This window comes from Lissotriton vulgaris, unplaced genomic scaffold (genome assembly GCF_964263255.1).
Source record: "Lissotriton vulgaris unplaced genomic scaffold, aLisVul1.2 SCAFFOLD_966, whole genome shotgun sequence".
In the NCBI taxonomy this organism is placed as follows: domain Eukaryota; kingdom Metazoa; phylum Chordata; class Amphibia; order Caudata; family Salamandridae; genus Lissotriton; species Lissotriton vulgaris.
Window position 1 is genome coordinate 1 of NW_028245080.1, and position 827888 is coordinate 827888.

General features: G+C 48.1%; 1 protein-coding gene across 2 annotated transcripts; it reads right to left on the reverse strand.

The window, feature by feature from the left end:
• Positions 1 to 230213: 230213 nt before the first annotated feature.
• Positions 230214 to 820476, reverse strand: LOC147666543 (splicing factor, suppressor of white-apricot homolog). 2 transcript variants are annotated; one of them, XM_086948998.1, is made up of 14 exons: positions 820256 to 820476; positions 812114 to 812229; positions 810398 to 810641; positions 711426 to 711654; positions 681021 to 681152; positions 678228 to 678321; positions 618092 to 618290; positions 612056 to 612286; positions 577068 to 577255; positions 492088 to 492398; positions 461153 to 461293; positions 417013 to 417180; positions 327360 to 327432; positions 230214 to 230790 (listed from the first exon to the last, which is right to left on the reverse strand). In XM_086948998.1, the coding sequence occupies exons 1-14, from the start codon at positions 820464 to 820466 to the stop codon at positions 230710 to 230712; spliced, it is 2418 nt and encodes an 805-aa protein (XP_086805124.1). In that variant the 5' UTR covers positions 820467 to 820476; the 3' UTR covers positions 230214 to 230709. The 2 variants fall into 2 exon arrangements, with proteins under 2 accessions (XP_086805124.1, XP_086805125.1); XM_086948999.1 differs by lacking the exon at positions 327360 to 327432.
• Positions 820477 to 827888: the final 7412 nt, after the last annotated feature.

An 827888-nucleotide genomic window follows, 5' to 3' on the forward strand; every position in this document is an offset into this window, starting at 1 on the left:
TAGTATTGTCAGCATCGGCTGATCGTTTACTGGTTGTAGAACTTCTCATGGAATGATACCGCCTCCTGAACATGAATATTTGTCAGTTAGCATAATCATCGCAATCTCTTTTAAATTTATAGGTCTTCCTGATTTTAATTTTCTCTTCCTCCTTATGTAGACGATTGATCATTTCATCATTCAATTTCTGTTTGGTCTGGGGGACTCCTAGATGCTCTAATTCTTTTTCCAATAGCTCAATTTTTTCTTGGAGCTCACCTCTGTCGATATCTGCATATTTAACTAGGATTTCTACGAGTCTGCGAGATGACTCCAGATTGCACTCCCCTCACTCTGCCATCATACGTGGGTTTGGCGTCTCGTAACTGGGGGCGATCATGATGCGGAGACCCCTGGGGATCCTCCCCACCTCCAGGTATCTCCTAAGTGTTGTTGCCTCCAACCATTTTGACTGTTCTTGTCTTTTGAGCTTCTCTAGGGTTCAAAAACTTTCTTTAAGCTCCTTGCTCTTGTTGCTTGGTTCTTCACTGCTTACTGTACTGGCCCCTTGTGTTTTGTCGGGGGAGTCAGAAAACGTCCCATCGGCCGGCAATGCGCGATTCTTTAAAGTGTCCGCAGACATCTTGGCTAATGTCTTATATTGCACAGTATCCTGTCCTTCAACTGGTAAGTACCCTTGATGAACTTGTACTGGTTGTACACCTCCCCACCTGCTAATTGTCAGTTGCGTACCTCTGCGGAGGCTATGCTGCACCACGTCTCCCTCTCCTCGCAGACAAACACTCATTCGAGCCTCCACCTTGCTTCGAGGTAACACAGCGATGTCACCACCCGTCTCCGAGTTCGTTTTGCAATTCTTTTTGGCTTGCAGGGGGCTCCGTCCTTTCCGTTCTCGGAAAACCTTTGCTTGGTGCCCCGGGGGTCCCCGCCGACTCGTACCACGAGCCCGTGATATTGCCAGCAGATGACCAGGACAAGACTTGCCAGATACGGAGCCTTGTTGCAGGGAGGGGGTCCACGACCCGGGGGAAGTCGATCTGGCAAAATATTGCTTCAACTCGTGCACAACGTCTGTATTCTTCCAGAAAAGATGAGCGTGGACCCAGGTATGTGCAGATTTATTTATTGTTCTTTAGCCAGCTCTGCCTTTACGCGTTTCGGGCAATCCCGCCCCTGACTATTTTCACCGCCTTATAAAGTGCAAGTGCAATTGGCCATTTCATTGACATGGAAAAGTTACTAGATGTTTTTTATATATACATATACACATATGAATCTATTATATATATATATATATATATATATATATATATATATATATATATATACATATATATATATATATATATATATATATATATATATATATATATATAAATAGATAGATATATCTAAAATAAATATATATATATACATCAGAGGAAGGTTGGGGAATTTTCTTTTCATATATATACAGTAGGGTGGGACCGACATTGTGAATAAAATAAGTTCTTTCAAATCCACTTCCTTTTCTTCAGCCAGCCAGTGATCAAGAGCAACAAGCTCGAAACCCGTATGGCGCTTTGGGAGGGCTGCTACCTGCTGTGAAGCCGCGCTAACTGTGATGCTGTGAGCAGAGATCCTCCGTGTGTGGCGTTTTCTTCAGGGGCGACTCAATGGTGCATATATATAGAGCAAAGAGAACCGATAACAAATTAAATATGTGTTAAACTATATTAATCTCCCTACCAGACCAAAGTAAATCAATTTGAGGTAACCCCCAAGTGGCAACCCACAAATAGCAACCTTTGCCCTTATGTGTTTACAAACAGAAGAGCAAGACAAGTCTTTCTCTTTGTAAAAGGACCCTCACTCACCACTAGTTGGTGACATGCTTCATCATTGGGTCCCCACCGGGGAGGCCGAGTGCCCCCCCAGCGTGCTACAACGCCTGAATTACAGCGGAGCGGGATGGTGATGTGTGTAACAGTGCTCTAACTGAGATGTGAATATAACTGTGAGTGCAAAATTTAAAAAAATACGAAGTTGAAACCTGTACAAAAATCTTTAATAAAGGCCAACCTGTATTAGAATTAAAAACGTGTATGTACGGACAAAACTAGGTTCTATATTAGGAAACCTGTGTCCTTAGATAAAATTACACCAAATTTGGCAGAAAGGTAGATGTTGTTACACAGATTGTGCTTTCTGTTGTTTTCCAAAAATTTAAGAAGAAAAAGATAAATTTATCTCTGGGTGTGAAGCCTTTGGGGAAAAAGACAAGCTTGTGCAGGGAATGCACTGCTCTGTTTGGCTACCAACACTTCAACCTGGAACTGTTGGCAGCCATCTTGGGGCCAGGGGCAGGGTAGGAATACTCTGACCCCCAAGCCTTGGTCTTGGGGACCCCCTTGGATCCCGCCATGGTGTAAAAGCATTTAAAAAAAAAAGATTTTGCATCAAAATCGCGATATTTGCGAATTTGCTGCAAATACAAAATAGCAAACACGGGCTCCCGCGCTTGCTTTTCAATAACTCCCAGGTGGGTCAGGTCCTGGGTACATATAATAAATATAGGAGAAGGGCTCACGGGCTCCACTCATAGGGCCTATAAAAGCCAAGGGGACAGCCACCTCCCTGGGGCAGTTTTCGTTATGAATATGGGCCCGCAGCCCTGCGGACTGACACCTCCCCGGGGCTATTTTCAATTATGTGGGGGGGGTGTTGCGGAGCCCCCCCATCACGGGGACCAGCACCTCACCGGGGCTAATTTACATAATGTGGAGAAGCCTCATGGACCTCCCTGGGGTACATACCCCCCGCAGCCCCGGGGACAGCCATCTCCCTGAGCCTATATCAAATAATAATGTGTGTTGGGGCTCTGGTGATTTGAATAAAGGAGGGAGGCCACATGGCCCACCTCCAGGAGCCCCTAATGGCCCTGGGAACTGCCATCACCCAGCAATGTGCCGGGGTGCCCACCCCTGGGACACTGCAATTTGCTATGGGCTGCTCCCGCCAAGCCAACGCAAACTCTGGTCTGATTCGCACATATGCTCTCGCATGCACAAGGCGGAGCAGAATTGCATTAGCAGCTCCCTCTACTCTGCAAATGTGCCTTTTGGCGCACTGCTGGTGGGGGGATGAGGTCCCCTTGCCTCCTGAGGGCCTCATGAATAAAGCTGACGTCCCTGAAGCAGTAGTGTGCCAGGAGCCACGTTTGCAAAGTGGTGGAGAAAAGGGGTGTGGCCTGTGACCACCTATGAGCAATGCATCTGTGTGGGTCTTACTGGAGAAAACAGGAGGGATAGTTGAGCCCCAAGTACCCTGAAGAGCAAATGGGACTTCATCCCCCAACTAGTAGTGTGCCAGGAGTCGCTTTTGTAGAGTGGTGGAGAAAGGGGGTGTGTCCTCCTGCAACTTCTCAGCAATCCTGCTGTGTGGGACTTACTGGAGGCAACAGGAGGGGTAGTAGGCCCCCCCAAGGATAACCTTGGAAGGTAACTACCCATCCTGTTACCTCCAGTAAATCCGAAACAGTGGTATTGCTAAGAGGGGTTTGGAGCCACACACCCTTTCACCACCAATCTGCAAACGCGGCTCCTGGCGCACTACTAGTTGGTGAATGAAGTCCACTTTATTCCTGAGGGAATTTGAAGGCCTCTTGGGACCTCTTGTAAGTTGTACACAGTAGAATTCCTGAGAGCTGGTTGGAGGCCCTTTCTCCACCACTATGCAATTGTGACTACTACTTTAAAAACTATAGAAATTCACTAAAAAAAGCAAAGGTTACAGGGATGTTATAGTTAAGAATTAATATTTACAAAACCTTAGAAATTCACAGAAAAAAATAAAGGTTACAGGAACATTATATTTAGGAAATATAAATTAAAAAATCCTTAGAAATTCACTGAAACAACAGAAGGTTACAGGGACGTTATAGTTAGGCTGACATTTCACGCATGCAAAACCAGAGAAATACAGCAGTTCTAGTTAGCTGAGCTAACGATAACTCCCGCCCCACAATGCAATGCTTATGACCTCACATATTACATCACTCATGACATGGCCAGTGACATCACTGATGACATCTCAAATGACATCAATGATTTGTCCAGTGACTGTGAGTGTTTCTAAAATGTTTATGAGTGTTATATATGTTTACCAAGGTTTATTGATGAGTCAATGGTTGTATGAGTGCCTGTATCGATGATTCAGTGGGTGCGTGACTGACGGTATAAGTGAGTGATTAGGTGTCTCAGTGAATGTATGGGTCACTGACTAGGTTGTCTGAATGTCTGTATCAGTCTGTCAGTTGGAGTCTAAGTGCTGGTCAAAGTGATGGAAAGTTAAATTAAAGAGGTCAATTTAAGCCACCAATTGGCATAGAGGCATGAAGGGAAGTTGCGGTCTGTGCAACCAGGGACGGCTATTAAAAAGGAGCTAACGAGAGGTGGAGAAATGGGAGAGAGTGGGGTTACTGCAAACACTATTCAGCAGGTGAACACATTGCAAGGCTGCAACAGAACAGAAAAGTGGTGATCAGGCTGGAGTGGGACATGTAGTAGCCTGAGCAGTTAGCAACAATGGAGACATGCTCTATGGTCGAGCGCTCGTGGTCTCAGGGGCATTCTGACCAAACGAAGGTGCCCGGTGATGACCGAAGCACACCATGAATTGATGGATGAGGGTGAGGGGGGACAGTGACAGTGGCACCTCACCTATTGGTAAGAAGGGAGCTATGCCCAACCTGCGTGACAACCCCAGTTAAAACAGGTGTCACAAATGGGGATATCTCAAACCATGGCATACGGAAAAATACTACGGATGGTTGGGCGCCCACCACGGCAACTGGATAGTGAAGGGTGGGTGGGGCCAGGACGCATCTTACAAAAAGGGGTAGTTGAGAGATATAAACTACACCCGGATTGTGTGAATAGCTAATTGTAAAACATTACAAAACAGAAAATAGAAGTGAAGCCATAGGGTCATGAAGTAAACGCCACTGTAAGAGTAAAAGCAGGCGTCGTGTTGGGGAGGTGGGGCAGTGTACAGAGGCGTGTGAACTACTCACCATCCAGTTCGGTCAGATACCACTTCGCGCAACCAGAGGACAGAAATGCTGACATGGAAGGTAGCTGCCTGTCTTAAATAGTGCAAACTGCCTGTGTTTTAACTGCTTCCTCGTATAGGCACGGCGACTGAAGGGAATGGTAGTCTTCCGGTCCCTGGCCATCGGCGGCGTGAGGTCAGTCCTGTGAGATATCTCACTGGACTGTCATAGAAAAAAGACCTGCTTAGATCCCAGAGGATAAGTCAAACTGATGTTTTTAGCCAATGACCATCAAATGATGAAATAAAGCCTGGTCATTAGGATTTGCAAAGCGAAAGTGACACCCGTAAGGTGTATTTGCAACGTAATAAACGTTATTCATTAAATAGCAATGGACACTCAGCCTTGAGGGTAAGATGGCAATGGTTGAAAGGAGGTAGACAGTCTCTCAAATGCAAACTCGCAGAGCGGTGTTAATAATGGTATATAAGACAGCATGATTGCATTCTGATAGTCTTGTTTGAAAAGTGGGACGTTTACTGAGAAATTGGCATGGAAAAATATCGGGCAGTCACAAGTACTTTCTTGGTTTGTAAATGTACATGTAAGCACAGTGTTTCTCGTTCATAGGGGCAGTTTTGCTGGGTGATGCCTGTGATGATATGTTGTAACATGATTGAACTGTGACATGGTGTCGTAAAAGGCATGAGTACAAATAGTTATAGACTTTAAAGTTCTATCTCATTGGTGTATAACGATTCCTAATAAGAAAAACAGCAAGCATATTATGCAAGCGACAGCCAGGGTATATCATCGTTAAGTCTGTTTTCTGCTGTCCCCAACCTGAACACCCATTTCTGTCCGACCCTCAGAAGAGTTTTGTGCAAACTGGGTGTAGTATGTGCCAAGTTGGGTTTGTCCAGGACAGTCCAGCTCAAATCATCTGCATTGTGATTTTTCTTTAAAAAGTGTCTCATCAGTTTTCTTGTTTTTTTCTTGCACCTAATGGTACTTTTACATTCCAATATCCAGATCTTAACTTTCCACATGGTCATACCCACATACCTGAGGCCACAGGGGCATGTCATCAGATATAGGAGTTTCTCACTGTTGCAATTGGTGTGCTGTTTAAGCACCCAGTTAGAAACAACTAGGGCTGGCTCTGATCAGTAAGACTGAGCCTGATAAACAAAACAACAGAGGAGAAATGCCAATACTGATGCTGTAATTCATATATCAATTTGTCATCCAAATAAAGATTTCTATTCAAAACTGGGAAGTGCTATTTAATAGCTGTTTATTCTACAAAATATATTGCAAGATACATTGAATTGACCTTAGTACATCATGTCAGTTATAAATTGGTGACAATAATGAAAAGAGGACACGGGACGTGATAAAATCTCAACCATACAATCATAAGTCAGACATATCACAGTCATACCACTAACATTCACACATTCATACTAAGATACTTCGCACAAACTGGGGGGTTAATACACCAGTGTGAGAAGTAATAGGTCTGCTATGCACTGAAAGAAAAATCACAACAAGGAGGGATTTTGTGAAACAATACAGTTCAATTAAATCAACTTTTTCAAAATTTCAACACAAGTGGGTGTATAGTTGTAAATCCTGGTGTAACACAATTAAACACTAGGGTAACAAAAAGCAGACCAAGGAAAAGGCCTACTGGTTTCGAATCCCTAGCAATCTGGGGATTCTCCTCAGGGCCAAACCACTCAAAAAGAGTGTATCCAAGAAAGCATATTCGTGGCGGAAGAATTCCTTCTCTCGAGGAGCAGCGTGTCCTGAATGGCAGAGGAATTGGTGAATGCTGCCGAAGGACCAAAGGGTCCAGGGAACCGCGGGCTGTAGAAGGAACTTGTATCGCTGCGTTTGGAGTCGGGTATGCAAATCGAGGGAATCGTAAAATCGCCTCGCGGGACAGGATTTACAACAATACACCCACTTGTGTTAAAATTTTGAAAAAGTTGATTTAATTGAACTGTATTGTTTCACAAAATGCCTCCTTGTTGTGATTTTTCTTTCAGTGCATAGCAGACCTATTACTTCTCACACTGGTGTATTAACCCCCCAGTTTGTGCGAAGTATCTTAGTATGAATGTGTGAATGTTAGTGGTATGACCGTGATATGTCTGACTTATGATTGTATGGTTGAGATTTTATCACGTCCCGTGTCCTCTTTTCATTATTGTCACCAATTTATAACTGACATGATGTACTAAGGTCAATTCAATGTACCTTGCAATATATTTTGTAGAATAAACAGCTATTAAATAGCACTTCCCAGTTTTGAATAGAAATCTTTATTTGGATGACAAATTGATATATGAATTACAGCATCAGTATTGGCATTTCTCCTCTGTTGTTTTGTTTAAGCGGCCAGGGCTTTCCCGTTCCAATGTGAATTGATTTTGTAGTAGGGGTCTGTGCGCATGCCCCACATGAGCCACACGGATAGTGTCCTTGGACTGGTGAGAGACCCCAAAGAGTGCCTTGTCTGACAGTCTGGGTTGGACTGGGTCTAGTGTGGACCAGACTCTCTCTGAAAGCAATCACTGGTTTTTCTAAAGTAAGTTTGCCTTTGTTGAGGGTATGCCAGTCTCTATGTATCACTTTTTTGACCTGGTTGTATAGTGAGCAGAAGGTGTTTACACAGACATGCCTGTTTGTGGGTTCTCTGACTGATGGTTTGTCTATAAGAGCATCACTGTTATTGTTCCTCGCTCTTTTGGCAGATTTATTTGCCAAAGATGTAGGATAATGCCTCTCCATCAGGTTGCACCGCAGATTGGTAGTAAGTTCTTTATACTTCTCAGTACTGGGGCAATTACGCCTGAGCCTCCGGAACTGCCCGAATGGCAAATTAACCCGGAAAGCCTTCAGTGATAACTGTTGTATTGTAGAAGAGCGTTACGGGACATGGGTTTCTGATAGAGTTCACTTTCCAGGCGACCATCACTGGGGCAAATGAGAAGGTCAAGAAAGGTGTTCCTTACTGTACTTATTGGTAAACTGCAAGAACGTGCTCCTAGTGTTTCGAGTCTGTTATGAAACTATTCGACAGAGGTGGTATCACCGCGCCAAATCACAAAAATATCATCGATATACCGCTTCCATAAAACAATGTGGTTCTGATATGGATCCTGTTCTGTCAAAACCTTCTCACCTTGAATGGTATACATATAAAGGTTAGCCAGACTAGGGGCAAAAGTACTCCCCACAGAGGTCCATGATATCTCTAAATAAAGGCGCTCCTCAAATTGAAAACTTTTTTCCTTTATAGCCAGAGTGCCATATCTCATGATAAACGAGAACAGAGTGATGGTATCCGGATCGCTGGCTCGGAGAAGGTCCCCCACAATGGTCAGAGTTTGGTCCTGTGGGATGCAGGTGTACAGTGATTCCACATCAAATACTAATAAAAAGTCAGTTGCTGCATCAAAGGTCACATCCCTCAGCAGGTGGAGTACGTCTTTGGTATCCTGCAAGTAGGGCGGCATCCGTTTGGCCAAGCGTCTCTGGAAATAGTAAACAAATAGGGACGATGGTTTCAGAATGGAACCATTCCCTGAGATAATCGGTCTCCATAGTGGGGGTCTCTGTGGTTTGTGGATTTTTCGGGAGAATGCAGAAGTACAGAATGATGGGTTCACCGATTTTCAGGAAATCTGCCTCTTTGGGTGTAATTCACTCGTTCTCTAATGCTTCATCCACCATAGATGTTATGATGGAAGACAGCCTGCTGGTGGGGTCACTATGTAGGGGGCGATAAGATGTGGACACCTCCAAGTGTTGTAAGCATTCCAGCCTATAAGAAGTAGTGTCCATTATGATTGTGGCTCCTCCTTTGTCGGCAGATTTATGATGATCCATTTGTCTTCACTCAGGGTTCGAAGGGCTAGTTGTTCTTTCTTGGTTAGATTGTGATAAACCAAGGGTGTTGATGTCTGTGTTGTTTTGATGTCATTCAAGATTGCTTTTTCAAAAGTGGTTACTTCTGCTGGTAGAAGTGCCATGGAAGGGTTGAATGTCGACATCTTGCACAGGTTGGTATGCGCAGTAGACGTCTGGAAAGAGACCGCAGTATATGTAGGCACAAGTCAAAGACCTCAATTGAGCATTAGTTCATCTTCTGTCAAATTTCGGTTGCTCAAGTTGACCACTAGGTTGGATCTTGTCTGGACCCTGCTTGAGCCGTGGTCTTCGCCATACTCCGTGTGTTTCGGTGGCTCCAGTGCACTTGTAGCCTTCTTCTACCTCTTGACCATCCAAGGCCTTGTCCTAAAAAAATACAGATTGTATCCTGGAGGTGCTGGCGGTTGGAAGCCCCTTATGGGTCCTTGAGGTCCTGGACCTAGTGGTTGGAAAGGAGGGTATCCCCAGGGGTTCTGCCACCATTGATTCATCGGGCCCCCCTTGTGGTCCCCGCCATCTTCTCTGTCCTCTCATCTGTGTGTTAGGGCAGGAGTTATAAGTACTCAAATCTGAGTCACTGGACCATTCATCTCTGTCTGAAGACGAATAGTTGGAGCCATAGTGGCGGTCACTGCCATTCAATTCTGATGGTTTGTAATAATGGGTGTGTATGGGTAAACCTTTTCCACATCAAACTTTGCAAGGTCTTTCTTGAATTTATTGATCTTCGTAGTTAGTAGTGATTCTTTATACTCTTTGTTTTTTTTGTTGGTCTCATTAGAGTTGTTTTTGAATAGTGTAGCTGTCACTATTGTCTTGATTTGGGCTTCTAAAGCCTGGATTTCTATCAGAATTGTGTCAGAAATTCATTTAGCTGTGCTGATGATCAATTTTAACCAATCCCTGGTGCGTCGCCATGCAATTAGGGACCAGTCCTTTAGAAAGTTCTTATCTTCCAAGAAGAGTCTGGGGTTCATTTGTGACGATAAGACCCGTGCGGGCACAGTTTCCCCTGAGGTATTCAGTCATGATCGCCCTTATGTGGTAGTGCGGATATGTACTCGTTTAAGATTTGTGAGTTTGCTCCTATCATGCGATTGGGCAATGGTATTGACTAGAGGTTTCTCCAAAAGACTGGGTGTAGATAAAATGCCCTGTGATATAGTATTGTCAAAAGCCAGATCAGCAAAGTCCGCCATAGTAGTGTACAGAAGTGTTGGTCAGGTGCTCGTAATGATTGTGAAGAGAAAGAGAGAAAGACACACTATGGATAGGAGAAAGAGGAAGAGAGGGTCTCACACCTCCCGTTCAGAGGCTTGTTGATTCTACTTTAAGAAAGGGCAGGCAGCTGATCTGCCGCTCTAATAACATGCACACAAAGGAAAGGGGACCGGAGGAGATTTCAACGACCAACGAGGGCAGACTCCCCAATTATAATCAGAAAACACAAGAGCACTCAGGTCCGTCAAGAGAGAAGAGAAAGGCAAGAGGGACTGACTAGAAATAAGGCCACCCACTGACACATCAATTCACCTTGGTATATATATTTAATACTCATAAACATTTTAAAAACACTGACAGCCACTGGATGATGTTGTGAGTGATGTCTTTTGAGATGTCATCAGTGATGTCACTGACAATGTCATGAGTGATGATATATGTGAGGTCATAAGCAGTGCATTGCGGGGAGTGAGTTGTAGTTAGCTCAGCTAACTATAACTGCTGAATTTCTCTGATTTTGTACGAGTGAAATATCAGTCTAACTATAACGTCCCTGTAACCTGTTTTTTTCAGTGAATATACATCTTTATATATATATATATATATATATATATATATATATATATATATATATATATATATATATATACATATATGTATATATATATATATATGTATATATATATATATATATATATATATATATATATATATATATATATATATATATATGTATATATATATATATAACCTTTTCAATATTTGGGTGTGCACCATGAATATCAAACTAATTATATTGGTAGGACAGAATAGTGAGGATAAAATATTTAAAAAAATAACAATGGGTGACAAGTCTAGATTTTCTATACCTAGCCCCACAAAAATGTACCTATGTAGAATACATATCCTCACGGTACGCAGATGAGGAGTTAGGACTTTTAAATCTATATTTCCTTACATGCACTTACCTTTCAATATATTGTCCCTCTATATTCTATCCTTGTTATTTTTTGTGTCAATATTATTATTATTATTCTGAGTTTTATATAGCGCCTGGTTACCAGAAAGGCATCCCAGCGCTCAGCTGCGTGACACGTCGACGTGCACGAACGTGTGTCTCTGCTGTGCTCTTGTCCACCTACCACTGCTACGCCAGAAGAAGATCAGCAAGAAGCTCAGTAAGGAGCAAAGCGACAAGCACTAATTCAGGCCAAATAGTGCAGATTGTGCAATGAAGCACTGTAATCAAAAACTGCAGGAGCCGAATAAACAGGCGCAGCAGAGGTAAGTGTTTGATTAATAAGGGTGGTGAAGGTGCCCAAGAAAAGAAGAGTTTTATTATCTTGGGATGACACTAGGGAAAAGCAAACCTTGCAAAGGGCAAGGTAGACGTCTGCAGATGGACTCTAACACCAAACTGGGCAATGGCCCTCAAGATGAGAGAGAGGTAGTTCCTAGGGAAGAGGTGAAAAAGTCAACGCATCGGAATACTAGCAAGTAACCCCTAAATAGAAGCTCCCTGCAAAGTCAGTCATCAAATCTATTAAGGATTTCATGGGCAAGCATTTTAAAAGGAAATAACTATTGTCAGATCCTGGTCTAATTGGAGAAGGGCAACAAATTGTTGTTGGAAGTGTTAGTCAGAGTTCGTTGGATTTAAGTTGACCCATTTTAAGTCATCAAGCGCACCCAAGCCAAATTGAATTCTCCTTCGAACCAAGGCTGTCCTCCTCACTGCAGCTTTGTTCCCCTCTGGTCAGTGGAGGGTCATAAATGATGGAGGGGATTGCTGGGGGAAATATAGAGTACTGCGGCATGGCATCTAGTAAGGATAAGAGAGAACAGGGGGTGCGGCACAAGAATATGGAGCAGTCCTGAAACCCTATTTTAAATCTAGAAATATCCATCAGCCTCTATGCTGGATATAATGTTGAATCTACAAAAAACACTACAAGGGCTGCTGGAAGTATATCACTTACAGATCCTTGCGGGGGAACTGAAACAAATCTACGCTCATATGGCAGCTATAGTAAGACCTGTGGGAAGTTATAATCAAAACATGGAAACTCTAACTCAGCCGGTGTCAAAAGAGAAAATAACCCAGGCTGCTGGAGCAGAGTGTGTTTATCTCTAGATATCATGTGCTCATAAAGAAACTAGGGGAGACAACCAGGTATAGACAAGAAATGCCTTAGACAAAAAGAGTGGTGAATGTTGTGGGGAGGGGGAAAGTGAAACTTTGGAAAAAAGGATGTAGTTATTGTTAGAACGAAGCTCAACGAAGCTCCTCCCAAGTATCTCAACAAGTCTGAAAGCGGGGGGAGATACGAAGGTGAAGGAAAGAGTTTGCGAGGTAGATCAAGGGAGGTGGTCCCACAAACCTGGATCAGGAAAGAGGGCAGTGCTGGTAGACAGGTGGGTGGATGGAGTAGACCGAGAAGAAAGGCAAGGGGAACAAGAGGCAAGTAAAAGGAAATTGGAAGTGCCGGGTAGTAAGGATATCAGCAAGGAAAGAGAGTGCGCCCCAGAAGAAGAAAATAGGGATAGAAGTAATTTGTGGCAGTTGTATGTATGTATGTGTGTTCTTATATAGCGCTCGACTTACCCTAGGGCATCTCGGCGCATGCATTGGGAACCCGTCCTGGCTTTTCCCTGTGAGATAACCCGTACTGGGTATCCCCAAGGTGAAAGCCAGGCATCCCGCCACGGGGGGGCCATTGTGGAGATTAAGCAAGCTTATTGCCCAGAGCTGCATAGTGTGAACTCGTGCTTAGAGTGGGCACCGAAGCGAGAATTATCGAGTCCGTGGACAATTGGGCTCAAGACCCTGCCGCGTCGGGAATCGAACCCTGGTCCCGGGTCTGACCTCTGCTTCAGGGTATGCCTCCTTTAACCAGTGAGCCACACTTCTCCACCAGTGAGCCACACTTCTCCAGTTGCAAAATCATCCTGTGCCCTGGGCACCCCCATTTGTTTGCTGACTGGTACTGGTGGTAACTGACTATGGCTGTGTCCTGGGCTCTGCTAGGCAGGCCCAGGACCAGTGCTATGCTGAAAACACAATGAGAATACTATGAAAATACCTACACACATTAAGGTACAATATGGGTTAAGGTACTCCTATGATTGGCATGATTTACCCTATATGTCCCTAGTACATATTAGGGCAGGGGGGTCAAGACATCTTGAAATCCCTAGTATGTAATAGTGAATGGTTATTTAGAGGCCAGCTGCCCATTCTGCACATGCAGGTGTGCGCTGCTGAGAATCTGAGGTCATTTTAAAAGCAGCCCTGTGTTGCAAGACTGCTTTTAAATGTGAATTGTCCCCAAACTCAACTTTGGTGGTAGGAGTACTTAATAATTGATGCACTACAATATTTTGGCATATTAGTTATCCCCAGGGTCTCCCCTAGGTGTCCCAGGGGTGGGGGGTTGGGTATTTATAAGGAGGACCCTTATAAAAGATGTTTTATATTGCCTGGTGATAGAGAAATTGCATGTTTCAATTACCCCACTGTAGTAAAGTGCTTTTCCAAAATCGACTTTTGTGCTAGGAGCACTGTGAAGTGAGGATTTACAATATTTGTGCATATTCAGGACCCCTTAAATCTCCCTTAGGTGTCCCAGGGGTGGGGGGTCATGAAGTTATAAGCAGGATCTTTATAAAAAAGGTTTTATTGGCCCTTATGTTGGAGAAATTGGATATTTCTTTTTCCCCATTGTAGATCCCCAGCCACATAGGTTAACGTTGCAATAGTTTATGAACTCATAACTATCGCTGAGGATTACCAAATAATATAATTTAAGGACTTTGAGATGTTGTATTGATAAATCCAACAATATGCTATTGTTAAATTTATCCTAATATATACAGAAAATAAGTTAGAATACTTTTTTCTGTAAGACAAAATTCAGCATTCCAGTTGTCTGCACCGATTGGTCAGACTTAACATGATTAGCCAGGCTGCTTTGATGAAGTGATAAGTGGCTCACCCCATAGAGGTTATCTCTTGAAAGAGGACACTGCTAGAAAGGAATGATAGAGCAGGGGGAGGGGTCGTAAAGCGTCAAATTCAAAGGCTGAAGGGGACAGACAGAGACAGCAAAGTCCATCTCCCCATCCCCTATAGACCTAGCCAGATAGCAGGCTTAAGGAAGGACTGTACGGACGCCAGGGAGAGAGAAGTTATGGAAATGTGCCATACTGGAGGTGGGTTTAACTAGCTCTTGCTCCTCTGCTGAGACTTCAGCCATATTGAATTTTGGAAGAATGGTGCCCTCTGGGAGAACATTGTGCCACACTTTGAAGGAAATGGTCATGCTCTGGGGTGTTGCCCTGCACCTCATTGGACAGGAGCGCCCTCCTGGGTTACCCCAGAGAACACTGAATACGTGTCTGAGAGGTGGAGCGCCTCTCACCTCTGCTGCTTGAAACTGAGAGAAGAAAAAGGGTTGCCAAGCTGGAAACTTGATTTGCACCATCAGGCCCTGCACTGTGAAAACACTGCGCCTGCTGCATTATCTGGAACTACAGGCCTTTGGGTTTCAAGAGGAATAATGAGAGGGCACCCTGCAAGCTACAGAGGAACAGAGCTCACCTGCGTCAACTCCACCGGGAGTCTCCTGCCTGGAGTGCATCCAGAATTTTAAGGGATTTTCTGGCCAGGTGCATTCTGGGAATGGTGGTCCCAAACTTTCAAGGACCATCTTGGGGCTTCCAGACCATTGGTTTGTGATTTGGACCCTCTGGAGCCTCAAGAGGAACTACAAGAAGAAGTCCCAGAAGCATATTTAAAACACAAGCAATAATCCACCTTCCAACAAAGGCTATACTTTGAACCATCCCATTATGGAAAAGGGGGAAAAGAGCGAGAAAGTTGTGCCCTTTAAATCATTCCCAGCTATTACTTTTCTTTTCTAAATGTGCCAGCCTAAAAGAAATAGGGAGAAAAGACCTTAGGCAAGTGGGATTCGTGCAAATAAAAAGTGAAATGAGGTCACAAAAGTTTTGATGTATTCAAGGCTGGTAAAATCAACACCAATAAAGGCAGAACATAAAATGTCAAAGCAAGGGATTAGGTTGGTCCCAGAATCAGAAGAGAAATATGTCCTCGTATTTCCTCAGATCACAACCCAATAATGCTGATATTCAATACTCCACACACCGGTACATGTCATAGACCATTTTCTTTTCCTAGATACTTAATATCAGATCCTGTCTATATTTCGCAATTAAAAAATCATCTTAATGAATTTATAGAAATCAACCGGAATTCTGCCTCATACAACACGATTTGGGACACGTGCAAGGCAAGTATCCGAGGATTCACGCAAGGATACGTGCTTAAACAAAACTCAGAATGCCGTAAACTTAGTGAAGCTTTGATCTCTAATATTTCTGACTACGAAGCACAATTAGCCACAGCACTTCGGATCAGCTCACCCACTGTAATAGAAATAGGCCTCAAATTAAACCAACTAAAATCTGAAACTAAAACAAAGTTTATTAAAAAAAAATTTAACCAATATACATAAATTTAAGATTGCGCAGTACGAGGGAGGGGACAAAATCGGCAAAATCTTGGCTTATAAAGTAGCCGAAGATAGAGTCTGCACCACAATTTCACATGTCCGAGGCTCTGATAATAAAATCTATGACCAAACTCATGATATCCTGGAACAATTTGTGGACTTTTACAGGATTTTATACACACCTGAATCAATCCCAAATGAAACTATTATACAGAACTATCTAGATGAGACTTTACCAACCATATTTAACCTTTCTGAACGGGAGTCATTATCTGAAAACATTACAGGACAAGATATACGTCAAGCTATTGCCACTTTACCAACAGGAAAATCTACAGGGGAAGACACTATCCCTTTGGAAATATACAAAATTTGCTTAGAGGAACTTTTACCTCTACTAATGCAGGTCATACAATCCATTGGGGAGACTGGGAGGGCCCCCAAATCATGGAACAGAGCTAAAATTATTTTTTTTCTTAAAAAGGGCAAACCAAAGGAGGAGAGGGGGTCATATAGGCCCATCTCTCTGATTAATACTGATGCAAAAATATTTGCAAAAATTTTAGCTACCAGGCTAGCCCCTTACATGCCCAAAATTGTTAACCCGCAGCAACACGGATTTGCTACCGGGAGAGATACTACCGCCCATGTTAACATGGCTATAACAGCATTTGATGTCACCGAGATTAATTCCACCCCGCTCGGCATGATCTTGTTGGATGCCGAAAAGGCTTTTGATCGAGTTCGGTGGAATTACCTCTGGCACGTTATGACCAAAATGGGGTTCAGTGGATACTTTCTAAAGTGGATAAAAGCACTATACGATAACCCCTTAGCCCATGTTAGCTATGGGGGGCCGACTTCCTCAGATTTTAAGATCTCCCGAGGTACCCGCCAAGGCTGCCCCCTATCACCCTTATTATTTTCCCTCTCACTCGAACCTTTCTTACACTCCCTTCAGGTACAACATAGAATTGTTCCTTTCAAATCTAACGAACAAACACTGAAAATTACGGCATATGCCGACGATATTGCTATTTACTCTTCAGATATTATTAAGGCGCTACAAGGGATTAACATCGAGGCCTGTAAATTTGGCAAAGTATCCGGCTATAAGCTAAACACTAACAAAACTCAAATCATAGCCAACCATACAGCAGCAGTAAAAGTCGCAGAAATCTGCAAAACTGCCACTTACTTAGGAGTTAGAATTACATCTAACATACGAGCAATAAACAATCTTAACTATAATGAATTAATTAAATCTACCACTATATTGCTCAAAAAATGGCACAGACTACCTTTGAACCTAATTGGCAGAATTTATCTTATTAAAATGAAGGTACTACCGAAATTCTTATACCTCTTTCGTTCCATTCCTTTGGCATTAAATAACTCTTTTTTTAAGCAATTAGATGGAATATTTAGCAGTTTTATTTGGGGATACAAAAAAGCCAGGAGATCGCTGAAACTTTTAAAAAACAGTATCGACAAAGGAGGTTTAAACTTCCCAGATGTTAAACTGTATTTTTGGTCCTCATTTTTTAGGCGTCTTCTGTCTTTATTACAAACTGAGAACACTTTTTTTTTCATTTTTTTATGTTAAATTCAAATTCAAAAATGTTTCTATTAAGAACAAACGACCCTAACTATTACAAGCGGGTGAAATTCAAGACTGCTAAAGATATTCTTAGAATTTGGGCTAATATTCTTTCTTATTGTAACACTTCTTTTTACCATCCAGCTTTGGGGCAATCCAGGCCTTCCGGGTATTTTCCACGATGGCATGGCTTGCAAATGGTCTGCTCATGGAATTAAAACTTTGGGAGATTTGTATGGCGCGCAAGGGTTTTTAGATTTTGACACACTCCAAATTCTGTATAATCTGACGGAAACAATGAGATTCAAATATTTACAAATACATGACTTCCTAATAAGGAAGAGCCAGATACATAATATCTCTGATTGTGATATTTCGAAATGTTTATACTCTACCAAAAATAAATCCTTGATAAGCGAGGCCTACAAACATCTTCATGCCATTAAAACTGACTTCTGCCAAAAACTCGCGGAGAAATGGAGCAATAAAATTGGCATAAATATAACTTCCAAACAAATATCATGCTCCCTATCTAACATTAATAACTCTGTACGATCGTCTAGTTTAAGATTACAGCAGTTCCGAACAACATGTATGCTATATTATACTCCGGAAAAGATCTCTAAATGGCCCCTCAATAACAATCAAAATGATCGCACCAAATGGCCTAAATCCTCTACTTATGCAGCAGACTTAGGACATATGCTGTTCTCCTGCCGAACTCTAAAAGATTTTTGGGGAAAATTACTTAAAATCTTGGAAATCAAGAACATCTTCTTACCTTCTCATGCAATACCAATAATACTACTCGACATATACCCTGCTTTTCTCCCCCAATCAGGCCTGATAACCATCCTTATCTCCTGCGCCAAACTCACATTAGCTAGAGCCTGGATATGCCCTGATCCTCATAGTATATGGGAATGGTGGTCATTAGTCAATGAAATCCACTCTATGGAGTTAGGGCTCGCAAAGCTCAGAGGTGTTCGCTCGTTGAAAAAATTGGAGAAAATCTGGGGTAACTTCCTTCTTTGAAGACTCTTGAGTCTTGAAGTCTTTTTCTTTTTGTTGTTAATTAATGTTTTTCTTCCTGCAGGATATTTACTTTGTCTAAGGGGTTAATTATGTTTTTACAGCAAACATGTTACTAGTGGAAAATGGAATATCTTTGGAATGGAACAAACTGTACTTATTTTGTACATAACTGCTAAAGGAAAAAAAAGAGTCTATATATATATTTTTTTTTTATTATTTCTCTCTTTCTCTTATATATGTACATTGTCATGTCTTCCCTATTAATTGATGAATAAAAATAATTTTTTTTTAAAAAGCAAGGGATTAGGTTAGTCCCAGAATCAGAAGAGACCATATTGGGCAATCATGAAAAATTATTCCTGAGACACCATGCGGGACTTGGACAAAGGCAAGTTAGACTAATTGATCAGGCAATTACGGAAAAAGACGATATCAAAATGACTGCGTCATGTGCTGGTTCCGCTAAAGGTTGGAGAGACGTGAGCCATGAAAATAGAAATGTGAATCCTTCTATACCAGCCTTAGGGAAAGAGGGGGGTTAAGTGAAATAGATTAGGATGTTGTGTCGTCGCCCAGCCTTGGGGTACTTTCATGGAATATTAATGGGTTTAGTAGAATTTCAAAACTAAAAAGTTTCAAGAAGGTAATAAAGTTCTATGAGATTGTGAATCTGCAAGAAACATGGCTGTGCGATGAAACCCCAATATTCCAAGGTTTTGTTCAGCCGAAAAAGTCTGCTATGAAGAGGTATCAGGGACGCTCTGCCTGGAGGACGATTACCCTGATATCCACCAGAATAGGTAGGATGGTGACACCCCTAGAAGTAAGATGCAAATGACTGGTGGCCTGCAAAGTTGACTTACGGGATCCCATGAATGAAAGCATGATAATATGTAAACGCATAAATATGGGGGTGGGGGACTGAGGAGTAAAGGTCTGGAATAAACTCCCTCCTGAGCTCGGGTTGGTATCATCTGAGATGAAGTTTAGGAGGGATCTTAAAACCTACCTGTTCTCACACTAATAGGTCTGTTTTGACATTGCTCTAGGTTTGCTGGTTCTGTCTCTTCCACTTACTCTAGCCCGGGGACACGCCGACATGTCGTAACCAGGCGCTTTATAAATTCCTTTATTATTATTATTATTATTAAATAGAAAAGTTGAAGGAAGATGTGGACTACCTATGTGAATGCCACCATAAAGATACACTCATGCTGATGGGGGATTTTAACCATAAATTAAATACAATTTAAAGGTGGCGAGCTTCCCCAAAATAAATGGTCAAAATGAGGCATGGTATTGGGAAAGTATCTGGGCTCAAGGGGCTTGTTTTGTCTGATTGGTAGGTTTCAGGCCGACTGCCCAGCACGTCGAACATTTAGGGTTGGCAGGCAATTATGACCAATGGAATATATATTCATGCACACCTGGGACTTTGACAAGATAAGAGACTTCCAAGTGGTAATTGAAGAGGGGAGTGATCACTACCCCCTTAAATTAGAATTAGTTAGAGGTAAGAGAAGATTGAGAGATTTGGTGATTCCTGTGCAGATGGGCCACCAAAGCGACTCACCACTAGAATAACAGATGAATGCAGGCAAAAATGAGTTCACTTTCAGCAAAATGCAATGCTGAAGGATGCCTCTGTAAAACATTTAGAGTGGTAGTACAACATTAGTAGCCGGGTGGTACAGTGTCTCAGGGTAGAATTAAAAGGGAAGAGGACAGGGAATGAGAAGGCTCAGAGCAATCGGTGCATGAGAAATATATGGTTTAATGAGGAATGCAAGAAATTAAAGGCACAGATGAGGAAAGGGGAAAGAAACATTCAAATAAGATATGAAATGGAAAGTTTCAATGGCCTGATGAAGACAAGGAGAGCGTATAAAACCCTAATTAGGGATGGGATAAGAGCCCACTGAGAGTGCCGTTGGGGAAATCTGCTGGAAGCAATAGAAACCAAAAACGCTAAATATTTTTGGAAATTAGTACAGGAAGGGTCAGGGAAAACACAGGGTTTTCTTGAACTGTGGGTGGGAGAAGAGGTGTGGAAGGAATATTTGGAGGAGATGTATGGCAAAAAAGTAGATTCAATGAGAAAAAGAGCAACCTTTTTGGGTTAGAAGTGGATGAGCTTTAAACCTAGAAGTGGATGAGGAGGACATTAGGTCCCATTTTACATTGTGTAATATTAGAAGCATTATTGCAAATCTCACCCCGACTAGAGCTGACGGACCAGATAACCTCCCTGCTGTTATTATAAAAACTCACCCGGAGTGCTGGGCGGAATTCTTGTATAGGATGTGTTCTGAGATTTTAGATACAGGGCAGATACCGGTAGATTGGAGAGGTGCAATTATCAGACCCATCCCTAAAAGGGTACATATAAAAACCTCTAAGAACCATTAGTTGATCAGTCTCCTAGACAAGGGAGAAAAGGTATTGGCAAAAATTCTCTTGGGAATGTTGAAGGAATGGGTTGATCTGAATCACATTGTGAGGAGCTTTGATAAAAGATGACTTTCCAAAGGGCCTTCTGAGTCTAACTTAAGAGTTACATAAGAGTACTTGAGCTCAGGTCATTATGGAAAATGAAGGGAGCTTGACTCAAAAAATACAAATTAATAATGGGCGCTCGACCTCGGACCTGATGATCTGGGTTCGAGTCTCGGTAACGACGCCAAACATCCTGTGATTCTGGGCGAATCACTTAATCTCCCTGTGCAAACAAAAATGAATGTGTCCTCATGTAACGAAACTGGTGCTATGTAAAGCGCTCTGATACCCGATTCGGTTCAGGTCTAGTTCGCGCTATATAAAACTCTGCACAAAAACAATCACTTGCGGTGATTTCCTCTTCCAATGCATGATGTAGAAAGCTGCACCTATTGAAAGAGGAACAAACGAGGAGAAATGAAAACATTTATCCTCGTTGCGCCACCCCTGGGGGTGGAGTAGCAGCTGATGCTTGTCCAGATTTACAATTGTTCGTACATCTGGAAATGCATCCATGGGCATGGGTGTTGCGTGGAATCCCCCACAGCAGCAGCCATGTCACACCCCAAACACGCAACGTGTTGCATGAAATAGGGCGAGATTTATGACCACACATAAAGTCACACAGGGTGGCTTTACATGTGCTTGTAAATTTCACGCAGCAGGTTGCGCTGTCGGTGCATCATGCAGTGTGACGCACCAATGGTGCAAGGGTCTCATTAATAAGCCCCTCTAAGTGCGGGGTAGTAATAGACAGTCTCCCAGTGGTGCAAAAATGAAATCTTGCAAAGTGAACTGAAATTGCCAAAAAGTGTAAGTAAAAATCTAGTGACAGGCTGCAGGGAAATGAAGGTGAATTTGGGTTCACAGTACCTACAAATTGGCATTTCAAAGAGTGAGTTAAGGACATTAGGTGAAGACCGGTCCTATGAATATGATCAGCAGGATTTGAGGGGGAAACAATCGGTACAATTTATGTTAAAATCTTGGAAGAATAAAGAGTGGTGTCCGTGTGTGGATATATTACCAAATCGTTGCTTTAGACTAAGGATTGGAATTAACCCCTGTCAAATGAATGACAAGGTTAAAATTTGAAATGATCTAATTAGTAGGGAACTGTGCTTGTGAGCTGGACACAAAATATGATATTTTTCCCATTTTGTTTGATTGTTTAAAAGTTTTACCTCAGTGGAGAGAGCTTTTAAACCCAGTAATTTTTAAAATATGGAAGCTGGAGTTGCGCGCAAGCTGTAGAACTTTTTACTGATATGCGCTTTCTGGATGTAACATGTGCCATAGAGAGGTAGCAGTCAAAAAGGCAATTTCAGTGTAAAATAGGATTGGTGTTTTAAGTAATTTATGTGAATGGTATAATAAGGCTAGGCATTCATACTAGTGAGCCCATTTTTAAACATGATTGGATTTTAACAGGATTTTATTAGATGAATTTTAATTATGGCAAATTATGCCTGTTTAAAAATTAAAATGTCTATTGTTATTGTGGTAGTAAAGTGGTGTGTCGTTTAAAGACCTACGGTTTAAATAAACATGAACTTGACTTGACTTGACTTGATGTCAATATTCAGTAGTACCACCAGTATTCTGAAAGAATACTGGGCCCGATTCACAGAACTAACTTAAGACAAAATCCTAAACTTACTACTTTTGGTATTCACAAAAGGAATTTGGTAGTAGTAAAGTTAGGATTTTGTCTTAAGTCTGTCCTAAGTTTGTCTTAAGTTTGTCTTAAGTCTGTCTTAAGTTTGTCTTAAGTCTGTCTTAAGTCTATCCTACTACTTTTGGTATTCACAGAAGGCATTTAGTAGTTAAGTTAGGATTTTGTCTTAAGTTTGACCTAAGACAGACTTAAGACAGTCTTAAGACAAACTTCAGACAAACTTAGGACAGACTTAGGATAGACTTAAGATAGACTTAAGACAACATGCTAAATTTACTACTACTAAATGCCTTCTGTGAATACCAAAAGTAGTAAGTTTAGGATTTTGTCTTAAATTAGTTCTGTGAATCAGGTCCTCAGTGCTCATCAAATGAAAGTTGGTGGCATCTGGACACATCCGAGGAGTCTTTTCCTTTAGCTGCTCTCATATAATTCAAAGAAAGCCAGAAGCAATTGTTATAGGATCTGCCCTGAATATGATCTCGGGTCATACCATGTCTCATATTCAATTTCCCTGGATCGCAGCCCTCATCAAAAGCCTTCAGCCGGCTCCGGCTCATGCAAACAACTTCACACAGAGAGATATAAGCTACCTGCCCTTTGTGGCCAAGGTGAGAGGGCCCTCAGGAGCAGACCACTGAGGCACACACCATCTTGGACACAGCACAAGTCAGTTCATGATTGTCACTTGTAGGATCTGTATTGATAACCTGAAATCACAGGGCCCGATTCACGGAACTAACTTAAGATAAAATCCTAAACTTACTACCATTTCGGTATTCACAGAAGTTAGGAGTCCTAACTTTAGGACTTCTAAATGCCTTCTGTGAATACCAAAAGACTTAAACTTGGGATTTTTCTCAGTTTAGGAGTAGTAAAGTTAGGACTCCTAACTTCTGTGAATACCAAAATGAGTAAGTGCCTTCTATGAATACCAAAATGGTAATAAGTTTAGAATTTTGTCTCAAATTAGTTCTGGGAATCGGGCTCACAGTGGATAATATCTGCTTTGAAGTCTTGGTCCTTTTTTTACAGTTTTCAAACAAGTCAACCATCGACCCTTGTCAGCAGAGTACAGCCAGCTGGTGTTCAAGCACTCACTCTCACTACCATAGATAACCTGGAGAACCTGTCCCAACTTCTTAAACTCATGAGAGTGTATCACCTGCATGGCTCCGCGGAGGCCAGCACCACCCCCGCTTCTGTTTGTTTCCCTCTTCAGGAACAAGGCTATTATTAAATGTTTAAAATTCAGATGCAGTTTAACCTATCTCCTATTCAGAAGCTTCTAGAAGTTCCTCCTTGTTGGTCCAAGGCCCACTAGGTGGCCACAAAATGCTGAAAATACACTGCATTAAAACAGATCATGGGGTGGACGCCACCTTTAATGATTAGTGCTGGTTTCCTTTACCACCACACTTTTGAAGCAAAGTTTCTCTTTGAAAACACTGAACTACCACCCCTTGAGCCCAGGTAGTGATGGGCTGTCTCTTTCGAGTGCTCCCGTGTCTCTTACCCAACGATCACAGGGCCAGGTGGCATCTCTCTCTTGTGTGCCATCTCTCAACTCAAAAGTAGATCACACCTGCACTTCTATCAATCAATCAATCAGGGAATTTAAGTGCGCTACTCACCTTTGATTGTCTCAAGGAGCTGAGGAGGGGGGTGGTTGCAGATGCATTTAGCCGGTTTTGAGGGTCTTAAGCTCCCACTCTGGCTGTGAGTAATTCCTCAGACTGAGCTGAGGTGTACGTGTATAAAGCTTCATGCCCAGGGTGGGAACAGAGGGCACCTTCAATGCATGGACAGCTGGCGAACTTTGAAAGAAGAGGAGCCTTCTAAACTGCCTGAGTGAATGAGCCGATTTACCTGTGGACTTGACAAACTATATAGGCTTCTTCCAAAACCAGCTGTTATAGATTTCACTCCAAAGAATTTTAGAACTAGTTTTTTCAAAGTTTTTTAAAGCCAACTAATCTTTTTGCCAGTTCTTAAAAAAATTCCTTCTGTGAAATAAGGAAGTCGGGAAATATTTCGAATTTCATCTTTAGAAAGACGCTCCTGGGGGCGTGGCCAAGATGGCGGAGTGAGTGGTCGCACTTGCCGCGATCTCCTCCGAGCCTGGGCCCCTAGGCTGCTGAACTAACGCTGATCTCCCCCCACGCTGCTAACTAGCGGCAGCGGAAAGCGAGGGGGACTCAGGTGCCTTGATCCAGAGAAAAAAGGAAGCTTGGCGACGCGATCGGCGAGCTCCAGACGCCGTGCCAGGGACAGGGAAGGCCTTCGAATCCGGCCGGAAGTGGAGCCAGGTCCGCCCTACGGCGTAGACCGAGCCTGTGGAGCTGTCCTGCGGCCGCGGAACCCGCCCGGAACTGTGGGGAACATCTGCCGGGTCTGGCCGATCACCCTGAGGGGCCCGACTGGCTGATCCCCGGTGACGGAGGCACGGAGGGCTGAGGACACGGGCCGGGTCCGGGTGCAATGTGAGGCCAAGTCGCGGCCGCGAGGCGGACCCGGGAGGCGCCAGGAGGGGCCCCCGGCTTGCTTGGATCCGCGAGAAGTGCAGAGGCGGACCTGTCCGATGGCCCGTTGGTGGAGAGTGCCCTGTCCGGGAGGGAGAGGCCATTCAGGGCGGGCTGCTTCCTTGGCCGCCGCTGGGGCAGCTGAATCACGCGAGGCCCCGGCTTCATCCCCCAGAAGGCCTGAGGCGAGTTAGATAAGGGTCGCCCGGGCGGCGAGTCGGCGCTGCTCCCCCGGTGAACGAGGGTAATGTTTTGAAGGGCATTGACCGGGTCTGGCCTGGAGGCTCAGTGGATCCGAAGTAGGGGCTGGCTCGGTGACGGCCCTCGCCCCAGAGAAGGAGGCACCGGAGCGAGCGGCCGCTCAGTGGGTGTTTAGGAGGCCGGAGGGGCCAGGAGATGCATTTGCCCGTCGGGGGCTGCTGGCAACCCTCGGGGGGGATTGGGGCTCCATCCTCCTACCCAGACAAAGCCGGAGCGGTGAGGAGTGGAGTCCGACCGGACAGCAGGGAACTGTGTGGCCTACCAGCGGGGGAATTTGCGCGACGCCATGGCCGCGGCCTACGGATCCTGTGTTGCCAGTGGATAGCGGGCCCGAAGGCTGCGGTGGAAGCGACCCCATCCAGCCCTCCCTCAACATTGCCTGGGATGAACTGGGTGCTTACCGGTCCGGTCTGGCGGGTGGCCACCCAGGTCCATTTGTGGTGCAGTGACACGGTGAGACGGCGGCGGGCCTAGCTTGACATTGGGACACGACTGACCCCGGAACGTGAGGCCCTGCCCCCGCTCGGTCCGAGTGGTGGTGGACAGCGTTGACGTGGCCCTAGAAGTGATCGGCGAGCCCGGTGGTGGATCGGAGTGTTGGAAGAGTGGTGCTTTGCTCTGTGTGGAACGCCTCTCCTTCATTGCCCGCGGTTGGGCCGGGCCCGGCACGTTGGATCGGACTCCCGGGGAATAGCCGGATTGGGACTGTGCAGACAGCAGGCGACGGCATAGGAGCCCAGGGGACTCAGGAGATTGGGGCAGGTCGGCTGGCCGGTGGCCCAGAGGGGCGGCGACCGCTGGTGTTGCTGGTGACGACTGAGGAATCTAGTATAGCGCTCAGAATGGCCGGCAATAAAGGGAATAGGAAGGGTGATCGTACCCTACCAGACATGCTGAACAGGGGCACTGCGCGGCAAGATCGAGGACAGCACTCCCCAGGACATTCGAGCAGCTCCCAGGGGCGAGTGGAGGAGAACCGCCAGTCACCAGGTCCTTTCTTGAATCACTCTTTAGCTCCCTCCGAGAGGACTTTCAGACACTAAAGGAAGAGGTGGCGGGGGAGGTTCGAGAAATGCGGAGGGAGGTCGATGGCCTGGGAGAGAGGGTGACCTCCGTAGAGGAGGCCGGAGACGCTCGAGATGAAGAACTTACGCAGCTTCAGCAAGAGGTAATACGGCTTCGGGACCAACAAATCGATCTTCAATCACACGTAGAGGACCTTGAGAACCGTTCCCGGAGGAACAACATTCGGGTCCGGGGTGTGCCTCTCGGAGAAGAAGGGGAGGACGCTGCAGGCTACCTGCAGGAACTGTTCAAAGAAATATTGGATGAACCAACTAACTTTCTTGTCAGAATCGACAGGGCACATAGGGTGGGCCTGCGGCGCAGATCCCCGGCGCCCCCTCCCGACCTCTTGGCCTACTTGCCGGATTACCCCTTAAAAGAGAGGATCCTCCGGGTGGCCCGAACCAAGCCTTCTCTGGAGTTCAGGGGTCATCGTGTGGCCCTCTTCCAAGATCTTTCGGTGGTCACACTACAGAAACGCAAGTCCTTTAAAATTGCGACTGACTTCCTACGAGATCATGACACTCAGTATTCTTGGGGCCACCCGTTCCGCCTCATCTTTCGATGGAATGGTACATTGCATCAGCTGTGCGCCCTTCAAGACACCTGCGCAGTATTGGGCATCACCGCAATCGACGAGGACGCAGCCACCCCACGCCGTTGACGTGTCACCAGAGATGGCTGGCAATCAGTCCCTGGCCGCCGACATTCCGCTTCCTCGGCGAGACCTGACTCGCCTACTATCCGGGCGGAAATGGACAGTGCAGTGAGAGGAGTTGCTAGAGAGACGGCGACTGGTGAAGTTGCGCTGACCGCTTGAGGAGAGCTCCGGGGGGAGATCGACATCGCTTTCTTGAAATTGCAGGATTGGGGGCCCGTGGGCAGGGGGGGAGAGCAGGGGGGTGTGTGGTGGCTGGACGTCCACATTTGTGACTTTCCATAGACTTGTCCGTTACGGACCGGACTTGGACAATGGTTCCTTTGGAACAGTTTGAGGGGAGAAGGGGGTGGGGTTGGGGGTGTCGGGGGGACTAGTTGGGGTGTGGGAGTGTCAGGGTGGGATCCGGGAGTTGGGTGAGGGAGAAGGGGTCGGCCAGTGCACCATGCAGGTATTTGTTGTTTTAGCTGCCTTTCTTTACCTTGTTTTGGCCAGAAGGGGAAGTGGTGCGCATGCGGAGAAGAAGGGATGGGTTGAACAATGCGCGGCGCAGCCCACGGACACACTGGTGTCAGCCACACACAGCAGGTTACCAAGCGAGGGGAGCTCTGTGTGCACATACTATTCTCTGTCCGCTGTTTTGCTACTGCAGCTGGGGTGGGTGCTCACGCCTTCCACGGCCCCCGCACAGAGTGGCCACGCTTCCACACACTCCATCCATTATGCCTCCTTACACTTTTAAGGTTATGACCCTGAATGTTCGATGTCTGAATAACCCCGTCAAGTGGCGGGCAGTGCTCTCCCTGTTAGAGAATACTCACGCGGACATATGCCTCCTTCAGGAAACACACCTGCTGCCGCAAGACACGCATAGACTGCGCTCCCATAAATTTCCAATCCAATTCTTCTCCTCTTGCACCACCAAGACAGCAGGGGTGGCGATTCTAGTGGCCAGACACTTTAAGGGGGAGCATCTCCATAAGTTCACTGAGCAGAAGGGCAGGTTGTTAGCACATAGGTTCAGGGTGGGGGGACTCACGTTCACGATCGGATCCCTCTATAGCCCCAATGACAGGCAAGACCGTTTCCTGCAGTTAGCAGTGGAGGATATCACTGCCTCACCAGACAGACATGTTATCCTCGGAGGAGATTTTAATATGGTTTTCGACTCTGCCATGGATAGACCGGCGCAGCGCTCCCCGCAGGTCGGGGAATTCTCGGCCTGCTGTAAAGCACGGCTTGCAGAGGTAGACCTTCTAGACCTTTGGCGTCATCTGCACCCCACAGACAGGGATTATTCGTATTATTCCCACGCACATAAGACCTATGCGAGGCTTGACCATCTTCTGGTTACATCGCCGGTGCAGGCGCTGGTCTCGACAGCGGACATGGGGGTATTATCTTTATCGGACCACGCCCCAGTCGAGGCCTCGTTGTGTCTGCCCCCCGCAACTCATCCTTCAAGGACATGGCGCCTTCGGGATACTCTGCTACAAAGGAAGGTGGTGGTAGACCGTATTGAAGAAGTGCTGCGTGACTATCTGGCCCACAATGATAACGCTGACACCACCCGAGCCACACAGTGGGCAGCTCTGAAGGCTGTCCTCAGGGGGGAGTTTTTAGCGATCTCCGCAGCTGAAAACAAGGAACGAAGGGCCAAGAGGGATGAGCTTACCGATAGGGTTCGGGAGCTTGAGTTGATCCACCGCAGGACGGGGGCGCCAAGGATTTGGCGACAGCTCAAGGAAGCAAGGAAGCTTCTGGCGGCCCTGGATATGGACCGGGCAGAGTACGCGGCTCTCCGGCTGCGCCATGCCTTTTATACAGGGGGAGACCGTTATGGCAAGCTGTTGGCCAATAGGCTCCGTGTTGCACGTCAAAGCCAGCTAGTAAGGGAGATCTCCGACCCTGCAGGGAGGGTGGAGACGGAGGATGCTCATATCTCGGCCGTGTTCCGTGGGTTTTACGCAAACCTTTACGCCCGTGACCCACCGGACGAGGCAGCCACGACCTCTTATTTGGATTCGGTCACCTTGCCGTCCTTGGATCCCCTGCAGGCGGAACACCTAAATAGGGATATTGGAATAGAAGAGGTGGTGTCGGCCATTGCCAGACTTAAACATGGCAAAGCACCGGGCCCGGACGGCTACTCCGCGCTCTTTTATAAAACGTTTTGCTCATCGCTAGCCCCTGTCCTTACTCGCCTTTTTAACTCATTTGCGGAACCTGGGGCCATCCCGGTTGATCTCCTGCGAGCCTCCATCACGGTCATCTCTAAGCCGGGGAAGGATCCGAAATACTGTGGGTCCCATAGACCGATATCCCTTTTGAACGTAGAGTTAAAACTCTACACCGGGATCTTGGCCAGTCGATTAGCGCCTCACCTACCCGGTCTCATTGACCCTGATCAGGCGGGCTTTGTCCCAGGGAGGCAAATGTAAATGTAAATGTAAATGTATAGGCATTTATATAGCGCACTACTTACCCGTAGGGTCCCAAGGCGCTTCGACCGCTGCGAAACCCTTCCTGGCTTCCCTGAGAGATGGTCCCTTAATGGGTATCTCCAGGGTGAGACCAGGCATCCACGGCGGTCTGGTGGGGCTGTTAGTGAAGATGAGGCAAGCTAATGCCCAGAGTTGCCGAGTGTGATCGCTGATCAGAGTGGGCACCGAGGCGAGAGAATTATCGAGTCCGCTGACCCTGGTCCAGAAACCTGCCGCGCCGGGAATCGAACCCTGGTCCCGGGCCGTCCTCTGCTCTCGGGTCTGCCGCCTCTAACCAGTGAGCCACACTACTTCACTAGCAGATGGTCGACAATACAAAGCGGGTGGTCCACTTGCTGGAGAAGGCCTCCCGGGTTCCTGGGGAGAGAATGATGCTGGCGGTGGACGCAGAGAAGGCGTTCGACCGAGTGCATTGGCCCTTCCTGGAACAGGTCCTGGTGAAGGCGGGCATAGGGGAGAAGTTCCGCTCCATGGCCCTCAACTGCTACAAAGAACCGACAGCTGTGGTCCGCGTGAATGGATACACTTCTACGGCCTTCAACATTGAGAGGGGCACAAGGCAAGGCTGCCCACTCTCACCCTTGCTCTTTGCTTTATACATGGAGCCGTTTGCCCAACGGGTTCGGGTCAACCCGGCTGTGGAAGGGATACGGATGGGTGGCTTTACGCATGCGATCAGCCTCTATGCTGACGATGTCATCTTCACGTTAGCTACACCCCGGACAGCATTGCCGGCTTGTGTGGAGGAGTTGGCTTCCTTCGGTGCAGTCTCAGGCTTTAAGATGAATGTGGGGAAGTCGGTAGCTTTGGATATCTCCCTAGAACCGGCCACTAGGACGTGCCTACAGAATAGATTCCCCATGCTCTGGTCATCAGAGGCGATACCATATCTGGGGATTAAGATAGCACCCACGTTACCCGCTATGGTTTCGGCTAACTATTCGGCCCTGGGGGCAAAGATTAGAGAGGAACTGGGCTGTTGGAAACGCGGCATCCTCTCCTGGTTAGGAAGGATTGCTGCCATTAAGATGACGATCTTACCACAGGGTCTTTACTTGTTCAGGGCCTTGCCGCTCCAGCCACCAGCCGGGTGGATCCCGCAGCTGCAGTCAGAGGTGGCGCGCTTCATTTGGCACGGGAAAAAACCCAGGATGCACAGGGCCCTCTCCCTTTTGTCTCCTGAGGCAGGAGGTCTGGGCATTCCCGACTTTCGTAAATACTTTCAGGCAACGCAACTGCGGTATTTCGTAGAATGGTGCAGATGGGAGTCGGATAAGCATTGGCTTTTCCAGGACCAGGCGGTGGCAGGTAGGCCCTTGCAGGAGATACCGTTTTTGCGCCGGTCTCACCGACCTAAGAATTTATACGCCTCTTTTATCACCAGGGTGCCCCTGCGGGTCTGGGACGCTACTTGCCTTAAGTATGACCTCACCTCATTTCCGTCGCCGCTCTCACCGTTAGTGGACAATCCGGACTTTACCCCAGGAATGGAGAAAGGGGCTTTTACGCATTGGAGGCAGGCGGGGTGTAGAGCTCTGTGTCATATGTATGGCCCTGAGGGTGTCGTCCCATTCACGCAGTTCCGTCAGGAATTCTCTCTTCCCGAGACCAAGAGACACCGCTATATGCAAGCCCGACATTGGGCTCTTCAGCCACAAGTGAGAGAAACGGCGGATAGACTCCTCTCGCCGTATGAGAGGTGGCTGTTGTCACGTACGTCAGATTCGAAACTAATCACAGATCTGTACAGGTTTTTACAACTACCCTCAACACACTTCTACAACCCGGGGAGGGAAAGATGGGAGTGGGAACTAGGGAGAACACTGAGCCCCAAGGAGTGGGAACACATTTCCTATAGGGCGCGTCACTCGGCATATCACATGGGCCTCACGGACACACTGACCAAGGTCTCCACCTATTGGTACTACACACCTGAGCGGATCCACGAATTCGACCACAGTAAGGAGGACACATGTTGGCGGGGGTGCGGACACCGGTGCACACTTACGCACATTTTATGGGATTGCCCTTTTTTGGACGCCTATTGGAAGGAGGTGCTGGACGAAATAGACTCTCATTTTGGTATTGAGCTCCCGCGCTTCCCTGCATATACCCTGTTGGGACTCCCGAATGGCCTGATGTATCCCCTCAAGTCTAGTAGAGGTAGGCAAATAGCCATGGCCCTAGGCTCCGCGGTCCAGAACATCTTGATACACTGGCGCACTGTCACACCGCCCACTATCACAGGCTGGCTCCATAGATTGTGGCATGTGCTGGGCATGGAAAAACTGTCCCTCATGGTGGCTGGGGACATAGCACAATTTAATGAACTCTGGCAACCATTCCACTCTTTATTGCTCACGGAGTTCAGAGAACTTACTTGTCCCAGATATCTCCGCCTCCTGCGGCTTACGAGCCCGGCAGCTCCTGCCCGGTGAATTGGTACGAGACGCACTTTCCCCGTGAGCTGTGGCCTCGATGTACACAATGGATGAAGATAGTGCACTGGACGACGGGAGGGGAGGGTGGGGCGGTGTTGGGCTGGGGAAGTTGGAAGTTGGGGTTTGGGGGGTGTTTGTACCGAAATGTTGTGTCACGCTGGGTCAATGCACTCTTTCTATTGCCATGGTGGACTACCATATATGGACTATGCCTAATAGCTCTTGCAAAGGTTAGGGTTCTCAGGCCGAAACAGGTTGCTCCATGATAATGTGTATTTGTCTTGGTGTGCCATGCTGAATAAAATACTTTAAACATAGAAAGACGCTCCTGTGACTGCTGAGCAAAGGTGGGTTTACAGTCTGTTCATCTGGACATTACAGCATGTGCTTGTTTGAGGCTGCGCGCGTGGACAGGTCTCAGAACATTGAGCTTGGTGGGTTCACTAGATGTGTGATTGACAAGACCCAGGGTTTACTCCTCATGCCTCTTCCAACCCTCCTGAGATTGAATAAGTGAGACAATCAGTTGGCAATAATTACCACATGTTGCTTACTCTGACAGGAATCTGTGCTATTCTAACTCAAAACAAAATAGTTGTTGTAGCACCACCCATCAAGCAGGTCTCACAGGAGATGAATGAGCTACATTCATGAGGGAAGCTACCAGGCCTAGAGAACTAACAAAAAAAGGTATCTACCTTGACATAACTTTGCAACAAATGGACTTTTGGCAAACAAAGGACACATGTCTTTCTGCAAGCTCGAGAACATGAAGAAAGTGTGGCTGATGGGCAATGTCCGGCAAAGAGGCCACTCAACAGAAACAGAAATAGTGCCACGTAACAGCATGTTTCGTAACAGCAACCATGCTTTTCATTTTGTTGTGAAGCCTCAGCACATAAAGGGACCGATTCCGGGTCGGAAGGGCTCCGAACCATGTTCTGAGCCCTTCCGACCGAATGAGGTCAGTGCCGGCTGGATTCCATTTTGACCGAGCCATTCCGATAGGCTCGGTCGGAATGGAATCCGACTCGGATTTCCGGATGGCCTACGACGGGCTCGGAGAGCCCGTCTGCCATCCGGAAATCCTTCAGTACTCCCCCGGTCGGCTCTTTACGATCAAGGGAGTACGATGGCAGCTTTTCACTGCCTTTTCGTGTCAGTCTGTCCGGCACGAAAAGGCAGTTGGAAACTGTCTTTGGTGGCCCCCAGCAGGGCCCCCATGGGTGCAAGGCTGCCGAATGGCAGCCTGGCGGCACCTATGGTGCCCCTCTGTGGATCCCTGCACCCGGTGGCAGGCACATTGGGGTGCCGGCCACAGGGTGCAGGGGTGAACTGCACCCCTGCTTTTCTCGATGCAGGCATACATTCTGCTCGGAATGCATGCCTGTATTGTGAAGTTCGGTCGCATCGTATTAGCAGGGCCGTAACCCACGAGAGCAGGTCGGTGGGTTACTGCTTCTGACCGATGTCGGACGGACCTGAGTGCGTTCAACATCGGAATAGGCCCCAAAGTGTGAAATTCTTAAAATATCAACTGCGTTTTTAAATCCTCAAGGGGCAATGTGTATCACAGAGTGCAGCATTTGTTTTGTCCAGAACGTCTTTGAAAAGAAGGACTATATTCTCTTCAATGATTGCCTATCCTAATTATAACAATTACCCTGGCGGGATATCGGAAGGGGCTATTTGAATGGGCCACAAGTGAGAAACAAGCCAAAGAACAACGTTTTTCAATGTAACACTGGAACAAGTAACACAAAGTAATGTTTTCATTGTGCAATGCTTTTGCGTTGGTAGCCTGTTAGACATAATATCAGAATTCTGCTGCTACTGACAGACCCAGGCTTAGTTTAACAGCACTTTGATGTTTCACAAGCAATTTGATGCCAAACTACACTAGTTTGGCGTGGCAGGACACAGGGATGCCAAGCCTACCAATGGAGAGTACTGGGGTACTCCCTCTGCTTAGACACCACCCCAAAAATAAAATACACAAGGCGTACGTAAAACACACAAGGCATATGTTAAAGCAAATTGTACATGTTTCTTACAATGCACCCTGAGACACTGATCATGGAGGTGTTTGCTTTCGGAGGGAGAGGTGTGCCTCTGGTTGTTTATGAATTATACGTTGCCGCTTCACATAATAGCTATCTGTGTCTACCCACAGGTCCCTTTGCTGCTTGATTTCTTCTAAAAATGTACCCCCAGCACTGCTTGAGGGCCTGAGGGCACCCACTAAATACATTGTAAACTTATTCGCTCGAGATATTATGGAGTCTTGATTTCCCTGACTTTTGTAGAAGTTACATTGAGATGAATTCGCCTTCCCTTTATTTGTAGATGTTTGAACTAGACCCTTCACCCCATTGATCTATCCCCATGCCCTTTAAGTAGCCCACTTTAGCCTCGATTACAGGTTGCAATTTACTGAGGGGTGCAAACTTTGCATCAGTAGCTACCAGTAGGGGGCAGTCACAAATCACCCATACCATGCAGTTACGAGGTAAACCCCACAAAATGGGGAATTACTGTGAGGACCCAGATGTATCTGCTTCCTCGTGTTATCCCTTTTCCATGATGTTTAATGCACACATTTGCCACTTGCTTTCTGTAGGTGGTAAGGGTATGTACTGTGATGTGGTAACATTCGGCAGGGGGCTTTTTTTAAGCCTCGTTGGAGAGAGAGAGAGAGTGTGGGGGTGAAGGACGAGGTGGATAATGTTGGCTGGGAAGGGGAGCCTGTGACCACATCTGAGGCTTGGGAAGAGGTCAGGGCTCCAACGCATCCTTTGCCGACAGGGATTTTACTTGCTGGATTTTCCGGTGATTAAAATCAGGTTCATTGTTCCTGCACCCTGTAAATAAGAGAGCAGGGATGCAGGACCTTTTATAACTGTGCGAATGGAATTCCACACGTGAACCAATGCCTTTTATAGGCATCTCGTAGGTGGGTTTATTAGGCAGAGTGAGTGAAACCCCATGAGGCCTGAGAACCAATGAAAAAACAAACAAAGCCTCCTCTACTTCAGATGCCCATAGTTGTTGAAGTTAGGGGGGGGGGTCTAATGGGAAAGACAAAGCCAATTTTTTTTTTATTTTAACAACAACAGTTTTCATCCTTTAAACAAAGAAAATAACATCCCAGAATGGATACGACCTACGGGTGCCTCTGGCTGAAAGGAAGTGGGGGAGGGGTCTCCTGTTCTTTGAAGTAAAGGGAGAGGCAGGCAATGAAAGAAGAAACTAACCTGCTTGCCAGAGTTGCTGCTGCCAGAAAAAAATGTAAATGTGTGTGATTGGTTAATCAGCAGATGTCACGCGACCTTGGGAGCCAGGGCTTTAATTGAAGGAGTCACTTGAAGCGTCCTGGTGACAAAGGTTTATTTTTTTTGGGAATGTCATGTAAGGGTGCTATCCACTGCTTTCTGTAGTGCATCCTTCAAATGGAAACGTGTTAAAAAAGGTTTGCAGTGCACCATGTAAATTCTGATTGTGTATTACTAAACATATATATTTTATCGCGCTTGTTTTGTTCTGAAACATATAGTGGCAGATTTACTAACAAAAGCGATGCAAACTAGTTCAAACATTTGATTTGGGATTTTTCTTTTTAGTGCAAAACATTATTTTTGGTGGAAAGTAGCCCTAACGTAACACAAATTGGAGCTAGCCCTGTTGTGTCAAAGCGGCATACTAAGGATGGCACATGGGCGTTCCCATGAGCTCTCCCATGTTTTTTAATGTAAAGTACCATTTACTAACATTTGAAGACACGGCTTTCAACAGAAAAATAACAACTTTTTTTAGGCTGGCTTTGACTTGGAGAAATGTTTTTATTTCTCTAAATGTTTTCCACTTTGCCTGTGTACTGCAGTGGACAGCACATGAAGAAACAGTGATGTGTTGAGTTGGTAACTTAATATCGAAAAAATATCAACTGGACGTAATATCGAAGTAAAAATATAGACTGGCCAAAATATCGAATGGACATAACATAGTGGTTAAAAATATCGAATTGAAGGTAAGTAATATCGATTGTCAAAATATTGAAGTATATAATATAGGCATTAAAATATATTGAATTTTTAATAATATTGATTTTTTTAAAGTGTTTTGTATGTTAGTATATGTATGAAAAGTGTATATTATTTTTGTAACGTATGTATAATTTTTTTAAAGCAATGAATTTTATGGTATTTAATTTTTGCGTCATTTAATTCTGTAGTAGGTTGTGGAGTTATATTGGAATAGGGTGGGAAGTAATTTAATTATAGTAAATTAAATATACATTTTTAGGAATTAATAGTTCGTTTTTAATTAAATTTTGCTTTTTAATTCTGTAGCGGGTTATGGGTTTTTAGGGGAATAGGGTGGGAAGTAATTTAATAGTAATTAAGTAATAATTTGTATTTATTTATTGGTATTGATTTTTAATTCATTGTTGATTAATTTTTAATTGGTAATTCTTTTTTATTAATTGGTAATTGGTAATTAATTGTTATTAGTTAATTAATGTTTAATTGGTAATACATTTTTATTATTTGGTAATTCATTTTTATTAGTTCATTAATTTTTAATTGATAATTAATTTTTATTAATTAATAAATGATTTTTATTAGTTAATTCATTTTTAATTGCTCATTTTTTATTAATTGGTAACTCAGTTTTAGTAATTGATTAATTGATAATTATGTTAATGTTATTCATTTCTTTTCCGTTGCAGGTTGTGGGTTTATAGGGGAATAGGATGGGAAGTAATTTGATTGTAACTAATTACATATTGAAACTATTTTTGTGTATTGATAATTAATTTACTGTTATTTAATTATAAATTGTTAGATATTTTTAATATTAATTATTTTTTGTTTTTGAAAATTAATGTGTTGCAAATTAATTATTCAGAAAAGGGGGTGGTGATGAACAGAGTGTCTGAATTAAGCAGACCACTCTTACCCAGTCCAAAGATCAGGGCTTGATCCATCACTGTTTTTTAGCTCACTGCACCATCCCAGCTCAGAACCTGGCTATATGCAAACTAGTCTGTCCCTGGCCCAGTGCATCAAGGGAACAGGGCAGACCAAACTACCAAGCCAATTCTTGTACTGGGAAGGAAACAAGCTTCCGGGGACCGGTTTCTGGCATTTCAGCCGTCTTGGGCCCGGCTTGCTTGAATCCTGATGGTGCAATGAGCAAGGGACTCACATCTGAGTATACCCTTCCACGCTTATGGTGGACAAAAACGATTCAGAAAAGGGGGTGGTGATGAACAGAGTGTCCGAATTAAGCAGACCACTCTTACCCAGTCCAAAGATCAGGGCTTGATCCATCACTGTTTTTTAGCTCACTGCACCATCCCAGCTCAGAACCTGGCTATATGCAAATTAGTCTGTCCCTGGCCCAGTGCATCAAGGGAACAGGGCAGACAAAACTACCAAGCCAATTCTTGTACTGGGAAGGAAACAAGCTTCCGGGGACCGGTTTCTGGCATGTCAGCCGTCTTCGGCCCGGCTTGCTTGAATCCTGATGGTGCAATGAGCAAGGGACTCACATCTGAGTATACCCTTCCACGCTTATGGTGGACAAAAACGATTCAGAAAAGGGGGCGGTGATGAACAGAGTGTCTGAATTAAGCAGACCACTCTTACCCAGTCCAAAGATCAGGGCTTGATCCATCACCGTTTTTTAGCTCACTGCACCATCCCAGCTCAGAACCTGGCTATATGCAAATTAGTCTGTCCCTGGCCCAGTGCATCATGGGAACAGGGCAGACCAAACTACCAAGCCAATTCTTGTACTGGGAAGGAAGCAAGCTTCCGGGGACCGGTTTCTGGCATTTCAGCCGTCTTCGGCCCGGCTTGCTTGAATCCTGATGGTGCAATGAGCAAGGGACTCACATCTGGGTATACCCTTCCACGCTTATGGTGGACAAAAACGATTCAGAAAAGGGGGTGGTGATGAACAGAGTGTCTGAATTAAGCAGACCACTCTTACCCAGTCCAATTATCAGGGCTTGATCCATCACCGCAAATTAATTATGAATTGGTAATTAATTTTTAATAACTATTATGTATTTGTATTTGTAATTGATTAATTGTTACATAATATGTCATTGGTAATTAATTTTAATTAATTTTTATTGGTATTGATATTTAATTTATTTTTATTAATATATTAAATCATTACTTTCCCTACTGTTGCACTCACTGGAGTGGGAATAGTAATTTTTACAGTCCCGCTATCCAACGCTTTCCCTACTGTTGCACTCTCTGGAGTGGAAATAGTCATTTTTACCCCTACGCTATCCAATGCGTTCCTTACTGCGGCACTATTAATATTTAATTTATTTTTATTAATATATTAAATCATTACTTTTCCTACTGTTGCACTCAATGGAGTAGGAATGGTAATTTTTACCCTCCCGCTATCCAACGCTTTCCCTACTGTTGCACTCACTGGAGTGGGAATAGTAATTTTTACAGTCCCGCTATCCAACGCTTTCCCTACTGTTGCACTCTCTGGAGTGGAAATAGTCATTTTTACCCCTACGCTATCCAATGCGTTCCTTACTGAGGCACTATTAATATTTAATTTATTTTTATTAATATATTAAATCATTACTTTTCCTACTGTTGCACTCAATGGAGTAGGAATGGTAATTTTTACCCTCCCGCTATCCAACGCTTTCCCTACTGTTGCACTCACTGGAGTGGTAATAGTATAGTTGACCCTCCTGCTATCCTACGTTAACAATATTTTTTATTAATATTACGTTAAAATATATATATATATATATATATATATATGTATTAAAAAATAAAAATGTATGTTTATTTTTTTTACTTACATTAATTATTATTTTAAGGTGATTTAAGTATTTTAAGTATGTTTTAGTTAATTATATTTATTATTTCATTAATTTTCAATTACTTTTAAGACATTTTTAAAAATTCGATATTTTGACTATATTTTTTGCAACAATATTTTTGATTCAATATTTTTGTACTTACCTGTTTGTAGATAGGAATTCGATATTTTTGTATTCGTTTTGTCGTCGATATTTTGTCAGGTCAATGTTTTCCTCATCGATATTCTGTCAGTGATCCAGGCTATGTCTAAGCATAGTATTTTATACTGTAAGAGTACTTGTCCTGTATAAAACTTATGCTTACCAGTTCACACACCGTTCCACCAGTGCAAGGGTGTGTGTGTTGGCGCACGTGAGCCTAAAGTCACCGTGGCAGGGAAGGATGAAAGCAGCATCACATCCTAGATGGGATGGCATTGTCAGCCTTATTTTAGTAGATGCGATACTGCACATTTGCAGCCCCCTTCCTTACACTTTGTGTAACATACTTTAAAGAGATTGACTCGCATATTCACAGTGCAGTCAGTTGCAAGCTGGGATTTTTTGGCACTATAAATACACATCTTTGTGTTTATTTTTTAAAGTGCCTGAAGCAGGATTCAGTTGTGTTACTGACTTGTTACACATAGAAATATCTGCAGTGAACACATTAACTAATTTAGCTTTAATATCTGAAACTAATGCATTTCCCACCTCTTTTTGTGACATGTATTTTTCGTTTACGGTGTGTGCTTTATTTTGGCTACTAGCTGGAAGATAGATAGCTGCGAGATGGCGAAAGTGATGGGGTTATCCCTGCTTTCTAATTGAGAAGGGCAGAAGACCCCTTTTTCTATCCATGATTCAAAGATTAAACTTCCCTCCTTGTACTGGATCCTGCTATTTGCCCAGAGTGATTCGTCTTTTGAACCTTTAATGCTGATTTCTAGCTTCTTGTCTACCTTTAATAGGGCGATGTTGGTGTGTTTAAAGATTAAAGATCAGCTGCTAGCCAAAATAAATAAAATGGGACACCAGGTCTCACACCTCTATAAACTCCTCCACCCTAAACCCACAAACCTTAACAACAAGACAGCTGCCTACTGGAATAATCGAAGTAAAACCGTTTTCAAAGAGCAAGAATGGGCCACACTGGTCGTCAGCGTCACGTAATAAGATTTCCCCTGTACTCTCACAAACCAAGTTTTGGCTGCTACACAAGGCGTCTGGACACCTGCATGCAGTGCTTAATTTGAGCAGGAGCTTTCAGGTACTCAGCACCTGCACTTCTGTCACAGGGCCGGGGCTACAATTTCTGAACCTGCAGGTGGTGGTCTCAATATTAATTGTTCAATTAAAAATAAAAATAATAACATACATTGCATGGTGACTGGGTGGTAAATGTTCATAGACAGGCCGGCATATGCCTGTTCAGGCAGGCATGATTGTGTATCACCACGTTAGTGATGATGTCATCACACTGATCACAATTTCCAAGAAGTCATCGACAAACTATGGCTTGCATTCTATTCCCAGAGTCTGCTGCACCATGCCACTGCCTGAGCCTAAACCTCCCATTGGATAATTGTAGCTGGGGGCTGGCTCATGACAGAGTTGAGGCAAGGAAGCTGCAAGAGCGCATTTTGAACTTGGGAGTGAGGGCACTTGAGGAAGAATAAATGAAAGTAAGTGTGGACTGTGCACTTGTTGCATAGCCAAAGTATCATATCCAGCAGCCCTCCATTGCTGCTATCCTCAATGTGGCCCAACACAACTTTTGTGCGCCCTGGCGTCACCAGTAGAATCTGTGCGCTGCACCCCAGCATGGTAATTGCTGAGCGTGAGTGAGTCCAGTAGGCCCCACAGCCATACTTACTGGCACTGGCAGCATTACTGCTGGGAACAATGCCTGTGCTGTAGCAGGCAGGGTCACAGCAAGCTGAGCAGTGGATGTCAATGGTGTCACCATCCCTGGACCTACTAATCACAGGTAGCACTAGTAGTGACATCACCTGCTGTGCTCAAGCAGCCGCCTGTTCCGCAATAAACCCAGTCATACCGCACTGATTAATATATGCAAAAAAGCATTTTCAATTGATGTACATTTTGTTTTTGCACTCGGTGTAGGTAAGAAAGTAAAACACGTCATCTTCCGCTTCTTTAGGAATGACAACAGGAAAACGCAGAGTTCAAAATAGCAGAGACATGTACAGGCTGCCGACAGGGGTCACAGGCAGCAGCAGTGTTAGAGATGAGAGACAGCAAGAGTACAGAGGAGAAGAAACAACAAGAGAAGAGAGAGATACAATGGAGCAAAGTAGAAGACAAGGAGGAGAGCAAATCAGATACAAAGAGAAAGCAGCCATGATGTGAAGAAGAGAGCATTAAGACGAAAGAAGATAGAATAAAACAATGTGGAGGACAGGACAGAGGAAAAAAGCAGACAAATGATAAAATGGAGACACAGCTAATCACTGCTAAAGAGTGATAGTAAAGAGGCAAGATCGAGGGGAGAAAGAGCGGAGCAGGGATAAAAGTGAAAAGGAAAAAGGGCAGGGCTAAAATGAATAGAGGGCAAATCAGAAATGCAGGGTGTGACAAAGGTGATAGAAAACAATTAGAGAATTGAGAGGATAGACTCTTAGAGCAAAGACGTAGGGGACGGACAACAGATCAAGGTTAGAAGATAGAGACTGAGGCAGTGAGAGTGTTGAAAGTGGGTCTCACCTGAGGAAGACGTGAGCGGTGGCCTCCTTGGCAACATTTTCAGCACCTGCACTTCTTTTTTTACAAATTAAGCACTGCCTGCACGGTTACACTCATTAGGACTTAGGGAGGAGGATGTATGCTGGAATTGCAACAAAGAAGGGGGGGATCTGGCACACCTTATCCTGTACTGCCCAGCTCTTGTGGGATTATGGGGTGAAATCTTTAAATTCTTAAACAAAATGTTCGACTGCAATTCGCCACTATCACTACGGGATTTATGAACAAGGACCTGAAATCAGCAGAGGACAGGGATCTCCTGGACTTACTGCTGACGGCAGCAGTGAAAATGGTCCTGACAAACTGGAAAGACCCTTCCAAGACATCGTACAAAGGATGGTTCCATTGGATCTCGCATCTCAGAGGAGCTGACAATTTATCCCTACAGAGTTCACCCTGGAAACCGACATCAAGAAGGATGTGGGGGTCACTGGACACGCTTCTACACTCTTTTGAGCCCCATGAAAAATGGGAGAACCGGGAGCACGCATCATGGCTCCTCGAAAGTAGTAACACCCAAACAGGAATGTATCTGTCCTCTATCTCTTTCTTCACCTCATAGCTCTCTTCTTCTTTTCTGTTTTCTTTCTTTCTTCTCTTTTCACTTGGGAACACTAACATAAGAAGGGTGGACACAAAATAGGAGGACACTAGTAATTTGATGTGACGTTGTAAGCCCTGTTTAGAGTACAACTAATGGGGGAACAGCGTTTACAACGCATCTTTTACCATGCAGTACCTTTACCACGCAACTTTTACAACGCAAGTCGTTACAACGACTTGCGCTGGGGGGCACTGTAGGATAGGGAATAGTTTAATTTACTATCCAAAACCTTCCCTACTATCCATGGGGACTGGAGTTGGAACCAGCGCCCCCCAACGCAAGTCGTTGTAGGTAAAGTCATGCGTTGTAAAAGCATGCGTAGTAACGACATACATCCCAACTAATATGTTCCTGTATCTTCGGTTAAAAAATGTGTAGTAAAAAAAAAGGTGTGCGCTTTATATTTTGACCTGAAAGGGAAAGAAAGGCCGAGAAAATAGTTGCAGAATATCTTGTTCTCTGGTCACACTGATACTGCACTCAGAATCAGAGTTGCCGCTGTGTCATTTGAAGCATTTAAAATACTCTTTGATAGACCTTTTAGAGGGAGAAAGGGAGGGAGGGAGAGAGGGAGGGAGGGAGAGAGGGAGAGATAGAGAGAGAGAGGGAGAGATAGAGAGAGGGAGAGGGAGAGAGAGAGGGAGAGAAGAGGGGGAGAGGAGAGAGAGAGATAGAGAAAAGTGTGTGTAGAAACTGCTGCAGGGTGGGGGGGAGGGGGGGAGAAAGGGGGAGCCTGAAGCCCCTTTAGCCCAATGGGTGGTGCCTGTTGTGCACACAGAAGCACTTAGGGCCATATTACCAATCAATAGCGATAATTAGCTATTGCTTGGTTAGAGACAAAAATTTACCGATGAGCTGCGGCGATTTTTATCGCAGATAAACCTTGGTATTACCAAGGTTTATCGCAAATGCGATAAAAATCGCCCGCAATGCATGAATATCGCTGAAAAGTCAGCGATATTCATGCATTACCGAGCTAATGCTCTTAGCTATGTTATCCACCTACCATTGGATAACATGGCTAAGACCTGCTCAAGGCAGGTGTTAGCTTTTGGAATATCTCCAAAAGTTGGTAATAGGAGGGCAACACGAACCTTTGGGGGCACACTGCTGCTGTTGTAGTTCCCGGCGGGGATCATCTGACTACCAAACCCCCCCTCAGCCGCCGCTGGTCTCCTTCGCGGCTGCCGAGTGACGGCGGGCATACCGGCCCGCAAAGACTCTGAGGACTACTCTACCCAGGCACCATAGCGGCGCGACACGCTGCACGCGGAAATCTCGCACCAGGAGGCGCTTTAAAGGCACTCCAGTCCCGGTGGAGCGGTGGGCAACACGAACCTTTGGGGGCACACTGCTGCTGTTGTAGTTCCCGGTGGGGATCATCCGACTACCAAACCCCCCCTCCGCCGCCGCTGGTCTCCTTCGCGGCCGCCGAGCGAGGGGGGGCATACCGGCCCTCAAAGACTCTGAGGACTACTCTACCCAGGCACCATACCAGTGCGACACGCCGCACACGGAAATCGCGCGCCAGGAGGCGCTTTAAAGGCACTCCAGTCCCCGTGTCGCGGGTCCGCGCGCGGGTCTGTGCCCGGGGCTAAGCCCGGGCAAAGGGCGGGCCCTCCACGGCCCTCAGAGGCCGGATAAAGACGGGACGGGCCACCCCCCTTGTCTGACACATTGAAGGTCTACCATCAAGAAGGTAAAGACCCCCTCTAACTGATTTCATATTTCGCCGCCCTATATCCCTTTATCACCATGACCTCCCAAGGGGGACCATTCAACTAGCGTAGCAGGCATTGGGCAAAAGTTCTCCCTGTTAGACGAGTTAAACCTCTTATGTAAAACCAACTATGCTACATTGGAAACTCCCCTTCCGCCCAAAAGCGTTAGTACACTACCAGACAAGGCCACACTCCTAGATCCCCCCATATTATTTAACAAAACCTGCAGCCCGAACACTCAAACTATTGAACCCTCCCAGGTCCCATCTGCGAAAAGGAAATATAACGGTGACAATCAAGGTGGAAACTACCCCAAAATCCAAAAACTGTGCCTAAGCTCATCCACTGCTAATTCCTCAATGATCCCAGCGATTGTCGAGTACCCAGATGCCATAACACCATCTCCCCATTTGCACATACTACCCCTTATTGAACAATTGGTTAGCTCCATGATAGCTCCGTTGTTAGAAAACAATTAACATGTTAGGGGATAGGCTCTCTGGAATAGAGAAAGCCATCAAGTCAAACCCGCTGGCTGACAAATGTAGTGACACATCCAACCGCCCCAAGTCACCTCCTATTCACCTAGGCTCTAAACCATTTGTACAGGACAAAAGGCGTCAAATACAACCAACTGGCCCTAGTGCATCAGGGCAAAAAATAGCTAAATACCACGCTAAAGTTTCCCTTCCTCAGTTGACGGCATCTAGAATAGTTCATAATAAAAGTTAATTACATCCATTTACCACCGGAAGCGGCCCCATACGTGTGCATCCTTGCGGGTGTACCTGCTCTTCCACTTGGAAAAATTGAGAGACAACATGACTTAGTTAATAAAACCAAATTCTGGCTGTCAAAAAATAGGCCACTGCCTCGTAATTTATACGGAGCAATAAGGAGCGTCAGAAGGGTGAGCTGGTTGGGCTCCCTTCCTAAAGATATTGCTGGGGACTTGGTACTTGTGAGACTTAGAGACAGAAATATTGTCCCTTACTTGAAAACTTGGCCGCCTCAAGAAAGAGACGGCCCAATATCCATATGGGACTTACATGACTTCTATCCCAAAATTCTGAGTTTTCCGAAATTATACCCCATGTGGCTGGATTCATAAAATGCATCATGAGTTTTTGGGAAACACTTCTCTGATACTGTCTCAACCTTGGAGTGGAAAAGAATTTTTATGACTGGGACCCTGCCTTACTGTATCTTGGTCTCTTAAAGTTTTTTTATTATAATCTGGATTGTAAATTGTATGTATTATGAACTTTTATGGTTTTGTATCACAAAAAACGAATAAAGTATTTTGATTTGATTTGATTTGGTAATAGGAGATAGTGATGTTAGCGACTATTTCAAGTCGCTAACATCTTGGCACGCCCACTTTGCATGTCATTAGTGATAAATGCCAATGACATGCAAAGTGGGGCCCAAGATGGTCGCTATCTCCTACAAGCTGTCGCTAATTGGTGTAAGCGGCAGCTAGGTAATAGGGAGATAATCCCCCTTGATAATATGCCCCTTAGTTCCCTTGTTTCCTCCGTCCACTTCCTTTCACTTCACTACTCTCTTGCCCCCTGGCAGAACCCCCGTCCCCCTCCACCCTGAGGTTCCGTGACGATTGTAAGTGGTGTTTTCGACTCGCACGAATATGGTCGAGTCTGGTATCTACGAACCGCATATGACGAGTTTAGTGGGTGTGCGCAGTTTCGCTGTGCTAACCTAAACCGTTCGTCTGTTTCGTGGGTTTATACATCTGTACCCACGGGTTCCATCTTAGATATGGCATCCATTTTGTCTCTTGCCCTCAAGTAGCCAGCGAACGGACGCTGTCCGCTTCGCGACCCTGGGATTCCCAAGACTCTTGCGGAAGACACGTTTCCTTTGAAAGTGTCTTTATGATGAGGGGGGTGATACTGTAAGGCAGATGGCCCTGCTTGAGGCTTATCTTGCCGTGCCGGTCTGTTGCCTCGGTCGTGCATCTCATTAGGCACGTCTCTTTGATGCCTGTAACTCGTGTTTCCCGATACCACCCCTTTTTACACCCTTTCCGATCTCCCCACTGTTTCTGCCTTCCTCTGCACCTGTCCTTGTTCCTTCTTCGATCTGTTTACTGCCGATTGGAATGTACTAATGGTTGGAAGATGGGTTTTTACAGTTGGGAGCCACGAATGTTTCTGTACTTATGTTCCGGACCTTGAATGCATCAAAGCGACCCCTCTCGGGGATAATTATGGGAACCAAGTTGTAAACCTTTGTGTACCATGTTAACCTATGAGAGAAATGTGTATAAAAAGGAGCGATCCACAGTAGCAAATTGAAGCAGATCCCGCGAACATACCTGTTGTGTACTTCTCGTGACTTCTGTGTTCCCTGCAGTAAATAAACCTCGAATCTTTGACGCCGAAGGAAGTGTCCCGTGTCTCTGTCATTTGTACGCCGGAACAGGTTACCCACGAAGGTTTCAGGTATTGTCCCCTGGCACCGCTGGGTCTTAAATAACCCAGTCCTTCAGTTGGCGCCCAACGTGGGGCTGCATCAGTGGTACCGGTCCAAGCTCGACGATCGTGAGGAACTTCGTGTGAAATCTCCGAGGGAAGGTGCACCCCGCTTCATCGATCCTGTTGTCGAAACAAGTGGCCCGACGACTTTTCCCGCGAAGATTCCCGCCTCCTGACGGCTGCGACGGACTGCTGCCCTGACTGTAGACCTGTTTTGGCGCCTGGCGTAGACCTTGGTACAGCGAGACGATTGACGGGCCTTCCTGGTGACGCCATTGATCTTTGAGTTAAGTATTTGTGGGTCGCTCCCAGAGTCCTTGGTTGTGGTTGCTTAGTTGTTGCATGGTTCCATTGCATTTGTGGTTCTTAGTACTTGGTTCTTTGTTGTGTTATTTGACGTCTGCAGTCGCCAAAAACCGAGGGTTTTTGCTCTTTGCTGGGACTTGGTAAATCCCGTAACCCTTGAAGTTTGTGAAACTCGGCTAGTGTGCAAGATGCCTGGTTGTAGTACTTTGTTCAGTTGTTTCAGACGTTGTGGTACGGATTCCCGACTGGAGGACTCGTGTCCGATACCTCCGGTTGGAACTCCAACTTATGAGCTCTACAGTAATCATGGGTTAGGTCCTATTACCTTTAATGAATACTGGATTCGTTACACCAAAAAGGATGGTGTCCTTAGTTGGCCACCTCATGGTAGCTTCGAGACCCCGATTTTAGATAACCTCGAGGCAAAATTGTTTAAGAAAAAGTCAAGGCCGGCCATGTTTGATGCCTTTCGGTTGTGGCGTAAAGAAGCCCGACAGAAAGAGATCTGACAGACTAAACGTAATCAGAGAGATGGTGTTGCTACTATTGTAAAGAAAGCAGAGCAGTTTCAGCGTGATAAGGAGGAAAAGGAAAAGGAAGTTTTTGACAGGCTTCAGCGTATGACTATAGATAAATGTTATCCCGCTTTGCCAACGGAGTCGGATAAGAAGGAGGAATTAGTTGAGGATCCCTTAATGTCCTATCTTATAAAGTCACCACCTCCGTATGCACAGGGTACCGCAGCTCCTGTAGTTCCCCCTGCCCCTGCTCCTGTACACGCTCCTCAACCTGTTCTTCCGACTGTTCCTGCTCCCTTGCCTATTGCTGTTCCTACTGCTCCTCCGCTTGTACTTCCACATACTCCTGCTCCGGCTACTGCTCCGGTTCTACTTACTCCTACTGCTTCTTCTGTTCCTACTCCTTCTCTTGTTTCTACTCTATCGTATACTTCTCCAACTACTCGACGTCGTACCCCTTCGATGGCTGCTAATTTTGCTAATTCTCTTGGACCTATTCTTGGGTCCGCTGATTCGGACGGTCCACAAAGACGTAGTCAGCTTCCTGGTAATAGGGAACGTGCCGCGTTGTACAATATGGCGATGTCATGGATGTTGCATCCCTATAGAAATCCTCCACGTTCGGTGTTGAATACGTTTAGTCAATTCAATATACCGACACAGAGGTATGTTTTTGAAGAAATGTGCAAGGTTTTGCGCGATCAAATATCGGCAGATGCATCGGAAGATGTATTAACTGCTTTGACTAACTTACAGCTTCAGTTTTCGAGCGGAATGGTGGTGGGTACCAATGTTCGACGTGCCATCGAGCAATTATTAGCTCTCTGTCCCTCTCCGATACCTCAAGCATTGTTCGTTGAGGATGTTGAGAGACAGTTAGATCCCCTTGGTCAGTATCCCATGCGCGAGGTTCCTCCAGTGTGGATGCCAGGTGATGCCGCTCAAGTTCCGCCGATCTTGCCACACTTCCAGAGAGTATGGATACATCTCCCATGGAAACGATCAGAAGTGTTACAGGTGAAGCAATCTTTGCCTGACCCTCGCAAAAATCCTGCAGGGTACTATAAGGAATTGTCGCAGCTTGTAGATGCTACGATAATGAATCTTGCTGATACCGATATGTTGTTTGGCAATGTCGTACCGCAACCGGTGTGGGCCAAGATTCGGCACGAAGATCATGCAAACGAATTAGGTGGTGATTGGGCTGCTCTTACTGCGGCCGATACACGACAAGTTGGCGGGGCTAAGCCTGAACAGCTCATTACTGCTCTCCCTCAGAGAATCATTACCTTAATGAAAACGCTTATGCCAGCTATGAGGGTGAACTGGGACAAGTTGTCAGCTTGCAGACAGAAGAAAGATGAGAGTGTCTCCGATTTCTTTACGAGATTTGAGGAGGCATTCATTGACCATAGTGGTCAGGATATGAGTACTGAGGGTGGTCAGCGGTTGTTTGTGGATACATTTGTTTCAAACTTATTGCCCGACTTGAGCAATAAATTAAAAAATTCTGAGAGTGCGTGGGCTGTTTCTACGTCTGCTCAAATATTGGCTATGGCACAATATTATGAGAATAGGGAGAAAGAAGAGAATGATCGTGCCGATAAAAAGACGAAAGAACTTAAAACTAAAGTGTTGTTGCAGCAAGCGTACCCTCCGCGTTCGAATCAGAATGATTCGCAACAACGTAATCGATCGCAGTCGCAATCTAATAGGTCGCAATCGCGAAATGACTCCTCTTCGCAAAGATCTTCATTAGGGTACAATCAGTGTGCCTATTGTAGACAGGAGGGTCACATAAAATTCAATTGTCCTGTTCTAAATGAACGTAATAGTGGTAACACATCTAGAGGAGGTCGTGGTGGTTCTCAGCAGACATCACGTGGTAGGGGTCGTTGTGCTCCCAACGATCGTTCAGACAATTCGTCAAATTCTAACAATTGTTTTGATCAACGTGGATCATCACAAGGACGATCTGCGCAGTACAACGTAGATGATTATTACGTCGATCAGGATGCTGACGACGGTAATTACTAGGACAGCCGTAGACAAGGAGAGGGAGTGGTATCAGTTCCGGTTGATCAGAGAGGGCCTTACGTCGCAGTTGCCACCTCGGGCGTCGTTGAGCCTTTTCTGTTGGACACTGGTGCAGCGAAAAGTTCCATCATGCATTCGAAACTCCCTGGCGCACCTTTGTCTGGCTTAACAAATGTTTCCGTTGGATTCTCTGGTGCCCCTGTTAGCAATCCGGTTTCGTGCCCATTGCCACTCACAATTGGGCCACGTGAGCTTGAAACTCCGTTGATTTTGACCACTGGTTGTGGTGAAAATCTCTTGGGCCTGGATCTACTAAAACGTCTGTATGCGACTTTGTATTGTTCTCCTGCGGGAGTAAAGCTTACGTTGGGTGAGAGAGTTGTCTCTCCAATGTATTTGTCTCTCGACAAGCTTCCACCGGAATTGAGTTCTCTTCCTGCATCTTTGTGGGCAACAGGTCCCAATGATGTGGGCCTGCTTGACATCTCCCCTTATGTTGTTCACGTGAAATCTAATGTGCGATTGCGTCGTATTCCCCAGTATCGTATCTCCCTTGATGGTGAACGAGCATTGTTGGCGATCATCTATGATTTGATCGAGAAAGATGTCATTGAGGAGACTCGGGGAAACGTGTGCAACAGCCCTGTACTGCCTATCCTGAAACGTACCGATCCTTCTAAACCACCTGTTTATCGTTTTGTTATCGATTTACGGGAGGTAAATAAAATTGTGATTCCTCAGTTCCCTGTTGTGACTGACATCACGGCGCTATTGACTCTGATTCCAGCTTCTGCATCTTGGTTTTCAGTAATCGATCTGAAGAATGCGTTCTTCAGTATTCCGATTGCTGAAGAAAGCAGAGACTTTTTCGGTTTCTCTCTTGGTGGCCGTAGCTTCCGGTTTAAACGTGCTCCTCAGGGCTACTGTGAGAGTCCATCGATTTACAGTCAAGCCTTGAAGGGTCAACTAGATGCGTTTGTGTTGCCGGCTGGTGCGGCTTTGATCCAATACGTTGACGACTTATTGGTGGCTGCAGATACTCAGGACATTTGCAAAATTGCCACTATATCATTGTTGCAGCATCTCTGTGACTTACATCACAAGGTGTCTCCTTCTAAACTTCAATATTGTTGTCAAGAAGTAACCTATTTAGGTCACTTATTGTCAAAGGAGGGAAGAAGGTTGACCCCAGAGAGAATTGCAGCCATTGCGCGCATATCTGTGCCAACAACCCAAAGAGATGTGCGTGCCTTTTTAGGTATCACGTCATATTGCAGACAGTGGATTCCGAATTTTTCATTGTTAGCGAAACCATTGGTGGCTCTTACGTGCAAGGATGTTTCAACTCCTTTACCATGGACGGAAGAATGTCAGAAAAGTTTTTCTGAACTGCGTGACGCATTGTGTTCGGCTCCTGTGTTAGGTACTCCTGACTATAGCAAGCCGTTTACACTATACGTTCACGAGAGGGAAGGTTGTGCGTTGAGTGTTTTAACGCAACCTTTCGGTGATAAGCAACGTCCATGTGCATATTTTTCCTCGACCTTGGACCCGGTAGCTAGAGCATTGCCGAGTTGTTTGAGAGCAACAGCGGCAGCCGCGGTCTCCATCCGACAATCAGCAGGATTGGTCATGGATAATATGCTTACGGTGATGGTTCCGCATGCAGTTGACACTCTTCTGAATCGTACGAAAACTCAGCACTTGACGAGTGCGAGGTTGTCTGGGTACGAGTTGACGCTGTTGGCAAGTCATATTCAGATAAAACGTTGTAATGTCCTGAACCCGGCGACTTTGTTGCCAATTAGTACAGAGTCAGATGAAGTAGCAGCCCATGACTGTTATTTAAGGACTGAGGAGGAAACAAAAGGTCGAGTGGACCTTAAAAACACTCCTTTGGAAGATCCCGATGGAACTTTGTATGTGGATGGTTCATGTTTTAAATTGCCGAATGGTGATGTGACTACTGCGTATGCTGTTGTAACTTTGAATACTGTCGTGGAAACTGCAAGATTGAATCAGAACTCTGCCCAGGCTGCAGAGCTGATCGCTCTAACTAGAGCGTGTGTGTTGGCGAAAGGGAAACGGGTGAATGTGTTTACCGACAGCCAATATGCTTTTGGCGTCGCTCATAGCTTTGGACGATTGTGGAGAGAGAGAGGTTTTATGACGTCGCATGGTACGAAAATTCAGCATGGACAGCTTGTGAATGATCTTTTGGAAGCACTTACGTTGCCTAAGCAGGTGGCGATTGTTAAATGTAGTGCGCATCGTAAGGTGACGGATGATGTTGGTCGTGGTAATGCATTTGCGGATGAGACTGCTAAGGAGACTGCCCGGAACCTTAGCACTAGAATGTATGTGACGAGTTCGGTTAGGTGGCCTACAGAGACTAGCATGTGTGAGGACACTATCGAGAGCATGAAAGCAATTCAGAATGAGGCCACTGAGACTGAAAAGACGAAGTGGAAAGAGAGTACGGGAAAGTTGGATGCGAATGGTTGCTGGGTCGATTTGTCGGAGCACAAGAGGTGGATGTTGCCAGATGCGTATGTGCTGGCTGTTGTGACAATGGCACACGGGTTAGCACATATTAGTGCGAAAGGTATTTGTAAGTTGTTGTCTCCTGTGTGGAAGAATGATGGTATTACGAAGTGTGCTGAGAGATTGGTGAAGAATTGCATGATATGTATGTTATACAATCCTGGAAAGGGGACCCCCACACCTCCTGGCCATTTTGCTCCCCCTTCATATCCCTTTGAAGTAATCCAGCTAGACTTCATCCATATGGAGCGATGCAATAATCTGAAATACGTTTTAGTTGTGGTTTGCGCATTCTCCCGATGGATTGAAGCCTACCCTCTTAAAGACAATACTGCCCTGTCTACTGCGAAAATCCTGCTGAAGGAATACTTTCCTCGGTATGGAATGCCTCGAATTGTATGGTCTAATAACGGAAGTGAGTTTGTAGGGAGTGTGATGAAGAGTGTGTGTAAGGGCCTTGTAATTAATCAAAAATTCCATAGCGCCAATCATCCCCAGTCAGCAGGTTAGGTTGAAGGGTATAATGGCACCCTTAAACTCAAACTGGCTAAGATTCAGGCTACGACTGGTCTTTCGTGGCCTGACGCTTTGCCCCTTGCCTTGTTGTCAACAAGGACAACAGTACACTCCCGAGTAGGGCTCAGTCCCTATGAAATAGTGTTCGGCCGTCCTGCGAATGTTTGGGGGGTTCCTAGACCGGGTGTATTTTCTAATCTTGAGTACCCAATGTTGATTGATTATCTTCATGATCTGACTGCTAAACTGAGGTTAATTCACCAACAGGTTTACGAAGCACTGCCGACGCAGACGGAGGGTCCAGGCCACCAGCTCCAACCCGGGGACTGGGTGGTTACCCGCAACTTTGCCCGAAAAAAGAATTTGGAACCCCGCTTCACTGGACCCTATCAGGTCCTCCTTGCCACGAGAACTGCCGTCCGTTTGGAAGGGCGAAAAAATTGGGTGCATGCCACTCATACGAAGAAGGTTCCTATACCTTTACCGGCAGACTCGTGGGTGAGGAAGGGCATTGCTTCATCTGAAACCGAAGGACCACAGACTTTTGTACCCTTTAGCGATGCACAGCCTGTCGGAAAATCCTCAGTGCAGCAGAAAGACATTGTTGAACATTTGCCATCACAAGACTCAAGATCAGAACAATCAACTGGTCGGCAGAACTCTGTTCCTTCATCGGATTCTTTGTTTGACGAACAGACACGTCCTGGGAAAACTCAATACTTTTTGCGATCCAACACCAGAGACAAATAAAAATTTCCGTTCTGTCCCTTGACAACAGCATTATCCCATTTGCCACGATCAGTTTAAAAACACCCGTATTATTGTGATTATTTTGTAAAAATTGAGTTTCGTTCCATCTATGTGCTTTTTCTTCCACAGCTAAGAGACTTTTTGTACATACTTTGTGAATAAGATACCTTGCATCCAGGTGTACCGTAGGGCCGCGCGTGTACTTCCTTCTGGTTAGTAGGTCTTGGCGCTAGGCCAAAGACCGTCGGTTCCTGGGAACTCCTAGGGATTGACTACTGCTACACAGAACGAAGTGCGTCAAGAAACGTTGCGGACGGTTGTAGGGGATGGCGTTTTCGAAGCTGATGGACTTGGAAGAAGCTCAGGCGCAAAGATTCAAACTGCAACAAATTATTCGTACCAAATGTTTTATGTTTCAGTTGTTCCTACTGTTTTTGACTGTTTCTTTGCTATTGGCGGGTGGGGTGTATTACATGATGTCGTACTTCTTACCTTCTGCCATACCTACTCCTACTTTCGAACCTAAATCTGCCTCCACTGCATCCCCTCACTCTTTCCATATCTTACCCGAACACGAGCAGGCTAGACGTGTGGAGTTCAGAAATAATTCCTTTATTCAGCTCCTTCATCAGCATCAGTTAGTGGTCAACACTACAAATTGTTGGGTGTGTGGGTTAATGCCACATACCACAGATAAGGGAATTCCATATCTGGTCCTACCTTATAGTTCCCAGGGTTCAGCTCGAGCATTCCAAACAATGTTTCGAAGTGCACTAGATTCTTACCCCAGTCGAGAGCCACGTTCTCCCTACTCTGGTCCTGGCTCGTATCATAAGCCTTTGTCTATAGCGATAAAAGATTTGGATAGAGACATCTATGAGCCGTCGCTCATTCCAGAGGAAGAGGTACAAGCCTATAGGGTCCTGAGTACGGTCGAGTATAGTGCGCTCACGAGTGAAAACAGCTTAGAAGCTCGCCTCCGATATGGGACGTACCCACATTGGTAATTTCTGTCTAATGGGTCATGGCCCAAGATCGAAAGCTCGTCTTGGAGAGAGTGCTTGCTCCGAGACTTATATCCTGCCGATGGTCTCGTCCCCTGTGTTTCTGGCTGCCAAGGGTACATATTTTGTCTGCTATGATCGTGCGTATACATGGTTGCCCTCCGACTTTGTGGGCTCATGTTTTATCGCAAATCTGTTGCCTCCGACGTTCACTGTAGATGCAGACTATCACAAGACTAGAGTTGTGAGAGGCGTGATTAGCGAAGAGGACACCGCCGGTCAAGAGGCAGGAGACTTTTTCAAGGGTTTCCTCCCGTTTTGGGGACCTATGGTTAATAGTAGGAACCTGAGACAGTTGACTCGTGTGGTGGAATTGACAGCTAATATCACTGCCAGTGCCCTTGGTAATATCACCACAGAACTTCAGGCGAAAAGGCTTATGACGTTACAAAACCGTATGGTTTTAGACGTGGTCTTAGCAGATCGAGGTGGAGTATGTAAGGTGATCCATTCGAGCTGCTGCATTTTCATATCAGATAACGCTCCGACTGTCTATCAAGCCATCTCAAGGTTGCATAAGATCTCTGAGTCCATACACGTGGACGTAGGGGATTGGACGCTGCTTGGGTGGTTTTGGGGCCTGACGTCGACTTGGGGTTGGAAGATTCTGATGATCATCAGAGTTGTTGTAGTGTTCCTGTTCACGTGTTGCCTTTGTGTGCAGTGTGGTCCTGCCTTATGTGGCCTCTGTGCTACGACGTGTATAAGACAGCCGCCTGTTACCAAAGGAGCTCGGTTGGACAGAGTTATGTTGCAGCAACATCTAGATGGTCTGATGAATATTGAATATGATTCTGACTAGTGCTTGCCTACATGAGGGCAAAAGGAGCGTCTGAGGTTCCGTGACGATTGTAAGTGGTGTTTTCGACTCGCACGAATATGGTCGAGTCTGGTATCTACGAACCGCAAATGACGAGTTTAGTGGGTGTGCGCAGTTTCGCTGTGCTAACCTAAACCGTTCGTCTGTTTCGTGGGTTTATACATCTGTACCCACGGGTTCCATCTTAGATATGGCATCCATTTTGTCTCTTGCCCTCAAGTAGCCAGCGAACGGACGCTGTCCGCTTCGCGACCCTGGGATTCCCAAGACTCTTGCGGAAGACACGTTTCCTTTGAAAGTGTCTTTATGATGAGGGGGATGATACTGTAAGGCAGATGGCCCTGCTTGAGGCTCATCTTGCCGTGCCGGTCTATTGCCTCGGTCGTGCATCTCATTAGGCACGTCTCTTTGATGCCTGTAACTCGTGTTTCCCGATACCACCCCTTTTTACACCCTTTCCGATCTCCCCACTGTTTCTGCCTTCCTCTGCACCTGTCCTTGTTCCTTCTTCGATCTGTTTACTGCCGATTGGAATGTACTAATGGTGGGAAGATGGGTTTTTACAGTTGGGAACCACGAATGTTTCTGTACTTATGTTCCGGACCTTGAATGCATCAAAGCGACCCCTCTCGGGGATAATTATGGGAACCAAGTTGTAAACCTTTGTGTACCATGTTAACCTATGAGAGAAATGTGTATAAAAAGGAGCGATCCACAGTAGCAAATTGAAGCAGATCCCGCGAACATACCTGTTGTGTACTTCTCGTGACTTCTGTGTTCCCTGCAGTAAATAAACCTCGAATCTTTGACGCCGAAGGAAGTGTCCCGTGTCTCTGTCATTTGCACGCCGGAACAGGTTACCCACGAAGGTTTCAGGTGTTGTCCCCTGGCACCGCTGGGTCTTAAATAACCCAGTCCTTCAACCCCCACACACACACCTGCTGTCCTACAGGGGGCTCGTTTAATGGGAGAGACAAAGGTGCTTCTGTTTCTGGGGTCTTATGAGCACCACTGTCCCCTGGGCTCCTGTCAGACTGTTGCTTCAAACAAGAATCCTTTGCCTTCCTTTAACTCGTGCCTTCAATGTTGCAATTCGGCATTTAATGCAACAGCGCTGCAGTGTATTGTGCGCGTCTTCTTCGTTTGTCTTAGTGTTCCCGGGGTCAGACAAGGTCATGAAAGGGCAGCTGGGGGGTGCATTAAAGGAGATGTCACGAGTGCAGCAGGTGCAGTGTCACCGGGGCCGGCTACTGCAGGCTTAGAAAGAACCCCATAAATGGAGTCAGGCAAACATCCCTAAGCTATTATAAAGTGCAAACAGAAGGCTGGAGGGGGGTGCGTGGGAGCCCGGGCCCTGGGGCAGAGGGGCAGGCAAGGAGCTGACACATGGGGTGCTCGGGGGCAGAGAGGAAGCGCCCCCACACGCCAGGTGGCACGGACTATACCATGTGCTGCTGCAGGGGGTCTCTCGGGCCCGAGGCCTGTGGCTTAGCCTTTCACTTAGATCTTGGCAGTCCCACGTAAGACACGCATATTTTCTGTCGGTTCCTAAACCATATGTAAACATAGTGACTAACACAGCATGTTGTCCTTGGCTCGCTGTCCCCTTTGGACACTTGATAACACACTGCATTATAATTGAATTTCTCTAATAGGGCCCTGCTGGGGGACACAGTTTACATCTCTGTTCATCTTCTCCGCAGCTCCCCCCTCAGGTGCATGCTAAACGTGTCACTGTGTTCATACACCTCTTCGGAGCCCCTTCCACGTGCCCCTCACACCCCGGCTCCCATCAGCACCCGAGAGCGCACAGTGTGTTTGCCAACCGTGCGCCGCGCCTGCCCTGGAGTACTTATGAAAGCTGTGTACCTGGCACAGCCGGGAACATCCTGATACTTCAGTCATTTGCAGGCAGAGGTCGCAGGAAAACGCAATCCAATTTCCCTAATGTCGCCTTCCTCCCTGGCGCTCTCAGGGCGTCCGTAATGATGATGGATGGCCTTGTCATCTGACGTGCGCATCAGTCATCATCAGCAGACGCGTCGCCTGGTTCTCAGCGGCCCGGGACTCGGACGACGTCACTGCGTGTGACTCACCTCAGCGTGGCTGGATGTAGAGGCGTCAATTCAAAATCAGAAAGAAAAGCCAATCAAAGGAACCAATTGCATTTATTTAGTTGGCACAACTCTCGACACACAAACATCCAGATCTGGTTACTCCGAGTCCAAAGAAGTTGGCTTTACCCTATTTGTGAAACAAGCCATGGAAAAAAAGGTAACTCCATTTTTTAAGTTCAAGAAAATTTTTATTAATAGTAATAGAAAAGTAAACCAGGTGTCAAAACAGAGTACAACGTGATATCAGAGTAAGAGTCTAAGCAAAGTAATACGATTATACAAATGCAAACAGTATAATAAAATAGATCTGGGTACAAGGTGAGAAAAAGGGAAGAAGCAGAAAAAAAAAAGAAAAAAAGTACAATAAGCATAAAAATATAAGAAGCATGAGAACATTGGGAAGTAATAAATACATTTGATACAGTGAAGGATAAGTGGAACGCATCGGGCAATTAAGGAGGCTTGGGAACTTCCTGTTGTGGAGGCGGAAGATGAAACATGCGTTTACTACAAGAGTCTAGATAAAGTGTAACGGGAGTCCATAAGTCCATGCGTTTTGTAGCCAGACATGCCGGGAAGACATGGGCAGTATCCAATCTGTGGTTGTGGCATACATTAAACCACCATGCTTTGAAAGAAATTTTAGAGAAGTCTTTCCAGTTGACTGTTATTTGTTGGAAGGCAGCAGCAAGTAATAGGTCAACAATCTGAGGTTTTAGATCAATGTTATTCAAACAAGGGGAAAGACTACCCATAAAAACATGTGTTTGAGAGAAAGGGATAGAAGTGTGAAAGATTGATTTAATTTGAGCCCAAACCTGAAGCCAAAAATTACGCACATGAGTACATAAAAATAACATATGAAATAAATTGGCTTGTGGTGACGAGCAAGACCAGCATAAGTGGGGAGTAGCAGGATAACGTTTGTGAAGGTCAGAGGGTGTGAAAAGGAGTCTGTTGTAAATAAAGAACAGAGTCTGAGTAAGAGTCGCTGTTCTGGAAGATTTGCGGAGTTTGGTCCAGATTTTGTCCCAAAGGGGAACCGACCAGGAGACAGACAAATCATGTTCCCAGGATTCTTCTACTTTAGATTTGGGTCTCGGGGTCTTACCATCGTGAAGGTATTTGTAAATAGCAGTAGCTTTTGGTGTAGTGCGTAAGAAGGAATGAAGTTCGATAGTGGGGGTGGATGGAGCAGGAGGAGGGCAGGACTGAGAGAGGTAATTGTATTTCGTTAGGACTGTATCCTTAAGCAGTTGGTATTTGCGTGCAAAGGAAGTAGGTAAGTTATAGAGGGAGCGAAGGGTGTCGAAAGATAAGAAAGAGGAATAAGAAAAAAGTTGGGAGACCCACTGCAGACCTCGAGTATGCCAAGTTTTCCAAAAAAAGGGTCTATCACGAATGAGTAAAGATGTGTTGTGCCATATGGGGGAGGAAAGGAAAGCAGCAATGGTAGTAGGAGGGGCATGCGTGGAAGAGAGGAGTAATTTAGTGGTAAACTTATGAATCGGAGTAGAGATAGAGGTGGGTTTGCGGGAAAAGGAAAGGTATTCAGCAATGGAGAAGGGGGAAAGAAAGAGGCGTTCAAATTTGACCCATAAAGGACAAGGGGTATCAGGATCCTGTAGCCAAAAAGAGGCTTGTCTCAACTGGAACGCCTTGTGGTAGGCTGGAAAGTCAGGAAAGTTAGCTCCACCTTCTGATTTAGGACGAATCAGACGTGCTAGGGACATTCTCGGCTTCCTTTTATGCCAAAGAAAGGACGTTAGAATAGAGTTGACCTTTTTGAAAAATTTGGAGGGGACAGGGACTGGAATATTAGAGAGGGTATAAAGAACAATGGGAGATAACATCATTTTAATAGTGTCAAGACGACCCCACCAGGATAGATAAAGGGGATGCCACCTGGAAGTGAGATCCGTTAATTTTTGAATGCATTTGGACAGGCACAGGGAAACAGTATCCGGGATGGTGGGGGTAATGTGCATTCCAAGATACTTGATATTGGAGGGCTTCCAAGTGAAATTAGAAGCTGCAAAATCGGGCTTGAATGTGAATTTAGTCAGGGGAAGGATCTCACATTTATCGTTATTGAGTTTATAGCCAGATATTTGGGAATAAGTGTGAACTTCGGCAAGAAAGGCAGGAATGGAAACAGAGGGGTTAGAGATAAATAGCAAGATGTCATCCGCATAGGCGGCTAATTTGATGTGGGATTCTGATAGTTGGAAACCATGAATAGAGGGATTTTGACGGAGTTTGGAAAGGAAGGGTTCTAAAGCCAGATTGAAGAGAAAGGGAGATAGGGGACAACCTTGGCGAACGCCTCTTTTTAAATCAAAAAAGGAGGATGTTTGACCATTGGCACACACCGCTGCACGCGGGTTAGAATAGAGTAGTGAAATTAAAGAAATAAAAACAGGACCGAAACCAAACCAACGGAGAGTATGGAAGAGATAAGTCCATTCGACCCTATCAAACGCCTTTTCGGCATCCAGGGCAATAGCCGCAAGGGGATGGGTTAAAGGGCGAGATTTAGAAAGGATGTTAAAAAGGAGTCTGGTGTTATCAGTTATAAAACGGCCTTTGACAAAGCCCGACTGTTCCTCTCCCAAGAGGTCTGGAAGAAGAAGGTCTAGGCGTGCTGCAAGAGACTTTGCAAAAATTTTGTAGTCGATATTAACTAAAGAGATCGGCCTATAATTTTTGCAATGTTGAGGATCCTTCCCCTCCTTGGGTATAAGGCAAATATGAGCGTCTGAAAAAGAGCCTGAAGAGGATCCTAAGGAAAGGAAGGTGCCAATAAGGGAGTGGAGTCTGGGGATAAGGAGTTTTGAAAAGTGGAGAAAAAATTCTACTGTGAAGCCGTCTGGTCCGGGGGCCTTATCTTTTTGGAGGGTTTGAAGCGCTTTGAGTAGTTCTTGTTGGGATATGTCAGTTTCTAAGTGAGAGAGGTCAAGTGGAAAGTGAGATGGTTTGTGAATAGAGGAGAAAAATGTGTCTAGGGAGTGGGGAGAAGGTTGAGTTTCAGATGAGTATAAGGTCTTGTAGAAGGTAGAAAATTCTGTGAGAATTTCTACGTCAGTGTGTTTGAGGTTCGAATTGATGTCATAGACTGATTCAATGTTTAATTTGTTGTGTTTCACCTTTAGATAATTGGCTAAAATTTTCCCAGCCTTATTTTTGCCTCCATAGAACTTGGCACTAGATTTTAGTAAGTACAATGACGCATCATCCGTTGACTTTTTGTTGAATCTCATTTTAGCATTGACCAGGGCGGTTAGAGTTTGCTGTGAACGAGAAGTAAAATAAGAATGCTCCAATTTCTTAATATCGAGAAGGATAGCCTTGGTAGAATTACGAGCAGCTCTACGTTTTATAGCAACAAAGCTAATGATGAAATCTCTTGCTGCTGCTTTATAGGCATTCCAAATGGTGTGTTTGGGGACAGGGGAGTTATCGTTTAGGGAAAAAAATTCATGAGAGAAGGAGGTGAACGAGGTGGTAAATTCAGGATCTAAGAGGAGAGAATTATTGAAACGCCAACGTTTAGGACCTACAGATTTGGGTAAGATGTCCAATTGAGCTAGTGTGGGGGCATGGTCAGAGAGTAGAATTGGGCCAATTTCCGCATTAGTGAGAGTTTGGGCGATATTGTGGGTAACAAAGATGTAATCTATTCGGGATTGGGAATGATGACACGGTGAATAGAAAGTGAATTCCTGAAGGTCCGGGTTACATAAACGCCAAGCATCAGTGAGCTTGTGCTGGGAAATAGCTCGAGAAAAGGATTTGTGGGAATTGTTAGGGATGAAGTGTGCTTTGGAGTTCCTATCTAGAAAGGGATCTAGAGGTTGATTGCAGTCTCCCGCCAGTATAAAATTATCATCAATAAATCTGGTGATGTGCTGGGAAAATGAGTGCCAGAAAGTGGGGTTACCAGTAGTAGGGGCATAAACATTTAGGAGAGAAATTGGAACATTCTTGATAGAAAGTTTGGTATATATCCATCGCCCTTCGGCATCGGATTCTTGGGTAATTAAAGAATGGGAAAGAGCTTTATGACACAAAATTGCAACTCCATTGCGTTTACCGTCCCCAGGAGAGTAATAGACATCGCCTACCCAACCTCTCCTCAATTTGACAGATTCTTCAGCAGTTAAATGGGTTTCTTGCAAAAAAGCAATGTCCGCATTCAAACGAGAAAGATGTGATAAAATTCGTTGTCGTTTGATAGGAGAATTGACGCCCTTAACATTCCATGTAAGTATCTTCAGAGACATATCATATCAGAGAAAAGGAATAAAACAGAGAAAGAAAAAGAAGTGCAGAAGTGACCCAGAGGAAGAAAAAAGCCAAGGAGAATTAGGAAGTCAATAAAAGTCAGTGCAGTGTGACATTGAGTAGAAGGATGAGGAAAGAGGAAGCGTGGTGAGGAAAAAGAAAGTAAAATCGATCGATATAGAAAAGATGAGAAGGTAGTCCAAAAAATAATTAGAATGGTAGGAAGAAAACAAAAATTGAGAAGAATTCGAAAAGCAGGAGAGAGAGACACCTGTAAATGAAGGGGAATGGAGAACCTTAAAAGTGAAAAAGATACAAGAAGGAGAGTAAACAATTGGGAAGAGAGGGAAAACATACTTACGAGGGGTAAAGGTGGGGAGGGTCGATCACCAGGGGGAGGATACGTGAGGAAGTGGATGAGGGGGGAGCGCCAGCAGAGGAAGCAGGCGTCCAATGCAAGCGAGCCAACAGGTCGGGGGGAGGACGCCGTACATATTGTGAAACCTGCAAGGAAAAGGGAGGGAGGACATTAATGAATGAAAGGAAGGAAAGAAAGTGACAACAGAACAATGGTAACTGACAAAAAAGGTGTGTAAAGAAATAGTAGCGAGCAGTATCAAGTAACGAACAAGAGTACCATAAAAATGACGAAGAATAAAGGGGAGACCAGGAAAACTAGAATCAGTAAAAACATGGGGAAAACAAACAGTGATACATTAAACTATGCACGGGAAGCATGCAAATTAATGGAAACTGCAATAGTGCGCCACGCAAGAGTCATGGCGTAATCATCCAAACAGGATGCATGAGAGAAAGGGAAGAGCGAAGAAAGGAACATAGAAATTGAAGGTGCTAGGAACGCAACGAAGAGAAACATGAACGCAGTCTACAACAAGCATATAACACATAGATGAAATAAAGCATCAAAGCTAGATCAGGCATAAATCATGGAGGAAATGCAGAAGAGGAACTGGAGAAGTCCATATCAGATGCTTGTGTTGCATTCAAGAAGCTTCGGAGACGAACAGGATCCTCGTAAGTCGTCGTCGTCTTGTTGTTGTAAGTTACTCGAAACAGACAAGGATGGAAGAGGCCATATCTGGCTCCAATGGCGCAGAGTTCTGGTCGCATATCCAGGAAGGCCTTGCGGCGACTGGCTGTGGCCTTGGCGTAATCCTGCGCGAAGAAGAGATTGGAACCTGACCATTGCAGACGAGGTGAGGCACGGGCCGCTGAGATGACTTTGAGAAGGTCAGTATATTCTAAAAAGTACATGATGACACCTCTTGGCCGTGAAGAGGAGGAGGGAGTAGATGGTAGACGACCCAGCCTGTGTGCACGCTGGATGTTGAGCGTTGTGCCTTCAGGCAAATGAAGAAGCTTGGGTAGAAATGATTTGAAAAAGGCAATGGGATCAGTCCCTTCACAATTCTCCGCCAGGCCGTAGAGTCGAAGGTTATTGCGTCTGTTCCGGTTCTCCAATTCTTCAACTTGCTTTTGGAGGGAGGAAATCTGAGATTGCATATGTGTCACCTTGGATGACGACTCCTGCAGAGATGTGAGAGAATGTTCTACATTGGTCACTCTAGCCTCCATCTGAGACCAATTATCAGTAAGAACTTGCAGTTTGGAATTAGTCTCTTCTATAAATGGCTTGAGAGCGCGGATCTCTTCTAGTAATAGCTCCATGGAGACAGCCGAAGTGGACCCAGTTGGCGATGGGGGGTCTTGTTTTTGGCGTTTTGTGGTCACTTTCCCTGAAGGTTGGGTGGGTCGCTCTGTGCTAGACTGTGACATCTGGGTAGCGAGCGCTTGAGAGGCCTCAAGGTGCGCCAACGCTGAAAAGACTTTCGAGTTTTTAATAAAAACACGACGTGGAGTCTTGAGAGTTCGAGGGGTGACCTTTTTTTCCATACAGAAGAAATATTGTTGACAGGGAAGAAGGTCCAGTAGTACTCACTGCGCAGCTGTGGATGTCTCAAAGACTGATCCGGAATACTCAAATGAGGCAAGGTATACAGGCTCCAAGAAAAATAAAAAGGGAAAGGAGGAGATACTGCCTTGAGGAATTCAGAAGAGCCAGAGAGCCAGAAGATACATAGAGCAGCCTTCAAGTATTTAATTGGAAGGAATATCCCATAAATGGATGAGGCAGAAAATCAACATGAAAGTGAGATGCTGATAATTGAGACAGCAAGTGTCTTCAGGCGAAAGCAGCAGGCATAGAGTTGAATGCGCCTGCTTGTTGTATGGGAGCGCCAGCAATTGTAGATAAATAAAGGCAGGGAAGTGGAGGAAATTACAGCGCCGAGAGTGGAGAGTATGCCAAAATTGCGCTCATACTAGAGTTGTGTGAGAGAAGCTGTATTGCGCAAAATGGCCGCCGATATGATGATAGAGAAAAATGCGATGAAATATGGTAAAATAGCAGCGTTTCTCAAACACTTTCAATTAGGTTGCTGACCTGATGAGAGATGCTCATTATAAATAATCGCCATGAGGAAAAGCTCTTCGCTTGAGAGTCACGTCCTTCAGTCAGCAGCTCCGTAGCGCTCGGCACCGGCATTCAAAATGGCGGGCGCGGCTGACAGGGGACCGCGTCCGCTGAGAAATGAAGAAAAGCGGACGTTCCGCCGCTTAATTGTCAGCGCATTTGCAAGCGCGATGTTGTCCCCAGCTTCCAATGAGGGATTATGGTATCTGCAGGCGTCGGGAGAAGGTAGAAGGCAGCGAACCCCCTCGGCGACCTGGAGCGCTCACACGGGAGCCGCCATCCTCGCGGGCGCAAGCCACGCCCCCCCGTAACTCCATTTTTAATTCACAAAACAAAAAGCAAGTTAAAAAAGGCTGTTCTCTTGATCTATTCACAGAGGCAAAGCTCTAACTTGCTAACTGTATGTTATGATGAATAATCCACAGATGAAAAGTAGGAAAGTTGCAGTTAGGTTTATTTCCAATAGATAATAAACTCCACCCGATGCGCGATGCTTCCATCCAGAGGCAAACCCCAACGGTGACTGACCACACGTTAGAAGTAACCACCGAACGGACACACCGCGCGTGGATCCATTATCAAACCAATACATAGCATGCGACCACAACACGCGTGGACGCATAATCAAATAATAACATGTAGGATGCGTGCACATCGCGCGACACACCGCGCGATGAGCACGAGTAATTAAAGCAACCACTACACTGTAAATCACAATTTACAGAAAGATTGCCCGAAGGAAAAGAACAATTGAATCAAACCTGATGGATTGCAAAAGATCTGCTCTTGTGTTGACTTTCATGCGGAAGCCATGTTGAGGTGACGTTTCGCAGGGCGGCGCCCCACTCAGAGGGCAGACTGCCTGGCTTCTCTTTCACTGGGGTTGTTCCTGGATCTTCAGTGACTTCAGCGCCTCTAAAAGATTTACTAAAAAAGTGGGCAATTTTTGGAAGGGAGACAAAATAAGACCAAATGTTACAGTGTGTGAAGAAAACTGCAACGGATGCTGCTGCTCCGAAGCCGCTCTACAGCAGGCCGCAGTAAGTTTCATTGGCAGTAAAGCACAACCCACAACTTTTGGAGCCTCATCTTTTACAGTACGAATCGATGGCACGGTAATGTATTTTCTAGCCTGCTGAGGTTACGACCTAAAATGTAGGAGCCAGGATCAAGCATGGAAAGAACAAGGAAGGTTTCCGCTGGATGGAGAAAGAGTGGTGGAGGTTTTTGGATGTGGTTCTAGAACCATATAACAGAAGGAGAGCACTCAGAGAGGGCCCGGTTCTATTTCATATCATCCATCAATACAGGAAGTGATATCGCTGGATTTCCCATCATCCATCTTCACAGGAAGTGACCACTAAATTTCCCATCATCACTAGGCACAGGAAGTGACATCACTGGATTTCTCATCATTCATCTGCACAGGAAGTGACATCACTACTCCTCCATCCAAGGATCTACTTAATGGTGACTGCTGTGCAGATGCACCCCGGATGTGCCACCGGCTCCCCAAAGGCATTCCTGTATGCGCACGCCCATGGCTGGACCATGCCCGGCACCAGGAACCCTGGTCCTCGCCCCCCAAGACTCTCTGGGCCTTCAACCCTGGCCGCTGCTCCACACGCTGCTGCCTTGCGGCATCACACAACACTGAGGAAGCGTTCTACTACTCGTCCCAACTTCACAGACACCATCACAGACATCGCACCACTCTCCCTCAATGCTAGCAATCACATCCTAATCAGAGACCTGAGCTTACATCTGGAAGACCACACTGACCCCAACTCAAAAGTCCTCATCAGAGATCCTGGAAACTCGGGCCATACCGAGTGAGTACATGGACCGAACCACATTGCCAGACACCTCCTGGATCCTATTTTCACCACCTTCAACAACATCAGAGTTCTCTGTCCCATTCCAACGGACACTCATCACGACCAGACCACTGAAACTAGAACAACATCACTGACAAGGACTGGACCACCTCTCTCAACACCCACCAACCCCAACACAGCAACAGCCTCCCCAAAGCCATCAAAAATGTCAACGATTGGATCACCTCCTAGGGCCGAATCGATGGCCCCATTCAAATACAGTAACACAACACGATTTAAACCCCAGGCCAGTTGGTGCACAGAAGAACTCAGACAAATGAAACGCCACTACAAAATACTGGAACACAAATGGAGAGCGAGCCAGGACAAGACAGACAGGAGCATGTTCAAATTCACCCTGAGACTCTTTCAAGCCAGCACCAACTGAGGCAAATAAATCTTCGCCATTGTGAGGGATTTAACCTCACCAGTGGCCACCTCCAACTCAATCACCCCCTTGAGCAACAAAATAATTGCCAATTGTGAGAAGTTGGCCTGGTATATAATGCTCACTAATTCTTAGTGATCACTTTGTACCATGCCAAGCAACCCTTATGATGATGGTTGTAATTCAACCTTGTAGACCAGTTATCCTAGTGGTAACGTGGACAAAGCAGTCTTAGGCTAAACTCTGAAAGGCATGTGAAGCCAGCTGTTATACCATACACAACCCCCTTGAATACCAAATGAAAGGGACACCACACAGATATATATTGAAAATATATATTGATTTATTAAATATGAAATCCCCTGGACTCTTTATGAGCACAGAAGCACAAGCGTTAAATCACAAGACAGTTTAAAATACACAAAAGTTGCACAATATGGATGAGCCCTAGGGGCCACCTAAACCATATACTAAGAAAGTGGTATAAGAGATACCAAGAGGAAAGTGAAGAGGCCTAGGGCCTTGGGAATCGCTGGAGCTATTCGAGACTAGCAGTGACTAAGTCGGGAGAGGCCCACGGGACTCGGGTGCAGTGTTCAAAGTGCACGCACTTTCCAATACAAAGTCTATGGTGCGTAAAAAGTACAAAGTTAGAAAGTTAGGAACCTTCCGAGTGACCTACGGAGTTAAAACTTAAGACACAGGCCCTTGAGATGTGTACCAATGCAGGAGCACTGGCGGAGCTGAGTTACCTCACCCACAGGAAGCGGGTGCACAGGGTCGAAGTAGTGTCGGGTTTCGACACGCCGGTCGATGGTGCTTGGAGCTGAAGATGCTGCAGGCGGCTCGATGAGAAGGGTTCCGGTGGATCCAAGGGTGGATCTGAAGATGTGAAGACCTGAAAGCAGAGGGGACAGTGTTCAAAGTCACTAGCCAGTGACTACCGTGGAACCAGATTGGAACCAGGCGATGTCGGGTGCAAACAGGCGTTGACGGGTAGCTTCTTTCTGCAGCCACGTGGATACCCGGGGTTGAGAACGTCCAGGAGTCGGTCACGAGCTGTCCCACGTAGGCTTCTCGCTGTTGGCGGTGTCGGCGACCTGATCGGAGCAAACAGGCCTTGGCAAATGCAAGCCACGCAGAAGTTGAAAGATGCTGTTCACTCGGACCAGCAAGGTCAGAGCGGGTGCTCCTTTTCACAGGAGCTTGGGTAGGTCTGGAGCAACCAGACCTGCTGTGTAAATCTTCGGGTTCGTCGCCAAGATGGCCGCTGACCACGTGGCTAGTGGCCGGGATGGCGCGTCGAGTGGCACAATGCAAAAGAGCCCCACGCAGATCGTGGAGATGCTGGAGGGCTGATCTTCGGTGCAAGGGCTGCTCGGTGGTGGGGGTTCTAAGTCCCCAAAGCACAACGTCGAGGATGCCTCAGAAGCTGCGCAGTCAGCTTTTCGAGTGTCTTCCAAGAGGTCCGGTCCCACGTCCCTCGGTGCCTCCACGGGTCCCTTCTTTGCAGGGACTGTGGATCGGGCTCTGAGAGGTCTGGGAGTCTGGTTCTTGTCGGGCTCTGGGCTTGGTCTCCGGCGGGAGGCGGCGGCAAAGCAGACGTCGAGTTGCTGGTTGGTACCTGTGTTCACAGGGTGGCCACTCCTAGGCCACAAGGGAGATTCTCTTCAGTCTTCTGTGCAGCAGAATGTCGAAGTCCAGTCTTCTTTGTGTAAAGTTGATTCAGGATGATCTGCTGTGCAATGGCACTGCTCCCGCTCTTATTCCCAATCTGACGGGTGGATCACCTACTAGGTCCCTCCTCTGGGAGGAACCAGGAAGGGGGGCGGTTACACCCCCTTTCCTTTGTCCAGTTCCGCGCCAGGCCTGGGTCTGGAAAGTCCCAGGACCGGTTTGGACTGGCCTATGCACGGGGACACCTTGTGTGCCCCGGGCATGTCTGATTCTATACACAAAATCCTGTCTGGGGTGGTGCTCGCACCTCCCAAGGCAGGAAACCCTTTGTCCAGGCCACCATCTGCCGAGTTTCGGTCAGCAGCAGGAGGCCAGACTCGTGTCTGTGGTGGCAGCATCCATTTTGTGATGCTGAGGCTCTGTTTAACTTTAACCGGGGTTAAGGCTACACACATGTCGTGTCCCTCTAGAAGGGTGGAATGCTATCCCTGTCGCCAGAATTGGCGAGGGGATAGTATTCCAATTCGTATGACACCTTACTCGACATGTTTTGATAAAGCCAAACCAAAGATAGCATTTAACCGCGAGGATTATAATGCACTTAAGAGTATATGGTATGGCAATATCCCGGAACAGCTTGGGGAGTGGTTCCCGACAGCTGCAGACAGGCTCAGCTCATGCTAGAGCACCATCTCACATATTTCCAAGCACTCTGCCTCCAGGATTGATGAGGCCTTCCATAGGAGTGGCTGATAGGAACATATGTGTCCAGTTTAGGGTTAGGCACAGACATACTGTACCTAAGTAAGAGGTGGTTACACCGACTTACCCCAGCTGAGTGATCAGCCAGTTGTGTCAAATATGGAGGCCAGGCCAGGGGTGGCACAATACATGCTGCAGCCCCTGGTAGGCCTTGGATACACCTATGCCCTGGGCACCTAGGGTGCACTAGTACAGGGGCTCATAAGGTGAACCAGTTCCAATTCGTAATGCACCTAAAGTGCATTGGCAGTAATTTAGAGAGAGAACAGCAGGCTGTGGGTCTGATTAGCAGGCCCACAGCCACATTAAGTCAGAAACCAGTGAAGCAAAAAGCAAAAATTTGGGGTGACCATAGGATAGCAGACCCTACTCTCCTACATAACCCCCCCCCCAAACGCAGGGACATTAGACTAACCTTGACCAGTTGTGTCTTCATGTTCTAAGTGGAAGTAACTGGAGAGACCATCTGCGTTGCCATGGTCAGTCCCTGGGCGGTGCTCCACTGTAAAGTCCATCCCCTGTAGGGAAATGGACCACCTGAGTAGTTTGGGGTTTTCACCCTTCATCTGATTAAGCCATAGGAGGGGCTTATGGTCGGTCTGAATCTTGAAGTGAGTACCAAACAAGTATGGCCTCAACTTCTTCAGGGCTCACACCACAGCAAAGGCCTCCCTCTCTATAGCTGACCAACGTTTCTCTCTGGGGGTCAGCCTTCTGCTAATGAAAGCAATGGGCTGGTCCTGGCCATCTACATTAAGCTGTGAAAGCACTGCTCCCACTCCCAACTCAGAAGCATCTGTTTGGACAATGAACTCTCTTGAGTAGTCAGGACTCTTCAGGATAGGTGCAGAGCACATGGCCTTCTTCAGGTCATCAAATGCCTTTTGACAGATTTCTGTCCACTGAACCTTTTTGGGCATCTTCTTAGATGTCAGATCATTAAGAGGAGTCACAATGGACCCATAGTTCTTAACAAACTTCCTGTGGTACCCAGTCAGGCCCAAGAAAGCTCTGACCTGAGTCTGGGTGGTTGGAGGGGACCAGTCCTTGATGGTCTGGATCTTACTCTCCAGTGGTTGAACTTGGCATCCACCTACAAGGTGGCCCAGGTATACAACCTTGCTCTGCCCTATCTGGCACTTTGTTGCCTTGATAGTGAGGCCTGCCTTCTGCAGAGCCTCAAGCACTTCCTTCAGGTGGACAAGGTGATCCTCCCAGGTGGAGCTAAAGACAGCAATATCGTCCAGATAAGCTGCACAAAAGTCATCCAACCCAGTGAGGACTTGATTCACCAACCTTTGGAAGGTGGCAGGTGCATTTTTCAAACCAAAGGGCATCACCACAAACTGATAATGCCCACTAGGGGTAGAAAATGCTGTTTTGGCTTTAGACTCCTCAGCTAACCTGATTTGCCAGTAGCCAGCTGTCAAGTCAAATGTGCTCAAATATTTGGCAGAAGCCAACTTGTCAATGAGCTCATCTGCCCTTGGAATAGGGTGTGCATCTGTCCTGGTGACAGCATTGAGTCCTCTGTAATCCACACAGAACCTCATCTCTCTCTTGCCATCTTTGGTGTGAGGTTTGGGGACCAGAACCACTGGGCTAGCCCAGGGGCTCCCTGAAGGCTCAATGACACCTAATTCCAGCATCTTTTGCACCTCAGTCTTTATACAGTCCCTGACGTGGTCAGGTTGCCTGTAAATTTTGCTCTTTACAGGAAGACTGTCACCAGTGTCCACCACATGTGTACACCAGTTAGTCTGACTGGGTGTCAATGAGAACATATGCCTGTATGCCTGTAGAACTTGTCTGCAGTCATGTTGCTGATGTTCGGTGAGGCTGCCACCTAAGGCCACACCATCAACTGAGCCATCCTCAGGGTTCTGAGTGAGCAGGTCTGGGAGAGGGTCACTCTCTTCCTCCTGTCCCTCATCTGTAGCCATGAGCAAGCCCATGTCTGCCCTGCTGACATATGCCTTCAATCTGTTCACATGGAGCACCCTGTGGGGGCTCCTGGGAGTTCCTAGGTCCACCAAGTAGGTAACCTCTCCCTTCTTCTCCAGAATTGTATGGGGTCCAGACCATTTGTCTTGGAGTGCTGCTGGGGCCACCGGCTCCAACACCCATACCTTCTGTCCAGGCTGAAATTCAACAAGGACAGCCTTTTGGTCATGCCAAGCTTTTTGTAATTCTTGGCTAGCCTCAAGGTTTTTGGATGCCTTTTCCATGTACTCTGCCATCCTGGAGCGGAGACCAAGTACATAGTCCACTATGTCCTGTTTAGGCTTTTTGAGAGGTAACTCCCATCCTTCCTTCACTAGACACAGGGGTCCTCTTACAGGGTGCCCAAACAACAATTCAAAGGGGCTGAAGCCAACCCCCTTTTGTGGGACCTCTCTGTAAGCGAACAAAAGGCAGGGCAGTAGGATGTCCCATCTTCGCCTGAGCTTTTCAGGTAATCCTTTAATCATGCCCTTTAGGGTCTTGTTAAATCTCTCAACAAGCCCATTGCATTGTGGGTGATAAGGAGTGGTGAACTTGTAGTTGACACCACATTCCTTCCACATAGCTGTCAAATATCCAGACATGAAGTTGGCACCTCTATCTGATATTACCTCCTTAGGAAACCCCACTCTGGAGAAAACTCCAAGTAAGGCCCTGGCCACAACAGGAGCTGTTGTGGTCCTAAGTGGAATTGCCTCTGGGTACCTGGTGGCATGATCCACTACCACCAGTATGAATCTGTGCCCAGATGCTGTAGGGGGATCCATTGGACCAACAATATCAATCCCCACTCTTTCAAAGGGAACCCCCACCACAGGTAGTGGTATCAGGGGGGCCTTTGTTGTTCCACCTGCTTTACCACTGGCTTGGCAGGTTTCACAGGAGCGACAAAACTCCTTGGTGTCTTCAGACATGCGAGGCCAGTGAAAGTGAGGGACAAGCCTGTCCCAAGTCTTGTTCTGGCCTAGGTGTCCTGCTAAAGGAATATCATGGGCCAAGGTGAGTAGGAAGCCCCTAAATTGCAGAGGTATAACCAACCTCCTGGTAGCACCAGGCTTGGGGTCTCTAGCCTCTGAATAAAGGAGTCCATCGTCCCAATATACTTTATGGGCACCTTGAGCATTCCCAGCAGCCTCAGCAGCAGCCTGCTGTCTGAGGGGTTCAAGAGAAGGACAGGTTAACTGAGCCTGCCCCAAGTCTGCCCTAGAAGGTCCCCCTGTCCCCAGAAACTCAACCTGATCAGGTTCAAGTTCTTCAGGGACAGTTCCTTCAGGGGTCTCAAGATCAGTTTCCTGTGAAGCCTGATCCTCACTTGTTGGCAGTTGGGAAGGCGCAGCCTTAACCCTCCTGTTCTTCTTCTTGTAAGGTACTTGGTCCATTGTTCCAGGATCCAAGACCTGAGGTTCAGAGAGGCACTTTTTGGCCTGTGACCTGGTCACAGCAAGGACATGTGATGATATCCCTAACATCTCTGCATGAGTCCTGTACTCAACTTCTGACCATAGAGAGTTCTCCAGGTCATTGCCCAACAAACATTCTACCGGGAGATCAGCACTAACCACAACTTTCTTTAGGCCAGTTACCCCTCCCCAGGAAAAGTTAACAAGTGCCACACTATGTGTAGTAGTGACATTGCTGGCATTGGTCACCAGGTAATCATCGCCTGGCATGTATTGTCCAGGGTCCACAAAGTTAGGTGTCACCATAGTGACACTGGCACATGTGTCCCTGTAAGCTTGAGCCACTTTATTGTTGATCAAAGGTGTCTGTCTGTATTTGCCCAGGTTACTGGGACTTATGTCAGGGGTCAAATCTATGTCCCCTTCACAAACCAGAACAGCCTGTGTAAGGGTTCTGACTAGGTCAGAATCTCCTTCAGTTCCCAAAGTGATACCCACTAATCCCTTGGCTTGAGGACCAGCACTGCTAACTGTACTAGTGGGTGCAGGTGCCTTAGGGGCTGCAGTGCTGGGGGCTCCACCCTTTTTACACTCACTTGTCCAGTGAGAGGTGTTCTTACAAGTTTTACACCAGGGTTTCTTCTGACCTTCTTTCTTCTTCTTCTTGGAAGTTTGGGACCCACCCTCTGTCTCAGTTTGGGGCCCTGTTGAAGACTTCTGGTCTTTAGCTTTCTGCTCCCCACCCTTCTGGTCTGTTTTCTTCTGGTCACCACCCTGGTTCTGGTTCTTTTGCTTAACTCTGGTTCTTACCCATTTATCTGCCCTCTTTCCCAATTCTTGGGGAGAGGTCAAATCTGAGTCAACCAAATGTTGATGCAACTGCTGGTTCTGACAATTATTTAAAATGTGTTCTCTCATCAGCAAATTATACAATCCTTCATAGTCTGTAACCTTGCTTCCCAGCAACCATCCCTCCAGAGCCTTAGTGGCACACTCAACAAATTCAGACCAGTCCTGAATCTGTGTCTTCTGGGTATCTCTGAACATTAACCTGTACTGTTCAGTGGTTAAGCCTAACCCATCAATCAGAGCACTCTTCAGGACCAGGTAGTTTCTAGAATCCCCATCACTAACTGTGAGGAGTCTGTCTCGGCCTCTACCTTCAAAGGAGAGCCACAAGATTGCTGCCCACTGCTCCTGAGGGATCTGCTGTACTCTGCAGGCTCTCTCCATTGCAGTAATCCATTTATGGATATCATCCCCAGCTTTGTAGGGGGGCACAATCTTACTCAGGTTTCTATTATCAAAAGACCTGTCTTTATCCTTGTGGATATTGCTGCCACCAGTGGGTTCTATTACCCCACTCTCTCTAGGCTGTCTTGCTCTAGCAAGTTTCTCTTGGGCCAGGGCAATCTCTAACTCTTGTCTCTGGACTCTCAATTCAGCCTCTCTAATTTGAGATTCTCTCAATTTGGTCTCATGTTCCCTTCTCTGAGGGCTAGTCATCCTCCTTCTGGAGTGACCATGAGAACCTCTAGAAGCATCGGAGTTGTCAGAGTCACCTGAGTGAGTCCTTCTCCTCCTAGGCTCCTGGTTAAGTCCACCTGGGGTCTGAATGGGTTGTTACCTGATTCATTCCCAAGTTGACTTAAGTTAGCCTGGTTCAGTCTACTGACCAGCACCTGACTATTTCTGTCATCATCTGACTCACTGCTTTCCACCTCCCCCTCTTCCTCTTCTACATCTACCTGAGGAGCTCCAGTGGTGGAGGCTTCCTCATCTACCAGGATGATAGGGGCAGGGGTGTCTACAGTGTCATCCTCTGAAGGATGGCCTCCTTCAGCATCCCCTGTGGGGTTTGCTTTAGAGGGCTTTAGAGTCTCAGACTGGTCTAAGAGCTCTCTTAGGTGGTCTGTAGTAGGGGAAGGCCCTGTCTTCAGACCCCTTAAGACACAAAGCTGTCTTAATTCCTTAAAGGAAAAAATAGCAAATTTGGATGGTGCCCTTGGAGGGTCACTCTCAACAGAAGTAAGTCCACTGGACCCCTCTGCTCCAGACATTGCTCTAGTGTGGGTGGATGTGTTGCAATCTACCTACACTGGTGTTTACCTACTAAACCTATCTAGTAGTTGTAGCTAGGGTGTGCTACTCCCTTTGCTCTACAACAACTAAGTTCAGTAGAACTTAAGTATACTAGTCTTGTTTTATATGTACCTAGCAGGTACCTGTATGATCTTTCAAATGATAATCTCAAAGATTGTAATGGTAAAACAACAGCAAGCTCAGATCCCAATCCGCTGCTCACCAATGTGAGAAGTTGGCCTGGTATATAATGCTCACTAATTCTTAGTGATCACTTTGTACCATGCCAAGCAACCCTTATGATGATGGTTGTAATTCAACCTTGTAGACCAGTTATCCTAGTGGTAACGTGGACAAAGCAGTCTTAGGCTAAACTCTGAAAGGCATGTGAAGCCAGCTGTTATACCATACACAACCCCCTTGAATACCAAATGAAAGGGACACCACACAGATATATATTGAAAATATATATTGATTTATTAACTATAAAATCCCCTGGACTCTTTATGAGCACAGAAGCACAAGCGTTAAATCACAAGACAGTTTAAAATACACAAAAGTTGCACAATATGGATGAGCCCTAGGGGCCACCTAAACCATATACTAAGAAAGTGGTATAAGAGATACCAAGAGGAAAGTGAAGAGGCCTAGGGCCTTGGGAATCGCTGGAGCTATTCGAGACTAGCAGTGACTAAGTCGGGAGAGGCCCACGGGACTCGGGTGCAGTGTTCAAAGTGCACGCACTTTCCAATACAAAGTCTATGGTGCGTAAAAAGTACAAAGTTAGAAAGTTAGGAACCTTCCGAGTGACCTACGGAGTTAAAACTTAAGACACAGGCCCTTGAGATGTGTACCAATGCAGGAGCACTGGCGGAGCTGAGTTACCTCACCCACAGGAAGCGGGTGCACAGGGTCGAAGTAGTGTCGGGTTTCGTCACGCCGGTCGATGGTGCTTGGAGCTGAAGATGCTGCAGGCGGCTCGATGAGAAGGGTTCCGGTGGATCCAAGGGTGGATCTGAAGATGTGAAGACCTGAAAGCAGAGGGGACAGTGTTCAAAGTCACTAGCCAGTGACTACTGTGGAACCAGATTGGAACCAGGCGATGTTGGGTGCAAACAGGCATTGTCGGGTAGCTTCTTTCTGCAGCCACGTGGATACCCGGGGTCGAGGACCTCCAGGAGTCGGTCACGAGCTGTCCCACGTAGGCTTCTCGCTGTTGGCGGTGTTGGCGACCTGATCGGAGCAAACAGGCCTTGGCAAATGCAAGCCACGCAGAAGTTGAAAGATGCTGTTCACTCGGACCAGCAAGGTCAGAGCGGGTGCTCCTTTTCACAGGAGCTTGGGTAGGTCTGGAGCAACCAGACCTGCTGTGTAAATCTTCGGGTTCGTCGCAAAGATGGCCGCTGACCACGTGGCTAGTGGCCGGGATGGCGCATCGAGTGGCACAATGCAAAAGGGCCCCACGCAGATCGTGGAGATGCTGGAGGGCTGATCTTCGGTGCAAAGGCTGCTCGGTGGTGGGGGTTCTCAGTCCCCAAAGCACAACGTCGAGGATGCCTCAGAAGCTGCGCAGTCAGCTTTTCGAGTGTCTTCCAAGAGGTCCGGTCCCACGTCCCTCGGTGCCTCCACGGGTCCCTTCTTTGCAGGGACTGTGGATCGGGCTCTGAGAGGTCTGGGAGTCTGGTTCTTGTCAGGCTCTGGGCTCGGTCTCCGGCGGGAGGTGGCGGCAAAGCAGACGTCGAGTTGCTGGTTGGTACCTGTGTTCACAGGGTGGCCACTCCTAGGCCACAAGGGAGATTCTCTTCAGTCTTCTGTGCAGCAGAATGTCGAAGTCCAGTCTTCTTTGGGTAAAGTTGATTCAGGATGATCTGCTGTGCAATGGCACTGCTCCCGCTCTTATTCCCAATCTGAGGGGTGGATCACCTACTAGGTCCCTCCTCTGGGCGGAACCAGGAAGGGGGGCGGTTACACCCCCTTTCCTTTGTCCAGTTCCGCGCCAGGCCTGGGTCTGGAAAGTCCCAGGACCGGTTTGGACTGGCCTATGCACGGGGACACCTTGTGTGCCCCGGGCATGTCTGATTCTATTCAGCCCTGTCCTACCCAATACACAAAATCCTGTCTGGGGTGGTGCTCGCACCTCCCAAGGCAGGAAACCCTTTGTCCAGGCCACTATCTGCCGAGTTTCGGTCAGCAGCAGGAGGCCAGACTCGTGTCTGTGGTGGCAGCATCCATTTTGTGATGCTGAGGCTCTGTTTAACTTTAACCGGGGTTAAGGCTACACACATGTCGTGTCCCTCTAGAAGGGTGGAATGCTATCCCCGTCGCCAGAATTGGCGAGGGGATAGTATTCCAATTCGTATGACACCTTACTCGACATGTTTTGATAAAGCCAAACCAAAGATAGCATTTAACCGCGAGGATTATAATGCACTTAAGAGTATATGGTATGGCAATATCCCGGAACAGCTTAGGGAGTGGTTCCCGACAGCTGCAGACAGGCTCAGCTCATGCTAGAGCACCATCTCACATATTTCCAAGCACTCTGCCTCCAGGATTGATGAGGCCTTCCATAGGAGTGGCTGATAGGAACATATGTGTCCAGTTTAGGGTTAGGCACAGACATACTGTACCTAAGTAAGAGGTGGTTACACCGACTTACCCCAGCTGAGTGATCAGCCAGTTGTGTCAAATATGGAGGCCAGGCCAGGGGTGGCACAATACATGCTGCAGCCCCTGGTAGGCCTTGGATACACCTATGCCCTGGGCACCTAGGGTACACTAGTACAGGGGCTCATAAGGTGAACCAGTTCCAATTCGTAATGCACCTAAAGTGCATTGGTAGTAATTTAGAGAGAGAACAGCAGGCTGTGGGTCTGATTAGCAGGCCCACAGCCACATTAAGTCAGAAACCAGTGAAGCAAAAAGCAAAAATTTGGGGTGACCATAGGATAGCAGACCCTACTCTCCTACACCAATTACAGCAACTTTGATCCTCAATTGGACCCTACAGCACTTGCTAAACCTCTCCCAGTCTTTTCCAAAGAAGCAATGCTATGATTTGGCCCATCATCACCCTAGAAGATACCACCACCACCGCTATGAGATCTAACCACTCAGGGGCCTCATCGACCCCTGCCCCTACCATGCCTACTCCAGAGGACTGGAACCCATCAGGTCAAAGTTCACACACATTCTGAATACCTCATCCTCTTCCACGACCTTCCCAGATGCTTGGAAACACAGCTGCCCTCCTGTTGCTGAAGAAACCCTCCACTAACCCTTCAACGCTCGCCAACTACAGACCAGTCTCCCTGCAACCTTTCCCAGCCAAGGTCTTAGAAAAAATAATCAACAAATGCCTCGCCGAATATCTCAATGACCCCCATCTTCTCAATACCACTCAGTTTGGTTTCAGACCCAACCACAGCATGGAAATAGCCGTCGTCGCCGCCACGGTGACATCCACATGACTTTGGACAGAGGAGAAAGGTTGGACCTCGTCCTCCTGGATCTCTCCGCAGCGTTTGACACAGTCTCCCACCTGTCCTCTTCCAGCACCTACTCGACATCAGAATCCAAGGACACGAACTCTGATAGATCTGCCCCTTTTTGCCAGCTTTGCATCGTACTCTCAGATGCCTGGGACCTCATCTGCAGAGTTTGGTACGGACCCTCCCTGATCCTGACTCTCTTCAAAGAACACGAGACCCATTTAGCCAGCATCATCCACTCTCACGACATCAACATCCTCTCCTATGCTGACAACACACAAATCATTCTCTCCCTGATGGACAAGGTGGAGCTAGTTCAATGCCTGCATCACTGAAATCACCCACTGGATGAGGGCCAACTGTCTAAAGCTGCACACCGACAAGACCGAAATCATGATCTTTGGAATGAGCACTTCACCTTGGGAATCCAATTGGTGGCAGACAGAGCTAGGACTGGCACCCACCCCAACCACCCTAGCCAAGATCCGGCAGTCAAACCTTCTCCTACATTGCTCTGCAGATGTTGAATGGCCTGCCACTATGCCTAAGAACCTTTTCCTCACTTCTTGAAGTCCACATGAAGCCGAAGGCCTTGCTTTTATGGTAATCCCAAAAATCCCTAGCTTTGGTTAGGCTCATACTTGCTCAGCATCAGGATAACCTCCCAGGTGACAGTGTGATCTACAAATCTACATAACATAACATGACTGTTATTGAAGGTTGGCAGAAGAATGGAAACCCAAACTTTTTTTTGGTGACTTTTGGAAATTGCATAGGTGTGTTTGCAAAGTTGGTCACTGTTGCTTGGAAACACTTTTGTGCGGCCTTCGTATTTCAGGTTAGTGACCACTGCATATTAGTAGCGTCTGCATAGGGCAGTGTCTGAGAGTGGACTAAGACACATGTTCTAGTGGCCAAGTTTAGATCGTATGGCAGAACATTTTGTGAACATCTGTGCAGAGTTGATTCTTGGGTGCATCCCGCTCCCCTCTATGCTGATAATTTTGCATATTGATTCATGGCAACTTCTGACCATAAATTATTTTTGAGACCTTAGATGTACTGACGTATATTATAAAACATTTGGTTGCATTGAATGATTATTAATGAAAGCAGGTAGAATATAAATTCCTGCCCAAAACAGGATTAATTAACCATCATTTGTTTGAGGGACTATTTGTGAAAGGGGTTGCTGGGGTCTCCAAAACAGGCTGCGGTGTACATCAGATATTATGAAGGGACTTCTTGAAACCACTGACATGATGCACAAGAGAGTGGCATCATACAACCCACAAACTAATGGCCTGGTGGAGATAACAAACCGTCATTTGTTCGGGCACTCTTACTGCCACTGCAGGCAGGGGATGAAATAAGGGCCGGTGTATAGGAGAAATGAGAAGTTATAATTGCATGCCACGGATGCATGCCACAGACGTCCCCCACCTTGACCTATCTAAGGAGACTGTATCATTATCTGGTTTGTATCCAGGATTGTCATGGGGCGTCACCTAGCCAGTGTAAATGGTGGTATAAAGAATGAGTTGAATGGCAAGATGCGCTGGACGCTTGACCTGCCTGCTTCACGGAGGGACCCCGTGTCCCAGGCCCCAGAGGGAGGTGCGGCTGATTCCATCTTGTGCTCTTAAGCGCTCATCAACTTCAGCTGTGCGGGACACTTGACCATTCTGCTTCACGGTGGGACCCCGAGTCCCAGAATTTCTCAGGTCCCAGAGGAAGGGGGCTGCTGATTCCATCTCAAGCTTTTAAGCGCTCACCAACTCCCGCTGCGCGGGATACCTACACTGCCTGCATCACGGAGGGACCCAGAGAGAGGGGCTGCTGATTCCATATCGCACTCTTAAGCGCTCACCAACTCTGGCAACACGAGACATGCGTGGGCCGCGCCAGGGCAAGGGTGGGCCCATCCTTGCCCGTCATTGACAGGAAGAGGCTGGGCAGGGCCACCCCCTTTGCCTTTTGTCAACCGGAACTCTCGGGATGAGGCTGACATCTCCTAAGGTACCGTGCCTCTGCAACTTCATCCCTTGGGACTGGGTTGTGCAGCACTTTATCACTACACGTTATTTGCTATGCTGGGGTGGGGCGCCTAAAGACTCCACATTGCATCATAGGCCCCCAGCCGACTCGTCCAGAAGACCTCACAGTCCTCTGAGTTACCTACTATTACTAATTATCCATTGACTGTGATAGCTGGTGTTGTCTCTTGGTCTAAGGGCGAGGGCAATGACATCTGGGGGGGGGGGGGCGCTCCTGGCACATGGGCCCCACTTGTCTAACACGTGTGGCTAGATTCAAGATCCTTGGGGTTTCGTCCCCACCTCATTTACAAAGCTAGTCATGGGGGAAAGGATATCCGCTAACTGGTGGGGGGAGGCCTACGCGAAATCTAATAAAGCTAAACAATCCCACAAGAATGCTGGGAGTCACTGTGCATTGGATCGTATTGATGACCTATTGGTTGAGTGTGAGGAAATGTAAGGCCACTCTGGGTCTGTTCCAACTCGTAGCTCGAAGGGTTTCTTTTCTGGTTGTAACGAAAAGGTCCAAAGACTTATTCCTTCTGTGTTTAGGAAGCCCCCCACGGGCAGCGGCAAGCGGACTCAATCTGTACCAATTGCTACTGACGCTGATATTGAGACCAAGCGCTAAGTTCCACTTGCAATCCACAGAGCCCTAGACCACCAGGACACTGATCTCACCCTTAGCAATAGGTTCTCACCTCTCCAAGATTTGAGCGGTGACCAAGAGGGAAGGGAGAAGATGGAGGGACACAGGAGGGAAGCGGAAGATGCATCAGGTGGAGGGGTGTAGGAACTGAAGTTGGAGGTGTCGCTCCCCTCGAAGGGATATCCTTGCTCGATTCCTCTGCCTCCAGAATTATAGATGATCTGAGGACAGAGGTTAGCATGCTGAAATCAGCAATTAAAGAACTCACAGGTCATGTTAATCTACTCCTGGCCAGAAGTTTGAGCACCAGCTAGTCCCCTACCCAGATCTGCAGTCACCGCGAAAATCCAATCTCCTTATTGCAGGTGGATTTAATTCAACCTCCTGTAAGAGCTGGAACCGTCACCACCAAGATCAATCCCAACAACGCAACCGCACACAGCGATCGTCTGGTGCCCCAAAGAACTCAGTTACAACCAATCAGGGGACCACTAATGCAATAGGGCCTTCCTTCCTTCCTCGATCACCTTTAGTAAACCTCAAGTTAGTGGCAATGATGTTACATCTCCTCCTAAATGCATTTACACGATCAACGTCCCCAAAGTCCCGTCCGATCGAAGGTACGAAGAGGAAGACTCAATCATTAACAAAACCATACACTGGATTCGCGATGTGAGGGGCTGCCGCTCAGTCACAAGGGACGACATTTTGCGTGCCTCAAGGCTCACTCGTCTTAGTGATCTCACAAACTGTATTGAATTGCGTTTGGCCGATGTGAAGGTGGCCCACAACTTGATAGCTCTGGAAGATGGGTCCAGTTCTCCCATACCCACACGTATTCAATTTAAGTATAGATTAACACAAAATTCTTCACTAACGAGAATGTTCAATCAATTTACTCAATGAATTTTAGATTATGCCTTGATATAATTTACAGGTTTGGCTTTTGAAATAATTGTCTATGAAATGTATCGCATTTGTACTTTTATGGTCTATGACCGAAATAAAGTTTTATATGATAATAATGATGCACGGCTGCGTAAATCCCGGGCATGGAGAGGATGGAGCAAACCGAGCTGATCCTGGTTTACTAAGCCTCATCTGTCCAAAGTGCCAATTTTCTTTTCTGTCCACAAGTTTAATGTAATTCTCTTTCTAAGCTGATTGCGCCTGGGCTCCCAAGGGGACACTTTAAATTGTATGATAGGCTTAATTGTAATTACTTGTTTGTTGGCGCATCCTCTAGCTGTTCTCTGCAGAAGACGATTCATATAAACAAGACGTCAATGGAGGAAAATACTGATTAAGGGGCCTGATTTTGAGTTGTTTGGTGTTGCTATTTTAAAGGGGGGGCTGTCTCTTTTCCAACTGCATGTGTAAAGTATTTGTATGTACGGAAACAGTAATAAAGTCAAAACACCAAACAATAAAAATCCCAACCGAATTAGAAAAATAGAGTAAAGGTAAATAGACAAAATGACATGGAAATGACAAAATTCCAGTTAGGGGAACAGGACAAAAATAATTTATAAAGTTTTCAGTAAAAATAGTGGGAAAAATCACTTAATGCCAATGATAGTCTATGGAAGCAGTAGACCAGAACCTTGGTGTGTTAACACCTTAGCAGCTATGGAACATCCAGCTCCAGTGCTGGACGTTCCATTGCGCAGGTGCAGTTGGAACGTTCAACGGCCGACGGCAGCACTCCCGAGGCAGTGGTGCCGTTGGCCGCCGAACGTTCGAAGCACTTAAGGGGTTAAAGGCAACTACAATGAAACAAAGATCAAATACACCAAGTGTGTTTGTCTTGGTCAAACATTTTACCCTTTAACTTGGTGTTTTTATGGGCCTCAAAATTTGCAAGTGGGAAAGCCTAAAGTTGCATCCAAGGAAAGTGCAATGAAATCAGACACCTTTGTCACGACGTCAGGATGAGAGCATCAGAGGTTATGGAAGCAGAAACATTTTCAAAGTCCCAACTTTTTAGGGATTTTTGAACAGCTCCTCTATGTCACCTTTAAGGCTCTCATGACTTCACGGCCAGTCATTAGCAGCCAGGCCTATACTCCAGCAGAGGCCACCAGCAAGGTCCAGTCAGTACTGGTGAGCTGGTCATTTCAGGAAAAAGAACTCTTGCAGTTTGTTGTGTCCCTGTAGCCATACAGGAGGTCCTCTAAGTGACACTTGGAGCCCACCACTTTGTCCTGGATACAAGAAGAAGTAGTGCTTCATGGTTCCTCTCGGGTCACAGGCAGCAGGTCCGCTCATCTACTTTTCTTCCACAGGTCCAGAAAGTGTTCTAAGGAGGGCGCCTTGGGATGCCACATTCATCTTTTGCACTAGCTAATGGGAGGGGTGACTCTTGGCTCCTCCCTAACCAATGGGATAAAGTTTCCAAGGAGCAGCTCTCCCATCATTTTCAGCAGTTCCTGTGTACCCTTTTGCAAACAATCCCACTGTGCCCCTCACTCCTAAAATCCAAGATGTGGAAATCCTTCCATCCTTGTGTAGAGCTTTAGTGTACATTCAGAGGCGTGGCTAAGGGGATGCGCTGTCCCCTTCTCTTTGTCCACTCCAAACCAGCTTTGTTTGTAGTTTCCCTCCCACTGGGTTTGAAGCCATCCTGGCTAGTGAGGACTTTGGGGATAATTGCTCTCCCTTCTACTGGTCTCTCCTTACAGTATACTATGGATAGGTAGGCCTCACGTCTGTCTATTTCAAGTTAATGAAGTTCTAAATGGGTCCACCCTAAATGTCCTTACTGTGCTGATAGGGATCAAATGTCCCACACCCAGTTTGTTCGGTCATCTAAGCCACTGTTCTCTTCTGGGAGCAATTTTCACACTTCATTAAAGTCAAGCACTTCCTGAGTAGTTTCTAGAAGGCTAATGCATATTAGCCCCAGGAGGTGCAGACAGGAAAAAGGTAACTTTCTAAAAATTGCTTTCCCTAAATATTTATAAAAAATCAAATTTCACCAATTAATCAGATAATTAATGAATAAGAAAATGCATTTTCAAATGACTATTTTAGCCATGTCCTTGTAAAAAGTTATAGGTTAAAGATTATAATCCAGACGTTGATATTTTCTAGAGCCTAGCTACAGCCTGTCAGTAAAAATTGCTTTCTGGTCTAGTCACTGGAGGAGCATGCAAACTTTAATATTCCACATGTTCCTCTTCTAAATGTTAGGCATCCTAACTTGCAGGCAACGTGTATGCTTAGGTTGACTTATTAATATTTAAAAGTGAGGTTTCCAGCCTGTCAAAAAAGGTTATTTTGACATGATTGAAAGCAGTTTTGTAGGCTGCAGTCAGGCTACACAGGGTTGCCATGGTTTACAGGCTCTCTCTGTGGATGGAGACATGGTGGGTGATTGGCTCTCCTTTGCAACCCAACCCAACAACTTTGGTGCTCAATATACGGTCACCAGAGATTATATGAGTAACAAAACAGGATTGGATACTGATCACAAGCATGACCTTGCCAGTGAAGCAACTTATAGCGCTTAGATGGATGTCACCACATTTTCCAACAATGCAAGAATGGGCAGGGAGACTTTTTATGATGTTACCAATGGGGAAACCTACATGGGGATTACTGAAGATGGGCACAAATATGAAGAGACGTGGGCCCCATTAGTACATTATCTGCAAGACAAAGATTTTTTTGTATGGCTGCCTTAAATTGCTGAGATCTCTACACCTAACTTAGAAGGGGAGCACATATCATGTAACTTGTGACTGAAGGGCTGAAAGGCTGTTTATGCTCCAATGCACTGGTTATGTTAATATTGAATTGCCCTTTGAGACTGAAGGTGCGGGGCAAATTTATGTTAAATTCTCGCAACGCAGTGCAGTAAAGCAAATCACCTTCCTGGGCTGCGTAATGGGGATGGGGCAGGAATATGTCTTATTTAACATAATACATTGCATTCCTGCCTTTTCCCAGCACTGGCACACAATGTGCTGCCTAGCGCCAATGCGGGGACTTTTGCACAAATGCCAGAGCTGGTCCAACAGCAATGTGTAAAGAGCGGGAGGAGGCAGTAATTTGGTTAAAGTAATTTATTCTTTTAGTAGTAATTAACCCACTGGTGCTAGAGTCTAGGCATCTCTTCAGATCAGCTCCAACCGCTTTTCTGAAGTAGAATCTAGATCACTAGCTCCACAACAAAGCATTCTGAATTACATACCTAGGAATCTAAATGAGATAACAGAACTACAGAAACTACAATAGAAATAGAAGACATATACCACATGTTCCTTTTCCAACAAAACAAAACAAAAAAACAAAATTAATCTAAAACATAATCACAAAATTTTTTAGGCAATTTCACATTCCTTTTAGATGAAATAGGAACATCCTGAACAGCAGAATTCAAAGAAGCATCACTCCCAAGAACAGTGTCCGCAAGGTCAGAAGAAGGCAAACAAGCACTGTCAGGAACAGAATCAAGACATTTCCCAGCATTGTCATGAGAATGAGCAGATTCAGAAACAGAAACAGCATTGTCATTGTCATTAGAATGAGCAACATCATTAAACCAGACACCATCTCCCATTTTAGCAAAGAAGCGTTCTTGGCATGGTTTAAGAACAATCACAGAACTTTTGCTCCACCAACCCTTGTCCTTAAGCAAGACAGTAGAGTTGGTGACGTCCTCTACTTGAAAAGGTTCAGAGAACTTAGACAAACCTTTGGGAGTAAAAGATGGTTTAACAATTCTCACCCAATCACCAATAGTAACATTTTTGTTCTTACAATGATGGGACAAATCATGATAAGCCTTACCAGACAAACGAGCAGAATCTATATTGTTCCTGGCCTTAACGATGGAATCCTCCAAACTGATCTTAATAAGCTTCATTTACCAATTAAAGGCATAAACATGCATCTAGGTTCCCTACCTCTCATTAAAAAATAAGGAGAAATACCAGTGCAAGAATTAGGAGTCAAGTGGTAACTCCAAATCTTCTCCTTTAAAAACTCCAACACATCAAGTTTGCTTTCCAAAGCAGCCTGAACGCCCTCCTTAACACCTTGGCTGCTAGGCGTTCCCCCCCCCCCTGTGCTGGAAATTGCCATTTTGCTGGTGTCATGCCGAGCTGAGCTCGTCATCAGCACAGCTCAACTGTGCATCATGACGAGCTGAGCTCGTCATGAGCATCGAAAGGGTAAAAAATCTGTTGGCCCTCTCCACCTGACCATTGGAACGAGGGTTATAAAGAGGAGCTCTGACAGCAGTAACACCAAACTTATTCAAAAAAACTTGCATCTTACTGGAAACAAATTGGACCCCATTATCCGACATCAAGGTAGCAGGTGCCCCCTCAACCCTAAAAATGTTGTCCAAAAAACGCACAACTTCATCAGTGGTAGGATGTTCTACAAAAGAAAAATAAATCCATTTGGAAAAATCATCAATTAAAACAATAGGAAATCTCATCTCCCTACCCAGACACTCAAAAGGTCCGGAAAAATCAATAGAAAGTCTCTGCCAAGGACCTGTAGGACCACTACCTAAAGACAACGGTTCAGAAGCAACTTTCCAGTGCTTGTCAGAATTAATGCAAACAGAACAGTTATCAACAAATCTTTCCACAGAGGCATCTAAACCAGGCCACCAGTAACAGCACTTCAACAACTTCTTGGTCCCAGACACCCCAGGATGCCCAGAATGTGCTAAGCGAAACATTCTGTCTCTAAGACCAGCTGGTGGAATGAACAAATCCTGTCCCAACAAAATGTCATTTTGAATAGACAATTCCTCAGAGACCTGAGCAAAGCTTTTCAGGGGTAACTCTAAATTCTTCACAGAAGGCCAACCATTGATAACATAAAATGTAACCTTCTGCAAGACGCTATCTTTAGATAAATGATGATTCCATTCCTTCTCCTCAACACCAAAGCAACAAAATTCTAAAGCGTCAACAGAAGCTACAACACATTCGTGCAGATCTACAACATCATCACTGGAATCGTCAACAGGGGGTAACCTGGACAAGCAGTCTGGAGTAAAGTTTTTGCCTCCAGGAATGTGCTGAATGACAAAATTGAACTCCTGTAGTCTCGCAATTAGCCTAACTAACCTGGAAGAAGCATTACCACTTCTCACACCATCCATCATATAGACAAGCGGTTTATGATCAGTTACCAAAGTAAAAGGTCTCCCCCACAAGAAATTCTTGAACTTTTCAACAGCCCACACACAGGCTAGGGCCTCTTTCTCAATAGTACTAAAGTGAGCTTCCGCACCCCTAATACCTCTGGAAATGAAAGAAATGACACGTTCTTTACCTTCAACAATCTGAGTGAACACCGCACCCAAACCAATGGTACTAGCATCAACAGTCACAAAAATATCACCTTCAGGGTCAAAAGAGTTTAAACCAGGTGCCTTAGCTATGAGATTAACCACCTTCACAAAAGCGGAATCATGAACATCTGTCCACACAAACTTAGCTCCTTTTTTTTTTTTTTTTTTTTTTTTTGGGAAAACCTTTATTTGTAGGAAAAAGTACACTGCTATTCAGCCTTATATCCCGGAGGCCAGGCAGCATTGAGTTAACAGGTAAGATCGTGTACAGTACTGTGCGCAGAAGCAATCAGGTTTAATTTTCAAGAGCATCAAACTTAGTATAAATAAACCAAAGAATAGGAAAGCCCCAAAAAGGGGCTAAGAGAAAAAGGCGTGCGCTAGGCACGAAAGGGAGTCAAAAAGGAAAAAGGAACGGCTGAGGACAGTACAGAAGTAGTGGAATTGCGCAGCGGGAGGGGGTCAAGGGCCGCACACCCAAGGCAGCACACAATAGCAGTGACAACAATAAGGCACCTGGGGGGTAACATACCAGGATAGCCCATCTGGAACTGCGGGAAGGGGCTCTACGGGGAAGGTTGGACTTCAGAGTCAGTCTCTATTGGGGGGTCGCAAATGTCACCTCTGTAGGAGTTCCAGGCTCCCCACACAGACCTCCACATTTTAGGCTTGCCCCTGGCCACATACACCGTCTTTTCACGCAGCATGCACCAGTCCATGTTGGTTTCCCATAAGCTGAGGGAGGGAGGAGCAGGCGCACCCCATTTCTGGGCGATAACCCTCTTGGCCACCATATTACCCAGAGTGACCCAACGGGTCTGGGCTACACTGTAATCATTCGGACACCAAACATTGAGGAGGCATCGCCGGGCCTCAGCCGGTAAGGCCACACCAGTCACTTCCTCCATCACCTCATGCACTCGCGTCCAATACCGGGCAATCCCAGGACACTCCCATATGATGTGCAGGAAAGTAGCAAGCATACCACAACCCCTCCGACACAGGCCATCCGTGGAAAGTCCCATATGTATGAGTCCAGGGCCAGTGACATACACTCTGTGTAGTATTTTCAACTGAACAAGGCGGAGTCGTGCTGATATGGCCACCTCCCTGGGGGAGGAGACCGCTGATTGCCACTCCTCGTCGTCCATCTCTATACCATCATTCACCCAGTGCAACCTCAATCGTTCAAGTAGATCCACCCTCACATTGATGAGTTTTTTGTACGTCAGGGAGATAGCGCTGTCCGGCATGTGGCCGTCCAGCACCCGATCCTCCAGGGGTGATGACTCAGGGATCGCATCTCCATCAGATATGTGTGGGGAGAGGGCATGACTAAGTTGGGCGTGTCGGAAATATTCCGTCGACGCCAGCTGATACTCAGACTGTAGTGTGTCAAACGACTTGACCCTCCCTCTCGCCATCATGTCTCCAACCTTAGATATCCCAATGGTGTCCCACCGGTCGAAACCTTTAGTTTTCCACAGCTTTCCCAGTATGTCTGAGTCATATAGGGGTGTGGCCAGGGTAATCCTATCTTTCCAGCCCAGAGTGTCAGTGACCGCGCGCCATATATGTACCATCGTTTTGGTGGGGCCCGTCAGCTTCCGGTCCAGGGACCTGGAGTATAGGGCTCTATAATAGTTCCCATCGTTCACGAGCCACCGATCCATGGCGTAGCCCGGGCTGGCCGCTGGGCCATAAAGGCCGTGGTTGATGGCCGCAAGCTGGGCCGCCCAGTAGTAGCGTCGCATATCCGGTAGGGCGATACCCCCGTCGTAACACGGTATGGTCAGCTTGAGCAACGAGATTCGTGGCCTCCCATCCCACAACAGCGCTCGCTGCAGGGATTCAATCTCTCCAAAGTATTTGGCCGGGACCGGATCTTGGGTGTTTTGCAAAGCGTAGAGGAAGCGAGGTAGCGCCATCATTTTGAATAAAGCGGCTCTGCCCATTAGGGAGATCGGTAGCTTCTTCCACCCCTCGACATCCCTGCGTAGTCGCGCAAGCGGTGGTAGAAGGTTGTGTGAGTATCGGGCTCGGGGGTCGCGCGACACGTAAATGCCCAGGTATCGAAAGCCCTGCTGGGCTATCTGTATGGAGCACCCACGGGGGAGGCGTGGAGTGTCTCCGCACAACGTGTATAGTGAGGATTTAGACCAATTGATCACCAAGCCGGAGTGGGACCCGAAGGTATCCAACAGGTCAAAAACCACAATAAGTGAGCGGTGAGGAGAGGTGAGATACAAGAGGATGTCGTCCGCGTAAAGCGACACTCGGTCCTCAAGGCCAGGTGACCACGTAATCCCGGAGACATCAGGGTGCGTCCTGATCCAAGCCGCCAGGGGTTCCAGTGCCAGGGCGAACAGGAGCGGCGAGAGCGGACAGCCTTGCCTGGTGCCCCTGTGCAGCGCAAAGGAGGCCGACAGCAGACCATTGACGGCCACATTAGCCAACGGTGCGGTATACAGCAGTCGGACCCATCCGATATAAGTGGGCCCAAACCCCAACTTGGCTAGGACAGCCCACAAGTAATTCCACTCCAGCGAGTCGAAAGCCATAGTGGCGTCAAGCGAGGCGAGAACTGCAGGCTCACGAAGCAGGTGAGCACGTGCCATGACCGCGTGAAGCCTCCTCAAGTTGAGCGCCGTGTTCCGGTGCGGTATGAAGCCGGACTGGTCCGGGTGAACCAAGTCCGCAATCACACCCGCCAGCCGGTTGGCCAGCAATTTGGCCAGGATCTTGGGTTCGGCATTCAGTAGCGAGATGGGTCTATAGGACCGGCACAAATCACGTGGTTTTCCTTCTTTGTGGATCACCATAATGGTGGCGAGTCTCTGGTCGGGGGGGAGTTCTCCCGTTTCACGGGCTTCAAGGAACATATTAAGCAATGGTGTGGCCAGCGCGTCGGCCTTGAGCTTATAAAGCTCGACCGGGATACCGTTGGGTCCCGGTGCTTTGCCGGAGCGCAGCGAGCGGATCGCCAGGGCCACCTCATCCACAGACAGGTCTCGGTCCATGTCTTCCCGGTCAAGATCTGAGAGACAGGGAAGGTCAATGTGCTCCAGAAAGGAGGCCGAGACAGACTCTGGGAGAGGATTTGCGGAGGTATACACCCCCTCAAAGTATTCAGCGAAGGACCCAACTATGGCCGCCGGGTCCGTCAGGGATAAACCATCCTCACCCACCAGTTCTGGGACAACCCGGGACGCCAGTTCCCGTCTATCCAGCCATGCCAAGAGCTTGCCCGCCTTATCACCCGAGTCGTATATCCTGCCCTGCTGTTCCCTGCTCAAGGCCTTCGCTGCATCAGTAGTGGTCGCCCGGAGTTCAGACTGCTTAAGGGAGAGAGCGTGAATCAAGTCGGGAGACGGATCCAGCTCCAGTCGGGCACTCAGGTCAGCGAGATCAGACTCCAGCCGCACCACGTCCTCATCCCGGCGGCGGCGAGCCTCCGCAATCAGGGAGAAGGCCTCGCCACGAAGCACAGTTTTAAAGGCCTCCCAAAGGGAGACAGCGGAGTCAACGGAGCCAGTATTTTCGACAAAGTACCGGTCCATAGCTTTAGTCAGGAGAGCCCTGGTCTTCGGATCGCGAAAGTACCACGGGTTAATGGGAGCTACTCGCGAAGACGCGGGATCTGGAAGTCAAACGAGACCCAGACCGGGGAATGATCTGAAATGCCCCTAGCTAAGAGACGCGCGGTGGACACAGACTGCGCCTGGGCAGCCGGGGTGAGGACGTAGTCTATTCTAGAAAAGCTACTGTGGGCACCCGAGAGAAAAGTGTACTGCCGCTGGGTAGGATGTAACAGTCGCCAGCAATCAACCATCCCCATGGAACTCAAAAAATCAGGCAGCCAAGATTGAGAGGGGCGAAGATCCCTGGATGGAAAGCGGTCCAACTCCCCCGAGACCACAGAGTTGAAGTCCCCACCCACCAGCAACAATCCCTCGGGGAGACCTAAAATGGCGCCTCCCAGGTCCCTGAAAGTAGTCTCCTGCAGCCCCGGGGGAACATAAACCGAAACCAAAACTAACGTGCGGCCCTCCCACTTGCCCACCAACGCCACGTATCGGCCTCTGTCATCAGCAAGTACAGACTCCACCTCCAACGGGAGGGACGTGCGCACCATAATGCCCACCCCTCTGGAACCCGAGGAGAACCCTGAATGTGCCACCATTTTGTATCCCCGTCTATTCAAGGCCTTACAGGCATGTCCCACCAAGTGGGTCTCTTGTAGAAAAACCACATCAGGCGAACAGCGCTTGAGCATCTGCAACACAACACCCCTCTTAATACGGTCCCCCAACCCGTTAACATTCCAGCTCAACAAATTAAGAGATTTACCCCCCATCATCAAGGACGTTCCGCGCCCCCTCCCCCGCCCACAACAGCGCCCACAGCAACAACATTTCAGTCCAGTAGTTCCTCAGCCAGAACAAAGAAGAAGACAAAGAAATAGTACGAAAAAACACACCCCAACTACCCACCACCCTGCACCCCTGCATCAGACTATAATCCACCCCAACTAGCAGTGTGCCTGTCGCCCCTTAACTAACCTACAAGAAGCCCACAGAGGAGAAAGGAGACATCCCATCCCCCCCCCCCGTCATCCCCCATATTAAGTACAAAACGAGTCAAAATGATAGCAGCAATGTCAAAAGCCGAGGCCCCTCGCGGCAACCCAGCTCTCGGAAGGCCAATAACCAAACAATCATTCCTGTGCTTCCGCGCCTCCGGTGGTCTCCTCCGTCTGGTCGGCCGGCTCATGTCGTTCCTGGGGCAGGGTATCAAGCCAGTGTCCCACCTTCTCCGGGAAGTCAAAGAAGAAAGTCTGGTGGTCACGCTCAATGCGAAGCTTGGCAGGATAGAGCATAGAGTAGCGCAGGCCCATTTCCCTCAGTCTCCGTTTCACCCCCGTAAAGCTCTGGCGCTTTTTCTGAACAGCCTGGGTGAAATCCGGGAAGAAGTTCACATCAGAGTTCTGGAAGCGGAGAGGGCCCGCGGTCCTCGATGCTTGCAGGATAGCATCTCTGTCCCTGTAATTGAACAGCCTCGCGATGATGGGGCGAGGGGAGGCACCCGATTTCGGCGGCCCACCCGGGATCCTGTGGGCCCGTTCCACCGAAAAGAACTTGCTCAGGCCCCCCGGTGCCAAGTTCTTAACCACCAGTTCTTCCACAAAGAGCTCAGTCGAGTCCTCCTCGGCCTTTTCCGGTACACCGGTGATGCGAACATTTTGGCGTCGCGCGCGACCCTCGAACTCGTCCAGTCGACGCGCCAGCATTCCGTTAGCCATTTTTAGGTCGCGCACCTCCAACTGTATATCAGACACATCCGTGACCAGGCTGGAAGTCTTAAGATCCAGCGATTTCACCCGGTCGTTAGTTTTCCCGAGGTCGATCCTGATGAGGTTTAACTCAATCTTCAGGGAGTCAACCTTGCTGGACAGTTCCTCGCGGAGAGTGTGCATCTCCGTCTTCACCCCCGATATCTCTCCCATGACGTCCCGAAGCGTTATCTCGGAGTCGTCCGGCGATTCATCTCTTCCTGAGTCCTTAGTACGACCCGCCAGTACCGGTGATCCCTTAGACTGGGAGAATCGCTCCGGAATGGTGGACTGGGACTGGGATTGCTTCCTGTTGAGCCGTTGGGATTTGCCTGCGTCCGAGCCTCCCTTGACCGCCATGTTGGCACTCTCGGGACGGGGGGACACCAGGGGCGAAAGAGTCCAGTGTAGTATGTCCGATGCACACGACGATATATCCAAAGACCAGTGTTGAGGCCGCCCTGCAAGGCGCTCAAGGATCAGAAGCACCCATCGGGATGAAGAAGCGTAGGCAGGGAGGTACCATGTGGAGACACCGCTGTACCCCACAATGGTCGCCAGTGATGCGGGCGGAGCCTCCGGGATCCGTCGAGCTAACTGAGTCTAGGAATGTCCGATTTTCATTCCGAAAGCGGGTGCCGCCTCAGGACCGGCTCAGCAACCGATTCCCACAATCGTGGGACAGGATGGATCACAGGATCATTGCGGAGGATCGGGAGGTCTTCAGAGCTCCGAGCTCACGCGGCCATCTTGGTTGGCAGCGAAGCTCCTCCCCCTTAGCTCCTTTCTTAAGCAATAATCTAAGTGGCTCCACAACCAAAGCATATCCCTTCACAAACTTGGCATAATATTCGCTCAAACCAAGAAATGAGCGCAAAGTATCCTTGTCTTTGGGTTTGCTACAATTTTCTAAGCTTGTAATGATGTCTTTTTTCGGAAAAATGCCTTCAGGGGTGATTTTGTGACCCAAATAGTTGATTTCACTGACCAAAAACTTACATTTATCCTTACTAACTGTCATGCCCTTGTTGTTTAAGGTGCTTAAAACTTTCTCCAAGATAATATTGTGATCACAAATGGTCTTTGCAAAAATTAGGATATCATCCTGAAAGGACTGTACTCCTTTAAGACCTTGAAAAAGACTCTCAATCAACTTTTGAATCACGCTGGCAGCTGACGCCAGGCCAAAAGGCATCCTCAGAAATCTATATAAACCAAACGGTGTGATAAAGGCTGTCAGATCTTTTGACTCCTCTACTAGAGTCACCTGATGATAGGCGGACTTAAGATCAATAATCGAGAAAAACTTAGCACCATTTACAGCCGCCAACATCTCTTGTATCCTAGGCAGGGGATAGGTTTCAATAACAATGTTTTTATTTAATGAACGAAGGTCCACACATAGCCTAATATCATTATTTTTTTTAAGAGCGATCACTATAGCAAAAACCCACTCAGAACTGTCAGTAGGTTCTATGATAGCCTGAGAGCACAGGTCATCTAAATGTACTTTAAGTTTGTCTCTCACTCCCAGAGGTACCATGCGAACCTTATGTTGAACAGGCAAAGCACCCTTTTTGAGCTTAATCTTGTGAGAAAAACCTTTTACCTGTCCAACAACATCCTCAAAAACGTTTTCATACTTGTGAAGGATGGAAGATAAAGAATCATCTTCCAAAATAATGTTACTAACAGGCATATCTCTCAACTGGATTGGGTGATCAGAACCTGGACATAAAGTAATGCCAAGCTTACCAAGGTCAAACCAACCTACAATATTCTTCCCATCAATTGCCACATATATTTTAGAAAAAATTTTGCGAGTTTCAAATTTTAGATAGTCTTCAAAGAAACACAACATTTTAATTTTAAAATTACCAAACGCCTTAGGGTTTATGTCAGAGATGTTAAGTTTGACACCATTCCAATTTTCTTTGAAAAATACGTCAGACAAAATGGTTACTGGCGAACCAGAATCAGCCATGGCTTCAAACCCAACCTTCCCGACAAAAACAGTTCCTACAGGAGCCTTAAAGGGAAGAATAACACTGCTAATGTAGCTATCAAAAGCATCATCATAAATAGTAATGATCATATTTTGCATATCATTTTCAACATTAGATACATAACTGACAGTAGAATTCACATTTCTTTTAAGAGATTTGCAGAAAGAAGAAAAATGGCCATTTTTACCACACTTAGTACATTTCTTTTTGAGTGCAGGACAATCAGAAAAATTGGCCAAATGTGATTTAGAACCACACCTAAAACAACTTAAACCAGACTCCTTATTTGTCTTGAAAAAGTTCTTTCCTCGGGTTTGAACTGAACAAATGGAAGATATACTGGCACTTTTAACAGACTCAGCTTCGATGATTTTGGAAGATTCTATAGATCTCTCAATGCCTTTGGCTAGATCGATTACTTCCCCCAAGGTGGGATTGCGACATGCAGAGTCTTTCCTGAACTTTTTTAGAGAAGCAATTAAATACAAATTGATCTCTGATAGAGATGTCAACAGAGGCTCCAAAGTCACAATTAGCAGCTAATACTCTTAAAGCAGCTATGTAGTCCTCAACAGACTCATCACTCAATTGCTTCCTTTTGTGAAAGGCATGTCTCTCAATCATAACATTGGGTTCATCTTCAAACTGCTTCTCCAGTCTAGCAACAGCTTCTAAGAACACATTCCAAACATCTCCTTCACCTCCTGGCGCAGCAATAGGTTCAAGATTTTTAAAAATTTCAATTGCAGCTGTTCCTAAATAACTGAAGAGAATAGCTTTTTTCCTTTCAGCTGTAAATTTAGAACTATCAATAGCAACAATATAATTTTCAAAAGACTCAAACCATTTCTTCCAACGCAACTTTGGTTTACCAGGAATTTCCAGAAAAATAGAAGGTTGATTGCAAATTTGGGAAGAGGCCATGCTAAACAATAGAAATAATTTGAAATGTAAAAAAAAAATGTAAATATTTAAGGATAGTGTGCAAATCACTGAAGTCAAAAGTAACTTGCTCTTGAAGTAGAAATACGCAAAACACGCAAAGTAGAGATAAGTAGTAGTTTCAATAAAAGTGTGCAAATCACTGAAAATGGAGATAACTTGCACTTGAAATAACAGTGTGCAAATCACTGAAAATGAAGATAACTTGCACTTAAAATAATAGTGTGCAAATCACTGAAGATGAAGACAACTTGCACTAAAGTAACAGTGTGCAAATCACTGAAGAAAAATAATGAGCGAATAACTGTGCTGGTTAAAATAAAATATAGTAGAAATACGAAATCGATTATTTAATTTAAAGTGAGCGAATCACTGTGTTCGCATTAAATAAGCGCTTTGAATTATCAATGAATAAGCGCTACATCGATGAAGTTTTGGAAAGTACACACAAAATGGCCGTGACGTTGCGTGAAGACGATGCGTTCCACGGGGCTTGTGCGTTTCAAGACGTACACATGTGACTAAATGCAGCGTCACAAAGCCCGGGACTTAGCTACACGTCATGCAGCTTCGAGCGCAGAGAGCTCGGGACAGTCACGCGTAAGTCAGCTTCAGGCCCATGAACGAAGCACGAGCGAAGTCTAACGGCCAAGTAAGTAAGGCCCGTTTTTCAAATCCAAAAGTGAATAAAATTGAAAACAGTACCTTGAAATATTAGAAAACTTCCAGAATTTCAGGAAAGATGCCAAAATGTTGAAAGGAAGGAAAGTGGTAGCCGGCACAACCCCGCAGAGGATTCGTATCAATGAATGCTTGCAAGACGAAATTTCCTTTCTTCTTTTAAAGAAAATAGCTACACAGTGGGTTATTAAATAATTAAATAAACCTCGTCGCCATTGTAAAGAGCGGGAGGAGGCAGTAATTCGGTTAAAGTAATTTATTCTTTTAGTAGTAATTAACCCACTGGTGCTAGAGTCTAGGCATCTCTCCAGATCAGCTCCAACCGCTTTTCTGAAGTAGAATCTAGATCACTAGCTCCACAACAAAGCATTCTGAATTACATACCTAGGAATCTAAATGAGATAACAGAACTACAGAAACTACAATAGAAATAGAAGACATATACCACACAATGGCAGCGAATATTTCTACCGGCCATGGCAATGCAAACTGTCTTGTATGGTGCATAAACGATGTGGCACAGCCCCCTCCCCCCCCGCCTCACCAAGGACATTCACCATAGCTCACTGAAGCTGGCACCTTCCCCTCACACAGGAATAGATTGACTACTGTTGACGCACATCTTCATCTGAACCATCTGGAAAGACACCACCCGGACTACTGAAAGCGCTGCTATGCCACAACAGTGGTTGATGGCGCTATGCAAATGTGAAAACCTAATTGAGAGGAGTTGGCCTAACAGCTAGGGCGGTCTACCTCGAATCTGGAGAACCGGATTCAAGTCTCGGCAATGACGCTGAACATCCTGCGATTCTGGGCAAATCACTTAATCTCCCCGTGCCTAACAAAAATGAATGTAACGCAACTGGTGCTATGTAAAGCGCTCTGATACCCGATATCGGGTCAAGTTGGTGCTATATAAAACTCCATAAATAAATAAATAACATGTGGGGTGGTGAAAAACTGTTGTTTCCACTAAAAGGTTTTGAGTGACAGCATAGCTAATGAGTAAAGTTTGATTTATCTATGATGTCACTAGGCACACTGAAGTGAAAAATAGTCATGGGTGGTCACTGGGGAACATTTAAAGCAGGGGATTCAGCTTCCATTGGTGCAGCAGGAGTAGTGGCACCGGGGCCTAGGGGCCTGAGGGGCCCTTGAACCCAGATTGCTGCTGTATTTTACAAACCAAACAGTAGCCAGGTGCCAATTCCTTCTGTGCACCAGGGCCCAGGCCACCCTGGCCACACCCCTGCTCTGAAGTATCTAAGGAGAGTTGTGCAGGGCAGCTTCAGGCACTGTGACGTCACTACTGTCTACCAACCACTATGACGTCACTGTGATGACCAACACCTGCCGAAGAGTCTGCTTGGTATGGAAGTTTCCTGCAGAGGCAAGATGAGGTCAGAGCGAGAGTGCGTTTGCATTTTATATTTCAGGATGTCAAGACCACATCTCAGCTGAAATGAGACTGGACAGGCCGGAGAGTCAGCAGGAAGCCGAGCCGGACTCAGGACATTGATGTGGAGGGAATAATGGGATTTACTTTCTTTTTTTTAATCCCATAGCAATTGGCAGGCACGTCAGGTATGGATTTTTAAGGGCGCGGTTGGCGGAGGGCCTCTCCGGTGGCGGGGTGCCACTGACCCCAGAAGGGACAGTCTGTGCTGCGAAGAAGGTTACACTGGGCTGCTGTGTAGTGTAGATGTAATATATATATGAAGACGGCTGAAATGCCAGAAACCGGCCCTCGGAAGCTTGTTTCCGGTCCAGGGAAGGCATGGCTTGGCAGTTCGGGCTGGACTGTTCCCATGAGGCACAGGGTCAGACTGATTTGCATATAGCCATGTCTGAACTGGGGTGGCAGAGTGGGCTAAAGAACGGTGATGGATTAAACCCATATCTGTTGACTGGGTGTGAGTGTTTGATTGGTTCAGATGCTTCGTCCATCACCACCCCCTTTTGTACCGATATATATACGAACAACAGGAGCTATTTGTAGGAAAGACTGGAGGACTCAAGGAGTTGAATGTAGCAGGAGTTTATTGGAAACACGTCTCATTAAGTCCAGTGCATCAGTTCATAATGACATAGTTCTACACACAGACCTCAGCATACATATTCAAAAGATGCAGTCAAGGGCATGTGCACAACAGCCAGAGACTGCCACGAGATGTCACAGGAAAAGCCACGTGCCATCTCGTGGTCATAGATAACAAACAGTATGTGCAGTATACAACACACCTCCCTTCCTGTAAATGAAAAACAAAAAAACAAAAAAAAAACCAAAACCTATACAATGCTAAGATCTTAATACCTGACAAAATCCTAGTGGATAAAAAAAACAACAATAGCCTATACAATCCTAAGATCTTAATTCATGACAAAATCCTTGTATCTTCCAGGGAGGCGATGAGGCCTAGAACAACTTTTTGAGACCACAGTAGAAGGAGTGGTCCTTACAACCTTAGGATCCCCATTCTCACTCAAAAGACTTCCTGAAGAAGTTCCTACATTTCCAGATTCAAAATCAAGAAAAACATTGCTATCATTGCTTGACACAACAGCATCACTCCCTTTGAATAAAGTGTTACCGCCATCCTTTGACACAAGCGTACCTTGGCCTTTAAATACAGAAACTCTGTTCAAATTCCAAACACTCCCATCCTCAATTCTGACGGCATGCTTGAAAACCTCAATAACTTCCATGGGACGGGACCAAATTTGACCCCCTTTCAAAACACCTTCCTTTCTTTTAATACGAACAAAATCACCAACTGAGATGATATGTTTGCTAACGGATCCCTGCTTTGCTTCCATCCTTTCCTTCATCTTATCCTTATATGCGCTAACTCTGTCTCGAACCAATTCATAATCTACTTTTGAAAAAACCCCATTGTCACTCAAACTTCTTTTTAACCACCATGGAGTTAAACGAGTACTGGGTTTCCGACCCCTTAAAAGTTCAAACGGACTAACCAAAGTGACAGAGTTGGGAGATGTCCTATAAGACAATAACATAGACTGAAGGGCATTACGCCAATTTAATTGACCCTTAACAGAAAGTTGGATTGCCTCCTTCACAACTCTGTTGAATCTTTCAACCTGGCCATTGGCTTCAGGATGGAACACAGCAATTTTATTGTGCAAAATCCCACATTTGGTGATAAAACATTGAAAATCCTTACTAGTAAACTGTGGTCCATTGTCCGTCACTATTTCTTCTGGAATTCCTTCTCTACAAAAAACGTCATCTAAGAACTCTACTACGTTCCTAGTTGTTATCTCCTTAACCATTTTTACCTCTGGCCATTTTGAGAAGTAGTCTATCAAAACCATCCCAAATCTCTCACGCTCAGGTAGAACAGAAAATGGACCAATGAAATCAAGACCTAATTTCTGCCAAGGACCAAGAGGATATTCCACAGGACAGGGTTCAGGACGCAAAGGAACAGCAGACTTATCACTGTTGGCGCATTCTGAACATTTTTGGATATAGTGTTCTACACAACCGTCCACTCCTGGCCACCAAAAAAAATCTTTTATGCGTCTCCTAGTAAAAGAGATTCCTAAATGCCCCTCGTGGGCAATACTAATAAAAGTATTTCTCAAGGCAAAAGGAGGAATGAATTTATCACCTCTCATCAGAACCCCATTTTCAACAGCTAACTCATCTTGAACTTTGGCATAACTCATCATATCACCTGAAAACTTCCTTTGTTCAGGCCATCCTTGTAGAATGTAATTCTTAACCTGAGTCAATTCAACACTCTTCTCCATTTCTCTTGCCCAGGACTCTTTACTCAAATCAAACTTCTCCCCAAACACTAGCATGATGTCTTGCGAAGTGAAAGCTACTTCACATTCATCATCGTCGCATGGAACATCGCAGGAGGTGTGCAACCTAGACATGCAATCAGCATGAATGTTAGTTTTCCCCTTTACATACACCATCTCAAAATGAAAAGATTGTAGCCTAGATGCCAACCTGGCTAAGCGAGCCGATAAAGTTCGACCTCCACCTGGTGCCATCATGTAAATGAGAGGCTTATGGTCCGTCTTAATGGTGAATTTTGTCCCCCACAAGAATGTTTTAAAATGTTCGGCTGCCCAAACTGACGCCAATAACTCTCTTTCAATAACTGAATAGTGTTTTTCAGCATCCCTCAGAGCCCTTGAAGCATAAGCGATTATCCATTCTTTTCCACAGTCATTCTGCATGAGCACAGCTCCTAACCCTGTGCTACTTGCATCTACCATGATGGTACATTTCTTCCCAATAACAAAAGGTCTTAAACAGGGTGCATTCACAACAAACGCTTTAAGGTTCTGAAATGCCTCCGTCATTACGTCAGACCATAAAAACCTTGCGTTCTTCTTTAGGAGTGGTCTAAAAGAATCAACTTTGGAAGAAAAATTTGGAATAAATTTGGCATAGAATTCTATTAATCCTAAGAAGGCTACCAATTGTTCTTTTGAAACAGGGACCGGGGCTTTAATGATGCTCTCTATGTGTTTTTGCTTAGGTCTGATCCCAGAACCACTTATGGAATGTCCCAAGTATTCAACTTCTTTTTCTCTTATTTTACACTTATCAAGGCGAAGAGTAAGACCTTTAGAGGACAAGGCGGAAATAACATTCCTTAAATTAATATCATGCTCCTCTACATTTTTTCCAAACACAAGAATATCATCTTGAAAGGCGATTGCCCCTGTCAACCCTTCAAGTGTCTCTTTCATCAGTCTTTGGAAGACGGAAGCGGCACTAGCCAATCCAAAAGGCATGCGTTTATATCTAAAGAGGCCTTCTGGCGTAATAAAAGCCGTCAGATTTTTGGAATCATCATCTAGAACGACTTGATGATAGGCGCTTGCCAAATCTATACATGAGAAAATCACAGCACCTCCTAGTGTTGAAACCATCTCATGCAAATTTGGCAAGGGATGAGCATCTACCCAAATAGAGTTATTTAAACTGCGAAGATCAACACAGAGCCTCAGTTCGCCGTTGGATTTGACCGAAATAACGATCGGGGAAACCCACGGGGAGGACTCAATGGGCTCGATGATATCCTTGTCACACAAGTCTTTGAGAAGAACTTTAAGTTTATCCCTGTAGGTAAGAGGGACGTTCCTGACTCTGTGCCGAACAGGAACAGCACCATCATTGAGTTTAATAGTGTGTTTAAAACCCAAAAACTGACCGAGTTTCCCACTGAAAACATCAGAGAACTCAGATTTCAGATTATCAAGCATGAGATTACGATCAGGATCACTGGTGTTAGCAACAGAGTAAACAGGAGGATTAGCTCTAGGGTCTATCTTAATGCCCAATTGGTCCTGGTGTGGCCATCCTAACAGAGGCTGCCCAGACTTAGCGACATATATTTTACCATATGTGGATTCACCAGAAAAGGTGATTTTCCCCCAAAAGTAACCTACTAATTCAATCCTATGTCCAGTATAACCCCCTGGGGAAATGTCAGACTCAAGTAAAATCTTGTTGGGCCAATTCTTTTTTACAACATCTAAACCCAATAATGTATACCATGCACAGGTGTCTACAAAAATGTTAATTGTCTTTCCCTCTATAATCACATCGCAAGATGGGAATTTACTGACACCTTCACTACCACAAATATTAATGACAGTATTGATATCATTTTCATTGGAATCATAGTCATCAAAATCTTGAACAATGTTAACTTTTTTGGTAGTAGATTTACAAAACTTTGTTAAATGCCCTTTCTTATTGCATTTCATACACATTTTATCAAGGGCAGGACAAACTTTAGAATTTGCTAAATGATTTGAACTTCCGCATCTGAAGCAAATCCACTGAGTGTTGCTCTTCTTATCACTTTTAGTGTACTTAAACTTTGAGTCACTCTTATTATTAGCAAAGTCATTTCTAGAAGTAAACGGTTTCCTGAATTTCTCTCCTTCTTTGGAAACGCTAAAAACATCTCCTTTTTCACTCCCTCTTATCTCCTTTACAAATTTCTCGGAATGTTCAATCGACCTGGCAATGTCAATGGCTGCATTTAGAGACATATCCGAGGTTGTCCAAAGTCTTTCCTGGACCTTTTTGTTATTCGTTCTCATCAGTATTTGGTCTCTTAATACCTGTTCATAGGTTATGTGTTCAAAATCACACGTTACGGCAAGAGATCTGAGAGACGATACAAAATCATCAATCGGTTCATCTGCAGATTGTTTGCGAGAATAGAAAATAAATCTCTCCATAACAATGTTCTTTTTCTTTCCAAATCTGATTTTTAATTGTTCAGCTGCACATTCATACACATCTTTTTCTCCAGGATTAGTTAAAGCTGGAAGAGTGACGAATTATTTTAATCCAATTCCCCCTAGGCAATGTTTTAAAAGAGATAATTTCCTCTCAGGTTCACATTCAGTGCCATCCATGACCTCAACATAGGCTAGGAAAACAGGTTCCCATATTTCCCACTCCATGGGGGGGGTCACCTTTATTAGCCAAAAACGAAGGGGAAGGAACAATTCCACTCATGTCAAAATGGTTGATGTAAACCAATTATTTTGATGTGTAAAAAAAAATGAAAATCTAAACAAGAGTACTTTTAAATATAAGGCTGGTTGTCGCCAGTGTAGGAAAGACTGGAGGACTCAAGGAGTTGAATGTAGCAGGAGTTTATTGGAAACACGTCTCATTAAGTCCAGTGCATCAGTTCATAATGACATAGTTCTACACACAGACCTCAGTATACATATTCAAAAGATGCAGTCAAGGGCATGTGCACAACAGCCAGAGACTGCCACGAGATGTCACAGGAAAAGCCACGTGCCATCTCGTGGTCATAGATAACAAACAGTATGTGCAGTATACAACACTATTCATAAGCCCACCCATTAATGCCCCCCGGGGCCTGCTGCCCAATTTATTTTTAGCTTAGCAGAGAATATCGTGCAACCAGCTCTGCGTTATAATGATCTGACCATTCTTGGTGGCCTCAACCTGCACTTTGATAACAGCCTCAACTCTGAGGCTCAATCCCTGAGCAGGGAGCTTGATAAGCCGGGAGCTTGAAGCAGTCCATCCAGTCCAAAGGGTATTAGGTCCCACTCATGTATCAGGTCACACCTTAGACCCCATTTTCTCTAATTTCTCTACCCTTACGACGGAAATCCCTTCATTAATTCCCTGGTCAGACCATTATATGATTGCATTCAATCTGTCACCACGAGAGGTCACACCTACTAACAAGACTACCAAATGATAACCACAAGAAAAGGGGCAAAAGTCAACCCCGAGACCTTCTCCAAAGCCCTCCTGGCAGCCCATTTCAAGATAGGGGAAGATGTGCAAATTTGCAGCTAGAAAAATGGATAATAAGAGCATTGGATAAGATAACTGCCAAGACTACTAGGAACCAATCTAGGACCTGTAATTCTGCGCCATGGTCCAACAAGTCCTTAGCTGCAGCCAAGAAGGCATGTAAACGCAGAGGGTGCATTTGGCGGAAGGACAACAGTATAATCAGTTGAGCTAGGTATGAAAATGAGCTTACTCAGGACCATATGCTCATTAGAAACACAAGGTGTGATTTCTACACTTTAAAAATAGAGAACGCTTTGGTGCTGGCAGGCAGAACGCCCAGTATATAAGAGCAGGGGATCCCCAAGAAAATGTGAGAAGATATGGGGGGTCTGGAAGACTTACTGGGGCCTATAGGGTGTTTACAGTAAATTGTAAAGGTCATAATCGCCCGTCATTGATGTGGCCAATGATGATGTATGGTTGATTTCTAACAAAAGTATATAACAAAAAAAAGGAGATAGGAACACATAATAACTGTTCCTTGTATGTACTGACTATTGAATACGTACCAATAAAAAGAGTTTAAAAAAAAATAGGGAACGGGAATAATTCCTCAAAAGAATTGTTCTCTATCGTTAACTCTCTCCTCTCTAGAACGCGTTGTAGCCACAACACCATCATCCTTACACAACTGCAACAAGATTGTCTTCTCTGGACCCTGCATCACCTAAAATTCTGGTGCAAGGGATGGAGGTTATTCTTCCCCATCTACAACAGCAGATCTCAAAGTTCTTCCGGTCAGGTGTGATCCCGCAAAAATGGAAGCACACAGTGGTGCTCCCCCATGGAAAAATCCTCCAGCCGATCCCATGAAACTAGAAAATGTACGGTCCATTTCGATCCTGCCATTCTTTGCGAAAATAACGGAGAAAACTGTGACCAGCCAACTCACGAGCTTTATTGACTCAAATCTGGCGTTAGAGTTTCCTGCTCCAATGAGTCTGCTATCCTTCTTGTCACCGAATCTCAGAGACGGTGTGCGGACGAAGGGCATACAGCTGCTCTAATGTTACTAGGTCTAAGTGCGGCCTTCGACACCGTATTGCACAACCTACTCCTTCAGAGGCTAAGGCGGTGCGCTGGATGACTTCATTTTCCAATCCCATAGCTTTCAAGGTGCCCAAAGGCTGCCTATATCTGCCCCTTAGGGGAAATTGTGGAAAGGCACAACGTCAAAACTGTGTCATATGCGGATGATACGCAGCTTGTCACTCCATCCCAAGAGGGGTATGCTGCGGCAGCCCAATTCTCTCTATGCCTGTGTTGGACTTGGCCCTTTTTGCAGGGTCATCCCTGAACTTTTTGCCTTCCTCCTAGTCTTTTTTTGACCTGGTGTTGGTGGTTTTAGGACTCTGGGCACTTTAGCACTGCTGTCCAGTGCTAAACATGGTACGATTGGTCTACAATTGTTTGGTATATTTAATTTACCTGTCAGTCCCTTGTAAAGTGGTGTCTCAGATACCCAGGGCCAGTAAATTAAATGCTACAGGGGGCTTGCAGCGCTGCTTGCGCCACCCACCAAAGTAGCCTTTCAAACCATTCTCAGGCTTCTGCCATTGCAGGGCCTGCGCGCGCAGTTTACTGCCGCTGTGACGTGGCACATAAAGTGGGTGACACATCTGTGACCCCACTTTTACTGCATGTCAGTCGCCTCTAAGGTAGGCCCTAGCTAGCCCTAAGGACAGAGCGCATTGTAGGTAAAAGGTAGAACATGTACCTTAATTGTGTGACATGTCCTGGTAGTGACAAACAGCCATTTTGGTTTCTCACTGCTGTGAGGCTGCCCTCTCATAGGGATGCATTGGGGATTCCCTGATATGTGTGTCAGTGGTAATTCCTGATATGAGAGGAGCAGAGTGGTCAAGTTTGGTATGTTTGGAATAGTGATAATAAATGCTGCGCAATGGTGGGCGCAGATTTATGATCACTATTTTAGAAATGCCACTTTTAGAAGTTGGCATTTCTGTGTGCTATGTGTCTGCCTGCCTGATGTGAATTGCATGTCTGGCTCTGGAGTGACAGGAGCTGGTGAGGTGTGTGTGGCTCCAGGAGGGCAGGGTGAGTCAGCGCTAGGCTGAATAGGCATATCTACATGTAGAGTAGTGGGAGGAGTAACCCCTGACCCTGAATGTGTCCGTGCCTGCCTGGTTCAATGCTGACTCCGCCCCCCTGTGGTGTGTCTGAGGACAGAGCCCAACCTGACAAAAAAGGGTGTGAGCACTGTAAAGAAAATGCTCCCAAACCCCACCAGATCCAATTGGGACTGGATCCCCAAGCCCTGTGCCAGGCCAGAACACAGACCAACCTTGTATAAATATGGGGGCTGTGACCCCTTGAACAGTGTGCTTGGGTGCTTACTTGTACCTGGTTGGGGCTGGAAGGACTGCTGGGCAAGGAGGAACCACCGTGGGACCCAACTGCTGCTTCCTGAGGGTCCCTACGTGCTGGCCTGCCTGTGCCCAGCTCTGCCCCCCTGCTTTTGGTACCTGGGTGCCAGGAGCACGTGGTGGGCATTTCTGGATTTATTCCCCTTGTCCTGAGAGGAGCCTTGTTCGATCTTTGGAGTGGTTGACCGGCTGAAAGCAGCTGGGGCCACTGGGAGCGTGAGGAGCATCCTGGGCTTGCTGGGCCCCACAGCGCTGTGCCCGTGCATCAGGAGTGCGTGGTTGGCACTTTTTCATTTATTGCTTAAAGCCAAGAAAAGGGCTTGTGGGGCATTATTGGCTGACCGGCGCAGAACAAAGAGTTGCGCCGTATTCACATAGAAATCCACTGAGGAAGCCGGTGGAAGTCAGGCAGAGCTTGACTGTGGGTGGGTCCGGAAGAAGCGTGACGCGCAAACCGGAAGGGAGCCAGGGTCGACGGAGGCTTCGCTCCGTGTGTGCTCCAGACGAGGCAGCCAGGTCGGAACTGTGCCTGGTGGTGGGTGGGAGCTTACGTTCGAGGGCATTCAGGGCCCAAAGAAGAAGTCAGGTGATTGCGGCAGGCCGTATAGAGTGCTGTCAGAGTGGACGACAGGCAGAGGTTGCCTGGTCCAAGGCGGGGCTCCCATAGTGCTGAGGGGAGCCCCATCAGACTGAGCCTTGCGGGCTCCCGGCTCACACCCTCGCTATGGTTCAGAGTGGCCCAGTGGAGACAAAGAAGTCCCACTGAGTGGGGCAGGAAAAGCACTGTGGGTGCCGAGTTAATCACACAGCTGCGTCGCCATATGCGGGCAGCTGCAATGTCGAGGAGCATTTCTTGGCTAACAAAAGCTAAGGGTGGATTGCACCCTCACCACCCACTGTGTTTCCGGCCTGTGGGGCCCCTGGTTCTACTGCATCCACAACAAGGGGGCTAGTAGAGGCCCGGGTGAAGGGACACGCGGTGAGGATAGCCCTAACTTTTGGGCAAGGGCATTGCGGGGCGAGCCCAGGACAGAGCCCGATTGGCCCGGTCATGAATATAATCCCCTGTAAATTACTACCTAATGCCCTAGCCAACCAGAAATCCCATTTCTAACAGCCTGAAAGAACTAGCCTCCTGGATGACAAATAATTGTCTTAAATTGAACAACAACAAAACGGAGGGAGTGATAGTTGTCAAATCACCTTCTATTTGGTCATCAGCAGGGCACGAGTCGGGGGTACAAGTGGGTGGACGGTGTCCATCCACTTTTTTCACAGGGTGGACGCCGTCCACACTGCCAAGAAGTTGGGCCCCACTGAAAAATATGCTGAATTTGTCCCGGTGTAATTTCCAAACACTGGGACACATTCAGCAGCGCCTGCACGTTGTTGTCTGCTTTCGATCGCAACAATGTGCAGGCGGGGAAGGGATGGGGCCGTCTTTTTTCTGACTCCTGCTGGGCCCATAACAAAGGCCGAATTTGAGGGGCCATCAGGCCTCCTTTTGTTTGTGTCTCGTGGCTGGCAGCAGTCGGGATCCTCACACCTAGAAGCAAATGCAGCAGAGGGGAAACAAAGGCTCACACCTTGGTAGCACGTCACACATACTTAGGTGAGGCAGCTTTTCACTTTGTTCAGTCCCTGTTTATAAGATATGCATGTACTGTAAGAAGTCAGATGTGTTGATCTTTCCCAGTATTTACACAAAATAAATAGCATTTATATAGACCATACTACCCCTGACGAGGCGTTGTTATAATTTAATTATCACATTTTTTTCTTTTAAAGCACTATGGGTAGAGGAAGCTTTACACTGACAAAATGCAACATTGGTTTATGTGAAGCTTACAAAGGTGTGAATTTTCTGCCTCATTCAGGATGGTTTGCAAGTATACTCGAAATGTACTCCAAAGTACTCATGCTAGACCAGATAAACATATAGGTGAGGGCTTAAGCTCTGATGTCACTTCTTGTGAGGCCACTTCCTGTGATGTCACGTGCTGTGATATCACATGCCACGATGTCATGTGCCATGATGCCTCTTGCATACTGATTAGTTAGGTTAGTCCCCCCACTTCTTTTTTTAGGGTTTGTTCCCTAGTCATCAGCATGGTGGCCTTAGGTCTTGAGCCAAACCCCCACCACTAAATCCAGTACCAAGAATTTGGGTGTACGGTTTGACCCCAAACTCTCGTTTGAGAGTCAAAGAAATAGTGTAGCTGGAAAATGCTTTGGAATTCTTAAAATCCTGAGAAAAACTCTAAACCTACTGCCAATAGAGGCCAGAAAAACCGCTGTACATGCTCTAGTAACCTCTCAAATAGATTACTGTAACACGATTTACCTTGGGGCCCATCAATGATAGTCAGAAAAAACTCCAACGGATACAAAATTCTGCAGACCGCCTAGTTCTAAATCTCCCCAGAAATACATCCACTTCAAATGCCTTGACTCCTCTACATTGGCTTCCAGTGGAGAAGAGAATCATTTACAACTCCATGTGTTACTGTCACAAAATCCTGATGGACAAAGGCCCTAATACCTGTGCTCTTTGGTTAACACCTAACACACCTTCACGGAACTTAAGAGCCGCTAGGGCTAATCTAGTAAGGACGCTGCGGGAGCAGAGGGCCAGGCGGGGGCTCGGTCCTTCAGTCACCTGGCGACCAAGACATGGAATTCCTCACAGCCGAACTTGAGAGCAGAACAAGTGGATAGGGCCTTTCGCAAAGGGGGAACAGCGTTTACAATGCAACTTTTACCACGCAGTAACTTTACCACGCAACTTTTACAACACAAGTCGTTACAACGTCTTGCGCTGGGGCGCTGTATGATAGGGAATAGTTTAATTTACTATCCAAAACCTTCCCTACTATCCACGGGGACTGGAGTTGGAATAGTAAATTAAACTATTCACTATCCAGCGCCCCCCAACGGAAGTCGTTGTAACGACTTGCGTTGTAAAACCAGCGTGGTAAAGGCATGCGTTGTAAAAGCATGCGTAGTAACGACATACATCCTTCGCAAAGGACTTAAAACCGGTCTATACAGGTCTGGAGTTCTGCTCACCCCTGTTTTCTTTTTACGGTTAGATTTGAGAGTTCGGATCTCCGCTTGCTTCTCTCTATTGCTGTGAGATTATATCTAAAGCGCAGAGACATACAAGTGGATGTAACCATGCGCTTTACAAAATGTTTATTATTAAACCTAAGAAGGACAGGGTACATATAAAGGAAAAACAACAATTGTCCTGCAAGGTGTCACTCAAGAATAAAATCAGTAGGCAACTAAGCAGATGGCGAAGAAATCTTTCTATAACAAATAAATTACACAAAGAATGGAAACTTGACTGCTTTGTATGTCTATGTGTGTGTGTAGGTATATATATGTGTGTGTGTGTGTGTGTGTGTATATATATATAATTAATTATAATACATACATTTATAATTTGGATACACAAGAACTACAAAAACAATGCTAAGGTGCTCTGTGAGAAGAGTGATCACACAGTGCAAGAGAGACAAACCAAAACACAAAACAAAGGCTGAAAGCGTAATCCAAACTGAAACAGCAGTACACCAAACAGGCCCAATCAAAGCAGGAGTACTCAAAAAGACCTCAAGAATGTCCATTCCTTAACCAATCTATTATGAATTTCAATATGAGCCTGAAGAATTATTCTGCTAGTCTTTGCAGCATATACTGTCGACAACGTTTTGATCCAAGCAAGGTTCTGAGGTCATCATCAGGACAAACACAGGGCCATCCGTTGCACATAGTAAATCCTACAGAATTGTAAAAATACACTTTTTAAATTATTTTACATTAATAAAAATGATATGGATCTCCAAAAAAATACTGAAAAATATCATGATTCCAGCGTAAGCAATGGGAAGATGTATGGCAAGAGATCTGGACAGCTGCTGCCACTGAAAGGCAAGAGGGTAGAGGTATCAGATCAGATTCATTTCTGAAATGCTGGTCGGGCAGGGCTAAGAGGGGGTCGCATGTCAGCATCCCTCTACGGGACCGGTAGGCAGGGCCGAACACAGCCCTATAAAATGTTGTCGCATTTGCAGTAAGCACAGTGATAGAAACCTTATGAAAGGAAGTCCAGCACAGGGCTCTGTCTAAGCAAAAATGTATGTCAAATTCTGCATTTTTGTAACAGCAAAGCCAGCCCAGTTGCAAGAACCCACCAGTATTTACCCATCCTTCTCCTTTCCCCCCTGCCGGTAGGGCTGGGATAGAGTCAGTCACATGGCTTGGTAGTTCGGGCTGGACTGCTCCCATGAGGCACAGGGTTAAGGCTGATTTGCATATAGCCAGTGTCTGACCTAGGGTGGTGTGGAGTGCAAAAAAACGATGGATTTAGGCCCAGATCTTTGTACTGGGGTGAATGTAAGACATTGTTCTACATTCTGTCCAACTACTGTGTTTTTTGCAATTTTCACCCCGAGTGGGCTGGGTATGCTCAGACGTGAGTCCTAGGCTCTTCACATCACTGGAGTCAAGCTATCCAGGCTGAAGAAGGCTGATAGCCAGAAACCGGTCCTTGGATGCTTGATTCCGGTCTAGGAAAGGCATGATTTGGTAGTTCGGCTGGACTGTTCCCATGAGGCACAGGGTCAAGGCTGATTTGCATATAGCCAGTGTCTGACCTAGGGTGGTGTGGTGTGCGAAAAAAATGATGGATTTAGGCCCAGATCTTTGTACTGGGGTGAATGTAAGACATTGTTCTGCATTCTGTCCATCAACTGTGTTTTTTGCAATTTTCACCCCCAGTTGGCTGGGTATGCTCAGACGTGAGTCCCAGTCCCAGGCTCTCCACATCACTGGAGTCAAGCTATCCAGGCTGAAGAAGGCTGATAGCCAGAAACCGGTCCTTGGATGATTGATTCCGGTCTAGGAAAGACATGGCTTGGTAGTTCGGGCTGGACTGTTCCCATGAGGCACAGGGTCAAGGCTGATTTGCATATAGCCAGTGTCTGACCTAGGGTGGTGTGGAGTGCAAAAAAACCGATGGATTTAGGCCCAGATCTTTGTACTGGTGGTGAATGTAAGACATTGTTCTACATTCTGTCCATCAACTGTGTCTTTTGCAATTTTCACCCCGAGTGTGCTGGGTATACTCAGACGTGAGTCCCAGGCTCTCACCACATCACTGGAGTCAAGCTATCCAGGCTGAAGAAGGCTGATAGCCAGAAACCGGTCCTTGGGTGCTTGATTCCGGTCTGGGAAAGGCATGATTTGGTAGTTCGGGCTAGACTGTTCCAATGGGGTACAGGGTCAAGGCTGATTTGCATATAGCCAGTGTCTGACCTAGGGTGGTGTGGAGTGCAAAAAAACGATGGATTTAGGCCCAGATCTCTGTACTGGGGTGAATGTAAGACATTGTTCTGCATTCTGTCCATCAACTGTGTTTTTTGCAATACCCACCAGGATATACCCCTCTCCTTCTCCTTTCCCCCCTGCCAGTAGGGCTGGGATAGAGTCAGTCACATGCCTGGGAAAGAAGGAATGATTGAGTCATATAAGTTTCAAGTTTATAATCTTTATTCCATCTTAGATAAAAATCATAAAAGTACAAAGAGCAGTACATCACAGCAGAGCTCACGAATAAAATGTTGGTATTTTCACAAATCTAAATGCGAGACGCACTGTGAACAGACAGAGGGACAGACGGCTGCGATAGATTGAGATTGTCGGCTGTGCTCCCTGGCCCCAGCCCTTTCTTTTGTTGGCAGTCTCATCAGAGACGCGCGGGCCACTACGAGCCGAGAGGGCCCCTCCACCCGCCCCCAGCGGCAGCAGGTGGGGCAGCGGGAGGCTGGCACTGCCCGGCTGCACCTGCCCTTCAGATGCATGAGAGAGACATCCTTGTTGTCACGCCACCTGCTCTCACCCGCATTTGGCAGCAAGTTCGACTGTTTGTATCCATAAAAGACATTTATGAACTGCATGTATTCATCGTGCTTCGCACAGCGCCGGAAAATACAGCGCGAGGGCCCCAGAAGAGGGCTCGAGGCACTAGAGAACGACAGTGTGACGAACAGATGACAACAAGACGCCTTTGTTCAACGTGTGCAGCCTGGTGAGATTCAGGCCAGAGATGACAAGACACTTTCAAAAACACTCCAGTGCACATTTACCGACATTTCAGACAACGCAGCACAGCGAGACAACGCGCTGCTCCTCGGGGCTTGCGTCATTTACAAAGATACGTGCCTTATGTGAGTAAAGGCAGAAACAGGAGCATGCGCGGTGTGCCCCCACTCCACTGCCCCGGTGTATTTCTGCTGTCCTTCGAGCTCTTACATGCCTGAGTGTGCCCATCGGGTGAGTGGGAGCGTGCATAAACCACGCCCACTCACTGCCCTTGGATGGCTCACATCCCTGAGTGTGGCTGAGGCTGGGGACTTTAGGGTGAGAGTAAGCCCCGAGCTGCATTGGACACCTTCTGCCTAGCTGTTCGCGTGACTCCTTTAGAGTGTTTGGAAATATTCTGCCCGGATGCTGTCATCTGCGCCGGGTAAAAAATGCAAAATATGAAAGACAGGATTGGCTTTAATGAACAGATGCAAAAGCATCTCTGCACAGCTGCATACATTACTATTTATTGCAGAAGACGCCAAATGGAGGGGTACAGTGGTTTGTGAACATAAGAAGCCTGATGGAGGGATAGAGCAGTTTGTGAACATTTGTAGCCTGACTGGGAATAGAGCTGTTGGCGGACATCAGAAACCCAGCAGAGGGATAGTCCAGGGGCGGCTCCTCCTTCATGGCGGAGGAGCGTCGCCCCACTGGCTAAGTGTCAGCAGCAAAAAAAGAAAAACAATATTTCATGATTGTTTTATTTTTAGCCGTGGGCTCAGCCAGCCTGTGCAGGGAGGGGCGGGCCGGGGTATGGGAGGGGGGAGGAGGAGTGCTGCGTGCACTCCCTAAGTGCACATATCTGTTTGGACGGCCGTCTCAGGCTAACCGAAACACACATGCGTATTTAGGTATCTTTAACCCGGCTGTATTGAACAGCCGGGTTTGAGAAAGCCCACCGACTCCCGGACCCTGAACTGAGCGGAGCGTCTTTCCAGCCTGCTCAAGCCAATCCCTGCTCTGCTCTGCAGTGCAGGGATTGGACAGGGAGTCTGTGACATAGTCACAGTGTCTGCTGGGGAAAAGAAATCCCAGCACCAAGGCGTCACAAGGGAGGCAGCCGGAATCAGGTGAGTTTAACTTAAAAAAAAAATATTATTATAGTCACCCCCTCCCCCATTCCTCCTCCTGCACTCCCACACACCCTCTTCCCACCACTTTTTGTATGTGGCGGCTGCCACTGAAGGATACAGCTGTTTGTGGAGATCATAAGCCCACCAGAAGGATACAGCTGTTTGTGAACATCAGAAATCCAGGAGAGGGATATAGCGGGTTCTGAACCTTGGAAGAAGCCCAGGTGAGGGATACAGCGACTTGTGGACATCATCATAAGCCCAGCACAGGGATACAGCTGTTTCTGAACTTCAGAAGAAGCCGAGCAGAGGGATACAGCTGTTTATGAACATCAGAAGCCCAGCAGAGGAATATCACTTTATGTGGACCGCCGCAGAAGCCCAGCAGAGCGGTACAACAGTTTGTGAACATCAGAAGGCTAGCAGAGGGATACAGCTGCTTGTGAACATCAGAAGAAGGCTAGCAGAGGGATACAGCTGTTTGTGAACATCAGAAGAAGCCGAGCAGATGGATACAGCTGTTTGTGAACATCAGAAGGCTAGCAGAGGGATACAGCTGTTTGTGAACATCCGAAGAATCCAGCAGTGGGATACAGCTGTTTGTGAACATCAGAAGGCTAGCAGAGAGATACAGCTGTTTGTGAACATCAGAAGAATCCAGCAGTGGGATACAGCTGTTTGTGAAAATCAGAAAAAGCCCAGTGGAGGAATACAGTGGTTTGTGAACATCAGAAGCCCAACAGAGGGATACACCTGTTTGTGAACATCAGACGAACCTTAGCAGAGGGATACAGCTGTCTTCAATGACGTGCCGACTACAGAGATAGTGTCACGTCATTGAAGTTGGGCCCATACATCATCTAGCCGCAAGCTAGATCTTGACATATCGTAGCTCGATGAGGAAACCGGCAGGTCCGTAATTGATTGTATTCACCTGAATGAACTCTCTTTGAGGTAGTGGTGGCTAATCAGCAGCCCCTTCGTCGATTTCAAACAAGCAATATTTTAATGGATATAACTACAACTTGAATCAGTTCATGTAACTCCTTAAGGGTCATCCAACACTTGAATTTAACATCCTGAAGATGGTCTAGCTGACGTCTACAATATAGACCGAAACGTCGACAATTACACCTACTTTCGCGTTAAATTGTTTTGCTTAAGGATCTGTGTTCTGTTTGATAAGTCACATTTTCCCGTTATATATTTTGTTGGAAAGCGGTGTCCACACTACTGACAATGAGGTGTTTGTAACATCAAATTGTTTGGAACCCTCAGTTGCTATGTGTTGTTTTACTCAGACATTTTTATTAGACTCTTGTACCTTTGGAAAGTTACTTCATTATAAATTAAACTTTTTGAAAATATTTACACCCTTGTAAGATCTTTTGTAACAGATTTGTACGAATACAAATGAGTTAAGTGAATTTCTAAATAATTGCATGTAAGTGCCTGAATAGAGCTTGCGATTATTATATGCATATTGAATGCTAAAACTGTGTGTAAGTTAGAAAATCCCTTGTAAGCACACTCACCTGCTGCTATTTCAACAAATATGGCGCATCCATGGTGTCGCAAGGAGGGTGCAGTGAAAAGTGTCACATGCTTCTTTCACGCAGCGATGCAACACTTTTCAGAAATGAGGGCCTTGGAGGGCAGAGCCTGGCACAGCAGTGTGAGGGCGAACGCGCATCGCCTTCCTTCCAACGCACTCTGCAACAACTTCCACAGGGGACTCCTGCCCATGAATAAAACAATTCTAAAGTAGTGGCAATCGAGGAAAAGATGCGTAGATGCGCATGCACTTACTCCATCACTGCTAGCTATTAGCGCTTTTCCCATCTACGGAAATAGCATCCCGCCTCCAGACGCAGCAATGGAGCGTCATCTACATAAGCAAATAATAAGCTGTCCCTGGAGAAAACCCACCATGGAGACCAGAGGGGGGCTAATGAGAGAAGATGGGATGCAGCACACCGCCAACCTGCTGAGAAGTTGGTATTTCAGGTATTGCATCTGAAGGAGAAGAGCTGGCCCCATCACTCTCAGGTGTTAGGATGTCAGTCAGTAGGGCATTATCTGATATATCTTTTGTAGGATTTGATGGATCCCCTTGTCTGAATAACCCCTGGATTTGTTATTCTCTTCCACAACATGGCATCGTCCAGGGAGTGTAAGTGGAGATGCCTCAGGCATTCAGGTATAGGGTTGGAGTTGATGCAGGACTGGAGAGATTGGGGTCTAGGGAAAAGAAGTTCCAGAAAATGGGGCCTGTTCCTGATGCCAGACAGGGGAGAAGGGGAGGGGCAGGAGATAGTGCCCCCACTTCACAAACATTCAGGAACATAACACGAAATGTCGAGTCTGAGCTGACTGAAATGAACTTCTGCCTTTCTAGCTTGAATCCGTTAATAAATGCCCCCCTCCCCTCTTCTCTCGGTCTGTGAATGCATGTTGAAGTGCTTGGTTTTCACTGATTATTCTGCCCATGCACTGTTTACTGTTGGTGGTTTTTTGCATGCATTTGTTCAAGGTAATTAATGAATTGAAATATTTCGAAAGGAACCATTAATAAGAACACTGTTGAGAAACTTTTGTTTCCTTAAAGAGAAGCAGGTCTTTGTATGTTTGTTTTTATTTGTAGCAGATTGTCATGAAATGCTTGAGAAGAGGTTGAGCCTTTACGCATGTATTCGTATTTAAAACAGCGGAAACCTAGCAAGGAGGGCCGTGTGTTTCATGGATGGGCTGGGAGGCGATCTCCGATAGCGTGTACATCACATGTTGTTGGACCCGGCCTCGTGGCGTGGTCCTCGCTGATCTCCGCAGCCCCAGATCTACGGGTGGAACTGACTCCCGTCCACCCAGAACTGTACATGACACTCCTACACTGGACCTGAGACGATCCCCAGACCGCGTGCCTGCACCCGTGCACGTGACCATCAGACTCCATGTTTGACCACCCCGGCCGGCCGGCCGCCTTCTTTCCTTTCGGCAGCCCCTGGCCTCTCCTGGCTGCAGCTGAGCCTGCGCGTCAGGCGCGCCCAGATCTACCCGGGGGGTGAACGATTCCTCAAGTACCCGAAACCAAGACTTCCATCACACCTCCAGCCCCCTTCCGAGGAACTGGTTTCCCTCACACCTCTGAACTATCCCTGGGGGCTGGTTTCGATTGCACCTTGGGCCTCCTAGTGAGCTGGCTCCAGGCCCTGATGGGCGTCTGGGATTCCCTGGGCACATGGTCCAAAGCATCAAAGAACCAACCGCCCAGACGATCAGGCGCCTGGCCCTCGGACCTCCGACCTCCTGCCTCTGAGGGTCCGGACATCAAAGAGCGCGATGACTATAAGACAGCCTGCCTTCCATCTAAGCGGCAGTTGTATCTTGGACAAGAAAGCCCTGCTGATCTGATCGCGGCTGACTTTGAGGAGAACAGACTCTGACCCACTGAGCCCTGCTGACGTCGTCGCGGCTCACCCTAGAATCTATGGAACGGAACCATCGGAGCCCTGCTGACGCTGTCGCGGCCCACTCTCGAGAACAAGACCTGAACCATCGGAGCCCTGCTGACGCTGTCGCGGCCCACTCTCGAGAACAAGACCTGAACCATCGGAGCCCTGCTGACGCTGTCGCGGCTCCCTCTCGAAGCACAAGACCTGAACCATCGGAGCCCTGCTGACGCTGTCGCGGCTCCCCCCTGAAGCACAAGACCTGAACATCGGAGCGCTGCTGACGCTGTCGCGGCTCCATCTGAGTACGACGGAGTACTCCTGCCCAAGCCCTGCTGACCTCGTCGCGGCTTGACGAACTCTCTGGTCCGGCTGGACCATCGACGCTACCCTCACGACCATCTTGAACCAGAAGTGAGTAGGACAGCAAGTCCCATCGCCAGCCCCCGTACCCCCCCAGTTTGAGGATTGAGAACTGTGCGCAGGGTACGTGGTGTGCCAGCTGGCTTCCTAAGACTGTCCCGCTTCCCCGTTCCCTCGTTACGAGACTTTCGCGATCCCTCGATCGCTGTGTATTGCTCCCTACTTTTAATCCTGATAAAGTCTTTCTTTATAAAGAATCACGGTGTGGTGTCCGTTCATAAGTGTGGTGTATCGACAGTGTGTACGATCAGTCCTCCCCGCCAGGGACTCCCCCCTCAATAAGACTCGGCAGTAATTGTGGGAGAGGAGGTCCCGGGTGGTCAGGAGAGTCCTCTTGACCCCTGGGGTCAAGGGAAAAGAAGTTCCAGAAAATGTGGCCTGTTCCTGATGCCAGACAGGGGAGAAGTAGGCAGGAGATAGAGCCCCCACTACACAAACATCCAGGAACATAACACAAAATGTCAAGTCTGAGCTGACTGAAATGAACTTCTGCCTTTCTCGCTTGAACCCGTTAATAAATGTCCCACCCTCTTCTCTCGGTCTGTGAATGCATGTTGAAGTGCTTGATTTTCACTGATTATTCTGCCCATGCACTGTTTACTATTGGTGGTTTTTTGCATGCATTTGTTCAAGGTAATTAATGAATTGAAATATTTCGAAAGGAACCATTAATAAGAACACTGTTGAGAAACTTTTGTTTCCTTAAAGAGAAGCAGGTCTTTGTATGTTTGTTTTTATTTGTAGCAGATTGTCATGAAATGCTTGAGAAGAGGTTGAGCCTTTACGCATGTATTCGTATTTAAAACAGCGGAAACCTAGCAAGGAGGGCCGTGTGTTTCATGGATGGGCTGGGAGGCGATCTCCGATAGCGTGTACATCACATGTTGTTGGACCCGGCCTCGTGGCGTGGTCCTCGCTGATCTCTGCAGCCCCAGATCTACGGGTGGAATTGACTCCCGTCCACCCAGAACTGTACATGACACTCCTACACTGGACCTGAGACGATCCCCAGACCGCGTGCCTGCACCCGTGCACGTGACCATCAGACTCCATGTTTGACCACCCCGGCCGGCCGGCCGGCCGCCTTCTTTCCTTTCGGCAGCCCCTGGCCTCTCCTGGCTGCAGCTGAGCCTGCGCGTCCGGCGCGCCCAGATCTACCTGGGGGGTGAACGACTCCTCAAGTACCCGAAACCAAGACTTCCATCACACCTCCGGCCCCCTTCCGAGGAACTGGTTTCCCTCACACCTCTGAACTATCCCTGGGGGCTGGTTTCGATTGCACCTTGGGCCTCCTAGTGAGCTGGCTCCAGGCCCTGATGGGCGTCTGGGATTCCCTGGGCGCATGGTCCAAAGCATCAAAGAACCAACCGCCCAGACGATAAGGCGCCTGGCCCTCGGACCTCCGGCCTCCTGCCTCTGAGGGTCCGGACATCAAAGAGCGCGATGACTATAAGACAGCCTGCCTTCCATCTAAGCGGCAGTTGTATCTTGGACAAGAAAGCCCTGCTGATCTGATCGCGGCTGACTTTGAGAACAGACTCTGACCCACTGAGCCCTGCTGACGTCGTTGCGGCTCACCCTAGAATCTACGGAACGGAACCATCGGAGCCCTGCTGACGCTGTCGCGGCCCACTCTCGAGAACAAGACCTGAACCATCGGAGCCCTGCTGACGCTGTCGCGGCTCCCTCTCGAGACACAAGACCTGAACCATCGGAGCCCTGCTGAAGCTGTCGCGGCTCCCTCTCGAGACACAAGACCAGAACCATCGGAGCCCTGCTGACGCTGTCGCGGCTCCCCCCTGAAGCACAAGACCTGAACATCGGAGCCCTGCTGACGCTGTCGTGGCTCCATCTGAGTACGACGGAGTACTCCTGCCCAAGCCCTGCTGACCTCGTCGCGGCTTGACGAACTCTCTGGTCCGGCTGGACCATCGACGCTACCCTCACGACCATCTTGAACCAGAAGTGAGTAGGACAGCAAGTCCCATCGCCAGCCCCCGTACCCCCCAGTTTGAGGATTGAGAGCTGTGCGCAGGGTACGTGGTGTGCCAGCTGGCCTCCTAAGACTGTCCCGCTTCCCCGTTCCCTTGTTACGAGACTTTCGCGATCCCTCGATCGCTGTGTATTGCTCCCTACTTTTAATCCTGATAAAGTCTTTCTTGATAAAGAATCACGGTGTGGTGTCCGTTCATAAGTGTGGTGTATCGACAGTGTGTACGATCAGTCCTCCCCGGCGGGGACTCCCCTCTCGATAAGACTCGGCAGTAATTGTGGGAGAGGAGGTCCCGGGTGGTCAGGAGAGTCCTCTTGACCCCTGGGGTCAAGGGAAAAGAAGTTCCAGAAAATGTGGCCTGTTCCTGATGCCAGACAGGGGAGAAGTAGGCAGGAGATAGAGCCCCCACTACACAAACATCCAGGAACATAACACGAAATGTCAAGTCTGAGCTGACTGAAATGAACTTCTGCCTTTCTCGCTTGAACCCGTTAATAAATGTCCCCCCCTCTTCTCTCGGTCTATGAATGCATGTTGAAGTGCTTGATTTTCACTGATTATTCTGCCCATGCACTGTTTACTGTTGGTGCTTTTTTTGCATGCATTTGTTCAAGGTAATTAATGAATTGAAATGTTTCGAAAGGAACCATTAATAAGAACACTGTTGAGAAACTTTTGTTTCCTTAAAGAGAAGCAGATCTTTGTATGTTTGTTTTTATTTGTAGCAGATTGTCATGAAATGCTTGAAGAGGTTGAGCCTTTACGCATGTATTCGTATTTAAAACAGCGAAAACCTAGCAATGAGGGCCGTGTGTTTCATGGATGGGCTGGGAGGCGACCTCCGATGGCGTGAACATCACATGTACACAAATGCATGCACATTTTAAGGTGCAGGGAGATCGAGTGATTTGCCAGAATCACACGATGTTGAGCCGAGCGCTGAGGTCGGGATTCCTCGGGTTTCGAGCTCGTCAGCTTTAGACACAAGGGCGCGCCTCCCACTTTCTGATCTGTTTCAAAACAGAGTGGGGACCCTCGAGGGTCATTCATTCAAAACGCCACCGGAAGTGAAACCCCACCCCCTCAGGCTGACCACCGCTCCACTAATGACAGGAGCCTAATGTCCACCGTCCGCCACCTAGTGGTCTGTAACGGACCGCATTTGTCTGTAATTACAGACCTGTTCGTCTTCCTACAGTGGCCAGTCCGCGCTGATTGGTGTGACACCGCCGGCTCGCCGGACAGGCCTTCCCGCAGTGCCAGGGCATAGTAGTTCCATCGGTACGCCTCTGCCCACAGCCTCCCCAAAACTCAAATGACACACAGACAAGTATATTGGGATGAAGAAGTTGCAGGTTTATTTGTAATACAAATAACAGGATGGGTTAACTGACAGGCGACCCCCTACACCCCGCAACCCCTTGTTGCAGGGAGCCTGAAGTTGAGCCAAAGAAACAGACACCAGCAGCCGTAGCCCGGTGTGGTACCTGGGAGGAAACTCCTCCCACCGGAGGACCTATCGTCCACCCACCCCACCCTCCGGACAAGGGAGAGTTAACTCACACCTTCCCCATCCAGGCGGGGTGCTATCGGCAAGCCCCCGGTTGCTCCGGCTTACAATCGCCCTAAAGACTAACGGGGCGCAGCAAAATCAAGTCCCCAAGAAGGGCCCCTTGGATTATGTATGACTCTGCACGGTGCGTTTCGCACTGGGCCTTCAGGTCCTGTTCCTGCGCCTGTCCTGTATGGGGATCGCCTTGTAACTCCTCCTGCAACAAGAGAAAACATTAATACATCACTACTGTCCCCCATCCCCACTTCCCCCCCTTTTCGGCAGGTGAGCGGCAGGGAGGGGAGCCGAAAAGCGCAGGCCTCGCGTCCGACGGGAAGGAAGGGGTGTGGGGCAGCCTAAGACCCTACTGCTTCGTGGAGCAGCCAGGAGAGCGACTAACTAGTGAGGGGGGCAGCAGAAGAGAGGGCACGTGGAAGGAGGGGCTACCCTTATATCCTAAACCGGGGCAGTGTGGCTCACCGGTTAGAGGCGGCAGACCCGAGAGCAGAGGACGGCCCGGGACCAGGGTTCGATCCCCGGCGCGGCAGGTTTCTGGACCAGGGTCAGCGGACTCGATAATTCTCTCGCCTCGGTGCCCACTCTGATCAGCGATCACACTCGGCAACTCTGGGCATTAGCTTGCCTCATCTTCACTAACGGCCCCACCAGACTGCCGGGGATGCCTGGTCTCACCCTGGAGATACCCATTAAGGGACCATCTCTCAGGGAAGCCAGGAAGGGTTTCGCAGCGGTCGAAGCGCCTTGGGACCCTCCGGGTAAGTAGTGCGCTATATAGATGCCTATACATTACGTTACATTACATTACCCCTCATCCCACCCCCCCTTCCTGGTGACGCCCCACCTCCCCGCCCCCGCCCCCGGAATGGGCGGCCGGCTGCCCACGGACCTACTACAGGGTCTGCCCTCCTATGGGGTTCCCTGCAGGGACCTCGGGCATCCTGCATAGTAGTTCCATCGGTACGCCTCTGCCCACAGCCTCCCCAAAACCCAAATGACACACAGACAAGTATATTGGGATGAAGAAGTTGCAGGTTTATTTGTAATATAAATAACAGGATGGGTGACACCGCCGGCTCGCCGGACAGGCCTTCCTGCGGTGCCAGGGCATTAACATATCAATAGTGCCTCGCACTCCCTAAACATTAATACGAACTTAGTACTACTTTTGGAAAGACTTTTTGCGTCAGACTCATTGGTAACATGTGATTGGTGTATTTATTGAACAGTGCACCATTTTACTTCCACAGCATGTAACTGTTGGAACCGGCAGGGTCTGGTTGGCTGAAGGGATGCTCCCCCAGCCCAGCAGAACATACCGCTCACGTCAGGGTGGGGGATTACACATGCTGTATCACCTATGCTCACCCTTGGGTAGCTTGGCATGAGCAGTCAGGCTTACAACCGAGGCAATATGTAAAGCTAAGGCACAGCAGACACTCGCAATAAATACACTGAGCGTCACAAACAAGACCCCACCGGATGTCCGTTTACAACGTTTATATTCAACACACATGTTCAATCATTATAGCATGAACATCATATACTTTTGGGGTATAAAGTACATTTGGAAATATTAAGAGTAGTACTAGGCCCGCCAGTATTGTTATGACATCAATAGTATGCACACTGTGGTCAATTCCTAATCCACCCCCCCACTCCCCAATTAAGAGCGAGCGCACCCTTATGCGGTGCACAATATCAAAACTATGTCAATGCACGACAGTAGAACCCTTTCTAGCAGCACAGCGGGCCGGAGCCACACAGATAAACCCAATGTCAGATACATTGTGCTTTTTTTCCATGTAATCAACATATGAAGCAGCACCGCTAGTCAGTGTCGTGAATCACAGGCAGTCCGCACACTATCACTCCTACACACACTCACTCACTCTGCACTGCTACGCAGTGCAGCAGGTATCAACTGATTTATATGTAACACTCTTACACACAGACGCTCAGCACCCTAATGCGGTGCCACTGGTACCCAGCAGGTTAGTTGTTCACCCTCGGTAGACTCTATAGCCCCTCCCTCCAGCCTCAAGGTCACCCCAATTGTTGTGTACCCCCGGGTGGAAGATAACCAGCCCCGCCTCCTGGACACTGGGCCACACCCAACCAAAGTCACACTTAGATCCTCAGGAAGCAGGTGGGGATGTGTAGTAAGTTTTAATTAAGAGGTAGACGTAAACAAGGGGAGTTTAGCAGCCGCTCTGGAAGTTCATCCACAGGTCTCAATACACAAAGGAGTCACACAGTCTCTTGACCCGCCTCCAAACTGTCTCCAGGCCCGGACTGGCCGTTGAGGGCACTGGGCAATCCCCCGGTGGGTCGCATGGTTAGGGGCCGGTTTTGGGCCCCTGGGGGCCGTTTTTGTTACAGGGCCGTTATGCTGCAAAAACGGCCCTGTAACAAAAACGGCCGAAAACCGGCCTGTCACAGAGCACGGTCGCACCTCTCCCCCCTCCCTCCGGGAGGAGAGGGGGGCCGGCCGAGCACTTTGCCAGGGCCGGTTCTGGTTCCCAGTCCGGCCCTGACTGTCTCAGAAGCGTTTCTTCAACCTAGTCAATCTCACCCACCACTACCTGGTGCCTTCGGGAGGGGCCGGGTGTGGAGAGGGCAGGTGGTCCATTGTGATGAGGGTCAAAAGGAAACAACCAATGAATGTGGAGTAACACATAGGGGGAAGCGCCCCAATTAAAAAATGATGATCTGGGTTGTGCCCAGCCAATCTGGGCACAGCGCCTTCTGCGCCTTAGTATGAGTCACACCAGGCACTTCAGATGTCAAAGACGATGAGTTGCAAATTCTGCAGCTCCCTGTAAATTAGGCACAATGTCGGATGCACGATGATACAGGTTTACCGGACCAGTGCGATTACACACTGACAGTCGCAAGTTCAGGAGAGCCACATGAGGTAGAATGATGCACTATTACGAGTACACTCCCACCTTCAAAGGTTGCACCCTGTGAATCGGACCTGCCTGCATGCAATGAGCATGCAGTCAGCGTGTCGCAAGAGAGAGATGTGGCGCAACGGACGAAACGGGCCACGTGGGGTCCCAAAACTGGTGAATCCAGTCACCACTGTCATGTAGTTCCTATAGAAAGTATCCAGGGTCTGCGTGTTTAGACAACATACACTGTAGGATTGGTGTCAGATGAACTCTGAACACCCCCCACCGGGTATGTTGGACTTTTGTACCAACTATCTCACAGTGCCACGAGAATCTCCTCTTCCCAATAAGAGAATAGTTCATGGCAACCATCGAACACAACAACCCTGATCCTTCAGGACCGTGGAAACAATATACTACCTTTCACTCAGTCACTTGTGCTCACTTAGTCTCTCTCAGAGAAATACAAAGAATAAACAGGCTAGGGGTTTTTAATAAGAATTTATTGTACAGTTGTTATTCTGGTGTAAAATTGACGAGCTGCAACAACAGCTAGGCAGAACAAGATATAAATGTTTAGCAGTATGATAAAGCTAAATGGATGTTATAGCTCTACCATCTTACTATAATCATGAATATATACAAATATATAAAACACATGCTAAAAGATGTGTACTCCTACAATGCTTCCCTAACTAGATGTACCTAAGTGTACCTAGCATGGTGGTAGGTGTTAAGCCAAGAATCCCTGTAGGATTTAGTCAACCCCATTGCCTCAAGTAAGAGATTGTGGGACCCCCTCCTGGTCTTGAGTTGGACACCCCGCGAGGGATGTTACACCACTGTGAACTGGAGTATCTGGATGCAGGAACCTCAGCGTCTCTGGTCAGTGTGTCAACCGGGATGCCTCGGTCTTCTCTGCCTTACCTTAGCAAGATGTGATGTATATATACCCATAGGTCTCCCCAGGGGTCCTACCTTGCTGTATTACTGTGTCGGACTAAGGATGACGTTGGGCATGAACTTTGTATATAGGTTTCATACAGGAGATAGTAATCCTACTGTGCTTCCAAGAACCCTCATGCATAATGTCTGAGATTTTGAACTAGGGAAATACTGCGTTCTGAATGCAGTGTAATATCTAGGTAAAAGGTCGGTCCCAGTAAACCGTGACAAGTGTAATGTAGGGAGAGAATATAGATGAAGGATAATGCACAACAGAGTCCTTTAGGAATGTGTAACATGCAGTCTGGGGTCTCCACTCCCACGTCCCCACAAGCATATCTCACCCTTTGCTGAAGGACAGCACCCGTAGTTATACTATTGTGCATCTTTGAAGTTAGGGGAGGTTTAAGGGGTTTCTCTTTGAACCACAAATGTCTCCCCTAAATTGTAGGCCTATCTGCCATGAGGCCATGGAATGCAGATCTTGGCCTCTAGAGACCGGATCATGTCCTCACTAAAGATTAAGGGGAACATTAGGATGACGGGCGGACTTTGTCCGCCCGCCATCCTTTCGGACAACGGATGGGGGACAACGGGCGGACATAAGGACGGGGGTCCCATGGGGGGAATTAGGATGCGCCCACCACAGTGGCGGGCGCATCCGGCATTTTTAACATTGTGGCAGGCGGCGCTCTCAGCACCGCCTGCCGCAATGCTAAAAATGCACGTTGTGCTTTTCAATGCACAACAAGACAGGCACCGCACTGTGCCTGTCATGTTGTACATTGAAATGCAGGGAGGCACCATAGGTACCCCCCATGCGCCTTGTGCATCCCCCCCCCCCCCCCCCCCCACCAGTGACACTCTGCATGCCTTTCCGTGGCGGCATTGCCACCACAGAAAGGCATTGTTCACAGCCCATTGTCATATGGCTGGCGGTGTCTGATAGACACGGCCACCAACCCTTTTCCGCCCCTGTTGCAAGGTGTCCGGGGCGGAAAAGCGGTGGACGGTCTTTCCATCCGCCGCGGACCCCCCAGCCATCTTAATATGGCGGGGGTCTTTGCAGCAAAGATGGCGGGCGGATTGCCCCCGCCAGGTCGGCGGTGGCTACCGCCAGCCTGGCGGGGCGATCTGCCCGCCATCCTAATGGGCCCATAAGTGTCAACACCTCTATCTCTCCAATCTATCCCTTTCAGCCCTCAAATGGCAGAGGTCTGCCGTTCTCCTGGAATGCCCATGGTTTATGGATGTCACTTGGGGAATGCACAGATGTGTGCCTCTGACCCTGGTGTCCACTGGATCCAGGCACCATAGCACATGAGACTCTTAGAGTATAGAAGTGTCCATATTCTATAAGTGACATTTCTAAGCACGTTATGTCAAAACCTAATTTACCAATAGAAGGCAGAACAAATCCAGTGATAGGAAACATCATGAGGCTGCCCCACTGCCATCCACTATTGCAGCCTGAAGTAATGTCAACAACTCCCCTATGTTAACCTTTGGAAAGAGCAATCCTCATGTGAAAACACACATAGGTCTCCTCACTATCTGGGCACACGTGCGCTATTGCACACAAGGACCTGCGTTGGCAGGTCGGACACATAGTCCCGGCAAGTGTGCCCGCCTAAGTCTGCACAGCAGACTAGACATGAGTGTAACTAATATGTGTGTTTGTGCTAACGCACAAGCCTGCGAAGGCAGGCGGTGCACGCATTTACGGGCACCAGAGTTGTGGGTGCACACACACAGAGGCCTACAATGGCAAGCTGCTCATGAGTTTACTCACAATAGCTGCCAGCGTGCACCCACGGATCTGCAATGACAGATCGCCACATGTTCCAAAACATTGAATCCGTGCCACTTCCCTACATGGGTAAGAAGGGCACACACACTTTTGCACCGTATTTACAGCCGGAAAGTGCCCGAAGGCCACGAATGAGAATCAGCAAAAGCCAGAGAGAAAAAAGTGAAAACGTTCAGGGAAATGCTATCTGACGAGGAACAGGTCCAACAGTAACCAAGAAATCTGGGTTCAAATCCCAGCTACCATTTTTTTGACAAAGTGTGTGATGTTAGTCAAATCAGTCTACTTCACAGTTTCATTTACTTTGACGATCACATTTTAGAGCAGCATGAAGTGATTCAGTTCAGGATGTGACCTATGTAAAAAAAAAACTCTTTTGTTTATGGATTAATGGACTGTAATGTTGCTCCATCTATAACGTTGTTGGCCCCTGTAAGGGACTCGTGATAGCTGAATAACTTGGTTCCAGGAGGACCATCCAGTGGCAGCTCCACCGCTATGGTGGAGGAGCATTGCCCCACTGATGTGCAACAGTGAAAAAAACAAAAAAATAAAAGATAACTCAAGGTCATTATAATATTATTTATTCTTGCTGCTGCTGCTTTACGGGCGGGGCGGGCTGCTCTGATGACAGAGGAGCAGGGGCAAGTACATGTAAGTGTGCATGACTATTTGGCCAGGTGTCTGGGGCTAGCCAAACAGTCATGCGCACTTAGCATGTTCTTCACCCCTGGGTGGAGAACATGCCCAGGCTCCCACTGCTTGTCTCAGAGCCGAACCACAGCGTTCCAATGCAGCATTGTCCAATGACAATGCTGCATTGGAACGTTGCGATTGGCTTAGAGGAGCCTGGGTGAATTATCTTCCGGCCGGACGCGGAGGAGAGACGTGGCAATAAGGTACTTTTTTACCATTATTTTACACCCCTTACCGCCCCACCTCCCCTCATTCATACCGGATGCCCCTGGGAGCATCTATCCACGTTTCCCCTAGATCTTTCACTAATTTGGGCAAACGTCTGCTTTCCATAATTGATCGGATCACAGACATAGTTTGTTCTTAATTTTAAATACACTTCTTGACACCCAATCATGCTGCTGAATATATCTTCCCATCACTGTCTTGGACTGTGGCCACCATGCGTAAGGTGACCAACAGTTGGCTTCTCTACCCAATCCTAGCGCTCTCCACAAAGCATGCCCTGTGCTCATTGGCTCTGCAGGGATCAGGTTAGGACATCTGAGCCCGCCTTCAGTCAGTTGGCGGGCCCTTTTCCTGGGATGTACTGGACTGGTTTATAACCTGTTCTTCTGAGCAGCCAACCACCCATCGAAGTACCAACTGGATCAAGCCCCCCAACCAAGCATACCCGCACCAGACCAATGGACCAGTGACAACTGGGCCTTGCCCCTACCAGCCCTTCCCAAGCATCACCATTGGTTCTTTGCTAGAATTTGCCAGGGTGTGCCTCCTGTTCAGTCGTTTTGACTTTTCAATTTCTGGCCTCTTTGCTGTGGCTATTCTTCAGTCAGGCAACTAAGCCTTTTATCTGACATGGAGATAATCTTGCATAACTTTGAAGTGCAACTTGACAAAGATACAGGTGCCTCAAAACTCCTTAGTTGGCAGTGCATATGGACTTGTGAACGGAGAGCATAGTGCAACCTCTGAGCATGGCAAGGACTGCCGGCCAGCAGGGAAGAGGGCTCATGGTAAGGAGCGGGCACTGGTGCAACATGGTGTCCATGGTCCGGTGTCTGCATCCTTGGTGGATGGACCTGGGATTCATCACGCTCTTACCTTTGGAGGTAATGACCCCACCCCTCTGTGTCTGGGTGCCCCAAAGATATGTGTGTTATGAATGATGCCGATAGCGACTGTGATGAGGATGATGGTGGAAGCCTCTTAGGGTGTGTAGATAGTGAAGCCTTCATCCATAAGGGAGAAGAGTCCATCAAACCGAGTGATGGCTGCTCTCGGGCAATTGAAATGTTTTCAACAAAACATAAGACTCTAAGACAAACCTGTTATAAGCGTTAAGGTCTCGCACAGAGTGAGACGGGGGCACCATCTGAGGGGATGGACTCCATGGTATAGTGCCTAGAAAAGAGCAGACGTGCTTTTTAAATGCGCTACATGGCTTGTTGCTTCAAAACAGGGGACAACGAGGGAGTGTGGAAAGAGGTGCTCCCCTCTGTCAAATGGCCTGTTGTGTCTCTGGTGTGTGGTGCACTGTGCACCAGGCTGTGTCTGTGGTGTGCAGTGCACTCTGCACCAGGCTGTGTGTCTGGTGTGCGGTGCACTCTGCACCAGGCTGTGTCTCTGGTGTGTGGTGCACTCTGCACCAGGCTGTCTCTGGTGTGTGGTGCACTCTGCACCAGGCTGTGTGTCTGGTGTGCGGTGCACTCTGCACCAGGCTGCGTCTCTGGTGTGTGGTGCACTCTGCACCAGGTTGCGTCTCTGGTGTGCGGTGCACTCTGCACCAGGCTGTGTCTCTGGTGTGCGGTGCACTCTGCACCAGGCTGTGACTCTGGTGTGCGGTGCACTCTGCACCAGGCTGTCTCTCTGGTGTGCGGTGCACTCTGCACCAGGCTATCTCTCTGGTGTGTGGTGCACTCTGCACCAGGCTGCATCTCTGGTGTGCGGTGCACTCTGCACCAGGCTGTGTCTCTGATGTGCGGTGCACTCTGCACCAGGCTGTGTCTCTGGTGTGCGGTGCACTCTGCACCAGGCTGTCTCTCTGGTGTGCGGTGCACTCTGCACCAGGCTGTGTCTCTGGTGTGTGGTGCACTCTGCACCAGGCTGTGTCTCTGGTGTGCGGTGCACTCTGCACCAGGCTGTCTCTCTGGTGTGCGGTGCACTCTGCACCAGGCTGTGTCTCTGGTGTGCAGTGCACCCTGCACCAGGCTGTATCTCTTGTGTGCAGTGCACTGTGCACCAGGCGGTGTCTCTGGTGTGCGGTGCACTCTGCACCAGGCTGTGTCTCTGGTGTGCGGTGCACTCTGCACCAGGCTGTGTCTCTTGTGTGGTGCACTCTGCTCCAGGCTGTGTCTCTGGTGTGTGGTGCACTGTGCACCAGGCGGTGTCTCTGGTGTGTGGTGCACTCTGCACCAGGCGGTGTCTCTTGTGTGGTGCACTCTGCTCCAGGCTGTGTCTCTGGTGTGTGGTGCACTGTGCACCAGGCGGTGTCTCTGGTGTGTGGTACACTCTGCACCAGGCTGTGTCTCTGGTGTGCGGTGCACTCTGCACCAGGCTCTGTCTCTGGTGTGCAGTGCACTCTGCACCAGGCGGTGTCTCTTGTATGGTGCACTGTGCACCAGGCTGTGTCTCTGGTGTGTGGTGCACTGTGCACCCGACTGTGTCTCTGGTGTGCGGTGCACTCTGCAACAGGCTATCTCTCTGGTGTGTGGTGCACTGTGCACCAGGCTGTGTCTCTGGTGTGTGGTGCACTCTGCACCAGGCTGTGTCTCTGGTATGCGGTGCACTCTGCAGCAAGCTGCGTCTCTGGTGTGTGGTGCACTCTGCACCAGGCTGTGTCTCTGGTGTGTAGTGCACTCTGCACCAGGCTGTGTCTCTGGTGTGCGGTGCACTGTGCACCAGGCTGTGTCTCTGGTGTGCGGTGCACTCTGCACCAGGCTATCTCTCTGGTGTGTGGTGCACTGTGCACCAGGCTGTGTCTGTGGTGTGCAGTGCACTCTGCACCAGGTTGTGTCTCTGGTGTGTGGTGCACTTTGCACCAGGCGGTGTCTGGTGTGTGGTGCACTGTGCACCCGACTGTGTCTCTGGTGTGCGGTGCACTCTGCACCAGGTTATCTCTCTGGTGTGTGGTGCACTGTGCACCAGGCTGTGTCTGTGGTGTGCAGTGCACTCTGCACCAGGTTGTGTCTCTGGTGTGCGGTGCACTCTGCACCAGGCTGTGTCTCTGGTGTGCGGTGCACTCTGCACCAGGCGGTGTCTCTGGTGTGTGGTGCACTGTGCACCCGGCTGTGTCTCTGGTGTGTGGTGCACTCTGTACCAGGCGGTGTCTCTGGTGTGTGGTGCACTCTGCACCAGGCTGTGTCTCTGGTGTGTGGTGCACTCTGCACCAGGCTGTGTCTCTGGTGTGTGGTGCGCTCTGCACCAGGCTGTGTCTCTGGTGTGCGGTGCGCTCTGCACCAGGCTGTGTCTCTGGTGTGTGGTGCACTCTGCACCAGGCTGTGTCTCTGGTGTGCGGTGCACTCTGCACCAGGCGGTGTCTCTGGTGTGCGGTGCACTCTGCACCAGGCTGTGTCTCTGGTGTGCGGTGCACTCTGCACCAGGCTGTGTCTCTGGTGTGTGGTGCACTCTGCACCAGGCTGTGTCTCTGGTGTGTGGTGCACTCTGCACCAGGCTGTGTCTCTGGTGTGTGGTGCACTCTGTACCAGGCTATCTCTCTGGTGTGTGGTGTACTCTGCACCAGGCTGTGTCTCTGGTGTGCGGTGCACTCTGCACCAGGTGGTGTCTCTGGTGTGTGGTGCACTCTGCACCAGGCGGTGTCTCTGGTGTGTGGTGCACTCTGCACCAGGCTATCTCTCTGGTGTGTGGTGTACTCTGCACCAGGCTGTCTCTCTGGTGTGCGGTGCACTTTGCACCAGGCTGTATCTCTGGTGTGTGGTGCACTCTGCACCAGGTCGTGGTTTGAGGTGTTCCGAGGGGGTGTTGATGTGTGCAAAGCTTCTAGGTCACTCTGCTCAAGGGGGAAATGACTGTTCTATGGTATTAGTGCAGTGTGTGGTGGTGTAGCAGGTCTTTGTTAAGGGTACACTATCCACTGTGTGATGGTGCACTGTTCTGAGAGTGGTGGTGCTATGTGACTTAAGTTGTAGTCGAATGTGCTGCAGGTGGGCATGCACTGTCCTGTGATGTGTGATAGAGCTATGTGTGGTGGGGCACCATGTCATTGGTGGGGTACACTATCCAGTGGGTGGTGATGCACTTTGCTGCAGGTGGTGGTGCATTATTCTGAGGGTGCTGCTGCTATGTGCCTCACATTGTAGTCGAATGTGCTGCAGGTGGGCATGCACTATCATGCACTGTGTGATCAGGCTGTGTGTGGTGGTGCACCCTGTCACTGGTGGGGTACACTATCCGGTGGGTGGTGGTGCATTTTGCTGCAGGGGGAGGTGCACTGTTATGAGGTTAGTGCTGCTATGTGCCTTATGTGGTAGCTGAATGTGCTGGGGGTGGGCGTTCACTATTCTGCGATGTGTGATTATGTTATGTATTGTGGGGCACTCTGTCACTGGTGGGGTACGCTATCCAGTGGGTGATGGTGCACTTTGCTGCAGGCTGTGGTGCATTGTTCTGAGGGTGGTGGTGCAATGTGCCTTACGTTGAAGCTGAATGTGCTGGGGTGGGCATGCACTATCTGATGATGTGTGATCATGCTATGTGTGGTGGGGCACCATGTCATTTTGTTGGGTACACTATCCAGTGGGTGGTGGTGCACTTTGCTGCAGGGGGTGGTACACTTTCACTGCAGGTGATGGTACACTTTACTGCAAGTGGTGGTGCAATGTGCCTTATGATGTGGTTGAATGTGCTGGGGGTGGTTGTGCACTATTCTGTGAGTGTGATTACGCTATGTGTGGTTGGGCACTATGCATTGGGGTATACATCACGCCATGGGTTTTTTAAATTATTGTAAGTATTCCTTTTCTCTCACATTCATGTTTTTTAGGTTAGATGTGTGAAAGATCTTGAACCATTCACAGCACACATATTGTATTCTATGTTTATTCGAGGGCACTTTGGTTCAGCCTCCTTCAGCCATTAACTTCTCTGGGCCAGGAAACATCAGCCAGTGGCTTGAGACATTGCCAAGAACATCTTTGATCTTCACACAGGAGTACTTTGGACTGTGTCTCTATAGGGTGATTCTCTGTGTCTGTTAAGTCTCTATCTCTACGGCCTCCTCGCCATGCAATATATCTCGATCATCTTTATCTCTCTGGATTGTGTCTCTATGGAGTGGTTCTCTGTATCTGTTAAGTCTCTACGGCCTCCACGCCATGCAATATATCTCTATCATCTTTATCTCTCTGGATTGTGTCTCTATGGAGTGGTTCTCTGCATCTGTTAAGTCTCTACGGCCTCCTCGCCATGCAATATATCTCTATCATCTTTATCTCTCTGGATTGTGTCTCTATGGCGTGGTTCTCTGTATCTGTTAAGTCTCTACGGCCTCCTCGCCATACAATATATCTCTATCATCTTTATCTCTATGGATTGTGTCTCTATGGCGTTGTTCTCTATATGTTGAGGCTCTATGGCCTCCTCACCATGCAATATATCTCTATCATCTTTATCTCTCTGGATTGTGACTCTAATTTAAGCATGGGTGAATTTTGCGAATTCGCGATCCGCGAATTTGCGGATTTGTGAATTCGCGATCCGCAAAATTCACGAATTTGTGCGAATTTGCGGATTTTTGTTTTTTTGCGTGTTCGCTGGGTTTTTTGCGTGTTCGCGGGGTTTTTGCGTGTTCGCAGGGATTTTTGCGTCTTCGCGAGCCGCTTGCATAGCGAAGTTACCCATGGAGTCGTTTATGGGAGAGGGAGAGAGAGATAGATAGATAGATAGATAGATAGATAGATAGATAGATAGATAGATAGATAGATAGATAGATAGATAGATAGATAGAAAGAGAAAGAAAGAGAGGGAAAGAGAGAGGGAGAGAGAGAACGAGAGAAAGAAAGAGAGGCTGGATCTCTGAAGAGCCAGATTCCTGAGTTGCCCCTACAGAACATACAGCTTTTTATTTTTAGCAAAATGCATATGAAAATTGTGCTGTAAAGGTCTCTTTTAGTTTACCTTTCGCAAGGAAATTAAAACTCATCTGTTCTCTCTAATCTAAACTTCCTGCGGTTTCACCCCTCCCCTCAGGTACTTTTAAGGTTCAGCGCCGGGACGCCCCGTTGCTGGGGCAGCTGTTTTGCGCTCTAACAAATTTTTAACATCAACATTAACATTTAACCCCTCCTGACAACTTAAAATGGGTGTATTTGCCATCCTCTCCCTTCTTCCTGTTTTTTATATCTGTAAGTGCTTCCTGATGAGGTTTAATTCCTTGGACAGGTGCCTCGTTGCCTACTTGTAACTATTCTCTGACCCTGCTTCAAGGGTCAGAGCAGGGTCAGAGAATAGTTGCAAGTAGGCAACGAGGCGCCAGGAAGCAATTAGCAGCAGGTGTCCAAGTTGAAGTTAATTTGTTTGTAACCCTTTTGTAAAAGGTTACAAAGAAATTAGGTTCAACTTTTGCACCTGCTGCTGTAACCCTTGCTTGGCTGAAAATTCGTCCCAGCTGATTCGCGGATTTTACCGCGATTTCGCGAGATTCGCGAAATCGCGGAAAATCCGCAAATTCGCCCGCGAAACAGATTTTACGCCCACCCTTAGTCTCTATGGCGTGGTTCACTGTATCTGTTAAGTCTCTATGGCCTCCTCACCATACAATATATCTATATCATCTTTATCTATCTGGCTTGTGTCTCTATGGAGTGGTTCTCTATATGTTGAGTCTCTATGGCCTCCTCGCCATGCAATATCTCTATATTGTCTTCATCTCTCTAGACTGTGTCTCTATGGAGTGGTTCTCTATATGTTGAGGCTCTATGGCCTCCTCACCATGCAATATATCTCTATCGTCTTTATCTCTCTGGATTGTGTCTCGATGGCGTGGTTCTCTGTATCTGTTAAGTCTCTACGGCCTCCTCGCCATACAATATATCTCTATCATCTTTGCCATGCACTATATCTCTATCATCTTTGCCATGCAATATATCTCGATCATCTTTATCTCTCTGGCTTGTGTCTCTATGGGGTGGTTTCCTGTATCTGTTGAGTCTCTACGTCCTCCTCGCCATGCAATATATCTCTATCGTCTTTATCTCTCTGGATTGTGTCTCTATGGAGTGGTTCTCTGTATCTGTTAAGTCTCTCTGGCCTCCTCACCATGCAATATATCTCTATCATCTTTATCTCTCTGGATTGTGTCTCTATGGGATGGTTGTCTGTGTCTGTTAAGTCTCGATCTCTATGGCCTCCACGCCATGCAATATATCTCTATCGTCTTTATCTCTCTGGATTGTGTCTCTATGGGGTGGTTCTCGGTGTCTGTTAAGTCTCTATCTCTATGGCCTCCTCGCCATGCAATATTACTCTATCGTCTTTATCTCTCTGGCTTGTGTCTCTATGGAGTGGTTCTCTGTATCTGTTGAGTCTCTATGGCCTCCTCGCCATGCAATATATCTCTATCATCCTTATTTCTCTGGTTGGTGTCACTATGGCGTGGTCTGAATATCTGTTAAGTCTCTCCGGCCTCGCCTCAGTACAATATGTCTCTTTCTCGTGTTCTCCCTGTATTGCGTCTCTATGACGCGCTCTGTGTACAAGCTGTGTCTTTATATAAAAGGGATATTCAACATGGATGGCCACTGTGTGTTACCATCCATACTCATGACCTACCCTATTTCCTGGAAGCACGGTGGGTGTATCCTACGCTGCAGCAGCGCGGTTTCCATGCTGAAGGCGAAGCCCTCCTGGTGTTCTGGGGAGACTCGTGGCCAGTGAGAGCCCATCTCACGATCATCAGCCTCGCTTTGAAGCTCCAAGGGGCTTTGGTCGGTCTCCTAGGGGCAGGTGAGGTCAGAGTAAGCCTTATCCCGCCAGCACTAGAAGTTAGTGCATTTTAGACAGCTTGAGGTATCCGTGTGACATCACTCCTGGGTCTCTCACAAGACTGCCCTGCCTAGGAAGACTCTGGGAGTACCTTGATCCCAGGAGACAGGGCTTCCTGAAGAAAGCCGGGCACATTCTGGAATATTCCACAGTGCGGAGATGTCCTGAATAGAGGACCAAGTACAATGGAGGGACACTGCCACCCCCAAAGGTGGAAGATAGTCAGGGGTGTGGAAGGGGCGGGGTGTCCAGGGCTTAAAGTGAGCCGGGTCTCACCGGTACTTAGCACTGGCAGTTTTTTAATGGGGGCCTCGAAACGGGTCTCTATCAGGCTCTGTTTCGTGCCCTGGCACAGGAGGCCCGTATTTTCCAGACTGCAGTGACCGCAGGCACATCAATGTGCGCTCACGCTGCTCACTTCTCACTAGTGGAGAAGTTACGTCATTACGTCATGCCAGGTGAGCGTTGTAGGGGAAGGAAAATCCTTTAAAGAGTGATTTTCTCTCTGGATTTCCCTTCTCTTTTTGAAACTCAGGAGCAGCAACATTGTTGTGGTGTCACCAGGGCTTTAAGTGGAAGATTTTTCAACACTATATACAAGCCATAGTTGCTGCCTATTTATCTTTGGCAAATAAAAGCCAATGACAAAGCCAATAGTCCTGACTTGTTGTAGGTATGATGTTACTTGTTGCATCATATTTCTGGATGCAATAAAAAAAAACAGCAAAGTACAAGCCAAGAGGCATAACTTTTTATCTTTGGTGTTTTTAAGCCACGCCCTTAATTACATTGGCCACGCCCCTTTGCGAGACCCTCCCACTTAAAGCCCTGGGTGTGTCTATGCCCAACCAGGATTGCCTGGTGTGGAGAACTGCCCTAAATCCTGTGAGAGATTGAAAAGAAAGAAGGTTATAAAAAAAATGCAGCCAGCCCCCTGAAGATGAACCCAGTACAAACATATACTCAGAAGTGTTACAATGTCAGAGCCTTCTCGGACACCGTATTTGAAGGATTCATGCATTTATGCCTCAGACACGAGCTGCGAGCCACAAACACGCGCAGAAGCAACAAAACCTTCAGTTTAAGCTGGAAAATTCAATAGAACAGCTTTGAAACATCTCTTAGGAATGAGTCAATTCTCAACCAGCAGAACAGACACAAAAATCCACTCAAAATTTCTAAATCTAATTACTTGCCGTCTGACTGATTATATGCAGAGTCATTTTCAAGTTTTTATTACTAAAGTGAAACTAAGGCAGCGGTATTAATACAATGCATCACAGCTTGAAACTGCCACGAAAACAGTGGCTCGTGTCAAGCCAGGTTTAAAATAATCCTGTTAATTTTTCATCCCTCTGACACACCTCGGCTAATCCCGTTCAACTGATGTTATTACATTTTTATAACCACATTTAATTGAACATTTTTGATTTTCTGCCACCTCAGGACTGCAAAGAACTTTAGATTTGAAAGTGTGGGAGTAAGGGAACCGTCTGGCGCACAATGTCTTATGAAACGTACTGTACAAAGGTGCTTTTTGGAAAAATTGTCATTTTCAGGTGTTCTTATTGTAGGAGGGTCCTCCTGTGCAAATGTCACTCAAATTTAAGCCTAAAAATCTCTGCAGGATCACTGTGATAAAAAACAGCTCGTCCAACACCCCCACCCCCTTTTTATTTCACTAGCATTATGTAAAAATGATTTTTTAAAAAGTAATGAAAAAAATTCGAATAACTGAAGTTGTTATTAGTAAAATGTGAATGCGGCCAAATTTAATTCTGAAAAATAATCAAGAATACTGTATTTATTTATTTCATTTATTGCAGTTCTTTATGGAGAAGTGTGGCTCACTGGTTAGGGGGCAGTCCCTGATGCAGAGGTCTGGCCCGGGACCAGGGTTCAATTCCTGCCTCGGCTGGTGTCGGCGTATCTTGGGCTCATAATTCCTTGGACCTGATTTCTCGCCTCAGTGTCTACTCTAAACATGGGTCCCACGCTGCAACTCTGGGCAATAGCTTGCTTAGTCTCCACAACGGCCCCCTACAGCGCTAGGGATGCCTGGTTGCACCCTGGGGATGCCCAGGAGTGGACATTTCACAGGGAAAAACCAGGAAGGGTTCCTTAGCGGAATGAGTACAGCACCAGGACACTCTGGAGTATCCGTGCGCTTTACAAGTACGTCTACATTTACATTTAATCCAAACTTCTTTTGAAAGGGTGGTGCAAATTGAAGGTAAACACAATCGCGTCACAACCTAGGAACAGTCAGACAGTAGGAAGGAGTTTAGCAAAGCTTTAAACGCTAACATGGTAGGGACAGCCAAAGAATGCGGATTCCACCGATAGTGAGAACCACAGAAGGTGTAAATACAGAACAAACATGGAGAAGCGAATGGACAAGGAGACTAGAGTGAAAGCAGAGAAGATAAGTAAGGTGGGTGAAAATCTGGTGAGCAGAATTCATGCCGACTCAATTTTTCAGACTGACATTTCGCCGCATGCACTGTAGCGCCTAATTAAACAGCGCTACATTTGGAGGTGGCAAAATGCCCGTGGGCAGGGACCCGGGTGCGTAATGCAGCGGCGGCATGGACTGCCCTCATAAGAGAAAAAACAAACAGGGGCAAAGCCAATAGGTCTTACCTCTATGAGAGCTATTGATTTAGCTTGCTTTGGTTGTGTTGTACAGCACTGTGGTTGTACAGTATGTTTAAAGTTTTATTCTAAATTGCTATGAAACACCCATCATTTTTTGCTACATGTTAATGCATGAGATTTGAATTAAAATGTGAAATGGAAGGGAAGTAGCAACATAAACAACGGCTGTCTTAAAAAAAGTATTATGAAATAGAGTGAGAACACTGCACTTTTTATTGGGAGGGGGGGTTGGGGGAGCTTAATATAGAGAATGGGATGGGTAGTGGTAGGTAATATGCAATGTGGATAATGGGTAGTGTGATAGTAAATATGCATTGTGTTTAGGAAAAGTACTGTTTAATTTTAATTTAAGAAATAATTTGATTTAAACTGATATAGATGATTGTGATTATGGTGCAAATTATTGAATATGCACATTTGAAAAAGCTGAATTTAATCTCCTCCGTAACATTGCAAGTGAAGAGAGGTGGGAAGCATATTTTCTTATCTCAAAGGAAACGGAATGGACAGTAGGGGGCTGATTGCGATGTACGGTGGACCGCCACCGCCCGCATGGCAGTGGCGATCTGCCCTACATTTCCCTACGCCCGTCACCCATTTCCTCCCACCATATTAGTATGGCGGGGAGACCCCGGCGGATGGAAAGACCGTCCGCCGCGTTTCCGTGGGCCGACTTGCCAACCGGGCCGAAAAAGATCACAATTTGGTGGCAATGTCTGTGAGACAACGCTATCCATATTATGATGAGTGCGGTAATGAGCCTTTGCATGGCGGCGTTGCCACCATGGAAAGGCTTGCGGTCTTCGCTATTGGGGGCCCTGATGAGGGTGGAGGTTGCACCTGGGAGGTACCTATGGTACCCCCTCATTGGCATGCACAACGTGGCAGGCAGGGCCGGACTGGGAACCCGAACCGGCAGGGGCGTAACACAAGGCCCCGTAGCCCCCGCATTGCGGGGGGGCCTCCGAGGGCCACTGGCTCCGGGGGGCCCCTCAGGGGCCCCTATCGTAACATGCTGCTTGCGCACACACAGTAGTAGGGCTGTGACAAAATGAGCAGCGTGGGCCGGCCGGGCCCCTGCTGCGAGTTTGAAATGGTGGCGGACCTGGCTGTGCATGGCGGCGGGGGCCCCGACAGGGGCCAGAGGCCCCCCTGCGAGTCTCAGTCTCTTTCATCTTTATTATGGTGCGGGGCGCGGGCCGACCAGGGGCCCTGGCCATCCGTAGTGAGTGACTTCTCTTCTGTTCTTGACTAGTGTGAGGGAACAGAAGGCGAAGCGAGGTGGGCCGGCAGGGGGCCCCCACCCCGCCCGACTCGAGTCAAGTCAGTGTCAGTGACAGACAGTAAAGTCCGAATTTCGGGGGGGGGGGGGGGGGGGGGGGGCGGGGCCCGGCCGTCTGTCCGATGATGCAGGGCAGGGTGGGTACGCGGCAGTGTCGCAGGTTGCAGCAGTGTGCAAATAAAATATAAATGGAATTGGAATGGTGCTGATTGCTGAATCGATCGATCGATCATCAGGCCAGGCGGGTCGGGGACGGACAGACTGTGGAGATGCGCGGCGCGCACACACTTGTTTACTCCCAGCAACAGTCGGTCCTGTCCAATCCTGGCTGACTAGTCTTTAATTCTTTCACTTTCAATTCCGATTTCCGCCGCGTATGCGCGTGCCGCGTGTCGTGGGGTACGGGGGGCTGGGGCAGGTCTGATTGGCTGGCTGGTGAGTACTGAGTAGAGGTGACCAATGATGCCCTGCCCTACATTTGTCAGCACACACAGCACATGCACAATCGCCGGCGGCGCAATTAACACAAGGTGTGGCATCAGGGGCCAGGGGCGCGCATAGCCCGCCCACCCCAAGGAGCGAGGCCAAGCAGCCGCCCATAGCCATAGTCAACTCAAGACAACTTACAAGAGAAGAGATCGATTTGATTTATAACGAAGAAGACAAAAGCCAGCCAGGCCCGCCCCGCCAGCAGACAGACTGTCCGATTCAGTCCGAAGACAAGTAAGTTTGTCCCAGTCCTGACCCTGCCGTCACCCACGTCTGACTCCTGACAGTGGCACTGACCTGTCCTGCTGCGGGGCCTAAGAAGGGCCTTATAATCCTGTCCTGATTTAAATTGCCCGGCGGCCCCTGGCCCTGTCCTCCTGTGTCCTGCCCCTGTGCCTGGCAGCTGGCTAGCTAGCCTCCTCTGGCCCGGGTGTGGCGCATTGCCATTCAGGATGGCATGGTGTGTAAAAGAGCGAGCAGACTAGCTCCGGACTGGTAGAAGAACTTTAAATGGGCTGGGCAATTAATTCAATGGCAAACGGGCCGGGCATATATATGGGCGAGACGGGTGACTGTGAGGTGTGGTAGCGGGCGCGATTAGCCACGGTGTGTCTGAAGCTGAGGGAAGCGCGTTCCTGCCACACGCCTGTTTTTTTTAAGGCTAGTGTATCCTGTCTCACGGTCCATATTACAGCCAAAAGTGGCGTTCCTTCTGCCCCCATTAAAGTTGGAAGCTGGTGCGGGCGAAACATGCCAGTACATTGACGAGTTATGACAGGTGAGTAACTCTCCCTGGATCACTTGAAGCAGGTGCACCACGGTGGGATCACTGGATCCCCTGAAGAGGTTTGACAGATGCGCAACACGTGACAGATAGATCACGTGAAGCAGGTGCACTCCTCGTATGGGGTAAGAGTCATGCGCACAAACGACCTTCCTGCATTTGGGGGCTCTACGAGATGGCATTGCACCAATTGCATTTGCGTGTTGCAACAAGTAACATTAATCATTGTACGTTGTTCCCCCACACCTCACTACTGCTGCGTTTAAACACTGTAGGGAACTCGTCTCGCCATTGCCACATTTAACACACCCAACTCACTGACCTCGGAAGGACAGCAGACCACATCGGCTGGCAGGGATTCAAACCCGTGACTTACAGACCCCCTCATATGTCATCGACGAGTTTTCAACTCACTGAGCCTTCCTGCTACCTTACGTGCCTCGGTATCCACAATAAGCATCTGGAGGCTGCGCCACAAATGCCTGTGGCTGCATGCATGGCAACTCGAGAAGACATTTCCTCGTCGCCATTGCAAAAAAAGTAACACCTGGCTGTAAGGTTGTTCGTTTTCTAAAAAATATTCACATTGCTTCAACGGCATCACAGCTATAGCAAGGATTCATTCAAGCTGTCGACTTAAACAACAGGACCTTCTAGTTTGCCAGTGATATATGTATTTGTTATTTATTTGTAGTAGTTGTATAGCGCCGACCTAGCCCTCGGGCAATCCAAGCACTGTACATACAACTGGAAAAGGAAATTATTGTAACTTATATTGTTGAGAGAGTGGAAACGAGGATATAGGAAAACAGGGAGATTCTCATAGATTTGCATGAACTAATTCAGTGAAACTAATTTGCCTGAAAAAGAAATCTGCATAGATGAGACCTCCTGGACCTATGTTGTATACACCTGATGAAAGACCACTCATGCACTTGCTGTCTGTGACCATGAATGGTACTGCCTTCGCCATTGAAGCATATTGGAATCAGGGGAGAAGGCAGTTTAGGAAAATTGATTCCTAGTACTACCTGGTGTAACGGATACATGCAGTGTATTCACAGCATCTCTTTCCTTTGAGTTCATCCGAGGGTAAGTGTCACAGACGGGCAATGCTTTGTCTACTGAGGTGTAAGGAAGATGAAAGATCATGCTTATACATCCAAAGTGTTTCAGTAGGGTCAATATTTATTTATATTGGCTGTTGGACCTGGCCTCCTTAGCCTGATTTCCCCTGACTTTTTGCCTCTACCTCCTGTATTTTTGACTATGCGGTGGATTGGTTATCCATGATTGGCATATATGATTTACTGGTAAGTTCCTAGTAAAGTGCACTGTATGTGCTCAGGGCCTGTAAATCAAATGCTACTAGTGGTCCTGCAGCACCGATTATGTCCCCCACACCAGTAGACCTTCAAATTTGTCTCAAATCTACCATTGCAGTGTCTGCACATGCAATTTTTGTAACTGCCATGTCAACCTGGTAAGGGCACTCACTTTCCAGGCCCTAACCTTCCTTTTTCTTACATTTAAGTCACCCATAAGGTAGACCCAAGGTACCCTTTTTGGCAGGGTGCAGTGCAGGGGCGTAACACAAGCTCCAGGCCTCCTCAGCACAGCACTTCACCTCGGCAGGAGAGCTCCTGATAGAGTCCGGAGGGGGCCCCTCCACGTACCTTGCAGGGGGGCCCCCTCAATCTTCGTTACGCCACTGAGAACCGGCCCTGGCAAAGTGCTCGGCCGGCCCCCATCCTCCCCTCCGGGAGGTGAGGGGAGGGGGGAGAGGTGCGACCGTGCTCTGTGACAGGGCCGGTTTTCGGCCGTTTTTGTTACAGGGCCGTTTTTGCAGCATAACGGCCCTGTAACAAAAACGGCCCCAGGGGCCCAAAACCGGCCCCCAACCATGCGGCCCACCGGGGAATCGCCCGGTGCCCTCAATGGCCAGTCCGGGCCTGGTGGCAGGCACCACGTGGTGCCTGCTATGTAGTTCATGGGAATGCCGTGCACAGTCCATTTACACTGCGAGTGGGTCTGCAGCCAGCAGATCCACCCTCAATGTTAAGGGGCCAGGATGCGCCCACCAGTGTGGCGGGTGCATCCTAATTTACATGGCGGGACCACCGCGACTTCGGCGGGGGCACTCCCTGGCTCCCCAAAGCCCGCCGGCCCTCGTAATGGACCCTTAGGTGTCTGTAAGAGGCAATCAGTTCCCTGAATTTGATAACGTGTGCTTGAGCTAAGAATGAATACTATTTGGTTTTAAAAGCCCAGCTAAAGTGTTTACTTGATGCTCGTTTTTTAGCACAGTAAACTTGAAAATAAAAATGAGGTTGTGGATGAGGTCTAGTCACAAATATTGTTTAAAATTGTCTAACTTAACAAATGAACGGCAGCATTGTCCAAGGTGGAATAAAGGTAAAGTTAAAGCTGAATGTACATGTTGCCCTCTTGATCGCTTTTTGGACACTCATAATCTTAAATAACTGAAAGGTAACATTTTCCTGTATACTTTGCACCCATTCTGTGTTTTTGCAGTCATAAATTTGTTTGAAACTAACAAAAGAATTGAAAGGCAGCATTGTTCGAGGGGAATAAAACGTAGGTTATGGTTGAGGTGTAGTCGCAAATATTGTTTAAAGCTGTCTAACATAAATGAAAAGTAGTATCGTCCAAGGTGGAATTAAGGTACATGTAAAATTAAATGTAAAGGTGGCCCTCTTGGTTGCTTTTTGGACACCCATAAGCTAAAGTAAGTGAATGGTAACATTTTCCTGTGCACATTCTGTGTTTCTCCAGTCACAACAGTGAAAAGCAGCATTCTTTGAGGTGGAATAAAGGCTACATAAACAAGCCCTCAAATGCAAGGTCCTTTTCGTTTGAGATAAGAAAATGTGGTTCCCATATTGCTTTCACTTGCAATGTTAAGTTGGGGGCTGGACTAATATTTCTTTTACGTGTCCACATTTACTAATTTTCACCACAATCACAAGAAATTGTGGCTAAGCTGGGACTTGCATAGGATTTGCCAGTTTCGGAGGGCAAGTTTGCTCCTTGTCCAGCATTGCGGAGCCCCGGACACTAGCTCGCGAGAACCCTCAGGCGGACAGTAAGCTCGGGGTCGCTATAACACCACCGTCACCGCCTCCCCGGAGCCACCCTTGGTCGAAGGGGGCAACGCCGTCCTTGTGACCCGCATCTCCAACATTTTCAAAGATCTCCCCACCATCAAGAATGTGGTGATCCCTGTGTGCGGCTTAACGGCCTTCCTCATCGCCTGCCACATGTTCAAAATCTTCAGGTAACTTCCACAATGCGCAGATGTAATGCTTTGGGCTGCCCGGCTTCGTAGCACTACACCTTTTACTACCTCAGGTCATACACTGTGCTTTCTTTATTCCTTCCAGATTAACTGAGATGACCTATTTTCATTATCTGGTGACAGTTTTCTTAATCTTTTGATGCTTGATTGCTGGCGCTCAGTGCTGATCACCCGAGCTCATCCACACGCTCTACTCTGTTACCAGGTTCACGTGTCCCCCTCTCTCCTTTACTGCTTAAGTTCAAGTTGCCCTTTTAATCTTACTGTCCGAGTCTACCCACCCCTTTGCACAGCTTCCATGCCACGTCATGTCACAAGCAAGACCATCACACTGTCCTAAGTTTTAGCCAACATCACTTTTCTTTTAGGGGCGTTTGTGTTCTCTTTTAGCATTTAAATGCTCTTCTTAATGGCCTCCCCAAATCCCACCTGTCCCCCCTCAAGTCTGTTCTCCATTCAGCAGCTCGTTTCATTTATGGGGCAAAAAGAAGCGACCACATCACACCCATGTTATCCACCCTCCGCTGGCTTCCCATCGAGGCAAGATCTATCTACAAGACTGCCTGTATCACCCACAAAGCCTTGCCCTCCTCCTCTCCTTGCTACCTGGCGAATAAACTGAAACTCTCTGGAGGCTCTAGACCATCACGAAATGCGGAAAATCTACTGCTTAAACCTCCCACTTTCAAGAAAGGAAAGGAAAGATGGCCCAATCCTTTTCAGGCAATGCAGTGAGAATCTGGAACTCACTTCCGCCTCAGCTCCGGACCACCACCTCCTCCCAGGCCTTCAAAACTAACCTCAAAGTTCTCCTTCAAAGACACTTCCAAAGTTAATTCATGCCCGCTCTATTTTCTGAAGGAAGACCTTTTAGTATAGAAAATGTCTATTCTCTATGACTATGGAAGTGCCTTCCCAGTGTGTTCCTGTGGTTTGAGAACTCAGAGCAGTTCGTGTCTCAGAGCATGAGTTCGTGTCTCAGAGCATGATTAAGATGTTCTGGTGACCCAGTACAATTTCTAGCACTCAAGAATAATTTTGGAACATTGTGATAGCTTAAAATCTTGCAACTGAAAATTGTGTGTATTTTAATTTTGCGGCGTGTTTTTAACATTGTTGCATTCTAGTGCTATTTACACAGCTTCCTGCTTTGCTTTAACTCCTGCCGTGGCCCCGTTCCACCACTGGTTTTCCCGCTTGTGTGGAGGGCATGCCGGCAGAGATTGGGTCCCCGCTCCCATTGGCTGCTCTCAGTCAGGTGGGACGCGAGATACGTGACCTGACGTATTTAAACAATGATGTCCCAATTTGTGCACAGCGAATGCGCACAGCGAATTTCCGCCGAAGTTTTGCCAAAGTCAAGCCCGTCTGCGCCTGTCCGCGCTGAGGATGGGCTGCAGGACGGGCCACGCAGTAATGAGACATCATTGGGCAGCCAGGTAACTCGGTCTTATGCCCATTCGGAAATACTTGCTCTTAAGTACCTTTCCCTTCCTTGTCATCATACCCTTCCCCCGGAAGCTTTTCTTTGCTCACCGGTATGCTGTTGCTTCTCTCGTACTAATGAGTCTTGTTCCCCTCATTCCCCTATAATGCACCCATCGTCTCGCACCCCCTCTATGCCTACCTACAGTTCGGAAAGGGGCTTTCTTATCAATGCCAGGTCATTGATAAAAAATAACATCACTTTTCATGAGTTTGTTACTGACAGAAGCCCTTCCTGGGTGTTTATTACCGAAACTTGGGCGTCTCATTCATCTGGCCCCCAGCTCCTGCATGCTATCCCCGAGGGATATGCTTTACAAAGACTGGACAGACTAGGACACAGGGGTGGTGGGCTGGCAATCCTGTTTAAAGTCTCATTTGTCTGTCGTATTAAAACTCTCTCTGCACCCTCAGACCTCTTTCAGGCTATTCACTTTGCCATTTCTTCCTCTCCCTCTGTGTCCTTCACAGGTCTCCTCATCTACAGACCACCGGCCCCCTATCCTGCTTTAGCACTAATCTATTTAAAATCTTGGAACCCTACTTTGGCAAACCCCATCTTACGATTCTGGGAGACCTCAATTTTCATCTACATGATCTTTGCTCGAAGGACACCCTCTCCCTGGTGGACCCCCTGGCCGCATGTGGACTTCATCAGCTGGTTGATATCCCTACCCACCTGGCTGGCCACATCCTTGATGGGGTGTTCTCCAATGACCCTAGATTATCTGTAGGCCCCCCTATTCTCCTGGTCTGGTCAGACCATCTGGCGGTTCCCTTAGAACGTAAAACCTTTTCCCCTTCTCTACTTCAACAAAGTTCTACTAATAAAATACTTAAGCGGAACTATAAGGGTATTACCAATGACTCTCTTGCCCCCCTTATAGTGCAGGCTCCTATTCCCCCCTCGAAGGATGCTAGTAATGCTGCACTTGATTTAGCTAATTCTATCTCCAGAGCGGTTGATCTATTAGCCCCTGCCTCTCTACGCTATTCAGCTAGGCGGAAACCTTCTGCCCCCCGGTTCACGGAGCATCTTAGACTGCTGAGGCAGGGATCTAGGAGGCAGGAGAGGCAATGGCAAAAAACTTGGAACCCCACAGATAGAGAAAAACACAAGCTGCTACTTGGAGAATATAAGACTAAGGTCATCAAAGAAAAGCAGGACTAATTCTCCAGGCTCACATCGTCCCTCACGTCCCCTAGGGAATTATTTAAGATTGTATATTCCTTGTGTTTGCTACAAATGCCTGATCCTATCATAGGTTCCCAAGAGCTGTGCGACAAGATTGCTAATTTCTTTCATGCTAAGATCGCCGACATCTCTCTCACTCTGGAAGCACAGAGAGACCTTATGTGTTCCCGTCCTCTCCCGCCTCAACCTGTCTTAGAATCTTGTGCCAAAGATCCCTCTAAGACTCTGACCAACTTCCTGCTCCTTACTCTCGACCAACTAGACTCTCTGTTAAACAGGACAAAGTCAGGTTCTCCTATGGACCCCTGCCCTCTGAAGGTTCTAAAAGACTGCAGGGAAATCCTGTTGCCCCCTCTTCTTGAGGTAATGAAACAGGCTATGGCCCAGGGCCTTTTCCCTGCATCCTGGAAACAGGGCATATTCAAGCCATTGCTCAAAAAGCCCACTCTGGACCCGGACACCCTTAAAAACTTCCGGCCGATTTCTCTACTGCCTGCTCCAGCCAAAATGTTGGAATCACACCTCAATCATCATCTGACCGCTTTCCTTGATGCCTCTGGGTTCCTGGACCAGTCTCAACATGGCTTTCGAAAATTCCACAGTACTGAGTCGGCCCTCACAGTAGTGACAGACAATATACGATCAAAGGTCGACTGAGGCCAGACCACTCTTTTGGTCCTCTTAGACCTGACCGCCGCCTTTGATACCCTATCCCCCTCGACTTTAACTGCTCGTCTGAGGGAGATAGGGGTGGAGGGTCCTGCACTGAGCTTGCTGTCCTCTTTCCTTGACCAGAGAGAACAGAGGGTCAAGCTAGGAGAGTTCCTCTCCCCTGCTAAGCCTGTGCAATGTGGGGTTCCACAGGGGTCGGCCCTGAGTCCGACCCTCTTTAACATTTATGTGGCCCCACTTGCTAGACCAGTAAGAGCTCAGGGGATGGAGGTGGTGTCATACGCCGATGACACCCAGATCATGGTGTCCCTCTCCCACTCTGGGAGTACCTCCGCGCTCAGCTTCAGGAACTGCATGCAGGCTGTCTCTGATTGGATGATTTTAAATGCCCTGAAGCTGAACGGAGAGAAAACAGAGGTCTTGATCTTCGGTAAAGATCAAAACAGTTGGTCCAATGAATGGTGGAGTCCTTCTCTCGGAGCCTGTTCCGTACCGTCAAATTCCGCCCTGAATCTTGACGTGATTTTCGATACTTCACTGGACATGTCACTACAGGTCAATAGAACTGTTTCTACCTGTTGGGAAGGGATTAAGGTTCTTAGAAAAATCGCCCACTATCTCTCCCCTCAAGCTCGCAAACAGACCATGGTGGCCTTAGTTACATCACGGCTGGATAATTGTAATGCCCTTTATGCAGGCATCAATAAAGGCCTCATCCAACGCCTCCAGACCATCCAGAATGCGGCTGCCAGATTTGTTCTGGACGTCCCTAACACCGCTTCTGTCTCTCTTGCTAGGAAGAGTCTTCACTTGTTCCCGATCTAGTCCAGAGTCTCTTTTAAAATCCTATGCCTAGTTTTCAGTGCCTTATTCGGCGGCAGCTCTGAGGCCATAAGCTCCCTTCTGAGTCCCTACACCCCTAGCAGAAACCTTCGTTCTGCCAATAAGAACCTTCTCACCGTCCCTCGGACAAACAAGGTCAGATGGGGCGGAAGAGCCTTTTCATCTGTGGCCCCTAAACTATGGAATGCCCTGCCCTCTGAGATCAAATCCCAACCCACCATGGTTCTTTTCAAGAAAGCTTTAAAGACGTGGTGTTTCACCAAGGCCTACCATTAAAGTAGTGTGGCTCACTGGTTAGAGGCGGCAGACCCGAGAGCAGAGGACGGCCCGGGACCAGGGTTCGATTCCCGGCGCGGCAGGTTTCTGGACCAGGGTCAGCGGACTCGATAATTCTCTCGCCTCGGTGCCCACTCTGATCAGCGATCACACTCGGCAACTCTGGGCATTAGCTTGCCTCATCTTCACTAACGGCCCCACCAGACCGCCGGGGATGCCTGGTCTCACCCTGGAGATACCCATTAAGGGACCATCTCTCAGGGAAGCCAGGAAGGGTTTCGCAGCGGTCGAAGCGCCTTGGGACCCTCCGGGTAAGTAGTGCGCTATATAAATGCCTATACATTACATTACATTACATACATTACATTACAATCATGCTCTCTGACCTTATCGTTTTATTTGGTTAGGCGCCTTGACGCCCTCTGGGGCTAAGTTGCACGATATATAAATCTGGCTTCATTCATTCTGAGAGTCTGCCATTTATTGCAGTACTACCCTTTTACCAGTGTTTGGTACTCTTTTGTAACATGCACACGTCACTTTTCTCTTGTAACACACTGTTTACTACCTCTTACATTTTGTTTGCTTTCGATACTTGCACAAGTGCAACCATTGCCTAAGTAACGTTTGTTCTTGTGTTTGAGTGTCCTTCATTTATTGCCGTATTATACCTCTATTTGTACTTTGTACGCTTTTGTAACCTGCACACATGTCACTTTTTCCTCCTGTAATGCACCGTTCGCTACCTCGTGTATTTTGGTTGCTCACAATTGTCACTTTACCTCATGTAACTTAGCGTTTGCTTTTGTAATTTGTTCACCTGTAATGTTCTCATGTATCAGTTCTGTTCCTATTGTAAAGCGCTCGGACATCTTCGGGTAAAGTCTGCGCTATATAAAAACGGGTCTATGATGTTACAACGCGTTATTTTACAACGCATGCTGTAACATCGCAACTTTTACAACGCAGGTTCCATTACATCGGATGCCATTACAACGCAGGATTTTACATAGCAGATGCTATTACATCGCATACCATTACATCGTAAGTATAGGTAAGTATAACTTTAAAAAAAAAATGTAATTAAGTTAATTTAATTAATTTTATTTTACTAATATAATTAAAATAATTGTAAAAATGTAATGAATATAATTTATTTAAATAAGTTTAATTTAATTTTAAATAGGAATTAATGTAGTTTAATTAATTTAATATAATGTTATTAATTTAATTTAATAAATGTTATAATAGTAATTATTTAAATTTAATTAATTTAATTTAATTAATATAATTGAATTAATCTTAAAATTGTAATTAATTTGATTTAATAAATTTAATTAATTATAATTTATTTAATTAATTTAATTTAATTAAAGTCGTACTTTAAAAAAAAGAATCCCTAAAAATACCCCTGTACCCCAAAACTTAAACCCAGCCCTAAACCCTAAAAATACCCCTGTACCCCAAAACCCAAACCCAGCCCTAAAACCTAAAAATACCCCTGTACCCCAAAAACCAAACCCAGCCCTAAAACCTAAAAATACCCCTGTACCCCAAAACCCAAACACAGCCCTAAAACCTAAAAATACCCCTGTACCCCAAAACCCAAACACAGCCCTAAAACCTAAAAATACCCCTGTACCCCAAAACCAGCCCTAAAACCTAAAAATACCCCTGTACCCCAAAACCCAAACACAGCCCTAAAACCTAAAAATACCCCTGTACCCCAAATCCCAAACACAGCCCTAAAACCTAAAAATACCCCTGTACCCCAAAACCCAAACACAGCCCTAAAACCTAAAAACACCCCTGTACCCCAAAACCCAAACACAGCCCTAAAACCTAAAAATACCCCTGTACCCCAAAACCCAAACCCAGCCCTAAAACCTAAAAATACCCCTGTACCCCAAAACCCAAACCCAGCCCTAAAACCTAAAAATACCCCTGTACCCCAAAACACAAACCCAGCCCTAAAACCTAAAAATACCCCTGTACCCCAAAACCCAGCCCTAAAACCTAAAAATACCCCTGTACCCCAAAACCCAAACCCAGCCCTAAAACCTAAAAATGCCCCTGTACCCCAAAACCTAAATCCAGCCCCAAAACCTAAAAATACCCCTGTACCCCAAAACCCAAACCCAGCCCTAAAACCTAAAAATACCCAAACACCCCAAAACATATACCTCAGTACCCCAAAACATATACTCCTATACTCATACTTATTTTAAAAATTACTTAAATTTATATATTTAATTTATATTAAAAAAACATAAATGAATATATTTATTTATAATTAATATTAATTAAATTAAATAATATTAAATAAAATAAAAAAAATTATATACTTACCAATACTTACGATGTAATGGTATGCGTTGTAATAGCATCTGCTATGTAATATCCTGCGTTGTAATAGCATCCGATGTAATGGAACCAGCGTTGTAAAAGCTGCGTTGTAACAGCATTACGACGTAAAAGTTGCGTTGTAACAGTAACATACCTATAAAAACGCATGAATAAATAAATAAATAAATAAAGGCCACAGCTCTGCCTATAAGGGAACACCAAGCAATGTAGGTCTCCTTATCTGCGGATCGATGGCCTTTGACGCTGGGGAACCCGTAAAAGTCCAGCAGCAGTTCCCCCAATGTGATAACCTGTGCTGGAACCAAGAGACAAAGACTCATGTGCAAGGTAATTGTAAGGTTTTTCTATAGCGCATGGCTACTCGGAAGCATCCCAGCGCTTGATATTAAACAGAGGAAATAGACATCAGAAACCTAAAGTACAGAGGACCAGCTTATCTATATCTTAGGGAACAGTGCTGTTTTTAACTTTTTGCGAAATGCGAGCAGGCTGGGTTCTTGACGGAGTGGTAAAGGAAGAGCATTCCACAACTTGGCCGCATTTCGCGAAAAGAGACGGCCCCTTGTTCGGGCCCTGTTGGTCCTAGGGATTATTAGAAGGTTTTGCTGGTTTGAACGAAGATCCCTGGATGGTTTATATGGTCTGACCATGTCATTTAGAATGGGAGGGCCCTTCCCATAGAGAGTTTTGTGGACCAGACAAAGGGTCTTGAAGTGGACCCGCTCCTTTATTGGAAGCCAATGCAGGGTCCTTAATGAAGGTGCAGCTGATGCACGGCGGCTGGTACCAGTAAGTAACCTTGCTGCGGAGTTCTGGGCAATCTGGAGTTGTCGGGTGACTGAGGTGGGGGCTCCTAGATAGAGCGCATTCCCATAGTCCAGCCTTGATAGAATAAGGGACTGGACTATGGTTTTCTTGGCGGTTTCGGGTAACTGGGGAAGGATTTTACGGATTGTCTTCAGTAGGCCAAAGCAGGTAGCCACTGTCTTTCTTGCCTGGCTTTTAAAAGACAATTCCGTATCAAGCCAGAAGCCGAGGCTTTTTATCTCGGATTTTGGAGTGGGCCCAAGCCCCATGCAGGAGGGCCACAGGGTTGAGTTATTAAAAGTGGCTTTTTTTCCAAGTAGCATCAGCTCAGTTTTCCCCCCATTCAGCTTCAGATGGGACGCATCCATCCACTTCGCAACCATCTCCAGGCAGCTGCGAAGATTAGTCGGAAGGGGTTCCACCTGATTTAAGGAGACCACTAGCTGAGTGTCATCAGCATAGCTTACCAACTGGATTCCAAAGGGGGCTACTACCTCTGCTAAAGGTGCCATGTACACATTGAACAGTGTGGGGCTAAGGGAAGAACCCTGTGGTACCCCACACTGTAATGGCACTGGAAGGGAGCAGCTAGTTTCCGAGAAAACCTTAAAAACTCTGTCTCTGAGAAAAGACCCGAGCCACTTAAGGGCCTTGCCCGTGACTCCGATCCTTTCAAGGCGAGCTAGAAGGACACGGTGGTTGACCGTGTCGAAGGCGGCGCTGAGGTCCAGGAGGATAATAGCCGCGCTGCCACCTGCGTCCAAAATCCTCCTGGAGGCCTCAACCACCCTCAACAGAGCTGTTTCAGTTCCCTGTCCCTTCCGGAATCCTGTTTGAGTGGGGTGCAGCAAATCATGGGTCTCCAAATAAGATGCTAGCTGTTTATTCACCCATTTTCCGGTAAGCTTACTGATGCCAGGAAGAAGGGAAATGGGGGGGTAGTTGGAAAAATCATCAGGGTTGATGTTTGGTTTTTTCAACACGGCCTTTACCATGGCTAACTTCCAGTCTTGTGGTACTATACCAGATTCCAGCGAGGTGTTAACTAGGTTAATGATGTGTTTGCTGACATGGGGTAGAGCCAGTTTCAATATGGTCATGGGAGCAGGATCAAGTGGGGAACCGCTTTTTATGGAGTTGAAAAGAGGGGGTAAAAGTTTGGCACTGAGCGGAGAGAAAAGTGCAAGATGAGGTGAGATAGAATTAGTGTCACCTATCAGCAAAGGGTTTGATTCAACCACGGGTAGGGGAGGAAGGTCCCGCCACAGTCACATGTTAAATAGATAAACTCAGGCAAATGAAAATTGTTTTAAAAAACATAGTAAGGAATCAGATGTGGCCAACATGCAAACAGCGGCGAAAGTTGAATAAACAAGCAGACACAGGCCATGTCAGAGCCAGCTACAAAAGATGCACTCTGTAGAGTGGCTCAACCAAAAGAAGAAAATAGCTCCCAAAAGTGCGAGCAGTGGAAGGACACAAGTACTTGGGCCATGCTCTAGGGGAAGGTCACATGCTGGAAGAGGGATGTGCCCAACATAGAGCTAGCCAGCAGGAACCATGCCATCGAGAGTGAATTTAAAGCCCACCAATTGTAAGTAATTGGAGGGCTCGGAGCCCACTGACAGTAAGCAAAATGTCTCAAAGAGACAGCGCATGCGCTGTCTAAGTGAGACATAAAAACAGGCAATCAAAGCAGGGTAAACACCGGTGTTGGTAGTGTGACAGTGTTTGCCCCTGCAAAGAAATGTCTGCAAATCGCAAAATATTACAGCATTTCAAGACAATACATGGAAAGTAAAATTTAGAATGTAGAGAAGAAGGCAACCTGTGTAATTGTTGAAGATAAGAGGAGGTCAAAAGAATGAGGCGAATGGGAAATAGAAAACAGGCTCCGTGTACAGATGACAAATAGTTAGGTTTTTGGCAGACCTATATACTAAGAAAGCAATAGTTGAAGTGAGAGTAGCCAAGAGATTTCAAAAGTAATTTAAGGGGAGTATGAGGAATACACAGTTTAATTTCAAAAGTATTGAAAAGGTGAAGTTGGGAAGATTTGATAAGACAATCTGAGAAGTAAAGTTGAGCGAAGAGTTGAAAAAGAGCTTGGCTTACGGAAAGAGGAAGGAAAGACAGAAGGTAGGAAAATAGGCTGAAGGTGGCAAGGAAAAATAACATCTCAGTCTTGGTAGGGTCGAGTTTTAAAAAGTGTGCGGCCATTCAAGCCTCAACTGCAGATAGAGACAGACAAGTTCATGAACAGACACAGAAATATAAACAGAAAAATAAAAAAAAAAGACGGACCACAGACCATGTGGGGAAATATTAGAAAAAGAAAATATTAGAAAATAAAATAATAGAGAACTTAGAATTATAGATGAGTAACAATTAATTATGGGGATGTTTTTCACCGAGGGGTTCTGAGTGACATCCAATAGGCAACAAGAGAAAAGCTCTAGTTGTCTATGATGTCACTCAGAAACTCAGCACCCCAAGTGTATGACCCCCAAATTCATCTGCCCGCGTCTTCAACTACTGCACAGGGGCAGAGGATAATGGGAGAGCTATACATAGCATGCCCCCTACTCCCTGATGCAAATGTGAAAGATAAATATCTAACCGGCTATCCTTAACCACAACCCGCTTCCTTCCATGTCCTGCAGCTTTGCTTTCTGCTTTCAGTCAAATCAGACAAGCAGTGCTGCACTGATAGGTTCTCAGAGAGCGCCCTCACCTGGCCTGGAGGCCTTTTTGACATCACAACGGTTGATAACCAGTTTTGTTATCAACTGTTGTGATGTCATGGCAAGGACTTTTGACTTTCAGAAACCAAATAAACAATAGAGGCTCTCTACGAGAGCCATACATAACACATAGAATTATAAATGGGTAAGAGTCTTTCACCAGGGGCTTCTAAGTGACATCAAATCGACAACGAGAACAAAGTTCGAGGTGTACATGATGTCAACCTGAACTTTGAGGTAATACACTTTTTACCTACTTATAATTTTATGTTATGTATGGCCTCCAAAATCATCTGCCCCTTCTTTCAACTGATACGCAGGGGTAGAGGAGTGGTCGGAAGCCATCCCCAGTCCCTAATAAATACTTGGACTTCTGTCACCCATCCCCACTACTCTGTGTCTTCACTTCTCTCGCCTCGAGAAGCTGTGCTCCCAGCGCACTCGCACTGCTGATCCCCGCGCGCTCGCACTGCTGATCCCCGCGCGCTCGCACTGCTGATCCCCGCGCACTCGCACAGCTCTGACAGCCTGTCAGCGAGCCCAGACAGATCAGCCTGAAATGCTATTAGAGGAAAGCAACAGCGGTTAACAAGTTCTGTTATTGCTGTCTCATAGCAGTAATTTACTGGATTCAGAATCAATGCTTCTCTATGAGAGCCATGCATAACAATAGAATAATCCTCAGTGTCAAAGGCAGCAGAAAGGTAGAAAAGAGTTAAGATGGAGGATTGTTTATTGTTAATGGAATGAAGGACATGAGACATAGAGAGAAGAGCAATCTCTGTGGAGAGACCGAGACAGAAGCAGGGAAGAAGATCCTGAGTATGAAGAATTGCTGAGAGATGGGAGAGAACAACTTGCTCAAGCATTTTGGGTTGAAGCTGGAATCAGGGTGATGGTTTTGATGTTAGAAAAGGCGTTAGGATCTTTTTTGGGAAGATGTAGCTTAGCTGCAGTTTCAAAGTAAGAGGGAAACATTTCAGAAAGAAACATTAAACAAGAAGACCAAGTATCGGGCCAGTAATAGAAAGGTATGGGAAAAGGGTTGGATGGTGAGAATGAATGAATGAATGAATGAATAAATAAATAAATAAATGAATGAATGAATGTTTTATTAAGTGCAAACTTTTGCCCGGAGGTGTCTTGGCGCTACACAGCGGGACAAGGAGTGAGAATATTCTGTTCCTAGTTTTGAACGAAAAGCCAGGTTTTCAAGGATTTCCTGAATACTTGCAAAGAGGGGGAAGTTTTAGGTTCCAAAGGCAAAGCATTCCAGAGCAAAGCTGGATCTAAAAATGCTTTTCCCACCCCATGTGGTTTTTCTGAAGGGAGCAACCGCAAGATTCTTGGCTATACTTGAGCGGAGAATCCTGCTGGGAGTGTGGAAATCGATAAACTTTAGGTATACATAAGCGGCGTTCATTTATGTTCGCCACAGCCACTGTTAAGAGCAAAGTGAAGATCGTGAAACATTGCCGGCGCATTCTTGCGTAGCAAGGGCCTCTGCGTGCACGTAAGCAGCAACCGTTTTAGATATCGCAGCCATTTCATTCACTGCTAGTGAAATGAAATGAAATGAAATGAAATTGGGTTTATAATTTAGTTACCTATGATTCACCCTGACCTCGCAATCATCCCCAGCACCCTGACTAAGCATGATCAAACATACTGGGGTTATAAAACCTTGTCCTCGTGACAAAGCCCCGGAGCCACTTCCCACCCTAAACCCATTTGTCCTTTCATCCAACATAAGCCACAGTCATTTTGATTAACCGCAGCCATTTTGTATTCTGATGGTCACCTTTTTCTCACCCTGCCCTCACTAGCACCCATCTGACCCTCTGACCAAACCTGGTATGTGTGCTGAGGCCATAACTAACAGGCATGCCTTTGATGGTATCTTCAAAGAAACATTCTTCTGCCACAACAACCCTTAGCGCCCTTTGGCTAAACCACCACCTCTTCCTGTCCACGATAACTAATTAACTTATGAACTTTTGCATTCTCCTCCCCTCCCCACACTTGTGTACTAACCAAAGATTTCAGATACTAAGATGACCCTTGCAGACATGGTTTATTGCACCGCAAACAGCAAGACTTGTTTTCACCAACAAAGGGATTTGTTTTATCAACGGAACAGACTCTTAGATCTGGCCGGTCTCACATGTTTTAGACCCTGGAGCAAAACCCTGTTATACCATAATATTGTCTGTTTGACCCGGGTGGGAGGAGAATAACAGTGGGGCTTGTATGCCAACACGCTCGGAGCGGGGACTCAAATCTTGTATAAACATGTTGATTTAACAAAGGTGGGCTGACATGACAACAATGCCTTGTATAAAATCTGTATAAAAGGAAGAGCTAAAATGAGATGCAGTTAGAACACCTCCCAAAGACATTCTGCGAGTCCGAGTTGATGTGTTCTCCTCTAGAGTAATAAACCTGTTCTTGCCTTCCAGTTTTAGCAGCGCCTGCCTCTTTATTTTGGTAACTATTATTAAAGGGAATCAGAGGCGTCTTGTGCCGGGCAGCTTTGATATTTACAAGAGAAACACTGTTTTTCGACAGGAGTGTACCACTGAAGATGTTTTTTGAAGTTGGCAGGTCCATACCCATAAAGGGTCCTATAAGCTATGCACAGAAATTTGAAAATAATACGCTTTCCTACCGGAAGCCAGTGGAGTATGCTAATGGCTCCTTTTGCTGATTCAAATCTGGGCACTTTAATAGAAAGTGTGCAGATGTGTTCTGCAGTGTCTAAAGCTTTAATAGACCAACCGCAATATTAAGATAAAACTGTTAGACCGTGGACCTGATGGCACAAACGAGGGAGAACGCTTCTGATTAAGATATAGAAGGGAAGGGGTTAAGTACCAGCAGTGAAGAACCAGTGAGTGATAAAGTGCCAGAGACAAGAGCAGCAAGGTCAGAAGGGGACGCAAGCACAATACAACACGCATACTCAACAACATATGCAAGGTAAATGAAAAGAATACAAGTAGAAAGAGGTAAAATGCTGTGTATGCACAGTGAGCTAAAGCTTGCAATTACAAAACTAAATATAGCAGTCGGTGTTCATCTTGTAGAGGTCTTCAACATAGTCTATTGTTGTTTTAAAAGCACCAGCATGGCCACCACATTTAGAACCAACATAATGGCCATCTTGGAATGGTAGAAAAATGATACTTTATGGACAACAGCGCTTCTCAATGGCCGCCTAGTTTACAAGAAGTGGCGATGGCACGCTGCAGATGAAATAAGTGGCAAGCAAATACATGTTAGCTCTCCCTAGAGTGCTGTAGTATCCTCTAAAGAAAAGTTAAAACAAAATAAGGAGAAGCAAATAAATGAAAGGGACACTATAAAAGGAGAAAAAAGATTCCAAAGGAGAGTCTTTCAGCCCTGACGCTAAAGCATTCTTTTTCAGGTGGTTGTGCACATATGATCAGAAAGTGTCATTCACAGGGCACGAGAGCCAATGACTGATATGAACTGAACCGTTAGCATGTAGGACGCTCTCAGGGATGTAAGCAGAGTGTAAATAACATTGATACTGAGCAATGGCAAACGGCTCACCTAACGGTTCTGTATGTATCTAAATGGATGGATATATATATATATCTTGCATATCTTGCATCCCAGAATAGAATAATCCTTAAAATCATGGAATGGTGTCCGACTAAAAACATTTTTCTCTTTGGCAGTGATTTGTACATCCAGGAGCGGGGGACCGCGATGGGCACCTGCTTTGCCCCTAGTTTATGCCAATCTACATCTCGGCTACTGGGAGGAGCAGGTGCTCAGAGGGGGTCCTCTCGACCACTGGTCGGAACATATCTTACTGTGGGTTAGATATATTGATGATGTCTTCGTGCTGTGGCAGGGCACGGAGACATCTATCAACCTGTTTATCGAAGAAATAAATCAGAATTCTCTTAATTTGGAATTTGTGGGGAATTCTAGTAAAATTTCTATAGATTTTCTCGATATTAGGATTACCCCTCATGATAATAAACTAGAGACTACTGTGTTCCGTAAGAACACTGCTGGGAATTCAATCCTACATGCGGAGAGCGCCCACCCAACGGCATTAATAAGAAGTATTCCGTTTGGGGAGTATTACAGGGCAAGGCGTACCTGCAGTAGTGATGAACAGTTTAATGTTATAGAGATTGAAATGACCCAGAGGTTCCTAGAAAGAGGATATAGCGAGACGGTCCTTAAGGGTGCTTCCAACAAGGCCAGAAGGTTAACCAGACATAACTTACTCTTCGAGCCTTCTAGAACTCAAAAATTGAATAAAGGCCAGCATGACCAAGGTAGTTCAAGATTCATCACTACATTTAACACCAAGCATAGGGAAGTAAGAACTATCCTCAGAAAACAATGGTATCTGATTAGAAATTATCCAGTGTTGGGCTCAAAGGTGAAAAAGAATCCTGAAATTACCTATAAAAAGTCCAAATCTTTCAAAGACCTAATTGTCCAAAGTGAGTTCTTGAACAAGAAAAAGAGTAATGCAGACTGGCTGAAAGCCAAACCTGGTTTTAAAAGATGCTTTAAATGCAAAGCGTGCCAACATGGAATGAATCGCACGGATTTTAAAACATCTTTTAATAAGATCGTAAAAGTGAGAAGTACCATTACCTGCAAGAGTGAGTACGTAGTTTATTTACTACAGTGCCCATGCCCAAAGATTTATATCGGTAGTACCATCTTACCTGTACACCAGCGAATCCTTCAGCACAGAAGAGCCATTGTTAATCAGGATAGGTCTTACCTTGTGACCCGACACTTTGAACTGTACCATCAAAGTAACATCGCAGGCCTGCAGTACTCGTGCATTGCAGAGGTTCCGAAGAAGAGGAGAGGGGGAGATAGGAAAAGTGAACTTAGAAGATTAGTGACCTATTTTATCCTAGAATTCAATTGTAAGGAGCCACAGGGATTGAACGTTGATGAAGACCTTTACACATGTTTAAACTGATTAACCATATATATAATGAATTGTTTTTTCAACCTCGAGTATACCAAAACTGCATTTATTTGGAAACTTTTTGTTAATGATTGTAATTGACATAAATTTTCAATTTTAATAGTCTTATTTTTTGGTTCCTTTCTTTTTAATTGCATGGATGGTAGTATGTTGTTCAGAAATGGAACTGGCTCTGTGAGGAATGTAGTGTGATGAGTAATGTTGATTTTGGTTAATATGCACGAACACTTTAGATAATCTTTTGCCGAAGTGCAATATGAGTGGACTGTTTACATATATGAGATACTGTTGTTGATATTGAAGCATTAGCACTTTATTGAAAATGAGACGCACTTTAGCACTGGAACTTCATTATCCATATGTGCAATACATAGATAAATGTTTACAGTAAAAAAATATTACTGGTTTACGGAAGCACTTGCACTTTTTGATTAATGAATACGGTTGACTTGATAGATCAGCGTTACCATTTTTATAAGTCCCATTTCGATCCTTGAGGAATATGAGATCTGTAGAGGTAAAAGATGATTCTTACCAAGATTCAGTTTTTTATTGTTAACACAATATGAAAAAACACTTAAGAAATATTGTGGTACAGTGAGGTATAATCCCTAAGTGTTAAAAATGTTCCATTTGGTGAAATAGGCACTGGCCTTTTGTAATTGTGGAACCGTATGTTTGTGTTTACAACATGAAAATATGCACTTGCACTTTAATTATCAAATCTTTGTGTATATCGAGTGTCATTACCGAGTTATTTTCACTCCTATTTAGGGATTTTAACATTTGTCTACTTGTATATTGGCTTTTAAGCAGTATAACAAATGTTTTTACCTGTGAAATATCTGTTTCCGATGTAATTGTTAAAATGGCCGCCGAATTTACACACAACTGAAGTTGGTGATGCGAGTCCTTTTACAGTTTTTACTACCTTTCACATGCATTATAGGAGAGTTCCACGACAACGCAAAAACATCGCGATCAAGGGAGCTTGACTCCCGAAACGCGTTGATGATATTGCTGTAACTTAAATAAAGAAGCCTACAAAAACGATATTCGTGAGTGCGGGATGATTTTCTATGTGAAACGGAACTGGTGTTGTAAATCTTATTTTCAATATATATATATATATATATATATATATATATATATATATATATATATATATATATATATATATATATATATATATGATTCAAAGTCCTGCTCCGTTCTTTACACGAGGAAAAGCATTCCTATAAACAACGAAAACCACAGGTACAGACCACTCCACAGCGCTGAGTTTTGAAATTCAAAGGTGGTTTATTCCCTCGTAGTTGCCAGCATGACGCGTTTCGGCTACGACACGGTAGCCTTGATCACACATTCTTCTGCGCTCCAACCGGACTCGCTGAAACACGGGAAACGGACACCATGGATTTTTGTGGTAGAAGCAGATCTTTATTTACAAGTTACCACAGTCATACAAAGTATATATAATTTGATGACTCTTTATTACCACCCCCTTTTGTACCGCTTTTGGCCGCCATAAGTGTGGCAGGGTATGCTCAGACGTGAGTCCCTTGCTCACTTTGCCACTGGATTCAAGCAAGCCGGGCTGAAGACGGCTGGAATGCCAGAAAACGGTCCTCGGAAGCTTGTTTCCGATCCAGGGAAGACATGGCTTGGCAGTTCGGGCTGGACTGTTCCCATGAGGCACAGGGTCAGACTGATTTGCACATAGCCATGTCTGAACTGGGGTGGCGGGGTGGGCTAAAGAACGGTGATGGATTAAACCCAGATCTTTTGACTGGGTGTGAGTGTTTGATTGATTCAGATGCTCCGTCCATCACCACCCCCTTTTGTACCGCTTTTGGCCGCCATAAGTGTGGCAGGGTATGATCAGACATGAGTCCCTTGCTCACTTTGCCACTGGATTCAAACAAGCCGGGCTGAAGACGGCTGGAATGCCAGAAACCGGTCCTCGGAAGCTTGTTTCCGGTCCAGGGAAGACATGGCTTGGCAGTTCGGTCTGGACTGTTCCCATGAGGCACAGGGTCAGACTGATTTACATATAGCCATGTCTGAACTGGGGTGGCGGAGTGGGCTAAAGAACGGTGATGGATTAAACCCAGATCTTTTGACTGGGTGTGAGTGTTTGATTGATTCAGATGCTCCATCCATCACCACCCCCTTTTGTACCTCTTTATTACAACACCCATGGCAGACAGCCAAGGCTGACTTTTCTTATGTTTTATACAATCAATTTGCCATTCTTATTGCTTTTCATTATAAATAGTCAGAACTATAATCTATATCATTGGCTTGTCACCATAACCAACTCAGACCTTCTGCGTTGGCCATAGTTCTTCCCTCTAAGCATCCATCAAGTATACCATAGTAAAAAAACAAATATATACAAAATGACCACTGTCACAACAATATAAAATCCCACTTTATGGAGCCTGTTAAAGATGAACACAGTGCAAATCTTCTTTCCCCATGGTTTGACCCAGTGGGCCTACTACAGTAATCTTCTAGATTCAGTCTTATAAAATTCCTGCCTACAGGCTTTGGCAAAATGTAATCACAATCTACCCCAAAGAGCCCATTGCCTCTAAGACTTGCTTTTAACAATATGTAAGCCAGGCCTATCTGCTTTGTCATGGTCTTTCATTATAAACTGATCACTCCTAAGGAATCTGACTAAATGTTTCATCAGTGAACCAATACTGCCTAGACTTTACCATTAGCCTGACATCCTACCCAACACAGGCCTACTGAAGGGAGCACAAACTGGCAACTATCACTATCTAAGTAGTCAGGTGACAGTACTAGCCTAGGGTGGTCCATCCTTTGATGCTGCCTAGAGAGTCAGAGTCCGGTAAGGGCTCCATCGTTGAACCTCTTCCCTGCACAGTTGTGTAGTGTCTTACTTTTGGACACGCCCACCCACTGCCTGATGTACATAAAAGTCTTCTCTGACTCGTGTGGCAGCAGGACAAGGAGCTTGAGCGGGATGCTCAGCATGTCTTGTGGAGTACCCACTGGGGTTGAATGTTTAACAATGTTCAGCGCTACGTCCATCATCTTGTTGTGTTGCTATAGTTGCCCTAAGTTGGAAGGGTATGCCAAGACGTGGGTGCTGTGCTCACCATACCATTGAATTCAAGCTAGCCTGGCTGATGAGGGGTGATACAGCGAAACCGGTCCCAGGATGCTATGCTTGTTTCCAGTCCAGGGAGGACCTGGCCTGGCAGTTCTGGCTGGACTGTTCCCATAAAGAGCAGGGTCAAGACTGATTTGCATATGGCTGGGTCCAAACTGGAATGGCATGGTGAGCACACAAAAAAGATGAATTTAGGTCCAGATCTCTACTCTAGGGGTGAATGTTTGACAATGTTCAGCATTCCGTCCATCATCTTTTCGTGCTGTTAGGAGTTTCCTGCCCTAGGATGGTCCACTCCTGGCGTTAGGAAGGAATTCTTTCCTCCGCCGTCTTGTGTACTCAGCCTGATCTTCCAGGTTCAAAAACAGACATTTTATCTGATCAGCGCAAAGTAGGCGCGAATAGAGGCTGAGGGGTTTTTGTGACAAAAAATGTCTTAGGTCAGATTTTTTCAAACTATACTTTCCGAGTGTGTGTTCAGTCCTTCATCATGTGTGCGGGTCCTACAATCCTGCGCCCCCCATCAACGCTGACTGATCATCAATGACGTCATCATAGGATTGAGCCTGGTTTGCGCAGCCGTCAGAACGGATCAGTAAAACCTACAATTATGGCTTGAAAGAAGAACAAGGAGCCATTGCCTTCAGCGAGAGAACTTGGAGAACCGGCCTTTGTATACCCTGCACCGAGGCAATATGTCCGGGGAGAAACTCGCCGTAGTAACAAGGTTTGTGAGGAGAATTCAATTCAGCGAGCAGAGCCCGTGGGGCCGCCAGGATGGGTCTGGGCTGACAGGACGGACAGGCTGCTCTCAGATATTGTTTACACACAGCTCTCTGCGCAGGGTGGACAGGCTGTGTAGGAGACTAGGGTCTGCTTCCTATGGTCACCCCACTTTTTGCTGTGATTCACTGGTTTTTCGACTTTAGTGTGGCTGTGGGCCTGCTAATCAGACCCACAGCCCAGCTGTTCTCTCTCTAAATTGATGCCATGTACTTTAGGTACATACCTGATTGGGTATTGGGTCACCTTTGTGAGCCCCTGTATAGTGTACCATAGATAGCCAGGGCATAGGTGCATCCAAGGCCTACCAGGGGCTGCAGCATGTATTATGCCACCCCTTGCTGGCCATCCAAACTGACACAACTGGCTGATCACTCAGCTTGGGTAAGGTGGTGTAATCACCCCTTACTTAGATATTGTATGCCTATATCTTCTTTAATATGTAGACACATAGACACATTTGCACCTATAAGTCACTCCTATGGTAGGCCTCGACAATCCTGGAGGCAGAGTGCTTGGTTTTATGTGAGAGGGTGCCCTAGTATGAGCTGAGCCCCTCTGCAGCTTTCGGAACTATCTCCTTATAGCTGTTCTATGATATAGCCATACCATATACTCTTATGTGCATTATAATCCTTGGGGTTAATGCTAATTTTGGTTTGGCTTTATCAAAACATGTTGTGTTAGGTGTCAAACACTTTGGAATACGCCAGTCCTGGCAGCGGGGGTAGCATTCCACCCTTCTAGAGAGAGAAGACATGTAGTTACTGCTTTACACGGTTAAAGTTAAACAGAGCCTCAGCATCACAAAATGGATGCTGCTGCCACAGACACAAGTCTGACCTCCTGCTGCTGGACGAAACTCCGGCAGGGGAGGCCTGGACAATAAGTTTCCTGTCCAGGGAGGTGTCAGCAGATGTGTATTGGGACAGGGAGGGCTGCCGGTTCAAACCAGTTGCTGGGGCACTCCAGCCCCGCTCTGGTGCAAAACTGGACAAAGGGAAAGGGGTGTAACCACCACCTTCCCAGGTCCACCTATAGGATGGTCCTAGCAGGTAATCCAGCCCCTAAAATCAGTATTAAGATAGGAGCTGTGTCCCCAGGACTTTAGATTATCCTGGAACAAAACTTTGATACAGAACTCTTGGACCTTCGACGTTCTATTCTGACTAGAAGACTGAAGACATCTCCCTTGTGGTCAAGGAGTGACCAACCTGTGCTAACAGACACCACCAGTAACTTGCCAGTCTGCTTTGTCGATGCTCCTGCTGGAACCCGAAGACTCAGCGACACAGGAACTGGACTCTCATACTTCACTGACTCTGACCCACATCCACAGCAAAGCTGAAACCCGTGGCGGACACGAGAGACGTGGGACCGCACACCCTGGACATCCTGCATTTTGCTAACAGCTCGACTACCGAGGTACCCACGAAGTTGTGCATTGGGGTACGAGGAGCCCCAGACCCGAGCGCCATTTGTACTGAAGCTCAGCCCCTTTTCTGAATCATTTGTACTGAAGCTCAGCCCTCCACACTCCATGAGTGCCGCTTGGGGCCCGCTCTTGCATTTCAGCTCAACGAGTCTTCCCGGTTGCTAGCCCGCTGGCTAGTAAGCCCCCTGAAGACAAACCTTTGAAACCAAACTGCTTTTCTGGTTGCTCCAGGCTTGCTCCAGTTTCCCTGCAAAGGAGAAGCTCCTCAGACCTTGCTGTTCTGACCCGAAGCCAATTTTCACTTTCTGCATGGATTGCTTTTGCCAAGGCTTGTTGGGTCCAATCCGGATACTAACACCGCAGTCAACTAGATCCTTTGTGGGACAACTCGAATCCAGCTTCTGGTTGTCGTCGGCGCCTCCTGGTCCTCATGGCTGCAGAGACAAGCTTCACTTCTTCACCTGAGATCATCGCGACATTGCTTGGTTCCTTCCTGGTTCCTTCCTGGTCACTGGCTAGTGACCCAGACTCTGTCCCCTCTGCTTTCAGGTTCTTCACAACGTCGATCCACCGGACAATTTTCCTCTTGTCGCCTGCAGCACTTCTTTGCAGATCTCCTTAGAAAACGACGACGAAACCAGACACGAAAAGACACCTATGCACCCGGCTTCCCTGGGTGAGGTAACACGAGTACTCTGGTGCTCCCGTGGGTCTTCACTCTCGAAGTGTCCTAGTCTAAAGGGGTTTTACTGTAGTCCATCCGGAAGTGACCTTAAACAGTAACTTTTTTGTTCTCCATTAGAAGTCAATGGTAACTCACGACTGTGTTTAGACACTGCACGCGTCTCCCGTGGGTCTCCTACTTCCTAACCTTTGGTTGTTTAGAGTAGCCCCAGCGATTCCTAAGGCCCTAGGCCTATTCCCTATTTCTGAAGTGGTTCTTATACCACTTACTTAGTATATGGTTTGTGAGGCCCCTAGGGCATAACTGTATTTGTGCAACTTATCGTATGCTAATTGAGTAACTTGTGATGTACTTCGACCTCTGACCTAATAAAGAGTACAGAGGGGTTGTGCTAGAAATAAATACATATATATTTTGATCTATACCTTGTGTGGTGTCCTTTCATTTGGAGTTCAAGGGATTATAATTGGTAAAACAGCTTGCTTCACATGATCTATGAAGTCTTAGCCTATGACTGCTGGTCCATGCTACCACTAGGATAGCTTGTCTATAAGGTTGACTTTACAACCACCATCAATAAGGGTCGTTTAGACTGGTGCAAGGTGCCAACTAGAATAGTGGACATCATATGCCAGGCTAACTTCTCACAGGCTGCTCTCAGATATTGTTTACACACAGCTCTCTGCACGAGGAGGACAGGCTGCTCTCAGATATTGTTTATTCACAGCTCTCTGCACGAGGAGGACAGGCTGCTCTCAGATATTGTTTACACAGCTCTTCGCACAGGACGGACGAGGCTGCTCTCAGATATTGTTTACACACAGCTCTCTGTACAGGGTGGACAGGCTGCACTCAGATATTGTTTACACACAGCTCTCTGTACAGGGTGGACAGGCTGCTCTCAGATATTGTTTACACACAGCTCTCTGCGCAGGGTGGGCAGGCTGCTCTCAGATATTGTTTACACACAGCTCTCTGCACAGGGGGACAGGCTGCGCTCAGATATTGTTTACACACAGCTCTCTGCACAGGGCGGACAGGCTGCGCTCAGATATTGTTTACATGCAGCTCTCTACACAGGGCGGACAGGCTGCGCTCAGATATTGTTTACACACAGTTCTCTGCACAGGGGGACAGGCTGCTCTCAGATATTTACACACAGCTCTCTGCACAGGGGGACAGGCTACTCTCAGATATTGTTTACACTCTGCTCTATGCACAGGACGGACAGGCTGCTGTCAGATATTGTTTACACACAGCTCTCTGCACAGGGGGACAGGCTGCTCTCAGATATTGTTTACACACAGCTCTATGCACAGGACGGACAGGCTGCTGTCAGATATTGTTTACACACAGCTCTCTGCACAGGGGGACAGGCTGCTCTCTGATATTGCTTACACACAGCTCTCTGCACAGGGCGGACAGGCTGCTCTCAGATATTGCTTACATACAGGTCTCTGCAAAGGGCGGACAGGCTGCTGTCAGATATTGTTTACACACAGCTCTCTGCACAGGGCGGACAGGCTGTGCTCAGTTATTGTTACACACAGCTCTCTGCACAGGATGGACCAGGCTACTCTCTGCTATTGTTTACACACAGCTCTCTGCACTGGGCGGACAGGCTGCTCTCAGTTATTGTTACACACAGCTCTCTGCCCAGGATGGACCAGGCTGCGCTCAGATATTGTTTACACAGCTTTCTATACATGGCGGACAGGCTTGGCTCATACATTGTTTACACAGCTCTCTGCACAGGGCGGACAGGCTGCTCTCAGATATTGTTTACATACAGCTCTCTGCACAGGATGGACAGGCTGCTCTCAGATATTGTTTACACACAGCTCAGCACAGGGCGGGCAGGCTGCTGTCAGATATTGTTAACATACAGCTCTCTGTACAGGGCGGACAGGCTGTGCTCAGTTATTGTTACACACAGCTCTCTGCACAGGATGGACCAGGCTGCTCTCAGATATTATTTACACACAGTTCTCTGCACAGGGCGGACTGGCTGGTCTCAGATATTTTTTACACACAGCTCTCTGCATATGGTGGACAGGCTGCTCTCAGATATTGTTTACACACAGCTCTCTGCACAGGGCAGACAGGCTGCTGTCAGATATTGTTTACACACAGCTCCCTGCACAGGGCACACAGGCTGCTCTAAGATTTTGTTTACACACAGCTCTCTACACAGGGCGGACAGACTGCTCTCAGATATGGTTTACACACCTCTCTCTGCACAGGACGGACAGGCTGCTCTCAGATATGGTTTACACGCAGCTCCCTGCACAGGGCGGACAGGCTGCTCTCAGATATGGTTTACACGCAGCTCCCTGCACAGGGCGGACAGGCTGCTCTCAGATTTTGTTTACACACAGCTCTCTACGCAGGGCGGACAGGCTGCTCTCAGATATGGTTTACACACCTCTCTCTCCACAGGGCGGACAGGCTGCTCTCAGATATGGTTCACACGCAGCTCCCTGCACAGGGCGGACTGGCTGCTCTTAGATATGGTTTACACGCAGCTCCCTGAACAGGGCGGACAGGCTGTGCTCAGTTATTGTTACACACAGCTCTCTGTACAGGGCGGACAGGCTGCTCTCAGATATTGTTTACACACAGCTCTCTGCACAGGGCGGACAGACTGTGCTCAGTTATTGTTACACACAGCTCTCTGTACAGGGCGGACAGGCTGCTCTCAGATATTGTTTACACACAGCTCTCTGCCCAGGGCGGACAGGCTGTGCTCAGTTATTGTTACACACAGCTCTCTGTACAGGGCGGACAGGCTGCTCTCAGATATTGTTTACACACAGCTCTCTGCACAGGGCGGACAGGCTGTGCTCAGTTATTGTTACACACAGCTCTCTGTACAGGGCGGACAGGCTGCTCTCAGGTATTGTTTAAACACAGCTCTCTGCACAGGGTGGACAGGCTGTGCTCAGATATTGTTACACACAGCTCTCTGTACAGAGCGGACAGGCGGCTCTCAGATATTGTTCACACACAGCTCTCTGCACTGGGAGGACAGGCTGCTCTCAGATATTGTTTACACACAGCTCTCTGCACAGGGGGACAGGCTGCTCTCAGATATTGTTTACATTCAGCTCTCTGCACAGGGCGGACAGGCTGCTCTCAGATATTGTTTACATACAGCTCTCTGCACCGGGCGGACAGGCTGCTCTCAGATGTTGCTTACACACAGCTCTCTGCACAGGGCGGACAGGCTGCTCTCAGATGTTGCTTACACACAGCTCTCTGCACAGGGCGGACAGGCTGCTCTCAGATATTGTTTACATACAGCTCTCTGCACAGGGCGGACAGGCTGCTCTCAGATATTGTTTACATACAGCTCTCTCCACAGGGCGGACAGGCTGCTCTCAGATATTGTTTACATACAGCTCTCTCCACAGGGCGGACAGGCTGCTCTGAGATGTTGCTTACACACAGCTCTCTGCACAGGGCAGACAGGCTGCTCTCAGATGTTGCTTACACACAGCTCTCTGCACAGGGCGGACAGGCTGCTCTCCGATATGGTTTACACACAGCTCTCTGCACAGGGCGGACAGGCTGCTCTCAGATATTGTTTACACACAGCTCTCTGCACAGGATGGACAGGCTGCTCTCAGATATTGTTTACACACAGCTCTCTGCACAGGGCGGACAGGCTGCTCTCAGATATTGTTTATACACAGCTCTCTGCACAAGGAGGACAGGCTGCTCTCAGATATTGTTTACACACAGCTCTCTGTACAGGGTGGACAGGCTGCGCTCATATATTGTTTACACACAGCTCTCTGCACAGGAAGGACAGGCTGCTCTCTGATATTGCTTACATACAGCTCTCTGTACAGGGCGGACAGGTTGCTCTCAGATATTGTGTACACACAGCTCTCTGCACAGGGTGGACAGGCTGCTCTCAGATATTGTTTATACACAGCTCTCAGCACAAGGAAGGCAGGCTGCTCTCAGATATTGTTTACACACAGCTCTCTGTACAGAGTGGACAGGCTGCGCTCAGACATATACACACAGCTCTCTGCACAGGGCGGACATGCTGCTCTCAGATTACACACAGCTCTCTGTACAGGAAGGACAGGCTGCTCTCTGATATTGTTTACATACAGCTCTCTGCACAGGGTGGACAGGCTGTTCTCAGATATTGTTTACACACAGCTCTCTGCACAGGGGGACAGGCTGCTCTCAGATATTGTTTACACAGCTCTCTGCACAGGGCGGACAGGCTGCTCTCAGATATTGGTTACACACAGCTCTCTGCACAGGGGGACAGGCTGCTCTCAGATATTGTTTACATAGCTTTCTGCACAGGGGGACAGGCTGCGCTCAGATATTGTTTACACACAGTTCTCTGCACAGGGGGACAGGCTGTACTCAGTTATTGTTACACACAGCTCTCTGTACAGGGTGGACAGGCTGCTCTCAGATATTGTTTATACATAGCTCTCTGCACAGGGGGACAGGCTGCGCTCAGATATTGTTTACACACAGCTCTCTGCACAGGGCGGACAGGCTGCGCTCAGATATTGTTTACATGCAGCTCTCTGCACAGGGCGGACAGGCTGCGCTCAGATATTGTTTACACACAGTTCTCTGCACAGGGGGACAGGCTGCTCTCAGATATTTACACACAGCTCTCTGCACAGGGCGGATAGGCTGCTCTCAGATATTGTTTACACTCTGCTCTATGCACAGGACGGACAGGCTGCTGTCAGATATTGTTTACACACAGCTCTTTGTACAGGAAGGACAGGCTGCGCTCAGATATTGTCTACATACAGCTCTCTGTACAGGAAGGACAGGCTGCGCTCCCCGGCGCATCACTCACTTCCTTTTGACAGAACAACAGGCCTGACATTTTGCCAGAAAGCTGTTGTTGTGTGAAGTGATTTAAAGGAGTTGGGCGGCGAAGAGAGAGGCGGGAACGCGACAGTCACTCCAAGAGTTCATTACAAAAGAGCCGGTCCCGTGGGGACCAGGCGCAGAGCAGCAAGTGACGGCATCTTCATCACAGCTGCCACTACACCGGCGCACTACTGCGGAGCAGCCTCGAGGCTTGGCGAGCTGCCACCGCCCTGGGGGGGTGGGGGTGGGGGGGGGGGGGGGGGGGACGGCACATCCGAGGGCATCACAGGAGGCTGGAGTGTGCAGACTTGAGGGCATGTTATATACCAGCCCCACCCAAGAGGTCTGTGCCTTACACAAGCCCACACATACCCCTACACCCGCATCACCAGCCCCTCTCAGAGGGCTGTGCTCTACACCAGCCTAAACCCACCACTACACTCGCATCACCAGCACTCTCAGGGGTCTGTGCCCTACACCAGCCTACACCCACATCACCAGCCCCACCCCAGAGGGATGTGCCTTACAGCAGCCTACACCACCTCTACACCTGCATCACTGTTACAGCAAACAAATGATGGACGGAATGCTGACAATGCAAACATTCTCCTCCAGTCAAAAGATCTGGGATAAATCCATCATTCTTTTGCCCACTACCCCACCCCAGTTTGGACCCAGCCATATGCAAATCAGTCTTGACCCTGTGCCTCATGGGACCAGTCCAGACAACAGCCAGACCAGGTCCTCCCTGGACCGGAAAAAAACATCCTGGGACTGGTTCCAGGGCATGTCACCCTTCATCAGCCAGGCTAGCTTGAATCCAGTGGCACAGTGAGCAAGGGACCAACGTCTGGGCATACCCATCCCACTTAGGGCGAAAAGTGTTAGAGCAAACGAATGATGGACGGAATGCTGATAATGCAAACATTCTCCTCCAGTCAAAAGATCTGGGTTAAATCCATCGTTCTTTTGCCCACTACGCCACCCCAATTTGGACCCAGCCATATGCAAATCATTTGTTTCCATGTGCCCCATAGGAGCAGTCCAGACCCAACTGCCAGGCCAGGTCCTCCCTGGACCAAAAACAAGCATCCTGGGACCGGTTTCGTGGTTTCACCCCTCTTCAGCCAGGATATCTTGACTCCAGTGGCACAGTGACCAGGACCCACGTCTGGGCATACCTGGCGCACTTAGGGCGAAAGGTGTTAGAGCAAACAAATGATGGATGGAATGCTGACAATGCAAACATTCTCCCCCAGTCAAAAGATCTGGGTTCGGTCTGGACACTTCCCATGAGGCACAGGATCAAGACCGATTTGCATATGGCCAGGTCTAAACTTGGGTGCCATGGTGAGCAAAAGAATGATGGATTTAACCCAGATCTCTTGACTGGGGGTGAATGTATGATTCACTCAGCATTCCGTCCATCATTTGTTTGGGAAGCACTTTACACCAGCATCACTAACACCCCCCTCAGAAGGCTGTGCCTTTACCCATCCCACATGTACACATGCATCATCATGCAACGCCCTGGGCCTACTTAGAAACCTACCACAGGTGAGCTGACTGGGCTAACACAGGGAGCTGTGCGCATGTGCACTCACTCCACTGAAGCCCCGCGCTCTCGTCTATGTCCTCCTTTACCCATCACGCGGCCCTAGGGCCCACAACACTACTCCGGCTACCTCAAAAAGTCACTCAGTGCCATCTTATTACCAGTGTCCTCTCTACCGCTACAATTCAATGATTCTACACCTCAGGCGCCCTGTGGCTGACAGTAATACAGAAGGAAGCATAGCTTTACATCTTTGAGTTAAGCAGTGTTGCTCCAGGTCGAGGGTTAATAGTGATACATTATCTTTTCAAGGTGGGGTTAACTGATGTCAGTTGCCTAGAATTCTTTGCCTAAAGGAAAGGGATACTGAGGGCATTTAACAGCTATTAATGACCAATAACTGTGAGTGATGAGGATATTCGTACCTTTTCCCCATATCTCATCCAACACAGACCCATCCATGCCCGCGCCTCGGAATTAAGAAGCATTCTGATTGGCTGAGCCAGTCTCAACATTCAACGCAAGATGCTATTCAGACATAATTATACAAGGGTAATTATCAATAACAGGGTTGCCTCCATCAACGGGGTACTAAGTCATATTAACAGGCAACTACAAGGTCATAGGTTGACGTCACTAACGACCGTGCCTAAAGGTTGCAGACATTTTACGTAATAATAATAAAAAAGTAAATAAACATGAAGGCTCCAGTTGGCCCCACCCTCTGGGCCTCATTATACACAGGAAGTCTTGTAGGCAGCTCTTGGGGGTCTACCTGTGCACTCCAAAGAAACCCCAAAACCTGCTCCAACCAGTGAGGACTCAGTCCAAGCCGGCCGTGGGGGTGCCCTATAGTACAGGGGTGGGAGCCCAGCAGGGGTTCCCCTCTCTTGGCTTATCCACCAGGCCAGCACAAACAGGTAATTTCCTGTCCAGCTGGAGTCTGTAAATTTGCTGCTGGACCAGGAAAACAGCGGATTGGTGGAGAAAGAGTGCCACCCTGACGTCACTTCCCTTGGCTCTGTGAGGAGCCACATGGGAGGGGGCGGGCTGTCATCAGCCATTGCAATGCTTTGATTGGTGTCTACACAGCCAAGTGTGGCGATGAGGATGAAGAATTGAGCAATTCTCAGAGTGATGTCACAGCAATGAAAAACAACGTTGGTTTTTCAGTGCTATGACGTCCTAGCAGTTAATAACCAGATGATCTGATTGCCATGCTATGACGTTGCAATGTGTAAACCCTGCACAGCACTGTCATCAGAGGCACCTATAGAGTCCACAATGAGGTGGTCTTTCAGAACAGACCTCAAAGGACGAAGAAAGCAATCGAGTGGACAGGGAAGATTACTGCACACAAAGACGAGCTTGAGTGGTGCTGATGCTGACGGTCAAATGGCAAGGGGCGGGGGGGGAGGGGAGGATTACTCATGTAGGTAAGATGACTAAAGCTTATCTTCCATGCCAATAAGAATGAAAGGGAGACGGTGGTAAAGCTGAATTCTGTAGCACCGTATGTGTTAGAGACAGCGGGACCCCTCTGGTCCCTGACGTGCCTTGTAGAAGAGTAACGCAAGTGATAGGGTGTGGTTAAGAAACTTCATGACGTAGTACGTTCAGTTAACAGTTACACTCTGAAGAATAAAGACGTGTAATACCGAGCTCCGTGTGTGGGGTCATCATGTACATACATGCTCCCGGGCTGGGAAGAACACTACAGCTTCCCTACACGTGATGAAATAACACCTTTACCACTAGGGTGACCTCAGTCTGGGCAGGACCAGCTTAGGGTGGGAATGAGAAGACGCAGGAGTTGGCCATTGAATTTGAGGAGCTGATGAGAGGCCCTTGTGGAGGTGCGTGACGAGAGCTTTTAAGTGACAGCAGCAGATCAAGGATGTGGCCTTTGGGTTGGGTACCACAAGATAAAGCTGCCTTCGGCTTGGGACTCCTGTGATGTGCCTGAAGGCAATGGGATGGTGGACTTGTCAAGCCAGATTTAAGTGTCACCAAGAATGGTAACACTGGAGGCGGAGACCAGGAGTTGAGTAGCGGCTTCGTTGAAGGTGGAACAGAGGCCCATGGGGGGAAGATGACCAGCAGAGCTCAACAGGTGGTATCCAACCAGCACAGGCTCCAGAGGGTGTAGAGTGGGAGGCTGATAACAGATAGTAAATGTGAATATGTGGGTCAGTGTGTGCCCACACCTACACAAGGTTAGGCCAAATATGCCGTGCAGGAACCAAGGGCAACAGTAACAATGAAAAACACTGGTACTACAGTGAACCCTTGTTTTCACTATCACTGGTCAGTGTGTGGCCTACATCTCTACCGGCCTCCTTATGAAGTTGTATGGTATCACCATCACTGCAGGTACCAGTGTGTCAGGTTTCTGCCAAAGACTCTTCAGGTGAACATCAAGCTGGTGGTTGCCAATATCACGTGAGGGATGTCAAGTTGATTTCAAGAGAGGACATTGCTGGTTCCCATTCAAGTGATCATTTAAAGCAGAACATTGATAGTTCAAGCAGAGACCACAACTCAAAACACCAAGATGAATGAAAACACACCCATTAACACCTTCGCTGCTAATGGAATTCCCCTCCTGTGCTGCCACTCATTGAAATGGGTGTGGTCGTGACGGAACCATTCCGTCATCAGCACAGCCCAACCGTGACTGATTCCGTCACAAGCATCGAAGGGGTTAAGGAACGGAACACTGGAAGGGTCTATAGCTGCTATGCTACCTAGACCTTAAGTCTCCCCCTTGAGAACGTCTCTCCCCGACAGGTACTAGGTCTCCGTGTGTCCTACCTCGAGTCTAGGTTGAGCGGGGTAGTGTTGGGTGTGATTAACCGTTACATACCTCTTCCAACACACATGATCCTAACTGGATAGATTTGTCGTGGAGCAGCTCACTTGAGGATTGATTCCTTTGGGCCAGGCTTCACTCTGGGGCTACCTTTCATTTCACAATGGCTTCTGTGACCTGAGGTTTAGATACAGAGTTTTAGAAGGTGAACTTAAGGGGACAAATTACTTTTATGATATCATGAATTATTTTTTTAACCCCTTCGCTGCGGCGGCTATTCCGCTGCAGCGCTAAGGGGGAAGGGGCACCCGCGCGGCGGCTCCATACTAGTGACGGAACCGCTCTGTCACGGCTCGCGGGCGAGCTGTGCTTGTGACGGAACGGTTCTGTCACGAACCCGCCCGCCCATCAAAGCGTCAGCGCAGGCGCGAAATCAGTGCCGCGCAGGCGCGGCTAGCGGGCCGTGACAGAACCGTTCCGTCACAAGCACAGCTCACCCATGGCTTGTGACGGAGCAGTTCCGTCGCAAGCATGGGAGGGGTTAATGATTAGCAGACATTCTACATGGATACCGCTCTATTATAGGTTTAGGGTATGATGTGTACAGAAGTCTACATTATGTGAGTGAAGCCTTTTCTCCCATCCTGCCATCAGCCCCAGTGTTTAAGTTTGAAGAGAAGCAAGTTGTTTGAGAAGACAAAGATTGGTACAAGGAGGTTGAGAGTGTGACTATGTAGTAATTGGAATGAGTACACAGGAGACAACACAAAAGAAACAACCACTCAAAATATCATCCAATACACTATATTTTCATTGTGAACACCCCCTCCACTTGAGGGACCACAAAATAATATATTCAGCCCATGTTGCCTGGCGTAAAGACCACGAGGACCGACTCCATCTTGAGCAGGCCAAGACTCCATTTCCTACATTTTTTCAGAATCATTGACATTTCTGCCTTTAACGCAGATGTCGTCTGTCCTTATCTTTCCAAGAACCCATGAAAGTGTGAAGTCACTCAGACAATGACACAGATGGGACACATTATGCGCTGACAATGACATTGATAAGACACCTCATGTGAGCTCATCTGTGAGAAATGTATTATCGTTATTTCAAAGTCAGACAAGAATAACAACAAAAACAGTGTAGTCTGAATTGGCGTGTTTTTTCCTTTTTTGTTTATAAGAATGTGTCTTAAAAGGTTATGTCAGACATTCATCAGGTTATGTCCGAAAATTCCATCCTAGAAAAGAAATAGTACAAAAGACCTGACACTTTCAGACACTGCTGAAATAAAATGCTTTCTAGTTAAAGTAACTTTTCCTAAAAAAAAAAAAAAAAAAAAATAAAAAAGTAACTTTTCCTAGTACAGTTTGTGTGTGTGTTTACAATTACCACAGTGTTCCTGCATACCTGTTTATGGACTCTAATTAAACCATGAGCATTCACGCCACTTCAACTATGTATTGGGTGGGGTTCTGTGGGACTACAATATCCTGTCTTTCACATTGAAGCATTGTGCATAGAACTAGGGGCCAGATGTAGGTAAATAGTATTTACCGATTCTAAAATACCGAATTTTACCTTTTCGGTATTTTAGAATCGGTAAATGCTATGTAGCAAAAAATTCGGTAAAAATTACTGAATCAGTAAGATTCGGTATGTACCGAATCCGTATTTACCGATTCGGTAATTCCCATTTATTCCTATGGGTCTGGAGGAATGAATGTGAATTACCGAATTGGTAAATACTGATTCGGTAAAATAGGGAAAGAGTCAAGGGTGGCAGGGTGTCACATTGACACCCTGTTGCACCCCTGAATAGTGCTTGTGTGCACATGTGGTACACATACATGCCCTGAGGGCATGTATGTCTGTCACATGGCACTGGTGTAAATGCACACATTTGCATTTACAGAGGTATTCGTTATTTACCGCACCAAGTAATAGTTGGTGGTAAATAACGAATCCTTAAAGCACAGAAGCACTCTTGAAAGTGCTTCCTACCTGTCATTTACCGTTTCGGTAAATACCGATTCGGTAATTACCGAATCTGTAAATTGGCCACCTGCATCTCAAAAGCCTAATTCCAGTTGGTAACGGCCGAAATTCGGTAATTTCGGCCATTACCGACCGCAATTAGGCTTCCTACATCTGGCCCTAAGTCACTTATGTCACCAGTGGATTTGAATACAAACCTCAGAGAGCTAAACTAAAGTTTTAGCTTAAAAAACACGCCAAACATAATCAAATAATACCAAATCAGTTACCTTACAGATCCTGAGATGTAATGATCTCAGGTAATGTGGGCTTCGAGCATTTCTCCCAAAATAACTTAAAGGTCATTGCTCCTCCTCATGAGTGCTTAAGGTAGGACCATCAGTTTGGTCAGATTGTTTTAGCCTAGGTGACCGGCCCTATGGAGTCCCTACAATGGCAGAAGTGATCGCTGTTGTTAAGGGGCTTCCACATTACTCATTTTTTATGGAGACAGTGGAGGAGGAGCCGACAAATCTACATCACAAATCTTTATGAGATGATGAAATCAGAGTTAACAAATGTGAAGCTAGCTGAGGTTGAGGTAGCCCTACACTTCTGAGCACGTGAGAGCCGCGTGACGCTCATGATTGGCAGGGATATATTCCTGTGTTTGGACAAAATATCTAGTTTTTTATATCGGGAGACAGGAAAATTGGCAAAAAATATTGTGATAGGAAAAGTACCCATGATGTAGAAATATCCTTGTAAAGAATATCGTTTTTTTCAGGTAAGTAATATCGTTGTTACGAATATTGTTGTTCATATTATTTTCAATAATATAGTTGTAAAAAATATCGCTTTTTAATTATTGTAATGTGTTTTAATTCATGTATTAATTTTATGTGCCATTGTTTATACAAGTGTTAATATTTTTAACTACAGTTTGTAATAGGTGATTTATATTTTTTCATTTAATTGCTAATAATTCAGTATTGTTGCGGGTTCCTAGGTTTAAGGGGTATCTGATGAGAAGTTCATTAAGTAATAATTAATGAACTATTTATTATTAATTTATTAATACTTATGCACATGATTAATAATTATGTAAATTGTGTTATCATGTTTGCTTGTTATATTTTAGGCATGGGCTGCTGGGTTTGTAGGGGTAAAGGGTGGGAGGTTAATTAAGTAATTAACACTTAATTATTAATGTATTAATTATGCAATTGGTCATTAATTATGTAAATTGTGTAATAACTATATATTAGTTATATTTTAGGTGTGGGCTTTTGGGTCTGGAGGGATTTAGGGTGGGAAGTTAAGTAATATGTATCAATTATATATTTATTAATTTATTTGATAATGATGTACATTATGTAACATTCCCCCTTACAGACAGTGTCAAGAGATATAACCCGGGCTTCCCACTAGATTGGTGCGATGACTAGGTAAAATATCTTGAAATAAAAAAAACTATTAATTGTTAATCAATTAGTTTGTTAATTGATTATCAATTTTGTAAATCTGGTTATACCTATATGATTGAGTTATATTTTAAGTGTGGGCTGCTAGGTTTGTGGGGGTATAGTGTGGAAAGTCAATTAAGTGATTAATAAATAACCAGGTTTTAAAATTGATAATTAATTATTAAAGTGTATAATAATCATGTATATTGTTTGATTTTTATAATATACATATATTTATGTGTGTGTGTGTGTGTATATGTATATATATATATACACACAAATATGTACATAGATACATGTGATGTAAGCATGTATGAAGGGCCTGACAAAGAACTACTAGTTCCAGAATGTTCTGATAAGTAAAGACAACTGCTGGCAGCTAATAGGGGGCACTCCGCTCAAAACCACAAGAATATGTCAGAATGTGAATCTGTGGGACAGAGCCTGAGAATCTACTTATAGAACTCCATTATGGATCGGAGCATGAGCATCCCCTTACTGAATTCCTTCCGCGTCTGACCATCCACCCATCAAACTGCTTCTTGAACCAGACCAGCGGCATCTCCTCATAGAACCTCTTTTTGGGACAGGACGAGAAAATCTTCTCATCAAACCTCCTCTTGTAACAAGGTCTGAGCATCTCCTCATCGAACGTCTTCTTGGAACAGGGCCTAAGTATCCACTTATCAAAGGCCTCCCTGAAATAGAAGCTGAACATCCATTTATTTAACTGATTCTTGGAACAGAGCCTGGGAATATCTATATTGATCTTCTTTCTGGAACAAAAAACATGAGCATTCACTTTATGAACTTTTTTGGAATGTATCATACTCATTAATAAAATACAAGATGAGCAGCTACTCATCAAACTCCTTCTTGGGACGGAGCGGATGCACCCATTTAATGAACTTCTTCCCAGAACCGAGCGTGAGCACCCACTCATCAACAACTCTTGGATCAAAACAGGAGCATCCTCTTTTTGAATCCCTTTAGCACTGGAGCAACCACATATCAAAATCCTTCTTGGATCAGAGAGTGAACATCCTCTTATCAAACTTCTCCTTAGAACACTGCGTGAGCGTTCAATGATCAAACTCCTCCTTAGAACACTGCATGAGCGTTCAATGATCAAACTCCTCCTTAGAACCCTGTTGAGCGTTCAATGATCAAACTCCTCCTTAGAACACTGCTTGAGCGTTCAACGATCAAACTCCTCCTTAGAACACTGCATGAGCGTTCAACGATCAAACTCCTCCTTAGAACACTGCTTGAGCGTTCAACGATCAAACTCCTCCTTAGAACACTGCATGAGCGTTCAATGATCAAACTCCTCCTTAGAACACTGCATGAGCGTTCAATGATCAAACTCCTCCTTATAACACAGCATGAGCGTTCAATGATCAAACTCCTCCTTCCGGTCTCCCCTCCTTTTCGGCAGGAGGGAAAAACTAGCCAGCCCTGAAGGTGTGCCCACCTCTGCCAACTCCACTCCTCAGGTGGGCAGGCGCGGTGAAACCCACTTTTCAGTGTCGGCCATCTTGCAGATGGCAGGCGCTCCCCAAACAGGATTAGTTATTGTACTTACTCCCCCACGTGGGGTGAGCACACCAAGATGTAGTCACCCTAAGGTCAGTAGCCCATGGGCTACTGACCCCAAGACCCCTAAACGCCCCCTAAATACAGTATTTATGGGGCAACCCTGAACCAAGAAGGCTGATTCCCGCAACCTAAGAAGAAAAAGGACGAAAGAAGACAACCAGCAGAGGAGAATGCAGAAAACAACCAACTTGGCGCCAGCCCTATTGGCCCGCATGCAGTTTCTGGAGATCCTGCGCCAAAAATTGTCTTGTCCTGCAGCCAGCGACCTCCAGAACCCCTGGGAGGTCTGACTGCCTTCAACAAAGACCGCATCTCCTGTGAACAGAAGCCCTGTTCAAAAGAAACTCTGAAAACAGACCGAGCCTGCTGAGGACAAAGAAACCCGACGCCTGGAACTACCACTGCACCCTACGTCTGGGTTCAAGTGACCCACCGGTCCCAGCGAGGTCACTCCAGAGTACGAGTCCACCGTGGGTATTTATTTATTTTTTTATTTATTTATTGCTATTTGTAAAGCGCAACATATAACCGTAGGCGTCTTGGCGCTAGTTGTTTGCAGTAGTCTGGATGATGTTAGGTTCTCTAAAAAATACCCTTGTTGAGTTATTGAGTAAACAGCCATGTTTTGAGTCTCACTCCCAGACGTCGCCTGCTGCCTCTGCACGGAGAACCCCCCCAACCGAGAGTGCCCGGTAAGGTGAAATCCGACCTCATAAGACACCCCTGCATTCAACCGCCCTGCGCCATGGAGAAAAGAACCTGAGGTGCACCTACGTCCCAGAGCCCTCCAACTTACCTGCTCAGCTGTTCGTTCCTCCTGGCAGTCTTCCTGTACCAAGCCTGCAGCTGAAAACCAAAACCGAAAATCCCCATTGAAAAGAACAGGGCACCCAACACCAAAACAGCACTCTGCACCCGGCCGCCCCCACGCCGCCGAGGGTGCACCTTTTGTGCTGGCTTGTTTCCCCATTTGCCCTGAGTTAAAGTCGAGGAGCTTTGCTCCCACAGCCAAGTGACCTGCTAGTCAGCAGCCACCAACCAGAGGCCCACTATACCCAATTGGATAACATTGGACCTCAGCACTCTGCACCCGGCCGCCCTGGTACTGCTGATGGTGTAACAAGTGCACCCTTGACCTTGTGAGACCCTGAGTCTAACCCCAGAACCTCAGCTCCCACTGCCAAATACTTACTTCAAAACCGATAACCATATTTTCCTCCACAGGATAACATTGACTGTTTTTCTTGGAAAAGTTTCAAAGTGTGGAGTTTGAAAACCTAAAGAAATTCTTTAAAATTGTACCGATTAACAGAAAGATTTTACTTACCTGTTTGCAGGAGTTGTCCCAGTGTAGTATCCAGGTATTCTACACGGAGTAAGAAAAGTAATCTCAAAAGTAACTTACGTGAATTCTACACTGAGTACGAAAAGTAATCTCAAAAGTAACTTACGTGAATTCTACACTGAGTAAGAAAAGTAATCTCAAAAGTAACTTACGTGAATTCTACACTGAGTAAGAAAAGTAATCTCAAAAGTAACTTACGTGAATTCTACACTGAGTAAGAAAAGTAATCTCAAAAGTAACTTATGTGAATATTACACTGAGTAAGAAAAGTATTCTCAAAAAGTAACTTGGTGTAAAACACTATTTTCCTCCATGGGATAATATTGACTGTTTTTCTTGAAAAAGTTGTGTGTGGATTTTGAAAACAAAGAAATTCTTTAAAATCACACTGCTTAACAAAAACAATTTCACTTACCTGTTTGCAGGAAATGTCCCAGCGTAGTATCCAGGCATACTACTCTGAGTAAGAAAAGTAATCCAAAAAGTAACTTACCTGGTATTTTACTTAAAATCCCATTCAAGTCTATGTACTGTATTTACAAATCATAGCATTTCTCTGAAAAAATACTGTAAGTCAAATCAAAGTACATTTACTATTTCAATCCAAACTGTTTACAAACTGCATTACTACTGTAAAGTATTTATTGCTTACCTGTGCCAGGCTTGCTTGGTTGTAGAAAATAAAATAACTAAAAGAATATTTTAATACAAAAACAATTGGTCTGAAGTTCAGTCTTTGAGTGTGTGAATTCATTTGCTGACTGAGTGTGTACAACAAATGCTTAACACTGTCCTCTGGTAAAGCCTTACTGCTCGCCCACACTACCACAAATAGAGAGTAAGGTTCTATCTAACTTTACCGCTGCCTACCTTTGGGGTTCCACTGGACTCTGTGCACACAATACCTCACTTTGGTATAGTATATACAGAGCCAGCTTCCTACAATAATGGATTATGTGACAAATCTATAGTTATGCGAAAATCGCATCATTCCAGTGGCTCTGGCTATAGCTGTTATACTGAACATTTCAGCACGGTTAACACCTCATAGAATGAATATTCATCCATAAACTGCATCCTTCATTAGGCCTGGGAAATGGCGCAAACACCTGACCATGAACAAGAGAGCAGATTTCTAAAGCTGTCGAAGAAGCAGGAGTACCTTCAAAGTGCTAGTATAACTGAGCAGGCTCTCTGCATAGCTGCTGGCAGGACACGCCCACTCACCCTAATATTAATTCAGATACATGCTGGTTATCGCTGCACATAATTTGTGTCGGGAATCTAGGACGACCAATGGAGCACACGTGATCCTGACGCTGGAGATGGGTTTCAGAAGGGCTAACAAGACTGTTCTTCTGTCCTGGCATGAAGGCGGGGAGGGGCGAGAGAGGACTCCGTGAGGATGGTCTGCTGAGGGGTTGAGGGTGGGAGCACTGCCACTGAAGCGCTTTAGCATTTTTAGGCCTTTATTAGTTGTTGGAGACAGTAAGAGTTTTTGTTGAAAGGTGTTGGGATAGAAAAGCCCCGGACAAGATGATGAACATACAGCCCCTGCCCTGAGTGACCCAACTATAAAGATGTCTGGACCCGTAATGCCCATTTTTGTTGTCATTTGCAGACACGGACCATGCGTGTGTGCCATGACCTAGGCCTGTCCCAGACTGGTCTTTTTGGACCAGGAGGAGGTGTCCTAAGCGCTACCCTATACTGGTGAAAGGCCACTGCCTGGAGTGAGACCTACAGGTTCACTAACCTTTAGAAAGCTCCGCTGGTGTGTGCTTAATTTACCCTTGGCCTACATCGCTTTGGTGTGTAGTGCTGCACAGTGCATGTGTGGTCTACATGCGCTGGGTGTATGCGCTGCGAATGGTACAATACAGGGATAATGCAGCATTGTGCAATGTTTGTGTATAGTATATGCATACGAAGGGTGTGTGAGCCTGTGAGTGGTATAATACATGAAGGATATATTGCTGTGCAGCATGTATATGCTATATGTATGCGCTGGGTGTATGTGTGCCTGTGAGTGGTATAATACATGAAGGACGTATTGCTGTGCTGCACGTGTATGCTATATGTATGCGCTGGGTGTATGTGTGCCTGTGAGTGGTATAATACATGAAGGATATATTGCTGTGCAGCATGTATATGCTATATGCATGCACTGGGTGTATGTGTGCCTGTGAGTGGTATAATACATGAAGGACGTATTGCTGTGCCGCACGTTGAGGTTCCGTGACAATTGTAAGTGGTGTTTTCGACTCGCACGAATATGGTCGAGTCTGGTATCTATGAACCGCAAATGACGAGTTTAGTAAGTGTGCGCAGTTTCGCTGTGCTAACTTAAACCGTTCGTTTGTTATGTGGGCTTTTCATCTGTACCCACGGGTTCCATCTTAGATACGGCATCCATTTTGTCTCTTGCCCTCAAGTAGCCAGCGAACGGACGCTGTCCGCTTCGCGACCCTGGGACTCCCAAGATATTTGCGGAAGACACATGTTCTTTGTAAGTGTCTTTATGACGAGGGGGTTGCTGCTGTAAGGCAGATGGCGCCGCTCGAGGCTCATCTTGCCGCACGGACTTATTGTCTCAGCCGTGCATCTCATTAGGCACGTCCCTTTGATGCCTGTATCTCGTGTTTCCCGTTACCTCCCCTTTTACACCCTTTCCGATCTCCCCACTGTCTCCGTCTTCCTCTGCACCTGTCTTCGTTCCTATTTCGATCTACTTTACTGCTGATTGGAATTTGCTAATGGTGGGAAGATGGGTTTTTACAGTTGGGAACCGCCAAATGTTTCCGCACTTATGTTCCGGACCTTGTGTGTTTCAAAGTGACCAAAGCGACCCCTCTGGGGGCTAATTGTGGGAACCGGGTTGTAAACCTTTGTGTATCATGTTATCCTATGGGTAAAAACTGTATAAAAGGAGCGATCCACAGAACCAATTTGAAGCAGTCTCCCCGAACTACACTTGATGTACTTCCTGTGATCTCTGTGTTCCCTGCAGTAAATAAACCTTGAATCTTTGACGCCGAAGGAAGTGTCCCGTGTCTCTGTGACTTGTACGCCGGAGCAGGTTACCCACGAAGGTTTCAGGTGTTGTGCCCTGGCACCGCTGGGTCCAAAAGAACCCAGTCCTTCAGTTGGCGCCCAACGTGGGGCTGCATCAGTGGTACCGGTCCAAGCCCGACGATCGTGAGGAACTTCGTGTGAAATCTCCGAGGGAAGGTGCACCCCGCTTCATCGATCCTGTTGTCGAAATAAGTGGCCCGAAGACTTTTCCCGCGAAGATTCCCGCCTCCTGACGGCTGCGACGGACTGCTGCCCTGACTGTAGACCTGTTTTGGCGCCTGGCGTAGACCTTGGTATAGCGAGACAATTGACGGGCCTTCCTGGTGACGCCATCGATCTTTGAGTTAAGTATTTGTGGGTCGCTCCCAGAGTTCTTGGTTGTTGAACACTTTAGCGAGTGTTTTTGTTGTTCACGCTGTGTGAGTGTTTTTGTCGGTGACACTTTGCTAGCGTACTTTGTTGTTGTATTATTTGACGACTGCAGCCGCCAAAAACCGAGGGTTTTGTTCTTTGCTGGGACTTGGTAAATCCCGTAACCCTTGAAGTTTGTGAAACTCGGCTAGTGTGCAAGATGCCTGGTCGCAGTACTTTGTTCAGTTGTTTCAGACCTTGTGGTGCGGATTCCCTGCTGGAGGACTCGTGTCCGATACCTCCGGTTGGAACTCCTACTTATGACTTATATAGCAAACATGGGCTAGGCCCGATTGCTTTTAACGATTATTGGATTAAATATACGAAGAAAGACGGCGACCTTCGTTGGCCACCTCACGGTAGCTTCGAAGCGTCGATCTTAGATAATCTTGAAATAAAGTTGTTCGAACGTAAATCAAGGCCGGCCATGTTTGATGCCTTTCGGTTGTGGCGCAAAGAAGCCCGACAGAAAGAAATCAGACAGAATAAACGTAGTCAGCGAGATACTGTTGCTACTATAGTAAAGAAAGCTGAGCAGTTCCAGCGTGATAAGGAGGATAAGGATAAGGAAGTGTTTGAGAGGCTACAGCGTATGTCCATAGATAAATGTTATCCCGCTTTGCCTACGGAGTCGGATAATAAGGAAGAGGCAGTTGAGGATCCTTTAATGTCCTATCTTATGAAGTCGCCACCTCCGTACGTACAGGGTACCGCAGTTCCTGTGGTCCCTGCCGTACCTGTTCTTCCACCTATTGTTCCTCCGCCTGTTCCTCAACCTGCACCCGTTCTTCCAACTGTTCCTGCTCCTTTGTCTGTTTCTATTCCTACTGCTCCTCCGCTTCCACATACTCCTGCTCCCGCTACTGCTCCTGTGTTGTTAACCCCTGTCGCTGCTACTGTTTCTACTCCTTCTCTTGTTAGTCCTGTGTCTTACTCTTCTCCCTCTACCCGTAATCGTAATTCTCCCCTTGCGACAAGCTTCTTTCAGTCGCTCGGACCTGTTCATGGGTCCGCTGGTTCTGATGGTCCTCAGAGACGTAGTCAGCTGCCTGGAAACAGAGAACGTGTTGCGCTATATAATATGGCGATGGGTTGGATGGTAAACCCCCTTAGAAATCCACCCCGTGTTGTTCTCGAAACATTTAGTCAATTCAACATACCAACTCAGAGATATGTGTTTGACGAAATGTGCAAGTTCCTACATGATCAGATAGCGGCCGATGCGCCTGACGAGGTGCTAACCGCCCTGTCTGAGCTTCGACTTCAGTTCGCAACTGGACTGATAGTAGATACTAATGTTCGACGTGCTATTGAGCGATTGCTATCTCTTCGTCCCGCTCCCATACCTCATGCATTGTTTGTTGAGGATATTGAAAGACAAGACGAGTCTGGCCAGTACCCCATGCGTGAAGTTCCGCCGGTTTGGATGCCAGGCGATCCTAATGCTGCCCCTCCGGTTCTGCCGTATTTCCAGAGAGTATGGATACATCTCCCATGGAAACGTTCGGAAGTGTTACAGGTGAAGCAATCTTTGCCTGACCCTCGCAAAAATCCTGCAGGGTATTATAAGCAATTATCGCAGCTCGTAGATGCTACGGTAATGAATCTTGCCGATATCGACATGTTGTTCGGCAATGTCGTACCGCAACCGGTATGGGCGAAGATTCGACAGGAAAATCACGCAAATGAATTGGGTGGTGATTGGGCGGCCATTGTAGCGGCGGATGGGTTGCAAGTCGGTGGTGCTAAGCCTGACCAGTTGATTGCTGCTCTCCCTCAAAGAATAATAACATTAATGAAAACTCTTATGCCAGCTATGCGAGTAAATTGGGACAAATTGTCAGCTTGTAAGCAAAAGAAAGATGAGAGTGTTTCCGACTTCTTTACGAGGTTCGAGGAAGCGTTCATTGATCATAGTGGGCAAGATATGAGTACTGAGGGTGGACAGAGGTTGTTTGTAGATAAATTTGTGTCAAATTTATCGCCTGATTTGAGCAATAAATTGAAGAATTCGGAAAGTGCATGGGCTGTTTCTACTTCAGCTCAGATATTGGCTACGGCGCAATATTACGAGAATAGAGAGAAAGAGGAGAATGACCGTGCTGATAAAAAGACGAAAGACCTAAAAACTAAAGTGTTGTTGCAACAAGCGTATCCGCCGCGTTCTAATCAGAATGCGCCTCAACAGAATAGATCGCAGTCGCAATCGAATCGATCGCAGCCACGTAATGATTCCTCTTTCCAAAGATCTTCGTTAGGGTACAATCAATGTGCTTATTGTAGACAGGAGGGACATATTAAATTTGATTGTCCTGCTTTAAATGGACGTAATAGCGGTAATGCGTCTAAAGGAGGTCGTGGTGGTTCACAACAGGCATCACGTGGTAGAGGTCGTGGTGCTCAGAATGATCGCTCAGACAATTCATCAAATTCTAATAATTGTTTCGATCAACGTGGATCATCGCAAGGACGATCTGCGCAGTACAATGTAGATGATTATTACGTCGATCAGGGAACTGACGATAGTAATTACTAGGACAGCCAAAGACAAGGAGAGGGAGTGGTATCAGTTCCGGTTGATCAGAGAGGGCCTTACGTCGCAGTTGCTACATCGGGCGTCGTTGAGCCTTTTCTGTTGGACACTGGTGCAGCGAAAAGTTCTATCATGCATTCGAAACTCCCTGGCGCACCTTTGTCTGGCTTAACAAATGTTTCCGTTGGATTCTCTGGCGCCCCCGTTAGCAATCCAGTTTCACGCCCTTTGCCCCTTCAAATTGGGTCGCGTGAGCTCCAAGCTCCGTTGATTTTGACCACTGGTTGTGGTGAAAATCTTTTGGGCCTGGATTTGCTTAAACGTTTGTATGCAACTTTGTATTGTTCTCCTGCGGGTGTAAAGCTTACGTTAGGAGAGAGAGTAGTCTCTCCCATGTATTTGTCCCTCGATAAGCTACCACCGGAATTGAGTTCACTTCCTGCATCTTTGTGGGCGACGGGTCCAAATGACGTGGGCCTACTTGATATCTCCCCTTATGTTGTTCAGTTGAAATCGAATGTGCGATTGCCACGTATTCCCCAATACCGTATCTCCCTTGATGGTGAGCGAGCTTTGTTAGCGATCATCTATGATTTGATCGAGAAAGATGTTATTGAAGAGACCAGGGGAAACGTGTGCAACAGCCCTGTACTGCCCATTCTTAAACGTACTGATCCTACGAAACCGCCTGTTTATCGTTTTGTTATCGATTTACGGGAGGTAAATAAAATTGTGGTTCCTCAATTTCCTGTTGTGCCTGACATCACGGCGCTGCTGACTCTGATTCCAGCTACTGCATCATGGTTTTCGGTGATTGACTTGAAAAATGCGTTTTTCAGCATCCCGATTGCCGAAGAGAGCAGGGACCTTTTCGGTTTCTCTCTCGGTGGACGTAGCTTCCGGTTCAAACGCGCTCCTCAGGGCTACTGTGAAAGTCCATCGATTTACAGTCAAGCCTTGAAGGGTCAACTGGATGCGTTTAGGTTGCCGGTTGGTGCGGCTTTAATCCAATACGTCGATGACTTATTGGTGGCTGCCGATACTCAGGACATTTGCAAAATTGCTACGGTGTCGTTGCTGCAACATCTCTGTGAGTTACATCACAAGGTGTCACCTTCTAAACTCCAATATTGTTGTCAAGAAGTAACCTATCTAGGTCACTTATTGTCAAAGGAGGGAAGGAGATTGACCCCAGAGAGAATTGCAGCGATTGCGCGAATGGCTGTGCCAAAAACCCAAAGAGATGTGCGTGCCTTTCTAGGTATCACGTCGTACTGCAGGCAGTGGATTCCTAATTTTTCATTGCTAGCGAAACCATTGGTGGCTCTTACGTGCAAGGATGTTTCAACTCCTTTACCATGGACGGAAGAATGTCAGAAAAGTTTTTCTGAACTGCGTGATTCATTGTGTTCGGCTCCTGTGTTAGGTACCCCTGATTACAGCAAGCCATTCACGTTATATGTTCACGAGAGGGAAGGTTGTGCTTTGAGTGTTTTAACGCAACCTTTTGGTGGTAAGCAACGTCCATGTGCATATTTTTCCTCGACCTTAGACCCAGTAGCTAGAGCATTGCCGAGTTGTTTGAGAGCAACTGCGGCAGCTGCGGTCTCCATCCGACAATCAGCAGGATTGGTCATGGATAATATGCTTACGGTGATGGTTCCGCATGCAGTCGATACTCTGTTGAATCGTACGAAAACTCAGCACTTGACGAGTGCGAGGTTGTCTGGGTACGAATTGACGCTCTTGGCAAGCCATATTCAGATAAAACGTTGTAATGTCCTAAACCCGGCAACTTTGTTACCAATTAGTGCAGAGTCAGATGAAGTAGCAGAACATGACTGTTACTTGCGGACGGAAGAGGAAACGAAAGGTCGAGTGGACCTTAAAAACACCCCATTGGAAGATCCGGATGGCACTCTGTATGTGGATGGGTCATGTTTTAAGTTGCCGAATGGCGATGTGACTACTGCTTATGCTGTTGTAACATTGAATACTGTTGTTGAGACTGCAAGATTGAATCAGAATTCTGCCCAGGCTGCAGAGCTGATTGCTCTCACTAGAGCATGTGTTTTAGCAAAAGGGAAACGCGTGAATGTGTACACCGATAGCCAGTACGCTTTCGGTGTAGCACATAGTTTTGGACGATTGTGGCGAGAGCGTGGTTTCTTGACGTCGCACGGTACGAAGATTCAGCATGGCCAGTTGGTGAACGATCTTTTGGATGCTTTGACTTTGCCTACACAAGTTGCGATTGTTAAGTGTAGTGCGCATCGTAAAGTGACGGATGATGTTGGTCGTGGAAATGCGTTTGCAGATGAGATTGCTAAGGAGACTGCCCGGAACCTTAGCACTCGAATGTATGTGACGAGTTCGGTCAGGTGGCCTACAGAATCGAGTATGTGTGAGGATACTATAGAGAGTGTGAAAGCAATTCAGAATGAGGCCACTGAGACTGAAAAGACGAAGTGGAAAGAAAGTACGGGAAAGTTGGATGCGAGTGGTTGTTGGATTGATTTGTCGGATCAGAAAAGATGGATGTTGCCTGATGCGTATGTGCTGGCCGTTGTGACAATGGCACATGGGTTAGCACATATTAGCGCGAAAGGTATTTGTAAGTTGTTGGCTCCTGTGTGGAAGAATGATGGCATTACGAAATGTGCTGAACGTCTGGTGAAGAATTGTATGGTGTGTATAATGTACAATCCTGGCAAAGGAACCCCAACTCCCCCTGGCAGTTTTGCTCCTCCTTCATATCCCTTTGAGGTGATTCAATTGGACTTCATCCATATGGAGCGATGCAATAACCTGAAATACGTTTTGGTTGTGGTTTGCGCATTCTCCCGATGGATCGAGGCCTATCCCCTCAAAGACAATACTGCTTTGTCTACTGCGAAAATCCTACTGAAGGAATATTTTCCTCGGTATGGAATGCCTAGAGTCGTGTGGTCAGATAACGGAAGTGAGTTTGTTGGAAGTGTGATGAAGAGTGTGTGTAAGGGCCTTGGAATTAATCAAAAATTCCACAGCGCCAATCATCCTCAGTCAGCTGGATTGGTTGAGGGGTACAACGGCACCCTTAAACTAAAGCTAGCAAAGATTCAGGCTACGACTGGTCTTTCGTGGCCTGACGCTTTGCCTCTAGCATTACTGTCAACTAGGGCGACTGTACACTCCCGAATAGGGCTTAGTCCCTATGAAATAGTGTTCGGCCGTCCTGCGAATGTGTGGGGGGTTCCTAGGCCAGGAATATTCTCTGATCTTGAGTATCCGATGTTGATTGACTATTTACATGACTTGACTGCTAAACTGAGGTTAATTCACCAACAGGTTTACGACGCATTGCCAACGCAGACGGAGGGTCCAGGTCACCAGCTCCAGCCCGGAGACTGGGTAGTGACGCGCAACTTTTCACGGAAGAACAATCTGGACCCTAGATTCACCGGACCTCACCAGGTGCTCCTGGCCACGAGGACTGCCGTTCGTCTTGAGGGGCGGAAAAATTGGGTACATGCTACCCATTGTAAGAGAGTCCCTATTCCTTTGCCGGCAGACCCGTGGGTGAGGAAAGGCATTGCGTCAACAGAAACAGAAACATTGCCGGCGTTTGTACCTTTTAGCGACGCACAGCCTGTTGGAGAACACTCAGCGCAGCAGAAAGCCACTGTTGAACACTTATCAGCAAAAGACTCAAGACCAGAACACTCAACTGATCAGCAGGACGCTGTCTCTTCAACGGATCCTTTGTTCGACGAGCAGACACGTCCCGGGAAACATCGATATTCCTTGCGATCTCACACTAAGGACAAATAAAATATTTTTGCTTTGCTAAATTGACAACTGCATTATCCCCGATTTCCCGTGATCAATTTTGAACATTCGTATCATTGAAAATTTTTTGTACATATATCAAGCTTCCTTCCTTGTATCTTTTTACTTCCACAGCTGAGAGACATTGTGCTTATATATAATACATATTGTGTATTGAAGGCCGTAGGGCCGCGCGCGTACTTCCTTCTGGACAGTAGGTCTTGACGCTAGGTTAAAGGCCGTCGGTTCCTAGGAACTCCTGGGGATTGACTATTGCTGCACAGAACGAAGTGCGTCAAGAAACGTTGCGGACGGTCGTAGGGAATGGCATTCTCGAAGCTGAATGATTTGGAAGGAGCTCAGGCGCATAGATTCAAGCTGCAGCAACTCAGTCGTACCAAATGTTTCATATTTCAGTTGTTTGTATTGTTTTTGACTGCTTCTGCATTATTGGCGGGTGGGGTGTATTACACGTTGTCTTACTTTTTACCTTCTACACCTACTCCTACTCCTTACCCTAATCTTACCTCTACTGCTTCTCCCCATTCCTTTCACATGTTACCGGAACACGAGCAGGCTAGACGTGTAGAATTCCGCAACAATTCCTTTATTCAGCTTCTCCATCAGCATCAGTTAGTGGTTAACACTTCTAATTGTTGGGTGTGTGGGCTGATGCCACATACTACGGATAAGGGAATTCCATATCTGGTGTTACCGTATAGTTCCCAAGGGTCAGCTCGAGCATTCCAAACAATGTTTCGAAGCGCACTGGGTTTCCACCCCATTCGAGAACCACATTCCCCCTACTCTGGTCCTACCTCATATCAGAAGCCTTTATCGATAGCAATAGAGGATATGGAAAGTGAGATCCATGACTATTCGCTTATCCCTGAAGAAGAGGTACAAGCTTATAAGGTCCTAAGTAGAGGTGAATATAGTGTGTTCACTAGTGAAAAGCAGCTTAAAAGCTCGCCTCCAATATGGGTCGTACCCCACACTGGTAATTTTTGTCTTATGGGTCGTGGTCGAAAATCGCAAGCCCGACTTGGAGCAAGTGCTTGCACTGAAAATTACATTCTGCCGATGTTCTCGTCCCCTGTGTTTCTGGCTGCCAAGGGTACATACTTTATCTGTTATGATCGTGCATACACATGGTTGCCCGCTGACTTCATGGGCACATGTTTTATTGCAAATCTGTTGCCTCCGACGTTCACTGTAGATGCCGATTATCATAAGACTAGAGTTGTACGAGGCGTAATTAGCGAAGAAGACACTGCCGGTCAAGAGGCAGGAGACTTTTTCAAGGGTTTCCTCCCGTTTTGGGGACCTATGGTTAATAGTAGGAACCTGAGACAGTTGACTCGAGTGGTAGAATCGACAGCTAATATTACTGCCAGTGCCCTTGGTAATATCACCACAGAACTTCAGGCGGAGAGACTTATGACGTTACAAAACCGTATGGTTTTAGATGTCATCTTAGCAGATCGCGGTGGGGTATGTAAGGTGATCCATTCGAGCTGCTGCATTTTCATCCCAGATAATGCTCCTACCGTATATCAAGCCATCTCGAGGTTGCATAAGATCTCTGAATCCATACACGTGGATGTAGGGGATTGGACGCTACTTGGATGGTTTTGGGGCCTGATGTCGACTTGGGGTTGGAAAATTCTGATGATCATCGGAGTTGTGGTAGTGTTCCTGTTCACGTGTTGCCTTTGTGTGCAGTGTGGTCCTGCCTTATGTGGCCTCTGTGCTACAACGTGTATGAGACAACCATCTGTTACCAAGGGGACTCGGTTGGACAGAGCTATGCTGCAACAACATCTCGATGGTCTGATGAATATCGAATATGATTCCGACTAGTGCTTGCCTACATGAGGGCAAAAGGAGCGACTGAGGTTCCGTGACAATTGTAAGTGGTGTTTTCGACTCGCACGAATATGGTCGAGTCTGGTATCTATGAACCGCAAATGACGAGTTTAGTAAGTGTGCGCAGTTTCGCTGTGCTAACTTAAACCGTTCGTTTGTTATGTGGGCTTTTCATCTGTACCCACGGGTTCCATCTTAGATACGGCATCCATTTTGTCTCTTGCCCTCAAGTAGCCAGCGAACGGACGCTGTCCGCTTCGCGACCCTGGGACTCCCAAGATATTTGCGGAAGACACATGTTCTTTGTAAGTGTCTTTATGACGAGGGGGTTGCTGCTGTAAGGCAGATGGCGCCGCTCGAGGCTCATCTTGCCGCACGGACTTATTGTCTCAGCCGTGCATCTCATTAGGCACGTCCCTTTGATGCCTGTATCTCGTGTTTCCCGTTACCTCCCCTTTTACACCCTTTCCGATCTCCCCACTGTCTCCGTCTTCCTCTGCACCTGTCTTCGTTCCTATTTCGATCTACTTTACTGCTGATTGGAATTTGCTAATGGTGGGAAGATGGGTTTTTACAGTTGGGAACCGCCAAATGTTTCCGCACTTATGTTCCGGACCTTGTGTGTTTCAAAGTGACCAAAGCGACCCCTCTGGGGGCTAATTGTGGGAACCGGGTTGTAAACCTTTGTGTATCATGTTATCCTATGGGTAAAAACTGTATAAAAGGAGCGATCCACAGAACCAATTTGAAGCAGTCTCCCCGAACTACACTTGATGTACTTCCTGTGATCTCTGTGTTCCCTGCAGTAAATAAACCTTGAATCTTTGACGCCGAAGGAAGTGTCCCGTGTCTCTGTGACTTGTACGCCGGAGCAGGTTACCCACGAAGGTTTCAGGTGTTGTGCCCTGGCACCGCTGGGTCCAAAAGAACCCAGTCCTTCAACGTGTATGCTATATGTATGCGCTAGGTGTGTGTTATGTTATGTTATGTTAGCTGCATTTATTTTGCGCACAGCTGCTCCAGCGAAGGAGCGTCCTGGCGCATGGAAAAGGTGAACATAACACAACGCGGAGAAAAGTGAGAGTCAACATAAGAAGATTAAAACAGGTAGGTTTTCACGGCCTTGCGAAATGCTAGTAGATCCTCTAAAAGGCGGATTTCCAAAGGAAGCGAATTCCAGAGAGCCGCAGCTCTCACACGGAAGGAGCGGCCGCCCATCCGGCTAAGCCTGAAACGCGGGGTAACCGCAAGGGATTGCCCTAGGATCTGAGGGAGCGAGTCGGGACATAAGGGGATATAAGGTTATTGAGGATCTCAGGTGCCGATCCTTTTAAAATTTTAAAAGCAAGGCTGAGTACCTTAAAATGGATTCAGCTTTTCACTGGTAACCAGTGTAGGGACCTCAGAGTGTTGGACGTGGGACAGGACCTCGGCAGGCCCACCACTGCTCTCGCAGCCGCGTTCTGGACCCGCTGCAGGCGGACGATCTCAGCTTGGTTAGCTCCCAGCAGGAGCGAGCTGGCGTAGTCCAGCCGGGAGATGATCGTCGATTGGATGACCAACTGTCTCGTCGGGGCATCAAAAAATGTAATCACCGGCCTCAGTCCGCGCAGAACACCAAAGCAGCATGCTGCCACTCTCTTAGTGTGGGTGGTAAAACATAAGGTGTGGTCGAGCCATACTCCCAGGTTTCTGAGCTCCATCACCGGTATGGGGGCAGGCCCGAGCTCCTGTGGCCACCAATTGTCCCCCCAGCAGTCCGTTCCTCTTCCCACGATCATCACCTCGTTTTTTTTTGCGTTCAGCTGGAGACAGTTGTTATTCATCCAGCTGGCCACCTCTCTCAGCCCATCTCGGAACCTGGGGGCATCCAGTTCGGCGTCCCCGCTGATCGTGACCGCTAGCTGTGTGTCGTCGGCATATGAGACCATAGTAAGGCCCCACTGCCTGGCGACATCAGCCAGCGGCCGCACGTAGAGATTGAAAAGCGTGGGACTCAGTGAGGAGCCCTGGGGAACCCCCAGGTCCAACTGATGGAATTTGGACTGGAAAGGAGGGGTGGCAACGCAGAAGGAACGATCGCTGAGGAAGGAACGGAACCACTGCAGAGCGGGGCCACAAATGCCAATGTTCTCCAGGCGGTGTAGGAGGATGCGATGGGACACTGTGTCAAAGGCAGCGCTAAGATCTAATAAAATAAGCGCTGCCGTTTGACCTGCATCCAACACACTCCGCAGATGTTCCACCATTGCCAGAAGGGCGGTCTCCGTGCTGTGCCCAGCACGGAACCCATTCTGCGTAGGATCGAGAACATTGGCCAGGGCCAGATGCTCAGATAAGGCTAGGTTAACATGGGCCTCCATGACTTTGGCCGGCCAGGGAAGCAATGAGATCGGGCGATAGTTTTCCGGTTTTAGAGGATCCAAAGATGGTTTTTTCAGGATCGGGGAAACCACCGCCTGCTTCCACTTGGCAGGAACAGTGCCTGAAGTCAGGGAAAGATTGATTAATGAACACACTACCGTGCGCCCCTGAAAAGACGGATCTCTGAAGAGAGCAGGTCTGAGTGGGTCCGCCGGGGAGCCGGACTTGACAAGTTGTGCCAGCTTGACAAACCCATCCCAAGAGAGAGTAGGGAGAGAATGTAATACCAGGCGGCTGCAGAGGTCGTTCCGAGGAGAAAGTGGTAATGTCATGCTGGGAAATGACAAATAGATGTTCTTAACTTTCTCCAAAAAGAAAGCAGCCAAAATCTCACACTGTGAGGTGGAACCATCCACAGGCGGAGCCGCTCTCTTAGCCATCAAGTCTTTTAAGGCTTTAAAGATGGTCTTCGAGGGGTTATGGCTATTACGGAATTCCGTTGCGTAGAACGCCGCGCGGGCTCTACAGATAGCTCGATGGTAGAGCTTAACAGCGGCCAAGTACGCGGTTTTTTTAACGGCATCGTACGCCTTCCGCCACTCCCTTTCTGCCCGCCTACACGAGCTCTTCAGAGCGCGGAGAGCACTGTCGTACCAAGGGCTCGACTGCCTGGAGCTGGATTTACTTGCAATAACAGGCACCAATCTGTCAAGCGCCTTAGTAATCCAGCTGCAAAATTGGTCGTAGCCCAGACTAGCGTCAGACAGAGGGCCAAGTGGCTCTTCGGCCATGATACGATGAAGATCCTCAAGCCTGAGCTTATTCCAATGCCGCCGCGGAACCCACTTTGGAGATGGAATAGTAGGGGTTACGGGGAGAGGTAGCCACATGGACACCAAAAAATGGTCAGTCCAACACACTGGAGAAATAGCCGAGACTTGGACATCCGATAAGTTGGTGAAGAATGGATCCAAGATGTGCCCTGCCACGTGCGTGGGTTGAGTGACAAGTTGGGTCAGCTGAAGGGCCTCCATATCCGCCAGGAAACCACTGACGGCCGCGGTCTGTTGGGTGTCAAAATGGAGGTTGAGGTCACCTATGATGCAGAAATTAGCGCAATCACTAGCTAGCGTACTCACTGCCTCAGGAAAAGCTCCCCTGAAAGCTACATCGCTGCCAGGAGGGCGGTACACGACCATCCCAGACAGCGTGAACTGAGGACTGATAGTGATCTTAAACAGGGCGCTTTCGCAGCCTGCAATATGCAGACCAGTCCAGGAGCACGCAAAAGTAGATTTTAAAGCTAGGGCAATACCTCCACCTCTAGACAGCCGGTTCCATGTAAAAAGTGAGTAACCTGGGGGACAAGCCAGATTAATTATGGCTGTGTCTGTATCCTGGAGCCAGGTCTCGGTGATGATAAATAGATCCGGCTCCTCGTCAGTAATGAGGTCCATAATAGAAAGATGGTGTTTAACCAGAGATCTGGTATTGAGATTTAATATCCGCAGACCCTGAACTCGACCATCACTCAACCGAGGCACCCTTATGTCAGCCAGTGGGGCGACGGAGTTATCATAGGCTCGAATACCCGTGGACTGGTCAAGCGACCATCTCTTGCAGGCACATTGGTAAGGGCCACACAAAGGATGTTTGAGTGCGACAGCACATCGAGGGAGGGAGTGGCCAATCGCCTGGAGCGCTGCACTGGTGTACACAAGCATCCTGCCTTCCAGAGAATAATGGGCGGAAGTGGCCCGCTGCGCCCCGCGCGTCCTTAGCGCGGACGGGCGCAGACGGGCGCAGACGGGCGCAGACGGGCGCAGACGGGCGCAGACGGGCAGGACTCTGGCAAGACTCCGGCAAGCGACGGCGTTCTAGCTGCACGTTCCCGCTGCGCGGGAGAGAGCGACTTTAAATAGGCGGCGAAATAGAGGAAGGAGCGCAAGGACGCTCCAAGATGGCGCCCGCCGAAAATGCCAGCGTCCCAATCAAAGATGGCGCCTGTCGACGATCTCCACACCACCCACGGTGGTGAATGTTCCAAAAATTAAATGTAGGTAAGGGGGAGGAAGGGGAAAGCCCAGCCAAAGCGCATTTAAAATAAAGCAGTAAATTTACCCAATAAGCCACAAACAGTGAGGTTAAAAGCACAGCGCTTACAGATCGCAGCGCGGTAATGCGGCACCTTTTCCAGGTGTGTGCCCGTCAAAGGTACAATACATGAAGGACGCATTGCTGTGCAGCACATGTATGCTATATGAATGTGCTGGGTGTATGTGTGCCTGCAAGTGGTTTAATACATGAAGGGTGTATTGGTGTGCAGCACGTGTATGCTATATGCATGTGCTGGGGGGTGTATGTATGCCTGTGAGTGGTATAATACATGAAGGACCTACATCTGTGCCGCACGTGTATGCTATATGTATGCACTGGGTGTATGTGTGCCTGTGAGTGGTATAATACATGAAGAATGTATTGCTGTGCAGCACATGTATGCTATATGCTTACACTGGGTTTATGTGTGCCTGTCAGAGGTACAATACATGAAGGACGTATTGCTGTGCACCACGTGTATACTATATGCATACATATGAAGAGTGTATTGCTGTGCAGCACATGTATGCTATATGCATATGCTGGGTGTATATCTGTCTGTAAGTGGTATAATACATGATGGACGTATTGCTGTGCAGCACACGTATCCTATATGCATGCACTGGGTGTATGTGTGCCTGCCAGCGGTATAATACCTAAAGGACATATTGCTGTACAGCACGTGTATGCTATATGCATAGGCAGTGTGTATGTGTGCCTGTCAGTGGCATAATGCATGAAGGACGTATTACTGTTGCAGGAACGTGGGACAGACAGTCAATCCTGACTGTGCCGCGTTGGAGTCAGTCAATCCTGACTGTACCCTCTATGCCCACAAGTCAGGTCGAAACATCAACTGTTACCCCCAACAGGCCTGGACCACATGTCCCTTCCCTTATTACAGATGACAACTCTCTGCATTGTTTGTGAATCATGTTGAACCAACTAATTGTATAATAAACAATATTGATCAGGTCGTTTTAGATTGATTTTTGTCATCAGTCACACCAATCATTTTACAAATGCTTGTTTTCTGATTCCAATTGGGATTTCTCATCTTCACTCACCTCACACCAGAGCATTCTTTTCATGCACGTTCTCTTGTAGCAACCCTTTTTTCTTTTTCTCTTAAGCTATAGGCAAAGTAGGATGTCTACCATCTGTTGAAATAATTCTATGATAAATAAGTACATGCCTTTTCAAAACTGATGGTTGTTGCACATCAAAGTACTTTCTTCGTTTGGATCTATGTAACTATGTGCTGACTTTATGCAAGCACAAAGTCATAACTGAATGATAACTATCCTTGGAAGTAATTTGTGTGAAAAGAAAGGTCCAGGACCAATTGTTTTCTATACCACTCGACACCAAGGTCCAAGGACTATCATGAATAAACTATCCCTCCCTCACAAGAATTCTGTAAAGTCCTAAAAACTATCGATAAAATAAAATCTATCAAAGACAGTATCCCGCCAGGTAATGGAGAGTAATTAACATCTTCATAGGACAAGAACCTTTTTATTATTCTTGGGGTATCCTGGCCTTAATGAAGAACGTTTATCTGAGCTTATGTTTAGGGTGAAGTCTGGATCATCAAATAATCCTCATTTTAAAAATCCTTTTTAGGTCTCGCTGAGCCGGCGCATGCGCTGCTCTGGAAGAAATTTAGTAAGCAGTGTTTTCAAAGTGCTACCCCATGCTTTTGGTAGCCTCAAGCTTGCGTGCACCTGTCAGCTTTCATCGTCCGAGGTGCCATCTGGACCTCGATCAGTTTCACTTTCGCGTTTCATTTTGCACGCACAACTCGTTCGCAGTCGCACGGCGTGGCCGCACGTCTGCATTCTTGTGTACACGAGTAGGCACTGTTTGGCGGAAATTAAATAAAGAACTACTTTTTTGTTGTCCGCCCCACTCTCCACGAGTCCACCTCACTTAAACGTCTTTAATTGTTTACTTCCTCTTATGACCCCATATTCTGTACGTATTTCCAACTCTAGATAAACTCTCGGTTTGAGCGTTCAACTGTGTTTGGTTTCTTTATGCTCATTTGCTTAACACATTTTAAATGATACTCCCCGGCAGCTTCTTATTTAAGGTACGAGTCCAGAGGAACAGTAAGCACTGTATAAGACTGCGTTTTTTTCCAGATGTGTCCCTCGTGTACTGCTGTTGCACTCTCACCTGTGTTCTTGTCTCCCGCCGCTATCAGTATTGTGTTCGCCCACAAGTGCTTCTTGTAAAAGCTCCCCATTCCTCTCTCGCCCATGTTCCTACCTACCCGCCCTCCACATTGCTTCCCCCACCTGTGCCTTTCGTGTTGCTTCACCTGTTATGTTTCATTCCCCACCTGTACCCTTCGAGTTGCTTCTCCCCTCTGTTGTCCTCTGTGTAACTACTGCCTATAAAAAAATGCTTTTTATTTACAAGTCCAACTCGGATCAGTAAATAAAAAAAACACCATTGCTTTGAATTTTAGTCTGCGACCCGCAGGGTAAACAGAGGTCTCCGCAGTGCATTCATTATTACCCTGAACTATTTTATTTGCTTTAGTAGTAAGGAAAATAATTCCAAGACCAGGGATCACACGGCTGGCTTCCAGGCCCGGGAGAAGGGCTGTTCCTGGCTGTGTCATAACACTGGAACTGACAGTGTCATGTTTGCTTTTAAAATGCACTCCCCAAAGCGTGCATGGCTAAGAACCACCGAGTGCGTCCAGCTCGGTGGAGTCTCCGCCAGTACTACAGGTGCGCTGGAAGAGATGTTTTAAGGCATGGGCCAAGTCTGCAATTGCCCAGGGCCCCAGCCTGTAAGGAGCACCCTACGGAGGTGAACTTTCTCTCTATTCCACCTATTTCCCTATCTCAAATTCTCTTTTTCCTCTCGGCCTATCTCTACCTATTGTTATCGTATAAGTTGCTTACCTTCGGTAACGATGTATCTGGTAGAGACGATTCTACCCACAGATTCCTTCACGTAGAATTATCCCCAGGCGTGAGACTGGATCCGGAAATTTTTTTGCCAAAGCATCCCTGCATGCCGGGGGCGGGGCGACATAACGCGACTCTGCCTAGACTTCGTCCGCGTACGTGACGTCAGCGAGGTCACATCAGACCCGCCCCGGCGTGCCAGATAAAAAAACTGTGGAAACATGGGAACAGTGTGCGAAGAGCAGAAAAATTGGAAAGAAACGGTGACTAACAACACCACCCAGAGTAGTGTCAACATCGCAGAACCCAAAGGCAGGGAAAGAAGAAAGAAGAACAAGCAGAACCCTGAGCAGTCACCCTGCCAGCACATAGACAGCCTCCCATCCCTGTGCCCTGGAGGCATGGAACATGCGTAAAAGTCATGGCACACGTAGTAAACCTACCACCCCCATCCTGAGCAAGAAATGGGACCAGTCCCAAGACAGACAGGCACAACAAACCTCCAAGCCACCCAAACATAGAGGGAAACCACCCACAAGGAACAAGGGCAAGACATGGCCAGAGGACCCTTAATCCGAGGATAGCAATAGAAGGAAGCGAGGATAGCAATAGAAGGAAGCGAGGATCCTTCAAAGAACCAAAGGAGGAATGACCCGCCCCGAGACGGAGCCACCCGTCAATAACAAAGAAGGCACTCACAGGAGACACAGCCCCCCACCGGGAGGCGAGTACCCAAGACCAACACAAGGATCCTCGCAGAATAGGGGAGGAAGGGCGACACATGAAGGAATCTGCGGCTAGAATCGTCTCTACCAGAAACATCGTTACCGAAGGTAAGTAACTCGTACATCTGATAGAGACTGCTAGCCGCAGATTCCTTCGCATAGAATAGATACCCTAGCAATACCCCCTAGGAAGGAGGGTCTGCGAAAGGACCTCACTAGCCAACACGGAACAGAGGGCCCCACAGGGAACCAGATCTGTGGACCAAGTAGAACCTCTCCCCTACCAGGCAAAGGGAACCCCCACAAGCAGATTCCCACCGACCCCAAGGGAATGTAAGAGGGAAAAGCAGGCTGAAGAGGCTTGTACACTCACAGCAGAGGAACCAAGGGCAAGATCAGAGAGGCCGAAGCACCCCACTACCCCACAAGGCAACATAGCTTACGCCCAATGCCAAGACAGAAAAAGCGGAAGAAGAAGCCTAGAGGGCCCAAGGAAACAAGGAAAAAAGTGTACTCACTCCAGATGGAGAAGAAGCCTGCCAGCCAGAACAGCGCCGGCAGTCAAAAGCCACCAGAAGCAAGAAGAACAGTTTGAGGCCCCAGGAAGGCCGAGTAGGCGGCGCCTGGCACGGGAGAACACAGGATCGTCCCAGACCTCAGGACAGGAGAAGGGAGAGGAGAGGATGCCTGGGCACACTACTACGAGTGGCTGCACACACGACCTCAGGAAGCAAAAGTAACCTACCTAAACGCCATATAGAACAGGAACCCGAAAGCGACCAGAACCCCCTAGAAGAGCACAAGCCATATGACAGCTACCACTACATCACATAGGGTACGTTAAGTCCCAAGATATGGGAACCCTCTTTTTGAAGAACTTCCGCAGCAGAGGAAAAAACAAAAGCGCCACGGGGAAAAAAAAACCAGCGGAAGGCTTGACAAGCAGCCCAAGCAAAGCAGAAGGCCTAATCTCAGGTCAAAGTCTGCGCAACAACTCCTGCAGCACACACGCACAATCAACAAAAGGGCCGTCCAGCAGCCAACAAAGCCAAAGTCCCAAGGAAGGACGCTAACAGCCAGAAAACACACTCCACAGCCAGAACAACCGGCCTGAGAAGGCTCAGAATCAACCCAACTCAGGAGTCACTTTGGATAGCGGAGTCGGCTGGGGGATGGAACAACAGGCTGCCATCAAACAGAAGGTCGATGAGTTGTTCCCGAATATTCCCAGAGAATACTCCGTCCCGAAGCCAAGCATGGCGACGGAGAGCGACTGAGGAAGCCATGGCCCTGCCCAGAACCTCAGATGTCCAGAGCGGAGCGGAGAATAAACGGCGCAAGCTCCCGGCCATCCAATGCATGATGCTGTAAGTCCACCTGACCAGACTCCTGGGTGCTGCGGATCCCAGAGATTCAGCCGAGTCACACAAACAAGAAGAGGCCCTAGCCAGCACACACAAGGTGTTAAGGGCACGCAGGGCAGCGCTGGTCGGGGCGAACATGTTGCGCCCCCAAGAGTCCAGCCAGCGGGCCTCTCGAGACGGCGGAGTCAACAGTGACGGCAGGGAGGGAAAAGCAGTCCGCAAAAGGGAGCTGGCGGCTGAGGGGTGAAGGGAAAGACACGCAGGGTCACGCGGCGCAGAAGATACTGAGACACCGGGTCCCCCGAGGCAGGATGCCTCCAAGCACCCGTCAAGGAAGAAAGGAGCAAACCTTCAAATGGAAGTAAGATTTCCCTCCCACCAGAGCCCGGAGGAGGACATCCAATAGATGGTCCACCGGAAAGTGAGCCACCGGGTCACCCATGCGCAGGATGTCTACAGCCGTTGACACCGCGTGAGCGAAGGCCGCACCTGCCTCCATAGGGCCCCGCGGTGGAGAAAGCAGCTCCTCGGTGGGCGACAGCTGCAAACTTAGGCGGTCGTCCCCGAGGCCAAGCGGGATGGGCAAGGGCCAGACCTGGAAGTCAGAAGGAGCCGAAGAATGAGGGACCTGCTGCTCTTCCGACGAACACCTCTGCCTCAGGAAGGGTGGGGAGGCGCCCTTCGAAGCCGGTGAAAAAGACACCACAGGGTAACCAGTCTCCGGGGAGGATGACACAAATATACAGCCTGCCTCCGGAGAAGAAGGAGCGTTCGAAGACGAATCCGTGGTATGACCCCTGCCCGGAGCCGTAGAGTTCGCTGCCTGAGGCAGGACGTCCGCACCATCCGGCGTCAACGGACAAGGTTCCTCCAAGTCACCCAGCACCGGAGACCGGAGAGGAGCTGGACCCACACCAGCCCCCGGGCGGCGATGGAATGACACCGACCCGACCCCCGCTGAGGCAGCCACCTGCGTGGGGGAATGAGATGGGGCTGGGGAGTGGCACAAAGCCCTCCACCAGCCGCAGCCCAGAATGAGGCGAAGATCGCTCTGCAACCCATGTGGCGGCCCCAGGGACGATTCAACCTCTGACTCGCCCTCCGATGAGGCAGCCGCCTGAGGGGAGTGGTGAGAGGGTCCCGGAGAGAGATGAGGGATCCTCACCCGGAGCGGGACGAGGAGGGTCCACCGACCCTAGTGGCTCTGCACGGTCCAGCTGCTGCCGGCGCGGTAGCGGCATCACCTTAGCCTTAGACAGGACCACCTTGTCAAAAGTACAGAGGGGCTCGGTGATGTGACCCGAGGCCCGGTGGCCTACCGCGACACCACAGGGACTTCCGCGGGAGGTTGCGTCGAGGCAGGGATGCCGTGGCCTGAGGGAGGTGCCCCAGAGGAGCCGCACCCCAACAGCACCACATCCTCCTAGCCTGGATCCGAACCAGTTGGCGTCTGAGCCACCGGCAGCGGCGCGGAGGGGAAGGAAGAGGAGATGCCAGCGAGGCCTGCAAAGCCGCTGCGTATGTCTCCATTTGAACGCTTGACGCCCCAACACCGGGAAACTGTGGATAGGATGACATGCGGACCGCATCACTTGCAGAGTCCACGCCCCCGGTAGGCCGGGACCCAGCCCCCGGGGACAAACAGACACTTATCCACCGGGGAGCGACGCTCAAATGACACCGGCGAACGTCGAGGACAATGACCACAGCCATATCTGAAGCCATCTGCTGAAGCAGACCGAAGGGAGGACGTCGACCTGGAGAGATGTGCCCAGAGAAGTTTCATCCGGAGCTCCCGCCGCGACTTCGGCTTCAACTATTGGCACGTCGCACAATCAGTGGTCCCGTGATCCTCCCCCAAACACCACATACAAATAAGGGCCTGTCGCTGACATAAGACGCCCACAAAATGTGCAAGTATTGAAGACCGAAGGCATTCGCACACTGTTCCACCAAAAAGAAATGGGAGAAAAAGGGGCCCTAAACAGGCCCGTAGTAAGGATCAGATCTGCGTTGCACGCGGAAAAGAAAAAAACTGACGAAGGCACGCTAGGGCGGGCTTTATGTGACCTCGCTGACGTCACATACGCGGACGCCTGGGCGGAGTCGCGTGATGTCGCCCCGCCCCAGGACACAGGGATGCTGTGGCAAAAAAGTTTCCGGATCCAGTCTAACGCCTGGGGATAATTCCGCGTGAAGGAATCTGCGGCTAGCAGTCTATTAGATATAGGGATTTGTGAGCCCCAAGCAAGACATTATTCAACTCTTTTGGAGTAACCCGTAACTGAAAGTTTGACATGTAATTATGTACTGTTTGTCATCATGTGACTCTCAATCAGTAGAAAAGTGATAATAAAATATAAAGTTGTTCATTAAAGTCTTGCTCAGGGACCTTAACATTCTTAAAATGACACTGCGCAGGCTCCTGAACCCTTTCATCCTTTTGAACATTTAAAGTATTTATTTCTACCTTAATCTCGGTATTTGTAGCAACAGTAAAATATTGAACAAGGCAGAAAAGTAATGAGTGGTACATCCAATTACATGCGGCCCATCACATCGCTATAGAGATTGCTTACATATTTTGAGACAAGTATGTTAAATACACCTTAAAACTATTCAAGACAATTGTACGTTTTGTAGCATAAGTGAATGCTCATTGTGGCTGCGAAGAAAGAACAGGAGTCAAGGCACGAGGGAAGTGGCACAACACGCTTGTTTTGAGGTAATAGAAATTTCAGGTAGCCAATGTGTCCCCCACTCGCACCCTATCCATGCACCCATGTTCCTTGTATGTCGTGTAATTTCTGTTCTGTTCATGCTAGAAAGACGCATATGGATTTGCGTTGATCCTTAACATGTTAGCTATCCAGTCATGCATGAATATCCAGTTAATTAGGTTTCTAAACCTATGGTGCCAACGTCTTTACATGGTGCACTTTTGAAACCAGCTCCCGTTTTCTCCATGTTTCCTGGCCCAGTCGAGCTAGGCCCTTAAACGAGGCCCCGAGCCTCATCTCTCCTGTCTCTGAAAACTGTATGCATCCCTGGCCTCTACCTTACATCCTGCACAGACGAGCGGTGCCCGGCTCGGCCTGCTTGCCTGCCAAAACGTTATTTTGCCTACAGTTATCTGTTCAGCCTCCGCGAAAACACATTCCAGTCTAGTGAAATAGGTAAACATATTCCCGGCTGCAGAGCAAAGGGCCTTGCTTTCCTGTCTCCATGCAAGTAATTTACTGCTCCCGTTACCATGGTGGCCCATGTCCCCCGCACTCTACATGAAGATCCCTTTGCACGCACTAGCATTCAGTGATGAACGGCCTCTGCCCGAGAGACCTTTTACTTCAGACACTACATCCTCCAAACATGAGATACCAGATATGCTATAGGTGCAGGTCGTTCTGACACCAGACACCAGTCTCCTCTACTCATGCAAAAGTCAAAGCCCTCAGTTCTCCCCAGTTACACGTCATGCTCAGTTGCGCGCGCATATAGGTTAGAAGTTTCTGCCGACTCTGCAAACTTTCAGTAAGCATCCACCCACTTGTGACGTTTCATGTTACGTTTCTCTGACATATCAAGTGCACGCCCATGTGTACGCCTTCTTACACGCCTCCTGTTACGTACATGTGTTCTTATCTCTCTCTTTTCACCTGTTACGCCTACTGTATTGGCTCCAATTGTTCCATTTTACTATATATAATGTGTACTGTTAATAAAAAGTTGAATGTCCCTTCCTGAACCTTAGTGGTGATGGAACATGATGTCCCATCCTCGAGGACTTTCCATTAAAGCCCGTATGACTCAGATCCCACGGACTCTGCCTCTCATTTGAATGAGCTGTCTTGTATTGATAATTATATGGAAAAATGATTCGGTAAAATTATTTACCACATAATTTGGCGCCCGAATAGGGACCCCCCCTTCCCCACTCGCCGGTGATGACCCGCAGGCCTTGACCCCTTCTGCGGCTGCGACGGAACAAGTGCACTTCCGCGGGTTTTCCTGCTATTCTCCCTCGGGCCTACGGAGGAGACGGTGAGTGCGGCCCAGCATCCAGACGAGGCGGTGAGGAATGCGGAGGATCCCGACCAGAGCCCCTAGTCGAGAGAGCAAAGTCCGAGGTGTCCAGAGGCCCACCTGTTCCGAAGCGCATGCGTAGGAGAATCGTCACCTGACGCAGTCCAGTCCAGTCCAGTTTCCGAGGCCTTCAGTTTCTGCTTCCCGGTGAGTACCGTTATTGGGAACGCATCTAGACGGGTTCATTAATTTGTGCCCGGTCAAGACAGGTCTGGGTACACAGACCTGGTCCGGACGTGTTTATTTAGGTAAATACGACAACACGTGTCTCTTTATGGGACCGGTCTGTACTGTTTTAGCAGTACATCTAGAAATCCAGTGCATCTAGTATTCTAGAGTTTCGAGAATAATCCAGTATTGTGCTTTCATGTAACTGTTCGAAAATGTTTTAATGTGTTTCATGTCGTGGTATGAATGATTGTTTGCAATTCAATACTGTGCTTATTGTGTTCACGCTCGAATCAGTCTCATTATGCCGCTATTCTCAAAATTACGTCAGATAGGAACTAGGAAAGGGATACTCGAAGAAGCAGTTCCCGTCCCGCCCAGGGATACTCCTGGACATTTTATGTATAATAAGCATGGCTTAGATGCCATACTGTACCTAGATTTGTGGGTGGATTACACTAAAGATCTGGAAGAAAGGTATAGATGGCCTGTCTCAGGGACATGGGATGCTGATTGCATCACGAGAGTAGAAGAAGCATTGTGGAAAAAGAAAGCCAGAAAATCCCAGAAAGATGCCATAGAATTATGGCGTAAAGAAGCGCATAGACGAAATGAAAAAGAAATCAGGAAAGCAGAAAGAAGTAGAGAAGAATCCGAAAAAGCTAGAGAAAAAGTTACTAGAAGAAGGAGAACGAGTCAGAATAGAACAACAAGACAGACAGAGAAATGCCCTTATTACAGGACTGTATCCAGTTCTAGCCGAGGGCCTGCCCAAGGCGACCCCGGAAGTACCACGTAACTTGCCACCACCATTGGTTCCGACTAAACTCCGTCATAAACAAACCGCAGCAGATATTTTCCTTTCTAGCTATTTAGATGATGTAGCTCCAGCATATACTAATCTACCCGTACCACCCGTTAACAATGTACAGCAGCCTGCTCCGACTGGTCAACCTGCAGTTCAAACCACGACCCCTCCACGTTCCCAAGTCACGCTTCCCGCACCTGTTACTTCCCCTATTGCTACTGCTTCCGTTACTGTCCCACCTACTATTGGTCCCCATAATCCTTTCGCGACAGATGTGACACAGAGTGCACATCCGTTACAACTGCCACCTTTACCCGCTACGTCATCTGCAGCCACTGCCCAGTCAGTTCATGCCCACGCTTCTGCTTCAGGAGGTGCCGAAGGCTACCTTCGCACCCCGCCTCAAATTAAACGAATGACAGCCAGAGAATTCGCAATGCAACGTACGCCGAAAGCGGCTACACTCGAATCCCTTAGACAATACCTGACAGATTGTAGGTATGACCCAGTACCCGGCAAGGAAGGAGACATGATGTTAGTCTCTTTACGTCTACGACGCGCTACAGGATATTTGATGCTTTTACCTGAAATGACTAACCATCTAGATAAAATATATCATTTTATTAGAACAGGGGAGGGACCAGGAAGTATTCGCGAGGCCATGGCATACCAGAAGGTTGAGACACAAAGTATGATCTTACGATTTTTGATTAATTGTTTGATAAGGGAACGAGATCGGCCAGGTGCTGTCAAAGAAGAGATGGACATGTTGATGAAATGGAGTAATAATATTGCAGATTGTAAACATGATAAACAAAATTGCATAGATGCCATGTACAGAAAGATTCGCAAAGACATAGTGGTAATGCATGAAAAAGAGAAAGAAGCTAGGGGAGCCGAGCAAGAGAGTGAAACCGAGGAGGAAGAGAATGAGGATCAAGGGTTAGAAGAGTCAGACCCCCCCCGAGACGATGGCGTACGTAGGTAGAGTGAAACTCCCTAAACAGTATTCTTTTGATAGACCTTTCGACAGACCTATACGCCTAGAAAATAAACAACGTTTTCTTACTCCCATACCAGAAAAATGTTCTCTTGAACATTTATTTCAAGCCACTGATAAAATCCTAAAAGATAGAGTAGGTTACAACGAACTTAGTACAATGCGTGAACAAGAATTAGCACGGTCCGCAGTGCAGTGGGCTGATAATAACAGCGTATATAAAGATGATTCAGTAGCGCAAACATTTTTGAGTCTTACTCCAACTGAACAACGTTTAGCTGGTATGTACATGATCCAGCATATCATTATGCTATATGAGAGTCAGCATTCTGATCCAGGTCCCCTATATAATATATTAGATGAATTACTCCTGAATAGATGGAGAGGCCTAGGTACCGATTTGATAAATGTGATTCTTGAACAACGTCATAAATACAGAACATTTTTGACTCCACATTTTGTTCCCGTTCCACCCCCAGTAAGCCATCCTTTTCCCATAGACAGACAGAATCCCCTCCGAGAAGTTCATCCCGTCCAGACCAAAGGGGGTGCGCTTCAACGCGTATTTGTATACACGCCCTTAAGTAAAATGGAATTATTGGAAATGAAGAAAATAGTGCATTGTCATGATAAAGATCCAGCAGGGTTTCACCGTGAATTAAAAGACATGTTACTCATGGGAGATTACACATATCCCGATATTATGAAAATGTTAAAAGTACTGTTACCTGCAGGTATTTACGAGAAACTCAAAGAAAAGGAATGGGAGGTGGGAGATAAAAAGATTAACTGGACTGAATTAGAAGACGAAGAAAGAACACGTACCCCAGGTTTAGATCTTGGGGACAAAACTAAAGCATTACCAGGATTATTAGTACAGGTTTTGCCGAGGTTATTGACAACTAAAAAGGAAGACTGGGATGCAATCTCAGCCTGCAAACAGAAACAGGACGAAGACACTAGTGATTTTTATTCCAGATTTGAGAAATGTTTTGTTATTAATAGTGGCCTGAAAACATGTAGTGAATCTTACCCACATCTTTTTGTGACCAAATTAGTTGAGAATTCCTTACCCCAAGTCAAGAATAGAGTCCTGAAAGTCGAGAGCACATGGCAAGCAAATACACCTTCCCAAATGTTACAAATGTTACAGTACCACCAGAACCGAATTAGAGAGGAACATGAACATGAACAGAGACGTATGAAAGACACGAAAATGAAAGTACTAGTAGCCCAGACTGTTCCAGCAGACGGTCAAAGAAAGGGTACAGCACCTCCAGGTCAGTCTGCAGCTTCCGTTAAAGGGAATTGTAATTATTGCAAACAGCCAGGTCACTATATAAATGAATGTGCGGTTTTGAAACACAATATTGCTACCGGTAGGACGAAAGAAAGGCCGCGTCCTCCAAGACAGGAACACGTTCCACAGCATGTCCCACAGAATACACAACAGCCACCACAGCAAGCTCAGCAGACAGTAGCTGTACCACAACCCCAACCACAGCCTATTGCTGCCACTCAACATGTCACGCAACAAATGTACCAGTATGCACAGTCAGATTACCCCGATTACCAGCAGTACACATGAAACAGCCTAGAGAGGGAGGTTGGCTTGCCTCTTATTGAGGTTCCTGTAGATCAAGATGGTCCCTATGTACATAGTCAGGTATTAGGGAAAGACAGAAAATTTTTGATTGACACAGGGGCAAGTAGAACGACCATCAGTCATGACGAAGTTCCAGGGGCACCCCTCTCAGGCTCACAGAATGTTTCCCTGGGTTTTTCAGGAAAGCCTATTGTTAATGAAGTATCAAAGCCAGTTTCCCTAGAAGTTGGTCCATTATCACGCACTACTGACCTGTTACTTACGAAAGCATGTCCTGAAAATCTGCTTGGTATTAAAACATTGAAAGCTTTAGGAGCAGTGATATGTTGTTCTCCGGAAGGAGTGAGATTGTTCTTACGTGACTTCAAGGGTCACTATGTGTTACGAGATTTTGATCCAAGATTGAAAAATGTTCCACAACATTTATGGGCAAAAGGTCCAACTGATGTAGGTTGTATGCACATTACACCTTATCGTGTCACTCTCAAGCAAGGTGTTGTACTGCCCCGAATCCGACAATACAAATTGCCCCCCCGAGGCTGTAGTGGCCTTACTGAAAATTATTGACGAATTGATTGCCCAAGGAGCAGTTATAGAAACTGACTCTAATGTATGTAATTCTCCAATCATTCCGATTCTTAAACGAACTGACCCAAATGCACCTCCGGTCTACCGATTGGTGATCGATCTTCGCGAGCTAAATAAATGCATCGTTCCCCAGTACCCAGTAGTGCCAGACATATCTTCTTTGTTGACTGCCATTGATTCCGAAGCTGCGTTCTTTACTGTAATTGATCTTAAGAACGCCTTCTTTAGTGTCCCCATTCATCCGGAAAGCCAATTTTTGTTCGGATTCTCATTAAATGGCCGGAGTTTTAAATTTGCACGTGCACCTCAAGGGTTCACGGAAAGTCCCAGTATTTACAGTCAAGCCCTGAAAAGACAACTAGACAGTATTCACATGCCTGCTGACACTGCTCTGCTCCAATATGTAGATGACTTGTTGATAACTGCACGGAGCGAACGTGACTGCGAGCACGCGTCACTGATTGTCCTATGTTTCTTGGCCGAAAAGGGGCATAAAGTGTCCCCTTCGAAGCTGCAATTCTGTGCCCAGCAAGTGGTATACCTTGGGCACTTGCTGTCCAAATGGGGGAGACAACTGACACCAGAACGTATTCAGTTAATTGCACATCTGCCACAACCCAAGACACAAAAGGAGGTACGGGCCTTCATTGGCCTCACCTCGTACTGCAGACAATGGATCCCTCAGTATGCATATCTAGCCAAACCACTTATACAGTTAACACAGGAGGCAGCGACTTCGACTGTCCTCCCTTGGACTCAGGAACACACACAAGCTTTTGACGAGTTAAGGAAAGCCTTATGTCAAGCACCTGTTTTAGCGACACCATGTTACAGCAAGCCTTTTACACTTTTTGTTACAGAACGCGATGGCACAGCATTGTCTGTTCTCACACAAGATCAAGCAGGACACCATAAGCCTTGTGCTTATTTTTCGAGTACATTAGATCCAGTGGCTCAGGCTCTGCCTGCGTGCCTCAAATCAGTTGCAGCAACAGCTCTAGCGATCAGACAAAGCGATTCAATAGTGTTAGGACATCCCCTGACAGTACAGGTTCCACACTCTGTGGAAGTTCTTTTGAACCGAACCCAGACTCAACACCTGACCATAGCAAGACTGACTGGATACGAATTGACATTGTTTCAGCCACACATAGAAATCAGACGCTGCAACATACTAAATCCTGCCACATTGTTACCCTCGAGCACGATTGACCCGACACCACATGACTGCGTAGACGTCATCAATACTGTAACGAAGCCCAGACAAGACTTGACAGACATTGCATTACCTGATCCAGACCTGACACTTTACGTGGATGGTTCATGTATGAGAACAAGCACAGGAGAGTTAGTGGCCGCATATGCAGTGACCACTGAAACTGAAGTCTTAGAAACACATCGCATGGACACACTGTCTGCCCAAGCAGCAGAGCTCATCGCTCTGACCCAAGCGTGTATACTAGCCAAGAACAAGAAAGTAAACATATACACAGATTCACAGTATGCATTCGGAGTCGTTCACGACTTCGGTGTTCTTTGGGAAGAAAGAGGTTTTTTTTAACTTCTCACGGTACCAAGATCCAGCATGGTCCCCTTATTCAAGCTCTGTTAGAAGCAATACACTTACCTGCATCCATTGCTATCATGAAGTGCAAAGCACATACGAAAGTTACTGATACTATTTCCCAGGGTAACGACCTGGCAGATCAAACAGCTAAACTTACAGCTCAGACTCAGACAAACCCGACAAAGACCATAGTACCAACACAGACACATTGTATGACAGTGAAGGATCCCATACTAGAAGTACTCGACATACAGACACATGCCACACCAGACGAAATCAAGAAATGGACTTAACAAGGAGGGATCCAAACAGATCAGGGATGGATGACGAAGGGAAGAGCCACATGGTTCCTCCCCGACTCTATGGTTCAAGTTATCATTAACACTGCACATAGTCCAGCACACTTAGGAGAAAAAGCTATGTTAGACAGTATCCAGAATCTATGGTTCAACAAGCATTTACGAGCAGCAGCAAAACAGAAAGTGCGTACCTGCATGATCTGTTGTCAGTTCAATCCAGGCAAAGGTGTTCCCGTGGAAAAAGGTGGTTTCCACCCTCCCGATCATCCTTTTGAAGTCCTACAGATGGATTATATCCAGATGGACCGATGTAGAGGATTTAAATATGTCCTTGTAGTTGTATGTGCCCTTTCCAGATGGACAGAAGCATATCCAGTCCCAGATTACACTGCCGCGACCACTGCCAAGCAGCTGGTTCGTGAATTTTTCCCGCGATACGGCTTGCCCCGTGTCGTGTACTCAGATAATGGACAGCCATTCTCGTCCGAGCTCATGAAACAGGTATCGCTCCTGTTAGGTTACCAGTGGAAGTTCCACTGTGTACGACATCCCGAAGCAGCTGGTTTGGCCGAGAGACACAACCAGACCCTGAAAACACGATTAGCTAAAATATGTGCAGAAAAGGGTGTAGATTGGATCGTAGCACTGCCAGTTGCACTCTTCTATATGCGTATGGTAGCTCACTCCAGAACAGGATTGTCACCTTATGAAGTAGTTTTTGAGAGGCCTCCCAATATGTGGGGTACGCCTATGCCGAAGAAAATCACAGATGTTGACAGTATTATGCTGACAGATTACTTGGCCTCCTTGATGTCTGCACTACAATCTTGTCGTTCACATGTCGCAGCTGCTTTCCCAGACAACACCCAAGTGAAACCGCATGACGTTGTCCCCGGCGAGCATGTCCTCGTGAGGAATTTCGACAGGAAAAGTCCGCTGGAACCCAGATGGAAACAGCCTAAGTTGGTGCTGATGACGACGAGGACCGCTGTAAAGCTGGAAGGCAGGAAGGGGTGGTTGCATTCCAGCCATATAAAGAAGATTCACGGACTGTGCCCAGATACTCTGAATAAAGACTGCCCCCTCCCGGACATTGACTCTAGACTTCCCCTGATAGAGAAAACTCCCCAAGAGCAGTACCGTTTAAAACTAAGGTCTAGTAAGTCAGACAGCGTTTAATTGTTTAAGTCCCCCTCGGGTGAAGCGGTTAGACAGGTTTCTGACATGAATAAGATAGACCCCAGTAGTCAGAGAGATAGGCGTATCAAAAAGAGAGAACAGTATTGTAAAAACTTGCACAGTCGTTGTGTGATAACATTAATTCTCATGTTTCTTCTGAGCATTTTGATAATATGTGCAAGCTTCTGGTTACATGATTTCTTTCCTTTCAATTCACATGTACATGCTTCCTCTAATGATTCCGCAGAGCACACTTTCAGCGACCTGCCTCCACACGAACTATCCTATCGATTAGCAATGCGCAATAATACATTCATTCGTATGTTACATCATGCTCACCAGACTAGCAATGCCACTAATTGTTGGGTATGTGGCCGACTCCCACCTTACCAGAAATACAAGGGAGCTCTGCCTCTCTTTCCTTACCCGTTCATACATAATGGTTCATGTGGTGCATGGTTCACTTTAATGTCCTCCCTAGATAGTAAGTCCCATGTTTCCCAAGGCAATTGGATAGGGGGGAACCTGAATACAGTCATGAATAAAGCATGTTTCTCAGACGCAGACGGTCTCCCACAAAGGGTAGGGACCGATCTAGAAAATGAAGTGTATGCATTAGGTAACTTTTCCCTCAATCTCATGATCCTGAACGTCCAGTCCGAGACTAATTCGAACTCGCCGTCTATAACAGTTTTACCAGTGAAAGGTAAATTATGTGTTAAAAAGAATGGTTCAGTACATCTAGGACACAGTGATTGTGATACTGTGGTCGAATTCAGTGATAAAGGAAAGTCTACTTTCAAAGCCTCACGCCATTCTTATTTTATTTGTGGACATACAGCTTATGTTCATCTGCCCCCTGATTGGGATGGGACGTGTTATATTGCGTTCCTATTGCCACCTGTTTTTCTAGCCCCGCCTGATCATCATCGAAATTCACGGCTTGTGAATGCCAGACACAGAAGAGACCTTCCTCCTGATATTGATTATTCCGAATCAGCATGGGATCAGTATAAGGATTATGTTAAAGGATACTTCTGGTTCATAGGTCCTGTCCAGAACAGTAAAATAATACGCAGATTAACAAGAACTCTTGAAGTGGTAGTGTACGAAACTACTTTTGCTTTAGGTAACCTGACTGAAGAACAATCTGCTATGAGGATTGTTGTACTTCAAAATCGCCTTGTCCTTGACGTCATACTGGCCGATAGGGGCGGGGCTTGTAGAGTCATCGGATCCAGTTGTTGCATTTTTATTCCAAATAACGCGCCATCCGTGTATAAGGCTATTACTAGGCTCCACGAAATAGCTCCCCTGATTCACCAGAATCCAGGCACCTGGACTTGGTCCGGTTGGCTCTGGAGTGTGTTGTCCGCCTGGGGATGGAGATTGCTATCCTTCCTAGGAATAATACTGCTTATTGTATTCAGTTGTTGTCTATGACTGCAATGTGGGCCAGCGATTTGCGGCTTGTGCGCCACAGCTTGTATTCCCCGTCCAAGTTCACGTTCCCAAATAAAAAAAGAAGAGCAAATGATGTTATATGAACAGATAGATGGTCTCATGAATATAGATATATCCTAAAGGGTGAAGTAGGGGCCAAGGAGGGAATGAGGTAATAGAAATTTCAGGTAGCCAATGTGTCCCCCACTCGCACCCTATCCATGCACCCATGTTCCTTGTATGTCGTGTAATTTCTGTTCTGTTCATGCTAGAAAGACGCATATGGATTTGCGTTGATCCTTAACATGTTAGCTATCCAGTCATGCATGAATATCCAGTTAATTAGGTTTCTAAACCTATGGTGCCAACGTCTTTACATGGTGCACTTTTGAAACCAGCTCACGTTTTCTCCATGTTTCCTGGCCCAGTCGAGCTAGGCCCTTAAACGAGGCCCCGAGCCTCATCTCTCCTGTCTCTGAAAACTGTATGCATCCCTGGCCTCTACCTTACATCCTGCACAGACGAGCGGTGCCCGGCTCGGCCTGCTTGCCTGCCAAAACATTATTTTGCCTACAGTTATCTGTTCAGCCTCCGCGAAAACACATTCCAGTCTAGTGAAATAGGTAAACATATTCCCGGCTGCAGAGCAAAGGGCCTTGCTTTCCTGTCTCCATGCAAGTAATTTACTGCTCCCGTTACCATGGTGGCCCATGGCCCCCGCACTCTACATGAAGATCCCTTTGCACGCACTAGCATTCAGTGATGAACGGCCTCTGCCCGAGAGACCTTTTACTTCAGACACTACATCCTCCAAACATGAGATACCAGATATGCTATAGGTGCAGGTCGTTCTGACACCCCAGACACCAGTCTCCTCTACTCGTGCAAAAGTCAAAGCCCTCAGTTCTCCCCAGTTACACGTCATGCTCAGTTGCGCGCGCATATAGGTTAGAAGTTTCTGCCGACTCTGCAAACTTTCACTAAGCATCCACCCACTTGTGACGTTTCATGTTACGTTTCTCTGACATATCAAGTGTACGCCTTCTTACACGCCTCCTGTTACGTACATGTGTTCTTATCTCTCTCTTTTCACCTGTTACGCCTACCGTATTGGCTCCAATTGTACCATTTTACTATATATAATGTGTACTGTTAATAAAAAGTTGAATGTCCCTTCCTGAACCTTAGTGGTGATGGAACATGATGTCCCATCCTCGAGGATTTTCCATTAAATGACTCCGATCCCACGGACTCTGCCTCTCATTTGAATGAGCTGTCTTGTATTGATAATTATATGGAAAAATGATTCGGTAAAATTATTTACCACAGTTTGACAAAGGATGACAGAGGAAACAACATGTGGCACAGCAAAGCTGCGTCAGTTGTTCACAGTGCCTTGTTGTGACCCAGCCTCTCCGTGTTCTCCTTGAGCACAGTCTAAGTGCATTCGAGAGCTTGTTGCCACCACAGCAGGGAACGTTTATACAAAGGCTCTTAGCGGGGTGAGGTCTGTGGGGTATACATGCTGAAGCCAAAGGTCTGTGCGCCAATGTGACCTTAAGTGTGAGTACAGTACATGCAAGTGTACCTTTCTCCCTGTCAGAGAAGTTAGTGCACAACGCCTAGCCTGAGTGCTGAGGTGAATCTTCTGGTTGGAGCTGATCACCTTCACTCTGGCTACCTATTGTCATCGGTGTCTGGTGCAAGATGGCTGTAACAGACTTGATTGACCTCGCTGCACTCTCACCAATAGTGTTAAGCTTTCAGAGTGGAAGAGTCTACCCAAATCTGAAATATTACCATCAGCACTTTATGGACAGGCTTCCCAGAATGAAGCACCAGAGATACGGACACATTTCATACACCCATAAGTGCACATAAAGTTTCCCGTTATTTCATCCATGCAACATAGCTTGCCTTTTGCGCTTTGTTTATATTGTGAAATGTGCTTATTTTGCATTGGCTTTGATTTATACTGAGCCTATTTTGTCTAAACATCCATATTAACAAATGACTCCTGTTAGTCTTCCATTATTTTTAAACTCAAACCAAACATGATGACGTGCCCAATACTGTTTGTGACATTCTGACTATTCAATGACTGATACAGGCACCAGCACTCTTTGGACATGCAAGACTCATCTTGGTGAGTATGTTTGCAGTTCCCTGATTGGGCCCCTCTGCAGTGACACTGCTACTATGTAAGGGGCCGGTCACCTTGAATTTGTGAACAACTTCTGTCACACAGCTCCTGACAGGTGTGTGGTGTCTGTCGCTCTGGTCAAGAGGTGTAAAGGTTAGGCAACCCAACTCAAAGGTTGTTTGTGGATTGTCATAATGTATTGCTCGGAGAAGTGGGAAGTCATTTGACTCAAGACTCCATGACAGCAACACAAAGGTCCACCAAATTGGCGACATCTGTCACTATTCAGAACTTTGCCAATTGCTCGTATTGACCAGAGAAAATGCAGTAAACCTAATTCTGCTATGTAGAGTGTGAAATTAAAATAGAGAAATTGGAAAACTTGATTCAAGATGGAACAATAAGACACAGAGAGATTAAAACATAGGATAAGGAAAGCTTAAGTGAAACAAGCATTGGCATAGCCAATAGGTCTCCCCTTTGGGACCTTATAAGTGTTTAGTTATGCAGCACAATATCCTTGGTGCAACAACATCAAGTGTTGCATGGCTAAACACTTATAAGGTCCCAAAGGCGAGACCTATTGGCTGTGCCAATGCTTTTTCTCTGTACTTCTTGGACCAATTCTGTCCTTACTAAATGCTTCTTTATCTCATGGGAGTGTTCTGAAATCTTTTCAAGAGGAAACTTAGCAAAGTCATAAGCACAGAGAAATACTATTTTAGAAATGCTACTTTTAAAAAGTGGGTAATGTAAAATCTAACTACACCAGTAAGCAGGATATAACTCCACTGTTCGAAACAGGGCAACACTACTCCTTTCAAATCAGGAATTACCATTTAAAAGTATATAAGGGGATTCCCAATGCTAGCCTATGAGAGGAGTAGGCTTCATAGTAGTGAGAAACGAAATAGGCTGTTTGTCACTACCAGGACATGCCACACATAAAGGCACATGTCCTTCCTTTAACTTGCACAGCGCCCTGCCCATAGGGTTTACTAAAGCCTACCTGGGGGCGACTTATATGTAGTAAAATGGGAGTTTAAAGCTTGGCAAGTATTTTTAAATGCCAAGTCAATGTGACAAACTGCGCGTGCAGGCAATGCAGTGGAAGGCCTGAGACTGGTTTGAAATGTAACTTCTTTGGGTGGCACAGCAGTGCTGCAGACTCACTAGTCAAAGAATCAAAAGAGGGCCTTGACTCATTACTCAGTGAGGCTGAGTCCCCTCACTCGAGGACTCCAGACGGTGGATCCGTACACACCAGCGAGGGAGAAGGACTTCTGCCTTGCTCCTGCCTCGATTAGGAGCAGCCGCTAAAGAAAATAACAAAGCAGCGCCATTGAATCCGCCCGCTCGCAGCTGCTGTTAAAAACCCGTTGGGAAATACAACATTGATCAGATATTCTCAAGGTGTCGATTGAACCTATGGATTGAGAACCAACATCCGGTCCTGAGGAGAACCCCACTTATTCTTAGGGGTTTGAAACGCGTCGACCAGCTTTTCTGTCCCGCTTCTGGCTACCATTATTTTGTCGAAATAGAGTTTTCATAAATTTGGTTTCATGAGGGATCTCATGACAATCACAACGACATTGTAAAATAGAAAATATTATCTTCTACTGATTTCTTGCCAGTTGCTTGGACATAGCGTTTTTTGTATTTTCATTCACTTTGTATTGTCTGTGTATGAATGTATGGCCAAGTGTGTATGATATGTTGCATTTATATGTCTGTATATATTGTATATAAAACGTATTTCATTGTTTATTTTTGTATTTTCCACGCACAACAAATAATGTGTTAAAATTTGAAAACAAGACCGCTTGCAAAAAATAAAATTGCTCGGTTTAACAAGTCAACCGGTTGTTACTTGATTTAATCAAAACAACCCTCATTGAAACCAGTTCTTTTATTGGAACCCCAGTTTTGGCTCCTCTGTTGGTTATTAGCAGACTCACTAGTAGCATTTAATTTACAGGCCCTGGGGTATATGGCATGCCACTGCACAAAGGACTTGCATGTAAATCAAATATGTATGTATGTATACATTTATTTATTGTTTAGTTAATTAAAACCTATAACAATTATGACATAAAATCAAACCATTCACCAGTAAATTTCACAAATAGGACTAATAACATAGCTACACAGTAAGCAATAAATCATTAAGAGGGAAACAGACCTATCCAGGTATCTTATAAAATGCAGAAGAATAAAACGTACTGTTAGACTTGGCATCTTTTGGCGTGTTTCCCTGAGTTTTTGCTGTCTGACCTCCCGTTTGTTACTTTGTTTGTGCTGGCTTAGTGTTTCTGCGCACTTCTCTCACTGCTGATCAGTGGTAAAGTGCAAGTGCTCCTGTGGTAAAATGTATTGCGGATAGGTGTTTCCATGATTGGCCTGTTTGATTTATGTGTCAGTCCCTAGTAAAAAGGGCACTGCATGCGCCAGGGCCCATAAATCAAATGGTGTTGGTGGGCTGCAGCACTGGATTTTGCCACCCACCCAAACAGCCCATAAATGTAACTCCGGCCTGCGATTGCAGAGCCTGTGTGCAGTCTGGTACTGGCATGTCAACATGGCAAGTGCACCCACTGGCCAAGCCCTAACTTCCCTTATCTTACGTCAGTCAGCCCTAAGGTAGGCCCAAGGTACTCCTGTTGGCAGGGTGCAGTATATGTGACATTTCGGATATGCCCTCGTGTGTGGCATGTCCTGGTAGTGAATTACTGCCAATTTCGTTTTTCACTATTGCAAGGCCATGGAGGTGGGGGGTTTGTTTATAACATCTTATAAAAGTAACTGGCCCTGGGAACTAGGCAGGAAGATGAAGTTTAGTATGCCTGAACTTGGAATCTAAAGATGCATCTTTTAGTTTAGGTGATGTTTACATTCCGTGTTTGAAAATACCACTTTTAGAAAGTAGGTATTTTCTTGCCTAACCATCCAGTGTGCCTCAACTGGGTTTGTGGATTGAATGTCTGGGTTGTGGATGACAGGGGCTGGGGAGCAGTAGTGGCTCCGGATAGTCTAGGTGGGTCAGGAAAGGGCTGAATAGACCTGGGCTGCATTTAGAGCAGGGGGGAGGAGATTTCCTTGCACCGGAATAGCCCTGGTCTGCCTCTGGCAATGCCGTCCACCTCCTGCTAGGAAGCCACACCAGAGAAGGCAGAACTGTTTATTTGCTGGGCACAGACACTCTCTGACTAAGATCAAAGGATTTTGGGATATACATATTGGGGCCCAGACCCCTGAACTTTAGAACTCTTTTGGACAAAGAAGACTGCCAAGAAGAAGAGCTGGAGAAGCTGAGGAGGAACTACCACATTGCTGTGTGCTTAGCTGATTTGGCCTGTAGTGGCTGCTTCGGTCTTGGGCAGTGAAAGGACTGGACTTTCTGCAATTTACTTTTGTGAGTTTCTCCAAGGGCTTGAGGTTGAGTTTCCCCCCCTGTTCAAGAAGTCTCAGGAACAGCAAAGACTTCAAGCTCTTCTGCCCTTAGCACTTGGAGCTGTGTGTTTTGTGCTGCAACAGAAGAAAAAGCAAGCCAACGACGTCGACGCCGCAGCTGCCGACTCAGTGTCCTGACGGCACGCAGAGAGCACCGCCGCAAGGCGACCCTGGTCTCACAGACAACGCCTGCTGATGCTGCCGAGCCGCTGCTCCATGCATGCACCATGGTTCGAGGGCACCACTTGTAAAGTTACACGACGTACCGCCCTCATCCCACACCGCAGCCTTGGCCTACCGATGCCATCGACTCCAGTTCGTCAGCCGGCGCCAGTGCTTCAGCAACACCTCTGCTTGCACCGCGACCTGCCAGCACCGCAACGAGCATCGCATTCACCTTGCACTGCAATCCTGGTCTCACCGACGACGCCATCTGATGCCGCCACAGAGTCGCTGCTTGCACCGCGACCTGAGGGCACTGCATGCCGCACTGCTGCACTTCGCACCACAGCAACCAACGCATGCCAACGCCAGCACTCCTGACTTCAACAGAGAGGAGTTCGATCTGCAATGCGTGTGACTTCGAGGGCCAGACGTCTCCGGCACTGACCTCTGGAACCGATGCCCTCGGACACCGTGCTTTCGGAAGCCCAGCGAGAGGTCATCTTTAAAGGTACTGTTTGCGGGTTCACAGTAACAGACCCACGACGCCGCAGTCAGTAAGAACTGTTTGGATTTGTTTGTTCACGACGCCGTGATAGCCCCGGACGGAGCTATCGACATCAAATAACTGTTTTTCAAGCATATTTTGATAACTGAAGGTTTCTAAGTACTGTATTGTGGATTTTTATCGTTTTTGGTCTTGTCTTAAGCATATAAAAATATTGGCTATTTTTCTGAACTGGTGCAGTGTCCTTTTGTAGTGCTTACACTGTATTACTCTTGGTTATTTACAAATGCTTTACACACTGCCTCTAAGATAAGCCTGACTGCTCCTGCCAAGCTACCAAGGGGGTGAGCAGGGGTTATTTTTGGAGTGTAACTCCCTTATCCTGACTAGGAAGAAGGGTATCTATTTGGACAAAGAGGCAAACCCTTGCCAACTAGAGACCCCCATTTCCAACACTTACAACGATTGATGGTGAACTTCAACCGTATTTATATCCTAATGCACCCTCAGTTAGGAGTAATATCAATAAATGAAAGTCTAAAGTGGTTTCATGTAAAACGAGCAAGGGTAACCAAGTTAACAGTCATTGTGAAGTGCTTTGCTCTAACTGGACATAACTCAAAGTAAACCAGTCCTTTAACATAGCATTCATAGAAGTGCATCCTTTTGGTGGACTCCTGCGGTGGCTAAAGTGCCTTTATGCCATATGTACTTATTTGGTTACTTATGCCTACTAGAGCGATTAAAACTTCGTAGTCAATTGTAACACCTGTACATCTATTAACAAACATGGGGATCACCTAGCTATTGTATAAAACCAGAACTAAGGATACAGTGAAGGTGTGACATTGAGCTAAAGTGCCTTGTCCTTTTAATAGCTAATCTGCTATTCTATTGCTCTTAACTATTATTTCCTGCCCCCAGAAGAACATGATGAAAATGCTCAGTCGGTTGAACAGGGAAAGCAAATATGCCAAACAGATGTAAACCGATCATACCATGTTTAAAGGATAGAGCACAGCACATTAGCACTGATTAGAAGTGGTAAAGAGCCCACAGTCTTTTCGCCAACAAAAAGGTCAGAAAAATAGGCAGAGGTAGGCAAATACCTTAGGGATAGCCCTGTAAAAAGGGGGAGGTCCGACAATCACTACCTTGCCTGATGTCATAAAAGACTAAAACCACAAGTAACCCAGGGCTACAGTCCAACCAGAACCTGCCCTGAAGACAGGCCAACTGTTTCGCGGTGCAAACTCACCTTTGCTTCACAACTATCTTATGGAACAACGTTGCTGGGCATGGCAGTAATGAAACTGGCCCATAGTAGTTCACATTGTAGGGCCTCAACAAGGGCTTTTTTGATGAGGGTCATAATACTCTGGAAGTTTCTATTCTTCAGTGAGTGACCTATTATAGTCCATTAATAAACAGATGGGTCAGATCATTAACCAACAATGGCCCTAATGATTTACCAATTCTGGTGGGGCGCCATGTCCCTTGTTGAGCATGAGGACTGTTCGGCTCAGGAAACGTCCAAAACAGCATCTTCAGTTAAAGCTTTAACTACCTACCATCTGTCTCCCGCAATTACTTTTTATTTTATTATTATTTTTTAAAAAAAACTTTATTGGCACGAACTTCAAGGACACAGCTCTAAGCCTACAACCTCAAATGGCCGGCCGCATTATGCATATTAAAAAACGGTTCATCAGACACGTGTATACACAGCCCATCAGCCGACAACCCGGGGTTCCGGCGGCATAGCCCTCGAGGGGGCAGACAAATCAACCAGCTAACCTTTACAGAAGAGCTTATTGCAGCCATCTTGCGTGATTTCATTCTTCCCACCCACAGCTCCTTTCCTCTCTCCCTCCCCGCAGCGCAGAAGCCTAGTTGAAAGTCAGGTGCGTTTGTGCCAAAGTGTAACACATACTAACAACAGCCAAAACAATACCTCCTCCTCCCCCGCTCTCCTTGCGTTCACCTTGTGTGGTAAGTGTATAGATGCCATAAAGAGGCTGTATCCAGTTTCACATCCACGCTCACTCTGTATGCACACAAGTGCAATGTCAGCTCCACTTAAGAGCCACCCCAGCTAGAATGTCTGCCGCAAGTTCAATGCCCCAGCCACACGTGTGATGAGCAATGTGTTTGCGTTTCCGCCCCGCCCTTCTGTCCATAACTCGCCTCTCACTTCCCCTCTGACAAGCTCCGCAGAGCAGTCTCTGATTCGTATGTGCATCCCTCCATTCCCAGTGCTCGGAGTTCCGATTCCGTACCCTCGGCCGTCTGCTGGGCCGGAGGCCCCGTCTCCGGACTCGAGGTCCCCTCCCGCTCCGTGCCACTGAGGAACGTTTTGTACAGAGTCCAAAAGTTTTTGGGACGGCTCTTGGGGGGCAGCAATTCACTGTAATGCTCCGCTTGGGTGCTGCAGTACAACATGTCTCGCGCCCATCTGGTTTCGGTGGGGAGCGGACCTCTCATCCAACAGTGTGCTACCACTCTCTTGGCCATTAATATCCCCATGTCCGAGAGTCTACGAATCGTGACTGGGAGCCGCTTGGAGTTGCCCATGAGCGCCAGACCAGGTTCCGGGTCCATGTCAACCTCCAGAATCTTGCTCACTTCAGAAGAAGTCGCTCCAGAAGGCCTGGATGCCAGGGCAGCTCCATGCCAAATGCATGAAGTCAGCGTTTGCAGTGTGGCATCGTTCACAGTCTGCCGTTTGTCGTAGACCGTACCTATGGAGCCTCTCCGGAGTGTAGTAGACTCTCTGTAGGAACTTAAAGCGGATCAACCTGTGCCGACCATTGAGCGAGATCCGTTTCGTGCTTTCACAGCAGTAACACCATACCGCGTCGTCGATCGTGGTCTCCAAATCTCTTCGCCTAGCCAGTCTCGCTTTCATGAGCTTGTGCTCCCCTTGCGACTGTGCTATCCTATATAGATTCGTAAGGAGTTTTGCGAGGCTCCTTGGCCTTGATGACATATGTCAGTTCTAAGACTTCTGGCGGCTCTGCCATGTCCGCGCCAAGCAATTCCAAAAGAGCACTTCCCACCCTGTAAAATTGGAAGCGTTGCAGCATAGGTATCTCTCTGCGGCCGTCGCTCACTTGATCCCAGGTTTTGACCACGTCATTCTGAAAGAGGTCGCCGGCTCGGTGGAGACCGAGTTTCGCCAGCTCCCTAGTTACACCCTTCTCTCCCAAAGGCGGAAGCCAGAGCATCCACTCCAGGGGCATATCTGGTGAATAGAACAACGCACCTCCCTGGCGCTGTAGAAGCGAATGCTATGCATGATTGGTAGCAGTAATGGAATCCAGCAGTCCGGTTCTACGGCCACAGGTATGCAGATCGTGGCCGGGAGTGGTTGCGGGTGTGCAAACAGTCGCTCCATGCGTACATGTGGGATCATCTTGTCTCCTTGTACCCAGGTGTGCAGGTGCGCCGCTTGTGCCACTCTGTAATAGAGTTCAAGGTCTGGGGCGCCAAGACCCCCCATTCTGCAGGGCAAAGTGAGAATTGACCACCTAACCCTGGGTTGCTTCCCCGCCCAAGCTAAGCTAATCATGAGACTCGTCAGCCGCTGAAAAAAGGCCTTATATCGAACTATCGGATTAGAATTAAATAGGAAAAGGAAACGCGGCAGGACCACCATTTTCATAATGGCTATGCGGCCCATCAAGGTGAGCGGCAGTTTACTCCAGATCACTATGTCATCTTCTAGCTTGCTAACTGCTCTCCCGTAGTTTTGGCTGATAAGCCAAATCCGGATCCGTGTGGAGTTGTATTCCGAGATACCTGATCGGGTCCTCAGACCACTGAAGTGGGTATTCCATCTATACTCGCCTGGTCGCGGGTGTAAGAGGAAAGACAATGGATTTCGCCAAATTGACTGAGGCCCGAGAGCGCACCGAAGTGCACCACCTCTCTCAGCAGCAGGGACAAGTGAGTCTTGGGGTCATGAACGTAGAGCAGCGTGTCATCGGCATACATTGACACCACTATTTTGTAGGTCGGGAATCGTATGCCCTTGTGGCTATGGTACTCTCTCAGTGCGCAGGCCAGCGGTTCTGCCGCTAGTGCATACAACAACCGGGAGAGGTGGCACCCCTGGCTGGTACCTCTGCCGATGTAAAGAGGTTGCGAGACCGCGTTACCAACTCGCACTCTAGCCGAGGGACCCTTGTAAAGGACACCAACCACCTGCAAATAGGGCTCTCACAGCCCCATCCTACGTACTACCTGGAGTAGAAACGGCCACTCCACCGAGTCAAATGCCTTTTCCATGTCGAGGAATATTGCCATGGCTGCAATGTCCTGTTTGACATGCTGGATGGTCCCTAATACCGTTCTAATATTATACGTCAAATTCCTGCTAGGTATAAATCCTGCCTGCTCGGGGGTCACTAGTTCAGGGGCCAGCAGCGCTAGCCTCGTCGCTAAGACTTTGGCATACAACTTAGCATCTACGTACAGCAACAATAGTGGCTGGTATGATCCGCACTCGTCATGGGCCTTGTCTGGTTTAAGAATAATGACTATCATTGCCTCCCTCATGGAGCTCGGCATCCTGCCCTGAATACAGATGTCGCTCATCAGAGTCGCGATATGCGGTAGCAGTTGTTCCTGAAATGTCTTGTTAAAATCTACCGTCAGGCCATCTATGCCAGGTGCGCTGCCCGTGCGCATAGAGGCCAGGGCCTCCCTGATCTCGTCCAGTTGTATAGGATACATGAGGAATTCCCTTTGCGAGTTAGGGAGGAACGGGAGCTTTATATGCTCCAGGTAATCTAGTATTTCAGCTGACAGATACCCGCTTTTCGAGTACAACTCCTAATAGTAATCTCTAAATACATTAGCTATATCTGCCTCGTCCGTGACACGTTGGCCATCTGCAGCTTTCAGCTCCGTGACTAGCGGCTTCCCTCTCCTACCTTTAAGGATATTAGCCAAAACAGAGCCAGGCCTTTCACCCTCACCGTAAGTGCGGGCGGTGGCATATTTACCCAAGTGTTTTACCTCCCTGTCTGCTTCATCGTGGTACTCCGCTGGGATGTTTTTTATTTCCTCCTCTATGGCGTCACCTGGCTGGCTCCGCTGCCTGTCCTCAAGGGCCTGCAGCTGGCGTTCCAACTCCGATAACCGGAGCCTTATGGCCTTCAGAACGCTGGAATGTTTTGACATAGCAATGCCGCGTATGTAGGCCTTGAACGCTTCCCACACCGTTTGGAAGTCCTCCACTGACCCCGCATTTTTTTCAAAAAATAGGTCAATCGCCTCTGCCAGTTCCCCTCTAAAAACAGGGTCTTGGAGAGAGTATGGGGGAAAGCGCCATGTGAAGGGGGGAATTTTCCTAACCGGGGCGCTATGACCATCACTATGGGGGAGTGGTCCGACATTGTGCGCGAAAGGACTTTGCAATTTCTGATACTGCGGAGCACCCCCGGGGTAGCAAACCAGTAATCTATCCTAGTGTGCACTCCATGGTATGCAGAGTAGTGGGTGAACCCTCCCAAACCCGCATTTCTGCTTCTCCATACATCCTCCATGTCTAGAACCAGGAGTTTAGCGGCCAGCATCTGTGCCGCAGCCGATGGCCGTCGAGGTGGGCCAGTCGACCTGTCTATATCTGGGTTAAGTGTCACGTTAAAATCCCCTACCCAAATTATTTGGGGCTTGTTGTAGGCGCCTATCATTGCAGCTAGCAATTCATAGAATTCCGGAGCATCGTGATTGGGACCGTAAGCGCTCACCACCAGCAAGTCCAGCCCCATACCCTTATAGGACGCTATGACGTATCTACCCTCTGAAAACCGATCTTAGTGACTGCAGCATGATTTTCGACCCCGGGTTAACCCATGTGAGAACACCTCTGGCATAGGTCGTGAACCCAGCTACTGCTATGTTCCCCTCCAGTCCTCTACTGCGCAGCATCCTACTAGATAGTGGCAAGTGGGTTTCCTGCAGCAGCACAATATCTATATTTTGTCTCTTTAAATAGCTCAGCACTTTCCTTAGCTTCCTTAAATCATTCAGCCCCCTAACATTCCACGTGAGGGCACGTATGGTGGCCGTCTGTGCATGGTCCTGCGCTTCAGGTGGGTCAGTCATTCTGATACGGTGTACATAGAGTGGTAAGCGAGAAATCTCCAGAAGTGAACTAGACCAATGTGCTCAATCGGTGGCGTCATGTGCGCAGTGAGTACTATGGTGAGTACTATGGGGAACAGTGCATAAACTTTGTTACAAGGAGCTCTGTGCATCTTCCCCAGAACAATAAACGAATTCTCCCCCCCAAACACAGCAGACCAACCCCAACTCGGCTTAGCATGGAAATACTACCCCGCACGAACAAACCCAAACAACCCAAATATGCCCCCGTGGGGACCATTAGTGCGTACAGCGCTAGGGCAGAAGTCGCCAGAAAATCAGGTAACAATTGTAGATGAAAGCGTACCTCTGTAACGCCCCTAGCACCATCACCCCATTTGTGTCATTTCACGTGAGCTTTAAATGGACCATTGCGCCCTTTCACACAGTCCCCCACAGCGGTGCATTCAGCTCCCCGACCCATGACCAAACAAGCCACATATCTTCAGTGTACAAAGGGCGGAGGCCCACCCAGCACCTGCTAAGTTCTGGCATCGGCCGACAAACAGGAGATGATATCATGGAAAAGTCTCACCAGTTCACAGGTCGTCGTATCACTCGTGGACACCCCGAGTTCTCTCAGCCCATAACAGCCAGGCGTGCGGAGGCCTCTACAAAGCGGACTCCAGCACCCAGACCAAGTTCGGGCCTCGCATCAGCACAGCCAAGGGCAGGGCTCACAAATAGGGCAGCGTTCCTAGTCCTGCTCGTCCAGGTGGCTGGCATTTTCCTGCTCGCCATTTTGACTCCTGGGGCTACTTCTTTGTTCCTTAGTCCACGCCTTCAGAGCATTTTGGAGGTCTTTTGGGTCGGTGAAGAAGTGGGAATACCTTGTCGATTAATTCTTAGCTTCGCAGGATATAGCATGGCGTAATCGAGCTAAAGGTCGCGGAGCTGCTGTTTATATGGAGCAAAGTGTCAACGTTCCTCCTGCACTTTCGCAGTGAAGTCTGGATACAAGGAGATGGCCGCACCTTCGTATTGTAGCTTCCCCTTCTCTCGGGCAACCCGCATCGCAGCGTCTCGGTCTCTGTAGTTTAGGAGCTTTGCGATAATTGGTCTGGGGGGGGGCCCCTGGACGTGGACGGTGGCCCAGCGTGTGGTGCGCTCTCTCCACTATGAACATGGGCGAGAAGACGTCCTCTCCCAGCAAAGTGGTCAGCAGTTTTTCTACAAACAGCTCCATTTTCCCAGTGTGCGTCGTCTCCGCAACTCCTGTGATTCGTATATTTGAGCGCCTGGAACGGGCTTCCAAATCTTCTGACTTGTTCTGTATGACCTGGAGAATTTTGCCTATTTGTTTGCGGTCTTTATCCAGTTCCATCTGCGCCTCCTCGACTTCGGACAAGCGCCTCACCGTCATATCCAGTCGTTCCGCATGCTTGTCTACTCTTTGACATACGGTCCATGCGATATGTGAGGGCATCAATCTTTGTCCCTATCGACGCCATGCTGTCCTGTAGGCCCTTCTCCATGGTCACAAGCAACTCTTTAATGTCCGAGTAAATCGAGCTCTCCGGGCCCCTGTTCTGCTGCGCAGGCTCGAGCTCCTGAGGCCCCGGGGCTCTCGTTCGAAGCTGTTCAAAAGGGAGTTTAGTTTGTGTTTTGTCCCACTTACCCATGACTTCCAGCGCGGTAGTACAATCACAGGGCCACGCAGTTCGCAACCACAAGCTGGCCGCAGTACGATACGCCAGCCACTGACCCCCCGTCTGGTGTCGTCTACGACTCTAGCTGGGCCTCACCACCTTGGCACGACAGGGCCGCACAATTCGCAGTGCAGCGAGGAGCAGTAGGCAATGTCTGAGTACTCGACTGGGTCCCCTCTCCGACGAGGGGCAACTCCTCCACGCCTCGTCCAAAAGAGGGGGGAGTGGGGGCAGACTACAGTGCACCGAATGGCCGTGCAATAATCAGGTACCTTGGTGCTGGCGTCCGGGTGAGTCTGGCCTTCCCACTCGTCGTGCCCCACCGCAGCGCCTACCAGCGTGTACCCAGAGTGACCTAGGACCGGGGGCCTTCTCAGAGTCTGCGGCAGATGGGCGTCCAGCTGCGAGGGCAGGCTCTTACATCGTGTCTGTAGCGTTTAGGGGGGGAAAGGGGGACGGTAACGCCCGGCTTCACAGAGAGCCCTCACGTGGTCGTCCGCTCCAGCGCGACGAGCAGCAGTCGTGCAAATCCTGGTGGGCACAGGAATCCTCCGCCGTCCGCTGGGGTGTGAGCTAGACTCGGGGCTCGGTCTCTCGCTCAGGTTGTTTTCAGTGTTCCAACGACACCAGGTCGAAGGCCGCAGATCAGGGTGACGCACGCCAGGGAGCGTGTAAAGCAAGTCCGCGGCTCTGCGGCCTGGTGCGCCAGGGAGCCTATCTTCGTGTCTCCCGTCCCAGGCGGCCAAGGATCTGCTGCAACCCCCGTTTCAGGTGTCGGTAGACTCCCGGTATAGGGCACCACCATTCACTGCTCAGGGGCTCAGTGAATTCAGGATTATGGACGGATATTTCGGGTGATGGCGAGGAGCTCTCCTCTCAAGCGTCCGGCATCGGTGCTGGCAAGCTCCGCCCCCGTCTCCTGCAATTACTTCCTATGCTCCAGACTGCCTGCACCTCAGCGCTGCATCATCTCCAGACCCTGCTCCTCAAGGCTCAAACCTCAGGCTCTTCAGTTTTGTTTCCCAAAGTTGCCTTTGTTATACTTCCGTATGATAGAGATCACTGGATGTCAGTGTTAAATGGCATCATCAAGAATGGACTACCATCCACCACCCCCAAGTGTCCATCTGTTCAAATACACTCATTTAGTGGATACCACATTGGATGAGGAGATTGTGGTGGCTCACTATGCCGTCACCAGTCTGGTTGTCAAGAAACACAGAGTAGTAAGCAATCGGAGTGTTATCTGGCACCCAGGTGTACTTCGTTAGGGCACAAAAAATAGTAGTTAAAGGTAGGTACTTAAGTGGGAAATCGAATGATGTGCTGACAGTGACTCTAGAGGCAGAGATCCAATGATGCAATGACACTAAGTAACTAAAGGCGAAGATAAAAAGATGCGCTGACACTCAGTCTCTCTAGAGGCGTTGACTGAATGATGCGCTGACACTCAGTGACTGATGGCGGAGATCGATGATGCGCTGACACTCATTGCCTGACACTCATTGCCTCTAGAGGCAGAGATTCAATGATGCACTGACACTCAGTGACTTTAGAAGAGGACATCACATGATGTGCTGACACAGCTTGTTCAGGACTGGAAGAAATGAAAAAATTGATTTACAGCAGAGGTGAGATATTGCTTGAAAGGCTTCATTTGACCAACTGTCAAATAGGGCATGCAAGCAGTCACTACAACTTAACTAGACCTATAGAAAGAGTATAAGCCAAGCTCCTCAAAGAGAGTAACTAAGCACATCATTCGGGTACAAAGACACACTTCTAAGTAATGAAGGTAGGGCAACTAAGATTGGTGTATTAACTCACCTTGAACGAGACATGCTTATGATAGCATATGGGAAGGTACAGAAGTAAATCAAATGACAAGTCTATAACGATCAATCTCCAAGGATGCTATTGTGGAGAAGGCAGAGATCAGGATTTATACTATTAAAGTCAAATACCTTCTTACTAGTCGAGTAGACCGAGGGAAGTACCTGAACTAGAGAAAGAAGGCTTTAGACACTGGGGTCATGATGTACCTGTTCTCGGCACTACAATCCCAGATCTGCTCTTCAAGAGGTCTGAACATCATGTATGTTAAGGACCGTAATGCTTTTGTTGCTCTGTGCAAGAAAGACCCAGATGCGAAAGCAAAATAATACTCTTCTAATGAAAACAAACATAACTCGATTGATGCTGAGAGAAGACTTTTGAAAACATTATCACATGACTATTACACTGTCACTCCCATACTGTGTTAATATAAATAACTCAATGGTATTTCCAGTATCCTTCCAGAAGCTTAAACATATTACAAAATAAGAAAGGGAAATAAAGAATTTCACAATTAAATAGGTTTTTTGGTATCACTTTATTTTGCAATATCTTCACAGGAACAGGAGAGTATTTACAAATGTACATTTTTACACCACTCTAGGTGAAAGTAACAAACTGATAAGGTTAATGCAAAAATAATTTACAGGGAACAAGGTTCTCTTGGGTGACCCAGAGACCAGTGTTGTGCAGACACTGAGCATACAAGTACGGCTCCCACACTACTGACACCACCTCAAGTTGGTTTCCATGGAATGGGACAATGGTCTTACAAGTGAGAGGTTGTACTGCCCACCAGCAGTTCTGATCTTTGAAGCAGGGAGCGATGGCTTGTCTTCCAGTCATGTAACCTGCAGCCACAACCATTGCCTAGTGTCCTCACACTGAAGGACCGCGACCGTCCCTCATCTTGTCCGCTGGTCACAGATGGAGAATGTATGACCGCATTCTCAGCTCTGGAAGTAGTCTGGCTTGAACACAATATTCCTTTGCTCCTTTCCAATTGGTTCTCATTGGTCAGCTCGTCTGGTGCCAGGAGGAACCGCTTTGGACTTTTTTGGAGGCAGCAATCATCGCCCTTACCTTTGCCATAAGATCCTGTGAGAGAAAAAGCGTAAAGTCATGAATATGCAGCCACTCAAATGATTATTCACCAGTGTGTGTGGATGTTTGTAGAGCCCACACTGCAAATAACATGTCTTCTTGGAGAAGGAAGTGCCTCAAATTACAATCTTGCCACATTCATTGATCAGAAAGGCAGGAAAAACATTTTCATCTCTTGAACTGCTGGTGATGCACACCACCAACAAAAGGAATCAAGCTCACAGTAGGAAGACTACTACTGGAGTAGTCTGTTACACCAATCAGGCGTAAGAAAATAGCTCTTTCCTTACCTGCAATCTGTCCTGGGGCTCCCAAATTACCACTTTGCTTTTATATGTCTATCTCAACTCAGTTTACATTTGGAATTAGTGCCAAGATAGCATTCTGGCCAACCTGCAGGTACCATTTCTTAAACCCTGGTTATAGATACTTCCTCAGGGCTCCCTTTGGTTAAATCCCAGATGAAGCATAGCAGGCACAGACCACAGCTAAACCACTGAAGCCAGTTTACTCAGACACTACCCAGTGGCTGAGCAGAAGAACCTCTTCCAAAAGATCCCTCTTTTACTGTGGAAAGTTTGATCATACCTCAAGCCTCCGCAACTAGTGGGAGGTCCTTGGAAGTAACTCTTTGCTGCAGTTAGTTATTTCTGAGGTCTGAATAGGGGCCCAAAAACATCCATAAAACATAACCCGAGCTGGGTACTGTTGCATTAAAGGAGACCTACTCTCAGAAAGTGCCCTCCAACTCCCAGGTGGCACAGAAATACAGACAGCTCAAGACAGCTGGGATGAAAAAAATGGAGGAGGCCTTTTGGAGGAAGGTTAGGAGTTTGCCTCTTAGAAGACAAAACACGCAGGAGTTGAAGCTGCCAGTTTCCAGTTCCAGCAAAGACGGTGAACATGTACAAGGACCACGCTGAAGGACTGGAAGTCTACACTTCGTGAACAGCAGCAAAGTGTAGGAGAACGATATGGTTTTCTTTGTAATCTAAATAGTTTTTATATATTAGAGACTAGGAACTCTGAAATCCTCGCCTAATGTTCTCGCACCAGTGATGAGAGGATCCGTTTTGAACGCGTGCCTGTGCTGTACACAGCCCACAATAAACCTCTTCTTTGAAGTGACCATGAAGGATCGATGGGCATGTATGCAGCGTATAACCCAATACATTTTATGTTTTCAGTAAACGAGTTAGTACAGTATTTACTTCATGTAAGAACGTTCATAAAACTTGATGAAAAAAATCAGTTTGTTCTAGTCTGCTGATGTTAGTGATGTTAATTTTAAATGGCATAAATGATGTGTTCAGGAGTGATGGGGAGTATATCAAATTCATTTCTGTAACGTATTTTGACATACAAAAGGACATTTAAGACTATCAAAAATTTAACAGGTATAGTAAAGTGGTTTTGAACTAAACAACACAATTTAATTTGATACCCTCATCAGCTTGGTGGTTAGGGCCTGACATTTCCCCTTTCATCAGTTCATACTTCTTTTATAATACTCACTTGTAGGCAGGCTTATACTGCTGCTGACCAGCCACACACACCTGTAGGTTAGATCTTCATGCCAAAAGTAAAGATCATACAACCTGGCCATCTTAATGCGTCCCTGGGAGTTGGTCTTGTACAGAGACTATTTTGATGTTGTATGTGTTACCTGAAAGTCTTTATCATCTAACACTTTGAGCCGATTCACAGGGCAGTTCGTCGGAACTGATTTAGCTCGCCCAACTCTTTCATAGATTTGAGAGTCGGCTATTCACAAAGATGGTGGTAATGACCTTGTTGTAGGGCTATCAACTCTGGAATCCTGCTTCTGCTTAACTTTTGCAAGGTGCAGGTGTCCGAAACACAAATATGACCCCTAAATGCCTTATTACTCCTCTACACAAAAGACAGCCCTGAAGACCCTTGAGAAGGTGCTCTTCCAAACCCTCTTCTGACACTATTCTTTATAGCTCCTCCACATCCAGAAATCCAGGTCAGAATTACACATTTGTATTACATTTGCATGACTCTCTCTACACCTTGTTGGGCTTCGGCATACATGATGCCCCTTTAATGTTATCTAGGTCATCATACGTGTAGCCAAGTAGACCACTGTCACACCAACTAACACCTCTGACACAGCCATGCATTGGAAAATCACTATCTATATTAGATTTAAGAACAGTCCAATATCAATCATCATTATATTACTGATCCAATCACCCTCCGTGCGACTGTAACTGAACATTTTCAGCTGTGTAATTAAACGGAGTTGATTTAATTTGTACTTTCAATATTTGTGGCAAAACATTAAAAAAGAACTGAGCTAAGGACTGACATTGGCTTCTACTTGTTACTAAAAAAAAGTTTTACTCCTTTCGTCCCAGTACTCAATACATGTGGATCTGATAAAGCTTTACAAACTGCCCTCTTACGTCGATGACGGGCTTTGATGTGAGGAGAAACAGAGTGCAGACGTAAGATCAGTCACCAGTATAGTTAGCGACAGCAACCTTCCAAATATTGGGAGATCACCTTCACGTCTGAACATTAGAAAAACATTTTCAGGGGTTAAGGAAACACTTCTGCGAAGCACTTTACCGAACTGTAGCTCTACTTGACATTTAAATTCATTTCTGCCCAAGGCCTTGTTCCTCACTTCACCGTGAGCTACATGCGCACCAAGAGCAACAAAAGCAGCCCCAAAGCCAGGGAAGCAGCCCCGCCAGGAAAGCAGCCCCCCAAAGCCAGGAAAGCAGCCCCCCAAAGCCAGGAAAGCAGCCCCGAGAGCCACTACTTGGAGATTAGAAGATTTCAACCTCCATATGACCAAAAATACCAGTTAAGGCACCGGAACCTGTAGAAACCTTGGGAAAAGGCCACATGATTCTATATTTACAAGGAGGATCTTAAAAATACCGAAGGACTAGACGGCCACGAGAAGGCAGATTCCTTCATGCGGATAGAGAACTAGATTCAGACGCTGGCCATCGGGGAACACTTTAGAAGCATCTGCAGACATTATTCAGTTTGATGCTAAGAGTTTAAAAGCCTGCTCAATTCATGAGGCTGTAAAGCCAGTTTGCGATTAATAATTCATAAACCATCATAAAAAATATCAATATGCTCTCATTTCCCAAAGAGTGATTGACTGTGCAATGACTTTACTGCTCCTCATGCAAAGCTAATGACAACAAAAGTTCAGCAAAAATCTAATTACAGAACATGAAGACAAAATGAGGCCACACAAACTACAGAAAACACAGATAAAAGCACTAAGTGGCAGAAATGACTCTTATGAGCACACCAGCACTCTTTAATTCTGTGGAAACCACCCGCAGCCACATGGGGGACAAGATAGATGTCACTTAGTGTGAGGACCTCAGCATAAGCGTCGTTGTAAGCACCAGGTCTAACCTACTGTTCCTCACTGTGAGACTTGGCCCTTTCCCCAGAAATTTTTCGCTTTTTATCCCCTGTTAATTTAGAATGCCCCTATTGAAACAACAGTGTGTAGGCCTTGGGTGGTGGAGAATGCCCCGTTTAGTTTAAAACTAGTGTTAAAATACAGGTGCCTTCTACCCCTAATATGGCTGCCACAGACCACTGCTGCAGCAGCGTGGTTTAGCGGGCGCATTCTAGTAGCCAGGGGCTGGCTGGAACCCTCAGGCAATGTATCCATCTTAGCCTGCCAGCCTGCCCATAGGTAGAATGGTGGAACCACCTAGCACCTCCTGGAACCTTCTGGAACAGGTGAGGTGACACCAACTGCCATTACCAACTGTCAACTGGCACTATAAAAGGAAAGGGAGGGAACTTTCCTGAGGAGAGAAGCTGAGGGGAAGACCTGGGGAAGTACCTACGCAGGAGGATAGGCAGTGGGGGTCAGGGCAGGGTCTTATGATGCTGGAATGACAGGGCCTAGTGTGCTGCTTTACAAGTGTTGAGGTATCCTGTTCCCCCCCCACTGACCTAGCCCCGCGGCAGGGAACCCCCAGGGACCACTTGAGGGGATTGGCTGAGGAGATCTAACACCAGCCACCAACTTAACCCCCTTCAAGGAATAAGAAACCAAAGGAAACAAGAAACCAACTGCTATTTACAAGGGCACAAGAAACAGCTGAGCCAAGAAGAAATCAAGGAACCAGTAACCAAGAAACTTACAAAGGTGCAAGGAACATAAAGCGCCAAGAAGAGACTGAATCTCCACAGGACATTTGAAGAGCCACCCAGGTATTGGCGCTGTGTTGCTCCCTGTGCCCCCTGACGCCACCTGGGGTCCCTGCGCTAACCTACCGCTGCTGTTTGGCATGTCCTGTGAGCTGCCTCTATTTTAAAGCAACTGCTGATGAAGCGCCAACCTAGAAACTGCCTAAGCACTACATTGCCCTCCAAGCGCTTGACTGGTGAAGAATTGCTGTGTCCTGTGGGAGTGCTGTGAATTGCCTGCAGGGCTGTGGAAGTTGCCCCCCCCTGTAAAGCGCTGTGAAGTGCCCCAAGTGCTGGACTGCTCTATGTGGTTGCCCTAGGCGAAGCGCTGTGAAGTTGGGAAGCGCTGAGATTCTAAAGGACTGATGCGCTCTATAGTAGCTGTGAGCTAAGATTGCCCCTTTGAGAAGCACGGTCCTGCCGACTTGTGCCTGTGAAGAGCACCCTGAACTATCTGACCTGATTTCCTGAGCTGCGAAGCGCACTTGGGCCTAACGTGCCTTAGAAGCGCTATATGTCGACTCAGGCGCCACAGGTGTCCAGAGCTAGCCTGCCCTGAAGCGCGCTGCATGCCCCGACCATGCGCTGATGGAAATTGCCCTCGCAGCGCTGGGAAGCCCGAGCGCGCTGCTAACTCACCGCCGCAGCCCGGCCCATTAAGGGGCTCGAAGCTCTGTGGAAATCCCGCGGCGGCCCCGGCGTGAGGAGAGGGCCACCGGAACTTGAGGAGGGCCGCGCTAGGCCCCATCGCCGCTGCAGCCTGGGTTCCTGTGGGCGTGGGTCCGATTGCGAGCATTCCTCGGTGGCCCCCGATGTAGGAGAGGGCCACCAGATCCCCAGGAAGGCCGCGCTAGGCCTAGAAGCCATCGTCCGCATCATGTGACAGGGGGCGCGTCAGTGATCCCGCCCCCGTCACGCTTCCATTGGCTGCAGAATGCCAGGAGAAGACCGGAGCCTCATTGAAGCTGTGGGGAGGCCTCGGGGAGAGCGCCGGAGTAGCGCAGGCCTCCTCTGACCGTCCCCCACACACTCTGAAGGGGGCTCAAGTACAGCCGGTGAACATCACTGGAGGGCCCCGGAAGAAGCCTGGGCCCTCCCTTTAGCAGAATCGGCGCAAGGGCTCCTCAAGGAGCAGAAGAGTGAAGGTAACCCTTGGTGGGAGGAGGGAGGCCTAGGATCCGGCCCCTCCCCCGCGGGGAAAAACTAAGTTGGTCCCGTGGCCCTGATTATCTAACCATAGGGGAGGAGGGCATAAATAACGAGGAGGTCCCGGTGCCACCCCTCCTCTTGGGAGAACCGATTGCTGAGCCCTCCTGGCCACCCACCAGTACTGGATTTGGGCCAGGGTTCAGTTACATTATGAAAGCCCATTAGGGACAGTGGGTTCTGAGTAAACCCCTGACTAGGGGAAGGATTACTGTAAATGTGATCGCCTTGAAGGAAATGTTTATCCTTATATAGGGAGATGATGGTGAAATGTTCTTCCTAGTTAAAAGAAATATCTTTTGTAGCTTAATGAAGGGCCTATGCTTGCCTATTGAGATGTTGTACTCTAAGCCTTAAGAATTGTTATTCCGGCCCGATGGCAGGTTGGCTTCGCCGGATGAGACGTTCTCTAGTCTATGTAAGAATGTTTTATACTCCTGCCCCAGTGTTCTAACTTCTACCTACTATGAGGGTTACCCTTGGGGGCTGAAGCACAAGTTACTACTTGTGTAACGATATATCTGTAAGAGACATTAGTTAGTGATAGATTCCTTACCTTAGAATATCCCCAGGCGTCAGACTGGATCCGGAAATTTTTGCGTAGCAATACCCCTGCGCGCCGGTAGGCGTCGTCTGCGGCTCCGCGTCCGTCGTCGGCGTCGTGAGCGCCGGGATGACGTCGTCGGAGTACTTAGACGGCGCCCATGCGCGCTGACGTCAGTTCTGATAACACAGCTTTTCCGCGCCAGATACGCAGAGCCATGATAGAACTAACACTGGTGCCATGAAACTAGGGCCCTGAAAGGGGATGACCTTAACCCTAGATATCGGTTCGCAGAACGGGGAGGATGGGTGGGTCGGTAAGGAATCTATCACTAACTAATGTCTCTTACAGATATATTGTTACACAAGTAGTAACTTGTGCATCTGAAAGAGACACGTTAGTGATAGATTCCTTACCTTAGAATAGATACCCCAGCAATACCAACCCCGGTGGTGGGTCTGCGAACCAATATCACACCAGAAAGTCCTGGAGGACGGAACGGCCAAAGAAGCCATCCCTCCGGACTTGACTGTCCAGGCAGTAGTGTCTTGCGAACGTGTGCAGCGAGGCCCACGTGGCTGCCTGGCAAATGTCCTGCAGGGGGACACCGCGGCCCAGGGCGGTTGTCGTCGCCGTGGCCCGAGTGGAGTGAGCCCGCAACCCAGCTGGGGGCTCCTTCCTCGCCATGGAGTAACATGCTTGGATACACAAGATGGTCCACCTAGAGATGGTCCTCTTGTGCACAGCCTTTCCCTTCTTCGCGCCCACGTAACCAACGAAGAGTTGGTCATCCACCCGGAATTGGCGTGTGCGATCTAGGTAATAGGAGAGCGCACGTTTTGGATCCAGACGGTGGAGCCTCTCCTCCTCTTTCGAGGGATGCGGAGGCGGAAAGAAGGTGGGCAAAGTGATGGACTGCCCGATGTGGAAGGCCGTGACAACCTTGGGCAGGAAGGAAGGCCGTGTACGTAACACCACCTTATCAGGATGAACAGACAGGAAAGGTGGAGAAGAAGAAAGAGCCTGGAGCTCACTCACCCTCCTGGCAGAGGTGATGGCAACCAGGAATGCCGTCTTTAGAGTAAGGAGACGAAGAGGGCAGTTATGAAGTGGCTCAAAGGGAGCACACATCAGATAGGTGAGAACCAGATTCAAGTCCCACTGGGGCATCACGAAGGGAACAGGAGGAAACATGTGCGTGATGCCCTTCAGAAATCTACTCACAATAGGGGACTTGAATAAAGAAGGCTGATCTGGTAGCCTCAAGAAGGCTGATAGAGCAGAAAGGTACCTTTTAAGAGTGCCCAGAGCAGAGCCCTGCTGGGCAAGGGAAAGAAGAAAGAGCAGCACTTCCGAAAGGGGTGCAGAGAGAGGATCCACAGCCTTTGCTGTGCACCATGCCTCAAATCTGTTCCACCGGCAGGCGTATACCGACTTTGTGGAGGGACGCCTGGCTGCCAGAATGATATCACAGACTTCAGGAGGCAAGTCAAATGGCCTCAACTGCCGCCGCTCAATCTCCAAGCTTGTAGGTGGAGACTGGACAGGTTCGGGTGCAGGACCGTCCCCTGCTGCTGCGACAGAAGGTCCTCCCGAAGAGGCAGACGAATCGGGGGATCGACTGACATGCTGAGTAGGCCGGGATACCAGTATCTGCGTGCCCAGTCCGGAGCCACAAGGATAACCTGGGCCCGGTCGCGCCTGATCTTCTTCAGCACTCTGGGCAGAAGTGGTATAGGCGGAAAGGCGTACAACAGACCGCAGCTCCACTCGCGACGAAAAGCGTCTCCGAGCGAGTGCCGCCTTGGAAATTCCAACGCGCAGAACTGATGACATAGCGCGTTCTCTTCTGTGGCGAATAGATCTAACCAAGGCTCTCCCCACTGCTGAAAGAGACCTTGCGCCACGTCCGAGTTCAGACGCCATTCGTGATCCATCATGCACCGACGACGGAGTTCGTCCGCCCTGGCATTCAGAGAGCCTGCCAGGTGTTGAACCACCAGGGTCACGCCCTGATGTTCCAGCCATTGCCATAGGCACAGAGCCTCCTGGCAAAGGGTCCACGACCCCACTCCGCCCTGTTTGTTGCAGTACCACATGGCGGTGGTGTTGTCGGTGAACACTTGCACTATGCTCCCCCTGACAGAGGGGACGAATCGCCCGCAGCTCCAGAAGGTTGATATGGAGCCGGGACTCCGCCGGAGACCAGAGGCCTCTGATCTCCGCCTCTCCCATGTGGCCTCCCCAGCCCTGGAGGGACGCGTCCGTCACAACTACGTGCTCCGGCTGGGGTAGGGAGAGGGGTCTGCCACCGACCCAGTCGCGGTCCGTGAGCCACCACTGCAGTTGCCTCGCAGTGCCCTCTGAGATCAGGACATGATCGGATAGGTTGCCTTGATGCTGGGCCCACTGAAACTTCAGGTCCCACTGCAAAGCCCGCATCCGCCACCTGGCGTGACGCACCAGAAGGATGCAGGAGGCCATCAGTCCCAGAAGCCGCAGCTTCAACCTGACCGAGACCCGGGATAACGGCTGGAAGATTGGAATCAGAGCCTGAATATCCCGAACCCGCTGTTCGGGTGGGTAAACCCGAAACTGCGCCGAGTCGAGAACCGCTCCGATGAAGAGGAGCTTTTGAGAGGGACACAGGTGTGACTTCGGCACATTGATGGAGAACCCCAGCAAGTGCAGGAGGTCGGCCGTAGTCTGGAGGTGGCTGACGACTGTCTGGGGCGAGCCCGCCTTCAACAACCAGTCGTCGAGGTAGGGGAAGACTGATACCCCCTGCCTGCGCAGATGGGCTGCGACCACCGCCATCACCTTCGTGAACACCCGTGGGGCGCTGGTAAGGCCGAAGGGGAGCACGGTAAACTGAAAGTGCTCTTGGCCTACCGTGAACCGCAGGTAACGCCGGTGGGCCGGCAGGACGGGGATGTGGAAATAGGCGTCCTGCAAGTCCAACGCTACCATCCAGTCTCCTGGGTCCAGGGCAGCCAGGACCTGAGCCAAAGTGAGCATCTTGAACTTCTCCGTCCGGAGGAAGCCGTTGACGTTCCGCAGATCCAAGATAGGGCGTAGGCCCCCTTTGCCCTTCTTGGGTACCAGGAAGTAGTGGGAGTAGCAACCACGTCCTACTTCTGGCCCAGGAACGCGCTCGATGGCCCTCTTGGCCAAGAGGGCCGAAACCTCCTCTTGCAGAAGTTGCAAGTGATCCCCCGACACACGGTGGCATTGAGGTGGCATGGATGGAGGGGATGACTCGAAGGGGAGGGAGAAGCCCCTTCGGACAATTTGCAGCACCCACCTGTCCGAAGTGACTGTATGCCAGTGGGAGAGGTGATGGCGAACCCTGCCTCCCACAGGCGTCACATGGGCCTGAAAACTCGGACTAGGAAGGTTTTGAGGCAGGGGCTGCTGAGGGAGGTGTGGACTGGGCTCGCCGCTGGCCCCGACCACCGCCACGGCGGTTCCCACGTCCGCCACCGCGTTGCTGAACATTTTGCGGCGCGTGGCTGACGGTACGTGGCGGGGCGCCCCTTCCGTGGCCACGAAAGGAGCGAAAGGCACCCGATTGCTGGCGTGGGGCCGTAAGGCCCAAGGACTTGGCCGTGGCCCTGGAGTCCTTGAAACGCTCCAGCGCATGGTCTGCCTTGTCACCGAAGAGGCGACGGCCATCAAACGGCATGTCCAGGAGAGTGGCTTGGACATCGGCCGAGAAGTTGGCGGACCTCAACCAGGCGTGGCGCCTAACCGCCACCGTCGTTGCCATCGCCCTGCCCAGTGAGTCCGTAGTATCCAGCCCACACCGGATAGAAAAGCGTGCTGCATCTCGGCCGTCCGCAAGGGTTTGGCTGAGTTTAGCCCTGACCTCCTCCGGGCATTGTGGCAGCACCTCCGCAACCGTGTCCCACAGAGTGTGGGTGTAGCAGCCCAAGAGACAGTTGGTGTTCACAGACCGTAGCCCTAGGCTCACAGACGAGAAGACCTTCTTCCCGAACTGTTCATATCTCTTGGATTCCCTGTCGGGCGGGGCCGACGGGAATGCGGTCTGGGAGTTTGAGGCCTGGATGACCAGGCTCTCGGGGGTGGGGTGGGTGGACAAAAAGCATGGGTCGCCCGGTGCCGGGCGGTAGCGTCTGGCCACGTTCCTGTCCACAGGGGGGCCTGTGGCGGGCTTGGACCAAGTGCCCAGAAGAACGTCACATAAGGCCTCGTTAAACGGCAGGAGGGGCTCCGCGGAGCCGGACTGCGGTTTGAGGACCTCGGTGAGGAGATTAGTCCTCACGGCCGCGACGGGGAGCTGAAGGCTCAGGGCCTTAGCTGCCTTCGTCAACACTACGCTGTAAGCAGACCCCGCCTCCGAAGCCACAGTCGGGGGCGACGTGAATCCAGTGTCTGGCGAGGTGTCAACACCACTGGCCTCCCCAAGCTCATATGTCCAGTCCTGTTGTGACTGGCAATCACGTGCCAGAGGGTCCTCGGACCCATCCCACTGCTCCTCGTCACTTGGCTCCTGGAGACCAGGATCAACAGCCAGGGCCTCCTCGTGGAGATAGAATTCTCCAAAGGCCGTCGGAATCGGCGCCCAGCGGCGCCCTTCCGACTCCTGAGTAGGACCGTAGGAAACATTGGGGGCGGCAACCACATCGGCTGCCGGGGACGACACCTGAAGGGACGGCGCCGGTGAGGTCGTAAGGTCGACCGGCGAGGTCCCGGATCCGGAGCCGGATCCAGCGAGGTCGCGCGGGGCCGAAGCACCCGACGTCGTCGGGGCCGAAGCGCCCGACCCGGAAGGACCTCCAGACGGAGCCGATCGGCCCGAAGGCGCCACGGGAACCGACTGAGGAGGGAGGGCCCTCATGGCCATGAGGTACCTCTCGACCTCCTCCTGCGACGCGCCGTGCCCAGGGACCCGAAGGTGTGGGGCAGGCGGCGACGCTTGCGACTCCCGCGGAGCCGCGTGGGCGGTGTCGCCCGAGTCCCCGGCCGCATCGTGCGAGCGTCGGGGCGGGTCGGAGGACCGATGGCGTCGCTCCGACCTCTCATGCCTCTTACCTGAGGACTTGGAACCAGACGATCGGTGTCCACTCCCGGAACGTCGATGACTCCGACCTCGCGACCTGTCCCTCGACTTCCCGTGGGACCGGGACCGGGACCTGGAGCGGCGCGGGGCCGACTGCCTCAGCTCGAGACGCTTGCGGGACCGCTCCCGCCTAGCCTTCGACGTCAGGGCCCGGCAGTCGGAGCAGGTTCGATCGTCGTGGTCGAGGCCTAAGCACTTCAGGCACCGGCGATGGGGGTCCGTGACCGACATGAGTCGGCCGCACTTCGAACAAGGCTTGAACCCGGGCATCCCTGGCACGATAGTCGAGAAGTCGACTAAATAGAAGATCAAAAGATCAAAAAAGTTTTCAGTCAAAAAGTGACTGGGGGTAGAGCTTCTTCCGGATCTGCGCTAGCTGGCGCGGAAAAAAGAAGAACTGACGTCAGCGCGCATGGGCGCCGTCTAAGTACTCCGACGACGTCATCCCGGCGCTCACGACGCCGACGACGGACGCGGAGCCGCAGACGACGCCTACCGGCGCGCAGGGGTATTGCTACGCAAAAATTTCCGGATCCAGTCTGACGCCTGGGGATATTCTAAGGTAAGGAATCTATCACTAACGTGTCTCTTTCAGATATGTTTATGCCTGCTTAGAGTAGGTAACAGAATGTTGATTCCTGGGTAAGGAAATGTGTATTCCTGTTTAGAGGAGTGATGAAATGCACTGTTGCATATTAGGATGGAAAGCCCTATAGGAATATTTGGCACTGGGTAGTTAAATGTCTAACTCTGCCTAGTGCGATGCCTTTCAGTTATCTAAGAAAACGTTATTCCTGCAGGAGTGTGTTTTGCAAGTAAAAGTTGATTACTTACCTCCAAGGGGGTAAACCAGAAGATTATTCCTGATTCTTTATTGAGCAGCTGGTTATCACTCATGTAAGGTGGAAGGGCCTAACTTCTAACAAAGAGTGTTACATAGAGAAATGCTCTGCCTTTAAGGGAATGTTGCACAAGTTACTACTTGTGTAACGATATATCTGTAAGAGACATTAGTTAGTGATAGATTCCTTACCTTAGAATATCCCCAGGCGTCAGACTGGATCCGGAAATTTTTGCGTAGCAATACCCCTGCGCGCTGTTAGGCGTCGTCTGCGGCTCCGCGTCCGTCGTCGGCGTCGTGAGCGCCGGGATGACGTCATCGGAGTATATAGACGGCGCCCATGCGCGCTGACGTCAGTTCTGATAACACAGCTTTTCCGCGCCAGATACGCAGAGCCATGATAGAACTAACACTGGTGCCATTGAAACTAGGGCCCTGAAAGGGGATGACCTTAACCCTAAATATCGGTTCGCAGAACGGGGAGGATGGGAGGGCGGTAAGGAATCTATCACTAACTAATGTCTCTTACAGATATATCGTTACACAAGTAGTAACTTGTGCATCTGAAAGAGACACGTTAGTGATAGATTCCTTACCTTAGAATAGATACCCCAGCAATACCAACCCCGGTGGTGGGTCTGCGAACCAATATCACACCAGAAAGTCCTGGAGGACGGAACGGCCAAAGAAGCCATCCCTCCGGACTTGACTGTCCAGGCAGTAGTGTCTCGCGAACGTGTGCAGCGAGGCCCACGTGGCTGCCTGACAGATGTCCTGCAGGGGGACACCGCGGCCCAGGGCAGTTGTCGTTGCCGTGGCCCGAGTGGAGTGAGCCCGCAATCCAGCCGGGGGCTCCTTCCTCGCCATGGAATAGCATGCTTGGATGCACAAGATGATCCACCTGGAGATGGTCCTCTTGTGTACAGCCTTTCCCTTCTTCGCGCCCACGTAACCAACGAAGAGTTGGTCATCCACCCGGAATTGGCGAGTGCGGTCCAGGTAGTAGGAGAGCGCACGTTTTGGATCCAGACGGTGGAGCCTCTCTTCCTCTTTCGAGGGATGCGGAGGCGGAAAGAAGGTGGGCAAGGTGATAGACTGCCCGATGTGGAAGGCCGTGACAACCTTGGGCAGAAAGGAAGGTCGTGTACGCAACACCACCTTATCAGGATGAACAGACAGGAAAGGCGGAGAAGAAGAAAGAGCCTGGAGCTCACTCACCCTCCTGGCAGAGGTGATGGCAACCAGGAAGGCCGTCTTCAGCGTAAGGAGGCGAAGAGGACAGCTATGAAGTGGCTCAAAGGGAGCACACATCAGATAGGTGAGAACAAGGTTCAAGTCCCACTGGGGCATCACGAAAGGAACAGGAGGGAACATGTGCGTGATGCCCTTCAGAAATCTACTCACTATAGGGGACTTGAACAAAGAAGGCTGATCAGGTAGCCTCAAGAAGGCTGAAAGAGCAGAGAGGTACCCTTTAAGAGTGCCCAGAGCAGAGCCCTGCTGGGCAAGGGAAAGAAGAAAGAGCAGCACTTCCGAAAGGGGTGCAGAGAGGGGATCCACAGCCTTTGCTGCGCACCATGCCACAAATCTATTCCACCGGCAGGCATATACCGACTTTGTGGAGGGACGCCTGGCTGCCAGAATGATGTCACAGACTTCGGGAGGCAAGTCAAATGGCCTCAACTGCCGCCGCTCAATCTCCAAGCTTGTAGGTGGAGACTGGACAGGTTCGGGTGCAGGACCGTCCCCTGCTGCTGCGACAGAAGGTCCTCCCGAAGAGGCAGACGAATCGGGGGATCGACTGACATGCTGAGTAGCTCGGGATACCAGTATCTTCGAGCCCAGTCCGGAGCCACAAGGATAACTTGGGCCCGGTCGCGCTTGATCTTCTTCAGCACTCTGGGCAGAAGTGGTATAGGCGGAAAGGCGTACAACAGGCCGCAGCTCCACTCGCGACGAAAAGCGTCTCCGAGCGAGTGCCGCCTTGGAAACTCCAACGCGCAGAACTGCTGACATTGCGCGTTCTCTTCTGTGGCGAATAGATCTAACCAAGGCTCTCCCCACTGTCGAAAGAGACCTTGCGCCACGTCCGAGTTCAGACGCCATTCGTGATCCATCATGCACCGGCGGCTGAGTTCGTCCGCCCTGGCATTCAGAGAACCTGCCAGGTGTTGAACCACCAGAGTCACGCCCTGATGTTCCAGCCACTGCCAGAGGCGCAGAGCCTCCTGGCAAAGGGTCCACGACCCCACACCGCCCTGTTTGTTGCAGTACCACATGGCGGTGGTGTTGTCGGTGAACACTTGCACCACGCTCCCCCTGACAGAGGGGAGGAATGCTTTCAGTGCAAGACGAATCGCCCGCAGCTCCAGAAGGTTGATGTGGAGCCGGGACTCCGCCGGAGACCAGAGGCCTCTGATCTCCGCCTCTCCCATGTGGCCTCCCCAGCCCTGGAGGGACGCGTCCGTCACAACTACGTGCTCCGGCTGGGGTAGAGAGAGGGGTCTGCCACAGACCCAGTCGCGATCCGTGAGCCACCACTGCAGTTGTCTCGCAGTGCCCTCCGAGATCAGGACATGATCGGACAGGTTGCCCTGATGCTGGGCCCACTGAAACTTCAGGTCCCACTGCAGAGCCCGCATCCGCCACCTGGCGTGACGCACCAGAAGGATGCATGAGGCCATCAGTCCCAGAAGCCGCAGCGTCAACCTGACCGAGACCCGGGATAACGGCCCGAAGATAGGAATCAGAGCCTGAATATCCCGAACCCGCTGCTCGGGTGGGTAAACCCGAAACTGCGCCGAGTCGAGAACCGCTCCGATGAAAAGGAGCTTCTGAGAGGGACACAGGTGTGACTTCGGCACATTGATGGAGAACCCCAGCAAGTGCAGGAGGTCGGCCGTAGTCTGGAGGTGGCTGACGACTGTCTGGGGCGAGCCCGCCTTCAACAACCAGTCGTCGAGGTAGGGGAAGACTGACACCCCTTGCCTGCGCAGATGGGCTGCGACCACCGCCATCACCTTCGTGAACACCCGTGGGGCGCTGGTAAGGCCAAAGGGGAGCACGGTAAACTGAAAGTGCTCGTGGCCTACCGTGAACCGCAGGTAACGCCGGTGGGCCGGCAGGACGGGGATGTGGAAATAGGCGTCCTGCAAGTCCAACGCTACCATCCAGTCTCCTGGGTCCAGGGCAGCCAGGACCTGAGCCAAAGTGAGCATCTTGAACTTCTCCGTACGGAGGAAGCCGTTGACGTTCCGCAGATCCAAGATAGGGCGTAGGCCCCCTTTGCCCTTCTTGGGTACCAGAAAGTAGTGGGAGTAACAGCCACGTCCTACTTCTGGCCCAGGAACGCGCTCGATGGCCCTCTTGGCCAAGAGGGCCGAAACTTCCTCTTGCAGAAGTCGCAAGTGATCCCCCGACACACGGTGGCATTGAGGTGGCATGGATGGAGGGGAAGACTCGAAGGGGAGGGAGAAACCCCTTCGGACAATTTGCAGCACCCACCTGTCCGAAGTGACTGTATGCCAGTGGGAGAGGTGATGGCGAACCCTGCCTCCCACAGGCGTCACATGGGCCTGAAAACTCGGACTAGGAAGGTTTTGAGGCGGGGGCTGCTGAGGGAGGTGTGGACTGGCCTCGCCGCTGGCCCCGACCACCGCCACGGCGGTTCCCACGGCCGCCACCGCGTTGCTGAACATTCTGCGGCGCGTGGCTGACGGTCCGTGGTGGGGCGCCCCTTCCGTGGCCACGAAAGGAGCGAAAGGCACCCGATTGCTGGCGTGGGGCCGCAAGACCCAAGGACTTGGCCGTGGCCCTGGAGTCCTTAAAACGTTCCAGCGCATGGTCTGCCTTGTCGCCGAAGAGGCGACGGCCATCAAACGGCATGTCCAGGAGAGTAGCCTGGACATTGGCCGAGAAATTGGCGGACCTCAACCAGGCGTGGCGTCGAACCGCCACCGTCGTTGCCATCGCCCTGCCCAGTGAGTCCGTGGTATCCAGCCCACACCGGATGGAAAAGCGTGCTGCATCTCGGCCGTCCGCAAGGGTTTGGCTGAGTTTAGCCCTGACCTCCTCAGAGCATTGTGGCAGCACCTCCGCAACCGTGTCCCACAGAGTGTGGGTGTAGCGGCCCAAGAGACAGTTGGTGTTGACTGACCGGAGCCCTAGGCTCACAGACGAGAAGACCTTCTTCCCGAACTGCTCATATCTCTTGGATTCCCGATCGGGCGGGGCCGTCGGGAATGCGGTCTGGGAAGTGGAGGCCTGGATGACCAGGCTCTCGGGGGTGGGGTGGGTGGACAAAAAGCAAGGGTCGCCCGGTGCCGGGCGGTAGCGTCTGGCCACGTTCCTATCCACAGGGGGACCTGTGGCGGGCTTGGACCAAGTGCCCAGCAGAACGTCACACAAGGCCTCATTGAACGGCAGAAGGGGCTCCGCGGAGCCGGACTGCTGTTTGAGTACCTCAGTGAGGAGATTAGTCCTCACGGCCGCGACGGGGAGCTCAAGGTGTAGGGCCTTAGCTGCCTTCGTCAACACTACACTGTAGGCAGAACCCGCCTCCGAAGCCACAGTCGGGGGCGACGTAAATCCAGTGTCTGGCGATGTGTCAATACCACTGGCCTCCCCAAGCTCATATGTCCAGTCCTGATGAGACTGGCAATCACGTGCCAGAGGGTCCTCGGACCCCTCCCACTGCTCCTCGTCACCCAGCTCCTGGAGACCAGGATCAACAGCCAGGGCCTCCTCGTGGAGATAGAATTCTCCGACGGCTGACGGAATCGGCGCCCAGCGGCGCCCCTCCGACGCCTGAGGCGGACCGTAGGAAGCATTGGGGTCGGCAACCACTACGGCTGCCGGGGACGACACCTGAAGGGACGGCGCCGGTGAGGTCGTAAGGTCGACCGGCGAGGTCCCGGATCCGGAGCCGGATCCAGCGAGGTCGCGCGGCGCCGGGACCGAAGTCGCCAGCGGCGCCGGGCCCGAAGAACCCGACGTCGTCGGGGCCGAAGCGCCCGACCCGGAAGGACCTCCAGACGGGGCCGATCGGCCCGAAGGCGCCACGGGAACCGACTGAGGAGGGAGGGCCCTCATGGCCATGAGGTACCTCTCGACCTCCTCCTGCGACGCGCCGTGCCCAGGGACCCGAAGGTGTGGGGCAGGCGGCGACGCTAGCGACTCCCGCGGAGCCGCGTGGGCGGTGTCGCCCGAATCCCCGGTCGCATCGAGCGAGCGACGGGGCGGGTCGGAGGACCGATGGTGTCGCTCCGACCTCTCATGCCTCTTACCTGAGGACTTGGATCCAGACGATCGGTGACCACTCCCGGAGCGTCGATGACTCCGACCTCGCGACCTGTCCCTCGACCTCCCGTGGGACCGGGACCGGGACCTGGAGCGGCGCGGGGCCGACTGCCTCAGCTCGAGACGCTTGCGGGACCGCTCCCGCCTAGCCTTCGACGTCAGGGCCCGGCAGTCGTCACAGGTTCGATCGTCGTGGTCGAGGCCTAAGCACTTCAGGCACCGGCGATGGGGGTCCGTGACCGACATGAGTCGGCCGCACTTCGAGCAAGGCTTGAACCCGGGCATCCCTGGCACCGATAGTCGAGAATCGACTAAGTAGGATCAAAAAGATCAAAAAAGTTTTCAGTCAAAAAGTGACTGGGGGTAGAGCTTCTTCCGGATCTGCGCTAGCTGGCGCGGAAAAAAGAAGAACTGACGTCAGCGCGCATGGGCGCCGTCTATATACTCCGATGACGTCATCCCGGCGCTCACGACGCCGACGACGGACGCGGAGCCGCAGACGACGCCTAACAGCGCGCAGGGGTATTGCTACGCAAAAATTTCCGGATCCAGTCTGACGCCTGGGGATATTCTAAGGTAAGGAATCTATCACTAACGTGTCTCTTTCAGATTTATGTATACTATGTTGAAATGCCTAAATGAAATGCTGGTTTTCCCCAGTGAGGTGTTTTATTCCTAAATAGGGAGATGGTTAAACCTACACAAGGGGTTATTTATTTATAATGAAATGTTTTTGCCTCTTTAGTGTCATATTTATTGAAATGCTTCCTGTTATAACTCCTTAATATATTTGATGCAGGTGCTGACCAGGAGCAAGGCATAGGTCAGGCCTGGGTTTTACTAAAAATGTATTTCTTACAGGTGATGATGAGGAACCAGGCCAAGGTCAGGCCTGTGGTTATTTAATATTTAATATTTATTATTTATTCATCCAGTATTTATTGCCAAGTGTTCTCACACATGTATTTTAGTGGAAAGCTAATAAGCTAATTTTATGATGAATTCCTAATACCCTGATCCTGCTCTATCTTAATAAAGTTAACTTGAGTTTTTACACAAACTCACTGGAGTGGTGTCACTAATTGCGTGCCCAGGTTTCTGACTCAGTGGTTGCGTGTGCTGCATGGTTGCTTAACACATATGCTTTCTGATGCCTACCCGCTCGTGCCATGCTACCCTAGGGGACTGGTGACCCCAGTTCCAACACTCACCAACCACCAACACAAGCAGCTGTAAGACTTTGTGACATGAAAGGTTCAAGCACAGTAACCGACATGGAGGGAAGGATGGGCGATGCCAAGGAGGGAATAACGAGAAAGCAGCTTCTGCCTACTATGCTGGATCGCGCTCAAGACCTCTCAAACAGTTAGACTTCATTTCACAGCTTGTGAGGAGGCTGGGTCTGAATAGGTGGACTTGGCTTCAACCAAACGAGGCTGTGTGTATCTTCCTGGCTCAATACCACGCTTTTCCCAATATGCACCAAGACACATGGGTGGGTCCAGGAGGCTGACGTGAAGATGTCTGATATAAGCACAAGTCTCTGCCCTGGTAGAGTTAGGAAGAAGACTCTGGAGAGCCTGTTGCCGGATTTAAGATGTCTATAAGTAAAACATATACGCTGCTTCTCTCCTAATGAACGTTAGGAGCTCTGGAAATATTGAGACTGCTAAGGAGGCAAAATGCCAAGGTAGGAATAAATGACACATTTTCATACTACCCTTGGAATCAGAGAAGGGGCTATCTGGAGGACAAGTGACCATAATTACCGGGAAGAAGTGAGTACTATAAAAACAAAGGCCTCCAGGCAGCTAAAACCCACTTCAAAAGTCATAGGCTCAATTGATTTGCAGGTGACAATTGCAGAGGCGAGGCTTAACCCCCGAGGAGCTGGGTCTCTTAGCAGGAGGGTGGGAGGAAAAACATGTTTTTTTTAGCCTCGTTCATTAATGAGGTCTGCTTGTCCACCAGGTTAAGAATTGTTCAATGGGTGAAAGACAGTGTTTAGAATTTTGGGGGTGAATATATTCACCAAATAAGTGATGAAAGACCAACAATATTTAAAACAGCAGAGAGGATTCATCTCCTTCTAAAGAACACAATCAACACCATTTCCCAAGTCCAGTCCAGAATCTGAAAGAATGTTGTGCAGACCTTAGCAGAACAGTACAACAGGAGGGCCTTCACCAGATACTTTATCCCTAAATAGAAGACAAAATTGGGACCCCGAAGATGGTATTCTGCTGCAAAATAATGCATACGGGGAAACCATGTGTTGGTGACGTACCGCTCATGGACGCATTTTCTTCTTGATGTGGCAACAGGAAAATTAGGTTTGGAGGTTCAACAGTACCTCCCTGCTAGAATATAGAACCCTCAAGAAGGTAGTCGAGCTGATTTCTTATTTGAGCATTGGTTTTTGTGTGACCTTGGAGCCTGTTTAAAGAGATTCCAGGATGTTCGTTAAGGGTAACGGGTTTTCCTCATAATAGCTGTCAGACAATGGTGGCTTTCAAAGCTTGCTCGGCTGACAGGAATGTTCAGAGGAGAGGAAATGACATTCGAAGACTTAGCAGTGATAAATTCAGATTTTCTTGTGTTAAATATCTTAGCATTTGAAGGCAAAGGCAATGCTATATCTTCACACGGTCATTCAAGTGGCTTCAGTTGCATATCAGAATACAGTCAAGGATCTTGAGACACAAGGAATCATACTTCAAGTGGTCATAAATGCAATGCAGTGGTATTTACCCGTTGTGCACCCCCAAGTAAACATTACTTAACACAGGGCCCCCCTCAATCATTATTTGAATTCAGAGACCCACACAGAGTCATTGCTGGAAGCCGGGGATCCAACCAAACCATTTTTGAAGATATGAACTGCAAAACAATAAAAAATAATGCAGAAACATGCATTCCTCAAACAAAATTCAGTTTCTTTTGAACCGGACAACAGCTTACATGTGGGGGAGATACGTATCCCATAATTTCACATTGGAGGAGCCATTAACAGTGCGTCTTGGTGATGCTTGGTTTCCTCTCTTTTTCCAGACACATGATTTTGAATGGAAGATAAATTATCCACTTACTTTTTCTCCGATTGGAATTAGCATATAGGAAATGTATATTATTGAAAATAACAGACTTTTTAAGCCCTGAAAAATTCCCTTGAGGGATGAAACTAGTTGGCAGTCTTGTCGATTGTGCGTCTGTATTTTAAAGAACAGGTTTGTGGATTAAAAGAATAAAGACACCATCTTCTACAATCAACAATACGATCCTTTTCGTTTTTGAGTTTGGGAAGTTATCCAAATACAGTTTGAATTGCTTTAGATTATTGACAATAATTCCTTTCATACATTGGTTATTTGTGTTTTTCGGGTGCAAGGCGACTTGTGTTGAATTGTGTGTGGTGGTTTGCAAACCACCTTTATGGAATACATGTAGGTCACATCCCAGGCCTAGTGCACAGAGTGATCATTATAATATTGAAGTCACAATACATAGTACCGACTGGTGCTGAACTGCTGTGCTCTAACCTATTAGGCTTCGCAGCCCTGCCCCCTCCTCCCTTGAGTTCCCCGGACCACAGGCTAATAACTGCTGGGGTAATGGATTTGATCATCTGCAATTTCTGCAACATATTCTATATGCCTTCTAATTATGAAAAAAATTCAGTCCGTTTTATAGGTGGGAGATCTGCAGAACATGTCCACGAGACACAAATTGCACATATTTTAGTAAACTTCACTCGTCATTGGCAATAACATTATAAGAACCAAAAAATCATTCAGGTAACATTTCTGTCTTTGAGATTCAGATTCTGTCCCGAGAACAAGGCCAGCCAGCTCAGATTTGACCAATCTGCTTGTGAGCTCCACTCTAAAATGGCTCTTCCCCCATTGTGTTCCTGATCCAGGAAGGCTCAAGTGGGATGAAATCCCGCTGAGCTCAGACGGCTAGCATATAGTACAGTCCTCCGTTGGACCTCCAATCACAATCTAATTTCTTGAAGGGCAGAAAGACAACAAATGTGGTTGTTTTGTCACTAAATCGGCAGAGGTGTCGATAAAAATAAAGGTTAGTCATAAATCTTGTGCTCACTTCTTTTATTTGCTCCAATCCCAGATCCGAAGATGCCCTAAAATAAACTGGCATCATGTCCACAATTGAAGAATAAAACTAACTGGTGTCAAGATATGGGCCAGACCTACAGATCAGAAGAACTTTAAAACAAATGACTCTTTTAGTTTGTAAAAGTCTACCTGTTGCTGCGCATCCCTCTTTTTCTTCTCACTGGTCCTCAACATACAGTTTCTCCATGACTGTCAAACCCCAATAGTATAATTTTCAGGCTAATATCACTATTTCAAGAACTTTAGAACTGAAGTCTAACGATCTTTCAACATCCATGAGGTCTAGACAGTGCCGCTAGAATCTTAAGGAGGCAACCGGTAAGACTTTGGAATGGCATTGCAGTAGCATGTTTTAAAAGCCTTTACAATTTAAGAATCTTAAACAGTTTTATGGTGAACGAGTAGTCGTTCTTCCACTAAAAAAAGTGTTTTATTCCTTGAGGAGGATAAAAAGTTGTCCTTGAAGAACAAGTTACTTACCTTCTATAACGCATTATCTGGCAGACTATCTAGTTGCATATTCCTCACCTTTGAATTTTCCAGGATTTCGGCTGAATCTGGAAACTTTTGCTGAGCAATACCCCTTGCACGCGAATTTGGGTGGCTCCATTGGGCTTCGCGTGACGTCGGCATCGTTAGCGCGGATGTCTGATTTTTCCACGCCAGAAGTGCAGAGGAATGAAGTAACTGATGTAGTCGTGTACAAAACTAGGGCCCTGAAAAAGGGGGGGGCGGAACAACCCTAGTCTTATAATATCAGTACGGAAAGTGGGGAGCCAGGCATCTGTGACGTCGTCCTTGTCAGTGTGGAGAACTACAAAAATTTCCGAATGCTGCTGGCGCAGGGGATATTCACAAGGTGAGGAATTCACTGGCAGATGTATCCATTAGATAATGAGTTACCGAAGAGAAGTACCTTGTTTATCGGATAGAGACTTCTAGCTGCAGATTCCTTACCTTAGAACTAGATACCCAAGCCATACCATCCAGGCGGTGGGTTGCGGACTCACATCCTAAACTAAGAAGTCTTGCAGGACTGAATGGGCAAAATGTCGTACCTACGTACCTGACCATCAAAACAATAATGTTTTGTGAACGTGTGCAAAGCAGCCCACGTCGCTGCCAGACTGATGTCTTGGACTGGAATACCCCGAGCCAAGGCCGTAGTCGCAGCCTTTTACCTGGTGGAATGAGCCCTTAATCGCTCAGGGGGATGCTTCTTATTAAAGGGATTACAGATTCTGATGTAGAGAATGACCCAGCGAGAGATGGTCCTTTTCTGCATTGCCCTTCCCTTCTTTGTTCCCACGGACCCCACAAAGAGTAGGTCATCCACCCGGAACTCTTTTGTGCGGTCAAGGAAGAACGACAACGATTTTTTCGGGTCCGCTCGGTGGGGACGCTCCTTTTCCTTAGAAGGATGCAGGGGACCAAATAAAGTGGGCAAAGTGATGGACTGACCTAAATGGAATGGGGTCACAACCTTTGGCAAAAAGGAAGCTCTGGTGTGAAGGACCACCTTGTCCGGAAAGGACATAAGCTAAGGAGGCGAGTAAGAGCACGCCTGCAACTCACTCACCCTCCGGCACATTTAATCTCCACTAACAAGGCTTTTTCGATAGTCAACAGCCGGAGGGCACAATTGCACATAGGCTCAAAGGGAGCACACATCAGATAGGTAAGGGCCAAATGAAGGTTCCACTGTGGCATAACAAAGGGTGTGGGTGGAAATAAGTAAGCGAGCCATTTTAGAAATCTATTTACAATTGGAGACTTGAAGAGAGATGGCTGGTCTGGCAGCCGCATAAAAGCAGACAGAGCAGAAAGGTGACCATTGTGAGTTCCTAAGGCAGAGCCCTGCTGCGCAAGGGTTAGAATGAATAAAAGGACAGTAGAAAGAGAAGCAGAAAGAGGCTCAATGGACCTTTCTGTACAGTATAATACAAATTTCGGCAAACTGCAGGCGTATACGGTCTTTGGGGAGGGCCGCCTGGCTGCCAGAATAACATTCCAGACTTCGGGAGGAAGGTCAAAAGCTATCAACTGTCGCAGCTCAATCTCCTCGCATGGAGGCGCAGAGTTGGTAGGTTCAGGTGGAGAACCCTTCCCAGCTGCTGCAACAGAAGATCCTTCCAGAGGATCGGAGAATTGACACTCATTCTCAGAAGCTCTAAATACCAGACTCTCCTTGCCCACTGCGGAGCCGCAAGAATAACTTTGGCCCGGTTGCTTCATATCCTCTTTAGAAGCCTGGGAAGAATTGGTATGGGCACAAAGACGTACAACAGGCCTGTGCTCCACTCGCCCCAAAAAGCGTTGCCTAGCGATAGCTGCCTTGGAAACTCCAGCACGCAGTACCCAGACACTGAGCGATCTCTTCAAAGGCAAACAAATCTCAACAAGGTTCTTCCCTCTACTGAAGGAGACCATGCTCCACCTCCGACTGAGATGCCACTCGTGATACGCTTGGCAGATATGCTGAGTTGGTCGTCCCCGGCGTTCAGAGAACCTGCCAGGTGTTGAAGCAACTGGGTTATGTTTTGCTGTGTCAGCCAAGCCCAGAGACAAAGAGCCTCTGGACAAAGGGTCCATGACCCCACCCTTCCCTGCTTGTTGCTGTACCACATGGCGGTGGCATTTGTGAAAACCTGCACTAACTTCCCCTTCACCGAGGCAAGAGAGGTAAGAAATGCTTTCAATGCCAACCGAATCGCTTGGAGCTCAAATTACATTTATGTGGAGCCTGTCTCCACCAGAGACTAGTGTCCCCTGATCTCCACCTCTCCCAGATGCCCGCCACATCCCGGAATTGACAAATCTGTCACGACCGTGAGATCTGGTTGGGGAAGGAAGAGAGGTCTGCCGTTGACCCAATCACGGTTTGTTAACCACCACTGCAGATCTTTTGCAGTTCCTTCCGAGATCTTAACCACGTCGGTGAGATTTCCCCGATGCTGTGCCCATTGGAACGTTCCACTGCAGAGCCCGCATACACCATCTGGTGTATCTTACCAACAGGATGCAGGAGGTCATGAGACCCAACAGCCTCAGAGTCAGTCTCACCAAAATCCAGGATAGAGGCTGAAATATCAGAATCATAGCCCGAATACCCGGGCCTCGCTGCTCAGGGGGCACATGGCTCTTTTAGATCTGCCTATGCCCTGCCTGGGTTTCTATAGGACTTCCCTCTGGCAAGCGCTCTGAGACCTTCGGGTGATTTATGCGCTATACAAATGAAATAAAAGTAAGTAAAGGGGGATTAACCCGAAACCTCACTGTGTCCGGAACAGCTCAGATGAAAGGGAGCGTCTGAGAAGGAGTCAGGTGTGACTTCGGTACGTTTATAGAGAACACCAGTGAATGCAGAAGGTTCGCCATAGTCGAGGTAGGGGAAGACTGACACCCCTAACCTGTGCAGATGAACTGCGACCGCCGCCATCACCTCGGTGAACATCCAAAGGGCACTGGTAAGGCTGAAAGGCAGCACGGTAAACTGAAAGTGCTTGTGGCCTACCTTGAACAGCAGGTAACGCCTGTGGCCCGGCACGATGGGAATGTGAAAATACACATCCTGCAGGTCCAACGCTACCATCCTGTCTTCCTGGTCTAGGGCAGACAAGACCTGAACCAGAGTAAGCATTTTGAATATCTCCTTTTTGAGGAAGAGATTAACAGTTCAAAGATCAAAAATGGGCCGTAGCCCCTTGTTCTTCTTTGGAATCAGAAAGTAGCAGGAGTAACAGCCACTGCCTACTTCTGAAATCGTGAGTTTTTCTATAGCTCCCTTGGCCAAGAGAGCCATAACTTCCTCTTGGAGCAACTTTTAATGACCCCTCCATCAGCCATTCCCGATTTGGCAGAATAGGAGGAGGAAAAGAAAGAAAAGGCAGAGAATAGCCCTCCTGGACTATCTGCAAGACCCACATGTTCGATGTTTTGGATCTCCAGTGGGGGAGATGATGACAAATTCTCCCACCAACTGGAGTAGTGTGGTCTTGCAGAGTCAACCTAGGAGTGATTGGAGGCTGCTGGGGGCAGTGTGGGCGACTACTTCTGGCCTCCATTCCGAGCTCGGAATGCACTGCGTCCACATCCTTGCATAGCTTTGGCAGTCTGTGCAGGATGGTGGCAGGGACAGGGCTGACGCAGCTAGAAACCCCTTCTGTTGTCACAAAAAGGGTGAAAGGAAGACTGGCCACGGGGGTGGAGGAGAGGCCCAAGTATCTTGCCGTAGCTTGAGAATCCTTGAACCTGACCAGGGCCGAGTCTGCCTTTTCCCCAAAAAGGAGAGTTCCATCAAAGGGCATGTCCATCAAATTGGCTTGGACATCGACTGAGAAGCCAGTTGTTCGAAGCCAGGCGTGGCACCTCAAAGCCACCATAGTTGAAATTGATCTACCCAGCGAAACTGGTCGTATCTAGGCCACACCGTGAGTTAAATTTTGCTGCATCTCTCCCATCCATGACATATTCGGAGAGCACAGCCCGGGTCTCCTCAGGGACTTGTGGCAGCACCTGCGCAACCGTCTCCCAACAGCCCAATAAGCATTCACCGACCGCAATGCCAGACTGGAGGAAGAAAAAAAACTTCTTTCCCAATGAATCCAGCCTCTTGGATTGCATATCCGTGGGCAAAAGGGAATGCACCTTGGGACGAGGACGCCTGCACCATTAAACTCTGTGGTGGGGTGTTGACTGAGGAACTTTAGGTCGCCCGATGTTGGCATGTAATCGTCCTATTCATAGGAGCCCCTGTGCTCGGATTGGACCATGTTCCAAGAAGGACGTCCGTAAGTGCCTCATTAAAGGGCAACAAGGGTTCGGAAGTGGAAGCCCCAGGTTGAAGCACCTCAGTCAGGAGAATAGTTCTGACCTGCACAGAGAGCAGCTCCAGTCCAAGGACCTTGGCTGCCCACTTAACCACCATGGCAAAGGATGCCACCCTCCTCCATAGCCACTGTTGGCAGAACGTCAGTATCTGGAGAAGTATCCAGCCCACTGGCCTCCCCAAGTTCCCCATACCAGTCCAACTCCTCCTCAGACTTCCTGGGTTTCAAGAGGGTACCCAGACCCCTCCCAATCCTCCCCTGAGACTAACACATCCTCAAAGTGCTCAGGCAACAACATAGAACCTCTGGGTTCGGTCGATGTCAGAATCAGCATGGATCGACGTTGTTCTGGCTCAGTGTCGTCGGGGAGGAGTTTGAGGCTTGCGCCACCGATGGGCATCAGTGACGTCAAAAGCACCGACTTCGAGTCCGACACTGGGGAAGGTTGCAATGGCACAACCGCCTCGAACAGGTTCGGGATCAGATCCCTGAGGCCCCACCGGTGCTGTGACTGGAGCAGACTGCATCAAACCCAATGGGGTCCCTTCTGACCCCACGGGCCTGAAGGCTCACCAGTGAGGCTGTTCCGCTCAAATAGGCGGTGCATGGCTTTGTAAAACGTATCTGAGCTGGAGTTGCTCCGGCTTCTGGAAAGGGGGGGCGGAGGTGCGAAGTCGCCTCTGGCTCCGGTTTAGCAGAACCGTGCCTAGAGCATCGGTGCTCCTTAGCTCTCTCGATGATGGACCCTAGTTGAGGTGAAGATAAATTCCTTAGGAGGACTGCTTATGCCTCTTTCCGAGTGTCCAGAGGACCTTGAATTGGAGGAAGAGGACTCAGAGCTCCGGGAGCAGTCCTGTAACCTCCTCTTCTACGATCGGGACCGTGACCTACTCAGAGTCTCGCTGGGCAGTGCTGACTGCTGGGCTGCGAGTAACTTCACGCCCGCACCTTCAAGGTCTTTGAAGCAATCACCAGACAGTCTGAACACACCTTCGTATCGTGGTTGTGCTCAAGACACCAAAGACATAAGTGGTGGGGATCAGTGACCAACATCATGCAGAAACAAGTCCCGCACGGCTTAAAACCGGGCTTCCTCGAAGACATCCCTCGTACAGAAAGTCACACAGAATTTTTTTTTTTGACATGAGTCAAGAAAAAGCCTGCGGCTGAGGGGTAGCTCTTCCCGGATCGGTGTTTAACTTGTGCGGAAAAAAACCTCTATCGGCACCGCAACTCCATAACCAATGCTAATGACACCGGCGACGTCACGCGGAGCCACCACCCGACGTCTCGCGCAAGGGGTATTGCTCAGCAAAAGTTCTCAGATCCAGACTGACGCTTGGGAAATTTAAAGGTAAGAAATCTGCAGTGGTGCATAAATGTGCACTGTTGTACCCTGGGAAGAATTATAAATGTCTTACTATTGGATTTGACATGGCCTCATGTCATCCTGAATTCTGACTCTGCTTGGATTGAGCTTTATCCGCGCGCACGAACACGCTTGCAAGTGGTTTGTGTTAATCACGTTCAAGGATTGTTTTGAGAAAGATTGTTTAACTCCTTCGCTGCGGCGAGGGCGGGGAGGGGCGGTGCGCGGCGCTCACACGCTGGTGACGGAACCGCTCCGACACCAGCCTCGGGTGAGCTGTGCTCATGCCAGAGCGGTTCAGTCATGGCCCGCCCACTCAATAGAATGCGCTGCGCAGGCGCGTCGGAGCGGGCCATGACGGAACCGCTCCGTCATCAGCACAGCGCCACTGCGGCTGATGACGGAGTGGTTCCATCATCAGCATCAATGTGGTTAATGTACCCTGGAAGGCTTATGTGAGCTTCGTCAAAATAAAGGCTGGAAAATGCGTGAATGTAGAGGGGACTTGGGAACCCCTTCCTGCAATGGAGTGAAGTGCTTACTTGGAAGCTGGCCAGTCATAGTTAGTAAGTTTCCTTGTGCGGGGAGGAAGACTCTCGAACCTTCTAGCGTGTTTTGAGACTAAAAAGCTGAGGTTTGTCGACAGCTTGAGTTGGGAGCTCACTTACAGAGTAGACGTACTGCTGTAAGACAAACTGAACCGGAGTCCCGGTCGAAAGTCCAAGTCAGCTGTGAACAAGCCCCCCCCCCCCCCCCCCCCCCCCCTCTCCCCAGCGTGAATTGGCAAGGATGTCGGATGAACGATCGGGTGAGGGGACTTGTTTTTGACTAGTGTCATTGTGATGCGTGGTTCCAGTGGCTGTGGTCATTTGAGAATTTTTCTTTGTGACTCAGTGTATATATCCTTCTGATCTCTTGCAGGACGTCCCATATATTTTGCTTGAGTTTTATCTCATTATTTGCTGCTTGTTTATTAATTAGTATTATTCATGCATCTAACTATCATTTATCAAGTGTGCTATTATTGCTTGCATATAAATATTTATCTCTAAGCATATTTGAATGGGATTCATTTTGGCATCTGGGAAAGCCTTTCTGTTAGAGAGCATTGCATAAATAAACCCCAAGCCTTATTCTAAAAAGATAGTCTTTGCATTTTGTAAAATAAAACCCTTTTCTAGGTGTAGTTGTGTTTTATGTCTTCTGCTTCGCCGTGTTGGAGCCACATTGTGGGAGACTCTGTATTATCCGAAAGGCGAACCAAGACATTCTTGTTGTGATAGAACAGTTGTCACAGCTCATGCTTCACCTCCTTGTCGAGAGGCCAGGACCAGACGCACGTCTACATTCACAAAACAGCCAAAACTACGTCCATCCAGCTGGGAACAGAATTAAAATACAAACTGTCATTCTAGTGAACTGAGCAGCACAGAATAGGCTACGAGGGTTTCTCGCACCCCTGAAGATACAGGGTCAGATCTGAATTGGAACAACTTCATCATCATTCATGTTTGGTAAATCAAGAAAAATGTTGACAATTCCACACAGCAGCCTGATGCACTGCAGTCATCGCATATGTCAACAGGTGACGCTTTTTGGCAAAAGCTACTCTTTGGAATTATGTTACTGGAGGATCTGAGAGTTTAGCAGTAAACCTCAAAGGATTCCAGCAATGCACTTATCTAATGTTCACAACTCTGATGATGTAATACTAGGAGAGAAAGAGGCGGAGTTCAAGGAAGAAGTCCCTTCATGGATAGGCTACTCCTAACCTTAACGTAGAGTGCTACTTAAAAGCCTTTGGACTGCCTTTCAGTGGCAGTTTGCTGGCGTGAGTGTGATACTGGCCTTGAAGAGGAAGGCTTGCATTTCATACTTGTCCTTTCAGCGCTGGGAAGCCCGTTGTGCGCTCTATAATAATAATAATAATAATAATGTGATAGGCACACCCTACATTGCTTCACTATTGTGTATAGAGTTCAACTTTTGTATACATGTGTTGGATTGGAATAGTTGCCACCACTCACTTATGGGAAAAAGTCAGATGTTAGCAATCCACCAGTATGTTGTGACCCACAAAACCTATGGGCAGTAGAATTTCCTTAGATGAAGCAACAGTAAGTGGAACAATTGCTCCTAAAATAGCATTCAGTTCCTATCAGATGAGTTTGAGATATTAAATAGAGGGCAACTTGATCAGTGCCAAGAACTCAGTGCTGAGGACTGCAGAAGTGCACTAACTCAATCACTAAATCCTTATGGAAAGCACTCTCAGAATTTCTCGCGCGTTATTTTAGTCTACTTTAGGGGTATGTATATATCACTTTCCATATGCTTTGTGAGCCCTAAAACGTGGAAGAAAAAAAGAGAAAAGAGGAGTTCTGGACCCAACCACTAAATGGCGGAATAATGCACAGCATGTGAATCCAGAATAGATTCACTTTGCAAAACATAGATGTCCCACCATTACATACGTAATACCTGATGACCATGGCTTCCTTTCCAATCAAAAGTGTATAGTTGAAAGCACATGTAATCATTTACACTCTGCAAATATGCTCCAGATGTACTGTGTTTGGTTATCCATTTTTCACCAGTCCTATAAACAGACTGTTAGAACTCTAATATGCTACTATTGGAATGTCCTGCCTTTATGAACAACTGCCTCGTGTGATGGGGACATGCAATTAAGGATTACTGATGCGCAGAGGTCTCCATGTGGGGTAGGCACTAGGGAAAACTGAGTACCTTGGAGAGTATGTTAAGTTGTAAGAAGGTCAATGATACTAAGTGGACATACAAAAATATCAGCGTTGGGGTTCATTTTCAGCCACCTACAGCAGACCGACAATCAAGGGCACCTGCGAACGCCAATGGGAAAAAGCAAATGTTTGACAGTGGAAACAAGAGCTGACGAAGCCGCTGGAGTTTTGGTCTTAGTATATTTGAAAGGGTGTTGGGATCGTGCTATGGATGCATCATTTTGGGCATAATTCACATCCACTGCTAAGGTCCTTTTGAGTGACTGCTCCCAAACAGTTAATTAGTCAAACACGGAGTCTACTGACAACAAATGACTGCCCGATTCAATCTTCAATTCCAACCCATTGTCCAGCCTGGCTGAACATTTCGTAAAGGGATAATTCTCAGTACCTGCGATTTAATGGGATAGGTTTCTTTATTCTGAGAAGGAATAGAACATGACCCAGAGCAGTTTGACTAAGAAAATAAATAATTGCGGCTCTGCCATGCACAGGAGGATTTCTTAGATCCTCCTGTGTACAGTAACACAGGCAACACAAGCCTTCCTTGCTACTCTGGTCAGCTCTGACGGAATTACATTTTTGTCTTAAATATTGTGGAAGTTTGCCTTTCAGGACTGCCCTTGAGACAGCTAACATCTCTTGGTTCTCTAAATGTAACATGTTTCTTAGTGTAAGATTATATTGGTCATTTACCCAAAACTGTTCAGTACGAGATGAACACTCAGGCCGCCTTAGACAATAGAATTCACCCCAAAAATAATTTTTAATTACATTTTTTTACTTTCAGCTATGCTCTTTAATTGTAAACCATCGAGAGACTTGCCAATAACAAGTTAAACAAGTTGAGGAGCCAAATAACGAAGTTATTTCTAAAGAAAGCGTTGCACAAGTTACTACTTGTGTAACGATATATCTATACGAGACATGAGACATTAGTTAGTGATCAATCAATCAATCATATCATATCATTTGTAAAGCGCACTACTCACCGGTGAGGGTCTCAAGGCGCTGGGGTGGGGAATGCTGCTACTGCTCGAATAGCCAGGTCTTGAGGAGTTTTCTGAAGGTCAGCAGGTCTTGGGTCTGCCGTAGGTGGATGGGGAGGGTGTTTCAGGTCTTGGCGGCGAGGTGGGAGAACGATCTGCCGCCTGAGGTCGTTCTTCCGAAGCGGGGGACTGTAGCGAGGGCGAGGTCGGTGGAGCGGAGCTGGCGGGTGGGGGTGTAGAAGCTGAGTCGTCTGTTGAGGTACGTTGGTCCAGTGTTGTGGAGAGCCTTTTGTGCGTGGGTGAGGAGCTTGAAGGTTATCCTCTTGTTGACCGGGAGCCAGTGCAGGTCTCTCAGGTGGGGTGTGATGTGGCTGCGGTGAGGGATGTCTAGGATCAGGCGTGTAGAGGCATTCCTGGAGAGCGTTGGAGCAGTCTCAGTTGTTTGGCCGAGGCGTTTCCATAGTCCAACCTGCTGCTGACAAGGGTCCGGGTGACTGTTCTTCTCGTTTCAGTAGGGATCCACTTGTAGATCATACGGAGCATGCAGAGGGTGTTGAAGCAGGAGGAGGAGGAGACGGCGTTGACTTGTTTAGTCATGGAGAGGGTGGAGTCGAGGAGGACCCCTAAGTTGCCTGCGTGGTCGGTGGGTGTTTGAGCGGTTCCCAGTGCAGTCCGTCACCAGGAGTCGTCCCAGGCCGAAGGGTTGGATCCGAGGATGAGGACCTCCGTCTTGTCTGAGTTCAGCTTCAGTCGACTGTCTCCTCATCCATTCAGCAATGGCCTTCAATCCTTCGTGAAGGTTGGTTTTGTCGGTGTGGGGGACCTTGGTGAGGGAGAGTATCAGCTGGGTGTCATCGGCGTAGGAGAGGATTTTGAGGTCGTGCCGATGGGCGACGTGGGCAAGTGGTGCCATGTAGATGTTAAACAGAGTTGGGCTGTGGAATGAGCCCTGGGGTACCCCGCAGATGATCTTGGCGGCTTCGGAGCGGAAGGGGGAAAGGCGGACGTTCTGTTTTCTGCCGGAGAGGAAGGAGGTGATCCAGTCCAGGGCCTTCTCTTGGATCCCAGCATTGTGGAGGCGCGTTCATAGTGTGTGGTGACAGACCGTGTTGAAGGCGGCTGACAGGTCCAGGAGGATGAGGGCCGCCATTTCTCCGTTGTGCAGCAGGGACTTGGTCATCGGTGGCGGCGATGAGGGCAGTCTCGGTGCTGTGGTTGCTGCAGAACCCGAACTGGGAAGGGTCCAGGATGTTGTTCTCCTCGAGGTAGCGGGTCAGTTGTTAGTTGACGGTCTTCTCGATGACCTTTGCCAGGAACGGGAGCAGGGAGATGGGCCTGAAGTTCTTAAGGTTCTTGGGGTCCGCCTTGGGTTTCTTAAGTAAGGCATTGGCGTTGATCTCGGCGTGCTTCCAGCTCTACGGAAAGGTTGCGGTCTCGAAGGAGGTGTTGATGACTTTCCGGAGATGGGGTGCGATGGATGTGCTGGCTTTGTTGAAGATGTGGTGTGGGCATGGATCTTGATGGTGTCGTCGTTGATGTTGGTCCAGTAGAGCATGCAGTTGGTGGTCGTGGGGGCGGAGGTCTCGGTGGTAGTCGGGGCGTGGCGTCGAAACGGTCGTGGATGTCTGATTATGTGGTGGAAGAAGGTGGCAAGCAAGTCGCACAGTTCTTGCGAGAGTGGGACGTCGATGTTGGAGCTGGGGTTGGAGAGTTCCTTCACAATGTTTAAGAGCTCTTTGCTGCTGTGCACGGTGTTGTCTAGGCGGTCTTTGAAGGAGGCCCTTTTGGTGGATCTGATGAGGGATGTGTCTGCGGGTGGCATTCTTGTGGGGGCCGTGGCTGTCCGGTGTTCGTTCACGGAGCCAGATCTTCTCCAGCTTCTCTGCAGGTTTGCTTGGAGGCCCGGAGGTCTTCAGTGAACCAGCTGGCTTTCTTGTTGGTATGATTGTTGGAGGGTTTCTTAATCGAGGCGGGGGTGTTGGTGCAGTCGTTGATTCACTGTCTGAGGTTGTGGGCGGCGGTGTCTGGGTCGGTATGGTAGGCGGGTGGGCTCTGGGCGAGGGTGGTGTTTAGCTGATCTTCAGTGACTTTGCTCCAGCAGCGGTGAGGCATTTGTTGGGTGCGTGGTGGGTTTCTTGAAGGTGAAGTGGATGCAGTGGTGGTCGGTCCAGAGGAGTTTGGTGGTATGGTTGAAGGAGACGTGGGGGCTTGCGGAGAAGATGGGGTAAATCGTGTGACTGGCGGAGTGGGTGGGTGTTGGGCCGAGTTGTCTGTGTCCGAGGTTGACTAGGTTGTCGATCAGGGTGGTGGAGTTGGAGTCGTCATTGTTCTTGAGGTAGAAATTCAGGTCCCCGAGGAGGATGTTGTCCGTGGAAGAGTGGCATGTGTGCTGACGAAGTTGGCGATGGAGTCACTGAACTGTGGTCGGGGTCCGGGCGGTCTGTAGATGAGGGTTCCTCTGAGGCTGGTGTTGGGGCAGGTGTGGATCTGGAAGTGCAGGTGTTCGGCGGTGCTGAGGGTGTTGTCGGTGTTGGTCGAGACTCAGTGTTCCTCTGGACAATGGCGATTCCTCCTCCCGCTCTGTTGGTGCGGTCCTTGCGGGTGATCTTGTAGCCTTCTGGGACGGCTATGGCTATGTTGGGTGCCGAGGCGCGGTTCAGCCAGGTCTCCGTCAGGAAGGCAACGTCTGGGGAGGTTGAGTCGAGTAGGTCCCAGAGTTCAACGGCATGTTTTCGGTTGGAGCGGGTGTTGAGAAGGATGCATCTGAGGTGGTTGGGTTCTTTCCTGGTCGGCAGCATGGTGGGGCGGATGCTTGTGAAGCTGCAGTTCCGGCAGGTGAAAGCTCCGTGGGTGCGCTTCGGGCGGCCAGGAAGCAGGTGTGTGATCGTCAGGTGTTGAGTGCGTGGAGGGTTCTGGCATCGTAGCGGTGTCAGGCGTCGTGGCATTCGTGGTGTCCAGGGGTCCTGGCGCTGGGCATGGTCCAGGCTTGCCAGCGGTGCGCCAGTGGCGCGCCCGCTGAGCATGGCCGCTGTGCGGCCTTGTAGCGGCTTCCACGAGGGGATGTGGGAGGGAGGAGCAGCTGGGGAGCGGGGTGGTGAATGGGATTGCAGGAGGGCGGGGACGCAGGGACGCAGCGGCGGAAAAAATGGGTGGGGGCCGCAGGAGAACTTGGCACAGGAAGGAAAAACAAGTTAGGCAAGAAAACAAGTACAGGCACAGAGGAATAAAAACAAGTCTGGGCAAGAAAGCAAGTTAGGCACAGGGGAATACAAATAAGTCTGGGCAAGAAAGCAAGTACAGGCACAGGGGAATAAAAACAAGTCTGGGCAAGAAAGCAAGTTAGGCACAGGGGAAAAATACAAGATTAGGCAAAAACAATGCAGGCAGAGCAGTGCAGCAGCGTGGGAAGCGACCTGCCTGCGAGCAGGGTCATAGATTCCTTTCCTTAGACTATCCCCAGGCGTCAGACTGGATCCGGAAAGTTTTTCGTCAGCAGTACCCCTGCGCGTCGTGCAGCTCCGTGTCTGCCGCTGGCGTCGTAAGCGCTGAGATGACATCACGGAGACTGCTTAGGCGCCACTGCTTAGGCGCCACTCATGCGCGCTGACGTCAGTTCTGTACACAACATTCCGCATCAGGAATGCAGAGCCATGCAAGAAACGGACCACTGGTGCCATGAAACTAGGGCCCTGTAAGGTATGACATCAACCCTAGAAATCAGGTCGCAGATCGGAAAGGATGGGTGGGGCGGTAAGAAATCTATCACTAACTAATGACTCTTACAGATATATCGTTACACAAGTAGTAACTTGTGCATTTGAAAGAGACACGTTAGTGATAGATTCCTTATCTTAGAATAGATACCCCAGCAATACCAACCCCGGTGGTAGGTCTGCGAATTAGATAACACCAGAAAGTCACGGAGAACAGAACGGCAAAAGAAGCAGTCTCTCTGAACTGGACTGTCGAGGCAGTAATGCTTGGTAAATGTGAGCAGCGAGGCCCACGTAGCTGCCTGACAAATGTCCTGCAGGGGATCGCCATGTCCCAAGGCAGTAGTGGCTGCTGTTGCCCTGGTAGAATGGGCACGCAGCCCCACAGGAGGCTCCTTCTTAGCCAGGGATGTGGAATTCCTATAGTCTGATGCCCGGGACATTATGTTTATGGTCAAGGGCAAAAAGTTTTAATGTGCATTTTGTCCCTGGGACAAGTAGGCCCAACCCCCTACAGCACAAACTCTTTGGCTGCCAGTTTACAGTACCACATTATTGATCAAGAAAAGTCATTGCCTGCTGTTAAGGTAATATTTGTGTCCATGTGTTATTGCTGTTCAACCTTGTATTCATGGTTCATTATTGCAAAGCCTTCATTACTAGGGTGAGCGCTCTAAGCAAGTGTTGTAAGCTCAGACTGCACTACTGACAGTGTTTCCTGTATAAAAATGTGCATACATTTCCAATGTTTAGCAATATGAGGCTATGTATAATGCTGCCACAATGCTCTAGGATTAGGTGCAATTATTGCAGAAGCTTGAAAGCAATATTGATAATTCTTTGCTTTCAAAATACAATGTTCACAAAAAAAGGCAAAAACATTTCAATGAACTACTGTAAAAATGTTAGGTGCCATTTCTCTGCGGCATCATTTAGTAAAATGTGTTGATGCATGCTAGTGTATGGCACAAATATTCATAATGGAAAAGCAGGGAACCCGTTTTAATAAGATTATGGAAAACAAAAATAAACAAGCATTGGTAAAACCAGTATGTCTGAAATGGTTGGTCAGCCTTTTGGTTTTGCCAATGATTTACTTGTTTTGGCATGGTTATTGTAAAACCTTATTGGTGTGGGAGCTACTGGGTCTTCACCATTGTAACAAACATTGGCAAATGCAAAATAAATTGGTCTTAAAAAGCACAATTGCCACACTAGTTCCTGGCACTGAACAAAATAACTGTCAATGTGCTCCTTATGAAAGAACAGAATGCTATCACTCACAGTGAAACTAGTCAATAGACCGAGAGAGAGAGACAGAATTTTAATAAACAAAGTAGGTCATAGTTAAGGCCAGACCTAATTAGGGGCCCAATTATTAAATAAAGTCTCTAAAGGGCACCCATGCCCTTGCATTAAGTGCAGATATGCGGATTTCCTGAATTCACAAGACTTTACAGGCGTAGGCCAAGAAATAGGCCTAGAAAATATTTGCAAACTGCATTTTAGCATGATCAAATATGCAGGTGTAGATTTGTTCATGCGATAATCTGAGTCTTTGCAAGTTCACTTTCCCTCCAACCACTTTTTTTTCCAACCGTTGAAGATGTTTTATGTTTGCCATTGTCAGGAGTAAATTTCCAACCTTCTTAGTTTGTGAAAAGATTAGAGAAGAGTTGGTGAAAACCCTTAAAACATGCAAGGTGGTAGGTTTGCACAGACTCAAATGGGCATTCCAAACCTGGAATTGTTGCTTACCATTACTTTCAGCCCCAGTAACGTGGCAACATAAGGTAATTGCGAGTATTCAAACCCTACTATGCTAGGAGCCCTGGCATATTCAGAGAGGAAATTTCAGAGCTCCTCTATAATGAGATCGCTGCCATAATTTGTCGCTGCATTGCATGACACAAAAGGGACACGTGCATTTTGTAGCAGGACAAGTAGATCCATGAAGCAACCTGCCCCATGGACAAGTAGATATTTCACTAAATTACACACCCCTGTTCTTAACGAGTAACATGCTTTGACGCATAGAACGACCCACGAGAGATGGTCCGTTTGTGCACTGCCCGACATTTTTTGGAGCCCACATAGCCAACAAAGAGCTGGTCATCCACTCGGAACTGTTGTGTGCACTTCAGATAGAACGAGAGCGCACGTTTTGGGACCAGGCGTGGAGCCTCTCTTCCTCTTTTGAAGGATGCTGAGGCGGAAAGAAGATGGGCAAAGTGATGGTCTGCCTGATGTGGAAGGGCGTGACGACCTTTGGCAAGAAAGAAGGATGGGTCCTTAAAACCACCTTGTCCGGATGAACAGAAAGGAAAGGAGGTTTGGAAGAAAGAGCCTGGAGCTCACTCACACTTCTGGTAGAGGTGATAGCTACCAGGTAAGCGGTCTTGAGAGTGAGAAGATGCAAAGGACAGGTATGAAGGGGCTCAAAGGGAGCGCACATTGGCTATGTCAAGACAAAGTTTAAGTCCCATTGAGGCATTATGAATGGCACAGTTGGAAACGTGTGAGTAATGGCTTTACGGAAACTGTAAACAACCGGGGACTTAAAGAGAAGGCTGATCTGGAAGCCGTAGAAAGGTGGAAATGGATGAAATATAACCTTTGATAGTGCCCAGAGCGGAGCCCTGCTGGGCCAAAGGAAGAAGGAACAGAAGGACCTCAGAAAGAGGGGCAGAAAGGGCATTGACAGCCTTAGCTGTGCACCATGCTGCAAACTTGTTCCACCTGCAGGCGTATACAGTTTTAGAGGAGGGATGTCTGGCTGCCAGAAAGACATCACAGACTTCGGGAGGAAGATCGAAGGCCGTCAACTGTCGACGCTCAATCTCCACGCATGGAGGTGGTGGCTGGACAGGTTCGGGTGGAGGACCGTTCCCTGCTGCTGCGACAGACGATCCTCCCGAAAAGGCAGTCAGATCGGGGGATCGATCATCATGTTGAATAGCTCGGGATACCAGTATCTTCGTGCCCAATTCAGAGCCACAAGATGACTTGGGCCCGGTCGCGCCAAATCTTCTTCAGCACTCTGGGCAGAAGTGGTATAGGCGTAAAACAGACCTCAACTCCATTCGCAACGAAAAGCGTCGCCGAGCGAGTGCCGCCTTGGAAATTCCAACGCACAGAACTGATGACATTGCGCTTTCTCTTCGGTGGTGAATAGATCTAACCAAGGCTCTCCCACTGCAGAAAGAGACCTTGCGCCACGTCCTTTTTCAGATGCAATTCGTGATCCATCAAGCACTGACAGCTGAGTTCTCCGCCCTGGCGTTCAGAGAACCTGCCAGGTGTTGAACAACCAAGGTATGCCTTGATGTTCCAGCCATGACCAGAGGCTCAGAGCCTCCTGACATAGGGTCAACGACCCCACCCCGCCCTGTTTGTTGCAATACTACATGGTGGTGGTGTTGTCTGTGAATACCTGCACTTCACTTCCCCGGACAGAGGGAAGGAATGCCTTCAATGCAAGTCGGATTGCCCTAAGTTCCAAAATATTTCTATGGAGTCGGAATTCTGCCGGAGACTGTGCACTGTGTGCTCCGGTTGGGGAAGGGAGAGGGATCTGCCATTGACCCAATCGCAATTTGTGAGCCACCACTGCAACTGGCGATAAGTGCCCTCTGAGATTTGGACGTGATCGGGCAGGTTGCCCTGATGCTGTGCCCATTGAAACGTCAGGTCCCACTGCAGAGACCGCATATGCCATCTGGCATGTTGCACCAGCAGGATGCAGAAGGCCATCAGTCCCAGGAGCCGGAGGGTCATCCTGACTGAAACCTGGGATAGAGGCTGAAAGATCGGAATCATAGCATGAATATCCTGGACTCGCTGCTCGGGAGGATAAACCCGAAACTGCGTCGAATCCAGAACTGCACCGATGAAGGGGAGCTTCTGAGGGGGACTCAGGTGAAACTTTGGCACCTTGATGGAGAACCCCAGAAAATGCAGGCGGTCGGCCGTAGTCTGAAGGTGGGTGACGACTGCCTGGGGCGAGCCCGCCTTCAACAACCAGTGAACAAGGTAGGGGAAGACTGTCACCCCCAACCTGTGCAGATGAGCTGCGACCACCGCCATCACTTTCGTGAACACCTGAGGGGCGCTGGTAAGGCCGAAGGGGAGCACAGCAAACTGAAAATGCTCCTAGCCTACTGCGAACCGCAGGTAACGCCGGCAGGACGGGGATGCTAAAATATGCATCCTGCAAGCCCAACGCTAGAATCCAGTCTCCAGATCGAGGGCAACCAAGACCTGAGCCAGAGTCAACATCTTGAACTTCTCCGTCCAGAGGAAGCGATTGACGTTCCTGAGGTCCAAGATGGGGTGCAGGTCCCCTTTGTCCTTCTTGAGGACCAGAAAGTAGTGGGAATAACAACCAAGTCCTACTTTTGGCCCAGGAACGGGCATGATGGCCCTCTTGGCCAAGAGGGCCATAACTTCCTGTTGGAGAAGCGCAAAGTGATATCCCAATATGCGGTGGAACTGAGGTGGCATGGCTGGGGGGCAGACTAAAGGGAGGGAGTAACCCCTTTGGACTATTTGCAGCACCCACCTGTCCGAAGTGACAGAACTCCAGTGGGGGAGGTGATGTTGAATCCTGCCGCCCACCGGCGTGGGGTGCACCCCAAAGCTCTGACTATGAAGGCTTTGTGATGGATGGAGAAGTGTGGCTCACTGGTTAGAGCGGCAGATTCTGAAGCAGAGATCAGGCCCGGGACCAGGGTTCAAGTCCCGACGCTGCAGGGTCTTAGGCTCAATGTCCGCGGACTCCATAATTCTCGCCTCGGCGCCTACTCTAATCATGGGTCCCACGCTGCAACTCTGGGCTATAGCTTGCTTAATCTCCACAACCGCCCCTACAACACTGGGATGCCAGGCTTCAACCTTGGGGGTGCCCAGGAGGGGCATCTCACAGGGACAGCCAGGAAGGGTTCCACAGTGTTATACAGCGCCGGGACGCCCCGTTGGGGCAGCTGTGCGCTTTACAAAATACACTACATGGATGCTGTGGGAGCAGAGGTGGACTGACCCGCACACTGGCCCCCTGTGCTGCCACGGCGGCCTCCACGCCCGCGGCAACACTGAGGTTGGTTCTGCACAGGATTCTGGCTGAAGGAACATGTAGGGGCGCCCCTTCTGCGGCCCCGAAAGGAACGAAAGGTTGACGTGGCCGGGCGTGTGGTGGAGAGACCCAGGTACTTGGCCGTAGCCCGAGAGTTCATGAAACGCTCCAGCACCTTATCGCCAAACAGGCGAGTACCATCAAATGGAATGTCCATGAGGGAACTCTGGACATCCCCCTGAAAATCCTGTAGACCGCAGCCAGGCATGGCGACGCAAGGCCACCATCGTGGAGATTGCTCTCCCCAAAGAGTCTGCGGTGTCCAGCCCACACAGAATGGCGAACTTCGCAGCATCCTTCCCCCTCCGCGACAGCTTGTGAAAGTACAGCTTGGACCACCTCCGGGCACTGGGGCAGAGCTTGCGCCCCCGTGTCCCAAACAGAGTGAGAGTAGCGGCCCAAGAGGCGTGCAGTGTTGACCGACCACAGCCCCAAGCTGGCAGAGGAAAACAACTTCTTGCCAAACTGTTCCAGTTTCTTCGATTCCTTATCTGTCGGAGCATTAGGGAATGCGCTTTGGGAAGTGGAGGCCTGAATGACCAGGATCTACGGGGTTGGATGATTGGTTAAAAAGGCAGGGTCACTCAGTGCCGGGCGATGACGCCTGGCCACGCTTTTATCCACCGGAACCTCAGTGGCTGGTCTAGACCAGGTGCCCATCAAAACATCCGTCAAGGTCTCATTGAACGGAAGCACAGGGGAAAACAAATGCCCCAACGGCGTTGGGAATGGCGCCGATCCGGCTCTATGTCCCAATTAAGGTCCCAAGCCAGAGCAAAATTGCCTGGAAACTCGGGCAAGGGCAGAGGTGGGACAAACGGAACCCATGTAGGTGCCGGGAACGGAGCAGCAGGGGGTGCCGGGGCCAGGGGAGGAACCTGTGGCGCCGGACCTTGCTGCGCCGGGACAGAGCCGGTGGCAAGCAAGGGCCCGAAGGCGTGCCGGCGGGAGCCCCAGGCCTGAAAAGGCGGTCCATGGCGGCAAGAAACTCTTGCACCTGGGCCGGAGTCGCCCAACATCGGGCGGGTGGGCCGCAGGATCCCCAGGCAATAGAGTCGCAGGGGAAGGACCCTCGTCCACATCCGAAGACCGACTGGAGGACGTTGGAGAGTGAACATGCTTCTTCGACTTTTTCGTGTGACGTTTCTTACCTGATTCAGAGGGCGAAGACTTCGACCTCAAGGAGCAATGATGATGGCTCCGCTGTCGGACCCTTGGGCGAACAATGGACGTCAAACGGCACGGAGACGACTGCCTGGCCTCCAGCAGCTTTCGGGACCGCTCCCGCAAAGCCTTCGGAGCCATGGACAGACTTCGGGAGCCATGGCCAGACAGTTGGAACAGTAGAGACAGAAACCCTGGGTGGTTGGCCGCCGACATTGTACGACGGCAGGCCTGCAGGATTTAAATCCAGGCATCCCTACGTGGCACCAGGATTCAAAGACTCAAAAGAAGTAGAGACAAAAGTCTCAAAAAAGTTAGTCAAAAAGTGACTAGGTACATGCTCTAACCGGGTCTGCGCTTGCCGGCGTGAAAAAGAAAGAACTGACATCAGCGCGCATGGGTGGCGCCTAAGTAGTCTCCATGAAGTCATCTCGGCGCTTACGACTCCAGCGACGGACGCAGAGCGGCACGACGCGACCTACCGACACGCAGGGGTACTGCTCACGAAAAAATTTCCGGATCCAGTCTGACGCCTGGGAATATTCTAAGTTAAGGAATCTATCACTAAAGTGTCTCTTTCAGATATGGTTGCATACATCATCAGACATTGGTGTGTTTTCTGCATTGTCCAAGTGGCATTATGCAGAAGGTAAATGATCTAATATAAGACCAGCCTTATGGAATGCATAACTGATGAAAATGAAAGGAAGGACTGATGTTTTATACAATTTTAAAGGATGCCCATTTTTAGTAATATAAAAGTTTACCCAAGATTATGGACCTATGAAATACGGGCCCTAAGCAAGCTTTACACATGTGATGCTGATTTACAAGCTACCGTCCAGGTGACCTCAATCAAAAATAGATCCCAACAGAGCAGGGCAGCATTCAACTCCCTAAAACCCCATACTGCTGCAGCATGGCCTTACATGACAGTGTAGTGTGGGACTTTAATCGTCCCATCTCAGTTTGACATTGACCTGCACGGTGAACTTCTTAGGCCATCGCTGTTTATGTTCTAGTATACATCTTAAAGCCTTTAAGTCAGAGGTGGCTAGGAATACCCTGCCTGGCATCACATAGACAAGGTATTGCACTTTACTGATCCTCTCCTATGCGGACTGATTTACCCTGCGCCTCAATAAGCCTACTGGCTGCTTAAGGCACTAAAGAAAATTAAAAGGTAATAAACAAAAGGAATATTTGGACACCAAGACCAGAAGCAAAATGAAAATACAAAACCGCTAGCAAGTTGCAATAGATTACCTATGCTGAGAATACATCTACACAACAGCAGCTTAGCAGCCATGGATATTTATAACAACATGGTCGAAAGTTTAACAGCTCAAAAGACAAAATGAAAAAAAGGATTTCCTTTTAGTGAAAACTTAAAATACCAAACAAAATAAAAAATGTATTTATTATCATTTGAAATGATCATGTAGTATCTGTAGCACAAAGTTACAGATTGGCCAGACTAAAAAAAAACAAATTCAAGATTTATATTAGGGGTGGGCAGAATTTGCGTAGTTGCACTCTGCAAAACGGTAAAAAATCTCCGCAAGCACGCAAAAGATGCGCAAACACGCGGAATTGCTTGTTTCGCCCATTCGCAATGCTTTTTTCTTGTTCGCAAACGCCGTTTGCGTGCTCAGGAGAAATATCTCGCAAACATGCATTTTGAAAGCGCGAACAAGCATAATATTCCACAAAGCCGCGGATCGCAAAATTTTGGGCAATTTTGCCTGCTCAGCGGAACGCGAAATTACCCAAATTCCACAAACAGAACGGAATTTACAGCCCAGGCCTAATTTATATACTAACTTGTACAAAATGTTCTATTTATCTTAAAAATACTAAAGTGGGTAATGAAATGTGGAACACTCTGTAAGCTAACTGCATAGAGAATGAAAATTGAAGAATGTAATCAAAGTATTATATTAATACACATTACTAAATGTCATTACAGTTTGTTAAAACACAGTCTAAAAGTGATTGTTAAGGAATGACATATAATTAAGAAAACTAACTCAAAAATAACCCTTGACTGATTGAAAGAAGGTGAATTAAAGAAATTAACTGTAAAACATGTTCAAAAGGGGACAATTCGAGTTAGTCTGAAAGCTCATGTCTGATGAGCCATTGTTCCAGCTTACATAATAGGCATATTACTCAGGCACATATTGATATGATAATCCTAGTAATGGAGAAAGGTCAAAATCATTAATCTACAGTTAAAAGAAAAACTAACACGAATTGCCATTTATTGCTGGTAAAGTTGCAAAAATAAAAGTTCAGCTAAGAAATCTGAAAAAAAATCCCATTCATTCATGACAGCTAGAAAGATCCGGTTAGATTGTTGGATTTCTACAGCTTGCACTGGAATGTTTCTGAGGGGAAAACAACATCCAAATGGGATGGTAACAAGCTGGAGACACTGCAACCTAAAGACTAACATGGCACTAATGTTCATGTGAGAAGAGGGCTGATGCTTTCAAGCATTACTTGGAACCAAAGGCTTCTTTTCGTAGAGTCTCCATAGCTCATCCAATTGGTACAAATCCATTAGATAACTTTAAGCGAACTGCTGCACCGTCAGCCTCTGGGTAAAACACAGCCAGAGAAAAGGATAAAAAAAACTCACAAAATATAAATGGCAAACGTTTTTATATATTCTGCACTTAAAAGTGAACAGGTTGTGTCTGGACACTTTAGATGCCTTGGATAACTGCAAGATGAAGAACGCACATTTATAACCAACTTAATATAACTTGGAGTGATGATATAGCATGCAAAGGAGAAACAGAGATGGGCTAACAGCAAAGAACCACAGACAAGAGTCCAGCCACTGAAAAGGAGGAGCCAATCAAAAGCTGCCAGAGGTGGGGTTCTTGCAAATGAGAAACAAAATAGGGGCAGATACAGACTGAACTGCACTACTATAAGAATGGCAGTACCCTCCATTCAAATCCAGAATAACTTAAAAAGAGAAGATCAGATAGGTAAGGAGATCAACATTGACTCAAAGAGGTGGAATGAACTGGAAAGCAGACCTTGGAATACACAGCAGGTGTTTCAACTGTAAACTCAGCTGCAGGACAGACCAGGAGCAAGAGGCACTAAGAAGAAAGTGATCAACCGAAGCCCTGTCACCAATAGTTGTCTTTCACTGGTGTCAGTGTGCCTGACAAAGACCCAAGATACAATAACAGACAAATTGATCATCTGCCCATTGACTGATCTATAAAGCAGTGACAAGTGATTATCACACATTCCGAAGGTTATATTAGGTTTTTGTGCTGGTGACCGATAAAATACACATGCTCAAGTTGGCATTTTGACATCATCCTAATTTGTTCTCTACGGGGCACTGGCAAAGCTCTTGATGTCAGCGACTCGCTCGGGCATCATTAGCTCCCATCTTTGTCCATGATGTTAAAAATATCATTATCAGCCAAAAAGTAATTTACATTTCTTTTTATGCTTCACTGCCTCCCTAATTCCTAATAAGTATTACCATCCCTGCCCTAAAACTGCCCAAGCCCCCTCCCCAGCCCTTAAAACTAGTCCGAACCCCCAGCCCTGAAAACTACTGACCCACCTCCAGCCCAGAAATCTACTCTGACCCACAAAACCCCGACCTACCCCTACCCCCACCCCCACTTATAATTACCCCGACACCCCCCCAGCCCACAAAACAGTACCAAGCCCACAACAGTCCCGACTCCTCCCGCCCCACTTACCTCTCGGTGACCTCTTCCTGCTTCCGCCCGTGTGTAAGCTCTAGGGTCCCTACCACGCATATTGTATTGTATTGTAATTGCATTTACATAGCGCTAATCCTGACGTGGCGTCTAAGCGCTTTTTCGGCGAGTAGCAGGCTACTCCGGAACCCATAAGGGATTAGTGTTGAATTAGTATAGTGAACTATGAAAGTAATGTCCACACACATGAATGGTTATTAAGGCATATATGCGGTAAGGCTTATGTTGCTCAGCCTTCGTTGTTAAGGCTGTTCGTTGTTAAGGCTGTTCGTTGTTAAGGCTGTTCGTTGTTAAGGCTGTTCGTTGTTAAGGCTGTTCGTTGTTAAGGCTGTTCGTTGTTAAGGCTGTTCGTTGTTAAGGCTGTTCGTTGTTAAGGCTGTTCGTTGTTAAGGCTGTTCGTTGTTAAGGCTGTTCGTTGTTAAGGCTGTTCGTTGTTAAGGCTGTTCGTTGTTAAGGCTGTTCGTTGTTAAGGCTGTTCGTTGTTAAGGCTGTTCGTTGCTCAGCCTTCGTTGTTAAGGCTGTTCGTTGTTAAGGCTGTTCGTTGTTCAGCCTTTGTGGCAAAGGCCGTTTCCCATGAGAAATAGGCCAACACCACCATCTGTCCATCATAAATCCCCATTGAACAATTCTGGTGCAGTTTTCACAAAAGACTGCATTGCCTCCTTCCAGTATGAGAGAATTCAAGTAATACTAAAAAGTGGCATTCAGAACTGGATACTGGGAGCGCTTTTGAGAATGTATTTTATTGACAAATGAACATAATTAAACTATCTGAAACATTAAAAAAAAATTGGATTTATTCAATTTTCTTTTAAATCTCACTACAATCGCTCCCCCGTGCTTCGCTTCAGTATCAAGTTTAAGGGTGTAAAACCACAGTACTGAAAGGCTTGGTGGAGTCCGAAAGCTACCGCCTGACGTTCACTGGCACTGACACTTCTCAGGACCCGGCTCATTTCTATCAGAACCAGGGCTGGGGTCTACCACCACAAAGCCACTTCTAGTGCTCGCCTTTGATACTTGCCATAGCACTCCCAGACCAGACATGAGGCACACGGGTCCTGCTTCAATGCACTTTGTATTTCACAGTATATCCTCTAAGTGAAGAGTCTGCCCGCTTCACAGGTATTCCACAGCACAATTGATAGAGATCTGGGCAAGTGCTGCACAGTGGATGCCTCCTTCCCATTGCTGGGCTCCCACTTTTGACAGTGGAGACTTGCAAACTTCATGACCACATCGTATTGCACACGAAAACGACCCAATTCTGAAACAAATATCCAACTCCGCCCCCACTGAGCACAACTGCCCGGCCAACGGAGGGTGTGGGTCTCTTTAAGAAAGGCCCAGTGTGGAGCGCGTCCACGATTCACCAGGATTGTAACAAAATCATGTTTGACTAATTTTAACCATAATAAGATCTTCAGTCTTCCTCAGTGCAATACTATTGTGTTCACTCAAAAATGTTGGTGTTAAAATCAAATGAAAAAATATTTTAAAGGAGTGGAAAGATTGGTTCCATCAGGGTATTTTAGTTTTCTACATGTGCACATGAGGATTCAGACTCGAGATATGAAAGGTTTTTAGTTTTCATTATAGCCCGCCGTAGCGGGCTATACCGGCTATTAAAGTCCCGCTCCAGCATTAAAGGCCCGAGCCGAAGGGGAGGGCCTTTAACAAGGGAGTGGGACTTTAATAGCCGGTATAGCCCAGCTACGAAGAGCTATAAGGCTATTAGAACATTCTGCCACTAGAGGGCAGAATGTTCTAACGCACAAGTTACTTACCTTCGGTAACGATATATCTGTAAGAAACAGTAGTTAGTGTTAGATTCCTTACCTTAGAATATCTCCAGGCATCAGACTGGATACGGAAAGTTTTGCGTAGCAGTACCGCTGCACGTCAGAAGGCGTCGTCTGCGGCTTCGCGTCAATAGTCGGCGTCGTTGGCGCTGGGATGACGTTGCCGGAGTACTTGGACGCCGCCCTCGCGCGCTGACGTCAGTTCTTATACACAGCTTTTCCGCGCCAGGAACGCAGACCCATGATAAAAACCAACACTGGTGCCATAAAACTAGGGCCCTCAAAGGGAAGTGCCTTAACCCTAGATATCGGTTCGCAGAACGGGGAGGATTGGTGGGGCAGTAAGGAATCTAACACTAACTACTGTTTCTTACAGATATAATGTTACCGAAGGTAAGTAACTTGTGCATCTGAAAGAAACAGGTTAGTGTTAGATTCCTCACCTTAGAATAGATACCTCAGCAATACCAACCCAGTGGTGGGTCTGCGAACCAATGATCACACCAGAAAGTCCTAGAGAACGAAACAGCTGAAAAAGCCATGTCTCCAAGCTTGGCTGTCCAGGCAGTAGTCTAGCAAACGTGTGCAGCGAAGCCCACTTAGCTGCCTGACATATGTCCTGCAAGGGGACTCCCCGACCCAGGGCAGTAGTAGCCGCCGTGGCCCGAGTGGAATGGGCACGCAGCCCCACAGGAGGCTCCTTTTTAGCCAGTGAATAACAAGCCTTTAGGCACAAAACAACCCATCCAGAAATGGTTAGTTTGTGCTCTGCCCGTCCCTTCTTGGCGCCCACGTAACAAACAAAGAGCTGGTCGTCCACCCGGAACTGGCGTGTGCGGTCTAGATAGAATGAGAGCGCACGTTTTTGGTCCAGACGGTGGAGCCTCTCTTCCTCTTTCGAGGGATGCGGAGGCGGAAAGAAGGTGTGCAAGGTGATGGACTGCCCGATGTGGAAGGCTGTGACTACCTTGGGCAGGAAGAAATGCGTTACTTACCTGTAGCACAAGTTACTACTTGTGTAACGATATATCTGTAAGAGACATTAGTTAGTGATAGATTCCTTACCTTAGAATATCCCCAGGCGTCAGACTGGATCCGGAAATTTTTGCGTAGCAATACCCCTGCGCGCTGTTAGGCGTCGTCTGCGGCTCCGCGTCCGTCGTCGGCGTCGTGAGCGCCGGGATGACGTCATCGGAGTATATAGACGGCGCCCATGCGCGCTGACGTCAGTTCTGATAACACAGCTTTTCCGCGCCAGATACGCAGAGCCATGATAGAACTAACACTGGTGCCATGAAACTAGGGCCCTGAAAGGGGATGACCTTAACCCTAAATATCGGTTCGCAGAACGGGGAGGATGGGAGGGCGGTAAGGAATCTATCACTAACTAATGTCTCTTACAGATATATCGTTACACAAGTAGTAACTTGTGCATCTGAAAGAGACACGTTAGTGATAGATTCCTTACCTTAGAATAGATACCCCAGCAATACCAACCCCGCGGTGGTGGGTCTGCGAACCAATATCACACCAGAAAGTCCTGGAGGACGGAACGGCCAAAGAAGCCATCCCTCCGGACTTGACTGTCCAGGCAGTAGTGTCTTGCGAACGTGTGCAGCGAGGCCCACGTGGCTGCCTGACAGATGTCCTGCAGGGGGACACCGCGGCCCAGGGCAGTTGTCGTTGCCGTGGCCCGAGTGGAGTGAGCCCGCAATCCAGCCGGGGGCTCCTTCCTCGCCATGGAGTAGCATGCTTGGATGCACAAGATGATCCACCTGGAGATGGTCCTCTTGTGTACAGCCTTTCCCTTCTTCGCGCCCACGTAACCAACGAAGAGTTGGTCATCCACCCGGAATTGGCGAGTGCGGTCCAAGTAGTAGGAGAGCGCACGTTTTGGATCCAGACGGTGGAGCCTCTCCTCCTCTTTCGAGGGATGCGGAGGCGGAAAGAAGGTGGGCAAGGTGATGGACTGCCCGATGTGGAAGGCCGTGACAACCTTGGGCAGAAAGGAAGGTCGTGTACGCAACACCACCTTATCAGGGTGAACAGACAGGAAAGGCGGAGAAGAAGAAAGAGCCTGGAGCTCACTCACTCTCCTGGCAGAGGTGATGGCAACCAGGAAGGCCGTCTTCAGCGTAAGGAGGCGAAGAGGACAGTTACGAAGTGGCTCAAAGGGAGCACACATCAGATAGGTGAGAACAAGGTTCAAGTCCCACTGGGGCATCACGAAGGGAACAGGAGGGAACATGTGTGTGATGCCCTTCAGAAATCTACTCACTATAGGGGACTTGAACAAAGAAGGCTGATCAGGTAGCCTCAAGAAGGCTGAAAGAGCAGAGAGATACCCTTTAAGAGTGCCCAGAGCAGAGCCCTGCTGGGCAAGGGAAAGAAGAAAGAGCAGCACTTCCGAAAGGGGTGCAGAGAGGGGATCCACAGCCTTTGCTGCGCACCATGCCACAAATCTATTCCACCGGCAGGCGTATACCGACTTAGTGGAGGGACGCCTGGCTGCCAGAATGATGTCACAGACTTCGGGAGGCAAGTCAAATGGCCTCAACTGTCGCCGCTCAATCTCCAAGCTTGTAGGTGGAGACTGGACAGGTTCGGGTGCAGGACCGTCCCCTGCTGCTGCGACAGAAGGTCCTCCCGAAGAGGCAGACGAATCGGGGGATCGACTGACATGCTGAGTAGCTCGGGATACCAGTATCTTCGAGCCCAGTCCGGAGCCACAAGGATAACCTGGGCCCGGTCGCGCTTGATCTTCTTCAGCACTCTGGGCAGAAGTGGTATAGGCGGAAAGGCGTACAACAGGCCGCAGCTCCACTCGCGACGAAAAGCGTCTCCGAGCGAGTGCCGCCTTGGAAACTCCAACGCGCAGAACTGCTGACATTGCGCGTTCTCTTCTGTGGCGAATAGATCTAACCAAGGCTCTCCCCACTGTCGAAAGAGACCTTGCGCCACGTCCGAGTTCAGACGCCATTCGTGATCCATCATGCACCGGCGGCTGAGTTCGTCCGCCCTGGCATTCAGAGAACCTGCCAGGTGTTGAACCACCAGAGTCACGCCCTGATGTTCCAGCCACTGCCAGAGGCGCAGAGCCTCCTGGCAAAGGGTCCACGACCCCACACCGCCCTGTTTGTTGCAGTACCACATGGCGGTGGTGTTGTCGGTGAACACTTGCACCACGCTCCCCCTGACAGAGGGGAGGAATGCCTTCAGTGCAAGACGAATCGCCCGCAGCTCCAGAAGGTTGATGTGGAGCCGGGACTCCGCCGGAGACCAGAGGCCTCTGATCTCCGCCTCTCCCATGTGGCCTCCCCAGCCCTGGAGGGACGCGTCCGTCACAACTACGTGCTCCGGCTGGGGTAGAGAGAGGGGTCTGCCACTGACCCAGTCGCGGTCCGTGAGCCACCACTGCAGTTGTCTCGCAGTGCCCTCCGAGATCAGGACATGATCGGACAGGTTGCCCTGATGCTGGGCCCACTGAAACTTCAGGTCCCACTGCAGAGCCCGCATCCGCCACCTGGCGTGACGCACCAGAAGGATGCAGGAGGCCATCAGTCCCAGAAGCCGCAGCGTCAACCTGACCGAGACCCGGGATAACGGCCCGAAGACAGGAATCAGAGCCTGAATATCCCGAACCCGCTGCTCGGGTGGGTAAACCCGAAACTGCGCCGAGTCGAGAACCGCTCCGATGAAAGGGAGCTTCTGAGAGGGACACAGGTGTGACTTCGGCACATTGATGGAGAACCCCAGCAAGTGCAGGAGGTCGGCCGTAGTCTGGAGGTGGCTGACGACTGTCTGGGGCGAGCCCGCCTTCAACAACCAGTCGTCGAGGTAGGGGAAGACTGACACCCCTTGCCTGCGCAGATGGGCTGCGACCACCGCCATCACCTTCGTGAACACCCGTGGGGCGCTGGTAAGGCCGAAGGGGAGCACGGTAAACTGAAAGTGCTCGTGGCCTACCGTGAACCGCAGGTAACGCCGGTGGGCCGGCAGGACGGGGATGTGGAAATAGGCGTCCTGCAAGTCCAACGCTACCATCCAGTCTCCTGGGTCCAGGGCAGCCAGGACCTGAGCCAAAGTGAGCATCTTGAACTTCTCCGTACGGAGGAAGCCGTTCACGTTCCGCAGATCCAAGATAGGGCGTAGGCCCCCTTTGCCCTTCTTGGGTACCAGAAAGTAGTGGGAGTAACAGCCACGTCCTACTTCTGGCCCAGGAACGCGCTCGATGGCCCTCTTGGCCAAGAGGGCCGAAACTTCCCCTTGCAGAAGTCGCAAGTGATCCCCCGACACACGGTGGCATTGAGGTGGCATGGATGGAGGGGAAGACTCGAAGGGGAGGGAGAAACCCCTTCGGACAATTTGCAGCACCCACCTGTCCGAAGTGACTGTATGCCAGTGGGAGAGGTGATGGCGAACCCTGCCTCCCACAGGCGTCACATGGGCCTGAAAACTCGGACTAGGAAGGTTTTGAGGCGGGGGCTGCTGAGGGAGGTGTGGACTGGCCTCGCCGCTGGCCCCGACCACCGCCACGGCGGTTCCCACGGCCGCCACCGCGTTGCTGAACATTCTGCGGCGCGTGGCTGACGGTCCGTGGTGGGGCGCCCCTTCCGTGGCCACGAAAGGAGCGAAAGGCACCCGATTGCTGGCGTGGGGCCGCAAGGCCCAAGGACTTGGCCGTGGCCCTGGAGTCCTTAAAACGTTCCAGCGCATGGTCTGCCTTGTCGCCGAAGAGGCGACGGCCATCAAACGGCATGTCCAGGAGAGTGGCCTGGACATCGGCCGAGAAATTGGCGGACCTCAACCAGGCGTGGCGTCGAACCGCCACCGTCGTTGCCATCGCCCTGCCCAGTGAGTCCGTGGTATCCAGCCCACACCGGATGGAAAATCGTGCCGCATCTCGGCCGTCCGCAAGGGTTTGGCTGAGTTTAGCCCTGACCTCCTCAGAGCATTGTGGCAGCACCTCCGCAACCGCGTCCCACAGAGTGTGGGTGTAGCGGCCCAAGAGACAGTTGGTGTTGACTGACCGGAGCCCTAGGCTCACAGACGAGAAGACCTTCTTCCCGAACTGCTCATATCTCTTGGATTCCCGATCGGGCGGGGCCGTCGGGAATGCGGTCTGGGAAGTGGAGGCCTGGATGACCAGGCTCTCGGGGGTGGGGTGGGTGGACAAAAAGCAAGGGTCGCCCGGTGCCAGGCGGTAGCGTCTGGCCACGTTCCTATCCACAGGGGGACCTGTGGCGGGCTTGGACCAAGTGCCCAGCAGAACGTCACACAAGGCCTCATTGAACGGCAGAAGGGGCTCCGCGGAGCCGGACTGCTGTTTGAGCACCTCAGTGAGGAGATTAGTCCTCACGGCCGCGACGGGGAGCTCAAGGTTTAGGGCCTTAGCTGCCTTCGTCAACACTACGCTGTAAGCAGAACCCGCCTCCGAAGCCACAGTCGGGGGCGATGTAAATCCAGTGTCTGGCGAGGTGTCAATACCACTGGCCTCCCCAAGCTCATATGTCCAGTCCTGATGTGACTGGCAATCACGTGCCAGAGGGTCCTCGGACCCCTCCCATTGCTCCTCGTCACCCAGCTCCTGGAGACCAGGATGAACAGCCAGGGCCTCCTCGTGGAGATAGAATTCTCCGACGGCCGACGGAATCGGCGCCCAGCGGCGCCCCTCCGACGCCTGAGGCGGACCGTAGGAAGCATTGGGGTCGGCAACCACTACGGCTGCCGGGGACGACACCTGAAGGGACGGCGCCGGTGAGGTCGTAAGGTCGACCGGCGAGGTCCCGGATCCGGAGCCGGATCCAGCGAGGTCGCGCGGCGCCGGGACCGAAGTCGCCAGCGGCGCCGGGCCCGAAGCACCCGACGTCGTCGGGGCCGAAGCGCCCGACCCGGAAGGACCTCCAGACGGAGCCGATCGGCCCGAAGGCGCCACGGGAACCGACTGAGGAGGGAGGGCCCTCATGGCCATGAGGTACCTCTCGACCTCCTCCTGCGACGCGCCGTGCCCAGGGACCCGAAGGTGTGGGGCAGGCGGCGACGCTTGCGACTCCCGCGGAGCCGCGTGGGCGGTGTCGCCCGAACCCCCGGCCGCATCGAGCGAGCGTCGGGGCGGGTCGGAGGACCGATGGTGGCGCTCCGACCTCTCATGCCTCTTACCTGAGGACTTGGATCCAGACGATCGGTGACCACTCCCGGAGCGTCGATGACTCCGACCTCGCGACCTGTCCCTCGACCTCCCGTGGGACCGGGACCGGGACCTGGAGCGGCGCGGGGCCGACTGCCTCAGCTCGAGACGCTTGCGGGACCGCTCCCGCCTAGCCTTCGACGTCAGGGCCCGGCAGTCGTCACAGGTTCGATCGTCGTGGTCGAGGCCTAAGCACTTCAGGCACCGGCGATGGGGGTCCGTGACCGACATGAGTCGGCCGCACTTCGAGCAAGGCTTGAACCCGGGCATCCCTGGCACCGATAGTCGAGAATCGACTAAGTAGAGGATCAAAAAGATCAAAAAGTTTTCAGTCAAAAAGTGACTGGGGGTAGAGCTTCTTCCGGATCTGCGCTAGCTGGCGCGGAAAAAAGAAGAACTGACGTCAGCGCGCATGGGCGCCGTCTATATACTCCGATGACGTCATCCCGGCGCTCACGACGCCGACGACGGACGCGGAGCCGCAGACGACGCCTAACAGCGCGCAGGGGTATTGCTACGCAAAAATTTCCGGATCCAGTCTGACGCCTGGGGATATTCTAAGGTAAGGAATCTATCACTAACGTGTCTCTTTCAGATACAGCAGTTATCCAGTATTGGTGTCTTTCATAGATTCACATGCCTGAATCATTCCCCGTCGCCGAGACGGGAGCCTCCGGTACATAAAAAAGTAATGTCCTAAGGACATACATAGAGAATATAGGCCGAAGGGCCTCCCCTTTGGGGCCTTTCCACGTCCTTATGTAAAAAGGACCGAACTCTCATCGTTAGCCAATCAGCTCCGACCTCCCTCTAGAACCTTCCCGGGAGGAGCCTCAGTCCCTCAGATTTTCGTACGCACCCAGCTAGGGTGTCGCACTGTAGACATAGAGGTACGTGAGTCCTTACCGGGGAGGCGGGAGGGTGCATGTGAATCTATGAAAGACACCAATACTGGATAACTGCTGTTACAGGTAAGTAACGCATTTCTTATCCAGTATTTGGGTGTCTTTCATAGATTCACATGCCTGAATCAGAGTAGTTAGCAGTTACACATGCATAGTGGTAAAGCACATTCCCACAACCAGCAGGCCTGCATAAATCACAGACAATGTGAGAGAAACATGGTAATACACAGTCATGCATATAGCAGAGATAAACAAATACCATGAAGAATGTGCATACCTGGATGGCGGGACGAGGTAAGGCTCACCTTATTGGAAGAGATGGCGCAGCACCGCTTGTCCCACTGCAGCGTCCTTCTGCAGTTCGATGTCCAGGCAGTAGTGTCTGGAAAAGGTGTGCGGGGACTTCCAGGTCGCCGCTCGGCAGATGTCCAGGATCGTCACTCCAGCGAAGAGCGCCGCTGACGTTGACATCGCTCTGGTAGAGTGGGCAGCCACTCGGTCCGTCAAAGGCCGTCCGGCCTGATCATGGCAGAAAGCAATCGCTGAAGAAATCCAGCGGGAGATGCTCTGTTTCGTCAAGGGCAACCCCATGCGCGGGTTGCTGTAGGCTACAAAGAGTTGAGAAGACTTTCTGACGTCTTTGGTCCTGTCCAAGTAGAATTTGAGACACCTTTTAAGGTCCAAGGAATGCAGCGCCCTTTCCGCTGCCGTGGAAGGGTTCGCAAAGAACGACTTAAGGACAATTGGTTCGTTCAGATGAAAGTCCGACGGCACCTTAGGGATGAATTTAGGGTTGGGCCTGAGTACCACTCGGTCGTGCCTGAATTGGAGATACGGTTCCTGAATAGACAGCGCCTGAAGTTCGCTGACCCGTCTGGCTGACGTCAGGGCTAGCAGGAGTGCCGTTTTCCAGGAAAGATGTTTGAGTGAGGCCCGGTGTATGGGCTCGAATGGGTGTTTCATGAGTTGGTTGAGCACCAAGTTCAACTGCCAGGTTGGAGGGACTTTCCGAGGCCTCGGAAAGGATCTGTAGAGCCCTTTTAGAAATTGTTTTATCAGTCGACTGGACCATAGGGAGGGTCCTGATGGGGTCCTGGTGAATCTTGAAATCGCAGCCAGATGAACCTTAATGGAGGCGTGAGCCAGCCCCGATTGAGCCAGGTGGAGGAGGTACGGTAGCAGCTGTACCGGGGTGACCCGGAGGGGGTGTAAGTCGTGTTCCGAACACCACAGGCAGAACCTCTTCCACTTCAGCGAGTAGGTCTTGTTCGTGCTGCCCGCCCTCGCTTTGGCTAGTACTGCCCTGCAGTCCTGCGGGATCTCTAGGTCTCCGAACTCTCGGTGCTCAGGAGCCAGGCCGATAAGTTGAGCGAACGGAGGTTCGGGTGGTGTACCTGGCCTCCGGACATCGTTAAGAGGTTCGGGTGTTGTTGCAGGTGAATCGGGGGCCTGATGGACAGGCGAAGCAGGTCCGAGAACCAATGTTGTCTCGGCCAGTACGGAGCAATCAGTATCAGGGTGCACGGTTCAGTCTTCATCTTCCGGAGGAGCCTCGGTATCAGCGGGAACGGAGGAAAAGCGTACGCAAACACGCTGAACCAGCCGATGGAAAAAGCATTTCCCAGTGACCCCCGTTGGGGATGCCAGCTTGCGTAGCTTTGGCATTTGGCGTTCCCTGCCGTCGCGAAGAGATCGATCCTCGGGGTCCCCCATTGCGAGAAGACGTGGGCTACCGTGTCGCCGTGCAGCTCCCATTCGTGGGAGAGAGAGGTCTGTCTGCTGAGGGCGTCCGCGATAGTGTTGTCCTTCCCGGGAACGTACTCCGCTTTGAGGGAGAGGCCGTGCGCCACCAACCAGTTCCAGATTTTTTGCGATTCTCGTGAGAGAGAGAGAGATCGCGTTCCCCCTTGTTTGTTCAGGTAGTGCATCGTCGTGGTGTTGTCTGTTTTGACGAGCACCGGGGAAGTGCCGATACGTGGCAGGAAGGCCTGCAGAGCCAGATATACTGCTCTCAGTTCCAGTAGGTTGATGTGTAGTTGTTTCTCCTGGGCGTCCCATTTTCCGCTGACGCGAAGGTCCAACAGTACTGCTCCCCAGCCTTCCAGTGAGGCGTCTGTCGTGATGACCAGTGGTGCCGGTGGCAGGAGGAACTGCAAGCCGGCCGTCAGGTGTGTCCGGTTTCTCCACCACAGAAGGGCCTTTGTGATGGCCGGTGTGATTGTGATAATGTCCTCGAAGGAGCCGGAACTCTGTTTCCATTGTCTCGCCAGCGCCTCCTGCAGGGGACGCATGCGGAGCCTGCAGTGTGGTATGAGGAGAATGCATGAAGACATCATCCCTAGCAAAGAGGTGAATGTCCGGACCTTGATGCGAGGCTTCTTGGCCACCGCCGCGGCCAGGGACAGTATTTTGTTGGTCCTGTCCTCTGAGGGGAAAGCCTTCGCGCGCTTCGTGTCCAGGGTAGCCCCTAGGAAGGTGATCCTCGTTGATGGAGTAGTGCAGGATTTTTTGAGGTTGATCGTCAGACCCAGCTGTTGAAAGAGAGCGCTGCAGGCGGTGGAGGAAGCTATCGCGCCTTCCGGGGAAGGTGCCTTCACCAGCCAGTCGTCCAGGTAGGGGAACACCTGGTGACCCCTCTGTCGCAGGAAGGCTGCCACCGGCGCCAAGCACTTCGTGAAGATACGTGGCGCAGATTTGAGGCCGAATGGCAAGACCTTGAACTGGTAATGTCTGCCCGCTATTTTGAACCGTAGGTACCTCCTGTGCCTTACGAGGATGGGGATATGGTAGTAGGCGTCCTGTAAGTCCAGGGAGACCATCGAGTCTCCTCTTTCCAGAGCTCCCAGGATCTCCTGGATTGTGACCATCCGGAAGGATTGACTCCGCAGGAAGGCGTTGAGCGCCCGGAGGTCTAAGATCGGCCTCCACTTGTCCCCTTTCTGTTGGACTAGGAAGAAGTGGGAATAAAAACCCTTCCCCTTCTGGGACTTTGGGACTCTTTCGATGGCTCCTTTGACCAACATGGCGGATACTTCCCGGAGAAGGAGGTGCAGGTGTTTGTGAGCACGCTTCACCGGAGGAGTGTTGGGAGGGGTGTTGACCAGTTCGAGGGAATGTCCAAATTGAATTATTTGTAGTACCCACCGATCCGTAGTGATTTTTTGCCAATGTTGGAGGAAGTGGGTCAGTGGGTCCAATTCGAAAGGATTGAGACGGTGGTGGGACTGGCTGGAGTAAATGGTCACTGGCGGCCGCCAGTGCCCTTCTTGGCGGATTTGCCTCTGAAGGACGACCTCCCATAGGACGACTGTCGGGACTGTTGTTTGTGCTGGGGCTGGTTCCTGTTGCCGTAGGAATAGGACGACCGATTTTGGTAGGAACCTCTGTAGGAGTACTGACCTCTGGAGCGGCCCCCCCGAAAGGATTGGTTCCGGGACTGGAGGGAGCCCAGAGCCCTCGCCGTATCGGTGTCTTTTTTGATGGCCTGGAGTGCTTCGTCTATCTTCTCTCCAAAGAGGAATTGACCATCGAACGGCATGTCCAGCACCTTAGATTGGACCTCCTGCCGAAAGGACGTTGCTTTGAGCCAGCCTTGGCGGCGGAGCACGGCAGCCCCGGCCAACTGGCGGAATCCCGTCATGGCTGCGTCGATGGCGCAGTCGATAATTTCTGCCGCGGAGTTTTGTCCTTCCGCTAGAAGAGCTTTCACCTCGTCCTGGACCGCGGCTGGCAGACTTTGTAGATAGGGAGCTATGTCTTCCCATAGCTGGCGGTTGTAGCGGCCAAGGAGGGCGATGGAATTTGCCACCTTGATGGACATGGCGGACGTGGTAGAGAACCGTTTGCCTATGGTGTCCAGCTTCCTTCCTTCCTTGTCCGGGGGCGCGGACAGCGGCGAGGAGGGGTTGCGGGATTGTTTTTGGGCCGCCTGAGTCACAACCGAGTCCGGTTTGGGGTGGCCGGTCAGGCAGGCAGGTGCGGAGTTCGGGGCCTTATATTTCTTGTCTAGGCGCGGAACCACCGCAGGCACCGAAGCAGGCGTGAGCATCAGCTTCTGGCCCTGTTCCCACAGAAAGTCTATAAGTGGAATAGACTTGGCCAATTTCTGGCTGTGTTCCTTGAAATCATGGAGGAAGCATTCCGTTTCCGCGGATTCCACTGCCATGTGAAACCTCCTCGCAGCTCTGTCCACCAGTTTGTGGAAACCTCCCACGTCCGCCGCCTCAGAGTGGCGCGGTCGCGGGGATGCCGGGGTAGACGAATGGTGTGATGACGCAGCATCGGCATCGTCGTCTCTGTGGTCCGAGGCGACGTCTTGCACCTCGCCTTCCTCTAAGTCCGTCTCATCCTCCTCGCTTTCCGATGAGTCCTCCGCCTGAGTTTGCGGTCGAGTGCGAGGTTGGGGTTGGTTCCGAGGACGGGCCTGGGGAGCGGAAGGTTGCGAGGCCGATGGTTGCGCTTGGGTGACCGGCACCTGGGTACCGCTGTCGGCGTCCGGGAACCGTTGTTTATAGTCCTGCACCAGGGATTTCAAATCGTTGACCAGAGACAGTGGCAAACAGATCATCGGGGTGTTCACCGTGTCGACGTTCAGGGAGCGCCCCTGATACATAACTTCGTCCCGGATCTCGTGGACGTCCTGGTGTTCCTCGTGAACCTCCTGTTCTTCGTCTGACTCCTCACTCTGGAGTGTCTCCTGTTCTTGCTCGGGTGCCAACTCCACCGTTGGGTGAACCGAGGGCGTTGGAATCGAGTGAATAGAGACTTCGACCAATCTCGATTCTTTCCAAGATGGCGCCGGGGTCTCTTCCGACGACGTGCGTGAAGATGGCGCGCCCGCCGTGTGTGTTGGTGACATGGGCACCTCCGTTAGGGTCGATGGCATCAAATTTTGCGAGGATAAGAGTTTCGCCGTCTTACTGGTGGTAGGGCCTTGGACTTGAGCTATCTTTGTCGAAGGCGTGCCTTTTGAACTTGACCTCGACCGTTTAGGTGACGATCCTTCGGTATGAGATGTTTTGGGCGAAGGCGTACCTGTAGATTTAGACCTCTTAGGTGACGAAGACGCTGTATTCGTACTGGATGAAGGTTTCAGAGGAACGGTCGAGGAGACCGGTGCGCCTGATGACGCAGTGGCGGTCGTCGTGGCCGTCGCGGAGGGCGATGAGGCCGTAGTGGTCGACACAGTGGTCGTGACCGAGGTGGTCCGCTTAGTAGATGGAGCGGGCTTCTTGAACCTCTGGCCATCCTTAACAGACACGGAGGAGGTGGTGGAACGTGCCTCCGAAGGTTTCCTGTGCGCCTTCTTAGGAGGAGTGTCTGTCTCTCCAGGGGACTGCACCCTGGGTCTCTTCTTGGAGACTTTGGAGGTCGCGGAGACACTACCCTCGGAAGATTCCAGAGTGTCTCGGACCTTAAGCCTGTCGAGCCATTCGCGAAGGCGAGTTTCCCTTTCCTTAACAGTCTTCTTTGGGAAGGCTCTACACACCCTACACTTGTCAGTGACGTGGTCAGGGTACAGGCAATATAAGCACAGGTCGTGCTTGTCCTCCGCTTGAATCCGCTGCTTGCCGCAGGAGGAACAGGCCCGTAGAAGGGCTTTCTGCTGCGAGTCCGCCATGGACGAAGCTTTCTTATTAGATTCCGACATGTAGTCGAAGATAGGATATATATCCTTTCCGTACAAAGGGTATTTCAGCGAAGTTTGAGACTTCGAAGCCAGGAAAACCTGAAGAGCTCAGGTTGGAGACTCCCTAGCACAACGTGCGGTAGAAAATCTGAGGGACTGAGGCTCCTCCCGGGAAGGTTCTAGAGGGAGGTCGGAGCTGATTGGCTAACGATGAGAGTTCGGTCCTTTTTACATAAGGACGTGGAAAGGCCCCAAAGGGGAGGCCCTTCGGCCTATATTCTCTATGTATGTCCTTAGGACATTACTTTTTTATGTACCGGAGGCTCCCGTCTCGGCGACGGGGAATGATTCAGGCATGTGAATCTATGAAAGACACCCAAATACTGGATAAAGAGGGACGCGTTCTCAAGACAACTTTGTCCGGATGGACAGAGAGGAAAGGAGGTTGAGAAGATAGAGCCTGGAGCTCACTCACTCGCCTGGCAGAGGTGATGGCAACCAGGAATGAAGTCTTAAGAGTTAGAAAACGAAGAGGGCAATTGTGAAGTGGCTCGAAAGGAGCGCACATCAGATAAGTCAGATCAAGGTTCAAGTCCCACTGAGGCATCACGAAAGGAACAGGAGGAAACATGTGAGTGATGCCCTTCAAGAATCTATTTACAACAGGGGACTTGAAAAGAGAAGGCTGATCAGGAAGCCTTAAGAAGGCTGAAATGGCAGAGAGGTAGCCTTTGATAGTGCCCAGAGCAGAGCCCTGCTTGGCAAGAGAAAGAAGGAAGAGGAAACCTCAGAAAGGGGTGCGGAGAGTGGATCCACAGCCTTTGCTGTGCACCATGCCACAAATCTGTTGGTTCTATCATGGCTCTGCGTATCTGGTGCGGAAAAGCTGTGTCTCAGAACTGACATCAGCGTGCATGGACGTCGTCTAAGTACTCCGACGACGTCATTCCGGCGCTAACGACCCCGACGACGGACGCGGAGCCGCGGACGACGCCTGCCGGCGCGCAGGGGTATTGCTACGCAAAATTTTACGGATCCAGTCTGACGCCTGCGGATATTCTAAGGTAAGGAATCTATCACTAACGTGTCTCTTCCAGATTCTCCATTCACAGATGTTGCACTGGGTGTTGAGCACGTCCATATGCCCCCTTGTGAGTAGGCCGATGACCCCATTCGAAAATCGGTTATTCCTTAAGAAAGATAATAAGAAACTCACCTCTGAAATGTATTTGTTTCTCTCGCAGAAGGTCAGATTTTCTGGTCAAAAGCAGTGGAAGGCGGAAATAGGCAGGACGTTTTCGGATAAAGAGTGGGAGGACATTTTTTTATAGGACACACCACACTGCACATACCAAGGGACACACTGAAATATCACACAAAATTATTTCATACAGGCATTATACTCCCTTCCCAATAACCTAGTGGAATCCTCAGATTGACGGGCTATGTTGGCAGGGTTGTGGTTGCCCTGGCACCCTACTCCAACTCTCATGGAACTGCCCAAAATTCACTAGATATTGGGATAACATTTTAGACTAAATTGACAAGGCCTTTGACACTACTATCCCTAGGTTCCCTGCTTATACAATATTGGGTCTGCCCAATGCACTGACCTTTCCTCTTCGCTCAATAAAAGACAGATGTCCCTGGCACTTAAATGCCGCCAATCGGGTGCTCTTATCTTGTTGGAACTCTGATAGAATCCCGGAACACACAAAGTGGCGCCACCAGTTGTGGTCCCTTCTTGGCATGGAAAGATTGTCAATAGCCACTCTGAGGGACAAATCCTACTATATGAAGATTTGGGCCCCTTTTATATCGATACTCTCCTGTGAGTTTCGAGAGCTGACTCAGAAAACAATCCTTGATTGCACAAAATGTTTAAGAATAATGAAGATAGTACTGTAACTCTGCAAAAGCAAGTTCTGAAACATTGAGTTCCAGTATTCAGGAAAACGTAAGTGTCTACAAAGGCAGTCGAACCTGAACATAAACGGACAGATCTTGGGAAGTAGCGTCAAGGGCAATTTGGTGGTTCTACCAGTCTCAGTTGTGCACCTCAGTGCCTCAAGATGAAAAAATGACCTCTAGAAAATTAAATGGATGTTTCAGTGTTTTGCTCACCTCCAAACACCGGATGTAGACACGAATAAGTACGCAGGTTAGTGCAGTGCCGTATACAGTTATTTGGTGTACACTACCATCTGATGCTTAAGACTTGTTAAAGTTATGTTATGATGAATTTGTATCGCGCTCAAATACTCATGAGTGTCCTGGCACGTAGAATGACCATGGCAGAGTGGAGCAGAGAATTTTTAAATCGGCTGATAAAAAAGGTAGGTTTTAAGTTGTTTTTTAAAGAGTGGGAAGTCGTGAATATGCTGTAGATTTGTGGGAAGGGTATTCCAAGCAATTGCAGCTTAAACGGAAAGGGACTGACTCTCGAGCCGCGTCCTACGGAATCGAGGGATCACCATCTGTCGTTGGGTGACTGATCACACAGATCCGCTGGGGACATAGAAGAAGAAGTGCTTCCTGAAATATGATGGTCCAAGGCCATGCAGGGCTCTATGAGTCAAAGTGAGGGCTTTGAATTGCACACAATGGACCACCTGTAACCAATGCAGATCTCGTAAATGCCGCGGAATCCTGTATGGTTTGGAGTTTTTTCAACAAATAGTCAGGGATGCCAATGTACAGAGCATTGGCATAGTCGATGCGAGAGAGAATAAGGGCGCGGGCGACAATTTCCTTGGCTGGCCTCGGTAGCAAGGGGAAGAACCGTCTTAAAGACTTGACAGTACCGAAGCAGACTCCGGTAAGTTTCTTAATTTGGTCTGAAAACTAAAGGTCTTCTCCAAACCAGACCCCCAAGTTCTTCACTAGGTCTCCCTCTGAATTGGGACATGGAAAATCAGGGGGCCACAGGGTTTCTCTGAAGGCAGGAGGGAACTGACCGTACAGGAGGACCTCTGACTTGTCCTCGTTGCCCTTGAGTTGGGCATATCCAAGCCATTTAAATACAGACAAGAGACATTTCTGGGCAGTGTCAGTAGCCAGGTCGGTGTCCTTCCAGGTGAATAGGAGCTGGGTGTCATCCGCATAAGCTATTATTTTTGCTCCCAGTTCTTCAGCTAACAAAATCAAGGGAGTCAGATAGATATTAAAGAGCAGAGGGCTCAGCGTAGAACCCTGGGGAACTCCAGTAGACAGTTTCCTGACCGACCAGGAAAAAGGTGGCATCCAGACCTGCTGAGTGCGCTCTTCCAGAAAAGATTTCATCCAACCCCAGGCAGGGCCAGCGATGCAGATGGATGACAGCCAGGCGAGAAGTTGATGGTGAGGCACAGTATCGAAGGCGGCAGAGAGGTCAAGCAAACTCAGAACCGCCCTGCCGCCTGTATCCAGGCACTCCCTAATCGCCTCTGCCATTTTAACCAGAGCGGTCTCTGTGCTATAAGAAGCCCTAAACCCAGATTGTGTTGGATGAATAGCACCGGATGCTTCAACATAGGGCTCAAGTTGCCAAAAAAACACATTTTCACAGACTTTTGTCAAAGCCGGTAGGAGAGAGATGGGACGGTAGTTAGTGAGTTTAGAAGGGTCCAAGGAGGGCTTTTTTTGGAGGGTAAGACTTTGGCCTGTTTCCACTGCTGAGGTACAGTGGCAGTCTGAAGAGATAGATTAATAATCGTTGCTACCTCTGAACGAACCACCTCAGCCACCCCCGCCAAAACTCTAGCTGGACAAGGGTATGTAGGAGAACCAGACTTGAGTGAATTGAGGATGGCTAATATATCAGACCCAGCTAGGAGCAGAAACTGCGTAAATAAAGGGGTTGGTGCAATGGAGGCCAAAAGAGGCAGCGTTGGTGGAATTCCTCTGCTCCAGGGAATCCGTCCCTAGGCTGTCTTGGATCCTCTAACTTTTTAATAAAGAGGGAAGACAGCTCCTCACACCATTGTAATGAAACTTGAAGGACCGTTTGCTCGGCACAGGGTGACAGAAAACTTCTAACAACAGAGAACATTTCCTTACTATTGTTATTAGCCTTCGCTATCCGCTCTGCATAAAAACCGCTCTTTCCCTTCCCAACGGCTGCATAATAATCCCTCTGGGCTGTGCGAAGAGCAACCTTAGCCAAGGGACATTACTCCTGACGCCAGCAACGTTCCAGATTTTTACACCCCAGTTTAAGCTCTTTTAGAGTGCCCGAGAACCATGGTTTAGATGGAAAAAGTCTCATTTGTCTGTTGGAGATGGGTTTGGAGGTAGAGCCGACCCCATGGCTGATCCAGGAGGCAAAGCTATCTACCGACCCTTCAAGATCATGGGCGGACGTATGGCGGGAAAGTAGCAGGGCCTTAGACAAGGCCGGGATATCAATCTTCGGAGAGGGCTTGCTTTGGTACAAGGCTAAAGAAGAGAGGGGCTTCCCTATGGTCCACGAGAACCAGATCAAATAATGATCTGATCAAGTGACTTGTAAGGGGTCAGTAGCGGACAGGTCAAAATTAGAACAGACCAGATCAGTCAAATGCCCCCCTTTATGCGAGGGCAACTTGATCCACTGGGTCAATTGTGCCAGGTTAAACAGAACCATGAGATCCTTAGAAGGAGCCTCCGGGCAATCTAGATGAATGTTAAAATCTCCCAGAAGTAAAAAATTGGAGAACTGGAGGGCACGGGGGACTATGACATCATCCAGGGCTTTCAGAAAAGCTCCAGGCGGGCCAATATGCCCCCCAGCGTATAATGGGGTGACAGGACAAAGGTAAAGTCCAAGGCCTCCCCGTCCACTAGCTCTCCGGATACTTCGCTGGAAAACGACCAAGAATCCCTAAACACCACTGCAGTATCGCCCCCTCTACCAGTTTTTCGGTCTGCTCTCACAATTTTATAGCCCAGAGGAATGGCTAACTCAACCACCGTGGCGCAAGACTCGTTTAGCCATGTTTCAGTTATAAATAGGACGTCTAGCTGTTCATCAGAGAGAAGCTCATGGATGTCAAGGGTATGTTTAACAATTGAGCGGGAGTTAATGAGCGCGGCCTGGTTCCTGATCTCCCTTTCTACTCGAGGAGCAGGGGTTGTCTGCCTCTTTTGAAAGCAGAATCAGCAGGAGGGGCATGTCCTAGAGAGACTGTGAAGAACTGTCACCATTGAAACTCTCACTGAATGGCATTTTTGCTTTTTAAAATGTAACCCAAATCTACCTGTCTGATTGTGTCCGCAGCCTCATTTGCAGAGATGAAGTATGCACTGGCTAACAAGGAGTCCTACACTGTGGCGCAGCTCAAGGAGTTCTGTAAGGAGAGGGGACTTCCAGCAACAAGCAATACCTTGAAGGTGGAGCTGCAAAAGGTACTGAAGGCCTTGGCGGAAGTCCACCAATCACTGGCTGCAGCAGCATTAGAGGATTTGGATGCCCGTTCTGAGGAGGAATGGTGTGGAGAGGACCTTTCTGCGGTTTTCCTGCAGTTGAGGTGGATGCCCTGACCCCCGAGTTGGTACTTGCCCCCCTGCCGAGAGAAATGTGTGTCTTCCAGGTGCCTAAGCCCAGAGAGTTGGAAGACAGAAGGGACACAAGGAAGCTCAAGCTAGAGCTGGCCAGATTAAAGCTGGAAAACGAGGCAAGAGAAACTGGCCATAGAGGAGAGGAAATTGATGTTGGCTCAAGAACGGAGTCTTGAGGAGCTGGACATCAAGGCCAAAAGAACATATGATGGACTAAATGCTGAACAATGTCGAGATATCTGGGCATAAATCCGTATTTTCTTAGCTCACCAGGCCATTCTAATCTGGACCTAGCCAAATGCAAATCAGTCTTGAACCTGCTCACCATGGAAACAGTCCAGCCTGCACTGACAGACCAGGTCCCCCATGACCTCCGGCAGGCAGGCAGAGCCCTGCAGCGATGGTGCCACCATTTTATCAGTGCCCTCTGGAGACAAGAGGGTCCATATTCATAAAGGTCTGGTGCCTTACTTTGCTGTGGAGACAATATTGACAAGTTGTTTGAGGTTTATGAGGTTGCCTTACTGATGCACACGATCCCTGAGGAGGATGGGAGTGGGGAAGGAGGGGTTTAATCTATGAGGGCATATCTTTAGTGAAGTGAGCGACACCTACTGGCCCTGGAGAAGGGAGAAAGGATGAGGTATTCACCCATGAAGGAAGGTCTTGTATGGAAGTATGCTCTGAACTGAGAGAAATACAGACAGAAGCTTAGGGACAGTCAGAAGCTGGCCCAACAGACCTGGGTGGATTATGTGGATTTCTTTTGTCAAGGCACTGGATGGTTGGGTGAAATACAGTGAAATAGAGGATTATCAGGGGGTTGCACAATTTGATTCAAAAGGAGCACCTGTTAAGTCTGTTTTGCAGATCCGCACCAACACTTGATTGACAGTAAGCTCTCAGACCCCAAGGAGCTTGCTAAGGAGCTGGACTGCTTGGTCAGCACAAGGGTCCTTAAGAAGGTACTTGGAATTGCCACAAGGGTGGGCAGGCTCCCCATCAGAAGTGGGAGGAGGATAAGTGTAAAAGTAAGAAGTTCCTTTAAAGGGCCATAAACTAGTCCCACGGGTCTGGACCCCCACTACTCAACTGAGAAAAAGAAGAGATGGTTCCCTGACCACAAGTCTTCCCGGAGGGCAGATCCCAAGTGCTGCTATGAGTGCCAACAGGAAGGGCACTTCAAAGGGGATACCAAGTGTTCCAAGTGGGCGCAGCCCCCCACCGGTGGGCACTCATTGGGGTTGGACAGTGCAGCGCTTGGGCAGCAAAAGTCCTAGCTAGAGGGGGAGGTCGGGGGACAGAGAGTATACGTTACCCTAGTGTCTCTGGGTGATGGAGAAAGTGCAGAGAACTCACATGCCTAGTAATACTAGGGAGCACAAGTAGTGGGCCACCATCAATGTGCAGAGGGTGGAGGCTCTGAGAGACCCTGGAGCCGGCATGACAAAGGTCAGGTGTAATTTGGTGACCTCAGCGCAGGTAGTCCTTAATGCATTCTACCAAGCTGTTGTAGATGACAACCATTAGAGTCACTATCCAGTGGCTCTGGTACCCTTCGAGAAGGGGGTAGGGTGTCTCAAGTTCATTGAGGGTAATTGTGAGTCTGTCCATGCCTGGGGATTGTCTGCTTGCCAGTGAGCTGCAGCACACCATCCAGAAGAAGGTGGAGCTCAGGTCCCACATGGAGATGTTAGGGTTGCCTGACCACACAGTGCATGGCATACCGAAGAGTAGCTAGGAGGACCTGGAGCCTGGAAAAACGTCCCAGGTACCAGCCAAAAGAGGAAGATCAAGGGGCACGAGAAACTCACTCCTGAAATGCCCACGGTCGCCACAGGGCGCCCTGGTGAACCTACCTGAGCTGGCCAACTGGCAGAAGGAAGGGGTCCTACCAGAGAGAAGTTCTGCAAGGCACAAAGGGAATGCTCTACTCTTGTAGGCCTAAGGCAGCAGGTCGAGGTCCAGGCAGCTAGCGTCATCACAAGATTTTCTGGGAGAAAGGGCTCCTGTATAATGAGCCTAAGGTTTCCGAGAATGGTGCAACCACGCTACCAGACCTGGCTCACGATGTATCGTTGGCAAGACACTTGGGACAGAACAAGACCTTTGACAAGCTTGTCACCAACTGTAACTGGCTCAGATGCATTCTGCAAGTCCTATCCTACCTGCCAGGCCTATGGCAAATCAGGAGGGAAGAGCAAGGCTTCCCTGCAACCTTTTCCTGCCCTTGGCACCCTTTGAAAGGATCGGCATCGACATTATTAGGCCCCTGGACCCCAAGACAGCCATGGGCCACAGGTTCCTCCTGGTCTTGGTGGATCATGCCACCCGGAGGCTTTTCCTATGAGAACAGTGACTGCGCCCGCAGTGACCAGGGCACTGATGGGGATCTATACCAGTGTGGGGATCCCCAAGGAGGTGGCATCAGACCGGGGTACTTACTTCCTGAAGGCCATGTGTAAGGAGGAAGTAGGATGTTGACCTACCATGCCTTTTATTTGCCTTCGAGGAGGTATCACAGAAGGGGGATGGCTTCAGCCCCTTACGGGCATCCTGTGAGAAGACCTCTCAGGCTGGTGAAGGAGGACTGGGAGCAAGTTCCCAGGAAGTACCCCCAGGATGTGCCCAGCTACATGTTACCTTGTAACCAGATGAAGCACTTCTGGAAGAAAGTGTAGGAAAATCTGGAAGCCAGACAGGATGACATGATGGAAATTAACCATGCCCCTACAAACAGATGATAGGTTGGAAGAAGAAAGTGAACGTCACCCTGACCTCCTTTCTTCCAAAGAGCAGGATAAGTCAGTGGAGGGTGTCAGCCTTTCCCCTAGAGTAGCAGAAATACTTTTTCTATTTGCTAGCGCTGTTTGCTTCACTCATCTCTCTTACCCCAGGATTCGCTACATGGTGCACCAATGATTTGAACACTGGGGACAGCATGCTTATGAAAATTAATGTCTACACGCTGTCTGATAATGTGAGAGACAGCAATATGTTTGAGCCCTCAAACAGCCCTTAGTCCAGCCCAGTAGTGCTCGTCCTCAAGGGTGTCACTCCAGAACTTAGGTTTTGTGTGGACTACTGTGGGCCCAATGCAGTCACTAAGACTGACGCACATATCATCCCAAGAGCTGACGAGCTCATAGATCATCTAGGAGCAGCCAAGTTCCTCACCATATTTGATTTAACTCCTGGGTACTGGCAGATTGCCTCGACCTCAGGGGCGCCAAATAGAGGTCTGCATTTTCTACTCCAGAAGGACACTTCCAGTTCTAGTTAATGCCCTTTGGACTGAAGAACGCCCCAGCCACTTTCCAGAGGTCGGTTAACCAGGTCCTGGCTGGGTTGGAGAACTTCAGTGCTGCCTATCTGGACGACACTGCGGTCTTCAGTTCTAGCTGTGGGGGCGGGCACCTGCAGAGGGCAGGCCTTTTGCGGTGACACTGAAGCGAGTCTTTTTAATATTTAGCCCTACCTGACTTTGCACTCTGGTAAAAACGCTGCTTGCAGCGCGGCCGCCATCTTGGGTGTAACTGGGGTCAGCAGGCTAGTCTTTAGTGCCCTCTGACCATAAAACACATCTTTTCAAGCTCCGCCCTTGACCTGTTCCTGAGGCTCAGCCGGGAACGTGCGCGCCAGTTTAGCCGATACGCTTGCGATTTGTGCTTTGAATTTTAATCTTTGTGACAGTGTGACATTGAAGCTACTGTCTAATTCCTGTTGCGGTGACACTGAAGCGAGTCTTTTTAATATTAAGCCCTACCTGACTTTGCACTCTGGTAAAAACGCTGCTTGCAGCGCAGCCGCCATCTTGGGTGTAACTAGGGTCAGCACGCTAGTCTTTAGAGCCCTCTGACTTACTTCCTCTCCCCTATTTTTTCCAAATGCCTCCGAGGACGTGCAGCGGGCGCGCCTAATGCACGCCGAAGGAGCGCCAAAGGTAAGCCCGTCTGCGCCCGTCAGCGTCCCGGAGGCGCCTGGATCTCTAGCCAATACTTCTTGTGATGTGCATAGGTATGATGCAAGTTACTTAAAAACTCTAAGGGAAAATATTAGCTGTCGTTGTCCTGTGTTCCCCAACAACCTTAATGGCGATACTCACTGCTCTAACTGTGGATGGACACCTCATGACGTGCCATCTAGCGAGGATACCCCTTGTTCTTTAGACCCCTCTGACTCAGACGATCAGTGGGAGCTATTATAAAAACTACTCCTGCATGCTACTTAATACGCGGTCTTTAGGTAAAAATGCCCTTGATCTTTTTAATCTATTAACTGAGTCTAAACCTGTGTGACTATTTCTGACAGAGACCTGGCTCGGAGATTCCTCTAGTCCAGACATATCCAATGCTCTTCCTCAAAATTACTATATATTGAGGAAAGACCGGGCTGTGGGCAAGGGAGGAGTTGCAATAGTGGTGGACAGCCGTTATTCCTGCTCAGTTGTCCCAACGGATGATATACATGGGGCTGAGTCACTCGGCTTCTGTCTGTCGTTCTCACCCCATCATTCGTGCGCTGGATTATTGCTATATAGACCGCCTGGCCATGCTGGTTCCTTTCATGACGAACTTCACATTGCTATTTCCCCAATAATTATGAAATTTAAGCATTGTCTGCTTCTGAGTGACTAACATCCATATGGATGTGGCAGATGCAGCAGACACCATAAAACCTCTGGAAATTACAAGTCCATTTGGTCTGATTCCTTTTATTTCTACAGTTACTCACAATAAAGGTCACATCTTGGACCACATTTTTTCAACGATTCCTATCATTTCTTCTTTCCCTCTACCTCTGGTGTGGTCTGATCCCTATTTATTGAATTTTGACATCTTGCGTGTGACCAAAGCGGCCATTACTGGCTCTGGCTCGCAGTCAACTGCCACTCGCTCTTATCACGTTTCTTCCGACATGTTGCACAAGTTACTACTTGTGTAACGATATATCTGTAAGAGACATTAGTTAGTGATAGATTCCTTACCTTAGAATATCCCCAGGCGTCAGACTGGATCCGGAAATTTTTGCGTAGCAATACCCCTGCGCGCTGGTAGGCGTCGTCTGCGGCTCCGCGTCCGTCGTCGGCGTCGTGAGCGCCGGGATGACGTCATCGGAGTATATAGACGGCGCCCATGCGCGCTGACGTCAGTTCTGATAACACAGCTTTTCCGCGCCAGATACGCAGAGCCATGATAGAACTAACACTGGTGCCATTGAAACTAGGGCCCTGAAAGGGGATGACCTTAACCCTAAATATCGGTTCGCAGAACGGGGAGGATGGGAGGGCGGTAAGGAATCTATCACTAACTAATGTCTCTTACAGATATATCGTTACACAAGTAGTAACTTGTGCATCTGAAAGAGACACGTTAGTGATAGATTCCTTACCTTAGAATAGATACCCCAGCAATACCAACCCCGGTGGTGGGTCTGCGAACCAATATCACACCAGAAAGTCCTGGAGGACGGAACGGCCAAAGAAGCCATCCCTCCGGACTTGACTGTCCAGGCAGTAGTGTCTTGCGAACGTGTGCAGCGAGGCCCACGTGGCTGCCTGACAGATGTCCTGTAGGGGGACACCGCGGCCCAGGGCAGTTGTTGTTGCCGTGGCCCGAGTGGAGTGAGCCCGCAATCCAGCCGGGGGCTCCTTCCTCGTCATAGAGTAGCATGCTTGGATGCACAAGATGATCCACCTGGAGATGGTCCTCTTGTGTACAGCCTTTCCCTTCTTCGCGCCCACGTAACCAACGAAGAGTTGGTCATCCACCCGGAATTGGCGAGTGCGGTCCAGGTAGTAGGAGAGCGCACGTTTTGGATCCAGACGGTGGAGCCTCTCTTCCTCTTTCGAGGGATGCGGAGGCGGAAAGAAGGTGGGCAAGGTGATGGACTGCCCGATGTGGAAGGCCGTGACAACCTTGGGCAGAAAGGAAGGTCGTGTACGCAACACCACCTTATCAGGATGAACAGACAGGAAAGGCGGAGAAGAAGAAAGAGCCTGGAGCTCACTCACCCTCCTGGCAGAGGTGATGGCAACCAGGAAGGCCGTCTTCAGCGTAAGGAGACGAAGAGGACAGTTATGAAGTGGCTCAAAGGGAGCACACATCAGATAGGTGAGAACAAGGTTCAAGTCCCACTGGGGCATCACGAAGGGAACAGGAGGGAACATGTGTGTGATGCCCTTCAGAAATCTACTCACTATAGGGGACTTGAACAAAGAAGGCTGATCTGGTAGCCTCAAGAAGGCAGAAAGAGCAGAAAGGTACCCTTTAAGAGTGCCCAGAGCAGAGCCCTGCTGGGCAAGGGAAAGAAGAAAGAGCAGCACTTCTGAAAGGGGTGCAGAGAGGGGATCCACAGCCTTTGCTGCGCACCATGCCACAAATCTATTCCACCGGCAGGCGTATAGCGACTTCGTGGAGGGACGCCTGGCTGCCAGAATGATGTCACAGTCTTCGGGAGGCAAGTCAAATGGCCTCAACTGCCGCCGCTCAATCTCCAAGCTTGTAGGTGGAGACTGGACAGGTTCGGGTGCAGGACCGTCCCCTGCTGCTGCGACAGAAGGTCCTCCCGAAGAGGCAGACGAATCGGGGGATCGACTGACATGCTGAGTAGCTCGGGATACCAGTATCTTCGAGCCCAGTCCGGAGCCACAAGGATAACTTGGGCCCGGTCGCGCCTGATCTTCTTCAGCACTCTGGGCAGAAGTGGTATAGGCGGAAAGGCGTACAACAGGCCGCAGCTCCACTCGCGACGAAAAGCGTCTCCGAGCGAGTGCCGCCTTGGAAACTCCAACGCGCAGAACTGCTGACATTGCGCGTTCTCTTCTGTGGCGAATAGATCTAACCAAGGCTCTCCCCACTGTCGAAAGAGACCTTGCGCCACGTCCGAGTTCAGACGCCATTCGTGATCCATCATGCACCGGCGGCTGAGTTCGTCCGCCCTGGCATTCAGAGAACCTGCCAGGTGTTGAACCACCAGAGTCACGCCCTGATGTTCCAGCCACTGCCAGAGGCGCAGAGCCTCCTGGCAAAGGGTCCACGACCCCACACCGCCCTGTTTGTTGCAGTACCACATGGCGGTGGTGTTGTCGGTGAACACTTGCACCACGCTCCCCCTGACAGAGGGGAGGAATGCCTTCAGTGCAAGACGAATCGCCCGCAGCTCCAGAAGGTTGATGTGGAGCCGGGACTCCGCCGGAGACCAGAGGCCTCTGATCTCCGCCTCTCCCATGTGGCCTCCCCAGCCCTGGAGGGACGCGTCCGTCACAACTACGTGCTCCGGCTGGGGTAGAGAGAGGGGTCTGCCACTGACCCAGTCGCGGTCCGTGAGCCACCACTGCAGTTGCTTCGCAGTGCCCTCCGAGATCAGGACATGATCGGACAGGTTGCCCTGATGCTGGGCCCACTGAAACTTCAGGTCCCACTGCAGAGCCCGCATCCGCCACCTGGCGTGACGCACCAGAAGGATGCAGGAGGCCATCAGTCCCAGAAGCCGCAGCGTCAACCTGACCGAGACCCGGGATAACGGCCTGAAGACAGGAATCAGAGCCTGAATATCCCGAACCCGCTGTTCGGGTGGGTAAACCCGAAACTGCGCCGAGTCGAGAACCGCTCCGATGAAGAGGAGCTTCTGAGAGGGACACAGGTGTGACTTCGGCACGTTGATGGAGAACCCCAGCAAGTGCAGGAGGTCGGCCGTCGTCTGGAGGTGGCTGACGACTGTCTGGGGCGAGCCCGCCTTCAACAACCAGTCGTCGAGGTAGGGGAAGACTGATACCCCTTGCCTGCGCAGATGGGCTGCGACCACCGCCATCACCTTCGTGAACACCCGTGGGGCGCTGGTAAGGCCGAAGGGGAGCACGGTAAACTGAAAATGCTCTTGGCCTACCGTGAACCGCAGGTAACGCCGGTGGGCCGGCAGGACGGGGATGTGGAAATAGGCGTCCTGCAAGTCCAACGCTACCATCCAGTCTCCTGGGTCCAGGGCAGCCAGGACCTGAGCCAAAGTGAGCATCTTGAACTTCTCCGTCCGGAGGAAGCCGTTGACGTTCCGCAGATCCAAGATAGGGCGTAGGCCCCCTTTGCCCTTCTTGGGTACCAGAAAGTAGTGGGAATAACAGCCACGTCCTACTTCTGGCCCAGGAACGCGCTCGGTGGCCCTCTTGGCCAAGAGGGCCGAAACCTCCTCTTGCAGAAGTTGCAAGTGATCCCCCGACACACGGTGGTATTGAGGTGGCATGGATGGAGGGGAAGACTCGAAGGGGAGGGAGAAACCCCTTCGGACAATTTGCAGCACCCACCTGTCCGAAGTGACTGTATGCCAGTGGGAGAGGTGATGGCGAACCCTGCCTCCCACAGGCGTCACATGGGCCTGAAAGCTCGGACTAGGAAGGTTTTGAGGCGGGGGCTGCTGAGGGAGGTGTGGACTGGCCTCGCCGCTGGCCCCGACCACCGCCACGGCGGTTCCCACGGCCGCCACCGCGTTGCTGAACATTCTGCGGCGCGTGGCTGACGGTCCGTGGTGGGGCGCCCCTTCCGTGGCCACGAAAGGAGCGAAAGGCACCCGATTGCTGGCGTGGGGCCGCAAGGCCCAAGGACTTGGCCGTGGCCCTGGAGTCCTTAAAACGTTCCAGCGCATGGTCTGCCTTGTCGCCGAAGAGGCGACGGCCATCAAACGGCATGTCCAGGAGAGTTGCCTGGACATCGGCCGAGAAATTGGCAGACCTCAACCAGGCGTGGCGTCGAACCGCCACCGTCGTTGCCATCGCCCTGCCCAGTGAGTCCGTGGTATCCAGCCCACACCGGATGGAAAAGCGTGCCGCATCTCGGCCGTCCGCAAGGGTTTGGCTGAGTTTAGCCCTGACCTCCTCAGAGCATTGTGGCAGCACCTCCGCAACCGTGTCCCACAGAGTGTGGGTGTAGCGGCCCAAGAGACAGTTGGTGTTCACTGACCGGAGCCCTAGGCTCACAGACGAGAAGACCTTCTTCCCGAACTGCTCGTATCGCTTGGATTCCCTGTCGGGCGGGGCCGACGGGAATGCGGTCTGGGAGTTGGAGGCCTGGATGACCAGGCTCTCGGGGGTGGGGTGGGTGGACAAAAAGCAAGGGTCGCCCGGTGCCGGGCGGTAGCGTCTGGCCACGTTCCTATCCACAGGGGGACCTGTGGCGGGCTTGGACCAAGTGCCCAGCAGAACGTCACACAAGGCCTCATTGAACGGCAGAAGGGGCTCCGCGGAGCCGGACTGCTGTTTGAGTACCTCAGTGAGGAGATTAGTCCTCACGGCCGCGACGGGGAGCTCAAGGTTTAGGGCCTTAGCTGCCTTCGTCAACACTACACTGTAGGCAGAACCCGCCTCCGAAGCCACAGTCGGGGGCGACGTAAATCCAGTGTCTGGCGATGTGTCAATACCACTGGCCTCCCCAAGCTCATATGTCCAGTCCTGATGAGACTGGCAATCACGTGCCAGAGGGTCCTCGGACCCCTCCCATTGCTCCTCGTCACCCGGCTCCTGGAGACCAGGATTAACAGCCAGGGCCTCCTCGTGGAGATAGAATTCTCCGAAGGCCGACGGAATCGGCGCCCAGCGGCGCCCCTCCGACGCCTGAGGCGGACCGTAGGAAGCATTGGGGTCGGCAACCACTACGGCTGCCGGGGACGACACCTGAAGGGACGTCGCCGGTGAGGTCGTAGGGTCGACCGGCGAGGTCCCGGATCCGGAGCCGGATCCAGCGAGGTCGCGCGGCGCCGGGACCGAAGTCGCCAGCGGCGCCGGGGCCGAAGCACCCAACGTCGTCGGGGCCGAAGCGCCCGACCCGGAAGGACCTCCAGACGGAGCCGATCGGCCCGAAGGCGCCACGGGAACCGACTGAGGAGGGAGGGCCCTCATGGCCATGAGGTACCTCTCGACCTCCTCCTGCGACGCGCCGTGCCCAGGGACCCGAAGGTGTGGGGCAGGCGGCGACGCTTGCGACTCCCGCGGAGCCGCGTGGGCGGTGTCGCCCGAATCCCCGGTCGCATCGTGCGAGCGACGGGGCGGGTCGGAGGACCGATGGTGTCGCTCCGACCTCTCATGCCTCTTACCTGAGGACTTGGATCCAGACGATCGGTGACCACTCCCGGAGCGTCGATGACTCCGACCTCGCGACCTGTCCCTCGACCTCCCGTGGGACCGGGACCGGGACCTGGAGCGGCGCGGGGCCGACTGCCTCAGCTCGAGACGCTTGCGGGACCGCTCCCGCCTAGCCTTCGACGTCAGGGCCCGGCAGTCGTCACAGGTTCGATCGTCGTGGTCGAGGCCTAAGCACTTCAGGCACCGGCGATGGGGGTCCGTGACCGACATGAGTCGGCCGCACTTCGAGCAAGGCTTGAACCCGGGCATCCCTGGCACCAATAGTCGAGAATCGACTAAGTAGAGGATCAAAAAGATCAAAAAAGTTTTCAGTCAAAAAGTGACTGGGGGTAGAGCTTCTTCCGGATCTGCGCTAGCTGGCGCGGAAAAAAGAAGAACTGACGTCAGCGCGCATGGGCGCCGTCTATATACTCCGATGACGTCATCCCGGCGCTCACGACGCCGACGATGGACGCGGAGCCGCAGACGACGCCTACCAGCGCGCAGGGGTATTGCTACGCAAAAATTTCCGGATCCAGTCTGACGCCTGGGGATATTCTAAGGTAAGGAATCTATCACTAACGTGTCTCTTTCAGATAGCCCATTCACTTGCCATATACCCATGCCAGCTAACAGGTGATCTGAAAAAATCTAATTTTTCTAAAAGAATTGAATCAGCGGCTAATATTAGCAAGGACATTTTCACAATAGTCAAGGAATTCACTTCCCCCACTACTCTAATATCTAAATTTTCACCCTCGGAACTCTGGATTAAACAACTGGCCCGTTTTTTTGCTAACAAAATGAAAAGCATTCAGGCCTCATTCACGCCAATCTGTTCAATGAGTGATTCTGACTTAAACCTTCCCGCACCTCCTTTTCTCCCTGAGAGCTATATGCTCTTGACTTTTCCTCCCCTTTCCCTACAAGCATTATTGGAGCTATTATTAAAATTAAAGTCCGGCTCCCCGTCTGATCCGTGTCGTGCGAAGTTCCTTGCCAAGATAGCACACATTATCAATCCTATCATTAATCCTGTCCTCAATTCCTCTCTCAAAACTGGTACTGTCCCCAGTACTTGAAAAAAGGCTCATATCCTTCCCTTACTTAAACAAGCAGCTGTACTAAAAAGATGTTTCCGACATTAGAATCTGGACAGTAAATTTCTGGAAAGTCGAGGTAGACGATATTCAAGAGAGTAAACAAAAGATGATGAGAGAGACAGGTCACTAGCGATGGTTGAGGTGCAGGAATTAATTTAAAAGGCTTCTGGAGCTAAGGATAAGAGCAGCCGTGAAAGTACAAAAAAGGCCAGGAGATACGGCCTGGCGGCCGGGAAACTGAAAGGGGAGGGAAATGGCTGAATCAGAGCGCACGTTTTGATGCAGCAGGGGGCGGAGCGGAGCGGGAAGAGCTGCTGGCGGCACCAAGCTGGGGAACAGATGGCTGGCGATTTGATGCTGTGCACGCGCATTTTAACTCATTGCGCTTGCGCATTGACCTGAAAGCGCACGTGCACTGCATCAAATCGCCACTTTGGTTAAACTCTGGATAAGCCCCTATATCTCTCGCCAGCTCGAATGCGCAAGCGCATCGGCAGGCGAGACCTAAAAACCTAATTTGGATCCCCTCGCCCATTCTAATTATAGACCTATCTCGCTACTCCCTGCTTTTGCTAAGATTGTGGAAAAACATGTCCATACTTCCCTCTCGAATTTTCTTGAAACCCATGATATCCTCCTTAACACTCAATCCAAGTTTCGCTCTAACTTGAGCACCGAGACGGCTCTGTTGGATGGTTACTGAGTCTATATAGGAGGTTTTGGACAATGGAGGGAAGGCGATGCTGGTTTTACTCGACCTCTCGGCGGCATTTGATACCGCCCCTCACAACCGTCTTCTTTTAAGACTCCAGGAGATTGGTTTGAGAGGGATGGTATTCAGTTGGTTTGAGTCCTTTTTATCTGGCCGCCAACAATCAATCTGGGCTCCCCCATTCACAGCTTTAGTTCCACCGCTGGAGGTGGGGGTCCCACAGGGATCGATTTTGAGTCCTATTCTTTTTTAATATACATGTCCCCCTTGGCTGCTTTGGTCGAGTCTTATGGAGCCCAGATTGTCTCCTACGCCGATGATACGCAGCTTTTATTTACTTGCGAAAAGAACACAGACTTCACCGGCGACAACATTATGAGCTGCCTCGCGGCTGTTTTTTCGTGGTTCCAACTGAATCAACTTAGGTCTAACTCTGATAAATCAGGTCCTCTTTTTCGGCTGCCCCCCGACGCCAACTGGAAATCCTGGTGGCCCTCTGATATGTAACCTCCATCGTCTGCTACTTCTATGGCGAAAAATCTGGGTGTTTAAATTGACAATGGTCTGACCTTCAAACCCCAGATTCTCAGTGTAGTTGGCCAATGCTATGGCCTTCTTAAAACTCTTAGGAAATGTCTTCCCTTTTTGTCACATGCCCACAGGAGGATCATTGTACAGGCCTTGATTGGCTCACGGCTGGACTATGCCAACATACTTTATCTAGGCCTTCCGGAATATCTTCTCACCCGTCTACAATCCGTTCAAAATTCGGCAGCAAGGGCCATTTTTGCCCTTAGCCGAAGGTCCAAAACCTCTGCTCTTCTAAACTCGCTCCGTTGGCTCCCGGTGCGCAAACACATTTACTTTAAGACTCTCATCCCTGCGTTTAAATCTCTTCACGGCACCGGGGCCTTCTATTTAAGGAGAAGAGTGCGTTTCTATTTCCCTTCTCGATTCTTGTGTTCCGCTTCTCAAGCGCTGGCTATTGTCCCTGCAACCAAACGAGCTCGCATTGGGGGACGTTCATACAGACTTTTGGAGCCTCAATTGTGGAACAAACTGCCACTATCCCTCAGGAAGCTAGACAACCTGCTCTCCTTTAGGAAGGAGCTCAAGACCTGGCTGTTTGGAAAGTAGTTCTTTGTGCTCTCCTTGCCCAGCCCCAGCAGGTCTGTTTAGCGCCGGGACACTCTGTCAGAGTAGCTGAGCGCTTTATAAGACCACTCATAACATAACTATCAAGGTTAGTCAGTGCCAGATAGGACAGGGGTCACTGGTCAACTTGGGTCTCTAAATAGGAGTAATCAAGGTGCAGCCCCTCTGGGCCAAGATTGAGACCATTCAGGCTTGGTACCTTCGCCCCCACCGTCCCCCCCCCCCCCCCAACACACATAGACACACACAAGACCCAGGCACACCAGCAAGAGCTTTCTAAGGCCTCACTGGCTCCTACAGGAGGTTTGTCAAGGGGTATGGCACCATTGTTGCCCCCTGGACAGAGAGGACTGCCAAGAAACAGCCACATCAGGTGATCTGGACAGAGGCATGCCCAGCACCTGTGCTCAAGGCCGCGGACTTCACCCAAGTGTGCAGACAGAAACCTTAGAGCATGGCATAAGGGCCATGCTCTTACAGCTAAATGAAGAGGGCCTGGATCAACCTGTTGCCTTCATCAGTGGGACACTATTTCCCCGGGAACAGAGGTGGAATGCTATAGAGAGGAAAACCTTTGCCATGATCTGGGCATGACAAAGCTGAGATCATACCTGTTTGGTGTTTACTTCCAGGTTCAGACAGACTAAAGATCCTCTCAGATGGTTAATGCAGATGAGGGGTGAGAATCCCAAAGTGTTATGATGGTCCATCTCCCTAAAAAGAATTGACTTTACGGTGGCACACAGTCCTGGAACTGACCACGCCAATGCTGATGTCTCTCCAGGTTCTTCTACCTTAGTGTTGAGAACTCATAAGGATTTGGGGAACTCTCCCCCCTTTCAGCTGGGGGCTGAGGAAGGGAAAACATGTTAGACCTGGCATCTTTGGGGCAATTTCCCCCAAACAATTTGTTATCAACATCCTGTTTTTGCGGACGTAGTCTTTGCTGGCCTTAGGAGTCTGCACACATTATCACTGCTAACCAGTGCTAAAGTGCTTGAGCTCTCTCCTTAAAACATGGTAACATTGGCTTATACCCAATTGGCATATTTGGTTTACTTGTAAGTCCCTCGTAGAGTGAACTATACCTGCCCAGGGCATTTAAATGAAATGCTACTATTGGGCCTGCAACACTGATTGTGCCACCCACTTAAGTAGCCCTTCAAACATTTCTCAGACCTGCCATTGCCATGGCAGAGCCTGTGTGTGCAGTTGAAACTGCCATTTCGGCCTGGCAAAATAAACCTTCTGCTGGACACAAACATTCCTTTTTAATACATATAAGTCACCCCTAAGGTATGCTCAGGACAGCCCCATGGGCAGGGCGCAGCATATTGAACAAGCATTTGCAATATAGTAGGTTTCGCATTTGCGAGAGTTTAAGCTAATGGCATTGTAAATAACAATGCCTTTTGTTTATCTGTTTTGATAATTAACTCATAAATAAAAGGCATTGTCATTTACAATATCAATAGCTCAAACTCTTGTAAATGCAAGACCTACTTCATTTCAAAGAAGCGTCCGCCATTGTCCCAGGCTGTTTGGAAAGTGAAAGCATGCATGGCACGCTGAATGTTGCATGAAAGCATATTGTGCTTGCAGTAGGAGAAACTCATTAAAGAAAATAGTGCTTACAGACTAAAGACATACTGTGTAACAGAAGTAAAAGGGCCAGTCCTAATGGGAGGTCACAAATGAAGACAAGGTCGTACTAAGAAGGGACTAACAAGCCTATTAATGAATCAGAAGCCAGCATTTACAAAGGACAATGACACAAGCCAAAGCAAAATATGGGCGAAGCTTCAACACCATACTCTAATTCAGCATGCCTCGCAGAGCAGCGAATGTGCTGCCCAGGCTCGACCTAAAAAGCAGGACATGCACTTTTACGCTTTACACGTCCTGGCAAAAAAAAAAAACTCTTAAATCCAGTTTTCGCTACCGAAAGACCTCTCTCTCCCTTTAGGATAACATTGGAGTACCCATATTTCATTTTAGAAATGCAATTTCCGAATGGGAAGAGATAACTGGCTCATGGTTGGGGTTTCTGAAATTCTAATTTAAATCCTAACTCATGATGAAGGGAGATTTTTAAATCACAATTCTGAAAATTTAGAAAGTTGTCATTTTCTCACCTCAGCCATTTGGTGCCTGCACTCTATCTCTGGTCAGATGATTAGGCGAGGTTGGCAGTTGGGCTTTGTGTATTCCTCCCAGAAAGCCACACACACTGGGAGATTAGGTGTGACTGGATGGACCATTACTGGCACGATTGGGAGTGGGAATTGGTGGTTGGGGGGGTGAGTTGACCAAGCCTCACTTACACCTGAATAGGCTGTATCCTGTATCCACACAAAGGCCTGCACACTCCCTGTAGCTAGTCTGGAGGGAGAGAAGGCAGGGCCATCAGTGCACTTCAAAAAGCATGCTTCTAGATGTGTCTGCCCACTTCAAAGGCACATCTGCATATAAAAGAAGGACCTCAGACACCACCTATTCAGTACACTTCGGGCCTGTAGATACTCTGCCAGGAAGAAAGACTGCTGTGCTGCTTGCTGAAGGACTGCCACCCTGCTGGACTCCTGCTTTGCTGTGCTGACCTCTTGCCTGGGTGAAAAGGATTGGACCTGTATCATTTGAACCCAGACTCCAAGGGCTAGTTGGCTGGCATCCTGATCCGAAGGCTCATAAACATAAGGCTTCCAACAACCTTACACTTAGACCAGGAATTTGAATCAATTCTAGCTTCTATGAATGAAGCATGCTAGGCTGTATTCAGACACTGTTGCACTCATATACTGGACAGGTGAGGAATGGGCATGCAAGGGTATTGCCATCTCAAACACAGACACATGCCACCCTAAGAAGTAGTTATTGAAGTAGCAGTATGGCCAGAGCACCACACTCTTGTCCCACAGAACACAAAGTCCTCCGGCCATAATCTCGTTAAGGCAGTCCTTTACTGAACAGGATCATCTTTACTATTTGGACATTAAATGGATGTCACACCACCACAAGTGTTTCTGGTTTAACAGAAGCGTGCCCTCTTAACTTTCACATCTGCTGTACACAAATCAGAGCACTGGATGGTCAACCAACGTATTCTAGAAAATAATGGTAGGTGGCAATCTTTCCTCACAGGTTTTACAAAACGCCATCTAGCTGGCTCCAGACTGTGTGGCACGAAGGGCTAGCCCTCGTCACCAGTGCTATAACGCAAGCATCTCCATTTCGGTTAAAGATGAGATCAAGAGGATTCTTGCCCTGTAGAAGCCAGCACATACTCCCCTCTGAGGTGCGCACCGTATTACCACAAACCGCTCTCCTTGTACAAAAACTTTGTGATGCACAACTCCACAAACACACACACATCCGCAAAGGTCAGTATGCTGGTAAAGGTCTGTGCTTATGTTTCGGGAACTTATTTGTACTACCTGGGTCATGTGTCCTTGGCGATGGCGGCCTCTTAAAACTCTGCTCACACTATCCAAGAGCTGCTCTAAAGTAACAGGATATTTACTCAAGCTGTCATGCCAAACTAGAAATAAAATGAAATACATTCCCACCTCACAGGGTAGAACTGCAGTACAAACTGATACCTTTGATGTTTTAAACCTGGGTAATTTTACAAAATGTGTGGTGCATAGCTATGATCACTGCACACTTCTAACACTGCACATTATTTCTACAAGCTCAGAAAATGCCTGGTGTCAGTAGCAAATGATTCTGCTTGGAAGCAAAGAGCCGAAGAGGAGTCACCCACAGGCTTTTGAACTGGCACATGACAGTCGTGAGAAGCTTCATGGACACTTTACAAGGTATGTATGGTGGCCCTTGGAGTTCAAATATCAGAGCAGTGAAGAAGAGACAACACAGGGCACAGTTACAAGGAATGTAGTATAAGGTGGCCAAAGTAGCTGGGTAGGGAGATTCAAGAAGAGGAAAAATCATAGGAGTATTTTGAATGCAACTGTTGCTCTCGAAGGACTGGAAGACTGCTGGAGCAGGGGGAGATGGAGCAGTAACCAGACTAGAGAGGGGCAGCAGGAGTTAAAAAGAGGAAATGGAAGAAAGTGATTGTGAGGTTAAGGAAGGATAGAGCAGCAAGGGCTTTGGTCGGCCGAAGAAGCATGTGAGGGGGACTTCCAGAAGTGGTACTAGCAGACACATTGTAAACCAGCATGGGGAAGGTATGGATGGAAGCAGCAAGACGGGTTGAAGTGATCAAGAGGCTGTGAATCCATGGGGGAGACAAAAAAGTTACGAGGCAGAATTGAAAGCTGGCAAAAGCAGTGACACATGGAAGCAGATGTGCCAGCAAATGCAGGGAGCAGAGGCTGCAAATCAAGGACAGGGGCGATGCTGAAGCAGGTGGTGCAATGGCAACTAAAACCCATGGATTGTTGGGAACCTAGTCATAATGACCTCCAAGGCTGGCTTAAAATCATTCCTTGACTTTTCCTCATTAGGATGATCATTGCCATTCCTAGCCGCCTCACACAAAGCAGTAGGACAGGATGGATTCACTAGCCTCTAGATGATGTGAGGGGAGGGAGAGGAGACAGCCCACACCAGTCCTGGCAGAAGGGATGCTTGGGAGTAAACTGATGTCCATGAAGCATGTGTGTGCCACCAGACTCATGTACATCGAAAACCCTAATCACCCAGAGTATGCCAGGGCACAGCAGAATCATTCTCAGATGTGGATTTAAAAAACAGTGCACTGCCTCCATATGCTTCAACCATTACTGTAGACACTTGCTCTACTTCTGCCAGCGAATCAATTACAGTACACACACTGGAAAGTGACACTACAAAATTTACAGACTGTACTTTCAACAGTAATTGCATCTTTAAAATGCCAAATTGCTACTAAACCAGCCATCTCGCGAACTGCTCAATTGTAAAGAGTAAAACAATAACCTGCACTGACATTTATGTAGAAACGACAGATACTGAGGTACTGTTTATGCTCTAGAAGAGGAACACAGGTTCTCAAGTACTGCACTAAGCCCTGAGCAAAAGGAAAGAAAGCGTCCTAAGTACTAGGAAAGCTAGCATCATAGCATTCTCATCCATGGTCCAACTCCAATCACAGGCTCAGTATTTTTTTTAATCAAACAGACTCTGCAACACTGTTTGCAGCTTAAATAACTATTCATTTACAGGATTTCGTTTAAAATACAACACTACAAGTAACTGCAATATTGAAAGTGTCCCGTAATAGTCCTACGGGCACAGCATCTGCTCTGCAACCATGAATCCCATTTCATCAAACATCCAAAGTTCAATTTACTGCCAACACTTCCCTGTATTCAGAACTGCCCTCTACCCTTGCTACCAAGTTGCAAGATGGAAGAGTAACGAATAGTATCTTACCTCTCGGTGTAGTTTTGCAGCTTGATGGTCTTTCTGGAATCACTAAGCTGTGCATTATTCCGCGGTCTTGTGGTTGGGTCCGGAATCGTAGTCTTTTCTTTTTTTCTTTTTGACGTCCCACCTTTTGGTGTATTTCCGGTGACGTCGGCACGCTTCCTGCGGAAGCACCCACTCTTGAGCGCTATCTTCAGATTCTTTTTTCTCGTGTTTGTTCTGTTACCGAAGTAATGGCAATGTTCTAGTAAGTCATTCACCACTTTAACCTTCAAAGTTTGTTTTGTTCAAGAAGTTGTCTATGTTTTCAACCCCCTTCCTCTCCAGCCTCATCTTTCTGGCGGAGGTGGGTGGGTTCGCTAGTGAATCCAGAAAGATCTTTAAGCTGCAAAACTACACTGACAGGTAAGAAACTATTAGTTTTGCAGCGTGAATCTTTCTGGATTCACTATGCTGTGCATAGACTTTGTAGCGGTTTCTCATTTTTGTGGCGGCTGGGTGGAAGAGGAGCGTTGGTTATTGAATATGTGTTGAAGCACCTTTTGTCCAACTTGTGCTTCCTTGTTCATCTGTATATCCACGCAGTAGTGCTTCGTGAACGTGTGCACTGAAGCCTATGTTGCCGCCAGGCATATGTCCTGAATGGGTGTGTTTGCCAGGAAAGCTATTGTAGCTCTGTTTTTCCTGGTAGAGTGGGCCCGTGTCCCCTCTGCCAGTTCTTCCGCTGCCTGTTTGTGGCAGAATTGTATCGTCTGTGCTATCCATCTCATAATTGTTCCTTTAGTTACTGGTTTTCCCATGAAGCTATTTGCGTAGGAAACAAAAAATTGCTTTGTTTTCCTGTGATCCTTTGTCCTTTCAATGTAGGGCATGACAGCCCTTCTGGCGTCTAGGGTGTGAAGAGCTCGTTCAGCGCTTGTTGTCGGTTTCTGGAAGAAACTTGGTATTTGTATAATTTGATTCATGTGGAACCCTGACACCACCTTCGGCATGAAGTATGGGTCTGTTCTCATTACCACGCTATCATTGTGAATTTGGATGTAGGGTTCCTGTAACGTTAACACCTGAAATTCGCTTACCCTGCGCAGCGAGGGGATTGCTACCAGGAAAGCTGTTTTCATTGTTAGCCTCTCTAGGGATGCTTTGTGAATTGGTTCGAAAGGATGTTTCATCAGTTCTGTTAGGACCAGGTTAAGGTTCCATGCATGTGGTGGCACCCTCTTTGGAGGCGCTATCCTCTTAGCTCCTTCCAGGAATCTTTTAACCACTTGTGAGGTGAAGAAACTTACACGTCTCCCCTCTTGTGTAAGCGACTATTGCTGCTAAGTGAACTCTCAAGGAGGAGGAGCTTAGTTTCTGGTCTAGTAGGTGCGTGAGGTATCTAAGCACCGTTGAGTCTCTTTGCATCTTATTGTGCAGCTTCTCTCTCCTGCACCATAGAGTGAATCTCTTCCATTTTGATACATAGCACTTTCGCGTGCTGGGCCTCCGTGCCTCCTGAAGTACCCTCAGGGTGCTCTCTGGTAGTTTCAGATGAGCAAATTCTATGTCCTTCGGAGCCACGCTAACAGGCTCAGGCTCTCTGCCTCTGGGTGTAGCACCTGCCCGTTTTGCATGGTGAGCAGCTCCTTTCTTCTTCCGAATCTGTGGGGTGCGCTCTGTGCCATCTCCATGATCTGCGAATACCATGTCTGCCTGACCCACTGTGGTGCGACCAGTATCAGTGTCATGTTGCTCGCTCTGCACTTGCCGAGGACCTTGTGAATCAGTGGTATCGGGGGAAAAGTGTAAGCAAATGTCCTCGACCAGTCTATCCATAGGGCATTCACCAGGGACCCCTTTCCGGGCCGCCTGGATGCGAAGCTTCGGCATTTTGCATATTGGCATGTTGCAAATAGGTCCACCGACGGTGGCCCCCACCTGTCGAACAGCCTCTTTGTCTCCTGTGCATTGAGCTCCCATTCGTGGGTTGCCGATGTCTGTCTGCTGAGCCAATCTGCTTCTACGTTGTCCTTTCCTGGCAGATGCATGGCTAGCAGGTCTATGTTGAGAGGGATGGCCCAAGTCCATTTCTCCTGCGCCAGCTTCGAGAGTGTGGCCGATTGTGTTCCACCCTGCTTGTTGATGTAGAACATCGCTGTAGTGTTGTCCGTCTGGATCAACACCCTCTGGTTGTACAGTTTTGTCTGAAAGGCTTTTATAGCAAGGAAAACGGTCTTCAACTCCAGGAAATTGATGTGCTTTATCACATCTGCTGGTGTCGACAGACCCCTCACTTTGAGTTTCTCCATGTGAGCTCCCCATCCCTTCTGGGATGCATCTGTGGTGATGGTCACCGTTGGCGGAGTTAGAGGCTTTCTCCTTGTCAGGAACTCCATGTTCCACCATGCCATTTCTTTATGCACTGTGTGCGTTACAACCACTAGATTCTCCCAACGCCCTGTTGCTTGTGACCATTGCCCTTGTAACCACTCCTGCAAGGGTCTCATGTGCAGCCGCACATTTGGCACTAGGTGAATGCATGATGCCATCATGCCCATGATCTTGCTCGCTGTTCTCACTGTCCGACCTTGCCCCCTCTGGTACAGTTTCGTCTCCTTCACCAGTGCAACTGACCTCTTCTCGCTTGGGAACACCCAGGTCTGTACGGTGTCGATCTGAGCTCCCAGGAAGATTTTTATTTGTTCTGGTTCCATTGAGGATTTCCCCCAGTGTATGGAGAATTCCAGGTCCATCAGTGTTCTTGTCACTCTCTGTGCATGCTCCTTGCATATCTGGTATGACCTTGCTTTTATTAGCCAGTCGTCCAGGTAAGGGTATACGTGTATTCCCTCCCTTCTTAGGTGCGCTGTGACTGTTGCTAGGCACTTTGTGAAGACCCTTGGCGCCGACTTTGGACCGAACGCTAGGGTTGGGAACTGTTAGTGGTGTTCTCCTATGGCGAATCTGAGCAGATGTTTGTGACTTCTGTTCATTGGTATGTGCAGGTAGGCATCCTTTAGGTCGATGGTGACCATGAAGTCTCCTTTTTGCAATTGAGGGAGCACCTCTTGCAGGGATGTCATTTTTGAACTTTTGCGTTCTTATGAATTTGTTTAAGAACCTTAGGTCCAGGATGGGTCTCATTGTTTCGTCTACCTTTGGCACCAGGAAGTACGTAGAATACACCCCTCTGGTCCTTTCTCTGTAAGGTACTGGTTCTATGGCTTGTTTTTGCAGGAGCTCTCCCACTTCCTTTTGGAGTAGCTGCAGCTCTTTCTTTGCTAGTTGCCTCCTTTTTGGCTTTCTGCTTGTTGGTGTCTTTTCCAGTTCTATGCAGTATCCGAACTGCATGATGTTTAGAACCCATTTGTCTGAAGTTATTTTCTTCCACTCCTGGAAGTAATGTTTTATTCTTCCTCCCACTGGTCTGATATGCCGCAGGTACTTAGTGCGCCTGACCCCTGCGTGCTGTTCTCGTGCCTCACCCTGGGAGTTCTTATTTGGGTGGGCACATGTTGCCTGACTAAGTCACTTGGTGGGGGGTTGCTGACCTCCCCTCCTATTCTGGCCCCGTCCATTGCCTCTTCCGCGAAAGGGCTGGGCCCTCTGCTGGTATTGCTAGGACTGCTTTTGCTGGCCTTGCTGATTTTGGTTCTCCGTCTGGTGGGATTGTTGGAACGCCTGGCGCGATGTTCCTGGCTGGTTCCCACCCCTGCCGTTGGGCCTTCTTGTTGGGGTGCCCCTTTTGGACCCTCTGAACTGCAATGCCCCCATGGACCTTGCTGTTTCATTGTCCTTCTTTAGTTGGCTGAGCTTTTCGTCTACTGGGGTCCCGAACAAGGTCTGTCCGTTGAACGGGGTGTTCAGTATGCTGTGTTGTACCTCTGGCTTGAAGCCTGACACCCTGAGCCAGGCTTGTCTTCTTTCAGTGATGCCCATCATCATTAGCCTACTGGAAGTGTCCGCTCCGTCCAGAGCTGTCTTGATGCAAGAGTTTGCCACATTCTTCCCCTCTTAGACTAGGTTTTCAGCTCTCTCTTTGAATTCCTGAGGCATGTTTTTCATCAACTTGCCCAGTTCCTCCATGATTTGGTACTGATGTCTGTTTAGTAGTGCGTTGGAATTGGCCATTCGCCAGTGCATCGCAGCATTCCTTTCAATTCTTCTCCCTACCAAGTCCATCCTCTTGCTCTCCTTGTCTGGAGGTGGTCCTGAGGTAGTAGACACATTAGCCCTCTTCCTTGCTGTGGCAGCAATGATTGAGTCTGCAGAGACCGTGCCCTGGATATAGGCTGGGTCCTTGGATGAATGTTTGTACTTCTTTTCAGTCCTTGGGGTGACTGCCTTGCAAGTAGCCGGCTCCCTGAAGGCTTCTTTCCCTTGTGCCATGACACTTTCTAGCATTGGCAGCCACTGGCTCCTGGTCTGTGTGGGGAGCAATGTCTCGAGGAGAAAGTCAGCCTTCTGCTGCTCTTCGTCGAGTTTCACCTTGAAGACAGCCGCTGCATTCCTGATGACCGTGTTGTACACGCCAATGTCATCTGGCGGCGAAGGCCTCGAAGGATAAGTGTCAACGCTTTCTTCAGGACTCTCAGTGTCGACATCCTGCCAGTCGATCTCCTGGCATTCAGAGGTCAGCGAACCCAAGAGCATCCTGCGGTCGTCGTCCTCCTCCTCATAGTAGTCGAAGGCCTCGTCTTCGTCCAGTTTGTCGAATGTTTCGACATTCCCCGACTGTTCCTCGACTTCATCCTCTTCCTCCTCGACCACCTCATGCACCTGTGGCTTGGGCTTGTTCGGGATTATGTAGTCTTTCATCCTGGCGTCGAAATCCTTTTTCCGTTGCAGGATGTTTTCCATTTCTGCTTCGAGACGCCTCTTCTTCTTCTCCATTTCGGCAGCCAGATCTGCGTCTAATGGGTTGGCAGATCTCTTCGGCGCAGAACAAATTTCTGGCGTCGAAGGTTTTGGCGCCGAGCTTAATTTCGGCGCTGGGGCCTTTTTCGGGTCCTTCTCCCTCGGCGTCGGACGTCGTTTTTCGACGGCTTTAGCTGTTCTTCAGCTCTCGGCGCCGGGGACTCCTTCTCAGAGGATCCGCTGGGCCTGTGTTTAGGTGCGGGCACCAAAGCTTTCGGCGCCGGTGCTTTCGAAGATTTTCCCTCGATCTTTCGAGACTCTTGGTCTCTCGGGGCTTTTGGGGCCGTAGAGTCTCCTACCTTCTTTGGAGTCTTCGTAATATCGGTCTCTACGACCGTGTAGCCCTTCGTCGGCGGCGTTGTTGGCTTCTTCGTCTGAAGATAGACCCAGGTCTCGAAGGGATGGAGGCTGGCCCTTGCCCTGCATCGTGGCGTTGGCTACTCTCTGTCTCGCTCCAACTCGAAGAGTTTTCGGCGTAAAGGAGGAGCAGGTGTAGCAGTCGCTGCTCTTGTGGTCTACCGGTAGGCAGAGGTTGCAAACCGGGTGCTGGTCCTTCGGTGCGTACTTGTGGTGGCAATTCGCGCTAACTTGAAAGGAGTCTTGTACATCACATGTGTTCATGGGGCCCCCTGCGCTCGCATTCCTCGATGGAAAATCGAAGTTCTGGAACTCTCTTCCCTCTTTCGTCGATCTCCTCGATGACGTACTCTCCTCAAGTCTTCGCCAATGTTTTTCGCCCAAAAACTGGGTTTTTTCTTCTTTTTCTCCAAAAATGTCTGGAGCCCCCTCTGGAACGCTCCAGACCCAACTGCAGAAAAAAGAATCTGAAGATGGTCCGCAAGAGTGGGTGCTTCCGCAGGAAGCATGTCGTCGTCGTCACCGGAAATACACCAAAAGGTGGGACGTCGACGCCCACCTGGGCTACAAAAAACAAAACAAAAAACAAAGAAAAGACTACGATTCCGGACCCAACCACAAGACCGCTGAATAATGCACAGCATAATGAATCCAGAAAGATTCACGCTGCAAAACTTCTAATTCTGGTCCTGCATCGTAGGTATTCTCACAAGTCATGAATGTAGAACAGTCTCCTCAGATATTCTTCTTACGTTGGAGGTAGACAGCCCAATGTAGAACAGTTTCGGTGACAGGTCCATAGGTTTAAAGCGAGCCAGTGCTAACTGCATTTTTCTGTAGAAAACTACAGTATAGTAATTAGACCAAAACTACATTGCAGAATGTACTGTAGAAATGTGCTTTAGGGTTACATTAACCTGAACTCATGCCTAAACTGCAGAGAAAAATGAAGGGGTAAGTATGCTTGTGAGGTCAAAAGAGCACTGGCTGTATTCCGTAGACAATGACACTTTAAGCCAACAGCTTCAATATCCAGCATGCACTGTACTGGCAGTTTACCTCACAACCTCAGTTCTTTTTGAATGGGAGAATTTGACGCCCTGTAGGGAATGATGAGTAGAAGGGATTCATATTGACAATTGGGGAAGGAAGGTTGTTTATGACTTCAGTTAGAATACCTACAATGAGGGACTAAGATTACAAGTGACATGTCCTTCTGCACCACTGGATTCTCACTGAGAACCGTAAACAAATAACAGAGTAGCAAGCATACCCCGCTGCAAGGTAGACAATGTAAGGAGAAAGCGGTTTCCAAGTAAGGCATGGATGCAACAAACTTTGGGGAGGCTAATTAAATAAATTAAGTAGATTTGCCTGACTCACCAATGCGTTTTTATGAACAGTATTGTTTAATTAACATATGAATGGATTTCCAGGCTGCTGAATTAGATTTTCGAAAAAGGACCGCAGCTGACCCAAGTGGCAGATGCTGCTTTTCCTCTAGTGGAGTGCGCTTTGGGTATACCAGACAGATGCTGTTGTGCTAACTGGTAACACGTAATGCGGGATACAATCCAATCCACAACAGTTCATCATGTCAGTAGGGGATCATAATGTACAAAAAGATAACTAATCTTTCTGATGTAGCTGCACACAAGGGATGACCCATGAATCGCCCAGGGTAGTCCAGTGATTGAACAATGTTCCCTTATATACATGTACAACAATAGTTATACTAAAACAATCATTTAATGAAGGGATAATCAAATATTAATAAAATGAGGGCCATTGACAAATGTGTTCAGTGCTCTCCTCAGTGATACACACATGCACATGAAGGGATCAAAAATATTTCTTATAATTAGAAAAGGCATGCCCAGTTTAATTAGGATAAAGACTTTTGATATGGGTCTGAGGCACAAGTCAACGTTGCTTCAATCCCTTACTGAACCATGGGATCATCTCAAAACTCTGAAATAAGGAGCCAGAGAGCGAGAGATTAGAATAGGTTCAAAAGGCAGGTCGTCGGTCAACGTAGGGAAAGATTCCCACAGTGTGATTCACACAGTGTTCTATAATACCTGCTGAGAAGTGCAGAGTCACTGACTGATCTTAGGGCTTTAGCTGCTTGTCTCCAGACTTTCCTATCCACTGCATTTATCTTTTTGCTTTTTTTCTCGTGATGGGCCGGTGTCAGATTGCTCCGCTGCCGGTGTTGTCTCTGTCTAAGGGATAAGCCTAAACAATGAGGGAGATGATAGTAATCTGGAGCTTGGCACATGGTGTCGCCATTGAGCCCTTTGACGGGGAGCACGTCCGTGATGAAAGCTGACAGACCTTGATCGATTCTCCTGAGGAGGGCGAGAGTGCATGGAGCAGTGATGCTGTTTTGTTTACTGCTTTCTCTCCATGTATCTTTCTCTATGGTGGTCCTTTTCACCTGCAGAATCTGGTGCTGTGTTTTCCTTTGCTTCTTTCTTTCTTACTCAGCAAAGAGCTCTTCCAATTTTCCATCAGCCACGTTCCTTGACAAACAAGTTACTTACCTTCGGTAAAGCATTATCTGGTAGAGACTATCTGCAGATACCTTACCTTAGAATTAATCCCCAGGTCCGAGACTGAATCTGGAAATGTTTTCTGAGCAGTACCCCTGTTTGAAGAAGTCATTGGTCTGATGGTATAGACCTTAAGTGGTGCAGGTGATGGCATATCCTGCCTCCCACTGGGTGCCCATGGTTGAAAGAGGACAAATGAAAGGGGTTTGGAGGCTGCTGGTGGGGGTGGCCAGGCCAGACCGATTCATGGAGTCTGAAGGTACTGCGTACTCTCCCACGCAGAAGCTGAGAAGCTTGCACACCATGGCCGCTGGACATGGAAAGATGCGGCTGGAAGCCCCTTCCGTGGCCACGAAAGGAACGAAAGGCTGGGGTTTGCAAGAGGCCATAGACAGGCCCAAGGACCTGGCAGTAGTTCTGCTGTATTTTAAGTGCTCCAGCGCTGAGGCCGCCTGGTATCCGAAGCAACAGTAGCCATCAAAAGGGATGTCCATACGCAATGCTTGGAATTCCCTGAAAAACCAGTTCTCAGCTAGGCATGGCACCGTAGGGCCACTGTCGAAACCGCTCTGCCTAATAAGTTGGTGGTATCAAATCCACATCTGATCGTGAACTTAGCTGCATCTCTTCCGTCAGCAACAGCTTGGGAAGGTATGGTCTAGGCCTCCTACGGATCCATGGCCAGCACCTGCACAAACGAATCCCATAGAGCCTGGGAATAATGGCTCAAAAAGCATGCACTGGTCACCGACCACAGTGCCAGGCTGGTGTAAGAAAATATTTTCTTGCCTAAGGTGTCCAGCCATTTGGAGTCCATATCCAGTGGGACAGAAGGGAATGCGATTCACACAGGAAGTAGAGGCTTTGACCACGAAGCTCTCTGGAGTAGGCTGTTGAGTTAGGAAGTTGCGGTCCCCTGGGGCGGTTGGAAACCGTCCTGTTCAGAGCAGCCCCTGTGCTGGACTTCAACTAACTCCCAACCCAGACCTCTCTGTAAGGGCTTCATTAAATTGAAGAATTACTTCTGAGGGAAGTCACTCCTGGCTGAAGCACCTCTGTCAAGATATTAGTCTTGACTGTCACTGAGGGCAGGCTAAGATCCAGGACTTCTGCCGCCCTTTGCACCACCAAAGCAAACAACACTCCCTCCTCCATAGCCACGGTAGGGGGAGAAAGCATGCCAGTATCTGGGAAAGTGTCCAGTCCACTGGCCTCCGCCAAGTCCTCACACCAGTCCATGTTGGGAGTTAAAGACTGGTATTCTTCAGGGTCCAGTGACCATTCCCAATACTTCCAGAATCCTACGCCAAGGAATAGGGCTCAGGCTCCGGCCTGGAAGGCATGGCACCAGTTGGCACTGGAGTTGGACTAAGCCCCTCCGGATCTGTGCTAGAGTCAGGGATCAGAATGGGGACCCGCCACCGGAGGGTGCTGGGAGAATCGGCATCAGGACTTGCCGGACTTACCTGAATGGCTGGACGACTTTGAACACAGTGAGGATCTCGGGCTCTGCGACCAGTACCGAGGCATTCCTCTCGATCGGGAGCAAGACTGTTGCGGCAGCATACTTCGAGTTCCAAAGAGCAAGACGGATCACGCCCTCTAGGCCTTGGCGTGCATGGTGCTACAATCGGCGCAGGTAGTAGCGTTGTGGTCGTGCTCCAGGCACCAGAGGCAAACAAGATGCAGGTTTGTCAATGGCATCTGTCAATGACAGGCTCCGCAGGACTTGAACCTGGCCGTCCAAGTTGACCCCTGCCACACCAGTAGATCTCTAAAAAGACACTAACATAATTTGAAAAACAGTTTAATCACAAATTGACTGTGGGTAGCTATCTACTTATCAGGACTGACAAAAATAAAAACTGACTTCAACCAGCTGGGGTGGCACCTATATAAGCACCGCTCACATCACTTCTGGCGTGGATCACGTCAACGCCGCCGCATGGAGATGAACGACCCTACCTACTGGTGTGCCCAGGCATACTGCTCACAAAACATTTCCGGATCCAGTCTGACGCCTTGGGCTAATTCTAAGGTAAGGAATCTGCAGCTAGAAGTCTATCAGCCTTTTTAGTCCTCTTTTGGTACAAAAGATAGTCCTGAACAATGTGAGAGGGAGCAAAACAGACCACACATACATCACGAGGATCAGAAGAAGCCTTCTTTCACCCACAGGAGGGGCACTTCACAAATACTAAAGGCATTTTGGAGGAAACAATTTTATTTGGTGTTAAAATACAGGGAAATTGCTTAAGTCTTCAAAAACCATTGAGAGAAGCCCCAATAAATGATTTTCTGAAGGAAAAAACCTCAGGAAAAAAGAGGGTTGAAAACCTATGAACTGTTCTGAGATCCAGTCATCAAGATCTGCAGAAAAGAACTAAGGATGTGAGGCAAAGTGCCAGTACAATGCCTGCCGTGTAACGGAAGCTGCTGAATTTCTATGGTTTTGTAAGAGTGAAATCTGATCCGAACTATAACGCCCCTGTAACCTTTGTTTTTTTCAGCGAATTTCCAAGTTTAAAAAAGTTTTTATTTCCTACCGCTGATAACCCTGCAACCTTTATTTTTTTCAGTGAATTTCCCAGCATTTTGAAATTCCATTCCTTAACTACAAAGTCCCGGTAGCCTTTGATTTTTTAAGTGAATTTCTATTTTTTTAATTTTATCTCATAATTGTAACCTGTAACCTTTGAGCGCGAGTGTGAGTGCATGAGTGTCTCCCTGGGTGTGTGAGTGAGTGTCCCCTTGGCTATTGAGGGCCCTTGGGGGACAAGAACCCCCAATTGCAGCCATCGGTAAGTCCTCCACAGTGGGACGGCTAAGACTTTAGAGGCCCCACCCCCTTTCACAACCACACTGCAAACATTCACCTTGGTGCGCTACTGGTTGAAAGATGAAGTCCGTGGGTGCTCAGGGTCGTTTGGGGGCCAAGAAGACCTATTGTTGCCAAAAGTAAATCCCCCACAGTGGGACTGCTGAGACCTCGTTGGAAGCCCCACCCCCTTTCTGAACCACTCTGTAAACACGCCTCCTGGCACACTACTGGCTGGGGCATGAACTCCCCTTGGATGCTGAGGGTCGTTGGGGGTCAAGAACCCCTATTATTGCCACAAGTCTCCCATTGGATTGCTAAGACTTCAGAGGCACGTTTGCAACCACTCTGCAAATACGTCTCTTTCTGCTAATTTCTCAGCTTTATTTTGCCTCTCTATGCTCATTTCAGACTTATTTAGACTCTTTCTGCTTGTTTCTCACCTTTATCTTGGATCTTTCTGCTTGTTTCTCACCTTTATCATCCCTCTTTCTGGTCATTGCTAACCTTTATTCTGTCTGATTGCTACTCTGCCTTTTTCTGACCTTTATTCTGCCTCTTTCTGCTCATTTCTTACTTTTATCTTGCATCTTTCTTCTTGTTCCTGACCTTTATTCTGCCTCTTTCTTACCACTGTTTTGCCTCTTTCTACTCTTTTCCCCAGGACTGGGGGGAGCCTCAAGGTCCCCTCGGTCCCAGCCGGCTCCTTGCCTCCTGCAGGTGTAGGCATTGCTCTTGCAAGCAGGGAGCTGCTGGCAATGCAGCTCTCTGTGTGTGAGAGTAATGTTTTCATCTGTTTCCCTGCACGTATATTTGCATGCAGGGAAAAAGATGAAAACTCTGCTTTCGGCAAGCAGGAGCTGTTTGACAGCTCCCACTTCAGAAATCAGAGTTATGTTGGCTTTTGCTTGGTGGGCGCTGTCAGCACCCACCAAGCAAAAGCAATTAGCTATCTCTCAAGGGTGGGTACCTCGGGACGTAGCCTGAGCCGGCCCTGGCAGCCCCCATGGCCATCCATTGCTCCATGAGGTGGGCCGCGCATTCCTCCTCCATTGTAGTAGTTACCCCTGGGGAGGTGGTGGTTCAAGGGGCTGCGGGGGAGGCCGTACAGATCCCCACTCATTAACAGTAAATGCTTTGTATTGCGGGGCTCACCGCTTACATATTTGTAAGCGCCCTGGGGAGGTGGCGGTCCCCGGTGGAGGTGTGGGGGATGTGGGAGCTCAGCCCCTGCACATTTATTTGTACAGATTTGCCCTGTATTTTTTTTTACCAATTTGACGAGGATCCACCTGCGAATTGGCTGCAAAATTGAAAAAATAATTTCTTCAATCCCAAGCATTGTTTTATGGGACTCAGCTCAAGCCGAGTCCCAAGATGGCTGCCAACACCTCATGGCTAAAGTGATGACAGCCAATGAGATTACAGCACAGGAATTGTGGATCTGGGTCCCTATATAAACAAATTTGGATTGCGGTTAATATCTCCAAAACTACTGAACGGATTTACACCAAATCAATATAAGCGTAATCTGAGCAACAAAATCTACCTTTCTGCCATATTCAGTGCAATTCTGTTGAGCGGTTTGGGATGTAGTTGTGTTCAAAACCCCAATGAAAATTAACATGTGGAAAACACGTTTTGGGACCTCCACTTCTTCTCGACCCCTGCTTCACGGTCCACCCCAAAGCTTTCCAGACACAAGCTGAAGTAAGTGTCGATTTTTTAGGAGGAATTTCGTGAAAATTCATCATCCGGCGCCAAATATATAGCAACTGAAACAAGTTTTATTAATAAATATTAGGTTTTAACTATACTTACTGGCGACCACCAGTAGGTTATGTATAGATAGAACTATATAGATATTATAGAGATCCATAGCTCTATCTATATATATATATATATAAATAAATATACATATATAGTGTTTCAGGTTCCTCACATGCAGGCACGACTAATCGACGCTTATGACTCTGAGAATCCTATAATGCAGAGGTGTGGTCGATCCATATTTAAATTGTCTGTTGATCACAGCCTATCTTCTGCCACCAACTTTGTGTGCAGGGTGAGGAAAGCAAGAGGCTTAGGCGTTTCCAGTTTATTGCCATATTCAATAAGGAGGGACAGGATAATTGGGGATTGTACATGGTGACTTTTGAACTGGGTGCTAAAGATTGACACAATCACAACAATGTAGTGTAAAGGTGTGCTTGGTCATCATTGACGTGCTCACAGCACCTCACGCTTGTCGCACACTCGGGTACATGCAGTACGCACATGCAACAGGTACTTATATAGAGGCTGTTTGAGATGGCGTGGGTGGTTGAGATGATTGCATCTTACACTCTAGGGTTTGAGGGCTAGAGTGGAGCATGATATGGAATGAAGAGGTCAGGGATCCATATTACCTGAGTTATTTTGCTCTGCGTTGAAGACACAATGGCGGAGGAGATCTGCCCATCCTTTTCCTGAGAAACTCCCCTAAAAGAAAGATCAAACGGTCAGTGTGACAAACTACCTGTTCTGTCTCAACATTGGACCAGCAGAGGCCCAACTTGTTACAGAACATCCAACCTATTGGTCCTATGGCCCAACACCTCTAGCACTAGCATCAGTACCAGAGACCAGAAAGTCTTGAATCCAGTGACACAAGATGGGGCGGCCAGAGCATTCAGAAAGGACCCAAGGCTGGACTAGGTAATTTGTACACAAAATAGACATATACGTAGGCTAGTACAAAAATATAACAGAATTCAACACTATTATACTTTTTACTACAGAGTCGGAGTATTCAACAAAATCCTCGGAATTCGTATGAAATGATAAAATAAAGAATATAGAGAGTCAGTTTAGTGACGGTCACAATACTGACATTGACCATTCTATACCAGAGAAAATTGGCCTACCCATTAGGGCTGTTAACGTACTGCATCCCAGGCGGCAACACTAAAAAGGAGATCTCTCTAAGTGTGAGAAGAGAGACAGAGACGCCAGCTCCATTAAAGGCAAATTACTATCCATTCTTCTGGTAGGTGGATAGTGCCCCCCCCGCTCCAGAACTGAAAACCACGAGGAACAGAATAAACTACACTGAACTCAAAGAACTGATGCTTTGCAGCTGAGAATCCTCTTTGAATATATCGTGATCCTAACAGAAGTGTAGATTATGCAGGAGCTACATGTTTGCCTGTGTGCATATATGGCAACTTTTACTGTTAAGTCGGCATTTGTAAAAGAGGTCAGGAGACAGCCTCTAACTGAACATCCTTGAATTGTCAGTGATGAGACAGAAATCCAAACATGGTTTAATCGCAGACTAATTTCACAACAGGTCTGTTAACAAGAAGAGGTCAATGTGGGTGTGCAACACAGGACTGCCGGGAAGAACTAAGAATCTGCAGTCAAACTTTTATTCAGAGTAGTGGTTAAGAACTACCTGTGGGTTGCACAAGGTGTGTATCCTGCAGAGCTACCAACTACAAGAAGCTACAGAAGATGCCTGTGCTCAGTTTGGAGTGGGCTCAGAGTAACCAAGGACCCAAGTGCTTTTACAGCAAGAGAAAGGCTAACTCAGGGTATTCTTCAAAGGGAACAAATGCTTTAGGAGCTTTTCTATTTGCCATATTTCCACCAGAAAGCCTCAAGAGTTGAAGGGTGTAATCTTACTTACTGGAACAATCCAAGTAAACTTTCTGAGCAGATCTCACATGCAGACTATGGAAATTTTACTCAGTTCTACCATTGGAATATGGATAAAGATTTCTTGGTTGATATGAAAACCTGAAATGCACTTCGGACGAAGTAAAGCTAGGTGTGGGACTTGCAAAGCTCTGAAGAAAAACATTCAGAGCTCTATCACTTGACAATGAAAAGAAAGGACCCCACACAGTCCACTTCCAAGTCAGAAACAGTGTTCACAGAAAGGAGGACCCTCTCCTCTGTGCTTAAACATTACAACAGCCTCTGGCTTGCATTATTATTTGGGTTGTATGAAGAAATCACTTCCATGACCGTTTGCAAACACGTTCAAACTTTTGAGAGGTGCAGAGAAGCAGGAGAACACTGGCTTTGATTAGTTGCAATTTGGTAGACCAGGAGAAAGGGGAGCCCTGGTTATGCTGAGGATAGATAGAGGAGCCTAAAGTTTACAACCGAGACACTATAAAGTATGTCTTACTGAGGGACAAAACAGCCTTTCATAGTGGCAGGATTACTAAGTGAAGCTTTTGTTTAAAGTAGTCAGAGACCTCACCAGTTCCACTTGTGCTACCTCAGTTCCAATTGGCCAATGTCAAAAGACATAGATCCTACTATCGCACAAGTTACTTACCTTCGGTAACAATATATCTGTAAGAAACAGTAGTTAGTATTAGATTCCTTACCTTAGAATATCCCCAGGTGTCAGACTGGAACCGGAAACTTTTGCGTAGCGGTACCCTTGAGTGTCGGTAGGTGTCGTCTGCGGCTCCGCGTCCATCGTCGGCACCGGGATGACGTCGCCGGAGTACTTAGACGTCGCCCTCGCGCGCTGACGTCAGTTCTTATGCATAGCTTTTCCACGCCAGAAACGCAGAGCCATGATAAAAACCAACACTGGTGCCATGAAACTAGGGCCCTGAAAGGGGATGACCTTAACCCTAGATATCGGTTCGCAGAACGGGGAGGATGGATGGGGCGGTAAGGAATCTAATACTAACTACTGTTTCTTACAGATATATTGTTACCGAAGGTAAGTAACTTGTGCATCTGAAAGAAACAGGTTAGTATTAGATTCCTTACCTTAGAATAGATACCCCAGCAATACCAACCCCAGTGGTGGGTCTGTGAACCAATGATCACACCAGAAAGTCCTGGAGAACGGAACGGCCGAAAAAGCCATCTCTCCGGACTTGGCTGTCCAGGCAGTAGTGTCTTGCAAACGTGTGCAGCAAGGCCCACGTAGCTGCCTGACAGATGTCCTGCAAGGGGACTCCCCGACCCAGGGCAGTAGTAGCCGCCGTGGCCCAAGTGGAATGGGCCCTCAGCCCAACAGGAGGCTCCTTTTTAGCCAAAGAGTAGCATACCTTGTTGCACAACACGACCCACTGAGAGATGGTCTGCTTGTGCACCGCCGACCTTTCTTAGCGCCCACGTAACCAACAAAGAGTTGGTCATCCACCTGGAACTGGCATGTGTGATCCAAATAGAATGAGAGCGCACGTTTTGGGTCCAGACGGTGGAGCCTCTCTTCCTCTTTTGAGGGATGCGGAGGCGGAAAGAAGGTGGGCAAGGTGATGGAAAGAGGGACGCGTTCTCAAGACAACTTTGTCCGGATGGACAGAGAGGAAAGGAGGTTGAGAAGATCGAGCCTGGAGCTCACTCACTCTCCTGGCAAAGGTGATGGCACCAGGAATGAAGTCTTAAGAGTTAGAAAACTAAGAGGGCAATTGTGAAGTGGCTCGAAAGGAGCGCACGTCAGATAGGTCAGAACAAGGTACAAGTCCCACTGAGGCATCACGAAAGGAACAGGAGGAAACATATGAGTGATGCCCTTCAAAAACCTATTTACAACTGGGGACTTGAACAAAGAGGGCTGATCAGGGAGCCTTAAGAAGGCGGAAATAGCAGAGAGGTAGCCCTTGATAGTGCCCCGAGCAGAGCCCTGCTGGGCAAGAGAGAAGAAAGCGGAGAACCTCTGAAAGAGGGGCAGAAAGGGGATCCAATGTCTTTGCTGTGCCCCATGCCACAAATTTGTTCCACCTGCAGGCGTATACCGATTTTTTGGAGGGATGCCTGGTTGCCAGAATCACATTACAAACTTCAGGAGGCAAGTCAAATGGCCTCAACTGCCGCCGCTCAATCTCCACGCATGTAAGTGGAGACGGGACAGGTTCGGGTGGAGGACCGTCCCCTGCTGCTGCGACAGAAGGTCCTCCTGAAGAGGCAGACGAATCGGGGGATCGACAGACATGCTGAGTAGCTCAGGATACCAGTATCTTCGTGCCCAGTCCGGAGCCACAAGAATAACTTGGGCCTGGTCGCGTCTGATCTTCAGCACACTGGGCAGAAGTGGTATAGGCGGAAAGGCGTACACCAGACCGCAGTTCCACTTGCGACTAAAAGAGTCTCCGAGCGAGTGCCGCCTTGGAAATTCCAACGCGCAGAGCTAATGACATTGCGCGTTCTTTTCTGTTGGGAATAGATCTTACCTAGGCTCTCCCCACTGTTGAAAGAGGCCTTGTGCCACATCCGAGTTCAGAAGCCATTCGTGATCCATCATGCACCGACGGCTGAGTTTGTCCGCCCTGGCGTTCAGGGAACCTACCAGGTGTTGAACCACCAGGGTCACGCCCTGATGTTCCAGCCACTGCCAGAGGCGCAGAGCCTCCTGGCATAGGGTCCACGACCCCACCCTGCCCTGTTTGTTGGAGTATCACATGACGGTGGTGTTGTCCATGAACACCTACACTACACTCCCCCAGACAGAGGGGGGAATGCCTTCAGTGCAACCCGGATCGACTGCAGCTCTAGAAGGTTGATGTGGAGCCGGGACTCCGCCGGAGACCAGAGGCCTCTGATCTCCGCCTCTCCCATGTGGCCTCCCCAGCCCTGGGGGGACGCATCCGTCACAACTACGTGCTCCGGTTGGGGTAGGGAGAGGGATCTGCCACCACTGCAACTGTCTTGCAGTGCCCTCCGAGATCAAGACATGGTCGGACAAGTTGCCCTGATGCTGGGTCCACTGAAACTTCAGGTCCCACTGCAGAGCCCGCATCCGCACCCGCCGTGATGCACCAGAAGGATGCAGGAGGCCATCAGCCCCAGAAGCCACAGCGTCAACCTGACCGAGACTCGGGATAACGGCTGAAAGATCAGAATCAGAGCCTGAATATCCCGAACCCGCTGTTCGGGAGGATAAACCCGAAACTGCGCTGAGTCTAGAACCGCTCCGATGAAGAGGAGCTTCTGCGAGGGACACAGGTGCGACTTTGGCACATTGATGCAGAACCCCAGCAGGTGCAGGAGGTCGGCTGTAGTCTGGAGGTGGCTGACGACTGTCTGGGGCGAGCCCGCCTTCAACAACCAGTCGTCGAGGTAGGGGAAGACAAACCCCTAATCTGCGCAGATGAGCTGCGACCACCGCCATCACTTTCGAGAACACCCGTGGGGCGCTGGTCAGGCCAAAGGGGAGCACGGTAAACTGAAAGTGCTCGTGGCCAACCGTGAACCGCAGGTAACGCCGGTGATGTGAAAATAAGCGTCCTGCAAGTCCAACGCTACCATCCAGTCTCCTGGGTCCAGGGCAGCTAAGACCTGAGCCAAAGTTAGCATCTTGAACTTCTCCTTCCGGAGGAAGCCGTTGACGTTCCGCAGGTCCAAGGTAGGGCGTAGGCCCCCTTTGCCCTTCTTGGGAACCAGAAAGTAGTGGGAGTAACAACCACACCCTACTTCTAGCCCAGGAACACGCTTGATGGCCCCCTTGGCCAAGAGGGCCGTAACTTCCTCTCGCAGAAGACTCAAGTGATCCCCCGACACGCAGTGGTACTGCCGTGGCATGGCTGGAGGGGTCGCCTCGAAGGGGAGGGAGTAGCCCCTTCGGACAATTTGCAGCACCCACCTGTCCGATGTGACAGTGCGCCAGTGGAGGAGGTGATTGCGAACCCTGCCCCCCACTGGTGTCACATGGGCCTGAAAGCTCGGACTAGGAGGGTTTCGAGGCAGATGCTGCAGGGGTAGGTATGGACTGACCTCGCTGTTGTCCCCGACCGCCGCCACGCCGGTTACCACGTCCGCCACCGCACTGGATGTTAGTCTGCAGGCCATGCCTGGCAGGACATGTAGGGGTGCCCCTTCCTTGGCCTCGAAAGGAGCGAAAGGCAACAGTTTGCTGGCGCGGGGCCGAGAGGCCCAAGGACTTGGCCGTAGCCCTGGAGTCCTTAAAGCGCTCAAGCGCAATGTCTGTCTTCTCGCCAAGGAGGCGACAGCCATCAGGGTGTTCTGGACATCAGCCGAAAAGTGGCGGACCTCAGCCCGGCGTGGCGACGAATCACCACAGTCGTTGCCATGGGCCTGCCCAGCGAGTCCGTGGTATCCAGCCCACACCGGATGGAATACCGTGCCGCATCTCGACCCTCCACAAGGCCTTGGCCGAGTTTAGTCCGGACCCCCTCCGGACATTGTGGCAGCACGTCCCGATCCGTGTCCCACAGAGAGTGGGTATAACGGCCCAAGAGGCACGCAGTGTTAACTGACCGCAACCCCAAACTCAGTGAGGAGAACATCTTCTTACCATACTGTTCGTACCTCTTGGATTCCCGATCGTGGGGAGCCGTCGGGAATGCGGTCTAGAAGTTAGAGGCCTGGATGACCAGGCTCACTGGGGTGGGGTGGGTGGACAGGAAGCAAGGGTCGCCCGGAGCCGGGAGGTGGCGCCTGGCAACGTTCCTATCTACAGGCAGAACTGTGACGGGCCTAGACCAAGTGCCCAGAAGAACATCTGACAAGGCCTAATTAAACGGCAGCAGAGGCTGAGCCGAGCTTGCCTGCGGTTTAAGGACCTCAGTGAGGAGGGTAGTCCTCACAGCCGCAACGGGGAGCTCTAGGCCCAAGGCCTTAGCAGCCCACGTCAGCACCACACTATAGGCAGCCCCCTCCTCCGTAGCCACGGTAGGAGGGGAGACAAAACAAGTGTCCAGACCACTGGCCTCCCCTAGCTCACCTGCCCAGTCCTGAGAAGACTGGCACTCACGTGCCAGAGGGTCCTTGATCCCCTCCCAATCCTCCTCGCAACCCATCTCCTGATACTCAGGTTCAAAGGATGGGGCCGGGTCGTAGAAGTAGAAATCTCCTAGCGGCGTCTAATACGCCGCTGCTCTGATGCCGGCGCCGGCGAGGTTGTGAGGTCGACCGGCGACGACCAGGGCCCTGCGGTGTCAGGACCGGAGTCGCCGAAGCACCCGGCCCGCTTGGGGACCTAGTTGGGGCCGCTTGGTCTGAAGGCGCCGCGGAACCCGACGGAGGAGTGAGTGACCTCATGGCCATGAGGAAGGCCTCGATCTCCTCCGGCGTCACGTTCTGCCCAGGGACCGCAGGTGTGGAGCAGGCCATGACACCTGTGGCTCCGGCGGAGCCGGTGGCGCCCGAACCCCCGGCCGCGTCGGGGGGAGTCAGAAGCGCAATGTCGTCTCTTCGACTTCTTGTGCCTCTTACCTGAGGACTTCGAGCCCGAATACTGATGACGACTCCCGGAACTGTGGTGACTCCGGCCCTGCAACGGGTCCCTCGACCTCCTTCCGGACCGGGACCTCGAGTGGCGCGGGGCTGACTGCCGGAGCTCGAGTCGCTTGCGGGACCGCTCCAATCTAGCTTTGGACGTCAGGGCCCGGCAGTCGGAGCAGGACTTGTTGTCGTGGTCGGGGCCCAGACAGTGAAGGCACCAGCAATGGGAGGGGGGGGGGGGGCTGGTGGGGGGGGGAGGTCGGTAACCGACATAAGTCGGCTGCAATCGACGCAGGGCTTGAACCCGGGCATCCCTACCGGCACCGTCGGAGTCGAGGGACTTCGAAAGATGATCAAAAAGGAACGAAAAAGTTAGTCAAAAATTGACTGAGGGTACAACTTTTTCAGATCGGCGCTTGCTGGCGCGTAAAAAAGAAGAACTGATGTCAGCGCGCGAGGGCGGCATCTAAGTACTCCGGCGACGTCATCCCGGCACCAACGACGGACGCAGAGCTGCAGACGACGCCTACCGACGCGCAAGGGTACTGCAACGCAAACGTTTCCGGATCCAGTCTGACGCCTAGGGATATTCTAAGGTAAGGAATCTAATACTAACCTGTTTCTTTCAGATACAAGGATATGCTTTCGGGGGTACAGATTAACTCAGTGGTGTTCTCCTTTTTCTAATCAAATGAGACAGAAAGATTCTCCCATTTCTTCCACAACCTACGCAAGAACTGGTGATGTGACCTAGCATGCTACACTAGTTTATGACAACATCTGTTGCCTGGGCTGCCAGCTGGAACCATAGCTTAGTACACAGTGATCCTCTCATTGGGCCAAACATTATTTACTCCAAGCTTCATTATTTTGCCTCCATTCTGCAATTATGTTCAAAATCTCATCATCTTCTGGTGGTTTCCTGCTTTAAGCAGGCTCTGATGGAGGACCTGCTCAGTGCTTGCCACCCAGCTCTGGGGCAGACTATCTCCCCTTAGCACATTCCAGTGGACACTTGTTCTGTTCGATTTGTGCAGCACTGTTCTGGTTCGTCTTCTGGTTGTTTATTAAGATCAAGTCTCTACAAGGGTCTTAAGTCATAGCTCTTGGTGTTAAAATGTTCAGTCTAATTCTCCTTTGCAACATACAAGACGGGGAAAGAAAAGCAGAACAGCAAGGCTCCCTCAGATGAGCAAACCATCTCACTGAAGACACAACAGACATTCTACTTGAATGGATGCCTTCAATTAAATTGTATATTTCATAAGTTATTCCCCCTGGTGACCGATTGAAGGTAGAACTGTTGACTCTCTCAACTTCTGTATATTTTAAATTCACCCAGTGATCTGTTTCACATCAATGGCCTGTTGGATACCTGGAATCCTGTTTCTGGGATCACTAGAACAGATCTTCGCTGTTGGTGCGACTTTTAAGGCAGCTGTTACTGCCTTGGAATTGAAGAAATAGAAAGGTCACCCAACTCAGTTGCGACATAGATCTTAAAAAGCCACCTCTCTTCCTTTTTTGATTATGCACAAACCCAACTAGTCTGTTGAGAACCTAATGGGTGTTATTTAAAAGACAACTTCACCCATTTGCCCCAATCATGCTTGCCTCTCTTGTGAGTGAAATGTTTTATTTTTGCCTCATATGACGACGTTCCTTCAACAACCTACTGAGGGTGAAGTTAGAGAATTGTACTTGAAAACTAGAGGCAGCCTATCAACCTCTAGTGGCTGAACCAAATTTTATCACCGACTTCTAAATGTACATTTAGCCAATGCCTGCCAAATAACTTTCCATCTGCTTCCTGGGGAAAGTGTTCTTAACAAGTGGGGAGAACAACGACTGGGCTGCCATAAGGAACCCGGACGTTCACAAATTAAGGGCGCATCTTCTACCCCGTGCTGGACAAATGGCAACCATCATAGACGTTATTCTTGAACAGGTGTGTTATCGATCAGCTCTCCTGCGAGAAGGTGGACACTGCTGGTAGGGGTATTCTCCCTGCAATTCCCATGCTGAGGTAGCCATGGTCGAAGTTTCTGATGGTCACTTAGGACTCACAAGATGAGTTCATTACCTTTCCTTTAATGGCACAAACCTCTTTTCAGTGCTCTGCAGTGTGAGTGGTACACAACTAGCAGCTCTGCATCGAAGCCCTTCAGATTTTTGGTGCGCTGGCCTTCCGTTATCACAATTTTCAACCATTTTTAGCACACCCAATGCCTGAGCACCTATAGGCACTTGTAACTCCAGCCTACTAGACGCAGAAGCCTGTCCTCTTCCCTCCGCTCTCTATCAAGTGGCATGCAGTTCATGTAGGTGGCTTGATACCTAGCTCTTGCTGCGGAATATAGATTAGAGACCTTGTTTCAGAATCTGATCTCTCTCTTCAAATGGAACATCTGAATATTTTAGCCGTTCTTTTGTAGGAGATTCCTTAATATTGCATTCCATCCTTTAATTGTTTTTATGTGCCTACCATTTATGTGCCATGTTATCTTTTCAGACATTGCATCAAGGGCTGGCCTATCGAGGTTTAAATGTCCACTTTCTATAATTTGCCAATCATCTACCCTACAAGACTAACATTATCTCAGAGAGGCAAAGTAGTCCACGAATTAGTCTAAGAATGTCAATGAGACTAAGAAGACTGCAGGATTATGGTCTATCTGGACCTCTTAACGTGGAAGTGCCACCTACAAAAAAGTTCTGAATGTTAGCATTGCTGATGTGGCATTGATCTGAAAGTGACTGCTCGGAATAGGATGTGATGTGCAAGTCATGAGAATAATACTCCACCCTTGATCCTTTTGAGGTTGAAAAACGGAATGCCAATAAATCTGCAATAGAGATGCCTGTTATTTACGGTACAGCTGAAAGGAGATATGAAGTGTTATCATATAATGCATTGTCTAGCCTTCCAAGATAACAATCATTAGGGCACTTGCATCACTATGAACTGGCATGTCCAACCAGGCTTTAAGAACAGCAACAGTGTGGTCTTTCAACTTTTCTTAGGGAATGGATTCTAAGAGGATCTTCACATGAGACTGGCTGTCCTCAGGGCAACCGCTGAACGTTTCTTTGGAACACCTCGCATACGGAGGTCTTAAATACTATATTGAGTGTGAAAATGATGCAGTAGAGAACCTATGCCATCCCTGATACTATGACCTGGAGTGGGCTATCTTTTGGGTTCCTGAATGCAGAATTAACAGAAGCAGGCCAAGTGGCTCTGCTACGGTCACTAAGGAGAGCCAGGCAGCTTAACCACAATCATAGAAATGAGGCCTTTGTTGTCTGTAACAAAAAATGGACAGAAGGAGCAATAAGCGACTGGTGCAGATGACGAAACCAAAGGAACACAACTCAGATGCTGATCCACTGAAAAGAACATGCTGGCTCCAGTACTCAAGTCTTTGGAAGGTATAGAGGAGAGTGCAGAAGAGGACGCCTTTAAAGAATCTCAAGGTATCAGAAGGAACAAAAGCTATGATAATCCATAGGACTTCACTTTCTGAAAGTAGATGAACAGAGAATCCAAAAATTCCACACACAGATGTTTAGGGAAAATAGCCCAAGCAGTAGGTAAAATTTTTTTTTTTTTAAACTCCACAAAATTGGTGACCACCACTGGAGGAAGTGTCAATGGGTAAGTGAGGGAACCTGATGCCTTTCACCTCAACAGAGTTAAGAATCGAACGAAAATCAGTGTCCGTTCCCGGTTTAAGCTTATAGTCGTCCTTTAATTCTTTAAATGCTAAAAAGCATTACAGATAAGCAGCAAGTATAGATTTTAGTGTCTATTGGCCTGATCCCATTCTCCATTACAAAAATTCGTAATTGCATTTTATGGAGCTCGATTTTTGTACACTGTACGACTTTTGCCTTTCATGTCTTCCATCTTTTGTTGCCATAATGTTTAAAGCTGGTTAACGGAGCAATTCAGAAACGAAATAGTTGAGGATGTTAAAGGGACAAGAGAAGACTAGTTGAAGGTTAAAATCTCGCTATCTACATGTTTACTGAAGGGTGAAACTTTGGATTTATTATTAATATGTTTTTTGTTAAATCATGTCAATTAAAAAGTATATGCACGGCCTGTGAAACTTTAACAAATGAATCCCTCAAAAAACTGCCTTGAAAACATGCTCTGGCATTATGTGCCAAAAATGATCTAATCAGTGGATGGTGCAGGTGCTTGGAGTGATGGCGCAGCCCTAAAACGTAAGGTTTGTGGAGGAGGCCCCTGGCCACCCAAATATGAAGGGTGTGGATTTTAAGGCTATTTAAGGCTATTTCTTTTACGAAACACATATATACCCCCCGAATACTGAGAGGATATTTCTGCATCAACCAGAAGTAAACATGATCAAGACTTCTAAAAAATAAACCTTTCTCCAAAATCTGGAACAGGACGGAAGGCATGTAGAATATCATGCTCACTCCAATTGAAATGTATTATTAAAAAAGTATAAAGGTATAAATCTAGGCCTCTTGCACCAGTAAGTATTTTAAAAACATCTTGCTAGAGGAAGGGGCATACGGTGCTCACAGCTAGATGTAATGGGCAGCTTCTACCTAATGGGATTTTTGCAATCAAAGGGGTGGGGTGTGTGTGTGTATGTGTGTGTGTGTGTGTGGGGGGGGAGGGGGGTGGGGGGGGGGGGAGAGCGGGGGGTGAGGGGGGAAGGAGGAATTAGCAGGCTGCAACATCTTTTCAAAATAATAATAGTACAAAAAAACGGTCCTTCTTTTAGTTTATTTGTTCAACTAGAACCTATCCTAGCTGAAAATGAAACCGATTGGCTCACAGCTCACTAATGGCTGCTAGCTTTGCCATTCTCTTGAAGGAAACACAAGGCTACCAATCTCAAGTGGTACATGACACCAGTGTGCCCCACACATTTGCTGGTGATAGTGCAGGATGGGGGGGCATGCTTCAGTGTTGGCAGGGCTGTGTTTTAGCTCCCACCCTATTTTCTCTCTACGTAAATGGGGTGGTTGAGCACTTGCTAGAAGATCCAGCAGACGCTCCCACACTGGGCGGCGTAAAGATTCCAACCCTGTTGTTTGCCGACGACACCCTTCTCATTTCGAAAACCCCCCAAGGTTTAGAAAAGCTTTTAGACCGATTCCAGGATTTTTGTGCAAAAAGAGGACTTGTTATTAATGTGGACAAAACAAAGTATCTAATCATGCACCCACCACGTAAACTTGGCCGCCCGCCTATCCTGAACTCGATTGCTCTTGAAAGAGTGTCAGAATTTGATTACCTGGGAATTCGTTTGAGCGATGCACTGAGTTGGACCCCCCACATTAACAAATTGACCCTGGGACTCAAAAGGGTGGGGGGAGCATTGTTAAAGGAGTATAACAACTCATCGAAACATTGTGTAGCTCCGATTATAGATATTTATAAAGCCCGAGCAGTATCTGCATCACTCTATGGAGCAGAGTTATGGGGCCTGGGCAACATGGACTCCTTGTCCAAGGCAGAAAATAAATTTATTAAGGATTTGTTGGCTATCCCGATAAGTACACCGACAGTTCCGGTACTCATGGACGCAGGTTGTAAGGCAATTAAGGATCAGGCACGCCTTCGACCACTCCTGCTTTGGGCCCGCCTGTGGAGAGTCCCTGAACTCAAATCTTATGCAGACGGTCTGGCAGAGGTCATGCATTCAGATGGTTGGCAAAAGATCGAATGGCTTAAAGACATCAAACATTTGCTTGGGGACCTGGGCATGGGCTCTTGTTGGTCTACACATTCATCACCCCATAAAGGAGACCTTGAAAAAACTCTATTGGGAATGGGTCTCAGCCAGGCTCATCAGCAACCAGCGACACTGCAAATCCACCGCAGCCTTCCTGGTAATCAAAGACGTTGTTGCCCTTGAGCCTTACCTTGACATCATTACCATCCCCATGGATCAGGCCCTCTACATTAAATTTAGATTAGGGACCCTACCCCTTGCGGATCTTGTTTCTAGATGGAATGCATCCAAGCAGACTTCATGCCACTGTGCCTTATGTATTGACAGACGCGAAACCGTGGCACACTTCCTTTTCGAATGCCCGGACTATGCGCGTCCAAGATCCCGCTGGCTCAAACCAATTTGTAGAGAATTGGGCATCCGAGACTGCTTGGTGGCCCTACGGTTTTTGCAAACGGACACTGCCCCCCATATTGTTTGTGCTGTTTCCAAATTTTTAAAATGGGCTTGGTTGGTTCGCTTAAAAAGGCTGTCTTTTTCAATTTAATTCTGTTTTAATTAACTTATTATGATCAATTTACTATTTCTTCCTGTTGGATGATTTTAATGTCAGTCTTTTTTCTTATTGATGTACTGTTCTTAAATTTTGCTATGTAATTGCTTTTAAGATATACCAATATCGAAATAAAGCTATCAACCAACCAGCTTCAGTGTTGGTGGCAATGCTTGTTACCCAAACCTATTGGAATAGAGTCCTTGGTGCTATTAAGGAGTGCTGTAATTCTCCACCCGACAGCTCCAGTGATTACCTTTACACGAGCACCGGTTGCATTACAGACGGACACCAGTTGCGCTACAGACGGACACATTGATTTTGATTAAGTGAATTGTCCAGAATCCCAGGATGTTAAGTGTCCCTGCCGAGACTCTAACCAGATGCTTTAGCTTCGAGGTCGACCACTCTAGCCGTTAGACCACATCCACTCCCCATATGGTGGGGGTAGTAGGGAAAAATCACCCTATGCTGGAAAAAAGGGCGAACCTCAACAGATTGCAGTCTGGTTTATTAAACTATAGTGCAATTCCTGGCAATGGATTCTACTAACATCTTAACTCGGAGCTCAAATTTACAGCAAGATGGTACATTACTTGTACTTCTCTAAACCACAACACCTTTGCTTTTCACCCCGAGGCGAAGGAACCTCCAATTACTCTGCCTTCAAGAAGAGTAATCTTGTTGATATAAATCCATGAAGCATTCGATCTCTAGACTCCAATGATGTCATCAATGCATGGGACTTACTCTGCTTCCATCAGCTGCTGCTTTCTTTTACAGCTCCACCCCACACCAAAAGCGTATAAATTGCTTTTTTTGCTGGGGAGAAGGGGACAGTTTTCTGTGTCTTTCTCCCTTAATTAGCAAATCATATATATCAGAGCGCTTTACATAAAGAACAATGGTGAGTTACAGGTACAATAATGTAAACAGTTTTCACAGAAATGACAAAGTAAATGACAAATTATAAGAGGCAGAAAAGGAAAGGGGGACACGAATAGCAGTCTAAGAATAGGTGAGAGGGGGGAAGGGAACCTGAGGGGGGATGGAGTTAGGGCAGACCAGAAAGGGGGAGAAAAACGTTTGAGGCTCGTAAGGGGAGACCGGAGGAAAGGGGGAGAGGACAGAGGTCAAACAAGATGGCGGGTCCGGGTCGTGGGTATTGACGGCAACCAGCAACAAAATGGTGGTATGAGCAAAAGTCAAAAATCCATAATTAAGAACCAGAGAGCAGGATTTAAGTGCGAAGAGTCAGAGGGCATCTGCATCTGCCCACAGCTCTACTCTGACACCAGGATATACACTACCAGAAAGGTATTGAGCCATCAACAACCTCAATCTATCAACTTTCACACACAATGGCTAATGATGAAGAGGAGCTGTAAAGAGGGCAGTGGCAGAGAGGAAGGATTGGACTTTCAGCGGTAGCAAGGTTCATATTTTTCTAGACCTCATTCATGTACCCAAGAGAAGGGATAAACTGCAGCTTATTACTGATAGGATGATAGCTGCAGGTCTAGGGTCTGCTCTGGGTCTCATGAAGGTAAAACACGGGTTCTAACAGACTACCACAAGATTTTCTGGAGGGAAGAGGAACTGGGCGAAAAGAATGCTGCTGAAAAATACTTCAGGGTGAACTACAAAAACAGTGGAAGCAATGCTGGTAAGCAGAGGGAAGGAGGTATGGAATAGTGAACTCTGAGTGCCTCTTAGCACCAGTTTATTTATTGCCTAAGAGTACCACCTCCGCTTCATCCCACGTCCCCACCAAACACATTTTGCTGCACTTAAGGGGGTGGGAGACAGAGTTCTACATCTGTTCAAAGTAAATTGTTTTCTTTGTGTTTGATTGGAAATGGCGGTATATTCACTCTGTGCATTGGTTTTGGCCTGTTCTGCAACGTACAAACTCAATAAACCAATTTTCCAAAAAAGAACACGGATCACTGCAGAAGTAGAGTTTCAGACATATGTATACACTAATTCACAGGATTCATAGACATGTTAGGCCTGCACTGAGACCTTGCTTTGTCCCGAAAGACACTGCATTTTCAGCAGACAATGACACACACTCCGGGCAATGATTACACTAGAAGAAGGAAGGCGCTGTACGCTGGTTCACCTCAGGACACAATGGATAATGTAAGAATTTATTTATTTATTGAGTCTTATATAGAGCGAACGTGACCCAAGAGGGTATCAGGGCGTTTTACAATAGAAGAATATAAATGGATGAGGTAGTCTACACAAAACAAATTTGCCAGTTAGTAAAAATAGATATATATACATAGCAAACATTGAGGACCAAGATTAGATTCTGCAGAACGTTGTACATTAGACAGTTACTGAACGTTAGGAAATTGTGCTATCAGACATACATATTATAACTTTGAACGATTAAGAATAGATATATAAAAAGTATAGCTGATCAAGCAGATCTACAGCCAGCTAAGCATTAAGCTGCATACAATTATAGAGCAACAAGGGTTGTGATGAAGTCTTACACTCAAATACATCCCACACTAAAACTTAGGACATGAATTTGTTAATTAGTAGTCTTTTTACTTCCTTTTTGAAAAACAGTAAAGGAGGTGATTCCACACACTAGTGGTTGTAGAGAGATCCAAATCTTAGGTGCAATCCCTGAGAAACCTCTACAGCCGGTTATCTTCTTCTGGAAGGATTGGGGTTTCAGAAGGAAAGTGCTCACACTTCGTAGTTGTCTTCCAACTTTAGCGCCAAGTAACTAGGTGTCCTACATCCTTCTCGTAACTGCACATTCTTCCTCCCATCACAAGAGTGGGCTAAAGAAGGGAGACTGGAAGAAATGTAGACTCCTCTTGTCCGGAAATAAATCTGCAAAATGTGTGCAAACCCAGGGGCATAACATGAGCCCCTTTGGCCCAAGAGGGGCAAGGGCCCCCACTCCGGCTGAGGTCAAGGAATAATTGTGAGATGTGGGAGAATCAAAGGCTTCTCATCACATTCTGCAGTTGGGGCCATTATTTTGCTTTAACGCCTCTGGTCAAAACAGGGGGAGGGGGGGTGTTCTGCTTAAAGTCTACTCTACACCACGAGCAGCATACCTTCGGAGTGAATCTGCATTACTCAATGAGGCCACCGTAGACTGAGGTAAGCCATCTGCACACCAGACTATGAAAGTCAAGGGTGTCCAAGTGGTTTGTGCTCAGAATTGCCAATAGTCAATGGTGATCAAGGTCAAGTAGCTGACACTGGAGTATGGGGAGGAGGAGGCTAGAGGAAAACCAACATTTGCAATGCAATAGGTCTCGCATTTGCGAGAGTTTAAGCTATTGGCATTGTAAAAGACAATGCCTTCTATTTATCTGTTTTGATAATAAACGCATAAATAAAAGGCACTGGTATTTACAATGCTAATAGCTCAAACTATTGTAAATGCAAGACCTACTTCATTTCGAAGAAGCGGGCAATATTGTCCAGAGCTGATTGGAAAGTGAAAGCACGCCTAGCATGCTGAATGTTGCAGGAAAGCATATGGTGCCTGCAATAGGAGAAACTCATTAAAGAAAATAGTGCTAACAGACTAAATAAGACATACTGTGAAGTAAAAGGGCCGGTCCTTATGGGAGGTTACAAATGAAGACAAGGCGGTACTAAAGAGGGACTAACAATCTTACTAACTAATCAGAAGCCAGCATTTACAAAGGACAATGACACAAGCCAATGAAAAATATGGGCAGAGTGGGCAGAGCTTCAAGTCTATACTCAAATACAGCATGCCTCACAGAGCAGCACATGCACTGCCCAGGCATGACCTAAAAACTACAAGATGGGAGCATTATTTTTATTTTATTATTTTAAGAAATTTGTTGAGCGCACAAATACCCGAGGGTGTCTCGGCGCTGAGTGTCCACTATACTTGCAGCCAGGTTGTCTTGTCCATGAATAGTTATTGTTTGAACAGCCAGATCTTGATCTGTTTGCGGAAAGAAAGAAGGGAAGTACAGGGTTTGATGTGGCTTGGAAGACTGTTCCATAGTTTGGTAGTGGTCACTATAAAGGACCTGTCTCCACAAGAGACCTTCTTGGTCCAGGGAACCTGCATAAGACCGGCAGTAGAAGATCGGAGGGATCTGACAGGATTGTAGGGGCAGAGTGCATCCTTTAAAAAGGCAGGGCCTTGAGAGTGAATTGCCTTATACACAATGCAAAGTGCTTTGAATTTGGTTCTCTTCTTCACTGGCAACCAATGAAACTGTTCAATAGTGCCAGAGATGGAGGCATACTTGGGGGTGGCCGTGATCAATCTGGCCGCACCATTCTGCACCAACTGTAGCTTCTTTAAAACTCCTTCCTGAGCATTGACTAAAAGCGCATTACAATAGTCTATGCGAGATCTAACTAGTGCACTGACCAGGGTTCTAGCCATGTTCATGGGGAGATAGGGTAAGAGTTTTTTGATCATTCTCATGGTGTAAAATGAGGAGGATACTACCGCATTAACATGGTGCGTAAGAGTGAGTTTAGTATCCAGTAAAACTCCCTGATTTCTTGCCTTGGTCACTGGGGAAGGGGGTGGTCCCAGGGCGGCAGGCCACCAGGTAGGTGACCAGGCTGGGGAGAGATTGCCGAACACCATCACCTCCGTTTTGTCGGAGTTAAGCTTCAAGCAGTTTGTGGACATCCAGTCACTTATAGCTAACATTCCCTGATTAAAATTGGAACCCACTTTATCTCCATTTTTGTTAATGGCTAAGACAATCTGGGTGTCATCAGCGTAGGATGTCACCGCCAGGTGATGGATTTTTATGATCCTCGCCAAGTCTGACACATAGATGTTAAATAGTGTCGGACTTAGCGAGGATCCCTGGGGGACACCACAGGGGAGAGTGAAAGGAGGTGAATTGAAATTGCCAAAGCGACTGATTGTACTCGATCAGTGAGAAAAGAGGAAATAAGATCTTTAGCACCACCTGTGATCCCTGCCGCTGTGACACGGTCGCTCAAGATAGAGTGATCGACCGTGTCAAAAGCTGCAGACAGGTCCAACAGAATGAGCACTGCTGATCCTCCGCCATCAAGTGTCATCCTGATTTCATCTGTAGCCTTAATAAGCGCGGTTTCCGTTCCGTGTCGCTTCCGGAAACCAAATTGCGAATTATCTAGACAGTTGTTCTGATCTATGAAATCTGAGATTTGGATGTTCATAATCCTTTCCACAATTTTGGCGGGGAGAGGGAGGCAGGCTATAGGGCGATAATTAGCGACTATAGAGGGGTCTAAGGAACTCTTCTTGATGAGAGGTTTGATAGTCGCTTTCTTCCAAATGGAAGGAAAGATGTTGGACGAAAACATGGCATTAAAAATATCTGAGTTTTGGACCTACGATATCTGGAAAAATGTGGAGAATGGAAGGGGGGCATGGATCCTCCGGGGAACCAGAGTTCGTGGTACAAATAAGATGAGATACCAGTTCCAACGCAGCCTGAGTAAATTCCTGGAAGAAGTGAAGGGGGACTGAGTGAGGCGGGTTGGAGCATGCTCGGGGAAGGGACTTATGATCATTAGGAGTGGAAGACAGGTGCCCAGTACTGGTTGTGTGAGACTTGAATTGGGTAAAGATATCAATCACTTTCTTTTGAAAGTGATTCACCAAGGAGCCACAGAGCTCTTGCGTGGCTATGATGGGAGTGGTTGCTGCTTGCCCAGATAGACGTGTTACTACCTGAAACAGTTGTTTAGTAGAGTCATGTGCAAGATTGATTTGGGTACTATAGAATCTACTTTTTTCCGTGATGATAAGTTGCTTGTAGTTAAACATCATGACTTTGTAGAAGGATTTTTGCTCTGGGTCATAATCTGGTCTCCATCTACGTTCCTGACGTCTGCATTTTTGCTTTTCTTGTCTAAGAGCGTCATTGTACCAGGGTGAGGATTTAGAAGCCCTGTTAGTAGATTGTTTTTTGAAAAGAACTGTCATGTTGACTGTGTTTTGTATCCAGTTGGTATAATTATTAGCTCCTAATTCAGGATCAGTCACAGTGGGTGGCAGAGAAGTTAATAGTGATGACTGAGAAGCGGGAATGTCAATACTTTTCCATGCTCTAAATTGATTAGTGGGTGGGGGAGTTTTGGCCAAGGGGGGAGTACATTTTAGAAGAAGATCAAAAAGAATGGCCGAGTGATCAGTCCAAGTGAGGGGGGAGAACATCCTTCATCGTGAGTGATGTATTACTGGAGAAAAGACCGTCCAGAAGGTGGCCCGCAGTATGAGTGGGACTGGTAACTAATTGTGGGAGTCCTATTGCATCCAATTCGGATAGAAGAGCTGCGGTGTCAGGGTTATCCGGCAACTCGAGGTGAAAATTAAAATCGCCCAGAATGGTGTACTGGTTTTCACCTGCCAATGGTTCTAATAGAATGGGTAGATTAGCGAAAAAAGGACTACGAGGTCCTGGAGGGCGGTTAATAAGTGTGCCTTTAAAAGGGGGGGCATGAGGAATGGAAATTGTAAAAGAAATGGCTTCACAACTTGTGATGGGGACGACCTCAGTTTGCACTGTTCGATTGCTACGATATATAATGGCTAGTCCAACTCCTTTTTTAGGGTGTGGTCTGTCCAATCTAATGTTCGAGAATCCTTCGGGGGTTGCAGTAACAAAGTCAGGTCCACAAGAGATATCACCCCAAGTTTCTGTAATGAAAAGGAGATCGAGATTGCAGTCCTCGATGAAGTTTGAAATCTCATTTGTGCTTGGGCAGAGAACGTGCGTTTATTAGTGCTGCCACACATGGTTTAGGCAATATCTTATTCCTGCCAATGGAACTTGTTGGTAGACGACGGTAAGGATAAGTTACTTGCCTGTAATCCTAGTTCTCTTCCAGGGGTATCCTCATCAAAGTCATAAGCACTAAATATTCCCGCCCATGTGCGGGACCCCGGAAACAATATAAAAATATATATGTATAAAACACATATCTCGCTCCACATATATGTATGTACATATATCATTTTTCTCACATCAATGCAGCCCCAAAAACTGAGGCTAAACAATGCAAACACATATACATGAACTACAATTAGTAAGGAATCAAAAAACACATTAGGTCAAAAAACCCTTGAACTTTGTGTTTTAATGAGTCAAACCACTCATAAATCCTGAAAATTGCTTATAAATAGACATTGTTAGCCCTCAGGCTGCATTGCAAAACAATATCATAGAAAATGAAACAATTTTTACAATAACTGGCACCGTGCCTTTAAGGCAGCCATGACCCCAGGCTTCCCATCATGCCTCAGGGGTGACAGTTAGGTCAGTTGTTCTTTGCATAACCCTGAAGACAGGGCTCAACCACAAGATTGAAAAACAGTACCAAATCTCATTTACCTGGGGAGGCGGGTGGGTTGCTTATGACTTTGATGAGGATACCCCTGGAGAGAACTAGGGTTACAGGTAAGTAACTTATCCTTCTCTTCCAGGGGATCCTCATCAATAGTCATAAGCACTGAATAGAATAGCAAGCCCATCAACCACCTGCAGGTAAATGAGAAGTACATGAACCAACCAAATCACAACAGCCAAAAAACTTTAGCTGTTAAACAGATTCCTCAGGGAGGCTTGGCCCACCTGGGTATCTGCTCTCGTGTCAGAATCTAGATAGTAATGTCTGGTAAATGTATGGACAGACCTCCAGGTCGCCGCTTTACAAATCTCAGACATGGGCACATCCTGCAGGTAAGCCGCCGTGGCTGCTCTACCTCTAGTAGAATGCGCCTTAGGGGTACCCCCTAAAGTCTTCTGTGCCAATTGGTAAGCAAGCTTGATACACGAAACGATCCACCTGGAGATAGAACGTTTCGAGGCTGCATGACCAGTTCTGATCGATCCGTAGTTAACAAACAATTGATCAGAATGTCGAATAGACTTGGACCTGTCCAGATAGAACTTTAGGTTTAAAGTATTTTATTAAGGCACAAAAACACGGGGAGGGGAGCAGGAGGTCAAGCATACATACAATACAAGAAGCGGAACGTTGCAGCGAGTCAAAAGAAAAACAGGGAGGCAGGAAGCCTCAGAGGGTAACTAAGCAAATACAAAAGGCAATAAGGCATTGTGAACGACCCCCCTGTTGACCCCCACTCCCTAAGCAAGGCCAAACCGGAATAGCACCCCGCAACACAGTAAAGGAGAAGCATACCGTACCACCAACCCCCCAACCCCAGAAAGGAAGAAGAAAGGAGAGTAAAGGAAGAAAAGAAAGAAAACAATACCCCAACATCCCCGTCCGAAAGGCAGCAATAGAAGCATATAACCCCTCTTCCCGCCCCCAATCCCCGGCCCTCAATCCGCACATTCACTCCGCCGCAGCTGCCGGCGGCGTCAGCCTAAGGAGGCGCAAATACCGTGGACACGTGAGCTCGTGGAATTCCGTGGACAGCAGTGCCAAAAAGGGGTGCCAGAGCTCCTCGAACTGGTCGACATTCCCAGCCACTGTTAGCGACATCTTCTCCATACCCAGTACCTGCCAGAGTCTATGCAGCCAACCAGTGATAGAGGGGGCAGTAGGGGTGCGCCAGAGTATCAGTATGTTCTGAACGGCTGAACCTAGTGCAATCGCAATCTGCCTGCCCCTGCGGGATTTCAGCGGGTACATCAAATCATTGGGGAGGCCTAGCAAGACATACGCGGGGAAGCGCGGAAGCTCGATCTCAAAATGTCTATCCACCTCATCTAAGACTTCCTTCCAGTAGGCCGACAGCACCGGGCACTCCCAGAGAACGTGCGTGAGGGTGCCCACCTGGCCGCAGCCGCGCCAGCAACCTTTATCGCCTATTTTGCGCATCTCATAGAGCCGCTCCGGGGTGTAGTACCAATAGGTGGACACTTTAGTGAAGGTTTCCGTCAGCCCAGTATGGTACGCAGAGTGCCTCGCCCGATACGCAATCCTGTCCCACTCCTTGTGACTCAGGGTCCTGCCCAGTTCCCTGTGCCAGCGCTCCCTCCCTGGGTTTTGGTAATGAAACGGCGGGGGTTGGAGAAATTTATACAGATCAGTGATGAGCTTGGCGTCCGAGGTCCGGGTTACCAACCATCGCTCGTAGGGCGTAATTGAACGGGCAGCGACGTCACGCACTGGGGGTTGAAGAGCCCAGTGGCGGACCTGCATGTAACGCAGCCTGTCCCCCTCCGTCAGGCCAAACTCCTGTCGGAGCTGCTGGAAGGGGAGCACGCCCTCCGGCCCGTAGATCTGGAAAAGCGCCCTGCAGCCCGCGCTCACCCAGTGGGAAAAAGCTCCCGGCTCCAAACCCGGGGTAAAGTCCGGATTGCCAGCGATGGGGGTGAACGGCGATGGAAAGGTCGTGAGCTCATGCAGCTCACACACCGCGTCCCACACTCTCAGTGGGACCCGGGTGATAAAAGAGGCGTAGAGATTAGGCGGGCGGTGAGCGCGCCGCAAGAACGGGACCTCTTGGAGGGTACGGCCTGCGACTGCCTGGTCCTGAAAGAGCCAGTGTTTATCCGATTCCCACCGGCTCCACTCCACCAGATACCGAAGCTGTGCCGCCTGAAAGTATCTCCGGAGGTCCGGGACTCCGAGACCCCCCGCCTCCGGGGCTAGCATGGAGAGGACCCGCTTCATCCGAGGCTTACGGCCCTGCCACACAAAGCGGGATATGTCCGCCTGCGCCTGCCGTATCCATCCCACAGGGGGCTGGAGGGGCAGAGCGCGGAAGAGATATAGGATCTGAGGCAGTATCGTCATCTTCACCGCCGCGATACGGCCCAACCACGAGAGTAGGCCCTTGTTCCATCGGCCGAGTTCCTCTTTGATCTTTTTGCCCAGAGAGGAGTAGTTAGCTGCAACCATGGCAGACAGGGAGGGGGCAAGCAAAATGCCTAGGTAAGGCACCGTGGAGGAGGACCACTGCAGAGGAAAGAGACTCTGAAGGTCTCGCCTGGTGGCAGCAGTGAGCGACACGTCCAGTGCAGCCGACTTAGTCATGTTCATTTTAAAACCCGCCACACGGGCGAAGGCGTCCAGTTCCTGGACGCAGGCAGGGAGCGACCGCTTGGGGTCGTCCAGGGTCAACAAGACATCGTCCGCGTATAAGCTGACAGTGTGCGTGTATTGCCCCATCTTCACCCCAATAGCGTCCGGATTATCACGAATCCTCTGTGCAAACGGCTCCATATAGAGGGCAAAGAGGAGCGGCGAGAGGGGGCAACCCTGTCTCGTGCCGCGCTCAATGGCAAAGCAATTGGAGCTGTGTCCATTGACACGCACTGACGCTGATGGTCTCCTGTAGCAGTTAAAGACCATAGTGCGGAACTTCTCGCCGATCCCCAGTTTCCCAAGGACCAGCTCGAGATATGGCCAATGAACCCTATCAAAGGCCTTCTCCGCGTCGATTGATAGCAGCATCCGCTCCCCCGGAACACGTGAGGCCTTTTCCAGCACGTGCGTCACCCTCTTTGTGTTGTCGACCGTCTGCCTACCGGGTACAAAACCGGCCTGGTCTGCCTCCACCAGACCTGGTAAATGTAAACCCAATCTGGCCGCCAAGATCCCGGTGTAAAGCTTGAGGTCCACATTTAGGAGCGAGATGGGCCGGTACGAGCCGCACAGGGTCCGGTCCTTCCCCGGCTTGGGGATAACCGATACCGTTGCTGAGAGAAGGTCCGGCGGGATAGCTCCCGGCTCGGAGAAGGAGTTGAACAAGCGAGCCAGTAGAGGCGCGACAGTGGGACAGAAGGTTTTATAAAACAAGGCCGTATAACCATCCGGGCCCGGGGCTTTGCCGTGCTTTAGCCGTGCAATCGCGGAGATGACCTCCTCCACGTGAATGTCCCTCTCCAGGTGGTCCGCTTGGGAGGGGTCCAGGGCCGGGAGGGTCACGGACTCCAAATAGGCCTCAGCCTCTCCCGGTGGGGAAGGCTCTGCCTCGTACAGTGCTTCGTAAAAGGAACGAAAGGTATCTGCCACCTCCGCGTCACCGGAAACCGGGATCCCGTTCACTCCCACCAGCTCCTTCACCACATTGCGCTGCTGCGCAGCCCTGAGCCTATGGGCCAGGAGTTTACCGCACCTGTCTCCGCCGGTGTAAAAGGCATGCTTCAGGCGCAGCGCAGCATACTCCGCCCGATCTAGATCCAGCGCAGAGAGGAGTTTCCGAGCCGCCTTCAGCTGCTTCCAGACACGAGGAGCCCCCGTCCGGCGGTGAACCTGCTCGAGCTCCCGAACCTGCGCTGTCAGTTCCTCCCTCTTGCGTTGGCGTTCCCTGTTTTCCGCCGAGGAAATGGAGATAAACTCCCCTCTGACGACCGCTTTCAAAGCCGCCCACTGCGTCGCCAGGGACGTGGCAGAGTTGTTATTGTGGGTTAGGTAGTCCTGGATGACCTCCTCCACTCGCTTTACGACCGATTTCTTATGGAGAAGCGTGTCCCGGAGCCGCCACATCCCCCTAGAGGGGGGGGCCGCCGGCCAAGCAAAGATTCCGGAAACCGGTGCGTGGTCGGACAAGGACAAAACCCCGATGTCCGCTGCCGTGGCGGCCGAGCGAAGCGGTCCACTCACCAAGAGGTAGTCTAACCGTGAATACGTGCGGTGCGCGTGGGAGAAATAGGAGTAGTCCCTATCGGTGGGGTGCAGGACGCGCCAGAGGTCATGCAGATCCATTTCCGCAAGCTGGTCCTGCACCGCCCTAGAAAGCTCCCCCGTCTGCGGAAAGCGTTGGGCAGACCTATCTAGGGTGGAGTCGAAGACCATATTCAGGTCTCCCCCCAAGATGATATGGCGATCGGGCGAGGCAGTAACGTCCACCAACACTGATTCCAGGAAACGATCCTGGTGGTCATTCGGGCTGTACGCTGAACCAACCGTAAAGGTAACACCTCCCAAACGCATGCGATACACCAGAAGCCTCCCTTTCTGCTCAGCATGTTTATGTAACACCTCCCCCCTGAAGGAGCTGGCTAAAAGAATGGCCACCCCAGCAGTCTTAGTCGCAGCAGAGGAAAAGAGTTGCGTAGGGAACTTGGCAGAGCGCAACCTATGGCAATCTTTGGAAAGCAAATGGGTCTCCTGCAGGAGGCAAATATCCGCCTGCGACCCCTCCAACAGGGAAAGAATCGCCCTACGCTTCACGGGGTATTCAGACCCTTAACATTAAGGGTCACTACCTTCAGGGGCGGCATCGCCTCCAGGGAAACAACGCGCTATGCAGTGGGCAAGGGATCAGCGGAGGGGGCGCGCGGGGCAGGGGCGCAGGGAAGGCCAGAGGCAACATCGCACATGTTCGGACCACTTCGGACGGGACCCCCCCCACACCAAACCAACAATGAAACCCCCCCAGAACCAACCCATGGCAACCAACCAAAGTAAGAAAAAACAGAAAACAACACCCCATAGTCTCAGTCTAGCCCAAATGGGCGAGTCTGTAGAAAAAAGTCAAGTGGACGTCCAGCCACACCCCCCCCCCCCCCCCCACCCCCCCAGCCCCAGCTCAGCACCGTTAAAGCTAAGAATCTCTCCCCCCGGAGAAAAGTTAGGCCGTTAGGGCCACCCCAGTAGCTTCAGGCAAGTTCCTGGCCGCATTCCTCAGGGCCTCCGCCATTTCTGCCCTGATGGTGGGCGAATCCGGACGACTCGCCGGCGCTGACGATGGGCGCCTCCTCGACCTCCGTCGGCCCCGCCGCTCGGGGCGCCGCCATGCAGGTGTAGCCCCCTCCTCCTCTGTAGCAGTAAGGCCCAATACTCCACAGACATCTTGCAAAGAGCGCAGCTGATGCAGCACCCCATTCCATCGAAAGATAAGACGGAAGGGGTGGCCCCAGGAATAGGGTGTCTCATGCTCTCGCAGAAAGTCCGTCGCGATGCGGAAAGACCTGCGCTTCTGCAGTGTGATGGCGGACAGGTCCTGGTAGAGCGCCACAGGTCTTTCACGAAAGGTCAGCGGCTGCTTCCTGCGGGCCTCCGTCATGATGCGCTCTTTCAGGGGGAAATCCGGCAGGAAAGCTAGGATATCAGGCGGGGGAGCCGATGACTGGCGCTGGCGGCCCACCCTATGCGCTCTGTCAATGCGGATCGGGAAGTCCGCTCCTTCCTCCAAGATGTCGCGGAACAAGTCCTGCAGATAGGCCACCAGGTCCCCACCCTCATCCGCGGACGGAACACCTCGCACCCGAATGTTATTCCGCCTGGACCTGTTCTCGAGGTCTTCCGAATGAGCCTGGAGCTCAACACATTGCTCCCGGAGGCGGAGGACGTCCTGCTGGAGATGAGTTATCTCTTCATCGCGACGCTGGGCCGTCGTCTCCACAGCATCGACCCTCTCGCCCAGGCCCTCGACCTCCCTGCGCACCTCCCGGACCTCTCCAGCCACCTCGGTCTTAAGAGTCTGAAATTCCTCCTTGAGGGAGCTGAATAAGTCCTCCATGAAGGACCTCGTGACTGGTGGCTCGCCCACGGCTGCGTCCGTTGATGTCCGGGAGGCCCCCGGGGACGGTTGTGTCCTGTCGCGTAGTTGCTGGGACCTGCCGAGCATTTCCGGCAAAGTGCGATCTCCCCGTGCCGCGCCACGTCTCCCAGCCATCTTGGCCCCCGGTGAAGCCTAGGGTCAGTCGCTGTAGACGAGCGCCACCGCTCGCGGGCACCAAATGTGAGGCCTTCGGTGGGGACAAGGGTAGTGCGTCACAGGCGACAAAATGGCGGCCCGGTCCTGGGCAAGACGACCCCCGGGCCAGCAGGGCAGGCAGCAACGTCCAAAGTGGAGGCCTCCAGCCTCGTATTCCCAGAGAGGGCAGTAGATGAGTCGGTGCCAGGACAAATCGAGGCTCTCGTAGAAGAAGGGTGCGGGCGAGGGCCACTGGGCACAGCTACACAAAGACAAGATGGCGGGAGGGTGGGACCCAAGGAGGCAGCCCGGGCCGGCAAGTCCATGGGCGACCCTCAAACAGCAACGGGTCCGGAAGGGGCGAAACCGGCGGCTCCCCTCACCACCAGTTAATTCGCCCGGCATGGGCACAGCTCGAACTCCGCCATCCAGCGTCTCCGGGCGCGGATTTCGCAAGGCGTCACCCCTCGAAGTCCAAGGCAGGGGGAGGGTCGCCGGCGCAGGGGTGAAGTCCGTCGCCCATCAATGGTGTTCGCCACCAGGGCACCGGTCAGGAAGCTCCGGCACTCCGCGAAGTCCGTCTATTCCGCTCCCTCGGGAGCTCCGGCTTTCAGCTGTTCAGCACTCGGCCTAGCCGAGGCGAGCGGACAGCGCCGCCGTATGCCCCGCCTCCAAGCTCTTCTCCTCGGGATGACCCAGGCTCCGCTCCTCGGAGCGATCTTCGGATAAACTTTTCGGGGACGTCCCCCGGGGCCACGAAAGTCAAAGTGGCATCAAAGTGTGCCCCAGGAATTCCGGCACAGTTCTCTCGCCCGCAGTGCAGCCGCGGGGGGAGAGAAGCGCGGCGATCAGGGCTCGGGCTGAGCCGGGCCGGAGGAGCTACGGGAGGAAGCGTCCGCTCACCCCGCCATCTTGGCCACGCCCCCAGATAGAACTTTAAAACCCTTTTCAGGTCCAAAGAGTGTAACGCCCTCTCAGCTGGAGTAGAGGGATTAGGAAAGAAAGTGGGTAAAGAGAAAGACTGATTGACATGAAAATCTGATACCACTTTAGGCAGGAAAGAAGGATGCGTTCTAAGCACCACTCTGTTCAAATGAAAGACTGTATACGGTTCTTTGGTACATAGGGCCTGAATTTCGCTCACCCTACGGGCTGACGTAATCGCTATCAAAAAAGCCGCTTTCCAGGAAATATGCTGTAAAGAAGCTTTATGAATAGGCTCAAAAGGTGAACCCATCAATTTTGATAGGACTAGGTTCAGCTCCCAAGTCGGAGCAGGAGGCCGTATAGGAGGGTACACCTTCTTTAGACCCTGCAGGAAATCTTTTACTGCAGGAAGCTGAAAAAAAGAAGTTTGTGAAGGTGATCGCCTATAAGCTGTAATAGCGGCTAAATGCACCTTAATGGAGTTAAACTTCAAACCTGCTTTAGTCAGGTACAACAAGTATGGGAGAACTGCTTCTTCCTGACTTTTTACCGGATTGTGACCATTCTGCATGCACCACATATAGAATCTCTTCCACTTGCATGCATAAGAATGTCTAGTGGAAGGGCGTCGTGCTCCTTTCAGAATGGACATGCAGTCCTGTGGCAGCCCTAGATGGCCGTACTGAATGACCTCAGGAGCCATGCTGCCAAGTTCAGTGACGGAAGGTTGGGATGGTGAATCCTCCCGTTCATCTTCGACAACAGATCCTGCCTGCATGGAAGCCTCTTGTGAGGAGACACTGATAGGTGAAGTAGGTCTGTGTACCACCATTGTCTCGGCCAGTCGGGGGCAATCAGGATCATCGTTGTGCACGAGTGGTTCAGCTTGCTCACCACCTTCGGGATCAGCGGAAGGGGTGGAAAGGCGTACACAAACTGCCCTGACCAGTCCATTAACAGAGCATTCCCTCTCGTTCCTGGTCGATAGAACCTGGAGGCGAAGCTTGGGCATTTGGTGTTTTCGTCGTCTGCGAAGAGATCTATTGAAGGACGACCCCAAGACTGGAAAATGTCGTCTAGCACTTCGTCGTTGAGAACCCAGTCTTCTCTGTCTTCGAAGTGCCGACTTAGTGCGTCTGCCCTCACGTTCTGCTCTCCTGGGAGGTGGACTGCCTGAACAGACAACTTGCGAGCTAGAAGCCAATGCCAGATGCACTGAGCTTCCAGTGACAGAGTCCTTGAGCGTGTTCCTCCCTGCTTGTTCAAATAGTACATCGTGGTGGTGTTGTCCGTCTGTACTAGAATCATTTTCTTTTGAAGCGAGGGAAGGAACGCTTTGAGAGCCAGGTGAACCGCTCTCAATTCTAGCAAGTTGATATGATAAGTGCTTTCCTTGGGAGACCACAGACCCTGCACTTGTAGGGGTCCCATGTGCGCTCCCCATCCTTGTAATGATGCATCTGTGATGATCGTTTGTGTTGGAGGAGGTTGATGGAAGAGAACTCCCACCAGCATGTTCTGTCTCTTTGTCCACCACTGGAGGGAAGATTGAGCTACCTCCGACAAAGTGATCTGATCGTCCCATCGATCTGAGTGTTGGTCCCATTTGTCCTCCAGATCCTGCTGAAGAGGACGCATCCGAAGTCTGGCGTTCGGTACTAGGAAGATGCAGGAAGCCATCGACCCCAAGAGTGAGGCTATCTTCCGCACCTTCTGGGACCTGTGGAGAAGAACTTGCTGGCACTTGAGGGCTATCGAAAACTGTCTCTCCTCCGAAGGAAACACTTTTCCTACTTCGGAGTCTAGCAGAGCTACTAGGAAGTGGATCTTCTGAGGGGGCTGTGAGACAGACTTGCTGTAGTTGATATGTAGACCTAGACGCTGACAAAGTTCTATGCATGTCTGGAATTGATTCCTTACATTTCCTGGAGTTGGACCTTTCAACAGCCAATCGTCTAAGTATGGGTATACGAAGACTCCCCTGCGGCGTAGAGCTGCCGCCACCGCTGCGACACACTTGGTGAACACTCTGGGAGCCGACTTCAACCCAAACGGAAGGACTTTGAACTGGTAGTGAGAGGTTCCCACCCGGAATCGAAGGAATCTCCTGTGATCTTGCCGTATTGGTATATGGAAGTACGCATCTTGAAGGTCCATCGAACACATCCAATCCCCCTGCCTGAGATGTGGATATATCTGGTGAAGCGCCAACATGCGAAACTTTTCTTTTCGGACATGCAGATTGAGTGTTCTCAAGTCCAGAATGGGCCTGCATTCTTCCTTTTGGCCCTTTTTTCTGACCAGAAAATACCTCGAGTACACTCCTTTCCCCCTTTGGGACACCGGAACTCTCTCGATGGCTTCTTTCTCGAGGAGTGTAGCTACTTCTGCCTTTAACCTTTGTAGCTGGTGGCTTGATGTTGACATCGGGGAAACGTGTGGAGGTAGACGATGGAAACGAAGACAGTACCCATTCTGCAGCGTAGACAACACCCATTGATCTTTTGTAATGGCCTGCCACTCTGTCCTGTGATGCGCAATGCTTCCCCCCCACTGGAGTGGGTAACGGCGCTGGGGGAAGTGAAGACTCATTGCTTCTGCTGAGCTTTATTGAAGTTGTTGCCTTGGCGCTGATTTCCATTTCCCTTGGAATTGCCCTTGCCTTTGTACTGTGCCTTTTGCTGGCCCTGCTGGTTCTGGCCTTTCTGCCATTGAGGGGTTTGAACCCTCTGCTTCGAATAACCTTTGTTGTTCGAACGGAATTTCTTTTTGAATTCCTTTTTCTTCTCGAGTCCCACCGCTTTGAGAGTGTCCAACTCGGTCTTCATCCACTGCATCTCCTCATCCGCACTTGCTCCAAAAAGAGATGTGCCTGAAAAAGGAAGGTTTAGGATTCTTGCTTGAGCCTCTGGTTTTAATGCTGTGAGGCGTAACCAAGATGTTCTCCTTGCTGTAACTCCGTGCACATAGCCATGCGCAGCCAGCGTTGCCCCATCTGCTGCCGATCCTATAATCTGATTGGAGACTTGACTGCCCTCCATCAGAACCTCCTCAAAGTCCTTTCTATCTTCCTCAGGAAGTTTTGCGGTAAATCTCTGAAGTGAGTCCCACAGAGACCTGTCATACCTGCCGAGCAGGGCTTCCGCTTTGGAGACCTTGAGGAAAGAGGCTGAGGTGTTACACACCCTTCTCCCCCATGAGTCCTGCACCTTGCTATCCTTATCCGGAGGTACCGTGGATGAGGAAGCCACCGCATTGGATTTTCTTGCCACCGTAATGATCACTGAATCTGGCGGGGGATCAGCTTTGAGGAACAGAGGATCCTCTTCCGGAGGACGATACTTTTTGAGAATCCTCGCTGGAACGGACTTCAACGTTGCCGGAGTGAGGAAGACTTCATTCACATGTTCCATTATACCCGGAACCAACGGCAACAACGGTTTGGGTGCTGATCTATGTTGCAGGGTTTCGAATATGACAGTCGTCTTGACTTGTGGAGCTGTCATCGGTACTCCCAGCTTCAGGGCTCCCCTGCCCAAGATATCTTGGAACGAGAAAATATCCTCAGTTGGAGACACTCTTGAGCGTGGACTGTTTGTAAGAGTCGGGGAGTACTCCCTGTGAGATCGCGTTCTCGACGAACTTGAAGAACTACGTGTCCTCTTGGACCTAGATCTTCTGCTAGAACGCGTCTTGGAACGAGATCGCTCTCTGTGACGAGAATGTGTCTCTTACTTGAGTGCTTAGAACGAGACCATTCTCTGCGGGGAAGAGGTTGGTCTCGATATCGCTTTAGGCGATCTGCCGTCTCCTTGTCCTTTGCCCAGTGGTGAAGAGGTCTATTCCACCTTGGGGGAAAGATGAACAGAAGGAGACTTGTGGACGGAATCCTTCGCAGGTGTACGTGACCGTGGAGGTTGATCCGTTTGATCCTGTTGCGATCTTGCAGGGGATTTGGACCTCCCCCTATTAGATGCGCCGCTCTGTCCATCCGAGAATCTGCCACTCCGAGATGATGAGGAAGATGAGGAAAGACTCACCAGAGATTGAGAGGAAGACCTCAACCGAGATCTTTCTTCTGCGATCCTCCGTCTCTTGGCAGGAGGATCCTGCACTGGAGATTGTTCCACCTCCGCAGCCGATGCTGAACCTGGAGAACCCAACTGTGGCTCTAGGACATGAGTCTGGTCCAATAAGTCACTTTCCTTGTCCCGAACCACTTCCTTTGATTTTGCAGGAGTAATGTTCTTTGTCTGTGAAGAACGTCTCTCCCTGGATCTTTGCTGATCCCTCGACGGTGGTTGTATCGACGCCGAGCGCCGAGCAGGTAGGCGCTCCCTCGACGTCCCCCGTGATTTCTCTAACGTCGACCTCGGGTGGCGATGACTGTCCTTCGACGTTGAAGGCTGTCTGCTCGACGTCGATGGAGGCTGTTTCGACGCCGATCGTCGTTGATTTGACGGCGACTGGGCGTGCCTCGACTCCAAATGCCGCTCCGACATCGAACGCTCTTGTCCAGGCGTCGACGTTGGCTGCATCGACGTCGACCGATGATGTGTCGACAGAGGCTCCCTCGACGTCGAACGACCATGGCTAGTCGTCGACGGAGGATGGCTCGACGTCGAACGCCGATGGACCGACGTCGACGGAGAATGCCTCGACGTCACAGCATGACTATGCTGTTTCGACGTCATACGGCTCGCCGTCGAGCTCTTCTGCTTCGACGGCGACCTGTCCCTCGACGCTGACTGAAGCGGAGGTACCTTCGATGTAGACGCTGAAGACATCTTCGTCGCCGTCGACTGCTTCGCCGATCCCGACGTCGAATGTGAACCAGTCGGGGCTTTTCTCGACGTCGACCGCGTCTTCCGACTTTTCTGCTTCTTGGGAGATCTTCCTCTCTCAGAAAGCCCATAAACTCTAATCCTCTCCCGATCTTTAAGAGTCCTGGAAGTTAAAACCTGGCAGTGTTCACAGGTTTTAGAGGAATGAGAGTCTGGTAGGCACAGGATACAGACTGAATGAGAGTCAGTCTTGGCCTTCTTCCTTCCACATGAAGTACAATTGTCAAAGAGAGAAGGCATCTTTGACAGGAAAAATACCTTTAAGTACAAAAATTGTTTAAGCAGCACTCTATGTCTAAAAGACGTTGAGTGAAGTCAAAAATTCTAGTTAAAGTTGAATATTTTTTTACAGAAAGTCAAAAAGAAAAGGAGCTGTTTCACCAGGGTCCTGACTGAAGGAGCCGGAAAGAACAACTGACCTAACCGTCACCCCTGAGGCATGATGGGAAGCCTGGGGTCATGGCTGCCTTAAAGGCACGGTGCCAGTTATTGTAAAAATGGTTTCATTTTCTATGATATTGTTTTGCAATGCAGCCTGAGGGCTAACAATGTCTATTTATAGGCAATTTTCAGGATTTATGAGTGGTTTGAGTCATTAAAACACAAAGTTCAAGGGTTTTTTGACCTAATGTGTTTTTTGATTCCTAATTGCAGTTCATGTGTATGTGTTTGCATTGTTTAGCCTCAGTTTTTGGGGCTGCATTGATGTGAGAAAAATGATATATGTACATACATATATGTGGAGCGAGATATATGTGTTTTATACATATATATTTTATATTGTTTCCGGGGTCCCGCACATGGGCGGGAATATTCAGTGCTTATGACTATTGATGAGGATCCCCTGGAAGAGAATTATTAGTGCCAAAGAGAAACTGGGACAAGTATAAGGAAGAGAGTATGGCTGATTGGCCAGTTCAAAGCGTTGGCAATGATGAGGTGAGATATTTAAAGAGTGAAGAAAGTTAGAATCATACATTAGAGTTATCTCTGGGCCAATATTGGTGAAACTGGCAGGGGCAGTGGCCCTAAGCCCGGTCCAGGCGCGGACGGGCGCAGACGGGCTTGCCTTAGGTGCGCCTTCGGCAAGCTGACGGCGCGCCCGCTGCGCTCATCTGCTGCGCGGCCGGGAAGTGCACATGTTATATCGGGAGGGGAGGCGGGGGGCCGTGGCCAGATGCAGTGGGCGTCGCCTGGTCTACCGAAATGGCGGCAATTTTGAAGCCCGCAGCAGCGCTCAATCGGCTGCGCGGGGATGCCCTACTCGAGGAAGGTAATGGGAGCGCAGGGAGGGGGTTTACAGATCTAACAAAGTATCACAACAATATTTTTAAAAAGTTTAAAAAAACGAGTAAGTGCAAGCGTGCTCCTGGCTGTGCCTCAGGAGTTCTAATGTCAACTATCTAGCATTGAATGCAGAGTCACTCAGATCACTATAGCTATGTGCATGACCTCAAGCAACAAAACAAAAAACTTCAACTTCCAGCATTCAATGCAGCAAGAGCCACTTAGATACACCTATGAACATGTTCTACTGTAAAACAAAGCGGTCCAAACCCAGATCTGTTGACTGGGTGTGAGTGTTTGATTGGTTCAGATGCTCCGTCCATCACCACCCCCAATTGTCCCGCTTTGTTCGCCATAAGTTGGCAGGGTTGCTCACTTTGCCACTGGATTCAAGCAAGCCTGGCTGAAGACGGCTATAATGCCAGAAACCAGTCCTAGAAAGCTTGAATCCGGTCCAGGGAAGGCATGGCTTGGCAGTTCGGGCTGGACTGTTCCCATGAGGAACAGGGTCAGACTGATTTGCATATGGCCATGTCTGAACTGGGGTGGCAGAGTGGGCTAAAGAACGGTGATGGATCAAACCCAGATCTGTTGACTGGGTGAGTGTGTTCGATTGGTTCAGATGCTCCATCCATCACCACTACCTTTTGTACTGTAAAACAAAACCACAAGTTTCAGCATTCTTGATCTTGGGAGAGCTCTATGCATATATTGTAGGCATGAAGAAATAATGGTGATTGAGTAAATCACGAGCAAATGTCATATTTGAACACGTTTTCGAATATCAGTCTTTGATATCATTAAATAATGTACTTTGTCTTCCAAAAGCGGAGTTAAAAGCGTATTTACAGTAGTTGCTTTAGTTGCTCTGCATGCCAGAAACAAAGTATATTGTGGAACAGAACGCTTTTCCATTTTCATTTAATGATTACTTTGCTGTTGCTGTATTGCTATAAAAACGCAGGATTGTTTCACGCCTGAAATAGTGAGTCGACATTGAATTTTAATATCCGTCACTGTGCCTTTCTAATTGTTAATAGGAATCCCTTGTTAATAATGTTCCCAAGTGCCCCACACATTAGAATTACAATACCAACTCTACCAACACATTTCCCCCCAGTAAACAGGATTCCCCTTACAGCCAAGAATGTGATCAAACTCACTAAATGATCAGGCACACGCAGACGTACACTTAGGTGATTACTCACTGCCTCACCGACTTTAGATGCACTGACTCAGTCGCAAACAGCCCTCAGTCCCGCGCTCAGGCTGTGGTTTCAAACATGGAGTATAACTGGCACACCCTGCATGCCAGAACAGACGCACAACTAAGTAATCTTGTGTAAGGAGTCTGGGATCGCTGGGGGAACTTGCACTCCAAGGGCACGTGCAAGTTGTGCGAGAGCGTGCATGGAAAGCTCGTAGAAACAATGCACGTGTTAAGACCGTGTGTAATACTGGGTTTGTGTGAAGGGTGTCCGGCTGCCAGGAGTCCGGGAACAAAGATGGCGTCGGCCTGTCCACATGGGCAGTTCTAAAAGTGGACAAGCAGGGAACCAAGAAGCCAGATTTCCAATCATGGGCCATTGTTTACCATAAACGATGACGCGAGCCAATGGGAAACAGGGTGGGGCTTCAAGTTCCTTCTGAATCCGTATTGATTCCATAAAGGGCGAGACTAGCGCATGCGCGCTGCTAACGCCAGGCGAGACCTAAAAACATGAGCCTCTCCCGATACTTCGCCCAAGTTGGCAAAGACAGCGGGCTGCTGAAGCCACTGGTAACTGGGGAAAGGTTACATAAAACCCACCAAGACCCTCTGCCCAAAAGCCAACAGTGTGGCAGCCATTCTGTCACTTCACAAACTGTCAAGAAGAAATTATATTCCATTCCATTTCCATTTATAAACTTTATTTCGGCCGTAAAAGACCATAAAAGTCACATAAGAACACATCACAAGGATAAAAGGACATTAAAGTAACAATCCATGAAAGATTAAAAAAATAATTATTTACAGACTACAACTGAAAGCAGCTCATTACATTAAAAAAAGATATATAAAAACTAATTGCACGATTACAGTATTGTTTTCAGCAACTTTTGACGACTTTTCCACATTGAAAGAAGAAAGGGAGAACAGCAAAGACCACAATAGTTTTTGTATCAGATCTTAAAATTCGATAAGAAGCAGTGCATTGAGAGAACCCCATATATTTAGCAAGTGGGATGAGCCAGTATTTTCTTAATGATCTATACCCAGGACAGAAAAATAATACATGTATCACTGTCTCGGGGGGGGGGGGGGGACCATTAGAAGCTGGGCATATATTTTCAGTGGGGTTTGCCCAGTTCTTTGTAAAATCAAATAAAGGAAGAGTGCCCAGCCTGAATTGGATATAAAGCTTCCTCGCCAGTGCGAGTTGGATTTCATCCATATAGGGTTCAAACATATATTGATCTTCAAAGCTTAAAAAATCTATAGTAAGTTGGCCAAAAGTGCTATTTTCCTGCAAAACCCAAAGCCTGTACAATCTATAGGATTTCACCTGATTAAGATGGGAAATCTGCGTGCAGTAAGCCTCTGGGCTAAACCGGAGGTCAGAATTACCAATTTTGGCACAGAGATCTTTAATATATACAAGCCAAGGAAATTTCACTATCCCACTTAGCTCCAGGATCGAGGAAAGCTCAGACCTGTATGAGGCTAGCTCAGGTGTCAACCAGATTCTGCGCCAAAAAGTCAAGGGCGCAGTCCCGCTTCTTCAGAAATAGGTCTTATGCCCAGGTCAAGACGCAGAGGAACAAGGGGGTGCTTAGCAGAAGATTAATCAGAGATCTCATATACTTGTTCTCAGCTAAGATCAAGCCTTTCGTTGAACAGTGCCCCCAGAGCCCTGCCCCATCTAGTGCAGCACTTCTCACCTGCACTTTATATATATCTCAGTAGCAGGGCCAAGGACCACAGTACTTAGGAACTTGGCAACTTTCATGACACCACCAGACAACTGAGCCAACCTTAAAACAGCCTTTTCCATTTGGGGTCCCCAGGAAAAAGACTCAGAGAGTAACCCCAAGTTAGTCAAAAAGTGACACCTTTTCTAACGGAGTGCCATTTTGCGTAGGGTTGAGGAGAGATGATTTTACTGGGTTAAACACCATAAACTTTGTCTTACTTGCGTTTATTTCCAGGCCCCTGTTTATGCAAAATAGGGCAAAGCTATCTAAAATTAACTGAATCCCCATTGGGGACTTATATAGCAACAAGGTGTCGTCCGCAAACAACAATGCGGGCACCCTCCTTCGATCTAGTTTCGGAGCATCACTGTGCTCGACCTGGCTTAATTGGGAAACCAGGGCATTGACAAAGGCAAAACAGAGTGGGAGCAAGAACACAGCCCTGCCTTACTCCCCCTGTCCACCGGAAAGCGTGATGTCAATTACCCTGATTTCCCAAATCTGACCTGGGCAAAATTCCCAGTATGTAGGTGGATAATCATATTCAATAGGTCTGGCGGAATTCCAAGTTCATCAAGGACTGCCCACAACTTGGCCCTGGATACCATGAAATTATATTCAAATGCACCACAGCATCAATAAAAATGCTTAAAGATGTGTGCTATGACTTCAGGGCCAGATATTGCAACTACACGTGGAAAAATACATATCGACATTAGCTGTAATTACATGAAGCCCATTTCTGTTGTAAAACTTTAAAAAACATACAAAAATCCACAGTGAAACCAAAAATACTTGGTTTTATGGAAATGTTGCCTCCTAAAGAATGGTCTGGCTTTAAAGTTCTGGCTTAATAGATAACTGCTGCAGATTCTGATAGAGGCAAATGCCAGTACAAAATAATGCCTGCGTCCAAAAGAGAAACAGGAAAGCACTTTCAGAGAGAACAAGTAAATTGATAAAGCCACTAGGTCTCGCCCTGTTGCTCTACTGGCATTGCCAATGCTACGCAGCATTGGGAAAAAGAAAAAACAAAAAAAGCCTAATGACATATTTGCACGCAAGATCCATGACGTAGGTGCTATCTTAGTTTTTTCCCCTTCCATTCACCAATTCAAAGTGGCAGATAGCACTAATTCTTTTAATGCATAAGTGCTCTCTGCTCTCTGGAGTGGCCAGGCAGCAAACGGCAGTTCTCCCACAAAATAAATAAATAAATCAATAGCAGTAAAAACGCAGAAAGGTCTGTGAGGTGTTCAAGGTACAATCAAGGAGCAAGCGGGTGGGGGAGGCAGGAGAAGGAGCAGCATTGATGGGGCAAGGGAGCGGCAAGGCTGCTTTAGCCTGCATCTGGATAAAGCCAAAAAAACTAATAGGTTGGAAAAAGTAATAGACAAGCTTGGGGGAGGGATGGGGCAAAACAAAGTGTGGGGGTGAGAAACAGCACACAAGGGAGAGAGGGCAATAAAACATTAAGTGTACTCTGAGTGCTGACAGATAAAGAAAAAAGTAGGTCACTGAATGTGAGCAGGGGAAGAAAACGAGTCATCCAATCAAAAGATAGTAAATGGAATGTGTTCCAGGGGATGGACAAACAGAAGATGAAGGCAAGGCGTCAAATAGGAAGCAAGCAAATGAAGAGTGACTGTCAACCAATGGTAAATAATGGATGGGCTCTAAGCCAACTGAGAGCTTTTGGAATGGTCCACAAAAGGCTGTTGCATTCTGGACAGCTAAAAGCTGCCTGGTAGATCAGACCTAAAAACATAACCATGACAGCCCACATGGTAATGGAGAAACCAACGGTAGACTGCTCCCCTGTATTCAACACATCACAACACCAGGATCCTACCTCAACCAAGATGAGCAAGACGGATCAATAGTCGCTTAAATGAACACAGGAAAACTGCAAGTTCAGAGAGCGCTTCTTTTGACCCTCCGTTAGCTCTGCCCAACCTACCTGCACTAAAAATCATGAAACATGCAACAACTGAGAACAACACAGTGTTCACCACCTCCATTTTTCAGATAATGCCCTCACATTAGATGAACGCTTATCAAACCCTGCTGCGGCTATGCTGAACCGCAGCTCCTGATCTACCTTTGAGTACCAACAGTCAGAATGGTCTACAATCCCTCAAAAATGTGTTTAAGCAAAGTGGCATTTCAGGCATCTTGGGCATATCCCCCTGAAACTGATAACCAAGCCATCTGCAGCCACTACAAAGAATAAGGCAATCCATCCGCAAGTCAACCTCCTTGTTTTGTTGGGCTATTTAATGACGATTCAAAAAACTTCAATTTCTGGATGGATCAAAACAAAAAATAACCAGGCTGGCAAACACAATCAGGATTAGGCAATTGTATGCCCTTGGCAACCAGTCACGCCCACACAAACAAAAGCATAAACCCACACACACACCCATACGGTAGCCATCAGGCAGCATTACATCATCTGTATGCTCAAAACACAATTGCAGCTGCACAATGGCTATTAGGCACCAGCTCCACATGTCTTACCCAGGGACACAGCTGTTGTGCAGAATCTTATGCTGCACACCCATGCCTGCACTCGCCTTGGATAGCCCCCTTTCCTCTGGGTGCAGGAAAAAGCTAGGAATTGGCCACATTTTGCCCCTTCTGCTATTAGATCACTTCCTGTGTGGTGCTAGAAGGCATAACCACTAATAGAGTGCTGGCCTGGGAGTAATATATGTGCAGCTTTGATTACCGAGACACATTCCTAGAACAGCTTATGAATGGCCAGTTCTGCTCCATACCACAGAGGTTGGTATGGAGCAGTTTCGAAGGGGCTATTTAGCTTCCTACAGCTCTAGACAGATTTTCACTGGCAGCAGAGGCTTTGCAAAGTAGAACCCATCACTATATGGGCAAATAGCAAGCTTTCAGGACACCAAAACCTGTATCTTATCAAGATCTGCAGTAGTCTTCATTGGTTGGTTGCCATTAATAAGTGATATAGTGCAAAAGGTAATTTGGAAGTGGAAGTGGTGGGAGCCGCCTTACTGCCAGCAGCTGTCTGGAGGTACAGAGGGACGCAATGGTTTTGGCATTCAAAAAAGCTCAGAAGAGGGGGCTTTGTGACAATCACTATGTATTCATTGAGCAGGGCCCCAAAGAAAGCAACAGTGTCCCTGTATTCCCTGCAACAGTTACAAGACTTAGCAGTTAGTTGCTGAGCTTATGTTGGTGTCTTCAGGAGGGAGCGGTATTCCACTGGACTACAGTCTCCAGATGCGGGGTAAACTCCTGTGAAGCCATTTGAAGAACAAGTTACTTACCTTCAGTAACATATATCTGTAGGAGACATCAATTAGTTATTAATTCCTTACCTTGTGAATTACCCCCAGGCGTCAGACTGGATCCGGAGAATTTTATCGTCAGCAGTACCCCTGCGCGTGGAAAGGTGGCGTCGGTCGGCTCCACGTTCGCCACTGGTGTCGTGGCTGCTGGGATGATGTCGCAGCAGCTCCTTAGATGCCTCCCTGGTGCGCTGATGTCAGTTCTGTACATGACTTTCCATGCCAGAAGCGCAGAGCCATGCAATAAACTGACCACTGGTGCGCCAAACTAGGGCCCTGAAAGGAAATCCTTAACCCTAGAAGTCAGTTTGCATAACAGGGCGGATGGGAGGGGCAGTAAGGAATCTATAACTAATCTATGTCTCTTACAGATATATCATTAATGAAGTGAAGTAACTTGTTAATCTGAAAGAGACAATTAGTTATAGATTCCTTACCTTGTGAATTGTTACCCTAGCAACACCAACCCCGAAGGTGGGTCTGAAAACCAAGTTCACACCAGAAAGTCTTAGAGAACAGAATAGCCAAAATTCCCGTCTCTCCAGACTTGGCTGTTCAGGCAGTAGTGCTTCGTGAACGTGTGCAGAGATGCCATGTCGCTGCCTGACAGACGTCGTTGAGGGGGGACGCCCCGTCGTAAATCAGTGGTACCTGCCGTCGCCCTGGTGGAGTGGGCACGCAGCACCACAGGAGGCTCCTTCTTTGCCAAAGAATAGCAAGCTTTAATGCACAAGTTACTATTTGTGTAACGATATATCTGTAAGAGACATTAGTTAGTATTAGATTCCTTACCTTAGAATATCCCCAGGCGTCAGACTGGATCCGGAAATTTTTGCGTAGCAATACCCCTGCGCGTCGGTAGGCGTCGTCTGCGGCTCCGCGTCCGTCGTCGGCGTCGTTAGCGCCGGAATGACGTCGGAGTACTTGGACGCCGCCCATGCGCGCCGACGTCAGTTCTGATGCACAGCTTTTCCGCGCCAGATACCCAGAGCCATGATAGAACTAACACTGGTGCCATGAAACTAGGGCCCTGAAAGGGGATGACCTTAACCCTAGATATCGGTTTGCAGAACGGGGAGGATGGGTGGGTCGGTAAGGAATCTATCACTAACTAATGTCTCTTACAGATATATCGTTACACAAGTAGTAACTTGTGCATCTGAAAGAGACACGTTAGTGATAGATTCCTTACGTTAGAATAGATACCCCAGCAATACCAACCCCGGTGGTGGGTCTGCAAACCAATTATCACACCAGAAAGTCCTGGAGGACGGAACGGCCAAAGAAGCCATGCCTCCGGACTTGACTGTCCAGGCAGTAGTCTCTTGCGAACGTGTGCAGCGAGGCCCACGTAGCTGCCTGGCAAATGTCCTGTAAGGGGACTCCTCGGCCCAGGGCAGTTGTTGCCGTGGCTCGAGTGGGATGAGCCCGCAATCCAGCAGGGGGCTACTTTTTGGCCATGGAGTAACATGCCTGAAAACACAAGATGATCCACCGCGAAATGGTCCTCTTGTGTACCGCCTTTCCCTTCTTCGCGCCCACGTAACCAACAAAGAGTTGGTCATCCACCCGGAACTGGCGTGTGCGATCTAGGTAATAAGAGAGCGCACGTTTTGGGTCCAGACGGTGGAGCCTCTCTTCCTCTTTCGAGGGATGCGGAGGCAGAAAGAAGGTGGGCAAGGTAATGGACTGCCCGATGTGGAAGGCCATGACAACCTTGGGCAGAAAGGAAGGTCTTGTCCGCAACACAACTTTGTCCGGATGAACAGACAGGAAAGGTGGAGTAGAAGAAAGAGCCTGGAGCTCACTCACTCTCCTGGCAGAGGTGATGACAACCAGGAAAGCAGTCTTCAGGGTAAGAAGACGGAGAGGACAGTTATGGAGGGGCTCAAAGGGAGCACACATTAGATAAGTGAGTACAAGATTCAAGCCCCACTGGGGCATCACGAAGGGAACATGTGTGTGATGCCCTTCAGAAACCTATTTACAATGGGGGACTTGAATAAGGAAGGCTGATCAGGTAGTCGTAAGAAGGCGGAAAGAGCAGAAAGGTACCCCTTAAGAGTGCCCAGAGCAGAGCCCTGCTGGGCAAGGGAAAGAAGGAAGAGTAAAACTTCAGAAAGGGGTGCAGAGAGAGGATCCACAGCCTTTGCTGTGCACCATGCCACAAATCTGTTCCACCTGCAGGCGTATACCAACTTTGTGGAGGTATACGCCAGAATGATATCACAGACTTCGGGAGGCAAGCCAAATGGCCTCAACTGCCGCCGCTCAATCTCCAAGCTACTAGGTGGAGACTGGACAGGTTCGGGTGCAGGACCGTCCCCTGCTGCGGCGACAGAAGGTCCTCCCGAAGAGGTAGATGAATCGGGGGATCGACTGACATGCTGAGTAGCTCGGGATACCAGTATCTTCGTGCCCAGTCCGGAGCCACAAGGATAACCTGAGCCCGGTCGCGCCTGATCTTCTTCAGCACTCTGGGCAGAAGTGGTATAGGCGGAAAGGCGTACAATAGACCACAACTTCACTCGCGACGAAAAGCGTCTCCGAGCGAGTGCAAAGACTTCGGATTCATGGTTCGGCAGTCAAAACACAACTTGTGGTCGTGCTCCAAGCAAAACTGGCCCACACTGTGTGGATCAGTCACTGACATCAACCATCAGCAGGAGTTGCAAACCTTGAAACTGGACATCCCTACACGCACCAGGAGTCAAGGACTCAAAACAGTGTCGACAAAAGACAATCAAAAAAGTCAGTCAAAAAGTGACTGGAGGTACTGCTCTCTCCAAATCTGTGCTAGTTGGCGCCGAAAAATAAAGAACTGACGTCAACATGTGAGGGCGGCGGCTAAGTAGCTGCCGTGACATCATCCCAGCGACCACGATGCCAATGACAAAGTGGAGCCGATCAATGCCACCATTAGATGCGTAGGGGTACTGCTGACGAAAAAATTCTGCTATCCAGTCTCACGCCTGGGGGTAATTCACATGGTAAGGAACCTATAACTAATTGTCTCTTTCAGATTATTGCATCAGTTGTATGCTGCCCTTATGCTGGTTGGTAATTAGACAGGCAGTCCATTCAGGTGGGATCATCACTAGCTGCTTTCGGGTTGCCCGCAAGTTAACCTATTACCTTGTTTACTAAGCAAACCTAGAACGCAGCTGTTTTACATCAAAGCAAACCGTAGCCTTCCTCTTATTCAAGTTAAACTGCGTGTGTTATACACATTAATGGCATTCTGGTGATGTTTAGAGTGGTTGCTTGGCTATGGGATATCAGTGCCTGGGTTGCTGTGCGCTCAGTTCAGGTAACAGTGGATTGATGCACTGCACATGGTCTGGCGGCTACCTCGCTTCACTGGGTACTTTAAGCCTCACAATGCTTTAATTTCAGGTGGCAATTGTTGTTGCTAAATTGAAGACTCGCAAGCAAACATCTATCACCAATTACATTTCAGAAGAGAGTACACACCTGAAGCATGCCTCACTTAAGCCTTCAAGTTGTGTACAATAGGCCGGCAAGCTCTGAGCACCACCCTTTCGAGATGCACCCACACTTGTTCCGGTCAACTCACAAAGCAACTGAAAGACGTATGCACATCTGCAGACTGCATATTGGTCTATCCACTCACACTTCTCCAGATTCCAGATTGTGTTCGCTGACATCCTGCATGCTCTTGGCAGCACTCCTTCGAGATTCACTGCTTCACATATACATGTGGATGCCATTTAACACTGGCCAGGGGGTTGCCATTACACTGTGCGCTGTCGCTTAGGAACATGGGTCTGCCACACTCAAGATCGTGTTCTCTGGCATCCTACATGCTCTGGCCAGCGCTCCTTTTGGGTGCAATGTTTTACCTATAGTAGTTTGTGGTGTTCTCATGCCACTGAGAATGTATTTTGGTCTTATTTCTGATGCATCAGTGTTTCAGAGGGTGATGGAAGGTGTCCTAAAGGGAATTGAAGGCATCAAGGTTTATAAAGATGATGTCTTGGTTTATGGGGGCCGATCTATACGAGCATGGTGAGAGATCTGGTGCAGTGTTGGGAAAGCTGCTAGACTCTGGTCTCACTCGGAGGGTGGATAAGTACAAATCTGATGTTAGATAAATTGAGAATTTAGGGCACTTGGTCTCGGCATCGGGAATCAAGACCAAGCCTTCATTGATTGATGCAATTTCCAATCTGAATCCTCCTAAAAATGAATGAGGATGAGTTAGTAAAGTTTCTGGGAATGGCGGATTCTACTTAAATGTGTCCCAAACTATGCACTGAAACTGAATGCGTGTGGGTCAAAAGGATGTGAGCGAGTGAGAACAAGCATGTAAAGAAGAGTTTAAAATGATTAAGAGACATTTGTATGAGGCCCCTAATTTAGCAAGTTTTGTATGTGTGACTGATGCAAGTTCAAAGGGGTTAGGTAATCTATTGTTACAAAAAGTGGAAGGGATAGAGAAAACCATCTTGTTTATATCCAGACCTTTGAGGGGAGCAGAATGCAATTACTCAGCGGTTGAGAAAGAAGCGTTCGGCGTTTATTGGGCAGTAGGCAAACTTAAAACATTTTTGTGGGGTAATTGCTTAGAGGTATTATTTGACCCCAAACCATTGAGAGACGTTTTTGCAAAGAAAGGAGTTGATTTTGTATCTCATCGGATAAGAAAGGGTGTAGAAGCTTTGCAAAAATTTGAGTTAAAGGTTTCTTACTTACACAGTTCCAAGAACATTTTGGCTTTTGTATTTCCAGACTATGTAGTATGGCAGAGGGTACTGGTTCACCTGAGGACTGCAATCTCTATGCTGGGAGGAGTTTGAGGAGGAGGTCAATGTTTGTGTATTTAGTGAAGGTTTGGTTTCAGAAGTTGTATTGAGAGAAGTCTAGATAACAATCAAACTTTGAAACAGGTAATGGCTCGGGTACAAGGAGGCTGGGGCGAGAAACGTGATTTTGAGGAGGATCTCAGCGGGTTTTGGCATGTCAAAGATGATTTGGCAGAGATAGAGGAATTACTCATGTGGGGAAGCAAGTTGTAGGTCCCTGGTTGTTTGAGAAATATAATATTAGCTACACACATTAGAGTCATATGGGTATTGCTAAAACCAAAGAAAGGGTCAAAGAGCATACTGGGGCCCGGCTATGGATGTGCAAATAGACAGTGTTGTTTGTGATTGCTCTCAATGTGTATGTAGTGATAGAATTCTGAAGTGTAGGACCCAGCCGATGGTGATGGGAGGAAGCTAGTGTTCCGTGGGTTGACATTGCAGTGGATATTTAAGGTAGGTCCGGTCAGGTTGAAGTCTCAGGACAGCTACGTTTTCGTTTTTCTTGATATGTTCTCAAGATGGCCAGAGATAAAGATAGTCAGTTGAATCTGAAGCAGTTATTTGCTTTCTGGAAGAACTTTTTGAACAATGAGGTTTTCCAGCATCTATTTTATCAGATAATTGGGTCCAGTTTACTTCTTGGATTGTGGAGTACTTTTTAAAAGAGAAAGGGATCAAGCATAAGGCGTCATTGTATCATCCTGAAAGCAATGGTGTGGTGGAAAAGTTTGAAAAGGTGCTTAAGGAAATAATGCAACTGGCTGTAGTCTCTGGTAATAACGCACAAGTTACTACTTGTGTAACGATATATCTGTAAGAGACATTAGTTAGTGATAGATTCCTTACCTTAGAATATCCCCAGGCGTCAGACTGGATCCGGAAACTTTTGCGTAGCAATACCCCTGCGCGCTGGTAGGCGTCGTCTGCGGCTCCGCGTCCGTCGTCGGCGTCGTGAGCGCCGGGATGACGTCATCGGAGTATATAGACGGCGCCCATGCGCGCTGACGTCAGTTCTGATAACACAGCTTTTCCGCGCCAGATACGCAGAGCCATGATAGAACTAACACTGGTGCCATGAAACTAGGGCCCTGAAAGGGGATGACCTTAACCCTAAATATCAGTTCGCAGAACGGGGAGGATGGTAAGGAATCTATCACTAACTAATGTCTCTTACAGATATATCGTTACACAAGTAGTAACTTGTGCATCTGAAAGAGACACGTTAGTGATAGATTCCTTACCTTAGAATAGATACCCCAGCAATACCAACCCCGGTGGTGGGTCTGCGAACCAATATCACACCAGAAAGTCCTGGAGGACGGAACGGCCAAAGAAGCCATCCCTCCGGACTTGACTGTCCAGGCAGTAGTGTCTTGCGAACGTGTGCAGCGAGGCCCACGTGGCTGCCTGACAGATGTCCTGCAGGGGGACACCGCGGCCCAGGGCAGTTGTTGTCACCGTGGCCCGAGTGGAGTGAGCCCGCAATCCAGCTGGGGGCTCCTTCCTCGCCATGGAGTAGCATGCTTGGATGCACAAGATGATCCACCTGGAGATGGTCCTCTTGTGCACAGCCTTTCCCTTCTTCGCGCCAACGTAACCAACGAAGAGTTGGTCATCCACCCGGAATTGGCGAGTGCGATCCAGGTAGTAGGAGAGCGCACGTTTTGGATCCAGACGGTGGAGCCTCTCCTCCTCTTTCGAGGGATGCGGAGGCGGAAAGAAGGTGGGCAAAGTGATGGACTGCCCGATGTGGAAGGCCGTGACAACCTTGGGCAGGAAGGAAGGTCGTGTACGTAACACCACCTTATCCGGATGAACAGACAGGAAAGGTGGAGAAGAAGAAAGAGCCTGGAGCTCACTCACCCTCCTGGCAGAGGTGATGGCAACCAGGAAAGCCGTCTTTAGAGTAAGGAGACGAAGAGGGCAGTTATGAAGTGGCTCGAAGGGAGCACACATCAGATAGGTAAGAACCAGATTCAAGTCCCACTGGGGCATCACGAAGGGGACAGGAGGAAACATGTGCGTGATGCCCTTCAGAAATCTACTCACAATAGGGGACTTGAATAAAGAAGGCTGATCTGGTAGCCTCAAGAAGGCTGAAAGAGCAGAAAGGTACCCTTTAAGAGTGCCCAGAGCAGAGCCCTGCTGGGCAAGGGAAAGAAGAAAGAGCAGCACTTCCGAAAGGGGTGCAGAGAGAGGATCCACAGCCTTTGCTGTGCACCATGCCACAAATCTGTTCCACCGGCAGGCGTATACCGACTTTGTGGAGGGACGCCTGGCTGCCAGAATGATATCGCAGACTTCGGGAGGCAAGTCAAATGGCCTCAACTGTCGCCGCTCAATCTCCAAGCTTGTAGGTGGAGACTGGACAGGTTCGGGTGCAGGACCGTCCCCTGCTGCTGCGACAGAAGGTCCTCCCGAAGAGGCAGACGAATCGGGGGATCGACTGACATGCTGAGTAGCTCGGGATACCAGTATCTTCGTGCCCAGTCCGGAGCCACAAGGACGACCTGGGCCCGGTCGCGCCTGATCTTCTTCAGCACTCTGGGCAGAAGTGGTATAGGCGGAAAGGCGTACAACAGACCGCAGCTCCACTCGCGACGAAAAGCGTCTCCGAGCGAGTGCCGCCTTGGAAACTCCAACGCGCAGAACTGCTGACATTGCGCGTTCTCTTCTGTGGCGAATAGATCTAACCAAGGCTCTCCCCACTGTCGAAAGAGACCTTGCGCCACGTCCGAGTTCAGACGCCATTCGTGATCCATCATGCACCGGCGGCTGAGTTCGTCCGCCCTGGCATTCAGAGAGCCTGCCAGGTGTTGAACCACCAGGGTCATGCCCTGATGTTCCAGCCACTGCCAGAGGCGCAGAGCCTCCTGGCAAAGGGTCCACGACCCCACACCGCCCTGTTTGTTGCAGTACCACATGGCGGTGGTGTTGTCGGTGAACACTTGCACCACGCTCCCCCTGACAGAGGGGAGGAATGCCTTCAGTGCAAGACGAATCGCCCGTAGCTCCAGGATGTTGATGTGGAGCCGGGACTCCGCCGGAGACCAGAGGCCTCTGATCTCCGCCTCTCCCATGTGGCCTCCCCAGCCCTGGAGGGACGCGTCCGTCACAACTACGTGCTCCGGCTGGGGTAGGGAGAGGGGTCTGCCACTGACCCAGTCGCGGTCCGTGAGCCACCACTGCAGTTCCTTCGCAGTGCCCTCCGAGATCAGGACATGATCGGACAGGTTGCCCTGATGCTGGGCCCACTGAAACTTCAGGTCCCACTGCAGAGCCCGCATCCGCCACCTGGCGTGACGCACCAGAAGGATGCAGGAGGCCATCAGTCCCAGAAGCCGCAGCGTCAACCTGACCGAGACCCGGGATAACGGTCTGAAGACAGGAATCAGAGCCTGAATATCCCGAACCCGCTGCTCGGGTGGGTAAACCCGAAACTGCGCCGAGTCGAGAACCGCTCCGATGAAAAGGAGCTTCTGAGAGGGACACAGGTGCGACTTCGGCACATTGATGGAGAACCCCAGCAAGTGCAGGAGGTCGGCCGTAGTCTGGAGGTGGCTGACGACTGTCTGGGGCGAGCCCGCCTTCAACAACCAGTCGTCGAGGTAGGGGAAGACTGACACCCCTTGCCTGCGCAGATGGGCTGCGACCACCGCCATCACCTTCGTGAACACCCGTGGGGCGCTGGTAAGGCCGAAGGGGAGCACGGTAAACTGAAAGTGCTCTAGGCCTACCGTGAACCGCAGGTAACGCCGGTGGGCCGGCAGGACGGGGATGTGGAAATAGGCGTCCTGAAAGTCCAACGCTACCATCCAGTCTCCTGGGTCCAGGGCAGCCAGGACCTGAGCCAAAGTGAGCATCTTGAACTTCTCCGTCCGGAGGAAGCCGTTGACGTTCCGCAGATCCAAGATAGGGCGTAGGCCCCCTTTGCCCTTCTTGGGTACCAGAAAGTAGTGGGAGTAACATCCACGTCCTACTTCTGGCCCAGGAACGCGCTCGATGGCCCCCTTGGCCAAGAGGGCCGAAACTTCCTCTCGCAGAAGTTGCAAGTGATCCCCCGACACACGGTGGTATTGAGGTGGCATGGATGGAGGGGAAGACTCGAAGGGGAGGGAGAAACCCCTTCGGACAATTTGCAGCACCCACCTGTCCGAAGTGACTGTATGCCAGTGGGAGAGGTGATGGCGAACCCTGCCTCCCACAGGCGTCACATGGGCCTGAAAACTCGGACTAGGAAGGTTTTGAGGCGGGGGCTGCTGAGGGAGGTGTGGACTGGCCTCGCCGCTGACCCCGACCACCGCCGCGGCGGTTCCCACGTCCGCCACCGCGCTGCTGGACATTTTGCGGCGTGTGGCTGGCGGTCTGTGGTGGGGCGCCCCTTCCGTGGCCACGAAAGGAGCGAAAGGCACCCAATTGCTGGCGTGGGGCCGTAAGGCCCAAGGACTTGGCCGTAGCCCTGGAGTCCTTGAAACGCTCCAGCGCATGGTCTGCCTTGTCGCCGAAGAGGCGACGGCCATCAAACGGCATGTCCAGGAGTGTGGCCTGGACATCGGCCGAGAAGTTGGCGGACCTCAACCAGGCGTGGCGTCGAACCGCCACCGTCGTTGCCATCGCCCTGCCCAGTGAGTCCGTGGTATCCAGCCCACACCGGATAGAAAAGCGTGCCGCATCTCGGCCGTCCGCAAGGGTTTGGCTGAGTTTAGCCCTGACCTCCTCAGGGCATTGTGGCAGCACCTCCGCAACCGTGTCCCACAGAGTGTGGGTGTAGCGGCCCAAGAGACAGTTGGTGTTCACTGACCGTAGCCCTAGGCTCACAGACGAGAAGACCTTCTTCCCGAACTGCTCGTATCTCTTGGATTCCCTGTCGGGCGGGGCCGACGGGAATGCGGTCTGGGAGTTGGAGGCCTGGATGACCAGACTCTCGGGGGTGGGGTGGGGGGACAAAAAGCAAGGGTCGCCCGGGGCCGGGCGGTAGCGTCTGGCCACGTTCCTGTCCACAGGGGGGCCTGTGGCGGGCTTGGACCAAGTGCCCAGAAGAACGTCACACAAGGCCTCATTGAACGGCAGAAGGGGCTCCGCGGAGCCGGACTGCTGTTTGAGGACCTCAGTGAGGAGATTAGTCCTCACGGCCGCGACGGGGAGCTCAAGGTTTAGGGCCTTAGCTGCCTTCGTCAACACTACACTGTAAGCAGAACCCGCCTCCGAAGCCACAGTCGGGGGCGAGGTAAATCCAGTGTCTGGCGAGGTGTCAATACCACTGGCCTCCCCAAGCTCATATGTCCAGTCCTGATGAGACTGGCAATCACGTGCCAGAGGGTCCTCGGACCCCTCCCATTGCTCCTCGTCACCCGGCTCCCGGAGACCGGGATGAACAGCCAGGGCCTCCTCGTGGAGATAGAATTCTCCGAAGGCCGACGGAATCGGCGCCCAGCGGCGCCCCTCCGACACCTGAGTAGGACCGTAGGAAGCATTGGGGTCGGCAACCACTTCGGCTGCCGGGGACGACACCTGGAGGGACGTCGCCGGTGAGGTCGTAAGGTCGACCGGCGAGGCCCCGGATCCGGAGCCGGATCCAGCGAGGTCGCGCGGCGCCGGGACCGAAGTCGCCAGCGGCGCCGGGGCCGAAGCACCCGACGTCGTCGGGGCCGAAGCGCCCGACCCGGAAGGACCTCCAGACGGAGCCGATCGGCCCGAAGGCGCCACGGGAACCGACTGAGGAGGGAGGGCCCTCATGGCCATGAGGTACCTCTCGACCTCCTCCTGCGACGCGCCGTGCCCAGGGACCCGAAGGTGTGGGGCAGGCGGCGACGCTTGCGACTCCCGCGGAGCCGCGTGGGCGGTGTCGCCCGAGTCCCCGGTCGCATCGTGCGAGCGACGGGGCGGGTCGGAGGAACGATGGCGTCGCTCCGACCTCTCATGCCTCTTACCTGAGGACTTGGAACCGGACGATCGGTGACCACTCCCGGAACGTCGATGACTCCGACCTCGCGACCTGTCCCTCGACATCCCGTGGGACCGGGACCGGGACCTGGAGCGGCGCGGGGCCGACTGCCTCAGCTTGAGACGCTTGCGGGACCGCTCCCGCCTAGCCTTCGACGTCAGGGCCCGGCAGTCGTCACAGGTTCGATCGTCGTGGTCGAGGCCTAAGCACTTCAGGCACCGGCGATGGGGGTCCGTGACCGACATGAGTCGGCCGCACTTCGAGCAAGGCTTGAACCCGGGCATCCCTGGCACCGATAGTCGAGAATCGACTAAATAGAGGATCAAAAAGATCAAAAAAGTTTTCAGTCAAAAAGTGACTGGGGGTAGAGCTTCTTCCGGATCTGCGCTAGCTGGCGCGGAAAAAAGAAGAACTGACGTCAGCGCGCATGGGCGCCGTCTATATACTCCGATGACGTCATCCCGGCGCTCACGACGCCGACGACGGACGCGGAGCCGCAGACGACGCCTACCAGCGCGCAGGGGTATTGCTACGCAAAAGTTTCCGGATCCAGTCTGACGCCTGGGGATATTCTAAGGTAAGGAATCTATCACTAACGTGTCTCTTTCAGATTGGGAGAGTGCTGTAAAAAAAAAAAAAAACAGTTCAGAATCACCCTACATTCCTCTACGGAGTGGTTCCTTTCCGGTTGTTCAAAGGGAGAGTGGCCAACACTGAGGAAGTTCTGTTGTGGGTTGCTACAAAGGGAAGGAAGGAAGGAAGCGGATGATGGCTTGGATGGTACAGAAGGGAGATGAAGAGAATGGAAAAGAGGAAATAGAGGTATGATGTGAGGAGAGCGGTGAAGAGGACTTCTGTGGTCGATGGTGCAGGGATGTGGAATTCCTATAGCCCGACGCTCTGGACATATTATTTGGGGTCAAGGGAAACAAGTTTTCAGGTGTATTTTGTCCTTGGCACAAGTAGGCCCTGTAGGAGAGTAGGGTCTGCAATCCCATGATCACCCAGATTTTTCGCTTTTGTTTCACTGGTTTACGACTTTCTCTGGCTGTGGGCCTGCCAATCAGACCCACAGCCTGGCTGTTCTCTTTCTAAATTACAAGATGTACCCTAGGTGCATATACCAATTGGTACTGGGCCACCTTATCAGACCCTGTAACCCAGGGCATAGGTGTATCCAGGGCCGCCGGGGGCTGCAGCATGTATTATGCCACCCCTGACTGGCCTCCTAAATTTGACACAACTGGCTGCATGACAGCTGGGGCAAAGTCGTGTAATCACCCTTTGCTTTAGATATAGTAGCCCTATATCTAACCCTCCAATGGACACCCGAGTCCCTATCAGTCACTCCTATGGCAGGCCTTGACAATCCTGAAGGCAGAGTGCATGGGCTCGCGTGAACTAAGCTCTGGCCCGAGCCGAGCCCGGTTGCAGCTTGCGGAATCAAGACCCAATGGCTGTTCCATGATAACGCGTACCATATCGGTAACTTCGGTGTCGCGTTATCAAGACATGTCGAGTAAGGTGTCATACGAATCGGGATGCTGTCCTCTCACCAACTCTGGCGACAAGGTTAGCATTCCGCCCTTCTAGAGGGACACGACATGTACGTAACTGTGAACCCCGGTTAAAGTTAACGAAGGCCTCAGTTCCACAAAATGGATGCTGCCACCACAGACACAAGTCTGACCTCCTGCTGCTGGGAGTCCTTCCAGCGAGGAGCACTTGGACAAAGGGTTTCCTGTCGAGGGCGGTGTTCGCACCGTCCCAGACAGGGTTTGTGTATTCTGGGTAGGTAGGGCTTTTGCGAGAAGGTGACTGCGGAGTGGCACCCCGGTGCTCACTACGCATCTGCCGGTTAGAACCAGTTCCAGGGGCGACAGCCCTGGCCTGGGGAAAGTCCGGCAGGGGAGAGGGGTGTAACTACCCCCCTTCCTGGTCCCACCCTTAGGGCAGGACCTAGTCATGTACCCACCCCTTTCTTTAGGATAAAGGCCGGAGCGGGGACCCTTCCAAATTAGATCATCTTTGAATCAAGAATACTTTCTACGAAAGGACTTCAAGACTCTTCTTAAGATTTCTCCCTTGTGACTAAGGAGTAGTCACCCTGCATCAGCGGGCACCATCTAAGAACTCTGCGGTTTGCTGTAAGTCCTTCCTCAAGGAATCCGACGGCCCAGCTCGACGAGAACCGGCTTCCCTGGCACCTCTGACCTCTACCCACGTCATCAGCTCAGCTGTGATCTGTGGGTGCGACGAGACCTCGAGGGACCGGCCATCATCAGAACCTGCACGCTCTTAAAAACCAGCACGACCATCGAGATAACTCTCTGGTGAGTGCTCCGGGGTCCGAGAAGCCCCGACCCTGAGCCGCTCTAGCACCGAAGTGCAGCCTCCCAGTATCTCCACGATCTGCGTGGGGCCCTTCTGCTCGCTGCTCAGCACGTTGTCTGGTCACTAGCCGCTGGCTTGTGCCCTTCTGTGACGACGACCAAGAATCAACACTGCCGGTCTGGTTGCTCCAGACTGGCCCTTGCTTCCATCTTTTGAGAAGCACCCCGGACCCTCCTGGTCCACTCAAGACGCCGACAGCGACATCCGTCGTGGGACAGCTCGCACCTCCACCGTGGTCGCCGACAACGCCCCCTGGTCCGTGAGACTGCAGAGCCTAGCGTCGCCCACTCACCTGGTCGAGGTGACGGCCAACTGGTGCCTTCCTGGTACCCTCTGACTACTGGCTAGTAGTACGAACTTGGTCCCCTCTGCTTTCAGGTTTCATCAATCTCCGATCCAGGCTTGGATCCCTACGAACTATTCATCACTGGTCGCCGGCCAGCAACTCCTTTTCTTCCGGCTCCTGGCTCGTCAGCGAAGACCCCGACGCCTGTAAGACTTGTGCAGCCGCAGCCCTCGTGGCTAGGTAACTCGGCATTTCGGTGCCTGCATAGCCTCCTTACTCTAGGGTCCCGAGTCCCTCGCTTCCGACTTGCCTTAACCTTTCCGTGTCCTCGGACACTTGTCTTTAAACTGTGCACTTGAAGTATTTGCTAAAGAGATTTGGTTTGTGCTTAGTACCCTGTCCTCATAAAGAGTACCGGGCTGTTGTGATTCTTAATAAATATACTGTTTATTTTCATAACACTTGTGTGGTGTCCTTTCACTGGGTGTTCAAGGGGTACATGTGTGGTAAACAGCTGGCTTAACGCGCCCTCTCGAGTCTTTAGCCTTAGACTGCTCGTATCCACGCTACTAGGATAGCTGGTCTATAGGTTGACTTACAACCAAACACCATAAGGGTCGTTGGAACGATACATAGCGGTCGCTAGAATAGCGAACGTTGCATATCGGGCCAACTTCTCACATTGGTGAGCAGCGGTTGGGATTTGAGCTTGCTGTTGTTTTACCACACGTATCCTAAGAATATCTTGTTGAAAGATCGCACAAGTACTGTTAGTACATATAACTAAAGCTTAGAATACTCTGAGTTCTACTGAACCAGCTGTTGTAGCTCCTCAAGGCTTAGCACACCTTGGCTACAACTCTTAGCAAGGGTACAGTAGGTAAACACGTAGTGTAGGTAGGTGCATCACTTACACCACACTAGAAACAGTATGTCGGACAAAGGAGGAAACTCTGGGTCTCCCCTTGTGTCAGTTGACCCTCCACAGGTCATCCCTTCAGGATATACTGTGCTGAGCTTCAAGGAGTTAAGACGATTGTGTCACTCCCGGAAGATTCAGCAGGGGTCTAACCCCACAACGTCCTTTCTGATTGGTCTCTTGGAGACTTATGATGCCAGGAGAGCTGAGAAAATTCGTAGCTCTTCTAATCCAGAAGGAGACATGCCTCCCCTCGAGGGAACCCGGGACGATCCTGACCTCATTCACCTCGCAACCGAGAACGAGGATGTGGAGGAGGATGAGGATGAGGATCTCTCAGGGGACGAGGCAGATAAGGGACAGGTAGAAGTCGGCAGACTAAGCAGGTCCAACTTAAGCAAACATGATAGCGGTACTGGGGGACTCCTGGGGCCACTATCAGGTCAGCTTAACATGGGGAATGGACGAGCCAGATCTCTATCAAGAGGCTCTGGCAGATCCCTTCATACCAACGGCTCTCACAACTCTTCTCAAAGAGGGATGACGTCCCCTCAGAGGAGAGTGTACGAAGCGAAAGAAAGGGCAGCTAATCTGCGGATCGAAAGGGAAGAACTTGCCCTAGCCAAGGAAAAGCTTGCTTTCGCTAGAGAGCAACAGTTAAGTGGGACAGTCCCCACTGGTGGCAGCAATGTACCTAGTAATAGGGAAAAGAGTTTCGATACGAAACACCTTGGGAAGATAGTGCCCCCCTTTAAACAAGGGGACGACATCCACAAATGGATTACTGCTTTGGAGAGGGCCTGCACTGTGCAAGGCGTTCCCCAGAGTCAGTGGGCAGCTATCTTGTGGCTCTCCTTTGAAGGTAAAGGAAGAGACAAGCTCCTCACCACAAGGGTAGAGGACGCCAACAATTACCAAGTCTTGAAGAATACACTCGTTGAAGGGTTCGGCCTAACCACTGAACAGTACAGGGTGCTGTTCAGGGATACCCAGAAAACGCAGTCTCAAGATTGGTCTGATTTTGTCGATTGTGCCACTAAGGCTTTTGAGGGCTGGTTGCTGGGCAGTAAGGTTACTGATTACAAAGGATTGTATAATTTGATGATGAGAGAACAAATTTTAAACAATTGTCAGAACCAGTTGTTGCATCAGCATCTTGTCGACTCGGATCTGACCTCTCCTCAAGAATTGGGGCAGAAGGCAGACAAATGGGTTCGTACGAGAGTTAAACAGAACCAGGGCCAGAATCAAGGTGGTCAGAAGAAAGCAGACCAGAAGGGTAAAGATTCTAAGGGGGAACAAAATGACCAGAAGTCTTCGACAGGTCCCCAACAACCCAAAGAGGGTGGGGGTCAGGCTCCCCAAAAGAAGAAAGAAGGCCAATCCAAACGATGGTGCCAGTACTGTAAAAGTAAGTCTCACTGGTTTAGTGAGTGCACCAAGAAAGGAGGAGGGCAGACTCCTGCCACTGCAGCCCCTAAGGCACCTGTGCCCCCTAGTACAGTCAGCAGTGGTAGTGCGCCTCCCAAGGGTTTAGTAGGGTTAACCCTGGGTTCTGAGGGGCGTGACAACTTAGTTGGCACACTCACTCAGGCTGTCCTTGTCAGTACCGGGGACGCGGACGTGTCCCCTGACGTAAGCCCCAATACGTTGGGCAAATACAGACAGACGCCTTTTATCAATGGAAAGATGGCTCAGGCCTATAGGGACACTTGTGCCAGCGTCACCATGGTGACGCCTAACTTCGTGGACCCTGGACAGATCATGCCAGGTACCGAATTCCTGGTGACCAATGCAAGCAATGTCACTACCAATCACAGTATGGCAATTGTAGCTTTCTCCTGGGGAGGGGTAACTGGCCAAAAGAAGGTTGTAGTTAGTCCAGACCTCCCAGTGGATTGTTTGTTGGGCAATGATTTGGAGTCGTCACAATGGACAGAAGTGGAGCACCGGACTCACATGGAAATGTTAGGTTTGCCAGCACATGTGTTCGCTGTGACTAGGTCACAGGTCAGGAAATGCCCCACTGAACAGGTGCTGGATCCTGGAACAACGGACCAGACACCTCCCAAGAAAAAGAGCAGTAGGGTTAAGGCTGCGCCTTCCCCCTTGCCCCAGGTCGAGGATCAAGTCTCAGAGGAGGCTGACCTACAGGAATTGAGGGAAACTGAGCCGAGAGAGTTCGAACTTGATCAAGTTGAATTCTTGGGCTCAGGGGGACCCTCAAGGGAAGATCTGGGGAAGGACCAATTAGACTGCCCTTCTCTTGAACCCCTCAGACAGCAGGCTGCTGCTGAGGCTGCTGGGAACGCCACAGGTACCCACAAGGTATACTGGGAAGATGGACTCCTGTACACTGAGGCAAGAGACCCCAAGCCTGGCATGACCAGGAGGCTGGTCGTCCCCTTGTCTCAGCGTGGTTTCCTACTTACCTTGGCCCACGAGATTCCCTTAGCAGGTCACTTAGGCCAGACGAAAACGTGGGACAGGCTTGTCTCGCACTTTCACTGGCCGCACATGAACGAAGATACCAAGGAATTTTGCCGCTCCTGTGTCACTTGCCAAGCCAGTGGTAAGTCAGGTGGCACGACAAAGGCCCCCCTTATACCAATGCCTGTGGTGGGGGTGCCCTTTGAACGGGTGGGGATCGACATCGTCGGTCCCATGGAACCACCGACAGCATCAGGGCACAAGTTTATACTGGTGGTAGTGGATCATGCCACCAGGTATCCTGAAGCTATTCCCCTTAGGACCACTACAGCACCTGTTGTGGCAAGAGCCCTAGTTGGAGTATTCTCCAGAGTGGGCTTCCCTAAGGAGGTCGTCTCCGACAGAGGTGCAAACTTTATGTCGAGCTATTTAACTGCTATGTGGAAGGAATGTGGTGTCAACTACAAGTTCACCACCCCCTATCATCCACAATGCAATGGGCTTGTGGAGAGATTCAACAGGACCCTAAAAGGGATGATTCATGGACTACCGGAAAAGCTTCGGCGTAGATGGGACGTCCTGATCCCCTGCCTCTTGTTCGCCTACAGAGAAGTCCCACAGAAGGGGGTTGGCTACAGCCCTTTTGAACTTTTGTACGGGCATCCTGTAAGAGGACCCCTGTGTTTGGTGAAGGAAGGATGGGAGAGACCTCTCAAAAAGCCTGCAACCAACATAGTGGACTATGTGCTTGGCCTCCGCTCGCGGATGGCTGAGTACATGGAAAAGGCATCTGAAAACCTTAAGGCCAGCCAAGAACTCCAAAAAGCTTGGCATGACCAAAAGGCTGTCTTGACTGTTTACCAGCCCGGACAGAAGGTGTGGGTGTTGGAGCCAGTGGCCCCAGCAGCACTCAAGGACAAATGGTCCGGGCCCCACACAATCCTGGAGAAAAAGGGAGAGGTCACCTACCTGGTCGACCTGGGAACTCCCCGGAGCCCCCACAGGGTGCTTCATGTCAACAGGCTGAAAGCATATGTCGACAGGAAGGACATGAGTTTGCTCATGGCCATAGATGAGGGACAGGAGGAGGAGAGTGACCCTCTCCCCGACCTGCTCTCTCAGAATCCTGACGATGGCTCGGTAGATGGTGTTGTCTTTTGCGGCAGCCTCTCCGACCATCAACAGAGCGACTGTAAACAGGTTCTTCAGTCGTTCCGACATCTGTTTTCTCTGACACCCAGTCAGACCGATTGGTGCACCCACGAGGTCGACACTGGTGACAGCCTGCCCGTAAAGAGTAAAATCTACAGGCAGCCTGATCACGTCAGGGACTGCATCAAAAGTGAGGTGCAGAAAATGTTGGAGCTGGGAGTCATTGAACCCTCGGATAGCCCTTGGGCTAGTCCCGTAGTTCTAGTGCCGAAACCTCACACCCAGGGTGGTAAGAGAGAGATGAGGTTTTGCGTAGACTACAGGGGTCTCAATGCAGTCACTAAGACTGACGCCCACCCAATACCAAGGGCAGACGAGCTTATTGATAGGCTGGCTTCGGCCAACTACTTAAGTACGTTTGACCTGACAGCTGGGTATTGGCAAATCAGGTTAGCTGAGGACGCCAAACCTAAAACAGCATTTTCAACCCCTGGTGGGCATTATCAGTTCGTGGTGATGCCCTTTGGTCTGAAAAATGCACCTGCCACCTTCCAACGGTTGGTGAATCATGTCCTTACTGGGCTGGATGACTTCTGTGCGGCGTATCTTGACGATATCGCTGTCTTTAGCTCCACCTGGGAGGATCACCTGGTCCACCTGCGGAAGACGTTAGAGGCACTGCAAACAGCAGGTCTCACTATCAAGGCCACCAAGTGCCAGATAGGGCAGACACAGGTTGTGTACCTGGGCCACCTTGTCGGTGGAGGTCAGGTTCAGCCACTGGAGAGCAAGATACAGTCAATCAGGGACTGGGCTCCTCCAACCACCCAGACTCAGGTTCGAGCTTTCTTGGGCCTGACTGGATACTACAGGAAGTTTGTCAGGAACTATGGGTCCATTGTGACACCATTAAATGAACTGACAAGTAAGAAAATGCCAAAAAAGGTTCAGTGGACAGCGAGCTGTCAAAAAGCATTCGATGACCTAAAGCAGGCCATGTGCACGGCGCCTATCCTCAAGAGTCCGGACTACTCCAAACCATTCATTGTCCAAACAGATGCTTCCGAGTTGGGTGTGGGAGCTGTTCTTTCTCAACTGAATTTTGATGGTCAAGACCAGCCCATTGCTTTTATAAGTAGACGGCTGACCCCTAGAGAGAAGAATTGGTCAGCTATTGAGAGGGAGGCCTTTGCTGTGGTTTGGGCCCTGAAGAAGCTGAGGCCATACTTGTTTGGCACTCACTTCAAGATTCAGACCGACCATAAGCCCCTCTTGTGGCTAAATCAGATGAAGGGTGAAAACCCCAAACTGCTTAGGTGGTCCATTTCCCTACAGGGGATGGACTTCACAGTGGAACATAGACCTGGTACTGATCACGGCAATGCCGATGGGCTCTCCAGATATTTCCACTTAGAACAAGAAGACTTACCTGGTCAAGGTTAGTTAGTTGTTCCGACGTTTGGGGGGGGGTCATGTAGGAGAGTAGGGTCTGCAATCCCATGATCACCCAGATTTTTCGCTTTTGTTTCACTGGTTTACGACTTTCTCTGGCTGTGGGCCTGCCAATCAGACCCACAGCCTGGCTGTTCTCTTTCTAAATTACAAGATGTACCCTAGGTGCATATACCAATTGGTACTGGGCCACCTTATCAGACCCTGTAACCCAGGGCATAGGTGTATCCAGGGCCGCCGGGGGCTGCAGCATGTATTATGCCACCCCTGACTGGCCTCCTAAATTTGACACAACTGGCTGCATGACAGCTGGGGCAAAGTCGTGTAATCACCCTTTGCTTTAGATATAGTAGCCCTATATCTAACCCTCCAATGGACACCCGAGTCCCTATCAGTCACTCCTATGGCAGGCCTTGACAATCCTGAAGGCAGAGTGCATGGGCTCGCGTGAACTAAGCTCTGGCCCGAGCCGAGCCCGGTTGCAGCTTGCGGAATCAAGACCCAATGGCTGTTCCATGATAACGCGTACCATATCGGTAACTTCGGTGTCGCGTTATCAAGACATGTCGAGTAAGGTGTCATACGAATCGGGATGCTGTCCTCTCACCAACTCTGGCGACAAGGTTAGCATTCCGCCCTTCTAGAGGGACACGACATGTACGTAACTGTGAACCCCGGTTAAAGTTAACGAAGGCCTCAGTTCCACAAAATGGATGCTGCCACCACAGACACAAGTCTGACCTCCTGCTGCTGGGAGTCCTTCCAGCGAGGAGCACTTGGACAAAGGGTTTCCTGTCGAGGGCGGTGTTCGCACCGTCCCAGACAGGGTTTGTGTATTCTGGGTAGGTAGGGCTTTTGCGAGAAGGTGACTGCGGAGTGGCACCCCGGTGCTCACTACGCATCTGCCGGTTAGAACCAGTTCCAGGGGCGACAGCCCTGGCCTGGGGAAAGTCCGGCAGGGGAGAGGGGTGTAACTACCCCCTTCCTGGTCCCACCCTTAGGGCAGGACCTAGTCATGTACCCACCCCTTTCTTTAGGATAAAGGCCGGAGCGGGGACCCTTCCAAATTAGATCATCTTTGAATCAAGAATACTTTCTACGAAAGGACTTCAAGACTCTTCTTAAGATTTCTCCCTTGTGACTAAGGAGTAGTCACCCTGCATCAGCGGGCACCATCTAAGAACTCTGCGGTTTGCTGTAAGTCCTTCCTCAAGGAATCCGACGGCCCAGCTCGACGAGAACCGGCTTCCCTGGCACCTCTGACCTCTACCCACGTCATCAGCTCAGCTGTGATCTGTGGGTGCGACGAGACCTCGAGGGACCGGCCATCATCAGAACCTGCACGCTCTTAAAAACCAGCACGACCATCGAGATAACTCTCTGGTGAGTGCTCCGGGGTCCGAGAAGCCCCGACCCTGAGCCGCTCTAGCACCGAAGTGCAGCCTCCCAGTATCTCCACGATCTGCGTGGGGCCCTTCTGCTCGCTGCTCAGCACGTTGTCTGGTCACTAGCCGCTGGCTTGTGCCCTTCTGTGACGACGACCAAGAATCAACACTGCCGGTCTGGTTGCTCCAGACTGGCCCTTGCTTCCATCTTTTGAGAAGCACCCCGGACCCTCCTGGTCCACTCAAGACGCCGACAGCGACATCCGTCGTGGGACAGCTCGCACCTCCACCGTGGTCGCCGACAACGCCCCCTGGTCCGTGAGACTGCAGAGCCTAGCGTCGCCCACTCACCTGGTCGAGGTGACGGCCAACTGGTGCCTTCCTGGTACCCTCTGACTACTGGCTAGTAGTACGAACTTGGTCCCCTCTGCTTTCAGGTTTCATCAATCTCCGATCCAGGCTTGGATCCCTACGAACTATTCATCACTGGTCGCCGGCCAGCAACTCCTTTTCTTCCGGCTCCTGGCTCGTCAGCGAAGACCCCGACGCCTGTAAGACTTGTGCAGCCGCAGCCCTCGTGGCTAGGTAACTCGGCATTTCGGTGCCTGCATAGCCTCCTTACTCTAGGGTCCCGAGTCCCTCGCTTCCGACTTGCCTTAACCTTTCCGTGTCCTCGGACACTTGTCTTTAAACTGTGCACTTGAAGTATTTGCTAAAGAGATTTGGTTTGTGCTTAGTACCCTGTCCTCATAAAGAGTACCGGGCTGTTGTGATTCTTAATAAATATACTGTTTATTTTCATAACACTTGTGTGGTGTCCTTTCACTGGGTGTTCAAGGGGTACATGTGTGGTAAACAGCTGGCTTAACGCGCCCTCTCGAGTCTTTAGCCTTAGACTGCTCGTATCCACGCTACTAGGATAGCTGGTCTATAGGTTGACTTACAACCAAACACCATAAGGGTCGTTGGAACGATACATAGCGGTCGCTAGAATAGCGAACGTTGCATATCGGGCCAACTTCTCACAGGCCCAACCCACTACAGCACAAACCCTTTGGCTGCCAGTTTACAGCACCACATTATGGATCAAGGAAAGGCATTATGTGCAGTAAAGGTAATATTTGTGTCCATGTGTTGATGCTGTTTAAACTTGTATTCATGGTTCATTATTATCAGGGTGAGTGCTCTAAGTCAAGTCAAGAAAATCTTTATTTCGATTTACAATCATAAAAGCACAGATAAAATACAAAGAATATACAAAACAATTTACACCAGAATTAAAATACAGTATTCATTAAACACTTTTTGAGGTGAATATGGAATACATGTTTTTAAGAAGAATAGTCAACATTAAAATGACAGTACATCTGAGAAATGTCACCCCATAAATCACAATACTCTTCCTTTGGCGAAGGACTTTCTTTAAAAACATGGATATCCTCCACGCAAAGTGGAACTATCCAGGCCTTTCATAACTCTATATAAAATTTACAGACTAAAACTATGTGAGATGAAGATTAAATCGATTGGTTATTACAAGGACATAATTGTAATTCACTTGCCCAATCATTCATTTTTGGGAATGAGACAAATCTATGGACGGTCCCAATCTGAATCTGATTAACAGCAGCCTATTGAAACCACCAGGTACAAATATTAAATATGGCTTCAGGCTAAAAGTAGTAAGGACCATCTGATGTTGCTGGACACTTGGCTTCATTATCTCCACAGATAGTCTTAACCTATCCAGGAATTGAAGGCCATCATTTCTTAGGCTTTTTCTAGTAATCAACCTGAGCAAGCTCGGCATTGGTAAAATATTCCGGATGGCCTGTCTTTCATAAACTCTTTCACAAACTTGACCCATGGAATGTTTTGCGCCCCTTCCAACCTCAGACTATCCTGTAAAATCTCCCTATTTAATTTGGTCTCTTTTTTTGACCAGATCCTGTGCCAGAGGAGAATTGGCTCTAACTTTAGAAGGTCGGATATGTATGGAAGGCCCAGCTCAGCGTGACAGACATAAGTGGAGGTACTGGTGGAGGCTGACAAAATATATCTTAAAAATGTGTTCTCCACTAGTTGAATTGAGTGTGTGTCAGAACACCCCCAGACCCCCGCTCCATATAAAACAGTCGAAACACATTTTGCTTTGTATATTTGTATGAGTTGTCTTGGGGTTTCCTACCCAGTTTTTTTTCAAAAGCTGGTAAGAGCAGTTGTGTTTCTAATAAGTGCCAGCTTTTTTGCTGATACCGCTTGGGCCCACATATCATTCTGGCTAAACAGAATCCCTAGATAGGAAAAACTGTTAGTTGGGGCTATTAAATGTCCATCCACATGCATATCCGTAAACTTCTGGTTCCCACGTCTGCATCTCATTATAAAAGTCTTTTAGGTGTTACTATACTAAGACCGAGGTCCTTCATAAAGTTAAAAAAAATATTTAAAACATCCTGGATTCCAATCTGCGTGCAGGACCTTATAACAGCATTGTCCGCATATGAAAGAGCTGGTATGGGATGGCTGCCTATTTGGGGAAAATCTTGAGCATCCTGAAGAAGTGCCTGCCCTAGCCCATTACTATAAAGGTTAAAAAGGAAGGGGGCTAGGACACAACTTTGCCTAACCCCCCTCCTGATAGGGAAGGAGGCAGTGCGCTCTCCCCCCCCCCCCCCCCCCCCCCCCCCAGGCCAAAGCGCACATGTGACTTTGCTCCACTATAGAGACACTTAAGAAAGTAAATGATATGCATATTAACCTCCAGTGTTTCTAAAATCTCCCAAAGTTTAGCATGCCTCACACAATCGAAAGCTGCTGTGAGGTCGACAAAATCTAAAAACAATCTACCCTTTTTCGCCCTCATATACTTCCCCACAAAAATAGCTAAGTTTAAGCTCAGCTCTACAGTCCCTAGTCCTTCACAGAATCCATATTGAATATCTGATAAAATCGGATTATCCTCTGCCTAAACCTGTATGCGTTCCAAAATAATTCGCCCAACAACTTTGCCCAGGGAATACAATAATAAAATTGGCCTATAACAGGCGGGATCCTGACGATCCCCTTTTTAGGTCTCGCCTGAGCCAGCGCATGCGTTGATCTTGAGAGACATTTAGTGAGTGGGCTTTAAAAAGCTCACCACCGCTTTTTGGGTGGCATAGAGCACGCACAGTTACGAGCAGAGGCGCCATCTGGCTTTCCCTCTTGCTCTCCCAAGCAGGAGAGCGCCTTTCTCCGCCTCTGTCGAGCATGTGCACGCCTCTCTCCTCGCCCATTCACTCACTCTGCCCTCTCCGTCTACTTTTTGCCTGATGTTACAGCCACCAGCAGCTTGAGAAGTGTAACTAGCTGTGCAGAGTGCGCATTGGTTATAGTTAATGTGCATTTATTTGTTTGATCTTATATTTGTAATTTTGAAAGTGTATTGCTCTGTCACGTGTTTTTCTTTTAGTTAAGCAAATGTGGTTTCTTCATTAATTGCCACTAGTCTTATTCATAGAGCTTGTGAATCCTGCTGGAGCGTCTGTCAGCTGCTGCTTATTATCTGTGTCATGCAGGGACTCTCCTGCGAATAACCAGGGAATTCTACTGCTCGCACGCGTGGGATGCAGCTCAGCACAGACCGCCCGATATGTCCCTCAGATGCTCGGCAAAAGAGCTGCTTCCGAAGACTATACCAATGCATACTACAGGGATGAGCTTATGTGTACTTGAGGCGGAGAAAGGGTTTAGCAGCCAGTTTGCTCACCTTTGTGTTACAATTGTGGAGGGCATGAGGCGGAGGCGCCAATAAGCAATAGATTTGTGCACATTTACTGTATTGTTCTGCAGTGAAGCATTGGTGTCAGCTGCCCCATGGCCGTCGTCTCTTGGGAATGCAAAAGTATAACTCTTTGTATTCCTTGTGAATAAAGCTGTTCAGTGTGTACGTTTTGTCCAATTATCAGCATGCTGAGGAAGGGACACATTGTTGAATTTTACAGCATTGTGTGGATTGCTCAGCTTGGTATTTGTTCAGTATAATGCCTCATGGTTTTATTTGTTAATTGTCTACCCAGAGTTGTTTTTAATATGCCTGTAGCACTCAAGTTTTTATTCTTTCGAAGAGGATTGCAGAATTAAATTGACAAATAAGCATCTATGGTACTCGGTTGTTTATGTGAGTGCCTATACTGTCCTTGTAAAATAGTGCCTATTTCACAACATAGTTTCGATAAGTGGCGTTTTGGGGGAGGGGGAGGAGAGAGACCGAGAGAGACAGAGACCGAGAGAGAGTCAGAGAGAGTCAGAGAGAGTCAGAGAGAGTCAGAGAGAGAGAGAGAGTCAGAGAGAGAGAGAGAGAGAGAGAGAGAGTGTATGTATGTGTGTGTGTGTGTCGGGGGGGGGGGGGGTAAACCAGATGCGGTGCACTGTTGAAATAAATGCATCTTTGTGTATATTTTATCACATACTATTGTACCTTGAAAAATGTGTGCTATCACCCCAAAAAAGAGAGAGGTCACATTGTTTTTTTTTTTTATCTTTCGGGCTAGCTTGTGATATGTTTGATTGAATGATAAATGCAGGGGCGAGCGTTACAGATTTCGGTTTCTGTATTCAAATGCAAAGTGGGGGCGGTCTTTAGGAGAGACTTTTAGTCCGGTGTATTTTTCCAACCCTGCATTGCAGATATGCATATATGAACCAAATAAAACCATAAGTTGATCTGATTTGGTTGTCATTTACCGAATTATATGACACAACTACACATGCTGTTTGTGCTTTTCTTAAAATGGAAAATGATTTTGCCGTACGTATGAACACATGCAATGTGTGTGGTAATGCGATAGCTCTGCCTTTTTTCAAGAAATGGGGCATTTTTCTCTTTTTGATGCACAATCACACGAGTCTTTATAACTCGTGTTCTTTCTGTTTAATAAGTTTTATATTTTCTTTCCTCCTTCTTAGCTCTGTGTTTGTTTAATTAAAGAGGTCTTAATGCCAGCAATCCGCATTTAAACAAAAGCTGCAACTCTATGTTACCCATTGTGATTTTATTGCAGGCCTAATGTGTGGATTTGTGCATCTAAAATGTAAGAAATTGAAAGAATTAGGACAGATCCTTGGTATTGAGCACATTGGTTTGCTATGTTTGATCTTGAAGAATTTCTTGCAGATTTTTTTTTTAAATCACATCTTTTTATATTTATTTCTGTTTCACTGCATACAGATGCAAACAGACAACACTGCATTGGAAATATGCTGATCCTTTCAGCATGCATTTGCACCTAAGTAATATATATTTTTTTTAATTTAGAAAACCAAAATGGGTATCTTCTTAGTCTAGAATAGCAAATTTCGAAGTGGTTTTAGCTCATTTTCTGTGCCTCCGACAGAGTGTTTGAGCTCAACATCTTTGTATTTTACGATACATATACAATTCTATATCCACCTGCTGGTTAACTGTGTTTATGCAAATATATTTACACATAAAACCACCATGCATGATGACTTATAAGTATTTCTAGATTATTGAGAAATGCCATTAGAATATTGAATTATGAGCAGTGAGCGTTCCGTGCTATGTGTTCACTTTGTATGTAAAATCTGAGGTTCTAAAAGAAACTGCTGTCTTTCTTTATCAGTACACTGCTAAAACTCACATCTACTTGGGGGAGGTTCAGTGCGTAGCAGAAGTGCCCTGAAAACCCACAGCACTAAAATGTATCTTGGATGGGCAAAACATAAATCATTAAATGTACGAGAGGGAGGGGGGGGGGGGGGGGAGAAGAGAGGGGAGAGAGAGGGGAAGGAGGGGGGGGAGCGGAAGAGGAGGGACTGTTAACATGCTGGCCGGGAGCAGCCCAATAGAAAAAACAGAAGGCCTAATCTCAGGGCCAATCCGTGCAGATAACTCAAGTAAAAAAAGGACCATCCAGCAGCCAACAAACCTCAGTCTCCGCCAGGAAGACTTGAGCGGCCATAAAACACACAGAACAACAAGGGCGACCTACCCAAAAGGAGGCTCAAGAACCAGAACAAGAAAGAAGAAAGAAGAACAAGAACAAGAAGAAGAACAAGAAGAAGAACAAGAAAGAAGAACAAGAAAGAAGAACAAGAAAGAAGAACAAGAAAGAAGAACAAGAAAGAAGAACAAGAAAGAAGAAGAAGAAGAAGAACAAGAAAGAAGAAGAAGAACAAGAAAGTAGAAGTAGAAGAAGTAGAAGTAGAAGAAGTAGAAGAAGAAGAAAAAGAAAAAGAAAAAGAAAAAGAAAAAAGAAAAAAGAAAAAGAAGAACAACAACAACAACAAGAACAACAACAACCACAAGAACAAGAAGAAGAAGAAGAAGGAGGAGATGAAGGAGAAGGAGAAGGAGGATGAGGATGAGGATGAGGAGGAGGAGGAGGAGGAGGAGTAGGAGGAGGAGGAGTAGGAGGAGGAGGACAAAACCCTGCCAAGAACCTCTGGATGGCCGAGTCTGCCGGGGCATGGAATAACAGAGTGCCATCGAAGGGAAGATCAACCAGCCGTTTCCTAACATTCTCCAGGAACACACCGTCCCAAAGCCAAGCATGGCAGCAAAGGGCCACCGAAGAACCCATGGCACGACCCAGCACCTCCGATATGTCGAGAGCGGAGCGAAGAATAAACGCCGCTAGCTCCTGGCCATCCAACGCATGGTGCCGCAAGTCAATCTGAACAGTCTCCTGTGACGCGGCGGATCCCTAAGACTCGGCCGAGTCCCACAAACAAGAGGCGGCCCTAGACAATAGACAAAAGGTATTAAGGGCCCGCAGAGCAGCGCTGGTCGAGGCGAACATATTGCGTCTCCAAGAGTCCAGCCAGCGGACCTCCCGGGACGGCGGAGGCAACAGTGGCGGTAAAGAGGGAAAGGCAGTCCGCAGAAGTGGGCTGGAGGCAGAGGGGTGGAGGGAAAGACACGCCGGGTCACGCGGCACTGGAAGGTACCGGTGTTGGGGCACTGGATCCCCTGTGGCGGGACGCCCCCAATTCCCCATCAGGGAAAAAAAGAGCAAACCTTCAAAAGGAAGCAGCAGCTCCCTCCCACCAGAGCCCTGGTGGAGAACCTCCAGAAGATGATCCGCGGGGAAATGGGCAGCTGGATCACCCATGCTCAAAATACCCACAGCCATGGCCGCACCCGCCTCCGTAGGGCCCCGCGGTGGAGAAAGCAGCTCCTCCGTGGGCGACGGCTGCAAACTAAGGCGGCCGTCCCTGAAACCAAGCGGAGCGGGCAAGGGCCAGACTTGGAAAGTAGATGGAGGAACCGAGGAGTGGGGGACCTGTTGCACCTCCAGCAAAAGCTGCGGTCTCGAGAAAGGCGGAGAGCTGCCCTTGGATGACGCCGGGAAAAAGCCACCACGCAGATGCCAGTCTCTGGTGAGAACCCCCTTCTTTGTTCACTTGATTCCCAGCCTTGAGCTGTGGGGGTTAGTCGGGTTCTTCTGACTGAATGGACCGAGAGAAAGTGTATCTGAAGTATGATTGGTTGTGGATGAGTAATAGGATAGTATATGTGGGTCTGAAAATTGATACACGCATGACCTATATCTAAATAAATAGCTGTGCCCTAATAAACTGCATAGGAAGAATAAAATAAGCATCAGATGTACCACCTAATAAACTGTATAAAAAGAACAAAATAAGTATCAGATTTCCCACCTAAAGTCCACCTAAAACTGCCTTACATCTATTCCGTCCGTAATAAAAATTAAAAAGAAGAAGAATGGAGTCTATAAAAACGTTTGGCTTTACGGACAATGATTTCGCTAAAATGCTTGGCCTCCCAGTGGATGGCAATCAAGATTTTACTGTACCCAAAGGACTTAATGGAGACTGGAATAAACTTCTAAATCTCCGAAAAAAATCCAAAAGAACAGAGTTACACGCGAAATTCATGTTAGATTATCTACGAGCTGGCACCATCCCCATTGGGCTCAGAGTCCGGAACATTCCTGGAATGTTCATTGAAATCAGACAATTCCTGGAGCGATGGGCGCTTATCTCCAACCGTTGCTCCAGGGATTGGATGATGCTGATTGTTGAAACGGCACGGACCGTAATGGAGATTCTAGAAAAAGAAATCAAGGAATTGGAGGATAAGCTTAAGGAGGGGGACCCAGTAGATGAGGGGAAAAGGAAACTGGAAGAAATCCAATTTGAACTGGAATCCTTCTCTGACTACCTGCTAAAAAGAAAAACAGAAAAACTAAGGAAGGACGTTAGAATGTTTTCACAAGAAAGGGCCTATCCCTATTTAGGGACCAATTTCTATAATGACCAGGAAGAAAGTGCTCCCCGAGGACAGGCACCGAGATGGGGACAAGGACGAAAAGTCACCACTTTTTCGGAAACAACCGACTCCGAAGGAGATACCCCTGAGGAATATGATCCTGGTTATGAACAGGAACACAACCCTAACCCAGGACACAACTCCAACAGAGGAAATAGAAGAGGAGGATATAACCGCAACTATCAACCGAACCGTTTTTTAGGGAACCGCCGGGGCAACACCCGTCCCCCATCGAGAGCCCCTCAAACGAGGAATTACCATCAGGGTCGCGGCCAGCCCCAAATGTATGTGCAGACCCGCCAACAACAATATTGGCGAACATAAGGGGACTCCCTGTGTTCAACCTGTCCAACGAAACAGTAGATCCCGAGGCCATCCAACTTCTCTCTAGGGGCCTCTCATTCGTGCCATCATCCAACTTCAACAAATTTGAACTGAATAAAGACTTACAACTTTTCTTTAGGAAGATACGCCTCCAGAAATTTTTCCTGGAAGCCCCTCCTTCTAACAATGAAAATAACAGATCTGGTTGTAAACCACCATCCTCTTTTACACCTTCCTTGGAGATGGTAGGACCTGAAGTCAATGTATTTGAAAAAACCGTCATGCATAAAATCACCAAGATGACCAAATATGTGCCCCTACCCAAGGACAACCTATCAGCCAAAGAAAAGAAGGCCTTAAAGGACTTGGAAACTAATAAAAATATCACGATCAAACCTTGTGATAAAGGTGGAGGGATAACACTGTTAGACACGACTGACTACAAGAGGAGAATGAATGAACTACTATCATCCTCTGGACACTACACTCGGATAACGAGGAATCCCGAAAATGCCTTGAAGAAACGGATACTGACAATGGTTCAAAAAGCGGTCAGTCGGGAACACATCTGCGAAGCAGAGGCAGAATTCCTTACTCCGTCCAATACCAAAATACCCATCATATACGGTTTACCCAAAACCCACAAGAACAGCACTGATCCACCTATGCGACCGATAGTCTCGACCATCGGCTCTGCCACCGAGCCATTATCGAAGTATATCGATAAATTCTTAAATCCTATGGTGACAGAACTGCAATCATACGTACGGGACACTGGACACTTTATCCAGCAAGTGGAGGGCATTCAATTCCACGAAGAGTCTGAAATTATGGTCACATTGGATGTGGAGGCATTATATTCGAATATACCACAACAAGGAGCATATGATGCCATCGAGACTGTACTCTCCAGAAATATCACCATAACAAATGCTGAAATCATCCTACAATGTCTCAAGGTGGTATTATTTGATAACTACTTTGAATTTGATAACACCCTATATAGACAGGCAACGGGTGTCAGTATGGGAGCTAGCTGCGCACCCAGTATTGCCTGTCTGTATATGGGGGAATTCGAAAGGACAAATATCTTCAATGAAATGGCCCCCTTTTTCGAGAACGTCATGAACTGGAAACGGTTCATCGACGATATCTTTTTTATTTGGAAGGGGGCAATCAATCAATCAATCAATCAATCAGTGACATTTATAAAGCGCGCTACATACCCGTAGGGTCTCAAGGCGCTGGGGGGGGGGGGGGGGGGGGGTGCCGCTACTGCTCGAACAGCCAGGTCTTCAGCTTCTTCCTGAAGGAGAGGTGGTCTTGGGTCAGGCGCAGGTCGGTCGGGAGGGAGTTCCAGGTCTTGGCGGCTAGGTAGGAGAAGGACCTTCCTCCTGTAGTCGCTCTTCGGATGCGGGGGACGGCGGCGAGGGCGTGGTTGGCTGATCGGAGGTGGCGTTTGGGAGCGTAGAAGTTGACTCGGCTGTTGAGGTAGCTCGGGCCTTGGTCGTGTAGGGCTTTGTGTGCGTGGGTGAGGAGGCGGAAGGTGACTCTCTTGCTGACGGGGAGCCAGTGGAGGTCTCTCAGATGTCCGGAGATGTGGCTGGTTCGTGGGATGTCGAGGATGAGTCTGGCTGATGCGTTTTGGATCCGCTGGAGTCTCTTCTGGAGCTTAGCGGTGGTGCCGGCGTAGAGGGCGTTGCCGTAGTCCAGTCGGCTGGTGACGAGGGCCTGGGTGACGGTCTTCCTGGTCTCTGTGGGGATCCACCAGAAGATCTTCCGTAGCATGCGTAGGATGTTGAAGCACGCCGAGGAGACGTTGTTGACTTGCCTGGTCATGGAGAGGGAGGAGTCCAGGATGAAGCCCAGGTTTCGTGCATGGTCTGTTGGTTTGGGTGCGGTGCCCAGGGCGGAAGGCCACCAGGAGTCGTCCCAGGCGGAGGGTGAGGAGCCCAGGATGAGGACCTCCGTCTTGTCCGAGTTCAGTTTCAGGCGGCTGGTCGTCATCCACTCGGCTACCTCTTTCATCCCTTCGTGCAGGTTGGCTCTGGCGGCGGCGGGGTCGTTGGTCAGGGAGAGGATCAGCTGGGTGTCGTCGGCGTAGGAGATTATGCTGAGGTTGTGTTTGCGTACGATGGCCGCGAGGGGGCTCATGTAGACGTTGAAGAGGGTGGGGCTCAGAGATGATCCTTGGGGGACGCCGCAGATGACTTCGGAGGCCTCTGACTTGTATGGTGGTAGGCGGACTCTCTGTGTTCTTCCGTCGAGGAAGGAGATGATCCATTCCAGCGCCTTGTCCTGGATTCCGACGTTGCTGAGGCGCCGTACTAGGGTGCGGTGGCAGACCGTGTCGAATGCTGCGGAGAGGTCTAGGAGGATGAGGGCCGCTGTTTCTCCATTGTCCATCAGGGCACGGATGTCATCGGTGGCGGCGATGAGGGTGGTCTCGGTGCTGTGATTGGCTCGGAAGCCGGACTGTGAGGGGTCGAGGGAACCGTTCGTCTCGAGGAAGGCGGCCATCTGCTTGTTGACGGTCTTCTCGATGACTTTGGCTGGAAACGGGAGAAGCGAGATGGGGCGGTAATTCTTGAGGTCGGTGGGGTCCGCTGTTGGTTTCTTGAGTAGAGCGCTGAGTTCGGCGTGCTTCCAGCTCTCCGGGAAGGTGGCGGTGTCGAAGGATGTGTTGATGATGTCTCGCAGGTGGGGTGCGATGACAGCGTCGGCCTTGTTGAAGACGTGGTGAGGGCAGGGGTCGGTCGGTGATCCGGAGTGGATGGAGTTCATCGTGCGGATGGTGTCTTCGGTGCTGATCGGGGTCCAGGCGTGGAGGGTGGTGGTGGGGGGTGGTTGTTCGGTCATGGTGTGCGTTGGTTGGTTGTCGAAGCTGCTGTGTATGTCTGTGATCTTGTTGTGGAAGTATGAAGCGAGGGAGTTGCAGAGGTCTTGCGATGGGGTGATGTCGTTGTTTCCTGCGCTGGGGTTGGAAAGCTCTTTCACGATGTTGAAGAGTTCCTTGCAGTTGTGTGCGTTATTGTCCAACCGGTCCTTGAATGCTGTTTTCTTGGCGGCGCGGATCAGCTGGTGGTGCTTCCGGGTGGCAAGCTTGAGGGAGGTCCTGTTGTCCGGTGTCGGTTCCCTTTTCCAGACTTTCTCGAGGGCTCGGCAGTTCTTCTTGGAGCTCTTGAGTTCGTCGGTGAACCATGGGGCCTTCTTGCTGCCGGGTCTGCTGGGCGGGGTCCTCAGTGGGGCGAGTTCGTCCGCGCAGTTGCTGATCCACTTCGTGAGGTTGTCGGCGGCCTGGCTGGGGTTCGCTGAGCTGGCAGGAGGGTGCTGGCTCAGGGAGGTGGCGAGCTGGTCTGCTGTGATCTTGTTCCAGCCTCTGCGGGCGGCCTGTTGCTGGTGATGGTGGGTCGTCGTTCTCTTGAAGGTGAAGTGGACGCAGCTGTGGTCCGTCCAATGAAGCTCTGTGGCGTGGCTGAAGTCGATGTCTGCAGAAGAACAACTGACTGAATTCATTGAATGGCTTAATCTGGCAGACATCAATCTTAAATTTACCAGCCACACCAGCAGATCCAGAATCGAATTTCCAGATATCTGGATTGAACATCAGAATAACACCATCAAAGTATCCCTGTACACCAAGCCTACAGCTCGCAACACCTTGCTGCAATATGCCAGCTTCCATCCACGCAGCCAGAGGGATAGTATCCCTTACAGTCAGTTCCTTCGGATTAGGAGGAACTGTACTGACCTTCAAGATTTTTTAACCCAGGCTGACATACTTCAGGAAAAACTGCGGTTCCGAGGATACCCCCCAAGATTGATCAGAGAGTCTTTTAAACGAGCCAGATACACCAACAGGGAAGCAATGTTCACGGAAACAGAATCGGAGAAACTAAACCAGCTGGTTTGTGTAACACGTCATTCCGAAATGAATCATAAGATCAGACAGGCTGTGAATTCAAGCTGGCACATCCTAAACCTGGAAAGCGAAAAAACACACCTAAGACGACCTATCTTTGCTTTAAAAAAAAAAACAGAATTTGAAAAATCGTCTGGTTAAGGGGAGAATACAAGAACCCTCAATGAATAAACAGACCACCATGACAGGAATGGATCCAATATATGGCAACCACAAATGTGGAACATGCCATACTTGCCCCCAAGCCATTATAGGTGACACTGTCATCACCAACACGCGCACGATTTCAGTTAGCAGGAATACCACGCTAACCAATTGTCGCACCAGCAATATCATCTATCTCATACTGTGCCCGTGCAATCTCCCATATGTTGGAGAAACTGGAAGGGAATGCTGGGTACGGATAGGAGAGCACAAGTCAAATATAAGAAATAAAAAAATGACAGCCCCTATTGTGGCCCATTGGCTAGAGAAAAACCACAAAGACACAGAAATTCGCTGGTTCATCTTGGAAAAGATAAAGGCCAACCCTGGAACTGACCCAACATGCCTCCGAAAAAAACGGGAAGTCTTTTGGATCTTTTTCCTTGACTCTGTAGAAAAAGGACTAAATGAGGAATGCCCCTGGCATCAGGCTTTTTTGTAACAACAGTATGGGACCTCTATGCCTAAAAATGATGAATCTATGTCTCTAAGCTCGGTTAAGATAATCCAGGGTCCGTCTCCCCTTTAATCCTGATATGAGTATTGGCAAAATTAGGACTAACAGCTATGGGGAAAACGCTTTACCCCTTTACATCTAGTGGAGTTTGATTCAAAATATACCAACCGAGAGTGAACCTAAATGGCTGTTAATCTATCTGTATATACTAACTAGGAGTGAACTTAAATGATTGTGAGTCCATCTGAATGCGTGGAAAAATGTGCACCGACGTTCAGTATAGGGGATGCACCTAACCTCTTTCCTTCTCGGTGAACGAAAAAAGCTTATAAATCAACTGTAACCATTGATGGCTCGACATCACTCTTTAGTCCATCACCGACTTCCTGAAGGTAGATTTGTCCATGATTATATATATAAATAGAGGATGAAAATTGTTTATCTATAAAAATATACACTATCAGATCATATCTATATTATAAAGTCCATGCTTTTATAAAAAAAATCGTATCCCGATAAAGAAAATGAAAAGTGATGATCGGTTTTAGTAAGATGGCCGCCACAGCACCTCAAATGATATCTTAAACAGCGTTTCCATCCACTGTTTGGCATACCCAAGATGGCGACTGAATACAGGGGGGACTGAATAGTCCGTCTATCCTTTTTACAAAATCAGAAACAGCTGATTTGGTGTAGTGGGCGCGAAAACGACGATCCTTGATAAGGACGCCGGAAACCTCTGGGGATCTAATCTCCGTCCATCGGCCGACGGACCGGGTCGGCGGAACCCCATCTGAAGGAAGACTGCCCGCGAGACGAAGGTAAGCATTCTAGACCGAGCGCCTCATAAGTGCGAAACCTGTTTAGCAAGACCTGTTCCTTAGCATTCTCTATGTCCCCGTGTTCCAGGTACATCAGCAGCTAGTAAATCACTGAGGCAGCTCTATCCTTCTGGGACTATTTTGTATATTAGGAGAATGACAAAGTACAGCGCTACTGGAACCCCTTGTTAAGAACAAAAAAGAATTCCTCTCATAGAAGGTAAATAGCGTTAGGAAATAGATATGTAACGTGAAACTGCAGGAGTTGGGCTCTGTATCTTTACCGAAATGCCATCTCTATCTGTAGGAACGCCGGAGGCTAATGTGCAATTAAGTGCCGGTTTGAATATCAAAAAGAAGAACTCCAGTCCTACGAGCCTAACTCCCCCCGGTATGTATTAGTAGCTACAATAACACGGTGGAATAGTGAGGCGTGGGGTTAAACAACTGCTTCAAACATGTTGTTTCCCTAAAGGAAGAATCATTAACTACAATCCTGGCCATGATATGTTACTGATTTAGCCTTGCTCTCTTTGACAGGCGCTTTTGTCTATTATCACTCAGACCTTATAGGACTGCCTGAAAAGGAAAGGGGAACAAAAATAACACGCTAAGGTGCCGACCGATCCTGGTAGGTATCTCTTAAATGTATAGCACTGGGTCTGTTAGGCTATAACAAGCTCTTCTAAATTATTCTAAACTTGGTAAACACGATCCCCGTAACCAAGAGAAATGTAGAGATGGACACCTGAAAGACCGCTTTGATGCCCTATGGCTATAAGCACAGATACGATAAAGGATATGGGCTAATAATAAAAATATGACCTGTGTATAAGTACCCCGAAAGGTTGACATAAGAGGTAATCTAATTATCCCCCTGACAGAATCTGAACAGCCTGAAGCCTGGCTCTCGATATCACCAGCGGCATCGGCGCCCCTATACCTGCTGAGAAGTCGCCTGATGCTTGATAATCTTGAATAACAAAGCTAAAATCAGGTAAAATAAAGATGTGAAAATCTTAGAAATAGTTAAAATTAATGCCTGATGCCTGGCATTCTCGAATTATAAAGCCATAATCAGACAAAACAAAGAAGTGAAAAGCCTAGAAATAATTAAACAACTGTGGGCATGGTTAGACTAGACTATCCGGTTTCAGCTGGGATTTATACTAACTTATAATGATGAGCTGAACCATCTGTTGATTCTGGACTCGTTACTTGATTTATACTATAGAATCATGGGTGTATAAAAGAGAGGAGTGCTGTGAGAGACTATGAATTGTCTTGAAATGTATAGACTTACGTGTGAGTAAGGAATCTGTGTGGTATTGAATGTGCTCTTTGGTCCATACAGTCAAGGCTATCATGATGCCTTTTAGGTTCCACCTTTTGGGGAATCTTTTCTAGGGAGTGTCTCTAGAAGGTTTGACACTGCATGACAACCTACGGTCAGGTATAGGAGCATTGCTCCATTGTTTATAAGATGGACAAATTAACAGGCTATAGTCTCTTTAAAATGTCTGAAATCTGCAGTTACCCATTCAGGATGATGACTGTTAAATGTTAAGACTGAACTGTAATCTGAAAAACTTTTGTATATATATGAAAGTAAAATGCGTGTTTTACTCCTTGTTTTGCAGAATTTTACCATTGTGTCCGCCCCAGTATACTGCCCCTTGCCCTGACGAAGGTGCAGCCTTATTGGCTTGTCACCGAAACGCGCGTCGGCGTATGTCTCCATGAATACGGTTATTGTCCACACTACATCAGGAACCGTAGTTAAAACCACCTATCTGGATTAACACCTTGACATATCCTGCACATGAACCATCGTTGTGCTATACCTGCAAGGAGTAGAAAAATTGATTGGTAGAATGAATGATGTATGGTACTAGACTAGTTAGAGTGAGGAAGAATTGAGTGTGAATGATATGGTGTGTGTTAAGTATTGGCCGTTACTGGGTAGGACAAATTTCCCTTCTGTTTTTGTCTCTATATATATGTTTGTTTTATTTATGATATATATGCACTATTGATATACTAAAAAAACATATTTCTACACTCCAAGAAGAAACTTTTTATATCAGTGTGATCAGATAACAAAAAATAAAAAATATATATTTTTCAATATGAACTGTTTAGTCTATTTGATTTGACCATGTGATTGTGATGTTCAGTGTCAATCCCTAGGTTAACCACCCCTTTATGTATATCTCCTGGACCCTCTAACTAGGGCCTTTATATCTTGAGGCAGGGTACTCTCCTTTTCTTTTCATCTGGTGAGGACGACACCAGCAGGCATCCAACCTCCGGAGAAGAGGTGGCGTCTGAATAAGAGTCCGCGACTCGACGCTTGTCCGACGCCATAGAGTCCACCGCCTGAGGCAGGACGCTTTCACCGTCCGGCGCCAAAGGAGACGCCGGGCAGGCCTCCCCGCGTCACACAGCGCCGGGGATCGGAGCTGGGCCAGAGCTGAAGTGGCGCTGACTCGACCTCCGACGAGGCAGCCGCCGGCGTGGAGGGGCGAGACAAGGAGCCCTCCGCCAGCCAGAATGGGGCGTAGTGGGTCCGCCGACCCATGTGGTGCCACCACGGCCGATTCAGCCTCCGACTTGACCTCTGACGAGGCAGCCGCCTGCGTGGAGGGACGAGAGGGGCCCAGAGGGGGACCCCTTCCCGCCTCGACCCATAGTGGGACGAGAGAGGTCCTCCGACCCCTGGGACGCCGCCCGGGCCAGCAGCTGCCGGCGCTGTCACCTCAGCCGCAGACAAGGCCGCCGCCTGTCCAGAGGGCCGAGAGGGGCTCGGGATGCGACCAGAGCCCTGGTGACCTCCCGCGACACCACAGGGACTCAAGCAGGAGTTTGCGGCGAGGCAGAGGCGCCGTGGTCCGAAGGAGGGACACCCGAAGGGCCACACCCCATCCTCCAAGCCTGGAGCCGAACCAGTCGGAGCCGGGACCGGAGCCACCGGCGACGTCGCGGAGGGCCCGCGCAGTGCAAGGGATCTGCTGACGCCCCAGGAGGGGAAGGAGGAGGAGAAAACAGCGAGGCCTGCCTGCAAAGCTGCCGCATATGTCTCCATCTGGGCTTTCGACACCCCCTCACCAGGAAACGGTGGATAGGAGGACAAAACACGGGGTCGCATGGCCCCGCAGAGAGCCCACGCCCTCAACAGGCCGAAAACCAGCCCCCAGGGACAAACTGCAACACTTACCCACCGGGGAGTGATGCTCATGCAGCATAGGAGAGGGATGAGGACGACGATGACCGCTTTGAAAACCTTCTGCAGAAGCGGATCAAGGCGATGAAGCGGACCTGGAGAGACGTGCCGAGAGCAGTTTCATCCGGCGCTCCCGCCGCGACTTCGGCTTCAACTGTTGGCACGCCTCACAATCAGTGGAGCCGTGATCTTCCCCCAAACACCACATGCAAATGAGGTGAGGGTCTGTCGCCGACATAAGGTGTCCACACGACGTGCAAGTCTTAAAGCCCGAAGGCATTCGCACACGGTTCCACACAGATAATCACAACCGTGAAAGAAAAAGGGGCCTAAACAGGCCCAGAGCATAGACCGGATCTGCGTTGCAAGCGGAAAAGGAAAAAACAGACGTAGGTGCGCCGGGGTGGGACTTATGTACGAGAACGACGCATGGGCGGAGTTACAGGATGCCGTCCCCCCGGCGCGCAGGGATGCTGTGGCAAAATAGTTTTACGGATCCAGTCTCATGCCTGGGGATAATTCTACGTTAAGGAATCTGCGGCTAGTAGTCTCTATAAGATACTCACATTACAGAATTATACATTTCTTATGCTCTCCTCAGTGGGAAAGGATCATGTGAGAGTGAATTGTCCACCTCTCTGTGGGGATTGGGAAAGCCCTAAAATAGTCATCTTCAGTAACTGCCTTCACTTACATTTGAACATTAACACCATTGGCACATCTGCAATGCAGCTACTTAGAAAAATCAAGTCATTTTACACAGACTCTGGCCTCTAGATGTGAGTATCTGCAATGGCACATACCGTCTGACTTCTCTTTCCTCAGCGGCCTTCCTAGAACCACAGGGTATTTAAGGGACCTTGGGTATCCTTATTTTAAGGAACAGTGGTCCCTTACTATAACACCTCTTAAACCATATTACATAGAGCTACAATGAAACCTATGTCAGTTTTCCGAATGGAATAGCAAATGCTTTTATTAATGCATATAGCATAATATTGAAGTAGGAAACGCAACAGAAAAAAGGTCAACAACCTTTAGAACTCAGACATTTTACATGTGACTATAATGAAGGCAGGCAAAACATGTCACATATTGAAGAAAGTTCCAATGCTCATATATCAAATTATATATCAATGTTAGGAGTCATGATAGTGTTTATTGATGATGTTTCAATCCCATTATAGAGTATTGGCACCATCACCAGTTCATAAGGAATTATGGCTAAAACGCAAAATGCCAATAGGTCTCACCTTTGGGAACTTATAAGTGTTTAGCCATGCAACAGTTAAAGTTGTTGCACCAAGGATATTGTGCTGCATAACTAAATACTGGTAAGGTCCCAAAAGCAAGACCTATTGGCTATGCCGATGCTGGTTTATATAGGGGGACAACAGTAGATTCCACCCAGGTTGATAGAAAAGAGGCCTGACAACTAGCATTTATTATTTGTGTAATGATGGGGCCCCAAAGAGTAGTGTTGGACTTGTATAAGAGATCACATTCGGCCCAAGGCTTTGCCACCTAAGCTTTATGAAAGTGCTCTATTTACTTCATCTAGGCTAAATTGTAAATCCAGGGTATAATTAGATGATTCATGGGTGAAGTCTTTCCAGTGTGTAGCTGTCACCGAGGGCCGGGCTTTGCTCCGCCGAACTGAACCGCAGCACCAGTACCAACAGCAGAGGGCCGGGCTTTGCTCTGCCTGCTCCCCGGCCGGGCTTGGCTCCGCCCGGTCCCTCCCACCGCGTGACCAGCTGCAGTGACGCCTCTGACCAGCGCCAGGAGGCGCATAAAGGCACCGTCGGTGCAGAGTCCTGGGGGAACTGATGTATTTGAAGCTGTAGCAACCTTTGGTAATCCTTACTTGCCGCAATTGTATCCGTGTCTCTATAATCACTGTGCTTGGAACTATAACCTAGGTATATTATAATGTCTAAACTTAGATCAGCTAAAACACCGCTTGTGACGAGAACAATGGAGAATTACTTGGTCAAGGTAGTTAGTAAAATCAATAAAGAAAGGCGTCTCTCATTAAACCGGGTAAGCCCTCCGGCCTCACCGACAAGCTTGCATGCCCCCTTAGATACCCCTGTCCTGGATCGTAGCTGTAATGAAGGCTCGGTTTTAATTAGAGATAACGATACACTCCTAGAAAAGAGGCAGAAAGAGCGGGATAAATCACCGGATATTACACCACAATCTTCCCCGACACCTTCTCCAACACCTTCACAAGCATCCTCGCCTGTACGAAGAGTAGTAAGGGCCTGTAGAAAGGCACCAGTTAAGCGGGGGGGCTAGGAAATCTAAAAAGGCTGGGACTCAATCAAACAGTACAGGGAGTGTAACTGAGACCGTAAATAAGGCCGAGATGACTAACTTGCTCCCCGCCCATATTGACCTCTTGGCAAGCATTATTGAATCAAAATTTGAACTTATGATCAAACCTCTTGTGGCAAAACTAGATCAGGTAACACAAGAGGTATCTAGACTGGGTGGCCTTTTGAATTCTCACCTAACCCTGACTAATACACATAAGAGCTCCAAGGTTGGCAATGTTAATAAGGATGCGGGTGTTTCTGGAAATGGGGGGAATAGGGCTACACATACTGTACAAACTGTACTAGCCACTCAATCACCATCTGTACCATCCACTCAACCACCCCCAGTTCCAGAAATCCAACCTCCCCCAACGACTTCTAGTAACCAAACTACCATAGTTGGGGGGAACAATGAAGGGAGGAGTGTGGCTAAGAGAAGAACTTCAGATAATCTCCCCCCTGAGTGTGTCCCATATACAGTTGCATTAACTAACGTTCCTGAGCTGGACTCTTATCTTACTGACTCTAGGTTAGAAACACAGGAGGCTTTGAAAAATAAATCACTATCGTGGTTGAGCAGGAATTGTGGTTTTCCACTTGCCTTTTCGAATGATGTAATTTCTACCCAAAGAGTCAGCTGGATAGGAAATTCTACAAAGTACATTAGGGGGGACTGCATTATTGTTAATTTTAAGCATCCGCAGCATGTTGCCACAGTTCTACTTAGAGCAGCTTCCTTACCCGTTGCAGACAACACTGTATGTGCACGGCCCCTTGGTTTCTTTTATAATCATCTCATTAACACTCCGCCTTCACATTTTGATCAGTCTAAATTTCCCGTTTCCCTACCTAGGCGGGGTTTCGTTTGTTCCCCGCAAAATGCATATCAACCAGCAAATAGACCTGACCCATATTGTTACCGGTTGGCTAGGCGTATAACCAATTTGACCAAGCCCTTCCACTGGCCAATCGCTACACTCCCCTTTCATCATTGGAGGAAAATGATTGACAGTCAAATGAACCTAGGACTACAGTACAGCCCCCATCTCCTATTTTTAGAATTGTGACTTGGAACATTGCTGGCATTAGGGCTAAAGCAGGTAATGATTTTTGGATTAATTCATTAAAATCTTTTGACATTTTAGCTCTTCAAGAGACATGGGACCAGGTAAACAGTTTTTCTTTGGATGGATATAGACATTTTTGCATCCCAGTAACTAGTAGTGTTGCAGGCAGAGCCAAGGGAGGCCTACTAAGTTTATTCAAACTTGACATAAAGGGCACACCAACTCAGTGTAATTCAGGATGCGAGAATTGTTTAATTGTGGAACTATCCATCCCTGATAAGACTAAGATTTTACTTATTAACTTTTATAATTCAAGCGCTAATGAGTGCACCAGTTATTATTTGGATGCATTGGAGACATTTTTAATAGTCTATAGCGTAAATGTGAATACTTTTGAAATAATTTTCCTAGAGGATTTTAATATTCACCCCTGCAACCTACTGTGTGCCAGTCTAGAAGACGAAGGCCCCCCCATACTCTTTACCCATGCACCTCGAACATTCTAAACGGGGGGAGGCCCTAGAAAACCTCCTGGCTAGATGGAACCTTTACGAGTCGGGTTGCAGGGAAGGTGGATGTAGGTCCCCTACATTTAAAGGAATAGATGATGGTACTAACATTGATTATATTTTTATGTCCTCTTTTTTGTTGTGTAAAGTTTTAATATATAAAACTGAGGTTTCGGTCTTCAGTGACCACAATCCGGTGTTCATGGAAATAATGTCTACGGACCTATTATCCATGAAAACGGTGACTCATAAGGGTGGCCTAAATGTGATCGTTCAAGATCAAGGACGTAGGCTAAAATGGTCAAATATAGTCCCTGAAACTTTCTTGTTAGAGGTATTGAAAGTTGAGGACGAGGTGGCCGTATGCCTAGCGAATCAGGCTCAAAACAGATGTGGTTATTGCTTTTGATAACATCTGTAGAGAAATTAACCAAAGTTTACTTGTTGGTTCAAGACAGAAGATGCATTATGGCAAGAGATGGTTTAACAAAATATGTTCTAGGGCACATGGTGACCTACTTAGAGCCTTGAAGGCCACCCCAAAAGATCGAGCTCAAATAGCTAGCTCAAGATCTGCGTACAAGAAAGCTATCCTAGATAGGAAAAAAGAGCTGAAAGATGACGCTTGGGCTCAATTACTTGCCCCGGATACCCTAAAAAATAGTGGGCTGTTTTGGAAAATTGTAAACCAACCGTTATTCTCGGGTGAAGAGAACTCCCCACTTGAGGCTAACATCCCAGATGAGGGCTGGATAAAACACTTTGGCAAAATATATTCTGACCCAAGCAATGAAACACAAATGGGTGACATCCCTCTTAGCACCGAGGGTTCTAATGTAACCTTCGAGGTCTCAGAAGTGGAAGAGCGATTGAACTGACCCTAAAAAACAAGGCTCCTGGCCCCGACGGGCTCCCTGCAGAGATCTTCAAATGTGCCCCAAAATTCTGGTCGAAGATCTTGTGCAATGTTTTTAATGTTTTAAACCATGATAACATACCGGCTTTGTGGAAAAAATCGATCATCATCCCTGTCTTCAAGAAGGGAGACAGGCAGGACCCCCTCTTGCTACAGACCCATTTCCTTAATTGACTCCTTGGTCAAAATTCTGGGACGGGTCATCTTGTTTAAATTAAATGAATGGGTGAATGATAGAGGGGTCCTGTCCAATGTGCAATATGGGTTTAGACCAAAAAGGAGTACACTAGACCAATGTCTTAATCTGCAACTGCTACTGGATAAACAAGCATTTGCAATGCAATGGTCTCGGCATCATTAAAGGTAGAGCTATTGGCATTGCTCATGACATTTCTTTTTTTTTCTTTAAATCAAAAATAAATGGCCATTGTCATTAACATTGCCAATACACAGCACTCTGCACTCAACAGCACACAATGCTCTGCGCACTCGCCACTCTGCGCACTCGCCACTCTGCGCACTCGCCACTCTGCGCACTCGCCACTCTGCGCACTCGCCACTCTGCGCACTCGCCACTCTGCGCACTCGCCACTCTGCGCACTCGCCACTCTGCGCACTCGCCACTCTGCGCACTCGCCACTCTGCGCACTCGCCACTCTGCGCACTCGCCACTCTGCGCACTCGCCACTCTGCGCACTCGCCACTCTGCGCACTCGCCACTCTGCACTCACCACTCTGCACTCACCACTCTGCACTCACCACTCTGCACTCACCACTCTGCACTCACCACTCTGCACTCACCACTCTGCACTCACCACTCTGCACTCACCACTCTGCACTCACCACTCTGCACTCACCACTCTGCACTCACCACTCTGCACTCACCACTCTGCACTCACCACTCTGCACTCACCACTCTGCACTCACCACTCTGCACTCACCACTCTGCACTCACCACTCTGCACTCACCACTCTGCACTCACCACTCTGCACTCACCACTCTGCACTCACCACTCTGCACTCACCACTCTGCACTCACCACTCTGCACTCACCACTCTGCACTCACCACTCTGCACTCACCACTCTGCACTCACCACTCACCACTCTGCACTCACCACTCTGCACTCACCACTCTGCACTCACCATCTGTCTGCTCCATCACTGTAATAGAAGTAAAATATGATGCGAGCTCTTCGCCAACTGCTGGTCTGCGGGCAATATGGTCCCCTTCAAAGTCTTGAAGCGCCTGCACATGCGGAGGTGCCTGACAAGCTGCGGATCCAAGTTCAGTGGATGGCAATGCCAGGGTGCCATGCCAAGCTGCCATGTCGTGCAAGCAGATGGGCAGGATAAAGCTGTTTAGTGTAATTATTATTGTTGAAATTAGAGGCACGTGGGAGCAGTTATTTACAGCCATCGCCCAGGCTGGGTGCCAGTGTTCTGCATGCAGTGGGAAGTCCTTTCTGTGTTTATTCGAAATGCAGAAACAGAAGATCAAAGCAACTTTGGGTGAGATAGAAACTAATGGGCAAAGGAGGACTTGAGAACCCTAACACCATATATTTGTTGTGTTTCTTGCTGGCTGGTCTTCTGCATTCCAGTGCTTCAGCTGGCTGTTGTCCTTCCTTACCTGCAGTGGGAGCATGTGTTCTCATTGATCGACAGCTGAGGCATGGTGTCTGTCTGAGTCTCCAAAAGTCCTTGAAAGATTTGTTAATGCATGCCTTCTTGACTGGAGAGGCATAACTATCCCAGTATCGTGCACATGTCTCAAGGGGTACAATGGACGACACAATTACGTCTTCTAAACCAAGAGATAGCACCAGATTCGTTACCAAGCTCGCCGCCCCGGAAGTCAGGCACGGTCGCCTGTGACGGGGGCGGGGCCACGTTCACACCGGAAGAGGAGGCAGGCGGAGTCGTAGCGTCTCGCGGCCCGGGGCTCCTGTGAGCGGTGTAGAGCCCCGGGGCCGCGCCAGCAGGAGGTTGGGCGCCGCGTGCTGAGGTAAGGTAAGTTCTGGAGCGCGATTGCTGCACTTGTGTGTGTGTATGCTCGTGTGTGTGTGTGTGTATGTATGTGCGCGACGGTGACGGCGGGGGAGGGGGGTCTGGAGCGCGATTGGTGCACTTGTGTGTGTGTATGGTCGTGTGTGTGTGTATGTATGTGCGTGACGGCGGGGGAGGGGGAGGGGGGGCCTCGGTGCACTTGTGTGTGTGCGCGCGCGTGAGTATGAGTCAGGGGTGGTGTCTCTGTATGTATGTATGTGCGTGCGTGCATGGGCGCGTGTGTGTGTGTGTATGCGCATGCGTGTGTTGTGCTTGCGCTTCACAGGAGACAGCGCCTGGCCACAGCGCGCGTTCCAGCTACAAATCGCCTGGAAGGATGCGCGTGACCTGGACTGTCTCCTGGGACTGCCACTCGCTGACATAAGATCTCGGCGGAGACGCGCTTACGCGCGTCTTTTAGCCGAGACCTAATAAACCAAGGCCAAGGAGGGGTTCATGGACCTCTCATCAGCTTTTGACCTTGTAAACCGGTCAAAGCTGCGGAAAATGTTACTCAATATGGGACTTGATAGGGCCTTAGTTAACCTCCTGGCGGACGTACATTCTGGCTTACTAGCTTCCGTCAGGGTCACTTCGGAGGATCGTTGCTCTAGCCATTTTAACTCGGATAGCGGGTGGGGGGGGGGGGGGGGGGGGGGTCAGGCAAGGGTGTATCCTGGCTCCCCTTCTTTTCTTTTTACCATATAAATAAATGCTTTGAAACCTCCACTAAAGAGGGCCACTCTTGACATCCCGCGTATAGGAGAACTTGGTATCCCCTCTACGCGGATGACGCTGTCCTTCTTTCGCGGACCGGGGTTGGACTACAACGGCTCCTGGATGCTTTCGGGAACTTTATGGGTTCCCTGGACCTTAAAATAAATGCAAAGAATTCCCAGATTATGATTATGGGAAGGTGCTCTAGGAAGAAGTACTCTAAAACTTTTTTTGCGGCAAAGAAGAACTTTGTAGAGTACCTACATTCCCCTATCTGGGGATTACTTTTGATGAGAGAGGGAACTGGGGACCGCAGTTAAAAAACAGAAACATTTCCCTCGCAAGAACTACCTCTGCTTTACAGGGTTTCTCTAAAAGATTGGGGGTTAGGCCTATAGTAGCAATAATGAAAATTTATAAAGCGAAATGCCTCGCAGTGGCCACATATGGTAGCTCAATCTGGGGTTATAGTTCCCCGGATTGTCTACAGATTACTGAAAACAAATTTTTGAGATCTGTCCTTTCAGTGCCACAGTCTCAGATATGATAAAAATGGCTTCTTTAATATCTTGCATGAAGACCTGGCTAAATCAGGAAATCCAACTGAATCATATTATTCTGAAAGATTGTCTCCAATTAGATAACAATAATAAGACTCAGTGGCTGACATATATTAAAATGTTTTGTTAAACTATGGAGACCAGAGCTTTTTTCCTCACCAGAGTTAATAACATCAAAGGACATTGCACTAATTAAGGGTGTAATGGGACAAATGCTAAGCCTGGAGAGAGAACAATTGGAATTTAAAAAACCCACTGTGAGGACTAACCTCATTATATCCAGCCAACAAGGACCTGAAATCTATCTTAATATAGTGAAATCGCCCATTTCATAGGTTTCTATTAACCCGATTCCGTTTTAATATGATCCATCTGAACCTTGGTTATTTCCCTAATTGGAGTACCCCTGAAAATGCAAGGCCTTGTTCTTGTGATAACTTTTCACCCAGAACACAATGCACTTTTTAATGTTCTGTGGTCATTATACGGAATTAAGGTTGACATTTTTGGTCCCCATTTTAAAGGAGGCTGGGTTTTTGCAGGTTAAGCCGGCTCTTTTGTATTTGCAATTATTACAGACCCCTAGGATCATTTTCCATGTTGCTAGTTTCTTAGTGGGTGCTGTTAGGACTAGGAACAAGAATATGACTGATAGCCCTTAAATGAATTGAAATGAATTGGGATGAAATTCAGTATAATCTTTGCACTATGAATAATGGTAGTCAGGGCAACTATATTGATTGATCTTTTCTACCTTTTTTTACTATTACTTCATTTTATGAATTTTTAAAGGGTTCGATATTATGTTTTTACTGTGTATAATTAATACTCAGTTTTTAGCGTGTATAATTAATGTAATGTATTTCATGTAACTTTTGTAAAGTGCTATTGTCTTTTTATGATATTGATTTATCGAAATAAAGTATTCTGACTGACTGATACATGGATATCACTATCTTGACCATTAGAGATTTCTTGCCCGTTGTATATCTTAGAGAAGTGTTTAATCCATTGGTCCTCAGTTATGGCTATTTCAATAGCCGGACCCCCACCCGAGGACAGGTATGGTCTTTTTACCGCTTTCCAAAAAGCAGCGCTATCTTTCATTTGTGAGGCTGTGGTGAGTGACTCCCACACTTCTTTTCTTAGAACATTCTTTCTTTCAGTAAGAGCCAATTTATAATCCATTCTAGCCCACCTAATCTTGATGATATTCCTTGGGGTACTATGCAGCTCATGTTTAAGAGAGGAGTATGCTCGGGAGCACTTCGAGTCAAACCACCGCTGGGGCCCAGGCTTTTTTCTACCTTGTTTAAGTAACACATCCCATACCGCACCTGCTATTACTTGAAAAGAGTATAGGATGCTTACTGAAGATGCTATCTCATTTAGGGATGTATCAAGGGCCGGTCTGCACTTAGTAATCATTTGTTTATTTACCACATCGGTGTCCACCATATTCCAGCGAAGGGTGTACCCGTTAACTTTGCTCTAAGTAAATATTGTAAGTTCAATGTACACTACTGACAGTCGTTCCAGTATAAAAATGTGTACACACATTTTCAATGTTTAGCAATATGAAGCTATGTATAATGCTCCCAGAATGCTCTCTGATTAGATGCTAATATTTGCAGAAACCTGAAAGCAAGATTGGGGACTCCTTGCTTTCAAAATAAAATGTTCACTACAAAATGCAACAACATTTCGCTTAACTCCTGTAAAAGTTTAGGTACCATTTCTTTGCAGCATCTTTTAGTAAAATATGTTGATGAATGATAGTATTTCCCAAAAATAATCATAAAGGAAAATCAGTGTAACCAGTTGTAATAAGATTATGGGGAACAAAAATAAACAAGAATTGATCAAATCAGTAGGTCTGAAATTGTTGGTCAGCCTTCTGGTTATGTCAATGCATGAGTTTTTTTGGCAAGGTTTTTGTAAAACCTTATTGGTGTGGGAGCTGACGGGCCCTCACCATTACAACAAACATAGGCAAAAGCAAAGATGTTTTTTGTCTTAAAAAGCAAACATTGGCACAGTAGTTCCTTGTGAAAGAACAGAATGCGGTCACTCGCAGTGAAGCTAGCCGATAGAGAGAATTTTAATAAACACAAAATGTCATTGTTAATGCCAACCCTAATTAGGGGCCCATTTATTAAATAAAGTTTTAAAAGTGCACCCATGTCCTTGCATTAAGTGCAGATATACAGATTTCGTGAATTCACAAGACTTTACACAAATAGGCCAAAAAACAGTACTCCTAGAAATTATCTGTTAACAGCATTTTAGCACGAGCAAATATGCAGGTGTACATTTGCTCATGCGCCAAATCTGAGTGTTTACAAGTTCACTTTCCCTCCAAACACTTTTTTCCCAACCCTGTAAGAAGCTTTATGTCTTCCATTGTCAGGAGTAAATTTCAAACCTTTCCCAGTATGGGAAATGACTAGTGAAGATTTGGTGAAAACCCTTAAAACATGCGAGTTAGTAGGTTTGCACAGACTCAAAACCCAGAAACTGTTGCTTATCATTACCTTCTGCCCCAGTATGTAGATTTGCGGAAACGTGGCAGGATAAGGGAATTGCTAATATTCAAAAACTACTATGGAAGGAGCCCTGGCATAATCAGAGAGGCTATTTCAGGGCGCTTATATGATGGGACTGCCATAATTTCTCACCGCATCGCATGGTACAAAATGGACAAGTGGATTTTGTTGCAGAAAAAGTAGATTTATGAAGCAACCTGCCCCATGGACAAGTAGATATTTTATTAAATTCCACACCCCTGTTGATGACTGGGTCAGAGTCAAGTTACCAAAAAAAGGGGTAAGTCAAAGTTTGGATAACCGATGAAGATTATTAAGCTGTTTAGCAACGTGGTGAAAACAGGTGCCTATAGGCTATGGAATCTTAATAGAATCGCCAAATATCAACAACAGGGAACATGTTGTGCGGATGTACCTGTAATGCAGGAGGAAGGGAGAAGGTCTCTTTGTGCAAAGAAGATTATACTTCGTTTACAAGATTGTGTTCACCAATTTATTTCTGTTACTCTGTGTTCTCCAGTGCATTTCCAATATTTGTGATTTCTTTTATATTCCATGCATATTCTCTCCTCTTGTGTTGTTATTAAGGTGGGGTGATGTGGTGTTCTCATGCATGTATCTGTTAGGTAACCCTGTTGCTAGGGAATGATGCAGGCATCTAGAATCTAGATGCTGCCAGGGAGAATGTTAGGGATTGAAGCGTGGCAGTAGGTTGAAGCCACTCAGTGGGTGAGGTCTCGGTTATGGACTGTACAATAAACCTTCAAATCATCTACCTGAAGTGTTGCCATTTGATTTAAGTAAAGGACATCACCTAATAGTTCCTCCCACCGACAATTGCATCCACCAAGAAGACCCAAATGTGCAGACTGGTAGGATTCTCATTACACTAGATTATCACTATGCTGTAGGTTGAGGGCCTTTTACCTGTAGCGTTCTTGGCTGGAGCCCCTGCTCTCCACAGGAGAGACACTAGCTGAGTGTGCAGAGTTCCTGTACGCTGATGGTCTGCTCGGAGATGCATAGGACATGGGGGACTTCGTTCTCGACTCATGTGATCGTGAGTGCTTTTTCTTCTTTTTTTCTTGTGGACTTCTACAAAAAATAAACAAGATTATAAGACGTGGCGGAAATGCCCTTTAAGGTAAACGTTGTGGCAAATAAAGAAAGTATGTGACAAGGTGTAAGACAAGAAAACACAGTACGGTGTGTACTTGTCCAGTAACTATAGACTCTCCGAACACTAGAATCAGAGCTGTAGCACTACAAGTTCCTACTGAAAGACAACCACATTTCAGATAGGTCGAGATATAAAGAAAGTACAGTTTGAAACATTACAGAACTTTAATAGGTCAAAGTAAATATGTCCTATTTAATAAAGCTTTTAGCCAAACAAACCAAACATACTGTCATCAGTTTTGTCACTGATAGGTCATGAGTGATGCAAAATGTGAGGTCATAAGCAGTGCATTGTGGGAGCCTAACTGTGCTCGTCCGCGCTCAGCGCCAGTCCCCCTGCCCAATTTGGCACAGGGAAACCATGCTATATAGAATATTCTAGTGAAACGCTTCACAGCCTCAATACCAATAAATGTACTTAATAGTAAACAAACTTTTAAAGGCATTCTGCTTTATCAACCCCCCGGACCTCGCAGTTCCTTTCTCTGCTCCCTATCTGAGCTAAATCATTATATTATAGGCTCTACTGATTACACAATATTGGGAGATTTCAACTTCCCTTTGGAAGAACATGGAAACCACGACACCTCCCAACTTATTGCTGACCTCCTCATTCTAGGACTTCAGCAACTGGTAAAGGGAATTACTCATCTGGCGGGACACACACTAGATGGTGTCTTTACCAATAACTCTTTCATCAAGATATCAGATATTTTACCCCTTACCTGGACCGACCATAGGGCCATTATACTCTCTATTGACACTCCCCCAGTTAACCTTCCTGCTTCCAGACCACCTAGTAGGGCAGCAATCCGTGCCTGGAAGAATGCTGATATCCCTCAGATGGCAAATATTCTGTCACTATCCTCCCCTACCTTAGGATCTAATCCCGTCCTTTCAGCTTCGGTTTTCCATGACTGGATTAAGAACGCCGCTGATCAGGTTGCCCCAGAAAAATCCATCCAACCTAATAGAAGGTCGCCCTCAGCGGCATGGTATACAGAAGAGCTTAGACTCCACCGACAACACTGTCGGAATTTAGAAAGACGTTGGAGGAAATCTTATTGCCCCTTAGCTAAGCAATCTTACAAAGATGCTTTAACTATATATAAAAGGGCCATCATCACCCGGAAAACGACTTATTTCTCGACCCAAATTGACAATGCTAGGAATTCGGCCAGAGAACTCTTTTTAGTGGTCAATTCCTTATCCACACCTCCGTCGGGTCCTGGAGCAGAACCCTCCCAACTGTTCTGTAATGCACTGTCCAATTTCTTCACTACCAAAGTGGCAGACATCTATGCATCCTTTGGTGGAGATGTAGGGACCAGTTCCACTGTCAGAAGAAAGGAAACTCCCCATATTAACCATGACCCTTTCTCTTACTTCGCTGACACTTCAGAAGATCAAATCAGCAGACTTATCTCTATCACTAAGTCAGGATCCCCTTTGGACCCTTGTCCCCCCCCAGTGATGGCCAATCTAAGTGAGGTGATTTCTCACCCACTTATGGAAATCTGCAACACTGCCTTTCATACCGGCTGTTACCCAGCCCCGTGGAAGAAGGCAGTGATTAAGCCTCTATTGAAGAAGCCCTCCCTGGATCCCTCTGCCTTGGTCAGTTATAGACCTATTGCCTGTCTTCCTTTCCCGGCCAAAATTTGCGAAACTCTGATGAACAAACAGCTCTCAGAGTACGTCGACACTCACCAATTTGGCTTCAGGAAGGGACATGGGACGGAGACCGCTCTAATAAAAGCCTCTGACGAAATCAGAACCATCATGGATCAGGGAGGAGTGGCCATCCTAATTCTTCTGGATCTGTTCGCAGCATTTGACACGGTCGACCATGTTATCTTGGTCGACCGTGTCACAGCTCTGGGGATAGATGGTTTGGCCAGAGACCTTATCTCATCCTTCCTGGCCGACCGTACCCAGACAGTCAAGTTGGGCAACTTCTATTCTCCCGTCTCTGCACTACCATGTGGAGTACCCCAAGGCTCCTCGCTAAGTCCCACGCTATTCAACATCTATGTAGCGGACTTAGCGAGGGTAATAAAGGCCTATGGGGTACGATTAACCTCCTATGCAGACGATACCCAACTGGTGCTGGCGATCCACAAGAACGGCACAGCAGTGGCAGCTAATTTCCAGGAGGCCATGCTCGCTGTTAGTACATGGATGTCCTCCAACTGCCTAAGGCTTAACTCGGACAAAACCGAGGTTATGACCTTTGGCAACCTCGCTCCAGAATGGTCCCCCATCTGGTGGCCTAACCAACTGGGCTCTCCACCCGTTCCTGTGGTAAAAGCGAGAAATTTGGGAGTCATCTTTGACAGCAAATTAACATTCAACCTTCATGTCAACAAGGTTGTCTCCTCTGCTTTCTTTATTTTAAAGAAAATAAAGAAACTGCTGCCTTATCTCCCCACCTCTGCTGGGAAGACCTTAGTTACCACTCTGGTATTTTCCAAAATCGATTATGGAAATGCCCTCTTCCTTAACACCCAGAAACAGGTGCTGTTGAAGCTACAGTCAGTACAGAACGCGGCTGCCAGAATTCTTCTAAACATCCCTCGCCGCCAACCTACCACTCTTGCTATCCGCCAGCTCCATTGGCTTAGAGTAGAGAGCCGCATTAAGTTCAAGGCCCTCTGCATTGCCTATAAGGCAGTGCACGGCATAGGACCTAAATTCTTGACTGAGGCACTCCAGGTCTACACCCCCAAAAGACTGTTGAGATCTGCCAACACTTGCCTTCTACCTGTACCTCGTACCAGAACGGCAACCTGGGGAGACCGTCGCTTTTTAGTGGCTGTACCAAAACTTTGGAACCTTCTTCCATTAAATATCAAAAATGCACCCAACTTGATGAGCTTCCGCAGGCTCGTAAAGACATGGTTGTTTGACCAGTGAATCCTATTACTGTGGTCCTGCTAGTTCACACATGCGCCGAGACACCTCCGGGTATTTGTCGCGCAATAAAAATATCAATAAATAAATAAATAAATACTGGTTGTTTATGTTTCCACCCGGTAACTATTCTCCTCATGGCCAGCCGATATGTCCTGGCTGTTGAAGGAAAATACTACTCACCAGTATGCATCTGTTCTTGGCATGTAGGGCTGCAGAACCACACACTATTGCTTAGATCACCATCTGGTGGCGGGCCCGGATGATTACACTTTGTTGTTGTCTTGGAAGAATCTTTGTCTTTTGGAGGACTCCTCCTGTAGATCGTAGTGCGCATGGGCATCCACTCCATCTTCAGATTGTTTTCGCCATTGGGCAAATGATGGAGTTGTAGGAGTACAGATAAGGAGGTCCATGTGTTATGTATCTCATTAAGATATTACTGGAACAGATATAGGTAGCCGGGGAGGCGGGTGGGCGTGTGTGGTTCTGCAGCCCAAATGCCAAGAACAGATGCATACTGTGAAGTAGAATTTTCCGTTCGAGGCATATGGGCTGCAGACCACACACTATTGCATCGATTGCACAGCAGTTTTCTCCCTTCGCAGCGACCACCCGAATCTGTTGCAGTAGTTTGAAATAATGTTTTGAGTACAGCCTGGCCCACACTAGCTTGTTTTTTTGCCTGCACATCTTGTAAACGTGTGCGGTGTAGACCATGTAGCTGCTTTACAGATATCTAATGGTATATTTCCTAGGAATGCCATAGATGTCCCTAATTTACAGGTAGAATCAGCCCTTGGGGGAATGGATAGAGTGCATTTTGCTTTTTGGTAACAGATTTGAATGCACTTAACAATCCACCTTGCAATGCCTGATTTTGAAATAGGATTGCCTTTGTGTGGAGGTGAAAAGGACACAAACAGTTGTTTTGTTTTACGAAACAGTTTTGTCCTATCAATGTAGTAGAGGAGCGCTCTTTTTACATCTGTGTATAGAGCTCTTTCTGCAACGGTTTGTGGTTGGGAAAAGAATACTGGCAACTCAATAGATTGGTTGAGGTGGAACGGTGAAAGGACTTTTGGCAGGAATTTTGGATTTGTTTTAAGTACCACTTTGTTGTGATGGAGTTGTATAAATGGTTCTAATGCTTGGATCTCACTTACTCTTCTGAGTGAAGTAATAGCAACTAAAAAAGCAACTTTCCATGTAAGGAACTGTAACTCACACTTATGTAATGGTTCAAATGGAGGACCAATAAGTCTAGTGAGAACAATATTTAAATTCCATACCGGAAAGGGTGGTATTTTGGGAGGAATTATTCTTGAGTCTTTCCATAAACGCTTTGATGGCAGGTACTCTAAACAATGACAAATGTCTGTTTCGAAGATAGGATGCCAAAGCAGTAAGATGTAACCTGATTGAGGAGTACGCTAAATTACATCTTTGTAGATGGAGCAGGTAGCATATGATGTTTTGCATGGAAACATCTAATGGGTTAATGTTGTTATTTGTACAACACACAACAAACCTTTTCCACTTCGCTGCATAGCATGCTCTAGTGGTGGGGCGTCTCGCTTCTTTTATGACAGTCATGCAATCAGGCGGAAGATTGATATATCCAAATTCTAAGATCTCAGGAGCCAAATCACTAGATTGAGCTGCATTGGGTCTGGATGCATGATCTCTCCATGGTTCTGTGTCAGTAGATGTGGAGAGAGTTTTAATTTTTGATTTGGTACTACTGAGAGCTCTAGTAGTGTGGTGTAACATGGTTGTCTTGCCCACGTTGGTGCTATGAGAATCAATGTGAGGGAATGTTGCTGTAGCTTGTGTACCACTAATGGAATTAGTGGGAGAGGTGGAAAAGCGTACCAAATTTGTTTGACCAACTCATCCATACCGCATTGGCTGTGGACAATGGGTGTGGGTATCTGGCGGCGAAGCTTGGGCATTTGGAGTTGCGGTGTGTGGCGAACAGATCTATCTCTGGTTGGCCCCACTTGGGAAAGAATAGTTGAAGAACTTGAGGATGAAGTTCCCACTCGTGTATCTGTTGTCTTTGACAACTAAACAGATCTGCAACTTGATTGTGAACTCCTGGTAGATTATCTGCTAACAAAGATTTTTTGAGGAATGGCCCACCTCCATATGCTCTACGCCAGCAGGGAGAGCTGTAAAGAGTGTGTTCCTCCTTGTTTTTGGATGTAATCATGGCTGTCATATTGTCTGTACGGACTAGTACAGCCTTACTTGATAGGTAATGTTGAAAAGATTTTAGAGCTAGAAAAATCGCTAACAACTATAGATGATTTATGTGGAGTAACTTTTGTTGCGGTGTCCATGTACCCTGTACTGTGGGTTTTTCTAAATGCGCTCCCCATCCTGTGAGAGATGCGCTTGTGGTTAGCACCACTTGTGTAACAGGGTCTATGAACGGCCGGGCCTTGGAAAGGTTTTTGGTGTTCCACCACTCCAGAGAGCGATGTGTCCGGTCGTCTACCACCACCAGATCTGTTATTTGTTGCTTAGCCTGATTCCACTGACTTGCCAAGCACTCTTGTATGGGTCGCATTTGTAGTCTTGCGTATGGTACTATGAAAATGCATGATGCCATCATTCCTATTAATTGCATAAACACTGGAGCTGGTAGTGAGTGTTGTGGCTGGAATTTTAGTATAAGAGCTTGCATACTTTGTATCCTTGTTGGATTGGGGTATGCAATTGCTTTGGAGGTATCTATTGTGGCACCTAGATACTGTTGAGTCAGGGATGGTTGGAGGTGTGACTTATTTTGATTTACTGTGAACCCTAGCATGTGCAACAGGCAGATGGTCTGATGCGTGTGCTGCACACATTGGTGGTATTATTATCATTATTATTATAGGTGTTTATAAAGCGCCTGGTGACGCCTCCCGGCGTGTCCCCGCGCTAATGACTTAGATTTTAATAACCTGGCGTCTAGGTATGGGAAGACATGAATGTTGTCCATTCTCAAGTGTGCTGCTACTACTGCTAGACACTTTGTGAACACTCGAGGTGCTGTAGTTACTCCGAAAGGGAGTACTTTGAATTGGTAGTGTTGACCTTCTAGTACAAATTGTAGGTACTTTCTGTGAGATTAATGGATAGGAATATGCAAGTAGGCGTCCTTGAGATCTAATGTGGCAAGGAAGTCTACTTGTTCTAACAACAGCAGAACCTATTGTAGTGTGACCATATGGAAGTGGTCGGATTGTATGTAAAGGTTTAGGGGCCTTAGATCTAGTATAGGTCTGAGGAACCCGTCCTTCTTGGGTATGAAAAAGTATAGGGAGTAAAGTCCTATGTTTTGATGGTGTTTTGGTATTGGTTCTATTGCATTCTTTTGAAGTAGAGATGCAACCTCTTGTCTTAGGAGTATGAGATGTTCCTGTGACATGGGACGTTGTCTGGGTGGTATTGTTGGAGGAGTGGAAGTGAGCTCCAGGCAATAACCTGACTGAATTATTTGTCTTACCCACCTGTCTGTGGTGATGGAGTTCCAGACAGGTAGGAACTGTTGTAATCTCCCCCCGACAGGAGTGGAATGGTCTGGGGGGATGGAAGGGAAGTCACTGTTTGGGAGTAGAGACATTGCAGTTGTTGTTGCCTCTGCCCTTATTGTTGTTCCCTCTATATCGTCCTCTGTAATACCCTCTACTGGGCGAGGTTTGGGTGGGCACTTTATAAGAAGAGGAGGTGTTGTCAGTTTGAAAACCCTTAGAGGCGCCTCTATATGAGGATCGACGAAAGGATGCTCTATGGGTCTGAGTTTGTAAGGCTCCCATGGATTTTGCCGTATCTGTATCTTTTTCATTTTCTCTAGTACATTATCAACTGTTGGACCAAAGAGATGTTGCTGGTCAAAGGGTTGATTTAAGATACTGGCCTGTACTTCTGGCTTGAACGCAGAGATGCATAGCCATGCATGTCTACGCAACAGTACTCCCGTATTTATTGCTGTAGAAGCTGTGTCTGCAGTGTCTAATGAACAGCGGATTGAAGTATTTGTAATAACCTTGCCTTCTTGTATTAAGTCAGAAGCCCTGGTCTTATATTGCTCTTGCAAATATTGCATTAGTGATTCTAACTCATCATAATGAGCTTGATCATATGTCGCTAACAAAGCTTGAGTGTTAGCAATTCTCCAGACATTAGCTGCTTGTGAGATGCTGCGTTTCCCTGAAGCATCTAAAAGATTGGACTCTTTATCAGGGGTGGAGCATCCCCTGTTGTCTGCGAGTTAGCTCTTTTCCTCGCATTTGATACTACTAATGAGTCCATTGGCAGCTTTGATGTATGCTGGGTCAGTTGAAGCCGCTTTATACTTTTTCTAGTCTGGGGTTAATCACCGTGGCTCTGACGGGGTGTTTGAATACCTCTGGTGCATGTCTCACCACTCCACTAGGTATTGGTAATGTGGTTGTGGCTTTATGTGACTACAGTAGTGTATCCATGAGGAAGTCCTCTTCCACTGGATCTCTGTGTAAGTCTACTCCATAAAAAGTGGCTGCTCTATGAATGAGCTCTGTAAACCCAAAAGTGTCATCTGGGGGAGATGGTCTAGAAGGGTATGCGTCATCTTGTGGCAGATCTAGTGCATCTGGCGCATTATAATCCTCCCAGGGATCGTCTGATGGCCTAGGAATATTGTCTGCGTCATCTGTATCGTCTATGTGATGCGCACTTTCTACCCCCTGTGAATAATTATCTGCGGTATAAGGCTATGTGTGCTGGATGGTGAGTGTACAGGAGAAATATCTCTATTAATGGTGAAGGAATTCTTATGGGGGAAGTTTGAGCATGATTTTTGAGAGGAACTGGAGGTGGTTTGGGATAGTCCATTTTCTTCTTTTCAGGCACTGTAATGACAGGTCTAGTCTTTGGATTAATACGAAGAGTCTTTTGCTTTGGGTCTGGTTGGAAAAGCTCTTCTGCTGAAAAATCCTTTTTCTGTGCTGATTTATTCTGTTTGGGACTGAAATGCTTAGGTTTTACAGTGTGTATTGTCTTTGGAGCAGATTTTGGCTTCGGTTCCGAAGACTTGGTATCATGTTTCTTTCTCGGATCTGCATTTTAGATCCGGAATTTTTGTTCCCGAAGTGCGTTTGGAAAGTGTGTTTCAGTGCCGAAGCAGGCTTCGGGTCGACTTTTTTCGGAACCGGAGTGGTCTTTGGTTCGGTAGACTTGGGAACGTCTTTCAGTGCTGAGCTTGTTTTCAGCTCGACCGGTTTAGGTACCGATGGCTGCTTCGGTGCAGGGGTTAATTTTGGTTTGAGGACCGAGTCGACCTGAGGCTTTTTTATTTTCCTGGTTGCCGAGCCAGGAGGCGGGCGTCGGAAGGTTTTAGTCGGTGTACACTTGGACCCGGAGGTGGAACCGAAGCCTGTCCTGTTATGGGGGTGTGAGCAGGGTCGACGCTTGTACTCCCGACCTGTTGACCAGCTGGAAGAAGATAGTCGTCTTCCGATTGATCCGCGGCTCCGGAAGCTGAATCCTCTGCTACGGAAACTATGTCGTCCTGCTGCTGTTCTTCGGACTCTACCTCGATCGGAGCCTCGTCTATGATGAGGTCTGGTGTCGATGAAGATGACTGCATCATGGCTCTTCGAGCTCGATGGTCTTCTTGGACCGAAACGAAGCACAGGCCTCACAGTCTCGACTCTCGTGCTCTGGAGACAAGCACAGATTGCAAATCTCATGAAGATCAGTGTGAGGGAATTAGTGTCCACACTAAGGGGACTTCTTGAAGGGTGTTCTTTCCATGAGCCAAAGGCCCAATGGCACAGTTGGGGCCGACGGACCTGATGAACGCTGGAATCGAGAACCGCAAGCCTTTCTTCGACGCGGGTAACCGGAATTACTGTAGAAGACGATACCGATGGTACGATGAAGGACTGGAAGTTGAAAAGAGATCGGTAACCGGACCGAACGATAAACACATCCGAGCTCGATGGCAGAAAAAACAATCTGAAGATATAGAGTCGATACCCATGCGCACTACGATCTACAAGAGGAGTCATTCAACAGACAGACTCTTCCAAGACAACAACAAAGTGTAATCATCCGGGCCCACCACCAGAACGTGATCTATGCAATAGTGTGTGGCCTGCAGCCCACATGCCTCGAACCGGATCCACCTGAACGAGTACTACAACCAGTCAAATCCTTAATTTAAATCAACAGGGGCACAACAAGCAGTGTGCATAACTAAGTTTGGAAATGTGTCCTCATTAACGCTCGATCCTTAGTCAAACACAGCACTGAGTGTGTCTCCTTAGTTGAGGATGAGGATATAAGTATTGCTTTTATTACCGAATCCTGGATGGACGATGCTTCAGGTCCAGACCTGGTTAAATCCACACCTCCCAACTATCTTTGCTTTACATTAAATAGGCCAAACAGGAAAGGAGGTGGCCTAGTGGTTATTTACCTTAACTCAATAAGGGCATCCTTTAATTCTCTTGCCTATACTGAGTGTGAAGCTCAAGATTTCAGCTTTTATCTTTCACATCACTTCACCTTCAAAGGCACCCTCATATACAGGCGGCCAGGCCCTAGAAACAAGTTCTTAATACAGGCTGGTAGCGTGTTGGAAAATGGGCGAAGCGCCAACTCCACTTGGAGCTACCTTTAGATCCAGATACTTCTAACTTGCTGGACTTGATTGGCGCCACGCACCAGGGTGGACATACGTTGGACGGCATTTTTTTAAATAACACACAGTTGCGTTTTACGGGATCCCTCCAAATAGTCTGGTCAGATTACAGGCGGTTTTATTTAAGCTTACCGCCCCTGACCCACAGACGCAGAAACCAGAAAAAAAACATCTGGCGAGCAGGGCCTGGAATAAGGTTGAAGCCAAGGAATTTCAGGAGCTGCTAAACGAGACTTCTCCCTCTTTCCCTACACGTTATAGTTAATTGCGATAACTTTACCTTGTGTATTTCAGTGGTTTTATTAGTTTCAAATGGTATGATATACGACATTTACACTTAACTATAACATAATTTGAACCTTCGGTTCTTTGAGTGAATTTGTGAGTTGTTTTTTTTTAAAGTAAAGTTAGATATTACTATTTCTAACTATAACATCACTTTAACCTGCATGTTATAGTTAGAAAAGAGAATACAAAAAAAAACCACTGAAGAAACCAAAGGTTACAGAGACGTACCTCCCCTACGGACTTGGATGAGGCCACTATCCTATTCTAATTGGCTAGAGACAGTTGGTAATAAGCTTGCTCCCAAAAAACTGCTCCGCCATAACAGGGCATGGCCATCCTCCCCTTGGAACTCCCAAGAACTTAGAGACCAAAAACAACTGGTCTGCAAACACATGGAAAGAAACTGGAGGAATGAATATAGTGACAGAGAAAAGAACAAATATAAACTTATAAACTTAGCTTTGTTCACTATAAACAGCTGATCCAAAAAGCAAAACAAGAGTTCTTTGCTAAAAAAATCAATCTTGCAAAAAACTCAACCAAAGAACTGTTTAGTCAGGAATTGTGCAACACAATTGCCCTATTCTTCCTCGACAAAATTGCATCAATGTTCTCCTTGTTTACGAATGCGACAACCGTATCGACTTCTGACCCGATGGATGTTTGCTAGTCGGGAAAATGTACTAGGCACAGTTTGATAAATTTGCCCCAGTAACTGCCACAGAAACTCTAAATCACCTTATTATTGTTAAATTAGGGTTGACTGTGGAGGCAAAGCTGTGATGATTAGGTTGGATTTCTTGGCAGCCGTTGATACGGTCCGTCCTGTTTTACTGATGGATTGACTGCGGGAGATTGGAATCCAGGGTACCGCTTGGAAATTACTTGAATCCTTTTTCTCAAATAGAATTCAAATAGTCGCACTTTGTGAATATTCTGCCAATCCTACCTCTCTGCCGTCCCTTAGGGTTTGTCATTGATCCGGACGTGTTTTACTATTTACGTATCATCGCTTGCTCCCCCTGATTGAATCTTTTGGATTCAGTCTAACTTCCTACGCAGCCGACACGCAAATTGTAGTCTCGCTGACGCCTGGATCAATGATTGGAAACGCATCATGTTTCCACAACTGCATGACAGCAGTGGGAAGTTGGATGGCTCAAAATTGCCTTAAGCTTAACTCCGGATAAACGGCAGTGGTGTTGTTTTGCAATGACCCCAGTTCCTGGATCTCTGACTGGTGGCCGGACACTCTGGGTCCTCTTCCCACTAACAAGAAGGCAAAAAAAAAATCTGGGAGTATGGATAGATAATAAACTCTGTTTTAAAGATCAGGTGAATGCGGTGGCCTCATCTACCTCATGCATTCTTAGATCTTGTAAAAGAATAATGCCATTCCTGCCTAGGTACAGCTTACAAACAGTCATCACTGCCCCTTCCATGTCTAGGCTGGATTACTGTAATAGTCTCTACATAAGCATGCAGGAAGGGCTTATGAACAAACAAACTTTTACAGAATGCAGCAGCTAGACTGCTTATTGGTATACCACAATATGCTTCTATGTCGGCCGAGATCAGAAGGCTTCACTGGTTGCCTATAAGAAAACACGTTCAGTTTAAAGCCCTCTGTATGGCCTATAAGGCACTTCAAGGAACTGGTCCAGAGTATCTTAAGCAACAATTTCATTGGTATATACCAAAAAGATCATTACGATCAGCAGAGGCAAAGTTGGTATCGGTACCCAGGGTACGAAAATCCAGCAGGGGTGGCAAATGTTTTGTGGTCCGCGCAGCTAAGTCCTGGAATGACCTTCCGTTATATCTCAGATGCATGACTAATTTATTAGCTTTCAGGCAGGCTTTAAAAACATGGCTCTTCTCTGCCTAAGTTTCGTTCACAATCTCGGTCTTCGGGCCTCTATAGGAAGTCATATAGTGCCAGGACACCTCTGGGTAACAGTTGCGTTCTACAAACTTCATTGTTATAGTTCGCTCCGGTAACTAAAACTGCTGAATTTGACTGATTTAGTAAAAGTGAAATGTGAACCTAACTACGTCTCTGTAACCTTTGGTTTCTTCAGTGGATTTGTAAGTTTTTTTTTTGTATTTTCTTTTCTAACTATAACATGCAGGTTAAAGTGATGTTATAGTTAGAAATAGTAATATCTAACTTTACTTTAAAAAAAAAACCTCACAAATTCACTCAAAGAACCGAAGGTTCAAATTATGTTATAGTTAGGTGAAAATGTCACATATACCATTTGAAACTAATAAAACCACTGAAATACACAAGTTAAAGTTATCGCAATTAACTATAACGTGTACTCTAGAGTAACTATAACTCGAGCCCCCGCCATGAACAGTATTAATGGCATCTCAGATGTGATCAGAGATGTTTTAAAAGAAGTCAATGAATGCCATGAGTGATTTACTATGAGAGGGAAAAAGCATAGCATGACTAGGCCACACTCAATAGTTACTTTAGGGTTTTAGTTATAGTTGCTTGAGATTACTGTATTCTTACAATTCCTAGTGAAAACGTCACTTTAACCGTAGTTTTTTTTAGTTAATTTCTAGGCTGTTTTTGCATGAAGTAAGATGTCCATCGTAATGCAAGGCAGAAGGGGCTGGACGCAGGGTCTAGCCTGGCATTGTTCATTGTGCCTCCCCGTTCAAGCTTGCTGCCCCTGCACCCCCCTTCTTGCCCTTTGTCCAAGTTCATTCCACTGCCCCGTCATTCCAGCCCTGTGTGGCCGTTGTTCTGCCACTGCCCTTCTCGTCTGCTCTGTACAATTAGCTTTCTGCCCCTACCCACCTCCTCCCTGCCATCTGTTGCCCGAGTCCATGACCCTGCCCTCTTCTCCGTCCTGCCCTGCAAGGTTTGATGTGCTGCCACAATCTACCAGTTGGGTTGAGAACCCTGCCTTCTGTTGCTCAAGTCCAGGCCCCTATTACTGCCCTGCTGCTTAGCCTCAGAGCATAGCTTGCTACCCCAATCCACCTTCCCCCTACTCCACGATGTCTTTATGCATGCCCTTGCTCCCGCCCTTTTGCCAACCATTTTCCATGAACCTGCCAGTGCCCCTCATTTCTACTCTGAGTGTTCTGTTAAGCTGCCACTGCCCCTCCCGCCTGCCCTGCATGGTTAGATGGCTGCTGCCTGTACCTGCCGACCGACCCTGCCATCTATTGTGCATGGTCAATGGCCTAGCCCTAACCTTCTGTCCTCCATAATCCATTGTGCTGCCACTCCCTTCTTACCTCTATGCTCTATTGTGCTGCAACTGCTCCTCCTGCCTGCCCTGCATGGTCTGTTGTGAAGCCCCTATCCTTGCTCTATTTGTCTGCGTTTGCCTCTTCCCCTACCATCTGCCGCCCATGGTCCTTTATACAGGATGCTGCCCGCTCCCTCTTGCCGACCAGGGCAGTTGCTCTGCCACTAACCCTGCCGCCTGCCATGCAAGGTGTTTTGTGCTGCTACCACCTCTTCAACCTGCCAGCTTGCTGCCCCTGACCCCCTCCCACCTTCCCTGTTGTCCGTGTGCATGCCATTATAGACTCCCTGTATCGCTCTATGGTGTGCTGCGCTTCCAGTGCCACTCCTGCCTGCTCTGCAAGCTCAGATTGCTGATCCTGCCCTGCCTTGTTGCCCCTTACTTGCAGTTTTCCATTATTGGGCACCTATCCCCTCCTACCTTCTGTGGTGGTCTGTTGGCATGCCCCTGTCCCCTTCCTTTATGGTCTGTTATGCTGCAACTGCCCCTCCTGTCTGTCGGGGAGGGTCAGCTTGCTGCCCTCTGCCCTTTTATCCGTGCACATTGCCCTGTCCCCTCCCTATTGCTTTCCATAGACAGCTGTGCTGCACAACCCTCCCACTTTACCCGTATGGTGTACTGTGCTACTGCATTCCCCAGGGTCTTCTCTTTAAGTTCAGTTTGGTGCCCCTGCCCACCTCCCTCCTGCCCCCTATTGTCTGAATCCATGTCCCTACTCCATTCCTCCTGCCCAATGTGGTCCAATGTACCATACATGCCAACATTTTGAACTTGGTAAAATGGATAATTTGGAGAAAAAAAATCTGGGAAATAGATTTTCCCCTTTGACTTGCATTGAAAAAAAGGAGATTTTAGACACAGCTACAGCCAAAACTGCTGAACGGAATAACACCAAATTTGGCAGAAATCTTTACACAAAAGTGTTTTTTTAATGTAACTCCGTTTAGTAAGTTTAGAGAAATAAATGTTAAACATTTTTTGATAGCTAGAGACACGGGCAGGCAGATCAAAATGCAAAATCTGTTTAGCTACATCAAATCATCAAAGATGTTTGATATGTCATTTTAGGACTCGGAGGAGGGGGGGGGGCAGGGAGGGGTAATCCTCTATCCGTATAATGGCATTGGACCCCAGTCACCCCGCCTCAACTCCTCCGGGACCTAACCCAGTCTAAGTTGATTTGGGGAGTGTGCCATAAGGCTAACTTTCATGAGACACTTCATCTCCACCCTCTAGCAGGGTACACAGCAAAATGTTCACCCACTGTGCAGGAGCAAACAAACAATGCAGGCTCCCGCCATTCCCCAGAATGAGTGCTGGCTGGGGAGCTGGCACGGGCCATCTGCCTCTATCATGGCTCCCAACATTAGCCAGTAGTTCTGGTCACTGTCAGACTGGTGTCTTGAGTGGTGTCCCTATGCTCACATTTGCTGGGTTCCACCATTGTATTTCCCTTTGTAACTGTTGTGACAATCACCCGATTCTCCCTGCGCCCCGTGGCTTGTGACTATCTGTTGCAAATCCATTCTTGAATGGGATGCATATGCAGTCTTGCATGCGTTATGCGTGAGATGCATGAAACCATCAAGCTCATGAGTTTCATGACAATCCTCACTGTCAGAGACAGACCCCTCTGGTAGAGGCGACTTTGTTCCCCTATCGCCTGCGCTCTCATGTGGACTTGGTACACTTGTGCGGTCTCTGAGTTTAGGGTTGCTCCCAGGAACACTTTCACTTGTTACAGTTGTGGTGAGGACTTCTTGATGTTTATTGTAAATCAGAGACGTTGTAGTTGTGCAATCACTGTTTGCATGTCCTTGTAGTATCTTTCCTAGGATTGCGCTTTTACTCACCAGTCATCTAGGTACGGACAGATGTGAATGCTTGGTCTTCTTATGTAGGCTGCTACCGCAGCCAGAAACGTTATGAATACCCTTGGTGCAAATTTTATCCCAAAGTACATTGAACTGGTTGTGTACCTCGTTGAGGAAGAATTGAAGATACCTTTTGTGCCTTTAGTTCATGGAAATGTGTAGGTAGGCATCCTTGAAGTCTAAGGTGGCTATTATAATCACCATTCCATGAGAATGGTATTAGTCCTTGCAGAGTTGCCACCTTGAAGTGTTGAGTTCGTATGAACTTGTTTAGAAATCCGAGATCTTGGATTGGTCTTAGTATTAAATCCTGATTTGGAACCGTGACGTATGGAGAACAGAATCCATGACCTGCTTCTCTTGGGGGAACATTTTCTATGACTCATTTGGAAGAGCTCTTTGTGATCCTTCCTGAGTTGCGTGAATTCCTGGTCACGAAAATTATGAATTTTTGTCGGCAAGTGTGGGGGAGTCCTGACTTCTATGCAGTATCCATGTTATATTATGCTTAAGTAGCACCTTCCAGAAGATTACCACTAAAGGTCCAAAAAAGTGATTCAAGAGGCAACAAATATTGCCAATACCTGCCTTAACCACATCGATGCTAGTGTTATTTTCCTCCTGTGCTGGGTTATTGAGTTTCCCATTGTTCATGACGAGCTCAGCTCGTCATGAGTGTATGGAGGTGTACATCATGACGAGCTGAGCTCGTCATGAGCGTCCAAGGAGTTAAATCAGCACTGGATGCCGCAGACACTGCCATCAGGCAGATATTCATTGGGACAACACTCGGGAGAAACGCATGGCTCAGAGTCTCAGTATTCAAGACCAAGGTACAGTCATTAATCATTTACATGCCTCTCACAGGTAACACACTGTTTGGACAGGCAGTAGACAACACACTACAGCAGTTAAAGCGGGATAACAACACTGCAAAGGCCAGGTAAGCATTTCCAGTTCAGAGGAACCTTCAGAAGAGGAGGGACCGCAAACAGAAGGCCCAAAAGCAGGGCTGCATTACAACGGGCCAGCAACAGCAGCCCCAAAGCCACACAAGTCTACCGAAGTAACAAACGCCACACCCAGGCAACACCCAGTGAGACAATCCTTTTGAGGGAGAACAAGAGGAAGAGGTCCGCTTCACAGAGCTTGAGGCTCAGCAGGCAAGTGACTCAATCATCCCCACCACCAAAAAACACCCATGGGAGACAGAATAGAGGAGTTTGTCAAGGAGCAGAGGACAATCACATCAGACTATTGGATCCTAAACATAAATAAGTAATTGGGTGGCGAAGGTCTCAAGGGATAACTATCTACCCCTTCCTTGGGAGACTAGGCGTTGAGGTCTTGCCATGTATCCTTGAACTGGCTTTGGTTCTCATACATCACTGCTTCTTCGACCTCGTAGAACTCCTCTTGTTGCTCCTCATGTGGCTCTGCCATTGCCAGGGCCTCCAAGATTAACCTGTTGTCTTCTACCTCAGTGGTTGATGATGGTCTTGTCAGAATGTGAGATTCCTTCAAAGAGTCTAACTCCTTTATTTGAAGCAGGGCCGCCATTTCGAGCTTGAGTCTTCGTTTATTTTTTTGCTTGACCTGGAGCGCTCTTTGTTCTTTGTCGCTTGTAGGTGGAGCTTTATCTTTAGTCATTGAAGGTTCTCCGGCCCTCGATTCCTTGCCCTTCTCTCTTTCTCCTTCTTGAGCACATGGTTGCATCAAAAGTCTTGTCGTTGATTTACCCCCATCGGTGTCCTTTGGTTGGGACCCATGTGGGTATATCTTAGCTTCTGCTGACCTTCAGTCATCGGGTACTGAGGCTGCCTTCGAAATCTTGGGTGTCTGAGGCCTTAATGTCCATGCCTTTGCGCAGTTCGCTTACCTTTTGCGGTTTCTTCTTGGCATCCTTCTTCGTTTTCCCTGACATTTGTCTTTTTATTATCGATTGAGGAGTCCTCGACATCAGACTCCCCTCCTATGCAAGTTCAGCCACCTTAACGTTCTCATCATCTCTGGATAAGCGGAGATCTGCTGGCCATGGTGCAGTGAGCTAGTCTTTGTCGATGTACTGGAGTGTCTTGGGTATGAACGTGGCACAGACCTCACAGTCCTTGTCTCTGTGGTCGTTTGACAGGCAATGGTTGCAGAACTCACGGGGGATCTCTTTTAGCAAATTTGTGGTGACAATTGGGGCCAAACTTAAAAGCGGTATTTTCCATGAACCTTTATTGCCTCTCCCCCTCTTCATTCTCTGGCCACCTGGATGTAACTGGCAGGGTCGCTAGTCTGGGTCAAGAAGTCTCCCCCTTCACCTTTACGCAGATAATCCTTTTCAACTCTTCTTCTCTTGCTGTTATTCTTTGGAGCTCTTCTGTTGTGCTTCTACATCCAACAGCTGAAAAAAAGAATCTGAAGATGGTGAGTGTGAGACTTGGCCCTTTCCCCAGAAATTTTTCGCTTTTTATCCCCTGTTAATTTAGAATGCCCCTATTGAAACAACAGTGTGTAGGCCTTGTGTAGTGGAGAAGGGCCTGTGTAGTGTAAAACTAGTGTTAAAGTACAGGTACTTCCTACCCCTAACATGGCCGCCACTGACCTCTGCTGCTGCAGCGTGGTCTACGTTGGCGCATTCTAGTAGCCAGGGGCTGGCTGGAACCCTCAGGCAATGTATCCATCTTAGCCTGCCAGCCTGCCCATAGGTAGAATGGTGGAACCACCTAGCACCTCCTGGAACCTTCTGGAACAGGTGAGGTGACACCAACTGCCATTACCAACTGTCAACTGGCACTATAAAAGAAAAGGGAGGGAACCTTTCTGAGGAGACTGAGGGAGCGCAGACCTGGGGGAGAACCTACGCAGGAGTTTAGGCAGTGGGGCCTAGACAGGGGCCTATGACACTGGTAGAGACAGGGCCTAGGTGCTGCCTATCAAGTGTTGAGGTATCCTGGATTTGCCCCTCTGACCTGGCCCGGCGGAAGGGGAAACCCCAGTCTGCTTGAAGGGAACTGGCTGAGGAGATCTAACATCAGCCACCAACTTAACCCCCTTCAAAGAAACAGGAAACCAACTGAAACTTACAAGGGCGCAAGAAACAAAGCGCTAAGAAGAAACCAGGCGCAAGGAACATAAAGCGCCAAGAGAAGACTGAATCACCACAGGACATTTGAAGAACCACCCAGGTATTGACGCGGTGTTGCTCCCTGTGCCCCCTGACGCCATCTGGGATTCCTCTGTCTGGTTTGCCACGGACGTGTGGTCTGTCCTGTTGGTTCTACTGAACTACATGTTCTGCCTGAGCTGTGTTTAGCTCTCCCTGACTAAACTACCTGCACTGCCAGGCGCTGAATTGAATTATTATTGGGACTGCTGTCCTGCTGCATTCCTAACCAGAACCCTTACAAAGCGCTACAGACTGCCTGTGCCTATAAAGCACTGTGACCTGTGCCTGGACTGCTGTGATTAGCCTCCTTGCAAAGCGCTGTGGTCCTGGAGACTTTTGTGCCTGCTCAGCGCTGTGGTGAATGCCTGCTGTGGAACCTGCTGTGAAGCGCTGTATCCAGCTCAATGCCCTAAGCGCTATTGCTGAAACTGCCCAGCGCTATGAACAACCAGAATGGCTGAGCCCTGAGGAGCGCTACATCCCTCGGGTGCCAAGAATTGCTGTGGCCTTCCTAGCGCCGTAATTGCCAAGCACTGAAGCCTCTGCGCGTTGTGCCCCCTGAGAAGCGCTGGAAGGTTGCCTGAAGCGCTCACCTGCTGGATCTTGTGACGCGCTGGGGACGAAGAATCTGTGTGGAGCGCTGTGCCCCCGTCGCTGTTCAGCGCTGTCACCCCTGTCGCCTGCTGAGGTGCTGTGTTGCCGGAGCGCTGCTGTGACTTCGTGGCGCTCTTTGAGGAGATCGCCGGCGTTGCCCTGAGGCTCCAACTTCGCCTGTCAATCGCCCGGCGGGCCCCGGTGCCAGGAGGGGCAGCTGCCGTGTTGCTGTGGGCCGCGCCCGACCTGAAGGTGAGGAGGCCGCCGGGAATTCTCGTCAGGTCACGCTAGGCCTGGGGAGGCCGGGACACTCACCCCATGTGACGGGGGTGCCCCGATCGCGTCATCAGCCGCGCAGCCATTGGCTGCCAGTGTCACGCCCCCAGGAGCTGCGTGCTGATCAGTTCCCGGGCCGTGGAGGCTGCGGAAGGCCCGGGAACAGCCAGTCATTCCCAAGGAGGGCTCTGAGAGAGTCGGAGCTCCCCCTACGAGCCGGTGCAGGCCCCGGATGGGCCAAGAGTTAAACTCAGAGGCAGCGAGGGCCCCACCTGCCAGCGTAATCCCGGTGGAGGCCCAAAGAACGAAGGTAAACCCCCGGGGAGGGGGCGGAAGGCCGGAAAAGGCCCAGAGTTCGCCCCTCCCCTGGGGAACACTGTTGGTAAACCCCATGGGCCCCTGTCGTGCTCACGAGGCTTCCCGAATTGGGCAGTAGCCCTCCATTGATCCTATATCTGGGGAGTTGTTCTGTTTAGACTACCAACCTAAGAGTTGGGAAAGGAGTGCTGCGGGAAGGAATGATTTACCCACACTGTTCGTGGGGAGATGTTGTCTGGCCCTTTACACCAGTGTCCCACCTATGTTTAAGGAAAGGTTGAAGGAATACTAGGGGAGTAGAGGTGCATAGAGTTATTTAAGGAGGTGTCCATTACTGCCTAATGTTATGATTCGCCTAATGAATGAGTTACTGACCTGTTGATGAAAGTCCACAGAGGTGCTCACCTGTGCCTGAGGCATCATTATTTAGTGCTTAATGCCTGTTTATGGCTGAGAAAGGCAGTGTTTATTCTCTCATAAGATGTTGTGCCTTCTTATGGGATACTTACTTGATAAAAAAGCCCCAACGTCTGCCTAGAGAACTGTTTATTCCTAGCTAAATGCCAGCAAATGTATGCCCTTTTCGCATAGTGTATTTATAGCTTACTTACCTGTAACAGCAGTTATCCAGTATTGGTGTCTTTCATAGATTCACATGCCTGAATCATTCCCCGTCGCCGAGACGGGAACCTCCGGTACATAAAAAAGTAATGTCCTAAGGACATACATAGAGAATATAGGCCGAAGGGCCCCCCCTTTGGGGCCTTTCCACGTCCTTATGTAAAAAGGACCGAACTCTCATCGTTAGCCAATCAGCTCCGACCTCCCTCTAGAACCTTCCCGGGAGGAGCCTCAGTCCCTCAGATTTTCGTACGCACCCAGCTAGGGTGTCGCAATGTAGACATAGAGGTACGTGAGTCCTTACCGGGGAGGCGGGAGGGTTGCATGTGAATCTATGAAAGACACCAATACTGGATAACTGCTGTTACAGGTAAGTAACGCATTTCTTATCCAGTATTTGGGTGTCTTTCATAGATTCACATGCCTGAATCAGAGTAGCCAGCAGTTATACATACATAGTGGTAAAGCACATTCTCACCTCCAGCAGATCTGCATAAAATTACAGACAACCTGAGAGAAACATGGTAGTATACAGTCATGCATATAGCAGAAAAACCATGAAGAATGTGCATACCTGGATGGCGGGACGAGGTAAGGCTCACCTTATTGGAATAGATGGCGTAGCACCGCTTGTCCCACTGCAGCATCCTTCTGCAGTTCGATGTCCAGGCAGTAATGCTTGGAAAAGGTGTGCGGGGACTTCCAGGTCGCCGCTCGGCAAATGTCTAGGACCGTTACTCCAGCGAAGAGTGCCGCCGACGCAGACATCGCCCTGGTAGAGTGGGCAGTCACTCGGTCCGTCAAAGGCCGTCCGGCCTGATCATGGCAAAACACAATCGCTGAAGAAATCCAGCGGGAGATGCACTGTTTTGTTAGGGGCAAACCCATTCGTGGGTTGCTGTAGGCTACGAACAGTTGAGAAGACTTTCTGACATCTTTGGTCCTGTCCAAGTAGAATTTGAGACATCTTTTTAGGTCCAAGGAATGCAGCGCCCGTTCTGCCGTTGTGGAAGGGTTGGCAAAAAAGGACTTGAGGACAATAGGTTCGTTCAGATGAAAGTCTGAAGGCACTTTAGGTATGAATTTAGGGTTGGGCCTGAGTACCACTCGGTCGTGCCTGAATTGGAGATACGGTTCCTGAATAGACAGCGCCTGAAGTTCGCTGACCCTTCTGGCCGACGTCAGGGCGAGCAGGAGTGCCGTTTTCCAGGAGAGATGTTTGAGAGTGGCCCGGTGTATGGGCTCGAAAGGGTGTTTCATTAGTTGGTTGAGCACCAAGTTCAATTGCCAGGTTGGAGGGACTTTCCGAGGCCTCGGAAAGGATCTGTAGAGCCCCTTCAGAAATTGCTTTATCAGTCGACTGGACCATAGGGAAGGTCCTGATGAGGTCCTGGTGAATCTAGAAATCGCAGCCAGATGAACCTTAATGGAGGCGTGAGCCAGCCCCGATTGAGCCAGGTGGAGGAGGTACGGTAGCAGCTGCACTGGGGTGACCCGTAGAGAGTGTAAGCCTTGTTCCGAACACCACAAGCAGAACCTCTTCCACTTCAGCGAGTAGGTTTTGTTCGTACTGCCCGCCCTCGCTTTGGCTAGTACGGCCCTGCAGTCCTGCGGGATCTCTAGGTCTCCGAACTCTCGGTGCTCAGGAGCCAGGCCGATAATTTGAGCGAGCGGAGGTTCGGGTGGTGTACCTGGCCTCCGGACATCGTTAAGAGGTTCGGGTGTTGTCGCAGGTGAATCGGGGGCCTGATGGAAAGGCGAAGCAGGTCCGAGAACCAATGTTGTCTCGGCCAGTACGGAGCAATCAGGATCAGGGTGCACGGCTCCGTCTTCATCTTCCTGAGGAGCCTCGGTATCATCGGGAACGGAGGAAAAGCGTACGCAAACACGCTGAACCAGCCGATGGAAAAAGCATTTCCCAACGACCCCTGTTGGGGATGCCAGCTTGCGTAGCTTGGGCATTTGGCGTTCCCTGCCGTCGCGAAGAGATCGATCCTCGGGGTCCCCCATTGCGAGAAGATGTGGGCCACTGTGTCGTCGTTCAGCTCCCATTCGTGGGAGAGAGAGGTCTGCCTGCTGAGGGCGTCCGCGATGGTGTTGTCCTTCCCGGGAACGTACTCCGCCTTGAGGGAGAGCCCGTGTGCCACCAACCAGTTCCAGATTTTTTGCGATTCTCGTGAGAGAGAGAGAGATCGCGTTCCCCCTTGTTTGTTCAGGTAGTGCATCGTCGTGGTGTTGTCCGTTTTGTTGAGCACCGGGGAAGTTCCGATACGTGGCAGGAATGCCTGCAGAGCCAGATACACCGCCCTCAGCTCCAAGAGGTTGATGTGTAGTTGTTTCTCTTGGGCTTCCCATTTGCCGCTGACTCGAAGGTCCAATAGAACAGCACCCCAGCCTTCCAGGGAGGCATCTGTCGTGATGACCAGAGGTGCCGGCGGCAGGAGGAACTGCAAGCCGGCCGTCAGGTGTTTCCGGTTTCTCCACCACAGAAGGGTCTTTGTGATGGCCGGTGTGATCGTGATAATGTCCTCGAACGAGCCGGAACTCTGTTTCCATTGCCTCGCCAGAGCCTCCTGCAGGGGACGCATGCGGAGCCTGCAGTGTGGTATGAGGAGAATGCAGGAGGACATCATCCCTAGCAGGGAGGTGAATGTCCGTACTTTGATGCGAGACTTCTTGGCCACTGCCGCGGCCAGAGACAGTATTTTGTTTGTCCTGTCTTCCGAGGGGAATCCGTGTCTAAGGTAGCCCCTAGGAAGGTGATCCTCGTTGATGGAGTAGTGCAGGATTTTTTGAGGTTGATCGTCAGACCCAGCTGTTGAAAAAGTGCGCTGCAGGCGTTGGAGGAAGCGGTCGCGCCCTCCGGAGAAGGCGCCTTCACCAGCCAGTCGTCCAGGTAGGGGAATACCTGGTGACCTCTTTGTCGCAGGAAGGCTGCCACCGGCGCCAGGCACTTCGTGAAGATACGTGGCGCGGGTTTGAGGCCGAATGGCAAGACCTTGAACTGATAATGCCTGCCTGCTACTTCGAACCGCAGGTACCTCCTGTGCCTTGTGAGGATGGGGATATGGTAGTAGGCGTCCTGTAAGTCCAGGGAGACCATCGAGTCTCTCCTTTCCAGCGCTCCCAGGATCTCCTGGATAGTTACCATCCGGAAGGATTGACTCCGCAGGAAGGCGTTGAGCGCCCGGAGGTCCAAGATCGGTCTCCATTTGTCCCCTTTCTGTTGGACTAGGAAGAAGTGGGAATAAAATCCCGTCCCCTTCTGGGACGCTGGGACCCTTTCGATGGCTCCTTTGACCAACATGGCGGATACTTCCTTGAGAAGGAGGTGCAGGTGTTTGTGAGCACGCTTCAGCGGAGGAGTGTTGGGAGGGGTGTTGACAATTTCGAGGGAATGTCCAAATTGAATTATTTGTAGTACCCACCGATCCGTAGTGATTTTTCGCCAATTGGGGAGGAAGTGGGTCAGTTTTCCTCCAATTCGAAAGGATTGAGACGGTGGTGGGACTGGCTGGAGTAAATGGTCACTGGCGGCCGCCAGTGCCCTTCTTGGCGGATTTGCCTCTGAAGGACGACCTCCCATAGGACGACTGTCGGTTCTGTTGTTTGTGCTGGGGCTGGTTCCTGTTGCCGTAGGAGTAGGACGACCGATTTTGGTAGGAACCTCTGTAGGAGTACTGGCCTCTGGAGCGGCCCCCCCGAAAGGACTGGTTCCGGGACTGGAGGGAGCCCAGAACCCTCGCCGTATCGGTATCTTTCTTAATGGCCTGGAGTGCTTCGTCTATCTTCTCCCCAAAGAGAAACTGACCATCGAAAGGCATGTCCAGCACCTTAGATTGGACCTCTTGTCGAAAGGACGTTGCTTTGAGCCAGCCTTGGCGGCGGCGCACGGCAGCCCCGGCCAACTGGCGGAATCCTGTCATGGCTGCGTCGATGGCGCAGTCGATGGCGCAGTCGATGATCTCTGCAGCGGAGTTTTGTCCTTCCGCCAGGAGAGCTTTCACTTCGTCCTGGACCGTGGCTGGCAGGTCTTGCAGGTAGGGGGCAATGTCTTCCCATAGCTGGCGGTTGTAGCGCCCTAGCAGGGCGATGGAATTTGCCACTTTGATGGTCATGGCGGACGTGGTAGAGAACCGTTTGCCTATGGTGTCCAATTTCCTGCCTTCCTTGTCTGGGGGTGCAGACAGCGGCGAGGATGGGTTGCGGGATTGCTTTTGGGCCGCCTGAGTCACAACCGAGTCCGGTTTGGGGTGGCCGGTCAGGCAGGTTGGCGCGGTAATCGGGGCCTTATATTTTTTGTCTAGGCGCGGAACCACCGCAGGCACCGAGGCAGGCGTAAGCATCAACTTCTTGCCCTGTTCCCACAGAAAGTCTATAAGTGGAATAGACTTGGCCGACTTCTGGCTGTGCTCCTTGAAATCATGGAGGAAGCATTCTGTTTCCGTGGATTCCACCGCCATGTGAAACCTCTTAGCTGCCCTGTCCACCAGTTTGTGGAAACCCCCAACGTCCGTCGCTTCAGACTGGCGCGGTCGCGGGGATGCCGGGGTAGACGAATGGTGTGATGACGCAGCATCGGCCTCGTCGTCTCTGTGGTCCGAGTCGACGTCTTGCACTTCACCTTCCTCCAAGTCCGTCTCCTCCTCCTCGTCCTCAGAGGAGTCCTCTACCTGAGGCTGGGGCCGAGCACGAGGCTGGGGTTGGTTCCGAGGTCGGGCCTGGAGAGCGGAAGGGCGCGAGGCAGACGGTTGCGCCTGGGTGACCGGCACCTGGGTTCCGCTGTCGGCATCCGGGAACCGTTGTTTATAGTCCTGCACTAGGCAGCGCAAATCGTTGACCAGAGACACGGGCAAACAGATCATCGGGGTGTTTTCCGTGCGGACACTTACGGAACGTTCCTGATACATGACTTCCTCCTGGTCCTCGTGAACGTCCGATAGGGAGGTGGTCGGATCGGGCTGGTTTTCCTCCTCGGACTCCTCACTCTGCAGTGCTACCTGCTCCTGCTCTGGCGTCAACCCCTTCGTTGGGGGAACCGAGGAAGGTGGAATTGAGTGAATGGAGACTTCGACCAGTCTGGATTCCTTCCAAGATGGCGCCGGGGTCCCTTCCGACGACGTGCGTGAAGATGGCGCGCCCGCCGTTTGGGTTGGCGACTTGAACGATTCCGATAGTGTCGATGGCACCAAATTCTGCGGGGATAAGTGAACCGCCGACTTACTGGTGGTAGAGCCTTCAACTTGAGATTTCTTGGGTGAAGGCGGACCTTTTGAACTTGACCTCGACTGTTTAGGTGACGATCCTTCGGTATGAGATTTCTTCGGCGAAGGCGGACCTTTTGAAGTAGACTTGGACCTCTTAGGCGACGATGACGCAGACAGTGGGGACACCGTCGATGGTCCTGTTTTCGTCTTGGACGAAGACTTCAGAGGAATGGTAGAGGAGACCGGTGCGCCTGAGGACGCAGTGGTGGTCGTTGTGGCCGTCGCGGAGGGCGATGAGGCCGTAGTGGTCGACACTGTGGTCGAGACCGAGGTGGTCCGCTTAGTAGATGGAGCGGGTTTCTTGAACCTCTGGTCGTCTCGAACAGACACGGAGGAGGTGGTGGAACGTGCCTCCGAAGGTTTCCTGTGCGCCTTCTTGGGAGGAGTGTCTGTCTCTCCAGGGGACTGCTCCCTGGGTCTCTTCTTGGAGACTTTGGAGGACACGGAGACACTACCCTCGGAAGATTCCAGAGTGTCTCGGTCCTTAAGCCTGTCGAGCCATTCGAGAAGGCGAGCCTCTCTTTCCTTTACAGTCTTCTTTGGGAAGGCTCTACACACCCTACACTTGTCAGAGACGTGGTCAGGGTACAGGCAATACAAGCACAGATCGTGCTTATCCTCCGCTTGAATCCGCTTCTTGCCGCAGGAGGAACAGGCCCTGAGAAGGGCTTTCTTTTGCGAGTCCGCCATGGATGAAGCCTTTTTATTGGATTCCGACATGGGAGACGGCAGTCGAAGATAGGATAATTATTCTTTTGAACAAAGGTACTTCCAGAGAAGTTTGAGACTTCGAAGCAAGAAAAACCTGAAGAGCTCAGGTTGGAGACTCCCTAGCACAACGTGCGGTAGAAAATCTGAGGGACTGAGGCTCCTCCCGGGAAGGTTCTAGAGGGAGGTCGGAGCTGATTGGCTAACGATGAGAGTTCGGTCCTTTTTACATAAGGACGTGGAAAGGCCCCAAAGGGGGGGCCCTTCGGCCTATATTCTCTATGTATGTCCTTAGGACATTACTTTTTTATGTACCGGAGGCTCCCGTCTCGGCGACGGGGAATGATTCAGGCATGTGAATCTATGAAAGACACCCAAATACTGGATAATGAAATGCTTTGTATTTAACAGAAATGTGCATAGTACACTTATGAAATGTTCACAACAGGAAATGCAAATGCTACTTACCAGTATGCATCTGTTCTTGGCATGTAGGGCTGCTGACATTCATATCTGTGCATAGTCCGCCACCTAGTGTTGGGTCCGGATGATTGCACATTGTTGTCCTGGAAGAGTCTTCGAAGTATCACGAGATAGGTGGCTCCTCCCCTGGACTACAGTGCGCATGGGCATCGCCTCCATCCCCAGATTGTTTTTAGCCATTGGCAGAGATGGAGTGAAGAAAGTGAGTGATGACCATGCTATGAGCATATGTGTGTATATGAATACATGCTGCAGCTGTGCTACAGGCGCCGGGGAGGAGGGTGGGCGATATGAATGTCAGCAGCCCTACATGCCAAGAACAGATGCATACTGGTAAGTAGCATTTGCAGTTCGAGGCATGTGGGCTGCTGAATTCATATCTGTGCATAGAATACATAGCAGTCCCCCCATTAGCGGCGGCCGCCCGTGCCAGCTGCAGCAGTCTGAAAAAGCGTTTTTAGAACAGCCTGACCAACAGCTGCCTGTTGTTTGGAATGCACGTCTACACAGTAGTGCTTAGTGAAAGTATGAGTGGTAGACCAAGTGGCTGCTCTACAGATGTCTTCTAAGGGAATGTTACCTAAGAAAGCCATAGAGGCCCCTAACTTCCTAGTGGAGTGGGCCCTCGGTGGGATAGTGAGAGTGCGCTTAGCTTTAGCGTAACAGATCTGAATGCACTTCACTATCCATCTAGCGATTCCTGCTTTGGAGATTGCATTTCCCTTGTGTTGTGTGGCAAAAGCAACAAAAAGTTGTTTGGTTTTGCGGAAATCTTTTGTCCTGTCCACATAGTACATCAAAGCCCTTTTCACATCAAGGGTGTGGAGCATACGCTCCGCCAGCGTCTCTGGGTTTTGGAAAAACACCGGCAATTCAATTGTTTGGTTTATGTGAAACTGTGAGACCACTTTGGGTAAGAACTTAGGGTTAGTGCGGAGCACCACCCTGTTGGCATGTACCTGGAAGAAAGGTTCCTGGATGGTGAGCGCCTGCAGTTCGCTAACCCTCCGTAGCGACGTGATTGCTACTAAGAACGCAACCTTCCAAGTTAGAAACTGGAGCTCACAAGAGTGCAGTGGCTCAAAGGGAGGACCCATCAGCCTTGTAAGAACCACATTGAGGTTCCATTCTGGAGCTGGTGGAGTCCTTGGTGGAATGACCCTTTTGAGTCCTTCTAGAAAAGCCTTGATAGCAGGGACCTTAAAGAGTGACAGGTGCTGCCTATTCTGGAGGTATGCTGCCATAGCCGACAGGTGAATGCGGATGGAAGAGTAAGCTAGGTTACTACGATACAGGTGAAAGAGGTAACATATGATGTTTTGAATGGAAGCGTCTAGCGGGTCAATGCTGTGGTCCGCGCAATAGACGACAAACCTCTTCCATTTAGCCGCATAACAAGCTCTAGTAGTGGGCTTCCTTGCCTCCCGAATGATGTCCATGCAATCGGGAGGAAGATTGAGGTAGCCAAACTCTAGGACTTCAGGAGCCAGATCGCCAGGTTGAGCTGTTGCGGATCTGGGTGCTGAATGTCGCCATGGCTCTGCGTCAGAAGGCTGGGAGTGAGATGAAGCCTTTGATGCAGTACCACGGAAAGTTCCAGAAACGTGGTGTACCATGGTTGGCGAGCCCACGTTGGAGCAACCAGGATGAGCGTCATCGAGTGTTGCCTGAGCTTGCGTGCCACCAGCGGTATCAGAGGTGCTGGGGGAAAAGCGTACGCAAATCTGCCTGACCAGTTCATCCACATCGCATTGCCCTGTGATTGGGGGTGTGGGAATCTGGCGGCGAAGCTTTGGCATTTTGCGTTCTCCTTTGTGGCGAACAGGTCTATCTCTGGATGACCCCACCTTTGGAAGTACGGTTGGAGAACGGATGGATGTATCTCCCACTCGTGCATCTGATGGCTGTGCCTGCTGAGCAGATCCGCCATTTGATTGTCCTTGCCCGGGAGATGCTCTGCCATGAGGAAGATGTTCCTCTGAATGGCCCACTTCCACATGCTCTGAGCCAGATGAGACAGCTGTGGAGAGTGTACCTCCCTGCTTCTGGATGTAGTACATGGCCGTCATGTTGTCCGTCCGGATCAACACGACCTTGTTGCACAGATGTACTTTGAACGCCTTTAAGGCCATGAAGATTGCCATCAGTTCCAACACATTGATGTGCATCTTCCTTTGCTGAAGTGTCCATAGTCCCTGCACAGTGTAGTGGAGTACATGCGCTCCCCATCCCTGGAGAGAGGCGTCCGTTGTCAGGATAATCTGTGGCACAGGCTCTTGGAATGGTCGGCCTTTGCAAAGGTTTTGTGGATTCCACCAATGCAGAGAGTTGTATGCCCGACCGCTCACCAACACTAGGTCTGTCAGTTGCCCATGAGCCTGAGTCCACTGACGTGCTAGGCACTCCTGAAGCGGACGCATATGTAGTCTCGCGTGCGGGACAATGGAGATGCAGGAGGCCATCATGCCTATCAACTGCATGAACACCTTCGCAGGAAGCGAGTGTTGGGGTCTGAATCGTTGGATCAGCGCCTGGATACTGGCGATTCTCACTGAACTCGGCTGCGCAGTGGCTGCCATGGCGTTGATTGTCGCGCCCAGATACTGTCGCACGTGGGCGGGCTGGAGATGGGACTTTGGGTAGTTCAGAGAGAATCCCAGATCGTGCAGGAGGTGAATGGTGCGGGACACGTGGTCCACGCACTGTTCCGTCTTTGCCTGAATAAGCCAGTCGTCTAGGTATGGAAAGACATGGACGTGCTGGCGAAGGAGATGCGCCGCCACAGTCGCTAGGCATTTTGTAAATACTCTTGGTGCCGTGGTGACCCCGAACGGCAGGACTCTGAACTGGTAATGCTGGTCTAAGATTGTGAATCTGAGATACTTTCTGTGGGAAGGATGCAGGGGAATATGAAAATAGGCATCCTTCAGATCCAGCGTTGCTAGGAAGTCCCCCTGTTGAAGCAGGGGAAGCACCTGCTGCAATGTGAGCATATGGAAGTGCTCCGAATTGATGTACCAGTTCAGGGGCCTGAGGTCCAGGATCGGCCTGAGTGATCCGTCCTTCTTGGGGATCAGAAAATATAGGGAGTAAACCCCCTTTCCCCGTTCTTGCAATGGAAAGAGCTCTATTGCCCCTTTTTGCAGCATGACCAGAACTTCCTGCTGCAACAAGGTCAAGTGCTCGTTGGACATAGCACGGCTTCTTGGCGGTATGTCCGGTGGAATGGACGTAAGTTCTAGACAGTACCCGTACTGGATAAGAGATCTCACCCACCTGTCCGTGGTGATGGACCTCCACGCCGACAGGAACTGCTGGAGTCTCCCCCCGACAGGTGTCGTGTGATCGGGGGGAAGTGACAAGACGTCACTGCTTGTTGGTGGCGGTGGACCTGGATGCATTGTTTCCACGTCCCCTGCCTTTGATATTATTGCCTCTGTAGCCACCCCTGCCCTTGTTGTTGTTGTACGAGGACTGGGTGTTACCCTTGTAGTATTGAGTGGACTGGGATGCCTGCCCCCTCGAGGTGCCTCTTGAATTGGAGCGGCGAAAGGAACCACCCCGAAACTGCTGACTTTGTAAGGCCCCCATAGACTTGGCAGTTTCGGTATCTTTTTTCATCTTTTCTAGGGCGGCGTCCACCTCAGGTCCGAACAGATGGTCTGGATTCACTGTTTGACCCAATATCGTGGTTTGTATGTCGGGTTTGAACCCCGAAATGCGAAGCCAGGCATGGCGTCTAAGTAACACACTTGTATTGATAGCCCTGGAGGCAGTGTCTGCCACATCTAGGGCACACTTGATGGATGCATTTGTAATGAGTTTACCCTCCTGAATGAGCATCTCCCCCGCCTCCTTGTATTGGTCAGGCAAGTGTTGCAGGATGGCCTCTAATGTGTCATAATGGGCCCTATCATAACGCGCAAGCAGGGCTTGCGTGTTAGAGATCCTCCAGATGTTCGCTGCCTGAGCAGCAATGCGTTTGCCTGATGCCTCAAAGATCTTGGACTCTTTGTCCGGGGGAGGAGCGTCACCAGTAGTCTGTGAATTCGCTCTCTTTCGAGCGTTGGAAACCACCAGGGAGTCCAATGGCAAGTGTCCCTTAATATACGTGGGATCCGTGGGCGCCGCTTTATATTTCCTGTCGATGCGAGGATTGACCACCTGCGCCCGGGTGGGCTCTTTGAATACCTCCTGCGCATGCTTCAGCACCCCTTTAAGCATTGGTAGGGTCTTGACTTGTTTTTCGGCTACCGAGAAGGTGTCGACCAAGAAGTCCGCATCCACGGGGTCTGAGTGCAGTTCGACGTCATGGTTCGCTGCAGCTCTCTCTATTAATGCATTGAAGGCCGCCGAATCCTCTGTCGGGGATGTCTTCGCGGCGAAAAGTTGAGTGTCCTGCCCCGACTGCGGGTCGTCTGCGTCGCCTCCCGCCGTCCAGGGCACATGCTCCTCTTCCGGATCCGAGTACGCAGGATAGGTGTACTCGGCCTCTTCCTCGTCCACCTCAGGCACGGGGGAATGAGCCGGCGAGTGTTCCAGGGCTTGTGGAGACAGAGGTTCCATCAGAGCCGAAGAGTCTGCCGAGTACCTCTTGCTTTTGAGAGGAATCCTAAAGGGTTCCAAGGCCGGCTCCGACGTAATCTTTCGTTTGAGGAGCGACAACTTTCCGGTGTTGGCGTCGATGACCACCTCACGACGTTCCTCCACCGCAAGCGGCTGGAGCCGAAGCTTCGACACCACCAAAGCAGCTTTCGGCGTCAATACCTCCTGTGAGTGTCCGCCCTGTTTAGGCGCGAAGGCCTTCGGCGCCGACTTAGGTGGAAGGGTAAAACGAATGGGCGCTTGCTCCTTAGCAGGTTTCGGCGTGGGCCTAGGCACTACAGTGTCCTGGCTGGGAACCACAGTGGACTGTTGGATCCGCTTTAAGGATTCCCCCACCTTCTTCGTAAGGGATGCCGAGGGCTGAACCGGCTCGAGCGACTCCTCGTCTCCGACAGCCCGGCCGCCGGTAGGCCTCTTCTTCGGGGCCGACGCCCCATGGCTAGGCGCACCGTCGGCGTGACGCTTCTTTGAAGCCGTCTTCGGGTCCGCGACCCCTTTCGGTGCCGACGCGGCCGCGTCGGAGGTCTTCACCTTCGGCGCCGACCCAGAGGGCTTCGGGTCGGCCATTTTGGCGCGGCTCTTCTGGTCGGCCATTTTGGCGTGGCTCTTCAAGTCGGCCATTTTGGGATTCGTGGAAGTTGACGCCTCCAGAACCTTCTTCACCAACGCCACTTTTGGTTTCGGTTTCGCATCCGAGGGTGCGAGACCAGTTGGCTTCACTTTCGGTTTCTTCTTAGAAATGTCCGTGACCGGGCCCGGAGGCGGGGACGTAGGACTCATAGTTAGGTCTTGGGTAAGGCCCGAAGGCGATCCCTCGACCTGGGCCGTATAACGGGGAGTAACCCCGGAGTCTGGTTGGGGATGCTCTTCCTCCGAGCTATCCTCCATCGTGGCACAAGCCAGTCCGTCGTCCCCTACCTCTCCGGAGACTTCGTCGCAGGCCTCCTTGTCCGCGTCGTAGGTCTCTTCCTCGGACGCGGGGCCAGAGTCCGACCTTTCTACGTCGTCTTCTTCCTCGACGGATTCCTGGAAGATGTCATCCGGTGGGGGTGCCGAAGCCGACAATTGAGCCTGGAGCCGATTAGCCCGGCGAATCTTTAGTGTCTTCTTACTTCTAAATTTCGAACAAGCCATGCAGGTGTCTTCACGATGATCCGGTGACAAGCATGTATTGCACACGGGGTGCACGTCGAGGTGCGAATATTTAGAGTGGCACAGCGGACACTTCTTGAATGGGGTCCGCTCCATAGCAAAGGGTGTAGTGTAGGCCCGTCCGCGTCGAAAACACGTGGAGGGGCAGAAAGAGATCGGAGCTGAGAGTCAGTAAGAAACCCGAACGCAACTATACCGACGCCCAGCCTAAAGACCTTTTGGTCTCGAGTAAAGAGTAGAACAACTATCGGTTCCGACAGAGGGAACCGAAACACATCCGAACCCAATGGCGGAAAAAAACAATCTGGGGATGGAGGCGATGCCCATGCGCACTGTAGTCCAGGGGAGGAGCCACCTATCTCGTGATACTTCGAAGACTCTTCCAGGACAACAATGTGCAATCATCCGGACCCAACACTAGGTGGCGGACTATGCACAGATATGAATTCAGCAGCCCACATGCCTCGAACTTGAATATTCTACCTTTAGTGAAATAGGGTGGCTCCTGTGCAATGTTACACCCCCTGAATGCCCATAGGTGGTTAGGTGTAGTTCTACATGAAACATGCCTAAATGATTCTCATGAATTTCTTGCAGAGGTGGGCTCTATGGAATGCTGATTCTCACCTGCTAACAAGAGTATACCTAATGAAATAGGGAAGTTGTTGAATGTCAACGAAAGCTCAATTTTTGTTCCAGAGGAAGGGTTACTCCTATTCCCTGAAATGTTTATTCCTGACTAAGGAAACGTTTTACCTACGCTTAGGGGATGGTTCTTCCTGTCTGAGTGTTAATGGCCTGTTTAGTCAGGGGGGTGGTGAGATGTTAGTTCGTACCTAGTAGGATGGTTATTCTACCCTAGTTAGTGGTCTGCTGATGCCCTCTTAGATGATAATTTAATCTGTAGGGTAAAGAGGTTACTGTTAAGAAAATGGTTGGCCTCTAATGAAATGTGTTGATGCATAATATGGTGTAATGCATATTGATTGAAAGGTTGATGCATAACTAATGAAAAGTTTCCCTTCAACTGTTAACCTGCTCAATGCTTATTCCTACTAGGAGTGATTAAGGATATGGTTTACCTACCCACGAGGTTGTTTATTCCTTATGAAATGTTTACTTCCACGTAGTGCCTTATTTATTAGAAGCCTACAGTGATTTAGTTACATGTTTCTGTGGTAAAACACTCACCCTTGCTTGGTGAGAGGTGGGTAAAAAGCCCACAGGGCTAATAAGATGACCTATCATTTTTATTGTCTTCTTAATGTAATTGATGCAGGTGCTGACCGGGGGCAAGGCATAGGTCAGGCCTGTGTTTTGCTAAAAATGTATTTATCCAATATTTAATATTTATGGAATATCTAATATTTATTCAACGGAAGTCTAATGCCAAGTGTTGACACACAGGTATCTGAAAAGAGAGCTAAGAAGCTAATTTTATGATGAATTCCTAATACCTTGATCCTGCTCTATCTTAATAAAGTTGACTTGAGTTTTTACACAAGCTCACTGGAGTGGCGTCCCTAATTGCGTGCTCATGTTTCTGACTCAGTGGTTGCGTGTGCTGTATGGTCGCTTTACACATAAGCTTTCGGATGCCTACCCGCTCGTGCCATGCTACCCTAGGGGACTGGTGACCCCAGTTCCAACAGTGAGCATGCACAGGAAAGTACAGGGACCCATCTGAAATCATACTGCGGAAGGACTTACCACCAAAAGGTGGTCGACGACAAAAAAAAAAAAAAAAAAAAAAAAGCAAGATGAAGGACAACCTTGGACCCAGGCACTAGATGGCAGAATAATGCACAGCATGTGAATCCAGAAAGGGATTCATGCTGCAAAAACATAACTAGATAGTGGCGAATGCCACAGTATATGTGTGTATATGTATATATGGCTTGGGGTGGCAGCTCTTTCTTTTCACCCATTGAGATAAACAATAACAATGTCTTATACATTTATCTAGGTTCCAGTGAGCCTATATGCATATATTATGTATGTTTGCACACTATGTGCTGTACACCACAGTGATGCACGTCTATCGGTTTTGGAATCCGAATTGTATGACGCTCTATGCATGGTGTAGTACAGATCCTTAATATCCAGACACTGAGCAATGAATTTCGAAGGCTTTGAGTAGAAGCTACTGCTAAGTATTCTGCTCTGGAGTGGGAAGATTTATTCAGAAGATGGAAGAGCATGGCATAAGGCTCGACATGGACGATGACTTTATGTTGATGCTATGCAGCGTTTACTCATCTCCACCAGCACACACAGCACATTAGTGACAATTAGTGTCAGGCTTAATGCTCACTCATGGAGCATAGGTGAATTTATTATAAATAATGGCAGCAGGATCAATTAGGCCACTGACAGACTAGCAAACATATCTTTACATCGCCATCAACCATTTTTAGACAGAGGATCCGATTTCGTGAAGGATCACTTTTCGAAGCAGTGAAATGAGGCGCTTCTGCAGTGGTACAATGGGTGGCTCTGAACGCGGCACTGAAGCGAAGGGCTTATGAATGCCTAGATTCAAGGAAGACCCCATTAGTCAAGTGCTGGGAATGGAAACGATCCAAAGCTGCACATGATCGCGTTCAGAAATTGAGAGCGGAGGGCATCTCTAGCAAAGCTGAATAACAACTCTGCAACTCTCTAACACAGAAGTCATTCTGTTCTTTCTTAATAAAGAAAAAAGTGAGCTAAATAAAATTTTAACTTTTATTTCAATCTTTATAACAGGCCCAAAAAAGATGCCACATTTGCAACTGATTAAAAAAAATAACCTGCATGGTCTTTGGAGGAGGTTCCATTTATGCAACGCCCTAAGAGACAAGTTTTACCAATCCATCCTAAGGGGCTTTGAGAGGAAGCACAATATCCTCTGGGGCTCGAGATTGCGGATAGGATGATTCAAAGAAAGCTTTTGAGTCACATGGTGCTGAGCTCAGCTGCCGTCGGAGCCGGGAACGGACTGTGAACCCTGTGCTTTTAAGTCAGCTGCCCTGGTCGCTGCACCACACCTCTCCACCATCATTAGTAATCACATTTATTGAGCACACTTTAACATTCACTAAACATGCTTTTCACTTAAAGTTTGAGATTCTGTGAGCACCATATTTACTGAATTCACCCATCACATTTTCCGCCAATTTTCTAGCCTAATATATTGCCAAAATAAATTACTTCGTAAGTCAACTGGACAACCCTGAAGGCAACAGCAACCACAAAGGTCCCTTCTGTAAAGGGTTTAACCAACAGCAGGGCAAGACTACCAATCAATCAGCCAACAAGAGTAACCTGACGAAACGCCTCCATGTTGGCAGACCTTTAAACTGTTCATAAAGCAGTAGACGGGCCTCGGATGTGTCCTTGAGCAACATGGTGCCGCTCAGCAAAACGTTCTTAATATTAATCGACCTTATACTGATAAGTGCAGAAACATCACAATAAAAGTTATCTTCTGCATCGAATAGCACCATAAAGACTCTGAAATCAATAGCACCAAGGAAGACGAAGCCCAACCATCAAAGCACTGCCATACTCAATAGATAAATACCACATCCAGGCTACCATTTTGATATTAGTCCTGGTGTTAAGTGAGTAAACAACACACACATCCACTGAGACAATAAGTGCACGCAAAGACTGAGTACACACCAGAATGCGTTATTCAAATAAATACGTTTTATCTAGGATCAAAATCAGGGCAGTCAAAAATCACAGCAGCATTAACTTTCCCTTAAAAACACATGCTTTTCATTTCTTGGACATAAATACTTAAATAAATAAATATTAAATAACGGTAGGCTTGATAACAGCCTTGCTCCTAGTCAGCACCTGCAAGGAATTCCATTTTAAGACATTTAAATAACATTTCATTACTCAGCAGCAGTCACTTCGTCGCTGCAGGAATTGGCGTGTCAATAAATGGGGGGTAAATATTTCCTAGCTGTAAAGATAAGCCATTTATCAGCAAATGTAGTGTATTTCACAAGGCTGGAATAAAGCAGTTCAATAATTAGAAATACGCGTTTCTTTTAGGTAAACTCCAACAGTTCATTAGATGGGCAACAGGCACAACTAACCTCTCCTGCCGGCAAAATGAGCATTTCTTTTGAACAGAATAGGCAGGTCATTACTCTCAGGAGCCAAGCATGACAATTCCAATAACAATCAGCCCACCATAACAGAATAACCTTTCCCCTACTAAAGGGTTAACTTTTCCCTAGGAATAGTCACAAGAGCCCCCTGGAGGACTCCTCACACAACACAGGGCTTCTGCCCAGTCCACAGTACTTATCAGGGCCAACGGGGCTCAGCTACAGTCTCCCGCGGGGAGGGCGGTCTTGGAGCCTCCCCGGGGGTTTACCCTACTTCTTTCGGCCCCTTCTCGGGCCCTTGCGGAGGTTCAGCACGCTGGGGATGATACCCGGAGGCGCGCTCTCACTACTGCGCTCTCCGGTGAAGTCGGGGACAGGTGGGGGCTCCGGTACTCTTCGCGAACCCCCCGCGCAGGTGTCAAAGCCGGTCCCGGTCCTCCCTTAGTGCTTGCAGGGACCGGGAACCAATGGGAGGCCCAGGCGCCCAGCGACCGCCAATAGCAGAGCGGCTCGCGGGGCACAGCACAGGGACTCAATAGCAGAGCGGCTCGCGGGGCACAGCACAGGGACTCAATCAGCACACGGCAGGGCGGAGTCAACACGGGCGCCCCCATCACGTGATGCCAGATCCAGGCTTCAGGCCTAGTGAGGCCTACTACAGCCTGACAAGATTTCACAGCGGCCCTCTCCTGGCTCCGGGGGACGCTGAGGGGATGCAGAAGGAGGCGTTGGCGTCTCAGGGAAAGCGCCGGGCCGCGACAATGTCGGCGAGGCTCAGAGGGCCCCTGGGCTGAAGCTGTAAGTTCAGGGGCGCACTCGGTGGAAAGCGCGAAAAGGGGGCACAGCTGAGAAGCGCCTGGTAGCTAAAGCGCTTGGTCCTCGTAGCGCTTTGGGGGCAATTCACGATCGCGCCTCGGGCAGCTCTTTTGGCCCACAGAGGGTCTCCACGCAGTAGCGCTTCTCAGGGGGGGCACAGCGCTTGCCAGTCAACATTTCACAGCGCTTCTCAGGGGGTGCACAGCGCTTGCCAGTCAGCAGTTCACAGCGCTACTCAGGGGCACCATAGGAAAGCGCTGGATAGGGGAATCAGACAGAGTTGCAGGTCAGATAGCCCAGGACAGGCCACACGACAGTGGCAAAACAGCAGAGGGGACCCAGGTGAAGTAAGGGAGCGCAGGGGGTGACAGCGCCAATACCTGGTTGATTCCCCACTAGTCCTGTGGCAGTGAGAAGGTCTTCTTGGCGCTAGCTGGTTTCTAAGCCCTTGTTAGAAGTTACTTGAAGAGGGGGGGAAGGGGGTTTGAGTTGAAGGCTTGTCAAGTTTCCTCAGCAGATCACTTCAGGTGGCCCCTGGGTTCCCCTCCCGCTGGGCCAGATCAGTGGGCTAGTTCAGTGTTCCTCACACAGCTTGGTGGGCAGCGCCTAAATCCTGTCACCCCCAGTGGCATAGGTTCCTGACCAGGCCCTACCGCCTAAGTCTCCTGAGTAGGGTCCCCCAGGTCACTAGAAAGTTTCCCTCCCTTTCCTTTTATAGCGTCTGTTGGCAGTGGTAGTTGGTGTCCACTCCCCTATTCTGGAAGGTTCCAGGAGCTTCCTCACTCTAGCTATGGGCAGGCTGGTATTGCAATAATGTTTAAGGGTTTCAGCCATCTCCTGGCTACTAGAGTGCGCCTATAAAGACCAGGGGTCAGTGGCAGCCATGTTAGGGGAAGAGAGAACCTACACCATAGCATTGATAAGCAATAGGAAGGTGCCCAGAGACCGAAGGCAAACAAAAAAAGGTGGGAAAAATGAGGCAAAAGCGGAAAAAAATGGGGAAGACTACCCTAAGGCGGATAGGTCTAACACCTGGTCTTACATTAGTTAAGTTTCCAGATAAGATTAACTATATCGCTAGACAGTATTAGGTTTCTAAAGTTAAGATCTGGACAAATTAAGTCTCAAGCAAAACTATCACAAACTGGATAATAAGTTAGAAATAGTGATGAGATGAGAACTGCATTCAATGCCAACCCCAATAAAAATGGCAAAACCTATAGGAAACAGGGTTTAACAAGGAAATACTGCCATCGTTATCAACATTATGTGAGGACAAGCAAAAAACTAGGCAAGTTTTGGAGCAGAACACATTTTTCACTTTGGCTCCTACAGTGTAGGACACAGAGTCAGTCAATAGACTAGTCTTCCAGGCTCACCAGTACTTAATAAAGGACATGCGGGTGTCCTGAAGAGAAGATGTTAGCAAGGAGAGTCTGATTGACTAAGCGCCTTATACACAAAACATGTTCTCTGGATGTACACTGCACCTGATTCAGGAGTAAATAGATGGATCAGAAAGAATGATTTAGGTCTACATAACCCAGTAGGAGACCTTTAAGCAGAGTTCACAGACACTGAAAATAAGACAATTTACAGAATGAGCCATCGGATGGAAAAGGAACATTGAGTGGCTAAAGTAATACAGAGCTGTTTTTAGAAAACTAATGAAGATAGCACACTATTGCACCGAATTACACACAGTAAACTGGTTAAGGGCCCTTCTCTATGGTTACAGCCCAACGGAACCTTTAAAAGACATGAAAGTTAGATCAAACTTGGCTAAAACGTGTCTGTTAAAGGTTTGTGGACCGCCCGACATGAGCGGCAAGGAAAACATATGGGCGTCCTTGGGCCTGATGATCGCCAAGCGCAACATCGCTAGATTGTGGGGGACACAGGAGGTACCAAACATAGGCGCATGATGGATATGGACTGTTGTATGTTTAGGAAAAAAACAGTGTATATCTCTAGGGATGCCCCAAAAAATGGAAGCAAATATGGGGCAAATGGAATGTACACAGGGGAAATATTTGTGCTCCACCTCCCTTCCCTCGGTTAATGAACCTGAATCTGTTTAATATTGTAATAGAATGCAGTCACTGTAAGGAGTAAAAGCAATATCCCTCATGTTTCAAGAAGAAAACATGTTTACTCTGTATACCCATAGAAACAATGTGTAACGTTCATAAACTGTCATTAATAAAAAGATTTATTAAAAAACAAAAAGTTAGTTTAAACTTGGAGGTCTTTGGTGTGGATGCCATATTATGATGATATACATGTAACAACTTTTTTAGTGTGGCCTCATTCCAATGGCTTACAAGCTCAGTTCATTTTTCCTTGGTGTAGGAAGCTGGCTCTGTATATACTATACCAAACGAGGTATAGTGTGCACAGAGTCCAATAAAACCCCAAAGGTAGGCAGAGGTAAAAGTAGATAGCACCTTACTCTCTATTTGTGGTAGTGTGGACGAGAAGTAAGGTTTTTATCAGAGGGTAGTGTTAAGCATTTTTGTACACACTCAATCAGCAAATGTCACACACTCAAAGACTGAACTCAGACCAATTTTGTTTGTATAAAAATAGTATTAAGTTATTTTATTTCTAGAACCAAGCCAAGCCTGGCACAGGTAACTGAAAAAAATGCTTTGCAAAATATTATGCAGTTTACAGTGAATGCAAGTTCAAAATGCAGTGGTTTGAAATACAGCTAAGTCAAGGTATTGAAATAATATACAGATTACTTTTTAGATTACTTTTTCTACTCAGTGTGATATGCCTAGATATCACACTGGGACATTTCCTAAAGAAAAGGTGAGTAAAATCAGTTTTGCACAATTGTACTTTTTCAGGTTTCCATACAAAAAAACTTCACACTTCGAACTTTTTCAGAGAAAAACAGTCAATAGGTTGCTATGGAGAGAAATTAAGTTAACGGTTACCAGGTAAGTACTCGGTCTTTGGGGTTGAGTTTGTGGGTTAAGAACAAGGGTTTCCCCAGGGCGAAGGATGCATTCTTCTTACACCCTCAGCAGCACTAGGATGGCCGGGTGCAGAGTGCTGAGGCCCAATGTCACCCAATGGGGTATAGGGGGCCTCCGGTTGGCGGCTGCTTACGAGCAAGCCACTGGGTTGTGGGAGCAAAGCTCCTGGTATTAGGCTCTGGGCAAAGGGGGAACCGGTTTAGCACACTAGTGCACCTGCAGGGGCACTGGGGTGGCTGGGTACAGGGTGCTGTTTTGGCGACGGGTGCACTGTTGATTGTAATGGGGATTCTCCGGTTTCAACAAAGACTGCAGACTCGGGGATGAAGATTTTCTGGAAGGGACCACCGGTTGGAGAGGTAAGTTGGGATGCCTGGGGATGCTGGGCCACTCAAGGCCGTTGGGGCTTCGGGTGCAGGGGTGTTTTTAGGCGTCAGGTTTCTCTTACAGGCTCTGGTCGCTGGCAGGGGTAGTCTCCAGAAAGAGGCTGCAGGCTTCACTGGGAGTTTCAAGGCAGGTCCGAGATCAGCAGATCTCGGGTCAGAATCGTCGGGGAGACCTCCTTGTGGTGTTGGGCCACTCGAACTCGGGCCATGGGCGACGGGCGCAGACTTGCGGATTCTGCTGGAAATGGAGTCTGTGGGTGAACAAATCCGATATTCACTGGAGACGAAAGTCTTTTGTTTGGAAGGCAGGGCAGGTCCTAGGGGTTCTTGAGGTTGCTGGCTGTAGGACACAGCGGAGTTTCGCTTCTGCAGGTTCGAAGTGGGGACAGGCCGGTACAGCTGGGGCCATGTCAAGGGGCCTCCTCCTCTTCTTAGCTTCGAGACGGCTGTTCGGGCCTTCTTCTTCTTGAGCGTTGCTTGTCTGAGAAGGCAAGGTTCAGGGTGGCCACTAAATACTAGATTTAGGGGTGTTACAGGTAAGTAAAGGTTGGGACCAATGGGTCCCTTCCTTGGGGTGGGTACACCCCCTATTATGCCACCCTCCAGGCGGAGAGGGGCAGATACCTCACTCTGGTTGGCTGGGTCCCCCCCATCTGCAAGATGGCGGGGACTAGGAGTTGTTCTTCACCTCGCCTCCCCCACCTGAGGGGGTAGGGTTGGCAAAGGTGGGCACACCTCACTTGGTTTTCCCGCCAGTTCTCCCACTCAAAGTGGGGGTCAGAACCAGTGGGGACCAGTTGCTGGAAGCAGCAAAAGGCCTGGGGAAGCTCACAAAGGCGCGCAAGCCTTTAAAGCTTCGCCTTCTTGGACCCTGCCCATCCTGTGGGAGGAGGGTTGGCGCCTCGTCCCAGGATGTGCATTGTTTCAGACCCCCGAGAGCAGCAGGCTCTCGACCCAGGGGTCCAGAAACATGTCTGGTGGTGGCAGCTGAAAGCACTAGTGGTAGGCCATTTTTCAGGAGGCATCTCTAAGATGCCCTCTATGTGCATTTTTTGTTAAATCCCACACCAGCATGAGTGTGGGTTTAATGTGCTGAGAAGTTTTGATACCAAACTTCTCAGTTTTCAGTGTAGCCATTATGGTGTTGTGGAGTTCGTAATGACAAACTCCCAGCACCATATACTCTTAATGGCAGCATTGCCCTTACAATGTCTAAGCATGGACGTAGACACTGTAGGGGTACAGGGTCATGCACATGTACCCTCCCCCCTGGTATTGGGTACCCAGCTAGAGGGGTGGCTGATCTATGTCAGGGCAGTGGGTTGCAGGAATGGCAAACAGGGATGTGTGCCATGTCGACTCTTCACTTTGTTCTGCACCAAGACACGCAGCCTGCAAAGGCAGTGGGTGAGTGTAAAGATACAAGACCTCCAAGGGTGGCACAATAAGTGCTGCAGCCTTTAGAGGCCTTCCCTGATCACAGTGCCCTGGGTACCGGTGGTACAATTTACCAGGGGCTGACCTGTGGCCAGGAATGCCAATACAAAGTGTGTATTGTGGTGTGGTTCATCATCCTTGAGACTTCAGCATGAATCATGAAATAACTCTGATACGGATTCCGATGCGATCCATCAATCAGTATGATCTCAAAATGTGGCATCCAGTTGTAGAGAGGGCATCTTAACAATTTCCTAAATTAAATGAATCCGTATCAGAGTTATTTCATGATTCATGCTGAAGCCGCAAGGATGATGAACCACAATACGCACTTTGGACTGATCTACAAATTTAACAGTCTTTTACTTTTTAGTAAGATTGTGATGGTCCTGAGGAGAACCCTGTCATTCAAAAGGGTTCGAAACGCGTTGACCTAGTGCATTGTTTAGTCATACAAACATATTTCTAATTAAGTTGTTATGCACTTTTTTTTTAGGTAACTTTGTGGATTTCGTCGGTGTATCTTTTCACTCAAGCTGGTAGTAAAGTGTGGTGTTGTTTGGCTACGTGCAAAGTGTTCCCCTTTGGGTTTTGCCTCTCGAGAAAACTGCGAATGAATGAGGTTTAACCCACTGGTGAACTTGGCGAGTGTGTGAAGTTCGGTATGTGTCAGGAATGAATGTTGAATGGATGAAAGAGTAAATTGAGTGATTGTGGGGTCTTTTGAGTAGTTGCGCAACTGTGAAGTAATGGTTCTTTCGTATTCGTTGTTTTTGTTTCATTGATTATTCATCTGTATGTGTAAATATTTAATGCAAAATAAGCTAAAGAATTTAAAATAAAAAGCCTTGTTGAAATTGATTTTGCGTGGAACCTGTGACAGACTTGCATTGGTACCAGTAATTTAGTAAAAGGCAAATAGTGTTCAGTACTGGCACTTCTTTTTGTTCATTCTATATTGACTCAGCGTTACCGAGTAGAGCCAAGGCCCTTGGTTGTTTCTTGACCTTGGCCAGGAGGCAGAGGTGGTGCCAAAGCCTTGTGTTTTTTCTGAGTTGTTTTGGGGGCAAGGGGTCTTTGGTACTCATGTCACCTTGTCCCAGCGACAGTTCTTCGGCATCAAGGTATATCTTGAGGTCTGAGCCTTGTTCGGAGAAGGCTTCCTCCTCCTCTGCCGCTGATGCCTCGATGTCCTCCAGGCTGTAATCTTGACCGAAGATGTCCAGCGTATCTTCAATGCTTTGACGCTGCATCTCTCGATGTCGAGCCAGATGACCACAAACAGCTTTTTTGATCGGAACCATCTGCAAGTGTCACAGTCTTCTTCTTTGTGCTTGGGAGACAAGCACAAGATGCACACTTTGTGTGAGTCAGTGTGCGGGCACCGAGGACAGAATTTAAACGTAGTCCGATCCATTGACGGAGAGCTGACTTGGCGCAGTAAACTCGAAGGCCGTCCAAAAAGCTGTCCTATCAAAAAGTCAATTCCGTTGTCGAAACTATACTCTGAGAAGTAGTAAACGTGTACGACAACAATACCATCGAGGTAGAGGATTGCGCGTCGAGGGGAACCCGAAGAGCGATTTTGAACCGGAGGGCAGTAATACATGTCCAAACCCGAAGGCGGAAAAAACCGATTTAACAATGGAGTCGATGCCCAGGGGCACCATCACTGAGAGGAAGAGTCACCTTACCTCGTGACTAGGAAAGACTTCTTCGAAGAAAAACAACTTGCAAGCATTCGGACCCCAAACTAGGTGGCAGAAGTATGCAAATCATGTGTATTTACAGCACACATGCCTTGCACATAGGTTCATTTATGCATCAATTAATTTGTGATACCAACATATGTTAAAGTTACTTGGGTTTAACAGATTTAAGCTTCTGAATCTAAAACTGAAAAGCAACCTGGAGAAGCCACAACAAATTCCAAAAGCACATACCTGGACCTGGAGTGCCTCCGGCTGATTCCTGGGTTGTTACTGTTGCGATATGCACTTGGAACATTGCGCTCCTTCTCCTCTCGCCTGTCCCGCCTTTCAGGAGTGTGCCCATGTCTTTTAGGTGGAGACTTTGAACGGGACCTAAACAGAGGACAAAGTGGCAAAAGGTCAAGGATCTGTAAGTCATATTAGACTAGGAAACTTCCTGTGCCAGTAAGGCATGCCCCATACTTTACACTTGGATGTTCGCATGGTTTTAACCACAATGCAGTATAAGGCAACTATGTCTATTCAAGGAAATATAAAACCCTTTAGCGCAAGCAAGACTACAATCTGGCACAGTCAGCTGTACACTTACGTACTTATCCAATGGAAGGACTTGCATATCATAAAAATACATTGGGTTGTTTTTATTGCCTTCACAACAGTAGTTATTTTCCCAGGAACCATGAAAATGCGAACTTCTGGTTGGTATAGCTACATTACAAACAGTTACTGTTTTAAACTGACCAGCAACGCAAACACTATGAAAATAACACCCACAAAGTCATGTCATGCCTAGACTACATTAAATGTCTCTCATGGCCTACTTTATCAGATGACTGCATTGTATACCTAACACCTCAGACTACTTTTGTGCGTGGATCCAAAAGAAAACCTACACCCGCCTTCCAAACAGAGTATCAGGCTAAATTGATACTGCCCCCTAACAACCTCAGACAACATCTTATAACATAACTGTGCCTTGTGCACATTGCCCAACACAACACCATTACATAACCCACCAGTCTTCCAACCTCACTGCCCAATCGGAGTGCTTAATTACATCATGGAAAAATCTTGAAACTCTGACCAGAACTACCCTGACCTCATAGACAACTGCACCATGGCACAACACAAGGCTCAGACATCACCAAAGGACCAAAATCAAATTGAAACACATAGCGCTAGAATATACTCCATGACATTACACACCTCACAAAACTCCACATCAGACCACACAATATCTCACAAAGTGTTTCTTTATAGATCCATGAGGAGCACATTATTACGTCACATCATAATACACTACACAAACTCCTAGATTACTTTACCGCATCTTGCCACTCTGTAGCAGACCTCCACACACAATACCCTAAATCTCCACATAACAGCTCTCTATACCACATCACGCAAGCTCAAATTACCACAATACCACCTGCCACTAAAGCACTTCTTCAAACCCATGCAATACAACAGAAAAAACTATTCACTGCATTGCAAATTCACTGCACTAAAGCACTGTGTCAAGTCTCACCACAAAAACAAGAAATGCGTTACTTACCTGTAACAGCAGTTATCCAGTATTGGTGTCTTTCATAGATTCACATGCCTGAATCATTCCCCGTCGCCGAGACGGGAGCCTCCGGTACATAAAAAAGTAATGTCCTAAGGACATACATAGAGAATATAGGCCGAAGGGCCTCCCCTTTGGGGCCTTTCCACGTCCTTATGTAAAAAGGACCGAACTCTCATCGTTAGCCAATCAGCTCCGACCTCCCTCTAAAACCTTCCCGGGAGGAGCCTCAGTCCCTCAGATTTTCGTACGCACCCAGCTAGGGTGTCGCAATGTAGACATAGAGGTACGTGAGTCCTTACCGGGGAGGCGGGAGGGGAGCATGTGAATCTATGAAAGACACCAATACTGGATAACTGCTGTTACAGGTAAGTAACGCATTTCTTATCCAGTATTTGGGTGTCTTTCATAGATTCACATGCCTGAATCAGAGTAGTTAGCAGTTATACATGCATAGTGGTAAAGCACATTCTCACAACCAGCAGGCCTGCATAAATTACAGACAATGTGAGAGAAACATGGTAATATACAGTCACGCATATAGCAGAGAAAACAAAGACCATGAAGAATGTGCATACCTGGATGGCGGGACGAGGTAAGGCTCACCTTATTGGAAGAGATGGCGCAGCACCGCTTGTCCCACTGCAGCGTCCTTCTGCAGTTCGATGTCCAGGCAGTAGTGCCTGGAAAAGGTGTGCGGGGACTTCCAGGTCGCCGCTCGGCAGATGTCCAGGATCGTCACTCCAGCGAAGAGCGCCGCTGACGTTGACATCGCTCTGGTAGAGTGGGCAGCCACTCGGTCCGTCAAAGGCCGTCCGGCCTGATCATGGCAGAAAGCAATCGCTGAAGAAATCCAGCGGGAGATGCTCTGTTTTGTCAAGGGCAACCCCATGCGCGGGTTGCTGTAGGCTACAAAGAGTTGAGAAGACTTCCTGACGTCTTTGGTCCTGTCCAAGTAGAATTTGAGACACCGTTTAAGGTCCAAGGAATGCAGCGCCCTTTCTGCTGCTGTGGAAGGGTCCGCAAAGAACGACTTGAGGACAATTGGTTCGTTCAGATGAAAGTCTGACGGCACTTTAGGAATGAATTTAGGGTTGGGCCTGAGTACCACTCGGTCGTGCCTGAATTGGAGGTACGGTTCCTGAATAGACAGCGCCTGAAGTTCGCTGACCCGTCTGGCTGACGTCAGGGCTAGCAGGAGAGCCGTTTTCCAGGAAAGATGTTTGAGCGAGGCCCGGTGTATGGGCTCGAATGGGTGTTTCATGAGTTGGTTGAGCACCAAGTTCAACTGCCAGGTTGGAGGGACTTTCCGAGGCCTCGGAAAGGATCTGTAGAGCCCTTTCAGAAATTGCTTTATCAGTCGACTGGACCAGAGGGAGGGTCCTGATGGGGTCCTGGTGAATCTAGAAATCGCAGCCAGATGAACCTTAATGGAGGCGTGAGCCAGCCCCGATTGAGCCAGGTGGAGGAGGTACGGTAGCAGCTGTACTGGGGTGACCCGGAGGGGGTGTAAGCCTTGTTCCGAACACCACACGCAGAACCTCTTCCACTTCAGCGAGTAGGTCTTGTTCGTGCTGCCCGCCCTCGCTTTGGCTAATACTGCCCTGCAGTCCTGCGGGATCTCTAGGTCTCCGAACTCTCGGTGCTCAGGAGCCAGGCCGATAAGTTGAGCGAGCGGAGGTTCGGGTGGTGTACCTGGCCTCCGGACATCGTTAAGAGGTTCGGGTGTTGTCGCAGGTGAATCGGGGGCTTGATGGACAGGCGAAGCAGGTCCGAGAACCAATGTTGTCTCGGCCAGTACGGAGCAATCAGTATCAGGGTGCACGGTTCCGTCTTCATCTTCCGGAGGAGCCTCGGTATCATCGGGAACGGAGGAAAAGCGTACGCAAACACGCTGAACCAGCCGATGGAAAAAGCATTTCCCAGCGACCCCCGTTGGGGATGCCAGCTTGCGTAGCTTCGGCATTTGGCGTTCCCTGCCGTCGCGAAGAGATCGATCCTCGGGGTGCCCCATTGTGAGAAGACGTGGGCCACCGTGTCGCCGTTCAGCTCCCATTCGTGGGAGAGAGAGGTCTGTCTGCTGAGGGCGTCTGCGATAGTGTTGTCCTTCCCGGGAACGTACTCCGCTTTGAGGGAGAGCCCGTGCGCCACCAACCAGTTCCAGATTTTTTGCGATTCTCGTGAGAGAGAGAGAGATCGCGTTCCCCCTTGTTTGTTCAGGTAGTGCATCGTCGTGGTGTTGTCCGTTTTGACGAGCACCGGGGAAGTGCCGATACGTGGCAGGAAGGCCTGCAGAGCCAGATACACTGCTCTCAGTTCCAGTAGGTTGATGTGTAGTTGTTTCTCCTGGGCGTCCCATTTGCCGCTGCCTCGAAGGTCCAACAGTACTGCGCCCCAGCCTTCCAGTGAGGCATCTGTCGTGATGACCAGTGGTGCCGGCGGCAGGAGGAACTGCAAGCCGGCCGTCAGGTGTGTCCGGTTTCTCCACCACAGAAGGGCCTATGTGATGGCCGGTGTGATTGTGATAATGTCCTCGAAGGAGCCGGAACTCTGTTTCCATTGTCTCGCCAGCGCCTCCTGCAGGGGACGCACGCGGAGCCTGCAGTGTGGTATGAGGAGAATGCATGAAGACATCATCCCTAGCAAGGAGGTGAATGTCCGGACCTTGATGCGAGGCTTCTTGGCCACCGCCGTGGCCAGGGACAGTATTTTGTTGGTCCTGTCCTCTGAGGGGAAAGCCTTCGCGCGCTTCGTGTCCAGGGTAGCCCCTAGGAAGGTGATCCTCGTTGATGGAGTAGTGCAGGATTTTTTGAGGTTGATCGTCAGACCCAGCTGTTGAAAAAGAGCGCTGCAGCCGTTGGAGGAAGCCATCGCGCCTTCCGGGGAAGGTGCCTTCACCAGCCAGTCGTCCAGGTAGGGGGAACACCTGGTGACCCCTTTGTCGCAGGAAGGCTGCCACCGGCGCCAAGCACTTCGTGAAGATACGTGGCGCAGATTTGAGGCCGAATGGCAAGACCTTGAACTGGTAATGTCTGCCCGCTATTTCGAACCGTAGGTACCTCCTGTGCCTTACGAGGATGGGGATATGGTAGTAGGCGTCCTGTAAGTCCAGGGAGACCATCGAGTCTCCTCTTTCCAGTGCTCCCAGGATCTCCTGGATTGTGACCATCCGGAAGGATTGACTCCGCAGGAAGGCGTTGAGCGCTCGGAGGTCTAAGATCGGCCTCCACTTGTCCCCTTTCTGTTGGACTAGGAAGAAGTGGGAATAAAAACCCTTCCCCTTCTGGGACTTCGGGACTCTTTCGATGGCTCCTTTGACCAGCATGGCGGAGACTTCCTTGAGAAGGAGGTGCAGGTGTTTGTGAGCACGCTTCAGCGGAGGAGTGTTGGGAGGGGTGTTGACCAATTCGGGGGAATGTCCAAATTGAATTATTTGTAGTACCCACCGATCCGTAGTGATTTTTTGTTAATTTTGGAGGAAGTGGGTCAGTTTTCCCCCAATTCGAAAGGATTGAGACGGTGGTGGGACTGGCTGGAGTAAATGGTCACTGGCGGCCGCCAGTGCCCTTCTTGGCGGATTTGCCTCTGAAGGACGACCTCCCATAGGACGACTGTCGGGACTGTTGTTTTTGCTGGGGCTGGTTCCTGTTGCCGTAGGAGTAAGACGACCGATTTTGGTAGGAACCTCTGTAGGAGTATTGACCTCTGGAGCGGCCCCCCCGAAAGGATTGGTTCCGGGACTGGAGGGAGCCCAGAGCCCTCGCCGTATCGGTATCTTTCTTGATGGCCTGGAGTGCTTCGTCTATCTTCTCCCCGAAGAGGAATTGACCATCGAACGGCATGTCCAGCACCTTAGATTGGACCTCCTGCCGAAAGGACGTTGCTTTGAGCCAGCCTTGGCGGCGGAGCACGGCAGCCCCGGCCAACTGGCGGAATCCCGTCATGGCTGCGTCGATGGCGCAGTCGATGATTTCTGCTGCAGAGTTTTGTCCTTCCGCTAGGAGAGCTTTCACTTCGTCCTGGACTGTGGATGGCAGACCTTGCAGATAGGGGGCTATGTCTTCCCATAGCTGGCGGTTGTAGCGGCCCAGGAGGGCGATGGAATTCGCCACCTTTATGGTCATGGCGGACGTGGTAGAGAACCGTTTGCCTATGGTGTCCAGCTTCCTTCCTTCCTTGTCAGGGGGCACGGACAGCGGCGAGGAGGGGTTGCGGGATTGCTTTTGGGCCGCCTGAGTCACAACCGAGTCCGGTTTGGGGTGGCCGGTCAGGCAGGCAGGTGCGGTGATCGGGGCCTTATATTTCTTGTCTAGGCGCGGAACCACCGCAGGCACCGAAGCAGGCGTAAGCATCAGCTTCTTGCCCTGTTCCCACAGAAAGTCTATAAGTGGAATAGACTTGGTCAATTTCTGGCTGTGTTCCTTGAAATCATGGAGGAAGCATTCCGCTTCCGTGGATTCCACTGCCATGTGAAACCTCTTTGCAGCCCTGTCCACCAGTTTGTGGAAACCTCCCACGTCCGCCGCCTCAGATTGGCGCGGTCGCGGGGATGCCGGGGTAGACGAATGGTGTGATGACGCAGCATCGGCATCGTCGTCTCTGTGGTCCGAGTCGACGTCTTGCACCTCGCCTTCCTCTAAGTCCGTCTCCTCCTCCTCGCTTTCCGATGAGTCCTCCACCTGAGGTTGAGGCCGAGTGCGAGGCTGGGGTTGGTTCCGAGGACGGGCCTGGGGAGCGGAAGGTTGCGAGGCCGATGGTTGGTCTTGGGTGACCGGCACCTGGGTTCCGCTGTCGGCGTCCGGGAACCGTTGTTTATAGTCCTGCACCAGGGATTTCAAATCGTTGACCAGAGACAGTGGCAAACAGATCATCGGGGTGTTCACTGTGTCGACGTTCATGGAGCGTCCCTGATACATAACTTCGTCCCGGATCTCGTGAACGTCCTGGTGTTCCTCGTGAACATCCTGGTGTTCCTCGTCGGACTCCTCACTCTGGAGTGGCGCCTGTTCTTGCTCGGGGGCCAAATCCACCGTTGGGTGAACCGAGGGAGTTGGAATCGAGTGAATAGAGACTTCGACCAATCTAGATTCCTTCCAAGATGGCGCCGGGTTCTCTTCCGACGACGGGCGTGAAGATGGCGCGCCCGCCGTGCGTGCTGGTGACTTGAGCACCTCCGTTAGGGCCGATGGCATCAAATTCTGCGGGGATAAGAGATTCGCCGTCTTACTGGTGGTAGGGCCTTCGACTTGAGATTTCTTGGGTGAAGGCGGACCTTTTGAACTTGACCTCGACCGTTTAGGTGACGATGCTTCGGTATGAGATGTTTTCGGCGAAGGCGTACCTTTAGATTTAGACCTCTTAGGTGACGAAGACGCAGATAGTGGTGAAGGCTTCGGAGGAATGGTCGAGGAGACCGGTGCGCCTGAGGACGCAGTGGTGGTCGTTGTGGCCGTCGCGGAGGGCGATGAGGCCGTAGTGGTCGACACAGTGGTCGTGACCGAGGTGGTCCGCTTACTAGATGGAGCGGGCTTCTTGAACCTCTGGCCTTCCTTAACAGACACGGAGGAGGTGGTGGAACGTGCCTCCGAAGGTTTCCTGTGCGCCTTCTTAGGAGGAGTGTCTGTCTCTCCAGGGGACTGCACCCTGGGTCTCTTCTTGGAGACTTTGGAGGTCACGGAGACACTACCCTCGGAAGATTCCAGAGTGTCTCGGACCTTAAGCCTGTCGAGCCATTCGAGAAGGCGAGCCTCTCTTTCCTTAACAGTCTTCTTTGGGAAGGCTCTACACACCCTACACTTGTCAGGGACGTGGTCAGGGTACAGGCAATATAAGCACAGATCGTGCTTGTCCTCCGCTTGAATCCGCTGCTTGCCGCAGGAGGAGCAGGCCCTGAGAAGGGCTTTCTTCTGCGAGTCCGCCATGGACGAAGCTTTCTTATTTGATTCCGACATGTGAGACGGTAGTCGAAGATAGGATATGTATCCTTTTCGTGCAAAGTGTACTTCCAGCGAAGTTTGAGACTTCGAAGCAAGAAAACCTGAAGAGCTCAGGTTGGAGACTCCCTAGCACAACGTGCGGTAGAAAATCTGAGGGACTGAGGCTCCTCCCGGGAAGGTTCTAGAGGGAGGTCGGAGCTGATTGGCTAACGATGAGAGTTCGGTCCTTTTTACATAAGGACGTGGAAAGGCCCCAAAGGGGAGGCCCTTCGGCCTATATTCTCTATGTATGTCCTTAGGACATTACTTTTTTATGTACCGGAGGCTCCCGTCTCGGCGACGGGGAATGATTCAGGCATGTGAATCTATGAAAGACACCCAAATACTGGATAACTAAAGGCGTCTACACACAACAACAACCCACAACATCAACTGCTAGGCCATCACTTTCAAACAGAGGGGAAGGAGCTAAGTGGTGAGCAGCTAATCAGGAGAAGAGTTCCAAAGTACAAGAGGCGTGTGCCCCAAGGCATCTACCATTCACAGGTTCTGCCTCATGTTGTGCTTCAGAGCCATAAATGTGTTAAAGTCTCAGTCAGTATGGGGAAACAAAAAAATTGGGTGCCCAACTTGTGTTTATGTGAAGTACGCGGCGATCTGCAATTGAAGCTTTTAATGATTCAGATGATCAGTCTAGAGGGGCAAGTTACTTACCTTCAGTAACAGTTTCTGGTGGATACCCTAACCGCAGATTCCTAAACTTTTAAATTCCTGTGCGCGAGACTGGATCTGGGAACGTTTTCAGCAATTACTCCCCCGTGCAATTATGTGGCGCCATCGGACTCTGCAGCAACTGTGCCATACCCCCAGAAGTGACGGCTCAGAGCAAAATAGAGGCAACACTAACGTACGCTAACTTCAGTTTTAAACAAAGCATTCAATTCGCCTTAGATGCAGAACGTCCGTGACAATTGGCAAAAAATCTTAAGTGAAACTTTAATAACACTTAAAGGGCCACTCCATAGAAATGGGAGGGAGGCGTAGCGACCAGAAAGATTTTTAAAGTAGCTAATTTACTTCTGATGGATACCTCCAATTGCAGATTCCTCACATTATGTGTAGATTAAAAAAAGTGCCTCACAAAAAGTGGAGGGTCTGGGAATGGAATTCACAAATGAAAATCTTGCAGTACCTAGCAGGCAAAACGGCCCTCCAAACGGACTGGAGAGTCCAGGCAGTAATGCTTGGTGAATGTGTGGCCATATGCCAATGTAGCCTCCAATGTCTAGCACTAGATCACCCCTGACCTAGGCCACACTGGCTGCCTTATCTCTGGTAGAATGAACCCAAAGGTAGTCATAAGGATCGTTTTGGCCAAGGCATAACACATCTTTATACAAAGAGTAATCTATCTGGTTAAGGTGCTTTTCTACACTGCCCTTCCCTTTTAACAATCGGAGAACCCAACAAAAAGTTGGACATTTTCCAGGTGTTCCTTGGCTTGATCGAAGCAAAAGCGTAGGGTGCGTATGGTCGAACTGCTGAAGGCACGCCCTCTTTCAGGGGAATGTGGCATGGAGAAAGTGGGGAAGATGATGAATTGCGCGACATGAAAAGGTGACATCACTTTCGGAATGAAGGATGCTAGAGTCCAGAGCACCAACTTGTATGGAAACAAGCCAGTATATGGTGGTTGTACTGAGAGGTAACTCCCCCTGTCTGAACTTGTCCTTGAATTTCATTGGTCCATGAACTTTGTGTTAGGCTTACCCAACACCCGCAATCTCGACAGGTCAGGGCTTGGAGGAGTGGCAATGGACCAATGACTTACACTGGGACAGTGGCGACTAGATAGATTAATATGAATTTTTGGAAAACATAAGGCTGACAAGACAGTTGTCACCTATGGAACTCCTAATAGGCTAGGGTCTATTCTCAGGTCAACATGTTTCATGCCTTGTGTAGCCGTGGAACGATCTGCTGGCATTTCGTCAGGACCAAAAAGGAAAAACAGGTCAATGTGACCTAATCTTCTCTGCAGCCTGAGGAGCTCAGTAATAACTCAAAGCCCGACCCCGTGCACAGGTGATAAGGTGCTATTACTATAAACTTCTCTATCGACTGGATTATTGTTGTTCTAGTGTCAAATTATTTATTACATTTTTCTTTATTTTTCTAAATTGGTGTGGAATTTTTTCTTGGCTTGTTTTTACTTTATTGCTGTTTGTATGCGGCATAAATACTTTACAAATTGCCTCCAAGTTAAGCCTGACTGCTTTTGTGCCACGATACAAGAAGTCACTAAAGTAACTTCTGGTGACTGTTGCTTGAGAAGTGTCGTCACCCCCTCTATCAAAAACCCAATGTCCTACAGTGCTCATCTACAAAACAATGCTCAATGTGTCAGCCCTTTTTAAACCCCTTAAGATGAACAGATATTTTCATTTGACGGGCTATGTTTGAACTATTAAAATCGTACTCTGTCCAAGAGTGATGGGGAGACATTTTTAAAACCGCATTTTTTTTTCTTACTTATCAAACTCCTCCTTTGTTTCTAGTAGATGGAACAGCGACATTCTCATTTGTAGCAGAAAACTCGCTTTGTAGATAATCTAGATTAAATAACATCGTTATTTTAACAGAGGTGCTGGGACTTGGCGGCAGCAGCTACCCACGGTCCCTCTTTAAATCTTGTACACCCTCAGTCTTACTATTCTGTTCCATTAGTTTTATTAGCAGAATTGACTACGCAATTCATACTCAACTGCTAATCAATGTCTGTTTGCACCTAATGGAAAATTACGAAACCATAAAACACAGTGGAAGTGATAAAAACATTTTTAAATGGTAATCAGTACTAGGAAGTTTCATTACAGCAAAGGTCAAGGTTAGCTACCTTTAAAGCACTTTCTCACCACCAGAACTACAAAGCACTTCGTCACCACCACATCTGAAAAGCATTCCCACACCACCAGACCCTGAAAGCATTCCCTCACCAGCAAATCTGCACAGCAATCCCCCACGTCAAACCGGACTAACAATTCACCACGACAGACCCGCAAAGCACTCTCCCATAGCAGCCCCACACAAGCACCACAGAACCCACCCATGCCAGACCCGCACAGCACTCTCGCTTGTCAGACCCACACAAGCACTCTCGCATGTCAGACCCGCACCAGCACTCTTGCATGTCAGACCCACACAAGCACTCTCACATGTCAGACCTGCACCAGCACTCTCGCTTGTCAGACCCACACAAGCACTCTCACATGTCAGACCCGCACCAGCACTCTCGCATGTCAGACCCACACAAGCACTCTCACATGTCAGACCCGCACCAGCACTCTCGCATGTCAGACCCACACAAGCACTCTCACATGTCAGACCTGCACCAGCACTCTCGCATGTCAGACCCGCACCAGCACTCTCGCATGTCAGACCCACACAAGCACTCTCACATGTCAGACCCGCACCAGCACTCTCGCATGTCAGACCCACACAAGCACTCTCACATGTCAGACCCGCACCAGCACTCTCGCATGTCAGACCCACACAAGCACTCTCACATGTCAGACCTGCACCAGCACTCTCGCATGTCAGACCCGCACCAGCACTCTCGCATGTCAGACCCACACAAGCACTCTCACATGTCAGACCAGCACTCTCGCATGTCAGACCCGCACCAGCACTCTCGCATGTCAGACCCACACAAGCACTCTCGCATGTCAGACCCACACAAGCACTCTCACATGTCAGACCCGCACCAGCACTCTCGCATGTCAGACCCACACAAGCACTCTCACATGTCAGACCTGCACCAGCACTCTCGCTTGTCAGACCCACACAAGCACTCTCACATGTCAGACCTGCACCAGCACTCTCACTCTCACATGTTAGACCTGCACCAGCACTCTCGCACATCAGAGCTGCACAGCAATCTCCTACGCCAGATGCACATAACACTCTCCCACACCAAAACGCACAGCACTCCCCCAAGCCAGAATGGGAGATCCCTTCCCATGTAAGACACACACAGGACTCCTCTAAAGTACGACCTGTCTAGGTCTTCCCCAAGCCAAAACTCACAAAGAATTCCCCCACACCAAATCCCCAGATAATTCCACCCACAGCACTACCCCACAGAAGACCCACAAAGTACAGTACCAAGCCACACAATAGCCTGCATTATGCAAATTAGTGCCCCACAAAACACTGGCTCATATGGGACCTACATGGCACTTAACAAGACATGGCTTACAAAACACTCGAACCCGACCCAGAGAGAACTTGCTAACAAAAGACTGATAAAGAAGCATTTACCCACACCAGCCCTTTGATGTAATGGCCAATGCATGGTATCCAGATGCGTTTGCACACACAAAACCTCTAAAACACTTCCTCCTATATATATCACTTGGCCAAACATGGAGTGTACTTGTGTATAACTTGTGTAAATAGAAACTGTCATATCTAGGTGCTGTTCCTAATCTCACTGGAGCTCCTTTGACAAGCGGGCACAGACTTGGGTCTCTATAAGGCGGAGTAGCTTCTATATCCTTCTCCCCGTCATCATCTTCGATTCATTTTTAACATGAAGCTCTCAAGGAATTAGTAAGAGCCTGTGCTAATCTCACATGTTTAGCGCCATGCTATTCCCTCAAGCACAAATACAATTCTGAGAATCAGAATAATGGGCAGGATATTGTTCGCTCTGCCCTGTGTTAAAAGCAATGAAAGAGCATAAAACTGAATACCAAATCCTATAATTCAGCAATTTGTGTTACAAAAGAGCTGCTGTGATCCGCAGCAGCACATACCCCTGCCAGTTCTGTAGTAGCAGCTCCATCAAATTACAGACCATCACATGGCGCTCCTGCAGTTCATTTGTGCCTAGCCTTTAATCCATTTACATCAATAATTCTACTAAGTACCCATTGCGGCAATCCTGGTGGTAAAAAGCAGGAATAAATGAGGTCTAATCATTGTTCATCTGAAGGATCACGGCTCCCCACACTTGCAAGCGAAAAGACCTACTCTTAGAAACCCGGCATCAAAAATGCAATATTTTTCTTTGAAAGCCTAAACGCTCTCGATTCTCCTGCTGCTGTGGTGACCTTGTGAACGATTCACTATGGTCCGCCTGCTGCTGGGAGAACCAGGGTTGCTCATTAAAGAGACCGGACGCCTACATTTCCATGGCCGGACATTCCTGCGGGAAAGATCTGCATTGAGCAATGGGGAGGCATGGGACCCTGCTTCCACTGCTCCCGGGATTCAGTACAGAGGTGTCAGTACTTCTGGACCGAAGGAGCGAGCTTGAGAGGGTAGGAGCAAGCAAAAGTCAAAGAGTCCACTTTAAGTCATTTCGCGATACCCACCTCCAGGACAAAACGCCTGCGCACACCCCTGCATCGCCTGCGCACACCCCTGCATCGCCTGCGCACACCCCTGCATCGCCTGCGCACACCCCTGCATCGCCTGCGCACACCCCTGCATCGCCTGCGCACACCCCTGCATCGCCTGCGCACACCCCTGCATCGCCTGCGCACACCCCTGCATCGCCTGCGCACACCCCTGCAACGCCTGCGCACACCCCTGCAACGCCTGCGCACACCCCTGCATCGCCTGCGCACACCCCTGCATCGCCTGCGCACACCCCTGCATCGCCTGCGCACACCCCTGCAACGCCTGCGCACACCCCTGCAACGCCTGCGCACACTCCTGCATCGCCTGCGCACACCCCTGCATCGCCTGCGCACACCCCTGCATCGCCTGCGCACACCCCTGCATCGCCTGCGCACACCCCTGCATCGCCTGCGCACACCCCTGCAACGCCTGCGCACACCCCTGCAACGCCTGCGCACACCCCTGCAACGCCTGCGCACACCCCTGCAACGCCTGCGCACACCCCTGCAACGCCTGCGCACACCCCTGCAACGCCTGCGCACACCCCTGCAACGCCTGCGCACACCCCTGCAACGCCTGCGCACACCCCTGCAACGCCTGCGCACACCCCTGCAACGCCTGCGCACACTCCTGCAACGCCTGCGCACACTCCTGCAACGCCTGCGCACACCCCTGCTTTCACACCCCCCTGCCAAGCTCTCCAATTCATACTCACATTGCTTCCAAGAATGCCATGTCCTGACACAGTCTGTTTTTTGCAGGGTGTTGGTGTATAATGGCACTAAGGGGTGACAAAGGTATATCAGGCGATAAATGGTGACAAGAGGTTTTACGGTTGTCTACATTAACACTGACTGGGGGGGAGGGCTCGAAGCAACCATGAGTGACGGGTTCCGTCTCTACCCGTTGAAGTAAAGGGAGAAGGTTCACCTCTTTTTAGGTCTGCTTTAGCTGGAAGATCCCCAGACGTCAGACTGGATCGGGAAAGGAGGTGTCGTTGTCTCATTCCGCGTACGTCACTGCCATCGTAGTTGACGAGATGACGTCGCTGTAGCTACTTAGACGCTCCCACACGCGCTGACGTCAGTTCTGTACACAACTTTCCGCGCCAGGATCGCAGAGCCATGCAAGATACTGACGACTGGTGCATTGAAACTAGGGCCCTGAAAGATGACCTTAACCCTAGAAATCAGTTCGTAGAACGGGGAGGATGCGTGGGGCGGTAAGGAATTCATCACTAACTAATGTCTCATACAGATATATCATTAAACAAGTAAGTAAGTTGTGCATCTGAAAGAGACACGTTAGTGATAGATACCTTACCTTAGAATAGATACCCTAGCAATACCAACCCCGGGGGTGGGTCTGCGAACAAAGATCACACCAGAAAGTCACAGAGAACGGACGGCCAAAGAAGCTGTCTCCCCGGACTTGACTGTCAAGGCAATAATGCCTAGTAAAAGTGTGCAGGAAGGCCCACGTGGCTGCCTGATCGATGTCTTGCAGGGGGGACACCACGTCCCAATGCAGTAGTAGCTACTGTCGCCCTGGTGAAATGGGCGTGCAACCCCACCAGAGGTTCCTTTTAGGCCAGAGAATAACAGGCTTTGATACACAATACGACCCAACGGGTTTACTTGACTGTGGAGCCTCTCTTCCTCTCTGGAAGGGTGCGGAGGCGGAACGAAAGTGGGCAAGGTGATAGTCTGCCCAATGTGAAAAGCAGTGACCACTTTTAGCAAGAAGGAAGGACGAGTGCGAAGCACAACCTTGTCCTGATGGACTGATCGAAAAGGAGGCTTACAGGAAAGAGCCTGGAGCTCACTCACACACCTTGTCGAGGTGATAGCAACCAAGACAGCAGTCTTCAAAGTCAACAAACGAAGAGGACAGTTGTGGAGCGGCTCCAAGGGAGCGCAAATCAAAAAAGTAAGTACCAGATTAAAGTCGGACTGTGGCAGCACAAACGGTATAGAAGGGAAAAGGTGAGTAATGCCTTTGAGAAATCTATTAACAACAGGGGACTTGAAAAGAGAGGGCTGATCAGTGATCCTGAGAAAGGCCGAGATTGCAGAACGGTAGCCCTTGATAGTGCCCCGAGCAGAGTCCTGTTGGCCCAAAGAAAGAAGGAACAAAAGGAACTCTGAAAGAGGGACAATAAGGGGATCCACAGCCTTTGCTGTGCACCATGCCTTAAACTTGTTCCACCTGCAGGCGTATACCGATTTAGTGGAGGGATGCCTGGCTGCCAGAATGACATCACATACTTCAGGAGGCAAGTAAATGTAAATGTGTTTGTATTTATATAGCGCCTTCTACCCAGAGGTCTCGTAGCGCTGTATTCATACCGCTGTGGAACCCTTCCTGGCTTTCCTGTGAGATGTCCACTCCTGGGCACCCCAAAGGTGAAGCCAGGCATCCAAGCACTGCTGGGGCCATTGTGGAGATTAAGCAAGCTATTGCCCAGAGTCACAGAGTGGGACCCATGATTAGAGTAGGCACCGAGGCGAGAATTATCAGGTCCGGGGAGATTGAGTCCAAGAGCCGCCGAGGCGGGAATTGAACCTTGGTCCCGGGCCAGACCTCTGCATCAGGGTCTGCCGCTCTAACCATTGAGCCACGCTTCTCCACAAGTCATACGGTATCAACTGTCACCGCTCAATTTCCACACATGTAGGTGGAGGCTGGACAGGTTTGGGTGGAGGACAGTTCCCTGCTGCTGCGACAGAAGATCCTCCCGAAGAGGCAGTCTGATCAGGGGATCCACGTTCATACTGAGTAGCTCGGGATACCAAACTCTTCAAGCCCAGTCCGGTGTCACAAGAATGACTTGGGTCTGGTCACGCCTGATCTTCTTCAGCTCTCTGGGTATAAGTGGTATAGGCGGAAAGGAGTATAATAGACTGCAGCTCCACCCGCTGCGAAAAGCGCCGCCAAGCGAGTGCCGCCTCGGAAACTCCAACGCGCAGAACAGCTGACATTGCGCGATCCCTTCGGTGGCAAATAGATCTAATCAAGGCTCTCCCCACTGTCGAAAGAGACCGTGCACCACCTCCGAGCGAAGACACCATTCGTGATCCATCATGCACCGGTGGCTGAGTTCGTCCGCCCTGGCGTTCAAAGAACCTGCCAGGTGTTGAACCATCAAAGAAATGCCTTGACGTTCCAGCCATGTCCAGAGGCGCAGAGCCTCCTGACATAGGGTACACGACCCCACCCCGCCCTGTTTGTTGCAATACCACACGGCGGTGGTTTTGCCTGTGAACATCTACACCACCTTTCCCTTGACAGAGGGAAGGAATGCCTTCAGTGTAAGAAGAATCGCCTGAAGCTCCAGAAGGTTGATATGGAGCCAGGACTCCGCCGGACACCAGAGTCCTCTGATCTCCGCCTCCTGCATGTGGCCGCCCCATCCCAGAAGGGACGCATCTGTGTGCTCCGGTTGGGGAAGGGAGAGGGATCTGCCGCTGACCGAATGATGATTCGTGAGCCACCACTGCAATTGCTGTGCAATGCCCTCTGAGATATGGACGCAGTCGGACAGGTTCCCCTGATGCTGTGCCAACTGGAACTTCAGGTCTCACTGCAGAGCCCGCACAAGCCATCTGGCATGGTTGGTGAGCAGGATGCAGGAGGCCATGAGGCCAAGAAGCCTCAAGGTTTACCTGACCGAAAACCGGGACAAGGGCTGAAAGATCGGAATCATAGCCTGAATGTCCCGGACTCTCGGTTCGGGAGGAAACACCCAAAACTGCGCTGTGTCCAGAACCGCTCCGATGAAGAGGAACTTCTGAGAGGGAATCAGGTGCGACTTCGGCACTTTGATGGAGAAGGAGTAGTTTCTGTCCTGTAACTCCAGTTCTGTAGTAGAGGTATCTCTGTTATAGTCATAATCTAGTGCATAGTCCCGCCCATGTGCGTGGACCCCGGAGCAATCAAAAATTATCTCTTAAGGTGTCGAAAAACGCAGCACTGCACAGACACTTAAGAGAGAATTAAAGACAGATAATGCAGCCTATAAAACCAGGCTACACTCTCCAGTACTTCAACTAGAAATTCCACCAAAAATCCACAAACAGCAAAGACTGTCCAGATTTCCCTTGCCTCAGCAGCAAAACCCCTCTGGAATGATAGAGAGGAAGACCTGGACAGACAAGCCTCATAGGCTGCCATTATGTGGCTCAGAACAGGATACTGTGCCTTCAAGAGAACTTTCCAGATCTTCACAGTATCCCAGAATGCACTGCAGGTCCTCCTTACTTTTAGCTCTGTTTGAAGGCGTAACACGCCAGACCTGTAGCATTCCTTACATGAATATCTCTCTCCACCGGGGAGGAGGGCGGGCGCTTTTGACTATAACAGAGATACCCCTACTACAGAACTGGAGTTACAGGACAGAAACTACTCCTTCTGTAGTAGGGGATCTCTGTGTGTAGCCATAATCTAGTGAATAGAATGGCAAGCCCATCCCCACACCAAAGCGGCGGTGGAGAGAAGAAAATTAACACCACTATTGTGCGAACAGATTTCGCAGCGAAGCCTGCCTAACCTGAGCGTCTGCCCTGGCATCAGTGTCCAGGCAGTAATGCTTAGCAAAGGTATGGACCGACTTCCAAGTGGCCGCCTTTCAGATTTCTGCAATTGGAACATTGCGGAGCAAAGCAGTCGCGGCAGCTTTGCCCCTGGTGGAATGAACTTTAGGTTTACCCCCCAAGGTCTTAGTAGCTTTTTGGTAACACAGCTGTATGCAGGACACAATCCACTAGAGATGGACTGCTTAGAGGTAGCAAGACCCGTCCTGACCGATCAATAATTGATAAACAATTGGTCTGACCTACGAATATCTTTGGTCTTATCCAGATAAAATTTCAACACCCTCCTAACATCCAGGAATGTAAAGACCTTTCCGCTGGAGATGAAGGATTCTGAAAGAACTTAGGCAAAGTTATGGTCTGGTTGACATGAAAATCAGAAATAACCTTGGGAAGAAATTTAGGGTGAGTACGCATAACAACCTTAGCAGCATGAAATACAGTATAAGGTTCTTGGCAACAAAACGCCTGATTTTCACACACCCTGCGGGCCGATGTAATGGCCACGAGGAACGCCGCCTTCCAGGACAGGTGCTGCAACGAAGCCTTATGAATAGGTTCAAAAGGCTCCTTCATCAATCTGGACAGCACCACATTCAATTCCCATGAAGGCGAAGGAAGCCAGACAGGAGGGAATACTTTCTTCAAGCCTTCCCAAAAATCTTTGATCACAGGGATCTGGAAGAAGTAAGTCTGTGAAGGGCATTTCCTGTAGGCAGTCAATGCAGCGAGATGAACCTTAATGGAATGAACCTTAAGGCCAGACTGCGCCAAATGCAGAACTTAAGGAAGGATGACGTCTTCCTTGCACGTCGTCTGGTCATAGTTCTTGGACTTGCACCAGATACAGAACCTCTTCCACTTGTAAGCATAGGAAGTCCGAGTGGAAGGTCGCTTAGCCTCCTTCAGTATGTCCATGCAATCTTCGGGTAGATTCAAATGGCCATGCCGCCAAACTCAAAGACGAGAGGTTGGGGTGCAACACCTGCCCCCCGAACTTCGTAAGAAGGTCCGGCCTGCACGGTAGCCGTATGTGCGGAAGGAGAGACCGGTGAAGCAGGTCCGTGACCCACCACTGCCTGGGCCATTCCGGGGCAATCAGGATCATCCGCGCCCTGGACGGACCGGGCCAGCTTGATGAGCACCGCCGGAATCAGGGGAATGGGTGGAAAAGCGTACAGAAAGCTGTCCCCTGCTGGTAGTACCTGGAGGCGAAGTCTCGGCATTTGCTGTTTTCGGCGGTGGTGAACAGATCTACGTCTGGAGTCCCCCACCTTGCGAAGACTTCTCCTAGTACTTCGTCGTTTATGACCCCTTCGTGGTTTTCCTGAATCCGTCTGCTCAGTGCATCTGCCTGAACATTCTGCACACCTGGCAGATGGGTAGCCGTTATCGTCAGTCCTCTGGCCAGAAGCCAGTGCCAGATCGCCTGCGCCTCCTGCAACAGAGTGCGTGATCTCGAGCCCCCCTGCTTGTTGAGGTCATACATCGTGGTCGTATTGTCCGTCTGTACAAGCAGAGAGTTGGTCTGAAAGGACAGATGAAAGGCCTTCAGTGCCAAGTGAACAGCTGAGTTCCAGGAAATTGATGTGATACGTGGACTCCATCGGGGACTACGTTCCTTGAATCTGTAAGTCTCCAGAGTGCGCCCCCCAACCGTGGAGAGAAGCATCCGTCACGATAGTCTGAGTGGGAATGTCCTTGTGGAAGGGAACCCCTCTGAGGAGATTCTCCGCTGAACACCACCACTTCAGAGACTTAAGAGCATGCAGAGACAGTCGTATCTTGTCGTCCCAAGACCCTTTCCTCTGATCCCACTGATCCTCCAAGCACTCCTGCAACGGTCTCATGTGCAGTCGTGCGTGTGGCGTTAGGAAAATACAAGAGGCCATCGATCCCAGTAGAGAAGACACCGTCCTCACTGTTGTAGATGGAGTGGTCATAAGAGCCTGAGCCTTCCGAAGGAGTGATAATCGTCGCTGCTCCGAAGGAGACACGCTTGCTGACAGCGTATTGATGGAGGTTCCCAAGTACTGAATGCACTGGACCGGAGTCGGGACAGACTTGGACATGTTGATGTGCAACCCCAGCTTGTTCAAGAGAACGCACGTCTTCTTGAAGTGTGCTTGCGCTTCCGAGAAGGAGGAGACCTTGATCAACCAATCGTCCAGGTACGGGTAGACAAACACATTGTTCTTCCTGAGGTGTGCTGCTACCACTGTCATGCACTTTGAGAATGTTCTTGGTGCAGACTTCAGTCCGAATCGCAGTACTGTGTACTGATAATGATTGGCGCCGACTTGGAATCGCAGGAACTTCCTGTGTTTGTGTGCAATGGGCACATGTAAGTACACATCTTGTAGGTCTATAGCATATAGCCAGTCTCCATGTTGCAGCAGAGGATAAATCTGATGCAACGACAGCATGCAAAACCTCTCTCTGCGAATCCACTTGTTTGCCTGTCGCAAGTCCAGAATGGGCCTGAACTCGTTCTTGTCTTTCTTGCGAACCAGGAAGAACCGGGAGTACAGACCTCTTCCTCTTTGAGACAGAGGTACGTCTTCTATCGCCCTTTTCCCTAACAGGATATCGGCCTCCGCCTGGCGCTCGCGCAGCTGACACTGCGAGCTGACCGGAGGAATTGATGGAGGCGGGCGGGTGAACCGAAGACTGAATCCATTGCAAACAATATTCAGCACCCACTTGTCCTGAGTAATTTTTCTCCACTCTGCCAGAAAAAATTGAACGCTTCCCCCCACCGGAGTGGGTAACGGATGCAGGGGAAGTAAGCGCTCAGGGCCTAGACCCGGCCGGGCCTTTGGTCGCTGCTGCCGACTGTTGGCCGCCTCTGCCTTTCTGGAGCATCTGGAACGGTCTTCGGAAATGCTGCTGGTGTTGGTGCTGCTGTCCCGAAGCCTGGCCACGCATCCTGCCCTGTCCACCGAACCGTCTCTGGAACGGGCGGTAAGATTTCTTGGTATCCTTGGGCTTTTCCAGACCCACAGCCGTGAGTGTTTCGGCCTCCGCCTTCATGCGGGCCATTTCGTCATCTGCATGTTTTCCAAACAGGGTTACGCCAGAGAATGGTAAATTGGCAACCCTTTGTTGTGCGTCAGGCTTCAGCGACATGAGGCGGAGCCAGGCGTGTCTTCGCTGGTTAATCCCATGGCAGTAACCATGCGCCGCCAGGAGGGAAGAATCGGCTGCAGCACTGATGACCTGATTCGCCACCAACATCCCCTCATTCAACACCTCTTGGAAATCTTCTCTTTTGTCACGAGGCAGGTGTTCTACAAACTGCTGGAGGGATTCCCAGAGGGCTCGGTCATACCGCCCTAACAAGGCCGTGGCACTCGCCGCTTTCATGGAAGTCGCTGACGTCCCACAAACCTTCCTCCCCGCCGAATCCAGCCATCTAGATTCCTTATCTGGTGGGACTGTGGATGACGGAGTGGTGGCATGTTTTTTTCGAGCCGCCGTCACTATCACAGAGTCTGGCGGAGGTTCCACCCTCAGAAAAGCCGGATCCGAGTCGGGAGCCCGGTATTTCTTCTTGAGTCTCGAGGGGGCCGCCTTAGTCACCGCCGGGGTGAGAAACAGGTCCATGGCCGGATCCTCCAGGCCCGGTACCAGTGGTAGTAATGGCCGAGACAGATGTTTCTGGTGCAGCATCTCGAGATCACCGATGTTTTGGGCGTGGGCACCGTCAACGAGATGCCCAACTTCGCTGCACCCCTCAGCAGGACATCATGAAAGGACACAAGATCGTCAACCGGTGACACCCTTGTCTCCGGCGACCCCGACAACGTCGGTGAATAGTCCCTGGTCTCTGAAGACCCCGTATGCGAACGTGACCTGCGCCTCCTGTGGCGTCGTCTCGACCGCGTGGATGACCTGTTGTGACTCCGCGATCACTCCCTCCTCCTGGAACGAGATCGCGATCTCCCAGTTCGTGGACGCTCCGCAGGTCTCCGTGGAGGCGTCTTCCGTGGCCTATCCTGGGGGTTTGGCCTAGGCGTCCCCTTAGGCGGTGTAGGGAGGGGAGGCAGCGCCACCGACCTCGGCGGAACAACAGGAGGTACCTCCGGGGGAGGGACAGACCGAGGAGGCGGAGGTGGTGGTGGCCCTGAAGGCGGAAGCGGTGGAAGAGGAGGATTGCTGGCAGGAGCCTCCTTAGGTAAAGGTGGAGGAGGTGGGGGGGTCTTCGGCTGAGGTGGTGTATAAACCACTGAGTACACCGAGCCCGGTGACTTCTTCAGGGGAGGGGACTGCGAACCAGCCCCTCCAGTCGGTGATCGTCCTCCCCCAGATCCAGCGTGACTTCTGGCGCCAGAATTCCTTCTGCGCCGCTTAGGAGAGTTGGAATGTCCCCGAGACGCTGATCTTTCTTCTCGACGCTGAGCGTCGCTTCTCCGGCGTCGAACGGCGCCTCCTCGACTCCGGCGTCGAACGCCGCCTACGCGACGTCGAGCGCTTCTTCCTAGACGCCGAATGCCGCCTCCGCGACGCCGAATGTTCAGTCCTCGACGACGAGCGTCGACTCCTTCTCGGAGCCGACCGCTTTCTCGAGGTCCTCGACGTCGAGGATCCCCTCGATGCCGACCGTCTTATCGACGGCGACCGGGACGGAGAGCGCCGACGCCTGCCGCTCTTCGACGTCGATGGCTCGACGCTGACGACGACGACGACAAAGAATCCGTCGACTGTGATCTCGACGGCAGCCTAGGCCTGGCCCTTCGACGTCGATCCTTCACGCCGTCTCGACCCGGAGCCCCGGGGAGATGGGGAGCACACCGTAGTCATCCCTCTCTACGTCGTCGTCGATGCAATCGACGCTGACGGAGACCGGGACCTTTTGCTGGGCTTCCTGCCTCTGAGGAGCCCCCCAGAGGCCTCAGCAGAGGCAGAGGGAGCCTTCCCAGCCTGCCCAGACCCACCTGCAGCCTGCAGTCGTCTCTCCTCTAGGCCTTGAAGCCTGATTTTCAGCCTTTCCCTCAGGGTCCTTGCTGAAAAGTTCTGGCAGATGTCACATTCTTCAGGGGCATGTGCAGCAGGGAGAAAGAGTATGCAGACGTCGTGTGGATCCGACTTGGACTTCTTCCTTCCACATTCTGGGCACTTGTCGAAGAGAGCAGACATTTTAGAGCCCTAAGAAGCCTGAACAAATACATGGAAGTGAAGAAAAACACCAAGCACACAAACTGAAACACTTTTAAACACCAAAAGTGCACAAAATTCCAATAAACCCTTGAAAAAGGGAGAGCTCAATGCCCCAGGGTCCTGTTAGCAGGAGCCGGAAAAAAGAACTGAAAGTAAGGAGGACCTGCAGTGCATTCTGGGATACTGTGAAGTTCTGGAAAGTTCTCTTAAAGGCACAGTATCCTGTTCTGAGCCACATAATGGCAGCCTATGAGGCTTGTCTGTCCAGGTCTTCCTCTCTATCATTCCAGAGGGGTTTTGCTGCTGAGGCAAGGGAAATCTGGACAGACTTTGCGGTTTGTGGATTTTTGGTGGAATTTCTAGTTGAAGTACTGGACAGTGTAGCCTGGTTTAATAGGCTGCATTATCTGTCTTTAATTCTCTCTTAAGTGTCTGTGCAGTGCTGCATTTTTCGACACCTTAAGAGATTATTTTTGATTGCTCCGGGGTCCACGCACATGGGCGGGACGATGCACTAGATTATGACTATAACAGAGATACCCCTACTACAGAACCGCAGCACATGCAGGAGGTCAGCCGTAGTCTGGAGGTGAGAGAAGACTGTTTGGGGCGAGCCTGCCTTCAACAACCAGTAATCAAGATGGGGGAAGACTGAAACCCCTGATCTGCAAAGATGTGCTGCGACCACCGCCATCACTTTCGTGAACACCGAGGGGCGCTTGTAAGGCCAATGGGAAGCACAGTTTACTGAAAATGCCCCTGCCCTACCATGAATCGCAGGTAACGCCGGCGGGCCAGCAGGACGGGGATATGAAAATAGGCGTCCTGCAGGTCCAAGGCTACCAATCAGTCTTGCGCGTCGAGGGCAGGCAAGACCTGAGCAAGTGTGAGCATCTTGCACTTCTCCTTCCGGAGGAAGCCATTGATATTCCGAAGGTCCAAGATGGGACGCAGGCCTTAATCCTTCTTTGGAAACAAGAATTAGTGGGAGTAACAACCACAACCTACTTCTGACGTCGGAACGCGCTCGATGGCCCCCTTGGCAAAGAGGGCTGTAACTTCCTGGTGGAGAAGTGTCAAGTGATCCCGTAACATGAGGTGGTACTGTGGTGGCATGTCTGGAGGGGTAGACTCTATGGGAGGGAGTAGCCCCTTCGGACCAGTTGCAGAACCCACCTATCGGATGTGATGGTGCGCCAGTGGTGGAGGTGATGGTGAATATGGCCACCCAATGGCATCTGATGGGCCTGAAAAACTGGACTAGGAAGGTTTGGAGGCAGCGGCTGCAGGGAGGGGGGTGGGGGTGGGGGGTAGTGGACTGACCTGCACGCACAAGTACTAAAAGGACACTGAAGAAGCAGCAATGAAGAGGCTGCAGATTGTAGCACGGGTCCTTATGGCGGCACTGAAGGTTGTCACCAATCTCTTAACTCTGAATATTCCCACCAGTTCCAATGAGGCACTGAATACTGGCCCAAACCTAATGAGGAACTGGCACTTCAAAACCAGCACCAGTCCCACTGGGCCACCAAATAGCATCAACTGGGAACTGGATAAAGGTCCTGATCGCAACAGAGCACACAATATTGACATTGGTCGGAGACTGGATGCTGGCACAAGTTCTGCCGGGACACTGGCACAAGTCCAGCCGGGGCACTGGCACAAGTCCAGCCGGGGCACAGGCACAAGTCCAGCCGGGGCACAGGCACAAGTCCAGCTGGGGCACCGGCACAAGTCCAGCCCTGGCACAAGTCCAGCCCTAGCACACGTCCAGCCGGGACACTGGCACACGTCCAGCCGGGACACTGGCACACGCCCAGCCGGGACACTGGCACAAGTCAAGCTGGGACCCTGGCACAAGTCAAGCCGTGACACTGGCACAAGTCCAGCCGTGACACTGGCACAAGTCCAGCCGTGACACTGGCACAAGTCCAGCCGGCATACTGGCACAAGTCCAGCCGGCATACTGGCACAAGTCCAGCCGGCATACTGGCACAAGTCTTGATCAGGCCTGGTCCCGCTGTAGACCCACAAGTATCTGTGCCGCTCTATATTTGCTTGCATAGAATGCCGCTGGGAATGCCGTTTGGGACCAGTTGAGAAGGGGGCACTGTATACTCGCTTGCAATGCTCCTGAGGGGCCTAAATGATACTGGTGGTAATCCCACAGGTTCGATTTAGCAGGTCACCGAGGACACAGAGAAAATACGCGTGATTTGTTTAGAAAGGGATTGGAATCAGCTGTTGAAATGTCAGATTGAACAGTACAAGTGAAAGCTACCAGTCCTTTTTAGGTCTCGCTACCGATGCAGCGCATGCGCTGCTCGCGTAGCGAGACTTATTGTCGCCGTTTAGCTTGCGAAGTGAGACAGGAGAGGTGCACGAGCTTACCAAAGCCATTGCAGTCAATGGCTGTGACCGCGTGCTTCAGGAGACACGCGCTGTGAACGCGAGCGCTTTAGGAGACACGAGCTCTACCACACTTTCACAGCGCGTGTCTCCTAAGGCGCGCGGTCACAGCCATTGTCTGCTGTGTCCGGCGGGAAGCATGAGCCAGTACCCAGTAGCATGACGTTCTTCACTTGTTCATAGACTGTTCTAATACTACAACAGCGAATGACTTGTCTGTGCAAACAATATTTCAGTAGGTTATTCCCGTTTACTCTGTAGTCGAGTAATCAGCCTGTGTACCTGAAGTATGAATTTCTTCCAGCTGCAGTTGCCTGCATTGATCAGTGTTGCATGGTTTTCTTGCTGCTGATCAAGACCTTTCCCGCATTATGTGTCCAACCCCTTGCTCCCTAGACAGCCCCGCTGTGTCCTCCACAGGGGAGGCGTTCACACCTCACTTCCCCTCCCCCTCCCGCAGTATTACCAGTTGAACAACTGCTGCGAGTTAGCGGATGTGCTCCTACCCTTACTGCCAGCCCCTTAAACTGACTCACCAGGAACCCTGCAACAGGCCTGGGCACCCTTCGAACCCAGGTTCAGCAGTGCCGCCCCGAGATGGGGCTCTTCCCAGGAGCTCGGCCTGCCAGCAACAGCCGCTCCCGCGATGCCCGCCTCATGTGGCTGCTTTGGGAAGTGCGCAGTTGTTCCCGTGCGTGCACGTCGAATGAAGCTGCACAGTGCAGCTAGTGGCGTGGGGAGCTTCCTTTTCAGCGCTTCATCTCCGTATCCAGTCTCTTTTTCCAATCAACACCGGAGGTAATACCCCCACACACACAAAGGTACAGGAGTGGCGAGGAGGGGGAGCAGCCAACATATACGCCCTTCGCCCGCAGCCAATGAGAAGCGCGCTTACTGCGAAGTGCTGTCAGGACACCAGGACCTGCTGGCTCTCGTGAGAAAGCGCGCAGCTAAAGTTCACCTGAGATAGTTGCGCTGCCTGCAGGGAGCGTCAACAATAAAGCAGTATCGTTGTGATCGGTACTGACAATTACGTGTAGGACTCCCAAAAGCACATGCAGTTGTACCTTTCAACTTTCCTTCGTTACAAATTCAGTAGTGTTTTGGTATTCGCGTGCTGCCTCTGAACAAACCAAAAGTCTCAATGGGTTTCAATGGCATCAGCTAGGTTGTTTATATTAAAATCTATGTTAACCATCCGACTTCACCCTATTTTAGTGTCAAATTCAAATGGCCCAGCACCACAGCTCGCGTAGCGAGGCTTATTGTCGCCGTGTAGCTCGCGAAGTAAAGACAGGAGAGGTGCACGAGCCTACCAAAGCCATTGCAGTCAATGGCTGTGACTTATTGTTGCCGTGTACCTGAAGTATGAATTTCTTCCTGCTGCAGTTGTCTGCATTGATCTGTGTTGCATGGCGTTCTTGCTGCTGTTCAAGACATTTCTCGCATTGACACCACCTTTAACTGTCGACTTTCACTGTGAGATTAATCTTTGTCAGTGAAGTAAAAGCCCCACATAATAACTTGATGTCACTTGAACGTTATCCAAGAACGTATTGTGCAAGTCTTGTTATGTTGTGGGTTTTTTGCTCTGTTGAAACACCAATGTGTTATACCAAGGATCACCAATGGTGTAATTATACTTAGGCGGTGAATGTAATTATAAGAGTCTCAGCATTGCTGTGTTGAACAGTTCTAGATGCTGCATCGCCATACAAGTACACATTGGTGATGTGCATATCTATGTCATTTGAAAAATTCAGTCAGCTCCGACATTTATAAGGGTGTAACAATGGCTACGCCGATTGCACATTAACCCTTGCAATTCACTAAGAATGTTGCTTTTTTCTGTCCAGCTAGCTTCGTTTTTCCTACTCCATCCCCATTTATGGCTTGTGGGACTCACGGGGGAATGACAGAAATCATCCCAGTAGCTCATTATGTTCTCCATACAGCATACACACTTTCTATTTAAGTCGCTGCCAATTAATTCACGCATTGTGCTATTTGGTTATATAAGTGAGGAGTATTTCTTTACATATGGTACCTTCTGCTTGTATCCTGAAGGGCACGCAGTTGTGAATATTATATTCACACCGACAATGAACCAGTTGTCGATGAAAAATAACCTCAGTTGTCTTCAATTGCATTTAGTCATTATTACTTTTGAGGAACGGGACTGTAAGCACTACAGTTGACTTAATTGTGTACCTAATGGCACAAACTGTAATAAAATCCCAAACCATTTTACAACAAGCAATTGCAATGCAATAGGTCTTGCATTACTGAATGTTTGAGCTATTGGTGTTGCATTATTATTAGCAATACCAATAGCTCAAACTTTAATAATGCGAGACCTATTACATTGCAAATGCTTGTTATTGTTACATCTTACATTGAAATCCCCTTTAGGAGACATTTTTAAAAGCACATGTAAGAAAGAGCAAGAAACTCAATTTAGAATCCCAGCTGTGGAATAAAATAAATTGCCTAGTGTGGGCTACATCTGAGACAAAGGGAAATGCAATTAACATTCACAGGCACCAGGTTTGAACAAGAACTGGGCTTGTCTGAGTGCCCGATGCTAGGATGGCTCTTCTAATTACTAAGACAAAATCGCAGACTACTGACAGAGCCTCGGACAAGAGGACTCCTTGGAATTAGCAGGTGACTAAGACGAAAAAAGATGTGGCAAACTCAAAAAAAGTGGAAAGTGTTGCGATGCTGCTGCCAGCCGCGTCATTCTACGGGTGCCAGTATTTGTCATCACAAATGTGCACGCCAGCAGAATGACACAGGCAGCATGTTCTCTTTCTTTATGTATCGGCACAAGATGGCAGACGCAAACGTGCTTTTTGAAAAACAGGAGGGGCCCGGCAGCAAATAAATAAATAATAAATAAATAATGGACTGCTGGAGAGGGAAACAGATGGGTGGAAAGTGAATGGGGGAGAGCGAGAGGGTGAGGGAGCAAAGGGAAACACAGAAAAGCAATCTATAGGCTGCGGAGAGACCTAGCAACAAATGGCAGATGCAGAGCCTCCGCGCCAAACAAAAGTACAAGTGATCAGGACTCTTCAAGGATCTTGGGCATAGGCATAGAGGTATCCACCAGATGACCAGGAAAGGTCAACCCCTCACATGGGGACCAAGACGGCGCCCAGACACGAAAGACTGGAGCCTGGGGCTGTATCTCAAACGACAGAGAAACAAGTTGATTCTCCCTATGCACATCAACAGAGAGCCTATGCAGCGAAGCAGAGCTATGTGAGGCCGGAGATGTTCCTGCCATGGATCCATGCTGAAGAATCAAGGCGAGGGTCAGTGACCAGCTATTTGCTCAATTAAAGGTACTGGTTAGGACCTACTTTACATCCCTCACAACAGCTCTGTGTCAGAACATAGATTTCATATCCTAGCACCATGTGGTGGGGAAACCCGTGGTGCAGTACCAAGAGAGCCAAGCCATCACAGCCCAAAGTAGGCTCTCTTCCAACTCCAAAGGCAGTAAACACAGCACCCTGATGTCAGTCACCGGTATCCCAGAAGCAGCTGCAGCCATTTGGCACCAGTGCCAGGGGAGGGTAGATGTGCATGTATAGCTTACCCCAGTGAAGACACTGAACACGTATTGACACAGGCGGAACCTCTGGCAAGGGAAGACTGATCCCCTTTCCAGGGACAACGCTCGCAAATGGATTACAGCTGAAGGATCATCATTGGAGGGCTTTGTTTTTTCTGGAGGAGCGCCCCCTATTCTGAGCATGAAGCATGGCCCCCTTCAGTGCCCTGAGGCGGGAGGATCGGTCTGTTTACCTCAACGTGACCTTCCCCAGGAAGCTTTGTGGCCCCCTAAAAACCACAGGAGTGGTATGAACACTTACCACTAACCTCAAGCTACTGGGCTACATTTAGAAAACCTAGCTTTTCTTCATGCCCAATATATATATATATTTTTTAATTATCAATTGATGCATGGTTGACATGCAATATAAATGGTAAGTCACAGCTGTGTGTATGCTGGGTATTGGGTTTTAGGACCAACAACAAGCTCACCAGAGAACTGTGACTGAAAGAACCCACAGTATGTGCATTGGCCTGCGAATTTACAGAGATACTTTTGTTTGTATTCCTTCTCCCAGTCACAATTTTTTGCTTTCAATAATTGGGTTCTTTGGAAAAACTAGATCAAGACAAATTACCCTTAAATCGGGTGTAATTTTCAGAAAAATATTATTTTATGGGTTTCCCATTCATTTCTCAGGGCTGCAGTGAAATTTCGCCTTCTGAACTATTTACACAAACTCTGATAATTTTGTTTGCAATGACAACCAATTACCAACAACATTGGTGCCAACAAGACACCTCAGGGTGTGCAGACGTTTGAAAATATTTGACTTTGCTGATCAACTTAATTAAAAATGAAAAACAATAACTAGTCAGCAATCTCCTCTAGTCAGGTCCAAATCGCAGCCAAGGCCTGGAACCAGTCAACATCAGACGCTCCCTTACCCTGCACACCTTCGGGTAGAGCCTCAAGACCTGGCTTTTCGGCTGATCCGGAGCAGAAACCAGTGGTACCGGATGAGTGAGCCCGACAGATCCTTTTCAAGTAGCTGAGCATGCCAGCAGACTTTCAGTTGGAGACTCACCAAACCATTCAAGGAAAGAGACCCTAGAAGCAGTCCAGCTTTTGGTACTTTTCACAAATGACACAGGGATACAGGCCAATAGTATTTCAAAACCAGAAATTCCAAGGAGGAACAATCACAAAGAACCACACCACCACCACCAAAGGATTGCAATACATTCAAGAACTCTGTTGCATTTTCTCTTCTGAAAAAGTGTCTGACAAACTTGTTGTACTTTAGTTACAGTTAAGGCAAGGCAGATTTCCCAATTCAAGATGGCAATGCTATCCTGACTGCCACTTTTCTGGGGAACAAGGCAGAATATGAATGACTAGAGGTGCTGATGGCCCTCACTCATTGACTGGTACTGGTGGAATTAAGGAATGGTGCCTGTGGGGAGTTGTTCCCCTGCCTGTGCTGACAGAGCATCATGAGTCGTACAGAAAAGGGAAGCGAGTGCCAAAAGGGAAGTGGACTGATTCAAGAGAAGGGTATTGGAAAAGGGAAGACTGCAGGAAAAGGGAGCTGTGTAACATGAAATGTGTAAAGTCATGAGATGGGACAACTCCGTCATAGAACAACAGAAGGTGCCGATAAAGTCATTAAACAAAGTATAAATGGAAAGGACAAAAAGACATAAAATGAGTCATTTAAAACAAGTATTGAAGTGCATTAACGCACACAGGTGGAAAATACTTCAAATAAGCATTTGGTTAATATGCACAAAATGTTGCTTTTAGCCTTCTTTTCAAAATGGCTAGTGTTCACCAGATAGTTTCTGCAAGCTGCTGTGCTCCTGGAAACAATGCACCTCATCAAATACACTGACTGGCCAACAGCTTGACCGTGAGAGAGTATTAATCCTCTCAGGCTCACACATACAATTGACAAGGTCTCAAACCAATGGCAGACATAACCTGACACAAACAAGCCAATAGATGAGAGGGACTGACCCAAGTGAATCAATGCACGAGGGAGGCTGACCCAAAGCCCTCTATCTGTGCATTTTCCACAGGAGGTTTGGCGGCTCCATGGGTAAAAAAAAAACTGGCACTGGGGTTTCTGGCATCCAGCCAGGGCTGACAGACATTTAGGGACTTCAGTATCATGCCCCATTAACCCGTACTTGAACTCCAATGACTGAGTGAAGGGCCTCGTGCAGGATAAGCCCCACTAATGTGTGCTCAGATTGAGGTTCAATGGAACAAAAAGGTAGAAAGGTGTGTGAAGTGACAAACGCGCACGCTGCTATCAGCCCCATTTTCGGCCCTGCCTTTAAGTGCGGTAAGTTCTGGCAATGTATGAATGGCAGTGCGGTGAATGAAAACAGATCAAAGAGTTTAACTACAAGATAATGCTTCCAATCTACTGCCACCTGCTACTACTGCTGGCTCAAAAAGAAAAAAAAACTACCAAAGGAGGAAACACAGGAGGGAATGATCAGGAAATCAGGTTTTGCACTCACCTGGACTGCCTGACTGTCCTGTATGCACTGGGGAGGGAGTGCTTGGCCTTCACATGCGCTTTCGACTTTGATTTCGATGTTGACTGGTGCTTTTGTGGCTTTGGTGATCGAGACTTTGAGCGTGATCTTTTCTTGTGTTTCTTTTTCTTCTTTTCCTTCACTGTTGTCACTTCTCTATGGTAGTCTTTTATTCTTTTTGAAGGTCTTTCAGGGACTTTATACTCAGACACATCATAATCCTCCATTCTATATTCTGTAATGGGCTCAATTTTGTCCTCATCCAACATTTCTGGGCTTAAGTCATCGGCGAGCTAAAGTGCAAAAAAGAAAATTCGAAAATGATACTCAATCGACTCTTTCAAAAAGAATACGTTTAATCAACATCTTAAGAGGCATGTTCAATCAAATACAACCTGTCCACAAGAAAGGCCAGGATTTTCCTCTGGATGTACACCTATGGCAAAAATGCCAGGACTTTGTCCCCATGCACCACTGGACCACCTCATCTATGCTAATTGTCATGGCGCTCTCCACCATTGTTCTGTATGCTTTCTAGTCTGTGCCGGATATTTTGCACGGTGGACAACTCAAGAAAAACAAGCATTGGCAAAGCAAATGGGTCTCACCTATGCAAGAGTGTTTGCCATGTTGTACAACCACGTGGCTGCTGCTCAGCATGGCTAAACGTTAGTTGCATAGAGAGTGGAGTAGAATGTTGTAGAGGGGAGTGAAAGAGTCTTGTGTATTGGAGTGGCTCAGAGTGGACTTCCAAAGAGTGGCGTACAGAAGAGTGGACTGATGTAGAGTGTATTGGAGCAGAATATAGTGCAGCGGCATAGAGTGCAGTAGTGGAGAGTAGAATATAGTACCGTAGAGTGCAGTGGCGTGGAGTGCTACAGAGTGCAGAGTAGAGTGATGCAGAACGGTGTTGTAAAGTGGAGTAGTGTAGAGGGGCATAGAGTGCAGTGGCAGAGTAGAGTGATGGTGGGTAGAGTGATGCCGAGTGAGTAATGTAAAGTGATACGGAGTAGAGCACCACAGTGTAGAGTACGGTGGCGTAGAGTAGAATGCAGTGATGTAGAGTAGAGAGCAGTAGTGAAGTGTGTATTGGCTTAGACTGTTGCAGAGTATAGTGACGTAGAGTGCAGTGGCATAACATTCAGCATCATAGACTGTAGTGGCATAGATTTGAGTGGTGCATAGTAGAGTGCAGTGTTGTAGAGTGGCAGATAGCGCAGTGGTGAAGAGTGGCATGGAATGATGCAGAATTCAGTGACGTAGAGTGCAGAGATGCCGAGGTTGGTGTAGAGTGCACTGGCACAGAGTGCAGTAGAGTGGAGTAGAGGTCAGTGGCGTTGAGTGGTGTAATGTGGAGTGGTGCAGAGTAGCGTGCAGAGGTGTGGTGCAGAGTAGAGAGGAGTATGCATGGTGTGGTGCAAACTGTCATTACTGACAAACACTTTCAACTGAAATGACCATTATCTTTGCACCAATATACAGTTTTACTAATAAAACTATATGGCGAACAAACATGTGGAAATGGTCTCACCTAGTGTATTGATTTATTTTGATGTTAAAGTATTTGCTTTCAACACATTTCAGAATTAACAAAAAATGTGCTTCATTTGTGAGTTCATAATTCGGATATATTCTGAAATACTTGCACAATTTAAATGTGCGCTAGAAAAAAAAACCTTTCCTACCCCCAAGCAGCCATCAAGATTGTCACATAAATCTTCTCAGCTTGAAGTCCAACAAAGAAAAGTAAACTCCCAAGTTCTCTCTGACGACAGAGCATGACATTTGACCTCAGTCTTTGAATGTACTGCAAATGTGACACGGTAAGAACAAAATGTACTCAAGCCCCATTGGGTAATACATATCACTTTTGGTCTTCATCGAACTGTTCTGAAATGGCTATGAGAGAAACAAAATATACGCCCCATATTAACAACTGAGGAAAAAACAGGATTCTAGTCCAAGGGTCACACCTTTTTATACACATCCCAATGTTGAGACTGCCTAACACCAATCCACACTAAAAGGTCCTTCACTCATGTTGGGGGCAAGAAAGAAGGACACGTGCATGTATGTGCTAGCTGACCGTAAATGGTGTGTACAATCTGAATGTAGAATGTGTGTAGCCCAGTAGGTAGTGTTCTTTGTGTAAGCTGGCTAGGCCTATCTGGGACATAACCGCAAACATTCACTCCCAATCTCAAGCCATACACCTGGTACCTAGTGGACGGAAGTTACCCGGCCCAGAACCTTTGTCCAGGTATGGCTGCCCCTGCTTTGATTGAATTTCATCTATTCCCAATCTTGTTGCCATCCCCCTTGGCAGTGGACCTGTGGTATGTCTCAGAAATCTGCTTAAAGACTGCAGGAGGGCACCGACCTTTGAAAGTTCTGAACAGCTGGTAAACTGCGCTTCCGGCTCAGGTCCACCACAGGCCAGGTCGTATGGGCAGTGAGAAGGCTGCCAGACAATTATTGAAAAGATAACAGGACCAAGAGTGGAACCTGTGTGCAGCTGCCATTCTCCTTCCAAGCTTGGCCCAGGTGTGAAACGCCGGTAAGGCCTTTGCAAGCCTGGCTGACAAAAAGATCTGCAAGTAGGGCATCTTGACCAAATGAGGTTGGTTAGGAGCAACCTAATCAGCACAGTCCAGCCGGCAAGGAAGGAGCAAAGGCACCTATGGGTCATGGACCCTGCCAACATCTTTAGGGTAAGGCTGTGCCATCCATGACTCACCTAATTCTTGACTGAGGCCTGAATCCCCCTTCCCAAGTCCCGCAAGGTAGCCAGCCTTCAAATCCACACCAATAGGTCTGGGTGTATTGGTTGCTGAAAAGTGTGGTTGAGGATGGGCTGGAGAGGTCCTGGTTTTGGGGCCATGTGAACTATTCTGCTTGTCCACACGTTTTCAGAGAACGACTTATGAAGTTATAGAACTAGTGACCCGTTCCGTGGGTGATCACACAGCCAGAAAACAATCATATGCAGGGGATTAAGAGACATGTCCCTGCCGCTAACTGCACCCTAGGGAACCAGCCCACTCTAGTCATCAGTCCTACTGAAAACAACTGGAACCAGCTGAGCCCTTGAATGGACACTGGACTCCAGTAAATGACGGATCTTGTCCATTACCAGATAGAAGATAAAGAATGATAGACTAACCATTACATTCACCGGATGTGTTTGGTTTTTGGGTTACTTGTTTTTTGGGGTGAATCCCAATCTTATTGCTTTGGAACTGGAAACTCAGCAGAACTGGCTTCAGCCCATAGACATCCCCAGCATGGTACCCATGAGTCTCTCAGGACCAAGGATGGTACCACAGCCCTCAAATCTGTATCTATTACCCATACCCTACGCCCATTGGCAGGAGAAAAGGTTTTGGGAAAGCTAGAGACCTGAGCGCCCCACCAAATAACAATCGCCATTGGTCTCCAGCCAATGTTTTGAGAAATCTAGTGCCAAGGAGTTCTAACAATCTTCAGAATCTTACCTCGTCCCCAGAACGTGCGAGCACCACTAGATTGTTTGTGCATCATCTTTTTACAGATCTATACATCTACTGGTTAACAAAAATTCATTTTCGAAGATAAAGTACTGGCTGAACATTATGTCATGGAGTGTTATTTAATGTGTCACACTGCATCGGAGTTTCTAGCACCCTCAACCTCTCGGGATAAGAAGACTTGACAATTTATTTTTTTGTTTCTTTTTGTACTTTAAATATGCTGGTTATTTTTTCCCTCAAAGAATCGTTAAGTGTGCCAGTCAATACTAAGTTAAATGCAAAAATCAGAACCTGCCTGACTAAAGAATTTCCATTGTAATTTCTCACCATAATTGATTGTTGTTAAAATTCTGCATCATTAAATTAAGTTGTATTATTGCCATTTACTTTGTTTGCATTCATTACAAGCTAAGAACGTTCATTGGTATGTTGGTTTAGTAAAAAAAAAAAAAGCAGACAGAAAATCACCAGCACAGCTTGCCGTCACATTAAGACTGCCCCACTAGATACGTCTGCTTGATGGATATCTACGGAGAACATCCCATTTGACCCACATCCACAGTAGTGGTTTCTTCTGTCATTAGGCTTTGGTTTCCATGTAGCACCCGCAGCATGATGAAGCACTGACGATACCACCAGAAAAAGCACCACAGATATCATGGGCAGCTTTCTCTCTCACTTTGTATGTTGGATTCAAGCTCATATTTGCAAGCAGTAATTTTCATGTGAGTCAAAATACCAATGCTCGCTGTAACAGCAAGTCAAAATAGCAGATTTCATACTCTGGGTGGACACTGCTGTTACAGGGATCGAAAATGTTACATTGGGCTTCTCTTAGACGAGGGTTCTCCCTCTCATGATGGGACAAGATGGCAGACCTCACTTTCATGGTGACATTTAGCAGTCAACTTCACTTGCATAGAGAGCTGAGACCTCGTTCTCATGACGGGCTGAAACGAGCACTCCCTGTGGCCTGTCAAAATGGTGGTCACTCCTGCAAGGAACAGTAGTATAGCAGGCATACAGGTAGGCAAGTGTTAGCTTCCCAGCCCCCTCAGTACAACTGGATTAACAATTCTGAGTGGCCTCCTAAGAAACGCCTCACATAAACTGACGTCTCTTCCACTTAAGGATGACATCTGCTGAAAGTATCCCAAAAGTGGATAACACTTGACTGGCTTGAACATTCGAGGGACAACATTCAGAGGTTTATCAATTACATAAAAGGGGTGCATGTGAACTGTCACAAGCGGCAACGCTGAAGAACTGAATACAACCATGTGCTGAGGGTAGTCGTCATGCCTTTTCTACATGCTCAGTCAGTGGCATAGCAAGGATGCCATGACCTTAGTGTACACATGAACAATACACCTGTCAACACAGGTGACATGGTATAACACCCATGACTTCAGCCGAAGACCCCTCGGTCCACCATTGATGCCGACATCTCCGTAGACATTTAAATAATTCACACACTTGGATTTGTTGTGCAAATGAAAAGAATGAAGACTCAGGAGGGACCCTGCATCCATTCAGCACAACTCTCAATACATTCCAAGCGCATTGCACTATCACCGCTCTGGCGAGACACGTACAGAAATAGCATGAATGTTAAACTTTGGCGTTTACATTGCGACAGAAGTGCTCACAGCAAGCTCACAATCTGTTCCTAATGCTGATAGACAATGTTTATGCTTTATGAGCAGAGAACACTTGCAAATCCACATAAATCCTGCTTGGATTTACACATACAGATAGAAACATGTTAATTCCTTACTTAGTTCTTTTGTTGAGTCCTCCAATTTTCTCCATGGATCCCAGTCCGGTTTCAGGGCTGGTTTCTCCACGGAAACTACTCTCCTTGGCGTGTCAGAAACCATCAGGCGCCAAGTGGATAATGGTGAGACGGTGGCACTCATCTTGCTTGATTTGAGTGCCGCTTTTGACACCGTCTCCCATTCCATCTTATTATCCACCTTGGAGGAAGTTGGTGTTGGTGGTACCGCCCTGGCCTGGATTGCTAACTTTTTGTCTGATCGCACGTTTCAGGTTTTTTCTTCTACCTCTGTATCTTCCACCCTTCCTTCTTCTCACGGTGTTCCCCAGGGCTCTATCCTCAGTCCCCTCTTCTTTAACCTGTACGTAAGGCCTCTTGCGTTCTTGGCCGAACAGGCTGGGCTCACAATTTACTCCTACGCTGATGACACGCAGGTCATCTACTCACTTTCCACTAACAAAAACCTCCCTTCCTCCTCTCTCCAAATTGGATTAAAACATATATCGGACTGGATGTTGAAGCACAAACTAAAGCTCAACGGGGACAAAACAGAGCTGCTTCTGTTTGGACCCGACACCTCTCTCTGGGGCCCTCACCATTGGCCTCCGGAGATGGGTCCTTTACCCATTCCATCAGTGTCTGCGCGCAACCTCGGTGTGATCTTCGATAACCAACTCACTTTCAAACATCATGTTGTGAAAGTTGCGGCCACCTGTACTACCATCATCAGGTGGCTGAGGAAGATCACTTGGATGCTGCCTACAGACACTTTGAGGACCGTGGTCCAGGCCCTTGTCATCTCACGCCTGGACTATGGGAACATCCTGCTCTTAGGTGCTGCCAAAGAGGTAACCAGAAAATACCAAGTGGTTCAAAATATGGCAGTTCGTCTGATTTGCCAACTTCCCGCAAGATCATCGGTCACTCATCACAGGCGTAACCTGCATTGGCTGCGCATTGAAAGCAGAGTGCACTTTAAAGCACTCTGCTACATGCATAAAATCATGACTGATAGAGCCCCGTGTTATCTTGCTGCTTTAGTCCAACAATATGTTCCCCCCCGTACACTCAGGTCCTCGTCACAAAACAAGTTTAAAATTCCACGCATCAACAGAGCCAAAATGGGTGGCCGCTCGTTTGCCCTGTTGGCCCCATCCTTATGGAATTCTCTTCCTCAACCCTTGCGCACGGAATCGTGCTTTCTGAAATTCCGTAAAGGAATAAAAACATGGCTTTTTAACAACTAATGTCCCTCCCTTTTTTTCACCGTTCAGTTTGCTTTAGCGCCGGGAAACCTCCGGGTAGCTGTGCGCTTAATAAATGTAATAATAAATAAATAAATAAATAAATATAGGAGATAGATTGGCAACGCTTCTGTGTGAAAAACTCCTCAGCTTATAAAAATAATCCTTTGCAACACCAACAGGCTTCACCCAGTGCAATGTGTATCTATCTAAACACTGTTTTCCCGTCCTAGGTACAGTCAGAGAGCCAGTATCGCAAACTGCATTGTGGCGAGCCCGCAATCAGCATAAGCAATGCCCAGGAGCCCACATCAGGGCTAGCAGCACCCAAGCGCATCCACGACGGCGGCGCCCAGGCGCATCCGCGACAGCTGCACCCAGACGACATCACTATCAATGTCCACAGTCAAAATCAGCATTTTGTTTATTTTATTTGCCATCTTATATAGGCCCAATCTACTCAATTCAGAGTTTAAGAGCGCTTTACATAAGAACACCCTTGTAAAGACTGGATCCTCTCTTCAGGAGCTGCATGGAACATCTGGACGTAGAGGGGAAAGAAGAATGAGGCTTCAAGAGGAGGAATGAGAAACAGGCATTAAAGAGAGGAAAAAACTGAGCCACTACATGGTAAAGGAATAACATATGCTATTGTAGATGCATATATTAGGGTTATGCTATGTTATGTTATAAAAATTTAATACACGCATGGCTACTCGCGAGTGTCCCGGCGCGGAACCATTGGGGTGTAACAGTTTTAATCAGATAAATAAGTATGTTTTTAATTTTTTTTGAAAGCTGCCAGATCCTGGATGGACCGCAGGACCAAAGGAAGGGCCTTCCATGCAGCCGTTGCTTTGACTGAGAAAGAGCTGCCCCCCATCCTCTGATGCATGAAGCGAGGTACTTGAGCAAGGTGGAGGGACGGGAGCGTAAAGGGGGCGCAGAAACATAAGAGACAATACGCCTCTGCAGATAGAGTGGGCCACCTCCATGCAGCGCGCGATGTGCCATGATCAATATTTTAAATTTCACTCTGGCCGCCCTCCTGCCAACGTCCAGACAGTCCCGTATAGCCTCTGCCACCTCAACCAGAACGGTTACAGTGCTGTGCGATAAGCGAAATCCGGATTGCGCTGGATGTAAAAGCGCTTCCCTCTCCACAAACTCGGTGAGCTGGTTATTTACAACCTTCCTGCACACCTTAGCCAATGTAGGGAGAAGGGAAATGGGCCTATAGTTCCCTAGGCAAAGGGGGTCTAATGTCTGCTTTTTCAAAAGGGCCAGTATCCAAGCAGGGCAGGGGTCTTACGGAGAACCTGATTTTAAGCCTTTAAGAATTTTAAAACATTCCAATGAGCCAACAGGCCTAAATTCGGACAATGTGCCTCCAGTGGCTCCAGAGGAGTACACCAGGGCAGCCTCTGGGTAAGTGCTGCTTGGGGTGAAGGTTGATTGGATGGCTAAAATCTCATCTCTAAAGGAGTGAGAAAGAGTATTACACCACGAAGGTGAAGATGGCATCACACTACTTTGGGCAGCGGGAGACAAAAAGCTTTGGACAATCGCATACATTTCCCTGGAGTTATTATTGGCAGCTTCAATGCGAGCTGAGTAGAATTGCCTTTTAGCCATCTTGATGGCTGCATAGGAGTAGTTTCTTACCTGTAACTCCAGTTCTGTAGTATGGGTATCTCTGTTCTAGTCATAATCTAGTGAATAGTCCCAATCATGTGCGGGGATCCCAGAGCAATCAAAAATAATCTCTTAAGCCGTCTTCATTGCAAACCTGCATAGACACTTGAGAGAATTAAAGACAAATAATGCAGCCTATACTTAAAAGGCTACGCTGTCCAGTACTTCAACTAGAAATGTAAAAGAAATTCCACCAACATCATTTTTAACACAGTCTGCCAAGTTTCACCCATAGAGAAACGTCCCCCTTCACAAAATCCTTGGAATCAGAGAGGAAGGGATGGACAGACAAGCCCCCCATAGGCTGCCATTATGTGGCTTGAAAAGGGATACCGTGCCTTTAAGACATTTTCCAGAACTTTCGGTACCTCAGAATGCACAGCACTTCTCTCCACTTTCAGTTATTTTTGGAGGTGTATAAAGCAAGACCCGTAGCATTCCGTACATTATCATTTTCTCCACCGGGGAGGAGGGCGGGCGCTTATGACTAGAACAGAGATACCCCTACTACAGAACTGGAGTTACAGGTAAGAAACTACTCCTTCTGTAGTAGGGGATCTCTGTGTAGAGTCATAATCTAGTGAATAGAATGGCAAGGCCATCCCCACAACCAAAACGGCGGTGGCAGAAAATTACAACACCACTACTGCGCAAACAGATTACGCAAAGAAGCCTGCCCAACCTGAGCATCAGCTCTGGCATCAGAGTCCAGACAGTAATGCTTCGCAAAGGTATGGACCGACTTCCACGTGGCAGCCCTGCAGATGTCTGCAATGGGAACATTACGGAGCAAAGCTGTTGTAGCTGCTTTGCTCCTGGTGGAATGAGCCTTAGGCTTACCCCCTAAGGTCTCATTAGCCTTTTGATAACACAACTGGATACAGGACACTATCCACCTAGAGATGGATTGTTTAGAGTAGAGGTAGCAAGACCAGTCCTGACTGAATTGATAAACAATTGGTCTGAACCACGAATATCCTTGGTCTTATCCAGATAGAATTTCAACACCCTCCTGACATCCAGGGAATGCAGAGACTTTTCCGCTGGAGTGGAAGGATTCTGAAAGGGCGTAGGTAAAGTTATAGCCTGGTTTACATGAAAATCAGAAATCACCTTAGGAAGGAACTTAGGGTGAGTACGCATCACAACCTTAGCAGCATGAAAAACAGTATAAGGTTCCTGGCAACACAATGCCTGAATTTCACTCACCCAGTAGGGCTGATGTGATGGCCACAAAGAACGCCGCCTTCTATGACCGGTGCTGCGGCGAGGCCTTATGAATGGGCTCGAAAGGTTCCTTCATCAGCCTGGACAGCACCATAATCAGTTCCCATGAAGGCGAAGGCAGCCGAACAGGAGGAAACACCTTCTTCAAACCTTCCAAGAATTCCTTTATCACAGGGACCTGGAAGAAGGATGTCTGTGAAGGGCATTTCCTGTAGGCAGTCAGCGCAGCGAGATGAACTTTAATAGAATGGAAATTAATGCCAGACTGCGCCAAATGCAAAATGTATGGAAGGATGACATCTTCCTTGCATGTCGTCGGATCATAGTTCTTGGACGTGCACCAGATGCAGAACCTCTTCCACTTGTAAGCATAGGAAGTCCTAGTTGAAGGTCGCTTAGCCTCCTTCAGTATGTCCATACAATCTTCAGGGATATTCAAATGGCCATATTGCACTCTCTCAGGAGCCATGCAGCCAAACCCAAAGACGAGAGGTTGGGATGCACCATCTGCCCCCCGAACGTCATGAGAAGGTCCGGCCTGCACGGCATCCGCACGTGAGGAAGGAGAGACCGGTGAAGCAGGTCCGTGAACCACCACTGTCTGGGACATTCCGGAGCAATGAGGATCATCGCGCCCTGGACTGGGACAGCTTGATGAGCACCGCCGGAATCAGGAGAATGGGTGGAAAAGAGTACAGAAAGCTGTTCGACTAGTTGATCCATAACGCATTCCCCAGAGTCCCCTGCTTATAGTACCTGGATGCTAAGTCTCTGCATTTCCTGTTTTTGGCAGTGGCGAACAGATCTACGTCTGGAGCGCCCCACCTCACGAAGACGCCTTCGAGTACTTCGTCGTTTATGACCCACTCGTGGTTTACCTGAATCAGTCTGCTGAGGGCGTCCGCCTCAGCATTTTGCCCACCTGGCAGTTGGGTGGCCGTTATCGTCAATCCTCTGGCTAGCAGCCAGTGACAGATCGCCTGCGGTTCCTGGGACAGTGTGCGCTATCTCGAGCTCCCCTGCTTGTTGAGGTAATACATTGTGGTCATATTGTCCGTCTGTACAAGCAGAGAGTTGGTCTGGAAGGATGGATGAAAAGCTTCAGTGCCAAGTGAACAGCTCTGAGTTCCAGGAAATTGATGCGGTACGTGGATTCCGTCGGGGACCACAGTCCTTGGATCTGTAATTGTCCAGAATGCGCTCCCCACCCGTGGAGAGAAGCATCTGTCACGATAGTCTGCGAGGGAATGTCCTTGTGGAACTGAACCCCCTTGAGGAGGTTTTCTGCCGAACACCACCATCTCAGGGACTGCTGAGCATGAAGAGACAACTGTATCCTGTCGTCCCAGGTCCCTCGTCTCTGGTCCCACTGATCCTCCAGACATTCCTGCAGCGGCCGCAGGCGTACATGTGGAGTGAGGAAGGTACAAGAGGACATCGACCCCAGTAGAGAAGACACCGTCCTCACTGTTGTAAATCGAACGGTCGTGAGAGCCTGAGCCTTCCGAAGGATCGATAAGCGTCTCTCCTCCGAAGGAGAACGCTTGCTGACCGTATGGATCGATGCCCCCAGGTATTGTAGGCACTGGACAGGAGTCGGGACCGACTTGGACATGTTGATGTGCAAACGCAGCTGGCTCAACAGAGCGGCCGTCCTGTTGAAGTGCAGTTGTGCTTCCTGGAAGGTGGAGGCTTTGATCAGCCAATCGTCCAGGTACGGGTAGACAAACACCTTGTTCTTTCCCAGGTGTGCCGCCACCACTGCCATGCACTTTGAAAAAGTCCTTGGAGCAGACTTCAGTCCAAACGGTAGTACGGTGTACTGATAGTGATTGGTGCCGACCAGGAAGCGCAGGAAATTCCGGTATTTCCATGCAATGAGCACATGGAAGTACACATCCTGCAGATCTATCGCGCAGAGCCAGTCTCCCCTTTGCAGCTGAGGGTAAATCTGGTGCTAAGATAGCATGCGGAACTTCTCCCTGCTAATCTATTTGTTTGCTTGTCGCAAATCCAGAATGGGTCTGAACTCGTTCTTGTCTTTCTTGCGCACCAGAAAGAAGCGTGAGTAAAGACCCTTTCCCCTTTGAGACAGAGGGACGTCTTCTATCGCCCTTTTCCTTAACAGGGTATCGACTTCCGCCTGGAGCTCGCGTAGTTGGAACTGCGAGCAAACGGGTGGAATCGCTGGAGGTGGGCTGACGAAACGAAGACTGTATCCATTGCAAATAATATTCAGCACCCACTTGTCCGGAGTAATTTTTCTCCACTCTGCCAGGTAATGTTGTATGCTTCCCCCCACCGGAGCGGGTTACGGACGAGGGGGAAGTAGCACCTCAGGGCATAGACCCGGCCGGGCCCTTATTCGCTGAGGAGGACTGCTGTCCACCTCTGCCCCTCTGGCGCTTCTGGAAAGGTCGCCGCTGGTATTGCTGTTGCTGCTGTCCAGCCTGCCGAGCCGGTCCTCTGCCCTGCGCACCGTACCGCCGTTGGAACGGGCGGTAGGTCTTCCTTTGTTCCTTTGGCTTCTCTAACCAGACAGCCGTCAGGGTCACAGCCTCCGCCTTCATGCGAGCCATCTCCTTATCCGCATGTCTGCCACACAGATTCGCTCCAGAAAAGGGCAGATTGGCGACCCTCTGTTGAGCTTCGGGCTTCAGCGACGTTAGACGCAGCCAGGCGTGTCGGCGCAGGTTAATACTGTGGCAGTACCCGTGGGCTGCCAACAGCGAGGAATCCGCCGCAGAGATGATTATCTGGTTAGAGACCATCATCCCCTCCGTGATGATCTCCTAGAAGTCCTCTCTGTGTTCTCTGGGAAGAAGTTCAGCGAACTGCTGCAGGGACTCCCACAATGCTCTATCGTACTGCCCCAACAACGCCGAGGCACTGGCGGCCTTCATGGACGTAGAGGCCGTACCAAATACTCTCCTGCCCGCTGAGTCCATTAATCGACTCTCCTTGTCAGGAGGCACCGTTGATGATGGCGCGGTGGAATGTTGTTTCCTGGCCGCCGTCACGATCACAGAGTCCGGTACAGGATTCGAGCGCAGAAAGGCAGGGTCCGACTCAGGGGCCTTGTACTTCTTTTGGAGCCTTGACGGTGCAGACTTCGTAGAGGCAGGCATGAGGAAGAGGTCCATGGCTGGTTCTTCTACCCCTGGCACCAAAGGTAGCAGAGGACGAGACAGCTGTTTCTTATGCAGGGTCTCGAATATAACTGAGGTTGAGGGCGTGGGAACCGTCAGCGTGATGCCCAGTTTTGCCGCTCCGCGCAACAAGACCTCCTGAAAGGAGGCAATGTCGTCTACCGGACACACCCTCGTCCGAGGGGAATCCAAAAGCGTTGGTGAATAGTCCCTGGCACTGGATGACTCCGTGTGGCGGGACCTGGACCTGTCTCTCCTGTGACGTCGTCTAGATCTAGTAGACGACCGATGATCATCTCTGGACCTGCTCCGTCCGGAGCGGAACCTCTGTCTCCTTGGTCGTGGCCGATCCACTGGTCGTACAGGTGCGGGTTGTGGAGGCTGAGTCGGCGGCCTTGGAGGGCCTGAGGGTGGCGTAGGGAGATGTAACGAGTACGACCTCGGAGGAGGAGGTGGCGGAGCAGGAGTTGGAGTCCTCGGAGGTGTAGGCGTCCTCGGAGGAAGGCCCCTAGGTAACGGAGGAGGCGGTGTTCCATGCCTAGAGGGTGAGTAGACTTGTGAGTACTCCGAGCCCACCCTCTTTCTCTTTGGCTTCCGTACCCTTGAAGGGGACCTTGAGGCCGACCGCTTACTTGACGAGCGACTGCGCCACTGTGAGCTTGTGGTCAAAGAAGAAAGGCTGATATCTGAGCCTTGGGACCCTATCCTGGCTTTAAAACGCCTTCGGGACCTGGACTCTCTTCTCGACTCCGATCTGTTCCTCGACATTGAAGGCGACCTCTTCGACGTCGAATATCTCTTTCTCGACGTCGAAGAACGCTTCCTCGACGACGAACGTCGATTCAACGACGAACGGCGGTGTCGCCTCGACAGTGAGGGCCGGTGCCTGCTAGACCCCTCTCGACTTCGGAGGTAACTCGACAACGAAGTTGTCTTTGACGTCGACCTCGTCTGAGGTCTCGACGTCAATCCCCTCTACGTCGCCGCTTCGGCCCAGAGCCCTGGGGATACAGGGAACACACCGTGGTCATGCCTCTCGACGCCGACGTCCAGGCCATCGACGTCGACGGAGAACAATGTCGTTTTCTGGCCTTTTCTTTACTGGGGAGCCCCCCCAGAGGCCTCAGCACGGGCAGAGGAAGGAGCCCCTTCATGCCCAGACCAACCTTGGTCACGCTGTCTTCACTTCTCCAATCCTTGAAGCAGAGTCTTCTCCCTGTCCCTCAGGGTCCTATTGGAGAACTGTTGGCAAATTTCGCAATCCTCTGGGACATGAGAAGGGTGAAGACAATGAATGCACACCCTGTGCTTGTCTGATTTGGCCTTCTTTCCAGCACACTCTGGACACCTATCAAATAGGGATGGCATATTTGATAAAGAGTGGCTAAACTTACTAGAAAAACACCAGCAAGAGTAGGAAGGGCCAAAAGACGTTGAGTGAAAACACTCTGAACACTTTAAAAGTGTAAAAAGATTAGAATAACACCCAAAAAGAGAGAGCTCAATGCTCCAGGGTCCTGCTAGCAGGAGCCGGAAAAAAGAACTGAAAGTGGAGGGAAGTGCTGTGCATTCTGGGATTCCGAAAGTTCTGGAAAGTTTCTTAAAGGCACAGTATCCCTTTTCAAGCCACATAATGGCAGCCTATGGGGGCTTGTCTGTCCATCAATTCCTCTCTATGATTCCAAGGATTTTGTGAAGGGAGAAGTTTCTGTATGGGTGAAACTTGGCAGACTGTGTTAAAAATGATGTTGGTGGAACATCTTTCACATTTCTAGTGGAAGTACTGGGCAGTGTAGCCTTTTAAGTATAGGCTGCATTATTTGTCTTTAGTTCTCTCTTAAGTGTCTATGCAGGTTTGCAATGAAGACAGCTTAAGAGATTATTTTTGATTGCTCCGGGGTCCCCACACATGAGCGGGACTATTCACTAGATTATGACTATACACAGAGATCTCCTACTACAGAAATATAGCTTCTGTTTATCTCTAAGCTTGCTCTTGTCCAGAGGACAGTAGCCACTCCTGCTCCACATTCGTTCAAGAATTTTACATTCGTGCTTCATGCCTTTGAGCGAGGGATTAAACCAAGGTTTAGATGGAGATTCTCTAGCTGGCCTCATAAGGCAAGTGGGGGGGGGGGACCCAGCTAGAAAAACCCGCAACTTGGTCCTCAAGCTCACCTACCAGATTAGGTTTAGAGGCGGCCAAAGCCAAATTAAGTGCAGAGTAGTCAATTTTGCCAAAGGCTGATTTATGACCTGGGTGCATGAAAGGCTCAGCCTTAGACACTTCCAAAGAAAAGTAGGATATAAACTGGTCCGACCAGGTGATCGGAATAGGGTCCTTTAGCTGAATCGGAAAATTAGTTGAACCCTGAATTAAACCAGAGTCTCTTGAAAAGCTTTCCAAAGAGGTGGCGAAGTGGCAGAAAGTGATTGTGAAGGAGCAGCACCGAAATAGAAATTCCTAATTTCCAATCCAAGGTTGTCACTACCTCTGGTTTCTTGTTTCCAGAGTTCTTGAGGGATGAGGCGAGGTATGACCAATGCAGAAGATTAATAGCCTTCAATATGACACACACCACTTAGAATAACACAAACTCTAATCTAGAGCTAATGCACATCTATCATCAAGAAGGTCATGTGCTCAAAGTAGAATGCAGCACAGGGGGATAAGTGAGGGTTTCAAGCACCTCCTCAGTACTAAATTACAAAGGATTGGGCAATTGAGCTGAAGTATTTAGGATTTATAAAGGTTTCCTTTTTTTTCATAATATGGAGAGTATCTCAGGTGCTTCTTTGATGATGATCAATGTGGGTCATCCTGGCCAGATATTAGTCAATTCAGAATCCTAGTGATATAAACACGGGGGTCAGACATGGTGGAATACAGTTAACTTTCAGTTCAGTTAGTCATTCAGGGCAGAAGGTTGATAGGATCGTCTGGAAAGTAGAACTGGTGCTAACATTCAGAGTCAGACACACAGATATCGAAGAAGCCAAGTATGCCTGAATCACTCCCCGATGGTGCCACTCATGTCGATTGGGACCCTTAAGTCACTATTTCAGTGCTCAATGGGGAAGCCAGAATAACTGGACAGGAGAATTTGCACATCAAAATAGGAATATTTTGATATGAATATCTACATTTCAGTGCCAGGTAAAGTGGCCACTGAAGTTAACATACTTCAATAAACCATCTGTATATAGGAAGTGTTACAAATGTATGCACATTGGGTTTACAATGTATGTAACAAATGCCACCTGAAATAGTGTGCTAATATAGCATGTCCATCAAAGCCTATCAGGGCAAATGCCCATAACAATCCCTGTGCCACAAAATATGCCAGGTGGAATACAATGCCACAACACACGTCCTTCCTAAATTCTATGCACGTCCACCCATCAACTAAGTGCACCTCAGAGCACACACGGGCCAGATATATTGGATGAATTGCAGTTAGTGTAAATGAAGGTGGGAAGGACAACATCCCAGATCGTGCCCATCAGAAGCAATGAGCAACAGAATAAGGCCATCATAAACCGGACGACTATTACTATCTGCTTCAAAATTAGACAACCAAAGTGAATGCATGACAGAATCAGCTTTTGAAAAAGTCCATCAGAATAAGTGACACTGAAAAACATATCAAAACTACTGTGGCAATGTATATGTCCTCCAGCTTTAGCATGCCACTAAATACTAAGCTGGTCCAGGATTTTTTACTTAAAAGCTTAGGATCCGGAGCAAGCACATGTGGGTGACATGGTGGGGAGATCTGCAACGATGGGCTTTTTACAATCATTCCATGTATAAATGCCATCGAGAGATGTCAAGAAGCGCCAAGAGTCTGAAGCCAGTGAAACTAACCTCAGCAAATCTAAGAAGTGTCAGAGTATGCATCCAGTGAATCTAAACTCAGCAAATATACAGTTGCAACAATTAGCCACATTTATTAAATCTCATCCTATTATATAAAAATGAATTTGACAGTAGGAATGTATACTAAATCAATTTCTCTACTGGAGGAAACATTTGACCAGAAGTAGCCTGTGGGCCACAAAAGCCAAACAGACTACTTTTGGGTATACTATACACTATTACAACAGTCATCATTAGACACCCTATTTGACACCATGAGTGCAATAAAGAAGCTCAGTTACTGTTTGCTTAATAACTGTAAATAACCGTAAAGCACTGAACACTTCCCCTTAGGATAGTTTAAAAGTATTTAGTTACTTTAGGCACAGCACTCTTAAGGTACTGATCTCTTCCAGTTGGCCAGTTTCAAGGTCTCCAGAGGTAGGGTTTCCTGGCAATATGCAGCAAAGTAGTAATATCTACTACTTGGACTACCATTAGGCATGGGTGAAATGAAATTTATGCTGGTGTAATTTTGGGAAATTTGGAGAGTGGTTTTTATGGGCATTCTTCTAAATATCTGGACATTTATGAATAAAAAAAGGATAGATGGATTCAGGGAATAAGCCGCTACAGTTGGAGGCCTATCTGAGTTACGGTGCTAGGGAGTAGATCTATGATCGACAGAATTATTATGTCAGTATTAATGGTCACGTCTCACAGGAGAAGAATGAAGATGGCGTTAGCAGAATCTCATCACGCTAACATTCTTTGTACAAACTGCAATGGATCTCCACAGCTTAAAAGATGCACATGCACATCATCTCTGCACACCAGGAACTAGGGGACAATGCACGCTGCTCAGTAGTCAGATCACCTCAGACCAACATGGTGGGCTTCAACCCTGGGTTCAGCAGATAGAATGTGGGCTGTAGTCAGGGATCGGGCCGCTTGTGGGGAAGTGGTCCTGCGCTCATCCAGAGTCCCTTTCCAGTGGCCTTGCCGATGCCGTATTCAGAGTCACGTCCGCCCACAGTCTGTGCGAGTAAGTGCGTACCCGATCAGATCCTGCCCTCACATGACCAAGATAGCAGCAAGGGGAAGGGCAACAAAGAATTTCGGATGTGGGAGACGATAGACAGAGGTCTCTTATGGCTGATCTTGACACTGTAGTACGCTCTTAATTGCCTTTGCGGTATCTCCATTTTTCTGAACTTTTAAATATTGACTTTGCACAGGCACCCATTTTGAATTTCCTGGTGGCTAACACCCATTTTGGGCTTCTTCTACCACCACTAGAAGTAGATGAATTACAAACTGTGTGCTTCTTGTCCTGGATGGCAAAGCTTCTGGAATGGCCTGTGCGAGGTTTTTACATTCAGATGGGGCAAACTCATGGCCACAGAGAGAAAACAGTTCCCTAAACTGATGCTCTTTGTTCCCATTTAGTACTCTCTCTCTTTGTCTACTTCCTTTGCTCCTATCCCCTCTCCCCTGAATCTCTCCCCTTGCCTGCTACACCGCCTAGCCCCCTGTCCTTTGTGCCCTTTGACTAGGCATTCCTTCTCCCCTTGTTGGGGAAAGATCCAATATGTATACCCTGGAGTCTCAGCGAACCAGCTGAGAGAGTCCCCAGCGCCAATGGAGTCACTCACAGCTGAGGTATGGTATGGCACCCCTTGCCAAAGCACTCCCTCTACCCTTTTTGGGGAAAGACCCTGTATGTAGGCCTTGGAGTCTCAGAGACCCCTCTGAGAGAGTCCACTGCATACAGGGAGCCTCTCGTAACAGAGATGGGGAAATGATACCACTTCCCCTAGGATCACAGCTTACTGGACTTTGGACGCAGCTTTGATTCGTCTACCGGTTTGTGTTCCCGTCGCCCTCCCCCTCTTTCCATGCTGTGTGTCTCACCCTCAACTCCTCTTTCCCCCTTTCGTTCTTTGTCTACTTCCCCTGCTCCTACCCCCTCTCCTGATTCTCTCCCTGTGCCTGCTTTTTCTCTTACGTATATCTGATTATTGTTTATCTTGACCTTACATGTAACTATGTTGCCATTCTCTTATAACTGTGTAACCTTTGTAACGATGTAACCTGTCAACTATGATCTGATACTGATGTAAAGCGCTCTGATACCTCCCGGTCTAGCCAGCGCTATATAAAACCTTTAAAATAAATAAAATAAATAAATAATACAGCTGGGTATTTGTAAGATAATATCCTTACACAGGGATGCATTTATCAGAGAGTCCGACTAATGATATTTACCTGGTCAACTTACAATGATGGATTTAAAGGTCTGACTAATAATAGACTACAGACCGTTTGGTGAAGGCATGCAGGGAACTCTAAGTATGATCCGCAAACTGGAAAAGCTTATATTCCTTTAAGGAGAATAGCTAATGGCAAGCTCAAACTAACCACAGGCACATATCAATCGAACATAAAAGTGTCTGCTTAGTGTTGGCCCTCTCTTCCTAACCAGACCTGCTGCTTTTTAAATGTCTGAAGCGGAGCAAGAGACTAATAAGACAGGGTTCAGCTGTTATGGTGACCCGTAGTCTATATGAACCAGGCAGTGAAGACTGCAGCAGAGATTGATGAAACATGAAACACCACTCATCTTTCATAAAACACAAATCTGCTGCACTGGAACACTTCAGCACGCATGAATAGGCAGCACGAAGCACCAAGACTGCAGGTCTCAAATGGGACACCCATCAGACATTGGACATCAAATGCAAGCCTCATTACTAAAAAAACAAAAGATTATTAAAAAGTTATGTGGAACCTTCAAGAAATGAGGTACAATGGGAAGTCTGGAAGGGAACTCTGCTAAGGAAATGCCAGAAATGCAAAGGTAGCTGTGAGGTACTGTTTGAGCCCTCTAAGATTAGGACTCCTCCCTCCCTTTAATCTGAAGTCTTCATCCTCCAAAGTATGAGGGACCCCACAAAGAAGCAGTTCCACAAGGGATGTAACTGCTTCCATCTGCAAGAACAGACATTTTGGGCAGCGATCCCCAGCAATGCCAAAGCACACTTTTCACCCTCTACGCCTTAAAGCACCGGGTGCCCACCATCCCAGTGTATGAATCTTTAACCGTCCAACTACCATCCTCCATTAAGATAACAGAATCTCGCTCCAAGGGGTAGATGAACACAGAATTCCAGAAAAACTTCAAGCCAAGCTCATACACAAACGCTTTTCTGATTAGGTGTCTGAGACCAGGGAAAATCCTGCATGTACAGAAGAAACTTCATTAAGACTGTCACCCTGAAAGAAGGTCCATTGTTTTATAGATACTACACTTGCTGTTCTTGGAGGGCAGCGAGAGAGCCATCTTTGGGGACAGTGAACGCATGGAGAACACATCCCCCACTTCCATGTGAAGTGATCACTTGAAGGATGCAGCATTCAGTGTGGCTACAGCGTGTCTGTCACGGTCTAATGATGCAAGATAAGTAGAGGAAAACAAAATGATGGAACTAATTGGGCCCCCAAAGAAGGGGAAATACAGATTGCAGCCCTGCACCCCTGTACACTACTGCGCTGAGGTCTGTCATAACCAACGCCAGCTCTGGGTCTTAGAAAGGATGCAAATACCAAGCAAATTGCCCATATCCAAAAGGATAACGTGAAAACTACCCTCCTAATAACCTCAAACAAATTTCAAACTCAAACAAGCATTTGCAATGCAATGGTCTCGGCATCATTAAAGGTAGAGCTATTGGCATTGCTCATGACATTTTTTTTCTTTAAATCAAAAATAAAACTCTGCCCTCACCACCCCTCTGCCCTCACCACCCCTCTGCCCTCACCACCCCTCTGCCCTCACCACCACTCTGCCCTCACCCACCACTCTGCCCTCACCCACCACTCTGCCCTCACCCACCACTCTGCCCTCACCCACCACTCTGCCCTCACCCACCACTCTGCCCTCACCCACCACTCTGCCCTCACCCACCACTCTGCCCTCACCCACCACTCTGCCCTCACCCACCACTCTGCCCTCACCCACCACTCTGCCCTCACCCACCACTCTGCCCTCACCCACCACTCTGCCCTCACCACCACTCTGCACCACTCACCACTCTGCACCACTCACCACTCTGCACCACTCACCACTCTGCACCACTCACCACTCTGCACCACTCACCACTCTGCACCACTCACCACTCTGCACCACTCACCACTCTGCACCACTCACCACTCTGCACCACTCACCACTCTGCACCACTCACCACTCTGCACCACTCACCACTCTGCACCACTCACCACTCTGCACCACTCACCACTCTGCACCACTCACCACTCTGCACCACTCACCACTCTGCACCACTCACCACTCTGCACCACTCACCACTCTGCACCACTCACCACTCTGCACCACTCACCACTCTGCACCACTCACCACTCTGCACCACTCACCACTCTGCACCACTCACCACTCTGCACCACTCACCACTCTGCACCACTCACCACTCTGCACCACTCACCACTCTGCTTGGTCTCTGTGGAAGTTTGTACTCCCTCTCAGACAGCACACAGCGTAAACTTATAGACACTGTTGGCTGATAAATCGGCATGGTGTGTATCACTTTCACCTACCGAATTAAGTGATTTCTATGGTCTTTTCTCTTTCTGTTGCACGAACCGGTGATACTAAGTGTCATCTTTCAACCTTCCGTGAAGTGAGGGGCGCTAGGTGATGGCCGCACTGTAGTGAGGCTCCCGCTGTACTCCGAGAAACACGCATCATAAACCCCATCCCGGCAGCAAAACTTGGACCCCCAACATCACCGATCGAAGCAGGATACTGGGCTGCATCTGTCCCCCGACATTGACCCGATCAAAGATAGCGGAGGGAAGCGACGAGCAGCGGAGTCTGGTGGCGAGGTGAGGGGAGGATTGACTGGAGCGCCCGCCTGGGAACATCACGCGAGCCCGAGGAGGTGTAGGCCGTGCCACGAGGCAACCTGCGGCCTGGTGTGCCCATCGGGTGAAGTCGGAGCTGCTCGCTGAGGTTGGTGTTTCTCCCCCCCCACCCCCCCGTGGGGCACAGAGACCTACCCGCAAGCCCTGAAAGAACTGCCCAGGGTGCCGATTGCAAATTCGGCCCGAACTGGTAGATGGAGCACGAAGCTAGCTGAGGCCTACTCTGCAAAGGAGGTGAGAAGTGGCGGCCGCTAGGCGTGTGGAGAGAGCCATAAAGCGAGGCAAGCTACCGCGAGTGGGTTGGGCATGGCGAGTATAAGGACCTGCTACAGGCCCCTGGGACCGGACATCAGCAGCGCAGCTTTGAACTCGCGGCCGCCCCGGAAGTCAGGCACGGTCGCCTGTGACGGGGGCGGGGCCACGTTCACACCGGAAGAGGAGGCAGGCGGAGTCGTAGCGTCTCGCGGCCCGGGGCTCCTGTGAGCGGTGTAGAGCCCCGGGGCCGCGCCAGCAGGAGGTTGGGCGCCGCGTGCTGAGGTAAGGTAAGTTCTGGAGCGCGATTGGTGCACTTGTGTGTGTGTATGCTCGTGTGTGTGTGTGTATGTATGTGTGCGACGGTGACGGCGGGGGAGGGGAGGGGGGGCCTCGGTGCACTTGTGTGTGTGCGCGCGTGTGTGTATGAGTCAGGGGTGGTGTCTCTGTATGTATGTATGTGCGTGCGTGCATGGGCGCGTGTGTGTGTGTATGCGCATGAGTGTGTGGTGCTTGCGCTTCCCAGGAGACAGCGCCTGGCCACAGCGCGCGTTCCAGTTACAAATCGCCTGGAAGGATGCGCGTGGCCAGGACTGTCTCCTGGGAATGATAGTCGCTGACAAAAGATCTCGGCGGAGACGCGCTTCCGCGCGTTGACGCCGAGACCTAAAAAGTGATTCAGCCTCACACGTAAACATCTTTAATGGTTCTCACTCTAACCATGGGGTGAAATGTTCACTTGAGTAAGATAGTCTGGAGGATGCCCACTGTGAGAGTGGAGCATCAAAGGTTGAACCATCAAGAGGGGACAATCCACTGAGGTCTTCGTAAGAGAACGCCTTGAAGGCCAACGTGTCATCAGTCACAGGTGGCAAAAGAAGATCATTTAGGAGGAGATGCTGAAGAGGGCCCATAAATGATGCTGGTCTGGTATCCGCCGGTCTTGAAATGTTGAAAATCATTCTCATGGTAATTCATGCACCTCCCCAAATTATTAGGAATTTTAAAGACAGTATTTACTTAAAGTACATAATTCTAAGCTACCACTCTTTGTATTGTACAGCTACACAAAATATGAAAAAGCTACATCTCAAACACCATTAAAATGCAGTGACAAGGTGTTTAAAATGCTGTAAGGAACCTTTTTCAAAATTACACCCTGTAACCTGGTACATTTTTAAACAGCGGCTTGAAATGCATTTAAGGAAACTGAGAAATCTTTACAAACAGATTTAAGTGCTGGTGCTTTTTGTGCGGGATTGAGTGAACATACAGCAATGCTTTCTTCTCCATTGCTGCTTGTTATTGATTCACAGAGTCCCTGCTTTGATTTGGGGTCATTGATTTTAAGGCCATTCTAATGTAGGTCAAGTACCTCCCAATGGAGAAGGGCTGCAGACATCACAGTCTCTGTAAACAGGTCCTAAAAGGACGAGGCAGCATCTTGGTCCAGTCCCACGAGATGCTTTCAGCCGAATCAGGAATGCAACAGAGCTCAGTTTGATGACCTACGTTCGCACGTCTCAGAACAAGCGGGCGACAGGCGTATGCTTGCAAGCTGTCTGGGGAGTCCATGCTTTCAAGTGACAGAATAATACTTACAGACATAAGGATGTCGCGACCGCCAGCGCACTTACAATATGGAGTTTTAAATTGCTGTCAGTTCCGGCAAAGCATTGTGCGCGCCGCAGCCTTGCACACACTGATTGGATTCCACTGTTTGCAATAAAGCCTGTGTATTGGCAATGGCAAAACCACATTTTTTCTTTAATAATACTGCCCTTGATCTGTCATCTCCAGGGTTCTCTGGTGAACACTATGGTCGACTTTGAGAAGGCTTTCGATTCAGTCGCCTGAAATTATTTATTTTAGGGATGGGTGATAAAGTCCTCTCCGCCAGAGAAGTTCAGAGTTTTGCCCACTCGGCGTTACGCTTGTAACATTGAGTTCCAGTAAAACTCTCAACTGCAGCATGGTGGAGGTTTTCTTCACACGCAGCTTGCCAACACTGAGCAAAAATTGCCATCCCCTAGCACAATCTTTGGGAGATAGGACTGCACCTGGCAAGATTTTCTCAATGCAGGTGGTGGCGACCGTTTGCGGTGAGAAAGCTGCCCCTCGAGTACAAAACCTATTTAAATGTCAACAAAGAAGCAGAGCTAATTGCACTGATTTTGCAGCACAGAACAAGATCCTGGCAGTAACAATCAGAGCGAGCGACTTCTGGTCAGGACTCTGCTCACTCAGCGTACAGCTTCACCGTAAGTGCTCCGCTTAGCACCCCACGCAGACCCCGGCTCATGGCCCTGTGGTACTGCCTTTGCTCTGTTTTCCCTCCTTGTCCTATTTCTTCTTTCGCTCTTTGTTCTCTTTATTTTTCCCATTTTGCCTTTCCTATTTCTCTTTTCATTGCTCTTTGTTCAGTTTCCTCACTTTCCAATTTCCCTACTTCTTTTGCGCCATTCCGACCCCCCCACTGCTGCCCCCACGGCCCCTCCTGTGTGTTCCCACTCCTGGCTCTCAAATGTCCCACCCTCCCCCGACCCCTACTTAATGACAGACACGCAGCAGGCACGCCGCTAGACCACCAAAGTCAAGCCAGTTTGCGCCCAGACCGCGACCAGTGCCAGGAATCCTAACCCTCCGGCCGACCTGCACTACAGCTCCTCTGCTCTGTACGCATGCAACGCTATCAAGAACAACTAAACTGTCCTCACTTCTCGACACCCATGGACCCTTCACCTGCCGCCACTACTTCACCGAGACCCAGGACCCTCCAACAATAACTCAACGCACCCCAAACCCTGCGATGCACTCTCAACGTCTGCTCCCTCCACAGACACGCTGTGGAAATCTGGGACCTCAAGAGCACCTAACCGACGTCGCCTTCCTCACTGAAACCTGGACGAATTCTGCCTCGCAGCCCTGACATTGCGATCGCCCGAAGGATACAAATTCACCCACAAGGACCGCCACGGGGGAGGCATCGCCCACAAGGCCAACCTTCGTCTGAGCACCTACACAGACGAGCCCAAAGATTTGATGGAACACCCACACTTCAAGTTACAGACCAACGCGTCCATCACCCTCCGAGGCACCCTCCTCTACAGACCCCATTCACCTTTCTCCGAATCAATCACTGAAATCATTAAGCCGCATGTTATCACCTCCACCGACTACACCTTATTGGGAGACCTACACCTCCACCTCGACAACCGCGAAGACCCCACCTCCAGCTCCCTCCTAGACAACCTACACATCATCAGACTCAAACAGATTGTATCAGAACCAACGCACTCAGCAGGACACGCCCTCGATCCCATCTTCACAGCAGGGACCGTCATCAGCTTCAGCCACACCTCCAAACTCCCATAGACGGACCACCACTCCGTGCACTTCACCTTCAAAACTAACTTCTCCTGCAGACGTCCACACAAGCTCCAGCGCATGAATTGGAACAAGATCTCCAACAACCAGCTTGCCGACGCCCTCAGCAGCTCCGCTCCCACCGCCACCGACGAGGACCCTACCACCACCGCCTGCACCCTACACAACTGGATCACTGACTGCACCAACACCATCCCCCCCCTCAAGAAAGCCTCGAACCCTCTCGCCAAAAAAGCCAGCTGGTTGTCCACCGAACTACGGGAATCTAGACATACCTGCAAACGCCTGAAAAAGCTATGGAGGAACTCCAAAACCCCAACAGACCTTGACAACTTAAAACAGCCACCAGCGCCCACCACAAACTCATCAGGTACTCTAGGAAGAAAGCACTCCAGGACAGAATCTCCAACGTGCACACAACAGCAAGGAACTCTTCGGCATAATCTAAGAATTCACCCAACCCAACAGCGAGACTACAGACATCCAACCCTCCCAGAACCTCTGCGACAGACTCAACGCCTTCTTCCACTACAAAATCAAGACCATCTATGATAACTTCGACGACAACAACCCCCACGAGGAACCCTCTCCCACTGTTCCCAGCACCACACAGCCGACACTAGACAGCTGGACCACCCCCAGCATGGAATATACCATAAAGATTATGAAGCCCACCCACTCTGGGCCCCCCACGGACCCCTGCCCCCATCACATTTACCATAAAGCTGCAGACATCATCGACCTAAAGTTTCAACAAATCATCAGCCGCTTCTTCGAGAACAAGCGAAACAAGAAAATTCCCTTGGTGGTACCTGGAATGGATTTAGTCTTATAGATAATCTATTGCTGTTGTCATGCTCACTTCAATTCACTCCTAGTTAGAACTCACAGCCCTCATTCAACATAGTTTTCAGGACCCCACAAATAAGTAGAACTACAAGAGCACTTACAGTCTAAACATTAATCAAAACATAACATCGCCAAGGCATATATCTCATTTAAGTGTTTTATTATTCATAAAAAGTTTTTTCTTCTAAAAAGAACATCTGTTGATTACAGTCAGTAATTGCAATTGCTTTTTCTTATAGTGTCAACCGCTGGCTTCTTCGAGACCGCCTTTGTCCCTGAAAAGAAATACGCAGAGATCAACCCTCTCCTGAAAAACCTTCAGAGGACCCCACTGACCTCTAGAACTTCAGACGGATCTCCTTAATCCTATATGCAGTAAAAGTAATTGAAAAAGCAGTCAGTCAACTCGCCGCCTTCATAGAAGAAAACAACATCTTCAACTCCTCCCAATCAGACTTCAGGAACAACCACAGCACCGAAACCACCCTTCGTGTGGCAACATACAACATCTGCGCCCTCCTAGACAGAAGAGAGACTGCGGCCCTCATCCTCCTGGACCTCTCAAATGGCCTTCGACAGTCTCTCATCGTACCCTAGCCCGCAGACTCCACGATGTGGGAATCCGGAACAAGGTCCTCGACTGGATCCACTCATTCCTCTCTGGCAGAACTCAATGGAACGGAACACCCACACCAACCACTGCGGAGTCCCACAATGCACTTCCCTATTACTCATCCTGTACCTCTATCAATAGCTTTAATCTATATAAACGTACCTCCTCTATGCATCTATATACTTTCAATGTACTTATGGATCTATATATCTATCACGTTCTTCTAATTTAGCATTTCAAATGCACTACCCTATTTCACAGCTTATACTCTCGATATATCCTCTGGCCCAGCCTTCTGAATCATCTGAAACTTCTTTCTACTACTCCTTCCAACGCACTACCCTATCTCTCACCCTTTTCATATATCAATATATCCTCTACATCCACTCTTTCATTTATCACAAACCCCATACCACTATTATGATCCCCAAAATAACCCTCTCTCTCTCTTACTCTACCGATCCCCCCAAAAAAACCTTTTTAAACTCTTCCCTCTGACTTTTCCCTCAAAAACCCTTTTACATATCCAAAAGCCTCCTCCAACCGCTATGACCTCCAAAAACAAAAATAATAACTCACTCTTCTGTCTTTCCAATATACTTTTCAATCAAAATAACAGATTAACATGTTCACTTCTCAATTTTCATATTCCACAATACTAATTCACCACTAATCATTTATGGGTTCCAGAGTAGCATGAACTCGCCAATTAAGCGCCTCAAACCCCACCAAGGTGAAGCAAGCGCTATATAAATACAAACCTCTTTCCCTCTTCTATCCAGCAACCTACCCTTCTCTATCCAAATAACCGAATAACATATCCACCACTCAAATTACTTCATACTTCACTATATAATTTTTTTCAACACTAGTCCTTTATGGGTTCAGAGTAGCGTCCTACTCGCCAGAAAAGTGCTTCAACACCCATCAGGGGTAACCAGTGCTACATGAATGCAAACCTTTCTTCCCCTTTATCACTCCACTACCCTTCTCACACCAAATAACTGACTAATATCCACCATGCAAATTACTTTTATATTTCACCACACTAATTCAGCACTAATCCTTTATGGGTTTCAGAGTAGCGTGCTTAAAGATTCTGCTATCTTTCTGAATCCGAATCCAAACAACTGACTAACCTATAACTGACTAACCTATCCACCACTTAAAATGTACTTGCATGCTTCACTATACTAATTCAACACTAATCCGCTTTGGGTCCCGGAGTAGCGTGCTACTCGGCGAAAAAGCTCTTTGGCACCTCGTTGGGGGTAGTAAGCACTATATAAATGCAATTACAATACAATCTCTTGCAGCATCACTTACCACTTTCCTTCAAGTTCACCGACCTCTTGGCACCAGAAAGGCCAGACGCCTCTTTAAAGATGATATTCTGGACTCCCGACAAGCCGAAGCACAGATTTATCAACCTCACACTGAGATTATGCCGCAGAGTTGGATGCACCAGTACCCTGCCCTTGGTGAGGACACAGTCCACAGCTTCAGAGGCAAGGAACAAGGATGTTCGAGCACTTGGTGAAACTAAATGGTGTCCTGGCTGTGAACAGTTGATGAAGCTGTTTGATACCAAGCTCTATGGTACTTTTCAAGGAAAGATGAATTCACCCTGCTAGAACTCGAACCCAGGATGCACCAGGTTACAGAGTCTCTGTGGGAGTCCCATGCATCCATAATACCAGACATAAAAGCACCACCTGGGCCACAATCATTTGTCTCTGTCCAAAACAACAGTGCAAACAATCGATTATGAAATGTGTCCCTGTTTCCTAAGTACCTGAAATTCTTCCGCAAGTCCGATCAGCCCACTTTCTAGACATAACTAACGAACCAACCCAGCGCCTGACGCATCATGGTGGAAGTGTACAAAGCAAATATTGTGCGTGCAAAACTCAGCTGCCGAAGAACCAGGACTCTACCTGGGGGATTGCTGAAGGGCACTGCTTAAATCACTAGAAATTAATAATTGTAAGCAGTCAAATAAACATGGGAGGCGTCAAGAAACATCCTCTCAATACCAGCTGTGAAGGAGGAACCAGGGTGGGCAACGCTCGGCTCGTCACCTTCCCCGGCGGTGGTTTTAGGCTAGCCAGAGCCGCCAGGCAGGTAGCCCTTTAATGGGCACACTGCTGCAACGGGCATTTCTCACATCTAATTCCAGGAGTCATTTGTGACCCAAATGAGAACAAGGTTACTGAACCCAAGAAGTCATGAATCCCAAAACTGCTGACGCGGTTCACCCTCAGCCACCCCTGGATTCACTTCTCTCTAACAAGAAGCTGCCTGAAGCCATTTAGGTAATTAAAATGAATTAAAGCACCCAATTAGTACACTGTCCTTCTACTCGGCCTCCAACGACAGGGACTTTGTTAAAAGTGCAACAGAGAACATGCAATGTCGGCCCGCTGAGTAAATGTGTTCAGGTATTGATGCAGTTATGTCGACGGTTTATGTGAATGTGTTCATACACAGCTGCAATTATGTCGACCCTTCAAGTGCATGTCTTCATATACAGCTGCAGTTATGTCGACCTTTCAAGTGAATGTCTTCATATAAAGCTACAGTTATGTAGACGATTCAAGTGAATGTTTCATATATAGCTGCAGTTATGTCGACGCTTCAAGTGAATGTCTTCATATATAGGTGCAGTTATGTTGATGCTTCATGTGAATGTCTTCATATATAGCTGCAGTTATGTCGACGCTTCAAGTGAATGTTTCATATATAGCTGCAGTTATGTCGACGCTTCAAGTGAATGTTTCATATATAGCTGCAGTTATGTCGACGCTTCAAGTGAATGTCTTCATAAATAGCTGCAGTTATGGCGACGCTTCAAGTGAATGTCTTCATATATAGCTGCAGTTATGTCGACGCTTCAAGTGCATGTCTTCATATACAGCTGCAGTTATGTCGACGCTTCAAGTGAATGTCTTCATATATAGCTGCAGTTATGTCGCTGCTTCAACTGAATGTCTTCATATATAGCAACAGCTATGTCGACGCTTCAAGTGAATGTGCTCATATGCAGCTGCAGTTATGTCGGTGCTGCAAGGTAATGTCTTCATATATATATATATATATATATATAGCTGCAGCTATGTCGATGCTTCAAGTGAAGGTCTTCGTATATAGCTGCAGTTATGTCGACGCTTCAAGTGCATGTCTTCATATACAGCTGCAGTTATGTCGACGCTTCAAGTGAATGTCTTCATATATAGCTGCAGTTATGTCGACGCTTCAAGTGAATGTCTTCATATATAGCTGCAGTTATGTCGACGCTTCAAGTGAATGTCTTCATATATAGCTGCAGCTACGTCGATGCTTCAAGTGAATGTCTTCATATATAGCTGCAGTTATGTCGACGCTTCAAGTGAATGTCTTCATATATAGGTGCAGTTATGTTGATGCTTCATGTGAATGTCTTCATATAAAGCTGCAGTACAGTCGACGCTTCAAGTGAATGTCTTCATATATAGCTGCAGTTATGTCGCTGCTTCAAGTGAATGTCTTCATATATAGCTACAGCTATGTCGACGCTTCAAGTGAATGTGCTCATATGCAGTTGCAGTTATGTCGGCGCTGCAAGGTAATGTCTTCATATATATATAGCTGCAGCTATGTCGATGCTTCAAGTGAAGGTCTTCGTATATAGCTGCAGTTATGTCGACGCTTCAAGTGAATGTCTTCATATATAGATGCAGTTATGTCGACGCTTCAAGTGAATGTCTTCATATATAGATGCAGTTATGTTGACGCTTCAAGTGAATGTCTTCGTATATAGCTGCAGTTACGAATGTTCAAGAGTTTAAATACTATTTGAAAGTTGAAGCTTGGAACGATCACACAGCGGTCTTGGAAGCGACTGGATCTTCTGATTTCGACCAATAAATGTCTTCAATGGTTCCCAGCAGAGACTGGAGTGAAACTCAAATGCCTTACTGTTGAATTGTGAAAAGGTGTTACCCCGCCCACAATATACCTCAGGGAAAACAGCAAGCATTACTCCCCCTTGTCCAGTACTTATGCTCAGCCAGAAATAGCTTTCGGCCACTAACAGCCTAAAACCTTCCTAGATAAGGAGGCCGCAGAAGAAGACACTTAAGTACCACTAATGGAGCAGCCTCAGGGCCGCTGTCGGCAAAAAAACAAACTCCCAGAAAAGCAAAAACAAATCAAACTTTTACTTTACATCTAAGTCGCTGCAATGCCTAAGAGAGCCATCGCCTAGAGATAGTTAGTCATAGGAGCCACCATACCAAGGTTCTTAAACAAACAAATTAATTTATAGTTTTCTCTACACATAGGGGCTCACTGTTCTCACTTTTACTTGGTGGATAGCAACCACCACAGACTTCATATGAAGAATGCAGTTTGCGCTGGTGGACAGACAAAGATGCTCTCAAATCAATCCTGCACACCAAACCGACAAAAAGGAAGCCAACTCACCAGCTGTAGAGGCAAATAAGTGCAAATGGCACCTATCCACCCTTTCTACTTAACCTCCTGTCCATCTAGCCCTGTCATCTTCTCACTATAAGCACAAAGTATTTCATTATCTCCTGGGTATGCAATTTTGGGACAATTGCTTCTATCAACAAATATGGAGTGGAATCGACAATTAAGAACTTTGATCAGGAGGCCTCCAAAACTCGACCGTACCCAGCGGTTCATATAAAGAATGTATGTATTTTTAAGGCAGCAAAAGTTTTATTTTTGTACAGAATAAATTCACAGACAATGTTCCAAGTTGTCTGCACTCTTACACATCCTTAATGCCTTCTTCGATCAATGCCTCTAAGAAAGCGCCCTCTTTTTGCATGGTTGCCCCCACTTTTTACCAAACTGTTGATGTACTTGGACTGTGTATGCCCTGGGTTTTTTCCAAAGAGGTACCTAGGGCCTATGTTCTTTCCCTAAACTGCATTGAAGACAAAACCCAATGGTCACTCTTTGGCCTCAGGTCAGTCCCTTGTAAATGGTACCACAGGTACCAAGGGCACTGTGAGCAGGGAAGACCTCTAAGGGCTGCACAATTATTGTGCCACCCTTAGAGCGCCTGTACCTTTATACACACACACACACACACACACACACACACACTGCCTTTGCAGGCTGCGTGTTTGGTGCAGAACAAAGTGAAGAGTCGACATGGCACATATCCCTGTGTGCCATGACCACAGCCCTGAATAGGTCAGCCACCTATCTAGCTGCGTGCACTATGCCAGTGGTGAGGGTACAGATGCATGAGCCCTGTACCCCTACAGTGTAAGCCAATTCTTAGACATTTTAAGTGCAGTCATGCCGTTAAGAGTATATGGTGCTGGGAGTTTGTCATTATGAACACCACAGTACCATAATGGCTTTACTGAAAACTGGCAAGTTTGGTATTAAACTTCTCAGCACATTAAACCACACTGATGCCAGTGTGGGATTTAAAGAAAAATGCATATGGAGCGCATCTTAGAGACAATGCACATCCTGGGAGGAGGTGCCAGGGCCTCATCCCCCAGGATGAGCAGGGTCCACAAAGGGGAAGCTTCAAAGGCTTTCCGCCTTTGTGAGCTTCTCCAGGCCTTTGCGGCTATACAGCTTCCAGCAACAGGCCCCACCGGTTCTGCCTTCCACAAGAATGACTGTCTCCTGTGAGCACTGGATTTGCTTACCCACAGACACTGGCTCCTGCCAAATCCGCAAGTCTGCACAACTCTGCACCAGTTGCCTACAACCCAAAGTTCGAGTGGCCCAACACGACGAGGAGACACCGTTGGATGGGCCACCCAAGGCCGTGATACATCGGGAGCAGGGGTGTCTTTAGGCGTCTGGTTTTCTTACTAGCTCCGGTCAGGGGGATCCTTCAGACAGGCTGCAGGCTTCGCTTGGAGATTCGCGGCAGGTCAGAGGTCATCAGATCTCAGGTCCGGATCGCCGGGGAGACCTCCTCGTGATCTGAGCTGACTGGCACGAAAAAAACAGACGCCAGCGCGCTGGGGTGGCGCATATATTGGAACCGCGCACGTCACTTCCAGTGTGAACGGGGCAGCGCAGAGTCGATCTACACCACCTACCGCCACGCAGAGGTATTGCCCACGATAATTTTCTGTATCCAGGCAGACACCTGGGGATAATTCTAAGGTAAGTAATCTGGGGAAGGAATCTATCTGATATTTTACAGTGCAAAGAGGAGCAGAAGAGGCTGTGTGTAGAGACGTTCCCTATTCTTTCTAAGTTCATTAGTCAAATACAAGATATTCATAAAATAAGAACAGAGCATAGAAAAGACAAAGCTGTAAAATATTGGTGGTAGGACCTGAAATACTACATTGGCAAATGTTCAAATGGAGGGTTTAAAATGAAAAATGCCATTTCCTGGTGATGGCCACCTCAGAGAGCAGCGTCTGGGGTAGCAAACAGTACATCAGTGAAAAGGACCGTCAGCAGGCCACATACAAGCCTGGCTGATCTCCCTAAAAGATCCCAGGCCATAGAAAGCAAACCACAAGAGCAGGATGAAGTCAGCACACCCACCAGCAGTAATGCCAACACCGGCTGGGTGCCTCGATCCATCCCTTACACCGTGATCAGCCTCCTGGCACAAGAGCTCAGTAGACATGGCAGACACATTCAGATGTACCCTCAGCCCACGAGCACTGCTGACCCCTCCAAGGAGGCTGCTTAAAAACTGTGGGCCACGCTGGGATCGCGGTTGCGCAAGACTGCAGTCAGTTTGTCAGAAGTGATGGGGGAGCGGCAGGGGGCAAAACATGCTAAATATCACACTAGGAGTCTTACCAAAACGCAATGCATAGCATCCGTTGAGAGTGGGAGTTGAGGACAGGTTCTCAGTGAGGCAATTGTCCTAAAATGCATTAAATACCACAAACCGCTGGAGAACAAGAACCAGGGATGCAGCCAAACAAATAGAAAGTAGCCACGTTTGACTACCTCCTAAGGTTTGTTTCTGAATTACCCTAGATGTTCTGCTGTAAGACCAATGCTTCTGAAGGATGCGCTCCTACAGTACACTCCTGCTCCTTGATCTCACACTTAAATGCTCTTTTTGATCCGTGCATTCTTCTTTTGACAGTGTTTCCTGCCTCCTCCTTCCCCCATTTCGGCTCTTTTCTCTCTTGTTCTGGGTCAAAATCTGATGATGAATAATAAGCCCCGGCCCGAACCAATGACTGCAACTATCGGCTCAAATTAGCCAAGGCGCTAGAAATGTGACTTCATTACAGCATAGTCCTTTATCCAACTTGGAATTATGATCGGCTTAGTAGGGAAGCAGGGATCTGTGAAGGTGCGCATGTCAAGCAGGAAACCTAGCGCCATTCTGGCTAGATATAATTCTGCTCGGCTTCGAGCAGCCAATGATTACAGCTGAGAATGAAAAGCCCTCTGCCATCAAGGGTATCTTTAAATGGAGATATCCTGCCAGCATGGAGGCACGCCGTGCATGCTAACAAGATCATCCAGCGGACAATCCACTCATCACTGCTTAAAAGCAATTTGTGTATACATAACAGGGCTGATTCTACACATGAACTACAGCACTAAAGAACGGAGGCAGAAATTAGGGCCTCAACTTACTGTCTACCGCAAAGTTCAGTCAGAAACAAATCTGTGACTGCTCAGTAGCCTGTGACCGCTCAGTCCTGGGGTGACCTCCGGGCCGCAATTTACTGTCTACCTCAAAGATTGGTCTGAGCAAGTCTGTGACCACTCAGTCCTAGGGTGACCTCTAGGCCACAGCTTACTGTACCTCAAAAATTAGTCAACATGATGGTTATGACCGCTCAGTCCAGGGATGACCTCTGGACCACAGCTTACTGTCTACCTCAAAGATCAATCAGAAGCAAGCCAGTGACCGCTCAGTCCTAGGGTGACCTCAAGGACAGAGTTTACGGTCTACCTCAAAGATCAGTCAACAGGATGGTTATGACCGCTCAGTCCTGGGGTGACCTCAGGACCACAGCTTACTGTTAAACTCATGAAGATCAGTCAACAAGGTGCTTATGACCATTCACTACTGGGACAAAACTTACTGTCTACCTAATAATGATCAGTTGCCATGAAGGCTCTGACCTTTGTCCTATGGGAACTGCTGGACCACAGCTTACAGTCTGCCTCAAAGATCAGTTAGTTGGTGGGAAGGCTATGACCACTCGATCCTGGGTCAACCTCTTGCCCACAATTTACTGTGTACCACATAAAGATCAGTCAGTGGGGAGGCTATGACTACTCAGTCCCGGGTCGAGGTCTCTGCCACAGCTTAATGTCTGCCTCATCAAGATCAGTTGTCGGGAAGCCTATAACCGCTCTGTCCTGGATTGACATTTGCAAATTGTTAGACGGACCGGGAGGGTCGGCCGAGTTTACGGGGAGAGGTCTCCAGGGAGAGCCGTCTCCAACGACTGTACAGATAAGTAACTTCCCCCCCACAGACGGACACCACACAAGATTGAAGGTTAACGAGACTTTATATGCAATTCTCAGGTTACGTTGATATAATACAAGGAGGTCTGGACTCAGGGGTCCCCTCGGTTCTGATCTCTGGTTGAGGAAAAGGGTAGCGGGACAGTCTTAGTTACCAATGAGTTCAATAGCTCTCAATCCTCGAGCTCGGCGTGTTTTCGGATCGGGCCGTGGAGGAGCCAAGCAGGTCCCGAGATGGATGAAGGATGGTCGACGGGCCGTGGAGAAGCCAAGCAGGTCCCGATGCAGATGACGGTTACAACGGTCCGCGGCCTCGCCAGCAGATCCGGACGACGGTGAAGGATGAAGGTTACGACGGCTGTGGCAGCGCCAACAGGCAGGATGATGGTGCACAGGACAGAGCTACGGCAGCGCCAGTAGTCCGTTCAGGATGAGTTCTTCTTTCGTCTCTCGACTCCAAGATGCAACTGCCTTCCTGCTCTGGAGCTGCCCCAGTTATAGGGCTGGTGTGGTTTGATGTCCGGACCCTCGCACTTGGAGGTCGGGAGGTCCGGGATGAGGGAGTCCAGACACCCAGCAGGGGGGTGGAGCCAGCGCCCGGGGAGGCGATGGGCGAGCGGCACAGGCCGGGGGAGAACCATCGACACCTCTCCCTCCCATTGACTGGCCAAGTAGCTCGCTCACCTCCTGGGTGGAGGGTGGTGCCGGAATGTCTGAGGCCGGGCTAGGCCCAGGGTTGAGGTCGATCGGGGGCCAGGCGGCCTCGTGGCGAAGTGTCCAAGATGGCGGCCCCGGCTGGGCGCATGGGCCGGCAGTGGATCGGACCCACGAGGTTATCGTGCTCGAGGGCAGGTGTCCCTGAGGGGACGTAGGACATGCAATGGTGGTGTGTGGTGCTTGCGTGACTGGCTCGGGCCTGGTCGAGCCGGGGGGAGAGCGGCCCGTCATGTGGCCTGTCCAACATGCGTCCCCCCCAGCTGAAGGCGGGGAGAGTTACCCATCCTCTTGGGGACTCTCTTCGTCGAGGCGGAAAAACCGGGACAGGCCATCCGCGTTGGCGTGGTCGGACCCAGGCCGGTGTTCAACGGTAAAGTCCATACCTTGCAAGGAGATGGACCAGCGTAGCAGTTTTGGGTTTTCCCCCCGCATATGCATCAACCACTGCAGGGGTCGGTGGTCAGTCTGCACCCGGAAGTGGGTGCCAAAAAGGTAGGGTCGAAGCTTCTTGAGGGCCCATACCACAGCGAATGCTTCCCTCTCTATGGTGCTCCAGCGTTGTTCCCGTGGCAGGAGTCTCCGGCTGATGAAGGCCACCGGTTGATCCAGGCCTTCGGTGTTCACCTGGGACAGGACCGCCCCAATGCCCTGGTCGGAGGCGTCCGTCTGGACGACGAACTCCCGGCTGTAGTCTGGGGCCTGGAGCACAGGAGCGGAAGACATGGCGGCCTTTAGCTGTTCGAAGGCCGCTTGGCACTCTGGGGTCCAGTTCACCTTCTTGGGCTGATTTTTTGACGTGAGCTCGGTGAGAGGCCCCACGATGGTACCATAGTCCTTCACGAACCTTCGGTAGTAGCCCGTGAGGCCCAGGAAGGCTCGCACCTCAGTTTGTGTGATAGGGGGCTGCCAGTTCTGGATGGCGGCAATTTTCAGTTGTAGAGGGGCCACTAGACCGCTTCCCACCTGGTGTCCGAGGTAGGTCACTGACCCTTGTCCAACTTGACATTTGCTGGCCTTGATCGTGAGGCCAGCTCGCTGAAGGGCTTGCAACACTGCTTGGAGGTGGTGGAGGTGCTCGGTCCAATGGTGGCTGTACACAGCGATGTCGTCCAGGTAGGCGGCGCTGAACTCTTCGAGCCCCGCCAGGACCTGATTGACGAGCCGTTGGAAAGTCGCTGGGGCATTTTTCATGCCGAAGGGCATGACCGTGAAATGATAGTGGCCATCGGGGGTGGAGAAGGCAGAACGTTCTTGTGCTCGGGGTGTGAGGCCGATCTGCCAATAGCCTGCCGTTAGGTCGAAGATGCTGAGATAGCGGGCAGCGCCCATTCGGTCGACCAGTTCATCTGCCCGGGGGATGGGGTGTGCGTCCGTTCTGGTGACTTCATTCAGGCCCCGGTAGTCGACACAGAACCGGAGTTCGGGTGTGGTTCCGGGGGCGGCTGCTTTGGGGACCAGTACGACCGGGCTGGCCCATGGACTGTCGGAGGGCTCGATGACCCCGAGCGTGAGCATCTTAGCTACTTCCGCCTGGATGCAGGCCCGTACCCGATCCGGTACGCGGTAGGCCCGGTGGCGGATAGGAGGGCTGTCTCCGGTGTCCACATCGTGCACACACCAGGAGGTGACACCTGGGGTGAGGGAGAACAGGCTGGCAAATCGTGATAGGAGGGCTTGGCACTCTTGGCGTTGTTCCTGGGTGAGGGTCTCCGAGAGTCGGACCCCATCCACGGAGCCGTCTTGCTCCTGGGTCCGCAAGAGGTCAGGGAGAGGCTCGGAGTCGTCTTCAACCCCGTTGTCTGTGGCCATCAAGAGGCTGAGTTCTGTTCGTGCAAAGTGGGGTTTCAGTCTGTTGGTGTGGAGGACTCGGAGCGGATTCCGGGCGGACTCCATATCGATCAGATAGGTGGCAGGACCCTTGCGCTCGATTACCTTGAAGGGTCCCGTCCATTTGTCTTGGAGAGCGCACGGTTCTGTGGGGGACATTACCCAAACCTGTTGCCCCGGCTCGAATTCAATAGATGAGGCGTTCTGGTCATACCATTTCTTCATGTCCTCTTGACTGGCCTCTAGGTTGGCTTTTGCTAGGTCTCTGAACCGCTGGGATTGGTTGCGGAGGGTGAGGAGGTACCGGAAGACATCTGGAGGACTCTTGGCCGGAGGCATCTCCCAGCCTTCTTTGATCAGGCTGAGTGGCCCCCGTACTGGGTGCCCATAGAGCAGCTCGAATGGGCTGAAGCCTAGGGACTTCTGTGGGACCTCCCGGTAGGCGAAGAGGAGGCACGGCAGCAGCACGTCCCACTGGCGACGGAGGGGTTCTTCCAATCCCCCGATCATCCCTTTTAGTGTGTGATTGAACCGCTCAACAAGTCCGTTTCCTTGGGGGTGATAGGGGGTCGTGAAGCGGTAGGTGACCCCACACTGTTGCCAGAGGGACTTCATATATTTGGAAATAAAGTTCGTGCCCCTGTCACTGACGACTTCTCGGGGGAACCCCACACGGGAGAAGATCCCCATCAGGGCCCTGCCGACCACTGGGGCTGTGACGGTCCGGAGAGGAATAGCCTCAGGGTAGCGGGTGGCGTGGTCCACTAGTACTAGGATGAAGCGATGGCCTTGTCTTGTACGTGGGTCTAGGGGTCCCACAATGTCTATTCCGACCCTCTCAAATGGGGTCGTGACCACGGGAAAGGGTTGCAGGGGGGCCTTTAACTTGCGGCCGCTCTTCCCACTGGCTTGGCACGTGGGGCAAGATCGGCAATGCTGGTGCACATCGTTTCTCATTTTTGGCCAGAAGAAGTGGGTCACTAGGCGGCTGTAGGTTTTATCTTGTCCCAGGTGCCCTGCCAGGGGGACATCGTGGGCCAGATTTAGCAGGAAGTCTCTAAAGCGGAGTGGCACCACTAGTACTCGGTTGGCCCCCAGCTCGGCGATTCGTTGCTCGCTGTACAATAGGTCATTGTCCCAGTAGACCCAATGAGTTCCGGAGGTATCCCCTGCGCTTTGGGCGAGCGCTTGTTGTCGGAGTCCCTCAAGGGAGGGACAGGTCTTCTGCTCCTGACGAAATTGTTCTTGTGTGGGCCCCCCTTCTTGAGCCCACTGGTCAAGATTAGCAAGGTCGGAAGGTTGAGCAGGTTCGAGGGGGATGCCCTGGTCGGGGGTCTCGGCGGGGGCGACCGGAGGCGGAGGCGCCGGCCATTCTGGTTCTTCCGGGTGATGGTTGGCACGGGCGGCCATGGACCGGGTGGTGACGCACGCCCAGTCTGGGACGCCCAACATCCCCAAGTGTTCTTTTCGCTCCACGGCTGCCCACGGGGAGCTTTCCAGGTCATTTCCGAGGAGGCAGTCCACGGGGGCGTCGTCTCGGACCGTTACTTTCAACATGCCGGAGACCCCTCCCCACTCAAAGGGGACGCAGGCCATCCGACACAGACTCTCCGAGTTGTCGGCTGATCGCACAGGGCAGAGAATGTTCGGTAGATACTGTTCTGGGGTCACCAGATGACAGCGGACGCTGGTCACACTGGCCCCGGTGTCTCGGAGGGCTTCGGCCCGTTGTCCATTGATGCTCACCCATTGGCTGTACTTCTGGGTGTTAGCGGGTAGGGGGACCCGCGGGACCATGTCTCTTCCCCCTAAGCACGCGAGAGTCATGGCGGCTGGCTCCCACTCTTGATACTCTTGCTCGTCTGTTTCTTGTTCCTCGGAGATCTGTTCTTCCCCTAGTGCCGCGGCGGCCACCTGGCGGGGTCTTGGACTCTGATACTGCGGGCAGCTTGGGTCGTTTGCATAGTGGCCGACTCGTTGGCATCGGTGACATGTAACATTGGCTCTGTATCCCGGTCGCGCCGGGGTGCTGCCCCGGTGGGCCGGGGGGGTGGTGCTGGTAGTGGGGGCGGCCGGAGTGATGTCTCTTCCTCGTCCTTGGCCCCCTCCTCCTCCTCTGGATCGGTGGTGACCATTGTTGTTCCTGTTCTGCTCGTAGGACCCATTCCGGCCCACTCGGGTGATCTCCCACCGGTCAGCTTCAGCTGCGAGCTGCCGGGGATCGGTTAACTTGCTGTCGAGGAGGTGTTGGCGTAGTTCAATGAAGCAATTGTTGGACAGATGCTCCCATACCATCAGATTGAACAACTGCTCGTAGGTCGTGACGTTGTTCCCTCTGATCCAGCCTTCGAAGGCTCGGCTAAAGTACGTTACATAGTCCACCCAAGTGGTACCTGGAATGCGTGTGCAGTCTCGGAACCTCTGCCGGTACATCTCGGGCGTGAGGCCATAGCGAGTGAGGAGGGCCGCTTTCATATGGTCGTAGGAGGTCATCTGGTGGTCTGGGAGCTGTAACAGAGTATCGCGGCCCTCATTGAGGAATTTGCCCCATAGGCCGGCTCCCCAGTCGGCTCTATCGATCCGGTGCGCAGTCATCGCGATTTCATATGCCTTAAACCATTGCTGGATGTCGTCTTCTCGAAAATATTCTCGGACCACATCCTTGGGGATGTGCACTTTTTTGTCCGTGGTCCCTGGGGTGGATGGTCTGTCGGGCACCCCTAACTCTTTATTCTGTTTGCGCAGGTTGATCTCGGCTAGGTTCCGCTCGTGCTCGTACGTTAGTCTTTTTTCCTCGAGCTCTCTTTGCCTCTGTTTCTCCTCTCTTTCTTCTCGGAGGCGAAGGTGCTCTAAGTTTATTTTTTGCTCGGCCAATTTGAGTTCTATGTCCATCTTGAGTCGGGCCATTTCGAGTTCGTGTAGTCGGGCTTTTTCTCTTTCTTGGATCTCGTCTTGCGAGAGACCCGTTCTTTGTTCTTCAGGGGCCGTGTTGCTTTTTTTCGCGGTGCTTTGCTCCGGGGCTTCGACATCCCCGGTCTCTGCCCAAGATTCTAGGGCATGCTTAAAATCGTCCTTGGTACTTAGTCCGGTGGTAGCGATACCTAGTTCGATGCAGAACTGCTTTAGTTCACGATGGCTGTATTCCTCTAGTTTTTCCATTTGGAACTTCTCAGTTGATCCGCTCTCTTTAGTCGACATTGTTGTTCGTTGTGGGGTGAGCTACTCTCTGTACGTTTATGCGGTGATTCGGATCGCGCCGCTGGCCACCAATGTTAGACGGACCGGGAGGGTCTGCCGAGTTTACGGGGAGAGGTCTCCAGGGAGAGCCGTCTCCAACGACTGTACAGATAAGTAACTTCCCCCCCACAGACGGACACCACACAAGATTGAAGGTTAACGAGACTTTATATGCAATTCTCAGGTTACGTTGATATAATACAAGGAGGTCTGGACTCAGGGGTCCCCTCGGTTCTGATCTCTGGTTGAGGAAAAGGGTAGCGGGACAGTCTTAGTTACCAATGAGTTCAATAGCTCTCAATCCTCGAGCTCGGCGTGTTTTCGGATCGGGCCGTGGAGGAGCCAAGCAGGTCCCGAGATGGATGAAGGATGGTCGACGGGCCGTGGAGAAGCCAAGCAGGTCCCGATGCAGATGACGGTTACAACGGTCCGCGGCCTCGCCAGCAGATCCGGACGACGGTGAAGGATGAAGGTTACGACGGCTGTGGCAGCGCCAACAGGCAGGATGATGGTGCACAGGACAGAGCTACGGCAGCGCCAGTAGTCCGTCCAGGATGAGTTCTTCTTTCGTCTCTCGACTCCAAGATGCAACTGCCTTCCTGCTCTGGAGCTGCCCCAGTTATAGGGCTGGTGTGCTTTGATGTCCGGACCCTCGCACTTGGAGGTCGGGAGGTCCGGGATGAGGGAGTCCAGACACCCAGCAGGGGGGTGGAGCCAGCGCCCGGGGAGGCGATGGGCGAGCGGCACAGGCCGGGGGAGAACCATCGACACCTCTCCCTCCCATTGACTGGCCAAGTAGCTCGCTCACCTCCTGGGTGGAGGGTGGTGCCGGAATGTCTGAGGCCGGGCTAGGCCCAGGGTTGAGGTCGATCGGGGGCCAGGCGGCCTCGTGGCGAAGTGTCCAAGATGGCGGCCCCGGCTGGGCGCATGGGCCGGCAGTGGATCGGACCCACGAGGTTATCGTGCTCGAGGGCAGGTGTCCCTGAGGGGACGTAGGACATGCAATGGTGGTGTGTGGTGCTTGCGTGACTGGCTCGGGCCTGGTCGAGCCGGGGGGAGAGCGGCCCGTCATGTGGCCTGTCCAACACAAATCTAAATGGAGCAAAGGATTGACCCGTAACCTTTGCTACTCCTTGTACTGGGACAGCTAGAAACAGGTGACTAGGGCCAGGTAATATGGCATCTAAGAGGTTGGCGTCTACTGTGTATTGCGGCTTGTTGCCTTGGAAACCTACACTTGACCAGTAACTTTTAATTTTTTTTTAAAGAGTTTAATGCTATACAAAGCATGTCTCCTGAGTGATGAACCCCTTAATAGAGCCAACAATATATAGCCTATATTTATGTCAATTAATCAAACCAAGGCCACTTATGTGTAAAGTCTCTGCTTTTTTTGCAGTTAGTTATGTACTAATAAATAAATAAAAAAATCAAAATAACCTTTCAGAGGTTATTAACAGATTTTCATTAACGGATCCAACGCCATGAGCAGGATTTCACGCTAGACGATAATCGAGCTAAAGAAAGCCCACAGGACAGCACTGACACGGAGTATCACTTCAGGTCTTTATTCACCATGCAGGGACTAGTCATTCATTGCTTGTGGATGGTCAAACCACAGAGCTATTGTCACTCCACTCAGGGAGCGATTTCCTGATTTTCAATTATAAAGAAGAATAAATGATCTGGTATCTAAGCCATGACTAAAGAAAGCTGCTGCTGGGTACTCAGAAGAGGTAGATGTGATTGGATCAATAGCCACCGGAGATGTCCTTTTTCTGCCTACATCTATCTGCAGTCCCAGCCCCAAGCAAGATCAATATTAAAGACCAACCATTACCAACGGAGGGACATGAAACCACCACCCATGACAATCAGCACAATATGTGAACGCTCGGTCCCTAAGCTAGCTCACTGGTAGTGGTGTACCTGTTAAGACCATAAAAAACAAGCGGGCTATAGTAATGAGCCTTAAAGATGAAATATTCTCATTAGCTACTGGGATGCAGTTACAGATGACATGCTTGATGGACCTGGCTTATCTGTCATCATTGTGTCAGGCGGCAGATGGAATTACTCTCCGATTGCTATAACCTGCAATTATATGTCTGCATACATTTCACTGAGCCAAATACCAAGCCTGGAATGTTATTACTTGTATTCATCATTTTTTAGCTATGCCTTTGTGCCACATTTCAGGTATGAAGAGCGGGTGCTGTGTCTCTGACATCACCAAGACAAGCCAGCGTTCAGGAATACCAAAAAATACCACTGGCATCAGTGTTCTACACCATACTACTGAGGGAGCAAAAACAATTAAAAATGGAGCAGCAGCAAGGAAAGAAAATGAACCAATTGATGCTTCCATGCTGAAAGGCATTTCAAAGTTCTTAACTACAGAGTTTAGAGCAGCGATTTGTATGTTCAATGCGGCATGTCACTTCCGCCTCGGAGCAGCCCTGCGTTGGTGCTCATACATTCTCCATGGAAACATTTTTGGCTTGTATTTAGGCTCATGCTGCCTATAAAAGCCTTTCATTTACGCAGTGAATCCCAGCAGAGCTGGCAGACACCTGAGTGGAAAAGCCTGAAAAGCTTTAGTGGTGCCAAGATAATACTAGGATTTAGCCTGAGCGTACTTCACGACCAAAGCCTTAATTCAACTTCTCCAACCACTAATCCTTGCCCCTGCTGATGCTCACAATCATTTTGAGCCTTAAACTACAGTCTTCCTAGAAAAGCCTTTTTCTGCACAGTCTATGTGCTTTTTCCACTATCCCATTTACAGAAATATACATTTCAAAAACTAAGTACTGCCGCAAGTCCAAGCAACAACAATGCATCTGTGGTACCCTTCATTCGATGCAGCAATGTCAGACCTAGTCCAGAGCTAACCTCTATTTCTATCAGAGCCCAGGCAGTTGGAGATGAGTCCCAGTGATTTTGGTTCTATTAAACTATGCTGATGACAGTAACAACATCCAAGAACTAGCAGACAGTCTATGCCGTGTTCCTCAGCACTTCAGAGGATATACATCCCCTTGCCATGCAAGTTCACATCTCAACATAAAGAGGTCTTCAAATCCTCTGAATAAGCATTATTACAATTAAGGACCGGGAAAGATTCCATGCTCACTTTGCTGGCTACGCTCCCCAAACACTAGCTAACCATGCTAAAGGTACAACACTTATCTTTAAGGGTGGGTAAATGGTTTCATTCTGCTTGCAGACTTCGCAAAATTTGGCAACTGGTGTAAGATGGAGTTCTGGCCGAATTTTGACCATCACTGTGTGGCAGAATTCTTTCCCGTAAGCATTTACATTTGTGAGAGAGATTTAGCGTCCCCTGGTGCCATTTTCTAACACAGGCGGTTGAGGGCACTTGTGTTAAGAGGGCTGGACTGCTTCTTGAGCAGGTTTGCTGCCTCATGTAGATTTTCTACTCTAGCTGCAGCAAAATCAACTTGATTGGGTGCTCGCTCCAGCGCAACCGCATGGTGCAGTTCGCACTGATTTTTCAGCGCTGCTCGCACTACTGGTGCTAAATTGCAGGGTGAGCAGCATATTTCCACCCGTTAGCAGAACATCATGGAAATTAAAGTAACTAAGTGAAATTCCGTGCAGCGATACTCCGCAAGTTCCGCTCACGCCTAACTTACCTTACACTGGAGTGTGTTGGCTACCCGATGTATCACAAGCGTTCAGAGAGCAGATCTGGTGTTATCCCAATCCGAAATTCGATCCCCATTAACAAACAGTATAGGTGCACAGTAAATGGTCATTCTTTTGAGACATGCACCTTAACACAAACTGATACTTCCAACAAGAGACAGGAGTGTAATCCGGCTGAATATCTACAGGCACAGGTTTTAAGAACGTGGACAGTTGGCAAAGACTTTTAAAATCTCACTGTCAGCCAGAGAGACATGGACTCTGCTTGAACATACATCGTCAACCGGAGAGACATGGATTGTGCTTCAACTACTGTGAATCTATTAACCTGCTGATGAATTCTGACTCTTCTATTAGGAAGCCTTCATTGGAATTTCAAGAGACTCATAGTGATCAAACATACCGGGTGCCTGCAGTCTCGCCTAGGAGCACCCCAAAGATAGGCCATCAGCTCTTCATACTGTAGAAGTATTTTACTTCATTTTCAGTAATTAGCTATGAAAGGTGCACTTTTCTCACAAAGAGTCTGCATCTAGAAGCGGCCCGTGCTTAGGAAGGTTGATTTTGCCATTCCGACAAGAAACTAGATCACCTTTATATAGTAATAAAACAAAGAGGCTCCTGGTAGAGACTGTTCTTTGAATTTTAGATAAGATGTCTTATAAAGGTTGTTTTACAGCTTGAATCAGTCACAGTGACAGTCCAAGACTGCTTATCATTTCCAAGACAAATATCCTCCCTTGCCAGGATCAAGCCGGGCAGGCTCATTCACAATTTAAGACCGTTCCACTTTATGAGATACGAGGCAGTGTGACTTGCAGGATAGTATGTTGAAAGAGGGAGACCGGCGTGAAAGAGTGGGGGCACACGCTATCACAGGTGTGCTCCTGTGGTCCGAAAGAGTGGGGGCACACACTCTCACAGGTGTGCTCCTATGGTCCGAAAGAGTCAGGGCACACACTCTCACAGGGGTGCTCCTGTGGTCCGAAAGTTTGGGGGCTCACACTTTCACAGGGGTGCTCCTGTGGAATGATAGAGTGGGTGCTCACACTCACAGGGGTGCTTCTGTGGCCCGAAAGAGTGGGGGCACACGCTATCACAGGGGTGCTCAGGTGGCCAAAAGGGTGGGGGCACACATCGTAGGGATGTTTATGTGGCCTAAAAGAGTGGGTCACACACTCTCACAGGGGTGCTCCTGTGGCCCGAAAGAGTGGGGGCTCACACTATCATAGGGGTGCTGTTACGGAAGATACGACCCAGCCTCCATAGCATTACAACACATTCATCCCAAAACTCTGCCAACACATGACAATATGAAGGATTTGATTGTGCCTTGCAAGCCTTGTGAGATAAACCTATGCCCTTGGTGTCAAAAGAAGTGTGTGTGGTTGGGGGGATGGGGTACAAGCATGTGTAATTGGTCTGGAGTGGCATTCTAAGCTTAAACAGTCACATCCACCATAGACTGCAGTGATGCTGGAGCAAGTACTCAAACTTAAAAAATCACTTGAGACTCCATAAGTCTCAGAGAAACAGTGCAAGGCCGATAATCTGCACAAGCCATTCCTGCCCCCCCACTAACCTACCAAACTTCCTTCTCACTACCACGCACTTGTCAGGAACACGAAGGATCCATGAGTCTGCACTACTTATGCAAGTCCAAGGCGCTGTCAGTTACATTCGCAACTAGTGCAGAACGCTTTCAGTTCAGTATGTTTGTTTCTCTTATAAGGACGTTTTATTTACTTTTTAAATTCCATGGCAAATGCTGTGGAACAGATTTCTACAAATCAAACGGACAAGAAAAGAACAGACACCCCATGCTCAGAATGTTCACCGGGATCGGACATTTGCCTTTACTCTTCAGGGGACTGGATCATTCAAGACTGCAGACATTCATCACAGATGCAGTGCGGAGACTTCTGGGAGCTTAGATCCTCCCTGGTAGATTGTGTGCAAATAAACCTCTTTGCTACCCTCACCACGTTCAATGGTTTAAGTGTCAAAAGGTTGGGTAAACTGTCAGGCCAAGAATAAACTGACTAAGGTCTAAGAGGGTGGGCAATACACAGACTGGCTCACAAAACGTCCAGCTAAATCAGTATTGAAAGCCATCAAATCCTTCAGTTACAGTTGGTTAGGATTCAGGGGCTTTTTTAAAAAATCTATAACATGAGTATTTGTAAAGCCCACGCTCAGCCCCGCCAGGGTTTCTTGGCGCTGAATAACAGATGTTTATTGTTACCAAACTCAATGGCACTCATTTTATCGACCTCGGAAGAGTGGACCTGCCGGGATTTGAACCTGTGACCATGCGATGGAGCACAACCCCTGTAGTGGATGCATTAGTCCACTAAGCCACCAGATCCGGATTCCTATCTAATTATTTATTTTTAGGATGTATACAGCGCTAGCTAGACCTGCAGGTATTAGAGCACTTTGCATAAAATGAAAAACAAAATTGGTTTACTTAAAATGCGAGACACATAAGTTCAAGTACAAGCATAAATAGAGACAAAAAGAATTGTTAGGTAATTAGGGAGGTTAAAGTATGCTGACAATTAGAACAGAATGAGTTAAAGGAGTAAATGACATATTAGACCGATGAAACAATCAGACAACCGACCGTCACAAAGGGTCTAGTCGAAGGGACAGTGAGCTACTGGAACACAGTTCATATGTCATGCGTGTTGAATATTCATTCAGGAGAAGGTCCCTTTTGAAGGCGAAGGAGGGGCTGCATCGGAGGTCTCAGGGGAGTGGGTTCCTATCCCTAGTGGCTTTCCAGAACAAGCATTTACAATGCAATGGTTTTGCCTTTGTTAAAGTTAGAGCTATTGGCATTGCTCTTGACATTGTTATTTTTTTTTTTAACATAAATAAATGGCATTGTCATTTACAATGCCAGTAGCTTAATCTCTCGCAAATGCCACACACAAACACCCACGTAGAGCCCCCTCAACACACACACACACACACAGCCCTCCACACACACACCCACACACAGCCCCCCCACACACACAGCCCCCCCACACACACCCACACAGAGCCCCCCACACACTGCGAGCCCCCCCACACACTGCGAGCCCCCCCACAAACTGTATCATTTTAGCTCTCATTGAGGTGCTCTTGGCACCTTGCATAAACTGAATAACTTGGACTTACACATTCGTTTTTTTTCACTTAAGCCCCACAAACCCTTCTGACAAGCCTGGACTAAAGGCACCTTCACACATGAGGTTTTATGCATTTTCCGACCCAGGTATAATTAAAGTTGTTTTTCGCCATACAAGGACACAAGGGCAGAGACTGCTGGTAACTGTTTCAATGGGGCACAGCCTTCCGTCTCACAAGCATCATGTATATGTTTCTCTGGGAAACACCAGCTAGACTTCAGAAAACACCCCCAGCCTTCAGACAGCACCCCAGCCAGCACCTCCCAGCCTCAGACATCACCTCCCTGCCTTCAGAAAGCACCCCCTCGGACTTCAGACCAATTACTTAAAATTAGAATGAATAACGCAAGTCGGCTAATATTCAGGCCCTGGTGTGGTACTCTGAGATGTATAGGCTGAGGGGGCGACTTGATGCAGTAAATACTGCATAGCCGACTCTTAACCACATTGCAGGACGATTTCCTTACTTAATCATGTCAACTACCCCTGTTTATATAGACATGGAATGTGACTACAGACTCACCGTGCAACCAGAGGAACTATGGAGCAAAACGTTTGCTTTCGAAATGCATGTAGTGTCTACCATACATGATTGTTGCATTATCAAGTGTGTTGTTTGCAATTCTGTGTGTAATTACAGGGATGATCACTATACCTAACAGATGTGCTTACTTAAACACTTCATTAGGCATCCCTTTTAACCTTCACTGGATTTTACTCACTTTGAGGTGTTTTTAAAGCTATTGTGCACAGCACGCTTTACCTAACAGGTTGGTATGAAGTGTTCTGTTACCCTTTTATCTGCCATACACCATAGCAGGCTTGTTCTTTTCTTGTATATTGCAGGTATGAGAGACAATAACACCAAGTAGTTGGAAGGAATCCACCACAATAATCCTTGTTCAGCTGTTTTAGGAGAGATAGTATTTTCCCTTGACAACTGTCATTTTCTATATTAAGTAATTTATGGCCATACACCTGAAGGTTGCCTTGTGGGAAAGCTTAAACTCGGTACGGGAGGCCTCCGTTGGTTATGGTCTTTAGCATTACTGAAAGGACAGCCCTTTCTTTTCTGTATAGTTGACGCACTGGCAATACTTCCGTTTTCAGCCATGACAATAAAACACGTATGCAACGATGTGTCACATTATCCGCAAACAGCAGCCTCATTTATGTTACATGGAAAGGGTGCTCTTTTAACGTGCTGCAGAGAGTGCATTGTTTTCGCAGACGCTCTCAAGCACAACGAACTTTAGTTTTTCAAGGCCCTCTCTTACCAGGCTTTTCTCCCGACCCTCTCCCTGCTTCCAGTCACAAGCCTTGCCTCTCAAGCTGTGCTCCACGGGGATCTGACCCCCGACCCTCACTTCCCAGGTCCTCCGCCGTCAGTGCTGTCATCCTAGACCATGTCCACCCAGGTGCCACCCCGAGCATCTGCCCTCCCAGCTGCTACCATCCACACTTCTGCATCCCCAACATCTGCCCTCAACCTCCCCAGCCCCTCTGAACGTCACCTCTAGCTTCTGCCCATCAAGTCCTGCTGGCTCAAGGGTGTCCACCCAGGTTCTAGCCTACAAACCCCTACCCCAAGCGGTGTCCCGCGGCTTCTGCCCTTTAGCTCCTTGTCTCTAGCCATCCCAGCTCCTCCATCCCACTGCCTGGCCGCTTGTCTCCTATTCGTCAAGGTCCTGTCCTTCTCCGTGAGGGTGAACGGGGGAGGGCCTGAGTGCAAAGGTGGGTGAGCGGTATCGGGGTGGGAGGACCTGAGAGCTGAGAGGGCCGGGAGCAAAGGTGGTGGGAGGTATCGGGGTGGGAGGACCTGAGAGCTGAGAGGGCCGGGAGCAAAGGTGGTGAGAGGTATCGGGGTGGGAGGACCTGAGAGCTGAGAGGGCCGGGAGCAAAGGTGGTGAGAGGTACCGGGGTGGGAGGGCCTGAGAGCTGGGCGGGAGGGTAAGGGTGCAAAGGTGGGTGAGAGGTACCGGGTGGGAGGGCCTGAGAGCTGGGCGGGAGGGTAAGGGTGCAAAGGTGGGTGAGAGGTACCGGGTGGGAGGGCCTGAGAGCTGGGCGGGAGGGTAAGGGTGCAAAGGTGGTGAGAGTGAACGGGTGGGTGGAGGGCGAGGAATGCGGGATGTGAGAGCCAAGCAGCCAGGGGAAGGGTAGAGGGTGGTGGTACCCTGGCAGGATGGAGGGGAGGGTGAGGTCTGGCCTGGGTAGGGAGAGCAGATATTCCTACATCAAACGGCCCTGGTCGTTTGTGGCACCTGCTGCCCGTCCTGGGCTTTCAGCCAGCCGCGCATGCATGATGGGACTGCAAACCGAAACTAAAAGCCCCAAAATGGAAAGAGCTGTTGGTGCAAAAGCCCAGACCGGCGGACTGCGCAAGAGGACACACGGACCCACCTGGAAGTACTGACTCCCCTTCCTGCAGGCTGAGCTCCGCAGCAGGCGCATGAACCCCCTGAACGCAACTCCAGGCGCGGGGCCAGAGGACACACGGACGCGCCTGGAAGCTCCGACTCCCCGTCCTGCAGGCTGAGCTCCGCTTCAGGTGCATGAACCCCCTGAACGCACCTACAGGCGCGGGGCCAGTGGAGGCTGTAGGCTTGAAGGAGGCACTGGTAGGTTGTGTGCAGGCTGTGGCCCTCCCCAGTCCTGAGTCCCCGGATGCAGCCGGTGAAGGGACTCTCCCTTCGACCATTCACCATTGTATGAGGTGTGACTGACTCTGCCCAGCCGTCCTCTCAGAGGAGGCCTCTCTCTGGAGACAGTGGGGGCAGTATGGCAGCGAGCGGTGGGTGACATCGCGGGGGGTGGGGTGGGGGTGGGAGGGGGGTTTGCTTTGTGATTGGTTGATTGAAGAGAAATGCAAGCGTCATGCGCCAGGAAGGGTTCATCCTGCGCCGTTATGGCATCTGCTGTTTTCATAGCTTCGCTTCAGTCGGTAGAGAGAAATCTTGAAGCGGGAATGAGCGTCATAACGTGTGTGTATTTCAATGACCGGGCACTGCTCGATCATAGCAAGTGATTATACAAATCTTTCTTAATTGCCCATTTGTTAATTCCCTGCACAGGACTCTCCAGTGACATGCAAACATGATACACAGTCAAAGGCATCAAAATTAGAAAAATCAAACTCATTATGCCCAGCAGGTTCGCTACAAACATGTTACAAAACGGACGGCGGGAGGGGGGCGGGAGAGGACACGGACGGCGGGCGGGAGGGGACACGGACGGCAAAGCACTCACGCAAGCAGGAAAGGGTGCCGGCTCAATGCCGGACCAGATTCGGGGGCGTTCCCGGCTTTTGGCTGACGTCGCGTGACGTAGCCAAAAGCCAAAAATTCTCGGGAACGCCCCCGAATCTGGTCCGAGATTGACGGACGCCCCCTCCTGCCAATAGCTAGCCTCCATTTATGGAGCTAGCCAATGAGAGGAGAGGGCGTATTCCCGACCCCACACACACACATCAAAAGGTTTTTTGGCGCATGCGTACTGAAGTACGCATCGCCAGTCAAAACCTAAAAAGAGCGAGTCGAGGTAGAGTTCCTTTTCAGTTTGTGTGGTATGAGAAGAAGTGAGTTAGACCTTCTCAGCATGCTCGTTCTTCCTGCTTTCGTACGTTTGTTGTCTAGAAAGTTGGGGGTTTGTGTGTGAAGGGTGTGAGTGATTCCAAAGGTGCGCAAACAGTTGAAACATTCGTGAAATGCAGAGAGTCTGTTGTGCGACACGCACCTGAACTAGATTTAGATTCTCCAGCTTCAGAAGTCTAACACTATTTATCGGGCATTCTTGGCAGACGCACCTATAAGATGGTAGCCAGCCCGCAACGCTTAGCTCACTTCCTACTCTGTGAAGTAATAGTTGCTGATCGGTTAGCCTGTCACATCTTAATGGCCACCTGACATTTAATGTCAATCCATGCAGCTCCTTTTCAAACACTGCTACCTTTTTTACCATTAAATTGTAAAATTATATTATGGACTCCCTTGGTTTGGTCGAGTGCTCCGATTCTCTGTGGGGACCTCTTATGAAGACGAAACCTAAATTATCAGAAAGTCCCAGGAAATATTAACTGTGAAATAATTTAGAGCTCAACTGCCATCGCCACCAGCCTCCTTCAATCAGTAGTAACAAGTGGTCTCATTCTCTCTAAGTGAAGGGTCTACAGGGAGTCCAAAACTACTTTGAGTAGAGCAAATACAAGCAGGGAGAATGTTAGAAGGAATACTTAGGTTGGAACATTTCTAGCGGGCACTCTAAATAGAAGTCACAGAGTATGAGACTGTAGAAATAGGAGCAAAAGACCTAATTCTTAGCAAAGGGAAAACAGCCAAAGGTGCATCGGGTGGGAGATGGCAATTCTGCTGACATTCTCGCTTGTGTCTCACAAAGCCTGAAGTTTGCCACCTAGCACCATGCATACAGACATGCACACAAGCTAGAGAGCTTCAGCGCAGTCTCCCAAGCATCAGTACTTCAAGCACACTCTATGTACTGTACAAGCAACAAATGGAAAAGGCCATCACAAAGCCATGAAGTCTTTCTGTGACACCAAGTGACTTTGCCAATGACTGTTTTTTCCCTTCAGATGGACAGTATGTATTTAGCATGATGACCAGGCCAAAGAAAGATCATTTCAACATGGCCACCACACAAGAGCACATATGCGCAGTAAGTTTTCTTCTTCAGCTTTGAGAAAAAACAATCTAAATTGCATGCTTCCCTCACTATACCCACTCGAGCAAAGGCCATCTTTGAATGACTACTTAAAGGATAAGAAAAAAGCATCCAAAACGACCGGCGTGCAATGGCTTAACACCAATGAACTGGCAGGGGACACTCAAGAGTGCAAAGGAGAAGGTACGGGAGAGCGGGGGAAAGGAGCAAGGGGCTCATTTTTAATAAACAGAGCTGAGAGGGGCAAAATGGTGCATTAAAGAGTCCCTCGTGCACGGCAATGCATGGTCCTGACATCAGAAGTGGAAGGATAAAATACATCCAAACAAAACACAGTGAGAACAAAATTCACCTGAGGTGAAACATTAGGAAACCCATTTTATCACGAGCAGAGAATCAAGAATAATGAGGCAGCAGCAGACACAAAGCCCACAGTCGCACCATAATTATGAGTTAGTAAAGACAAAGATGGATTGTGAAGAGCACCAGAGATAGTAAAGCAGACAAAAATGGATTGTGAAAAGCACAAGATAGTACAGCAGACAGAGACTGATTGTGAAAAGCACCACGAAGTGTAAAGCAGACCAGCATGGAGTGTGAACAGCACCACGGATAGTAAAGCAGACAGACGGATAGTAAAGCAGACAGACGGATTTTGAAAAACACCACAGAAAGTAAAGAAGACCAACATGCAATGTGAAACGCCCCACGGACAGTAAAGCAGACAGACGGATTGTGAAAAGCACCACAGATAGTAAAGCAGACAGACTGATTGTGAAAAGCACCGCGGATAGTAAAGCAGATCCAGATGGATTGTGAAAAGGACCATGGATAGTAAAGCAAAAGTAGATCCAGATGGATTGTGAAAAGCACCACGAATAGCAAAGCAGATCCAGATGGATTGTGAAAAGCACCACGGATAGTAAAGCAGATCCAGATGGATTGTGAAAAGGGCCATGGATAGTAAAGCAAAAGCAGATCCAGATGGATTGTGAAAAGCACCACGAATAGCAAAGCAGATCCAGATGGATTGTGAAAAGCACCACGGATAGTAAAGCAGATCCAGATGGATTGTGCAAAGGACCATGGATAGTAAAGCAAAAGCAGATCCAGATGGATTGTGAAAAGGACCATGGATAGTAAAGCAAAAGCAGATCCAGATAGATTGTGAAAAGCACCATGAATAGCAAAGCAGATCCAGATGGATTGTGAAAAGCACCGCGGATAGTAAAGCAGATCCAGATGGACTGTGAAAAGGACCATTGATAGTAAAGCAAAAGCAGATCCAGATGGATCGTGAAAAGCACCACGAATAGCAAAGCAGATCCAGATGGATTGTGAAAAGGACCATGGATAGTAAAGCAAAAGCAGATCCAGATGGATCGTGAAAAGCACCACGAATAGCAAAGCAGATCCAGATGGATTGTGAAAAGCACCACGGATAGTAAAGCAGATCCAGATGGATTGTGAAAAGGACCATGGATAGTAAAGCAAAAGCAGATCCAGATGGATTGTGAAAAGCACTGCGGATAGTAAAGCAGATCTGGATGGATTGTGAAAAGTACTGCGGATAGTAAAGCAGATCCGGATGGATTGTGAAAAGCACTGCGGATGGTAAAGCAGATCCGGAGGGATCGTGAAAAGCACTGCGGATAGTAAAGCAGATCCGGGTGGATCGTGAAAAGCACTGCGGATAGTAAAGCAGATCCGGATGTATTGTGAAAAGCACCATGCATAGTAAAGCACATCCAGGTGGATTGTGAAAAGCACCACGCATAGTAAAGCAGATCCAGGTGGATTGTGAAAAGCACCACAGCTAGTAAAATAGATCTAGATGGATTGTGAAAAGCACCACAAATAGTAAAGCAAATCCAGATGGATCCTGAAAAGCCCCACGGATCGTAAAGCAGACAGACGGATTGTGAAAGGCACCATGCATGGTAAAGCAGATCCAGATGGATTGTGAAAAGCCCCACAGATATTAAAGCAGACCAAGATGGAGTGTGGAAAGCTCCACGGATAGTAAAACAGACAAAGGTAGATTGTGAAAAGCACCAGATAGTACAGCAGACCAAGATAAATTGTGAAAAGCCTCTTTCGGTCAGAAGTAATAACAAGCATTTACAATGCAATGGTTTCGCCTTTTGAAAAGTTTGAGCTATTGGCACTGTAAATGACAAAATTTGTATTTATGTGTTGGTCTTCACAACAGATAAATAAATGGCATTGTCATTTACAATGCCAATAGTTTAATCTCTGGCAAATGCCACACAAAAACACACATACAGACACACACAGACCCACACACCAACAGAGCCCCCCCCCCCCAACACACACACACACAGAGCCACACACAAACACACAGACATACACACACAGACCCACACACAGAGAGAGCCACACACGGAGCCACACACAGAGAGAGCCACACACGGAGCCACACACAGAGAGAGCCACACACACACACAGAGAGAGCCACACACACACACACAGAGAGCCACACACACACACAGAGAGAGCCACACACACACACACACAGAGAGCCACACACACACACACACACAGAGAGAGCCACACACACACACACCCAGAGCCACACACACACACACACACCCAGAGCCACACACACACACACACACACCCAGAGCCACACACACACACACCCAGAGCCACACACACACACACCCAGAGCCACACACACACACACACCCAGAGCCCACCCAGAGCCACACACACACACACCCACCCAGAGCCACACACACCCACCCAGAGCCACACACACCCACCCAGAGCCACACACACCCACCCAGAGCCACACACACCCACCCAGAGCCACACACACCCACCCAGAGCCACACACACCCACCCAGAGCCACACACACCCACCCAGAGCCACAAACACCCACCCAGAGCCACAAACACCCACCCAGAGCCACACACACCCACCCAGAGCCACACACACCCACCCAGAGCCACACACACCCACCCAGAGCCACACACACCCAGGAGAGCAAGCACAGCGAGGGGGCAGGGAAGCAAGCACAGCCAGGGGGCAGGGAAGCAAGCACAGCCAGGGGGCAGGGAAGCAAGCACAGCCAGGGGGCAGGGGAGCAAGCACAGCCAGGGGGCAGGGGAGCAAGCACAGCCAGGGGGCAGGGAAGCAAGCACAGCGAGGGGGCAGGGAAGCAAGCACAGCGAGGGGGCAGGGAAGCAAGCACAGCGAGGGGGCAGGAAACAAGCACAGCGAGGGGGCAGGGAAGCAAGCACAGCCAGGGGGCAGGGAAGCAAGCACAGCCAGGGGGCAGGGAAGCAAGCACAGCCAGGGGAATGGGAACCAGGGGGCGGGGAGCAAGCACAGCCAGGGGGCAGGGAAGCAAGCACGGGCAGGGAAGCAAGCACAGCCAGGGGTCAGGGAAGCAAGCACATCCAGGGGGCAGGGAAGGAAGCACAGCCAGGGGGCAGGGAAGCAAGCACAGCCAGGGGGCAGGGAAGCAAGCACAGCCAGGGGGCAGGGAAGCAAGCACAGCCAGGGGGCAGGGAAGCAAGCACAGCCAGGGGGCAGGGAAGCAAGCACAGCCAGGGGGCAGGGAAGCAAGCACAGCCAGGGGGCAGGGAAGCAAGCACAGCCAGGGGGCAGGGGAGCAAGCACAGCCAGGGGGCAGGGGAGCAAGCACAGCCAGGGGGCAGGGAAGCAAGCACAGCCAGGGGGCAGGGAAGCAAGCACAGCCAGGGGGCAGGGAAGCAAGCACAGCCAGGGGGCAGGGAAGCAAGCACAGCCAGGGGGCAGGGAAACAATCTTTTGGAGAGGCTAGATATTAAGTTATAAATTACGCTATAGTTTGCTGTGTACAGTGCGCTCATTTATTCTTGGGAAGATACAACAGTGTTGTCAATATCCCCAATCCCCCTTTTAAGATGAGTGCTGTTAACCTGGTCCCTAAAAGGTGCCCACAACCTCTCCTTGTGGTGGACCCAAATGGCAGCTTTGCTTTTGGTTATCACCCTCACCCACTGTAGAGAACCCTACATCTCCACTCGTGTCTGAGCCCCCCCCCTGAGGGGGCACTGTGAAGGGAATCTAGCGAAGTGCGATGAGTCAATTGAGCGGGAAGAGCGGACCAGTCAGGTGCCGTGGTGCTCAGTGTCCAGGCTGCAGCATCTCTCTGCTCCGCTCCCACGTGCACCCCTCCCCCCTCCTTCATGTGTCTCCTCCAGCAGAGCTCGGGCTCTCACAGGCGCGGAGGCTGCAGTCTCTCACAGGTGCCTCTTCGTCCTATGGTGGCCGCTCCTCCCAGAGACTACCGGAGGCTGCCCCTCCTCTACCTGCAGCTAAGCGCCCCGGACCACGGGCCTCTCTACTGAGAGCTCCTGCAGAAGGTGGCCGAGCCGGACTGCCTCTCAGAAGCACCTCCGAGACAGGTAACCCTGCCTTCATATTTGGGGCTCTGAAACTTGCTGGGTAGTTTATTTGACTTTATTCCCCCCTCCCAAAACGCACTGTATACTATGCTGTGCTATTTCGGAATTTCCCTTGAAATAGGCATGTTGTATAAAGATCTTTATGGCAAGGGAACTAGACCATTGAGGGCTTTTATGTGCTTGGAACCTGTGACCAGAGGGTTAAATGCATATGTCAAGGGGCGGGCACAATGACCGTTTCCGCAACCTTCCTGGGTCGGGAACCGTTAACCTGAGTGTTACACACACATACATTCATACATCTCAGTAGTAGGCACTCCAACCCTATGTGCTATTTTCTAGTGATTGGAACTTGTGGCCCGAGGGTTGCACATACATCTGGTCAATACTTCAGCTGTGTTGCTGTTATTGAGCGACTGACCGAGAGCTAGACACATACCTCAGCAGTAGGCACGTGCACCCCCTGAGCTATCGTGCTGGGGGGAAGGCCAGGGGCCCATAATGGACGACATCGACAACCGAAGCCCTACAAGTCAACAGTCTCTTATTTGGAGGGCCGAATCCAGGTTTTCAGTCGGATGTCCCCTGCTCATAAGTGACAACCTTTCAGTTTTGACTGTCGGGTGTTCTCAAGTAGAGGTCAGACTGGGTCAGCATCTTCTTTATGCCCAAGAATACGTCAGCACGGATCTGGGGTTCCACAGCTCGAGAATAACGTGGACGCAGAGAGTGATAGGGGAGGTGATCTGGTCTAAGAGCGAAAGTTACCCGCTTTAGGTCTGCTCCAATCTCAGCTCCGCACTTGTGCTAAAACGACGCGATTTATTCGTGGCGAATCCCTTAAACTCCGTATGTTTAAATCTTTAAAATGTGATGAATCTCCGCATATTAACAGTGCTTGTCTAATTCAAATGAGACGATGAACACGACCTGGTATGCCCTCAGAACGGCTCCTTAATATTACAGGCAGACATTGAGGCAGAGGCGTCACCATATGGCCATCTTCAGCTTGCAGTGTTTACGGCATCGGGACCGGCTGCGGCTCGGGAGGCGGGGATCTGCTGTGGGAGGCGGGGATCTGCTGTGGGACGGGAGAGGGAGGCGGGGAGAGCGGAGGAGCAGATATTTATCGGAAAACTCAATTAACACAAATATTTTTCTGTTTGCTAATTGCTTTGCTAATAATTGCTGCTTTGCTAATTGTAAATCCAATAAAAAAAGATTAGCACAAGAGCAGCAGCCGGGAGCCCGGCCGGAGACGAGGGAGGCGGGGATCTGCTGTGGGAGGGGAGAGGGAGGCGGGGAGAGCGGAGGCCGTGTTAGATAAATAAAACGAGGCTTGAAACGCATGAGGGCAAGCTACCGATTAAGGCACCGGTTTCTTAGTTCACTGGTGCAAGTACGCACGCATTCCTTGCAAAGCAAGATCCAGGGTAAAATATGACACAAGGACAGAGGGAGCGCCCCCGAATCTGGTCCGTGAATGACGGACAGATCTCTGTTCCAATGGCTAGCCTTCATTTATGGAGCTAGCCAATGGAACAGAGGGGCATATTCAAGTGTCCTTACTGAAATGTAGAGATTTCTCCTGGGGCGGAGCTAACGCTCCGTGCCCCAGGCGAAACCTAAAAAAAAACGCTCCCTCTTCACACAAGGACCACGCGACAGAGAAGAGGTGTGTGACTTCAAACTCGAGGACCCCGAGCTGCAGAAAATCCGAGGTGTTTTCGTCTTCAGGACCCGCCATGGAGATGAGAGGTTATCCCTCAGGATCCCTTAACTCACATGTTCAGATAGCAGAGCTAGCTCTTATGTTACACAGATCATAATGGCTGCAAACGGAGAGCTATCTATTGCAGAGCTGCTAGAATTATAAGATGGGAGAGTAGACCCCCATAATGCAGCAGGGTTGACTAAATCATAAATTATGCGACAAGACAGACAAATTATGTGGCGTAATGCGGCGCATTTTATGTGAAGTGAAGTAGTGTGGCTCACTGGTTAGAGGCGGCAGACCCGAGAGCAGAGGACGGCCCGGGACCAGGGTTCGATTCCCGGCGCGGCAGGTTTCTGGACCAGGGTCAGCGGGCTCGATAATTCTCTCGCCTCGGTGCCCACTCTGATCAGCGATCACACTCGGCAACTCTGGGCATTAGCTTGCCTCATCTTCACTAACGGCCCCACCAGACCGCCGGGGATGCCTGGTCTCACCCTGGAGATACCCATTAAGGGACCATCTCTCAGGGAAGCCAGGAAGGGTTTTGCAGCGGTCGAAGCGCCTTGGGACCCTACGGGTAAGTAGTGCGCTATATAAATGCCAATACATTTACATTTACATGTCGCATTACTTCAGTATGTTGTCACGTGTACACGTGTTAATATTGTGTGGGAAAAACTTTTGCCTCATTACCACCGGTAGATCACCCAAATACAGCAATAAGTAACTAAAAGGGGACCAGTCACGCTTTGCAAAGGGTCTTCCACTTTCTCACAATACGGGCTGCTGTATATTAAGTTACTTTTCAGCTGTTTGATCTAGAAACATTTTTTGGGATTAAAATGTACAAATTATGTAGCAGATGATAGGTTATGTGGAATTACATAATTGTGCGGGAAATGGTGCAGTATTGTATAATTCCAGTGGCCTTGCTCTTAGCATATAGATGTCACAAGTCCAACTGCTCACTTAAAGCATTTCTCTAGTCAGTGATTCCCAAACCGTGGGGTTCTGAGACGATTTTTGGTGGGTTGTGAAAGTCCAAGGAATAGATAAAGGTGCTTATAAATGCTGTATTTATCCGCTTCACTGACAAAGGTCAAATGCCAGGCTACGTCTTCTAGACAAATTGTTGCTTATGTTTTTTTACATGGGTCTAGTGTTTATAAACGCCTCTCAATTTGCAGTCAGAGAAATGTAAAGTCAATTACGTGACAATCTTGCTGAGGTACAGAGACTGTGAAAGGAAAGGTTGTCATTTTTCATAGTGCAGAGCAAAATGTAAATGAACTGTACATATTCAGTAGTTCCAAAAGCAAAAGTGAAGCACATTCTGTGTAATTCTGAAATGTGGTGGAAACAAATATTTTAGTTGAATCAAAACAAATGATGGCGCATGATATTCAGTGAACCCCGATTTCCACAAATTAGCATTTGTGTTCAGTATAGTTTTATTAGTAAAACTGCATGTCTGTACTAATGTAGTGACCATTCCAATGGGAAATGTGCTTTCTGAAAATGACAGTGGCTTGTACACCATGCTTTTGTTACATCACACTCCTCATGTCCACTAAAGCTAGAAGGATATCGACAGTTTGTCATGCTTAAAGGTGGGTCTTGGTTTTAAGAAGTTGGGGAAACAGTGCCCTAGCTGCAAACACCTTACAAACCTCGACTGCGCGGCCATCCTTCAGGTTACAGAAACGACAACAGAGCTTTCACTTTGTTACACTAATTTTACAGACGAAGAAGGCAGGCTTGTCCATTTTACAGACTGAGACAGCAGAACTATCTCAGTTATATGGATCAAACAGCCACAGATGGCGGAGCTGTCCCTCAGATTACACGGACTTTACAGGTTGAGGTATAGCACTACTCCCCCAGTTCTATAGATATTGCAGGTTTAGAGACCAAAGCTACCCTCAGGATATCAATATTTTACAGGCCCTTTGTGTAGGATTGACGATTAAGGGAGAATGTGCTTTAACCCTGCCTCTGTCTGAAAGCAATGTCGCAGTTGTTGTGCTGTGCAACCCTTGCCCCTTGAGGCAAAGCGTGTCTGGGCAGAAGGCCGTGTGTAGAGTGGGCCGACTGAGGCCTGCGCGGGAATCCGAGGCTCGCGGGCGCAGGCTGAGGTGTGGGAAGCTGTCTGAGGGGCAGGACATGGTTGAAGGGGAGAAACGGAGATGCCATTGTAGTGAGACCGACGAGGCATACACAGCCTCGAGGGGGCAGGTGAAGTACGGGCTTAGGAGCTAATGGGGTGTGCTGGGAAAAATTCGGGTCAAGGTGGGCAGCCCGGGGACGCTGGAGGCTGACTGAGGCGCCTTGGGGTTCATTCATGTAAAGAGCAGGAGGTGCGAGGGTCACCTGCGAAGGGAGGCTGTGGTCAAAAGAGCCATAGCGGGAAATCTGAGGAGACGGTAGGGGAGTCTGACAAAGCAGCGTGCTGTCCGGGGGGGCAGTGGGGTTCTGATGATGGAGAATGGGCTTGGAGAGGACAGGCTGGGCGTCCGGCGGGGCAGGGTTATACTAGGTCAGGGCGATCGGTCTGGCGAGGCAACGAGGGTCTGACTAAAGAATTGGTGGAGTCTGATCGGGCAGATGGTGGATCTGATGGTGCAGGACAGGTCAGAGAAGACAGACAGGTCAACGTGCATGAGGCGGCGGTCTGAATACGGGAGAAGGGTTTGGTGGGACAGGGAGAGGGGTATGAAGGCAGAGTGGGGGACGGGAGACCCTATCGGAGCCTGATGAGCCAGGCTGAGATATGAGGTGAGGCAGAATGAATGAAGGGAGAGTGAATTGAGATTGGATAGGTTAGAGGCTGTTGGGACAGAATGAATTAAGAGAAGGCAGAGTGAAATGAGACTGGACAGATTTGGGGGGACTGAAAGAACAGAATGAGCTCAGAATGGCCAGGCAGGGTTGAGGGGTCAGTGCGGGGGTCTGCCGGACGGGGGGGGGGGGGGGGGAAGGGGGGGCAAGTGTTTCCAGAGGGCAGGTCGTCTCACCTCTCATTGATGAGACATCTCCGTTGTCCAAATCTCCTTAAGCCCGGATCCGATGCTGAATGACGCCTCCCCCACAACTGGGAATCTCAGAACCCCAAGACCCCGTTTTTGGGGAGCCCGGCCAGCGCCTTCACTTCTCTCAGCCCTGCTCCGTCCGAGCGTCCGGCTACAGATGCGGCCACGGAAGAAGTGGACACCCCTCCGACACTCTCCCCAACATCCGCTGCAGGGCTCTGTGTTGAATAGGGTTGGCCCAGCAACCCCCACCCGCCACCCGAGGGCAGGGGCATTAGCACACCAAAGCTAATGAAGCTTGTGGGGGGCAGGCTTTCGCCGCACACAGACAGGCTTGCAGCTGGAAGCGGCGGTATCTGATAGCGGAGAGTTTGTCTCGGAGGAGGGAGAAAGATTGGAGGGGGGGGGGTTATCAGATAGACTGGGTCCAGTTTCGTGCAAATTTGCAGGCCATGGGGCCTAAGGCAAGAGAATGTTCCCGTGGGGGAAGTTTACATAATGCCCACAACAAACAAAGCGGTGTCAGGAGGATGCCAGGACCGGACTGTGTCAGATAAGAGGCTTATTTACAACGGGAGCCCCGCGGCTACCCTTCAGGGAGCGCAACAGGGAAGAGTCCCTCTATGGACCCCAAGTGTGTATCATGTGGGCTGCCATGTCCAGGGAGGCCTCCAGAGCAACAGCCGGGAGCCCGGCCGGAGACGAGGGAGGCGGGGATCTGCTGTGGGAGGGGAGAGGGAGGCGGGGATCTGCTGTGGGAGGGGAGAGGGAGGCGGGGATCTGCTGTAGGAGGGGAGAGGGAGGCAGGGAGAGCGGAGGCCGTGTTGCATCGGGATCAGCTGTGGCTCGGGAGGCGGGGATCTGCTGTGGGAGGGGAGAGGGAGGCGGGGATCTGCTGTAGGAGGGGAGAGGGAGGCGGGGAGAGCGGAGGCCGTGTTGTATCGGGATCAGCTGCGGCTCGGGAGGCGGGGATCTGCTGTGGGAGGGGGAGGGAGAGGCGGGGATCTGCTGTGGGAGGGAAGGGGGAGAGCGGAGGCCATGTTACAACGGCATCAGGACCGGCTGCGGCTCGGGAGGCGGGGATCTGCTGTGGGAGGGGAGAGGGAGGCGGGGATCTGCTGTGGGAGGGGAGAGGGAGGCGGGGAGAGCGGAGGCCGTGTTGCATCGGGATCAGCTGCGGCTCGGGAGGCGGGGATCTGCTGTGGGAGGGGAGGGGGAGGCGGGGATCTGCTGTGGGAGGGAAGGGGGAGAGCGGAGGCCGTGCAGATTCGGGGGCGTTCCCGGCTTTTGGCTGACGTAGCCAAAAGCCAAACATTCTCGGGAACGCCCCCGAATCTGGTCCGGCCATGACGGACGCCTCTCTGTTCAAATGGCTAGCCTCCATTTATGGAGCTAGCCAATGAAACAGAGGGGCGTATTCAAGGCACCCATACTGGAAACTACAGATTTCTCTGGGGGCGGAGCTAAAAGCTCCGTGCCCCAGGCGAAACCTAAAAAGCAGTATCATTCTCTCTAAAGTGCAGGATAATAAAGGCAAAGACAGATTGTGAAAACCACCATGGAGTGTAAAGCAGACCAAGATGGAGTATGTAAATCACAATGGATAGTAAAGAAAAACTAGATGGATTGTGAAAAGCACCAGGGATAGAAAAGCAGACAAAGACGGACTGTGAAAAGCACCAGATAGTACAGCAGACCAAGATGGAGTGTGAAAAGCACCAAGGCACAATTTGACACAGACGTGGAGCAAACAATGTACTTGTGCATATGTTGTAAACTGGGAGCACATGGAGGTAGGGAGCCCATGCGCTAAAGGGTGGGCGTGACTGGCACTATTCTTAGTCAGAGATGAAAACTGGTTAATTTAACAACACTAGCACTAATGTTCTACCCAGCAGGTGAAATGTATCGTATTATTACTGCAGCAGACAGAAGAGTAGGGCAGCAGGCCAAGCAAATATTTAGTACAATGAATTTACCAAATGCTAGCTAAGTCACCCACTCAACTCTGGGGCTACAGTCATGAGCAACGCAAATCCCTGCTACACTCCTCAAACAGGACAGGATTATGGGGTGCACCGTTTCTATGAGAAGAAGCAGTTACCCTTTGCATACAGGTAAAGAATGGAGTGCTGTAATTAGATTTATCCACATTACAGACATCCCAGGATATGAACTAATTCTAATTATGTGCTTATTATACAAATTATACAAAGGCTTCTGAAAATGCCTTTTTTCTGGGATAACGTATCTTACACTATAGCTGATCAAGAAATTCTCTTAATGATAATGTCATGTTACAGGCATTATCATACCCTTGATGCGCAGTTATGACATGACCCTGACTGCTACAAAGGGAGTCTAAATTGGCAAGTTGCATTGCACTTCCGTGTATTGTGTTCTGGTCACATTCCAAGCAGAAAGGTTCTGTCTTACAGGCCCCTGGTTTAAGGAGACTAGAGCTGATATTATTAGCATCTTCTACGTAAAGCACCACTGCGACAAACTGGCAAGTTGTGGAATCACCCCAACTAATCCACTCAGTTGACTTCACTTTTGTTGGACTTTGGAAGCTTGGTTGAAATGACAAGCAAAAAAAAATAAGAAATGTAGTGTTGGTGCAGTGCTTAAGTGCTAAATAAGAAACATATGCCTTTAATGCCTACAACCATCTGTAAAATTCTGTCATAAAAACCTTCAACAGTCTCAAGTCCTAAATCAAGCTGTGGTTCGCATTAGGTCCAGCAGGCTGAGTTCCTTGGTTCTTTTCTGGCCATGGATGTTCCAAATTTGATGTAAACAGATAAATAGTGTTCCTCTCTACCAATTCTTCTGAAATCTCCAGGAAACTTCTTCAGTGAACCTGTCCACCTCTTGAAAACAGATTAGGACTGTCACTAAAAAGTAACTCAGTCAACCTTACCCCCAAGGGCAAGAGATTACAGCAATTCAGATTGTCAGCAGTGCTGGTAAATTGAGTAAACAGCACACAGGACAGCAGCTTCCGTTGGCTACAGAGGACTTTCTCCAAGCTACAGCTTCCAAAAGCACAAACAGTCAGCCCCAACTCCCTCCACACTTCAAGCAATTGTTTGAGGTAAATTTACAGCTCTTGGTACCTGTTTATACCAAAGAAGAGGCAACTTCCAGTGCTTGCCCAGACAAGTTCCAGATAAACTATTTTTTTCAAGCTTTGACTATCAAAAGATGCACTGGCAAAGCCAAAAGGTCTCGCTTTTGAGACCTATGTGCTTTGTCAATGGTCTTTAGCCATCTCAGAAGCTGTGCAACATAGTTAAATAAGCACAAAAAAAACCATCACTCAGCTGGATGAGGAGTTTGGTAACAGCACCCACCAGGGATTGCCAAATAAAAGAATGAAATGTGCAAAACTTGTTTTGAAGCACAGGTCAGGGAAGGAACATGGGGGCTCAGGTGGGGTAACAGAGGGCACAGAGGAGGCGGCATAATAGATGACAGAGGCAGGCACAGGTGGTGGGAAGCAGAGGGCAAGGGGAATGAAAGCAACCTGGAGGACGGGGTTGAGGGTGTGACGCAATTGCCCCAGCAGAGAAAGGCGATCCGGTGAAGGGAATTAACATGAAGGCTAGGAAGGAGAAGCAGTGGCCAAGAGACCAACGTGGTGTGGGAGGGGGAGAAGCACAGATTCAAGACATGAGAGGGCGCAAAATAAGGAGAGGTGGGGAAAGGCACACAGTGGATAGCGAGCAACAAGAAGTGCAGGGGGAGAGAAGTACATGAGGAAGACTGCTGGAAAAAGCATCACTGTCGTGGAGTGCTTTACCAAATAGAAAAAAGTAGGAATTGAAAAGCAAGCTGTAATAGCATAAAAGCCAGCCTATCAAAAGAGATGGTAAAGAGGCTATGCTCCATGGGTGGGCAAAAACAAAGATTGACAAGGTTGGGGCACGAATAAGAAGTAGGCAAATGAGAGTGACAGGAAAGCCAACCAATGGAAAGCAACCTGTATGTTCTTGGTAAGCCAACAACATGTCTTTCGCAAACTAAACAGCTCTGATGTCTGGCAGCCTCAACCTAAAAATGTCCATTCAGGAATCTGAAGAAAAATATTTCCATGCCACTGAATGAATAATAACTAAGCAATGATCGAAGAATTGCCACAGTTGGCACTCCCCCTTGCCCAAAAAAACAATTTACACAGCTTGGGATATTTGATTTCAGGCAGGCTAAATCTGACAGAGGAGGAGAGTGTAAAACCAGTATGGTGGAGTACTTCCTAAAATGAAAATGCTTCATCCTAAAGGTTACCCTTCCACCAGCAACAAAGCTTCCCTCACTCCAAGAAATACAAAGACACATTATGTGTCTGTTAAAGGGACTAGCCAGCCTTCCTCTTGCTGCTTGAAGACAAGTCGTATCAGGGACAGTTCGTCATTGAAAAGAGTTCACTGACAGCAAGCAGTGTTAAACAGGTTTGTTAGTGAAGACAATACATTTATTACATTTCACATTGTTTATTTTTCCAACAAAGGAAACTTTTCTAATGGCACAACATGAAGAATTCCCTCAGGGTCATTAGAGTAAGCTAATTTGCATTCTTGTCAGTTCACTAAAATAGGTATTAAATCATTCATTACTGGAAAGAATATAAAACTAACAGCTCAATCTCTCAACCAACCATCAAAAATAAAACAGTCTGCCGCCTGGTAATTTCAGAGGAATATGTAATCACGCCGTATTTTTCATCAACATTGTCACCTCAAGACAGATAGCAATTTAGAATAATTTAAAAGAAATCAGACTAAATATTAAAATTACTTCGCAGCCTACAGTGGCTGTGGAAATAATGCATTTATTTACATAGTCTTATAAATGACAATATTTATAACAATGCATGATTCATGCATGTTTCCAAGTGTCTTACAATATGTTCATATTTATACACCTTTGACGGCTAAGCAAGATACCTGCCTTGGTGATACTAAAGCATTTCTGCAACAGATGAAAAGGGAAGCCTATTTAACAGAGAACACGGAGTGGCTGAGCCTGTTTGGCAGATATCAAAGAGTGGATATCTAATATGAAGGAGCATCACCAAAAGAGATGGCAGTATCGTTGGTATTTTAGAGCAGTAATAGAGTACCAAACAATGAATGGTAGGGTTATTGAGCTTCATTACTGGTGCCCCAGGGGCTACTGCACTCCAATTGGCCTGATACTCCCTTCTTTCTGACTGAAAGAGGCAAGTGCCAGAGGAGCAGTCCAAAGTTACTGCAATAGGTACTCATTTTTAGAGAACACGTAACACTAATGCCCAGGGACTACTTCACTTTTCAATAGTAGAATTGTAGGTTTTAATAACAAATAAGTAAAACCGCACACTTACAAATACCAGAAGGTCCCATCTGGACCACAGACCCACCCTCACACACCTGTACAACGATGCAGTTCATGCGATGAGAACTATTGGCAATGTTATCCTATGAGGGAAAATATGATCAAATCTTTTCTTCTTGCATGGATGGTGGTTGCCAGGATACTAGTACCCAAGTATTGCTTTGTTTCCAGTAGTTTACTGGATGACAAGTCACCAATGCCTGGGTGACTAAGCACAGTAAAATTAACTGGGGTTCTTAGTTGACATCGACTCTGAGCTGGGATAGCAGATGAATAGTGGAGCAGAACCCTTTAGAGGGCCTGTAGCTTAAGCTTCAATGTTTGTGGCTGACATGTTATAGTTGCAGAAGCACCCACAGGAGCCACTAGGATACTCAGTGGCAACGGGTCACTGCACCTTTAACCAGCAAGATCTCTAGAACTGTAGGAATCAGAAGAAGCTCCCCCAGTACGAGAGACTAACTTTCCTGATTTCAGGTCAGAGGACCTTTGGTGAGACAGGAGGTGGATGTAGGCACTTTATAGACACAAAGGGGCAATGGATGCTCACTCTTTTTAATGTACAAAATTAGGTAACTGAACTGGGATGAGGAGACCATGTGACTCAAGTGCAGTCTCAGTCGCTCAATCCCCATGCTGATCTTTCCAGTCAGCCAGTACTCGGATGACCAGACATTTTATAGGCTCTGATCAATGATTTTAACATTACCAGGTGATGAAGTGGTTAAAGCGAAGGTACACCTAATAATGCACATCTATTACTAGACGCAATGCCTTTGCATGTATTTTGCTTGAGAGCTGTTGTGTGGGAATGACCAGGTGAAACAGTGTTTTATTTTTCATGCCTCAAATTACAGCCCCCAAATTACATGCCTCAAATTACAGCCACCCAACTACAAGCCTCAAATTACAGCCCCCAAATTACAAGCCTCAAATTACAGCCCCCAAATTTAAGCAGCAGTAATGGCTGCCGTTAATGGTATTATTAATAACCAGTACTATTTCATGTACTGGGTAACCATCTGTCCATCGAATGTAGTGCTGTAGATTCACATGCTGTGCATGCTCCTGCCATATAGTGTTATGCCCGATGTGTGCAAGTTGTTTTTCTTCTTAGAAGTCTTTCGAATCACGAGGTACTGTGACTCCGCCTCCTGGCAATAATGGACATGGCCATCGACTTCACTGTTAAGATGGTTTTCCCACACGGCGGTTGAGAATGGAATGCGAAGTGAAACGATATATAAATTCATGTCCATGAATAAAAGGAAATAGAGCAATAGAGGAAATAAGCCAGTGCAATGGCTACATGCGTGCAGGGAGGATGGTCGGCGCATGTGAATCTACAGCACTACATGCCGCTTTCCATTCGAGGCATGTGTGGCTGCAGATACACATGCTGTGCATCGACTATAAAGCAGCCCTCCCAAAAAGCAGTAGCTAGCCTTGGGGGTGTTGCAGTAGACTGAAACAGTGTACTAAGAACTGCCTCATGAACAACAGCTTATTGGACTAGAACATACACATATAATGTTTTATGAAAGTGTGTTGTGTGGACAGGGTAGCTGCTTTGCATACATCAGTTATGGGGATGTTAGCCGGAAAGGCCATAGAGGCTGCTCCCTTCTGAGTAGATTGTGCAGTAGGAAGAGTGAGTAGAGTCCTCTTGGCTTTAGCATAACATGTTTGGATGCATTTAACTATCCATCTGGCAATGCCTGACTTGGGTAGAGCCTGCCCTTTATGGGGTTCAGAGAAAGCAACAAAAGTTGCTGTCTCTTTCTCAATGTTTTTGTTTCAACAACGCAGTACAAGAGGGCTCGTTTTACATCCAAAGTACAGAGAGCCCGCTCCGCAACTGAATCATGTTTTAGGAAGAAGAAAAAGGAAGGTCAATGGACTGATTAAGGTGGAAGTGAAACTCTTCCCTAGAGAGAAATTTGGGTTTGGTGCAGTGGACAACCTTATCCTGGTGTGGGATATTGGCAGCGATGTTTGGGCATTTGGCCATTTCTGCTGTCGCAAACAGGTTTATCTGTGGGAACCACCATCTGTAAAAGTAACAGAGGAGGACATGCAGGTGGAATTACCACTTGTGGGCTCGTTGTTGCATCCTGTTGAGGTCAGTAAAATCGTTGTCCATCTCTGGAAGGCACTCCACTAACAAAAGAATTTTGTGAAGGAGAGCCCAACAGCAAATGGTCTTGGATAGCCAAGACAGCTGTCGAGCGCATGTCCTCCTCCTTGTTTCTAAAGGTGATACATGGCTGTCAGAATGTCCATCTGGACAAGAGCAACCTTGCCATTAGGTGAGGTTGTAAAGCCTTGAACGCTAAGTGAATGGCTAGAATTTCCAGGTAGCTGATATGAAGGCCCAGTCACATCCTGCAAGTGTGCGTCCCACCCCATAAGAGAAGAGTCCGTAGTAATACTCTGCTGAACTGGGCCAAGGAAAGGCCACCTCTGCAACAGGTTGTTGGTGTTCCACCACTGCAGAGAGGGATGAGTGCAGCCACTGATAAACACTAGATCGTCCAAATGACCCTTCGCCTGAGACCACAGTTGTGCTCAACATTCTAGCAATGGAAGCATGTGAAGCTTGGCATGAGGTACTATAGCAATGCAGGATGTCACCATGCTTCCGGAGGCGCCTGACTGACTAACTGCAAGTCATTGATTTGGTTGAAACAAAGGAAGCAGAGCCTGAAAGGACTGGATTGACCAGAATTTGGATACGCCATGTCTACCGCAGAGTTGAGAATAGACCCTAGGTAAGGCTGGATCTATAGGGGTTGGAGAGGGGATTTTGCGGCATTGATGGTAAATCCTAAGCAATGAAGCATGTCTATTGTGATCTATGTGAGTTCACAGCACTGCATTCAAGTGCCAATTTTGTTAAGTAAATTGTCCAGAGATGGGGAACGTGGATGCAGTCTGCGCACAGCCACCACTTCAACGCACTTGGTGAACACCCGAGGAGCCGGAATGACCTCAAAAGGGAGCACTTTGAACTGGTAATGCCTTCTGCTGACCACAAATCTGAGATACTGGCAAGGAGCTTGATGTTATGGTGTGTGGAAATAGGCATCATGTAGGTCAAGCTCAGCCATGAAGTCGCCTTGCTGGAGAAGTAGAATGATATCCTGAAGGGTTGCCATGTAAAATTGCTCTGAAAGAGTGTTTTTGTTTTGGAGCCTGATGTCCGAAATAGGCACGAGGGACCAGTCATATTTTCTCTTAATAAGTATAGTAAGTACACTCCCCTCCCATGCTGATGGCAGGGGATCGGTTCTATAGACTCTTTGAGGAGGAGGGCTTTGACCTCCTTTGGGAGCAGTGTTTGAGATTCCAGTAAGAGTCTGCGAGGTGGAATGGTGGAAGGTGAGGAAGTGAGCTCCAGACAATAACCATGTTGGATAATGTCCAACACCCACTGGTCTGAGGTGACTGTTTGCCATGTGGAAAGGAAGCCTTGCTGGTGACCCCGACAGTTGTGTGGTCAGGGGAAGAAGCAAGTCAGGGTTTGGTGGTGGTTGTATTTACCTTAGGGAGCAACCCTTACCTCGGACTCTTCTATTGTTGCCCCTAAAGGACCTCTAAAATAACCCCTGGAAGAGGACTGCTGGCCATTGGTGAACTGGTAAAACTGGGGAGGTTTCAGGTGAGGTGGTCTTTGAGCCGCCAGGTTAAGGGGTGCAGGCAAAATGAGCTACAAGGAGCAGGTGTTTGCTTTGGCGGTCCGTGTATCCTTTTTGATTTTTTTAAAGCTTAAATCACTTGTGGTCCAAAAAGGTGCTCACCATTAAATGGCATGTTAAGCAGTTTCTGCAGAACAACCGTCTTAAAGCCAGAGGCAAGGAGCCATGTATGCCTGTGTAGCAGAATGCTAGAATGTATCAATCTGGCAGCAGTGTCAGCTGGGTCTAGGGCACAGTAAATAGAAGAGCTGGAAATCAGCTGGCCCTGAGAAACTATCTCATGACCCTGTTTTATATGGTCTTCAGGGAGGTATTGGAGGAGCTCCTCCATTTCGTCCCAGTTGGCACGATCGTATCTAGCAAGAAGGTCAACAGAATTAGCAATGCGCTAATAATTGGCTGATTGCGAGCCACCCATTTCCCTGCCATGTCTATGTGTTTGCTTTCCTTATCAGGTGGCGGGGCATCCCAGTGGCCTGTTAGCTGGCTCGCTTACTGGCAGTGACGATAAATGTAGTCGGGTGGGAGCTGACCTCAAATGTAAATGGGGTCAGAAGGGGAGACTTTATAATTCTTATCCAACCAAGGTGTTAGAAGCGTAGCCCTGACCGGGTCTTTAAAAATAACAGGGGTGCAATGCAACATGCCCGTGAGCATGGGGAAGTACCGAGAGGAGGAGAGGGTTTTGAAGAGGAAGTCCTCCTCTAAAGATTGTGACGTTTCACCCTATGAAAGGAGGCGGCCCTACCAATGAGTTCCTGAAAGGATGTGGAATCATCCGGAGAGAAGAGGAGAGGCAGGGCAGGTAGGGTGGCTGGTGGGTCTACATAGTAGGAGTACCATATGTCATTACCCCCGATGCCCACCCGTGTCAGTGTGTGGAGACCCCTGAGGTTTGATGTCAAGGGAGTCCCCACAGAGAAGCAGGCGGGGAGGGCACAGGCTGAGTAAAAGGGCAAGGTGATGTTAGAGAACGAGTAAGGGGCTGGTAGTATCCTCCGCTTTCTTGTGGTGTTTTGACAGAATCAGAATGTCTATGGCCTACTAGAAGGACAAATGGCGTTTCAATGGTGGAGCAGCAAGGCTCTAAGGGCGAGCAAGGATGCAGCTGAGGTGGATAAGCAAGTATTTCTGCCTCAGGTCGAGCTGCTATTGCATCTTATGAAGAATCAGCTCGATTTCCTCGGTGCCGGAGTTGCTGGCCGAAACCCAAGTCTTTGACTCCAATATATGCCTTTGGTGTCTGCACTGAGGTTCCGGTCGGTGCCAAAGTGGACGATGTTGGTGCCTAGTGCCAGTGCCGAAGCAGTCGGTTTATAATGCTTCTTCGGGGCCGAGCTAGACCAAGACTTCTAAAGCGGTTGGTCGGTGCCGACCATGGCTCAAAGGCAGTGGCATTCCAAAAGCCTGTTCCTGAGTTGCTGAATGCCCATTGGCTGAATGCTGCCCATTTGAGTGTGGTATAGAGGGGAAGGTCCTTGATCCACAGGTTTGAATGAGAACTTACTCCAGGAAAGAAGGCCTCTTCAGCTGCAGTCGTTGGTTGTGGGTGATGTTCCCCAAAAGGTCTGAGGTGTTTTGTCCGCCCCTTCGCGACGTCTCAAGGTGATGATTGCAGCAGGTGCAAAAAGCCTTTTTGGACTGGAAAGAGTGGCAGATTTCACAGGCAGCCTAGGTGTGTTCTGGCAACAAGTCCAAATCGCACACTTGATGAGAGATCGGTCCGAGAATATTTCGCGTGGCAGCAAGGAAAATATTGAAAAAGTATCCGTTCCATTGCCATCAATGCATGGTGAAGAGACACCAGGGAAAACTGATGCGTTCCTAAAAATTACCATCATGGCATACAGAAACTGTGCTGGATGGCCCCTCTTTCCTGTAAGCTTTGGGCAAGCTCAGGTACTGCCATCAGAGCTGGTGTTAGCAGACGAGCTAGCAGAAGGGCAGACATGGAAGCCAGAAGAGGTCTCACGCAAGGACTGGTGGAGACACTGTTGGTGGATATCCTTCAGTTAGGTGGCTGTCAAGCAACTCGGGCTCAGAGGAGGACTCGGCTGGAGGCATTAGTCATGGTATCCTGCATCTAAATCCCAGAAGACTTTTTGGTGAGCTTTTTTGTCTTCCCCTTTTCATCTTATGCTTCCCTCCTCTTCGCTGTGGAAGACTTGTAGGACAGGAAGGAACATAACTTTGAGGCCAGCCTCGAACAACATCGAGCTAGGTGCTTGTTGCAATTCGGCCACTAACAACTTCACTTCTCCCTCCTTCATGTCCTTCGCATGCAATATGCTGCTTTTATTGCGCAACCTTGAGCTATGCTTACAGGCACCACGGGCATAACCTTGTAGGAGTTGGATATAGAAATGTGTCCATGACAGGTGGGCCAAGGCTTGAATCTTGCTTTTTCTTGGGGGTGTAGACATCCCTAGAACTGTACAATTAGAATTTAGATAAAATCACTGCAGCAGCATCCTAAAATGTCTGAGCAGCTCCGGATCTACATTAAAGGGCACTGAAAAAAGGGACTAATGCTGTGGTGGCACAATATGGCTCCACTGACGTCACACCTGTGTCTCATCCCCCATCGAGATGAAGCCAGCTCTACTTAACCGGCGAGCAAGAGCTGTGACTTCAAGCTGTCAGATCTGGTGACTGGGGATAAACAAAAGGTGAGGAATCTCTAGACAGACTTATCCAACAGAAAGTAAATTACACCCTACACATTTGCATATATATACACACCATGTACGCTGTATGTCTTCAGATGTATTTTTGAATACTATAGCAGGGAGGAGTAAACACCAACACTCTAATTTTTTATATGATCATATTTTAACATTCAACTATGCACCTATCTCTGAAGTATAAAAAAATCTTACATTCCAATAATTACTTTTAATTGCCAACCTCCTTATGCTTTTTACCGCTTTTTAAATCATTAATCTCAACTGTTTCGCTTAACACACTGTTTCTCCTTATGTCCTTAACATTTTTGCTATATATAGTCTTACTAGGAATGGTTATTTGTTAGTTAGATATTTAAATACTGAACAGTCTTAAACATTTTTATTTTAAATTGGCTTTTAGGCATTATCACAGGCTCTTATAATGAAAGGAAAGAAAACAAGTTACTTACCTATAACTTTGGTTCCCCAGTATTGGTAACTTTCATAGATTCCCATGCTTTTATATCATTCCCCGTCGTCGGAATGGGAGTCTCGGTTACAAAATAAAATAGCAGTAAGAGAAAGAAAAGGAAAGAAAAAAAAGGCATAGGCCTCATTCCCTTTTGTAACATCCGCCTCTTTTTGTAAAAGAGACCAAACTTAGGCATCAGCCAATCAGAAGAGCCTCACCCCTTAGAACCCTCCTGAAGGAACCTTAAAGCCTCAGATTTTCGTAGCCGTTGTGTAACAGTCACTGTTAGACCTGACATCATTGGCTTGAGTCTCTCCTCCATTTTTTCTGTTTGCCTCTACTGTTTTACGATGTTTTGCTGGTATATGCTTTGGGCGCCGTGTCACTGCTGATCAGTGCCATAGCGCAAGTGCTCCCGATGTTAAAATGATGTATCTATTGTATCCATGTTTGGCTTATTTGGTTTACTGTCAGTCCCTAGTCTAGCGCACCAGGAGTGCCGGGGCTTGTAAATACAAATGCCGCTCGTGGGCTTGCAGCACGTGTTGTGCCACCCAAAGGAGCGGCTTCGTAAAAGAATGTCTACGGGTCGGTCATTGCGAGACCCACGTGCAGTCTTGTACTGTCACGCCGGCTGTGCAGGTATACCTACTTGCCAGCCCCTCCAACCTTCCCTTAACTTCATGTTAGTCACCCCTATGGTAGGCCCGTGGGCAGGGTGCATTGTAAGTGTAAGGTAGGACACGCCTGACCAAGTTGGCATGTCCTGATAGTGAAGTACCGCCATCTCGGGCTTCACTATCGCGAGGTAGCCTGCTCTCCATTGATTAGAATGGGCCGCCAGGATTATTAATGCTATGATCCTAGTTGGCTCGGAGGGTACGGTGCAATGTCGAGTTTGGTATCCCTGAACTCGGGGTTTAATTACGCATCCGTTGGTGTGGATGGTTTTTGGACTCTGGGTTCGAAAATAGTACTTTCAGAAAGTGTCTATTTTCTTGTCTAACCATATCTGGTCTCTGCTGGTCTTGCGTGTGTGTGACAGGAGCTGGGTGGCTCCAAGAGGTCTGGATGAGTCAGTGTGGGATGAGTGGGACATTTACGTTGAGAGTAGGGGGAGAGTAGTTGTTGATAGCCTGCCTTGCCTGATACAATGCTGGCTCCACCTCCTGCCAAGCGGCTGATGGCTCTGTGCCTGCCATGGACGATCCTAGCCCCACCTCCTGCCAGGAGGGCGATAGCTCTGCTCCGGCCAGTATCCATGCTGGCTCCACCTCCTGCGGGGCGTCTGAGGACCCGGCCCGGCTCAATGAATAGGCCAGGTGCTACTGCCTAGCTCCACCCACCACAGACCCAGGATGTTGGGAAATCCCCGGCATAGACAAAGGGATCAAAGACGAAAAGGGGTATAAGAGAAGGACCCCTGAACTAGGAAATCAGATCACTTCTGACAAGGAACCCTGTAACCAAGGACAAGAGGCCTGCTGATCTAAAGGACTGCCTACCCCTTCTGCCGGTGTGCTGTTGGGGGAATCCTGCAGTGCTTCTTTATTTTTGCCAAGGAACCAGGAGAGAGGAACTGGGTGTGTACTCCCACGCTTGCTAAGAAAATCTCCAAGGACTGGAAGAGTGCCAGTCTCCTGCTGAAGTCACAGGGCTAAAAGACTTCATCCTAAAAGTGCTATTCGCTGGAAGAGTGAATCCAGCACCTCTGAAAGGACCAGCAATCACGACGACCGGACGGTGGGCCCGACCGACGCCAGCAGCCACGCCAGTGAGTGGGAGTACGGCTCTAGCTCCAGAGGACCTCGTGTCTGCACCGCTGCTGATCGCATCACCTGTGTGCCCCTTCGACGCCGTGAGCGCTGCTCACTCTGTGCAACTGCATCATCGACAACGCCTGCTGAGGCCTGATCGACACCGAAGACGCGACGCCGGATTGCTCGACGCCGCTGATCATCGTGTGCTTCATTTTCCTAAGGTACTGTGTTGTTGGGGGTCCGTGTGACTCCAGGCCCGACGCAGCGCTCCTCGCGGTCGACGCCGAACCTGTGGATTATCTTTGCCTCGACGTTGTGTAGCTCCCGTGTGAGTTACCCTGTTGCTAAGAACTGTGTTTCCAAGAAGAAGATTTGCTTGATACTAAAAGACTTTTGTGCTAAAGAAGAAACTACCTTTGAACTATCCTTTTTCCTTCCCGAACGTATTTATTCCGATTGTGTACAGTTTTTCCGTTATTTGGTCTTGTGCTAAGTCTTATAAAAAATACTTATTTTTATAATACTACGGTGTTGTGTCCATTTGTAGTGTATTCACTGTGTTACTGTATGTGGTCATAATTGCTTAACGCACAGCCTCTGAGATAAGCCTGTACTGCTCTGCCAAGCTACCGAGGGGGTGAGCAGGGGTTATCGAAGGGTGTGATCCCCTTGCCCTGACTAGAAAAGGAGTGTCCCTATTTGTCAGAAGTGTATACCTCTGCCAACTAGAGACAGCCGGTTCTAACAGTCACCATATCTGCTGAAGGCTGAGCTTTCCTCGGGGAGGTGGGTGGGCGCATGGGAATCTATGAAAGTTACCAATACTGGGGAACCAAAGTTACAGGTAACTAAATTGTTTTCTTGCCCCAGTATTGGAACTTTCATAGATTCCCATGCTTTGTATCAGAGTAGCATGCAGTAAGCAATAAAAAACACATTTTGTAGCATAAATATACCTTGTAACAACCAGCAATGCATGAACATACAAAATGTGCAGAATAAGGAAGGTGGGATAGAAAGGAAAGCTCACCAATCAGTGGAAGAGGTTCCTCAGGACTGCCTGGCCCACAGCTGTGTCTTCCTGTTGCAAGGAGTCCAAACAGTAATGCTTTGTAAAGGTGTGCGCGCTGCTCCAAGTCGCAGCCCTGCAAATGTCTTTGATGTGCACTCCCGCGAAGAGAGCTGTTGAAGCCACTGATCTTGTGGAATGCGCTCTAACCTTGCTGGTCAGTGGCTTACCCGCTGCAGTATGGCAATGTAGAATGGCACTTGTAATCCACCTCGCAATACCTTGCTTTGATATAGGGAGACCTTTGCAAGGACCACCAAAAGCAATGAACAATTGGACGGATTTACGGAATCCCTTGGTGCGATCCAAATAAAATTTTAAGCACTGCTGTATGTCCAGAGAATGCAATGATCTTTCCTTTGGTGTAGTAGGGTGATGAAAGAAAGCTTTAAGAATAACCTGCTCATTTAAGTGGAAGTCCTAGGGCACCTTGGGTATGAATTTCGGGTTCTTTCTCAAGATTATGGTATTCCTTTTGAACTGGAGAAACGGCTCTTGGATCGTAAGAGCCTGCAACTCCCCAATGCGTCTTGCAGATGTGAGAGCAAGAAGGATAGCCAATTTCCAAGAAAGGAATTTTATGTCTGCTCGATGTATTGGTTCAAATGGGCCCTTCGTGAGTTGAGTGAGGACCAAATTCAATTGCAAAGTAGGAGGCTGAGGCCTCAAAGGTGGGTAGACACGGAACAACCCTTTGAGAAATTGTTTCACTATCCTGGAAGACCAAAGGGAAGGTCCAGACTCACAACGTCTGTATCTAGAAATTGCTGCCAAATTAACTTTAATGGACGAATCGGCTAGCCCCGTCTTAGCCAAGGACAAAAGATAAGGCAGAAGTTGATGAGGTTTTGAAGAAAAAGAGTCAACCCCTTCCTTTCTGCACCCAATACAAAAGCTCTTCCATTTGAGACGGTAAGTCTTGTTCGTGGAAGGGGCTCTAGCCTGGTAGAGGACTTCTTTTATTTCATTAGAGATAGGAAGATTCATAAATTCTCACTGCTCAGGAGCCATGCTGTCAGGTGCAAAGACTCCGGATCCGGATGCCAAATTTGTCCTTCAGACATTGTGAGAAGGTCTGGGATGGTTCTCAAGGGAAGAGGAGGAGCCAGCGACAACAGATGGAGTTCCGTGAACCAGAACGGTTTTGGCCAAGCAGGGGCTATCAAAATAAGCCTGCAAGGTTCCACTTTGATCTTCCTGATGAGTCTCCGGATCAGTGGAATGGGGGGAAAGGCATAGACAAATGTCCTTGACCAGGCTATCTAAAGAGCATTCCCCAATGATCCTCGATGGTGAAGCCTGCTTGCATAAGACCGGCATTTCTTGTTGGTCGGTGTGGCAAATAGATCTATTGTAGGTTTGCCCCACTGTTGAAAGATCTCGTCCAGAATCAGCTAGTTCAGTTCCCACTTGTGACTGATCAAGGACAATCTGCTTAGTCTGTCTGCACTCTCGTTTAAAACCCCTGGTAGGTGTTCTGCCTGCAGAGATATCTCGTGAAGGATCGCCCATTCCCAGATTTCTTGAGCTTCCTGAGACAATGGGGGAGATCTGGTTCCTCCTTTGTTGACGTAATGCATGACCGTGGTGTTGTCCGTTCGGATAAGAACTTTTGAACCTCTTAGGCGAGGGAGAAGAGCTTGAAGAGACAGTTTGATTGCTCTGAGCTCCAAGAGATTGATGTGGAGCCGACGGTTCTGTGGAGACCAATGTCCACTGACATGCAGGTCCTGTAGCACTGCTCCCCAACCATCCAACAACGCATCCGTCGTCACCACCTGAGGAGACGGATCGGTTACGAAGGATAGACCTTGGGACAAGTTTTCCTGTTTTGTCCACCACAAGGCCGCTTTTTTCATTGCCGAGGTGATGGTCACCTTGTCGTCGAACGACCCATGGATCTGTTTCCATTAAATGTCCAGCTGCTCCTGAAGAGGACGCATCTTCAATCTGCAGTGTGGAAATAGAGGAATGCATGATGAAATCCCCCCCCAGAAGAGATTTGTAGCGGCTTACTGAAAGACACCATCTTTTTTGTAAGTCTAGCGCCATGGTCTGCAGTTTTACTAGCCTTTCCAAGGTTGGGAAAGCTTTCTTGAGATCCGAGTTCAATGATTACTCCCAGGAAGCATGATGACCAGGACGGGACCAGAGACGACTTCTCTTTGTTTAAAGTGAGACCTAAATTCTGAAAGAGGTTGGTACATGCCTCGACCGCATCCCTCTGGGCCTCCCTTGACGGAGCCTTCAGTAACCAATCGTCCAAGTAAGGATAAACCTGAAAGTGATTCTTCCGCAGAAACGTTGCTACTGGTGCCAGCACCTTCGTTAATATTCTCGGGGATGAGCGAAGACCAAAGGGTAAAACCCTGAATTAAAAGTGGCTCTTGGCAACTGTAAACCGTAGAAACCTTCTGTGAGCTGGGCAAATCCGAACATGAAAGTACGCATCTTCGAGATAGAGCGTGGCCATGAAATCCCCCGGGTTGATTAGACGTAGCATGTCTTGAAGAGAGACCATCTGGAAAGACAGGGAGATGAGATAGGTGTTGAGCTCGCTGAGATCTAAAATGGGGCGCCATTTCTCTAGCGTCTTCCTTACCAGGAAGAACCTGGAATAGAATCCTTCTCCTCTTTGAGCGGAGGGGACCAGCTCTAGAGCACCCTTCAGGAGTATTTGATGAACTTCGGGCCGCAAAAGACGCAGATGTTTTGATGGAATGCCAGCAGGGGGCTTGGATGGAGGGATTTGCGTGAATTCCAAAGTATGGCCCTTTCGAATGATGTTTAGCAACCAACGGTCTGATGTTATCTTGGAACAATTCTGAAGGTATTATGACACCCTGCCTCCTACTGATGATCTTTCGGAGGTGGGCACAGTAGGAAGAGCCAGGAGGACGCTATTGTCTCTTGGATGTATCACGTCCTTGGCGACCCTGCTTCCCTCTGTTATTAGGTCTCAAGAAATTCGAGGACTGGACCTGCCTTTGCTGATAAGGTTGGCGGTATTGTTGTGAACCTGAGCCATATGATGAGTACCTTTGCTGTTGATAAGAGCCTCGTTAGTTGGTGCTCTTGCCTCTGGAAACTCTAAAAGGAACCTTACGGAACTGAAGCGTACCCAGAGATCTAGCGGTCTCAGTATCTTTTTTTAATATCTTGGAGAGTGTCATCTATGAATTTTCAAAATAATGCTTCTCCATCAAAAGGAAGATCCAGGATCTTATTCTGGATTTCAGATCTAAACCAAGTCGCCTTAAGCCATCCCTGGTGACGAAAAACTGCAGCACCAGCCAAAGAGCGGTATGCCGTCGTGGCAATGTCCATTGCACAGTCAATGATTTCCACTGATGTAGCCTCACCTTTTTGCAAAACTTTTTTAGCCTCTGTTTTTGCATCTGGAGGAAGTTGCTTTAAGTATGGCGAAACATCACACCATAGTTGGCGATCTTATCTCTCCAATATTGCCAAGGCATTAGCCGCCCGCACTAGTATACTCGCTATGGAAAAGAATCTTTTCCCGGCGTTATCTAACCTCCTCTTTATCCGGAGGAGTAGTCAATGGAGCTGAGGGGTTACGTGACTTTCTCTGCGCTGCTTGAGAAATAACCGAGTCCGGTCTTGGATGTACCGACAGACGCCGGACCATCTTGAGGCGCTTTGTATTTCTTGTAAAGGCGCGGTAGCATAGGGACCACCGTCTCTGGATTTTTCATTGCTTTAATGCCCTCATCTCAAAGATGCTGGACAATAGTGATAGATCTTGTTGTCTTCTTATAGGGCACTTTAAAATCGTATAAAAAACATTCAGTGGCAACGGAGGGCATAGATAGTTTGAATCTCCCAGACGCTCTCTCCATTAGCTTATGAAATCACCCTATATCAGCTGGCGGGGAGTCCACCGGATCCGGACATGGAGATGCTGGGTCCGGGATGACATATTCATCCCATTAGGTATCGTGATCAGTCCTGTCATCAAAATTCTGATCCTCATCCGAGGAATCATCATTGGTGTTCACTGGAATCGAAGACTCCTGTGGAACCGGTGTCTGTGGCCGAGAGGACTCCTGGGCTGGCAATTCTGGTGCAGCCATTGCTGGAGTTGCAGGGACAGGCATGGCTTGAGCAAATGGAACAGCAGCAGCAGCTTGTGAACACCTAGACTTATAAACCTGTAGCATACTGTGAAGGTCCTGTAAGAGACGATGGTACCGACACCATGTCTTGTCTCGAGTACTGTTGTGGTTGGGCAGAATGATGATGATGATAACCACATTCCTGGTTGTACTCTCCGTCAGAATCTGTCTCTTGGCATCTACCCAGAAGCTGGGATGGGCTGTTTGCATAGCCATAAGAGTCCTGATCATCATCCTCCGATTCATGCTCATCCTGCTCTAAAGGTAGAGCTGGAGGCAAGGGGGTAACTCTCCTAGGAGATGTCATGTCCGGTGTAATCCTGGTCATTGAAATTGTAATCCTTTTTTCCGATGATAAAATAGTCAACGATCCCCCCGACAATGGTGTTAATACTGCCGCCGTCGGCCTCAACTCAATGACAAGATTGGCGTCATCTATACCGTTGAAGGTTCCTGCCGTCGTCAATGTTGTCTTCGTCGAAGCCCTAGACGACGACACGGTCGTCATCACCGTCGACAAACACTTCGTCGTCGCTGTCGTCGACACCCTCGTCGTCGCCTCTGTCGTCGTAGAAATCTTCGTCGACGTCACTGTCGTCGTCGGAATCTTCATCGACACCGCTACAACTGCCGTCATCACAGTCTTCGTCGACGATCCAGTCGCTGTCGATTGCTCCGTGGACAGCACGTCTACGGTACCTTTGTAAGCTTAGTCTCCAATTTCTTCGCCGACTGAGCCTCCGTCGACAAAGCCTTCATCGTCGACGACTTGGAACTTCTGTGAGACTTTCCAGAAGACTGAGAAGAGGGGTTCTTGAAGGCTGGAACAGTCTTCACACCCAAAGAAGGCGTAGATGGTCCTACCCTCTCCTTTTCACCATGGTGAGGAGATTAAACTGGACCTTGGCTCTCAGACTTTCTGGGGGTCTTTTCTGAGGCCTTAGTAGGATGCTCCACAGAAGGAGAAGGGGAACCCCTACCCCTTTTGACTGACCTTCTAGCTGATAACGCTGAAGAAGAGTCCTCCTCACTGGAGACTGTGTCCTTTCTAGACCAACTTCTGGAGCCATGTTAGAAGCCTACCCTCACGGTCCCGGAGGGTCTTGGTTGAAAAGGTGCGGCAGATCTTGCAGTCCGCATCCTTATGATCAGGATAGAGGTAGTAGATGCAATCCTTATGCTTATCCTCAACAAATAGCCTTTTCTTGCCACAGGTGGAACATGGCTTGAAAAGGGCCTTCTTTTCCTTATCTGACATCCTGGAAACAACAGCCAACAATTTGTAGAGAAATCCTGAAGAAAAACCTACTGAAAGAGTAGAGATTGAGCAGAGCTCAAAGGACACTCCCTAAGCACAACGTGCAGTAGAAAATCTGAGGCTCTGAGGTTCCTTCAGGAGGGTTCTAAGGGGTGAGGCTGATGCCTAAGTTTGGTCTCTTTTACAAAAAGAGGCGAATATGTTACAAAAGGGAATGAGGCCTAGGCCTTTTTCTTTCTCTTTTGTACCTACTGCTATTTTATTTTTTACCGAGACTCCCATTCAGACGGCAGGGAATGATACAAAAGCATAGGAATCTATGAAAGTTCCAATACTGGGGCAAGTGTTTCGAACTACTCGCACAAAGAGGGGAATTATTCTCTTCATATGTATCATGAGGATGGCTGTGAGAAGCAAAATGGAAAAATGGGAAGAAGGTTTGGGTACCATCTGTGTAGAGATGAGAGGAAAAGCCAAAGACATTGCCAAGAGAGGAGGTGCAGAGTAAAGGGACCCAGGACTGAGCCTTGTGGGCAGTGCTTAGTTTGAGCAGATTGTTGAAGGTGGGGCCCCACCTGCACTCATTTTCAGGGACCAACAATTATTTTTCATAAAGAGACTTTGATCCAGAACAAGAGAAAGAAACACAAGGGAAAAGGAAGAGGAACATTTAGATAGAAAAAAGAGAACAAGGGTGAAAGCAGAGATGAAAAGATGAAAAAAACTAAAAAGATAAAGAGGAGGGTTATTAGTTGGGTGTGGATTTAAGAGGTCTGAGGTGAAATCCGAAGTACGCAGGAGTGATATTCGACACACTGACATTCGATAGTGCAGGCCATGGGATTCTGAGGAAAACTCTGGGCCCGACACTTGCTCTTTTACAAATTAAGCACTGCTTGTGGGATAACACAGATTGCCAGGGGCATAGAGGTGGAGCACCAAGTTACAGAAGCCGGACCGAGAAATCAGATTAAAACTGCCCGAGAGTGAATGCTGTGATCAGACATTTGGGTAGAGTGTCTAGTCGAATGGGCGAAATCCACAGAATTTAAAGCTGCAGAGAAGGTAAGCAGTTTGAGAACGGGAGATAAAGAATTGTGGTCGGCAGAATCTATGTAGTTGGAAATGTGGGTAAGGACAGTTTTTGGACAGTGTGAAGCCCTAAATCCAGAATGAAAAGGCTCTAGGATGTTGTTTTAAGTAGCGAGGAAGGACGTAGATCAAATATGCAAGCCTGACCCGAGCAATGAATTCTATCTGAAGAGAAGAAAGAAAAATAAACAGGCAACAAAAATCCACATACAACATATTTAGTATTTGCACATTCAGAGCCTGGTCATTTCCAGGCCTTCAGAAAAGATATACTCCATCAAGAGCTTTATCTCTTGGGACTCCTCTTTTAGAAGTAGAGGAGACTAAACCTAAACCTTTCATTGGCACAGAGGGTGAGAGCCCTGGGACTTTTACCCCTTCCCTCAATTACAGGTCAAGACAATATGTATAACAAAATCTGAAATGCTGAGAATCATGCTGAAGCTAACACCTGAAGATAGCTTCTTTACTGATGCAGCCAATCAAACATATTGGATACTGATGGAACATTGTACTAAACGCGAGATGTGAAGAAAAAAGGCCATGAGGAACATTGTGCAAGTGATGCTAAAGAGGATCATGAAGGAGTGGGGATGTTAAGGCTCATTTAGGAGGAAGAAACAAATCAACTATACATTTTCTGAAATTTCATTTACATTTCTCATCCTCACACACTTGAACAGATGCAGAGGCAGAGACATCTACATGCTTCGTTAAGTGCAAGTTGTCCACTAGTGTAGCCCGAAATTGAGGAGGCAGAAAAATATTATTTATTTCTATTGCGGAGGCTGATCAGGAAATTAAATGGAAACATAGGACTCCAGAAGGGGTGTCTGAAAGAATGTGCATTCAGCTGACAAGACTACATCAATACAGCCTGGGAAATCTCCAAGCTAGGAAGAAATAAAGTTGAATTTTAAGTCTGATGGATCAAGAATCGTGCCAGAAACTCAAAGAATAATTGAAGGACATAATACAAACTTGAGAAACATCTAGTTAGACCATTGCCAAATTAAAGAATGCTAGGATTGCGCCTAACAGTGAAGAGTAAGGACTAGCTGTGAAACAGTCTCGAGATTGTGTTCCTGATCTTGCTCATGAGCAGCAAGGTTGATAGAAGGTGCAAACCCTCTAGTGTCTTTGTAGGGTTTGATGCAGAGATCAACATTGCAGAAGATTCTAAGTTATCTGGGGATAAAACACGTTTCACAAACCATTTGGAAGAAATACGAAAGGTCTTCAAAGGTATATCAGAAAGCTTTAAACTGTTTACTGAACCTCAGCATGTATTACACATGTAGACGTATTGGCACAAACATACATCCACAGCTTAAGAAAATTCAGTAGTCTGATGCCACAACTGCATTATTTTGTCCATGAAATGTTGACGAATCATTCTATTTGAAAAGACATGCTGCTGCCAGTACCAAGTCCCATTTACACATTGAAGATATATCACATTTGGGGGGAGATGGTATCCTCACAAAAACGTAAGTATTTCAAGAATCTATTTAGCTATCCCACTGGGGAGAGAGGTCTCAGAAACACGTGACAAAGGTAAGGGCTGCATCAGTAGAAATAAAAATGCCTTACACCAGATGCTTGCCACATAACGTCTTGCTAAAATTAAAAAGAATGACTAAAAAGCGATTGGTCAAGGGAAAAAATTGCCATGGCTATGCAGGATGCTGGTGGCAAAAGGGAATACAAAGTAGGGCCATACATTCTCTCTGGTCAATGACGCAGAGTCTGAAGCACAGCTATAAGGCAATGGCCTGGATCAAACAAGGCAAGACCTATACACAGGCACAGACATGCATCCTATGTTTTCTGATGAAAAGCTGGCCTGTATTCCGGGTCTGTTCAATGAAATCAAATTATTGGTCACTAGAAGGATGCAAGAGATACGAAAATGGCATCATTGGCACAGATCCCAAATAATGTCTTTCCAACAATCACTGACTTCAGGGTGGTTGCATCATCTGTCTCTAGAGCATACTAGATTTGTTACCTCTGGACTGTACGAACACTCTTCAACTCGTTCACATTCCAGTTCCAGTGGGTTTTTCAGGGTCTGTAGAAACAGTGCAGCTTTCCTTTTTCTTTCCGCTTGTAGCTGTTTATCCCTGGATTCTTTTGCAGCTTGGGCCAGCTTCTCTCGGGCTGCAGCTGCTAATCTGTCTTCCAACCTCTGCTTTGCTGAAGAAAGGGAGACAGAGGATTGACACCTTCATAGCCTAGTCATTGTGGTGAATAATCCAGGCATCATCCTGTTACTTAATGTCTGTGCACTCTTGAACACATGCAAACAAGAACTAGGCTGCAGCGTTAACACACATCCAAACCTCACACAGTACATGAAGCCCACAATGAGAATGGTTCGGTCCACAACTCGTCTTGAATTTGGCCAAAGTTCATCACTTTATTTGAGGAACAAGCAAACTGGAAGTACAGCCCTGGCATTCCTTAGACAGTATGATAACTGTGCACTGCAATTGCCGCATGTGGGACATGGTTAGAGCTTTCTATCATGCAAATCTAAACTTCTTCACAAATGTGAAGCCCTAAGAACTGAACATTCTATGCAGGACTAACACTCCACCAGCATCATGCAGCATTGAAGGAAAAAAGACTGAACATTGCTACAGGGGCTGTCCCTGCCCTTAGTCAGGATTTCAGTGTCCAAATAGGATACTGGAATGAACTATTCTCAGTTCAGTGCAGCTTACAAACGATGCCCTGGCACATTTTTTGTGTACAATGAACTCTAGCTCTATTTCAACCCAATTCAGAAGTAGTTTGTGGCTGGTCAGACTAGCCTAAGCATTTGTGTGAACAGCAGGCCATTGTCAGGAACTCTTCCGAACGTAATTCTGCGTATGTTGTGTCTTTTTCTGAATTATACAATCTTTTGACAGTTAGCAGCCTTTAAATTCCCCAACCAATTTCTGCTCTAAATGTATGCAGGGCATAATGCAGTTCAAAGCACCCTTACAAATCTTTAATAACTTCGAATCAATGAGTGTTCGGAGTTCATCAGAGAGAGGTTAGTGAGAAAATCACTAAAATACTCCATGAAAGACCGGAAAGAAAATTTGCTGTGGGAAAAAATCTACACATGGGTACACTGCACAGAATGTCAGAAGTTTGGTTATAAACATGCAGGACTTGATGCTAAAAGGCTGCCACGATGTCTAATGTCGATACCGTTCCAAAGGAATAGACTATTTCAAATTACAACTTCCTGAGATTACATCCAAACTTATCCAAAAATGCTACTAAGGACTTCAAACACAATCTACTGAAACGATTCCCTGAAACTCATCTCTGAGACCTACTTTTGCAGCTCAAAAAGCTTTGGGGTTAACGACCTAATCTTTACTCACAGAAGAGGCCAATGGAGAAGAGTCCTAACATACATGTTCTGCTCCAAAACATTCATGAAAACAAAGTACCTTCACCAGACCTCAATGCTGATCTCGCAAATTCCATATAAAACAATGGAAATATCTTTATACAAGCCTCAGATTTAAATCTTGCACAATTTGACAAACTCTTTATGAAGATTAAAAACAAAATAGATAATGTACCGTCCTGTACTACTAATTGGAGTCTCAAGGAGATCCAACAAGACCTTTCCCCTTGCTCCTATGGTGCTTCCAACATAGAAGGAACTAGGCCTGGGGTCACAATGAATGACTGCCCAAGCTCCAACAAGGAGGATTTGCATTCACCCTCCCTGCAAATATTATTGTTACTTCATACCCACATTTCAAAAAAGCTCAAAAACAATAATGGGGAGATCGTTAGGCCATCTCACAACCCTTCCGCTACTTCAACTCCCCCCCCCCCCCCCCCCCCCCCCCAAGGAGCAACCCAATCACCCACTATACTCGCCAACAACCAGGTACAATGGACCAACAGCATCATAGGCAGAATGATGAAAGTAACCGGACACACTGTCCTGCCCACCCTCACCTTTCTGCCCCCGGATCCTACACCACTATCCCCCATTGCCCCATCTCTTCCCCATTGTCTGATCTTCCTTCATCCGTGGAATCCACCCAGCTCAACGTGGTTCTGCCCTAGGTGAGGTATCATTCACTATCTACCCCCAGGCCTGCCACCCATACCTGATACCCACCTACTTTAGGGAATCAGTTGACAGACCTCAAGAATGTGCTACAACTAATAAAGTAGCTCTTCAGACTTGGCCCCAGCCCTACCGGCCTGTCCCCACCTCGAACCAGCAGAAGCGAAACCCCTTTGTGTCCTGCAGCCAGCAACCTCGAGAAACCCGGAGGATCTGCCTGCCTTCCATCCCAAAGCCTCGTCGCCCGTGAACACTAGATTTGTTCATCAACAGACTCCAGCTCCGTAAGGATCCGTGGGTCTTAACCACTCTGTATCAGATGCCCACGGTCAGAGTTCAAGTGGCCCAACACCAAGAGGTCTCCTTGGCGATCCTGACCAGAGATCCGGTGACCCCTGACCTGCCTCAAGCCTCCGGCTGACGCCTGCATTCTCAAACCGGAAGGTCCCCCAAACCGCGACCAGGAGCTGGTAAGAAGATCCGACCCTAAAAGGCACCCCTGCACTCTACGCCCCACCGCCTTGAGTGGCCCAACAGACGGTGCCTAACCAACCCTCAACATCCCAACTTAACTCTCTAAGTGGTAGTCGCACCCAGAAGATCTTCGTCCTGCAGGCTGCAGTGTGTTTGCAAACTGGAGACTTCCCTTTGAAAGCTAAAGGGTGCCAGATGCCAAAACAGCACTCTGCACCCGGCCGCCCCAGTGAAGCTGAAGGTGCACCTTTTGTGCCAGCTTGACCTCCCATTTGCCCTGAGATTAAGTCCAGGAGCTTTGCTCCTACAGCCCAGTGGCCTGCTTGTTAGCAGCCACCAAACGGAGGCTCCCTATCCCCCATTGGGCCTCAGGCCTCCCTAGTGCCGCTGAGGGTGTAACAAGAGTGCATCCTAGACCCCGGGGACCCCTTAGTCTAACCACAGAATACCAAATCCCACAAGAAAGTACTTGCCTATTGACCAATAACACTTTTTCCTCCATAGGATAACACAGACTGTTTTTCTATGAAAAGTTTTGAAGTGTAGAGTTGGAAAATCTAAGAAATCCTTTTAAAATTGTACTAAATAACAAAAACGCTTTTACTCACCTGTTTACAGGAAATGTGCCAGTGCAGTATATAGGTATACGGCACTGTTTAAGAAATGTTATCTAAAAAGTAATCTACTGGTCACTTTACTAAAAAGCCTATGCAAAGTAGATGTACTGTATTTCCAAAGCATGGCATTTTCAGTAACAGTACTGTAATCAAAACAAAGTGCATATACAATTGCAACCCAAACTGTGTAACAACTGCATTACTACTGTAAAGTATGTATTGCTTACCTGTGCCAGGCTTGCTTGGTTCTAGAAAGGAATATGCTACTTACCAGTATGCATCTGTTCTTGGCATAGAGGGCTGCAGAGTGGTACATTTATGAATAGATCGCCATCTGGTGTTGGGCTCGGATGATTGCACTTGTTTTTCTGTTGGAGAAGTCTTTTGTCATCAGGAGACTGGTGACTCCTCCTTTGGGTGCTAGTGCGCATGGGCATCGGCTTCATCCTTAGATTGTTTTGCCATAGTAGGGTTAGATGGAGTAGTACGATAGAATTCAGATAGAAATGCCCATGTAGGTGTATCTAAATAAGATAGTGTTGGAACAGACAGGTTTCCGGGGAGGCTGGGAGGGCATGTACCACTCTGCAGCCCTCTATGCCAAGAACAGATGCATACTGGTAAGTAGCATATTCCGTTCGAGGCATATGGGCTGCAGATGGTACATTTATGAATAGACTATAAAGCAGTTTGGACTCCGGGCTGGACTATGTCGAGAAAGGCCTCCCAGTCTCGTCGACGTAGAATAAATTGTTTATTGTTGGAGTCGAAACGCGTCGAAATGGAAGTGAAATCGCGTTCGATAACAATACCGTTGAATTGGAAAGGTAATACGCGCCGAAATATAACTTTTTCTCGAAGTCGATCCGGAGCGCTTCGATCCTCATCCGAACCCGATGGCGGAAAAAACAATCTAAGGATGGAGCAGATGCCCATGCGCACTAGCACCCAAAGGAGGAGTCACCAGTCTCCTGACGACAAAAGACTTCTCCAACAGAAAAACAAGTGCAATCATCCGAGCCCAACACCAGATGGCGATCTATTCATAAATGTACCATCTGCAGCCCATATGCCTCGAACATAAAATAACAAATAATATTTCTAAACAAAATCAATTGGTCTGAAGTTCAGTCTTTGAGTGTGTGGATTGATTTGCTGACTGTGTACAACAAATGCTTAACACTGTCCTCTGATAGAGCCTTACTGCTCGACCACACTACCACAAATATAGAGTGAGGTGCTATCTACTTTTACCTCTGCCTACCTTTAGGGTTCCACTGGACTCTGTGCACACTACACCTCACTTCCTACAACTACTGACTCTGATCATCTTTCACCCCCATACCTCTACCTTTGGAGGTCCATCTAAAAGATTCTTCAATAGCACCAGAGAGTTTTTTCTGTGACAGACAATATATCTTTCTTCCATCCTTACCTCTCTTCTATCTATTACTGGATGATTATACATGGTCAATGTCATTTACTTTATTTTCACGGCACCACTTTTACGATTTCAACTAGTTCCCTTCCGTATCATACAATGGACATTGCCTTAATTAGTGACTCTTCATAAGCAGATTTCCAATCCTCCTGCTACAAAACCCTCTGATGAGACTACCCCAATAACCTGCCAGCGGACTTGCTATTATCTTTATAAACCTCTTAACACCTTCCTTTACATAAACGATTTCCTTTACACTAGCACAGACACTCGTGTTCTTTACTGATCTTAGCCCAACATTAGGTGTCACCTGACACCGAACACGCACTGCTGCTTAGAGGGGTAATTTTTACAGTAAAATGCTTGGAGCCTGCACATTTATTACCATTTATTGAATGCACAGTCACTCTTCTTTTCTGCTTCCTAACTGTCCAGTGCAAGCTTGACCTCACATCTGAAATGAAGCTGGTTCGATAAATAGTGGACCAAAACAAGGTACACTGTGAAAAGAGTCCAGGCAACTCTTATGGGTTTACAAAGGTTGAAAATGCAAAGGTCTTGTCTTTGATTAAGTTAAAGCCATTTGCTTTGCTAATGGTATTGTATAGCAAAGCAAATGGCTTTAACTTAATGAAAGGCGAGACCTTTTGCATTTTTAATGCTGGTTATAAGCTGGTCCTGCTTTCACACTTCTTCACCCCTCAGGCAACCAAGTGCTGCATCACATAAGATTACCGCATGTCGCCGGTCATCAGGCTGAAAATGGAAACCCTAACCACAAAGACAAAGCAAAGGCAACACTCTACACATGCTATCGTATGCCACCTTGGTGGATAAGCACTTCAGCGCCACACAGAGGTTCCTAAGCGCTATACAAATGCTATTATACAATACAATGTAGTCAAAGCAGAAAATGAGCTAAGAAGGGGGACAGACAAGATCATGTCAGATGGAACAGAGAAGGGATCAACGCAAAGTGGAAAAAGGCAAGGACTGCACCAACAGGGGGAGGGAAACTGTAAGTGTGCAAAAGAGGGGAGCAAAGTTATATGGGAATAAAAAGGTAGCAAATGGCTTGGAGTACAACAAGGAGTAGGGTGAGGTAGGACCATAACAAAGGCCCACAACTTAGCATACAAAACAAATGGTAGTAAGAAAAGTGGCAAAGGAGTGCTACGTCAAGGCTGCTAGCATGTCAATGGGTGACAATGCAGCAATCGCAGCAAAGGGCAGTAAGGTTGCAGTCAAGCCAAAGAACAGCAAGGAACGGAAAAACAAGCAGGCATACCAAAAGGCAGTTATGAAAGGCTTTTTAGGGAGCAAAGAATGCCGGCCAAGGGTAGAGATAGGAACGGAACAAACATAAGCAGGCATACCAAAAGGCAGTTATGAAAGGCTTTTTAGGGAGCAAGGAATGCCGGCCAGGCGTAGAGACAGGTAACTAGTAAGAAACACGGGCCAGGTCTGGAGCAAGCAAAGCGGGACAAAGCAGGACAGCCGGAGAACAAGCCCGCGAGTGGTCCGTGCGCAACAAGCCCGTCCTGCAAGTGGTGGGAGGAGGGGCATCGTACTCTGTGCGAGGAGTTCCTACCTCACGGGAAAAAACATGGCGTCTGCCTGTCCAGATGGGCCATCCTACAAGTGGACAAGGCCGTAACCGAGAAGCCCGCTTTCCAATCAAGCGCCATCGTTTAATAAACGATGATGTGTGCCAATGGAAAGAGGGGCGGGGCTTCAAGAAGACTTCTGGAATCGTATTGATTCCAAAAAGCACATGCAATGGCGAGAGCAGCGCAGGCGCGCTGCTAACGCCAGGCGAGACTTACAAATTATGACACTAAATGCTCTCTTTTACGGTAGTGCGGCCGAGCAGTTTAGAATTATTAGAGGGTAGCGCTAAGCCATAGTTACTCACAAAGGCAATAAATGAGAAACTCAAGAATAAATATCCAAGACCAATTTAGAAAAATAAGTTGTATTTGATACCAAGAAATTAGTTATCAAGTAATTACTTTCTAAAATTTCGATTTGTACAGGTAAGCAAAATGATGACTTGAATGAGTCTTTATGCAGCAATGCCTATCTATGGGCAAAAAGGCATGCGGAGCTATAGTTATTTACGGTCTGTTTAGGGGGGTCTTCTTCAGGACTGGAGTCGTAGGGGGGCCAAGGTCCAAAGTACAAACAGCAGTTCCTTGTTACCTGCACTGGGGCATCCGGGTGCAGAGGTACTAGTCGGGTTGGTAGCTTTGCATTCTATGCCGGTGGAAGGAATGAGGGGTCATCTGGAAACATGCTAGAGAGGGGGACTTGAGGAGAAGTCTGGGAGCTGCCAACATGGGGCTAGGCTCACAAGGGTCCTGGGAGCAAGAGGGCACAGCGGAATTTCAGGTACCCCGGCAGGGGATCTCAGATGTAGTGTAGATAGGTCGACTAAGCGTCCAAGGCTCGGACAGATATCGGTCTCGCTGGTGGAGGGAGCACTCTGTTACTGGGTCTCTGCGGTGTTTATGTCCCTTGACGGCAGCTCTGTCTCTGTGCTGTTAGATTCCCAACTGGACTTAAACAGGCCTTGATTGCTGCAAGGGGTTGGTACCCTGAGTATTGGGGTGTGTGGCTTTGGTGGGTCCTGGTGTCTGCTCACCTCTTCCTGGGTGGCTGCTGCGTAGGGCTGGCCGAGAAGTAGCAACAGGGGTAACCAGACTCTTACTTCTTTGTGCCTGCGGACTGCAGGGGAGTAGTTCCTTTACTCCACGGTAGATTGATGCCAATTTGCGAAAGGCTGACAGATTACAGGGGTTCTTGGTAGTTGTTCAGCTGCAGGACTTGTTACTTGGTCACAATTGTTGAGACTGGTACAGGCAGGGTTTGGCGCCAAAAGTCAGAATCACCAGATAGCCTTGAGAAAGTCTGAGTACGAACTAGTACAGACGAAACACGTGCTGGCTGTTCTTGCACAGTGGGATTTTGATTTGAAAACTGAATTAAAATGAATATTTTTCTACTGAAGCCTTGTGGACTGTTCATCATATCTTTTTGAAGACTGCACTGCCATATAGGACTTTATGAGCTGCATAATTGTTTCTCTATAAACTTGGATGTATCCTGGTCCCTGATACTGTCCTTTGTGTAGAACCCAGTAACATTGACCGAGGGTGTGCTACAGTAGCTTGTGTTCTTGGTATTTATAATGCATGCAGTCTCTGCTAGCTTGGCATACAGGAGGTGGGCCATGTCGGGTCTTCACTTTTTTCTGCGCCATGCCATGCAGCTTGCAATAGCAGTTCGCATGCGTATACTGACAGGTCCCTTTGGGTGGCGCTATACATGCTGCAGCCCTTTGGGAAATCTCTTTAGCACTGATCTCTTGGTACCTGGGGTACCATTTACTAGGGACTTACAGGGGTGTTAAAGTTATTGCAAATTGGGGGGACAATTGTACAGTTTCAGGGAAAGCGATCTAGTACTGGGGACCTGGGTAGCAGGAAAAAAAGAGGGGTTGACCATGTCAAAAAGTGGCACCTTCCTACACTTTCTTTTCTTTCTGTAGCACATGGACCAAGCACAGATTAATTATCTTTAGTTAGTGCCCATCCGCTACTTGTTTTATGATATGGGTACTATTTGGGCTTCTCCGAGTTGGTTGTTCCCTTCCTACTCACACTTTCTTCATGTTGCTGCCCGCGCACTCCTTCCCGTCATCGTTGCTTGATTGTCCTGCTAACCTGCCTGCCCAAAAAAAGGAGCCGAGGTACAGCAATAGCTGGTAGCGCCATAGAGCTTTAGTTTTGCCAATGTCTTTTTCGATTAGTTTCTCTCTTATTTTTTTTTTTAACTGTGACCTCAGAGCAGCGAATATATTTGTTATGAAAAGCACCTACCTATTCTCCATGCTGCTACCCCAGCACTCCGTCCTGTCGTCACTGCTTGATGGTCCCGGCCGCCTGCTGACAAAAAGCACTATGGTGCAGTGATAGTTGGTAGCTTACTGACAGCTCACTGAGATGCTCTTCGTCATTTTGTTAGGAGTGGGCTAGTTTTGGGTCTCTTTTTTGCCAAATGAGTGGTGCCAACTCTCTCCATGGCCATCTTCCGGTCTTGATTTGCTTTGATGTTTGTTTATCTGGCTGACTTGCAACTGAGAAACCATTCTATGAAGAGGCTCAGTTCTCCAAGCCTGCAGGCGTTGAGGAGAACAGCAGTCCTATCAGTGTCATTCCGGTGATCTCTGGCAGCAGGGGCAATAAGATGCTTTATAGGTCCCCCTTTCAAAAATCTACAGCACATCCAGCTGCACACACAGGTAAGTGTTGGCAAATGTACTACACATGCGCTCTTTTGGCATCTGGCTACAGGGCTGGAAATACTCAGACACAAACAGTTCTAAACATTCATTTCTGTCCAAACATTTGTAAATGCAGAATAACTCACTATGGAACAAGAGAGCACTATTACAGTGACTATTACAACATACCTCAAGGGGATTGTGCAGACAAACCCGCCGATTTGAAAGCTGTGCTGCATTGTGTTAATGCACTCACTGCTGAGCGTTAAGTCTGATAAAAACAAACACTGGCAAAGGCAATAGGTTTTACCTTCGAAAGAGCTATTGGCGTTGTCAATGTTTTGTTCAACCATGTTAGAACAGATAATGGCTCTCGCTTAGGCAAAATCTATTGGCTTTGCCAATGCTCGTTTGCTATGTAGAGACTGCTGATTTACTGAAATCCCTGCCCCCAGCTAATGTAAACAAGGTATCCCTAAAACACCAACCAGGGAATGTCTTCACCTAACCCACTGGGCAGCATAACACACGTTCATTCGTATACCAGCAGTTCCCTATGGGCGCACATTTCATGTACTTCATTTCTGACAAGGATTCTTAATAAATACAAATGAAAACATTCAGGGAATGAAAATTATTTCAAAGAATAGATTACATGGAAGGTGTACATAGTTTGAAAAAACAACTATGGTCGACCTACCAGTCTACTGAATGCACAATTATGCTTTGGTTACCGTGCACTACAGCATGGTGAGAAACCTTCTCAGAAACCTGTGTTTTCTTGGCGACGACACTCTTGTGATGTGTGCTAATTAGATGAACAAATGAGATTTGTAGTGTAGAGATTTCCTTGAAAGGTTATTATAACTTCACAAGCACCCAATAGTAAGCATGCACAATCAAGTGGCACCAGAAGGTTCCAACCCTTGAACTGCAAGACGCTTTCATTGTAATATGGTTGCGTTCAATTAGGCAGAGTGGCACTTAGGACACTTCTACAGCTGGAACAATGTTATCTATGTCCATGAGAAACCAAATCTATCGGTGTTTGCATAATCAGTCAGCCATGAAGTTTCTGCTTTCAATAAAGCAACATATGCAAGTGGTATTTAATAAAGCAATACGTGTATGTGGCCAGAGATTTAACTGCACAGAAGATTGAGAAAGAGAAGGGCAAACCAATGTGGTGGAAACACAAGTGCACTCCGAAGACAACTCGAAGAAAATTGCTGTAAACACTGGACTACATTCACGATACCATTTGTAAAATATTCCACTTACCTGGTATCTGTTAGTTTCTTAACCTTGTGGAGGGCTGGGTGAATCTAACAGGTAGGGACCTCTAAGTCCAAAAAAGAGGTTCCGACTGTGCTTCTGACTCTTGACGAGTGACCTTTGAGTGTGCAGGTGTCTGACCCGGATTCCTCCACATAATTATTTTTACAAATTCTTAGGCTAAGCCTAATGAACAAACCTAAAATAAGACCTTCAGCTCCGAATCATTTACCCACTCCAAGGAAAGCCTGCCTAGTCTTGTAAATTGGATACAGACCATGAACCCACTGTAACAAGATGTTCTTTAGCAGCAGACCCCCAATGGGTATCGCTGAGCAGATCATCCATGAGCAGGTGCTCACACTCCAGGGGGCACATGCGTGGATCATGCAAATGGTCTGGAAGAGCCATGTTCAAACATGAGGCACACAGACCAATGGTGCAGAATGGGTAGGGAGGAAGCTGCGTAATGAACAAAAAGAGAAGCCCTGTTCTCCTAATCCATCCACAAGAACTCAACTATAGGCCAACTGAAGCACTGGAGAAGCTCTGCATGGAGATTTCGAGACAAAGCACACTGTCTTAGGTAACACTAGATAATCATTTATTGGGCACATAGGACAAATAGGCTCAATAGAAAATATTGAAAATGTCTTGCGTGCAGTAGCATCCCCCATTAAAACAACCCGTATGAATGAGACAATCACCGAGAAGTTAAGTTTTAAAAGCCTTTCTGAAGCTCCAGAAAATAGGCTTTCATTTTATGTTTTCAAGCAAAGAACTAATTTTCTGTGTTACGAGCACAAAAAATATGTGACCTTTCATGAGACAAATTCTTTGGCTCTTCAAGAGCATCACACTACAGGACTAAGGCATGACCTGGTTTAAAGCTTTATACTTCTCTTGAAAATAAGGTAGACTATTCTATTTAGGTATTTGAACACCAGGTTTGCCAACAAATACAAACCTGGTGGATAGCCAATGAAAGTGGCTCAGTTATTGTGAAGCTGGTAAACGTTCCAAAGTTTAAAACTACTACCATGTTCCATACATATTGTAGACATGCAATGTTGCACCTCAGTCCACGGACAATGATAGTTGTGAACTCTAATTTGGAATTGATGGGTGAACCAACTACACCCTATTATGTGATTTATTCAGGTAGTGCTTGGTTTTCTTCAACTGCCAGAAGACGGTAGAACTGGTCATAGCACCTATCTGGGTTTTACAAATCGAGATTGCACCCCATACAATGCCTGGATTTTTTGCCACCTTTGCAAAGGTAGAAGATAAGTCAAAAGGCTTGAGCAGTTCTGCAATATTGTTTTTAAACTGCAGCTTCTGATTAGAACAGAACTACATGGAGGTTCTGCTAATGGGCTCCGTTGCTCGATACTCAACTACAGGCAACCGCCTTCACTTTCTATATAAAGGTGGTGAAGTTATCTCCTGGGCCTTTGACCACCTTTAAATTCTATGTCAGGACCGGAGGCTTCAGATTATGCTTTTCTCTCTTCGCTGTTTATTCAAAAGTCACCGCATAGCAGCCAGAAAAGCAATAAACATGAAAAAAATATCTCACATAATACCCCACTTCGGGTAAATAGTGTCAACAGAAAAAAAGAACATATTCAGGGGATTCCATATCCCATCAGTCCATGAACATAGTCCTTCTACAGTGTCCATAATCCTTAAGGTAGTCTGTCCATCTTGTGGTCTCCTCCTCTTTCTTCGCTTCTTCGCAGCCTGTTAAGTGCTTTTTCCTATACTCTCCCTCGTTATTGCAATGTGGGGGTGTTTCGGGTTTTAGGCACTATATATATGTTGTAGTTGGGCTTAGGGGCTCTTGATTGGTATATTTGTGCAACGTTCATCTTTCAGAGCCCTGGTATTCGTCGTGGGGACGCTTCGCCCCTGACGCGACTGTCCCCGAGAGTTGCGGTGTTACCTCCTCACCTCTAGAGGGGGCCTTGGGTCTCTCTCCTCCTCGGTGTGGGTTCCCCATCAGTCGAGAGCCGCCCCGAGGAGGAGAGTCACGCCGGAGCCTTACTCTGTCGCCTCACCTTGACGCCCTGTCGGGTTGTATTGCCCCAATTTGATCTACGCCCTTAACGGGTCTGTACTTAGCGGATTACCGCATTGACGCCTTCGGGCTGTAATATTTTTTCAGCACGTCGGGCGGTTAGCCCGCTTCCCAGCCTTACTTTTAGTTAGCGCGCAGGGAGGTGGCCTTGACCCGGTCTCTGTTGAGAGGGTTAGCGCGCTGGGTGGAGTGCTGCCACTGAATACCTGGTTTACCAGCAACAAAAACCTTGCTAGCCTCCGGTTGGCCCATACCCCTGGTCCCTAGTACCAGCTGGAACTTTCCGCCTTTTTCCGCGACATAGCCAGTAGGCAATATGGCGGAAGGGTATTACGTTGAGGAGGAGGAAACCCACCAGTATTTGGGGGATAATGAATTTTTTGACGCAGTGGATCAGTCTATCTACAGGTGCGTGCAGGAGATAGTGGGGCCCATGGAGGATCGCCTCTCGGCCCGTATTGCGGATGAGTGCGCGAAACTTGTTCCGGCACCAGGGGGTGCCCCGGTGGGTTCCCAGTCCCCGGGGGAGGGTCAACCGCCAGCACCCAAGAAGGCCTGTAGGGACGGCGGCTCGGCGGGTGAGCCGGGTGTGGATAAGGACGCCTTCGAACGCCTTAGGGATGCGTTTCTGGCTAAGGCGACCGACCCTGCCCCGGCGTCGCACCCGAGGCCGGGCCCTTCGGTGCATACCGGGACAGCCCCTTCCTCTCCGGGAGGGCTCTCCACAGCGGACACCGACGACAAAGAGGACTCAGTGAGGTCTTGGCGCCCGTCCGGTACTCCGACTGAGTTGCCTCAGGACGCCTCAGGTATACTGGGCCCGGACGATATCATCCATCCGAGGTCGGCTGCCTGGACGCCGGGCGACAAGGTCGCGAGGTTCGTGGCGGGGCGCCTCCGCAAGCCTCTTGAGAAGGAGGCACGTAGCTGCCTGTGGGAAGAATGTCCGCGTCCGACACTCGAAGGGAAAGTGGCCTTGACTCCCGAACTTGACAGAAAGATGGCCACCTTTATGGCCAAGTTTGTGAAGGACCCCCGCAAAGCCATCGACCGCTCCAGGCGGTCATGCCAGGATAAACTGTTAGATACTATAGGCCCCCTGACGAAGATCTTGGATTTGGCGGAGGAGGCCAAGGCGTCGGGCTCTACAATAGCCCCTGACGTGTTGTCTAATTGGGCGTAGAGGGCGATCATTTTCTTAGGCAATGCCAACTGCGCGCTCTCAACTGAACGCCGGCGCTCGCTACTCATCAAACTTGATCCCAAGTTAGGGGATCTGGCCTCTTCTGATGCGGGTGCGTTGGCGCAAGGCGGCCTGTTTGGTGACCCGTTTATAAAAGAACTGGGGAAGTTTGTTTCCACCTTTTCCTCCCTGGACAAAGCCCAGTCCACCATCAAACGGGTGTTCCAGCAGCGTTTTTCTAGGGGGGCCGGTCGTGGTCTCACGACCGGCTGTGGCGGACAGAACCAACCCAATAGGGGACAAGGCTCCGGCAGAGGCCAGTACAACTCCACGGCCAACTATAACAACTTCTACCCCACCAAGAACCAACGTTTTCGTGGCAGAGGTGGCTTCAGGAACGACGCTGGAAACAATAGTTCCCACGGTGAGTGTAATCCATCCGGATCAGGTACTCATAGGAGTGCGGTTGGCTTGTTTCCCAGAGGCCTGGCGGGCCATCACTGGGGACGCATGGGTTCTGCAGACCGTGCAAGGTTTCCATATAGAATTTTACAATCAGCCTTTCCAGGCGAAAGCGCCCCATCCGATTGTTTTCTTGCAAGAGGACGTGCGGTTGATCGACGAAGAGGTCTCAGAGCTGTTACGCAAAGGGGCCATTTGCCGATCAACGAGACACCCCTCAGGTTTCCTCAGCAATGTATTCCTAGTGGAAAAGACGGACGGGGGCAAGAGACCCGTTATAAACCTCCGGGAGTTCAACAGCTGGTTGGTTTACAACCACTTCAAGATGGAGGGTATCCACCTCCTGAGAGACGTGCTCTTGCCCAACGACTGGATGGTCCGACTGGACCTCAAGGATGCTTATCTGGTGGTTCCCATACACCCGCCTCACCGTCGATTCTTACAGTTTCTCTGGCGGGACCAGATTTTCGAATTCACGGCCCTTCCGTTCGGACTTTCCTCTGCCCCTTGGTGTTTCACCAAGTTGCTGCGCCCGGCAGTGGAGGTCCTTCGGAGTCAGGGGATCCGGATGATCGTCTACCTGGACAACATTCTGCTTATGGCCCAATGTCCCAACAAGCTAATGCTTCAACTCAAACAGACGATTTCCCTCTTACAGGGTCTGGGGTTCATTGTCAACACAGACAAGTCCGTCTTCACACCCTCCCAGACGATGGTGTTCTTAGGGTTCGTGGTCGACTCGGTGCAGGCGTCTGAGCCTTCCTTCTCGGAAGATGGCCAAGATTCGGCACGTGCTTCGACAGACGATCACCAAGTCTCACACGTCCCTACGTCAGATTGCCAGGGTAGTAGGGCTTCTCTCGTCATCAATTCAGGCAATCTTCCCAGGGCCGCTTCATTATCGAGCCCTGCAGCGCCTCAAGGCTTACCACCTCAGAAGGAGCCTAACTTACGAGCAGTCTGTTCCTCTGTCGGAGGAGGTGAAAGGGGAAATGTCCTGGTGGCTCTCCCATATGGAGGCGTGGAACGGCCGAGCCATTTACGGGTCGGTTCCGGATCTGATCATAGAATCGGACGCCCGCAGAACAGGCTGGGGTGCCCGCTGCGGGGATTTTTCCACAGGCGGCGGTTGGTCGTTAGAGGAGCAGCAGCTCCATATCAATTGCCTGGAGCTCCCGGCGGGCTCTTTCCCGGTACGTTGTTGGACCAAGGACTCGGCGAAGTCCTGTGTTCTTTTACGGATGGACAACATATCGGCGGTCCGCTATGTCAACCACCTGGGCGGCCCTCGGTCGCGGGCGTTAGCAGACCTGGCGAAAGATTTTTGGGATTACTGCCTAGCCCACCAGGTTTCGGTGACGGCGGAGTACCTCCCGGGCCAAACCAATCAGGTGGCGGATTGGCACTCTAGGTACCTGCGAGACTCGAGTCTCTGGAAACTGGACGCACGGGTGTTTCACTGGTTGGAGACTATGTGGGGCCCGTTCTCTGTGGACCTGTTTGCGTCCCGTCTCGACTTTCATTTGCCGAGGTTTTTCAGTTGGAGACCGGATCCTCTGGCGGAGGCGACCAATGCGTTCCTCCAAGATTGGAGCCAGAACAACCTTACACTTTTCCCCCGTTCTCGATGGTGGTGAGGTCGGCGGGCCATCTGCGCCGCCAGATGGGGGACGTGGTGATGGTGACGCCCTGGTGGAGGTCGCAAGTTTGGCTTCCGGTTCTTCTGGAACTTTCTTGGGATTCTCCAATCCTACTCCCCCAGTTTCCTCGTCTCCTTCTCAATTCAGACGGGGAACCTCATACCTCGTCATGCAGGGTTCTCTCTACCTCATGGCGTGGCGGCTTTCAGGAGACGATGGTCGCTCCCAGGACTTTCGGGCTCGGCTGCGTCGTTCCTGTCTGGGGCGTGGGCCGATAGTACAACAAAGAGGTACCGCTCGGCTTGGTCCAGGTGGGTTCGTTGGTGTCTTCGACGGGACCTGGATCCCCTGGTCGCAGGTGTCGTTCCCATCTTAAACTTCCTAGCGGAGCTGGCAGCAGATGGGCTGGCCTACAGGACCATTAACGCAATGCGTTCGGCGATCTCGGCAGCGCATGAACCACTGGATGGGCCCCTGTCGGGGAGCATCCTTTGATTTGCAGGCTTCTTCGGGGTGTACGCCTTTTTTTACCCCCGGAACCGAGATATTCCGTCTTGTGGGACTTGAATGTGGTTTTAAACCTTTTTCTTTCCTGGCAGCACAATCGCTATCTTTCACTGAAGGAGTTATCGGCAAAACTGGCTATGCTTTTGTGACTAGTGTCTAGTCACCGGGTTTCTGATGTGCGTGCCTTGGATATCTCTGCACGGATGTTTTCCCCTGAGGGGGTCACGTTTACTGTGGGACGCCGTATGAAGTCCGCTACGAGATCCATCTCGTATCCGGCCTTTGTGGACGTTCCTAAACTCTGTGTGGTGCAGTGTTTAAAGACGTACGAGGACGTGAAGCTGGAGCTTCGCCCCCCGGGCGAAAGGCAACTTTTAATTGCTCTTCGAAAACTGCATAAGGCGGTGTCTTCCCCCACTATCGCCCGTTGGGTGCGGTGGGTGCTCCAAGAAGCTGGTATTGATACTAAACAATTTGGAGCTCATTCGGCGAGAGGTGCCATGGCCTCGAAGGCTTTCTCCTTAGGTGCTCGTCTGGAGGACCTGATGCGTGCAGCGGACTGGTCCTCAGACTCCACTTTCAAGCGGTTTTATTTTAAGCCTGTGGTGGATATCGCAAGTTTGGTTGTTAATCAGCTTTGAACAAGCATAATCTGAAGCCTCGAGTCCTGACATAGAATCGAAATTTGCCTAGCATAGTAACGGTAAGTTTCAATTCTATTAAGGACACGGAGGCGAGGATTATCCCACCCGTACTTCCTCCGGAGGTCCCTCCCCGTATGACTAAGTAATCTGTTTTCATTTACATGAGATCTCCTAGAGTTATGGTACTGACATGTGGTGTTTCTTGCAGATTGGTCTTTTCCTCTGGCAGAATTGGCAACGCTCACGCTGTTGTATTTTTCCTGCTAGGCAATGATGGCGCAAAGCAAGACCGCGGATGAGGTGGCGTGCTCGCGCGAAGAAAGAGGAGGAGACCACAAGATGGACAGACTACCTTAAGGATTATGGACACTGTAGAAGGACTAGGTTCATGGACTGATGGGATATGGAGTCCCCTGAATATGTTCTGTTTTTCTGTTGACACTATTTACCCGATGTGGGGTATTATGTGAGATATTTTTTCATGTTTATTGCTTTTCTGGCTGCTATGCAGTGACTTTTGAATAAAAAGCGAAGAGAGAAAAGCATAATCCTCGCCTCCGTGTCCTTAATAGAATTGAAACTTACCGTTACTATGCTAGGCAAATTTCGAGTCCTGTATCTTCAATGTAGGAGTGGTACTGCAGACCTATGCTTCTGACACCCAAAGGTCTAACAAAACGAGTAATGAGAGATCACCTTCATGACACAGCAGAGCCCTGAACCAGCACTGTCTCGAACAAGTAATTGAGCTTCAACACAAGCTGATGGGGGACCAGCAGCTGGAGGAAATCCAAAAGTCAGTCATCTGCAGCGACAATGCATTCTCCATGATAGGACACACCAAGATAGGCAAACATGAAAATACAGCTCTGAAGATTCCCTGGGCCAAGCGATACCTTTGTGATCAAGTGTTCGTACAACATTTACAATACCCAACTAATAAAAAGGTGCAACACGTTACCTGTGTGTACTTTGAATAGTGGCAAAGTAAGAACACTAGCCGAATAGCACATGTCCAGTAAAGGCTCAAGAAGAGATGCACAGTAAGAACAGCGCAGAGAAGTGGAGATTCCACTTTTTTAAAGTTCTTAATAGGAAGTAATTTTGATAGAAATATGAAAACAGGGTGAGGTATGAAGGAACCTAGGAACGTTTCAGGGAAAAGCACAGCATCTGCACTTAAAAGACTGCAACTTCTTCAGAGCATGAAGTCAAAATCGGGTGGTTGCCTGGGTTGTATCCTGGAAAACTATTCTCTGTGTAGTGCACAGTACGACTTATTCTGAAACTGCTCTTGTTGGATGCCATTTGTGGTGGTTCGTTTGTGCGACTAAACTTTATGCTTCCTGCTGGTGCAATTGTGTTAAACCGAAACAAGTGGCGGATACAGGCCTATGAAGCACCGAGGCAGTATTGCTAGGTTTGTGAAACGGTTCCTCGTGGAGGGATTTTCACCACTGTCCAGCTGCTCAATGTACTACTTCCATGGCACAGAGTTCACAATTGAGACTACATACAACTGTCAATACACAAATACAAGTATGTAAAGAAGCAAGGCTTTGACAATAGGATTGTGTGCAGAATAATGTCATTCTTAGTAATAGACAGAAAATCCCACAGAGAAATCACAGTATTTATTCAAATGCTTAACAGATTAGGTTTGAATTATAATGTCTGAGACGAGCAATAAAATCCCAGAGAAAAACTAGAAATCACATTATGCCGATCCATAAACAGACGACAGCAGATGCACCATTACTGAAACTGAATCAAAGAATGGGACCACAGGAGCTAACAAAGATAGAAAATAGTTTCTTACCTGTCGGTGTAGTTTTGCAGCTTGAAGATCTTTCTGGATTCACTATGCTGTGCATTTTTCCGCGGTCTTGTGGTTGGGTCCGGGATGGTAGTCTTTTCTTAGTTTTTTTTTTTTCGTAGCCCAGGTGGGCGTCGACGTCCCACCTTTTGGTGTATTTCCGGTGACGTCGGCACTCTTCCTGCAGAAGCACCCACTCTTGGGCACCATCTTCGGATTCCTTTTTTCTCGTGTTTGTTCTGTTACCGAAGTAATGGCAATGTTCTAGTAAGTCATTCACCGCTTTAACCTTCAAGGTTTGTTTGTTCAAGTAATTGTCCATGTTTTCAACCCCCTTCCTCTCCAGCCTCATCTTTCTGGCGGAGGTGGGTGGGTTCGCTAGGGAATCCAGAAAGATCTTCAAGCTGCAAAACTACACCAACAGTTAAGAAACTATTCGTTTTGCAGTGTGAATCTTTCTGGAATCACTATGCTGTGCATAGACTTTGTAGAGGTTTCTCATGTTTGTGACGGCTGGGTGGAAGATGAGCGTTTGTTATTGAATATGTGTTGAAGCACCTTTTGTCCGACTTGTGCTTCCTTGTTCATCTGTATATCCACACAGTAGTGCTTTGTGAACGTGTGCATTGAAGCCCATGTTGCCGCCAGGCATATGTCCTGAATGGGTGAGTTGGCCAGGAAAGCTATTGTCGCTCCCTTTTTCCTGGTACAGTGGGCCCGTGTCCCTCCTGGAAGTTCTTCCCCTGCCTGTTTGTGGCAGAATTGTATTGTCTGTGTGATCCATCTCACAATTGTTCATTTAGTTACTGGTTTTCCCATGAAACTCTTTGCGAAGGAAACAAAGAATTGCTTTGTTTTCCTGTGTTCCTTTGTCCTTTCAATGTAGTGCATGACCGCCCTTCTGGCGATTAGGGTGTGAAGATATCGTTCAGCGCTTGTTGTCGGTTTCTGGAAGAAACTTGGTATTTGTATGGTTTGATTCGGCATGAAGTGTGGGTCCGTTCTCATTACCACCCTATCATTGTGAATTTGGATGTAGGGTTCCTGCAACGTTAAAGCCTGTAGTTCGCTTACCCTGCGCAGCGAGGTGATTGCTACCAGGAAAGCTGTTTTCATTGTTAGCCTCTCTAGGGTTGCTTTGTGAATTGGTTCGAAAGGATGTTTCATCAGTTCTGTTAGTACCAGGTTAAGGTTCCATGCAGGTGGTGGCACCCTCTTTAGTGGTGCAATCCTCTTAGCTCCTTCCAGGAATCTTTTAACCACTTGCGAAGTGAAGAAACTCCTACACATTTCTCCTCTTGTGTAAGCGACTACTGCTGCCAAGTGAACTCTCAAGGAGGATGAGCTTAGTTTCTTGTCTAGTAGGTGCGTGAGGTATCTTAGCACCGTTGAGTCTTTGCATCTTATTGTGCAGCTTCTCTCTCCTGCACCATAGAGTGAATCTCTTCCATTTTGATACATAGCACTTTCGTGTGCTGGGCCTTCGTGCCTCAGGGTGCTCTCTGGTACTTTCAGAGGTGCAAATTCTATGTCCTCAGGAGCCACGCTACCAGGCTCAGGCCCTCAAGCTCTGGGTGTAACATCTGCCCATTTTGCATGGAGAGCAGGTCTTTTCTCCTTCTGAATCTCTGGGGTGCACTCTGTGCCATCTCCATGATCTGCGAATACCATGTCTACCTGGCCCACTGTGGTGCGAGCAGTATCAGTGTCATGTTGCTCACTCTGCACTTGCTGAGGACCTTGTCCATCAGCGGTATCGGGGGTAAAAGCGTAGGCAAATGTCCTCGACCAGTCTATCCATAGGGCATTCCCCAGGGACCCCTCCCCGGGCACCCTGGATTCGAAGTTTCGGCATTTTGCATTTTGGCGTGTTGCAAATAGGTCCACCGACTGTGTCCCTCACCTGTCGAACAGCCTTCTCATCTCCTGTGCATTGAGCTCCCATTCGTGGGTTGCCGATGTCTGTCTGCTGAGCCAATCTGCTTCTACGTTGTCCTTCCCCTGCAGATGTATGGCTAGCAGGTCTATGTTGAGAGGGATGGCCCAAGCCCATATCTCCTACGCCAGCTTCGAAAGCGTGGCCGTTTATGTTCCACCCTGCTTGTTGATGTAGAACATCGCTGTTGTGTTGTCCGTCTGGATCAACACCCTCTGGTTGTACAGTTTTGTCTGGAAGGCTTTTATAGCAAGGAAAACAGTCTTTAACTCCAGGAAATTGATGTGTTTTACCGCATCTGCTGGTGTCCACAGACCCCTCATTCTGAGTTTCTCCATGTGAGTGCCCCATCCCTTCTGGGATGCATCTGTGGTGATGGTCACCGTTTGCGTTAGAGGCTTTCCCCTTGTCAGGTTCTCCATGTTCCACCATGCCATTTCTTTCTGCACTGCGTGCGTTACAACCACTAGATCCTCCCAACTCCCTGTTGCTTGTGACCATTGCTCTTGTAACCACTCCTGTGAGGGTCTCATGTGCAGCCGCACATTTGGCACCAGGTATATGCATGATGCCATCATGCCCATGACCTTGCTCGCTGTTCTCACTGTCCGAGCTTGCCCCCTCTGGTAGAGCTTTGTCTCCTTCACCAGTGCAACTGACCTCTTCTCGCTTGGGAACACCTTGCTCTGTACGGTGTAGATCTGAGCTCCCAGGAAGATTTTAATTTGTTCTGGTTCCATTGAGGATTTTCCCCAGTGTATGGAGAATCCCAGGTCCATCAGTGTTCTGGTCACTCTCTGTGCATGCTCCTTGCATATCTGGTATGACCTTGCTTTTATTAGCCAGTCTTCCAGGTAAGGGTATATGTTTATTCCCTCCCTTCTTAGGTGTGCTGCGACTGTTGCTAGGCACTTTGTGAAGACCCTTGGCGCCGACTTTAGACCGAACGCTAGCGTTGTGAACTGATAGTGGTGTTCCCCTATGGCGAATCTGAGCAGATGTTTGTGACTTCTGTTCATTGGTATGTGTAGGTAGGCATTCTTTAGGTCAATGGTGACCATGAAGTCTCCTTTTTGCAATTGAGGGAGCACCTCTTGTAGGGAGGTCATTTTGAATGTTTGCGTTCTTATGAATTTGTTTAAGAACCTTAGGTCCAGGATGGGTCTCATTGTTTCGTCTACCTTTGGCACCAGGAAGTACTTTGAATACACCCCCTGTTCCTTTCTCTGTAAGGTACTGGTTCTATGGCTTGTTTTAGCAGGAGCTCTCTAGCTTCCTCTTGGAGTAGCTGCAGCTCTTTCCTTGCTAGTTGCCTTCTTTTTGGCTTTCTGATTGTTGGTGTCTTTTCCAGTTCTATGCAGTATCCGAACTGCATGATGTTTAGAACCCATTTGTCCGAAGTTATTGCCTTCCACTCCTGGAAGTAATGTGTTAGTCTTCCTAACGCTGGTCTCATATGCATGCAGGTGTTTAGTGCGCTTGAACCCAGCGTGTTGTCTTTGTGCCTCACCCTGGGAGTTCCTATTTGGGTGGGCACACGTTGCCTGGCCAAGTCACTTTGCTGGGGTTTGCTTATCTCCCCTCGTATTCTGGCCACGTCCATAGCCTCTCCCGCAAAAGGACTGGTCCCTCTGCTGGTATTGCCAGGACTGCTTTTGTTGCCCTTGCTGTGTTTGGTTCTCCGCCTGGTGAGATTGTTGGAACGCCTGGTGCGATGTTCCTGGCTGGTTACCATCCTTCGTGATGGAGTGCCCCTTTTCAACCCTCTGAACTGCAATGCCCCCATGGACCTTGCTGTCTCATTGTCTTTCTTTAGTTGGCTGAACTTTTCGTCTACTGGGGTCCGTACAAGGTCTGTCCGTTGAACGGGGTGTTCAGGATGCTGTGTTGTACTTCTGGCTTGAAACCTTACACCCTGAGCCAGGCTTGTTTTCTTTCTGTGATGCCCATCATCATGAGCCTACTCGAGGTGTAGGCTCCGTCCAGAGCTGTCTTGATGCAAGACTTTGCCGCATTCTTCCCCTCTTTGACTAGGTTTTCAGCTCTGTCCCTAAATTCCTGAGGCATATTCTTTATCAACTGGCCCAGTTCCTCCAGGATCAGGTACTGATGCCTGTTTAGTAGTACGTTGGAATTGGCCATTCGCCAGTGCATCCGGCATTCCTTTCAATTCTTCTCCCTACCAAGTCCATCCTCTGGCTCTCCTTGTCTGGAGGTGGCCCTGAGGTAGTAGGCACATTAGCCCTCTTCCTTGCTGTGGCAGCAATGATTGAGTCAGCTGAGAAAATGCCCTGGATATAGGGTGGGTCCTTGGATGAATGTTTATACTTCTTTTCAGATCTTGGGGTGACTGCTTTGCATGTAGCCGGCTCCTTGAAGGCTTTTTTCCGTTGTGCCATGACACTTTCCAGCATTGGAAGGTACTGCCTCCTGGTCTGTGTGGGGAGCAATGTCTCGAGAAGGAGGTCAGCCTTCTGCTGCTCTTCGTCGAGTTTCACCTTGAAGACAGCTTGGGGTGTACAACTGATGACTGTTGTACACCCCAATGTCATCCGGCGGCGAAGGTCTCAAAGGATACGTGCCAACGCTTTCTTCAGGACTCTCTGTGTCGACTTCTTGCCAGTCGATCTCTTAAGTTTCCGAGGTTACCGAACCCAGGACAGTCCTGCAGTCGTCGTCCTCATAGTAGTCAAAGGCGTCTTCGTCCGGTTCGAATGTTTCGACATTCTCCGACTGTTCCTCGACTTCATCCTCTTCCTCCTCGACCACCTCGTGCACCTGTGGCTTGGGCTTCGTCGGGATTATGTAGTCTTTCATCCTGGCGTCGAAATCCTTCTTTCGTTGCAGGATGTTTTCCATCTCGGCTTCGAAACGCCTCTTCTTCTCCATTTCGGCAGCCAGATCTGCGTCCAATGGTTCGGCCGGTCTCTTCGAACCTATTTTCGGCGTCGAAGGTTTCGGCGCGAGCTTCTCTTCGGCGACTTTTTTGGGTCCTTCTCCTTCGGCATCGGACGTTCCCTTTCGGAGACGTTTTTCGACGGCTTTAGCTGGTCTTCAGCTCTCGGCGCCGGGGACGCCTTCTCAGAGGATCCGCTGGGCCTGGGTTTATGTGTGGGTGCCGAAGCTTTCGGCGCCTGCGCTTTCAAGGATTTTCCCTCGATCTTTCGAGACTCAGGGTCTCTCGGGGCTTTAGGGGGCCGTAAAATCTCCTACCTTCTGTGGAGTCTTCGTAACATCGGTCTCTACGACCGTGTAGCCGTCGTCTTCGGCGGCGTTGTTGTCTTCTTCGTCTGAAGATAGCCCCAGGTCTCGAAGAGATGGAGGCTGGCCCTTGCCCTGCATCGTGGCGTTGGCTACTCTCTGTCTCGCTCGAACTCGAAGAGTTTTTGGCATAAAGGCGGAGCAGGCGTTGCAGTCGCTGATCTCGTGGTCTACCGGTAGGCAGAGGTTGCAAACTGGGTGCTGGTCCTTCTGCGCGTACTTGTGGCAATTTGCGCAGAACTTGAAAGGAGTCTTGTACATCTCATGCGTTCAGGGGCCCCCTGCGCTCGCATTCCTCGATGGAAATTCAAAGTTCTTGAACTTCCTTCCCTCCTTCGTCGATCTTCTCGAAGATAGAGTCTCCTGAAGTCTTCTCCAATGTTTGTCATCCAAAAATGCGTATTTTCTTCTTCTTTCTCCAAAAATGTCTGGAGCCCTCTCGGGAACGACCCAGACCCAACCGCGGGAAAAAGAATCTGAAGATGGCGCCCAAGAGTGGGTGCTTCCGCAGGAAGCGTGCCGACGTCACCGGAAATACACCAAAAGGTGAGACGTTGACGCCCACCTGGGCTACGAAAAAAAACCAATGAAAAAACTTCGATTCCGGACCCAACCACAAGACCGCGGAATAATGCACAGCATAGTGAATCCAGAAAGATTCACGCTGCAAAACTTATTTTCATGAGAAACAGAACCGCATCCAACCAGCTTCTACAAATAATGTCAGTGCCAGTATACCAGCCCTGTGGGGAGCTACAAAGTGACCATAAACATTACAAATAGAAATAGGTTTCACTTTAAGAGAGGGTAGGTCTACTGAAATAAACAATATGAAATCCATTGAAACTAGAGGACATTTAGGAGACCAGCACTACCACAGGAGAGGCAACAAACATAATACCCAGAATATTGAACATCTGCAACTGGGACTCAGGCACAAATTTACTGTGAGCAACCCACTGCTAATGCAAGAATCAGGCAAGCGCATGGTCTAGGCTGGCGTTATAACTCCCAGTGAAAACCAGAGCCCCTCCTCCATGCCCAACATGCACAGACCACCACAGCTTCACTGGCCACCATAGGTTTCAATGTTATGTTTTTATGTTAGTGCACACAGCCTAACCTGCGGCAAGAAAAACAAATGTCTGACTTTGGCAGTTCAGCAAAGCACACAAAAATATCAACTTTGGCTATGTTCAGTGCCTGGAAACAAGTTTTTCAGTCATCGGTGTATTTCATAGGGCCAGACTATCTAGGCACTCCAAAGGGTGGCAGACAACGTGAACCTGTGGTTGCAAACGTGGCTCACTGTCGACCTCCGGAAACCTTTGCTTTAGAGAATCAGGTGACACAAAGTATATCTATGCTAACTTTTCTCAAACATGAAGATTTGAACAAGTGCCATGGATTTATCTCAATTCATCATCATCATCATCATCATCATCAAAGGTATTTATTTCGGCCAGAATGACCATAAAAGCACAAATAAAAATACAGTATATTTCATTCAGTCGAGGAAAAACATCATTGCTCTATGTAAAGCACAGAATAACATAAAGAGCATGTGCATTACAGTATTACCTATAACGCTCAGCTATCCCTCATGTCAGCCTCAAAGGTCCTAACATTAACCTATAAATATGGGAACCAATAAAGTGCAAGTGCAATACATGAGCAGCATAAAGGTCTTTACAGTTTTCGATATCCGGGATTCATGATGCTAACCTAGCGTCTCCCACCTGATAGCATTTGAGAACATATACAAATGCTCCTGAAGTCTTAGAGTACGGATACCTTAACTTACCTCCAGACTGCATGAACATCATTAAGGAGGCAAGAAGGCCAACTACTAGGGCATGTTATGCAGTTAAATGGAAGAGATTTGTTATTTACTGTAACAATAACCAAATCAATCCATTAGATGCTTCTATACAAAACATCATATGCTACCTATTGCACCTTCAAAGGTGCAACCTAGCTTATTCTTCTATAAGACTACACTTAGCTGCTAGAGCAGCATACCCCCAAAACAGACACCTATCACTGTTTAGAGTAGCAGCAATCAAAGCGTTCATGGAGGGCCTTAAAAGAGCAATTCCTCCAAAAAACCCACCTTCACCAGTCTGGAATCTAAACGTTGTACTCAACAGACTTATGGGGGCCTCCTTTTGAACCCCTACATTCATGTGAACTACAATTTCTCAAATGGAAGGTGGCTTTCCTTATTGCTATTACCTCACGTAGAAGAGTTAACGAGCTACAAGCACTAACTATCCAAAAACCCTTTATGCAAGTACCCGCAAACAGGGTAGTACTTAGAACAAACCCTACGTTTATGCCAAAAGTCATATCCAATTTCCATATCAACCAATCTATAGAACTGCCCGTGTTCTTCCAAAATCCACAGTCAGTACCTTAAAGAGCCCTACACACCCTAGATGTCAAAAGAGCTCTGCTATATTATATTGACAGGACAAAGGCATTCAGAAAAACAAAACAGTTGATTGTTGCTTTCGCACCACAACAAAGGAAATCCCATATCAAGGTCAGGAATAGCCAGATGGATAGTTAAATGCATTCAAATATGTTATCAAAAAGCTAAACGCACTTTAACAGTCCCCCCAAGAGCACACTCCACGCGCAAAATCGGGGCATCCAAGGCTTTCCTATGGAATATTCCTCTTGAGGATATTTTAACCATTTTATGTTTTTTCTGTCTTTTATCTGTTCCTTTCTTGTTATGTTATGAGACCGGTGTGCAAATCAAAGCGCCGGGACAATCTTTGAGTAGCCGTGCGCTATATAAAACCTAGTTTAACATAACATAACATAACAAGGATATCTGTAGAGCAGCCACATGGTCTACCATACACACTTTCACAAAACATTATTGTGTAGATGTACATTCCAAACAGCAAGCTGCTGTAGGACAGGCTGTTCTTAAAACTCTTTTTCAAACTGCTGCAGCTGGCACAGGTGACCACCGCTAGAGGAGATACTGCTATACAGTCTATGCACAGATATGAATTCAGCAGCCCACATGCTTCGAACGGAATATGCTACTTACCAGTATGCATCTGTTCTTGGCATGTAGGGCTGCTGACATTCATATCGCCCACCCTCCTCCCCGGTGCCTGTTACAGCAGTAGCATTCTCTCTTTTGCATGGACATTTCTTACTGTACTATACCCCATCTCTGCCACAATGGCGAAAAACAACCTGAAGATGGAGAGGATGCCCATGCGCACTGTAGTCCAGGGGAGGAGCCACCTATCTCGTGATACTTCGAAGACTCTTCCAGGACAACAATGTGCAATCATCCGGACCCAACACGAGGCGGCGATCTATGCACAGATATGAATTCAGCAGACCACATGCCTCGAACACTAAATTTAGGGGCGTTACAGGTAGGGCATGGGCAGGGATGACTGATGTATGCCAGGGCAGTGTGTTTTTGTGGGCATGGCACACAGATGTGTGCCATGTTGACTCTGTTTAGTTCTGCACCAGGACACTCAGCCTGCAAAGGCGGTGTATGGGTGTCAGGGTACAGGGCCCCTAAGTGTGGCACAATAAGTGCTGCAGCCCTTACAGGTTTTCTCTGGTCACAATGCCCTGGGTACCTAGGGTACCATTTACCTGGGGCTGACATGTGGCCAGAGATGCCAATGGGGGTTTAGGCGTTAGTACAGTTTTTAGGGAAGAACACAGGCCCTGGGTACCTGATTGGCAGGGACCCAGGGCACACCAAGGAAAAGTGCATCAGTTATCAGGCAAACAGTGGGGGGGGGGTTGCTGCAACAGAAACCCACTTCCTTACATTGTCTAACAAAAGAGTTCTCAATTCTCAATATAGGGCCAGATGGACAGTTAACCCAGATTTCAGCTCCGTAGAGGGCAGCACCTCTGGCCTGGGTTTAATAAATTTCCACCACCGGGCCAACAAATTAATGGGTGCAGCTCTTATATACCTTTCTCCATCCCCTGTTGTCTGCGCCAGCTTTAAACTTGTTTTTTTAGTTTGTGCAAACCAGTCCATTTTTTCAGTGAGCATGTTACTAAGGTATTCAAAAACAGAAACCCTATCCAGAGGTTACCCATCCAGGCGAGAATTTGGCCAGTTACTATTACTTGCATTAAAGATCATGTATTTAGTTTTCTGTAGGTTGATCTCCAGCCCCCTGATTTTACAGAGATCGGGAAAAATGTCTAGGGCTCTCTGAATTCTCATAGGTGAATTTGAGAGCAGAAGGGTATAGTCAGTGAACATCACAACAGGTATTTTAGGGTCGCCAGCTTAGGGGCATCAATACCCTTCCCTGCAATCAATGACTCTACTAAACCATTAATAAAAAGGGTCGGGCTAGAACGCAGCCTTGACGTACGCATCTTTCTACAGGTATGGCAGAGGTAAGTTCACCATTTTTGCCATACCTAATTTGGGCAAAATTGCCCTCATGTAATCGTTTCAGTTGATGGCTAAGACATGCTGGAACCCCCATATTCAATAAAAATGCCCACAATGTATCCCTCGGTACCAGGAAGAATACGGATTTTAGGTACACAAACATTAAATAGAGACTGCCACCCTCCATACCCACTGATTTCCAATGTAGCAGTTGTAACCTAAAAATGTGGTCTATTGTAGACCTCTTCACTCTAAACCCGGCTTGGAGGGGACTGAGGACATTGTGCTCCTCCATCCAGCTCTGGAGTTGTCCCAGCAGTACACAGGCAAATATTTTTTGGCTTGCTTCAAAAACGGCTGATAGGTCGCTAATTAACGGGGAGGAGTGGCTATCCCTTTTTATGAAATGGTATCACTTCGGCCCCCGCCTAGGTAGCGGGAATCGACATTTCTTGCAGGATAGCATTGAACAAAGTCCGCAGGTAGGGGGCCCAAACAGTAGGTTCCCTACGGAAGAGATGCCCGGAAATATTATCTAACCCTGGAGCCTTGGCTGGTGCTACCCGGCTCAATGCATCAGCTATCTCCTTAAAGGATATTATAGGGGCATCAAAACAAATTGGCTCAAAATGGCCAATTTTCCATCTTAGGAGCCTGAATTTACCCCATTCCAAAAGGACCTCATATTATAGATACTTTGGGCGCTTCTCAGGGTGTCCCATTTATGACATTCACATCTTCTTTTTGCCTTGTTGATGATACTTTTATGGGCTGCCCTTTTTTCTCTTATTAACAGACTATCCTTAAGTTTTATAGCAACAATGAGAGCTAACTTGGCCCTACGTCAGATATCACTATACCAGGCATGTTGTGGTATTCTGTACCCCCTTATTCTTTTGTTAGGGTAGAACATATTAACCATAGTAGATACTAGGTCTTGGTAAATATCAAAGATTTTAGAAAGAGAAGTAGGGATGCCTTTGGTCAAAGTAAGTTGATTCGCGGCCATGAGGAATGGGATGATCGTTTGGTATGGAAAGGCCAGAGTTTCTAGGGATTGTCTGAATTCCCCCATCAAACTCTCCTCCTGCCATTGGTCAGTGTTAGAATGGAATCAAGTGGTGGATGTGTTTCAGATACACTCTTAGCACAGGGTGAGGTCACCTCTATAATAAGAGCATTATGGTGGCTAAGATAACGGGACGCAATCTTAATATCTAGCACCCTATGCCAAGATTTTGTATCCAACAAAATGTGGTCTATATTAGAGCTATGTCATAGTCTATTAAAGGTGTATTTCCCTGGAGTGTCAGATTGTGTGCAACGATTACACACTCTTAATGAATGATTCAATGTGAGTGTGTTCATCTGCAGCACCAGTAGAGTCCATGCCCGAGTTGGTGGGATGTTGGGCTCTGGAATGGCTCAATGAAGGTCCTCATCATCGAGGTTCCCTACAGTCAGGCCATTCAGGGGCTTGAACTGGCAATTAAAGTCACCACCTAGGATCAACCAATAATTGGCAGGAATGGTGAGCAGAAAGGCGGCCAGTTATTCAAGAGTCGTTGACTCTAGGCTATAGCCAACCGGCCCAGGAATAGACATTGCACAAGGCAATTCGGACCTTTTTAGGAAAGGTCAGAAAAATTCAAAGAATGTCACGTGAAGATGTTTCTGTTTTACTACATAGCCCAAATGCACACCGACCCAGGTGCAGAGTTCCCGTGAGGGCTTTCCCCTACCCCCAGAAATGGCTGCTATGCAATGTGACAAATAGCCTAATCTATGCATGTCCACCCTAGCCCAGGTTTCCTGGAACATGCACATCTCGTATTGTTCTACGCATGAGCCCCACTCCAGGTTGTCCAATTTGGTAGTGGGACCTGCAATTTTCCAAGAAAGTACCTGCAGCCTAAAAGGGCCTACACAGTTAACTGGGATTTGAGACTGGTCACCAGTCGTGGATGTACCATGATCTTGTTGGAATGAGCTAGTTGACTCCACCCTCACTGGCCTTAAGCCATTACTAGCAGCAGAGTGGTCAGATTTGGGGGATGGGGGGTTTTAAATAGCCCACGGTTGGCAATTAAATGCCTTTATACACTCTTGGGAGGGATCAGGCAAGAGTTAGTTGATAAGAGCCCCATACCCTCCTCTGCTTTCAGCTCCTCTCTCTCCAACAACATACACCTTCGCCTGTTCCCCTTCCTTGCTTGAATGCCAAAACCTCTGTGCAAACTCCCCTGTTGAATGTGGCTCTACAAATGCTCCTTCTGATGGTGGAATCTCTCATTTGTGGGCCCTATGAGGTCACTCAACCTACGGACTCTAGACACCCAAATCTGTTTGATAGCGGTTGATTAAGAAATAATGGACTGGGTTGGACCATACCCAAAATAGAATATTACTAGTTCTGATTCCATGTACACACCTCATGGCCACCCCACCTTCTGATGCGTGGATCAAGCCCTGGGGGGGAAAAATAACCCATTGAAAAAGACCTTATGCCTTTGATAGTTGTGTTCGAGGAAAGCTTGTAAACAACTGGGTTTCTGAAATTAACCACAAAGCAATCCCCAGGGACATTTTTCGGCCTCCAACCCACCCTGCAAGTCATAAGGATTTCGCCTGCATCTTTGTAAGAAAATTGCCACTGCTTGGCCAGCCAAAATATACACTTATTTTTAAGTTCGAAATGTGATTCCCTAGAACCCTTACTCAACTCAGGTACTCCTGGTAGAATAATAACATAAGAAAGAACAACTGATCTAACTGTCATACCTGAGGCATGATGGAAAGCCTGGGGTCAGGGCTGCCTTAAAGGCACAGTGCCACTTTTTGTTGAAAATGCTTTCATTTTCTATGTTATTGCTTTTCAATGCAGCCTGAGGCTAACAATGTCTTTTTATGAGCAATTTTCAGGAGTTATGAGTGGTTTTACTCATAAAAACACAAAATTCAAAGGATATTTGATTTAATGTGTTCTTTATTTCCTTTATAATTGCAGTACATTTACAAGGTTTTACATTGTGTTAGCCTCTTTTTGGGGCTGCATTGGTATGAGAAAAATAATATATGTGCGTACATATATGTGGAGCTAGATAGATGTGTTTTTACACATATATTTTTATATTGTTTCCGGGGTCCCGCACATGGGCGGGAATATTCAGTGCTTATGACTATTGATGAGGATCCCCTGGAAGAGAACATAAATTCTCGGCCTAGCTTCGACAACCAACCCGGAGACCAACCCACCCAACCATTTGCTGAACATTCTCCCCCCGTGAACACACTTAACGACTGGAACCAAATCTCCACTGAGGACACCATCCGCCTGATGAACTCTATCCACTCAGGATCCCCCACAGACCCATGTCCTCACCACATCTTCAACAAAGCAGACTCCGTCATAGCACCGCACCTCCAAGACGTCATCAACTGCTCCTTCAACTCCGCCACCTTCCCGGAAGACTGGAAACACGCAGAACTCACCGCCCTTCTGAAAAAACCCACAGCGGACCCCACCGAACTAAAAAATTACCGCCCGATTTCACTCCTTCCATTCCCGGCCAAAGTCATCGAGAAAGCTGTCAACAACCAGCTCGCCGCTTTCCTCGAAGCCAATAAATCCCTAGACTCCTCACAATCCGGCTTCCGAGCAAAACACAGCACTGAGACCGCCCTCATCGCAGCAACAGATGACATTCGAACTCTACTGGACAATGGAGACACAGTCGCCCTCATCCTCCTCGACCTCTCTGCAGCCTTCGACACAGTCTGCCACAGCACCCTTTTACAACGCCTCAATAACATCGGAATACAAGGAAAAGCACTTGAATGGATCACCTCGTTCCTCACCGGAAGAACCCAGAGAGTCCGCCTGCCACCATTCAAGTCCGAGGCCACTGAAGTCATCTGTGGCGTACCACAAGGATCCTCACTCAGCCCCACCCTCTTCAACGTATACATGAGCCCCCTCGCGGCCATCGCCCGCCAACACAACCTCAACATCATATCTTACGCGGATGACACTCAACTAATCCTTTCTCTCACCAATGACCCCAGCACCGCCAAAACTAACCTACACGAAGGAATGAAAGAAGTTGCCGAATGGATGAAACAAAGCCGTCTGAAACTGAACTCAGACAAAACAGAAGTCCTCATCTTAGGTACATCCCCCTCTGCATGGGACGACTCTTGGTGGCCGGAAGCCCTTGGAAAAGCACCCATCCCGACAGACCACGCACGGAACCTAGGCGTCATCCTGGATTCTTCACTCTCAATGAACAGACAAGTCAGCGCCGTATCCTCATCCTGCTTCAACATTCTTCGCATGCTCAAAAAAACATTCCGCTGGATCCCCACCGAAACCAGGATAACAGTCACCCATGCTCTGGTCACGAGCCGACTGGACTACGGAAACACCCTATACGCAGGCACTACCGCTAAACTCCAGAAGAAACTCCAACGAATCCAAAACGCCTCAGCCTGGATCATATTAAACATCCTGCGCAACGAACACATCTCTGGTCACCTGAAAGACTTCCACTGGCTACCCGTCAATAAGAGAATCACTTTCCGACTGCTAACCCACGCACACAAATCACTCTACGACATCGGACCAAATGCCTCAACTCACGACTGTCCTTTTACACCCCCTCCCGCCAACTACGTTCTTCCAGCCAAGCCCTCGCCACTGTACCTCGCATCAACAGGACCACCATGGGAGGCAGATCCTTCTCATACCTGGCTGCTAAAACATGGAACTCACTCCCCGCTTACCTTCGCCTTACCCAGAACCACCTAGCATTCAGAAAGCAACTTAAAACGTGGATATTTGACAAATAATCCTCCTCCCCTTCCTAAGCGCCTTGAGACCCTCTGGGTATGTAGTGCGCTATATAAATTCTCTGACTTGACTTGACTTGACTATTTGCAGCTAAGGATTCCAACCTAGTATTGGGATGAACAGCCTGCAATGCCAGATGATTTACTGACTCAACCTCCCTTAAAATTGCCCCCGTCTTACCTACCCAGGACTCAATCAAGGTAGACCGCTTATCCACTCGTTCCATCAAACTGTTAAGTTAATCTTTCACAATGACCCTTACTTGGACCTGTAGATCCACCACCAGGTTGGTCACCCAAGCTGGTTGCTCAATGCCTACCTGTGAAGAGCCTCCTGTCCCACCCTCCCCGGAGTCACCATTCACTGAAGGCTCTGTAGCACTTCTTGCGTTTAGTCTCCAAGCTAATAGCTGATTTGGATTTCCCTTTTCTAGTGGGCCATGATGAACACCCTCTGGATGCAAGTGAGTGCTAGATGTTTCATATAACATTGCACAAGTCCTTGGCTGGGGCATTGGAGAATCGGAGGCAAAGCTGGTGTAGAACATGATGCATCATGATTGATAAAGGATAAATCCGGGGTTAGTGATAAAATCCTTTCAGTTAGTTCAATTTCACTAGCCACTATACCTATGGCCCTCTCAAGCATCCTGTCAATGGAGGTTGGTTGAAAAGTTGTTACAGATTGCAGGGAAGGCATTTGCTTTTTCCCACCGCAGGTTCGCTTCCCCATTTTTGGGGATAACACATTAGGGTAAATAAAATCTCCTTCGCAACTTTTAACCGCTTTCTGCCCTGTCGCTGGCTCCACATAAATGCGACTGACAAGTAAAAGCAGAGAGGAATTAGTGTGCTCAAGAATGGGATAAGAGTTTGGGCCGGCCACGGAGCAATAAGAAAAGCTATGTGGTCACGACGTCAATATATAAAATCAACGTATAATGGCACTAACCTGGAGTCCCACGGTGGTTTGGTGAGTCAAGTCCAGAATCCTCAGTGGCCAGGCCTCAGAAGGGTAGCCAGCCACCTCTGAGCTCTGACTGGCGCAGACACACCCTAACTTCGCCTTGGCGCGGCCACATCCGCATGCGTCCCACACTGCGGGAGTCCTGGAGATTACTTAAGCGCCTCCTGGCGCGTTGTGGTGGCGTTGGCGGCGTGACGGCCGCGTTGAAGGCTGGGACTTGTGGTTCGGTCCCCTTGTTGCAGGTAAGGCACAAGTGGCGGCAAATGGCAGTAAAACTGCTCCATTCGATGTATGATTGATGAGCGCTTGCAAAGTAAAATAACGTAAATACTATCCTGCAATTGTCTGGAATTCTTACAACCCCACAGCTCTGCAGAAGCTCTGGTATGGATGGACCTCAGCAACTCCAAGAAACACAACATCAGAAATGCAGCTTTAAGACCAAATAGAAAATAAGTTAAACTTATCGAACAATGTTTTTATGAGATGCAATCAGAAAGCAGCTGTCTAATGAAACTAATTTTCAATCAGAAAAGAGTACAAACAAATAGGGGCATGCGGAGGAAGTGTATCCCGAAGAAAAGGATAATAAAACAAATGACAGCCCAAAGATGGCACTGCAGATAAAAAAAATTTTATTTCGCAAAAAAATAATTAAATAGTTAAAGAATGCTATTGGAAAGTCTACAAAAGGATGGCTGGATGTGGTTTTTGTACTGCATGTTTCTAGCCAAAGCTAGTCAAGTGCTGTACAACATTTGTAAATGTCTAGCAAGTGCCATGGAGAAATTTCACAGAACCCAAGGAGAAGTTCACTTTGGGTTTCCCAAAAGTCAATATACCGGACTACACAAATTTGTAGACAGTTGTTTTTAAGGTAACCCTTTAAAGAATATGTGGGGCCATCAAGTATAAAACGCTACAAAGGATGAAATAAATAGCTGCTTAGCGCACACCGCAAGAGATGTGAACCAGCAGATTGTAGAATCAGCCCTTCTGGCATGAAACAAATAGCACTGTTTTGTGACTAGCTGTCATGTTTTGCTTTAAGTTCTTTACCTTGCTTGGCTTCTATCTCCTCTGGAGTCAACTGTGGTCTTTTTTCTTCCACGACTACAGGCGCTGCAGCAACAACAGGATGGCTGTTTGATGAACCGCTGGTCCCATTCTGCTCTTCTTGGCCCTCCTCTTCATCTTCGCTGTCATCATATAGCTTGACGCGGTTCTTCTCTAGTGGAAGCATATCGTTCTCTTTGGCCCTGATTGCAAAGCTTATTGGAGCAAACGATACTAAAGAAAGGAAAGAACAAATAAATATCAATTAAACTAGGAATCATGGACTAAATACTTCAAACAAAATAATCAATGCCAAGAAGGGCATTTTATAGGGACATTATGCAGTTATGTAGGGAGTTAATTACAAAGCGATTTACTAGAAGGCAAGCAAATGCACATGATTTACCATCAAAACTCGGATGCTCAAGATAAGAGGATTACATCTTCAGCATCAGGAAAGTATTGTCCACCAAAATTCCAATCCACAGTTATCACCAATATACATCAACACAGCTAAGCAACTGAGATCTTGTGAGGTAGGACGGCCACCTGCAGCCAACACCACAAGCAGAAGGACCAAAAGCTGTACGACTGCCACCTACAGGAAAGGACCAGAAGCTGTACGATGATTATTTGCAGCCAACACCACAAGCAGAAGGACCAGAAGTTGTACGATGACCACCTACAGCCAACACCACAAGCAGAAGGACCAGAAGCTGTATGAGGACCACCTGCAGCAAACACCACAAGCAGAAGGACCAGAAGCTGTACGAGGACCACCTGCAGCCAACACCACAAGCAGAAGGACCAGAAGCTGTACGATGACCACCTGCAGCCAACACCACAAGCAGAAGGACCAGAAGCTGTACGATGACCACCTGCAGCCAACACCACAAGCAGAAGGACCAGAAGCTGTACAAGGACCACCTGCAGCCAACACCACAAGCAGAAGGACCAGAAGCTGTACGAGGACCACCTGCAGCCAACACCACAAGCAGAAGGACCAGAAGCTGTACGATGACCACCTGCAGCCAACACCACAAGCAGAAGGACCAGAAGCTGTACGATGACCACCTGCAGCCAACACCACAAGCAGAAGGACCAGAAGCTGTACGAGGACCACCTGCAGCCAACACCACAAGCAGAAGGACCAGAAGCTGTACAAGGACCACCTGCAGCCAACACCACAAGCAGAAAGACCAGAAGCTGTACGAGGACCACCTGCAGCCAACACCACAAGCAGAAGGACCAGAAGCTGTAGGACGACCACCTGCAGCCAACGCCACAAGCAGGACGACCAGAAGCTGTACGAGGACCACCTGCAGCCAACACCACAAGCAGAAGGACCAGAAGCTGTACGAGGACCACGTGCAGCCAACACCACAAGCAGAAGGACCAGAAGCTGTACGAGGACCACCTGCAGCCAACACCACAAGCAGAAGGACCAGAAGCTGTAGGACGACCACCTGCAGCCAACGCCACAAGCAGGACGATCAGAAGCTGTACGAGGACCACCTGCAGCCAACACCACAAGCAGAAGGACCAGAAGCTGTACGAGGACCACGTGCAGCCAACACCACAAGCAGAAGGACCAGAAGCTGTACGAGGACCACCTGCAGCCAACACCACAAGCAGAAGGACCAGAAGCTGTACGAGGACCACCTGCAGCCAACACCACAAGCAGAAGGACCAGAAGCTTTAGGACGACCACCTGCAGCCAACACGACAAGCAGAAGGACCAGAAGCTGTACGACGACCACTTGCAGCCAACATGAGCTAAATTTGGGGTCAGTATAATCTGTTGTGAAAGGAGTTTAACCTGGGAGGAGGTATCCTTACTCTCACCTCTCTTGCCCCTTCTTGTGGATAGTGGGGTACTCTCCACTGCCACTTGTGGGTTACATTGAACAGTAAAGGAGATAGGTCCCGGGACGTAGGGTCGGCTGGACCATATAATACTTTTTGGAAAAAACAAATGCCGACCCCACCACTTTTCAAGTGCTCGTTAATTGGAGCAAACAAATCAAATTGAATTAAAGATTTGTTCGGTATATTTTATTTATACCCTTTACTTAGAAATTTTCGACATGTAAGATCAGACTAATTGTCTGAGAAAGACACTCAACATGTAACACTTATGTAACACTTAGCATGGAACAATACAAAAAAATACAAATCACTAGATAAATTACAAACAAACAATTATATGATACACCTTTGATCTATTGAGTACTAGCAAGCAATAAATCTTTGCACATATTCAAACAACACTCAATAAAGCATAATCAATATTTCAACTAGATGATAGAGACACGTTCAAGGAAGAAAAATGAAGAACATAAATTAATTTGTCAGTGAGACTCAGAAATGAATTCTGTATCTTTCATATATTCTTTCAATACTGCCGACGCGTTTCGAATCCGTGAAGCAAGTAGACGGACTCTCATCAGGGCTCAATCAATGTAGTTCTGCAAGGTGTTTTTTTTTGTTGTTTTTTTTTTAAAAAAAGAAAAAAAAGAAAACGAGAGCAACGTGTCACCAGTCATTGTCAGTAGCAAGGTGACTGCCCCCATACCCCTCTTAGCCCTCTTTTGTACCTGATAGTCAATCTGGGAAACTTATCTTGGGGATCTTGTCACACCAATTTGTGTAGCGGGACCTTGTTATCTGCAAGATAACATTGAGCTAAGAATGTGCAAAAGCAGTATAATTCAGGTTTATGCACACGCGGGAAAACCCGCTAAAAAAGGAATTGAGGGTTCCTACCTGAGACAGTCGCGAGGTCCCGCTACACAAATTGGTGTGACAAGATCCAAGATAAGTTTCCCGGATTGACTATCAGGTACAAAAGAGGGCTAAGATGGGTATGGGGGCAGTCACCTTGCTACTAACAATGACTGGTGACACGTTGCTCTCGTTTTCTTTTTTTTCTTTAAAAAAAAAAAAAAAAAAAAAACACCTTGCAGAACTACATTGATTGAGCCCTGATGAGAGTCCGTCTACTTGCTTCACGGATTCGAAACGCGTCGGCAGTATTGAAAGGATATATGAAAGATACAGAATTCATTTCTGAGTCTCACTGACAAATTAATTTATGTTCTTCGTTTTTCTTCCTTGAACGTGTCTCTATCATCTAGTTGAAATATTGGTTATGCTTTATTGAGTGTTGTTTGAATATGTGCAAAGATTTATTGCTTGCTAGTACAATAGATCAAAGGTGTATCATATAATTGTTTGTTTGTAATTTATCTAGTGATTTGTATTTTTTTGTATTGTTCCATGCTAAGTGTTACATAAGTGTTACATGTTGAGTGTCTCTCAGACAATTTGTCTGATCTTACATGTCGAAAATTTCTAAGTAAAGGGTATAAATAAAATATACCGAACAAATCTTTAATTCAATTTGATTTGTTTGCTCCAATTAACGAGCACTGGAAAAGTGGTGGGGTCGGCATTTGTTTTTTCCAAAAACTTGTGGGTTACAGGCACAGTTTCAATACCTGAAAAGTATGTTTGAAGACTGCCACTCAAAACCTGTCCCTCCAATTCTTTGCCAAAGGGGGGATGATAGCCCAAATGGCACAGAAGAGAACTGAACCTTTTATTTTTGTACGGTTGCGTGGGCTTGCGAAGTGTGGGGCTGACAGAGAGAAATGGAGAGCGGCATCAGAATCGACTGGCAGGAGTTACTTCACCCTCAGAGCAGGAGTGAGCTGTGAGTGGGGTGCTGTCCACCTGAATGAGGCTCAAAGGCGGAGGAAGAAGCCGCCGGCCCCACAATGATCCCTTTGCAAAGCGAGTTCTACACAGGACATGAATAGCTAATACCGAAGAAAAGCCTCTTCATGGTATCCAGCTGCATATCACTGCGTCTTTCTTAGAGGCGCCTGTGAAGAATCAGAGATGCAGTAAGAACTAGGGTGTGCGGTGCGACGGACTCACAAATGTGGGTGAGCTGCTGGAATCCATTTCCTGTGCAGAGGGTTGAATCCATACCTGAACAGGGTGCTGGTCTCTGCGGCAACAAATTCCTTATTTGGAGAGTTACCACTTCTTGGCAATAGTCACCTTTTTTATTTATATATAAATAGTGCTGCGATTTACAACGTTCCTTATTTACATTTTTTTATGGAATGTAATTTATGGGGTGAAAATTCGTACCACCAACCACCAAAATATGTAGTTTTCTACAGAGGACAAGAAAGGTAATGTTTATGTCGACCGGCTGAAAACTCGCAGCCCTTACTTGGAGTCTAGACTAGGAGTGGAGGAGGTGGGGGATCCTGAGCCCACTTTATGTAAAGCGTTTATTCCAAGGGCAGGCACCGTGGTGTGGGTGCTGAAATCAGCCTTTCCTCGAATCTCACTCCCCTCAAGGTCGAAGCACACTGGACGCCGAGCGGCCAGAACGAGGGACAAGAGCTCACCTCCTACATCACTGGAGGATGGCAGCTCTGAAGGGTGACTTCTCATGCCAGCCGCTTGGATTCCTGCTCCAAAATTGTTTGTTCGCCCCTGTCCTCTAGGGACTGGCCCTTGGGGCTTCTCTGTGTCTATATGGATCCCCTGGTACTCTTCACGTTTGCCTCTACTCAATCCGGGCCCTAAATGTCTTTCCTTCTGGTTAAAATTAGGCCTGTTCTGCCGCTGCTCAGCTTGTCCGTCCCCCTTATGGACCTACCTCTAGACCTCGGATGCTGGTCTATCCTGCCGCTGCTCAGCTCATCCGTCCCCCTCATAGACCTGTCTCTAGGTCTTTGCTCCCTTGGCCGCGGATCCTGGTCTATTCTCCCGCTGCTCAGCTCGTACGCCCCCTAATGTACCTGTCTCTAGGTCTTCGCTCCCTTGGCCGCTGATCTTGGTCTATCCTGCCGCTGCTCAGCTCATCCGTCCCCCTCATAGACCTGTCTCTAGGTCTTTGCTCCCTTGGCCGCTGATCTTGGTCTATCCTGCCGCTGCTCAGCTCATCCGTCCCCCTCATAGACCTGTCTCTAGGTCTTCACTCCCTTGGCCGCTGATCTTGGTCTATCCTGCCGCTGCTCAGCTCGTCCGTCCCCCTCATGGACCTGTCTCTAGGTCTTTGCTCCCTTGGCTGCGGATCCTGGTCTATTCTCTTGCTGCTCAGCTCATACGCCTTCCGACAACAGTCCAGTCTAACTTCCTCCGAGTGTCCACAGTGGGCGGAATATTCAAATCGCTTTACAGCCCTTCTGCCAAGGATAGATCAGTGTTAAATCCCACTTTCTCTCCATAGATGCTAAAGGGACTTTAACAAGTGCCATGCACTCGGCAGCAGGCTCTTCTGTAATCTTAAAATCTGCTCAATGGGCAAATGGATCCGGAATATATCGGGTGGGCCACGGCCTGTGATCAATGCTGGATCAGAGGTGGTCTGCCGGTTGCAAATACATTAAAAAAAAAACACATTTCCTCAGATACTTTTTTGAGTTGGGAAAATAGAACCACTGATTACAGCTTCTGTAAAAACAATAAAATCTGCCGGCTAATTCATTTTATTTAAATGAACTTTAGGTTTGAAAGCAAGCGTGCAAATAAATGAGGAACGTCGTGAATGAAAGGTGTCGTCGTTTGAAAGTCTACAGAGCGCTGCACAGAAGGAACTGAACACCCGAGACCTCCCGACCCCAGAAAGTGACCACTAAAGCCGAATGCTCCAATCACAAACCTTGTGTATGATTAATAAACAGTGGTCTCTAGTACAAAGCATTAAGGGAGCGCGTCGACGAATGGCGAGATACACTCAATGACAATTCAATGGCGACCTCTTGAACAGCGCGCTGCTGGGCTGCGCTCACACAACCTGATGGAGTTCATCGTCCTCAAAGCAGTGCGAGTGAATAAAGGACACAAGGAACACACTCGGCGCCCCTCACACTCTGGGCGCGTCCCTCACACTCGGGCGCGCCCCTCGCACTCGGGGCGCCCCCTTGCACTCGGCGCGTCCCTCACACTCGGGGCGCCCCTCACACTCGAGGACACGGTGCTGTTACGGTGCCTGTCCACACCTGTGGCACGTACCTTTCATCTTGCCGTCATTGCAGGCCTTTGCCAAGGGGTCCTCTACCTCGGCCTCGGCAGCCTCTTCTTCTTCTGGGTCGTCATCTGTCTCCTCGACATCCTCTTCCTCCCGAGACACCGTCTCTTCCACATAGGTGCCCTCTGGAGGCGCTTCTCCATCTGCACTCTCGGATGGGGGCACTTCGGATTCGGTCACCTCCTTCGAAACAAAGATCTGTATCTTACAATCATGCAATTAAACAACCAGGCTATGTTTGACAACTCAAGACAGATGGATAGGGCACCAAAGCACAAACATCAGTGTTGAGTTAGAAATGGAACTTGTGTGCGCTCGAAGGACATTGAGCGAGGCAGGCAGCTTTTAGATCACAGCAGCTCTTGCTGCGCTCCTGCTAAGCACAAACGGGCTGCTACTACTTTGAAGATTGTAAACCTCTTTGCTAAACTCCATACTTAAGGCCAAACACATTTGGAGCCCTCCCATACCTCACCGACAACAGAACAATTTAAACTAACTACACACACACGTGTAATTTGGGTCTATATTGCAAATGAGAAGTTATGGTGACATTTATAAACCAGAAAGCGGATTGACAATATTACACGTTACTTGTTATTACATTTTAATATTACATGATCTATTAAATGATTTTATTACTCTTTAAAAAGACAGCATTCATCATTTTCCTCAGAGGCGTCGAATGTATTGAAAAATGTGTGTATCTGTTGAGAGTAACGTGCACATATTTAAAATGTGTTTAAAGCAACAACGTGTATTATTAGAGGCAACAATTTAAACTAACGTACACTGTATATAAATTAGACACGGATTCTAAAACATGCTTTTCTTTTGTAGTACATTGACACAATAGAGTAGGTTGAACAAGAACTTTATAAAGAATGAAAATAAAGTGCAATATGGAAAGAGTGATGGGTTTGGCGGAGAGGATTCCTTATTTCACACCAGGGGAGGGTTCATTGGTAGATGGTTGCTTCAAGGATCGGCCGTCAAGACTGCGCTTTGTCAGGCGCGGTAATTAATGTTCTAACCGCAGTAGCATCATTGTGATAGAGTTTTATTTTAAAACACACATGCACACTTAAAGTAACGTCATAGTTAGGTGAATTTCTCAGTAAAAACATGAACATTTTGAAGTAAAATAAAATCCAGAAATCCAGCAGCAGTAACTATAACCGGGGATGACCGTAAACACCAACCCCCCTCGGGATCAATAATCTGACACTCCCTTCCAGACCACATCACAAGCAGTGCACATAGCACAGCCATATCCTAATAATGCCAGCAGGCCACAGAACCTCCAGAAATAGAGGAAAAACCTTCATAAAATACATTTCCAGTGAAGACAATATAGCTTGAAACTGCCATATGTAGCATCTCTCAGAAGAGACAGACATCTGAAGGAAGGCAGCCCGGCACCGAGGCAAAAACAGCACAGCTTATCATTACAGCAACAATCGCCCTAAGGGGGGGGGGGGGGGGGGGGGGGGGAGTGAAAGGCAACAGAACCCCCCAAAAGGCGACCACAAAGGAAAAGTATGGCCATGAGCCCACAGCAAAGTTCCTTAAAGAGCACATAACCGAGTCCAAGAAGGGCTAGACTGTATAGCCGAGTGATGCCCATACAGGGAGGGTACTCCGGTAACTATACACTAGTAACCAAATAGCCCACGCAAGCTATATAATAGCAAACAAATAGTCCAAGTAGGGTGAGAGGCATACAAAGAATGTATAAACTTTTGAGACTAAGCTCCTCATCAGAGTAAAATAAAAGAATACACAAACGTATTCATAGAGTAACAAGGAGAACTGAAAATAGCTATGCAGCCGTAAAGACAATCTGGATAGCAAAATAGGTAAATCCAGTTGGCAACTTTCCGCAATTAGGAAGAAGTAGTTCTTAATATTTTAACACCACAAAGTGCAACAATAGTAGAGGCAGGAATTAAGTCTTTTACCTAACCTAAAGATCCACGACTGTGGCTATATGAAAGCGAAAGACACTTAAAAATCATTCCAACAATAGAGAGATCAACAATGCTAAACATGAATAGACATTGGCATGAAGTATCTTGGACCAAGCCCTACCAGCCTGTCTTCACCTCGAACCTCCTCCTGCAAAATCCCGGTGTGTCCTGCAGCCAGCAACCTCGGAAATCCTGAAGGACCTGCTTGCCTTCAACCCCAAAGACTTTGCCTCCTGTGAGCACCGGATTTGTTCATATGCAACTTCTGGCTCCGGCCGGACTTCGCAAATCCGCCCCACTCTGCACCCGCCGTCCACAGCCTGAGCTCGAATGGGCAAACACCACGAGGAGGTCACCCCGGCGATCCTGACCAGAGATCCGGCAACCCATGACCTGCCTCCAGCCGACACCTGCAGTCTAAATCCAGAAGCCCCCCCCCCCCCAACCGCGACCAGGAGCTGGCAAGAAGATCCGACCAAAAAAGGCACCTCTGCACCCGAAGCCCCACGGCCTTGGGTGCCCAAACCAACGGTGCCTAACCATCTCCTAACTTTCGAACTTAACTCTCGAAGTGGTGGTCGCACCCAGAAGACCTTCGTCCCCACGTCTGTAGTGCCTTGGCAAATACGGAGGTTCCCCATTGCAAAGAACAGGGCGCACGTCGTCGAAACAGCACCCTGCACCTGCCAGCCCTAGTGCAGCTGAGGGTGCACCTTTGGTGCTACTTTGTTATCTCACTTGCCCTGAGCTAAAAGTCCAGAAGCTTTGCTCCAACAACCAAGTGGCCTGCTAGTCAGCAGCCACCAACCGGAGGCCCCCTATGCCCCATTGGATAACATTAGGACTCTGCACCCGGCAAGCCCTTGTGCCGCTGAGCGTGTAACAAGAGTGCATCCTTGACCCTGGGGGACCCCCGAGTCTACCCAAGAACGTCAACTTCCACCACCAAATACTTACCTTAAAACCGATATCACAATTTTCCTCCACAGGATAACATTGACTGTTTTTCTTGGAAAAGTTTCAGTGTAGAGTTTAAAAACCTAAAGAAGTTCTTTAAAATTGCACTAACAAAAACGATTTTACTTACCTGTTTGCAGGAAATGTCCCATATGAGTGACTGGTGAGTTCTATTTTAAACAATAAGGCTTTGCAGCAAAACTGGTTAGGAAGAACATTAAAAATAGTTTAAGATCCTCACTGAACCAGAGTTCAGAGGGGTTGATCTTAAGGCTGTTGGAGTTTTTTACTGGAGCTAGCTGTGTTAATGGTTCATCTAGCCATTGATGGTAGTTACAAGCAGCAGTATCTAAATCGGGGAATGGAAGACAGATATGGATAGGTACATGCAGGCAGAGAGAGTGGTCTATGAAAGTAAAGGGTGTCCGCATAAATGGACCAAAGTCTGGGGAAAATGGAATGAGATCATAGGGATGTTGGGGGCACCTGTGCCTAGTATTGATCAGGGCGAATTTGCATTTAAGTGACAATAAGGAGGATCCGGTGTTGACGATGAAAATGTTCCCTCTATGGGAGGACTTGGTCTAATTTCTGCGCAAATGCAAAGTAATGCACAAGAAACTGATTATCAAAAACAATACAATCTTGTTTGAGACATCAAATGTGATTTATATTTACTCCGAAAACTTCATGCCACTTTGACGCTTAGACTTCGTATACACGGTTTGTTGTCTTGCAAAGACTCCTGCGTTTTTCAATTCAGCCAATTCAAAAAGCTCAATCCAACTTGGCACCTCGGGGCAGGGATATTAAGGGGAGGACTGTACGTCATCTCACTAGAGAAAGGCATGTGTTTCTCTTTTTCTACATCTATTTATAAACTGGTAGTAATGTGCTGCACCCCCAGTAAACAGTTTAGTGCTTTCAAGTTCTTCAGATAAAAGAAGGCTGGCCCATTTATAGTCTTCAATGGCAACGCTGCTGAGGTTGAGAAGAGTGACATAGCAGGGCATTCGGAAAAAGGCCCTTTAGTAGACCCCAAAGTGGGGCTAATGATTGGAAAACGTTGGCCAGGGCAGAAGCAATAGAGTTAATTACTTTCTAATAGTCACCTGCCTGCTGGACCTCTACCCACAGAAGAGATGCGATGGGCACTTCAACAAGTCAGTGAATGGTAGAGTCAGTAACTCTTCTGATCTGTGAGTCAAAACAAAACCGGATCTTCTTAGGGTGTGAGAATGTCTTGAAGGAACTACACTGAACTCTGAATAAGGGGGCTGGACTTTATCTGCATGTACAGAACATGTACATTAAAATATTGCGGTGCTACGCTGAATGAGTTGGCTTTCCCTGGGTTTAACCACTGACCAATAAAGGACTCATCTAGGATTTACACACGGTTTAATTACCAACCCAATTACATAAAGAGAAAAGGGATCCCAGGACTTAGATATTGCAGCAATTCTTAGATGCACTTTTGCCAGAGTCACTATTAGTAGACCCATGCAAGAACATTATGATTCAACCAAGTTGAGATTGCAGGAGACATCTTGGTTGTTTGGGTGAAGACAAATTCCAACAACAATAAAATCTGAACTAGGACAAGAAGAACTACGCAAACAAATGATGGACGGAATGCTGAATAAATCATACATTCACCCCCAGTCAAACAATAGCTTCGAAAGAGCAGCACGGACCAAAGTGTAGCATCATGGCAAGCACTGGATAAAATCCATTGTTCGTTTGCTTACCACGCCACCCCAGTTTAGACCCAGCCATATGCAAATCAGTCTTGACCCTATGCCTCATGGGAACAGTCCAGATCGAACTACCAAGCCAGGTTTTCCCTGAACCGGAAACAAGTATGCTGGGACCGGTTTCGGCATATGTAACCCTTCCATCAGCCAGGATAGCTTGAATCCACTGGCACAGTGAGCAAGGGACCTACGTCTGGGCATACCCACACCACTTAGGGTGAAAAGTGCTGCGCAAACAAATGATGTACGGAATGCTGAATAAATCATACATTCACCCCCAGTCAAGAGATCTGGGTTAAATTCATCATTCTTTTGCTCACCATACCACACCAGTTTAGACCCAGCCATATGCAAATTAATCCTAGGATGCTTGTTTCCGGTCCAGTGAGGACCTGGCTTGGCAGCTCGGGCTGGACTGTTCCCATTGGGTGCAGGGTCAAGATTGATTTGCATATGGCTGGGTCCAAACTGGAATGGCATGGTGAGCAAAAAAACAATGGATTTAGGCCCAGATCTCCGTACTGTGGTGAATGTATGACATTATTCTGCATTCTGTCCATCAACTGTTCTTTTTGCATAGGATAAGATGAAAGCACACAAAATGAACTGCTCGCAAGAAAGCAAGTTATGTTGTAAGTACTCGACTGCATAAACAGCAGATTGTTTCTTATCCAAAGAGAACTTGCTGAAGTAATCTTGCTGCTATACATAAGGCAAGCTCATAAATGGTTAAAATACAACCTTCACTCAGAGCCTTACACCCAAAAAGGAAATGGAAATACAGATGTAAACTACCCTCATGATGTTTACAGGACTCCCAGTCTGTGCTCTCCTCCTTTTCAAATGGTTCTGAATGTTTAGACCGAATGCACGGCAAACCAATTTATAGCTGAAGGAAATCAGGCTTCAAATATATATTTCAGATCAACGTAAAGGTTTGTAACAAGCCTCAACATCAAAAAAGGTGCGTAAAGCATGAAAATGAACGATACTCCTGGGTCACGTGGATTTCAATTCCAACACTATAAATGATCAGCCTGCCCTTCAACGAAGCCATGTGAGATGACCCAGAGTTGATCTTTTTACTCCGGATGGGTTACAGACACCACTTCAGTAACTGGTATCTTAACCTAATGACAAACCAGAATCCAGAGGAATGAGCTCTGTATGAGGCAAACACCTCTGATAGTGATACAAGCAGAATGGATTGGACAAAACCATGCCCCAGCAAACGGACACTGAGCATGGATGTAAAAGGAAGCAGGTCTATAAGGAAGACAGAAGCAGGTTAGTCACATCTCTTGACATTGAACCGAGAAGAAACACGGAGCGGCTGCTCATATCACCAGACTGAGGAAGTCTCTTCGACTGGAGGTTCTCAAGCTTCCAGGTGCACCTAGTCAACATTCTGACTGACCCAGATTCATAGAAAGGCTCAAGTATGCTGGTCTTCGAAGCTAAGGTTCATCTGCAAATGGAAAGGAGGCGGGACTAAACAGTTATGTTTGGACTTTTGTACTGCTTGGACAGGAGATGAGAAAACGTGAGGAGATAGCAAGTACCACCATCTACACTACCTAGAAGAGATGAAAGCGTTGATTTAATTCGCTTGCATCTCTTACAAACATAATCATGTGTAGAATCAGAAGGTAGCAGGTTTAAAGAAATATCAATCAAGTGAAAATTGAGTAAAAAAGAACGAAAACCACTGCAGATCAGTCCTGGTATTTGTTTATACCTCAGTACACAGTGTCCCGAGTTTAATACTAATGTAGAATAAAATATATAAAAAAGCAAATTAAAATCTAGTTGTGCATTCTTACAGTGATGAATCTCGCCATCTGAGGACATGTAAAGAATATTTGGCAGGCAATCTCAATGCCTGTCGGATGGGGGTCATAAAGGCGCCTTACCAGGGAGTCAGTTTTATTTAAAACTAGTCCACCCTCTTATATTAAGAGTCCACTAAGAGGATAGGAGCGCGAGGGAAGAGTTTTCTTCTCTAGGTGTCATCCTTGAAGTTTTTGGGTTCAAACTCAATTTCAGAGAAGGTTTTGCAATGCAAATGGAAGGAAAAGAAATCCCAAGATCTTCACCTAAACTGTTTTTTTTCTTTTTCATTGAGTGCACTTTCCCACCATTTAATCAACGTGTTTCGTAATTACTGTTAATGTTAGAAAATCACATTCTTTCTTGCATGACATTTCCAAATGAAAATTAGCACCTGTCAAGCACGGGCAAAATATATAATTTACATATAATAGCCTTTTTTTATTGCAGGCTTTTTCCGAGAAGCCAAGTATTTTTCCTCCTCCAGGTGAATTACAGCCATTCGATCTAATCTCCATTGGTTATACACACACTCGAATATATTATAGTTCTGGCACTTAAGACTGCTTGAGCATCTGTTTAAAAGTATTTCAGAAAGCAGTAGTGACTCATGCATATTTAACCATGTATGTAAGAGTTATAATACACGAGTGTGCATGCTTTATGGAGACATTTTTCTCTTAATGTTCCTAATGGTGAATTAAGTTAAAAATGCATATGAAATGCAAGAACGGTAGCGAGTGGCCATGCAGCACTTTGCAGCTGCTTCCGATTTAAAAAAGCAATTTTTTTAAGTTGCTCATCCTTCAGAAATAGAAGCGTGACAGGGAGCGGGAATTAAGAGCGCATAGGCAGGGAATAAAGAGGAAAAAAAGGGTAGAGAGCAAGAAAAAACATGTGCTCACATGAACTGCTCATGAACAACTATGCCATGGAAGGACGCCATTTTTAAAACCATAGCTTTCAGAGCGCGAAATGCTGGAGGGTGGGATAAAGAAGAGTAGGGAGGAAAGCTATTAAAGCAAGACAAGAAGGCTATCCACCAAGGAGCAAGAGTCTAATGCAAAGCCCACTCCAAGTACAGGTGAAATTGAAACGAAAGGTCGATGACCTACAGACAGCTAAAGCCGTCTGTAGCCGAGATCTAAAAAGCACAAGGTACAAAGAAGAAACCACTATTGTGGTACAAATGTAAGCACATCCTCTCTCTCTTGGTCCACCACACCACCGGCTTGGGGAGTGAAATTGTGGAACAGAGAAGCGGATTCAAATCTCAAGGAGTCCGTGAATTAAGGGCAGACGTACAATTAAGTAATGTTCACCTTTTATTAAAGCTCTCTGCTCAAAGTGAGCAGATGCTGCACACAAGCACTTCATTTGTGCCCTTCTTTGCTTAAAGTAATTCACAGGTTGGTCCTGTAACAAATACCCAAATATAAACCAGGAGTGGATGGTAAAGGCAGGAAATCAAAACAGCCTAAGAATGGAGGGCACTACAGAGTTAGGATTTTCTTACTTGTAGATACATCTCTAAGCTAGTCCCTCTACTAAAAGCACACCAACATTGTAGAGTTAGCTGAGTGGACAGAACATAGCAGTTTCAAGCAAAGTTTCAAACCATAGCTTCGAAAGAGCAGCAGGGAACAAAGTGGAGCATCATGGCAAGCACTGGCAGAATGTGTGAGTACTGTGCAAGAGGCAGGGAGGGCTCTTTCTTTGTGGGTGTGCTTCAGAAAACCGGCCCCAGTCTTGATATCAAAACGAGTACGTTTGTTAGAGCATGGATGGAGGTGTTTCCTCTGGATGGTTGTCTGTTGTATGCATATTTGGTTTCAGTGCAAGTGAGGATGGAGCACCACTGGTGTGTGGGATGGGGTCGTTTGCGCGCTCTCGGTGGTTGTGTGTTGTACTGATATTTGGCGCGTGTGAAGACAGAGCACTTCTGTAAGGTTAGTGAGTTACCCACTCTATCACAAATAATAAAGGACTAAAACTTGATTTGAGCCTCCATCTTTTGCCAGTCTTGCATCCTCAAACGCACCTTTATTTGCAAATCGAGTGGGTTTTCCCATGAGGAATTCTAAAAGCTGCAGAAAATGTGGAAATAATGTCACGTATACAGCATAAAAAAGCTAAGAAAATGTCAAATTAGAAAGATCTTCCATTCAGAAGCTTCAAAAACACACAGGGCGCCTAAACAAAGGGTTTTTATTTTAATATTTGTACCATTAAATTCACACTGAAAGTATTTAAACATGGTAGACTCTCCTTTACTCACACAATACTTCAGTTTCTGGTGCTCTTCTGAACTACATGCTATGCTAAGATATTTCACGTACTGTGTGGCTGTAGCAGATTGTGTAATTAACGTCATTCTCTAAGCATCTTACAGCACCAACAGACATGATTCACTATGCTGTGCATTATTCCGCGGTCTAGTGGTTGGGTCCGGAATCGTAGTTTTTCTTTTCTTCTATTTTTTCCGTAGCCCAGTTGGGCATCGACTTCCCACCTTTTGGTGTATTTCCGGTGACGGCGGCATGCTTCCTGCGTAAGCTCCCACTCTTAGGCGCCATCTTCGGATTCTTTTTTCTCGCGTTCGTTCGGTTTTTGAAGGTATGGCAATGTTCAATCAAGTCATTCACCGCTTTAGCCTCTAAGGCTTCTTTTCCAAGTATAGTCTCTGTTTCAACCACCTTTTTCTCTCCAGCCTCATCTTTCTGGCGGAGGTAGCTGGGTTCGCTAGTGAATCCAGAAAGATCATCAAGCTGCAAAACTACACCGACAGGTAAGAAATTGTTAGTTTTGCAGCGTGAATCTTTCTGGATTCACTATGCTGGGCATAGACTTTGTAGCGGTTTCTCATGTTTGTGGCGGCTGGGTGGAAGATGAGCGTTGGTTATTGAATATGTGTTGAAGCACCTTTTGTCCGACTTGTGCTTCCTTGTTCATCTGAATATCCACACAGTAGTGCTTCGTGAACGTGTGCACCGAAGCCCATGTTGCCGCCAGGCCTATGTCCTGAATGGGTGTGTTACCTAGGAAAGCTATTGTCGCTCCCTTTTTCCTGATAGAGTGGGCACGCGTCTCCTCTGCTAGTTCCTGTCCTGCCCGTTCGTGGCAGAACTGTATTGTTTGGGCAATCCATCGCGCAATTGTTCCTTTAGTTACTGGTTTCCCAATGAACCTGTTAGCGAAGGACACAAAGAACTGCTTTGTTTTCCTGTGTTCCTTCGTTCTCTCAATGTACTGCATGACTGCCCTTCTGGCGTCTAGGGTGTGCAGTGCCCTTTCAGCGCTTGTGGCTGTTTTCTGGAAGAAACTTGCTATTTGTATAGTCTGGTTCATGTGGAACCTAGACACCACCTTTGACATGAAGTGTGGGTCAGTCCTCATCACCACCCTATCGCTGTGTATCTGGATGTAGGGTTCCTGTACTGTTAGTGCCTGCAGTTCGCTCACTCTGCGCAGTGAGGTGATTGCTACTAGGAAAGCTGTTTTCATGGTCAGCATTTCTAGGGAGGCCTTGTGGATTGGCTCGAAAGGCTCTTTCATGAGTTCCGTTAGGACTAGGTTAACGTTCCATGCAGGTGGCGGCACCCTCTTTGGTGGTGCGATCCTCTTTGCTCCCTCCAGGAATCTCTTAACTACCTGCGACGTGAAGAAACTCTTGCATGTTTTTCCTCTTGTGTAAGCGACTATTGCTGCCAAGTGAACTCTTAATGAGGATGAGCTCAGATTCTTGTCGAGCAGGTACGTGAGGTACTTTAGCACAGTTGAGCCCATATGCATGTTATTGTGCAGCTTTTCCCTCCTGCACCACAGTGTGAATCTCTTCCATTTTGATACGTAGCACTTCCGTGTGCTGGGCTTTCGTGCCTCCCGGAGAACCCTCAGGGTGCTTTCTGGCAGTCTCAGATGTGCAAACTCTATGTCCTCAGGAGCCACGCTATTAGGCTCAGGCTCTCTGGCTCTGGGTGCAGCACCTCTCATTTTTGCATGGAGAGTAGGTCTTTCATTCTCCCGAATCTGTGGGGTGCACTCTGTCATCTCCATGATCTGTGAGTACCATGTCTGCCTGGCCCACTGCGGTTGGACCAGTATCAGGGTCATGTTGCTCGTTCTGCACTTGCTGAGTACCCTGTGCATCAGAGGTATCGGGGGAAAAGCGTAAGCAAATGTCTTGGATCAGTCTATTCATAGGGCATTCCCCAGGGAGCCCTCCCCGGGCTGCCTGGATGCGAAGTTTCAGCATTTTGGTACCCCACCTGTCGAACAGCCTCCTTGTCTCTTGTGCATTGAGCTCCCACTCGTGGGATGCCGATGTCTGTCTGCTGTTCGGCTGGACTGTTCCCATGAGGCACAGGGTCAAGGCTGATTGGCACATGGCCATGTCTGAACTGGGGTGGTGTGGAGTGCAAAAAAACGATGGATTTAGGCCCAGATCTCTGATTTGGGGTGAATGTATGACATTGTTCTGCATTCTGTCCATCAATTGTTGTTTTTGCATTTGTCACCCCGAGTGGGATGGGTATGCTCAGACGTGAGTCCCATGCTCTCCACACCACTGGAGTCAAGCTATCCTGGCTGAAGACGGCTGAAGAGGCCAGAAACCGTTCCTAGGATGCTTGGTTCCGGTCCAGGAAAGACATGGCTTGGCAGTTTGGGCCGGACTGTTCCCATGAGGCACAGGGTCAAGGCTGATTTGCATATGGCCATGTCTGAACTGGGGTGGTGTGGAGTGCAAACAAACAATGGATTTAGGCCCAGATCGCTGTACTGGGATGAATGTATGACATTGTTCTGCATTCTGTCCATTAATTGTGGTTTTTGCAGATGTCTGTCTGCTGAGCAAATCTGCTTTTACATTGTCCTTCCCTGGTAGATGTATGGCTAGCAGGTCTATCTTGAGGGGAATGACCCATATCCATATTTCCTGCGCTAGCTTCGAAAGCAGGGCTGATTGTGTCCCACCCTGCTTGTTGATGTAGAAAATCGCTGTCGTGTTGTCTGTCTGGATCAACACTCTCTAGTTGTACAGTTTCGTCTGGAAGGCCTTTATCGCGAGGAAAGCTGTATTCAACTCCAGGTAATTGATGTGTTTGACCACATCTGCTGGTGCCCACAGACCCCTCACTCGGAGTTTCTCCATGTGAGCGCCCCAACCCTTCTGGGATGAGTCTGTGGTGATGGTCACTGTTGGCGTTGGTGGCGTCAGAGGCTTCCCCCTGGTTATATTCCTCATGTTCCACCATGCCATCTCTTTCTGCACTGAGTGCGTTACAACCACTAGATCCTCCCAACGACCTGTAGCTTGTGACCATTGCTCTTGTAGCCATTCCTGTAAAGGTCTCATGTGTAGCCGTAAATTTGGCACTAGGTATATGCATGATGCCATCATGCCCATGATTTTGCTCGCCGTCCTCACTGTCCGAGCTTGCCCCTTCTGGTAGAGCTGCGTCTCCTTCACCAGCGCTATCGTACTCTTCTCGCTGGGGAACACCTTGCTTTGTAGGGTGTTAATCTGTGCTCCCAGGAAGATTTGCATTTGTTCTGGTTCCATTGAGGATTTCCCCCAGTGGATGGAGAATCCCAGGTTCATCAGCGTGCTTGTCACTCTCTGTGCGTGCTGCTTGCACGTTCTGTATGAGTTTGCTTTTATTAGCCAGTCGTCCAGGTAAGGGTATACGTGTATTCTTCCCTTCGTAGGTGTGCTGCGACTGTAGCGAAGCACTTTGTGAAGACCCTTGGTGCCGATTTGAGGCCGAACGCCAGGGTAGTGAACTGGTAGTGGTCTTGGTCGATGACGAATCTGAGCAGATGCTTTTGCCCTCCGTTCATTGGGATGTGCAGGTAGGCATCCTTGACGTCTATGGTGACCATGAAGTCCCCGCCTTGCAATTGAGGAAGTACTTCTTGCAGGGAGGTCATTTTGAACTTTTGCGTTCTTATGAATTTGTTTAAGAACCTTAGGTCCAGGATGGGTCTCATCGTTTCGTCTACCTTTGGTACCAGGAAGTATGTTGAGTACACACCCTTGTTCCTTTCTCTGTAAGGTACTGGTTCTATGGCCTGCTTTTGCAGGAGCTCTTTTGCTTCCTCTTGAAGAGCTCTAGCTCTTTCTGTGCTTGCGCCCTTCTTTTTGGCTTTCTGTTAGTTGGTTTCCCTTCCAACTCTATGCAGTACCCAAACTGTATGATGTTGCGTACCCATTTGTCTGAGGTTATTCTCTTCCACTCCTGGAAGAAGTGCTTTAGTCTTCCTCCCACTGGTCTTACATGCTCGCAGGTGTTTATTTCGCGTAACTCCTGTCTGTTGTGTTTGTGCTCCACCCTGAGAGTTTTTGCTTGGGTGGGCACATGGAGCTTGCTTAAGTCACTTAGAGGGGGGTTCTTGTCTCCCTCTCTTATTTCGTCCACGTCCATTACCTCTCATACGAAAGGACTGGCTTGGCTGGTACTGCCAGGACTGCTTTTGTTGTCCCTGCTGTGTCTGGGTGTCAGCCTGGTGGGCTTGCTGGAACACTTGGTGCGATGTTCCTGGCTGGTTTCCTCCCCTTCCGTTAGGCCTCCGTAACGGGGTGCCTCTCTTAGTACCTCTGAACTGCAATGCCCCCATGGATCTTGCAGTCTCGTTATCCTTCTTCAGTTGGCTGAGCTTCTCATCCACTGGAGCCCCGAACAATATCTCTCCGTTGAACGGGGTGTTCAGGATGCTGTGTTGCACTTCCGGCTTGAAGCCTGAAACCCTGAGCCAGGCTTGCCTTCTTTCCGTGATGCCCATCATCAGGAGTCTGCTGGAGGCACACAAGTCTCTCCACGACCTGGGCCCCAAGTACCTCAACGACCGCCTGACCTTCTACACGCCCACCAGTCAGCTACGTTCTACCAGCCTTGCCCTCACCGCCATACCACGCATCCGAAGAGCCACCGCTGGAGGCAGATCCTTCTCCTACCTGGCAGCCAAGACATGGAACTCCCTCCCCATCCACCTCCGGCTGACCCAGGACCATCTCGCCTTTAGGAGGCAACTCAAGACCTGGCTGTTCGAGCAATAGCAGACCCCCTCCCCCAAGCGTCTTGAGACCCTCTCGGGTGAGTAGTGCGCTATACAAATGGCTTGATTGATTGAGGTGTCTGCTCTGTCCAGGGCTGTTTTGAGGCAAGTATTTGCCACATTCTTCCCCTCCTCGACAAGGTGTTCAGGTCTTTGCTTGAATTCCTGAGGCATGTTTTTTATTAACTGGCCCAGTTCTTCCAGGATCTGGTACTGGTGCCTGTTGAGCAGTGAGTTGGAATTTGCCATGTGCCAGTGCATTGCGGCATTCCGTTCAATTTTCCTCCCAACTAGGTCCATCCTTCTGCCTTCTATGTATGGGGGTGGCCCAGAAGTAGTTGGCACATTTGCCCTCTTCCTTGTTGTGGCTGCGATGATGAAGTCTGCTGAGACCGAGCCCTGAATGTAGGGTGGGTCCTTGGAGGAGTACTTTTTCTCCATCCTGGGTGTGACGGATTTGCAGGTTGCAGTCTCCTTGAAAGCCTCTCTCCCATGTGCCATGACGCTTTCTAGCATGGGCAGGTACTGGCTCCTGGTTTGTGTGGGGAGGAGTGTCTCTAGAAGGAAATCTGCCTTCTGCTTCTCTTCGTCGAGTTTTACTTTGAAAACTGCAGCTGCATTCCTGATGACTGTGTTGTAAACTCCAATGTCATCAGGCGGCGAAGGCCTCGAAGGATACGTGTCGACGCTCTCTTCCGGGCTCTCAGTATTGACGTCTTGCCATTCTATTTCTTGAGTCTCCAAGGACCCAGACCCGAAGAGCGTCCTGCGGTCATTGTCCTCTTCATATTCGTAGTAGGAGTCCTCTTCTTCTTCTGGTTCCTCGAACCCCTCGGCGCTCCCAGACGGTCCTTCGATGTCGTAGTCCTCCTCCTCCTCCGTTATCTCGACAACCTGTGGCTTGGGTTTTCGTCGGGATCATGAAGTCTTTCATCCTGGCGTTGAATTCTTTCTTCCGCTACAGGATGTTCTCCATCTCGGCCTCGAGCCGTCTCTTCTTTTTTTTCCATTTCGTCAGCGTGGTCTGTGTCGAATGGTTCGGCCGGTCTTTTGGGCGTTGAAGGTTTCGGTGCCGAGCTGGTTTTAGGGTCCTTTGTCGGCGGCGAAGTGCTCTTTGGGTCTTTTTCCCTCGGCGTCGAACGTTCCTTTTCGGGGACGTTTTTTGACGTCTTTTGCTGTTCTCCAGCTCTCGGCGCCGGGGAGTCCTTCTCAGAGGATCCGCTGGGCCTGGGTGTAGCCGTGGACGCCGAAGCTTTCGGCGTCGGCGCTTTTGAGGATTTAATCAAGTTTTTTTGAGAGTCAGGGTCTCTCGGGGTTTTAGGGGCCGTAGAGTCTCCTACCTTCTTAGGAGTCTTCCTGTTATCGGTCTCTACGACCGTGTAGCCGTCGTCTTCGTCGCCGACATTGTCCTCTTCTTCTGCGCGTACTTGTGGTGGCAGATACGGCAGAATTTGAATTGAGTGTTGTCCATCTCTTGCGTTCAGGGGGCCCCCTGAGCATGCATTCTCCGATGGACGTCGAAGTTCTTGAAGTTCTTCTTCTTCTTTGTCATCCTCTTCGATGATGTAGTCTCCTGTAGTCTTTCCAATATCTTTTCATCCAAAATGTGTATTTTTTTTCTTTCTCCAAAAATGTCTGGAGCCCTTTCGGGAACGATCCAGACCCAACCGCGGAAAAAAGATTTTGAAGATGGCGCCCAAGAGTGGGAGTTTCCACAGGAAGCGTGCAGACGTCACCGGAAATACACCAAAAGGTGGGACGTCGACGCCCACCTGGGCTACGAAAAAAAAAAAAGAAGAAAAGACTACGATTCCGGACCCAACCACCAGACCGCGGAATAATGCACAGCATAGTGAATCCAGAAACATTCACGCTGCAAAACTTAAAGTGTAATAAATCGAGCATCCCCCATCTTTGCCATTTCTCACCACATATTCAACGTTCATGGATTTTGTGAAGATTTTTAAGCCAAACTGTTAATCAAAAGAGAACGGACACTGGTATCTGCAAAAACCATTAGTTTTTATCGAAAACCCTCATAGACATCCTGGAGTTGTTATAGCGGTATATCTTTTCATCCGCCCCATCAGGAGTCTTGGCATCGTCATAGGGTCAACGATTGACGTGCAGTATGCCTGCCTCACCCGAGGCTACTTCTGGTGTATGCAGAAGTGTCCAGAAATGAAAAAAGGGATATCTAAAAAATAATGACTTAGCCAGAAGAACTTGGTTTTTAATCTAAAATTTTTTTGACTAGTCACTAATGTTAAAAAGAAATTGGGATATTAGGGTAGTTGAGTTACTAAACTACCATATCGCTTTTGAAAGGAGTCGACATGTTTCAGCTCATCGGGCCCACAGAGGGTCAGTGGAGCTTTCGTCAGGACATGAACAAAAAAACACATATAAACAAAAATATGTATAACTCATACACCCTTTGTGTGTATGGTGAAAATAACACAATGGAATTTCCAATCTGTGAAATAAACCAATAAAATCATTGTAACAACAGTACGTTAACTGGGTTTAGGCAGACATATACAAATAATAGCATTATTATATGCAAAGGCGAGAGTAAACCTAATTGTGGCTTAACTCTCGTGGGGTGAGTACGTAGGAGAAAACTCATGGGTTTGGAAGCTGCGGGCAAATGCTTCCAAGCTTTCTATTTTTAGGATTTGTGACATAGCTATGTTTACAAGTCTCTTGTGGGTGAAGGATTTGGCGCGATATTCAAAATCGATAGAGGTGAGTTCGGGCACTGGTAACAATTCAGGCTTAATGTAAAAAATGACATGGTTACAATACATTAGTATATATATCTCGCCGATTGTGAGTCTATACGTTGTTTAAGAAACGTTGTTTAAGAAACGACTCGCGTGTTTAGTGAATCGCGGGTGTTGGGAAACCTGGGTTTTACAAAAGGGGTTTACAACATTTGTGGTTTGTGCTACCAACTCCATGCACACCCCAAAGAAAACCCGTAAGGTACCTGGTGTTTTCAGAAGTTTGGCATCCAACAGGGAATCAGAGTCGCATCTGGATTTACTCTACATTCGGGATAATATATATTCATTCAGGTTAGTATTGGCCGTCATCTTACCTCATTTCTTCGGGAACACTCAAAGAACGCCATTCTTACCCATGCGGCATCAATCTGTGAGCCTTGTGCTGACTCTGCCCCCGGCTGTGGGCGGGTCATGAGTTGCTGGTCTTTTGTATTGGCCAACGACACAAAGGAAGGACCATTTGGTTTTGTGGCCGCTATAGTAGGCTAATGTATTGGACTAACGGAGCCTGCTTATACGCGTGATGAGACCTATGTGTTTGAGCACATATTCATGTGAAATTCTGAGATGCAGTATATTAACAGTTACAGATAAAGTCAACAGTACATTTTCAGTAAAGTTGGTTCCACGGAATGTGGTCATTCATTCCTATTTCATCAGTCTTTAAGCGATCTACCCATCTCTGTTCTTTATTAAAAAGAACTTGTTCTGCGTTTTGATCCTTGGTTTCAAGCATTTCTAGTACTGTCCACTTAAGCTCATCACATGTATGGCCAGCTTCTATGAAATGGGTGCACAGTTTGGTCGTATTCTTTTTTAACCTGACATTGCTCCGGTGTTCCCCTATGCGGAGTTTGACTTTCCTGCATGTCATGCCCACATACTGCTTTTGGCATGGGCATGTGATCAGATATATCACATGTGAGGAGTTACAGTTAGTATGGCTCCTTTGAGTCCATTTGAGATTGTCATTTAACTGTAAGGTCTTGGTACTCGACGTGAACTTACATACTCCACAAGTACCACAGGGATAATGTCCAGTGACTGGCATCATATGTACATCTCTAATTGTAGACTTTAAAGGTGTTTTTCTAGGTCTTGTGTGTACAAGGAAGTCTTTTAAGTTCTTGGTTCTTTTATTAGCAAAGCGAGGCTTTGGCCAGTTCAATGTTCCAGAGGTTAATATCTGCCAATTTTTCTTTATGAGTTTCTGCACCTCATAGGTCGCTGGGCAAAACGTTGTCACGCAGGTGACGAGATCTTTGACTGGTTCTTTTTGTATACTTTGTAGTAGACAGTCTCTAGGTTGATTCGAGGCTCTTTTTTTACATTTCGATATTATTGATGATGTATAGTTCCTTTTTTTGAGTTTTTGGCTCAATTCATCTGCTTGTTTTTTATAGTCCTCTTTTTTGCTGCAATTCCGCTTGTGCCTCAGGAATTGGCTATATGGGAGATTATCTCGCAACGGACGGGGATGGTAACTGTAATAGGACAAACAATTTTTAGCTGTTGGTTTAGTAAATGTTTTTGTCTCCAATCTCCCGTTTTCCACAAATATGGTGAGGTCCAAGAAATCAATTGTCTGCTTGTGTGCTGTGGAGGTGAATTTCAGCCAGCGGTCTCTGCTGTTTAGCCATTCCAAAAATATTGGGAGGTCAATTTTGGTATCCCAGATAAGGAGGACATCATCAATATAACGTTTCCAGTATTTTATACTGGAAACGTATGGGTTGGTATCGTGAAGAATGCTTTCTTCTTCAAGGCGGCTCACGTAGAGTCCGGCCACCGAAGGCGCAAACGCACTCCCCATGGAGGTGCCATGGCATTGTAAAAACAATTGGCCATTATACTCGAAGTAATTTTCTTGCAAGGCAAGTCTGCAGCATTCGAGTATGAAGTGACGTGGGGTTTTGTATGTCCAATCAAGCTTGAAGAGCAAGTCCTCCAACATTTTTAGGGTGTCTTCTTGGGGTAGGCTGGTGTAAAGGGATTCTACATCCAGCCCTACCAGTAGCATGTTGTTTTGGTCAAAATTTACATCTCCAATCTGGTTCAGCAGGTCTCTCGTGTCCTTAAGGTATGTTGGTGTCTTTTGTACCAATGGCTTTAAGAACTCGTCAGCAAATTTGGATAGGGGCTCGAGTAAGGAACCGATTCCCGAAACTATCTGGCGTCCAGGTGGAGGTGTTTTGTTCTTATGGGTTTTAGGTAATGAATAGAAGAAAGGTATTTTGGGTGCTTTTGGTGTTAAAAATTCGGCCTCTTTCTTCGAAATCCATCTATTCATTTCTGCTTCGTGTACCATAATTGCGATTGTATTGGTCAATCTCTCAGTGGGATCCACATCTAGTTGTTTGTAGAAGGTTTCGTTGGACAGTAAAGTAAGGCATTGTTCATTGTATCCTTCTTTTGTAAGGATTACCACCCCGCCACCCTTATCAGCGGGTTTAATTATAATCTTCTCATTGTCTCTTAATTCGAGCAAAGCCTGTTTTTCTTTGTTGCTCATGTTGTGGTAGACCTTTTTGTCTCTGTCCATTTTGTCGATTCCTTTCATTATGGCTTGTTCGAAGGTTTGAACTTCGATTGGCACTGCAGCAGGGGGAGGACAGAATTTAGATTTTCTCCTTAGATTAGTATCTCCCTCCATCGAGGGGTTGTCAGAATTGCCAAAGAAAGCCTTAAGTTTTAGGGTTCTGCAGAACTCTGCTGCTTCACATTTGAGTTTGAAGCGATCAGTTGTAGGCGTTGGCACAAATCCAAGTCCTTTGTTAAGGACATTTTTCTGGTCTTCGGTTAGGGTGATTGTCGTCAGGTTCACTATGAGTGAGTCTACTTGCTCGGTCCCGGTTGTGCAGAGGCCATGCTTCTCGTTTGCACGTTGGGCTGTTGGTCTTGCCACTTGAGATTTTTCTTTTTGCCTCTCGTGGTGTTGTGGCCTCTCCCTAAAAAAGGCTGTGTTTGGTGTTGAGTGGTATTGTTAGGCATATGTTGACTTTCCATTTGGTGCTGTTGGTTGGCATTGGGATGGTAAGGATTCATCCATCTAGCAAAGGGGGGCATGTATGGGGGATAGTAGGGCATTGGATTGCCATGAAAAAATGGTGGTCTTTGCCATCTATTGCCTCGTCGGGGACGTGAGAACCTGAAATTATTCCGACCTCTTCTAGGGGCAGAACCATCAAAACTCGCTTCTGAGCCTACTGAGGAAGTTCCCCCAGATGTGTCTCCATCCGAGCCGTCGTTGGTAATGGTAAAGTCTTCCTTAGAATACGGGTGCATTTTCTCCTGGCTGAACTTTTTTAGTTCTTTAGCTAGTTTCTGAAGTTTGTTTTGTGTAAGATATTCTTGTATATCATCCATTTCTTTAGTGATTTCATCCAGGCGTTTCTTGTAGACTTGAGGATTGATGTTTTTCTTTAGTTCATTCTCGCACTCTTGTATTTCTTTCAGAAGTGCGTCCGATAGTCTTTTGGCTGTTTTAACTATTAGTACAAGATAGTCCAGTGTGCATTTCCACGAGATGGAAGACCAAATCGTGCAAAAAGATTCTAGGTGCGTTGGTGACCCATAAACCCTTTCCGATTTTTAAGCCAAGTCAGCTGTTGTGCCAATAGCCACTGCACCAGTCCCCAGAGGTCCTCGTCCCTGGTCCTACCATTACTTGGCTCCATGAGAGGCTCAAAGGCATGACCACGATGTAAGCAGAGAACACGTTTTTATGCAGTTACAGTAAAGTGCCATAACAGAGCCCGCTGTCCATGCTTTCAATTAATCAGACTAGTTAACAGTCATAACACTTATAATTAATAGCATGATTGTATTATAACGGACAGTGGACAATACATTTAGACATGGCTATCCTTATTGGAATAGATGGCGTAATACTGCTTATCCCACAGCCGCATCACATGTGTCGGAGGAATCCAAGCAGTAATGCGATGGGAAGGTGTGCCTGCTGGTCCATGTTGCCGCTCAATGCATTTGTTGGACGGGCACACCTGCTAAGAGAAGGATTAGTTACTTACCTGTAATCCTAGTTCTCTTCCAGGGGTATACTTATTAAAGTCATAAGCACTGAATAATCTCTGCCCATGAGCGGGAACCCGGAACACATAACAAAAATACATCTATATGTGTAAATATATAACACATGTACATAGTACTAAACACATTACACACATATACATGTATACACTAATGATATGCAGCCCAACCATAACCTAGAGGCTAATAATGCCATAATTTGAATATGCTACTTACCAGTATGCATCTGTTCTTGGCATGTAGGGCTGCTAACATTCATATCTTAGCATTAGATCGCCGCCTAGTGTTGGGTCGGATGATCGCACATTGTTGTCCTGGAAGAGTCTTCGAAGTATCCTGAGATAGGTGGCTCCTCCCCTGGACTACAGTGCGCATGGGCATCGGCTCCATCCCCAGATTGTTTTTCGCCATTGTGGCAGAGGATGGAGTGACAAGTGTAAAGGATGTCCATGCTAATGATTGAATACAATAGTATATCTGCAGCTGCGACAGGCACCGGGGAGGAGGGTGGGCGATATGAATGTTAGCAGCCCTACATGCCAAGAACAGATGCATACTGGTAAGTAGCATATTCAGTTCGAGGCATGTGGGCTGCTAAATTCATATCTTAGCATAGAATACATAGCAGTCCCTCCATCAGCGGCGGTTGCCCGTGCCAGCTGCAGAAACCTGAAAAAGTGTCTTGAGAACAGCCTGTCCTACAGCCGCTTGCTGCTTGGAATGCACATCAACACAGTAGTGTTTTGTAAAGGTATGTGGTGTAACCCACGTGGCTGCTCTGCAAATGTCCTCTAAAGGAATGTTCCCTAGGAAAGCCATGGATGCCCCCAATTTGCGTGTGGAGTGCGCCCTTGGGGGTACTGTTAAAGTGCGCTTGGCCTTTTGATAACAGATTTGAATGCACTTAACAATCCATCTGGCTATTCCTGCTTTGGAAATCGGGTTGCCTTTGTGTTGTGATGAGAAGGCAACGAAAAGTTGTTTTGTTTTTCTAAAGTGTTGTGTCCTGTCTATGTAGTACATCAACGCCCTCCGTACGTCTAACGTATGGAGCATTCTTTCAGCCACTGTTTGTGGGTTTTGGAAGAATGCCGGCAAGTTGATAGTTTGGTTGAGATGAAATTGTGACACCACCTTCGGAAGGAATTTGGGGTTAGTACGTAGCACTACCCTATTTGGATGAATCTGAATGAATGGCTCTTGGATTGTGAGCGCCTGTAGCTCACTAACACGCCTCAGTGACGTAATAGCAATTAGGAAAGCTACTTTCCACGTTAGGAATTGCAGTTCACACGAGTGCAGTGGCTCAAATGGTGGTCCCATCAGTCTGGTGAGGACCACATTGAGGTTCCACACCGGAGCTGGCGGTGTTCTTGGGGGAATGACTCGTTTCAGACCTTCAAGGAAAGCTTTAATGGCAGGCACCCTGAAGACAGAGAGATGCTGCCTGTTTTGAAGGTAAGCTGCGATGGCGGATAGATGTATCCGAATAGAAGTAAACGCCAGGTTGCACTTGTAAAGATGTAACAGATAGCAAATGATGTTAGGGATAGATGCATCTAGCGGGTTTATGTCATTGGCTGCACAGTAAATGACAAAACGCTTCCATTTTGCGGCATAGCATGCTCTGGTTGTTGGTTTCCTCGCCTCCTTGATGATGTTCATGCATTCAGGGGGCAGGTTGAGGTATCCAAACTTTAAGACTTCAGGAGCCAGATCGCTAGGTTGAGCTGTTGCGGATCTGGATGCTGAATTTCTCCATGGTTCTGCGTCAAAAGCCTGGGCGTGAGGCGCAGTCTTTGATGCGGCACCACCGAGAATTCGAGGAACGTGGTGTACCAGGCCTGGCGCGCCCACGTTGGAGCAACTAGGATGAGTGTCAACGAGTGTTGCCTTAGTTTCCTCGCCACCAGTGGTATCAGAGGTGTCGGGGGGGAAAAGCGTACGCAAATTTGCCTGACCAGTTCATCCATATCGCATTGCCCTGTGATTGCGGGTGTGGGAACCTGGCGGCGAAGCTTTGGCATTTTGCGTTCTCCCTTGTGGCGAACAGGTCTATGTCCGGACGACCCCACTTTTGGAAGTACGGCTGGAGTACTGATGGGTGTATCTCCCACTCGTGCATTTGATGGCTGTATCTGCTGAGCAGATCCGCCATCTGATTGTCCTTCCCAGGGAGGTGTTCTGCCATGAGGAAGATGTTCCTCTGAATGGCCGACTTCCACATGCTCTGAGCCAGATGAGACAGCTGCGGTGAGTGGGTGCCCCCCTGCTTTTGGATGTAGTACATCGCGGTCATGTTGTCCGTCCGGACTAACACTACTTTGTTGCACAGATGTACAATGAAGGACTTGAGCGCCATGAAGATTGCCATCAGTTCTAGATAGTTGATGTGCATCTTCCGTTGCTGCGTCGTCCATAGTCCCTGCACCGTGTAAGTGAGCAGATGAGCTCCCCATCCCTGGAGAGATGCGTCCGTTGTCAGGATAACCTGTGGCACTGGCTCCTGGAACAGTCGGCCCTTGCAAAGGTTGTGTGGAGTCCACCAAAGCAGAGAGTCGTATGCCCGACTGGTAACCAACACTAGGTCTGTTAATTGTCCCTGAGCCTGTGTCCACTGGTTTGCTAAGCACTCCTGGAGCGGGCGCATATGCAGCCGTGCGTGAGGGACTATGAAGATGCAGGAGGCCATCATGCCTATCAACTGCATGAACACTCTCGCTGGAAGTGAGTGTTTTGGTCTGAACTTTTGGATCAGAGACTGCATGCCGTCTATCCTGACTTGGTTTGGTTGAGCTTTGGCCGTCAGGGTGTTGATTGTCGCACCCAGAAACTGCCGGACATGTGCCGGCTGAAGATGCGACTTTGGGTAATTCAACGAGAAACCCAGGTCGTGAAGGAGGTGAATGGTAGTTGACATGTCCGCGGCGCACTGTTGTTCCGACTTGGCTTGAACGAGCCAGTCGTCCAGGTAGGGGTAGACATGGATGTTCTGCCTCCTGAGGTGCGCTGCTACTGTCGCCAGGCACTTGGTAAACACCCTTGGGGCCGTGGTGACTCCGAAGGGTAGGACCTTGAACTGATAATGCTTGCCTTGGATAGTGAACCTGAGGTATTTTCTGTGGGACGGGTGTAGTGGAATGTGGAAATAAGCATCCTTGAGGTCTAAGGTTGCTAAGAAGTCTCCTTGGTTTAACAAGGGAAGAATCTGTTGCAGTGTAAGCATATGGAAGTGTTCTGATAGTATATACAGATTGAGGGGACGGAGATCCAGAATCGGTCTGAGAGATCCGTCCTTCTTTGGAATGAGAAAGTACAGGGAATATACCCCCGTGCCTTCCTCCCCCACTGGCACGAGCTAGATTGCTCCTTTTTGCAGCATCACCACCACTTCCTGCTGCAATAAGTGCAAGTGGTCTGCGGACATAGGTCTTTGCCTTGGTGGAATGTTGGGTGGAGTGGATTTTAACTCTAGACAATAACCGTACTGGAGAAGTTGTCGCACCCACCTGTCTGTGGTGATGTTGATCCAGACGGGCAGGAACTGCTGTAGTCTCCCCCCGACAGGTGTTAAGTGGTCGGGGGGCAGTGACCGAGAGTCACTGTTTGCTTGGGGTAGAGGAGCGTGAGTTGTTGTTTCCTCTGCCGCGTCCTCTGGTGCTATTTCCCCTGTAGCCCCTTTTGTTCTGTTTGGGGTACGAGGATTGTGCTCCACCTTTAGAGAATTGTGACTGCTGACCCATCTGTCCTCTGGTGACTCCACGGGCACCTGAGCGACGAAAATTATTGCCACGAAACTGTTGTGATTGTAGGGCCCCCATAGACTTAGCAGTTTCGGTGTCTTTTTTAATTTTTTCTAGGGTGGTGTCAACATCTGGACCAAACAGTCTATCAGGATTGACTGGTTGATTGAGTATGGCTGTTTGAATGTCAGGTTTAAACCCCGATATGCGTAGCCACGCCTGTCGTCTCAGCATGACGCTAGTGTTAATGGTCCTAGCGGCTGTGTCCGCGGCATCAAGTGCACACTTTATGGCCGCGTTGGAGATCAGTTGCCCTTCCTGTATAATCATCTTGGTGCCCTCTTGAAACTGCGGAGGCAGGTGTTGCACAATTTGCTCTAGGGTGTCGTAATGTGACCTATCATAACGTGCCAATAGTGCCTGTGTATTTGCAATACGCCAGAGATTGGCAGCCTGTGCAGCTACTCGTTTGCCTCCTGCCTCCGGGGGAGGAGCTTCACCCGTTGTCTGGGAGTTGGCCCTTTTTCTGGCATTTGCGACCACCAGGGAGTCAAGCGGCAACTGTCCCCGAATGTATGCAGGATCTGCAGGTGCTGGTCTGTACTTCTTTTCAATACGTGGGTTGACCACCCTCGCCCTGGTAGGCTCTTTAAAGATGTCCGCAGCATGCTTGAGGACCCCTTTGAGCATAGGCAGTGTCTTTACAGTTCTTTCTGAAACTGAAAAAGTGTCAAATAGAAAGTCTTCTTCAACTGGGTCAGCATGCATGTCCACATCATGATTAGCAGCTGCCCTCTCAATGAGTGCATGGAAACCCGCAGAATCCTCTATTGGGGATGCACGTGTACTGAAAGGCTGTGGGTCCTGTCCCACATTTTGGGTGTCTTGGTCCCCAATGTCATATGAATCCGGCTGTGAATCTGGTTCATTGACTGGGAAAGTATATTGGGCATCTTCATCATAACCCTCACTTTCAGAGTGGTCTGGAGACTGAGTTGGGCTTCTTCTTGGAGGAGGCTGGATAGGTTCCATGAGGCCAGAGGCGTCCTGGGGAAACTTTTTCTTCTTCAGGGGGATGACATAGGAGTCCACCGGCTGTGAAGTGATCCTCCTCTTGTACAGGGTCAACTTGCCCCTTGTCTGCGTCGATAAAACACTCAGAATCCTCTTCTGAGTCGAGTACTCGACCTGAAGATGCCCCTGCCGTCGAAGAATCCGACTTCTTTGGCGTCGATTTTGTTGAAAAGGCCTTCGGCGCTTCTTTTGGCGGCAGAAGGAAGAGGAGTTTACTTGCAGGCTTGACCGGAATGTATATCGCCTTCTGCGGCGATGGCGCCGGCGCCGACGAAGCAGAGGCCATCTCCCTAATTCTTTGTAGTGAAGAAGCGATGGGGGACGCATCACTGACCGCGGCCTTTGGCACCGACGAGGAGGCCTTGCCTTCGGATCCGACGCCGTGTTGGCCCTTTTGAGTCTTGGACGATGCCGCGTCCGCCGACCCAGAGTCCTTGGACCGATGCGCAGATGTGCCAGCCTTCGATCCGTGTGACCTTGACGGCACTGTTTCCTCCACGCGTCCGACAACCGAAGTCCCAGTCGGAGCTGGAGCCGTGTCGCTTGCTTTGGCGGGCTTAGCCGGCGTCGCAGCGCTTGACCTGTGCGTGCCACCTTTCTTCGAGGATCCCTCCTCTGGCGCCGATTTCGACACTGTGGAATCGACAGATTTCTTCGACTTCTGTGGACCGGAGGTCGACGAGTCGATGAAGCAGCGGGCTTAGTCGCTTTCGCTGGTACGGCCGCCATCTTAGGGACGTTCGAGTCTTTAAGTTTCGGTTCGGCCATTTTAGGTGTAGTCGATACCGTAGGTTTCAGTTTCGGTTTCGATACCCTCTGCGCAGCAAGTATGTCCGTGGCCGGGCCTGAAGGCGGGGCCGTGGCTTGCGCTACGGGGTCTTGGGTAAGGCCGACAGGCGATCCCGTGACCCGCTCCTTATGTCCGTAAACTTCGGGGCATAGCTCGTCCCCTGAGCTATCTTCCGCGGCCCCATAAACCTCTTCGACGTCCCCTACCTCGTCGACGTATTCAAGGCCTTGACCCACGACTCCGTCGTCGTCTTCCGGATCTGCCTCGACCTCCGTCTCGGGCGGGGAAATTTGAAGATGATGGCTTTGGTCCTCGTCTTCTTGGTCGTCGAAGATGTTTTCTGGATCCGGGGCCGCTTGCTTGGCCTCAAGGCGCACCGCGCGCCGAATCTTGAGTGTTTTCTTCGACCTGAAACTCGCACAGGCCATGCAGTTGGTTTCGTTATGGTCTGGTGAAAGGTATTTGTTACAGACCGGGTGTACGTCTATATGTGGGTATTTGGACCCACAGAGCGGACAGAGTTTAAACGGACTCCGCTCCATTTAGGAAAGTCGCTGTCGAGTTGCGATGAGAAAGCCTCGATGTCCGAAGAGTGCAAAAACTCCGCTGATTCCGGCTCCGAGAGACGGAAGAACTCGAGACCGCACGCAAACAATACCGACGTTAAGAATACAAGGCCTTTTGGCCGTCTAAAGTTATGTTTTCTCGGTTCCGACAGAGAGACGTCGAGACCGCATCCGAACCCAATGGCGGAAAAAAACAATCTGGGGATGGAGCCGATGCCCATGCGCACTGTAGTCCAGGGGAGGAGCCACCTATCTCAGGATACTTCGAAGACTCTTCCAGGACAACAATGTGCGATCATCCGGACCCAACACTAGGCGGCGATCTAATGCTAAGATATGAATTTAGCAGCCCACATGCCTCGAACACATATTTTCTGCAGAATGAAAATAACCCATAGAAACAATGCAAGAAAAAGGCAGGAGCCTAACATGCGTTTCACAGACAGAAAAACCTTTTATTTTTATCAAGGAAATTGTAATAAAAGGCAATTAGCCTATGTAGGACACATAAAGAAATAACATTCCTGTACAGAAAATCAGACTGGCACCTCGCCTTTAAGGCCTCGTAGAATCTGAACACTTTGCCTTTAAGGCCTCCAGGGGGAACTCTACTCCCATCATGCCCCACAGGTGACAGGTCAGTTCTTTTGTACGGTACAGTAAACCTTGCAGGTATCTGCATATATAAGATCAAAACAAACATATTAAACCATAATTCTACTGCTCGCATGGGGAGGCGGGAGGCTGCTTATAACTTTAATGAGTATACCCCTAGAAGAGAACTAGGATTACAGGTAAGTAACTAATCCTTCTCTTCCAGGGGATACTCATTAATAGTCATACGCATTGAATAGAATAGCAAGCTTATACCCACTTCAAAGCGGTGAGCAGAAAATAGAAATAATAACAGTTTGACACACATTCTAGCTAGAAGCAGCAAATAAATTCCTGAGCGATGCCTGACCATCAGCCTGTGTGTCAGAGTCAAGACAGTAATGGCCAGTAAAGGTATGAACTGAAGCCATGTAGCTGCCTTACAGATTTCTGCCATAGAAACATTTCTAAGGAGAGCTGTAGTGGAAGCTTTCCCTCTTGTAGAATGAGCCTTAGGTCTTCCGGACAAAGACCTGTTATACAACTGATACGCTAGGACAATGCAAGACACAATCCATCTAGATATGGACCTTTTGGAAGCCGCAGAGCCCGTATTAATAGGACCATAGTTGATGAACAAACGGTCTGACTGCCTCAAAGTCTTTGTTCTGTCCAGCTAAAACTTAAGAACTCTTTTAAGATCTAAAGAGTGTAGAGCTCTTTCAGCAGGATTGGTAGGATTTGGGGAAAAAGTCAGTTATGTTATAGTCTGATTAATGTGAAAATCAGACACAACCTTGGGCAAAAAGGAAGGATGCGTCCTGAGTACCACTCTATTAGCATGAAACACAATGAAAGGTTCCTTGCAACTCAGAGCCTGGATCTCGCTCACTGTACAAGCAGAAGTAATGGCTACAAGAAACGCTACCTTCCAAGTTATGTGTTGCAAGGAGGCCTTATGTATAGGTTCAAAAGGAGCACCCATTAACATGGTTACCACCACATTAAGCTCCCAAGGGTGAGAAGGTGACCTGACTGGCGGATACACCTTTCGTAAACCTTCCAGAAAATCTTTCACTACAGGCATCCTAAAAAATGAAGTCTGAGTAGGCGATTTCCTGTAGGCCGTGATCGCTGCAAGATGGACTTTAATAGAGCTAAACTGAAGACCAGACCTAGCCAAATGTAACAAACAAGGTAGAATCACCTGTTCTTTACCATGTATAGGATCAAGACCATTGTTTTCGCACCACAGAACAAAATCGTTTCCATTTAAAACCATATGATTTCCTTGTAGAAGGTCGCTTCGCCTCCTTAAGGATATGCGTACACTCTGGATTCAACTGCAAGTGTCCATACTGGATGACTTCAGGAGCCATGCTGCCAGGCATAGGGAGGACAGGTTGGGGTGGAACACTCTCCCCTTCTGCTTGGACAGAAGATCCAGGCAACACGGCAATCTCCTGTGTGGCACTTCCGAAAACTGAAGGAGATCTGGAAACCACCATTGGCGTGGCCACTCGGGGGCAATCAGAATCATCCTGGACTTGGGTTTGTACATACTGTTGATTACTGTTGGTATTAATGGGGTCGGAGGAAAAGTGTACAGTAAGTTCTGACACAAGCCTATCAAAAGGGCATTCCCTTGAGACCCGACCTGGGAAAACCTGGATGCGAAGACGGGGCATTTCGCGTTTCCCGCAACTGCGAACAGGTCGATATCTGGAATTCCCCATGCTTGAATAATACTGTTTGCGACTTCCTCGTTGAGGACCCAATCGTGAGCCTCGACGAAGTCCCTGCTGAGGAAATCCGCTTGCGAGTTGAGGGACCCGGGCAGATGCACAGAGTCTCTCACCAGTAGCCAATTCCAGATGGTCAGGGCTTCCATGGAAAGAGTCCTGGAACTGGTACCCCCCTGCTTGTTTAAATAATACATTGTAGTTGTATTGTCTGTTTGCACCAGGAGGGACCGAGACTGGAATGATGGAAACAGAGACTTGAGAGCCAGATGAACCACTCTTAGTTCCAGCAGGTTGATGTGATAGCCCTGCTCTGAATCTGACCATAGCCCTTGTACTTGCAGAGGGCCCATATGAGCACCCCAACCCTGGAGTGAGGCGTCTGTGATCAGAGTTTGAGTAGGAGGATCTTGATGAAATGGCAATCATTGCATTAAGTGGGACCTCTTCATCCACCATCGGAAGGAGTCTTTGGCAGACTGATGAAGGATTATTCGATCCACCCAGCACCCCGTCCTCTGTCTCCACTGATCCTCTAAACACTGTTGCAGAGGACGCATGTGCATTGCGTTTGGAACTATGAAGATGCACGACGCCATCGACCCCAGAAGAGATACTTGGCGAACTGTCGGGAAAGGGGTTTGAACAAGAAGCTGACATTTTGTCCTGATTGATAACCACCTCTCCTCCGAAGGACACACGTTTTCTTTTGCTGTGTCCAAAAGAGCTCCCACATAGTGGATTTGCTGGGTTGGGTTCATTATCAATTTCTTGAAATTGACCTAAAGACCCAGCTTGTGCATGAGGTGAATGCATATTGAAAGATAATCTTCCAGAAGAGATGGGGATGAACTTTTTAAGAGCCAATCGTCCAAGTAAGGATATATGAAAATCCTCTGTCTCCGAAGGAAGGCAGCTACCACCGCCATACACACAGAGAATGTTCGGGGAGCTGACTTTAGTCCCAACGGAAGTACTGCATACTGGTAGTGATGATCAGACACTTGAAATCTGAAAAATCTGTGATGCTTCTTTGAGATTGGAACATGAAAATATGCATCCTTCAGGTCGATGGAACACATCCAGTCCCCCTGATGTAACTGGGGAAATATTTGATGGAGCGCTAACATCCGAAAGGTCTCCCTTCGAATAAATCTGTTCAACAACCTTAAATCCAGTATAGGTCTGAATTCTGCATTGAGACCTTTCTTTCTCACCAAGAAGAAGCGGGAGTACAGACCTTGGTTTCTCTGTGAAAGAGGAACTTCCTCTATGGCTTTTTTGCACAAAAGGATGTTTACTTCTTTTTGTAGGAGTTTTTGACTTTGATGAAAAACTTTCTTTGGACGTATGGCAGGAGGAGGTGATTTGAATTTGAGGAGGTAACCATTTTGGATTATGCCGATGACCCATCTGTCCATTGTCAATTTTCTCCACTCGTCCAAGTATAAAGCAATGCTTCCTCCTACCGGAGTGGACCACAGCTGTGGAGGAAGTTCTTTCTCATTGCTTCTGAGGTTGTTTAGCCGCAGAGGACTGCTGTCCATTTCCTCCTCTGCCTCGCCCAGGCCTGCGCTGTTGAAACTGCGACCTCTGCCGAGACTGCCCCTGGTTATGCGATGGCCAGTTTGATGTTTGCCCACGTTGTTGAAACAACCTCTCGTCGTAGGGGCGAAAAACGACGTCGGAACTCCTTTTTCTCTAGGCCAACCGCTTTTAGAGTATCAAGATCCGCTTTCATCTTGGCCATCTCATTATCCGCATGAGATCCAAATAATGTTGACCCATTGAAGGGCAGATTAACTATTGTCCTTTGGGAATTTGGCTTAAGGCCCGTGAGGCGCAGCCATGCCAACCTCCTGGAGCATATGCCGTGGGCATATCCATGCGCTGCAAGATCCGCAGAATAAGCCGCCGCACTTATACTCTGGTTTGCAACCAAACCACCTACTCCCACAATCTCATGGAAATCCTTCTGATCTTCCTTAGGTAGCTTCTCCGTAAATCTAGACAGAGTCCCATAGGAGGCGATCATAGCGACCCAGTAAAGCCGCAACACTGACCACTCTCATGACTGATCCAGCTGTGTTACACATATTCCTCCCCAAGGAGTCCATGTTTTTACTGTCTTTGTCTGGCGGAGCAGATGAGACAGACGTAGCCGAGTGGGCCTTCCTGGCCTCCGCCACTATTAGAGAATCTGGTGGTGGATCTGTATGCAGAAAAAGAGGATCCTGATCCGGTGCTTTATACTTTTTTGCAATTCTTGAAGGCCCGGAGCCAACCGTAGCAGGCGTCAAGAAGGTCTTTATTGCCGGTTCTAAGAAACCAGGCACCAACGGAAGAAGAGGTCTAGCAGACGATTTATGATGTAGCGTTTCAAATATGACAGAAGACTTCACAGGAGGCACTGCCATTGTTATATTGAATTTGCTAGCCCCACGGCATAATACCTCATTGAAAGTTCCCAGATCATCCACCAGAGATATTGTTGAAGGTGGTGTTCATGAGATCGTGGGTGAATAGCCTCTGTAAGATGATATTGATGGAGAGGAAGAGGCAGGAGATCTATGCCTTCTCCTAGGAGTAGGAGACTGATGAGACCTACTACGCTCCCTAGAATGCGAACGCCTCCGCACCGGAGATCTAGATCTTCTTGGAAAACCACCAGCCGGTGGCCTTGAAGCTGCCAAAGTAAGAGGCCTGTCATTGGGCCCTGGCTGCATCTTCCATTGGTGTATGCTTTCCAGCCATCTAGGAGACATGTTCACAGGAGGCGTTCTACGCACCGGAGAGCCCTCTGGGGTAACCAGCACAATCTGGATTCCCATTGAGGAAGAGGACGCTGAAGAAGATCTCCGAATAGACTGCGGAGATCTTGAAGTCACCTCTCTGGGAACCAATTGCCTGTCCCTTGACGTTGAATTTCTCGACGTCAAGCCAGAATGCACCACAATAGAAGATTCTTTATGCGGAGAGGCTCTTGCTACTGAAGGCCTGTCCACAGATGTCCTCGACGTCGTGTCTTTCAACGTAGACCTTGGAGGGTCAGCCCAAGCCCTCAATGTCAACTCCGACCTTGACAAAGACCTATGAGAGGTCCGAGAGGCCGATCCAGAGTGTCTCGACGCCGACCGTGAGGCAGGTGGCGGAGACCTCGACGTCTACTTCCTCGACGTCGTTTGCCGTTTCGACGTCGACAGAGCCCTTTCAAGCCTAGAGCCCGAGGCATGTCTCGACATCGACCCATGTCTCGACGGCGACCTTTATCATCATCTTTTCTCAGGTCTCGAAGTCGTGGCTCTATCTCTCGACGTTGATCTCACTTTCTCTCCCGACGTCGATCTCACTTTCTCTCTGGACGTCGATCTCACTTTCTCTCTCGACGTCCACCTCACTCTTCCTCTCGACGTCCACCTCACTCTTCCTCTCGACGTCCACCTCACTCTTCCTCTCGACGTCCACCTCACTCTTCCTCTCGACGTCCACCTCACTCTTCCTCTCGACGTCCACCTCACTCTTCCTCTCGACGTCCACCTCACTCTTCCTCTCGACGTCCACCTCACTCTTCCTCTCGACGTCCACCTCACTCTTCCTCTCGACGTCCACCTCACTCTTCCTCTCGACGTCCACCTCACTCTTCCTCTCGACGTCCACCTCACTCTTCCTCTCGACGCCCACCTCACTCTTCCTCTCGACGTCCACCTCACTCTTCCTCTCGACGTCCACCTCACTCTTCCTCTCGACGTCCACCTCACTCTTCCTCTCGACGTCCACCTCACTCTTCCTCTCGACGTCCACCTCACTCTTCCTCTCGACGTCAACCTCACTCTTCCTCTCGACGTCAACCTCACTCTTCCTCTCGACGTCAACCTCACTCTTCCTCTCGACGTCAACCTCACTCTTCCTCTCGACGTCAACCTCACTCTTCCTCTCGACGTCAACCTCACTCTTCCTCTCGACGTCAACCTCACTCTTCCTCTCGACGTCAACCTCACTCTTCCTCTCGACGTCAACCTCACTCTTCCTCTCGACGTCAACATCACTCTTCCTCTCGACGTCGACCTCACTCTTCCTCTCGACGTCGACCTCACTCTTCCTCTCGACGTCGACCTCACTCTTCCTCTCGACGTTGATCGTCTCACTCTCGACGTCCTCCTCGCGGCAACCGACAGCAAAAGCCTCGAAGTCGACAAGCTTATCGACGGCGACCTCGATCGCCGCTTCGACGCCAACTTGTGCCTTAGTGGCGATAACTTTGACGTTGATGTACTTCTTTCCACTGATCTCGACGTCAACATACCGGACGGCGATTATTTCAACGTCGGCGCTTCCTGATGTCGTTTTTTCTTTCTTGTACCTTCAGGAGAGGCAGACCTTCGGTGTTTTGACCAAGAGGGGGGTCTTTCAGATGACAACTCACTTCTTGCCCCCTTTTCATGATGCCTTTCCCTCTCCAGAAGTCCCAAAATTATAATCTTCTCGCTTTCCTTTAAAGTTCTTCTGGAAAGCTTGAGGCAATGATAACATTTTTCCACATCATGTGTGGAAGGTAGACAAGCCACACAAACAGAATGGGGCTCTGTTTTTGACATCTTCCCACAGGACGGACAGTTGTAGAATAAAGGTGGCATAACTGACAAAAAAATTCTAGAAGAATTAGTCAGAAAAGGTAGAATATTACCACCATCAGCAAATACTGTCAAATAAGACAGGAAAAAAAAAACAAATTCTGACTGAAAAACAATCAAATTCAGCACAGCTCAAGTTCCAGGTTCCTCACAGACCAAGCCGGAAAAAAGAACTGGCCTAACTGTCCCCTGTGGGGCATGATGGGAGTAGAGTTTCCCTGGAGGCCTTAAAGGCAAAGTGATCAGATTCTCTGAGGCCTTAAAGGCGAGGTGCCAGTCTGATTTTCTGTACAGGGATGTTATTTCTATATGCAGCCTACATAGGCTAATTGCCTTTTATTACAGTTTCCTTGATGAAAATAAAAGGTTTTGCCTGACTGTGAAATGCAATTTTAGGCTCCTGCCTTTTTCTTGCATTGTTTCTATGGGTTATTTTCATTCTGCAGAAAATATGTAATTATGGCGTTATTAGCCTATAGGTTATGGTTGGGCTGCATATTATTAGTGTATACATGTATATGCGTATAAATTGTTTAGTACTATGTACTCTTGTTATATATTTACACATATATATTTATGTATTTAGTTATGTGTTCCGGGTTCCGGCTCATGGGTGGAGATTATTCAGTGCTTATGACTATTAATGAGTATCCCTTGGAAGAGAACTGTGTTAGTGGAGACAGGCCCACAGAATGAGCTTTGACTTTGCTTGTCAACGGTTTCATAGCCTACTTGTGACAGAAAGGGATAGCTGCAGCAATCCATTTAACTATACTTTGTTTGGTAACAGACGCCCTTACGGAGGTTTCCATAAATGACAAACAACTGATCAGATTTGCGGAATTGTTGAGGTTTAAGTAGATTTCAAATACATCTTTTGATGTTCAATGTATGTAAAGATTTTTCTGCTATAGTTTGGGGATTAGAAAAGAATGTTCTCAGTATTATGGATTCATTCAAAGAAACCTTTGGTCTACATTTAGGATTGGTCCTCAGCACCACAAGGAATTGTTTGGATTGCAGATATGGCTCTTTAATTGTGAATGCCTGAATATCACTGACCCTTCTTGCTGATGTAAGTGCTAGAAGAAGCGCTCTTTTCCAAGTCAGGAATTTTAGAAGGGTTTTGAGAATGGGCGACCTTAGAAATGGCATAGAAATGGCAAAGAAAACTGTGGTCGCACACCTATTGATAATGACTTCTGATCACATGCAACCGTACATTAAACTAAAAAGGAGTGATTTTGAAAGGTTTTTATTGACGCGTTTTAGATTAAACCGGTTACACCGATCTCTCATCTTCCCTGTTATGAATATCTGGATTAAACAACTAACTAAATGCCCTTGTGACGATCTGTCGGAGCAGTCAGATATTCATATCCTCTTTTTCTGTAGATTTTATACCATCCCCAGGAAAAGATGGGTTGTGCCCCTGTTGAAGATTATGGAATGTACTCCGTGTCGCCCTGCATTTTTAGCACTCCAAAAATTGGATAATATTTTAACTATTGCATATTTATCTGCATATCTGAAATTTGTTTTTAGATTTCGAAGGACAATCATTTGAATGAACTAAATTAAGATGGATTTATTTTATCTTTGTCATAATCTAATCATGCTACGGATATTGTAAAAGTGATGATTTTTTACATCTGTACTTTTATGGTTGTTTTTATCTGATAACCGAATAAAGTTATACTTGACTTGAAAAAAAAATTGTGAATGCCTGAATATCACTGACCCTTCTTGCTGATGTAAGTGCTATAAGAAGCGCTCTTTTCCAAGTCAGGAATTTTAGAAGGGTTTTGAGAATGGGCTCAATGGGGTCCTTCATTAATTGCCCCATACCACTATATTAAGATGCCAAAAGGACAAGGTATCCCTACAGGAGTAAATACTCTGAAAAGGCCTTGGAGGAATTGTTTGATTTCTCTGCTAGACCACAGCAACTGTATTTATCCGACTTCTAAATCTTAAGAGCACTGACAGGTGTACGTTAATAGAAGAGTGTCATCGAGAGTTGTTCCGGTGGTGATGATAGAATGAACATTAGCTTGCTGACACCACAAAGAGAAACGCTTCAATTTAAGTTTGTATGTTTAATTGGTAGTATCGGCCAAGGCCTTTGCAAGGATCTCTCTACAGTCTGTAGGAATATTCAGTGTTGCGAATTCATTGAATTCAGGTACCAGGACGACAAGTGTAGGGATGCTGAATTCGAATGATGTACCTGAACGTGGTTCATCGTTCGTAATGTTGATATGGCTTCAACTGAATGTGGGTCTGTTCTGAAAGGAGCAGGAGTTCAGTGAACCGGAATTGTCTGGGCCATCTGGGGGCAAGGATTACTCAGCAGGGCTCTCTCTTCAGTTTCTCGAGGAACCTCAGGATTAACGGGATCAGGGGAAAACTGTACGCAAAGATCCTTGACCATATGATCAAAAATCCATTCACCCACGATCCCTCCTGTGGGTGCCAGCTTGCATGGAATTGACATTTCCGATTCTCCCTTGTTGCAAACAGGTCTAGGTTTGGTTTGCTCCAATGATCAAGAATGCCTTACAAAGTCTTGTTGGTTGAGCCCCCTTTCAGGACAGCTGGCGTTCGTCCTTCTCAACGTGTCTGCTAGGACATTGGTTGCTCCTGGCTTATTTTCTGCCTTTAGTGTGATTTGGTGTTGCAGAGCCCATTTCCAACTTTCCTTTGCTTGCTGTAACAGGGCTGATGACCTTGTACCTTCCAGTTTGTTTATATAATGCATGCTGGTGTTGTCCGTGCAAATTAGCACTGATAACTTTGCTATTCTGGCAAGGAAAAAGAAAAGGGCCAATGCTAATGCTCTGAGTTCCAGCAAGTTTATGCGCATTTTCTTCTGGATGTCTTTTTACTTTCTGCTGATTGTTAAATCCTGCTGAGAAGTGCCCAATCCCAGTAAGGGCGCATCTGTGATTACTATAAAGTCTGAGATCTGTCGAAGGAATGATAGTCCCTTAGACAGGTTTCCACTATGTGCCAACCATTTATTTATTTATTTATTTATTATTTGAATTTGTTAGGCGCTCAGCTACCCAAAAAGGGTTTCCGGCGCCATAGCGGACATAGAGCAAAAGCCAGAACAGTGAGCAGGAGTTACTGGTCAAAAAGCCAGGTCTTAAGGGTTTTGCGGAAGTGGGTGCAGTTAGTTTCTTTATGGATGGTGGAAGGCAAGGTATTCCAGAGGGAAGGACCTAGGTAGGAAAAGGATCTCCCACCCATTCTGGAAAGTTTAATTCTGGGTACCACAAAGTTACCCTTGGTTACAGATCTTAATTGGCGGGATGGAACATAAGGACAGACAAGTGCTTGGAGATATTTAGGGGCAGTGCCTGTCTTGATTTTATACATATAGCTCAGGGCTTTGAACTTGATACGGTTCTCCACCCTGAGCCAGTGTAGATCCCTCAAATGTCCAGCAATGGGGGAGAACCTATGGATTCTGCAGAGGAGTCTTGCTTCAGAATTCAGGACTGGCTGAAGTCTGCGGATCACGGACTTATTGCATCCCAGATAAAGGATGCTGCCGTAGTCTAGTCATGAAGTAAGGAGGGCGTGAACAACAGTTTTTTTGGGTGGATATAGGCAGCATCCATAAGATTTTCTTAAGCCACTTTAAGATGGTAAAGCATAGTGCTGTCAGTTTAACGGTTTGTTAATGCATTGACAATGAGTCGTCAACTATGACACCCAGGTTACGAACATGACTAGTTGGCTTAGGGAGGTTGCCCATCTCATCTGGCCAGAGGGACGGACACCATAGGTCTTTCTGCTTACCAAGGATAAGAACCTCAGTTTTCTCACCATTCAACTTGAGGTGGTTTTGGGTCATCCAAGTTGAAATGTTCCAGAGGCCTTGTTTTAAGCAGGAGGGTGCCAATGGGTTGGCACTAGAGAGAGAAAAGAAGCTGGAAATCATCTGCGTATGTAAAAAGAGTAAGGCCAGACTGAGGTGACGCGTAGGTTTTAGAGCATGCTGTAACCGAAAAGATTTGAAAAGTGGGCAAGTCCAAGAATGAAGTTAGCCACTTTAAGGCACAGCACCATATACCCAAAGATTTCAACGTGTGGATAAGCTGTGTATGAGAGATGGTGTCGAAAACCGCACTCAGATCCAATAGGATGAGTGCGACTGTCTGACCTTCATCCAGAAAGTGGCGAATCCTCTCAGTGACACCCAAAAGTGCTGTCTCTGTGGAGAAGCCTGAGCGGAAACCTGGTTGGGAAGGGTGGAGGAGATTGTTAGTGTTGACAAACTGTGAAAGGAGAGAATGGACGTGCCTTTTAAGTATTTTGGAACAGGCTGGAAGAAGGGAGATTGGTCTGTAGTTAGCAAGCACTTTGGGGTCAGCCATCGGTTTCTTTAGAAGAGGGGTAACCATTGCGTGTTTCCACCGTGCTGGTACAATGGATTCCCGTAAGGAGGCATTAAGAGAATTAAGAATCACTGACAAATGGTGGGTGTCTAATTGTTTTATAATGGCAATGGGCAGGGGATCATTGGGCGAACCAGATTTAATGCTATTTAGGATAGTTTTGAGTTTTTCTATATTAAGAAGTGGCCAGCAATTTAAAAGGGCTGGGGGAGAAGGGAATATTGAGGTGGATTTCAGGTTTGTGTCTATGGTGATCGCTGTTGTGTGAAGTCGAGGCCGACAATCTGGAGTGGGTCTGAGGAGGTGCAGTTGAATTCAGGTTCGCCATTTCCCTGTGAATTTTTTCAATTTTGTCCGTGAGAAATTGGGCAAGATTGTCACATTGCATACACATTTATTTATTTATTTTATAGTTTTATAGAGCGCGAACCAGACCTGTGAAGGTATCGAGAGCTTTACAGGATTAAAGGGGTGGAATACAAAGCATAGGATGGGAGGTATCACATTGGGAAAGATTGGGATACATTGTAGGGGAGGAGCACGCAGTATATAGTTCAAGCTAGATGCGGGAAAAAAAAGCAAGTAGATAAAGAATACAGGGGGCTGCATTATACCTGAAGAGCGTGCTGTCAAAGGTCTAGGCTACTTGTGGAATCAATATGCAAGTGGTTAAATAAATAAAGCAGGAAGGTGTAGAATACCCCCAGTCTCAGCTCATTGAGGGAATGATTGAAGGGTGTTCATTAGATGAGGTATTTTCCCATTAAGAACGTTTTGGGTCTCTCTCTGAAATGATTGATAATGGCATAAATGGTGTTTTTGTATCTGTCGTATTTGGTACTGTTTTCAACAAAGTTTTAATTGTTGGTGTGGTCACTTAGGGGATTCTAGTCGGCATTGTCAACGGGGCTCTCATCGGGGTTCTCATTGTCATCAGAGCTCGCATCAACAGGGCCGTTGTCAACTGAGTCTTTGACGTTCATTAGTCATTCTCTTTGTGATTGACTGTACTGTTGCCGAAATGATTCCCGCGTTATTATAGTCGTTGAAGCTATCGGTGACGAGATGATCATTGGGGCTACTACAGATATAAAGGTCAACGTTATTGTAGTGCTGGTGACTGTTTATATTGTCTTTAACCAGGAGGTCGTTGACGAGAATTCAAATTATGATGTGAAACCGCTTTAGGGAGTTTTGTGTTGGATGATTTTTTTTTTTTCAAATGTGTATCCTTTCGTGAAGGAGTAGTAGATTCAGATTGAAACTTTTCTGATGGGACTTCCTTTTATGATAAATGTTATTATTCCTCTGATCTTTTTAAGTGCACTGTTGACCCATGGTGGGTCGTTTTCATTGCCTTTTTAGGTGACCTTGGAGGCACTCGCTCATGAAACCTAACTCTTTTACAGGATTTTTCAGTATGTGAGGAATCATCACTGACCCCATCAGATGGAGGATATTCCTTGAATTAAAATATTTGAAGCCAAATCAGTAACCTACCCTCTCTGCCCTTCAAAGTCTTTGAGAAAAAGTGTGGCACAACTTACAATCCTTTACTTTGTGTTCAGGATGTAGACAATAGATGCACTCCATGTGTGGATTCTCTGAGATCCACCTGTTTTTCCACATGCCCTGAACTGACCTTTCTTTGCTGGTTCTGACATGGTTGTGTAGTCAGAAAATGTTTAAGTAGATGTTAGTCTTGTCCTGAAGTGAATTCTTCTTCAAATTAGAGAAAACTGTAGTAAATTGAGCAGAGCTTGGGAACACTCCCATCACACAACGAACGGTAGAAAATCTGAGGGATTGAAGCCTTTGTTTAGAGGGATCCAGGAAAACCATCACACAAGCCTTCGTCACCAACCGGCTGGACTACAGAAAAACGCCCTATGCCAGAATCACCAACAGACTCGTCAAGAGACTGCAGACTATACAGAATGCAGCAGCCGGACTCAACATCCCCTAAGGACCGACATCACCCTCCACCTCAGGAACTTCCAATGGCTCCCCACCCACAAGAGATGCCAGTTCAAGATATTATTGCATGTCTACAAAGCACTTCACGACCTGGGTCCAGCTTACAGCAACCACTACAAGAACTTCCACCAACCCTCTACACAACTGCGCGCCGCCTCCCTTAAACACATCCCTCACATTCAACAAACCTTGCTGCCAATTCCTGGAAAGAACTACCCTGAAACTGCAAACATCACCATCTCTTTGGGATTTCAGGAAGGGACTCAAGGCCTGGCTTTTCAACTGAGAACAGCGACACCTCAGCACATGGATGCCCTCAAGGACGATTAGCTGCCAGCAGCAGTCTGTGCAGGTAACAGCAGTGGGGCTGTGTAAGGGGGAGATATTGAGGCACGATGAGAGGCAAAAATAAATAATTAATTTGCACTCTGCATCGTCCCTTGAAATCCCCCTTTACACAGCCCCACCGCTGTTACCTACACGGACCGCAGCTGTTAGCCGCACTCTATTCGTTGAAACAAAATGTACTAATCCATGCCGCAATATTCAGGGGGTTGAGGAATGCCTCTGTAAAATAAACGTGCCACCTAGCACCCATATGTACAGGTGAACCATGGATCCAGCTGCTCAAGTACCAAGTTAATTACTGAAGTGATAATGAGCAGCATAGTGACTTTCATGGAAGTACGTGAATTGAGGCATATGAACAGAGACAGACTGACATCGCGCCGGGGAGAGCACCCCTTGCCACAGGGAGTAGGCGTAAGAGAAATATTTACTTTTAGCGTATGTAGGAGTGACTTAAAAGTCAAAGTCAAAATTTTATTTGTATTGGTACTCAACAGAGGACCACAAAAGAAATTATTTACATTTTACATGTATAAAAAAATGCAACAGTATTAATACAAGGATAAAAATTGTTTTAAGAATTTGTACAAGTTGTAGCAAACGAATTCATTCAAAGGTTGACTACACATAACTAAAAGTTCTTTCCCCTTAGTAATTCTGCAGGAGCGGAATATAGGATTGAGGTATCTTGTACGAGCTGAAGTTACTTTATGATTAGGACACACGAGTAATACATGCTCTATAGTTTGGTCACCCCCTGCACACAAAGTGCACAAAGGAGATCCTCCTGGAAGCCATCTGGAGGTATATGCTAATAGTGGTAAGATGCCCAACCGGTACATAGTAATCGCTCTCCTTACACCATGTGTCAGGGTAAACCCAATATAAGGCCGAGTTTGCTTGAATTCAAGTATTTCCACAAACGGCTTGTAGATGGTTAATTTGTTGCAGTGTAAACAGTCCAATTCGTAGCTCAGTTTTGGGGTAAAAGTTTTTAAGAACAATTTTAATTGTGCTGGAGACCAAGTACTCAACATTTCTATATTAATTTGTGCCATCTGAAATGCTACAGCCAAATTTTCCAAGAAGATTTGCTTTTTAGACTCTACCCCAAAAGACTCTTTTTTCAACGCTGACCTTAGAGTGTTCTCCTTCGCGTGTATCAGGTTGTAGGCCCACCTTATTACATTGGCAATAGCTATGGCATAAGAGCTTATAATTGATAGTTCTAGTCTCAGTGCCTGAACAGGTACAGCATCAGAAACTTTCATGATCCTTCTTAAGATTTTCCCCTCTTTTTGATCCATGAAAACCCATTGCTTTATGGGGATATATTCCGTCGCATAAGATAGTACAGGTGGTATTTTTACTCTGTAGGTGCCTAACAGTGCAGAGAAGTGTCTGTTCCCTGTTGCACTGTAAAGTCTCAAGAGAGCAGAGGCATGTATATCAGCTTTCCTTTGTAAGTTTGATACCTGTGTTGAGTTTGTCAACTTTTTGGAAAGAATCCTTCCGAGATAAGGATAATTGTCTACCTCTTCTATTTTTTCTTCACCAATCTTCCAGGTATACTTGGCGCTTTGTTTTCTTCCCGAAAAAGCTATCACTTTAGTTTTCTGTATATTTGGTACTAGATAATTTTCCTTCGAATATTGATACAGAATGTCCAATGATGCCTGCAGTCCGAAAGGGGTTAGGTCTAACAGTACTATGTCGTCAGCATAGAGTAATGAAATTATGCTTTGCTGGGCTATCTTCGGCGGGAAATTAGAACCAACTTGCAATTGGTGAGGCAAGTCACTTAAGTAGAGGGAAAAAAGTAGCGGGGCTAAAAGGCACCCTTGTTTTAGTCCATTCTCTGTTTGTATTCTTTTTGTGAGTCCTTTTTCTCCCCCCATCTGGACTTGGCACCAGGTATTGGTGTGGAGGCTTATTATTACTTGTAGCAGTTGTTCTTGGATTCCAAGCATCCTTAGTTTTTTCCATAAGGTTGGTCGATCAACCCGATCGAATGCCGTTGAATAATCGATGAATGCGGCATAAACTACCTGGGCTTTTTGAGTAATGTATTTGTCGAAGATAACCTGAATAACCGCTATGTTATCTGTTACCGAGTGCTTAGGCCTAAAGCCTGCTTGACACATGGGTATCAGACCTGACGAAAAGGCACATTCTTTCAGGCGATCTAGTACCTCTGCCGCGAACACTTTGCCTACTGCATCCATGAGTGCGATCTGTCGGTAATTTCCAGCTTGGATTCTGCTTCCCTTCTTATGGATAGGGATAATAATGCTCCCCTGCCAAGATTTTGGCACATGTCCACTCTCAAAGATGTGATTAAAGAGAGGGCATAACAGCTTGCTCCATTCTTTCGGTGCGACTTGTAACGCCTTAATAGGAATTTGATCTGGTCCGGAGGCTCCTGTAGTTCTTGCTTTGCGTATGTTGAGTTCGACCGAAATGGCTGTAGTTTGTGTTGGAGAACTCTTATCTTTTCCATATTTCATGTTTTTACTGCTTACTTTTTGTTTTATAGAATTTACTTTATATAGATCTGAGAGGTATAGTTCCCAGTCATTCGGGGGGACCGGGATGGGTTGTAGTTTTTTCTTTGTACCAGTTATTTTTGCGATTAAGGACCAATATTTACGTTGATTGTATTTACTTGCAGCAATCTGAATATCGACCCAGTTTCGATCTTCTATAGCTCTTTTTTCCTTTTGATTCGCGCGCCTCAGTTGGTTTTTCAATCTGTTTATTTCCTTCTTTACACTTGCTGAAAAGTTCATGTATTGGGCGCGGATCAGTTTATTTAGTTTTTTCTTTACTTCTGAATTCTTGTAGGTACATACATTTTTTCCTCCCTTCTTTTTATTGTTGCCTTTTGCACCCGATGATATCATATTTAGGATAAGTTTTTTAAAATCCTTAATTATGAATTCAAAGTTTTCTATAGGATTTTTGGAGAATCTCTGCTCTAGAAGCTTAGAATGATCTATCTTTGTCATGATTTTATCAAGGGTCGAGGAATTCCAGAAGATGCGTCTCTGTTCACTTTTTATCAACACAGTACTTTCAATGTAAATAATGTGGCTAGGTTGGGAAGGTTTAGGTATCCAATCTGCTGTTAGTTGCATAATCGCATGATCACTCTCCTGACAAAAATGATTAGATAAAAACAAAGCAGTATCAAGCAGATCCATGCTGCTTATGATGTAATCTATAATGGATAGAGTCCCATTGCCTCGCCTAGTGTACTTTGCTGGAATATCACCCTCGACAGCCCCATTCAATGTTAGACCGTTAAGATTAGTTATTGCTGATAATAACAATTTGCCTCTTTTGTCAGTTAATATACCCTCAGGGAATTGTGGGGTTATAATTTCCTGACTTTCTTCTGCAAATAGATTTGCCCACCTATTAATTTCAGAGTTGGAGATTTTACTATTAAAATCGCCCGCAATTAAGAAGGATGAATATGCATAGTTTTCCGTTATGTGCGTAATCTTTTCTATTATATCCAAAAATGTAATGTCATTTTCTTTCCCAGGGGGAGCGTAGACATTAAAAAGTAAGATTGCCTGTGGTGAAGCAGTGCTGTGTTTTTTTGCGAAGATTTGAATGCACTGCAAATTGTTAGATTTTGTATCTATTATTTCCTGTTCCCACAGGTGATCGTCTCTTAGCAAAATGGCTAACCCTCCTTTGGCGTGACCTCGATTAGTGGATAGTGCTAAATTTTCATATACATAATACCCTTTAAGAGTGAAAGATACGGTATCCCATGTTTCTTGTAGAAGCAATATGTCTGGGAGATTTCTCATAACCATGGACAGTTTGTTTTTAGTTCTGCCAGCGATGTTCCAAGATGTAATCCTTAGTCCCGTGCTAAACAGAATGTTGTCTGATGTTAGAGTTTTTGTTGCTATTCAAAGTCTCAGAGACCCAAGCCCAGGACTCGGTAGTAGTATGCTCTTCAAGTTCCTTGTCAGCTTTGTACCAAACTGCCCTATGACCTTTATTCACCAGAATTTTTAGATTTTCATGCCCTCTAGAATGGGTTCCTGGATTTGCGATGTCTCGTTCTTCAGTCATGCCATTGTTTCGCTGGTATTTATTGATTTGAGAGTTGGCGATAGCCTGTATTTGGGCATTATACCCATTGGGGGTATTATAATCCTTTAATTCTACAATTTCCATTACATCATATCCGTGTTTGTGTAATGTCTCTTTCTCATTTAGTATTATGCCTGGAAGGACTGTTGACCAAAAGGTTACCATTGACAATTTATTATTCTCTTTTTTTGGAAAGGTCACAAGATCGATTTCATCACTAGTCATTGTATGTAAGGGCCTTATATGTCGTAATAAATTTATAATCCTTCCTCTATTGAGTGGTGCCGAATCAATAGGAAAGAGTTCCTCGATTTGAAGAGTTTTGGAAGAAGGCCCTTCCCCCTTTTTGTAGTAGCTATTGTATTCTTCTATAAAATTGTTATTACTTTGATCTGATTGCTTGGGGTATCCGGTAGGAATATACTCTTTTACTGTCGGATCCAGTTTACCACCATATTTTCATATTTTTTACTGGTTACACATTTTTCAACGTTTTGAGACTCTGTTTTGGTGTCACACTGTTCTTCTTCAGATTTATGTGATATGACAGGTTTTTGGAATTTTAGTTTACGATTTTTCCGTTTTTGGATCCTTCTCTCCGGCTTTCTCCTCCTTTTTTTCCCAACTACAATGTTCTTTTCCTGATTCTTGTTGGTGAGCGTTTCTTCATTTCCTTCACTCGATACGTTACTGATATTTATTCTTGTTTCCTGTGTTTCAGGGACGTTTGTATTAGTAAACTTGTTCGTTCCATGAGTGTTTGTAAATATTGGAAAGTGTTTTATTTTCTGTTGATGTTTTTCTTTAAATAGTTTTTTCAAAGAATATATCACTGAATCATTCGAGTTATCAATTTTATGGTTTTCTTGTATTTGGATGTCTATGGTTTGAGTACCAAGGTCTCGCGTTTTTTCTCCTGAATTTTTTTGTGGTCTTTTGATATACTATGTTGCTCAAGATTGGTTTTATATAACATCTTGATTTTATCTGCTTCGTGGGAATCTTTTTTCTTTTTTTCTTCTACCAAATACTTTAAGATGCCTATTTGGACGTCCAATGTTTGGTCAGAGTTTTCAAGAATATTTCCAAGAAATGAGAGAACAGATTCCAATATCTCTTGTAGGGAGAATAGAGCTTTAGACACTGGAGGAGCGTTATCAGCAGTGTTATTGTTATTTTTAAAGTTATAGGAGTCCATGGAAGGATCAAACAAAGCGATAGGTGAAGAGGTTTTTGACTGGATACTGTTGTTTGTTCCTAGGTCCTTTTTCTCTATCGCAATACTTTGTTTGCTGTTATTTGTATCCTCGAATAAAGTTACGCTCCCTCTGCTTTTTATAGGTGTTACAGCTTTCGGAATGATCGCTTCATGATATGAAAGGAGAAAGTCTTTCGGGGTACTTGATAATTTGTTACTTAGGTCTAATTCCAAACATTCCTCTTTGAGTTGTGAGCTAAGTTTCGTTGGAGTAGGTTTTGTTGAAGGATTTTCAATCTCCCCAGCAAGGTCAGTTACGTTGAGATTAATATCTTTACTTAGCGATTGTATATCTTGGTTCTCTTTGGGCAAGAGTGCAGAGAAATAAGCACTAATGGCTGGTGTATGGGTTAAACGGCCTTGTTTTATAGCTTTATCAGTGGTGTTTCGTACTGCGTTTTCAGTTCCCATTCTTTTCATATATACTGTCCGAGATCTCAGTTTCTTAAAGCCCATTTGTGCTCCGGTTGTCGTCAGGGATTATGAGTCTCTTATAACGTCTCTGATATCGTTGAGGATTTTACTGTTGTAGATGAATCTTAGTTATCCCCAGTAGACTCACAAGAGACAGATAAGAATATTTACCACTACAAATATCGTTTTCGGTAAAGGCTAGGTAAATACCAGGATCCTGATAAGGAGGACCTAAGTAGGGGGGCCCGTCCCGTCCTCAGTCGTCCACGGACGGCCACAGACGGCCCGCCCTTTGCCCGGGCTTAGCCCCGGGCTCCGACCCGCGCGCGTCCCGCGTTGCGCGTATAATAATACGCTTATAAGGGCTGGGTGCTGCGAGAAGTTGAACGCCTCGGCTGGGGGCGTGTCACGGTGAGGGGGCGCGGCACTCGCGGGAAGAGGACCAGCTGGAGATGGGGTATGCTGGTCCTCGCAGTCCCGGGTCCGCCGCCTCGCTCCTCAGCACACACGCAGATCTCACCAGTCAGTCGGGCAGCCAGCCAGGGGGTGGTTTCAGCTACTCCAGTAGCACGGACACAGCAGGCAGAGTTAATTTGCACAAAGCAGGCAATTCACGATGAGTGACTTAAGAAACCATTTACTATCAGCTTTTCTGCACAAAGAGCCACAAAAAGAGAGGATTACAACTGCCAGGGCCGAAATTGTCCAAATAGAACAGTACCTTGCAAATAAACAAGCAGAGTTTGTGCAGATCAGGCCTCCGGCTTGAAGGGCCCTGTAATTAGAAGCAAGTATCGTGGCAGCACCATAATCACTGAAATGTCTCAGCTAAGCAAGGAGGCACAAGCAGCGTGTGCCATGCTTCCAACATCTATCCTCTGAGACTCAGGTGAGGGAACACACCGCTCAAGGGCACGCAAAATGATTACACACTCAAGCGGCGCTGTTAGAAGGTGATTTGAAAAACGGATGAAAGCAAATGAGGCAGAAACGGTCTTAAACCTGCTGTGCCTGGCCTTGAATTCCAGGCAGAAAAGCTCATCTTTTCATCGTTTTGTAAAGCCCTGCGTGAAGAGGCAATCAGGGCTTAAGAAACCCAACCTGCACGGACGGCTGAGCAGCCTTCTAATGACAGAGCACATAGGATTGACTTATTTCTTTAGGACTTTTGCAACAAGCTGCATGTCTCCTCCCGGCCACTGCAGGAACCTTCGCTTTGCAGAAAAGTACACTGAGAAACCATGGTTGGCCGCGTGAAGTTACCTGGATCCAACCCCCTCATCACTTCAGGTTATTGTTCTATGGCCAGCCTGACCACTTGGATACCAGAAGCATCCGGTGCAGGGAGGTTGATTCTGATGCCACATCTATGATGGCTGCACTCCAGATCTCAACCCTGCATGCATGCTCCGTCCCTTGAGGTATGCTTTTACAGAACCTACGTCCCTGGCTGGGGGGTAGTAAGGTGGCAGGTTTTGTGTGGACATTTAGTCCTGCAGGCTTCTTTTTTGGACCAGTCTGCTCAGGCTGGCTTCAACCCACTAATGCCACACAGACTTTAAAGTTTTTTTTGCTCTCTGTGATGCAACTAGCTCTGTATATGAGATTACCACTCGGTAGAAATACCGTGCTAGGAGTCCAGGGATTCCCCCAAAGGGTACAGGGCTCTATTGGTGGTAGTAAGGGAGAGCAGCCTCAGAGGAGTAGAAGACCCTTACTGCACGACACTGATCTATAATGGACGCACGACTCGAGGAGATCCAGACCAATTTTAGAAAATTATACTTTCTTTGTACTTTATTTTAAGACTCAGGTCTTCGTAATAAGGTAAGTACGTTTTTAAATAAAAATACTTTTCAGGTTGAAAAATCGCCACTTAAAAACTTTTTCAAACAGACCAATGTTATCCTATGGGGAAAACAATATTGTGCTTAAACGTGCAAGTATTCAACTTACAATCTCAGTCTTTTGAGCCACAAGTCAGCAAAAAGAAAGTCACAAAACTTCTTAGACCGCCTTAGTTCACAGCACCAGTTGTCACAAAAGGTGGTGTAAGGCAAATGGACCAAAAGTGCCTACAGTTATGTCAGCACATCATGTGAGTTAACTGCAATCAGGATGATGGTCTTAAGGGTTAAGAACCTCAAAGAACAGCTATACAAACGGCTCGAAGAGCATGCCCATGAAAAACGATTAGACCGACTTCAGATCCCACTGGGGCATAACAAAATAATTATTTACTTGTAGAAGTAATTTCGAAGTCTTTCTGGATTCACACGCAGTGCATTATTCCAGGGGAGGAGAGGGGAGAGAAAGAGAGGGGGGGGGGAGGGAGAGAGAGAGAGAGAGAGAGAGAGAGAGAGAGAGAGAGAGAGAGAGGGGGGGTGGAGAGAGAGAGAGGGGGGGGAGGGACCATCTTCAGAGTCTTTGTCAGGCAATATTCCTGGGTTGCTGTTTCCTTTGTTTGGATTTCCATCCTTCTTCTGGGGTTGCATATTTTCTTTACTGGCAGAGGCAGGAGAGTTGTGTGTGAATAAAGGAAGTCTTCAAGCTGCAGAACTACACCTACAGGGATTTAGCCATTTCGTTTTGTAGCGCGACTCTTTCTGGATTCACGTGCTGTGCATAGATTATGTAGCGATGTCACACTGGCATGTGTGTGGTTGGGAAGAAAAAGACTTTGCATTTGTGAACTGCAGTTTGACTACTTTCTATCCCACTTGTTCCTCTTTGTTACCCTGAAAATCTACGCAGAAGTATTTGGTGAAGCTATGCATGACCATGTGTCTGCCATGCAGATGTTATTGATGGAGATGTTAGCTATGAAGGCGAGTGCTGCTCCTTTCTCGTGGAATGTGCTCTGGGTTCTTTTTCCAGTGTCACTCTTTCTGCAAGGGACACTATTTTTACATTTCTTGTACTATCTATCATGCAATAGTTATTTTTTATACCAGTCTTCTCCTGATGCTTCTGTGCTCTGTATCCCTGGTAGGTGGATTGCTACTATATTTATTCTTCTCTGTATGGCCCATGTCCATAAGTCCTGTGCCCGCTTGGAAAGCATGTGTGATCTTGCCCCCCTTTTTGCTGAGGTAGAACATGGTGGTAGTGTGGTCCATCTGCTACCTGTACTACCATAACCTTCATCTGTCACTTAAAAGCCTTGAAGGCTAGCACAAAACATCTTAAGTTCCAACACGTGTGTTTTACTGCCTCTGCTGGACTCCCAAGGCCCAGACCTTCAAGTTTCCTCCAAATGTGCTCCCCATCTCATGTGGTATGCACCCCTAGTTATGGTAACAATGGGAAATTCGCAGTTGAAGTTTTAAAGTTTAAGAACCCTTCCGAATGGATTACGAGGAAGCACTTTGGATCATAGGAGGTTGGCGAGCCACCCCACCGGTGGTTACCGTAGTACCAGAGATACATATCCCAAAGAAGCCGGGTGCATGGGGCTGAAGTGGTGTCGGAAACTGCCATCGATCTCAATGGACGACTTCAAGGAAATGCCACTGCGGGAAAGAAGAAAAGTGTTCGTTGGAATCCAAAGGTGGATTCTTGGTGAAGGGTATGTGAAAGCAGAGGGGACATAGTGGGTCACTCAGGAGTGACCAAGGGATCAGTCGACTAATGCCAAACGGTGACGGGAGCTTCAGGTGTGATGATGGAGACCGTAACTCTACAGCTGCAAGGACCAGGGGACGTCGAGGACGACCACAAGCCGGATACGAGCTGTCCCACGGAGGATGTCGAGTGCTGAGCGGTCGGTATCCGGCAGGAGCACCAACAAGCCTTGGCAGCGGAAACAGACAAAGAAGGTCGAGTAAGGTTAGGATCTGGCCCAGCAAGGACCAGGAGACTCATCACAGCAAGAGGAGTCAGGGCAGGCCTGGCGCAACCAGGGGAGGTCAAAAAAAGCAGTGTTGTCCCTAAATGGACCCATAGGCCGGAGGCACTGGAATCATGAGGGTACCTCTAGCAGTTTTAGAAAGTAACGGCTTGCGGGGCGCGGAGTGCGAGGAGGCCGAAGTACTTTATACGAAATGTGCGCAGAGGTTGGGGCTATCGAAAGCTGTGAGAAAGTGGCTCTATATATATTGGGCTAGAATAAAGTACAGTGTGTATAGAGTCCGCAAACCCCAGAGGTATAACAGAGGTTAAAGTCAGGGCTGACCTTACTCTCAAAAGTGGTAGCTTGGTCGAGCAGTAAGGCGGTACCAGAGGACAGTGTAAAGCATTTGTTGTACACACTCAGTCAGCAAAAGGTTTCCCACACTCAAGGACTGAACAAACAACAGGTATCAAAATATACTTTTAGCAATATGATTACTCTCATGTAATTACTTTGCAAGTAAGCAATAAAGTTCGTGAACACAATAGGTACAGGGGTTGCAGTCGGCAACACAATTCTAAACACACTAACATTGAGCTCAATGGGTTTTCATCATAGAAGTACAGTTGATTACTATACAGATTATTTTAATAGTTCCAGGACTAGATCCTAGATTCAGTCCTGGGGTCTAAACTGAAACCAATTTAGTAAGAACGTTTTACTTACTGTAGTGAATTTTCATGAATATAAAGCGGTTTTAAAAGTTCACACTTAGAAACTTTTCAATGAAGATCTGACAATGTTATCCAATGGGAGAAAATTCAGATTGCAGGTAAAGTACGATCTTGTTACTTTGATAATCCAGTACTGGGCTCCTAAGTCCAGCACTGGGGTCTCAACTTAAAACAGGTAGGTAATTGCATTTCAGTATTCCGTATGATTTTTAAAGAATATTTCAAGTTTTAAAAAGTAGACACTTAGAAGAAATTTCATAGAAAAGCAGACAATGGGTTCCTATGGAGAAAATACAGATTACTAGTAAACCAGGTAAGGATTACTTTTGCGGTTCAGGACAGGGCTACAAGGTGCAGTAATGGCTTAACCCCTGATCACAGGCGAGTACTTCGGAATTCGGGTGATTTTACATGAATATTTTTAGTTTCCAAAACTCCACACGTAGAAGATTTTTCGAGTCAAACCAGTCAATGTTATCCAATGACAGGTGAGTTACTGGTTTCCAGGTGAGCACTTGGCTGGTGAAGTTAGGGTTCTGGGCATAGACTCAGTGGTCCCCCAGGGTCAGGTAAGTACAGTTAGTTCACCCCCAGCGGCACAGGGGCGGCAGGGTGCAGAGGTAGTTAGGCCCAATGTTATCCAATGAGGGAAAGATGGGCCTCCGGTTGGTGGCTGGTGGCTGCTGGCTAGCAGGCCACGCGGCTGTGGGAGCTGAGCTCCTGGTCACTTGCTCAGGGCAAAGGGGGGGGGGGGAAGTAGGATAGGACAAAGGTGGCTCAGCCAGCGGCACTTGGGCAGCTGGGTGCAGGGTGCTTTTGAGCCGTCTGGCGCTCAATGTTATCCAATGGGAAAGGTCAAAAAGGAACAAAGGCTGCAGGCTCGGGGACGGAGACTCTCCGGGGGCGACCAGCACTTTGAGAGGCAAGTTGGGATCTTGGAGCACAGGTAGATACCCCAAAGGGAGGCACAGGTGGCTGTAGGGCGCCGGGTGCAGGGGTGTCTTTGGGTTTTTTTGTTTTTGTGCTGCCTAGGTCGAGAAGGGTGGCACCGGTAAGACCAGGGACCCGAAGAAGCACACTTTAGAAGGGTGGAATCATACCTCTCACACCGGGAACCGGCGTGGAGGTATGATTCCAAGGAGTTTGATACCAAACACAACATATTTTGTTGCAGCCGTTTGAGATATCATTTTATGCGAGTATATAATGCACCTCTACCTAGATGTCTGGCTGCGTCACCGACAACTCAGGAGAATGGTCTCCGAAGGCTGTAGGGGTGTTCTGTTCAGGCAGGGACACCCTCTCACGTAAAACCCAGCACCCTGCCTTTAGGATTGTTAAGGCCTGCTAGAGGCGTGACTGATAGGTTTTAAGTGTAGTGCCCTATAGATATAGGAAACCTATAAATTTCGTAAGTGGTGCAAGCGCTAGCTTACACAGGCTGGAATAGCAGGCCTGTAGTTCCATTTGCTATGGCCTCCCAAGGGTGGCATAATACATGCTTCAGCCCATGGGAGGCCTCTGGCATACCTATCCCTTGGGTACATGTGTACCATATACTAGGGACTGACAAGGGTACCCAAGTATCTAATCTGAAGTGTAACCCAAGTATATGGCATAACCTTCTTAGGGAGAAAGCAAATAGACCGGGTCCTGATTAGCAGTATCCCAGTCAGACTAGCCAATAACAGGGCAACATCAAGCAAAAAGTGGAGGTAACCATTAGAAGCAGATCCTACTTTCCTACAAGGACTTTGATAAATAGTTAAATTGCAAGAGAAACGGTTACTAAAACTACCACCTCTGCCATGCTCACAGTCCCTCCTCCCCTTCAGACTACAATAAATGTCTAACCCTCTTCATGATCAGGTCCCCGAATTAAATCTTTTTACTTAAATTGGACAACCCTCTTGTACCCCAGCATTTGCCCTAAATCAAACAAGATTTGCCCCCCTTTCACATGTTCTCACCTCTCTTTCTTAGTCACTATGTGTTTAGTCCTACCCAATGGCATCTAGTCTTCACACCCACTGTCATAGTGCCAACCATGTAAAAAAAACAAAAAACACACTGCATCTTCTCCTCATTCCCAAAACCCATTTGACTCGAACGTCCTGGATTATCTTGCATCTAACAGACCTAATCCGTACCTATCCACTCAGAACATACTTGATCCTTTCCAATCTGACCTTTTAGCTCTCGATTCAACCATACTTCAAAGTGCTTTATCAAAGTGCACCACATCTATCAATCAGCCGAACTATCTTCTGTGACCTTTCGGTTGAGTTTGCTGTTGTCTTGTCTCCTGATGCTCAGACCATTACTTGACCTCCCCTCTTACAGAGAATGCACCTTACGGCTCAGGTGCAAGCCCTCTACGTTCTTCACTCTAAACCGGAGAACATTACCTCCTCCAATGGCTTATCGTGCCTTCGCCGTGCTGATGAAAACCCCATATCTTATTTCACACATCAGCTCCATTCTAATCTTTGATCATTTTGATACCAGGCCTCCTCCCCTTAGTAACAGGCTGGTTGGCTTTCTACCATCAGCAGGAGTCTGTTAAAGCGGAGTAGCCTGGTTTTGCAGTCAATCCATGGTCAGTACCTCCCCTTATCCAAATAATTACTAATTATACAATTTTTTTAACCGCTTTTCGCGCTGTGTGTGGCAATTTTCAAAACACTGCGTTACATGACGAGCTCAGCTCGTCATCAGCATACGAGCGCCGTAGCTGACGAGCTGAGCTCGTCATCAGCAGCGAAGAGGTTAATCTCTGCTTTCTTACAATCTTTACAGCTCGACTGGTCCCAAAGCCATCTGTGCTGTGCATATATTAGCTACTCTCCCTTATCACTTTGCATTACACGACCTCAAATCAACCCCCCATGTCTAGCTCCAAAATACAACCCAAACTACAGCTCCGCAGCTGTAAATCTTACCAACCATGATACTCTCAACTCAATACTCTTCCCTTCACAGCCACTGCCCAAACCTGAACAAGTAACGTGTGTAAAATCCTGTCAGTATGCCCATTATTCATCATCTTCATTACTGTCAAGCACACAGCTTTAAGCAGCACCCAGCTGATCACGTCATGCACAGAGTCACAGCGCTCCTCAGATACAGACACTGCATAAAATAAAAAGCTTGATGTCTTCTGACATAACTTGCGCTTTCTAGACATTAGCCATCACTGAACAAGTGTACCGAAAAGCGGAAATATTAACACACTCCCCCCCACTCCCTGTGGGGGAGCAGATCATTCTGATTTCAGTAAGCACACGCGTATCTGGGCTTGAGGACTGTGCATTTACAGTGCAGCTGCCTCGGCCAGGAATGTGAAGTGCTATTTATGCAAATTTGAACTAATTGCGAAGCATCTGTCTCTGAAAGCATATTTACAAAAACAAATTCAAATGCATGTGATCTCAGTCACTGTAACACAGCTGATTGTGACCCCACACTGTCTGCAGCATGTTCAAGAGGGAACCAAGGGCAGGTCGGTTTTAAGTGGCCTGAAACCCTGCCAGGCCTGCCTGATGAGCGTCTGATGAGCTGTGATCAAATGCTTTTCTGGCTACAGAAGGCATGCAAACGCCCTAACGTAACTCCTGTTGCTGCTGAACGTGAAGTCAATCTCAGCAGGAACTTCTTGGGGCACGGACCGCAGAGTGGAACCGGTTTCTGACCGGTTTCATAGACGGCAGGAGCTTCCAACTGGCATCACAGCTCTGCACACTTTCAACGCAAATGGCCTGTTGGCAGTTTATCAAAATCCTGTAAAACTGAAAACTAATAGCCAAAAGCATAAGTTAATTTCTTCCTTTAACACTCTTTCTAGTGGCTATTCTACCAATCCACAAATCCCCCCCCTTTAGAAATCCCCAAGCTCCAGACTGGGTCTGGAAGATTGTTCAGAATAGCTCCTGCGTACCAATAGATGGTGTCATCATATCTGGAACAGTATTTAGGTGCCTGCCAGGAGCACTGATATCAGTTTCTTTCTGGGCATCGCCTGCGCCCGCAGAGCCCAACAGTAATCAATTGTGGCAAATGTACAGATCTCTAAAATTGGGACCTATATCGATGAAAAAGCACATTCCACACACCAGGAAGGCAGGACAGAGACGAATCTGTGGTTAGATGGAGTAACTGCCAGAAAAAGCATTGATAAAGTAAGTCACTTGTTTTTATGATAGCTACTTCTAACTGAAGATTTTTCACTTTAGAATACACACCAAAGCAGAACCTCTCAAGGTGGTGGGTCTGTGCAATGGATCAAACCAAAAAGTGCAGCCTGAACGCTAGGATAGGCTCTATGCGTGCCAAAGCGGTGGTAGCATCCATGGGGCAAAGAACGCCATAAGAGTGATGGATTGGCTGCCATGAAAAGAGGTTAGAACCTTTAAAAGAAAGTTCACTCTGGTCCTCTGCACCAGCTAGTCTGTAAAGCAGGGGATGTAGGTGGATAAACTGATGGAGCATGAAGCTTGCTCAAGGGACGCACTGACATTATTGCTTTGAGGAAAACCGTCTTCAGGGTCAGCAGACTTAAGGGACAGCTGTGTAGTGACTCAAAAGGATTACATATCATAAAGCAAAAGACCACACAAAGATTACAATGTAGCATCGGAAAAGGTTTAGAGGAGAACATGTGGACCAACGCTTTGAGAAAATACAACGGCGAATTTGAACAAGGGCATTTGTTCCAGCAAATGCAAAAAGCCAGAAAGGGCCGACAAGCAACCTTTAACAGTGCTTACTGCAAGACATAGATGGGCTAGAAACAAAACAGCAACACATCCAAAAATGTGGCTTCAAATGGAAATCGAGTACTACACCAAACCACAACCTATTTTGAGTGTCCTGTAACAATGGACTTAGTAGGAGGCCGCCAGGCTGACATCCACTACTCCAAGGAGGCAGATCAAATGCGTTCAAGTGTCGCACCTCACGCTCCACAGATGGAGATGGTAACTGCACAGGCCCGAGTGGAAGACCCGGCAATACTACTGCTACAAAAGATCATTCTGAAGTGGCAGCCTGATCCAAGGACAGCTGCTCAGGCCCAGAAGTTAACGATATCATACATTCCAGGCCCAATCCAGAGCCTCCAGGATGATCTGGTCCTGGTTGTTCATGATAGTCTTTAGAACTTGAGGCAGGAAAGGTAGTGGTGGGAAGGCATACAGGAGTCCCATACTGCATTCAAGGCAGAATAGCTCTCGGAGAGAAAGCCTTCATGGGAACTCCACATGCAAAAATGTTGACTCTGCACGTTCTAGGTGACAGCATAGGGATTGAGCTAGGGGTTTGTCCGCCCTGTCATCTAAATATCCCACCAGGTGAGGTGCTCTGATGATTCAGCCAAGCCAGGTGGGGTAGAGACACTTGGCCCAGTCCAAGAACCCACTGTGCCCCGTTTGTTGCTATACCATATGACAGTGGTGGTGTTGTAGGAACATGAATTAGTCTCCCCTTGATAGATGGAAGGAAGACTTTGTGAATTGCCTGCAACTTCAGCATGTTGATGAGAAAGTCCCTTCCATAAGGGACAAGAGTCACCAACTCTCCCATTAACCTCTCCACAACCCAGTAGCTTCATATTTGTCACCACTATGTGTGGGATAGAAAGGGAAGTCTGCCTCTGGTCTAATGGCAGTCGATAAGCAACCCCATATCTTTTACAGTCTTTTCAGAAACCTGGATTTATTTTGATTTATTTTATTTTGAAAGTTTTATATAGCGCGAACAAGATCTTTGCAGATATCAGAGCGCTTTACAATGCAGGGGATAACAACAAGAGAATGAAAAACAGGTCATTAAGGAGTAGAGTAGCAGTGAAACAACAATAAAGCAAATATTACAGATAAATATGTGCACAGATAGTCAGGTAAGCCAATAGTACAGGTAAAACACAGTCATAGGAATCGAACAGAATAATAAAAAAATCGGTGCAAATCGGTGGATATAATTCAAATGCCCCCACCATTCAAGGCCCTCTGACACTTTAGACCTCATTACAGAGTTCACATGTGCCATGACAGACTGTCAGAATGCAGGACGCCAAAAGTCCCAGAACACTCAGAGTCATCCTCACTAAGAACAAGGACCGAGGATGAAATATCAGGATCATAGCCCGAATGCCCTGGACTCATCGTTCCAGCAAGAAGGCTTGTTAGACCGGGCATCTTTTGGCGTTTTTCCTGTCTTTTTACTTTCTGACCTCCCAGTTTTGACTCTGTTTTTGCTGGTTTAGTGTCGCGGCACACTTTATCACCGCAGTTTAGTGTTAAAGTGCTCCTGTTGTAAATTCTTATTATGGATTGGTGTTTCCCGATTGGCACATTTGATTTACTTATAAGTCCCTAGTAAGGTGCACAGAGTTTGCCAGGGCCTGAAATCAAATGCTTCTAGTGGACCTGCAGCACTGATTGTGCCACCCACATTAGTTGCCCTGAAAGGGTATCTAAGACCTGCCACTGCAGGGTCTGTGCACAGTTTGCAACTGCTATGTCGACCTGGCAAATGCACCCACTTGCAAGGCCCTAATCTTCCCTTTTTCTTACATTTAAGTCACCTCTAAGGCAGGCCCAAGGTACCCCTGGGGAACAGGGTGCTGTGTATGTTAAAGGTAGGACATGTACTGATGTGTGTGGCATGTCCTGGTAGTGAATTACAGTACATTTAGTTTTTCACTATGTAAAGGCTATCTGTCATATAGGGTAGAATGGGAGTTGAACTTATAACACTTGTGAAGATAGCTTTTAAGCATATCTTCACATTGGGACAAGAAAGGCAATCAGAGTTCAGTAGGCTTGGACTCAGAATGCAAAGATGCATCTTTTAGTAAAGATGATTTTTATGTTCTGTGTTCGAAAATACCACTTTTACAAAGTAGGTATTTTCTTGCTTAGCCATTCTGTGTGCCTCTGCTGGATGTGTGGATTGACGGTCTGGCTTTGGAGTGACAGGGGCTGGGGATGTGTATTCTCTTCAGACAGCCACTGTCCTGCGTTGCCTGGATGAGTCAGGGGTGGGCTGAATAGACCTGGTCTGCATTTAGAGTAGTGGGAGATTTTCTTGCACCTGAAAGGCCTGGTCTGCCTTGAACAATGCTGTCTCCACCTCCTGCCAGGAAGCTGGGCCAGAGAGAACAGAACTCGTTTGGACTGAGCACAGACACTCTCTGTCTGAGAGAACAAAGGAATTTGGAGTATAAATATTGATGCACAGACCCCAGAACTCTAGTACTCAATGTCATCAAGGAACCTGCCAAGAACAAGAGGTGAAAGAGCTGCCAGGAGGAGTACTGCCCCTTGTCTGTGTTGGGTTGCCCTGGAGTTGCTGCTTCTGCCTTGGGCAGTGAAAGGACTGGACTGAACTTTCTTTACTTGTGCTGAATTTCTCCAAGGGCTTGAAGTAGAGCTTGCCTCATGTTTGAAGTCTCAGGGACTGCACAGACTTCATCAACCTCTGCGTACCGCTTCTGGAACCACTGTTTCAGTTGCTACAGAGAAGGGAAAAGCAACCGACTTCGTGTCCTCAAGGCACTGGTGGAATTTGCACCGCAACCCTGGTCTCACAGACGACGACCGCCGCTTGCACCGAACTACACACCAACTCGCTTCACTTCGCCGCCCTGGTCTCACCGACACAGCCGCTGCCTGCTGACTTCGACACTTGTGACCGCATTGTGACTGGCGGTACTGCTTGTAAGTTTCACTACACACTGCCTCATACCACACAGCAGTCTAGGCTGACCGACGTCAGCTCCAGCTAACCGGCTCTGCCGCCTGCACCGAAACCTGCCACCTCTGCATCGAGCACCGCCTTGCCTAGTACCCTTGGTCTCACCTTCGCTATCTGGACGATCATCACCGAGCCGCTGCCTTCACCGCATTGTGACGGCACCGTAACCTGTACCGCTTCCATTTTGCAATGCAACCGCGATGGTTGCCCCAACAGACTCCCACCAACGTATTGGCCTCAAAGAGAAAGGTACTGTTCACGAGTCTTTCGATGCTGTAGCTGGCCCGTAACAACACGGTTTTTAGCATCGCGGTAGCCCGGGAAGAGCTACGGACTCGGAAGAACTATGTTTTTGAGATATTTCTGCAATTTTAAGGCTATCTTGCAAAGTATATATTTTCAAGTACTGTATGCTGGATTCTTATCGTTTTGGTCTTGCTTTGGATATATAAAAATATTGGATATTTTTCTAAACTGTTGTGGTGTCCTTTTGTCGTTTTTCCACTGTATTACTGTTGGTTATGTGTAAATGCTTTACACACTGCCTCTGAGATAAGCATGACTGCTCGTGCCAAGCTACCAAGGGGGTGAGCTGGGTTTATTTTAGGAGCACAACTCCCTTACACAGAGGAGTCCCTACTTGGACAAATGCGCAAACGACCATTGCCAACTGGAAACCCCCATTTCCAACAAGGCTCAAAAACAAAAATGCACCAGGTGGCTCAGATGAAAGAGAGCCTGTGCAAATGAGCCAGGTGTGACTGACCTATTGATTGTGAGCTTCAAAGATATATGGAGTTTCGCCATCGCCTGGAGCTTGTCTACGACTGACAGTGGCAAGTCCACCTTCAGCAGCCAGTCGCCAAAGCAGGGGAATCAGGGGAGTAACACAGGCCCCCACATCCCCCTGGGGGGGGGGGGGGGGGGGGGGGGGGCAAGCTGCAATGGGCCCCTTGAGGCAGTACTCAGGCCTGAGCATCCGGATTCAATCCGGAGCGGGGCCCCTCCGTGTGCATTGCAGGGGGACCCCTTAAATTTTGTTACGCCACTGAGGGGAACTGGGAATCCAACCTCCGTCCATTACCACCCCCTTTTGTACCCCATACATAATAGAGCCCCAGAGGTAAACAGACTATGCGCTCCAAATGCCATTTAACAGACAGCCCCATACAAAGGGAAATAATAAGGTAACACAGAGTGTGTAGTTTACACGACCACAAATGAAAAAGCGCGAGAAACGTGCTGGGTGTTGTAAACAAGCTGTGCACGCCATGAAACATGCAAAGAGGTCAGCCCCCAAGTGCCCCCAGATGAGTCGGTGCACCTCAGAAAACACCCGGCTCCGTCCAAAGAGCTGCTTCTGAGGATCACAATCTGGAGTATTTTGCATACAAATAATGAAATGACGGATATAGGTCTGCTCGAAGCACAAACGATGCAATGCAAGACCTAGCAACTGAAACGGTTACTAGGCGAGACAACATTCAAGCTCTACGTTTCATCACTCATTTCCAGTAAACATATGTCTAGGAAGGAGCAACTGGAAAAAGACATAAAAATATAAATGAAAAAAAACATTTCAATGCAAATACTGCACTTTAGAATTCCAATTTCTCTCAAGACTGAGGTTTTTTTACTGCATGGATTTAAAAGCGAATATAAAAAAAAGTCATTTATAAGTGAACTTTTGAACCGCTGAGCTCTAAAAGAATTGAAAAGCTGCAATACCTGAGCAATGCTGCCGCCTTCTTTTTGCAAAAAGAACTGTTTCTTAAATTCATAATACGGATTGTACTCATGCCATGGCTGGAGAAAGTCAAACCTACAGAGAGAAGAGACAGAAAGCGTGCAGACCTCTTATTATTCGCCAGTTCACTCGAGAAAGGCAGTGCTGCGGCTAGCGAGGCGCTATAGCGGCTCCCGTGCTGCACGGGTCCGAGAGACTAAGGGGGCCAATGGACCCCGCCAAGCACGCCTGCTTGAAGCCCTCCAGAGCTTCAGCGCCCAGAAGCCCACCAAGACCGAATGCTCATCTTTAGCTCAAGTCACTCTTTAGCAAATATAAAGGCAGTTCCAGATGTTGCATCCATCCCACAATCCCCCGCTTCTGATCAGACAACTGGCGTCTCTTGAAGGCCGGGGCATGAGCGGGTTCAGGGTCAGGACACTGACCCCACGGCGCCCTCCGAGCCCTGCGCTCTCTGGGCCGTCCTCCGTTGCCAAAGCGCCACGACGCAGCTAGAAGCTTAGACTGCTTCAAGACCGATCTCTCTCTCACACAGGACATGACGTGATTAACAGCTTTACTCTGCCCAGAGACAGCGCTCTCTCTCTCACAGTACATCACGTGACGGACAGCTGGACTCTAGACCGCCAGAGACAGCTCTCTCTCACTCACAGTACATCACGTGACGGACAGCTGGACTCTAGACCGCCAGAGACAGCTCTCTCTCTCTCTCTCTCTCTCTCTCTCTCACAGCACATGACGTGATGGACAGCTGTACCTTAGACTGCGCTAGACACAGCTCTCGCACACGCAGTACATCACGTGGAGTACAGATGGACTCTACACCGCCAGAGACAGCTCTCTCTCACAGTCAGTACATCACGTGACGGACAGCTGGACTCTAGACCGCCAGAGACAGCTCTCTCTCACAGCACATGACGTGATGGACAGCTGTACTTTAGACTGCGCTAGACACAGCTCTCGCACACGCAGTACATCACGTGGAGGTCAGCTGGACTCTAGACCGCCAGAGACAGCTCTCTCTCACTCACAGTACATCACGTGGAGGTCAGCTGGACTCTAGACCGCCAGAGACAGCTCTCTCTCACTCACAGTACATCACGTGACGGACAGCTGGACTCTAGACCGCCAGAGACAGCTCTCTCTCACTCACAGTACATCACGTGACGGACAGCTGGACTCTAGACCGCCAGAGACAGCTCTCTCTCACTCACAGTACATCACGTGACGGACAGCTGGACTCTAGACCGCCAGAGACAGCTCTCTCTCACTCACAGTACATCACGTGGCGGACAGCTGGACTTTAGACCGCCAGAGACAGCTCTCTCTCACTCACAGTACATCACGTGACGGACAGCTGGACTCTAGACCGCCAGAGACAGCTCTCTCTCACTCACAGTACATCACGTGACGGACAGCTGGACTCTAGACCGCCAGAGACAGCTCTCTCTCTCTCTCTCTCTCTCTCTCTCACAGCACATGACGTGATGGACAGCTGTACCTTAGACTGCGCTAGACACAGCTCTCGCACACGCAGTACATCACGTGGAGTACAGATGGACTCTACACCGCCAGAGACAGCTCTCTCTCACTCACAGTCAGTACATCACGTGACGGACAGCTGGACTCTAGACCGCCAGAGACAGCTCTCTCTCACAGCACATGACGTGATGGACAGCTGTACTTTAGACTGCGCTAGACACAGCTCTCGCACACGCAGTACATCACGTGACGGACAGATGGACTCTAGACCGCCAGAGACAGCTCTCTCTCACAGTCAGTACATCACGTGACGGACAGCTGGACTCTAGACCGCCAGAGACAGCTCTCTCTCTCTCACAGCACATGACGTGATGGACAGCTGTACTTTAGACTGCGCTAGACACAGCTCTCGCACACGCAGTACATCACGTGACGGTCAGATGGACTCTAGACCGCCAGAGACAGCTCTCTCTCACTCACAGTACATCACGTGGCGGACAGCTGGACTCTAGACCGCCAGAGACAGCTCTCTCTCACTCACAGTACATCACGTGACGGACAGCTGGACTCTAGACCGCCAGAGACAGCTCTCTCTCACTCACAGTACATCACGTGACGGACAGCTGGACTCTAGACCGCCAGAGACCGCTCTCTCTCACATGACATGACATGACATGACATGACGGACAGCTGGACTCTAGACTGCGCCAGAGACAGCTCTCTCTCTCAGTACATCACGTCACGGACAACTGGACTGTAGACCGCCAGAGACAGCTCTCTCTCTCTCACAGTACATCACGTGACGGACAGCTGGACTCTAGACCGCCAGAGACCGCTCTCTCTCACTCACATGACATGACATGACGGACAGCTGGACTCTAGACTGCGCCAGAGACAGCTCTCTCTCTCAGTACATCACGTCACGGACAACTGGACTCTAGACCGCCAGAGACAACCCTCTCTCTCACAGTACTCGAGACTGCGCCAGAGACAGCTCTCACACAGTGTATCACTTGACGATAGCTGTACCTTTCACTGGGCCAGGCAGCTCTCTCACAGTAAATCACGTGACAGATAGCTGTACTCTAGCCTGCGCCAGAGACAGCTCTTTCACGCACACAGTACATCATGTGATGGATCAAGAGACAGCTACCCCCTCACCTGGCACGGATGTTGGTCTCAAACCTGATCCCATTGCGAGACACATACACCCACACACACACACACACACACACACACACACACACACACACACACACACACGACGGAACAAGAGACAGCCTCCCCCTCACCTGGGGTCATTCTTGGCACGGACACTGGTCTCAAACTTGATCCCGTTGCGAGAGACGTACTGCGCCAGCTTGTCGATCACAGGCTGAATGTCAGGAGGAGGGGGAATGATGGCGACCACCGGGGCCAAGGTGCTGCAGAGGAAGAGAGACAAAGTGCACGTTTAAAGAGACACCAGCAAACTTACTTCGTGTGATCAAAGGTAGAAACAGCACCGACGCAGCCTCCCCCAGAACTGACCACCCCAGCAGGCTGAGTGAGCACAGCTCGAAACACCTGGGAAGCGAAAGCCTCCACAGAGCACAGACATCCACCTCATCTGTAGAATGGCAGTATGAAGCTTAAAACAAACAATGGCAAAGCCAATAGGTCTCGCCCATACAAGAGCTATTGGCTTTGGCAATGTGGTTTTGCCACGTTTTACACCACTGTGGCTGCTGGTCAGCATGGTTAAAAGTTAGTGGTGTGGAGTGTCCTGGAGTGGAGGGAGGGGTGGATTTGGGGAGGGGTGGATTTTATAGGAGTAGTGTCTCAAACTGGATTTGTTAGAGTAGAGTATCATAGAGTGGGGTAGGGGTTAGAGAGTTGTAAAGTTGGGTAGACTGGAGTAGAGTTCTGTGGTTCAGTGGCAGAGAGTGTCAGAGTGAAGTGTAATAGAGTAGAATGGACTGTAGTGGGATGGAGTGGAGTGAGATGGACTGCACTGCGGTGAGGTGGATTAGATTGGGGTGGATTAGATTGGGGTGGATTGGATTGGGGTGGATTGGATTGGGGTGGATTGGATTGGGGTGGATTGGATTAGGGTAGGGTGGGGTGGGGTGGATTGGGATGACATGGATTGGATTGGGGCAGATGGTTTTGGATTGCAGTGGGGCCAAATGGAGGGAGGCAGACTGTTTCTATTTGGATTGGAGTGGGGCAGATTGGACTGGAGTTGGACAGATTGGAGTGGGGTGGACTGTGGTGTATTGAGTGGGGTCGATTGGATTGGGGTGAGGTGAACTGGGGAGGGGTGGATTGTGGTGGTTTACAGTGGAGTGAATTAAGATACATTGGGTGGACTGGAGTGAGGTGGACAGACAGGAGTGGGGCCAATTGTTTTTGATTGAGCGGGCAGATTGTTTTGGACTAAGCAGGGCCGATAGTTTTGAACTAAGCAGGGCAGATTGTTTTGGACTAAGCAGGGCAGATAGTTTTGGGCTGGGACAGAGTGGGTGGGTTAAGAGGACTGGGATGTGATGGGGTGAATTGGACTGAGTGGCGTGGATTGGATTAGTCTGGGGTGGATTTGATTGAGGGGGTGGATTGGCATGGATATTGGGTGAATTGCGGGGTACTGCACGATTAGGTGTTAAAGCATCATTTCAGAAATTACACATAAGAAAGAAACAACGTTGCTTTCCATTAACAATCCTCATCTTTTGAGAACAGCGCCCATAATCAAAAACAAAAGAAAACAGGAGTGCAAAGTTAGAAAAAAAGACTCGGCAAAACAAAAGAAACTTAACTGCAGAAAGAAAATCTCAGCAATTTTGTTTGTCCAGCTGGGCACGATTTTGCCAGCCACATGCCTTCTGTTTGCAAGTCACTACAAGTTAAAGAAAGAAAATAGTACCTCAATAACATCGGGAGAAGCGGACCAGTGCCGATTACGTTGAATCAATCAGTGCTTGGTCCCTGCTCCACAGAGACAACACAAGCCAACAAGTGGTAAGTAATGGGCGGGCTCCAAGCCCTTTTCTGTATACAAAAGTGCCTTGCAAACGAGACACATGCGGTAGTGCATGCTCACGCAGGCTGCACTCTAAAAAGACAACACAAATCAGGCTTTGTTGTAGTTGGGGGTTAGCAGTGAAACGAGGTCAACAGGTTTCATTTGGTCAACTGTGAAACCTGCACATACATGACACTAAGCACTGTGTAGCATTGGTGGCCCCTGCCCCGGGTGGGGGGGGGGGGGGGGGGGGGGGGGGGGAGGGGGGACTGCTGCAGCCCCGGGGACAGTGCGAAGGAATCCCCGACTTCTGTAACCATTTCTATCACAGCACGCAACTTTTGTGGCATCACCCACATACCGCTGGTAACAGACCAAAAGTGATTACCTGATGGGGCAAGAGGAACCAGCGAGAGTGTGCCCACTCAAAATATGCACAATTAATAAATTGAGGAAAGGAAACCCAAGAATTCCACTATCTGCAAAAAGATAAATTTATTTAAATGGTATGGTGGGCACTATCTCTTAGATAATCTGCAAGATAGACAGAACACCCATAGTGCCCTGGCAAGGGGTCGGGACCGAGCTTTCCTCAAGAACAGAGGAGACAATGTGTCCCTAAAGACCAGATTCTAAACAGCACTTCAAAACATAGTGAATTATAAAGACTGACTCATTTACGAGGTTTGCCGAAGCACTCTGACTGATAATCTATGCGATCCATTACCACCACATTTCCTCCCTTGTCCGCCTCTCGTATAGTGATTGTGTTGTCATTCATAAGTGTACTTAGTGCTGTTCTTTCCCCATTAGTGAGATTATCCTTATATTTGAACATTCTGCTCTTGCGTAGACGGTTCAAGTTGTCAAGATCCTCTGATACACGTCTATAGAAGTTGTCTATCGCATTGCCACCAGGTAGTGTGGGAATCCATTTCGATTTGGATTTGAGCCCACTGACAATACTATAGTCAGATTCTATATTCAATTCTGTTAGAAGTGTATCCATATCCAGAGGAGAATCTTCCATATCGGTCAATGATAACAGAAGGTGAGTTGCATGCACATCATTTATTGTTAAGGATTCAGTGGTACTTGGTACAGGTATATTACTAGTAGTCCCTCTATCCCTTTTCTCCAGACCAAAGAAATGTTTTTTTAGTTTCAAGTTCCTCACAAATTTAAACAAATCGATTTTTAACTTACATACATCACCAATTGCATATGGGTTAAAACTTAAACCTTTACTGAGGAGGGAAACCATGTCTGGAGTGAGATGTAGTTTGGACAGATTAATCACCTGTACTTCTCTAGTCTCAGTACCCTCTAATTCCTGTTGGCCCCTGATCTCAATTTTCTTCTGTAGTCTTCTGTGTTGCCGTCCCCTGCCCCTCCGGGTTTTGGATCTGGCTGGTTTCTTACTGTAGGGAATCTGTTGCCCTTCCTGATCCGTAAAACTTCTTGAAAAAAGGGAGGCATTCCTTGTCTATCCTGATTATCTGATTCTCCCCCTACAGTATTTACAGAGTTGAGAGAAGTGTTACTGGATGACAGGGAGGCAGGTTCTGAACCTGGTGTTCTTTTATTAGTATTCTTGGAAATATTAGGGATCAGGGAATCGTATTTTTTATCAAAAGTAAAGATTCGCCCATGGGTATAGTCCAACTCGTCCCTTCTAAGCTGCCTGGCTTTTCTATTTTTAATGTCAGCTTGATGTTTTAATAAAATTTCATCCAGGACAGTGTAGTTTTTAACAGTGGATTCAGGTCTGTTGAGATCCTTAATTTCTTGTTCTATGGTGGCTATTTCTGCCTGTAATTTTGTCACCTTGCGCTCTGCGCTTACGATAAGTATTTCCATTAAAGTAATAGAGTTGTTAGAGAGAGATTCCTCCCATTTGACCATTAGGTCGGCATCTAGGTCATCGTAGGTGGGAAAAATTTGGCCTCTCAGACCTCTGGGGACACGTTTGAGCCTCAAGTACTGTTTTAATGTGGCCCCATCCCACCATTTGGAATTTTCTAGCTTTTTTAAACGTTCTAGTTTTATGAATTTGTCTCGAAGACCCTCAATGCGAGGGGGGTTGGTGCTGGTGGAAGCAGTTTGAGTGGACATACCTTTAGCTAGGTTCTCAAACAACTCTTCTGCCATTTTGGTACGATCCATTTCGGAATATGTCTGCTGTGTCTAGCAATGGTATACTAGTGATTTATTGATAGGTAAAAGAATGCGTGGCGGCTACCCTAGACTGCAATTAAACTGACAAAGAGAAGGTTTTTTGCACAGTAACTGGGTGCACTGCCTGTTCATGCGCATATGGTACAGGGTGGTGTAAATTATTTAGGTGCTATTCGGCGAGTGGACAAACCTAAACCACTCATGTGAGTAAAAATACTGCTAACAATTACGAGGTTTGCCGAAGCACTCTGGTAAGTAATTATGATTGTACAGTTACAATATAACAACACATTATAGAACAGCAAAATGACAGAAGTGACCAAAGTTCCACAAGAAGAGTAAATCTTGGATTCTTTTAATGGAGATTACAGCCAGCCCCGGGTGACCGTATTGATCAAATGCATGTAAATATTGATCAATCGTAAAAGAAGTTGTTATAAACAATATCATAGATATATTGTTATATGCAAAATTAAGATGTCGAGTTGTGAGCATAAAGACACCACATGTTAGTATGTGGTGTGCTGATTCGATATCTATTTTAATTATAGGGAATTCCAGTTATCTTCATTCCTCCGGGTGCAAAGTGAGCATTCAAATTCTACTATCGTATGTCATACTATAGTGCACACCGTGATTCAAGACACATAATCCATATGAGTGGATGACCCATTCATACTGTGACTTCATATTGTGGTACATTACATCCATCATCATGATAACTGTTTCCGTATTTTCTTCGTACAATTCTTTACATGGGAGACATAGACCAACAGCAGGAAAGATATTCTTATTATACAGATTTCCACATCAACATTTTTGCAGTATATTTGATTTAATACAGAGCATGTACTACGTTTTGTTGTCTGTCTTAATTTCCTAAAAAGTATTGCATCTCCTGGTCGTAATTTAACCCCAACTCTACAGATTTCAAACGCATAATCCAGGTTGCTTCGATGCGTCTTAATTTTAATTCGCGATTGCCACCTCTGAGTGCCAAAGGAACCGTTTCTATACCAAAAAATTGCACATTTTTGCTTATCTGGCCTTGTTGGCAGGAGGCTATGTGTAGGGCCACAGGGTATTTAGGGTCACAGTTGACAATTGCTCTTATGTGTTCCATCATTCTTTCTTTCAATGATCTTATTGTGCTCCCCACATATCGCTTACCACATTCACATTCAATAATATAGATGACAAATTTGGTCGTGCAGTTGATGTTACTTTTGATATTGTAGCAAATCCCATCAGGGCCCTTGAAACTTGTTGTCCCATGTTTGGCCCATTTGCACATACTGCAGAACCCGCATTTGTGGAAACCCAAACCCCGTTGTGTTAACCAATCTGCATTTCTCATATCTCGGGGAACAGTGGGACTTAATTTATTTCGTAATGTGTTTCCTCTTCTGAAGGAAATCTGTGGTCGTTCTGTAATGAAGCTTGTCAAAGCTCTTTCGGATTTTAGTATATTCCAGTGTTTAGTCAAACTTTTTCGTAGGTCAGAATGGAGTGAGTTGAAATCCGTCACCATTCTGATCTGTTCTCTATCGTCAGACTTTTGTTGTTGTCTAGTGACTAGTGTGTCTGTTCTCTTCACTTTCTTTATTCTTTGTTCGGCTTTTACAATCGAATTATTTGCATAGCCCCTGGTTTGAAATCTTTCTTTCATGTTGGTAATACATCTCCCGAATTCATCATCCTCACTACAATTTCTTCTTGCCCTAATAAATTCACCAAATGGTATGGCGTTGATCTGGTGTAGGGGGTGAGAGCTAGAAGCATGCAAAATTGCATTGCATGCCGTTGACTTCCTGAACAGTCTACTGTGCAAGCAATTAGATGAGATGTAGAATTCTATATCTAGGAATTCTATAGATGTCTTGCTCCATTTCATTGTGAAGCTGATTTTCCACAAGTTGTCATTGAGATATTGAAAGAAACTCTGTAATTGCTCTTCTGAGCCTGACCAAATGAGGATGCAATCATCAATATATCGACCCCAAAAAATTATGGAGTCGATATATTGGCTGCCCCTATCGCCCCAAATCAGATCTGCTTCTAGTGCACCCATGAATAGGTTCGCAAACGAGGGTGATATTTTTGAGCCCATGGCCACACCTTGTTTTTGCCGGTACCAGTGTTTTTCACACATGAAGTAGTTATTTCTGAGAATTAGTTCTATCATTGTAGCTAACATTTCAGTGTGTTTCCATAGAGTGGCATGTCTGTTGCCAAGAAATTTGTTAATAGCCTTCATACCTAGGTCTGTGTCTATACTGGTATAAAGGGATACCACATCCATTGTTACTAGAATAAAGTCCTCTTGCCATTCCATATCTGCTAGAGTGCTGAGAATATGCTTAGAGTCCTGAATATAGGAGGGCAAATTTTTGACTATTGGGCCAAGAAAAAGGTCCGCATATTCTGCTATTCTTTCTGTGGGGCCACCTATGCCGGAAACAATCGGCCTCCCTGGTGGAAAAGGTAGGTTCTTGTGGATCTTGGGCAAGGTGTATAACCATGGGTATGTTGGTCTAAATATTTTTAAGTACAGGTATTCTTCCTCGTTTATTAACCCTGATTGTTTCCAATTTAACAAGTGAGAGTTAATTTTTATTGTCAAAGGCCCAATGGGGTTATATGTGAGGCGTTCATAGCACAGTTCATCTTGTAATTGTTGACTCATTTCTGACTGATAATCTATGCGATCCATTACCACCACATTTCCTCCCTTGTCCGCCTCTCGTATAGTGATTGTGTTGTCATTCATAAGTGTACTTAGTGCTGTTCTTTCCCCATTAGTGAGATTATCCTTATATTTGAACATTCTGCTCTTGCGTAGACGGTTCAAGTTGTCAAGATCCTCTGATACACGTCTATAGAAGTTGTCTATCGCATTGCCACCAGGTAGTGTGGGAATCCATTTCGATTTGGATTTGAGCCCACTGACAATACTATAGTCAGATTCTATATTCAATTCTGTTAGAAGTGTATCCATATCCAGAGGAGAATCTTCCATATCGGTCAATGATAACAGAAGGTGAGTTGCATGCACATCATTTATTGTTAAGGATTCAGTGGTACTTGGTACAGGTATATTACTAGTAGTCCCTCTATCCCTTTTCTCCAGACCAAAGAAATGTTTTTTTAGTTTCAAGTTCCTCACAAATTTAAACAAATCGATTTTTAACTTACATACATCACCAATTGCATATGGGTTAAAACTTAAACCTTTACTGAGGAGGGAAACCATGTCTGGAGTGAGATGTAGTTTGGACAGATTAATCACCTGTACTTCTCTAGTCTCAGTACCCTCTAATTCCTGTTGGCCCCTGATCTCAATTTTCTTCTGTAGTCTTCTGTGTTGCCGTCCCCTGCCCCTCCGGGTTTTGGATCTGGCTGGTTTCTTACTGTAGGGAATCTGTTGCCCTTCCTGATCCGTAAAACTTCTTGAAAAAAGGGAGGCATTCCTTGTCTATCCTGATTATCTGATTCTCCCCCTACAGTATTTACAGAGTTGAGAGAAGTGTTACTGGATGACAGGGAGGCAGGTTCTGAACCTGGTGTTCTTTTATTAGTATTCTTGGAAATATTAGGGATCAGGGAATCGTATTTTTTTATCAAAAGTAAAGATTCGCCCATGGGTATAGTCCAACTCGTCCCTTCTAAGCTGCCTGGCTTTTCTATTTTTAATGTCAGCTTGATGTTTTAATAAAATTTCATCCAGGACAGTGTAGTTTTTAACAGTGGATTCAGGTCTGTTGAGATCCTTAATTTCTTGTTCTATGGTGGCTATTTCTGCCTGTAATTTTGTCACCTTGCGCTCTGCGCTTACGATAAGTATTTCCATTAAAGTAATAGAGTTGTTAGAGAGAGATTCCTCCCATTTGACCATTAGGTCGGCATCTAGGTCATCGTAGGTGGGAAAAATTTGGCCTCTCAGACCTCTGGGGACACGTTTGAGCCTCAAGTACTGTTTTAATGTGGCCCCATCCCACCATTTGGAATTTTCTAGCTTTTTTAAACGTTCTAGTTTTATGAATTTGTCTCGAAGACCCTCAATGCGAGGGGGGTTGGTGCTGGTGGAAGCAGTTTGAGTGGACATACCTTTAGCTAGGTTCTCAAACAACTCTTCTGCCATTTTGGTACGATCCATTTCGGAATATGTCTGCTGTGTCTAGCAATGGTATACTAGTGATTTATTGATAGGTAAAAGAATGCGTGGCGGCTACCCTAGACTGCAATTAAACTGACAAAGAGAAGGTTTACAGCAATAGAGCAATTACAGAGTTTCTTTCAATATCTCAATGACAACTTGTGGAAAATCAGCTTCACAATGAAATGGAGCAAGACATCTATAGAATTCCTAGATATAGAATTCTACATCTCATCTAATTGCTTGCACAGTAGACTGTTCAGGAAGTCAACGGCATGCAATGCAATTTTGCATGCTTCTAGCTCTCACCCCCTACACCAGATCAACGCCATACCATTTGGTGAATTTATTAGGGCAAGAAGAAATTGTAGTGAGGATGATGAATTCGGGAGATGTATTACCAACATGAAAGAAAGATTTCAAACCAGGGGCTATGCAAATAATTCGATTGTAAAAGCCGAACAAAGAATAAAGAAAGTGAAGAGAACAGACGCACTAGTCACTAGACAACAACAAAAGTCTGACGATAGAGAACAGATCAGAATGGTGACGGATTTCAACTCACTCCATTCTGACCTACGAAAAAGTTTGACTAAACACTGGAATATACTAAAATCCGAAAGAGCTTTGACAAGCTTCATTACAGAACGACCACAGATTTCCTTCAGAAGAGGAAACACATTACGAAATAAATTAAGTCCCACTGTTCCCCGAGATATGAGAAATGCAGATTGGTTAACACAACGGGGTTTGGGTTTCCACAAATGCGGGTTCTGCAGTATGTGCAAATGGGCCAAACATGGGACAACAAGTTTCAAGGGCCCTGATGGGATTTGCTACAATATCAAAAGTAACATCAACTGCACGACCAAATTTGTCATCTATATTATTGAATGTGAATGTGGTAAGCGATATGTGGGGAGCACAATAAGATCATTGAAAGAAAGAATGATGGAACACATAAGAGCAATTGTCAACTGTGACCCTAAATACCCTGTGGCCCTACACATAGCCTCCTGCCAACAAGGCCAGATAAGCAAAAATGTGCAATTTTTTGGTATAGAAACGGTTCCTTTGGCACTCAGAGGTGGCAATCGCGAATTAAAATTAAGACGCATCGAAGCAACCTGGATTATGCGTTTGAAATCTGTAGAGTTGGGGTTAAATTACGACCAGGAGATGCAATACTTTTTAGGAAATTAAGACAGACAACAAAACGTAGTACATGCTCTGTATTAAATCAAATATACTGCAAAAATGTTGATGTGGAAATCTGTATAATAAGAATATCTTTCCTGCTGTTGGTCTATGTCTCCCATGTAAAGAATTGTACGAAGAAAATACGGAAACAGTTATCATGATGATGGATGTAATGTACCACAATATGAAGTCACAGTATGAATGGGTCATCCACTCATATGGATTATGTGTCTTGAATCACGGTGTGCACTATAGTATGACATACGATAGTAGAATTTGAATGCTCACTTTGCACCCGGAGGAATGAAGATAACTGGAATTCCCTATAATTAAAATAGATATCGAATCAGCACACCACATACTAACATGTGGTGTCTTTATGCTCACAACTCGACATCTTAATTTTGCATATAACAATATATCTATGATATTGTTTATAACAACTTCTTTTACGATTGATCAATATTTACATGCATTTGATCAATACGGTCACCCGGGGCTGGCTGTAATCTCCATTAAAAGAATCCAAGATTTACTCTTCTTGTGGAACTTTGGTCACTTCTGTCATTTTGCTGTTCTATAATGTGTTGTTATATTGTAACTGTACAATCATAATTACTTACCAGAGTGCTTCGGCAAACCTCGTAATTGTTAGCAGTATTTTTACTCACATGAGTGGTTTAGGTTTGTCCACTCGCCGAATAGCACCTAAATAATTTACACCACCCTGTACCATATGCGCATGAACAGGCAGTGCACCCAGTTACGGTGCAAAAAACCTTCTCTTTGTCAGTTTAATTGCAGTCTAGGGTAGCCGCCACGCATTCTTTTACCTATCAATAAATCACTAGTATACCATTGCTAGACACAGCAGACATATTCCGAAATGGATCGTACCAAAATGGCAGAAGAGTTGTTTGAGAACCTAGCTAAAGGTATGTCCACTCAAACTGCTTCCACCAGCACCAACCCCCCTCGCATTGAGGGTCTTCGAGACAAATTCATAAAACTAGAACGTTTAAAAAAGCTAGAAAATTCCAAATGGTGGGATGGGGCCACATTAAAACAGTACTTGAGGCTCAAACGTGTCCCCAGAGGTCTGAGAGGCCAAATTTTTCCCACCTACGATGACCTAGATGCCGACCTAATGGTCAAATGGGAGGAATCTCTCTCTAACAACTCTATTACTTTAATGGAAATACTTATCGTAAGCGCAGAGCGCAAGGTGACAAAATTACAGGCAGAAATAGCCACCATAGAACAAGAAATTAAGGATCTCAACAGACCTGAATCCACTGTTAAAAACTACACTGTCCTGGATGAAATTTTATTAAAACATCAAGCTGACATTAAAAATAGAAAAGCCAGGCAGCTTAGAAGGGACGAGTTGGACTATACCCATGGGCGAATCTTTACTTTTGATAAAAAATACGATTCCCTGATCCCTAATATTTCCAAGAATACTAATAAAAGAACACCAGGTTCAGAACCTGCCTCCCTGTCATCCAGTAACACTTCTCTCAACTCTGTAAATACTGTAGGGGGAGAATCAGATAATCAGGATAGACAAGGAATGCCTCCCTTTTTTCAAGAAGTTTTACGGATCAGGAAGGGCAACAGATTCCCTACAGTAAGAAACCAGCCAGATCCAAAACCCGGAGGGGCAGGGGACGGCAACACAGAAGACTACAGAAGAAAATTGAGATCAGGGGCCAACAGGAATTAGAGGGTACTGAGACTAGAGAAGTACAGGTGATTAATCTGTCCAAACTACATCTCACTCCAGACATGGTTTCCCTCCTCAGTAAAGGTTTAAGTTTTAACCCATATGCAATTGGTGATGTATGTAAGTTAAAAATCGATTTGTTTAAATTTGTGAGGAACTTGAAACTAAAAAAACATTTCTTTGGTCTGGAGAAAAGGGATAGAGGGACTACTAGTAATATACCTGTACCAAGTACCACTGAATCCTTAACAATAAATGATGTGCATGCAACTCACCTTCTGTTATCATTGACCGATATGGAAGATTCTCCTCTGGATATGGATACACTTCTAACAGAATTGAATATAGAATCTGACTATAGTATTGTCAGTGGGCTCAAATCCAAATCGAAATGGATTCCCACACTACCTGGTGGCAATGCGATAGACAACTTCTATAGACGTGTATCAGAGGATCTTGACAACTTGAACCGTCTACGCAAGAGCAGAATGTTCAAATATAAGGATAATCTCACTAATGGGGAAAGAACAGCACTAAGTACACTTATGAATGACAACACAATCACTATACGAGAGGCGGACAAGGGAGGAAATGTGGTGGTAATGGATCGCATAGATTATCAGTCAGAAATGAGTCAACAATTACAAGATGAACTGTGCTATGAACGCCTCACATATAACCCCATTGGGCCTTTGACAATAAAAATTAACTCTCACTTGTTAAATTGGAAACAATCAGGGTTAATAAACGAGGAAGAATACCTGTACTTAAAAATATTTAGACCAACATACCCATGGTTATACACCTTGCCCAAGATCCACAAGAACCTACCTTTTCCACCAGGGAGGCCGATTGTTTCCGGCATAGGTGGCCCCACAGAAAGAATAGCAGAATATGCGGACCTTTTTCTTGGCCCAATAGTCAAAAATTTGCCCTCCTATATTCAGGACTCTAAGCATATTCTCAGCACTCTAGCAGATATGGAATGGCAAGAGGACTTTATTCTAGTAACAATGGATGTGGTATCCCTTTATACCAGTATAGACATAGACCTAGGTATGAAGGCTATTAACAAATTTCTTGGCAACAGACATGCCACTCTATGGAAACACACTGAAATGTTAGCTACAATGATAGAACTAATTCTCAGAAATAACTACTTCATGTGTGAAAAACACTGGTACCGGCAAAAACAAGGTGTGGCCATGGGCTCAAAAATATCACCCTCGTTTGCGAACCTATTCATGGGTGCACTAGAAGCAGATCTGATATGGGGCGATAGGGGCAGCCAATATATCGACTCCATAATTTTTTGGGGTCGATATATTGATGATTGCATCCTCATTTGGTCAGGCTCAGAAGAGCAATTACAGAGTTTCTTTCAATATCTCAATGACAACTTGTGGAAAATCAGCTTCACAATGAAATGGAGCAAGACATCTATAGAATTCCTAGATATAGAATTCTACATCTCATCTAATTGCTTGCACAGTAGACTGTTCAGGAAGTCAACGGCATGCAATGCAATTTTGCATGCTTCTAGCTCTCACCCCCTACACCAGATCAACGCCATACCATTTGGTGAATTTATTAGGGCAAGAAGAAATTGTAGTGAGGATGATGAATTCGGGAGATGTATTACCAACATGAAAGAAAGATTTCAAACCAGGGGCTATGCAAATAATTCGATTGTAAAAGCCGAACAAAGAATAAAGAAAGTGAAGAGAACAGACACACTAGTCACTAGACAACAACAAAAGTCTGACGATAGAGAACAGATCAGAATGGTGACGGATTTCAACTCACTCCATTCTGACCTACGAAAAAGTTTGACTAAACACTGGAATATACTAAAATCCGAAAGAGCTTTGACAAGCTTCATTACAGAACGACCACAGATTTCCTTCAGAAGAGGAAACACATTACGAAATAAATTAAGTCCCACTGTTCCCCGAGATATGAGAAATGCAGATTGGTTAACACAACGGGGTTTGGGTTTCCACAAATGCGGGTTCTGCAGTATGTGCAAATGGGCCAAACATGGGACAACAAGTTTCAAGGGCCCTGATGGGATTTGCTACAATATCAAAAGTAACATCAACTGCACGACCAAATTTGTCATCTATATTATTGAATGTGAATGTGGTAAGCGATATGTGGGGAGCACAATAAGATCATTGAAAGAAAGAATGATGGAACACATAAGAGCAATTGTCAACTGTGACCCTAAATACCCTGTGGCCCTACACATAGCCTCCTGCCAACAAGGCCAGATAAGCAAAAATGTGCAATTTTTTGGTATAGAAACGGTTCCTTTGGCACTCAGAGGTGGCAATCGCGAATTAAAATTAAGACGCATCGAAGCAACCTGGATTATGCGTTTGAAATCTGTAGAGTTGGGGTTAAATTACGACCAGGAGATGCAATACTTTTTAGGAAATTAAGACAGACAACAAAACGTAGTACATGCTCTGTATTAAATCAAATATACTGCAAAAATGTTGATGTGGAAATCTGTATAATAAGAATATCTTTCCTGCTGTTGGTCTATGTCTCCCATGTAAAGAATTGTACGAAGAAAATACGGAAACAGTTATCATGATGATGGATGTAATGTACCACAATATGAAGTCACAGTATGAATGGGTCATCCACTCATATGGATTATGTGTCTTGAATCACGGTGTGCACTATAGTATGACATACGATAGTAGAATTTGAATGCTCACTTTGCACCCGGAGGAATGAAGATAACTGGAATTCCCTATAATTAAAATAGATATCGAATCAGCACACCACATACTAACATGTGGTGTCTTTATGCTCACAACTCGACATCTTAATTTTGCATATAACAATATATCTATGATATTGTTTATAACAACTTCTTTTACGATTGATCAATATTTACATGCATTTGATCAATACGGTCACCCGGGGCTGGCTGTAATCTCCATTAAAAGAATCCAAGATTTACTCTTCTTGTGGAACTTTGGTCACTTCTGTCATTTTGCTGTTCTATAATGTGTTGTTATATTGTAACTGTACAATCATAATTACTTACCAGAGTGCTTCGGCAAACCTCGTAATTGTTAGCAGTATTTTTACTCACATGAGTGGTTTAGGTTTGTCCACTCGCCGAATAGCACCTAAATAATTTACACCACCCTGTACCATATGCGCATGAACAGGCAGTGCACCCAGTTACTGTGCAAAAAACCTTCTCTTTGTCAGTATAAAGACTGACTCAAACAGTGAGATCAACATCAATCATTTAGAAAAAAATGAAGGTTTATTACAATATTAAAGTGCAATTCAGAAAGAATAAAAATGCAACAGCAGTTTCCATTAATCAGTGACAGGACACAGAAATCGATTGCCATGAAGGCTTTTAGAGCTCAACTTAAATACAGCATTAAGCGAAATCTGAAGAGTGAAGGCCCAAAAGTGCAGCAAATTAACAGAGAATCGGACAGCCTATCTAGAAAAAATCCAACAATCTGGCTCCCCCAGATTTGACGGTTTATGGAGCCAACTTCATCATGTCGAAGAAGCGTGTGATAAAAATACCAACATTTAGACTATTATATACACGTTACATGAACTGATGATCAGATAATCAAGATTTACAATAAAAGCAGAACTAATTTTGTACGCGAGAGTAACGTGCATAAATTAACATTAAGTAAACCTTCAAAATCCCAAGACAAACTTGTAGTGGATTTAGACATTTAAACAGGGACTATTTATAGTCAAGTCCGCATGTCTATCCATGGACATGTGTTGGAATTATGGAAAGACCTGTATAAATACAAGCAGAAAAACCAAAGTTCCAGAATCAATGTCTGTTAGACCGGGCTTCCTGGGCATGAGGGCACTCAGGGGTTACTGCGCTCCATTGCATCAAGTGGAGGGTTCCCCACTGGTGTCCTGGGGCTTCAGTACTAGTAGACCTAAAACAGGATAACCAAGTACTCCTCACTAGCACTTTACTTTCTCAGGGTAGCGAGACAGAGCAGTCTAAGGCTTACTCAAGGAGGTGAGGTGGGGTTAAACATTCAGAATACAGTGCACACTGTACTACCAGCTGATAATACCAATGTCCAGTCCGTGCGTTACTTTTTATAAAAGAAAAGTACTTTACTACTCACAAGTGAAGTACACTACACGTAAAACTAGGATAAACAGTGAAAAGCAGATGTCTCTACAACCCTCTGACCCTAAACAGCATTATAGCGCCTCGACACTAAGCACTATAAAAATACAGTTAACATGTAGACCTCGAAGTTTGGGACCGGGTTTGAGTCTCGGCAACGACGCTCAACATCCTGTGATTCTGGGCAAATCACTTAATTTTCCTGTGCCTAACAATGCAAATGCTACTTACCAGTATGCATCTGTTCTTGGCATGTAGGGCTGCTGACATTCATATCTGTGCATAGTCCGCCACCTAGTGTTGGGTCCGGATGATTGCACATTGTTGTCCTGGAAGAGTCTTCGAAGTATCACGAGATAGGTGGCTCCTCCCCTGGACTACAGTGCGCATGGGCATCGCCTCCATCCCCAGATTGTTTTTAGCCATTGGCAGAGATGGAGTGAGAAATGAGTGATGACCATGCTATGAGCATATATGTGTATATGAATACCTACTGCAGCTGCTACAGGCGCCGGGGAGGAGGGTGGGCGATATGAATGTCAGCAGCCCTACATGCCAAGAACAGATGCATACTGGTAAGTAGCATTTGCAGTTCGAGGCATGTGGGCTGCTGAATTCATATCTGTGCATAGAATACATAGCAGTCCCTCCATTAGCGGCGGCCGCCCGTGCCAGCTGCAGCAGTCTGAAAAAGTGTTTTTAGAACAGCCTGACCAACAGCTGCCTGTTGTTTTGAATGCACGTCTACACAGTAGTGCTTAGTGAAAGTATGAGTGGTAGACCATGTGGCTGCTCTACAGATGTCTTCTAAGGGAATGTTACCTAAGAAAGCCATAGAGGCCCCCAACTTCCTAGTGGAGTGGGCCCTCGGTGGGATAGTGAGAGTGCGCTTAGCTTTAGCGTAGCAGATCTGAATGCACTTTACTATCCATCTAGCTATTCCTGCTTTGGAGATTGCATTTCCCTTGTGTTGTGTGGCAAAAGCAACAAAAAGTTGTTGGGTTTTGCGGAAATCTTTCGTCCTGTCCACATAATACATCAAAGCCCGTTTGACATCAAGGGTGTGGAGCATCCGCTCCGCCAGCGTCTCTGGGTTTTGGAAAAACACCGGCAATTCAATGGTTTGGTTTATGTGAAAGTGTGAGACCACTTTTGGTAAGAACTTAGGGTTAGTGCGGAGCACCACCCTGTTAGCATGTACCTGGAAGAAAGGTTCCTGGATGGTGAGCGCCTGCAGTTCGCTAACCCTCCGTAGCGATGTGATTGCTACTAGGAACGCAACCTTCCAGGTTAAAAACTGCAGCTCGCAAGAGTGTAGTGGCTCAAAGGGAGGACCCATCAGCCTTGTAAGAACCACGTTGAGGTTCCATTCCGGAGCTGGTGGAGTCCTTGGTGGAATGACTCTTTTGAGTCCTTCCAGAAAAGCCTTGATAGCAGGGACCTTAAAGAGTGACAGGTGCTGCCTATTCTGGAGGTATGCTGCCATAGCCGACAGGTGAATGCGGATGGAAGAGTAAGCTAGGTTACAACGATACAGGTGAAAGAGGTAACATATGATGTTTTGAATGGAAGCGTCTAGCGGGTCAATGCTGTGCTCCACGCAGTAGACGACAAACCTCTTCCATTTAGCCGCATAACAAGCTCTAGTAGTGGGCTTTCTTGCCTCCCGAATGATGTCCATGCAATCGGGAGGAAGATTGAGGTAGCCAAACTCTAGGACTTCAGGAGCCAGATCGCCAGGTTGAGCTGTTGCGGATCTGGGTGCTGAATGTCGCCATGGCTCTGCGTCAGAAGGCTGGGAGTGAGATGAAGCCTTTGATGCGGTACCACGGAGAGTTCCAGAAACGTGGTGTACCACGGTTGGCGAGCCCACGTTGGAGCAACCAGGATGAGCGTCATCGAGTGTTGCCGGAGCTTGCGTGCCACCAGCGGTATCAGAGGTGCTGGGGGAAAAGCGTACGCAAATCTGCCTGACCAGTTCATCCACATCGCATTGCCCTGTGATTGGGGGTGTGGGAACCTGGCGGCGAAGCTTTGGCATTTTGCGTTCTCCTTTGTGGCGAACAGGTCTATCTCTGGATGACCCCACTTTTGGAAGTACGGTTGGAGTACCGATGGATGTATCTCCCACTCGTGCATCTGATGGCTGTGTCTGCTGAGCAGATCCGCCATTTGATTGTCCTTGCCCGGGAGGTGCTCTGCCATGAGGAAGATGTTCCTCTGAATGGCCCACTTCCACATGCTCTGAGCCAGATGAGACAGCTGTGGAGAGTGTGTACCTCCCTGCTTCTGGATGTAGTACATTGCCGTCATGTTGTCCGTCCGGATCAACACGACCTTGTTGCACAGATGTACTTTGAACGCCTTTAAGGCCATGAAGATTGCCATCAGTTCCAACACATTGATGTGCATCTTCCTTTGCTGAAGTGTCCATAGTCCCTGCACCGTGTAGTGGAGTACATGCGCTCCCCATCCCTGGAGAGAGGCGTCCGTTGTCAGGATGATCTGTGGGACAGGCTCTTGGAATGGTCGGCCCTTGCAAAGGTTTTGTGGATTCCACCAATGCAGAGAGTTGTATGCCCGACCGCTCACCAACACTAGGTCTGTCAGTTGCCCATGAGCCTGAGTCCACTGACGTGCTAGGCACTCCTGAAGCGGACGCATATGTAGTCTCGCGTGCGGGACAATGGAGATGCAGGAGGCCATCATGCCTATCAACTGCATGAACACCTTCGCTGGAAGCGAGTGCTGGGGTCTGAACCGTTGGATCAGCGCTTGGATACTGGCGATTCTCACTGAAGTCGGCTGCGCAGTGGCTGCCAGAGTGTCGATCGTCGCGCCCAGATACTGTCGCACGTGGGCGGGCTGGAGATGGGACTTGGGGTAGTTCAGAGAGAATCCCAGATCGTGCAGGAGATGAATGGTGCGTGACACGTGGTCCACGCACTGCTGCTCCGTCTTTGCCTGAATAAGCCAGTCGTCTAGGTATGGAAAGACATGGATGTGCTGGCGACGGAGATGCGCCGCCACAGTCGCTAGGCACTTTGTAAATACTCTCGGCGCCGTGGTGACCCCGAACGGCAGGACTCTGAACTGGTAATGCTGGTCTAAGATCTTGAATCTGAGGTACTTTCTGTGGGAAGGATGCAGGGGAATATGGAAATAGGCATCCTTTAGATCCAGCGTTGCTAGGAAGTCCCCCTGCTGAAGCAGGGGAAGTACCTGCTGCAATGTGAGCATATGGAAGTGCTCCGAGTTGATGTACCAGTTCAGGGGCCTGAGGTCCAGGATCGGCCTGAGTGATCCGTCCTTTTTGGGGATTAGAAAGTACAGGGAGTAAACTCCTGTTCCCCGTTCTTGCAATGGAACGAGCTCTATTGCCCCTTTTTGCAGCATGACCAGTACTTCTTGCTGCAACAAGGTCAAATGCTCGTCGGACATAGCACGGCCTCTTGGCGGTATGTCCGGTGGAATGGACGTAAGTTCTAGACAGTACCCGCACTGGATAATAGACCTCACCCACCTGTCCGTGGTGATGGACCTCCACGCTGGCAGGAACTGCTGGAGTCTCCCCCCGACAGGTGTTGTGTGATCGGGGGGGAGTGACAAGACGTCACTGCTTGTTGGAGGCGGTGGACCTGGAGGCATTGTTTCCACGTCCCCTGCCTTTGACATTATTGCCTCTGTAGCCACCCCTGCCCTTGTTGTTGTTATACGAGGACTGGGTGTTACCCTTATAGTATTGCGTGGACTGGGATGCCTGGCCCCTTGAGGTGCCTCTTGAATTGGAGCGGCGAAAAGAACTCCCCCGAAACTGCTGACTCTGCAAAGCCCCCATAGACTTGGCAGTTTCGGTATCTTTCTTCATCTTTTCTAGGGAGGCATCCACCTCAGGGCCGAACAGATGGTCAGGATTCACTGTTTGACCCAATATAGTGGTTTGTACGTCGGGTTTGAACCCAGAAATTCGAAGCCAGGCATGGCGTCTGAGTAAAACGCTAGTATTGATAGCCCTGGAGGCAGTGTCTGCCACGTCAAGGGCACATTTGATGGATGCATTTGTTATCAGTTTACCCTCCTGAATGAGCATCTCCCCCGCCTCCTTGTATTGGTCAGGCAAGTGTTGCAGGATGGCCTCTAATGTGTCATAATGGGCCCTATCATAACGTGCAAGCAGGGCTTGAGTGTTAGAGATCCTCCATATGTTTGCTGCCTGCGCAGCAATGCGTTTGCCTGATGCTTCAAAGATTTTGGATTCCTTATCTGGGGGAGGAGCATCACCAGTAGTCTGCGAATTCGCCCTTTTTCGAGCGTTGGACACCACCAGGGAGTCCAATGGCAAATGTCCCTTAATGTACATGGGATCCGTGGGCGCCGCCTTATACTTCCTGTCGATGCGAGGGTTGACCACCCGCGCCCGGGTGGGTTCCTTGAACACCTCCTGTGCATGCTTCAGCACCCCTTTAAGCATTGGTAGTGTCTTGACTTGTTTTTCGGCTACCTCCGATGTAATTTTCCTCTTGAGGAGCGACAACTTCCCGGTGTTGGCGTCGATGATCACCTCACGACGTTCCTCCACCGCCAGCGGCTGGAGCCGAAGCTTCGATACCACCAATGCAGCCTTCGGCGTCAACGCTTCTTGAGAGCGTCCGCTCTGCTTAGGCGCGAAAGCCTTCGGCGCCGACTTGGGAGGAAGGGTAAAACGAATGGGCGTATGCTCTTTGGTAGATTTCGGCGCGGGCCTAGGCGCTACAGTGTCCTGGCTGGGAACCACAGTGGACTGTTGGATCCGCTTTAAGGATTCCCCCACCTTCCTTGCAAGGGATGCCGAGGGTTGAACCGGCTCGAGCGACTCTTCGTCTCCGAGAGCCCGGTCGCCGGTAGGCCTTTTCTTCGGCGCCGACGCCCCATGGTCTGGCGCACCGTCGGCGTGACGCTTCTTCGAAGCCGTCTTCGGGTCCGCGACCCCTTTCGGTGCCGACGCAGCCGCGTCGGATGCCTTCACCTTCGACGCCGACCCAGAGGGCTGTGGGACGGCCATTTTGGCGCGGCTCTTGTGGTCGGCCATTTTGGCGTGGCTCTTCGAGTCGGCCATTTTGGGTTTCGTGGAAGTTGACGCCTCCAGAACCTTCTTCACCAACGCCACTTTCGGTTTCGGTTTCGCATCCGAGGGTGCGGGACCAGTTGGCTTCACTTTCGTTTTCTTGGTAGAAATGTCCGTGACCGGGCCCGGAGGCGGGGACGCAGGACTCATAGCAAGATCTTGGGTAAGGCCCGAAGGCGATCCCTCGACCTGGGCCGTAAGACGGGGGGTAACCCCGGAGTGTGGTTGGGGATGCTCTTCCTCCGAGCTATCTCCCATCGTGGCACAAATCAGTTCGTCGTCCCCTACCTCACCGGAGACTTCGTCGCAGGCCTCCTCCTCCGCGTCGTAGGTCTCGTCCTCGGACGCGGGGCCAGAGTCCGACTCCCTTACGTCGTCCTCTTCCTCGACCGATTCTTGAAATATGTCATCAGGTGAGGGGGCCGAAGCCGACAACTGCGCCTGGAGTCGATTAGCCCGGCGAATCTTCAAAGTTTTCTTACTCCTAAACTTCGAACACGCCATGCAGGTGTCTTCACGGTGATCCGGTGACAAGCATGTGTTGCACACAGGGTGCACGTCGAGGTGCGAATATTTCGAGTTACACAGCGGACACCTCTTGAATGGAGTCCGCTCCATAGCAAATGTGGTAGTGTAGGCCCGTCCGCGTTGAAGCACGTGGAAGGGCAGTAGGAGATTGGAGCTGAGAGTCAGTAAGAAAACCCGAACGCAACTATACCGACGCCCAGCCTAAAGACCTTTTGGTCTCAAGTAAAATCGAACAACTATCGGTTCCGAAGGAGGGAACCGAAAACACATCCGAACCCTATGGCGGAAAAAAACAATCTGGGGATGGAGGCGATGCCCATGCGCACTGTAGTCCAGGGGAGGAGCCACCTATCTCGTGATACTTCGAAGACTCTTCCAGGACAACAATGTGCAATCATCCGGACCCAACACTAGGTGGCGGACTATGCACAGATATGAATTCAGCAGCCCACATGCCTCGAACAAATTAATATGTCCATCTGTAACAAAACTGTGCTCATGTAAAGCACTCTGATACCCGATGTCTTGGGTCTAGTTCGTGCTATATAAAACTCTAAAAAGAAATTTAAAAAAATGCTTGTCAGGCTCACTGAAGATAAGTCGACAAACCATACAGTACATTTTAAGTGACTTGCTTGTCTTGGGTCTAGTTCGTGCAATATAAAACTTTAAAAAAAAAAAAAAAAAAAAAGATGACTGTCATGTTCACTGAGGTAGGAGTCTAGAAACCATACAATAAATGACTTGCTTGGAGATCAGCATAAGGCAGGTAAAGCACACTTTCCAGAGACATGCAGAAGACTTCTGACTTATGTCCCAACAACACCTAACTTTGGCTTGTCACTGGATAAGTAAGAATTAGATCTAATAATATCTCCTCATACTGCAGAGAATGAGGAGATCCGCACTTCCAAAGTAGTACAAAAAGACACCAGATGAAGGGACCAAGAGAAAACTCAGACAACTGTATGTTAGACACTCAAAGGACCAAAGGACAATAACTGGAAAAGCAATCCTTCTTGGAGATTCTTCTGGGAGATTCATTCTCACCGTGCTGAAGACTGTGGAATCAAACCCACAGCAGGGGTACAGATCGACCTCTTTACACAGCAGATGCTTGTCTGTGAGGAAAGCCCTGGAGATCTTAACACAGTTATTAGTAGGCAGTTGTTCACTGCATGGAAAAAGACAGAACAAATTGGCACCATGGCCCTAGTACCTACCAAACGGATAATACACCTCCTCCCCCACACAGACATGCAAGAGGAGCCGTATTCGCTGGCTTACTGCACACTGCTCATGCGCTCAGACCACTTTAAATTCATATCTGAGCTGCAGCATGCACCTGCATCAGAAGAGCCGGGTCTTAGGACCCTGAATTATGCAGCACAGGGAAAATCACCTCAAATTTTTCTCAAATAAAATTGTTCAGGACAAACACATAATCGCTTACAGCTACTTCAAATGGGAGCCAAACATGAACAAGCATTGCCAAAGGTCTTGCTATTTTTAAATAACATAACGTGTATTTGTAAATTGCACCTTCACCTGTAGGCCTCTTGGCGCCAAATAACGAATAGTTTCTTACCTGTCGGTGTAGTTTCAGCTTGATGATCTTTCTGGATTCACTATGCTGTGCATTACTCCACGTTGTGGTTGGGTCTGGATTCGTAGTCTTTTCTTTTTTTTTTTTTCGTAGCCCAGGTGGGAGTCGACGTCCCACCTTTGGTGTATTTCCGGTGACGTCGGCACGCTTCCTGCGGAAGCTCCTACTCCTGGGCGCCATCTTCGGATTCTTTTTTCTCATGTTAGTCTTGTTACCGAAGTTATGGCAATGTTCAACTAAAGTTTTTTCACCGCTTTAACCTTTAAGGGTTCTTTTCCAAGTATTGTCTTTGTTTTAACCACCTTATCTCTCCAGCCTCATCTTTCTGGTGGAGGTGAGTGTTCGCTAGTGAATCCAGAAAGATCATCAAGCTGCAAAACTACACCGACAGGTAAGAAACTATTCGTTTTGCAGCGTGAATCTTTCTGGATTCACTATGCTGTGCATAGACTTTGTAGCGGTTTCTTATGTGTGTGGCGGCTGGGTGGAAGATGAGCATTGGTTAGTGAATATGTGTTGAAGCACCCTTTGTCCGACTTATGCTTCCTTGTTCATCTGTATATCCACACAGTAATGCTCCTACCCATGTTGCCACCAGGCATATGTCCTGAATTGGTGTGTTAGCTAGGAAAGCTATAGTAGCTCCTTTTTTCCTAGTAGAGTGGGCACGTGTCCCCTCTGTTAGTTCCTGCCCTGCCTGCTGTGTCAGAACTGTATTGTTTGAGCGATCCATCGCGCAATTGTTCCTTTAGTTACTGGTTTCCCCATGAAACTGTTAGCGAAGGACACAAAACTGCTTTGTTTTCCTGTGTTCCTTCGTTCTCTCAATGTACTGCATGACTGCCCTTCTGGCGTCCAAAGTGTGCAGTGCCCTTTCAGCTCTTGTTGCCGGTTTTTGGAAGAAACTTGGTATTTGTATAGTTTGATTCAAGTGGAACCTTGACACCACCTTAGGCATGAAGTGTGGGTCTGTTATCACCACCCTATCGCTGTGTATCTGTATGTGGGGTTCCTGTAGTGTTAGTGCCTGCAGTTCGCTCACTCTGCGCAGTGAAGTGATTGCTACCAGGAAAGCAGTTTTCATGGTCAGCATTTCTAGGGAGGCCTTGTGGATCAGTTCGAAAGGTTCCTTCATGAGTTCCGTTAGGACTAGGTTAAGGTTCCATGCAGGTGGTGGCACCCTCTTTGGTGGTGCGATCCTCTTTGCTCCCTCCAGGAATCTCTTAACGCCCTGTGATGTGAAGAAACTCTTGCACGTTTCTCCTCTCGTGTAAGCGACTATCGCTGCCAAGTGAACCCTCAGTGAGGATGAGCTCAGATTTCTGTTGAGCAGGTGCGTGAGGTACTTTAGCACTGTTGAGTCCTTTTTCATCTTATTGTGTAGCTTTTTGCTCCTGCACCACAGTGTAAATCTCTTCCATTTCGCTACGTAGCACTTCCGTGTGCTGGGTCTTCGTGCCTCCCGAAGTACCCTTAGGGTGCTTTCTGGCAGTTTCAAATGTGCAAACTCTATGTCCGCTATGAGGCTCAGGCACTCTGGCTCCGGGTGCAGCACTTCTCCGTTTTGCATGGAGATAAGGTCCTTTCTTCTGCCGAATCTGTGGGGTGCACTCTGTCATCTCCATGATCTGCGAGTACCATGTCTGCCTGGCCCACTGTGGTGCCACCAGTATCAGCGGAATCGGGGGAAAAGCATAAGCAAATGTCCTGGACTAGTCTATCCATAGGGCATTCCCCAGGGAGCCCTCCACGGGCTGTCCGGAGGCGAAGTTTTGGCATTTTGCATTCTGGCGTGTTGCAAATAGGTCTACCGACTGTGTCCCCCACCTGTCGAAGTGCCTTCTCGTCTCTTGTGTATTGAGTTACCACTCGTGGGATGCCGATGTCTGTCTGCTGAGCCAGTCTGCTTTTACATTGTCCTTTCCTGGTAGATGTATGGCTAGCAGGTCTATCTTGAGTGGGATGGCCCATCTCCATATCTCCAGCGCTAGTTTTGAAAGCGGGGCTGATTGTGTCCCCCCCCCCCCTGCTTGTTAATGTAAAACATCGCTGTTGTCTTGTCTGTCTGGATCAACACTCTGTGGATGTACAGTTTTGTTTGGAAGGCCTTTATGGCTAGGAAAACTGTCTTCAACTCCAGGTAATTGATGTGTCTGACCCCATCTGCTGGTGTCTACAGGCCTCTTACTTTGCGTTTCTCCATGTGAGCGCCCCATCCCCTCTGGGACGCGTCTGTGGTAATGGTCACTGTTGGAGTTGGTTGCGTCAGAGGCTTCCCCCTTGTTATGTTCTCCATGTTGCACCATGCCATCTCTTTCTGCACTGCATGCGTTACAACCACTAGATCCTCCCAACGACCTGTAGCTTGTGACCATTGCTCCTGTAGCCATTCCTGTAAAGGTCTCATGTGGAGCCGTACGTTTGGCACTAGGTGTATGCATGATGCCATCATGCCCATGATATGGCTCGCTGTCCTCACTGTCCGAGCTTGCCCCTTCTGGTAGAGCTGCGTCTCCCTCACGAGCGCTATCGTTCTCTTCTCGCTGGGGAACACCTTGCTCTACAAGGTGTCGATCTGTGCTCCCAGGAAGATTTTTTATTTGTTCTGGTTCCAGGGAGGATTTTCCCCAGTGGATGGAGAATCTTAGGTTCATCAGTGTGCTGGTCACTCTCTGTGCGTGCTGCTTGCACGTTTTGTATGAGCTTGCTTTGATGAGCCAGTCGTCCAGGTAAAGGTGCACGTGTATCCCTTCCCTTCGTAGGTGTGCTGAGACTGTTGCGAGGCACTTTGCGAAAACCCATGATGCCGATTTGAGCCCGAACTGGTAGTGGTATTCTCCGATGATGAATCGGAGGAGGTGTTTGTGGCCCCTGTTCATTGGGATGTGCAGGTAGGCATCTTTAAGGTCTACGGTGACCATGAAGTCCCCGCCTTGCAATTGAGGAAGTACCTCTTGTAGGGAGGTCATCTTGAACCTTTGCGTTCTTACGAACTTGTTTAAGAATCTTAGGTCCAGGATGGGTCTCATAGTTTCGTCCACCTTTGGTACCAGGAAGTATGTGGAGTATACGCCCTTGTTCCTTTCCCTGTAAGGTACTGGCTCTATGGTTTGTTTTTGCAGGAGCTCCTTTGCTTCCTCCCGAAGGAGCTGTAAGTCTTTCCTTGCTAGTGGCCTTCTTTTTGGTTTTCTGTCCGTTGGCTTTCCCTCCAACTCTATGCAGTACCCGTACTGTATGATGTTGAGTACCCATTTGTCTGATGTTATACTCTTCCACTCTCTTAGGAAGTGTTTCAGTCTTCCTCCCTCTGGTCTTACATGTACGGAGGTGTCTAGTTCGTGTAACTCCTGTCCGATGTGTTTGTGCTCCACCTTGGGAGTTTTTGCTCGGGTGGGCACATGGAGTTTTATTAAGTCACTTAGAGGCAGGCTGCTGTCCCCCCTCTTATGTCCACGCCCATTCCCCCTCCCGCGAAAGGCCTGGCCTCTTGGTTGGTAGTGCCAGGATTGTTTTTGCTGCTCCTGCTGTTTCTGGGTGTCTGCTTGGTGGGCTTGTTGGAACGCCTGGTGTGATGTACCTGGCTGGTTTCCTCCCCTCCCGTTAGGTCTTCGTGACGGGGTGCCCCTTTTAGTACCTCTGAACTGCAATGCCCCCATGGATCTTGCAGTCTCGTTATCCTTCTTTAGTTGGCGGAGTTTCTCGTCAACTGGGGCCCCAAACAGCGTTTCTCCGTTGAACGGTGTATTGAGGATGCTGTGCTGCACTTCTGGCTTGAAGCCCGAAATTCTGAGCCAGGCTGGTCTTCTCTCTGTGATGCCCACCATCATGAGCATGCGGGAGGTGTCTGCTCCATCCAGGGCAGTCTTGAGGCAAGAATTGGCTACATTCTTCCCCTCTTCGACAAGGTTTTCAGCTCTTTGCTTGAATTCCTGTGGCATATTCTTTACTAACTCGCCCAGCTCTTCCAGGATCTGGTATTGGTGCCTGTTGAGCAGAGCATTGGAATTCGCCATGCGCCAGTGCATTCCGGTATTCCGTTCAATTCTTCTCCCCACCAGGTCCATCCTCTTGCTTTCTTTGTCTGGAGGTGGCCCAGACATGGTAGGCACATTGGCCCCCTTTCTTGCCGTGGCTGCGATGATGGAGTCTGCTGAGACCGATCCCTGAATGTAGGGTGGGTCCTTGGAGGAATGTTCATACTTTTTCTCCGACCTGGGAGTGACTGATTTGCATGTAGCTGGTTTTTTGAAATCCTCTTTTCCCTGTGCCATGATACTGTCAAGCATGGGCAGGAACTGGCTCCTTGTTTGCGTAGGGAGCAGTGTCTCGAGAAGGAAGTCTGCTTTCTGCTTTTCTTCGTCGAGTTTTACTTTGAAAACTGCAGCTGCATTCCTGATGACTGTGTTGTAGACCCCGATGTCATCTGGCGGCGAGGGCCTCGAGGGGTACGTATCAACAGCTTCCTCTGGGCTCTCGGTGTCGTTGTCCTACCAATTTATATCCTGAATCTCCGAGGATGCAGACCCGAGGAGTGTCCTGCGGTCGTCGTCACCTTCCTCCTCGTAGTAGGAGGCCTCCTCCTCTTCTTGGTCGAAGTTCTCGACGTCCACCGACTGTCCTTCGACGTCGTAGTCCTCCTCCTCAGTTTCCTCCACCACCTGTAGCCTAAGTTTCGTTGGGATTGTGTATTCTTTCATCCTGGCGTCGAAATCTTTCTTCCGCTGCAGGATGTTTTACATCTCTGTCTCGAGACGTCTTTTCTTTTTCTCCATTTCGGCCGCGTGTTCTGCGTCAAATGGATCGGCCGCTCTTTTCGGCGCCGAGCCGACTTTCGCCATCGAAGGTTTCGGTGCTGAACTGGTTCTCGGGTCCTTCGGCGGCGCTGAAGGGCCCTTCGGATCCTTCGGATCCTTTTCCCTCGGCGCCGTACGCTCCTTCTCGGGGGCGATTTTCGACTTCTTTTGCTGTTCTCCAGCTTTCAGCGCCTGGGAGTCCTTCTCAGAGGATCCGCTGTGCCTTGGTGTAGCCGCGGACGCCGATGTTTTCGGCGTGGGCGCTTTCGAGGTTTTGCCCTCAATTTTCCGAGACTCGGGGTCTCTTGGTGCCCTAGGGGCCATCAAGTCTCCTACCTTCTTTGGAGTCTTCGTAATATCGGTCTCTGCGACCGTGTAGGCATCGTGTTCGGCGGTGGCATTGTCCTCCTCATCTGATGATAGCCCCAGGTCTCGAAGGGACGGTGGCTGTCCCTTGCCCTGCATGGAGGTGTTGGCTATCCTCTGTCTCTTTATCACTCGAAGAGTCTTCGGCGTGAAGGCGGAGCAGGCGTTGCAGTCCTCGCTCTTGTGGTCGACCGGTAGGCAAAGGTTGCAGACTGGGTGCTGGTCCTTTTGCGAGTACTTGTGGTGGCAGTTACGGCAGATTTTGAAAGGAGGGTTGTCCATCTCATGCGTTCAGGGGGCCCCCTGAGCTTGCATTCTCCGATGGACGTCGAACTTCTTGAAGTTCTTCTTCCCCTTCGTCTTCTTCGATGATGTAGTCTCCTGTAGTCTTCTCAATCTCTTTTCTTGCAAAAGTGCATATTTTTCTTAATCTTTCTCCAAAAATGTCTGGAGCCCTTTCGGGAACGATCCAGACCCAACCGCGGAAAAAAGAATCTGAAGATGGCGCCCAGGAGTGGGAGCTTCCGCAGGAAGCGTGCTGACTTCACCAGAAATACACAAAAAGTGGGACGTCGACGCCCACCTGGGCTACGGAAAAAAACAAAAAGAAAAGACTACGAATCTGGACCCAATCACAACGCGGAATAATGCACAGCATAGTGAATCCAGAAAGATTCACGCGGCAAAACAGATGTTTACTTTTACCCAACTCAATGGTACTCATTTTACCAACCTCAGATGATCAAAGGCTGAGTGGAGCAGCCAGGATTTGAACCGGTGATCATGAGGTCAAATAAGGGCCTCTACAGTGAATGAGTTAGTCCACTCAGCCTCCAGACCGGGTGAAAGAACATTGGAATTGAGTATTTCATGCACTTGAAAAGATGCACCTAGCACTTTTCCAATGCAGGCTGCAGCATCTAGAGGCCCCTAGAGTTAGACTAGTGTCCTGCACTCTTGCTAGGGATGCCAGGGCAGGCGTAAGATACAGGCCCTGAAGAGGTGAAGTAGACTAGGTATGGAAGGTTTGGTATGCTTGATTGAAGGGATATACTAGGTTGGATAGGAATGGTAGGACGCCCTGGTACGATAGGTAGCTTTGGAAGGCATGGTATCCCACGTTTGGTAGGTATGAATGTGTACGTAGGCTTGTTAAGTAAGGCATAATCAATTATAAACAGTAGGTATGTAAAGTTAGGTAGGCCTGGTAGAAGGGGTGTGCTAGCTAGGTTGGTTAGGTATGCAATGTTCGGTATGGTAGGAAGCTGAAGTAGGATACTTAGGTAATGTAGGCTATGTAAAGGAGGAAGATAAATGATGGTAGAGGAGTGAGACTAGTGTGCATGTCCGATAGTCATGTTATTTAAGTATGCTAGTAAGGTACGGATGGGAAGTTGGATAGGAAGGTTAGACAAAGTGGATAGGTTAGGCATTCTAGATTGGTAGGTACTTTAGATTAAGCAATATGGATTAAGTATGGTAGACCGGTTTGTCAGGTATGATAGGTTAGATACAGTATCATAGGTTGGGTATAGGGGTAGATATTGAAGGCAGGTATGAATGAATGAATGTAGTCTTATAGAGCACAGACTTAGCCCAAAAGCATCAAGGCGCTAGTGCGGAGCAACCGGACACGGAAGAAATAGAGGCCAACTTAAACAAGAGTATCATAAAAAAAAAAAAGGTTTTTAAGGCTTTTAAGGGTATGAAAAGCTAGCTATCTTAGGTAGATACAGTAGATGGGTATGTCAGGTTAGTAACGGAGAGGTGAGAAGATATGGTAGATGCAGCTGACCGGTATGGTTAATACTTTTGCCCGATAGTTAAAGGCCTGCCCTACTGCATTAATGTCTAGACTTCTTGCATACAAATTAGTATCACTGTTAATGAGAATCTCAAACTCTTTAATAAAGCACGCTTTGTTGCTGCTGGAAGAGTGGTTTTTGTGCAAGTATTCGTGTTTGCTCAACAACAATCTTCTTATTCATTCACACGGATGATTTAAAAAGGGTCATGTTGCATTAGCAGATTATGCTTCAAGAGAGGTACGACACAGACCCAACATGAAGTTTGCGTTGCTTGTATGATGTGAATCCACAGCAACCTATATCACGGGAGATCTTGTTGCCCCTTCGTCAAAAATGTTATTCCTCGAAAAGAAACCTTCCCTGTGTGCCTGCACACTAACACTTCATGAACAAAAGGTAGCTACAAATCCAGCATGCTTCATACTAGCAAATGAAGACAGGAAAACGCAAAAGCAAGCAGTAAAACCGTAAATTAACACAACCAATATCGCTATACGAGCAAAGTTAATACATGAATGAACACAGACAATGTAGTATTTGCAGTTTATGTTTTAGTAAAAGGACTACTTTATATAACCATCCTGAAAATGCCATGGCATTGACGGACAACCCATCCAAGCAATGTCAATGGTTAAAAAAAAAGAAAAGGCTGAAGAAGGCTGACCCAAAGCCTACCATTTCTATCTACTACTTAACAGGTATTTTTTGAATGCATTGAAATTGGCTCTCACAACCAAAAGCCAACGCCGCCTGAAGCAAGTCCTACAACAACTATAAGCATGTTTTAAATATACATGAGAATTTGCAGAGCACTATTGCAAAAAAACATTTTTTTTCTAAATGCTACAGCTTGGAACAAGACCGGTTTTAAAATCTCAGAACTACTCAAACAAAAAGCATCTGATTACTGCAAAGAAAAATGTAAATGTGATTTTAATTATGGAAAGCAGTGCAGTCCTGACTTCACAACAAGCATTTAACAGGTGGTATTCATATACATTAAACCATCTGGCAGAAATGAAGGCTGAATACAGACTAACATTCTAGCTGAAGACAGAAAGTATAACCCTACCTGGCGGGTGTTACAGTGGCGGCCATAGTGGTGCCGGGACTGGAGGCGGGAGGGGGCGTAGAGACATCGGGAGCAGACGGGGCCGTGACGCCAGTCGTAGTTGGCACTTCCACGCCAGCAGGAACATGGCTGTAGTAGGAAGCTGCATCCACACCCGTGGGTGGGGGTGCCAGGCAGTACGTTCCGTCTGGGAGCACGTAGTAGCTGTAGTATACTGGGGGTGCACTGGCTGTAAAATGAGCAAAAGCACACTTAGTTTGTTAAAAGCATTTAACACAAACCATGTTATTTTTAACATGCTCATTAAAAGAAAGAGTAATCTTTAAGTAGAACAGGCAATTAGCAGGTGATATATATATGCTGGTCCTATGCTTAAAGACTTTTCTGTAGAAATGGCAAAAGACTTTGTCCTTTTCTATCTCGGCGTGGATGGCGCTGTGCTAATCATATGCTTAAAAACTTTGATAGAAAAACAGACATTTGAGGTGAGCAGATCTAGAGTGCCGCTGGTATTGAGAGTGCTCTAACAGGAGCTGCTTTCCGCCTAAACTTGAGAACTACCCATTTTACAGTTTTAGTGCACTTAAGAGTGACATTTAATGACTTAATGAGTGACACTTTCTCGTAAGCATAACCAACCAATGAAGTCCATAAAAACAGATAAATGTCAGGAATGACACCCTTTTGAACCTGAAATGGAAGGTCACTATCCAACTGACCCTTTGTAATACCCCACTCTTCTCTTCAGCTGCAACAAGCACACTAAATTAAATATGCACACCACCACACCATGCATACTATGTCATCAATGTTGTAATATCTGATGTTGCAGTCATGTGATAACTCTTGACCTCTTCTATGACATCACTGATGTCATATGTGAGGTTATTAGCATATCGAGGTTGCGAGTTATAGTTACTTTACGACAAGAGGTATAGTTACTTGAGATAACTGTAACTAGTGAATTTCATTATTTTTCTTCATTTAAAACGGTTTGTTTTACCTGACATTTTTACCCAACTATAACCCCTCTTAACCTTTGCTTTTTTTGCAGAGACTACTGATGGTGTTCGTTTTGCATTTTTTTTATTTTAAATGACTAGTAAGATATCATTACACTTCCCAATTATAACACTTTAACCTTCATTTTTTTTTCAGCACCAAACACCCAGCCATGCACAGTCCTAGGCCATCTGTGGCGTTGGTTTGGGTGCAAGGCTTGATCGCAGCCAGGACGGTGGTTCAACCCCTTGCAGACAGCCAATCTCCCCGCAACGCGCAACTTGTGGCCAGGCCCTCACCGAACATCCTGTGGGCTAGCACAGCTATATCATGAAACGATACAAAAACAGTGTAATTTCACCTGAACCAAGTCTACTGGCTTTCTAAAAGGGTCAAAACACCAAGAAACAGAAAGCAGGTGGTCTATTGGCTTTATCAATGGGGTCAGCGCATCAACATATATAAAGGAAACATATTGGCTTTGCCATAAATAACTATTCTCAAATGTAGTTTGTAAATTCAAAGAATTGTGATTTTTAATAATAGTGATTGTCACAGCATGTTTCAATAAAGCATTAAAAAAAACATTAAACAGGCCTTTGAGACTTATTAAAAACGTTTTCAGCTCATAAAGTGCAGGCACAGAACCAACCGCAAGGGGTCCATGCACTCCAGTGGAAGAGCCTACAGCTCCAGTTTGAAGTGCATTAAAAAAATGCTAAGCTCTTCTGGGGTCATAGATTTAACGACCCAGGAGACCACTGTGCTTTTTTTTAGATATATTTTCAAAAATAAGGCTTCATGGTGCCACTATCCTTTTCAGGGGCAGCACCAGAATTAAAAAATGTGACAAAAAAAGTCTCCCGACGGCATTGTGTGGGCGTTCCATGCCGGTGCTCCTGCTGCTCATTTTTCTTTTTTTTCTGTACCAGCATTGGCATCTGTGGTGAGCATGTCCTGACTTGTTTCTGAAGCTCGTACATGGGCAGTCATATTGCCGGTGCAAATGAGAACTAGCTTGTTGCGAATGAGACAGTGGAAGGCCTTGAATGCTAGCTGGATGGCAAACAGCCTGAAGTAGTTGATATGGAGAGCTTGTGGGGTTCACACAGACCTTGGACAGTGAGCTTGTGCAAGTTCACCCCCCAACCAGAGAGGGAAGCGTCTGTTCTGATAGATACTTGTGGAATGGGGTCAAGAATGAGCTTGCTGGTGTTTCGCCACTGCAGAGAGAAGCAAGTGCACACTAGATCCTTCCAGTGACCCTCCGCTTGAGACCACTGTGCTGCAAGGGATTCCCCCAAGAGGCGCATATGTAACCTACCATGAGGTACTATGGCAATGCAAGAGGCAATCATGCCAAGGCGCATGACTGTTACAAGAGAGGGACAAACGCCTAGAAGGCTTGAACTCTGCTGGACTGGGGAAGGCTTTCCCTACTACAGAGATGAGGACCTCCCCAAGTATAGTTAAATCTGTGGGGGGAGGAGGTGAGATTTTATGGCATTGCTGTCAACCCTAGACCGTAAAGCAGGTCTATGGTGGCCTGGGCGTGAGGCAAGCACTGCTACTGGAATGCGCTCTTGATCAGCCAGTAGTCAATTTAAGAAAAGATATGGACACCAGTGCAGCGGAGGTGTGTGGTCACGACTGAAAGAGATTTGGAGGCCAGTGGAAATTCCAAAAGACAGGACTTTGAACTGATAATGCTAACCACTTGCCATGAACCGGCAATGAGCTGGGTAAATCGAAATGTGAAAAGAGGTATCTTTCAGGTCTAGGACGATCATAAACTAGCCCTGCTGCAGTGAGATGACATCATGGAGTATGGCCATGTGAAAGTGACCTGCCAGGATGTACTTGTTGAGAGGCCGGAGGTTGAGTTTAGGATTGAGGTACCCATGCTTCTTGGAAATGAGAAAGTATATGTAGTACACCCAGTTTCCTTGCTGGTGTAATGGCAAGGCCTCTAGATCTCCCTTTCATAGGAGAGGGTCTACTTTGCCTTGAAGGAAGCATTGATGTGAAGGGAGAGAGTGTGCTTGTGGAGTGAGCTGATTAGGGGAGTAACAGTGAGCCCCAAACAACCCTTTTGCATGATGTTGAGTACCCACTGGTCTGAGGTGATTTCCATCCACCACAGGGAAAAAAAAACATGGAGACATCCCCTGAAAGATGTGATGTGGTCGGGGGGGGGGGGCGGTGGAAGGACACACGCAAGTCATTGTTTAGCTGTGGCAGCTCCTTCGGTGGTGCCACCGTTGCCCCTAGTCTTGCAGTTATTATCCGAAGTAGTCGCGGGGAGAGGTCAGTTGAAAAGAGGTGGAGGCCTCCGGGGAGGGCACCTTGGAGCCTCCGTGGTTCTGAGATCTCCAAAATCACCCACATGCAGATAGTGTCTGTAAAGCTCCCATGGTCTTTGTGATATCCGTGTCCTTTTTTATTTTCTCTAGCACCTGATCAACTTTCGGTCCAAAGAGGTGCATCCCATCAAAGGGCAGGCCGAGCAAGGAGGATAGGCACAAAAGGAGGCGACGGAGAGGGAGTTAAAGCAAAGGTGGAGGGCTTGTAGCCTTGTTACTTTCTTCATCATTTGCACTGGCTCTAGTTGCGGGCCAAGGGCTTCTTCAACTGTGAATTGCGCTTTAGTGGATCAGAGTCCTTGGCCTTAGGTGACAGGCAAGCACGGATTGACAAGTTTCAAGGGTGTCTATGGATCTGCATGTGCCACACATTGGGTTTCTCCTTCAGCCGCATGACGATGGACTGTTCCTGATCCTCTGGGCCAACGTTAGATGGTGCCCTGGTTGGCAAAATTTTTATTTTCCATATTAATTTGCACAGGAAACTTCAGTCGCAGCTACAGAAAAGTTAAAAAAAATTGACACCAGTTCGAACTTCACTCAGAAAGCGTGCCTTCTGTGATTTGCTATAAAGCTGCTATAGAAATCTGCCTTTAAAGAGGTGCTCAGTGGTCTTGAACGGATTTTTAAAAAAAGGCATATCATGGCGATTGGTCCTGTGCGAGTCCCAAAGGTTGTGCCAGGTGGGAAAGTTGGCGGACTATGATTATTAAAAAAAAAAAAAAATCAATAGTAGAAGAAAAAAAAAGTTTAAGTGAAGTTGTAGTTCGGTATGGTCATAAGATCTTAGATTAAATAAAAAAAAAACTAGAAATTCACGAAAAAACAAAGGTTAAATCGACAATAGTTATATAGGGTAATAAGATGTTTATTTTTTTCTACAGTTAACAGACTAGAAATTCATTAAATAAACAAAGGTTTAAGTGTTGTCCTAGTTAGGTGTTGAAATGAGAACAGCCAATGACTAATGTTAAAAAGAACGGGAAAAAAACATTCATCACTTTTATTTACTGGGCTAACTGTAACTTGCACCCCCAAAACACACAGCTTAGAAGCTCACATATTTAATTACTTGTGACATGACATCACTGCTGACATCTTAAAAAGCGGATCCCTGTGACCCACAAGATTCCGAGCGACGTGTCTGCTCCACCGACAGCTACTTAAAGCAGAGTTTTGCGAAGCACTTTCTACCACTTGAGAGGTAATGCCTTAAATTCAAAGTACCTTGTTTCCTAGAGGCGGTTTTCTGTCACAGACTGTGGATTATAGAGATTGAAAGTAAGACTGCTGATTGCAGGAGAGGAGGCCTGAACCAGACTTCTGACTGCAGGGAGGTTTGATATACAAACGGCAGTCTGCAGGGTAGGGTCTGACATACAGAAAAGCAAATTAATTAACTTTGGTAATTATCTTTCAGGAGGATACTGTACCCAACTGCAGATTAGTCACCTCCGGATACCTCTCAGGTGCCAGGCTGGATATGGCGTGTGTTTTAGAGCAGTGCTCCAGTCTGCCGCAAGGAAGCATTATGCGGCTCTGCTCGGACTCCATGCCAGAAATGGCGATCAGAGTCGTAGATTGGTCCTACCCCTGCCTGCAAACTTCCCTCTGCCATTTTCCTTTCCGCACCCTGAAATGGGACCATAAGAAATCGTTGTTCTGTATACTGGTCACTTATGTGGGACAATTTTATTTGTTGAAAAGAAGCCACTCCACAAAACTTGGTGGTAGGAGGGCAGAATAAAGGTAGTAAGTGTTACGAAATGTAAGTAACTTGTTTTTCTGATGGATACTTCCAGCTGCAGATTCCTCAGCTTACAATACATATGAAAGCAGTGCTCCACCAGGCTGAGGGTCTGTGAAGAGAACTCAGATCAAAGAGCATTGCCTAACTGAGCGAGGAAAGTGTCCTTCCAGATGGACCTGGCTGTGAAGGCAGTAGCGCTTCGGAACGAATCCACTGATGTTCACGTTCCCAGCTGGCAGATACCAGGGACAGGCACCGCCCCACGCCAACGCAGTGCTAGTAATGCTAACCCAGGTAGAATGGCCCTCAGACCTCCCAGGATCTGCTTCTGCTCACTGTCCAGGAGATCTTAACGCAGAACTCTAGCCACCTTGACATGGTCCTGTTCTACACAGCCTTACCTTTGTTTACACCGAGAGAAGACCACATGAAGTTAATCATCTATTCCTTGTCCTTGGTATGATCAACACAAATGCTTAAAGACCTAAAGGGAACAAACAGATGGAGCCTCTACTCCTCTTTCGAGGAGTGAAGGAGAACCAAGAACACTAGCTGAGTGAGAAACTACCAAACGCGGAAGGGAGTCACAAGTTCTCAGCCCCAATATGTCCGATCAATATGGGGTGTAGGGCAGCTGCACTGACAGTACCTGCATTTAACTCATGTGACAAGCTGGCCTAACTGCAATGATAACTACAGGAGACACAGTGATACACATGAGGAATATCATCAAACCTTTAATAAATCTAATCACAACAGGTGATTAGATCAGGGAGGGTTGGCTCAGCAAACTGAGAAAGGCCAAACGGGCAGACAACCTTTTGTAGGGCCCACTGGAAGACACTGCTGGGTCAAGACCAAAACAAACAGAACAATGTCAAACAGCTTCACTTGTAATGGGTGAGTGTCCTAGGCACCACACCAACTCGACCCAATGTAGATAGATTTCCTGGAAGGAGGTCTGGCAACGCAGTTGACCTCTTCTACCTCTGGTAGCAGATGGAAAGCCGACCCACAATATCCACACATTGAAGAAAGTTTTGCATACCCTGATGGAGGATTCTGCCCTGCTGCTGAAACAGAAGCCGTCCTGAAGTGAAGCCTGACTGGAGGACAGTTGCTCATGCTCAGCTCAGAGTACCACACTCCTCGTCTGATTTAAAGCTACCAACATGACTTGGGCCCGGTCTTTCTTGCTCTTCTTCAGAACTCTGGACGGGAGAGATACAAGAAGAGCCTCTTGTTCCATTCTAGTCAGAGCATTTCTTCTAGAGGGTTCTTGCAGAAATTCCGTGTGTTCAATGGTGGCGAAATGATCTAGTCAAGTTTGCCCCTCAATTGGCGGAAGAGGCTCTTTGCTACTTCAGGATATAGACACCATCCTTGATTTACCATACATCTGCTCAGTTAGTCTATTCTGGCATTGAGAGACCACGCTAGGTGCCAGAAAGATGCCCTGGTGCTATAGCCACCTCCAGAGGAGCAAAGCCTCCAGGCACAGAATTCATAACCCCACTCCTTCCCGCTTGTTTCAGTATCACACGGCACTGGTGGTATCCTTGAGAACCTAAACCAGCCATCCATTAATTCACAGAATAGAAGCAGAGGACAATCCAATATTCAAAGGAACCAGTGTAATTATGACATATCAGAAATATGTTATCCTTCTGATCAATTTACATCATAATAATTACAGGGCCAAGTACTATAGCCACTTTTAATTTAAAAAAAAATAGAAAAATGAAAAACAAAAGACTGGTAAAAAATGACATATCTAGGGCATGGCGAGTAAAAAAAGAAAGCAATACTGCTTGATGGCAGGCGCTTTTAGTAAAGGTGCAGTGCAAGTGAAAAGTGACATGATGATGGGGGCACAGAGCCAAACACATTGGTCACAGATAGGTTTCATTTAATAAACTGACAACCAAAGCTGTTATAAGGCCAGCCAATTCATTTGTGACCAAGCAAAAACCGTCAATATTAGGATCCTCTTAACGTGTTTTTGTCAGGCGCAACCTAGAACAAAGAATATTAATAAAGCACATAAGGCCATATTAAAACAGGAGCTGTAGCTTTCAGCATCTGGTCCATGAGGTAAGGAACTCCAGACCTCTAAAGAAAGGCAGTCACCAATGCCATCACTCTCACGAGTACCAAAGGAATGCTGGTGAGGCTGAAGGGGAGCACAGTATACAAAAAAAGTTCCTGGGTCCCTACAGTATTGCGAGACAGCAAGGCGGGATTAAAAAAATGAAGTATCCAGATTCCAGAGCAGATAGGATCTGAGCCAATGTGAGCATTTTGAATGTGTCCTTGCGAAAGAAGTCGTTCAGGGGTCAGAGATTCAATATAGACCTGAAACCCATCATCTTTTTTCAGGATGAGGAAATAATGGTAGCTATTACTCCCGCCCTTCTCTATGGCACACGTGGCAAGTAACAGGTGTGCTCTCCTGTGGTAGGATGGACTTGTGCTCTGAGGAATCCTCTAGTTTCTGTTCAGAGGATTGGTTGGAAATGAGTTGGTGGTCACGGCCTCTGCAATAATGCTCTCAGGAGTGGGGTGCTTGGTGAGAAAATCCCAGGCAGTAGGTGTTAGGACACTTGACCACCTGTCTGCTAACAACCAAGAATATGGTTTCGGACAAGTTGCAATCAGAACACCTGTGAGGGCATCACTAAATGGAGGCAAGGTCTCAGATGCTGCCAGCCTATGCTACAAAATTTCTGTCTAAACATTTTAGTTTTTAATGGAGAAAAGCTGTAGTTCTAGCACCTCAGGCGCCCTCAAAACCACCACTGAAAACAAAGTGGCTTTCTTCTATTGTAGTGACTTAAACTCTGCCTCAAGGGAAGTATGAAGCCAACCGGTGTTTTGTAAATCATCGGTGTAATGAGAAGGGAGCCAGCCATCCTCATTCCAATCAACATCTTGGGATACACCCTGTTCTGGCACAGGGTCAGAATAGACCCAGAAACCGAAAGGAGTCCCGGAGGGTAGCTGTAACGTGGCAGAGCCAGAGAGGTGCATGATAACCTGCATTTTTTAAATCCTGTAGTGAGACATTGGTCAAATAAATATCAATTCGGAATGAAACATATGTGCCGATTATCCACTGGCAGCGATGAAGTCTGCATCAGCGTCAGGGTGGCAAGAACTGGCACAGATATCAGAAGACTATATCTGGGTCGGCGATGGAGCCACCGGTGGTAACCAGATTGGAAGCTCTTGCTGTTCTGTGGTGCACCGTAAGGAGCCAGAAACGCACTGAAAATTGGCAGCATGGCCGTTTTGTAGGCCTCAATCTGCTGCTGGGTTGATAGGCTGGAAAACTTTGGGTGCATCAGGACTGAGGAGACATCTTGACGCCTTTGTGTCTACTCTTTGGAGTCATATTGGCTTCTGTTTGGACTTCGAAGTGCAACAGATGTGGGTGGAAACGGTCTGCGGCTAGGATGTAAACTGGGCCAATGACCTAAAGTGGATATAATCGAAAGCCGCAACTGATTGCAGCAAATAAGTCTGGGAGCTTAAGCCGCTCTTGATTACCACTTATGCCCCCTTCGATTTCTGACCTCTACCATGTCCACTGCCGCCTCGTAAAAAGGTCGAAATATAATTAGAGAGCCTTCTTAAATGTACCTCCTCCTTCCTCCCTACTTCTTGCAGGGTGTGGGAACAGGCTCATGTCACGAGTAAACCACTACAGTGAAAAGCGTCTCCATTTCATCAGTGCGAATGTACAGCCATTTAAAGTTCACTGCACTCAACTTTGCTGTAATCAGTTTTGGCATTAAATAGTGGAGTTATATCCCGCTTGCAAGAGACAGCCCTGCCACATAGTTCTTGTCCATTTTGTTACTCGAGTTGTGAGCACAGTTTATTGCTAATTGCCAAGTGCCTTTATGCAGGTCCTGTCGACCTTGGCAACGGATTTTCTTTTCTGTAAGTATTTTTCCCTTTGGTTTTGCCTTCGGAGAGCTGGAGGGGGGACTTATAAAGCGGCAGATAATGAGGTTCGTCAGCAACACGTCCAGCATTCTCTGGTCTTGATTAAAAAATTCCCAATTTCATCAGATTATGTGACCCGGAGAAGACACTTAATGACGCTGCATGATCGCACGACAGGCCTTATGCCTGGACTATCCTTGCAGAAAATACTGTGAATAGGTAAGCCCTATAGTATGTGACACACCCTATAGTAATCAAATAAGTGGATTATAATATAGCAAAAGAGGTCCATCACTTTACACATTACTTAATAGCTCTAGTGTGGGCCTCTCTTCTCATGAGGTGCTCCGAAGATGATGTCACGCCCAGATATCTGCAGACCCACCATCTTGGAGCCCCACCATTGACCCAGACAGACCATCAACTTCGCTCACAAGACTGGACTTCCACAATATATAATAAGAGGAACAAGTCCCAATCCCGTAAAACTTTGCACTCCTGAAGAACTCGCTCCCAGGCATCGAAGGTACAAAGGAGCCAAGTGGAACACCCAGACTAGGCCTAGAAGGGAAGAGGCTCAGGACCACTGCCTCAAATCTCTGGTAGCATCTTTAAAAAGAATAGCCTTTCCTTCCTCAAATCAACCATTGCCAGTAGAAGCTTTTTTATCATGCAAAGCTCAAAACTTCAGTAGCATCATAACCGCCTGTGGCTCAATTAATTACCCGATGCCCCCTGCTTGGTTTATGTATTCCAGGACAATCTCTAATATTTCCGCTGCCTTCCCAACCAGGCTCTAATCAATCATTCTTTAGAGGCCCGATACTCTCCAAGCGAATACAAAAAATATGTCTCACATAAAACCTCATCTAATAAAAGTTGGCATTGCTCTTACCAACTCTATTAACTAACGATAGATGTAAAGTCCAATTTGAAGTCAACTCATGAAAAAATGTGAGTTCTGTCAAATATTAGCATTCACTGCAGGTAAAAAATAACCTACTCTCGGACTATCTATAGAAGCTGCAGATGGTACAAAATGCAGCCGCACCTATTATATCTGCCTAAACGCTAATCAGTCTCCAAGGAAATTCGGAGACTCCACTGGCTCCCTGTAGCAAGTCGCGTCAAGTTTAAGACGCTATGCTTAGCCCATAAAGCCTTAAATGATATGGCACCTGCGTTCCTAAAAAATATTTTCTCTTGGTATCACCCAGGAAGGCAGCTACGGTCTACGGTTACTAGGCTTCATATGGTTCCTATTATTCGCACCTTGAGTTTTGGGGGGGCTGAAGCATTGGTTGTGGCACAGCCAAACTGTGGAATAGGATTCCAATGCACATTAGGTCAGCAAGTTCACTAGCCTCATTTAGAAAGTCTTCAAACCTGGTTATTCCAGAACTAGCTTAAGGTACTTGGACTTACTTTTTAGTTCTAGCGCCAAGACACCTACAGGTATTAATGCACCCAAAAAATTACACTAACATAACATATCAAAATGCACTGGGCCCTCGCTGTGGCACTGAAGTAGTATCAATAGCGGTATGTGATCAATAGTGTTAATGGAACTTGATCTTTTCTCTGCCTTTCATATGTTTCTCCACTCCACACGTCTACATACACTTAAGGATATCCAAATTCACAAAACAATGAATTATCTTCTACTTCACTGCAGATCACTCATCTCAATGCCTCTCCCTTTTCCGCTCAACCACCAAATGCCACAGCTGGTGTAACACGCGGTTCAACCACTGCTTTCCTCCTGTTCAAAGTCTCCCTTAGTGAACAAGATGACCTTATCTTCTCATTTCACCTCACTGTAACAACTATATTCATGACATTCAAATCATCATCAGCCTTATAATTCTATTGACTACACTCCTAGATCACTGAATGATGCCTGTGTATCAAATGACCACTGGATATTAGCCAACCACCTCTACCTAAACGCCGTGCTCTCAGAGATTAGATTATGTTTCCTCAGGAGGAGGCTCGCCACCGTACCACTCACCTGAAATGAGTAGCATAGAGGTGAATATCGAAGGGAGACTATTTCTTATATCTCAAGTAAAACAAAGTGCTGAAAGTTTCCACATTAAGATAGGGGAGCGGATGTGTCCTAACTGCTACGGTGGTCGACCTCAAATCTGGGTAACTGGGTTCTGGTCTCAGCAACGACGCTCAACATCTTACAATTCTGGAAAAATCACTTAAACTCCCAGTGCCTAACAATACTGAATGTGTGCTTATGTAACTCAACTGGTGCTCAAGTAAAGCACTTGGAAACCCGATACCTTTGGGTCAAATTCGCGCTATAGAAAACTCAGGGAAAAAAATGATATACTCAGAGGTAAGGAATGTGTGTTCTAGGTGCAGAATACAAAGAATGACATGCTGCATGTTTTGGGGATGTGTGGAACTGAATTCCCTCTGGCAAGAGGATCCAGACATTTTGTCCAAAATTACTGAGAGAACTGGGTTGCTGCAATCAAAGAGATACATTCTGGGATTTGGGTGAAGGCCTTAAAAAGCTAGGATGCAATCCAGGTTTTATAGATCTGGGCAGATTGCTGGTTTTACAAAAGACAGCTACAGCCTGGATCCTCGAACTCTTCCCAAATTGAAATAGGCGGTTAACAGAAATGATGAAAGGAGCTGAAGCGGGAGGCAATTTCATCATGTCTGTACAAAACCCCTTGGTGTGAAATGGTGAGATGTAATGGCCTTGACAATGCAAAATAAAAATAACTTCCCTCCGTAGGCGTGCAGATATGCTTTGAATATGTTCTATTTGTAATATGTGATAAAGCGGCCTTAAACATACTTCAAGTCATACTCCTGAAATGGTGTCCATACCAGTCTGGCAGTTGGGGAGACACTGTATTAGCACCGATCGAGAGTTCTAATTGCTAGAAGTATTTACTTTTGTCAGACTGCACAGAAGGGAAATGGAAGTGCGGGATGGGTATTGTAAACTGGCTATGATGTGCCTATAAAACTTTAATAAATGTTAAAAAAACGTTTCCACATAATCAGACTATTTATTCCACAAATCTCCAATTACTCGGTTTCACACTAAAGGCTCAATTGACAACATCTTTAGCAAAACAACGGACTATATATACCTCGGAGGGCCAGGTTTAGTACTCGGTAATTTACGGATAATCTAGAATGCAGCTGTTTTACATGTTCTCAATTTACCTATAGAACCCCTCATAGCACACCTGGCATACGCCTATATGTCGAGCAATCCATAGGATTGGACAACTCTTCCTTCACAAATCATTCACACCAAGAGTTCTGCTCTCCAGGCCGGCCCCCTTACTGACCTGGTCAACCTTCAAAACCTTCTTAAGGTTTCAAAGTGATGGAAGATTAAAGTTTTTTTCATCCAGACAGCAAAAATTAGGGACAAGACCTTAAACAAATAAGAAATTGGCAAATACCTCAAAATGCAGAGAGCCCTAAAAACATTGGTCTTCCTATCAATATTCATAAGATCCTCGGTATGATGCAATCAGGTGTGCGTCTGGTCTAACACGCTCCTCAACACTTTACACTTATGGGCAGCAATATACCCTGCAACACAGTTGAAGTAGGTCTTTAAAACGTATCCAACATCCCCATGTAGGACAAACTTCATCCAATGCCCTTCCATCCACACACTCGAAAGTGCTCACAGGCAACAATGCAAATCAGAGCACTTTAGAGGCGCAACAGGGCGTAGGGAAAGGAAGCGCTAGACAAATGCAGTAATACAAAGTACAGACAATGTGCCAGGACACAAGAATAACGAACTTATGGAAAATACAGTGTCTGTTCAGTTGTTCAGCAGAAATGGAAAAAAACTACCACCAAACAAACCGTGCTTATTTTCATATTCCCCCGCAATATGTTGATTTAAGTAACCTGATAGTATTTCCAGGGAGTATTTCCAGGGAGTAAACTACCACTGAATGAATCAGCCTTTACAGATGTGCAAATGAGTGAAATGTATCTTATCACTCACTCCTGATAATGCTACCACAATATGAAGTTTAAACATGCGCCTGTACTGTATCTAACCCCTCTCTCCACAGTAACATCACAATAGATAAGAGTTTAAATACAAGTACAGCACTAACGATAAGTAAAGAAACACGCACAGCCTCAAAAGGGGCTCTTCCAGAGCTTACTACACCGAACAATTGTTCTCTCCCCTCAACATATGCACAGTCACTCTAAAATGTAAGCCACAATCCCATGCACCTGGATTCAGGCTCACCACCTTGAAACTTCACATTCTTGTTATATCCGTGAAACCAGGCTGGCACCAAACTGTTTACATGCTATCCAGAACCCCCCCCCACCCCACTTTATACATGGTAATAGTAGGAATGCGGTTTGCTGAAGCATGTTCACCAACATCCAGCCTCTGCCTCAAGGTGTCCTCCTCCACTAGCAGCGTACAAGTCAAGCCAACACTCCATGAAAACATGATCTCCAATATCTAAATTAAATTTAATTCAACAAAAACTGATAATGCTTGTTAACGGATGGAAATTCCAACTTTTCATCACTGAAATATTATAAGAAGGATAAGGCCCAAAGCTCGGACCTTTGAGCCTTTCATATCTTAACTCATTTGCTGGTTAACTAGATGTCAGATTACAATGTTCACTGGTAAAGCTTTGATGCTTAGTTACCAAGGGTGTGTGAAGGGTTCCTTACAGCAACTAGTTTAACTATGGAAGGTGGACTGTTTAGGCTTCATGGGCGCTCAATTAGTTCACACACAAAGCCTGTCATCTGTAACACGGATTCCCATAAACAAAGAAACTACTGGCAGAAGCATGCGAGGGGTGGCAAACCATAACCTCCATGGACATCACCGCATAGAGTACAAGCATTGGAAATGCAATAGGGCTCGCATTAGGAAAGTTTGAGCTATTGGTCTTATAAATGAATTTCTTTTATTTATGTGTTTTTTTTTAAACAGCTAAATTAATAGCTTTGTCATTTACAATGCCAATAGTTATAACTTTCGCAAATGTGACACCTATAGCATTTGTAATGCAACATGTTTTGTATTTACGTGACTTAGATGTATTGATATTACAAATAACAATGGATTTTAATTTTTTTAAATAATTAATACTTAAATAATTTATTTAATTTGTAATGACAATAGCTTAAACTTTTGTAAATAACTTTTGTGAAGATTATGTTCAGTGTTTATTATTGTGACGAAAATCCAAGAGCAGAAGTGAAATATTTAACATCTTTTTGTGATTTGTAATAAAGCGTGAAAGCTTGAAAACAGCTTGAAACATTGAAAGAATATATTTGAACCAGTGATGCTGTGGTTGCGCCGAGTGATGCTGTGGTTGCGCCGAGTGATGCTGTGGTTGCGCCGAGTGATGCGGTGTGTGCATCAGTGGAGCTTAGTGGGTGCATCGGTGGAGCTGTATGGTGGGTGCATCGGTGGAGCTGTATGGTGGGTGCATTGGTGGAGCTTAGATGGAGCATCGGTGGAGCTGTGTGGTGGGTGCATCGGTGGAGCTGTGTGGTGGGTGCATCGGTGGAGCTGTGTGGTGGATGCCTCGGCGGAGCTTTGTGGTGGGTGCCTCGGCGGAGCTGTGTGGTGGGTGCCTCGGCGGAGCTGTGTGGTGGGTGCCTCGGCGGAGCTGTGTGGTGGGTGCATCGGCGGAGCTGTGTGGTGGGTGCATCGGCAGAGCTGTGTGGTGGGTGCATCGGCAGAGCTGTGTGGTGGGTGCCTCGGCAGAGCTGTGTGGTGGGTGCCTCGGCGGAGCTGTGTGGTGGGTGCCTCGGCGGAGCTGTGTGGTGGGTGCCTCGGCGGAGCTGTGTGGTGGGTGCCTCGGCGGAGCTGTGTGGTGGGTGCCTCGGCGGAGCTGTGTGGTGGGTGCCTCGGCGGAGCTGTGTGGTGGGTGCATCGGCAGAGCTGTGTGGTGGGTGCATCGGCAGAGCTGTGTGGTGGGTGCATCGGCAGAGCTGTGTGGTGGGTGCATCGGCAGAGCTGTGTGGTGGGTGCATCGGCAGAGCTGTGTGGTGGGTGCATCGGCAGAGCTGTGTGGTGGGTGCATCGGCGGAGCTGTGTGGTGGGTGCATCGGCGGAGCTGTGTGGTGGGTGCATCGGCAGAGCTGTGTGGTGGGTGCATCGGCAGAGCTGTGTGGTGGGTGCATCGGCAGAGCTGTGTGGTGGGTGCATCGGCGGAGCTGTGTGGTGGGTGCATCGGCGGAGCTGTGTGGTGGGTGCATCCGCGGAGCTGTGTGGTGGGTGCATCGGCGGAGCTGTGTGGTGGGTGCCTCTGTGGAGCTGTGTGGTGGGTGCCTCTGTGGAGCTGTGTGGTGGGTGCCTCTGTGGAGCTGTGTGGTGGGTGCCTCTGTGGAGCTGTGTGGTGGGTGCCTCTGTGGAGCTGTGTGGTGGGTGCCTCTGTGGAGCAGTGTGGTGGGTGCCTCTGTGGAGCAGTGTGGTGGGTGCCTCTGTGGAGCAGTGTGGTGGGTGCCTCTGTGGAGCAGTGTGGTGGGTGCCTCTGTGGAGCAGTGTGGTGGGTGCCTCTGTGGAGCAGTGTGGTGGGTGCCTCTGTGGAACTGTGTGGTGGGTTCCTCTGTGGAACTGTGTGGTGGGTTCCTCTGTGGAACTGTGTGGTGGGTGCCTCTGTGGAGCTGTGTGGTGGGTGCATCTGTTGAGCTGTGTGGTGGGTGCCTCGGTGGAGCTGTGTGGTGGGTGCCTCGGTGGAGCTGTGTGGTGGGTGCCTCGGTGGAGCTGTGTGGTGGGTGCCTCGATGGAGCTGTGTGGTGGGTGCCTCGGTGGAGCTGTGTGGTGGGTGTCTCGGTGGAGCTGTGTGGTGGGTGTCTCGGTGGAGCTGTGTGGTGGGTGTCTCGGTGGAGCTGTGTCTTGGGTGCATCAGTGGAGCTGTGTCTTGGGTGCATCAGTGGAGCTGTGTCTTGGGTGCATCAGTGGAGCTGTGTGGTGGTGTCATCTGTGGAGCTGTGTGGTGGGTGCATCGGTGGAGCTGTGTGGTGGGTGCATCGGTGGAGCTGTGTCGGTGGAGCTGTGTGGTGTCGGTGGAGCTGTGTGGTGGTTGCATCAGTGGAGCTGTGTGGTGGGTGCATCGGTGGAGCTGTGAGGTGGTTGCATCAGTGGAGCTGTGAGGTGGTTGCATCAGTGGAGCTGTGAGGTGGTTGCATCAGTGGAGCTGTGAGGTGGTTGCATCAGTGGAGCTGTGAGGTGGTTGCATCAGTGGAGCTGTGTAGGTGGAGCTGGGTGGTGGGTGCATCGGTGGAGCTGTGTGGTGGGTGCATCAGTGGAGTTGTGTAGGTGGAGCTGGGTGGTGGGTGCATCAGTGGAGCTGTGTGGTGGGTGCATCGGTGGAGCTGGGTGGTGGGTGCATCTGTGGAGCTGTGTGGTGGGTGCATCTGTGGAGCTGTGTGGTGGGTGCATCTGTGGAGCTGTGTGGTGGGTGCCTCTGTGGAGCTGTGTGGTGGGTGCATCGGTGGAGCTGGGTGGTGGGTGCATCTGTGGAGCTGTGTGGTGGGTGCATCTGTGGAGCTGTGTGGTGGGTGCATCTGTGGAGCTGTGTGGTGGGTGCCTCGGTGGAGCTGTGTGGTGGGTGCATCGGTGGAGCTGTGTGGTGGGTGCATCGGTGGAGCTGTGTGGTGGGTGCATCGGTGGAGCTGTGTGGTGGGTGCATCGGTGGAGCTGTGTGGTGGGTGCATCGGTGGAGCAGCGTAGGTGGAGCTGTGTGGTGGGTGGCACTTTTTATAAATCATTAGTAAAAGAGATCAATGAAATTCAACTAAAACCCATATATAGCAGAAGAGGAGAAAGCTCCATTAACGGGATTCAGGATGAATGTATTCCTTTGAAGCAAATCGCCAGCATGTGAAAGGTGTAAAATAGCAATCAGCATAAAACGAAAATGCCAGCAAAAGACTTTATAAAATTCTGTGTGGCCCTGATAAAATAATTAGTGCGTTTAATTATATCATGGCCAACAACGGTTATTGTTTCAAGAGCAGCGTGCGAGATGGTTAGGCTGCAATATAAACAAGCCCTCGGCATTGCTGTGGTGGGAAGGGGGGGCGGGGAGAGGCAAGAAGAGAAGAATAGGAGACGAGAGCAGCAGCCTTTGATGTGCCGGCCGGTCGTGAAGTGAATAATTAGGGGAGGAGAAATGCCGGCTGGGGGAAGCTTGAGATGCCCAAGGAGGCTGGTGGCTTTGATGTGCACGCGCTCTCGGGCACTGCAACAAATCGCCGAGATGGATAAGCTCTGTTTAAGCCACATTATAGCTCGCCAGCTATGCGCAAGCGCATCAGCAGGCAAGCCCTAAAAATAGGGGTTAGGTTGGAATGATGCTTGGGCTATGTTTCCACAAGCGCCACCGTATCTTACACAGCATGTCAGCTATACTCTTGGGAAAGCAGAAACACTGACCCCGGGGCCGGCAGAAACACGGACCCCGGGGCCAGCAGAAACACGGACCCCGGGGCCAGCAGAAACACGGACCCCGGGGCCAGCAGAAACACGGACCCCGGGGCCAGCAGAAACACGGACCCCGGGGCCAGCAGAAACACGGACCCCGGGACCAGCAGAAACACGGACCCCGGGACCAGCAGAAACACGGACCCCGGGGCCAGCAGAAACACGGACCCCGGGGCCAGCAGAACCACGGACCCCGGGGCCAGCAGAACCACGGACCCCGGGGCCAGCAGAACCACGGACCCCGGGGCCAGCAGAACCACGGACCCCGGGGCCAGCAGAAACACGGACCCCGGGGCCAGCAGAAACACGGACCCCGGGGCCAGCAGAAACACGGACCCCAGGGCCAGCAGAAACACTACCCCCGTGGGCCAGCAGAAACACTACCCCCGTGGGCCAGCAGAAACACTACCCCCGTGGGCCAGCAGAAACACTACCCCCGCGGGCCAGCAGAAACACTACCCCCGTGGGCCAGCAGAAACACTACCCCCGTGGGCCAGCAGAAACACTACCCCCGTGGGCCAGCAGAAACACTACCCCCGTGGGCCAGCAGAAACACTACCCCCGTGGGCCAGCAGAAACACTACCCCCGTGGGCCAGCAGAAAAACTACCCCCGTGGGCCAGCAGAAACACTACCCCCGTGGGCCAGCAGAAACACTACCCCCGTGGGCCAGCAGAAACACTACCCCCGTGGGCCAGCAGAAACACTACTCTCAGGGCCAGCAGAAACACTACCCCCGGGCCAGCCGAAACACTACTCCCGGGGCCAGCAGAAACACTACCCCCGGGTGAGAAAGTGGCTCTATATATACTGGACTAGAATGAAGTACAGTGTGTATAGAGTCCACCAACCCCAGAGGTATAACAGAGGTTAAAGTCAGAACTGACCCTACTCTCCAAAGTGGTAGCTTGGTCGAGCAGTAAGGCAGTAGCAAAGGCAGTGTAAAGCATTTGTTGTACACACTCAGTCATCAAAAGGTTTCACAGACTCAAGGTCTGAACTCCAGGCCAATTGTTTTTACCTCCACAGATATAGGTGTTTTATTTTTAGAACCAACAGTAATAAAAATACATGAGAGAACTCATAACAAGAAAAGTGTAATTACTTTGCATAGGAGCAATAAAGTTTGTGCACACAATTAATACAGTATTGACAGTAAGCAACACAATCCTAAAACACTCTAGCATTGAGCTCAATGGGTTTTCCACATATAAGTACAGTTGATTACTACATAGATTTCTTTAGTAGTCCCAGGACTAGATCTGAGATTCAGTGCTGGGGTCTAAGCTGAAACCACGTTAGCAAAAACGCTTTAGTTACTGTAGTGAATTTTCTGGACTATAAAGCAGTTTTAAAAGTTCACACTTAGAAACTTTTCAAGGTAAATATGACAATGTTATCCAATGGGAGAAAATTCAGGTTGCAGGTAAGGTACGATTGAGTTACTTTTGTAACCCAGCACTGGTCTCCTAGGGCCAGCACTTGGGTCTTAACTCAAAACAGATATGTAATTGCGTTTCAGTATTTGGTGTGATTTTTTAAGAATACTTCAAGTTTTCAAAAGTAGACAGAAGAAATTTCATAGAAAAGCAGACAATGGGTTCCTATGGAGAAAATACAGATTACTAGTAACCCCGCTAGGGGTTGCTTTTGCGGTTCAATACTGGGCTGAAAGGTACTGCACTGGCTTCTCCCCTGATCACAGGTGAGTACTTCGGAAATCAGACTTTGGCTGATTTTAAGTGAATATTGTCAAGTTTCAAAACTTCACACTTTAAAAAATTTCGAGTCAAAATGAGTCAATGTTATCCAATGGCAGGTAAGTAAATTACCGGTTTCCAGGTGGGTACTTGGTTGGTGAGTTGAAGGTTCTGGGCATAGACTCAGGTGTCCCCCAGGGTCATGCAAGTACAGTTAGTTCACTCTCAGCGGCACAGGGGCAGCCGGGTGCAGAGGCAGGTATGCCCAATGATATCCAATGAAGGAAGGGGGGCCTTCGGTTGGTGGAAGCTGGCTAGCAGGCCACGCGGCTGTGGGAGATGGGCTCCTGGTCACTTGCTCAGGGCAAGGGGGGGGGGGGGGGGGGGAGTAGATCTCTTCGGTCTTCCACGGCAAATCATTTTGAAATTCCAAGGACCAGGCTGTCACGCATGGGTGGCAAGTCCTTCTCATTCCTGGGACCTTCTCTCTGGAATTCAATGCCACATACATTGCGGTCTGAGTCGAATTACATCAAATTCAGAAAAGCCTTAAAAACATGGCTCTTTCACATCTAGTTTTCTGTAACCGCATTGCTATTGGGATCTGCCGCGCCGGGAAACCCTTTGTTGGGTAGCTGTGCGCATTACAAATGTAAACAAATAAAAAATAAAATAGGATAGGACACAGGGGTCACAGCTAGCGGCACTCGACGGCTGGGTACAGGGTGCTTTTGAGCCGTCGGGCGCTCAATGTTATCCAATGGGAAAGGTCAAAAAGGAACAAAGGCTGCATGCTGGGGGCGGAGACTCTCCAGGGGCGACCAGCACTTTGAGAGGTAAGTTGGGATCTTGGAGCACAGGTAGGTACCCCAAAGGGAGACACAGGGTGCTGTAGGGCGCCGGGGTGTCTTTGGGCGTCGGAAAAGCTTACCCTCTGCTGGTCGCGGTTGAGGTGGCCCCTGGTTCTGAGGCTGCAGGCGTCAGCTAGTTCGTCGAGGAGGGTCTTTGGGCACTGGACTTCTGGTCCCAGATGCCGGGGGGACATCCTTGTGGTCTTGGTTCGGGTTGGCCCGGCCTCAGCTGGTGCAGAGTGGGCTGGTCCGGAGCTTCCTGGTAGGCACCAGGTGGGTTGTTGCAGCAGAGCCTCTGCTGATGGGAGTCCCAATCTTCAAGGGGGTCAAGGCAGGCAGGTCCTCTGAGTGTCCCAAGGTTGCGGTCCGCGGGGGTTGCCGGGTTTAGGCAGGAGCAGGTTCCAGGATCAACAGGCCGGTAGGGCTGGGCGCCAAGTCAGTTGTTGCTGTCCTGTTAGCAGCTGCACGGCGGGTCTTCTTCTTGATCTTCTTTCTTCTTTTTGGTATCGGGATCTGAGGAAGGAAGGTTCAGAGAGCCCCTAAATAATGAATTTAGGGGCGTTACAGGTAGGGCAAGGACAGGGACCAATGGGTCCCTGCCCTGGGTGAGTACACCCCCTAGCCTGCTCCTCTCCTGTGGGAGGGGGCAGGAGCCTAGCTGTGATAGGGCAGTGCTGCCCATCTTAGAGATGGCCGGAGCCCGGGGTCGTGCTTAACCTAGTCTACCCCACCTGAGGGGTGGGGTTGACACAGGCGGGCACCCCCCCTTCCTGATGTAGTTTTTTCCGCCAGTCTTCTCGCCAGAGTGGGGGGCAGGACTGGTGGGGGCTGGTTGCTGGGTACAGCAAATGGTCTGGAGAAGCTAACAGAGGAGGCATGCCTTTGAAGCTTCCCCATGCCCATCCTGGGTTAGGAGACCTAGCACCTCGCCCAGGATGTGCATTGTTGCAAGCCCAGGAGAGCGGCGGCTCTCCTACCCAGGGGTCCAGCAACAGGTCTGTTGTGTGGCAGCCTCTGCAGCCACTCAGCCAGACGTGGATTGTAGGTTAGGGTTTCAAGAGGGCATCTCTAAGATGCTATCTGGTGCATTTTACATGAAATTCCACACTGGCATCAGTGCGGGTTTAAAGTGCTGAGAAGTTTGATACCAAACTTGTCAGTCTTCAGTGTAGCCATTATGGTGCTGTGGAGTTTGTAATGCCAACCTCCCAGTACCATGTACTCTTAATGGCATTACTGCACTTAAAGTACCCAGGAATGGCCCTGGGTACTGTAGCGGCACAGGGCTCATGCACCTGTGCCCACACCTCTGGCATAGGGCGCCACCCGGCTAGAGGGGCAACTGAAGTATGCCAGGGCAGTGGGTTCCGTGGGCATGGCACACAAGGATGTGTGCCATGTCGACTGGTTTTAGTTCTGTACATAGGCACTCAGCCTGCAAAGGTAGTGTGTGGGTGCCAGGGTGCAGGGCCCTTGAGGGTGGCACAATAAGTGCTGCAGCCCTCAGGGGTCTTCTCTGGTCACCATGCCAAGGGTACCAACTACTAGGAGCTGACAGGTGGCCCTAGATGACAGTTGGGTTTTGTGTCAGTACAGTTTTAGGGAAGGAACACAGGCCCTGGGTACCTTGTTGGCAGGAGCACAGGGCACACTCAGTCAAGGCACATCAGCAATTCAGAAAAAAGTAGGGGCATACCAAGGCGAAAAAAAGATGGCTATTTCTCACACCGGGCCAGTGGAAACCCTACTCCCGGGCAAGTGGAAACCCTACTCCCGGGCAAGCGGAAACACTACTCCCGGGCCAGCGGAAACACTACTCGTGGGCCAGCAGAAACACTACTCGTGGGCCAGCAGAAACACTACCCCGGGCAGCAGAAAGGATTGAACTCCACCTCTTTCACAACATGCTTTGGATAGGCTAAGGTGTACACCTTATCAGGTAAGCCTGGCACTGAGGGAGGAGTGCTGGGAAAAGGAAGAGTCCAGTCTAGGACATGACACCCCTAAAACCCTTTGAGGTCAGGACGTAACACAACTTTACAAGCATCAAAGGCAACGTTTGGCCACATCATACTTCAACTGCCTTTGAACAGATGAAGAACTTCACCCACAAACTGCTCGGTCAGAAAATAAAGGGAAATTGGAAAAAGTGGTCTTTCAAATGCAAAGTGTAGACCCGAGGGTGAAGGCGTGAAAACCTCTGGGTGAGGAGGAATGCCATGGACAGCGCACTGGAAGATTGGAGAAGAATCGGACAATGTCTGCGGTTTGTAATCTCACGTGGCACACAACTACTGAATGGAAATAAAGCGTGTAAATGACAATCTCATTTCAGCAACGAAATTAGGTATGTGAGCCTGCACGCTGTCATTATTCGGCGAGATGAGAACATGGTCTCGCTGGGAGAAGCGCAAGTTTGCTCGTAGCCAGAAGGCAACATTGTTCAATCTTCCAGCAGCCTCCAAAGAGCCCCTCTGTGGCGACTAATCTTCCTGGTAATTAAAGCCGGAAGTCGGATCTTCCCGAGAACACTGGCCTCGTCTCCTGTTCCTAAGGCTCAGAGGAGAGGCCATTTCCCACTCTGAAATGCCAGCAGTGACTGGCCTGTGAAGGAGAGGGTGGATTCAGGGTTTAATGGCATGAAAGGGCCATCAAGGGCTGGAGAGGGCCCAAAGGGAGGACTGCAGGGGCTCTGGCACTTTACATGCGCAATGAGTGCCTGTGATCATCTTGCTGACTTCTGTACATCTGCGTTTAGGCACCGGATTCCTGTAAAGAGCTGCGCACGCATGTTTCCGGTTTGGAGCAAGCTGTATTTTGCTGCAGCTGTGGCACTTTACATAGCAGTGACAACACTAATAGAAAAGTAGGAAAGCGACCTTCGATTCTTGAAGCGACTGCATAATTTATGCCTGCAGTTGGCATAAATGCATCTTTTTCTCCAGAGGCAAGCACAATAAACAGGCATTCACAGCTGCTAATGAGCAGTTTTATCAATTATACATGTACAAATCTACAGATTAACAATGCTCAGATAGAGGTGGCATCTGCGCTCAATTAGAAATGAAGGGAAGTGTTCCCAACACTGGCATTTCCACCCAGGACTTGGGTTCATCGAGACAGTACAACTTCCATCATTGAATGAAGGGTTATTTCTAAATGCTTCCAACGGTCAACTCGGACACGACTGTCACTCGCAGACCGTAATGTAAAGGTTATAGTCGTAAACCAATGCCCAAGAGATTGGTTGAAGAAAGCCAGTGATTGACAGGAGTCGAGAACTCAAACTCCTCTGTATATTGTTAGAGCAGAAAATGACATTCTTTTTTTTCATACATCTTGTAAGGTTTCCTATTTCAGGCCTGACTGATGCTAAAGTTCACTTTCACTTCCGAAAATCCCCACCATTTTTCTCCTGACTTGGCTTTGGAACATGGATCGGAATCATCTGGCACCTTATAAAGCCGGCTGTTCCCACTTTGCTTCCTCCTACAGCAAGGGTGAGACAGCTCATGCCTTGCTGGCTGTGGCTAAAGACAGTCCCCTTCCTGTCAGGCTACCACAGATCATTAAAAGCCAAGGGAAGCCCAGTAGAGGCAGAGCCAGTACTGACCGCAGTGCTCCCTTTAGCCAGGTACAGCATCGGACCTCACAAGGCTAGAATTGCACCAGCAGCGCAGGCTGAGATCAGTGCAAAGCTCCTTCTGTTTAGAAACATTGCTCCAATTAAAGTCACAAAGCAGACTGGGATTAAATACAGACTACATTTACTAATGTCAAATTGACTTACAATATCCATGCTTAATAAATTCTTCATTTGAATTTCAATATATTCATTGTTCAGAAAGGTTTGGGATCTTTCTTCTCTTCATCATGAGTTATGCACTCAATAAAAGCAGAACATGTTCCTTTGTTTACTAAACACATTAGTCAAGTCTATTCAGTGCACTTAAACCAACTGCATTAAATGTCAATGCGTTCATTTGTGCATGCTCTTTGCGTTATGCTGTTTCCATTCATCCTCTCAAACATACACGGCGTGCAGACAGTGGCATCCTGCGTCTTGTTCAAATGAAAAACGAGATAAGAAAAGGTAATGCCTTACATTTCCTTTTTGAACTCCCAATTTCTTAATTAGGCTTACATTTTATCGGGTCATAAATTTCATAGCGACCAAATTCTGACATTTGTTCGTTCTCTTTCACTTAAAAGTATCTAAGAAATAAATAAATCCTAATTCTCTGTTCCGATATTCATTGGATGTTATCACTTAGCAGAACAGTCACATCTTCACAAACTTGAAACTGAAATTGCAATAGTTTCTCAACTGTTCATAATGTTGTACCACGCTAGATTTTTCAATTCATGTTCCTTAATGCTTGGTTTAATTTTAGGCTTTATTTACGCAACTAAAAACATTTAAAATAGACATTGGGATATAAACCATTCTTTAGTATGCTCAATAACTTCTCAATTTGCTTTAAGCAGATTGCAGGTGAGTGTTGTAATCTCTCAATTAAACTATTACAACAAGTACATTGTAAGCAAGTAGATGTTCATGTCTGTTGATCGTGCAAATATTTTTGTCGATCGTGTAACGGACAATCTGATCAGATCAATTATGCATGCTTTCCAGCAGGTGAACTCTTGATTAGCTAGTCGCAACCGTTCTACAGGGAAAGGTGTATTGGCTTAGTAAAGCAAAGATTTCTAGAGAACTTGCTATATGGTATTTTACATCTTGGTTCACCAGGCATTTCACAGGTAATGTTTTAGACAAATGTACATAGATTGTTCTGTAAATAACTTGCTACATAGAACCGCAACCTTTTGTTTCATTGAAAACTTTAGAACATGAGGACCAGATTTCCAACTCTGGTACTTATCCAAAGGATTGATCAACTGGATTTAGGCAAATCAGTATCTGCTTGTGATCCAACAATTCAATAAGAGTAATATGAAATTGTAAAAACTAGGTTATATTGTACGTTGCTACATAGAGCAGCTAATATGCTAAACAAATACTCCAGGTCAAGTGATCAGCCGCTCTTTGGAGCCAGGTCGGTTTTATTTTAAATGCAATGGATTATTGGACCGTACAGTCAGAATGGTACAGCTGCAGCTATTTTTCCCTATCATACACCCTCACTCCCCAATCAATTAGCTCCCTTTACAAACTACTAGCACACCTGACCTCACCTACTATGAGGGAGCTAGCCCCTGCCCATTCACTATCAAGGCACTCACGCTTAGCTGCCATCCAAGTATGTTCACACCCCTTCCAGTTACTATTGTGCCCATACCCAGGCAGGAACTGGATGGCAAACAAACATTGTGCGTTAATCACAAAGTAAACGCAGATGGCACTTTAAACAGCCATGTTAATCATCGGCCAATTACTGGTTTTCAACTGATGGGGGGTCTAAATAAAACTCTTCTGACCCTCTAGACTAGCCCCCTTGGTGGTACAAGCCACGATGCTGAATCACCTTTAATACTGTAACTCGCTTTTTGGATTCTGCTTCTGGCTTATTAACCTGGCCGCGGCACATTCAAACTGCTGCAGAAATGCTTGCCGTTCAGTAACCACATCATTTGTCAGCCGTGCTGGCCCTGGACACACTGCACTGATTGCTAAGGTCCAGGCAAATTGCCAGTAAAGCACTTGGTCACCTATTCCAGCTTTTCCCCAGTATGACCCATTGACTGTCAACAGAATCACATCAAACATTTTCCCACTCGCCAACGTAAATCTTCTATAGCCAATCTAGGTGGTCCCTAGATCTATCTGCTCTACACCGGGTGCTTGCACTTTTTTAATGTTGGTGGCAAAACCTTGGAAAATCTACCACTACTCCGTTCCTGTAACCACCGTTGCCTTTTAAGGACGGCGTCAAAACCTGGCTTATTCCCAGTCATCTGAGTTACGTTCAAAATCCGACTATGTTTAGTGTCTCCTAGCGCAAGGATGTCTTTTAGATAGAAGAATTAGAATTTCAAATTACACTATACTACTAGGCACAAAACCATAAAATTATACTTTATTACGTGAGCCTGTTCATTTTATGAATGCCTTTCATTTCCTTTCAGTCATTAACTTAAAATCCATCTAAAGGCGAAATGAGACCAATACCAAGCCTATCCCTTGATGTTGCAGGGGTTCCAACTAGAAATAAGTATTTCGAGCCAGACTCCCTACTGCAGCCTACAATGACTAGGAACAAGTAATCATATAAACGAAAAATTCATGATAAATTAAGACATTGCTGACACTTCAATTGAACTGACAAGAATCAGGTCAGAGTGCTCCAGGCGCGTTATAAAGGTTCACAGACCTGCATTAAGAGACTGCACAACTTCACATCAATCATCTTACTGTGTCAGCCAATCAGGACTGCTTATTAGTTCAGCATGAGTGGGCGGATCTTTGTGATGAACAGGAAGTAATGAGTAAACCAAAAGAACTGAAAACTGAGCAAGAATGAACTTGTGATACGCTCATGTTGAAGGATATCGAGGTTGTGAACAGTCACATGCCGAAAACGAGCCAAGGTATTCATTTGTTGAGCGCACGTGCAATGGAAGGATTCTTGGCAGCCCATGCTATAACAGACCAATTGTAGGCTCCCTTCAAAGATAGTCAACCTTTGAGTAAACCCAAAATTAGGGATTCCGCATGAACATAAAAGATCAGCCACCTTTTCCAACCCCGGTGTCGGGGGAGGCTGAGGAAGACGAAGCCACTACTCGCCTTGAGCTGGACGGCACTAATTTGTCTTTCAGACCGTGGGACACTTTCATGCACAGTACACAGCACTCCAAGAGCAGTGAAAGGCTCAATGGACTATCAGTGTAAAAACAGAAGGGTCAGGTTTGGTGGCAGAGGGAGGCCTTACACCGGGTATGTTCAAAGTCATGGTGGAAACCAACATTACAGCAGCGATTGCTGGGATGCAGCTTCCACCATAAGATGGTAAAATCGACAAGAGGAACCAGAACTGATGAACGCAGGAGGCAAAAGCTGCCCTTACCAAGACGCTAGGGATCTCGGGCCTCAACAGATCTACTCGTCCACTCACTATGGTGAGTCAGATTTTACCAGGGAGAGCTCTTGGCGAGAGAGTTTCTGCTGGCAAATAAATCCTGTTTTTATCTGGTTACTTTAGATTGCGTTCTGAGAAAGAGGCTACTTGTCTACCAACGTCCTCTTACTAACTGCTGATTATTTTTTCCTGACGATTGAACTTTACTTTTCTTTCTCGGACTGCAAAGTCAGTCTTCTAAAGTGACCTGTCTGACAATCTGGGCATACAACATTGAAATTGCTTTTAAAAAAGCTGTACAAGTATTTCAAAATATATTTCAGCAGCTAGGGAAGCACTATTTTGTAACTTTGAAGTAAGATGGAAACAAAGATTTTAATAGGATCGAAAAAAATCAGCATACTTAGTTTGTAGCAATTTCAATTGAGAATGTCTGTAAAAGGCAGTACCCTCACCACATCCTGCTTTGTAACACATTTATCAAAAGTGAGTTTTTAAATATGAACGGAAGCACATTCCTGTCACCGTCCTGATCATAATGCTAAACTAAAAGGCAAGACAGGGATCATGTGTGCCATTATATGTGGGCTAGATTTAATTAGAGCAAAAGTTTAGTCTATTAAATCAAACAAGAGCTTGTTTCACAGCAGACATGCTGAATGCACACATTTAAAGATGCTTTTGCAGATAAAAGGCGACTCGGTGAAACCGAGTCAGAACGGGGCTTTAAGGCATGTGACAGGTTTCAGAGCACAGAACTAAGGTCATCACTAAATCTTTGACAATACAAATGTGAGAGGTGGACCTACTACCTCCCTCAAATAGCTGCTTCTACTTACATTGCCCCGCCACAGCTAATCTCACTGTCAGCCATGCCTCACTTCGGGCACCGATACCAACTGCGGGTGCAGTCTTAGACGATAAAACCGTAAACAGACATCTCGGTTTAACCCCTTGGGTGCTCATGACGAGGTCATATCGTCATGAGCTACGACGCTCCGGTGCTCATGACGAGCTGAGCTAGTCATGACCTCGCCCGTTCCGTGGAACGCTCGCAAGCTGGACTGATTCCCCTGCTGTGCCGAACGGTCCATTGGAACGGATGTGGCCATGACGAGCTCAGCTCGTCATGAGCACCGGAGCTCATGACGAGCGGACCTCGTCATGAGCACCGGAGCGTTGTACGTGCCCCCGCCCCCCCAGCACAGCGGGGGAAACAGCCCCACACGGAAGGGGTTAAACCAAATATTATTTAATATTCAAGTTTCTATTTAAGACAAACCTTGGGAAGCCGGAAACACCCGGCAGTCTAAAAACCTATATACCTTCTTTTGGTCTGATCTTTTCCCAAAAAGAGCTACAGTGAGCTCTTGCCCACCAGACATTCAAAGGGAGCTACAGCATGCATTGAAAGCTGATCAGTGTTATGTTATGTTAAAAACACTTGTAAAGCGCACGTACACCCACGGTTTCTTGCCCCTCATGTGAAGATCAGGGCCATGGCGAGAGGGAAGCTCAGAGTATGCTTGGGTAAACAGCCAGGTCTTTACCTGCCTCCTAAATTGGACAAGGGAGGACAAAGACCTAAGCTCAACAGGAAGCGAGTTCTAAAGTTGCGGTGCAAGGATGAAGAACCGGAATCAGTCATACTTCTTCCGTTTGGCTAGAGGGATTTCCAGCAGGTTGAGATGAGAGGATCTAAGGTTACGAGAGCGAGTGTAACAGTGGAGACAAGCAGAAATGAAGGCCAGACCACTGACATGTAGTGCCTTACAAATAGTACAGCCCATCTTAAAAATGCACCGCTTACTCACTGGGAGCCAATGTAAGCTTTTCATTAGTGGGCTGACAGGATGCCATTTAGGCTGATGAAAGATCAGCCTGGCCGCTTGGTTCTGAACTAGCTGAAGGCGCCAAAGCTGGCAGGCTGGAATGCCCACGTTGGCATAATCCAGACAAGAGATCACTAGGGCCAAAGTGACTAGGATCATGGCTTCCCTGCTCAGAAATCTGCTGACCTTTATTTTGCGCAACTGAAAGAACCCAGCAGAAACTACCGAGCTGATTTGAGACTTCATGGACAAGTCATTGCTAATAATAATCCCCAGACTCTTCGTAGAAACAGCTGGCATAGGGGGATTACCAAGTTTATGGGGCCAGAAATTGGAGTGAAAGGGTTAGCCAATCGACCTGTGAGGATTAGCTCAGTTATCTCCGGATTCAACTTCAGCTGGTTGTTATTCATCGAGTCACTTATAAAAACCATTGTAACTTAGACGTTGGACTCAGATGATGGGGATGAATCAACATTAAACACCAGTTGAAGATCGCCAGCATATTTAAAAATACTGAGGTTCCTTTCCCTCAGAGAGTGAATTAGGGGGAGACGATAAAGATTGAAAAGAAGTGGAGAAAGAGAGGAGCCCTGGGGAACCCCACAGGTTATATCTCTTTATTAGAAGAGAAATTGGCACGGTGCACTGCTTGTGTCCGATTACTCAGGAAGGAGGAAAGCCACTTGAGGGCCAGCCCCTGGAGACCAGCATTCCTGACACGGTCGATCAGGATACCTTGGTCGACCGTGTCAAAGGCCGCCGATAAGTCCAGCAGAATCAGGGCCTGAGTCGTGCCTAAATCCGCCCCCCCACCTTGAGTACATCCATAACAGCAAGGATGACAGACTCAGTCGAGTGTGCAGGTCTAAAACCAGCCTGGTGAGTGTCCAAAACCTGGAAATGTTCCACAACAGAGCTGAGAATTAGTTACATGGGCCTTTAAAATTTTAACTAGATAGGGCAACAGTGAGATAGGCCGATAGTTACTAAGAGGAGCCCAGTTTCTTCAAGATTGGAATAATCTCTGCTCTTTTGAAAGAGTCCGGGACAATGCAGAGCTCAAGAGAATTATTTAACAATAGCCACGGAGGGTATTGCACCGTTACATCGCAACTTTTACAACGGAATGCTGTTACAACGCAACTTTTACAACGCTGGTTCCATTACATCGCATGCCTTTACAACGCATGACATTACATAGCAGATGCTATTACAACGCATGCCTTTACAACGTAAGTATAGGTAAGTATATAATTTTTTTAATGTTATTTAATATTATTTATTTAATTTAATTAATATTAAATATAAATTAATAAATGTGTTTATGTTTTTTATATTATAAATTAAATATATTAATTTAAGTAATTTTAAAAATAAGTATGAGTATAGGAGTATATGTTTTGGGGTACTGAGGTATATGTTTTGGGGTGTTTGTTTTTTTATGTTTTAGGGCTGGTTTTGGGGTACAGGGGTATTTTTTGGTTTTAGGGCTGGGTTTTGGGGTACAGGGTTTTTTTTAGGTTTTAGGGCTGGGTTTGGGTTTTGGGGTACAGGGGGATTTTTAGGTTTCAGGGCTGGGTTTGGGTTTTGGGGTACAGGGGTATTTTTAGGTATTAGGGCTGGTTTTGGGGTACAGGGGTATTTTTAGGTTTTAGGGCTGGGTTTGGTTTTTGGGGTACAGGGGTAGTTTTAGGTTTTAGGGCTGGGTTTGGGTTTTGGGGTACAGGGGTATTTTTAGGTTTCAGGGCTGGGTTTGGGTTTTGGGGTACAGGGGTATTTTTAGGTTTTAGGGCTGGGTTTGGGTTTTGGGGTACAGGGGTATTTTTAGGTTTCAGGGCTGGGTTTGGGGTACAGGGGTATTTTTAGGTTTTAGGGCTGGGTTTGGTTTTTGGGGTACAGGGGTATTTTTAGGTTTTAGGGCTGGGTTTGGTTTTTGGGGTACAGGGGTATTTTTAGGGTTCATTTTTTTTTTAAAAAAAGACTTTGATTACATTAATATTATTTATTAAATTAAATTAATTAAATTATATTATTTACAATTTTTAAATTAATTAAATTAAATTAATGAAATTAAATTATTTACAATTTTAATAATTAAATTACATTTATAGAATTAAATTTATTAAATTAAATTAATAACAATTTTGAAATTAATTTCATTATATTAGTTAAATTAAATTAATTAAATTAACTTAATTTTTTTTTAAAAAGATATACTTACCTATACTTACGTTGTAATGGCATGCGTTGTAATAGCATCTGCTATGTAATGACATGCGTTGTAAAGGCATGCATTGTAATGGTTCCTGCGTTGTAAAAATTGCGATGTAACGGTCTGCGTTGTAAAATAACGTGTTGTAACATCATAGATCCGCCACGGAGGATCAGGGCAAGTAGTAAATGCTTCTCAAAGGATATGTGGGGGACAGTAGTCCAAGAGAGAGCCAGAAGTGAACTTTTTTAATAAATTCAGGAAGGTTTCCTCAGAAATCGGAGGGATTCTGTCAAGAAGGTGAGAGCAGAGAACATTTTTGGGAGCCAGTGACCCACATGCCACCAAAGATATACTAGCCTTGATGGTGGCTTTCTTCTCTAGAAAATAAGAAATCAGAGAGTCACATAAAAACTGCGAGGGAACCGGCCCAGGCATGACTATCGGGTTTGGAAAGTTGGTCAACTATAGAGAAGATCTCTTTAGATTTGCCATTGACGTTCTGCTTGTCTAAGTGCTAGTTTCTTTGATTAAAGATCTTCCGAAAACCAGCGTGGAGCGCCGTGAGGTCTCATGGTCTTGGTTTTTTTTTGGTTTTTTTTTAGGGGGGGGGGGGGGGGGGGGAACACAGTCACTTACTGACTGCAGCCACAGGTTGATATTCTCTGCCTGGGTCTGAGGATCTTCTAGTGGAGATGGGGAAGTAGTCTTTAAACGAAACTGAAAGAGGTCCATATCTGCTCTTTTCCAATTTCTGGACATTTGGTTCTCTATTAATTGGGATTTAGGTGAGGGAATACATCGAAGAGTAAATCTGATCAAATGGTGGTCAGACCAGGCGCACGTAGTTATCAAGGGAGTGGAGATCTCCAGATTAGAGGTCCACACTTGATCTAGGGTGTGCCCTTTTATGTGGGTGGCATCCCTCACATGCGAAGAGCAATTCATCCCCACAAGCAGATCGACAAATTCCCTTGAGCTGGGCTTTCCTGAATATCTCCAGGCCAGTAATTAAAATCCCCAATTATAATTATCCTGGTGTGGTTGATGACAAAGTGAGATATCATCTCTCCTAGCGCCTGAGGAAAAGTAGGCATGTTCCCTGGCGGTCTGTAAAAGAGAGCACAAATAAATGATAGCTCAGGGGAGTCACATTTTTAAATCAGAAAGCCAGTAGAGGGCAAACCAGCGGTTTCTAAGCAAGTAAATTGATGATCCTTACGGATAATTGCAGCAACCCCGCCCTCAACTTTCCCCGAAGACCAATTGGCTTGAAGGATGTAGTGACCATCCGGAATTGCCGCTAAAATGTCTGGGGTGCAATCATCGGTCAACCATGTTTCGGTTAAAAGAAGAATATCAGGATTTTCTGTTTGTAAAAGTAATGAAATTTCAACTAGGTGTTTCACCAAGGATCGGGTTTTTAAATATAAGACTAAGTCTGGAGGGTTGCTGCTGAACCCTAGAGAGAGGGGGAAGGGGCCGGGGTAAAATCCTGAGGGGGGGCGGGGGAGGGGAGGGGGGAGGGGGGATAGCGGCATCTAAAATGAATTCTGGAAAATCGCGTCTTTGTATAAATATTTCCACCTGTTCAAGGTTCAATTTTGTAGGCGTGTCGATTTGAGGCTTACCTTGCCACAACTTTAACTCATTGGTAGAGTATCTGAAAGAATGGACACAAGGGGTGGCCCCTCACCCCGACTGGCCTGGCCGCAGACGGGCGCAGACAGGCTTGCCTTTGGCGCACCTTCAGCGCACCAGCGGCGCGCCCGCTGCGCATTCGGGGAGGCATTACAATTTATAGTTCCCAAAATCCCGCTAAGCAGCCCGCCAGCCAACAGGAAGTGGGGGTGGTCTTGAGGTTAGAGGGAGTGAGCCTGGCGCTTTTCTCCGTGCAATCGGCAGCCGTGACGGACTGGAAACGTGAAACAGGCAGGTAAACAATACAGTTTAAAAATACAGCTGGAAGTAAATTGTGCAAACACACAGTAAAGGGAATCAGTTCAATTTTAAAATAAGCAGCTGAAAATGACTTGAGCAAACACGCAATTTATGAGAGCAGCGTTCTTTTAAAAATACAATATAACAATTGAAAATGCTGTTCGCACCACTGCATACGAGCCGAATTAAGTACTGACCCTGCCACAGACCTTAGTCCGCGGAGCGGCGCTAAACCAGCCGTTTTATAGCTCCCAAAATCCCACTAAGCATCTTGCCCGTCAACAGGAAGTGGGGTGGTCTGGAGGTTAGAGGGAGTGAGTCTGGCGCGTGTCTCCTTGCAATCGGCACCAGGCTGCCGTGACGGACCGGAAACGTGAAACAGGCAGGTAAACAATACAGTTTTAAAAATACAGCTGGAAGTAAATTTTGCAAACACGCAGTAAAGGGAGCCAGTTAAATTTTAAAATAAGCAGCTGAAAATGACTTGTGCAAACACGCAATTTATGAGAGAAGCGTTCTTTTAAAAACACGATATAACAATTGAAAATGCTGTTAGCTCTACTGCATACGAGCCGAATTAAGTACCGACCCAGCCACAGACCTTCGATCAGTCTTAACCTCATGCGCGCTAGCCTAAGTCCCCTCGCACGCTGAGATTTGCGAAAACGCATGTTACGTGACGAGCTGGGCTCGTCATCAGCGTGCGAGGAGGCTACGCCATGACGAGCCCAGCTCGTCATCAGCGTGGAAGGGGTTAAAATACCTCCTGCTTCTCGCTCTCCTGCACAATCAAGCCTGGCTGGTTACTATCCGTGCACAGAAAAGCTGTCCATCTGAGTCTTAACATTGAGGCAGTGCATCGCAAAGGAAAGTGAACACTCAGCTCAACTGTACTTGAGTAGTAATCTTGTAGGAAAGCCCATCTCTATTCAGAGTCGCTTCGAGCAGACCCAGTGGATTCCAGTAAAGGAGTTGCAAACACTGGTGGTCCAGGAATGAGACTTGGTTGCTAGAAGAGCTCCTAAATCCACAACGAGGCTTGGTGCAAACACTTCTCTTTAAAAAAAATAAAAAGGTATAATAATCCACACTATATTCCAAAAGGTTGACAGTTTATATAGAAATACATAAAATAATAAATCTGCCTTTCCATGCTGCATATTTGCAACTACTGCCTCAGACATTGGTGTCTTCAAGCTTACTTCCAAATGATCACCTAAAAACCCAATACTTTAAAAAGACTGTTAGCTCCCAAAATGGAGTCCAGAATTTTGAATAAAGATGATTTACTACAAGCCCATATCCTACCTCAGTTTCAAAATTTCAAACAATGGCTCAGCTGACGTCCTTCATCAATCTCATCAGCACACCCATACAGTACCCATAATTCACAGGCTACAAAGAGCAGTCTACATGAGCCCTCTCGCAGCCATAGCACGCAAACACAACCTCAACATCATCTCCTATGCCGACGACACCCAGCTGATCATCTCACTCACCAATGACCCCGCCACCGCCAGAACCAGCCTACACGAAGGGATGAAAGACGTCGCCGAATGGATGACGAACAGCCGCCTGAAACTGAACTCATACAAGACGGAAATCCTCATCCTGGGATCATCGCCCTCCGCCTGGGACGATTCCTGGTGGCCCCCTGCCCTGGGCACCACTCCCGAACCAACGGACCACGCACGCAACCTGGGCTTCATCCTGGACTCCTCCCTCTCGATAAGACAAGTCAACGCCGTCTCATCATCATGCTTCAACACCCTGCGCATGCTCCGCAAGATCTTCCGATGGATCCCCACCGTAACCAGGAAGACGATCACCCAGGCACTCGTCATCAGCCGGCTGGACTACGGAAACACCCTCTACGCCGGAACCACAGCCAAACTTCAGAAAAGACTCCAACGCATCCAGAGCGCCTCCGCACGACTCGTCCTGGACATCCCCCGACACAGCCACATCTCCAGCCACCTGAGACCTGCACTGGCCCCCCGTCAGCAAGAGGATCACGTTCAGACTCCTTACCCACGCACACAAGGCCCTCGACGACCTGGGCCCCAAGTACCTCAACAACCGCCTGACCTTCTACGCGCCCACCCGCCAGCTACGATCGTCCAGCCTCGCCCTCGCCGCCGTACCACGCATCCGCAAAGCCACCCCCGGGGGAAGATCCTTCTGCTACCTGGCAGCCAAGACATGGAACTCCCTCTCGATCCACCTCCGGCTGACCCAGGATCATTTCTCCTTCAGGAAGCTCCTCAAGACTTGGGTCTTCGAGCAGTAACGGACCCCTCCCCCCCCCAGCGCCTTGAGACCCTACCGGGTGAGTAGCTCGCTATACAAATGCCCATGATTGATTGATTGATTGGTTGGTGTGAATACAGTAACAAATCATAGGTTGGGGCAATATATTATATTCCATATCCTTACAGTGAGAGATTCAACTTCCCAAGTGACACAATACATTTCAAGAGATATTTAGATTAAATAACAAATAAAAACCAGAGGCACAATTCGTATGGTGAAGTTATTCTTTTGGCATATAAGTATTTAGGTTACTGCTTTTTGTGTGTTGTGTTTCGTCCTTGGCAGTCGATGGAGGGGGGGGTTTCAGTTGCATTACGAGGGTGTGTGTTGTATTAAGTCTAGGAAAGGTGCAATGTGGTCTATATCGCATAATGGGCTGTTTTATCTGCTTTTTGGTTCGGAGGTGTTTTAATTGTGGGTTTCTAACACGCTAGAATCGACTCCCGAAGGAGTATCTCTGCGCAATAGACCGCTGCGGAACCCGTCCTGGCTTTCCCTGCAAGATGGTCCCTACTGGGTATCTCCAAGGTGAAACCAGGCATCCCCGGCGTATGTGGGGGGCCGTTGTGGAGATGAGGCAAGCTAATGCCCAGAGTTGCCGAGTGTGATCCCTGGTTAGAGTAGGCACTGAGGTGAGAATTATCGAGTCCGCTGACCCTGGTCCACGACCCTGCCGCGTCTGGAATTGAACCCTGGTCCCGGGCCCTCCTCTGCTCCCGGGTCTGCCGCCTCTAACCAGTGAGCCACACCACTCCACACCAGTGAGCCACAGTGAGCAGTTCTGCGAGTGCTCTAAACGGGTTTACCTCAACTACAGTGAGGTAAGCTTGCCAGTCGGGAGGAATAGGTGTCAACGGGTGATCCGGTATATTGCTATGGGATATCTCTAGCTTGGATATCAGGGCCTTGCGTAGCTCAGTTAGCCACACTGGAGTGGAAGGGGTCGTGCAGGACTTCCAGGGCATGGCTAGTCTTTGTTTAGCTAATCCTAAAGAGAGATCTAGGAAATTAAGGTTTTGCATTTGGCCGACCGCAAGGTGATACCTAGGAGAAAATGTATGGCGCCTAATGCTACCACCCTACCGGTTGCCTCTGAGCGTGTCTGCTATCATCGTCCAGTATCCTACCAGCCTTGGACAGTCCTATACCATATGCACGAAGGTAGCTCCCTCACTAGAGGAACAGGGACAGATATATGTGTAGTTTGGGTACATCCGTACAAGTAAATCCAGTACTTTTACAGCGCACAAATCACTCCCGAAGGGGTATCTCGGCGCTGGGGGCCGTTGGGAAGGTTAAGCGAGTTATTGCCCAGAGTCGCTTGGTGCTGGTGCTGCCACCGGAGCTGGGGGTCGAACCGTGATCCCCTGCGTCAGTCGCCCTGGCTGTGGCGCCACACCTCTCCCTGCGTCAGTCGCCCTGGCGCCACACCTCTCCCTCAGCGGTGAGGTACGTGTGATGAATAAAGTTAAATCGAGTACTTGAGAACCGCATTTGTCGAGATTAGTTTAGGGACTTCCAGGCACTGTTCCTATTGTGTGTCAAGTACAGAGCGAAGCCAATGGGATTGGGGTGCCTTGTCTCATAGAACTGTATAACACTGTGATGGCCGGGCGACCAGAACCATGGGTAAGGAACGTTTGGAGTAACTTGGCTGTCTCACGTTCCTCTTGTTTTCTGTACCATGTCTCGTGTAGCTGGTGTGTGAAGGATGCATTAAATAACAAGCATTTACAATGCAATAGGTCTCGCATTATTAAAGTTTGAGCTATTGTACTTGTAAATGACAATGCCTTTTATTAATTTGCATCGGTGCGTAAACAAGCACTTTGTACTTATAGTCCATGCTTATGAGAAGCAAGGCTGGCCGTCTCCTTCACTGTCAGCCTTGCTCATTGTAAGCAAGGACTAAACGTTCGAAGTGCATGTTTATGCACCGATTGCAGATTTAAAAAATAAAGAATAAAAGCCAGTCAGTTACAATGCCAATAGCTCAAACTTTAATAATGCAAGACCTATTGCATTGTAAATGCTTGTTTTATTAATTAAGCGCCACCCCATTCTGCAGTTGGATTGTTCCCCAATGATGCACTCCCACCCCCACCCACACCACACCTGCTCCAGATAGTTGTCATCATGTTTGTAACGGCCAGAGCTGCCGGCTATATACCTCGAGAACAAGGTTTGAGTCTGTGTCGCCCCAACATCCTGTGATTCTGGGAAGATCATTTAATATTCCAGTGCCCACCAAAAATGAATGTGTCCTTGTGTGTTGTAACGGGTGCTCATGTAAAGTGCTCCAATACCTTCGGGTAGAGTTTGTGCTATAAAAAAAAAACAATGATTTCAAAACTCTTAGTGGGCAGCGAGGCTGCACTACAAACCACCCATGATCGTCAGTGGTGATTTATTTTCCCTATATTCACATAGCTCTCCATACTGCATAGAGGGATCCAAGCAATGTTGGCCATTTCACAATTCTTAAACACTTGCAAAGCCAGGTTGAAAAATCCAAGAAAGATTAACAGTGGCCGAAGGCGAAAACTTCTGGGACCTTACAGGTAGTACTTCAGTGTACACTAGAGATGGCGCTTGGTATTGTGTGTATATGCGTGAAGATTGTTATTATATTTTTTAACATGTGTGAACTGAGGCGTGGGGCAAGGGGGCACACTGAAGTCTCCATGATTACACACTTTTTGAGAACAGAATAAGCAGAGAATTCGGTTCTCCTGGTACACTGTCAGCAAGTTAGCCAGGAGCAAACATCCCTCACCTTTAGTGAAATCATATGGACAAGTGACCATGGCACGTTTGCGCATACATACACACACACACACACACACACACACACACACACACACACACACACTAAACCTCCCTCATACACCAACAACCACCAATCTGTAAACAATGGGCTGCTAAAAATTGACACTTCCAGGACGTACGTCATCATGCAAATGCGGAGCTCTCTCAATCAGTGTGGAAGGCCCCCTCCTACTGCCCCTGGTAACTCCGTGACACATCCCGCCTCTGTCCCCCGCGGCCCTCACGGCGGCCCGGGTGCTTCAAAGGAGCCACACAGGTACTGACTGAGGCGGCGGCACCGCAGTCAGGGCTCCGCGGGACGGGGGGCAGGCTGTCTCGGGCCCCCCGCCGTCGTTGCAGAGCTGAGGAGCCTGGAACGGGGCACACGGGAGCCAGCAGGCGGCAGTGACGCACAGTAGCCCCCAGGGCCGCATTCCTTCGCGGCGCATCAGGCCTCTGCCCGCCGGAATGTAAGCCCGGCCCTGGAATGTGCAGGCTTCGGCGGCCCAGCTGGTGCCAGCCCCACTGCCAGGAAACAGTGGGCCCATTATAAGAACCCAGACACTGCACAGCGCCCTCGCAGCCCCTCAAAACCAGCTCCACAACGGGGCCTTCTTATTCTCAAGCATGCCCCAAACACTCGAATGCCAAATGAATAAAACACAAATCCATCAGCATTCTTTGGGTTCTTCAGGGAGCCATGCACGCTGCATGTAACGAGGGCCCCCCAAACGGCTGCAAATTAAACCGTAATGGAGTGATGAAGCATGTATGTATGGGTCCAGCAGTGTGAAATCTACCACCCTCTCATTGCGCTCAATGAACCCCACAAAAACACACACTGGTTCTATTTAAATCTGTGGAAAGTTTTATTTTTTCGTTTCACTTTTTGCAGGAAGAAAATCAAGCATTGGTGGCTGTGAAATTAAATTAAAACAAGCCCTGAGAGGGCACATTCCTGAGGGAGAGCCCCGCGGAGGATGCAGAAGTCAGAAGTGGCGGCTGAGGTGTGTGTGTGTGTGTGTGTTTCTCTCTCTCTCTCTGGGAGTGGCCTAAGTAACGCAAAGCAAAAGCGGGGGAAGGGGGTGGTGGCTGTGTGCGCCGTTAATGCATGCGAGAAGTGCATGAGGCTTGCAAGGGAGACAGGAGATGGGCATAGCGCGTAACTGTACTATCCGAGCTGCAGCCTGCGCGTGCCCATCTCCTGTCGCCTTTGCAAGCAGAGTCGCCTACTATAGGTCTCGCATTGCGACAGTGCGTCGCAGGTGCGAGACCTAAAAAGGAACTAGGAGTTATCCAGTAATCTACCAAGCCCTCCAACGTACAAAGAAGAATTGTATCAGTGAACAGGTCACTCCATGTGGTGATGCCTGCCCCATCCCAGTCTGTCATTTCCAGTCGAGACGCCATTCATTTGAAGTTTTGGCTATCAGTACCATCACAGATAAAATCGGGTCATGACCAAAATGAGGACCTTAACCATCAACAAACACTTAATCTGATCACCTCTGAGGAATGTAACTCAATCCCACTGCGCAATACAGTGATCTCACATTACATTAAACATTTAGCGTGACTTGGTTCCTCTCGTAAAGCAGATTATCAAGGCCCCATGTACTCAAGATCTTGAAGCTGGATACGGATATCACTGCCCATTACCATGTAGCCAAAACAAAAAAAACACTGCTGGGCAAAATCATTAGAGCCTAGATTGAATTTCTGTCGCAGTTGATATCAAGGCACTGAACAGTCCTGCGGAAACTCTAGGAAAGCTGGTGGCATGTATATGGACTGAATCTGAGACACTGTGCATGACGTGCTGGCTGAACCTCTACAGCAACTGTTGCTAGAGCTATTTACAAGGGTGCGAATGACACTTAATGATTTAAATGATATTTCCAAGGAAACACCACGAGTATTGTGCGAATGACGGCTCCTGCTGATGAATGTGCACCTATGATCTCTCTTCAATAAAAATCGTCTCTCACTATTCACGACGTAACGCAATTCACGACGCAACGCAACGCAATTCAGTATCTGCGCCGTGAGTTGGGGGGGACTCAGAACAAGACAGCGTCAGGTCAAATCGCTACGCACAACTACAACTTAAGGATGGGGGACAAAGAAAACGGCGTAACTTCTAAACGCCTGAAATCTAACCCACCGACGCCAGTCAAAGGGAATAAAGAAATGACGGATGCCATGGCTACAATTTTGAGCAGGCTAGAAGAGGTTAGGGACTTGGCCAAATCCACCAAGGAAGAGGTGGTAGCTATTCGCCAGGATATCAAAGACATCAACTCAAGAATTACGGAGTCCGAGGCCAGGATAAGCAAACTGGAAGACTTTGAGAATAAAACGTGTGGAGCTATCAAGAACCTCTCCTTATGCTCAGACCACCTTGTGAAAAAAGTTGCGGAATTGGAAGACAGAAACAGAAGGGGGAACCTAAGAATTTTTGGCATGCCGGAAAAAGCAGAGGAATCACATGGCGCATGCATACCCTTCCTCGAGGAGTGGTTCACGCAGGCCACAAATCTAACCTTCACTCAGCCACTTGAGTTTGATAGAGCTCATAGGGCACCAGGTCGAATTTCTAAGGATCAGAAGGGCCCAAGAGCGATCGTGTGTAAACCGCTAAGATATCAGCACACAGAGCAGATACTTACCTTCGCCCGCAAGCATAACCATGTGCTATGGAAGGGTCACAAAATCTTCATCTCACAGGACTTCAGTAAGGAGACTATGGACATAAGGAAGGCCTTCCTCGCAATGAGACCCCAATTGAAATCACTTGGTCACATGTATGGATTTATTGGTCCGACGAAATTTAGAGTAACCATACAAGGTGTGACACATGTGTTCTCTGACCCGAGAAAACTGCGACAACTCCTGTTCGACCACAGCGATGGCACCATGGAGGTCTCCCCTTCAGCTCAACAAGGAGCCTCTTCAGCCGGATCAGGATGAGTCTAGGCTTGAACCTTTGATACTGTTATTCTCATGTTCCTGAATCCACATTGAAATGACTGTTTGATCTAGAACTTACATGAGGGTCTCTTGTCTGGTATTACTAAATGGTTGTTTACCATGTCTGTAATTGAAAGAACTAATAAGGGCACGCCCGCATGGGGTCTGGTTCTGGTCTGGTTCTGGCCAATTTTGTCCGTCACGTTAATGTTCTGTGTACCTTTTGGGCCCCCTGCCAGCGTATCCTTTGAACCCGGATCTGTTTCAGAGCGATCTCTTGTATCCTTGATTTGAAAGTGACTCACAATGATTATATCTGTGCTGCCATGATACTACCTGTGTCCCTCTTGGACCTCGAAGAAGTACGGTGCTGTGGTGTTGTTCTGTAGCACTCCCATTGGTGTCAGGTGCACCCACAGTGACTCTTCTACAGTTGCTGTTGTGCTTGGTTTATGATACTGAAGTCAAGACATTGACCTTCCTGCGCTCAAGGTCTTGGCACCATTGTTGTTTGTCGTTTATTGTTGCCAACATACTTGGCTTATTCCTTCACTAGTTTGGGATTGCAGCCCCAAAAGATTAATAGTAATGAGCAAGCTGCTCGGAGGCGGCCTCGTGGTCGTCATTCCCGAGTCGCCATGTTCTGTTGTTTCTACTATTGGGGAGGGAGGGGTGGGTTGTGGGTGAGGGAGGAGGGTGGAGGGAGGTTGGTGGGAATGAAGGGGGGGATTGTTTTTGCATTTTGTATATTGTTTTGTTTAGTTTTGTCCATTTTGCATCCTAACTTGCGTACATTGCACTACATTGTGTTCCGGAGCTTTAACTCTGTCCGCCGATCCCCTACAAAGGGTACTAACCCTGTATTCAATGCGATATATGACTCTACTGGCTTTGACAAAGGTATGAGACCCTCTTCTCGATCCAACTTTCGCGCATACGCATGGGTCATGAGACGGTATCACTTATTGTATAATTGATGGCTCCTGTAATGGACACTCCAATAGGGACAACAACTATAGCTAATCTTCGAATATTATCGTTAAATGTGAAAGGTCTCAATCAGCCAGTTAAACGTCAAAAGGTACTTGATTATCTACGTAGGCAGCGTGGAGATATAGCCTTACTGCAGGAGACAAAACTAGAGGCGAAGCTATTTCACACATTACGTAACAAATATTACACCGAAGTGATAGGCTCTGAAGCAATCTCAAAAAAGAATGGGGTGGTGATGCTGGTGGCCAAGAATGCGAATGTGGACGTAGTCTCTACTACTACAGACACGAAAGGGAGATGGATTTCGGCGACATTACGCAAAGATGACACTGAGTTCTTTATCACAACTGTTTATGCCCCAAATACACATGATCCGTCCTTCTGGGTAGGCCTCTCGAAGCAGATCATCTCCATTCCTGACACAGCACTCCATATTTTGGCAGGCGATTTCAATCTCCCATATGACCCTGTATTGGATAGAGACTCTAAATGCGTCTTTCGTCCAGGCAAAGCCCATAAGGCATTCATGAAACTATGCAACAGATTCCATATGGTGGACACGTGGCGCTTACTGCATCCTGATGGCAAAGACTACTCCTTCTACTCCCCGCCACATGACTCGTTCTCGAGAATCGACTATATACTCATATCTAAAAACGCAGTGGCAAGAGTTGAGGACGCGGACATTGCTCCCAGATTAGTCTCTGACCACTCATGCGTCTCCCTTACACTATCTAATCTTACACCATCTACCCGTCAATCTATGTGGCGATTTAATGATACTATTCTTAATGACACGAAACACAAAGAAACCCTTGATACCGCCATTAGAGACTTTCTATTGTCCAATAAGAGAGGGGACACTTCAGACACCATCCGTTGGGAGGCACTGAAATCCACTATAAGGGGACTTATTATAAAAATATCCTCTGCTATTAATAAAAACCGCACTGCAGCCTTGTTGAAGTTAGAAGAAGACATTTCGAAACTTCAGCACAAATACCTGATGAGTAGGAACCCTGCAGTCCTAAATGAACTGTCCAATCAAAAATACACATATAATAAACTTATCAGTGAGAAAGCAGGAATTTGGCTGGACAGGAAGAAGCGTTTTAAAATCTGCGACTCGAACAAAGCAGGGAAGGGGTTAGCGGCTTATCTTAAATTTAAAATTCAAAAGAACACCATTACCTCCTTAATCGATGGCGATGGTACTCCTAAGTCTGATCCCAATAGGATTGCGAACATTTTCAAAGACTTTTATGAAAAACTCTATGCTAGGAACGTACACGTTGACAGTGAAAAAATGGAGAAGTATCTCTCGAACTGCACACTACCAACACCTACGACCGCAGAAAGGGAAGCTTTAAATGAACCGATCTCTGAATTGGAGGTGGTTAGCGCGATCAAATGCCTTAAAAAAGGGAAAGCCCCTGGCCCTGATGGCTATACTGCACCGTTTTATAAGACTTTTGCCCATATTCTTGCAACTCCTCTATTAGAAGTTTTTCAAGAAATTAGCACCACAGGAGAGGTCAAGGGAACTATGGCTGAAGCCGTAATTGCTGTAATACCCAAGGAAGGCAAAGATCATAAACTCCCCAAAAATTACAGGCCTATCTCACTGATAAATTTAGATTGTAAGCTCTTGGCATCGATTTTAGCAAAACGCATCCAGAAGGTTCTGCCGACCCCAATACATCCCTCGCAAGCGGGATTCCTGAAGAACAGGCTTTCGAGCGATAACACGAGAATTCTGGCTCACGTTATTGAAAAAGCGAAGTTCCTATCAACGCCCACCGTGGCTATCACACTAGACGCTGAAAAAGCGTTTGACAAAGTTGACTGGACTTATTTAAATGCTGTGCTACACAAGTTCGACCTGGGTCCCCTATTCACTAGGTTAGTCATGTCCCTCTACGCCTGTCCCTCTGCTAGAGTGCGGGCTGGTGGCGCCTTTTCCTCCCCCTTTAGTCTAGAACAAGGCACAAGGCAGGGTTGCCCATTGTCCCCGTCCTTATTCCTCCTGGCAATTGAACCCTTTTTGTATTATATTAGGGAAAACCCTGAAATTGCAGGAGTTCAGTTTGCAGACTGTACAATCAAACTCACGGCCTATGCTGATGACGTATTGGTCATGAGTGAAAGGGCTGATAAGGCTATACCGGCGTTACTCTCCACAATCGAAGAATTCTCAAGTGTATCTGGGTACTCCCTGAACAAGGATAAAACTGAGGTGAAGTCGTTAAATAATCTGTGTGATAAAAACATCCTGGGCGATTCCGGGCTGACCTGGCAGCCGAAGAGTTTTAAATACTTAGGTCTGGAATTTGAAAGGGATTTGGTAACCACCCTAAAAATTAATGAGGAGATACTTTACAAAAAAATACAAAAACTCTTAGATGGCTGGTCCCCAAAGTTCCTCTCATGGTGGGGTAGGGCGGAAACATTAAAAATGATGATCAGTCCCTTGGTAAATTATATGGCATGTATGCTCCCCATGACCTTCTCAGAGGATTTTCTACATAAAGTTGAGAAGTCGTTAACGGACTTCCTGTGGAAGGGGAAGAAACCAAGAATTGCCATGAAGAAACTGCAATTGCCAAAGCTTAAAGGGGGCTTAGGTCTACCAAATTTCAGAAACTACCAAACCGCCTTTCTCTGCAAACAAGGAGCTTCCTGGTTTACCGAAGACCCTACTTATACGCCCTTATGGATTGAAATCGAGAGATCCATAATCGGAAAGGCCCCGCTCTCTGCTGTGCTCACAATGGATCTCTCACATCTTACGAATTCTAAATACATCATACTTAATACCAAGAGAGCTCTCTTGCGGTTAGACCGCGCTCACAAAACTGGTCTACAAATCCATAATTCATCATCTGCTTCTTTATGGCGTAACCCGTCACTCAAAATTGGCGGATCGCCCATAATATGGGAACACTGGTCTGATAAAGGTGTTAATGTGATTGCAGACCTACACGAAAATAACATGCCACTACCATTCTCGACTCTGCAGGCTAGACACTCCCTACTACCGATTGACTTTTACTCATTCCTGAAACTAAAGTCAGCCTTATCCAGCAGAACGTTCAAACTAGCGACGCCTTGGCTGAAATCTATGCTCCCTCACTTTCAATCCTCTGGACATTTTGTCTCAAAAATATATAAACTTCTTGCACCAACACCCAACAAATCGATAAGGCGTAACGAAGCAAAATGGGAATCAGAACCAAATAACACTGGCATAAGCATAGACTGGGTCAGGATACATGCATCAGCACTCACACATAAGGTCTCGCCGATACTATCACAGACCAAATATATGATTCTTAACAGGGCTTTCTGGACCCCACAACGATTATTTAAGGTTGGGCTACGAGATACACCGAATTGCTGGAACTGCTCCTCGGGTATTGGGGACCTTCCACACATGTTATTTAACTGCCCCATGCTCCAAACATATTGGACTAGAATCTTTGACTACATTGGGCACACGTTTGACATACACCCTACAAGGGAATTCATCTACATTATCCTGGGGGCTTTAGACCCACTACTAAAGGGTGATCATGACCGTCAGCTCCTAGATCTCCTGCTAACACTAGCTTGCAAGGTAGTCCTATGCAATTGGAATTCAACATCTGAGGTCTCTTTTAATGCCTGGAGAGAATGGCTATCCTGCATTAGGGGCACTGACAATCCTGCTCTTCACTCATCACCATGGCAGGTTACCAACAAAAAACTATGGTCTTCTTTAGACCAGGCCTCCTTTACCTTCGATCCACCGTGATACACCAGCAATGAGATCAACTCTTAGTAAATGTGGGGGTGCTGGACGCACAAATTGTACTGGTTATATCCTGCCCATATGGGCTTACCAGACTTAGACACAATGTGCAGGGATGACAAGTATACCTGGTATTATCTGATAAAATTTGGATGGAGAGCTCTACGGAACTGTGCACAACCGTGAAGATTGCAATGATGGCATATTTTATTGTTTACCTTGCTCATTTATTTATTTATTTGTTTATCCATTTATTTATTCACTCATCTCATCTCATTTACAGATTCGGTATGATGTTACCTTCTTGTTTTCATTATGCTTTATTTTCCGTTCCTGTATGTATTGTTCTATATGCATTGATCCATGCTTGACCACGGCGTCACTCCAATACGAATGTAAATCTACTGATGCATTATGGCCGTTATCATCTTTGTTTTTGCTCAATAAAAAAAGATTTGAACTTAAAAAAAAAAAACACATTATGCAGCTGTCCACTTTGATTGGAAATCGATGCCTTCTCACCAACTAGTTCAGAGATATATACCCAGGTTCCAGCAGACCAATACAACCATTCACTGTATAAACATGTTTGCTCATTCTTTTTGATTCCTGCGCCGCTTTTGACACAATGGACCGATTAAGATTAATTCAAACACTGGAATCTTTGAAGGATTGAATAGGCAGCATGCTAAAATTACTTTAATCTTTCCTGAACAGCAGGCAACAGGGCAGTTCTGGATATCCAAGTCAGAATCTGCCGAAGTAATCCCTCAGGATTCTAGTCTAATGTTCACGCAGTTCATGCGCTCCTGAAGTTGTTGAGAAAACTGAAGTAGTAGTAGTAGTCTGGAGTCATTAGTAGGCAGATGACAATTACCTATACCCCAGAACATCATCAATTATGAACATGCTCAATCGGTGTTCCGGCTTAGACACTTGGAAGTCCACACAATTTCTCACATTTAGCCTAGGAAGAGAGATTTTCTTCTCAATTTAAAGCTTGAGCCATCATAGCTAGATCAAAAGGAACTGAATATCTTTATCTTCTGGGACAAGAAAAGCAGCACCACCCATCAGTAATAAGGGAACTGTGTTGCTTACCTCTTGAAGGAGGATAAACTTCAAAACAACTTGCCTCGTGTTCAAAGAACATGCTCTATGGAAACGAGCACCATTCGCTCCCATGTTTCGGTAGGAAATATTGACTCTGGCTCTTCTGCATGTTCCTGAAAATCTATCAGTGGCCTAAGCTTTAGAACTTCCAGAAATGTGTTTAAATCAGCTGGTTTGTTTCTCCCCCAAACACATTTTCCCCTCTCACACCCTTAAGGGTCCACTCACTACAGCTAGATAAATCTGTCCAATAGCATTCTGGCTCTCAGTCAGATACGTTAAGAAACAAGCATTTGCAATGCAATAGGTCTCGCAGCATTCAAGTTTGAGTTATTGGCATCGTATATGACAATGTGTTGCATGAATTTTTTTGCAAACTCTGTATTGGCTGGTGGTGTTTGTGCCCGGTGAAAGCGTCCACTGACGGATGGTGGTGTTTGTGCCCGGTGAAAGCGTGCACGAACAACTTAAGGCGTCTGTTCCTGGTGAAAGTGTGCACTGACGGCTGGTGGCGTGTGCCTGGTGAAAGGGTGCACTGACGGCTGCTGGCGTTTGTGCCCGGTGAAAGCGTGCACTGATGACTTATGGTGTCTGTGCCTGTTGAAAGTGTGTACTGACGGCCGGTGGTGTGTATGCCTGATGAAAGCGTGTACTGATGGCTGGTGGTGTGTATCTGCCTGTTGAAAGTGTGCACTGATGGCTGGTGGTGTGTGGGCATGGTGGAAAAGCGTGCACTGACATGTTTAAAAGTAAAGTGAGCCATACTGCGATTGCTACAATAGTTAATTGTGGATGTGTTAACAATTGATGTGTGCACTGATGGTTGGTGGTGTTTGTGCCTGTAGAAAATGTGCACGGATGGCTGGTGGTGTGTGTGCCTGGTGGAAGTGTGCACTGCCAGCTGGTGGCGTGTGTGCCTGGCGGAAGCGTGTACTGCCGACTTGTGGTGTGTGTGCCTGGTGAAAGCGTGCACTGACGTCTGGTGCTGTGCGCGTGTGGTGGAAGTGTGCATTGATCGCTGGTGGTGTTTAAATAGCAACATACTTGGGTTCAGCATAAAAAGCACTCTTTTTAAACAGGCATTAAGAGTGAGACAGCACACAATGATCCAATGGTAATTACGAGTTGAAGGCAAATGGCATATAGTACATTAGGAACTATACACTGCAATTGTTTACATTGATTCAGACGGTCCTTGCTGCATTCAGGACATTATCACAAATCAGTCTCTTTCGTGAGAAGTAATACCTTACATCCTAAACAGCTGTTTTAACAGAATGTTCCCGACTTTAAAAAGAGAGATGCCTAAAACGTTGGCAGGGAGGCAGCATCCTGAATTTAGGCCTTATGAATGTCACTTCATTGTTTAACTGAAAGAAAAAAGCTCAACTATAATAAACTCCTAGCCAACGCTGCAACACCATTCTGCCAGCTAAGCAAGCTGAGTAAGAAGGGACGCGACCACTGCACATTTATAAAATATAAAGCATACCCTAAAGTGTACCATCTGCACAGTACATAGGACACAGAATCGAAATGCGGTTGCTTTATGTAACAAGAAAACGTTTAATTGCAGTGATGCACAGTAAACACGCATAACGTTCAAAAGTCAACAGCAACTTCAAATAAAGCAGGGGTCTGCCTATATTCTGACATTTAAGCATCTGGATACAGAGTGTAAAGATATGAGTGGGATATAAAGGTACCAGCTTGAAAAGTGTTTAGACTCCAACACAAATCTCAGTTTATCTTCAAGCATAGTTCTCCGTTTGGGGCCAATGTTCCCCTCAAAGCAGCTGCTGCTTTGCCTGGCAAAACTACTAAATACAAATTCAACACACCAAAAGTGCTTAGGTGAAATCCCCACATTTAGGCAAGGATATCACCTGACCTCGGTGGCAGCCCGTCTCAAACAAAACAAGAGGTGGGGGGCAGGGTGGGTTGCTGAAACCTTTCAGAGGCGGGCTGGTTCTGGGCCTCTCGGAAAGGGTAATTAAAGTCACATTCTCGGAATCTGCTAAAGCACCTGATGCTACACGCAGCCTTAATAGAAATTTAACTGGGGAAGAAAGGTTTCCATGCTTTAATTATTTTAATGCGTGTCAGGAAAGTGTCATGCGGTCATCTTAGCCCAGGCTGCAGAAGACAGGGGGGGCGGGGGGGGGGGGGGGGGCTGGGGGTCTTGAAGCCCTTTTAGCCCAATTTATTTATTTATGCATTTTTATATAGCGCGGACTTTACCCGAAGGTGTCAGAGCGCTTCACAATAGGAGCAGAACTGACACATGAGAACATTACAAGTGCGCAAATTACAAAAGCAAACGTTACATTACATGAGGCAAAAGTGACAATCGTGAGCCAACAAAATACAAGAGGTAGCAAACGGTGCATTACAGGAGAAAAAAAAGTGACATGTGTGCAGGTTACAAAAGCGTCAATAAATGGAGGACACTCAAACACAAAAATTACGTAGGCAATGGTGGCACTTGTGCAAGAATTGAAAGCAAACAAAATGTAAGAGGTAGCAAACGGTGTGATACAAGAGAAAAGCGACGTGTGCATGTTATAAACGAGTGCCAAACATAGGTAGAAGGATAATACTGCAATAAATGGCAGACTCTCACACCACAAGAACACACTGGGAAGGCACTTCCATAGTCATGGAAAGAAGAATTTTCTATAATGGAAGGTCTTCCTTCAGGTAAAAGAGAGGGTGTGAATTAAGTTTTGAAGTGTCTTTGAAGGAGAACTTTGAGGTCAGTTTTGAAGGCTGCCTCTCGCTCTCATACTCGCTCACTCTCTCTCTCTCATATCGCGCCATGTGTGCGTGCGTGCATGCATGGGCGCTTGTGTGTGTGTCTCTGTGTATGCGCATGCGTGTGTGGTGTTGGAGCTTTCCAGGAGACAGCAGCTGGCCACAGCGAGCGCGTTCTTGAGCGTGTGACCCGCTCCGATCGCCTTCTCGGAGAGGAAAAGCACGCGGCCAGGTGCTATCTCCTGGAAAGCTGTGTCGCTGACTATAGGTCTCTGCGAGACCGCGGTTACGCGAGACCTAAAAAGGGTGCATCAAAATCCAACCACAATGGATAGCACAGCTTATCCCATGTTGCTAGTTTTATCTTTTTTTTTTCTTTAACGAAGGAATGCGTTTTTCCTAAGGACCCTTTCTTCTTTTACATTCATGTACACATTAGTAAGCACAGCTCATATCGGTGTATGCCTTCAGCAGCAAGGAAACTGGGCCTATGCATGAAGAAAATGCACAGGCTAGATGGTGGGCCAAAGTCTGCATACTAATGTCAATAATGAGCAGAGAGCCAGCTTGGTTCTAGGTGCTCTTATAGCAAGCAAACAAGCTAAACATCTGCACTGTGGGGGAAGCCACCCTTGCTTCATTGAGCCTGAGGCACTGAAACGAAGACCGCCAAAGGCAAACACTAGGACATTCATCATTCAGGAAGTAAAGCTACTCTGTCAGATTGGGACCTGTGCACCAGAAAACCATCATCTGCATGCTGTAGCAGCGCAGAGCGCTGGAGTGCAGTACACTACTGCACGGTGGCCAACATGCAACCGTGCCACTGTTACGGGCACCAGCAGAAGGCAGCCGGGCTGCGGATGAACGATCAATACGTTTACGAACAACTAAACCTGAAAGCTTTTTTCATTATTTATGTTGAGATCCGTTTAATTTAACTGTCGCATTTGATGAAGTCTTTGGCTAAGTGGAACAAACCGCTTATGAGCAACAGCAGAAAATGAATTCATTTTGTGCCTGGAGTCTGCCAGCCTGAGTGTTTTGTTAATGCAGCTCTTCCATTTGCTATGGCGTTTATTTATCTAACAGAAACCCATGCGAAGTGGCAGGAGCAACCGTATCTAAAGACCCGCAGCTTTCAGAGCAGGAGGGAGCAGGACGACAAGCTGTGTGAAATCGTGTGTACATCTGGATCAGAAGAAGACTAGGCGATACAGAGCATCAGCAATGAGAGCATGTCAAGCGATTTAACAGCAAGCACGATAAGAAGCCGGGGCAGTGAGAAGGGAGACACTAATGCATCAGACTGCCTTTTCCATGCAACCACTCCTTGATCGAGATTGGAAAAGGAAAGAATGTTGGAGTAAATGATGAACCTGGAGTACAAGCAGTTCTTAGGTGTGGCGTATGGACTGCACATCTGGAACCTAATGCTCCACTTAAAGACACGTATCTGGACAGTGGGAGTGCACACACCGATTGTCGCTAACATATAGAATTACAAATGATTAACAGTGAAGGACGTAGATGTTTTCCACAGAGGTTCAGACTGACATCAAGCAGCCAATGAGAGCGCAAAGCTCAAATGGTGTATGTTGGCACTCTAGATCCTGCAGTGAAAAACATTTGCTTTTTTCACTTTTGCCCACTTACAATTTTATGCTCTATATAAAATCGTCCATACATAATATGACCTAACCTGCAACAGCGGCGGAAGCCTGCAAGCCCCTTTAGCCGCTTTGTCCCCTCTGACTGTACAGTATTGACTGATATAGCAGCTGCTGTTGACTCTTCCAAAAAAGGAACTGAACCATTTGTTCTTGGCCAACTTAGTCTCCCCATCATGTTTTGCTCTTCTTTCTAGTCTGTGAACTTGTGTCTTGGGCTTCACATTCATTTTTAGAGAACCCATCATCTACAGAAGCACTAGAGAGCTTACAGGCATAGAATAAAAGTTTCAAAATCAGGCACTGCCCAACCAATTTAAAACCAGTTAATAGAAGTAAGGATGTTTTTCGAAGAGTCACTCCTTGAGTACAGCCTTGAGCTGCAAGGTCAGAGATCTGCTAAAACACTAAGGCATTGTTTCTTGATCACTTACTCTGGTCTTTACGTAAGTCTTCTGAGTTTCAGCAAAATCTTTTACAGAGGCTATTCTCATCTGCCAAACAAGACAGAAGAATATCAGCTTTCCTGGAGGTGGCATATGTGGCGCAAAAAGCTTTCAGCATACCACTTCTGATTCCTGCTCTTCTTGTTGGGAGCTACATTTGTTTAGGCTGGTATATGCCTTTCCCGTACCACCAAAATAATCAGTCTAGGGAAGGATCCAATCCTAACAAAAACATAGTTTTGGACTGGTGCCTTGTACTTTTCTGTTCACCAGGCTGAGGTAGACCAACTGAAAATTTTCAAAACCAGCTCAAGAAGACCCAGAATCAGCAAATTCTAATTTCCACCTCCGCTTTCTCAAACTTCTTACAATTGCGAGAAATTCTTGATCCAAAATCAAGTCTGGGTTTTGCATCTTCAAGTAACTCTGAACACTGCTCTCGAACTGCAACCTTCAAGTTCTCCATCTCACAGAAACCCACGTTCTCACTCTGCAGGAGGCACCACAAGATTTCTTCAGCGGCAGCTCAATGTTCACCCATCTCAGACAGTAGCATACTTCTTTAATGGTCAGCCTTTATGAATTTACATCCCAACTCTTGGGAAAAACCTCAGGTCTCTCCAGCTCATGTAGCCCCTCAAGGTTTTTTGCTTCTACCGGAACTCAAGGTCTCTGAAGAAACCATCCATCTTATCTCCTATAAAGGCTTTCCTTCTAAATAATTTTCAAGCTTTTTCTCCTGGGCTCTTTCAGGTTACCCATTCAGCTATATGCAGAAAAAAGTAGGAATGCCAAAATTGATTTCTGTAGGGTAAAACTGACTGGCATGTAAGGCAAACCATATATTTTTTAGGATTTTGCCTCGACACCGGTCACTAATTAAAGACAGACCCAATATGAACCGTTGCACATACATTCTAAATGTACTGTTATGTGGCTCAATGCATTTGGATCAGTCTCTTGGGCTACTAGTCTGGGTCACCAGCAGGACTCGCTTATCTAGCCTTCTCGGAGGGGACCTGTCCTACTGGGGTCTGGCGAGTGTTACCAACAACACTTTTCCGTGTCGTACAGAATGACTGAAAATTGAGCCTGCACTCAACACCATCCAATAATCCCTGGATAACATTCTCCCCAGTGGTCCAAATGAATTCCCTAATTACAGACCCACAAACCCAGTCAAGGAAACAAATTACAACTGACCCTAAATTCGATCCTGATCTATAGCAAATTTGCTATAAATCATAAAATCTTCAAACAAACATTGGTTTTAAAGTTATTAAGTCAGCACCATGTCAAGACATACTGCATGCTTGTCCAGCCTCTCTTACACTCAATCCAGATGACAAGACAATGCACAAATTTTACCATCAATTTTTGCATGCGGTGTTGCATGGCTGCCAGGATTGTCTTCAAGCCTGCATCTCACTCACTCTCCTTAGCCTACGTCACTTGGTACCGGCGCAACCGTGCTCCCCTTGTGGGCCTTTTGGGTTTTTCAGAGATCAAACTGCAATTTTGGTTGGGACTGGTCAGTCTTGCCTATCTTGGAATGCTACAAAAAAAAAGGGAGGGAGGGGAGGAGGGAAAGCCCTCCCTACAGCTGGTAACAGCCCAAGCTGCCATGTCCAGCAGCACCGGCGAGCGCGCACCTCACTCACAATGAGCAGTTTGTGCCCCCCCTGGGTGGTCCCGTCAGAGCACAGCAATGCGTCCCACCAGCAGCCTCAACACAATTAAGGTAAGACCCCTCTTGGGCAGGTTCCTTCAGTATTAAACAGCCAAGCAAGTGCACTGTGTTGCAAGTGGGCAGTGACAATGGTGATGGGCCAGTGCACCAGAGAGTCAGCAGATTGATGGTAGGTTAATCGCTTGTGTGCAGTCTAATTTAGAAAGCCAGGCGCACCCCATCTCCAGACAGGTGACCCTGCCACACCAGCCACCGCACTTCCAGCCTCCTGCGACTCATTGTGCCTCCACCGGTTTCGTTAGTCTGTGGCATACATTCAGAGCGGGGGCCTCCCCACTAGCACGTCACTCCAGTCTGTATTTATATTAGTGCCACAGTGGGAGGGGCATTCAGGCTAGGCTGGGCCCCCCTGCACACAGCCAAGATCGGGCCCATCCACAGGGCCAGCAAGTACAAAGGATTGCAGTGGCCTCAGGTCAGGTCCCAGACTGAGTTCTGAAGCCCTGGAATGACACAGGGTATGTATTGTGCTGAGCCACCACCTTGTTGCCCGCACAGCCGAAAGCCAAGCAGCCGCACTTTTTCTTTCTCTGGTAGCACTATGAGACTTTCCAAAGAAGAGAGTTTCCCAGACAATACATAAGGGCATAATCTAAGGGGCCGACTACCAACCTCCCCGGTGACCAAGTGAAGGGGTGGTAATCTTTATAAGAAAAACGGCATGTTTTTAGAAGTAACACCTAATTAGAGACATGCCAGTTAAGAGAACACTCTTGATGTAAACGGGTGGGAATCTTTGTTAGAAAAACAGCATGTTTTTTAGAAGTGACACCTAATTAGAGACATGCCAGTTATGAGAACACTTTTGATTTAATAGAGATGATAATTCAGCACCAGAGAAATAGATACGCGGGCTATGTAGACCCTTTTGATTACCTATATAATTCCTTTACCGACAGGTGGACCCTCTGCAAATTGAGAAGCAGAGACGTAAAAGATAAAGGGAAAGACAATAACCCCTGCAGATCCACGAACAGTTGACGTCAAAATCCAGAAGCCTCACGCAGCATCAAAATTTTATTGTAAGTCGGATAGGACATAAGACAATATCGGTTCTTCTACTCATTGCTGCCTAGGACCAACCATAATGTTATCATTTACCCCTAGGTTCTGGAGAAATGCAAGGATTTTAACCAATGTAGAAAATACAAATGACTAAAGAGCATAATCACCAAATCAAGGGCAAAGGGGATGCGAAAACTATGCCTGCAACTCCAAAAAAAATAGAGTAAGTAGGTGCGACATCGTACTAGCAAAAAAAAAACCCATCCCTTTGGTAAAGTCGAGAAGAATAAAAAAAATCCTTTTTGAACATATATTCACCTATCTTTATAGGCACCCTGGTTGAGATATATGAAATATACCAACGAAGAGGACCTAGAAAGTAAAGTTGACGGTCCAGTACCCCGCAAATATAATGACGAATAAGCAATAAAAAGTAAGAAACCAATATTCGGTAAATGTGAAATGACGTTAGCTATGCAGATACTAACATGACATGCAAGAGTAGGGACTCTTTCTCGTGCTTAGGAAAATTGTAGACTAACGGTATGTATTCGGTTTTTAGAAAGAAGATACCTGGTTTTAATAAAGTTTAGTCCTGAGGAAGGTGTTTTTCGATTCATATACAAGCACCGAAACACGTCGGCCAAAGGACTACATGTGATTTTTATTTGTATGAAATTGTAAAACTGTATTAATTGTTTATGCTTTATACTAAATGTGTGTAATATTTGCAACTGAAGATTCAGGAAGCAAGCTAGAAATGTGTTTAATTGGAACATTTAATGAACTGAGCATTTGATTGCATACTGTTTTTAACATGGTTTTTATTATGTTTTGTAAAAAAAATTCAGTCAGGCTTTTTTCCTAAAATAAATTTGAGAGAAATGAGGAACCTATAGAGTCTGAATAATCCTTCATGTCATGTTAAACAATTGATTAGATATATCTGCTAATGTGCCAAATGGCCAAATGATTAACTGTATAACACAGAAAGGAAACCCCCCTTCTTTTTTTAACTTTTTAGCACTATGTGACGCACAGCCCGCCCTAAGGACAGCACGACCGCTCACCGGCGAGGAGGTCCCCAAAGCCGCTCACAGCTGACTGACCGCAGCGTAGTCTGTCATGCATTTCCGCACCTCACTGGGAAATCGAGCCCTCAACACAGGCCGCAGGGTGGTTTTCACTCATCTCAATGTGCCAGCAGTACTAACGCAGGAACCCTAAAAGCACCTTGCAGGTGCAGTGAATGCAGATATGGATTGTAGGGATGAGTGATGTGTAGGCTCCAGAATCAAGCAAGATTTATGAATGGCCGAATGAGCAAGCCCAAAAGGCGGGTATTTTGAAGCAGAACAAGCTTCATCTCCAGGAATGTTATTTTTGTTGGCTTGGCACTGTTGCCACAAACGTAACCAACCAAATTCTTTTTATGCTGTCTACTGTGCGAGTGGTTTTGTTTTGCTGAGATTTAGTACTGATCTCTTACAAGTTCTAACATGTGATGGTACCCAGCTCCGACTTGTGTGTGGATACATGGGTGAACAATCAATTATAGCCTGTGAAAAAAGCACAGGTTGAAGTAAAGTCATGCAAAGATGAGCTCTGGCTTTAAACAGAAAACAAAAAAACAAAATAAAGCATTTTAAAACATATGGCCAAGATGGCTCAGAAAAGAACAAGTACTCTGGTCAAGTCTACCCAAGAACCTTGGACACGTCACACACTACAAACAGGGTATGTTGCCTCCATTACTTTGCTTTGTCAGAACTAGTACAGGTCCTGGCATAACATGACTCACATGGAGTTTGAGTGCTGAGAAAAGAAAGTCTGGCTTGCAGCTAGAAATCACCCCCCTTTCTTCCATCAGATGTTGATGCCCATCACTGAGCGACACTGGTTCTAAACCTCTTTTCAATGACAAAAATGTGGCAATTCCAGTTCAAGCAATTCAATTCATGAAGCTTTATTTGGCACATATAAAATGACCATAAAAGCACAAGAATAATAAACATGATAATAACAAATACATCAATATCTAAAAAAGATTTACAAGCAATATTACAGACATAATCCATTAAAAACACATGCTTTTCCTGGCATTAACAGTAATTTTAAAACGTGGCTGTATAAAAACAGATATCGGCCGATTCCATATTAAAGATTAAAATCATTGCCTGATTAACTGTACGTACACCATATTTTATAAACATCGGTTTCAGAAATGCAGTGCGTAAATTTGAGTTCAGTTTACAAAACAAAAGCAAGTGTAAAGTGCTCTGAGTAGAAACGCCATCACACATACATGGCCCCGACGAATGCTTCTTAATGGACGGGAGAGCCACCAGATGGTGTGCCAAACCGAATCCAAGTCTGGTAAGTACAAACTTGTGAGAAGGCCTGGTCACCATGGTTAAATACAAAGGAAAACCTTCTACCAGGCTATATCTAGTGTAGAGCACAACAGTTGTCAGGGTACCGTAGGTTAAGGCCCGCTTCCTTGCCCTAAAGGCCAAAATTTTACTTTTCAGCTCAGCTTTGGGTATCCTAGATGCTGCACTTGGATCAAGCAAGATATTCAAATTAAATATCTCAGAAAAGAAACAGACAACATATTTTACCCTAGGTATCTTGAGATGTTTATCCAGTGTCAAGCAATCCTCTATTATAGACCTATTAAAAGATTTTTCCGCCTTAAGCCAAATTGAACACCAGATCATAAGTGGCCCTAGGGATAACAGGTCTATCAGATAATTTATGTCTAGTTCCCGGTGGATTAACTCAGTTGGGGCTGAAGGTGGTCGACACAGGAGCTTTTTTAGGAAGGATTTTTCCTCTATTTGCAAATTATTATTATCGCAACTGTGGCCCCATACACCCGCCCCATATAATGCAATGGATACACATCTTGCTTGATAAAGCTTAAGTATATCCCTGGTTCGTCGGTCCCCAACCTTAGCAGCAAATCTAAAAACACCAAAGGAGTTTTTGGCCATTTTGTTCCGAATATTAGTAAATTCCTCTATCCATTTCCTATCTTTGGAGAAGGTGATACCAAGGTAGCAGAATTTATCTACCTGCTGCACCTTTTCGCTATCAATAAAAAAGGCATTTGAAAATTTGCTTTTAACCCCACAGGTCATAGTGTATGTTTTCCCCATGTTGATTAGTAGTTTCCTATCCTTAATAAAGGTAGAAAAACTATCAAACGTTGTAGTCCCAGGGGAGTTCTAGATAATAGAACGGCGTCATTGGTGTATAACACCGGTACAGGGACGCCGTTGATCTGGGGGGCGTCTGCATTAATCTTTTTCAGAATGGCATTGATTCCATTAATAAATAATACAAAAAGTAGGGGGGCCAATACACAGCCCTGCCTAATACCTCTTTTAACACTAAATTTTGGGTTACATTCACCTTTGGTGCCAAAGCGCACACATGTTAGTAGGCTCCCAAACAACCTGGCAAGAAAGAAAATAATACCCTCTGGAGCCCCCAACTGTAACAGGGTAGACCATAAAATAGAATGGTCTACCATGTCAAAGGCGCTGCTCAGGTCAGCAAAGCATAAGTAAAGTGAGCCAGGTTTTGCTTCGGTATATTTCCCGATCAGCAAATCAAGATTGATGCACTGATCGAGTGAACCCCTGCCCTACCTAAAGCCATATTGGCTATCAGCTAGTATGCCCTCTTGCTCGGCCCATTCCTCTAACCGAACAAGCATGACTCTACTCATGATCTTAACTGAGGAGACAAGAAGAGAAATGGGGCGATAGTTCTTCACGCCAGACCTGCTGCCCTTTTTATAGATCGGGACAATAATAGATTCTGCCCAGGTTTTCGGATCCTCGGAACACACAGCTTGTTAGACTTGGCCCTTTCCCCAGAAATTTTTCGCTTTTTATCCCCTGTTAATTTAGAATGCCCCTATTGAAACAACAGTGTGTAGGCCTTGTGTAGTGGAGAAGGGCCTGTGTAGTGTAAAACTAGTGTTAAAGTACAGGTACTTCCTACCCCTAACATGGCCGCCACTGACCTCTGCTGCTGCAGCGTGGTCTACGTTGGCGCATTCTAGTAGCCAGGGGCTGGCTGGACCCCTCAGGCAATGTATCCATCTTAGCCTGCCAGCCTGCCCATAGGTAGAATGGTGGAACCACCTAGAACCTCCTGGAACCTTCTGGAACAGGTGAGGTGACACCAACTGCCATTACCAACTGTCAACTGGCACTATAAAAGGAAAGGGAGGGAACCTTTCTGAGGAGACAGAGGGAGCGCAGACCTGGGGGAGAACCTACGCAGGAGTTTAGGCAGTGGGGCCTAGACAGGGGCCTATGACACTGGTAGAGACAGGGCCTAGGTGCTGCCTATCAAGTGTTGAGGTATCCTGGATTTGCCCCTCTGACCTGGCCCGGCGGAAGGGGAACCCCCAGTCTGCTTGAAGGGAACTGGCTGAGGAGATCTAACACCAGCCACCAACTTAACCCCCTTCAAGGAAACAAGAAACCAACTGAAACTTACAAGGGCGCAAGAAACATAAAGCGCCAAGAGAAGACTGAATCACCACAGGACATTTGAAGAACCACCCAGGTATTGGCGCGGTGTTGCTCCCTGTGCCCCCTGACGCCATCTGGGATTTCTCTGTCTGGTTTGCCACGGACGTGTGGTATGTCCTGTTGGTTCTACTGAACTACATGTTCTGCCTGAGCTGTGTTTAGCTCTCCCTGACTAAACTACCTGCACTGCCAGGCGCTGAACTGAATTATTATTGGGACTGCTGTCCTGCTGCAGTCCTAGCCAGAACCCTTACAAAGCGCTTAAGACTGCCTGTGCCTATAAAGCACTGTGACCTGTGCCTGGACTGCTGTGATTAGCCTCCTTGCGAAGCGCTGTGGTCCTGGAGACTTTTGTGCCTGCTCAGCGCTGTGGTGAATGCCTGCTGTGAAGCGCTGTATCCAGCTCACTGCCCTAAGCGCTATTGCTGAAACTGCCCAGAGCTGTGAACTACCAGAATGGCTGAGCCCTGAGGAGCGCTACATCCCTCGGGTGCTAAGAATTGGTGTGGCCTTCCTAGCACTGTGATTGCCAAGCGCCGAAGCCTCTGCGCGCTGTGCCCCCGAGTGCTGTACTTGCTCCCCTCAGCGCTGGGACCAAAAGCGCTGCTTGACCTACCGCTACATCGCGGGAGCCTTTGTGCTGTCATCTGACCCCCTCGGCGGCCCCCGGTGTGAGGAGAGGGCCGCCGCCATGTGATGTGGGCCGTGCCACATCCGGAGGAGTGGACGGAGAAGATGCCTTTCCTCGGCTCACCCTGGAGCCGCTCTCACCGCCGCAGTCCAGCCGAAGAGTGAGGAGTGTCCTCGGCGGCCCTCGGAGCCAGGAGAGGGCCGCCGCATCCCATCTGAAGGCCGCATAGGCCCTGAAGCCACCGCCCACCCTACTCACGTGACGAGGGGGGAGCGCCGCATCAGAGGCTGCGCTCCGCCTCCAGTGGTGCGTTCTGAGGCCCGAGTAAGGCCGAGAGAGAGAGGCCGGGGCCCTCCTGCTTCCGCTGTTGATTGCGGTGTCCCTGATCGGTCCCGAGGCCTGAGGAGCCGGGACCGGTTCCATTGAAGCGCGGGGCATATCGGAGGGGCTCACGGAGGAGTGAGAGCCCCTACCCCGCTTTCCAGGACAGCGCCGCCAGGGCTCCAAGAGGAGCCAAGACCCCTCAAACCCACCAGAAGTCTACGCAAGGGCCCGGGAAGGGCCGAAGAAGACAGGTAACTCCCGGGGAGGAGGGCGGAAGGTCGCATGAGACCTTGAGTTCGCCCCTCCCCTGGGGAAGATTGTTGTTGGGCCCCGTTGGCCCAGATTAACGGCGAAGAAGTCAACAAACCCCCAGGGAGGAGGGCGGAAGGCCCCGAGTTCGCCTCTCCCTGGGGAAAACTGGTGACTGGTCCATGTTGGCCCTAATTAGCCCAGGAGAGTCTCCTGACCTGGGCCAGGACCCCTAAACACCGTGAGGGCATTATTTGGTGAGAATTAACCCCTGCCTGGGGTACTGTTAAATGCCAATTACTGAAGCCTTATGCATGGCTTGTTTGGGATGATTGAAATGTAGGCCCTTTCGCATAGTGTATTTGTAGCTTAATGAAATGCTTTGTATTTAAAGGAAATGTGCGTAATACACTAATGAAATGTGCATAAGAGAGCATTGAATGTTCTACCTTTAATGAAATAGGGTGGCTCCTGTTCAATGTTACACCCCCAGAATGCCTACAGGTAATTAGGTGTAGCTCTACATGAAACATGCCTAAATGAATCCCATGAAATTCTTGCAGAGGTGGGCTTTATGGAATGTTGATTCTCACCTGCAAATAAGAGTATACCTAATGAAATAGGGAAGTGGTTGAATGTCAACGAAAGCTCAATTTTTGTTCCAGAGGAAGGGTTACTCCTATTCCCTGAAATGTTTATTCCTGACTAAGGAAATGTTTTACCTACGCTTAGGGGATGGTTCTTCCGGCCTGAGTGTTAATGGCCTGTTTAGTCAGGGGGGTGGTGAGATGTTAGTTCGTACCTAGTAGGATGGTTATTCTACCCTAGTTAGGGGTCTGCTGATGCCCTCTTAGATGATAAATTAATCTGTAGGGTAAAGAGGTTACTGCTAAGAAAATGCTTGGCCGCTAATGAAATGTGTTGATGCATAATATGGTGAAATGCCTATTGATTGAAAAGGTTGATGCATAACTAGTGAAAAGTTTTCCTTCAACTGTTTACCAGCGTAATGCTCAATCCTACTAGGAGGGATTCCTAAAATGGTTATACCTACCCACGAGGTTGTTTATTCCTAATGAAATGTTTACTTCCATGTAGTGCCTTATTTATTAGAAGCCTACAGTGATTTAGTTACATGTTTCTGTGGTAAAACACTCACCCTTGCTTGGTGAGAGGTGGGTAAAAAGCCCACAGGGCTAATAAGATGACCTATCATTTTGATTGTCTTCTTAATGTAATTGATGCAGGTGCTGACCGGGGGCAAGGCATAGGTCAGGCCTGTGTTTAGCTAAAAATGTATTTATTCAATATTTAATATTTGTGGCATATCTAATATTTATTCAACGGAAGTCTAATGCCAAGTGTTGACACACAGGTATCTGAACAGAGAGCTAAGAAGCTAATTTTATGATGAATTCCTAATACCCTGATCTTGCTCTATCTTAATAAAGTTAACTTGAGTTTTTATACAAACTCACTGGAGTGGCGTCCCTAATTGCGTGCTCATGTTTCTGACTCAGTGGTTGCGTGTGCTGTATGGTCGCTTTACACATAAGCTTTCGGATGCCTACCCGCTCGTGCCATGCTACCCTAGGGGAGCTGGTGACCCCAGTTCCAACATATTGGTGTCGAGCGGTGGGATCCAGGACTTGTGACCATGCAGCACCCTCCATTGGGACAGGGTGTACAGCAATTGGGCTGCACAATTATTGTGTGTGTAAGCCAAAGTAATTGACCCCTCCACTGTCTAGCCTGTGAGTGTATCAAGATCTGTTAGACCTAATCCTGTCACCCACGTCCTGGTATCTTTTCCCAGATTTATCTGAGTCCCCACCTGGCATAATGGAGTTTTGTCAGGGGATGAGGGTGCCTGTTGGGCGGAGGGAAGAAGGAACTCCGTACCACTTTGGGGGCACGGGTAGGAGCCCACCCAGAGGGGAGAGGGGATGGGAACAGGAGGGGCAGGTCACACCCAGGGAGGCGGGCACACCAGAAGACCCAGGCCTACTCAAAATTGTTGTGTCTGACAATGTGCTACCGGGAGGATGTTCTGGGGCAGGGAGTAGAGTAACTGGGGGTGTGCGTCGTCTAAGATGATAGAGCATGAGAGGGAGAGTGAGAGCCTTGCAATGGATGAGAGGAAGCTGGTGCACAGGCTTCAGCTAGAAGAGTTAGAGCTGAAGGCCTTGGAATTATGTGTACCAGGTGCTTCCAATGGTGGCAGCGTACCCGAGGTTCGGAGTTTAGACCAGTCACAGAGTGTAGGACCTGGACTGGGGTTTCAGGATCAGGAATTGCCTGACCTGGAGGGTGGGGTACCGGTAACTAAGGACCCTACCAGAGTGACTCTCAGGGGTACTACTCCAGGTGGGAGGGTGCGGAACCCTGGGAGGGGGTGCAGAGGGAGGAAGGACTCTCCTCTGGCACCGGTCCAGCCACAGGGCGCAGATCCTGGGTTGGGTGGTCAGGTTCAGGGGTTGCCTGACCTGGCGGGAGGAATCTCTGTATTCAGAGTTCCCCCGGTTGTGACTCTCAGGGGTACTACTCCAGGTGGGAGGGTGCGGAACCCTGGGAGGGGGTGCAGGGAGAGGGAGGTCTCGCCCCTGTCACCAGGTCAACTTAAGGGTTTAGACACTAGGTTGAGGAGGAGAGTGGAAAAGGGTACCACGGGCCTGGGGCTACTGCCCCCCACTCAGAGAGTAAGGGCCAGAGACATCTGGATTGGAGGTCTGTCCTGGCTGCATCTCACTTGGGAACACCAGTGGGGTGGTTTGATTGATGAAAAGCTGGCAAATGCCATGGTGGTAATGGGCCTGCGTCCACCTTTTTCCGCCCCAAGCAGGGAAGCCCATCAAGGGAATGATCAGTCTACCCTGGCTTTTGGCTGGGGGGGAAGATGTGTGAGACTTGGCCCTTTCCACAGAAATGTTTCCCTTTTATCCCCTGTTAATTTAGAATGCCCCTATTGAAACAACAGTGTGTAGGCCTTGTGTAGTGGAGAAGGGCCTGTGTAGTGTAAAACTAGTGTTAAAGTACAGGTACTTCCTACCCCTAACATGGCCGCCACTGACCTCTGCTGCTGCAGCGTGGTCTACGTTGGCGCATTCTAGTAGCCAGGGGCTGGCTGGACCCCTTAGGCAATGTATCCATCTTAGCCTGCCAGCCTGCCCATAGGTAGAATGGTGGAACCACCTAGAACCTCCTGGAACCTTCTGGAACAGGTGAGGTGACACCAACTGCCATTACCAACTGTCAACTGGCACTATAAAAGGAAAGGGAGGGAACCTTTCTGAGGAGACAGAGGGAGCGCAGACCTGGGGGAGAACCTACGCAGGAGTTTAGGCAGTGGGGCCTAGACAGGGGCCTATGACACTGGTAGAGACAGGGCCTAGGTGCTGCCTATCAAGTGTTGAGGTATCCTGGATTTGCCCCTCTGACCTGGCCCGGCGGAAGGGGAACCCCCAGTCTGCTTGAAGGGAACTGGCCGAGGAGATCTAACACCAGCCACCAACTTAACCCCCTTCAAGGAAACAAGAAACCAACAAACTTACAAGGGCGCAAGAAACATAAAGCGCCAAGAGAAGACTGAATCACCACAGGACATTTGAAGAACCACCCAGGTATTGGCGCGGTGTTGCTCCCTGTGCCCCCTGACGCCATCTGGGATTTCTCTGTCTGGTTTGCCACGGACGTGTGGTATGTCCTGTTGGTTCTACTGAACTACATGTTTTGCCTGAGCTGTGTTTAGCTCTCCCTGACTAAACTACCTGCACTGCCAGGCGCTGAACTGAATTATTATTGGGACTGCTGTCCTGCTGCAGTCCTAGCCAGAACCCTTACAAAGCGCTAAAGACTGCCTGTGCCTATAAAGCACTGTGACCTGTGCCTGGACTGCTGTGATTAGCCTCCTTGCGAAGCGCTGTGGTCCTGGAGACTTTTGTGCCTGCTCAGCGCTGTGGTGAATGCCTGCTGTGGAACCTGCTGTGAAGCGCTGTATCCAGCTCACTGCCCTAAGCGCTATTGCTGAAACTGCCCAGCGCTGTGAACTACCAGAATGGCTGAGCCCTGAGGAGCGCTACATCCCTCAGGTGCTAAGAATTGATGTGGCCTTCCTAGCACTGTGATTGCCAAGCGCCGAAGCCTCTGCGTGCTGTGCCCCCGAGTGCTGTACTTGCTCCCCTCAGCGCTGGGACCAAAAGCGCTGCTTGACCTACCGCTACATCGCGGGAGCCTTTGTGCTGTCATCTGACCCCCTCGGCGGCCCCCGGTGTGAGGAGAGGGCCGCCGCCAAGTGATGTGGGCCGTGCCACATCCGGAGGAGTGGGCGGAGAAGATGCCTTTCCTCGGCTCACCCTGGAGCCGCTCTCACCGCCGCAGTCCAGCCGAAGAGTGAGGAGTGTCCTCGGCGGCCCTCGGAGCTAGGAGAGGGCCGCCGCATCCCATCTGAAGGCCGCATAGGCCCTGAAGCCACCGCCCACCCTACTCACGTGACGAGGGGGGAGCGCCGCATCAGAGGCTGCGCTCCGCCTCCAGTGGTGCGTTCTGAGGCCCGAGTAAGGCCGAGAGAGAGAGGCCGGGGCCCTCCTGCTTCCGCTGTTGATTGCGGTGTCCCTGATCGGTCCCGAGGCCTGAGGAGCCGGGACCGGTTCCATTGAAGCGCGGGGCATATCGGAGGGGCTCAGGGAGGAGTGAGAGCCCCCCCCCCTACCCCGCTTTCCAGGACAGCGCCGCCAGGGCTCCAAGAGGAGCCAAGACCCCTCAAACCCACCAGAAGTCTACGCAAGGGCCCGGGAAGGGCCGAAGAAGACAGGTAACCCCCGGGGAGGAGGGCGGAAGGTCGCATGAGACCTTGAGTTCGCCCCTCCCCTGGGGAAGATTGTTGTTGGGCCCCGTTGGCCCAGATTAACGGCGAAGAAGTCAGCAAACCCCCAGGGAGGAGGGCGGAAGGCCCCGGTAGGCCCCGAGTTCGCCTCTCCCTGGGGAAAACTGGTGACTGGTCCATGTTGGCCCTAATTAGCCCAGGAGAGTCTCCTGACCTGGGCAGGACCCCTAAACACCGTGAGGGCATTATTTGGTGAGAATTAACCCCTGCCTGGGGTACTGTTAAATGCCAATTACTGAAGCCTTATGCATGGCTTGTTTGGGATGATTGAAATGTAGGCCCTTTCGCATAGTGTATTTGTAGCTTAATGAAATGCTTTGTATTTAAAGGAAATGTGCGTAATACACTAATGAAATGTGCATAAGAGAGCATTGAATGTTCTACCTTTAATGAAATAGGGTGGCTCCTGTTCAATGTTACACCCCCAGAATGCCTACAGGTAATTAGGTGTAGCTCTACATGAAACATGCCTAAATGAATCCCATGAAATTCTTGCAGAGGTGGGCTTCATGGAATGTTGATTCTCACCTGCAAATAAGAGTATACCTAATGAAATAGGGAAGTGGTTGAATGTCAACGAAAGCTCAATTTTTGTTCCAGAGGAAGGGTTACTCCTATTCCCTGAAATGTTTATTCCCGACTAAGGAAATGTTTTACCTACGCTTAGGGGATGGTTCTTCCGGCCTGAGTGTTAATGGCCTGTTTAGTCAGGGGGGTGGTGAGATGTTAGTTCGTACCTAGTAGGATGGTTATTCTACCCTAGTTAGGGGTCTGCTGATGCCCTCTTAGATGATAAATTAATCTGTAGGGTAAAGAGGTTACTGCTAAGAAAATGCTTGGCCGCTAATGAAATGTGTTGATGCATAATATGGTGAAATGCCTATTGATTGAAAAGGTTGATGCATAACTAGTGAAAAGTTTTCCTTCAACTGTTTACCAGCGTAATGCTCAATCCTACTAGGAGGGATTCCTAAAATGGTTATACCTACCCACGAGGTTGTTTATTCCTAATGAAATGTTTACTTCCACGTAGTGCCTTATTTATTAGAAGCCTACAGTGATTTAGTTACACCCCCACTATTTGCATATACCAGATCACGCAACCTGGGTGAACTAGTGCGACATAAACCTACCAAACCAACCAATTACTCAGGAACCAAACCATGCTTTAATTGTGGGAACTGTAACTCTATCATTCGAGGCAACACAATCAATCACCCAATGAAGGGCAATAAGATCAAGCTCCAAGTCAATGCCACATGCGACACCAGTAATGTCATCTATGCTTTAAAATGCCCGTGTGGAAAACTTTACATCGGAAAGACAGAACGCAAAATCAAGACCAGGCTCACAGAACATAAATCTAACATTCGTTTAAAAAGTACCAAGTCAACACTAGCAGTACATTTCAACGAAGAGAAACATAATATTTCTCAACTGAAATTCACGATACTGGAAACCATCCCCAAACAGGAGGGTAGAGACAATACCAAATTCTTACTCCAAAGAGAAAATGAATGGATCCAAAAATTGTCGACACAGAAGCCACTGGGGCTTAATGAAAGGATTGAACTCTCTTGCTACTTGTAAAGTAACTCACGGACTGAGTCAGTGACTCCTGTACGATCTAAGGATTACTTGTTTATCTTTTGCTTACTTTTTGCTTTACTTCAACTTATTTTCTCTTGGTTACTGTTTGTTTTCACCATGCTACTTTTAGCATCAGTAGGCTTAATGGCACTGCACCCCACATCTCCACTCGAGCTTACCGCACACAACAGGCAGCATACACACGCCCTTGTCAAATACGCTAATTTCACCCCACCGATTCACTGCAACATAACTACATTGCCCAAACTACACTGTGCTCCTCACTCGTTTCCGCTCACATGACCGCTACACACTGTCGCTTTAAATCGATAGGAACACTCCCCCTAGTCAACCCACGTGACCGCGCTCCCTTAAGCACTCGAAACGCGGTCTATGGCGTTCCGCCAGAACCAGCGTCCAAGAAAGGAGGACCCTATTAATCAACACCAGGTCAGTCTGAGCCCGCAATTCACCACGAACCACGCCAACAGTATTAAACCTGACGTACCGCTATTCGGGTACTTACGCACCTCCCTATATTTTTATTCGCAGGAACACATGTAGACCCATTGAATGAGACACGTAAGCATACCACTGTTGAATTTGCATACTATTCCCTCACACATGGGATCAGCTGGAACATTAACGGGTGTACCTCATTAATTATCCTCACTCCCTCCTCCCCCAAGTCAACATGACCAGCATTGTGCATGCGTAAGCTTAGCCTGAACCTACGACTTACATAGATATTATTTATGATTCGAATGTTTTCTGTTTACAGTGTCCTTTCCCTGATGAAGGGGTGTATGATAACCCCGAAATGCATTGGATGTATATAAAGGATGGTATCATGTCTCGCAAAACAAAAATGAATAATGAAGAAAACTAATGATTTACAATAAGGAAACCTATGAATAAAAAGTCAATTGCAACTATTGTTTGAAACTTTTTTGGAACCTCTATTACACATAGAGGAACTGCAGTGTGCATACAAGGATGGGACCAGTGACCCACTGACCCCACACCATGGACTGTTAATTATGATGTTGAGGGACGCCTGACATCACTTGTATAGCACCTTAACACTAAAGGAATAACTTTACTTGAAAACCGCTGTGCGCCACCACTCTTCTGTATGGTCGCTTTACACATAAGCTTTCGGATGCCTACCCGCTCGTGCCATGCTACCCTAGGGGAGCTGGTGACCCCAGTTCCAACACAGCTGCATTAAAAACATTAGCCAAGAGAGGTCCCCACATCTCAGGTGCTGCCTTGTATACATCAATTGGCACCCCGTCAGGGCCTTGGGCTTTGCCCCCCTTTCTCGCACGTATGCCAAATTCAACCTCATCAGCTGTTACATCCAACGGTAAAACAACCCACCTGCTGGAGTCTGAGTCTACACTTCCATTAGAATCAAAGATGTTAGAAAAGTGAGTAACCCACCCTTTGCTCGGGGCATTAGAGGTCAGCTCCGGGATTTTCTCGTCTTTAAGAAAAGGAGAGTTGACCGTTGGCCAAAACAGAGTACTGTTGGATAGTTCCGCTGCTTGGTTAAGAGAATCCCAGGCCAGCTGCTGTAATTCACTCTTCCTCTGTTTCAGTGCAAGCTTGTAGTCCGCTCGTAGTTTAATGATTGAATCAGTGTCCCTGGGCTTTTTTGCAAGTGCCTGTTTAAGTTTGGATAAAGAGATGGTACATAGATGGTTTAACCAGCCTGGTTCGTTTCTGCGCTGGCCAATATTGTATTTAGTGAACCTGGCATCAATAGAATTATTAATGCCAAGAAAAGAGGTTAAAATCTTCTCGAAATCAGCACCATTTTCAAGAATGAAAATAATTTCTGCCAAACTGTCCTTCACTATAGAACTGATTAGGTCATGGGCCTGGTCTCCTGCCCATCTTAATCTGACTCCGTTAGGTTTGTGTGGCACAACATTAGAGATTGTGATCCCTAATTTAACCAAGCTACTACCCCAGAAAGTTGTGTCCAGAATAATATAATTGTGGTCACTTAATGTGGTTTCTTCGATTCGGGGGGGGGGGGGGGGGGGGATGGAGTGTGTGGGGGGCACAACACGAAATAATATCAGAGGGAACAATCACAAGGTCAATAACAGAGCTAGAATGTCGGTTTTTATAAGTCGGAATGGTATGTCCGTTTGCATCTTTCATGTAAGCCAGAATTTCCAGGTTATAGCAGATCATAGCAGCCCATGAATTTATGTAATGCTTCTCCATAACTGTTATGTCCAAAATGCAAATTGTCCCATCCAGTGTTATTTGTGACCCCACAGACCTTTTGTGTTGACAGTTCACATAATGTAATATTAAAATCACCCACCCAAATAAAATCAGAAGTAACATTCCCTTCTAGACATACATTTTCAATTGTACTGGCCAGGTAGGTTACAATTTTCACCCTGGTGTTATCAAAAATATTATTGTAATAATTTAACAACAGGATATTACTCCCTTTGTCTTCCACGAGCCAAAGAATCTGAACGTGGTCCCCCAAAGTGATATACTTTTTTATTACTATTGGGCGTTGTATAGAAACTAATATCAGTAGACCACCTTTCGCTCTCTCTGGTCCAGTACCCTGCGCAGACAGATTATAGGAAACAAATCCCTCATAACTGACTTTTCTCTACACCATGTTTCTTGCAAACAAAGAATGTCAAAGGTGTTAATAAAATTCGACCAGCCTAGAACATTCCCCTTAGATTTTAGTCCTGCAACGTTCCAGCTAACAATTATAATCCTTTTCCCCCCTATTCCTATTCCATCCGAAGTCAGAGGGCACTTGGTACCATGTTCCTTGTTCCCATTACTAGAACTCTGGGTCCCACTCTCGGTGGTCGGACTTAAATTGGCCACCACATTAGACTCTGGTGCAATGATATCATCAACCACCTTATATAGCTGGGCACTTCGGGTTTCGTCATGTTTACACTGATCATCCTGGGCAAGTCAGTCATTTTCATCCAAGGAGTTTAGAGTATTATATCGATTTTGGATCGGTAAATCAAATAGTGGTCTATGCAAGGGAGTATAAAGCCTGGTACTATTGTTGCCATAAGGAGCTTTGTTAAGGTGGCTATAAAAGAAACCAAGTGACCGCACACACACACTATTATCAAGAATCGGTAGGGAAGCTGCTCTAAGCAGGACGGTAACGGCGTGTTGTGGATGTTTGAAATTAACAAAGACGCAGTCGCCCCTGAAGTTCTTCCTTGAGTTCCCTATCCAGTTAAGCCTTCTGGTGGTCAACACCTGATCAGAATAAGCAATTGGGAACCCACATTGTCTATTCAGCCAGGAAACAGTTTTATTTTTTATTAATATAACGCCTACTTTTTACTTCAGTCCATCCCTCTTTGGTCTCACCTAGTTTTCCGGCTTGCTTAACCAAACAGGCCGCAGAAGGAGCACTCTGCGTAGCTATCTTGTTGACGCATGGTCCACCCTCTTGTCCAGCAGCTATACTGACATTACTGCTGATGCGCTCAACTGGAGCCTTAGAACTACTCGCAGAGGCTTTGCTGACACTGGCAACATTGCTCTCAGCTTGGGTCTTAGTACCTCTAACTGAAGCCATATGGGTGTTCAAAAGGCCCCCTAGTCTTATCACCTCATCAGAAAGTTGGTCGAGTTTAGCCACCGGGGGTTTAATAATCCCCTCTATCTTACAATCAATGTCGCTTACCAAAAGGTTAAATTGCCCAATGTCCAGGGTAACTGCGCCATCTTTAACCACAGACTCCCCATCATCAGTAGTATTTCTAGGGGGCGTAACTGCTCTTCTTTTTGTGTTACGAGTTGGTTTGGACTTTTCTGCAGGCCCTGACCACTCTGGGAGCAGGGGTTGGGGAGCTCTGTATCGAGGTATCAGTGGAGTCATCCAGTACAACTTGGTTTGACACTGGTTGTTCTGTGATTTCCTTGTCGGTAGCGTCGGGATTATTAAGGCCATTACTGTGACCCGAAACTGATGGGGCTGAAGTAAGTAGTGGGGTAGGTGACAAAGGCGGACTTCCTAACCCCAAGGACAATCGCCTATCATTATTAATTTTACTGACCACCTTAACCAGGTAATTATCAAGTGTAGCCAAAACCGGTGGGGTGTTCACAGATTTTGATTTAGACATAGCTAAAGGGAAGACAAGACTACTACTAGTGCCCGTAAGCTAACATGAAATTCAACAATACGGTAAGATTACAATTGTGCCAGTTCCTGGGGCTCAACGAACTTTAAAAACACTAAATGAAAATAGTTCACAAGGTCTCACAGTATTAGGGTCGATGGCATCTGCAACATGTAGAGTCTCTGGCCCAGCCCAGTCTCGTCCTGCCCCAGACTGCCACAGACTGCCCGCCCTTTGCCCGGGCTGGTTAAATGCACCTCCTGGCGCTGTGCTGGCGGTTGTGGTGCGCGCCGCCGCTTGGCCTGCCGGGGAATGTAATCCCGGGGCTGCGACGCAAGAGGAATGCGCCCGGTGACTCCTGGGGTGGTGGCGAAAAAACCCTCTCTCCGGCTGCCTCTCGACTCAGGCAGCGTCCGCTGGTACAGCCTTCCAGGGAAGGACCCCCGCTCCTGCCGGGGGGCGCGCTGGTTAAATGCGCCTCCTGGCGCTGTACTGGCGTCTGTGGTGCGCGCCACCGCTTGGCCTGCCGGGGATTGTAGTCCCGGGGCGGCGTCGCAAGAGGAATGCGCCCAGTGACTCCTGGCGGTGGCGGCGAAGAAACCCTCTCTCCCGCTGCCTCTCAACTCAGGCAGCATCCGCAGGTACAGCCTTCCAGGTAAGGTCAAGCAAAATGGTTCAAAAACACAAAAGGACCACATGATCTTGATTGGTGCCAGAGGGTGGGGGAAACAGTATATAAGAGCAGGGGGTGTGTAAGAAATGGGAAACTGTGTGGATGCCGTGGAGAAAGTATAGAGGGCTGCGGGGGGCAGAATAGTGATATGAAGAAGGGCAACATGGGGGCCTGCTTAACCCGAGAAAGTATTTATGAGGATTCTCTGTACATGGCATTTAACGTACTCATGACATTGTCTCTGTATGTGGACCCAAGAAATCCATGTTCTAACAAGCTGCGTCACTGTCTATGACGTACTGAAGCAGCTCCACCACACACAGGAAGGCACCCCTGTACTAAAGCCATGCTTGCAGGCAGGTTTGGTTAAAACCAGCTGCAGCCTGTCATTAAGAGCGGAGGGGCCTGCTGGTCCACACAATTTTGCATGGGTGGTCAGGCAGCCAGGCACTGTAGTTGTGTTAAACACGCAGGGGCCTGGCAGCCTGAGCAAACTTTGCCAGGGTTAAAATTTCACAGTACTGAGGGCCTGATCTCTTCAACCTGGCAAAGCCTCTTGAGGTCCTGTAACTCATGACAAGGGGGTGCATCACTCTGACTTGGGCGTTTAAGTCTTAAGCCCTGAAGAGCCCTTGGCCGAGTATCAATCAGTGATGCTGGGTGGGGTCAGCAACGCTCACTGACCCCCATCGCACTCTGTAATGAGGTAGGCAGGGTGCTTCTCTAGTTGGCTGACCTATGAAAAGGTCAGTCAAAGAGAGCAAGAGGTGGCAGGATGTTTAAGCAGTCCTTTCCTTCTCCAAAGCCTCCAGGAACCACAAAGGCTTTCGCTGCCCAATATACTGCTGTGGCAGGTAAAGCTTTATTGAATGTTGGATGCATGTGGATGTGTATGCGTGCTATGAATGTGTGCATGTGAATGTGTGTGTGAATGATGGGAGTATGTGTGTATGCTTATGAATTATTTTGGTGTCAGTGAATGTGCATATGGATGGGTATGAGTGTTGTGTGCTTTTATGTTATGTTACATTGGTTTTATAAGGCGCACAGCTACCCAAACAGGGCTTCCCAGCGCCAGCCTGAAGGAACAAGAGAATGGGAAATTAATGGTTAAACAGCCAAGTTTTAAAACATTTACATAAGTTCATATAAATTGTTTTATTCCGGAGCGATATGGGTAGAGAGTTGAAGTTGAAGTTAAAATATTTATTAAGCGCACGACTACCAAGCGGTTTCTTGGCGCTGGGGATGCAGACCCGGGGGGGAGCGAGGCACGGACGTTAAGGCGAGAAGGCTTGTGAGAAGAGGAAGGTCTTCAACGCTTTACGAAACTCAGGGTAGGAGGCGCAAGACCTAATGGAAAAAGGGAGGGTGTTCCAAAAGGAAGGGGCGAGGACAGCAAACTTTGTGCAACCAGCTTTTTTTTTTCCTGAAACGGGGCACAGAAAGAAGGGCCTGGGAAGAGGACCGTAGCTCTCTGCCAGGGTTATAAGATTTAATTTCGGAATTGATGAAATCTGGAGCAGAGCCGATGCAGGCCTGGAAAGTGGTGCAGCCCATCTGAAAAAGGGCACGTTCTCTGATAGTGAGCCAGTGGAGGGCTTTAAGTAGAGGTGTGACATGATGTGATTTAGGGAGACCATGGATAAGGCGGGCCGCTTGGTTTTGGACCAATTGGAGGCGCTGAAGACTGTAAGCTGGAACACCATTATACAAGATGTTACCGTAGTCTAGGCGGGACAGAACCATGGCTATGAGAATAAGTTTCAATGTGGAAAAAGAAAAAAAACTGGAGATTTTACGAATTGTGCGAAGTGTCAGAAAGGAAGATTAGACCACTGTGCAAAGTGAGATGATTATTAAGTTTTATCCCTAATGTTTTGAGTGAGGAGGAGGGTGATGGGAGGGGTTCCTAGGACAGACGGCCAAAACGAAGGGGTCCAGGGACTAGAGCAACCATCTACAAGTACCAATTCGGTTTTATCAGGGTTTTACTTGAGGTGGTTGCAGTTCATCCAGTCCCGGATAAAAATCATAACAGATTGGAAATTGTGAATGGAGCCTGGGGAAGAAGAGAGATTAAAAATATGCTGGAGGTCATCGGCATAGTTGAAGACCGTGACCTCCATCTGCGGTAAAGCAAAAATAAGGGGGAAGATATATAAATTGAACAAAAGAGGAGAGAGCGAGGAGCCCTGAGGGACCCCACATTGGACCTTGCGTGAGGGGGAGGAAAAGTCGGCTAGGTGGACAGCCTGCGTACGATCACTCAGAAAGGAGGCGAGCCAGGCCAGAGCAGGGCCCCTGATGCCCGCCGCCCTGACACGGGTAAGAAGGATGGAGTGATCAACCGTGTCAAAGGCGGCGGACAAATCAAGGAGGACCAGTGCCTGAGGCGAGTTAATATCCACCCCCTCTCTGAGCGTGTCCATGACAGAAAGAACCACTTTTTCGGTTGAGTGTGACGGACGAAAGCCGGCCTGGCACGAGGCCAGGCTGCCGCTCGCCTCCACAAAAGCACTGAAGAATTTGGTGACATAACGTTCCAGGACTTTGCCCAGAAGGGGAAGAAGGGAGATGGGGCGACAGTTGGAAAGGGAGGAAGGATCAGCTGCAGGCTTCTTTAAAATAGGGACGATGACCGCTGATTTATGGAGGTCTGGGACAATCCCCTGCTCGAGAGAGTCATTGAGGAAAGTGAGAGGAGGCGTCGGACAGGCCGAAAAAATCTCTCTCAGGACATGTGCAGGGCAGATGTCCGAGGGAGATCCTGACTTGACTTTAGCGAGTAGGGACCAAAAAAATTCCTTGGTAAGAGGGGGTATTAGATCAAGGTTTGATAGATTGGGCGGGGTAGAGGATTGGAGACGGAAGGGGAAGACAGAGGTATATTGGCCTTGATGACGGCGATCTTCTCAATAAAATAGTTGTTGAGAGAATCACAAAGGGATTGAGAAGGGGAGGGTTTCAGGGTAGCCCTATCTGAGGAGGCCAGCTCCTGAACAGTTGCAAAAATTTCCCTGGGTTGGTTTTCGGCTGCAAGAATTTTGGAGGAAAAGTAATCAGTCTTGGCGAGGAGGATGGCTTTTTTATAGTCAGTCAAGATGGAGATATACTTTAGCTTTAAGGTAGGACAGTAGGCGCGCTCTGCCTGCCGCACTGAGTTTTTTCCCCTTAAGCTCAGCATTGAACCATCAATTGGCGTCATGGGCCTGTCTAATTTTGACGCGCCTGAGTGGAGCCACTTGATCGCCTGGTCTAGAAAGCCAGTTGTTGATAGTATCAACTTGGGATGATGGGGGTAGGTCTGCCAGGTTGGGACAAGTGGCAGAGAGAGAGAACAGAGAGAGGGCATGTCTACGTGATTCCAGTTACGGGCCCAGGTATTCCTGGGAAAAGAGAGTCTTTTTGCAAGGCTTAAATCAAGAAAAAGAGAGATTAAAAAATGATCAGACCAGGGCCATGGCATAACAACAGGGGTGGAGACAGGGATGTTGAGTGACCAAATTTGATCCAAGATGTGACCTCGGACGTGAGTCGGGGTATGAAGGTGTGATAGGAAGTTTAGACTGCACAAGAGTTCAGTAAATTCTTTCATGGCGCCCTCAGCAGGGTCAGAGGGCCAGAGGTTGAAGTCCCCCAGTACCATGACAGCTGCATTGTTCACTGCTGAAGTCGCCAGTAGTTCCTGAAAGGCAGAAATAAAGTGTGGTGTATGCTGGGGAGGACGTAAGAGGAGTGCAGAGGTAATAGGAACCTGAAAGGAAGCAGATCGGACAACTAAACAGTCGACCGCCTGAATGGAAGGGAAGGATAGCTGTTGAAAATGAAGTCCAGACCGAATAATCAAGGCGACTCCGCCTCCAACCTTCCCCCCGGGCCGATCTACGCGCAGGGCATAGTAGGAGGGAGAGCGCCGCTAGAACATTAGGTAATGTATCTTGACAAAACCAGGTTTCTGTGAGGAATGCAAGGTCTGGTTTGTAAGTCTCCATAAAGATAAAGAGTTCAAAGTGGTGCTTGACAGCAGACCGAGTGTTGAGAAGAAAGGCGGATATAGTAGATGCAGTGCCCGGAGGGGGGGGACGGATAGCTCTGACGTGGAAGTGCAAGGGGAATGCGAGAAAGGCATGTTAGGGGGGATAGAGGGCGTATGGTTCGCACGGCTGAGGTCGAGTTAGTCGATATGAGTAGCAGTATGGCCGTCTATCAACCACGGGCCTTAACACAGGCAGAGTTGTTCCGGGGAATAAGCTAAAAAACGGGCATAATGAGGTGCCCCTCGCCTCGGCCGTCCAAGGACGGGCGCAGACGGGCTTGCCTTCGGCGCGCCGCCGGCACGTCCGCTGCGCGTGCGCATGGGGTGTCCCTTAAGTAGGTCAAGAGCGCAAAGGATAGAGCGCTGACCTATGGAGCCTGTAGCGCCCCTTCCCAATATGGCGCTAGCAACCCCGTCAGCCCTCCGGTTACAAAAGGCACACAGCCGTGCCGGAACGAGGCTAGGGGAGCTGGCAGGTGAAAGTGAAAATGCGGCACAGGTAAGCGTAAAACGCACAGTTTTAAAAAAATTAGCCATAACCATAAGGTTGGACCGAGACAGGCAAATGAACGACCACCCATCCTTGAGAGTTTAACCCTGGGAACCAAGAATTTCCCCTGAGTAGTGGAACATAACAGACGTGGAGATCGGAAAGGATGGACTAGGTCTTACAAATATTGAGGGGCGGTGCCAGACTTGATCTTAAACATGTAGCTCAAGGCTTTAAATTTAACACGGTTTGCGACCTTGAGCCAATGAAGATCTTGCAAAGAGCCAGAGATGGAAGCAGTTTTAGGGATCTGACAGAGTAATGTGGCAGCAGAATTCTGCACTACCTGTTGTCTCCGTATCACTTCCTTATTTGCCCCAAAAGTAGAGGAGGTTACCTTAGTTCAGGCTTGAAGTCACAAGCGCCTGGACTACAATCCTTTGAGTGGGGCAGGGGAGCATCCAGACAATTTTTTTTAACCATTTCAGAATGGTAATGCAGGTGGCTGACACCTTCACTGCTTGCCGTCTCATTGATAATTGGTCATCAATAAAGAATCACTAATTGCGGACTTGGTGGGTAAGCTGGGGTAGGGCACCCATTTCGGCAGGCCAGTATTGGGGGCCCCAAAGGTCTTTATTTTTCCCCAGAATCAGGAACTCAGTCTTCTCGCCATTAAGTTTAAGTAGATTGACTTGCATCCAAGATGCAATTTTCCTTAAACCGGTCTGAAGAACTGACGGTCCGGACATCATCTCGGCTGAAAGGGAAAAGATAATTTGGGTATCGTCCGCATAAGAGAAAAGGGGACAGCCTGGCCTCCTCAGCAATTGTCGCCAAAGGTCTGGTACAAACATTAAATAGTAAAGGGCTAAGAATAGAGCCCTGGGGTACCCCATAAGGAGAGGAATACGTTTTGGAAGTGACCCTAGATGAGAAGACTTGAAATGTCCGATTGTAGAGAAAAGATGTAAGCCAGTCAAGAGCTGGACCAGAGATGCCAAGGGACTGCAGAGATTTTATTAACACAGTGTGAGACACTGTCATACCCGGCACTCAGATCTAGCAATATGAGGGCCACCGTGTCCCCGAAGTCTAGATGACGTAGCATTTCCGTGACTCCAAGAAGAGTCGGCTCGGTTGAAAAACCAGCTCTAAAACCGGATTGGGAGGAGCGTAAGAAATTAGAGGATTCAACAAACTGAGTTAATTGTAAATTGATCTGCTTTTCCAAAGTTTTGGAATAGATCGGAAGTAAAGAGATTGGTCTGAAATTGGATGACTGGGCAGGATCAACGTTCACCTTCTTCAGGAGCAGAAGGACCATAGCGTTCTTCCACTCAGGCGGAACAATAGCCTCCTGTAGGGAAGCATTCAGTAGCTCCATGATTAACATGAGAGACAGTAATTCAAGCTGCTGTAGCACAGCGGTAGGCAGGAGATCACAAGGACAACCTGATTTACTACTACCTAGGATCTTCTTAAATTAATTAATGAATAGGATCGACCAAGATTCCAGTTAATTAGTGGGTTCAACCGTGCAAGTAAACCCAGAGGTGGAGGCTTGCTGAGTAGAGGCAAACTGACAGAGTGTTACATAATGTAGAGTGTATTTGCTTCACTTTGTTCAGAAATTTTTTTGCATGGTTGTCACATTGCAGACCATCTATGATGGAGGGCATGGGCAGAGTGTCAAAATCAGACAACTTTTTGACCATTGTAAACAAAGTGAGTGAACAGTTCTGCGCATTGGAAATGGTAGATGAAACAAAATCTATGCAAGCTGATTTACAGAGGGATTGGTAATCTTTTAAGGCCTTTTTGAATTTAAGTTTGGAGTCAAGCGCATAGTTCCTACTTCAACATCTTTCCAAAGCTTTAAATTTAGTTTTCTCCGTTTTTAGTTTCTCTGTGAACCAAGGGGCAGGCGTTGATTATAAGACATTTATGTAAGACAATGTGCTTGCGTGAGGCCACCCCGTCCCCGGTCGCCCATTACGAGCTGCCACTGGCTAAAATGTCACTGTTTTAGAAGGTAGTGACTACCAGAGCATCAACCCCTTATTTGTGGTAGCCATCCATATGGAGCACTAGTGCGGTTGGTAGAGGGCTCCAGATGCTTACACTGATGGTGTCCGGAGGAGAGGGCGGCTAGGCACCTGGTCCAGCCGCCTCTACTTTGCGGGGTAAGCCCTGTATTGTTGTCCCAGGCCAATGGACCCACCGACTGGTCAAGTCGGTGACTTGCATGAGCGAATTTACTAATTTTATATACCATAATTTTCACTACTACATCACAATTAGTGACCACTGGCACGGAGTATAGGATACTGTCCCCATACCTAAGAGAACAGGGATCGGCCATAGAGAGGTCCTGAGGATAGTCACGAGGCCTGGGCCTACGTGGCTGACAAATGTAGACCGTTATTGTTTGAAGATGTAGGGGGATCACTGGCATGTCCCCATTTAATATCCCTGTTTTAAATCTAACCCAAATTCACATAAACTGAATAAATTGCATTAGTACATTTGAGGTAATTTTACATACACCACACAGATCCCTTTGATAATTCCACCTAGAAGTGCTCCCGCCCACAGGGAGGTTGAATCCACTCAGTCACGTTAGGGCCGTATTACACATTATCATGGTTTGCGCCCGGTGCTCCTTTTGAAAGGGGCACTGGGTGCAAACAATGATAATGTGCCCTATTATGGTAAATGCGCATTCATGTGAAAACATGAAGCAGGTGCTCTGTGTTTTCACTGTTCATGCGGCACCCGTCTGCACTTTCAAAGGGGATTAGAGATCCTCTTGCACACGGATCTCTTCAAGGGGATGTTTGCGGGGTGGAGGGGGTCCATGGGACCCCCTTTACCCCATGCAGAGGGCTGCTCTTAGGGGGTGCGCTGACCTTTTAACTAGTGCAATGTCAGTGCGCCTCCTGCGGGCTTCTTTGAATCTGCACCCGTCTGTAATATGGTGCGGGCAAAGAAATTCCCTCATTTGCATAGGTCACGCCCCTATGCAAAAGAGGAACACCCTCTGAAGGTAGCGCAGACGTATTAAGTGCACCAGCGCTATCTGTATTATAGATGGGGACGCACGAGCGTCTGTGCCCCCTTCTATAACACCAGCCTCCCCCAGGGGCACGCAAAGCAGGCGCAAACACCCGTTGCGCCCCCAGGGCACCTTCTGTAATACGGCCCCAGTTGTCTCAAGTGTTGACCTAAAGAGGAAGCATGCCACTGCTGAATTCCAGTGAGTGAGGGTCTTTTTAAAAAGCCTGTGGTTAGGAAAGGTGTTACAGTGGCTCCACTCCCCCACTTACTCTTGAGTTTTCGTGTTATTGCTGGAAGTAGAGAGGTTACACCCCTAATACGTCTACCTCCCCTCCTATTAATTCTTATCCTGTTCCCTTTTACAGCCATGCTTCCAAATTTCATAGCCTCACCTCCCACAGAGGGCAGGCTTGGGCACAGCTCTACTAGATACACACAGGGTTACCATATTTACTACACTCCCATAGACAAATACACAGAATATACCAATGCAACACATGAATACAACATTGAGCAAGATGGTTAGGTTGTACAATCGCTATAATTCCCTTAAAGACGTTGATAAATTATAGCGTTTTTGCTGCAGCATCAGCAAAAGGCTACAGGGAACAGTGAAATAAACCGCTGTAAAAGCTTTGAAAACTAAATCTGGAGAATTGCATTTAATCCATCTCCTGCCGCTACAGCATGCCCGCTCGCAGCACAAAAGAACTTTAAAGTAATAAGAACCCTTGTAAACCCTGCATGATAGATTATATAAAGAAGTAAACATAGCCACAAAAAATAAAGAATACAAAAGGCTTCCTACTCAATCATCCACCCCTAATGATGAAGGGCAGAATTAGGGACGCTGCAGGACTAAAGTAAGTAACCACCTTTGTACACAAAGACTTAATCTCCTCAGACGTCCAAGAATAAAAACTCATGACTATCCATGGATTGTGGTAAATTAATCAATTGAAAGCTCAATGCCAATATGAATTATGAATGTGGGAGGTTTCTTTCCAATTACAGCAAAATGAATGGTTCTCGCTGTAAGTGAAAGCCGACAATTTTATGCTGCAGTTCACTCAGAGAGCATTGCTAATGTGCCTGATCAGAAGGAAGTACTGTTTGTAAACACTACAAGTCACATACAAGTCGCCCGCCAACAGACGAAGAGAAATCACTAGTGATGCTTTGGTTTCCCACTAGTGTTCCGCGGCCACGTTCAGGACCTCAGTATACCCTTTATGTTAATATAGAAGACTATTATATCAGCATGTCCATGTTGTAAACTGAATCTAAGAAAATACAAGTTGCCAACCACACAATATCTCAAAATACTCTGTTTTTGAGGGAAAAAACCAAGTGAAACTTCTTGGTTGATCCGGGTATATCACTATAACCCTTTTATTATTTGATTTTCTTACTTTTTTTGTTTGATGTATGAAAAAGACACCTTATCGTATTTTGTTTTGCTCAATTAACACTTATTTACAACTCACAATTATTTACAACACAAAAACATACACATAGCTAATTGTATATACAGAATTATTTGCTTTGATATATACACAATTAAATATTCATAATTACGTAAAGACAAGAGTCAAAAATACGAACTCGTGGTTTAGAATAGACAATTGATTACAGTCATAAATCAGTTAACTACAACTTAATGTAATTAGCTCAAAAAGAAATAGACTCTAAATTAATCCAGTCAGTCTATTTAGCAAATTAATGTCTAATCTTTTTTACGCGTAAAATTGAGCAAAACAAAATACGATAAGGTGTCTTTTTCATACATCAAACAAAAAAAGTAAGAAAATCAAATAATAAAAGGTTATAGTGATATACCCGGATCAACCAAGAAGTTTCACTTGGGTTTTTCCCCTCAAAAACAGAGGATTTTGAGAAATTGTGTGGTCGGCAACTTGTATTTTCTAAGTTTATTAATGGTCCAGCTAGCCCCACGTCCCAGGACCTGACTCCCCCATTCGTAAACTGAATCTAAAGCATGCTCTTAGCATCAAATCAGATGCGGCATTATCCATGCCAAAGGCTGCAGCTAAGATCAGGACAAGTGTCTACCGCAAGAACGAAATGTTGCAAGTTCCGCTCTCCAACGGACGCTATCAGTGTTTGGAGACATGCCAACAACACTAGTGCTGCGCAGCCACCTTCCGGACTAGAGTCCGCACTCAGGGACTAACCGGGCCAAGCTGCACTCCCCTCCAGACACCATTAGTGTAAGTATCTGGGCACATGTCAACAGCACCAGTGCTCCGCAGACACCTCAAGACTAGCGTCCACCTCTGGCACTAACCGCACCAACCAGGTACTCTCCTCCGCACCCCATCGGTCCCTCTACCAACAGCACTACTGCTCTGCATTTTTTAAATGCGAGACCTCTTGCATTTCAAAGAAGCCATTGTACCGGCTGCTTCAAAAGAGAAAGCTGGCATGGAGCGCTGAACACAAGTAAAGCAGGTGGTGCCTGCAGCAAGAGAAAACTCAATAAAGAAAATGGTGCTTACACACTTATGAACACGTACTGTGTAACAACCGAAGCAAAGGGGCCAGTCGCCATGGGAGGTCACAGATGAAGATAAGGCGGTAGTAAGGAGGGACTAACAAGCCTCTTTACGAATCAGACGCCAACATTTAGGAAGGACACTCATACAAGCCAATGACAAACATGGGCGGAGAGTAGGCGGGGCTGCTCTTCCATACTCCACTATTGCAGTCTCGCTGAGCAGCGCATGCGCACTCACTCAAGCTAGACCTAAAAAGTAGAAATTCACTGAAAAAATTATATAGTTACACTCACATTTCACTCATACAAAACCAGTGAAATTAAGCAGTTCTAGTTACCTGAGCTAACTATAACTTACACCCTGCAATGCACTGCTTATGAACTCATATTACATCACTCATGACATCTCAAATGAGGTCACTCATGAAATCTCAAATGAAATCTCAAATGACATCACCCCGTCACTTTGTTTCGTAAACATATGAGACTTAAAGATATATACTAAGCTACAGCACAAGTTAAATTACTAATCTATTTCGAGCATATCTCATCTGAGTGACTGTTTGTATCAGTGTGAGAGTGGATGATGCCTGAGTGGCTGTCTGTATCAGTGTGTGAGTGGATGCCTGAGTGGCTGTCTGTATCAGTGTGTGAGTGAATGCCTGAATGGCTGTCTGTATCAGTGTGTGAGTGGATGCCTGAGTGGCTGTTTGTATCAGTGTGTGAGTGGATGCCTGAGTGGCTGTATGGGTGAATGAGAGGTTGTGTGAGTGGCTGTATGGACATGTTAGTAGATTAGTAGATGTATGGGTGGGTGGGCGAGTGGCTGTATGGACATGTTAGTATGTGAGTAGATGTTTGGGTGAGTGGGCGAGTGGCTGAATGGACATGTTAGTATGTGAGTAGATGTATGGGTCGGTGGGCGAGTGGCTGTATGGACATGTTAGTATGTGATTAGATGTATGGGTGGGTGGGCGAGTGGCTGTATGGACATGTTAGTATGTGAGTAGATGTTTGGGTGGGTGGGCGAGTGGCTGTATGGACATGTTAGTATGCGAGTAGATGTGTGGGTGGGCGAGTGGCTGTATGGACATGTTAGTATGTGAGTAGATGTATGGGTGGGTGGGCGAGTGGCTGTATTGGAGAGTGATCAGGTGTGAGAGTGGTTGTATGGGCGAGCTGGTGGCTATGTAAGTGGCTGCCTAGGTGTGAGTGTTTTTGAGCAGCTGTCTGGGTGACTGAGCGGCTGTCTGGGTGACTGAGCGGCTGTCTGGGTGACTGAGCGGATGCCGGGGTGACGGAGCGGATGCCGGGGTGACGGAGCGGATGCCGGGGTGACGGAGCGGATGCCGGGGTGACGGAGCGGATGCCGGGGTGACGGAGCGGATGTCGGGGTGACGGAGCGGATGTCGGGGTGACAGAGCGGATGTCGGGGTGACGGAGCGGATGTCGGGGTGACGGAGCGGATGTCGGGGTGACGGAGCGGATGTCGGGGTGACGGAGCGGATGTCGGGGTGACGGAGCGGATGTCGGGGTGACGGAGCGGATGTCGGGGTGACGGAGCGGATGTCGGGGTGACGGAGCGGATGTCGGGGTGACGGAGCGGATGTCGGGGTGACGGAGCGGATGTCGGGGTGACGGAGCGGATGTCGGGGTGACGGAGCGGATGTCGGGGTGACTGAGTGTGGCAGTTTTAAATAGGTGTATGAGTGTCTGTAGGGGTGAGTGGTCGTCTCAGTGCTTGTAGGGATGAGTGAATGAGTATGCAAGTGGTTGTGAGTATGAGTGGGTGCGTAAGTAGTTGCATGGGTGTTTCAACATGTCTGTTGAGATGCAGTATTGGTGAGTGGCTGGATGTCTGAGTAATTGTATTGTTCTGTGGGCGATTTAATCATTTGAGAGGTCATCGGTTATGTTACTGACCATGTCATGATCATACATATTACATCAGCCATAAGCAGTGCATTGCAGGGGCGTAAGTTATAGGTAGCCCAGGTAAGTAGAACTGCTGAATTTCTATGGCTTTGTACGAGTGAAATCTAACGTCCATGTAACTTTTGGTTTTTTCAGGTTATTTCTAAGGTGTTTTTTGAATTCTATTTCCTAACCAGTGGAGAAAGGGGGCGTGGGCTCCCACAAGCTCTCAGTAATCCCAATGTGTTGTACTTAGTGGAGGTAACAGGAGGGGTTCGGGGCCCCCCAAGGATCATCATCAGCCAAGGGGACTTCCTTTCCTCAACCAGTACAGGCCCCGGAAAATTCACCCACAATTACGAATGAGATTTTTTCTGGTCAATTTTTAGCACTTACTCGACCTTGCTGGAGATTAAACTTATGCTGGGAGAAACAGGTGTTCTGTTCATTCAGAAAGTGAATGAGCAATTAAGACACCTTTATATCATGTTTTTTTATTTTGCCACAATTGCTGACTGATAAAGGACAGGGGTCAAATGTCAGTTTGACTTTTTACTAATTGTTGCCCATCTGTTCCTGGAAAATGGTTTAAACTTTTCTTTCACTTAGTTATCACAGTTAATGGTTTTTGTCAAGTGAGCTGACAAGACTTGAGAAACAAAAGGATGTAAAATGCCAGTTGCTTTTTCCTCCAACATTTAAACTGCTTGTAAATGAACAGTACAAGTATAACTGGTATTATGAAATCATTCTTTTTTGTAGTTCAGAAGAGTGATGCAACAAAGATTTAAAAAGGAGCAAAGTAAATCAGAATATTTTACTTGGTGATGTGCAAATGACAAACATTTGCAGACACTATTTCCAAACATTGTACACCATATAGTTTTAAAAGTGTTGAAATCCAAAAGGAAAGATGCAAAATCCAAATGAAATTGAAGTAGAAGGTTTAATGCTGAAGGCACAGTACAAACTCATCAAGTAGCAGTTGCAGAATCACTCAAGGAACTTTCTGAGGAGAATGAAGGCAACTGAAGAGCATGTGCCACACAGTCATAAATACACAGTGTACTTAAAGGGAAAGGACAAGGAAAGGACAGATAGCACATTATGAAAAATACATGAAATAAGCAAAAGCAATATAACAAAAACCAAGTTAGTGACAAAGTCTGTGGCACTTTTCATTGTAAAATCTCCTGAATGCAAATGACAGTGTGCTGCTACTTTATGCTTTAGTTATGTATTTATTAAAAGTGATAGTTTTAAAACATGATTTGAGAAACATTCCTGCCCCCGGCCCGATGACATGCAGTTAATGAACTAAGAGGCCCGTCAGCGGAAACGTGAATCCTTTATGAAGCTCGATTTGTGTTCTATATGGAGTTAATGTTTAGTTGATTAATCCAAACAAAATAGTTTTCTGTGAAGCAGACTCGCTGAACTTTTATATTTAAAGGTGCTGTCATAAATGATAAAGAAGAAATTGCGTCTCAGTGAATTAAAATACTTGCCCAGGATCACATAATTTCAAACCAGTTTATAGGTCAGGAGCATTATAATTAGGTCGAGTAGAATATTTAGGTCACTAGACCCACAGGTCTACTATAATTGTTGGGATCTTTAGAGGCCTGCAGTAGTGCACCAGGAGGTGCGTTTGGGGTTGGTGGCCCCCAAAGACCCTCAGCGGCTAACGGGACTTCATCCTCAACCAATTGTGCGCCAAGAGACCCCTGTGCAGAGATTGCTGAGAAAGGGGGCAGGGCCTCAGTCTACTACCCCAGGGCAGGCATATGTTCTTATTTATTTGTATTAACATTTCTTCGGGCTGATTTTGGCCCCAGGGCCAGCCTTTTTTTAAATTGTATTTTTATTAGGGTGGGGGGGGGGGGCCGCGCGGGCCCCCTCCCCGGGCAAGAACCCACCCCCGGCCTTTAAAAAAATATTTTCTAATAGGGGTGGAGGGTCTGCGCTGCCCAGGAGAGGGGCCCATACACACCCTCCTTTAATTTCTGCTAGCACCCGGGACCTGGCCCACCTGGGGGGCCTATTAGTAAAGAAGTGCAGGAGACCACGCTTTTTTCTTTGTTCGGCAGGAGCTGCGACTCCAGTGCAGGTCCCGCCATTTAAAAAAAAAAATCAGTTTTTTGCCCTGTCAGGTGTCCCCCCCTGGGACCTACTCTTCTGATCCCTCCCCATCACCCCCACACGGCACCCCTCCTGAGTGTTCGGACCCCCCCCTCCCTTTTTCTCAGCCTCCGGATCAAGACAGTAGCTGAAGTGAGCATTGTACTAGTATTTAAAATTTTGCGAGGGATTTGTCAAACGGCGCCAAAGTTATTGGCAAAACAAACAAGCATTTGCAATAGGTCTCGCATTTATGAGAGTTTAAGCTATTGCCATTGTAAATGACAATATTTTTTATTTATGTTTTATAAATTTTTAGCAGACCTCCCCCTCCTGGGTTTACTTAAGCTCAATGAAGGCTTCACCCACACGGCAGGTCACACATTGGATATTATTTTTTCCAACTCCACCTGCATTTTGTGGGAACCCCTTAAAACCACTGATGTGTTCGGACCATGCATTAATCGAATTCTCAATCCAGGGCCCTAGAGAGATGAAGGACCCAAATCCCAGTTACTCAGTCTGCATATAGACAATGTAAGAAAGTCACCCCAGAGCGCTTCCAAGCCTCTTTCCTGATACCTTGGAGCGCTGCACCCATCAACATAGAGGCCCCTCTTGCTAAATACAATTCGGACATCACCTGCGCCTTAGACCCTCACGCACCATGGATATCTCTCTCAAACACCCCTAAGCACCCGCAGACCGCCTGGTTTTCCCCTCAACTGCGCACTCAAAAACAACTTTGCAGAAAACTTGAAAGACGCTGGCGTTGCTCCTTGATGAGGAGGACATAAAATCGCCCTCTCGGACTACCACAAAAACATCAAGACCACCAGGAAAGCCCACATTGTGCCCCAACTAGCAACACCCCCAAAACCCTCTACTGAATTCTCCAGTCTTTTATCAACCCCTCAGCATGTGATAACTTAGAGGCCCCTTCACAATCACTCTGCAATGACATAGCTCAATACTTCTCTAAAAAAGTAGAGCTAATATATGAGAATTATTTCATCAGGGAACCAACCTCCGGCCGCCATGACCCAGGATTCACCAGAACAGGCAAATATCCAGCTCTTAGAGAGTTTTCCCCCGGTGACCCAGAAAGATGTTGAGGCACTACTACGCATCGTGAAATCTGGCTCTCCCTCAGATAGCATTCCTGCCAAGGTAGCAGCTTCTTTGCACCATCAACTATCCCCTTCCATAGAATTCCTCCTCAATCTCTTGCTGAAAGAGTCACGTCCCTCTAGAATGGAAAGCAGCCCAGGTTATGCCCATCCACAAAAACTCCAAGGCCCCCATGACCAATCACTCCAATCTCCGCCCCATCCCGCTTCTCCTCCTGAGCAAACTATTAGAGAAAGACATCAACACTCATATGTCCGACCATTTTAACGCACAGGAAGTCTTGCCTCTTCCTAGTCCGGCTTCAAGCCCAAATACAGAACCGAATCGGCCCTGCTAGCGGTCACACATTATTCGGATGAACCTAGACAGGGGCCAATCGTTGATTCTGTTGCTGCTGGACCTCTCTGCCGCGTTCGACACGGTCTCACATGAGTTATTGCCCAGGAGATTGGAATAAGAGGCTCCGCCCTAAGGTGGATGATGAGCTTTCTCTCCTCCAGGACCCAGACTGTTAAGCTGGGTCCATATCGCTCGGCATCTGTGAAGATGACCAAGGGAGTACACCAGGGCTCATGCCTGAGCCCTACCCTGTTCAATATCCATGTGGCTCCCTTGTCCAACCTCTCAGAACCTGTGGTTTTATTCCCACATCTTACGCAGACGATAGACAGCTGCTATTTTTTTTTTTTTTATTAAATTTATACTTTATTGCACTTCCAAGTCACATACACAGCCGACATCGCCTACAACCCGGAGGCCGGCGGCATAAAAAAAAAAAAAAACATCCTCCAATCCCTGGGTACAGGTAAGGCACACAGCCATAAAGACCAACAGCCCAAGGGCCTGGCGGCGAAACTGCAGGTGTGAAACAAGTGTACAGAAGCAACAGATCGTAGCATCTACTATTGGATGACCATAGCATATAAACAGGATGTACACCCCACCGCGCCAACAATATCAGACCCAGGGGCAGCAGGATGTGCCAGATTGGCAGGATCGAAGTAGCCACCTGAGAAGAACTGCGTAGAAACCCAGAATCGAGGGCAACATCAACGAAGACTCAGGGAATGGTGTATAAAGGGAAGGAGACCCCCCAAACAATAGCAAACCCACCCACCCCAAAAAAAGAACAAGCCAGACTACCTAAACCCGTGCCCACCACCCACCACTCGCTCTGCACCACAACCATGAGTCCCTCAGTCAGGCCAAGGGAGATAAGCAAATGCCCGCTAGGGCGGAGTAACGCTCTGGGAAGGGGACAGCGGTTGCCACGAACCAGAACAGCCGTCACAAGCAACTCCCAACTAAAAAAAACATCTCAAAAAAGCAGGCGTGAATCACCACACTGTCACAACTGTAAGATCTTCAACTGACACACTCATCATCCACTGCTGACGCAGCCCCCTCCTCCTGCAGCAAATCTAACTCCACACTCTCTGGATCCGACTCACCATCCTCTTTCGTACTTTGAAACGCTCGAAACAAACCCCAAAAGTTTTTGGGTCTACTCTGTGGAGGTAGGAGTTCACTATACACCTCTGATTGCGTGCAGCAGTAAAGCAAGTCTGTTTCCCACCGTTTTTTAGTGGGGACTGGTCCCCGCATCCAGCACAGCGCTACCAGTCGCTTTGCCGTCAATAATGCCATGTCCGCTAGTCGCCGCATAGCCACAGGAAGAGGTTTTGAAAAACCCAGTAAGGCGAGCGCCGGGTTAGGCAAGATCACGTCACCAAGGATAGCGCTGAGGTCCGCAAAGACCTCCACCCAGTACTTATGTATGGCTGGACAGGTCCAGGCCATATGGAGAAAGTCTGCTGTGTGAAAGTGGCAACGCTCACACTCCGCTGACTCTCTAAGGCCATACCTATGCAACCTCTCGGGCGTATAGTAGACACGCTGTAGGAATTTAAAATGCACCAGTCGGTGCCTACCATTGAGCGAGATTTTCCTGGTATTAGTCGCACAATAACGCCACATGTCGTCTGAGATGGGAGATTGGAGGTCAGCCTGCCAGGCTAGACGGGCCCTGGAGGGGGGATATTGCCGTTGCCTATCACCCAGTGACCGCAGAGCCGTGATCAGTTTTCGAGCTGAGGGGGTCTTGATGACATAGGTGAGTTCCGGCACTTCCGGCGGCTCAGCCAGGTCCGGGCCTAAAACGGCAAGGGCCGCTCTACGAACCCTGTGATATTGAAAACTATGAAGCAGCGTCGCCCCAGGGCAGGATTGAAGGACCTGCTGCAGCGTTTTCAGAGTGCCTTCTGAGAAGAGATCACCCATGGTAAGAATGCCTAGGTCACGTAATGCCTTCAGGACGCCCTTCTCAGTCAGCGGAGCCAACCAGGCCGCCCATTCTACACGGAGCAACGGGGAATACAGCAGCGTGCACTCCCGGGAGCCAATCAGTGCATGCCAAGCATGATTTGTGGTGGCTATAGAGTCCAGATTGCCGACCCTTCTATCAGGCGGATAACACACTGTCGCCGGTAGCGGGACAGGGTCTGCAAAGAGCCTCTCCAGTTTCACATGAGGGATACCAGGATCCCCATGAATCCACGTATGCAGGTGTGCGCCCTGAGCAAGTCTGTAATATCGCTCCAGGTCCGGAGCCCCAAGGCCTCCTTGGTCGTACGGAAGGGTGAGCGTTTGCCACTGCACCCGCGGTTGTTTGCCCCCCCACGCCAGGCGGACAAGTGTCTGGGTGAGTTGTCGGAAAAAGGCCTTGGAAAGGACTACTGGAATATTCACAAAGAGGAAAAGGAACCTGGGGAGTACCACCATTTTCATGAGCGCAATCCTGCCCATGAGCGAAAGCGGGAGCCTAGACCACACTTCGACATCATCTACCAGTTTGGAGTAGGCCACACCGTAATTCTCGCGTATCAGGACCTCAGGATCCGTGTGTATGCGTATCCCCAAATAGCGGATAGCGTCCGTGGTCCATTGCAAGGGGTACTCTGAGTCGAAAGGGAGCGTCACCGGCGTCAGGGGCAACGCTACTGACTTGTTCCAGTTGACGCGAAGACCAGAAAGAGCCCCGAACCTCACCACCTCCCGTAGCACCGCAGAGAGATTAGCCTCCGGGTCCCGAACATATAGCAGAGTGTCATCCGCATATGTGGAGATACCGATCTGGTACGTCGGGAAGTTGATCCCTTCAAACCGGTGATACTCTCGTATAGCGCAGGCGAGAGGTTCCGCTACCATGGCATACAGCAGGGGAGAAAGGGGACAACCCTGACGTGTGCCCCTCCCAATGTCGATGGGAGCAGTGACCAGGTTACCTATCTTCAGCCTCGCAGTAGGTTTGTAGTATAGGGCTCCCAACATTTGCAGAAACGGCTCACCTAGGCCAAATTTACGGAGGACTCTCAGCATAAACGACCATTCAACGGAGTCAAAGGCCTTCTCCATATCCAAGAAGATGGCCACCGCTTTGTGTTCGTGTTTAACATGCTGGATTGTGCCTAGGACCGTGCGAATATTATAAGTGAGATTGCGTGAGGGAACAAACCCAGCCTGCTCCGGGGCAACCAGGTCCGGAACCAGCAACGCCAAACGAGTCGCAAGAACCTTAGCGTACAGTTTCGCGTCCACATTTATCAGCGATAGCGGCCGGTAGGAGCCACACTGATTAAGGGGCTTGCCAGGTTTCGGGATGGTGATAAGCAACGCCTCTCTCATGGATTTCGACATGCTGCCCTGCTGGCATATGTCATCGAACAAGAGCATCAAGTACGGGACCAGTTGCTCCTGGAAGGCCTTATAGAAGGACACCGTGAGACCGTCCGCACCAGGAGCGCTACCAGATTTCATGCCCGCCAGCGCTTCCGTTATCTCCTCTTTCTGAATGGGGGCCATAAGAAACTCCCTCTGCCAGTCAGCCAGAAAGGGCATTCGGATGTAGCTCAAGTAGTCGTCTATTTCGTCCTCAAGATGTGCGTCCCTCGAGGAGTAGAGGGCAGTGTAGTAGGCATGAAATTCCGCCAAGATGTCCTGCTCCTCCGTAACCACCGCCCCAGCAGCCGTCACCAACTCCTCGATAACCAATGGGGGCCTACTGTTGCGCATAAGTTTAGCTAGGAGTGCACCAGGCCGCTCCCGTTCCCCATACACACGCGCCGTCGCGTATTTGCCCATATGCTTAATTTCCCTGTCCGCCTCCTCCTGAAATTCATCTAGCAAGGACTTAAGCGTGACCGTATTGGCTGCGTCCCCCGAGACCACTGCCTGATTATCCAGGCTAGCGAGCTGAGTCTCGAGCAATTGCAGGCGTCGCCTGATAGCTTTGAGCACCCCAGAATGTTTCGCCATAGTCATCCCTCTGATGAAAACTTTGAATGCGTCCCAGAGAACTTGGACGCTGTCCACTGAGCCCACATTGGTCGCGAAATAGGCCTCTATGTCTTCGGCGAGTTCCCCTCTGAAAGCCTCATCTAAGAGGGAGTACGGGGGGAACCTCCACGTGAAGGGGGGGATCCTCCTGGGAGGAGCCACCAGCTGCAAGAGCAAGGGCGAGTGGTCCGACAGCGTGCGCGGGAAAACCGTGCAACCCTTAACCATATCTAGCAAAGAGCGGGAAACAAACCAATAATCTATGCGTGTATGAATGTTGTGAAAGGCCGAGTAGTGAGTGAACCCACCCTGCCCCGAGTGCCTATGTCGCCACACATCAAGTAAATCAAGTTTCACACATTCCGACAAAAGGAGGGACGCGGAAGCAGCAGGGGACCTAGGGGGGCCCGCAGATCTGTCAAGGGCCGGGTTCAGCACTAAGTTAAAGTCCCCCCCCCACAGCATTCTAGAGCCCACAAACTGCCTGCAGCTGTCAGCAAGCGAAGCATAGAACTCCGGGGAGTCGTAATTGGGGCCATACACATTCACCAGCAAAAGATCATGATCCTTTCCAACACAGCGCGCAACCACAAACCTCCCTTCAGGGTCTACCGCCAGTCGGGTCAGCGACAAATGGGATTTGGGATTAGCCCATATGAGCACCCCCCTAGCGTGCGTTGTGAACCCCGCAGCGACACAAGCGGTGCCAAGGCCCCTCACCTGCAACATAGGGCTGGAGAGCGGCAAATGTGTTTCCTGCAGTAAAGCAAGGTCAATGTGATGGCGTTGCAAATAGGCTAAGACCTTCCTGAGCTTGCGGAAATCGTTGAGCCCCCTTACGTTCCAGGACAGCAATCGCAGAGAGCCCGGGGAGCACTCCGCACTCAGTGATTCAGCAGTCGACATGGCAGATTAAAAAGGAAAATGTCGCAGAGCAGACAGCGTGACAGACACAGTGTAGTAGTCGGCAAAAACAAACCCCCCACCCGGCAAACCCTGAACCCCAAACAGCATGGCAGCAACAATACACGAGCACAACCAACAGCCACCCACCCACAGCCGACCAACCCCAACCCGGTCAGACAGAGCATAGCACTACCCACCCTGAACCCACCCGAAACACCCCACTACAAACCCAGGACCCCCTAGAGGGTCGCAAAGCCGAAAGCGCAGGGGCAGAGGTTCTGGCCAGACCACAATACTCTCCAACAAGGGCCAGATACAGTCGATGCTCCCAGCCCCACCCCCATAGCGTTCGGCACCCCACCCAAGCCCCAGCAATAGAACAAGCAGAGTGGCGAATAATCAGTCTCAACGTACCACCGGGAGCACCCCCCGACAACAAAGGGAGAACAGCAAAAGATCGAGCCCCATTTCGTGGCACCACCCCGAACCTGGCAAATTAAGGGGCACAAACCGACATGCTGTGAAGGCAAAGGAGAGACATAGCAAAAACTGGAATACAATACATACAGTCACAGCAAAATAGCCAAGCCAAGCCACGCAGCGCGGGACAGTTCAGCCTTGGCCCTCCAAAGATCCAGCCTCCTCATCCTCCGTACGCTGATCCCTCGGGCTGTTGCGCTGTTCTCTAGCCCATTCTTTAAGCGATTTCTTCAGTTCAGCCGGGTCGGTGAAAAAATGCGAATGTCCTTGTTTATTTATCCGAAGTCTCGCCGGGTATAGCATGGCATAGTCGAGCCCCATGTCCCGCATCTGTTTCTTGTAGGGGGCGAATCGCTTTCGCTCCTCCTGCACCCTAGCAGTGAAGTCAGGATAGAGGGAGATGTTCATTCCTTCAAACTGCAATTCCCCCTTCTCTCTCGCCAGACGGAGGGCCAGGTCGCGGTCCCTGTAGTTCAAAAGTTTGGCGATGATTGGTCTCGGTGGGAGGCCAGGCTGCGGTTGGGGTCCGAGAGTGCGATGGGCCCTTTCAATAATAAACATGGGGGAGAAGACGTCCTCCCCCAGGAGCTTGCGTAGCAGCTTCTCGACAAACAGTTCCATCTTTCCGGTGTTGGTGGATTCCGCAACCCCCGTGATGCGGATGTTGGAGCGCCGTGAGCGCGCTTCCAAATCCTCCGTTTTGTCCTGTATGACCTGGAGAAGGCGGCTGAATTGCTTACGGTCCTTATCCCAACTCCGTTTGGGCCTCCTCTGCCTCCGTCAGCCTACGCTCCGCCATGTCCAAACGTTCCGCATGTTTGTCCACCCTTTCGGACATCCGGTCCATACGGAATGATAAGGCGTCGATTTTCGAGCCGATCGCTGACATACTGTCCTGCAGGCCTTTCTCCATGGCGCCGAGCATCTCACGAATGTCCGCACAGAGCGAGCCTTCCGCTGCCTGCGCTGGTGTGTCCGGAGGAGCATTCTCCGCGCCCTTCGGCCTCCGCTGCTCGAACGTGAGCTTCGGCTGATTTCTGTCTCCTTTCCCCATGGTAGAGGTCACAGAAAATGTGGCAAGCAATGAGCAAGAGACAGCTCGACGTAGGAGAAGAGCCGGAGGAGCGAACTCCGCAAAGCAGTCCGGAGGACAGCAAGGGATGGCGGCCTAAGATGGCGGCCGCGAGCCTCGTGGCACAGACTAGTCCAGGAGGAGAAACCCAAACTCCAGTTTCACACTACGGTGCAGGTCACACTGCGGGGTGTCGAGAAGTGCCAGTACACACAAAAGCACACAGCCCAATACCAGCGTCTTTCCAGTCCTCGGGTCGATCAGGGTTGCGGCGGAGCCCGCCAACCGGCAGTAGTAGGGCGCAACTCCCCGCGGTCCGGTCCGTAGGTCACTCCGGGGAGCCCCAGGTCTCCACCAAGGGGTTGCAGCAAATACACACAGGGCAGAGGGGCCGCGGTGAGCTAGCACTGGTGAGGACCGGACCAGAAGCAGCGCAGGGTAGAGGGCCGTCCGGCAGATCGGGGCCACACAGGAACCTCACGCCGCACGTAGTGTTACGCAGGGCGGACCGCCCCCAAGGATAGTCCGCGGATTGCGGCCTGGTCCGCAACTCCAAACTCCGCCGGTCCGGTGATCGATGCCACCACCGATTTCGATCAGGAAAGGTGCCCCCAGCAGCCCCCGGGGTCGCAGAAGCAAATTCCGCTCTCGCTGGAGACAGTGAGGTGCCAAAAAGGATCAATTTGACGAATATTAAAGGGGCTCAGGCGAGGAGCTCAGCTCTCACACGTCTAGCATGGACGCCAGCAAGCTCCGCCCCCCATAGACAGCTGCTATTCCCATTCAACAAACTCACTTCATCCGTACAGTCAGCCTTCTCTTCTGGAATTTAGAATATCTCCAATTGGAGGAGAGACCATTTCTTCCAATCCAATGTGGGGAAGACAGAAATCATGCTCTTCGGAGACGCACCCTTACTCTGGACACCTTAGTGGTGGCTTGTGGACCTGGGCACTCCCCCGTCCCTAAATCCACTGTCAACAACCATGGCATTCGCCTGGACCAGGCTCTCACCCTGAAAGAGCACGCTGTCCAGACAGCTGGCTCCTGCTTTCAGATGCTGGGCCTCTTACACCGAGTATTTTCCCTACTCCACTCGGTAGACCCTGACACAGGCACTTGTACTGAGCCGCCTGGACTATTGCAATGGCCTCTTGCCTTCGGCCTATGAATCCTCGTTGTGCAGTCTGCAGGTAGTCCAGAACACTGCAGTGCTTCTGGTCTTAAATGCCCCACCCCTGGACTGCCTCTCGCACTCTCCTCCATCACCTACACTGGCTCCCGATACGAGAGCAGGTCCAGTTCAAGGTCTGCTGCACGGTCCATAAATCTTTAAACCATCTCGGCCCCACCTAGCTAGCAGAGACATTCATACTGCACACTCCCTCAAGGTCCCTCCGCTCTGGAACTAAGTCACTACTCGTGGTCCCTCGAGTGAGGAAGGCCAGACTAGGTGGAAAGGCACTCTCCCACCTTGGTCCCCTGTACTGAACCAGCTCCCCCTGCACATGAGGCAATGCCCTGACCACCTCCAATTCAGGAAACATCTTAAGACCCTCCTTTTCTGCCTCTAATCCTGAATCAGTCCCTCAGCTCTCCAATTGCTTGTCCGCAGCGCAGGGATACCCCTTCGGGGTCGATTCAGGCGCTATATTAAATAAATAAATAAATCAAAATCAAAATAAAAGGCATAGCCATTTACAATGCCAATAGCTCAAACTCTCATAGCTGCGAGACCTATTACATTGCAAATGCTTGTCCTAGACTTTCAAGTCAACTGCACATCGTGGTACAAGAACAAGTATCCTGTTAGCCACCTTTATATACTTCATAAAATGCTATTATTTCATTCGAAATCCTCAAAATGAAATTATGGCATTCTGACAAGTCTCTAGTGTGTCAACAATATCACGAGGCTTTGCTTTATGTGTTCCTTTATCAGAATCTCCAGGTTGCAGCAATTTTGCACTTTCAAAACACATGCACAAATGTTTTGTTTTAAACACTGTGCAACATGTTTTAACTGTTTTGAAAAAAAAGTGCAAAAATCTGCATTTCTCCCGAGTGGCCCACATTTTTATGAGTATGAAAGAAATATCATGACAAATTTGGATATCGGACTAACACGGCAGAGGAGAGAAGAGCATAAAGAGCAAACATTATTTCAATAACGCAACTTAGGTTGGGCTAGATAAGAGCACATTTTTCAATCAGAAGGGAACAACAAAGACAGGGAATTGATAATCTATGGTTTATCAGTATATACCATTATTTTACATAAGCAGAATTACTAAACTATATTTTTCCGGTATTTTTTCATTTTCCTGTTACAGAATTTTTAAATCAATCCTCCATACTCTAGGAAGATAAAGAAGGCTCTCCGTGGAATAGTCTTACCACAGCAATTCCGTAATTACTCCCAATTCCGCAGTGCAACACAATTTGAAGGAAATATTTATCTATTTACGATTGCTTGAACAGTAGATGACAACTTGCACAAATATGTTGGACTGCAGTTTTTCTGTACTGGCCGCAAAGATCTGGGCCATACCTGAAAGTAGTCATCTATTACCTCATATCAAACATGACTGAACATTAGAGCCTTTCAACTAGCAGAAAGAAAAACCAGTGCCAATTCTTAGTTGGTATAACAGAGCATCTCAATACCCACTCTATCTCTTCCCTCCTATTACCATGGGACATGTTCCCGGTCTCGCTACTGCAGTATCCAGAACGATAGCCATCCTCTCCCCCGAAGTTTTTCAGGATACTGGGGCCCGAGCCCCCATGGCCGGCCATAACAGATGGACGGTGTCTCTCTCAGCTGTAGCTTCAACACCCAATGGGGTCTACCGTTCTCTGCGCATTTGCGAGAAACCCAGCTACCAAGTCACTTGCGGGCGTTCACGGATTACACTAAACTCATCTAGAAAAGTCAGCCTTCCCTGTTAGCTATGACCTCAGCTGGGTGGCGCACGGGCAAAATTCACATTCTCGATATTATTAGTATTAGCGTTCGGTCATCACCAATCCTAGGTTACAATTTCCAATGCAAAGATTAGATAAGATTTGTATGGTTTATCTTCCACAACACATTGGTCAATAACGAGAAGAAAGGCTGCATAAATGTGGGTTCGGATTGCTGCGGCTTGTTGAACACAAACACCATTCACAGAGCGAGGAGCAGCAACAGCCAGAAGTGGGGCTCCGGGGACCATGGCAATAGGACGGGGAGAGACGCCGGCGTGTGTGAGGCTCAGCGGAGCTCAGAGCCAGACTTCGGTGCGGGGAGGAGCCGTCCGTGTCACCAGTGAGAGGGAGGAAGGCAGGCACGAAACATGGCAGCTGGGGCGCGCTGCTGCGCACCAGTATTCGCAGCCGGAATGACAAAAAGAAAGTGCTCACCGCCTAATTACAGGAGACAGTATCACGCCGCCTGTAAATAATCCAGTCCCTGCTAAAAGAAGACAGGGCGGTAACCAAGAGGGACTAAAGCCTCAGTTACAATCAAAAGACATTGTTTAGCATAACTTATGACACAAACCAACCAAAATAATGGGCGGAGCTGAAACACCACTTCGGAAACTGTATAGATTCCAAGAAGCCCTCGCGGAGCGAGCAGCGCATGCGCTCTACAACGCCAGGCGAGACCTAAAAAGCGCTCTTCCTATGGAAAAAAACTGTCATAACTATAACTACCTACTGGCGACCACCAGTAGGAAATTTATATATAATCTTTCTTTGAGCGCCACATGAACATCTGCAAGAAGGATAATGTACTAAAAAACAAAAGATAAACACGCATACCAGGTTCAGTGTTGCAGCCTGAAGAAACGTTTCTTCATATACTTTAGTATTAGTGCCCAGCTTGGGAAACTAAGACGTCCTGTGTCAGCAAAGGAAGTACTGCGCCAATGAGATGGAAGACGTTAACTCCATCCAAAGCGCATTTCAATTGTTAACATTCTATTTTGTAACTAAAGGAAAAGCCTCAATACAGGCCTGAAAACCCCAACAATGGTACCAAATATGCACACAAACATTAGCCATTGATGTTGAAGTCCACTGAAAAACAATGCCACGTTTTAAGAACAAACTGAGTTAGGACACACATAAGTGAATAGTAAGCATTTCCACAATTAACTCCAAACAAAAGTGTTCAGGGGTAGAAACCTTGGATACAAGAAAAAAGAAATGTTATCAAACATTGTCCTTCAGTCTTTCCATCTGTATTGAGGTTGTTTTTGTAGAATTTTAAAAGAAAAGCTAACAGAAGAAATCAATAAAGGAATGGGTTTGCCTGAAAGCCCGGGAGCACTTTAACTGAAAGGCTTGTTCCGTTGGATTCAAGGCTAGGGACCGTTCACATCATTACAGGGTCTCATGCTGCTGTCTTGGGCAGCTAATCTCTGTAAGGGCAAATGCAGGCTTCTAGATACGGGCTTCAAGCTGCCAACTTCAATACACAAGAGAAATTCCAGTTCTCCTCATTAAGGACCCTTTCCCACTCAACAGAAGTACCAAATCACAATGGGAAACCTCGAATGATGGATGAAAAGGGGAAAGAATAATGAATCCTACACCCCCTCCAGAGCCACTGAATACCTGAGAGCACTGCGTAGCATGTGTAAAGCACTGCAAAGCTCCCTGGGTGAATTCAGTTGACAAGTCCTGATAACCTAACCAAACTCTTGTTAGCAAAGCAGCCCTACAAACGAAAACAACAAAAAGCCACACAGCTCACTCGCACAAGTCTCTACAAGGCGTAGAAAAATACTGCAGTCATGCACAGAACAAGATAAACTAGTCAAAGCATACTAAAAAGGAAATCACAACAATTGCACAAACAAGTAGGAATTCATTGAACATACATTTTAAACATATCAAAATATTCCTTCACATTAAATGGCACAAAGCATGTAAACCATAGTGCAAATGCACACAACAACACGCGGCCATCATTCATCATAGTTTTATCAATTCTCAACAACAAAGAGGGAGTTTCAGGAAGTGTAAAGTCCATTCACAAGTTATAATCAGATCGATATTCAACTACTAACCAAACAGTTTCTGGTAACAAGAAAGATCTTAAATAATCAGTTTACTTACTCTCTGCAGAAAATGTGACAGCCTCCGCCTGTGCTGCTTCAGTGTCCGCCTGCTGCTCGGCTGCAGCATGGTCAGCCAGCTGCTGGGCTTCAGCCTTATCCGCCACTTGTTGGGCTTCAGCCTTATCTGCCGCTTGTTGCGCTGCAGCAGTGTCGGCCAGCAGCTGAGCCGCATTATTCCTCTCAGACTGAGCTTTGCGAACAAGGGCTGCTAGAGGATGATCGGGATCCATTACATTTAAAGGCTGGAAGAAACACAAGGTAAAGTGACTCGCATGCAAGTATGGTGGTCAGGGTCAGACAACAAAACAACCCAATATTGCTTAATGGCACCTAAAACGATAGCTTTTCTAAATCGGTCTCAACTTTAGAGCCAACTTGGAAGCTGACCACTAAGCACATTTATTAATACACACACTCATATTCTCACACACACATACAAAAATATATACACACACACACACCTGTATACGCGCACACACACCTGTATACGCGCACACACACCTGTATACGCGCTCACGCACCTGTACACTCACGCACCTGTACACTCACGCATCTGTACACTCACGCATCTGTACACTCACGCATCTGTACACTCACGCATCTGTACACTCACGCATCTGTACACTCACGCATCTGTACACTCACGCATCTGTACACTCACGCATCTGTACACTCACGCATCTGTACACTCACGCATCTGTACACTCACGCATCTGTACACTCACGCATCTGTACACAGAGTCATGATAATTGCTCTATTTCTCGGCCAGATCAGTGGTCAGAAGCCCATTTCTCTTGTATTGGGGCACATGGCACCTATGATACACCATGGTCCGTTAACATCCTTAGCTACAAAAAATCAAAAACACGAAATTGGATTGAAAGGGGCAGTGGAACAGTCATAAACTAGTTCACTTTGTACCTGGACAACATATGCCAATAAACAGAAACCCCAAAACCCCTTCTCAGATAACTGCCTCTCCAAGGAGTCCCTTAAGACTCCGTACTATCGCCAACTCTCTTCAAGTTCTATATGAAACCTCTTAGATCTCTACTATAAAACAGGAAACTACAAATTCTATGCTTGATACTACTCAGTTATCAAAAACCACCCCACCGCAGACCCACACAAGAGGCAGCAGTGTAACCCAGATGGTCTACAAATAAATGAGCAAAAAAACAATCAGTCTTGCATGATCCTCCATCACCACATACAAAATCCGAAAACAGAATTTTTCCTCCCAAATGATTCACCGTTCAGCAGAATCCATTGGACAATCCCTCATCCTATGTTGAGCGTACGGAGTTCCTGGACCTCCTTCCAAACAAAAATATCAATCCGCAAGGTCACATCAATTCCTTAACAAAATGTGAGCAATTGTAAGGAATCAAATTACAGCTGTATCCTGTATTCATGTGCTGGCACCCAATTGGGTCTAGCTCGACCTACCTGAAACCAAAAATAAATAATACTCTGCATCACTTATGGCAGCTAATGCAATCCGAATAAAAATGAGACCACAGATAAGTAAGGACAGGTCAGTGTTCTGAAGAGACATACTGCTTCTAGTGCGATTATGGCTACCCTCCAATAGACATGCGCAGCAAGCACTGACCAATACCTAGATACACCCCAGCTGGACTAGGAATCCATGTGACACCATCACAACGAGAACGCCTCACAAGGGGCTATCCAGAGAGACATCTAGAGTACCTTTATGAGTTCTTCAAGCCTGCTGCACTTCTTAGATCCAGAAAGGCTAGGGTGAAGATAATCATCATATTCCTCGTCATCTTCATCCTCATCCACTTCTCCTTTGAACACCGGTCCTAGGGAACAAAATAATATATTTGGAATATAGGGGTACACACACAGTTTTCAACCATTTCTAAAGTGCACAGAAACCATGAATGTCATCTTTCTCAATTCGGTTAGTAGATTCATAACAAAAGTTACCCTCGGTCTAGAAGGCAGACCCAAAAGTTGAACTCAAAATCAAGTTCACCAGAGGGATTTTCTTTCTTTTAATCCTGCAAGAAGTGCTCAAACTTTCCGCTAGCGGAAGCAGCATGGATACTTGCGCAGAGGATAACCTACTTTTAAGCTTCAGAATTCAGAGCTTCATTACCAGGGGCAGCGCCACTTCAATGAGACTTTTTGCCATCAATTTGACACACCCAACCAGGTTTTTGACAGGCGTTAGTCTTGGCTGACAAGGTCTGCATTCAAGCAACGCTGCTTTCTCAATTAAAAAACATTAAGCTTTTGCTCACAATGATGAAGCATAATTGCGAGCGCTGCCCAAGACAAACTACATCCTCGCAACTTCAGTCTTGAAAAAGTGTCTGCAGGGGATACTTTCTCAACAGATGTCCAGGAACCACCACCCTTTCAGTTCAGTGGTATTTGGAAGTCAAGTGAGGTTCTGGAAAGTTCTATCTGAAACCTGACTACTGAAACAATGACACTTGCAGATACCTTCTGTAATGGACCAGGATCCAAAGTCTGAATTCGGACTCTCAGGGTGAAGATCTCAAATAATAACCACACACTGGTGGCCACCATGTTAGTCTGCTTCAGCACAGGTATAAGCTGCACCGTGTACTGCCCTAATGTAGGGTAACACTTAGTCATCTCCTGTCTTGGACTGACAACCTTCCTCAAAATCTTCCCACCTGTGGACAGCAGTCTAAAATACCGGCAGTAAATATAAATGTCAGTTTGTTATCACATGCTTAACACTGCTATCCTACAGGTTTTCATAAGGGACTAACTCTGATGAGTAGAGAAACTAAACAGTTTTGCAAATCAGAAATAATGAGGTGGTCACCAGAACGAAGACCCTTCAAGATGAATATTCTGTACTCTTAACTTCTCTTTGCTAAGAAGGTTGCCCATGCCGCTTACTGCAATTTAATGTTCCACACAAATGTTTCAAATATTACAAACTTGCTTTCAGGTCACCAACAATGAGCATTCATAAATCCAAACAGAAGCAACAAAAAGGATTGTGCAAGGGGGCACAAAGAATCCGTAGACTGTGAATCGCGAGACAAACTGACACTAGACTCAGGGGAAGGGGAAGTAATGGTCGGGGCAAGGAGCAGCTGTCGAGTTCAGGTTTAGGGTTCAGAAGGGAGGGTTTGAGGAGGGGGGTTAGTTCTGGGAGCAGCAATGGGTGGATGAGGACTGAGGAAGCGAAAGGCTGCGGGTGGAGTTGGGGTTAGGGCTGAGGGAAGGAAAGCTGCTGTGAGCTGTGCAGATCGTTACCAACACTCAACGCCCAAGTAAACCAACATGACTGCGGATATTGGTACACGACATGAAGAGGGCCTGCTCAGTGGAGATTGCTTCCAGCACTACACCAATGTTAAATGAGCCTACTAACACTGCACCAATGTTAACCAACAAGGTAACTGCTGCACAGAGCCCAAAATGAAAAGGTGGCTGCTCTGTGTAGATTGTTACCAATGTGCCAAGAGGTCAATACCAACGGGAAAGTAAAGCAAAAATCCCCATGTGCTATATCGCCGATTACAGTGTCTAATCTGGTTAAAACAACTCCTACATACTAGAGGAAACTAAAAGAAGAACATATCTGACAGAATATCACAAAGTACCAGTTTGATTTTTCTCACGGCAAGACATAACATACAAATCCAGTAAAAATGAACACAATGAGAAATATTTCTGAAAGTCAAGATGCTGTGCTGTACTACTGCTAAATAGTACAAACAGTAAGTTTAAAGATTTTTTTTCTAAAAGCAGAAGGACTGTGCAGCTGTAGACCGACGGAAAAAGGGGCAATTTTGAAAATAAATTGTAATTTCAAGGAATTGGGCCTCTAGGATGTCAGTATTGTACACTGATTACTGCAGACAGAAGAAACAGCATAAATACACATTTTACAGCTAATCGCCATTCCAATTTCGATAAGAGCGGGATCATCAACTGAGAATCTCAATGGATCACCACCTCCTAGGATAAACATGCCAAGCATGCAGTGCAGGATCTAGGTGCTCTGTAAAAAGACCAGAACATCTCTGGTGAAATAAACCACATTTAAAGAAGTCTCCACACCCCAAGTAGCACTGGACATGATCTTCCACATGGCATGGCCTAGCTGGTTACACAAAGGTTAGCAATCCATGGGAGAGGAAGGCAACAGTGCCATACGCCTTTAGACTAGGAGAAGTGTGGCTCAATGGTTAGAGCGGCAAACCCTGATGCAGAGGTCTGGCCCGGGACCAGGGTTCAATTCCTGCCTCGGCGGGTCTTGGGCTCAATTTCCTCGGACCTGATAATTCTCGCCTCTGTGCCTATTCTAATCATGGGTCCCACTCTGCAACTCTGGGCAATAGCTTGCTTAATCTCCACAACGGCCCCAACAGCGCTGGGATGCCTGGCTTCACCTTGGGGGTGCCAGGAGTGGACATTTCACAGAGAAAAGCCAGGAAGGGTTCCACAGCGGTATGCGTTACAGCGCCAGGACACCCCAGTTGGGGTATTAGTGCGCTTTACAAGTACAAATTACATTACTACAAATGCAAGAAGAACAACCAGCATTGAATGGTCTGCACAAAAGGACTTTGAAGACTCCAGCCAGTAACTTATGTTCAGAGCACTAGTCCCCATGCAAGGACTCCCATGGACCTTGATTTGATCCATTCCTGTTGCGGGCACTAGGTCCACCACTAGGCAGAGGTAGGAGAGTCTCCCATTTAAAACTACACCTCCCATGAAAATTAGTGCTCGGGTGGGGTACTGCTATTGGGGTGGTGAGGGGGCTGAGGTGCACCTCGAGGGGCTCTTTCCTCACTGTTGGACAATGGCCGAAACCCACACTAAAACGTTAAAATCACTCCTGCTGCAAAACAGGACATCTTGAAATCAAACTAAATAAAACGGTATGTTTGCTATCAATCAATCAATCAATCAGTGACACTTGTAAAGCGCGCTACATACCCGTAGGGTCTCAAGGCGCTTGGGGGGGGGGGGGGGGGGGGTGCCGCTACTGCTCGAACAGCCAGGTCTTCAGCTTCTTCCTGAAGGAGAGGTGGTCTTGGGTCAGGCGCAGGTCGGACGGGAGGGAGTTCCAGGTCTTGGCGGCCAGGTAGGAGAAGGACCTTCCTCCTGTAGTCGCTCTTCGGATGCGGGGGACGGCGGCGAGGGCGTGGTTGGCTGATCGGAGGTGGCGTTTGGGAGCGTAGAAGTTGACTCGGCTGTTGAGGTAGCTCGGGCCTTGGTCGTGTAGGGCTTTGTGTGCGTGGGTGAGGAGGCGGAAGGTGATTCTCTTGTTGATGGGGAGCCAGTGAAGGTCTCTCAGATGTCCGGAGATGTGGCTGGATCGTGGGATGTCGAGGATGAGTCTGGCTGAGGCGTTTTGGATCCGCTGGAGTCTCTTCTGGAGCTTGGCGGTGGTCCCGGCGTAGAGGGCGTTGCCGTAGTCCAGTCGGCTGGTGACGAGGGCCTGGGTGACGGTCTTCCTGGTCTCTGTGGGGATCCACCAGAAGATCTTCCGTAGCATGCGTAGGATGTTGAAGCACGCCGAGGAGACGCTGTTGACTTGCCTGGTCATGGAGAGGGAGGAGTCCAGGATGAAGCCCAGGTTTCGTGCATGGTCTGTCGGTTTGGGTGCGGTGCCCAGGGCGGGAGGCCACCAGGAGTCGTCCCAGGCGGAGGGTGAGGAGCCCAGGATGAGGACCTCCGTCTTGTCCGAGTTCAGTTTCAGGCGGCTGGTCGTCATCCACTCGGCTAGGAAGTGCTGTTCACAAACAACCCTGGTATCCAGTCTGCTTAAGATACTTTAATGCTCTCCATCTTTAAAATAACTAAGGTAATATGTCAACCTGAAGAAACATCAAAATATCATACAGAAAAATCAAAGCCGCAGCAGAACCCAAAATCACTAGCTACAGGAGTGGCATTACCCAGACCATTCTACACGCCCAAGAACTCAGCACAACACCAAAGCCATAATGCAGGCAATGAGAGACGAGGCAAGAGAATACGCCACTCTTTACACAATGAACACTCTTGGGGGCCGATTAGAAAGGCGGGAAATCCGCGACTGCCGAGCCGGCGGTGAGGACCGCCGGCCCGGCAGTCACGGATTTCTCGCCATCACCCTGAAAATTCCCACCTCCAAATTAGGATGGCGGTGGGAATGGCAAAGGTACCGCGGCGGACGGAAAGACCGTCCGCCGTGGTACTGCAAGCCAGGCCTTTTCCGCCCGCCTTGCGGGACCCGGTACCATGGGGCAATGCAGGCGGTGCCATGCAAGCAAAAGCATGGCATTATGATGCCTGTCTTTTGCGGCGGCGTTGCCGCCGCAAAAAGAAAGGCGGAGAATGCTTTTGGGGACCAGTTGCGGGCCCCCAGGGGTTGGGGGGTGGGATTCTGCAGGTGAGGAGTACCTATGGTACCCCCCTTCATATTGTGTTGGACTTGGCCCTTCTGACAGGTTCACCCCTAAACTTTTTGCTTTTGTATGGTGACCTAAGGTTAGTGATTTCTGGTTTCTGCGCACTTTACCACTGTGTCCCCTGGTAAAGTGTGTGCGTGTAGTGAGGTTGGCCGGCCCTCCCATAGGAATGCATGGGGAATGTATGTATCCATGTTAGTTCCTGATGCGTGGGGAGTGCAAGCTCGAGTTTGGTATGTGCGGACTCGTGTGATTAAATGCTGTGCAATGATGTATGCGGCGTGATTGTGTCTAGTGTGGAAGTGCCACTTCTAGAAGTTGGCATGTTTGTGTAATTTGTGTCTGGCGTGTGATTGGCTGGAGCTGGCTGGTGAGCCTGGCTCCAGGAGTCAGGATGGGTCTGCCCCGGTGGCGAGTGTTGAGATTAGCATGCTGATAGCTGGGTCGGAGTGCACCTGGGACCTGAATAGGGCTGGGCTTTACCCACACAATGCTGGCTCCGCCCCCTGTGGTGCGTCTAATGTCCCTAGCCTGGCCAGTGAATAGAAAGGGTGGCTGAGCACATCAGAGTGCTCCAAAACCAGCTGCAACTGGTTTTCCCCCCACCCTGCACCTAAGGACAAAGGGAAAAGGTGTATAAAAGAGGGGCTGTGTCCCCAGAAAGGTGTTCTCTTCCTGGATCCTTTCTTGAGGGGGGCTGCTGCTGCTGGGCGCCAGGAGAACTGCCACTGGGACTGCCTTCCTGCCTGGAGGGCCCTGTGAGCTGGATCCTGGGCCCAGCCTTTGCCCCCCTGCCTGCCTAAGGACCTTGCTGGACTTCTTTTTGGACTTGGAAACTTTGTCCCTGAAGCGCCTGGGCAGCGCGGGATTTCCCTGCCCAGGAGCGCTGCTATTCTCAGCTGCAGCCCAGCGCTGCAATCCCTAAATCGAGGGATTCCCCGGCGTGGGGATCCCCATATTTTTGCCAATTCAGAGCAGGTGCCCACCCTGCATTTCGCCCGCATTTTGCCCTAATCTGAGGCGCGGGTGCCCACCCCGCTCATTGCCGCATTTCCGCAGATGTACAGGAGCTGACCCTGGTTTATTATTTTAATGCCCGGGTGCCACTCCGCTCCGGCGATTGACTTCCAAGCGGGTGCCTACCCCGCATTGCCCCGATCCTGCCGCCTAGGAGTGTGCTTTGAGGGCTGCCGCACTGCCCACGGCGACCCGGAAGTGCCTTGGGCCGAAACCGGAAGTCGAAGGGAGCCCACCCCGCGCTCCGGAGCAAGGAGGTGAGGGGAGGCGTCCCTAGTACCCAGGAGGACGGGAGCTCACCCCGCCTCCACCCGACGCGGGAAGAAGAAGCCGGCACCTTTCCCCCCCGAGGCTCCCAAAAGTGAAGAGGAGCGCCGGAGTGCCGCCGATGAGTGCAGAAGGAGAGCCCCGAGGAGCGGGAGCTCTCATGTGGACCTGACCGAGAAGAGTTCCCCGACCGGCAAGGAGAACGACCGGTGAGTGCGGGGGCAGTCTCTGTTCCCCTAGAGCGGCCCCGGTTGACAGCGGCCGCTCCCACGTTGTTCAGCAGGCATCGTTGTAAAAAGAGCCCACGAGGCTCCAGGATTACAGGGGCAATTTTCCTTACTTAGCCCACGAGGGCTCCGGGGGCCATCATTGTACGAGGGGGGTTGTCGGGGCACATTGCCGGTGCCTGCCCCCTCCTGCTAAAGTGGTAGCGGCATTTGTTTATTTAGAGCATGCGAGGCTCCACAGACCCTGTTGGCATTTGTTTAGAGCCCTGAGAGGCTCCGGGGGCATTTCTGTTGGTGGTAGAGGGGCCCCAGCTGGTACCGGGCCGCTCCCACAGTATTGGTAGCTAGAGCATAGAAGGCTCCCAAGGCAACTTTCGTTTCTAGTGCCCCCGAGACTCCCACATTGTGGTTTTGCGCTATTGTTAATTTCAGAAGAGAGCCAGGAGGCACGCTGGTGCCAGGCTCCCTACTACAACTGCCCAGAACTCAGTGGGCAGCTGGCACGTTTAGGCTTGTTCTTTGGCTGCCTGCGCAGCCGGCCCGGACATTTGGGACACAGGGCGTCCTAGCCCCAGAGAGGCCAGTTGGCCTGGGGACAGTCACAGGTTGGCTTATGTAATTTCGGCGCAATTGTTCTTTGCTGCACCTCTGAATGTTTTTTTATGCGTCATGTGCTTTTCCCTCCACCGCTGAATGTATGTTTATGCATCATGTGTTTTCTTCCCTACACCTCTAAATGTTGTGATGCATCATGTGTAATGTTTTCATGCCTATACCCCTAAATGTATAGTGATACTTAGGTGTTTGTTCTTCCTAGTAAGGGTGTTGCTAGTGAGGTCCTGGTTCCCAGCGTGATATTTTCCTAAGGTGGTTAGGGTTGCGTAGGTGGTACTTACCTTTTACCAGTGGTTGCTGGTTGTGTGCTCTATTTTCTATTTTGTGCTACAATATTATATGTGCTATGTCTAAGTGCCTATTCCTGACAGTGGTCCATGTGGCCCTGTCCCATGTACCTAATCCCCTGTAAATTCTGCCCGTGCCTATGGCACCTTGTAAAGTGTGTATTTATTATCTAATGTGTTTTGTACAATACAAAGGCTATTTTTATATATAACCTTGTGTGGAGTTTCCTTTGTGGTGGGCCTTGGGTGTTGTTTCTGGGTGCGCGCGCAAACGCTTTACACCTTGCCTCCGAGATAGGCCTGACTGCTCGTGCCAAGCTACCAAGGGGGTGAGCAGGGGTTATCTTGGCGGGTGACTTCCTTGCTCTGACGTAGAATGGTGGTTTCTGCCTGACTTTGGTGCAAGCCCTAGCCAACCAGAAATCCCATTTCTAACATGCATGTACAAGGTGGCAGGCACCGCGCGGTGCCTGTCAAGTTGTAGATGCATATGCAAAACATGTTTAACATTGTGGCGGGTACTGCCACCCGCCGCAATGTTAAAATACAGGATGCGGCCCCATAGATCCATGAAGATGCATTACACAGCATGCACCTTGTCTTTGTGACACTACACAGCACCAAAGTCATACGGGTCACAGAGAAATTCCTCACAAGAGAACCCACTGGGCAACGAGCAACTGTCACCCTTATCGAACGAAAAACCAAACAGCCAAATCCTTCGGCCCACCAAATTAGACCACACATGGTAAAGCACCCTTATGAGCTCAGACACACGTGCCAGACAGTGGTTCTACCAGTAGACTACTGACACCAATCACAACCAGTAGTCTGTTTCAAATTATGTGATCGAAGGTTCATTTTTACATATTCTAAATCGGGAAATGCTTCCTAAAATGGGGAAGGCAAAGATTTAACCACAGCACTAAAAATACAGATATATGACATCTCCCAGGACATAAAACAGAAAGAAGCAGGTGTACTGCAACCGGAATAAAACTCTAGAACAAGCCTTACTTTTTTTCTCTTCCTCTTTTTTTTCCAAGTATGAAGTGTAGCGTCCTTCCTTCATAGCTTTTACAATGTGCTTATAATACGGATAAAGGTAGTGGTCAAATCGGAGAAAATCAAATTGAGAATTCCGTGCTTGCTTGGTTTTCAGCATGATTTCAAATTGCGCTCCTTGCAGGCAAACAAATTTTGCAGTCCGTTCAATGATGGCATGCATTTTTGCTGTTGGTGGCTACAAAAGAACAAGACAAAATGTGAGGAGACTATCAAACAGATATGATGTTGACAATGAGTAAGCACATTGCTGTATTCTACTACCATGTAACTATTGCAACCATCAAATGCCATGTTCATATTTGTCATGCTGGAAGCATCTCATAAAAAAAAAAATGGAGAGAAGTAAGCTGGTAGAAAAAAAAAGGGAGGAGATAAACTTTTTCTACAGCAATTCCAGAGAAAATAACATAAGACATACGCCGATTGGCATCGGACTGTCTCTACTGCAAAAATAAAACTGCCCAAAGAAATCAGAGGCTACACTTAAAAATCTGCTATTGGACATCCAACTGCCAAAAATAAGCCAACCAAATGGTGCCGCTGCTATTTTTTTTTTTTTCCATTGGAAAGCGAGGTTCATCTGCACTGGTGTAAGATTTGTGCACAACAATATCATCTCTAACTGGGTCCTGGTTTAAGAATGCGTTGAATGCCTGCCACATCGCCCAACATCATGCAATGCCAGGGTGCTAGCAAAGATAGTAGAATGCATAATGAGACATTGGCAGCAGATATATTGCATATTTAAACTCTTCTTTACTAGGTTTTTGATAAGTCTGATCGTCTAGCAGCCATAACAAAAACTTACTTTCTGGAGAACAATATCTACCTGCAGAACATACCCTAGGCTTCAGAGTAGATCCAGAAACTTCAAAGCAATGAGGTATCCAGTGGAGGGCATTGGGCTCAGTTTGTGCCAAAAGTGACAACAGACACCACCGAGGTTATAAAGCGCCCAACCAGGCGCACCAAAGTCAGTTACCCTGTTTTATCTCTGAGTCTTCAAGACAAGAGATTAGATTGACAGATTAAAGACTGCAGTAACAAAACAATGCAAGACAAAATCTCATTAACTTTCCCTGTGAATCCTCCATTAAATTAGGAGGCGGACAGGTCGGTGAGGAATCTGCAGGTACATATGAGAATCCACCAGAAATATAGTTAACACATACAAGTAACTTATTCTTAGGATAGATACTTCTACTGCAAATTCCTCAACTGTAGTACAAATGTCACAGCAATAGCCAGCCCATAAGGACTGTTGATGGATGATTAAACCAGGAAATCTTGCAAACCAGACCTGGCAAAGTGTTCCTCCCTAAGCACCTCTGATTCTTGATAGTGGTGTTTTCCAAAAGGGTGTAAGAAAGCCTACTTCGGCGCATTTCAGTTTTCTGCATTTGGACGCCTCGTGTGAGCACAAAGCACAGAAGTGGTGGACGTGGCTCTGGTGGGGAATTGGCACAGATGCCCCTCCAGCAGCTTCTTCTTGGACAAGGTGTAGCAGGTCTTAATACAGAGGATGACCCACCACATTGGAGTACTTTACTGTACGCCTTTTTGCACCACAGTAGCCAACAAAGCGGTGGTCATTCAACCAGTATTACTTAGTGGGGTCCAGGTAGTAGTTAACCACCTGCCTGATGTCCAACCGATGCAACCATTCCTCCTCATTTGTGGGATGAGAGGGAAGATAGAAGGTCAGAAAAGTGATGAATTGAGCAAAGTGGAAGGGAATGACCACCTTAGGAAAAAAGCAGCCCTGGTACGTAACACCAACTGTTCTGGAAAGAAAGTAGCGAATGGGAGCGCGACAGGTAAGGGCCTGCAACTTGTGGACCCTCCTGAGAGACACTATGCAACCAAAAACAGTCTTGAGGGTCAACACACAAAAAAGATTAGTCAGGCCTTAAGAAAACATAGATCAGCAGACAGAGGAATCCAGACAAGGCGGCTAAATAACCCTTTACAGTGCCAGCAGAACATCTTCTGAGCAAGGGAAAGTGCATATTGCAGGACTCAAGACAGTTTGGCCTGCAAGGGATCGACACGGTTGTCTACACAACATGCAACAAAGTTGCTACATCTGCCAGAATAAGCAGACTTAGTGGAGGGGCAATGAGTGGATAAGAGGACTTCTACCACCTCTGATGGCAGCTGAAAGGAGCTCAGTTGTCTCCTCTCAATCTCCATGCACGTAGGTGGACGCCTCAGAGATTGAGGAAGGCAGGGGGAACCTGTCCTTCTGACTGGGAGAGAAGGTCCGCACTGAATGGAAGGTGAAGTAGCGGACACATGGAGAAGCACAGAAGGTCCGTGTACCACACCCGCCTCAGCCGATCTGGAGCAAAGAGAATTACTTGGGCCCGGTCTTGGCAAATCTTCCTCAGAACCCGAAGAATCATGTGTATGGGGGAGAAATGTGTAGTGCAGTTGAAAGTTCCACCCTGCTCAAAAGCGTCCCCGAAATGGACACGGGTGGGCGCAAAACTGCTGCCACTGAGCATTATCCAATGAGGCAATAAGTCCACATGAGGAGTGCCCACCAGGCGAAGATATCCTGGAATATCTCAAACAGAAGAGTCCAGTTATTATCAGCAAGATAACGCCAGCTCAGGCTATCGGCTCTGACATCCAGAGGCCCTGCTAGGTGATTGGCATTGAGCCAGGTCCAATGGCGATGTGTCTACGACCACATTCTCAATGCACAGGAGATGAGACCCTTCTCCCCCTTTACTTGTTGACGCACCACACCGCAGACGTGTTATCCATCAAGAACTGGACGGACCGTTCTACAATGGAAGGAAGGCCTTGAGTACCAGTCTAATTTGCCCGCAGTTCTAGCCGGTTGATGTGAAGCACTTGCTTCTCCGGAGACCAGAGGCCAGTGATCTCCAGATGAGTTCCCCACCCTAGAGTGGTTGCATCCATCACTACTGTAGTCAAGGCCAGAGGAGGAGTGAAGGCCATATTGTGAGTCAAGTCCCACAGTGAGCCTATTTCCCCCACCAAGCACTTCCGCCGCAGCACTGGGGGAGATCACGGTGGAGCCCAGACAGGTCTTCGACAATACTGTAACCACTGCAGGGCCCTGAATGTGCTTACGTGTGTGCACAAATAGAAGGATGCACAAAGCCAGCAGATCTAGTTATCACAGAACTCACAGGACTGGGACTTTTGCGTCTTGATAGAAAGATGGAAAGTGGAATTTTCTGATGCTGTGCGTCGGCTGAAAGGAGTGTAGTAGGGTGGTGACCAGTACTGAACCTATGATCTGAACTGGTTGGGGGGTGGACGAAAAAGCCCAGGTCAAAAAGCAGGGATGCCGTCGACTGCAGACGGCACTACTCCAACTCCGGATAACTGGCTTGAGGAGTCAGTCATCGAGGTACAAAAATAATGTTTACAGACGAGCGGATTCTGTGGTTGCTGAAGTGTTAGCGTGTATTGTCAAGGGTGAAAGGAGGATCCTCGTACAAAGTTGGGAAACTCCTTGACTGGAGTCGGGAACTGAAGACACAAATACCTGGTAGTGGCTAAAAATGAAAATAAAATAAATAAATAAATCGCACCAGTACGGAACCCGCCGTGTCCTCTGACAGATGCACTCAAAAGGGCGGTCCATCCAATTGGTCTGTACAGCAGATGAAAAATTAAGACAACCAGAAGCAGGCGTGGGGTTGTACCATCATAGAAGAACTCATGGTTCTAGCAACAGAGTCTGCGGAGTCCCTTCCAGAGTAAATGATGTTTCTAGAGGCATTCTGCCTATCCACGATAAGCTCAGGGCAGTGTTCTTGAATACCTGCAGGAACATGCAGAAGCACCATCTGAGCCATGTGCTATAAAGCGTGGTTGCCATACTACCCGGAGAAAAAGCTACCTTGCCACAGGCACTTCAACATCCTGTCTGTGGGGGTTGTACTGAAGCTACCTCCCAACTGGGTCCCTGAGCAAACGGCCTGAAAGACGACACTCCTTGGCAAAGAAAAGAAGGAAGGCTGAATTGCCAGACAAGGAGCGCAACTGCTGACTGGACTGGCAGGGTCGATGAAGGTTTCACCCATGCCGCCATGATAGGTTCCAACCCGACCTCATTGAAGAGAAGATGGGGTTCAGAAGAGGTGGAAGAGGGCAAAGAAATAACTCAGTAATGACATTGGTATATGAGTAAATGGTTGGCAACAGCAAGTTCAACACCTCTGCGTCCTTAAACATGGCCTTATATAAGGAAACAATCTCTGATGTTGATGGGCCAGTGGGGTAGTCCATAGCCAGTTCCATTGAGGTGTCCAAGCCACTGACTGAAAACAGGCCCTGAAAGTCCAGGGATTCTTGAAGTGCTTATCCCCTAGAGGAAATACTCAACTGGGTCAGAATCTATCCCAAATATTTAATGGAGAATTATTTGGTATGCCCCCTCTTCCAGTAGTCCCAGTGATATACAGGAATGCATCGGAGGCTCGACGTCGGCAGTGTTGTGTCTGGAACCAGGGGCGGCAATGGTGGTGGAGGTGGTAATGGCCCTGTCCATGGTACCGGCTGCGATACCTCAAAACACAAAGCCAGGTAAAAGCAACGTGGCTCCAGCGTCTAATATGAAGGTACGGCACCAAAGGGTGTTAGTTGAAAAGGCATTAAGTTAAGACGCCTTGGTGGTGACAACAGATCAGAAAAGGTGAATGATGGTGTCAAAGTCATTCTAAAGATAACACATAAGAACACAGCTGGATCATTTTCTGGTGTTAGAAAAGCAGGAAAAGTCGTTTCCAGCACTGGAAGATCGAATGATGAAAAGGCTGGCTGCAATAATGGAAGTATGCCTGGGGACAAGCTCGCATGTGGAGCATGGCAGCACAGAGGATCCGCTGGAAAGACAGGGACAGAACCCCAGATCAAAGGACGATTGTCCTGTGGGAGAAGGGGACCAGGGAGGTGACTTACCTCTAGAATGCTTCACCTCCTTCTTCCTTGGTTTCTTCTTTTTACCAGAGGATGAAGATGGGTGGCAGGGACGTTGTTGAGAACATTTTCGGTGCCAGAACCTTCACCCAGGCCATAAAGAGTTTTGCCTTGGCATCATGGTAAAACCTCAGGCACTACAGGCAAACCGTGTGGAATTCCGTAATGAACATCGGCCCCTATTGGTTCAAAGTTCAATTACTAGGCTGAAAAATTTGGGTACAGATTTTTGTAATTCTGTAAGGAAAATTCATAAATAAGTGAAGCTCCTAGTCAGCGTCGAAGGGGCGGACAAAAGGTAGCAGATGTTGGTGCACAAGGATGGGTGCCTTATAGCCTCATTGGCGTAATCTGGTGCAAATTGAATCCAGCACCCTCTACTGGCGACCTTGTTGCTTAGAAGTTTCTGGATCTGGTCGGATGCCTGTGGTATGTTTTATAGCTGAGGAATCCGCAGTTAGAAGTATCCCTCACAATGCATTCTACCAAACAGAAGAACAGAAATAGCAAGCATAGAATAGCAAGCATAAAGCTCATGTCCCTGTAGTCAAAGAGTGGTGGCTCTTGGTGTAATCAAAAACTACGCCCCTGTATTGGCTCACCCAATGGACAAGTGGTAGAAGTATTTCTAATAAGTCATAGGCAAAACTAAATGTTGCCCCCACAAACAGTACAGAAAACATATGGCTCCCAAGCTTCACCAATGGGCACATGCTCATTGACACTCTAGCAAAAAGAGCAGTAGACAGAACATGCAAAGTGAAAATAAACAGGGAGTAGGTTGAAAAAAGTGTGTGTTTTTACTACGCATACTGTAGAACTACGGCACATACTACCAGATACAGGCTTCTGGTGAATTGTGCACTTTCAAAATGGGGCAAATGCCATCAGCTGCAAGCTTCTGTTAACATGTACCGTAGCACTGGGCAAATAATACCAGCTAAAGGTTCTGGTGACTTGCACTGTAACAAGGGGGAAAACAGTACCAGCTACAAGCTTCTGGTGACTTGCACTGTAACACAGGGGCAAACAGTACTAGCTACAAGCTTCTGGTGGCTTGCACTGTAACACAGGGGCAAACAGTACCAGCTACAAGCTTCTGGTGACTTGCACTATAACACAGGGGCAAACAGTACCAGCTACAAGCTTCTGGTAACGTGGCACTGTAGCACAGGGACAAACAGAACGAGCTACGTGCTTCTGGTGACTGACATGTTCAAAAAACGCAGTTTGTGCTGGTCTAATAGACTAGTATATTGACATGGGAACAACCAATGCTTTATCACCTCACATTAAGGCACAGACGTCTATGTCATCCTCTGTGTGCGTGTGTAGAATTACCGCCCCATTTCGCTCCTTCCATTCCCGGCCAAAGTAATCGAGAAAGCTGTCAACAACCAGCTCGCCGCCTTCCTCGAAGCCAACAAATCCCTCGACTCCTCACAATCTGGCTTCCGAGTAAAACACAGCACTGAGACCGCCCTCATCGCAGCAACAGACGACATTCGAACTCTACTGGACAATGGAGACACAGTCGCCCTCATCCTCCTCGACCTCTCTGCAGCATTCGACACAGTCTGCCACAGCACCCTTTTACAACGCCTCAGCAACATCGGAATACAAGGAAAAGCACTTGAATGGATCACCTCGTTCCTCACCGGAAGAACCCAGAGAGTCCGCCTTCCACCATTCAAGTCCGAGGCCACCGAAGTCATCTGTGGCGTACCACAAGGATCCTCACTCAGCCCCACCCTCTTCAACGTATACATGAGCCCCCTCGCGGCCATCGCCCGCCAACACAACCTCAACATCATCTCTTACGCGGATGACACTCAACTAATCCTTTCTCTCACCAAGGACCCCAGCACCGCCAAAACGAACCTACACGAAGGAATGAAAGAAGTTGCTGAATGGATGAAACACAGCCGTCTGAAACTGAACTCAGATAAAACAGAAGTCCTCATCCTAGGTACATCCCCCTCTGCATGGGACGACTCCTGGTGGCCGGAAGCCCTTGGAAAAGCACCCATCCTGACAGACCACGCACGGAACCTAGGCGTTATCCTGGATTCTTCACTTTCAATGAACAGACAAGTCAGCGCCGTATCCTCATCCTGCTTCAACATTCTTCGCATGCTCAAAAAAACATTTCGCTGGATCCCCACCGAAACCAGGAAAACAGTCACCCATGCTCTGGTCACGGGCCGACTGGACTACGGAAACACCCTCTACGCAGGTACTACCGCTAAACTCCAGAAGAAACTCCAACGAATCCAAAACGCCTCAGCCAGAATCATATTAGACATCCCACGCAACGAACACATCTCTGGTCACCTGAAAGTCCTCCACTGGCTACCCGTCAACAAGAGAATCACTTTCCGACTGCTAACCCACGCACACAAATCACTCTACGACATCGGACCAGAATGCCTCAACTCACGACTGTCCTTCTACACCCCCTCCCGCCAACTACGTTCTTCCAGCCAAGCCCTCGCCGCTGTACCTCGCATCAACAAGACCACCATGGGAGGCAGATTCTTCTCATACCTGGCTGCTAAAACATGGAACTCACTCCCCACTTACCTTCGCCTTACCCAGAACCACCTAGCATTCAGAAAGC

Bases quoted from the DNA above. Each gene is read 5' to 3' on its own strand.
- LOC147666543 (XM_086948998.1), bottom strand. From the start codon at position 820,466: ATGCATGCCATCATTGAACGGACTGCAAAATTTGTTTGCCTGCAAGGA. The intron at 612,287-618,091 runs GTACGTGCCACA...TCCTTTCTTTAG, and splicing joins CAATGACGGCAAGATGAAAG to TATCGTTTGCTCCAATAAGC. The intron at 230,791-327,359 runs GTAATATGGATC...TTTCTCTCACAG, and splicing joins CGCAGAGCAAAATAACTCAG to GATCTTATGGCAAAGGTAAG.